We start from the raw sequence: 1,020,703 nt of genomic DNA, 5'->3' as shown, positions 1-1,020,703 counted from the left end.
AAGTGAGGCTGGGCGCGGTGGCTCACGCCTGTAATCCTAACACTTTGGGAGGCCAAGGAGGGCGGACCATGAGGTCAGGAGTTCGAGACCAGCCTGTCCAACATGGTGAAACATCGTCTCTACTAAAAATACAAAAATTAGCCAGGTGTGGTGGCGCACACCTGTAATCCCAGCTACTCAGGAGGCTGAGGCAGGAGAATTGCTTGAACCTGGGAGGCAGAGGGTGCAGTGAGCCGAGATCGCACCACTGCACTCCAGCCTGGGCGACAGAGGGAGACTCCATCTCAAAACAAAACAAACAAAAACAAGAAACAACACAAAACAAAAAACAGGGTCAAGTGAGATAAGCAGCCCACTGGGTTTGGCTACTGGGAAACTGCTGGTGGCCTTTGCCAAAGCTATTCAGATTGGGGGGCAGATGGCTACCATGTTGCAGGTGGCTGGAAGAGAAGAAAGAGGTGGAGACACTGAGCTCACTGAAGGTAGGGACTTGGCCTCTTTTGTAGTGCTGAGTGAAGCCACCCAACATATGTCCTCTAAATGAATGAGTGAATCAATTTGGATTGAAAGGGGTATATGCAATGATAGGAGAAACAGGATTGACAGAGTGTTTTGTTTTATGATGTTTATAGCCTGTAAGGGGGGAAAAAAGAAGCCAGTAAGGAAGGTGTCAATTCTGGCTGGGACCTAAAATATAGATGCTTTGGGCATGAGAAAGGAGGGACACCCCTTTCCCAGGCAAGCAAAGTTGATGAGGATTGGAGTGTCCACAGATAATGGCAGTGAAATTATCTGCTGAGAGAACCAGTGGTTGCAGGAGTTTCCAGGAAGTGCTTAAAGTCATTCATTCACTCTTTTGTTCATTTAACAAATTTTGAGTATTTGCTGTGCTGCGGAAAACAGGAGGAGGAGCTGATCAGAGACTTGTAGGAAGATGACCAAGTGCCACTGAAGGCTTGCTGAAGATGCCAAGCAATCAGTTTCCCTTCCTTAAGCAGACCTGAAGTCCAGTGCCTCAAGGGACAAAGCTAGCTGTGGGAAGGAAAGGCAAAGGGGCAGACTCTGTCTTGTGGCTGCTGATGGGGAGCTGCCACCCCAGTTGGAGGTCTGCTCAGGGTCATCCTCTGTCCAGGCTCCACACACCCTGGGACAGTTTCTGGAGCTGTCCCTCCTTGCCTAGACCCTGGCTGGCTCCTATTCATCACTCTAACTCTAGTGATGCCCCTTCCAAGAAGTCTTCCATAGTCCCCTGTCCTCCTTTCCAGTCCTGGTAGGTGGCCCTTGTCCTGTGCTACCATTTCCCTGTCAGCATCTGTATCACACTATTGTCATGAACCTCTTGTGTCCCTCTCTCCTCCCCCTCACCCCTCCGACCCCGCAACCCCTCAAGAGCAGGGACTGTTGTTTTATCTCTGCATCTCCAGGATGCAGTGGGGCCTGACATGTGGAACTTCTCGGGGTATGTTTGGTGAATAAATGGCACAGGGAGGGGGCTGCTGCCGCCACTGCCACTCTGTGCTCTCTCAGATGTAAACAGGTTACCCAGCTGGGAGAGAGGACATCTGCTGGCTGGTGTGGCGTCCAGCACTGATGTGTCTACCTTCTCTGAAGGTGGGTCCAGGAGACCTTTGACCCAGGGGGGTCCCCATCACCCCTCACCTGGGAAAGCTGATACCTGGTGGAACATTGGTCCTGAGGCAGGGAGGGAGGGAAGTGTTTGGTCCTGAAGCTGCCCCATCCTCAACCCATCCCCTACAGATGCCAGAGGGGACCCCTTTCTCAAGGCCACAATCACCCCATTCATTTGTATAGAACTTTATGGCACATAAGTATCTTTGACATATGTGAATTGAGTACGCCCAACAACCCTGCAAAATAGGTATGACCACCATCCCATTTTGTGGATAAGGAAACTAAAGGCTCAGAGAAGTAAAGGAATTTGCCCTAGGCCACCCAGCTAGTAAGTGACAGACCCACGACTTGGGCTCAGGCCTGACTACAAGTTCAGGGCAATTTGCCACTATGCTGCCCTTTGGCCCAGCTCAGCAGTGCTGAGGAAGGCCGAGGTGGTGGTGAAGTTTCAGGGTCCTGCCACACACCCATGCCTTCCTCATCTTCCTGGGGGATAAAGGGTACAAGAGGGGAGGAGAAAGACACAGATCACCCATGGGTCAGCGGTGTAGTGAGGACCCAGGACTTCACAGCCTTGTGTGGGAAAGGGAAGGAGGGAGAAATGTGGGTAAGCCTCAGGCCAAGCTGCTGCACTGTGAGGCCACTTGGACTCACACCACAGCCTGGGCTCATTGCTGGCTGGTGACCAGTATGAGGTCTCACCCTAGTTCTTCTCCTCGTGGGCACTGGCAAAGGCACAGTCCTCATGGCCTGTTTGAGGGTAAGGCAGCCACAGTACCCCAGGCCAGTGCCGGCTCCCTCCCTCCCCTAGGGGTGCGGGGAATCCGAGGTAAGGTCCCTTGTCCTCTGCCTGGTGAGTGAGATTCTGGGCTGTGAGAGGCGCAGAGTTGCCTCATGGGCTTACTTTTGAGAGGGGACAGCCAGTGGTAGATCAGGGCCTTAGGCAGGGTCAGAGGTGAGGCAGTGGTGGTAGACTGGGGAAATTCTCCTGTCTTCAGGACTGGCATTGAGCTGAGCAACAGAGGTAGGGGCCTTTCTCCAGGGCTTTCCCCTAACCCCAAATTCTTACCCCAGCAGCTTCTTCCTGTGCCCTGGGAAAGGGGATGTGGTCTCTGTGCTGCCTAAAAGGGTGCCTAGGCTGGGGGTGGGTCGTTCAAAAGCCTGGCACTCTAGGCAGTGGGGAGAGTGTGGGAAGGTGCTGCGTGAAGAACAGGGAAAGGATCAAGAAGCGGGCATGGGAAGGGAGGGGAGTGAGAAACGTGTCAGGTGGGAGGAGAAAAGGGGCTTGAAGAAGGGAGGAGGGGGAAGTGGGGAGGGAAGGACGAGACAGAAGCTAAGGAGCATGATGCGGGCCTTAGCTCCTGGCCAGGCTGTGAGAGATCAGAGCGGGCCAGGGCAGGTGTAGGAACTGAGGATGCTGCGGCTCTGCTGCTCCTGGGGCTTCGGGGTGCCATGGCAGGAGGGCCTTCTCCTACCAGGTACCTTGTGGAGCAGGGCTACCACTCATTGTGGGTAGCCGGGTGAAGGGCAGGCAGGAGCCAGTGGAAGCCTCCAGTAACAGGGAATCACAGGACTGCAGGGGGCTTGGTGAGGGTCTCCTGTGTATCAGACATGGAACCAGACATTTTGCTGGGACTTGGGGTTACTCTGGGGCCAAGTTACTACTACTGAAGCAGAAACACTTCTTGGGGTGGGGACAGCTGGTGGTGGCAGGTGAATTTGGTGAGGTTTTAGCTTGAGCTGTGGGAAGACCCAGAGGTCTGCGGCTGCTGCTGATGACCCAGACCCCTGCCCCCTCAGGTGACTGCAAGGAGCCTGACAAGTGCTGCTGGAAACACAAGCAGTGCACTGGGCACATCATCTACCCCTTCGCCTCTGACTGTGTCTGCCACAGCCTGCACCTACGCTCTGTCAACCACTGCAACTGTAATTCTAGGTGAGGGCCCGCCCCCTTGGGGGACCCATGGCAGAGCAGGTCCCAACTTTCATTGTGGTGTCCCCTTCAACCTTTGGTTTGCCTCTTCAGCTTTGAATTGGTGCTGCCAGCCCAGTCCCAGCTCTGCACACTTTGTTCTGCTCTAAGAGAAATGGGGAGGTCTGTTGGCGGCCTGGGACAGGCCCAGCAGAAGCCCACTGTCCCTCAGGCTTCTGGCTCTGGGTCCCTGGGGGAGTGATGGGAGCCAGGCTAAGAGTCCCATGTGTGGCAGGCTGAAGGACTGCTCAGAGGACAGCAGCAGCTCCCGGGGTACGGGCCCAACCTGCTCCCATGTCATCGAGTCCCCTTGCTTTGAGCTCACACCGGAGGAGCAGCATGTGGAGCGATTCTGGTATGGCTGGTGAGTGAGCCCCGGTGGGCTGATGGGGAAGGGGCCTCTACAGGGAACTGCCCCCCCCGACTCTGTCAAACTTCCCTCGTCATCCCTCCTCCCAGGTGCAAAAGCTACAGACCTGTCTCTGTGGCGGTGATCCACCATCCCCTCCACCATGAGTGTGGGGCAGATGATCTAAATGAAGAAGAGGAAGAGGAGGAGCAGGAAAGCAAGCCCCCCATCCCAACGCAGGTGGGGCCTGCCACCACCTCCCCTGACCTAGGCACCACCATGGCCACTGGTACCCCTGACTCCGCAGCGCCCATCACCATCTGGCGCTCTGAGAGCCCCACAGGGAAGGGTCAGGGCAGCAAGGTGATCAAGAAGGTAAAGAAGAAAAAGGAAAAAGAGAAAGACAAGGAGGAGGAGATGGATGAGAAGGCAAAGCTGAAAAAAAAAGCCAAGAAAGGCCAGTTGACTAAGAAGAAAAGCCCGGTTAAACTGGAGCCTTCCCCGCCAGACGCGAGCCGATCATTAAGCCCAAGACAGCTGGCCAGGATGTCCGAGTCCAGCCCAGAAAGCAGGGAAGAGCTGGAGAGCGAGGACAGTTACAATGGCCGGGGGCAGGAGGAACTGTCCAGCGAGGATATTCTGGAATCATCACCGCCCAGGAAGAGAGAGAACACAGTTCAGGCCAAAAAGACAGGGGCAAAGCCCTCACAAGCCAGGAAGGTAAACAAAAGAAAATCTCCCCCAGGATCAAACCCCAACCTCAGTTGAGGCCAGGGTGGTCAGGGTGCAGAATAAATGCCATCGAGCCTGTGGCTGGCCCTGTGCTGCTGTTCTCTCCCTCCAACCTGGCTGTTTCTTGCGGGGCAAGGGGTGGGCTCAGGGCTGCGGGGGTTTCTCAAAGGCAATCCAGCTTTCACAAAGGAAGTCCATGGGAAGGCAGGTGGGAGGGAAAGGAAGGGGCACAGCCCTATTTCCTCCTACCTGCTAGGACAAGGTGGAAGAGTACATCTGGGTGGGAAGGAGGACTTCCCCTTTCTCCTGGGAGAGACTCTCGGTCTGTGTGAAACCCACTTCTGGGAGAGGCAGTACTGTCTGCAGTGATACCCCCAATAAATGGAACTTTTTAACCCACTCTGTGCCACTGTGCCTGGCCTTTCCCTCCTCTAAGTGGCTCTGCAGAAGGTGCTCGTGGTACTACCAGAGACTGACCTTCCCAGCTAATGGTCCAGCTCCTCCCTTGTAGCCCTTTTGTGCTGAAGGGAGCTGACTTTTGAGTTCCTGGCAGAGCTGGCCCCTTCCCCCAGCTCTTGATGAAGAAAAGCAAGGGGAGGGAGTGTGCCACATCCGGGCAGCAGTGGCCTTTTCTGACTTCTCTGCTGAGCCCCAAGCAGAGGAAAGGGAGCCAGAGGCCCCACTCTCCCAGCACTGACTCACAGAGCTGTGAGATGAAGCCCTTGTGCAGAAACAGGGATGGCAGGTTCAGAACAAAAAATGTAGTGGGGCAGGAACACCTTACTGCTGAGAGTTTGCCAGAGACCAAGGCCCAGCTGGGAAAAGGGAGGAGACTAACAGCAGAGGCTCAAGTTGAGAAACCCAGGTGTACTTGTGGCCTTTCTCGAGTATGCCAGAGAAGACCAACAGGTGTGGGTGGATGGGGCAGCTGTGCTGTGGGTGAGTGAGTGGGTGTAATAATACCGGGTAACATTTGCGAGGTACCAGGCATTGGGCCAAGGAGCTTGCACATGCTGCCTTGGTCCTCACAGCAGCTGATGAGGCAGGTATCACTATCTCCATGTTACAGGTAAGAAAGCCAGTTGAAAGCCAGCAGGAGCTGGCACAGGGTCACCGGGCTGGTAAGCAGAGCAGGGATGTGCCCCAGGCAGTCTGATGCAGAAGCTGCCTAGTCTATGAATCTTTGCCTCTGATAGAAGTCAGGGGGGTCCCTGGAGCTCCAAACACTGCTTTGAAAGCCACCCCTCAAAGAGCTAGAGAGTTGGAGAGAGAGGCTTTGGCAAGGGCTCAATAGAAACACTGTTTATTCAAATGACAGGCAGGAAGCGGTGGCGGCAGCAGTGGGGAAAGGGCAGCCAGGCAGGGACTGGGCAGGTTAGTGCTGCTTCCCTGTGTCCCCTGCATTCCTGCTTGGACAGCCACCCGGCTGTTGGCATCAGGGTCAGAAATACTTTCCCTCCTCTCCCTCCTGCCCCAAACTGAATAAATAGCATCCCTCTCCCCACAAGAGCCAGGGGAGACTCATGTGCTGAGTTTTGTGTCCTAGTTACAGCCCAGCGTCTGGTGAGGGCAGAAGTTCAAAATGGCTTGTAGGGAGTAGAATCAAAACTGTTCTACTCATTCTCACCTTCCTCTTCCTCCTCCCTGCCACACTCCCCTCCCAGCCTGGTCCCAGGCCAGGTGGTCGGTGAGGGTCTGGAGTGGGAGAATTGTTGCCTAGCACACAGAGCTCAAGTTCACAAGGCCATCCAGCCTGTCACCCATCCAGGTTGACCACCAAAGAGAACGTCACTTCACGCCACTTTATGGACAGAAAAGGAGGGGCAGGGAGGGAGGCAGTGGGCGGCCAGGCCTTTCCCAGCCTCAGAGGTAACCAGAGTCCGAGGAGCAGGCCCCCTACCGATCCATCTCGTCCAGGAGTGGGGTGGCATCGCCAGCAATGGACATGGGGGTGCTTTCGATCATGGGACTGGGGGAAGGCCGAGGTGTCAGCCGCTGCTTCTGTTTCCGCCGTTCTGCCTCCTTTTCCTGCAGCCACTGCTCTGCCATTTTCCCCCAGTCGATGGCTGCATGGCTGTTGGACCTGGGAAGGGAAGAAAAATTGAGATTGGGACTTTGCTAAAAGGAATTCTTCCCACCAATCACTGTACCCTTGCAGAAAGGAACCTCATACCTACGGGCAGCAGCCCCTCTGCTGGGGTGAGGCAGATATAGCAGCAGCTGGCTGCCACACTGCCCTCTTCTGTCTTCACCCAGAAACTAGTGTTCCTGGCATATCACATGATCAGGGCCCTCAGAGGATCCAGAGCACCTGCCTACGGTAAGCCTCTCGGCCTCTTGACAACAAGCCCCTACCACTGACCTGCACTGTGCCACCATCCAGATACTTACTTTGGCTGCTGCTGCCGTTGCCGGGAGCTGGAGGAGGGCTGGGGCTGGGCCTGGGCCGACTGCGGGGTGGTGCTGGCCTGGAGCTGGTGGTACTGAGGGGTGGTGATGGGCTGGCTTGGGGTCGTGTAGGAGTAGCTAGGGGTCATTAGTGGTGTGGCCACTGGCTGCTGGGCTGGCGTTGGGAATACCTGAAGAGGTATGAACAGTTAAATAGGGATGGGTGTGGGGCTTGTCTGGCCTTGCTGTGAATTCTGGGTAAGCGCAAGGGTGGGCTCAGCAAAGCTTTCCAGATGATTCTCCACTGAGTGTGCGCTTCTGACCAGCAGTGGGAAGTCTGCAGGTCGGCACCGAGCACACAGTGGTGCCCACTGATCCCGACCACATCAAGTTTCTAGTGGCCTGCGGGTTCCAAAGATTCCAAAGGCCCGTGGAAACATTATGCCCTCTCTTACTCTCTTCCCCTTCAAATGGGCCTGAGGACAAGGAATATCTGTTGGAGACAGTTACCACGGCTGTGGCAGCCCCATCTGTGCATGTGAAGCCCCTTGTGGGCAATGTGAGAGGCCAGTCTATGGGCCCCACCCTGCACAGGCAGCCTCCTCCCCAAGTCACATACGTGGTAAGCACTGCTGCCGCCTCCACTGCCGCCATAGCCATACTGGCTGGAGGCCCACTGGGCTGGGGTGGCATTAGGGTTCTGTCCTTGGCCTGTCACCGCAGCAATGGCACTGAACATCTGTGAAGTCATGTTCTGAGGCAGGGCATTCACGGCCCGTGTCAGATCTGTAAGCACACAGAGGCAGGGAGGGGCATGTTAGAGGTGAAAGTCCCTTTAGCTCCACCCTTCCCACCTCCAGTCCCAGGCTCAAGCTCCTCACCTGCAAGGTTGATGTTGGCCGGGGTAGCATTGATAGAGGCAGGTGTCCGGGTCCTGCTGCTGCTGCTAGGGGTGATGCCTGCAGGAAGTGGTTACTTAGTTACATCCCTCCAGAAACCTATTTTTGGTTTCCCAATTCAGGGGGTGGAAGGGGCACTGAAGTAGGTGGAGGGAGGAAGGGAAACTGCATAGGCACAGTGGATGGATAAACTTCCTGATGCTGGGAGGCTGCAGGAGGAGTAAGACAGCTGCAGTGACAGCCTACTTCTCACCTGGTCCCCTAGGCTGGGACTACTCTTGAGTCAGGTCCTAGGTGTTCCTCTAGCCAGGCCCCTGAAGTCAGGAAGAGCAGAACTCACCTGGTACAGGATCCTGGTAGTGATCCTTAAACCATCTAAAGAGTCCATTCACAGTTGGGAAGATCTGGCCCCGGTACCGGAATCCCTCTGGAGTCACTGTTACATATTCTATCCTGGGATTTTAGAAGGAAACATGCGTCAGAAACCACTTGGGACTCACCATGAGAGAGCAACCAGAACAGATGCCCACCATGTGAAGTAGCCATTCTGGGTGCTAGGGGAAAGGAGAGATGACACAGCCAATCCCCAGGCCTGTAAAGGGAGGTGAGCAGCAAATGGCAGAATACAGTCAAGGCCAAGGAGTCGGTGGCCCCGTGTGCAGCATACATGCTGCCGGAGGAAGGCTTGCTGGAGGCTGTGCTACCATACTCGGCTGCAGTATGAAGGCAGGATACCGCCGGTGAAGTGAGACCAAGGTCCCATACTGCCAGGGTTGGAAGCGACCTCCCAGAGCAGCAAATTGCAACTCCCCCAAAACAGGCATCTCTCTGCAATGGCTGTGGAAGGTGGTAGTCTGCCCTTGTTCAACACTTCTGAGAGTAGCAGATAGTAGTTAAGAGGGGCTCTAGGTTAGTTCCAGTTCTAGTTTCAGCTCTGCCATTCACCGCGTATGACACACTGCACCAAGTTACTAAATTTGAATCTCTGCTTCATTTGTCCAATGAGGATCAAAGCACTTAAACCTATGGGGTGGGCGTGAGGATAAATGAGAATGCACAGAACACATTCCACAATGCCTATAGCTGGGTTGTGCTCAATAAAGGCCAGCTATCAATGGCAACCAGATAATGCTACATAGTACACAGTTCTCATTTCTATTAGGCTGACACCTGCCTCCTAACTCTTCCATTAATTCTGCCACACAAGGAGAGTCAGCTCCTTTCTCCAGAAGCAATCATGCTGCACCTGGTCCTAGTTAGAGGCCCCCCCCCTCCCCCCCACCCACCCCGACCCCACTCAGTTTGCTCAACCGTTCCTCATAGGACACAGTTTCTAGCCCCACTTAGCCCTGGCTGCTGGCCTCTGGAAGCACACTGGTGAGTCAACAGGCTTCTCAAGAAATGAGCACAATATTCCAGATACACCCAAGATGGCACATGGTCCAGAGTCTAGGGCTTCCTGTCATCTGGCCACTGAGTGCCTACTAATGCAGCCTGAGCTGTGCATCAGGTGCAGCCAGTACAGGGATAAAAGCAGAAGTGCACAGGGCCTTGGTCAAAGGCCAATGGAAGGATGGGGGCAGGGCTTAGGCAGAGAAGGTGAGTGTGATTACCAGTCTGTATCACAGACATAAAGAGGCAGGTCTAAGGAAACTGGACTTTGTCCTCTAGGTTCAGAGTAAGTGCTAGAGGGATTCAGATAAAGGAATACCTCAGGAAGGCCAGCCTATCAGTCACACAGAAGGGGGCAGAGCAGGAGACAGAGCAGAACAGGAGACAGGCTCTCCTGACCACCGTTTCAGTGCAGGTGGAGTGAGCACATTACAGCAACAGTGAGCCACTGTGTGCAAGCCCTGGTGAGGGTGAGGCAGGCGGTGGTCAGGAGAGACCAGTGTACTGGCCCCCCGTTTCTGCAATCAGATGAAGAGTGTCTGGTGACTCCTGTCACTGTGGGAGGGAGAGGAGGTGAAGGGAACTCCTTTCTCACGGTGTTAAAGAAAGCGCCCTTTTTATGTGAATCCTTGCCTTTTTGCCTCTAAATCATCACCCTCTTTTCCCACCTCCAACCTCCACCTCTGTTCTAAACAGATGAGAGGAGAAAGGCAGTCCAGCAGAGCCAGAGAGGGCACTGCTCCGGGCCTCTCCCTCCCTTCTAACTTGCCTATGAACCCCAGTGGCAGCACCTTCTCAGCCCTAGTGCTCACCTGGGTTTACCCCGGGGCTGGTATCCCAGTAGGAACTTGCCGGGCAGTTCCTTGCAGGCACAGATGAAATAAGGGATGAAGGTAGGCTTCTCCTTCTTAGTTTTGATGAGCAGCTCCTCTAATTTCTGGGGGTAGAATGAGGGGGAGAGGTTGGGATAGCAGCATGCTTGGTACACAATGTCTCGTGCACACATGATGTACACTTCCTTTACCGCTTGAGTGTCCCCTACACTGAAGGGAAAAGCGTAGATCCTTAAGTGACTGGAAAGTGTCATCCCTCAGAGAGACCTGGGCTCACCTTGCGGTCCCCACCGCTGCAGTCCTGATAATACTTGTGGTTTAGAAGGTCCCGGGCGAAGGATGCCATGGGCTGGACATAGCGAGCAACAATCTCATCCAAATCTTCAAATTCCTGTGGGAAGAAGGTAAAGGCCTCATGTGTCATATCCAGAGCTGAGGCTCTTGGTCCTTCCTCGAATCCATCCAGAAGAGAAACCGTGGCAGGGGACGGGCTTCTCAGTCCTGCTGAAGCCTTACTCCATAGCAAAGTCCCCTCAATTTATCCATCTGTGTCATGTCCAGATATATTAGCTCACAGAGCATAAAGTCCTTTAAATCCTGGCTTTGATTCTCCCCTAGTGCTTGGGAACAACAGGAAAATTCACCAGATTTCTCTTCACTGAAAACAGAAAAGAGAAACTTGATATATGTGTGTGCGTACACATGTGTATTTTCTTCTTTTCCTCCACCAGCTCTCTCTAGGTAGACTATTTTAACGTTTGGAAGACAGGAAATGAAGGGACAAAATAAACAAAATTGATATCAAATGACTCATTCTGCAAACCACCTCCCCTTTTGTTGCTCTGCACAGCTAAAATACCTATGACCCGAGTTACTAATGTCAGGTGAAGGCGCCCTGAACAGCGCTTTTCTGAAAGCAGGAGTGGGATGGGAGGCGGGCAAGTACTGGCTCTCACCTCACTGTTGATCCACAGAGTGGCTCCCAGGCTGAAGGCATTTTCCTTGCCCTCCTCCCGCACATCCACGTGTTGGTAGATGCCATCACTGACTTTCCAGGTCACTGTCAGGTGGTTCTCGCCCTTGCTGCTTGGTCGGATAATCACATCACCCTGGTCCATGGTCTCCATCATCTTTTCTGCTTGCTTGAAATTGATATTATGGAAGGATGGGTGTGCGATCACTCTCTTGATGTATGCTGAAGAGAGCAGAAAAGTAGTACAGACTGGATGATGCAAGTAGGAGCTGGCAGCAACAGGACAAACCAGGCCTTCACTTCTTATTTATTGAGTTGGGGTGCTCTGTCACCTGGGCTGGAGTGCCAGTGGCACAATCATGGCTCACTGTAGCCTCGAACTCCTGGGCTCAAGTGATCCTCCTGTCTCGGCCTCTAAAATAGCTGGGAATACTGGTGTACATCACCATGGCTGGCTAATTTTTTTTTTTTTTTTTTGAGACAGAGAGTCTCATTCTGTCACCCATGTTGTAATGCAGTGGTGCAATTTCGGCTCGCTGCAACTTCTCCCTCCTGGGTTCAAGCAATTCTCCTGCCTCAGTAGCTGTGATTACAGGCGCCCACCATCACGCCTGGCTAGTTTTTGTATTTTTAGTAGAGACGGGGTTTCACCATTTTGGCCAGGCTTGTCTTCAACTCCTGACCTCAAGTGACCCGCCTGCCTCAGCCTCCCAAAGTGCTGGGGTTACAGGCGTGAACTACCATGCCTGGCCATTTTTTTTTTTTTTTTGGGACAGAGTCTCACTCTGTCACCCACGTTGTAGTGCAGTGGTGCAATTTCAGCTCACTCCAACTTCTCCCTCCTGGGTTCAAGCAATTATCCTGCCTCAGTAGCTGGGATTACAGGCGCCCACCACCACACCTGGCTAGTTTTTATATTTTTGGTAGAGACAGGGTTTCACCATTTTGGCCAGGTTGGTCTTGAACTCCTGACCTCAGGTGATCTGCCTGCCTCAGCCTCCAAAGTGCTGGGATTATAGGCATGAGCCACCGCACCCGGCTCCTGGCTAATTTTTTTTTTTTTTTTTTTTTTGAGACAGAGTCTCACTCTGTCGCCCAGGCTGGAGTGCAGTGGCTGGATCTCGGCCCACTGCAAGCTCTGCCTCCCGGGTTTATGCCATTCTTCTGCCTCAGCCTCCCGAGTGGCTGGGACTACAGGCGCCTGCCACCTCACCTGGCTAGTTTTTTTTTTTTTTGTATTTTTTAGTGGAGACGGGGTTTCACCATGTTAGCCAGGATGGTCTCGATCTCCTGACCTCGTGATCCGCCCGTCTCAGCCTCTCAAAGTGCTGGGATTACAGGCTTGAGCCACCATGCCCGGCCTCCTGGCTAATTTTTAAAATATTTTTGTAGCGATGGGCTCTACTAAGTTACCCATGTTGGTCTTAAACTCCTGGGCTCAAGTGCTCCTCCTGCCTTGGCCTCCCAAAGTGCAGGGCTACAGCCATGAGCCACCCTGTTTGGGCTTAATTTCTGACCCACTATTGGATTGTGAGACTCCTTCACCTTCTCTGGGCCTGGATTAGCTGATATGAAGGACACATTAACCTGGGCTCCTAGGACACTGAAAGAATGAGGCCTTAAGAGTCACAAGGCAGCCGGGCGCGGTGGCTCAAGCCTGTAATCCCAGCACTTTGGGAGGCCGAGACGGGCGGATCACGAGGTCAGGAGATCGAGACCATCCTGGCTAACACGGTGAAACCCCGTCTCTACTAAAAAATACAAAAAACTAGCCGGGCGCGGTGGCGGGCGCCTGTAGTCCCAGCTACTCGGGAGGCTGAGGCAGGAGAATGGCGTGAACCCGGGAGGCGGAGCTTGCAGTGAGCTGAGATCCGGCCACTGCACTCCAGCCTGGGCGGCAGAGCGAGACTCCGTCTCAAAAAAAAAAAAAAAAAAAAAAAAAAAAAGAGTCACAAGGCAAATGTGACCCAAAAGACTCTGGGTTCCAGCCCTACCTATGACTCTTTCATGACATCTCCAGGCCTCAGCACCTCAAAGCTGAGTACCTACTTCCACTTGAGACTGACACATGTGGCCTGAATCTCGCACTGGGAGAACTGCCAAGATTCAGGGTGCACAGAGAGGGTGGGAGGCACACTCACTGGTCCGCTGCTGCTTCCGCTTCATGTCCTCCTCCTGCTTGTGGTCTGCAGCTTCAGCATCAAAGTCATAGTAGGTGTCCTTGGGCAGCTTCCACTCATTGTTCCTGTCCATGAGGTCTGAGGTACGGCAGGTCAGGTCTGCACTGAACTTCTCAATGTCAATCTTCATGATGCGGCAGTGAACAGTCATTCCCACCTAGATCCACAGAACATTTGAGCTGGAAGGGACAAAGATGATCTAGCCCGATGCCCTATTTCACACACGAGAAAACCAAAGTCCAGGCAGAAAGGTGTAAGGTGTAAAGTGACTCGCCCAAAGCCAGCCAGCTGCTGAATGGCAGGCTGGGAGTTTGGCGTGGAATCCCTGCATTGATGCCTCCACTCTGGGCAGGAAAACCAGCTGGAGCCTGCTGGATCTACCCTGTCCCTGGCACTCTTCTCTTCTCCAATGAAGTTGCCTAGTTACTGCTCCTAAAGTGCCATCAAAGGTTGACTCCCCAAAGCCCCCCACTTTTTTTGAGACAGTCTCACTCGTCTCCCAGGCTAGAGTGCAGTAGCGTGATCTTGGCTCACTGCAACCTCCACACAGGGTTCAAGCAGTGCTCCTGTCTTAGCCTCCCAAGTAGCTGGGATTACAGGCGCATGCCACCACGCCCGGCTAATTTTTTTATTTTCTGTAGAGACGAGGTTTCACCATGTTGGCCAGGCTAGTCTCGAACTCCTGACTTCAAGTGATGATCCACCCACCTTGGCCTCCTGAAGTGTTGGGATTACAGGTGTGAGCTGCTGCGCCTGGCCTGACTTCCCTTTTTGAAGGGGAAGCAAAATAATAGCTGTTTTCTGTAGCTTACCCTTGACATAAGCCCTTCTAAGTAGTAGCAAAAGTCAGTCACTCTGCATCACTCTCCTCCTTGTGAAAAATCTCCCCAGCTTCATTTGTTAGAACTATCTTTCCCCAGCCCTCCTAAGTCATAGTTCTCAGGCATTCACAACACTCAGAACCAGTGAATTTGGCAGAGCTGGTATCAGCTATGTCACTAACTGGGTGATTCTGAAAAATGCTGAATTTCTCTGACAAAAGACAGTATTTCCATTTCCATCAGCATGTGAGATTAGAGACAACATATGTCGATGTCAGTGCTGGTATCTAGTGGGTGCATAATATATGGCCGGAAAATAACAGAACAGTAAGGAAGCCTAGAGATTTCCTCCCCATCCACAGACACCATCTCAAGGTTCCTTCTGTTATCTGGTTCTGCCTAGAGGATCCAGAGGCTCCCTGTGCACAGGGGCTGTGCCATGCATTATTTTCCATCCTCTACAGCACTGCTGCCTGGTCTTGGGAGAACAGGCAGAGCCTTTTTCTGTTTCACAGCATGAAATGCTGGGCCCTGCCCTCTGGACTGAACTGCAGCTTCCCACACAGGAAGAGAGAGCCCTCTCCTAAAGGACTGGGAACTTGCTGAAATTTCACAAAGGCAGTGAACAAAAGCTGCTACTCATTCAAATGCTTCTCACCCTAGCTTCTTTCAACTAGTTATAAATCTTCCCTGAAATGCTTCCCACCAGAAGCCACTGGGAACAGAGCCTAACTTCTGGTGGGGACAGCCCAAAGTTAAAGACAACCTGATCTGGGCAGCTGAAAATTGCACTATGACCTTAGGACAGTCAGCCCTCTACCTTCACTCGTTCTTCTGGCCGCTTTACCACTTTGTCACTGAGGAATTTGGTGGGGATGAAGCCGGTGACACCATTGTCTAGCCGTGTTTTGACACCGATGGCCTGGCCTGGGCACGAACCGCTGTCAAAGTGGTTCCACACCTAAAGAGGGCATGAGGAGAGGAGCTTGATTATCAAGATTCTAGAGATCGCTTATTCAGAAAAGAGCTCCCAGAGGTGTTGTAATTTCTTTTACCACTGACACCTTGCAGCATGATCTGAAAACACAATGATGACTTAGTCATCTGCCAAGACAGAATTTGAACTTCTACAAAGTCCCTTGTCTCATAGCTGATGCTTGGCACCACTGGCCATCAGATGAATCTTTTTCTTTGAGATGGAGTCTTGCTCTGTTGCCCAGGCTGGAGTGCAGTGGCGCAATCTTGGCTCACTGCAACCTCCGCCTCCTGGGTTCAAGCCGATTCTCGTGCCTCAGCCTCCTGAGCAGCTGGGATTACAGGTGTGCACCACCACACCGGGTGGATTTTTATATTTTTAGTAGAGACGGGGTTTCACGATGTTGGCCAGGCTGGTCTCGAACTCCTGACCTCAGGTGATCTGCCCACCTAAGCCTCTGAAAGTGCTGGGATTACAGGTGTGAGCCACCACGCCGAGCCATCTTTTTATTTTTCTTGAGACAGGATCATTCTGCCTAGGCTGAAGTGCAGTGGTGCAATCAGGGTTCACTGCGGCCTCAATCTCTCAGGCTCAAGTGATCCTTCCACCTCGGCCTCTCGAGTAGCTGGGACTATAAGCGCACGCCCCCTAGTCTGGGCAATTTTTTTTTTTTTGAGACAGAGTCTTGCCTGTTGCCCAGGCTGGAGTGCAGTGGCGCAATCTTGGCTCACTGCAAGCTCTGACTCCCAGGTTAACACCATTCTCCTGCCTCAGCCTCCCAAGTAGCTGGGACTACAGGCACCCGCCACCACGCCCAGCTAATTTTTTGTATTTTTTAATACAGAAGAGGTTTCACCGTGTTAGCCAGGATGGTCTCGATCTCCTGACTTTGTGATCTGCCTGCCTCAGCCTCCCAAAATGCTGGGATTACAGGCATGAGCCATGGCGCCCAGCTGCCCCTTCCTTTTTAAAAAAAGGAGATGGGGTCTTGCTACGTTGCCCAGGCTGGCCTCGAAATCCTGGGCTCAAGTAATCCTCCCAAATCAGCCTCCGATGTAGCTGGCACAGGCGTGAACCACTATATGTACGTGCCACCATGCCTGGCTGCCATTTTGTTTTGACCCAGTGACTGTAATAAGTTTCCATGTCAGCCTTTTTTTTTTTCCCTTTTCTGAGACGAAGTCTCATTCAGTCGCCCAGGCTGCGGTACAGTGGTATGATCTTGGTTCACTGCAACCTCCACCTCTTCGGTTCAAGTGATTCTCCTGTCTCAGCCTCCTGAGTAGCTGGGATTACAGGCATGTGCCACCGCAACTGGCTAATTTTTGTATTTTTAGTAGAGATGGGGTTTCACCATCTTGGCCAGGCTGGTCTCGAACCCCTGACCTCAGATGAACCGCCCACCTTAGCCCCCCAAAGTGCTAGGATTATAGGCGTGAGCCACTGTACCCAGCTATGTGAGCCTTCTCAGAAGGGACTTCATGCTAAACCTGTATGTTTTCTATCTGTCTTCCTTCCTTGTGTACTTGTTTGGTAAAAGCATGATCTAGAACACCCTCATCTCTGATTCCCTTTAGGCACCGAGATCATTCAACCAAGAAAATCCACTGAGCAAGATAACGCTGCAGCACACACCTCGCTTAGTTCAGGGAAATTGTCCTGCTGACAGAAGGGGCACTGCCACAGCCCTGTCTCATCATTGCGGATCGCCTGGTCATAGCTCTCACCCTGGGGACGCCTGTGGGCGATGCCAGTGACATTGCAGATGATGAGCTTTCCTGCAAGAAGGAAAGAGGATGGGGAGCAGGCTCAGAGAATGTGGAAAGAACTTATTTCCACCAGCCTTTAAGTGACAGAATATCTGACTTCCTTCCCATCCTTGAAGAGGGAACTCTTCCTGAGCTTTATTTATTTTTTTGAGACGAAGTCTCGCTCTGTTGCCCAGGCTGGAGTACAGTAGCGCCATCTCGGCTTACTGTAACCTCTGCCTCCCAGGTTCAAGGAATCCTCCTGCCTCAGCCTCCAGAGTAGCTGGGATTACAGGTGCCCACCACCACGCCCAGCTAATTTTTGTATTTTTAGTAGAGATGGGGGTTTCACCATGTTGCCCAGGCTGGTCTCGAACTCCTGGCCTCAAGCAGTCTGCCTGCCTTGGCCTCCCAAAGTGCTGGGATTACAGGCATGAGCCACTGTGCCTGGCCGTTCCCCTGATTTGATGATACAGAAAATAAAGCTATAAGAAGACTAACTGCATGAAGATTCCACAGCACATTGGAAGCACATTTGACCTTAAATTCAGTTTTGATTTTCAGTCCAGGACTCTTCAGTCTTTTAAAATGCTTTCCTGGTCTTCCCCATGTACAACACAAACCTGCCTCAATCTGCTGGAACTGCTGCTTGGTTTGAATGTACATGGTAAACACACCCCCTGCTCCCAATAAAAAAACGACCCCAGAATTTACCAATGTAGAAGGTCTCTGGTGTTTCTTTGGTTAACATATTGAAGATCTCCTCTGTGTTGGGAGAGCGGTAGGCTGTCCGGAGGTCCTTGTATCGACAGCTCAACTCTGCCCGGATGTCATAGAGTGTGATGTGTTTGTCACCATAGCCCTAGGGAAGAAGCCCATCAAGAAGAGCCTTGCAGCTGCCCCCCAACCTGAGCCTCAGGGAGTCCCGTGGAAGGGGCGGGCCTCTCCAGATGGGAGTACGTTTCTGTCAGGGCTTCTTCTCTTCTTTCCATCAACATTTACTAAAGGTGGTTTTCAAACTTAGCCATGAAACACTGTCCTGTAATCAAAATACTTCACGGAACCCCAATGAGTCCACAGATATATGCAAAGCTGTGCTGTTAGAAAGGAGGAAAGGGGGCCTAGACGGAAACTGTAGTACTGACATCCTCCCAACTCCCTCCTGCCCCTTGTAATTATGGTGGCAATCTCAGACTCCCCTGGCTCCTTAACAAGCAGACCAAAAACTTCCTTGAGGAATCCGGTAGAGCAGGGCAGGAAGATGAGAGGGTCAAGTCTGCCATACTAACAGTATCAGGCTTTCTCTGCACACTCACTACCCAAGTCTCCTACTAGCCTGGCCACTTGGGATGGGTTTTCCTGCCGGGCCTTCCATGCTGTCCCTTACCTGCCTCTCCAGCTCTTCTGCAAAGGCATCAAGGTCCAGGTCTTTGAGTCGCTCTGGGTTTTCCAATATTTCTTCGAGGGCTCCTGCAGGATTGGCATCCTCGGCTGATTCATCGTATTCCAGGGCATCCACTGCCATCTTCCTAGCCCACTCATAAGTCTCAGGGTGGACGCGGGAACCATCAAGGACTTCAATATATGAGTCAGTGCTGGAGGAAAGGCAGAAAAGGAATAGGATATAGAACGAGAAGCTTCTAGTAACATCCCAAATGTCCACCAATGGGGAACTGGTTAAATAAATTAGGGCACCTCCATACAATGGAATACTATACAGCCATTAACAAGAATGAGGTAGATCTATGTGTGCTGACATGGAAAGATGGCCACAATATATTGATACGTGAAAAATGCACTGCAAAAACACTATGAACCATATGATCCCATTTTTGTAGTAAATGGGTAGTTAGTAAATGCATAGCAAAAATAAAATTTAGAAAAACTGTAGTATACATAAAATTGTTATGGTAGTTATCTCTGGGGGGTGGGATTATGGGGGACTTCCACTTTCTGCATAATATTTCTACATGTTGAATTTTATATGATGAAGTTATATGAGTCTTATAATAAGATAAATCAAGAAAGGGGAAAAAAAACCTTCGAAAATTTGCTGATAGCTATTTTCCCCCATAAAGCCTTCCCAGGCTGGTCTTGCCCGTGCACTCACATGGACCTATGTTATTCGTGGAGTGTTACAGCAAAGCTGAGTGGAAAATGAAGTTTTAGAACTTGAAGCCTATTTCCCCACTGATTTCCATTACTGAATGAGGAGCTATGTGCCCGTGGAAAAGATCCTCCAAAGACTGAGTTGATAACTTCTGGAGAGGAAGAGGTCAATAGTGAAGTCCAAAGTCCAAGTGAATAGAACTTTCTCTTAATAACATCATCTCAAAACATACCAAATCTCTCTCCCCCTTCCTTATCTCTTCATACCCCCAAACTCCTTTTTCATTGCCCCTGCTATTCCCACCCTTATCTGGCCACAACAAACCATAATAAAAAAAAAGCAAGTTTGTGTTCACTGAACAAAATCTTGTGTTTTCCATGCTTAATTTATAAGCTAAGCTGGTCCTTTTTATGTTTCTCTCACATGAAAAATGTTTCACATAATTGAACCGATCTTTTCCATAGGTCAGGGGCTCTTGACTGAATAAAGTTCCTTACCTTTTCTTTAAAACATTTCCTAAATTAAATGGCTTGTGGCCCTTTGATAGCCCTAACCCCTGAAACCCGAAAACAAAGCCCCCAAGGGAATTCCTCCTGCCCCATCCAGGCAGAGGGCATCACCTGTCCCCCAGGGAGGCCGTGTCGATCTTGAGGAAGCCAGCGCAATTCATGAAGACTTTGGGACCCATGTGGCACATGGTGACCAGCTGCGTCCGGCTCTCGAGCCGGGTGTTGTTCTGCTTCAGGATCTGGGGGAGAGAGCTGGACTGAGCCAGGGCAGTAACCAGGCCCCACCTCCCCAGACTGTTCCAGTCTCTATTAAACCCTCGTAACAAAAATTCTGTCCCCACCCAGTATCTAGTTGAGCACTACAGCACGCTATCGACTACTCAAAATTAAAAAACAAACAAACAAAAGTTTTGCTTTAAATGGGAAAATAATAAATGATGTTATACCTACACCAAAGACCTAATGTACGGCTTATAAGTTACAAGTTAACACTAGTTGGCTGGGCGCAGTGGCTCATGCCTGTAATCCCAACACTTTGGCTGAGGCAAGTGGATCACTTGAGGTCAGGCGTTCGAGACCAGCCTGGTCAACATGGTGAAACCCCATCTCTACTAAAAATACAAAAAATTAGACGGGCGTGGTGGTGCAAGCAGCAGTGAAGGGCACAGCTTTGGCCAACTGGGTCTGAAGTCAGACTCTGACTCTCACTAGCTGAGTGATTTTGGACAAGTCACTAACCTTGGTCTTCCTGAGCTATATATTATACTGACAAAGTATATACTCATATTCAATGAAATGGCAAGTTTTAAAATTTCTGAATTCACTCCAATCCTACCTTCAGGAGGTGGGTCCCTTTCCGAGGTCCCAGGCCACAAACATACTGGATCAAGGCCTGGCTGTAAGGGTGGGCAATGGCACGGTTGACATCGACCCCGACCTCATTGACTCGGTTGATAAATTCACAGTACAAGGCGTTGAGCAGCTCCTCTTTCACCACATGCTCCTGTTGACATTAAGCAGGCAGGAGTAAGGTTACTCTGCCTTTCCCTCCACCCAAGTCTGCCTGTCAAATCCTACTCACCTGCAAGGGGTGAAACTTGAGACACAGGATGTCTTCATCGGAACTGCACACCTGGGCAAATTCAATCAGAGGGTCCTGGATGCGCCGGGCCAGGGAGACGGCCTGTCTCAGCACTGGAGGGTAATCCCGGAATTCTGCCTAGAGTCAAATGAGGGTCAGCAGGGCCTTAAAATACCCTCAGCTCCAACATCAAGAGGAAATCCAAACCATTCTTGTTTAAATCATTTTCTCTGCTTCTCTGGGATCTTTTTTCCTGGGACCGATTTAATTTCTGGGACTCCCAATCTGAACCATAACTGCAAAACGGAGAACTTCCGCATGGATAAGTACACAGGTATAATCCTGTGCCCTGATAACCTTTGTTTCCCTATTTAATCTCTTTGGGACTAATAGCACTTGCCTGGGCAGGCCCTAAGGGTGGGGCTCCAGCATTACCTCTGACTTCTTGCTGTTCATATAGAGAATGGCCAACTCGTTGTCAACCAGCTCTACCCCAATAGATGACAGCTGCTGGCCCTGATCCAACTCATGTACAATGCGTTTCACATCTTCAATCAACATCTGGGCGTCCCTGGTGGGATGAGTGTTGGTCAATGAATACATTTTCTTAGGGATGGACAGTCTCATGACTGCCTTGGGAGCAGGGAGGAAAGGGCTTTGAAGACAATGAGGTAAAACATCGCCAGGCACACTCCCTGCACAGGCACAAGCCCCATATGTTATAGGTATATGCCAGATACAATAATAAGGGATGAATTGGGTCATAGCCTTAAACTAGGTGTGGTCTAATTCCCACCTACCTGTTCTCTCCTGCAACTGTCACCACATGAGGCTTCTTATTCAGGAGAAATTTCTTTAGCGTTTCAATGTCTTGAGCCTGGATTGAAAGAAAATTGAAGCTGAATGGCTCTGAGGATGTGAAGATTTCAGGCAATTCTGTCTCCCTATGTTGGAGATCTTGTAAGAACTGGAAAAGTCTTCAGATATCTGGTCCAAGGTGCTTCCAAGGAACCATTCCCACCTCTTCCTGAAAGTTGGCCACCCTGCCTCTGCTTAATAATTCCACTGACTAGAACGGCACTCCAGTGGTACTAGCTGCCACTGGCTAGGTCGCAAGGATGAAGTGAGGAAACCGTTCTTTTTTATTGTAGACCAAAATCTAATACTTAGCCACTGGTTCTAGTTTTGATGAAGCAAAACAAAGAACTAGTAGCCGCTCTCTTTCGGGTGTGGGCCCTTTGCAAAGATCAACATGGTTAAGTATGATTTTCTTCAGCCTAAAAATGTCCAGTTTCTTATGATTTACTTTCCAGTGCCTCACACTCCTGCATGTCCTCCTTCTGTGGCTATTTCATTTGTGGTGTGACTTTTGCTAAAATGTGAGTAGTTAGGACTATTAGATATTCTGATCTCCATTTCAAGATTTTAAGGGCTGGCTGCAGTGGCTCACACCTGCACTTTGGGAGGCAGAGGCAGACGGATCGCTTGAGTCTAGGAGTTTGACACCTGCCTAGGCAATATGGTGAAACCTTGTCTCTACAAAAAATACAAAAATTAGCCAGGCATGGTGGTGCACGCCTCTGGTGGTCCCAGCTACTTGGGAGGCTGAGGCAGGAGGATCACTTGAGCCTGGGAAGCAGAAGTTGCAGTGAGGTGAGTTCTTGCCACTGCACTCCAGCCTGGCGACAAAGCAAGACTCTGTTTCAATAATAATAATAATACAATTTAAAAAATAGTTGTTTCTTAAGAAGTTTTTCTTTCAGGAACGGGGCTCTGTCAACAAAACTCAAAGATACCACAGATACTATTAGGATAAACAAAATTCAGAAATATACCAACCAAATGAATTGAAAGTCTTCTTTCCTTGGAAAAAGAGACCCTGAAAGGCTAAAGCAGGGAAAAGGCTGGCTTCACGCCTCAGTGGCTTTCAGCTGCTGGAACAGCCTGACCCAGATGCTGGTAAGAACAGAGGCAGTTAAAGCAACTCCAGAAGCACACAAGGCCTAGGAATTGGCCTCAAGCCAGAAGCAAATTCTGTACCAGATAACTTGAGTGCCATCTACTGCTCATGGAAGGGAGGCATCCCAGGGGACAAGTCAGTGACCAGATCAGAGAATCAGTCTTGCATAGGATTTTGCTTAGACCATAATCACTTATTCCCACTGAATCATAAGACATACTCCAGATGTACACTTAGTAACCTCGTCCTAGCCACTTGCCTTCTTTTCCCGCTCTTCCTCTCTCCACGCAGTTCGCCGTTTGGTAAAATGGGGCAGTCGAAGGAAGTCTGTCACTTCTCCTTCACCATTGACCAGGGCACAGAACACAGGGTGATCTCTGCCAGACGGACAGAAAAACAAGAGTGCAATAATCAGCAATATGAAGTTATAAATGAGAGAAAAATGAAATTTAGGAAGACAGATAAGAGATGGTGCTGGGGAGGCAAAAACAGGCTGTTACCTGGCAGAGGAGAAAGCAATGCCCAGGACTCGAATGCCTTTCCCTTGGTTCTCGTCCATAAAGTCATCATCTTCTTCCACCTGCTGATCTGGTCGGTAGGGCGCCACTCTCAACCAATTGTAGAGCTTTCGACTACAGGCCTGGGGGAAGAGACACAAGGGATATTACATACACGATGACATTATGGTCATCAGGCTCACCAAGTGCGCTACGGAAACACACTCATACACACGTGCGAGGGTGTGTGCTTTTTTTTTTTTTTTTGAGACAGAGCCTTGCTCTGTTGCCCAGGCTGGAGTGCAGTGGTGCGATCTCTGCTCACTGCAAGCTCTGCCTCCCAGGTTCACGCCATTCTCCTGCCTCAGCCTCCAGAGCAGCTGGGACTACAGGTGCCCGCCACCAGCCCGGCTTTTTTTTTTTATTTTTTTTTTTGAGACGGAGTCTTGCTCTGTCGCCCAGGCTGGAGTGCAGTGGCGCGATCTCGGCTCACTGCAAGCTCCGCCTCCCGGGTTCACGCCATTCTCCTGCCTCAGCCTCCCGAGTAGCTGGGACTACAGGCGCCCACAACCGCGCCCGGCTAATTTTTTGTATTTTTAGTAGAGACGGGGTTTCACCGTGGTCTCGATCTCCTGACCTTGTGATCCGCCCGCCTCGGCCTCCCAAAGTGCTGGGATTACAGGCGTGAGCCACCGCGCCCGGCCATTTTTTTTGTATTTTTAGTAGAGATGGGGGTTTCACCACATTAGCCAGGATGGTGTAATCCCAGCACTTTGGGAGGCCAAGGCTGGCAGATCACGAGGTCAGAAGATCGAGACTATCCTGGCTAACACAGTGAAACCATGTTATTTTATACTAAAAATATAAAAAATTAGCCAGGCTTGGTGGCGGGCGCCTGTAGTCCTAGCTACTTGGGAGGCTGAGGCAGGAGAATGGAATCAACCCAGGAGGCGGAGGTTGTAGTGAGCCGAGATCGCGCCACTGCACTCCAGCCTGGGCAACAGAGCAAGATTGTCTCAAAAAAAAACACAAAAAAAATCATGAGTCTCTGCCCTCACCTTTATGACATATTCCTTGGCTTCAGCCAGCAGCTTGTTCTTGAGTTCTTTGGCCATCTGCACATAGAGGAACTGTTGTAAAGCCCGTTCGATGGCCATGGTGCGCTGCCGGTTCCACTCCTGCACCTGGTGGCTGAACTCATCTCGGTAGTAAAACTGTTTTATCTCTTCAAAATATGTCTGGTCGTTGCCATAGCTGAGGAAAGACACAAAGCTATGGTGTCAGGAATGGAGAAAAGGGACACCCAATGTCCACAAACATTCTAAGCAAGCCAGAGACAACAGCTTGCTCAACTATGAAATTGTGGTTCCCCACTCCTGAGGGGCCCTTCCCTCCATCAGACTCCTCACCAGGCCTTCTCCAGAGAGCCTCCAGGCCAGGGTTCTGCTTACCCTTCCACTCCCTTCATATCTATGCTGATGTCAGTGGTGAGGAGTCCTTCGTCTTCAGCCAGGCATATCTTGAGGAACTGATCATCTCTCAGTTCCTTAACAGGCTTGTTCTTTAAGTACTTGAAGGAATAGGCATAGTGGGCCTCATCCACATCCTGCACACATGAAGGGAGAATCATGAGCCTGTGGATGGGCTGGGCCAGGCCCCAGGAGAAAAGACTGCCTTTCTGCTTTCAGGCACACAGCTCAGTGAAGTGGAAGGCAAGAAACTCAGGCCAATCAAAGAAGGAGCTGGGGCACATCTTGGATCAAAGCCCTTCACCCAGCTCACCTTTCTACCTTTCTTGGTGGGGGTTATATTTAGCTTGGCTCTCTCTTGGAAGGTTTGCCTCAGCACCTGCCGGACAAGGGGCTCACGGGCAATCTGCAGGGCTACCATGTAGCGGGCGCCTTCTAGCACAGCTTCTGGAGTAGGGAACTGGCTGTGGGGAAAATGGTGCAGCTACAGGACCAGGCTGTTGTGGCCCTCAGGCCCCTCCTCCTGTCAGTGACCTGCTGCACACCTACCTGCAAACGTAATCCTTGGCCAGCTCCAAGGGCTCTGCGGGAAACTGCTCTGTCTCATGCCGCTGGTAGCTGTCCCGCAGGTTCTCCCCAAACTGCTCGGGAGTAAGCCCAAACTTTTTGGCCAGGCCATCTAAAGCAAACAGAAGAGTGAAGGGTAAGGCAGCAGATGGGCTGATAAACCTCTTGGCTTTCAGAATCTGGAGTTGGAATTCTGGGAACCAGCCTTTGTTATTTTCCTGAGACGGTCTCGCTCTGTTGCCCAGACTAAAGGGTAGTGGTGTGATCATGGCTCATTGAAGCCTTGACCTCCTGGGCTCAGGCAATCCTTCCACTTCAGCATTCCCGAGTACCTGGGACTACAGGTGTGTCTCACCACTCCTGGCTAATTTTTCTGTATTTTTTGTAGAGTCTTGCTATGTTGACCAGGCTGGCCTCCAACTCCTGGGCTCAAGCGATACTCCCACCCTAACCTTCGAAGTGCTGGGATTACATGCTTGAGTCACTGTGCCCAGCTAGGGCACTGGAATTTAAAGAGGCCAGGAATGAGCAGGACCAGGTGGTCAAAGAACAATGAAAAAACTGATTTTAAACACTTGATGGGCTGTTATAAGGCAGAAGAAACAGACAGACTGGACTCTCTCCATCTAATCATGAGTTTCCCATTACCTCAGGAAATTAGAGAGACGCTGAACTGTCACTGTGGGGCGGGAATGGGTATGGAGAGGAAGTGCTTTTGAAGACCAGATAACAGGCTGGTTCAGGATTGGATTGGTGATTGACCCAGATAGCCTTTCTTTTTCCTGCCAACCAGTCTTTTTTTCTGGGTAACTTCCCTTGCTCAGGCTAGAATGCCTAAATCCCAAAGAAGCTAGCTTTTACCTAGCCCAGCACTCTGGCAGATGGTGTACATGTCTCGGCGAGAGGCTTGCTTGAGCTCTGGCCCCCTCTGCTCCTCATCTTCTGCCTCGTCCCCTTCACCTGGGAAGAAAACACGGGGAGATTGAGGGTTCTAGTTTCCAATCACTCCCAAGGATCTGACACATTAGGAGAGAAGCCTTAAAGGGTACCCAGCCAAGGGTCTCCTTCAAGATGCCATGGGCCATCAAGTCTCCTGGGTTTTTGAGACACAGCCTCAGTTTGTTGCCCAGGCTGGTGTGCAGTGGCGTGATCTCAGCTCACTGCAACAACCGCCTCTAGGTTCAGGCATGCCTCAGCCTCCTGAGCAGCTGGGATTACCGGTATGTGCCACCTAGCCCTGCTACTTTTGTATTTTTAGTAGAGATGGAGTTTTGCCATGTTGGCCAGGCTGGTCTCGAACTCCTGACCTCAGGTGATCCACCTGCCTTGGCATCCCAAAACGCTGGGATTATATGCATGAGCCATTATGTACAGCCATCAAGTCTCCTGGATTTTCTTTTCCAGCACTAACCTTCTTCATCTCCCTCTTCCCTGACACGCTTCAGCTTCTTGCGGCTAGCTTTGGCGGCGTTCTGCATCTTAGGGATGTCTCGGCCATAATAAAGAAGAAAATGGTTGTAGACATCTTTCAGCTCATCCATTGACTGGACATCCTTGAGCCTGAAAAGGAAGAGACATAAGGTTTCAGTCATCACTGCGGAAAGGATATAATCCAATTTGGCTCTAAGAGGTCCAATTCCCAAAAGGCAGTATCCCAACTAAAATGGGATCCCAACCAGTTTTTTCCAATTATTATTATTATTATTATTTTTTTGAGACAGAGTCTCACTCTGTTGCCCAGACTGGAGGGAGGATGATCACTTGAACCCGGGAGGTTGAGGCTGCCGTGAACTGTGACCACACCACTGCTCTCCATCACCACTGCTCTCCATCCTAGGCAACAGAGAAAGACACATAGCTGGGTGCGGTGGCTCATGCCTGTAATCCCAGCACTTTAGAAGGCCAAGGCGGAGGGATCACAAGGTCAGGAGAGCGAGACCATCCTGGCTAACATGGTGAAACCCCATCTCTACTAAAAATACAAAAAATTAGCTGGGTGTGGTGGTGGGTGCCTGTAGTCCCAGCTACTTGGGAGGCTGAGGCAGATGGTGTGAACCCGGGAGGTGAAGCTTGCAGTGAGCCGAGATCACGCCACTGCACTCCATCCTGGGCAACAGAGCAAGACTCAGTCTAAAAAACAAACAAACAAACAAAACAAAAACAAAACCAAGACACATGATAGCCCTAGACCGTATCTTACTTATTTATTTTTTTGAGGTGGAGTCTCACTCTTGTCACCCAGGCTGGAGTGTAATGGCGTGATCTCAGCTCACTGCAACCTCCACCTCCTGGGTTTAAGAGATTCTCCGGCCTCAGCCTCCGGAGTAGCTGGGATCACAGGTGCGCACCACCACACCGACTAATTTTTGTATTTTTAGTAGAGACAGGGTTTCACCATGTTGGCCAAGCTGGTTTCAAACCCCTGATGTCAGGTCATCTGCCCATCTCATCCTCCCAAAGTGCTGGGATTACAGGTGTGAGCCACCATGCCCAGCCCGTTTTCTTTTTTTCTTTTTTTGAGACAGAGTTTTGCTCTTGTTACCCAGGTTGGAGTGCAATGGCGCGATCTCAGCTCACTACAACCTCTGCCTCCCAGGTTTAGGCGATTCTCCTGCTTCAGCCTCCTGAGTATCTGGGATTACAGGAGCCCAGCTAATTTTTTGTATTTTTAGTAGAGACGGGGGGTTTCACCATGTTGGCCAGGCTGGTCTTGAACTCGTGACCTCAGGTGATCTGCCCAGCTCAGCCTCCCCAAGTGTTGGGATTACAGGCATGACGCATGCCCGGCCTCCTCTTTCTTTCTTTTTTGAGATGGAGTCTAGCTCTGTCGCCCAGGCTCTGTGGTGCAGTGGCATGATCTCGGCTCCTGCAACCTCTGCATCCCAGGTTCAAGCGATTCTCCTGCCTCAGACTCCCGAGTAACTGGGATTACAGGCGCCCGCCACCACGCCCAGCTAATTTTTGTATTTTCAGTAAATATGGGGTTTCACCATGTTGGCCAGGCTGGTCTTGAACTCCTGACTTCATGACCTGCCCACCTGGGCCTCCCAAAGTGCCGGGATTACAAGCGTGAGCCACCGGGCCTGGCCCCAGCCCCCTTTTTCTTAAGAGACAGGATCGGCCGGGCGGATCACGAGGTCGGGAGATCGAGACCATCCTGGCTAATATGGTGAAACCCTGTCTCTACTAAAAATACAAAAAAAAAAATTAGGCATGGTGGTGGGCACCTGTAGTCCCAGCTACTCAGGAGGCTGAGGCAGCAGAATGGCATGAACGGGGGCGGGGGGGCGGGCCGTGGCTTGCAGTGAGCTGAGATCGAGCCATTGCACTCAGCCTGGGTGACACAGCGAGACTCTATCTCCAAAAAAAATAAATAAATAAATAAAATAATTCCTGGGCTGAAGTGATCCTCTTGCCTCAGCCTCCCAAGTAACTGGGACTATAGGCAGAAGCCACTGTGCCTGTGCCTGGCTTCTAATTTTTTTTTTTTTTTTTTTTTGAGACAAAGTCTTGCTCTGTTGCCCAGGCTGGAGTGCAGTAGCACGATCTCAGCTCACGGCAACCTCTGCCTCCCAGGTTCAAACAATTCTCCTGCTTCAGCCTCCTGAGTAATTGGGATTACAGGCGTGCGCCACTGCTCCCAGATAATTTTTTGTATTTTTAGTAGACATGGGGTTTCACCATGCTGGCCAGGCTGGTCTCGAACTCCTGACCTCAAGTGATCTGCCTGCCTCAGCCTTCCAAAGTGCTGGGATTACAGGTGTGAGCCGCTGTGCCTGGGTGACAAGTTGGATTTCTAAGGGATGGGGCCCTGTGCTACATATTCTCCAAGGTTTAACAGTGCTCTTGCAGGGCCAGCCTTGGTCTGAGGGCTTCCCATAATGAAATAAACACCGCATGTTTTACCTCTCCATGTCAGTGGTGTCCAGAGCCCGAATGCCATCGGCAAGAGGTTTGTCAGGGTCAGCAGAGATCTGTTCATACTGATAAGCCTGCATCTTCTCAAACAGCCGTGTTAGGTTCTCTTTACGGATCCGCAGCTGGGTCCACTAAGGTGAAGTAGGGCAGGAATGAGGGCTCGTATTCAGCCCTGGAGACCCAAGGCTGCTCTGTTCCTTACCAGAAAACCTAGTTGGGGGTACTAGACAGGCTTGGGAGGTTTGGGTTTGTGGTATCCTGGTAGTAATGGTGCCTACCCTGGCCCATACCTCTTGGGTGCCACGGATCCACATTACCTTTTCATCCCACTGCCAGACTCTCCATAGGTCATTGATGTGCAACTCAGGCTCCACATACTCCTTTCGGTAGAAGGCAATAAAAGGCACCTAGGATGGCAAAGAGACTGCAGTCACTCAGAGACGATAGATCTGCTAAGATCCCCTCTGTCAGTAGATAATGACTTTCTGGACAAACAGCTCCAGGAAATTCAACAGTCAGAAGCTTGGCCTCCTTCACAGCCCTTCCAGGGCCTAGTGCTTTCCTCAACAGGAGAAAATAATGCTGCAGACAGGGTAGGATTGTTCTCGTGATCACTAGGGTCTCTGCGGGTCCTAACACTTCTTGAGTCACGGATAGGGGATGGGGAAGGGGGCTCCCACCTCATTTAGTTAACTATCGTTTCCCTCATCCCCTAACTAAATTTCTCACCAATGGGCCACCAGAGCTTGAGGTGTTACCTCAAAATGCTGATTTCGCATGAAGCCCAGGGCCTCTTTGATCTTCTGAATTGTGCTGGGCCCTTTCCGACTGAAGCTGCTGGCTGGCTGCCCTCGGTCTAGGTAATCACAGCTTTCCTAAAGCAGGAAAATAAAGAAATAGCAAAACAATGTCACTTGGTTTGTCTTACCACCCAAGACTGCTTAATAACAAAGCATAACTTTTCCAGATGAAATCTAAAAAATTTTTTTCATATATACACACTTGTTGGGACTACATACACAGTTTTCTGTACCAGGCACACAGATGTATGAAATAGGGGAGGACGAGCTCCCCATCTTGATGAAGTGTCTTTTGGTTCATGTCAAAACCTAAGGATCTTTTCTGCGTACCTGGAGAGAAATGGTTGGTGTGGCAAAAGCATTCCTGTAGATCCAGTCAGCTTCTTCTTCTAGTTCATCATCTTCAGCCCCCTTGACTGGGATGGAGCGGAGCTGCAGTGGAAAAGACAACAGATGGACTTTATGTCTCACTTAAGAAAAACATACACCTTTTTGGACAGAAACGCGTGATCATCAAGTGTACATTTCCATTATTGTTCTGGAAATGCCATACCAGTGTTGTTCTGGCATGAAATAAGCATTGCTTTCTTTTCTTTTTTTTTTTGAGATGGAGTCTCGCTCTTGTTGCTCAGGCTGGAGTGCAATGGCGCGTTCTAGGGTCACCTCAACGTTTGCCCCCGGAGTTCAGCCTCCTGAGTAGCTGAGATCACAGGTACCTGCCACCACGCCCAGCTAATTTTTTTTTTTTTTTTTGAGATGGAGTCTCGCCCTGTTGCCCAGGCTGGAGTGCAATGGCGCGATCTAGGCTCACTATAACCTCCACCTCCCAGGTTCAAGGAATTCTCCTGCCTGAACCTCCCAAATAACTGGGATTACAGATGCATGCTGCCACGCCCAGCTAATTTTTTTTTTTTTATTTTAGTAGAGACAGGGTTTCACCGTGTTGCCCAGGCTGGCCTCTAACTTCTGAGCTCAGGCAATCCACCCGCCTTGGCCTCCCAAAGTGCTAGGATTACAGGTGTGAGCCACGCAGCTAATTTTTTGTATTTTTAGTACAGATGGGGGTTTCACAATGTTGGCCAGGCTGGTCTCGAACTCCTGACCTCAGGTGATCCACCCACCTTGGCCTCCCAAAGTGCTGGGATTACAGGTGTGAACCACCGCCCCGGCCATAAACATTTCATAATTTTTTTTTTTTTTTTTGAGACAGGGTCTGTTTTTAGGCTTCAGTGCAGTGGTGCAATGATGGCTCACTGCAGTCGTGACCTCCCAAGCTCAAGCAATCTTCCCACCTCAGCCTCCTGAGTGGCTGAGACTACAGGTGTGCACCATCACGACCAGCTAGTTTTTTGCATTTTTTGTAGAGACAAAGTCTTCCTATGTGGCCCAGGCTGGTCTTGGGTTCTTGGACTCAAGCAATCTGCCACCCTGGTCTCCCAAAGTGCTGGGATTATAGGTGTGAGCCACAGCACCCAGCCTGTATTTCACAAATTTCTAAAGAAAACAGTATTTCAAGAACCGTAAGCAAGGTAGAGTCTACCTTCCCTTCTCTAAGAGCTGGATTTCCCAGGCCCCGGGTGAGATGGGGTTCAAAGCCCATGCTGCATACTCAATGCTAGACTTTTGCTAGATTATTTCTTGGCTACAAGGTAAATATGGATTGGTATAAGAGCAGAGGCTGGTGGTTTCTTACCTGGAACCTCTCAGGCAGGTCAGTGGCTCGGATTTCATTGTCCTGATCTGTGAGGTGGCTGCTTTCTAGCTCACTGGGCTCATACATTTCAAAGATGCTCCTACGGCTCACACGCTTCTTGGTGGTCTTCTTGGGGCGCACTCGGATTTCACCCTCAGCCTCATCATCCTCATACTCATACTCTTCCTCCAGTTCTTCATCATACTCATTGTATTTCTCAAATTCATCATAGTCAAAGTCCACACCGAAGATTTCCTGGGCTTCTTGCAGGGCCCTGTGGGTGGCAGCAAGAGGCAGTTGGCTCTGGTTCAGGTGAGAGGAGAGAAATGCAGCCCTTGCATAGATCCTTTACTTGTCCCAAGGAAACTGAGAGGGTTAGGAGGAAGGTAAACAAAATAACCATATTCACTGCGGACGAAAGGCTTCCACTGGGGGATATTTCTGGGCAAATTGTTGTATATGGAAGAACAAAAAGCCCATCTTTGGCACCTTCAAGTGACAGTAATCAAATAGCAACAGAGCAGACGGGTCTGTATCTTGCTCAGTGGACCCAGCTTCTGCTAAGGCATTACAGTATTCCCTTAGAGCAAAAGCTTTCATATTTGTTAATTGTGATGCGGGCATTTTTTCAACAAAATTGCATTAAGAATGTCAATATATATAATTGAATAAACATGAAGCTGTAGGTGGAAGAGGAATGCTGGAGCCTTGCCCGTGTGGGCCTCTACTCCAATCCCACAGTAGCCCTAGAGTGCCGAGACAGCTCCTAGGGTTTCCAGGAGCAGTCTGAAATCACTGCCTGGTAGAGGTTATTTGAGGCAGGGAAGCAAAATGGCTGCAAGCTGGGAATGCCCCATTTTTGGCAAAGGCCTCTGACCTCCTCCTTCCTGACAAGGCCCACTCAATCACTTTATTCCCACCTTGTACCAGACCCCACTCACGCGTCTGTGTATCCAGGAAGCTTTTTCCGCCACTTAGGTTTTTTCAGAGGCTGTCCATCATCATCCACAATGAAGTCGTCAATATCTGGGTAGAAAAGGAGGGGTTGGGGTTCAGAGTCAGAGACTGAGCCAGGACTAAATTGCTTTGGTTTCTACTATGTGAGTGGTCAGTGAGCAAGAGAAGGGAAGCTCCTGAAAAGGAACTTCTTTGTGTTAAATGCTGAGGGATGTAGCTAAAGAATGGTTTCCATCCTGTTCCCATGGGCCAGGAAATCCCAACATCCATCCAAACACTGGCTTCCCTGCCCAATATAACGTACCTGACTCCTCATCATCTTCTTCCTCCTCCTCTGGAGGAGCCATGGGGGCCTCCATGGCCTCCTGCCCCTCTTCCCCTTCCCCATCCTGGAAGATTTCCTCCGCAATAGCTTCTTTTTCATGCTCCTCCTTGCCATACTCCTCCTCATCATCGTCCTCATCATCTGACATTTTTTTGACACGCCGGTACTTTTGCTAGGGGTGGGAAAACCTGCCTTATCAGGATCTGAGGAGTCTCGCATATGGATACCACATCTCCAGTCTTACTCGCTTCTTCCCACCACAATTACTCTGACCAAGGGAGATGGGAAAGAACATGCTGAGTGATGCTCTTGTAGCCTCAAAGCCCGTCCTTGAAACTTGGACAAGACTTTCTCTAACAGGCACCTAGATTTGGGATGCAAATCTAGGCTCTGTAGTACAATGATACCAAACACCATGCTCTAATGTTCTCCAAACTGTCCTGCATATGCCTCCTCACCCAGAGACACTGAAATTTCCAGGACTTTTTTCTTCACCCCCAGGGACAAAGACAAAGAATGATACTTACTCCTCTTTTGACTTTGACACCCAGATTCTCCTCAATGAGGTCAAAATCATCATCCTCCAGGCGGTCATCAAAAGAGGCTGAAGAAATAAAGTGTTGCCCATGGTGATGGGGAGGCCCTTTTCTGCTGGAACCTCCACCCAAGCCTCACTTGAGCCAACAATAGACTACTCACTGCGTTTTCTCTTCTTGTGGCCAACATCATCTTCTGAATCACCAGAGTCACTGCCCTCATCCTCCTCCCCTTCATCTTCATCATCATCGTCATTGATAAAGCCTTTCAGGTTGCCCTGCTCATCCTGATCATCTAGGTTCTCCTCCTCCTCCTCCTCATCTGGAAGACATGCATGTTTGAGGCATGGAGACTGAAAAACAGGCTAGCAGTTCAGGGCCACTTGATTAATGCGATTATCCATTTGCTCTGCACCTAACGACCTGGGTGCCACGTTAACTCTTCTACCTCATGTAAAGATGCAAAACATGGCATTGACTTAAGAGTAGCAGCATCTGGAAAGAATGTTTTTTTCCCCCTACATTCACCATCTGTCTTTGGGCAGGGTGATCTTCCTGGTCACTTTGACTTCTCAAAACCATTACTAGATTATTATGGCCACCAATAACTTTGTTTTACTCAGTTTGTAAACTCAGCAGCTATACTCCTTTATTTTGCCATAATTCCTTTCATAAAACTTGCACGTCCCTTTACCCCTTTCAAGTCATTTCATGGTTCTACTCTGTTGACAGTTCTAAAGATTGGGCTTGGCCAGAGAAATAGGAAACTAGGTGAATATATATCAATAATGCTAGGTCTAAAAGCACAAAGTATTACATACGGACTTATCTATTGGTTTATTATCAACTGCCCCCCAACTAAAGTAAACTCCACAATAGCTGGATCTTTGTTGTTTTATATTTCTAGTTCCAGGCCTAATGCCTGGCATACAGACAGATGGTCAGTTAGTATCTGCTAAGAATGACTGAAAGTTCTCAAGCTGGTACCTCATGTGTGATAACTTCTGTGCTGAGCCTGAGCCTTTCATCAGCAAGAATCCAACTATCCAAAGCTTAGCAATAGTGGGGAGAAGCTTGAGGCTGGGGCCTCCTCACCATCATCCTCCTCTTCCACAAATTTCTTGGTGACTCGGGGTACCACCTCGCCTTCATCATTGTATTCTTCCTCTGACTCCTCAGCCTCGCTTTCCACAAAATCAGACATTGCTACAGCTTCTCACTCTGCCTGAAGACAACTAGGGAAAGAAGAGAAGGATAAAAAAATGGGACACGTGATTACACAGGGGGCTCTTAAACCTTCCCACAAACAGCCTTTTAGCAACCTGCCACTGCTTTGCCCACTCAACATTCCCACTTGGGGAGAGGAGAGGAAGAATCAGATGGTTCCCACTCTTCCATTATCCATTCCTCCCAGCATTGCTTCTCTCATATGTACCTTTTTTTTTTTTTTTTTTTTTTTTGAGGTGGTGTCTCACTCTTTCACCCAGGCTAGAGTACAGTGGCACAATCTCCATTCACTGCAACCTTCGCCTCCTGGGTTCCAGTGATTCTCCTGCTTTAGCCTCCCAAGTAGCTGGGACTACAAGCACGCGCCACCATGCCCGGCTAATTTTTATACTTTTAGAAGAGACGGGGTTTCAATATGTTGGCCAGGCTAGTCTTGAACTCCTGACCTCAGGTGATCTGCCCACCTCGGCCTCCCAAGGTGTTGGGATTACAGGCATGAGCCACCACACCCAGCCTCGTATGTACTTTTAAAAAGAAGGCAGGCCGGGCACGGTGGCTCACGCCTGTAATCCCAGCACTCTGGGAGGCCAAAGTGGGCAGATCATGAGGTCAGGAGATCGAGACCATCCTGGCTAACACAGTAAAACCCCGTCTCACTAAAAAACACAAAAAACTAGCCAGGTGTAGTGGTGGGCACCTGAAGTCCCAGCCACTCAGGAGGCTGAGGCAGGAGAATGGTGTGAACCCGGGAGGCAGAGCTTGCGGTGAGCCAAGATCGCGCCACTGCACTCCAGCCTGGGCAACAGAGCGAGACTCTGTCTCAGAAATAAATAAACAAATAAATAAAATAAAAAGAAGGCAAAAGCCAGGCTACTCAGGAGGCTGAGCCAGGAGAATCTCTTGAACCCAGAAGGCAGAGGTTGCAGATTGCACCACTGCATTCCAGCCTGGCGACAGAGCAAGACTCTGTCTTTTTAAAAAAAAAAAAAAAAAAAAAGCCACTAGGCCAGGCGTGGTAGCTCACTCCTGTAACCTCAACACTTAGGGAGGCCAAGGCAGGTGGATCACCTGAGGTCAGGAGTTCGAGACCAGGCTGGCCAACATGGTGAAACTCCATCTCTACTAAAAACACAAAAATTATCCGGGTATGGTGGCAGGTGCCTGTAATCCCAGCTACTCCGGAGGCTTAGGCAGGAGAATTATTTGAACCTGAGAGGTGGAGGTTGCAGTAAGCAGAGACTGCACCATTGCACTCCAGCATCGGCAATAAGAGCAAAACCTGTCTCAAAAATAAAGAAAGAAAGAAAGAAAAAAGAAAAAGAAGGCAATTATACCAGACTTGTATATGTATCATCTCTCTTTCCCAGAGTTTTACCTCACTTACCATTTGAAGACAGGAATGGGCAAATGAGGAAAGAAACTAATGTAGGGACCATTAAGTGGGGATATGGTGGTAGAGTGGGATTATGTGATCTGCTCCTAGGAGGCTTGGAAACAGTAAGTGCCAACTTTATAAAAGGTGCTTTCATGTTTACATACACTATTCATACTTATTAGCAAAATCAAAAGGAAAACCTCTTTTCAACAGATTAAACACACAGATACTTCATGAACTTGAGCCGATTTGTGTGAGTATTGGTTGGGAGCATTTGGGTCCAAAAAGGGCCTATTTTTATCATTTATTCCCCTTGTAGGTAAAAAATCTTGAAAGGCTTCCATGTCCTACTACCATAACCATAAAAGCAAGATGGTTAAATGGAAAGATTGCTGGGCTCAAGAGTAGAAATCAAATCCTGTTGAGACCACGGTGAAACCCCATCTCTATTAAAAATACAAAAAATTAGTGGGGCGCGGTGGCGGGCGCCTGTAGTCCCAGCTACTCAGGAGGCTGAGGCAGGAGAATGGCGTGAACCCGGGAGGCAGAGCTTGCAGTGAGCCGAGATCGTGCCACTGCACTCCAGCCTGGGGGACAGAGCGAGACTCCGTCTCAAAAAAAAAAAAAGAAATCAAATCCTGGTTTCATATCCTAACAGCTAAACATAAACTTAAGCAAATTATTGGACATGCCTGAATATCACTTTCTTAACCTGGAAAATGGTAACAGTGCTACCTACCTCAGAGGATAGTTGAGAATATTACATGACATAGGGGAAAGAACCTGTTGTTTCAAGATGGGTTAACTGAGTTTGAATTTGAATCCTGAGCCTAACTTTCCTTAGCATTCTGTAATTTTGTACCAACCAACCCCAACTTTATCTTCTACTTCCCTGCTTTCAGACTCATCCAAAGCCTGGAAATGATAGTAGGGATCTTCAAGAACTGTAACATGGAGCTTGATGCGCCTTGAGTAGGACTTAAAAAACAGCACACATCATCACATCAAGATTCCACTGTGGAACCCTAAAGCTGGCTGCTGACACACTCAGCATCACTCCTCACCCTGTCCAGTAAAATGGTCTATGGGATATATCCCATGTACCTTTCTCCCACTTAGACTACAAGCTTCTGGAAGATAAAGAACATATCCAATGGAGTGAATAATAAAAACCATGAAAACATAAATGGCAATACAATGAGGCATTACAAGGCACTCTGATTCTGCACCAGAAAAGCTATATCCTTTCACGTGTGCTGCAACACATTAGTAACAAATTAGCTAACAAATTAGCAACTGTTAAGTGTCTGTTAAATAAACGACTTACATTTTTTTTTTTTTTTTTTTGAGACGGAGTCTTGCTCTGTCGCCCAGGCTGGAGTACAGTGGCCAGATCTCAGCTCACTGCAAGCTCCGCCTCCCGGGTTTACGCCATACTCCTGCCTCAGCCTCCCGAGTAGCTGGGACTACAGGCGCCCGCCACCTCGCCCGGCTAGTTTTTTTTTTGTATTTTTTAGCAGAGTCGGGGTTTCACCGCGTTAGTCAGGATGGTCTCGATCTCCTAACCTCGAGATCCGCCCGTCTCGGCCTCCCAAAGTGCTGGGATTACAGGCTTGAGCCACCGCGCCCGGCCTACATTTTCATATTGCTGCCTTCTTCCCAGTTAAAGATGGCAGTGGGAGGGGAGAGAAGGGTGGCTAATGGCTACCTGAAGGTGCCTTAAGTTCTGTGGCTCTAATTCTCCTGAAAATTGTCCTTACTGAGCTCAATTAATACTATAACCAATGAACTTGAGATTAACTAAACTCAAGAAAACAAAACTGCGGCTGGGCACGGTGGCTCAAGCCTGTAATCCCAGCACTTTGGGAGGCCGAGATGGGCGGATCACGAGGTCAGGAGATCGAGACCATCCTGGCTAACCCGGTGAAACCCCGTCTCTACTAAAAAAAAAAAATACAAAAAACTAGCCGGGCGAGGTGGCGGGCGCCTGTAGTCCCAGCTACTCGGGAGGCTGAGGCAGGAGAATGGTGTAAACCCGGGAGGCGGAGCTTGCAGTGAGCTGAGATCCGGCCACTCCACTCCAGCCTGGGCGACAGAGCGAGACTCCGTTTCAAAAAAAAAAAAAAAAAAAAAAAAAAAAACAAAACTGAAGGTATAGGAGGGTGGGGGAATGTTCAATTTTCGGTTGTGGTTTCAGATGCCACTATTTCCACAAACCTAACTGAACGCCTACTATGTACATATACTCTGCTAAGAGCTGGGGATTTGAAGAGAATTGCTCGTTTTCTTTTTTTTTTTTGAGATGGAGTTTTGCTCTTGTTGCCCAGGCTGGAGTGCAATGGCGCAATCTCAGTTAACGCAACCTCCACCTCCTGGGTTCAAGCAATTCTCCTGCCTCAGCCTCCTGAGTAGCTGGGATGACAGGCATGCATCACCATGCCAGCTAATTTTGTATTTTTAGTAGAGAGGGGGTTTCCCCTTGTTGGTCAGGCTGGTCTTGAACTCCTGACCTCAGGTGATCCGCCCGCCTTGGCCTCCCAAAGTGCTGGGATTACAGGCGTGAGCCACCACGCCCGGCTGGATTGTTCATTTTCAAGGAGTTGACTGTCTCCTAGAGGGAGAAGTATGAAAATAAGACCATAAAATGATTTTATGTATTACAATAGACACACAGAACAGGCATAGGAAGAGAACTGGACAATAAACTCACAACACACACACAAAACCCAACCAAAATAATACGGGTCTCTCTTGGGTATTTTAAGCAATTTTTTAAAAAGTACCCTGAGGAATAATGCTTATTTACACACCTACCAAGTGCCAGACACTAACAAATATCCTACTATTTTATGTCCCTATCAAGGTGGAACAAATATTCCATGAATCCCTACACTATCCTATGAGTTACAGCACACTTCTCTCTCAACAGAGGAAGAAACAGACTGAGAGAGATGTAGTCATTTGTTCAAGGTGATAAAACTATCATCTGTTGTAAGTGCTGAGGTCTGTCTGACTCCTCATGGCTGACAGTACCACATTTATCAATAGTTCTCAGGGCATGGTCCAGGGGCCAGTCCCTTTGTTCTCTCAGGAGTGTACAGTGGAGTTTTTCCAGAGGTTATATGACATGTGGTTATCACAACAGACTGAATGCAAAAGCATATGAGAACACAGCTGTATTCTATTAGGGCAGACATTAAAACATTGTACTAAAAAACAAAAAAATGTCATTCTTAATTTACTTATTTTGAGACAGAGTCTTGCTCTCTCACCCAGGCTGGAGTGCAATGGCACGATCCCGGCTCACTTCAACCTCAGCCTCCTGGGTTCAAGCGATTCTTTTGCCTTAGCCTCCTGAGTAGGTGGGACTACAGGAACTCGCTACCACGTCTGGTTAATTTTTGTATTTTTAGTAGAGATGGGGTTTGGCCATATTGGCCATGCTGGTCTCGAACTCCTGACCTCAAGTGATCCACCTGCCTTGGCCTCCCAAAATGCTGGGACTATAGGCGTGAGCCACCACGCCCGGCCTATTCATTTATTTTTTAAGACGAAGTTTCACCATGTTAGCCAGGCTGGTTTCGAACTCCTGAGGTCAAGTGATCCACCTGCCTCAACCTCCCAAAGTGTGAGCCACCACACCCAGTCCATTCTTACTATTTTGTTTTAAAAACTACTATTATTCGGCTGGGTGCTGTGGCTCATGCCTGTAACCCCAGCACTTTGGAAGATGGAGGTGGGCCGATCACCTGAGGTCAGGAGTTTGAGACCAGCCTGGCCAACATGGTGAAACTCTATCTCTACTACAAATGAAAAATTAGCAGGCCGGGCGCGGTGGCTCACGCCTGTAATCCCAGCACTTTGGGAGGCCGAGGCGGGCGGATCACAAGGTCAGGAGATCGAGACCACGGTGAAACCCCGTCTCTACTAAAAATACAAAAAATTAGCCGGGCGTGGTGGCGGGCGCCTGTAGTCCCAGCTACTCAGGAGGCTGAGGCAGGAGAATGGCGTAAACCCAGGAGGCGGAGCTTGCAGTGAGCTGAGATCGCGCCACTGCACTCCAGCCTGGGCGACAGAGCGAGACTCCGTCTCAAAAAACAAACAAAAAAAAACAACAAAAAAAAAGAAAAATTAGCTGGGTATGGTGGCAGGTGCCTGTAGTCCCAGCTACTCGGGAGGCTGAAGCAGGAGAACTGCTTGAACCCGGAAGGCAGAGGTTGCAGTGAGCCGAGATGGTGCCACTAGACTCTAGCCTGGGTGACAGAGTGAGACTCCATCACAAAACAAAACAAAACAAAAAAACTACTGTTATTCGTAAAAAGTATTATTGTTTACTATTTTAAAATAAATCAATAAATATTTTTAAATGTCTTGAGTTTTAATTTCGAATCTGGTAAATATCAAAAGATGTAATTCACATAAACAAAATGTCTTTGGAGTCCTAAATACGTTTTAAGAGTATAAAGGGGTCCTGAGTCCAAAAAGTTGAGGAATGACTGTAAAGACCCTAAAGAGCTGCGGTACAGTAAGCCTAGGGGTTAGGGTGATGATCCCCCATGCCCCAAGATCTCTATCCTTAAGGTCATTTAGCTTGAGCACTGCCGAAAGTGAAAGTCTTAAAACTTCTGCCAATTAAATCTGGAGCTCTAATTTTAATTTTGACATTGCTCCCCCTCAGCCCTGAACTGAGCCATTAAAAATAGATATGAGTACGGTAGCCCCCACACATAGCTTGTTTTAATTAGGCTATCAGACCCATACGTTCAATCTTTTTTTTTTTTTTTGAGACGGAGTCTCACGCTGTGTCACCCAGGCTGGAGTGCAGTGGCGCGATCTCGGCTCACTGCAAGCTCCGCCTCCCAGGTTCACGCCATTCTCCTGCCTCAGCCTCCGAGTAGCTGGGACTACAGGCACCCGCCACCACGCCCGGCTAGTTTTTTGTATTTTTAGTAGAGACGGGGTTTCACCATGTTAGCCAGGATGGTCTCGATCTCCTGACCTCGTGATCCACCCGCCTCGGCCTCCCAAAGTGCTGGGATTACAGGCTTGAGCCACCGCGCCCGGCCCATACGTTCAATCTTTTAAGGCCTCAACATCTTCAAATTAAACACCAGCTCCTGCAGACCAGATGCCCCTCAGCCTACTTAACAGAGAAACACACAGCCTACCTGATGAAAACAACAGCTTTCTTCTGTCTCAAGGGCAGCTAGTGCTCCATGCTGCACCCAGTTTGGAAAGATAGCTGTGTTCTCTTTCTTCCCATCGCCTAGGTTAGCAATAAAGCACAAGCTATGCTATAGCTGGGGAATGCCTCCAATCTAGCTCAATACCAAGACTTCCAGTTGTAAGAGGTGTGCCAGAAGCAATTCTGACTTGCTGCAACTTGCAGGAGCTAGATGTGCAGACTGCAGTAGCACTGCAGTCTGAGACTGACAAGCAAGAACTAATCTAGAATAAAGACACTAATGTATTTACTTGTGTATGATTATTATTAATATACAGTATCTATGATGAGCCTGATGTAGTTTGGATGTTGTATTTAGCACTCATGCTCTTAAAAATTTCCCCATACTTACATTGTAAGTTAAATTTGCAACTGGAATAGGTCTACAAGGGCAGTGGGGGGACGGAGGGAGAGGTTTCTCTAGGCAGAAGCACAGCTGCAGAACAAGATGTGGCTCAAAGGGAGAGGCTGGTGGTTACCATGACATTTGCTGGAAGAGGAATGGAACTGGGATCAGATTGCCACAAGGGAGGCCCTCTGCAGTCCCTCCCTTTGAACAAGAAGTTGTAGGAGGCAATTAAGAGGAGACCAGAGTGAAAAGAGATCTAGTCTGTTAATTCCTTCCACTTTGCAGCTTCAATTAACATTTGCTGGGTTTTTTTTTTTAAGAGTCAAGCTCTGTGCTGGGACTTGGGTATATAAAAATGAGTAAAATATGCTTCTGACCCTGGTGGAGTTCACAATCTATCTCAAAACACTTGTTAATAACGTTATAACAAAGCACAATTAGGGTTATGTTAAATTACATACCTGGACTATAAGAGCAATGGGAAGGTTGGGAAATATCTGAGAAAAGGTGATGTTTGAATAAAAGAGGATTTACAGTCTGGAAAAAGGCAACATGAGCAAACATTTAGGCGTGCTGCTCTGGAGAACAGCCCCATAAGTCTAGGGCGGAGTTTAAACTACAGGACATTCCACATTGTCTTGTATCCTATATTTTATGAGCAAGGGACTAGGACTATTCCAAAGGTATCCATAAGTGAATGTCCAATTTGGATATGAAACCTAAAAGTTTAATAAGTAAAAATATTTAGAGTCTACTTAAGGCCTTTTAAATCTGGAATTCAGAACTCTTTGTAATTAAAAAAAAACCTGAAAACCTAATTACATGAAGTCAAGATGTTAAAATACAGAAAAAGTTAATTTTGTTCATTTAAAAATATTATTTATTCGGCCGGGCGTGGTGGCTCACACCTATAATGCCAGCACTTTGGGAGGCTGAGGTGGGCTGATCACTTGAGGTCAGATGCTTGAGACCAGCCTGGGCAGCATGATGAAACCTGTCTCCACTAAAAATACAAAAATTAGCTGGGCGTGGTGCTGCACACCTGTAATCCCAGCTACTTGGGAGGCTGAGGCAGGAGAATCGCTTGAACCTGGGAGACAGAGCTTGCAGTGAGCCGAGATCATGCCATTGCACTCCAGCCTGGGTGACAGCGAGACTCCACCTCAAAAAAAAAAAAAAATTTATTTCTTTTCTTTCCACATTTCTTTAGAGAAACAGGGTAAGGGCCAAAGAAGAGCACAACTGAAGTATGTAACCAGATTCAGAACCCCTGCAACACAAAGAGAGATTAACAGTTACTAAACCTTGTGGTACACACATTGGGGAACACACAGTTCCTGCTCTAGCACACAGGGGTTGGCAAACCTTTCCTTTTCTCTACAGGGCCAGATCTGCCACTGTAGCATAGAAGCATACATAACATGTAAATAAATGGGGGCGACCTTAATTGGCTCACAGGCCTTAGTTTGTGACCTATGATTTAGAAGTACAGGTCTTTAGAGAATTGATGATAAGGCTAGCATGGGATCCTGTAATAAGACAACCTAACCTGGTTTTGAGGAAGTGACTTTAAACAAAGACCTTAAGAGTAAGGAGGAATTAGTTCAGCAGAGGAGCTGGCTTCTTTGGAGATGGTTTGGGGAGTGATGTCGGAGATGTGCGCTTCTAGCACAACACGTGCACTGTGGCATGTACAGAGAAGGCCCGGGAGAGGAAGAACGGTTCATAAGAGTTGGAGGAGAAGTCATAAGGATCTAGGTGCTGGGAAGCCATTGCTGGGTTTTAAACGTAGAATTGAAATTAATTTACTTGCTAATCCAACAAATACTTATTATTTTCTGAGATGGAGTCCTACTCTGTCACCCAGACTGGAGTGCAGTGGTGTGATCACATCTCACTGCAGCCTCCACCTCCTGGTCTCAAGCCATAATCTCACCTGAGCCTCCCAAGTAGCTAGAACAAATACATATATATATATATATTTTCGAGATAGAGTCTCGCTTTATCACCCAGGCTGGAGTGTAGTGGCGTGATCTCGGCTCACCGCAACCTCTGACTCCTGGGTTTAAGCAATTCTCTTGCCTCGGCCTCCCAAACAGCTGGGATTACAGGTACCCACCACCATGTCCAGCTAATTTTTTCTTTGTATTTTTAACAGAGATGGGGTTTCACCATGTTGGCCAGCCTGGTCTCGAGTTCCTGACCTCAGGTGATCCGCCCACCTCGGCCTCCCAAAGTGTTGGGATTATAGGCATGAGCCACCATGCCTGGCATAAATATGTATTTAATGAGAGCCTACCACATGCCAGGCACATACAAGACAAGGTCCATGCCCCTAGGATGCCCATATTCTGGTGCAGGAGACACACTGGCAACAAATAAAATAAACCTTGCTCTAAGAGCTAAGAAGGAAATACATATTTTCATCTCATCTAAAGTGAGTTTACTTAGGCTGAGATGTCAACAGATAGAATATGACCTGTAGAACCAGGGGGAGAGATTCCAGTAGAGAAAGTGGGCAAGAATATGGTATATAATAGGTGATGTCCTAAGGCTGATGGCACTAGAGCATGGTGAAGGCAGCGGTCTATGAGAGGTATCCTCAAGCAGGGCGTAAAGGCCATGGAAAGTCACTGGAGAGTTTTAAGTAGGGAAATGACATGATCTGCTCTGATCCAATTCTGTTACATGTAAAATGAACTGGAGGAAGATCTGAGTGGAAACCAGGAAAAACTGAGGATATCGTTGTGGTAGCCCAAGCAAAAGATGGTGATGGCTTGGAATAGGGTGGTAGCAGTGAAGATGGAGAAGAGAAGACAGACTACAAAAACATTCTAGAAGTGGAAGTGACAGGACTTACTAAAAGACTGGGAAAGAGGAGTAGTAAAGGAGAAGAACAAAGATGATTCTCATAGGTCTATCTTCGGTAACCCTGTGGATAGGAGTACCACTCAGTAAAATGGGAGGATAAAGTTTGGAATGATAAGAAAACCAAAACTTTCTTTTGGTTATGTTAGCTTTGGGGTGCCTAAGAAATATCCAAATGGAGATAATTAAACAGGCATTTTTGACGTGTGATTCTGGAACACAAGATTTAAACTTTGGAGTTGCCAACTTTCAGGTGGTAATTAAAGCCATGGGGCTGGGTCACTTAAAGGGAAGCATGTAGAGGGCCCAGGATTCCTGTGAGAATTCCAACATATATATATACACATATATTTTGAGATGGAGTCTTGTTTTGTTGCCCATGCTGGAGTGCAGTGGCACAATCTCCGCTCACTGCAAACCTCTGCCTCCTGGGTTCAAGTGATTCTCCTGCCTCAGCCTTCCAAGTAGCTGGGATTACAGGCATGTCGCCATGCCCAGCTAGTTTTTGTATTTTTAGTAGAGATGGGGTTTTACCATGTTTGCCAGGCTAGTCTTGAACTCCTGACCTCAAGTGATCCGCCCGCCTCGACCTCCCAAAGTGCTGGGATTACAGGCGTGAGCCACCGTGACCAGTTCCAACATTTAGACATCAGATAGAGAGCAAAGGTGGCTAGCAAATGAGACTCAGAAGGAACAGCCAGAGAAATGGAGAAAATCCAAGAATGAAATGTCAATAAAGCCAAGATGAAAGTTTGGAGACAGGAGTAACTACCTTGAATATTGCAGAGACAGAGAAAGATGAGAACAAAGTATCCATTGGATTTGGCAACATAGAAGTCACTGGTGACCTAGATAAGGGCAACTTCAATGGAGTGGGCAAAGTAGATGCGGTGGCACTTGATTACTAGAAGCTACCTTAGGAGGATTGCTTGAGCTCCGGAGTTCCAGGTGGCAGTGAGCTATGATGGGGCCACTGCACTCCAACCTGGGCAACAGAGCAAGACAATGTCCCAAAAAAAAAAAAAAAAAAAAAAAAAAAGGAGTGGGCAGAAGAGAAGCCAGATTGCTATGAAATGAAGATTGAATAAAGGGTAAGAAAGCTGAGTTGATACAGGTAGAAATCTATGAATGGAAATTTTAAAAATTGGCATGGTAGTTGGAGAGGGATGTGAAGGATACCAGAACATAATTTGTACGCTGATGGGAACAGTTTCATGGAGAGACAGGATTTGGTGACTGATTTTATTGGGAAATAGTGGAGAGGAAGGAAGGCAAGGATTATAGGCAGGATTGATGGTAGTGCCATTCATTAAGATCAAGAAAATAGAAGCAGGGCAAACGTATTTGCCTACAAACATCATGTTTCCACCACTCTAGGTAGGCTTTCAGAGGAAGAACTGTAAAATTCCACTAAGCTTCTCCAGACTGCGCCAATTTCTGATGTAATTAATCTCCTGATGAAGTTAAAACCTCTTAAGAGTCGCAAGGCTATGCTAATCCAATCTAGCAGCCACACAAGCCAAGTGAATAAAAATGTACTTGTACTGGTGAAAGGGACATTACTCATGAAAAAGGGCTCTAAATTCACAGCTGATGGAAGAGCAGTCATGCTTCTGTAATCAAAACACCGAAGACTTACTAACTGGTATCTTTCAGATAAACAGTGGAACCAGACATTTTTCGGAAGAAATTAATCAAATTCAATATTGTTCACATTCCCTAATGCTCATTAATGATGTAGCTTCATATACCCTTGTTACTTCTGATACAGTGAATTTCCATGGAAGTATTTCCAGAGATCTTAGGCCTGTGAAATAAGTATCAGTTCTTGCAACAACCCAGGAAAATTAACTTCTCCAGCTGGTTCAAACGAGTGCCTGAGGAGAAAGGCAGAAACTAGAAGACGAGTTTTGACTTAATAACTCATTTTGATGTTCATGATAGGCCTCTGGCAAACGTTTGAGGAAATGAATCTACGGAGAATGGACGGGCTTTAGGTACTTCTACAACACCTTCGATCTTTAGAAAGGGATGAAGGATGCAACTATCTACAAAAAGTTCTATTTGTATTATTCAGCAACATGTAAAGAGCTGGAATTTGGCATCGCCCTCTAGCCTGATGACCGAGCTGCTGAAAGCTCCATAGGATTCATAACCTCAGAACAAACAACTCGATCACCTGATCCTGGTTCAGAAGCCCCAGGTCCCTTCTATCCCCAATCCTTTCGCGTGGCCCAGTTTTAAAAATCTGCGGAGAGAAGGACTGGATGCCAGGAAGCCTGTTGATTCAACATGCCACCCAATTCACGGGTTCCGGGTGTTACCGGGCTGGGAAAAGCTTTGAGACTCTGAGCAACTGCAGCGCTTTCCTCCCCCTTCCCCCCATAGAGCAGGGAAGGCCAGGCCCCCCCTTCTTCCCACATACGGCTCCCCATTGCCTCTTCCCTTACGGGACCAGGCCCTAGGAGCCCGGTTCTCCACCTGACTCCTGCGAGAAACACGCTCCCCAGTCGGAACTTTACTTGCCTGAAGTCCGCCGCTCCGCCGGTGCGCTAAGCCCCCACCGAGGAAAAATGGAGTCGTCGAACCGAGACTGGGAAAAGATACTACGGACCCACCGCACTGCCCCGCCGCCGCCGCCGCCGCCGCCGCCGCCGCTGCGTCAACGTGCTACGTCATTTCCGGCTCTCTGTCACCGGGAGTGGGTGGGCCATTTCTTGTTCTCTCTCCCGCTCTCGGGAGCTTTCGTCCCGTGGGTGCGAACGGTAACCGAAGCGGCTCAGAAAGGCAGCTGTTACTGAGCCCCTGGAACAGAGCGAGAGTATCGTAAGTAACCAGGCTCAGCCTGTTTCTCAGGTCGCTCTAGCCAGATAAACCATAAAGATCAGACTCGGGCTTCTTCACTTCCTTCTCTCCGTGGTATCGTCTTCAGCTTCCGGTTCCGGGGAGGGGCCGCGTTTTCTTCGAAGATTTGGGGCTCCGCGATACAGCTAGGATGGCTGTAGTACCTCTACTGTTATTGGGGTGTTTGTGGAGCGCTGTGGGTGCGTCCAGCCTGGCTGTCGTTACTTGCGGCTCCGTGGTAAAGCTACTCAATACGCGCCACAACGTCCGACTGCACTCACACGACGTGCGCTATGGGTCAGGTAATGCTGGGGAGCGGGCTTGGGTGGGCTAGGGAGGCCTGGGAGTATCCGGAGGGGCGGGGCCTACAGAAAATCTAAGGGTGTGGTCTGGGAAGTTTAGGTGTTCCCTGGGAAGGTTCCTCAGGTCTGGAGAGTCGGAGAACTGAGTTGTTCTAAGGCATCTTAATCGCAACACCACCTAATATTTGGTGAACTACAGGCCAGGCACGTTACCTATGTACTTTTTCCGCTTATTAACATTCATGTAAGGTGATACTATTGTTATCCTCATTTCACAGATGAGTTAACAGACGCAGAGAAATTAAATCGTTTATTCAAAGCCTTGCAGCTAGCAAATGTCAAAGTCGGGGTTCTATCCAAATCTATCCAGGTTCAAAGCCTGCTTTAGAGACAGACAAGAAAATTACAGGAAGTGCTGTGTCTGAAATTTTAAAGTAACAGTAAGTACTGTATCTGAAACTTTAAACTCCAAGAGCTCACTCGTTGACTACAACCCTTTGTCTTCCAGCTCTTCTGCATCTTACACTTGCTCCTTAATTCCTATCTTTTGGGCCCCTTCTACCCAAATCTGAACCTCCTTCTTGTAAGGAACTTGGAGCAGTGACAGGAATTGCACAGAAACTTTTTTTTTTTTAAGCATTTGAAATTAAAATGTGTAATAATAAGTTATTTGAATTCATTCATTCAGCATAGGTCTTTTTTTTTTTTTTTTTTTTTTGAGACAGAGTCTTGCTCTGTCGCCCAGGCTGGAGCGCAGTGGCCGGATCTCGGCTCACTGCAAGCTCCGCCTCCCGGGTTTACGCCATTCTCCTGCCTCAGCCTCCCGAGTAGCTGGGACTACAGGCGCCCGCCACCTCGCCCGGCTAGTTTTTTGTATTTTTTAGTAGAGACGGGGTTTCACTGTGTTAGCCAGGATGGTCTCGATCTCCTGACCTCGTGATCCGCCCGTCTCGGCCTCCCAAAGTGCTGGGATTACAGGCTTGAGCCACCGCGCCCGGCCCAGCATAGGTCTTAATGAGTTCCTACTATATGACTAGAATTGTACTACCTGCAGGAGATTTGGTAGTGATCATCAGTCAAGAAGATTACAATATAATAAAAACAGACCAAAAAAAGAAAGTCTTATCTGCCTGAAAAAAAAAAGATAAGCAAACAAAAAAAGAATGAAGGTCAGCTAGTGAGATGTGAGAGGCATCTAAGATAGCTGGGAGAATTCTATCTTGGATGACTGATGATGCTGTTTGCTGAGGGAGGAAAGAGTTCTGTCAGGTGGGCTAGTCTGGTTCATGATTCCCAAAACCTATCTGATCAGTTAGACTAGGCAAGGACGTGAGTTATCATCACTGCGATGTCTTAATAATCCTAGTACCCATTCAGTGAACACCTAACATGTTGTCAGGCTTATTTTTTAATTTGCTTTGGTTTCCAACTTTGGATCTACTGAATTAGAGTGGAGGTGGACAGAGGCTTGGCAGTAGCAATCTGTAGGTTTAAAAAGCTCTTCAGGTGGTTCTGATGGACAGCCAGATTTGGGAACCAGGTTCAGTCTGAAGCTCAGAAAAGGGATCTCTGCTGAGCCTGAGATACCACATTAGATACAACATTAAATACAACATCTTGTACAGACTGTGGTTGAAAATGTCAGGGTAGTGGATGAAATTGCCCAGGATGAACTGTGGTTCTCAATCTGGGATCAGTATGAATAACTTGAGAAACTTGTTAAAAATACAAATGCTTTTGTCCTGACCCTCCAATTTAAGAACTACAGGTGGAAATATATGAAGGCCAGGCATAGAACTTTGGATAATCCCAAGGTATAAGGATTTGGAGGAGGAAGTGAAGGGTTGAATAGAAAGCATAAAATGTAGGAGACAAAATGTAGACCATGGTTTAGTAGTGAAGCGTGGCTGTGAGGACCCCAGAGAGCTGTAAGGCAGTAACCAGAAGTAGGAAGGGAGACTTGGTTTGGCTTTTCTGAAAAAGAAAGATATAATAAAGTCATGAGCTGAGTGGAAGGAGACAGTAGAAAGGAGCTGATAGTTGGCTATATTTACCCCTGTAACTGGCACGAGGCATAATGGTATACATGGTAAAAGTGAAATATCAGAAGTCTTTGGTCAGGCAAGGCCATGGAGCTGAAAGCAAAGCTAGAAGGAACAGGTAAAACTATTAGAGGAAAGTATCTGGGAAATACGAATGCTTTCAAAGACCTGGGTAGTGAATGAAGCCTAGGAAAGAGGGTATCCCCGGTGTTTATGAGAGTAGCTCGTTTGGGGAAACCTGACAATTTAAAGCTTTTGGAAGAAATATGATCTTAATGAGATATGATGCAGAATGGTTAAGAGTGTTAGTTCTAGAGTCGGGCTGTCTAGGTTCATTCAGTCCCAGCCTTGTTTCTTAGAGTTGTGTGACCTTGGGTATGCTGGGGATAATAATACCTACTTCAGCAAATGTAGATGTCAAATAAGAATATTCAAACAAAGGACTTAGGTCAGTGCTAGATACCCAGTAAGTCCTCACACACTGTGGTGCTGAGCAGTCTTAGTAACACACATTAGCTATCAGCGATTATTTGTATACCGCACCCCCCCGCCCCAGCTTTTTAAATCCTGTAGCTAGATTTTTTCTTTCCTTAAGAGACATGGGAGACCAAGGCAGGAGAATCGCTTGAACCAGAGAATTGGAGGTTGCAGTGAGCCGAGATCGCACCACTGCACTCCAGCCTGGTGACAGAACAGACTCTGTCTCAAAAAAAATAAAGAAATAAATTAAGAAACAGAGTCTTACTCTGTCGTCCAAGCTGAGGTGCAGTGACACAATCACGACTCATTGCAGCCTTGACCTCCTGGGCCCAAGCAATCCTCACATCTCAGCCTCCTGAGTAGCTGGGACTGCAAGTGCACCCCACCACACCTGATTAATTTTTTGGGTCTTTTGTAGAGATGGAGTTTTGTCAGTTGCCTGAGCTTGGTCTTGAAATCCTGGGCTCAAGCGATCTGCCCACCTTGACCTCCCAAAGTGCTGGGATTGACGGTGATCCACTGTACCCAGCCTCTTTTTTTTATCTTAAATATAAAAAAAATTTTTTTAGGCTGGGTATGGTGGCTCACACCTGTAATCCTAGCACTTTGGGAGCCTGAGGCAGTTGGATTGCTTGAGCCCAGGAATTCGAGACCAGCCTGGGCAACATGGCAAAAACCCATCTCTACAAAAAATAGAAAAATTAGCCGGGTGTGGTGGCAGGTGCCTGAAATCCCAGCTACTTGGGAGGCTGAGGTAGGAGGATCACCTGAGCCTGGGAAGTCAAGGCTGTGGTAAGCTGTGATCATACCACTGCACTCCAGCCTGAGTGACAGAGGGACCCTGTCTCAAAAAAAAAAAAAAAAGACATATATATATGTGTGTCTTTTTTTTTTTTTTTTTGAGACGGAGTCTCACGCTGTTGACCAGGCTGGAGTGCAGTGGCGTGATCTCGGCTCACTGCAAGCTCCGCCTCCCGGGTTCCCGCCATTCTCCTGCCTCAGCCTCCTGAGTAGCTGGGACTACAGGCGCCCGCCACCGCGCCCGGCTCATTTTTTGTATTTTTAGTAGAGACGGGGTTTCACTGTGGTCTCGATCTCCTGACCTTGTGATCCGCCCGCCTCGGCCTCCCAAAGTGCTGGGATTACAGGCTTGAGCCACCGCGCCCGGCCTTTTTTTTTTTTTTAGAGACCAGATTTTGCTATGTTGCTGAGGCTGGTCTCGAACTCCAGGACTCAAGGGATCCTCCCACCTCAGCCTCCCAAAGCGCTTGGATTACAGGCATGAGCCGCTGTGCCAGACCTCCAAGGATACTTTTTTTTTTTTTTTGAGACAGAGTCTCTCCTGGCCACTCAGGCTGGAGTGCGGTGGCACGATCTCGGCTCGCTGCAACCTCCGCCTCCCAGATGCAAGCAATTCTTCTGCCTCAGCCTCCCAAATAGTTGGGATTACAGGCGCGTGCGACCACGCCCAGCTAATTTTTATATTTTTTGTAGAGACAGGGTTTCACCATGTTGGCCAGGCTGGTCTCGAACTCCTGACCTTGTGTTCTGCCTGCCTCAGCCTCCCAAAGTGCTAGGATTACAGGCGTGTGCCACTGTGCCCTGCTCAAAGAATACTTTTATAATAATTGACCACTCGTGGGAGTTGGTCAGATGATGGCCAACTTGGTCAGAGATGCCTGCTTAGATTAAAGTTGGCAATATAAAGTAGTCTCATTTTAATTGTGAAATATAAATTTTTTTTTTTTTGAAACGGAGTCTCTGTTGCCCAGGCTGGAGTGCAGTGGCGCAGTCTCGGCTCACTGCAAGCTCTGCCTCCCGGGTTCACGCCATTCTCCTGCCTCAGCCTCCTGAGTAGCTGGGACTACAGGCACCCACCACCGCGCCCGGCTAATTTTTTGTATTTTTAATGGAGACGGGGTTTCACCATGGTCTCGATCTTCTGACCTTGTGATCTGCCTGCCTTGGCCTCCCAAAGTGCTAGGATTATAGGCGTGAGCCACCATGCCCGACCGAAAAATAAACATTTTTATCGTAATAGTTAATGAACATGAATAATATTACAAACATGTTAAAATTATGTGATTAGACACATTAGGGGCTATCCAGGCTAGTGTCTGCAGGTTAGTACTGCCTGTGCCTCAAAAAACTCTACATAAATTTGTGCCTTGGATATCCTTTGATGCAAACTCTTACAATTTTCTGATATGACATACCCTTAAGTATACTTTATCATATAATAACTAGTATTATGTAGACACAGTTTTTTTTTTTTTGAGACAGAGTCTGGCTCTGTCACCCAGGCTGGAGGGCAGTGGCGCGATCTCGGCTCACTGCAACGCCCGCTTCCCGGGTTCAAGTGATTCTCCTGCCTCAGCCTCCCAAGTAGCTGGGATTACAGGCCGCCGCCACCATGCCCAGCTAATTTTTGTATTTTCAGTAGAGACGGGGTTTCACTGTGTTGGTGGGACTGGTCTTGAACTCCTGACTTCCTGATCCACCTGCCTCAGCCTCCCAAAGTGCTGGAATTACAAGCGTGAGCCACCACACCCAGCACATTTTGTATTTTTAATAAATATTTTAATGTTGTAGAAGAAAAAATATTGCCAAGCATAGCATTTTTCTCCCCACCCCTTCTTGCCTGTTTTATGACACAGGGTACAATATTGGCCATAGGCAATAAGGGTGAGGTTGAGCTCACTGTCGCCCAGGCTGGAGCGCAGTGGCCGGATCTCGGCTCACTGCAAGCTCCGCCTCCCGGGTTTACGCCATTCTCCTGCCTCAGCCTCCCGAGTAGCTGGGACTACAGGCGCCCGCCACCTCGCCCGGCTAGTTTTTTGTATTTTTTAGTAGAGACGGGGTTTCACTGTGTTAGCCAGGATGGTCTCGATCTCCTGACCTCGAGATCCGCCCGTCTCGGCCTCCCAAAGTGCTGGGATTACAGGCTTGAGCCACCGCGCCCAGCCAAATTTATTTGTTGATTTCTTACATTTGAAGTACACTGTCACATCCTTGACCTGAAATTCTTTGCCATAGCCCTTCACTGTGACACAACTGCAACCAACCACTTTACAAAGTTTTCCTTGTCTTGTCAGTTTTCCAGAGGCTTAGCCATTTCTCTGGTTTCTTGAGGTCATCAACCTTAATTGGGTTGATTTTGTGTTCAGCACAAAGAGCCACCCCTAGCTTGATATACATAGGCTCTTCACATTTGGATGCAAGCACACAAAGATGGGCTTGGCCCTTGTCTAAGGCTTTGGCAGCTTTTCAGGTTCCACCTGCTAGACCATCATGGCTGAGGGCGGTCTTCAGCCTCTTGTAAAGCAGCATTAATAATCCATTACACCTCCAGCAGCGTGTCTTCCTTGGTCATGGTGGGTTACAGGTGAAACTGAATCTTGAGCACCCTCGAGCTTCTGTCTCTGAGCATGTTGTCCATGGCAGAGAAAGAGAGTTGTCTTTCTTTTCTTAACTGCAGGTAGTGGGCAGCAGTCAGTGACAGGTGTAACCTCTGTGGATGACAGCAACAGTTACTGGAGGATACGGGGGAAGACTGCCACAGTGTGTGAGAGGGGAACCCCCATCAAGTGTGGCCAGCCCATCCGGTTGACACATGTCAACACTGGCCGAAACCTCCATAGTCACCACTTCACTTCACCTCTTTCTGGAAACCAGGTGAGGTGGCTTTCGATGGATCGTTGCTGCTCTGCATTACTCAGTGGGTGCTTGTTTGATCTCTTGGTTCTTAATTGTTTCTTTTCTAGGTGTAGCTGTTCTCTTTTGTGCAGAACTGGGGAAATGGCTCTGTTTTTGTGTGAGGTTTTTTTGTTTTTATTTTTTTGTTTCTGAGATGAAGCGTCTCTCTGTCACCCAGGCTGCAGTGCAGTGGCATGATCTTGGCTTAGTGCAACCTCTGCCTCGGCTTCAAGAAAGTCTCCTGCCTTAGTCTCCTGGGTAGCTGGGATTACAGGTGCATGCCACCATGCCTGGCTAATTTTTGTATTTTTTTTTTATTTTTGAGATGGAGTCTCACTCTGTCATCCAGGCTGGAGTGCAATGGCATGGTCTCAGCTCACTGCAACCTCTGCCTCCTGGGTTCAAGCGGTTCTCCCACCTCAACCTCCCGAGTGGCTGGGACTATAGGCATGTGCCACTACACTCGACTAATTTTTTTTTTTTTTTTTGTATTTTTAGTAGAGATGGGGTTTCACTATGTTGACCAGGCTGGTCTTAAACTCCTGACCTTGTGATTTGCCCACCTTGGCCTCCCAAAGTGCTAGGATTACGAGCGCAAGCCACTGTTCCTGGCCTAATTTTTGTATTTTTAGTAGAGATGGGTTTTCACCATATTGGTCAGGCTGGTCTCGAACTCCTGACCTCAGGTGATCCACTGGCCTTGGCCTCCTGAAAATGTTGGGATTATAGGCATGAGCCACTGCACCCGTCTGGCTCTGTTTTGTAAGTGTGAAGAAAATCGTTTCTGGTCAAAGTGGAGACAACAACTAAACCAAATCAAGAAATGGGAAGGACAGACAGACTGGATATACATTAGCATATCATAAGTTCTGATATCCTGTAATAAAGAAACCCGATGTTTTCCAAATTGTAGTTTTTTTTTAATGATGCTAACTAGTTACATTAGGAAAATGGATTTGCTATTGTGTCACTTATGTTTTGTGTTTTTATTTATTTATTTATTATTTTTTGAGATGGAGTCTCGCTCTGTCACCCAGGCTGGAGTGCAGTGGCCGGATCTCAGCTCACTGCAAGCTCCGCCTCCTGGGTTTATGCCATTCTCCTGCCTCAGCCGCCCGAGTAGCTGGGATTACAGGTGCCCGCCACCTCGCCCAGCTAGTTTTTTGTATTTTTTAGTAGCAACGGGGTTTCAACCATGTTAGCCAGGATGGTCTCGATCTCCTGACCTCGTGATCTGCTGTCTCGGCCTCCCAAAGTGCTGGGATTACAGGCTTGAGCCACTGCGCCCGGCCTGTTTTTTGTTTTTAAACAGGGTCTCACTCTGTCACCCAGGCTGTAGTGCAGTGGTGTGATCTTGCTCACTGCAGCCTCAGCCTCCTGGGCTCAAGCAGTTCTCCCACCTCAGCCCTCACTACAGGCTCATGCCACCACGCTTGGCTAATTTTCGTATTTTTTTTGTAGATACGGGTTTTTGCCATGTTGCCCAGGCTGGTCTCAAAACTCCTGAGCTCAAGCTATCTGCCCCCTTCAGTGTCCCAAAGTGCTGGGATTACAGGCATAAGCCACTGTGCCTGGCCTTGTGCCACTGTTTTAAGCCTTGGGTTATCAGGGGATGTGGACCCCTTAATGACTCCTTCCCTATCCCCACCCCCTGTATACAGTTTTCCTTATTAACATCTTACCTTGGAAGGGTAAATTTGCTACATTTAATGAAGCAATATCGATACAGTTTTATTAACTAAAGTCCATAGTTTTTTCCTGATTCCCTTTTTTTTTTTTTTTTTTTTTTTGAGACAGAGTCTCGCTTTCTCCCAGGTTGGAGTGCAGTGGCACGATCTCGGCTCACTGCAACCTCCGCCTCCCAGGTTCAAGCTATTCTCCTGCCACAGCCTCCTGAGTAACTGGGATTTCAGGCACCTGCCACCACGCCTGGCTGCTTTTTGTATTTTCAGTAGAGACGGGGTTTCACCAAGTTGTCCAGGCTGGTCTCGAACTCCTGACCTCGTGATCCACCTGCCTTGGCCTCCCAAAGTGCTGGGATTACAGGTGTGAGGTCTCCGTGTCTGGTCCCTTAGTTTTTACCTAATGTTCTTTTTCCGTTCCAAAATACCACATTACATATACTTGCCATGTCTCATTAGGCTGTTGTGGCTGTGACAGTTTTTCAGACTTCCCTAGTTTTTGATGACCTTGACAGCTTTGAGGAGTGCTGGTCAGGTGTATTGTAGATTGCCCCTCTATTGGAATTTGTCTGTTTTTCTTGTGATTAGACTGGACTTATAAAGGGTTTGAGAGGAAGATCACTGAGGTAAAGTGCCATTTTTATCCCATCATATCAGGGGTACATACTGTCTTTATGATTTGTGACTGTTGATGTTGACCTTGATTACCTGGCTGAAGTAGTGTTTGTTGGTTAGGTTTCTCCTGTAAAGTTACTCTCTTCATTTTCCCCCTTTCCATACACTTTTTGGAAGGAAGTCACTATGTGCATTTCACTGTTACAGACTGGAGAGTTACACTCTTTCTACCTTAGGGTGGAATATCTACATATTTTATTTGGGATTTTTCCATATGGGGGATTTGTCTCTTTTCCCCAATTTATTTATTCAGTTATTTACATTAGCATAAACTCATGGATAGTTTATACTTTGTTGTAATCTAATACTACTATATTTTGTTGCTCAAATTTTTCCAACTTTGGCCATCAGGAATTCTTTCAGCTGGCTTTGTGTCCATTTGACAGTATCCCATTGTGTGTGTGTGTATATGTGAGTGCACTTTAAAGCACTTCTTTCCTTTCTGGCACCAAAAGATGCTCCAGACTTATCTTGTTTATTTCTTGCTCCAGTACTATAATCAGCTATTTCTCCAAGGAGCTCTGCTTTCTTTTATTGGAGAATGATATTAAAATCAAGTTCTAGGCCTTATGTAAGCTTGTTGTTACTGGAGTGTTTCTTTTAGACCCTCTCACTTGACAGAATAAAGAACTGTAGGCCGGGCGCAGTGGCTTATGCCTGTAATCCCAGCACTTTGGGAGGCCGAGGCAGGCGGATCACGAGGTCAGGAGTTCGAGACTAGCCTGGCCAACATGGTGAAACCCGGTATCTACTAAAGTACAAAAATTAGCTGGGCATGGTGGCGGGCGCCTGTAATCCCAGCTACTCGGGAGGCTGAGGTAGGAGAATCGTTTGACCCTGGGAGATGGAGGTTGCAGTGAGCCGAGATTGCACTATTGCACTCCAGCCTGGGTGACAGGGTGAGACTCCATCTCAAAAAAAAAAAAATTAAATAAAAAAAAACTGTATCTGTGTATGCTTACTCATGTATATATACATATCTATAAATTTTTATTTGCATAGCCATCTGTATCTATATTAAGTTAAATGAGGTTTCTTTTTTTTTTTTTTTTTTTTTTTTTTGAGACGGAGTCTTGCTATGTCGCCCAGGCTGGAGTGCAGTGGCCGGATCTCACCTCACTGCAAGCTCCGCCTCCCGGGTTCACGCCATTCTCCTGCCTCAGCCTCCCGAGTAGCTGGGAATACAGGCGTCCGCCACATCGCCCGGCTAGTTTTTTGTATTTTTTAGTAGAGACGGGGTTTCACCGTGTTAGCCAGGATGGTCTCGATCTCCTGACCTCGTGATCCACCCGTCTCGGCCTCCCAAAGTGCTGGGATTACAGGCTTGAGCCACCACGCCCGGCCACTTTTTTTTTTTTTTCTTAAGATGGGTTCTTTCTATGTTATCCAGGCTGGAGTGCAGTGGTTACTCACAGGTGTGATCATAGTGCACTAGAGCCTCAAACTTCTTGGCTCAAGCAGTCCTCTTGCCTCAACCTTTCAAGTAGCTGGGAATACAGGCATGCCCCACTGTTGCTGGCTAGGGTTCTTTTTTTTTTTTTTTTTTTTTTTTTTGAGACGGAGTCTTGCTCTGCCGCTCAGGCTGGAGTTCAGTGGCCGGATCTCAGCTCACTGCAAGCTCCGCCTCCCGGGTTCACGCCATTCTCCTGCCTCAGCCTCCCGAGTAGCTGGGACTACAGGCGCCCGCCACCTCGCCCGGCTAGTTTTTTGTATATTTTAGTAGAGACGGGGTTTCACCATGTTAGCCAGGATGGTCTCGATCTCCTGACCTTGTGATCCGCCCGTCTCGGCCTCCCAAAGTGCTGGGATTACAGGCTTGAGCCACCGCGTCCGGCCGAGGGTTCTTATTGATGTATGTATATATGTATTTAGACTCTTGCTCTGTTGCCCAGGCTGGAGTGCAGTGGCACGATCTTGGCTCACTGCAAGCTCCGCCTCCCGGGTTCACACCATTCTCCTGCCTCAGCCTCCCAAGTAGCTGGGACTATATGTGCCCACCACCACGCCCGGCTAATTTTTTGTATTTTTAGTAGAGATGGGGTTTCACCGTTTTATCCAGGATGGTCGCCATCTCCTGACCTTGTGATCCGTCTGCCTCAGCCTCCCAAAGTGCTGGGATTACAGGCGTGAGCCACCGGGCCCGGCGGCTGATGTCTTTAGCTGGTACCTCCGTTACCACATAGGTCATCCTAGCCTCCTCCCTGTGCTAATTTGTAAATTCCCACTCCAACAGTAAGATACCTTGTTCCCACCATCTGCCATCCATGTATTGAACTTCAGTTCCAATATACAAATATAGCAGTATCAGAATTACATACTGGTATCCTCCTGGGAAACAGTTTTATCAAGTAGAGTGTATACACACACACACACTCTCATGCTTCTGAAATAATCAGTAATTTTTCAATTGCCATTGTATAGAAACTGAATATTTGGCCTTAAGGATGATGGAATTTAGATGAGGAGTAGAATATAGAGAACTTGCTCTCTCTCTCACTGCCTTATTAGGAAGAAAGAAAGAAAGAAGGAAAGAAAGAAAGAGTATAGAGAACTTGCTATGTTTTGCTCAGTTAATATTTGCTATCTCATTTAATTCTCACAGTTGCTCTATAAGGTGATATTGTGATCATTTTATAGAGGAGAAAACAAACGCTCAAAGGATTTACAGAGGAAGGGATCAAGTTGAGATTCAAGGTCACCCTGACTCCCATAGTCCATTCCCTTTTGAACTTGTCATCAGGTCATTTAAAATCTATTTAAGAGAATGAAGCAGTAATAAAGTCAAATAATAAGAGATACAAAGTATTTTAAGGGCTGAAAGTGGTGGCTCATGCCTGTACTCCCAGCAATTTAGTAGGCTGAGGTGGGTGGATCACTTGAGGCTGGGAGTTTGAGACCAGCCTGGTCAACATTGTGAAACCCCATCTCTATTAAAAAATACCAAAATTAGCTGGGTGTGGTAGCACATGCCTGTAATCCCCGCTACTCCGGAGGCTGAGGCATGAGAATCGCTAGAACCCAGGAGGTAGAGGTTGCAGACAGCTGAGATTGTGCCACTGCACTCCAGCCTGGGTGACAGAGCGAGATGCTATCTCAAAAAATAAAGTATTTTAAAGCCAGCATGGTGGCTCACACCTATAATCCCAACACCTTGAAAGACCAAGTGGGGAGGATCATTTAAGACCAGGAGTTGGAGACCAGCCAAGGCAACACAGTTGCCTACAAAAGAAACTTTTAACTACCTGGGTGTGGTGGTATAGGCCTGTAGTCTTATAGTCTTAGCTACTCAGGAGGTGAGGCCGTAAGACCGCTTGAGGCACTGCACTACAGCCTGGGCAACAGAGCAAGATCCCAACTTTTTTTTTTTTTTGAGACAAAGTCTTGCTCTTGTTGCCCAGGCTGGAGTGCAATGGTGCAGTCTTGGCTCACTGCAACCTTCGGCTCACTGCAACCTCTGCCTCTCGGGTTCAAGCGATTCTCCCGCTTCAGCCTCCCGAATACCTGGGATTACAGGCGCCTGCCACCATGCCTGGATAATTTTTGTATTTTTAGTAGAGATGGGGTTTCACCATGTTGGCCAGGCTGGTCTTGAACTGCTGACCTCAGGCGATCTGCACGCCTCCCCCTCCCAAAGTGTTGGGATTACAGGAGTGAGCTACTGTGCCTGGCCAAGATCCTAACTCTTACAAAGGAAACAGAAAGAAATACTGTTTTAACACTGTAATAGAAAATATAAGGCAACTATAGTATTAATTGCAAAATAAGTGTTTGGACCATAACCTTTTTTTTTCTTTTCTTTGTTTTTGATGCCATAACTCAGATAGGAACCATGGACCATAATCTTACAGCAACGAATTTTTTCCTCTTATGTCCTTTGTGTCTTTCGTCTTTTTCTATGGTTCATGGTTTATTTTAAACAACACTGGAATGGCCGGGTGCGGTGGCTCATGCCTGTAATCCCAGCACTTTGGGAGGCTGAGGCGGGCGGATCACCTGAGGTCGGGAGTTCGAGACCAGCCTGACCAACATGGAGAAACTCTGTCTCTACTAAAAATACAAAGTTAGCCAGGTGTGGTGGCACATGCCTGTAATCTCAGCTACTAGGGAGGCTGAGGCAGGAGAATTGCTTGAACCTGGGAGGCGGAGGTTGCAGTGAGCCGAGATTGCGCCATTGCACTCCAGCCTGGGCAACAAGAGCAAAAATCCATCTCAAAAAACAAAACTAAACTAAAAAACGAAACACTGGAAAGCAGCTGAATTTTTTTTTTTAATTTTTATTTTTTTTGAGAAGGGGTCTTGCTCTGTCATCCAAGCTGGAGTGCAGTAGTGTGATCACAGCTCATTGCAGCCTTGATCTCCCGGACTCAGGCGATAGCTGTAGTAGCTGGGTACTATAGGCATGTGCCACCATGCCCAGCTAATTTCTTTTCTTTTCTTTCTTTTTTTTTTTTTTGAGACCGGAGTTTCGCTCTTTTGCCCAGGCTGGAGTGCAATGGCATGATCTCGGCTCACCGCAACCTCTGCCTCTGGGTTCAAGCAATTCTCCTGCCTCAGCCTCCCAAGTAGCTGGGATTACAGGCATGTGCCACCACACCCAGCTAATTTTGTATATTTAGTAGAGACGGTTTCTCCATGTCAGTCAGGCTGGTCTTGAACTCCTGACCTCAGCTAATTTCTTTTGTATTTTTTTTAGGGATAGGGTTTCACCATGTTGCCCAGGCTGTTCTCAAACTCCTGGGCTCAAGTGATCTGCCCCGCTCAGCCTCCCAAAGTGCTCGAATTACCGGCATGAGCCTGGCCCCCTCTGATTTTTTACTTCAGGGTAGCCTTCTTTTTCTTCCCATTGCCTCCCGCTCCTTTTCAAGCCCTTGTCAACCATGCTAATATTACTACCTTCTGTGTTTTCCAGGAAGTGAGTGCTTTTGGTGAGGAAGGTGAAGGTGATTATCTGGATGACTGGACAGTACTCTGTAATGGACCCTACTGGGTGAGAGATGGTGAGGTGCGGTTCAAACACTCTTCCACTGAGGTACTGCTATCTGTCACAGGAGAACAATATGGTCGACCTATCAGTGGGCAAAAAGAGGTGCATGGCATGGCCCAGCCAAGTCAGAACAACTATTGGAAAGCCATGGAAGGCATCTTCATGAAGCCCAGTGAGTTGTTGAAGGCAGAAGCCCACCATGCAGAGCTATGAATCTAGAGGCTCTGAGCCACTGTTAACGCACAATGTTCATAGACGTCTGTTGCTGCCTCACCTTGGGATCTCTGCCACAAGTTCTTTGGGCAGTGGCCATGTCACCATTGAGATGAAGATACACAACAGAAAATAGCTGTGTTTGGAAACTTCAACCCTGCACACTTGAACTAGTCACTCTCCCAGACTTGGCGTGGGGTCAGTTCTTTCTGAGTAGAGGACTTGCTGGTAAAGGGGCAGATGTTTTTCATTCATACTGATAAAACAAACTGAGGGGAACATCCCTCTTAGCTGGTAAACTTTTACTCTTCAGGAACTTGGCATCATGGACTGTTAATGTATGTGATTTTTCCCCTATTTTCTCTCTCCAAAATGATAAAAATAATTTTATTATTAGTCACTGTGTTGTTATTTATTGGGTGTGCTATTTCATTAGCTGCTTAATCCTCGAGTCCTAAGACTCTTTGGAGATGCTATGAACCTCCAATGTGGGCCCTTTTAAGAGCTTTACTTGCATATAAGCCTTTTCTCTTTCTACTTTGACTTCTCTCCAGGCATCTCATCTCTAATAGATCTTTCACTAATTATAGCTAAAAACTCACAGAATACAGCATAATAAACCACCAGTGAGATGTTTGCTTTGTATCTGTTACTGCAAATGAGAAAAATGGGTAGGGGTAGAAAGAAAGAACCAGTATTTATTCACTGGTAAATACTAGGTACCATATTATAGATATTTTTATTTATTTTATTTTATTTTTTTTTTTTGAGACAGAGTCTCGCTCTGTTGCCCAGGCTGGAGTGCAGCAGCGTGATCTCAGCTCACTGCAAGGTCCGCCTCCTGGGTTCACGCCATTCTCCTGCTTCAGCCTCCCAAGTAGCTGGGACTTCAGGTGCCCGCCACCACGCCCTGCTAATTTTTTTTTTTTTTTTTCCTGAGACGGAGTCTCACTGTCCCCCAGGCTGGAGTGCAGTGGCCGGATCTCAGCTCACTGCAAGCTCCGCCTCCTGGGTTTACGCCATTCTGCTGCCTCAGCCTCCCGAGTAGCTGGGGCTACAGGCTCCTGCCACCTCGCCCGGCTAGTTTTTTGTATTTTTTAGTAGAGACGGGATCTCACCGTGTTAGCCAGGATGGTCTCGATCTCCTGACCTCGTGATCCGCCCGTCTCGGCCTCCCAAAGTGCTGGGATTACAGGCTTGAGCCACCGCGCCTGGCCAATTTTTTGTATTTTTAGTAGAGACGGGGTTTCACCATGTTAGCCAGGATGGTCTCGATCTCTTGACCTCGTGATCCGCCTGCCTCAGCTTCCCAAAGTGCTGAGATTACAGGTGTGAGCCACTGCACCCGGCCTATAGCTCTTCATTTAATCTTCACAGAATTCATATAGGGTAATACTGCATTTTTATCAGTGCAGCAGAAAAGGTGAATAACTGCCTGAATTTTTTTTTTTTTTTTTTTTTTTTTTTTTTTGAGACAAGGTCTTTGCTCTGTCACCCAGGCAGGAAGGACGCAATCACAGCTTATTACAGCCTTGACCTCCCGGGCTCAAGTGATCCTCCTATGTCAGTTTTTGATTTATCTTAGAGATGAGGTCTCACTAGGTTACCCAGGCTGGTCTGGAACTCCTGAGTTCAAGTGATCCTCATGCTGTTGCTTCCCAAAGTGCTGGGATTACAGGGGTGAGCTACCATGCCTGGCTTACTGCCTGAATTTTTTTTTTTTTTTTTTTTTTTGAGACGGAGTCTCACTCTGTTGCCCAGACTGGAGTACGGTGGTGCAATCTCAGCTCACTGCAACCTCCGCCTCCCAGGTTCAAGTGATTCCCCTGCCTCAGCCTCCTGAGTAGCTGGGACTACAGGCGTCCGCCACCACACCTGACTAATTTTTGTCTTTTTGGTAGAGACGGGGTTTCACCATATTGGCCAGGCTGGTCTTGAACTCCTGACCTTGTGATCCGCCCACCTTGGCCTCCCAAAGTGCTGGGGTAACAGGCACGAGCCACCGCGCCCGGCCTGAATTCTTAAAACTAATAAATCATTTTGGAATAGGAATCCAGCTGTTTCTGACTCAGGTTTTTTTAAGTGCACTACAATTGTGTTTAGCTTTTGGAAAACAAATCCTGGTTTTTGGACAAACGTAGATATATATTTCTCCAAAAAGGTGGATAGAAAACCACTTTTGTCCTCTGCCCACCTGATTTCCTCCTTTCCTGTGTCAATTACAGAAAATTTGCTCCTGTAGCTTTCAGTCATGATATTGGTGAACAGAGATGGCTGCCATCTGCTGGAATTTCAGTGACTAGCAGGCGTTTTTATTTTTAGAAACTTCCGGGTTTTGTTCTTTTTTTTTTCTGTTTGCTTTGTTAATGTTGAACATTTAGAGACCCCATTTTTGTGCCAAACATGGCCTGTGACGTTAAAAGACTCGGTCTCTTTTACAAGGATTTGTGGTCTCAATAAATGGAGGCTATGAATTGGTTGAACTCCACTGTTGCCTGAACCATCCCCCCACCCCCAACTCCCTGCCTTTATTCCACTTCACTTGTGTTGATCCCTTAAGATCTCTCCAGAAAGAAATAGACAAATGATAAAATCAACATTTTAGGCTATGAGATGGTTGGGAGTAGGGCTGGTAACAGTCTAGGGAGAAGGAAGGAAGTGATAGGAATCTTGGCTCAATAAACAGATTGGATAAGATGAACCAGAGTAGGGATATGTGTTGCACGGCACCCCTCCTTGACTTGGACAGAGGTTTTCAGTGAATTGGGCCTTCCCAGAGCATTCAGAGGACATACCATGGGGGAAGGCTGCAGATTACAAGGAAGATGATGCAAATATAGTGTATGACCTTGAAACAGCGTTGGAGCTCTTGGGGAGATGTGAAATCACTGATGAGAGGAATAGATAAGGGAGGAAACCAATCAGAGGAGCAAAAGCAACTCTGGGCAACACACAGGTGAAAGATGAGGCCGGGCGCGGTGGCTCAAGCCTGTAATCCCAGCACTTTGGGAGGCCGAGACGGGTGGATCACGAGGTCAGGAGATCGAGACCATCCTGGCTAACACGGTGAAACCCCGTCTCTACTAAAAAATACAAAAAACTAGCCGGGCGCGGTGGCGGGCGCCTGTAGTCCCAGCTACTCGGGAGGCTGAGGCAGGAGAATGGCGTGAACCCGGGAGGCGGAGCTTGCAGTGAGCTGAAATCCGGCCACTGCACTCCAGCCTGGGCGACAGAGCAAGACTCTGTCTCAAAAAAAAAAAAAAAAAAAAAAAAAAAAAAAAAAAAGAAAGATGAAATGGTGTTTTATCTGAGGGAGCCAAAAAGAGGCTCTGAGTAAAATCTTGAAGGATATATGGAGATTAGGACGTGGGAGTGAAGGGGTATGAAAAGAGACATGACCTACTCCATAATACCTATTTTGAAATCCTCAGGATTTCCTTAGCTTGTGCTGTATCAGTAGATCATCATTCAGATACTGATCCTTAGCAGCACAGTAACTCTGAGGGACCTTTGTCCTGTTCTCTCATTTTACAGAGAAGGAAGCAGGCAAAGCTATGTATTGTCTATTTTAGGTAATTATGTTTGCTTCCCAGATAAACTATTTTACAGAGAAGGAAGCAGGCAAAACTATGTATTGTCTATTTTAGGTAATTATGTTTGCTTCCCAGATAAACTATTTTACAGAGAAGGAAGCAGGCAAAACTGACTATGTATTGTCTATTTTATGTAATTATGCTTGCTTCCCAGATAAACTATTTTTTGCTAAAGGGCAAGAACAATATACACTACTTCTGCAGTATCTTTCCCGTCTCCTCCATCAGGGCCTAGTTCATGCCATAAGTAGATTGACCAGAACAGTGTTCAAACAGTAAATGAAGTAAAAACTCATTGGCCAGGAACCGTGACACGGGTCTTTAGTCCGAGCTACTCAGGAGGCTGAGGCAGGAGGATCCCTTGAGCCTGCAGGAGTTCGAGACCAGATTGGGCAACGGAGCGAGTCCTCGTCTCAAAAAAACAAAAAACAAACACCTCATTAGTTTTCTCTGTGGATGGAATGAGGCGGGATTTTTGAGGCCTTTTAATTACCTCCTAGTTTCTGCCCCAGTAATTTTCAAACAGGATCTTGAATAAGATGGGAGTGGTACCATCTGACCAGGGGTGTAACTTACGCAGAACCCTGAGTCCAGGCCTAAGTGGCCAGGCGAACTCCAACTCCCCTCAAAGTGAGCTCAGCGGACCGAAATGAGTCAGCCAGGTCCACCGCCAGCCCAGGGAGTGGGCCCGGACTCCGACCCCCGCGGGTCCCGGAGCCCCGCGATTCCGGTCACCGCGGGGTGCGCCCGGTGCGTGTGTCAGCTTTTGGTGGGTTCCCTTGCGCCCTCTTCCGGGAGCCACGCCCGCTCCTCGCGCACGCAGCCCGTCGGCCCTGCCGGGTCGTGGGGCGGGGCAGGGCTGGGGAGGGAGGCCGTTGGTTGGCTGGCGGGCTGCGGAAGGCGAGGCTCGCGTGCGCACTTACGCGTCCTCGCTCAGCGTTTCTCCTGCGCGCGAGGCTGGTCGGCCCGCGGCGGCGCTGCGCGGATCCGGCGTCGGGGCCCGGCATGGCGGGGGCCTGGGCCAAGCCGGGCCGGACCCGGACCTAAATGCCTCTGCTCTTCTCCGCGCTGTTGGTCTTGCTGCTGGTTGCGCTTAGCGCCCTCTTTCTAGGCCGGTGAGGGGCTCCCAGCGGCGGCGGCGGCGGCGGCGGGAGGGAGGGGGCGGAGAGGAGGAAGAAAGACTGAGGAGGGGGCGCGCGCCTTACTGAGGCGCGGGAGGCAGAGTGGGTAGGGTCGAGGGAGGGGGCGCGCGGCGAGTGGAGGGATCGTGAGGAGGCGCGTGGCCCGAGCTGCCGGGGATGGGCTGCGAGTTGGGGAGACTAAGGAAGCGGGCGGGGCCTGAGGAAATGCTGAGGCCAGGAACTGAATAGGAGTGTGAGGAAGGGGCCTGGTTCAGTGGCCTCCCTTTCCCCCTCCACCCTCCCCTGAAAGTCCTCTTAGCCAAGCGCGAAGGGCACCTGCAGCATCGGTCTGGGGAGAACAGCATTCGAGCTGCTGGGTCTGACCTCAAAGTGCCTTCTCGCGGATACCTGTCTGGAGGCTGGGGACAGGAGACAGAGACCGTCTAGGGAGTGTGATGGCACAACTAACAGAGCCGCCTCCGCTTTGACTCCTGCTGGGGCCTTCTCTCTCTGCCTCTAGGATTCCTAACAATTTGAGGGATTTTTTTTTTTTTTTTGTCTCCAACTTAGAGGGTGGAGTTTCTGGTTTCATCTGGGTGGAGGGGTCAGTCGGGAGCTAGGATCTTGATCAGCGTGGCTGAATGTATATGACAGAGTGGTGCTTTGGAAGAAAGGAGAGTTGCTCAGATCCAGTTTCAGGACACGACCTTTTGCAAGGCTTTGTAAGACCAGCAAGGGGTGAGGGGAACCATCATTGGAAGAAGGTTCTATGAATTAACAGGAATTTTTCTGCAGGTGGCTTGTGGTCCGGTTGGCCACCAAGTGGTGTCAGCGGAAGCTGCAGGCGGAGCTAAAGATTGGCTCCTTCCGCTTTTTTTGGATCCAGAATGTCAGTCTTAAGTTTCAGCAACACCAGCAAACAGTGGTGAGTTCTGGGAAACCCTGGATATGTGTAGCGTTGATCCAACTGAATTTAAACTCTTAATTTCCTTTTTTTAAAAAAAGAAATCCTGGTGGCTTTTCTAGTTAATGACAGCCTTACCATTTCTTTGCCAAGATGATCTTAGAGCTAGTTGGAGAATGCTGGGATTGATGCAAATTGTTCAGTTAAAAATGTTTATAGGACACAGAGTGTCCAGGGCACATAACAAAGATACAGAAGAAAGATAACAGGAAATTGAAGAGTTTACTGTTCTAATTTAAGAGGGGATTCAAGGCAACATGCCTATGAAAGAGAAATTCTAATAATCCAGAACCTTTCCTGGCTTGTCAAGCTGCTCGTTGCTTTTCAGCAGCTAGCACACAGCTTTCTCCCTCACTGTTTTAGGAAATTGATAACCTGTGGATTTCCAGCAAACTCCTTAGCCATGATCTTCCGTGAGTACCCTATATTTTCACTTCTCCCCTAGAGGAGTATTTTGGAGTTGGTGTTTGCAGAGTGAGACTCTTCTACAGAGGCCTCACAATCCAAGGAGGAAGGGAGGTTGTTGCTGAAGTCTTCCTGTTAGCCTGGGTGCCATTATCTTGTGAGACAGATATTGATAACTGCTATGAAACTGATCTCTGTGATTTGAGCTGTGTTTCTAGGAAGGATGAGAAAGTGCATGTGAGGGTGGGGAATAGATTGCTATGGGACGGATGGACCTGGTGGCAGTGAGATATTTCTCTTCTGGGCAGACACTATGTGGCATTGTGCTTTGGAGAAGTGCGTATCAGAACGGACCTACAGAAAGTTTCTGGCCTGTCTGCCCCATTCTCCCAGAGTGCTGGGGTGGATCAAAAGGAACTGTCCTTCAGCCCATCCTTATTGAAGATCTTCTGCCAAGTGAGACAACTTCTCCCACTGTCCTGGACTGTACTTTGGCATGGTTGGCTTTGGAGTTATGGGTAGATTTTTCTACTATTTTTAGGACATAATACTAAGAGCTGCCCCTCTTTCTCATCTGGAAGGGAAGGGCAGTTCCTTAACGTTAATTATTGTTCATCCTTGCTTCTTCCTTCCAGCTATTCTCCATTCATGTAGATGCTATAAACATCATGGTTCTCAAGGTGGATACTTCTGAGTCCTTATGGCATATTCAGATCAGTAGAAGCAGATTTCTTTTGGATAGTGATGGGAAAAGGTAAGCACCGGGGAGCAGAGGATCTAGCCGTCCCATTCTTGCCTTAGAGTTGCTTCAGGGCCTCCTTATCAAGGTTTTAAGTTCTCATTCTGTGCAGTTTGAGGAGATGCTAAGATTAGACATTTCCACTTGCTTTGTCCCTTGTAGCCAACAGAGCTTGACTGGAGGTAAATGGTGAGGAAAGGGGCCAAGTGCTCTTAATTTTTTTCCTTTCCCAGGCTAATCTGTGAGGTGAGCTTATGTAAGATCAACAGCAAAGTTCTAAAGAGTGGTCAGCTGGTAAGTATGCCATGATCATTCAGATGCCTCATTTCCTCCTGAGCATAAAGTGTGAAGGAGCTTAGGGCTTGCATTCTGGGTTCTGTGACCTTAGGGGGTTCCCTCAAGTCAGTACCCAGTGTTCCAGATCACATTTTGACCTAAAACTTCCAAACCTTCTTACATACACCTTAGAGGCTTGTCATCCCCACAGGAGGACACCTGCCTAGTGGAGCTCTCACTGGCCCTGGACCTGTGTCTAAAGGTGGGCATTAGCAGTCGGCATCTCACGGCTATCACTGTGGATGTGTGGACACTCCATGCTGAGCTGCATGAGGGCCTCTTCCAGAGCCAATTGCTGTGCCAGGGCCCAAGCCTAGCATCTAAGCCTGTTCCCTGTTCAGGTAAAGCCCCAGTCATTGAGCTTCTTGACTGCCTTGTTCTCAGGGATTGTTTTGGAAGTAGAAAAAAATAGTGGTCTCACTACTTACTTAGATGTGATTCACTAGTCACCATGAACTTTGACCATAAGGATAGTTAGAGGAAATAGAGCATTTGCTTGTACTGAGTGGCAGAACTAACATTAAGTGTGCACCTGTCATGAGTTAGGCTTGTACTATGAGTTTTTTTTTTTCTTTTTAAAAGATGGAGTCTTGCTCTCTCACTAGGCTAGAGTGCAATGACATGATCTCGGCTCACTGCAACCTCTACCTTCCGGGTTCAAGCAATTCTCCTGCCTCAGTCTCCTGAGTAGCTGGGATTACAGGCGCCTGCCACCATGCCTGGCTAATTTTTATATTTTTTAGCGGAGATGGGGTTTCACCATGTTAGCCAGGATGGTCTCGATCTCCTGACCTCGTGATCCACCCACCTCGGCCTCCCAAAGTGCTGGGATTACAGGCGTGAGCCATCATGCCCGGCCTCGTACTATGTGTTTTATATACAGTTGACCATTGAACAACACAGGTTTGAGCTGTGTGGATCCACTTATATGTGGATTTTTTTCAATAAATACAGTTGGCTCTCCATATGTGTGTATTCTGCATCCACAACCAAATGTGAATGGAAAATGCAATATTTGCAGGATATGAAACTCACTGATATGGAGGGCTGACTTTTTGTATACACGAGTTCCCATAGGGACGACTGCTGGACTTGAGTATGTGCGGACTTTGGTATCTGCAGGGGGTCCTGGAACCAAAGCTCCAAGGACACCAAGGGATGACTGTATATTCTCTCACTAAATCCTCAGCACTTCACAAATAAGGAAACTGAAGCCTAGGAAGGTTAGCTAGGTAACTTGACTGAAGTCATACAGCTGGTTGGTAGTAAAAATGAGGTTTAAATTATTTGGCCCTAAGGTCCACATTCTTTTCATTTACCAACCTGCTCCTTGTACTCCTTAAGTTTTTAGAGACTGGAGAAGTACAGCAGGTGCCTGGATCTCTGGGGCATTCGCCTTGTGGTCCATCCAGCTTAGGCATTTGCTTAGTCTATTTTATGTGGGAGGATTTGGCCATAGAGGCCAGGGCATTTCGGAAGAATTGAGAGTGTTAAGAATTGATGGTTCTCGTGTTATTCATTCGTATTTTCAGAGGTGACAGAGAACTTGGTTGAGCCAACTCTGCCTGGCCTGTTCCTCCTCCAGCAGCTGCCAGACCAGGTCAAGGTTAAGATGGAGAACACAAGCGTGGTATTGTCCATGAATAGTCAAAAGAGGTGAGGTTTCTCCTGACACAGAAGATGGGAGAGTGATAGTGGGAGCTGTATGATGGTATCTCTGTAACCAGCCTAGTAGTTGCTGAGCTTGTCTGTGGGGAGAAAGGAAGTAGAAATGGTTACATCCATGTAGTGTGGGAAGAATAAAAAAAAAAAATTATTACCAGTTTTGAGATGGAGTCTTGCCCTGTTGCCCAGGCCTGAGTACAGTGGTCCAATCTTGGCTCACTGCAACCTGCGCCTCCCAGGTTCAAGCGATTCTCCTGCCTCAGCCTCCCAAGTAGCTGGGACTATAGGTGCGTGCCACCACGTCCGGCTAATTTTTTGTATTTTAGTAGAGGTGGGGTTTCACTGTGTTGGCCAGGATGGTCTCGGTCTGCTGACCTCGTGATCCCCCTGCCTTGGCCTCCCGAAGTGCTGGGATTATAGGCGTGAGCCACTGCACCGGCCAAAAAATAATTGTTTTTAAAAAATAAAAATAAAATAAGTAGGAATGGCATTCCACATCTTCCTGAGCCAGAATCTTTCTTGGTCCAGGCACCTGACTTGGACTCTGAAGCTGCTGCAGTTCCTGTACCACCGTGATGAGGATCAGCTGCCCCTTCGAAGCTTCACAGCAAACTCCGATATGGCACAGATGAGCACTGAACTCCTGCTGGAAGGTTCATGGGTTGGGGTACTGGTACTGAGCGACAATGGGAGGACTAGATACTCTCTTTGCTCATGCCCCATGTGGAGTCCTTAATCTAATCTCAGTGTAACTGGGGAGCGGAAGGAGGGAACATACTGAGAGGAAATAGCCCCAGCTCACAAGTTTTGATGACAGTCTGTTTATCCCTTTGCAGGCTTCTGACCCTCTCCCAGTTTTACCTCTTGCCCTTCCAGTGCTCTCCTCTGATCTGTCCACTGGCCTCTTACAGATGGGTTGTTGCTGTCCCAGAGTCGCCAGCGCATTGTCTGCCTCAGCTCCCTCAAGGCTAGTGTGCAGGTGTGATGATTGTGGTACCAAGAATTGTTCCTTTCTCTGCTTTCCCGCTACATTATTTCATTATGAGTTTGTGAAATAAAACCCAAGCCCACAGTTCTGGTCTTCTTATTTCAGGTGACCACCATTGACCTCTCAGCCTCCCTAGTTCTGAACACTTGCATCATTCACTACCGGCACCAGGAATTCTCTCACTGGCTGCACCTGCTAGCACTGGAAACCCAAGGGTCTAGTTCACCTGTTCTTAAGCAAAGGAAAAAAAGGTCAGTCTGATCTTTTTCAGCCACCATCTTATCATTTGGATTCTCTGGGATTCTTTTGGTCCAAAGTGGCATCTTGTGTTAAATATGTATTTGGTTGTTTGACCTCCTCAAATCTGAGTCTCAACAGCAATCCTGTTTTATGTATCTTTCCTATTAGACTAGACTCCTTGATGGCAGAATGTTGTCCTCTTTGTTTTTATGTCCTTGGTGCTTAGCATAGTGTTTTATACAAAATAAATGTTTGTTGAACTGAACTTAAATGATAAGGAATGTCTTTGTCTTGTCTGCCTTAGATTGTAAGGTGGCAGTCATGTCTTTGTGTAGTGCTTCTGTTGTGCTGCACAGAGAACTTACGGTTATGGTTTAGAAGTGATGCTTCTTGGTTATTTTAGGTTCAAGCATGTGATATTGCTGGTGTTCATTGTATTTGGCCTATGAAAATGACAATTTTATGTGAGTCAACCTAATATCTTTCTGGGGTTCCTGCAGATTACCGTTAAGACTAGCAATAAACTGATGAGTTCAGCCTTTTATCTTCTAGGTGTATCCCATCCTAAGAATCACAATAAAACTCTAAATTCTCACTCTGATTTTAAGAGCTTCAGAAACTGTTCCATGATAGGAAGCTGCAGTTCTTTTCTTACCAAATAATGATGTTTTGTCCCTATGCAGAACCTTCCCCCAAATCCTGGCTCCCATCATCTTTAGCACCTCCATCTCCAATGTCAACATTTCCATTCAACTTGGAGATACACCGCCTTTTGCCTTGGGATTCAATTCTGTCTCTCTGGGTAAGGCTCTCAGATGGAAGAGGAACAAGAATCTGTCCATTAATGGAGCTAGGCCCAATTCATGGTCACAGTGGTTCCATGCAATCCCTCTTTCTCACTATTGTTCAGATTACCAGCACCTCAGGCCACAAAGCATCCATCAGCGGGGTGTCCTGACTGTAGACCACCTCTGCTGGCGTGTGGGCAGTGACTCCCACATTCAGCGGGCACCACACCCACCCAATATGCATGTTTGGGGTGAGGCGCTTGTTCTGGACTCCTTCACGCTACAGGTAGGTGGGGGCTTTGGTGAATAGGGGCCTGCACAGCTTTCCTCATCCTGTCATGCATCAGAGCACTGAGCATCCTTTTGGCAGCAGGAAGTGCATTAGGGAATTATAAAACTGTGCGCCTCCATACTTCTAATGGAATCCGTCTGCTTCTTCTCTAGGGTAGCTATAACCAGCCTCTGGGCCTGTCCAGCACCCAGTCAGATACCCTCTTTCTTGATTGTACCATTCGAGGACTTCAGGTGGAAGCATCAGATACCTGTGCCCAGTGTCTGTCTCGTATCTTATCCCTGATGGGTCCACAATCTGGGAAGTCAGCTGTCTCTAGGCACTCTTCATTTGGGGAATCTGTGTCATTACTGTGGAAAGTGGACTTGAAGGTCGAAGACATGAATTTGTTCACCCTTTCTGCCTTGGTTGGTAAGTGGGACAAGGAGTCTATGCTGAAGTGTGCTACTTGGGAGACTGAGGCAGGAGAATCACTTCAACCTGGGAGGCAGAATTTGCAGTGAGCTGAGATGGTGTCACTGCACTCTATCCTGGGCAAAAGAGCGAGACTCCGTCTCCAAAAAATAAAATAATATAAGTAAATAAATATACTGAAGTGTGTAGTGTGTAACCTAAGCAGATTATATTGGTTTAGTCTGCTCTTTCTCATTTGATGAAGCTGCTGAGCTGGAATTTTTCTTTTTCTTTTTTTTTTTTTTTTTGGAGACAGAATCTCCCTCTGTAGCCCAGGCTGGAGTGCAGTGGCGCCATCTCGGCTCACTGCAAGCTCCGCCTTCTGGGTTCATGCCATTCTCCTGCCTCAGCCTCCTGAGTAGCTGGGACTACAGGCGCCCGCCACCACGCCTGGCTAATTTTTTGTATTTTTAGTAGAGACGGGGTTTCACTGTGGTCTCGATCTCCTGACCTCGTGATCCGCCCACCTCAGCCTCCCAAAGTGCTGGGATTACAAGCGTGAGCCACCGCGCTCAGCCTGGAATTTTTCTAAATTAGAGGCATGAGATGCTTGAAAGTCTTGCATAAATATCAGGCTTCTTGATATTTCTTAAGGGCTTATGAAAGGCAAGTACTAAGCAAGACATAAAAAGACAACCTTAATCTAGTCAAGAGAGATCCATATAGCTTTTTATTTCCTTGTGTGTTTAGTTCTAGAGAGTAAATGGTATGTCTCTGTGCAATTTGTAGGAGTTAAGGAACTTCTTTGGCTCTGCCAAATCCAGTTAGGTTAAGAGAGGAAAGGGAAAGTTTCCTTAAAACCTAAGGAATGAACTTAGGGAGGCATGAGGAATAAAGATAATTAAGGGAATAAGTGAGAAAGGCGAGTGAGGACTTTTGTTGCCCTTTGAGAGCTGGGAACCAAGGCTGACATGGTTTCTGGTTATTAGGTGCTTCAGAGGTACGACTGGACACCCTGACTATCCTGGGCAGTGCAGAGACCTCCACTGTGGGAATTCAAGGACTTGTGTTAGCGCTGGTGAAATCAGTCACAGAAAAGATGCAACCCTGTTGCAAGGCCCCTGACATCCCTACCCCAGTGCTCAGCCTTTCCATGATCTCCATCACCTATCACAGCAGCATCCGCTCTCTGGAGGTAATGTTCCTGTGGAGAGGTGGGGCCAGGCTGGTTTTTCCCTCAGCTTAGACCCTTTCTCTGTCTTTTTTTTTTTTTTTCTTGTCTTTTCCCAAAACAGAGTCTCACATGTTGCCCAGACTGGTCTTAAACTGCTGGGCTCAAACAATCCTCCTATCTTGGCCTTCGAAAGTGCTGGGATTACAGGTGTGAGCCACCATGCCCAGCCTCTCTTTTTAACTCATGTTGTGAAACTGGTTTCATGAGAAGTATGACACCTGATTTTGTTTATTTTTTCTAACTCTTATGTTTTTAACTTTTTGTGGAATTTAAAATACATGCAAAACTAGAGAGAATATATAAGCTTTGTATACCAAGGTTCGATAATTACCAATTCATGACCAATATCTTTTAATTATACTCCCACCAATTTTCCCTGCCTCAGGCTCTGGGATTATTTTGAAGTAGGTAAGTAGGTATCAGACATATATAATTTCCACTATAAATGTTTCACTATGCATCTCTGAAAAATAAGGGGCTTTTTAAAAATAATGACCTGGGGTCATTTTGCTGAAGCCCTCAGCCCATCAAAAGACTGGAAGGAGTCAGATGATAGAGGCAGTGGCAGGTTTTGAGAGGCTTTCCAGTATCTTTATCCTCAGGGTAACAGATGGACATGGGACCCTCTTAGGAGGAGGGTGGGCGTTTTCCTCTTTGTCAGACTTCACCTTTGGAAACGGAAGAGTTTCCTTTTTAGAGACTAGAACTTGAGAATTTTCTGTCCTGGAATTTTACTTTTCTCTGTCCACTTAGCTATTCAGAACTGACTTTGTTTTTATTTTTTATTTTTATTTACTTATTTTTTTCTTGAGATGGAGTTTCGCTGTGTTGCCCAGGCTGGAGTGCAGTGGCGCAATCTCAGCTCACTGCAAGCTCCGCCTCCCGGGTTCACGCCATTCTCCTGCCTCAGCCTCCCGAGCAGCTGGGACTACAGGCGCCCGCCACCATGCCCGGCTAATTTTTTGTATTTTTTTAGTAGAGACGGGGTTTCACCATGTTAGCCAGGATAGTCTCAATCTTCAGACCTCATGATCCACCCGCCTCAGCCTCCCAAAGTGCTGGGATTACAGGCATGAGCCACCGCGCCCGGCCCCTGACTTTGTTTTTCAAGCTGACAAAGACACTACTCCCTCCTTGACGCATACTTTTACATAAGTCAGCTGCCATATTGACTTGTGTGCTCAGTACTTTATTATGCTATATTTTGAGAGTTAAATTGATGCAATCAATTCATGAAACATTTTCAAGTTGACTGTTGCAGTGGTTACTAGACAGTGTAGTTGCCGATAGAAAGGTAACTCATAAGCAGAAACATGAAGGCAGATGATAATATTATTGAGTACCTGCTGTCTATACTGAGTGTACTATGGTAGATACCAAAGAATGAAAACACATGGTCCCTATTTTCAGACAATTTAGAATCCAGTTGAGGAGAACTTGAAAAGTGTAAGTGCTCTTAAATGTAAGACACTAACAACTGTTAGCTCAGCACGTTAGTGCTAACAGGTACAAAGCAAGGCAGTAATTAATGTGGTTACTCAGGAACAACTTCTGGGTGGAGATGGTTCTTGAGCCAGCTATGCATGTGTCATAATCTTTTGCCATCTCTACTGTTTTATGACATGGTAATTGACAGATCCTTTTCTTCTGCTCCCTAAAGGTTCAGTGTGGTGCAGGGCTGACCTTACTTTGGAGTCCCCCAGATCACATGTACCTGTACCAGCATACCCTGGCCACTCTACAGTGCCGAGACCTACTAAGAGCCACTGTGTTTCCTGAGACTGTACCATCCCTTGCACTAGAGACTTCAGGAACCATTTCTGAGCTAGAAGGCCGTGCCCCTGAACCATTACCCCCAAAGCGGCTGCTAAACCTAACCCTGGAGGTGAGCACAGCCAAACTCACAGCTTTTGTAGCTGAGGATAAGTTCATTACCCTGGCTGCAGAGAGTGTGTCACTGAGCCGGCATGGAGGTTCCTTGCAGGCATACTGTCCTGAGCTGGCAGCTGGCTTTGATGGCAATAGTATCTTCAACTTCAAGGAGGTGGAGGTGCAGCTGCTGCCTGAGCTGGAAGAGATGATCCTCCACCGGAACCCCTTCCCTGCGCTGCAGACCCTCCGGAACCGTGTTTGGCTTCTCTCCCTCGGCTCAGTCTCAGTGGAGTTTCCTTATCAGTATGACTTTTCTCGAACTCTAGATGAGGCTGTGGGAGTTCAGAAGTGGCTGAAGGGACTGCATCGAGGGACTCATGCTTGGGCCTCTCCAGGCCCTGTCCCGCTCCCACCTGATCTACTCTTAAAGGTTCAGCACTTCTCATGGGTTTTCTTGGATGATATTTTTGAGGTGAAACTTCATGATAACTATGAGCTGATGAAGGATGAAAGTAAGGAGAGTGCCAAAAGACTGCAGCTACTGGATGCCAAAGTGGCCGCCCTTCGGAAGCAGCATGGGGAGTTATTGCCTGCCCGCAAAATTGAGGAGCTCTATGCCTCTTTGGAACGCAAAAACATTGAAATCTACATCCAGCGTTCCCGTCGTCTCTATGGCAACACACCCATGCGCCGGGCACTGCTCACTTGGAGCTTAGCAGGGCTAGAGCTGGTAGCTCTGGCAGATGCCTCTTTCCACGGTCCTGAGCATGTGGTAGAACAGGTTCAAGAGCTTGATCCAGGCAGCCCTTTTCCCCCTGAGGGAGTAGATCTTGTCATTCAGTGGTGTCGAATGCTCAAGTGCAATGTCAAGACCTTTCTGGGTAAGTATTTGCAGACCCCGTGTTTGCCTGCTCAGCTCTAGGGAGCTCTCTGAGTGATTTTAGACAAACTAGGTTATATGGTTATATTGGGAACTGTGCTGTTTTGGATGGGTGGAGTGGGATGGGTGGGCTTCCCTTCCCTTTCTTTGTTCCTAAATTTCACCCTGAAATTGCTTGGCTAACATAAAGGGAAAGCTAACACAGTTATCTTTAAGATTATTGTCTCTTGGATCTCAGTGCTATGCCCTTAACCTTCTGCTCCAGGGTTACTGTCATTTTTCAGCTTGCTGTCAACTGCCTGCCCTTGTTCCCTCAATTGACTTTATAAATATAGATGGGTAAAATAGTGGTGAGGAAAAAGGCCCAAGAGTGCTCAGACTGCCCCTGAGTAGCCAGTGTGTACCCTTCCTCTGGTAACAGTTCGGATCAGAGACTATCCACGGTACCTGTTTGAGATCCGTGACTGGCGGCTGATGGGTCGACTTGTGGGCACCGAGCAGAGTGGTCAGCCTTGCTCCCGTCGGCGTCAGATCTTGCACTTGGGGCTTCCGTGGGGTAACGTGGCAGTGGAGAGGAACATGCCCCCACTCAAATTCTACCATGACTTCCACTGTGAGTAGAGATGGGGCAGTTGGTTTGGCTGAGGGACATTTGTGATGGGTGAAATAGGAGATGAGCTGAGGCCCTTCTGGAGTGAAGAAGGAAGAGAAGGGTAATGTTGTGAACAAGTTATTGCCTTTGTTCCTCTACCCCAGCGGAAATATTCCAGTACACAGTGGTATGGGGCCCATGCTGGGATCCAGCCTGGACACTGATTGGTCAGTGTGTGGACCTCTTGACCAAGCCCTCAGCTGACCCCAGCCCACCTTTGCCCTGGTGGGACAAGAGCCGTCTTTTGTTCCATGGAGACTGGCACATGGACATTGAACAGGCGAACCTGCACCAGCTGGCCACCGAGGTAAGGGGTGTCTTGATACTTTTTTCCTATCAGGATAATATGGTTGAGGCCTGTATAGCACATGTGGGAAGAGAGAAAGGTGCTGATATGGGAGATGAGGATGGTTTTCTTACCTATATCTCACCAAGTTCTTGGGGGTGATCATAGGATCCATACAACACAACTGAAAATATGCACTGGGAGTGGAGCCACCTGTCTTTTCATTGGAAACCTGGTCAGTTTGTGTTCAAGGGTGACTTGGATATCAACGTGAGAACAGCCTCTAAGTGAGTGGAGTGAAGGGAGGGTCCTCCATGGGGTGAGGGACTAAGGTTGGAGGGAGGGGGAAGAGCCAAGGGGAAGTGAGTGACCAGGGCACTGAGGGCTGGGGCTCCGTTGTGAGGCAGGTATGACGACTGCTGCTTCCTTCACCTGCCTGACCTCTGCATGACACTGGACCTGCAGTGGCTGTGCCATGGGAACCCCCATGATCACCATAGTGTCACTCTGCGGGCCCCAGAGTTCCTGCCTGAGGTGCCCTTGGGCCAGCTTCATGACTCCTACCGGGCCTTTCGCTCGGAGAACCTCAATCTCTCCATCAAGATGGATCTGACTCGGCACAGTGGAAGTGAGGCTTGGGCCTGGGGTAGTGGGGAGGAAGGGCTGGGAGGGCAGGCATGGACACTGGGGACTTTAGCTTGACTCTCTGGGTAGGGGAGGGGAGAAGGGCAAGGGAGAATCTAGGTTAGGACCTTTTTTTTTTTTTTTTTTTGCGGAGAAAGTGTTGGTGTCTTAGACCTTTTTGGCTGCTATTATAATAATACCACAAGTTTGGTAGCTTATAAACAACAAACATTTATCTCTCACAGTTCTGTAGGCTTGAAAGTCCAAGATCAAAGAACTGACAAATTCAGTGTCAGTGAGGGCCCATTCCTCATAGATGGTGCCTTTTTGCTGTGTCCTAATATGGTGGAAGGAGTCAGTGAGCTCCCTTGGACCACTTTTAAAAGGGCACTAATCCTATTCACGAAGGCTCCACCCTCATGATCTAGTGACCTCCCAGAGGCCCACCTCTTAACATCATCACCTTAGGGGTTAGTATTTTAACATGAATTTTGGGGAGATGCAAACTTTAGACTATAGCAGTAGGGGAAAGCAGAGAGCTTAGATCCTTGAAAGAAGAGAGAGTGGGGGATGCTGAATGTGAGGCCAGTTGCTGTTTGGATTTTGGATTTTTAAACCTCTACAACGTACAGCAAGGGAAGGATTTAGCTTTACCTCTGTGTTTCATCCATAACTAGGAAATGTCTGTCCTTCCCTTTGCAGCAATATCCCAACCCCGAATTCTGCTATATAGTAGTACCCTGCGCTGGATGCAGAACTTCTGGGCAACTTGGACTAGTGTCACAAGGCCTATCTGCAGGGGAAAGCTCTTCAATAACCTGAAACCCAGCAAGAAGAAACTTGGTCAGCACTACAAGCAACTTTCCTATACAGCCCTCTTTCCCCAGCTGCAGGTAAGGCGCTGATGTCCCTGCTGACATCTTCACTTTATTTTGCTTCTAGTTTTCTTGTTTCTCATACTGAGTCCCTTAATCATCCCTCTCATGCCATTCTTTGTTCAGTGGTATGCTCTCTTGTTGCCAGGTACATTATTGGGCCTCATTTGCCCAGCAACGGGGCATCCAGATTGAGTGCAGTCAGGGCCATGTCTTTACTCGGGGGACTCAGCGGCTCATACCTCAAGGTAAAATCAAAGAGTCCTTTCATTTCTCCTATCCTGTTCCTTGTTGTTTTTCCCTTTCTCAGTTCCATTCCCCTCCTCCATCTCTGTCTTACACTATCCTCTGAACTGGTCAGCATGGTCTCTGTGTGCCTCTTTTTCTCAGCAGGCACAGTAATGCGGCGCCTTATCTCTGATTGGAGTGTTACCCAGATGGTGAGTGACCTAAGTCAGGTGACCGTTCACCTGATGGCCTCACCCACTGAAGAGAATGCTGATCACTGTCTTGATCCTTTGGTAACAAAGACCCACCTGCTGAGCTTATCCTCCCTCACCTACCAACGGCATAGCAATCGCACAGCTGAGGAGGTACTGCCTGACATAGTTTCTTTATTACCTTATTTATATTAGTAGGTATCTCAGCCTACTTGGACTGCCATAACAAAATACCAGAGACTGGGAGGCTTATATAACAAAAATTTATTTATCAGTTTTGGAGACTGGGAAGTCCAAGATTAGGGTGCCTGCATGGTTGGGTTCTGGTGAGGGCTGTCTTCTTGGCTTGCAGATGACTGCCTTGTCTCTGTCCTCACATGGCAGAGAGGGAGAGAGAGCACAAGTGTGCATGAGTGCTCTGGTTTCTCTTATTGTAAAAACACTAATTCTGTCATGAGTGCCCCACCCTCATGATCTCATGTCATTACTTCCCAAAGGCCCATCTCCAGATACCATTACATTGGGGGTTAGGACTGCAACATGTGAATTTGGGGGGAACACAATAAAGTCCATAGGAGTAGGTTGCAGGCGAAGTCCCTGGTAATGTTTCTCATTATATTCCAAGCATGTATGTCATTACTTTATGACAAACTCACTTGGTTTAGCTGTATCAGCATCCCTCTTTTCGAAAATACCTTTTCTTTCTCTCCTAAAAATAGTATCTTACTCTTTAGGAAATAGAGTAAAATTTTTTCCTAACACTGAAAAAAAAGTGGTACGGACTTTCCCCCAATTAGGGAAGGATTTTAAGTTGAAATTCTCAAGTCATTTAAAATACAGTGGGGGAGAGCTGGGTGCGGTGTCTCATGTCTGTAATCCCAGCACTTTGGGAGGCCGAGGCGGATGGATCGTTTGAAATCATGAGCTCGAGACCAACCTGACCAACATGGTGAAACCCCATCTCTACTAAAAAAACAAAAAAAATTAGCTGGGGATGGTGGCGCATTCCCGTAGTCCCAGCTGCTCAGGAGGCTGAGGCAGGAGAATCTCTTGAAACTGGGAGGTGGAGGTTGCAGAGAGCCGAGGTCTCACCACTGCACTCCAAGCTGGGCGACAGAGCAAGATGCTGTCTCCAAAATACAAAAAACAAAACAAAACAAATAAAATACAGTGGGGGCTGGGCTCAGTGGCTCACACCTGTAATCCCAAAACTTTGGGAGGCTGAAGCAGGTGGATTGCTCAAGCTCAGGAGTTTGTGAGACCAGCCTGGGCAACATGTGGAAACCCTCTCTCTACCAAAAATACAAAAAATTATCTGGGTGTGGCGGCATGTGCCTGTGATCCCAGCTACTTGGGAGGCTGAGGTGGGAAGATGGCTGGAGTCTCGGAAATCGAGGCTGCAGTGAGCCGTGATCGTGCCACTGCACTCCAACCTGGGTGACAGAGTGAGACCCCATCTCAAAAATAAATAAATAGGCAAGGTATGTTGATGGCTCATGCCTGTAATCCCAGCACTCTGGGAGGCCAGGGTGGGTGGATCCCTTGAAGTCAAGAGTTCCAGACTAAGGCCGGGCGCGGTGGCTCAAGCCTGTAATCCCAGTACTTTGGGAGGCCGAGGCGGGTGGATCACGAAGTCAGGAGATCGAGACCATCCTGGCTAACATGGTGAAACCCCATCTCTACTAAAAATACAAAAAACTAGCCGGGCGTGGTGGCGGGCGCCTGTAGTCCCAGCTACTCGGAGGCTGAGGCAGGAGAATGGCGTAAACCCGGGAGGCGGAGCTTGCAGTGAGCCGAGATCGCGCCACTGCACTCCAGCCTGGGTGACACAGCGAGACTCCGTCTCAAAAAAAAAAAAAAAAAAAAGAGTTCCAGACTAGCCTGGGCAACATGGTGAAACCCTTTCTCTACAAAAAATGCAAAAAAATTAGCTAGGCATGGTGGCGTGCACCTGTCATCCCAGCTACTCAGGAGGCTGAGGTGGGAGGATGGTTTGAGCCCAAGAGGCAGAGGCTGTGAGCCAGGATTGCACCATTGAGGCTGGGTGCAGTGGCTCACACCTGTAATCCCTACACTTTGGGAGGCTGAGGCAGATGGATCACTCGAGGTCAGGAGTTTGAGATCAGACTGGCCAACGTGGTGAAACCCTGTCTCTACTAAAAATACAAAAATTAGGCCAGGTGTAGTGGCTCACGCCTGTAATCCCATCACTTTGGGATGCCAAGGTGGGCGGATCATTTGAGGACAGGAGTTTGAGACCAGCTTGGCCAATATGGTGAAACCCCATCTCTACTAAAAAATACAAAAATTTGCTGGGTGTGGCGGCGGGTGCCTGTAATCCCAGCTACTCGAGAGGCTGAGGCAGGAGAATCTCTTGAACCCGGAAAGTGGAGGTTGCAGCCAGCCAAGATCGTACCACTGCACTTCAGCCTGGGTGACAGAGTGAGACTCTATTTCAAAAAAAATAAAAATAAAAATAAATAAATAAATAAACAAGCCAGGTGTGGTAGCACATACCTGTAATCCCAGGTGCTTGGAGACTGAAGCATGAGAATCGCTTGAACCTGGGAGGCGGAGGTTGCAGTTAGCCAAGATCATGCCGCTGCACTCCAGCATGGGTGATGGAGTGAGACTGTCTCAAAAAAAAAAAAAAAAAAATCACACCACTACACTTCAGCCTGGGAGACAGAGCCAGATTCTGTCTCAAATAAATAAACATATTTTAAAAATAAGATAATGTGGGGCCAGGCACAGTGGCTTGTACCCGTAGTTCCAGCTACTTGGGAGACTGAGGCAGGAAGACTGCTTGAAGCCAGGAGTTCAAGACCGGTCTGGGCAAAATAGACTTCCATTTCTCAAAAAAGAATTGTAGAGGAACTCTAAAAACATTTTTTAATAACAAACAAAATACAGGTATAGTTCAAATGTAATATAATACATAAGCCAAGACCACTTAGTTTTTCTTTCTCCAGGGTCTGTCTCCCCACCTTGCCCAGCGAATTTCTTTTCTTTTTTCTTTCTTTCTTTTTTTTTTTTTTGAAACCGTGTCTCTCATTGTCACTCGGATAGGAGTGCAGTGGCGTGATCTTGGCTCACTGCAACCTCTGCCTCCTAGGTTCAAGTGATTCTCCTGCCTCAGCCTCCTGAGTAGCAGGGTTTACAGGTGCCAGCCACCACGTCCAGCTAATTTTTTGTATTTTTAGTAGAGATGAGGTTTCACCAGATTGACTAGGCTGGTCTCAAACTGCTGATCTCATGATTCGCCCGCTTCGGCCTCCCAAAGTGCTGGGATTACGGGCATGAGCCACTGCACCTGGCCAACACGTTTCTTATTCAACAAACTTTTCTCTTATCACTGCCCTTGTGGAACAGCAGCATTGGGGGCAATTTCCACGCTACCTGAAGCCTTGAAGTCCTTTTCCTGTTTCGTAGGAGCTCTCTACTCGTGATGGGGATCCTACCTTTCATACACATCAGCTGCACTTAGTAGATTTACGGATTTCCTGGACAACTACTAATCGAGACATTGCCTTTGGGTTATATGATGGCTACAAAAAGGCAGCTGTACTCAAACGTAATCTCTCTACGGAGGCCCTGAAGGGGTTAAAGATTGATCCACAGATGCCAGCCAAAAAGCCAAAGCGGGGTGTCCCAAGTAGTGCCTCAGCCCCACCTCGTGCTAACACTCCCAGCTTCAGTGGACGGCCTGATAAGGGGTCATCAGGAGGTAAGCTTGGGGAGATGAGACTTTATGGGTTTGGGTTTAGAACATGGATATGGGCTTGGACAAGAGTTTGAAAAGGACTGAGTCATGGCTGCTTCCATCTATGTGCAGAAGTGAAACTATCATTTTTCCTTCTGAGGCCACCTAAGTCTTATATATTAAGTAACAGTGATGTTGGGGCATTAAATGGTCTGGTCCCGTGGCCAGAAGAGAATCAGAAGGGGAGTGATGGAGCCAAAACAAGATGAGTAAGGGAAGGAAACAAAGTGATAAATGTCACAAGAGAGAAATAAAAGAAAATGGGAGTTAGCCGGGTGCAGTGGCTCACCCCTGTAATCCCAGCACTTTGGGAGGCTGAGGTGGGTGGGTCACTTGAGGTCAGGAGTTCAAGACCAGCCTGGCCAACATGGCAAAACCCCATCTTTAGCAAAATTAATACAAAAAAAATTAGGCAGGGTGGCATGTACCTGTAATCCCAGCTACTTGGGAGGCTAAGGCACGAGAATCGCTTGAACCCAGGAAGTGGAGGTGACAGAGCAGGAGTGCATCTCAAAAAAAAAAAGAATATGGGGCCGGGCGTGGTGGCTCATGCCTGTAATCCCAGCACTTTGGGAGACCGAGGTGGGCGGATCACGAGGTCAGGAGATCGAGACCATCCTGGCTAACACGGTGAAACCCCATCTCTACTAAAAATACAAAAAAATTAGCCGGGTATGGTGGCGGGCGCCTGTAGTCCCAGCTACTTGGGAGGCTGAGGCAGGAGAATGGCGTGAACCCAGGAGGCGGAGCTGACGGTGAGCCGAGATCGCACCACTGCACTCCAGCCGGGGTGACAGAGTAAGACTCTATCTCAAAAAAAAAAAAAAAAAAAAATGGAGTTACTGCTGACAGGAGTGAAGGGGGGAATACCATCAGGGGAGAGTTGATTGAGAAAGTAGCATTTGAGCCAGGCCCTGAAAGCTTAATATGATTTGAACATATAGAAATGGGATGGAAGGGCAATCAAGGCGGAGGGAATAACCTGAGGAGTGGAGTTTGAAAGCTTAGTGTGTTCAAAGGAGAATCTTGAGTGGAAAAACCCAAGCTCAAAAGTGTTTTTTCTGTTCTCTCACTCAGAAACAATTGACACAGAAGACTTCTGTGACCAAATGTGTGGGAATTTTTCCCTAACCAATAAGCAAGCAATTAATTCTGCAGCGGACACCAGTTGGGTGTCCTTTAATTCAGTTCAATTCTGACACTATCTACCTGAGGACAGCATCAGATGCCAAAGGTTGACGAGTCAGTCTCTAAGCCCCCCGCCCCTTCCTTCATATGCCAGTCACAGGCTCCAGGTTGCTTTATTTGTGCTTCTCACCACCTGGCTATAAACGGGTTCCCACCACCCCCTCCTTGGGTTCAATTAATTTGCTAGAGCAGCTCACAGGACTGAAGGAAACCTGTTTACTGGTTTATTATAAAGGGTATTACAAAGGATACGGATGAAGGGATGCATAATGCGAGGTATGGGAAGTGGCGGGAAGCTTCTATGCCCTCCCCAGGCAGGCACGCTACGCCCCAGGAACCTGTACGTGTTCAGCTATCCAGAAGCTCTCCAAATCCTATCCTTTTGGGTTTTTAATGGAGACATCATTATGTAGGCATGATTGATTAAACCACTGGCCATTGGTGATTAACTTAGCCTTCAGCCCCTCTCTTCCCAGGAAGTGTGTGTGTGATGGGGGTGGGACTGAAAGTTATAACATTTTAATCCTGCCTGAGTCTTTCCAGTGACCAGCCACCATCCTGAAGCTACTTAGGGGCTGCCAGCAACCAGTCAACTCAGCATACAAGAAGACATCACTTTGGAGGCACTAATGATTTTAGATTTTGTATGCCAGGAAACAGGGAGGACCAAAAATATATTTCACAGTATCACAGAGAGTAAACAGTCTCTTTTAGTTGACAGAAAGAGTGAGAGAAAGGACTAGAAAGGAAAGCTGGGGTAGATCACCAAAGACCTTTCATATAGGGCTAAGGAGTTTTTGGTCCTTGTACAGTAGGCAGTGGTGAACTACTGAATGTTTTTGAATATGGGTGTGTCATCGTTTTATGAAGACAGATCTGGCAGTAGTGTGTAGGAGGATTGGAGAGGAAGAAACGAGGTGGGGAGACAAATTAGGAAACTATTATGGTGTCTCAATAAGAAGCATTGAGGGCTGGGGCCAGGCACAGTGGCTCACACCTGTAATCCCAGCACTTTGGGAGGCTAAGGGGTGGATCACTTGAGGTCAGGAGTTGGAGACCAGCCTGGCCAACATGGTGAAACCCTGTCTCTAGTAAAAATATAAAAATTAGCCAGGCGTGGTGGTGCGTGCCTATAATCCCAGCTACTCGGGAGGCTGAGATGGTAGAATTGCTTGAACCCGGGGGCAGAGGTTGCGGTGAGCCAAGATTGCGCCATTGCACTCCAGCCTGGGCAATAAGAGTGAAACTCCATCTCAAGAAACAAACAAACAAACAAACAAAAAAACAACATTGAGGGCTAGAACTAGGTGGAGGCAGTGGGAATGGAGATAAGATGGATGGAAACATTATTGTGCATATGGGAGAACTGGCCACTGGTTGGAAGGAGGAGTGAAAGGGAGAAAATTATAACAACTTGATTTTGAGCCCGATGATTGGCATGATGGATCAGAAATAGAGCCTGGGACTAAACAGGTTTGGGGAGGTGTAGGGTTGTTAAGTTCAGATTTGGGCATGCTGAATTTGTGTCACTAGTAGGCTATCAATATAATGTCTAACAAACAGCTGGAAATTAGGGTCTAAAAGCTTAGGGCTATAAAGAGAGATATTTCGGAATTTCAGCATAGAGCTAAGAGTTAATGCCAAGAATATTATAATAGTTGCTTACTGTGTGGTAGGTACTCTGCGAAATATTTTTATGTATTATGCCATTAAATTTTCTTTTTTCTTTTTTTTTTTTTGAAACGGAGTCTTGCTCTGTCACCAGACTGGAGTGCAGTGGCGCAATCTCAGCTCACTGCAATCTCCACCTCCTAGATTCACACTCTTGTCCTACCTCAGCCTCCCGAGTAGCTGGGATTACAGGTGTGCGCCACCACACCTGGCTAATTTTTGTATTTTTAGTAGAGACGGAGTTTCACCATGTTGGCCAGGATGGTCTCAATATCCTGACCTTGTGATCTGCCCACTTCAGCCTCCCAAAGTGCTGGGATTACAGGCGTGAGCCACCGCGCCTGGCCCCATTAAACTTTCATAGCAATCTTATGAGAGAGTTACTCTTTTACAAATAAGGAAATTGCCACGCAGAGAGGCAGACTGCCCAAGGTCACAATACAGGCAGACTAGTTTGATTCTGGAGACTGTGCTCTTAACCATACACTCTGTTAGACAAACCCGTTAAGAGAAAGAACAGGAAAGAGAAGGGAACATGCCAAGGATGGATCTGAGGAGCTTAGACCTTGGAGAAGGAAGAGGGCCTGGAGACATAATCAGGGGAAGCAGCAGACCTAGGAGAATATAATAACATTGATGGCAAGAGAGTGGTTTCAAGTGGAAAAGAGTGGTCAAATAGCATGTAAAATAATACGAAATGAGAAAAGGAATAAAATGGGGGTAAGGGAGAGATCATAGAGTAATACCTAAGAGAAAAAAGTGTTAGCTAGCATTTCTCAGTTTCTGTTGGGAATCTGTACTTTTAGTAAAATTGAAGGAAGGCTGGGCGAGGTGGCTCACGCCTGTAATCCCAGCCTTTGGGAGGCCGAGGTGGGCGGATCACCTGAGGTCAGGAGTTCGAGACAAGCCTGGCCAACATGGCGAAACCAGTCTCTACTAAAAAAACACAAAATTAGCAGGTATGGTGGCACGCACCTGTAATCCCAGCTACTCGGGAGGCTGAGGCAGGAGAATCGCTTGAACCAGGAGGTGAAGGTTGCCGTGAGCCAAGATCAGGCCACTGCACTCCAGCCTGGGTGACAGAGCAAGACTCTGTCTCAAAAAAAAAAAAAGGGAAAATGAAATAACCCTTGTTTTGCCTTCATGGGTCAAGGGATGGGCTGGGCTAGAGTTCTAGGTTTGGGAGGATGTATTCTAAGCCCTTATCTAGCCGGATAAATTGAGGGAAGATCCGTTTGGCTCTGGAAAGGGAAAAGTCTTTCCCTTTGAGACTGTGACCTTTCCCTGCTTCATATTTCTCTGCCAGGTGCTTACATGTTGCAGAAACTAATTGAAGAGACAGACAGGTTTGTAGTGTTCACAGAAGAGGAATCAGGCATGAGTGACCAGTTGTGTGGCATTGCTGCCTGCCAGACAGATGACATATACAACCGAAACTGCCTTATTGAACTGGTCAACTGTCAGGTACCTTCTCTTTACAAGTTACCTCAACATCAGGCTAGATCATGATCATATTGTTCACCTTCCCCCACCTCTAAGTATGAATGGGTAAATAGAGCTCCAAAAAATTTGTCCTTCTCATAGGTATCATAGATAATCACTTCTATGTCCAGATGCCAGTAAAATTTCCTCAGTAAGCCAGAATTAGATCTAGCTGCAGTGGTTGATACAATGTGCTCACTAATCTTCTCATCTTCCTTGGTAGCTTAACTCTGCTTCTATCTCTGGCATAGATGGTTCTTCGTGGAGCAGAGACAGAAGGCTGTGTCATTGTGTCAGCTGCCAAAGCCCAACTGCTGCAGTGCCAGCACCATCCAGCCTGGTATGGTGATACATTGAAGCAAAAGACATCCTGGACTTGCCTCTTGGATGGCATGCAGTACTTTGCCACCACTGAGAGCAGCCCCACGGAGCAGGATGGCCGACAGCTCTGGTTAGAGGTTAGTGAGTGGATTTGTGAAGGCCCATTATATTCCTGGTTTTCCATAGAGTTTCTAATGGCTGGAATATTCTTGACAGTAACCTACTGTTACTAGCTTAGCAGAATAATGAGGCTGATAACACCTTGAATGTGGGCAGTCTCTGGTCTGGAAGCGTATAGTACTGTTTTTTTTTTTTCCTCATGGTGTTCTATTTCATTGCAAAAGAAATTCTCATTTCCCAGAACTAGTATAAAATGGACTGGAACTTTTTTACTCTTTAAGATTGCTGATCCCTATTAATGTTCACACTAATCAGCAGGCAGCCAAGAAAACAGGCAGTGACTCAGAATTTTCGATAAGTTCACTATCTGCCCATTCTCTGTCCTCTCATGAAAATGACTGATTGGTTATTTCAGCAAGGCAGTGAGGTTGAATGAAAGACTGTCTAGGAGTCAGGTTATGTGAGTTCTAATGATAGCTTTCCCATGATAGTAGCCATGAGCTCTTGGACAAGTCACCTTTAATTGTGAAATGGAATTGATACTTCACCCTCACAAGATTGTTGAAAGGATCCCATAATAAGGTGCTTTGAAAATATAAATCTTTATTCAGGTGGAAAGTACTCTTTTTTTTTTTAAAGTCAGTATGTATGGGGAGGTCTTAAGTGTGTGGCAAGATAATGTGGTTTTGTTTGTTTTTTGAGACAGAGTCTTGCTCTGTAGCCCAGGCTGGAGTGCAGTGGCATGAACTCGGCTCACTGCTACCTCTGCCTCCCTGGTTCAAGCCATTTTCCTGCCTCAGCCTCCTGAGTAGCTGGGATTACAGGCGCGCCCCACCATGACCCCCTAATTTTTGTATCTTTAGTGGAGACGGGGTTTCACCATGTTGGCCAGGCTGGTCTTGAGCTCCTGACCTCTTGATCCGCCCGCCTCGGCCTCCCAAAGTGTTGGGATTACAGGCTTATGCCCCACCCAGCCAAGATAATGTTTTTGTTAGATGGTGAGATTGTGAGCAGTTGGCAGAAATAAGGGAAGGAGCTTGTCTTTGCATTGCATGGTTGTTAATTTGCTTTTCAGCTTCTTGGTAAAACTGAACCAGATTATATTTTACCCTGTAACTTCTAAGATATAATATCATCAGAATTATTGGAGAGTCTATTGGTTATGAGATATGCCTAGTCAATATTGTGCATTATTACTTAACAGGTGTTAAGTGCCCACATTGTCTTGGGCATGGTACACCCCCAAATGAGTTACAGGATCTAGCTGTATCTGATAAGGACCACAGTGATAAATCCATTTGCAATTCTTAGTGGGGATAAAAGGGTCCCTCTTCTCACCTCCCTGGCTGATGCTTCTTATATCAAGGACCTTAGGGCTTAGTCCAGGCAACCTCAAGTGTAATAAGAGGTAATGAGCATTTAGATCAGATGTCAGGCTGGGCGCGGTGGCTCACGCCTATAATCCCAGCACTTTGGGAGGCCGAGGCAAGTGGATCACGAGGTTAGGAGTTCAAGACTACCCTGGCCAAGATGGTGAAACCCCGTCTCTACTAAAAATACAAAAATTAGCCGGGCGTGGTGGTGGGCGCCTGTAATTCCAGCTACTCGGGAGGCTGAGGCAGAGAATTGCTTGAACCCAAGAGGTGGAGGTTGCAGTGAGCTGATATCGCACCACTGCACTCCAGCCTGGGCAACAGAGCAAGACTCCGTCTCAAAAAAAATAAAAATAAAAAGATCAGATGTCAAGCCAAGTAAGGGACTGGTTGTTGGTAGTACAAGAAGTCATGCTGATATATAAGAGCTGTGGTTCATTCAAGCAAGCAGTGCTCTTTATCAGTAGTCTTAGGAGGTAAGCACAGGTGTTAACTACCCATGCAGAAGTAGAATGGATGAGCTGTTGGATCTTTCTGGCATTTTCTGCACCTCTGCTGCTTTTAGGCATGCCTTCTTTTGCATGTGAACTCTTGCCCCCTGCCCCCCACCCCCCTCAGGCTGTGATACTAGCGTTAGAGTGGAACGTCTTTGGTTTAGGTACGAGGGACTTTGGCCTTTCCTATATTTTTTTGAGGCTTGACAGATCCACCATCTGCTGTGGTCTTCCCATCTCACTCATTCTGTTATTCACTCTGACTTCAGCTTGGCAGAGTGAATAAAAATAATTCAATTCCCTTCCCCCATGGCAACATTGTCAGAGTGGTTATCTATCTGAAGATAGAAAACAACAAGAACACAAATGGAACAAATAACAAAATGGGTGGGAAAGTAATTTTTTTTTAATGAGATATTTTGCCCAAGACATGATTAGATTTGAACCTTGCTCATTGTTTTTCTGGCTCGAGACCTGCGGGCCTGGCAAAGTGTGCATGTAATGCAGTTGGGTTGGAGAATTTGGGTGAACTGGGGCAAGAGAATGAGACAAGTATGTCCTCTATCCTGGGAGATGGTTCAAGCTATTCCATGCAGTGGAGGTCTAGATAGTAAGTGTAACTACTTGAAATATGGAGATCTGTCACCCAGTTGTCCAGGACAAGCCACTGTTTCCCCAGGAGCTAAAGTTGCCTGCATCTCTGTCTTCAGGTGAAGAATATCGAGGAGCACCGGCAGCGTAGTTTGGACTCTGTGCAGGAGCTGATGGAGAGTGGGCAGGCAGTGGGCGGCATGGTTACCACAACCACAGGTCAGCCCTCCCCCTCCTCTGCATCAAATAATTAGGAACAGATGTGCATCCCAAAGGGACCTCATTTCCCTTCCTATTCTTAACGTCAATGTATGCAGTAGTAGGACCATTTTGTGCTAGGCTAGGTTGAAAGCGGTGTTTCTGGAGTTTCCGAGACATAGCTGGGAGGCTCTCACGTTACCTTTATTGAGAATGTCTTTTTCTTATCTCTTTCCCACCTCTTCCCAGATTGGAACCAGCCAGCTGAGGCACAACAAGCCCAGCAAGTCCAGCGGATCATTTCGCGTTGCAGCTGCCGAATGTACTATATTAGTTACAGCCATGACATTGATCCTGAACTAGCAACTCAGATTAAGCCACCTGAAGTTCTTGAGAACCAGGAAAAGGAAGATCTCCTAAAGAAGCAGGAAGGTATTCAGGGCTTGAAAGGCTTTTAGGAGAGGACTAGGGAAATTAGTAAAGTAGTTATTTCCTTGGTGATTCTGAGACAGTAGAGTTATTAAAAGTCCACTGTGCACTGGCATTAATGTTTCACTTTGCTCTGTTTTTTGTAAGTTCTGCTATGAGAAAATAACCTCTATTCTTAGAGGGAGCTGGGATGAATGGGCATTCTTTATGATTCTGAAATAAACATGTTTCTACCCATGAGCACCTCTCACCCTTTCTGTGGGGTTGACTAGTAGGGTGGTTCCAAATGTGGGTAAAGAGATGGAGTAGATATTTAGGTAGAAACTTGAGCCTTTTATTTAGCTGCTAACAATTATCTAGGGGCTGTGGATACCTTCACCCTTATCCACCATGAGCTGGAAATTTCCACCAACCCAGCTCAGTATGCCATGATCCTGGACATTGTCAACAACTTGCTGCTCCACGTAGAACCTAAGCGGAAGGTGAGCATGGGCCCTTGTAGAATGCTGGTTAGCCTCACAGGAACACCCAGACTTTGTGCTTTATTTGGGCTTCTGTAAGAAAAGCCATGCTTCACACTGAAAAAGGGCCTTGTGCTTGATACATTCTCTTAGTCAGCAGTGACCATTGAAATTCCACTTATTTAGGAAAGGCCTGAATGTCTCTCAGACTGTAGGGCTTGTTTGCCTGATTGTTTTCTCCTAGTTATTTCTCTACTCAGTCACCTGGACACCTAAAAACATTTACTATTCCCTGCTTCCACCTCCATCCCCATCCTGTTGGGCCTGACTTATTGTGAAATCCACATTGCCAAATTTTCTGCATTGACCTACTACTGTTGCTATTAACAGTGACAGATAAAGGTTAGCTTTCTAGAAGAGACCCCCCCATTTCTTTCTCCTTTCTCTATTTCACTTTACTACAAGACTTTTACTACAAGACTTGTCTACTTAAAAATTGTATTCATTTCCCTTTCCATTCCTTTAGGAGCATAGTGAGAAGAAGCAACGGGTCAGGTTCCAGCTTGAGATCTCTAGCAATCCAGAGGAGCAACGCAGCAGCATACTGCATTTGCAGGAGGCTGTGCGGCAGCATGTGGCCCAAATACGACAGCTTGAGAAGCAGATGTATTCTATCATGAAGGTAGTCACTGCAGATAGATAGTTCGAGGACCAGGAAGTCTCCTAGAACAAGGGTTATCTCTCAGTTTCTATCCTGGTTCCCTAGTCTTTGCAGGATGACAGTAAGAATGAGAATCTGCTTGACCTGAACCAGAAGCTTCAGTTGCAGTTAAACCAGGAGAAGGCCAACCTGCAGCTGGAAAGTGAAGAACTGAATATCCTCATCAGGTGCCCCAGCATTCTTTCCTTGCCCTTTTCCAGTGCCCCAGCTATAGGCAGTTCTCTTTCTTGAGGTCTAGTGTGCATTATCAAAGGCTGATGTAGGAGTAGGTTCAGGCAGCTCTTCCTGAATAAGAAAATGGGTAGTTGGGAAGGATCACTTTTCTTTTTTTTTTTAGAGACAAGGTGGTCTCACTACGTTGACCAGGCTGGTCTGGAACTCCTGGGCTCAAGCAGTCCTTCTGTCTTGGCCTCCCAAAGTGCTGGGATTACAGGCGTGAGCTGGGATTACCACACCCAGCTGAAAGATCACTGTGGTCGCCTTGATACTATGCGTCTGAACTGAAAAGATCTTTTTTTTTTTTAATGAACCTGACATAGATACATGAAAATATCTTGAAGTTGATCAGCATACAATTGCAGATAAAATCGTAGGAGTTATTAGTGGGAAGACACTACTTTATCAAGAAGCTATAGAGCTGAAAGTTGGGATTTGTGCTTCTATGACCTAGAATGTCAGCAGCAATAAATTCAGTAAAAAAAATTTAGGGACTGGCTAACCCAGAATAGGTTAATTTCTGAGTTTACCTCCTGCATCATTCTAGAGCATTCTATCCCACCCCCTACCCATGTGCTATTTCCCTTACTGGCTTTGGCTCCCCTGTCCACTTATAGGTGTTTTAAGGATTTCCAACTGCAGCGGGCTAACAAGATGGAGCTGCGAAAGCAGCAAGAAGATGTGAGTGTGGTCCGTCGCACTGAGTTTTACTTTGCTCAGGCACGGTGGCGCCTGACAGAGGAAGATGGACAGCTGGGAATTGCTGAATTAGAACTGCAGAGGTTCCTCTACAGCAAGGTATCTGGGGTATATGGTCACACAAAGGCAGCTGTATTGAGAAACATTGACCTAGCTTAGGAGTCTAACTCATAAAAGAGAAATAAAAAGGGGCTAATTATTATATGATTATTAATGATAGTATGATTGGAAACATGAGCAGAGCTTCCTTTGACACATCTGTTTATAATGAATGATACACATACAGCTCTGATGCCATAGGGGAAAGTAACAATGAACAAATAAATAAAGTATTTTTCAAAAAAATGATACAGGCCATGTGTGGTGGTTCATGCCTGTAATCCCATAACTCTGGGAGGCTAAGGTGGGAGGATTGCTTGAAGTCAAGAGTTCAACAAAAATTTTAAAAATTAGCTGGGCATCGTGGTGCATACCTGTGGTCCCAGCTACTTGGTAGGCTGAGGCAGGAGGATTGCTTGAGCCCTGGAGTTTGAGCCTGCAGTGAGCTGTGATCACACCACTGCACTCCAGCCTGGGCAACAGAGTGAGACCCTGTCTCTGAAAAAGAAAATAAATAATTAAAAACATATATGATAGGCCGGGCATGGTGGCTCACACTTATAATCCCAGCACTCTGGAAGGCCGAGGCAGGTGCATCACCTGAGGTCAGGAGTTGAAGACCAGCCAACACGGTGAAACCCTATCTCTACTAATAATACAAAAATTAGCCAGGCGTGGTGGTGCACCCCTGTGGTCCCAGCTACTCGGGAGGCTGAAGCAGGAGAATCGTTTGAACCTGGGAGGTGGATGTTGCAGTGAGCCAAGATCGTGCCACTGCACTTCAGCCTGGTGACAGAGTGAGACTCTATCTAAAAATAAAACGAAAGTCAGTTGGGTGTGGTGGTGTGCATCTGTAATCCCAGCTACTCAGGAGGCTAAAGCAGGAGAATCACTTGAACCCAGGAGATGGATGTTGCAGTGAGCCAAGATTGTGCCACTGCACTTCAGCCTGGGCAACAGAGTGAGACCCTATCTCAAAAAAAATAAAATAGAATAAGATACAGATACAGATGAGTTTGATCAAATACTTCTCTTGTTGAGTAAGAAGATGATCCCTAGAAGTATGGTCCAGAGGCAAATAATCTTTCATGTCCAGCTTGGAATAGAATATTCTAATACTGACATTCAGCTTTTCTGCCATTGATGTAAAGAAGGCAGTATTATTTATTACTTTCTCCTACAAGGGGCATTTGGAAATGAATTAGAACATTTTTTAATGTCACAATGGCTAGATAGTACTATCAGCATTTAGTGTCCTGGACAATAGTGCCCATGAGACACACTGGATTAAAGAGTTTTGACTGTATGAGTTTGAAGGAGATATCAAAGTTGGGATTAGGCATATGTAGAGCCTGAAAACAAACTGGATACATAGCAATTGTCTAGTAGACTTCTGAGAAAGGTTTATTATAATAGATGGGGCAAAACTGTCTTTATAGGTGAATAAATCTGATGACACAGCAGAACATCTTCTGGAGTTGGGCTGGTTTACTATGAACAACCTCCTCCCCAATGCTGTCTATAAGGCAAGTCTTTTTTCCCCATTCCTAGTCCATTTGCATATTTTTAGCACAGGGCATTTATAACGGCCGTTCAATATAAATCCACTATGGAAAACAATGTGGTGATCTGAGAGGGTGAAAGCTTGCCCAGCTTAGCAGTACCATTGCTTCTCCTCTCATTCTGCAGAGGATTTGGGGGTTGCTTTATGGCAGGAAGGACATTGGGTTGGGCTGTTGTTTACTCTCTATCCTACAGGTAGTACTGCGGCCCCAGAGCTCCTGCCAGTCTGGGCGACAGCTAGCTCTCCGCCTCTTCAGCAAAGTTCGGCCCCCTGTTGGGGGTATCTCTGTTAAGGAGCATTTTGAGGTTAGTAAGCAGTCCCTTGGGGACCTGGGAACAAAGGACATTCAAAAGCCAGCTGTGTGTTACATGATATTAGGAGTAGGTAAACTGATCATGGTGTCTGAGCTTAATTACTTCTTGAATCTTTCTCCTTTTTAGGTAAATGTGGTGCCTCTCACCATCCAGCTGACACACCAGTTCTTCCATAGAATGATGGGCTTTTTCTTTCCTGGCCGAAGTGTGGAAGATGATGAAGTTGGTGATGAAGAGGATAAGTCCAAACTGGTGACTACTGGTGAGAACTTTTATGGTGGAGCCCCAAAAGAATAGGGTAGCAGCCCCAAAGACAGCTGAGACTTCAGAATGAGGATGGATGACAGCTGGTGCACTTGCTTTTTCATAGGAATACCAGTGGTGAAGCCTCGGCAGCTGATTGCAACAGATGATGCAGTACCACTGGGCCCTGGGAAGGGTGTGGCACAGGGTTTGACTCGGAGTTCTGGGGTCAGAAGGTCATTTCGCAAATCTCCAGAGGTACCAAACATGCCCCTGATGATAGAAAAATGGGAGAGTCCTGAGGTCCTGTTTGGTGTGATTTGGGATTTCTTCGGTTTCCTCTGAGTCCATTCTAGGGATAAAAGAAGAGGGAGATGTTTGGGGTCCTGAGTTTCTTCTGATGGATTCAGGGCTCATACTCCTTGCCTGCCTTTCTTAGCACCCTGTGGATGACATTGACAAGATGAAAGAGCGAGCTGCCATGAACAACTCCTTCATCTACATAAAGATTCCACAGGTTCCACTGTGTGTCAGCTACAAGGTCTGCACCTTTCAAGTACTTTGTAGAACAGGGTGGGCAGGGAACCAGATAAGATCAGAGATTCTAGACAGGGAGACAGCAAGGTTGTTTGTGACGCTGAGCTGTGGGTGATATATCTGCTGTTCCCTCTGCTACCCTCAAGAGTCAGCACCATTACGAGACTGAGATTAAGGGGAAACCAGTATATATAGGTTACTATTGTAGGCCTTGTGCTCAAGTGACTGGCTTGGACTCAAAATGGCAGCTGATGTATTTCCCACCCCTCTTTTTTTCTTTCCCCTCCCCCTCCTCTTACAGGGTGAGAAGAACAGTGTGGACTGGGGTGACCTTAACCTGGTGCTGCCCTGTCTGGAGTACCACAACAACACATGGACATGGCTAGACTTTGCCATGGCTGTCAAAAGGGACAGCCGCAAAGCCCTGGTTGCCCAGGTATCCCGCCAGGGCTCATGGCTGTTTGGTTAACGGGGCTGGCAGGCAGATCCTCTTTTGGGGAGCCTTTCGTTTTAGAATCCATGAATAAATATCCTTGGGAAAGGGCAGGTGCATGTGGTGAGTGACTTATATGCCTGCCCTCTCCATGACCTCACTCAGATTATTAAATTCAGTGTTTATTGAGTGTTTCATATATCACCATTGATTTTAGGGAACTGAGAGCTAACACAACCTAAAGTTTAGAAGGAGTTATCATTAGACTGTAAGCTTCTTGAAAGCAGAGACCATTGTATGTGAATTGCCCCATTGTGCCTTGGATGTGTTTAATAAATCTTTATTGTCTTGGTTCATTTTGATTTATTCTGCCTGCCCACTAATATTTACCTTTTCCTTTACTCCTCTCCAATCTGCCAGGTGATCAAAGAGAAGCTAAGACTGAAGCCTGCAACAGGCTCTGAGGTCCGGGGAAAGCTAGAAACTAAATCGGATCTGAACATGCAACAGCAGGAAGAGGAGGAGAAAGCCCGGCTCCTCATTGGTTTAAGTGTGGGCGACAAGAACCCTGGCAAGAAGTCCATCTTTGGCAGGCGCAAATGATTTGGCGATTCGAGTGGCTACAGTACAGGATCTGACTCTGGCTCAGGCTCCAGGGACTTGTGGGTGGGAGGGGCTTCCCTTTATCCACCAGGATTTGTGGGTGTCAGAGCCCCTAGGCATTGCTGTTCACCACCTGCCCTGTTCACTGCAGGGCATGGTGGACAGTAATGCTGAGTTCCATCTCACGCTGATCAGGTTCAGGGCCAGAGAGACAACAAGAGAGCAAGACCCAGGGAACGGGCCCAGGGCAGGACCCTATTCCTTGGGGTCAAGTGAAAGGGTAGGGGGATAGTCCTGATCAAGTGTGATAAATTTTTATAAACATATATAAATATATATATTATATATATTTCTAAGTGTAACTGTCCTCCCTCTGTGCCAGGAAAAAAGGGAGGGGGCTGATCCTCTGATCCTCACTCCACTGCCATGTATGAAAGAGGTATTGGTGTTCTGAGCGGCGATCAACCCCTCCCCAGTCTCTGTGCTAAGTTCACTTGGGAGGATGGCAGTAGGAGCCAGGGCTGGCCATGGGTCCCCTACCCTTCCCCCTAGGATATGCCCTGGAAAATGGCAAAATGATTTAAAGAGAAAAAAAAAGATATTTTAAATTTGATGCTCATTTTTTGTGTGTGTGTTGAGTGCCTGCATTCAATCTGTATCCCTTCCTCATCAACCCAAGACATCCTGCAGCTGCCACTCTGAGGGTGGCCCCTTCTTCTCTGCCCTGAAGCTGTATTACAGAAATTTCTAGTCCTAGTGTGACTCTGGCCCCATGCTGATGGGTTTCTGCACACTGGAAGAGGCGGGGCTCGTGCCATGCAGCATCAGGGAGAGGAATTGCTTATGTAACTGGGACAGCAGATTTAGCAGAGAGAGGAGGCAGAGGCTGGGAATGGGAGCAGTAAGCTGTCGGCAGGGGCAAAACACCCAGGTGGCTGTTCCTCACAAGGTAGGCTGTGGGGCTCTGACAGCCTACTGAGGGGAGGAGAGGGAGACATGGGCTTGAGGCCTGGGGGGCTTGAGGCCTGGGAAGTTCCTGGTTAGGAGCATGGCAGTGATTACCCAATGTGGGGGTGGGGCAGGGAGGCTGTACTATGAAAGCATCACAGCCCAATACTGAGGTGCAGGCTGTATTATTAATGTATCATGGTGAAAATGTCCAACAATTATTTTCCTAGAGGATTTGAATTGTGTCCAGGAAATCCAGGGCTTAGCACAAAGCAAGGGTAACGGGAATTTTGCCTCATGCTCAAAAATGTACCTCTAAGGGTTGAGACTTAAGGGGAGGGAGTGCCTAGTAAGATGGGTGGAACCTGCTATGCCTCAGGAGCAGAAAGTTTAGAGTGGCTCCCTTGGTTCTCAGCAGGGTGGCAACATCCGGGGCCCCTGGGCCCGAGGCTGGAAGAGCCTCTGGTCAGATGTGGGAACCATCAGGTCAGATCTGGAAGAACTCTGGGAACTACGGGGGCATCACTATCTGCACCGGGAGTCCCTAAAGCCAGCCCCACTACTGAAGTCTCTGCCAGAGTGGCCAGTGCCTCAGTTCATCAACCTCTTTCTACCAGAGTTTCCCATTAGGCCCATTAGGGGGCAGCAGCAGCTGAAGGTAAGTCAGTGGAATCCCTGAGTCGGGTCTCAGTCTTTGGGAGAAGTTGGAAATGACCAGTCTCAACTGGCCTGTTTTCCATTTCTCTGTACAGATTTTAGGCCTTGTGGCTAAAGGCTCCTTTGGAACTGTCCTCAAGGTGCTAGATTGCACCCAGAAAGCTATATTTGCAGTGAAGGTAGGGGCTTAGGTACCACATTATTCTCTAGTCTCTGTTTCCAGTCTTGATTCCAGAGAGGTTGGGAGGAGTAAACAATTCAATAGCACTATCCTCTATGAGTCATCACTACTCTCCTTTTATAGGTGGTGCCCAAGGTAAAGGTCCTACAGAGGGACACTGTGAGGCAGTGCAAAGAGGAGGTTAGCATCCAGGTATGCACAGAGTCCTGGAAAGGATTGTGGGAAGAGCTAGGCCACAGGTAGGGAAAGTACCTTTCTTGACCACCACCTTTTCCTGGTTCTGCCTCCTCCATCTGCTTCAGCCTAGTTTGACACTAAAGTAGGTCCTGGGAAAAGTATCTATCAGCTCTCAACACAGTTTTCTCATGTCCTACCAGGGAAATCTCTTAAGCATGTCCCAGTGTATTCCTTAGTATTTGCTGGTTCTAGGATTACCAGATAGTTCCAATTGTTGAGTTCCTCTGAACTGAGAGATGAGGCAGCAGTTCCCCCTCTGCGCATCTGAGTAAAACCTGAGTTCTCGGCTGCCTTTATTCTCAATGACCATGTTCCTCCCTAACTTCCTGTTTGCTTTGTCCCTAGCGACAGATCAACCATCCCTTTGTACACAGCTTGGGGGACAGCTGGCAGGGAAAACGGCACCTTTTCATTAGTGAGTGACTGGACTCTCTCCTCATCCCCCAGGGTCCTTGTGCTATATCCCCACCTGAGATTATCTCTTTGGCTTGTTCTGCCTTTGCTCTGTCCCCCTTCTCATGGCACCTCTCTGTCCCAAAGGGAGGGGGAACAGCAAGTGGTATCATTTTGGGCAGGAGGCCTACAATGCCTTGAGCCCAGGCATTGCAGCTCCCAAACATTGCCTAGACTTCTGGCAATGTATGTAGCTTCACACTGGCTTTGCAGTGTGTAGCTACTGCAGCACAGATCTGTACTCCCTTTGGTCGGCTGTTGGCTGCTTTCCTGAGGCTTCCATCCGTCTCTTTGCTGCCGAGTTGGTCCTGGTACTGTGTAAGTGAAACAGTGGTAAAGGAAATGGGGAGGGAAGATTTAAGTTGGGAAGGAGAGTAAAGAATTAATATAAATAATGGAGGTCAAAGAATAGGAGAGGGATGGGATGAGGGCTACTAGGGAAACTGGAAAGGACAGAAAAGCTGCAGCACGCCCCATACTTGTTATCCACAGGTTATCTCCATGACTTGGGCATCATGCATCGAGATGTGAAGGTAGAGTTAAGTGCTTTTTTCCCTTTGTCTGAGAAAGAGTCTCAATAAGAAGTCCCAACAAGTCCAAGAAGTTAGGGAGCAGAGAACTGTAGACATTGGGGCCCCCATGGGTGCCAAGGATTTGGGCAAGGGCTGAGTATAGATTTGAGTGCTGAGTAGGGCATAACCTTCAGCTGGGGTGTATACATGATGAAAGAGAGTTGAAAGGAAGAGGAAGAATTACTTCTCACCTGTGATCTTTCAGATGGAGAATATTCTTCTAGATGAACGAGGTAAGTATTTTTCCTTCCCTAGCCCCAGGATGAGAGGTACTTTGGGAATAAATTATGGCTGACGAGGGGTGGAACAGTGGTGCGGTTGCCTTACCTTCTTTATAGGCCATCTGAAACTGACAGACTTTGGTCTGTCCCGCCACCTGCCCCAGGGAGCTCGAGCCTACACTATCTGTGGCACTCTTCAGTACATGGGTGAGAGAGGTTAAAGCTGATGGGTAAGCATTGGGCAGGAGGATAGCTAAAGGATGTCAGTGATGAGTGTCTTTGAAATCTGTAGCCCCAGAGGTCCTAAGTGGAGGACCTTACAACCATGCCGCTGATTGGTGGTCCCTGGGTGTCTTGCTTTTCTCTCTGGCAACGGGAAAGGTGAGAGAATACTAGTAGTTTTGGGCAGAGAAGAGCTTTGCCTGTGGGGGAAGAAGGAAGACCTTAGGAAATCTTGTCTTATTCCTACTAAGGAAGGAACCCCTACCCCCATCCCCACTCCCTACCTCTTAACTCAGTTTCCAGTGGCTGCAGAGAGAGATCATGTGGCCATGTTGGCAAGTGTGACCCACAGTGACTCTGAGATCCCAGCTTCTCTTAACCAGGGCCTCTCACTCCTGCTCCATGAGGTAAGGATGAGCGCTGCTTTCCTTCTTGGCTACCAAACCATTCATGCTCTCCTGCCTTCATTAAAGTGATGTTTCCTCATTCCTCTCATTAATTTTTTTGGGGGGGGCTCCAACTTTTACTTAACTACCTAACTACTTGCCATCTAAGCTGTACTGAGTCTCATTCCTAAGTTCCTGGTCCCCCAAATCTCCTCCCCATCTAGAACAGAGAGGTCCCTTCTGAGAGAGTGGAGCACTGTACACTCATCTGAAAACTCACAAGTACAGCTCCTTATTCCCACCTTTGCCCCAAATTAGCCTCTATTTCTCCCTCTTTTACAAATCATCTACTCTTCAGGGTTCTTATTCCTACCCTCCACAGCTCCACGAACTTCTTTCTTCTTTTCCATCCTTTCTGTTCAGGCCTTTCCTGTCCTAGTCATCATCCTTCATGCTCTATTTTCCTTCAGCTCTTATGCCAGAACCCCCTCCATCGTCTACGTTATCTGCATCACTTCCAGGTCCACCCTTTCTTTCGGGGTGTGGCCTTTGACCCAGAGCTCCTACAGAAGCAGCCAGTGAACTTTGTCACGGAGACACAAGCTACGCAGCCCAGTTCAGCAGAGACCATGCCCTTCGACGACTTTGACTGTGATCTGGAGTCCTTCCTGCTCTAACCTATCCCTGCTTGAGCCTCTCTACTGTAAATTGGGGCCTGGTTGGGAGCCTGAAGATCTCCATCACTGCCCACTCAGTATGACCACCTTGATAATCCAGTTTATTTTTATTTTGTAGCCTCACCGTTCTGTTCTCCTAGGCTTTAGACCAGAGTTCCAACCTTGGACATTCTGCTACTGGCAGCCACAGCTGGCCCTATTCCTTCCCTATCATACAACCTACCTCTCAATTCAACATCTCAGATCAGGGTGGTGACCTTTTCCTTTTCTTTACTTCTCCAGTGCTCTTACCCTCAGGCTCTCAGCCAGGGCTGCTTCCACTTGTTTCCTTTCTTGAGCAATAATAATACTTCATGGGTTCCCAGGGTGCTATTGATGTGTTTAATAGGCTTGTCAGAAGCAATATGAATTTTTATTTTTATTTTTATTTTTATTTTTTGAGACAAAGAGTCTCACTCTGTTGCCCAGGCTGGAGTGCAGTGGCACAATCTCACCTCACTGCAACCTCCACCTCCCGGGTTCAAGTGATTTTCATGCCTCAGTCTCCCGAGTAGCTGGGATTACAGGTGCACACCATTATGCCCAGCTAATTTTTGTATTTTTTAGTAGAGACAGGGCTTCACCATGTTGGCCAGCCTGGTCTCAAACTCCTGACCTCAAGTGATTGGCCTGTCTCGGCCTCCCAAAGTGCTGGAATTATAGGTGTGAGCCACTGCACCAGGCCCCCCCATTTTTTTTTTTTTGAGATAGGGTCTCACTCTTGTCACCCAGGTTGGAGTGCAGTGGCACGATCTCAGCTCACTGCAACCTTCACAGGCATGAGCCTCCACACCCAGCCTGTGAATTTTTCAAAAGTCTTAAAAGCTGGCATTTCAACCCCTACATAATACAGCTAAAAAATATAGTCTGGGAGCTTGAGGCCAGTCTGCAATAAATCTAATTTTTAAAAATTGAAAAGTGAATAAAATAATCTAGTGAGGAAGAAAATAGAAACTGAAACATGGGTAGGTTAAATGTCTTCTCTAGGTCTCTAATTGGAACAGTTATCCAAAATAAAACTTCTTTGAAAAGCATAGGATTATTAAACGGATAATTTATCCTAGTCAGCCCATGATTCAGTTTCTGATGGGCAAACCAAGAGATTAAGAGGCATGCATCAACCTTAAGATATAAAGTTATTTGGGAGGCCAAGGTGGGCAGATCAGTTGAGGTCAAGAGTTTGAGACCAGTGTGGCCAACATGGTGAAACCTTGTCTCTACTAAAAAATACAAAAATTAGCTGGGCGTGGTGCTGCACATCTGTAGTCCCAGCTACTTGGAAGGCTGAGGCAGGAGAATTGCTTGAACCCTGGAGACCAAGGTTGCAGTGAGCTGAGATTGTGCCATTGCACTCCTGGGCGACAGAGGTAGACTCTGTCTCAAAAGAAAAAGAAAAGATTTAAGGTTAGAGACATATCTCAATAACCTTTTCCTTTAGTAAGGAAAATCATCTGGACCTTAATATACAGTTTGGGCCTTTATGGCTTCTTTTCATTTTTCTTTATTCACAATTTTCATTTTTGTCCTGAGACTTGAGGGTAAGTAAGTTTTAATCTAGACCATATTATTTAGTTATATCTAATCTCTCTAGACAAAAGACAGTCTGGAGAGTACTCTGTAGTTCTGTTTATTAATTCTGTCTCTAGATTAAACCAGATCTCCCTATGCATAGCTGGCATTTTATTGGCCTCTGCAGAATTGCTTTTTCTGGATTGGACTTTGGTAATCCATATGAAAATCTCTATGAAATTTAATTGCTGGCCAGGTGTGGTGGCTCACACCTGTAATCCCAGCACTTTGGGAGGCCGGGGTAGGCGGATCACCTGAGGTCAGGAGTTCGAGACCAGCCTGGGCAACATGGTGAAACCCTGTCTCTACCAAAAAAATACAAAAATTAGCCGGTCATGGTGGCGCACGTGGTAGTCCCAGCTACTCAGGAGGCTGAGGGGGAAGAATTGCTTGAACCCAGGAGGTGGAGGTTGCAATGAGTAAAGATCGTGCCACTGCATCCAGCCTGAGCAACAGAGTGAGACCCTGTCTCAGGAAAAAAAATAAATTTAATTGCTGTGGATACTGTAAAGGGTGTTTATCATAACAGTTCATAATGTTCTATTTAAGAATGCATGGGAGAAATTTTCTCTGGACCCAGTTTTCCTAATTGCTGTTTGGTTTTTACCTTAAGGACACTAAATATTCAACTGATTGTATTTTTCTGTTTATACTGATAGTAGACCATTTAGAGCCCAATTTGTGGCCTACCTTCAGCAAGTGTTTATGTATTTTGTATGCTAGTCATGTTCTTGGTTCTGTCCTCCTTTTCTACTTTTCTTTTCCTTATTCTCATTTTTCTAAGTTTTAATCCTTTTATATTACTATAATATCTACATCTTTGTAAGCCTTCTTGTAATAAGGTTGGGATATAAATAAATAAATAAGACAATGTATCCTTTATCCTTTTATCTCATTTGTTTCTCTTTAGACACTTTTATTACTTTTTTAAAGTTGTGATGACCAGAACTACACACTGGATAAAAACTGAATACTAAAAATAGGAATTAATGGTTTCCAAAATAGTTGTTAAGAGCATTCGATTGGAATTTGGGAGATCTGATGCCTGGATCCACCAATAACTATCCCATCGTCTTTTTTTTTTTTTTTTGGTGGGGATGGGGTCTTGCTCTGTTGCCCAGTTTGGAGTGCAGTGGCGCGATCTCGGCTCACTGTAGCCTCTGCCTCCTGGGTTCCAACAATTCTCCTGCCCCAGCCTCCTGGGTAGCTGGGATTACAGGTGCATGCCATCACACCCGGCTAATTTTTGTGTTCTGAGACGGGGTTTCGCCATGTTGGCGAGGCTGGTGTGGAACTCCTGACCTCAGATGATCCACCCGCCTTGGCCTCCCAAAGTGCTGGGATTACAGGCGTGAGCCACGACGCCCAGGCTCTCATCGTCTTTAATAAGTCATTTTAACCTCTCTGGATCTTAGTTTCCTGGTATGTAAAATAACCACTGGTTCTTAATTGTGGGGTATGGGTTCAGATTTCTGTGATGCTGAAATTTATTTATTTATATAAATAAGATGATATAAATAAATGATATGAATAAATTATTCATATCATTTCTTTTCTTTTCTTTCCCCTTCCCCTTTCCTTTTCCTTTTCTTTAAGAGATGGAATTTCGCCATGTAGCCCAGGCTGGTCTTGAACTCCTGGGCTCTAGTGATCCGCCTGCCTTGGCCTCTCAAAGTGCTAGGATTATAGGCATGAGCCATTGTGCCTGGCCTGTGATGCTTTTTTTTTTTTTTTTTTTTTTTTTTTTTTTTTTTGAGATTGAGTTTTGCTCTTGTCACCCAGACTGGAGTGCAATGCTGCAATCTCAGCACACTGTAACCTCCACCTCCCGGGCTCAAGTGATTCTTCTGCCTCAGCCTCCCAAGTAGCTGGGATTATAGGCGCCCGCCACCACGCCCAGCTAATTTTTGTATTTTTAGTAGAGATGGGGTGTCACCATGTTGACTAGGCTGGTCTCAAACTCCTGACCTCAGGTGATCCACCCGTCTTGGCCTCTCAAAGTGCTGGGATTACAGGCCTGAGCCACTGCTCGCAGCCCTGTGATGCTTTTTCAAAGGACAGATGCAGAGGATTTTATAATACTGGGTTAATTAATATTCAGGTCACCCAACATATGGCTTTTGTGGTCACAGCAGCACAATTGGTTAAGGTCCTTAAGAAATGGTTAACATAATGTCACTGGGGTTTAAGGTCCTTAAGAAATGGTTAACATAATGTCACTAGGGTTTAAGGTCCTTAAGAAATGGTTAACAGGCTGGGCGCGGTGGCTCAAGCCTGTAATCCCAGCACTTTGGGAGGCCGAGGCGGGTGGATCACGAGGTCAGGAGATCGAGACTATCCTGGCTAACATGGTGAAACCCCGTCTCTACTAAAAATACAAAAAACTAGCCGGGCGTGGTGGCGGCGCCTGTAGTCCCAGCTACTCGGGAGGCTGAGGCGGGAGAATGGCGTGAACCCGGGAGGCGGAGCTTGCAGTGAGCCGAGATCACGCCTCTGCACTCCAGCCTGGGAGACACAGCGAGACTCCATCTCAAAAAAAAAAAAAAAAAAAAAAAAAGAAATGGTTAACATAATGTCACTAGGGTCTCTTTCCTAGGTCATATTAGTTTAGAGACCATAATCACATGAATGTAGTTTGAATTATTTCTTACCAAATGGGAACATTTTCAACATACTCTCTTCAGTAGTCTATTACAGCAGTGATTCTCAGGATGCAGTGGAGGGGGTGACAGAAAAATCAAGGTTTTGGCTGGGCATTGTGGCTCACACCTGTAATCCCAGCACTTTGGGAGGTCGAGGTGGGAGGATCACTTCAGGACTTCCAGGACAGCTTGGGCAACACAGTGAGACCTCGTCTGTATAAAAATATAAAAAAAAATAACCAGGTGTCATGATGGTCCTGTAGTACCCAGCTACTCAGGAGGCTGAGATGGGAGGATTGCTCGAGCTCAGAAGCTCCAGGTTATGATCATAACCTGAAGCTATGATTTGGCCACTGCACTGCAGTCTGGGTGACAGAGTGAGAGAGAAAAAGAAAAGAAAGAAAAGAAGAGGGCCAGGCGCAGTGGCTCACCCCTGTAATCCCAGCACTTTGGGAGGCTGAGGCAGGTGGATCACGAGGTCAAGAGATTGAGACCACCCTGGCCAATATGGTAAAACCCCGTCCCTACTAAAAATACAAAAAATTAGCCAGGCGTGGTGGTGGGCACCTGTAGTCCCAGCTACGTGGGAGGCTGAGGCAGGAGAATCACTTGAACCTGGGAGGCAGAGATTGCAGTGAGCCGAGATTGCGCCAGCGCACTCCAGCCTGGCAACAGAGGGAGACTCTGTCTCAAAAAAAAAAAAGAAAAAAGGCCAGGCACAGTGGCCCAGACCTATAATCCTAGCACTTTGGGAAGCCAAGGCGAGTGGATCACGAGGTCAAGAGATCGAGACCATCCTGACCAACATGGAGAAACCCCGTCACTACTAAAAATACAAAATTAGCTGGGCGTGATGGCTCATGCCTGTAATCCCAGCTATTCGGGAGGCTGAGGCAGGAGAACTGCTTGAACCTGGGAGGTGAAGGTTGCAGTGAGCCAAGATTGCGCCATTGTACTCCAGCCTGGGCAACAAGAGTGAAACTCCTTCTTAAAAAAGAACGAAAAGGTTCAGAAAGTATAATTTTATAATTTGAAAAAGCACTGACTCTTTCATCCAGTTCTGATGTGATTATCTCTGGAAGGAATTCTCTCCTCCTCTTCCCTCCACCTCCATTCAGAGTCACTGACTTATACCTTTTACTTATTCACATGAAATTGACTTAATTTTAATATATACACCTATATACCCACAAAAATTAAAAATTAAAATTAAAAAAAAAATTCCCAGCCTGGCGCAGTGGCTCACGTCTGTAAATCCTAGCACTTTGGTAGGCCAAGGCGGGTGGATCACGAGGTCAACAAATCAAGACCAGCCTGCCAACACAATGAATCGCTTGAACCTGGGAGGCAGAGGCTGCAGTGAGCCGAGACCACGCCATTGCACTCCAGCAGCCTGGGTGATAGTGAGACCCCATCTCAAAAAAAAAAATAATTCCCTTAGGCCTGGTGCAGTGGCTCATGCGTGTAATCCTAGCACTTTGGGAGGCTAAGGTGGGTGGATCACTTGAGGCCAAGAGTTCGAGACCAGCCTGGCCAACATGGCGAAACCCTGTCTCTATTACAAATACAAAAATTAGGCCAGGCGCGGTGGTTTACGCCTGTAATCCCAGCACTTTGGGAGGCCGAGGTGGGCGGATCACAAGGTCAGGAGATCGAGACCATCCTGGCTAACATGATGAAACCCCGTCTCTACTAAAAACTACAGAAAAATTAGCGAGGCGTGGTGGCAGGCGCCTGTAGTCCCAGCTTCTTGGGAGGCTGAGGCAGGAGAATGGTGTGAACCCGGGAGGTGGAGCTTGCAGTGAGCCGAGATGGCGCCACTGCACTCCAGCCTGGGCGATAAAGCAAGACTCTGTCTCAAGAAAAAAAAAACACACGCACACAAAAATTAGCTGGGCATGGTGGTGTGTGCCTGTAATCCCAGTACTCAGAAGGCTAAGGCTCAAGAGTAGCTTGGGTCCAGGAGGCAGAGGTTGAAGTGAGCCAAGATCGTGCCACTGCACTCCAGCCTGAGTGACAGAGTGAGACCGTCTCAAAAAAAAAATTTTTTTTTCATTTTTTTAAGTGTACAATCTGAAATGATCTTTTAAATTTATATGCTGATTTTTTTTTTTTTTTTTAATCTAAACGAAACCAGGACCAGGTGCAGTGGTTCATGCCTATAATCACACCACTTTGGGAGGCTGAGGAGGGTTACTTGAGCCCAGGAGGTCGAGGCTACAGTGATCAGCTACCTATAATCAGCTTTGGGCAGCGGCAGTATCATAGCCAATAAGGTTTATCTGAGGCACAATTATTACTGATTATTGCTAATTGAAACAGTGAGTTATGATCATGCCACGGTACTCCGCAGAGACCTTGCTTCAAAAAAAAGAGGTCAGGCATGGTGGCCCATGCCTTTAATCCCAGCACTTTGGGAGGCTGAGGCAGGTGGATTACTTGAGGTCAGGAGTTCAAGACCAGCCTGGCCAACGTGGTAAAACCCTGTTTCTACTAAAGAAATACAAAAGCCAGGTGTGGTGGCACGTGCATTTAATCCCAGCCTGGGTGACAGAGCGAGGCGAGACTGTCTCAAAAAAAAGAAATCCGATAGCCTTCACTTGTAATAATGGATATTTAATTCTATATTTCATATTATCTTTTGTAAGAATTTAAGATTAGTCAACACCAATCCTATACTCTTCTAGAAAAGTATCTTTGTAGGCTGGGTGCGGTGGCTCAAGTCTGTAATCCCAGCACTCTGGGAGGCTGAGACGGGCGGATCACGAGGTCAGGAGATCGAGACCATCCTGGCTAACATGGTGAAACCCTGTCTCTACTAAAAAATACAAAAAAAAAAAAAAAATAGCCGGGTGAGGTGGCGGGCGCCTGTAGTCCCAGCTACTCGGGAGGCTGAGGCAGGAGAATGGCCTGAACCCGGGAGGTGGAGCTTGCAGTGAGCCGAGATCCGGCTACTACACTCCAGCCTGGGCGACACTCCATCTCAAAAAAAAAAAAAAAAAAAGTAAAGTATCTTTGTAGCTCTACTCATTATTTCTTACCTCTAACCTAAGTTACTTTATCACATATTAATCTGTTCATTTGTGCACTTGCTCATTGATGTAATAAATTAGTAATCTCAATTTGCTGGTTATTTGTTTGATAGAGTCTTCAATGTAGAAATCTTGTCAAAACTTTTTTAAAAAAATTAAATAGGCCAGGTCAGTGTGGCTCACATCTGTAATCCCAGCACTTTCAGAGGCCAAGGCAAGCAGGCAGCTTGAACTCAGGAGTTGAAGACCAGCCTGGGCAACATGGTGAAACCCTGTCTCTACCAAGAACAAAAAATTAGCTGGGCATGGTAGTGTGCACCTATCGTCTCAGCTACTCAAGAGGCTGAGGTGGGAGGATCGCTTAAGCCTGGGAGGCAGAGGTTTCAGTGAACCAAGATTAGCCAAACCACTGTGCCCAGCCCACCTAAGTAATTTTTAATTTGCTAGTATCCACATTCAAAAAGTAAAATGAGGGACCAGGTAGAGTGGCTCATGCCTGTAATCCCAGCACTTTGGGAGGCTGAGGCGGGTGGATCTCCTGAGCTCAGGAATTCAAGACTAGCTTGGCTAACACGGTGAAACCCCGTCACTACTAAAAATACAAAAATCAGCCAGGCATGGTGGCACACGCCTGTAATCCCAACTCCTTGGGAGGCTGAGGCAAGAGGATCACTTGAGGCCGGGCGCGGTGGCTCAAGCCTGTAATCCCAGCACTTTGGGAGGCCGAGACGGGCGGATCACGAGGTCAGGAGATCGAGACCATCCTGGCTAACACGGTGAAGCCCCCGTCTCTACTAAAAAATACAAAAAAAAAAAAAAAACTAGCCGGCGAGGTGGCAGGCGCCTGTAGTCCCAGCTACTCGGGAGGCTGAGGCAGGAGAATGGCGTGAACCCGGGAGGCGGAACTTGCAGCAAGCTGAGATCCGGCCACTGCACTCCAGCCTGGGCCACAGAGCAAGACTCTGTCTCAAAAAAAAAAAAAAAAAAAAAAAAGATCGCTTGAGCCTAGGAGGCGGAGGTTGCAGGTTGCAGGGAGGTGAGATCATGCCACTGCACTCCAGCCTGGGCAACTGCACCAGACCATGTTTCAAAAAAAAAAAAAAAATTAGATTAAAAAAAAAAGTTTAAAAAGGCTGGGTGGGGTGGTTCATGACTGTACTCCCAACACTTTCGGAGGCTGAGATGGGAGGATCACTGGAGCCTAGGAATTCAATACCAGCCTGGGCAATATGGCAAGAGATTGTCTTTATAAAAAATTAGCCAGGTGTGGTGGCACATATCCGTAGTCGCAGCTACTCAGGAGGCTGAGGCAGGAGGATTGCTTGAGCCTAGGAGTTCAAGGCTGCAGTGAGCCATGATAGCACCACTGCACTCCTGCCTGGGTGATAAAGCAAGACCCTGTCTCAAAAAAAAAAAAAAAAAAAAAAATTAATGCATTTTATTTAACCCAATATTCCTAAAATATTTCAACATATAAACAGTATTTAAAAGATACATTCCTTTTTTTTTTTTTTTTTTGACAGTGTCTTGCTTTGTCGCCCAGGCTGGAGTGCAGTGGGATGATCATAGCTCATAGCAGCCTTGAACTAGGTTCAAGCGATCCTCCCAAGCTGGGATTATAGGTGTGTGCCACCACCCCTGGTTTACAAAAAATATTTTTTTTTGAGATGGAGTGTAGCTCTGTCACCCAGGATGGAGTGTAGTGGTGCCATCTCAGTTCACTGCAACCTCCGCCTCCCAGGTTCAAGTGATTCTCCCTGCCTCAGCCTCCCGAGTAGCTGGGATTACAGGCGTGTGCCACCACACCAGGCTTATTTTTGTATTTTTCGTAGAAATGGGGTTTCGCTGTGTTGGGCAGGCTGGTCTCCAACTCCTGACCTCAGGTGAACCGCCTGCCTTGGCCTCCCAAAGTGTGGGATTATAGGCGTGAGCCACCGCACCCGGTCTAAATTTTTTTTTTTTTTTTTTTGTAGACATAGGTCTCACTATATTGCTTAAGCAGGTCTCGAACTCCTGGGTTTAAAGGATCCCCCTGCCTCTGCCTCCTCCATGCGGGGATTACAGGCAGGAGCCATGGCACCTGGTGCTATTTTGCATTCTTTTTTTCATACGAAGTGTTTGAAATCCAGTTTGTACAGTGTTTTACATTTATAGCACATTCCCACTGGGACTAGTCACATTTGAGGTGCTCAAAAGCCACTATGGCTAGGGCTAATGTACTGGACAACACAGTGCTAGGGAGCCCGTCCTGAGGACGCTGCAGTTTATAACATCATAGTTCCTACTCTTTGGACTGCTGCTTTCCCCCAATGTATTAAGACTTGCAGAGTGTAAATAGGGCGCCGTGAGTGTGCAAAGGAACACACCTTCGCAAACGGCTCACTCTGAATACTTACTTTTCTGCTGTCCTACCTTCAATAGGCTTCCTGTGCACAAGCAGAAGGCAGGAGCTGGCGGGGCGGGGAGGAAGGGCGGCTCTGCCATTTAACTATCTGTGCGATGCTGAGCAAATTACACACGGTCTCTCTGACTCAGCTCCTTCCTGTTTCAAATGGGTATTATAGTATTTCTCACTACGTAGGTCCTTATGCGGATTAAATGAGCTACTACATGCCATTCGGCACAGCGCCAGGCACACACTCAATGTTCAATACATGTAGGCGGTAAGCCCAGTAAACTGGTAGCCGGCCTGAGCAAGTCCCAGGAAAAGCCCAGAAACTCTGGAGACATTACAGCCCAGGTCAAGAACCACGGCCCAGGCCGTCCTGTACGCGGGCCCACCAAGCCTAGGGAAGCAGCTTGTCACCGCTTCGGCTTCTAGACTCCCTGGCCGGCTCTTTCCCGTCAAGGCTGCGGCTGGAGGGGCCTGAGGGAGACCTAGGGAGCGGCTTCCTCTTTCCATCCACGGAGACAACTTGGATGTGAACACCATGAATGTGAGGAGGTCCACTGGAATCAGGAGGGATGGACTCCTGGACTCCCCAGCTACTTGCGGGGTCCTTCCCGGTGTGAGGACACAAGACCTGTCCTGGGCCGGGCCCGCATCGAGCCCTACAGTCGGTGTCTGCGGTGAGGGCTCCGTCAGCCGAAAGCGCGTGACAACCCACGGGCTGGCAGGACCGGGGGCGTGGTCAACGCGGGACCCGCCCCCCGTCCCCGGGCCCCAGCGCCGAGCGGACGCGCCCGCCTGAAGCAGCCAATTGGGAAGCGCAGAGCAGGTTCAAACACAGACGGCGGGTGAACATGGCGTCCTCGACTTGGTTTGAGACGTGATCGGCCTGCCTTCTGGCTGAAGATGTGGCGGGTGAAAAAACTGAGCCTTAGCCTGTCGCCTTCGCCCCAGACGGTGAGCGGGAGAGCTCCGGCGGAGAGAGCTGGGCCGGGCTGCTGGCGCGGGGGCACCGGCCGTGTCGACTGTCCTGGAAAGTTGGGTCGAGCCCGGGGTTGGGTGCTTGTGGAGTCTTTGTTCGCCTTGCCGCTCCTGCGCGACTAGAATGCGAGCCTACTCTTCTAATCGCCTCTTGGGCTTCTTAGGGAGGGAGGAAGGGCGGGCTAGCAGAGCCCAGGCTTCCTCACACTAGCCCTCTTTCTTGATTTCTTTCTCAGGGAAAACCAGCTATGAGAACTCCTCTCCGCGAACTTATCCTGCAGCCCGGTGCCCTCACCAACTCTGGAAAAAGGCCCCCCGCTTGCTCCTCGCTGACCCCATCACTGTGCAAGCTGGGGCTGCAGGTGAGATTCGCCTGGACAGCTTCTCGACTGGGCTGTTTGCCCAGGGTGAGAGCTCAGGGGAACAGAGGGCCAGGGCTAGAATAATTAATAACGATAATGAAGTCTTCTACGTCACTGACATCCATTTACAGCTATTCAGGCCAACAGAGAGGTGCCCTAGGGTGGTTAAAGGAAATCTACTGAGAACCTGAATCTCTGTTTAGCTGTTAGTTTTTATTACCTCCTCCTCCTCCTCCCTTCGACCTTTATCAAACTACTTAGAAATCCTGCCACTCTGATTAGTGCTGTTCCTCCAACATGGGGTCACTTATGGAAAGGTCAGTCAGCTGTAAGATTGAGGCAATATCCATTCACTCTAGGAGGTAGTCAGAACTCTCCTGGGATCAAGTTACACCACTGGAAGGCAGGGTACTTGGATCACCTTAGTTTAAACTAGCCCCTTGCAGAATTGCCCTCACTGATTTGTACTTTTGTTAAACGTCTTGAGAGATGTAGCCATGTAGAAACTGCATTTCAGTTGCTGTCAAAACTTGTCAAGGAAGAAGCTTGACTCCTGTATAAGATTCCTCAAAGAAAGGCTTTGGGACTAACTGCCTGGAAAAATTGTCTTCCTGAAGAAATTGCTATCCTTTTCTTTCTGATAATGAGAACTATGCAGTTTACCATATTTTCCCTCTTGCTCTGCCTTCTAGAAAGCTCAAGGCCAAACTGGATCATCACATACAGCTACTGTTACTCGCAAAATAGGAAGTTTTGCTTCCTCTTTTTTGACCATGACTTTGTTATTTCATTAATCATATCTATTCATTTTCATGCATATGAATTATTTTTGGAAGGAGATGGGATATCAGTAAAATTGGTTTGAGGAGGAAAGAGTGTATAAAGACAGATGACATCCTGAGTAACAGTAGGATGATAGCAGTCTTTCTTGAAAGAGTTGCAAAATACCTACTGTCCAATAGAACTTTCTGGGATGAGGGAAATATTTGATAATCTGTGCTGTCCAGCATGGTAACTACTAGTCACATGGTTACCGAGCACTTAAAATGTGGCTGAGGTGACTGAAGAATTGAATTTTTTTGTTTTTGAGATGGGAGTCTTGCTCTGTCACCCAGGCTGGAGTGCAGTGGAGTGATCTTGGCTCACTGCAATCTCTGCCTCCAGGGCTCAAGGGATTCTCCTGCCTCAGGCTCCTGAGTAACTGGGATTACAGGTGCATGCCACCACACCCAGGTAATTTTTTGTATTTTTAGTAGAGATAGGGTTTCACAATGTTGGCCACGCTGGTCTCAAACTCCTGACCTCAAGTGGTCCGCCTGCCTCGGCCTTCCAAAGTGCTGGGATTACAGGTGTGAGCCGCTGCGCCTGGCCTGAAGAATTGAATTTTTAATTAAATTAAATTAAATTTTTTTTTTTTTTTTTTTTTTTTTTTTTTTTGAGATGGAGTTTCGCTCTTGTTGCCCAGGTTGGAGTGCAATGGTGTGATCTCGGCTCACTGCAACCTCTGCCTCCCGGGTTCAAGCAATTCTCCTGTCTCAGCCTCCGGCATATGCCACCACCCCCAGCTAATTTTTGTATTTTCAGTAAAGATGGGGTTTCTCCACGTTGATCGGGCTGGTCTCGAACTCATGACCTCAGGTGATCTGCCCGCCTTCGCCTCCCAAAGAGCTGGGATTATAGGCGTGAGCCACTGCGCCCGGCCTGAATTTTTAATTTAAATAGCTACGTGTGACAGGTAGCTATCATATTAGACAGTACAGCTTAAGGTGGAAAATAAATAAGTACTAGGTAGAAATTGAGCTCTATAGAGCTTATAGAATTTATTATGATTATTAATTAATTTATTTATTTTGAGATGCAGTTTCGCTCTTGTTCCCTAGGCTAGAGTGCAATGGCATGATCTTGGCTCACTGCATCCTCTGCCTCCTCGGTTCAAGCGATTCTCCTGCCTCAGCCTCCCTAGTAGCTGGGATTACAGGCATGTGCCACCACGCCTGGCTAATTTTCGTATTTTTAGTAGAGATGGGGTTTCGCCATATTGGCCAGGCTGGTCTCGAATTCCTGACCTCAGGTGATCCACCTGCCTCAGCCTCCCAAAGTGTTGGGATTACAGGCGGGAGCCACAGCGCCTGGCCTGAGCTTATAGAATTTTTTTTTTTTTTTTTTTTTTTTTTTTTTTTTTTTTTTTTTTTGAGACGGAGTCTCACGCTGTTGCCCAGGCTGGAGTGCAGTGGCGCGATCTCGGCTCACTGCAAGCTCCGCCTCCCGGGTTCCCACCATTCTCCTGCCTCAGCCTCCTGAGTAGCTGGGACTACAGGCGCCCGCCACCGCGCCCGGCTAATTTTTTGTATTTTTAGTAGAGACGGGGTTTCACTGTGGTCTCGATCTCCTGACCTTGTGATCCGCCCGCCTCGGCCTCCCAAAGTGCTGGGATTACAGGCTTGAGCCACCGCGCCCGGCCGAGCTTATAGAATTTAACCATGATTATTTAATCACAATAGCAGAATACTAGATTGAAATTGAATTCTTCTTCCCTCTTAACTACTGGGCGTACTACCTCCAGATGTAGTCAGCTACTCGATGAAAAGGGTTTTTCCCCAACAAAATAGCCATTATTTTTGTTTTGTAAAAAAAATTTTTTTTTGAGAGTCTCACTCTGTCACCCAGGCTGGAGTACACAGTGGCACAATCTTGGCTCACTGCAACCTCTGCCTCCCGGGTTCAAGCAATTTTCCTCCCTCAGCCTCCCAAATAGCTGGGATTACAGGTGTATGCCACCATGCCTGGCAAATTTTTTTTTTTTTTTGAGACAGAGTCTCACTCTGTCACCCAGGCTGGAGTGCAGTGGTGCCATCCAGGCTCACTGCAACCTCTGCCTCCCAGGTTCATGCAATTCTCTTGCCTCAGCCTCCTGAGTAGCTGGGATTACAGGCATGTGTCATTACGCCCAGGTAATTTTTGTATTTTTAGTAGAGACAGGGTTTCACCAGGTTGGTCAGGCTGGACTCGAACTCCTGACGTCGTGATCTGCCCACCTCAGCCTCCCAAAGTGCTGGGATTATGGGCATGAGCCACGGTGCCCGGCCTAATTTTTTTTTTTTCTTTTTTTTTTTTTTTTGAGACAGGGTCTCACTCCTTCATCCAGGCCGGAGTGCAGTGGCATGATCTCAACTCACTGCAACCTCCGCCTCCCGGGTTCAAGCAGTTCTCCTGCTTCAGCCTCCCCCGTAGCTGGGATTACAGGCGCGTGCCACCATGCCTGGTTAATTTTTTGTATTTTTAGTAGAGGTGAGGTTTCATCATGTTGGCCAGGCTGGTCTCAAACTCTTGACCTCAAGTGATCCGCCCACCGTGGCCTCCTAAAGTGCTGGGATTATAGGTGTGGGCCACTGCTCCTGGCCTGTTTGTAAATTTTTGATTATTAATAGATTTTAATTGTTTGAAGCATTTGAATATATAAATGTATAAGGAAGAAATATTTGTTATCTTAGATAACTGTCATATTTGACAATTCTTTCATGCATCTCTTTATGTGTGTCTGTTTTGTATATATGCGCACACACACATTCATGTTTATATTGTCTTTTTGTTTTTTTGAGAAGGAGTCTTGCTGTGTCGCCCAGATTGGAGCGCAGTGGTACGATCTTGGCTCACGACAACCTCTGCTTCCCAGGTTCAAGCGATTCTCCTGCCTCAGCCTCCCGAGTAGCTGGGACTACAGGCGCCCGCCACCATGCCCGGCTGGTTTTTGTATTTTGAGTAGAAATGGGGTTTCACCATATTGGCCCAGCTGGACTCGAACTCCTGACCTTGTGATCCGACTGCCTCATCCTCCCAAAGTGCTGGGATTACAGGTGTGAGCCACTGCGCCCTGTTTTTTTTTTTTTTTTTTTTGAGACAAGGTCTTGCTTTGTTATCCAGGCGACAGTGCAGTGGTGTGATCTTGACTCACTGCAACCTTGAACTCCTGAGCTCTAGCAATCCTCCCACCTCAGCCTCCTGAATAGCTCGGACTATAGGTGTGAGCCACCATACCTTTTAATAATTTCAAAATTAAAGTAAGATACATGAAATTACAATAAAACATAACAGCATAACAAATTACTATAAAGTACACATCCATGTAACTAATACCCAGGTCAGTAAGTAGGACAGTGCCAGAATATCAGAAGCCCTTTTTAAACTAACTTTGGTTTTGTTTTATCCACTGATATAAATGAGAAATTTCATGTTTGATTATTTTTTGTTTTTTGTTTTTTGTTTTTTGAGACAGGCTCTTGCTCTGTCGCCCAGGCTGGAGTGCAGTGGCGCAATCTTGGCTCACTGCAAGCTCCGCCTCCCGGGTTCACACCAGTCTCCTGTCTCAGCCTTCCAAGTGTCTGGGACTACAGGTGCCCGCCACCACGGCCGGCTAATTTTTTGCATTTTTAGTAGAGACGGGGTTTCATCGTGTTAGCCAGGATGGTCTCGATCTCCTGACCTCATGATCCACCCACCTCGGCCTCCCAAAGTGCTGGGATTACAAGCGTAAGCAACTGCGCCTGGCCTGTTTGATTATTTTTTTAATAAATAATTGGACTTTCTATCTAAAGCTTCCAAAATAGTTTTATCTTCGTTGTAGCACAGAAATTTTATAATTATGTGTCTAGCTTGTATCTTTTCTAGTCAGTCCTGCTTAGAAACTGGTGGGCCGTTTTAATGTGCAAACTCAGGTCTTTTATTGGGGCAATTTTCTTCTAATATTTGTTAATCAGTGCCTTATGTATATATGTTCTTTTCTGGAATTTCTTTTATTTAACTGTTAGGTTTCCTGGGTTTATCTTCTAATTCTTTTATCTTTTCCTTCAGATTTACATTTCTTTATATTTTTATCTTTGCTTTAAGATATTTCATCCACTTGTCCAGGCCAGTAATTCTAGTTTCAACTCTGATAATTTACTCTTTCAATTCATTTTACTGACATTTTTTATTTAAAATAATATTTATTATTTCTAAAAAGTCTTTTTGTGTGTATTTATGTTGTAGTTAAAGCTTAAGTACTCATGTTTTTTGTTGTTCAGATTATCATCTGTGTCTTCCGGCAGCTCTGTTTTGTTAGGGTCTACCTTTTCTTTTATTTATTTATTTATTTATTTTTTGAGACAGGTTTTTGCTCTGTCACCAAGGCTGGAGTGCAGTGGCGCAATCTTGGCTCACTGCAACCTCTGCCCCCTGAGCTCAAATGATCCTCCCACCTCAGCCTCCTGAGTAGCTGGGACTACAGGCACGCATCAGCACCACCACACCCAGCTAATGTTTGTATTTTTAGTAGAGATGAGGTTTGAACTCAAGCGATTCACCTACTTGTGGCCTCCCAAATGCTGGGATTACAGGCATGAGCCACTGTACCTGGCCTAAGGTCTGCCTTTACTAACTATCTTAGTGTTTATCCTTTCTCTGGCTATACCAGATCCACTTAAGATCATTCATATTTTCTTTTGTTGTTCATTGAGTCTCAGGTCCAGCAATCGTGCAGTTGGTAGAAGGTGCACTTGTCTTTCTCCCTGTGACCCAGCAGTAGGGAGGTTGTCAGTCCCTTGTCAGGGCATCAGGAGGAAGTCTCTCTGCTCTTTAGTCTCCTGTGCTACAAAGTCTAGGTCTCTTCAAATCCCAAGGGCCAAGTTGGTTCAGCCCCTGTGTTCAGGATGCCCTTAGCTCTGTGGACTATACGACTAGGTCACTGGCACAGGTTAGTGTTGCCCTTTCTCCCTGGACTTCATGGATCTCTGTGGTCCATGTGCTTTCTAACTCTGGTTCCCAAATTCTCATCTGTTTCAAGAGGGAGAAGATCTTTTTTTTTTTTTTTTTCTTTTGAGATGGAGTCTCAAAGAAGTCTCTCTTGCCCAAGCTGTAGTGCAATGGTGCAAACTCGGCTCACTGTAACCTCTGCCTCCTGGGTTTAAGCAATTCTCCTGCCTCAGCCTCCCGAGTAGCTGGGATTACAGGCATGTGCCACCACGCCCAGCTAATTTTGTATTTTTAGTAGAGATGGGGGTTTCACCAGGTTGGTCAGCTGGTCTCAAACTCCTGACCTCAGGTGATCTGCCCGCCTTGGCCTCCCAAAGTGCTGGGATTACAGTCGTTAGCTACTGTGCCCAGCCAAGAGGGAGAAGATCTTGTACCAACTCTAGATTCTGACAGAGCTTGAGCCTTCACTCACACCCTATGGACTCCTCCTACCTGTTCATCTACAAGTGCGTTAAGATTTCGGAATGGAAAGGAGTGGGGTCATGTTCAAGTTGCCATCTGCCCATGATACGGATCTATATTCTCAGCCGTTTTTTTTTTTTTGAGACGGAGTTTCGCTCTTGCTGCCCAGGCTGGAGTGCAATGGCACGATCTTGGCTCACTGCAACCTCTACCTCCCGGGTTCAAGCGATTCTCCTGCCTCAGCCTCCTGAGTAGCTGGGATTACAGGTGCCCGCCACCACACCTGGCTAATTCTTGTATTTTTAGTAGAGACAAGGTTTCACCATGTTGGCCAGGCTGGTCTCGAACTCCTAACCTCAGGTGATCCACCCGCCTCGGCCTCCCAAAGTGCTAGGATTACAGGCGTGAGCCACCACGCCCGGCTGTCAGCCTGTTTATAATGTAGGCTGGTTCACTTGGAAGGACCCAAAATGGCTTAGCAGCTTTTCTTTCCCTACTATTGGGTCTCTATATGAGCAACCAAGATTAGCCAAGTTCTTACCTAAGCAGAGGTAGTAAGAATTCTTTTCTTTTTTGAGTTTAGACACTATCTTGCACTCGTAATTGTATGTTGGGAACCGAATTGACCGCCTTAGACAACTACTTTTGTTTCCTTTGGCAGGAAGGCAGCAACAACTCATCTCCAGTGGATTTTGTAAATGCCAAGAGGACAGACTTCCCTTCAGAACATTTCAGTCATTCCTCAAAGTGGCTGGAAGCCTGTCAGCATGAATCAGATGAGCAGCCTCTAGATCCAGTTCCCCAAACTAGCTCTACTCCTAAAACGTCTGAGGAAGCAGTAGACCCACTGGACAACTATGTGGTTAAAACCATCGTCCTTATACCATCTCCACTGGGGCAGCAGCAAGACATGACATTTGAGGCCCATTTAGATACCATGGCAGAGACAAACAGCATATCTTTAAATGAACCTTTGAGAACAGGAGATCTGGTGAGAGAGGAGGTGGCACCCTGCATGGAAGACAGGTTTTCAGAAGTTGTTGCTGCTGTATCTGAGAAAGTTATCTTTCAGGAATCTCCGTCCCATCTCTTAGAGTCTCCACCAAATCCCTCTTCTGAACAACTAAATTGCTCCAAGGAAAGCCTGAGGGACAGTAGGACTGAGGCTGTGCCTGAGGACTTAGTAGTACCTTCTGAAAGTAACGCCTTCTTGCCTTCCTCTTTTCTCTGGCTTTCCCCTTCAACTGCCTTGGCAGCAGATTTCCCTGTCAATCATGTGGACCCAGAGGAGGAAATTGTAGAGCATGGAGCTATGGAGGAAAGAGAAATGAGCTTTCCTACACACCCTAAGGAGTCTGAATCAGAAGATCAAGCACTTGTCTCAAATGTGGAAGATATTCTGTCCACATGCCTGACACCAAATCTAGTAGAAATGGAATCCCAAGCAGCTCTAGGCCCAGCAGTAGAAGATGTTGGTAGGATTCTTGGCTCTGATACAGAGTCTTGGATGTCCCCACTGGCCTGGCTGGAAAAAGGTGTAAATACCTCCGTCATGCTGGAAAATCTCCGCCAAAGCTTATCCATTCCCTCGATGCTTCGGGATGCTGCAATTGGCACTACCCCTTTTTCTACTTGCTCGGTGGGGACTTGGTTTACTCCCTCAGCACCACAGGAAAAGAGTACAAACACATCCCAGGCAGGCCTGGTTGGCACCAAGGACAGTACTTCTGAGACAGAGCGGCTCCTGTGTGGGTAAGTGCCCCTATGTTCTTGCGCCTCGTGAGTTCCATTATCCTGGACCTTCCCCTCCCATCCCTTCCCCTCCCTTTCTTTTTGTCATGTTCTTCTGTTTCTGCTGCAGCCGGCCTCCAGATCTGACTGCCTTGTCTCGACATGACTTGGAAGATAACCTGCTGAGCTCTCTTGTCATTCTGGAGGTTCTCTCCCGCCAGCTTCGGGACTGGAAGAGCCAGCTGGCTGTCCCTCACCCAGAAACCCAGGACAGTAGCACACAGACTGACACATCTCACAGTGGGGTAAGAAGATTCCTTTCAAAGCTTGAAGGATCCCAGTGGGCTCTCTTCCTTGGAATTTAAGCTGAGAAGCTGCCAGAGGGCAAAGGGGACTCCTATCACAAGCTTATACTTAGAACATTTGTAAAAGCTGAGAATCTGGGCAGGCATGGTGGCTGATGCCTATAATCCCACTGCTTTGGGAGGCCAAGGTGGGAGGACTGCTTGAGGCCAGGCATTTGAAACCAGCTTGGGCAACATAGCAAGATCCCATCCCTACAAAAGATTTTTTAAAAATCAGCTGGATATGGTTTTGCATGCCTCACTACTCAGGAGGCTGAGGCAGGAGGATCATTTGAGCCCAGGAAGTTAAGGCTGCAGTGAGCTATGATCATGCCACTGCCCTTCAGCCTGGGCAAGACAGTGAGACCCTGTCTCTTAAACAAAAAAGCTGAGGATCTGAAAAATCCCCTTAAAGCTATGGGTAGTCACTATACTCCTGGGGTACATCAAAACTTTCCAAAGTAGTGCAAGCAAGGAAAGTTTTAAAGGAATTGGTTTTTAGAACATCATCTTCCACATGTATTCTTTTTCTTCATTTTTTGCATTGGTAGACTATATTTAATATTTTAAGGAAAATTGTGAATAAGCCTAAAACATTTTTAAAAATAATTTTTATTTTTTGTGGTTACAGAGTAGGTAAATATATTCATGGGGTCCATGAGATGTTTTGATACAGGCATGTGATGGGCAATAATCACATCATGGAAAATGCGGTATCTGTATCTGTCCCTTCAAGCATTTATCCTTTGTGTTACAAGCAATCCAATTATACTCTTAGTTGTTTTTTTTTTTTTGAGACGGAGTCTCACTCTGTCACCCAGGCTGGGGTGCAATGGTGTGGTCTCGGCTCACTGCAGCCTCCTCCTCCTGGGTTCAAGCGATTCTCCTGCCTCAGCCTCCTGAGTAGCTGGGAATACAGGGGCATGCCACCACACCCAGCTAATTTTTGTATTTTTAGTAGAGACAGGTTTTCACTGTGTTGGCCAGGCTGGTCTCGATTTCCTGACCTTGTGATCCACCTGCCTCAGCCTCCCAAAGTGCTGGGATTACAGGCATGAGCAACTGCGCCCAGCCTGTTTTTTTTTTTTTTTGAGACAGAGTTTTGCCGTTGTTGCCCAGGCTGGAGTGCAGTGGTGCGATCTCGGCTCACTGCAACCTCCACCTACCAGGTTCAAGTGATTCTCCTGCCTCAGCCTCCTGAGTAGCTGGGAGTACAGGCATGTGCCACCACACCCAGCTAATTTTGTATTTTTAGTAGAGATGGGGTTTCTCCATGTTGGTCAGGCTGGTCTCGAACTCCTGACCTCAAATTATCCACCCGCCTCGGCCTCCCAAAATGCTGGGATTACAGGCATGAGCCACCACGCCTGGCCTATTTTAGTTATTTTTAAATATACAAATTACTATTGACTGTAGTCCTCCTGTTGTGCTATCAAATATTAGACCTTATTTATTCTCATTATCCACATGTATTCTTCACTGTTTTTCTTTCCTACTTCTCCGTTCTCAAATGCCTGATTGCCTATGCCCACTTTACTAAAGAAGAACATACTTTCTTTTCTTTTCTTTCTTTTGAGACAGAGTCTTGCTGTCACCCAGGCTGGAGTGCAGTGGTGTGATCTCGGGTCACTACAACTTCTGCCTTCTGGGATCAAGCCATCTTCCCACCTCAGCTTCCCAAAGTGCTGGGATTATAGGCATGAGCTATTGTGCTCAGCCTCCCTTCTTCTGTTTCTACTTATTCCTATTGTTGTTTTTCTGTGTGTTTTTTTGTTTTTTTTTTGTTTTTTGTTTTTGAGACGGAGTCTCGCTCTGTCGCCCAGGCTGGAGTGCAGTGGCGTGATCTTGGCTCATTGCAAGCTCCGCTTCCCGAGTTCCCACCATTCTCCTGCCTCAGCCTCCTGAGTAGCTGGGACTATAGGCGCCTGCCACCGTGCCCAGCTAATTTTTTGTATTTTTAGTAGAGATGGGGTTTCACCGTGTTAGCCAGGATGGTCTTGATCTCCTGACCTCGTGATCTGCCTGCCTCAGCCTCCCAAAGTGCTGGGATTACAGGTGTGAGCCACCGCGCCCGGCCCAAACAATTATTTTAAATTGTCAATATTGGTAATATGCTGGACGTTAAAGTCTTTGTAACAATTTAAACTTAAGGGTACTTAGTTTTTGCAGGAAATACGAGAGGAAAGTAGCTAAAAGACCACTGTTGGCCCAATGTGGTGGCTCACGCTTGTAATCCCAGCACTTTGGGAGGCTGAGGCTGGCAGATCACTTGAGGCCAAGAGTTTGAGACCAACCTGGCTAACATAGTGAAACCCCATCTCTATTAAAAATACAAAAGTTAGCTAGGTATGGTAGTGCACTCCTGTAATCCCAGCTACTTGGGTGGCTGAGGCATGAGAATCCCTTGAACCCAGGAGGTGGAGGTTGCAGTGAGCTGAGATCGCACCAGTGTATTCCAGCCTGGGCAACAGATTGAGACTGTCTCAAACAACAACAACAATAACAACAATGTTCTAGAGGACTCTGTTACAACACAGGCCTAGGAAGGAAGGGAATGGTGGCAGGTGAAGGAATTGATAGCACTTCACCATTGTGGCTGTTGAGATAATAGGTGGCTGCTGCTAAGAAGAGATGGTCCCCAAATGTGCAAAGACCTCCTTTGAGTTGAAATATCCTCAAAGTAGTGACTTTACCATTTGCCAAAAATCCTGGAAATCGTAAGCTCCGTGTTCCTCCAGCTGCTCAATTTCTCTCCTGTTTTCTTATATCTTTGTATCCTTTCCTCTGGTTCTTGACCTTGTTTCCCATCCCTGAATCTGCCTTGCATCCTCTTCCCCTGAAGCTTGCCAGGTCCCTTTGTAGGCCACTGAAGCAGAACCAAAGAGGGGAAATGACATATCTTTAGCCATTCTCCATCACCATGCCATGTCCTTGCTGCCTGGCTGCCTCCTTCACATTAATCTCATCACCTGCCTGACTGTCCAGCTGAGCACTATGTGAACCCTATCCAAGCTCATGTGCTACTCTGTGCCTTACTGCACGATGCAGCAGTGAATGATAACTGCTTTGCTGGGGAAGGGAGCCATGAACTCTAAGAAATCAGCACTGCTGTTCCAGTAGTAATTTTTTCCCCAGATGATGGCTGCCTTGCCTCAGTAATGAAGACTCCCACTTTTCTCTTAGAACTTATTTTCCAGGGTTCTACTGCCTTTGAGATCATACTTACTTACTCTATGCATACTATGAGTTTTATCTATTTGACCCAGGATAATGAGCAGACAATTAAGGAAGTAAAAATGATGAATAAATACCTAAGAAGGTTAGCATTATTGGCATTAAAAAATGCAAATTGAACAGTGAGATGCCATTTTCTTGTGACTCAATAGCAAATAATAAAATAGGTAAAGCTGGTAAGCATACTCTGTTTATCTGTAGGATATAAATTGGTTTATCCTTTTTTTTTCTTTCTTTTTTTTTTTTTTTTTGAGAGAGGGTCTCACTCTTACCCATACTGGAGTGCAGTGGCATGAACATGGCTCACTGCAGCCTCTACCTCCTGGGCTCAAGGGATCCTCCCACCTCAATCCAGCTGAGTAGCTGGGAATACAGGCACGTGCCACCATGCCTGCCTGGCTAATGAAAAAAAATTTTTTTTTTTTTTTAAAGAGATGGGGTTTCACTATGTTGCCCAGGCTGGTCTTGAACTCCTGGACCTAAGTGATCCTCCTGCCTCAGCCTCTGAAGGTGCTGGGATTACAGGCATGAGTCACTGTGCCTGACTAAACAAAGAAATTTTTTACCTACCTGTGGATTTTTCTTTCTGACTTGGCTTCACTGAATTGAATTGTGAACTTTGCTCCTACTTTTAATAGGAAAGGTGGCTGGGTGTGGGAGGAGCACTTTGGAAGTCCGAGGCAGAAGGAGTGTCTGAGGCCAGGAGTTTGAGACCAGCCTGGGCAACATAGCAAGACCTCATCTCTACAGAAAATAAAAAATAAATAAAATAGAAAAGGCTCCTATAACTCACTGGGTGGGAGGAAGAATGAGGTGCTGGCAGTACATGTTGCCTACTCAAAAGGAACAACTTGGCTGGTCATGGTGACTCACCCCTGTAATCCCAGCACTTTGGCCACCAGCCTGGCCAACATGGTGAAACCTCGACTCTACTAAAACTACATATTAGCTGGGTGTGATGGTGCATGCCTGTAATCCCAGCTACTTGGGAGGCTGAGGCATGAGAACTGCTTGAACCTGGGAGATGGAGGTTGCAGTGAGTTGAGATTGTGCCACTGCACTCCAGTCTGGATGACAGAGCAAGACTCTGTCTCAAAAACAAACAAAACAAGGAACAACTCTGTTTTTCTGGCTAGATAACTAATAAACTTCAGCATCTTAAGGAGAGCCATGAGATGGGACAGGCCCTACAGCAGGCCAGAAATGTCATGGTAAGTGTTGATTGACCTTACACCACCACTGGGTCTCCTGTGAAGATCAAGAATGGAGAATCTTGGGTGGTTAGTAGATGGTGATACTAAGCTGTGGTGGTGAAGGAAGGTTTCCAAACCTTTGTAAAGTACATCTCCTTATGGGGAGCTTGGAATTTGGGGTTAGTGGTTTTCCTCCCCAGTGCCCCTGTTGCCTGTTTAGTGACTATTTGATCTCACCTACCCATTTTTTTCTCTACAGCAATCATGGCTGCTTGTCTCTAAAGAGCTGATATCCTTGCTTCACTTATCCCTGTTGCATTTAGAAGAAGATAAAACTACTGTGAGTCAGGAGGTAAGCAGCATGAAGATGGAGGTAGAGGCCTGTGGTGGGACTAAAAGCCATAAAGAAGAACCAGACACATCAATTGATTCTTATTGTATAGTCTCGGCATACAGAAATCTTGGTCTCTTGCTGTTTTGATTTACTGAAGAAATTGAGGGCAAAGCTCCAGAGCCTCAAAGCAGAAAGGGAGGAGGCAAGGCACAGAGAGGAAATGGCTCTCAGAGGCAAGGATGTGGTAAGGTGCCAGGCATTTGTTCTTGTATGTGGGAGGTTTCCACCTCAGGGTTCCTGTAGGAACACAAATGCACTTTAGACACAGATGGGTGGCCTAAGAACTGCCTGCCCTGGGGAGTAAAGAACTGATCTATTGAGGTGTCAGATGGTTACAGCTTTTTGTGCTGGCTCCCCTGTTGCCCACTGTGTCCTTGCAACCTCTTCCCTCAATAGGCAGAGACAGTGCTGGAGGCTTTCTGTGCACATGCCAGCCAGCGCATCAGCCAGCTGGAACAGGACCTAGCATCCATGCAGGAATTCAGAGGCCTTCTGAAGGACACCCAGACCCAACTGGTAATTTAAGGGCATTTTCTTTCCTGGGGTCTGTGCTGACAGACTGGGAGGGTGGACCTGTATCCAAAGGGAAGGGGCTCCCTCCTAGGCAATCTTTCTTTTGTAGGTAGGGCTTCATACCGAGCAAGAAGAGCTGGTTCAGCAGACAGTGAGTCTTACTTCTACCTTGCGACAAGACTGGAGGTCCATGCAACTGGATGTGAGTATTTGGGGCCATCATAATTAATTCCTTACTCACATCAAGTCCTGTTAGGAGCTTTGCCTCAAGTGTGCTCTACTGACCTGCTTGCTTCCTCTGGTAGTATACAACATGGACAGCTTTGCTGAGTCGGTCTCGACAACTCACAGAGAAACTCACAGTCAAGAGCCGGCAGGCCCTGCAGGAACGTGATGCAGCAATTGAGGAAAAGCAGGAGGTACAGACCAGGAGTGGGGACTGCTTAGGCTTGGTTTCCTTTCTAATGTGTCATATCATTAGCCTCTTACCCTGGATCTGTTTTCTTTTCACCCTGTGGGTTTGGAGGCCAGCCAGGTCCCTTAGCTGTAAGATGGCCTTAAGCCCAGTTTTTTCCTTTGCCCTTCAGCATCTTTACTTTAGCAACTTTTCTCCTGTCTCTACTTTTTCCTGAGGATCAACCTTATTTTCTGCAATGTTGATGCCCAGGAGCAAGGTAGTTTTCTGTCTTGTTCAGAAAGAGAAGCTGGACCAAGTCCTGGGATTATTGATTCAGGAGGAACTACAGGAGGAAAACCATCTTTTCTTCCTAGGTTTCCAGGGAGCTGGAACAAGTTTCTGCCCAGTTAGAGGAGTGCAAAGGCCAAATAGAACAACTGGAGTTGGAAAACAGTCGTCTAGCAACAGGTGTTTGTGTGTGTGTGTGTGTGTGTATGCACGCATGTAAGCAGTTGAGCCCTGTTAAGGCTTGGAGTGTGGCACTAGAGCAAGGAAGTACTCAGGAGCACTTTCTTTGGAGCAGAGGTTTGGGCAGTTTCTGGCCTGGTAACTGCATAGTGTCATTAGGATACTTTTGTTCTAGATCTCCGGGCTCAGTTGCAGATTCTGGCCAACTTGGACAACCAGCTAAAAGAGCTACAGAGTCAGCATGCCCATTGTGCCCAGGACCTGGCTGTGAAGGATGAGTTACTCTGCCAACTTATCCAGAGCAATGAGGAGCAGGCTGCTCAGTGAGTTCCTAACAGGGTATTGTGGCAGTAGGCATCCAGGAATTAGGACCAAATGGGATCTAATATATGGTCTCTGACAGATGGCAAAAGGAAGAGATGGCACTAAAACACATGCAGGCAGAACTGCAGCAGCAACAAGCTGTCCTGGCCAAAGAGGTGCGGGACCTCAAAGAGACCTTGGAGGTAAGGAATATGGCTTGGGCCAAGGGAGCTGGTAAACCTCAAGAGTGTGATTCTTGCCTGATAATGTTGAGGTAAGGTTTGAGACCATGAACTAGAAAAAGCCTCTGTCCCTAGGGCACTAAAATTCTCCCTCCCTGTCTTGCTGCTTCTCTTGTCTTCCCAGTTTGCAGACCAGGAGAATCAGGTTGCTCACCTGGAACTGGGTCAGGTTGAGTGTCAACTGAAAACCACACTGGAAGTGCTCCGGGAGCGCAGCTTGCAGTGTGAGAACCTCAAGGACACTGTAGAGAACCTAACGTAAGTTGTCTAACTCTCTGTACTTCCCCCCAAGTGCTTATTTTTTTTTGTCAGGAACACTTCTAGAAGCCAAAATCTCCAAGAAGAGAACTGTGAGTGTTGAGCCTCTTGTTTCTCTCCTTTAATGCAGCTCTGTGGGGATTTGGGAGAGGCGTTCAGAGAAGGTAATTTGGTCTTTGGTCATCTTCCTTGTTCCTTATTTCAGGGCTAAACTGGCCAGCACCATAGTAGATAACCAGGAGCAAGACCTGGAGAAAACACGGCAGTACTCTCAAAAGCTAGGGGTGCTGACTGAGCAACTACAGAGGCTGACTCTCTTCCTACAGACAAAACTAAAGGAGAAGGTAGGATCCCGGGGTTCCTTCTCTTCTCTTCCAATTGTATCTTTATTTTACAGAATAGTCTTCGTAAAACATTACTCTTTTTCTAACTGTGACCTTATATGACTTTCAGTTACCTACAGGACCTCATTAGCCTGTTGCTTAAACCTTTTTTCCCCTGTCTTCTACCTCCCTATTATGAACACTTTGCCCCAGCTAGACTGCCTGTATGCTACACATATGTCCCCATTTTTATCTCCAGAACCCAGACTCTGGCTGTTCCCACATTCATTCTCTTCTTTCTTCAAACTGGAAATGCCTATTCTATTAAAATCCTCCCTTCCAACCTGGGCAACATGGTGAAAACCATCTCTACAAAAAATACAGAAATTAGCCCAGGTGTAGTGTTGTGCACCTGTAGTCCCAGCAATCCAGGAGGCTGAGGTGGGAGGATCACCTGAGCCTGGGAAGTTGAGGCTTGCAGTGAGCCATGATCATACCTGGTTAATTTTTTGTATCACTGCACTCCAAACTGGGTGAGAGTGAAACCCTTTCCCCCCCAAAAAAAGAAATCTTCCCTGGTTCACCTTCTTTGAAATGTTCCCAAATCAAATCATGTGGACCTGGCGATCTTTTCTTCTGCCATATTTCTCATGAACTTACTCTCCTTTTGTATTTGCATTAATTTTCCTTGGATACCTGGTCTCTTCAATCAGACTATGTTTCAAGAAAGCAGAAATACAGCCTTCTTTGGCCTCCCCGCAGTGTGCACTAAACAATAAGTGGTTGATATCATTTAGAATACACAGGTAATTAGCTTATTCAGCAGAATATTCAGCTTATTCAGACACAACAAATATCCTAAAATCTGGCAATTGCTTATGACCTGATCCTCTTTCCCAACTGGGTGCCGAGCACAGGAAATGCCAACAAATCTACAGTTTAGCATGGAAGACAACCAGATGTAAACTTGTCATTTTGACTTATGGTCATGGTAGAGGTCTGCATGGACCACTGTGAGAGATAGAGAGGGGAGGACCACTTCAACCTTCTAGAATTAGGATCCCTTCTCAAAGCAGCTGACCTTGGGTACAGTCTTGAGATTTAGAAGTTTGTGGGGTAGGGGTGGGTATTTAGGAAGGCCCACTAGGCAGAGGGAATGGTGTATGAAAGTTTCATCTGACGACATATGAGAGTCATATGTAGAAAGTCATGCGCATTGTACATGATGTGTTCTTTTTTGTAGTGTCTACCTTATAAAACCTGGGTTAGGTGCTGGGACTAGAGGATGAACAAGGCAAGATGCCGCTCATATGGAATGCAGCAAGTCTGAGGAATGGGAAGCAGCTCTTCATGGCTGCAGCGTGAGAGCTACGTGGGGCAAGGCAGGAGACAACACTGGAGAAGTAGCCAGAAGGCAGATTTTGAAGGCTTGAAATAATGGCAGTTTTATAGGCGGTAGAAAGGAAAGGATGGAGTGAATGGATTCAATAGATATTTAGGAAGCAGACGCAGTAGAACCTGGTGACCAATTTGATGTAAGAGGCAGAAGAGTGAATGATGATCCTTAGATTGCTAGGAAAGAGGGCCCAGTGGGTTAGCTGTGTTAGTGTGTGGAGACGGGTTAGTGACACCTCCGGATCATCTCCATGCTCAGGGAGCACTTCACCTATGTGTCGGGAGGAATAGCAATAGGAAGCACTTCATTTCCCCACAACTCAGACACCCAGACGGGAGGGCAGAGGACCAAGGCTGAAAGGAGTGGAGAGCCTGAGAGAGATGAGACTGAGGGGAGGTAATGGTGACGCAGGCTAACCAGTTGGTGGGAGAGACCTAGACCCGGGGGGCAGAGAAGGCGGGAGAACTGGAGAGAGGACCTAGCCTAGGAGGAGAGGGAGCAGGCTGAGCAGGAAATGCTCTGGGTAGGAGATGCAGACTCCAAGGAAATATCCAACAAGTAGAGGAGGATGTGGGATTGGAAAAGCTGAGGTTCAGGTGGGAGAGCTGAGGAGGGATAGAACAGGAAAGGTTGAGCCATGGGGTTTCAAGTATGCGGAAAGGAGCGAAGATGTTAGGAAAGGGTCGAAAGGGCACATCCTGGAGTCCCAGGTAGCAGGACGAGGATGGCAGGGGAAGAGCCAAGGAGACAAAGCAGAGATGCTGAGCGGCTCCTGCCTCGCCTGGCCTTACCTGTGCACAGCCAGTTAGCTGCTGCAGCCACAAGCACAGCTCCTCCAGAACTGAGGCCAACAAGCTTTTCCTATAAATGACCATATAATAAGTACTTTTGGCTTTTTGGGCCATATCGTCTCTGTCTCAACTACTCAACTCTGCCTTTGTAGTTCAAGAGCAGCCATAGATGATATGTAAATTAATGGGTCTGGCTGCGTTCCAGTAAAACTTTATTTACAAAAGTAGTTGGCAGGCTAGATTTGACCTGTAGGCCACAATTTGCTAGTGTTCCCTCTCCCTGCTCTAGAATAGTAAATACAGGAGTAGGAACAGACTTTTGATAGGGTGGCACAGGGAAAATGGTGAACTCAGCTTCATACAGATTTGACCGTGGAACCTTCTGGTAGATTCTTCATAGGCAGTTAGCCTTTTGAGTCTGCAGACTGGGAAAAAATCCAGTTGAGAGAGGGATGGAAGTCATTCATGTGGAAAGGAAGTTTGAAGTAGATGTTTTTGTGGCGCTCCCAAGGCAAGGCCACAAAATGAATTAGAGTAAATTTAGGGCCAAGGACTGAACCCAGAGGATCCAACAGTTAAGGAAGGACCTGTGGATAGAGAAGAAATAACCAGAAAGGTGTGAGGCCTGCCTTTAAAGGAGAGAGACTCATGTCCTGCAAGCTAAGAAAAGAAAGTTTCTAAAAGAACAATGTGGTCATCAATATCAAATAGGTCAGGTGAAACAAGAGCTTCAATGTATGCATTGCATTTGAAAGTAAGGCTGCCATTGGTGAACCAAATGACAAGAATTTAGGCGGAATGACAAGGGAGAAGCCTGAGTGTAGTGGGCTGGGGAGTTAATAGATGGTGAGAATTATAAACAAGAAGTATAAGCCGGGCGCGGTGGCTCACGCCTGTAATTCCAGCACTTTGGGAGGCCGAGGCGGGCGGATCACGAGGTCAGGAGATCGAGACCATCCTAGCTAACACAGTGAAACCCCATCTCTACTAAAAATACAAAAATTAGCTGGGCGTGGTGGCGGGCGCCTGTAGTCCCAGCTACTCGGGAGGCTGAGGCAGGAGAATGGTGTGAACCCAGGAGGCGGCAGAGCTTGTAGTGAGCAGGTATGGCGCCACCGCACTCCAGCCTGGGCCGCAAAGCAAAACTACGTCTCAAAAAAGAAAAAGAAGTATAGGCTCCTTCTTTTCTTTTTTCTTTTCTTTCTTTCGCAGTAGCTAAAAGGGGATTTAAGGTAAGAAGAAGGGTTTTGTTTAGGTTTTTTTTTAAAACACTGCTGTTTTTGTGGGAGAGGCTGAAGAATATAAACATGTTCAGGGAAAGGCACTAATGGAGAAGTTGAAGATAGATAATTGAGATAATAGGTGGAACAGCATTTTGGAGGAGATGGCTGGGAGTTACCTGGAAGCCCAGGAGTTCACTAGACCTGAACAGCAGCTATTTTTTCTTCTTTGCCCTTAGACTGAACAAGAGAACCTTCTGCTGAGTACAGCCTGTGCTCCCACCCAGGAACACCCTCTGCCTAATGACAGCACCTTCCTGGGAAGCATCTTGATAGCAGTGGCAGATGAAGGTTAAAGGCCCTGGGATTTGAGGGTGGGAAATTTGTAACCCTGCTCCTGATATCTTCAGCTGTTGAAGATGTCCACCAGCGGGCTTGTCTGTCTTACCCTGGCTTCCATTATGATAGACCCCTCCCTGGATGACCAGAGGGGCCCTCTCCCATTATTGGTTTTTCTCTTAGAGCCAGATTCAACTCCTGTGCCCTTGCTTGGAAGTGACAAGAGTGCTTTCACCCGAGTAGCATCAATGGTTTCCCTTCAGCCTGCAGGTTAGGAGGGGCTCCAGGGATCCTGCCTCATTTCTAGAAAATCTGGTGGTGATGAGTAAAGACAAAAGCAGTGAGAAGTGCTTTGCTCTAAAAACCTCAATTCTACTTGGGCTCATTTTATTTCTGCCTTCTGGGATCTGTAATGTTCCAGACATTCAAATCCTGTGGGTGGGGAACACGGATAAGAGTTGTGGAAATGATGGCTATACACTCCTCCTTCCTTCCATGGCTGGAAGGCTAGACCTCTATCTGGGACTTTCTCTTTCAGAGACCCCAGGTATGGAGGAGAGCTTGGCAGAAATGAGTATTATGACTATTGAGCTTCAGAGTCTTTGTTCCCTGCTACAAGAGTCTAAAGAAGAAGCCATCAGGACTCTGCAGCGAAAAATGTGAGTGGGATGCAGTTTTGGTGACAGAGGGACAGTGAGACAGCCTCTTATGCCAAGGGTTGAACTGGCCCCTGAGAGGACAAGAATGTTGCTGAATTCTTCCTTTCTTCAGTTGTGAGCTGCAGGCTAGGCTACAAGCCCAGGAAGAACAGCATCAGGAAGCCCAGAAAGCAAAGGAAGCAGACATAGAGAAGCTGAACCAGGCCTTGTGCTTGCGCTACAAGGTGAAGGAGGGACCTAGAAGTGGGGCAATGAAGAACTGGGGCAGCTCTACTGGCCCACTGGGAGCCATTATCTCTCCAGGAATCTGGGTGGTGGGGATTTTCCAACCACTGCCCTAGTTTTGCCCTTCCTGGGGTCAGACATTTCACATTTCAGCTATGGGCTGACCTATCTTCCCAGGCAGACCCAGGAGAGAAGTCAGGAACTCTAGCAGAACTCTCCCAACACTGAAATGTGCCTTGCCTGGCTTGGCCCTGGAGGAAGAATTGGAGTGATATCAATTGGTCTCGTGGGCTGAGCATGGGTCAGGCACTCTCTCCTATCTCCTGGCAACGGCTGTGAAGAGACCAGCTCTCCATGTGTCTTCTCACCTTCCTTTCCCTCACAGAATGAAAAGGAGCTCCAGGAAGTGATACAGCAGCAGAATGAGAAGATCCTAGAACAGATAGACAAGAGTGGCGAGCTCATAGTATGTTCACCATCATGCCCAGGCCTTTGCTTTCTGTGTTACTGGTCAGCCAGGATCCCAAATATGAGAAATGGTTTACTTTTGTTCACCACACGTTGTCTATCCTTATGTCCTATTGGACACCTCTCCATTCTTATTCCCAGAGCCTTAGAGAGGAGGTGACCCACCTTACCCGCTCACTTCGGCGTGCGGAGACAGAGACCAAAGTGCTCCAGGAGGCCCTGGAAGGCCAGCTGGACTCCAACTGCCAGCCTGTGGCCACCAATTGGATCCAGGAGAAAGTGTGGCTCTCTCAGGAGGTGACTCAGAGTTAACAGAGGAGCTGGACAGCAGGTGGGGACCCCAGGCTGTACCCCTGTTGATCTGGACATATTTCTAGGTGGACAAACTGAGAGTGATGTTCCTGGAGATGAAAAATGAGAAGGAAAAACTCATGATCAAGTTCCAGAGCCATGTAAGAATGTCCATGCCATTCCAGGGCCATTTCCTACCATCATTAGCAAATGCCCTGCCATGTTTCCCCTGTCCTACCAAGCTTGCTCTTTTATGCATAGGACTTATAAAATCTGTTTGCTTTCTAGAGAAATATCCTAGAGGAGAACCTTCGGCGCTCTGACAAGGAGTTAGAAAAACTAGATGACATTGTTCAGCATATTTATAAGGTACAGGCAGGAGGGAGGTGATATAACTAATGTACCTGGTACAAGGCCTGGCCCCAGGAGGTACTAATGAGCACATCTCTCGTTCCCAGCCTTTACTGAGAGCTGGGCCTAAATCACTATTGCAGGCTTCTCTGTGGTGTCTGTTTTCTCCCCTCTAATTCAGCGGCTGCCTCCTGGGGCTGGGAGCCCTGGGCCTTAGGCCTGTGGTCCTGAGCTGCTTTTTCTGCCTCTCTTCCCAGACCCTGCTCTCTATTCCAGAGGTGGTGAGGGGATGCAAAGAGCTACAGGGATTGCTGGAATTTCTGAGCTAAGAAACTGAAGGCCAGAATCTGCTTCACCCCTTTTTACCTGCAATACCCCTTTACCCTAATACCAAGACCAACTGGCATAGAGCCAACTGAGATAAATGCTATTTAAATAAAGTGTATTTAATGTATTTCTCCAAATTTACGGAATCTTACTTTTTGGGTGAAAGGGGGCGGATGATGAAGTCAGGGAAGAGGCAGCCTGGGCCTCCTGCCTGGGTACCCTCCATAGATCCCTCTCCACCTCCTGGTGCATGCAAAGCCAAGGCTGCCTGCCCTTCCTCCCTTCCCCTGCTTTCACCAAAACTCTGGGCACTGGACTGCTTGTTCCCTGGCTCACCGCCTGGAGGAAGCAGAAAGGCTTCATTCTCTTACTTTCCCCAGCCCCCTCGGGGGTACACCCTGGCAAATATGGGGGTGAGGACAGAGAAGCTCAGTTCATTACTTCCTGCCCTGAACTTGGGCACCTTGATGATGCCTCTGCCCCACCTACTCAACCTGTTGTTACTGTTTTGGTGCCTCCTCTTCACCAGACCAAGCTTAATCCCCAACATCCAGCAAGTGCCCGGCACGTGGTAAAGGGATAGTGGCAGAAATGGACGCAAGGTCATGGCTAGGCTCCACGAGGTGGGAGGGCAGTCCCTGACAGTCACGGATGTCTGGCGGGGCGCTCACTCCACCTCGCTGCCCCGCCTCTGAGGGCGTGGCCTTGCCCCGGACACCAGTCCTGGGGAGGGGGTGTGGTCAGGGCGGGGCGTGCCAGCCCCACCCCCGGAGGAGTCACGTAGCTCTGCGGCATCCGCAGCCTCATTTACCGGAGGGCGCCAGGGCTGCAGTCGCATTTGTTTGCCGATCAGAACCCGAGGTGTGCTTGTGGCTACGGCTGCTAACTGGCTGCGCACAGGTAAGGCCAGGCGAGGCAGGAGCCACTCACTCAACATCTCCGCTTCGTCTCCTTGGCTCTTCCCCTGCCATCCTCGTCCTGCTACCTGGGACTCCAGGATGTGCCCTTTCGACCCTTTCCTAACATCTTCGCTCCTTTCCGCATACTTGAAACCCCATGGCTCAACCTTTCCTGTTCTATCCCTCCTCAGCTCTCCCACCTGAACCTCAGCTTTTCCAATCCCACATCCTCCTCTACTTGTTGGATATTTCCTTGGAGTCTGCATCTCCTACCCAGAGCATTTCCTGCTCAGCCTGCTCCCTCTCCTCCTAGGCTAGGTCCTCTCTCCAGTTCTCCTGCCTTCTCTGCCCACTAGTTTAGATCTCTCCCGCTAACTGGTTAGCCTGCGTCACCATTACCTCCCCTCAGTCTCATCTCTCTCTCAGGCTCTCCACTCCTTTCAGCCTTGGTCCTCTGCCCTCCCGTCTGGGTGTCTGAGTTGTGGGGAATTGAAGTCTTCCTATTGCTATCCCTCCCGCCACGCAGGTGAAGTGCTCGCTGGGCACAGAGATGGCCCGGAGGTGTCACTAACCCCAGTCTCCACACACTAACGCAGCTGACCCCCTGGGCCCTCTTTCCTACAACACTGCAGCCCCACTGGGGCCAACCTCCGGTACTGGGTGGGAGTAGGCAATAGGCATAGGCAGGCAGGTTTGGAGTACAGAAAAGGAGAAGCTGCAGGAGCCTGTGACTGGTATTTGTGCCACTCCTACTCCCTACCTGTTCTTCCAACCTTTTCCTCTAGAAGCTGAGAGAAGAGGGTGGCAGTAAGTACTTTTGCCTCATTCTGAAGCCTTGGAAGTAAGTACACTTTCCCTAGGGGTCCTGTGGAGGATGAGAAAAGGGAAGCTGGAAAAGCCAGGGCTTCTGCCTACCTCAACAAGGGGCTAAGTTCAGTGAAAGAAGGGTTGGCATCCTCGATTGGGCAGCAGATTCATCAGAAGACCTGTGGCTTCAGGGTTGCTCACCTCCCCACCCCCACCCTGCATCTTTCCCCAGGGCTGGGAAGGGTGCCTACCAGGGACAAAAGGAGATGTGGGAACTGGAGCCCTAAGCTTGCTAGCTGTCAGAAGGATTGGTGCCACTTGATGCCCAGGACTCATGCCAAGGACTGCTGCCCTGTTCCCAGCCCCTTGCTTGATGGGGGAGGCCATTTGGCCCATCTGGCCAGGAGAGGCAGCAGAGGAGGTAGTGGGTGAGGTCTGGCTTTTTTATCTTGTCTCCACTCCAGGGAGCTGTCACCATGCCTCACTCGTACCCAGCCCTTTCTGCTGAGCAGAAGAAGGAATTGTCTGACATTGCCCTCCGGATTGTAGCCCCGGGCAAAGGCATTCTGGCTGCGGATGAGTCTGTAGGTAAGTGGACATCTGTAGCCAGGTAGGGTACAGGTGGCTAGGGGACCCTGGGGATGTTCTCACTGCCTTTCTTTGTTTGCCCCCAGGCAGCATGGCCAAGCGGCTGAGCCAAATTGGGGTGGAGAACACAGAGGAGAACCGCCGGCTGTACCGCCAGGTCCTGTTCAGTGCTGATGATCGTGTGAAAAAGTGCATTGGAGGTGTTATTTTCTTTCATGAGACCCTCTACCAGAAAGATGATAATGGTGTTCCCTTCGTCCGAACCATCCAGGATAAGGGCATCGTCGTGGGCATCAAGGTGCAGCCCCTGGCCCTGCTCTGAATGGAAGCTGGGTGTGAAAATAAGCTTGTGTAGGAGGGGTAGCAAGGAGAATCCTGCCTGGATTCGACCCTCTGCTTGTTCTTCCCCTACAGGTTGACAAGGGTGTGGTGCCTCTAGCTGGGACTGATGGAGAAACCACCACTCAAGGTATAGGATGGGTGGGCTTGAGGACCAAAGCGGTGTTAGATAGTTGATGCTGGTAAAAGAGGGGCAGAGTAATGAGGTTAGCACTGTGCTTGCAGGACTGGATGGGCTCTCAGAACGCTGTGCCCAGTATAAGAAGGATGGTGCTGACTTTGCCAAGTGGCGCTGTGTGCTGAAAATCAGTGAGCGCACGCCCTCTGCACTTGCCATTCTGGAGAATGCCAATGTGCTGGCCCGTTATGCCAGTATCTGCCAGCAGGTGTGTGTTGGGAGGGTGGTGAGCTAGGTGCCCTGTATGCCTGGTGGGGAGAGAGTTACAGGGCTTTCTTCATCTGCCCTACTGCCCCTCCCAAGCATCTCTGCTCTTGCCTGCAGAATGGCATTGTGCCTATTGTGGAACCTGAAATATTGCCTGATGGAGACCATGACCTCAAACGTTGTCAGTATGTTACAGAGAAGGTGAGTCCACACCTGGGCACACAAACATACTGCAGGGACAGCTCGGCAGGAGTGTGTGTTCCCCAGAGCCCCCAGCTTAGATCCAGGCACACTTTCCCCTAGCACTTTTTCACTTGATCCTGGCACAGGCCTGTGATCTGAGCCTTTACTGAGCCCTCACAGTCTGTGCCCATCTACCCCTAGATAGGGAGCATCAAGCAGTAACCAGTGGGGGCCCAGACCCTTAGTAAACCTCCTCTAATCCCCACCCAGGTCTTGGCTGCTGTGTACAAGGCCCTGAGTGACCATCATGTATACCTGGAGGGGACCCTGCTCAAGCCCAACATGGTGACCCCTGGCCATGCCTGTCCTATCAAGTATACCCCAGAGGAGATTGCCATGGCAACTGTCACTGCCCTGCGTCGCACTGTGCCCCCAGCTGTCCCAGGTACTACCCAGCTCCCTAACCTGCTCCTATCCCTAAGGCTCATCTTCAGGTCCTTCTTGTGGCCTTCAGGGGTTCCCTATCCTGGAAAAATTGGGAGTCACCAGTCAGTTTGTCTTCTTTCCTCCACACTAGGAGTGACCTTCCTGTCTGGGGGTCAGAGCGAAGAGGAGGCATCACTCAACCTCAATGCCATCAACCGCTGCCCCCTTCCCCGGCCCTGGGCGCTTACCTTCTCCTATGGGCGTGCCCTGCAAGCCTCTGCACTCAATGCCTGGCGAGGGCAACGGGACAATGCTGGGGCTGCCACTGAGGAGTTCATCAAGCGGGCTGAGGTTGGGAGCTACAGTTGGTGGTGGGTGGGGCAGCACCCAGAGGCTATAGCCTGGGCAGGGCTTGGCACCTGCGGGCTGGCTCAGCCTGCTTACTCCATGCTCCCTTTTGCAGGTAAATGGGCTTGCAGCCCAGGGCAAGTATGAAGGCAGTGGAGAAGATGGTGGAGCAGCAGCACAGTCCCTCTACATTGCCAACCATGCCTACTGAGTATCTACTCCATACCACAGCCCTTGGCCCAGCCATCTGCACCCACTTTTGCTTGTAGTCATGGCCAGGGCCAAATAGCTATGCAGAGCAGAGATGCCTTCACCTGGGACCAACCTGGCTTCCTTTCTCTTCTCCCTCCCCCTCTCCATTGCTGCACCTGGGACCATAGGATGGGAGGATAGGGAGCCCCTCATGACTGAGGGCAGAAGAAATTGCTAGAAGTCAGAGCAGGATGGCTGGGTCTCCCCCTACCTCTGCCAGCTCCCACAATTTTCCCATGATGGGGTAGCTTCTCCTTGGGCTCTCCTTCTTGCTTGCCCTGTCTCCTGGGATCAGAGAGTAGTACAGAAGCCCTGACTCATGCCTTGAGTACATACCATACAGCAAATAAATGGTAGCAAAACATGCTACTTTGCCTGTCTGTTTTACACATCAAATTCCCACCTCCCAGTTTCTGATCTCTGCTAATTCTATCTCTGGGCCCTGTGACTCTGGGGGTGGAGAGGGTAGGATTTGAGTTTTACTCGGCTTCAAGTTTATGGAGGAAGGCACATGCAGTCCCCATCCCCAGCTCAGGCTCTTGCTCTCTTGATGTCCAAGTCTGGAGTGGGGCAATGAGGAAGATTGCAAGTCTTCTAGGGACTGCCACATCAGTGGCACTGGGCTGCAGCTACAGAAGGATGGAGTGAGGCCAGACTGGTAACTCCTGAAGGCAGATTTGTGCAAGGCTTAAAGCAGGGAGGCAGCAGGACAGGCTGGGATAAGAGTGGGTGGGAGAGTCTCTCCCATCTCGCAGTGTTGAGCCCAACTGGGACCTGACACGTTCCACTAGGGGGAGCCACACCAGTAAGCGCTAGCGAGCACCTGGACTCCTGCCCAAAGAGGAAAACCCAGGCTCTGCGGGCTGCCAGGGCTGAGCAGGGCATCTAGGAGGTTGCCAAGGGCTATGGCCCATTCTCATTCGGGGTAGAAGCGGGCACAAAGGGAGCCAATTTGAGGGTCTGGGTAAGGACAGCTCTGGTGAGGCCTCATGCTGAACTTTGATCACTGGGCTGGGTTGTGAGGTAGGCTGAGAACCTGGGTTTAGGCAGATAAAAAGATGAGAGAACAAGCTGCGTGTGCTCTGTGTCAACTGGGGAGGCTACAAATGCTCCATCCTGTGTGGCCTGACATAATAACAGAAATAGCTTGCACATAGCACCAACCATGTTCTAATCACTTTATATGTATTCACACATTTCATACAACTCTATAAAGAAGGTACTATTACTATCATCCCTATTTTAATAGAGAAAACAGGCGCAGAGAGGCACAGAACGATCTTCTCACGATCACTCACTTTATAAGCGATGAAGCCAGGATTTGAACCGCAGTGATCAGCATCTAGAGTCCAGGCTCATGACTTCAAGATTTTTAAGTGAAGTATCCTGAGTTTTCCAAGTTGGAAATGAATTAAAACGTATTTTAAGATAGCGAGAGAGCCAATTGTGCTAAAACATAGTAGCTTGCTACCTCCGTGTTTGAGGCTTGAGGAGAGGGCACCCCAAGAGGAGCTCTACGATAAGGATAGTAAGACCGTGACAGCTGATGTTTGAGGGCTTTCCATGTGCCAGGCTCCTTACAAGAACGGCCTCATTTATCTAAATATCACCATTTTCAGATGAGACAATTGAGCCTCGGAGCTGCCTGTAGTTGCCCAGCTAATATTTAGGGACTGCAGAGGTCGCGCTCTTGATTGAGGAACTAGGAGTGTGTTCTACAGGGAAGCGGGGGACTTCGTTCCAACAGCGCCGAAACCCGAGCGCCCCATCTGCAGCCCCTCCGCGGCTGCGTGACTTCCTTTTAGATCCCCAGCGAAGCTCCCAGCGGAACCCGCCCACCCCGCCGGCGAGTCTGGAGTAGCGCTCGCGATTGGCCCCGATCACCGCCGCGGTCCCGCCCCATCTTTGCGGAGGTTCCGATTGGGTGAGGCTCACGAAGCTCCGCCCCTCGGTGGCCGGAGCAGCCGGAAGCTAGCATGGCTGTCGCCGGGCCCGCGGCTACAGACCTAGGTGCGGTGGGCTTCGGGTGGGACCCTGCAGCTAGCTGATGGCAAGGGAGGAATAGCAGGGGTGGGGATTGTGGTGTGCGAGAGGTCCCGCGGACGGGGGGCTCGGGGGTCTTTTCAGAAGGGATTCCCTTCAGGCTTGGGCCGGGTGCCTTCATTGGGAACGGAGATCCCAATGAACGCGGGCCCGTAGAGGTCGGTGGTTGGGGCTTCTCCGCGTCGGAGATAGGGCCGGTACCCTAGCCCGTTTCCAACGCCTCAGTCGGTTCCCCATGCCCTCAGAGGTGGTCCGGGGCAAGCGCGCCGCCCTCTTCTTCGCTGCGGTGGCCATCGTGCTGGGGCTGCCTCTCTGGTGGAAGACCACGGAGACCTACCGGGCTTCGTTGCCTTACTCCCAGATCAGTGGACTGAATGCCCTGCAGGTGAGACTGCCGTGCGGGAGGGTCGGAGGACAGCCTCCCGGTAAGGTGGAAACTCAGTGATGGCCCTGATGCTCCTTCCTATAGCTCCGCCTCATGGTGCCTGTCACTGTCGTGTTTGCGCGGGAGTCAGTGCCCCTGGACGACCAGGAGAAGCTGCCCTTCACCGTTGTGCATGAAAGAGAGATTCCTCTGAAATGTGAGTTCCTGGGGGTCAGGGCTGCCTTTCACGTGTGAGCTCAGTTCAGAGCTAAGTTGGGTGGGAGGAGCGTGGGTGTACCATAAAGGCAGTTAAAAACTATTAAAAGACCTCTCTGAATGAACAGTGTGTTTGGTCAGAAAAAAACTACTTTCAAATTGACGGTCACTAAATAGCAATTTTACTCATAAGATAGTTAGGCTACCTAATCGGAAGCAGTTGATGCCCATCAGGGTATAGGGGAGGAGGTGGGATGTAGTGGAAAGAACACAGAGTTTGAAATTAAATTGGATTTGCATATAGGCCCTATTTAGTTTATTTGTTTATTAGTTTTTGAGACGGAGCCTCGCTCTGTCGCCCAGGCTGGAGTGCAGTGGTGCCATCTCAGCTCACTGCAACCTCCGCCTCCCGGGTTCAAGTGATTCTCCTGCCTCAGCCACCGGAATAGCTGGGATTACAGGCGCGCGACACCACGCCCAACCAATTTTTGTATTTTTAGTAGAGATGGAGTTTTGCCATGTTGGCCATGCTGCTCTCGAACTCCTGACTTCAGGTGATCCGCCCGCCTCGGCCTCCCAGAGTGTTGGGATTACAGGCGTGAGCCACCGTGCCCAGCCCCTATTCAGTTTAACATTGAACACTTTACTGGGGTACTTTTTTTAGGTACCAGGAATTTAGGAATTAATAAGAAATTGATAATGGTTTCAAGACATTCATAGGTAGGGGAGAAAGATAAAATAAATTACAGTAGAAGTATACAAGAAACAGGGATTGCACTTAATAAAGAGTATTAACCAACTGGGAGGAAAGAAAGGCAGAGAAAGTTTTGAGAGATATAATTCTTAAGTCGGATTTTTAAAGGATGTGTGGGAATTCAGGTTAAATGGGAAAGGGAGGGAGAGAATTTCAGGTAGAGTGAATAGCATGAGATAGTATAAGGATAGCTAATAGTTATTGCTCATTGTGTGCCAGAAACTAGGTGAAGCACTTTATATGTGTTGCCTCATTTAATCCTTTCAAATGATATGATCCCCATTTTATAAATGAAGAAACTGAGGCTTAGAGAATTTAACTTGTCCAAGATCACACAGCTAGTAAGAGATGGAACTGGGATTTAAATCCAGGCCTGACTGATTCCAGTGTTCAAGCTTTTAACCAACAAACTATACTCCTGGGTGAATCAGCATATTGGGGTACCTATGAGCAGTTTTGCCTTACTGGAATGTGTAGTGAAAGACTGGGAATGACTGGAGATTTGGGCTGAGTCTAGAGCATGAGGCACCTGTGTGCCATTTACTTTTTAGTTTTTTAGCCTTGGTGAAAACATTTTTTTTTTTTTTTTTTTTTTTCGAGAACGGGTCTCTCTTTGTTGCCCAGGCTGGAGTATGGTGGCACGATCAGGGCCCACTGCAGCCTTGATCTATTGGGCTCAAGTGATCCTCCCACCTCAGCCCACCTGCCTCAGTAGCTGGGACTACAGCCACACACAATCACACCCAGCTGATTTGTTTTGGTATTTTTAGTAGAGACAGGGTTTTGCCATGTTGCCCAGGCTGGTCTCGAGCTCCTGGGCTCAAGTGATCGGCCTCCCAAAGTGCTGGGATTACAAGTGAGAGTCACCACACCTGGCTGGTTAAAACATTTTTTTTTCTTTTAAATCATATTTTGTATGGTTCAGCCTCTGTACACACACACACTTCTTGTTTTCTTTCTTTTTTCTTTTTTTTTTTTGAGATGGAGTTTCGCTCTTGTTGCCCAGGCTGGAGTGCAATGGCACAATCTTGGCTCACTGCAACGTCTGCCTCCTGGGTTCAAACGATTCTCCTACCTCAGCCTCTGGAGTAGCTGGGATTACAGGTGCCTGCCACCACGCCCAGCTAATTTTTTGTAATTTTAGTCGATACAGGGTTTCACCATGTTGGCTAGGCTAGGCTGGTCTCGAACTCCTGACCTCAGGTGATCCATCTGCCTCAGCCTCCCAAAGTGCTGGGATTACAGGTGTGAGCCACCACGCACAGCCAAACTTCTTGTTTTCTAAACAAAAATTGGACTATCCCTCACTAGTTTGAAATTTGATTGTTTTCAGTTTATCATGGATTTCTTCATATTTGATGACACAGTGTTCAGTAATATGGGTATAGTGTAAACGTATAGTATAGGCAATGAATTTAAAGGGTGACCAAGAGTATGGAATTTGGGATCAGAGAGCTGGATTCAAGCCTCATTCTGCCACTTATTTATGTAAATTTGAGTAAGGGAGTAAGGTTGTTAACTTCTCTAAACCTTGGTTTCCTCATCTGTTAGCCAGAAGTAGTAATAGGGTTGTTCATTTATTCAACAAGTATTTATTGTGTACCTATGTCAGATACAGTGCTAGTTACTAGAGATATAGCAGTGAAAAAAACAGACAAGACGACGATAAAAAAGACAAAGCCGGATGTGGTGGCTCACGCCTGTAATCCCAGCACTTTGGGAGGCCAAGTCACTTGAGATCAGGAGTTCAAGACCAGCCCGGCTAACATGGTGAAACCCCATCTCTACTAAAAATACAAAAATTAGCCAGGCATGGTGGTGGGTGCCTGTAATCCCAGCTACTTGGGAGGCTGAGGCAGGAGAATCGCTTGAACCTGTGGGGCGGAAGTAGCAGTGAGTCAAGATCCCACCACTGCACTCTAGCCTTGGTGACACAGACTACATCTCAAAAAAAATAAAGAAAAAAAAGAAAAAAGACAAGTAAGTCAAATGTATGTTAGATGGTGATAGAAGAAAAATAGAGGAGGACAGGAGGAGAGGGAATTTTCTTGAGGAATGGGAGGGGATTGCAGTTTTAGATTGGGTGGACAAGGGAGGTCTCATTGAAAAGATGACATTTGAGTAAATACCTAAAAGGCAAGGGAATAGACTGTGCAGATATCTGGGGGAAGAGCATCTTGGCAGAGGGAAAAGCAAGTCTAAGATCCTGAGTTAAGAGCAAGTGTTGTGCCTTTCAGGAGCAGTGAGAATCTCCTTGTGGCTTCACTGGGTTGAATGAGGAAGAGAGAAAGAGGAAATGAAATAAAACCAGAACAGTAGAAGGGGGCTGAATCACTTAGGGCCTGGTAGGTCATTGTGAGAATTTGCATTCTAGGCTTTTATTCTAGATAAGAAGGGAAGCCATTGAAGGTTTTTTGTTTCTTTTTTTTTTTTTTTTTTTTGAGACGGAGTCTCGCTCTGTCGCCCAGGCTGGAGTGCAGTGGCCGGATCTCAGCTCACTGCAAGCTCCGCCTCCCGGGTTCACGCCATTCTCCGGCCTCAGCCTCCCGAGTAGCTGGGACTACAGGCGCCCGCCACCTCGCCCGGCTAGTTTTTTGTATTTCTTAGTAGAGACGGGGTTTCACCGTGTTATCCAGGATGGTCTCGATCTCCTGACCTCGTGATCCACCCGTCTCGGCCTCCCAAAGTGCTGGGATTACAGGCTTGAGCCACCGCGCCCGGCTTTTGTTTCTTTTTTAAACGTGACTACCATTATCATACCTAAGTTAGCAGTGATTCCTTAATATCACCTAATTCTCAGTCTGTATTTAGATCTCTCCAGTTATCTCCGAGGTATCCTTTCACAGATGGTTTATTCCATCAGGATCAATAAGTTGCATTTGTCTTTTTGTCACTTTTATTTTATGTCAGCTCCCCCCACCCTACCCCCATACATTTCTTTCACACCATTGATTTGCTGGAGAAACCAGGTCATTTGTTTTATAGAACATCTCACATTTGGGATTTGGGAAGTAGCTTCCTCACAGTTTAATTTAACTCATTCCTCTAGCATCCATATTTCTTATAAACTGTTAGTTAGATCTAGAGGTTTGATTAAAGCCAGGTTCAATTTTTTGGATGAGAATACATTATAGGTGGTGCAGTGTACTTCCTATTGTGTTGTATCCTGTAGCACTTAATGGCTAGCCCTGTTCCATTTTGGGTGATGCAAAGATTATGTAGTGAGTTCAGGTATTGTCAGCCTAATCTCTATATTTTAGAGTTTCTCATCAACCTTTTACATGATATTTTTAGCATCTATTTGATCATGGAATCCATTTCATTAGCAGTCACAAGATAGTGCTTTTTTAAATTTTTATGTTTTTTAGAGACAAGGTCTCACTCTGTCACGCAGACTACAGTTCAGTGGCTCAATCATTGCTTACTGCAGCCTTGAAATCCTAGGCTCAATCAGTCCTCCCACCTCAGCCTCCCAAGTAGCTAGGACTACTGGTGTGTGGCCAGGCACAGTGGCTCATGTCTGTAATCCCAGAACTTTGGGAGGCCAAGGCGGGGGATCATTTGAGGTCAGGAGTTTCAGACCAGCCTGGCAACGTAGTGAAACCTCGTCTCCACTAAAAATACAAAAATTTGCTGGGTGTGGTGGTGTGCGGCTGTAGTCCCAGCTACTCCGGAGTCCAAGACAGGAGAATTGCTTGAACCTAGGAGGCGGAGGTTGCATTGAGCCAAGATTGCGCCACTGCATTCCAGCCTGGGAGACAGAGCGGGACTCTGTCTCAAAAAAACAAAAAAAAGTAGGCTGGGCGCGGTGGCTCATGCCTGTAATCCCAGCACTTTGGGAGGCTGAGGCGGGCAAATCACTTGAGGTCAGGAGTTCAAGACCAGCCTGCTCAACATGGGAAAACCCTGTCTCTACTAAAAATACAAAAATTAGCTGGGTATGGTGGCACATGCCTGTAATCCCAGCTACTTGGGAGGCTGAGGTAGAAGAATTGCTTGAAACAGAGAGGCGGATGTTGCAGTGAGCCAGGATCCCGCTGCTGTTCTCCAGTCTGGGCAACAGAGCCAGAGCCAGATAAAAAAAAAAAAAAAAAAAAAAAAAAAAAAAAAAAAAAGTAGAGAAGGGGTCCTTTCTTTTTTTTTTGTTTTTGTTTTTGAGATAGGGTCTGACACTCAGGCTGAAGTGCAGTGGCCCAATCATAGCTCACTGTAACCTTGAACTCCTGGGTTCAAGTGGTCCTCTTACCTCAGGCTCGCAAGTAGCTGGGACTATAAGAATGTGCCACTGTGCCCAGCTAATTTTTTATTTTATTTATTTATTTATTTTTTGAGACAGGGTCTCACTCTGTCACACAGGCTGGAGTGCAGTGGTGCGATCACAGCTCATTGCATCCTCCGCCTCCCGGGTTCAAGTGATTCTCCTGCCTCAGCCTCCTGAGTAGCTGGGATTATAGGCGCACAGCCACCATGCCCGGCTAATTTTTGTAATTTTAGTAGAGATGGGGTTTCACCATGTTGGCCAGGCTGGTCTTGAACTCCTGGCCTCAAGCAGTCTGCCTGCCTTGGCCTCCTCAAGTGCTGGGATTACAAGCGTGAGCCACTGCACCTGTCCCCAGCTAATTTTTAAATTTTTTTGTAGAGACAGGGTCTCACTATGTTCCCCGAGCTGGTCTCAAACTCCTGGGCTTAACCAATTTTCCCACCTCGGACCCTAAAGTGCTGGAATTACAGGCATCAGCCACCACACCCGGCCAAATTAGTGACTTTTAGAATTCTGTCATTTCTTCTTCCTGAAAGAAATATATGACCTGGAATTCTTTTATAAAGAAAAGAGGAACTTTTTCAATAAATTTTAGGTTTAGCTTGTCAAGTTTCAGAAGGCAAAAAAATCCCTTCGGGATTGCCTTACACGTATAGATTAATTTGGGGAGAGTTGGCATCTTTATAATATTTAGTCTTTATAATATGACATCTTTATAATATTCATCTGGGGCCTTGTATGCTTTTCCATTTTATTCAGATATTTTATGTCCTTCAGTAAAGTCTTTGAAGTTTTCTTCTTATAGTTTTATACATTTATTCCTGGGTATTTTTATACTTTCATTGTTAATGTGATTGAGGTTTTTTTTTTTTTTTTTTTTTTTGAGACGGAGTCTCGCCCTGTCGCCCAGACTGGAGTGCAGTGGCCGGATCTCAGCTCACTGCAAGCTCCGCCTCCCGGGTTCCCGCCATTCTCCTGCCTCAGCCTCCCGAGTAGCTGGGACTACAGGCGCCTGCCACCTCGCCCGGCTAGTTTTTTGTATTTTTTAGTAGAGACGGGGTTTCACCGTGTTAGCCAGGATGGTCTCGATCTCCTGACCTCGTGATCCGCCCGTCTCGGCCTCCCAAAGTGCTGGGATTACAGGCTTGAGCCACCGCGCCCGGCCCAGTTACTAGTTCTAATAGTTTTTCAGTTGGTTCTCTTTGATTTTCTTGAGAAATAATTATGCTACTTCAAAGCAGCCATTTTATCTGTTTCTTTCCGATAGTTACAAGTTTTCTTTCTCTTTCTTCACATATTACATTGGTAAAGAACTTCAGAAAGAACAATACTGAATAACAATGAGAATAGAGGAGATAGCAGGCATCCTTGTTTTATTACTAACTTTATAGAATTATGTTTAATGTTTTGTCATTAACTGTGTAGTTTTTTGTTTTTAATTTTTTTTGAGACAAGGTCTGGTTCTATTGCCCTGGCTAGAGTGCAGTGGTATGATCTCAGGTCACTGCAACCTCTGCCTCCCAGGCTCAAGTCATCCTTCCACCTCACCCTCCTAAGTAGTTGGGACTACAGGCGTGCACTACCATACCTGGCTTTTTTTTGTTTGTTTTTTTTTAAGATGGAGTTTCGCTCTTGTTGCCCAGGCTGGAGTGCAATGGTGTGATCTTGGCTCACTGCAGCCTCCACCTTCTGGGTTCAAGCGATTCTCCTGCCTAAGCTTCCCGAGTAGCTACCACCACACCCAGCTAATTTTTTGTATTTTTAGTAGAGATGGGGTTTCATCATGTTGGCCAGGCTGGTCTCGAACTCCTGACATCAGGTGATCCACCCGCCTTGGCCTCCCAAAGTGCTGGGATTATAGGTGTGAGCCACCATGTCTGGCACATACCTGGCTAATTTTTGTATTTTTGTAGAGATGGGGCTTCGTTATGTTGCCCAGGCTGATCTCCATCATGAGATCGAGGGATCCGCCCACCTCAACCTCCCAAAGTGCTGGGATTACAAGCATGAGCCACCGTGCCCAGCCTGTGTGTTTTGTTTTTTATCAGGAATGTTCACTGAATTTAATTATTTTGGGGCAGTGATTGGAATGGCCATATGGTTTTTCTCCTTTTGCCTATTAATGTAATGACTATTGAAATAGATTTCCCAGTGGGAAGACACTTCAAGCTGAAGGACCAGTGTGTGCAGAGGTGAAGGCAAGAGCTGGGGCAGATGGGAGAAACGGGTGTCATGTGTTTGATATCATCTATGCAGAAATCATTAGAGTTGGCTGCAGCTGTTTGGTCTTTTTCTGTAAACAGCCATCTTGCTGTCCTCAGATGCTGGACAGTGTTAGGTCTGGGAAGGTGAGCAGAGGCCTGATGCTTGCCCTACTTCTTAACCCTCCTAGACAAAATGAAAATCAAATGCCGTTTCCAGAAGGCCTATCGGAGGGCTTTGGACCATGAGGAGGAGGCCCTGTCATCGGGCAGTGTACAAGGTATGGGAAGGGATGAGCACACCATTTTAATGTGAAGCTCTCTTTTTCCTTCTGATCTCTAAGTGCATAGTTCCCATACTTTGACTTCCCTCCAAAACCTCTCTGGGAATGCTGAGAATGAGGAACTGTAGGATTCAGCCCAGTCCACTGAGGGGCCAGAGAGGTTGATTGGCTTACCCAAGCCTGACCACTGTGTCAGCTGAATGTGAGTGAAGGGGTAGGTTAGGCATTCTCTGGGGCTGGGGGGAGATGGAATGGTGTTTTGCTCTTGGTGTACCACCTGTTCTTGTCCCCAGAGGCAGAAGCCATGTTAGATGAGCCTCAGGAGCAAGCGGAGGGCTCCCTGACTGTGTATGTGATCTCTGAACACTCCTCACTTCTTCCCCAGGTAGGGTAACAGAGAGGTTGCAACTTTGCCTTATCCCTTCAACTCGATGACTCCTGGGTCACCTCCTTCTTGCATCATTGCTACCCATTTCTTCCATTTGCTACAGAAAAGTCTCCATTTTTTTTTTTTTTGAGATGGAGTCTTGCTCTGTTGCCCAGGCTGGAGTGCAGTGGCAGGATCTCGGCTCACTGCAGTCTCCGCCTCCCAGGTTCAAGTGATTCTCCTGCCTCAACCTCCTGAGTGCCTGGGATTACAGGCATGTGCCACCATGCCCGGCTAATTTTTATATTTTTTGTAGAGATGGGGTTTCACCATGTTAGTCAGACTGGTCTCAAACTCCTGACCTTGTGATCCACCTGCCTCAGCCTCCCAAAGTGCAGAGATTACAGGCGTGAACTGCACCCAGCCTCCACATATTTTTAATAAAGAATGCTGGCTGGGTCTGGTGGCTCACACTGTAATCCCAGGACTTTGGGAGGCTGAGGCGGGCAGTTTGCTTGAACTCAGGGGTTCAAGACCAGCCTAGGCAACATGGCAAAACCCTATCTCTACAAAAAATAAAAAAAGCTGGATGTGGTAGTCCCAGTTACTTTTGGAGGCTGAGGTGGGGGGATCGCTTGAGCCTGGGAGGTGGAGGTTGCAGTGAGCTAATATCATGCCACTGCACTCCCCATCTCTACTAACAATACAAGAATTGGCCAGCCATGGTGGCGCGTACCTGTAATCCCAGCACTTTGGGGGGCTGAGGTGGGTGGATCACCTGAGGTCAGGAGTTCGAGATTAGCCTGGTCAACATGGTGAAACCCCATTTCTACGAAAAACACAAAAATTAGCCGGGCATGGTGGTGGGTGCCTGTAGTTCCAGCTACTCGGGAGGCTGAGGCAGGAGAATCACTTGAACCCAGGAGGCGGAGGTTGCAGTGAGCCGAGATAGTGCCACTGCACTCCAGCCTGGGCGACAGAGTGAGACTCTGTCTCAAAACAAATTTATAATCAAACATTTAATTTTTATAAAAAGACTAAAGAAAATGTTAATGAACATCCCCATCCCCACCCCCAACTCACAAACTGCAGTGCAGTAGCACAGTGTGTACTTCCATGGTTATATTCCATTCCCTTTCAGCCCAAGGCAACCAGATTTTGTGTGTGTAATTTTCTTGCTTTTCCTTAGAGTTTGATCACATATGTTGTATCTCTGTAAACAGTGTATTTAATTTTACATTTTTGAATTTATATAAATGGTGGAATATAGCACATGTTCCTCTGCCACTTTTATTTTGTTCAACATTTATAGTTGAGAGAATCATCCATAATTATATAGTTGAATCTATGTATCATTGTATAAACATAAACGTAATTTATCCATTCTACTGCTCATGGACATTTGGATTATTTCTATGTTTTACTGCTAGAAATAATGCTATTGTGAATACTTGTTTCTTTGCCATGTGCCATTTTTATATCAGACTCTCCAGTTGTCAGTTTATTCTGCTTTTCTTGCTCAGTATGCCATCTCTGAGTTTCCATTTCACCATTTGACCAGCCCCCAAAGAGTTAGATGCTGCCTGGACCCACGTCTACTGGGAAAGAGAAGGGAATGGAAACAAATGAAAACAGTCAACATATACTCATAGCTCAGAAATGCTGAATTAATAGCTCATGAATCTCAAGAGAGGTGCAAACCTGTTGGTCACTGGCAAAGGGGCAGATTCGGAATAACAGGAGCCAGGGTGCTTTTCGGCTTTCTTTTTTTTTTTTTTTTTTTTTTTTTTTTTGAGACGGAGTCTCGCTCTGTCGCCCAGGCTGGAGTGCAGTGGCGCAATCTCGGCTCACCGCAAGCTCCGCCTCCCGGGTTCACGCCATTCTCCTGCCTCAGCCTCCCGAGTAGCTGGGACTACAGGCGCCCACAACCGCGCCCGGCTAATTTTTTGTATTTTTTAGTAGAGAAGGGGTTTCACCGTGGTCTCGATCTCCTGACCTTGTGATCCGCCCGCCTCGGCCTCCCAAAGTGCTGGGATTACAGGCGTGAGCCACCGCGCCCGGCCCTTTTCTGCTTTCTTTTCTGAGCCGTGGACATTCTGTCCCTTGCTCACTCCCACAGGACATGATGAGCTACATTGGGCCCAAGAGGACAGCAGTGGTACGGGGGATAATGCACCGGGAGGCCTTTAACATCATTGGCCGCCGCATAGTCCAGGTGGCCCAGGCCATGTCTTTGACTGAGGACGTGCTTGCTGCTGCTCTGGCTGACCACCTTCCAGAGGACAAGTGGAGCGCTGAGAAGAGGCGGCCTCTGAAGTCCAGCTTGGGTAGGGCACCAGGCTTTGCTACAGGAAGGGAGAGGAAATGAATTACGTGGGGCAGGAGGGAAATCTGCAGGCCAGCTTCTTTCTCCTTTCTTCTCTAGTCTCATTTTTTTTCTTATTTATTTTATGTTATTATTATTATTATTTTATTTATTTATTTATTTTTGAGACGGAGTCTTGCTCTGTTGCCTGGGCTGGAGTGCAGTGGCTCAATATAGGCTCACTGCAAGCTCCACCTCCCGGGTTCACGCCATTCTCCTGCCTCAGCCTCCTAGGTAGCTTGGACTACAGGCTCCCGGCTAATTTTTTTGTATTTTTAGTAGAGACGGGGTTTCACTGTGTTAGCCAGGGTGGTCTTGATCTCCTGACCTCATGGTCTGCCCACCTCGACCTCCCAAAGTGCTGGGATTACAGGCATGAGCCACCGCACCTGGCCTATTTTTTTTTTGTTTGTTTGAGACAGAGTCTTGGTCTGTTGCCTAGACTGGAGTGCAGTGGCGCGATCTTGGCTCACCACAACCTCTGCTTGCCAGGTTCAAGTGATTCTCACTCCTCAGCTTCCTGAGTAGGTGAGGCGCATGCCATCATGTCTGGCTAATTTTTTTATTTTTATTTTTATTTTTATATTTATTTATTTATTTATTTATTTATTTATTTATTTATTTATTTATTTTTGAGACGGAGTCTCGCTCTGTCACCCAGGCTGGAGTGCAGTGGCCGGATCTCAGCTCACTGCAAGCTCCGCCTCCCGGGTTTACACCATTCTCCTGCCTCAGCCTCCCGAGTAGCTGGGACTACTCGGACAGGCGCCTGCCACCTCGCCCGGCTAGTTTTTTGTATTTTTTAGTAGAGACGGAGTTTCACCGGGTTAGCCAGGATGGTCTCGATCTCCTGACCTCGTGATCTGCCCGTCTCGGCCTCCCAAAGTGCTGGGATTACAGGCTTGAGCCACCGCACCTGGCCTCTTTTTATTTTTTATTTTTTGAGATGGAGCCTCCTGTCATCCAGGCTGGAGTGCAGTGACGCGATCTTGTCTCACTGCAACCTCTGCATCCTGGGTTCAAGCGATTCCCCTGCCCCAGCCCCCTGAACAGTTGGGATTACAGGCGCCCACTACCACACTCAGCTAATTTTTGTATTTTTAGTAGAGACGGGGTTTCACCATGTTGACCAGGCTGGTCTTGAACTCCTGACCTCAAGTGATCTGCCTGCCTCGGCCTCCCAAGGTGCTGGGATTATAGCGTGAGCCACTACGCCCGGCTGATACTTGTATTTTTAGTAGAGATGGGGTTTCTCCATGATAGCCAGGCTGGTCTTGAACTCCTGGCCTCAAGTGATCTGTCTGCCTCAGTCTCCCAAGGTGCCGGGATTACAGACGTGAGCCACAGTGCCCGGCAGCTTTTTCTTACTCAGTGTTCCTCATCCCAGTTTTGGCCTCCTTTTGGTTCCATAATGGAAAGCAGCCCCATTCCAGAGGAGAAACAAGTTCAGCTCAGCCGGGAGTACAGGCGACCCCTCTTCACAAGAGTCTCTGACTTCCCTGACTTCTGTTTCTGTAGGCTATGAGATCACCTTCAGTTTACTCAACCCAGACCCCAAGTCCCATGACGTCCACTGGGACATTGAGGGAGCTGTGCGGCGCTATGTGCAACCTTTCCTGAATGCCCTCAGTGCCGCTGGCAACTTCTCTGTGGACTCTCAGGTGAGACCGGGAGCAAGTTGAGGAGTCCTTTTCAGCGTCCATACATATTTACAAGTGCAGTCCGTTCCTCCATCTCTTAGAGCTTGCTGATTTGCTAGGAATTTCCTGTGTGTATATGTATGTGAGTGTCATAAAGGTGGGTACTGGGGGTGTGTGTGTGCCCTCATCTGTGTCCATCCATCCATTGAGGGCAGATTCTAGTGTCTCTACCTCCTTGGCATTCGGTTGAGGGAATTTGTCCGTGCTTGTTAACAAACCACCTTCCTATGGCTCCCTCTAGACCTGTACTCACCAGTTGTGCTTAAATGTTAATGATGTTAATGCCATGACCCATGCTTTTTTTTTTTTTTTTTTTTGAGACAGAGTCTTGTTCTATTGCCAGGCTGCTGGAGTGCAGTGGCATGATCTCAGCTCACTGCAACCTCCGCCTCCCAGGTTCAAGTGATTCTCCTGACTCAGCCTCCTGAGTAGCTGGGATTACAGGTGCGTGCCACCATGCCCAGCTGATTTTGTATTTTTAGTAGAGACAGGGTTTCATCATGTTGGCCAGGATGGTCTCGATCTTTTGACCTCGTGATCCGCCTGCCTTGGCCTCCCAAAGTGAGAGGCCTGAGTGACGGAGCCCAGCAGAGCCATTCTTAAGGAATTTAGTTTTTAGAAAAAAAGCTTCCTGAAATTTGTTATTGTGGTAACAATAAAGATGTGAAGGGCCGGGTGCGGTGGCTCACGCCTGTAATCCCAGCACTTTGGGAGGCTGAGGCAGGCAGATCACGAGGTTAGGAGATTGAGACCATCCTGGCCAACATGATGAAACCCCATCTCTACAAACATGTAAAAATTAGCTGGGCATGGTGACGCACACCTGTAGTCCCAGCTTCTCGGGAGGCTGAGGCAGGAGAATCGCTTGAACCTAGGAGGCGGAGTTTGCAGTGAGCCAAGATCATACCACTGCACTCCAGCCTGGCAACAGAGTGAGACTCCGTCTCCAAAAAAAAAAAAAAAAGAAGAATGTAGCTTTCTGTATCATGCTGTGTCCTTGTAGAGAAAACACGTGGGAGAAATTTTTATCAGGTCTTCCTAGTGGGAGTAATTGCTTCTGAATAACTGGCTTGATTTGATCTTGTAGACACTGAATTATGCTATTCTTTGTTTCTCTCTTAGTGTAGACTGTTAGGAAACCTGGTAAAATACGTGGTTTTTAAAGCATGTATTTAGTTTATTCACTTTACCCTTGGCTTTGCTATTTTCTTCTACAACTATTTTCTCTCAGCCCTGGTTTTGTCTCTTATATGTTGCCTTGTCCTGATTGTATCTTTTTTAAGGCTCCTCAAATCTTTTTTGGGAGAAAGTAGAATATAAATCTAAACAAAGTAACCACTCCCTCTTTCCTCTACAGATTCTTTACTATGCAATGTTGGGGGTGAACCCCCGCTTTGACTCAGCTTCCTCCAGCTACTATTTGGACATGCACAACCTCCCCCATGTCATCAACCCAGTGGAGTCCCGGCTGGGTGAGCACCTAAGGATGAGGGTCTTTCTTTTCTGCCAGGCTAGGGAGGGACCCTAACGGCTCAGCTGGGTGGGGGACGGGAGTTGGAGGTGGATTATATACAGTGACGGTTCCCAGGTTGGGTTGGTCTGAGGAGACTGCGGAGATTGAGGCTCCTTTTTTCCTCTTTTTGAGACAAGGCCTTGCTCTGTTGCCCAGTCTAAAGTGCAGTGGCACAGTCATGGCTCACTGCAGCCTCCAACTCCTGGACTCAAGTGGTCCTCCCACTTCAGCCTCTTGAGTAGCTAGAACTATAGGCATGTGCCACTACACTTGGCTAATTTTCAAAAATTTTTTTAGAGACAGGATCTCACTGTGTTGCCCATGCTGGTCTTGAACTCCCCTTGAGTGATCTTCCCACTCCAGCTCCCTAAAATGCTGGGATTATAGGCATGAGCCACCATGCCTGAGCCCTAGGTGATGCTTTTTCATGAGGCTCTGTTGATATCTCTATCTTCACACCTATCATATTCAAAAGCATTTATTAAACATGATTCCCAGCACTTTTTACAAATGAATGGCTAGACTGGGTCTATCTCCCTAAAAGCCATCTAGGAGAGAGGCTGTCACACACATAGGAAAGACAACAGCAAAAGTACTTGAGGGCAGGATTTGAATCAACAGTTCTGCTGATTGAGGTTGAATAACCTTGAAGCTAGTATTATAGTTTCATTTTTCGGGTGGAAACTAAGAAGAGGAAGTGTGACTAAGAACTGTAACACAGGCAAACCAAAGTAAGTATATCTAATTGTGGAATCTCAGACACCAGAGGCAGGCTAGTGTGGCCTGAGGATTGTTAGGGGGTGGCATGTGAGGCCTTAGAAAATTCCTCCGTTCATTTATTCATTCAGCAAACATTGACTGACAGTGCTGAGTAGAGAAGAGAAGGGCATTTCAGGCAAGGGGAACTGTGAGCTTAGATGCAGAAGAGTGAGAGAGCATAGACATTCAGGAAGCTCAGAGTAGTTTAGTGTGGCTGAAATGTGAGTGAGTGACCAAAGATGAAGCTGGTAAGGCAGACAGGAGCCAGATCATAAAGGACCATGTTAAGGAGTTTGAACTTTAACCTAATATGGGTGGCTAGCCATTGAAGGATATTAAGCGGGGAACTGACATAAGGTCAGATTTCTGGTTTGCATAAAACTATCTGTAGTAATATGGGTACATTGTGGGAGTGGCCAAGAAAGCTGTCTTAGACAGTCAAGGGGCCTTTGAGGAGGGAAAATCCAGGGGTGTTTTGGAGCTAAGGACTGTGTTTCCATCTGTGTGGCACATCTCGGGAGAGCATTCTGAAGCCCTTTACTAGAGACACCCTGGACAGGAGGATATCCTAGTGATTGTTAGTTGGGGAATCAGTCCCAGAGTGAGTGACCAGCAAGTTAGAGGGTGACCTGGGACTAAGGTCCAGGTCCAGCATGTTTTGATATTCTGCTTTCCCTTGTCTTTACACCACAGGATCCAGTGCTGCCTCCTTGTACCCTGTGCTCAACTTTCTACTCTACGTGCCTGAGCTTGCACACTCACCGCTGTACATTCAGGACAAGGATGGCGCTCCAGTGGCCACCAATGCCTTCCACAGTCCTCGCTGGGGTGGCATTATGGTAATTGTCACACTACGCAGACCCCAGAGCCCATGCTTCTAGGACAGGCAGGTGTCCCTGAAACTGTGTTCCTTCTGTTTTCCTTCTGGTGTCTTCCATGGCCCAGCCTGTGGGAGGGGCAGGCACCAGGGAGGTGAGGGTGCCATGTGCTCATTCCCCTCTTCTGCGGGCCTCACTTTTGTTTCTGCTAGTGTTTTCTATACTATGACCCTTTGCCCTTACCTGGGATCATTCTGTGTCCATCTTAGATCTTGGCCTTATTTGTGGGAGTCTTGCAAGGTTGGGAACCTTGTCTCCCTTGTTAGACTGGAAGTTTCTCATGGGGGAGAATTCTAAAATGGTATAAGAAAAGAATATGTTCTACAGGACTTTCAAGGGATTAATTGGGATAATGTATTTAATGCTCCCTGTAGTAGGTACTCAAAAAATATTAGCTATACCATGAGGTTTGTAGCTTCTAAAGAGCAGAGACTATGTCTTCCTTTTCTCTCCAGAGTGCCTAGGGCAGAGCTGTACATGGGCCTGGTATGATGTTATGGCAATCTCATTCCCCCTTTCAGGTATATAATGTCGACTCCAAAACCTATAATGCCTCAGTGCTGCCAGTGAGAGTCAAGGTGGACATGGTGCGAGTGATGGAGGTGTTCCTGGCACAGTTGCGGTGAGGTCCTGGATGATCCACTTGGGGACATAGTTTCCTTGGCTATAGAGGGGAGTTGCAAAGTGGAATCAAGTCTTACTTGGCAGGGATATCTTGGCTGTGCCTACAGCCCCAGGGACGTCTAAGGGATATCTAAGGGATATTTCTAGGGATCCCATCATCCTTCTTCTAAGGACTAGTAGGTAACAAAACTCTTTTTTTTTTTTTGAGACGGAGTCTCACTCTGTCGCCCAGACTGGAGTGCAATGGCGTGATCTTGGCTTACTGCACCCTCCGCCTCCCGGGTTCAAGCAGTTCTCTCCCTCAACCTCCCGAGTAGGTGGGACTACAGGCGCCTGCCACCACACCCGACTAATTTTTTGTATTTTTCGTAGAGAGACGGGGTTTCACCATCTTGGCCAGGCTGGTCTTGAACTCCTGACCTCATGATCCACCCACCCACCTTGGCCTCCCAAAGTACTGGGATTACAGGCGTGAGCCACTGTGCCTGGCCAACAAAACCAGTTTTAAGAAAAATAGACTCATGAATGTCAGGTCCATGGAGTGTGATTAGGGCTGCTTGAGAAAATAACTGTTAATTCTTGTGCTGCCTGATGGATTGAGAGTGACTGTCTGAGGCTCTATGTTGAGGAATCTAAGGCTGTATCTGGGCTCATTAGGAAAGAGTGTTCTTCTGATTGACTAGCGGTGTCTGTCACGGATGCAGGCTTAGAGAAGCACAGCACATGTGCCTTGGCAAAGGCAGTCCTGGATCATCCCTTAATGCTAAGTCCCATTGGCCCCATTTGTTCAAAGAGAGGGTAGAGAAGGTGAAAGGATTAAACTAAGTTAGTGTTATCAGAAGTATTTTAGCCATGGAACTTTTTTTTAAAAAACAAGATCTTGGAAGTCTAATGTAGAAACAGGTAAAAGCAGAAACACCGGTTGAAGCAGGGTTTGGGGCCAATTTGCTTGGTGTTGCCACTTATGCCCCAAGACCCTGAGGTACTTCCCTTTAACCCCTATGGTTCTGGGTAAGATTGAAAATCACTGGTTTAGGACAGGTATTTGAGAAATCTTAGCCATCATCTCCCACCCTGTGGTCTCAGCCACCTTGATCTTACTCCGATGTTCCTACAGGTTGCTCTTTGGGATTGCTCAGCCCCAGCTGCCTCCAAAATGCCTGCTTTCAGGGCCTAAGAGTGAAGGGCTAATGACCTGGGAGCTAGACCGGCTGCTCTGGGCTCGGTCAGTGGAGAATCTGGCCACAGCCACCACCACCCTCACCTCCCTGGCACAGCTTCTGGGCAAGATCAGCAACATTGTCATTAAGGACGATGTGGCATCTGAGGTAAGTGGGCAGGGGATGGATTCTGCAGCTTGGGACTGGAGTAGTCAGAGAGGGCCAGAGTGTGGTGAGACCAGAGAGCCTGTGAAGTCCACACCGTGACTTCACAGGCTCTCTGGTCTCACCACACTCTTCATCTTTAGTGTCCCAGCCTTCCTCTAGACAGCAGTACCAGCCCCCCAGCAGGAGTGCAGATGACAGTGCGAGGTTTCAAGCTGACCCTAGGAAAATAAACCATATCCCTTTAGACAGACTTCCATAGATCCTGGATGAACTCCAGGCATCTTCCTCGATAGATGGAAAGCACAGTAAGGCCCAGCACCCTTTCCACCAATGCCTGGGACTTACTGGTATACCCTCTTGTCCCTTCTGCTTCCTAGGTATACAGGGCTGTAGCTGCAGTCCAGAAGTCAGCAGAAGAGTTGGCCTCTGGGCACCTGGCATCTGCCTTTGTCGCCAGCCAGGAAGCTGTGACGTCCTCTGAGCGTGCCTTTTTTGACCCGTCACTCCTCCACCTCCTTTATTTCCCTGATGACCAGAAATTTGCCATCTACATCCCACTCTTCCTGCCTATGGCTGTGCCCATCCTCCTGTCCCTGGTCAAGATCTTCCTGGAGACCCACAAGTCCTGGAAAAAGCCTGAGAAGACAGACTGAGCAGGGCAGCTCCTCCACAGGAAGCCTTCCTTTTTGGCCAAGGTGGGCGGTGTTAGATTGAGAGGCACGTACATGGGGCCTGCCGGAATGACTTAAATATTTGTCTCCAGTCTCCACTATTGGCTTTCCAGCAACCAAAGTACAACACTCCAAGATGGGTTCATCTTTTCTTCCTTTCCCATTCCCCTGGCTCAGTCCTCCTCCACCACCAGGGGCCCCAAAAGGCACATCATCTGGGTCTCCTTATCTTGTTTGATAAGGCTGCTCCCTGTCTCCCTCTGTGGCATGGACTGTTTGTTCTTTTGCCCTATTTCTCAACATAGCACACTCATGCACTGAGAGGAGGGAGCATTATGGGAAAGTCCCTCCCTTCCACTCTTCTCTCTAACCCCTGTGGGAGAGCCCTAGTCCCTGCCGTCATGAAGGGGTCAGGCATTGGTCACCTCTGGGACCTTCTCCCTCACTCCCCTCCCTCCTAGCTAGCTTTGTCTGTCAGGTACAGTCTGGTGGAAGTCCAGGAGGCAGCAGCTCAGGACGTGGTGTTGGGGGTGTGTGTGTGTGTGTGAGTCAGAGGTTCCAGAAGGTTCCAGATTTGGAATCAGAGAGTCCTGAATTCAAATCCTTGTTTTTGCACTTATTGTCTGGAGAGCTTTGGATAAGCTGTTGAATATCTCTGAGCCTCAGTTTTTCATTCATTCAAATGGCACTGATGATGTCTCCCTTACAAGGTGGTTGTGAGGATTAAATGTGATCAGCATGTAACATGTCTAGTGTATATTAGGCTCTTAATAAACACTGGCTGAATATGAATTGGAATGATACAAAGTCTGAGCTCTACTCTTTCTGCATTCACTGGTAAGTAACAGTTTCCTGGTGTTTGTCCTCCTGTGCCCACAGGTCCACTTTGCTTCCACGTGGCCATGTGCCTTTCCTAGCTGGATTGCCCAAGGCTGTTAGCATCTGCTTTTTACCTGAGATACTAATTCATCAGGTAAAAAAAAAAAAATATATATATATATATATATATTTTTTTGAGACGGAGTCTTGCTCTGTCGTCCACGCTGGAGTGCAGTGGCCGGATCTCAGCTCACTGCAAGCTCCGCCTCCCAGGTTTACGCCATTCTCCTGCCTCAGCCTCCCGAGTAGCTGGGACTACAGGCGCCCGCCACCTTCGCCCGGCTAGTTTTTTGTATTTTTAGTAGAGACGGGGTTTCACCGTGTTAGCCAGGATGGTCTCGATCTCCTGACCTCGTGATCCGCCCGTCTCGGCCTCCCAAAGTGCTGGGATTACAGGCTTGAGCCACCGCGCCCGGCCCTATATATATATCTTGAGCACCAGCTGCAGGGAGCCTTCTGCCAGGTGCCGGGGTCCTACTGAGAACAAAGTAGGCAGGATCAGTGCTTTCACAGAGCTGAGCTTTCATGAGGAAGAGCAGACAAATAAAAATAATTTCACATAATGCATTGGAAAGACAAAAACAGGCTGGTCAGATGGTGACTGAGGGGGAAGGACTTCAGACTGGGTGTGAGGGAGGCAACTTTGAGCAGATGACATTTGAGCTGTGACTAGGAGAAAAAAGGCCATCTGGGGAAGAGCATCCAAGCAGAGACCCTGAGCCTGGAACTCACGAGCAGAAAGGCTGGAACACAGTGAGTAAGCGGAGAGGTAGTCAGGACCCCACTAGTACCAGTACAAGAAAGTGTTAGAAAAACAGAATGAAGCCCAGGGCAGGATCCCCCGACTCCCATCCCCCACGTCCGTGGCCTTTCGGCAGGGGTGGGCCGCGGGGCGGGCGGGATCAGCGCAGGGCCCACCCCAGGGGCGGGGCCGGGGCGGGGCGGTACCTGGAGCCCCGGCCGGGGGCGGGGCTGCGGACGCTCCCCCTTCCTCCGGCTCCAGCCGGCGCAGGCAGCGGCGGCAGCAGCAGGCGAGCCGCGGCCCGGCGAGGCCATGAAGGTGAAGAAGGGCGGCGGTGGCGCCGGGACGGGGGCGGAGCCCGCTCCCGGGCCCTCGGGCCCGAGCGTGGCCCCCATACCAGAGCCGCCGGTGGAATCTGAATCTGGGTCCGAGTCGGAGCCGGACGCAGGCCCAGGGCCCAGGCCGGGGCCGCTGCAGAGGAAGCAGCCGATCGGGCCGGAGGACGTGCTGGGGCTGCAGCGGATCACGGGTGGTGAGCACCCGCGAGGGAGCGCCTCCCGCTGGCGGGAAGGGCAGAGGGTGCGAGGGGCCCTCCCGGCGCACCGAGCCCCAGCCCCCGCCCCCTTTCCCGCCTCCCCTCCCCCACCGAGTCTCCCTCTCCTGTGTCCCCTACTCTCCCTTCTGCCACCAAGCCTGAGATCTCTGTGTACCCCCTTCCCTTGATCTCTCTCTCTGTGCGCTTTTCTTCTCCCTTTCAAGATTTATTCCTTCCTTTTCCGGGGGTCCGTCCCCTTTTCCCAGCGTGGAGGTGCGTGCGGCAGCAGCTGCAACTGTAGCCCTGCCTCTGTGGAGTCTTCAGAGCGCGCTTTGAGGCCCGCCCCTGCACTAATGAGGAGAGGGGCTGAGTGCAGCTTGTCCTCAGCCCCCACCCTGGAGGCTAGGTGGAGGCTGAGTTACTTCGGAGGCATTCAGACTCGTCATGTCTCCCCAACCATTAATACCCTCACCCTGATCCTCCAGGAATACTTGGGCCATTTTCTTCCCCAGGAAAGAAACTGAGCAGGCAGCTTCAGAGTGTTGACTGTGGTTCCTTCTCATGGGGAGTGGCTTAACGTCCCCCCAAGCCTGGACTAGCGCCTGTCCTATTCTAGGGGCTCTGTCATCAAGGGAGGCTTGGTCTCCACTGTGGTTAAGAGTTTCTGAGCTGGACTGCCTGGGCTGGAGTTCCAACTTTGCATATAATTGGCTGTGTGAACTTGGGCAAGTAACCTGACCTCTCAGCATGTCTTTTCATCTGTAAAATGGGGATAATGGTATCTATCTCGTAAGGTTATTGTGAAGATAAGTCCTCTGATTCTGTACAGTGCCTGGCATCTATGCATTCTGTGTACATTGGGCTCTTTGATCAGTAGTATTTTGGGCCCTACAGGGCTGCTCATGGCTGCTGCCTGGGGTCAAACAACTTGGCTTTCAGGGCAGGGGAGGGGGTCATCATAGGCAGGGAATGAGGGCTAGGAAACCTCATAGCAGAGGCCTTGGCTGAGCCTCAAAGGATGAAGAGACAGTGGCTCTCCACCTTGGCCACATTCACCAGCAACCTGCCCTGGCCCCCTTTGTGAGAATAATTGTTGGGGGGCCTCTCTGTGGGTATGGGGTGCATATATTGGAGTGGACCTGAGCCCTAGAGCTTCCAAAGCAGCTGAACACAGGGCTCCCAGACAGAGCTGTGGAGGGGAGGCAGCCTTGAGCCTGTGCTCCTGGGTCCCTGGGGGCCAACTCCTCTATCCTTACTGAGTTAGGCAGCAGCCATTCTTGGCTGGGCCCCCAGAGTACTGAGCTCCCTTGCCCAAGCAGGCGTCGATGGAGGGAGGGAGGCTGGACCAGGCTGATGTTGAAGCCAGTTGGGCTACAATTTGCAACAGCAGCATTTAGGATTCAGCTTAGCTCTGGGGCAGAACTGTCTCAGAGGAAGTCCAGAGGTCAGATTGAGCCCTGAGTAACTTGGGGGGTTGATTTTGCAAGTAGAGGGAGCTTCCAGCTCATGTACCACCATTTGTCTCCTAATTTGGAGGCAATTCATAGCCCTTAGAGATGGGGAATCTGTGGAGGGTGAGTAGAGGAAAGGGCTTCATGGGAACCCCTTCCTGTGCAGGAGTTGAGAACAGAGTTCCAGGGATTTCCACCTTGGCACCTCTTGCTGGTCTCTTCTGACCCTAATCACGCAGGTCCGAGGTTTGCTGTTCCCAGATTACTGGGCCCGGAATCCAGCTTAGGAAGCTATTTGTGGCTGAGAGGAATAGAGCAGTTGTGTTCTGAGCCCTTGGCCACTCTGCTCCTTATTCTGACCTGACCCTGGGTCCCAGGCCTCATCCTTTCTAGAAGGGAAGGAGTGGCCATGGTGTTCTGAGCCATAGACATCCCTGTTCCTCACTTCTTCTAAGGACAGAGAGGTTGATAGATTGAGTTTGCAGTAGAAGAGACTGAGGTCAGACTGCAGAAAGTTGTTCCCAAATGAGAGAGGCTCCAAAAGTTGGAGAATGGGAGAAGAGAAGGCCTTACAGGGATCTGGGAGTTGGGCACTGGGATCCTGCTCCCCACTCTGCCACTCTATTCCCTATGCTCTGTACCTTCTTTCTATGTCTTTATACTGGTGCTTACTTTCTGTGAAAATAGGGTGAATGGCGTGAGATAGAGGTTGCCCACTTCCAATCTCTCCCCACCCCACACGTGGGCTGTAGTAGACTCTTCCCCAAGCTGTATAAAGTCCATGCCGGGCCCCAGGTACCAGACGGCTGCCAGGAGGGCTTCCTGGAGGGGACTGTGTCAGGCTTGGGGAAGAAGCAGGCCTGGGGAAGAGAAAATGACTTTATATTCACTTCCTCTTCCTGCCCCAGAGGAATAGGTGGCCCAGGGGCCTGGAGGGTGATTTCCAGGCCTCTGTGGGCCACCAGGGGAGGATGTGATGCTGTGTAGGCTGACAGCATCAGAGTCCCTCCCTGCACCTCTCAGCTCTCTTTGTTGCCAGGGTCTCCCTGAACACCTGAAGTTGCTGCTGCAAGAGCTGTGAGGGTTAGATCGGGCCCTGTAGGTCCCTGAGCTTCCTCAGGCAGGGCCTCCCACTGTTCTTGGTTCCCCTTGTGGGCCCGAGGACTCCCTTTAGCCCTTCCACACCCGCTGCTGCACCTGCCACACTCGCTTCCTGGCCTAGCCTGTGTTCTTCTCTATAGGGGTCCGGGACTACTTTCTCCATGGTGGTGGCTCAGAGCCAGGGCTGCCTAAATGACCTCTAAGGGGGTTCCCTCTGCTTGCTAAGACTTCCTCCCATTTGGAGATCAACAAAGGATAAGAGCAAAGTTGGCCTCCACCCCCTGCCATATCCCAGGCTCTGGGCTTGAGTCAGCAGAGCTTTGGTTAAGCTGCTTAAGGGAGCTGGGCTGGTGTAAGCTTCTTACTGAGAGGAGGGGGTTGGGAGGGGAGGAGGAACAGGGAAGGGGTTGTTCACCTGCCCCAGCACCACCCATATCAGGGAAAGTCCCCTCAACATCAGCCTCACCTGATACATCTAGATGTCATGCCAGGGGCAGCTGTGGGGCGAGGGTAGGAGTATCCTCCAGAGAAGGACTGTGACTCTCCCAAGACAGAGCTGTGTGGCCCCCTTTACAGTGTGGTTCTCAAAGGCAGGGTAACAGAGAAGTTGATAGATTGAGTTTGCAGTAGAAGAGACAGGTCAGACTGCAGGAAGTTGTTCCCATATGAGAGGAGAGGCTCCCACCATGCTGGAGACCCAATTCTCCCAAAGTCACCTAGCCAGCCTTGGCAGAGCAGAGGCCAGAATGAGGACCCTCAACTCCAGGGTGGGAGGGAGAGCGTCCGGGAGGTGGCCTTGTCCTCTACCCTTCTCTGCCCTTCCCTTCCCTGGCCCCCAGAGGCCACCAGGATGGCACGCCTTATCCCCTGTTAGATCCCCATGGTGGAGTTATGTCTCTTCCACACTGGGGGTGTACCCCAAGGGCAGGGGTTCAGGTCCCTCTTTCCAGAGGGTAGTGATCCCAGGGATGAGAAGATGGTAGCTACTCTGGGGTCCCACACAAGCTGACCTGGCAGCAGGGGCTTTGGGGCCCCTTCCTTGCTCAGCTGCCTGTCTCCCGTAGACTACCTGTGCTCCCCCGAGGAGAATATCTACAAGATCGACTTCGTCAGGTTTAAGATTCGGGACATGGACTCAGGCACTGTCCTCTTTGAAATCAAGAAGCCCCCAGCCTCAGGTGAGTGGGCTGGGTGGGCCATTGATGGCGAGGCAGATATGAGCTGCGGAGTGGGCTGCCCAGGGACTCCTTGGGCCACAGAGGAGTCCACAGAGGTGGGGCTTGGACCCCAGCATTCTCAGGAGTCTGCAGGCAAGGGGGCCCTTTCTTTTCCTTCCCATATGTTTCTGAGGCTGGACATCTTGTGAGGTCAGCCCTGCCCCTTCGGTCCCTGCCAGCCTGCCCTCTGCAGGGCTCTCTGGGAACTGCAGTCCTATGGGTCCCAGGCCTCAGCATCCTGTGGCCCCGGAACCACAGTGGCAATTGGGAACCTGCAGATCTAGAACCGCTAGGTGGCACTATCTGGCCAATGGTCTGAACCCTCAATGTGCCCCAGAATTTCTTGGGGAGTTTTTACAAAATCAGATAGATAGAGGCCCAGGGGTGGAACCCTGGGTGGACAAGGGCCCAGCCTGAAGCCCACTGAGCCCCAGTTGGGGTACATTGCAGAGCGGTTGCCCATCAACCGGCGGGACCTGGACCCCAATGCTGGGCGCTTTGTCCGCTACCAGTTCACACCTGCCTTCCTCCGCCTGAGGCAGGTGGGAGCCACGTGAGTCGCTGGGCTGGGGGTGGTGGTGGGGGTGAGGGAGAGGGTGTGAGGGGGCCCTTCTCAGCCTCTTGTAGGGGTGGCCTGTCCTGAGCCTGGCTGGCTAGCTGACTTCAAGGACAGACTCAGCCCTGCTTCCTTCCCTTGCTCAGGGTGGAGTTCACAGTGGGAGACAAGCCTGTCAACAACTTCCGCATGATCGAGAGGCACTACTTCCGCAACCAGCTACTCAAAAGCTTCGACTTCCACTTTGGCTTCTGCATCCCCAGCAGCAAGAACACCTGCGAGCACATCTACGACTTCCCCCCTCTCTCCGAGGAGCTGAGTGCGTGGGCAGGGCCTTCTAGGAGTGGGGAAGTGGGGGGCGTGTAGAGACTGAGCTGTGGGAGGGAGGGAGACTTGTGGGTCTGACCCCATTTCTCCCCACCCTGGGGCTCTTCTGTGTCTGCCACCATTCCCATATCATCTGTAGAGAAAGAGGCCGGGGATATCTCAGGTTGTTTGGCTGTCCCTGTACCCTAGTTCTGAAGCCTCTGCAGTGGCCGGACTCAGGCTCCTGACCTTTGCCCGGCCTGGTGGGCCTCTCTTGCAGTCAGCGAGATGATCCGTCACCCGTATGAGACCCAGTCTGACAGCTTCTACTTCGTGGATGACCGGCTGGTGATGCACAATAAAGCAGACTATTCCTACAGCGGGACGCCCTGACCCCATGGCTGCTCTGACCCCAGGAGGCTCCGGTTCTGGGCTCGGAGCTGTGACCTCCCCAACACTCACCCCTCAACCCCAAGTCCTCTGCTTGGGGAGTGCTCCAGGAGCCCCGGACCCTGAGTCAATGTTGGGAGGAAGGGTACCTGGTGTCCCCAGTCAAGCCGGTGAAGCCCATGGGGCTGCTACATGGGGTGGGGTCGTAGGGAGGCTGTTTGCCTCCATGTCTAGGAAGGCCTGTGAGAGGAGCAGTTGGGACTTCCGGACAACTTAGCTGGGCCCTACTTGGACCCAAGTTTCAGAATAGTGTTCCCCTATCAAGGCTGTGACTAGATCAGGCAGGGATCCATTCCCTGTCCCCTGCCCGCTACCTTCAGGCCATTTAGAGTTGTAAATTTACAAAGATCCACGGTGGGCTCCAGCTGCCAAGCCACCCAAGGGAGTCTGGGCCCTAGGCCCAGCCCCATCTCTCCCCATGAGGGGCCAAGACACTGCCTGAGGTGTGGGAGGGACTGGCTGAGATTGCAGCCCATTGTAGGAGCTGGACCAACTGTATATAGTTTTCAATAAACTTTTTCCTTTTCTGTTCTCTGGTGTGGCCAGCCTGTGTGTATGGGCAAAGAAGGGAGCGGGGATAGGCAGGGGTGTGCTTAAGGCAGTAAAAATTTCTCCTACCTCTCACCTTCCAGTGCACTCTCACCCCTTAGTCTTCCTGTCCCGTGATTCTCTGTACCCTGACACCATCTAGAGTCAGCATTTAGAACATGATGGAGCTGGAGAGGATCTTTCTTGTGATGAAGGAGATCCAGACCCTGAGAGGGGAAGCTCTTGGCCCAAAGTCAGAGCTAACCCTGGCAGAACAGAGGCTGAAACAAAGACCCTGAACTCCAGGGTGCGAGGGACCCTGGGTTGTGCTTTTAGCCCTCATCATAGAAGGTGGCAGGGCTTTGGCTAAGGCCTGGAGCCATCTCCTTGCCCTCAGCTGCCTTGGGGAGCCCCCATGCCTGGGCAGCCCTGCACATAACACTGCCCTCAGCCTCCACCCCCATCCCAGACTCAGAGGAGGGGGCTGCTTAATGGAGGAGATTCAGAAACTGAGGTGGGCAGAGAGCACACCCTACAGTTTCAGGCCCTCCTTCAGATAGGCCCAGAGCCGACGCACCCTCTGGGCTGAGGAGCTCTGGCCCTAGGAGGCCCAGAAGTGCGGGAATTCAGCTTGATTTTGTGAAGCCCCTGCTGGGGGCAGGAGATGGAGCTAGGATCTGCACTGAATTCTGGGAATTCTGAAATGAGTGAGACACAAGGAACACATACTCATCCCTAGGGGATAAAAAAGGACTGGGACATGGAGAGGAAGAATCAGAGTCATTCTGTATGGAGGGTTCTGGGGAGGATTTTTATAGGAGGTGGCACTGGAGCAGGTGCTTGTGATGGGAATTGATGGGGAAGAGCGCTTAGGCACAGGGAACAGCATAAGCAAAGGCTCAGAGGCAAGATTTGTCAGGTGTGTTTGTTTGTTTATTTGAGATGGGGTCTCCCTATGCTGCTCCCTATGCTGCTCAAACTCCTAGGCTCAAGGGATTCTCCTGCCTTGGCCTCCCAAAGTGCTAGGATTATGGGCATAAGCCTAGGTGTGTTCAAGAGTCAATATGATATGAAAGGAAGACAGATCAGCAGAGTCTCAGGAGCAGGGCTTCCGAGAAGTGGGGAGCCCCTGAGGAGGATTAAGTGGGCATGACATGGTCAAATTATCTCTGGCTGCTGAGTGAAGGGCAGGTTGGAAATAATGAGACTGACAATAGTAGCCAAGATTTACTGAGGGCCAGGCTCGGTGCTCTGCATGTATTAACTCATAAACATGGTCATTTCTGAGGAAGGCACTATTATGATGCCCATTTTACAGAAAATGTAGGTCCAGAGAGGTTAATGTACCCAGCCAACATTGCACAGTTATGAAGTGGCAGAGCCAGGACTTGAATTCAGGCAGTCTGGCTCCATGCACTACCACACTAAAGGCAGGGGGCAGTGAGGATGAGGAGGGTGCTGCAGGAGTCTGGTGAGAGAGAAAGAGAACCTGAATTAGGCCAGTATCCTCAAAGATGGAGAGAAGCAGATGAAACTTACATTTTTAAGAGATGAAATCCTCAGGTGTGGTGGCTGATTGGATGAGTGGGTTGGAGAGAGGGAGGAGGCAAGGCTGACTGCCTGGTGTGTGGCCTGGGTGCTGAGGTGGCTAGGGGTGCCATCTCTGGGCTTAGGAATGCAGGTTGGATCAGGGTGGATGCTAGCAGGAGAGGGTGACTTCAGACTGGGACATGCTGTGGCATGGAGGAAATTACCAGAAAACAGTAAAGGCGGGCCCTAAGACCAGGAGGGGAATAAGGGCTGGAGGTGGTGATTGTTGAGGCCATCAGCCACAAGATGATTGCTGAAGCTATGATGGTGGCTGAGATCATGGGGTCCTCCACTGACACTCTTGGTATTTAGGAATGCCAAATGTCCTGCAATTACTGGAACTCTCCCAAACAATGCTATTATAATACGAATCCCCATCCCCCAATTGAGGGTGCCTGAATGAGAATGTATCACCTTAGGGAAGGCTGGTGTTTGAGAGCAGGGTGGAAGGAAATGAACCACTGGAGACAGAAGGAGTGAGCCTCCAGGGAGGTGGGAGCAGAACCATGTTTTGGAGGAAAATTTCATCACAAAGCAAGTGGTCAGGAACTATCAGTTGCCACAAAGGTAAAGAAGGAGAATGAGGACAAGAATGTGGAGGGGAGGGATTTGTTTGCAGATGAGGCTGCATAGGTATGAAAGAAAGTACAGTATAGGGGTGGTTTTGCTGTTGTAGTTTATGGGGTTACAAGTCTGCAGAGAAGCTATAGCAAGGAAGAGGACCTTTTCCCAACACCCTGATAATAGTTCTACTCACTGCAGCTGCCAAGTAGAACTGGGTTGAGGTTCTAGATTGGGCCTGCTGCGCTTCCACCTTCAGAGAGAGAGGAGGGTCCCTATTCTGAGGTTATCATCTCTGAAGCAGGCACCCAGTTGACACTCACCTTGAAAAGAGGTCTGTGTTCCTCAGGCTTGGAGGAGTCTAGGCTGGGAAAAGCCTTGGTCCCATGCCTTCTTTTAAGGCTTCATGCCTCTGGCACTAGTCCTATTGCAAATGGTACATCTTGCTGCATTTAGTTCCTGGCACTGTCCCTAGGAACCTTGAGGCTGCCTGGGAGGAAGACAGGAGGTGGGGCTAGTCTTGGCTCTGATGTTGATGAGTTGTTGACCTTGAAGGGGCAATTCCCTTTTATCTCTGAAATGGGCCAGTCATTTTTGCTTTGACTTTTTTTTTTTTTTTTTTTTGAGACAGAGTTCCGCTCTGTCACCCAGGCTGGAGTGCAGTGGTGCGATCTCAACTCACTGCAACCTCTGCCTCCCGGGTTCACACCATTCTCCTGCCTCAGCCTCCCAAGTAGCTGGGACTACAGGCGCCCGCCACCACGCCCAGCTGATTTTTTGTATTTTTAGTAGAGACGGGGTTTCACCGTGTTCGCCAGGATGGTCTCGATCTCCTGACCTCGTGATCTGCCCGCCTCAGCCTCCCAAAGTGCTGGGATTACAGGCGTGAGCCACCGCGCCCGGCCTTTTTTTTTTTTTTTTTTTTTGAGGAGTCATGCTCTGTCGCCCAGGGTAGAGTGCAATGACATGATCTCGGCTCACTGCAACCTCTGCCTCTCGGTTTCAAGTGATTCTTCTGCCCCAGCCTCCCAAGTAGCTGGGATTACAGGCACCCGCCATCATGCCCAGCTAATTTTTGTATTGTTTTAGAGACAGGGTTTCACCATATTGGCCAGGCTGGTCTTGAACTCCTGACCTAGGTGATCCGCCCGCCTCGGCCTCTTAAAGTGCTGGGATTACAGGCCTGAGCCACCGCGCCTGGCCTGCTTTGACTCTTTAGGGGTGTCATGAGGATCCCGCCCCTGGGTAGAGCAGGAAAGCCCAAGTACTACAGGGAAACCCACAGCTCATGCCCTGGGCTGGCCTGCAAGGTGCTCACTGGGACTGCCAAACCAGTGGTTAAAATACTGAGATCTGGCCGGGCGCGGTGGCTCACGCCTGTAATCCCAGCACTTTGGGAGGCCGAGGCAGGCGGATCACGAGGTCAGAAGATCGAGAGCACGGTGAAACCCCGTCTCTACTAAAAATACAAAAAATTAGCTGGGCGGGGTAGTGGGCTCCTGTAGTCCCAGCTACTCGGGAGGCTGAGGCAGGAGAATGGTATGAACCCGGGAGACAGAGCTTGCAGTGAACTGAGATCATGCCACTGCACTCCAGCCTGGGTGACAGAGTGAGACTCCATCTCAAAAAAAAAAAAAAAAAAACCTGAGATCTTCCCTTCCAGCTGTTAAAGAGCTGCTGTCCCAGGCTGCCCTAGCCGGGCCACTCCCCTAAGAGTCACCCTCCACTTCCCCACCATCTGGCAACTAAAGCAAGGACACTACCCTTCTTTTTTTTGAGTCAGGATCTCGTTCTGTTGTCCAGGTTGGAGTCCAGTGGCACAATCATGGCTCACTGCAGCCTCAAACTCCTGGGCCCAAGCAACCCTCCTACCTCATCTCCCAAGTAGCTGAGACTACAGAAGCTACATGTGCCACCACACCTAGCTAATTTTTTGTAGAGACAGGGTTTTGCCATGTTGCCCAGGCTGGTCTCGAACTCCTGGGCTCAAGCAATCCTCCCGCCTTTGCCTCTCAAGGTGCTGGGATTATAGACCCAGCCCCTTGCTTTACTTTTCTACGTGCCACAGACTCTCTTGTCAGTCTGCTACAGCCTATGGACAATAAAAGGATTTTTGGAACATAAAATATATTGTTATCCTATTTATTTATTTATTTATTTACTGGGACGGAGTCTCGCTCTGTCACCAGGCTGGACTACAGTGGCACAATCTTGGCTCACTGCAACCTCCTCCTCCCAGGTTCAAGTGATTCTCCTGCTTCAGCCCCCCGAGTAGCTGGGACTACAGGTGCACGCCACCATGCCCAGCTAATTTTTGTATTTTTAGTAGAGACGGGGTTTCACTATGCTGGCCAGGATGGCCTCAATCTCTTGACCTTGTGATCCTCCTGCCTCAGCCTCCCAAAGTGCTGGGATTACAGACGTGAGCCACCGTGCCAGGCCTATCCTATTTATTTTATGTATTAAAAACTATATACAATTGGTCATGGGTTCTGCGTCTGTGAATTCAGCCAACTGTGCATCAAAAATGTCTGTACTGAATATGCGTAGACCTTTGTCTTGTCATTAGTCCTTAAATAATACAGTATAACAACGATTGACATAGCATTTACATTGTATTAGGTATTATAAGTAATCTAGAGATGATTTAGAGAATATGGGAGGATGTGTGTAGGTTATACTCCACCATTTTATATCAGGGACTTACTTGCACATTTATGGATTTTTGGAATTTGTGGGAGGTCCTGGAACCACTGTGAGATGACTGTGTGTGTGTGCGTGTATCTACAATCATGCACTAGATATCGATGTGTCTGTCATGACAGGCTGCATATATGTCGGTGGTCACATAAGATTATAATACGGCGTATATATATATATATATATATATGGTTTTTGAGACAGAGTCTTACTCTGTCTCTCAGGCTGGAGTGCAGTGGTGTGATCTTGGCTCACTGCAACCTCTGCCTCCTAGATTCAAGAGATTCTCCTGTCTCAGCCTTCTGAGTAGCTGGGATTACAGGCGTGTGCCACCACACCCAGCTAATTTTTTGTATTTTTAGTAGAGATGGGGTTTCGCCATGTTGGTCAGGCTGGTCTCGAACTCCAGACCTCAAGTGATGCACCCGCCTTGACCTCACAAAGTCTTGGGATTACAGGTGTGATCCACTGTGCCCAGCCAATACTGCATTTTTTACTGTACCTTTTCTATGTGTTGTAGAAACACACATAGGCATTGTGTTACAACTGCCTACAGTATTCAGCACACTCCTATGCCATACAGGTTTTTAGCCTCGGAGCAATAGGCTATCCCATAGAGCCTAGGTTTGCAGCAGCCTCTACCATCTCGGTTTGTGGGAGTAAACTCTATGATGTTTGCACAATGACAAAATTGCCTAAGGACACATTTCTCAGAACGTATGTCTGTTGTTAAGCGACAGATTACTGTATGTGTGTGTATATGTGTGTGCATGTGTATGTATTTGTACATTTTTTGTACTATCTATAATACAATTACAAAATATCTGTGATTTCTAATGACAAAGTCACAGGTATTGCCAATGCTAGTGTGATTTGTTGCTGACATTCATAATGGAGGGAAATGCTAGATTTCAGGTAAGGATGAGAGAAAATGAAGTTGTAACTTTTTCATGCAAGTTCCTGGACCTGGGAATTCTAATCCATTTGAGATCTCTCACGTTTAGAATCCCTGAGCAAAAGGATTAATTCCCTCCAAATAGCTGACTTGAAGACCCTGCATCCATTCAGAGAAGTTGTTGCTCACCCTGGCCAGGTGTGGTGGCTCATGCCTGTAACTCTAGCACTTAGTGAGGCCAGGGAGGGGGTGTTGCTTGAGCCTGGGAGTTTGAGACCAGCCTGGGCAACATAGTGAGACCCTACATCTACAAAAACTACAAACGTTAGGTGGGTGCAGTGGCCCACGCCTGTAATCCCAGCACCTAACAGAGGCCGGGGTGGGAGGATCACTTGAGCTCAGGAGTTCAAAACTAGCCTGGGTAACATGGCGAGACCCCATATCTACTTGGAAAAATAAAATTAAAAAGATGGTTGCTCATTCTAATAATGGTTAAATGCTTGGTGTGGGGTGGCCAGCAGGGGGCAGCATATGAGCGGGAGCGCGGGGCTCATTTCAGGGTGGAACTAATAAGGCCCAGTTAAAGTCTGAGAGCCTGGTTACACATACACACACACACACACACACACACACACACACACACACACACACACACACACACTCTCACACTCTCTCTCTCTCTCTCTCACTCACTCACTCACTCACTCACACACAAAACTAGACCCAAGTCCTACCTGCTTGCTACCTGTCTTCTTGCATTAGGGGCCAGTTCACACACAGGTGTGCTGAATGGGCCCACTGGACAGAGATTTGACAGAGGGCCCCCCTGGAGGAGATGACCTAGCCTGGGATATAAGGTAGGTTTGTCTGAGCTCCCAGAGTCTCAGGACCTGAGGCAAGCAAATGGGTCCCAGTAGGATTCTCCCAGGAAACATTTGCCCTGCGTTTGGGGGCCTAGGTGTCATCAAGACACAGGCCCAGGGTTGGACAGAGCTGGCGTGCAACATTGCCTGAGGTCTTGGCAAAGAGCTTGCACCTGCTTCCTACACAGCCAGGGCCAGGCTGGGGCAGGTGGGCCTTCCTCTTTGGTGTACCCCCTGGCCATGCCTTCCCCACTCCCTATCCTACCTCAGCCCTCCAGCCCTGCATTTAGCCTTCCAGCCTCTGCTGGGGAGGGTGCTGGGGTAGGTGGGGTTCTATTATGGGGTCTTTTGCAGACCTATCCTCTTGGAGATAGGTGGTGGCTGGCCCCCCTGGGCCCGGCCCCAAGAAGAGCTTTTTTTTTTTTTTTTTTTTTTGAGACAGAGTCTCGCTCTGTCACCCAAGCTGGAGTGCAGTGGTGCAATCTCAGCTCACTGCAACCTCCACCTCCCAGGTTCAAGCGATTCTCCTGCCTCAGCTCCTGAGTAACTGGGATTAAAGGTGCCTACCACCACACTTGGCTAATTTTTGTATTTTTAGCAGAGGCGGGGTTTTACCATGTTGCCCAGTCTGGTCTCTAACTCCTGATATCAAGTGATCCACCCATCTCGGCCTCCCAAAGTGCTGGGATTACAGGCATGAGCCACTGTGCCTAGCCACCAAGAAGGGCTTTCTCTTCTTTTCTTTTCTTTTCTTTTCTGTTCTGTTCTGTTCTTTTTCTCTTTTCTTTTCTTTCCTTTTCTTTTCCTTTCTTTTCTTTTTCTTTTTTTTTTTTTGAGACAGAGTCTCACTCTGTTGCCCAGGCTGGAGTGCAGTGGTGCAATCTCGGCTCACTGCAACCTCCGCCTCCCGGGTTCAAGCGATTCTCCTGCCTCAGCCTCCCTCCCTAGTACCTGGGATTACAGGTGCCCGCCACCATGCCCAGCTAATTTTTGTATTTTTAGTAGGGACGAGATTTCACCACGTTGCCCAGGCTGGTCTCGAACTCCCGACCTCAGGTAATCTGCCTGCCGGGGCCTCCCAAAGTGCTGGGATTACAGGTGGGAGCCACCGCGCCCGGCCTTCATCCAAGAAGAGCTTTCTTTTTTTTTTTTTTTGAGACGGAGTCTCGCTCTGTCGCCCAGGCTGGAGTGCAGTGGCCGGATCTCAGCTCACTGCAAGCTCCGCCTCCCGGGTTTTTATGCCATTCTCCTGCCTCAGCCTCCTGAGTAGCCGGGACTACAGGCGCCCGCCACCTCGCCCGGCTAGTTTTTTTCATATTTTTTAGTAGAGACGGGGTTTCACCGTGTTAGCCAGGATGGTCTCGAACTCCTGACCTTGTGATCCGCCCGTCTCGGCCTCCCAAAGTGCTGGGATTACAGGCTTGAGCCACCGCGCCCGGCCACCCGGCTAGTTTTTTGTATTTTTTAGTAGAGACAGGGTTTCACCGTGTTCGCCAGGATGGTCTCGATCTCCTGACCTTGTGATCCGCCCGTCTCGGCCTCCCAAAGTGCTGGGATTACAGGCTTGAGCCACCGCGCCCGGCCCCAAGAAGAGCTTTCTAAGCAGAGGTCCCCCTTGTGGCTTCTCTGGGAGCTGGGGTTCATGTGTGTGCTTTTGGCTCCCACATCTGCCCCATCTCTTTTGAGACAGTGCTGCAGTGACACCAACCCCACCTGGAGGTGACACCTAGGGGGTGAGTCTGACGTGGGAGTGAGTGAATCCCTGACCCTCTGGAGACCACTCTGCAGGACCAGCAGTGCACACAACACCAGGACATGCTCCACTTTGTCACCTGTGGAACTCAGGGCCTCAAACCACTTGGCATCTCTTTCAGCCGGGAACAGATTGGAAACAGAAAGGCACAGCCTGGACAGGGCAGCGACTCCTTCTTGCGTGAGGAGATGGGGTGCAAAGAGGGAGTGGGCAGGCCTCAGAGGCAAGGGGTCTGGGGGAGGGCATCCCCTCCATTCCTCTGGCCAGGGCAGCCTCTTCCCTGCATCTGTTTGGAAATTCTCCTGGGAAGAGACCCTGCCCACCTGCTCCTCAGCCTCCCCAGTGGGTCAAGAAGTCTTCCTAGATGCCTCACTCTTTGGATTAGAAACTTCTCAGTTCTGGGTGAGGGTGGGAGGGACGTCACAGGCCCAGGGAATCTGCCATCAGAGTGGCCTGGCCGTTTTGCTTAGGGAGAGGCGGCCAGAAATGAAGGCTTGGTAGTGAGACCAGAAGGCACTTGCTTTATTGTTCCAGGACAGGGGACAATGACAAGCCATTGAGGGATCTGCTTATGCCTCCTCTGAGCCCGGGGCCAACCTCTGGAAGTTTTTGTTACCCCCAGGCCCAGGGTGGGCTGAGGTTCCCCCTTGGTGGGGTCAGGCTCATGGCAGGCACCTGGGCTACACCCCACAGCGCCACGGGTATCCCTTGTGCTTCCCGGGCACCCTAGGTCTGCCAAGCAGTCAAAGCGAGGGTGCTTTGCATGGGTGCTTCCCTGCTACCCTGTGCCAGGCTTTTTTCCTGAATACCTAGGTTGCCTGAGACAGTTGGAAGTAACTAACAGGTGTTCCTCAACTTATGATGGGGCTACATCCGTAGAAACCCATCATGAGTGGGAAACATCGTAAGTCAAAAGTGGTTTTTGACTTCCGGTGGTTTCAATTTACGATGTGTTTATCAGACATAACCGTATCCTAAGTTGAGGAACGTCCTGAATGTGTATTGCTTTTGCACCATCCTAAAGTTGAAAAAGTGTAAGTTGAACCTCCGTAAGTAGAGTTAAGCCGGGACCTAAACTATGTGAACTTTTCTTTCTGGAGGGGGAGTGAGATTGTGGTGACCTGGAGGCGGCCCTTCCTGCACCCGGGACTGGGGAAAAAGGACATGTTCAAGTTTCCGAGGGCAAGGGCTTTTCCAAACACTGCTTCAGAATTGGGCTCAGTTTGGTCCCCGGGTAGATGTTGCCCCTCCTGTGTGTCACCCTGGGGGAAGCTGGACACAGCATGTACTAAGGATGGGTAGAGACTGGCTGAGCGGGTGCTGCCAATTAGCAGCTCCTGGGGGAGTCCACAGACAACCCAGGGAGGAGCTCTCTATCTCCTCCTTCTTGCTGGGCTTTTGGGACGAAGATGGGGGAATAAATACAGGGGGCTTCTGGGAAAGAAAGTGATGAGGGGGCCAGGCCTCCAGAGCATGTGGGTGTCAGAATGGGGGTCTGGGGGAATCTTTGGCCTGGCACAGGGCCTGAGCTTTTGGTAAGCAAAGCCCTCAGCTCTCAGTTGCCCCAGAAACGAAGTCGGGCTCTCAGTGATGGAGTGCTGGTTCCTCTGGCTGTAAGGTATGTGGGTGGGTGTACATCTGAATAACTGTGTGTGTGTGTGTGTGTGTGTGTGTGTGTGTGCGCGCGCGCGCATGAGGGCTTGAGGGTGGATGAGTATGAGCTAGGAACAGTGCATTTTCTTCTTGCCCAGACACTTGCTCTTTGGGGGCCCTGGGTGAGGAACTGGGCCACCACATGGCAGAAATGTGTGAGGGGCAGCACCCCAGGTGGTGTCCTCTGTGCCCCCAGCTACCAACTAACACGTATGTTGGCTTAGTGGCACAGGGGACAGGAGTATTTTCCTTCCTTGACCTTTAAGGTGAGCCCGATGTGGGCGGCCAGCCAGGACTTCCAGACCAGGCAAACGCTGGAGCTGATGATGCTGGGCACAGCTCATGCCAGGGCCATGGGCTTGGAGCTGGGGCTGAGGTACACAGAGGGGCCTGCAGAGGCCGGAGGGGGCGTAGGCTCCAGCTCCATAAAGGCAGAGTAGAGGGTGGTGAGTTGCAGGTCACCCAGTGCCCCGGAGCCCCCACTGCCCGGGGATGCCAAGTCACCTGCCCCACTGCCTGTCTCTGTCAGACAGGGCCCAGGGGGGAAGCTGTGGGGTGGTGGCTGGGGTGGCTGCATCGAAGATGATGTCGGGGATGAGGTCACCAGTACCAGGGGGTCGAGGGCCAAGCTGTCATCCTTCAACTGTTCCCACAGGTTTCCTAGTTGGGGGAGATGGGGAAGGAGAGAACAAGTGTCAGTGGGAGGCACCGGAGGAGTCCTGTCTGGCCCCTCTTACCTGTCAGTTTTCATATGCTGCAGAGAGCAGGGGTCAGGGTGACATGTGCTGGGAACAGATCCCAGCACTAGCTTTGTGACCCCAGGCAGTTGCTGAACCTCTCAGCCTCAGATTCCTCCTCCCATATAGCCCAATCTGAAAGCCATTGATCTAGAAGACCTCTGTGGTTCTTTTTGGGGGTGGGCATTGCGGAGGGGTTGATGCCTGTTGGCAGCATGGATGCCAATGTTGTGCACTCGGGAGTGAACCCTGACTCCTGCCTAGTCTCCCACGGAAGGTAGATTTGCAGCCCAGCTCAAGGAGCTTCTAGCAGTGTACTCTGGACCTAATGGGATGGATGGGCATGGCTCCCTGGGTCTCCTCCACTGCAGGGCCCAGGGAATGGGAGCAGAGCCAGGATGCACACCTGAGTCCAAGGAGCAAACAGTGCTGCCACCTATGCCATGGGACCTGCATCATGGCTGGCGAGGGCCTGGGGCTCCTGCACTGGGTATTCAGGCTGCAAGCTCTGGAGAGAGAGGGCCTGACTAAACCCTGGATTGGATTTGGCCGCCTAGGTTCCAGTCCCAACTCTCCCTCTTTCTAGCTAAGTGACCTAGAGTAAGTTCTCAAGCCTCTGTGTGCTTCCATGAAGCAGGTTTAATAATCCCTCTTATCCTCTAGGCCCAGATGAGAAAGCACTTAGAGAGCAGCCAGCCTGATGCCTTATGCCTAGCAGGGGCTCAAGTAAATGTTTTTCATGTCCCACATATCTGTAGCTTCCTCTGAGGCTGATTGAGCCCTGCTCCCCACTTCTGGACCGGGCTGAAGATCTATGGGCACTTTTCTTTTTTTTTTTTTTTTTTTTTTTTTTTTAGTAGAAACGGGGTTTCACCGGGTTAGCCAGGATGGTCTCGATCTCCTGACCTCGTGATCCGCCCGTCTTGGCCTCCCAAAGTGCTGGGATTACAGGCTTGAGCCACCGCGCCCAGCCCTATGGGCACTTTTCTAATAATAGCTTCCCAAACCTGGGCTGTCTCCCCATCAGGTTGGGAGCTCTCTGAGGACAGGCTGCCTCCATCAGCTTGTGAATATTCCCCACCCCTGTGCATACAGAGAGTCTGAGGCCTGGATCATCACCCTGTTCCAAACCTTCTGTGGCCAGTACCGGGGCCTGGGGTGCACTGGAATTTAGATGGGAATGGGTGGGCTTGGCCATCTGCAGAGATGGAGCAGCCAAGATGGAGTGGAATGGGTAGAACCCGCCTCAAACTCCTATCTCCAAATCTCTCCAGGGCTTGCCCATCTCTGAGGCCTTCCATTCCTCTAGGGTAGAGTCTCTCTCCTTCTGCTTTAGAAGATGAACTCTGATAAAATGCAAATGCATCTGAGAATGTTCAGGCTACTAGTCACTCACAATCGAGTATGAAATAGAACATGGAGCCCTTTGCAGTCTATCCAGAGCTGAGAGTGGTTTTTTGTTTGTTTGTTTCTGAGGCAGAATCTCACTCTGTCACCCAGGCTGGAGTGCAGTGGCGCAATTTCGGCTCACTGCAACCTCAGCCTCCTGGGTTCAAGTGATTCTCTAGCGTCAGCCTTCCGAGTAGCTGGGATTACAGGTGCGTGCCACCGTGCCCGGCTAATTTTTGTATTTTAAAATGGAGACAGGGTTTTGCCATGTTGGCCAGGCTGGTCTCAAATGCCTGACCTCAGGTAATCTGCCCACCTCAGCCTCCCAGAGTGCTGGGATTCTAGGCATGAGCCACCGTGCCCGGCCAAGAGTGGTTTGATGATGAGGTCAGTCGGACCACGTTTGGAGCACCAGGAGGAGGGAGACAGGGGCAAGGACATCCCTCTTTCCCTATTCTCTGGATGGCAGAGAGCAAGTGGGCAGCTCTCCCTGCCAGGTCCAGCCTCCTCTGCTTCAGTTGACCAGAAACCCAGCCACTTGCAGGCTGTAGCCTGGAGACTTGGAGACGATGAGTCCCACTGCCAGGTGGCCGTCTCCAGTCCTGTACCACCTTCCCTTTCCCACCCCCAGCTCACCCTGGAAGTCGAAGTCAGTGAGTGAGGGATTGATGGCATCCAGGTCAGTGCCAAGGTCTCCATCTGGCAGCAGGGTGTCGTGCACAGTCCTGGCTGGGGAAGGCTCGGCCAGTAGCTTGGCACTGTGACTGGGTGGGGTGTGGGCAGGCAGAGGCGAGTCCTGGGGGGTGCCTGGCTGGGCCCGCAGCTCAAGGTGCCCGTCCGGCTGTGGGAACAATGGCTGCGGGGGTCCAGGAGGGGCCAGGCCTGGTGAGAGGTGCAAGTATGTCTGCCCATAGCAGGAGGGTGCGTGCCCCACAAGTAGGTCCTGCAGGGGGTTCTTGCCAGGAATGGGGCCTGGAGCTGGGTGGAGTGAGTGCAGCGGCGGGGAGAGGCCAGCTGGGGGTGCCAGGGGCCGGATGGGGCCTGAGCCTGCCAGCCCAGGGGGTGGACAGCCCAGGAGCGGGGAGCCCAGCTTTTCTCTCTTGTCTCCAATGAGGCTGTCCAGCTCTTCTGAAAGGCCCAAGAGAGAAAGAACACCATGAGACCTCCCTCCTCCACAGCCTTCCCCATCCTGGAACTGTCACTCAGGGCCTTGCCTCATTCTCCGATTCTCTTTTTTTTAGCTCATGGGCTCATGGGTACCCTGGGCCCTTCCTTGCGTGGCCCGGCCAGCCTCACCTGGCTTGGCCATGCTTTTGCGCACAGCAATGGGATCTTTCCTCTTCCACTTCTGCAGCTCCTCTTGCATCTTGTCGATCTTGGCCGGATTGAGGGCCCACAGGCAGCCCTTGCGGGAGGAACTTCCCGATTTGTTCTCCACCTTCTCGAAGCACTTGTTGAGGGATAGGTTGTGCCGGACAGAATTCTTCCAGCCATCGGGTGCTGTCTGCCAGAGCAGAGCAAGACAAGCATTCAGGCTGGGCTCAGGGAGCCAGAGCGGACTTCAGGTCTGGGTTCTAAAACACTCCTGTGCCTCCTCTGGGCACAGAGCTGCCGCCCACTCTGGGGCTTGTTGTCCTCCTCAGCACCCAGCCCTTGCTTGGTACCCTTCGGTGGTAGGGGAGGGATGAACAAGAACCCTGACTCCAAGTTATTTTCATCTCAAATCTGCCTTCATCCCACCCTCATCCCTGCCTGACCCCTCAGAGGACTGTTGAGGTGATTCGGAAAGCCAGGGCTGGTAGGTGCTACAGAGGCCTTCTGGCCCACAACACTCTCCCATCCGAAGCTCAGCTATCCCCAGTGGGTCTCCAGGCCTGTGCTTGGACCCCTCTGTGGAAGGGGGACTCACTACTCTAAGGTCTTGTGGCTGGCTTTAGAGAGGGGAATTAGGGGAAGAATGCTCCTCTCCCAGGTGTGCCTTATCCCCTCTGGGACTAACTTGGGAGAAAAGAAAGATGGGCGAGGTTTGTGAGTGGGTGTGTGTGGTATGTGCATTGCACATGTGTTTGTGTGTCTATGTGGGTTTGGTATATGAAGGGACAGTGCGTATGAGCATGTGCACGCATCCCTAAGTGTGTCTTCCTGGCATAAGCAACGTCTCCTGGCTACGGGTCCATGAATTCCTCGAGTGTGAGGATGGCCGTGTGTGAGAGAGTCTCTCTGGGTGTGACTGTGGGTAGCCATGATTGTATGATGTGTGGGTGTGAGTGTTTGCATGAGTGTGCCCGGGGGGCGTGTCCTGGTGGGGAGGCCAGCCCTCAGGCGGTGGGGGGGATGCTCGTGCCAACAGAATAAACACCCATTAGGAGGCCTGGTCATGCCACCAGTGCGGTAATTGTGCCCAGGGAGGGTTGTAAAAACCATTAGGCTGACTCAGTTGGGTGAGAGGCGGTGGCGGGAGTGCCAGTGGGCCCCTGCCCGCCCACCTCCAGCTCTCTTCCAGGCTCTGTGACAGCCCTGAGCTCAGCGGGGGCTGACTGTGGGTAGGGCACTCGCTCTGGCCGGTGGGGCTCCTTTGCCCTCATTACCTGACCCCTCCCCCTTTCAGCCCAAAGTTTCTGCTTAATGAGGGGCAGCCACTCCCTCCTCCCCAGCTCACTTGCCCCAGGGAGCAGCCAAGCTGAATCATGCCCAGCAGAACTGGGTCCTGATGCCAGCGTCACTCCAAGTGGCTGGCAGGACCTGGTGCAGCCTATCTTGGGGGCAGCTGGCCTGGGGCAGGGAGCTGGTTGAGATGACCCCCAAGGCTCCCAGGGTCACCAGGGACGATTCTTGAGCCACCAGACCAGCCAACTTGGGATTCACCTTCGACTCCCACCGCAGTCTCCACTAGGAGTTAAGGCCACGTTGCCCCATGGGCAGAGTTAATGGGCACTGGGGCCTTTTATGGCCCCATAAATCTGTGACTTTGGGATGCCAGGGCAGCCCCCACCCCAGTCACTTCCTGTTTGGAAGAGGAATGGTCAGCACTAACAATTATGTCCAGTGGCTGGACACTTCTCCAGTCCCATGTCCCTGACTCATGGTGCTATGGGACGCCTGCAGCAGCTGCCTTGGGCATGAGTGCTGGTCACTCCAGGGTCCAGTCTATCCTCACCCAGAAAAATGATCTTCTTATGGGAAGTGAGAGATGGAAAGAGGTGGGGAATCTTTGAACTAAGGAATTTCCTTAGGTGGGTCAGAGGGGAACTGTCAGAGTCAGAAGGAATCTATGTGCCAACTAATCTGACCCATTTTACAGACTGGGAAACTGAGGTTCAGAGAAGAAAGGGCCTAGCCCTGGATCACACAGGGAGGCAGTGACAGAGCTCAGCTTCCAACTCTGTCCCCCAGCTAAGGGCCCTGCCCAGGTCACCCCATAGAACCTGTCTCACAATCTGGGACCCATCCCATCCTCACAGATGCTTTCTCTCTGAGATCAAATGTAAACTCAGGAGTGAGGGAGTGATGCAAGTGGCTAACAACAACAACTAGAACCAAAGGGAACAAAAAGCAGTTAGACCTCTTCACTCCTCAGCCCCATAAAACAGGGATTACACAGCTCCCAGGAAAAATAATTAAGCGAGGAAGATGGGATGTGGGGAGGGGCTGGGGGCCCGGCCAGGAGCTGGTGGGGAGGGAAGGCTGAGAGGACTGGGCTTTTCCCTCTCTCTGTCTTGGCTCCTTGAAACCCTAGAAGACCCTCCAAAAGCTTTAGGGGTTAGGGAGAGTTCAGCCCCTGACCTGTTGGGGTATCGGGGGCTGCCCTGAATTCAGGCTTTGATGCTTCTTGAATTCCGGGGACGACTCGCCTCCCTCCCTCTTTCCCTTCCAGAATCTCTGGTGGATCGCACACTTTTCCACTCCTGGCCAGACCACTCCGGCCATCTTGCCCACTCCCCATCTGACGGCAGCCCAGCGGGATAAACTTGTTTGAACATCAAGTCTCAAATTATCCCCAGGCAGGACCATAGATGGTGGGGGCAGGAATCACCCCCTGGCAGGTGGAGCTGAGTTCTGGATTACTTGGGTCTCAGCAACTGTCCACTGCCTGGGTGACAGATGAGATTTGTGTCTACTAGGGCTTGGAGAAGGCACTCTTCACACGCAATCTCCGGTCTCCCCCACACCCACCCCAGGAGAAGGGGGTCTGTGCTGGAGGGTCTAGGGGGCGTGCAGAGAGGGGTGTGCAAAGCCAAACAGCTTGATCCAGTAACTGATTGCATCTACTGTGTGACCTTGGGAGAATGGACCACCCTGTCTGATGTGTTTGTCCACCTTGGGAGAAGAGCCCCTGTCCTGCCTCTAGAGAGGGAGGTGGGTAAGGCTTCCAGAAGCCCCTTCTGTGAATGATAGAAATGAGATTCTGCCCAAGGGGTTGGGGGAGAGTCAGGTGAGCCAGCCTGGGACACTCAAAGACTGGGAAGCCCACACCCCACTTTCTGGCAGAACTGCAGCTGAGCCTGCCACCCACAGAGGCAGATCTAATCTCACCTTGGAAGGCAATGGCTTCTTCGGCCCTGATCTCCCAGCCACCGTGGCTGACCAGCTTCTCCAGCCCCACAGCGTCCCAGGGGTCGGGGTAGCAATAGTGTCTCATTTCTTCTCCAACTTTCTCTTCCCACTTGGGGTAGGTGGATGCTCCCTGACGCCCATCGGTGCTAACATGTCCACCTTCCCCAGCAGAAGGTCTGACTCCAGCCTACTGTGCAACCTTGGATGAGCCGCTTGGGCTCTCTGTTCCCCACATGAAGCCCCTTTTGTAGGAACTCTGTCCTTCTGAGGTGGAGACAAGGGAAAGCATGGTGGGGGTAAGCCCTCTCCTGGCTTTCGTTCTAATTCTTCTCCCACCTCCAGACTGAATCCTCTGGCTCAGAGAGTCCTGGCTTGTCCAGGACTTGGGGGTGATGGGATGGGGAGGAATCTTGGGCTCACCTTGAAGTAAGGAAAGTGCTCCGTCATAAAATTGTAGATCTCGCTGACGGGAAGGCTTCCAGTTTTACTGTTCTTAAGGGCCATGAAGATGAGGATGCTGAAGACAGAGAAAGCCCCTGAGAGTCTGAATCTCTGACTGGGTCCCGAGCCCACCCTGAGCCCCCCACCACTGGCGAAAGGCTCTATGGGGTTGGAGTTGAAAGGGGAGGGAATGAGAAGGTGTCCATTAAAGTGGACATGGAAGTCAGGAATTACAGACGCGGGAGGGTCTTGCGGAATCTGAGAAACCTGGGTGGCCATCCTGGCCTAGTTACTCTCTGGCTGTGTGACATTGGGTGAATGCCTTACCCTCTCTGAGCCTCAGTTTCCTCAACTTTGAAGTAAAGAAAGTAATAGCTACCTCAGAGTTGTGAGGATGAAGGATGGTGCCTGTCACATAGAAGGCACTCATTAAACGGAAGCTGTCATTACTAGTCAGTCGTTAGCCAATTGCATAAACGTTGGAGAGTAGGGAGGGAACTAAGGTTTCTTGAGCCTCTGCAATGTACCAAGCACGGTACCTACATTCTCTTACTTAATCCTTCCAACAGCCTGAACTGCTGCCCCAAACCCTGACAAGTTTTTTCTTTTGATCTTATAAGTCTTATATTTTTATTTCTTTTTTATTATACTTTAAGTTCTGGGATACATGTACAGAACGTGCAGGTTTGTTACATAGGTATACCCGTGCCATGGTGGTTTGCTACACCTGTCAACCCGTCGTCTACATTAGGTATTTCTCCTAACGTTGTCCCTCCCCTAGCCCCCCACCCTCAACCTGACATTTTTTTTTAAGAGGAATAAATAGAATACATAGAGGCTCAGAGAGATTAAGTAACTTCCCTGAGGTTTCACACTAGTCAGTCCCAGAGCTGGTCTTGAACTCATTTCTGCTGGACTCCAAGGCCTGCATGTGTGTCTTTCAGTGAATGACCCTGCCTTTCACAAAGCCCTTCTCTGCACTCCTGGCTGATGTTTAAGTTCCTCTCCCTTCCCCTCAGCTCACACTAGCTGATGACCCGATCCCATGTACGGCCTGACGCATATTTGGTCAAGTGTCACTGTTGGTTGGAATGAATGAAGGGACAGATGGAAGGGTCTCCCAGACAGGCTGGGTCTGCTGACACTTAAGAGGCCAGCCCCAGAGAAGTCCCACCAGGTCTGGCAGATGGTGGATAGCTGAGTCACATCTGCAGGCCTCACGCCTATTTCCTTCCAGTAGAGCTTTGAGTGGGGGGCTTCCCTCTGTTTCTGGGGAGGGACAGGGAAGGCAGCAAGCATCTCCCCTAAATTATCAGACCCAGGCCCTGGGCTCTAGGAGGTGAGACCTTGGCAGGCTCACCCCAGGGCACCAGCATCTGCTGAGTCAAGCCACAGACATGACTCCCCAGGCTTAGACAAAGGATCAGAGGTGATCCAGTCTATGCCCCTGCCTCCATGCAGGAACCCTCTCTCGAGCATCTTCTGGAAGCCCACTGGTATGATTTCCACCCACTGCCATTACTGGTAGACCCAGAGGATTCCCTGCCTCAGTGTTTCCAAGGGCCCTCTCACTCCCCTGCTCCTGCCACCCCTGGAGTGTGAGAAATGTACCTGTAGGAATAGATGGGTTTTGGGAAGAGAGGCTGGTGCCCATCGGTGCTGGCCTGGGGTGCCATTCGCTGGTACGGATAGTGTGAGGAGCCCAGGTAGGGTACGGGGTAGCTGCCGCCACCTGGCGAGTACTGAGGAGGTCAAAAGGGGCAGAGTGATTGCCATGGTACCCAACCTTTCCCAGGAGGGCTCCCCTCCCCCATTTATATACATCCAGAGAAGGAGCTCAGGCCAGATTCTTCCGTCCTGAGTCATGGGCCCCATCACCCCCAGTGCAGAGCTCTCTGAGGGGCTGTGAGGAGATCCACACCCTGTAATTCAGGATCTCAGAGGTCTTAAAGCCCCCTTCCTCCAGCTCCTTCCTCTCAGCCCCTTAGATGCTCTGGTCGCCATGGTGACGGGATCCTGCAGGGAGAGTATGAAGTGAAGCCCTCGGCCCCTGCACCCTTCCAGGAAGGTGCTCCCGGTGCCCGTGCATCTCCTGGAGCAACTGGGCCGGAAGTGGGATGTCCAGCCTGGGTGTTTGCTGGGCACTGCCACGTTTTATGAGTTTCAGTGGCTCTTTGAAAGGGCCGGTCATGGTGGTGGGCAGGTGGGGGTAGGAGGTGGTTTTACAGCAAAGGGAGTGGCTGCGGTGCCACGGATGGTGTTTTATGGAGGATGGTGGTAGGAGACTCTGACTCCCCCAGCTGCTCCAGGCTGAAGAGCTCTTTCCAGGTCACCCAAGAGACATTTAGTGCCTGAGTCACCCTCTGTCCAGGTTCCATAAAGCCCTGGGTGCGGCCATCTTGTTGAGAGGGGGTGCAGACTGCAGAGGGCATCAAAGCGGGGCCAGGCATGGTGAGGTCATTTAAGGTCTGGTGACCCCTTAGTTCTTCTGTGGCTCAATCTCTGTCCCTGCCTCAGGGACATTCTCTACCCTGGGTCAGACCATGAGCCTCAGGATAACTTTGGCCGTTCCACCCAGGCCCCTCACGGCAGAGAGGTTGTCCTGTCATGCCTTCTCTTTGCTTCCCTCTATCTCTTTCTTTTCCCTGCAAAGCTGGCAGTCTGACCCAAGCCCTCTCCCTTGCCTTCCTCCCTGGCTTGGCTGAGATCAGGGCCAGTGCCAGAGAGCCGGGTGTAGAACCTGCTCCACAGGCAGGGCCTGTCTCAGTGCCAGGCTGCAGGTGGATGGAGCTGGGCGCTGGGCAGCCACTTGCTCTGTCTTGCCTGGTGACTCCTGGGAGCTGCCTGGCTGCTCTGGGGCTCTTTTCTTTCTCCTTTAAGACTCCTCCATCCCATGCCAGTGTGGGGTAATTACTTGGCATCCTGTACACTTGGGAGGAGCTGAAGCTGGGAGAGGAGGAAAGGGCTGAAGATGATGAGGACTTGGAGTCCTCTGGGTGGGAAGGTCCCCTAAGCCCACACTGGGTGCCCACGCTCTCTAGGCTAATAGAAGTTGGAGGCCAAGGTCACATAGCAAGATGGTGGCTGACTATACAGAAGCCCTTGTTCCTCACCCTGCTCAGCCTGTGTTTCACACCACACCCTCCTCTTCTCTTTGCCCCTCTCCCTGTCTGGGGCAGCTGTCCTCCTTCCCCTGTTTCTGGCTCACATCACAGCCCTGCCTCCATCTCAGCCCCACACTCTTTTTTTTTTTTTTTTTTTTTGAGACGGAGTCTCACTCTGTCGCCCAGGCTGGAGTGCAGTGGCCGGATCTCAGCTCACTGCAAGCTTCGCCTCCCGGGTTCACGCCATTCTCCTGCCTCAGCCTCCCGAGTAGCTGGGACTACAGGCGTCCGCCACATCGCCCGGCTAGTTCTTTTGTATTTTTTTTTTTTAGTAGAGACGGGGTTTCACCATGTTAGCCAGGATGGTCTCGATCTCCTGACCTTGTGATCCACCCATCTCGGCCTCCCAAAGTGCTGGGATTACAGGCTTGAGCCACCGCGCCCGGCCAGCCCCACACTCTTATCTGAGGCTTCTCAGGCCTTGCCAGGGACTCAGAAGAGCCCACCTCTGGAGGGGTGCAATTGCCTCTCTTCCCATTAACTACTCCTGCAACCTGCTGTGGCCCAGCCTAAGGTTCAGGGCCCTGCAGTCCTTACCTGCCCATCCTGGTGTACCCACACCATCACATAGACACCCACACACCACATACACACACACAATATCCTGACACCTGGGGGAAGCAGGCCCACTTGCCCCAGACCCACCTGCTGGAAGGGGGGCTGGGAGGAGCAGTACATATGCTGCAAGGGAGGCTGGTAGCAGAACATCCCAGCACCGCTCTCCAGAACTGGGGGCTTGACCTTGACCTCTGAACCCTGCTGGAAGAGAAAGCAGATGACTAGGTTAGGCCTTATTTTCTCCCTTCCTCTTTCCTGTGTCTTGAACCTTTATATAAAAGCAACCCCTACTCTGCCTCCCCCAAAGCTTATTCCTGGAGAACAACAGAGAACAGAGAAGGGCAGGGATTTTCTCAAGGGAACTCAGCAATTTAGTGGTAGAGCCGGGGCTGGAACTGACAGCAGTCCCTACGCCTCCCCTCACTGCAGGGGAGAGGCTGGGGCTGGGCTGTCCCGAGAAGTCTTGTGCTGGGGTAGGGACGGGGATCTTCTGGAATAGCACAAGGGTGCAGTGCTGACCTCACTCGACACGCCTGGCTCAGAGTCCTCAGACCCTCTAAGTAGGTGTGCAAAGGACACCAGGAAAAGGTCACAGCTCCAGAACTCTCCCTGAGGATCCATGGTGAGGGGAGCATAGGTAGTGGCCAGATAGGCTGGTCCAGCTGTGGCCCTGGGTCCCTTCTGTTTCCTCCTCTGTACAGCCCCAGGAAGCCCCAGCAGGATCTCTGGATGGGGCTGGTAGCTCCTCTCTGCTCTGACTTCTGGCCATCCCTGACACAGAGCTTTGCTTCCTGTTCCAGGGGGTCTACACAGTTGCTGGCCTGTGTGAGCCCTGTGGATGCTCTCACGCTGGGCATGGGGAGCCTGCAGCTGCTGCTAGGCATGGTGGCCAGACTCTGCCTTCCCATGCGTGAGAGGCCAGCACAGAGTCCCAGGGCCTAGTGCAGAGCTCTCCCGTGAGTAGGGAGAGGAGGGTGTGCAGCTAGGCCCTGGAAGGTGGATAAACCCTGGAGGAGGTGGACTGTGCTTCCTGGGATTACCAGGGGCCTTAGGAAATCAGATCTGGGCCCAGAGGGGCAAATCAGTTGTGGCCTCTCTCTGGGTGTGCCCTGGGGTTGTTGATGCAGAGATTGCCATAATCATAGAATCTCAGGCCTAGAAGGGCCAAGAGTACTTGTGTCCAACCCCTTCATTTGACAGATGATGGGGCTGAGCCCAAAGAGGGGAAGCAATATGCCCAAGGTCACCCAGCAAGTCGACCAGATAGCTGTGTGTCTTTGGAGCTTTTCTCCATGTGTGGGAGGGTAAGGGTGTGAACTCAATCTCAGCCTCACCGTTTGCAGGCTAGGAGACACCTTGGGCAAGTCACTTGGCCTCTATGAGCCTTAGTTTCCTCGTCTGCAACGTGAGAATGGTGGGAATTTTCTAGAGTGTTGTTGAGGGGATTAAATGGGAGCACTTGAAAGAAAGCACCTGGCAGAACGATTGGGAGGTATTATTGAGTGGAGGTTTGGGGGCAGTAGCTGAGATGATGGTGCCCTATCTGTAGGCTGTGGTCATGTTTAAGGGGCCTGAGAAGAAGCGGTCAAAGGGTCAGAATAAAGTCCTGTTTTGGCCACACCTGGTAGGCACCCAACCACCTTCTCCATCTTCCTTCTAAGCCTTTGTTGGGGTGGCTCGGGGCTGGAATGGGGGCCTGTTTGAAAGCAAGAGGTGGAGGGGCTGGTGGGCATCTGGAGTAGGCACTGCTGAGCCTGCGCCCACTCAGGAACCTCCAAACCAGAGCTGGGGAGCAGGGAGCAAGTTCCCTTTAGCTTTTCTCTTCCCTAAGCAACAATCCCATGAGACAGGTAATGTTGACCTTACTTTTCAGATGAGGCTCAGAGAGGTTAAGACTTGCCCAAGGTCACACAGCTTATGGAGGTCAGGCTATGGAAGGACATGTTAACCTTCCAAGGTATTTCCAGGAATATACCCAGGCCCCACTCTGGGCAAAGAATGGGGCCGGGAAGGGTCCCTCCAGACTTAAAGTCCTCTCTCAACTCTGTATGCTAAGGCTGGGGAGGGAAAAATTGTGTCCTATGGCTCCTCCCCAAACCCTTTCTCTTGGTCTCTGGAATGTGTTTTTCTTGTCACATTTGCATATGGGCGTGTAGGTCTGGCTGGAGATTCTTGACACTTAAACAAACAGAGAGAAGTCACACACTGGAATCCTGACTCAGGAGCCTCTGAAAGCTGCCAGTTTCTTTAGCTTGGCCTGCCTTCCCCTGCCCACTCCCCTCCATGCTGGCCAGGCCAACACCCCCTCCCCAGTTGACCAGGAGGTCCCAACTCTCTGGTCTTGAGTGGCAAAGTCTGCAAAGAGAAGGTGGGACTTTGGTCTCAGAGGACTGACTCTTTCTAGGCTGCTAGGAACCGGGACAGCGGGGAGATAGGACTCTCGCTGGCCACTAGTACTCACCAGGACTTGGGGGCCATGCTCCTGGCTGGGGTAGGGGAGCCCGTTACACCAGGCCTCTGCTGAGAAGCCAGGCAGGAAGGCCTCGGCCTCCGCCACGTCCACTGGGATCTCCTCGAAGGCCTCCAGCGGCCCCGGGGTTTTAAAGGAGTGTCCATTGAGGGCCAGGGTGGTCTCGGCCTCCAGGAAGACGTCCTCATGGAAAGGCCGCTTGTACGGGTGGAAGGGCACATGGCTGCCCTTGAGGAATCGCCCGGGGCTGCTTGCTGGGGCCTCCTCAAAGCCAAAGCCAGGATACTTGTCTGAGGGCGAGAGCCGGAAGGGGCCGGGGCCGGGGCCGGCTGGGCAGTGGCCCTGGACTTGCTCGGGGCCTGGTGATGCAATGCGGGGACTGTGTGGGGGTAGTGAGGGTGTCCTCTCTGGAGGGCCGTCGGGCACAAATGATGAGCAGCTGAAGCCGGCATGCTTCTGGGTAGACAGAGAGTAGCGAGCCTGTGAGTGGAGGCTGAACCAGGCCTGGGGACTGGCTGGGACCCTACTCTGTTCTGGGGTAAAGGGGTCTATGGCTGAGCTCTGGGAAGCCCCTAAATGGTGGAGAAGACATAGTCGGCCCTTGGGAGCCCCGATTTCATGAGGGCACCCTGCCGTGAAACCTGGGGTACCCCAAATCTGATGGGGCTCACAGCCCTGCCCTGGGACAGGCCAAGACTGAAGGGATGAGGAGTGACCCCTCTGGATCTCGGGGTCACTGAGGACTTGTTTGCTGGTGGAGGGGACAAGACAGACCCTAGGAGGTCCCTGGGGGCAGTAAGGTGACTGGTCCACCTGCTGCCTGGGCAGCTGCAGGCCTTGGCCTAAACCCAGGCCCGGATGCCAGGTACTTACACTCTGTGGGGCAGGGGAGCCTGGGAGGCCCGGCGCCTGCATGAGGTCCCCTTGGCGCTCGCCCTCCAGTCTGGTGGGGCCCGGCAGCGTGACGTCAGACTGCGGCGGGGGCAGTGACACCATCACCCAGTCCTGGCCTCAAAGAAAGCCGCCTGCCATGAGAGTGAGGACCAGCATCCAGGGGTGACCAACCCAGGTTCGCCACCTCCACCCCAACCCCGTCCTTGGGCTGGGACTCTGCCTCCAGTCAGCCATGTGATGAAAGAGAGAGAGGGATCCGGAGAGAGAGAGAGAGAGAGAGGGAGAGAGACAGAGAGAGAGACAGCAGAGAGAGCAGACCTCTATGGAGAAAGGGCAAAGCAAGCCAGGTAGGAGCCTCAGGAGGGGCTTGGCTGATCTCAGGCTGCAGCGGCAGAGACTGAACCAGTGAGACCCTGGCTCCCAGCTGGGCCCTGCCTCTGGCTCCTCAGGATCGGTCTCCTGTGTCTACAGCAAAGGGCCTGGCAAGGTGACCGCAGCAGGTGGTCTCCATTCAGTGACTGGGCAAGTTGGTGGTCCTGAGGGGAGAGTGAGCTGGTGTGTGGGTCAGACTCATGCTTGGGGTGGGAGCAACCGCCTCCATGCAGGTGAGTCAGCCCTCAGCAGAGGCTGGTCCTGCAGTGACCCATCAGCCTGGCTGACGTGACCACAGTGTGTAACTGGGGAGCCAAAGGTCCCTGGTTGCCTGGTGGCCCTGTGAGCCTAGCGGGCCCTGAGGATGTCACCACCCACACTGTAGTGTCTGGCAAGTGCTGTTCCACCTGTGTCCTCCAAACTCTAACCTGTGACTTTGTGCAGGCCACTGCCCCTTTCTGAGCTTCAGTTTCCCCATGAAGACCTAGGAGCTTGGGTACATGATATCGGAGGGCTTTTTCTGCTCAGACCTTCTCCAATCCTAGGGGAATCCTGTCCCTAACACAGTGGGGTGGTTAAGAGGACTCAGGCCTCAAAGCCGGGGTTAGCCCTTCCTCTCAAGCTGTGCCAGCAAAGCTCTCTGAACTTCGGTGTCATCATCTAACTGGGAGAGTGACAGGCCTTACCTCACACAGATGTTGTGAGTGTCAAACAAAATCATGTGCAGAAAGCATTCCGCACAGTGCCTGGTGCACAGTTGGTGCCCCATAAATGCCAGTTCTCATTATGAATATTATTGTGAGTGTGGCTCTCCTTTTTTTTTTTTTGAGATGGAGTCTCTCTCTGTTACCCAGGCTGGAGTGCAGTGGCGTCATTTTGGCTCACTGCAACCACCGCCTCCCGGGTTCAAGCAATTCTTCTGCCTCAGCCTCAAGAGTAGCTGGGATTACAGGCTTGTACCACCACACCTGGCTATTTTTTGTATTTTTGTTTTTATTTTTATTTATTTGTTTTTTTTGGAGATGGAGTCTCCCTCTGTTGCCCAGGCTGGACTGCAGTGGCATGCTGTCAGTTCACTGCAACCTCCACCTCCTGAGTTCAAGTGATTCTCCTGCCTCAGCCTCAAGAGTAGCTGGGACTACAGGCACACGCCACCACGCCTGGCTAATTTTTGTATTTTCAGTAGAGAAGGGATTTCACTATTTTGGCCAGGCTGGTCTCCAAATCCTGACCTCAGATGATCTGCCTGCCTCGGCCTCCCAAAGTGCTGGGATTACAGTCTAGCCACCATGCCCGGCCTCTCACTCTTACTATCCTCAGCTTTTTGCCTTCCTTTACCACCTGCCAGAGCAATTCCTCTTGAATGTACTTCTCTTTGCCCAAGTGGTCTCTGATAAAAGCTACAGTTTGCTGAGGGTCTGCTCTGGGCTGGCCACTGTGTGAACTATTTGGATGGTTTTCTCGTTGGTCTCTCAGAATAACCCTGTAAGGAAGGAGCATTATTGACCCCACCTTCCAGATGAGGATGCTGAAGCTTAGCGGAGTTACATGACTTGCCCAAGTCACCCAGGGGCAAGAACTCTGGTCTGCCTGACTGTAGACTTTGCACTCTGCTTATGGTTTCTTCATTGGGTGGGTGTCAGAGTTGGGGTAGGCTAAGCTGGGAGGCCAGACAGCAAGAAAAGCATGAGGTGTACACTCACCCCTTCTACCCAAGACCCCCTCAAGTCGGAGCAGGGCAGCTGTGCTGTTCCCAGGCCATGTTCTTTCCAGAGCTCTGGGAGGGAGAGGTGGCCTCACTGGCCCCGTGGTACCCAGGCTGGGGTTGGCACATCTTTGCTGAATAAACCATCAATAAACCTCATTTGACAGAGCGGGTAACAGGGAAAAGGAGGGGAGGCAATTTGCCCAAAGTCCCACAGGATTTGCCCAAAGATCCCATGGGGGATCAGTGGTGGAGGGGCTGGAAGCCGGGGTCCAGGTGGGGGCCTGGTGGGAGACTCTCCCGCCCCTTCAAGAGTCCCCACCACCCCTTCTTGACGTCCTGGCGCCTGCTCACTCCGCAATGCTAAATGTGGCGTGACCGGGAAAGCGCCGAGCTGGCCGTAACGGGACACCACAGCGGAGCAGGCATGGGGCCCGAGGTGCGGGGCAGCCCACCTCCCGCTCCGCATCACTGCCTCTTGCTCCCTGGACAGCTCCTCCTGGACAGTTCGGGCCTGCCTGGCGGCCACACCTCACCTTGGCCCAGAGCTGCCTTCTCGGGAGGTGGTGCAGTGGGCTTGGCACCTTCCCAAGGCATCCTCCAGCTCCAAATGGGAGGCTGGGGGCCCTTCCTCCCCGCCAGATGTCAGGCTTTGTAACCTGGGCAGGGTGGCCACTCTCCTCCCTGCAGGTGGGGTAGCACAATGGTTTAGAGCAAGGATTTGGAGTCAAGCCCAGCTGAATTCCAGCCCCAACTCTGTCACTTTCTGACTGTGTGACTTTGAACAAACTGTGTAGCTCTCTGTGCCTCACTTTCGGCAGCTGGGAAATGGGGCACACGGACCCACCTCCCAGGGTCATTGTGAGGATGGTGTGCACAAGGTGCTGGCACAGGGAAAATGCTCAAGGCCACGTGTCATACATCTGGCCTCTGTTGGCCAAGTGTGGCTGGGCTCAGGGGCCTTTGGCCCCAGGCTCTACAGCTTCTCTGATGCTCTCGCTGCCTCAGGCCTGGCAGCCCTGGGGCGACTGGCTGATGACCAAGCCCCAGGTGGCAGCTGCCCCTGCTAGCCCTCCCTACCTGCCTGCCTGCCTTCACTCAGCCTGGCTTAGACTCCAGCACTGCTGCCCTGCAGATGTGAACCTGGGGAGGCCTCTCTGAGCTCCAGCTCAGGCGTGCACCACCTCCTGAGGGTCTGGCCTGCCCGGAATGATCCCCACAGTGTTGGCCTCGCCCCATTCTTGCACCCGTTCCCTATTCCCCAGGACATCATCTCCAGCTCCAGCCGAGTTCCTGCATGTCAGAGGCCTTAACAGAGGCTTCAGTTCACAGCCATGACTTTCACAGCCTGGCTTGGCCAAACCATCCCGCTACCTCTTCCAATCCCCTGGGGCCAGGATGAGAACCAGGGAAGTTATGCGGAGTTCAGAGGCCCACCCCTTAATTTGCATGAAGGATGCAGAGGTTCCTACTGGTCTTCAGGGATTCCTCTGGGCAGGTTTTGTAAGTGGGGACTCCTGTTTTGATGGCCCTTGGTTGCAGCTAAAGCTCTATTCTACAGGTGAGGCCCAGGGAACAGGTAAAGTGACTTTCCTAAGGCCACACGGCCCAGGAGAGAGGGGGTCCTCAGGCGCTGGTCAGAAGGCCTCTGACTGGTGTTTATGAGGGGCTCCTGTGCAGCACTAGGAAAGGCTCACTGCAGGAACCTGGATGAGGCTGCCTTGGTCCTGACCCTTCCCTGGAGTAACTGGCAGAGCCCCTGAAGCTGGATGACCTGGAGTCAGGGCTGGATTTGAATCACAGGAACCGTGGGACTTTGGTTGGGCATGATGCTTAACTTCCTTCCCCATGCCTCAGTTTCCTCGTCTGTAAAATAGGACTAATAAATACATTCCTCTCTGGAGGATTAATAAAATATTGCTTGTAAATAGCTTAGCACACAGTACTTGCTCAATAAATGATAGCTATTATTAATAATTAGCAGTGGGACAGAGTTTATTTAAGGCCTGAGTTATGGGCTGAGTGTGGGGGAGCATCAGGAAGGGAACTCCCCTTTCCTGCCTTCTCCTGCCTCCTACCTCCAGGTCCTTGACATTGTCCTCTCCCATTGGCAGAGCAGAGGCTAAACTTCCCTCTTCCTGACTCTCTGGCCTCAGAGGTCATTTCCGCCATTCCCATGTGGTAGAGCTAGTGTCTGTAGAAACTCCTGGGGACTTACATGGAGAGGAAGGGGGTTGACTCTGTTGTTTTGGATCTCTCGGGAGGTCTCTCTGCTGGCCCCAGTGTCCTGGGGCTGACATCTGCATTCAGAAGAGATCTTTCATAGAAGTCTAATCTTTATCCTGCCTGTTCCAGTTTCAGGGAGCACTGGAACTGGATAGAATGTGTGTGCAAGTATCAGCAAATTCCAGCACAGGAGGCCCAGTCAACTCTCCTGCTTTCTCAGATTCCAGGAGCTCCTCCAGATCACTCTCATGACCTGCCCCTTAATATGGGTACCCACAAACCACAATCCACAGCCACCTGCTTCCTGGCCGAGGCTCTCACTGGCAGACTGCCCTGGCGTCCCTTCGTCGCAGCTCCACATCTGCAGTGCACTCTAAAGTTTCCTCTGCACTTTTTTTTTTTTTTGATACAAGGGCTTGCTGTTGCCCAGGCTGGAGTGCAGTGGCATGACCATCACTCACTGCAGTCTCGACCTCCTGGGCTCAAGTGATCCTCCCGCCTCAGCCTCCCAAAGTGCGGAGATTACCGCGCCTAGCCTCTCTGCACTTTTGTATCTCTTGTCTCATGTTATCCTCCCTTTGCCCCGGAGGATAGGGGGCAGTGGTGTGCAGAGCCAGTTGGTAGGAGCTCATGAAAGTTAATTGTGCCCATTTCTTCCCAACTCCATGTCCAGTGAAATTGGTGGAGATCAGCCACAGTGGGAGTATTTGCCCATGGAAATTAGCAAATCCTACAAATCAGAGCCTTTTTAAACATTATGATTTATTTACTTTTGAAAGCTGACTGGTTAGCATTTACCAACACACCACTGGCAGGGGAGCAAGGTCATTAAGCCCATTTTTTAGGGGAGAAAATTGAGACCCAGAGAGAAGAAATGACCTGCGCAGGGCTACGCAGCTGACGGAAAACCACATCTGACTCTCAGGTCTTGAGAGCCACGACCATACCCCCAGACACTGCCTCTCCAGGGTGCACCCCTGGCAAAACCTTGACCAAAGACCTTTCAGCATCTGGACTTTCTGGCCACCTTCTGCCTGCCATGATCCTTGGGGAGTGGGAATGGAAGAGGTGGACTTGATCTGCCCTGGCATCAGAGAGAAGAAAGAAACGGCCCTTTGACATGAGTAGAGGGGATGGCGAGTGGGAAATTCCCTAGAAAGCCTGACAACAGGATCAATAATCATCAAGGATCCACACTCATCGTTACTGCATTCCTGCTCTGTGCCCTTCTCACAAACAGCCGGCCTGCGCCCCCTCTACCCATCAACATCTCCCCACCTAGCAGAGAGCCTTCTCTTGGCTCCTTAGGACTCAGGCAGATGAGGCTGTTTAGGCGTAGGGGCCAGGGGACACTGCTGGCTGTGTGACGTTGGATAACTCACATCCCCTTTCTGTACTTCAGTCCCTTTATAAGTCAAATGAGCCCCTGGGACCACTAGTATCTAAAGATGCTGAGGCTAATCCTGTGGAGGTGTGTACCTGGTGGAAGAGTGTACCCTGTGGAGGCATGTACCCTGTGGAGGCGTGTACCCTGTGGAGGCGTGTACCCTGTGGAGGTGTGTACCCTGTGGAGGTGTGTATCCTGTGGAAGTGTGTATCCTGTGGAAGTGTGTATCCTGTGGAGATGTGTACTCTGTGGAGGTGTGTACCCTATGGAGGTATGGATCCTGTGGAAGTGTGTATCCTGTGGAGATGTGTACCCTGTGGAGGTGTGTACCCTACGGAGGTATGGATCCTGTGGAAGTGTATATCCTGTGGAGATGTGTACCCTGTGGAGGTGTGTACCCTATGGAGGTATGGATCCTGTGGAGGTGTGTATCCTGTGGAAGTGTGTATCCTGTGGAGATGTATACTCTGTGGAGGTGTGTACTCTGTGGAGGTATGGATCCTGTGGAGGTGTATATCCTGCGGAGGTGTGTACCCTGTGGAGGTATGGATCCTGTGGAGGTGTGTACCCTGTGGAGGTGTGTATCCTGTGGAGGTGTGTACCCTGTGGAGGTGTGTACCCTATGGAGGTATGGATCCTGTGGAGGTGTGTATCCTGTGGAGGTGTGTATCCTGTGGAAGTGTGTATCCTGTGGAGGTGTGTACCATGTGGAGGTGTGTACCTTATGGAGGTGTGCATCCTGTGGAGGTGTGTACCCTGTGGAGGTATCGATCCTGTGGAGGTGTGTACCTTATGGAGGTGTGTATCCTGTGGATGTATGAATCCTGTGGAGGTGTGTACCCTGTGGAGGTGTGTACCCTGTGGAAGTGTGTACCCTGTGGAGGTGTGTACCCTGTGGAAGTGTGTACCCTGTGGAGGTGTGTACCCTATGGAGGTATGGATCCTGTGGAGGTGTGTATCCTGTGGAAGTGTGTATCCTGTGGAAGTATGTATCCTGTGGAGGTGTGTACCGTGTGGAGGTGTGTACCCTGTGGAGATGTGTACTCTGTGGAGGTGTGTACCCTGTGGAGGTATCGATCCTGTGGAGGTGTGTATCCTGTGGAGGTGTGTATCCTGTGGAGGGGTGTACCGTGTGGAGGTGTGTACCCTGTGGAGGTGTATACTCTGTGGAGGTGTGTACCCTGTGGAGTTATGGATCCTGTGGAGGTGTGTATCCTGTGGAGGTGTGTACCCTGTGAAGGTATGGATCCTGTAGAGGTGTCTATCCTGCGGAGGAGTGTACCCTGTGGATGTGTCTACCCTGTGGAGGTGTGTCCCTGTGGAGGTATGGATCCCGTGGAGGTGTGTATTCTGTGGAGGTGTGTACCCTGTACCTTGTGGAGGTGTGTACCCTGTACGCTGTGGAGGTATGTAACCTGTGGAGGTATGGATCCTGTAGAAGTGTGTATCCTTTGGAGGTGTGTACCCTGTGGAGGTGTGTACCCTGTGGAGGTGTGTACCCTGTGGAGGTGTGTACCCTGTGGCAGTATGGATCCTGTAGAAGTGTGTATCCTTTGGAGGTGTGTACCCTGTGGAGGTGTGTATCCTGTGGAGGTGTGCATCCTGTGGAGGTGTGTACCCTGTGGAGGTGTATATTCTGTGGAGGTGTCTACCCTGTGGAGGTGTGTATCCTGTGGAGGTATGAATCCTGTGGAGGTGTGTACCCTATACCCTGTGGAGGTGTCTACCCTGTGGAGGTGTGTACCCTGTGGAGGTATGGATCCTGTGGAGGTGTGTACCCTGTGGAGGTGTGTACCTGTGGAGGTATGGATCCTGTGGAGGCATGTACCTTGTGAAGGTGTGCACCCTGTAAAGGTGTGGATCCTGTGGAGGTGTGTACTCTGTGGAGACATGTACCCTGTGGAGGTGTGTACCCTATGGAGGTATAGATCCTGTGGAGCTGTGTACCCGGTGGAAGTGTATACCCTGTGGAGGTTTGTACTCTGTGGAGGTGTGTATCCTGCGGAGGTATGGATCCTGTGGAGGTATGTACCTTGTGGGAGTGTGTACCCTGTGGAGGTGTGGATCCTATGGAGGTGTGTGCTCTGTGGAGGCGTGTACCCTGTGGAGGTGTGTACCCTGTGGAGGTGTATACTCTGTGGAGGTGTGTACCCTGTGGAGGTATGGAACCTGTGGAGGTGTGTATCCTGTGGAGGTATGGATCCTGTGGAGGTGTGTACCTTGTAGGAGTGTGTACCCTGTGGAGGTGTGTACTCTGTGGAGGTGTGTACCCTGTGGAGGTATGGAACCTGTGGAGGTGTGTATCCTGTGGAGGTATGGATCCTGTGGACGTGTGTACCTTGTGGGAGTGTGTACCCTGTGGAGGTGTGTACCCTGTGGAGATATGGATCCTGTAGAAGTGTGTATCCTTTGGAGGTGTGTACCCTGTGGAGGTGTGTACCCTGTGGAGGTGTGGATCCTGTGGAGGTGTGTACCCTGTGGAAGTATGGATCCCGTGGAGGTGTGTACCCCTGTGGAAATGTGTATACTTGTGGAGGGGTGTATATCTGTTGAGGAGGATATAACCATGGAAATGTGTACCCTGTGAAGGTATGACCACTGTAGAGATATGTTCACCTGTGGAAGTGTGTACCGTGTGGAGGTGTGTACACATGTGAAGATATGTATATCTGTGGAGGTGTATACACCTGGGGAGGGGTATTCACCTGTGGAGGTATGTACCCTATGGAGGTGCACACACTGTGGAGGGGCGTACACCTGTGGAAGTGTGTATACTTGTGGAGGGTTGTGTGCCTGTTGAGGAGTGTACACCTGTGGAGGTATATTCACCAGTGGAAGTGTATAGCCTGTGGAGGTGTGTACACCTGTGGAAGTGTATACTTATGGAGAGGTGTATACCTGTTGAGGAGTGTACACCTGTGAAGATGTGTAGCCTGTGGAGGTGTGAACCTGTGGAGGTATGTTCACCTGTGGAAGTGTGTACCCTGTAGAAGTGTGTACTGCATGGAGGGGTGTACCTCTGTGAAGGGGTGTACACTTGTGGAAGTATGTTCACCTATGGAAGGGTGTTCCCTGTGGAAGTGTGTTCACCTGTGGAGGTATGCTCACCTATGGAAGTGGAAGTGTGTACACTTTTGGAAATGTGCACACCTGTGGAGGGGTGTACCCTGTGGATATGTGTACACCTATGGAGAGGTGTACTCTGTGGAGGTGTGTACCCTGTGGAAGTATGTGCTCTGTACTCTGTGGAGGTGTGTACCTCATAGAGGTGTGTACCCTGTGGAGATATGTACCCTGTAAAGGTGTATCTGGCCCACAGAGCTGTCAGCTGGGACCTCACCCCTCTTCTGCCTTTATGTGGGGCCCCCTTGAGGACATCCTCAAGGAGATCAGGAAGAGCTGGCTGAGTTTTTACACTCCAGGAGGGAGGAGCTGTATTATCATCCCATTTTATAGATGAGGAAACTGAGACTCAGAGAGGTTAACCTGACTTGCCCAAGTTCACTCAGCTAGTAAATTATGCACCCCAGGATTCCGACCTAGGCTTCAAAGCCAGCATGCTGAACCATTACCAAGGCCCCACCTTGGAAACGCCTCAGCCTCCCTACTCATGCCTGAAAGGTGGGTAGGGGCGACATTGGAGGTTTCCTTGGGAGGGTCTGTCCCTGCCTCCCCTGTGGGCAGCTGAATCACAGGGACAGGTAGGCCTGGGGCACCAAGGGTCCTCCCCAGGCTCTCTTCACGCTCCCTGCTGCCTCTCATCTGGCTGCCTCCTACCCACTCTTTATGAGAGAGGTGGAGACAGCTCGGTTCCACCTTAATGGTTTCTGTTACTGGCTGCGGCAGCATGCTTTACGAGGGGTGGGGCCCGGCCGGGTGCTGGCCTGTAGCCCCACCCGGGGCTCCACCCGACAGGCTGCTGGGAGGGGTCCCCTGGAGCAGCTCAGCAATTACGGGGGTGGCAGGGAAGGGCCTGAGGGCTGTGCCTGAGGCTTGGGCACCCCAGGAAACTCGGGGTCTGGGAATGCCAAGAAAGAGGGGGTTTCTAACTCCTTTCTCCCCATCAATGTTGGAAGTTCTGAGGGCAAAATTCTGGCCTCTCTGGCTCTTAACCCAGCATCAGTTTCGGAAAATGGGTTGTGTGCCCCTGCCTTGAGATCTGACTCAAGTGCAGAGCAGGTAGGGACAGAATGGGTAGGGAGGGGAGTGGGGAGAACAAAGGATGAAAAGCTACCATGTCCCCCAGGTGATGCTTTCCTCCATGTGAGCCACTGACACCTGCAGCTGAGTCATTCCAGTCCCCAAATCAGGCCTCTCCTAAAGCCCCTTCAGCATTCCCGTGTGCCTCTGGAAGCAGGCTGGTCCCAGAGCATTGCCTAGTACGCCCATCCTGGAAAAGCACTTGAGCCCTGGACCGATCTCTAACCCTTACTTATTGTAATCTTAGTCCTCTTGTCCTGTCCTTCCTGCCATTCACCAAGCCACCCACCAGAGCCTGTTTAAGGGCAATAGACTCATCCCTTCTCCAGGGAGGGTCCCAGCTTTGCTTCAGATGCCTGACTCCAACAGCGTCCAGTCTCCCACTCTCCTTTGCCCAGCACCCCTTCCTTTTCGCCATCCCTGGCTGCCTCTGGGGGCAGCTTCCTGTCTCTCCAGCCCCTTTCTAGCCTCTGCCACCCAGCCGTGGCCCCAAAGAAGCCAAATCCAAGGACTCACAGTGGGCTCTGGGTCATGGCCACCATCACCGCTTCGGGGAGTCATCCAGCCTGCAGCTCCCCAGGAGCCTCCATCGAGGTATAAATACTCCCACATTCCTGGACCGGCCCCCTGCCTGAGGGCTGAGGCGGGGCTGTCTCCCCAGGCCAGGCAGGCAGGTCACATGCCCCATAAATGCCACAGGACCACAGGCCCTTCCTAGCAGCCCTGGGGAGGCCAACAGGAGCCTGACCTCTCTGGATGGATGGGTGGATGGATAGATGTATTTATGTATGTACAGATGAACAGTTGGATGAATGGACAGATCATCAGATGGAAAGATTGATGGATGGACAATGATGGATGGAAAGCTAGACGGACAAATCAACAGACAGATGGATGAATGCTTTATTTTTTATTTTAAGTATTTTTATTTCTGTGAGTATCTGTAGTGTAAAGGATGAATATTTAGAGGGATAGATGGATGGAGGTCCTTGACCTACCTGTGAATGTTTATTCTGTTTTTTTGTGTTTTTTGTTTTTTTTGAGACGAAGTCTCACTCTGTTACCCAGGCTGGAGTGCAGTGGCACGATCTTGGCTCACTGCAACCTCCACCTCCTGGGTTCAAGTGATTCTCCTGCCTCAGCCTCCCAAGTAGCTGGGATTACAGATAGGCACCACCAAGCCTGGTTAACTTTTGTATTTTTAGTAGAGACTAAAAATGGGATTTTGCCATGTTGGCCAAGCTGGGGATGCTTATTTTGTAGATGGAAAGAAAGGAATGTTTGGTTTCAAGGAAACAAGAAATGCTACCTCCCAAAGCTCCCATTCATTCCTTTCTGAGACATACCTACTAGGACCGCTTCTCTCCTCTGCTAGTCTGAGAGATCAGCCCTATTGGGTTCTTCCTACTCCTTAGATGCTCCTTGCCAGAGACCTCCCATCTAAGCATCCTCAGCCCCCAGGGATCTTTTGCTCTTACTCTTGGGTGTCATTTATGGTCTGCCTCTTCCACCCTCTTGCCTCTCTGCCTACTCTGGAGTCCAGGCTCTGAGGCTGTAAGCCTACCCCAACAACTTGCTCCCAGAAGCAAAGTCAGCAAGCTTGCCCTGCCAAGGTTAGTGGGGGAGGGCAATTCCCAGTTCTGAGTACATAAAATCCTTAGACAGGCAGTTTAAGGAGAAGGTTCTCCCACCTCCACCTTCCCCAGGTTCTAGAGATGGGGTCTTGCTTCATTGCCCAGGCTGGTCTCAAACTCCTGGGGTCTCGCCTCAGCCTCTGGAGTATATGAGACCAAAAGTGCATGCCATGGTGCTCACCTATTCCCAGGGAGTTTTGAAGCCATGGCTGAGTCTGATGGTGAGAACTGGCCTGATCTGTGACTTGGAGATGGACAGGGTGACCTAGAACCACTGAGGGCTTGACCGGAAAGCTGGGCTTTTGAGAAGGAGGAACTTGCTGCCTGCTTGATCCTTCCAGGGGGCAGTGTGCAGAAAGAAGTGATCTGAGGCCTTAGACATTGGTTTCTAGAGAAGAAGGTTCCCTGAAATCCTCAGTCTGCCCAGCTGTGATAGGGGCCAAAGAATGGCTGATGAGGTGGGGCATGAGTAAAGGACCAGGAGGCTTTTGCACAGATTATGAAGCCTGGCCTTCATCCCTCCTACAACAAGCTTCCTCCAGCTACACTGGCTGAAGGGGATGGAGAAATGGGCTGAGGGATGGGATGAAGTGGTTGATCTCTAAGCACTCATTAGCTCTGGGTCTTTGTGGCCCGGAAGTTCCACCTCTGTAATGAAGTCACCCAGGACTGAGCCTGATGGTCCCACCCCCAGCCTCCTGTGGGCTACATAGGTAATTGGCTTTGGAGTTGATGGGCTGTGGCAGTGATTGGCAGCAAAGGATTTGATCTCTGAGACCAACAGACATGTTGGAGCTTGGTCTCACCTCCCCCGTAACCTGGCGTTATCATCTCTGGAAACCTTCACTGAACCCAGATCCCGGCTTCCCTGCAGAATCCCCCTTTTCCCTCACAGTGAGGCCTCCTGACCAAGGACTGCAGAAGGGTCCCCTCCCAGCTCTGCTCTCAGTGTGGGCTAGTCATGGGAATAAACTTCGTTCCCTCTTTTATAAAACGGGGTCCTCATCTTTGCCTTACATACTTCACCTGGCTGTCCTGGGGACTGAGTGAGAACCAGAATGTCAAAATCCTCAGAAGTTAAACCAGCACCAGCTTGTCTGGTGCCCCTGCCTCCTCCCCTGGGGTCCTAGGCCTGTACGATTTCAGGAGTGGGATGGGGCTGAGTGAGATCTTTTTACCTTTAACCATCCGCCCTTCCTAGGGGTGTGCCCCAGGGGGATGGTCAAGAGGGCCCTTGTCTTGCTGGTCCGCTCCCTCTTTGCCTGTCCACCTGAGTAGGGGCAAAGAAATGGCCCAGGATCCCACTGTGTGTTGGGCCAGGGGCCTCTCACACTCTGTACATATCATTATCAGAACTGCTCATTAATACCAATCTATTATTAGGGATATTAATTCTGCCACCACTACTAATAATACAGATTTAGTAAAAGACAAATACAAACTGGTGCACCTCCTCCCTCAACGCCATCTGGCATAGGGGACAGGCAGGTGGTTATCTCCTTGAACTTAATAAGCCTCGGAGTGAGAAGTGCACTGGGAGGCCCTCCCACCCAAGCCCCTCTTTATTTGACATATGGGAAAACTGAGGTCCCACCAGTGGGAGAGATTGCTCCCTGCTATGCAGGCGTCTGTGCACTGCTCCTTCCTCCAGGCTCCGGGGCTATGGGAAGCAGCTCTGAGCACCTAATCATGTCCCTGAAGAAGGGGCAGGCTCTGGGGGTGTTTTCCTAAGCCCATCCAGCTCCTTGGCTCCAGCTGCCATCTTTCTTCCTTGACCACCCTCAGAGCATCCTGGGTTTGGCATTGCCACCCCAAATAATTTTTTCTCCAAAACCCTTCCCACTTCAGGCAGATTGGACATGCTCATGGGAAGGCACAGATGAGCAGAGCCACCTCTATAAAGCTACATGCTCTTGGTGCCCAGTGTAGGCTCCAGGAACCCTCTCCAGAGGAAGCCGGGGACACTGCCCCCCCTGACAGTGAGGACTGCTGTGGTCGCTCCGGGCCTGTGTGGAGGAGGGGTGCTAAGTGCAGAGTCTGATAATTGGGTTTTCTGATCACAGCGGTGTATGGGTGTGTATGTGTGTGTGTGTGTGTGTCCTTCCTCATGTACATCCTATGCCTTCCGAGACTGATGGGCTGGTGCAGTCTGGGACATGGCTGTGGAATTTACAAGTGTAGGTGGGGCCTCCAACTGTCTCCAGGCAATCTGGTTCCAGGGATGCACCCCATTCTCATTCTCTCTGCGTGTGTGCGTGCTTGTGTGTCTATGTGTGTGTCTCTCTGTATGTATATATGTATGTGTGTGTGCATGTGTGTATCTCTGTGTGTGTGTCTGGGTGTGTCTCTGTGTGTGTGTGTCTCCGTGTGTGTCTCTGTGTCTGTGTGTGTGTCTGTGTGTGTGTGTGTCTGTGCTGTAGTTTGTCAGAGGCAGTGAGGGGAGCCCTGAGGGCCCCAGAGAGTGTATGAGGGCAGGATTTGGAACTGACTGACCATGCATCCTCCTGTGAGCATGGGGTGGAGGGCGAGGCTCAGACCTTGTAGTGGGCTCTCTGTTGCATCCTGGAAGGGGATGGGAGGGTCTTGAGGGGTGCCTTCCCCTGGAAGCTTCTAGAGTAGCTTTGAGAGCACAGGTTCCCTTTTCCCCATGACTCACAGGCTGGCTCTTCAGTCAAGTTCCTCAAGAGATCACGATTCAGCGAATTCTCTCCCTGGCCCCATTAATCTGAGCTGACTAAGCAAGGGCCACGGGTAGGGTAGAGGCCCGGGGATGCGCACTACTAATCAACCCTAAAAATCCCTGCTCCTGCTTCCATGCCCCCCCTTCCTTGGCCCTCCATGCCTAATAGGATCAGTTACACTCCCGGCCCCCTGAGAAAGGCTGCCCCGGCCCCATTTCGGGGCTCTCTGATAGTGTCTCTCCATCCTCCCTTCACTGCCACATGCCCGCAGTGTGGAGGTCTGTCTGGACACTAGGTCTCCACTTGTCTTGTTGCATCTGAACTCATTTTTACTGTTTGGCGAGCATCCAGCCTTTACGGCCCAGATAGGATGAGGGAGCTAAGGGTTGCTCCAGGGATGATCTCATCCTGCCCGTTTTGTCCATTGGCATGGCTCTGGGCTTTTCCTCAACATTCAGAGAACCTGGAGGACACCCCAGAACCTGGTGGGGATGCTGGTGAGAGGTGTTGGACTCCAAGGGAACCTGTGACATAGGGGGAGATACATCTTGAGGAATGGAGTAGGAGGGGGAGATGGGGATAGGAGTGTGGTTGGAGGTGGGAGTGACGAGGTGAGGTAAGGAGGAAGGAGCAGGATGGGCTGGTGGTGATGGAGGCAAGTTTGGGGATGAGGATTAGTAGGAAGGGGACTAGGCTGGGATTGAAGATGGGAACGGAGGTAGGTTGTGATGGGGAAAGAGACAGAGACAGGTGGAAAGGTCAGGGCTGAGGTTGGAGTTGGGCACAGAGAGGCAGGGAGGGCAGGGGATGGAGATGAATAAGCTGGAAAGACCCAATGTATTCTGGAACCATGCGGTTGGTGCTTTTGGGAGGCCCTCTCCCAGAGGTCATCTTGTCTTTCCACAGCTCCTGGAGGCCATCTCATCCTTCCCCAGCTCCTGGGCATGTTGCCAGCCCAACCCCACCCATCCCAGATCAATGGTTGCCTCTCCACTCAGGAAACCACCTTCTGTGGTCACATAGTCCAGTTAAACTCAACCTAAAATGCTGAGAACTTTCTCTGAAGTCTATCAATCCTGGCTTCCTGAGCTCCCCTCTTCCAGCCACAGCGGGGATGGCAGGCTGTGATTTGGAAGGACAGAGGGGAGGGCATACCTGCAGGACCTCGGTCCCCTCCATCCCTCTGTTATGGGCGGATGGGGAGGCAGGCAGAAGTGGACCTCAACTTCATTAGAATGTGGAGTCGGAGAGAATAAGAGGGGCAGCGAGAGTGGGGCCTTTCTCTCCCTGCCAGTGCCCAAGCAAGCAGGGCATTTCAATGTGACTTAGAACAGTCTCTGCCTATGTGCCTGGGCCCTGTGCAGGCAATGGGGGTTCTGCTGGTCCATGAAACCCAGGTGTCAACTCAAGCCTGAAAGGGGGAGGTTAGACATCAGGAAGGACTTCCTGGCTAGAGAAGATGAAGAGTCCAAGGAAAGAGGTGATATGTTGCTTTCTTAGAGGCCAGATGGGACTCTCTGGGGGATGGGGGAAAGGAAGGCTTTCCCTGAGGCAGCGGAGGGCACATGACAGAAGGCTCGTGTCACCAGTGGGCTTTCCCCCTTGTCTTTAACTTTCCTAAGGCTTCTAGTGATGAAGCCTTTTCACGAAGACGGCTGTTGGTTGGAGGCAATGTGGTGTCAGTGCGTGGATGAGACAAAGCTGGGGAGCAGGGAGGGGTCCTAAGCCCCCTAATTTTTCTCTAGCTTCCCAGGACCCACTGGTCCAGAGGATTCTGGGGCTCCCTGAGCCCCTGGGAAATAAAGTCCTCTGAGAACTCCCTGGCATTCCCGGGAGAACAGGTTCCTGGCTCTGGGAGGGAGTGAGGCGCCGGGCCTGGGGGGGCAGCGTGCCTCGGCAGGCCCTGGAGCCGGGAGCTGAGCTCGCAAAGGCAGCGCGGGCGGGGCTGGGCGGGGAGCCGGGAAGACATGTGCCTCTCCCTGTAGCTCTTTTGCCTCTGAGGATCCCCAACCTGGGGCAGCCCTCACCCCCTCTGCCCCTCTTCAGGACTCAGCCTGGCTCTGTCCCTGCCTGGCTAACCCTGGACCCCTCACAGAGCCACAAGAGAAAGGGACCAGGATAGGAGGTGCTGCCCCTTCCCCCATCCACCGGAGGTGCCCTTCTACTGCCTGTGTCTTGTGGTCAGGGAATGAGCAAGATGGTAAAAGGGTCTGAGCCAAGCCCGATGGGGATAGGACTGCAGTGCGATGCTGCCCTGGGATCCGAGGAACTGGGTTCCCTGGTGCGGGAGGAAGAAGGTTACGGGGCAAGCAGAGCTGGACCCTGCAGCGGTAAAGATTTCAGAGAGGCTCCAGGAGGGACTTCATGGCTGTGAGGAAACTGGCCAGATTTTCTCCTTCAGGGATTAGGAAAACTAGGAGGGGCAGCCCTGCCCGAGGTGGGCAATGAGTGGCATAGGGGCAGGGGATGGATAGGGTGACTTCCCAAGAGGAGCACCTCCACCCGGGTCCCTTCCCGCTGACCAGTTGTGCATTGCCACAAAGCACATCTAAACATATCCCCCATGCCTGTAGGTGCCAAGAGAAGAGGCAAACACACCCACTTGTTAGAGTCTACTCTTCATCCAACAGGCTTCTTTGGATATTTAGGGAGGGCCTGGGGGACTCCACGGGGAATGCCAGAACCTTATCTGAGCAGGTAGTGGGTGGGGAGGAGTCGGGGGAGCTGGCAGGCGCTTCCTGCTGCTTCGGCCATTTCCCTAAGGGCCTTCACTCTTCACACCCCCAACTCTAGTCCCCAAAGGCCTAAGGGCTCCCTGCCTGGCCCAGTTCTGCTCACCAGGACTCTGCCTTAGGGGTCTTGCGGGAGAGAAATGGAGTTGGGGATAGAAGGCGACCAGCATCAACTCCTAGCCACAACACCTGTTTGCCACCTGTCTGCTTCGCCACAAGGTGCACCATCTCCTTCCTTTCTGCAACCCAGGTCTCTGCATGGGCCCAGGCATCTAGACCCCAGCCCAGGCTGCGTGGAGATGTTGAGCAATTCCTTGATCTGCACAAACCTTGGTGCCCCCAGCTCCCAGAGCTGGGCTCTCCCTTCTTCACTTGGAAAACCACTAGACGGAGAACATGGCCCCTGCCTTTCAGCTCTAGTTTTCCAGAACTAGCACTTCTGAATCCTTATTACCCCCTCAGCACAGGGTGAGTGAGCACCTCTCCAACCCACAGAGACACACACAAAATCCAGCACACACCAGAATGAGACCTACACCACAGCAAGAGGGGTTAAAGTTGGACAACCTAGAAAAGGAACTGGAGGGGGGCGTCGGGAAGGGGTGCCCCTTGGCCTCCAGGCACTCACCCGAATTCTGAGACTCCCTTGAGCTGCAGTGAGAATGTGGGGAGCACCCAGGTGCTCCCAGTCACTCCTGAGCCCCGTTAAAAAGGCAAACCCCCTCCCCATGCCCCAGCCCGGCCCTGCTGGCCTCCACGGCTGACTTGGGCCGGGGCTCCTCTTACCTGCTCAGTGAAGCAGGTCGGCGTGGGGGCCCAGGTCTGGGGGGCCAGGAGCTCTGTCCGTCTGTCAGTCCGTCAGCTCGGCCGTCCTGGGTCTGTGCTGACATCAGGTGAGGGGAGGCAGCTGCCAGGTGAGCCAATAATTATGATATCAGCTTCCCCTTGCCCGGAGGGGCTGCTGCCAAAACGGGGAGAAGAGAAAGGTGACTAAGAAGCTAGTTTGCTCCTTGGCTCTTGTTTGACAGGTACCGGCTCCCGTGCCCGCCCCAGCCGCGCCCCGGTCCCCCCAACCCCTCCCTCCTCCTGAGCTGGCCCGGGCCCCCTCCCCTGTCCCTGCCAGCAGGCACAGCCTGTGGCTTGTGGAGGTGGGGGTTGTCCCGTGGCCCCCGCCTGCACTCCAGAAGGGGGATGTTGCCCCACCCCCCCCACAGGTGAGGCATAGGCCTGTCGGGGCATGCGCGTGTGTCAGGAGAGCCTGGTCGCCACATGTATGCTCATGGAGCCCACTCATGAGGTTTTGGGGAACAGCGCTGGGTGGCCCCCAGGGTTCTCTGAGGCACAGCATGGACAGGTTGGGTCCTTCAAGGGCCAAGCATTAGCACAGATTTGCTGGGAACTGCCAGCCATCTGTCTGTCTCCCCACAGCTCCTGCAGCACCTCGAGGGTGTCTCCTTGTGGGTGGGGGCGTGTGCACCCATTTGAGCATGTGCCGGTGACTCCCATCTCCCTCTTCTTCAGGGGGAGATACATGCAAGTCTGTCGGCATCTCCCCCTGGGTCTGTACATCTGTCTCCTGGGTGGGCGTGTGTCTGCATGTCTTCCCCTGTGTCTCTGTCCCTGTGTCCCTGGACCCAGGCCTGTGTGTCGTCCGTGTGTTGACACGCTTATGTCTGTGCACACGTCTCTGCTGTGGGTTAGCAGTCTAGCCCTGTGTGAGCATGTGGGTGTCTGTGGGGGTGGAGATGGGGACTCCCTGGTTCTGTGTCTTCATCCCATGGCCACTCTTCACGGTTTGGAGGATAGAAACAGAAACCTGAGTGGCTGTTGCCCTGGTCTCTGGCCCCTTAGAGTCCATGTTGAGGGTGAAGCCTCCCTGGTCCCAGCTGGACTCAGTCCTGGAGCCTGTCCCTGCTCCCTGACAGCTCTCTCTGCTGCTCCCCCAGACCCTGTCCTCACCTCCTTCTCTCTGCTTCTTTTCCATCTTCTTTGCCCTCCACCCCCTTGTCTCTTGTCCTTGGTCATTCTTTCCTTCCTCCGTCTCCCTGACCCTTGCACTGGCCTCTAAGCCCACTTGTGTCTCTTAGAGCTAAAGGCTCTAGGGACCTTGTACCAGCACTGCTGCCCAGCAAAGTCTGGGATTTGGCTTCTGGCCTGAGGGTATGGACAAGTCAGCTCTTCCCCAGTGACTATCTCATTCCAAGGAGAGAGGTAATATCAACCCTGACCGGGGGAGAGTGGTGGTCATCTGGTACAAGTGTGGAGCATACTAAAACATTTAGAGAATTCTTAGTCGAGGCAGAAAATGTCCCATACTAAATATCCATTTCAGAAAAGAGGGTGCAGAGGCAGACAGCAAGGAACCCATTTGTAAGTGATGGTTAGCTGTGTGATCTTCCATACTCCCCACTCTGAGCCTCAGTTTCCTCATTTGTTAACAAGGGAGTGATACTCACCCACAGGGTGGTTGTGAGGATTTAATAAGTTTGTATGTCTAAAGTTCTCAGCATAACCCCAAGTGGCCCCTTTCTCTTCACCAAGGCCAGTGGTGCTGGGAAAGAAATGAGGACGTGCTGGCATGCCCACTCGGGTATAAGAATTGTGTTCTGGGGTTAGGACAGGCACTCTGACTCAATCCCCCTTTCTCTGGGACTCACAGTAGCATTCAAAGCTCTGCTCCCTTAACCCTAATAGTCAATGGAGTTTCACAGTGAAAGGGCAGCTATCAAGACCTGGGTGTTTGCTAATTGCTTCTATCTGATATACACAGAGCTAATTGTTATTTCTAGACTCACAGGTATTTCTGTATGGATACTCTGGGCACAGAAAACCATAAAAGTTGTAAGTTGAAGGCTGCCATGGTTGCTATCAATGAACATTATTCCGAAAGCCCCAACCAGTACAATAAGAAAAAGAAATAAGGCATTAATATAAGGAGGAAGGATGCAAAACCTTCAAGAATTACAAATGTTATGTTTATTTAGGAAATCGAAGAGAATCAATTAAAAGACTATTACAACAAATGAGAGAATGTAGTAAGATAGCAGAATATACCAGTGTATAAAAATCAAAACCATTTCTATACAACTAAAACAACCAATTAAAATAGGAGATAGCTGGGTGTGGTGGTTCACACGTGTAATCTCAGCACTCTGGGAGGCTGAGGCGGGTGGATCTCTTAAGCTCAGGAGTTCGAGACCAGCCTGGGCGACATAGCAACACCGTCTCTACGAATAATACAGAAATTAACTGGGTGGGGTGGCACGCGACTGTAGTCCCAGCTACTTGGAAGGCTGAGGTGGGAGGATTGTTTGAGTCAGTGATTCAGAGGTTGCAGTGAGCCGAGAGGTTTCAGTGAGCCACTGCATTCTAGCTTGGGGGACAGAGTGAGACCCTGTCTCAAAAAGAAAAAAAAAGGAGACAAAAAGATTTAGCTCACAAAAGTAACAATACAAAATATCCAGGAACAAACTTAACAAGAAATACAAGAAATCTACATGAAGAAAACAATAAATTTTTACTGACAAACATAAAATAAGACCTGAATAAATATAAAGCATATCATGTTCCTGAACTAGAAGGCTAAAAAAAAAAAAAAAAAAAAAAAGAAAAACAGAAAGAAAAAAGGCTGGGCATGGTGGCTAATGCCTGTAATCCCAGCACTTCAGGAGGTGGGAGGATCGCCTGATCCCAGGAGTTTTGACACCAGCCTGGGCTACATGCTGAGACCCTGTCTCTAAAACAGCAACAACAAGAAGACTAAATTGTAAGGATGTCAATTCTCCTCTAAAGACAAGCTGAATGCAATTCAAATCAAAAGTCTAAGGGATTTTTTGTCCCCCAAATATGATGAGTTGATTCTGTAGTTTGGGGGAAAGGTAAATCTATGAGAATAGCTTGGAGCTTTTTGAGAAAGAAGACTAACAGGGGTAACTTGCCCTGTCAGTTTTCAAAATGTTCAATAAGGCTTCCACAATTAAAACTGCAACTTTGATACAGAAATAAATAAATTAATGGAAGATAATAGAGTCCAGAATAAACTTGGATATTTGTGAGAAATGGGCATATGATAACAAGGTATTTTAAAATAGGTATATAATAGTAGGGTATTTTACTTTATTTTTCTGAGATAGGATCTGTCTCTGTTGCCCAGGTTGGAGTGTAGTGGCATGATCATAGCTCGCTGCAGCCTCCACGTCCTGGACTCAAGCGATCCTCTCACTTCAGCCTCCCCAGTAGCTGGGACTACAGCTATACCATGCTCAGCTAGTTAAACAAAAAAATTTTTTTTGTAGAGATGGGGTGTTGCTCTGTTGCCCAGGCTGGTCTCAAACTCCCAAAGCACTAGTATTATAGGCTTGAGCCAGGATATCTGGACTGCAAAGTATTTTAAAGTAGCAAGTAAAAAATTTAATAAATGGAGTTTGGACAATGAACTTTCCATTGGAAAGAAATAAAGTTAAATCCTACTTCATACTATACATTTAAAAATCCAGATGCATTAACAATCTAATGTAAAAATGAAAATCATACAAACAAATAGAAAAAATGTAGGAAACATTTTTATGATTATGGAGTAGAAGAAGGCATTTTTAAACATGACATCAAATGCAGAAGCCATAAATGAATATATTGACAGATTTGACTAAATAAAAATTGTAAATTTCTTTAGAGCAAAATATAACGTGAACAAAGTTAAAAGACATAACATAGCCTGGAAGAAAGTGTTGAAACATATGTAACAGATAAAGGGTTAATATTCACAATATATAAGGAGCTCCTCTAAATAAATAATAAGATGATTTCACAGAAAAATCAGCAAATGACACAAGCAATTCACAGGTAAAATATAAATGGCCAAGAAACAAGTGAAAAGATTTTCAACTTCATTAAAAATCAAGAAAATGCAAATTAATTCAGGGGCCAAGGGTCTCAGGGAGGCCCTGATGGGATGCCCAGGAGAGACTGGAGTTGTCGCCTCCCACAGTGAGGCTGCTTCTGGCAGATGAGATGAACTTCTTTCTCTTCCAAGTCAGGATCCACCTCTGCCCCAGGAATGGGTGCGGGCTCTGGCTCTGGCTCCCTCTTTCCTTTGGGAAGCATGACTTCCTCATTGCATGCAGTCTGGGAGTTGAAACAGGAACCTTGGGATTGCCACAGACCTTGGACTGAAAGGGGATTTGTGAGGTGTTTCTCCTCTGTCTCTATATAGGACCATCCTGTCCTTCTCTCACCATGCCAGCCCTTCAGAATTCTCTCCTAGGCCCAGAAAGTCTGTCCTGGTGTCTAAGCCTCAACTCCAGCTACTGCAGTATTGGGAAAGGACTTGTGTCTGGAGTTTTGGTCCCACACTCCAGCACCCTCATTTCAGGTCTTCGGGTGGAGCTGAGCTGGGCTCTGGCCTGGAGGAGCTGCAGCTAGGTGCTTAGACAGGCTGGGGCCAGAGGAAGCTCTGTCCGTCTGATGACTGGAGGTTAGAAGCAGTTCACTGTATGCTGCTGAGCTGTGCCCAAGGCTGGGCTGCTTTGAGCCAGAAAACAGCCCTGGCTAGGGATGGAAATCCCTGGGGCCAATGTCTGCTATGCTTCAGTCTGGGGAAAGACCCTAGGGATGCTAGGAAGAAGGAACAGCATGTGCCCACCCTTGGGAGCCCCAGTATGATGGAGGAGGGGGACCCCTCCCTGAATCCTGCATCTGGATTGGCCATCTTCTGTCCGCTTCTGCTCATGCAGGTTGGACTTGCTTTTCCAAAGTCAGTTCCCAAGATTTGAGCCTGCTGCTTTCCAAGTCTCACTCCACTGGTGTGCAAGACCCTGAAGAACATCCACAGAGGAACAGGGCAAAGCTGCCATGAGGCCCTGAGGCCCAGAGACCCCACGTCAAAGAAGGGGTGGGGAGATCTGGGGTTAATTAGGGTGAGCTTCCTGGGGAAGAGCAGGCAGCTCATTGGCTGTGGCTGATGGAGAAGCACCCAGAGCTGTGAAGGGCATGTGGCGGGGCAGCTGGGCTGAGGTCTGAGCCTGTTCTGGTTGGCTGACCCCCTGGGAAATCCAGGGAGTTTCCAATCTGAGAGCTTGCGGGGGGGCCGGGGTGGAGGAACACAGTCCTGCTGGGTGGGGAGGGCCTCTCACCTCTTGTCTTAATCCCTCCTGCTGTGGAGGTGGGAGAAGCAATGCTGGGGTGTGTGTGTTTTCACTGGTGTCAGTGTCTGTGTCAGTAAGTGTGTACCTCGGCATGAGTGTGTACATATTTACGTTTGTGTTCTCACTCTCACGTGTCACCATGGGTGCGCATGAAGTCTGTGGAGCTGTAACGCGCTACTGGGTATGTCCGTACCAGAATCTGTGTCTAAGTGTGGGCATCCACATGCAGTGAGAACACTCAGGTCTGACGTGGGGTGCAGAGGCGTCTGAGCGACTGTGTGTGTACAAGTGGCTGTGGCTGTGTATGTCTGTGTGTCTTTCTGGGAGTGGTCCTGTGTGTCTTTCAGGCTGTGAGAGCCTGTAATGTTGTGCGCATGAGTGTTTGTGTGTGAATGTGTGTAACTGTGTGTACACAGGTATCCATGTCTGTGCATGTGTCTATGGGTTCTGTGGGCACCCAAGGATCTGTGACTCCGTGTACACACATCTGTGGGTCTTTCCACCCTTCAGAGCACTCTTCTGAGTCTCCGTCACACTCTTTCCAACCAGGCTGCTCTGTTCCCCTCTTCGCCTCCTCCTCTGCACACCCCCTTCCCCTTCCCTTGCCAAACTGGGGTGGAGGCTGTAGGGGCACGCTCTCTAGGCTGGTACCCCACCAGAACTTCACCCACCCAGTTCTACCCGACCGCTGACCCAGCACTCCCTAGCTTCCTCCACCCTTCCCTCCCTCCTTCAGAAAAAGCAGCCTCCCCTCCAAGCCTGTGAGGAGACAGGAAGTCATGGCCTGCGCCCCCAAGGGGCCTAGTCTGGGGCCAAGGACCTTAACCCCTAGAGCTGCACTTTGGCTGGGGCCCCGGTCCAGGCGAACTCAGAGAGTGGTGTGGACAGCCCTGCCCCTGCCTCCACAAGCTCCCTAACAAGCTCCGCCTATCCCTGGGTCCTCTGGTTGCCGTAGAGAGCTGGTGCTGGCTGGCAGGAGGAAGGAGTAGGGAAACAGGGACACTCCCAGGACCTCAGGGGACAGGGATAGGGGAACACTCGGCTCAGAAATCTGGGCCTCTCTGCTGAGCTTTAGGTGACATTGGCCAAGACAGGTCAAGACGTTTCTCAAAGTCACGCAGCACTCCACATATGGCAATCCAGAAAGAGGCTTGGAGGGGAGCGTGTCCAGCTTCCCTCTGGGAGCAAGAAGCTCCTGTATGCTTCCCAGACATTCCTCCTTAATGCACTGTTCGCTGTGCCAGGCTCTGTGTAGGAACTGGGGACACAGCTCCAAACAGGCAGATTGTCCTCACGTTGCTTCCAGCCTCGTCGATCTTAGCAATGGGACGCTCACTACCGCAGAAGTTGTTGAGTCCCAGTACCACACAAGTCCGGCTGGTAGGAGACACCCAAAGTTCACTGCTAACTTCCTGGAAGCCATCAGTGAAGGGGTGTGGGTGCCTGTGCAGGAGGCCGCAGACCTAGTCCCAGCAGGGCCCATCTACCTGCTGCAGCCTGGAGTGTGTGTGGAGGAGCCGAGCTGCTGGGCTGCCTGTGCAAACCTGACCCAGCTGGCAGGCCCTTCCTTCAAAGACTGGCCCAGGCCATGCCGCTTTATTGCCCAGTTAATGATGGTGATTAGGCCGACAGGTGCCACCTGCTGCCTGTCCACCCTCCTGCCTGCTAAAGAGGGTGTTGTCTGAGCACCTAGGGGAGGCTTGGCCGCAGAGCCCTGCCAGGGCATCCACCACGGTCGAACTCTCGACCCTCAGGCTGGCTGGTGTCCATCTCCTTCCCGGAGAATGCAGGGCCAGCCCGGTGCTCACTTTCTGGGACTGCTGTGTGATTTCAGTCCACACCTGTCCCTCTCTGAGCCGGAGTGAAGGGGAAGTGTGCCGAGAACAGTGGGCAGGGCATGTGCACCCTGAGAAGCATGCTCTCTTTTTCCCCAGCCAGGGTCCAGAAGGAAGTAACTTGCAGATGGAGCTGGGCTGCTCCTTAGGGTGCCACCACATTGTGGGTAGGCCACTGGGGGAGCCCCACCATTCTGGGGCCGACCTGTTTCCAATGCAGGGGACTGTCGCCTGGGGCTTTGGTGGGTGGGAGGGGGTCCTCCTGTGGGTCTGAGTGGGAGCTGTGATTTATGGCTGTGCTTCATGAGTGAGGAATGCCAGCCTGGGGGGCCAGGGTGGGGCTGGAGCCACCCGCCTGACACTCCTGGCTCTCTGGGATGCCTGGCATGTCCTGTCAGGACCCCCTGTCCCCTGGGGACACCTGTGTACTCCCCCGCACAGTGCCCCCTCCTATCTGCACTCCCAACCCCCAGCTCTGGGAGGACCCAGTGAAAGCCTGGCCCAGGGGGATCCAGTATGAAATCCTTTCTGGTTTTCTCTCTTCACAGTCCAGCCCCCTTTTTCATTTGGGCATGAAGGTGATGGGAAATACCTCTTTTCTGTCCCACTGGAGCAGGACGGGATGGGGTGAGACTCTAGGAAACTTCCGTTTGGATGAATTCAAGGTGGACACGCCACTGTCCACAGTGGGAGAGACTTAGCATCAACACAAAGATGAACTTCCAGCAGGGAAGGGCTGTTTGGCCCGAAGAAGGAATGATGGATATGGTATCATTCTTCCCCATCCCTACCCCCACCTTGCTAGATAAATGAAAACTCTGGAGTCCATGAGAGTGTGGGGTGGGGGAGTGTGGGAGGCCAGGTGGAGGTGGGGCGGAGGAGGTGGAATCATCCAAAGTTGTCTGGTCCTGGACTCTGAAGGCCATGCCAGTTTCCAGCCTGTTCCTGTGCTGCAGGATGAGGGTCCGTCCTCTGGGCACCCAGCACAGGTCAGCCTGCCTCCTCTGGCCTCGTGGGACCGGTTTTTCCAGCTGGAGGAAGGGTCCATGAGGAATTGGCAGGGGCAGAGGGTTTTATGTAAATACCCAGGGAGTGCTCTGGGAACGGGGAGGCAGGTTTTCCCAAAGACACGCAGGGACTGGCAGCTCCCAATTAGCCGGGCCCAGTGATGTCAGTGCTGCTCTCCTAGGTGGCTGCGCCCACTCTGATCGGCCTTGGCAGGGATGCCCGACCATTACCTTCCCCTCTGGGTGGGGGGGTGCCAAGGGGGCTGCATACAGGACAGAGGCCAGGCCCCTTCCCTCTGAACCCCCCAACCTGGGGTCTGAACCACATTGGGGACCAGCCTCAGAGAGCGCCGTGAAAAACCATCCCAGACTTTATTGAAAAAGACTTTAATGTGGTTAATATTTGAACCTCCACCAAAACACCGGAAGGCTGGGGAGCCCTCAGTATGTTGGGCCAGTCCCAGAGGCTGTTCCCATGGCAGCTGCTGGCAGGCCCTCCTCCCAGGCCACTCCAAGCCTGAGTTCCAATAAATACAGTGCAAATAAGTCTGGTCACTAAACTGGGGAGACCAAGACCTGGGGCACCAGAGAGGACACGTTGTATTGTCTGTGAACACACACATGTGCATTATCCAGCATACACATCTAGGATCATGTGAATTGCACACAGCCCCCCTCAGATAGCCTCACATCACACACCCCTCCCATCCATGCAGGCGCACCCATACGCGCGCGCACACACACACACACACGCGCGCACGCACACACCTTTTCTTCTGGCACATAGGAAATTGAGCATACACACCTTCCTTACAGACACACAAGAGAAAGGCCATTGGCCTGGAGCTGGGAGCTTGGGGTGTCCCCTCCCGGCTCAGAGGAGTGGGAACGGGGTAGGTCTTCCTGGGCATGGCCGATGGGCTGCGCCCCAGCCTAGGGGCTTGGCATGGTGGTGTTGGCCGGCCTGGGCAGGCACTGGGCTGTGGTGTTGGAATGAGCCCAGGAGGGGAAGGAGTGCAGGCTGAAGATGGTGATGCTCCAGCTGTTGATGGCCAGTGTGATGACCAGGACTCCAATGATGTTGAGCAGGAATCCCGCCCGGGCCTGGTGTGAGGAAAGTCCATTTGGCTAAGCAGGGGCTGGGCCGGACTGCCCCCAAGTCCCCAGGTATTTGGGGGTGCACAGGAGCCCTCCCACCAGCAAAATTCTCTCTGGGAAGTTCTCCCTTTGGTCCAACCTGCAGCATAGCCAATGCCTTTGCCCCTTGCTTTACTCCCAGTGCTAACAGGGAAAAGGGACACTCCTGAGCTTCCAGGGCCCTGGGCTTGTTCTCTCTGAGCTCATCTCCCTGAGTGTGGGTGCCTGGCATCTTGGAGCCTTCCCCATATTCCCCACCCGCTTCCCTCCCTCTCACATAGCCTGGGGCTGGCAGGGCCTGAAGATGCCACCACTGAGCGGTCATGTCCCAACCTCCCCCACTGCACCTTCATCCCAGATGAGGGCCCGCTCAACTCTGAGACTCTCAGTGGCTTTAAGCTGCTTTATGATTCACTAAGATGGAAAGTCAGAGCAGGAAGGAGGGATGAGGCATTCAGGCCTCCCTGCCACTCACCATATCCAACACTTTGATTCCCCCGAAAGAGAAGACGATGGCATTGGGTGGGGTGGCCACAGGCAGCATGAAGGCCAGGGAGGAGGCCAGAGTGCAGGGGAGCATGACGTAGAGAGGGTGGAGGCAGATGGCCTGGGCCTGGAGTGGGAGGCAGTGGGGCAGAGCTGACCTTGGTCCCCATCCTGGAGGGAGAGGCATGGCCCCCAACCAATTATCCTGCTTCTCTGGGGGACAACCCCTGCACCCCAGTATGCTCTCTGGTCATGAGCCCACCACTTCTCCCAGAAGGCACTGGGTGACCTGGGAAGGGCCTCTTGACCTCTCTGGAGGGAATGAGTGTGCTGCCCTGCCTTGTGGGGTGTGGTGAGGGGAGAGGCCCATAAAACAGATCTCAAAGGGGCTCCGGGGGTGTCATCAAAGGCTGTAGGAACACGTCTGGGGAGGAAGGGGCTTGGGACGCTTCGGGGAGCAATTTCACCCCGTCACCCCAGGAATGATCAGAACAGGGACTGGGGTGGGGACGTGGGTGAGGCCACGAGGATCCCCATCAGGATACTCCAGAGGTGACGTCACGAGGGACGGGGTGAGTCAGGGGCCAAAGTGCCTTGGGGCCCAAGGTGGCTCAAGAGCCTGGGGAAGGATGGAAACTCAGGGGTCCTCTTCAGGAAAAGGAAAAGAGGAGGTGCAAAGACAGGATACTCTGCCCAGCAGGCAGAAGCCCCGGTGGGGCAGGCTGGAGGACTACCTGGAGGAGGTGTTTCTGAGGGCCAGCTCACCATGGAGGCTAGGATGGGCAGGAAGATCGTAGTAGTGGCCACGTTGCTAGTGCACTCAGTGAAGGTGGCCACCAGGAGGGAGAGGATGACCCCAATGGCTGGAGTTGGCACACTCTGCAGTGGGGTCAGCTTGTTTCCCAGCCACTCTGACAGGCCCGATCGCTGTGGGCAGAGGAGGATGGTGTGTGAGAGGCAAGGCTGCCTGGGCCCCCAAGTCCTCTGCTGAGTCTCTATGAGGCTCCTGCTCCTGCTCACACCTCCCTGGTATTCAGAGTCAAAGACAGCTCTAAAGGGATGTTAGGATCCAGCTAAGACCAAGGGGCGCCCTTTCCTGCTCTTGAAGAACAGCTGGGTGTGGGAAGAAGGGGCAGATGAGAAATTAGGAAAGGGGGCCAAAGGGCCTTCTTGGGAAACTTGGGGCTTGCTGGGAGCAAAAATCTTTGACCGCACTTACTCTTGCCTTTCTGACCTCTCTCAGGAGGTCCCTTGACAACCTTAGCCCTCTTCCTGCCCCTTCCAGTCCAGTGGCTTGGGGCAGAGAGGACCTTGCTCCTCGCAGGGAGGGAAAGTTGGGGGAGGACCCTGATAGAGGCTGGAAGAGGCTAATGGGAGGATAGGGACAGTCCACAGGGTCAGAAGAGCTCCAAGGTCTTGCCTTGCCACGTCTGGAATGCCAGGCTGTAAGCTGGGACTTAACCTTGCTCAGTGGGGCCAGTGCCTAGCACAGCACTGGGCACAGTCAGTGGATGAACATGCCACAGACCCAGGAGTACCCTGCACCAATCCCTGACCTGGGCAGCTGCCTCCTGTTTGAGCCAGAACACTGAGGCCCAGGGATGCCGTGTCAGGGATTTCCCTCTTTTGGATGGAGGCTCTGGGGAAAGATGTTCTGGTCCCCAGAGCCTGGGTGGGTGTGATCATGGTGCCCCCTGGTGGCTGCAGTGGGCAGACCGCGTCAACATAACCCCCAGTTACTTCAGTGCAGATGCTATTGCGTGCTCTGTCTGGCAGGGGGCAAGGGGCTGGGGTGGGATGGCATTTGTCTCTGAGAACAGGCCCCGCCCCACCAGAGAATCCTGCCTTCCCTTGGACTTTGAGAACTGAACTAAGGAGAGGTCCCTAGGGCTTGTGTTTCTTCCTCCCACATGGGGGCTCTAGGTCTCCCCAGCTGCTGCAAAGGCTCTGCCCACCTGAGAGGCTCCTACATGGGAACCAGGTCTCCCCTCTGTGGGACAGAAGCAGGGCCCCCTCTCTTCCTGCCACAGTCTCCCTCACACAAGCTAAGGAGGGGGCTGGGGGCCTCTCACCTCACTGCCCTTGGCCAGGGCATAGCCACCACCCAGCAATAACACGATATTCCACGGCATCTTCTGGTTCGCTGTCTTCCAGTCGAGGAGGCCAAGAGGGGCCTTCAGCTTCCCTGGGTTTTCTACTCCCCAAGCAGAGAAGGACGGGTCACCAAAGAACAAACAGGCCTTTCCCCTCTCCATCTGGGGGCTCCCTGTGTGGGTCCCTTTTGGAGCTTAATGCATGTAGGAGGGGGGACTCTCAGTTCTGCAACATCTCATCTTTGTCCCTGAGTCTCTGTGCCCTTGGCAAGTCGTTCCAGCCTTTCTGGGCTTTGCCTACTCCTGCCAAGTGTGGTGGAAGGTACATTACATACTTGAAGGCAGGGGCTGCCTGGAGACCCTTCCCTGCCCCAGTCCAGGTGCTTACCTGGGTCCTGGGTCAGCCCTGGGAACTTGGAGGGTATGATGAACATAATTACACCGATAAAGATGGCCACTGTCCCATCGGACACCATGCTGTTGGTGGGGGGACAGGGAAGGCTGGGTTAGCAGCTTGGGGTTGTTCAGGGCCACAAGGTGGAGGGTGGTGGAGAGGAGCCCCTCCCATAGACAAGCCTGGGGAAACTTCATCCCCCACCAAGTGTTACCTCCTGTTCTGCAATGGGGGCCCTACACCCTTTCCTCCTCCCTAAGCATGTAAGTCCCAGATGTGTCCTCCTCCCATCCCCTGCAACTCTCACCTCTCCCCCGTGGCATTGGGAAAAGCGAGGTTGCCCCAGCCAAGAAAAAACCCCGGCTCCCGGGTGAACCAGAGCAGCACCAGAATGACGAACAGGACACTGATGGCCTTTTCTGCAAAGGTCATGGGGCCCAGCAGCCTGTGCTCGGTCTGGATGATGCCATAGGCTGCTTGCTGTTGCTCCTGCATTTTCTCCCCAGTGCCAAAGTTCTTCCGGAAGCTGCAGGCAGAGGGACGGGGCAGTTTGTGGGGGGCCTGCTCCAGGCAGGGAGCAAGGGGCTCTGCGTGCCTATGATCTAAAGGCTGAGGCCCAGAGAGGGCATCTCAGGGTCACCACACTCAGGTCCTGGCTCCACCTGAGGTTCTGGAGGAAGAGCAGAAGACTTTTAGGGGTCATAGTTCTTGCTTATTCCCCAGGCTTGGCCCTGCTCCATTGAGCCCCTTTTCTTCCAGGGGTTCTATGGTGCTGAACCCTCCCTTGCCCAGGGTGAGAAAGACCGAGCAGCTCAAACCCTGGGACTTCTTCCAGCCCTGGCTCACAGCTCTCCTCCTCCAACAGCCTTCGGGAAGTCCTCCCTTCCCTCCTTTGCCTGCTCTGGGTATCCCCTGCCAGCCTGAGTCCCACTTGCCTTGTCCTCAGAGGCACAATAGGCTGCAGTCCACTTCCTTCTGCTGCTGACTTAACTTGTGTTGACATTTAACTTTCCACTTGGGTAAATCTCATCCTCCCTGCTGGTCACGCTTCACACATCTTTGACTCCCCCATGGTGTCTGGTACTGTGCTGACCTCTTCTACTATCACCTTGCCTTGTACCAGCCCCCAACTTTAATCCAGCTTCCTTATATTTGCCCAAGTGATTTTTCCAAAGTGCAGGAGCAATGCTTAAAAACTTTCAAGGGCTCTCCACTGCCTGGGCAGGAAGGGCAAATTATAATTAATACCACGGTAACACTCATACCATCACTCCTATCCCATACTCATGGCAGACATCACTAATCAATCACAGACTTGATACTAACTGAGCCTTAGCAGGGTCTCCCATGATTTTCCAACTCAGAGTTCCAAACAGTGACTACCAGGAACCTGGTGGAAGTAGGAATGAAATCTATTTATTACTCTTGGCTTCAAGGACAAGATCCAAACACTTGGGTGGCACATAAGAGCTTCTAGAACCTTCCCCTGCCTACTTCTCCAGCTTCATGACCTGATGCTCCTTTTTGCTGTTTGTGTTTTAGTCCTGCAGAACTAGAGTTCCCTCAAGCACATCATGTCCATTCTTGCCTCTGTGCTTTGTGCAAACTGCTCCTGCTGCCTGGAATGTCTTCACCCATTCTCTACCTGGCTGACTTCTAGTCCTTCAAGATTCAGCCCAGGCATGATCTCCTTCATGGTGTTCTGGAATCTTCACTCACCTGCGCTGAACTAGGCACTGTGTTCTCTGTGCTCCTGCAGCATCTGGGCTTCCCTCTCTCATGGCCCCCACCATATCATCATCCACCTGATGGGCTACAAGGACAGGGACTGTGCCTAGTGTCTTCTAGTATTCTCAGTGCCTTACACATGACCCAGTATACAGTAGGAACACAGCAGGTGCTTTTGTAACTAACCATGCTCAGTGTGTGCTCCTTAAGCACCTATCAAAGGACAGTGGAGCATTATGGGAAGGGGCATCAAGTGACTGGCTTGCAGTCCCAGCACTGACAATCTAGTTGCAAACCACTCCTGAAGCCTCAGCTTGCGTGTCTGTGAAATGGGATAATACTCTTTACCCAGTAATTTCCTCAAATGGGGGTCCAAGTGCACAGAGGGGACTTGGCAGGGAGACGCCTTCTCACTGGGATAGTGATAATATCATTTTCCACATCCGGACCCAACTGGAAGCTCCCAGGGCTGAGGGCAGGGACCTGGGCTTCTCTTACCGACTTTACCACTTACTTGAAGCCCAGGAAGAGGATCTGTAGCCACAGCCAGGCCAGCAGCAGCAAGATGACCATGGTGGGGAAGGCGAAGCTGAACCAGGAGGCGAAGTTCACCACGTTGCCGTTTTGGGGGAAGAGCCTGAAGGAGGAACATGGGCTGCCGTATGACGTTGCCCCGAGAACTGCCCACCCCCATTCACCTCCCAGTGAGTGTGCAGATCCCCCAAGGTGGCCCATCCCTTGTCACTCACGAGTTGATCTGGCCTTGCAGCACCAGGTTGGGTGCGGTGCCGGTCAGCGTGGCGATGCCCCCGATGCTGGCGGAGTAGCACACACACAGGCTCATGCACTGGGTGAGGCGGAGATGCTCCTGGCTGAGATGTACCCTCCCCTCCGAAGGAGCAGATGTGACAGGGAGGGCCTGCCCATTATCTGGGAACAGGGGAGAGCCCAGGTGGGGGCAGGTACGGGGCCAGCTCTGGGGAATGTGGCCAGGGCTGCAAGGGCCTCAAAGGCACCTTGTCTGTGAACAGCCCAGACTGGGGCTGGAAGGAGGACAGAGGATGTCTGCAGGCCTGAGGGGCCCAGCAATCCCCATAGTCTCAGGCTGGGAGCGGCCTCAGAATCTCTCTGATCTCTGATTACCCAAACCACACAGGAAGAATGGATCCTAGACCTTGGACTGTCCACCTAGACTCCAGCTCTCTTCTTGCTATGGTGACCAAGCATCTTGGCTTGCCCAGGGGTGAGGGGATTCCCAACACAGGGAACTTGCCATTTTAAAGACAGGAAAAACAAATTGGTCACTGTCCTTCTTGCATCTCTTTCTTCTCTCCCCAAAGGCTCCAAGATGACCAGCCCTCGAAACGGACAGACCCTCAGACTCTCTCCAAGAACCAAGGAGTTGGGGCGGGGTCTAGCCTCATTTTTCTCACCAGGTTTGGTTTCCTCCTTCTGGGGACTTGGTTCCTGGAGCTCGAAGGTCAGGTTGTTGCTGCCCTCCTCAAGGTTACTGCTGGCTTGTGAGCTGTGCAGCTGGTCCAGGACGGCATGTGCGATGGGCACCATCATGGCCGAGGTGGCCGTGTTGCTGATCCACATGGACAGGAAGGCCGTGACCAGCATGAAGCCCAGCATTAGCCTAGGGACGGGCAGACAGACACACTGCTGTTGCAGCTTCCCTTCAGGAACTGGGTGCCCAGAACATCTCCTCATCAGGTTCTCCCGTGCTGGTTTGCAGGAACTCACAGGGCAGGCCGCACCCCAACGATGAGGAGGACCCGGAGGGCGATGCGTTTGTGCAGGTTCCAGTGTTCCACTGTGATGGCCACCAGCAGCCCCCCGACGAACAGGATGTTGGAGTCCTTAAGATACTCCATGGAAACCTGGCAGGCGGAGACATGGCTGAGCGGGGGGAAGACCCTGGAGTCTCCCACGTTGCCCCCGAGCTTATGGGATTCAGTCACTGACATTCCCACAGACTGCCATTCCTCTGGGCTCTCGAAACTCGATGGAAATGGTCTCTGAATAATCTGCCATTTTAAAAAAATTAAATTTAACTTTTTGGAGACAGGGTCTAGCTCTGTTGCCCAGGCTGGAGGTGCAGTGGCACAATCACAGCTCACTGCAATCTCCACCTCCTTGGCTCAAACCATCCTCCCACCTCAGCCTCCCAAGTAGCTGGGACTACAGGCATGCACCACCATGCGCGACTAATTTTTGTATTTTTTGTAGAGATGAGGTTTTACCTTGTTGGCCAGGCTGGTCTCGAACTCGTGAGCTCAAGTGGTCCACCTGCCTTGGCCCCCTAAAGTGCTAGGATTACAAGCATGAGCCACCACACCCGGCCTGGATTATCTACCATTTAATATCAACCAGGTTCCCTCTTCTTGCCAAACTCACTTTATCTCCCCTCGGGAATAATTAATTGGGAGATAATCTACTGTGATTCCATTCATGTTTCAAGCCATGGCCTGGGAGATAGATATTTTAGTGCTGTTTCTCAAAACTAGACAGCGGTTCTCAAAGTATGGTCGCTGGGTCAGCATCATCACCATCTACTGGAACTCGTTAGAAATAAAATGCTTAGGCCCTACCCCACATCTACTGAATCAGAAACTCTGGACCCAGCCATTTGTGTTTTAACCAGCCCTCCAGGTGACCCCGACGCTGTTCAAGTTCAAGAGCCACTGAACTAGAAGTATATGAGTGTGTTAGCTGGCCTTCAAGGCCCCTTTTCTGTGTCACCAGGCCTTCCACCTCCCACCTAAGGCTGGCTCATCACTCCCACTTTGAATGAACTCTCAGCACTAATTCTGCACCCCTCCCCACCCCAGCCTGCAGCCGTCTAGCTGACTTCCTCCTCATGCAGACGCAGGAACCCCTAATCCATGTGCCCTGCCTATGATGAGGCTTCCTTAGTCAACAAGGTCTGAGGGAACCCACCCCCTGGCCTCCCGCATTGCCCAGAACGCTTTCTCCTATGGATGAGGGCTCACCTCAGAGGCATCCATGATGCCCATCATAGGGAACAGGATGATGGGGAAGAGGGCGGTGACAGCCAGGGGCAGGGCTTCGGTGCACCAGAAGAGCGCCATGAGAATGATGGCATATGCACAGTAGGCCTCCTGCAGGTGGGAGGGAAGCAGCAGAGCTGTCAGAGGGCCTGTGTCCCAGAGCAATGCCACCTCCTGTCCCTCAGACAAACCAGGCCATTTGTAACTGCCTTGGGAGAGCCTGTGACACCCATAGCCATCGATTCCCAAGCCCAAGGTCTCATTTCAAAATGTAAATAAAAAACAACGCAAAGCACTCAATATCACCTTGTCTTTGACCTTGGGGAGCCCAGACATTATAAGCCAGCCACTTCAGAAAGTCTGGAGTTGGTTACCAGTCCCCATCCAGACCAAAGGGATTGCAGGGGACCCAGTTGAGGATCCCAAGATGAGATGGGGGCTGCCAGAGAAGGAGCGGGACCTGGGCAACGTGGACCTTTGCCTGGCACCCTGGCTTTCCCTGGCTCTTATCACAAGCAGCAAGAGTATGTTTGTTTGTTGGACATTTAGTGTTTGTTCCCTCTGCTAGGAGTGAGCTCTCCATCAGACAGAGTCGGTTTTGTGGCATCTGGATCTTTGGAGCTCAGGACCCAGCAGGTTTTGGAGCAAATCTTGTCTGAATGAATGAATCACTGGAGAGTTTTGGGAATGGTGGAGAGTCTCTTTTCTAGCAATCCTGGTCTGTCTGCTGCATTACACAACTCCAGAGGAGCAATTTACATTTATAGGCTATGTAAAGTTTCCCCCAAGATGCTTGTGTTGTGCAAGGAATTGTGGGGCAACACTGAGTCTCGTGGGTCTTTGGGTACCAGAAGTCCCCCTTTCCTACATGAAACCTCTAGGTCTAGAGAAGCCTGACCTCAGGCCTGGAAGGGGACCTGGGGCAGGAATGGAGGCCCACCCTCCTTATAGAGCCTCTCCCAGGGCTGGGGAATCATTAGCCAGGAGAGGGCACCCATATCCCCTCTCCAGGGGCCGGGCACCTGCCCTCTCTTTGTTTGCCAAAGGAAGGGGCCACATGCTGGGGTTTGTTGGACAGTGGGGCTGGGGGGCCCCTCCTCCCTTACCCATCCCAATCGCCCCGTCCTTGTCCTCTCCACCTCATACAGGCTAGGCTCACACTCTTAGTACCCTAAAGCTTGGGAAGGGTCCCTGAGGTGGGAGTAGGTGGTGGCCTGGGGGAGGAGGCAGCTGCTATTTAGCAATTCTTAGGAACTTAGTATTGTCATTTTTGTGCTTACATGAAAACATAACAGCCATTAAGGTGGGTGTGGTGGTCCCACCTTATAGATGAGCTCAGAGGGTAAATGGCTTGCTCAAGGTCCCAGAACTATCACAAAAAGTGGCAGAGCCTGGATGGAACTCAGATAAGGGATTGGGATTGGGTAACCTTCAAGCGCTACCTAAGAGCACTCCCCTTTTAGTCTGTGTGAATGGTGCCCCAACAATTGTGCAGTGCCCAGCTGCCCAGCTGCACATAGCCCCACCAAATCTGTCGGAAGCCAAGCTCTCTTTCCACCAAACTTCTGCTATCCCTCTTCATCCTGGCCATAAACTCATCAGCCCCAGGAGTGGGGCCATTTTGACCCTCAACCAGAGAAGCCCAGCCCCCACCTCCCCCCACAGGATTCTGCTGGTGCCAGTGTTTCCTCACCCGCAATGGCTGAATGGCCCGTTACCCTCCTCCTGGACTAAGGGCAGGCCAGCCCTCCTGGACCCTGGTGTCCTCCACCCTGTCCACCCAGAACTGTCTGGCCAGAGACAAGGGGCGGGGCTGGGATGGCACTCACTCTGCTGATTCAGGAAGAAGTTTCTGTACAAGTATTGGAGGGTGACTGCATGCCAGGCATCATATTCTATGTGCTTCAAACACTTTTACAAGTTGCATTTAGTTGCTCTCAGAGGTAATAACTTCTTGTTCCCATTTCACAGTTGAAAAAAGAAAGGAGTGAATAGAGTTCAAAAATGCCTCACAGTCACACATATAGTAAGTGGAGAAGCCAGGCTATCTGCTTCCCGGGCCCCAGCTTTCACCTGCTATCCTGAGCATGATCACTTGCATTTGAGGGTGTCCTCAGCCTCAGGCTCCCTGTGACCAGTGGATGTAGGGAGAAGCAGCTGGGGCTCTGAATCCAGAGCTATCTTCCCCAGGGCCTGCCACTTCCTGTGGCTGGGCTCTGTTAAGTCATGTCACTTTGAGACCCCGTTTCCATACTCCAAAGGGAGTTGTTAATAATCAGACCAGGTTGGGCATGGTGGCTCACGCCTGTAATCCCAGCACTTTGGGAGGCCGTGGCGGGCAGATCAACTTGAGTAAAGGAGTTCGAGACCAGCCTGGGCAACATGGCAAAACCCAGTCTCTACTAAAAATACAAAGAATTAGCTGGGTGAGGTGGTGAGCACCTGTAGTCCCGGCTACTTGGGAGGCTGAGGTGGCAAAATCACCTGAACCCAGGAGGTTGAGGCTGGAGTGACCTAAGATCATGTCACTGCACTACTCCAGTCTGGGCAACTGGAGTGAGACCTTGTATCCAAAAAAAAAAAAAAAAAAAACTCAGACTCGCCTCCATGTGCTCCAGTGTGTGTGATACATGGCTCCCGCCCCTGTATGCCTGTGTCTGTGATGGGTCCCTCTCTATCTCTGGATCAAAACACAAGACCTGTTCCAAAGTTCCATCCAGAAGCTTTTGTTAACCCTGGTGGCTTTGGCCCTGCGTCCCCGTCCCGCCTTCTGGGCAGCCTGTCAAGCTGGAGCACAATTTGCTGACTTGTTCTTCCTGCATCATGAGATTCTTAACTGGGGCATGGAATTCCGAGGATCCGTGAAGTTAAACGGGAAAACTATTTTATCTATTCACTAACATCAAACTAAGGTTGTGAACATAAAATCATAGTGCTATTAATGGTATTATTGGTGACTTGGTCACAGATATTTGATTGTGACTATCAGCTATTAGACACTGATCCAGATAAGTTGTCACAGTTATCTCAGAATATATTTCGACATTCTGTTTACCTCCATCCTTATTTGGAAATTTCGGTAATTATTATACCAACTTTAGATCTTACCTAATGCACCAGCAAGGAAACACATCTATTTCTGGGCTGCAATTTATTTTTCCATATTTTGATACCTGTATTTCAAAATAATTGGTTTATTTGTGATCCCATGCCTTTTATTTTGTACATTTTATTTCTTACTTTTTCTAATTAAAAAAAATTTTTTTAGAGACAGGGTTTCTCTCTGTTGCCCAGACTGGAGTTCATGGTGTGATCATAGCTCACTGCAGCCTCCAACTGCTGGGCACAGGCAATTCTCCCGCCTTAGATTCCCAAATAGCTGGGACTACAGGCATGCACCACAATGCTCAGCTAATTTTCTTTCTTTTTTTTTTTTTTTGTATTCTTTGTAGAGATGGGTCTTGCTTTGTTGCCCAGGCTGGTCTCGAACTGCTGGCTTTAAGTGATCCTCCCACCTCAGCCTCCCAAGATGCTGGGATTACAGGTGTGAGCCACCGTGCCTGGCCTGTGCATTTCAAAGTAATTTTCTGAAAAGGGCAGAACCAAGACTCAGGGAGGGTTGGGGTTTGAGACTGAGGAGCTGTCAGTGTTCTGAGAGGCCCCCTGGGTCAGGTACTCTTGGGCACTCCCTGAAGGCAGAGCCCTAGGGGTCTTTTCTTCTTAGGCACACAGTATATCCAATTACAAGGTCAGTATTCCCAGCTCTAGAAGTGGGGCTTTGGGGATCAGCCTTATCTTTCCAGGTCACTCTAATGCTCTCTGCCTTGCAGCCCAGCTCTATGGAACCTAGGACAGCCAAGCTCGACTGGCAGCCTATGGCATGGGACTCAGCTGGTTTACACGCTGGCCACTGGCTGCTCCCCAGGACTGCTGCACTGCACAAGTCCAGGTCACCATTCTCATATGGAGTTGTGCAAGGCATAGCTTGCACTGCAGTCCCTGGTGGCCCCTCCTGGAGCTCAGAAACTAGCAGGGAAGAGTTTGCTTCTGGTGGCAATGCTCTTCTTTCTGCCTCTGGCCCTGCCTCCTCCTTCCCCAGGTCAGCAGGGTGGTTGTTCCCTAGCTCTGTTTCTTGACCGTAGCAGCTACTCTCCTCTCAGGATCTGTATATGGCTCCTGAGGACAGGGGCGTAGCCTCTTTCTCCTCTGTGATCTAGCTTGTAGCTCTTTTGCAGGTGCTGGCCTGGTCTGTAAAGCCTCCTTTCCCACTGGTGTCATCCCCACCCCCAAGGAAGTCACCCTGTTCAGATCCTTACTCTTCTCCACCCAGCAGTCAATCCCCGTGATTAGAAGCCCACTGCGGGCAGGCCCTTGGCCTCCTGCCTGTTCATCAGCCACTCATTCCACAAATACCCTCTCTGGGCCATGCACCCAGTCCTGCTGGTTCTGCCCCTTGAGTGCTCCCATTTATTTCTCTGTAGCTCTGGAACACTAGCCTGGTCCAAGTCTCAGCAAGACCTCTGCAAAAGCCTCCTTATTCATCTCCCAGCTTCCTCTCTTGACCCTAAAATCCTTTCTCCTTGCTGCAGCCAGAGTGATCTCAAAGCACAAATCTGTTTAATTTGTACTCCCCCTCCCTCAGCACACACACACTCATCTCAAAACAGCTCACATCCCTTTGGTGGCTTCCTAGTGCTTTCAGGAACCTAAGTTCAGGGTTGGTCTGTGCCTCATATCTTAACACTCTCCCTCTTACTCTCTCTGCTCTGGCCATACCAGCCCTCTGTGGGTTCCTCAAATACTGCATCCTCCCTCTGGCCACAGGGCCTCTGCCCACAATTTCCTCTCTCTGGACCTCTCTTCCCTCCCTACTTTGCTTAGTTGATATCTACTGGTTCTTGAGATCTTAGCTCAAATATTGATTTTTCAGGCTGGCTTCCAGGTGGGGATATAGTTCCCATTTTTCACACTCTAAGTCCCTGTACGTCTTCTGCGTAGCACTCATCATAGTCTGCAATTAAACATTTAGTTTTAGGGACTAAATGATGAGTATCAATCTTTGTTGTCCAACTCTACCCTTCAGGGAGCAGGGTGCAAGTCTGTTTCTGCTCACCCCCGCAGGGTGCCTGGCATCTGTTTAGCAGAGTTGACACTGAATGAATGGGTGAATGAACATGGGCCCTAGGGGTAGAGGCATCAGTCAGGCCCAGCGCTGGCCCTCAGGGAGTCTGAGTGCCTGTGTGGGCTGGACTGAAGGGCAGGCTGAAGAGTGAGACCCCCAGAGGGACTTCCAAACCCTAAGCCTGGCAGCTTGCTGCTTCTTTAGTGGGAAAGCACATGTCCAGGGCACAGGGTGCTGAGTACTGAGGCCCTGCTTTACTGCTGTGTGTCCTTGGGCAAGCTACTTAACCTCTCTCAGCTTTTCTGGTAAGAAACATCAAGCATTCGCCGCTATAAACACATTTATCTCCATTATGCAGTTTCCTCCTCTGGAAATGGGGATAAGAGAAACATCCACCTAGCTGGGTTACTGTAAGGATGAAGAGACCTAACAAATGTAGGAATACGGTTTTTTAAAAAAATTTTTTTCTTTTTAAGAGACAGGGTCTCACTCTGTTGCCCAGACTGGAGTGCAGTGACGTGATCACAGCTCACTGTATCCTCGACCTCCTGGGCTCAAGTGATCCTCCTGCCTCAGCCATCTGAGTATCTGGGACTACAGGCGTGTGCCACCATACCCAGCTAATTAAAATAAATTTTTTTTTTGTAGAGATGAGAGTCTCGCTGTATTGCCCAGGCTGGTCTTGAGCTCCTGGCCTCAAGCAATCCTCTCTCCTCCGCCTTCCAGGACACTGGGATTCTAGGTGTGAGCCACCGTGCTTGGCCAGGAATAAGTTTTCAAGCATTGTAGCCTGTGAGCACGTAGCAGGGTTGGTGCTGGAGAGAAACGTGCTCCTGGGCTTCTGGAGAACCAGAGAGGATACATGAGGCACAAATGGAAGTGAAGGTGCCAAGGAGTCCAGGGCAGACTCCGGACCCAGGGTGTGTAGCAGGTGTGGGACCTGTGGGCATCATGGCCTCTGTCAGGCAGCAGCACATGTGCCCACAGTCTCAGAGGTGTCACACCTTATTTCTCTGGTGACTGAAGGTTAACCCAAGGGTGGGGACGGGCTGGCACATGGGGGACACTCCCACTGCCCCTCTGCCCCTAGCAAGTGGGCATGCTGCTGGCAGTGAGCACTCCCGGGTCTCAGGAGCAAGGCGAGGCACCGGGTGGCGGCCTGCCAAGCGCCTGTAAAGCAGAGACCAGAAGAATGGAGCTCAGAGGAGAAGGGGCCCCATCCCTGAGCCTCCCTTTGTCTGGGCTGAGGAAGGCTTCCAGAGAGGGAACCTTGAGTGGGTACTGAGGAGTGAGTAGGAGTTCAGTTAGTGGGCAAAGGGGGTTGGGGTGAGGGAGTAAATGTAGAACAGAATGAGACATAAAAGATCAGGATGCATTCTTGGAAAGAGCCTTGCCTGTCCTGAGACGATCTAGGGCTTTGTCTGGAAGACAGGGGAGAAAAAGGGAGAAGGCCTCAAAGAGTTTTAAGCAGAGAGAGAGTGGCATGGTCACACTTGTGGTTTAATAAAAGATTACACAAATACTACCACATGTGGTTAAAAAATTTGTGTGCAAATGTTTGTATACATCCAGGGAAATTTCTGATATAGGGGTTTGTACTTTTTTTTTTTGGTACCAGGATGCCCTTGGCAGCCTGATGAAGCATTCCAGTGTCTTATAGAATAAGGTTTTTAAATGCACTAAATAAAATACGTAAGACTACAAAGGAAACCAATTTTATTGAAATACAGGTATTGTATTTCAATACATGGAGTTTGGAGCCAAACAGGTGTGGGTTCAAATCCATTCAGCAGCATGTACTGCCATGTGACCTGACCAAGCCTCTTCGGTGGTGGCTCACACCTGTAATCCCAGCACTTTGGGAGGCTGAGGCGGGAGGATTTCTTGAGCCTAGGAGTTCAAGACCAGCCTGGGCAATATGGCAAAACCCTGTCTCTACTAAAAATACTGAAAACAAAAACAAAAACAAAAAACAAAACTTAGCTGGGCATGGTGGCATGTGCCTGTAATCACAGCTACTTGGGAGGCTGAAGTGGGGGAACCACCTGAACCCGGGAGGCAGAGGTTGCAGTGAGCTGAGATTGCACCATTGCACTCCAGCCTGAGTGACAGAGTGAGACCCTGTCTCAAAATAATAATAATAATAATTATTATTAATTTTTAAAACCTAAACTAATAAATAAATACAGCATTAAAATATGAAAAAGTGCTGGGTCCAGTGGTGTGTGGCTACTTGGAAGGCTGAGGCAGGAGGATTGCTTGAGCCCAGGAATTTGAGGCCAGCCTGGCAACACAGTGAGACTCCATCTCACAAACAAACCAAAACATGAGAGAGTGTGGAGAGATGGAAGTCTTTTCCAGGAAGAATAGGCAGATGCCAAATGCCCACTACCTTTGAGGCCTGAATATACAAAGGGGACAATGGCCAGTTCATATGTAAAAATATGTTTCACAACGTCTGTAATACCAGCCGAGAAGTCGAAAGACAACCTCTACAGCAGTAAGCCCTAAACACTCAGGATTTGCTCGATGACTGCCAATGCCCCTGATTTTTGCCCCAAACTCTTTACTCCTACTTCCAACTCAGGACCAACCCCAGAAAGCCAAATATGCTCCCCTAACCAGTCATCTGGGGTGCTGCTTCTAGTTAGCCGCCTATGGCTTCCCTGTGCCCAACAGTGTGCACTGGAAGCCTTTCCTTTTGGCCATTCTGAAGCTTTTCCACCCCACACCTGCCTCAGGCTGCACATGATGGCGGTGGCTCTTCCTACCCTTCGCTTGTTCTCTTTCAGGTGTCCTTCATTGATTTGCACACCTTGATGTGAATGACTTTGTTGCATCAGCTTCTGTTTTAAGAGGCCAAAGGAACAATGAATTTCTGAGTGCTGGAGAAAACAAAAGTTGGGGGAAGAGTCCTGGTATCACAGCCTGGGCCAGGGCCAGCCCTGCCTGTATGCACTAAAGAGCAAAACGCAAGCCGGCGCTGTGATGAACATGGCATTCCCATGCTCCTCTAGGAATCTGAGCCTTGCGACAGCCCTGAGCCTTGCTGCTGGATTACATCCAGGAAACTTTACTGTTGAAGGGGGTGACTTACTTTCCCATTCCTGGCCTTCACCTAGCAGGTGCCGATAAATAGGGACATGATTTAGTAATCTGGGCAAAATCCAAGTTGGGGACTCTGCCCCAGGGATCCCCCTGGCCTTTGAGGCTGGGTCCTTCTTCTAAACCTACTTCCCGGCATCCCAGAGGCTAGAAAAACAATCTCCGCACAGTTGCAGGTATGGCTATTCCTAGGCACACAGCTCACCAATCTGGTGGGTGACCAGACATGCCTTCCTGTTCTATAGGTGGGAACATCTGAGGCCCTCCTAAGCACAAGAGCCCATTTGAACAGAGCGATAGAGAAGAGGTGAGGCATATACACAGGACTCCAGACCAGTCCGTGTTTTCCAGGGGCCCAGGAATTCAGACAAGAGGCAGAGGGCAAAGGGAACATGTGTTTGTCAAGCACTGAGTGTCAGGCACTCTACATATATGTGTGTTATCTCAGCTCATCTTCACAACACCCCTTAGAGATGACAGGGTTTGAAGAGGCTCGGTCAGGTCACATGGCAGTACATGCTGCTGAATGGATTTGAACCTACACCTGTTTGGCTCCAAAATCCACGTTTTGTTCACTGGACTCTGCTATCTCAACTGAGGGACAAGAAGTCTCAAAAGGTAGAGGTGGGGCCCAGAACAGAGGTCCAAATTCCTTGTATAGTTTTCATGCCCGAAGTGAATCATCCAAGTCCCTGCCTTTGAGGTTCAGGAACAGCTTGCACTAACAGTATTTTAATTACACAGGTTTTTTTTTTTTTTTTTTTTTTTTGACAAGGACTTGTTCTGTCACCCATGCTGGAGTACAGTGGCATGATCACTGCTCACTGCAGCCTCAACCTCCCTGGCTCAAGTGATTCTCCCACCTTGGTTCTCCAAAGTAACAGGGACCACAGGCACACGCCACCATGCCCAGCTAATGTTTTTTATCTTTTTTTTCTTTTTGAGACAGAATCTCTCTCTGCTGCCCAGGCTGGAGTGCAGTGGCGTGATCTCGACTTACTGCAGTCTCTGCCTCCTGGGTTCAAGTGATTCTCTTGCCTCAGCCTCCCGAGTAGCTGGAATTACAGGCATGTGCCACCACGCCCAGCTAATTTTGTATTTTTAGTAGAAATAGGGTTTCACCATGTTGGCCAGGCTGGTCTTGAACTCCTGACTTCAGGTGGATCCACCTGCCTTGGCCCCCAAAGTGCTGGGATTGCAGGCGTGAGCCATCGCGTCCAGCCAACTTTTTTGATCTTTAGTAGAGACAAATCTCCCTATGTTGCCCAAGTTTGTCTTGAACTCCTGAACTCGAGCGACCCTCCTGCATTGGGCTCCTGAAGTGCAAGAATTACAGGTGTGAGCCACCACTCCCAGCCTTAATTACACAGATTTTAAAGTTCAAACACATGTAATGTTTATGCATTCTAAAAGGGGCAGTGATTCAGATGAAGAAATTCTGCCTTCTGGCCTTACAATAAATGCAATATTGACTTCAGCTGAGTTCTGTCCTGGCCACTAGAAGACTGTTTTTACAGATGCCTTTGGGTCCCGGGAGGTGTTTGCGTTTTGACTCTAACTTACTAGCTGAATGACCCCTGAGTCGTAAGTTATTCACCCCTTAACGCTCACAGCCAAATCCCTACTCCTCCCTCTAGTCTTGTAGGCTGACATTGGCTGACCTCAACCCTCTTCTCTAAACTTGACTTAAACAATCTAGTGAGGCCTCTTAAGGGAGGGAGAGCAGGAAGACCTCTTAAGGCCTCACTCGAGCCCCCGAGCCACACTGGACTTGCTTAATCCCTTCAACTTGCCAACTCACCCCAGCCACAGGCCTTTGCACTTGCTGCGTATTCTGCCTGGATGGCTCTTTACCCAGAGCTGCGCTTGGCTGACTTTTTAGAGAAGTTATTTTTGAGACAGGAGTCTTGCTCTGTTGCCCAGGCTGGAGTGCAGTGGCACCATATGGCTCACGGCAGCCTCAACCTCCTGGGCTCAAGTGATCCTCCTGCCTCAGCCTCCCAAGTAGGCGGGACCACAGGCACACACCACCACACCTGGCTAATTTTTTTTAGTGAGGAGACAAGGTCTTGCCATGTTGCCCAGGCTGGTCTTGAACTCCTGAACTCAAGCGATCCACCCACCTTGACCTCCCAGAGTGTTGAAACACCCTCCTCAGGAGGCCTTCCCTGACCCCATCTAGAGCAGCCCTCCCCAGTCCGTGGTCACAGCCTGTTGCATTGTTTCTGCTTTTTGTATATCTCCCCACTCCTCCCACTTTCTCTTCCCAACACACCCAAACAGTACTTGTCACACAGTACTGAGTTCTGTGTTCACTAACAAGATGCATGGATGGATGAACGAATGAATGGATGTAAAGTTTCCATGTCTGGCTGCAGGGTTGGGAGAGCAGGAAGACCCCAGGCCCTCCTGTTCCCCATCTGCTGGGACCACCAGAGAGTGACTAGCATTTCAAGGTTCTGTTGCCACCCCTCCAACACACCCTACTATTCCCGGCCCCTACATCTTTCCTTCTGTGGTTCCCTTCACCTGTTCGGCTGATGCCTCTGACTGTTGAAACCCCATCAACCTTCAAGGCCCAACTCAAATGTCACCTTCTTCAGATTCTCCCTTGACTCAGTCGGAAGAATTTGCTCCCTTCTCTGAGCTCTGCAGCCTTCTGGCTGAAACTTTGTGTGGTGTAAACACCTATCTCCTCCTATAGACCATAAGCAACTTGAGGATGGAACATCTGTATTCCTTTTGGTAACCCCTGACACAGAGCAAGAGCTCAACAGACATGCTGGACTGAAGTATGGTGGGAGGATTGACTGGCAGCTGGATGGACATAAGAAAGGATGGCCTGGGAGGTGGGTCACAGTGGGAGCCCGACCAATCTCCCAGGGAGCCTCAGGCAGAGACTCCAAGACCAGGTTCCAGTTCAAACTTTTTTCCTAGCTGGGACTTTAAGCAAATTGCTTCCCCACACTGGCCCTCAGTTTACATGTCTGTAAAATGCAGATAGTAGTAGTAACCTCATGGTAACACATAGGCTTTTTTTTTTTTTTTTGAGACTGAGTCTTGCTCTGTCACCTAGGCTGAAGTGCAGTGGCACGGTCTCAGCTCACTGCAACCTCTGCCTCCTGGATTCAAGCGATTCTCTTGCCTCAGCCTCCCGAGTAGCTGGGATTACAGGCGCCCGCCACCATGCCCAGCTAATTTTTGTATTTTTAGTAGAGATGGGGTTTCTCCATGTTGGCCAGGCTAGTCTCAAACTCCTGACCTCAAGTGATCCGCCCACCTTGGGTGCCCGCCTCCGAAAGTGCTGGGATTACAGGCATGAGCCACCGTGCCCGGTCCAACACATAGGCTTTTGAAAGAAATAAATGATCTAACAATGCTTTGAAGTGCATGGCAAAATGCTGAGCACACAAAATATACTCAGCAAATGTCCATATTATTATTATGGACACAAATTTGAGCCTAGGCTGGGGCTCCTTCTTCTCCCTTTGGAGGCCAGGGTCATGGGGCTAAGCTCGGGGACTCATTATAGAGAGTAGAGATTCAACAGGGATGCAGGACAGGATCCATTTTGTGCACATTCCTTCCTTTCTTCATTCAAAAAGTTGGGGGTGGCCGGGCATGGGGGCTCACGCCTGTAATCCCGGCACTTTGGGAGGCCAAGGCAGGCGGTTCATGAGGTCAGGAGATCAAGACCATCCTGGCTAACATGGTGAAACCCCGTCCCTACTAAAAATACAAAAAAATTACCTGGGCATGGTGGTGGGCGCCTGTAGTCCCAGCTACTAGGGAGGCTGAGGCAGGAGAATGGCGTGAACCCGAGAGGTGGAGCTTGCAGTGAGCTAAGATCGCACCACTGCACTCCAGCCTGGATGACAGAGCGAGACTCAGTCTCAAAAAGAAAAAAAAATTTTTTTTTAAATTTGTTTTTTGAGGTAGAGTCTTGCTCTGTCACCCAGACTGGAATGCAATGGTGTGATCTCAGCCCACTGCAATCTCCTCCTCCCAGGTTCAAGCATTTCTCCTGCCTCAGCCTCCCGAGTAGCTGGGACTACAGGCGTGTGCCACCATGCTTGGCTAATTTTTGTGTTTTTTATAGAGATGAGATTTCATCATGTTGGCCAGGCTGGTCTCAAACTCCTGACTTCAAGTGGTCTGCCTGCCTTGGCCTCCCAAAGTGTTGGGATTACAGGTGTGAGCCACTGTGCCCAGCCTAACAAGTATTTTTTGAACATCTACTTTGTGCCAGGCACTGGGGATTCTGCATGGGACAAGACAAAGTCCCTGCCCTCACGGAGCCGACATTCTAGTGCAGGAAGCCAGAGAAGAAGTGAAAAATAAGCAGATAGATAATTTCAGAGAGTAAACACCCTATAAACAAAAGAACAGGGCTTTTCCCCAAGAATGACTGGGGTTGGTCAGAGAAGGCTTTTCTGAGGAGGCGGATTTAAGCTGAAACCTAAAAACGGGAAGGAGGCATCTGGGAGAACAGTCTAGAGCGATGTGAGGAGCAGAAAAAAAGCTGGTGAGGGTGGGTGAGAGTGAATGAGAGGTGGGACACAGGGGGAGGGAGCCTGAGGTGTCCAGGGCTGAGCCTTGGTGACTCCTGGCCGCTTGAAGAGGTTTTATCCTAAGTTTGACAGGAAGCCAGTGTAGGATTTTTTGTTTGTTTGTTTGTTTGTTTTTTCAAATTAAGGTGGGGTCTCACTATGTTGCCCAGGCTGGTCTCAAACTCCTGGGCTCCAGCAATCCTCCCACCTCAGCCTCACGAAACGCTGGGATTATAGGTGTGAGCCACCGTGACTGGCCAATGTAGGGTTTTGAGCAGAGTGGGACACATGGGAAATGACCGGGGAGACAGTGGATCCAGGGACGGGGAGTGACTCCATTCTGAGTATTTTGGGGTATCAAGTGAGCAGGTCCTTCTGCTGCACGTGGAAAGGAGGGAAGGAGAAGAATCAAGAATGCCCTCGAGTTTTTGGCTATTGCAGCAAGGTAGATGGTTGAAGCATTTCTTGATGCCTAAGCCAACTGGAGAAGGGCAGGAAGGGTTTTAATTTGGATGTGGAAAAGTGTGTCCTGCTTATCCTGCTTACAAAGAAAATATCCAATCGGGGAGATGGCTGCTGTTCATTAGATAATACAGGTTTAGAAGTTAGGGCTGGGGTGACAGATTGAAAACTCATCAGCTTAGAGATGCTTTTTAAAGCACGAGATGGCATAAGATCAGCTAGGGGCAGTGGGGATGATGGAAAACCTCAGAGTCAGATGGAGAAGAAACCTCAGGGTCAGGAAAGTGGGAAGGGGCAGGGCTGGGCAGGAACCAGGAGAAGGTGTCACCAAAGCCAAGAGAAGACAGCACGGCAAAGACGGGGTGACAGCTGTGACAAACACTGGCGAGGGATTGAGGAATGTGAGAGTGGCCCAGGGTTTGGTCACAAGGAGGTTGATGGGGTCTGAGTCTTGGAGATGGGAGCTGACAAAAGAGAAAGTGTGCTTGTGGTGTAGACAGTGTCTTGAGGTTTCCTGTTATGAGAGAGAGCAGAGAAGGAGGCATGATCTGGAAGGAGTGCGGGCTTGAAAGAGAGCTCTTGTTTGTTTGTTTACGATGAGAGATATTACAGCGCCCCCTATGTGGATGGGGGAGATCAGGCAGAGAGGGATATATTTATCTTGTAGGAGAGTGAGGGGACAATGGCAGCAGCAAAGTCCTTGAGAGGGGCTGGCCTCTCCTAGACAGGACCAGAGTCAGGATGGGGCCGGCAGCATCTGTGAGCCAGAGGCAGGTAGCAGGGCCAGATACGGTGCAGAGAAGGCAGGGGCTGCTAACATCCCAGTCTCACCAAGAGGCATGGCTTCTAGCACCAGCTCAACATTTCCTGTGTGACCTGGGCAAGATACCGAATCTTTCTGAGCTGTGCTTCCCCAGGCGAAGGGAATTGGGAAGAGATCCAATCCCCGTCTGACTTCCCTCCTGGGGTTAACACACGTGCCCCAGACTGTCGGAAAACCCATCTGATGGGTCCCTAGCACTGAGATGCCACCAGCTTTGGCCTGAGATGAAGGTCATCTCAAAGGTCAGCTGGGCTTTGTTACTGAGCAGGTATCAGGGGCCCAGGGGCTGTGCCACTACCACCCCCAGTCTCTCACCCCTTTGGGACACCATGAACAAAAAAGTCTGACTCAATTTCTCTACGACAAAAGGAAGAAAATGGCTCGATGGGCAGTTCTGGGGGTGTGGGGTGGGGCAGGAGGCAGCAGGGTGGCGAGAAGACAGGCTTTGGCACCAGATCACACCCCAGCTCTGAACCTCCCAGCTGTGTGATTTGCCAGAGGCCGACTGACTGAAGATTGAACTTCAAGGCCTTCCTCCTGGACCCTTCCCAAACCCCCAAGCTAATATCAGATGAATACTTTTGTGTTCTTTTGCTTACAGACTGGGGCCCAAAGGTGTATAATACACAAGTTCCATGAAACTCGGATCTGCCCTGGGACTTTGACTAAGTGACTTCACCTCACCTTCCCCATCTGTCAAATGGGACAGTCAGGCCTGACCTCTTAAGATGGCAGAAAGGGTTACTGGGTGCCTAGGATAGGGCAGGCATTGGGGGCTCAATTTAATGAGAGATGAAGTTATGACTTCTGCTGGGGGTGGAGGAGGAGGGAGTGACGCCTGGTTGTGCCCAGCTCCCCCTCCATCCGGGGCACAGTTTTTGTGCTGTCTACCTGCAGGGGTCCCCTCTTCCAACTCCCACCCCTCCTCCTCCACAGACTTAGCCCTTGAATACACAGGTGAACTCTTTCTCTTCCTGTTTATGCTCTTAAAGACGCAGACTGCCTGCAGCCAGCTTTCTCCTATTCTCCTTCCATCCCTCTTCACTGTGCTGCTGCTCACCCGGCCTTCCCCTCCCCACAGCCATCCCGTCTCAGCCCCCATGGAGCCCAGTCCAGGGCTAGGTGGGCACACAGTAGGCAGATCAGCTCCATCTGCCCCTCCTGCATCTCCTTGATGAAACTGGTTTCCTGTTTCCTAGGGCAGTAGGCTGCAAACCCACCTAAGCAATTCACACTGGGCTCCTACAACTGGGTGCCAAGCAAAAGCCCCTTTTGACCTCCTAGCCTCAGTCCTCAGGAGGAGCAGGGGGCGATAGCCTCACTTCCAGGGCAGCGGCAGCGAGGAAGTTATGCTGGAACCTAAGGATGCCCGATCCCGGCCCAGACAGTCCCTCCCCTGCCCCCTGGAGTTATGTGTGCTCAGAACACCAAGTCCTTACCTTACTGGGGACGAGGATGGGCAGAGGCAGCAGGAGAATGGGCAGGAAGAACACGATCAGGTAGGAACGATAGGCCCACAGGGCCTGCCAGCAGGTGGCCATGGTATGGACCAGTGAGGGCTGCCACGGCCACTGCCTCCAGGAGCTGGGGAACAGAAGGACCAAAGACGCAGCCCAGCAGGAAGGTGGCCCGGGCAGGCTCATATAAAGCCAGCTGAGCGTTAACCATTGACCCACTCTGGCAATCAGAGTGTTTTTGGAGTCAAGGAGGTGAGAGTAAGGAGGAGGGACCCACAGGCGGAGTAAAGATCAGGAAGGGAGAGGGAGAGGGAGGGAGGAAAGAACAAGGATTAAAAAACTTCAGGTTCCTTCAAGAAGTTAAGCCCAGCGTTAACTCCTTCTGTTCTTGGAAGCTGCTGAGGGTGGCACTGAAGGAGCTGGAGAAGGAAGGAGGGTCCCCCAGCCACCCTCCACAGGCAGTCCCCAAGCCCCTTCCCTTAGCCCGGCCTTTCCTTTCTCCTTCTGTTCTCCAAAGCCAGGTTCTCAGCTGAGACTTTATGTGAGAGCCTGGGTGGGGTGGCCCCGCCCTGCCCACAGAGATGCCCTAGGAATTTCCAGTGTAAGATTGACAGCAGCCAAGGCCTGGAGCAAGCCCTCCTCCTCCTTCTTCCAGGTATCGAGGACCATCAAAGTCCCTGGTCCTGACTATGTCTTGTGTGACACTGATCCGCCGATTTAACCTCTCAGAATAGCCACTTCCTCATTCTGCAGTAATATCTTGCTATTGCGAGGCTTAAATTAGACAACTTATATACGTTGAGCTTTGATGCGTGGCAGGTGTACAATGAAGGTTAGTTTCTTTCAGGCTCTTCCTAGTCCCCTCGTCCCCCAGCAAAGATTGTTTCTTATTTCGGAAACATACTAGATCTCTCATCCATCCATCCATCCATCCATCCATCCATCCATCCACCCACCCACCCACCAAGCAAGTATTTAGCACCAATTATGTATTCAGCCCTGTGCTCAGTGCTAAAGATACAGAGATTAAAATGCTGCTGCTGCGCTGGTGCTGGTGCTGGTGGTAAAAACTGACATTTGCTCAGCACTTAGTACAAGGCAGTTACTGTACTGCATCAACTCGGTAACTACACCATGGGTTAGGTGTTACTATTCCATTTAACAGATGGGGGAACTGAGGACATGGAGCCAGCCAGAATTCACACATGCATTATGGGTACCCTGAGGGAGGTCCAAACCAGGGCAGAAGTTCTGGGTGAAGGGCACCAGGCAAGGGCTCCTGGAAGACATGGCATCTGAGTGAAGGCTTAAGAGCTCAGTCTTATTTGGCACGAGGTGATAGGGGAAGGAGCACAAGGAGAGGGAAGAGTGAACGAAGGTCTGGAGGGTGATGTGTGCATGTGCGTGCGTGCGCGTGCGCGCGTGTGTGTGTGTGTGTGTTGAACAGAACAGATTGTAGTTTGGAAGAAATTATGGGTCTTAATCTCTGGCCAGACCCTCAGTCTCTTGGTACCCTCACCCCTCCTCACCCTGACTGCACGCAGTTGAAGGTCAATGCATGTTTCTGAGGTTATCAGAGTGTGATGATCTGTGTGGTCAGGATAAGGAGGCGCGGTATCAGGATAATGTTTCAGGCGGTGAACACAGTCTGGGAAGAGATGCAGAAGCGTGGGGATGTTTAGAGAACAGAAGGTTCTGTGTGGTTGGAATGTGGGTTTGCGGGGGACAGGATTAAGAGCTGATAACTATAGTTCTAGGTGTACTAGAGCATGGCCTGGGCTGTTATGCCACCGAGACACTCCTGGAGCCAGTGGAGCTTTTATGAGAAAGGCCCTGGTGCTTTCTGCAGGGCGGTCCTAGAGGTCAGAGGGACCCAGGTTGAGGGCTCCTGGAGCGAGGCCAGGCTGGGTGGGATGCTACAGTAACACAGGACAGGCTAGCCACCCCAGTCCCCCTTCAGGCCTGGCTCCTTCACTGCCACACAGTGGCCTGCCACCTGCTCAGGGCAAAGTAAGCAAGAGCCAGGAAGGACAGAGAGAGACAAACGGTTTCAGACACTCAGGACAATGCCCCGATTTTATCTCACCTTGGAGGAAGTGTCTCCCATGGCCTGAGGCTCTTAAGGAGCCAGAAGAAAAAGGAGGCCAGCTTCACCCTCAGGAACAACATTCACCACGTGTAAAATCTGCATCCCGGTTTTATCTAACTCTCCACACCAATCCTGTGATGTAGGCTCAGGGCAGTGAGGTTACTTGTCTAGAGTCACACACCTTGTGAGTAACACAGAGAATGCAGATTTGCTTCCAGGAAGGCTGTGCCCTTGGCTCAGCCCTCCATTCTCTGGCCTCCTTTGATGGAGCTGGAACAAAATTCAGTGTTTCCAAGTGGGATGGCTACTATTTTACTGAGACCCTCTGACTTCCCCCTACAGCCCTCTTCTAAGACATAGGCTTTCGGGACCTTCTTTTTGACCCAGTGTTGGGGGGCTATTGCATCACCAGCAGCCAGGCCCCATCAGCGATGAATTCATCTCAAAGCGGTGTCCCAGGGCCAGCGGGAAGCCGCCAGCTGTCATATTCATTACAAAAGCTTCCCCTTTGCCTGGCAGTCACATCTAGGGCCCCACACTGCCAGGTCTTATTCAATATTCTGGTTTGCCCCATCCCCTTCTCCTTTAACTAATGGAGCAGGTAACTGTGGTTTTTTTCTGTGGCTCCTAATGAACTGTGAGTAACATATGGTAGTTGCCTGGCTGGCTTCTTCAGTCTTTGTTGGGGCCTTCCCTGTGACGGGTCTCTGTACTATCTCAGGAAGGTGTCACCACCAGGAAACACCTACCCTGCACTTTGTCCATTGCCTCTCCTGGACAGGGCCATCAGAGATTGGCTGCAAGTCCTTCGGGGAGAGGAAATGGCCTCTGGCTTACAAGAGGCAGCTTGTCCTCAGAAGCAGGTGGCTGATAAGCCGGAGATAGAGCTGGGGCTGGGTCACAAAGGTGGCTTTTAGGAAGTTTATATCTGAACATGTGAGGCAGGCTTTAAGACAGGGGCTCTTGAGGCAACACAGCATTGTGCAGGCTGGGCCTGGGGCCCACAGTGGCACAACTCCAGGGATCCTAGAAAGGCGGGATGGCTGGACATATGAGGGAGCATCAGGAATTTTTTTTTTTTTTTTTTTTTTTTTGAGACGTAGTCTCGCTCTGTCGCCCAGGCTGGAGTGCAGTGGTGCAATCTCGGTTCACTGCAAGCTCCACCTCTTGGTTTACTTACGCCATTCTCCTGCCTCAGCTTCTCAAGTAGCTGGGACTACAGGCGGCAGCCACCAAGCCCGGCTAATTTTTTGTATTTTTAGTAGAGACAGGTTGTCACCATGTTAGCCAGGATGGTCTCGATCTCCTGAACTCGTGATCCGCCCGCCTTGGCCTCCCAAAGTGCTGGGATGACAGGCGTGAGGCGCCGTACCCAGCCAGGAATGATTTCTAAGACCTGAGACCGCCCAACCTAGAGGAGAGAAGATAGGGTATGGGCGGTGACAGTCATCAAATCCTTGATTGAGGAAGAAGAGATGTTCTTAAGAACATCTTAAGAGAGGATCACAGGATAGCGGGCTAGGGAGGCGCATGGGGCTGTTTTCAAGAAGACCGCTCTCCCTTGAAAAGAAGCGCCCTCCTGGGTGGCTGGCACACCCTGAGTCAGTAGGGAGGGGTGGACTCGGGGTTGGGCATCGTATCTACAGCTCTGAGGATCCGGGACCCCAAATCTGACTCCAGGTGCTCTGACCGTTCCTTTCATCTTCCATAGTCTCTCCAAATGGGTCCACAGTTTTGTTTTTTTTTTTGAGACAGGGTCTTGCTCTGTGCCCCAGGCTGAAGTGCAGTGGCGCGATCTCTGCTTACTGTGACCTCCGCCTCCTGGGTTCAAGCGATTCTCCTGCCTCAGCCTCCTGAGTAGCTGGGACTACAGACACGTGCCACCATGCCCAGCTAATTTTTTTGTATTTTTAGTAGAGATGGGGTTTCACCGTGTTAGCCAAGATGGTCTCAATCTCCTGACCTCGTGATCCGCCCATCTGAGTCTCCCAAAATGCTGGGATTACAAGCGGGAACCACCGTGCCCAGCCACAAAATTTGTTTTATACGTGTTCAAATCCACCCCCCTCTGCAACTTGCGAGGTGCTCAAAAGGTGCCTAAAAATGTCCCTATAAGATCCAGTTCTCTCTTTCCTCTTCCACCTCAGCCCTCACCACTCCTGCCTGCAGTCAACAATATGCCAGACTCAATTGTTTTCAGATCCTCATTTGGGTCCTGCAGTTTGGAAAATCTCCAGGCAGTTCCCATGCTCTTGCTTCTTGTAAGCATATTGTCCCTGACTCCTCCTCCTTACTCTACTGGTTCAGTCTTGTTTACCTTTCAAGCCCTAAGACCGAACTTTCTTTGTGAACTCTCATCACAGACAGGATCAGGTCCCCTGCAAAGTGCCCTGGATATCACAGCACATGTCACGCTGCATTGCATTCTCCTGATAACCCATCTTTGTCCCCCAGCAAGACTACAGGCTCCCTCCAGGCACAGACTGTCTGTATGGACCTGGCACAGAGCTGGTACTCAACAAGCACATGTTGAAAGAATGGATGGATGGGTGGATGGGATGCCCATAAGATAATTTGTAATTTATGGCAGAGAGCCAAGCCCTCCTTCCAGCATGTTCTGGAGCTAGTCCCTGGAGCTTCAGGCAGGACATATAGGGGCCATTGGTCAGACCACCAGGCAAAGAAGTGAATGGGTTTTCATTACCATCAAGACCGTGATGGGCCGGGCGCGGTGGCTCAAGCCTGTAATCCCAGCACTTTGGGAGGCCGAGACGGGCGGATCACGAGGTCAGGAGATAGAGACCATCCTGGCTAACCCAGTGAAACCCCGTCTCTACTAAAAATACAAAAAATTAGCCGGGCGTGGTGGCGGGCGCCTGTAGTCCCAGCTACTCGGGAGGCTGAGGCAGGAGAATGGCGGGAACCCAGGAGGCGGAGCTTGCAGTGAGCCGAGATCGCGCCACTGCACTCCAGCCTGGGTGACAAAGCGAGACTCCGTCTCAAAAAAAAAAGAAAAAAAAAAAAAAAAAAAAAAAAAAAAGACCGTGATGAGGAGATAGGGAGTAACCCTTCCAGAGCCAGCTCTGTCCATCGGCTGTGGCTGTTGGAGGCTGGGCAGGGACCCAGGGAGTATTCTGATCCTAAAAGAGATCCAAGGCTCATTTTTACACAATCAGTCCAAGAACCACCTTCTTGCATCACCAAGTAGCAAGGCCCATTCTTTCTCCTTCTCAGTCTCCAGTCCCAGTTCTCTTTAACAATTGTGATAAAACACACATAATGTAAAAGGACCATCTTAACCATTTTTAAGTGTACAGCTCAATGCTGCTAAGTATATGTACACTGTTGTGCAACCAACTTCAGAACTTTTCATCTTGCAAAACTGAAACTCTACACTCATTAAACAATTCATTTCCTCCTTCCCCCAGTCCCTGGCAACTACTTTTTTACTTCATGTTTCCTTGAGTTTGACTAGTCTCAATACCTCATAGAAATGAAATCATATGGTTATTTGTCTTTTGTGAAAGGTGTATTTCACTTAGCATAATGTTCTTAAGATTCATCTATTTTGTGTTATGTGTCAACATTTTTATGGCTGAATAACATCCCATTCTATGTATAGACCACATTTTGTTTATCTGTTCATCTGCCAATAGACATTTGGGTTGCTTTTACCTTTCAGCTATTGTGAATAACCCTGCTATGAACGTGGGTGTACAAATATCTCTTTGAGACCTTCCTTTCAATTCTTTTGGATATATACTGAGAAGCAGTATTGCTGGATCATCTGGTAACTCTGTTTCGTTTTTATTAAGGAAATGCCATGCTGTTTGCCACAGCAGCGGCACCATCTTACATTTCCACCAACAGTGCACAAGCGTTCCGATTTCCTCACAGCCTCACCAATACCCATATTTTTGTTTTGTCTTTTTTAAAACAGCAGCCATCCTAGTGGGTGTGTGGTGTTTCATTGTGGTTCTGTGCTTGCTTCGGCAGCACACATATTAAAATTGGAATGATGCAGAGAAGATACTTCGTTGTGGTTTAGATTTACATTTCCTTAGTGATTAGTGGTGTTGAGCAACTTTTCATATACTTGTCCATTTGTATATCTTCTTTGGAGAAATGTCTATTGAAATCATCTGCCAATTTTTTAATTGGGTTACTTGTTTTTTGTTGTTGTTGGATTGTAAGAGTTCTTTATATATTCTGGATATTAACCCCTTCTCAGGCATATGGTTTACAAATATTTTCTCCCATTCTGTAGGTTGCCTTTTTATTCTCTTGATTGTGTCCTTAGATGACACATGCCCAGCTCTTTTGAGGACTCTTTCTCTCTCTGTTTTCTATTTAAACTTTCGTTTGATATTTATTTTAAGCTGATTTCACCTAGCTCAATATTGTGAAGAGGCCCCAGAGAGAGGAGGAGGTGGTAAGATTAATGCTGGCTTCCAATCTTTGGGCCCCTGAACCTGATTCCATTCATTCCTTATCTACCCATGTATTCATTCATTCAGCAAACATAGAGTTTTGGAATCAAACAGATCTGGCTTTGAATGCAATGTTTCTGAGTCTCAGTTATCTCTCTGTAAAGCAGGGGAAAACTGGACATGTAGTCAAAAGAGAAGATGTGATGCTAGAAACATCAAACTAGAAACACTATGCAAAGGGCCTGCCCGGGGTGGACACTTCATAAACAGTAGCGATTGTCTTTTCTCAGTGGCCAGCAGTGGGCGGATGGAGCCCTTCTCCAGGGTCCCTTAAATCCCAGGGTCAAGAGAGTTCAGCTGCAGTTTATTTTCCCAAGAGATTAAGTGCTGTTGACAAATCAAAGCAGTACTCTGACCAAGCCTCTCGCCACAGTGGCAGTGACAGTGACAAAGTCTCCCTCCTGTCATATGTTCTGACTCTGAAGGCAAGGAGGCAGGGAAAACACTCTGCCTGGCAGGGAGCCAAGGGAGCCCATGTTTGTGATGAGCAGAGTTTCTGTGAAAGACCTTGCACCGAAAACAGCAGCGCCCTGGGTCGCGTGGCGGTAAGATAAGCTGAGCTGCTCTGCAGTGTCTGAACCGTGGAGCTCTCTAACTAGGAGAGCAACTGGAAGGCTGCCTGGAAGAGGAGCGATGCTTCATTGGTCCTTCCCCTCCTGCCAAAGAATCCTCCTCTCCTGGAAGCCTAGGAGCAGCTTCAAAGCAGACGAGGTGGGGAGGGAGTCCTGGGGTTCTGGACCCCACTTCTAACCCTGGCTCTGCTCCCCACTGCCTGTGCCACCTGTTTCTGGTCTTTCTGAGTCTCAGCTCCTCACCTGTAGAATGAGCATAGGAAAAATACCTGGAAGGTGCGTGGTTTATGTGAGAAGATTCATGAAGAGTGCCTGGCACGCGGTCGGCCCTGAGCAAAAGTTGGTTTCCTCCTCCTCTCCTTCCTCCTCAGCCTCTGCTTGCAACTCCACTCTCTAACTTCCACAGGCACAGGCGTGCACCCCCCTGGCTCAGCATCCTCGGGGCTCCTGCGCTCTCCCCTCCCTGGCTGCACAGAGCCTGACTTCCGGCTTGTGTTGCCTGCCTCCTTTTCCCTCCAGGAGGAGAACTTTCTCATCCCTCAGGAGCAGCTCCCACCTGCCACCCTTGCCTGATATTGCGGCCCATCTTGATGACACTGTTCCCAAGCCCCTTTGAGGACATACTACTCTGGTTTTTGGCGCAGACTGTACTTACTTTTGGTGGTAAGCATTTGTCCCTGGCATGCCCCCAGCTGGGCTGGGAGTCTGGAGAGCAGAGCTAGGATCTAAATCACGTACCTTGGGTGGGTAGCTCAATGCAGACCGCCACGTGTGCAGCGCCGCGTGTGCCCAGTGCTCTTCTTGGAACAGGGGTCTGAACAATGGTGGTGGCTGACAGATCGACCACACATGACTGACAGATGGACCCCCGGTCCCCTTTTCAAGCATCCAGTACTCCACCCTTCCCCCACCACGTACACACATACTTACCTCCTTCCTTCACCAAGATGTCATAGCGGAACCTCTTACCATTTAATTTGCAAAGCCTACAGGTCCCTAGGACAGAAGGGCATCCATGCTCTCTGTCTGTCCCCAACCTTGATACCCTGAACACTCTGTATGTGTGCCCTTAAGGAAGGTACCCTGACAGTTCCCATCCCTGAGTGCTGGGGAGTAGAGCTGGAAAAGAGGCTAGAGATGATCCAGGTCAATTTGTTCATTTCATGCTGAGGAAACTGAGGCTCGGAGAAGTTGGGAGACTTTTGAAGGTCACACACATTTGGCACATCCTGGCCTAGAACTCAGGGGTCTCCCTCTATTAATTTTACTTTAACAATTTGTCAACATTAGTGAGTCCCCACTGTGGACCAAGTCCCAGCTAAGCATTTTCACACTCATTCTTGCATTGAACTCGGATCATATTGTTTGAAATTGATACTATTATCATTGAACAGAGGGGGAAACTCAGGCCTCAGACTGGCCCAAGGCTCATGGCTAGTAAGTGGCCAAGTGAGGACTTGAACCCAGATCCTTCAACTGCTAGTTCAGCTCTCTTTCTGGCAAGCTTGAGCCCCTCTTTGGCAATACCAAAAGGTGGCTGAGGGAGCTGGCACCCATGTCCCACTGAGAGGAAAGGGTCAAGGTTAAGGCCCATTGAGATGCCGGGTGGCACAGATGATGGCAAGGGCCCTGAACAGCGGCTTTCTGGCAAAATGTGGCCCTGTTTTGCATAACGTGCAAATAAGATCTCATATTCCTCAGGAATTCTGCACAACAGCTCCATGGCTCAGGGTAGGCAGAGTCCCTGCTGAGCAAGGCTTCCTAGCCCTGGCTGACTCATATCTCCTCCTAGATGCCCCTTGCAATGCCAGTAGCTTCCACACCCAATCCTAGGGCTAATACTTTTACCTTCTTTGGGCTTTGGTCTCTTGGCCTCAAATGGGATGATGATGGTGTATATAAAGGTATTTCTTAGTCCGGGCATGGTGGCTCATGCCTATAATCCCAGCACTTTGGGAGGCTGAAATGGGTGGCTCACTTGAGGCCAGGAGTTTGAGACCAGCCTGGTCAACATGGTGAAACCCTGTCTCTGCTAAAAATACAAAAAAATTAGCCGGGCATGGTGGCACACGCCTGTAATCCCAGCTACTCGGGAGGCTGAGGCAGGAGAATCACTTGAACCTGGGAGGTGGAGGTTGCAGTGAGCCGAGATCACACCACCTGCACTCCAGCCTGGGCAACAGAGTGAGACTCTGACTCAAAAAAAAGGTATTTCTTTCTCCACTGAAACACCACTTTAGGGAGGTCAAGGCTCCATTAAAATATCTTTAGCCTCCACTTATGCTTCACAATAACAACAGTTGTGGCTTGTGATTAATTACCTACAACATTCTAGAACTTAGTTATATCCCTGCAATATCCTGTTTTATGGATAGGAAAATTGAAGCACAGAGAGGTTAAGCCAACTGCCCTAGGTCACACAGCTAGTAAGTGGCAGAGCTGTGATATAATCTCAGGATCATTCAATACCAATTCCAGGGCTGTTTCCATGACATCACAATACCTTTTCGTTTGCAATTCAAAGTCCTTCCTCCATAATCTGCCTCAACTTCCCTTTCTAACCCCAATATCAATCAGACAGGCCCACTTACTTGTCCCCTCTGGGTTTACTACCTGGGGTAGTCTCCACTATCTTTCCAGTGGCCTAAGTGTATACTTACTTTGGAGCCATTTGCATGAGTGCTTAGGTACATGTATGTATACGTATGTAGGGTTTGTGATATATATATATATGTATATATGTATGGTGCATATGTATTTGTTTGTAATATGTGTGTTCGTGTGAATGGATTTATGAACGTTAGTGTGTATGGTGCACTCATGCATGCACATATTAGCATACTTCAGTTTATGACCAGCATGGGCAACACAGTGAAACCCCGTCTCTACTAAAATTACAAAAATTAGCTGGGCATGGTGGTGCATGCCTGTAATCCCAGCTACTCGGGAGGTTGAGGCAGGATAATTGCTTGAATCCAGGAGGTGGAGGTTGCAGTGAGTTGAGGTCGTGCCACTGCACTCCAGCCTGGGTGACAGGACAAGACTCTGTCTCAAAAAAAAAAAAAAAAAGCTTCCATCTATACATGTACTGTGTATTTCAGTGTTTCAGTGACTGGGGGAGGATTTGACAAGTACCTTACGAGTGTTAATATCATTATACCTAATAAGAAAGAAAAAAATCCCGACAGCTTGCAATTGGCCCATAGGGTAACCAACTGTCCCGGGTTTCCCAGGACTCTCCCAGTTTTAGCCCTGAAAGTCCTGCATCTTGGGTAAGCCCTTGGTCCCAGATAAACTGGAGTGGTCCCCCTACTGGCCTGGCAACCAACAGCTAGGCTGTCATGTTCTTTGCTGAACATGACAAAATATCACAGAATATTGACATCAGATGAGACTGCTCTGTGACCATGATAGAACAAGGCAAGATCGAGGACACTGTGACACTCAAAATGACCAAGCATCCTTCTCCCTTGATGAACATGAGTGACTACTGCTTTTTTTTTTTTTTTTTAACTGATGACAACTCTAGCCCTGCTCGGATCCTCCTACCTCCTAGATAAAAATTATTACGATGCCCAATCATCAAATTGCCCTTGCTTCCTGACAGTGCTCAACCCAGAACAGACTCTTTCTTCCTTAAATACTCTCCAAAGTCACCCAGCACAATTCCAAACAAGTCCATCCTCACTGCCTCTTACTAAGACATCCCACAGTCCCCCACGGTTTGTGCTCCTTCACTGCAGTGAGTTAAGAAACCTAACTTTGTTCAATTATAGGTGCGCTCTTGGTGCTAGTTAGTGACTGGGCTTTATCACTGAGTGGGAGTCTATCAAAATCTCCGGTGAGTAGAATGTATCCATTCAACCATCATTTGCTAAACAAACATTTCCCGAGTGGCCAGGTGCAGTGGCCCATGCCTGTAATCCCAGCACTTTGGGGGGCCGAGGCAGGTGGATCACTTGAGATCAGGAGTTTGAGACCAGCCTGGCCAACGTGGTAAAACCCTGTCTCTACCAAAAATACAAAATTAGCTGGGCGTGGTGGTGCGCACCTGTAGTCCCAGCTATTCGGGAGGCTGAGGCAGGAGAATTGTTTGAATCCGGAAGGTAGAGGTTGCAGTGAGCTAAGATTGTGCCACTTCACTCCAGCCTGGGAGACAGAACGAGACTCTGTCTCAGAAATAACCCCCAAAAGACAAACAAACAAAACACATTTACTGAGCACTTAACTATGTGTTAGGTTGTCAGGCACTATGCTGGGCACTGGGGACAAACCTATGGGAGTTTACAGTTTGGTGAGGGAGACAGACTATTAAATAATGACAAAAATAAATATGCAGTTAAAGACCATGCTAAGTGTTGGGATCCATATTTAATGAGTCATGGGATGTTTAACAACACCTAACCCAGCCCCACTGATCAAAGAAGTACCTCATTCAAATCTGGATTCCCCCAACCCCCACAAAAAAAATCTGGATTCCCCCAATCCTCTAAGAGCCAGCCTTCCAAAGAGCCTCTTGGGTTGTTAAAATTCTACCTGCAGCCGAAGACCTATTTGGAGTTGGAGGCACAGAGAGGCAGAAGTTCTCTATTTCTCCTCTCAGATTTCTTCCTTTAAATGAGTTCATTGGGCTGGTCCTGGTGGCTCACGCTTGTAATCCCAGCACTTTGGGAGGCTGAAATAGGTGGATCACTTGAGGTCAGGAGTTCGAGACCAGCCTGGCCAACATGATGAAACCCCATCTCTACTAAAAATGCAAAAAATAAAAATAAAAAATGAGCCGGGTGTAGTGGCAGGCACCTATAATCCCAGCTATTTGGGAGGCTGAGGCAGGAGAATCACTTGAACCCGGGAGGCGGAGGTTGCAGTGAGCTGAGATAGAGCCATTGCACTCCAGCCTGGGTGACAGAGTAAGACTCTGTCTCAAAAAACAAAACAAACAAAAAAACCAAAAGAGTTCATTGGAGCCCTGGGTCATAACTCTTATCCTAGGAGATGTTTAAGGTCTTAGTAGCAGTTGGAGATTGGGAAAGTGGGTCTTTGGTAAAGTAAGCCAAATTGGGAGCCATGTCAGCCTCATTAACATGGTGAAACCCCGTCTCTACTGAAAATACAAAAATTAGCCGGGCGTGGTGGCGTGTGCCTGTAATCCCAGCTACTTGGGAGCCTGAGGCAGGAGAATCACTTGAACCCGGGAGGCGGAAGTTGCAGTGAGCCTAGATAGCGCCATTACACTCCAGTCTGGGCAACAAGAGCGAAACTCCGTCTCAGAAAAACAAAAACCAAAACCACCGAACAAGATACAGGCCCTGGGACAAACTGATGCCTGGAAGGCGATGTCGTTTCTCAGAGCCACACGCAGGAGGCATGGGCCACCACAAGATTCCCTGCCCAGGCGCAGCTTGAGGGTGGGGGTGAGGCGTGGCCAGGGATGGGTTGGACTGGGCAGCCCAGCCACGCAGACTCCCCACCTAACAGGTGAGCGGTATCTCTAAGCCGCTGCTACCATGCCAGCCCCAATCAGGGCGCCCTGAACAAAGGCGTTAACTCTCCTGACCAAGCATGAACTTGTGCCTCCCAGATTGGAGGCGTTTGTGGCTTTTATCTTGGGGCCACATCTTTATATTCCACCTTTAGTCTGCCCTTGCCTGAACTTATCCATTTTGTGTAGTCTCATAGGCCCTGAAAGTCCTTCTTGAAACAAATAAGTAAACAAACTGAAATGCAAGACTTAAACTATACCTAATAACAAATATTTTATACTTCTCTAAGACTAAAGACTCGTAAACAAAGTTGAGACAATAATTTGCTGGGAAGAAAAATATGTGGAACAGCCAAAGCAAAGTATATATAAAATATGAAAAACTCCTACAAATCACTAAGAAAATGGCCGAAAGTCCAATAGAAAAAAGGATTTGAGGCTGGGTGCGGTGGCTCACGCCTGTAATCCCAGCACTTTGGGAGGCCAAGGCGGGCAGATCACGAGGTCAGGAGATCGAGATCATCCTGGCTAACATGGTGAAACCCCGTCTCTACTAAAAATACAAAAAATTAGCCGGAAGTGGTGGCGGGCGCCTGTAGTCCCAGCTACTCGGGAGGCTGAGGCAGAATGACGTGAACGCAGGAGGCGGAGCTTGCAGTGAGCTGAGATCTCGCCACTGCACTCCAGCCTGGATGACAGAGCGAGACTCCGTCTCAAAAAAAAAAAAAAAAAAAAAAAAAAAAAAAAAAAAAAAAAAAAAAAAGAAAAGAAAAAAGGATTTGAACAAGCAATCTGCAGAAGATGTTAAATGACCAATAAACATAAAAAAACTACTGAATGTCAGAAATAGTCGAATAAAGCATTATTTGCCTATCGGATTAGAAAAAAATTTAAAGAATTGGTGATTGCAGGGGGAAATGGTCTAACTTTTGAGTGGGTCTATAAATTTGTATGACTCTTCTGGAAGCAATTTAACAGTAACTATCTCAAAAAATAAAAAATGAAACAAAAAATAAAAACAAAAACAAAACAGTAACTATCCCAATTTTATTTTTATTTTTGGAGACAGAGTTTCGCTCTGTTGCTCAGGCTGGAGTGCAGGTGCGATTGTGGCTCACTGCAACCTCTGCTTCCCAGATTCAAGCGATTTTCCTGTCTCAGCCTCCTGAGTAGCTGGGATTACAGGTGTGCACCACCACACCCAGCTCTTTTTTTTTTTTTTTTTTTTGTATTTTTAGTAGAGACAGGGTTTCACCACGTTGGCCAGGCTGGTCTTGAATTCCTGACTTCAAGTGATCCACCTGCCTCGGCCTCCCAAAGTGCTAGGATTATAGGCGTGAGCCACCATGCCCGGCCCAGTTAGCATTCCTAATAGGAAATAACATATTTTACTGTAACTAGTTTTAGCAGAAAATAATTGATTAAGTCTTTTGAAAAATCCCCAAGCCAGCCAGAGTTCAGGCTTAGAGCCTCTGCTACCATTAACAATACTCTAACCAGACCACAAGGCTTCTCTACCACAGACCCCACTGCTGCAATTGTCTACACCAACAGTGCTGAGCATTAGGTACCAGACCTCCTTTATGGTTACTCCTGAGAAGCTGTATTGTCAGTATTCTCCAGAGAAACAGACTATGAACACACACACACACACACACACACACACACACACACGTCTATTTATACAAATGTATACATGTATAAAGAGATGTGTTATGGGAATTGGCTCATGCAACTATGGAGGCTGAGAAATGCCACCATCTGTCATCTATGAGCTGGCGAACCAGGAAGGTAAGAGCTAAACTCTGACCTTTTTCCTCACTTGCCCAGATTCTTATCTAAGGGACCTGAGGAGTTATGCCCTACAAACCATAAAATCTCATCAGATGGGTTTTATTTAACCCTACATAATGTAGTATACTTTCCAACGTGACTGTGGCAAAATATCACATAACAGAAATAGAAGGAAATCAAAATATTTTATGTGAAAATATGTTTCTTTGCTTTTTTTTTTGATAGAATCTTACTTTGTCTCCCAGGGTGGAATGCAGTGGCTCTGTCTCGGCTCACTGCAACCTCTGCCTCCTGGGTTCAAGCAATTCTCCTGCCTCAGCCTCCTGAGTAGCTAGGACTACAGGCATGCGCCACCACACCCAACTAATTTTTGTATTTTTAGTAGAGACAGCGTTTCACCATGTTGGCCAGGCTGGTCTCGAACTCCTGACCTCAAATGATCTGCCTCCCTTGGCCTCCCAAAGTGCTGGGATTACAGGCGTGAACCACTGCGTCCAGCCTATCCCATAGGTACTGACTGATGTTTTACATCTCCCTAAAATTTATAAAATCAAGTTGTAACCCAACTACTTTGGACACATGTTGGGAGGACCTCTTGAGACTGTGCCTTAGGCCTTGGTCACTCATACTTGACTCAGAATAAATCTCCTTAAATATTTTATAGCGTTTGACTCTTTTCATTGACCAAAGCCAGCGTGTAATTTAGTTTGAACCTCAAGTCCTGGGAACCAGGAGACCTGATGATGTAACTTCCAGTCCAAGTAGGGATGCCTGATGAGAGGAGGTGGATGTTGGGAGGCTCTGGTGTAAGTCCAAGAGTCTGGCAGGACTGAGAACCGGGAACTCTGATATCCCAGGTCAGGAGAAGATGGATGTCCCAGTTCAAGAAGAGAGAAAGAGAATTTGCTGTTTGTGATATTGTGAAATATATGTTTGGTTTTGTCCCTGTTTCCTGGCCCACAACTTCTAAAACCCTTGCAATCTACACAGTGATAACAGCATCTTTTGTGTCCTAATGAGGTGGCTGACGACTCCCAGGTAGCTTCAGGATAGGGGCTGGTCACCAGAAAAACCAAGGCATGATTAGAGGGTTGGAACTTTCAGTCCCACCCCCAACCTCTCAGGAGTGGAGATGGGTTAAAGCTTGAGTTGGTCACCAATGGCCAATGATTTAATCAATTATGCTTATACAATGAAGCTTCCATAAAAACCCAAAAGGAATTGGTTTGGAGAGCTTCCAAATAGCTGAACACATGAAGGTGCTTGGAGGGTAGTGGGCCTGGAGACAGCATGAAAGCTCCGTGCTCTTCCCTCATGCCTTGCCCTATGCATCTCTTCCATGTGGCTGCTCATCTGTATCCTTTGTGAAATCCCTTTTTATTTAACTTAACTTAATTTTAATTTTATTTTATTGAGGCAGGGCCTTGCTCTGTTGCCCAGGCTGGAGTGCAGTGGTATGATCTTGACTCACTGCATACCTAACCTCCTGGCCTCAAGTGATCCTTCCACCTCAGCCTCATGGGTAGCTGGAACCACAGGTGTGTGCCTCTATGCCTGGCTACTTTTTAAATTTTTTGTAGAGATGGGGTTTTGCCATATTGCCCAGGGTGGTTTTAAACCCCTGAGACTGGTCTGATCCTCCTGCCTTGGCCTCCCAAAGTTCTGAGATTCCAGGCATGAGCCATTGCACCTGGCTGTGATATTCTTTAGAGTAAATGAGTATCCAATAATGACTACTTAAATAAATAAATAAGTAAATAAATGGGCAATTGTAAGTATTTTCCTGAGCTCTGTGAGAGCTATCTTATCAAATTAATTGAACCTGAGGAGGAGATGGTAGAAACCCCAGTTTATATCTGATTGGTCAGATGTTGTTGTTGTTTTGTTTTGTTTTGTTACACCTTTACTCTGCCCTGTTGTTCTACTCGGGCCTCAACAGATTGGATGACACTCACTCACACTGGTGAGGGCAATCTTGTTTACTCAGTCTGCTGATTCAAATGCTAATCTCTTCTAGAAACACCATTACAAACACATCCAGAAATAATGTTTTATTAGCTCTCTGGGCATCCCTTAGTCCAATCAACTTAACACATAAAGTTAATCATCACCGAAGCCAACGTCTCTGTAGCTGCAGTTTCTGATGAATGACACATGGTTCCTGTGTTCTCATGATGCCCTCTTTTTAAAGTCTTATATGGTTATTTCTAATAGTAGAGGCTCCACACAAGCTAGAAGACCTAGAAGACATGGATAAATTTCTGGACACATATACCCTCCTAAGACTGAACCAGGAAAAAATTGATTCCCTGAACAGACCAATAATGAGCTCTGAAATTGAATCAGTAATAAATAGCCTACCAACCAAAAGAAGCCCAGGGCCTGACGGATTCACAGCTGAATCCTACCAGCTGTACAAAGAAGAGCTGGTACCTCCGGGCGCGGTGGCTCACGCCTGTAATCTCAGCTCTCAGGGAGGCAGAGGCGGGAGGATAGCTTGAGCCCAGGAGTTCGAGACCTGCCTGGGTAATAGAGTGAGACCCCGTTCTCCACAAAAAGGAAAAAAAAAAAAAAAAAAAAGACCAAAAAAAAAAAAAAAAAAGAAGAAGAGCTGGTACCATTCCTATCGAAACTATTCCAAAAAACTGAGGAGGAGGGATTTCTCCCCAAATCATCCTATGAGGTGAGCCACCATCATCGTGATACCAAAACCTGACAGAGACACAACAACAACAAAAAGAAAGCTTTAGGCCAATATCCTTGAATACTTATGCCAAATTTCTCAACAAAATACTTGCAAATCAGATCCAGCAGCACATCGAAAAGCTAATCCACCACGATCAAGTAAGCTTCATCCCTGGGATACAAGATTGGTTCAGCATCATAAGCAAATCAATAAATACGATTCATCACATAAACAGAACTAAAGACAAAAACCAATCTATATGTTTGTTTTTGTACCAGTTCCATGCCATTTTGGTTACTGTAGCCCTGTAGTATAGTTTTAAGTCAGGTAACGTGATGCCTCTAACTTTGTTCTTTTCACTTAGAATTGCCTTGGCTATCGGGCTCTTTTTTTGGTTCCCCATGAATTTTAAGATACTTTTTTCTAGTTCTGTGAAGAAGGTCATTGGTAGTTTGATAGGAATAGCATTGAATCTGTAATTGCTTTGGGAAGTATGCCCATTTTAATGATATTGATTCTTCCTATGCATAAGCATGAAATGTTTTTCCATGCAGATATGCAGATATCTGCCAGGATATGCAGAACTGGCTAGGCATATGCAGAAGATTGAAACTGGACCCCTTCCTTACACCATAAGCAAAAATAAACTCAAGATGAATTAAAGCCCTAAACCCTGGAAGACTACCCAAGCAATACCATTCTGGACATAGAAACAGGCAAAGAGTTCATGATGAAAACACCAAAAGCAATTGCAACAAGAGCAAAAATTGACAAATGGAATCTAATTGAACTTAAGAGCTTCTGCACAGCAAAAGAAACTATCAATAGAGTAAACAAACAACCCACAGAATGGGAGAAAATATTAACAAACTATGCATGTGACAAAGGTCTAATATCCAGCATCTATAAAGAACTTAAAACAAATTTACAAAAAAAAAAAAACCAAACAACTCCATTAAAAAGTGGGCAAAGGACATGAATAGACACTTTTCAAAAGAAGACATACATGCGGCCAACGAGCATATGAAGAAAACCTCAATATCACTGATCATTAGAGAAATGTAAATGAAAACCGCAATGAGATACCATCTCACACCAGTCAGAATGGCTATTATTAAAAAGTCAAAAAATAACAGATGCTGGTGAAGTGTCGGAGAAAAGGGAACACTTATACACTCTTAATGGGAGTGTAAATTAGTTCAACCTTTATGGAAAGCAGTGTGGTGATTCCTCAAAGTGCTAAAAACGGAATTACTATTTGACCCAGCAATCCCATTACTGGGCATATACCCAGAGGAATAGAAGTCATTCTACCATAAAGACACATGCACGAGAATGTTCATTGAAGCACTGTTCACAATAGCAAAGACATGGAATCAACCTGAATGCCCATCAGTGACAGATTGGATAAAGGAAACGTGGTGTATATATACTATGGAATACTATGCAGCCATAAAAAGAATGAGATCATGTCTTTTGTGGGAACATGGATGGAGCTGGAGGCCATTATCCTTAGCAAACTAATGCAGGAACAGAAAACCGAATACACATGTTTTCACTTATAAGTGAGAGCTAAATGATGAGAACTTATGGACACAAAGAGGGGAACAACAGACACTAAGGCCTACTTGAGGGTGGAGGATGGGGGTAGGGAGGGGATCAGAAAAAATAACTATTGGGTGCAAGGCTTAGTACCTGTGTGACAAAATAATCTGTACAACAAACTCATGTGACATATTGTTACCTACATAACAACTCCTTGTTAACTATATAACAAGCTTGCACATGTACCCTTGAACCTAAATAAAAGTTAAAAAAATAGTATAGAGCCTCAGTCACATGCCTGAGTTCTAGAAGCAAGGGAAAACAAATCCTAGCTCCTCTCTTGGTAAGATGGAACTGTATAATGTAAGGAATGCCCCCCAAATAGGAAAGCTATTCAAAAGATCCGAGTTTTCCCCAAACAGAAAATCTATTCAAAAGATACACAAACCATGATGCATGTTCACTGCACTCTTCCCCTTGGCTGCCCAACATTTGCTTTCATATTTAAATTCCCAAGACAATAACAACAAACTCTTCTAACTCATAATTTATCCTGTGTACAAATGAAAATAAACTTACTCATCCCCACAAAGGAGGACATTCGAAAGCCCCATGACTTACTGCATCCAGCTCCAAGACTAGGATCTCTCGGTAATGTCCCATTTTCTTTTAATTCTGTCATAGTCCTGCCTTGGTATTCTGCAAATAGATTGTAAAGTTAACCAACACAAAATAAATATTTTTATAAAATAGGGGAAAATTCATAAAAAATGTCAACACAGCAAAGAAGAAAATATGGGAGCATACTATAGTCCTCATTTGTGCAACTGGTCACTAGGCCAGAGTTGATGTTTGTAATTTCCTCCTTCCACTACTCATTCCATGCTCTCTTAGCTCACAACCAGCAGCTCAGCCCAGCAACTCAGCCCAGCAGCTCTTCATCTGGTGGTGTGACCCAAACCTTTATTTCTAAAGGATCGGGGCCCTTGGTGTCCTTATGAGTTTGCTTTCTATTAACTTTTAACCCCCAAACATGATAGGATTAGGAGCCATCTGCAAGATACTCCTCTAGATTCTAAGTAGCTCTTTTTTTGCTCCCATTGTACAGCAGCAACCCTATTTCTTCTATTTCACATTTTTAAAAATCAGGCTCAATAATCAATAATGATCCAATCTTTTGATCTCATCTTTTTCCTGATGATTCAATGGTAGAAAAGCGCAAAAAGTCTAGGAGACAGTGTCAACTTCCAGTTCAATGGAACTGTTCTTGTGTTCCCTGGTGGAATCGTGGGAACATGCTTTCTTTCTCTTTTTTTCAGTATTCTTTTTCTGACTTCTTAATTTAAGACCTATCTTATTATCAACTCCCTGCTTTTCTAATATAGGCATTTAAAGCTATAAATTTCCTGTAGAGGACCATGTTGGCTTCATCCCACATGTTTTGAAAAATCTGGTAAAATTTGTTGAGCTTCAATAGACCATGGACCAGAATATGATCTATCTGGATGGACATTCTAGTTGCATTTGAAAAGAATGTGTATTTTGCAGTTGCTGTAAGTAGCATTTCATAAATGTCAATTAGGTCAAGTTTGTTGTTAGAATTGTTCAAATCATCTATATGTTTTCTGATTTATTATCTACTTGATCCATCAATTACTGAGAGAGGTATAAAAATCTCCAACTATGGTTGTGAATTTTGCTTATTTCTCCCTTTAGTTCTGTCAGTTTTTCTTCATATATATACTTTTTGGTTTTTTTTTTTTTTTTTTTTTTTTTTTGAGACAGAGTCTTGGTCTGCAGTGGCATAATCTCAGCTCACTGCAACCTCCACCTCCTGAGTTCAAGCAATTCTCCTGCCTCAGCCTCCCGAGTAGCTGGGACTACAGGCATGCATCACCAGGCCTGGCTAATTTTTGTATTTTTAGTAGAGACGAGGTTTCACCATATTAGCCGGCCTGGTCTTGAACTCCTGACCTCAAGTGGTTGGCCTGCCCCACTGTGCCTGGCCTTTTCGTATATTTTGAATCTTTGTTATAGGTGCAAACATGTTTAACATTGGTATAGCTTTCTGAAGGACTGACTGTTTTGTCGTTATGGTCATTTCCCTTTTTATTTCTGGTAATACTCCTTGCCTTTTCTTTTTTTAAATAATTGAAATCAGGTGTGGTGGCTCATGTCTGTAATCCCATCACTTTGGGACCAGCTCAGACTGGTCCAGGAGTTCAAAACCAGCCTGAGCAACATAGCAAGACCCTGTCTCGATTATTTTATTTATTTATTTATTTATTTATTTATTTATTTATTTATTTACTTTAAAATATATATATATTGTAGAGACAGGGTCTCACTCTGCTGCCCAGGCTGTTCTTCAAATCCTGGCCTCAAGCAATCCTTCTACTTCAGGCTCCCAAAATGTTGGGATTACAGGTGCGAACCACTGTGTCTGGCCAATACTCCTTGTCTTGAAGTCTGCCTTATCTGATATTAAAATAGTTACACTAGCTTTCTTATGCTTCCAGCTAGCTGTTATATCCTTTTTCCATCCTTTTACTTTCAACTGTGTCTTTACATTTAAAGTACATCTCTTATAGATAACAAATAGTTGGGTCTTTTTCCCCCAGTCTGTAAATTTCTTGCCTTTTAATTGAATGGTTTAGTCCGTTTATACTTAATGTAACTATTGAAATGGTTGTATTTCCCTTTAACATCTTGCAATTTGTTTTTTATTTATCCCATCTATTTGTACATCAATTCTCCTTCCTTTCCTTCTTTTAGGTTAACTTATTATATTTTTAGTACTCTATTTTATTTATTTCCTCTATTGGCTTTTTAGTTATGCCTCTTTGTTTTTATTTTTAGTGGTTGCTCTAGTTATTAAAATATGCAGCCTATGTAGAATTACAATAATATAATCTGTTTACTTCTCTTTCTTCTGTAACACTGTTGTCATATCTTATTTATATATACATTGTAAACCCCAAAATACAATGTTATTTTTTGTTTAACATTATGCTAGGTGAATGAAGCCAGTCACAAAAGACCACGAGTTGTATGATTCCATTTTTATGAGATGTACAGAATAGGAAAATCTATAGCAACAGAAAATAGTTCAGTGGTTGCCTAGAGCTGTGGAGGAGATGTTGGGGGAAAGGGGAGTTGATTAGCAACAAGTACAGGTTTTGTTTTTGTTTATTTGTTTTGGTGGGTGTCTTAGTTAGCTCTGGCTGCCATAACAAAATACCATAGACTGGGTGGCTTAAATAACAGAAACTTATTTTCTCAGTTTTGGCGGCTGAAAGTTCAAGATCAGGGTGCCAGCATGGTCGAGTTCTGGTGAGGGCTCTCTTCCTGGCTTGAAGATGGCCATTTTCTTTCTTTCTTTCCTTTTTTTTTAATCCCCCATGACACAGCTCTAGGAGGCCCTGAGAACATGTGCCCCACAGCCACTTTCACACTGTGTCCTTGCATAGTGGAAAAAGAGCAAGAACAAGCTCTCCAGTGTCTCTTCTTATAAGGCACTAATCCTATCCTGATGCTTCTACCCTCATGAGCTCATCTAAACCTAACTACCTGTCAAAGACTCCATCTCCACATATAGTAGTCCGCCCTTATTTGCAGACCCCCAGGGCATGATTGAAACCACAGATAGTATTAAACCATATGTATACTATATTTTTCTTATACCTATGAGAACATTTAATTTATAAATTAGGCACAGTAAGATATTAACAAAAATAACTAATAATAAAATTAAACAATTATAACAATATGCCAGCATCACTACTCTTGCAGTTTGCGGAGCCATTATTTAGTAAAATAAGGGTTACTTGAACACAAGCACCATGATTTTACAGCAGCCTATCTGATAACCAAGATGGCTAAGTGACTAATGGGCAGGTAGCATACACAGCATTGATATGCTGGACAAGGGATGAGTCATGTCCCAGGTGGGATGGAGCAGGATGGCATGAGATTTCATCGCCACCGTGTCCGGCTAGTTTAGAATGGTACTCAATTTAAAACTTATGAATTCTTCGAGACGAGCTTGGGCAACATGGCATAACACTGTGTCTACAAATAATACAAAAAATTAACTGGGTGTGGTGGCATGTGCCTGTAGTCCCAGCTACCTGGGAGGCTGAGGATCACCTGAGCCCAGGAGATTGAGGCTGTGGTGAACCATGATCATGCCACTCTACTCCAGTCTGGGTGACAGACTGAGATCCTGTTTCAAAACAAAACAAAACAAAACAAAAACCGTATGAATTGTTTATGTCTGGAATTCTCCATGTAATATTTTCAGCCATGGTTAACTATGGGTAACTAAAACTGCAGGAAGTAAAACTACTTTCTGTGCCATTATACTGTAAGAGGAAACTACTGTACCATGATACTGAGGGTTAGGGCTTCAACATACAAATTTCAGGGGAACACAATTTAGTTCATAGCAGTGGGTGATGAAAATGTTCTCAAATTGATTGTGATGATGGTTGCACAAGTATGTGAAAATACTAAAAACCATTTAATTGTACATTTAAATAGGGAAACTATAGGGTGTGTGAGTTATAGCTCAACAAAGCTGTTATTATTTTTTTTTAAATAGTTATACTTTATAAAAATTGTGAAAAGAAACCACTGCTCCGGAGGCCATCGCCATGCAGAGCCGGGCAGAAGCCGCACTTGAGAGGTGGGAGGAGGACGGGAGGGGAGATAGGAATAGATTCCCACATGGCAGTTACCCTGTGTATAAGAGTGTGAGGGCTGGGACAGATGGCTCAAGCCTGTAATTCCAGCACTTTGGGAGGCCGAGGTGGGAGGATCCCTTGAGCTCAGGAGTTTGAGGCTGTAGTGAACTGTGACCATGCCGCTGCACTCCAGCCTGGGCAACAGAAGGAGATCTTGTCCAAAAAAAAAAAAAAAAATGATGTGTGTCTCACTGCACCTTCAATGGCATTGAGTAGTTTGTCAGTATTTAAACAGACCCTATCATGCATGAGTACAAGCTAATGGTCCTTGGTTCAGGAGGTATCGGGAAGTCTACTCTGACAGTTTAGTTTATTCAGGGAATTTTTGTTGAAAAATATGACCCAATGATGGAAGATTCCTGCAGAAAGCAAACTGAAGCAGATTGCCAACAGTACCTGCTCAAAATCTTGGATATAGCAGGAACAGAACAACTTAGAGCAATGAAGGATTTGTGTATGAAGAATAGCCAACGGTTTGCATTTGTATATACTTTTTTTTTTTTAAAGACAGGTCTCACTTTGTTGCCCAGGCTGGAGTACAGTGGTGCCATTACAGCTCACTATAGTATCCACCTCTCTAGCTCACACAATCCTCCCACCTCAGCCTCTCAAATAGCTGGGATTACAGGAGTGCACCACCATGTCCGGCTAGTTCTTAATTTTTTGTAGAGAAGGAGTCTCACTATATTGCCTAGGCTGGTCTCACACTCCTGGGCTCAAGTAATCCTCCCACCTTGGCCTCCGAAAGCATTAGGATTACAGGTGTGAGCCACCATGCCTGGCCTGCACTAGTATATTCTTTTTTTTTTTTTTTTTTTTTTGAGACGGAGTCTTGCTCTGTCACCCAGGCTGGAGTGCAGTGGTGCGATCTGGGCTCACTGCAAGCTCCGCCTTCCAGATTCACACTATTCTCCTGCCTCAACCTCCCAAGTAGTTGGGACTACAGGCACCTGCCACCATGCCCAGTTAATATTTTGTATTTTTAGCAGAGACGGGGTTTCACCGTGTTAGCCAGGATGGTTGCGATCTCCTGACCTCGTGATCTGCCCGCCTCAGAGTTCCAAAGTGCTGGGAATATAGGCGTGAGCCACCGTGTTTGGCCGCACTAGTATATTCTATAACAGCTCAGTCCATGTTTAATGACTTGCAGGACCTGAAGGAATAGATTTTATAGGTCAAGGACACAGAGAATGTTCAATGACTTTGGTTGGGAATAAATGTGACCTGGAGATGAGTGAGTAGTTAGCAAAGAACAGGCAGACAGTGGTATAATTGTGCCTTTTTAGAATCTTTTGCAAGGTCAAAGTTAAACTTTTTTTTTTTTTTTTAAATACAGAGTCTCACTCTGTCGCCCAGGCTGGAGTGCAGTGGCACCATCTCGGCTGAGTGCAATCTCCGCCTCCCAGGCTCAAGTGAGGTTCAAGCAATTCTCATGCGTCAGCCTCTCGAGTAGCTGGGATTACAGGTGCCCACCACCACACCCGGCTAATTTTTGTATTTTTAGTAAAGACAGGGTTTCACCATGTTGGCCAGGCTGGCCTGGAACTCCTGGCCTCCAGTGACCTACCTGCCTTGGCCACCTAAAGCGCTGGGATTACAGGCGTGAGCTATCATGCCTGGCTCAAAGTTAAACTTTAATGAGATATTTTGTGACCTGGTCACAGATAAATGGAAAAACACCAGTGGAAAAGAAGAAGCTTAAAAAGAAATCATGTTTGCTGCTCCAGGTCCATGGTCAGCAGCAGCTCTGAGCCAGATTACAGGAATGAACTTGTTGCCTCCTTGGAAAGTGCCAGCATTCCAGACTTCAAAACATCAATCTGAGGAAGCTTCTCCTGTTTTATATATTATGTGAAGAATTTAGGTCTTATATTGGTTTGCAGAAGTTCCATGAAGAAAAAAATGTTCTGTGTATTTCTTGGAAAATAAGACAATATTTTTCCTTTGCAATAGCAGTTATAACACATGTGAAAATAAATATACTTGACTCTAATATGAGTATAGTAAAGAGCATGGATGCACTTCAAATGGTAGATATTGCTACTATAATTAAAGTGTTTCATATTGACCTTTTTTTTTAATCATGATTCATCCCTGTCAAGCACTAAAAAGTTGTACCATTATGTTTTATATCTGTTATGATATAAATGATGAATTTTCCCCTTAAACTCATTGCAGTGATAACTTTTCTGAGTCACTGACTTCACTTTATATTTTAAGTATTATGAAATATCATCTGTCATTATATTCAAATTAAAATTGTTTTCATATAAGGCTTTGGAAAAAATGGTCTTTTGTAGGAAGAAAACTGGGATAATTGATTTCTATGGCTTTCAAAGCTAAAACATAATATACCAAACAAACTCTAATATTGCTTCTTGTGTTTTACTTTCAGATTAAATTACTGCTTTTATGGATAACTGAATTTTAATATATTAAAAAGAGATTAAGAAAAGAAAAAATAATTTCTGTATTTGCCTACAAATTTGCCATTTCCAATGTCTTTGATTTATTTCTGTAGATCTGAATAATGTAGTATAATTTATCTTCAGTGTGAATAACTTTACCACTTCTTGAGGTGCAGTCTCCAAGTGACAAATTATCTCAGTTTTTGTTTAACTGAAAATGTCACTATGTCACCTTCATTGTTAAAAGATAATTTTGTTGGATATATAATTTTGGGTTGACAGTTTTTTCCCCACTTTTAGCACTTTAAAAATGTAGTTCCAGGCTGGGCATGGTGGAGCATGCCTGTAGTCCCAGCTACTTAGGAGGCTGAGGCAGTAGGATCACTTGAGCCCAGGAATTCAAGGCTGTAGTACACTATGATTGTGTCTGTGAATAGCCACTGTACTCCAGCCTGGGTAACATAATAAGACCCTCTCTCTTGAAAAAAAAAAAAAAATTAGTTCCATTGTTTGCTGGCCTTCATTATTACTTATGGGATGTCAACCATCTTTTATATCATTTTCCCCTAGTACATAAAGTGTCTCTTGGCTGGGCACGGTGGCTCACGCCTATAATTCCAGCATTTTGGGAGGCTGAGACAGGTGGATCACCTGAGGCCAGTTTAAGACCAGCCTGGCCAACATGGAGAAACTCTGTCTCTACTAAAGATACAAAAAATTAGCCAGACATGGTGGCAGGCACCTGTAATCCCATCTACAAGGGAGGCTGAGACAGGAGAATTGCTTGAACTCACGAGGCAGAGGCTGCAGTGAGCTGAGATTACACCATTGTACTCTAGCCTGGGCAGCAAGATCAAAACTCCATCTCAAATAAATAAATAAATAAATAAATAAATAAAGTGTCTCTCTTTTTTTGTTGCCTTTCCGCACTTTACTTTTCCCAACATCTTAGTGTGAAAATTTTCAAATATAAAAAGAAGTTGAAATAATGGAACAGTGAATATATGATACGTATCCATCTAGATTCTACTTTTTACTATATTTGCTTTAACACACATCTATTCATCCTTTACTCCATTTTATTCTTTGGATGCAAATCAAAGTTGTACATCCAGTGGTGTGCTGATAAACATTTAACAAGTGGATTCCTGAAAAAAAAGTCTTGTTTTGTAGTATTCGCCAATTACTATTGTGTAAATACTCCCATTGTGTCTGATTCCAAGCTATCAATGTGATACCACTGAATACAGAGCTGGGAAGAGATGCTCAATAGCACACCATTTTGAAGGCTATTCATATGCAAAAGAATGAAGTTGGACCATTTTATACCATATACAAAAATTAACTCAAAATGTGTCAAAGACCTAAGTAAGTGTAAGGTCTAAAACAATACAATTGCTAGAAGTACACATAGGGCAAAAGCTTCATGACATTAGATTTAACAATGATTTCTTGGATATGATACCAAAGAGACAGGCAGCAAAAGAAAAAATAGACAAATCAAACTTAAATAAAATTAAAATAGGCCAGGCACAGTGGCTCACACCTGTAATCCTAGCACTTTGGGAGGCTAAGGCAGGCAGATAGTCCATCAGCTCAAGAGGTCGTGACCAGCTTGGGTAACATGGTGAAACTCTGTCTACAAAAAAATACAAAAAATTAGCTGGGTGTGGTGGCACATGCCTGTAGTCCCAGTTACTCAGGAGGCTGAGGTGGGAGGATCACCAGAGCCTGGGAAGTTGAGGCTGCAGTTAGCTGTGGTTGTGCCACCGCACTCCAGCCTGGGCAACAGAGACCCAGTCTCAAAAAAATACATCAATAAATAAAGCAAAATAAAAATAAAAAATAAAAATAAAAGCATTTTGTGCATCAAAGACACTGTCAACAGAGTAAGAGGCAACCTACAGAATGGGAGAAAGTGCAAATCAAATACCTGATAAAAAATTAATACCTAGGCCTGGCACAGTGGCTCATGCCTATAATCCCAGCACTTTGGGAGGCCGAGGGGGGTGGATCACTTGAAGTGAGGAGTTCAAGACCAGTCTGGCCAACATGGTGAAAGCCCATCTCTACCAAAAATATAAAAATTAGCCGGGAGTGGTGGCACATGCCAGTAATCTTAGCTACTTGGGAGGCTGAGGAAGGAGAATTGCTCGAACCTGGGAGACGGAGGTTGGAGTGAGCTGAGATTGCACCACTGCCCTCCAGCCTGGGTGACAGAGTTTTGCTCTGTTTCAAAATAATAATTATAATAATAATAATATCCAGAATATATAGAGAACTCCTGAAACACAGCAACAAAAAATCAAACAACCTGACTTAAAAATGGGCAAAGGATTTAAGTAGACATTTCTCCAAAGAAGATATACAAGCAGCCAATAAGCACACGAAAATACGCTCAATATTACTAGTTATTGGAGAAATGCAAATCAAAACTATGAGATATCACTGTCAAAGAAAAAAATCAGGCTTAAAAGTTAGTTTTATTCAGAGTCTTACTGAGGATTGCAACTGGGAGAGTCAGAGAGTTTTTGTCAGACTACTTCAAAGCGGCGTTTCAGCCCACAGCCTATATATATCAGGTGGGGAGGCTCTGGCCTGTGCTCAGAAGTTACATCAAATGTGCTCAGAAGTTACGTTAGAGCAAAATCTCATCAAAGTTTGACATAATCATTAATCCTGTTTGACACTATCACATGTACAAGAAAAGGCAAGGGCTAGGATCTTTGAACTTACTTTTTCTAAAAATGCAGTGATTCAGGGAAGAGATGTGGGAGCCTGTGCTCGGTTCTGCTTGTCGTCTTCGAGGTGTTCTTCCAGAGGGCCGCGCTCGGTCGCTGGGTCAAGGGTTTCTGAAGTTGGGCTGACAAGCAGAAGGAGAAATCATGGCTTCTCAAGGCAGGGGCTGATCAGAGGCAAACATCTGCCACTTTGTCTCACACCATCTTATGCCCATTAGGATGACTGCTATTTAAAAAACAGAAAGTAAGCTGGGCATGGTGGCTCACACCTGTAATCCCAGCATTTTCGGAGGCTGAGGCTGGTGGATCACTAGGTCAGGAGTTTGAGACCAGCCTGGCCAATATGGTGAAACTCTGTCTCTATTAAAAAGACAAAAATTAGCTGGGCGTGGTGGCGTGTGCCTGTAGTCCCAGCTACTGGAGAGGCTGAGGCAGAAGAATCACTTGAACCCGAAGCAGAGGTTGCAGTGAGCCGAGATTGTACCACTGCTCTCCAGCCTGGGCAAAAGAGAGAGACTCTGTCTCAAAAAAAGAAAGAAAGAAAGAAAGAAAGAGAGAGAGAGAGGGAGGGAGGGAAGAGAAAAGAAAAGAAAAGAAGAGAAAAGAAAAGAAAAAAGAAAAGGAAAGGAAAGAAAAGAAAGAAAAGAAAAGAAAAGAAAAGAAAAGAAAAGAAAAGAAAAGAAGAGAACGAACAGAAAATAGGCCGGGCATGGTGGCTCACACCTGTAATTCCAGCACTTTGGGAGGCTGAGGCAGGCAGATCACTTGAGGCCAGGAATTCAAGACCAGTCTGGCCAAAATGGTGAAACCCCGTCTCTACTAAAAATACAAATATCAGTTGAGTGTGGTGGCAGGCGCCTATAATCCCAGCTACTTGGGAAGCTGAGGCAGGAGAATTAGAGAATCGCCTGAACCCCTGAACCCGGGAGGTGGAGGTTGCAGTGAGCCGAGATAGCGCCACTGCACTCCAGCCTGGGTTACAGAGCAAGATGCTGTCTCAAAAAGAAAAAAAAAAAAAAAAAAAAAGAGAGAGAGAGAAAGAAAGAAAAAATAACGAGTGTGTAATGAGTGTTAGCAAGGATGTGGAGAAATTAGAGCCCTTCTGTACTGCTGGTGGGAACATAAAATGGTGCGGCTGCTGTGGAAAACAGTATGGTGGTTCCTCATAAAATTAAAAATGTACTCAGGAGGTTGAGGCAGGAGGATCACTTGAGGCCAGGAGCTGGAGGCTGCAGTGAACTATGATTGTTCCACTGAGCACCAGCCTAAACCACAGAGCAAGACTCCATCTCAAAAAAGAAAAGTTTAAAAATAGAATTACCATATTATCTAGCCATTTCACTTCTGGGTTTTCATCAGAATAACGGAAAGCAGGGTTTCAAAGAGATATTTGTATACCCGTGTTCATAGCAGCATTATTTACACTAGCTAAAACATGGAAGAAAGTCCATGGATAGATGAATGGATAAGCAAAATGTGATATATCCATACAATGCAATATTAGCCTTAAAAAGGAAGGAAATTCTGCAATATGCTACAATAGGAATGAATCTTGAAGATACTACGCAGAGTGAAATAAGCCAATCACAAAAGGACAAATACTGTATTATTCCACTTATATGAGGTACTTAGACTAGTCAAAATCACAGAGACAAAAAGTAGAATGGTGGTTGCCAGGGGCCGTGGAGAGGGGAGTGGAAAGTTACTGTTTAATGCTTACAGAATTTCAGTTTTACAAATTGAGTAGAATTATAGAGATGGATAGTGGTGATGGTTGCACAACATTATGAATGTGTATAATACCACTGAGCTGTACACTTAAACGTACTTAAGATGGTAAATTTTATGTTATGCATAATTTACTGTATTAAAAATTAAAATAAAATAGTATACCCTAATAATAATACCCTAATAATAGTATTCTCACAGTACAGATACAATTGATAGATGTAAATAACCTCAAAATCACAGATTAGGATGGGCACGGTGGCTCACACCAATAATCCCAGCAGTACTTTGGGAGACTGAGGCAGGAGGATCACTTGAACCTAGGAGTTGGACACCAGCTTGGGCAACATAGTGAGACCCTGTCTCTTTAAAACATATTTTACAATTAGCTGAGTGTGGTGGCACACTTTTAGTCCCAGCTACTTGGGAGGCTGAGGTGGGAGGCTCGTTTGACCCTGGGAGACTGAGGCTGCACTTAGCCATGGTTGTGCCACTGCACTCCAGCCTGGGTGACAAAGAGAGAACTTGTCTCAAAAAAAAGCATAGATTATAGTAAAATATCATCAAATAATTAAGAAGTGGTGATTTTGAGTATTCATTACCTTTGTTTTTAATATTATTTTTAAATGTGTATAATTTAATTTTTAATAATAGCTCCAGTTAATAACTGGCCCTTTATAAAAAATGTTTGCTAACCCCTTCTATAGAGTTTCTACATTGGAAGTTTTGAAAGTTTTCTGTTTTTGACTTCTGCCCTAATTGTGCTATAGTTAGATAATATTATCCGTATACTTTTTTCGTTTTGTTTTTTGAGACGGAGTCTCGCTCTGTCGCCCAGGCTGGGGTGTAGTGGCTGGATCTCAGCTCACTGCAAGCTCCACCTCCCGGGTTTACGCCATTCTCCTGCCTCAGCCTCTGGAGTAGCTGGGACTACAGGCGCCCGCCACCTCGCCCGGCTAGTTTTTTGTATTTTTTTAGTAGAGACAGGGTTTCATCGTGTTAGCCAGGATGGTCTCGATCTCCTGACCTTGTGATCCGCCCGTCTCGGCCTCCCAAAGTGCTAGGATTACAGGCTTGAGCCACCGCGCCTGGCCTGGTGTACTATTGATTTTTTAAATTGTTGAGGCAAACTTTGTTGCCTCATACATGGCCAATTGTCATAAATTATCCGTATATACTTAAGAAAAATATGTACTCTTGAATTTTTTATAGTGTTCTAGATATAACGTATATGAAATCAAGTTTAAGTTGCTCACATTTTTCATTTTTTTGTGAAATTTATATTTGCTTGATCTATAACTTACTGAGAAATGTGTGCTAAAGTCTCCTATAAGGATGGAAATTAATCTGTGTCGAATATCCTTGTTTGTCAGTTTGTCCTTATAGTTGTATTTGCTTGTCATATATTTTTCTGTCCTTCAAGTTCAAGCTGAAGATGTGTTTACATCATAGACATTTAAATACCCAAATATTCTGAAAAGCTTAAAAAAATGGTAGTTTCCCGTCCACCCTGTTTCACTCCCTTAGTCACCTTCCTCAACATCAGCCATTTCCAACTCTTTCCACCATTTATTTTGACATTTATATTATCTTTGTTTCTAATTGTGTGTGTGTGTGTATATATATATATACCCTCTTCACGCTGGAGCAGTGTGACTCATGAGGCACGTGGACATAATTGAGGGTTATAATAACCATGCCCTCTGCTGGTGAGTGTGATCCACAAAAAGGAAGTAAATCGACTGGGCGCGTTGGCTCACGCCTGTAATCCCAGCACTTTGGGAGGACGAGGCAGGCGGATTATGAGGTCAAGAGATGGAGACCATCCTGGCCAACATGGTGAAACCCCAAAATACAAAAATACAAAAATTAGCGGGGTGTGGTAGTGCACCTGTAATCCCAGCTACTCGGGAGGCTGAGGCAGGAGAATCACTTGAGCCTGGGAGGTGGAGGTTGCAGTGAGTTGAGATTGCACCACTGCACTCCAGCCTGGGCAACAGAGTGAGACTCTGCCTCAAAAAAAAAAAAAAAAAAGAAAAAGAAGAAGAAGGAAGTCAAGGAGGAAGGCACGAAACCCAACTCAGGAAAAAGGGAAAAAGTATTACAAGGAGACAACTAAGGAAGACCCTAGCAGTGGAGCAGGTCCAGAGATCAACTAGTCTAGATTGAAGAAGATTCGAGGTCTCCATGACGGAGGGAAATAAAGCTCTCCAAGAAATGATATGAAAGTGATGGATCACCTGATGTGACTAAACTTTTGGAAAATTGTACCAAGAGGCTTTTTTTTTAAAAAAAGGCCAGGAATTCAAGACCAGTCTGGCCAAAATGGTGAAACTGTATTTTGGCCAAAATGGTGAAATGTTTTTTAACGTTTTATTTGTTCATTTTTATTTTAGACACAGGGTCTCACTTTGTTGCCCAGGGTAGTCTCAAACTCCTTAGCTCAAGCAATTCTCCCACCTCAGCCTCCTGAGTAGCTGGGATTACAGGTTCGAGCTGCCGGATCTGGCTCTCAAGAGGATCTTAGATGGTGTGAGAAGGGTTAGTGATACGTACAAAGGAAACCAAGCTAATGAAAACACTAGGCAATTACTAACTTTAGGAAAAAGCCAAAACTAAGAGAGGAATCATAATAATCATATACATTACCCAACTATGAATATTTGCATGAACATTCTAATGTAAACACTGAATCTTGATTTAATTTAAAATTATAATCTTATTTGATTTAAGAGAGCTAAATCTTTCCAGTATAGTTATATTATATTTAAATTATACTCCAAGAGGAAGTTGATAGCTAAAGTCCAAAATTGATGAATAAAATATAAATGTGGCCGGGTGTGGTGGCTCACGCCCGTAATCCCAGCACTTTGGGAGGCCGAGGCAGGCGGATCACCTAAGGTCAGGAGTAGTAGACCAGCCTGGCCAACATGGTAAAACCCTCTTTCCACAGAAGTACCAAAAAAAAAAAAAAAATTGCCAGGCATGATGGCAGGTGCCTGTAATTCCAGCTACTTAGGAGGCTGAGGTAGGAGAATCCCTTGAACCCGGGAGGCATAGGTTGTGGTGAGCCGAGATCACACCATTGCACTCCAGTCTGGACAACAAGAGCAAAACTCCATCTCAAACAAACAAACAAACAAAACAAAAATGAATTCGAGGTTGGAAATAATTTTTCTTCAGAATTTTGAAGTTATTGCTTCATTGTCTTTCTGCTTCAAGTATCTCTTTTGGGAATTGTAAAGTCATTCTGTCTCCTGATCTTATTGTGAAGGCTTTTTTGTTTTCATTTTGGAAACTTAAAGATTATCTCTTTGTCTTGAAGACCCTACAATGTGACAATAATATGCATTGGAGTGGGTCTATTTTAACAATTTTGCTGAACATTCTGTGGGTTCTGTCAATCTACAAGATCATATTCTCCAATTCTAAGACATTTTCTTGAATAATTTCATTGATGTGTTCTTCCCTTTAATTTTTCTGTTCTCTCTTTTTGGATTATTTGGATTCTGGGCTTCCTGGACTGTCTCTCTCTTTTTCCTGTCTTTTCTTTTTGCTTTAGTATTTTAGGGATTTCTTCAACTTTCTCTTGAGTTTTTCATTTCTACTACCACTTTTTTTGTTGTTGTTATTTTAATGCTTTTTAAAAATAGCATCCTAGTCTTGTTTCATAGATGTAATATTTTCTCTTATCTCTCTAATGACATTAACAATAGGTTATTTGTTTTGTTTTGTTGAGACATGTTGCCCAGGCTGGTCTTGAACTCCTGGGCTCAAGGGATCCTCCCACTTCAGCCCTCATGAGTAGCTGGAACTACAAGTGTGCACCACTGTGCCTAATAATAGGGTTGTTTGGAAATTTGGAGTTTTTTTTCTTGTATAGTTTCTATTTCTTCTGAGAGCTTTTCCTGTTTGCTTTAGTCCCTCCCTGCAATGTTAGAGGCTTATCTCAGGTCCAGGCTTATCTCATAATCATAATCCATGGTCATTTTGTTATGATTAAGAGTAGGGGGTGGCCAGGCGCGGTGGCTCACACCTGTAATCCCCGCACTTTGGGAGGCCAAGGCGGGCAGATCACCTGAGGTTGGGAGTTCGAGACCAGCCTGACCAACATGGAGAAACCCTGTCTCTACTGAAAATACAAAATTAGATGGGCATGGTGGCTCATGCCTGTAATCCCAGCTACTCAGGAGGCCGAGGCAGGAGAATTGCTTGGACCTGGGAGGCAGAGGTTGTGGTGAGCTGAGATCGCACCATTGCGCTCCAGCCTGGGCAACAAGAGCAAAACTCTGTGTCTCAAAAAAAAAAAAAAAAAAAAAAAAGAGAAGAGTTGGGGAAAAATTAGATACTCTGAGTCAATGAAGTCACAAAGAGTTTCATTGTGGTGACCTGGATTGGTCATCTGTTCGGAAAACCAAAGTTTCTGTATCTTTGGATCTTTTCTCTGTGGCTGTTCATATTCCTTAGAAAAGACTCTTCTAATCTTCCAGTTAAAGGATATAGGTTTTCCTTCTAGCGTTCTGGGAGCCCAGTGGGAGAAAAGGGTTAGGGGAAGTCTTAGTTTTCGGTATGTCTACAGTCACATAATCCCACCTTCCAGTGTGGTCTTCAGCTGTGCTCATCAGCCTCCCTTCAGGCAAAGACCTTTCGTTATTCCTTCTTTCAAGAATAATCCCCCAGTCATCTGCTAGGGTTAGGAGAGGCAGTACTGCCATGGTGTGGAATACTGGAGGGGATTTGGCATCTAACAGCTTCTCAGCTTTTACCTAATCCTCCTTATTTTAAATTCCACTCCGATACCATCTCCAGTTTTAGAGTGGCCTGTAGTTTCCAATTACTAGGTATTTTGAGGATTCTATGGTGAGAATGTGGTTGGTGTCCCACTGCTGTCTCAGAATTCTGCTTCTGTATGTTGCTAAGTCATTTGGCCAATATGTTCATGTCTTCCAGACTGTTACTGTTGTTGTCTTCCCTTCCCCAACGCTTCTCCCGTCCATTAATTTTTTAAAAATAAATATTTAAAAATACATATTGAAGCCAGGTGCGGTGGCTCATGCCTGTAATCCCAGCACTTTGGGAGGCCGAGGCAGGCAAGACTTGAGGTCAGGAGTTCGAGTCTAGCCTAGCCAACATGGAGAAACCCCGTCTCTACTAAAAATACAAAATTAGCCAGGTGTGGTGGTGGGCACAGCTACTCAGGAGGCTGAGGCAGGAGAATCGCTTGAACCCGGGTGGTGGAGGTTGCAGTGAGCTGAGATTGTACCACTGCACTCCAGCCTGGGCGATAGATCGAGACTCAGTCTCAAAAAAAAAAAAAATATATATATATATATATACACACACACACATATAAAAAATATATATTTATATATAATATATATTTTTATATTATATATACACAACTTTAAATTGGGGCTTTTGGTTGGAAGTGAGATATATTAGTTGCAAATGCATCTTAACTTGGAAGAGTAGTTGATTTTGCATCTTAATTTGGAAGTATATTACTTTTCAAATTTAATTCTTCCTCTCTCTCTTTGCTTTGGAGGTTATAAATTCTATTTCCCCTCTTTTAGAGTATTAATCATTTGACATGCATACTTTATCGAAAACCTAAAATTATTCAAGTTCTCTACCATTCTCCTCATACCAATCATCCCCTTCTGCCTTATATAGTCCATTATCTTGTTTCTATCTAGTTATTTTTTATTGCTTCCCTCAAGTTAAACAATATTATTATTTTTTTTTGTGCAGTTGATGTTTGATATACCTACTTGTTTATCAGTTTATTGGCACACGACTCCTTCTTTCATCCCAAATCTTTTTTTCCAGGATCACTTATTATCCTACATGGGACGTATGAATTGAATGATTTGTGTCTCTCATGGATTCTGGAAACGCCTCAGCCAATACCTCTGCAAAGAGCTGGGCATGGGCAACATAGCAACACTCCGTCTCTAAACATTTTTTTTAAAGGTCTATTTCCATTCTCTCTAGACGCTCCTCCTAGAATTCAGAGTAGACCTATGTTAGACTTCATACTTTATTCTATCCTCTAGGTTTTATACCTCTATTTTATCTGCCTCTGTGCTGAATTCTGAGTATTTCTTCAGCTCTGTCTTCAGTTCTTCATTTCACTAATTCACTCTTCATCTGTGTCCAGTCAACACAGATGATGTTTAGCCTGTCCTCTGAATTTGGTTTACTTTTATAAAAAAGCAAAACACAACAAAGCCAAATTTATCTATCTATCTATTTGAGACAAGTAGGAGAGAATGGGATGGAGGAGAGTATATGGCTAAGGGAATTTTTTAAAAGATGAGATCGATTTAACATGCTTAAATGCTGACAAGAAGGACCTGAAAGAGAGAGAGAGAGAGAGAGAGAGAGTACAGGTTTTCCCATTCTTCCATGTGGAGTAGATATGTTCCATTAGCAACTGTTGGATCTTCTATTGTTAGGCATGATTCCTAATTGTGGTCCACAGCATCTATTCTACTTGATTTAAGCAGAAAGAAGGTTATTGGTAGATATCAAGTGGCTCAAAGAGGGCTGGGCATGGTGGCTTATGCCTGTAATCTCAGCACTAATCCCAGCTCTTTGGGAAGTCAAGGTGGGAGGATCGCTTGAGCCCAGGAGTTGAAGATGTGGCAAGACATCATCTCTCCAAAAAATAAAAATGTTAGCTGGGTGTGGAGGGGTGTGCCTGTAGTCTCAACTACTTTGGAGGCTGAGGCAGGAGGATCTCTTGAGTCCAGGAGGTCAAGGTTGCAGTGAGCTGTGATCATGCCACTGCGCTCCAGCCTGGGTGACAGAGCAAGACTTTGTCTCAAAAACGTAAAAAAAAAAAAAAAAAAAAAAAAAAAAACAGTGAAATCACAGACAAAAAGCACAAAAATGTAAAAACCATGGCACTAAATAGACCTTGAAGGACATATTTACATTATGAGCTGAAACAAGATGACAAAGTGTTGCTTTGTTTGGTCTCAGCTGGGAATGTGTATTGGATAACTCAAATTTGACCCTAAATGACCCAAAAATGCTGAGAAAGTGCCAAGAGTATTAATTTTGAGTCACACATAAATTTTAGCAAGTAGGAGCATTTGCAAATACAAAATCTCCAGGTAATGAGACTGTGCTAATATTGGAAACCATTTGGGAAAAAGGGCTCTATTTCTGCTGGGGGTCGGGCTGAGAGGACAGGACCTAAGCTGGGCGCTGCCTAGTTGTAGTTCCTTCGTTCCTGCTGTATGATATCCCATTGTGTGAATATCCACAATTTATTTATCTGTTCTTCCGGTGATAGACATTTGGATTGTTTCTAGATACTTGGCTGTCTTAGCCAATACTTGATATTTTCTGTTTTTTTACAAAATTTTTTTAGCCATTCAGATGTAGTAGTATTGGACTGTGGCTTCAATTTGTACTTCTGGTGATAAATGAGATTGCACAATTATTTATGTTTTTTAGCCATTTGAATGTTTTCTTTTGTGAAGTGTCTGTTCAAGTCCTTTGCCCATTTGTAAAAATTCAGTTTTCCATCCTTTTCATACTGATTTTTAGTTCTTTATATATCCTGAATATGAGTTCTTTGTCAGTTAAATGTGCTACAAAAATCTCCTATTCTATGGCTTGCATTTTCACTTTTTTAAGGATCCCTTGTGAATAATAAAAGTTCTTTTTGTGTCCTGTTGAAATCATCTTTGCTTACTCAAAGGCTATTAAGATATACTCCTGTTTTCTTCTAAAAAGCTTTATTATGCCAGGCGTGGTGGCTCACACCTGTAATCCCAGCACTTTGGGAGGCCAAGACGGGCGGATCACCTGAGGTCAGGAATTCAAGACCAGCCTGGCCAACATGGCGAAACCCCATCTCTACTAAAAATACAAAAATTAGCCAGGTGTGATGGTGTGTGCCTGTAGTCCCAGCTGCTCAGGAGGCTGAGGCAAGAGAATAGCTTGAACCCAGGAGGTGGAGGTTACAGTGAGTTGAAATCCGCCACTGCACTCTAGCCTGGGCAACAGAGTGAGACTCTGTCTCAAGAAAAAAAAAAAAAAAAAAAGCTTTATTATCTTACCATTTACAATTTATCTAGAATTGATTTCTCTGTAGGTGTAATGTAGAAGTCAATATTTTTTTTCTGAATGGACTATGGACTTTCAATTGACCCAGTACTACTTATTAAAAACACCTCTGTGATGGTAATTGTTTTTTGAGAAGGAGTCTCGCTCTGTTGCCAGGCTGAACTGTAGTGGCATGATCTTGGCTCACTGCAACCTCCGCTTCCCAGGTTCAAAAAATTCTCCTGCCTCAGCCTCCTGAGTAGCTGGGACTACAGGCGCATGCCACCACACCCAGCTAATTTTTGTATTTTTAGTAGAGATGGGGTTTTTACCATGTTGGCCAGGTTGGTCTTGATCTCTTGACCTCGTGATCCACCTGCCTCGGCCTCCCAAAGTGCTGGGATTATAGGTGTGAGCCACTGTGCAGAGCGAATTTTTATATCAACTTAACTGGGCTAAGGGATGCCCAGATAGCTGGGTGTGTTTATGAAGGTGTTTCCAGAATAGACTAGCATTTGAATTGTAATACTGCGTAAAGAAAATCACCCTCACCAATGTGGGCAGGCGTCATCCAAGCCATTGAGGGCCTGAAAAGAACAAAGTGCTGAGGAAAGGTAAATTCAGTTTCTCTATTTGAGCTGGGACATTCATCTTCTCCTGTTCTTGGACATCAGTGCTCCTGGTTCTCATACCTTCATACTCAACCCGAACTACACCCTCAGATTTCCTGATTCTCCAGCTTGCAGGTGGCAGATCATGGGACTTGATGGTTTCCATAATCATTTGGGCCAATTCCTATAATAAATCTCTCTTTCTCTCCATACACACACACACACACACACACATACACACACATACACACACACACACACACACAACTTATATTTATATTTATGTATCTTTTATTGGTTCAGTTTCTTTGGAAAACCCTGACTAATACAACCATCTTGAGGATGGGAATTGTAAGAGATGTTACTATGACTTATGAAGGGGATCTCTGAAAAATTAGAATTACTTTTGACACTTTTGGTTTTTAGACTGTTCTTTGTCCACAACATGGTCCCAAAATGAGTTCAGGAGAAGCACCAAAGTTTATTTTGCAATATTCTTTATCTCTAGGTAGAGTACTAAATACATGGGTTTTTTTGTTTGTTTGTTTTTGAGATGGGGTCTTGCTCTGTCACCCAGGCTGGAGTGCAGTGGTGCAATCTCGGCTCACTGCAACCTCTGCCTCCCGGGTTCAAGTGATTCTCCTGCCTCAGCCTCCCGAGTAGCTGAGATTACAAGCACTTGTCACCATGCCTGGCTAATTTTGTATTTTCAGTAGAGATGGAGTTTCACCATGTTGTCCAGGCTGGTCTCGAACTCCTGACCTCAGGTGATCTGCCTGCCTTGGCCTCCCAAAGTGCTGGGATTACAGGTGTCAGCCACCATGTCCGGCCTTAAATACATGTTTTTAAGATTTGGGTCAGGTGCAGTGGCTCATATGTGTTACCCCAGTACTTTAGGAGGCTGAGGCAGGAGGATCACATTAGGCCAAGAGTTCAAGACCTGCCTGGGCAACATGGCAAGATGCTGTCTTTACAAAAAAAGAAAAAAAAAATTAAAAAATTAGCTAAGCATGGTGGCACACACCTGTGGTCCCAGCTACACAGAAGCTGAGGCAGGAGGATTACTTGAGCCCAGGAGTTTGAGGTTGTACTAAACTAGCAGAGTACCACTGCATTCCAACCTGGATGGACAGATCAAGATCCCATCTCTAACAAAAACAAATGTATTTTATTTTATTTTTATTTTATTTATTTATTTATTTATTTATTTATTTTGAGACGGAGTCTCTCTCTGTAGCCCAGGCTGGAGTGCAGTGGCCGGATCTCAGCTCACTGCAAGCTCCGCCTCCCGGGTCCACAACATTCTCCTGCCTCAGCCTCCTGAGTAGCTGGGACTACAGGCCCCCGCCACCTCGGCCAGCTAGTTTTTTTTTTTTGTATTTTTTAGTAGAGACGGGGTTTCACCGTGTTAGCCAGGATGGTCTCGATCTCCTGACCTCATGATCCACCCATCTCGGCCTCCCAAAGTGCTGGGATTACAGGCTTGAGCCACTGTGCCTGGCCCAACAAATGTATTTAAAAAAAAATTTTTTTTAAGAGATTGGGTATTGATTGCCATGTTGCCCAGGCTGGCCTTGAACTCCTGGACTCAGGAAATCCTCCCACCTCAGCCTCCCAAAGTGCTGGGATTAGAGGCATGAGCTACCACACCCAGCCTATTTTTAAAATGTTAAGTAGCAATAGAATTCAGCAATATACAAAATAATTATACACCATGACTAAGAGAGGTTAATTCTAGGCATGCAAGATTATTTCAACATTTGAAAACCAAACAATGTAATTTCTTCGGCAACACTGAGGATATAAGATAAACACACAAAAAGCAATTGTGTGTCTATATAAATTGACCCTTGAACAGCACAAATTTTTTTTTTTTGGAGATGAAGTTTCGCTCTTGTTGCCCAGGCTGGAGTGCAATGGCGCGATCTCGGCTCACTGTAACCTTTGCCTCCTGGGTTCAAGCAATTCTCCTGCCTCAGCCTCCCAAGTAGCTGGGATTACAGGTATGTGCCGCAACGCCCAGCTAATTTTGTAGTTTTAGTAGAGACAGGGTTTCTCTATGTTGGTCAGGCTGATCTCAAACTCCCAACCTCAGGTGATCTGCCCACCTCTGCCTCCCAAAGTGCTGGGATTACAGGCATGAGCCACTGTGCTCGGCTGTGAACAGCACAATTTTAACTGCATGGCTTCTCTTGTATGCAGATTGTTCTCTTTTTTTTTTTTTTTTTTTTTTTTTGGAGACGGAGTCTCGCTCTATCACCCAGGCTGGAGTGCAGTGGCCGGATCTCAGCTCACTGCAAGCTCCGCCTCCCGGGTCTACGCCATTCTCCTGCCTCAGCCTCCGGAGTAGCTGGGACTACAGGCGCCCGCCACCTCGCCCGGCTAGTTTTTTGTATTTTTTAGTAGAGATGGGGTTTCACTGTGTTAGCCAGGATGGTCTCGATCTCCTGACCTCGTGATCTGCCCGTCTCAGCCTCCCAAAGTGCTGGGATTACAGGCTTGAGCCACCACGCCCGGCCCTCTTGTATGCAGATTGTTCTCTATAAATATTTTGATGAAATATACACAAATCTATTTTAAAAGTTAACATTTATCAAAGCAGGTACACACTCACAGATAATACACGGTGCCATTGCCATTTGCGGTCAAGAGAAATGTAAACAAATGTAAGGATGCAGTATTAAATCATAACTGCATAAAATTAACTGTAGTATAGACTATACTACTATAATTATTTCCACCTCCTGTTGCTATCGTGATGAGCTCAAGCGTTGTGAGTATCTGCTTACAATACCATATGGTGCTAACCGTCTCCATGTGAGCAGTTTGTGTCTTCAATAAATTGCATATTGCAGTAAAAAGTAATCTCCTGCAGTTCTCATGTATCCTTCCTTCCTTCCCTCCCTCCTTCCTTCCTTCCCTCCCTCCCCCCCCCTCCCTCCCTCCCTCCCTCCCTCCCTCCCTCCCTCCCTCCCTCCTTCCTTCCTTCCTTCCTTCCTTCCTTCCTTCCTTCCTTCCTTCCTTCCTTCCTTCCTTCCTTCCTTCCTTCCTTCCTCCCTTTTTGACAGAGTCTCGCTCGGCTCCCCAGGATGGAGTACAGTGGTGCGATCTTGGCTCAGTGCAAACTCTGTGTCCCGGGTTCAAGTGATTCTCCTGTCTCAGCTTCCTGAGTAGCTGGAATTACAGACGCGTGCCACTACACCTGGCTAATTTCTGTATTTTTAGTAGAGACGGGGTTTCACCATGTTGGCCAGGCTGGTCTCAAACTCCTGACCTCAGATAATTCACCCGCCTCGGCCTCCCAACGTGCTAGGATTACAGGCATGAGCCACCTTGCCTGACCCAGCTAATTTTTTAAAAAGTGTTGGATGAGCCACTTCTTCTTCTTCTTCAGCCTTCTTCTTCCTCTTCTTCTCCCTCCTCTTCTCCTTCCTCCTCTTCTCCTTCTCCTTCTCCTCCTCCTCCTCTTTCTTCTTCTTCTTCCTCTTCTTTCTTCTTCTTCTTTCCTCTTCCTCCTCCCTCCTCCTCCTCCTTCTTCTTCTTCTTCTTCTTCTTCTTCTTCTTCTTCTTCTTCTTCTTCTTCTTCTTCTTCTTCTTCTTCTTCTTCTTCTTCTTCTTCTTTTTTTTTTTTCCCTGGAGAATAAGGTACACTCTGACTTCTGGGGATGCCCAATACATGGGGGTTAAGCGTGGCAGGTGGTGGCTGGCTGGCTGATGGGGGTCTAGGGAAGAAGTGCTGGCAGTCAACTCTGGAGGGAGTGAGAGGCCTTGAGTGACCAGAGAAACCCCAGCAAACGGGTGTGTGCTGGGAAGGAAGTTCCTGGTGGGAGGCATGTGAAATGTTGACAGGCTAGCACTTTAATAGCGTGTATCTTTTGTCCTAGTGTAAAGCCCCACAGGGCTGGGGGTCTGGTTCCTTGAAGGGATGCCACCAGCACAGTCTGATCCTTGCAACATCCTAGGGCAGTCCTGGTGGTGTGCTTCTACATAGGTGACTTGGAACGTGGCTTGCTAGATAGAACTGCTCATTCACAGGACTCGAGTTTACAAGACTCATCATTATATAAGTCAACCCACCAAAAATCAAATCCGTGTCATGACAAGTCTTTGGGAAATATGCCTGCTTAATACTGGCTCACTTTCCAGATATGTATAGCTGGGTCCCTATCTGCAGGTTGGGGACTTTTTCCCTGTGTCGAAGAGCACTGTGGTACCAGGCGTGGCCACCAGGAGGGAAACGAGCAGCCTGGGCCAGGTCTGGAGGAAGTCCATGAGGACCCAAGAAGCGAAGGAAAAGGGAGGCAAGCTGGGGTTCCCAGTTAGCAAAAAGCACGGAAGCCTCCCAAGCTGTGGACATTGGAATTCGTCTTGCTGCCGAAGCCTGGTCCCTGGCATTATCTGTGGGGTGGTGAGCACTGAACCCATGTATACTCCATAAGTCCCAGCCTGTCCCCAGGTGAGGTCGGCTCTGAACACTATGCCCACTCCCCATGTAGCCCCAGGGCCTGCTACTGCCCCTGCCTGGAAGGCCCTATGCCTACACCACCTGCCTGTTTGCTGGAGAAACTCTTTCCTACTCAACCTTCTAGACTCACCTTGGATACTCCCTGCTCCCAGAAGCCCATCCCCTGTCCGGAGCAGGCACTGACATAGAGCCCTGTACTTCCCCCATCGGAGTACTAGACTCTTACTTCTCTGAGGAGAATATGTCTTGCCTCATCTAGCAGTGCCTGTCACACTATGAATAATAGCTGGATGACTGAGAAAGTGATATTTTAAGACAGCGACAGGCATGGTGGCTCACTCACCTGGTGGCTGTACTGAGCCACCGAGGGCGCCCTGCCCGACAGGATGTTATATACTGTATAATATGTAAGACAGCCACATTCTGGCTGCACAGCTGCCTTCAGGATTACCTGCCACAGGGCCCTGCTGCTCAGAAGCAAATCATGAACAGACTCTGCCAGAGCCTGACCACAGTTACCCTGCACGGTGCACTAAATCTTCCCCATCCTGGCTTCCTTCATCTTCAGAATTTGCCTGAGGTATGACATAAAGATGTCAGCGTGGATATCAGTGTTTTCCCCTGATAACAATCAGTTCACCTTCTGATAGCAGCATTTCACTCTGCCTGCCCCACTGGCTGCAGCCTTGCAGGAACTGTTGTCAGGATGCTTCCCTCCTTGCCAAGGGGCACGCATGCAATGCAGGACGGCCGGCCAGCCTCTCTAGTTCCCAGAACTGCCGTCTGGGGTCGAGTGATGGAACAGGGTTAGAGTGCATGCCTCCTGATAGCAACATCCCGTAAAATGTGTTGGGTGGTTCCTGCTACCTGGATTCCCAGAATGATCCTCTTTCCTGTCCTACTTGTGTCCTGGTTGTTCAACATTCTTTGTATTCTGAGAGCTACCATTCAAAGAAATTCCTCCAAAAAACAAAACGAAACAAAAAACAGCCATAATTTGTTGCTATTCTCCTTGCAAGTAGAGAACATTAAGTTCGGGCTAAATCAGACGGGCTAAATCTAAGATGGTGACATGACATCTAAGGAATAAATGCATAGGCTGGAAAATGGGTCCAAAACCACCTGCACGTGGGCCACATGGTGAAGTGAATGCAGGAGCAGAGCGGGGAGAGAGCTGGAGGGTCCCGGGAATGATACTACATGCAGGAGCCACCAAGGCAGTGAGAGTGCCCTCTTCTCCCCAGTTATGGCTTCATTAATTGGGGCACAGAACCTGAACGAGTCAGGTGAAGCTCACGTTATGTCTGCAAGAAAGGCCATGATGGAGAGAAATCTGGGAATTCCATCAAAGGAAGGGTGGTTGAGGGAGCAGAGTTGGTCAGCCTGGAGCAGAGAAGCCATGCCGTCTCTTTTCCTTCTCCTTTTTGTTTTTCTTTTTTTTTTTTTTTTTTTTTTTTTTTTTTTTTTTTTGAGACGGAGTCTCGCTGTGTCACCCAGGCTGGAGTGCAGTGGCGCGATCTCGGCTCACTGCAAGCTCCGCCTCCCGGGTTTACGCCATTCTCCTGCCTCAGCCTCCGAGTAGCTGGGACTACAGGCGCCCGCCACCACGCCCGGCTAGTTTTTTGTATTTTTAGTAGAGACAGGGTTTCACCATGTTAGCCAGGATGGTCTCGATCTCCTGACCTCGTGATCCACCCGCCTCAGCCTCCCAAAGTGCTGGGATTACAGGGTTGAGCCACCGCGCCCGGCCTCCTTTTTGTTTTTCTTAAGACAGTGTTTTGCTTTATCACCCAGGCTCAAGTGCAGTGGCGAGATCTCGGCTCACTACGGCCTCGACTTTCTGGGCTCAAGCCATCCTCCTGCCTCAGCATCCTGAGTAGCTGGGATTACAGGTGTGCACTACCACGCCTGAATAACGTTTGTATTTTTAATAGAGATGGGGTTTCACCATGTTGGCCAGGCTGGTCTTGAACTCCTGACCTCAAGTGGTCCTCCTGCCTCAGCCTCCCAAAGTGCTGGGACTGCAGGCATGAGCCACTGTGCCCAGCCTGATGCTGTCTTAAAATATCACTTTTTCAGTCATCCAGGTATTATTCATAGCATGACAGGCACTGCTAGATGAGGCAAGACATATTCTCCTCAGAGAAGTAAGAGTCTGGTACTCCAATGGGGGAAGTACAGGACTCTGTGTCAGTGCCTGCTCCAGATGGGGAACAGGCTTCTGGGAGCAGGGATTATCCAAGGTGAGTCTAGAAGGTTGAGTAAGAAAGAGTTTCTCCAGCAAACAGGCAGGTGGCGTGGGCATGGGGCCTTCTAGGCGGGGGCAGTAGCCGGCCCTGGCACTAATTGGGCAGTGGGCATAGTGTCTGGCATGGAGTGGGGACAAAGTGTGAGGGAGCTGGCACCAGACTGGAAAGAGCCTCAGATATCATGCCAAGGGAACGATTGAAGGTTTTTAAGTAGTGGGCTAAGAAAATGAGATGCATTTTAATAGATTACCATGGAGAAATATTTGGAAGCAGAGCAAGTCTAGAATATATGAGACAAGACCAGGTGCGGTGGCTGACATCTGTAATCTCAGCATTTTGGGAGGCTGAAGTGGGTGGATCACTTGAGGTCAGGAGTTTGGGACCAGCCTGGCTAACACAGTGAAATCCCGTCTCTACCAAAAATACAAAAAATTAGCTGGGTGTGGTGGCACATGCCTGTAATCCCAGCTACTCGGGAAGCTGAGGCATGAGAATCACTTAAACCTGGGAGGCGTAGGTTGCAGAGAGCCAAGATCATGCCATTGCATATCGCATCAGTGCATGCCAGTGCACGCCTGGGCATGCCAATATCATGCCAGTGCATGCCTGGGCAACAGAGCAAGACTCTGTTAAAAAAACAAATAAAATAGAATATATGAGACAAGTTAGGGGTTAGTTGGAATAGTCCAAGGGGGGTCTGGGATGGTGAAGTGACAGTGGGGACAGGGATGAGGACAATGAAAAAGTGATTGAGGTAGTAGAATAAGGGTGAGGGGAGGCAGAGAAGAGGACACAGAAGGCCTCATTCACAAGGTTAAGATGTTTTGGTGGAGTTTGTGGGGTGGAGGGAGTGACTAGTCTTATAAAAAAGCCATTCTGTCTATGGCAGCAGAACCTTGGACACCCAGGTCTAGGCCCCCAAATGCTACTTTGTCAGGACAGCTAGACTGTGTTTGGGTTTCAGAGGCTGAGACACAGTAATCAAACTCATAAGGGACTGCCCGACAGGTCCGAACACCAACGTGTCGGTGGGAATCAAACTTTAAAAAGTTGAATAGATCTTCCCAGGGACCTGCATACACCTGCCAGTCCATCAAGTGCCCTGGAGGCCAGAAGGTCATCAGAGGTCACCAAAGGAGAAGAAAAATGAAGATGTGCGGGTGGGTGGCCGGGGAGTCTGTAAGGATATTTATGAAAACTTTGAGCAACTTGCTCACAAGGACTGTCTTGCCTGCTATTGTATGCGAGGTGCCTGAAGAAGTGACTACCTGACTGCATGCAAATCACCCGGAATAGTAAATTCCATTCCAGGTAATTTACCCTAGAATGAACTATCAAGTTCTTTCTTTCCCTTTGATCTCCATTTCCCAGATGCCTCCTATTTCGGACCACTCTGGTTGATACATTTTTCTACTACGAGCAGTGCTTTAATTTTTATATACTGTGGAAGTCAAGGATACAAAAGTTGAGCAATAGATTTACATATCATATGATGGAATCCACTCTTAGAGCTCAAAAATGCTATAAAATCCCTATTTATAATATAAATTTCATGAGTAGTTTTTACACTAAGTATTATTCAAAGTGCACATGATTTTTTAGTAAATCTTCAGATTATTTCTATAACAAGCCAATGTTGTTTTAAAAAGCAAACAGGGGCCAGGTGCAGTAGCTCATGCCTGTAATCCCAGCACTTTGGGAGGCTGAGACAGGTGGGTCACTTGAGGCCAGGAGTTCGAGACCAGCCAGGCCAACATAGCAAAACCCTGTCTCTACTGAAAATACAAAAAAATCAGCTGGGCATGGTGGCACTCACCTATAATCCCACCTACTCAGGAGATTGAGGCAGGAGAATTGCTTGAATCCAGGAGGCAGAAGTTGTAGGAACCGAGATCCGCCACTGCACTCCAGCCTGGGCAACAGAGTGAGATTCCGTCTCAGAAAAAAAAATTTAATTTAATTAAAAATACAAAAATTAGCTGGGCATGGTGGCGCACACCTATAATCCCAGCTACTCAGGAGGCTGTGGCAAGAGAATCACTTGAACTCGGGAGGTGGAGGTTGCAGTGAGCTGAGATCGCGCCACTTCACTCTAGCCTGGGTGACGGAGCAAAACTCCATCTCAAAAAGAAAAAAAAGAGAGAGACAGCACGAGATTGAAGAGCCTTAAAGTGCTCTTAGAATGCAATGCATGGACTTGTTTGAAGTCTAATTCAAATACACCAGTCATAAAAAGATGTTCTGTTGAAACAGTTACTGAGTACCCAGTATCAGATAGTGTCAAAGAATTGTTAACTTTTAAGGTGTGGTAACAGCACTGCGTTTATGTAAGAAAATGTCTATACATTAATATTTTAGAGATGCATGCTAAAGTATGTAGCAGTGAAATGACACTGTACCATGACATTTGGAATGCCTTAAAATACTTGAGCAAAGGGAAAAATAGATGAATCTGTAGCAATATTTTGATAACTGTTGAACATAAGTGATGAGTATATGACGGCTCATTGTATGACTCTATTTTGCTTATGTTTGATTTTTTTTTTTTTTTTTTTTTGAGGCAGAGTCTAGATCTGTTGCTCAGGCTGGAGTGCAGTGGCACAATCACGGCTCACTGCAACCTAGAACTCTTGGGCTCAAACGATGCTCCCACATCAGCCTCCCAAATTGCTGGGATTACAGGGGCGAGCCACCACACCCAGCTAATTGTTTTGTATTTTTTTGTAGAGACAAGGTTTCGCCATGTTGCTCAGACTGGTCTCGAACTCCTTGGCTCAAGTGATCTGCCCACCTCAGCTTCCCAAAGTCCTGGGATTACAGATATGAGCCAATGAGCCTGGCCTAAAATTTTTAATAACCATAAAAGGTAGGCCGGGTGCGGTGGTTCACGTCTGTAATCCCAGCACTTTGGGAGGCTGAGGTGGGTGGATCATTTGAGGTCAGGAGTTTGAGACCAGCCTGGCCAATGTGGTGAAACCCCACCTCTACTAAAAATACTTTAAAAATTAGCCAGGCGTGGTGGCACGCACCTGTAGTCCCAGTTACTGGGGAGGCTGAGGCAGGAGAATTGCTTAAATCCAAGAGGTGGAGGTTGCAGTGAGCCGAGATCGTGCCACTGCACTTCAGCCTAGGCAACAGAGTGAGACTCTCTCTCAAAACAAAACGAAACAAATAAATAAAAGTTAAAGATGGAGTAAACAGTAGCAACAATAAAAGTTTAAGTTTCTAGGGTAGTTTCTTATCACTCAATTCTCATTTTCTCATCTTGGGACACAGAATAAATTTATTTTCAGGTTGAGAACAAGGACTTGCTGATGTTGATTTAAAAACTTTTTTTTTAGAGACGGTCTCACTCTGTCACCTGGGCTACAATGCAGTGGCATGATCATAGCTCACTGCAGCCTTGGACTCTTGGGCTCAAGGGATCCTCCCACCTCGGCCTCCCAAAACCCTGTGATTACAGGTATGAGCCACTGCGCTCAGACCCTGATGCTGATTTTTCAGCAGGAATTTTGTAGACGATTGATGAGTAGGAGACTGTGATGTGGGTGTTGATGAGTTTTAGTGACTTGAAAATTTTCAAGAGGAAAGTGAACGCAGCTTTCTTTGCTTGAGAAGGGATTCAGTAACGGGCTGGCTGTCCATCAGCTCTCCGTGCCTTGGAGGCAGCAAAGGGCAGGAGCAAGAAGTCTAGCTTTCCATGCAGACTGACTGGGGTTCCAGTTCTGTCTTTGACTCTTAATTAGCCACAGGACCCTTGATAAGTCCCTCAATCTCTGTAAGCCTCCGTATCCCCTCTATAAATAGGGAATGTAAGGTTTTATAAGGATAAGTCGAGATATTTCAATGCTTAGTCCATACATGCTCATTAACCATTAGCTACTATTATTATTCTTGTTGCATTTGGGTCACTTATATTTCTTAGTTGTTAATTTTTTTTTTTTTTTTGTAATATGACTTGCAGTTTCCTAAAAATATGTATACAGGGAAAAGTGAGAGGATATACCACTATCCAGAAGCTGGATAACTGCTGACATCCATTTTTATGGTTCTCTTTAATTCATAGGGATCAGCCCGTTCTCACCACACAACCTCTAGGATCCCCAGGGGAGATCGTGAGTGATCCTTGCACTCATAATTAACATTCTTATACAACTGGAGAGTGATTCAAGTCTATGTTTTGAAAACAGAGGAAGTAAAGTAAAGAAAATAAACATTTAAAAAGAGATTCAAATATACATTTTGAAAACAAAGAAAATTATAGCAAACAGGTAAAGTAGATATTGGAAAGGAGATTCAGATACACACATTCAAAAAGAAAAAGGAGGACAGAGTATTTGTTCACTGTTGTTCATTTTTAGAGCGTCTGACATAGTGAACTTTTTCTTTTCTAATTTAAAAGTAAACTTTAATGTCGAAAATACAAACTTGGGGAGGGCAGAAAGACCACACACAAGGCTGCCACTTCACACTTGGAGGGTTGTACAGCAGAAGCAGAGGCGCTCCTCACTTCCCAGATGGTGGGGTGGCCAGGCAGAGGCGCTCCTCCCTTCCCAGACTGTTGGGTGGCCAGGCCAGGGAGGGGCGCTCCTCATTTCCCAGAGGGTAGGGCAGCCAAGCGAGGCGCTAGATAGCGGGACGGCCAGGCAGAGGCGCGCCCCACTTCCCAGACTACAGGGCGGCGGAGCAGAGATGCTCCTTGCTTTTTTTTTTTTTTTTTGGAAACAGGGTCTCTCTGTCACTCAGGCTGGAGTGTAGTGGCGTGATCATGGCTCACTGCGGCCTCAACTTCACTTCCCCGGGCTCAAGTGATCCTCCCATCTCAACCTCCTGAGTAGCTGGAACTACAGGCACATACCACTATGCTTGGCTAACTTTTTCTTTTTTAAATTAGAGATGAGGTCTTGCTTTGTTGCCCAGGCTGGTCTTGAACTCCTGGCCTCAAGTGATCCTTCCACCTCTGCCTCCCAATTAGCTGGGACTACAGGTGTGAGCCACTGCACCTGGCCATAATGTGCTTTTATGAGAGGTCTATCTTCCTCTCTCTGAGGATGCGCAATCCACATGTTTATACTTCATTAGGCCATGAAGACACTGTAAGAGGCCAGGCACAGTGACTCACACCTGTAATTCCAGCACTTTGGGAGGCCGAGGCAGGCGGATCACTAGCCTGGCCAATATGGTGAAGCCCTGTCTCTACTAAAAATACAAAAATTCGCCGTGTGTGGTGGCAGGCGCCTGTAATTCCAGCTACTTGAGAGGCTGAGGCAGGAGAATTGTTCGAACCTGGAAGGCGGAGGTTGCAGTGAGCCAAGATGGCTCAAGCCTGGTTGACAGAGTGAGGCCCTGTCTCAAAAAAAGAAAGAAAAAAAAGAAAAAGAAAAAGAAAAGAAACAATGAAAGAGGGGGGAAAAAAAAAAAGCACTGTAAGAGACTCTGGGACCGGGAGCAGTGGCTCATGCCCATAATCCCAGCACTTTGGGAGGCCAAGGTGGGCAGATCACAATGTCAGGAGTTTGAGTGCAGCTTAACCAATATGGTGAAACCTAGTCTCTACTAAAAATATAAAAATTAGCCAGGCGTGGTGGCAGGCATCTGTAATCCCAGCTACTTGGGAGGCTGAGGCAGGAGAATTGCTTGAATCTGGGAGGTAGAGGTTGCAGTGAGCAGGGATCGAGCCACTGCACTCCAGCCTGGGCGACAGAGTGAGACTCCATCTCAAAAAAAAAAAAAAAAAAAAGAGACTCTGGGCCAGGCGCTGTGGCTCACGCCTGTAATCCCAGCACTTTGGGAGGTCAAGGTGGGTGGATCACGAGGTCAGGAGATCGACACCATCCTGGCTAACACGGTGAAACCCTATCTCTACTAAAAATACAAAAAAACTAGCTGGGCGTGATGGTGGGCGCCTGTAGTCCCAGCTACTCGGGAGGCTGAGGCAGGAGAAAGGCGTGAACCCGGGAGGCGGAGCTTGCAGTGAGCCGAGATCGTACCACTGCACTACAACCTGGGAAAAAAAAAAGACTCTGGAGGGAGAGGGACAAGGTACAAGGCTGGGAAAGGAAGACCAGACACTGGCAGCAGCAAACTACCACTGCAAACAAGGTAGAGAATTAGGGCTTCTAGAAGAATCCTATGTTGGTGTTCATCTGTGTTCTAGTTTACACCAATAGTCCTAAGGTGACTTGTGTGTTGTGTGTGTTCAGGTGGACTTTTAAAAAATCCTTAATTCACCATGTTAGAGATTTCACATTCCCATTTCTTCGTATTTAATTAATTAGTTTTTATTTATTATTTATTATTTATTTTTATTTTTATTTTTGAGGTGGAATCTCACTCTGTTGCCCAGGCTGGAGTGCAGTGGTGTGACCTTGGCTCACTGCAACCTCCACCTCACGGGCTCAAGTGATACTCTTGCCTCAGCCTCCCGAGTAGCTGGGACTACAGGCATAAACCACCATGCCCAGTTAATTTTATATTTTTTTGTAAAGACAGAGTTTCACCATGTTGCCCAGACTGCTCTTGAACTCCTGGGCTCAAGCTATCCTCCCACGCCAGCCTCCCAAAGCGTTAAGATTATAGGCATGAGCCACTGTGCCTGGCCAACAGGTTTATTTATAATTATGATAAAGTTGTACTGCTGAAGCTTGTTCGCTGGAACATTTTGACTTGCACTGATGCTTTACCTCCCCACATTTATACTAAAAATTCATCCACAGATGAAAATGAGAAAACAGCCAATACTTGATTTATCTCCCTTATTTTTCCACTCTCAATCATATACTTAAGACCCTGTGGGGGGAAAAAATCTAATATTCAGAATTACCAATAATAGCAAGAAGAGAAAAATATTTTGAGAATGAAGTCTTTCCCATCATAGTGAATTCTTAAGCACATTCTCCATGTAGGCATGTGTTAGCTGGATGTCTTTTGGCATAGTTGTTACACATTTTTCATGGGTTGCACACAACTTGGTGTCTTCAAAAGGCCAACCAGACAGGCCTCACTTCCCTTCTGCGAAACACCAATAGCTGCACTCTGGAAGCACAGATCTGTTTTTTGTTTGTTTGTTTGTTTGTTGTGATGTGGTTTCACCATGTTGGCCAGGCTGGTCTTGAACTCCTGGCCTCAAGTGATCCACCCAAAGTGCTGGGATTACAGGCACCAGCTACCTGTAATGGTGCACGTGCCTGTGGGCACGTGAGCCCACCGTGCCCGGCCGGCACAGATCTGTTTTAAAGTCCTGAGCAACTTTTCGCACCAGACATTGGAAGGGAAGTTTGCAATCAGAGTTGGGTGGACTTCTGAGCATGTCTACGTTCAGGGAGTGCCACAGTGGCAAGCCTGTAAGGATAGGGTTTCTTCATCTCTGCAGTACAGGGCGCACTCTTGCAAGCGGCTTTTGTAGTCAGTAACTCCCTGGGTACTTTACCACAGGTTAATTTCAGGCAATTGGCTGTGTATCAGCCATGGTATAGAGACCTCCTTATTCACTCTCTTATCCTTCTGTGGAGTCCTCCTTACTTATCTCCTTCTCCTTGGGCTGGAGCTCGGCGAGCTAGAGGAAGCACAGGGTTAGAGAGTAACAGTGGCATGGCCGCAAACACAATTGACTTCCCATCTTTACCTGAAAGATATCAGCACTAGATTCAGCCCCAGCATTCTTCCTTTTTCCACTCAGTCTCATGAAATAAGGGCAAATGTCAGCCAAATGTCAAAATAACTACATAGAAAAGCTAAAGTGAGCTGGGTGTGGTGGCTCATGCCTGTAATCCCAGAACTTTGGGAGGCCGAGGTGGGCAGATTACAAGGTCAGGAGTTTGAGACCAGCCTGGCCAACATGATGAAACCCTATCTCTACTAAAAATACAAAAAGTTAGCCAGGTGTGGTGGCGTGCACCTGTAATCCCAGCTACTTGGGAGGCTGAGGCAGAAGAATCACTTGAACCCAGGAGGTGGAGGTTGCAGTGAGCCGAGATCATGCCATTGCACTCCAGCCTGGGCGACAGAGCAAAACTCTGTCTTGGGGAAAACAAACAAACAAACAAACAAACAAACAAACAAATGGCAACAAAAAAGAAAAGCTAAAATGGAGAAGGCACCACAGGGCAGCCTCAAGTGAGGCAGGGGGCTGTGAGGCTGTTCCAGTTTAGCCTCCCACAGGGGACTTAGGAGCATTGGAGTTAAGCATAAAAAAGTCAATTCTGGGCCCATGGAGGGTAGCTGGCTACCTGGACAGGTTAACACCTGGGGAGTGCGTCTGCTGCTGTCATCCACCTAACCAGATAGGGCTGGGCAGGGTTGCACCTTTTCCCTTCTCACTACCCCTGACTGGGTTTCAGCCTCAGATATGGTTCCCTGAGATTGCATTGGCCATAGAGATTAGGCCTGCCTGTCCCTAATGCACCCCAGTTCCACCTTTGAGAGAAGAGCTACTGTCACCCCGGAATGTGTTGCATCTTGCTTGTTGGAGTCTCTAAGGATGACCTTATCAAGAGGCACCTTTGCTTCATTCTCAGTATTAAATGTACAATTGATCCTGACTTAACCCATTGTGATCTGACTTCTATTTTTTTCCTTTTTTTTTTTTTTTTTTAAATCTCACCTGCTGAAGCTTCTGGAGTGAGTACTGTTGAGTTTCAATTGTCAACGTTTCCCTAGACCTCTCTTTCTATAGTACCTGGCATGCCACCACTCTCATCTGCAATTCTCTCCTTTTGGCTTAATGCTCCTTTCTGCTTCTTCTCTTCTTCCTCTCTGTCTGCTCCAACTTCCTCCCTTCATCCTGAAATGGTTGTGCTCTTTACTGACTCCTGCCTAGGCTCTCTGTCTCTTGTCACATCCTCTCAGGATGGTCTGCTACTCCCAGGCTCTATCACACATATGCCAATGACTCCCAGCACTGCCTATCCTTGTTAGCGCTGGGTACAGCTGCCCTTTGGAGACCCCTCCACCAGGACATCACACAGCACCTCAATCTCAGTAAGATCCAAATTGAACTCCTGAAGGTGAGGCACGGTGGCTCACGCCTGTAATCCCAGCACTTTGAGAGGCCAAGGCGGGTGGATCACTTGAGGTCCGGAGTTCGAGACCAGCCTGGTCAACATGAAACCTTGTCTTTACTAAAAATACAAAAATTAGCTGGGTGTGGTGGTGTGCGCCCGTAGTTCCAGCTACTTGGGAGACTGAGGCAGGAAAATCGCTTGAACCCGGGAAGCAGAAGTTGCAGTGAGCTGAGATCACACCACTGCACTCCAGCCTGGGCGACATAGAGAGACTCCATCTCAAAACAAAACAAAACAAAAACAAAAAAAAACCCAACCAACTGAACTCCTTAGAGGCATCACCTGGCCCCTGCCGACTTCTTGACTTCTTCAGCCTCACACTGTCTCCTCATGGCTATAAAATATAGCAGTACCAGACTGTGGTGGACTGGCCACTAAGGTGTTTCTTATCACTAATTAAATAAGCCTAAAATGGGAGAAAACAGAATGCTTTTCAGATGCTTTGAATAGTAGCTTGGTGTCATGTCACAGTGATTCCATTGCTTTATGTTCAGAAAGCGCTGGTCCACGCCCTATGAGAAACCTGGGATCCTCTTCCCAGGCAGCAGCACAGCACAGGAAAGGGGCTGCAAGCTCAACAGCCTATAGGACCAGGCATCCTCTATGAGTGGAGGTGGGTAGTGGGCGAGTGGTGAAGTGGAGAACATATCCCCCAGCTAAAGGGAGGGGACAGTCCCTTCCCAACTTCAGCAAGGTATTGCCTGATGTGAATGTTGCCATCATTTCTGAATTTTCAAAGGAATGCGAAAACCTGGATTTTTCACATGAATCTCTCAATTGTTAGATGTTGGCAACTAATTCAAAATTTAAAATACATGATGTGAGCTGATTATTTTTTTGAAAACAAGTGTGAATCAAACAAAACACATCTGTGGGCCATATCCAACCCCCGGGTCACATGTCTGTGAACTATTGAGAGTACAAAGTGTGGAGGCTTTGGAGTCAGACAGACATGGGCTGAATATCAGCTCTGCTACCCTTTAGCTGTGTGTCTCTGGGCGAGCCACATAACCTAATTCCTCATCTATAAAGCAGGAATCACAATACTTATCTCACTGAATTATAATGAGGATAAGAGATCATGTATGTAAAGTGGCTGGCACACAGCAGTTCCCTAACTAAAAACCAACTATTACTGATCAGTACTATTGACAGACCTACAAAAAGAATGCCCGTGTACATGGTCAGCATAGGAAAGTAAGGTACAGGAACACCACCAAGGAAGTGCCACAACACTTCAGTCCCTAGAGGGCAGTTCTCAGCGGTGGCTTCCCTTGTGCCTGCTCTCCCTACCCCAAACCGTCCTCTGTCCCTTGGCTCTGATTTGTGCCTCACCTAGCACCTTCCTAATCCCTGCTTCCAATTTCTATTTCCCTGGCACTGGGAATAGGCAGCCCTAAATAAACGATGTGGCCATTACAGCCTATGAGTAGATACCCCGTGTTAGAAAACAGCCTTCTGATTTGCACCCCTGTCTTGCTTGAGTTTAGTTCTCTGGTGCGCTAAAAAAAACCAGGTGCTCCAGGGCTTCACAGCTGGGCTTCTGAGCCTGGGACTGGAGGGAAGGCCTGACCAGAAGATATCCTTCCTGAGACCAAATGGAATCCCTAGACATTACCCTCTATGTGACCCCCAAACTGTATCAGCCAGGAGGCGCTCCTGCAGGGTCTCCCAGAGATCAAGAGACCCGGGCCAATTTTCTTATTTGAGAATCCAGAGAAACTAAAAATAAAGACTTGCCAAGACGGGTTTTCATAGCGTATTTTATTAAATATTTATGTTTAATAAATTAACACATTGTAACACAATATAATGCTACTTAACTGTATTAGTCACAGCATAATTACAGAATTAATATATAAATATATATTTATACATACACATATATATTTTCTTGCCCCATGGGTCTCCATGAGTAAATATATTCATGGAGAAATATAGAAATTGGGACACCTGCTAAAACCGTGTGACTTTTTTTTTTTTTTTTTTTTTTGAGACAGAGTCTTACTCTGTTGCCCAGACTGGAGTGCAGTGGCATGATCTCGGCTCACTGCAATGTCTGCCTCCTGGATTCAAGCAATTCTCCGGCCTCAGCCTCCAAAATAGCTGGGACTACAGGCACGGGCCACCAAGCCTGGTTAATTTTTGTATTTTTAGTAGAGACAATGTTTCACCATATTGGCCAGGCTGGTCTCAAACTCCTGGCCTCAAGTGATCTGCCTGCCTTGGCCTCCCAAAGTGCTGGAATTACAGGTGTGAGCCACCACACCCAGCCAAAACTGTGTGAAGTATGCTCTTCTTTCTTTGAAAGCATTGGTGGGGAGTTAATACAGGCAAGACTTAAGGGGTTATAATCCTTGACAGTAGGGAAGAAGGCAGAAATGAAATAATATAATTCACCCAAAAGATAAGAGAGGAGAAGTAAAGAAACAAAACAGGTAGGAAAAGTAAAAAGGATTTGGCAAGGTTGGGTGTGGTGGTTCATGCCTATAATCCTAGCACTTTGAGAGGCTGAGGTGGGATGATTCCATGAGGCCAGGAGGTCAAGACCACCCTGGGAAACATAGTGAGACACCATCTCAAAAAAAAAAAAAAAAAATTAAATAAAAAGAAAAGATTTAGCAAGATGGTAGACTTAACCACAACTATATCAATAATTACATTAAATGTAACTGGACTAAACACTCCAACTAAAAGACAAAGATCAATCTAAGGAGTGAGTCTGTAGGACTGAACGTCTAAAATTGAAATCCTTTGTGAACATGAGGCCTTGGCTCAATTGCCTTCAGGGTGTCCTATGATGACTTCAGTACCCCCAACACAATAGGTGTCCTTACTGTCTCTCAGAACTTGCCTTTCCCACTGTACAGAAAATGCTTTATCATGTCTTCTCTCTGCTGTCCTGGAGACTCCTTTTTACCATCTCATGCTTCAAAATTCAGCTCCTCTGGTAATCCTTTGACTTTCTCTTGATGACACACACACACACACACCTTCTTTCTGAAATTATTCATCCTACTGCATGCTTTTATTATTGTTATTTGAGATTTGTTGTGCTGCTTCCCACTAACCTGAGGACTCATAGAAGGAAGGAATTATGTAAATTCTTGTCTGTAATCTCAGCACCTAGCAGTGGGCCTGGCAGGCAATAGATGCTAAATGAATAGATGGATAGATGTGAAGGCTGTATCAAAAGGGAAGTGTTTAAAATGAAACCAAGGGCAGGAGGCCAAAGACAGAAGGTGTTTTGGGAAATCTCCCCCATGCGGTAATGACATCTTTACGCACTTAATGCACCTTCAGCCCTGCATTTCTCTGAATTCTGGGTAGCATTCCTCTGTACAGCCCAACTCTTCTCACCTAGGACAGCCTCACTTCTGTCTGGTGAAATCCCTCCTACCTTCAAGCTCAGTTCAACAGCAATCATCATCTCTGGCACCTGGACACAGCCACATAAAGCTCATGGCCATATGTATTTTCTCATTTGACCCAAACATCTATCCCGTAGGTAGCTATTATTACTTCATTTTTCACAGACAAGGAAACAGAGGCCCAGAAATTATTTCATTGACGAGAAAATTGAGGCCAGAAAGGGACTTGGTCAAAGTCTCACAGTGACGGGGACATAGCTGCAGCTTCTACTCGATGCTGTGAACACCCTTAGTTGTGACAAGGATGCTGCTTAGACTTTTAGGGTTGCTATGTGAGAAGCAACATTTCAAAAAGGAAAATAGCTTTTCTCTCATGCTGTCTCCTTCCTTCCTCTCAGTATCTAAAATCATAAAGAGCTCTTTGGAAGCTGTAAGTGGCTTCTTGCAAAAATGAGGCATAGATTTTGGGTGGAGGCTGTGATAAGGCTGCCGTTTGGATGAAGAATCCATGTTGCAATCTTCTCTCTCACAGTGGTTATATAGACAGCCTCTCATAGGCATTATCCAACTGGGAGCAAAGAAACCCTTATGACTTCCAGGCACTTCCCCAAAGCCTCTCAAAACTTACAGAGCACATATCCTAGGGTTGGACAACACAGTTTTCAGTGCCGTTACTTACCACTCCCAAGCCCATTGCAGACGTCAAGAATGGATCACAGGACTCCTTCCCACCAAGCTGGAAAAACAGCCCATCTCAATGCAGCAATCCAGATGGATGCACTCAATTGACTGGAGTTGATGTACGTCATCAAAGTTATTTAACATTTTATCTTATTGCATGTCAAGCCCAGGGATAGGGAATACAGAGGTGAAAAAAAATTTTCTCTGCCCTCAAGTCTGGAGGCAGGACATGGGTAGGGGTTAAAAGGAGACAAACCTGGGAACACATGTTTGTAACCAGGTGAAGTTTAAAACCGGGGTTAAATGTATGAACCCAGTATTGTGGAAGTACATATTAGCCAATGACTAATTCTGTCTAGAAGTGAGACACGGAGGTGGGTTTTGAAGGATGAAAAATAGCTGAATAGGCCACCAAAGTAGGGAGGGTATTACTGGCAAAGAGACTAACATATACTAAGGCTTAGGATAACAGAAAGCACTAGAACAGGTAGGTGTAAGGAAAAGAAAACCTGTACCCAGAGTGAGAAAAACCATTTCCCTTCATCTCTCTAAGCTGTAGTTACATCATCTGTACAATAGTAATACCTGGCCGGGCTTGGTAGCTCACACCTGTAATCCCAGCACTTTGGGAGGCCGAGGTGGGCGGATCACTTGAGGTCAGGAGTTCAACACCATCCTGACCAACATGGTGAAACTCTGTCTCTACTAAAAATACAAAATTAGCCAGGTGTCCCAGCACATGCCTGTAATCCCAGCTACTCGGGAGGCTGAGGCAGGAGAATCGCTTGAACTCGGGAGGCAGAAATTGCAGTGAGCTAAGATCATGCCATTGCACTCCAGACTGGGCAACAAGAGGGAAACTCCATCTCAAAAAAAAAAAAAAAAAAAAAAAAAAAAAAAATTGGAATACCTAGCTCATAAGGTTGTAGTCAGGATTCAGTAAGATAATGTATATAATGCCCTCAGTACGGTGCTGCCTGGTTCAATAAAAGTCAGCTCCTAGTGATGTCTCCAGAACACCAAGGAGCATGAAGCTGATGTTTGGCAATCAAGCCAGAATACATTTCAAGGAGAGGAGTATCATCAGATTTTTAAAATTTTTACATTTTCCATGATTAAAACATATGTTTATATTTGTTTATATCAGAAGGGTTGAAAACATTTTATTTTATTTTATTTTATTTATTTTTTTTTTTTGAGACGGAGTCTTGCTCTGTCGCCCAGGCTGGAGTGCAGTGGCCGGATCTCAGCTCACTGCAAGGTCCGCCTCCCGGGTTCACGCCATTCTCCTGCCTCAGCCTCCCAAGTAGCTGGGACTACAGGCGCCTGCCACCTCGCCCGGCTAGTGTTTTGTATTTTTTTTTAGTAGAGACGGGGTTTCACCAGGTTAGCCAGGATGGTCTCGATCTCCTGACCTTGCGATCCGCCCATCTCGGCCTCCCAAAGTGCTGGGATTACAGGCTTGAGCCACCGCGCCCGGCCGAAAACATTTTAAACAGAAGAAAAGAAAATCTTCCCTAACCCTACCACGCAGAGAGGACTTCTGTTAATACATTGGTGCCATGGTTTCCAGTCTTTACTCAGTGCAATTCTTTCCTATGCCTATGACCAACCACATAAACAAGCTCTCTGTTTTTTCTACATACAAATTATTATGTAAGCAGTTTTCTGTATTATTATAATCTCTTTGAACATATCATTTTAATGACTCATATTCAGGGAGTGGATAGACTATAATTTACTCAGCCATTTCGCTACCGTTGGACACGTAAGTTGTTTATTTTTTTTTTTTTTTTTTACTCTTGTCAATATAACTTTATGGAGAATATCTTAGCACAAAAGGCTTTTTTTCTGTACTTGAGAGTATTTCCTTTGGATAGAGACTTACATTTAGAATTAGAGACTTCAAGGGTCTTGATTAAAGGCTACCAAATTTTTTCCTGAAAGGGTGTATTTACACTCCTTCAGCAGTGTTTGTTTCACTGTAGCCTTACCAGCTTTGAGCATTTTCATTTTAAACAAAATCATTGCTAATGTGTTGGCTGCAAAAAACAAGATCAAAGGCACAGTGTTTTTCTCACTATTTGGAAGCTAGAGAAGAGCTCATTTCTGTGTCTCACATGCATGTTCTATGTTACAACCTCTCAGTGCTTAGTTTTCATCTGTTTACTGAGGGAGGGATCTTCAGGTTATTATCACATATAGTTAAAATAGTAACCCTTTGTCTTATTTTATTTTATTTTTTGAGATGGAGTTTCGCTTTCGTTGCCCAGGCTGGAAGGCAATGGCGCTATCTCAGCTCACCACAACCTCCACCTGCTGGGTTCAAGCAATTCTCCTGCCTTAGCCTCCCGAGTAGCTGGGATTACAGGAATGTACCACCACGCCTGGCTAATTTTGTATTTTTAGTAGAGATTGGGTTTCTTCATGTTGAGGCTGGTCTCGAACTCTTGACCTCAGGTGATCCACCTGCCTTGGCCTCCCAAAGTGCTGGGATTACAGGCGTGAGCCACTGCGCCCAGCCATATTTTAAAAGAAAGATTTTGTTCTACTTTGTTCATCATTTGCCTTTGAATTAAGGCTTTATGTTCTGATGGAAATAAGTCTACAGATCTTTTCCTTTGTGATAGCTTCTTCTTTCCTGTAGAAATTTGACAGGCAGGACTTTTTAGCTCTCTCTGAGGTCCCTCTGGACCTCAGTTTCCTTGTCTTTTAAATGGTTGGATGGGTGGAGATGTGATTTCTCAGCTTCCTTCTAAGTGTAGATTCTTGGGCTCTGGACTCCACAGTGCGGCTCAGTATGGCTACATGCTCTGGGGCTCCAACTGCGGAATCTCCTCTCCTTGAGACTGAGAGGAGTTCATTCAATGATCGTCTTTTGAGCATCTACCACATGCCAGGCACTATTCTAGGTGCTGGGGATATGGTACTGATGAAAACAAAGTCCCTGCCATCATGACCTCTGTCAGGCTTCTGAGCCCAAGCCAAGCCATCGCATCCCCTGTGACTTGCACATATACGCCCATCTGGCCTGAAGTAACTAAAAAATCACAAAAGAAGTGCAAATGCCTTGCCCTGCCTTAACCGATGACATTCCACCACAAAAGAAGTGAAAATGGCCGGTCCTTGCCTTAAGTGATGATATTATCTTGTGAAATTCCTTTTCCTGGCTCATCCTGGCTCAAAAAGCTCCCCCACTGAGCACCTTGTGACCCCCCACTCGTGCCCGCCAGAGAACAACCCCCCTTTGACTGTAATTTTCCTTTCCCTACCCAAATCCTATAAAACAGCCCCACCCTTATCTCCCTTCGCTGACTCTCTTTTGGGAAGGACTCAACCCACCTGCACCCAGGTGATTAAAAAGCTTTATTGCTCACACAAAGCCTGTTTGGTGGTCTCTTCACACGGACACGCGTGACATTTTGGTGCCGTGACTCGGATCAGGGGATGTCCCTTGGGAGATCAATCCCCTGTCCTCCTGCTCTTTGCTCCGTGAGAAAGATCCACCTACGACCTCTAGTCCTCAGACCAACCAGTCCAAGGAACATCTCACCAATATTAAATCGGGTAAGCGGCCTCTTTTTACTTTCTTCTCCAACCTCTCTCACTATCGCTCGACTTCTTTCTCCTTTCAATCTTGGCGCCACCCTTCAATCTCTCCCTTCTCTTAATTTCAATTCCTTTCATTTTCTGGTAGAGACAAAGGAGACACGCTTTATCTGTGGACCCAAAACTCCGGCACCGGTCACGGGCTGGGGAAGGCAGCCTTCCCTTGGTGTTTAATCATTGCAGGGTCGCCTCTCTGATTACTCACCCATGTTTCAGAGGTATCTGACCACGCCGCAGGGACGCCTGCCTTGGTCCTTCACCCTTAGCGGCAAGCTCTGCTTTTCTGGGGGGAGGGGCAAGAACCCCGACATTTTATTTTTGTGCCCCCTCTTATTTTTGCACCCCCTTTTATTTTTGTGCCCCGATCTCTTATTTTTGCACCCCAATACCTTATTTCTGCTCCCCAATCCCTTTCCTGCTTTTCTGGAGGGCAAGAACCCCCGAACTCCTTCTCTCTGTGTCTCTACTCTCTCTTCTCTCTGGGCTTGCCTCCTTCACCATGGGCAACCTTCCACCCTCCATTCTTCCTTCTTTTCTGTAGCCTGTGTTCTCAAGAACTTAAAACCTCTTCAACTCACACCTGATCTAAAACCTAAATACCTTATTTTCTTCTACAATGCCGCTTGACTCCAATACAAACTCGACAGCAGTTCCAAATAGCCAGAAAACGGCACTTTCGATTTTTCCATCCTACAAGATCTAAATAACTCTTGTCGTAAAATGGGCAAACGGTCTGAGGTGCCTGACTTCCAGGCATTCTTTTACACATTGGTCCCTCCCTAGTCTCTGTTCCCAATGCAACTTGTCCCAAATCTTCCTTCTTTCCCTCCCGCCTGTCCCCTCAGTCCCAACCCCAAGCGTTGTTGAGTCTTTCTAATCTTTTCTACAGACCGACCTCTCCCCTCCTCGCCAGGCCAAGCTAGGTCCCAATTTTCCTCAGCCTCTGTTCCCCCACCCTGTAATCCTTTTATCACCTCCCCTCCTCACACCCAGTCTGGCTTACAGTTTAGTTCCAAGACTAGGCCTCCTCCACCTGCCCAGCAATTTCCTCTTAAAAAAGTGGCTAGAGCAAAAGGCATAGTCAAGGTTAATGTACCTTTTTCCTTATCTGACCTCTTCCAAATCAGTTAGGATTTAGGCTCTTTTTCATCAAATATGAAAAACTTTAGCCCAGTTCATGGCCTGTTTAGCAGCAACCCTGAGACGCTTTTCAGCCCTAGACCCGGAAAGGTCAGAAAGCCGTCTTATTCTTAATATGCATTTTATTTTATTACCCAATCTGCTCCTGACATTAAATAAACCCCCCAAATTAAATTCTGGCCCTCAAACCCCACAACAGAACTTAATGAATCTCGCCTTCAAGGTGTACAATAATAGAGTAGAGGCAGCCAAGTAGCAACTTATTTCTGAGTTGCAATTCCTTGCCTCCACTGTGAGACAAACCCCAGCCACATCTCCAGCACACAACTCCGAATGCCTGAACCGCAGCTGCCCGGGGTTCCTCCAGAACCTCCTCCCCCAGGAGCTTGCTACAAGTGCCGGAAATCTGGCCACTGGGCCAAGGAATGCCCGTAGCCCGAGATTCCTCCTAAGCCGTGTCCCATCAGTGCAGGACCCCACCGGAAATCGGACTGTCCAACTCACCTGGCAGCCACTCCCAGAGCCCCTGGAGCTCTGGCCCAAGGCTCTCTGACTGGCTCCTTTCCAGACCTTCTCGGCTTAGCGGCTGAAGATTGATGCTGCCCCATCGCCTCGGAAGCCTCCTGGACCATCACAGACGCTTTGGGTAACTCTTACAGTGGAAGGCACCTCTGTCCCCTTCTTAATCAATATGGAGGCTACTCACTCCACATTACCTTCTTTTCAAGGGCCTGTGTCACTTGCCTCCATAACTGTTGTGGGTATTGACGGCCAGGCTTCTAAACCTCTTAAAACTCCCCAACTCTGGTGCCAATTTGGACAACATTCTTTCATGCATTCCTTTTAAGTTATCTCCACCTGCCCAGCTCCCTTATTAGGTCAAGACATTTTAACTAAATTATCTGCTTCCCTGACTATTCCTAGGCTACAGCCACACCTCATTGCTGCCTTTTCCCCCAGCTCAAAGCCTCCTTCGCATCCTCCTCTTGTATCTCTCCCCACCTTAACCCACAAGTATAGGATACTTCTCCTTGGCAACTGATCATGCACCCCTTACCATCTCATTAAACCCAATCACCCTTACCCCACCCCACTCAACGCCAATATCCCACCCCGTAGCACGCTTTAAAAGGATTAAAGTCTGTTATCACTTGCTTGCTACAGCATGGCCTTTTAAAGCCTGTAAACTCCCCTTACAATTCCTCCATTTTACCTGTCCTAAAACAGACAAGGCTTACATGTTAGTTCAAGATCTGCACCTTATCAACCAAACTGTCTTGCCTATCCACCCCGTAGTGCCAAACCCATATTCTCTCCTATCCTCAATACCTCCTTCCACAACCCATTATTCTGTTCTGGATCTCAAACATACTTTCTTTACTATTCCTTCACATCCTTCATCCCAGCCTCTCTTCGCTTTCACTTAGACTGACCCTGACACCCATCAGGCTCAGCAAATTACCTAGGCTGTACTGCTGCAAGGCCTCACGGACAGCCCCCATTACTTCAGTCAAGCCCAAATTTCTTCCTCATCTGTTACCTATCTCGGCATAATTCTCATAAATACACACTTACTCTCCCTGCTGATCGTGTCCGGCTAATCTCCCAAACCCCAATCCCTTCTACAAAACAACTCCTTTTATTCCTAGGCATGGTTAGTGCGGTCAGAATTCTTACACAAGAGCTGGGACCGCGTCCTATAGCCTTTCTGTCCGAATGACGTTACTGTTTTAGCTGAGCCCTCATGTCTGCACGCAGCGGCTGCCACTGCTTTAATACTGTTAGAGGTCCTAAAAATCACAAACTGTGCTCAACTCTCTACAGTTCTCATAACTTCCAAAATCTATTTTCTTCACCCAACCAATGCTCAGGAGAATGCTTATGCCGATAAGTTAGTTAAAAAAGCAGCTAGCATTCCAACTTCTATCCCTCAAGGCAGTTTTCCTCCTTCACATCGGCCACTACCACCTACTCCCCCGCTGAAACTTCCACCTATCAATCTCTTCCCACACAAGGCAAATGGTTCTTTGACCAAGGAAAATATCTCCTTCCAGCCTCACAGGCCCATTCTATTCTGTCGTCATTTCATAACCTCTTGCATCTAAGTTACAAGCCACTAGCCCGTCTCTTAGAACCTCTCATTTCTTTTCCATCCTATAAATCTATCCTCAAGGAGATCACTTCTCAGTGTTCCATCTGCTATTCTGCTACCCCTCAGGGATTGTTTAGGCCCCCTCCCTTTCCTACACATCAAGCTCGAGGATTTGCCCCTGCCCAGGACTGGCAAATTGACTTTACTCACATGCCCCGAGTCAGAAAACTAAAATATCTCTTAGTCTGTGTAGACACTTTCACTGAATGGGTAGAGGCCTTTCCCATGGGGTCTGAGAAGGCCACCGCGGTCATTTCAGACATAATTCCTCGGTTTGGCCTTCCTACCTCTATACAGTCTGATAACAGACCAGCCTTTAATAGTCAAATGACCCAAGCAGTTTCTCAGGCTCTTGGTATTCAGTGAAACCTTTATATCCTTTACCGTCCTTAATCTTCAGGAAAGGTAGAACAGACTAATAGTCTTTTAAAAACACACCTCACCAAGCTCAGTCACCGACTTAAGAAGGACTAGACACTACTTTTACCACTCTCCTTTCTCAGAATTCAGGCCTGTCCTTGGAATGCTACAGGTTCCAGCCCATTTGAACTCCTGTGTGGACACTCACTTAGGTCCCAGTCTCATTCCAGACACCAGACCAACTTAGACTGCACCCCAAAAACTTTCATCCCTACTGTCTTCTGTCTAGTCATACTCCTATTCACCTATTCTCAACTACTCATAAATGCCCTGCTCATGTTTACACTGCCGGTTTACACTTTCTCCAAGCCATCACAGCTGATATCTCCTAGTGCTATCCCAAACCGCCACTCTAAATTCCCTCTTAAAGTAAATAAATAATCTTTGCTGGCAAGGCTATGCTGAACCTCCTTGGGCACTCTCTAATTAGATGTCCTAGAGTCCTCCCAATTCTTAGTCCTTCAATACCTGTTTTTTCTCCTTCTCTTACCTTGTGTCTTCCGTTTAGTTTTTCAATTCATACAAAACCGCATCCAGGCCGTTTTGTATGTCGTTCAATATGACAAATGTTTCTTCTAACGACCCCACAATATCATCCCTTACCACAAAATCTTCCTTCAGCTTAATCTCTCCCACTCTAGGTTCCCACGTCGCCCCTAATCCCGCTTGAAGCAGCCCTGAGAAACATCGCCCATTCTCTCTCCATACCACCAAAAAATTTTCGCCACCCCAACAGTTCAACACTATTTTGTTTTATTTTTCTTATTAATATAAGAAGACAGGAATGTCAGGCCTCTGAGCCCAAGCCAAGCCATCGCATCCCCTGTGACTTGCACATATAGGCCCATCTGGCCTGAAGTAACTGAAGAATCACAAAAGAAGTGCAAATGCCCTGCCTGGCCTTAACCGATGACATTCCACCACAAAAAAAGTGAAAATGGCCGGTCCTTGCCTTAACCGATGATATCTTGTGAAATTCCTTTTCCTGGCTCATCCTGGCTCAAAAAGCTCCCCCACTGAGCACCTTGTGACTCCCACTCCTGCCCACCAGAGAACAACCCCCCTTTGACTGTAATTTTCCTTTACCTACCCAAATCCTATAAAACGGCCCCACACTTACCTCCCTTTGCTGAATCTCTTTTCGGACTCAGCCTGCTTGCACCCAGGTGATTAAAAAGCTTTATTGCTCACACAAAGCCTGTTTGGTGGTCTCTTCACACGGACGTGCATGACAGCCTCTAGTAAAGAGAGACAGACAACAAAGAAACTGTAAAGGTAAACTGAGGCTGGAGCCGAAACGGGAACGAAGACACAAGGCAAATGGCTGTAAGAATAGCCTTTTATGAGGGCTTGCGGGCGAGGTTCCTGGGTCCAAAAGCGTTGGCCAAGGAAGTCACGCTGAGGGAGGAGGGTAGGGGCTTCTTATAGCCTGAGAGGTAGGGAAGCTGGTTGTGCAAACAGGGCCTGGGGGGTCTTGAAACTACTAGGGCAGCAGTTGAGTAAGGGTCATGAGGAAGGGGTCTTTGGAAACTGTCAACCGAAACTGCTGTTTACGAACTTGTGGAATGCAGGTGAGCTGCAGGTCATGGGGGAGTGTGACTGCCCAGCCGGAACTCTGACACATGTAAGTCTGTGGGTGTGTACAATTGTGAAGGGAGTCTTTAACAAAAGGCCTGCTACGCCGGGTAACGCCGCCATGTTGGGTCTAGATTCCTGCCTAACAGAAACTAGAAAGTTATAATTCAGATGGTGATAAATACTAAGGAAAAAAATGAAACAGGGTAAAGGATTAAGGAGTGCCAGGAGACAAGAAAGGAGGGAAGTTGCTTATATAGGAGGGTCAGGTGACATTTTAGCAGAGACTTGAAGGAAGTGAGGGAGCTGACCAGGTGGATATCTAGGAGAAGAGCATTCTAGGTAGAAGGAACGGCAAGTGTAAGGGCCCTAAGGCAGGAGGCCAGCAAGGCTGGAGCACAGGGAGTGAGGAGGACAGAGCAGGGAAGAGGGACAGAGAAGAAGTAGTTGGCCTTAGGGCCCTCAAAAGGACTTGGCTGTCACTGAGTGAAATGGAAAGCACAGGATGGTTTTGAGCAGGCCAGTGACCTGATTGCAGTTGTTTTCAAGGAGTTAGAAAAGACCTCTACCCTAGTGGGTACTGCAGGCTCTGGCTCTGGGTGAGCCACACCCTGTCCCATTCCCTGATGAGGGACCTTGGCCTCTCCTAGTCTTAGTTGTTTTTTTTTTTTTTTTTTTTTTTTTTTTTTGAGACGGAGTCTCGCTCTGTCGCCCAGGCTGGAGTGCAGTGGCCGGATCTCAGCTCACTGCAAGCTCCGCCTCCCGGGTTCACGCCATTCTCCTGCCTCAGCCTCCCGAGTAGCTGGGACTACAGGCGTCCGCCACCTCGCCCAGCTAGTTTTTTGTATTTTTTTAGTAGAGACGGGGTTTCACCGTGTTAGCCAGGATGGTCTCGATCTCCCGACCTCGTGATCCGCCCGTCTCGGCCTCCCAAAGTGCTGGGATTACAGGCTTGAGCCACCGCGCCCGGCCGTCTTAGTTCTTTATCTAAGAAATGATTCCAAGGATTTAGCCAAGTACCCCTCCCTCACTGCAGCTGACCTAACTGGGCCAAGCTTTTGTGTAAGTGGTAGGGAGGAGTTGGAAGCAGTGGGAGTAGAGGGGAGCCAATCTAGAGGCTTGAATGTTTAATGTGGAATTTCCTCTCTCTAGGGGACCACAGGTGGGGGGCAGCTTGCAGGGGGAGGTTATTCAGTTGGCTAGTATCTAGCCAGCACCTACTTATCCTGAGTCTCAGACTCCTGGCTCACGGGAGGTGGGGTAGCTAACAAGCTCCAACAAGCCCAGGCACAGTTACAGTGGCCAGAAATGGAGCCATCCGTCCTCCAAAGAATCAGGCCTGTCAGGACCTGCCTCCGGAAAACCACTCAGCTGCTCTGTTCTCAGGGAAGGTGGCCTTTCGTGATTCTGCTCCTCCCACCCCCAGCCCCTGAATTAGCACCCTTGGAGTTCGAAACTATTTTCCACGGTTGGAATTTTATATCAATTAGTAGGATTCTTTGATTATTTTCCCTCTCCCACCATTCTAGAAACTAATGGGACTGGTGAGGGCTTTGTCTATTTCCTTTACTGTTGTGGTCCTGGAGTCCCCCAGCACAGTGCCTGGAACGTAAGGGGCACTCAGTAAATGAGGTGAATGAATGAAAGATAGGGGAGTAAGGCAAGTAATGCTGTTCCTTTTTACAGGCAATAAAACAGAGGCCCAGACAGGGTCTGACCTCAGCAGCAGAGCAGGTGACTGCCTTCTGGCCTAATTCCTATAATGGGAGCCACCCAGGAGCATACGTTCACACCCAAGGGCCTCCCAGCCCTCCTCCATCTTCTCCTCTAAGGGAACTGCAGAGCTAGGCCCTGCCTTACCCCAGAAACAAGACTAGTTTCTCAGGAAAAGATCCTAGGGCAGGAATGGAGCAAGTGACAGTTTGGTTTTTATTTTATTTTATTTTTATTTTTATATTTTTTGAGACAGGGTCTTGCTCTGTCACCCAGGCTGGAGTGCAGTGGCGAGATCTCAGCTCACTGCAACCTCTGCCTCCTGGGCTCAATCGATCCTCCCACCTCAGCCTCCCGAGTAGCTGGGACTACAGGCATCCGCTACTACTCCCGGCTAATTTTTGTGTATTTTTTGTAGAGACAGGGTTTTACCATGTTGCCCAGGTTGGTCTCGAACTCCTGAGCCCAAGTGATCCATGAGCCTCAGCCTCCCAAAGTGCTGGGATTACAGCTGTGAGTCACCACTCCCAGACGTGACAGTCTGTTAATATCAGTAAGAGCACTTTGAATATACCAGACACTGTTTTTCCACAACTTTTCGAGACAAGTTTTGTTAGCAACTTCATTTTACAGATGAAAAAACAGGCTCGGGTGGTAAGTGGCATGCCCAAGGTAGTGGCAGAGCCTAGGTGTTCCAATCCAGGCAGCTGGGTTCAGCCGCACTCCGATCCTCTCCAGATGCCTCTCTGTTACAGCGCAGAACATCAGCAGCATCAGGAGTCATGTGCACTTCCAGCTCTGCCTTGAGTACCCGATGACCTGGTTTCCTCATCGGTAGATAGCGAAGGTTAATATTGGCTAGCCTGTAGAGTTATCGGGAGACCAACGCACAAAAAGGGTTTAATACCGTGCTCAGCACATAGTAAGTGGTCAATACATGTTAATTATTGATATTCTTGTTATTTGTGGTGTGTCTGGGCCGGGAGGGAGGGCTGCAGGGCGCTGTCTATGCACACTTCACAGGTGAGGTCATCCCGCGGGCTGGGGGTGCCGGGCCCCTCGCCGGCCCACGCCCAGCCAGGTGCACCCCCGCGAGAGTCCGGTGGCCTCAGGTCCCAGGCCCCTCCCCGCCGGACATTTAAGGAGGGACGCCGGGCGCAGGCGCAGAGAGGGCAAGCCCCGCGCCACACGTCGCCAGTCCCAGGCAGCCAGTCGCGCGCGCTCCCCGCCGGCCGGCTGGCGACAGCCCCGCTGCGCACACACATGGAGGGGAGCGCGAGTCCCCCGGACAAGCCCCGCACCCGTCCCTCGGCTGCTGTGCTGTGCCGGGGCCCGGTAGAGCCGCTGGTCTTCCTCGCCAACTTTGCCTTGGTCCTGCAGGGCCCGCTCACCACGCAGTATCTGTGGCACCGCTTCAGTGCCGACCTCGGCTACAATGGCACCCGCCAAAGGGGGGGCTGCAGCAACCGCAGCGCGGACCCTACCATGCAGGTAGCGGGGCGGCAAGGAGCCTGGCAGGGAGAAGGCCCTGGGCTGGAGCGTGGCGGCAGCGGAGGGGTGGGGCCTGCATAATGGTAGTAGGGGGTAACTGGAGGGAGGGTGCATTTTGGATGGTGGGCGGGATCAGAGCAAAGCGGCCTGACCCAGAACCTCAGCGTGGGGAATGTGAAAAGTTGAGCTAAAGCCTGGCCTTGCAGGTTAACAAAAGCGGGGGAAAGGAAAGGGAATGGGGCCTTGGTCCATGTCCTTCCCCCTCTTCACTGGCAGATTCTGAAAGTTGTGCTAAGATTCTCTGAGGTTTAGGGCTCCAAAGAAAGTCCTCGTCCCTGTAGCTCCCGGGATGGCGAGGATTCGGGGATTGGGCAACCCAGAGTGAGGAACCGCACCCTGGTCATTGTGCCCCTACAGGAAGTGGAGACCCTTACTTCCCACTGGACCCTCTACATGAACGTGGGCGGCTTCCTGGTGGGGCTCTTCTCGTCCACCCTGCTGGGAGCTTGGAGCGACGGTGTGGGCCGCCGCCCGCTGCTAGTGCTGGCCTCGCTGGGCCTGCTGCTCCAGGCCCTAGTGTCCGTCTTTGTGGTGCAGCTACAGCTCCATGTCGGCTACTTCGTGTTGGGTCGCATCCTTTGTGCCCTCCTGGGCGACTTCGGTGGCCTTCTGGCTGCTAGCTTTGCGTCCGTGGCAGATGTCAGCTCCAGCCGCAGCCGCACCTTTCGGATGGCCCTGCTGGAAGCCAGCATCGGGGTGGCTGGGATGCTGGCAAGCCTCCTCGGGGGCCACTGGCTCCGGGCCCAGGGTTATGCCAACCCCTTCTGGCTGGCCTTAGCCTTGCTGATAGCCATGACACTCTACGCAGCTTTCTGCTTTGGTGAGACCTTAAAGGAGCCAAAGTCCACCCGGCTCTTCACGTTCCGTCACCACCGATCCATTGTCCAGCTCTATGTGGCTCCAGCCCCAGAGAAGTCCAGGAAGCATTTAGCCCTGTACTCACTGGCCATCTTCGTGGTGATCACTGTGCACTTTGGGGCCCAGGACATCTTGACCCTGTATGAACTGAGCACACCCCTCTGCTGGGACTCCAAACTAATCGGCTATGGTTCTGCAGCTCAGCATCTCCCCTACCTCACCAGCCTGCTGGTCCTGAAGCTCCTGCAGCACTGCCTGGCCGATGCCTGGGTGGCTGAGATCGGCCTGGCCTTCAACATCCTGGGGATGGTGGTCTTTGCCTTTGCCACCATTACGCCTCTCATGTTCACAGGTAAAGTGTGTGGGCTCAGGGACAGCTTGTCCCAGAGGCACTGGGTAAGAACCAGGGGCCAGCCACTCACTGTCCCCAGATGTGGTTCATTCCTGTGTCTTTGGAAACATTGTTATGCCTGCACCGGAGGACAGACAACTAAGAAATCCCTCAAAAATGCCATCTTTGATACATGGAAAATACAGACCTTCAGTAGCTAAAGTAATTAATCCACCGTTATCAACCATTAATATTGTTAGTAATCTAGAGCAAAAGACAAAAGTGTGGCTCATACACTAATTGCTTTACCCCTTGGCCTCCCACAGCCTATTCATATGTTCTTAAACAAAGTCCATGCCATTAATGCCTTGGTACTCACTTCTCTGATAAGAATCAAATACCCTTGGTCAGCTTCTTTGGGTTTTTTAAAAACCTGTCTTCTCAGACCACAGATATGAAATTCCTGTTTCAGTTTCTCTTCTCCTCTTCCTCCTTGTCCTTTCCCTCCTTACTTCCTCCCTTTCTTTTTTTGGTAGGAGAGGGTCAACAGGCCAGTAAATGGGGAAGTTAACTTTTTAAAATTTTTATTTGATTGATTTATTTAGACAGGGTCTCACTTTGTCACCCAGGCTAGAGTGCAGTGGCATGATCACGGCTCACTGCAGCCTCATCCCCTGGGCCCAAGTGATTCTCCCAACCTGGTCTCTCTAGTAGCTGGTACCACTGGCGCACATTACCACACCTTGCTAATTTTTGTATTTTTTTATAGAGATGGGGTCCTCATCATGTTGCCCAGTCCTGGTCTCTAATTCCTGAGCTCAAGGATCTGCCTGTCTTAGCCTCCCAAAGTGTTGGGATTACAGGCATGAGCCACCGTGCCCAGCTTTAGTTAACTTTTTTTAAAGGGACAGATTTATTTTGATAGAGCCCTAAAACGTGCTGTGTATAGTCAACAATACAATAATCACAGATTTCTTAACTCAACTGCTTGTCTGACAATTAAGCAGAAGGGAGCCTTTCCCTCCTGCTGATGGCCCTGGGGGATGCAGAGATGATGAAGATGCTGTCATTGCTCTGGGTCAGGGGGAGGTCTCAACAGAGTGGGATTTGAGGGGCTTGACACTGGTAGGGGCCTTGGGTGCCTCATCGTATACCTTCTTTGGAGGATCCACTGTCCTGTAGGAGTTTGCAGTTTTGCTGAGGAGTTAACAATCACACAGGGAGAGAAATGGTTATGAAGAAAACAGGAAGCCTGTAAGTAACTGAATGCAAAGGGAAAAGGAACTCACTTTTGCTGTGTCCCTATGCCGTACTCTTCATAGATGTTACCTTTTTACCTTATGTATTGGTTCCCTGAGATTGCTGTAATGAAATACCACAAACTTGGGGGCTTAACACAACAGAAATATATTCTCTCACAGTTCTGGAGGCCAGAAGTCCAAAGTCAGTACCACTGGGCTGAACGGAAGGAGTCAGCAGGCAGTGCTCCCTTGCAAGGCGCCAGGAGGGAACGTGTTTCTCTTTTCTTTCAGCTTCTGGGGCTCCTGGCATTCCTTGGCTTGGGGTGGCCATCACCAGTCTCTGCCTCTGTGCTCACATTGCCTCTCCTCCTCTTTGTGCCTTCTCCATTCTGTTGGTGCCAAATCTCCATCTGCTTTCCTCTTACAAAGATGTGTGATGGCATTTAGGGCCCAACCTGCTAATCCAGGATAACCCCACCCTCTCAGGAGGCTTAACTTCATCACACCTGCATAGACCCATTTTCCAAATAAGGTAGTATTTACAGGTTCCAGGGCTATGAACCTGATGCCATTGGGCACCATTATTCAGCCTCCTATGACTCAGAACCATCCTGTGATGAAGGCCTTATTATCTTCCTCATACACGGAGTCAGGCTCAGAGAGGTTAAGTACCCCAGGCCACACAGATAGTATGTAATGGCATCAGGTTTTGAATTCAGGGCTGACTCCAAAGTTCATGCTTGTTTTCTGTGCCCTGCCATATCCCTACTAAGTGCCAAATGAATGGGTGATGTCTGCTGTGACCACAAGAGGTTCAGACAAGAAAGCAATCAGTGGGAATTAGCATTCATGAGAGCTAGACGGTGGCCAAGCCCAGACAAGGGCAGTCTCCCTTCCTCCTTGACTACTGTCTCCCCACCCTCACCATCAAGGAAGTTCTTCCTGGGTCTAACCTAAGCCCCATATAGAGTATGGATAGGAGATCTGCTGCCTTTCCCTTGGACACCCCTTTCCCCAGCCCTATTTTCCTGATGAGTGTTTATTTCTCCACAGGATATGGGTTGCTCTTCCTGTCATTAGTCATCACACCTGTCATCCGGGCTAAACTCTCCAAGCTGGTGAGAGAGACAGAGCAGGGTGAGTGTCAGGACCCACCTGTATCTGGTTCCTCATGCCCAGTGCTGCCCGATATGGGCAGCCATGGCTGGGGGAACAGCTTGCCTTCCCGCCTCTTACCCTGGAGAAGTAAGTGGCCAAGACAAACACACTTCTGTGAAATTGCCCACGACGGGCAGAGGATCATGCCGCCTTGGATTTTCAAACCTCAGAGTTGGGATTTGCAGTCAGCAGAGCACAATGATGTTCTTTCTGGATAACCAGAGCAGAGGATTTACTCTCTGCAGACCTCAGCTTTTCCGTCTGTAAGATGGGTGTGATGATGCCAGAGTTCCCTATTTCTCTGGGGTCAGCGTGTACAAGCCCAGAAGTGAACAACCTTGTGACATGGGTTTCATTTTCCACAGTTGACAGATGAAGAAACAGAGGCCCAGGGGGTTAAATCGGCTCACCCAAGGTTACTCAGTAAATGGTGGAGCTAGGATGCAAACTCACGTCTGTGTTTAAAAGCAGCTGGTCTCAGGATCTGGGTTTTAGTCCGAGCCCTGCCATAGGCCTGTTTCTTCATCTGTGATGTGAGTGGTTTGCTCTTGATGACATCACAGGCCCCTCTAGATGTGACAGAATTTAATCTCAACCTCTGTTGGGTTGTTGCACATTTTGTAAACTGTGGGTTCTCCTGGAGTATTTACACAGAACAGCTTCTCCAGCCTCTGGGTCTTCATGCCCCAGGCGGGAAACATTCATCTTTCTCCATCTGTCCTGGAATGAGGATCTGATGATGACAGAGACCCTGGTGCCATACAGAGCCCACTGTGGGTTCTGGTGTCCCCAGAATCCATGTGCCTTCATTCATTCACCTAAACTTTTTTCCCCAGCACTTTCTTTGTGCCCAGAGATGTCAGGGAAACACGAGAAAAGAACAGCCCTTACTAACTAGCTACTTCCAGGGGGCCAGGCCCAGTGATGGGTGATTTCCATGTGAACTTAATGTTGCTGACAATCTAGGAAATAGGTATTATCCTTATTTAGCAGAAGGAGGAACAGGAACCCAAAGGATAAAAAGCTATTCAGTGGTGACACAGCTATGAATATTGGAACTGATCAGACCTGCAGTTAATCCCAAACAGATGATTCCAAAGAAGATAAACCAGAAAAAAGCCATTTCCATCAAGCTTTCATCAGACAATATCACATGTACTTTTTTTTTTTCATGTGCTGGGTTCTGTCAGATCACATGTACTTTTAGTGTGGATTTAACAGCAGCCATTTATTTAGTAGCCCCTCTGTGCCAGCTGCTGTCCACATACAACCTTATTGAATCCTCGTCACAGTACATGATGTAGCAGGATTTACTGGTGAGGAAGGGGAGACACAGGTTAAGTGACTGCTTCCGGTCACACAGCTCTGAGGTGGTGGTGCCAGAATTTGAACATGGCCCTTTCGGACTCCGGAGTATGGTATTTATTTCTTCACAGGTGCTCTCTTTTCTGCTGTGGCCTGTGTGAATAACCTGGCCATGCTGACGGCCTCCGGCATCTTCAACTCACTCTACCCAGCCACTCTGAACTTTATGAAGGGGTTCCCCTTCCTCCTGGGAGCTGGCCTCCTGCTCATCCCGGCCGTTCTGATTGGGTAATGCAGGTCCCTGACCCATGCTCATAATGGAGCCCTTTCTCATAAAAGTGCCCTCCTCCCAACCAGAAATGGTAGCTTCATTCCTGGAATCCTCCCCCTCTGGGTGTCTTGTCCCAGGTTGCCCCTCTCCTTGCACATGGCTGCCTAATCCTCCAGGAGCCATTTTCCAAGGGCAAGGTGGCAAGCTAGGTGGAGGAAGGATCAGGCTAACATTGCTACTTGGCAAGGCTGTGTTCTCTCTCCCAGTTCCCCTATTTCCCTCCATTCCCATTTTATAGATGGAACTATGGCAACAGAACTGTGTTAAAGGGAAGGCCAGAGAGCTTTGTCAGCTAGTTGAACGTTTTCCTGTATGATATTAAGAATTATATTTCATGGCTGGGCGTGGGGGCTCCTGCCTGTAATCCCGATCCTGTGGCAGGCTGAGGCAGGAGGACCACTTGAGTCCAAGAATTCAAGATCAGCCTGGACAACATAGCAAGACCTTGTCTGTATAAAAAATTTTAAAAATCAGCCAGGCATGGTGGTATGCACCGGTAGTCCCAGCTACTAAGGAGGCTGAGGCAGGAGGATCACTTGAGCCCAGGAGTTCAAGGGTACAGTCAGCTATGATTGTGTCACTGCCCTCTAGCCTGGACAACAGAGCAAGACCCTGTCTCTTAAAAAGAAAAGAAAAGTTATTTTCCAGAGCCATGTCCCTGGACATTGTCCTCCAGCTCTTAGCTTCTCAGCTTGGGGAAGGAGGAGGTTCAGGAGAGCTACCTGGACCAGCCCACCCAAGTAAATCCTGCATCACTTCTCCAGACAGGCCTTGAGGGTACCCCATGTGAAATCCAAACCCTCTCTCTGGTCTCTCACAGGATGCTGGAAAAGGCTGTTCCTCACCCTGAGTTCCAGCAGTTTCCCCAGAGCCCCTGATCTGCCTGGACCAGAAGACAGAGGGCAAGAGGAGCAAAGTGAACACCAAACAACTGAAGGTCTACAGCTGGAGCCCAGCCCACAGCAGCACCAGCAGCTCCTTTCTAAGGGCAGTGCTCTCTTTGGACGAGGTGGTCAAGACAGACCAAGGCACTACCCCATCCATAGCTGAGCCAGCCTCTGACTAGGATCTAGAATCATAACCCACACAGGCCCACTGCAGGACAGGTGGCAGGGGAGCTATTCGGGACAGGAGTCAGTTCTTCCTTTCTGCCATCCATCACTTATAACTCCCCAGACCAGAGGAGAGGTCCTGATGGAGGTGACACTTCAGGGACCAGAGGCAGCACAAGGGCTGGCATCTCTCCTTCCAGCCCAAACTGCACAGTCCCAGGCAGGTTCCTGACACGTGTAGCAGTCACCAGCCACTTCTTAACAATGAATGTGGTACCTGGTTAGTGCCAGCCTTGGGAAGGAGGGAGGGAGGTGAGAGGGGCTTGGTGATCTCCGGAGGAGGAGCGCTGCCTTCACTGTGGTTGGGGAATTGATCCTTGGCTATGGCCTACCCACTCCCTGGGCTGAAGAGTGCCAATCATTATAAATCAGCTTCAGCAAACTGAAACAAACCTTCTGGTGCCTTGGGCTTTGGGGCCCTCTGTTTTCCTGCTGCCAATCTGCCTGCCATATGTCAGACAACAGAAGCTGCTGGGCTGGGCAGGAGCCCTGAGCTGCTTGGTGGACTGATACCAAGTGGGGCCAGCCAGGGCTTGTACTGACTTGCTGTGCAACCTTAAACAAGCCCCACTAGGAAGGGCTAGATCAGCGATGCCCCGAATTGTTGAATCGTGGTAATCACATTTGGATGGACAAGTTAGGAAACTTAGCTGATGCTCTGAGATCTTTCCCACCTCCTCATACATTCTACAATAAGATGCCTCTCTTCATGGGCCTGGGGAAAGGATGAATGGGTGTGGCTGGACTTTTGACCTTTAATGTCCCTGAGCAGTTCTTGGCCCTTGGGGAGAAGTGGGGGGAGGATCTGGCTGACTCAGCCCCAACCGAGGGGTAGCAGCTGCAGCCCAGCCGAGCAGAACACCCTGGCCCTACAGACCTGTGTCTGAGCAGGCTTTGGAGGAAAGGCCACTTCTGAGTCCTCTATCTCAGGAGAAGCCAGGCCTAGGTGTTTGACCTGGTGATCTGAGCTGTGTTTGTCCTAGTGCGGGTGGCAGTCACCTCTGAGCACACTGGCCTTGGCTTAGGGGAGGCTTGTGACTTCAGCTGTTCCGTCTGGGGCTGGATGCTGGACTCTGATTCCCCCAGAGAGACAGAAGATCGGGCAGAGGTCAACCAGAAGGCCACACAGGGCTGTGGACAGCAGTGGAGGGTATACCAAACAGAAAGAAAACGCAGGAAACCTCTCTGAAGACTGCCCATGGGGACCTCAGGAGGGAGTGGGACTGACTGGAGACAAGAAGCCAGAAATCATCCCCTGGAGACACTCAGACACTGTATTGTTGTTGACTCTGTCCTGTGAGGCCAGTGTCCAGGCTGCCCTGCTTGTCATGTCCATGCCCTCACCCTGGCCCCAGTGAGCACTTGCGCTGCATGAGGAAAGGAAGATCAGGTGGGGTCAAAAGCAAAGCATCGAGGCTGGGACTGGCCAAGACAGACTCTGGCAGGGAGGGGAGTGGAAGGAAGGAGCCCCAAACCTGGAGTGAGAACTTTGACTTTCTGACGATGTGGCCGAGAGCTAGGAGTCGCCTGGCCAGCACAGCCAAGAGTGGGGCTGGGGGCGCAGCCAGCCTTAAGGTGTCAACACCCGGCCCTCATTGGGGAAGAGCCTTCAGCAGTCCCCGTGGCCTGCAGCCTGGGTTTATTGGAGGGTACTTTCTTGCCCTCTGAACCCAGTGGAGGAGGGGGCAATGGGACATTCCTGCTCAGTTATTTCAGTATGGCCCCTGGGTCAGCTTTTTTTTTTGCAAAATCCTATCCCCCACTGCTAGAGTCTTTGAAGCAAGGGAGAAGCAATAGCCCAGCCTCAGAATGATTCTCAGGAGAGCAATTCCACTGCCAGTGGACTGGGTGCCAGGAGGTCTAGGTCTGGATCTGGGGCTGCCACTAATGACAGGAAACTGGGCTTATCTTCAACCTTTCTGAGCCTCAGTGTCATTATCTGTAAAATGGGGATGATAATACCAGGTAGAGTTGCTCTGACGACTGGAGACCAAGGAGCGGAGTGTGTGGGAAATGGCAAAGATTCGTGAGGGCTTCATGCTTTAGAGATTTGCTACCCTTAACCACCAGCATAAGCTCACCTGGGAATCTGTAAGAAACGCAGAGTCTCAGGCCCTACCCCAGATCTCCTGATTTTAAATCACCTGGGAATCTGTAAGAAATGCAGAGTCTCAGGCCCCACCCCAGATCTCCTGATTTTAACAACATTCCCAGGTGACTTGGATGCATGTTAAAGTTGGAGAAGCTGCCATAGGTGACAACCTTTTGCCTTTTCAGGACTTTGCCTCTTTCCACAGAGCTGCAGGTTCTGTCCAGGCTGCTTTTACTGCCATGGGGGCTGCCTGGTCCCTGAGCAAGCGGTGGGTAGCCCTGGATAGCTGAGGGGCTGGGGTAGCCAGCTGGGCCAGACCAGGAAGGAGCCTGAGGCACAGCACCAAGGCATGGGGTAGGGTGGGCTTTGAGGCACGGCTTCCCCATGCCCAGACCCAGGCCCAAACAGGAGGCTCCTGTGCACCAGCAAGTGCAGCAAAGCTGGCTGCAGCGACAAGGAAGTCAGAGGGAGGGCCAATTTACCTCAACCCTCGCCCTGGATGTGGCAAAAGATACCACACTGAAGGAAGCTGTAGGGGATCTGGGACCTAGTCAGGCTGGCTAAGGGCACTGAGTGATTACAGGGCAAGGCCACAGAGCGGCAGGAAGTTGTAAGTGCAGGGGCCAGGCACAGTCTGAGTGAAGAACCATGATGGCACTCATCCCTGGCTGGCTCTTGGGCCCAGGCCCTTGCTCAGAATACAGTGCCCAGGCCTGCCTGGGTATTGCCTTAATTCCTGTCTGAGGCTGCCTTCCTTCATCCTCAAACTGGCTGCTATCAGAGCAGAAGGGAATGCAGAACCACCCCCACCCCAACTCCAATGTCTCCAGAACTGAGCAGGGACCCTCCCCATGACAGAGACAGACAACCCAATGGCAGGGCATGGGGGAGTTCTAACCTCCCGAGCCCAAGTCTGACTTCCCTTCCCTCTCCAGATACTGAGGAAAGTGGGCTGGAGGTGGGCCATGAGGGTGGGGGACAGGGAGAGGGAGAGCCATTTGCTAAGAAGAGCCCAGGTTGTCTCAGCCCAGGGAGGCCAGTTTGAGGAGCTGTTCCTTCAGAAAGGACGATGGAAGTGGAAGTCACAGCAGGGCTGGGAACTGGCGACTGGTTAGGTCGGACCCATGGGTGCAGCACCCTCCAAACTGGTGTCAGAGCCTGCAGATGAGTCCCGGGAGGAGCGGCCCTGTAGGAAGCGGATGATCTTCTCAATGGTGGCCTCCTGGTATTCGTGGGACCACCTGTGGGCACAGGAGCCATGTGGGTCAGACAGCTGGGCAGAGGGAGCTGCTAGTCAGCTGTTTGCCCACACTCTGCCTGTCATGGTGATCTGTACCCTACCCCCCTGGTCCCAGGGCCCCGGGGCTCACTTAATGCCGTTGAAAGTAAGCACAGCCTGCATGTCCTCAGGCAGGACCTGGGGCTCAGGCCACTCGAAGCCATCAATGACGGGCACAATGTTCTTGCCACAGCTTAAAGCAGTCACAATCTCCTGGAGAAAGAAAGGAAAGGAGGAAGATACTCCTGTATCCATTTAGGGACCCTTGTAGCCGGGCAGGTGCTGGGAGGGCCACTAGCCCGAGACTGGGTCCAGGGCAGGACACCAGTCCTGAAGTCCACCTTGATGTCTCCCTTAACCCTTGTAGTATAATAAAAAATAAATATTTTGTCTCTGCCCAGGGTTCCTGGCACAGAGCCCCTAAAACCCTTGGAATCTCTTGAGTGATGAGTGTCTTTGTATGCTAAAGAGATGATTCCCCACTGGGGGCCTGGGGGCGCTATGGGGGTAGCCTAGATAGCTTCAGGAAGCCGCTGGTCACCAGGGAGACCAAGGCATGATTAGAGGATTGGAACTTTCAGCCCCACCTTCCAGCCTCCAGAGGTGCTGGAGATTGAGTTCAATCACCAATGGCCAATGATTTAATCAATCATGTCTACATAATGGAACCTCCATAAAAACCCCTAAACAAGGGGTTTTGAAGAGCCTCCAGGTTGATAAATGGGTGTAGGTGCTGGGAAGGTGGTAGAAGGCATGGCATCCACACCTCTACCCTCCACACACAGAGATCCTATGTATCTCTTCCATTTGGCTATTCTTGAGCTGTGTCCTTTGTAAGTGTGAAATTAAATAATTCAGCTGGGCATGGTGGGTCACGCCTATAATCCCAACACTTTGGGAGTCTGAGGCAGGAGGATCACTTGAGCCCAGGATTTTGAGATTAATAATATTATTTATTATTATTATTCAAGCTTTGTTAAATCAAACCTAAAGCTCTTGGAACTTTTTTTTTTTTTTTTTTTTTTTTGAGACGGAGTCTCGATCTGTCGCCCAGGCTGGAGTGCAGTGGCGCGATCTCGGCTCACTGCAAGCTCCGCCTCCCGGGCCGACGCCATTCTCCTGCCTCAGCCTCCCAAGTAGCTGGGACCACAGGCGCCCGCCTCCGCGCCCGGCTAATTTTTTGTATTTTTAGTAGAGACGGGGTTTCACCGTTTTAGCCAGGATGGTCTCGATCTCCTGACCTTGTGATCCACCCGCCTCAGCCTCCCAAAGTGCTGGGATTACAGACGTGAGCCACTGCGCCCGGCCGCTCTTGGAACTTTAAATTATTCTGAGCCTTGACAGGAATTGGTCTATGCAGCCTGAGTCATGAGGCATGCAGCTGCAACTTCCACCTATTTTTTTTTTTTTTTTACTTCTACCTTTTTTTTTTTTTTTCCTGTAATTACTTAGGAAGACCAAATGGCACCAGAGATAAGACCCCCTTAGATCCCCACTCAGATCACCACCCCTCCTCAGGGGGTAATAAAGTCATCTTCCTTGGAATGTAGCAATCTATAACCAATCAAAGCATTGTAACATATGCACTGGTCTTATATGGAAAATGTTGTAATCCTGCTAAAATTTCTCTGTCTTTGCCTGTGGAAGTGAAACCTTAACTTCTCCAATTTGGAGTACTCACCCCATTCCTTTGGAGTCAATGCTTCCTGGGTGGCTATTCTCAAACTTTGCACTCAAAGAAACTCTATACTTAGTCTTATTTTCTGAATCTCATTATTTAAGGTTGACATAATAAGCAACTAATAGTAAGTAAAGTGCTTTCCTCAGTTCTGAGTCATTCTAGCAAGTTGAACCTCGGGGTGTCATGGGAACCCCTGAAGTTGTAGCCAAATCAAACAGAAATGTGGTAGCCTGGGGACCTGGGCCTCGTGACTGACATTTCAGAATTGAATTGAATTGTGGGATACCCAGCTGGTGTTGGAAAGTTGGAGAATTAGTGGTTAGTGTGGGAAAAACCCCAAACAATTTGGTGTCAGAAGAAAAACATCACAATCCTGCATACAGGTTGATCCATCATGCGCCCTGCCAATTGTACTCCTTACTTATTTCTCAAATCCACCATTTTTCCCTGCCTCCACCCCACTACCACCCTCTTCCAATCCCTGTTATCTTTAAGCCCCCACCAGGTCTTTCCTCATCCACCCTTGTCTTCTCTAATTCACTCTCCACATTGCCCTTTCATGTAGCTAATACTTGCAAAATGCACATCTGACAAATCAGATCCTGTCACTCCCTACTTAAAACTCTTCAAGACTTTGCATGGTCTTAGAATAAAGTCCAAACTCCTTCATGTGGCCTGTGAGGCCCTATGTGGTTGGCCACAGTCCACTTCTCAAACTCTACCCCTGCTCTGTCCTCCCAGTCACATAAAATAAGCTTCCTTGTCCTTCCCTCTTGATAATGCCCATTCATTTTTCTGATCTGAGCTCAATCAACTCTTACACAGGGCAGTTGTCTCCCACTGCCCTGACCAAATCAGTTCTCCTATTATAGGCTCTGCAGAACATATTATAGTTGTAAATTTTAATTAATTAATGGATAAATTACTCAGTATTTGTCTTCTCTGACAGACATGAGGAGGGATCATATCTATTTTTCACTGACTTTATATCTTAGCATCTTTCACAGAGCCCTTACAGTTAGCCCTTGCTAAATATTTAATGGATGGATGAATGAATGAATGAGAAAACATAGCACAGCAGTTAGGGCTGCACTCTGGAATCATCAAATCGGGGTTCACATTGAGTCTCTGACACAGGCTCTATGACCTGAGGCAAAACTAATAGGTACTTAAACTTTTTGTTTTCTCTTTTTTTTTTTTTTTTTTGGTGGAGGGCAGGGAACAGGATCTCACTTTGTTACCCAGGCTGGAGGGCAGTGGCGCCATCAAGGCTCACTGCAGCCTCAACCTCCTGGGCTCAAGCCATCCTCCCACCTCAGCCTCCCAAGTAGCTGGGACCACAGGCATGTGCTACCATGTCTGGCTAATTTTTTGTATTTTTTAGTAGAGATGGGGTTTCACCATGTTGCCCAGGCTGGTCTCAAACTCCTGGCCTCAAGTGATCCTCCCACCTTAGCATCCCAAAGTGTTGGGATCACAGGCGTGGGCCGCCACATCTGTTCCTCTGTTTTCTAATATATAAAGCAGAGTTAATGATAGATTTTTCCATGGAATAAGCGCAACATTCCATGGCAAGTAATTAGAACAGCGCTTAGCACACAGTGTATGCTTAATACGTAATAGGTGTTATTATTTCCTCTTCTATAAAGTGGGGATAATAAAACCTACCCCAAAGCATTGTTTTAAGGAATTATTTGCTATTAATGGGGTTCCGTAAGTGCTTATTGAATGCTTTTCTTCCTCTCAAGAGGGAACCAAAGGGATTTTACTTTCTTGAGTGCAGTTCACTTGTGGTTTTCCATATTGATTACCCACTAATGTGACTTCAGGGAAAGGAGTTTTAAAACCAGAGGCAATTAAGCACCAGAAACAACCAAAGAGGGATGACGGCGCCTCTGGGGCTGGTCCAAGGCAAAGGCTCTTCCCGCCTCTTTGCCATCTGCTGGGACGACAAGGGGTGCCAAGCATTCTTGGGAAGTGGAGCCTTCCTGGGGAAAGAACATCTGTAACTTTGCCCTTGACTGGCTTCCTGGGGAGCCTCTCCATTTTACAGATGGAGAGAAAAAAGCCCAGAGAGGAAGGGATTTCCTCCTAAGCCACACGGACGCCCAGCCCACGAGGGACCAGTCCTCTGACTCAAGCCTCGAGAGTCCAAGTCCAGGCTGTTTCAACCAAGCCCTGCTGCCTCTCTGCTGAGCACTGGAATGAATCCTGACCCTGCAGCAATTTATTTGGAAATCTTTAGACATTTGTTTCATCCAGAATTATACAAAACCAAAGACAGTACAAACTGTTTATTGCACAGATTCAGAGGCTGGCCAAGAAAGGGATAATAGCGGCCAGGTACGGTGGCTCATGCCTGTAATCCCGGCACTTGGGGAGGCCGAGGCAGGCAGATCACAAGGTCAGGAGATAGAGACCATCCTGGCCAACATGGTGAAACCCCGTCTCTACTAAAAAATATATATATATCTAAATTAGCTGGACATGGTGGCGTGTGCCTGTAGTCCCAGCTACTCAGGAGGCTGAGGCAGGGGAATTGCTTGAACCCGGGAGGTGGAGGCTGCAGTGAGCCGAGATCGTGCCACAGCACTCTAGCCTGGTGACAGAGTGAGAGTCTGTCTCAAAAAAAATGAATAAATAAAAGAAAGGGATAATGGTTTGTTCAGGATCACCTAGCTGGTTGAGAACGAAAACAATTAGAGTCAAGTCCTTTGGCTGGGCATGGTGGCTCATGCCTCTAATCCCAGAACTTTGGGAGGCCGAGGCAAGCACTGAACTCCAGACTTGAGCTCAGGAGTTTGAGACTAGCCTGGGTGACATAGTGAAACCCTATCTCTACTGGAAAAAAAAAAAAAAGAAAAAAAATGGAGTCAAGTCCCCTAACCTGGTAAATCTACTAGATAAGTATGGCTTTCTCAGGCATGGCATCTCAGCTTCATCAGTATCACTTGTCTGCTTAATCATTGATTCAATTGTTCTATAAACTCCTCTACAACCTCTCTCTCTTTCTCTCTTTTTTTTTTTTTTTTTGGTGCAATCGCATAGAGCCGCCTTTGTACCATGCATGGTTTGAAGCACCAGGGACACACATGAACGAGGCAAGGTCTGAAGTCTCATGGAGCTCACAGACACTCTTCTCTTTCTCTCAAAACGCTGCCTGCCACCTGCTCTGGGTCATCAACCATGTTCTTACTGGATGCTCACCTGGCCCAGTGCCCCTCCCCAAACCAGGCCTAGTACTCAGCCCCTCCTATGTGGCCTCTGGGGCTTGACTCCACACTCCACGTGGACTGCATTTCAGTGTCAGAGCCTTCATTCTAAAACCCACTGCCCTGGCATCTTCTTCTTCATGGGCTCCTTGTTTTCCAGTGCTTTAAGCACAGGTCTTCTCCTGCCTTTAAACACTCCTTAACCTGGTTTCCATAGTTCTTATCCAGCCAATGGTGTGCTGGTAACTTTATAATAACTAGCTATTCATGGGGGGAGAAAACCCACCAGCCAATCAACCAAACAAACAAAACTCTGATTTGTAGTGGTTCCCAATTTCCTTGGTGTAAATACTCCCACCGTGGCTGATGTCAAGTTACCAACATGACATCACTGGATGTGGAGTTGTGAAGAGATACAGATAATCATCTCTGGTGTCGACTGAATCCAGCCCTACCCCATCACCTCCCCTCACACCCCCTCAGATCTGTGCCATAGAATGCAGTGTGGATCTTGGGAAAGCTATCAGCTTTGGAGTCAGATAGATGGAATCTGAAGCCTAGCTTTTCTGATTTCTACACTAGCAGTGTATCCAGGGGAAAATTATTCTACCTTTCTGAGCCTCAGTTTCTTCATCTGTGATATGGAGAAAGCAGTACCCAAGATGTATATGGGCTTTCAGCACTGTTCTCCTTCCTACCTTTATTCCTTTGCTTTATTCCTATTTCCTTTGTTCTCCTTCCTACCTTTATTCCATGCTGTTACCCTGGCCTGGGATGCCTTCTCTTCCACTTATCTAGACTCTTAAGATTCTTCTCAAGACCTGTTTCCTCCATGAAGTCCTCCCTGATTATTCCAGTCCTCTGAGGACTAAACTCTGATTTTTTTTTTTTTTTATCTTGCCCAAATTCCTACCTAAGGGGCCTAGGGAGTCAAGCCCTACAAACCATAAAGTCTTATTGGAGGGGTTTTAATTTTAAACCTATATAGCGTGGTCTGCTTTCTAACCTGACTCTAATATAACATCATATAATAAGGGAGGAAATAAAAATATTTTAACCCCAAATATATTTCCCTGCCATATCTTGAAATTGCGCCACAAGTTTGTCTCTTGTGGGAAAAAGCCACATTCTGTAGAGAATCCCCTTCCCCCCAATTTTTTCTTTTTCTTTTCAGACTCAGGAGATAATCACAAAGAGCCAGGCACCCTTTTAAGTCCGATAAGAAACATTTTATAACCTACTCCCTCTGAAGTCTGCCCTGAGAACTTCCTCTGCACAAATAAAACTTGGTCTCCACAACCCTTTATCTTAACCTAAACATTTCCTTTCTATTGATCCCAGGTCTTCAGATAAACTCAACTAATTATCAACCAGAAAAATTTTAAATTTACCAAAAGCCTGGAAGCCCCCACTTTGAGCTGTCCTGCCTTTCTGAACCAAACCAACGTACATCTTAAATGTATTGATTAATGTCTCGTGTCTCCCAAAAATGTATAAAACCAAACTGTGCCCTGACCACCTTGGGCACATGTTTTAAAGGTCTCCTGAGGGCTACGTCATGGGCCATGGTCACTCATATTTGGCTTAGAGTAAATCTCTTCAAATATTTTACAGAGTTTGACTCTTTTCGTTGACATATTGTTGCCCTCTCCCTTCTCCAAACCCCTGTGGCAAGCAAGAGGTTTGCTTACCTGGCTCAGCATTTACACCAACTTTTATGCGATCTAGTCATTTTGAGACAGCATCCCACTCTGTTGCCTAAGCTGCAGTGCAGTGGCGCCATCTCCGCCTTCTGGGCCCAAATGAGTTCCCTGCCTCAGTTTCCCGAGTAGTTGGGATTACAGGTGCACGCTACCATGCCTGGCTAATTTTTGTATTTTTTTAGTAGAGACAAGTTTTCACTGTGTTTCCCAGGCTGGTCTCAAACCCCGGACCTCAAGTGATCCTCCCGCCTCAGCTTCCCAAAGTGCTGGGATTACAGGTGTGAACCACTGTGCCTGGCCCTGTGGGCATATTCTTGTCTCTGAGCTGACTGCTTGTCTCATCCTGTCTCTCAGATGACTACTGCATCCCTCAGCCCCAACTCCAATTCCTACTGACAGATTAATGATTAATAACCTGAAGATGCAATGTGAATCTATCCATCCATCCATTCTATAAGTATTCAGTAAGTTCCTACAATGTGTCAGGCACTAAAAATACAATCATGAATTAAACAGAGGTAGTAGTTATAATAATTATATTAATAATAATAATAATAGCTACCACTATTGAGCAGTTACTATGTGCCAGCCATTCTGCTAAGCACTTCACAAATTTTAGCTTTTTTAATCCTTATAACAATGTTCTAGACAGTTAGATACTATTATTATAATACCCTCTTTCCAGTAATAAATACAAAGCTTATTGGGATTAAGTAACTTGCCCAAGGCCAGAGCCAGGATTCAAACTCTCAGTTTTGAGCTCTCAACTATTCCCTTCTGCCTGTCGCTATGCTCTCGTGTCTCTCATGGAAGTTATTTTTCAAAGCATTTTTCTCTCTCTCTGATCCTCACAACAGTTCTACAGGGTGAGTGGAACAGCTAAGATACCCCATTTTGCAGATAAGAAAACTGAGGCTCAGAGAGCCAAAGCCTCGTCTCTTGTCCCTTGTAGCTTGCTAAAGTCCTATTATAGTCAGAGCTGTGGTTCCTGACTTCCAGCTGGGTCAGGGAGGTGCTGCAGGGCTAAGTGTGCTGGGATGTGCAGACAAGAAGGACTAGAAGACAACCCTATCTTCTGGACCATGGGCCAATGCTGGGACCTTAGAGGCATAGGTGGGCACCTACCTTATGCACCCAATCCTTGCAGTCATGGTCCTGCATGCACTTGTCCAGTGCTCCAGGTGACAGCACCAGCACAAAGTTGCGGGCACCCATGACACTCTGGATGAGTTTGTCTTCGAACTTGCCTGCTTCCAGCTTCTCCACATCAATGAAGACACTGAAGCCGTGCAGCTGCAGGTGCACCTTCAGGAGGCTGCAAGTAGGTCCTGTGTCAGTGCCACAGCCTTGTCTCAAGGCCCTGCCACCGCCTGCCTGCCCCTCCTCACCTGGCCAGCTGGGAACCTGAGTTCCGGCGGTAGCTGATGAAGACATCTGGGGTGTCCCCACTGGGTTTGCCACCAGTACAGGGCAGCGGGGAGTGTAGCATTTCTAAAGCGGGCAACAGGCAGCATGGTGAGGGTGGCCCCTCCGCATCACTCACTGTCAGGTATATCATCCCTCTACCCAGCCCTCTCAGCCCAGCCTGGGAAGGGTGGCCTCTCCCAAAAAGGAGAAATGGGGCCTACAGAAGGAGGGTCATGTTATTGTTGGGTTACTCTTAGGAGGCAGGCACTGCGTTCTAGGGACATTGATATGCATGCACTTCCAGCCCTGCCCACTCTCTGGAACTCCAGACCTGCACAGCCAGCTGCCCACAATCACTCCAAATTCAACACTCCAAATCTCTCGCTTATTCCTTCTTCCCTATTTCCCACCAAAGCCAGACACCTGGGTATCAGCCTCAACTCCTGCCTCCCATTTAATTTATTCAACAAATACTTCCTAAGCACTCGCTGTGTGCCAGAACTATCTTCAGTGCTTGAGATTCGGCAGTGAATAAAACAGACCGCACTCTGCTCCTCTGGAGCAATGCTCCGTGCTCAGCACAGGCACCACATTCTGAGGATTCTACCTACTAAACATCCAGGACTCCAGCCTCCGGGCCCTTCCCTGGCTCAGGTTTCCAGTGCCAGCCTCCTCAATGGCCTCCCTAAACCCAGCTAGAATTTTCCAGTCTAGGCCAGGTGCAGTGGCCCACACCTGTAATCCCAGCACTTTGGGGTGCCAAGGTGGGTGGATCACTTGAGGCCAGGAGTTCGAGACCAGCCTGGCCAATATGGTGAGACCCCGTCTTCACAAAATATACAAAAAATTAGCCGGGCATGGTGGCACATGTCTGTAATCCAGCTACTTGGGAGGCTGAGGCATGAGAATCACTTGAACCTGGGAGGCAGAGGTTGCAGTGGCCCAAGAACGCACCACCACACTTTAGCCTGGGCAACAGAGTGAGACTCTGTCTAAAAAAAGAAAAGAAAAGAATTGCCCATTGTAGTCCATTTGCCACAGCTACCAGAAGATCTTTCTAAAATCCAAATCTGAGCATGTCACTCCTCCCACTTAAAAACTATGCAAGGCTCACTATACGAACTATTTTTTTTAAGCTATTTTTGCCCTAGGATTTTCCTGTTGTTTAAAAATGCAATCTTGTGCTGGGTGTGACGGCCCACACCCGTAATCTCAACACTTTGGGCGGCTAAGTTGGGAGGATTGCTTGAGACCAGGAGTTTGAGAACAGCCTGGGCAACATGGTGAAACCCTGTCTCTACAAAAAATACAAAAATTAGCCGGGTGTGGTGTTGCGCGCCTGTGGTCCCAGCTACTTGGGAGGTGAGGTGGGAGAATTGCTCCAGCCCAGGAGGTTGAGGCTTCAGTGGGTTGTGATTGCGCCACTGCACTCCAGCCTGGGTGACAGAATGAGACCTTGTCTCAAATTAATTAATTAATTAATTAAAATTAAAATGAAATCTTGAAGTTTTAATGGGAGCTGCCATGTAAAAATAATAAAAGCCAACCTGCATTAGTTGAAGCATAAGAATGCAGTCAAAGCTCAGTCCCTTGTGTCTTGTGGGTGCTTAGTCTGTAATTGCTGAATGAATGGATAAAATGAAAAGAATTCATCTTCTTATAATATTTAGACACAACCCTTATAGATAACATTTGTTTGTTTATGAAGCAGAAAGGCAAGGCTCAAGTCCCAGTTTTGCCATCTAATGACTTTTATGACTGTGGGAAATGTATTTGAATTCTTTAAATGTTATTGTCATTATCTTTAAAGTGAACACCCATGATGGAAATATTCTATATCTTTAATGATGATGGTGGGGGTCGGGGGGGTCACACAGGTGTCTTTTAAAACTCCTCAAACTGACACTTTTTTTCTTTTTTGAGATAGGGTCTCACTCCTGCTGCCCAGGCTGGCTGAAGTATAGTGACCTGATCACAGTTCACTGCAGCCTTAACTTCCTGGGCTCAGGTGATCCTCCCACCTCAGCCTCCCAAGTAGCTGGGACTACATGTATGCGCCACAACACCCAGTTAATTTTTTGTATTTTTTTGTGCTTTTATAGAGACGGGCTTTTACCTTGTTGCCCAAGCTGGTTTCAAACTCCTGGACTTGAGCGATCTGCCTGCCTTGGCCTCGCAAAGTGCTAGAATTATAGGCATGAGCCACAGTGCCGGGCCCTCAAACTGGACACTTATTCCTCTTTTTATTCTTTCAAGAGTTCTTTAAGGTTGATTTTAAAAACTGAACACTCACTGCATAGAATCAATGTAGAGACTGATAAGATAATATCTTAAAAATCTAACAGAGTACCTTGTAATTGACCATAAAGATTAACTAAGTGGTAAATTAGTAAGTTTAAAATAAATTAGCCAATAATGAGGGTGGCTAGAGGCCTAGAATTCACTCTAAACCACCTCTAGACCCAAATTTTGTAAGCTGTTGGCCAATAGGATAACACACATACGCACACACCCTTCCCACCTATACCCCACTGCATGGATTCTCCATCAGCCGCTGCCTCTGCCTGGGCTGCCCTTCCTGTTGCCACCCCTCCCCGCCAGTGCCTCTCTCAAGACATGGTGAGGCATCCTGTCCTCTTTGAAATCTAGACCTGGGTGGATGGGGTGGGCTGGGCTTCCTCTGTGCTCCCACTGGAGACCTAGGTAGCTTTCTGCAGGGGCCCTCTGCCTGTTTAATACCTCCCTTCCTCCCACCGCCTACCCACCTAAGATTGGGAACTTCTTGAGGCAAAGTGCAACGTATTCATCTTTACATCCTCAGAGGCCAGTGTGACCCACGTTTGTGCTCAATCAATCCACGGTGAGGCTGGAAGTCTCCACCCTCTGTTTCCCCTCACCCTTCTAGGGCCGTGGCTGGGGCTGGGGCTGGGGCTGGGGCGGGGTCCCGGGTGGGCGGGCTGACCTCTGGCCGCCGTGAGGATGCGGGCGCGGTGCACGCCCAGGCGGACGCCGCAGTCCTCCAGCAGCTGCTGCTCAGACACGCGGTGCAGCAGGGAGCGGTCCAGGCCGCAGCTGACCAGGCCGTAGGTGTACTGGCGGAAGCGCGGGTCCAGGCTGCCCAGCCAGTCAGCCAGGTTGCTGCGGTCGCACGTAGAATAGTTGGCGAAGGTCCTGAGCTCAGTGAGCTCCCTAAAGAACCTGCACCCCACGGAGGAGAAGACGCTGAGGTCCAGACTCAGATGGGCTGTGGACCGAGGGGGCGCTTATTTAGACCTAGCTGGGGTCCGGCGGACAGGAGGCTCCGTACCTCTTGCGGGTGATGCCAGATTTCATGCCCAGGTCGGTCTGGAGTTCCTCCTCCGTGAGCCGCAGAAGCAGGTCGCCATCCACCTGCTGCTCCTGGGAGAGGAGTCGGGTGTCAGGAAGGGCTCCGCTACTTAGCCCTTGGACCTCGAGCACAAGATGCAAGGGAAGGAACTGGAGATGGCGTGGAGGAGGCGGATGGGACCTAGGTCAGAGCCGAGTGACCCCAAGGGTGGCTGCGTACAGGCTCCCCACCCCTAGAAGCCACACCAGCGCCACAGGAGTGCGAGGCCGGGAGGGAACACAGTCTCTGTGCACAGGGCGCCCGCTCTGACTTGGGGGAGGTGCACCCCCCACGACTGTACCCGGAAGCTCTCGCAGTACTTGGAGAAGCCAATCTGCTGCAGCCATGTCTGGACCTCGGCCTCCTTCCAGCTGGGCACGGAGGGCAGGATGGGCCGTGGCACCTCCTCGCCCAGCAGGCGCAGCGCGCGCTTGGCCAGCGCCGACTTAGTGCCATTGGTAGAGTAGGAAACCAGGCGTTTCAGGCTCTGGATGGCGCCGATGTCGCTGAATACCTAGGGAGGGAGTGGGGAGAGGGCTCTAGGTTCCACCAGCTCTCCAGGTGCCCCCACATGTTCCCAGTCCCTCTCCTTGTCTCTTCTCACAACCCAAAGTCTCGCCATCTGCCCTGGCCCCGCCTTCAGCCACTAAGTCATGGGGTCTTGCGGATTCCTCCTCCTGAAGTTCTCTCAATTCTTGACCAGGTCCTGACTCTGGATGGGTTGGGGGCGGAGGGGCAGATCCCTCCTTCATATCCTTCTTATAGCATCTACAGGCCCTGGAGTAAAGTTGAGCTCTCAGCATGGCCCTAGGCAGAGCACAGTGCAGCTGCCCATCACTCCCAGTTCACCTCACCTTCCACCAACTTACACTTCACACACACACATACATGCACTCACATTCCAAGGCTTTCACACCTCTGGGTCTTGGCCCACTATGTTTCCAAATCCTTAGTTCTTCCAGCCTGCTTGTGGGAATCCTCCCAATCCACGGAAATCCTACTCATCCACCAGAATCCAAATCGATTAGCACCTCCTTCATGCAGCCTGCTTTGATTTCCCCACATCCTGGCCCACAACTCCAATGAGGGCTTATATACCACACTCTGAATGCCACTGTCACTGGTTGACAATGCAACTTCCACTGGAGTATAAGCTGAGGACATGTGTTAGTCACTACTGGAACCCTGTATCTGACACAATGAAGGACACAGAGTGGGACTCAAGATGTCTTTGTTGAACTGGACTCACTTGGCCTCGATGGGAAAGGGGTGACAGGCTGGTGATCCTGATTGCTGCCCAGATCCAATCCTTGAGGTCCTCACTCCCTACTTCCTTTAAGACCCTTCTCCCTAAGCAGAATGACCTGCCTTATAGAGCAAGTCATCCCTGATCCAGCTCTGGAGAGCAGAGAGAAGAATCAGAAGTTCCTAGAACACTGGATGTTGAAAGAGGCCCCAGAGACCCCCCTAACGTAGCAGTCTCCTTTTTTTTTTTTTTTTGTTTTTTTGAGACGGAGCCTTGCTCTGTAGCCCAGGCTAGAGTGCAGTGATGCGATTCCGGCTCACTGCAACCTCTGCCTCACAGGTTCATGTGATGCTTTTGCCTCAGCCTCCCGAGTAGCTGGGATTACAGGTACCTGCCACCACGCCCAGCTAATTTTTGTATTTTTAGTAGAGACAGAGTTTCACCATGTTGTCCAGGCTGGTCTCGAACTCCTGACCTCAAGTGATCCACCTGCCTCGGCCTCCCAAAGTGCTGGGATTACAGGCGTGAACCACCTCATCCAACCAGCAGTCTCCTTTTTATCTGTAGGCAAACACATGATGGGTGACAATCATCTGTAAGATACACACCTTTAAGCACCCCCCGATGACAGCTGGGGTACAGACAAGGTGGGCCATGGGGTATGCACCACATCCCTGTGCACCAGCTATCACCAACCTCCAAGGCTCCACAGAAAAATGCAAAGAAGAGTGACATTGTAGGGAGAATCTTCAACCTGTAATATTTTAAAAACAAAGCCCAGCTGGGGGTGTGGTACGTGTTTGTAGTCCCAGCTACTTGGGAGGCTGAGGCAGAGAGGATCACTTGGAGCCTGAGAGTTTGATGCCAGCCTAGGCAATATAGTAGAACTCTGTTTCCAAAAAGTACAATCCACAAACTTTCGGTGCTAAAACTATCATTATCCCACATCCAGGGTAAGAACTGCTGCTGTGGTTCAATTTATTGAATTTTCCACAAGATAAAAATGAGGCCCAGAGAGGGGAAGCCAGGTGCTCAAGGTCACACAGCAAATTAAAGCAGTGGGCAAAGGTCACTGGTAGATTAGATCCTGGACATGAGGACCCCTTGGGACTCTGGTGGGGGTTATCTGGCTGACACACTGATGTCCTGTCCCAAGCCCCAAGCCTCTGTCTCTAGCAGCCATCTTCCCAGACTCCAGACTCAAAAGGCTAAACTACCCACTGAAGCTCCCCAGCTGGGCATCTCTCAAGCATCTCAAACTCCACATGTCCTGCAGAAGTCACTTTCTTCCCCTTCCCCACTTCCACTTGTCTGTCACCCAGTTCACCTTATTCATTGCCTATGTTCAGGGCCAGAAGTCATCCTCAGCTCCTCTCTCTCCTTCTCCCAGTCACCAAGTGCTAACTCCATCTCTTAAACAACTCTTGAATCTGCTCTCTGCCACTGGCATCGCTATCTCCCCCTTCTCCCAACGCCCACCCCTTCAAGTCATACATAGTCTTTAGTCTTGCCAAGCCCCTTTCCACACAGCAGCTAGGATGATCTTTGTAAAACACAAGTGTTCCCTTGCTTAAAAACTTCTTAGTGTCTTCCTCTTGCCCCCAAACCCAAGTTCAAACTTTGGGACTTGCCTTCAAGGTCAAAATGACTGGCTCCCCTCCCCCCCTTTGTCTTGCTTCACCTAATTCTGATGTGTATTTCAAGACCCGGTTGAATGTGACTTCCTCTGGGAAACCTTCCCAAAGGCTCTCTAACCCCTGATCCACCCAACCTCACATCTGCACCCACCTTGGTCTTGCCTTGCAGGCTCTTGATGGCAGCCTCCGCGCAGAGATAGAAAGCCCCGATGCACTGCGCCTCCAAGCGGTTAGAGTCGAGCAACGGCACAAGGCGCTGCAGGTCGTCGGGCCCGCGGCCCTGGCTTGTGTCGCTGGCGTCCACCAGACAGCGGGCGAAGCGGCCAGGGTCCAGCGAGGCCACAAGCGGCTCCACGAGCGCCAGCGTGCCCGAGCGTTCCACCTCGCGCTCCACCTCCTTGTTAGTCGCCAACACCGCTACTGCGAGGCAGGCGTGCAGCCGAAGCAGCTCGTCCTCCTTGGAGAAGGCGAGCGGGAAGAGCCACTCGGCTGCGCGCTTCTCCACCATGCGCCGCTGCACCGCCTGGCCCCCATGCAGCGCGCAGTTGCCCAGCGCCAGCGCGCAGTGGCGCAGTAGTGCGGGGTCTGTGCGGCGGCACCAATACAGCACCGCGTCCAGGCCGCCGGCCGCCACCAGCTTCTGGCACGTCTCCTCCGAGTGCTTGAACATGTGCTCCAAGATGCCTGCCACGCTCCGCGCCAGCTCTACGGGTTCGCGCTCCTTCGCCAGGTTCAGGATCACGCCCAGCCCGATGCGCGCCACGCGGTCCCTGCCCAGTGAAAGTGGAAGGGGACGGTGGAATTGCCGCAGCTTGTGGAGCTTGGCTTGCCCGTTTGGGGCCTGGTCACTAACCCTCTCTGGGCCTCACTGGCCTCATATAGGGGATAGGATTCCCCTCCCTGCTCCCCACCCTCACCTCCTCCCCTGGGAGGACCCCACTTCTCGGATTCTAAGGGGGCTCTATCCTGGCCACAGCCATTCTCCCCCTCATTCCTCCCCTTGAGAGGCAGTATGTGCGGTGGCTAAGAGCCTCAGCTCAGGAGCAGATCCCCTGGGTCCTGGTTTCTTCTCAGCCCGTTTTCTAACTGGGATAAAGGAGACCTTTGGGCAGCTTCCTTTCTCTCTCTACCTTGCTTTCCTTATCTCATAAATAGAAAATACAAATACCTGCCTCATAGGATTATTATCAGGACTAATGAGATAAGACATATAGAGTGCTTGGCACAATGCCTGGCACATGGTAAAAACTCAACAAATATTAACTTGTCCTAATTTGAAGTGTCACTTGAAGCACACCACTCTTAGCCTTGCCTTTTCCTCACTCCATGGCCCATGACTGGGGCACATGTATTCATTCATACAACAGATGTTTCCTGAGGACCTCCCCTGGGCCAGGCACTGCACTATGGGCTGAGGTTTAACTGAGACTGGCTGGAGCTTATCCTCAGAGCGATGGAGGAGGACATAGACAAGAAAACAATGAGTGAGCCAGACCATAGTGATAGGGCCTTGGCGCTAGCAAAACAGGATGATGTAATAGAGTGTGCCTAGAGGAGGGGTATGTGTGAAGAGGTGACATCTGAGAGCTTAATGTGGAGAAATCCCTGCATGCAAATATCTGGGAGGAGCATAACAGGTAGAGAGAGGAGCAAGGATGAAGGCCTGAGGGCAGAGGAGCTGATGTGTTTGAGGAATAGAAAGAATGCCAGAGGTATTGCAATGTCTAAAACCAACAAGGGAAAATATAAAACCAGGCTGGGCAAGGTGGCTCATGCCTGTAGAGTGCTTGGCACAATGCCTGGCACATGGAGGCCAAGGTGGGAGGTTCACTTGAGACCAGCCTGGACAATAAAGTGAGACCCTGTGTCAAAAGAAAAAAAAAAAGAGACAGAAAGAAAAGAAAAAGAAAAGAAAAAAAAATCAATGAGGGGTTTATATGTAGAATATATCAGCAAATATTCAAATCAAGAAGAAAAAGGCAATACATTCAAAAGAAAATGGACAAAGGACATAAACAGGCAATTGATAAGAGGAAATCCAAAATTTGAACAACCAGATAAACAGATGCTCTAACTCATTAGTAATCAGAGAAATGAAAATTAAAACAATAGCTATCGCTACCTGAAATGTTCTTCAACAAAATCCTCTTCATGGTTAATCATTCCAATCATCCAATCTAAAGGCTTTTCCCCATCACTTTCTAATTCATTACCCTATTTTATTGTCTTCAGGGCATTTAATACCTGATATTATATTAATAGTCTACTTGTTTGTTAGTTCCATAGAGCAGACACCTTATCTGTCATTCTCTCTCTCTGTCTCTTTCTTTCTTTCCTTTCTTTCTTCCTTCTCTTCTCTTCTCTTCTCTTCTCTTCTCTTCTCTTCTCTTCTCTTCTCTTCTCTTCTCTTCTCTTCTCTTCTCTTTCTGTTTTTTTTGAGGCGGAGTCTCGCTCTGTAACCCAGGCTGGAGTGAAGTGGCCGGATCTCGGCTCACTGCAAGCTCCGCCTCCCGGTTTCACGCCATTCTCCTGCCTCACCCTCCTGAGTAGCTGGGACTACAGGCGCCCGCCACCTCGCCCGGCTAGTTTTTTGTATTTTTTAGTGGAGACGGGGTTTCACTGGGTTAGCCAGGATGGTCTTGATCTCCTGACCTCGTGATCCGCCTGTCTCGGCCTCCCAAAGTGCTGGGATTACAGGCTTGAGCCACCGCGCCTGGCCCATTTTCTTTCTTAAAATGATCTAAATGGAGAAAATTACCCTTTCCTAGAGTTTCTTCACCTAAATCATTTTATTTTATTTCAAAGGTCATTTCCACTCTCCTTTGTCCCTGACCACGCTCCACACACATACCTTGAATAAAATGTTCACTGGCAGAAAACAAACAGAAAACCAGCTACCACTTTACACCTGTTAGATGGGCAAACTCAGAAGCTGAACAATACAGGCAACCTTTCCCAAAGAGATTATCATATAGACAGACAAGAGCACTTAGACAAGGATGTTCACTGCAGTGTCATTTGTAGTGTGAGGAAGTTGGAGGCAATCAGTAGCAAGCCTGGGGAGAGTCAGGTAACATGGGCAGGTGCCCACTCTGTAGGATTTGGGGGGAGGTCCAAGTGACTGAGCGGGTGATAACACAGCAACATGAACCAGGACAACATAGCCTGGGCAACGTAGCAAACCCCTATCTCTACGAAATCAAAAAATTAGCCAGCTATGGTGGCAGAGGCCTGTAGTCCCAGCTACCTGAGAGGCTGAGGCAGGATGATAGTTTGAGCCCAGTAGGTTGAGGCTACAGTGAGTCATGATTGGGCCACTGCACTCCAGCCTGGGCATCAGAGCGAGACTCTGTCTCAACAAACCAACCAAACGAACAAAAAAACCAAAAGAAAACCCCCAACAAAACCCAATACTGAGTGGGAAAAAGTAAGAAATAGAATGTGCTATATGACAGCACCATTTATATACATTAAAAATACATGTACACAAAACCAAGAATAAAGATTTAAAGATTTTAGCAGAACACAGATAGAAAGATACACATTAGATATACTGAATGGTTCCCTATGGAGTAAGGGCAAGAGAATAGTGGGGGCACTAGTCAGGAGGAGAAGGAGAGATTGCATTTCAGGCACAGGTATACGCAAAGAGTTGGAGGTGTTGGAGAGCCAGTGCACTTGTGGAGCTGCCCACACTTTCATGGCTGAGGCAGAAAATTCAAGGGGAGAGTGAAAAGAGATTGGACCTGGGGGCCTTTTGGGGCACCTCAAGGCATTTGTACTCTATTTTGATGTCAAAGAGAAGCCACTGCAGGGAGGAGAGTGGCCTGGCCATGTTTGGGTTTTAGAAAATTCAGTCTGGCTATGGTGGAGAGGACAGATCCAATAGAGAGAACTTGGAGGCCCGCTGAGCAGGTGGGAGAGTTGCCACATCCTGGTAGAGCTTCAGGCTTCCTGCCTTACTGACCTCCACAAATGATGTCCTCCACAGATGGCTGGGCACAGTGGCTCATGCCTGTAATCCCAGCACTTTGGGAGGCTGAGGCAGGAGGATCACTTGAGGTCAGGAGTTTGAGACCAGCTTTGCCAACATGGTGAAACCCCATCTCTACTAAAATTACAAAAAGTAGCCAGGTGTAGTGGTGTGTGCTTGTAATCCCAGCTACTCAGGAGGCTGAGGCAGGAGAATCACTTGACCCCGGGAGGCAGAGGTTGCAGTGAGCTGAGGCTGCACCAGTGCTCTACAGCCTGGGTGACATAGTGAGACTCCATCTAAAAAAAAAAAAAAAAAAGGTGATGTCCTCCACAGGTGACGTTACTGCCAAAGAGATAGAGGCCCAGACAGCAACAGAGTCCTTGCCCAGAGGGCACCACAGTGACCATAGTGCATGTGATTTTGTGTCCACTGCAGAACCTAGCTGAGTCTGGAACATGCCATAAGGCCGGCACAGATTTGCTGAGTTGACCCCACAGCTTCTCGGCAGCCTATCTTCAAAGAAACAGATGGGCCCTAATCATTCATAGAGGCTGCTGGAACTACAGTTATTTCTTCCTCTTGTATTTTTTTTTTTTTTTTTTTTCAATTTGAGATGGGGTCTCACTTTGTCACCCGGACTGGAGTGCAGTGGCATGATCACAGCTCACTGCAGCCTTGGCCATCTAGGTTCAATTGATCCTCCCAACTCAGTTACCTGAGTAGCTGGGACTACAGACATGTACCACCATGTCTGGCTGATTTTTATTTTGTTTTGTTTTATTTTACTTTGTAGGATTGTTTTACTTTGACAGGATCCCATTATGTTGCCCAGGCTGGTCTCAAACTCCCAGGATTGCTGGGCTCAAGCAATCCTCCCACTTTGGCCTCCCAAAGCGCTGGGAATACAGGCGTGAGCCACCTCGCCTGGCCCAATTATTTTTACCAGTGAGAAAACCAAAACTCAGAGAGGTTACATGACATGCCTAGAGTCACACAGCTTCTGAGAGGCACAGCTGAGATTTGAAACCAGATCTGCCTGTCTCCAGAGTTCAAGATCCTTCACTTTTACTTTGCATTTCCACACATCTGACTACATAAATGCCTAGAATATAAGAGCCAGAATGTGCTTAAGAAATATATAATGTGGCCAGGCATGGTGGCTCACGCCTATAATCCCAACACTTTGGGAGGCCGAGTTGGGCGGATCACTTGAGGTCAGGAGTTCGAGACCAGCCTGGCCAACATGGTGAAACTCTATCTCTATTAAAAATACAAAAACTAACTGGGCGTGGTAGCAGGTGCCTGTAATCCCAGCTACTCGGGAGGCTGAGGCATGAGAATCACTTGAGCCTGGGAGGCAGAGGTTGTAGTGAGCCAAGATCGTGCCACTGCAATCCAGCCTGGGTGACAGAGGGAGACTCCATCTCAAAAAATAAAAAACAGGCCGGGTGCGGTGGCTCACGCCTGTAATCCCAGCACTTTGGGAGGCCGAGGCGGGCGGATCACGAGGTCAGGAGATCGAGACCATCCCATCCCGGCTCACACAGTGAAACCGCCTCTCTACTAAAAATACTAAAACTAGCTGGGCGAGGTGGCGGGCGCCTGTAGTCCCAGCTACTCGGGAGGCTGAGGCAGGAGAATGGCGTGAACCCGAGAGGCGGAGCTTGCAGTGAGCCGAGATCGCGCCACTGCACTCCAGCCTGGGCGACAGAGCGAGACTCCGTCTCAAAAATAAATAAATAAATAAAATTTAAAAAATAAACAAATAAAAAACAAAATAAGAAAATTATTTAATCTGGCTGAATGCAGTGGCTCATGTCTGTAATTTCAGTACTTTGGGAGCCCAAGGCAGTAGGATTGCTTGAGTCCTGGAGTTTGAGACCAGCCTGGGCAACATAGCAAGACCCAGTTTCTACAAAAAACAAAAAACAAAAAAGATGAGAAAGAAATTGTCTAATCCAACACCCTTATTTTCTTTTCTTTCTTTCTTTTCTTTTTTCTTTCTTTTTTTTGACAGGATCTCACTCTGTCACCTAGGCTGGAGTGCAGTGGCGTGATCTCAGCTCGCTGCAACCTCTACCTCCTGGGTTCAACTGATTCTCATGTCTCAGCCTCCCAAGTAGCTGGGATTACGGGAATGTACCACCACGCCTGGCTCATTTTTTTTTTTTTTTGTATTTTTAGTAGAGACAGAGTTTTACCATGTTGGCCAGGCAACCTCGAACTCCTGACCTCAAACGATTCGCCCACCTTGGCCTCTCAAAGTGCTGAGATTATAGGCGTGAGCCACCGCGCCCAGCCAGCCAACACCCTCATATTCAGAGGACTTACCTAAGGCCCAGTGAAGGGAAGGACTTGCTCAGGAACATATCAATTCAGAGCCAGGACTTTATTTTGAGTCTCCTGATGCCCCAGCCCTCACCTTTCCCTATGAACCTGGCACCTTTACAGAGTGGAACTGTGCTGCACTCTTGTGATAACTACTCACCCAGCTCCCAGTTCTTCTGTGGTCTGAGAGGCTGTGGGTCTGGTGAAATGGGCACATATTTTAGAATTACACAGGTCTGGATTCAAATTCCAGCTCCAAAGGAGGGAAAGATTGTATATATATATTGCAAACATGTCTATATAATATACATGCAAATGCCTGTATATGCAAAGACTCTCTCTGGAAGGATATACAAGAAACTTCTTACAGTGATTTATCTCCAGAGAGGGGGTCTGGTTGAGAAGAACTTTTTTTTTAACTATTTTAATTTAATTTTTAAAAATTGAGACAGGGCTCTCACTATGTTGCCCAGGCTGGTCTCGATCAAACTCCCGGGCTCAAGCAATCCTCCTGCCTCAGCCTCCTAAAGTTCTGAGATTACAGGCATGAGCCACCATGCCTGGCCAAGAAGAAATTTTAACTGTATACCTTTTTTGTGCTTTTCCACTTTTTTGAATTTATATGCAATGGCTTTCATGATTTTTTTTTTTTTTTTTTTTTTTTTTTTTAGATGGAGTCTCGCTCTTGCCCAGGCTGGAGTGCAGTAGCATGATCTCGGCTCACTGCAATCTCCACCTCCCTGGTTCAAACAATTCCCCTGCCTCAACCTCCTGAGTAGCTAGGATTACAGGTGCACGTCATCACACCTGGCTAATTTTTTTTGTATTTTTAGTAGAGATGGGGTTTCACCATGTTGGCCAGACTGGTCTCGAACTCCTGACCTCAGGCAATCCACCCACCTGGGCCTCCCAAAGTGCTGGGATTACAGGCATGAGACACTGCTCCCGGCAGCCTTTCTGTGATTTTAAAAACCTGTCTCCTCCATTTATTCATTGCATATTCCTGGGAAAGCCATTTAACTACTCTGAGGATAGCTTCATTAAGATCCCCTGAAGGGGGTGGACTGTGAATATAGAGGGCTAGCAGTCATATGGGGCCCTCACTGGGTGTTGTGGGGCCAGATTTGAAGAACCATATTCTGTTGGACTTCTGGTAGTTGGAAGTCAGGAAAACTGTGACCTAGGCTCCTTGACAATGGGTGCAATAGCATCCTGAGAAGAAAGCAAGAGGGAAGTGGCAAAAAGGGGTAGGCGCACTGATGGAAGAGTTTTTTTTTTTTTTTTTTGACAAGTTCTGGCTCTATCGCTGAGGCTGGAATGCAGTGGCATGATCTCAGCTCATTGTGACCTCCGCCTCCTGGGCTCAAGCCATCCTTCCACCTCAGCCTCCTGAGTAGCTGGGACTACAAGTGCATGCCATCACGCCCGGCTAATTTGTATATTTTTTGTAGAGATGGGTTTTTGCCATGTTGCCCAGGCTGATCTTGAACTCCTGGTCTCAAGTGATCCACCCACCCAAAGGCATGAGCCACCATGCTTGCCCAGAAGAGCCTTCTTTGAGATGAGGAAGTGGGGGCTTGGTTGGTGAAGGAGAAAAAAGTTTCATAAACGAATTCTCAGTGTGTCACTTCCCTTCTCTTCCTTCCAGCCCCATTCTCATGCAGCCTACAGGGGGTGCAGGGATACCGCCTTTCTTTTTTCTTTTGAGATGGAGTCTCACTCTGTTGCCAAGGCTGGAGGGCAGTGGCGCAATCTCAGCTCACTGCAGCCTCTGCCCCCCGAGTTCCAGCAATTCTCCTGCCTCAGCCTTCAGAGTAGCTGGGGTTACAGGCACACACCACGCACCACCATGCCTGGCTAATTTTTGTGTTTCACCTGACCTCAGGTGATCTGCCTGCCTTGGCCTCCCAAAGTGCTAGGATTATAGGCGTGAGCCACTGCACCACTGCACCTGGTTGGGACAGTGCCTTTTTTTTTTTTTTTTTTTTTTTTTTTTTGAGACGGAGTCTTGCTCTGTCACCCACTGCTCTGTCACCCAGGGTGGGATGGACTGCAATGGCACGATCTCGGCTCCCTGCAACCTCCACCTCCCGGGTTCAAGCGATTCTTCTGCCTCAGTCTCCCCAGTAGTTGGGATTACAGATGCCCGCCACCATGCCCAGCTAATTTTTGTATTTTTTAGTAGAGACGGGGTTTCACCATGTTGGTCAGGCTGGTCTCGAACTCCTGACCTTAGGTGATCCACCCGTCTGGGCCTCCCAAAGTGCTGGGATTACAGGCGTGAGCCAAGGCGCCTGGCGGGGACCCTGCTTTTCTTTGGAGGCACTGTGATAGCAACCAGTCACGTTGTGCTCTGTCCTTGGTCCTGAAGATACCAGCGTGATGTTTCTTGGTACCAGGGACACTGGTTAGTGACTCTTCTCTCAGTAACTCTGAACCAGGTGAGAATTGTCATTTTTAACCTTGAAATATAGCAGTACTGTTTGCATCTTGCAGCCCTCCTCTCCTCGGGGTGCTGGCTGTACTCACTCTCCAGGGATTGTAGTTATAGCTACCTGACTCCACATCGCAAGCCCGCAGGGCACACCTACCAGTCTCGACCCCACTACACCCAGTGAGCACACACATATTTTATTTGCTATCCCCTCCAAATTCATGGCCTATCCCCATCATGGCATCGGATGTCAGATGGGAGGTTAATGGCTTGCCAAATAAGCAGAACCCTATCTTGGTTTCCCAACCTAAATTGCTTAATTCATGCATTTTTGACAGTTGTGTCATTTCCAGCAATCACAAGGTAATTTTTTTCTTTTTGAAAATGGCAAGGAAAACACCCCCAACCCACTCCCTTCACACTTGTGAGAGCTGCATGAGCTGAAAGTGACTCTTCCAAAAACTCTTCTAAGCTTGAGAAGCTCGAGACTTCAGCATGAGACTGGAGTGTGAATGCTTGGTCTGCTCTGGCATCAGAAGGGAGGGAAAGTGAGTCCTTGGAGGTCTTCATACTCCAGGAGAGATCCCAAGAGACATGCAAGAGTGGCAACAAGGCCTCTGTTTGACCCTCTTGCAGCGTCTTGGTGCTAAGTGGGGTGGAGGGAGAGAACACACACTCCGCCTGGTCCCTGCCAGGCTCCACACCCCGGTGTCCTCTTCCCCCACCCATGCCTCCCAGCAGAAAACTGTTTCCCATCAGGAGCCGCAGAATGAGATCATATCTGGCCTGTTACAAGAACCAGAATGACTGATGGAGCAGAAGTTGGATTGGGGCGGCAAGAAGGGAGTAAGTAGCCTCAGGCCAGCACGCATTGCAGCCTGGAGAGGAGAGAAAGGAGAGTTCTCCCTCCCTCTTTTCTGAGCATTGTGTTTCCCTTCTTCTCCCATTGGGAGGGGGATGGGATGACGGGGAAAGAAGGTGTCCTAGAAGGGAACCCAAGCCGGTGGGCAGGAGAGCTGTGGGCTTGGGGGGCGGGGGAGAGGAAGAATTGGCAATAGGATGCCATCTCCATCCATAGAGCCAGGGACGGACTCCTGTCCTCTAACTCCATTACTCACTCCACTAGCCCTGGGAGCAAATCTTAGTTCACTGTGACCCACTGGGCAAGTCACTAAACTTTCCTAAGCCTCAGTTTCCTTATCTGTGAAACGGACATGCTGATCCTAACAGAGATGTAGTGCAGGCAGGCAGACAGGTGAGGGAGGCAAAGGCACGGCGCGAGGCACACGGGAACCCAGGCGCTTGACCGTCCACACCACGCGGCGCTCTCCCAACCCCGGCCCGGCGCGCTCACCGGTTCTCAGCCACCAGGATCTGCTCCAGCAGGCGCGCGGCCTGCACACGCGTCTCCAGCTCCGGCGCCTGCAGCAGCCGCAACAGCAGGTCGAGGCCGCCGTCCAGGCGGATGGCGTCGCACAGACCCTGGGCTACCTCGCGGCCCACGGCCGGCAGCAGCCAGGCCTCCTCCACCAGTTGGAAGACCTCGGCCAGGCCGGCGCCCACGGCCCGCGCGCCGCCCGCCTGCTTCAGCGCGGACAAGGCCTGCTGCAGCTCCGGCAGCGCGCGCTCCAGGGCGTCCTGCACCTCGGTGCCTGCCCCCGGCGATACTTCGCGGGGCCCGCGGCCGCCCGCAGCCCACCATGGGCCCGTGCCACCGCCCCCATCCGGCCCCGGCACCGCCAGCCGCTCGGCGCCTGGCCGTGGGCCCGACATGGCGAAGAAGCGACACAGCTTGTAGGCGGAGAGGAGCAGCGTCAGGACCATGGGCGCGGGGCCGCGGGGGACATCCCCGGCCTGGAGGCGGGGGCCGCGCGGAGAGATCCCGGTTTTGGGAAAAGAGGGACCCGAGAGGGGTCGGGGGAAGAAGATGGAGGGAGAGGAATAGAGAGAAGGGTACCAGGCAAGGGTGCCGGTCAGAAGTTTGAGGGAGGAGTGAGGGCAGGATCGGGGGCGCAGCGGTTGGCAAAGGTGATGCAGGCCAAGATGCAGGGAGTGGGCGAAAGGAGAGAGAGAGGAGGCGAGGGATGGCTCCGGACGCCGGAGGGTAGAGGAGGCGGCGGCTGGAACAAAGCGTTGCCCGGGCAGGGGCTCGGCTGAGCTGGGAGATGCTCGGCAGCAGCCACGCCCTGGAACCGCAGCGGACCCGGGGCCGATGCCCCGCCTCTGGGTCCAGCGGGGCTCCTCCAGCCTCCTGCGCAGCCCCACCCCCAAGTCGTCCCCAGCCACGCCCACGCCCCTGGCCAGCCTTTCCCAGCCCCTCAGTCGCAGCCGCCTCCTCCTGCGCTGGACTTGGAGGAAGGGGGTCGAAAATGAGATGACAGTCTCCGTTCTCCACCTCCTCTTCCCCGCCCCGCGTGACACCAGTACGTGGGAGCAACACCGCTGCGTGCCCCCTCCCTACTAAGTGGTTAAAACAATCATCATAACTCTTAAGGCCCTTTTATGCCTGTTTCTCAGCTAGACCTCACAACATGCCTCTGGGGTGGGAATCGGTGTTCCATTCCACAGCTGACTCCACTGAAGCCCATGAGGAAGAGATTGGCCAAAATCACAGTCCTCTCTGATTACCGAACAGAAAAATCAGCTAAAATCTCAGGATCACTTTTTTTTTCAGGTGATGGCAGGACTTCAGAAACTCTGTGGACACCTGAAATTGGGCACAAAATCAGGTGTTTCACGCCAGTGGGCATTTTCCAGGTAGAGGGATCGTATTTCTCTTGAGAGTCTAAAAGTGTGAACAAGCCCACTCTTTACAGATGGGAAGACTGAGGCTGGGGACAGGGAGTGGCCTGCTCAGAAAAGACTCAGAAATCAAATCTAGTTCAGTGGGTTGATATTTACCCAAATTTCCAGCCTGGGGAGATTGATGCACCCAAGCGAAGAACCCAGAAATGAAACTTTGTTCTTTTATGCTAAAAAAGAAAATTCCCCAGAGTGCTTACAAACTCTCCTCCCACTCCCTTTTTCCTGCCCTAAATAAACAATGGCGAATGAGCACCCAGCCAGGGATGTGTCTGATCAAACAATCATGGATCAATAGCCATGTTTGGAGAAGGAATTTGTGACTGCTCCAGCTACTGGGCATTTTGTCTGTTCCAGTTCATGTAATCTCCCAACACCCCATGAGGCAAGGGGGTTAATCCCATTTTACTGAAACTGAACTAAGACTCAGAGAGATAAAGCTGTTGCCCAATGAGCCTTCTTTCTGGCCTCCAGATCCGCGGTGCTAATTCCCCTTCTGATGACCTAATGATTCTGAGCTTGGCAAAGGTCTTATCTCCCAGCTCTCCCAGGCCCAGTGTTCCAGGAATGTGACCTTTGCTGCAGCAGCCGCTGGAGGGGGCAGAGGGGATGGGCTGGAGGTTGAGCAAACAGAGCAGCAGAAAAGGCAGTTCCTCTTCTTCAGTCCCCTCCCTCCCTGTCTCTGCCTCTCCCTCCCTTCCTCAGGCATCAGGGAGGAGACTTCAGGGAGATCAGAGCCCAGCTTGCCAGGCACTGAGCTAGAAGTCCCGCCATGGCACCCCTGAGACCCCTTCTCATGCTGGCCCTGCTGGCATGGGTTGCTGTGGCTGACCAAGGTACAGGGGGGTGTTGGTGGCCATCTGAGTCAATGTAGGGAGGGCGAGGGTGGCCCGGGCTTGGCGGAACCTACTGACACCCCTTCCTCAAAGAGTCATGCAAGGGCCGCTGCACTGAGGGCTTCAATGCTGACAAGAAGTGCCAGTGTGATGAGCTCTGCTCTTACTACCAGAGCTGCTGCACAGACTATACGGCTGAGTGCAAGCCCCAAGGTGTGTTCAGAGCCCAGGTGGGTGGGCTGGGGTGCCCCTTGCAGCTGGAGACTCACTACCATCCACTCTCTGCAGTGACTCGTGGGGATGTGTTCACTATGCCGGAGGATGAGTATGTGACCTATGACTACGGTGAGGAGAAAAACAATGCCACCATCCATGAACAGCCGGAGGGCTCCTCCCCGAGCCCTGACCTCCAGGCCCAGCCCGAAGGGAATCCTGAGCAGGCAACTGTTCTGAACCCTGAGGAAGAATCCCCTGCACCTGAGGTGGGCATCTCTAAGCCTGAGGGGACGGACTCAAGGCCCGAGACCCTTCGTCCAGGGACCCCTGAGCTCCCAGCAGAGGAGGAGCTATGCAGTGGGAAACCCTTCGACGCCTTCACCGACCTCAAGAACGGTTCCCTCTTTGCCTTCCGAGGTGAATCCAGGGCAGGTATTGGGGATGGGGGTCTGCCCCAGGAGCGTCCCCGCTCTCACACCACCTCCTCCACTGTAGGGCAGTACTGCTATGAACTGGATGAAAAGGCAGTGAGGCCTGGGTACCCCAAGCTCATCCGAGATGTCTGGGGCATCGAGGGCCCCATTGATGCCGCCTTCACCCGCATCAACTGTCAGGGGAAGACCTACCTCTTCAAGGTGCCAGCAGCTGTGGACCAGGGTAGAAAGCATCTAGGGAGGGTTTGAGAGCTATTGCTCCCAGGGACAGGGTGGACAGGGAGGCTGGACCCAGGGCGCTGCAGGACCTGGTGGGCGCTCTGTGAGCACAGGGCAGCCCCAAGACTCCAGGTCCTGGGCAGTGAACCTGAACCTGGGAACGGCTGCCTTAGGGCAAGGGACTCTGCCTCTGTGCCTAGCCAGCAGCCTCCATACCCCTTTTCACTTTCCCCACCTCTTAGGGTAGTCAGTACTGGCGCTTTGAGGATGGTGTCCTGGACCCTGATTACCCCCGAAATATCTCTGATGGCTTCGATGGCATGCCAGACAATGTGGACGCAGCCTTGGCCCTCCCTGCCCATAGCTACAGTGGCAGGGAGCGGGTCTACTTCTTCAAGGGTACTCAGGGGGTGGGTGGGAGACTGAGCAGGCAGTGGAGCAGTCTTGGATTCCTTTCACACTTCACTGGGGACAGGCCTCAGCATGTGCCCACCCCATACCCCCACCTCATGCTGGGAGATCCTAACTTCAACAGCCTCTGGGATCTCCAGTCTGGCTCTGGCCCAGCCCTCCTAATGCCCACCACCCCGCTCCCCAGGGAAACGGTACTGGGAGTACCAGTTCCAGCACCAGCCCAGTCAGGAGGAGTGTGAAGGCAGCTCCCGGTCGGCTGTGTTTGAGCACTTTGCCGTGATGCAGCGGGACAGCTGGGAGGACATCTTCGAGCTTCTTTTCTGGGGCAGAACCTCTGGTATGGAGAGAGGGCAAGTCTTTCTTCTCCTTCAAAAGGGCTGAAACCCCTGGCTAGTGGTAGAGCCAGGTTGGCTGGAGGGGGCTGTGGTTGTGGAGCTATCGATCAAAGTCTATTTGCTCAGGCCAGACTTTGCTTCTGTTGACCTTTTGGGGGAAGCTCGGCTCTACCTGGACCCCACACCTTGGACTTTGCCTAGCACAGCCGAGGGCACAGCCAGCAGAGGGAGGGGCTATGGCTGAGGAGTTTAGGGGGCCTGGGGGGGGTGGGGTCTAGACACCAGTGATATGGTGGAGGGAGCACACAGTGAAGGGCATTGGACTGAGAATCAAAGGCCTGGCTCTGCCATTCGCTGCTGTGTGTCTTTGGGCAAGATGCAGCAGATGAACTCTAATGACCTTGCTGGAGGGCGCAAGATTCAGACCCCTAAGACCTCTCATTCACCCCTTCCCTGCCACAGCTGGTATGAGACAGCCCCAGCTCATTAGCCGGGACTGGCATGGTGTGCCAGGGCAAGTGGACGCAGCCATGGCTGGCCGCATCTACGTCTCAGGCATGGCACCCCACCCCTCCTTGGCCAAGAAGCAAAAGTTTAGGCGTCGCAACCGCAAAGGCTACCGTTCAGACCGAGGCCACAGCCGTGGCCGCAACCAGAACTCCCGCCGGCCATCCCGCCCCACGTGGCGGCTGTCCTTGTTCTCCAGTGAGGAGAGTAACTTGGGAGCCAACAACTATGATGACTACAGGATGGACTGGCTTGTGCCTGCCACCTGTGAACCCATCCAGAGTGTCTTCTTCTTCTCTGGAGGTAGGAGCCCTTGCCACCCCTGAAGCTGCTCTAGCTTGGGTTTTCCTTGCTGTCCCTGGTCCATAAGGGCTGAATACAGCCCGCAGGTAGTGACCACAGAAAGCCGGGCCAGAAGTCCTTAGCTGCATCGTGGATGTTCACTTTCCCTTCTGAGACTTTCTTAAGGGAAGAGTGGGCAGGGCCAGGCTGGGCCTCACGCACCCTCTGCTTTCCTCTCTTCCAGACAAGTACTACCGAGTCAACCTTCGCACACGGCGAGTGGATGCTGTGGACCCTCCCTACCCACGCTCCATCGCCCAGTACTGGCTGGGCTGCCCAGCTCCTGGCCATCTGTAGGAGGCAGAGCCCACAAGGCTGGGCCCGCTGTAGCTCCCTCCTCCAATCTCCTTCCCCCAGCCCAATAAAGGTCCCTGAGTTTAAGACTACTGTCCTGACTGGGGTGGATACATCCCTGCCTGGGTAAAGGAGAGGAAGCTGGGCTGTCAGAATGGGTTGGTGAAGGGGGCAGAGAAGGGCCTCGCTGTGTTCAACCCATGTTGGGCTCAGGAATTCTCTGTGAACCGAAGTTTGGGACTGGGGAAGGCCTCCTGAGAGCTACCCTTCCTCTTGAGCTAAGCAACCCCCAGCAACCCACCAGCAGCTAAGCAGGCACTTGAACCCCTCTGATGGTGACAGAGTTACCAGGCCAGCCTCCTTGGGTGAGGCTTGCTTTGCCCCTTGGAGTTGACTAGGGTCTTGGAGGAGAGAGAAGGGGCAAGAGGTAGTGAGGTTCTGGCTCAGCTTTTTTGTCCATCCTGATCTGAAATCATAGTAGCTCCGGCTCCTGAAGTCATTGTGCTTCCCCAAACCCACCCCTAGAGTGAGCCTTTCTTGAGGTCTCTGTCTAGGGTCTAGGATGGGGAGCAGCAAGACCAGGAGAGATAGTGAAGGGGAGAAACTGAAAGGAAATTCAAAAGCACACACTTCTCATGGAAAAGTGGCCCAGGAGTCCAGGAGTTTGAGGCTGCAGTGAGCTATTATTGTACCACTGCACTCCAACCTGGGCAATAGAGTGAGACTCTGTCTCTAAAAACAGAACAAAACAAAAAAAGGAGGGAATTTTTGGCTGGACATGGTGGCTCATGCCTGTAATTCGAGCACTTTGGGAAGCCAAGGTGGGAGGATTGCTGGAACCCAGAAGTTGGAGACCAGCCTAGGCAATATAACAAGACACCATCTCTACAAAAAATAAAGAAATAAGTTAGCTGGGCAACTTATGGGTGGTGTGTGCCTGTAGTCCCAGCTACTTAGGAGGCTGAGGTGGGAGGATTGCTTAAGCCTGGGAGGTTGAGGCTGTAGTGAGCAGAAATCACACCACTGTACTCCAGCCTGGGCAACAGAGTGAGAAAAACAAAATTTAGGCCAGGCACGGTGGCTCACGCCTGTAATCCCAGCACTTTGGAAAGCCAAGGTGGGTGGATCATGCGGTTAGGAGTTCAAGACCAGCCTGGCCAACATGGTGAAACCCTGTCTCTACTAAAAATACAAAAAAATTAGCCGGGTGTGGTGGTGGGCACCTGTAATCCCAGCTACTCTGGAGGAAGAGGCAGGAGAATTGCTTGAACCCAGGAGGTGGAGGTTGCAGTGAGCCAAGATCGTGCCACTGCACTCCAGGCTGGGTGACAAAGCAAGACCCCATCTTGAAAAAAAAAAAAAAAAGAAACAAACTTTTAAAAATTTAAGGAAAAGCGGTTCAGAATGTGTCCAAGGAAGAGAATACTATACACATAGTATTGTGTATAGTATTTATCATCTTTCTTAGAACCCCTCAACTGCACCTGTGGAACCTCCTCTGGTTCCAGGTTCCAAACCCCAGGAAGTCCATCTGGCTCTTGAAGGGCCAGAGAGATAAAGGGTTAGATGCAGGCAAAGTTCTAAAGCAGACCTGAGGGTAACCTGGTGACGACATCTGTTCCCCAGTCCCGCTGACAGCAGCTGGCTCCCATTCATCCTGTTGTCACCTTACCATCCTTCTCATCCTGTCCCACTTCACCAGCCCAGTCCCCAGTTGTAGGAGAGGTCTCCACCCCCTCTCCCCTGAAGGCAGCCAGGTTCAGAGCACTCAGGGCTCCAGAAGGGGCAGCCAGTGCCTGGGAGCACTGGAGAGATGGTTTTCTTTGGCTTCCTGGAAGGACCCCTGGGAGGATTTTCATGAAGTATAGGATTTCAGGTACAGACTACCAGAGTTTGTGGTTTGAGGAGGGATGCTGGGTCCAGCTTCCTTTGTGAGGCCCTGGAGGGGCAGGGGGTACACAATTTACCCCACCCATACCCTCATAAGCCCAACCCAGCCTCCAGTCTTCCCCACCGAGACTTCTCTGCTTTGCTTGAGCTGGACTCTAAACCTCTCCCCTCCTGGAGGCGGGGCCAGCTACCCTGAGCAGGATAAAATCCAAATGGAGGGGTCTGGTATGGGCACAGCCCTGGCATGGCCCTCTGGCACCTTACCCTGTGCCAGCTCCATGGGCAGCCCTGTGGATGCATCCTCAGCAGGTGATCTGATGGGGAAATGTGGGCAGGGTGAGGACGCAGGGCACGGTGGCATGAGGGAAGGTTGAAGAGGGATGGGAGTAGGGACTTCAGGGTTGATTGAGGGCTTTAAGGCTGGGCGGAGGCTCTTTCAGCAAGTCCCGGCTTGACCCCCACCGTGGCCCGCAGACGGTGGCAGTGGGTTGGGTTCCCACCAGAGAAAGCGGACCACCTTCAGCAAAGGGCAGCTGCTGGAGCTGGAGAGGGCGTTTGCAGCATGGCCCTACCCCGACATCAGCACCCGTGAGCACCTGGCCCAGGTCACTCGCCTTCCTGAGGCCAAGATACAGGTGAGCTGCGACCCCTTCTCACACAGCCAACATCTGGGCTTGGCCCACGGCCCCTTCGCTGGGTAGCCTGCCTTCAGGTTGTTTCCCATGTCCCTGGGTGGAGGGGATGCTGGGGCCAGAAGACTCCTTCTTCTTCCCTAGCAGGTATGGTTCCAGAACCGCCGGGTCAAAAGAATCAAGAACAGGAAGTCAGGAAGTCTAAGCCCCCGGCCTGAGTCCCACCAGAGCCCCTGTTCTCTTCCAGACACCTTCCAGCAGCCCTGGGATCCCCAAATACCAGGCCAACCTCCACTCTCCAGCGGCACACCTCAGTGTACCTCAGTGTGTCAATACACCTCCTGTCCAGCTCCTGGCTTAAGTCCAGGGCAGGGCTGGGAAGGGGCTAAAGCTGTAGCCCCACGGGGACCAGGTGGGGCTTCAGAGGTCCACCCTTTCTTAGAGCGAGCTACTCCCCAGACTTCACTAGGCAGCCTGTCTGACCTCATCTATGCCTTGGCCATTGTCACCAATGTGGACCACGCCTAGTCTTGGTCCAGAACTTGCAAGACCCCTCCTCTGACTCCTGTAGCCCACCCTGCCCCTCCTGCGACTGAACACATCAGAAGTGGATCCCCCGGCCCCACCTTTTATGCAAAGGAGTTCCCTATCGGAAAGGAATTTAGCTCAGGCATCCCTCCCTTCCACTGGCCTCCAGGCCAGCCTAGATGCAGGTCCTATGCAGACTGGGGCCTAGCTCCTGCCACCCCACACCTGACCCCTTTGGGGCATATGCTCATGGTTGTGGCAGGAGGTACCTTCAGAAGGATGAGATGAGGGCAATGTTTTCCTTCACTCTTGCCAGTCCTGGTCCCCATTTCTCACCAGCTGATGACCTCCTCCCTCCGAAGGGGCAGGCTCCTGTCTCCTGAGGTCTCTCCAGGCCATTACCTTGCTAACTGCTAAGTGAGGTAGGAAAGGAGAACGCTGCTCCTCATCTAGACTGCTGGAGTCACCTTCTTTATGGCTCAGGGCCACCTCTCCTGACCGTCGACCACCTGGACAAATTATCAGAGCTATGGATGTGAAGAGGGAGTGGCATTAAAGTAATAAAGCAAAGACAGGAAGCTGGGGCTTATGTTGATTTAATTTTCACAAAGATCAGATTGGCTGCCCTCTGACGTGAGGCCGCAGAGACAACCTGACAGATCTGGGATGAGGCGGGTGCAGCAGCATTGGGTTTTGGTATCACCGTCATCTGTAATACCAACTAATCTCCAAATAAAACTCAAACTCTGTACCTTAATCTGGATTGTTGTGCTCTGCAAATGAACGGGGACGAGGGCCATTTGCCATGGAAATTTATCTCCATCACCTAATCCCTAAATAGGGCCAGATTCCACACAGATTCTTGGTGGGAGGTATTACCCAGGCTTCTGCTGGGATTAGAGGAATAGTTAATTGAAGGGTTTGGGGCTCTGACTGACAAGACCCTGGGGGAGATGAGAGCCTCTGCTGGCAGCCCCTGCTCCTGGTCCCACTGAGTCTAAGACATTCCAGTTACCTCCACCTCCGGAGCTGCTCTGCTTCGGAGAGAAAACCATGGTGTTTGTGGTCTGCAATGGATTCAAATCCTGACTCTGCTATGTAACTGTGGCAACTCTGGAACTCTATGTGACTAAAAAATGGGGATACTTGTTTGCTCTCTGTTTGAGGTATAAGAAATAATGTAGGTAAAGGGCTTTACATGGTGTGTGACACATTGTAAAAACTCAGTAAATGCTAGTTTCCTCTCCAGACAGGCCCTAAGAAACTGGGAAGGCCCCAAACTTTTTGTTCTTCCCACCTCCTGCCAAGCAGTCCCTGGACCCAGAGTGCATTAGAGAAAGCATGGCATAGTGAGGCAGGAGTGGCTAGGAGATGAGAGAGCTCCCTTCTACATGCTGAAACTGGAGGACAGGGCATTTGGTTCTCCCCTCTCCCTGCCCTCTGCTTTTTTACTGAGACAAGGTCTCACTCTGTCATCCAGGCTAGAGTGCAATAGCATGATCTTGGATTACTCAGCTTACTGCAACCTCTGCCTCCCGGGCTCAAGGGATCCTCCCACCTTAGCCTCCTAAGTAGCTGGGACTACAGGCGTGTGCTACCATGTCAGCTAATGTTTGAATTTTTTTGTAGAGATGGGCTTTCGCCATGTTGCCCAGGCTGGTCTCGAACTCCTGAGCTCAAGCAATCCTCCTACCTTGGTCTCCCAAAGTGCTGGGATTACAGGCACGTACCACTACGCCTGGCTAATTTTTTTGTATTTTTAGTAAAGATGGGGTTTTGCTATGTTGGCCATGCTGGTCTTGAACTCCCAACCTCAAGTGATCCACCCGCCTCAGCCTCCCAAAATGCTAGGATTACAGGTGTTAGCCACCTCACCCGGCCCAGTGTAGCTTTTTAACACAAATTTTATACAGTTCAGGTTACTGGAAACACTGCAAAGTGCCACCTAGTTTGTCTTCTCACAGCTGACACTTCTTCCAACTAACAGAAACTGGCAAACATTGTAGAGGAAGTGTCCACTGAGCAAATGAGTATATAATTTATTAAAACAGAAAAGTGCTTTGGAAAAAAAAAATAGAGAGAACAGGAGTACATACAGTGAACCAAGAAGAGTGTACCATGAGAAGCAGACCCTGAACAGTTAGAACTATTAGAACTATGGAAATCACTGTGCTTTGTGTTGTCACAGGAGTTAAAATAGAAATACCCTGGATACAATAAATATTTACTGGATAAATAACTAAGCCTGATACCCTTTTCAGTGCGTTATACAGACCCTATCATCACACCACTAATCTAAGTTCTCAGAAGTTAAACATTACAAGACTTCAGGACAACACAGGCGACTTCGGCTCCATTTAACAGAGGAAGGACCATAGCTGGTCATTTGATATCTACGAGTCTGTCTTATCTTCTGGAAAAGGGGCCTAATACCATTTCCTTTAGGAAAAAGGTAGCTGCCTTGCTTCCGGTTCTACCATCCTACAGCAACCCATCTTTCTCTTATTTGATGTCTCTGATCAGCTCCTCTTCCAGCACAAACTGGAGAAAGGGGATCCTTTCTGTTTTCTTGGAGGCTTCTGAACTCAATTACAGGTCTGCATTAAAAATGTCTGGAGAAAGCTGGTGATCAGTTTGTACATACGAACAAGTTCAAGGCAGTATGGTCTACTTCTGGGAAGGCCTGGATTCCATTTGCTCCTGAAGGAAAAACCCTAGTCCCAGCAGTGTCTAGAATGGACTGGAGAAGGCAGATGGGTACCGGATTCAGGAAGAGGTACTGACAGACCAAGACCAGTTCTTTCCATTTTAAAGATGTGTTATCTCAATTTCCTCCAATGCTCCCTTTGGAAATTCACAGAACATAGGGCTCCCCACAGAAACAGCAGCTGGCCTGGGCTGGTCTTCTGACTAACTGGAGCTGAATACAAAAAGTCTGATGGGTTGACTGAGTCAGTGACTGGCAATGGGACCCTGAAGCCCCCAAAGTCTTCTCTAGACTTGAAGATGAAGCACCAGTTACAGTTCTCCCAGCTCGCCTTCCATTGCCCGCACCATGACATACAGCTCAGCCAGACCCACCACTGAGGCGACGATCAATGCAGCTAGCACCCGCTGGAGATGGGGAGAACCAGGCTTAAGGGATGCAGGCCAACACCCAGCTCTGTACCCAAGCAACCTGAATGAGGATGGAGAGCCCCCAATCCCCTTCTAAGTTGAGGGAGGGGAAGAAAAGAGAATGTGGCTTCTCCTGGGTTTATTACCTAATCCCCTGTGACTGCTGGAAAGCTCTAATGCTCCCCTTGTTCATGGCATAAATATCTGTTCAATTCCTAACCTGTGCAAGGCACTTTCACATATGTCCTCCCTTACCCACTAACACCCCTACCTGGGGCACCCTGCCCTGCCAAGTGCCTACTCACCGAGGCCATTTCTGTGAAGATATACTGGCTTCCAAGGTAAGTGCAGACGAAGGCAGCTACCACCGTGACAATGAAATTGAAGATGGTGATGACTAGAGCCTTCAATGATCTCACTTTGGGGAGGAGCCAGAGAGGGAACCTTTAGTTCAACATTCTCTAGGAGGCGCTCTTATCTCATGGCTGCCTCCCCCACCAACTGGGTTCCAGTCAAACAAGCCTGAGTGTCATGACCCATCTCAGGAAGAGGCTTTAGAAGCCTGATCTCCTAGTACCTCACCTTGCTTTCCCAGGTCGCTCAGAGTCCCACCATACCTTGAATCCTGGGAAAAAGACAAAGCAGATGATTCAGAATAGAAGCAGCTCAGAGAGCATCCATTGTCAGTCTGGGCTCAGCCCTCTCTATTCCCCAACACATTAACTGCCTTCTCCAGGGATTTTTTTGTCTGGAACCACTTTGACTCTTTTCTGGACCACAGAGCAAGCATTTTGGAGAGAGGACACAGGCTGCCAGTACCCATCCACTCTTCTGTTTCAGGGTAGGAACGTGCCATAGAATAGTAGGGAGCCCTGTCAGAAGACAGGCTCCAATGGCTGGGCACAGTGGCTCACCTTGTAATCCCAGCAATTTGGGAGGCCGAGGCAGGAGGATCACCTGAGTTTGGGAGTTCAAGACCAGCCTGGCCAACGTGGTCTCTACTAAAAGAGACCTCACTTAAACCTCGGAGGTGGAGGCTGCAGTGAGCAGAGATCCTGCCACTGCCCTCCAGCCTGGGGGACAGAGCGAGACTCCATCTCAAAAAAAAAAAAAAAAAGAAAAAGAAAAAAAGCCTCCAAGACTCATTCTCCCCCCCCCTTTTATTTTGAGACGGAGTCTTGCTCTTGTTGCTCAGGCTGGAGTGCAATGGTGCAGTGTTGGCTCACCGCAACCTCCGCCTCTTGGGTTCAAGTGATTCTCTTGCCTCAGCCTCCCAAGTAGCTGGGATTACAGGTGCTCGCCACCACGCCAGGCTAATTTTTGTATTTTTAGTAAAGTCGGGGTTTCACCATGTTGGCCAGGCTGGTCGCAAATCCCGACCTCAAGTGATCCAAGCACCTCAGCCTCCCAAAGTGCTAGGATTACAGGCGTGAGCCACCGCACCCAGCTAACTCACTCCCACTTCTACGATGTTTAAAAATTGGTCACCATCTCAGCCCAGAGTCTCAGTGAATGAGATGGGAATTGCGTTAAGTTTGTATGCAGAGTTCCTATGGTCCCTGAACAGTATAGAAACCAAGTGTCCATGTTTCTTCTAAACTCCATACCTTCTTGCAGTGCAGGGCCCTACTCTGAGGGGCTACCTAGTCCATGTACTGAAGAGCAGGCCCTTACCTGACAAGTGACGTTGCGGGTGATCCGCTTATATTCCTCATTGGCCAGCTGTATCTTAATCTTCTCCAGCCGGGCAACTAGTTCTGGGTTCTGAAGCAGAAAAATCAAATAAGAAGAATGATATTCCCAGCTTGTTAGAAAGCACATCACCATCATTGGTTCCAGGGGAAAAGCACTGCTAAAGGTATCAGGAGACCCACATACTAGTTAGTTCTAACTCCAATGTTTTGAAACTTTTTGTTTTTTTTAATCTCAATTTTCCAAACAGTTGATAGGGAGGACAATATCTGGTTCCCCCAGATCCCAAAGATTTCAAAAACAAATTTTCAAGCCTAAAAGTTGATTTATAAGTTCAGTGTATCATGGATAAGCCCAACTCAGTCAATAACCACTCCCACAAACGTATCCCTTACATACCCGTGGAGGCTTCACAACCTCTGGGAGATAGATTTCACTGCCTTCTAGGAGCTCATGGAGGTATAGTTTGGAATCTGAGAAGAAAAGGTTTCACAAACGCAATGATCCATAGAGCTAAGATTGAAGGGTTAAGATCAAGAGGGGTCTAGCCCTTCTTTCTACCAAAATAAAACAGGGCCATCTCTACATTAATCCATTTCCAGGATCATTTTCAATTGAAAAGAATTTTGGATAATTCCATATGGGTATCTCCCAGTGCTGCACAGCTGACTTTAGCTGTCAGCTCTCAATTATCCTGCCAGTGTTACAACTAATATGTAAGCCATTTATTTGTGCCTTTGGGTTAGATCATTTCTGTGGCCACAATAGCTCTTCCCTAAATAGGTTTAGCTCATAGTGATGCTAAATGCTCAGAGGACACTAATACTAGGCAATCTCTTTCTAAGGTCCTTTCTAGTTCTAATAATTGAGCAGTCTACCCTTTGCACTTCTGGCTAGTCTATGCTACTTCTGGCAAAATAACTTATGTGCTAGTTTGTCCTATTCCTTCCCTTTACATATAAGGGAACTGAGGCCCAGCGAGGAGAAATGACTCCTTCAGAGGATTAGTGATAGAGCTAGGACTGGAACTCGCATGCTACTCCCAGGCCAGATCTTTCAACACAGCTTCTGTCATCCTATATCAAAAACAAAACAAAACAAAGTATCAGATTTCACCACCCTTGCTTCTGAGGTGGAAAGAAATCCGGATTCCTAAAGTGTAGAAGTGTAAGCTGATTCCTAAAGTGTAGAAAAACGAAGAGACAGAACCTGTGATACTTGTATTTAGTAAAAACCTAGACTTTCTCAAGGGTGAATTGGGCTTACGTGTTCCTGGAAGTGAAGAGGGGGCTCTCAAAAGAGCAAAAAACTGCACAAGCAAATTTGTCATCCACGAGAAATTCCCATGGGAGTTAAGAAAGTGGGTGGCCCTGGGATTTATGGGGTGACTCTTCGCTTGTCTAGATGAGTGCTCCGTAGAAGAAAGGGAATGATGTGAAAAGATCTCAGGAGGGAATCGATCTGGAAACAAGGAGGCGACCCCGGACTGGAGACTGGGGCTCACCTCTTTCTCTTAGGTGATGGTGCAGATCCCGGATGAGACGGAAAGAAACCAAGCGTTGGGGGCCACTGGAGCTATCACCGCCCGTGTGCTTCTTTCCCAGCGCGGCCTCAAGCTCGGCTCGCAGCTTTCGGGGTAGCTGCTCTGGCTCCAGCTCCCCGCCGGGGCCCAAAGCACGCACCAATCGCTCGCCCGCAAGCAAAGAGGACGCCATATCTCGCCGACACTCCGGTCAGGTGACCCCAACCCAGACTTCCGCCCGCCGCGCGCCGGAAGTAGCTCTGAGCTCCGGGGTGGGACCAGGCGGGCCAAGAGGGCCGGGACGCCGCGCGGGGCAGTGTGGGACGGGGGCGGAACGCCGCCCGGCCGCCGGTCAGGCTCTGTGTCAGCAGCCGGGCGGGCGCTCGGGCGGGACATGGCAACCTGTGTAGCCCGGCGGGCCCTGGCCGTGGGAAGCCGCTGGTGGTCCCGGTCGCTGACTGGGGCCCGGTGGCCGAGGCCGCTCTGTGCGGCGGCTGGAGCTGGGGCCTTCTCGCCAGCGGCGACCACGACGACGCGGAGGCACCTCTCGTCCCGGTGAGGGACGGAGCCAGGGGGCTCGAGGACTGGGCCTGGAGCCCAGGGAGCGTGTTCCTGGCCAGTGCGGAGGCCAGGGGCCCGGGCCTGCTGAGGGTGACTGGAGTTTGACCCGGGAGAGGGTCCCGAGCAGGGAGCCGACCTGCGCTGTCTGGGACATGTGCCAGGAGCAGGGAAGCCAGCGCGGCCCAGAGCCCTGGTTGTACAGGGCTGGACCTGAGGGGGAACAGTTTACCCTCCCCGAGTGAATGCTACTTCCCCGGCTGGGGTCCCCAGCACCGCTGTCAGAGGGCACCTTTTTAATTCAGCCCTAGGGCTTTGGCTTGAACCCTCAGCCTTTGGATTCGGATAAAGTCTCCCTCAGAAAGATGCTAGAGGTGGGAAACGAGACTCTTGGGTGTGGACCCTCGTAGGCCCCAGGTTTCCAAGTGACTCTGGGGAGATCGATTTTCTATATGTGACTCGGGGAAGGGGGTTTGAGGCCAAGGGGGTGGTGTGGAAACTCTCCGCGGATGGGATCGGCGGATCAAACGGGCTGGTGGATCAGTGGGAGGAAGCATAAAGTTCACATCTTCAAAACAGTAAAAACAGCCTTTATTTGAAGGGCCCTTAGAAAGTGCAGCCCTGTTCAGAGTGGTGACTGACGGTGCTGACCTTTTAGTAGCTGATACTAGACACTGACACTGGGGAGAAATGATAGCTATTTGCAATTTAAGACCCCTGTGAGTATGAACAAAAACGATATTGAGAGACGCTAGATGCAGTAGGAAATCTAGAGATGTTTAAGCTTTTCAAGGGCAATATAAGGGCTACAGGTTAGAGGGGGAGATGGACATGGAATTACAATACAGGACAAATATTTTTTGAGCACCTCTTCTACACTAGGCTCTGAGGGGGCAGTACCAGCTAATCAGACTCAGGCATTGCTCCCAGGGAATTTACAGTATTTAATAAAGATAAGACATGAACACAACTGAAATGTAAAGTGGGCAGGATATTGCTTGATGACTTGTGATTTAGAAAATGTAAGAAAAGAAGAAAAAAAGATATACCCCTTCTTAAAAGATTGAAAAAGTGAGCAAGACAGTTAAAGTGCTGTGGGAGGTCAGGAGCGTGGGTTAGGGAAGAAACAAGGGCAGGGGTACGTTTGAGCAGAGTGTGAGGGCATGATATGACGAATGCCCCGTGAGGAGAGAAGACAGTAATATGGGAGCGGTCACATCTAACACTGGGAGACTGGGGAGGTTTTCACCAAGGAGGAGTAAAGCCTTTCCTGCTCCAGCTGGCCCCACCACCCCAAACCCTTCTCTGCTGTCATCACCGTGGCCCCTCAGTATCCTAGGAGCTTTTTCTGGTGGATGAGTACCATTACCTTCTCAGCTTTGTTCTTCTCAACTTGTTCTTTTCCTTCCTACTCAGAAATCGACCAGAGGGCAAAGTGTTGGAGACAGTTGGTGTGTTTGAGGTGCCAAAACAGAATGGAAAATATGAGACCGGGCAGGTGAGTATTGGGCTGGGTCATCTTTCATTTTCATAGAGTGCTCTGCTTCTGAAAGAAGTCAGATTAGGTCACAGGCCTGCATGGTATGGTTTTCCATTCATTCCTCCTTGATGTTTGGTGCCAGACCAGAATCAAATTTTTATTTATTTTTTATTTTTTTTTTGTGAGACAGAGTTTCGGTCTTGTTGCCCAGGCTGAAGTGCAATGGCGTGGTCTCAGCTTACCGCAACCCTCACCTCCCAGGTTCAAATGATTCTCCTGCCTCAGCCTCCCAAGTAGCTGGGATTACAGGCATGCGCCACCACGCCCGGCTAATTTTGTATTTTTAGTGGACATGGGTTTACTCTATGTTGGTCAGGCTGGTCTCGAGCTCCCGACCTCAGGTGATCCTCCTGCGTTGGCCTCCCAAAGTCCTGGGGTTTACAGGCGTGAGCCACCGCACCTAGCTCAGAATCAAAGTTTTATAGATATGGTTTCTGTTCTCCTAGATTTGAATGCACTTAATGTGTCAGTGGGTTCTCTTTCCAAGTTAGTGTGGACAGGGATGGTATGGACTATAGTGAGGTTTAGACAAGTTGCTGAAGATTTCTCTAACATAGTGGATGGTGGGAAGCCAGTGGAGGGAGCTTTCAGAAAAGTAAACCTTTGATGCTTTGCTGCAGTAAAATTGACTTTAGTGTGGTAAACTCTGGATGTGTGGTTCTTTTTCTATATCAGCTTTGTTCTGGGTCCACTGGGATAGATTTAGGCCCTTCTAGGATATCATAAGTTAAGGAAGACTTTTTGTTTGTTCAACATTTTATTTTTCTGTGTGCCTACAATAGACCAGGCATTGTGCATTAGGGTTAAATCAGAAAGCAAAGTAGACATGATTCCTACCATTGTGGAGTTTCTAGTCTAGAAAAGAATGAATGATTTGCAAATGGCCAATAGCTGTACATTGTGCTAAGTGGAAGGGAGGTCAGGGAAGGCTTCTTGGAGGCCTAAGCTTTTACCTAAAGGATGAGTAGAGTCAGCCAGGTAAAGAAGAAATAAGAGTGTTCCAGCCATTGGTCTGGTTGATCACAGACTTCAAGGGAAAAGGTAGCAAGACCTTGTGCTGGAGTTGCCTCCACCTGTGCTGCTTTGTGGTCTGGGGCCCACCTGGATGGATTTGCTGGACTACAGACTCACTGAGGCCCCTCTTTCCTCCCAGCTTTTCCTTCATAGCATTTTTGGCTACCGAGGTGTTGTCCTGTTTCCCTGGCAGGCCAGACTGTATGACCGGGATGTGGCTTCTGCAGCTCCAGAAAAGTATGTTTCCCTGTGGTTGTGCCTCACAGTATCCTCAGGAGGAGATGGCAGACATATGTAATGGGGGTACCAGGGGTGACGACAGCATCCTCCTGGGCCTTGGAAACATCCCCAGAGTACTTCTCTGGGACTAAGACCCATGGAGACAAAAGTGCTGAGTGCCAGGGATAGTCTCAGTCAGAGAGTCCCTTTAGGCCTCCCCAGAATGCTTTCCTAAGCCACTCCTAATTTTCATTATGAGTACCACAGAGGGCATTTGGGGGACAAGTCTTCTTGATTTGTTGATGTTCAGCTGGAGTCTTTCCCTCAATCTCACATCATCCCTAGAATACATTAAAACAGAAAAAGTTCAGCTCCATTAAGTGATCACAGACAGTCCCTGGGATATAAGAAGACAAGAGTACTCTGGGCCCTGGGGACTGAGGTGGCAATTTGATTTTCTCAACATGGCCCCCTTCTTTTAAGAGGTATCCACACAGTCAGATGATGGCTCCATACCATGGTCTTCCATGCTGTATTATTTGCCCCAACTGAGGAGCAGCTGAGCTGAGGTGCTGCAGAATGGGTGTCCAGCTGGTGCTAAAAAGCCCCTTCAGATCAGGGACCAGCCTGTTTAGGTCAGGAGGGGTAGGGAGCTGAATCAGGTGCAGCTTCCATTTCTCGTGCGGTGATCTTGGCCTCCTTCTCCCATCCCATAGAGCAGAGAACCCTGCTGGCCATGGCTCCAAGGAGGTGAAAGGCAAAACTCACACTTACTATCAGGTGCTGATTGATGCCCGTGACTGCCCACATATAGTAAGTAAGCAAAATGGCTGGGCCTGGGGGTCCTCTCCATGGAAAGTCCTGCATCCCAATGGGGACAAAGGGAGGGAAAGGGGTCAAACAGAGCCCAGGTCAGTCCCGGTCCCCAAGGCCTTGAACTGCACAGTGGCAAACAAAGCCCTGATTCACTTCTTGCCTCAGTCTCAGAGATCTCAGACAGAAGCTGTGACCTTCTTGGCTAACCATGATGACAGCCGGGCCCTCTATGCCATCCCAGGTGAGTAGTTAGCATTTGAATGGTGCCTGTCAAGGAGGAGTCTGGTGTGTCTCAGGGAGAGGATCCTGATGTCCTGTCATCCACTGGGAGGGATTATGATGCCAGGGTATGATACCAGGGTTATCCCATACTGGGACAAGGCCAGTTAATGTCTCTTCTCAACCCCATTTCTCTCCTCTCCTGTGTGAGTTTCACTGTGTTCTGCATCTCTGTGCCAGGCTTGGACTATGTCAGCCATGAAGACATCCTCCCCTACACCTCCACTGATCAGGTTCCCATCCAACATGAACTCTTTGAAAGATTTCTTCTGTATGACCAGACAAAAGGTAATCTCTCTCAAGAAGGGGAGGTGGAATGGAAGGGCCTTTTCATCAAAGAATATCATAGAAATAATTCCAGGGCTGGGCACAGTGGCTCACGCCTGTAATCTCAGCACTTTGGGAGGCCCAGGCAGGTGGATCATCTGAGGTCAGGAGTTCGAGACTGGCCTGGCTAACCTGGTGAAACCCTGTCTCTACTAAAAATACAAAAATTAGCTGGGCATGGTGGTGGGCGCCTATAATCCCAGCTACTTGGGAGGCTGAGGCAGGAGAATCACTTGAACTCAGGAGGCAGAGGTTGCAGTGAGCCAAGATCACACCATTGCATTCCAGCCTGGATGACAGAGCGAGACTCCATCTCAGATTAAAAAAAAAAAAAAAAAAATGGGCCGGGTGCTGTGGCTCACGCCTGTAATTTCAGCACTTTGTGAGGCTGATGTGGGCGGGTCAGTAGGTCAAGAGATCGAGACCATTCTGGCCAATTTGGTGAAACCCTGTCTCTACTAAAAATATAAAAATTAGCTGGGTGTGGTGGCGTGCATCTGTGGTCTCAGCTACTTGGAAGGCTGAGGCTGGAGAATTGCTTGAACCCAGGAGGCGGAGGTTGCAGTGAGCCAAGATCGCGCCACTGCACTCCAGCCTGGCGACAGAGCAAGACTCCATCTCAAAAAGAAAAGAAAAGAAGTAATTCCAAAGCTCTATTTCCACAACCCTTTTCAACCCCCTGTTAGACCTGTCATGCCTCATAGGTGTCATACCTGACAGATGGCAGTTATTTTCTTACAGATATGGAAACTGAGGATCAGGGATGATGACAAGGGACTCAAGGTTGTTAGTAGCAGAGTGAGGGCTGAAAACCAGGGCTCTTAACTCCCAGGAGCTAGGTACACTAGCTCCTCGGGGCTTATTCTTGGTAGCAGTCCTGTGCCTTCTTCCAGCCTGTACTTTTGCTTCATGTATGAGCATCCTGTTTGCCTGGGCCACCACTAGGAAGGGTTTTCTAGGAGGGGCAATCGCATTGGACTGTTGGGTTGGACTAACCAATTGTATCTTGCCCCAGCACCTCCTTTTGTGGCTCGGGAGACACTAAGGGCCTGGCAAGAGAAGAATCATCCCTGGCTGGAGCTCTCTGATGTTCATCGGGAAACAACTGAGAACATACGTGTCACTGTCATCCCCTTCTACATGGGCATGAGGGTATGTGGCCAGCCTGGACCCCTTCTAGCAGGGGTAGGCCTCAAGGTATATGGTGTCCTTAAGGTGACTGCTGGGGGAGGGGAGTCTAAATATAAACCATGTCCCTGTGGTTCTGCTCCCAAGTGGTGGGGTTGAGTAGCCTCTAGACAGTGGCTGACACCAAGACCTAGAGCAGGCAGGGAAACCCATAGGTCCCAGGAAGGAATCCTTTATCCTGTCTCTTCCCTCTTGCTCAAAGGGAGCCATGTTTATGAAGAATATACACATAATTATTTAAAGCAGTGTAGGCATAACACTTTACACATTATAGACACTTAAACATTGCCTGGCTGTAAGCATGTGCAGTGGTAGGGGCCGCCCAACTCCACAGACAGAAGCTATAGGTCAGAGAAGTGTGATAGTCATTGCATGTTTGGATACAAATATAAATGAAACACCGTCCCTGTCTTTCAGGACCTCATAGTAGTGGAGGAGGCCAACTTAAAATATTATAGTAAGGGACAGTAATGGGAGACAGGAGGAGGACAGGGGCCCAGGGCAGTAAGGATAGGGGGCAGGGCTGGCCAGGAGGACAGTGAAAAAGGTAAGAGTCCTGTAGCTGATTTCTGTTGGCATCCAGCTCTGTTGGCGATCTTGAAGGGATGAAGAGTGGGGAGGCCAGGAGTGGATACAGGGATGTTGCCTCCTTGTGGGTTTGTAGGCCATGGTTCAGCTATCATCCTTATCTCACAGATACTCTCAATTTGGTCTGTCTGCAACCTTCCTGGAATACATCAACTGCATTGGAGAGATGTTGATTGGAACACACTTGGTCTTGCCCTGTGGGACTTAAATTCTTTTTATTTTCTCCCTAGGAAGCCCAGAATTCCCACGTGTACTGGGTGAGTGGCACTGTCTGGGAGAAGGGGAGCTTGTGGGGTGTGCCTGGGGGTCAGGGTGGAGGTAGGGGAGCTCACCTTCTGGCGGGAGCGGAACCTGTGCAGTGCATGTGTCAGCTTTGTTGACTTTTGCTTTGCACAGAATTCTGAGGAGGGTTACCCAAAGTTTATTTTTTTTAAACTCCCTCTCCCACATCCCCTTCAGTGGCGCTATTGTATCCGTTTGGAGAACCTTGACAGTGACGTGGTACAGCTCCGGGAGCGGCACTGGAGGATATTCAGTCTCTCCGGCACCTTGGAGACAGTGCGAGGCCGAGGGGTAGTGGGCAGGGTGAGCATCCCTGGTCTAGTAATTCTGGTCCTGTGCAGCAAGCCTGGGGGCTTAGTGCAAGGCTTCCTTCTCCTTTGTGGTTATAGACAGAGGCTCACTTTGTGAACACATTATGTTGTTTTGGGTTAGAAATCTTAAAACAACCCCATGAGATAGGTTTCTTAAAACCCATTTCATAGATGAAGAGAGTGAGACTGAGACGTTAAATAACTAGCCCATGGTCCCATAACTAGTAGTGGCAGGGCCTGGATTTAAACCTAAGTGAGTCTGAAGTCAAAACTTGTGTAGTTTTTAAAACTGGTGTAGTGTCTTTTAGAAACCGAAATTTGAATGTTGTTAGGTGGGGCACGCACCCCCACCACTCGCTGTGATCTTGCCTCTTTGCCCCCTTACATGTTTACATCCTCTGCTGGTCCTTGAAGAGATCTGATTTTATAATCCTTGCCTACCCAACCCTGTCTCCTGAGAAATAAAGTCACAAGCAGTACTGGTGTCAGGGGCGACATTCAACAAGCATTTATCAAATTCAGCGGGGACTGGGGAGGCAGGTGGTAAAGTGAATAAGAACAGGGCTTTAGATTTAGCTAGTGACTTCAAATTCCAGCTGAGTTATATATTCACTGCATAACTTTGAGCAAGTTATTTAACCAAAATCTTAGTTCCTTACTGCTAAAATGTGGATCCACCAATTACCTTATGATCACTAGGAGAATTAAAGCAGCAGAGGTTTGCAGAGTACCTGCTGTGGTGCCTGGCACTTAGCACGCATGAATGGACACTGGAGGGGGTATCTCCACAGTAGGTCCTTCGTTTTTAGAGACAGGGTCTCGCTGTGTTACCCAGGCTGGAGTGCAGCGGTGTGACCATAGTTTACTTTCCTGGGCTCAAGCAATCCTCTGCTTCAGCTTCTTGAGTAGCAAGACTACAGGCACACACCACTATGCCTGGTTAATTAAAGTTTTTTTTTTGTGGAGATGGGGTCTCACTGTGTTCCCCAGGCTGCAGAGGAGGTCCTTTGCCCAGTGCCTTCGGACATTCAGTCTGAGATATCTTTCCCAGAGCCAGCATAAGAGGCCCAGGCCAAATGGTCATGCTGTGGGAGGAGGTACTAGCAGGCAGCGTTATCACGTTGTGGGATGCCTGCTATGGCGGTGGCTGGGCGGGGGACATTCAGTCTTGATGAACTGGCAGTCAGCATGTAACCCTGGGGTACAGGAAACATGTCCCTGGGGCTTGGCCTGACCCATTTTGCCTAAACCCTTACAGGAACCTGTGTTATCCAAGGAGCAGCCCGCGTTCCAGTATAGCAGCCACGTCTCGCTGCAGGCTTCCAGTGGGCACATGTGGTGAGTGAGTGTGCACAGCAGTAGGGACCACCCAGCTCCACAAACAGAAGCTGTAGGTCAAAACAGTGAGAGCTTAGAGCTTGCCATTAACTCTGGGCCAAGTTACATTCTTGGAGGCAGCCTTATCTGCTATTTATTGTTGTGTGGGACTTGTCTGATTTTCTCTTACTGCCTGTTTCCCAGTTCCCTATGATTTGTGGACTGAGGTCTTAGGCCAAAGAGGTCTGGTGATTTGATGCTGCAGAGTTTCTCATATAATTGGGTTTTTTCCCTTTGTGTTTCACTCCTTAGCCTGAAAATGCAGTTGGGTAGCTTATGCAGTATGTATCTAAAGGCCAGAATCTGGACACCTTTTTTTTTTTTGGAGACGGAGTTTCGCTTGTTGCCCAGGCTGGAGTGCAACGGCGCAATCTCGGCCCACTGCAACCTCCACCTCCCGGGTTCAAGCCATTCTCCTGCCTTAGCCACCCAAGTAGCTGGGATTACAGGCATGCGCCACCACGTCCGGCTAATTTTGTATTTTTAGTAGAGACGGGGTTTCTCCATGTTGGTCAGACTGGTCTCGAACTCCTGACCTCAGGTGATCTGCCAGGATCAGCCTCCCAAAATGCTGGGATTATAGGCATGAACTACTGCAGCTGTTTTTCTTTTCATGGATAACCATGAGGGGCTCTTGGGTCTCTGGACGAGTCATCCTGTCATGAGCTAGACAGAAGAGAGCTCAGGCTCACACGTCCTCTGTGGCTGGCAGCTGAGGGCATGGGGCCATCCAGATCCTTAGGAGACCTCAGCCCTGGCTCCTTCTAAACCAGCTTCTCTCTGACCTGCAGGGGTACATTCCGCTTTGAAAGACCTGATGGCTCCCACTTTGATGTTCGGATCCCTCCCTTCTCCCTGGAAAGCAATAAAGATGAGAAGACACCACCCTCAGGCCTTCACTGGTAAGGCCAGCTGAGGCCCCAAGTGCTTCCTTGGTCACCAGGAAGAACAACTGTCATCCCACAATTGCTGCAGAACTCTTCTCTCCCCATCATGGGCCACAGTGGGTCTCTTAATTTGATTGTGGGGTTCTTTTTGTGGTGAGGGTGGTATAACTTTTCTTCAGAAGACCCATGTGGGACACCTCCAAGGCTGGCCTCCTCATAAGCCCTGCCTATACCATGTTCCAGTAAACCTCTCCACCTAGGAACTGTTTTCAGCTGCCACAGGCCTGGAGGAGTTTCCTGGCCTGTCACGTGAGGTTTGATCAGTAAACCAGTGCACGCTTGGCCACCCTTGCCATTTCTGCTCCCAGAGTCTCAGACTTCCCTTCTGACCCAGTGTGTGCCCTTGATTGCTTTCTCTGCTGCCCTTCCAGGGAGCTGCCCCCCGGTAGGGCATGTGCCTGTTTCCCTCTCAGCCTGGAGGCTGGCTGGACATCTCCTACGGTCAATGTGCCTCTCAGCTAGTTGGCAGGGTTGCTGGACTGGACTCTTGTTCACTTTACCTTTTGCCAAATGCAGAGAGGGAGACCAGTGTCAGAGTCAGAGTGGCCTGGCTCTTAGCACTGACCAACCATTGCCATTTCTGGCCTCGCTAGGCCCAGGAGAGGAGGGAGGCAAGCCAGTCGGGTTTCCTGGAGCAATGGGTGCGCCAGCCCTGAGCATGACTCTGCCAAGCATCCAGACCACAAATGCAGGAATTTGGCCGAGGAGCAGCTTTAGGTATGGATGACGACTAAGCCAAGCTACTTCCTGAGCTTCTCTCAGATTTCCAAGAGCCAGAGATGAATTGTGCTGCAACTTGCCCCAATTCTTAGGATTTCTTCTCCTCTGCCACTGCAGTGATTGTTAGAGGTCATTTTCTTGAATTAATATTAAATCACAGTTCCAGCCCTTGTTAGTGTTGTCCTTAGTCCTCCAGGGGGAGCCGGGGTTGCAGGGCAACAGTACAGTCGCGCTTATGACCTAGCTAGAACACAAGGTCAGGTGATAACGGAAACACAGGAACTCAGCCCATGGCCGCAAGCTGGCCAAGGCCTGCTCACTGTAAACATGGCTCTGTACCATTGAGTTTAGCACAATTTTATTAGAAATTAGTGTTTGCTTCCATCACTAATGCTGAGCAACCAAACATTACAGTTATGTGATAAGGAAAAATTCTCTCCTGCCCAGGACCTGCGCCATCCTTTAGGCCCACCTTGGTCACATACCAAATTCAATAAAATCCAATACTGGTCTGTGTTGTTAACAGCAGGCTGCCAGGTTTCTCAGAAACTGACAAGAAAGTCTGACCTTCATCTATACTTTTTTGTTTACTTACCCTTGGGCTGCTTGGAGTTGAAAAATGCACACAGCCAAGAGTTGCTTTCTGAATAGGGCTGGAAACTTTCAAAGAAAACCCCCAAACTTTTAAGCCACAAAGTCTGATTTAAGAAGCTAAGATCATGTCAGTGAGTTCAATGTTAGTATTTTCCTTAAGACCAAGGAGATATTTTCAGTCAGAGAAGATAAATGCCCAGTCCCAGACTACTGTGCTTTCTCGGCAAGAAAGACCGAGACACTGAGGATGTGAACGTCAAAGCAGTAAGCAGGGACTAAAGGGGATGGGGAGGTCAAAAGGCAAGCATCAAAACACCTCAGTGGGGAGCTGGGAATTTGAGTATTAAAGGACCTCAAGAGGGCAGCTGAGAAAATAGGCCAGTGGTCTCAGGCCGACGCATTCCAGTCTCTGTGGGAAAGTCACAAAGCCAAAGCCTGAATTTGGCCAAAGAAATGGATTTGTCTTTATCTTGTTAACCTCAATGAGGGCTGGAAGAACTAGTAGCTGACCACCAAGGTACCTGACCTGAGAGTCTTAGTGCTATTTATACATTCAAGACTGTGACTAACATAAAATGCCTAATTAGAAAGTCACATTTCCCTTGTCCCGCCGTCATGTCACTTCAGGTCCTTGTGTCTAACCCTGGGTCTGGCATTTGCCCATAGGCTCTGTGGCATCAGCTATCATAAAAGTAGTTAAGAGGGATAAACTTGATAACCTGTGTTCTCTCCAAAGAGCGGAAAGTGGGTACAGTATGTGGCTACGTTGCTTTGTTAGGCTGGCAGAACAGTCCCTCCCTGATACCATTCCTTTGGAAAATAATTCAGATAAGCTGCATTCTGGTTTGGCCAAGCCAAACAAAAAGGAATGAAAACCAAAGCCCTAAAGAGGAACTTACCTCCTGGCTAGTTCTTGGCATCTCCATGGCTGAGTTACCCAACAAGGAGTGAAAGCCTTCAGGGTGCTTCAGTTGCTCCTGTCATCCTGCACTCAGAGACACCACTGGGCAGAACCACTATCCCAGCCAGGACAAACCAAGACCACAGGTGGTGTGGGCAGGGGGTAGATGTGTGGCCAAGCATGGGCTACCTCTGTGCAGGGGCTGCTGGGAGCACCGGGCTCTGAGTTTGCTGTCCTCAGGTGATGGGCATGCCAGCCAACACCATGCAGTACCCACAGGCTCCACGGTCTTCCTGCCGTGGCTCATGTTTCTGGCCCCTGTGACAGCTCTTTGGCTTTACCGTATGTGAGGACAGCATGGCTGGAAGCCAGGGGTACTCAAGAGAACCACAAAGAGCAGTCATGCTAGACCTAGGAGCCAGTGATGTGACTCTAAGATGGGGAGGTAAAATGTCCTTTCTCACAGGCACCCTGTGAGGACTGCAGGTCCCAGCTTAGCCATCCTTCCCTCCTCAGTGCACTCTGAGCTGCTGGCCAGGCTGGCAAAGCCAGAGCTGCTTTGCTGGATGTTTTTTTATTGCTTCCTCTTTATCCCCTCTTTATCCTCTATTCTGCAGGGAAGCAGGGATTAGGGTAGAAAGACATGGGTCAGGGAGAATATCAACCTCCTGAATAACAGTACAAAGTGCTTTAAAGAAACAGATCCCACAGGCATGGAGAAGGGCCAAGGGTTCTGCCATATGTAGGGTCTTGGCACCCTGGAGGGCAAAAGAAATGCCCAGTTTCCTCGTTACTAGATTTAGAACTATTCATTTCCTAGATTATTTTTTAAAAACCAAACTTACCAAGCCTTGTGCTTAAACACCTTAGGAAAAAAGACATCCCACCTTCCATTATAAAACTGGGCCTCTACAACACCAGGAGCGGCCTTTTCCCCAGAATGAACCCATTCCCCATGGGCCTCAGCTGAGGCCTAAGGGGCAGTAGCCCTTCCACAGAGGGCCTAGGGGAAGGTTCTCGGCAGGAGGTGGGTCAGCCCATTTGCCCCAGGGAGCAGAAGCAGCTCCCTGTCAGACAGGAAGGGTGATGGTGAGCAGATAGGACAGGACTCAGTCTCCATAAGTGCTCGGGGGCAAGGCAGAGGAATGTGGTCCCTCCTCTGCCCAGACCCTCTGACCTCCGAGCAGGGTCTGTCATGCCTCTGGGTGCTGGAGCAGAGACCCAGCCAGCAGCAGCATGGGGTGGCCAATAGGGCAGGTTCCACAGGACGGGAGATAGGGCCTCCCGTGCCCTGACTTTCTGAGGGTCTGGTCAGTCACGATGAGTAGACTGGTGGCCGAGCTGCCGGTCATCGTAAGTGCTGTAGCGCTTGACGTGGATGCGGCGGACACGGTCCCGCAGTTCAAAGGTCTCCTCGTCTTCACTGGGGGAAGCCTGGCTGCGGCTACGGCTTGTAGCCTCCAACAAGGAGTTGTCGGGAACACGGGGAGTCTCATAGAGTAAAACGTTGAGTGTCTCCTCATAGATTCGGGCCTCTGGGAATTCCACCTGGGGTGAGGGAGGATGAAGACGGAGCAATGTTTCATCTTGGAGAGGGAGCTGTGTGTCAGAGCTGCTGGCCCTGAGGCTCCATAAGGACTCTGCTACCTCATAAGACAGGTGGCGGTCCGTCTCCAGGGAGAGCCAGCCTCCCTCCTAAGGCGGGGTGAGGGAGTGTACTCTATAGACATGAGGACAGGGAAGACCAACACCCTCCGCACCCCTGCCCCAGCCTGAGACCAAGGGACTAGTGGGCATAGAGGGTGAGCCAGGCCTAGGTCCAAACACAGCTCCACCACTTGCTAGCTGTGGAGCCTTGGGCTGAACCCTTCTGGGCAGTAGCTCCCATATGTACAAAAGGATGGTTTAGATCAACCCCTGAGAGTTCCTGTCAACATTACAGGAAAGATGTGATTGCTTAGCAGAAGCCTGGCACATAGCAAACCACCAAGCAGAGACATACAAAGAGCAGCTGCTATGCTGAGTGGTTCCGCTGCCTTTCCCTGCCTGCCCGACCCAGTGTGTCACCGGCATGACCTGCCCGGAGGAGAGAAAGGGAATGCAGTCAAGCACCTGAATTCTAGCCTGACCTGCTCTGTTGGACTGAGCTTCTGTTCTCTCATCTGTCACATGGGGAGAGTGGCTCTAGCCCTGTGTGTCTCACAGGTGTATTGTGAGAGGTCACAAGAGTTCATGAAAGAGAACACACTTAGGAAGATGCCAGGTGTTGCTGCCACTTCCACCGCAGCGTCACCAGCCACTAGAGACCTGCCCCTGAACCCTTTCACCACCGATAGGGTCAGGAGCCACCCACACTGTCACCTTCCCTCCCACCCCTACACCAAAAACTGCAGGAGGAAGCAGGGTCACCTGTAAGCTGGCCTTCCCCAAACCCTCTGCAGATCTCCCAGCCGGAGGCACTTGAGTAGTTTAGGGGTCGACAGGTTGCTTGGCAAGTCTGGCTACTTTGAGCTCTTCACACCTACATGGCCCTTCCTGGATGACCTGCCATCCACCCTAGCAGATCATCTCCAGGACCTGCACTCACAGGAGGCAGCTCCTTTCTGGGGTAACTGACTGCAGCTGGGGGAGAGGGGCCAGCTGAGTTTGTGATGACTGTCACCTATCAAATGCCTGATGTGTACCTGGCACTAAGTTGATTAGCCAGAAACCCCCAGCTAGTGGGGGCCAGTGAGGAGATTTTATTTTATTATTATTAAGAGTGTTTGGAAACTCCTGGGCTCAAGGGATCTTCCCACTGCAGCCTCCTGAGTAGCCGGGACTACAGGCGTGTGCCACGATGCCTGGCTAATTTTTCTATTTTTTGTAAAGACGGGGTTTCACCATGTTGTCCAGGGTGGTCTTAAACTCCTGGGCTCAAGTGTTGTGCCCGCCTCTGTCCCTGGCTCAGATAGGAGATCTGAACAGCATTCTAACATGAAAGCCCAAGCTATTTCTACACCATACTTCCACTCCAAAAAGTTGTATCATTTTCGTATCTTGTCATACCATCATCCCCATGTCTGCAAATAAGGAACCTGAGGCCCAGATGGCTTAAGTGGCTTATCCAAAGTCAGAAAACTGGCAAGTGGTGGAGCCAGCGTTCAAACCTGAATTGGGCCAACTTCAAAGACCCAGTCCTTCCCACTGTACTAAGCCACTTCCTGCTGGTCAACGGCCCCTGCCCTGAGCTGTCAGGAACAAAGCGGTTCCCTTCCATTCCCCACACCCCCTTGTTCTGGCTTTGTCCTTGCCCAGCACCATTACCATGTTTGGAAAAAAGAGCCAAGTGCACGCCCCTTTTGCTCCGTGCTAGTCACACCCCAACCACACCCTCCTACAGTGGGTGTGTGTCCTCCCTGACCCATGCAGGGGGAATCCCCCACACCTTGGTCTGCTTCTTCTCTGTGGCATACACGATGGAGGTACAGCACACCTCTGCCAGCTTACGGCCCTGGCCATAGAAGGACCAACAGCAGATCTCGTCGCCAATGACATCCTTGATGAAGAGCACGCGGCCGTTGAAGCGCAGGGAGAGCTTGTCAAATAGCTCGATGTTTTTCAGCAGGTGGTCATCAGAGTTGCTGAAAAACCCACGAGGGCCAAGAGGCCTGGGAATGAGGTTCCATTCCAAGGGAGTGTGCTAGACAAGTGGAGCCCTCCCCTCCCTCCCTTCCCCTGTCCTGTCCTGCTGAAATGAAAGCAAGATGCCAGGGGGCCAGGAGACAAAGGATCATAGGGTACCCTCTGGGTTAGGGGGCCTGTAAGGAAAAGGAACTGAGTTGGTTTTAAGTCAAAGTAGGGACAACTGAGGGAGCAGGTCTCCCCTCACTAACGGGGAAGGAAGGAGACAACGCTGCTATTTCAGTGGGAGGCATTCCCTCCCTTACTGTGGGGGTGACAGTGGCAATGTGCCTGTCCACAGGGAAGCATAGGGAGGTTTGGGACTCTGAACCTGCAGCCACCTGAGTCTACCTAACTGTGGCCTATGGATAGGACATGGGCTGGAGGGTGTGGGGAGAGAATCAGCCCAGTGTGAACCGCACAGGCTGACTCGGGGGACTCCCAGCTCACTGGCCTCCTAGCATCCCCTTCACCTGGTAGGATGACATGTGTCAAAACACCTGACATGCTGCCTTCGTGATACACGTTGAGGGCGCATTTCACCTTCAATCATTTATATCCCAGCCAGGGCACCCTGCCGAGTTCCAAAGGCCTCTGTCCCAATTTCCCTTCTACTTTCTGTTCTTCCCCCACTTAGCACAGCTAGTTCCAAGACCCAGGCCCAGACCCACGCCGACCATGCTGGGAGTGCAGGCAGCATGCATTGGGTGTGCTGCCCAGTGTCTGCTCTGGCTGCTCAGCCCTGTGACGCACCCTACCTGGTGTAGGAATACTTGTTGTTGCTTCTGTTGTACAGCAGCTTCACCACGGGCTGTGAAGGAGTTCAGAGTGAGGGCCAGGCCGGGGGCCTGGCATCCCCAGCCCGCAGCCCGCAGCCCTCAGAGGTCCCGGTACCTTGGTGGAGGATTCGATGAGCCGCTCCTCCTCCTTCAGGGATGTGATGATGGGGATGTTGCACACAGGCTGGTAGAAGTCCTTCTTGTCCTGCGCGACACAGAACAGAGAACCCTCTTTAGGATCTTCTGCTTTCCAGGCTTAGCCAGGTACCTCTGGAGCCCCTCTGCCATGGCCACCTGCAGCTTGGTGAGGAAGTGTCAGACACAAATCATGAGGCCCCTGGCAATAGAAACTGCCAGCTGGAAAGTGGACCCCCATTTAGAAAACCCAAGATCCAGGCCAGGTGCGGTAGCTCACACCTGTAATCCCAGCATTTTGGGAGGCTGCGGCAGGCAGATAGCTTGAGCCCAGGAGTTTGAGATCAGCCTGGAAAACATGGTGAAACCTCAGTCCTACAGAAAATACAAAGATTAGCCAGGTGCCATGGCGCACGCCTGTATTCCCAGCTACTCTGAAGGCCAAGGCACGAGAATCACTTGAACCCAGGAGGCAGAAGTTGCAGTGAGCCAAGATCACACCACTGCACTCCAGCCTGGGTGACAGTCAAAAAAAAAACAACAAAAAAAACCCGACAACCTAAAATCCAGGTATCAAAGCATAGACACCAGAAGCAGGGCCTAATCACGCTGCCAAGTGTGAACACCCGGCTGCCAGGTTGGTGGGCCTGGGTGGCATCTCACTTGTCTCATTAGGTTTGCACTCATCAACCACGCCTCCCACACAACCTGCCAGGAACCAGAGTCCTCCATCTCACAAGAAGGGGCAACTCCTGACCTCGTCTGCCCACCCTGCTCCGCCCCACCCGTGTACCTGCAGGGCACTCTGGCACATGTTCACCAGCCCCTGGATGAGGTAATACTTCGCTTCAGCCATCAATTCCTTGATTTCTTGCCGGTTCTGAGGGAGGGTGATGGTGTCATCTCGGAGGTAATTCAAAATGGTGCCAAAGTGCTTTCCACAACGGTCTATGAGGATCCAGCCTAGGGGTGCAGATGACCCTACGGGGTTAGTTTGCCACCAGGTACCTCCGAGGCACGCAAAGACCACCTGATGAGCTGGCAGCAGGTGGCAAGGAAGGGGGTCCACAAGCACAAAGCCCTCGCGCAGGGTGACAGAGGCGGGGATGGAGGTTCTAGCACTCAGGCCCATGGCTGCTCTTCACCCTTCCTCTCTGAAACCCAGAACTGGCACATCCCACAGGGGATACAGCCCTCCAGGCTGTACAGGCCACAGGGGCCTAGGCTCAGGGCACCAGGCCCAGCCCAACACAGAAACCAACTGCTGCCGGCCTTCTGCCCACTGCCCAGTCTTAAAGTGATGGCTCCTATGAGAATGTTGTCCTATTCAAATATTTTAAAAGTATGGCTCTTCTTCCTGGAAAATGCATAAACATAGCATTCCATGTACAATTTCACAGAATTCTGAAGCTCTACTAGGGACTCCAGGGGATGACACCTTACATAAGGTGAAGAGGAAAAGTGACTGAATTCAAGATCTGGTCATTTCCTTGGGAACCTCTCCTGCCCTCCCCACCCCGAGCAGCAAGCCCCAATGCCTCACCTTCTTTGTCTGTCAGCACCTCCATGCGCCCGCTGAACATGGCCTTGAGCATGGTGTCGTGGCGGGTCAGGGCCCGCACGGTGGTATAGTACAGAGAGCCGCCCACGTTGAGCTGGACGTACTTGTTGCCCAGCCCTCCTCCCTTGAATCCACTGAGCTTGGGCTTAGCCCCTGAGGCCGGGCACAGGCAGGTGTCCCCCGACATCTCCCGCTGCAGGTAGATCACCACACGGCAGGAGGTAGGCTTGGAAGGCTCCGCCGTGGTGGAAAGGGTCACAAGTGAGTGGCCAGTGGAGGCCAGAGCCTCATACTCTCAGTGCTGGACATGGGAAACGGGAGAGAAGACAAGAGTCAGCTGAGAGAGCCCTTAGACCAAGAGGAGACAATAGCGGAAACATGACCGTACTCATTCTCTCCTTGACAAGCCCAAGCACTGCTCCCTGGCAGAGGCTAAGTCCCTGCCATTTTGCTTTCTTTTTTTTTTTTCTTAGAGACAGGGTCTCACTCTGTCACCCAGGCTGGAGTGCAGTGGCGCCATCTTAGCTCACTGCAACCTTTGCCTCCCAGGCTCAAGTGATCCTCCCACCTCAGCCTCCTGAGTAGCTGGGACCACAGATGCGCACCACCACACCCAGCTAATTTTTTTTTTCTTTCTTTTTTTGGTAGAGACAGGATTTTACCATGTTGCCCAGGCTGGTCTCGAACTCCTCAGCGCAGGCGATCCGCCCACCTCAGTCTCCCAAAGTGCTGGGATCATAAGCGTGAATCACCGTGTCTGGCCTCCCTGCCATTTTTACTATAGCAGGAACCAGGGCTGGAGGCAGTCTCCCAGACTCCTGCCCTGGTCCCCTCATCAGCCTCCCTGAGACTCAGCTCTATTCAGGGCCTCAAGGAAGACAAGCAAACCCATGGAACCAGTCAGAGAGGGCCAGAGGAACAGATCACCCTAGAGGTCTACCAGTCAGATTCCAGTTACTTTCTTGTCAAGGTTCCCAGGATCCCAGACTTCCAGCCAAGCCTACTGGGAATCCAGCTAGCCTAGGAGTTTCCCAGGAGCCAGAGGGACAGGATGCACTTCCTTTCTAAAGATTCCAGCCTCAAGAGCAGCCTGTGCCAGTGTTTATTTTGAGCACCACCGAGAGTCTGGCTTCAGGAAGGAAAGTAAAAGCAGCTTCAGGAGAGAATTGAGTAAGCCAGGGTGGGGGGTGCTGGCCAGTGTTCTTGGCGCAGGTTACCTGGGCTTCGGCTGGGGCTTCCTGACCTTCCCCTTTCTTGGCACCAGGCTTGTCCCAAGTTCCTGAAATTGTCACCATTTTTCAGGGAAGAACAGCTATAGGGTGGCTGTTTTCCTTTCTTTTTCCTGAGAGGGAGCCCAGCCCTACTCTCCTCTTCTCTCCCAATAAGAATGGGAGAAGAAAGGACTAGAAAAGATCAGAGGATAAATCTAAAAACAATGAGGTAAGCTGTGTGCTGCCACCTGCCTGTACTCCTGGCTACTCAGTAGGCTGAGGTGGGAGGATCTCTTGAGCCTGGTAGTCAAGACCAGCCTGGGCAACATAGCAAGACCCCATCTCTTGGCATTTAATATATATTAGCTCATTTAACTAATTCAGCAATTAAACTACTGAGTGCCTACTATGTTAAGCAATAGGGAACAATGAAAAAACATTGTCTTTGCCTTCAAACAGTTCAAAGGAGCATCATAACAGGAATTTTTAAAAAGAGAGAGAGCTAGCATTTATTGTACCCCTATGTGCCAGGCACTGGGTACTCAGAAGAGAACAAATATAGAAAGTCATGTCCACATGGCGCTTACATTCTAGTGGAAGGAAATAGACTATAAACAAGGACTTGAATAAATAAACAGATAATTCCAGAACCTGATAAATGCAATAAAGATAATAAAACAGTGATATGAGAGTGATTAGGGAGAGGCACTAATTTAGACAGAGGGACAGGGTAAGCATCTTTGGGAAGGTGACATTTCAGCTGAGGTTTGAAGAGAGCATTCTACACAGATGGAAGAGTAAGTGCAAAGTTCCTGTTAGAAACAAGTTTTAGGGGCCGAGTGTGGTGGCTCACACCCGTAATCCCAGCACTTTAGGAGGCTGAAGTGGGTGGATTGCTTGAGCTCAGGAGTTCAAGACCAGTCTGGGCAACAGTGAGAGTTTGTCTCTACAAATGAAAAAAAATTAGCCAGATATGGTGGCTCATGCCTGTGGTCCCAGCTGCTTGGGAGGCTGAGGTGGGACGATTGCTTGAGCCTGGGCAGGTCAGCCTGGGTGACAGGGAAATCTCGTCTCAACAACAACAAAATAAAAACAAGTTTTAGGATCAGAAATAAGGTCATAATGGCTGGTGCACAGACAGTAGGGGGAAGTTGGTTTGATGTCAAGTCAGGGAAGGCAGGTGTTAGATGATAACAAAGTGTGGATTTCATACTAATTGCTATTACATATATATATATATATATTTTTTTTTTTTTTTTTTTTTGAAACAGAGTTTCACTCTTGTTGCCCAGGCTGGAGTGCAGTGCCACGATCTCGGCTCACTGCAACCTCCGCCTCCCAGGTTCAAGCTATTCTCCTGCCTCAGCCTCCCTGAGTAGCTGGGATTACACGCATGCACCACCATGCCCAGCTAATTTTGTATTTTTAGTAGACATGGGGTTTCTCCATGTTAGTCAGACTGGTCTTGAACTCCCGACCTCGGATGATCCGCCCGCCTTGGCCTCCCAAAGTGCTGGGATTATAGGCGTGAGCTACCGCGCCCGGCCTATTGTATATAATATATGAATCAATTGGAGAGTTGCAAGCAGAGGAGTGATATGATCTGACTTGCTTGTAGTGTATTTTGAAAAGATAACGGCTGCTGGGTAGAGAATGAATTGTAAAGGTGCAAGAGAGGAAGTGGGAAGACCAGAGGAAACTGTAGTCTAGGCAAGAAGAGATGACGGCGGGCCTGGACCACGTTAGTAATAACGGAGACAGAAAAAAAGTGGAATGATTTCACCGAATGCTCATTACATGCAGGAGTTTACAGTTGCTCCTCTCTTGTAAGTGCAACCCAGAAGCAGGGCACTGGTTTCCTAAGTTTACTGCTGTGTTCCCCTAATGGTGCTTAGCACAATGCCATGCACATTTTAAGTATTTAACATATGTCAGTTTGTTGGATTGAAATTGTCCCTGAAAAGATTTAGGTAAGTCCCTGGGAAGAATGTCCAAGGAAGTGGACGGCCAGCGTGGGTGCTGTGTGAAGCAGTGAATTCCTTTGGCGGCTTGTCTGGGAGACTCTTTCCTTTGCCACAGAGGTTGGGTATGGGAGGTGAACCCTCACCAGGAGGCTGCCAATGACTAAGAAACACTAGAATGGTATGAGATCACCTTCCCTTCTTCCGCCCACCTCAAAGGAATAAATCCACCTCCCTAACAGGCATTAGCAAGTTCCCTATGGATTTTGTGTCTAGCCCTAGTTTTCCCAGGATCAAAGAAAGCATACATACATGTTCTGTCAATGCAAAGGAGCTCAAAGGATAGGCCTGCCAAGAGAGGTCGGCGGATCCAGAGTTAATCTATTCCTTTCCTACAAAGCAATTGCTTTGAGCCCCTGGATGACGTCAATCAGATTCCGCCCAGACCAATGGGTTCCAGGAATCCTGTGGCAGGTGACGCCCCAGAAAGTAATTCCAGTGAGAATGAAGTTTCCACTGATAGCCACAGTGCTCTTCCTTCCGCACTTTGTGTGTGGATATTTGGGGATGCCTGGGGCTAGGGGCGGATCCATGGCTCACGCAACGAAGCTAATGGGAACCCAAGCAGAACAAAGGGCAAACAGCCGCGGCTGTAGAAAGAGGAGAGGTCTAAAAGGAAGAAGGACCCAGAAATCCGTCAGACACGGAGGACGGCGCGGGGAAAGCTGAGGGCTAGAGTGGGCGGATCTAGCAGAAACCCTAGGTGTAAAGGTTAAGCGTCACCCAAAAAATCCTGGGAAATGTGGCCGGTGTGGGCTCTTCTCTAGCCCGGGCCACTCCTCACTACCGAGAAACCCACACCGATTCTCACGCCCACCCTCCGCGGGAGATCAGAGCTCTCCTTTTCCCCAACGCCGCCCGCGCCTTTTCCCCAGGACCTGGCCGGGCTCGCTATACTCCAGCAGGGGCCGTCCATCCCTTCCCCGAGGGCATCTGCGGGCCCGGCTCTCACCGTCCCCGGGGGCGCCTCTCCTCTCAGCTGGGTGGCCAGCGGACTCCGAGCCGCCCCTAGCCTGCAGCCGCCTGCCCACCAGCAGTCCCGGGCTGTGAGCTCACATCCTGCCCTCGCCGACTCCGCCCGGAGTGCGGCCCAGCCCCACCGGTCGGGGAGCCTGAGACTACAAGTCCCTGCATGCATAGCGCTCTATCCGGGAAAGGGTGGAGGCGGAATCCCCCGAGGGTCTTCGCGGAGAGAGGAAAGCCACTTCCGGCCGCCTTGCCGGCGCTAAGGCTTCTGGGTCTTGTAGGCCCGACCTCCCCTCGGGCCTCTGTTTCCCAGCAACCTCTGTGGATTCGGGGCTGTAAGTGCTTCCGGGGTCAGGAAGGTAGTGACGTCATGGGTAAACAGGTTCTGTAGCCGTGGCAGCGGCCGTGGCAGGCTGACTGGGTACCGGCTGCCGCTGACCCGGGAGAAGCTGCCTGTCTACATCAGCCTAGGCTGCAGCGCGCTGCCGCCGCGGGGCCGGCAGGTAGGCTGACCTCGGGTCGGGGGATGCGGGCGGACCAGGGGCGAGAGGAGCCTGACAGGCCCGCGTCCTGAGGAAAGAGCCCGGGCGGAGAGAGACGTGGGAATTCCGCCCCACTCTCAGGGGGCGCTTTCACACCCAGGTTTGACGCGTTGATGCTTGCCACGATCTTACGAGGAAACTGGGGCTCGGATAAATTCGGGGAATTTCCATAGTAAAGAGTCGGCTCGCAGTGCCTCGCATGCATCTGGGAGAGCCTGGCCACACAAATTATGCCACCGCGTCATGCTCAGGGAGCTTAGTCCCAGCTCTTGGGCCAGGTGTTGCTCAGATGCTCAGACACGCGTGTGATGGGAGTTGGTAGAGAATCTGTGAACTCTTTCCCTGCACCCCTTCTTCCATCTTACCTATCTCTTTAAGCCAGCCCCTCCAATCAGATAGGTGGGCCAAGCCAGATTCATGGGAGTCATGCCTGACTTGTTTTTCTCTTATCCCAAAACCCCCACATTCAGTCAGTCCATTACTAAGCCCCAATCACCTCGACTTACAAAACATCTCAACTCGGAACACTTGTCTTCAGCTGCCAGCCTTGGTTACTGTAATGGTCTCCTGTTTCCACGGTCATTCATTCCGCATTTACTGAGTGCCAGTTATGTGTGGGCACCATGCTAGGTGCTAGAGTTAGAGTGGTGAACAAGAAGGTAGTTGGGGCCTTGCCCTTTCTTGTTCCCTCCAATCCGTTCTCCAGGCTAAGCAAGAATGATCTAAGTCTGATTTTGTTGGTTTGCTGAGAACTCTCTGGCTGCCCATTACCCTTCTGATAAAATCCAAGCTCATTACTGTGTCTTTCAGAGCCTTCCGTGATCCAGCTGTTGCCTCCCTGTCTAGCCTCATTCTGTTCCCTTCTCTTGCTCAGTCTCAGTTCTCGGAATGCATCAAATTTCCTGTTGCCTCAGGATCTTCACGTATGTGTTTCCTTCTGCCTGCAATGCCTTGCTTCCCTTTCACTTGACAAACTTTTGGACAGTCTTTAGGTCTGTTTAAGTGTCATTTTTTCAGAAGGCCTCTGTAGGCACTCCCCTCCATTCCGCCAGCCATGAACTGTGTCCTGCCGCACTTCACATAGCACCATGTACTTTTTCTTATACTAATACCACGATTTGTGATTATTTGTTTACCATCTGTCCAGAGGCATTGTTTTCACTAGTCTGTCCCCAGAGCAGGGACTCAGTGGATGTTTCTGAATAAATGCGTGCTCTCAGGGAAGGGAGTGGAAGTTGAAGCAGATATTTGCTCCCTCACGTTGCTCGAATCTTTCTGGAGCAGCTGGTCAGATTAATGACCTGTAGCTGCGAAAGACTTTTTTTTTTTTTTTTTTGAGACAGGGTCTCACTCTGTTGCCCAAGCTGGAGTACAGTGGTGTGAACATAGCTCACTGCAGCCTCCACCTCCTGGGCTCAAGCGATCTTCCCAGCTCACCTTCCCAGGTAGCTGGGATTACAGGCGCATGTCACCAGCCCTGGCTATTTTAAAAATTTTTTGTAGAGACGGTATTTTGCCACATTGCCGTAGGTTTCGAACTCCTGTGCCCAAGTGATCCTCCCACCTCAGCCTCCCAAAGTGCTGGGATTATAGGCATGAGCTACTGCACTGGCCAGATCTTTTTAAAAAGCCCTATTTTAAGGAAGCTACAGATGAACACAGTGCTTCAAAAGGATGATGCTAGCTCACTTACATCAGTGGATTCCAGTGAGGCCAAAGGCTAAAGTCATCTACAGACAGCTCATAGACACGTATTAGTTGGCCCATGCAGTGTTGAATGTGGGTTTTCCCCCTTACTTAAAAGTTTTGAATTACATACCAACATTGAGATATTGGATTTCTGGTCCTCTTAAAAACCAGAAGTTCTGGCCGGGTGCGGTGGCTCATGCCTGTAATCCCAGCACTTTGGGAGGCTGAGGTGGGTGGATCACGAGGTCAGGAGTTTAAGACCAGCCATGGCCAACATGGTGAAACCCCGTCTCTACTAAAAATACAAAAATTAGCTGGGCAAGGTGTCAGGCGCCTATAATCCCAGCTACTCAGGAGGCCGAGGCAGGAGAATTGCTTGAACCCAGGAGGTGGAGGTTGTAGTGAGCCGAGATCATGCCACTGCACTCTAGCCTGGACAATGGAGTAAGACTCCTTCTCAAAACAACAACGACAACAACAATAACAACAACAAAAGATCCAGAAGTTCTGGAAACAGTGAGACTTGATTATTTTCGAACCATTGCTCCTCTTGTGTCACACCTGCCCTAGACAGCCACCCCCAGAATCACCCCATTCAGAACAGGACTTCTCTAAGGAAGCCACGAGGGAAACAGCTGAGGCTGGGGGCAGTGAGGGTAGAGGGAAGGGGCTGGTGCAGGTCCAAGTGATGGTAGACTTTGGAGCACCTGGGTTTTAGAATTGGCATAGCAGCTAATTGCTAGATGTAACTAGCATTGCCTCCCTTTTTAAACAGGTCATATGATGTCTATTTTTAATTTTGTGTGTGTGTGTGTGTGTGCGTGTGTGTGTGTTTGAGCTAGAACGAGGGTGAGTTTTCAGTATTTCCTTCCCAGAATTGAGGCATCCTTTGGAACAGAAATGCAAGGTGGCTTGGAAAGGGAGAAGATATCTTTGTTAGTTCTCTGTTGCCTACAGAAAAAATCGTAACTCCTTAGCTTGGCATACGGGTCTTCCTGGTCTGGCTCCAGCTCACCTTTTCAGCTCCATCCTTTTTCCTTTCATCCTTAGGCGGGGTAGGTCCTTTCAGTGACTTCAGGCCTTTGTCCATGCTGTTTTCTCTGCTTGGAATACCTATCCCTGGCCTGCTGTCTTGATATGTTCTTGCTGATACTTCATTCCTTTTTGTGTTTTCTGCTAGAAAGAGAATAACCCAACTTTGATTCCCAATTCAGGCAAGCATACATTTTGAGTAATATTCTCACTCCTGACTTTGTATTTTTTAACCATAATTTTTAATTCACCCAGATTTCTTTTATTTGGTTTGTGTGTTGTTCCAGTATGTGTATTTGAGAAGCCTTCTCATGTGCTTTTGGGTACATAACTGGTGATATATAAAGTAAATACACTTATGGCTCACAACTTAGTTCAGATGTCACTCCTTCTTTAACGGCTCTATCCTCCTCTGGCTCTTTACTGATATTTCTAAACAAGCATTTAACACAGTGTGATTTTTCAGTTTCCGTGTCTGTCTTCCTCCAGCTGAACTATGTGTCTTCAGGGCGGGCACCGTGTTGCATTCATCTTTGTACCCCCAGCATCTAGCAGTGTTGGCATGTAGTAGGCACTCAAGAAATGTGTGTTGAATGAACGATGCCTGTGACAAGTAAGCGGACTTTATTCTTTCCTGACCCTTGCTCCTATGACACACCTCCTCCTGACTGCCACTGTCACTCCTTCAGAGCAGAACTCCTCTAGGAAGTCTGGATGGGAAACAGGTGAGGCTCAGAGAGGTGGTGGCAGAGGGAATGGGGAGCCTTTGGAACATCTGGGTTTTTGGCATTGGTGTCCAAGGGCAGGAACAGGGCTGGCTTGGCAGCAGGCATTTCATTGGGTGGCTAGGAAGTGATGAGGAATTGGGCTGGTTTCTTTGCAGCCATGGCCAAGGACATCCTGGGTGAAGCAGGGCTGCACTTTGATGAACTGAACAAGCTGCGGGTGTTGGACCCAGAGGTTACCCAGCAGACCATAGAGCTGAAGGAAGAGTGCAAAGACTTTGTGGACAGTGAGTATTGGGGAGATACCGTGTCACTCAGCTTTGAGCTGCCATTCCAACTGTACCCCAGGCTCATCTTGGCCCTGCCACAGTGGAGCTGCTGGCTCCCTGGAGGTCGAATCTGGCATCTGTGAGTTCCCATGTGCCACCCTTCTCTGCCTGCCCTCGTGCTCTCATGTGTCCCCAACAGAGCACCAGTCAAACCAAACACTGGGATGGGGAGGGTGTTTTTAGAGATGCCATCTTTCATTTCTTGCTCTTAGAAACCTTAAACTTTCTGGGAACATAACCATGGCTTGGGGGTGAGAAATAGAATTATGTACTCCTGATTTGATTTCTTCAGAGGAAGTCTTCTTAGTGGCAGGTTCTCTGTTATTTGGAGTTAGAAGTGATAAGTGAAGTTTCTAGAAGCAGCTCAACAGACTTACTGAAGTCATCTTTTGGCTAGAAATCTTCAGGAAGCCTCCTGTCCCAGCAGCCAAGTAAGCCCAATGCATTCAGTACAGAGCCCTATCTAGCTAGAGCAAGGGATTTCTGAGCTTTCTGGGGGCTTCCTAGGTTATGGAGAGAGCTTGATTAGTGAAAGGTAGCTTGGGTTCTGTCACTAACCTTCTGTGATTGATGTGCCATGCACACACCTCTCTCTGGGCCTTAGTTTTCCCTCAGTAAGTTGTGTTTCCGTCACATCCAGGACATTGGAGAAAGTGAGCAGGAGATTAGGCACTTAATGCTGTGAGCTCTCTATTTTCTGTGGTTACAAGTGGGAAGCCGCCATCCCCACTGTTAATTGAAATCTGGTGTCATACCCGTAGCTAGTCCAGAGGCAGCGCTTGTGTCCTGAGGCTGCCCTTTTGTGAACAACAGTGCTTCCTGTCATTCCTGGGGAAGCAGGGTTGGGGTCTGTCTGGAGGATGAGCCCAGCAAGGGCCTAGTGCTTTCATAGCCTGAGATCATAGCAGCTGGTTGGCTCAGTGGGGACACAAGGTCCGGGTATGTCCTGGTCCAGCTGGCCACCCTTCTCTAGGTTCAGACCAAGGGTAGGAGACAGGCCAATAGGCACCAAAGTGTTTAAGTGACAGGGTCTCGCTATGTTCCCCAGGCTGGAATGCAGTGGCAGTTCACAGGCATGATCACACATCCTCTAACTCCTGGGTTCAAGTGATCCTCCCACCTCAGCCTCCTGAGTAGCTGGGACTACAGGTGCTCACCACCATGCCTGGCTCACACCAAACTATTTTGACACAAATTAGAAGGGGCAGTCAGCTCTGCCCTCGCACTGCCTCAGCACTCTTACCGAAGGGCGGTGATGAGACTGAGGAAATATTTTATTTTTTGTTCTTTTTCTGAAAGAAATTGGCCAGTTTCAGAAAATAGTTGGTGGTTTAATTGAGCTTGTTGATCAACTTGCAAAAGAAGCAGAAAATGAAAAGATGAAGGTAAGATCAGCATGTCTTCTGCCTACGTCTTGGCCTGGGACCCTAGTTTACTACCCTCTCATCTTTCTTCCCTCTTGATTTGTTTAGAGGGGTGGGTGGGTGAGTTTTCATTTAAGATTTTAAGGCCGGGCGCGGTGGCTCAAGCCTGTAATCCCAGCACTTTGGGAGGCCGAGACGGGCGGATCACGAGGTCAGGAGATCGAGACCATCCTGGCTAACACGGTGAAACCCCGTCTCTACTAAAAAATACAAAAAACTAGCTGGGCGAGGTGGCAGGCGCCTGTAGTCCCAGCTACTCGGGAGGCTGAGGCAGGAGAATGGCGTAAACCTGGGAGGCGGAGCTTGCAGTGAGCTGAGATCCAGCCACTGCACCCCAGCCTGGGCGACAGAGCGAGACTCCGTCTCAAACAAAAAAAAAAAAAAAAAAAAAAAAAGATTTTAATAACTTCTAGTCCACTTAACCTACTGAACTTACGCCAGTCTTTATTTCCTTTAATCTTTTTTTTTTTTTTTTTTGGAGACAGAGTCACCCAGGCTGGAGTGCAGTGGCGCAATCTCACTGCAACCTCCACCTCTCAGGTTCAAGAGATTCTCCCACCTCAGCCTCCCAAGTAGCTGGGACTACAGGTGTGCACCAACACACCCAGATTACTTTTTTGTATTTTTTTTTTTGAGATGGAGTTTCCTCTCGTTGCCCAGGCTGGAGTGCAAGGGTGCGATCTTGGCTCACTGCAACCTCCGCCTCCAGGGTTCAAGTGATTCTCCTGCCTTAGCCTCCCGGGTAGCTAGGATTACAGGCACGCGCCACCACGCCTGGCTAATTTTGTATTTTTAGTAGAGACAGGGTTTCTCCATGTTGGTCAGGCTGGTCTCGAACTCCCAACCTTAGGTGATCCACCTGCCTCAGCCTCCCAAAATGCTGGGATTAAGGTGTGAGCGACTGCACCCAGCCATTTTTTTTTTGTATTTTTAGTAAAGACAGGGTTTCACCATGTTGGTCAGGCAAACTCCTGACCTCAAGTGATCTGCCCACCTTGGCCTCCCAAAGTGCTGGGATTGCAGGCGTGAGCCACCACACCTGGCCTCCTTTCATCTTCATATCAGCACTGATGTAGATGGTTTTATCCTTATTTTATAAATGAAGAAATGAAGGCGTACATAGTATGATTGGTGAAAGGCACAAGGCTGAATGGCACCACCACATGTGCTATTGTGTCTGTGTCCCTGGCTCTAGGAATACTCCTAGACCTGTCTCAAAGCTGCCGTCAAGTTCTTGAGGCACTTTGTGATCAGTAGGTTAATCCTTCTGACTTAACCCAAAAGCTTTGGGGCTCCACTCTCTATTCCTCTCTGGAGACTGACATAGCTCCCAGATGACCCCTCCCCACTTTGAGGACTTGTTGCTGTAGACGGTTTTAATGAAGCCATGGCCTTCTCTGGCAATACTGTAGGCCATCGGTGCTCGGAACTTGCTCAAATCTATAGCAAAGCAGAGAGAAGCTCAACAGCAGCAACTTCAAGCACTAATAGCAGAAAAGAAAATGCAGCTAGAAAGGTAAGAAGTCATGATGTAAAGCAAGTTCTTTACACAGCTGAATTTCCACTCTTCCTTCTGGAGTGATCACTTCTTGTCCTTACTCTTCATCATTGTTTTCCCAGGAATAGCATCTCACTTGTCATCCTGATTTGAAGATTTTTAAAAATAAAATTACATTTGATGGGAAGGAAATAGAAAACTTAATATCAAACCACCTCTAGTAGTTTGAGCATGAAAGGGTCTACGAAGTTGGCTGGCTTTCTGAAAGAAGACTTTCCTAGGGCTGAGATTTCTCATGGGTGGCTCTGGGTAGGGCTTTGCCTCTTTCTTTCTTCATTCTGAACTCACACCATTTCTTGAAATCATTTAAACCTCTATATCCTTCTCTAGAAGAATTAAGTCTGTGGTTTACTTCATCTTTTTTTTAGGGCCTCTAACAATTTTGTTTTTCAGGTATCGGGTTGAATATGAAGCTTTGTGTAAAGTAGAAGCAGAACAAAATGAATTTATTGACCAATTTATTTTTCAGAAATGAACTGAAAATTGCACTTTTATAGTAGGAAGGCAAAACAAAAAAAGCCCCTCAAAACCAAAAAAACCTCTGTAGCATTCCAGCGGCTTGACCAATGACCTGTCACAAGAGGTGGCGTGTAAGGAACGCAGCCCCCTGAAGACAGCACTACAAGTCTGGGGGAGCCAGTTTTAAACATCAGTGCACAGCTGCTGCTGGTGGCCCTACAGTGTACGTTCTCACTTCTTATGCTTAATTGGAACTAAGCAGTTTGTAAACTTTCATCCTTTTTTTGTAAATTCACAAAGCTTTGGAAGGAGAATACATTTTTGTTTTCAAATGGCTTGATGTACCTTTTTTTCCTGTTGCCCTTGAAATATGTTTAACCCGTCGTGAGAGAACCCTGGATTCTCTATCCCCCGTCCACAAAACAAACCAGGCAGTGGTCAGCAGCTACCTTTATTTGGATCACACATGTGAGTCAGACAGTACCACTAATCAGACCAATATGGCTTGTGAGCAAAATGGGTGGAAATAGAGGGAACTGACTGGGACCTGTTGTCTAACATCATTTTAAGGTTGGACTTGAGCAGAGACTTAGAGAAAGCTGATGGAATGCCAAGCATCAACGTGAAGGACCCTCTATGCACACAGTGGATGTTATGCCTGGCTGTAGCCACCTTCCCTTCTGAGAACAAGATGGGAACCACTGAAGTGTATTAAAGGATTAAGTTATCCACTAGGAAGCATACTAGCACACTTCCAGATCAGCCTTGAGATGCTAGACTTCAGATACAGGAACCTGTGTCAGGTGGCTTCTAGAAATGTGGAAGACTAAGATTTAGAAATAGAATAAACTAACTTAAAAACAAACAAACAAACAAAAACCTTCCAGGATGATCTGTTTACAACAGCAACAAAAACATTTTCCAGTTTAATCCATTTCTGACTGAAAGTCATTGTTGGGCTGACCCTTAAGGAAAACTAAGTTTAAACTTCTTTGCATAGTGTTTTTTCTTTTTTCCTTGGGTTAGAGGTGGGGACAAGAAAACATTGATATAGTTTTGAATTAACATTAAAGAGGCAAAATTTCACATTTAAAATGGCCCAAAATGTACTGTTCATTTTGCTGACAGGTGATAACACTCTTGAGAATCAGGTGTGGAGGGTTTAGTCATAATAAGCATATATGCTGTAGGTCAGGTGACTCATGAACATGTCAAACAGGCCATGTTCTTTAGCAGTTTCTGGTCTGGTCCTGCTCTTAGTAATCTTGCGGTGGAACTCAGGCACACAGGTATTTGGTACTACTTCCTTATAACCTAGCCCACACCCCTTTGCCCACTCTCAAGCTGATCGGTCTGTTCATCCCAGTGCCCTTAGAAGGTGAAGGTTTGGGCTGGGCCCAGTGGTTGACGTCTGTAATCCCAGCACTTAGGGAGACTGAGGTGGGCCGATCACTTGAGCCTAGGTGTTCGAGACCAACCTGGGCAACATGGCAAAACCCCGTCTCCACAAAAAAAAAAAAAAAAAAAAAAATAGCCATACGTGTTGGTACACGCCTGCAGTTCCAGCTACTTGGGAGGCTGAGGAAGATAGCTTGAGTCCAGGAGGCAGAGGTTGCAGTGAGCTGAGATCATGCCACTGCCCTTTACTCCAGCCTGGGCAACAGAGTGAGACTGTCTTTTTTTTTTTTAAAAAAAAAAAAAAAAAAAAAAAAAAGGTGAGGGTTTGACGTGGTTCCTGACACCATCTTGCTCTTGTGCATTGCTGCCAGTGGTTCAAATGCTGCTGAAGATGTGGATTCTGAGCAGTGTTCCTTGTATTGTATCCAACAAGCAACCACCCTGTAGGCATCTCTACCCTGAGCCAGTGGTTGTTTCCTTCATTTTTTTTTTCTTTTCTCCTCATACTTGTAGTAGGGGCTCCGCAACATGAAAATTAAAAGTATGAACGGGATGAGTAAGTAGGGGGCATAGACAGATATAAGCGTTAACCGTTCATGCAAAGTCTCAGGTCTTTGTCCCTTGAAACCACTGGCTTTGGAGAAATCCTCAAACAGAAATGTGGAGAGTATTGGAATTAAGGTCGTCATGGTGTGAACGGAGTAGATGATTGCAGGAGTTCGAATCCACTTGCAGCTTCCTGAGGTAGTCAGGGGAAAAGAAAAATGGTTAGGTCTGTTCATGACTCAAAGGTGTCCAAGACCTTCCCACTGTCTCTGCCTGCCTGCTTTCTTCTACTCCCTTCTCCCAGTGGAAACTCGGAACTGGAAACCTGGATGTGCCGCACTGCCCCACATGCAGATTTATGTGGCAGCTCACTGACAGCTCGCCGAAGAACCAAGACTATAACTCAGAACATAACTCAGCAAAACTCTAGGGCAATAAAACTGCCATTACCTGTTAAAACCTGTGTGGGATAAAATCCCAGGGGAGGGAAATCCCTGCCCCATGGCATCTGTTTGTTCAGTAATTATATATAGGTGAGAGGATCAGGAGGCAGATTCAGTGACCCCAGGGGATGCCAATGGGAAACAAGCATTTTCAGCGGTTCTAGCTTCGTTATCAAGTACACGTGTGTGGTCACCATTTTAAAAAAGCATTGATTATGAGAACACTAAGAATAATTTTAAAATGAGAAGCACGTTAGGGATTAGCCTGATGCTACAGCTTATAAGTCAGTATGATACTATCCAACACAGAGAAATAAAAGCCAACAAAAAGAGAAATTAATTCTGTTGGGGAACAAAACAAAAGGGAACAAGCTCATCGTTTAAGTGGTCTCAGGTTTCATGTGTATGCAAGGGATTTCTAGACTGAGGCAGCCGTGCAGCCCCACTGACCACAGACATGAACCTGAGCCACACTAATGTCCCTTTACAAGATTTACCCTGGTTATTTCCCCCAGATCCTATGGCATCCTCCCACAAACTATGGGGACCATCCCCTTCCCTTTGGAGATACTTCCCCAAAAGATTTCTGGGACCTGATTTCTGGGTAAAAATGGGATTTTCCCACCATTTACCAACCTTTGAGGAAGGCATACGTTGCAATGGGAAAGAAAGGCAGCTGAAACACAAGCTCGCAAAACAGAAAGGACTTAAACCAGGCTGGGGGCTCCTGCAGCAGCGGGTCTTTGAACTCCTTAGCATACCACTTCAGCAGGTTTCTAAACTGAAAAAGAAAATGATCATGATGAATTACAGCCACCTGGCCTCAACAGGCTCGGTTCTAGCTCATTTGAAAATACACTGGAGGAGCCTGTCATTAATTAGCACCCCCAACCCCAGCAGCAGATGGCATGTCCAGCTGGCTTTTGTGACACAGCCTAGATGGTCATTTAATAAAAACTTACTATCCCTAACTCAAATGTTCCCTTCTCTGTGAAGTTTTCTTAACTCTTCCAGCCCCTTCTTTGTGCTACCCAGCATCTGTTCATAATTCCAAGATAACACATCCAGATGTGTTGGCCACTGTCAGGAGCAACAATAAGTATCTGGCACTTAGTAGGCACTCAGGGTGTTCGCTGAATGAACAAATGTGACATTTCTGCCAACAATATCATTCTTTGTTTAAAAAAACAAACGTGAAAACCATCCTGACACTTTCCCGTTTGCAATGGCAACTACACACCAAGCTCCAAAGGCCAGATTCCCTCAAATGCAGAAATGAATTTCCCTCTTCTTTTCTGGGGGTGGGGGTGGGAGTGAAAGGGGAAGTAAATCTAACCTCTATGGCGATGGAATTTTGGACACTTTAATTCCAATATGGCAAACAAGTTCCTTATCATTCTTAACTCGCCTAATTCTAATTTTTGGTTTTTAGGAGACAGAATTTTAGTGGAAGAACAAACTCTGCCCCAAACTACAAACTACCTAGTAGCTTCTTGGTTATGCAGGGCTTTAGCGTCTCAGTTCTAGCTTGGGCCCCACACTTCTAATTACCCTGTCAAATAAAAAGGATGTGGATCCATGCTGACCTGGCTACAGGCAGAGAAAAGAAGCAGAGTTTAAGGCTGCCCATCTTGGGCTTCTATAGGAGCCCAAAGCCTAGTGCTCTTGGCTCTATGTGGACTACTAAACGTCTGTAACATCACATTTTACCTCCTAGATGTGGCATTGTCCTGACACACAGGCCTTCAAAGACAAATCAGTCTTGATATTATGATTAATAAAGGCAACTCCAGGGTAAGAATTTATCTTACAATGGAAAATCCAAGAATATTTTTCCTGTTAATTTTTAATCAAAAGATAAAGGCTCACTATTGTGAAATAGAAGCCCCTCTGCTGCAAGAGCACTTTAAGCAAACATCCAGAAACAAATATCCTGTTAGCATATTTTTGATTTCAGAAAGGCTCTGGCTAGATAACCAATTTATTGACCAAAGGATCTCCAAATTTGTACTTAATTTGAAATTGAAATTCATAAGCACTTTTCTGGATGGGAATGTGGTTTGAATAGGATTGAATTGATAGGAAACACAAAGGCTAAGTCACTGTCCCTCTCCAGGGTTCTATTTCCTCATCTATAAAATAAGCAACTTGGACTAGATGTTTTCTTAAGATCCCTTTTTTGCTTTTTAGATTTTTAAAAATACTGGATGAAACTACCTGCTTTAAAAGATTGACTGTAAAATTATTATTTTTGAGACAGTCTCTGTTGCCCAGGCTGGTGGAGTATGGTGATTTGATCTCGGCCCACTGCAGCCTCAACATCCTGGGCTCAGATGATTCTCTCACCTCAGCTTCCCCAGTAGCTGGGACTACAGGTATGCACCACCAAACTCAGCTAATTTTCTGTAGAGATGGGGTTTTGCCACATTGCCCAGGCTGGTTTTGAACTCCTGGGCCCAAGCGATCCTCTTGCTTCAGCCTCCCAAAGTACTGCGATTACAGGTGTGAGTCACTGCACCCGGCCTGACTGCAAAATGTAAGAGGCATTCTGGGTCAGGCCCGGTGGCTCATGCCTATAGTCCCAGCACTTTGGAAGGTCAAGGCAGGTGGATCACCTGAGGTCAGGAGTTGGAGACCAGCCTGGCCAATATGGTGAAACCCCGTCTCGACTAAAAATACAAAAATTAGCTGGGTGTGGTGGCTCACGCCTATATTCCCAGCTACTCTGGAGGCTGAAGCAGGAGAATCGCTTGAACCCAGGAGGTGGGAGGTTGCAGTGAGCTGAGATAGAGCCACTGCACTCCAGCCTGGGTGACAGAGCGAGACCCCATCTCAAAAAAAAAAAAAAAAAAAAAAGGCATTCTGGCTATTTGAACCTCATTTTCTATTCAATTTGCATACAACCTTTCTGATCCAACTATTTCGTAAATTGAGGCAGACTCGTATAGCACTTTAATTTCTAAGGCCTACAAGATGAGATCAGCGAAATTTTAAAAACCTTATCACCCAGATATCGTAATAATGAATTATTATAATCGTAACCAACCATCTTACACAGTCATATACCTGCCACCTGATGCCAGAATGAGGCTGGGACTAATTGTGAGTAGAAGAGTAGAAAGCCCAGGCACCTGGCAGACAGGTGAGGCGCGTAGGACCTGGGGCAGAGTGCCTGGCTTTAGGCAAGGCCTTTAATCTCCCTACACTTGTGTCCCCATCAATAAAACAGAGCCAATAATAGTGCCTACTTCACTATTGGTAAGATAGTGACTTAATATATGTAGTCTTTAAAATAATGGCTAGCACATAATGATTACTTAATGGAATGTAATTAATACATATTTGGAGATATTCAAGTTTAATCCCATTAAAATCACAGCTAACAACTGGTCATTAAAAATTATTAGCTATGACCTCCCCAAGAAAGGTAATGAAACTGTTTACATTTATACCTGACTCACATTTGACTCAACTCACTCTTGTTATCCATTAAAAGATGCACCTGGCCTGCACACATGATCTCTAAACCAGGGGTTCCCACTCACCAATCTTGTACTTCTGTAAGTTAGAATGGGAATACAGACTGATTTCAGAGCCAGATGCTCACTTGTTTTTCCTTATTTTTACCAGAAGCAATGTTATCCAGCTGCAAATGATACTACAAAACGCTTCCCATCCTCTCCTTTCCATTTTCGTATCCAAACTAAATTCTTACTGTTTCATAATAAAATAAAGAGTTTTCCCAGGCCGGGCACGGTGGCTCACACCTGTAATCGCAGCACTTTGGGAGGCCGAGGCAGGCAGATCGCCTGAGGTCAGGAGTTTGAGACCAGCCTGGCCAACATGGTGAAATGCTGTCTCTAAAAAAAATATGAAAATTAGCCGGGCGTGGTGGCATGCACATGTAATCCCAGCTACTCGGGAGGCTGAGGAAGGAGAATTGCTTGAACCCGAGAAGCAGAGGTTGCAGTGAGCTGAGATCGCACCACTGCATTCCAGCCTGGGCGACAGAGACTGTCTCAGAAAAAAAAAAAGAAAAATTTAAAAAACTAAGAGTTTTTCCAAGCAGTGATTTGGTGCAATCCAAGAAAAAAAAATTTATTTTGCAAATTTCAGCCCAACCACTAGGTGATCTCCTACAGGCTTTTAGCTCTAGGAAAAATTCCTTCTATTTTGGGAAGAAAACAACAGACGTTAAATTTTGGCATTTTTCAAAGAGAATGTGAGAATAATTCAAGGCTTTTATTATTATTTGCCCCATAGAGAAGTAACAAAATCAGCATTTCCTACACCAAAGCAACAAGAATGGAGGCACAGACCTTCCATGCTAGGATGCCCCCGTGCTAATGCCTTCAAACATCATCACACACACAGATACAACACACAACCAGGATGCCCCTGTGCTAATGCCTAACATCACATCTCACACGCAGGTTCTGGCCAGATGCTGCCTGCACTGACCCTTGGGCCTTCTGCAGTAAGTCAGGATTAAAAAAATAAAGCTGATGCTGGGAATGGTCGGTCACGCCTGTAATCTCAGCACTTTGGGAGGCTGGGGCAGGAGGATGGCCTGAGCCCAGAAGACCAGCCTGGGTAACATAGTAAGACATCATCTCTACAAAAAATAAAAAGTTAGCCAGGTGTGCACCTATGGTCCTAGCTACTCAGGAGACAGGTGGGAGGATCTCTTATGCTCAGGAGTTCAAGGCTGTGGTAAGCCATGACTGCATCATAACACTGCAAGCCTGGGTGACAAAGGACCCTGTTTCTTAAAAAAAAGACTGAGGAAATTTTATCAAATTTAAACATTTAAATGGGATCTTTATGATATGATGCTGAGCACCTTTTAAGTGTATTTTGTTAGGGGTGAGCAAGATGGGCTTGTGGGAATGGCACATCCAGGAAGGATAAAGAAACCAACAGCTGTGAAGTCTGGAATGGCTACATGGAGTAGCAGGCTAATTACGAAGTATTAAAAGGTCCTATAACACCAGAGATTGTAAACAGGCAGCCTGCCTGAGTATTGCTGGCCATACAGGTTTCAAAAACCACAGATAGGCCAACACTGTAGTAGATTTTCCTTTCTTTAGGGCAATTAATGGTTACTGCAGAGCTGCGATGACCTCTTCGGTTTTCAGGAAGAGTCTGTACTATCTGGCCCTGTAGTAGGCTGAATAGTGACCCCCAAAGATAAACACATCCTAATCCCTGGAACCTGTGACTGTTACTTTATTTGGCAAAAGGGACTTTGCAGATGTAAATAAGGATTTTGAGATGGGAGATTTTCTGGGTTATCTGGTGCGCCCTGAATGTATGACAAGTGTCTTTATAAAAGCGAAGCAGAGGGAGCTCTGACTACAGAAAGGGTGGCAATGTGATGACCTGAAGCAGAGATTGAAGTGATGTGAACACAAGCCAAGGAACATTGGCAGCCACCAGAAAATGGAAGAGGCAAGAACCAAATTCTCCCCTGGAGCCCTCAGGAGTGAGCCCTGCCTTGATTTGAGCACTGTAAGATTTCATTGTGAACTTCTGGCCTCCAGAACTGTAAACAAATCTGTTAAGTCACTATATTTGTGGTAACTACAACAGCAATATGAAAACGAACCCACCCTGTATACGTTTGAGCTTATAATTTAACTCAACTCTCTCAACAGCTGAGGATACAGAGCCCTGACCCGCCCAAGTCACCACCAGTTCTTGGAAGAACCAAGTCCCCAGACCGCACCTTGCCTCATACTACCTACGCTTTTCCCACGCAAAAGGAGGCCAGAGGTCTTCCCGTTGTGTTTGGTTCTAGAAGGAAACAAAAGAGTGACTTATGGGAGTGGTGGAACATTATTGAACCATGGCCTTTTTGGGAGAGTTAGGTCCCTTGAAAAGTCGATGGGAGCTATATTCTCCTTCCAGGAAACAAAGGCATACACATTTTGCACCCATTTTTGGGAGCTCATGACCCTCAGGTAATGAACCTTTCCTCGGCAGAGAAAAAGCATTTAAGGAGAAACAGAGGCAAAATAAAATCTTCAGGTAGACAAGTCAGTCCTGCCTACAGTTCTAGATAAGTTGCAGAAACAGAACTGAGGACAGGAATCCATGGAAGAAGGTCACAGGGTCCAGATACGAGAAAAAAACCCAACGAACCGGGAAACTAAAACTGTAGCTTGGAAGAAAACAAAGCAATAAAGCAGAGTTTGGGGTTAAAAGAATGCTCTCCAACAACCACGAAATCGGGATTTTCACCTTGTTTTTACTCGGGAGATCATTGTTACTCGAACCCAATATTGAAGAGCCAATCTGAAAAGATGGCAATTTACTCTCGAGCTCTGGAAGTTGCTGGAACCTGACCTTGAAGCAGTGACGATCTGTGAACGCCCCAGCTGCACCAACCAAGGTCCTAAACCTTCAGACAGGTCTGTTTCTACTTGGACTTTTTCTCTGGGATCAGACTGGTATTTTAAAGCCCTTCCAAAAAAAAAAGATTAAAGCAAACCTAACATGTGGCTTTAGACACTTCATCCAGACTACTTCCCTCAGACACTGACAACCGGCCAGAGGTGGAATCGCGGGAAACCTTAAACCCAGGGAAGGCCGGGCGCGGTGGCTCACGCCTGTAATCCCAGCACTTTGGGAGGCCGAGGCGGGCGGATCACAAGGTCAGGAGATCGAGACCACAGTGAAACCCCGTCTCTACTAAAAATACAAAAAATTAGCCGGGCGCGGTGGCGGGCACCTGTAGTCCCAGCTACTCAGGAGGCTGAGGCAGGAGAATGGCGTGAACCCAGGAGGCGGAGCTTGCAGTGAGCCGAGATCGCGCCACTGCACTCCAACCTGGGCGACAGCGTGAGACTCCGTCTCAAAAAAAAAAAAAAAAAAAAAAACCCAGGGAAGAAGTGACTTTAAAGGAAACAAAGCGTTCGCCCCTGCCGCTTGGGAGAAGGGTCTGGGATAGAGACAAAGCCCGAGGAAAACACAGAGCTAAAGTTTTTAGGGTTAGGAGCTGGGGAGGCACGGGCAGGACCCGAGGGAGGCGGCAGGACCGAGGGAGGCGGCAGAACTGGCACCCAGGGTGCGCGAGCGCTGAGGAGGTGAAGGCCCTGTGGACGCAGCGCGCGGCAAAGCCTCGGCGGGCCGGGATAAGACGGGCGCCCCTCACCTCGACTGGGTAAAGCTCGCGCGGCAGCACCGCCTGCAGGTCCATGAACAGGGTGATGGGGATATGGCTGAGAAAGTAGATGCCCAGCAGCCACTCCACGCAGCGCCTGGTTGCCGGAACCCCCATCGTCCGTCGGTTGGGCCTGGACCGGCCGACGTGAGAAGAGGTGCCAAGTCCGCACGCCTTCCCGGACCCACTCGCCTCGGTCGCCGCCCCGCCCCCTCGAGGGCTATGCATGCCGCTCCCATTGGCTGTCGAGAAGAGGAGGCTCGCGGACAGGGGGCGGTATTCCCAGCAGGGCGCATCCATTGGTCCGTATAAGTATAGCGCGTGGAGAAGGCGCCTCGTAAGCCGTTTCCATTGGCCACCTGGAGCGCCGCGTGGGCGTGGCTTAGTCACGTCTTTCGGCGCGCGGCTACTCAGTGCAGATCGCTGATGCAAGGGCGGGCACTGCGTTTCCGTGCTGGCCGGGTGGTATCCTGGTCTCCGGGCGGCTGCCGGCGGTGCTCCCTTCCATCATGGCTCCGTTCGCTCGCTCTGTTCGTGTACTAGTGACCAGCGCCTGTTCTGGGCCGCGGTGTCCCCGTGCAGTGCGGGCGTCACGGAGCAGGGGTCGCAGAGCGGGGCACGAGCGCCGCGGCGCAGGTTCCCGGCGCAGCCGGGGTTGCGGGTCTGGGGAGGCAGCCGGCCGCGGTGAACAAAGAAGCAGAGGGGAGGACTCGAGGGACGTAGGAGGCAGTAAAATGGACAGGAATCCTCACCGGCTGTGGAGCATGAGGAAAGGTCAAGGATTCGTTCACTCGTTCAGCAAATACTGATGTTCACCTCCACGCTGGGCGTAGGCCTGTCTCGGGGCAGGATCGCCGAGGCTACCATTTGCTAAGAGGGGACACAGGGCAAGGGAGTGCGAGGAAGGAATGCAGCTTGGACTACGTGGACCTTGAGTGGGCTGCAGCGTTGGTTGGAGGAGGCAGTTGGGTGAGCCTGTCTGGAGAGGTAGGCTTGTGAGGCATCCGCCTTTGATGGCGAGCAGAGGGCCTGGGAGAGATCCTGGGGGAGCTCCAGCCTTGGGTCATGGGAGGAGGGGACTGAGATAGGAGCGGACTAGCAGGAGACGATGTCACAGGGAGGGGCAGCCGTGTCAACACTGAGTGATGCCCACCTGTGGCCCTGTGGGGAACAGCTGTGTCGTGGGGGCAGGAGCCAGGGAGTGACAAAGTGGGGAAATGGAGGCAGGAAGTGTAAACACGAAGGGGAGGAGACATGGGGCAGTAGCTGGAGAGAGGCACTCGAGAGTTTATTTTTCAGGTGAGAAAGACTTGAGCTAGTTTAGTTTGGACAATGGGAGAGGTTGCCCCTACTCGAGAAGAGCAGGAAATGCGGCTCAAAGCCCTGGAGGAGGCGGAGAGGATGGAAGGATTGGGGTGGGTTAGGTGGGTGCCCTGCGCTCCACCCAGCTGCCCCTTCCCTTGGGACGCTATGGGCTAGGACAGAGGGATTGTGGCAGTGTTGAAGACCCAGCTGAGGTGAGAGAGCCGCTGACCCGGAGGCCCCAATCTCTCAGGCTGTGTGCTTTGCATTTCTCTAGTGCGGGGTCTACCCGGAAGAAGGCTGCTGGACCCCTGCAGAGTTTGGGTTCAGAAAGACGAAAGGTGGTTTTGAAGAGTTGAACAAGAGTGATTGAGGTGCTGGAGGTTGCAGTTCAAGCTAGGTAGGGGGAGAGGGAGAGGTGAGGCCAAAGGGGGCTGTAAGACAGTGGAGGAGTGAATGGGTTTGAGGCCTGCTGAGGAACACGTGCCAGCATGATGGGAGTCACTGGGCTGGAAGGGTGGGAGCTTATGAGGAGGGCGTGCAATACCTGAATTCCGGGGGTCAGGTAGAGGTTCTGCCCGTGGGAGTGTGCGACTGAAATGGAGTGGAGGGTAAGGTCTTTGGAGATGACGTCAAGGGAAGGCCACCCAGGGAGACGGTGGCGAAAATGCCACTGCACACGGGGAGTAACTAGAAGGAAGGTGAGCATGAGATGACAGTGGAGGGGAAACTGTGTGGACATGGCCTTGGGGAGCCAGGAGGCTGCTGATCCTGACCTTGAAGAGTGTGAGAACGCGAATAGCCTGTACTGGAGAGGGCTGTGGGGAAGCTGAGTCCTCAGCTAAGTGCCAGTTACTGGGGGAGGTGACAGTGGAGGGGTTTGGCTGGGGAGGAGGAGGAGCAGGTTGGAAGGAGACACAGGAGGAGAGATGTGGAGGTCCTTGGGTGGGGAGCAGGGGATAAACAGCATGGGCGGCTGAGCATTGTGAGGGCACACAGTTCTGGCGTCCTCTGAGCCTCAGGTCAGCCTTGCCCAGGATCCCAGAGCCGACAGCCAGAGGAAGGCAGGGGTGTTCAGTGCTGTTTGTCCTGCTCCGAGGGGGGAGCCTGTCTCCATGGAGAGAACACTCTACCAGGGGCTTAGGAGGGAGGACTCAGAATTAGCTGCTGCTTTTTTTCCAGGGGAAAAAAAAAAGCCAATGCCTGGGAAACCTTAGGTCACCTGAGGAGAGAGGCCATTTTGTTCACAACATAAATCTTAAAGGCAATTTGCTCTTCAGACTCCACTCTGTTCCCATTCCCCTCGTATTGGTCACTTAGTAGCCATCTTGGTTATCAAATTGACCATTGAGGTATTGCAGTGCTTGTGTTCAAGTAACCCGTGGTGGCTCATACCTGTAATCACTTTGGGAGGTGGAGGCAGGAGGATCCCTTGAGGCCAGGAGTTTAAGACCAGCCTGGGCAACATAGCAAGACCCCATCTCTTTAAAAAAAATTAGTTGGGCATGGTAGCATGCCTATAGTCCCAGCTACTTAGGAGGCTGAGTTGGGAGGATCCCTTGAGCCCAGGAGTTTGAGGCAGCAGTGAGCTATGATCACTTCACTGCACTCCAGCCTCCGCAACAGTGAGACTCCTCTCAAAGGCCCTAACGTACATTGGTAGTGATGTGACAATTCGGATATGCCAATGAGAAACCATAAAGTTCCTTTATGTGAAAAAGTAGAGATTTTTGACTTAGGAAAAAGTGCTGAGGTTGCTAAGATCTATAGTACAGTAAGATATTTTGAGAGCGATCACATTCACATACCATTTATTACAGTATATTGTTATACTTGTTCTATTTTATTGTTAATGTCTTAACTGTGCTTGATTTGTAAATTAAACTTTATCATAAGTTTGTATGTATAGGAGAAAACAATATGGTTCAGTACTACCTATGGTTTCAGGCCTCCACTGGGGGGTCTTGGGACATGTTCTCCCAAGGATAAGGGGGACTTTTGTGTACAGCTCCTCTCTCCCTTCTCCAAACCATTCACTTGAATGAGAACATGAAGGCTGGGCACGATGGTTCACGCCTATAATCCCAGCAGAGGCCAAGGCAGGTGGATTACCTGAGGTCAGGAGTTCCAGACCAGCCTGGCCAACATGGTGAAACCCTATCTCTGCTGAAAATACAAAAGTTAGCCAGCCATATGGTGCACACCTCTAGTCCCAGCTGCTCAGGAGACTGAGGCAGGAGAATTGCTTGAACCTGGGAGCAGAAGGTTGCAGTGAGTCGTGATAGTGCGATTGCACTCCAGCCTGGGTGACAGAACAAAACTCTGTCTTCAAAAAAAAAAAAAAAGGCCGGGCACGGTGGCTCAGGACTGTAATCCCAGCACTTTAGGAGGCCGCGGTGGGTGGATCACCTGAGGTCAGGAGTTCAAGACCGGCCTGGCCAACATGGTGACACCCCATCTCTACTAAAAATACAAAAATTAGCCAGGCATGGTGGTGTGCGCCTGTAGTCCCAGCTACACGGGAAGCTGAGGCAGGAGAATCAGTTGAACCTGGGAGGTGGAGGTTGCAGTGAGCCAAGATCGTACCACTGCACTCTAGCCTGAGTGACAGAGCGAGACTGTGTCTCAAAAAACAAACAAACAAAAACAAACATGAAGAGCTGGGTGGGCCTTTAAAGATAATCTAGGCCTAACACCTCATGAGGAAACTGAGGCTCAGAGAGGTGTTTGTCCCAGGTCACAGAGTGACAAGGCAGGGACTGGAACCCTGGTATCCTAATTGCCCAACCCGAGGCCAAGTCTTCTATCCCTAGGGCAGAGCAACGCCTTCCTGCGCAAGGTCTTCAGACCAAACCCAGGGCCCAGGAGAGGCCTGGCTAGGCTGGCACACTGCACAGCTGGAGAGGCCTGGCAGCACTGCTCCCACCCTCCACCCATTATGGCTTTAAGGGTATGGTGGTACCTTTTAATTTACCTTGGGGTGGGTTAGGTGGGTGCTCTGTGCTCCTCCCAGCTTCCCCTTCCCTTGGGAAGTTATAATTAAGTTCCCTGTAGAACTTAATTATGACTGCTTGCTGGAGGGCAATGGGGCAGGAGGAGTGCGGGCTAGGATTTGTGCAGGAAATGTGGTAAGTGTACTGGTGTCAATGTGACCACTTCTCAAAAAACATCTCATCCAGCCCTGGCAACATAGTGAGACTCCCATCTCTGTAACAAAAATTAGCCGATGTGGTGGTACGCACCTGTAGTCCCAGCTACTCAAAAGGCTGAGGTGGAAGGATGGCTTGAACCCAGGAGTTCAAGGCTGCAGTGAGCCGTGATTACACCACTGCGCTCCTGCCTGGGTAACAGTGCGATCCTGTCTTAAAACAAAAAAAAAATCCCCAAATGTCACCTAGCCAAATTTGTTACCTATAAAGATTTTCAAGGCCAAGTACTTTCAGTGGATGGTCCCTCTGTCCAAAAAAATTATGTCCAGCCGTTTGAAATTCCTTTAATGGGGGACCATAGCTCTTAATTTGATGAGGTCAGATAAGTCTTAGAATGCAAATGGCTCTAAGAGAGGTCAACTAAAGAAGGCAACTGTGGAAAGAATGACCCCGTCCTTATGAGAACAATGTTTAGTGCCTTTAAAAAAGTATTTATATTGTGATGAGACAAACACCATTAGCCTAACAGTGGACCTAATGGTGGCAGAAAGGGAATTCTAGCATTGTAACCCCAGCTGAAAGGTACTTGGAGCAGGCCATGTTGAATTGGCCACTTGCTTCTTTGACAGCAACTGTACAAAGCTCTTTCCTCACCTCCCAGCTTTTGCTTCACTTTCTGTCTACTTAAAATGCACCCACCCTTCTCACCCCACCCCTGCTTGCCTCCCCCATCTCTGTGTATTTTAATATTTGGCTGAAGGCCACCTCCGCCGATTGCCTCTATTTGGTGGCGCTGTTACGTCCTCTGAACCTATCTCTGAAGGTTTGTCCCTTTCCAGTGAGCAACACTGATTGAAGCCCATGTCTCTGGACATATTTCCCACTAGATCATAGATTCCTTGAAAAGTGCAAAAACTATATTTTTCACTGTTTTAAAACTTGCCGTTTTAAAAATTAGGAGCCACAACACCAAGTCAAAAAGAATAAGAAATAAACACTTACCAAAAGTATTTATTATACAAGAAAAATTATGAATACATCTTTCACCTCAGTTCAGCAATTCTAAGTCCTGTCTTCATTAATTCACTGTATGACCTCATGCAAATCATGTCCTATTCCTCATTCTTTGTGCCTTTATTTGTAAAATGAGCTTGAACGAGACACTCTTTCATGTCATTTCTTGGTCTAAAATCCCACAAATTTGCAGATTTAAGCTGAATTAAATTTACCCTATTAAAAAGGCTGATTGATTTCTTCAATGTTAACGCAAAAACATAAACACCATCAACTCCCACAAAAATAAACAATCACAGTAATCACAACAATCACAGTAATTCCTGGTAGTGAAGCACAAAACATTTTCCTCCTACCCCTAAAATAAATGTCTCATCACAATGACACGGACACCAAGTAAAAATAAAATACTAGGTGTCACTGGGGTTAGTGATGACTTTAAACGGAAAACCAAAGACACACCCATGAAAGAAATAATTGGTAAGTTAGGTTTCATTAAAATTTAAAACCCCTGCTCTGCAAAAGACACCGTCAAGAGAAAGAGAAGACAAGACAGTTTGGCAGTTTCTTACAAAGTTAAACCTATTTTTACTATTCAATCCAGCAATCACACTCCTTAGTATTTAACTAAAGGAGCTGAAAATTCATGTCTACACAAAAACTAAAACACTGATATTTACAGCATTCTTTATTCATAATTGCCAAAACTTGGCAACAATTCAGGTGTCCTTCAGTAGGTGAATGGGTAAGTAAACTGTGATATATATACCAGACAGTGGAATATTATTTATCACTAAAAAGAAATGAGCTATCAAGCCAGGAAAAGACATGGAGGAACCTTGGATGCATATTCAAGAATATGTGAAAGAAGCCAATGTGAAAAGGCTCCATAACGATTGGAAACATAGGACATCCTAGAAAAGACAAAACTACGGAAACAGTAAAAAGATCAGTAGTTGCCAGGAATTTGAGGGGAAGAAAGTAAAAGGATGAACAGGTGGACGCCAGGGGTCTTTTTGAGCAGTGAATGCTATAATGATAGATAAATGTCACTATACATTTGTCAAAACGCATAGAACTACACCAAGAGTGAACCTTTCATCTATTGTAGGAAATGTATTATAACAAATGTGCAGGAGGCCGTGTCCTTACTTTCTGCTCAACTTTGCTGTGAACCTAAAACTACTTGAAAAAATAAAGTCTGTTTATCTGTATAAACAACACCAAAGTGAATAATTACAATAAACTCATATTCAGTATTTCTAAAGCACTTCTTCCAAATAGCATGTGTATTTAAAAATTTTTAAACTTTACTAAAAAACTGAATGGTAAACTGAAAACAATGGTTACCTCTAAGAAATGAAACAGAAAGGAGGGTGTTCTTTCAGTTTTTGCTTGTTACAGTGTAGCCTGAACTTTTAAGAATATCTGTTTTACTTTTGTATTATTTGTGTTTAATAGTATATTTTAATAAAAGGGGCCACAATGTACTAAAAAATTAAACACATTGCTAGCACAACCTTTCCTCACCTGTGACCAGGCTGTCAGACTAGATAACATATCTAGAGGTAAGATTAAAGTTCTTATGAAACAAAAAAAAAAATTTTTTTTTTAATTCTGCCTATGAGTTCGGTCTAACAAAATGTCTCGAGAAAAGCATTTTACAAAAAAATGTCCTTAATGGGCATAATTTTAACAGTGCAAATTACCTTTAAAAGACTGGGCCTGTAATCTCAGCTACTCTGGAGGCTGAGGCAACAGGACTGCTTGGGCCCAAGAGTTTGAAAACAGCCTGGGTAACACAGTGGACAAGAGCAAGGATGTGAAAGAACTCAGTCTTTACCATGGTTAACTTGAATAAAATAAAAATTGTCTTGTATGAACCAGCCTCTTCTCATTTTATTTACATAGGCAACATGGTGAAACCCTGTCTCTACCGAAAACAAAACAAAACAAAAAACACACCAAAAAGAACAAAAATTAGTCAGGTGTGCTAGTGCACACCTGTAGTCCCAGCTACCTGGGAGGCTGAGGTGGGAGAATAATTGAGCCCAGGAAGTCAGTGAGCCGTGATTGCACCACTGCCCTGTAGCCTGGGTGATAGCAAGACCCTTAGTTATTCTAAATCAACACATTTTTTTTTTTAAAGGAATAATCTCTGTAAATATTTTCTCCCAGTCCAGCTTATCAATTTTTTATTTCATATATTGTGCTTTTGGGTTGTCTCTAAGAAAATATTTGTCTAGCCTGTGGTCACAAAGACTTTCTTTTGTATTTTGTCTTCTAGAATATTTCATTTTCAGTTTTACATTTAGGTCTGCAGTGCATTTGGAGTTAATTGTTTATTATGATTCAAAGTATAGATTGAGGCTCTTTTTTTGTTTTGCATATGGACACCTAGTTCTAGTGTCATTTATTGAAAACACTGTCATTTCTGTGTTGGATTCTCTTTGTACTTCTGTTGAAGATTAGTTAATCATAGATGTGTGGGTCTTTTTTTGGACTAAAACTCTAAAACTATATTATTAATCCTGATTTGTATTGCATCTGACAGATCCAGAATGATTTGAAAAGTTAATTAGCTAACAAATTTAGAAATTTGTCAAGTGTCTTATTTGGAACCTGGCATTTGCTGACAGTAGTTTGTAATCTACAGAAGGGTTTTCTAAAATAACTTTAAGCCTAAAATTAAAGGAAGATTTTGCTAATGATTCATTATCTGTTTGGAAAAACTTGTGTGATTTTTCATGGAGTAGGGATGAGCTGAAATGGTTTTTCCTAGAAGATGCCCATTTTCTTTTTTGTAGAAGTACTTGGTAGTTCTCTAAGAATCTGTGTTTATGCTTTATATCTTCTTTGATAGTGATACATTTTGGGGCAGTTCTCTTTTTGTTTAAAACCATCACATAGTTGTCCTAAGTTAAATGCGTAAGCCAGACTTGATGGCTTATGCCTGTAATCCCAGAATTTTGAGAGGCAGAGGCAGGAGGATCACTTGAACCCAGGAGTTTGAGACCACCTGGGCGCCATAGCGAGACCCCCTCTCTACAAAAATCAAAAACAGTTTGGGTGCGGTGGCTCAGGCATGTAATCCCAGCACTCTGTGAGGCCGAGGCAGGCAGATCACCTGAGGTCAAGAGTTTGAGACCAGCCTGGCCAACATAGTGAAACCCTGTTTCAACTAAAACAAACAAACCAAACAAAAAATTAGTTGGGTATGGTGATGCATGCCTGTGATCCCGGCTACTCAGGAGGCTGAGGCAGGAGAATCGCTTGAACTCAGGCGGTGGAGATTGCAGTGATCCAAGATTGTGCCACTGCACTCCAGCCTGGGTGACAGAGCAAGACTCCGTCTCAAAAAAAAAGAAAAAAAGAAAAAGAAAAAAACCCAAAAACATAGCCTGGCATGGTGGTGCATTCCTGTTGTCCTAGCTGAGGTGGGAGGATTGCTTGAGCCCAGGAGTTCAAGGTTACAGTAAGCGATGATGGCCCCACTGCACTCCAACCTGGGTGACAGAGAGAGACTCTGTCTCTAAACAAACTAACTAAAGGTTTAATTACTTTTAAAAAGTACACAATTATTGTTTTTAGGATGAGATTTTTTCTTTTTTTTGAGACAGACTCTTGGTTTGTCACCTAGGCCTGAGTGCAGGGGCTCAATCAGCTCACTGCAATCTTGAACCCCTGGGCTAAAGTGAGGCAGGAACCTCAGCTTACCGAGTAGCTAGAACTATAGGATTAGGAATACAGGCACATGCCACCACACCCAGTTAATTTTTTTGTAGAGACAAGGTCTCACTATGTTGCCCAAGCTAAAGTCCAGCTTCCTGGCCTCAGGCAATGAATGCTCCCACTTCAGCCTCCCAAAGTGCTAGAATTACACGCACGAGCCACTGTGCCTTGTCTATTCTTTTATCATTAAATTGTATAGACCTGTAGAGTGAAAGAATTGATATTTGGCTGTACATTGGTGTTCCATAATATAATGAGGTTTGAGCTAGTCTCAGTATTTGGATGTTTATTATTTAGTAATTTAGAAGTACTTTGCAATTAACACCTTTAAATTAACTTAAAAATTTAAATGTAGTAGAAATTAAAATGCCAAGAAGCAGGTGTTGTTTTAAAAAGATCATTGGACAAAATATTGAGGTTAATTTAAGACAGACTTTCAGGATTAATAGCTATTTTAAAATTTTTAAAATCTTTTGTTGATGAGTGCTTTTTCTCATTCCTGAAATACCTACTCTTAAGTCCTTTTTTTTTTTTTTTTTTTCTGTCTTTGGAAAACATACTCCTGTCCCTTGCTATTCAATTTTTCTTCCTTTTTTTCCGTTTCTTCATTTGGCTAGACTTTGCCACAATTTTATTTTTATTATTTTTATTGTGGTAAAATACATGTAATAAAATTTATCACTTTAACTATTTTAAAGTATATAATTCAAGCCACGTGTAGTGGAGCCTGTAGTTCCAGCTAGTCAGGAGGCTGAGCCTGGGCTCCTTGAGCCCAGGAGTTTGAAGGCAGCCTGAGCAACATAACGAGACCTCCTTCTCTTCCCCCGCCCCGCCCCGCCCCGCCCCGCCCCGACGGAGTCTCGGTCTGTTGCTCAGGCTAGAGTGCAGTGGCGCCATCTCGGCTCGCTGCAAGCTCCGCCTCCCGGGTTCACGCCATCCTCCTGCCTCAGCCTCCTGAGTAGCTGGGACTATAGGTGCCCGCCACCGCGCCCGGCTAATTTTTTTTGTATTTTTAGTAGAGACGGGGGTTTCACTGTGTTAGCCAGGATGTTCTCGATCTCCTGACCTAGTGATCCGCCCCCCTCAGCCTCCCAAAGTGCTGGGAGACCTCCTCTTAAAAAAAAGAATTATATAGTTCAGTGGCATTAAGTACATTAAGAATATTGTACAACCATCACTCCCACCACCTTGTTCTAGAACTTGTTCATCATTGCCACACCATGTTAGCACCTTATTGTTCCCTAGTGTTTGGCTGTCATATTAAGTATTAGGTTTGTAAAGGATTAACAAGACTCAGTTCTTGTACTCAAGGACTTCAGAGATCGTAAGAGAAACCTAACATTTATAATACAATGTGGCAAATTACATGTTAGAGCTCCCCATTACTGAATTTTATTTATTCAATTATATATATATATATATATATATATATTTTTTTTTTTTTTTTTTTTTTTGAGACGAAGTCTCGCTCTGTCGCCCAGGCTGGAGTGCAGTGGCCGGATCTCAGCTCACTGCAAGCTCCGCCTCCCGGGTTCACGCCATTCTCCTGCCTCAGCCTCCCGAGTAGCTGGGACTACAGGCGCCCGCCACCTCGCCCGGCTAGTTTTTTGTATTTTTTTAGTAGAGACGGGGTTTCACCGTGTTAGCCAGGATGGTCTCGATCTCCTGACCTCGTGATCCGCCCATCTCGGCCTCCCAAAGTGCTGGGATTACAGGCTTGAGCCACCGCGCCCGGCCATATTTTTTTCATATATTTACCAATGCATACATTTAATGAATCAGGCATATAATGCTCACCTATTCAGCAATTTCAGTGCTTTTCCTGCTTGCCTTGCAAATTTCATCTAGGAGTTTACAAAGGAATACTCGGTGAAGCCTGATCATCAAATGGATTTTTCCCTGGGGAAGTCCAGTTCTTTTTTTCTTTTTTCTTTTCTTTTTTTTTTTTTTTTTTGCTGTTGTCCCAGATTTATTGAAAATAATATAGCACTGCAGAAAAAATTCAAACAGGTCCCCGAGGCGTTTTGAAATTCATCCCAACTGTAGGCTGAGTGACCTGCAGGTTGGACAGACTGCCGAAGTCCAAAAGCTTCAGCATTTCCTTAGTGTCAGGATCTACTTCAATTATCTCCTGATCCAGGGCTGAGACCTCCGGAACGTAATTGTCTCTCCTTTCTCTCTCCTCCTCCTGCAGCTTGATGGAGATACCTCTTACAGGGCCTCTCTGAATCCGCTTCATCAGATGGGTGACATAGCCTGCTATCTTGTTGCGGAGCTTCTTGCTGGGGATAATGGCGATCTCCTCGCACACGCGCTTGTTCGTGTGGAAGTCGTTGCCCAGGCGCGTGTAGTACTTCTCTATGATGACCTGGGCCGCCTTCTTCACGGTTTTGGTGCGAACGCGGCCCATGTTGGCGGGTCCTTGGTAAAGAGGCTCTTTTTTCTTTTTTTTTTAAATTATACTTTAAGTTCTGGGGTACATGTGCGATTCCTCAATTAGAATTTTAATTTTACCTTGAAAAAGCAAAGTAACTTTTTGTTAGGTTAGCATTCCAGTTATCATATCATTCCACACACTGAATTCATTTAGGCTAGACCAAAAGACTGAAGTCTTTAGTCTTTTGATTTAGGTCATTGTGGGATTCACAAATCCTCAAGCCCTATACTTTATGGCAAGAAGGGAACCAGAAAATTGATATTTTGATTTAAAATCAAATTATGAGCTATTACTTCCTAATGAAGCAGGGAGATCTGTGAAAACTATGATTAGAGAGAACTTCTTAGTTGTCTGCAACTATCATTTGTTGAAACTGTTTTTACTTATTTTAGTTGCAGTGACAACTTGCTTATGATCAAATACAGCATTATATGGGCATGTTTATCTCTCTAGGCAGATCATCTTGATGAATAGTTGCTTTGGAAACTGTCAAGAGATTGTTTTTAATTCCTTGAAAAGTCAGGAGGTATTAATTGATTTAAAGTTTCATGTCTTAGCAGTTTTAGTTTAAAATAATGCGATCAGCATTGAGCAGCATTAAAGTATAGGTTTTATTTTCATTATTGTGTCCAGAGTTGGTTCCTTCTGGTGGGTTCGTGGTCTCACTGACTTCAAGAATGGAGCCGCAGATCTTCATGGTGAGTGTTACAGCTCTTAAAGATGGCATGGATCCTAAGAGTGAGAAGCAGCAAGATTTATTGTGAAGAGCAAAAGAACAAAACTTCCACACTATGGAAGGGGAGGCCAGAAGGTTGCTGCTGCTGGTTGGGAGTGGTCAGCTTTTATTCCCTTATTTGTCCCCGTCCGTGTCCTGCTGATTGGTCCATTTTACAGAGTGCTGATTGGTCCATTTTACAGAGCACTGATCGGTCCATTTTACAAACGTCTAGCTAGCTACAAAGCGCTGATTGGTGCATTTTTACAGAGCACTGATTGGTACATTTTACAAACCTCTGGCTAGCTACAGAGCACTGATTGGTGCATTTTTACAGAGCTCTGTTGGTTCATTTTACAAACCTCTGGTAAGACAGAAAAGTTCTGGAAGTCCCCACTGGACCCAGGAAGTCCGGCTGGCTTCATCTCTCATTATTATTGTCATGCGTGTCCATGTGAAGAGACTACCAAATAGGCTTTGTGTGAGCAATAACGCTTTTTAATCACCTGGGTGCAGGTGGGCTGAGTTCCAAAAGAGAGCAAGGAAGATAGGGGTGGGGCAGTTTTGTAGGATTTGGGTGGTTAGTGGAAAATTACAGTCAAAGGGAGTTTTTCTCTTGTGGGCAGGGGCAGGGGTCACAAGGTGCTCAGTGGGGGAGCTTCTGAGCCAAGAGAAGGAATTTCACAAGGTTAATACCTCAGTTAAGGTGGGGCAGGAACAAATCACACTGGTGGAATATTATCAGTTAAGGCAGGAACCGACCATTTTCACTTCTTTTGTGATTCTTTAGTTGCTTCAGTCCAACTGGATGTAAACCTGCAGGCTTGGGCTCAGAGGCCTGACAATTATGACTGATTTTCTTCATTATTAAAAATTTAATGCAATATTGCTTATAAATGTAAAACAGCATGGCTCTTTCCATCTAAAAGTGCTAGATGTGGCAAATATTTGCTATTAAAAGGTTGGGGAGGAGTTGAGAGCAGCTTTTTCATATTATGTACACAGGCCTCCTATAAACGGCCAGTAAATCTTCCCAAAGGGTGGTGGGCATTTCCAACGGGCCAAACACGGTCTGTTACTCTACTATTTCTCTCTTTCAGCAGCAAGGTCTAGTAGCACAAAGACTAACCGTCTGATGGCCGCTAACCGTTCTACCCGTGGTCGTTTGGGACTCCGCGTGCCTTCCAGGCCCGGTAAGGCCTTTGTCCGTTGAGGTTAGGACTAGGTTGTCTCAGCCAGTGGGGACAGAGCGGTTACTGGGACCAGGTCTGCGCCGCTCGGAGGCCTAATGAGGTGGCCAAGACTGCCTGCGTCGGGAGGCCGCCTTCCCAGGCCTCTGCACCCTCAGGTCCTCCGCTGATTGGTGTTCTTTCGGGCAGCCGCCAGGCTTCCAGGCCCGCCACTCCCGCCGCCATCCAAAGGCCCCACTTGGTGGGGTTTCATCCCGGCTGAGAGAGGCCGACGCCGCCGTCAGTCATTGAGGTGGGGTGGGGAAGCTTCAAGGCCTGGGCCTGGCCAGGGGGCAGCCACAGCGGGGCCCCAGGTGTGTGCAGGGCGGAGGCCGCGGCCTGTCCTGGAGCCCCCCAGCTCACTTGCCGGCCGGGGGCCAGAGGAGCCTGGAGGGCTCTGGGGGACCGGCGTGCTCTGCCTCAGTTCGTAAGAGTCCGTAGTCTTCCTAATGTAGTCAGTCTAAGACAGTTGGTGTCCCAAATGGTTGATAGTGTTTTAGTTTACAATTTCAACACTTGTTAGGAGGAGAAAAGTTCAGATTACTAGGCCTAGATTCCTAATAAGTTTTGTTTTGTTTGAAATAGGGTCTCATTCTCTCACCCAGGCTTGGAGTGCAGTGGCTTGATGACAGCTCATTGCAGCCTCGACCTCCTGGGCTCAAGTGATCTTCCCACCTCAGCCTCCTGAACGGTGGGGACTACAGGTTCACACTACCATGTGTGGCTAATTAATTTTTTTTTTTTTTTTTTTTGCAGAAACAGGGTTTCACTGTGTTGCCCAGGCTAGTTTTGAATTATTGGGTTCCTGTGATCTTCCTGCCTCGGCCTCCCAAAGTGGTGGGATTGCAGGCATGAGCCACTGTGCCCAGCCCTAATACGTTTTTATAAATTTTTAAAAGTTGGAATTTGTGGTGTGGTTTTGATTGTCTACTGAAAAGGAATGATTGCAGTCTCCTTTTAGGTTAAAACAAAAACAAAAAACAAACTTAAAAATAACCCTTAGTTTGGTTAGGCTTTTAATAAATTTGACATTTATTGCTCTCGAAAAATAGCTGTGATCATCTTTTTTCAGGGTAATCACTTTGATCAGTATGAAAAGGGACACTTGGAAATTGAACAAGCATCACTTGATAAGCCTACAGAATCCATAAGATGATCATTGCTTAATTTCGGGTCTTAGCCAGTTAGGTGGGTAGTGTTCATGTGACACTTAATGTGAATCAGGTTGAACTTGTTAATAACCAATACAGTTTAGAGTTGTTTTCTTGCATTCCATACAGTAACCAGATAGAGTTTGGGATGTAATCTAATATTTAATATGTTGGGAAATCAGTTCAAAACAATCTAGAAACACATTAGAATTTTGATGGGGGAAAAATATCTTTTTGGCCCATACTAATATTTTGTTGAAGGTAGCAAGTTAAAGTTTAGCATTTTGTGAATTGAATGAAGAAGTAAAATATATTTTGATCCTTTATAGATTCACATTTCCTGGGCAATATAATTTTGTATGAAATGTTCCTACATAAGTAGAATATAGAAACACAATTTTTAAAGTTCCATTAGAAACAGTTAAGGGCCCAACGCAGCAGCTCACACCCATATTGCAGCACTTTGGGGGGTTGAGGTGGGCGGATCACCTGAGGTTGGGAATTTGAGAGCAGCCTGGCCAATATGGTGAACCCTATCTCTACAAAAATAGCAAAAATTAGCTGGGCGTGGTGGTGCACGCCTGTAATCCTAGCTACTTGGGAGGCTGAGGAACCAGAATTACTTGAACCCGAAAGGTGGAGGTTGCAGTTAGCTGAGATTGAGATCGTACCACTGCACTCCAGCCTGGGCGAGAGAGCGAATCTCTGTCTCAAAAAAAAAAAAAAAGAAAAAAAAGAAACAGTTAAGGAGTAATACGTTTTATTTACCAGACTCTTGTGAAATATGGCAAGTTTGGGCTCTGTAGCTTAAGAAATGTCTAGTATTTGTCAAAAGTTGATTATTTCTATCTTTTCACGCTGCTTAGTTTTAGACACTGATGATATCAAGCAATAGAACAAGGAGATTTATTTACCTGGCTCTTAGTTTAAAAACAAAACAAGGCCGGGCGCGGTGGCTCAAGCCTGTAATCCCAGCACTTTGGGAGGCCGAGACGGGCGGATCATGAGGTCAGGAGATCGAGACCATCCTGGATAACCCAGTGAAACCCCGTCTCTACTAAAAAATACAAAAAAAAATTAGCCGGGCGAGGTGGCGGGCGCCTGTAGTCCCAGCTACGCGGGAGGCTGAGGCAGGAGAATGGCGTGAACCCGGGAGGCGGAGCTTGCAGAGAGCTGAGATCCGGCCACTGTACTCCAGCCTGGGCGACAGAGCCAGACTCCGTCTCAAAAAAACAAAACAAAACAAAACAAAACAAAACTTCGGCTAGGTGCGATGGCTCACACCTGTAATCCCAACACTTTGGGAGGCTGAGGTGGGTGGATCACCCGAGGTCAGGAGTTCAAGACCAGCCTGGCCAACATGGTGAAATCTCGTCTCTACCAAAAATACAAAAAAATTAGCTGGGCATGGTAGCGGGCACCTGTAATCCCAGCTACTTGGGAGGCTGAGGCAGGAGAATTCCTTGAACCCAGGAGCTGGAGGTTGCAGTGAGCAGAGACCACACCATTGCACTCCAACCTGGGCAACAAGAACAAAACTGTCTCAAAAAGAAAAAAAAAGCTAAATATTTGAACATTATTTTTATTTTGAAAAACATTATTTTTAAATAACAGTCCATTGTTAAAATGAACTTCTCATTATTGTCAGCCTTTACTATTTGTGCTTAAGTGTGCATATTCAAAAGGGTTTCAGTGAGTTATTGGTAAAACTTTAGTGGGGAAAAAAAGTCAAAGAGGGAATCTTAATCTTTATAACCATCATGACAAGCCCTCTTCCCCTTAAGAAACACTAGCTTCTTAGGAAAATAAGAAGGCAATTTAGAGAGTGCAGATAGTTTAGCTTTAGCTTTTATTTTCAAAACTGTAACATAGTAAAGGATCAACATATATTAATGTTCCTAATTAGGTTGGTGTTGTGTGTGTTTGTGTGTTTAGATGTTTATAGAAATTTACACAACTTGGGGTGTACAACATTTTTCTTCCACAGCCGTTGGCCCATACTAGCTAAGCAGCCATGATCTGGTTTGTTTTGCACGGTCTGCCTTTTTAAAATTTCTTCTCTTCTTTCTCTCCATCTGCCACTCTCCTTTTTTTTTTTTTTTTTTTTTTTGAGATAGAGTGTTTGCTCTGTCACCCAGTGGCGTGATCTTGGCTCACTGCAACCTCCGCCTCCTGAGTTCAAGCGATTCTCCTGCCTCAGCCTCCCAAGTACCTGGGATTACAGGCACCCACCACCATGCCCTGGCTAATTTTTGTATTTTTGGTAGAGATGAGGTTTCACCATGTTGGCCAGGGTGGTTTCGAGCTCTTAACCTTGGGCGATCCCCCTGACTGGACCTCCCAAAGTGCTAGGATTACAGGCGTGAGCCACCGCACCTGGACTCCACCTCCCTTTCTTATTTCTGTCCTTCTGGTCCAGTGAAAACTGCATAGAGTACCTTCTGTCTTAATGTGCTGGCATGATGCTAGACTTAGGCATGGCGATAATTGATGGCACATGTGATAATGCTGCAAAGGGAGAATTCTCATCGGCTGTTTCACTGAAAGCCTAGTCTTGTGTTTTGACATAAGGATAAAATGCCAAGCTCACTTTGCTAAGGTAAAAATCACTGGTTTGTGTCTTGTTCTGTATTATTTTGGGGATTATCACAATAATGAATCTGTAGGCTAGATCAGTATCTTGTATTTGAAAAATAATTTTTCCATTTTAATTTTAAAACTTAGGGGGGTTGAAGTTTAAAAACAGAGCTATCAGAATCAACTCCCCAGTACCATATTCTACAAGATGCATGGTTGGTTAATATTCTTACACAAGCTATAATTCTGTGGGTACTCAACAGTAGCAGGAAATTTAATTAGATGAAATTTGCAAACTAGTATTCATCATTACTATACTCAAAAAAGATTTTTTTAAACCACTAAATTAAATGATATTTAACATTTTTAAGCCTTCTTAGAGGGGGCTACACTGAAAGATTTTTGGAAAATTTATTCCTGTGGCACGTGAGGCTAATGCTGTTTTACCTCTCACAATGTCCAGGATTTTTTTCTAACACATATCATAGGGAGAACACTATCAGAGGCAGTCTAATTGAGTAATCATTGTTGAATAACCTCAGTGAATAGGAGAATTGATATATGCCTTATTTATTAAATAGTGCTACTTTCTCCACTTAAAATAGCAAATAGTACCTAGTACTCAGGCTGGATATTTAATTTTTTAAATAAATAAATGGATGTTCAGAAATGTATATTAATAATTATACTTCTAATGAAAATTTACTTCTGAAACACATAAATATATGCATTATTTGTGATGTGGCAGTTTAGGAAGGAGGAGGAGGAGCTTCATAGCCTATATTGTATTAGATAGAAGTAGGACATAGGATCTGGGAGAATAAACAAATATGTAATACAAGAAAAAGAAGTAGGACACACAAGATAAGAGGGATCTTATTTTTGTTGCCTGATCATTTGGGAGTAAAATTTTAAATAATGTTCTTTTTTTTTAAAAAAAACTTTTTTTTTTTCTTGAGCCAGAGTGTCAATCTGTTGCTCAGGCTGGAGTGCAGTGGTGCGATCTCAGCTCACTGCAACCTCCACCTCCCAGGTTCAAGCGATTCTCATGCCTCAGCCTCCCAATTAGAAGAACTTCATTTCCAACCAAAGAACAGGCCACATAGCCACCAGTTTGGGGTCTTGAGCAGAGAGAGAAAACAAATAGGTGGTTTGTGAGAACTCTGAATTATGTAGAAAACCAGCTTTTTGTGTATTACCCTTTGTCAAAATTCAGTTGCCTTATTAATTAAAAGTAGGATTCCTTTGCAATTCTTCCATGTACATTTAAATTATATCAAGTTGACTCTTGAGAAGAAAAAAAATTATAAGCAACCTACTTGTATAATGCGTCTTTGTTAGTTGTAAACCACGAGTTGTGTGTGTGTGTGTGTGTGTGTGTGTGCACGCTTCTTTTGAGAGATGGAGTCTTGCTCTGTCGCCCAGGCTAGAGTGCGGTGGCATGATTTCAGCTCGCTGCAACCTCTTTCTTCTGGGTTCAAGCGATTCTCCTGCCTCAGCTTCCCATGTAGCTGGGACTACAGGCGTGCACCACTATGCCCAGTTAATTTTTGTATTTTTAGTAGAGACAGGGTTTCACTATATGTTGGCCAGGCTGGTCTCGAACTCCTGACCTCAGGTGATCCGCCTACCTCAGCCTCCCAAAGTGCAGGGATTACAGGTGTGAGCCACCGTGCCCGGCCGATAGTTTTTAAAAAGTTTCTATAATTTATTTTTGGTTCTATGAGATTATAATTAAACCCCAAATTACATATTTTATTTAAAAAAAGCCAAAAGATTTTTAGTCATTATTATAGTAACTGAAATTAAGTAAACAGTTACTTTAAAAAAAAATTTTTCAAAATAATTACTACTTTAGAAATAAATTGGTTGGGCATGGGAGCACGGCAGGTCAAGGATGCAGGAGCTGTGTGACCATGCCGCTGCACCCCAGCCTGGGTGACAGAGCAAGACCCTGTCTCAAAAAAAAAAAAAAAAAAAAAAAAAACAGAAAGAAATTTAGTATTCATTGCCCTTGTTCTGTCTAGATTACATGTCTGAGCCATAAGCTACTTGTACCAACTTAGTGCTATAAATAGCATCCATGGGCCGGGCGCAGTGGCTCAGCCTGTAATCCCAGCACTTTGGGAGGCCGAGGCAGGTGGATCACGAGGTCAGGAGTTCAAGACCAGACTGACCAACATGGTGAAACCCTGTCTCTACTAAAAATACAAAAATTAGCCAGGCGTGGTGGCATGTGCCTGTAATCCCAGGGTCTCAGGAGGCTGAGGCAGGAGAATCGCTTGAACTCGGGAGGCGGAGGCTGTAGTGAGCTGAGATCACACCACTGCACTCCAGCCTGGGCAACAGAGCGAGACTCCATCTCAAAAAATAAAAATAAAAACGTAGCATCCATGGACTAGTCGCGGTGGCTTAGGCCTGTAATCCCAACACTTTGGGAGGCTGAGCGGGCGGATCACTTGAGATCAGGAGTTCAAGACCAGCCTGGCCGACATGGGGAAAACCCCCTCTGTACTGAAAATACAAAAAAAAAGATTGGCTGGGCATGATGGCACATGCCTCTAGTCACAGCTACTCAAGAGGCGGAGGTTGCAGTAAGCTGAGATTGCACCACTGCACTCCAGCCTGGGTGACAGTGAGACTTCATCTCACAAAAAAAAGAAAAAAAAAAGCATCCATGGAAATAATTGAAAAAATCACAGTACTAAGCAGAGAGAATAGATTGCTTGTTTCTCACAGACTGGTTATTGAGTTTCTTGTTCTTTCTCAGAGAAAGTTTTGATCATTTCCGAGGTAAACAAGTCTGGTTTGTTTTTACTTATTGTTATAAGTTATTTTGATGTGCCTTCTTGTGTTACCCATCATCCTTAAGCCTCTTTGATTTTTGATGAATATTTATAAAACCTTACCTTAAGCCTATTGGACTTTTGACAAGTGTTTATAAAATCTTTTTTCTTTGCTTTTTCTTTTCTTTTTTTTTTTTTTTTCGAGACAGAGTCTTGCTCTGTAGCCCAGGCTGGAGTGCAGTGCCCCGATCTCAGCTCACTGCAAGCTCCGCCTCCCATATTCACGCCATTCTCCTGCCTCAGCCTCCCGAGTAGCTGGGACTACAGGCACCCACCACTTATCCCCGGCTAATTTTTTGTATTTTTAGTAGAGACGGGGTTTCACCGTGTTAGCCAGGATGGTCTTGATCTCCTGACCTCGTGATCCGCCCGCCTCAGCCTCCCAAAGTGCTGGGATTACAGGCGTGAGCCACCGTGCCCGGCCAACCTTTTTTCTTTTATTGGTGGGAAAGGGGACTATACTAAATACTAGCCCTTCCTGCAGAGTCACAGAGCTGCCTCTTTTCCTCCAAAAGCAGGTAGTTTTGAAATGATAAGAAAGGTCCCGGTTTTCTGTGTTGGTAATCCACTTGCCCTAGGAGGTTGACGAGGGGAGGGGATTCTGGGAGAAGTGTCTGTTGTTTCTGTTGCCTTTGTTATGATTGGAAAGACTTAGAGTGGCCTGTTAAATATTTTATTATAGTCCCTGAGAAAGTAGATTTAATTAAATAACAGTTTTAACCTAAAGTTTTTGAAGAGAAATGCCACTACCATTTTTTTTCTGAGAAGATGACAGCCATCCTCTTGAGTGGTTTTAAATGATGCTAATGTATATAACCTTATTTTTTTTCTTTTTTCCTCCTTCTCCCTTTAAAATTTGCTTTTCCTTTCACTGTTGTCAGTCACAACATGCTTCTCCTTGAATCTCTCAGCTGGCCTTGACTCGTGAATTTACTTATGCTTTCACTCTTCTTTAATACATACATTACTTGCAAGCAGTGAATTGAAAACAAGATTTTAAAAAAAGACCATCAATCAACTGTGATTGGACAGTTTCTTACTTTGTGTTACATTTAACTGTTCTTTTGACAGCCCAGTTTTGAAAGCCAGGTTCGTACGGAAATACTCTCACTCCACTTGGACTGCTTTTGGAAATAGCATACTGCTTCATCTGTATGTTTATTTTAGTGCATTCATAATATAACACAGTCAGCATAATGTCTCATCTCCACTTAGCCAAAGATTGAGTTTTCTTAAAACAAAACAAAACAAAACATAACAACAACAACAAAATGGGAGGGAGGGAACAATTTTTGTCAGCATTGTTTAATACTTAAATCTTGGTGCCAAATATAGTTACAACATGGGTCTATTAAGAGATTAAACAAGGCCAGGCGGGTGGCTCACGCCTATAATACCAGCACTTTGGGAGGCCGAGGTGGGCGGATCAGTTGAGATCAGGAGTTCGAGACCAGCCTGGCCAACTTGGTGAAATGGCTTCTCTACTAAAAATACAAAAATTAGCTGGGCGTAGTGGTGGGCACCTGTAATCCCAGCTACTTGGGAGGCTGAGGCAGGAGAGTGGCGTGAACCCAGGAGGTGGAGTTTGCAGTGAGTCACTGCACTCCAGCCTGGGTGATACAGCAAGACTCAGTCTCAAAAAAAAAAAAAAAAAAAAATAGTGAGAGATTAAACAATAATTTAGTCAACCATATACTCTTAGAGTCATTCTGCTATCCTTGTCCCTTCTAGAATTATTCAGTTGCAGGAATTATGATATGAAATAAGGATTTTCTGCACAGGTAACTGTGTTTTCATAGTGGTAAAATAAGGGCCTGTTTACCTTTGTTTTCTGCAAACATTACTTATATTGAGACTTTTAATCTTTTCTTTTTGCGGGGGTAAGAAAGTTGTAAATAGACGCTGAGCACTGGGTAAGGGAGTGCTTTTCCTGGCAGTTCATTTGGGAGGTAAGAAGGGAAGAAGCCGCAGCAGCAGTAGTGTTACATTAAGTTTTTGTGATGTGTAGGAATGTGGAAGTCAGTGCTTGGGATCAGTAGTGTTTCTAATTCTTTCAGTTCATATGTAGCAAAAATAACTTGCAGCAAACTTTCGTGCACCGTAATGATTTTATATGTGTGTGTGTGTATATATATATGTATATTTAAAACAATATATATTTTGTTTTAGAAATAAATTTTTCATTAGAGTTTGCCTCCAGTTTTTGTTTTTTTAAAAATACCCTGGGCTCATCCCTGTAATCCCAGCACTTTGGGAGGCTGAGAAGGGAGAATTGCTTGAGCCCAGGAGTTCTAGATCATCCTGGGCAACATAATGAAACCTCATCTCTACAAAAATTTAAAAAGTAGCCAGCGAAGGTCGTGTGTGCCTATAATCCCAGCTACTCATGCGGCTGAGGTGGGAGGATTGCTTGAGCCCGGAAGGTCAAGGCTGCAGTTAGCTATAATTGTACCACTGTACACCAGCTCGGGCAACAGAGCAACACCTGTATCAAAAAAAAAAAAAAAAAAAAAAAGTGTCCTGATTTTCCCCCATCAATGAAATAATCAGCTGCTTAGCCCAGTTCTCCAGGTTGTATGCTATAATAAAGAAGGAAACTTTCCTTTAAAAACAAAACAAAACTGAACAAGTGAAAGGCTTAATCTCCTTCTAACTTCTAGTTAGAGAAGATAACAGTAAAACAATGTTTTCTTTTTTTTTTTTTTTTTTTTTTTTTTGAGACGGAGTCTTGCTCTGTGCCCCAGGCTGGAGTGCAGTGGCCCGATCTCGGCTCACTGCAAGCTCCGACCCCCGGGTTCACGCCATTCTCCTGCCTCAGCCTCCCGAGTAGCTGGGACTACAGGCGCCGGCCACCTCGCCCGGCTAATTTTCTTGTATTTTTAGTAGAGACGGGGTTTCACCGTGTTAGCCAGGATGGTCTTGATCTCCTGACCTCGTGATCCGCCCATCTTTCCTCAGTGACTCCAAAGAACATTTTATCGTTGAATATGGAGATGTAAGACAAACAATTTAATGTGCAACATTTGGTTTTAATGCAGAAATGTGTGGTTTAATCAGCTTTATAAATTGATTTCAGGAAATATGAGATTATTTTCAAATGGTTTAGCTTTGTTTTCTGCTAACATTACTTATATTGAGACTTTTAATCATTTCTAGATTAATACTATAAATTACATTTTAATACATATAGAATATTTTGTGTTTAGAAATTTTCAATCTTTTCCTTTGAATGTATAGCACCATTTTTTCTGACACAGTTAGTGCTTATTTTAGCCTTGTCTTGGTACTTCACAATAACTGTAAAAAGCAAAGAATTGGACAAAGGACTGCAGATGTTTCCGGTACCTTGACCCCTTAAACAAAAGCTGACGTTTAATTGTTGTTTTTAGCATTTTTTTCATGTAGTTTACATTGAAATACCTTTTCCAGTGTGCTCCTGGGAAGATGAGACATTATGTGTGTTGGTTTCTCCCCACTGCATGCACTAATGACCCTATTTATTTATTCATTTATGGAGAGGGAGTCTCGATCTGTTGCCCAGGCTGGAGTGCAGTGGCGACATCTTGCCTCATTGCAACCTCTGCGCCCTAGGGCCAAGCAATTCTTTCTCAGCCTCCCAAGTAGCTGGGATTATATAAATATATATATATAATATATATGTGTGTGTGTGTGTATATATATATACTATATATAGAGAGAGACACACTTTATTTTTTTTAAACCAATCAAGTCTAGCCTGGATTTTGCTCTGATTGTTTTTTCATTTCTAGTGGTGGGACAGTCTTACACTTACAACTTACTTTGTATCATGAAAGCCTGACACATAAAACAACTAAACACAATGCATATTTTCTTTAAAATAGAATCTTAAAGTGGTGCTGTTTAGGTGGTAGATATGACTGTATATGTACTTTGATTTTACGTTTTTTTTTTAATGTGAGACAGAGTCTTGCTGTGTCGCCCAGACTGGAGTGCAATAGCACGATCTTGGCTCACTGCAACCTCCGCCTCTGGGGTTCCAGCAATTCTTGTGCCTCAGCCTCCTGAGTAGCTGGGATTATAGGCACCCACCATCATGCTCGGCTAATTTTTGTATTTTTGTAGAGACAGGATTTCACCATGTTGGTCAGGCTGGTCTTGAACTCCTGACCTCAGGTGATCTGCCCACCTTGGCCTCCCAAAGTGCTGAGATTACGGGTGTAAGCCACCGCGCCTGGCCTATTTTATGCTTTTTAATGTTATTTTAAAACTTCATAAATTTATTCTTCCCCTTTTCCCTTTCCCCTTTTTCTCCATTTTAAAGTGTTATGTACAAAAGTTGCCCAGTATACCATCAGAAAGTACCTTTATCCTATATGGTCTTCCCATGTAAAATACTAGCCAGCTTTTCTTTTTACGTTAGTGTCCCTCTTATTTGGCACATTTACCCTATTATTAGCACCTTTTTGCATGCATATATGTAGAATTATCTCTTGCTCATCATATGTTTAAATGTCACTAGGCAGGGAAGAATATACTATTGGAATATTTTTGGTTTGTCTCTCTGTTTTGTCTGTCAGGATAATACTGGACACTGCTTACTCCAGAAACATGGGTGGAAGCTGGGCCAGGGATTGGGAAAATCTTTTCAGGGTAAGTCTTTACATTTACCAGAGAAAAAGAAAGAAAACTGTTTCTGATGCAGATCTTGTACCTGAATACATTTGTTGTCTTTTTAAAAAGGTGCTTGGGTTTTCCTGCTTCCCTGCCTTTCTATCCTTAGTCTATTTTTCCTATAACTGTATTTTAAGTCACTGTTAAGCTTCTATATTTGCCATAATTTGCAAGAGTAAGCTGCTGTGTCATCAAAACTTTCAAGTCAAACATACTGTGTGTGGCTCAACCTGTTTTAAATTTTTTGTTTGTTTTTTTGGTGGAGGTGATGGGTGGGTGGAGTGAAAGGGATGCAGAGTGAAAGGGATGCAAAACATCAGAGTATGCTTTCTTTGTACTATTTCGTAATGTATTGTGGCTTCAGTATTATAAAGAGAATCATCCAGTAGCAGAGTTTAATTTTTATCCTTTTAAATTCTCCCTGAAGCTGGTGATTGCCTTGGCTCTTTTGCACTGCAATAAGAAATCTATGTAGTGGTAGAAAGAAAAATTAACCCCCATGAAACATAAAATGAAAGCAGGGGTTTTTAAGGGCTCTCTAAGCAGAGAGGTTATTTCTCAGGTCCCTATCAAGGTCTGGAAAATGTATGGCTTAAAGATTCCATTGCATTTGTTACACTGTTTAACTATACCTGTCATTTGGATTATTTCAGCTTCTGAGTTCTTGCTAGTTGGAAACCAAGCAACTGCATTCAGTTTTTAGCTCTCTCGGATTCAAGAGCTGCTCTTTGTTCTTTGCAGATGTGATGTGAATGCCGCCTCTGAAATTATGGGAATCATTGTGTCTCTACATCTGGTCATGGGGGAGCTTATTGTATAAGGGTATCTTTGGGGAGAAGTGTGCTACTGTTGACGAATTCTTTGAATTTTGGAAATGGATTTTGACAGTTTGAATGCTGAGATCTGATCAATTCGAGTGTGTTGAGAGGAACAAGGACAGGTGTAGTGGTTCATGCCTGTAGTCCTAGCAATTTGGGAGGCTGAGGCAGGAGGATTGTTTGAGGCCAGGTGTTCAAGACCAGCGTGGGTGACATAGCAAGACCCGATCTCTATTTAAAAAAAAGAAAAAAATTAATTAATTAAAGAGAGAGAGAAACCAAGAGGATAGGGCTTGAAATACAGGACATTTTGGTTATTAAAACCTTTACTTTTTAAATTCTACTTCTGCAAATTCAGTGATGACAAATGGGAGATGCTCAATAAGTATATTTTGTTGGACTATTCATCACTAAGCATTAACCTATTCTTTTGGGGAGTTAGAAAGATTCGATTACCTTTAAACTCGTTTTCCAGTGGCACAGGAATTCTTTGCAAACAATACAAAGAATACTCTGATTAAGAGCAATTTGTATGGTATAAGCCACAGATTGGTGTTTGTTTGTTTGTTTGTTTTGAGACGGAGTCTCGCTCTGTTGCCCAGGCTGGAGTGCAATGGTGCGATCTTGGCTCACTGCAACCTCTGCCTCCCGGTTCAAACAATTCTCCTGCCTTGGCCTCCTGAGTAGCTGGGATTACAGGCGTGTGCCACCACGCCTGGCTAATTTTTGTGTTTTTAGTAGAGATGGGGTTTCACCATGTTTGTCAGGCTGGTCTCGAACTCCTGACCTCGTGATCTGCCCGCCTCAGACTCCCAAAGTGGCGGGATTACAGGCGTGAGCCACCGCACCCGGCTAGACCACAGATTTTGTAAGACCCCAGGAGGGAGAAGATAATGAGGACTGAAATAGAGATGGCTTTTTGATAGAATTTGTCCCAGTGGTTTGCATAGGGTAAGTGTTGGGTTGAACTGAATGGAGGTGATTGCTTTAGAAGAAGGACAGAAGACTAGATTTGCTTTTCCCTCCAATTTGAAATACCTCTTCTATTCCAGGACGCCCAGGAGCATTGTTTTTACTCTCTTTGTTCAGGCACACAAGGTGGGGCCGTTTCATAGTGGCTAGCAAATCTGTTTGAATCCTAGAATTTTTCATTTTAAGCATCAGAGACTTTAACGTACAACTAGAACTTGCAGAGAGGAAAAGAGGGGGAAGAGATAGATAATGTATTTAAGAAAGCATAGGTAAGTGGCTACTCACCTACTTTGAGTGATCCAAAATTATTATCAATTTTTTTTTTTTAAGGAGATTTTAGGCAGGGTGCTGTGGCTCATGCCTGTAATCTTAGCACTTTGGGAGGCTGAGGCAGGAGGATCACCTGAGCTCAGGAGTTCCAGACCAGCCTAGGCAACATAGCGAGACCCCATCTCTGTCTTCTCTTACACCCCCCCACCAAAAATTAGTTGGGCATGGTGGTGCATGCCTGTGGTCCGAGTTACTCAGGAGCCTTGAGGTGGGAGGATTGCTTGAGCCCAGAAGGTTGAAGCTGCAGTGAGCCGTGATTGTACCACTGCGCTCTAGCCTGGGTGACAGAGTGAGACCCTGTCTCAAAAAAAAGAAATAAAAAAGAACAGTTTAGAATGTTGGTTCTCTTTAAGCTTTGAGCTTCTTGAAAAGAGGAATTAGGTTTTCTCTATATTTTACCTCCATCTCCATGGTAACAGGTGTATATATATTAAGTACTCAATAACACATGAATCTATTCATTTAAAAATATAAGGGAAATTTAAAGCTCATTTGAAGTTTCTTTTTTCTTTTTAATTGTTAAAAAACACATAACATAGCCAGGTGCAGTGGCTAGCACCTGTAATCCCAGCGCGTTGGGAAGCTGAGACAGAAGGATTACTTGAGGCCAGGAGTTGAGACCAGCCTGGGTAATATAGCAAGACCCCATCTCTACAAAAACAAAAATTAAAAAATTGGCTGGGCTTGGTGGCACACACATGAAGTCTCAGCTACTAGGGAGGTTGAGGTGGGAGGATCACTTGAGCCCAGGAGTTGAGGGATGCAGTGAGCTATGATTGGGCCATTGCACTCCAGCCTGGGTGACAGAGCACAAGGCCCTGTCTCTGTTAAAAAAAAAAAAAAAAAAAAAAAAAATTCCCCCTTTCCAAAACACATAGCATAAAATTTACCATCTTAACCATTTTTAAATGTACAGTTCTGTACGTTAAGTATATTCACATTCTTAGTGTTGAAGTCCATCTGTTTTAAATGGTTAGTGTCTTTTTTCTCCAAAAAGAATAGAGCCTTATTCTGTTTCCAACATTAAGAATTGAATTTGTTTGTTTCATAACTGGCTGTTTATTTCCTAGTGTCAGATTCAACAGTGTGCAGGCATTGTGCTGGTTTCTCTTGCGTGTCTCCTTCTGTAGCCACATAATTTTACCTAGAATATATCTACATTTATAGCATATGGAAGCAATTTATGACAGATTTCTTTGACTGTACTAAACCTTTGCTATAAATAACCACTTAAGAAAGCCCTGTCACTCTGGTGTAAACAGTCATGCCTTCTTGTTTTTTTGTTTTGTTTTGTTTTGTTCGAGACGGAGTCTCACTCTGTCACCCAGACTGTAATGTAATGGCGCGATCTTGGCTCACTGCAGTCTCCGCCTCCCAGGTTCAAGCCATTCTCCTGCCTCCACCTCCCAAGCAGGTGACTATAGGTGCGTGCCACCACACCTGGCTAATTTTTGTGTTTTTAGTAGAGATGGAGTGTCACCATGTTGGCCAGGCTGGTCCCAAACTCCTGACCTCGTGATCCACCCACCTCGGCCTCCCAAAGTGCTGGTATTACAGGCGTGAGCCACCATGCCCGGCCGCCTTCTTGGTATTTTAAAGACAAGGCATTGCATGTAATTTCTGGGCTTATGCTTTTGTAAGCTCTTTGCATTGACTAGTTTATTGTCAACTTTCCTTTTTATTTGAGTTTAGGACTCTTATCATGCAACCGTCCACTAACATTTTAAGCCTGGTCTCTTTGGGCTTTCTTTATCAAAGGTTTAAAAATTATCTTGACCCATGCAAGGCTTTTGCCAACAAAAGTTGCAGTCCTTGAGGCTCCAATGCCGGTATCTTGTCACTGGATAGATGGGAGAATAGGGCGTGCAGACTCTGGAGTGAAGTTATCTGTGGCAGGATACAAATTGAACTTTGTAAACTGAGTTTATTTTTGTACTTTTATTTTTATATTAATGTTTTGTTCTCCCTTAGTATTTGCTAAAATATTTCAGAAGTTTAAAAAAAATTATCATATGTGGCAGATAAGTGATTGTTAGTATTAAAAAATAAAAGACCTGAAGAAAATATATGTTGACAAGATATCTGAAGGAAACAACACAAAGAAAGTACAACTAATGAGAAATATTATGAACAATTACTTATTGTAGAAGTAAAAATTCAAAATAAAGCAAGAGTGAATGATAGTTGTATTTTTTAGCAGTTGGACTGGATTCAGTTCTGGAAATTGTTTTATAACCTTTTGGCAGCTTTGAAATGAAATGTAGTTCAAAGTTTTTTATTTTTCTGTGAAATACATTTAGTCAGTGGGTGTAGCCCAGAAGTGGTGCCTGAACTTTCTTTGTTACATTGTCCAAGAGCTGTTTGATGATTTGGCTGATTCTTTGGTCACAGACAAAAGTTTAGCCTCTGGGAAAAAATAAATGGTGTCTGATATTATTTCATATCTCACCCTGTGTAGAAGGTTCGATCAGTACATTTACACAACCAACAAATATTTACTGACCTAACACTACATTCTAGTTATACCAACAGTAAATACCATAAGACATGGAGAGAGTAGATAAGATGGTTCCTGACCTTCAAGTTTGTTTTCCAGTCTCCCAAGCCATGTTTGTTTAAACTGCTGTAGACCTTTGAAGTTTCCTTGAAGCCAAGGATGTTTCCTACTTCTGTGTACTCCTTTCATGCTTAGAATTAAGTATGTGATCAGTCTGAATATTTAATTGAAAAATCGTTTCAACCTCCTTGTAAGTAGGGAGTCTCATTAATTTTTTCATAAAAGTACTTGGTGCAGGATATAAAAGCAGTGTGTGAATATTTGGAAATAGAAGATCTGGGTTTGAGTTTGGCACTACCATTTCCTATAAGTAAAGGGACAAGGTGCCACCACTGAATTATTTTCCTCAGCAATAAATGGAAATTAAAATCTCTGCCGATCTTCTTAAAGAGTAATTACGAAGACAAAGTAAGTGAACTCACATTATACAAACTGTAAAAGTGCCATATAAATGCTTATTATTAATACGTATTGTATAGGACATAGTTATTTTAACTGAATTAGAGATAATCCATCCTTAGGTCTTCCAAGACTAACAACAGTACTGGTTAATATGCTTTCTATGTGATAGATGTTGGACTTTGGGATCTGTGCTTTTAATGTTATACGTGTTTTAGGGCCCCTAAATTCCTAATTTTGGTGTTGGTTTCACTAATTCTAAGCTCATTAGTCATCTCTACTTCTGAGTCTAACTTCTAAAAAGTCAAACATCTAAAAAGAGCCTCAGTTACTCAGTAGTGGTGTTGGGACAACTGAATGACAACCCAGAATTTAAACAGTTGGATCCCCATTGTTGTTCCTTACCCCAAACAGATTCCAGATAAATCAAAGGTTTAAATGTAAAAAATGAAATTATAAAATTATTATGATGAATTATGGTAGAATTATTATCTTAAAAATAATATTTGAATAAGAAAAACTTTTCTAAGCTGAACCCAAAACTTAGAAGCCATAAGACATGGACAAATATGCCTAGTGTTCCATTATTGGAATGCTAAGCATGTGGGAGTTATTCATGGCCTACTGTTCAAGGTCATTGCCAAGGTCTGATTGCAAAAATTAAAAAAATTGCAACCTCGGGCATAAATGGGTTAAGAAAAGGATAAGGCCAGTCACAGTGGCTCACACTTGTAATCCCAGGACTTTGGGAAGCCAAGGTGGGTGGATCACTTGAGGCCAGGAGTTCAAGGCCAGCTTGGGCAACAATAAGACCTCATCTCTACAAAATATTTAAAAAACAGATTAGCCGGGTGTGGTGGCATGCAGCTGTATTCCTAGCTATTTGGAAGGCTGAGGAGAGAGGATCGCTTGACTCCAGGAGTTTGAAGTTGCAGTGAGCTATGATCCCACCACTGTACTCCAGCCTGGGCAACAGAGCAAGTCTGTCTAAAAAAAGGAAAGGATAAATTTGGTTATATTTCATCATAACAAAGTCAACAAACAAATAGATTGGGAAAAATATCTGTAATATCTCATTATAGGCAAAGAACAACTTTCCTTCAGGTATTTATCAGTTTGAGAAAGACCTAAATATAATAGAAAAGGGGAAATGATATGAATGCCGTGTACAGAAAGGTAATACAGATGGCCTTTACTTTTTATTATTTATTTTTTTGAGATGGAGTCTTGCTCTGTCGCCCAGGCTGGAGTGCAATGGTGCAATCTCAGCTCACTGCAACCTCCAGTTTTCAGGTTCAAGTGATTCTCCTGCCTCAGCCTTGTGAGTTGCTGGGATTACAGGCGTGAGCCACCACACCTGGCTAATTTTTTTGTATTTTTAGTAGAGATGGGGTTTCACCATGTTGGCCAAGCTGGTCTTGAACTCCTGACCTCAGTTAATCCACCCACCTCAGCCTTCCAAAGTGCTAGGATTACAGGCATGAGCCACCACGCCCGGCCACAGATGGCCTTCAAACATATGAAAATATTCTGAACCAGTCTCATAGTAAGAGATGTGCATATTAAACTATAAAATGTTAGCTTGGTAAGATTATGGGAAAATAGGTACTTACATCATAGCTGAGAGAATATAAATTGGTGAACGCCACTACAGAGAACAATTTAGATTACTTAAAAATTAAAATGGATGTATTCTTGAATCCAGCAATTTTTTTTTTTTTTTTTTTTTTTTTTTTGAGACAGTCTTGCTTTCTTGCCCCGGCTGGAGTGCAGTGGTGTAATCATAGCTCGCTGCAGCCTTGATCTCCTGGGCTCTAGTGATCCTCCTGCCTTAGACTCCTGAGTAGTGGGGACTACAGGTGCACACCACTATGCCTGACTAATTTTTAAGAAACTTTTTGTAGAGACAAGGTCTCACTATGTTGCCCAAACTGGTCTCAAATTCCTGGGCTCACGCGATCCTCCCACCTTGGATTCCCACAGTGCTGGGATTACAGGTGTGATCCACCATGCCTGGGCTAGTCATGAAATTTTTTTTTTTTTTTTGAGATGGAGTCTTGCTCTGTTGCCTAGGCTAGAGTGCAATGGCGCGATCTTGGCTCACGGCAACCTCTGCCTCCCGGGTTCAAGCAGATCTCCTGCCTCAGGCTCCTGAGTAGCTGGGATTACAGGCGCCCGCCACCACTCCTGGTTAATTTTTGTATTTTTAGTAAAGACAGGGTTTCACCATGTTGGTCAGTCTGGTCTTGAACTGCTGACTTCGTGATCTGCCCACCTCAGCCTCCCAAAGTGCTGTGATTACAGGCGTGAGCCACCATGCCTGGCCCTATTCATGCAATTAACAAAATTTTTAGGATATAAAATTTTTAAGCATTTCTTCCTGGTTACTAAATAATTAATATAACAACACAGTTACTTCCTGTGTAATAACATATACTTCCTTTTGTTGATACCGAAGCAGATTTTTCAAAGTTTTGTTAGTTTCATTTGGAATATATCTCCAGACATCTCACACATCTTTTTAAGAACTTTGTATTATGTTTTGGAATTGAAATAAATAAATGTAAAAATTTTACTTTATAAAATCATTAGCCGAAAAAATGTTTTAGGAGAGATGAACATTCTCTATAGCTTGGGTAGTAAAACTGAGGCATTTTGGCTGGGCGTGGTGGCTCAAGCCTGTAATCCCAGCACTTTGGGAGGCCGAGACGGGCGGATCACAAGGTCAGGAGATCGAGACCATCCTGGCTAACACGGGGAAACCCCGTCTCTACTGAAAAATACAAAAAAAAAAAAAAACTAGCCGGGCGAGGTGGTGGGCGCCTGTAGTCCCAGCTACTTGGGAGGCTGAGGCAGGAGAATGGCGTAAACCCGGGAGGCGGAGCTTGCAGTGAGCTGAGATCCGGCCACTGCACTCCAGCCTGGGCGGCAGAGCGGGACTCCGTCTCAAAAAAAAAAAAAAAAAAAAAAAAAAAACTGAGGCATTTTATTGTGAAATATTAAAATGGTGCATTCTGTGGGTGTACAGGAGTGTGCCTGTATATTTATGTTTGTATTTGCTTGACCATGAAGATAAAAATTTGTGTACAGATAGACTCTCTGAAGAGAAAATGAGTTGCATTTTACTATATTTTAAAAATTTGATATCATGTGCTTATATTACTATTCAAAATATATAATTGTTTTAGAAAAGACCTAGAGTAGGCAGAGTGAAAGCAGAGTAGGGTTGGGACATTTCTTTGGTTTTATTTATGTACACCTCCTTCCCAGTCTTGTTTCAGTTAGGAAATAAATGGTGACTATAGTAGAGTAAGGCCTGCATTAGGTAAGTCTCAACAATATTTAGACTACATTTTATGACTAAATGAAAATTAGATGTTTTTTTCCATTAGAGATGAGGTCTTGCTATGTTACCCAAGCTGGTCTCAAACTCCTGGCCTCACGTAATCTTCCCACCTCAGCCTTGCAAAGTGCTAGGATTACAGGCAGAAAATTAGATTTGAATTCTATGCAATATAATAGAAACATGTAATGTTACAATTTAGGCCTTATGGTTAAATTCGATACTAATTAATATTGCACTAACTTCTGGCCTGGTGTGGTGGCTCACACCTGTAATCCCAGCACTTTGGGAGGCTGAGACAGGAGGGTAGCTTGAGGACTGGAATTCAAGACCAGCCTGGACAACATAACAAGATCTGTCTTAACAGAAATGGAAAAATTAGCCAGGTGCAATGGCACATACCTGTAGTTCTAGCTACTTGGGAGGCTGAGGCGAGAGAATTGCTTGAGCCCTGGTGCTGGAGGTTGTAGTGAGCTGCGATGGGCCACTGCAGTTCCTGCACTCCAGCCTGGGCAACACAGCTAGACCTGTCTCTATAAATAAATTATGCAAGACCTGTCTCAATCAATCAATAACAATATTTTACTAATTTCTTAAGAAAAACAATTCTTTGAGAAAATATTTTTATTAGTGACATAGATACATTTTTCTGAATAGACTTTGCAGAAGCTAAGTTGTTTTTCTGTCTCACTTTTCCTTTTCTTTCTTTCTTTATTTTTTTGAGATGGAGTTTCACTCTTGTTGCCCAGGCTGGAGTGCTGTGGCACCATCTCGGCTCACTGCAACCTCTGCCTCCCAGATTCAAGTGATTCTCCTGGCTCAGCCTCCCAAGTAGCTGGGATTACAGGCGCACACCAGAACACCCAGCTAATTTTTTATATTTTTGGTAGAGACAGGGTTTCACCATGTTGGCCAGGCTGGTCTTGAACTCCTGACCTCAAGTGATCGGCCCGCCTTGGCCTCCCAAAGTGCTGAGATTACAAACGTGAGCCACCGCGCCTGGCCTTACTTTTCCTTGTCAATTCATGTTTTCCTTTGTGCAAAGGAAATAACGCTTAATATTTATTATGTGTCAAATACTGATCTAGAGTCTAGATGTTTTGCATTGTCTCATTTAATGAAATAGGTATTAGTATGCTCATTTTATAAATTAAGAGTTTTGGAAAGATTATACAGCTACTGAGTCTCTGCCATTCAAACATATGCCTGACTTTGAAATCAATATTTATACCTTTTCCCTTCTCAGGAAAAGCTGATACTGAAAATAGGAATAGGTAGGTGGTAGGATAGCAAACATGAAGCTCCCCCAAATCACAAAGCACAGTATGGACTGTCAGAAAGGCTGAGTTATACACACAGCTGGTGTAGCTGAAGGAGCATGTAGCTGTAATCTCTGTTTTCTGCTAATTAAACGGGCCTTGGAGTCTTTATACAGTTGCCAAAGGCAAGCATAATTTTAGTTATTTACGAACCAGATTTAATAAGGTATGGGCTCAGACCTTTTTAATGGAATAAATATAGACAATAGAGAGGAGGCCCAGATAATAAACAAGATTAGTCAGAATTGGCTGTTGACAGTAAGAGGTTAGGTTTTAGGGATAAAATAGAAAAGGAAAGGGCCGGACGTAGTGGCTTACACCTGCAGTCCCAGCACTGTGGGAGACCAAAGCAGGAGGATCGCTTGAGGACAGGAGTTCAAGACTAGCCTAGGTAACACAGCGAGACCCTGTCTCTACAAAAATTAAAATAAATATAAGGATGAAAGGGATTGCAGGAGAGGAGAGGGAATGAGAATGGGGAACTTGCATGCTGTATAGAAAGGGACTACTTGTTTCCTAGTACAGAGATAATCACATTTAAAGGATAAATGAAAATACCTTAAATGTGAGTTAAGTCAAGAAAAAATAAGAATCAGAAAAGAAGTTGCAGTTCCAGTGGCATGTGCCTGTAGTCCTAGCTACTCAAAAAGGTTAAAGCAGAAGGATCAATTGAGCCTGGGAGTTTGAGCCTGGGCAACAAAATGAGACCCCATTTAAAAATTAGTCAGGTAAGGTTAGCATACACCTATAGTTCTAGCTACTTGGGGGGCTGAGGTAAAAAGATTGCTTGTGTCTAGGATTTGAAGGTTACAGTGAGCTATGATTATGCCACTGCACTCCAGCCTGGGCAACAGGGCAAGACCTTGTCTCTAAATAATAAAAATAATAAAATAATAAAAATAAAATGCTAAACGGGTTCAAAAGAAGAGTGACTAGGGATGACTTCAGTAAGAAGTCCTGAGGAGAGAGGAATAGATATTTCCAAAGATAGGAGATACTGATGTATACACAGTAATTGCAGTTGACAAAGAGTAGGCATAGCTAATTGGAGCCGATTGTGTCCATGGTATAGTGGATTTCATGCATTCTTTGACAGAAGAAACTACCTCAAAAATTTTTTTAATGTTGAACTTCACTATATGAAAGAGAGGGGAAACCCGCACATTTTTTTTTTTTTTTTTTTTTTTTTTTTGAGATGGAGTTTTGTTCTTGTCACCCAGGCTGGAGTGCAATGGCACGATCTCGGCTCACTGCAACCTCCGCCTCCTGGGTTCAAGTGATTCTCCTGCCTCAGCCTCCCGAGTAGCTGGGATTACAGGCATGAGCCACCACGTCCAGCTAATTTTTGTATTTTTTAGTAGAGATGGGGTTTCACCATGTTGGCCAGGCTAGTCTCGAACTCCTGACCTCAGGTGATCCACTGCCTCAGCCTCCCAAAGTGCTGGGATTATAGGCGTGAGCCACCGCACCCAGCCCACTCAGTTGTTCGGATTGAAGCAGAGTTCTAGGTCTTCAGGAACAGTTTAAAAACTGTAACTAGGCTGGGCGCTGTGGCTCACGCCTGTAATCCCAACACCTCCACCTCCCTTGGAGGCCGAGGCAGGTGGATCATTAGTCAGGAGTTTGAGACCAACCTGGCAACATGGTGAATCCCCATCTTTACTAAAAATACAAAAATTAGCTGGGCGTGGTCATGGGCACCTGTAATCCCAGCTAGTTGGGAGGCTGAGGCAGGAGAATGGCTTGAACTCTGGAGGTGGAGGTTGCAGTGAGCTGAGGTCGTGCCATTGCACTCCAGCCTGGGTGACAGAGCAAGAATCCATCTTAAAAAAACAAAAATGTGGGAGGCTGAGGCGGGAAGATCTCTTGATCTCAGGAGTTTGAGACAAGCCTGGGCTACAATAGTGAGACCCTGTCTTTACAAAAAAAAAAAATTAGCCTGGCATGGTGGTGTGCACCCTTAGCCCTAGCTACTTGGGCAGCTTAGGTGGGAGGATCACTTGAGGCCAGGAAGTTGAGGCTGCAGGGAACCCTGTCCATGTCAGTGTGCTCCAGCCTGGGTGACAGAGTGAGACCATGTCTCAACACACACACACACACACACACACACACACACACACACACACACACACACACACACACACCTATAACTAGAAGGCAGAAATGGGAAATATTAGAATAGGCACAGATCTCATACTTACTTATTGTTTACTGTGTGCTAAGCACTTAACAAATATCTCACTAAAATCTTATAATAAGCCCCTGAGAGAATTACTGTTATTCCCATTTTGTGGAAGAAACTGAGGCTTAGAGAAGTTCAATAGTTCAAGGATAAGCAACCAGTAAACTAGAGAATCAGGATTAAGATCTTAGTCCTTCTGCCTGCAAAACTCATGCCACACTGAATGTGGAAGGCTTTAATGCTCCTCCAGTGCGGAATTGCATTTTGTAAGCCAAAGGCAATTTTTGATCAGAAGGGAGGTATAGCCTTAGAGCAGGAAGAGATACTGAAGGCCGGACATGGTGGCTCATGCCTGTAATTCTAGCACTTTGGGAGGCCAATGTGGGTGGATTGTTTGAACTCAGGAGTTCGAGATCAGCCTGGGCAACATGGCAAAACCCTGTCTCTACTAAATATACAAAAAAAAAAAAAAAATTAGCTGGGCACCCTAGCGCATGCCTGTAGTCCCAGCTACCTTGGGGACTGAGGTAGGATGATCGCTTGAGCTCAGAAAGTCAAGGCTGCAGTGAGCTGAGATCATGCCACTGCACTCCAGCATGAGTGACAAAGTGAGACCCTTTCTTTAAAAAAAAAGAGATTGAAGATAATTTAATCTAAAACTCATTTATACAGTTGAGAAATTTATTTTTAGCATTCCACAATGTTTTAGTGATACTGCTGAAACCCAAACCCAAATTCTTTGATTTGAAATCTAAAGCTCTTTTCAGTACCCCAGCCAGGCATTTGTGGTGGAAATAAAATAATAGTCTGGTCAATAAATGTCTGAGGATGGAGATGGAAAACCATTTAGAACGTTATCTGGGTATGAGTGTAGATAAAGGCTTGAAAGAGTAATAGCATTGGAAATGGAAAGGGAGGTATAACTATGAAGGTTGATAAAACAAGTGAGCGGCCGGGCGCTGTGGCTCAAGCCTGTAATCCCAGCACTTTGGGAGGCCGAGACAGGCGGATCACGAGGTCAGGAGATCGAGACCATCCTGGCTAACACGGTGAAAGCCCGTCTCTACTAAAAAATACAAAAAACTAGCCGGGCGAGGTGGCGGGCGCCTGTAGTCCCAGCTACTCGGGAGGCTGAGGCAGGAGAATGGCGTGAACCCGGGAGGCGGAGCTTGCAGTGAGCTGAGATCCGGCCACTGCACTCCAGCCTGGGTGACAGAGCGAGACTCCGTCTCAAACAAACAAACAAACAAACAAACAAACACGTGAACTATGAAGCACAGTATATAGTCAGTTTATGCATGTGTTTGACTAGCAAGCCCCTGTTCACTATATTTAGTGTTAATCCTTTATTATAGCTATCATTTATTGTTTACTGAGTGCTTGCACATGGATTATCTAATTTAATCCTCTTTGAGGTAGATATTCCCATTTTATAGGCGAGGAAATTAACATTCTGAGCAATAATTTGCCCAAGATCTTATAGCAAATAAGTGGTAGAATCATGGTGCCGAAACCTGTGCTTTTAACCAATACGCCTTAACGCACCTAAACTGTAGGTGCTAGCTCACTTCTCTATCCTGGGGAGATATGATAGTGGTGGTGAATACTAGGGCTACAGAATTGAAATATACTGGGCCAGAAAAAGTGGAGATAATTCTGAATATGATATATTTTCTTAGGGCACTTGAAGTCGTAATATGTATTTTTCATGATGAGTATAAATTCACTAGAAACCTGAGGTTAAAACTGAGTGGTAAGAACTTTTGCCAATTATTTAGAGATGGAAATCAGTGTCCAGGGAAAAAGAAAATACTGTAACATATATCTTATGCTATAATTTCCTCCCTGATTTCTTCTTATACTTTATATTTCTCTCCTGTGGCATTTTAAATGTTCTATCTTGTATAATTTTTGTCGATGTGTCTCTTTTACCCTCAGTAGACTGTAAATTCCTAAAGGATAGTAATTACTGTGCATTTATGTATTCTCTATTGTTGCTTTTCTTGTTTTGTATTCTGCATTTGTTTATTGCGTACTTAGAATGTGCCAGAGCTGGGTCGGGCGTGGTGGCTCACGACTGTAATCCCAGCACTTTGAGAGGCTGAGGTGGGCAGATTACCAGCCTGGCCAACATGGCGAAATCCTGTCTCTCCTAAAAATACAAAAATTAGCCAGGCATGTTGGTGCATGCCTGTAATCCCAGCTACTTGAAAGCCGAGGCATGAGAATCACTTGAACTCAGGAGGCGGAGGTTGCAGTGAGCCACCTGGGTGACAGTGCAAGACTCTGTCTCAAAAAAAAAAAAAAAAAAGTCAGATCTGTACCAAGTCTTTAAGAATGAATAAGATATAACTTCTGCCCTCCAGATGCTTATTTCTAATAAGGAGACAAATGTAACATTTAATACAGTATAATGACTGTTGTAATTATGAAGTTAAAGGTACAGTGGAGGCTTAATAGAGAACTGAGCAATTTAACTTAGAATTTCAATTTGTTGGCCAGGTGCGTTGGCTCAGGCCTGTAATCCCAGCACTTTGGGAGGCTGAGGCAGGTGGATTACCTGAGGTCGGGAGTTCGAAACCAGCAGACCAACATGGAGACACCCCATCTCTACAGTACAAAATTAGCTGGTCCTGGTGGTGCATGCCTGTAATCTCAGCTACTCGGGAGGCTGAGGCAGGAGAATGGGAGGCGGAGGTTGCAGTGAGCCGAGATTGCGCCATTGCACTCCATCCAGGGCAAGAAGAGCGAAACTCCGTCTCAAAAAACAAAAAACGAATTTCTATTTTTTTATTTTAATGATTAACAAGTGAAAAGTCTCAGACTGTGAAAATAAAGAATCAAGCAACTATTGTGTGTCCATGCAGCTATACTTGCTGATAGTTACATGGAGCACAGGTGTCTGTGAGTTAGTGGAATCTCTTTGTTCTTCCATGAGAAGCATTGGTATTTTAAAGTGGGATGAAATCTGAAAATAAGAACACAAAATAAAAAGTGTTTTATAAGAAATCTATTTTATTAAAGAAAATCTTTAGAAAGTTCATTTAAAATTTACCACCAGAATTCAAAGTAATGGTGCTTAAACACTTGGAAAAGAGAACAAAGAGTAATATCTTCTCATGTAGTGTAATATCTTTGGATTTAAACAGTTTAAAATGCAGTTTTTCCTTTCTCACTGAATCTTCCCAAACCAGTAGATAGAACTCCCACTGGATTTTCTTGTAACTCCCATTTGGTTCAGAAGGAGGGAGCAAAGAATGTAGGAGCTGGGGCCTGGTGGTAGCATAGGTATTTGAAATTGACTGAGTGTGAGACAGTAGCAAGTGTTGTGAGTTGTGCCATGTTTAGAGAGGACTGATTGTTGCCACCTAGGATTATAGTCTCAGTGTAACATTTTAAAGTTATTTGAAAACTTCTGAACTTACCTGAACAATGAATGAATGAAAATTAAAAAATGAAAAAATAAACATTTTACACTTAAATATTTCATTTAGATGAACTTTATAGAGGAGCTAGTAGCCAAGCTTCTATTTTTGAGATCCCCATGATTGTAAAGGGGCTCACATTTGTCCCCTGTGTAGTCCAAGATCAGTCCCCTGTCCTGGATCTTTTCTCTAGAGAATCTGACTCAGTATGTCCGGGGCACAAGAAGCTCTACATTTAGGGCTGGGCTCAGTGGCTCATGCCTGTGATACCAGCACTTTGGGAGGCTGAGGCAGGCCGATCATTTGAGGTTGGGAGTTCAAGACCAGCCTGACAATACGGTGAAACCCCATCTCTACTAAAAATACAAAAATTAGCTGGGTGTGGTGGCAGGCACCTGTAATCTCAGCTACTGGGGAGGCTGAGGCAAGATAATTGCTTGAACCCAGGAGTCGGAGGTTGCAGTGAGCCGAGATTACGCCACTGCACTCCAGCCTGGGCTACAAAATGAGATTCTGTCTTAAGAAGCTCTACATTTAACAAGCCCTGCAGGTGCTTTTGATGAGCAGCTGGGTTTAAGAACCTTATCTCAAGACTATTTTTTTCCTTTACAGGTTTTGCCCTTTGATGAGCTAAATGTAGAGGCAAAGTGGGTGAAGTGAAAATGACCAGATTGTTGCCACTACTTTTTTTTTTTTTTTTTTTGAGACGGAGTCTTGCTCTGTCGCCCAGGTTGGAGTGCAGTGGCCGGATCTCAGCTCACTGCAAGCTCCGCCTCCTGGGTTTACGCCATTCTCCTGGCTCAGCCTCCCGAGTAGCTGGGACTACAGGCGCCCGCCACCTCGCCCGGCTAGTTTTTTGTATTTTTTTTAGTAGAGATGGGGTTTCACCGTGTTAGCCAGGATGGTCTCGATCTCCTGACCTCGTGATCCGCCTGTCTCGGCCTCCCAAAGTGCTGGGATTACAGGCTTGAGCCACCACGCCCGGCCTGTTGCCACTACTTTTAAGTAAAGTAACAACAAACTGATGTGATGGTATGTAGGTTACACAGCATTTGCATATTTCATTTAGATTTGTAACCCTTTAAATAATTGTTATTATTAATATCCCTATTTTATAGTTGAAAGAGGGAAGCACCAAGGAGTTAAATGACTTTCTCAGTGTCCCCCAGCTTGTCTGTGGTAGAACTAAACCTTCAACCCAGATCTCTTAACTCCCAAACCCTGTTTCATGCTCACAGTGATAAGAGGCAACCTGGATGCAAAGTAGATGTGTATTACAGGTTGAGGAGGGGTGAATAGTTTCATGAACTTTTAAAAAGCAGTTCCATTTTTAAATTCTTCCTAGAGCTTCTATAAACCTTTTTTAAGACAGCAACAGTGACTCTGGCTTATTTGCTACTAGTTCTCTGCTTTGTTATCACCCAAGCCCACCATGGACCCCATGCTAGAGAGGGCTAAGACTTTCTTCTTCTTCTTTTTTTTTTTTGTTTTTGTTTTTGAGACAGAGTCTCGCTCTTGTTGCCCAGGCTGGAGTACAGTGGCATGATCTCGGCTCACTGCAACCTCCATCTCTCACGTTCAAGCAATTCTCCTGCCTCAGCCTCCCAAGTAGCTGGGATTACAGGCACACACCACCACGCACGGCTAATGTTTGTATTTTTAGTAGAGACAGTCAGTCTGGCCTCAAACTCCTGACCTCAGGTGATTCATCCGCCTTGGCATCCCAAAGTGCTGGGATTACAGGTGTGAGCCACTGTGCCCAGCAAGTCTTCTATTTTCTAATGGCCACACTCCCAACAAGTCATGCTTGTGCATCACCTGTTTCTTTTTCTTTTTCTTTTCTTTTCTTTTTTTTTTGAGACAGTCTCGCTCTGTCACCCAGGCTGGAGTACAGTGGCGTGATCAAGGCTCACTGCAACCTTCGCCTCCTGGGTTCAAGAGATTCTCCTGCCTCATCTTCCCAAGTAGCTGGGACTACAGGCGTGCACCAGCATGCCCAGCTAATTTTGTATTTTTAGTTGAGATGGGGTTTCACTATATGTTGGCCAGGGTGGTCTCCAACTCCTGACCTCAAATGATCCACCCGCCTCAGCCTCCCAATGTGCTGGGATTACAGCCATGAGCCACAGCGCCTGGCCTCCAATGTTTCTTATTGACTTCCAGCATGTTGTGTTGTTGGAATTCCCAGTTCAGTTTGAAACAGATTTTCCACTTGGCATATTAGTAGTTCCTATCATGCCATTCATACTTGCTTTGTTGTTTCACATATATCTTTTCATAGCATGAAATGTAGTGATTGGAATTGCATTATGGGTTACATCTTCTCTAATTGGTTCAAAGCAAATAGAGATTGGATGGGAAAAGTCAGTGGATTATGGGCCTGCACAAAAGTGCTTTGATGAACATCTGTGTCATGTACATCTCAGTGTATGCCAGAACCTCTCTAGGACATATTCCTTTAAGTGCTGGGTCATAGGATGGACACATGCTTTATTCTACTAGTTATTGTCAGAAAGCATTTAAAGTGTTTTACCAATTTATTTGTATCTTTTACTTATTGATTTTTTTTTTGAGACGGAGTCTTGCTCTGTCAGGCTGGAGTGCAGTAGCGCGATCTCTGCTCACTGCAAGCTCCACCTCCCAGGTTCACAGCATTCTCCTGCCTCAGCCTCCAGAATAGCTGGGACTACAGGCGCCCACCACCATACCCAGCTAATTTTTTGTATTTTTAGTAGAGACGGGGTTTCACCATGTTAACCAGGATGGTCTCGATCTCCTGACCTTGTGATCTGCCTGCCTCAGCCTCCCAAAGTGCTGGGATTACAGGCGTGAGCCACTGCGCCCAGTCCTTTTACCAATTTATAATCCTACCAGCTGGGTATGAGAGTTCCAGTTTCCTTATGTCCTCAAACTTTAACATATATGTCAGTTTGACAGGATAAATGTGATCTCATTGCTTCTCATTTGTGTTTTCCTGGTTGCGTGTCATTTTGTGTATTGATTGACCATTTGGGTTTTCTTTTCTATCATTTGCCCTTTATCCATTAAAAACACAAACACAAACAAAAAAAAACTGCCTTGTTTGACTTTTCCTATTGACTTGTAACAACCCTTTATATATTTTCTGCACATCAGTCCTTTGTTATCTGCTGCAGAGATCCTCCAGTCTGTGTTATTTATTTATTTGTTTGTTTTGTGGCTTTGGTGTACAGAAGTTTTTGTTTGTTTGTTTGTTTTTAAGGTAGTCAGATGTATCAATCTTTTCCTTTGTGGTTTGTGGGTTTTGGGGGGGGCGGGTGGTTTTTGGGTTTTGTCTTTTTTTTTTTTTTTGAGACAAAGTCTGGCTCTGTTGCCCAGGTTGGTGTGCAGTGGTATCATCTTGGCTCACTGCAACCTCCGCCACCCGGGTTCAAGTGATTCTCTTGCCTCAGCCTCCCGAGTGGCTGGGATTACAGGTGCACGCCACCATGCCTGGCTAATTTTTTGTATTTTTAGTAGAGATGGGGTTTCACCATGTTGGTTAGGCTGCTCTCGAACTCCTGACCTCGTGATCTGCCCGCCTCGGCCTCCCCAAGTGCTGGGATTACAGGCGTGAGTCACCGCGCCCGGCCTGTAGTCCCTTCTTTCAAAAGCTCTCAAATACGCGGGGCTCTGTCTGGGCTCTTTATTTCATCTTGGGTCAGGCGTAAGATCTGCCTTTCCTTGTCCGTCTGTACCTGCACTGCCGCCATATTCTTTTCATTGCTATTGCTTTATAAGTCGTAATGGCGGGTGGGACACGCCATTCCTCCTCCTCCTTCTTCAGAGTGATCATGGCTATTCTTTGTCTCCCCCCTTTTTATTATGTCACTCTTCCTGTTGATAATGTTACCAACTCTCTGATTTTTCTGTTAAGTCACCATTGAAAATTTACGTCACAGCCTAAGTCAGGACTTCCTTAGGGTCCTAATTCTCTTTTCCATCCCTGTTACCATCCAGACCCCTACATCTGTTCGCATGGTAGCCCTGATCAGATGTCAGCTACCTCAGGCTGCATCCTACATCAGCCCCCATACCTCCACACCCCTGCATCATCCAAGAATATTCTGGACTTACCTTCCAGATGCTGCAGTCTGGTCTCAGACTCTAGCAATGATTTCTAGTTGCTTCTCAGAGCCACAGGTCTTGCCTAGGAGCACTCCAGGGAGTCATTTGACAGCTTGCCCAGCTTCTTCTGGTGCCCTAGGGCATTCCTGTAGGCCACAGGGAAGCTGTGGAAAAGACTAGGCACAAGCTGAAGCCAAAGTTGGGTGCCTGACTGGCATTAGTAAATTTGGGGTCGTGGTTTGCAGTGCTCACGGTGTAGAGTGGTTGCTGACCTTTCCTCCATGGTTGGAGATGATGTGAGAGCCCAGCAGGCACCCTTCACGTGGGCTTTAACTTGCGGAGACCTCCACCATGAGCACCAGGAGGTGGATGGTGGGGCCAGTATAAGCAGTATCCCAAGGACTGATCATGGAGAACCACAAGGAAGGGTCTTGAGGGTGACGTTGGCCAGGCCCTGGGAAGCCTCCAGAGAGTGCTACTCAGATCCAGGGTACAGTGTTGCATTTCCAAATGAGATGGCAGTTCCTTCATATTGCCAGGGAAAGATGTTTACCAAATGGGAGGTCGCTGTCTTTCAGGCCTTTCTCTGAACGGTTTCCTCCAACGATTTGCTTCCTTCTCCTCTCCCACTGACCCAACTCTCTTTCAAGCAGCCCACCCTGCTTGCAATCCACATAACATGTCTTGTATGCCTTTTTGCATATCGTTTTCTTCTATCTTCCTCCACCAAATGATGTCTTCCTTCTTCAAAGTGATGCTCAGAACTCTCTCCATCCACAAAACTTAGCTGGTTTTTCTTTCTCAACTCCACCCCTCTGTCTGCTTGCCAGTGACAGCACTGTGCAGAGCTGCCCCTCTTTCTGTTTGTTAACACTTATGTGTATTGCTTTTCTCATAATCTTCCCAGGGATTGTTCATGTCTACCCAGCCTGTCATTCCTAATCATGTTGTTTCTCAAGGACAAGGATTATATCTCCCTTGCCCTTTGACTTTTCATAGTACAGGTCAGTGCTTAGCATATTGGGTCATAGAACAGAACGTGGGATTGGCTGGGTCCAGTTCGAGGTTTATCACTTGCTGTGCGACCTTGAACAAGTTACATAACCTTTCTGGGTTTTAGTCATCTTATTTATAAAATGAGGACAATAATGGTACTTTCCTCATAGGGTTATTGACTTGGCAGAGTATCTTGGATATGGTAAGCACCCATAATAATACTGCCTATCAGTGTTATTAGTAGTAGTTAAGATATTAGAAACCATGCCAAAATATGAGGCCTAAAGTGCCACATACAAATTTTACAGTTCAGTGATGCTGTCAATTTAAATCAGTTACATCTTGGCATCAGAAAAATTGTCTTTCTTGACTGAAGCACTGTTGATTACTGATCTGGCTCATTTCCTCCCTCTTCCTGTGTTAGGCAAGTAGGACAAGCAAGGCTGTGCACAACAAAGTTAATGGGATATGATCTAAATCAAATTATAGTTCCATTAAGCAAACAACAACTTCAGCAGGCTTATATTAATTTCCAGGAATGGCAAGTTGATTTGGCAGGTTTTATTGATGTTCTTGATCATCATTATCCTAAATCCAAAATATTCCAATTTCTTAAATTAACATCATGGATATTGCCTTCCATTATTCAAAAAACCCCTACTGAAGGGGCCATTACTGTTTTTACTGATGGATCTAGTAATAAAAAGACCTCATTTGTGGGACCTCAACAACACGTTTTTCAAACTGACTTTGCTTCTGCTCAAAGGCCTGAACTTATGGCTGTGGTAACAGTGTTAAAAACTTTTACACTGCCAGTAAACATTGTTTCTGATTCAGCTATGTAGTGCAAGCCACGTAAAATACTGAATGTACCTTAATTCAAAATGTTACTAATGACCAACTTAATCTTTTATTTTATTCTTTACAGCAAGCAGTACAACAAAGGCATTCCCCTTTCTATAACACTCATATAAGAGGACGTACTAACCTCCCTGGCCCTTTAATGAAACTTAATCAAAGGGCAGATAATTATATGGGGAAGAGGATTTGTTTGTGTCTCTCCAGGTAACAATCAGGTTGTCTGTATGGGTGCCCACCAAACATCTGAAGATCTATTATGAGCTACAGCAGGAAGAGAGGACTCTGGGAAGAGCCAGAACTCCCAATATGAGTGATGGCACAAATATATATCTCAAAGATGAAGAAAAAAAACAAGAATAGTTATCATGCAAATTCTCCAAAATAGGGACAAATCAAGAAGTTGGTGCAGATGGCAACAGACAACTTGAAAGCACAGAACAAACTAAAAACAACTAGTAACCTGATGGTGGCCATGCTGGTGACACTCACCATGGCGGTAAGCCTCAATATTTTGGAGCAACTCAAAACTTCACTTATTGGGCATATGTCCCATTTCCTCCTTTAATTAGGTCTGTGAGTTGGATGGACCGTGTTATTGAGGTGTACACCAATGACAGTACCTGGCTGCCTGAGCCCATAGATAGCCGAGGGCCAGTGCATCTGAATGAAGAAGGGATAAAAATAAATATATCCATAGAATATAAATATCCCCCAATATACCTGGGACCTGCTGTTGGCTGTTTACAGATTGACACACAGGCCTGGGTGGCAGTAGTACCTGAAAAAATAAATCATGGGCTGCTTTGCATATGATTTTGGGGTGTAGTTTAAAATATAATCATTCCCATCCTAAAACCCTGCAGTTCCATCCAAATAAGTTCAAATATAAACAAAATAGAGTTTAGTTTAAAGGTGTGGATGCTTAAACTTGGGAAGATTGTATAGCAAGTAAGGCTGAGGTACTACAAAATAATTCCTATGGAATCATCATTAATTAGTCCCCTAAGAGGATCTTTAAAAAAAAAATAGCACCAGAAGGCCTTCTTGTAGAACAAATGTAATAAACCGATGGAATCATTGGCAATTAAATCATGCACAATATATTCAGACAAAAGCTTAGGTCCTTATCATATAGAGTCCTACTGGCATTGTCACCCCTAGTCCAAAAATAATATCTCCTGCCATAGGACAGGAACATTCTGAATTATTAGCTATGGCTCAAAGTTCAATAAAAATTTGGGAGGGTAAATATAACAAGTATAAAGGGGAGGGAGGTAAAAATAAATATGCTCTTTCTTTTCTTTCCAACAGGACTTTTTGGATTCAAAGTTGTGTTTGGCCACCTTTTGTGCTGGCAATAGGAAATGTTACTCTTAATATAAATACACACGTTATTTCATGCCCCAAATGTCATTTGTTTACCTGCATTAATTCAACTTTTAATAAAAATCAGACTATCCTAATAATTAAAGCCAGGGAAGGAGTCTGGATCCCTATGTCTTTAGACAGTGGAAGGCATCTCCATCCATTCATATAGTAACTGAAAACCTTAAAAAGCTTTTATCCCATTCAAAAAGATTTATAGTTGCTATAATTGACCTCATTGCTGTTACTACTACTACCGCAATAGCTAGTGTGGCTCTGCATTCATCTGTACAAACTGTTACATTTGTCAGTAAGTGGCAAAATAATTCCACAAAATTATGGAACTCTCAAACTCAAATAAGTAAAAAAATAGTTAACCCAATTAATGATCTCCATCAGACAGTGATTTGAATGGGAGATTGTATTATAAGTTTAAAAAGTAAAGTTGAAAAGCAATGTGATTGAAATACCTCTGATTTTTACATTACTCCCCATCTGTATAATAAAACAGAGCATGCGTGGGAAAAAGTTAAGAGACATTTAAAAGATCATACTGGAAATTTATCTTTAGATCTTGCAAAATTGAAGGAAAAAATATTTCAAGCCTCTCAGTCACATATGACACTAATGCCAGGAACTGAAGTGCTTGAAGGAGCTGCAGACAGATTAGCAGCTATTAACCCACTAAAGTGGATCAAGACACTTGGGGGCTCTGTGATTTTAATAATGATTGTGCTTTTAATCTGTGTTGTTTGTCTTTATGTAGTCTGCAGATGCGGAAGCCGCCTCTGGAGAGAAAGCTGCCACCAAGAACGAGCAATAATAGCTGTGGCGGTTTTGTGAAAAAGAAAAGGGAGACATGTTGGTAGAAGAGCTGAGGCAGGATTGGCTTGTCTGTCATAATATAAAAGCGTCTTGGAAGATGTCTGGGGTCCAGGGTCTGAAACCTCTCATGGCCTTTGGAACACCAAGCTCTGTGCCAAAGGGTGGAAGTCTGCTCTGCCACACCACAAATCTAAGCCCAGGGCATAAAACCCCTCGTGGCTTGGATGGAATCCAGGGCTCAGGGCATAAAACCCTTGGTGGCCTCTGGAATGTGCACAGACTTGTTGGTTGCTCTCCCAGGCTCATAAACATGTTATCCATTATCTCAAGCAGCAGAGCATATTCTATATGCATCAAAGAAAATACTAAACCATCACAGCTATGCTTGATGCACTGCTACCTTTCTATCCCCACGTCCTCACAGCCTCACCTGTTTATCCCCACATCCACACATCCTCACCACCTGCAGCTGTGTTTGATCACCAATAGTGTGGGCTCCCAGAGCTTGGGGCCTTCGCAGCCTCTGTACCAGCGTTGGCCCCCTGGACCCACCTTATGTACTCTTGTCTTTTCTCATTTCTTTGACTCTGCTGGACTTTGTAGCCCCCATGGCCTGGTGTTGGGTCTGATCACCCCAACAGAAATTGAGCCATTGCACTCCAGCCTGGGCAACAAGAGTGAAACTCCGTCTCAAAAAAAAAATTTAAAAAAATAAAAAAAATAAAGTTCAGAGATATTTTACTGGAATTGGCCATTTCTTCTGAGCTGAGTACTGTGGCTTTTCAGGAGGATTATTCAGAAATGAACAGCAATATTAATTAGTTCCCACACCATGGTTTCTTTTGAGAAGCATTATGGTTTTTGTTTGTTTGTTTGTTTGTTTCATTCAAGGGAAGCTTTTTTTTTTGAGTCAGTCATATGAATACCACCTGTGGGGGCTGCCTTCCCACCTGACTGCTGGCCTCCTGCCAGGCCCATTCCTCCTGTTCTCTCACATCTTCTTTTTTTTTTTTTTTTTGAGACGGAGTCTCGCTCTGCCGCCCAGGCTGGAGTACAGTGGCCGGATCTCAGCTCACTGCAAGCTCCGCCTCCCGGGTTCACGCCATTCTCCTGCCTCAGCCTCCCGAGTAGCTGGGACTACAGGCGCCTGCCACCGCGCCCGGCTAATTTTTTGTATTTTTAGTAGAGACGGGGTTTCACCGTGATAGCCAGGATGGTCTCGATCTCCTGACCTCGTGATCCGCCCGTCTCAGCCTCCCAAAGTGCTGGGATTACAGGCTTGAGCCACCGCGCCCGGCTCTCACATCTTCTTTCACAGCTTCAAAAGCAGCTCTACTCTTGGTTCTGTGCCCCACCTTGTTGTTGTTGTTTTTTTTTTTTTTTTTTGAGATGTAGTTTCACTCTTGTTGCCTAGGCTGGAGTGCAATGGTGCTATATCCCGGCTCACTGCAATCTCCATCTCCCAGGTTCAAGTGATTGTCCTGCCTCAGCCTCCAGAGTAGCTGGGAATATAGGCACCCACCACCACGCCTGGCTAATTTTTGTATTTTTAAGAGAGACAGGGTTTCATGACATTGGCCAGGCTGGTCTTGAACTCCTGACCTTAGATGATCCACATGCTTTGGCCTCCCAAAGTGCTAGGATTACAGGCATGAGCCAGTGTGCCCGGCCCCCCACCTTGTTCTAATCTCAATTGTCTTTGTTCACTGTGGGCACAACGGCCTAGGAAGGGGCAGTGTCACTGCTGTCACTTTTTTATGGGGCAAGAGGCAGTTTGGATGCTTTCTTCTGTGCACAGTTTAGCTTCTTTGCTCATCGGACTTTGCCTCCTCAACAATCTCATTGTTACATGATTAGAAATGGAAAGAGGTCATTTTGACTGTCTTATCAAAAGGGATAAGGAAAATTGACTACATATATATGTTTATATATATTTATATATATTTATATATATGTTTATATATATATGTATTTTTGAGGCAGAATCTTCCTCTGTTGCCCAGGCTGGAGTGCAGTGGCACAATCTCAGCTCACTGCAACCTCCACCTCCTGGGTTCAAGCAATTCTCCTGCCTCAGCCTCCCGAGTAGCTGGGACTACAGGCACGTACCACCACACCCAGCTAATTTTTTGTAATTTTTTTTTTTTAGTAGAGACAAGGTTTCACTGTGTTAGCCAGGATGGTCTCGAACTCCTGACCTCATTATCCACCCGCCTCAGCCTCCTAAAGTGCTGGGATTACAGGTGTGAGCAACCACACCCGGCCAAAAATGACCGTATTTATCATATCTCTTTACGTCTGTGAATTCTTTCCTGGGCCTTTCCTGTTGATATTTGGTTTTATTTTGGGGATGTCAACATTGTTTAGCCCACTCATTCTTACAGAAAGCCTTAAGCAAACTCTTCTCTGTATGTTTCACATACTAATCTTCCCCTTCCTTTGTGCATTTTTTTTTTTTTTTTTTTTTTTTTTTTTTGAGACAGAGCCTTACTCTGTCACCCAGGCTGGAATGCAGTGGCACGATCTCGGCTCACTGCCACCTCTGCCTCCTGGGTTCAAGCAATTCTCCTGCCTCAACCTCCTGAGTAGCTGACAGTACAGGCATGCATGACCACGCCTTGCTAATTTTTGTATTTTTTAGTGAAGACAGGGTTTCACCATATTGGACAGGCTCGTCTCAAACTCCTGACCTCGTGATCCACCCACCTCGAACTCTCAAAGTGCTGGGATTACAGGCATGAGCCACTGTGCCCCGCCTATGCTTTTTTTTTTTTTTTTTTGAACAGACAAAAAAACCTCATTATTATAGGGAATTAATCTGCAGTTTTTTTACTAGGTATTTATAATCCATGTGTGAGAACAATCTCAAAGGAAAGAGACCTGTATCAGAAAATTTAGCTTAAGGTATTTATTTGGACAACATTTAAATGTTTATTTTCTAAAGGTAGAAAATTTATTTCTACAGATTTATCTTCAGCTTTAAAAAAAAATTGGCCATCAAAACCTGAGTCCTGTCCTCTTGCTCTCCTCCCCGGACAGCATGAACTTCACCACTTGCTCTACCTTCTCCACCAACTACCAGTCCCTGGGCTCTGTCCAGGCACCCAGCTGGTCAGCAGTGTGGCCAGCGTCTATGCAGGCGTCAGGGGCTCTGGTTCCCGGATCTCCATGTCCTGCTCCACCAGCTTCCAGGGCAGCATGGGGTCCAGGGGCCTGCCCGCGGTGATGGCCGGGGGTCTGGCAGGAATGGGAGTCATCCAGAATGAGAAGGAAACCATGCGAAGTCTGAACGACCACCTGGCCTCCTACCTGGACAGAATGAGGAGCCTGGAGACCAAGAACTGGAAACTGGAGAGCAAAATCCAGGAGCACCTGGAGAAGAAGGGACCCCAGGTCAGAGACTGGAGCCATGACTTCAAGACCATCGAGGACCTGAGGGCTCAGATCTTTGCAAATACTGTGGACAATCCCCACATTGTTCTGCAGATCGACAATGCCTGTCTTGCTGGTGATGACTTTAGGGTCAAGTATGAGACAGAGCTGGCCATGCGCCAGTTTGTGGAGAGCGACATCCATGGGCTCCACAAGGTCATTGATAACACCAATGTCACTCAGCTGCAGCTGGAAGCAGAGATCGAGGCTCTCAAAGAGGAGCTGCTCTTCATGAAGAAGAACCATGAAGAGGAGGTAAAGAGCCTATAAGCCCAGATTGCTAGCTCTGGGTTGACCATGGAGGTAGATGCCCCCAAATCTCACGACCTCGCCAAGATCATGGCAGACATCGGGTCCAATATGACGAGCTGGTTCCAAAGAACTGAGAGGAGCTGGGCAAGTACTGATCTCAGCAGATTGAGGAGAGCACTGCAGTGGTCACCACGCAGTCTGCCGAGGTTGGAGCTGCTGAGATGACGCTCATGGAGCTGAGACATACAGTCTAGTCCTTGGAGATTGACCTGGACTCCATGAGAAATCTGAAGGCCAGCTTGGAGAACAGCCTGAGGGAGCTGCTACACCCTGCAGATGGAGCAGCTCAACGGGATCCTGCTGCACCTGGAGTCGGAGCTGGCACAGACCTGAGCAGAGGGACAGCACTAGGCCCAGGAGTATGAGGCCCTGCTGAACATCAAGGTCAAGCTGGAGGCTGAGATCACCACCTACCGCCACCTGCTGGAAGACAGCGAGGACTTCAATCTTTGCGATGCCCTGGACAGCAGCAACTCCATGCAAACCATCCAAAAGACCACCACCTGCCGGATATTGGATGGCAAAGTGGTGTCTGAGACCTACAATGCCAAAGTTCTGAGACATTAAGCCAACAGAAGCAGGGGACCCTTTGGGGAACAGGAGGCCAATAACAAGTTCAGATGTTAAAAAAAAAGAAAAAAAAGAAAAAAAATACTGGCATTGTTATGGCATTAACAGTTATATATATGTACTTTTTTTCCCAAACAACATTTATAGCATAACTTGAATTTTCTATTCATTAGTATATACATTTTTCTCTTGAAATGTGTATTTTCTAGTTTATTGGATATTGAAAACAATCTTTGATTTATCATTGTAATTTAAATTCACTATCTCTTTTCCAGCAATTATTCTTTTTTGTTTTTTGTACAGTAGTAGAAAACAAAATCCAAGCAAGCATAGACCAGGCAAGATATTCAGCCGTCTAGAAGTCTGGAGATTTTGTCCAGCAAGGAGCCCCCTAACAAAAGGCAGAATGTCAAACTGTGAGTGCTGACCTCTGACATGGCTCTGATACCCCAGACCCATTAAGAGAGGCTTTTCTCCCAGTGGGGAGATGATAGAATATTCTGAAAACCCATGTACCTGTTGAAAAACTAAGACTATACAAAGAAAAATTCCCCCCGAAGGGTGCAATTCTATCTGGATGATGCCCCCTCAAAATAAATAGCCTGTGAGGTTTGTGACTTACAAGCCTTGTGACCCCTTACCTGTTTGTGTCATTTTGAAATTTTGCCTCCACTTCTGTTTCTCTGACAAGACCCATGGCCACCTGAAGCCTAATGCTGCCATGGAGTTTTGTTCTGCTCTTTGGTTGCTGCTGGGTTCTTCTTGGGTTGAAAAGAAAAATCACTTCAGTTGGTCCATCTATAATGAAATACTGATCTAATGTTTGATACTCCACCATGAAATTAAAATGAAACCGCTGTTGCCACCTCCACCCCCAGCTCCCATTTCCGAAAGTTTTATGAAGCTTCATGGATGCTTTACCTCAAAGATGCCCTTGGGCTTTTTCCAGGAGAATGATATAACCCATAGAAGGGCAGGAAGAGGTCAGCGAACCTGCTTCCTGTCCCCTGTTCCCTGCCATGCATTCAGAATCAGAGAGCAGCAGATTCTGAAGTCAAGCTGCCAGAATCTCATGTGCTACCATCTCACTTTAACCACAGGCTACTTCTTTACTTTCAACATCATTGATCAAAGTCAGATTTCGTGGTGGGTGGGGGATAGTGTGGGGGTGGTGTAGGGAGAAGTAAGGAAATGCTGTCTTTTGTCAGTACAAAGCCAGGCCCCCTCAGACTCTGCTGCCCTGAGTTCCTGGAATTTAATCTCTCTCTCCATCAATTGCAGTTGGGTTGAGCAGTTAAAGTATGATGTCCAGCAACTGTAGACTGCGCTCAGAAACTTCCAGTACCAGTGCTATGCAAGGGAGCAGCAGGAGAGACAGCGAGAAGAGCTTCTGTCTCAAACCTTCACTGCTAACGTAAGCCACGTTTGCGGTGGGTGTCGGCCTGCCCTTGACAGATTGTGGGGGCTGGAGTTCAGATATCTGAGCATCATCTTTTTTAGGGGGCACCTGAAAAAGATTAATGAGGAAGAAACCAACTGGAAATGACAGGGACTTTGTGCATTGTCACAGAGACTAGACCTAGACAGAAGAATCAGATAACACAAAAACCTGAAGAAGAAGTAGTTAAATTGAAGGGGACTAGGGAGAGGTGAAAATAACCTGATTGGGCTGGTCTGAGACAGAAAGGTGGAAATTCACATGGTGGAAATGTGTTTCTGATCAGATAGGGACAGATTATTAGAATTTAGGCCATTTGTAGGGAGGGCAACATTTCAAAGCTGCCTGCAGGCAGTTGCCATTGTGCTGAGTTTGTGCGTGGTTCTGGTGTCAGGTGCGTTAAAATGTTTTCGTCCCTCGTCTAAGCAGTGATTTGAAGGAATTTGTTAACATATATTTAGGGTTAGATGGACTGTTTGCCTGAGTCTGTCTGAAAGTGTGTTGGTTTGCACATTTGATTTCTCAGAACCCATTGTCCCTGCCCTTTAGTCTTAACCGGACCGTTTCCTGAACATGGCTGTAGAACATACTGGACTTTTCTGTGTCGTAATATATTCCACTAAGTGAAGTGTGCTTTAGCTTTTTGTGTTTTGTTTTTTAGAGGTTTGTTTTCTAGAGATGTTAGCTTTCTAAGCCTGTTGTTAGAATTGACATCATTTCCCACTCTGCAGATGTTTAATCCTCAATGCTTCATCCTTGCTTTGCAGTAAATTTCCCCAAGTGTTTCAAAATGTGCCTATGTAGTTTTTGCTTCTCCAGAGTAAGCAATCAAGTCACAAATTTTTTTTGCTTGTTTTTGTTTTTTGAGACAGAGTCTCGCTCTGTCACCCAGACTGGAGTGCAATGGTGTGATCTCAGCTCACTGCAACCTCTGCCTCCTTGGTTCAAGTGATTCTCTTGCCTCAGCTTCCCTAGTAACGGGGATTACAGGTGCCTACCATCATGCCTGGCTAATTTTTGTATTTTTAGTAGAGACAGGTTTCGCCTGTCTCTACTAAATGTTGGCCAGGCTGGTCTCAAACTTCTGACCTCCAGCGATCTGCCCATCTCGGCCTCCCAAAGTACTGGGATTACAGGCGTGAGCCACCACGCCTGGCCAAGTCACAGTGTTTAACAATTCAAAAAATTAATGAAGTATAAGACACACTAAAAGATGATGTTTGGATTTTAGATTGTTACAATTATGATTCAAGTCTTTTTTCCACCAAGGATGATTGCTCAGGATTATTTTGTTTCTTGCCAGCCTGGTGTGATGCTGTGCATACAGTGGGTTCTTAATAAACACTGACTTGTTTATTAAGAATGACCAAGAAGGTGAAACTTCTTCTTGGTCATTCTGCCATCTGGAGCTATAATACATTTTTCTGAGAGATAATGGACCATCAGCCATACCTTTTCAGATGGGAGGGTAAGAAAGATTTGTATATAAATGGCATTCTGTAAGTGCTTGGCAAATTACTGAAGAGAAGTCTCTAATTGAGTCTTTCAAACACTAGTGTCTTTTGATGCACTGAGCATTAGTTGCATGCAGAACACTAGTTAAGGCACTAGGAGTAAAGCACACGAGGAAATTAACAGAACGGACTCCTACCTGTGAGGAGCTCCCCTGTTAGCAGGGGCAGTTGAAAACGCACATGTGCAAAACGATTCTGAATCCGAGCAGCAAAGAAACAGTGGCATAATTTCTTTGTGACAATTGAAACTGGTGTTTAGGTGGTAAAAACAGCACTGCTAGGGCTGGGCGCAGTGGTACATGCCTGTGATCCCAGAACTTTGGAAGGTCAAGATGGCAGATTTCTTGAGCTCAGGAGTTCACCATCCTGGGTGACACGTCTCAAAAAACCTTGTGGCTGATCACCTGAGGTCAGGAGTTTGAGACCAGTCTGGCCAACATGGTGAAACCCTGTCTCTGCTAAAAATACAAAAATTAGCTGGGCATGGTGGTGCATACCTGTAATCCCAGCTACTTGGGAGGCTGAGGCATGAGAATTGCTTGAACCCAAGAGGCAGAGGTTGTAGTGAGCCGAGATCACACCACTGCACTCCAGCCTGGGTGACAGAGTGAGATCCTGTCTCAAAAAAATGAAAATAAGGTTGGGCACGGGGACTCATGCCTGTAATCCCAGCACTTTGGGAGGCTGAGGCAGGCGGATCACGAGGTCAGGAGATTGAGACCATCCTGGCTAACATGGTGAAACCCTGTCTTTACTAAAAATACAAAAAATTAACTGGGCGTGGTGGCACGCACCTGTAATCCCAACTACTCGGGAGGCTGAGGCAGGAGAATTGCTTGAATCCAGGAGGTGGAGGTTGCAGTGAGCTGAGATCCCACCACTGCACTGCAGCCTGAGCAAGAGTGAGACTCTGTCTCAAAAAAGCAAAAACAAAGAAACAAACTTTTTTGTGGAGAAGGGGTTTCTGTATGTAGCCCAGGCTGGTCTCAAACTACTGGCCTCAAGCTATCCTCTCACATTGGCACTGGTTTTGCAGTGGGAGGTTTTCCAGTGGGAGAAGGGGCATTTGTTTTCAGGATGCCAAGCAAGGAGGACTAAGGAGCTAACAATCAAGATCCCCTCTGAATGGGAGCAGTAATCATATCTCTTACAGTTGAAATGAGGAATGAAATGGTTTATGGAAAACCAGCAGTGGCTGATAATCCTAAATGTTAAGTATTGTGTATATTTTTTCCCTGACTTTAAAATGCTTCACTTTCATTTAGCTACACAGGTCCAGACTGATGGTTTTTTAAAAATTATCAGTCACTTCATTGGTTCTAACAGTACAAAGCTCCATAATTTTAGAAACTGAATGACTCTGCAATGTAGAAAGGCTATACCTTATTCAGATAGAGCACAGTCACCTGCTGGTTTGTCTGTGGCACATCAATATCATCCCAAGAATGTAACCACCAAGAGAGAACAAGAGGAAAATCCAGGCTTTATCCCTATTGAATTATTTATCCCAATATTAGAATATTAGTGAGGTAGGTGTGGCCACACTGTGATGGCAAATTGAGCTTCGGTCACAAACACGCCTTGTTGCCCCCACAGTCTACTGACATCAGCTTCCTTTACATAGCAGTGAATGCGCAAAAGTTTGCACAGTTGAGGGTATTGTCATCACGTTTTGGTATATACTGGAATCCTGGCAGCTTCTTCTCTGATTCAGAGAGGCGTAAACATTAAAGATGAAAAGAACAACTCGGGTCTGTCCTTTGGGGTGATTTAGGGTGGCTGTTTAAATTTGTAATGGTTGAAAAGTCTTGAGAGTGTCGCACCCGGAAACTCATGCTTTTCTTCTCTCAGCTGTAGCTTATTCTTCTCACCTGTGTAACAAGCTGTACTCCCTTCTCACAGAAGCTTAGCATTTCTTCCTCTGCCCCATAACATTTTTTCAATACTTACATTTATTAGGTGCTATTTATATTCTAGGCATACTTATACAAGTGAGATAATGTGGCCGACTGCCACTGCTACTACTTGAGACCATCATTGCAGCAGTTACCACTGTTACTGCTTAAGACCATCATTACAGCAGTTACTGTTACTGCCTGAGACCCTCATTACAAGACTGAACTAAGGGAGGAATGTAGAAATGAAAACTTAAGATAAAATAAACTGTATTAAGGAAAGGCTACTTAAGACAAAACTGTTTCAAGGAAAGGCTAGCACGGGGAAGGAGAGCTCCCTGCTTCTAGTGAGCAAAGGCAGCCCCTGAGCTTCTGTAGCCCTTTGTATTTATTGGGTAACAACAGCAAGGAGGAGGAGGTAATGATTGGTCAGCTGCTTAATTGAGCACAGGTTCATATTGTTATTAACAGGCTTCAATTATGCCTAATCATAAGAAACATCTGTGTGGCCTCCAACGTCTCACCCTTTTTGTTTTTAAATTAATTGAGCAAGTTAATTGCAGGCTGAGCCTTAATTACCAGTTGGTGATCCACCTTCATTTTTCTTAGCCCTTATTCAAAATGGAGTTGTTCTGGTCTGAATGCTTCTTACATATGTCCCCCTTCCCTTTTACAAGAGGACCTTTAATCCTAAGGGTTGCAGAGGGACGAAGGTCCATCTTCTGCAACTTCTTCATGCTGAATGGGGTGATGATATTCCTGCCTAACTATTAGGGTCTCTTGTATTCAGGGTAGAGAGGAGCTCAGTCAGAAAGCATTGGTCTGTTAAACATTGATTGTACCTCTGAGTTCCAGCAAAAGGTGAAACCCTGGTGCTCCAGCAGTTTCTGAGCTTCCTGTGTGGTTTTCTTGATCTGTCCCCATATTATGGGGGTTGATGTCAGTGTGACTCCGGTCGGTTCTTGTTCTGTCTTCACATTCAAATTCAATGGGCTCATGGCTTGTACTGGGGAACCAGGTCCATGGTTGGGATCCATGGGTCCCTCCAGTCTCCTGTTCCATGGTCCAAGACACCTTGAGGGCACCCACATGGTTTGTTCATCTTCTGTAAAGGCACAAGCATACCTCCAACCCCACATCAGTAAATCTAGCGAAACAGAAGCAAGAAAACTTTTGTGGCTGTAGCCAGGAGGCATGCCATTGCTAAGCATTTGTTCTACAAGCTGCAACTCAGCTTCTGCCTCTTTGGTTAATTACTGCGGGGTAAAACTTTCCACTGATAATGAGAACTAGGCTCTTTCTGATTAACAGAAGGCACAGAGAATGAAAATTGAGGCTTATCCTTTTTGTACAACAGTATAGCAAAAAGCAATCCTTAAACCTTCAATTTGCACTGTACAGGTGGGACCACTAGATGCTATGGGTTGTGATAGCTAAATCTCTCTCCTAGTTGCACTTCCAAATCCCTGACCTCTCTTCTTCTTACGTAGAGAAGGGTACAATATACAGGGAATAAGCAACAGTTGAGCAACAGATTCTCCCAGCTCAAAAACCCAAAGATCTTGTGACATTACCACTACCTGAATCTCTCCTTCACAACCAGAATCAACAACTCCTGGGCCTGTAAGTTAAGACAGCTTTTACCAAAATCAATCCCATGTATCTTGTTGGCAGAGGTCCCCAGATACCAATGGGAATCTTAGTGAGTTTGTTTCTTTCAATTAATGTAATTTGTTCTCTAGCTGGGAGATCTAATGCTGTGTTTCCAGGTGTTCCTGGGGAGAGGGGGTCAATATGCCTCCAGAAACCCACCCCTGAAACGGAGTTGTGGCCTGGACAGGGAATGCCCTCATAGTTTGAGGTGCCCAGGTCCAGGCCCCCTTTTTGCTTCCTGATGGGGGTGCTGTTTTGATGAAATTTTGAGTGGCATTGATTAGCCCAAATGATCCCCTTTATTGCAATGAGGGCAAAGTCCTGGCATTTTTTCTGTTGTGGGATGGGAAGCTGCATTATAAAATCCCTTCTGCCCAGAGGTCTGATGGTGTTCTTTTTTGAAAGGTTCAATTTTTCTGCACTTATAACACTTTCCCACTTTAGGGCTTGACCCTTGGCTTCCTTTAGATCTGTCAGCTACCAAATTAGCCATTACCTGAGTCAATACTGCAGAGCAATGAAGCTCAGTTCCCACATCTTGACAAGTTGTGAGAAAACCTCCCAAGTCGTCTGCACAGCTCACAGGTGCCAGCACATGTTTACAATCCGTGAAAGCCAAAGCTAAAGTTAGCCTTTCTGTAGCCACAAAAGAAGATGGTACAAGTCAATTTCCATCCTCCCTCTCCTATTCACCACTTTTGATAGGTGCTGTAGGTGGGGCAAAAATTATCTCAGACCCTGAAATAACAAAAAGATGGTACATACCAAACTCCAAACAAAAAGAGAAAATAACCAAATTCTTCCTCATGTTACCCTGATTCAAAAATTTCCCATTCTTTGTACCTCTAGGGCACTGACCAGTACCTTTTTAGAGCACTGATCTTATGTTGCTGCTGGCAGACTTCTTGTTCTGGTTGGTTTTTAGTTTTTTTTTTTCCTCTGGGCTTTAGGGTTTTTTTTTTTTTTTTTTTCCTCCAGCAGACCGTCCTCTTTCAAGTCCCTATACGACCCTATCTGTCCCTGAGAATCTCTGCTAGTCATTGCTAGTCTCTACTAGTCTCTACTTTTGTACCTCTTTAGGGCACTGACCTTATATTGCTAGTGTTTGCTAGTCTTTATCCCTGTCTGTTCCTATGGTACCTGTTTCTGCAAGTTCCTGCAAGTCCCTTTCTTTTTCTACTCATCTCTCCCTTCTCATCTCTCCCTTCTCAACTCTCCCTTCTCATCTCATCTCTACCTACTCATCTCTACCTATCTCTATTTGTCTCTATCTCTATTTATCCTTGCAGGCTTCTTCAGGTCCCTTTGGGTCTCTTCAGGTCTCTTTTTTTCCCTGATATCCCTGTTTGGGTGCCACTTGTGGCCGGCGGCCACTGCTACTACTTGAGACCGTCATTACAGAAGTTACTACTGTTACTGCTTGAGACCATCATTATAGCAGTTACTACTGTCAAGTGCTTGAGATCATCATTACAGCACTTACTCTTACTGCCTGAGACTGTCATTGCAAGACTGAACGAAGGGATGAACGTAGAAATGAAAACTTAAGACAAAATAAACTGTTTTAAGGAAAGGCTAGCATGGGGAAGAAGAAGAGAGCGCCCTGCTTCTAGTGAGCAAAGGCAGCGCCTGAGCTTCTACAGCCCTTTGTATTTATTGGATAACAAGATCAAGGAGGAGGAGGTAATGATTGGTCAGCTGCTTAATTGATCACAGGTTCATGTTGTTACTGACAGACTTCAATTATGCCTAATCATAAGAAACATTTGTGTGGCCTCCAACAGGATAACATGTCCGAAGTTCTTAGAATAGTGCTTGGCCTATGGTAAATGCTCAATACATGTTACCTCCTATGAGATCTCATTTTCATTTTTCCAATAACTCTTGTGATGTGGATACTATTATCATTCCTATTTTGTAGATGAGGAAGTTGAAACTCAGAGATGCTGGGTAATTTGCTTGGGTTCACATGGCTAATAAGTGGCAAAACCACTTACAAGCTTTGCAAGTAATTTTCTATGAAGCTCTTCATTCCCCTGTAATAGGAGCTGAATGATGACAATTTGGCTTTGTGTGCATTGTATCTTACTTTCTAACTTGAATAGGACCTTTAGAGAAGAGAGCTCCATTTCCTTCTGAGAATCCCACACTTCTGGAACTCCTGGCTTTACCACCTCTGGACATCCCAAGGGTTTACGCTCACTGGCCAGTGTACATGTGACATCATGATGGCTGAGCACCGGCACTGTGTCCAGCCCCCTGCTAGGTGCTATATACATTGTCTTTCATTTGTTTCCCAAATGCCCTTGTGCTGTAAATGCTACCCAGAAAGGGTCATGTTCATTATTCAAGTCACTTCACCAGAAACTGACAGAGCCAAATTCAAACCCAGGTCTGCCTGATTCCAGGCTCCTTGCTTCTTCCATTGTTCCTCATTACTAGGCAATCTTTTTCAAGGTTATTCTCAGGGCTTTAATTAAGATATAGGCTCACCATTTCAGATTCTCTAGACTTTGCCCCTGTAAGAGGGTTTACGTGATGCAGCCAGAGGTCTTGTATTGAGGAACTTCATGTGGAGAGGTGTGTTCTCGTGGCTCATGGACATACATAGATGAATAAAGGAAAGGGGTTACTCCCTCCCCAAGTACATCACACATAATTGGATGAGGGTCTAGGTCACTTTGCTTATTTCTTTGACTACCTTCCTCCAAGGAATCAGTTTTCCCTGCCTGCCTTGGGATTCTAGCATAGATCATTTTGAAGTTTGTCATTTAAATATATTTTCACAGCCTGCTTTGGCCTTTTTTTCAGCTAAAGTTGTTAAGATTTCAGTACATTTAGGACAGTGATGACATGCCCCAGTCCTGTCATCCTGTCTCCTCAGTTAATAGAAAGGAAACAATGCCTATCTGTCTGGACCTGTATACAATAATTTGGAGAGAAAAAATAAGATTAGAAATATTGTGAGCTACCTTTATTCCATCCCATTGTTCTACAGCAAAAGGCTTCTACAAAAATAGTGGGTTTTCCTCTTCTAATAAGGGATATTTTAAAAAAATCATTTAGGGCAATACTTCTTAAACTTTGAGAGTCTTTGAGGCTAATAAAAATCTTGCCACATTCTACTCCCATAAAGATATCAAAAAGGCCATGGACTGGGAGTCAGCGCACCTTAACGTATGAAATGAAGGACCTGAACCAGAAATGGGAAGGATCAGCTAGTGCAGTGTCTACTGTGAATCTAGGGGCGCTTGAGCCAGGCGTGGTGGCTCGTGCCAGTAATCCCACCACTTCAGGAGGCCAAGGCAGACAGATCACTTGAGCCTCAGGAGTTCAAGATCAGCCTGGACAACAAAGCGAGACCCCCATCTTTACAAAAAAACTTATATATATATATACAAAAATTAATTTTAAAAAATCATATCATTTGTTTCGTGGAAAAGAGTTGCTGTAGAATCCTCAAACTTGAGCTGTTGAGTCAGTTCCCTCTTGTGCAGTTGAAGCCTTATTTTGAGCATAACTTTCAGCCTGCACCCATGAATCCTGAGTAGGTTCTAGTTCAGCAGGTAGACCTGTGACTTCAATCAGGTTTCGATGCTGAGTTAGAACTTGGTCTGGATGAGGGGCTGTAGTCTTCTCCAGGGCTGTAGAATGTCCAATCTCTGTAGTGAGCCCCAGGTCTGGAGGCTGAGTTGAGGTCTCCTCCATGGTTGGAGACGGTTTAACCTCTAGTAGGTTCTGTAGTTATGGTAAGCTCCAGGTCCAGGGGTTGAACTGTGACTTGAGTCAGGCTTGAATGCTGAGCCTGACCTTTGTCTGGAGATGGAAATGTCACCTCAGGGTGTTTTGGAGGAGGAGCTGTAATCGTCAGGGCTGTAGAAGTTTCAACCTTTGTAGTGGATTCAGGAGTGATGGTAAGGCCCAGATCCAAAGGTTGAACTGTGAGTTGAGTCAGGTTTGAATGCTGAGCCTGACCCTTGTCTGAAGGTGGAAGTGTCACCTCAGGATGTTTTGGAGGAGAAAATATAGTCGTCAGAGCTGTAGAAGGTTCAATCTCTGTAGTGGATTCTGGAGTGATGGTAAACCCCCGGTCAAAAGGTTGAACTGTGGCTTGAGTCAGGTTTGAATACTGAGTCTGAACATGGTCTGGATGTGGAAATGTCACCTTAGGGTGGTTTGGAGGAACTATAGTCTTCTTCAGGGGTGTAGGATGTTCAACCTCTGTACTGGGTTCTGGAGTTATGGTAAGTCCCAGGTGCAAAGGTTGAACTGTAATGCTGGGTGACACTGAATGCTGAGCTTGATCCTGACCTAGTGTCGCAACTGCTACCTCTTGATATATTGGAAGTTGGGGTACAATTTTCTTAGGAGGCTGAGTTGGGGTCTCCTGCATGGTTGGAGAAAGTTCAACCTCTGTCATGGATTCTGGATTGATGGTAAGCCCCAGATCCAAAGGTTGAACTGTGACACTGGGCAATATTGAGTGCTGAGCTTGATCCTGACCTTGTGTTGGAACAGTCACCTCGTAGTGAGCTGGAGGTTGAGCAGCAACCTCCTTAGGTGGCTGTGGAAGCTGAGCTGGTACCATCTGCTGGCTTGAAAGTTCTATGTCCTTAGGGGACTCTGGAGTCTGAACTGTGGCCTCCTGCAGGGTTGGAGAAGGTTCTGCCTCCACAGGGGGCTCTGGAATCTGAGCTGGAGCCTTCTGCTGAGTTAGATATGGTCCAACTCCTGAGGGAACTCTGGAGGCAAAGATGGGGCCATCTGCTGGGTCAGAGAGGTTTCTATCACCATAGGGGGCTCTGAAGACTGAGCAGGGCCTGCCTGCTAGGCTGGAGAGGATTCTACCTCTTCAGCTGGCTCTAAAAGCTGAGTTGGGGGTTGCTGTAGGACTGGAGATGGTTCGACCTTCTCAGGTGGCTCTGATGGCTGAGCTGGTATCTCCTGCTGCGGTGGAGGACTGACCTCTTCAGTGGACTTTGGAGGATGATCTGAGGCTTCCTACTGGGTTGCAGATGGTTCAACCTCCTTAGGGGGCTCTGGTGACTCAGCTTGGAACTCTTGCTGTACTGGAGAAGGTTCTACCTTCTTAGGGTGACCTGGAGTCTGAGCTGTGGCCTCTTACTGGACTGGAGGTTCAATCTTTTCAGGAGAATATAGAGATGGGGAAGGGAGATCAGGCTGGGCTAGAGAAAAGTCAGCCTGCTCAGTGGGAATAGGAGGGTTGTCCTGCTGGACTGGAGAAGTTTCAACCTCCAGTGACTGCTGAAGGTATGGGAAGCTCCATATTCACATTTTTAACTGTGGTATTAGGCAAAGTTGAATTACTTTTGAATGTTGAAGAAAGATCTAGAGGTGAAAATATCATCCCACCTTTCAAGGAACCTTCAAAGTCTGAGGAGAGCTCAGTTGGAGGCTGAGTTGTGGGCTCTTGATGGACTGGAGGAAGTTCATCATTTTCAAGGGTATTTAGCTGCTGAATTATAATCTCTGCTGCTGGTCTTTCAAATGTTGAAACTGCTCAGGGGACATTAAAGGCTGAGCTGGGGCCCCCTGTTGGGTTAAAATTTCAACCTGATTAGTGAAATCTCAAGTCATGGTAACCATGTGATCCACAGGTTTAACAGTGACATTGTGCAATGTTGGAGGCTGAACTTGATCATGACTTAGAGGAGAAACTGTTACCTCATGATGCTCTGGAGGTTGAGCTACAACTTCTTGAGAGAGCTCTGGAGTCTGAGTTGGGGCCTCCTGCTGGATTAGAGAAGACTCAACCACCTCAGGGGTCTATGGATGCTCAGCTGCAGCCTCCTGCTGGGTTGCAGAGGGGTTCTCATCCTTAATAGGTTCTGGAGACTGAACTGAAGTCTCCTGTTGAACTGATAAAGGCCTAGCCTCTTCCAATGACTCTGGAGGCAGAGGTGGGCCCCTGTAAGGTTCTACATCATTAACTGGCCCTGAGAGCTGAGCTGTACCCTCCTGCTAGACTGGAGAAGTTCCCACCTCTGCAGTAGGCTCTGTTGCTATGGTAAGCTGCATATCTGGAGGCTTAACAGTGACATTGGGCAAATCAGAATGCTGAGCTTGATGGTGACCTAGAGGTGAAACTGACTTCATGATGTTCTGGAGGCTGAGCTGGGGTCTTCTGCTTGGCTGGAGAATATTCAACATCCCCAGAAGACTCAGAGGGCTAAGCTGTTCCTGCTCACTGGGGGAAGGGTCAGCCTCCACAGGAGGACATAGAGGCTCAGTTGGAACCTCCTCTTGTATTGCAGAAGGTTCCACCTCCTCTGGAGACTGGGTTGGGGCCTCCTGCTGGGCTGGAGAAGATTCAGTCTCCTTGGTAGGCTGTGAAGTTATAGTAACATCCACATCTGCAGGTTTAACTGTAATGTTGGGCAAGTTATAATGAGCTTGATCCTCGCCTGGAGGTTGAACTGTCACCCTAAGATTCGGTGGAGTTTGAGCTGCATTCTCCATAGACTCTGGAGGCTGAGCTAGAGCCTCCTGCTGGATCTGAGAAGGTTCAACTCCCCTAGGAAACTCAGAAGGCCGAACTGGCTGCTCCTGCTCACTGGGGGAAGGTTGAACCTCCACAGGAGGACCTGGAGGCTCAGCTGGGGTCCCTTGCTGAGTTGCAGAAGGTTTCATCTCCTCAGGGAACTCTGGTGTCTGAGCTGGGGCCTTTAATTGGGCTGAGGAAGAGTTGACTTCCTTGGGGTGCTCTGGAGGCTGAGAGGCAGCCTGTGCCTGGCTTGACATTGGGCAAGCGTGAGTGCTAAGCTTCATTCCAACTTTTCGATGGGACATTTACCTCATGATGTATTGATGGCTGAGCTACAATCTCTTCAGAGGGAGTTAACTGCTGTGCTGGGGACTCCTGTTCTGTAGAAGAAGACTGGACTCCCTCAAGGGACTGAGAAGGCAGAGCTGGGGCCTCCTGCTGGGTTAAAGAAGGTTCTACCTCCTCAGGGAGCTTGTGGAAGCTGTGCTGGGGCTTCTTGCTGGAGCTAAGAGGACTGGATCTCTTCAAGGGTCTCTGGGTTTTGAGTCTCAGGCTCTAGATGGAATTAAGAAAGTCCAACTTGCTCAGGGGGCCCTTGAGGCTTATCTGAGTTCACTGGAGTTCTGGAGGCAGGCTGCCCGGATACAGTTGATGACTAAGCTCTGATTTTTTATCTTGCCCAAATTCCTACCTAAGGGGTCTAGGGACTCATGCCCTACAAACCATAAATTCTCACCAGATGGGTTTTATTTGACCCTATATATCATGACTTACTTTTCAATCTGACTCTGACACAAGGAAAAAATATTTAGCCCAAAATATATTTCCTGGCCATACCTTGAAATTGCCCTGCCACGTCTCAAGTGGGAAAAATCCACATTCTATAGAGAATCAATCCCCTTTCACCTTTGTTTTCCTTCCTTTTTTTTCCAGATCCAGGAGAGAATAAACTAAAAGCCAGACACCCTTTTAGGTCTGATAAGAAATATTTATAACCTGCTTTCCCCCTGAAGTCTGCTGAGAGATTCCTCTGCACAACAAAACATTGTCTCCACAATCTTTTATCTTAACCTGAACATTCCTTTCCATTGATCCTAGGTCTTCAGATAAACTCAACCAATTGTCAACCAGAAAATGTTTAAATTTACCTGTAGCCTGGAAGCCCCCACTTTGAGTTGTCCTGCCTTTCTGAACCAAACCATTGTATTTCTTAAATGTATTCGATTGATGCCTCATGCCTCTCTAAAATACATAAAACCAAACTGTACCCCAACCACCTTGGGCACTGTAAGGTTCTTGTGTTGGTTTGAACCCCGAGAGCGCATCAACAAACAACACAAGGTAATGAGTGCCTGGGTGCAGCCTGGCTGAGGCCTAAAATGGCGACAGCCCCAAGTGAGGACAGGGCTGGGGTTTTATAGTCTCCTATAAACAAGAAGTGTCCCAGTCTGATATAACTGCTACGTGGTACCCGGGTGGCCTCCTTCTCGATCTGCAGGGGTACATGTTTTCTGGCAAGCCCCCTTCCTGCTTCTGCTATCTTGCTGGCACACGGTGCTGGCACAAGTGGCCTTGCACCTTGGGACTGGGCCTGAGAAGGGAGGAGCTGTTCATCTCCCGAGGCTTTCAGGCCCCAGGGAGAATCTTTCAGACACATGTTATCAGGACCCCCCGAGGGCTGTGTCACGAGCCATGGTCACTCATATCCGTACCTGAATCTAAATACTCAGCCTGCAAAATTTGTTTCTGATGCTGAGGTTTTGATACAAATCAGCGTGGAGTTCCAACAACCTTAGCAAGCCTCCAATGCTGAGCTAGATCTTTCTTCAGGTTCTTGGGCAAAACAATTAAGGACTAAGCTCTGAGTTTTTATCTTGCCCAAATTCCTACCTAAGGGGTCTAAGGGAGGCATGCCCTACAAACCATAAATTCCCATCAGATGGGTTTTATTTGACCCTATAGATCGTGACTTACTTTTCAATCTGACTCTGGCATAACATTATGAAACAAGGAAAAAATATTTAACCCAAAATATATTTCCTTGCCATACCTTGAAATTGCCCTGCAAAGTCTCTTGTGGGAAAAATCCACATGCTATAGAGAATCCCCTTGCCCCCTTTGTTTTCCTTCCTTTCTTTCCAGATCCAGGAGAGAACCAGCTAAGAGCCAGGTACCCTTCCTGTAGCCTGGAAGCCCCCACTTTGGGTTGTCCCACCTTTCTGAACCAAACCAATGTATTTCTTAAATGTATTTGATTGATGTCTCATGCCTTCCTAAAATATATAAAACCAAACTGTATCCCAACCACCTTGGGCACATGTTCTTAGGACCTCCTGTGGGCTGTGTCACAGACCCTGATCACTCAGATTTGGCTCAGAATAAACCTCTTCAAATATTTTACAGAGTTTGACTCTTTTCATCAACACAATAAACTTGGTTGCTTTTGAATTCTGACTGTCTAGAGGTGGAACAAGTATTTCATATGCCTGATGATCTGCAGCCTGATCTCGATCTACAGTTTGAACCTTACTTTTGAGGTGAAGAGGCTGAGCTAGGGCCTGGTTCTGGTCCCAGTCTAGCATTGGAACCACCTTTGGGAGCCTTTCTTGCTGAGTCAGCTTGTCATTCAGATCCTGGTATGCAGCAGTGAACTCCTCTGGCCCCAGGGGCAGCTCTCCACTTGAATCTGTGTCCAGGAATGGAATCAAAGTCTCATCAAAATCTCAGTCAGTTCCTGAGGCAGAAGAGGTGGGCATGTAAGATTGTAAGGGCCAATTTTCAAAGATAAAATAAGTTCAGTTTCTTTGTAAATTAATTAATGTCAAAGGCACACTGATGCAAAATCAGTATATGGACCCCTGTGTCAGATTAACAAGGTTTTCTAGAAACATTAGCCAACTCTATTATAAAGGTTATAAAGATTATAAAAGGCTTATGGAAGTTATATTTTATAATCAAGATTAAATTGTATAGATTGTTTGTAAAATTTTGAAAACAAATGTAATTGGCTTCATGCTATTTTTATTAGGGCTTTTTTGTTTAAAAAGTTGTCTCCTCAAAGAATGAAAGTTTTTGCTTTTTTTTTGAGACCGAGTTTCACTCTTGTCACCCAGGTTGGAGTGCAATGGCACAATCTTGGCTCACTGCAACCTTTGTCTCCTGGGTTCAAGTGATTCTCCTGCCTCAGCTTCCTGAGTAGCTGGGATTACTGGCACCAGCCACCACAGCCAGCTAATTTTTGTATTTTTACTAGAGATGGGGTTTCACCATGATGGCTAGTCTGGTCTCGAACTCCTGACCTCAGGTGATCCACCTGCCTCGGGCTCTCAAAGTGCTAGAATTACAAGCATGAGCCACTGCACCCGACCAGTTTGTATGTGTGTGTGTGTATTTTTCTAATCCTTGAATTATCACTTTGATTAAATACATGACTTTACAATGACCTGTGATCCTATTTTGTAATATCAGGTGTTTTAAACCTTTTATATTTGACAAACTTTCTAAAATCAAATTATGAATTATATATTTTTCTAACCTAATTAATCCTTTAAGATATTAGCTTCCCTAAAGCCCAAAAAGACATAATTTGGCTTATTTGGTATAAAAAATTATACAGGAGGCATTGTCAAATATGAAGTGGTGTTGGGTTTTCTTTGGGCTGTATATGTATAAATATGTTATTGGTATGTGTTCCAAAATTATGGGAAACTCCTGTAATTCTGATATAACTTAGTGTACATTATCAATAATAATCATAATTGTTATATTACAATTATTATGTGCCACAGAGATAACAAATTTCCTTGTCAATTGTGTCTTTTAACTATGGCTACCTTAAAACTTTTTTTTCATCCATGGACAATTGTTATCTTGTTTTGGTCCTCTTTAGAAGGTGGTCTTATAATCAGCTATAAATCTCCAACAGGTGCTTTTTTTTTGTTTGTTTTTTTGAAATGGAGTCTCGCTGTGTTGCCCAGGCTGGAGTGCAGTGGTGCGATCTTGGCTCACTGCAAACTCTGCCTCCCGGGTTCACGCCATTCTCCTGCTTCAGCCTCCCGAGTACCTGGGACTACAGGCGCCTGCCACTATGCCCAGCTAATTTTTTGTATTTTTAGTAGAGACGGGGTTTCACCACATTAGCCAGGATGGTCTTGATCTCCTGACCTCATGATCTGCCCACCTTAGCCTCCCAAAGTGCTGGGATTACAGGCATGAGCCACCACACCCAGCCTCCAACTGGTGCTCTTGAATGCAGGTTTCTGATAACTTTGGAGACTGACATTAGAATAGAGGGAAAACTTTCAGGACTCATGGAGAGCTAAAATGTTCATGAGTTGATACTGATGAACTACATGAGAGAACAGGAATTAGCTGCATAGATTTAACCAATCTTTCTGACTCTTTAATATGTTTACTGATCCCTTGTTTTGTTTTTCAGAGTCTTAACTTCTTTTGAGATAATGAAAGCTTTTAACAATTTTGTATACTCTTATCAACAAAATTTGGAGCATATTTGTTTCTCTCTACCTGATTTCTCCAGAATTGGAAACTACTTGTGAGTATTCTTATGGCAATATAGTTATTTGCATAAGTGCACTAAGAGTCTGTTTTCACTTGTAACAGGATGCAATTGGAGAAATTGGTTAGTTTACCAAGGCTTTGACTGGAATGGTGTGCTTTCCTTTAAGGAATCAAACCTGGAAAACTAGCCTCATATTTTGTGTACACAGTCCCTGAACAGGGTTTCTGACCTGTGGTAAGTAAAGAATGTCACTTTCTGACAGGCACAGAAGCCCCAGGTTTATCTTAGAACCTCAAGAGGAGAGGAAATTTCACCCAGCTCATGAGTATTTGATGGCACAATCCATGGCTGGGCTGGACTTTAAAAAGTCTTAGATTTCTCTTATGGAACAAAGTTCCATCAAAGGCAATTTAAAAGCCTATGCAAAGAAAAACCAATAATTATTCTTGCTGCATTGTATACAAATATATAGACCAAGTATAATAAGCTAATGAATCCTACCATGATTTGTCTTTAGTAAAATGGGAAACTGGAGAAAAACTTTTGTTTCCAAATGATTGTATACCTGTTGTTAGATTCTAGTCTTGCCTATTTGTTTTTCAATTTGGATTACTTTCTACAGCTTGCACCAAATTTAATTTGTCTTGGTTACAAGTCTCCAAAATAATGTTTTCAATTTTTTTCCTTCTTTTTTCCATTTTTCCTAATTTGGAGTCACTGGAAACTAAGCTGTGCTTTCTTAAAATCCTGTGAACTGAAGTCAGACAACTTAAACTTCAGAAGAAAATAACAGCAACCTGTTTACATACATAAACCACTTTCATCCCTGCCTACTAAACCATGGACTTCAGAGTAATGTGGCCTATATCAATTTTTCCAGGATTGTTCTTTGGTTTGTTGTTGTTTTTCCTCTCTTCCTCCCCACTATTTTCTCTTCACAGGACATGAGACTTCACAGCCTGCTAAAAATGAGCTTTTGGGACCTACTTATCAAGTAATAAACCATCCTAGCCATGAGAGATCAAATGAAACCTGAGACCAGAGACTTATTTTCTTATAAAATGCTTTCTCCAACAGATTTTTAAAAAGAAAAGGGGGGAAATGCGAAAGGAAAATATCTGTGGCCCCCAAAATCACAAAGGAAAAATCAAGCTGGGAACTGCTTAGGGCACCCTGCCTCCCATTCGATTCAGTCACTCCTCTGCCCACTGAGATAGATGCTTATCTGAATTGCCTCCTTTGCAAAGGCTGATCAGAAACTCAAAAGAATGGAACCGTTTGTGTGTCAGCCATCTGTGACCTGGAAGCTTCCTCCCCACTTAAGTCTTCCTGCCTTTGCTTCAAGTTGTCCCACCTTTCCAGATGAAGCAATGTACTTCTTACATATATTGACTGATGTCTCATGATGTCTCCCTAAATGTGTAAAACCAAGCTGTGCCCTGATGACCTTGGGCATATTTTGTCAAGACTTCCCTGAGGCTGTCACGGGTGCATCCTCAACCTTGGCAAAATAAACTCTCTAAATTAACTGAGACGTGTCTCAAATTTAGGGGGTTCACAGTGGGGTGAGCAATTCAGTCTGGGAGAGAAGGCTGTAATCTGAGTGAAGAGCCCTTTGCACTATTCTTGGATGAGGCTGAACTGTCATCCTGCCTTGACTTAACATGGCCATTACCCTAGAAATTACAGCACCACTCTTCAGAGGTCTACCCTGTGTGCACACATGGACAAGAGGCTTAGGTTGTTAAAGTCAGCATATTAAATAATTTCCTGAAATACGACTGTAACTAGAACCCAGCTGACTTCCCCCACAGCCATTCTTACCTATTTTATTGCTCATTGTCTGGCATAATCAATAGCATGTGAACTCTAAGAAGGTGCTTCATCTTACTCCAGTGCCTAGCATAGGCACATAGTGCAGATTAACGGTTTGAAGTGGAAGAGATTCAAGACTCGCCTCATTAAGGGGTAGATCTATTGTAATCAGATTTCTGAGATCAGTGTTGACTTCCTCTCACATTTCACAGGAAGCTAGACTTCTAAAAGGTTAAAGTTTCCTTGATGGGTTTTATTTAAATTGAATTAAAATAATTATTTTACAGGGAAAAACCTTGAAACACCTTGCAACTTTGGGGTGAAAGTTAAATAAAAGACTCTAGCCCCAAATTACGTTCCCACTGAAATGAATGTTTTAAGAAAACATTCCAGCCAGACATGGTGGCTCACACCTGTAATCCCAGCATTTTGGGAGACTGAGGCGGGCAGATCACCTGAGGTCAGGAGTTTGAGACCAGCCTGGCTAACATGGTGAAACCCCATTTCTACAAAAAATACAAAAAAAATTAGCTGGGCTTGGTGGCAGGCGCCTGTAATCACAGCTAATTGGGAGGCTGAGGCAGAAGAATTGCTTGAACCCGGGAGGCAGAAGTTGCAGTGAGCCAAGATCCCACCATTGCACTCTAGCTTGGACAACAAGAGTGAAACTCCATCTCGGAAAAAAAAAAAAAAAAAAAAAAAAAAAAATTCCATATGTAGTAAATAATGACTTTTTTCTCTTAGAGATTTAGAAACTTAATCCGTATTTAAGAGCTTTCATATACAGTCATGCGTTGCTTGCCATATGAGGAGGAGCTTGAGAAATGTATCATTAGGTGATTTCACCTTGCACTAACATCACAGCGTATACTTACACAAACCTGGGTGGTGTAGCCCACAGCACACCTAGGCTATGTGGTATGGCCTACGGCTCCTAGGCTACAAACCTGTACCATGTGTTACTGCTGTTAGGTTTGGAAGGGAAGGCGAGGGCTAAAGAAAGACACAGAAAGAAGGCAGCTCAACGCAAATGCAGGCTTTACATCCAGCATAAAACCTACAGAAGTGTGGGACCAGCCTAATGCCAGAGTCCACTACTGCTTACAGGCTGGGGCAATTTGTAGGTATGGGTGGGAGGGGTCTGGGCAGTATGGCTTGCTGCCCAGCAGGATATTGATGAGATATTCGTTCCCATGATGCGGCTGTTCTGGCCCTTGTTCCAGCAGGATGTCGTCATGGTGTTCCTTGGACCTTTGTCCAGCAAGACATGATAGGGATGTTTGTTTAGTTGGGCCTTTGCCTTGTGGTCAGTTGGTTAGGCAGGATGTTTTCTCATGGCCCAACCCCCTGTGAAATGTTTCACTTTGACCAAGGTCTGCAAAATAGCAGGGAGCTTACAAGATGGTGCAGTTTGGACTAACATTCTTGCCTTTTACTTTCAAAGGAAGAGGGGCATTGTTGATTGGCTGGCTGCTTCTTGCTGAATAGGGCGCTATACTCAGGTTTGGGTTTTGAAGCAGTGGGTGTTCAACTTCATCATTGTTTCCTTTTTTTTTTTTTTTTTTTGAGATGGAGTCTTGCCCTCATTGCCCAGGCTGGAGTGTAATGACACAATCTTGGCTCACTGCAACATCTGCCCCATGGGTTCAAGTGATTCTCCAGCCTCCAGCCTGTAGGTACCTACCACCACGCCTGGCAATTTTTTGTATTTTTAGTAGAGACAGGGTTTCACCATGTTGGCCAGGCTGGTCTTGAACTCCTGACCTCAGGTGATCTGCCTGCCTTGGCCTCCCAAAGTGTTGGGATTACAGGCGTGAGCCAGCACACCCTGCCCGGAGCTGTTTTCCTTGAGGCGCTGATATCAGACCTGGGAGAAGAGAGTGATGGTATTAATGTGTTTCTGGGTGGTTGCCAGGACAAGAGAGAAAGTGGGATAGGAAGGTGAGTACACATGGGCCAACTGTTAGTATTATGAGGCGGAAAATGTGGGGTCCTAAGAAAGGGCCAACTGGCTATCCTGGTGCCAAGTGTAGCAGAGATGTTTCGCCCTGCTGAAGAGAATGAAGTGTACAGCCCACCTGGTGTGTGTGGAGGAGGAGGAAATAGGGATTACTAAAGGAACCTGAATAGTTTGGTTGTTAGGCAAAATGTTAGCGTTTGGAGATTGAAACACCGGGGTGCATGTTCCTGGCCAATTGGCCAGTAGGCAATTGAGTAGTCAATAAAAGTTTGTACCGCAAAGGAAGAAGATCGCAAGTGCACACCACCATGCCTGGTTAATGATTATATATTTTTTTGTAGAGACAAGGTTCCCTAGGCCCCCCAAGGGCAGCCTAGGGAATTCTGGTACTCTCCAGATGTCAGAGGTCATAATCAAGGATGACGCCTTTAGTTAGACAAACCAACTTTGAACCTTCACTCCACATTATAGTGGAGTCCCAGACAAGAGTACAGCTTGGGCTGGGCACAGTGGCTCACGCCTGTAATCCCAGCACTTGGGAGGCCGAGGTGGGCAGATCACTTGAGGTCAGAGTTTGAGACCAGCCTGGCCAATAAAGTGAAACCCCATCTCTACTAAAAATACAAAAATCAGCTGGGCATGGTGGCGGGGACCTGTAGTCCTGCTACTTGGGAGGCTGAGGCAGGAGAATTGCTTGAACCTGGGAAGCAGAAGTTGCAGTGAGCCGAGGTCACACCACTGCACTCCAGCCTGGACCACACAGCAAGACTCTGTCTCAAAAATAATAAGAAGCAGCCATAAAAAAGAATGAGTTCATGTCCTTTGCAGGGACATGGATGAAGCTGGAAACTATCATTCTCAGCAAACTAACATCGGAACAGAAAACCAAACACTGCATGTTCTCATAAGTGAGAGTTGAACAATGAGAACACAAGGACACAGGGAGGGGAACATCACATACTGGGGCTTGTTGGGAGGTAGGGGACAAGGGGAGGGAGAGCAATAGGACAAATACCTAATGCATGCGGCTTAGCTTAAAACCTAGATGACGGGTTGATAGGTGCAGCAAACCACCATGGCACATGTGTACCTATGTAACAAACCTGCATGTTCTGCACATGTATCCCAGATTTAAAGTAAAATAATGTGTTATATATCATATGTCATATGAAATATAATGTAGCTATAATGATATAACAATAGCTATTAAAATGGCATTTGAGGCAGGTCTTGAAGGATATGCAGCCTCATTGACCAAAATTTCCATCACTCCCTGCTTGTTCTCCCCTCTGTCAGTCAATCAGCTGCTACCAGGGAGGTCTAGTTTCCGAAACACGGGAAATATGTGAGCAGAAGTCGCAGCCCCCCAGCTGCCCTCCACACTGGAAGCCAGTCAAGGCGTGGCCTCCTCAGCTGGGGTTGACATCCTGTCCTGCTCTGGACCCGTCAAGGGTCAAGCTCTGAGGGTTTCCTGCCAGGCTGTAGGGAAGGGTTTCGGTATAGACCTGGTGGACTGGAAATGTATCGATTTGCCCCCAGATTAATTATTAACGGGTTACTACCGTCACCGTGTCTGGGAGAGGAGCCCAACTCCAGACTGGGCCAGATAGCACCTATCTCTGCTTGGGGGTTTCAGATATATGCTCCATGATGGGTTGACTGGACCTGATGGGTCTGGAATCTACGAGTGATTTCTGAGGGCACCTGGGGCCTGGCCAGGCCGCATACCCTCTGGTGAGGCTTCCGACTTCCCGGGCATACAAAGAGGGTGTGGCATCCAGCCAGATGTCCTGGCTAAGGCAGGTGGCTCCAAACAGGAGAGCTGTGCCCTTGGCTCAGAGGGATGTGGGCCTCTCTGACCACTCCTGGCTTGACCACAGGACTTGCCTTGGCCAGTGGCACCTGAGCAACAGTGGCAAGTGCTACATCCAAGCAGGAGCTCTAAGAGCTATCCCTTGCTTCCACCTTTGCTTTGCTTTTTTTTTTTTTTTTTTTTTTTTTTTTTTTTATGCAGGGTCTCACTCTGTTGCTCAGGCTGGAGTGCAGTGACACGATCTTAGCTCACTGCAGCCTCTGCCTCTCAGGCTCAGGCTATCCTCCTACCTCAGCCCCCTAAGTAGCTGGGACTACGGCTTGTGCCACCATGCACGGCTAATTTTTGTATTTTTAGTAGAGATGGGGTTTCGCTGTGTCACCCAGGCTGGTCTCAAACTTCTGGACTCAAGAAATTCACCTGCTTTGGCCACACAAAGTGCTGGGATTACAGGTGTGATCCACCACACACAGCCCACCTTTGCTCTTTTACCCTGGCTATGCGGTCAGGATGCCCCAGAATGGGTTACTTCTTTCATGGGCAGGAGGTCCTGGAATGATGTATATTCCACCCACACTGGGGCACCAGGGTATAGGACAGCAAACATTTTGAAGCAGCAGCGCCATCTCACAGCTTCGGGGAAGAGGGAAGGCGAGCTCTAATTCCAATTCCCACCCTGCTGTTGATATGTTGAATGACCGAGCCAGTCGCGGCCTGCTCATGAAACCTTCATTTCCTCATCTGGACAAAGGGGAGACTCTGCTTAGTTGAAGAGTAAAGCATATTGCAAAATGAGAGAAGTTTGGGAAACTCCAGTTAGCAGGAAGGTAGGCCTACATGTGGTTAGTCCATTTCATATAATCCTCCTAGCAACCCTAGGAGGTAGAAAATATCACTGTCCCGAATTTCCAGAAGAGAAAAACCAAGGCAATCGCACAGCTAGAAAGTCAGTCTTAGAATTTGGCAGCTTTGCTCCAGAATCAATGAACTTTGGATCTAGGAGAACAAGAAGTCTGGGATTGATGGCCTGATGGGAATCCAGCTCCTTCACCTTCATCTAACCATCCATCAGTCCTTCCTTCCTTCCCTTTCCTTTCCTCCCTTTCCCTCCCCAGACATCTATTTGTACCAGGCACCAAGTGGTCAGATGGTTAAAGATCTATCTGGGAAGTACGGAAACATGTGAGATTGGTATGGGATTACCTGGGCAGCAACACAGTGTGAGGGAGAGAGGGATGTCAGGGGACCTTGGCTGGGTATCTGCTCAACGTCCACATCCCATCTACCAGCCTCCTCTTAGGAATGTGGCTCTCCTGGCCAGGCAGTGACCAATACAGTGTGCGCTATTTCCCAAACTTCTTGGATCACAAAAGCTAGTCAGGGAATGTGGTAAATATACAGATTCCCAGGCTCAATTCCAGACCAATAGACTCAGAATTGCCCAACATGAATCCTGGGAAAGTGTATTTTTAATAAGCACCCCAGATGATTTTTCTAACTGGGCAAGTTTGGGAAACAGGGTGGATAAGAAGAGCAGAGACCGGAATCCGGAAAACTTGGGTTTAAGGTCCCGCAGCAACCCTTGTTCCATGAACTCTGGTTTCCTAATCTGTAAAATGGGGACGGGACCCCCATGGGGTCAGCCTGCCACCCAGAAGGGTAGTAAATGAAGCCCCCGAGAAGGCCCCCTCCCCTTCACGTGCCCCACGCCACCCCCAAGCCTCACCCATCTCCCTCCTCTCGCCCTCTCTAACCTGATGGGGTGGGAGGTCCTGATGCCATTCCCAGGATTGGGCACCGCGGTGGCCCCAGCACAGGGCAGTGTGACCTGCTGTTGCTGAAGCTTTCCCAGCGGCAGAAGCAACTCTGCTGGAGGGACCCCGGCCTGGTTGAGACCCTGTGGGAAGCCGCACATCTCAGCCTGTTCCAGTTCCAGTGCCGTCCTGAGTTCCATCCTGAGGCCCAGTTCAGTCATGAGTGCTGGAACTGTAGCCTGGAGGGCAGGATGGGCCCCCTCAGGAGAGGTGGGGAGGAGGGCTGGGGAGGAGGAAGGCTGGGGGAAGAAAGCTGGGGGGAGGAGGAGGCTGGGAGAGGCCACTCTTTCCTCTTCCCTGGCCCCTGTGTCCAGGCCACACTGCCCTTCCTGCCCTAGCACAGTCCCAGATAAGAAGAGTCCTGGGAGGTAATAAGGGGCAGTTGAAGGCCAGGTGTGGCCTAGCCTCAGGTTTGGGGGAGCAAAGGAGCAAGGAAGATCCAAGAGAGGAGGAGACACAAGCCCATTTTGGAGGAGCCCACAGATGAGATGGGGGGGGTCCCTCAGTTTCCTCCCTCTGCTTCTTCCACACCCACATGCGAAACAAAGCGCATGAACACGGGAGGATGGGCGGCAGCTGCTTCCAGGCCCGATGACGTGAGGCAGGCCATGCCTGGCTCATTTGTTCGCTCATTCATCTGTCCCTTTGTCCCTTTGTGGGTCACATCCATTTATCCATGAGTCCCTCCTTCCCTTCTGCTGCTCCTCCCTTCCTCCTGCCTCCCTCCCGCCTCCACCTACCCCCTAAGCAGCCATGGAGGCCTATGGTGAGCTGGTCACTGTGCCAGATGCTGGAGGTTCAGAGCTGAACAAGACCCCAGCTGCCCTCGGGAAGCATGCAGTCTAGAGAGGAGAACGCAGGACACCATGGCACTCCCTCACCAAGCGGAAAGGTCTTCTATGGGACTTTTTAAAAACATGCAGTGATGCTGTACAGGGCAGTCAAGCCCCTCCTAGGCCAGCTGCTCTCCATGGTCTGCAGTCGAACTAATGGCCTCTCTCTGCGTCTCTCTCAGGACGTCACCAGCACCCCAGATGCACTGGAGGGCAGGTAGGAAGGAGTGAGCCCCTGAGAGGCCAGGTTTGGGCCACCCCCAGCAGAGAGGAGTGGCGGTGGTGGGTGGGATGATCAGTCTGGGGCGAGTCAGCCAGGAGACTCAAGGTCACTATCACTGGGCCTATTCCACAGTGGGTAGCAGAGAATGACATTTGAGAATACTCATGCAATCACAGGAAGCCCACAGGGCTTATCTCAGGGGCCCTGGAAATGGGCTGGTCCAAACGGTCACACACCAACTTGGAGTCAAAATGGTGGGTTTAGCCCCAGTTGTGCCTGCACCAGGTGCCTGAGTAGCTTCTCTTTGCATCTCAGTGTTCTTCTCGGAGAAGTGGAGGCAGGAGCCCCTGTCCTGCTGCTCTCTGGGAATCTGGGCACATACTCCACAGTGAATTTGGAAGGTCCATTTAAATGGCAGCTTTCAGTCAGAGTTTAAGGGGCAATTGACAGGGAGACCCACCCGGAGCTGTGTCCTCAAGTCAAATTCCCTTGTCCTGCCCATCGCAGCGCTGCCACCACCGCCTCCTGCCCTCAGAGGGTGGCAGGCAGCCTCTGAGCTTCCTCCTTTCCTCTCTTCCCCCTTTCCTCCCTCCTCATACCCCTCCACAGTTCCTGGAATGAGTAAGGGAGTCCAGAAGAGTGAGGGGATGAGAGCCCTCAGTGCCTGCAAAAGAGCCTGGGTTTGTAAGGACAGTTGAGGCTGCAAAAGGACACATCGTTTGAGCTCTTGTAGGGGCAGGCAGACGTTCAGCACCGGGCTGTGACTAATGGGGATAAGGAATAGCCTGTTTGCTGGTATTTAGGTTACACTGGTCCCTAGATATCTCCTCCCACCCTGTACTATGGAACTTTCTCATGGGAATCTCCTTTCTTTTTCTAGAGATTATTGGCTCCACAGAAAAGCAGTTCTGGTCTCACTTGGCTATGGGCCATCCCATAAACTTCAGTGACATTGACATTGAGTTTCTCACACCCTCACTGAGAGCAGGGTTTGCTTGTTTGTTTGTTTTTGTTGTTGTTTTGAGACAGAGTCTTGCTCTGTCACTCAGGTTGGAAGTGCAGTGGTGCAATCCTGGTTCACTGCAGCCTCAATTTCCCAGGCTCAAGCAATCCTCCCACCTCAGCTTCCCCAGTACCTGTGACCACAGGCATGTGCCACCATACCTAGCTTTTTTGAAATGGAGTTTTGCTCTCGTTGCCCAAGCTGGGGTGCAATGGCACGATCTCGGCTCACCGCAACCTCTACCTCCTGGGTTCAAGTGATTCTCCTGCCTCAGCCTCCCGAGTAGCTGGGATTAGAGGCATGTGCCACCACGCCCAGCTAATTTTGTATTTTTAATAGAGACGGGGTTTCTCCATGTTGGTCAGGCTCGTCTCGAACTCCTGACCTCAGGTGATCTGCCCACCTCGGCCTCCTAAAGTGCTGGGATTACATGCGTGAGCCACCGAGCCCGGCCACACCTAGCTTTAAAAAAATTTTTTGTAGAGACAAGGTCTCACTATGTTGCTTAGGCTAGTCTCAAACTCCTGGGTTCTAGTGGTCCTCCTACCTCAGCCTCCCAAAGTACTGGGATTATAGGCATGAGCCACCCTGCCTGGCCGGGAGCAGGTTTTAATAAGGAGAAGGGGCCAGAAGATGAGACACTTTCAGGAGAAGTGGAGATGGGAGAAAGGGGTTTCTTTTATGAACGGAGGGGCTCATGCCTGTTAATCATCTAGCATGTGCCAGGAGCTGTCCAGAGGCTGAGCTACCTAATCCAAATCCATCTTCACAACAGTCCTAACCAGCTCTTCACAGATGAGGATGCGGAGGCTCAGGGGAGATAACATCCCTTAATCAAGGTCACACAGCCAGGAGGTAGTGAAGTTAGGATTCCTACCCAGAAGCCCTTGCTCTTCCTAGTGTGCCCCTTCTGGGGTTGGGGTGGGCATGAAGAATCGGCGCACATTTCACAATCTTGCCCCAGAAAGGTGGCAATATTGAACGGGTAGAGGGGACCTGAGAGGCCACACAGCTGAGGCTCTGTGGCCTGAGGTAGCCAAGGCCTAAGTTCCCGGCAGCCAAGACCCACCACCCTCCAGAAGGCTTAGCAGGTCATGCCTCGGGGGCTCCAAAATGGCCAAGCAGGCTGAGAAAATCTCCCAGTTGTGCAGTAGGGCCTGCAATCCTGAAACCAGAAACCGCAGCCCCACCCCCTCCCCATGGCAGCAGGCCTAGGGGAGGGGAATAGGGATGCTGGGACCCCACAGCAGCCCTGTAGGGAAAGGAGGCACCTTGGATCTAGTCAGATGGGGAGGGGCATCTGGTCTCAGCATAACTCCCTTCCAAACAGTAGCCCCTGGGAAAAGCACAGCCCCCTCTCAAACTCAGAGCCAGTTTCTCCCTTGGATCTGTATACTTGGAGCAAAACATTACTCTATTCCCCAGGCCTCCCCACCTCTGCCACCCACACCTCTGGGCCCCTGGCAGGGACTGTGCACTGGTCAGAACAGGTGGTAGCCCATGTGCTTCCACCCTCGCCTTCTCTCTGTTCTGGACTTTCAGGTCATGACAGAGGGAGGAAAAGAAGGCTGCGCTGGAAGTGGAACCTTAGTGGGAAAGGGGGCATGGATCCTTAGGAATATAAAGGGCCTCAGGTCCTGGCCAGAGACGCTTTGCTGTGCTCCTCTGCACTTGCCCAGCACCATGGTAATGTCTGGTGGCCAAGTTTGGGCTCCCTATCAGCCGTATTCTCTAGGAGTTTGGGGATGGGGCCTGGCACCAAGGGCCCTCCTCAGGCCCACTATGGGCATGAAGGAGTTAGGCAAGGGCAGCCTCATCTACCATTCTGATGGTCAGGACAGCTACTAGGGCTTCTTATCCCTGCTTGGGTGGTGGGGATGAGTGGAGTTCCCACTTAAAAGAGGGTTGAGGGGCTTAGGAGCTCTGGGGGTGTGCATCACGTTTATGGGCATATAGTCTGAATCATGGTGTGTTGCAGGCACAGAATTCTCTGTGCATTGGGTGTGTGAATCATCAGGCTGGCTTTCCTGTGTGTAACACTTAGTCATTCATTTAATATGTATTATCGAGTATCTACTAAGTGCCAGGCACTGTTCTAGGTGCTTGTGATACATCAATAGACAAAATAAGCAAAGAGCCCAGTTGTGATTAATGATGCTTACATTGAGGGAAGGGACTTGGACATAAATATAATAAGTATAGAATACATAAGTTAGAAAGTGCAGCCAGGTGTGGCTGCGCATACCTGTAATCCCAGCACTTTGGGAGGCAAGGCAGGAGGATCTCTTGAGGCCAGGAGTTTGAGACCAGCCTGGGCCACCTAGCAAGACTCCATCTCTACAAAAAATTAAAATTTAGCTGGGCATGGTTGTGTGCACCTGTAGACCTACCTACTTGGGAGGCTGAAGCAAGAGGATGGCCTGAGCCCAGGAGTTTGAGACTGCCGTGAGCCATGATCCCGACGCTATACTCTAGCCTGGGCAACAAAGCAAGTCCTTGTCTTAAAAAAAAAAATTCATAAAAAATAAAAAAGTGCAAAAATAGAGCAAGAAAAAGATAGAGCAAGATGAGGGGTTGGGTTGCAATATATATATATATTTAAATTGTAGAGACAGGGCTCTCTGTCTTTTGCACAGGCTGGTCTTGAACTCATGGGCTCAAGCGATCAGCCCGCCTCGGCCTCCCAAAGTGCTGGGATTACAGGCGTTATATACCGCACCCTGCCTGGTTGCAATTTTAAACAGGGGTGTCAGGATAAGACCCATTGCAAAGGTGGATTTTGAGCTAATGCCTCCAGGGGGCGACAGAGCTGGCCATGAGGCTGTCTAGAGGAAGGGTCTTCCAGGCAGAGAACAACGTGACTGACATTTTGAGGGAACGGCAGGGAGAAAAGAGGGCGATAAGTAAGAAATTTGCGGGAGAGAGGTCGGTGAGATTAAGGAGCTGTCCAATGGTTTTACGCCGACCTCGTGCGTACACCTTAGGGTGTGTCTCCCCGTCCATTTTTACCTCGATGCTGTCAGCGTGCATCACTGGGCATGTCCAGGTGTGCACCATTCCCCCGGGCACCAGGATGTCCCTTAGGGCGTCCGTGCACTGGTGTGTGTCCTAGAAATAGTCACGTCCCTCGGCCTGAGCGCCCCTGCACCCAAGCCTGCCCACCGCGCGGAACACGCGCAAGCTACGGTCCGGGCTCGGCCGACCCCGGCCGACCGGAGCCGCGGGGTCACGTGACCGCCCGCGGCTCTGTGAGTCCAGAGCTTTCCAGACGCCGGCTCCGCTCTGCGCATGCGCTCTGGTCGTAGCTGGCCTCATGTGGCTGCTGCTGCCGCCGGAGGGCGCCCTGGACGAGGAGCTGCAGGTGCCGCAGCAGTCCATGGCCACCGGCTGAACTTAGGCTGGATCAAGAAGTACGTGGGGAGGCTCTTCAACAGCAGGTGAGCCGGCGGAGGGCGCGAGGGAGGGAGGGAGGACGGCGGAGGGTGCTGGGGGACACGGACGCCGCCGGACACACCCACGCGCATCGCGGCCCAAGCTGGGCTCGGGGAGCGGCCTCATGACCGCTGCAAAGACGTGTTCTCAGCTCGAAGAAATCTAAAAACCACAGGAAAATTGCGAACGCCACGAACACCTCCCCACCGAAAGCTACGAAACCCCCTCCATGGACCACCACGAAACCCCAGTGGCTGAACACCTCGGAACCCCGACCACCAACCTCCTCCCGAGGCCCCAGGTAGGACAGCCTGTATACTCGGCACCGAATCAGGGGCCTCGGGACTGGGGGCTGCTTGGGTGGGAGCGAGAGGAAGCCCTCGGGGGCGGGCGTGCGGGGAGATACTGGCGCCCTGGGACTTCCTTCTGGCCTCCAGACGCCTGACCCCCCACCAGCCCCTTTATATTGAGAGGGGCCTCAACTCCTCCTCATCCCCTCAATGAAAACAATAAAGACAAATCTCTGTCGCTTCAGTGACTTCTGTGGGCCGGGGAGGGACCAATTCTTCGACAGGGAAGGGGAACCCTGGAGTTCCTGCTGTGGGAGAAAAGGACCTCAGCTGTGGGGTGGAGGGGTCCTCCCCTCGCTCCCCAGCAACCTTCTCCCAGCAGGGTTGGCGGGGGGTGGTTGGGGGGGGGGACTCCAATGCAGAGGGAGAGGGAGGGCAAAGGTGAGAGAAGCTGGAACCTTAAAGGAGGGCTTCAGCTCGACACACCCCCAGTCCCACCTCGCCCAGGTTTCTACCAAACAGCCCAGCTTGGGCTGTCAGAGTTGGCACAGGAACAAGAAGAGGTGCCTTTGCCCCTCAGCATGCAGAGTATGGGGGGCCGCCTTTGCCTCCTGGACGTCTGAGCCCTTCTAGGGTGAGCAGAGCAGGGGAAGGGGTGGACCTGGCGAGGGCCTGTCCCTGAGAAGCTGGGTGTGAGGGTGGCGCTCTCTCTTCTGGGGGCTCCCATGGCCATCAGAGAGGCTTGGTGGGGGCAGAGCCCCGTGCCCTGATCCTACTCTCACATCCAGGTATGTCTTCAGGGTGCGAACTCCTGGCCCTAGGAAGTATCCACACCTTTCCCCATTCACACCCCATCCCCTTAAGCTGCCAGCGAAAATGCTGGGACTTCAGGCTCCCTTATTCAGACTCAAACCATTCTCTTGCTGAAGCCATCTCTCTATCCAGACACCCCTTGGATTTAAGAATCAACCTGAGGTCGGGCACGGTGGCTCACACCTGTAATCCCAGCACTTTGGGAGGCTGAGGTGAGCAGATCATTTGAGCTCAGGAGTTTGAGACCAGGCTGGGGAACATAGCAAGACCCTGTCTTTATAAAAATAAAAAAAATTAGCTGAGCATGGTGGCATGTGCCTGTAGTTTCAGCTACTTGGGAGGCTGAGGCAGGAGGATCGCTTGAGCCCAGGAGGTGAAGGCTATGGTGAGCTGTGCTCATGTCACTGCACTCCAACCTGGGTGACAGAACAACACCCTGTATCCAAAGACAAACAAAAAATCAATTTGAGCCAAGCAGCTGCATCCTTTTAAAGCTCTTTGTCTTTTAGGACCTGGTTCTACTTCCAGGTCATTTGCACACACCAGATTGAGTCAGGACTTGAGGGGAAACACAATTGTGGTGTCATTTCCATGGGATCTGTGCAAGGTGCTGAGCCCAGGAAAGTGGACGCCTCATCCTCCAAACGCATAACCCCATCCCTTCAGGCCAAGTGTGTGGGGGAGGTAGGAGAAGCCATTCTAGGAACCAGACACATTCTAGTCCCCTCACTTCTCCCGTGTACACACACGCACACACACGCATGCACGTGTGCTCTGTCCCCACCTATTCAGGATGCCTGAGAAGGGCCAGGAAGACAGGTGCACTGGGACTCCGAGCAGTCCTCCCTGAGGCAGGATCCATGTCCTCGCCCTCCCAGAGCTGGAGTGTGGAATCCACAAATTGGACTCATGGCAGTGGCTGGAACTCTCAGCTAATCTAGCCTCCTCCCCTTCCACAGCAGCTTGAATACCTCCTGTGCCCAGGATTTCGCTACCTCTCTGGACAGCCCATTCTCTCCAAATTTCTGGACAGCCGCTCAGGCCCCTGGATGCAGCCGTGACTGCCCTAGCACCAGAATTGTGCCTCTGTGCTGGGCTGATCCCCTACCCCCATGCCAAGGATGCTTTCATATCACATTTTGGTGCTCCTGCTGCCTCAGCCACAGGAAAGCACTGGTGCACCTGGGGCAGGGTTGTCATGGGGCTGAGTTGGGAGGGTCTACAGGTGCTGAACTGGGAAGAGTCAAGCTCAAGACTGCCACTTCACAGGTTGCCGAATGACCGTAGAGGAGTCCCTGCCTTCCTCTGGTCATAACTTGTCCCTCTGTGAAGTGGAGAGGATGAGCTGAGTGACTGATGACCCCATGGACGTTCTGGATGATTTACAAGCACAGCCTGCTTTCCCCGTTGCCTCTGCCCTGCCCTCCCCTTTCTCTCCATGCATTTAGCTCTTCCTGGGGCCCTGCACCAGGAGTTCACAGAGACACAGGGATAGACTGTGGCTTTGACTTGCTTTATTGAGCCTGTGCGGGAACAAGGAGCCAGTTTCGGCCAGAGCCAACAGTGCGGAGGGGAGAGCTGGGCTGGCACTGCCCATGGAGTGGTAGGAGGCAGGAGGTAGCGTTACAGTTCCAGCAGGCTGAGCTCCCTGTGAGGACAGGGTGGAACATGGCAGTGTGCGGGGCAGGCCTTGTGCCGTCAGGAGGCCTTAGGCCAGCCCTGGGCTCCTGTTCTCCCTCTTCCACCCCCCATCACACCTTTTTAAGCCCTGATTCAGTCCCACCATCCCCATTTCAGCTCCAGGGAGCTGGACAGACAGGGCAGGGAGTCAAACTCACCTGAGGGCAGCAGCATGGGAGGACCCCACTCTGAGAAGGCCAGCGTGTCCTCTTTGTCTCTTTCCCTATACATGGAAGCCCTGTGCCCAGGTGCCAGCCCACCTGTTTCATATCCGCCGGTAGGCACCCACTTGCCCAGGGCACATGGGCCCAGGCCTGGTCAGCACAGAAGCTCTGTTTCCCCAAGAGTGGCCTGGAAGGGGCTGGGGCTGGAGATGGGGCTTGGGCTGGGGATAAGGTGTGGCCAGGAAAGTGGAGTGGGCCCAGGGTCCCAGGGGCTGGGGTCTCTGTCCCTGTCCATGGCACATGCCTAGGCTTGGTCAGCATATTGATGTATCTGTGGAGCTCAGCTGCATACTGGGCCATCTGCTCTGGCGTGGCATTGCCCCCTGGGTACAATGGCTCCAGCGGGGCTCCCCGGGCACCCAGCAGTGGCTGCAGCAACAGAGCCACACAGGTGGACAGGAGCAGCAGGGAGAGGCAGCAGCGTGCAGCAGCCATCTGGGGAGCAAGCAGAGGGGAGGTGGAGGCAGAAGAGCCTGCGCTGCAGATTTTCCTATGCCCAGGAAGCAGGGCCCATCTAACCCAGCCCCTTAGCCCATCATCCATTTCTCCAAGCCTGGGACAAGAGGGCAGAGAAAAGGGCCACTCTGAGCTGACTGCTCCACCTCCTAGACACTGCCTTGGAGGCATGGAGAGCCCGTCCTGTGAGCAGCCCAGCAGCCAGGTCCTCACAAGTTAGAAAAGTGTAGCAGAGAAAATGGGGACATGAGTCCTGGAGACACATGTTTCATGACATCCAGGGCCTCGTGGCTCGGAGGCAGCAGTAGATAGTGGGAAATAAGGGCACACCAGGTCACCCCCAGGGCGCGGGACACGGAATGAACTGGGGAAGCAAAGGACAGAAATCCATGGCCTTGTGGGTCTGGCCCTCCACTCATCTGTAGAGACAGACATGGGTCCTGGAGAAGACACTGTTGCCCATGTCATCCTGCACAGACCGGCGCAGACACTCACACAGGGACACATTCCAGTTCACAGCCACGCACACGAGTGCGCACACACACTTGTCATCAGATGGCTTCTAGCGCCACAGGTCTGTCCAGATGCAGAGCAAGAGCCAAGCAGGACCTTAGACCTTCAAAGGCCCCTGGCCCTGCAAAGCACCAACTCCTTCCCTCCATCCCAGGCCCCAGCCTGGGGGAGTCCTCCAGAGCCCCAAGCAGGCTGAGCCCCACTTACCCAGAGTCAGGAATAAACAGTCACTGGACCAAGCAAGGACAGGTCCCTGCCCTCGGCTGGGCTGCATCATAGCCCTCAGTCCCCTAGAGTCCTCGCCTCGTGTCAGCCTCTCTCACTCCACAGCCCTTACCCACTCCTCCCACTGTCTCCCTGGTACTCCCAACGCCAGTACTGGGGCCAGAGATGGGAGGGGGACAGGGCAGTGCTGGGGGTGCCAGACTAGCAGCATAGTGGATAGAACTGGACCACAGCAAAAGTCTCCTGTGGGCCCCCATCGCTGATACCCCTTCCCTTTGGGCACCAGAGCAGGCTTGGTTCAAGAAAGATGGAGTTCTGGGACTTCAGGATGACTGAAAGGTTTTGGTCACAGGCCTTGGAACTGGCCCTCCCATCTCCCAAGGATCAACCGAAATCAAACGGATTCTCTCGGGACAGAAGATTGAGGCTGCAGCTGGAGCCTCCAGGATGAAGAATGGAAACTCAGGCCATCCTTTGCAGTTTGGAACTAGAACAAGGTGGGAACAGGGAAGGGGCCTCAGGTCCTCAGGCAAGGTGGAAAGGAGTGGGGTGCCAGGTTTGGAGAAAGCTGTTTGGTGGGTACATAGGATACAGAATGAGAACTAATGTGCCTGGGTTCAGGGGAAAGGTGGAGGGGGTGCCAGTTTCTGGGAGCCATCCCAGAGCCCCCATTCCAGGGGAGTGCTAAAAACCAGCATCATTTATAAAGCCTCACCCTTTTTCCAAAGTGCTCCCAGCTCAGTCACCTCACTAAATCCCTACAACAACCCACTTTACAGATTCAGGGTCCAAAGTCTGCTCAGAGATGTCAAGTAACTGGCCCCAGACCACACAGCTAGTCAGTGGGAGATCCGGGGTTTGGAACAAAATCTAACTTCAAAGTCTAACTCCAAACCTGAACTGTATTTTTTTCTAAGTGGGAGTGTCAAAGTATTGGCATAATTTCCAACTTTTTTGCTGAGAAACCTGAGGCTCACAGATGTAAAGAGGCTTGCTCAAGATCTCATAGCTACCTAGGTCTCCAATTCTGGCTTAGATTCTCAACCCACTAATCCATCCCCACCAGAATCCCCCGAGTCTCCCCTGCCCAGCATCTCTTCCCAACCCCAAGTCTCCTTCCCCTGCTCAGGCCAAGGTGGTAACTGACGGTGTCTGAATGACATGGTGACACCCAAGTAGGGAGCAAAGGACTTCTCACTGCTGACGTTCTGCTGTCCCAGATCAGGACACCAAGAAGTTGGTGGGGGGACTGTTGGGGAATAGGGTGCTGGAGGTGAAACTCCAGGGATCTGTTAGGGTGAGCTCAGAGTCAGACAGACCTGGGTCCAAATACTGGCTCTGCCATTGCCTGGCTGAGCCAGGGAATGTAATTTCTTTAGCCTCTCCGGGCTTCACTTTTCCTCTGTGTAAAATGAGCTCATCAAGTCCATCTCAAGATAAGCAGAATAAAGGAAGGCTCAGCGAACATCAGTGTTCTGCCTTGATCTTCTCAATTTTTTTCTTTTCTTTTTTTGAGATGAAGTCTCACTCTGTCACCCAGGCTGGAGTGCAATGGCACGATCTTGGCTGACTGCGACCTCCGCCTCCTGGGTTCAAGCAATTCTCCCAATCAACCTCCTGTGTAGCTGGGATTACAGGCACGTGCCACCACAGCCGACTAACTTTTTATATTTTTGGTAGCGATGGGGTTTCACCATGTTGGCCAGACTGGTCTCGAACTCCTGACCTCAAGTGATCTGCCGGCCTCAGCCTCCCAAAGTGCTGGGATTACAGGCGTGAGCCACTGTGCCTGGCCAATCCTCTTAATTTTGATTTCTGGTAACAAGAAGAGCAGTAATGCTTCACCGGACAACTCACACTCCACAAGGCAAATATGAAAGTCGTTCTGTCTCAGCAAGCCTGGGTCTTTCTCTGGACTGAGGTTTTCCACATGCAAAACAAGGGTGTGAACTGGTGGCTGGTCTCAGGCTGGCTTTGAGTTTGGCGGGTAGAGGCTGCAGCTTACCCACATGGGACACCAGACTCCAACCCTTGTTAAAAGGGTTGGAGCTTCCACAGGACCATGACCTGGAGGGAACTGTTCTGGCTGTTATTCATGTCGGGACCCAGCCCCACCTGACAGACGTGGGTCTAGGGATTGACTCAGATGCCAGGGCCACTTATAGTTCTGTTCTGTCGCAGAGATAAACCTAAGTGCCTAAGAAATAACAGGTACTCCACAAATGTCAGCCAAACTGCAGCTTTCATTTTCTCCTTTACAAACAACGGTTTTCTCTTCTGGGTCCTCTCAGAGATGTGGTGACAATCTAGAAGTGGTAATGGAGGTGCTTTCTATACTGCCTGTCCATGTGTATTAGTCCATTTTTCATACTGCTATAAAAAACTGCCTGAGGCTGGGCGCGGTGGCTCATGCTGTAATCCCAGCACTTTGGGAGGCTGAGGTGGGCAGATCACCTGAGGTCAGGAGTTTGAGACCAGCCTGGCCAACATGGTGAAACCCCGTCTCTACTAAAAATACAACAATTAGCCGAGTGTGGTGGCTTGGGCCTGATGTCCCAGCTACAGGGGTGGCTGAAGCAGGAGAATTGCTTGAACCTGGGAGGCAAAGGTTGCAGTGAGCTGAGAGCACACCACTGCACCCCAGTCTGGGCCTCTGTCTCAAAACAAAAAACTAAAAGAACTACCTGAGATTGGGTAATTTATAAAGGAAAGAGGTTTAATTGACTCACAGTTTGGCATGGCTGGGGAGGCCTCAGGAAACTTACAACCATAGCAGAAGGCGTCGGGGAAGCAAGGCACTTTCCTCACAAGGTGGCAGGAAGGAGAAGTGCCTATCGAAGCAGGGAAGAACAACTTATGAAATCATCAGATCTCATGAAAACTCACTCACTATCACGAGAACAGCATGGGGAAAACTGCCCCCATGATTCAATGACCTCCACCCGGTCTCTCCCTTGACGCATGGGGACAATGGGGATTGCAATTCAAGATGAGATTTGGGTGGGGACACAAAGCCTAACCATGTCACCATGTCTAGAACACAGCAATGCTCGCTCATATTCATGTGTTCCTATCTGAGGCGTTTGAACCACAGCGACTCCATCTTGAACAGGGGCTGGGTAAAATGAGGCTGAGACCTGCTGGGCTGCATTCCCAGGAAGTTGGGCATTTTTAGTCACAGGATGAGATAGGAGGTTGGCACAAGATACAGGTCGCAAGACCCTGCTGATAAAACAAAATGAGGTAAAGAAGCCGGTACAAACATGCAAAAAACGAGGGCGATAAAAGAAAGTGACCTCTGATAATCCTTGCTGTTTTTTTTTTTTTTTTTTTTTTTTTTCATTAAAGATGGCTTCACCATGTTGGCCAGGCTGGTCTCGAACTCCTGGCTTCAAGTGATCTGCCCACCTCGACCTCCTAAAGTTCTGGGATACAGGCGTGAGCATGCCCGGCCTCACTGATCATTATACACGAATTATAATACATTAGCATGCTAAGAGATGCTCCCACCAGTGTCAGACAGTTTACAAATATCATGGCAACATCTGGAAGTTAACTTACATGGTCTAAAAGGAGACAGAAACCTCAGTTTTGGGAAATTCCCACCCTTTTCCTGGAACACTCATGAGTAATCTACCCCTTGTTTATTAGTATATAATCAAGACATAACCATAAAAATAGCCAACCAGCAGCCATGGGGGCTGCTCTGCCTATGGAGTAGCCATTCTTTTGTTTCTTTTCTTTTCTTTTTTCTTTTTTCTTTTTTTTTTTTTGAGATGGAGTTTCGCTGTTGTAGCCCAGACTGGAGTGCAGTGGTGCAATCCCGGCTCACTGCAACCTCCGCCTCCTGGGTTCAAGCAATTCTCCTGCCTCAGCCTCCCGAGTAGCTGCGATTACAGGCATGTGCCACAAAGCCCAGCTAATTTTGTATTTTTAGTAGAGATGGGATTTCTCCATATTGGTCAGCCTGGCCTTGAACTCTCGACCTCAGGTGATCCACCCACCTCGGCCTCCCAAAGTGCTGGGATTACAGGCATGAGTCACTGTACCTGACCCTCTTTTGTTTCTTTACTTCCCTTTTATTTATTTATTTTGTGAGATGGTATCCCGGCCCGCGGGATAGTCGAAGCAGGCCCTGGAGGAGGGGGTGGGAATTTGGGGAACAAGAGATACGAGAAATGGAGACAAGACAGTGCTCTGATCAAGTCTCGTTTAATGGCGGTAATGCAGTGCCTTATATACACTTGGAGGGGAAGGGGTTGGGCAAAGGCGAAAATGATCTCATAGTGAAGGCGTGGCCAGATAGGTATTGGTTTCTCTGGTCGAACGTCATGTTGCACCTGCGCTGTCAGGTAGTAATTTTCGCGGGCGTGGGAAAAATGGGTGAAGAAGAAGCAGGAAGAGCGCCATCTTTTATGAGGTATTAATACAGGGAAAAAGGTAAATCTAGGGAGGAGGTAGAAGGTGGAAATGAATAGAGCTCAGGCGTTTAATCTTTAATTATTATTCGCTATGGCCGGGGCGTGCAGCTCCGGACAGGTCCCCCTTTTAATTATTTTATGATGAGAAAACGACCCCTCGGGAACTGCGCCTGTCTTAGGTTGGGTCAACTCATCCCCACCTTCTAGGCCCGTCATGGGATAAGGCAGCAGCAAAGGCGGCCCTCCTGTCTTAGGCTCCGATGGAGATAGTGTCCTCTTACCCGTCATTGACTGTCCAGTTCAGCACACAGGAGAGGTGGTCTTATTAAGGCAAATAAGACTCACCATTTGCAGTCATCTCAAGGCGATGGACCTGTATAGGTTTGGCCTGGAAGGCCTCGATTTGTTGTCTGACGAATGCCATAAGCTTATTAAAGATTATAGGCCCGAGAGTGAGAAAGAGTAGAAGAGTAAGTAAAGGACCAAGAAATGGCAGGAGATAGGGGAGAAGTCCATCGAGTCCAGTCCACAAAGGATTAGCGACCAGACCTTTTCTGCGCTCTTCTAGTTCTTCCTGTAAAGTCTTTATCTTATCTCTGACGATTCCGGATTTGTTGGCGTAAAAACAGCACTTTTCCTGTAAAGCCAAACATATCCCTCCCTGTTCTGCCATTAACAAATCTAGACCTCTTCTATTCTGGAGAACTACTTCAGCTAACGAGTCTACTTGGTCTTGTAAATCTTGTATAGTACTGGATAAGGTCTGTACATCTGAAATTAATTGATTGGATAATTTAGTATATTGGGTTAGTGAGACTCCTAGGCCTGTGGCTCCTGTAGTAAAAGCGGTGGTGATTCCTAGTCCAGCCAACAAGGGAATAAATTGTATGGCTCGTTTTGGTCTATAAATAAAATGTTCAATAGCGGGGATGGGGATAGGTTCATCTCCAGGGATGATATCAATGTCGGGGAGAAGAGTGGCCAGAACACAAAGCCCTGTCCAATTTGTAGGTAGATACGTATATGCCATGTTGTTTCCACAAACGAAAACCGAGCCATTTATAGCACACAAAGGGTTGGTGGCATTGATTATGAAGGTACAGTTGTCAAACACAACATAGCCTAAATCAATTTCTTTAGGGTTATTATATGATGGTGAAAAGAGGCAAGAGGAATTAGAAAACGTCATCGGTTGAACTAAGAGGGGGGAGGTAATAGGACAGGAATTATTTACTAAGGATTCATTTGAGTAATTGACATAGGACAATGAAAGGTTAGGTATGGCTAGAGGAATAGGGGGGCCCATTTTAAGACAAAGCCAACAATCGTGGGCCAGGCTTGTATTGGACATTTGAAGTAAATTGTAAGTAGCATTGAGGATATCGAAGGTTTGGGCATCAAGCCTAAAATTATCTCTAAGCTCAGGCAGGGCTAAAGGGTGATATTGAAGTTCAGGATATGGAGCTTTATGAATTTCTTCTAATTTTTTCTGGACGGTTTTAATTCTTGCAATATCTAATGGGCCTCCCCCATCAGAAATGTGAATGGGCGCGGTAGTGCTCCAACAAACAGGCTTTCCTTTTTGGCCGTTACAAGGAGATTGTACAAGTTTATTAGTGGATCCTAATACTTGTACGTCATTGATGCCTCCAGTTTGTGTTTTCAGTAACGTGGCCGTATAATATGTTCTATTGCCTGATTTGCATTGTTGATAGGAGGTATAACAGGAACTATGTACAGAAGATTGGAAAGAGCTACAAGGGCATTCTAGGAGCGGCCTGCTAGGTGAGGTATCTCTTGGGGTAGACTTACATTTCCATAACTGGTTTGGCATTAGGTAAGCTGTCTTGCCCGTGCAGGTCACCTGGGTGATTCTATCTGGCGGAGGTTCAGATATTTGTCCCCCTCTGCAGTCACAAGGCTGGCTGTATTGTTTTCGTAATAATTCTCTTGCCTTACGAGGGTCACCAAAACCTGCATAGACTGTCACTATGTTATATAGAGCGATTATTCTCCAAAGAAATTTCATGTTAGGCTTCATTTTCTTCGATTCTGACGCGGCGGGTTCCCGCGGTGATCGGAAGAGTTTGACTCCTTTTGTCTTTGTTAGCGGTCGACCGTCCTTTGGCGTCCTCTTCCTCACGGAGTCCCTCGTTTCCAGGTCCCTGTTCGGGCGCCACGTATCCCGGCCTGCGGGATAGTCGAAGCAGGCCCTGGAGGAGGGGGTGGGAATTTGGGGAACAAGAGATACGAGAAATGGAGACAAGACAGTGCTCTGATCAAGTCTCGTTTAATGGCGGTAATGCAGTGCCTTATATACACTTGGAGGGGAAGGGGTTGGGCAAAGGCGAAAATGATCTCATAGTGAAGGCGTGGCCAGATAGGTATTGGTTTCTCTGGTCGAACGTCATGTTGCACCTGCGCTGTCAGGTAGTAATTTTCGCGGGCGCGGGAAAAATGGGTGAAGAAGAAGCAGGAAGAGCGCCATCTTTTTTATGAGGTATTAATACAGGGAAAAAGGTAAATCTAGGGAGGAGGTAGAAGGTGGAAATGAATAGAGCTCAGGCGTTTAATCTTTAATTATTATTCGCTATGGCCGGGGCGTGCAGCTCCGGACAAGATGGGGGCTCAGTTTTTTGCCCAGGCTCAAATGATCTGCCTGCCTTGGCCTCCCAAGGTGCTGGGATTACCGGCATGAGCCACTGGGCCTGGCCCTCGTTTCCTTCCTTCTCTAATAAACTTACTTTCACTCTACTCTGTGGACTCACCCTGAATTCTTTCTTGGAGGAGCTCCAAGAACCCTCTTTTGGGGTCTGGGTCAGGACTCCTTTTCAGTAACTCCCATAGTGCTTGCCACAGAGCCCTGCCCTGAAATCACCAATTCCCGGCCTACAGATGCACTAAATGAATATGATGGTGGTGCCTCTTCCCCTGCCCACACCATGCTCTCTGGCACGAGGAGGATGGCCACTGGCAGTGATGGGGATGGAGTAAGTGCTATGAGCCTAGGAGAGGAACACCCCAGAAACACCTGAGGTCACAGAGTGAATGAGGCAGATAAAGGAGCAATGGGAATAGGGCCCCCACATACGTAAACCCAGGGCAGCAGTTTGGCCTGCATTGTGTCCTCCATCACACCCCCGGTCCTTGCTGTCTGACTGCAATCCCGGCTGCTTTCAGTTAATGACCAATGAGTGGTCATTTATTGCACATCTGTTCTGGGCCTGGTGGGGGCAGTGGGGGCAGCAGGTGGAGATGAGGAAGCAAGAGTTCTGCAAGGAAGTCCAAGCTGCATGAGGAGCCGGAGCCGGGGGATGGCTTGCTTTTTTTTTTTTTTCGAGACAGGCTTTTACTCTGTCACCCAGGCTGGAGTGCAGTGGCATGATCATGTTCACTATAGCCTCTGCCTCCTGGCTCAAGGGATCCTCCCATCTCAGCTTCCCAAGTAGCTGGGATCACAAGTGTGTGCCACCACACCACACCACAATTTTTTTTTTTTTTTTTATATTTTGTGTAGAGACGGGCTCAAGTGATCCACCGGCCTCAGCATCCCAAGGTGCTAGAATTCAAGAGTGAGTCACTGCACCTGGCCAAGACGGTTTTTTGTTTTTGAGTTTTTTTTCCTTTTTCTTTTTTTTTTTTTTGAGACAGAGTCTCACTCTGTCACCTAGGCTGGAGTGCAGTGGCACAATCTCGGCTCACTGCGAACTCTGCCTCCTGGGTTCAAGTGATTCTCCTGTCTCAGTCTCAATGAAGAGATAGGACCAATGACTTCTAGATGACATCCAAAGGACATCATGTTTCTAGCGGATAATGCTAGGTGCCCAAATATCCACGTTCTCCTTTCATCATCAGAGAGCTTGAGATGGTACATATGTAGGTTTGTTATATAACAAAAAAAGTCCATTTATAAATAAAAATGTTTTTAAACAAAGAGCTGGAGATGGGCACACAGACACTCAGCTAAAGACATCTCGTAGGTTGTCCTTGCAGCTAAGTGGGGCCATGAGACTAGGCTTTAACCAATAGGCTGAAAGTTAAAGTGATTTCTGCCTTTTGGTTTTTAGGAATGGATGTGCCTGCCTATGGCAGATTATATTTTTCAAAGATGACCACAAAAATATCTCCTATCTCATGTGTGATTCTACAGTGGGGCCTATGTGCCCTCTTCTTGAATATGTGTGCACTTGTGATTGCTCTGACGAACGGAGTATGGGGTATGATGCCATGTGACTTCTGAGGCTGGGTCACAAAAAGCAATTGTTATGAGTTAAATTGCATGCCCCTGCCCCCCGCCAAATTCATATGATGCAGTTTTAACTCCTACTACCTCAGAATGTGTCCTTATTTAGAAAGAGAATCACTGCAGATCTAATTAGTTAAGATAAGGTCATACTACAGTGTGTGAGCTCCTGATCCCGTAGGACTGGTCTCCTTATAAAAAGGGTAATTTGGGTACAGAAACAGACATGCATAGAGGGAAGACGATGTGAAGAGACACAGCTCAGACACCTATCTTCAAGGCAAGGAGAGAGGCCTGGAATAGATCAGAAGGAATCAACCCTGGCAACACCTTCATTTCAGACGGCTAGCCTCCAGAACTGTCGTTTAAACACCCAGTCTGGGATTCTTTGTTATGGCAGCCCTAGCAAACTAAATAGCAATGCCACCTTCATCCAATTCTCTGGAAATAAGCAGGAAGCCAGTTATCATGTAAATCCAACTACCCCAAGAATATCATGCTGGAGAACCCACATGTAGGTACGACGGTCAGCAGCCATGGCTGAACTCAACAACCAGCACCAGCATGGGAGTGAGCCTTCTCAGGCATCAGCCCAGTGGATCATTTAGATAACTGCAGATCTGCCAACCTCTGATTGTATTCGCATGTGAGACTCAAAGTGAGAACTGCTGAGGTGAGCGCTTCCTGTTCCTGACCCACAAACTCATGAGTGACATACAATGGTTGTTTGAGGCTGCCAAGTTTTAGGGTAACTTATTATACAACATAGGAACCGGAGCACCTGCCCTCTCCCTTCTCCCACTTGCCACTGGCTGGAACACAGATGAGATCATGGCGGGCTGTCTTCAGTCCTGTAAATGACATAGATGAGGGCATGGTGAAGCCACAAATGAGGAGCCTGGGCTTTTGGATGCCTTCATAGAGCAGAGCTGCCAGCTTCCCAGATGTCACTTGCATTTCAGGTAAGAGAAATAAATTTCCATCCTGTTTAAGTCACTGTTAATTCCATCTGTTTTTTTTTAAACCAAATCAATATCCTAGTAATATCATATATGTAAAATGAACAGCTCAGTGTCTAGAATATAAATAAGTGCTTTTTGGAAAGGTAGTTATTGCTATTTCATTATTATTATACTAATAGTAGTTATTAATATTATTACCCTAAACTGCTCAACACTCCTCAAAATGAACATGAGGAGGACCCAAGTCACTGATGGTCAATGAGACACGTCCAGCTGCGCAGAAATTGTCTGCGGTCAAGCGTAATTCATACCAGGTCTCTCTTCCATCCACCTTAAACTGAATACAGCTTTCCCAGGCAGACCAATAGATAGGGGATCACGGACACCAACACACAGACACATCATCCCACTCCCCACCCACACAATGAGTCGAAGCTCCGGGTAGCCACTGTGTGCTCCCATCCCACCTGTACTATCTCAGGAGAGAAGACAGGCAGCAAAATGGGATGGAAAGTGGGTCTAAGATAGAGTGGGGAGAGGCAGCCAGAGAAACTAACTCCCTCCCCAGGAAATCAGGCAAGGCTTCTGGGAGGAGGTGACCACTATCCTGAGAGTATCTTCCAGGCTGAAGAGAGGGAAAGGGCTCTCTGCAAGCAGGGAGAGTGGCATGGGCAAAGGCATGGAGCATCAGAATCCACACAGCCACTGACCGACACCTGCCTCCTCAGCCTCACCCTTTCAGCTCTACCTCCAGGGAGGCTGGAGGGCAGCACAGGGAAGGGTGGGTGTCAGAGCCCTGTGGCCCCCTGGGGACCTGTGTCCAAGCAGGGACCTACTCTGCAGCTACGGCAGAGTCAGCTTTAGAGTCTTCTATTCTTCCAGAGCCATGGAACTGCAAACAGTACTTCAAAATCCTGGTCCACGCAGGGATGCCTGCAGTCTTCCTGTCCTTTTTACCCTCTGGGTCAAAGGCTTTGGCCTCAACCTGATTCTCCCCCTCATCTCCTAGTCCCCTGCCAGATTTGGGTAGGTCTTGCTGAACTAGAAGCCCAGGAGACATCCCATAGATACAGGAGGCTGCATGTGAGGAAGGAGACATAGGCCTTTCCTTCCTGAGGCCCCAGGAGGGAGACAGGACACAGAGACATAGACAAAACTCTCAGTGAATAGAGCAGAGGCCCTGAGAGCTGGGCAGCCAGAGAGGCAGGAAGAGTGCAATTGGGCAATCGAGGCAAGCTTCTTGGAGGAAAGGGGCAGGGAAGGGTGGATGTCAGGGAAGATCACCCTATAGGCAGACTCTGGAATCGGTGCAGAAGGGTGAGTTTAAACATCCACAGCGCCTTTAGGTTTCAGTATCTAGTCCAGGGGAGGTGGGGGCGGTACATGGGAGGGTGTCCCTATGGCCTTGTCACTAGGAAAGCACAGTTCGTGACTTATCCACTGAGTGTGAATTCAATGAGATGAGACAGGGCAGTTTTTTAGCGATCGGGCAGCCTCCACATTCCCCATTGCTGCTCTGCTCGGGGAAGGGGGACGGTAGAAATTACCTGCCTCTCCCGCCAGCACACACACACGGCTCTTCCTCCACAGCCCCATCTTGGACCACGCCACCGCCAGCCACTCCAGTCCTGGGCGCTACTAATACAGCTCCTAGGGAAGCGCCCCAAGGTCTTGGTGCCCTGCCCAGCCCCAGCCGTCCTTGGTTTCACGGGGTTGGGTGCGGGAGGGACAGCCGTGTCCCCATCTACTCTGCTAGGCTGCCTAGCAGGCTCCTGTCCACGCTCCCTGCCCCTTCTTCCAGAACCCCATCCATCCCTGCCCCAACTCAACTAGAGTTCCTTCCACAGCAGTCCCTGGTCTGGGCGCTATGCAGCCCCAGGCTGGGTGGTCGAGTCTTCCTTGGGCTCCCAGCAGAGGGAACCCCCGCTCCCGCCCCAGCCTCTATCCGAGTCGGTTTTCGCTCCTCTGGTCCCCACGCCTCCACCCTCCACTTCCACGAGACCTCCACGAAGGGAAAGGAAAGGAAATACAAAGGCACACATTCCGTTTCTGTGGAATTCGCTCTTTATTTTGGGACCAGGGAAGGACCACACACAGCCCTGCAGCTCAAGAGGCGAGGGCACCGAGACGCAGGACTGCGGTACCGGATCCCTGCCCAGATGCCGTCGGGAGGCGGAATCCGGGTTTCCGGGGTCGGGAGTGAACATGCAAATGAGGTGGGCGTGGTCTGCAGATCTCCCAGGAGGCCTCGGGGGTCCTCACCACAGGTCTGCGCCTCCGGCCTGCGGGAGTGAAGGGAAAGGAATCCGATCTGGGGAGGCGAGCCTGGGAGACGTCGTAAGTGATGTACCAGGGTGGGGCCAGACCGCACTCTCGGAGGCAGGATGTTATGTGACTTGACGGGGGCGCTTTTACTGCGACCTGCCCGGGCGGTCCTCGCCGTCTGGGAAGAACGTTTTGGAGAGGCGTGTGTCCGGGCTGTCTTCCCATGCCTGGGGGCGGGGCCTGGAAGGGCGTGGTCAGATCTGACCACGCCCCCGGTGGAGAGGGGCCGCAGGGGGAGAGCCCCAGGGGTCCCGCTCGGCCCACCCCGCGCCTGCGCTCACCACGGCCGGGTGACCAGGTTGAGGTAGTGGCTCAGGGAGGCGTAGTAGCGGCTCAGCTCCTCCAGGGAGGCGTCTTCGCCGGGAGCCTCGGGTTTGATGGGGTGGGCCTCGACCAGCGCCCCCAGGTAGACGAGCAGGGCCAAAAGCACTGTGGCCATTGTAGGCCACGACCTGCGCACCGACACCATCTGGGAAGGTGACGTTGGGGTGTGGGTCGTTCTGAGCCTCGATCCTCCACGGCAGGAGGCTGCGGCTGCCGTCGGGGCCGCGCTCCGGCGCTCTCCCTGGGGCTGGTAGCGGATCAAGGTTCAGCAACCAGCTTGCCGTGTGTTCTCCGGCACTGCACCGTCTCCTGCCTCCGTTTCCTAATCTGTCAGAGGGACATAAGCCCTGCCTGACATAAACCGCCCCCGCACCGCTGCTGCCAGAGAGGTAAATTAGAGAAGAGGGTTGTGCTGGCAACAGGATTCCCGGGGACTCCCGGGCCTCCTTCCCACCTCCAATGGCCCCCTCCAATCCAGTTTCCCACCACTCACCCCCAGCTTCCACCATTCCAGCCTTAGTTTCCCCACAAAACAGCCTGGATTTCCTGGTACCAGACCATGCTTGAGCCCCCAGCCGCTCACAGCGACAGCTTATGAAGCAGATGAGCAGGAGGTAGAAGGCGAGGGAAGTTTCAAGGGCTGCACTGGGTCAGGTCAAGCTGAGTCCTCCTCTGCTCAGGGCTTTCCTTTCCGGGCTTATATCCCCTCCTGGAAAGGAAAAGGAGTCCCACGGGGAGGGAGACCCAGCAGGCGGTGAGCCCTTCTTCCTCCTTCCAGTCTCGCCAGATCGCTGAGCTTACACCCAGCCAGTGTGTGACGTCTCCACCTCACAGGAGCTGAGGGGGCAGCTGCCATGCTCAAATTTGGGGTCCCACTGGATGGGGTACCTAGCCTAAATCCTGTGTTCAGCCCACAGCCCCCCCCCCTCCCCGCGCCCCCAGGGGGCAGGTCTAGCCTCCTGAGGAAGTGAAGTGGTTGGACCTAGACTCCTGGGGCAGCCCCTAGGACCAGGGATGAGATTCTGTCTTCCTTAGCCTGTTCGTGGGTGGGAGTGGAGGGTGGGAGGGTGGACACATTTCCTCCAGCCTGTGGGATCTGTGACCACTCTTTCCAAAACACAATCATTTTCAGCCTCTGCTCAGTAATACCTTGGAGAAGGGCTTAGGAGTGACAGGACCTCTGGGGGAAAGTCTTTCTCCTGGAGGCAGGGGTGGGAGCACCTGACCTTGGCTCCTGACCTGTAGTTTATGGTATCCTGGGGGAGAGACCTCTCTGAACACTCCATTATATTCTCTCTCCATTAAAGAGTTGGGGAAAGAGGCAGGAGGAGGCAGAAGCCAGTCCCCCCACCAGAAGCAGCTGAGTCGGCTACCTGTGCATCCAGCCTGGCACACAAAGACCCCGGTCCAGCCATGTGTGGCATAGAGCCCCCTCCCCAGGCAATGTCCCCACCCCTATGCAGGTGTCAATCAGGGTACTGGTGACTTCTGGGCCTGAGTGATGCCAAGGCTTCCCAAGCACATGCCACTGTCCCCAGCCCATGGCAGTCTCCACTGGCCACTGAAGCCCAGATCTTTTGAAGGAAAGGACTCATGTTTATTAAGCACCTACTGTGCACTAGGTAGTACATAATTTCAGACATCACAAAACAATGAGCTGAGTTTATCTCCATTTTCCAGATGAGGAAACTGAATCCCTGATGGAGCAGCCAAAGTCACCCATGATTCAAACAGGAAAAGGAGGGTGAGGCAGACCCCAGGAAGAGGACCTCTCAATTGTGAGGGGCAGAAAGCCTCAGCACCTGGAGTAGCCATGTGGTGCAGGAGGCAGGCCTGGGAGCAGGGACCCGAAGGCTATGTCTGGGGCCCACCACCCACTACGAGAGGCTGAGTAGGGGAAGGGCCTCCAGACTGCCAACCCCCTCAAACCCACCTGCCCGGTAGGAGAGAGGGCTGTGGGAAGGTCTCTCCATAAAGCCCTTCCAGCTTCCTCTCCCTGGCCTGGCCAGACTTCCAATACTTCCAGATGTCCCATCAGCCTATGGGGGCTGAAGAGGCCAACTTGTCCAGGTCGCTGGTTCTGAGCCAGCCCCTCCAGCCCCAGGACAGATGGCTGTGGGTGCTATTTTTAGAGCTCTCCTGAGGGGGAGAGTTCAGGGCTCTCTCAGTCACCCTTTTATGGGTTCAATCATGGGCATTCTCTGCAAATGGCTCCTTATCAGTCAGTCAGGCCCCATGGGACTCCACATCCCAGGAAACACCAGGGTGCCCTGCTGAGCATGGAGGTGGAAGAGGACACCAGGACAGGGGATATAGATCCTACCTTTGGAGGAAGGAGAAAAATCATTCTTCTTAGGGACTCCTCATCCAGGGGGTAAGGCACAGCCCTGTCCTTCAAGAACCCGTCTCAAAGGAGAGACATGGCCGTACCATGGGGGATCCTCAATCTGAGGGGTTCCCAGAACATAGATACAGAGAGACAAACAGAGAGACAGCTGTTGTCCTGTTTGGAGGGTGACAGCAGAAATCAAAGAATTCCACTCCTCCATGGAAAGACAAAAGACAGGTGCGCACCCTAGGATGGAGGGAGCAGTGGGAGCTGGTTAGGACATCTGTGATCCCAGGAGTCAGGGCCTACAGAAGGACCCTGCAGGCTAACAGGGGCAAGGATACCAGAGAGTAGGGGGCTGTTTGCTCTTCTGACCCTGCGGCACTAACCATGGTGGTGATAGGGGGTTTCTAGTGCACTGATTCTGGGCAGAGAGATGGAGCCTGTGAGATGCCCACAGGGAATCTGACATCCCTGGAACCCTGTCATGTCTTTGGGGAATATGGGGTCCAAGGACAGATGGGAAGAGAGGAGAGACATTATAGAAGCTAAAGGGCATGGGATGGCTTGAATTTAGGCTACAACCTCTGAAGAAGTCACTTCCTCATTTATAGCCAAAGTAAATGGGTGCCTGGGTAGTCTCAGTGTGGACCAGAAGCCAGCCTCACACATCCCTCCAAGCTCTCCCTATCCATCATACCCCCATCCTCCAATTTAACTCCCCAATTATAGGGCAAGCCGATTGGTTCATTAATCACCGCCTCCTCATCGGAGAGCTTGTTAACTTGCGGATTAGCAGGGAGTGTGTCTCAGCCCTCTATCAATGGGCTTGGCTACCTCCATCCACACACCTACACCCATCATTGATGCATGACTCAGTGGCCATGAGACGTGTCTGGGCAGAAAGTTCAGAAACAATTGTTTTTGTAGATGTTTGAGACCAGGGCCTGCCTCCAACTTGTCCTTGAAGGGTAGGGGACAGAATCACTAGGACTTCCTTGGCCCCATTCTCAGAGCACCGGGCAAGGCCACCCTAAGTCAGGGAGACCATGGACCTGGACCCCAGCCAACAATTCCCCTTGTCTGGTGGGCTCAAGGGCCACTCATCAAGAGGGTGTGGCCTCTGCCATTCATCCCTAGAGGTTTAGAATTCTGCACCCCATCACCCACCTGCCCGTACCCACTCCCCACACATAAGGCCTCTCTGATCATTGTGCACTGTGCAGCACTGGCCCACTGCCCTTCCACCTGCAGGCATTTCCTCAGGCCCAGGGTCCTGCAGACAGCAGGTTATTATAGAGCAAGAATAATTCCATCCTCATTCAACAAGCACTTAGGAAGTCCCTGCTGTGTGCCAGGCACTCATCTAGGGACTGGGATAGGGCAGTGAACAAACAGGCAAAACAAAACCCTTGCCCTAATAGAGCTCACATTCTAGTGACATAGAAATAGAAAATAAATCAATAAGCATGGAGGCTGGGCGCGGTGGCTCACGCCTATAATCCCAGCACTTTGGGAGGCTGAGGCAGGTGGATCACCTGAGGTCGGGAGTTCGAGACGAGCCTAACCAACATGGTGAAATCCCGTCTCTACTAAAATACAAAAAGTAGCCAAGTGTGGTGTCTCATACCTGTGATCCCAGCTACTCGGGAGGCTGAGGCAGAATTGCTTGAACCTGGGAGGTGGAGGTTGCAGTGAGCTGAGATGGTGCCACTGCATTCCAGCCTGGGTGACAAAGTGAGATTCTCTCTCAAATAAATAAATAAACAAATAAATAAGCATGGAATATGTCCGATAAGTGCTATAGAGAAAAATCAGAGCCGGGTATAGTGGCTCATGTCTGGGGTATAGTGGCTCATGTCTGTAATCCCAGTGCTCTGGTAGACCAAGGTGGGAGGGTCACTTGAGCCCAGGAAGGAAGTGACGAAGCAAACCATGAAGCTACCTTAGGAAGAGTGGGAAATAGGTTTGGGAAACAGTGATGCCAAGAAGGAAGGAATTTTCACTTTTTGTGGTAGGCGTTCTCCTAGGAGCCCTCCCTCTTACCTGAAGCTTCTGCAAAACGCAGTAACAGATACCTGTGGCATGGTGCGCGCCCAAGGCTCAGGCTTCGCTCTAGAACAGAGGTAGGCAAACTCTTTCTGTAAAGGGCCAGATAGTAAATATTTTAGGCTCTGTGCTCCAGACAGTCTTTGTTGACACTGTTAGGCTCAGCCATGGTAGCTTGAAAGCAGCCACTGAATACACCAAAAAAAAGAATGGACGTGGTAGTGCTTCAGTAAATCTTTACTTACAGACATTAAAGTTTGAATTTCATATAATTTTCATGGCATAAATTTTTTTTTAAAGTTTTTTTCAACCACTTACAGATTCAACCACTTTAAAAAGTCATTCTTTTATTATTATTGAGCTCAAGGGATCCTCTGGCCTCAGCCACCCAAAATGCTGAGATTATAGCCATGAGCCACTGTGCCTGGCCTAAAAGGCATTTTTTTTTTTTTTTTTTTTTTGAGACAATCTCACTCTGTTGCCCAGGCTGGAGTGCAGTGTTGTGATCTCAGCTCACTGCAACCTCCCCTTCCCGGGTTCAAGGGATTCTCCTGTCTCAACCTCCTAAGTAGCTGGGACTATGGGTGCACCCCACCACGCTCGGTTAATTTTTGTATTTTTGTAGAGACGGGGTTTCACCATGTTGGCCAGGCTGGCCTCGAACTCCTGACTTCAAGCAATCTGCCTGCCTTGGCTTCCCAAAGTGCTGGGATTACAGGTGTGAGCCACCGCATCCAGCCCCTAAAAGACATTTTTAACCCACAGGATGTATAAAAACAGGCCCACAGGGCCATAGTTTGCCAACCCCTGGTCTAGAAAAGCAAGAACTCAGCTACCTCTGCTCTGGGTTGAGTAGTCTGTTTACCAAGAGTTGATTGGGTGTGTCCCTAGCCTGTTTATGCCAGGTGTATTGTCATTGTAATCATATAATGGAATTAAATATTACATAAACTGATGAGATATGAGTGTATGAAGAATTGTTTCCTTGCAAATGACATTAAATGCTTTGGAAGTAATACACAAAGATTTGCTGACATGTTGAATTAGATGTGAAGGATAAACTATTCAGGGAAAATCCTAAAAATCTAGAAGTGTTCTACATCAGATTGCTTCACAAGTGTCTTTAAGTTTAAATAAATTGAAAATAATAGGTGATTAATTACAGGATTGTGGGTGTGATTTATGCAAGAAAGTCAAAGGGGGATTTGAGTCAAGATACCCAAAGAAAAACTAGTGCCTGAATATGAATTTTGTATACATGTCTGTTTTTATGATTGCCCACTTGAACTGACTTTTTCAAAAGACTGGTCAATGACTCAGACCTGCTTGTATCAAAACAAGGGCTTTTCCAGTATTGTATATATTTCCAATATAGTTTGAATGTTTTATAGGGTATTTCTTTTTTGTTTTTTTCTTTTTGAGATGGAGTTTTGCTCTTGTGGCCCAGGCTGGAGTGCAATGGTGCGATCTCGGCTCACCGCAACCTCTGCCTCCTGGGTTCAAGTGATTCTCCTGCCTCAGCCTCCCGAGTAGCTGGGATTACAGGCATACACCAACACGCCCAGCTAATTTTGTATTTTTAGTAGAGACAGGGTTTCTCCATGTTGGTCAGGATGGTCTCAAACTCCTGACCTCAGGTGATCTGCCCACCTTGGCCTCCCAAAGTGCTGGGATTACAGGCGTGAGCCACCATGCCTGGCCAGGGTATTTCTATTTAATGGCTTAAAGAACAACCGAAGAATTTTTAAAAACCAATATAAATCAAATGCTGGTGTGTGTTGTGAAGCCTGAAATCAGATACTGTGAGGGGCCCTGGGCTCCAGTCCCCAGAAGCTCTGTGCACATCCCCTCCACATGAGTGCCCCTGTTCCCAGTCTGAATCCAAAACTTTTTCTAGGGCTCAACAGTCTCAAGAGGCTTGTGCTGCTGGTGCAGAAGCTCAAGTCCTGAAAGAGGTATGGATTCAAGGAGAAGCAGTTCTGACCTGGTTCAGACACGGTCAGCTCCCTGATTCACCAGGCCCCTGTGGACTTGTGTCTTTGTGGCTCCTGGTATCTGATGTGGTGCTGGTACGTGGTGGCTCTTAGGTTATTGAATCGATCAGTCAACAAGTGAACATATTAGTTAAAATATTGGTGTACCTGCCTTAATAGAGACCAAATAACAGTAACTTAAATACCATAGATATTTATTTCTCTCTCATGTAAGGGTCCAAGCTGGCAGCTGGGGGGTAGGGTGCCTCTGATCTACAAGGAGCCCAAGCACCATCTGTCTTGTTATTCCAAGATTGTGCACCCATCCACATAGTTTAAGAATGTTCATTACTGGGCCTGGCATGGTGGCTTACGCCTGTAATCCCAACACTTTGGGAGGCTGAGGTGGGCAGATCACGAGGTCAGGAGTTCGAGACCAGCCTGGCCAATATTGTGAAACCCTGTCTCTACTAAAAACACAAAAATTAGCCGGGCATGGTGGCGCTTGTCTGTAGTCCCAGCTCTTCGGGAGGCTGAGGCAGAAGAATCGCTTGAAACCGGGAGGCGGAGGTTGCAGTGAACCGAGGTCGTGCCACTGCTCTCCAGCCTGGATGACAGAGAGAGACTCCATCTCCAAAAAAAAAAAAAAAAAAGAATGTTCACTACCCCACATTCATATTCCAGGCACAGGGATGAGAAGCAAGGAAGGAGAGAGCAATTTTGCCCTTGAAGAGTGTGGTGTGGTGAAGGACAGGTTCCTGGCCCACACCTGTAATCCCAGCACTTTGGGAGGCTGCGGCGGGGGGACCACTTGAGCCCAGGAATTTGAGACCAGTCTGGGCAACCTAGCAAGACCCTGTTTCTACCAAAACGAAAAATAAATTAGCCTGGTATGGTGGTATGTGCCTGTAGTCACAGCTACTTGGGAGGCTGAGGTGGGAGGATCACCTGAACCTGAGAGGTCAGGGCTGCAGTGAATTGAGATTGTGCCACTGCACTCCAGCCTGGGCAACAGAGCAAAACCGCATCTCAAAACAAAACAAAGAAGTCGGGGAGGAAGGAGAGTATCAGGAAGAATAGCTAATGGATGTTGGGCAGAATACCTATGTGATGGGATGATTTGTGCAGCAGACCACCATGGCACACATTTACCTATGTAACAAACCTGCACATCCTGTACATGTACCCCTGAACTTAAAAATTGGAAATTAAAGAAAAAAAAAAAAGAGGCCAGGTGCGGTGGCTCACACCTGTAATTCCAGCACTTTGGGAGGCCAAAGCAGGCAGATCATGTGGTCAGGAGTTCGAGACCAGTCTGATCAACATGGTGAAATCCTGTCTACAAAAAATACAAAAATTAGCCAGGCGTGGTGGCACTTGCCTGTAATCCCAGCTACTCAGGAGGCTGAGACAGGGGAATTGCTTGAACCTGGGAGGTGGAGGTTGCAGTGAGCTGAGATTGCACCACTGGACTGCAGCCTGGGTGACAGAGCGAGACTCCATCTCAAAAGAAGAAGAAAAAAAAGAAGACGAAGAAAAGTTTGGCGAGGAAACTGCACTGCTTCTTGTACTCCTATCCCATTGGCCAGAATGTAGTCATGTGGCCATCCCTAGCTAGAAGGCACTTGGCCTCTGTTTTGCTCCATTTTCCCCAACCCTCATGTCACCCAGTTTCTGTCTTCTCTGCTTACCTGTCCCTTACCACAATGAAGGCTGCATGGCTTCACCTCAGCATACAGCCTCCTCCTCCTCAACCCCCTTCCTGGAAGTGGGAGCGTTTTGCCCTACCTCACACATCTTTTCCTTTCACTCTTTCCCATCATTCTTAGTGAAAGAGACTGCCAGGTAGTCCCCAGTATCTATTTTCCCCTTCTTCTCTTATAATAGAATTTAGCTGAGCATGCAGCTTCCCAGCTAAAAACTGCATTTCCCAGTCTCCCTTGCAGCTGAGTGGCTTCTTGTGACTAAGTTCTGGCCAATGGATGTGAGCACGAGTGATGTGTGCCACTCCCAAAATGTGCTATTAGAAGGAATGGGGGTACCCTCTCACTCCTCTATTTTCCCCCTTCCATGACCCTTAATGCAATGCCAAATGGAAATGTAAAAATGAGCCATTTTTGAGCTTTACTGAGGTATCATTAACTAATAAAATTGTATATACTTAAAGTGTACAGTGTGAAGATTTGATATATGTACACATTGTTAAATGGTTACTACAATCAAATTAACACATCCATCACTTCACATTGTTACCTTTTCTCATGTGAGAACCCTTAAGATCTACTCTCTAAGCAGATTTCAAGTATACAATACAGTATTATTAACTATAGTCACCATGCTGTACAAAAAATGAGCCATTCTTGACCATGTGAATGAAGGAAACTTTTAGTCACAGGAGTGCCCTCAGACTGCCAAGACCAATTGGTTTGCATCACTCTGGAAATGCCTGGGACTTCCCCATTCCCCAGGGGCAGCTTTAACCAATGACTGATGAATGCAGGGGTATACACACTTCAGTTTGCCTCTGATTTGTATGACTTGAGATGTAGCCAACAGGTGTTCCCTGGAAAGTGTGATGAGCATTTTTTGGGCGGCACACAGCTGCTGAAACAGCCATCACAATAGCAGGTAAGGGCAAGGGCACCAATGCCCTTGTTCAAGTCTAAATGGCCTGGAGAAGTTTTTGTCCCCTGAGCTCTCAGCACCGACCTGCCAGGGTTCCCTTGCGGTACTGAACCCACACTGGGGATAAACCACTAAGAGCAGGATCAAAATTAAGCAGCCCAGAGACAAGAAAAAGGGGAAAGAGAGATTCAGATAAAAGGGGGAGAGGAACAGAGCCAGAAAAAGCTCAAACCAAAGCCACCGTCATTTTCACACTTCATGAAAACAATAAAAGGAAGAGATCCATGAAGTTAGAAAAATTCTCTGATGAAGCCTCCTTCTGAAAATTTAGGAAAATTTGTTTCACGTAAAAATCAGCACAGTAAAAGTATTACGATCAAATCCCATACAAAACTATTATTAGAAATATAGCCCTGGTCAGGCACAGTGGCTCATGCCTTAATCCCAGCACTTTGGGAGGCTGAGGTGGGTGGACTGCTTGAGCCCAGGAGTTCAAGACTAGCTTGGGCAACATAGAGAGACCCTATTTCTACCAAAAAAAAAAAAAAAAAAAAATTCTGACATGGATGGTCAAAATAGAAAAAAAATACAAAAAATAGCTGAATGTGATGGCATGCACTGGTAGTCCCACTACTCCGAACGCTGTGGTGGGAGGATTGCTTGAGTGGAGGAGATCAAGGTTGCAGTGAGCTGTGAACGTGTCTCTGCCCTCCAGCCTGGCAACAGAGAGAAACCCTGTCTCTACAAAGTTATATTACCGTCACTTTTGGTTTTTTTTGGGTGTGAGTGTGAGAGGACAGGGACATCCTGAGTAGCTGGGACTACAGGGGCAAGTCACCACATCCAGCTAATTTTAATATTGTTTTATTTATTTATTTTTATTTTATAAAAATTATTATTTTTATACTTTAAGTTCTAGGGTACATGTGCACAATGTGCAGGTTTGTTACATAGGTATACATGTGTCGTGTTGGTTTGCTGCACCCATCAACTCGTTATTGGTCTATTCAGAGATTCAATTTCTTCCTGGTTTAGTCTTGGGAAGGTGTATGAGTCCAGGAATTTATCCATTTCTTCTAGATTTCCTAGTTTATTTGCGTAGAGTGTTTATAGTATTCTCTGATTGTAGTTTGTATTTCTGTGGGGTCGGTAGTGATATCCCCTTTATCACTTTTTATTGTCTCTATTTGATTCTTCTCTCTTTTCTTCTTTATTAGTCTTGCTAGCAGTTTATCTATTTTGTTGATCTTTTCAGAAAACCAGCTCCTGGATTCATTGATTTTTTTGAAGGGCTTTTTGTGTCTCTGTCTCCTTCAGTTCTGCTCTGATCTTAGTTAATTCTTGCCTTCTGCTAGCTTTTGAATGTGTTTGGTCTTGCTTCTCTAGTTCTTTTAATTGTGATGTTAGGGTGTTAACTTTAGATCTTTCCTGCTTTCTCCTGTGGGCATTTAGTAGTATAAATTTACACACTGCTTTAAATGTGTCCCAGAGATTCTGGTACGTTGTGTCTTTGTTCTCATTAGTTTCAAAGAACATTTTTATTTCTGCCTCTATTTCGTTATGCACCCAGTAGTCATTCAGGAGCAGGCTTTTCAGTTTCCATGTAGTTGTACGGTTTTGAGTGAGTTTCTTAATCCTGAATTCTAATTTGATTGCACTGTGGTCTGAGAGACATTTGTTGTGATTTCTGTTCTTTTATATTTTCTGAGGAGAGTTTTATTTCCAACTATGTGATCAGTTTTAGAATAAGTGCAATGTGGTGCTGAGAAGAATGTATATTGTGTTGATTAGGGGTGGAGAGTTCTGTAGATGTCTATTAGATCTGCTTGATCCAGAGCTGAGTTCAAGTCCTGGATATCCTTGTTAATTTTCTGTCTTGTTGATCTGTCTAATGTTGACAGTGGGGTGTTAAAGTCTCCCATTATTATTGTGTGGGAGTCTAAGTCTCTTTGTAGGTCTCTAAGAACTTGCTTTATGAATCTGAGTGCTCCTGTATTAGGTGCATATATATTTAGGATAGTTAGCTCTTCTTGTTGAATTGATCCCTTTACCATTATGTAATGGCCTTCTTTCTCTCTTTTGATCTTTGTTGATTTAAAGTCTGTTTTATCAGAGACCAGGATTGCAACCCCTGCTGTTTTTTGCTTTCCATTTGCTTGGTAGATCTTACTCCATCCCTTTATTTTGAGCCTATGTGTGTCTTTGCACGTGAGATGGGTCTTCCGAATACAGCACACTGATGGGTCTTGACTCTTTATCCAATTTGCCAGTCTGCATCTTTTAATTGGGGCATTTAGCCCATTTACATTTAAGGTTAATATTTTTTTTTTTTTTGGTATGGTTTTTTAAATTTTATTTTTTTATGTAATTTGTCTTTTATTATTATTATTATTATACTTTAAGTTCTAGGGTACATGTGCATAACGTGCAGGTTTGTTACATATGTATACTTGTGCCATGTTGCTGTGCTGCACCCATCAACTCGTCAGCACCCGTCAATTCGTCCTTTACATCTGGTATAATAAGGTTAATATTGTTATATGTGAATTTGATCCTGTCATTATGATGCTAGCTGGTTATTTCACCCATTAATTGATGCAGTTTCTTCATAGCATTGATGGTCTTTACAATTTGGCATGTTTTTGCAGTGGCCAATACTGGTTTTTCCTTTCCGTGTTTAGTGCTTCCTTCAGGAGCTCTTGTAAGGCAGGCCTGGTGGTGACAGTATCTCTCAGCATTTGCTTGCCTGTAAAGGATTTTATTTCTCCTTCACTTATGAAGCTGGGCTGGATATGAAATTCTGGGTTGAAAATTCTTTTCTTTAAGAATGTTGAATATTGGCCCCCACTATCTTCTGGCTTGTAGGGTTTCTGCTGAGAGATCCCCTGTTAGCCTGATGGGCTTCCCTTTGTGGGTAACCTGACCTTTCTCTCTGGCTGCCCTTAACATTTTTTCCTTCATTTCAACCTTGGTGAATCTGACAATTCTGTGTCTTGGGGTTGCCCTTCTCGAGGAGTATCTTTGTGGTGGTCTCTGTATTTCCTGAATTTGAATGTTGGCCTGCCTTGCTAGGTTGGAGAAGTTCTGGATAATATCCTGAAGGGTGTTTTCTAACTTGGTTCCATTCTCCCCGTCACTTTCAGGTATACCAATCAAATGTAGATTTGGTCTTTTCACATTGTCCCATATTTCTTGGAGGCTTTGTTCTTTTCTTTTCCCTCTTTTTTCTCTAATCTTGTCTTCTTGCTTTATTTCATTAATTTGATCTTCAATCACTGATATCCTTTCTTCTGTTTGATTGAATTGGCTATTGAAGCTTGTGTATGCTTTACGAAGTTCTTGTACTGTGGTTTTCAGCTCCATCAGGTCATTTAAGCTCTTTTCTACACTGGTTCTTCTAGTTAGCCCTTCATCTAACCATTTTTCAAGGTTTTTAGCTTCCTTGCAATGGATTAGAATATGCTCCTTTAGCTTGGAGAAGTTTGTTATTACCAACCTTCTGAAGCCTACTTCTGTCAACTTGTCAAACTCATTCTCTGTCCAGTTTGTTCCCTTGCTGGTGAGGAGTTGTGCTCCTTTGGAGGAGAAGAGGTGTTCTGGTTTTTGGAATTTTCAGCCTCTGCTCTGGTTTCTCCCCATCTTTGTGGTTTTATCTACCTTTGGTCTTTGATGTTGGTGACCTATGGATGGGGTTTTGATGTGGATGTCTTTTTTGTTGATGTTGATGCTATCCCTTTCTGTTTGTTAGTTTTCCTTCTAACAGACAGGCCCCTCAGCTGCAGGTCTGTTGGAGTTTGCTGGAGGTCCACTCCAGACCCTGTTTGCCTGGGTATCACCAGTGGAGGCTGCAGAACAACAAGTATTGCTGCCTGATCCTTCCTCTGGAAGCTTTGTCCCAGAGGGGCACCCACCTGTATGAGGTGTTTGTTGGCCCCTACCGGGAGATGTCTCCCAGTCAGGCTACATGGGGGTCAGGGACCCACTTGAGGAGGCAGTCTGTCCATTATTGGAGCTTGAATGCCATGCTGGCAGAACCACTGCTTTCTTCAGAGCTGTCAGGCAGGGACGTTTAAGTCTGCAGAAGCTGTCTGCTGCCTTTTGCTCAGATATGTCCTGCCCCGAGATGTGGAATCTAGAGAGGCAGTAGGCCTTGTTGAGCTGCAGCAGGCTCCGCTCTGTTCAAGCTTCCCTGTTCCTTTGTTTACACTGTGAGCATGTAACCGCCTACTCAAGCCTCAGCAATGGTGGATGCCCCTCCCCCTGCCAAGCTTCAGCATCCCAAGTAGATCTCAGACTGCTGCGCTAGCAATGAACAAGGCTCTGTGGGCGTAGGACCTGCCGAGTCAGGCACGGGAGGGAATCTCCTGGTCTGCTGGTTGTGAAGACTGTGGGAAAAGTGCAGTATTTGGTCAGAAGTATACCGTTCCTCCAAGTACAGTCACTCACAGCTTCCCTTGGCTAGAAAAGGGAAATCCCCCAACTCCTTGCACTTCCCAGGTGAGGCAACACCCCACCCTGCTTCAGCTCACCCTCCATGCACTGCACCCACTGTGCAACCAGACCCAGTGAGATGAACCAGGTACCTCAGTTTGAAATGCAGAAATCACCCATCTTCTGTGTTGATCTTGCTGGGAGCTGTAGATCGGAGCTGTTCTAATTTGGCAATCTTGGAAGGGACCTTATTTTATTTTTTGAGACAGAGTCTTACTTTGTTGCCCAGGCTAGAGTGCGGTGGGGTGATCTTGCCTCACTGCAACCTCTGCCTCCCAGGCTCAAGTGATTCTCCTGCCTCAGCCTCCCAAGTAGCTGGGATTACATGTGCCCGCCACTGTGCCCGGCTAATTTTTTTATTTTTAGTAGAGATGGGGTTTTGCCATGTTGGCTAGGCTAGTCTTCAACTCCTGACCTCAGGTAATCCACCCACCTTGGCCTCCCAAAGTGCTGGGATTACAGGCATGAGCCACCGCACCCAGACAATATTGTTTTATTCTTTTATTTCTATAGAGATAGAGTCTCACTATGTTGCCCAGGCTGGTCTCAAGTTCTTGGGCTCAAGCAATCCTCTCACCTCTACCTCTTAAAGTGGTAGGATTAAGGTGCTAGCCCCTGTGCCCAGCCTAATCAGACTTTTTGACAGCAATACTCTACACAAGAAGGAAATGGAATAGTATATTTGAGATGCTCAAGGAAAGAAAACGTGAACCAAAGATTTTTATACCTAGCTCTACTGATCTTCAAATGCATAACCAAACTATTATCAGCATGCAGGATCTCAGGGAATATCATGCTCATGTGCCTTTCCTGAGGAATCTCCTAGAGAATAAACCTCTGACAACCAAAATGACTGGAAAGACATTGACATAAGGACTGGTGATAAGCATGAAGTTTAGTTTCATAGAACTAATACTAAATGAGGATTAAAAGGAAGAAAGTGTATTATGTAATGGTTATATACTCTAACTATATATAGTAAAACCAGAGAAAAGTGGGCAGGGGGAACAAAGGGGTAGCATAAGCAAAAAAAAAAAAAAAAAAAAAAAAAAAACTCAACTGTTTTCGGTAGTAACTGGTGGTGGCAGTCAGTATTGTTATTCTGTGAGACTTCTGCATAATATAGATCAAACAAATGCATATTCTAAAATAAATGGGATATTTAATGCTTTCATCTCCTGTGTCCTTGAGAACCAGAATTTACAATGTGGAAGAAAGGAGTACAGATGTAATATAGAAGAGGTTAAATAAACACCCATCAGTCCTGAATTTGATTTGGAAATCTCTGTTTACTGAAAAGGCCTAGAAACAATGTTGAAACCAATAGCAATGAACATCCCTAGCATCCAGACTGGTCTTTTTTTCCTTTCCTTTCCTTTTTTCTTTTTTCCAGCTTTATTCAGGAATAATGGACAAATAAAAATTCCATATATTCAGCCGGGTGCAGTGGCTCACGCCTGTAATCCCAGTACTTTGGGAGGGTGAGGTGTGCAGATCACTTGGGGTCCAGGGTTTGAGACCAGCCTGGCCATCATGGTGAGACTCAATCTCTACTAAAAATACAAAAAATTAGCCAGGCATGGTGGTGCATGCCTGTAGTCCCAGCTACTCGGGAGGCTGAGGCAGGAGAAGCGCATGAACCCGGAGGTGGAGGTTGCAGTGAGCCAAGACTGTGCCACCACACTCTAGCCTGGACAACAGAGCAAGACTCTGTCTCAAAAAAAAATTGTAATATTCAATGGGTACAATGTGATTATTTAATATATGTATACATTATGTAATGATTACTACAATCAAATGAACACATCCTTCACCACACAGTTACCATTTATTTGTGTGTATGTGTGTGGTGAGGACACTTACAATCTGCTTTCTTAGCAAATTTCAAGTAAACAACACAATAGTATTAACTCTAATTGCCACACTTTACCAGAATTCCCATGCTTTACCATGATTCCCAGAATCTATTCATCTTATAACTGAAAGTTTGTACTCTTTGACAAACATCTTCCCATCTCCCCATCCTCATCCAGCCCCTGACAACCACTGTTCCTCTCTCTGCTTCTATGAGTTTGTGAGTTTTTTAGATTCCAAATATAGGTGAGATCATATTGTATTTGTCTTTCTGTGTCTGGCTTATTTTAATTAGCATTAAAACCCAACATGTTCATCAATATTGTCACAAATGGCAGGATTTCAGTCTTTTTTTTTTTTTTTTTAAATAGCTGAATGAACTGGGATTTCTTGGAGAAGTGGTAGAGCCCAGCTCTGGAACTGGAAATACACAAGCTGAGGCTGGAACACGTTGTCAAACCAGAAAACAAGGAGGCTCCGGGCATGTGGGCATGTCCAAAGGACAAAAGAACCAACCTGAATAAGCTCCCTCTGGCCAAAGATGGACTTAATGAGCATCATCAGGGTAATAATTGTAATGGATTGGGGTCAGGTGCAGTGGCTCATGCCTGTAATCCTAGAACTTTGGGAGGCAAGGCAGGAGAATCACTTGAGCCCAGGAGTTTGAGACCAGCCTGGGCAAAATAGTGAGACCTCATCTCTACAAAAACCTTAACAATTTAGCTGGCTTGGTCCAGGTATGGTGGCTCATGTCTGTAATCCCAGTGCTTCGGCAGGCTGAGGCAGGCGGATCACCTGAGGTCAGGAGTTGGAGACCAGCCTGGCCAATGTGGTGAAACCCCGTTTCTACTAAAAATACAAAAATTAGCTGGGCATGGTGGCAGATGCCTGTAATCCCAGCTACTCGGGAGGCTGAGGCAGGAGAATCGCATGAACCTGGGAGGCGGAGGTTGCAGTGAGTCAAGATTGCACCACTGCACTCCAGCCTGGGCGCAACAAGAGTGAAACTCCATCTCAAAAAAAAAAAAAAAAGAGCTGGCTTGATGGTGCATTCCTGTAGTCCCAGTTACGCAGGAGGCTGAGGTGGGAGGATGGCTTGAGCTTGAGAGGTTGAGGCTTCAGTGAGCCATGATCGCACCACTGTACTCCAGCCTGGGCAAGAGAGCAGGATTTTGACTACTACTACTAATAATAATAATAATAATAAATAAAATGTAATGGGTTGAAACCTGTCAAACATGTTTAAATACTTGAGTTCATGATGATATAATTATAAGTTCATTTTAATATTTTTCATTATCTTGAAAACTGAATAAAGAAAGACAAGGAATCAAGCATTTATCTTGACTGTCCTATATGAACTGGATAGCCAGACAGCAGATGAGGGCAAATTATTCTTTATGAACTTATTCCATCAATCAATAAAGACAAAGGATAGAATTAGAAAATCATCACCATTTATCACCACTGGCCCTCCCCAGCATATTAATGGATCTACTCATTGAGTATCAATATCTGTTGTCATCAAAAGAAAGAGATGGCCAGGCATGGTGGCTCACACCTGTAATCCCAGCACTTTGGGAGGCAGAGGTGGGAGGATCACTTGAGGCCATGAGTTTGAGACCAGCCTGGGCAACACAGCAAGATCCCCATCTCCACAGAAAAATAAAAATAAATAAAAAATAAAAAGAGAGCCAGTCACAGTGGCTCACACCTGTAATCCCAGCACTTGGGAGGCTGAGGCGGGCAGATTGCTTGAGTTCAGGAGTTTAAGACCAGCCTGGCCAACAGGGCAAAACCCTATCTTCACTAAAAATACAAAAAAATTAGCTGGGCATAGTGAGGCACACCTGTAATCCCAACTACTCAGAAGGCTGAGTGGGGAGGATCGATCGAACGGGCTACAGTGAGCTGAGATCACACCACTGCACTCCAGCCTGGGCAACAGAATGAGACTCCATCTCCAAAAATAAATAAATAAATAAATTAAAAGAGAGGCAGCCAGACATTATGAGTCTCCTGATTAAAGAACACACCAGCACCTATAGTTTTGCCAAATGGAGCAACCTTGAATTTGATCATGCCTCTGGATCCAGCTGCCAATTTGTGGAAATAGAGGACAGAGGAACTTACTGAACTGCATCATGAATATGCAGTCATCCAAATCTGGACTGTGGGAAACTTGAGACGTCAAACAGCCCAGATTCTTCTACAGATAAGTTGTAAGAAAAAGAAAGAGACAGAAGAGGAAACTTCAGATTAGAAGAAACCTTTAAAGAGAAATCTTATACCCAATGATGTTGAGGTGAGAAGAAGAGGAGTAGGAGGACGGGGAGGAGGTAGAGGAGAAGAAGGATAAGGAAGAAGAAGAACCTTAAAATGTATCAGATTTTTGGTCAGGCATGGTGGCTCATGCCTGTAATTCCAGCATTTTGGAAGACTGAGGTGGGCAGATCACTTGAGGTCAGGAGTTCAAGAGCAGCCTGGCCAACATGGTGAAACTCCATCTCTACTAAAAATACAAAGATTAGCTGGGCATGATGGTGTGCACCTGTATTCCCAGCTACTCAGGAGGCTAAGGCAGGAGAATTGCTTGAACCTGGGAGATGGAGGTTGCAGTGAGCCGAGATCGTGCTACTGCACTCCAGCCTGGGCAACAGAGTGAGGCTCCGTCTCAAAAAAAAAAAAAAAAAAAAAAAAAAAAAAAAAAAAAAAAGTATCGGAATTTTTAAAATAAGGGAGACTAAACTATAGTGTATAGAAATGCACATGGGAGATAAAACCATAAAGAAACAAGGAGTGATAATTGAAAGTGTCAGGTTAGTAGCAGCCACTTTTGGAGTGGGTCCGGGGTGGGGCTGTGATTGGGATGAGGCACACAGAGGGACTTCTGGGTGGGGAGGGGCTGGCAAAGTTCTATTTCTTGACCAGGGGTTTGGGGTGTTCATCTTGTAACTCATCAAGCTTGTGGTAAGGGACAGGTAAGTCTGGAGGCAGAGAAGACAGAGACTGGATGACATGAGGTTGGGGAAAATGGAGCAAAACAGAGACCAAGTGCCTTGTAGCTAGGGATGGCCACATGACTATGTTCTGGCCAGTGGGATAGGAGCACAAGAAGGAATGCAGCTTCCTCATCATACTTTTCTTTCTTTTTCTTTCTTTCTTTTTTTTTTTTTTTTTTTGAGACAGTGTCTTGCTCTGTTGCCCAGGCTGGACTGCAATGGGGCGATCTCAGCTCCCTGCAACCTCCACCTCCTGGGTTCAAGTGATTCTCCCGCCTCAGCATCCTGAGTAGCTGGGATTACAGGCACGTGCCCTCACGCCTGGCTAATTTTTGTATTTTTAGTAGAGATGAGGTTTCACCATGTTGGCCAGGCTAGTCTCAAACTCCTGACCTCAGGTGATCCACCTGCCTCAGCCTCCCAAAGTCCTGGGATTACAGGCGTGAGCCATCATGCCTGGTCTGTTTTACCTGGTTTTCTTTTCTTTTTTTTTTTTTTTTTTTGAGACGGAGTCTTGCTCTGTCGCCCAGGCTGGAGTGCAGTGGCGGGATCTCAGCTCACTGCAAGCTCCGCCTCCCGGGTTCACACCATTCTCCTGCCTCAGCCTCCCGAGTAGCTGGGACTACAGGCGCCCGCCACCTCGCCCGGCTAGTTTTTTTTGTATTTTTTAGTAGAGACGGGGTTTCACCATGTTAGCCAGGATGGTCTCGATCTCCTGACCTCGTGATCCACCCGTCTCGGCCTCCCAAAGTGCTGGGATTACAGGCTTGAGCCACCGCGCCCGGCCTTTACCTGGTTTTCTATATTAGTGTTTTGTTTTACAATAAAAATTGAAGTTTTTGTTGTTTTGTTTTTATTGTACATATTTAAAGTATACAACATGATATCTTGATATACATATGCATAGAGAAATGACTACTAGGATCAGGCGAATTAACATATCCATCACCTCACATAGTTCCGTGCATGTGTGTATCTAAGAGAGCACCTAAACTGCTCTCTTAACAAATTTCCAGCATGCAATACAACATTACTAACTGGAGTCCTCGTGCTGTATATTAGAGCTCTAAACTTATTTGCATGGATGAACCTAGCAGGCATTAGCTAAGTGACATAAGCCACACACAGAGAGAAAAACACCGCATGATCTCATTTATATGTGGATTTTTTTTTTAAAGCTAAATATAAAGAAACAGAGAGTAGAACAGTGGTTACCAGGGGCAGGGCGTGGTGGGGAAGAATGAGGAGATAGAGGTCAACCAGTACCATAAAAAGTTTTAAACTAAACTATCTATTGAGAAACAAAAAACAACCAAGAAACAACTAAAATAATTCTTTTTCTAGCCATTGTAACTACAAAACAAAAAGTGATTTTTTACCGGCTTTTCCTGTTTCTTCCCTTTGATATTGGTGCTCCCCAAGATGAGATCTTTGACTCTCTTTTCTTTTTTCTTCTTCTTTCTCTTTTCCACCATGGAGTTGTCATCCACCCCCAAGATTTTAACCTCCCCTAAAATCTGTGTCGTTGCTCCTCTGCTGAGTTCCTGATCCACATTGTCCACTGTTTCTAGACATATCCCCGTGGATATCTCTCAGTCAGCTTAAAGTTAATGCAGTCTAAAAGCAAAAATAATAAATCAACATTTCTCAAGTGCCTACACTGTGCCAAGTACTATTCCAGGTACGTCTCACTTATTATCTTAGTCTTCACCACACATAATGTGCCATCATTAGCTCAGTTTTACAGATATAAAACTGACACACAGAGAGGTCAAGTCAGTAGCTCACCCTTATCTTAGCTTGTTATCTGAATTCCCAAATCTCCAGGATCTCCAGCTCCATGAATGGTATCTCCGTCTCTTTGGGTGACTGAGTTGGAAATCTTGGCTTCACTCCACCAATGACCTGAGTCATTCTTAGAAAGTCTGAAGAAGGAGCATGCAGCTCTGAGGGTGGCAGCAGGTCCAGGAATCGGAATGTGACCACAGGGGAATTCTTCATAAAGGGCTGAACTTTACCGGATGAGTTTCCCCTGGAATACCAAGAAGTCATATGAAATCGCAGTTTAGGAAGTGCATTCAACAGTACATGGCAGACATCACTTCGTGTTAATAAATATATCCAGCCCTTTACCCCAACACTCCCAATCCTCCTTATCTGCCCTGTTTATTCCCTAGGACTTACCACTTTCTAGCACTTTATGTAATTGATTTATTTGTATGTTTATTGTCTGTCTACTAGAACGGGGGCTCCATGAGGGCAGAGGTTTTTGTCTGTTTCTTCACTGATGTATCCTCAGTGCCTAGAATAATGTGTGATACATGGTGGGGGTTCAAGTAATACTTGTTGAATGAATGGATCCACATCCTCACTTTCAATGGCCGCATGGCTTACACACAGGCATATATATAAGCATGTATACGCACATACACACACATGCATATGTCTTGAAGACAGAAGTCTATTCCTATCCCACCACAGTCCAGATCTTCATCAAAGAAGAAAGCAATTCCCTAAACACTATGCACTCTTCCTTCATACACCGTGCAGGTTAAAGGAAGTGATATATCAGGCCCTGTCCACAACACATGAGCCCCATATCTCACCCCACAGAACTGTTGTGTTCAGCTCCTTCTAAAGCTGCAGAACTAGCGGCTCAGACCACAAACTCTGGGGCTAGGATGACTGGGTTGGCCACTGACTAGCTGTGTGATCTTGGGAAAATTACCCTCTAGGAACCTCAGTTTTGTCATCTGTCAAATATAGATAACAATAATACCTACTTCATGTAATTGTGACAGTTTAAAAAGCTATTCCAGATGAGATGGAGTAAGCACCCTCCACTCTGTCTCTCCCACTGAACGCTGCTGTGAAACATGGACAGACATGTACAGGGCAGCTCTCTGAGGAGTGTGAAAGTAAACATAGCAGGGAAATGGGGGAAGAAAGTCAGAAGTCAGTGTTCCACTGAGCTGAAGCAAGTTTCCCATTTTTCTCTGATATTCCCCAGCCTGGATACAAGACAGCCGCAAATCCAGAATGGGCACTGGGGCGATGAGAAAGATCAACAGGGCCGGGCGCAGTGGCTCATGCCTGTAATCCCAACACTTTGGGAGGCTGAGGCAGGTGGATCTCCTGAGGTCAGGAGTTCAAGACCAGCCTGGCCAACATGGCGAAACCCCATCTCTACTAAAAATACAAAAATTAGCCAGACGTGGTGGCGGGTGTCTGTAGTCCCAGCTATGTGGGAGGGTGAGGTAGGAGAATCACTTGAACCCGAGAGGCGGAGGTTGCTTTGAGCTGAGATTGTGCCACTGCACTCCAACCTGAGCAACGTGGTGAGACTTCGTCTCAAAAAAAAAAAAAAAAAAAAAAGAGAAAGAAAGATCAACAGGAGAAATGCTGGCTCTGCCTCGAGGAATGGAAAGGGAAGGTCTAGCACTGAGAGAGAGAAGAGGAGCTCAATTTTTCTTTTCTTCATTCTCCCGTGCTCCAGCCCCCAGACAATTCCATGGGAGTAAAAGTGGTGACGGTAGTATCAGTGGCTGCAGGGTCCACAGACACCCAAAACTTTGAGGAATGGAAATCTTTCTCCCTCTGATCAAGAGTTGTGGGTCGGGGCAGTGGATCATGCCCGTAATCCCAGTACTGTGGGAGGCTGAGGTGGATCACTTGTGGCCAGGAGTATGAGACCAGCCTGGACTACATATATATATATATATATATATATATATATATATATATATATATACACACACACACACACACACACACACACACACACATTCGTACACACACATAACTTGTGTGTGTGTTTATTTTTCAAAAGAGTTGTAGTCCCAAGAAGGAGAACCCCCATAGCTTTCTTTTCTCTGTATCCTCCTGCCACCTGGCCCTGAACACAGACACAATCATAGGAAGTGTGCAGTAGAGTGGGATAACTAAAGAAGAAATGGCCAGGCGCGGTGGCTCACGCCTGTAATCCCGGCATTTTGGGAGGCCGAGGTGGGCAGATTATGAGGTCAGGAGTTTGAGACCGGCCTGGCCAACATGGCGAAACCCCCATTTCTACTAAAAATACAAAAAATTAGCTGGGCGTGGTGGCGGGTGCCTGTAATCCTGACTACTCGGGAGGCTGAGTCAGGAGAATTGCTTGAATCTGGGAGGCAGAGGTTTCAGTAAGCTGAGATTGCACCATTGCACTCTAGCCTGGGTGACAGTGCACAACTCTGTCTCAAAAAAAGAAAAAAAGAAAAAAGAAAAAAGAAAAAAAAGAAAAGAAAAAATAAATAACACTGATTTTACACAATCTCTTCCAGAAAATAGAACAAGAGAAAATACTCCCCAGTTCATTTTATGAGGCCAACATTACCCTGAGACCAAAACTAAACAAAGATATTTTAAGGAAAAAAACTACAGATCAATATCTCTCATGAACACAGATGTAAAAATTTTCAACAAAATATTAGCTGACCAGGCGCGGTGGCTCATGCCTGTAATCCCAGAACTTTGGGAGGCCGAGGTGAGTGGATCACTTGAGGTCAGGAGTTCGAGACCAGCCTGGTCGACATGGTGAAACTCCACTTCTACTAAAAATACAAAAATTAGCCAGGCATGGTGGTGCACGCCTGTAATCACAGCTTCTCAGGAGGCCGAGGAAGAATAGCTTGAACCTGGGAGGTGGAGATTGCAGTGAGCCAAGATCGCATCACCACATTTCAGACTGGGCGACAGTGAGATTCCATGTCAAAAATTAAAAAAAAAAAAAAAAGAAAGAAAGAAAAACAAAAACAAAATACTAGCCAGCTGAACTCGGGAATATGTATTTTAAAAATGCTACAATCAGGTGAGATTTATCCTGGCAATGCAGGGCTGGTTCAATATTCAAAAATCAATCACTGTAATTCAGCATATTAACAGCCTAAAGAATTAAAAGCAGGGCCGGGAGCGGTGGCTCACGCCTGTAATCCCAGCACTTTGGGAGGCCGAGGCTGGTGGATCACCTGAGGTCGGGAGTTCGAGACCAGCCTGACCAACATGGAGAAACCCCGTCTCTACTAAAAATACAAAATTAGCTGGGCGTGGTGGCACATGCCTATAATCCCAGCTAATAGGGAGGCTGAGGCAGGAGAATTGCTTGAACCTGGGAGGTGGAGGTTGCGGTGAGCCATGATCGTGCCATTGTACTCCGGCTTGGGCAACAAGAGTGAAACTCCGTCTCAAAAAAAAAAAAAAATGAATTAAAAGCTGGGTGCAGTGGCTCACACCTGTAATCCCAGCACTTCGGGAGGCCGAGCTGGGCAGATCACCTGAGATCAGGAGTTCTAGACCAGCCTAACCAACATGGCAAAATGCCATCTTTACTAAAAATACAAAAATTAGCCAGCCGTCATGGCTCATGCCTGTAGTCCCAGATACTCAGGAGACTGAGGCAGGAGAATCACCTGAACCCAGGAGGCAGAAGTTGCCGTGAGCCAAGATCGTGCCACTGCACTCTGACCTCGGTGACAGAGCGAGACTCTGTCTCAAAAGTAAAAAACAAACAAACAAACAAAAAATCAAATGATGATATTGATAGAGAAAAATGTGACAAAAATTCAAAATTCACTCACAGTTAAAAAAATAATACTCTTAGGCCCAGCTGGGTCACTCAGACCTGTAATCCCAACACTTTGAGAGGCTAAGGCAAGAGGTATTACGTGAAGCCAGGAGTTCAAGACCAGCCTGAGCAATGTAGTTAAGACCCTGTCTCTAAAAAAAATTTGTTTTAAAATTAGCTGGACATGGTAGTGCCTGTAGTTTCAGCTATTCAGGAGGCTGAGGTGGGGGAATTGCTTAAGCCCGGGAGTTTGAAGTTACATGATCACACCACTGTACTCCTGCCTGAGTGGGTGACAAAGCGAGACCCTGTCTCTTAAAAAAACAAACAAAAAGACCAGGTGCAGTTGCTCATGCCTCTAATGCCAGCACTCTGGGAGGCTGAGGCTGGAGTATCACTTGAGGCCAGGAGTTCAAGACCAGCCTGGGCAACATGGCGAAATCTCATCTCTACTAAAAATAAAAAAATTAGCTGGGCGTGGTGGCACATGTTTGTAATCCCAGCTGCTCGGGAGTCTGAGGCATGAGAATTGCTTGAGCCCGGGAGGTGGAGGCTGATGTGAGCCAAGATCGCACCCACTGTATGCCAGCCTAGGCGACAGAGGGAGACCCTGTCTAAAAAAAAAAAAGTGTGATACAGGTGAAATGACAGAGTGACAGATAGCTAGGTCAATGGGACGGAATAGAAAATACAGAAATAGATCCACGCAAATATGGCAAATTGATTTTTGACCAAAGTGCAAAAGCAACTGAATAGAGAAAGGATTCCTAGACTGTGTCCACTGGAGTCAGGACACAAAATGACTGTATCACTCCGAAGGACTCCCTGGAGCTATCCCTGTGTGGTCACTCCTCCTCTCACCCCTAATGTTTGGCACCCACTACCATCGCTATAGTTTCATCTTTTAGGGAATGTCATACAACTGGAATAATACAGTGTGTAACTTTTTGAGACAGGCTTTGTCCACCCCTAATGCCTTTGAGATTTGTTCTGTGTATCAATAGTCCATTCCTTTTTATTGTTGAGCAGTAAATATCCCAATATATTAATGTGGTTTGTTTACTTGGTCACCCATTGAAAGACATTAGGGCTGTTTCCAGTGTGGATCAACTATGAATAAAGCTGCTATATTGGGGGGCGGGAAAAAGCTGCTATATTGGGAGGCCAATGCAGGTGGATCATGAGGTCAGGAGTTTGAGACCAGCCTGGCCAATATGGTGAAACTCTGTCTCTACTAAAAATACAAAAATTAGCTGGGTGTGGTGGTGCGTGCTTGTAGTCCCAGCTGCTTGGGAGGGTGAGGCAGGAGAATTGCTTGAACCTAGGAGGCAGAGGTTGCAGTGAGCCGAGATCACGCCACTGCACTCCAGCCTGGGTGACAGAGCAAGACTCCGTCTCAAAAAAAAGCTGCTATCATGTGGGCATATTCATCTCTGTTGGATAAATACCTTGGAGAGAGTTTTCTAGGTCATACGTAATTGCGTGCTTAACTTTAGAAAAAAGTGTCAAAGTGTTTTCTGGGATGGTTATTTTGCATTCCCACCATTAGTGGACAAGAGTTCTAACTGTTCTGCACCCCCTCAGTACTTCGGATTGTCGATTTTTTTTTATATTGCCCATTCTAAAATATGTGGATAGTGGCGCCTCATGATGGTTTTAATTTGCATTTTCCTATTGTCTAATGATGTCGAACATCTATTCATGTGCTTATTTGCCATCTTTATATCCTCTCTAGTGCAGTGTCTGTTCATGATTTTTTTTTAAGTGCGTTGTTGGTTTTCTTATTGTTGAGTTTGAAGAGTTCTTTATATATTCTGAATACAAGTCTTTTGTTGAGTATGTGATTTGCAACTATTTTCTTTCTGTCTGTAGCTGTTTTTTTCATTTTCTTAACATTGTCTTTTATAGAACAAAAGTTTTTATTTATGATAAAGTCCAGTTTATCAATCGTTTTCTTTTGTAACGCATGGTTTTGGTGTCCAGCCTAAGAACTCTTTGCCTAAACTGAGGTCATGAAGATTTTCTCCTACTTTTCTCTAAAGGTTTTATCATTTTACATTTCTTTTAGATATATGATCCATTTTGAGCTAATTTTTGTATAAGGTGTGATGTTTAGGTTGAAGTTCTCTTTTTGTATATGAATGTTCATTATTCAGACATTGTTGGCTCTAGGAATCTATACATGTGTTAAAACTCATAAAGCTGTACACCAATGAGTCAATTTTACTTTATGTTACTTTATTATTATTAATTTTTTTTTGAGAGGGAGTCTCATTCTGTCACCCAGGCTGGAGTGCAGTGGCGTGATCTCAGCTCACTACAACCTCTGCCTCCCTGGTTTAAGCGATTCTCCTGCCTCAGCCTCCCAAGTAGCTGGGACTACAGGCGTGCACCACCACGCCTGCTAATTTTTGTATTTTTTGTAGAGGCGGGGTTTCACCATGTTGGCCAGGCTGGCCTCGAACTCCTGACCACAGGTTATCCACTTGCCTTGGCCTCCCAAAGTGTTGGGATTACAGGCGTGAGCCACCACGCCTGGTCAACTTTATGTTACTTTAAAAAAAAATTTTTTTTTTGAGACAGGCTGTCACTGTATCAGCGAGGCTGGAATGCAGTAGCCCAGTCATAGCTCACTGTAACTCTGAACTCCTGAGCTCAAACGATCATTCCACCTCAGCCTCCCTAGTCGCTAGGACTATAGGCATGCACCACTTTACCTTGGTGATTTTTGTTTTTATTTATTTTTGTTGAGACAGGATCTCACTGTGTTGCCCAGGCTGGTCTCAAACTCCTGGCCTTAAGTGATCCTCCTGCTTCACCCTCCCAAAGTGCTGGGATTTACAGTCGTGGGCCACAGCACTCCGCCAAAAAAGTCATTAAAAAAAGAAAAAGTTATTTCTAAAGTACTTAGAACAGAACCTGAAAAACAGTAAGTTTTCAACAAGCGTTTGTTACTTAAATTCCTGGCTTTCCTAGGCAAGCCACCCTCCTATTATAAAATAAGTACCCATGGGTGGCTACTGACAGATCAGGAATCTTTGGGTTTTGTGCCTGGTATGGGATCACATTCTAAGTCATGTCCCCAGATGCTACTGTGCAAGCAGAAAAGAAGCAACGGGGAGATTTGGACTGTCCTGCACAGTTCCCAGTAAGAGGGCGGGGTGGAAAGGCAGATAGTGGTGGATGGGTCCAGGTGAACCTGCAGGCACCTTTGGAGGGAGGCATCCCATAGTCGCTCAGAGCCCCACTCCAGAATCAGACAAAACCTGATTCAAACCCTGCCTCAAGTGTTCAACCAGCCTCTGTGGCCTGAGGAAATTATTACATCTCTAAACTTTGGTTTTGTCCTCTGTGAAAAACAGGTCTTTAAAGTGCCCGTAAAGGGTTAGGAGGATTGAATGAAATAATGCCTGTCAGAAGCACAGGACTGTTGCCAGCTCATTGTTAGCACCCAATAACATGCTACATTTCCTTGCTATTGTTTGCAATAAAGAGACTGGCAGCATGCACCCTTAATGTGAACGGTGAGTTCTTTTGTTGTGGGTTTCAGGTCCTAATATTGTATTCTAAAAACGTTCAAAGTTACAGCAAATTGAAAATGGCTGTTCAGCAAGTGGTGCTGATGAGAATCAGGATGCTTTTTCTTTCTTTTGGCTTAGCCATAGTTTCTGTTTTTCTACAGCAGACATATATTATGTCGATAATTAGAAATAAATATGGAGGAGAGGATAAGGAAAAAAAGGTTCAACAGAGCAGGACCAGGGGCAGAGCCCTGTGGTGCAAAGCCACCACTGCCCACTTTCAGTCATGGACTTTAGAAACTTTTAGAGCCTTTAGAAACAGCCTCTCATCTAATCAGAAATTCTTGGCCAGGCGCAGTGGCTCAAGCCTGTAATCCCAGGACTTTGGGAGGCTGAGGTGGGCAGATTACTTGAGTCAGGAGTTCGAGACAAGCTGGCCAACATGGTGAATCCCCATCTCTACTAAAAAGACAAAAATTAGTCAGGCGTGGTGGCAGGTGCCTGTAATCCCAGCTACTCAGGAGCCTAAGGCAGGAGAATCGCTTGAACCTGGGAGGTAGAGGTTGCAGTGAGCTAATATCAGGCTGCTGCACTCCAGCCTCGGCGACAGAGCAAGACTCTGCCTCAAACAAACAAGAACAGCAACAAAATTCTTTCAGCCATTGAGCCATTTCACCCACATATCACCCCGTGTCCACAGGATGTCAGAAGAGGTTTTGCTGTGTGCCTTGCTTAAGTCCAGACACGAGGAGCTTGTGGCACCTCCATCCCTAACCAAATAATTCCATCAACGGGGAAAATCACAGCAACCCAGACTGATCTGTTCTTAGTTGTTTCTGATCATGTCTTTCCTTGACATGTACTTACAAACATGTCAAGGTGGTGGAAAGGGTATGGATTCTGGAGTGAGATGTTCTGGGTTTGAATCCCACTCGCATTTCTCCACTGTGTGACTTTGGGAGAGTTGCCTGGCCTGAGTCTCACTGTAAAAAGAGAATAGTAAAGCTCGTGTCACAGGCTTCTTTTTGACAACTTAAACAGTGGGTAGGCTGGATGCCGTGGCTCACGTCTGTAATCCTAGCACATTGGGAGGCCAAGGTGGGCGGATCGCTTGAGCCCAGGAGTTTGAGACCAGCCTGGGCAACATAAGAACCTCATCTCTACTAAAAACACAAAAAAATTAGCCAGGTGTGGTGGCGTGTGCCTGTAGTCCCAGCTACTTGGGAGGCTGAGGTGGGAGGATCACCTGAGCCCAAAAAGTCGAGGCTACAGTGAGCCGAGATCACACCACTGCACTCCAGCCGCTTGGGTGACGGGAGTTAGACCCTGTTTAAAAAAAAAAAAAAAGCAGCAACCAGGTTTCCTCAAGGACAAGGCAGGGGCTTCCTATCTTTGTGCCCCAGTGCCTGGCACAGACGGGTACCATCAATCCACCCCACCCCACCCTGATACATATGCCTCTTCCTTCTTGCTCACATCTCTGCCACCTGCCTCTCCCCACACTTCTCCACAATTCTCACCGACTCTCTCTCCACATATGCTTCTCCCCAGTGCTTACCTCTGCCCTCTCATTTCGCCCCACCCTGCCTTCCTGGCTTAGGGTGACAGGCCCCATTCTTCATTCCCATTCCGTGTCTCCAGTGTCCATGAGCTGCTGTGCAGCCTGTGGCCTGCTCCATGGCCTTCATCAGAACAGGGAGATAGAGGGGGAGAGTGATGCAGGGGCGGCAACTCATTTACCCAGGCACTTGTTAGCAGTTTCATTAGTTCCAAGGGCTCCGTAGAAAGCCATTAGCTGTGACTCAGTCTGTGCCATCCATCAGAGAGGGGGGTGGAAAGTGACAGCAGAGAGAGAAGAAAACAAGAAAATGACCCACTCCCGCCTTCCTGCTGCTTCCCAGAGAGAATGAGGCCAAGCCAGTTGGGTGGCAGCGATGGGCAGGGAGAGGTAGCACATACACCTCTATCTGCCCTGTCCAGTCCCCATGCTGGCAGTCCTCACAACAGTCTGCTCTGCATCCCTCCTACTTCAGGCCAACATGGTCTACTGGACCATCACCTCCAATCACCCAGGGTTGCAGCCACACACCCTCCTACTCACCCATCAATGAAACACCACAGGGAGGAGAGAAGGTGACTGGTGGGAACCCCAGAGTCACCGACTCAGGAAGAAGGGAAGCAGAATGAAGACGTTTCTTCCTGTTTCTGCCTCTTCATCCTTCCACAAGGGTCTCATCCCACTGCCAATCATCAAAATAACTTCCAGGTAGACTAAAGAGTTAAATGTAAAAATATATCGAACTGTGGAAAAACAGGAAGCAGAATCATCAGACCTCTTGTGGAAAGACAGCTTTATGAGAGTAAAAACCCTGGAAGAACTCACAAAGAGAAAGGTCAACAGCCTTGCCCGTACAAGCGTTAAAATGGGTGTGCATGTCATAAAAGCGTAACTGAAAGCATAGATCAGACCACCTCTTTTTGCCAGGCTAACTCTAATTTATCCTCAGTTCAGCTCCCCAGGGAAGCTTACCTGACCACTTCACCTGCTTTGGGTTAGCTGTCACCCCTGAGTACTCCAGGGCACTCAACTCTGTCTCAGAGCAGAGTTGAAACCATGTTGTGATTTCTTTATATTTCCATCCCCATGAACCATAGGCACCTTGACATTTTATTGTTTTGATAATCTCCATGGCCAGCACACACAGATATTGAACACAAAGTAGAACTCAGTACAACTCAATAACTTTTTTTTCTTTTTAGTGACTGTTATATTTTCTGGTTATCTAGTATTTGTTTTTTTTTTTCTTTTTGAGACATAGTCTTACTCTGTCATCCAGGCTGGAGTGCAGTGGTGCCATCTTGGATCACTGCAACCTCCACCTCCTGGGTTCAAGCGATTCTCCTGCCTCAGTCTTCTGAGTAGTTGGAACTACAGGCGCCCACCACCATGCCTGGCTAATTTTTGTATTTTTTTTTTTTTTTTTTGAGACGGAGTCTCGCTCTGTCACCCAGGCTGGAGTGCGGTGGCCGGATCTCAGCTCACTGCAAGCTCCGCCTCCCGGGTTCACGCCATTCTCCTGCCTCAGCCTCCCGAGTAGCTGGGACTATAGGCGCCCGCCACCTCGCCCGGCTAGTTTTTTGTATTTTTTAGTAGAGACGGGGTTTCACCGTGTTAGCCAGGATGGTCTCGATCTCCTGACCTCGTGATCCGCCCGTCTCGGCCTCCCAAAGTGCTGGGATTACAGGCGTGAGCCACCGCGCCCGGCCAATTTTTGTATTTTTAGTAGAGACGGGTTTTCACCATTTTGGCCAGGGTGGTCTTGAACTCTTGACCACAGGTGATCTGCCTGCCTCGGCCTCCCAAAGTGCTGGGATTATAGGCGTGAGCCACCACTCCTGGCCTCAAGCAATCCTCTTGCCTCAGCCTCCCAAATAGCTGGGATTACAGGCATACACCATTGTGCCTGGCTTCTAATTTTTTTGAGGAACTAGCATGCCATTTTCCACAGCTGTTGCCCCATTTCACATTCTCAGCAGCAATGCACAAGGATTCCAATTTCTTCACATCTTCGCCAATATTTCTACAATATTTTTGGTTAATTTTTAATCTTTTGCTTTAAATATATTTTTGCCAAAACTTTGTGGCTGTAGATTCAGGCTCGTTCTAATTACAGAACACGTCTACCACATACACTACTGGAAAGTCCTAACTGGCAAACCACGCAGTCAAAACCGATTTACTTTCTATTGGGAAAGGTCTACATTCGTTTTATACATGTTTCCACAAAAACCATCTCACTTCTCAATTTTAAGTCAGACACAGCTGTGCCACAAATTTGCTGCCTGAATGAAATAAAATATCGCCAGTCCCAGTATTTCTTCCTAATGTTCTCTTAGCTTTACTTTCCAGGGGTTCTCTCTCAGGATTGATGGATTACCTGACAGTAGTGAGATGCAAGAGGTGAGGTCTCTATAAGCAAAAACTGTTTCAAATTGTCCCTTTAGTTGGCAACCCAAAAAGTTCTTATACTTAGGTATATTGCACCACATTAATACCTAAGATGTGTAAGAAATTCATCTTTCTAAGTGGGAGAATGATAACTGTGAAGAGGGATGTGAAAATAAAACTCCAAAAGAGAATGGAGGAAAAAAAATAGTGAAGATGGCTGGGTCCGGTAGCTCACGCCTGTAATCCCAGCACTTTGGGAGGCCAAGGTGGGTGGATCATTTGAGGTCAGGAGTTTGAGACCAGCCTGGCCAACATGGTGGAACCCCGTCTTTACTAAAAAGACAAAAATTAGCTGGGTGGTAGTGGCGTGTGCCTGTAATCCCAGCTACTTGGGATGCTGAGGCAGGAGAATCGCTTGAGCCTGGGAGGCGGAGATTGTGGTGAGCTGAGATTGCGCCACTGCACTCCAGTTTGGGTGACAGAGTGAGATCCGTCTCAAAAAAAAGAAGTTAGTGAAGTTGACTCTCTTAAAAGTACATGTGCTCGGCTGGGTGAATGGCTCACATCTGTAATCTCAGCATTTTGGGAGGCTGAGGTGGGAGGCTCACTTGAGCCCAGGAGGTTGAGCCTGCGACTGCCCTCCAGCCTGGGTGACACAGCAAGACTCTGTCTCAAGCAGACCCAAACAAACTTATGTGCCCACGTACCTCCTGGAGAGTCTTCGTTTATCCTTAGGGGTGTCTGTACCCCAGTTTAAAGAATGCTGCTGTAATTTATCATCCCCACAACCAGATATTATTATTATTATTATATGCAATCTGTGTTTGCTTAGTTTCCCCCAAGTGTTCACCGATTTCTTTGTTCACCATTCTTGAAGATCTGCTTTTAGTTATTCTTTTTCTTCCTCTTGAAGTACATCATCTTCTTGAAGTAAAGTAAGTCCCCTTTAGAACTGCCTTTGGTGAGGCTCTGTTGATAGTAAACTCAATTTGTTTTCTGAAAATATCTTAAAAGTTGTCTTAATTTCAAAATTCAAATTTTGTCTTCTATTCTTTTTTATTTTAATATAAAGTAATATTTTAAATAACATAGCATAGAGGGGAAAAAAAATTCTAAACCTTATGAGTCATCGCAAGAGATAATCTGCATCTTCCACATGTTCTCAAACTGCATACAAATTGTAGGTGATATAGCCCTAACTTACCTGTCCACACTGACTCTATTGGCTTTGGGAACTCCACAGTTTTGCAATTCCCAAAAATAAAGCAATAAGGAACAAATCTCCTTGGTTTTCTAAGTAGGTTTCAGTAAGAGCAGGTCAATATATTTTCCCAAATACTTATCTGTAAAGGAATTTAGTTTTTGTTTTTTTTTTTCTCTGAGACAGAATCTCGCTCTGTTGCCCAGGCTAGAGTGCACTGGCACAATCTCAGCTCACTGCAACCTCCACCTCCTGGGTTCAAACGATTCTCCTGCCTTAGACTGCTGAGTAGCTGGGATTACAGGCGCCCGCCACCTACCATGCCTGGCTAATTTTTGTATTTTTAGTAGAGATGGGGTTTCACCATGTTGGCCAGGCTGGTCTGGAACTCATGACCTCAAGTGATCTACCCACCTCAGCCTCCCACAGTGCTGAGATTACAGATGTGAGCCACTATGCCCGGCCAGAATTTAGTTTCAAAATGGTATGTATAACTCAAAATGATCTTTTGTAAGTGATGAAACTGGTTTCCTTATCTAAGCATTGGTGATATTAATATGGCTTCCTGACAAGTAATTCTTAGTAAGTATTCAAAATTTTGTTGAATGAATAATAAATGTATTTATATTAATTTACACGAGTTAGAATAGTCAACTGCCTCAATGTCAGGAAAAAAAATCCATTCATTTTGCTAAATAAAGAAAAGATAGGGAGAAGTACACACCACCTACAAACTCAAGAGTAATGTTTCTTTAGCCTCAGGGAAAGTATTTTGAAGCTAGGCAGCCTGGTTTCAGGCCTTGATTACACCAACACTGGGCTGGGACTTCTTCCTTAGCTGAAAGTACCTTTGGGCTGCTAGGGGCAGGAGGCAGAAGTGAAGAGGAGGGAGGTATCAAGTCCCTCTTTACCAGTCTGCTTCATACAAAGCAATCTACTTTTATTTGTTTAATATATTGGACTCCAAGATATTGCTTCAAAGAAAAAAAAGTTTGAAAATCACTGGATTAGAGACTCTAAGGTCTAAAAAGACTTCTATATTGTGTGTATTTAAATCACGTCTTTGATACTGATTTAACTAAATTTTCAATATGTTGTCAGTCTAAAGTCTCTGAGAAGATTTTTAAAAACAATCTATTTCCTCAAAGATCAAAGTGGAAATAGGAAGTGTCTCAAAACTTTGCAAAGTCAGGATACGAGTTGTACTGAAGAGAAAACAAAAGAAACTGAAATAAAACAGATGAGACAACTTTTTCAAATGTCACATTTAATGTTTTCACCACTGTACTTCAAATCTACATTGTACAAAGTGACCAGAAAGTGTGCCACGGTAATTGACCAACCTCTGAGATTGTACCTTTCACACCAGTGTCTTCTTGGGCTCTTTTGATACTAAACACGTTTCTCATTCAAGTGAATTGAAATGCTTCAGTTGGGTTGATTCTCAGGAGCCTCATAAAAAAAAAACAAAGATATTGCACCATCTTTGTTTAGTAATTCAATGTTTGTTTCTTTCACAGCAAATAATTACTTCATTGAAGTTAAAACTTCCAAACATAACTTATTAATAGTCTTCAAATTCAGCTCAGATCACTCAAGTTGAAAATACTCTGCTAAATACAGATAACTTACAATAACTTTAACAGTTAATTGTCCATAACACACACCAAGGTTTTTTCCTAGACCAATTTTAAGACGATCCATTAGTATTCCTTGTACAGGTGAAAAATGATCTTCAATTTTCTTGTCTTTTTATTTTTAATATAAAAGTTGGAAGGGACATTCAAGTTTCAAGTCTCCACACTGAACTTAAAAAAAAAAAATAGTCATCATCAGCATGTGGAGGTAAACAAGCCAAGTTGTATAACTCCAGGAGGTAGAGGCCTTCGATTTGTATTCATATGTACATATGCACAGAAGAATTCAGTGTTCCAACAGAAAAAAAGAACTTGTCAAAAAGTAATAAGTTATTTACTACTGTGACATTTCAAGACTCCCACAGCTTTGCCTAAGGACACAAACACATTTGACATAATTCCCTATGTGCCTTTTTTGTGGCTTAAATTTTTTTTTAATTTGTTTTTGTCTTTTATTATTTTTTTTACTGTCCAGTGCAGGAAAAGTCTCACAAAATTTCACAGACCTAAAATGTGCAAGCTAGTTCTCTTTCTATACAGCAATGTTGGGATTCTTTTGAAATTAGCCCAGAAATGAATTATTTACACACATGAAAGATGCATGCTTGGGGTTCTTTTATGTAAGAAAGAGCAGAAAAACTTCTAATAAAAATAGATTAAATATATATATATATATTTATACTGGGTAAGGAAAACAAAAGTTTAGTCTCTCCTAGTCACAAACTCATTCTCTCTACCCACAACATTGGATTTTAGACAGCACACATCACCATCACGGCTCTAATGAGAAGCTACTTATAGGGCTTGATCATTAGGTGGCATGCCCCTCTTCCCTACCCTCCCCCCAGGTGCAGCCACGATCAGCTCATGTGGCTCCATGATTGGTTGCAGGCAAGGTTTCTAGATTCTTTAGTTTTAGAAAACCCCAAATCTTTAGGAATGGCTCAAATATCAAAATGTATGACTGTCCTTTGTGTGTGTGTGTGTGAACAATCTCACTTCATTTTAGAAAAGAAAAACAAAACAAAAACATAAAATCCCAAACTCCCAAATTTGGTTCAATTCTCTTTTGTTCTGAGGTGAGCCACAACAGCTGCACTAAATTCATAAAACATGTGCAACTCTGGGTAAAATATTTTTCTTCTAAAAGCACAACCACTTTACAAGATTAAAAGTCTAGTAACATTTCTAAATATTATTCATATCATACAAGTAGTGGTTGTTAATTTAAAACTTCATTAGTAAAATTACAGTACAAGCATGATTAACCTCCAGAATTGCAAATCCCAGACTCCAGTGGAAAGCTACATTACATCTTCAGTAGTACATTATCTTCCACCATTACTCCCACACCAGAGGAGATGGGGGCATCTCAGATGGCTGAGCAACAGTGGAACTGGAAGAAAACAGAGATGGAGAAATTAGTTGTAATGTCACAATGGACAAAAGGGTAATTCACTACTACCTGTTTTCCTCTCTTCCTCTGAAAAAATTAAGTCCACTTCTGGATTTTTATTTGTTTCTTTGAAGTTGAATTTGCTCTAAGTTGCTTGTTTATGGACCTGTTATCTATGGAGAGGCAATCTGGTATAGTGGTTAATATGCAGGCTCGAAAACAATATGTCATTTACTAGTTGTATGGCACTGAGCAAGTGCCTTAATCTCTTCTCATTTGGAAAGGAATGATGCTGTTTACCTCATAGGATACTGTGATGAATAAATGATAATAGATGTGAAGTGTTTTTCCACAGTGCCTACTTGAAAGTGTAAAGTAAATGTAGGTATTACAAGTAATAATTTCAATAATCAATCAGGAAAATAACCTTAAGGGATGTAGAATTATCCATTTAAAAGTAGCCTCTCAAAATACAGTGGCCTATTTTGAATGGGCCTTATAAGCATTCTTTTATCAAATATTAATGGAGAAGTATAGGTAATCATTTAGCACTGGTTATCCACAGATCTGTTATTGGCTTTTTCCTATGTCTAAGGTTGCTAATTAGATTACAAACTTGAGAGGGAAAAGTATAACCCCTTGTTTCCCCAAGGCCCAGGATCATTTGCACCTAAGCCGTTAAACTGCCTAACTGACTGGGTCACTGACTCTTAGGGGAAAATAGTAAAACAAAGTAATTTAAAACCACAGATAAATAAAAATGCAACTTAACTCTTTCTTCCAATAGAAAAATACATGGAAGAAATGAAAGTCACTCGATTTTACAAACTTTAAGCATAAAATCTTGACTGCGGCCCAACAAATCCAACCAACTTTAATATGATTAAAGGGAAAGAGCATCAGGGAGAGAGAAAAAGGAGAGGAGCAAGGCAGCAGGGAAGATAGAGACTGTCACGACTCAGATCGGAATCCACCCTTTGTCCTGCTTTGTGATACTGGAGCCAGACCCTGTTCATGGTTCCCCTTTTCCACCTAGCTTAATGTTAGCTTTTGTCAACACAGGGTGCTGGAAGGGCATTTGCAAGGCTGTAGCATCAGGAAGCAGTCTCCCTTCCTTGGTTTGTTGTGCTTTTTTTTGGTCATGTGGAAGGCTCAGCTTTGGTCCACCCGAACTCTCCTGGCAGGCGGTCTTTGATGGACCAGTTCTGCCCACACCTGCTGGCACACTTCCTCTTCCGCACCACCCTTGTGCTGTGTGTTCCTGTTTCTGTGGCAGCCATACCCTCTCCAAAGAGGTCCTTACATGGAGGACCCTCTTCTAAATTCTTAATTTTCTTAATTTCTTTCTTGTTTACTCTCCTCAGTCTACAGGGAGTGGCTGCTTTCTGCATTTGCTACTTCAGCAGCCTTCAGAATCCTCTTTATGCCTTTTAGCAGTTGATCATCTTTCCTTGTTAACAATTCTTATTACTGAATTTTCCCCATTCATATTATAGGGAAATGGTTTATTTCTCCTGACTAGACCCTGATCAATATATAAGGAGTTAAGGAAAAAGAGATCAAGAGAAGGACAGAAAGACAAGGAGAATGAAGCCTGGTAACTTCCAACATAGGTTCATAGCTCTACCATAAGCCTTTTGACTTCTCTAAATAGGCTACACTAAGCCTTTTGACTTCTCCTCTAAATAGGCTACACCAGCAGTCCACCTGCACATACAAAAATTATTTTCTTGCTTGCAGTTATTACTAGGGAGTGGGAATGGTAGTGGGAACTGAGATGACCACGTCTAACTCCAGGACAGGTGGCCACCATACTAATGCTGCAGTAGGATCGCCACGTACCTGATGAGGCAGCACAATGGTCATCTGGGGAAAAAATCGCCAAAGCAACCACAGTCAACTGACACCAGTGTAAAATGTGATGCTTATGGTGTTTTTTTTTTTTTCCTTTGAGATGGAGTTTTGCTCTTGTTGCCTAGGCTGGAGTGCAATGGTGCGATCTCGGCTCACTGAAACCTCTGCCTCCTGGGTTCAAGTGATTCTCCTGCCTCAGCCTCCTGAGTAGCTGCGATTACAGGCATGCACCACCACACCTGACTAATTTTGTATTTTTAGTAGAAACGAGGTTTCTCCATGTCAGTCAGGCTGGTCTCAAACTCCAGACCTCAGGTGGTCTGTCTGTCTCGGCTTCCCAAAGTGCTGGGATTATAGGCATGAGCTACTGCACCCAGCCCAGATGCTTACAGTTTTAATACACTTTTGACTAAAGCCAAACCTCATAACAGAAACTTTCTGTTGCATCTTTTATCTATGTTATCTAAATAAAAACAGAAAAATGCTGAATAATGAAGTAACACTGGCATCCTTTTACTTCTAATAAGAATGTTAGAAATACATATAGTTACCTAATAAAGCTCTTAAAAGCAGCAGACTGAGGGTTGATGCAGAGAGGCACTCTGTTTCCTTTCTGCTGTTCCAAAATGAACTGATGAATAATTTCTGTGGAGAAAACAAACATCACACAATCCATGATAATTTGCAAGCCCGGGAGCAGTGAATTCTCAGCTAACTCTAGCCAGCATCTGAAAAGCATTTCCTACTGATTTAGTTGAATCAAACACACACATCATCTATCAAGCAGAATTCAGCTGAACTTCCTAAAACTAAAATGACAGCTGTTGCTAAATATAAGCAAGAAACGTACTAGTGGCATTACGCAGACTGCAACCCCATCAGTGGGAAGAGTAAAATGGTCTATAAATTTGAGAGAGACTTCACAAGTTTGGCATTATGAGTGAACTCTTCTAAGTTGCTGGCAATTATTGCCTTTTTGAAGATCACTTAAAGACCTCAGTTTGTATCTAGGTGTATAGTTTCAGGTGGTTACTTTGGGGACTACCCTCTCTCTTGTAAAATGTCCTACAGTAGACACTAAAATCACTCAGAAGTTTGGATGTCATTACTCCCACTGTATCCCAATAGGAGATCCTGCCACAAAATTTTATGAGTACACTATCAGAAATTCCCTTCTCTTGTCATCATCCAAGGAATAATTCCCACAGTGAATATTTATGCTCTATGGAACTTTGTATGTTATATAAAGAAGTTCAATACGTTTGAATCAATGAGATGACATTGAGTGAATACATATTAAACATATTTTGAGTCATACTCACTAAATAAACTTTGAAAATAAGAACAAAATATTCATTCATCTCCCCAACCTTCACCTGGATATAATATTAAATATGCTTTGTTATGCCCTGGACACATAGGTATATGCAAGGTTGTAAAATAAACATAGAGGGGAGCTTTGGTTACCATCCAGATCTCAGCTCTTCATGGCCACCTAATGGAAAATGTTACTAGGCCTATTGCCTGGCCGAAGGCCAAAACAGATACTCACCTTTAACCTGTCGGACAGAACTGAGGTTCTTCTCAAAAGTGTCATCAAATTTGGGATTGGTAACAGGCTCAAAGTCACTGGTATAAACTCTTCCAGTAGAGGTGGAAAAGCAACATTTACACATACATGTGTGATATCGTAGTCGCCCTTCATCTAGGTAGGGGTGGGCTAAGGCATCCTTAGCGGATATTCTTTTGGACTGAAATCAAATTAGAGACCAGCACATCAACACTACAGATAAATATGACTGTTCACATAGGATCTTTCAAAAGACACATTAACTGCTTTACACAGCATATATATAATTTATAGTACATCACGTCCAAAGAGGGATAATTGAATTTAGAGGTGGGTAACATAGTAGCAGAGGGAGTGTATGATTTAGGACAACTACTGTTATTATCTACCATCATAAAGTACTTAGAAGTGCCTTGCTTCTAAAATTCTGAGAAATTACTACATTGAAATAGATGTATGCAGGGTCAAAAATCACAAATATCATGACATTTAACTATGTAGCGCTTTGAAGGGGTTATGTTTACCTTTTAAATAACAGGCTATATTTTCTAAATATGTGTCAGCATCCAGAAGATGTGTTCACAGTGGCAATTTTCAAAGCTGCTTGAAATTTTTATTCTCTTAGAATACCAAATGGATGATGGCAAAAGCTGCTGGAGTTAGGCAGCAGATAGTGGTCTGACTGCCATGTTTTGAGATATAGCTCAGTCTGAATATCAGGAATCTAGTCTATCTTTTTGTTTTCTGGCACTCTATTTTTTAAATTTTTCGTAGAGATGGGGTTTCACTGTATTCTTGAATTTCTGGCCTCCAGTCTTGGCCTCCTGAAGTGCTGGGACTGCAGGCATGAGCTACTGCGCCTAGTAATTTTCTGTCACTTTAGATCAGAATACTTAATATACGAGTTTTAAGTTTGCCTGAAAATCTAAACTTTTAACATTACTCCATGAAAAAAATTAAAGAAACTGTCCCTTCTTTTAGCTCAGTAGACATATGTGTACTACTGAAAGTAAATTTTAAAGATTTAAGCATGAACTCAATAGTACAGAGTAGGACAAAAACAAGAACACACACTTTGCCCTGATTCCAATATGACCAAGCACTTTACATTACACAATTTAAGAATGAAAACCACTTTTGTTCTCAAATAAACCAAAAACAACTGTTCTGGTCCCCAAATAATAATAAAATGTTTCTCATAAACCTGGATTTCCTAAAAACACTTTTATCTCTGATTTTCGCTATGCTGATGTAAAAAGGCATATCATGACCTTTCAAGATAAGATAATCACAGAAGAAACCGGGTGTTTATCTACCATGAACAGGCAAATGTATACTTGATAACCTTGTTTTTTTTTCCTTTCAATAAATTTATGTTTTGTATTTGGTGATCTAGCTCTTTTGAAGTCTGACTTCCCTGCATTCTTAGCAAGTAAACTTTTTCCTTTTCTTTTTTTCTAAAAAAGTCTGAGTCCTTTGATAGCTATTCCTAGAGATTCCACTGGGATAGTGTTCCACTGTTTGAACCCAAAGGAACAAGTAGGCTGACAGTATATGTGCCTGATCCTGGGCCCCTCTGAGCTCTGGGCTTCCCCTTCCTTCTATTTTTCATTAACTTCTGTTCATGAGTTTCAGGACACAACTTCAACAGTTTATCTTTCTGTTCCTTTAGGTTATATACAGTGATCATTCCAACAACATACTTGTCTGTAAGATGTTTCACACTTACACCGCTGTCCAGTTTCTCCAATAGCTTGGCATTCTGTGCTATAGATAAACATAAATGCTTCCTCTTTTTAAAAAAATCAGTTATCTGCTGGGTTATCTGCAGGACTTTTTGACATTTTCAATAATACTTTTACTCCAAAGAGCACAGAATAGGCAAAAAATACAATAAGTAATGCCCATAGGTCTTGGCAGCATGTGGGACATTGTGGGGAACCTGTCATTGGTGCATCTGGCCTGCACATATGCCATTTTATTACCCTTTGTGGGGACACTTGCATGGGGGAATCTGGATATGCCTGGGGAAGACAGAATCACAGCTGAAGGAGGCTGGAGGGTCTTTTTTCCCTTGAGGATACTGAACAAACTGTGTGTTGTATGCCTGCTTTTTGACGGTGACCTGTCACTGAGGTCAGGTCATTTATGTTGTTATGTTGGCACTCAGTGTTCCAGATTACAGATGTTCAGAGAGAGAGAGAGAGAGAGGGAGAGAGAGAGTGTGTGTGTGTGTGAGTGTGTGTGTGTGTCTGTGTATCTCACCACAGACACCTACCTTTTAGACTCAATCAAGTAATTGAGTCAGCATTTCAGTCCAGGAGCAGACATGCCATGGCAGTAGACTGCTTAACCCAAGATCAACAAAACAAGAATAACTAGTTACCTCAGACTAAATGGACTAAATAAATACACTGATTTAAATATGGTCAATGGTCTGTTCTTCATGGATATTTAAAAAGTGGCTCATGCCTGTAATCCCAGCACTTTGGGAGGCCGAGGCAGGTGGAACACTTGAAGTCAGGAGTTCGAGACCAGCTTGGCCAACATAGTGAAATCCTGTTTATACCAAAAATATAAAAATAAATGAGGTGGGTGTGGTGGCACACATCTGTAATCCCAGGTACTCGGGAGGTTGAGGCAGGAGAATCTCTTGAACCCAGGAGGTGGAGGTTGCGGTGAGCCGAGATCATGCCACTGTACTCCAGCCTGGGCCACAGAGTGAGACCCTGACACACACACACACCTCATTTCCTTCTTAATGTATTTCTGACTTTCAATTTAACAGGTTACAATCAGAAAAAAACTTTCTTTAAATGGTTTCTTGTTCTGATTGAACTCTCAGAACTGGAAATAAAAAAAAAAATCCTTAATATAGATCAAAAGCGAATAAAGCATCAGGCCAATTTAAAAATAATTCTGTAACAAAGTAACAAACTTGTTGGCTTTGTTAATAACACAGTGATAAAAACGGTTATTTATTATGTAGTGTGCATTAAATAAATTAATTTCTTTCTTTTTGAGACAGGGTTTCGCTCTGTCTCCCTTGCCAGGATGGAGTACAATGGGGAGCTCATGGCTCACTGTGGCCTTGGCCTTAACCTCCTGGGCTCAAGCCATCCTCCCACCTCAGCTTCCTGAGTAGGTGGGACTACAGGCAAGTGCTACCGCGCCCAGCTAATTTAAAAAATTTTTAATTTTGTTAATCCCTAAGTTGCCCAGGCTGGTCTTAAGCTCCTGGGCTCAGGGAATTCTCCCGCCTCAGCCTCCTAAAGTGCTGGGATTATAAGTGTGAGTCACTGTGCCCTATGCTCAGCCTAATTTCTTTATTTTTAAATGGACTGTGTAGTTACTTATATAGGTTCCATAAGAATATTCCATAAGAATATAAGCCTTTGTCAGGCCTATAGTATCACTAAGCACTTCACATACCACATGGTATGGTTTGGCTGTGTCCCCACCCAAATCTCATCTTGAATTCCCAGGTGCTATGGGAGGGACTTGGTGGGAGGTAACTGAATCATGGAGGCAGGTCTTTCCTGTGATGTTCTCGTGACAGTAAGTCTCATGAGATTTGACAGTATTAAAAAGGGGAGTTTCCCTGCATAAGCTCTGACTCTGCCTGCTGTCATCCATGTAAGACGTGACTTGCTCCTCCTCATCTTCCACTATGATTGTGAGGCTTCCCAGTCATGTGGGAATGTAAGTCCAATTAAACCTCTTTCTTTTGTAAATTGCCCAGTCTTGGGTATGTCTTTATCAGCAGCATGAAAACGGACTAATACACCACAGTAAAAAACAGAAAACAGCAGCAAAAAACACCAAAATAAACACATAAGCAATCTAAATTGTACCCTGAGACATTACAAAAATAACTTGGGTCACCCTAATTGGTTCTGGTCCCCCAAATAAAAAAACCTTGACTGTTTCTCACAAACCAGGACTCTAACAGAATTATTTTTATCCCTAATTTTTGCTGTGCTGATGTCTGAAGGATTGTGAATTTGATATCTTCTGAGAAAGTTGCAGCTTTCTCACTACAAATGGACCAACGTAAACTTAGTAACTCTGGTAATTTTGTGGTTGTTTTATCTTTTAAATATCTGGTATTTTTTGTATTTGGTAACTTTGTATTCTCGGCAAGTTAAATTTTCTTTTCTAAACGCTTCCATTTGTAAGTCTTCTTTGACAATAGTTATCGGCATAGATATGAATAATAAATATTCTTTGGATGAATGAATAAATGAAGAGCTGAACTTACAGTATAATTTGTAGTATGTTCCAGAAGAGTCAAGTCCAGAAAGGGTATTGGGAAAAGCTTCCATCTCAAAAACCCAGAGCAAACATTTTCTTATGCAATATAATGGTCAGATTTTTTTCAAATAATCTTAAAAAACTTTGTGTCCTAGCTGGGCGTGGTGGCTCACATCTGTAATCCCAGCACTTTGGGGGGCCGAGGCAAAAGGATCACTTGAGCCCAAGAGTTCAAACCAGCCTGAGCAATATAGTGAGACCTCTTCTCTACAAAATACTTAAAAATCAGCTGAGCATGTTTGTAGTCCCAGCTACTCAAGGGGCTGGGGTAGGAGGACTGCTTGAGGGGTTGAGGGTACAGTGAGCTGAGATCACACCTCTGCACTCCAGCCTGGGTGACAGAGCAAGACCTTGTCTCAAAACAAACAAAAAATTATTTTGTCTTGATTTAACTTGGTGTCAAATTCCTTTTACAAATATTGAGATAAGAAATAAGAGGTACATAAGATCCAGCTCCTTATCTCTTCCCCTAGATTCTTATGTGTTAATAATCAAACTTCTGTGTGATGAGCGTGCATGATACATATGATATGGGGGACTGAAGTTTATGTTTTGAAAAGTAATTATTTACATTGCCAATCTATTCAAAACCACACTGTTTCTCTCGAACACATGTATTTGTAATTCGTTAAAAATACATAAAAACAAACACTACTTACTGGATCAAAGACCAACATCCTGCAAAGGAGATGAACAGCTTCATGTGTAGCCTGGCTAGACAGGGTATAGAGTACAGGAAGAGATGGCTGTGAAAAAATTAAAAATTCAAATATTTAAGTGAGTCTCTATGTGAACAGCTATGGAATACAGCCAACTTATGACAAGGTAAGTACTCAGCTCAAAAGGCAATGTGTGTCTAAACTCGAAGAGAATGAGTTTTCCCTTCATTAACCAGTCTTCAAAAGCAACAATTGTTACTAACTTCCCATAGCATTTTTATTTTTTTATTTTATTATTTATTTATTCTTTTGATATGGAGTCTCGCTCTCTTGCCCAGGCTAGGGTGCAGTGGCGCCATCTCGGTTCACTGCAACCTCTGCCTTCCAGGTTCAAGCAATTCTTCTGTGGTCAGCCTCCTGAGTAGCTGGGATTACAGGTGTGTGCCACCACGCTCAGGTAATTTTTGCATTTTTAGTAGAGATGGGGGTTTCACCATATTGGCCAGGTTGATCTCGAACCCCTGACCTCAAGTGATCTGCCGCCTCGGCCTCCCAAAGTGCTGAAATTACAGGCGTGAGCCACCACGTCTGGCCCCGTATATTTTTATATTGCATGATTACCCACTGTAGGGGAAAGCACAAAAGAGCCTATAAAAAATGAAAACGAATTGTAAATATGGCACTCCTGCTAGCCATTTTTTTTTTTTTTTTTTTTTAAATAGGAGAAAAGGCATGCACATTTATTTATCATGGGTACACAGGAGGCTTCAAAATAAAGCCCAAAATCCCCAATGAGGTACAGAAGCTTGAGGTTATAGAAACAATGTGGGCTCAGAGCATGGCCAAAAACGGGTTTTAGCCTTACATCTTAAATGCTTTGGCAAGAATGATAATCAAACACGCCTAGGGGTGGGAGAGAAAAGATTGAAAGGTTTTAAAACCTGGGTCACACGCAAAGCACGTAAACTATAAGCATGTGAACTATGTCTTATGATATTACCATAAAAGGTGCTGAGATACTAGTCCTAAAGGAGCCAAAGGACATGCAAGAACTTACAGAACCTTTAATAAAGTACACCACTGGTTTTGACACCACTGGTTCAATCTGAATTGTCTTTAGCATTGATTTCTCACTCAATAATTGCCTTCGTAAGTGGTAGGCATATCCACATGGCCATATCTGACTTCCGTGAAGCAGAGAGGTGGCTTTAACGACCTGAGAAGCCATAGGGCTTATAAAGCTTCCATTTTACTGCTAGAAGTGTCAGGGGACAGAGCAGGTAAATGGCATCATTGCTCTGTCTCTCACACAAGTAAATTCTTTATCTCTAACGTAAAAAAGGCAGAATTAAGGAAGGTGACAAAAAATGTTTAGACACTCCCTGTCTTCCAATGCTTAATATAACCACATGGCAGAGAATTTTTTCCTCAAGCTTTGAAAGTTCTAGACTTATGGCCAAATTATTATTGGCTTGACTTTCACACCACTTAAAAAAAAACAAACTAATCTCTTAGTGGGGTAAATGATTTTCCTAATGAGTTTTAGACTTGGCGTCTACTTGTAACCTTTCTGTGGTCAGAAAGTTTGGTAGGTCAAAGCCTATGAAAATCAACTCAAATAACAATAAAGTCAAAGGCTAAGGCTGGGTGCGGTGGCTTACATTTGTAATCCCAGCACTTTGGGAGGCCGAGGCAGAAGGACTGCTTGAGCTTGCAAGTTTGAGACCAGCCTGGGAAACATTGTGAGATGCCATTGCTACAAAAAACTTCAAAATTAGCCAGGCCTGGTGGTACATGCCTGTAGTCCCAGCTACTCAGACAGCTGAGGTGAGAGGATTGCTTGAGCCTAGGAGGTTGAGGCTGCAGTAAGCCGTGCTTATGCCCCTGCACTCTAGCCTGGGTGACAGAATGAGATTCTAAAAACAAAAAAAAGTCAAAGCCTAGCCTAAAGAAAACCTAACTTTAGGAGTAATGACCCCTGACCTTCACTAAGATTGGGAAAGTGAAGAGACTCAAGTGCCATAAACTATATTTTATCTGGATCTGATCTCTTCCCATTAGCTCTAAGTGCTGCTGCTGCTTCTTTTTCTTAAAGAAATGGAGTCTTGCTATGTTGCCCAGGCAGGGCTCAAGTGATCATCCCACCTCAGCCTCCCAAGTAGCTGGGACCAAAGGCACGTGCCACTGTGCCCAGCTTCTCTAAATCCTTTTTACATCCTCTGTTTCTTCAGGGGTTCCCTATAAAACTTTGAACTTTTAGGATATAATCTCAGACTAGAGCAGCCTTTCATAGTTCCTGGGCTTCTTGTTTTATATAACGCCCAGACTGCTTCACTATGATTATATTTGTGGGAAAAACTAAAAAGAGAGTTTTAAAAACATATATGTTTCTCTCATTTGAAAAACAATTTAAAAGCCATCTGTGAACTGTGTGGTATCTTTATCTGGTCCTGATCTCTTCTGCAGACACTGCCTCATCATATCACTTTAGGGTCAGGGCATTTACATTTTGTTACTACATCATTAATGGTCTATTAACAAGAGAGCAGAACTTCAAAAAGGGGTGGGGTGGTGAGGGGAAGGCAGTCTGGCTTATATTTGGGAGAATTTGACCATCTCACCAACACTGTGTTACTTTCAAGGCAAACTGGAAGGAAGTTTTACTTGCAAACTCTTATATAAATTTCCTGTGGGTAGTCTGCCTTGTATTTTCTGGTTTGTCAGCAGATGAAAATTCAAAATATCACAGAAAGCTCCTGCCATTTGAGCACTGGAAGGCCAGAAACAGCAGCACGAACAGCAATACAAGCAGGTCTCATTGGGTCAAGCTCTCCACAACACCAGAAACAGGAGAAGCAGAACACTAAAAGGTTTCCTTGGACCTTAGTCATAGCCTCAGAATTCCGCTAGGACAACTATTTAATGTCAATAATTTTATATATCTTCCTCCTTCAAACAAAAGCCACGTAGGAAAATCCACCCCCCCAAAAAAAACAACAACAAAAAAAACGCACCAAGAAGATACCTCATAATCATCAGGAGGTAATTATTCATTATATATAAGTTTTCTTCAGGATCAAAGAGTAATAGAGATAAGATTAGATGGAGGTTCTAGCTCTGTGTCCTCACTAACTAATTAGATAAATCAACATGTCTCAACCTTGGTATCTTTTAAGTATAAAATGAGGGTGTTGGACCATCTGATTTCTGAAGTTTACTTTAGTTATAAATTGTATGTCTTTTTGTTGTTGTTGTTGTTTTGAGACAGGGTCTTGCTCTATCACTCAGGCTGAAGTGCAGTGGTGTGATCTCAGCTCACCGCAGCCTCCACCTCCTGGGCTCAAGCGATCTTGCTACCTTGGCCTCCCAGGTAGCTGGGACTACAGGTGCGCACCACCATAACCAGCTAATTTTTGTATTTTTGTAGAGACACGGTTTTGTCACGTTGCCCAGGCTGGTCTCAAAGTCCTGAGCTTGAGCCATTGGCCTCCTTGGCCTCCCAAAGTGCTGGGATTTGTACAGGTGTGAGCCACTGCACCCAGCCTTGTGTGAGTCTTGATAAGATTACTTTGGATAAAAAAATTACATATATGCACAGAGCCCATACAGCATATTTGGCATTCAAGTATCTGTAGACCAACTTGCTATTCCTTGGTAATAAAAAGAGAAGTATTTCTTTTCTTTTCTTTTCTTTTTTTTAAGAGACAGAGTCTTGCTCTATTGCCCAGGCTGAAGTGTAGTGGCACGATCACAGCTCACTGCAGCCTTGAACTCCCAGCCTCAAGTGACCCTCCTACCTGAGCCTTCTGAGTAGCTGGGACTACAGGCATGTGACACCATGGCTGGCTAACTTTTTTTTTCTTTTTTGAGACAGAGTCTCGCTCTGTTGTCCAGGCTGGAGTGCAGTGGTGTGATCTCAGCTCACTGCAATCTCCACTTCCCAGGTTCAAGCGATTCTCCTGCCTCAGCCTCCAGAGTAGCTGGGATTACAGGCGCCTGACACCACGCCCGGCTAATTTTTTGTATTTTTAGTAGAGCGGGGTTTCGCCATGTTGCCCAGGCTGGTTTCGAACTCCCGAGCTCAGGCAATCTGCCCACGTTGGACTCCCCAAGTGCTGGGATTACAGGTTTGAGCCACCACAGCCGGCCCTCACTAACTTTTTTTAAATTTTTTTTTTTTGGAGAGATAGGGTCTCCCTATGTTGCCCAGGCTGATCTCAAACCCTTGGGCTCAAGAGATCCTCCCATCTTGGCCTCCCAAAGTGCTAGGATTACAAGTGTAAGACACCATGCCCAGCCTAAGTATTTCTTGTTTAGAAATGTGTGAGTCTATAAAGCTCTGAAATTATCTGTATCAGTCAAAATAAGGAGAGGTGGAGAGTGATGGGGGAGAGGCTTTAACTTATAACTTAATTTACATGTGTTTTATACAAGAATTTTGTTACTGTGTAAAGTGAAGTAATTTGATATTCCAAAAAAATTTTTACTGTGAATAGCTGTCTTCTTTTTTACTAGCCTGTGCAGGTTGGCAGCCAAATTCCAGACAATTCGTACAACTGAATTGTCTCACCATAAACAGTTCTTTCCCTTCCACTCTCAAAGTGAAACTACTCATCCTATTTTTGTGGTGAAAGTATGTCATAGCTTAGCAAAGGGAATACTGGAAGAAGTACTAGAAGACATGAGTTTGAATCCTATCCTTGCCATTACTAGACTTCGGTAAGTCACTCAGGCTTTGGCTTTCTTATCTGTTAAACTGCACCAGTACACACATCCTTACCTCCTAATATCATTGATACTCATTTAGAAACTATCCAATGTCAGGGCCTGGGTTAGTTATTGAAGTAATGAAGATGAAAAAGACTCCTGTGGTGGGCAAGGAAGACAGGCAAATAAGTAGTTCTATATACCAGTGAATGGGGATAGAGAACAAATTAAAAGGCAGAATTTTTAAGACTTGAAGACAACTGGGTATGGAATGAGTGGCTAGAGAAAATAAAATTAGTGGATGTTAAGGCTACCTGAAATTTTAAATTTCTCCCTCCACCAAATTTCACCTTTCTTTATAAAAGCACACCCCAACAAATACAATAAACATAAAAGCATAATTTCAGCCTAGAACAGTCATATTACATACTTTCTCCTTTTCTGTGTCAGTTTATTAATACCAATGCTTCTTCAGAAAGACAACCATTAAAATTTTAGTTTCTACCACTGGCTCCACAGGAAAGATGAAGTGCTACAGATACTGCATTTCTAAGTTCACATTCTTCCCTCTAACTCACCAGCCATTAGGTTAAAACCATTTGGGCCAGGATATCAGCAACAAACAAGAAGTTTACATTTCTCTTAAATGCATTAGAATCAATCTGAATAAGCAAAAAAAAAAAAAAAAAAAAAAAAAGTCAGAATGCTTAGAAATATGCCCTAGACTGGGCACGGTGGCTCATGCCTATAATCATAACCCTTTGGGAGGCCAAGGTGGGAGAACTGCTTGAGCCCAGGAAGTCAAGACTAGGCAACTCAGGGAGATCCTGTCTCTTGGTTTTTGTGTTTTTGTTTTGTTTTGTTTTGAGTCTCACTCTGTCACCCAGGCTAGAGTGCAGTGGCACGATCTTGGCTCACTGCAACCTCTGGTTCAAGCAATTCTCCTGCCTCAGCCTCCCGAGTAGCTGAATTACAGGTGCCCACCACCACGCCTGGCTAATTTTCTTTGTATTTTTAGTAGGGACAGGCTTTCACCATGTTGACCAGGCTGGTCTTGAATTCCTGACCTCAACTGATTCGCCTGCCTTGGCCTCCCAAAGTGCTGGGATTACAGGTATGAGCCACCATGCCCAGCCAGAAGACCCTCTCTCTTAAAATAAAAATAAAATAAAATAAAAATAAAATAAAATAAAATAAAATAAAATAAAATAGGTTAGGCAGGGTGGCATGTGCTTGTAGTCCCAGTTATTCGAGAGGCTCGGGTATGAAGATTGCTTGAGCCTGGAAAGTTGAGGCTGCAATGAGCTATGCGCTCTAGTCTGGGTGACAGAGCAAGACCCTGTCTCAAAAGAAAAAAAAATGCCCTAAACATCTCATTTGGAAATATTTTTGCCAATTCTTCTAACATTCACCCATGTTAAATTTTCTCCTTTCAAATAAACTGCTCCATTTTCTGTTTGTTCTGCAAGTTTATAAGTAACTTAGCAATGTGGGAGTGAGTGGGTACCAGTGCTGAATCATGAGGACAGGAAGGGGTATAAAGAGTGCTCTATTAATGACTATGATTAATTAAATGAAGCAAAGATGAGCTTCCGGACTTGGGTGAGTGGCCCTAAACAATATGCCACAGTCATCATAAGCTAACTGCAGCATGCTGCTTGCTACAGCAGAGTCAGCTGAACTGTGCAAGTGTCCTGAGCAGACGTTCCTATTAGTTTTCATCCAACTACATATAAGTTTTAGACCTTAGTTGGCAGCAAAGAAGCTGCGATGATCAGTCAGTAACATTAAATGAGCATGCACAGTGAGTACACAATAGTAAGCACTCTGGGGTGACATAAACCCCCACCTATAAAATAAGTTTGAACTGAATGAACTCTCTAAGATCCTTAGAGTCTGCTAAATGTAAGATATGGTTCCTGTCAGGAGACAGGACTATCTTCACTTGAGCAAAAATATTGTTATCTATTTCTGACACAATTAGGTGGGAATAAACTGAGGAAAACTGAAGACCTAAACCTTATTATAAGAGAAGAACAAAAGGACTAAGAGCAGACAATAGACTTTTCAATCCTATCAACAGGTCAGTTGAAGAACTATCTTCTTTAATAGATACATGGGCTGTGGCAGCTATACTTCCCTTCATTCAAGATTTTGAGTTGTAGAAAAGAGATAATAAACTCGAAACATCACAGTGTTTTATTCTGCCCAGTATTCCCTGACTTCTAGGGAACCACCCCCTTTCACTCCCAAACCAAGTCGTTTGATTAGGCTTGATTGCAATCTCCCAACTCCTAAGGATGGGCACCTGACCCAGGCCTGGCCAATCAAATGATATCCTCCTCCCTGAGCACCATGACTGGCTCCAGTCATGAAACAGACAAGGGACAGAAAATGGGATGGCTAACCCAATATATGCCCTCAACCCTCTTTTCCTTATCTGACTTTATTATATAGAATAGAAAAGCTAAATACTCACTTTAGCTTGTTTTGCAGCTAGGAGGCCACATATGACACAGTTCTGGACGATGACATATGAGCAGGAGTTTGTTAAGCAGGCTTCTAGGAAAGCTTTTACTTTCCTGATTAAGGGAACAGATACTGCTAATGCACCTTCTTTCCTCCATTTTCTTGCTTTGAATATTGACAGGATTTCTGGACAAGCTACAGCTATATGGTAACCGGTCACCATATAGTATGCAGGCAACATTCTAAAGATGGCAGGGCAGAAAATAAAAAACCTGGATCCTTGACACAAGTGAGCTACTCTATCAGCTCCAGACTATGGAGGAAACCTCTTGATATAAGGAAAAAGTGTACTCTTATTTCTTAAACCACTATAATTTTCTACCACTTACAGCCAAACACATTCCTAATAAAAAGTCTTTCAAAGATTTTTTCTGGAGCTATTTGGGAAGCTGTTTCCAGAAGAATTGTTATGGTAATAGAATGTAGGCCTGGACTGCTAGCTCCATCTTTGCAAACACATGGGGAAAGCCTGTTTGAAAATGAAGTCAAAATACAGGAAAACAGAGCAGAGGAGAGTCAGATTCCTGGCATGGAAGATCATCTCACAACCTGAATTCCAACAGGGCCTGAAGTCAGCTGTACTCAAGATTTTTCAGTTATGAGCCTTTAAGAGTTCCCTTTTTTGCTTAAGCCAGTTTAAACTAAGTTTCACTGGCATATTGACTAAATATGCCACATAGAAGCACTTATATTAACCAACCAACACAAATACATTAATTTGACACATTAATCTGTGACTTTAAGATGACAGTCAATTAGGTTCTCCTTCCGTATATGTATACAGTTGATCCTTGAACAACACAGGTCTGAATTGCATGGGACCACTTATATGTGAATTTTTTTCAATAAAAGTTATATTGAGTGTGTCTGCCTCTCCTTCCACCTCCTCCACCACTTTCGCCTCGCAACCCCTCCTTTCTCTTCCTCCTCAGCCTACTCAATATGAAGACAATGAGGATAAAGACCTTTATGATGATCCACTTACAAACAAACAGTCAATTTATTTTCTCTTCCTTATGATTTTTCTTAACATTTTATTTTCTCTGGCTTACTTTAAGAATACAGTATATAATACATATAAACATACAAAATGTGTTAATCAACTTATACATGGATTTTCAACTGTAGGCAGGGGGTTAGGAGGATGGAGTTGGCACCTCAGCCCCTGCATTGCTTAAGGGTCCATTGTATTTGTATGTTTTTAAAAGTCTCATATTCTATTTATACAAATATATGTAAATAAATGAATATAAATATGTGAATATATGTCCAGAAAGATATTCTCAAGTTAATCCAGACGAGACTGGGATTGGGGAGGTAGTTGCAGATAATTAACTTGCTGCAAAATTTTTATTTTATATGTTCTCACAGATTACATGCATATATACAAATGAAATTTTAATAAATCTGCTGTGAAGATGCCAGGCAGTGTATACTAGCTAAGAACATATATTTTGGAGTTAAGGAAACCTAATTTTAAGATCTGGCTTATGACATTAAGCATGTTATTTAACTTCAGTTAATCTTCCATTTCCCATCTGTAAAAAGGAATAGTAATGGTACATTATAGTGTTATTGTGAGAATTTAATGAGCTAGTATATAAGAAGTGTTCAGTACATAGCAAAGTTCTAATTATTGTTAGAAATTATGAACAAAAATGATAATTTATGTCTAACTTTGAGTAATTACTTAAATGAAAACTACTTGAAAGAAGCTTAGTTTTTCTCAGTCCAAACTCAAAAACTTGTATTGAATTTTTAGAAGTATTCTTCATGAGTTTAAACACCATCAATCTAATATTCCTATATTAAGTAATTTAAAATAAATACAGTGAGATAGAATTTGCCCCAGTTAGACCCCCAAATGAAGACCTCCAATTGGCCTAAGCAGCATCACTGAGGATTACTGGGAGTCTTTTCTAAAAGCCAGAGGCTCTGTGTGCACACATTTTTATTTCATGTAAAGTGTTATATACTTCATTCTGTATTGTTTGTAAGCTTAAAAGAAATTCACCCCAAATTTTTCTATAGATTTTTGTAAAGATCCTTTATATTAAGGCATAAAAAAGACTGAACCTTATCAAATGCCTTTTCTACATCAATTGAGATAAACATTATTTTTCTCATTTAAGATGTTATAAAATAATAGATTTTCTGTTTTAAAATATTAATAGATTTTCTGTAGGTGAACCATCCTCGCATTACTGGGATAAACCCCACTTGATCATAATGTATAATTTTTTAAAAGTCACAAGCTTCATCTGCTATTTTGGAATCATAACTTTAATGGTTAATATTTATTAAATGTTTAGTATGTGCCAGGCACTATTCTATGCTCTCCTTACATGCATTAGCTCTTTTCTCATTATAACAATTTAATGAGGTAAAATCATTTTTTTTTTTTTTTTTTTTTTTTTTGAGGCGGAGTCTCGCTCTGTCGCCCAGGCTGGAGTGCAGTGGCGCGATCTCGGCTCACTGCAAGCTCCACCTCCCAGGTTCCCGCCATTCTCCTGCCTCAGCCTCCCGAGTAGCTGGGACTACAGGCGCCGCCACCACGCCCGGCTAATTTTTTTGTATTTTTAGTGGAGACGGGGTTTCATTGTGTTAGCCAGGATGGTCTCGATCTCCTGACCTCGTGATCCGCCCGTCTCGGCCTCCCAAAGTGCTGGGATTACAGGCTTGAGCCACCGCGCCCGGCCGGTAAAATCATTTTTAATCACCATTTTACAGATGAATGAACTGATATACACAGAGGTTAAATAATCTGCCTAAGTCACAAAGGGAGGTACTAGTAAAGCCAGGATTCATACTCAATCTGTCTGAAAACTGTACTGTACCACTCCCAGTTCACCATTCAAAACATGTGCAACATGGTGAAACTGAGATTGACATTACACTCTTTTTTATTTTTTATTTTTATTTTTTGAGACGGAGTCCCGCTCTGTTGTCCAGGCTGGAGTGCAGTAGCGTGATCTCAGCTCACTGCAAGCTCCACCTCCCGGGTTCATGCCATTCTCCTACCTCAGCCTCCTGAGTAGCTGGGATTACAGGCACCTGCCACCACGCCTGGCTAATTTTTTTTAGTATTTTTTTTAGTAGAGATGGGGTTTCCCCACGTTAGCCAGGATGGTCTCGATCACCTGACCTCGTGATCCGCCTGCCTCCGCCTCCCAAAGTGCTGGGATTACAAGTGTGAGCCACCGCGCCTGGCTGACACTATGCTCTTAATCACTACAGTCCAGAGGTTATAAACTGAGTACATAATCTGCACAGAGCACTAAGCTAAACCCTATACATTTTGCAGAAAAGTCATGAGGTACAGAAACATAAGCTATATTGCATATTCCAAAGACCAAATTAATCTTTTAAAGTTAAAAAAAAAAATCCAGGTGTCTATATACCAAATATATTTGTGTGTAGGTGTCTTCCAACCTCAGCTGTAAATAGCTATAACATGAATGGCGATACCTTCAAGCAGCTGTTAATAGGCCAACAAGAGGCGCATAGGGTATGTATCACGTGGTTGGTGAGTGGGCAGGGAGTGGGAAGTGAAAAGGTAGAATCTGATTGGTGGCTTAAGTAAAGCACTTCAAGAACCTGTTCACATCTTAAGAGCAGTGATGATAAAGATCAACTAGCAAACATAGATCAAAAACTCAATTTCCGGCCGGGCGCGGTGGCTCAAGCCTGTAATCCCAGCACTTTGGGAGGCCGAGACGGGTGGATCACGAGGTCAGGAGATCGAGACCATCCTGGTGAACACAGTGAAACCCCGTCTCTACTAAAACTACAAAAAACTAGCCGGGCGAGGTGGCGGGCGCCTGTAGTCCCAGCTACTCGGGAGGCTGAGGCAGGAGAATGGCGTGAACCCGGGAGGCGGAGCTTGCAGTGAGCTGAGATCAGGCCACTGCACTCCAGCCTGGGCGACAGAGCGAGACTCCGTCTCAAAAAAAAAAAAAACAAAAACAAAACAAAACAAAAAAACCCAAAAAAACTCAATTTCCATGCTGAAGGAAAAGTAGAAGCAGGCAATATGCTAGGTTCTTTTACATTCAATTATATATGGTTGGTATAACTTTATACACATCTAGCTGGATTAGTGCTAAAAGACCATGAACATCTGCCTAAGGAGACCACTTCTAGCAGTGGATAAAAGCCATTTAAAGAATTTCAAGTCGCTGTAAAGTGCATCTAGCCTTTAAGCAGAAATGGCCTCCTAACTAGTTTTCACTCCATCAGTCTTCTCTTCAAAATCAAAATATTCCGACACCAAGACTGGAAAGGGCTGACCCTAACTTCTACCACAGTACTCCCTTAAGGTCATCACTAAAGTCAGTGATAAGCAAAGGGATTATGTTAAGAGGCCAATTAATAGCAAAATATCTAAGAAGTGATTTGTTTAGACATCTCAACCTATTTAACTAGTTAAATAATAGTGGAACTTTGGATTTTCCTTTCCTCTTCTTTCGCTTTACAAAATAATATATTTACTCTTTTTTTATTTCATGGAAAGCCTTAGGTTTTTACAACTAACAGATTTTTTAAATTTTCACAGAAAAAGTACTCAATTGCCAGGAATGCTCAGAACAGTGCACAGTGACTTTTGGTGCAGTAAATTACATTTTCCAGCCGTTCTATCTAGACAGCAGACAGGAAACTCCTCAGGAAATCTTGTTCTTCAGGCTGCTGTTTAGCAACTCTTTGACACAGATGATTAATTAACTAGTAACCATTAACAACAGTTAAAACTCCTCTAGAGACAGAAGGGTAGCACAAGGGCGTCTGATCTTCTTCACTTTTCATTATTGTTTACCTTGAACCAGGCAAGATTTACTAATTAATGAAGTCAGTGAAAAAGGACAATTATTTTGCTACTTCTAAGGACACATTTACCAAGAGGCATTAGTAAATTAGTTTAATGTTCCTGATGCTGGCCAATAAATGGAACATAATAGATCTTGTTAGTTCCTTCTATAATATAGAACCTTTCTCTAGGTTAAGACTTACTGTGCTCTTCTAAAGGTGTTGGGCCTCATTATTTTCTAGTTCTAAACCAAATACTAAAGAAAGATGTAACCATCAGGGGGCTATTTAACATACAAGCATGCATCTCTATTTACTAGCCTGGGCTGGGTTTAGAAGAGAACACACTTTACCTCATTGCCCTTTATGCCTGTGACAACAAAAGCTCTGGAGTCACACTAGAATTACAAAGACAGAACCACAAAGGGAAGGTGAGGTCTTCCCTTTGTAAATGTCCGGCTGACAGTTTGAGAGGAGGAGTGTCAAATTCACTCTCATTTGGTACCATCAATCAGATAATCTAAATGTCCCATTCAAAAGAAAGCAAAACTCAGGAAAATTTGTTGCTGGGTCATCCTATTCAAGTCTTATCTGTTCTGTTTTCATTGTTGCTCCTAGGAAAAGTATTCCCCTTACTCACTCTTCACATCATTAAGCTGTTCTGTCCAAAGGAGATTAGGAAGTGCTTGTAAAAACTGCTGCTAAATCAACAGGTGGAGATAAAAAACCATCTTGTCTTTCTCAGCAGTGACTTGGCTAGTTGTAAGTAATACTGAATGCAAATCTGGCAATCTATCTTCATACTTCTTTTCTAACAACATTCACACCTGATTCTGTGTCAGTAGCAAGAATGCAATAGCAACAGCTTCACATTCCTGGCTGGAATAAGAAATACCAGGTATTTTGGCTCAGTATTTGGAAAGGACATCTTGATATACATGTAGTAGGTTATGGCATTGAGGTCAAAGCTCCAACTCCGGTAATTTTTCTCATAGACACCAATAAATCAGGAGACACAAAACCAAGGGTAATTTATTAGCAAAGGAGCTACAAAAATACGCACTTTCTCTCACGACATTAGGAATGAGATTTTATTTAGTTTGACAAATATTGAACATTTTCTTACTTAGGACCATGATGTTAAAAAAAAAACAAAAACCCTACAAATAATACATTTGCTTAAAAATCCTTAATAGATTATTCTATTGGAAGGGAAATCTTGCCCCAACAGTTACCAGAAAAATATTCCCCCGTCCTCTCACCTGTTTATGAGGACCCCTGAGTATATGTGCCTTAGCGCCTTCACAAGCTGTCCTCATTGCTTCCAGTGATGGTGTGCCCAACAGATCCGTGATCAAATCCAACTATAAGGAAATAAAATACAGATAGATAGCAATCTCATGGAAATAACTTTTCATTACTCTTAAATCATAGCCTTAGAGATGTGGACCAAATTTGGGGGAAAAAACCTTAAGACAAGCTCCAGATTAACTGACAGGAGCTCCTACTTTCACTTTCTGGCCTATTAAAAAAGACTTCTAGGAATTTATAATAAATTCCTCACATAGAGGAATTTAAATATATTCCTGTTAATTTGTTATTCTTAATATTTAAAATAAATAATCTTGTTATAATTCCTGTTATTTTATTATTCCTATTTATTATTTAAAGGTTCCTCTTTATCCTATTCCTATTTATCCTATTATTTATAATATATATAGGATTATCCTATATATCCCATTCCTATTTATCCTATTATTTTAAAGTTCCTATTTATTTATATAAAAGTTCCTATTTATATGATAGAAATATAGAAATATGTTTTGATAAGCATGACATTCTAAGACTAGAGCAATTTGGGAGTCTGCATCTGTCTGCCCTGTTTTCTTGATACTATAGCATCTAAGATCTTTGCAGAGTTGAACTCCTCTTCTATTGATGGCTAATGACTATTCTTTCCAGTTAATGAATGGATTCTGATGCTTCAAGTGGATGCAGGCTCACCAAGGAGCTAATCCACAAATCGGACACCTGTGATTTAATAAATCCTGAAAACATTCACACCTGAAATGAAAGCTAAGCTCTCCATGCTTGGGCCAGTGTACATCCTTTACATTCTAGTCATGCTAGAAATCTCTTACACTGCCAGAAAACTGTGATACTTAGAAAATATGACACTGCGTAAGACCGCATTTAGTCAGCTGGACACAATAAAAGAGACCAATAAAACAGTCTTCTTGCAAACAAGTCTTTGGGTAGCAAACTATCTTACCAATTTTCTGTAGTGTCACAATTGTTCTAACTTCATAACTAATTATCAGTAACATTTCATTTGGATTCCTCCAGGATGGGAAATTCTTACCTAGAGAACACTTCTTTTCCTGGTTCTGGGCTTGCCGAATATAAAGCACTATTTATCTAAACCATGGGGTAGCCATCAGCATCACCACCCTACAGGTTAATGGAGAAACTTGAGAAGCTTGCTTTCCACAGAAGTAAAGATCTCTATACAAAGCTTTTTGGGAAAAGTACGTAGGTGATACTTTTGGATCTCTAATAACCACACTAAAGGCAGAAGGAAATGACTAGCTTCTAAAAACAAATTGAAACATTCAGAAAGTTGTCTAAAATGGGTCAGATCCATAGATGAGAAACACTTTTATGATGTCTGTTAGTATTGGGTAATTAAATCTCAAAGATACAGAGAAAATACAACAGGAAATAATGACTTCCATTAGAAGTTAGAGCCTTTTCCTATTTTAGATCTTCGTTTCTCACCCCAGCACACACCAACAATTAGACAGACATGAATTCTCCTGTAGTGGCTATGTCAGACTGCCAAACTGAAGATCTATGTATTTCTCTAGCAAATGAGATATCTGAACTCCAGTCCAGTTGCTTCACACTTTCCCTCACATATTTTTTGCAGCAGCAATTCAAGATTCTTGTTCCATATATAGGATTTGAATACCTCATTATTATTTTTTACTTAAGCTTTTCTGTATGCAAGGTAGTAGTCACATTCATTTTATGACAGCTTATGTCCAGATATGAGAGTCTTATAGGTTAAGTCTGTTAAACTTTACTTTCTAAAGAAATTGAAAAGTGAATATTGTCAATAGTACCCAACATTAGATTACATATTATATGTACATAATTTTTTAACACCAGAATCAATTTTTAAGATGTAAAATTTAAAAAAGACAGTTTGAATGTATAGCATAGAAAAATTTAAATGTTGATAAAAGCAGATATAGTTTCTAACCTATTAGGTAAAAATTCTTTGTAGAAAAAGCATAAAAGAAATAATTCTGTTTGGTCAAGTGCATGAATTATTTACAAAGACACAGTAGTCAGTGTGATCTTTTAAAATGTCATTAATCAAATCTTAATATTCCTATGGTCAAAACCTTCATTTACGTTTTCTATCACACTTGGAATAAAATCTTAAGGCCTTATCATGTCATCATGGCCAGGTTCTTTCTCACTTTCTGACCTCATCTCCTACAGCGTCTTCCATCACATGCCATCCCTCCAACATGCCATGCTTGTTTCTGCCTCAGGGGCTTTGTTACGGTGGTTGTCCCTCTTCTTGTAACTTCTTCAGCATCTTGCTGCCTCATTTTATGTGGGTGAAATGTTATCTCCTCAGAGAATCCTTTAGTGCCTGCTCTGCTCTGCCACCATTCTCTATCCCTAACCTGGCTACATTTTTCTTTATGGAACTTCCATTACTTGGGATCATATTTATTTGCATACTTATTTTTGTCTCATGTGAAAGTTTCACAAAGGTTAAGAACAACGCTGTCTTATTTACTGCTGTATCCCCAGCGTCCTGGCACACTACCACCATCGTAATTGCAAACATTTACAGAGTGCTTACTATGTGCCAGGCCCCATTTTCAGCTTTCCTGCTTCATTGTACAATAATCCTCAGAACAGTTTTAGGGGCCAAAAAACAAAAAAAAAAAAAAAAAAAAAAAGAAGAAGAAAAAAAAAAGGAAGAGAGAGGTTAAGTAACTTACTCAAGATTTAACATAAGTGGTGTAGCTAGGATTTGAACCCACCAATCTGAGCTCATGGTTACTACATTATTTTCATGCAAGCGAATTAATAAAAATACCTAGTAATTATCCCAAGAAAATATGTGTAGTAGTGAATAATTACCTTTAAAGACAATTAAAGTAACATGTAGCTAACAAAGTAGCTTCTAAAGGATTCTCTGAGAGTATATTTTAATCATCTCCTGATGTTCTCTGCCATATTTAGATATTTTAGTCCAATAATAAAAGTTAGAAATTTTCCTAAATGTTCAGATTTCAAGAAATCAACACAATAAAAATTTACATTCTAAGCACAAAGTGTAAGTACATTAAGTCACCAATACATTTTCAAGTCAGAGCCATTCACTTAGAAGGAAAAGAGGCCTTCTAACAACTGAAGATTATGCCTGTGCAAATTGTCACAGCAGAGCTCGCGGCTATGCATCAGTGCATATAATAATGTCAACAGGCCGGGTGCGGTGGCTCATGCTTGTAATCCCAGCACTTTGGGAGGCTGAGGCAGGTGGATCACCTGAGGTCAGGAGTTCGAGACCAGCCTGGCCAACACGGCAAAATCCTGTCTCTACTAAAAATACAAAAACTAGCCAGGTGTGGTGGAGCGCGCCTGTAATCTCAGCTACTTGGGAGGCTGAGGCAGGAGAATCGCTTGACCCTGGCAGGTGGAGGTTGCAGTGAGCCAAGATGGCACCATTGTACTCCAGCCTGGGCCACAAGAGCAAAACTCTGTCTCAAAAAATAAATAAATAAATAAAATAATAATTATAATAAATAAATAAAGTCAATACACACTCTAAAGGCTCATAAGTTACAAAATGAATCTCTTTGTTATCTTCAACTTTTATAACTTTCTAAATTTTAAGTGAACCTGAATTTCCTAAAAGCAAATTAGATAGTATAATGAATAAGCCCAAGACACATGTGCAGGATGGATTTTTCCTTCAAATCTGTAATAGAATTGAAACTAAAGCCTTAAATTGAAATCATACCTGCTGAATGGGACTCTGTGCCTGAAACAATATTCTTCGTCCTAGTAGTTCTGCAAAGATACATCCCACAGACCAGATGTCAATAGCATTGCTGTAATGACGGCTGCCCATCAGGATTTCCGGAGCCCGGTAATACTGAGTAACAACTTCCTGAGTCATATGACGGGATTCATCTAATTCTTCCACTCTGGCCAATCCAAAATCACAAATCTAAACAGAAAAGGCAGTCAAAACATTGTCAAGCAAATACAAATGAAAGAGTAAAACAAAACATCAAAACCTTGATAGGGCACTGAACTTTGAAACTTTTTTTTTGAGACAGAGTCTTACTCTGTCACCCAGGCTGGAGGGCAGTGGCACAATCTCAGCTCACTGCAACCTCCGCTTCCCGGGTTCAAGGGATTCTCCTGCCTCAGCCTCCCAAATAGCTGGGACTACAGGTGCCCGCCACCACACCTGGCTATTTTTTTTTTTTTTTTTTTTTTGTATATTTAGTAGAGAAGGGGTTTAACCATATTGGCCAGGCTGGTCTCAAACTCTTGATCTCAGGTGATCCACCTGCCTTGGCCTCCCAAAGTGCTGGGATTACAGGCGTGAGCCACTGCACCCAGCCACTCTGAAACACTTTTAATGATACAGGTATAGTATATTTATGTCAATATACAATCTGGTTTTATTTGGTTAGAGAGGAAAAAAGTCTCAAACTTACATCATTTTCTTAAAAATATTCTTCTCATCTTTATTAATAAAAACATGTCTGTTTTCAGTTGATAATCAAAGCAAAAAAACTAGGTGAACATAAACGACTTTATTTATTTTTAGACAGGGTCTCACTCTGTCTCACTGGCTGGAGTGCAGTGGCGTGATCGATCTGAGGCTCCTCCCACCTCAGCCTCATGAGTAGCTGGGACTACAGGCACATGCTACCACGCCCGGCTAATTTTTGTGTTTTTTTTTTTTGTAGGGATGAGGTTTTGCCATGTTGTCCAGGCTGGTCCTGAACTCCTGAGTTCAAGCAATCTGCTTGCCTCAGCCTCCCAAAGTGCTGGGATTACATGCGTGAGCTACTGCACCTGGCCAATTGCATACTTCTAGGTTTGATTTAGAGACCAACTGTTGGCCAGGCACAGTGGCTCATGCCTGTAACCCCAGGGATTGGGAGGCTGAGGTGAGAAGACTGCTTGAGAGATCAAGAGTTTAAGACCAGGCTGGACAACATAGTAAGATCTCAACTCTACAAAACAATTAAAAAAAAAAAAATAGCTGGGCGTGGTGGTGTGCACTTGTAGTCCCAGCTATTCTGGAGGCTGAGGTGGGAGGACTGCATGAGCCCAGGAGTTTGAGACTACAGTCAGCTATTACTGTGCCACCACACTCCAGCCTGGGAGACAGAGTGAGATTGAGACCCTATCTTTAAAAAAAATTTAAAAACCATGACAAAACCAACTACTTTCAAGACTAGTTTATAGACAAAGATATCATAAGACAAAGGAGTGTATCTTGAAGGCTCCTTAGCGGAGACTATGCCTGTTGTCTTTATGAAATATATATAAATTTCTTTAAAGCAATGGGTTTCAAACTGACTCCAGGGGAATCTAGTTCTGACTTTAGGCATTCCATAAATATTATATCCAAACTTCACATGTACTTATCTATTTAAAATACAAATTCACACTCAAATGTATAAATACGTTAAAACGTAGTACACTGTAGAATACTAATGCTACTGGGTTCATTCATTTCTTCATGCCATACATATTTAAGTTAGTACTTGTTATATTACAGATGGTATGTTAGAATCTGGAGATACAGTAATAAGTAATAAAGACTGGTTAACTTCTATACAAACTTAGAAATAAATCTTTTCTTGCTATTTCTGCTCAACTGAAAAGTATGCTGAGGGTTACAAGGTGAGCTATTAATAAACAGCAGCAGTGCCACCACCAGCAACTACTGCTTATCTTTAGGAATTAAAATTTTCTTGATATGGGGCAATCAAAACACAACAACTAGGAGCACTGAGGATGAGATCAGATAGTAATGGCCATCTAAACTCCAGTGTTCTCACTGATTAACTTTACAAGTCACAATATTGCAAGTGATAAAATACGATTTTAAATCTGTTTTCTAAATTGAAGTCCCCATATAAGATTTTATTTGAAAAAGAGTTCTGGCAGCTTAAAAAGAAAATCTGAAAACTCCGTTCTAAAGAAAACAAAATTTACTCCCCAATTTTTGGCAATCCCCTCTTTCTGATTTGAATCTACTATGTCTGGTTACATCAAATGAATTCAGATGTGTATATAGGAATGAGTCAGTATGAAGCCACCATCTTAACAACTTAAGAATGCAGGAAAATTTTCCATACTATACAGATAAACCATATAACATAACAACAAAAGCCCAAGTTCATCAAATATGTTCAAACAACATATACATATTTTTTTGAGACAGTCTCACTCTGTCATCCAGACTGAAGTGCACTGACACGATCTCGGCTCACTGCAACCTCTGCCTCTCAGGTTCAAGCGATTCTCGTGCCTCAGCCTCCTGAGCAGCTGGGACTAGAGGCACGTGCCACCACGCCTGGCTAATTTTTATATTTTTAGTAGAGACAGGTTTTTGCCATGTTGGCCAGGCTTGTCTCAAATTCCTGGCCTCATGTAATCCGCCCACCTTGGCCTTCCAGTGTTGGGATTACAGGCGTGAGCCACTGCACCCGGCCAAAATAACATATAATATTTTTAAAACTCTATTACTTGGCCATGACTCTTGAGGGTATTTTAAAAAACTAAACCGACAAAAGGAAAGAACACAATTTTTTCTCGTATATGAAAAAAACCAACCAACCACCCATCCAACAAAAAATGATTTCTGTTATAAAGCAAATCCCTTATTAAAAACATCAGTATGATTTGTCATTTTTAGTAACTTATCTGGAAGACAACCTGAGTCCAAAATAGGAAGCTAACATGATCAGATAACTAAAAAAATTCCAGCAAAATTATCCATCTTGTGCTTAATAGGAAACAAAACACATTCACAATATGGAAGGATACTGATTTTTAAAAACGATTTTGTTATAATGATCTTCAATGTATTTGTATGTTTGAGAAGAAAGAACTAGCGTCTGTAGTCTAGCACTCTATTCTGGCTTTTTAAAAGTAGGCCTGTAAGATGAGTCAAAGGAGTGGAGCAAAATTGGTTTGTTCTGATTTGTGTGTTGTGTATTCATGAATGGCATTTTCCTTTAGTTGCCCATTCATACAATCCAACGTTATAAAACCATAACAGACAATTTGGAAAATGAACTTCAAGCAGTTAATGGCATCAAACATGACAGGTCCTGCACAAAATCCTGTGTGAAGTCTTCCAATCAAAAACCAAAAGAAGAAGAAATTGGCTTAAACGGTCATAAGATTGATTAGGTATGAATAGGACAAAAAAATTTCTAACTTTAAGGTTTAAAATTTTTTTTTAAAATAAAAACAATTATGGGGATAAGTTGCAAGTTCTCTTTAAAAAGTGAAAAGGTGGCAGGAAAAACTCAATAACCTATAGAAGAAATACTTCAGATTTTGGGGGCAATTAACTTCTCTGTGGAAACAAAAGACTGAATTACAACATCAGCTGTTTTTAGGGAAAATATGAAAAATAGGTTTTCGTCTTTCTAGAGCTAAAATAAGGGTGAAGGCTCTTCAAGGCTATAACGAAGGGAGAACTTTCATTCATAAGCAGTATCATCCACCAGCTTTTCAAGAGAACTGACCTACAGTTCAGAGATATCATTTAAAATAAAAAATGAATTTTATTTATACATTTGGTTTTATTACTTAGTTTAACCACCAGCAACCTAAGTAATAATGATAGTCTTGATTATTTTTAAAGTGGGTAACATTTTAAAAACTTATTTTTCTTCTCAAATATAGCAGTTAAAGGCCCTTATTTCCAATTTCTATTATGAGGAAAAATATAGTGGACCTCTCTCTATTCAAGAGTTCTGCCAATACACATCTGTATTAGAGGTAGGGAAATACAAATATGTGGACTTTGCTATTTGCAAGCCCCTTTTTAAATGAAAGACAATGGCTGTACTAGGGAAGAGAAGTAAAACTGAAACTGATGACTTGAAATTTTGGAACTACTAAATATAATTCTGTAACCAATTCCTCTTCAGAGGAATAATTAAGAATTGGCTACTATACATTATGGAAATACATTGAATTGGTGCCTATTACCCTTTTCTGGTTTGGCATTTTCACTTCTTTTTTTTTTTTTGGAGACAGGGTCTCACTCTGTCACCTAGGCTGGAGTGCAGTGGTGTGATCACAATTCACTGCAGCCTTGATGCTCTGGGCTCAGGCGATCCTCCTGTCTCAACCTTCTGAGTAGCTGGGACTACAGGCATGCACGACTATACCTGGCTAATTTTTGTATTTTTTATTGAGATGGGGTTTTGTTTGCCTAGGCTGGTCTTGAACTGCCGGGCTCAAGCAATCTGCCCGCCTCAGCCTCCCAAAATGCTGGAATTATAAGGCATGAGCCACCGTGTCTGGCCAGCACTATCACTTTTAAATATGTTTCTACTTCTGACTTTGCTACCTTGGTCAAACAGCATATAGAAATGTTAGCTGTGTAAAAATGTAGATGGTCTTCCTAAAAGTCACACTTCATTCTCTTATATAAACAGATGCTTGCTGTTCTAATATTTCTTCTGATATGTGCTTCTTTTAATAATGGAACAATCTGTAAAGGAGTCACCTTCTCTATTCTTTCTAGCTACACTGTAATTCAAATTTCAGAGTTTCTAAAACATAGGCAAACTATCATGAAAAGAACATGAGGCAGGACTACAAATTATTACTATGGCTATGAGTAGTGATATGGAGAAAACTGGGTTAACTTTTGGTAAAGTAATGGAAATGAACTTATTTCTTTCACAAAAATATGTTGTTCTTTAACCTGCCTTGACATTTTGATTTTTCCCAGGTATTTAAATAAACTGAAAAGCTACCTTTAGAACACAGTTGCTGTTCACAAGGAGATTCCCTGGCTTAATGTCTCGATGTAAAATGCCAGCTGAATGGAGATATTTCAAACCTGAAATAACAAACAGATTTAATTGCAGATATTTAATTCCTTTTACTCAACCAATAATTTTTTAAAAACCTTGGAAGAAAACAGTAGAGGATCTAAAATTGTTCCCTAAATAACTGCATAATGAACATTATTAAAAGCTAGTCTCACCTCAAAATACCATAATTTTGCTAGAGTAAAAATGTCACCAAAGGTTTGCAAAGTGTAGAGATAATGTCTATAATTTCAACAATTATGTAGGTTTAAATACAGATAAGCTTCTTAGGCACTCGAGTTAAGACCATATTAATAACCTTAGATTGCTAGTCAGTGTGGCTATTGGACTGCTGTTATTGATACTCTTAACCTGCAACTCGGAGCCTTCTCCAACAAAACAGTTTCCGTTAACCCACATGGAGCCTTTCCCAGGACAAGTGTTTCACTGGTAAGACAAAATTCAGGAACTTGCCCACACTGTCAGTAGTATTCTTTACCACTCAGAATCAGGAGGGTAATGAACCACTTTAAAAATATTTCTGACATCTTAGAAGACCAGTGCCTTCATTCAGTACTGCTAAAGGTCCCAGCCTCAACGTTGAGTCCTTTTTGTGTGCGTTTTTCCTTTTCTTTTCTTTTTTTTTTTTTTAATTTGAGACAGGGTCTTACTCTGTAACCTAGGCAGGAGTATGGTGGTATGATCACAGCTCACTGAAACCTCAACTTTCCTGGCTCAAGTCATGCTCCCACCTCAGGCTCCTGAGAAGCGGGAACTATGGGCATGTACCACCATATCCGGCTAATGGGCTGAGTCTTTTTTGGATAAAATGTAGCAAATCACATTTTTCACAAGTACAAAAAGAGCCAATATCTTCCCCATTTTCCCCTACCACAGAATATGAACAAATCTATTGGAGGTGAACATTTTTAGTTTTTTTGAGACGGAGTCTCACTGTGTCGCTCAGGCTGGAGTACAGTGACACGATCTCGGCTCCCTGCAGCCTCCATCTCCCAGGTTCACTTGATTCTCCTGCCTCAGCCTCCCAAGTAGCTGAGACTACAGGCGAGCGCCACCATGCCCGGCTAAGTTTCGTATTTGTTTAAAGTAGAGTGTAGTTTTGCCATGTTGGCCAGGCTGGTCTTGAATTTCTGACCTCAGATGATCTGCCTGCCTCAGCATCCCAAAGTGCTGTGATTACAGGCATGAATCACCATGCCTGGCCTGGAGGTGAGCTTTTTAGTTTTAATATTGCTTATGTGGCCAGGTGCAGTGGCTCACGTCTGTAATCCCAGCCCTTTGGGAGGCTAAGGCAAGCGGATCACGAGCTCAGGAGATCAAGACCATCCTGGCTAATATGGTGAAACCCCATCTCTACTGAAAATACAAAAAAACTAGCTGGGCATGGTGGCAGGCGTCTGTAGTCCAAGCTACTTGGGAGGCTGAGGCAGAAGAATGGCGTGAACCTGGGAGGCAAAGCTTACAGTGAGCCGAGATTGTGCCACTGCACTCCAGCCTGGGTGACACAGTGAGACTCTGTCTGGGGGAAAAAAAAAAAAAAGCTTATGTATTTTCATCCTTTTGGCATTTATTTTTCAATCGCTATAAAGAATCTCTTAATTCTATGAATTCTGGGGCGGGTGTGGGGGGAAGTATTTTACTTACTAGGTAAGAAAGCTGTTTTAGGCAAAATTCTCATGGACATACTTGATGGCCAGAAGTGTCAATAATGTTGGCCCAAATCCTTTCTCAGTCAAGTACGTGCTCTTTAATGAGCCAGTCTAGAGTTATTTAGCTGGCTCTGTTTATTGGTCTTCCCAATCTACTTTGGTTTTAAGGGTCATTTTGTTTCTCTGGAGTTGGCTTCAGGTATGCCAGCCAATACTCAGACAGGCCCACCTACTGTTGGCTTGCAGGACGTTCGTCATCCATAGGGGATATAGTCACTTTTTGCCTGAGTCGTCTGATGACACATATTCCTATTCCGTTGAAAACTAAAGGCTGTTTTGTGAACTTGTGACAAACCATCCTGCTTATTCACCTAGATTAGCCCACTCAACTGCCTAATGAATTTGACAGGGCTTTCTCTTTCATTACTGAAAACAAGAAATATTTGGCAACCCTAAAAAGCTTCTTCATTAACATTAAATATAGAAATTATAAAATATGCTTTGTCAAAAGAAAAAAGTCTTTAGAGAAGAAGAAAACCTTGGAAGGTCAGATTAAAGTCTAAATGAGAAGCAAAACATTTCATTTACAGTGTGACAGCACCTTTTTCTTCATAAAGAAATCTTACCTCGCAAAATCTGATAAAGAAAAACTTTGACATGATCTGAGCTGAGTGGTTGAGGAGAGACGATAATTTTATGTAGGTCACTCTGCATCAATTCTGTGACAACATATCTTGAAGTTTTAAGTTAAGGAGAGTTCAACGAATTCAGTCCCCTACCCCCTCAAAGTGGTGACCAGATCCAAAAAATAACTTCCATTCTCAAGGCTGGAAAAATGGGCAAAGAAAGCTTCTAGACAGCATGACATAGGTGAGAATTCCAGCCCTCACAAGATAAAACACTACTAAAATCAAAAGAACTTACATGTTTAAAAGTCAGCAGGAGTAAACGACCAAATGATTTCCTTATAATCAGCATTATAAAAGACAAAACCAAAGGTAAACATTTTAAATAACAGCCAGGCCAGGAAAAGTATGACGACCAAACAGTCTTGAGTTCTACTTAGACATGTTACAGGAATGTCCTCTGAATCCAAACAAATGGGGATTGGTGATCTCATCTTAGACCACCATGACACCAATGGAAAAGATCACGACCTATCCAAGGGCCGTGGCTTGTTTCATTATAAAATATGGTATTCCTAAACACATGTAAAGTAATTAGTTAAGTCTCTCCACAATCTTAGTAATTTAGTTCTTTTATTATTTAACTTTGTATGTATTTATGAAACACCCCTCCCCACTACCACCAGTAGATTTCAAGCTTCCTATACGTTGTACTCTGTTGTATGTCTAGGGTTTTGCTCAATGGACACGTGGCAGATGATTAAAGGCTGGAGCCTGGAGAGCCATGGAGATATGGAATCCAAGACTCTTGTGAAGCACATGAGTGTTAGATACATTAGAGAAGCAAAAGTATGGTAAATCTTATAATTATAAAGTATTAAGTTTTCTTAAGGCAATTTCTAATTTAATGTTTTAGCAAAAACAAGTAGGAAAGGGGATAACTTAGGAACAGGGAGGAGAAATGATCAGCCTTTGACAAAAGCAATTGAAAACTCCCTCCTCCTCGAGACATTTTTTCCAAATTGCTTTAGTCTCCTTTTTTCTTCAACCACTGTACGTTGAAATGCCCCATGGCTGCTGGTCCTCAGTCCTCTTCCCTATCCATACTCATGGATACTTGGATCCAGTCCCATGTCTTCAAATAATATCCATGCTGATGACTCCTAAATTTCTCTCTCTAGTTAATCTTCTTTCCTTAAGTGCAGACTTGTATATCAAACTGCCTATTATTTCCCCTGGATACCTAATTGACATTTCAAACTAACAAGTCCAAAACTGTCCAAATCTTTCTTAGTTGCTCGCACCACAAACCACATCAAGGAGTTATCCTTGACTCGCCCTTTCTCTTTCACTATACCTCCAATTTTCAGAAAATCCTTCAAAATTTAGCCAGAATTAACGCCACTTCTTATATCCACTGCTACTACTCTGGCCCAAGACTGCTATATTTCTAAAACACAGCAGCCAGGATAATTTTTTTTTTACTATTATATTTTTTATTTTGCCTATATACTGAAATTTACTTTATTATATAGAAAATATAATTTTTAAGGCTTTATTAGATATTCTAAGATATTTTAGTCTTAGGTTTTATCATCCAGATTCTTTCCAAAGAAATATATTCTACTTCGTAATGAAAGTTAATGAGAAAATGATATTTGGCATGTAGGATTCACTTATAGGACAGTTTTCAGTGACATGTTAAAATTATTCTATAAAATGATGAAGAGTTAAATAATGACATCAGGGTTACAGTTTTTAATGTTTTTATTCAAACTATTTTTCTTAAAAAATTTTCAAACACACAAAAAATTACACAGAGATGACCCATATACACACTTAACACCTAGAATCTACACTGCATATTTTGCTATATTTGCTTTGTCACACATCTATCTATTGCTCTTTCCATCCATCAATTCATCCAAAACTGGATGCATGTCACAGAATGATCTTGTAGGATGAAGGCCAAATTATGTCATTTTCTCTGCAAAAGCTTTCCATTTCATTTAAGAGCAAACGCCAGTCTTTAAAATGGTCTCACAGGCCATAAATCATTTGGCCTTCTTACTTCTCTGACCTCTTCTATTGTTTTCTTCCTGGATATTCTCTGAACATACTAGACACACTCCAACCTTAGGCCTTAGCTATTCTCTCTTCACAGACTGTACTTCCTAACATCTATTTGTTAACTCTTTCACGTCCTTTGTGGTTTTGCTCCAATTTTATCTTTCAAATGAGGCCTACCTCAACCACTCTGACACTACAGTCAGGTGTTGTATAATGATGTTTGGTTGATGGTAGACCACATGTATAAAGGTGGTCCCATAGATTGTAACGGTGCTGAAAAGTCCTATTGTATTGCCTAGGGGTGTCTTGGTGACTAACCCTGTGTAGGCTTAGGCTAATGTATATGTTTGTGTCTTATTTTAAAAAGTGAAAAAGCAACTCAGACCTCAACTCTACAAAAAATTTAGCCAGGTGTGGTGGCTTGTGCCTGTAGTCCCAGCAGTTACTGAGGACACTGACGTGGAAGGATTACCTGACCCTGGGAGGTCAAGGTTGCAGTGAGCCATGACTGCACCACTGCAATCCAGCCTAGGCAACAGAGTGAGAAAAATAAATAAATAAAAAGAAAAAAATATTTTTATATAGCTGTACAATGTCCCTGTGTTTTAAGCTAAGTGTTAATACAAAAGAGTAAAATATTTAACAAAATTAAAAAGTTTAGAAAGTAAAAAAGTTACAGTAAGCTAGGGTTAATTTATATTAAAGAAACATTAAAAAAGAAACTTGGGGGGGGAGGAGGAAAAAAATAAATTTAGTGTAGCTTAACAGCACAGAGTTTATAAAGTCTATAGTAATGCACAGTAATGTTTTAGGCTTTCAGATTCACTCACCACTCAATGACACACCCAGAGCAATTTCCAGTTAAGTGCCCTATACAGGTGTACCATTTTTATCTTTTATATCATATTTTTACTGTACCTTTTCTATGTTCAGATACGTTTAGATATATAAATACTTATTGTGTTAAAACTGCCTACAGTATTCAGTATGGTAACAGGTTGTACACTTGTACAGGTTTGTAGCCTAGGAGCAATAGGTTATACCACACAGCTTAGGTGTGTAATAGGCTAGACCATCTAGGTTTGTGTAACAACCTGTACTCCCTGTCTACTTGCTATCCCCTTGCACAGCTTTACTTTTTCTTCTTCCCTTAGTAGTTATTATCCTATAATTTCCTTATGTTTATTCTGTCTGTATTGCCAAGCCTGCACCATGAAGGCAAGGGTTTTTGTCTTTGTTCACAAATCTATCCCAAACTCTTCGAATAGTGTCTGCACATAGTAGGTCCCTATAAATATTTGATGAATTAATGTATATTGAGTACCTGTTAGGTACTAGGTACTCTACTAAGTATTTTAAATATATAATCTCATCTAATTTTCACAGTTACTCTACAAGGTATGTAGTGGTACCCTAAATTTAGATAAAGAAACTGACATTAACAGAAGACAACCTGCCTATGGTTACATAGTAGTGAAGCTTTTAGATCTGATCATGTCTAACATTGTTTCAATGGTTCTATGCAATTTTGGATTTATCTTCTTTTCTTATTCTTTAAAGTAACATTTTAAAAAACTCTAATAAAGTAGGCCAGGTGGGTGGCTCATGCCTGTAACCCCAGCACTTTGGCAAGCCCAGGAGGGTGGACTGCTTGAGCCCAGGAGCTCGAGAACAGCCTGGGTAACATGGAGAAATCCCATCTCTATAAAAAATTCAAGAAATAGGTCAGGTGCGGTGGCTCACGCCTGTAATCCCAGCACTTTGGGAGGCTGAGGCAAGTGGATCACTTGAAGTCAGGAGTTTGAGACCAGCCTGGCCAACATGGTGAAACCGTCTCTCTACTAAAAATACAAAAACTAGCTTGATGTGGTGGCGGGTACCTATAGTCCCAGTTACTTGGAGGCTGAGGCAGGAGAACCACTTTAACACAGGAGGCAGAGGTTGCAGTGAGCTGAGATCGTGCCACTGCACTCCAGCCTGGGTGACAGAGCAAGACTTTGTCTTAAAAAAAAAATTTTTTTTTAAGAAATAGATGAGCATTGTGGCTGGTGCCTGTAGTTCCAGCTACTCAGCAGGCTGAGGTGGGAGGATCACTTGAGCCCGGGAGGCAGGGTTTGCAGGGAGCCCTGATCTTGCCACTGCACTCCAGCCTGGGTAACAGAGTGAGACCCTGTCTCAAAAAAAACAAAAACCCCCACAACTATCACAAAATATACTAAATGTTCATTGCGTTCTTTATAGAATAATTTCAACTAATAAATGCAGAAACAATTATAGAATTAGGAAAAAAATCACGGTTTTGCAATCTCTGGAGCTAGGCACCATCAATGGCTGGTAAAATCACTTGAAAAGGATGAGTGTGAGACTGACATCACTTCAATCCACCACTCAATCTTAGCATAATTTAATGTGGAACAAGAATATTATGTTTGTGATATGCACAACACTGTCTAGAAGTATTCATGCCCCAAAAAACTTAATTTGAATGTAATCAATCATCTAGCTCTAATGACCAGTTAACTAGAAATATGTGGAATTAAAAAACAAGACATTAAGAAGAAGCAATCTGCTAAACACACAATGTGGACCACTCTTCAGGAAAAAATTATCTAACAAATCAATGACCATCCCCCTCTCACTGCCACAAAAAAAATGTGTGTTATGGGGTGAAGGGCAGGCAGAAATGTTTGGGATAAGAGACTCAAGAGACATAATAACCATACATACATGTAAACTTTGTTAGATCCTTATTCAAAAAGTGACTCTTGAGGCAGAGAACAGATATTAAGGAATTAGCTAATTTTATTAGGTGTGATAATGGCATAATGGGTTTTCAAGATACTTATCTGTTAGAAATTCACATTTAAGTATTTATAGGTGGGATAATGTGATGTTTGGTTATCTACTTTAAAATACTCCAGCCCTCCTTTCCCTTCCCCTCAATAAAAAGGAATAGAGGAAATGAGATTGGCAAAATGATTAAATATTGTTAAAGCTGAGCATGAGGTACATAAGTTATATACTTACATACTACTACCTCTCATATTTTTGTATATATTTTTGCATATTTTGTATATATTTTTATATATTTTGAAAATTTCCATAATAGTTTTCTTAAACTTCATTGTAGAAAATGTAAAATATATTTAAAAAGCAAGAATATTAAAAATATCCAGAATTCTACCTCTTTGGGTGAACTATAACATTTTGATGAAAATAATGTGCATGAGTACATGCATGTATATTTAAAATAAAACTGGTATTATATACATTGTTCTTTTTTTTTAATACTTTAAGTTCTAGGGTACATGTGCACAATGTGCAGGTTACATATACATGAGCCATGTTGGTTTGCTGCACCTATCAAATCATCATTTACATTATGTATTTCTTCTAATGCTATCCCACCCCCAGCCCCCCACCCCTTGACAGGCCCTGGGGTGTGATGTTCCCTGCCCTGTGTGCAAGTGTTCTCATTGTTCAATTCCCACCTATGAGTGAGAATATGCTGTGTTTGGTTTTCTGTCCTTGTGACAGTTTGCTGAGAATGATGGTTTCCAGTTTCATCCATGTCCCTGCAAAGGACATGAACTCATCCTTTTTTATGGCTGCATAGTATTCCGTGGTGTATATGTGCCACATTTTCTTAATCCAGTCTATCGTTGATGGACATTTGGGTTGGTTCCAAGTCTTTTGCTATTGTGAATAGCAAAAGTGCCACAATAAACATGTGTGTGCATATGCCTTTATAGCAGCATGATTTATAATCCTTTGGGTATATAACCAGTAATGGGATCGCTGGGTCAAATGGTATTTCTAGTACTAGATCCTTGAGGAATCGCCACACTGTCTTCCATAATGGTTGAACTAATTTATACTCCCACCAACAGTGTAAAAGCATTCCTATTTCTCCACATCCTCTCCAGCATTTGTTGTTTCCTGACTTTTTAACTTTTCTGTTGCCTGTTCTTTTAATAAAATGTAAGGATCTAGACACAAAACAAGCAAAGGAATCCCTTGCTTATCGCATTCAATGGTCTAATAATGCAGAATTTTAATGACTGCATAGTGTTCTAACGTGTGGATATATTATAATTCATTTAACCAAGTGATCATTGTTAAAAAGCTATTTCTAATTTTACTTTTTACTATTTTATTTTTTGAGATGGAGTCTTGCTCTGTCACCCAGGCTGGAGTGGAGTGCCGTGATCTTGGCTCAGAATTCTGCAGCCTCCATGTCCCAGGTTCAAGCGATCCTCGTGCCTCAGCCTCCCCAGTAGCTAGCATTAGAAGCGCACACCACTGTGCCCGACTAATTTTTGTATTTTTAGTAGAGATGGGGTTTCGTCATGTTGGCCAGGCTGGTTTTTAACTCCTGACCTCAAGTGATCTGCCCACCTCAGTATCCCAAAGTGCTGGGATTACAGGTGTGAGCCACTGAGACTGGCCTATTTTTAACTATTTTAAATAACCTTGAGATAAACATCCTATACATAGAATTTTATGTGGATCTGAGGATATTATATATACTTTAAAAAAGTTTTAAAATACTGTAAACTCCATGATATTATATATATTCTTTTATATCATTTTACATGCTTAAACAGTACTCCATTTTACGTAATATGTCAGGAGTTAAGTCATCTCCTGCCACTGGATGTTTACAACATTATTGTTTCACTATTATGTAGCTCTGTGGGAGTGCTTAGAGCTTTAAGGTATTATTTCATGAGGAACCCTCAATTATATATAGATCCTCCTTCCTGGGTCAAGCATTTATTCAGAAGAGTTCTCCAATCTTCCTTCTTAGGATGAATAGGTCAGGCTGCCAGAATTCTATGTTAGTGGGTGTCCAGGGAATAAACTTTTAGTCTCCAGCAGGGTGGGGGAAGATCTGAGCATCTTACTACTTCTAAAACAGTCTTGCAACCAATCCGATGTTTAGGCCCACCTGTATCCCCACTTTCTGAGATAATTGATGCCTCTAATTCCTGAGACTTTCTGACATTCTGTAGCAAGAACCAACCTGCTTCTGGGTTCTCATTACTGCCACCTTAGATTTCTGCCTTTTCTAGTCTGAATTTTTAACCCTTTAGTGAAATTTAAGGGGACTACAGGAAGGAATGGTAGTAAAGATTTATGTTCTATCCACTGTGTTTTAAGGTTGAAAACTCTTTACATGTTTATTGGCCACACATATGTGTGACCATGAAAGACAGAAAAAAAAAAAAAAAAGGAAAAGCAAGAGAGCAAACTGTTCCTGTCCTTTGCTCAATTTTCTACAGGGGTGATAATTTTTTTGTAATACTGCTTCTCATAGTAAGGATATTAACCTGCTAGTATGTACTGAAAATTTCTTTTCCACTAGGAAGTCACAGGATGGTGATATAAAAAAACTGCTGCTTGCACCTTTAAGTCTTAATCAGAAGTCCCAATATTCCTGAGTTGCACTGGTTCCAGAATTCTCAAGGGAGAGGAAACAAAGGACCATTACACAGAAAAAACCCAAACAACAAAACAAAAACAAAAATTTCACAATTGCCATCCCTGTATTAAGTGTTTTGTTATGTTCTGAGTATCTGTGTCTTCCCAAAAATTCATAGGGTGAAATGCTAACCCCCAAGAAGATGTGATTAAGAGGTGGGACCTTTGGGAGGTGATTAGGTCATGAGGGGAGAGCCTCTCTATAAAAAGAGGCCTAATGGAGTTTGTCAGTCCTTTCCACAATGTTAGGTTATAGTTAAAGACTGTCAACTAGGAAATGGGCCCTCAGCAGACACCAAATCTGCCAGTACTGTGATTTTGGACTTCCCAGCCTCCAGAACTGTCAGAAATAAATTAGTGTTGTTTATAAACCACTCAGTTTACGGCATTTTATTATAGCAGAATGGATGGACTAAGACAGTTATCAACTTGAGCTTTTTTTTTCTTGAGGCGGAATTTCACTCTTGTTGCCCAGGCTGGAGCGCAATGGCATGATCTCGGCTCACCACAACCTCCACCTCCCAGGTTCAAGCTATTCTCCTGCCTCAGCCTCCTGAGTAGCTGGGATTACAGGCATGTGCCAGCATGCCCGGCTAATCTTTATATTTTTAGTAGAGATAGGGTTTCTCCATGTTGGTCAGGCTGGTATTGAACTCCCGACCTCAGGTGATCTGCCTGCCTTGGCCTCTCAAAGTGCTGGGATTACAGGTGTGAGCCACCGGGCCTGGCCGAAACTTGAGCTCTTATACAGGAAAAAAAAAAAAAATAATAATCCTGAAGTACCAATGGCCAGGCATGGTGGCTCATGCCTGTAATCCCAACATTTTGGGAGGTCAAGGCAGAAGGATTACTTAAGCTCAGCAGTTCAAGACCTGCCTGGGCATCTTAACGACATCCTGTCTCCATAAAAAAAATAAAGTTAGCTGGGCATGGTGGCATGCATCTGTAGTCCCGGCTACTAGGGAGGCTGAGGTGGGAGGATCACTTGAGCCTAGGAGGTCGACGCTGCGGTGAGCCATGATTGCACCACTGCACTCCCACCTGGGTGACAGAGTGAGTCCCTGTCTCAAAAAAAAAGTATAAAGCATTTATGTGTATGGGATGTCAGTCAGATCTGCTGAATTTATTGACTTTTTTTTTTTTTGCTTTTGCCAGGATTGAAGAGTTCTTCCATGGATGTGAAGAACAGATTATATTCTATTCTACTTCACATATCTTCAAAATTGGCAGCCAAGTTGTGATGCCAGAATCCTTACTGTTAGTAGTGACAGTTGGTAAGCTCGCAAGCAGCGGAGAGAAAACATCTTAATTTTCAAGTTTATCAGGTTGAAATCACAGTGCTGGCACTTGGAAAATCTTGCTTTGACTTATAAATTTATAAATGAAACAAACTGATACAAAAGCCAAAAACAGAGAATAAGCATGAAATAATGTCATATGCTTTCTTCTAACAGTGACTACATTTTCAAAGAAAGGAGAAAATGGAAAACTGACTGGAGGGAGTACTGTTCTAAGCAGATATTTTATAACTAAGTACTCATTTCAGAAAAAGAAATCTGACATTTCATCTAGCATTATGAAACCTATCAGGTCAGGGTGTTGCTCACCCTATACCTGCTGGATTTGAATGGACAAACTGAACTATTTTTGACCAACAATAACACTTTCATATGATTCAACACTGAGCAAAGTATTACCAGATATCAAAAAACTGAAAAGGTATTCAAAATGAATATAGAGCATGATTTCAAATGGTAAGTCAATTCCTTCATACTAAGACCACATACACACATGCATAATTTCTCACAAAATATAAACTAGCAGGCCTTCTGCTAAGCACAAATGACTACATCACTATGTCACTATCTTCAGGATCCATGAACTTCAAAAACCTTTCATTCAACCTTCTATGATCTATTATAATATTTAAGAAAGGAGAGTTTAAAATAATGCTACTTTTATATCTCTGCTTCTTGAGAAGATGACAGGTTGGGTTAAAAAAGAATAGGGGCAGGTTAATTAACTTTAATTAACTGGAAAGTTCAGGGCAAAATACATAGAGCTCCTGTCTACCTCTACCATTTCCCATTTACCCTTGTGCAGAAATGCTTTCCCTTTCTTTAGTATCTTTTAAACATAAAAGACTGGAAAATTTTAAATATAGGATTTTTATAAAGTGATTAAAACAGCCACTTTGCAGAGAATACGTTTTGTCAAGCTTTAGTTTAGCAAAGTAAATTCTTAGGGGAAATACATTTTTCACTCCATGAATAATGCAGTGTTTTTCTTTATAGAAAACAATGTAACAACCAGGCCAACATTTTAAAATTTTCTTTGGAAAATAATTCCTGAATTTGAAGCTCTAACAATATAGCTTCAAAAATTCAGAAGCAATACACACCACCTTATGATACGGTTTTTGCTTTGCTCTAGCAGAAATCCTCTGAAGTCTCAATCCCCAGCATAATGTCTCCCAGATGTCTCAACTAGTTGCCATGCCAACTAAAGCAGCTTAAATTAAATGAGGTCCTGAAAAGGCACCTGCATCACTCCAGGTCTGTTGCACATTAAATAAAGCTCTCTTGACAGGGATTCAGAGGTGCCATTAACTTGAACAGCATCTATCTGATTATTGTTTCTGAGAAATTTAACGAGGGTCTCCAAACAAGAGTGAAAACAGGGTGCTCCTTCCCTCTGCCGGTCTTTCTAAATGGGACAGCCACTCCAACAGCTGGTGCACCCACTGGGTCAATGAATTTGCTATGGCCCTTTAAGTTACCATTGGATGAAGATAAACTATAGGACCAAAGTTAAGGCTTTCAGAAGAATATGAGCAGATTAACCACCTCTCCTATTTAAACGTGCCATTAAAAATATGATTGTTAAAAACACACTGTGCATGGTATGCCAACCTCAAAGTGATTTGAACAGCCCTACTATAAAACAAATTGCTGCTGATTGCAGCAATTAGTTAAGTAGCTCCATGAAATATGGATTCCAAATGTACTGATTTGCTTCAAAAAAAAAAAAAACCTGAATGATGCAAATGTTTTGGTGGGGGTTGGGGAGGAGGGTAGCTCTGATGTCTCAGGTGCCCAAGAGAAATAACAATGTCTCTGTATTGTTTTAAAGAGTTAATTTTTAAAAATAATATTTCGAGCTTTTTTACTGCTTTCTCATGTTAGTCACTGGAGAATATCACTTAAAAGAACCACAAACTTGGGCTAGAGAGGTTAGATTCTTTACCCAAGGTCACATTCCCAGTCAGTAAAAAGCCAAGACTAGCTCAGGTTTCCTGACTCCTCATCTAGTGCTCTCTCCACTCCCGCCAAGCTGTTTCCCATGGAAACGTGCCTTTACAGGTCTGCTATTCCAATTTCTTAACCAAATATCACCACCATATGCAGGTTTCTATGAAACAAAAAACAGTTGAATTATTCTTAATTATGGGCTATGAGGAGAAGAAAAGGAGAAAGGACGTTAATGTTTATTTGAAGCTACTATGTGCCACTTCATATGTGATCTCATTTAATCTTCATAACACCTACTTTATAGCTGCTGTATTTCTATTTAAGAAATAAGCACACTGAGGCTGGGAGAGGTTAAGCTGCTCTACACAGTTTCCATTTAAATCTAGACTGTAATGATTCTGAAGTCTGACCCTTTCCATGAAGTTATATTACTTCTATTTGTTTACTATTAAAAGAGAAAACGAAATACATGAGACTGCCATTACTTAAATGTTGCAAAAACCAGGCTTCAAGCAAAATCAGAAAATCAATATTGTATTACATAATGTGGTATTCCCTCCCTTGCCATGTTTTTTCCAAATGAGAAGTCACTGTCTTCATTCTTCAACAAATTTTGAATAGCAGCATGTACAAGATGCCAATCTAGATACTAGAAATGCAGTGGTGTACAAGACAGCCCACTGCTTTCACTGAGAAACTCAACAGCCTAACAAGGGAGACAGACAATTAAACAAGCAACTGCAATTCACTCAAAGATTACAACACTGTTACGGCTATTCATCTCATAAAGTTCCTTAGGTTCGAATTGAATAAGCCAGACTTGCCATCATAGAGCCACCAGGAATAAAAGCAACAAAGTTGCACAACAAAGATATATTCTTCTAAAGAGATAAATCTCTAAATCAGAATTACTAATTTCCAATAACTAAAGAGATTTCAACAAGTGAGAAACCATCAAAAAAAAAAAAAGCTTTCTTCAGCACCTACAAATTACTGCATCAGATGTGCAAACTAGTTGGCAATTTATCTATACTGTATAAAAAACATATACACTCATATTTGGTTTCCTAAAATGGTTCATCCTTAACAATTTATTTAAGCCAGGCACAGCGACTCATATCTATTAACCTGGCATTTTGGGAGACCGAGGCAGGAAGATCGCTTATGGTCAGAAGTTCGAGACCAGCCTGGGCAACATAAAGAGATCTTGTCTCTACAAAAAAATTTAAAAATTAGCTGGCTGTGGTGGTGCGCACCTGTATTCCCAGCTACTTGTGCCTAAGGTGAAAGGATTTTAAGTTTAAGCTCAGGAGTTCGAGGCTGCAGTGAGCCCTGATTGCCACTGCACTCCAGCCTTGGCGACAGAGCAAGACCCTGTCTCAAAAAAAAAAAAAAAAAAAAGTTTTTTATAAACAACATGAAAAGTAATAAAAATAAAATGAACATTTATTGAGTGCTCACTATTTGCAAGACACTTCTTTAAGTACTTTATATGAACTATTTCATGAATCCCCACAACACAAATAGCAAGTTATGCTAAAAAAAAATCCACATTTTAAATCCACATTTGCAGAGGATTTATCTGTTTGCTGAAAAGTATTTTTGAGCTTACCATGCCACTTTTAACATAGGTCACCTCATTTAATCCTTATAACAACATGTGGCTATTTCCACATAATAAGTCTAAACTGCTAGTGAAGAAATGTCTGACAAATAATGATAACCTTTTGGCCAATGACTTAAAAATAAAAAGGACAAAAAAATCAAGAGGCAAATTTTGCTACCTCATTCTCTTTATCTCAGTGTCTCTTTCCACCTCCTGAGTATTTACTTTCTTCAAGTCTTTTACCTCTTACCCTTCTTTAGTCAAATTATAAAAATAATCTTGACAATACAAGAAACATTTTCCCTGCACTTATGAATCATATATGCTTAAATAGCTTCATATCCCCTCATATTTTTTAAGTGCATGAGAACTAAAAAGTTAGTGTATACATACGTATAAATGTTTATATGTATTTGTACAAAAGAAAAGGAACTCCTGGCTACTTTTATGTGTGTGTGGGGGGGTACAGGGCTTGGACTAGTAGCCCTTTACAGATTTGTTTTTAAAGTCTCAATTAGAGATTGCTGGAAATATAGGACAGGCCTTTGATGGTAGATAAAAGTTAAAAATATAAGTTTGGGAATAATTAGATAGTGTAAAAAATAACAATTTCTACTTTCTACTAAATGAAATATGCCACAGTGAGGTATTTATTTGCATTTGGTTACAATCTTCTTTTTATTCGCATAAAAGTTTATCTTAAAAATATTTTTTCCATTTCCTTCCTTTTATTAAAAAACTTGGATATTAAAATTATGGAAGCCTGTCACCATTAATGGGTTTCAAATTCAACCTTAAAAACTGGTTCTTTAGAATAATGCAACCAGTGTCAGCAGCTGAACTGTTAGTGGACAGTGCCCAAATATAATAAGCAGATTCCCACAAAGTTTGCTGAGAAGAAAACGTTTTCATGGAGGACAGAATTTGAGGCAAGAAAAAGCAAGAAATGAGACATCTTCTGAAGATCAAGGACATTAGATGGGAACATATTAGAGATATCAAAAAGGGAGAGAACAAAGAGGGGTGCTTAGAATTAAAAATAGGCCTATACAATTTTCTCTGATGCAAAAAAGATTATGGGCAAGAAGACCAGGAAACTAATCTATAGCCTGGCAGCCATCTACACCTCAATGATAAGCCTCTCCTGACCTCTTGCTCCAATTAAAGCAGATCTGTACCATGATCAATATTTGTTTAACCCACCTCTACGATGCTGCATCTATTTTAGGAAGTAATTTAAGAATGCATGATAATCAGCCTCACACCAGAAATACTGACTACCCCAACTGTCAAAGGTAATTCTTCAGAAAAAGCTACACAGTCACCACAGAAACAAATGCTGACATCAAATTCTGACCTTCAATTACAAATAAGATGATTGAGTACTTTTCTGTTTTTAGGAAGTCATGATTACTCAGGCAGTCTCAGAGCCTGCAGGACTGGTGCCAACAGCATCTTTGTTTAACCATCATCATTAGCATCAATAAACACTGACTGGGTACTAAGTGGGTGTAGAGAACATGTTAACTCAATGACAAGACAGAGAAAAAAGATGGATGAACGCAAGGCAATAGTCAAGAGGTTGGAAAAAGACTGACACTGACATGTAAAATTCAAGGAGAGGGCAAGAAGGCGCAAAAATATTTTAATGTAAATGAACAAAGTCGTCTGACTGAAAAACAGCTTAAATTTACTGAAATTTTCTGTGTTAGGCATCCAGCTTTAAATTTATTTTGCCTCACCTACTCCTAATTACTGCAAGAAGTAAGTCCCATTTTGGGTTCCCATTATATAGATGAGCAAAGAGGTTTAGCGAGGTAAAGAAATTAATCAAAGGTCTTAGCTAGCATGCAGTGGACATGGCACTAGATCACAGCCCTTGTTCTTGTACTCTGTCCTTCAAAAGATAAAGCAAACTTCAAAAATAGAAAACTAAAGGAAGAGGTAACAACAAAACAATTCTACTTTAGAGGGAGAAGGCCTGGAAATTGATTTTAAATGAGGAGTTAACAGGTTCAGCAGTGGGAGGTGGTGTGTTTGTTGTAGGCTTTGGAATCAAAATCACCAAGGTTAGAATCTTGACTCTGCCACTTAGTAGCCTGATAACATTAGGCAAGTTAAATAACTTCTCTGAGTCTGTTTCTGCATTTATAAAACAGGTACAGGGACACCTACTACACAGAGTTACTGCTAGGATTTAGAATCACATATAAATGCCTGGCACACAGAAAATGAATTAGGTGGTAGCTGCTATCATCATCATCATCATCATCATCATCATCATTATATGAGGGAGGAGGGGAAATGAGTTTTTTTTTACACATCAATACATGCTAGGTGGTATGCCAAATGTTCTACATATGTTAATTCATTTATTCCTTAAAAATAGCTCTGTAAGAATATCATCTCCATTACCATTGAGGAAACTGAGGCTTAGGGAGGAGTATCAAATAACTTTTTGAAAGTCAAAAAGCTAGTAAGTGGAGGAAAAAAATCAGGATTTGAACTCAGTGCTGCCTAATATCAAAGTCCATAGGCTTTTTCAAAATGTATGATTGTGCCTCTATTTCTTTCCAACATTCTCTCCAGGGAAAAAAACAAAAGAATATAAGGAACAAAGAAATTGGTGACCACTCAAAAAAGCTCCTTTTGGCCTGGTACAGTGGCTCATGCCTGTAATCCCAGCACTTTGGAAGGCTGAGATGGGTGGATCACCTGAGATCAGGAGTTCAAGACCAGCCTGGCCAACACGGTGAAACTCTGTCTCTACTAAAAAATACAAAAATTAGCCAGGTGTGGTTGCGGGCACCTGTAATCCCAGTTAGGAGGCTGAGGCAAGAGAATCCCTTGAACCCTGGAGGCAGAGGCTGCAGCGAGCTGAGATCATGCCACTGAACTCCAGCCTGGGGTGACAGAGTGAGACTCTGTCTTTTAAAAAAAAAAAAAAAAAAAAAAAAAAAAAAAGCTCCTTTAAGCCACTGTGATCTCAAAAGGAAAGACTAGGTAATCTCAAAAGTATATCACCATTGAAGAAGGAGAAAAACTTTATTCACTTTTTATTAATGTGGTCTCATGCAGGGTTTTTGGCATCAAAAACATGTCCATGACAGGCACATTCCTTTAGAGTTTACTCATTCATTCATATAAGGACAAAAAGCCCTTTCTTAGAACAAGAAAGGTTTCCTACAGGACACATTTTTGACAGATGGGAACTTGAGGGAACAATTAAAAGTACTAGTTTCTGTGAGACCTCTGAGAACCTTCACACAGCGTAACTCCTGGTTTTGGTAAAGGGTTAATAACCTGAAGGGTTTCTTAGTCTTGAGCTCAGGGTGATAAATATTACCTATCAGATTAATATTCTTCATATTTAACTCTAATTACAGAAAAATATTAATATCCTATAACTGATTAAAGTCCCCATATCCCCCCAAAACAAAAGCACACATTAAAAACCCCAAAACTTTGCTTACTCATGCAAATCATATTTTCTTTGGGAAAAAAAACACCACTTCAACCTGATCCTATTTTCTACCATCTGGTTCTCCTGCCACCTCTAAGTGAGGTAAACTATCAATTAAACATATAATTTTTAAACCCACTGCCAAAGATACAATTCAATATTTTTGATTAATACTTAATAATGACAGGCACAGAATATGTAGAGAGCAAAATAATATCAGCAGTACATACATAAACTGTATACTGGCTAAAATTCAGATTTGTGCTAGTGTGCTATAAGTGTATTAAGTTTCCTGAGGTATTGCTCTCAAATAAATTCGGTTGATAGCAGGAGACTCAGCTGGTCTATGAAGTGCCTAAAAGCCCCACTGATTCTCCATTTCCTCCAATTATGGCAAGTCTGATACATTTAGTGGCTTCTGAAACCTCTAGGTCTCCACGAAACACATGCCTCCTGGTGTCTAGCAACCTTAAAAAATAAAGTCAACACAGTGGGACATGACAAAAAGATGAAATAAATACAGTCCCATGAGCTTCGCTAAACTCTCACACCTGAATTAAATATGTCAAGAGGCTAATAATCAGAAGGTTAACCAGAAGGTTAAGCAGTTCAGGAGAATGATAATGGGGTTATGAGGCTTTTCAGAAGCTCAAATTAAGTGTGACTTTGTTGTTATTCAATATTACCGTCTAACAGTTGGGAGCACTGACAGCATTTCATTCCCACCAGCTGGGAAGTTTTAGAGATATATTTATTTTTTAATGGAGAGGTGAAAAGACTAGATTCAAGCTTTAGGTTTTTTTTTTTTTTTTTTTTTTTTTTTGGCTTCACTTGGAACACAGGTGTTTCAAAGAGCTAGCGTGAATAAGTTGTTCCAACTATAGTGACTCTCTTCAAAGCAGAGAGGAAAAAAAATCCAGCTGTTGAGTTTGAACTTTAAACAATTCTTTAAAACAATCTCAGGATTTGCTATACACTAAAGCCTAAGTAATCGTTATGCAGACAGGAAGGCCTTTTAAATGAACTAAAAGAGGTGATGTGACTTTCCCTATAGGGCATCGTAAGGGGAGCGGTCCTTGGGATCTCAGGCTGAAGGAGAAAATTATGTCGTGTATGGATGGAGGCCAATTTTCCATCTTTCCATGTTCAGGCCTGCCAACATACTATGACTTACATTTTTCATACCTTTCAGAAAAAAAAGAGGAAAAATAAAGCTGATTCATTACACAGCATTTAGAGAGTCAATAAGAACTGGGAGAATTTACAAAGTATTAAAAATAAATGCTTACTAATGACAAGGTGTTGTGTAAGTATGTCATAAGAAAGCACTGCTGAATAAACACTTGATAACAGACAGCTAACCACTGTGGACAGTTCAAGTTGTGCTTATAAAAAAGTTGTGATACTGTCTTATGTAAAAAAACTATCAGGTCAAAAGCTTTTGCCATCTAGAGTTCAGAAGGACAGTGGGCTGGCTTCCCTGCTCAACTGAAGTCTGAGAACACATTTAATGTTCCAAGTGCAATGAGCTACTGATGTTGTATGATGTTCTAATGATGTGTTAAAAACTTTCAGAGAGCAAAATAAAGGTATTTACTTGGTTTATCTGAGTTGGGAAAAGAAAATGGGAACGTGTTGTATCAAATTATTTCCTACAGAATGAATACGGACAGAAAGCTTTGAAAACCCTACTTTAATTCCTAAACTCTCTACTGATTTCAGATAGTGGAAACTTAATCATTCTTTCTTCATTTAATATGGACAGAAACTAATGCTAAGCCAGATTACAAAAAAAGAAATCTTACAATATTAAACATTTATCAAGTAGGTCCCATATGGGTCAAAGGTTCTACAATCCTTTTTTAAAACTTTTCATCTTCGGCTGGGCACGGTGGCTCATGCCTGTAATCCCAGCACTTTGGGAGGCCCAGGCAGGTGGATCATGAGGTCAGGAGATCGAGAATATCCTGGCCAAAATGGTGAAACCCTGTCTGTATTAAAAATACAAAAATTAGCCAGGCATGGTGGCATGTGCCTGTAGTTCCAGTTACTCAGGAGGCTGAGGCAGGAGAATCACTTGAACCCGGGAGGTGGAGGTTGCAGTGAGATGAGATCACGTCACTGTACTTCAGCCTGGGCGACAGAGCGAGACTCCATCTCAAAAAAAAAAAAAAAAAAAAAAGTTTTCATCTTCAATGTGATATATATTGGAACAAATATGAGTCAGGTGACTTTTCCAAAAGACACAGTAAATTTGGTTTAATAAACTGTAGTACATAGAAGCCCAAGCCTGGCCCCCTCAAGCCATAGATTCTCTTATATGACAAGTACATGAATGACAGTTAAAACATGCTTAAGTGATAACATGGTTAAGCACTTTAAGCACTAACATGCTTAGGTACCTTAAACACAAATTCTGAAATCCTGCCATTCCTGTCTGAAAAAAGAATCTACAGCCATAAATGTGTGAGACTTAATAAAATCTCTCTGCTCACATTTTTGTTTTCTTCCAAAATCAGGTGCACGGGGGAAGGAAATTTCAACCTAGTACTCAGATATGAAACTGGCTGATCTGAAATAAAAGTGAAGGCATTGAATAGTGTGGATAATGACAATCTGGTTTACAGATATGGTGGATTTCAAACAATGCTTTCCACATGAAAGAAAAACAACAATGTGTCACAGAGAGAATTGTGTTCTCTTGTAACAAATGGTCAGCCTTAAATCTCATCATCTTCTCTGCAACAAAAAGCATGGGAGCCTTTGCAACTAGAAAAAAATCGGTGTGCTTCAATTAGAATCACTGACCTTTTCTGAAGCATGCCTGTGCTTCTCTATAGAAATCAATGGAATAAAAGGTCATGTTGTTAAAACGTTTGAATACGACAATCTCTTTCCCAGGCAAAGGCAGATTCCTTTTCTTTGTAAAGTAACAAATTTGTTGAATAGAATGTCAAAAATTAAAACTACCTCAGTTGTAATTTAAAACTGACTTTAAAAAAAAAATCAATGCAATCACCAGAAAAAAAAGAAAAAAGCGGGAAAGCTGTCATTCTGTTACAGTCCATAAGATCTGTCAGATGAGTTTTCACTAAGGCTATAACCATGTATGTAATAAAACAAGAAGAGCATTCTAGAGAAAATGATGTTATTTCGAACTTCAGCTCTCTCCTTTAGAAAGTGCTCTGGAGAAGGCAAGGCAAGCTCTGTGTCTGTCAAACATAGATGGTAGAGACTGGTGATTAATCTTCCACCATCATAACCCTCCAAAGCAAATGAACATATACACAAACCCAGAGATTAAGAGCTGAGGAACAGAAGCCAAAGTGACTGGAATGTCACTGTTTTTTGGAGTATAAAAAACCATATTTGAAAGAGGAGCCTCTATATAGATTAGGAACACTATACTGTATCAATTTCTTCATTCATGAAGAGAAAGGGCAAATTCTTCAATTATCTCTCAATGCATTCAGAAGGTAAGGGATGAATGTTATCAGTCATATAACTTCATTGTCCTTCTTACTGCCAATACAATGAATATCAACACTTTCTCCAAAAGACAATGAACCCTCAAATTAGACCCGAGTAACCTTTCCTTAACAGGTCTGAGAAACTTACATCCATGTCCAGACAATTTGGTGTCAAATGTCCTTCTGCCCAACAGAATTTGAGAGCATTTACTCCAGTATGATCTATTGTAAAGCTGCACAAATGTCATTAAAACCTGAGAGCAGACTGCTACCAGTGTTACAAGTCTCTAAACACACCAATCTACAGATGCTAGTCCTTACCTAGCCAGTGTTACCCATCACCAGTGTAGCTCATTTGTGCTCGGAGATTTTAAAAGACAAAGTTACTAAAAGAAACAGTTCGGAAGAACAGAGAAGATTCAAAATAAACAGAGAACAAAAATCTACAAGAAAAGTTTAGGAAAAGTATATCAAAGAGTCTGTTTCTGAGTACTTTTTATGGGAACTGAGAAGAGATGAAATAAAATGGTGGTCCATTTAAAAGGATCTCCCTCCTCTGTCTAGACAGATGATACAACACAGTATCTAATACATTTGTTCACAGTACCCACTTTCTACTTCTTACAGAATGAATATTAGATTATCCACTTAGTTGTACCATCTATTAGCATTGTTTCATATTGTTATTTAATTAGAAAAGCTATGCAAAAAGGGTTACACAGACCCATGAACAGGAATTAGACATGGATTAAAATTTTGTGGAAAAATGAGAGTGTTACTAGAAATACTGAAAATATACTTATCCTACTAATATGTAATTGTTCTTATATGAATTGATGCTGGAAGGACTACTGAACATGTTTTATTCTATGAAAATTATTAAGTTGCAGGTAAGTCTTCCAAGCTCTTTTTTGGGGGGTGGAGTAGGGGAGTAGAGAAGGAGTGCAGGGCATTTTTTTTTTTTTTATCCATAAGATAATTTGGTTAATGTCTCTATTGTAAAATTGATTACTCTGGTACTATAATTATTTGAAAACTGTCTATCGTCTCTATTACACCATGAACTCCTTAAAGGTGATGGCAACAACCATATTTTGAATTACCTGCTGGTACATCTTTGCTGAGGGTAAAGTTAGAAAGGGCATAAAACAAACATTGAGCATCATGAAAAACCATCTGGGAAGATGCCAAACATCCTTCTGTTCTTCTTTCACGACAGTCACTGCCTCTCAGCTCCAGCAGTCAGGTCCTTGTTATGGTGTTTTTAAAAAATTACGTTAAAATACACACAAAATTGATCATTTAATCATGTTTCAGTGGGCAATTCAGTGGTATTAAGCACATTCACAATGTTGTGCAACCATCGGCACTATTTCCAGAACCTTTCCATTATCAAATACAAACTCCTTGTTAAGTTTTTAAAGTACACTTCTTATTCTTCATCACAAAAATCTTTCATTGGGGCCCAATGTCAACTGAATAAAGACCAATTTCCTTAGTTCAACATTCAAAATCCCCCATGACTTGGCCCAACCTAGCTTAATTTCTCATTATTTCTGCATATCAAACTCTGGTCAACTAGATGATTTACCATTCCCTAATAATGCTCCTGATAGTCTCACCATCTGGAATATCCATCCTCTTAAATGCTACCTGTCCAAATTCTTCTCATCCATCAATGCTCATCTGAAATGTCTTTTCTCCACACCATTTCCCTATGGTTTTTTTCTGCTTGAAGTAGTCTCTCTTTTTAAAGTCCCACACCACCTTACTATATTCTTTTGGCACATTCTACCACACATGTTAGTTATCCCTTTACATCTCATCTCATCTCCCCCCCATTGATTATAGTATCTTCCTTGCGGGAAAGCATTAAGAGGCAGCAGAGCATGGTGGGTTGAGAGTACTCCTGGCCCACTGGACTATACAATACGGGTTCAAATCACAGCTCTGTTACTTCTATGTGACCTCGGACAAGTTATTTACCTCTCTGAGCTACAGTTTCTTCATCTATAAATTGGAGATATGAATAAAGTATTTAGGATAGCATCTCACATATTACATTTTTAAAATTAAAATTAAATAAATGAACAATGCATCTTTGTATTTATCCCAAAGGTTAGTACAATGTCATATATTATAGTAGTGCTAAAGGTTTGGCTGAATGAATAAGCAAGGTTAACCAGATACTGACAAAAATGGTGGTTAGGTCAGGAATTTATCTGTTCCTGGATTGTTCTATCAACCTTTCTTGGTTTTCCCTTTCTTTAAATTTCTGTTCTAGGCTTCAGAGACAAGAAGAAAGGATCAGTGATAGTGGGTAAGTGAAAGTTTTTTTGTTTTAAATCATCAAATGTTTTTCTAGTAATTCAGTGGGAAACTAAAATGGGGGAGAGTAAAAATGAGAACCCCCCAGTGCTCTCAGGATACTTTGGTTCGTTTTTTTTCTCTCTCTGTCACCTAGGCTGGAGTGCAGTGGCACGATCACTGCAATCTTCACCTCCTGGGTTCAAGAGATTCTCCCGTCTCAGCCTCCTGAGTAGCTGGGATTACTGGCACACACCACCAAACCCGGCTAATTTTTGTATTTTTAGTAGAGACAGGGTTTCACCATGTTGGTCAGATAGGTCGTGAGCTCCTGACCTCAAGTGATCCACCCACCTCGGCCTCCCAAAGTGCTGGGATTACAGGCATGGGCTACCATGCCTGGCCAGTTCTTTTCTATCATTATACTTTCCAACCTATATTATTGTCATTATTTATGTGACTGTATCCTCCACTAGATTATAAACCTGGACCAGAAATCATCTATTAGTTCATTTACCAAATATTTATTTTGTACCTACTTTATGTCAGGCACTGTTCTAAGTACTGGTAATGTAACAATGAATAAAACAGACAGAATGTCTTGAATCTGGAAACATAGTTGATGCTTATGTTTATGGAATAAATGAACGGGAAGTTCTTACAATATGGGAATCTTCAAAGCTCCCGGGATATAAATTTCTGGTCCTTAGTAGTACCATTATTGAAGAAAGAGTACACTTACATAAGCATATATGCATTTTGTTTCCATTGTTCTTAGTTTTTCAATGACTCCTAAGATTCCCTGAGGGTTATACAGCTATTTCAAAGCACTAGAGACTCTTTACTGGCTGCAATGGACACATAGGTTTCCTCAGTCTTTATGACAAGAGATTCCTATTTAAAACACTGCCTGCACAGGCAAAACCTATCATACAAACAGTGACACTTCTGAGAGTGAGAACCTCACAATAATTATGCCAGAACATCAAGTAAAATCCGAGACCGTCTCAACAAACCAGTGTGTATGGACACTCCACTAGACCTCTCATTTCCACTGAGAATGTAATTGCTTCTAGCATAGAAGACTCACACCACCCATGTTCGTCTTCATAAAATGCTAAGTTATGCTTCAAGTCAAAAATAAGCTTTTCCCAAACCAAACCAAATTTTTATTTCCAACCCTGTAGGTAGCTAGTGCTTTCTGGGAAAGGGCCTGTAAATGTGCATTGTAGAGCATCCAGAATCCAAACTGAAGCATAATAAATTCCGTTTTCTAATCAAACAATTAGAACTGGTTTCTCTTGATTTAAATTTCAGTAGGCTCAAAGTAATTAAGTACCAAACTGTTTTCACACAGATTTCCAAATAGAAACTCAAAGTACAAAATGAAAAACGTAATCCTTTAAAAGCTAAAACATCAGCTCAGAAAAATACATAATCTTTAAAATTATTAAATAATATATTTCCTAGATAGATTAAAAACTATGAAGACAAAAAGTTAAAAGATACAGAGGTCATGATAGAAGTTATTTCTCCTTTCACATCTGACTTGTCTGTCCTACATCTGTTGAACCCTGTAGGCAGATTTACAAAAACTTACAGTCTGGATATTGACTTTTTTTGTTGCTTCAAGAAGTTATCTAAAAATGCATGGTGTTTCAAAATCCACACTAAATTTTTGGGGAGCATGATGTAATAATTTTATTACAGTTTCAGTCTCTTTAGGAAATACATGATTAACCGCAGACACTATACACCGATACTCTTACTTCACATTTGATTACACCAAAACGCACATAGAACTCAAATTTTCTAAAATTATATTAACTATTATATTAGGTTTAAAAGCGCCTGCTGGTTTAAAATGTTTGTCTATTAAAACTTGAATATGTGATATATATCCCAACTTTTCTAATCTTAGAAAAAGTGTAATGATGTGGTACTTTATGTACAGTGGATAATCACTTAGGATTACTTATTTTCCCTCACAACTTAATATAAATATATATTTTTGACTCGATGTACTGACCCATTCAACTAAGTATTAAAAAACTCATTAGATGTATAACAATATACTAACAACTTGCCTAAAACAACAGAACTTCATACAGACCTCAAAATAGTTTCTTAAAAGCATAATTCCAGGATCACTTATTTAAAATTCAAAATATTACCTACTCTAAAATCTGTAGACACAATAATCCTCCAAATTAAAAAACATCTAAAACCATTTGTAATATGTGTGCCATATTTCGGAGATACTACAGAGGGAGCTGCTGACATAGATAATATAGTATGCTGAATTCATATAGTAACTTGAGGTCCTATTAATCTTTAATATTTTTAAGTTTTAGGTAATAGTTTTTTTATTTTTCAAGGAGAAAAAAGAGAGTAAGGAAACTGAGGAATTTTTTTTTTTTTTTTTTTGCTTCGGCTACAACCAATTTATTTGTATCAAAAACACAGGACTCATGGCCAGGCACAGGGGCTCATGCCTGTAATCCCAGCACTTTGGGAGGCCAAGGCGGGCAGATCACCTGTGGTCAGGAGTTCAAGACCAGCCTGGCCAACATGGTGAAACCTTGTCTGTACTAAAAATACAAAATTAGCCAGGCATGGTGGCGTGCACCTGTAATCCCAGCTACTTGGGAGGCTGAGGCAGGAGAATCTCTTGAACCCAGGAGGTGGAGTAAGCCGAGATTGTGCCATTGCATTCCAGCCTGGGCAACAAAGAGTGAAACTCCATCTCAAAACAAAACAAAGGACACAGAAAACTCTCCCATTTAGGACACTAAAAGAATCAGCAGCGAAGGCAGAGCATATACGTAACTAAGGTATTTCTTACATTTTCATTTAATAGTTGTTCTATAATACAACTTTTCAGTATCCTGTACTCCAAGCTAAACCATTCCTTCCTAAAAAGTCTTTATAATCCTGTGGCCGCTATAGGTATGATTCCTTTTTATGTTAAAAGGATTCAGTTTTTTCCAATCGACACTATTACTGGAAAACGCTTACCTTTTTTCTATGCATGCTTCTACATATAGCTAAGAATTATAAGGCAGAAAACAGAAGACTACTGAAGTTTAGGTTTGAAAGATTTGATTTTTCCATCTGTAGTCAGTTAATTACTGTGAGAGTAACGTGTCAAATTTTTAACCTGAAGTTAAAAAATTAAGTGATATGACAGGATGAAATAAAGTAAAACATTTAAGTAAATGGTATACCAGAGGGTTCCATGAATATTTTATGACAAAGGCTCTTTACTTAAACATCTATGAACAATTTTGAGGAGGAAAATTTCAAAGAAACATTCTAACTGATGAAATGGACTGAAATTTGCTACCAACAGCTGCTAAGCCACCTATATCGCTCATGGTTTTAAACCATAACTATGCTAACTTTCCCTCTGTTATTTGAAATAATGATGAATCAAACATCTCCTGGACTCAATTAAATTATGGCCAATAATAATAAGTGATTGAGAACTCTTATCTTACAGAAGCACATACACAGTTTTCAAACCAAGTACCAAAATTAATGCCTGATATAAACAATATGTGCCTGAACTATAAGGTAAAAAATGGATATAATGAATTAACTAAGTGTTCAATGAAGAGAACCTAAATATATTTGGCTTTTATTCAATATACCCATATTCACCAATTAACTTACATAGAAACATTCTTTCCTCCCACATGGCCTATGTGCAGTAAAGGGTTAACTCGGCAGACCTGGGCTGTCCAAACCCTGCCCATTCCAAAAGTCTTCAAGACTGGCCCTGGACTTTTGGGAAATAACCTTGGGTCACTGCCATATCCACCTGATAATAGTATCTTAGTATACCTGGGGCTTTGGCCATGCCAGATAGTTTATGTTAACAATATGATACATGGTGAATACCTGTCTTTGCCTGGGCCTTGGGCTATGCTGTATTAGTTTGACCTCTGGAGGGGAAGGGAAAAAGGAGGGCTGGAGACTGAGCAGCTAAGGTCACTCACATGGGTGCTTCATGCCTATATGACTGACCCACAATAAAAACCCTGAACACCAAGGCTCTGGTAAACTTCCCTGGTTGGCAACACTTGCCCATGTTGTCATATATCATTGCTGGGAGAATTAAGCACTGTCCATGCAACTACATTGGGAAAGGACAAATGGAACTTCATGCCAGACTCTCTAAATTGTTTTCCTTTCTTGATTTTAGTCTGTATCTTTTTTGCTATAATAAACTGTAACCATGAGAATAACAGACCTCCTGGGCTCAGCTGATCCTTCTGCCTCAGCCTCTCAAGTGGCTGGGACAACAGGCATGTGCCACTACACCCAGCAAATTTTTTTTTTTTTTTTTTTTGTAATTTTGGTAGAGACAAGGCCTTGCTATGTTGCCCAGGCTGGTCTCCAACTCCTGGGCTCAAGCGATCTGCCCACCCTGCCTCAGCCTCCCAAAGTGCTGGGATTACACGTGTGAGCCACTGTGCCCAGCCATATTACTTTTTATTTTTTATTATTATTTTTTTCAAATATTTTCCATTCATGGATGCAGTCTCACATCTATGGAGGGCTAACTAACATTCAAGAGCTTTTGGTTTAAAAGATCAAAACATCCCAGCAGTGTTGATCAGTGACAATTCTATTACCATATAAGATTTCCCAAATCCTTAGCCAGCTTAGTTATCTTGGGAAGCTCTTAATTGTTCCTATTTTCTCAGGAAGTTATCAAAGATAACAACCTCATATGGAATTACCTACCCCCTGTGTAAGAATGAGATTTTCATTACCTCACTGCTGAATCAGAAAAAGTATCTCACTATTACATGGGTTTCCATTCTGAGTCATAGGTCTAAAGTATTAATAAAAAAGCCTAGAGTTTGAATAAACTGCATAATCATGAGCTTACCAAAATCAATGACTTAGGATTTCCTGTCTTTTATTTAAAGTTTTACCAAGTTAAATGCGGAATGGAAACTGGTAACACTTTGCCCAGGAATGTCAGGGAGGTTAACTTATGTCTCAGTTTTTTTCATGCACAGTCCCAGGAGCTATTACCATGCATTATTTTATTATTACCATGGAGCTATCACCAGGCATTATTTTATCATTATTTTATAGTTCATTATTATTCACAATGTCTAACATACTATTTTTAAACATTAACAGTAGTAACAGGAGAACGTTAAGGGCTCTATCCTGAGAATCACATAGGTAAGGGCTGAAAGCAAGACTACATAGTCAGAATACCTGGAACCAAATCTCCATCCCCACACTTACTAGCTCTGTGATCTTGGTCAATTTCTTACCTTTTGTGCCTCAATTTCCTCTTCTGTAACATGGGAATAATCATAATACCTTCCCCAGAGGATGTTTGTAGGATTAAATTAAACATATGTGTAAAGAGCTTAGAATTGTGCCTGGCATCTGATAAAAATTATATAAGTAAAGGCTATTAGGTCAATATCACCACTACCACCACCACCATTCTAAGGAACATAAGACAACTTAACTTACATTAATCCTGTAATTTTTATCTTACCCCAAGTGTTATAAAAAAGGGCAGTATTACTCTCTTAACTGACAGGCAGCTGTTGCATAGTGGTAAAAGCACTTCCCTGGGTTCTACTACAACAAAGCTGCCTCAATGGTTTCATCTGCAAAATGGGGATGGTAATAATCTATCTCATAAGGCTGTGTGGGGATTAAATATCTGTTCAGATGTTCTGTTCTGTGGCATCAACACATAGAGTATGTTGATAATATTGAGCTCTGCCAGACACTTAGGATTTCAAAATTACCTGGTTCCAGGTACTCAATCACTTCTGCAAGGATGAGATTTAAAATACTTGAAGGCATGAACCCCAAAAGGTGCTAGAAGAACAAATTAATTTTAAAAATTGTCCCCTTCTTTCACATTCCCTGGTTAGGATACATTTCTTCAAAATAGTCAATGTGTGGAGGTTGGAGTATGTCAAGGGCAGAGAGTACCTGAGAAAAGGAAAAAAAAAGTCAAATTTAGAGAACTAAAAAGGAAACAAAATTCAACATAAAAGCAAGTAAATACTAACAACTCTTTAATGATTTAAAGCTTAGTTACAATTGCCCACTGAAAATTAAATTCATCTGTCAAGAAACACAGTCCTAAACATTAAGATGGATTTGTAAACTTACTATCCAAAAGACTTACACAATGAGAGAGGCAATTGGGTTACACCACATGCTACCAAAATCCCTGCACAGGAGAGAGTTTTTAAAATAAACGTCCTATTTTAAAGAATCAACGTTACACTAAAGAGTGTGAGGAGCCACATCTATCATTCATTCCTTTATTCCTCTGTTCAACAAACCTTTACTATGTGCATTCTACCTGTCAAGCACTAAGCTTTTAGATTATCCTGTTGAACAAAATAGGCATCATCTCTGCTCTCATGACTACAGAAGAGGTAAGCACTAAACAAACAAATAGTTACAGATATGTAATTATAACATCTATTACTATGGAGGAAAAATGTAAAGAAGGGTAGAGAGAAAAAGCTTCCCTGGGTAACACTACTCTAGAATTTGAAGGCTGAGTAGGAGTTGGTCGACGGGCAGGCAGTGTAAAGACGCTGAGGCAGATTCTAGAAACAGAAAAACCAGTGCTTATGGAATATAGAGGGTAGTAAGAAAACAGACTAACATAAAGTAGAAGAGGAAGGTATGAAATACACTACACAAAGTCTTTAAATCATACTAAGCATTTTCGATTTTATTCCAAGATTCTTGTAAGAAAAGAAGTCACTAGGGTGAGGAAAAAAGACTTTACGATGCAAGTCCTTTATAAAAGCAGCATAGTACCCGTGTAACTTCTGCCATCAAAACATAACAAACAAATCCCCTCCCAGCTGTCTTGCTAAGCTAATGAGAAATACCAAGCTCAAAGGACGTGGAAGAAACTTCTTAACAGGAAATAAATTGTGTGGTACCAGTTCAAATTTTATGATCTGTAGCTTAAATTTTTTTTTTTAATTATAGAGAACTTCAAACATATAAAAGTGGGCAGAATAGTATAAACAATACCCATGTAATCAATACCTGGCCTCAGTTATTCACACACATGAACATTTTTATTTCATCTCTATCCTTTACTCTCCCTATATAATTCTCAAGCATATACCAAACTTATTTCAGTCATAATCAGTATCTCTAATAAAAAAAAGTTTAAAATTACAATGATCAAATCTAAAATGTAAATGTTTAAAAACATCATCAAATATCCAGTTCTCAAATTTCCTATTTTCTCATATTAAAAAACAGTTTGTTAGTCTAAATCAGGAGCTAAATAAGATTTACATAGTATGATTGATAATCCAAAGGTTTCTCCACCATTTCTTTTTCATTTCCTCTTGCAATTTATGTGTAGAAGAAACCTGGTTCATTTTAAAGGTTATTCTTGTTTCAGTCAAGCATTTCTCACTATAAATTTTAAGCAAAAATTTATTTTATGAATTAAAGCCTATTGTAATGAAAAATTCTTCACTCACTTTAAAGCCAGTTAGAGGCTTTTAAATAGTTTAGATGTTTTTATAAGGAATATCTATCTTTCCTTTTGAATTAAAATGTTTATATTTAGAATTCTGGTATAAACAGAAAATAAGAGATTTTCCAGTTTCTTTGAAGAGTAATTTTTTTCATATGACAGATACATTATTTCATTTCTACGTATTTTTTAAACCTATAATTAGCCAGCTATATTTTTTAAACCAATAAATTCACATAAATTTCTCATTATGTGCCAGAACAATTTTTAACATGAATATCTGACAACTGAGGAAGGCAGTTAGAAATTAGTGTTTTACTTGACATCTTTCGGACTCTAAACTCTGTATCTGAGCAACACACATCCTGTCTAAGGGGGAAACAGAATGCAATGAGTGACAGTGTCCATTATACAAAGCTATTTTACACTTCAAATCTATCTGCTATAATTAGAGGTTATCTAGAAGAAAGTGACAACCATACATTTTAAACCTTGATAGAGAAGAATGAGGCTTTCTTACTCCATATTTGATGAGGCCTTTTGTAAAAAAAGCCATATAAAATAGGGATAGACATTTGCACTACAGCATTTAGCTGTGATTGTTAGTTCGAAAGGTACAATATTTTAAACTATGCCTGGAATTTTTTTAAACGCCTGTTGTTTTATCCTCCTGCTCTTTCTACTCCAAAATGTTTATCAGAGGATGGCATTCTACAGTGCTTCTAGGTGGTAAAAACAGTATTTAGATCAGTAATGATCTAGGAATCTCAAAAGCACGTAAATGAGTAAGTGAGAAGGTATAGTGGCAGAGTTCGAGACTCCAGACTTCATTTAAATAGCTGGAGATCCTCTATAAACCCCAGTAATATTTGAGGGAATAAAGTACATGAGATTAGCCTTAAGATATAAATAGGTGGACGCTTATAAAGACTTTGGCTTGTAAAGAGCTGAAATATCCTCAAATACCACACTCTTCAAAGGATTTCAAATACAAAAAAAGCAAGCAAACTTGTCTAATTAAAACATGAATTAAAGTTATGTCTTTAAATGATAGTCATTGCCAAACACATTTCTTAACAGTGTCTGCACATTTCACAAATCTTTTAAGAAACATAAAAGCTCATTATGTTAGCTGCTTTTTAGGACTTTAACCTCCGTGATGTTAGAAGATTCACTATAAACTGGTTACATAAGAAAATAGCTTAGTTTCAGTCAGCCCTTTATCAATAAAATAATTAATTGCTGTGAATAATTGTCTCAATCCTAACTATAAAGACAAGAAATTTATCTGTTCATTCATAGAATCAACATTTATTGAGTTTCTACTCCGCCATAGACTCAAAGACAATAATAAGACACCTATAAGGAAAACAGTTAAATCCCATTTAGCAAAGGAGCTACTCTTTTCTCACTCTCTCCCCACAATAGATTCTAGATTCTAAGTTTTTTTACGGTAGAGACTATATTATTATTTTTTATAGAGTTGTAGCATAAGGTATACAAATCCTGACTGTAACTTGATGAATTTTTATATACACACATATTTCCATGTAAATACCACCCAGGTTAAGAAATTAGGCATTTTAGCCCCTTTGCTTTTTTTTTTTTTTTGAGACGGGAGTCTTGCTCTGTTGCCCAGGCTGGAGGGCAGTGGCATGACCTCGGCTCACTGCAACCTCTGCCTCCTGGATTCAAGCGATTCTCCTGCCTCAGCCTCCCAGGTAGCTGGGACTACAGGCATGCGCCACCACGCCCAGCTAATTTTTGTATTTTTAGTAGAGAGGGGGTTTGACCATGTTGGCCAGGCTGGTATCGAACTCCTGACCTCGTGATCCACCCACCTCGGCCTCCAAAGGTGCTGGGATTACAGGCATGAGTCACTGCGCCCGGCCCATTTGCCCTTTTTTTCAGTCAAAACCCATCCTGGCACTGTTTTTACTTCTGTCACCAAAGATTCATTTTGTGTGTTCTTGAACTTTACACAAACTGCATAATAAAGAGTAAAGTCTTTTGTGTATGGATTTTTTCATTTACTGTTATGCCTGTGAGATTCATTCATGCTTCTGTGTGAATCAGTGGTTTATCCTTTTTAGTGATGTGTAGTGTGCTATTATTCAACTGGACTATATCACAAAGTACTTATCCAGAGTGCTGTTGGCATACATTCATATTGTTTCCAATTTCTAGCTATTATGTATAATGCTGCTACGAACATTCTTGTACACTCTTTTGGTAAATATATGCATTCATTTCTCTTAAGTGTATACTAAACAGAATTGCTGGGTCATTGGGTAGGTGTATATTTAGCTTTAGTACAAACTGCCAGTTTTCTGAAGTAGTTTTACAAATTTATGCTCTCACTAGCAATGGATTAGAGTTTCAGTTGATCTATGTCCTTGCCAACAGTTGGTATTGTCAGTCTTTTTAATTTCAGCCAGTCTGTTGGGTACATAGGGTTAACTCAATGTCGTTTTAATTTACATTTCTCTGATGAATAATGACTTTGAACACTTTGATATGTTATCCTCTTTTGTGAAATTTTTCATTAAGTCTTTGGGCAAAACATCTTCAGTTATAGAAGCTCTTTATATATGATTCAGTCTGAAAAATATCAAGTAAAACATTTATTTCTAATTGTCTTCCTCAAACACTGAATATTTATTTTAAAAATTGTTCTAGCCCATAATATATCTGGAAATAAGTATTTTATTGGATATATGTCTGAGGTCTGTCTTTTCATTCTCTTAACTTTTGATGAACATTTAGTTCTTAACATTAATGTTAACAGAAATTAACATTAATGGTGTCCAATTTAACAATTTTTTATGGCTGTTTTATCTGTCCAGTTAAGACATCTTTGCTTATCTCAGTCATGAAGATATTTGCCTATGTTTTATTCTAGGAGTTTTATTATTTTACCTTTCAGATTTATGATCCATTTTGAATTAATTTATGTATATGGCATATGGCTAAGGTTAATTTTTTAAATATGGATATCTCATGGACTCAGAACTGTTTATTGAAATGGTCATCCATTCCCCACTGGATTATAGTGGCACCTTTCTTGCAAATCAGGTGAACATGTATGTGGTACGCCAGTTTAGAAACTTTCTGTTTCTGTTGCTCCTTGGATTCAGTCTCAATATCGGACAACAGTCTCAATACCTGGTAGTATGAATTTCTAACTTTATTTAACATCTTTAAGATTGTCTGGGCTATTTTAGATCTTTTGCATTTCCATAAGTTTTAGGATGTTTGTCAATTTCCATACACATATAGACATAAAACCCTGCTGGGACTGTGATTAAGATTACACTAAAATGTATAGCTCTACTTGCGAAGAAAAGACCTATCAATCACATTGAGTCTTCCAATCCATGAACATGGGAGACCGTATTATTTTAAATGTGACAGTAATCTGCCCAGAACCACAAACTTTAGGCACACAGCAAACAAAACCAAATTCCTTGAAAAGTAACATACCTCTAGAGCAGCCTTTGCTTTTTCCAACTCCTTAGCAGCACAACAGTTATTATTAGTTAGCACTTAGTATTACCAATGTCTGAACAGCATGTCTGTATTAAGAGATAGGCCATATCTGTTTTTCCCATATTGTATGATTCTGTAACCTACTTATGAACCGAAAGGGGTGTTGTATGAGTTAGGTCAGACTATACAAAGGAAAATGAATGAAGTTTCTTTGTCTCATTCTAGCCCTCTCTGGAGCACTCCAGAGCTAGGACAAGAAAAATTAACCCCGAGAGAGATCACAGAAGTTACAATTCCAGGCCCTTAGATTTCTTTTTTTCTGTTACTTTCATTCACTCACTCACTCTTCAAATAGAATGGCTGCCTACTGTATACTTAGTGTTATTGTCTAAAGACAAGAAAAACGTCCAAGACTTGTGTCACAGGGGCTCTTGGCAGGAATCAACAGACCCTAAGGGGGCTCTAAATGGGCTTTAGAGGACAAGTGAAAGCCTAAAATGACATTAAAATTGTATATATGTCCATTTTTCTGAGAGGATTAATAGCTTTCATCACAAAGATCCAAAAAACCTAAATCATCACTTTCCTTGCTGATCATATGATAACTATGCATGTGTATACACACAAGCACAAATGCATAGGTGGGTAGACAGAAGATTCTGCCAGATTTTACAAAAGCTCAGACAGATACTAGTAATAAGCCTAAACACCAATTTTTAGAAAGCTAAACCCATTTCTGTTTCCCCAAGTTACTTCATCAAGGTGAATGTGTTCTTTAAGATGGCGAAGTAGGTACTCAGATGTGTGTGTGTATGTGTGTAAAAATTCAGTCAGATCACCTAAAATCAATGAATTTGATACAGTGACTTTGAAGGTTCCTTTCAAAAGAAAATCCAAAGCCTCTCAGGCTTTGTTACTATTCTCTGACACATAAAAAGCCATCCAAATTAAAATCCAACCTTCCTAAAATGACCAAAATCTTTCTAAATGCCATTTTTGTCATGACATTCCTTTCTGTTTCAATCAAATCTTGTTCTCAAAAGGCTCATATTAAGATTTTTCTTCTCTGTGTTTGATGCATCTTTGAGTTTCTAAGTTCGCAACAATTTCTCTCTCTTCTTCTTATGGTACTCGCCTGACACCTGAGAAGCTTTAAAAAATCACAGATACCTGGGCCTCAATCCCAGAGATTACAACTTACTAGGTGTAAGGTAAGACCCATGAGTCTGTGTTTTAAGGCCCCCTATCCAGGGAATCTTTGAATACATTTCTAGGTTTTGGTTGTCCAGAGCTTTGCTATGCACACAGCTGTCCTGGCTTAATGTTTAACCAGGGAGGCAACGCTCCCATAGTACTTTTATCACAGTAGTTATCACATTATGAAAATAATTTCAACTATTTGAAGATAAAGACACCAGAAGCTAATGTAGTTTAGGCATATAGGATGTGCATAACAAATGTTTACTGAATTAATGAATATGGGTTCTACAGCAAGACAGATTTACAGTCCAGTCTGTGCCACCTTAACCTTGGGCAAGTTACTCCAAGCCTTTGGTTCCTCCTCCACAAAGTAAGGTTAACAAGCCCTATCTGACAAGATTTTTAAGGAGTAAATTAATTAATATATGTAAAGCATCTAGCATATCTCCTGACACACAGCAATATTAAACACACCTCTTCAAAAAGGAAGTGTTTTAAGTCTTTATTGTATCTTCCACATGACCTAGCACTGCACTCCTTACATAGGACACAATAAATACACATTTGCTGCCTTAACTAGATCAAATACCAGTTGTCTCTTAGACTGGCATTCCACACATACTAGGTATGCTGGCCCTGAGATCCTTTTGGAAATAGATCTCAGAGATAGCAGAGATCCATTATATATAAAATAGTGGTGCTGTGCCATCTTCAACTATGTGCCTCACTTTTAAACACTTTCACAGATGTCACAGGCACTCTTCTATGATAGAGCTCAGCAGCTCCAAATAGTGGTTGTGTGTGTGTTGAGCAGATTTATATGCATTAAAAAAATTTAATTTCTGCAACAATCATATACAGTTATTTCTGCTTTTACCATGCCTGCTTTGAATATGAAAAAAACTTAAAGCTTGGAGAAGTTAACGTCCAAGATGCATCAGTAAAAAACAGTAGAACCAAAATTCAAACCTAGTTCTGACTTTAAAGCATAGCTCTTAGAAACTATATTAGAATTGCTTGTATGTTTTAATCGGTGCGATTTTCACAAATTCAGTTTATTTTTCTTAAACACTGCTCCCTTTGACACTGTGTTTGTAACTTAATTAGTTATTAGGAATGAGTCTTGAGCAAAAATACCAACTAGACAAACAGCAGTTTATTATACCACCCCTCCTTTATAGAAGAGGCCAAGGTTGGTCTGAATATAGCAAGCCATTGACATCATTAGTAAGTAAATTTCTTTTTTGTCTTTTTTTTTTTTTTTTTTTTTTTTTGAGATGGTATCTCGCTCTGTGCCCAGGCAGTGTCGTGATCTTGGCTCACTGCAACCTCTGCCTCCCAGGCTCAAGCGATCCTCCCACCTCAGCCTCCTGAGTAGCTGGGACTGTAGGCGTGTGCCACCAAACCCAGCTAATTTTTTATTTTTTGTAGAGACAGGGTTTTGCAACGTTGCCCAGGCTGGTCTTGAACTCCTGGACTCAAAAGATTCAGCTGCCTTGGCCTCCCAAAGTGCTGGGATTACAAGCATGAGCCACTGTACCCAGCCCTGAGTAAGCAAATTTCTGATGCCACCCTTCGGATATTTCTTCATCATGGACACCTTTACTTGAGTCTCTGACGATGAAAGAAGGTCTGCACTCTTTGATACTGAGGTGACACACTAAGGTAAGGTCAAGAAATAACTAATAAATAACTAGACATTATTCTAAATTATTTCTAAAATCTGAGGAATTGGTAGTAAAATAGTAACTCAAATGGTATTTTGTTTTGTGTTGTGGTTTTTCTTTTAGAGATGGAGTCCTGCTCTGCACCCAGAATGAAGTGCAGGGGTGATCACAACTCACTGCAACCTTGAATTCCTGGCTCAAGTGATCTTCCCGCTTCAGCCTCCCAAATAGCTGAGACTACAGATCTGTGCCACCACACCCAGCTAATTTAAAAAAACTTTCTTCTTTAGAGATGAAGTCTCGTTACATTGTCCAGGCTGGTCTTGAACTCCTGGACTCAAGTGATCTATCATCTCAGCCTTCTGAGTAGCTAGGATTACAGATGCAGCCATTGTCCCCGGCTTCAAGTGGTATTTTGAAATGTATTAAAACAAGCACATTGCAAGGCAGTTCCAATCGACTAAAACACAGCAATACCCTTTAAAAAAATTAAGGCAAGAGAATTTCAAGAAGAATAATCAATAAAATGAAATATGTCAAACCAAGGAGCTTCGAGTGAACCATATGGTAAGTTTAGTACTCCAGTTTTAACAAATACGTCAAACTTTTGCAAATTTGCTTCTTAAGTGAGACCAAACTTTTGGCCAAAGTTCTCAAGTTTTTTGTGCAAATAAGCACTCAGACTCATAAGAAATCATAATTTTTTTTTCTGATGTTTTTATTGTGGCAATTAAAATAGCATAGGTTGAGTATTATATAAAGAATTTGATGCAGTTTTTCTTTTCACATGAAAATGAAAACATATTCTAATGCTGGCAACCTCCAGGTAAATTTTACATGTATCAACTTTTTAATTCAGGATTAGTTGAAGGGAAGCTCTGTCAAAACACAATGAGTCTATTTGTCTGTAAGTCTTCACATCTCTAAACACAGCCAAAAATAAGCTAGCCTATGTTAACTTAAGGGATGTACTGGGATGTACTGTTTTTATAGGAGAAACTTATTCCCACATCTCTAACTTAATCTCTGATTTAAAATATTATGAGATAAAGATAAAGCACTTAAAATCAAGGGTCAATTATTTCCACTTAAATCACTCACTACATAAATCACTACACTCTATTTTTGTGTTGAATATTAGTATTATTCCTCGGCTAAATGTCAATATTTGCTTTGCATCAATCAATATTTATCTGTCAATCAATCAATGTTAGAATTCACTTGAATTCACTTACACTTGCTCATTGTTCATTCACAAAAAGGGTCCAATTTGTCTCAGGTTTCCAAGCACCTCAATAAAAACCTTGGTTGTGGTTTCTATTAATAACCTATTTTCCCTACAAATACATGCTCCTTTTCTATGGGCTTTAAACATATTTAATAGCTTGTATTCTTAGAATTAAAAAAGACATTCAGATTGACAAATGAGAGTGCACACCACATTCCAGAAGCCACTGTGAAACTCCTGATTTGAGGTTTAGAGCTTGTGCATGTCATATAATTCATAGTGTAATTTTCAAACCTTCAAATAAAATGCTCATAAAATGGACTCCCCAGGTGTGTCTAATATGCTAAGGTTGAAAACCACTAATCTCAATAGTGAAAATTTAAGACAGTCATAGAGAGACATAAAGAGTATATATAAAAGGAGAGCAAAGCACTGAAAGACTACAGCTTAGAAAACTCTGTGTGTGTGCATCTCTTCCAATAAGAATGTATGAATTGAAAGCCTAACAATAAGTATTCTCCTATAACCTCACTGGTGCGCTTATTTCTTTTCACATTTTGGCATAAAACTGTAGCCAATTTCCAAATTTTACTTATAGGTGCCCTTTTAAACTCTCATTTGCTCTTTACTAATTGAATGCAGGCGGCTTAGGAAATAGTTTCCCCCAAATACCAATTTCACTTACATTATCATGCTTAAAAAAACACAACATCTTCAATTCCCGGAAGACCCTTTTGCAAGAGACCAGATTCTGGAAGACGTTGGGCATCTTTTTGAGTGCTACTCTCTTTCCATCTCTTGGATCTGTTACTGACCTAAAGAAGCAGTATTTGGGGAAGGGGGAAAAAAAAACAGAGAAATCAGTTCCACACCTTGTTTTCCAATGTTTCAGATCATGACAATATCTTTATCTTAAAACACTCAACATTAAGTCCACTTAATGAAGCTTAAGGTGTCAGTGAGAAAGATAAAAAAGTACATACTAACAATTAAAGAGAATGTTTGGTCACCCACATCATCTGCCATGCTTTAAAAAAAAAATTCCCTCTCTAAATTTATATAAACAATTACTCTTTCTGAGAAGTCACTTTATACATCTGAGGTAGGAGAGGTATTAGTGGTAAAGCCATTTTAAAGACAGGAAAAAACAAACATACAGAAGCCGCATAGATAATATTAATTTGATAAAAGTCAAATAAGTTTTGTGCTTTATTTTCAGAACTACATTGAGAGGGAAGACATGTTCAAACACAATTTAAATATTTTGATTTCTTATGTATATGAACATCTTTTAGTACTACAGATTTCAATATAAGCAGCAGTTGAACAATTTCCCCTCCTTAGAAGTCTGGGTGCCAGCTTAGGGATCCCTCTAGCTCCCAAGTAATGATAACTTCATCCCTTTTATTTCCCAGCTCTTAGTGTGGTAGTTGCTTCTTGTAGTTACTATCTCTTTAACAACTGTGTCCCCCACCACCCGCCCCTTTTAGCCTTCTAACGCCTATATAACCAATTTCCTGTATTATATTTCCCTATGTTTGAAAAAGGAGTGTGGTTTCTGTTTTTTTGACTGAACCCAGTTGATACATATTAACCAAATAGTTAAAAGAATATCAGGCCGGGCTCAGTGGCTCACGCCTGTAATCCCTGTACTTTGGGAGGCCAAGGTGGGTGGATCGCCTGAGGTCAGGAGTTTGAGACCAGCCTGGCCAACATGGCGAAACTCAGTCTCTACCAAAAATACTAAAATTAGCTGGGTGTGGTGGCGGGTGCCTATAATCCCAGCTACTTGGGAGGCTGAGGCACAAGAATCGTTTGAACCTGGAGGCGGAGGTTGCAGTGAGCCAAAATTTCTTGACTGCACTCTAGCCTGGGCGACAGAACGAGACTCTGTCTCAAAAAAAAGAAAGAAAAAATAAATACCAATAAATTGAGTATACGTGGCCAATTGGTCATTTGGCAAATTGACTTTCCATAAATTAACTAACCTAGAGCTTTTTTTTTTTCCTTCTACCTATCATACTAAGATTGGTTGTTCTGGTAGAATTTATTTCCGTCCAATTTATTTGGCTAGATTCCTGCCTAACATTTTCAGCTATTATTCGTTCAGCCCCTGTTCTGATCATCCAATGCTCTGAGTATTTATTCCTCCTAAATTTGTGTCATTTTAAAATTTGAGGCTGGGCTCAGTGGCTCATGCCTGTGTCCCCAGCACTCTGGGAGGCTGAGGCAGGAGGACTGCCTGAGATCAGGAGTTTGAGATCAGCCTGGGCAATACAGCAAGACTGTGTCTGTATTTTAAAAAAACAAACAAAAAAAAAATTGATTCATGTGGCATTAATGTCTTTTTCTAAGTTATTAATTAAAGTTTAGAATAGGACTGAGAATAGATCTCTGCAACAGATAGAAGACTAGAAATCATCAACAAGACTGACATTCAATCATTAATCTTGGGTATGGATATTCAGTTACTCATTCAATGAATTACAATCACTCAGGAAATCAGACACTCATCAAATTGCTTTCCTGAAAATAAAAATTCCTATTATCTACGTATATGTCTAAAAACCATATCAAACTTCTTTATGGATTCATTTTAGTGATCACTACTTCCTTTTCTAAGTGCTCGTGAAACTCTGAAATTATGTATTCTAGTATCTTTTTTTCCTTAACATAGTGCTATCTCTATTGAGTATTCTAGTATTTTTTAAGAACACGATGGCTTCACTTTCTTCCATTGGCCAAAATTTTGATAAAACAAGTATTATCTATTATTATTATTTTTTAGAGACAGGGTCTCACCATCACCCAGGCTGGAGTGCAGTGGCACAATTATAGATTACTGCAGCCTGGAACTCTTGGGCTCAAGTAGTCTTCCTGCCTCAGCCCTCTGAGTAGCTGGGACTACAGGCAATTGTGAGTTTTCAATAGCTTCATATGTAACTCAAGTAGGCCAGGAGACCTAACATTCATGATTGTTGCTTAAAAAATACCAACCCAGGCAGGGTGCAGTGGCTCAGACCTGTTAATCCCAGCACTTTGGGAGGCTGAGGCTGAGACAGGAGTATCACTTGGGGCCAGGAGTTCTAGACCAGCCTAGGCAACACAGTGAGACCCTGTATCTCACATACACACACACACATACACACACACACACACCCCCCAGCCAAATCTGCAATACTGATTAAAATCCACATAAACTAGAAAATAGGAGGGGACACTGATATATTGCTATATTCAAACTATTAGTTGTACTTTTTTTCTGTTTAAATATACTACTCCAGTATCTAGCTACTAGAAGAGAAAAATATCAATGAAATACGAAAAAGGGAAAACTTCAGATAACACATTGTATTCAACTGTCATGTCTCTTTGGTCTTCTCTAATCTAGAAGTTATTTGGCATGTCTTTCACGACTGCCATTTTTGAAATATATAGACCAGGCCAGTTACCTTGAAGACTAGCCCTTAATTTGGGTTTGGTATTTTCTCATAACTAGATTCAGATTACCCATTTTTGACAGAAACAACAAAGAACTGATGCCTTCTCAGTGCATCATCTCAGGAGGCATATAATGTCAATATGTCTCATTACTGCTGATAACTTTAATCACTTGAATGAGGTGTCTGCCAGGTTTCTCCAATATAAGGTTACAATTTTTTTTCCCTTTGTAACTGTGTAAATATCCTATTCCTCACTGAACTTTGATTCATTAACTTTAGTATCCATTCACAATTTTTGTCGGAATCAATTATTACGATGTTTGCCAAATGACAATAATTTTAGTATCTTTAACAGTTAGCCAGGCACAATAAATATTAGTTTTAAAACATGAGGTAAACTGATTTAACACAATGCCCTTTCCAAAGGCCTCATACAATACTTCTTCCTAACTTCTGACTACTACTTACTGGTCACCCTATTATGGTTAGAAAAGCCACTAAAGGAGATAAACCCACTCCTGAAAATACTTGACGCAGGCTCAAGGTGAGTACTGTGTCTTGTAATATTTTAAAGTAAAATTCACAAAGCAGTATTTTATTATTCATGCAAAAGCCAGTCATGCCTGTAGCTGGCAACAATATAACTCTAATGAATGTGAATGGCAGTGCAGTAATTTCATGCCATGTTGAGTTTGTTCTCTCTTAACTTGAGGTAGCAGATGCTTTGGTTCAGCACAAATAGTACCACAGAACACAGATAAGTGTGGAGGCATGTTATACAGGAATTCTTTTATTTTCCTTGTTACTCAAAGGCTTGAGGCGCTTAGTTTCTCTGCTGCTGCAATACCCTGGTTATTCTAACGGCACTTGCTAATGAAGTTCCAGCTGTAGAGATAATGAACAACACTTAGGACAAGTTTCTTCATTTCAGAAAAAAAAGGAGCCATCCTTATACCTACAATTCTGGGGCAGTTACTTTCTCTGCTAAACACTGGATGCCTTAAATAAGACAGTGCATCTGTCATTTCATCTGATTCCCTTCTTAAACAGTCAAGTTTTACTAACAGGAGTTTACTTTCTAAGTCTTAAATTAATACTTCAAACAGCATGTTTAAGAGTCATGAGAAAGAATCCTTCCTTACACTTGTCCAGAGTTTATCAATACTTCTTTGTCCTCACAAATTCAACTGTTTTTTAAAAAGCCAGAAGAATCCACAAGTCATTTTTCAGAGAGATATGGAATTCATCAAAAGAGTACAATAACAAAACAGGAAGCATTTTAGATCTGTTGTGGTCATTTTGTTGAGTTTTCTTAATCCCAGAAAACTGAACACTGCCACAAATCTGCTTAAATTACTGACAAGCAGAAAAGTTGTAATGAAACAAAAGTGAAACTTATTACTGGGAATACTTTCTCAGCCACTAAAATGTCACTTAAAACATCTTTAAACTAGACAGCAAGAATCTCCAAGAAATTGTTTCTTTTTCATTTTTATGTGAAGAATCCCCCATGTTTTAGCAGTTTTAAAGTTCATGTTTCTGATACATATTTTTAGCTATTCAAAGCAAATACATAATATAATTTAAAAAGTGCTTCAACTTGGTTTAAGAAAATCAGGTTCTTCTAATTCTATTCACATAAAGTTGTAATCAGCAATCCTCCATTTCTTGCTACACATACTACAATATGTCAACTACACCGATACAGTACATATCTCAGTAATAGAACCTTCTAACTAAACTCTAAATATTTAGATTATTGTCTTCACATTTATTTTGAAATTCATTTCCTTATTTTTACTTGTATTTAGATTAAGTCTGTTTCAGAAAACAATAGCAAACTGGGGCAAAATTTTTGACAACAAACAAGTCTAGGAAATGTATCCTATTTGTACCTTGGTCCTTGTTTTATGTTCAAGGATACATAAGAAATTTATGTAATAAGTTATGGAATAACAAATTTATTTTTATTTCTCACTGGTCTTTCTAACTGCAATTTTAACAGGCTATAATTTGTGTGCACTCCACCACATTTATAGAGTTGTACACAATTTAGAAGAAATCTTTCTAGGCTTTTCCCCCATCCAAAACACATAAATAAAAAATGGATTCTCATCTTCTATATTTAATGTATCCTATTAGCCGAGTTCTTTTCTCATTTGTTTGTTTATCCAAGTTTGGTAATTGTTGGGTTAGCTGTATGCATTAAGAGATCCTTTTCCAATTTATTAGGATATATAAAATGATTCCCAAATTTGCTAATTTGTATTACAAAGAAAAAAGGCTTTATACAACAGATAAACCAAGGCTGAGAAACAGTTCATTCTTTTCTTCATATCCTCCTAATATTGAATAATATTAGGAGGAGCAAACAATATTAGGAGCAGCAAAATATCTATATTTGACTCAAAGAGTTAAATAAGAACTTAAACATCCTCTAACTCTGTGTTTAATGAACTAAAAATAGCAAAGATCTCAGCAGATAAGACAGCACTGGGCCATTCTGATCTGTAGTGAGACACCTGAGGGTGCTGATAATGGAGGAAGGATAAGGAACAGGTAAGCCATCCAGTATCAAGCTGTCATATTTATTTTCAAGTACTTAGTACTAGTGAGTGAAACCTAACTCTTAAGACCCTTTCAGTCCCCACCAATAATACTGGATAAGTTAAAATGTAGCTAAATCATTTTATGATAATTCTTGTGGTCTTGGGAATATTTAATTGTTTTTTAGATCATGAATTAATTAGTTCCATCCATACTGTAGATGTTGGGGAGATACAGAGACTTCCTCCTCAGTCACTGTTCAATATGTCTACGAGGAGTATTGAACTGCCTGCAGGAAAACTGCCATGCCAGATTTTCTCATGTTAGGGGGTGAACATGATACAGCCCAGTCTGCCAAGTCTAGGTAGTTTTCATGGCCCACTAGTCACAGTCCTTGCTTAGAAACAGACCTACGAATATTGCATGGGGAGGAAAACCAGTTGAAACAATGAAGGAAAGGTTTCTAGGCAAAGCCACAAATGAAAATAATTCACAACTACATCTCCCTCTTGCATTTTAACAACTTTGTCTAGGCAAGAAGAGGTTACAAAGGGCAAGTAAAACTAAAAATATGTCACACAAAAATGCACTTACTTTTAATCTCACTGATGACTTCCTGAAAGATATGTGTTCAGTAATAGGAACATTGAGGACTAGAAAAAAATTTATATTTAACAAATGGCAATTTTTGTTGCACATTAGGTTTATGTAAGGATAGAAAACATTTAAAAGAAAAAGACAGTTTTATTCACATGGTAGGTTTGTGACAGTGTGGCTTTGCAGATGTCAAAAATCTTAATGAATTTAGAAATAAAGCTCACATCAGAAAACTTTGTTCTGAATTGTCATAGAGCATACTTTAATATTTTAATGGCTAATATTTTAATAATTACTTAATACCAAATGTGAACAATATGCCTGAAGTTAAAAGCAAATTGAACATATCAACAGTAAAAAACATTTTTGAAATAAAAGAGGCCCTTCGCCTGGTTGCACTCCTGAAAGCAAGATGGGTCACCAGCAGCTCTACTGGAGCCAGCCATGAAAATTCGGCCGGGGTTCTCACACTTGTTGCATCTGCTCAAACCAGCATGCTCTGATCCTGAAACACGGCCTCAATAGGTGCTGCCAGTGTTTCCATCAGTACGTGAAGGATATAGGTTTCATTGAGTTGGACTAAATGATCTTTGTTGAATGAATTATCCAAGGCATCCACTCAATGAAAGAAACCATGTTAGCTCTGTATACATAAAATAAAAAATTTTAAAAATATAAATGAGGAAATGTGAATATGGCTTAGAATTAGTTATAAATAATATGTCCGTATTTTCTAGAGATGCATACTTATAAGTATAAATAGGTGAAATGACATGAGATCTAGGATTTGTTTTAAAATACTTCAGCAACAATAAAAAAAAAATAGTTGAAACAAATGAAGCAGATCTTATTAAATACTGAATCTAGGTGGTGGGTATAATGGGGTCTAATTATACAAACGGAAAATAATGTAAGTTTGAAATTTTCAAAATAAAAATAATAAAATGAAATTTATAAAAAATACTATTTATAATATTAAAAATATGTAATATCTGGGATTAAAGCTAACAGATGCTACACAAGACTTCTATACAAGATGTTTAAAAAATATTACAGAGCAAAATTAAAGAATAAAAGGAAAGATGTATCATATTCATGGACTCAACATTGTAAAATTTTCAGTTCCCCCCAAATTGATGGGGGGATAGATGAAGTAGTTTTAAAGTTTTTCTATAAATTCAAGTGTTCTAAAGACAGCTAAAACACTTCAAGAAGGATAGGTCGGTTTTGAAAAAATTGCTTTACTAGGTATGAAGACATAATAAAGCTACAGTAATTTACATAGTGTAATTTTGGTACAAAGATAGATGAAATAGAAATATAATCTAAAAAGAGACTATCGCCTATATGAACACTTGACTTACCAAAAAGTTTGCTCTGCAGAGCAGTGGAGACAGGAAGGTTGTGTCAGTTATTAAGCTAGTCTCTCTCAGCTTCAAACCCATCCACCTAAACACTGCTCTATAATGCTGTGGAGCTAAACTCTACAAACCACATTTTGGTTTTGCCAACTGGCTCCATGTTAGGCTCTGCCAACAGAAGGTTGTAGAGGGAGACTGCAAGGCTGGAGGAGGAAGAAGGGACTTGCTCCTCCTATGGGCTTCCTGTCTGTTTCTTGTTTCTGTGACACCCAAGCAATACTTCTTCACTCCCAGCAATAGTACCTTCTTATAGCAGTAGCTGAATTCAGTTTATAGTTCTGCCAAAACTTGCAGAACTAGCCTCACCACATCTTTCATGCCAGATACCAGCATCAGTGAGCCAGTACCTCTCCTCAGACATCATGGGGTTCTAAATTTAATAATTCCAACCTCTTCCCTTTATTCTTCCTGTTGTGGGGTGGAAACCACTACTTTTGTGATATCTTACGTGTTTTCTTCTTGCACTTTTAGTTATCTACTTGACAACTTTATACCTAATTAACATTTTTTCCCATATTAAACTCTGTTTAAATAACTGGTGTGGTTTCTTTCTCCTGATTGAACCCTGTCAGATATAGTATCTTTTCAATCTATGTTATTGGAACCATGAAATATCCACATGGAAAAATAAGATGAACCTCCAAACCTACTTCACACTATACACAAAAATGAATTCCAGGTAGGATGTAGATATAAATGTGAAAATCAAAATCACATCGCTTTTAGAAGATAACATATAGAAGAACATGATATTAAGGCAGGGAAGGAGTTCATCAGTTGAACACAAAAAGCACTAATCACACTAGAAAATATTGATATATTTGACTACTTTAAAATCAAGAACGTCTTTTCATAACTTCATTGTTAAGAGAGTAAAAATGCATGTCACATAGGAGAAGATGCCCGCAACACTTATAAGGAACAAAGGGCTCTTATCCAGATGTATACAGAATCCTACAAATCAATTTTTTTAAAGTATAACAATAGCAAATGTTTTGTTAAGATGAAGAGCAATAGAAATTCTTATAGTTTAGGAAGGTAAACTGTTATAATCACTTTGGAAAACAAGTTGACATTATCTATTAAGTCAAAAATATATATACACTATGACCTGGCAATTTGACTCCTAGGTATATAACCAAAAGGAATATGCATATCTATACATTAAGACACATGCAAGCATATTCAGAGCAGCAATATTTGTAATACCCTTAAAACTGGAAATAGCTTAAATATCCACAAACAGAATGTTTAATATATAATATACAGTATACAAATTGTAGTATATTCAAACAACGGAACACTCTCCAGCAATTAAAATAAACTACTGCTATATGCAACAACATAGACAAATCTTACAAACATAATTTTGAACAAAAGAAATCAGTCACAATAAATATATACTATAAGATACCGTTTCCATAATATTTTTTTAAAAAAGGCAAAGTTAAACTATAATGTTTAGGGATGCACACTTAGGAGACAGAAACTGCTGGGAAAGGAAGTAGTTAGCATAAAAGTTAGGATAGTGATTATCTTGGGAGGGGAGGACAACGATGGTAGAGTGTCAGAGGCATTTGAACTAGAGCAACTCCATCTTGAGTAAGGGGTGGGTAAAATGAGGCTGAGACCTACTGGGCTGCATTACCAGGAAGTTAAGGCATTCTGAGTCACAGGATGAGATAGGAAGTCAGCACAAGATACAGGTCATAAAGACCTTGCTGGTAAAACAAGTTGCAGTAAAGCAGTCAGCTAAAATCCACCAAAACCAAGATGGTGATGAGTTACCTCTGGAATTATAATACATTAGCATGCTAAAAGACACTCCCACTAGCACCATGACAGTTTACAAATGCCATGGCAACACCAAGAAGTTACCCTATATGGCCTAAAAAGGGGAGGCATAAATAGTCTATCCTTTGTTTAGCATATAATCAAGAAATAATCATAAAAATGGGCAACCAGCAGCCCTCAGGGCTGCTCTGCCTATGGAGTAGCCATTCTTTTTATTCCTTTACTTAAGTAAACTTGCTTTCACTTTATGGACTTGCCCCGAATTTTTTCTTGTGTGAGATCCAAGAATCCTCTCTTGGGGTATGGATCCAGAAGGCACAGGGGACTTCTGGGTACTGGTGATGTCCTGTATCTCACTTGAATGGTGGTTATAGAAGTCTGCACTTTGTGATATGCCACTGAGTTATACATTTTATTTTGTGTATGTGTGTTACTAAATTAGAAAGGTTTTTTAAAAAGGCAAACTGCCCAGCTTAATTTTCTAGCACAAAAAAAGTATTTTAGCTTAAACCTGTATAATAAGTAACTTTTTAAAAGGATGAGTCTTTCCATTATTTTTCATATAGATATACATCTATACCAGCCCAAAGAACTTTGTCACTTCTTTCCCTGTGCCAAATTCATTCTGTAGAAACGAGCATACTATAATGTCTTTTTTATGTTGTAGTAGAATCCCAAAGGAATCTGCGCGGTGGCTCAAGCCTGTAATCCCAGCACTTTGGGAGGCCGAGACGGGTGGATCACAACGTCAGGAGATAGAGACCATCCTGCCTAACACGGTGAAACCCCGTCTCTACTAAAAATACAAAAAACTAGCCGGGCGAGGTGGTGGGCGCCTGTAGTCCCAGCTACTCGGGAAGCTGAGGCAGGAGAATGGCTTGAACCCGGGAGGCAGAGCTTGCAGTGAGCTGAGATCCGGCCACTGCACTCCAGCCTGGGCGACAGAGCAAGACTCCGTCTCAAAAAAAAAAAAAAAAAAAAAAAAAAAGAAACATTTTCTTCATCATTACACAAGAATACATTATTAGGAAGCATTCCACAGGAAAGTGCTGTCAGCAAATTTAGGACTACAGCCCCACCCCTAATCTAATCACAATCTCCTAACTTCTTCCATTGTGAAGCAAAATGCTGAAGCAGCTACAACATATAGATGTGCTTCAGGTTTTCAATTAGCCTGTTAAAAATAACCAAACCCAAAAATATTACAAAAACAAAACAAAACAGGAGGCAGGACTTCCAGCTGTGGCAAACTGAAGAGGTCAGCAAATCCTTTCCCCTCAAAACAACTATAAAACTAGACAAAAGTGTCAAAAACAGCCATTTTGGGACTCCAGAAAATGTCCAAAGTCAAATGACAAATTTAAGTGTTTTTACAAAAAACTGCTGAAATTTGTGTAAGAATAGTGGGAGTCACAGCTTGGGGTTGCTTCTTACCCCACCCCTGCCACACCCTACCCAAGCACCAGTACATCTAATAGTTCCTGGGCAAGGCTGGCTACAAAACCCAGCAGCTTCATTGTCGCAGGGAGCTAACATGATTTGAAGGACAGGGCAAAAAACCCACACCCAGTAGCGTTGTGGGGTCAAAGCATTAAACCCAAATAGAAAAGAACAGAGAAAGCCTATACTCTGTTATTCAAAGGCTACTGTCCTGGTTGAGAAGAAGGGCAGACTATCAGAAATCCAGAAATTTAACAAGCAGATTCTGGAAATGAGAGAGTCACAGAGGGGGGCTAAACTCCCCACACAGTCCTGGCTAACTGATGGCTGAATATATGTCCAGAGGAGACTGGAGAGAGCCTGAACTCTCCATAGATCTCTTGCTGACTGAGAGGCTTCCTGCATGTGAGGAAAAACTGAGAGGGCTCAGCAGAAAATAAAAGCTGGGCAAATTTGAAAACTACATGCTCTCCCAACACACACACACACACACACACACACACACACACACACACATACACCCCAAAAGATATAAGCCTTACTAGCTCAAAATGCTTGAGCACCTTTAACCAACAGCCAACCACTCAGCTATGCAGACACAAGCAGGACTCCAAGAAAGCTAGGCTAAAAATTAAAAAAAAAACAAAACTGAACAGAGACCCGAGTTGGCTGCACCTCAGTGGGGAAAGAGATTCTGCATATTAAGTCTGCACGTGTCATTTAAGAATAAGCAATTATATATAATAACAATAATGACAACTGTCAGGGGCGAGGAAAATCAGAACCAGAGCTGTTACGCTGTATTATCTAATACGTCCAGTTTTTAGCAAAAACATTCCACAACATGTAAAGAAACAGGAAAATGTGTCCCATACTCAAGTGAAAAAAACAGTCAATAAAAACTGTTTCTGGACAGGCACAGTGGCTATTGCCTGTAATCCCAGCACTTTGGGAGGCCAAGGTGGGCAGATCTCCTGAGATCAGGAGATTAAGACGAGCCTGGCCAACACGGTGAAACCCCGTCTCTACTAAAAAAAAAAAAAAAAAAAAAAAATTAGCCAGGCATGGTGGCATGCATCTGTAATCCCAGTTACTTGGGAGGCTGAAGCAGGAGAATCGCTTGAACCCGGGAGGCAGAGGTTGCAGTGAGCTGAGACTGCGCCACTACACTCCAGCCTGGGCAACAGATCAAAAAAACAAACAAACGAACAAACAGAAACTGTTTCTGAGTGGGTTCAGATGTCCCACTCAGAAAAAGACTCCCAAACTAGCTATCATAAATATGCTCAAAGAATTAAAGGAGACCTGTTTAAGAAATTAAAATACGGTAACAATGACTCAACAGGGAATATCAACACAGAAGTAGAAACTACAAAAACAGAACAAAATCAAATTCTAGATTTGAAAAGTACATATGAGAAACAAAGAAGAAAGTCTGAGAAAACGAACAAAACCTCAGAGATCTATGCAATAATACTGAGGATACCAACATGCATGCAATGGGAATATCAGGAGGAAAGGAGCAAGAAAGAGGCAGAATAAGTATTTGAAGAAAAGAAATGATGGTTGAAATATTTCCAAATTTGATGAAAAATAATCTACAGATCCAAAAAGTTGTCAAAAAACAAAAACAAAACCCAAGTAGGATAGACACAAAGAAATCCATGCCTAGACACTTCATAGTCAAACATCAATTCAAGTCAAAGAAAAACTCCAAAAATACCAAGCGAAAAACAACACTATGATAAATCACTGACTTCTCATCAGAAACAATGGAAGTCAGAAGGCAGTGGAATGCCATATTTTAGTGGAGAAAGCAAAACTTCTATATCCGACTAAAAAGAGCCTATCCTTCAAAAATAAGTCCAAATGAAAATATTCCAAGATATATATATATATGTAAGCAATAAATAATCTAAAGATGAACTTAAGAAAACAATTTCATTCACAACAGAATCATAAAGAATAAAATACTTAAAGAATAAATTTTAAAAAGAAGTGTAAGACATAGAATGCAAACTACAAAACATTGCTGAGATAAATCAGAGAAGATTTAAATAAAGGAACACTTCATATTCATGGATTAGAAAACTCAATGGTGTTAAGATGACAATTCTCCTCATAGTGACTTAGAGATTCAATGTAATCCCAATCAAAATTGGAACCCTTTTACATTACTGGTAAGACTGTACAATGGCACATCTACCTTGGAAAACAGTTTGCCTGCATCTTAAAAAAATAAACATAAACTTACCATGACCCTGCAACTCCACTCTTAGGTGTCTACGCAGGGGAAATGAAAACTTAAGTCCACACAAAGACTTATATGTAAATATTCATAGCAGCATTATTCATAATAGTCAAAAACTGGAAAGTGTTAAATCCATTACCTAGTGAATGCATAAACAAACTATGATATATCTATACAACAGAACAAACTTTTATTTATTACCACATGGATAAACCTCAAAAACATTATGCTAAGTGAAAGAAGCCAAACACAAAAGACTACATAATATATTATATCACTTACAAGAAATTCTTGGAAAAAACAAATGTGTAGAGACAGAACATTTCAGTGGTTGCCTGGGGTTGGGAGTGGGTTACTATTAATGAGCAAGTCTTTGGGGTGATGAAAATATTCTACAATTGGGTGGTAGTGATGGTTGTATAACATCATAAATTAACTAAAAGGCACTGCATTATATACGTATGATGGGTAAATTTTACGGTATATGAATTATGCCTCAATAAAGTTGTTAGGACAAAAATCATCACCATAGAATATTAACTGTTTACAATATTATAGGCACTATTCTGATTTTATTCTGTACAGTTTCCTTCTATCCCCTTTGATATATAGTTTCCCATTCATCCAAATAGGTCACATATTAACCACTTATTTAAACAAACAGGAATCACCTGGAAATCTTAAAATCTTAAAACGTAGATAGATTCCCTGTGTCTGGGGTGGGGAATTGAGATTCTCAGGTAACGTTGCTGCTGGTATTAAGGCTTCTAAAGATATTATATTGGTATTTTGGTTAAATATTAAATCTAGTAATTAATATAAAGTAAGCATGTGATTTTAATACATCTGGCCTTCCCACTAGCCAGGGTACAACTTTCCATTTATTCAAACTTGTTTCATACTTGCTATTAAAGTTTTAGTATTCACATATACACAGAACATTATGTTAAAGTATTTTATGTGTGTCACTGTAAACGGGTATATATTTGTTGCTATATTATCTATTGTTAAAATACAGTAACATGCTTTACTTAAAATTTGCAACATTTCTAAATTCAATAATTATGCTGCTTAATTTTTCAGATTTTCAGGATATATAACAATCATTTGAATTCTGATAGTTTAATTTCCTTCTTGCATATATCCGTACCTTGTTTTCTTAACTTTTATATAATAGCTAACATTTGATATGAGGCAGCGCTATTTTACTTTTTAACAGAAGATGCCTTTACTTTTCCTTTTAGGCTAATGTTAAATCTTAGTTACAAATATATATGAAAAACCCTACATTTCTTTTATACTTTTTTGAATTGTCAGGAATGTATGTTAAAAGACAGATTATCCCTCTGTTGCCCAGGCGGGAGCACAGTGACGTGATCTTGGCTACAACCTCTGCTTCCTGGATTCAAGTGATTCTCTTGCCTCCTGAGTAGCTGGAACTATAGGCACATGCCACCAGATCTGGCTAATTTTTGTATTTTTAGTAGAGATGAGGTTTCACCATGTTGGCCAGGCTGGTCTCAAACTCCTGACCTCAAGTGATCCAGCTACCTTGGTCTCCCAAAGTGCTGGGATTACAGGTGTGAGCCACTGCGCCCAGTCTGTTAATTTTTATAAGACATTTTTAGGATATTTTCAAATATTTGGGGCACATCATGATTATCACTAATTTTCTTTTTTAATGTACTAGGTTATAAACCCTTGAGAGCACAAGGATTCTACTGATATATGTCTCTTTGTATCCTTCCAGTGCCTAGAACAGTATCCCATCCCAGGTCAATGAACATTGTTTTAATTGATTTTACTATTTTTCCTAGTAATGAAATGGATTATATTAATAGTTTGACTTACACTGAACCAATCTTGAATTTCTATACTAAATCTCACTTGGTCATGGTGAATATTATTTTTAATTGTTGGATACCTTTTAATATGTGTTCTATTTACATTATTCTTAGAGTTTTTTCATCTATATTCATCAACAAGCCTGCCTTCAATCTTATGTTCTGACCTTAGTAGGCACCATACCTGTCTGCCTCACAAAATAAACTGGGTAAACTTCAATTTACTTCAGTGTTTAGTAGCTATTTCCTTTTTTTCCCCTTTTCCTTTTTTTTTTTTTTTTTTTTGAGACAGAGTTTCGCTCTTGTTGCCTAGGCTGGAGTGCAAGGGCATGGTCCTGGCTCACTGCAACCTCTGCCTCCCAGGTTCAAGCAATTCTCCTGCCTCAGCCTCCCGAGTAGCTGGGATTACAGGCGCCGCGACCATGCCCAGCTAATTTTTGTATTTTTAGTAGAGACGGGGTTTCACCATGTTGGCCAGGCTGGTCTTGAACTCCTGACCTCAGGTGATCCACCCACCACGGCCTCCTAAAGCGCTGGGATTACAGGCGTGAGCCACTGTGACTGGCTCAGTAGCTATTCCTATGATATACATATTACATACTTAAAAATATTCACCAGTGATTCCATAGGATTCTTGTGCTTCCTATTGCAACTAGTGTATTCAAAATACCCAGTTGTGTAGTGTTTTTAATTTTTGTTATCTAGTTTCTAAAGTTAAAAAATTTTTTAATTATTCATTTCAGTAGTTTTCATCTTAATTTTGTCTATCTTACTCTGTTCTTTTCTTAGGTCCTTTTGGGATTAACCAGTACATTATATATACTCTATTTTTTCTTGTTGAAATTGGCATGTAGAGTTGAACAAAATTATGAGTTAAGCTATGCCAGCCTCATGATAATTGGTGAGGGGGATTTTTTATGTCTTTCAAGTAGTATAGTTTTATTGTAGTATGTATTTCTCTTTTTCATTTGGTTGAAAATCTGTTTCCTTATTCATTTCCAATTTTATTGCATCATAATCTGAGGATGCTGTATGTAAAATTTACGTCGAAAGTATTTACTACAAAATTGTGTGTATTCAAATCTGTGCGTCTAAAGCAAAGTGCGCAGGCCTACTACTTCCATTTCATTCCCTTAAAAATTTATCTTAATACACTACTGAGGGCAATTACATTTTTGTTTTCTTTTCTCATAGTGAGATATTATCTCTTATTCAAGTGTTTGCTATACAGCTCTATTATTTATTGGTTTTTGTGCATTCCTTGTTTTCCTGTTACAAGGAATATATCTGTTAGCATATAAGAAGCAGTATATAAGACATACCTCAATTTTACAAAAGAAGTTCTAGAATATTTATATTCATTATATACGAATTGAAATTACTATAAAATGGTAATATAAATTGAAATGCTATAGTGTTAATATAAATAAAGCACACTGTATAAAATAATTTATTTAGTTGAAGATAAGTTCTAAATATGCAAAATTATTCTGAAAGCTAAATAGAAGAAATTAATGTTGCTTGAGGCATGTTTTCAATAAAATATGTAGAGTGAGGTACTCAAATCATTATTCTATCTATTTCATGTTAGGTTCTCCAACCATAACATGGATGCTTTAGATACAGAATAAGTTTTTGGGAAACATATTTGGAAAAAATGCAATGGGACAAATACTGCAATTTACTCTTGATTTTTAACAATGGTAAATAGAGCAATAATGGAAATTAAATAAATCACCCACAATAGCAACATCAAACATTGCAAACAAAATGTCTGACACAGGGCTGTGGCCTTGGCTTTGGGCACTGAAGCCTGCTGGCATGATGCAGGGAGCAGAACGACTCTAAATGAGTAAAGTGATCATCATTAGCTAACAATGTCTACTCCAGATCCACCTGGAGACATAGAGGTAGGCTCAAAAGCTGCTAGCAAGAGTTAACAAAGGCTTTCTTCTGTGGCCAACCTATGAGAGAATCACCAAGTCTTCTTTATAGCTCACTTAAGAAGGGGCAGGAGAAAGAACTGACTGTTCAAACACTGACAGGGGTTTATCTGATGAATGAAACTTACTTTTTCCCAAATCAATTTTTTATTAACAAATGACATCGGCAACCTCTGAAAAAGAATTCATATTTTCTCCCATTTGGAAAGTCAGCTAACTGGAGGAAGGAGATGAAAACACCATTACAGGTTTATATGTGAAGTACACCAGTCTTTGGATCAAACAGCAGTTTTTAAGAGTTTATACTACCAATTAAAAAAAAAACTGGTACACAAACTATGAAATATACACAAACTACATATACACAAACTATGAAATCTCAGGTAAAGAGGGATATATTTTCTTCTGCTATAGCTCATTAGCCATGTTAGAGAAGTCACCTGTTTTACCACAGCTAGAATTTCAGGTATATATTACATGGTTAGGAGGATTTTTAATCCTCCTTTGGGATACAAATTTAAAAAGTGCTGGGTGAAAAAAGGTACCTATTTCCTTTCCCTTCAACTGTGACAGAAACCTTGAACCAAGGTGAAGATTCAAGGTAGTAATCAGAGACAGTCATGCAGAATGTAGCTGCATACAGGAAAATAGTCTGCAGCCCGGCATCTTACTGAGGAATTGAACACGTAACAGAAAACCACCTGAATAATGGAAGGCTACTAAATCAAAAGAACTAAAATGGGAGTCAAACAGAACTAAAACTGAGATTCAATAATGCAACAGTTTCAGTGTGGGAGTTTGGGAAAGGTGGCCATAAGAAAACTATAAAATGGATTTAGAACTAGGACAGCACAGCATCAACTTGTTCTTAGTTTCTTTCTTTGGCTATTATTAATAATATCCAAAATACCACCCCAGGGGTGAAAAGGGAATTTTCCCTGAATCTACAGCATTTCATGTAAGAACATTTCAATACTATTATCCCCTTTTACTAAATAACTGCAAGTTACTTCCACATGGATCCTCATTTTTTAATCTCTTGAGAGCCTTGGTCTGCTTGCTGTCCGTTTCCCCAGTAAGAAGGATGAAACTAACCATCAAAGTGATATGGGCAAAAAACATCAAGTGTGCTTGCCAAAAAAGTCTATCTGAATTTACTTTTTTACTTTTTTTACTTTTTTTTTTTTTTTTTTTTTTTTTTTTTGAGACGGAGTCTCGCTCTGTCGCCCAGGCTGGAGTGCAGTGGTGCGATCTCGGCTCACTGCAAGCTCCACCTCCCGGGTTCACGCCATTCTCCTGCCTCAGCCTCCCGAGTAGCTGGGACTACAGGCGCCCACAACCGCGCCCGGCTAATTTTTTTTGTATTTTTAGTAGAGACGGGGTTTCACCGTGGTCTCGATCTCCTGACCTTGTGATCCGCCCGCCTCGGCCTCCCAAAGTGCTGGGATTACAGGCGTGAGCCACCACGCCCGGCTGAATTTACTACTTACAACATCCAATAAAAATAACTAAAACCCGGCCGGGTGTAGTGGCTCACGCCTGTAATCCCAGCACTTCAGGAGGCCAAGGCGGGCGGATCATGAGGTCAGGAGTTCGAGACCAGCCTGACGAACATGATGAAACCTCGTCTCTACTAAAAAAACAAAATTTAGCTGGGCATAGTGGCGCGCGCGCCTGTAATTCCAGCTATTCAGGAGGCTAAGGCAGGAGAATTGCTTGAACCCAGAAGGCGGATGTTGCAGTGAGCCGAGATTGTGCCACTGCACTCCGGCCTGGGCGATACAGCAAGACTCGCTCTCAAAAAACAAAAACAAAAACAAAAACTAAAGTCCAGTCCCTATCTTCCATTGACTTGGCCCCACTTTGATAAAGAAAAAAAATTGTTTATATATAGCAATTATTACTGGATTACAAATCCCCAGAAACTAGAGTGAGAAATGGCCAAGATCTAGTTGAGAAACTGGTTAGAAAAGCATTTTACAGGCCGGGCGTGGTGGCTCACCCCTGTAATCCCAGCACTTTGGGAGGCTGAGGCGGGTGGATCATGAGGTCAGGAGATCGAGACCATCCTGGCTAACACGGTGAAACCCCGTCTCTATTAACAAATACAAAAAAAAAAAATCAAAAAACATTAGCTGGGCGTGGTGGCTGGTGCCTGTAGTCCCAGTTGCTTGGGAGGCTGAGACAGGAGAATGGCGTAAACCCGGGAGATGGATGTTGCAGTGAGCCGAGATAGCGCCACTGCACTCCAGCCTGGGCGACAGAGCAAGACTCCATCTCAAAAAAAAAAAAAAAAAAGGAAAAGCATTTTACATAATTCTACTCCAAGACCACATCTCAAAATCCCTGCTCTGTTCTTAAAGAATATAGGAATTTCAGTGAATAATGTAATAAAATGAATATCAGGCAATAAACATATTTATCACTAGACAAAGGGTCAATGGGAAATTTCTTTCAAGTTGAAAAAGAATTCTGGAATGTTTCATTTATTAAGTAATAATGGTAATCAACAACATAAATAGAGTGAGTGTATACAACAAAATGATAAATGTATCAGTCAAAAAATTAGCAGGTAAAGTGGTCAGAATACATTTTTCAAAGAGCTTACCAGTCTTAAAACTATTTCTCTTGGTACTTTAACGTAACTGGCCACTATCTCTTACGTTTTCAAATTACAAACCTTAATCAGACCTTAAACTATAGAGAGGGAGAGCGCACCTGCTAAGTTTAAGAAGACACTAGATTTTTTAAAAGTATTTAAAACTTGGCTTCAAAAGTTCATTACTAACACATTAATTTCCTACCACTGTGATAACTACAAAAAGCTTAAAATCTATGCATATTTCCAAAATCATTATCTCACTTGTAAATACACATACACAAAACTTCCCTTAATTGAATCTTTAAGACCTTAAATACATATTGACTATGTGAAGCAGCTTTGTAAATTTGCATGTATTTATATGTAAACACAGAAATATATATGGATGAATACAACTTTCAAACAAAAATTTTCACACTGCAAAAGCTCCGAAGTTCAGAAAAAAGGGTAAAGCACAATCTCAGAAAGTTTGAGTGCAAAAAGATTTTAAATCATGGTAAAAATGCACGTAATGCATAATATCAATGGTGGCTGGCTTATGGAACTTCAGCTATACTTCCAGAGAACAATCTACAGGACTCATTCTTGTTACTCTCAGATAGCATATTATTCTATACAAAGTTGCAAGAAACAGACTAGGATTCACATATAACAAAACTTCCCTTCACTCCACCATTCCTCAACCTTTTTTTTTTTTTTTTTTTTTTTTTTGCCATTTTTCCCCCTCAGAAGAATGAAAGGAAATATATAGGAAGGGATAATTACTACCAAAAGATTGTTAGAAATTGCAGAGTTGCTCCACATGAATGCTTTATAGCAGACAGACAGACACAATAGCCACCTGCAAACCATTTACTCTTTCCACATACCTTTACTGGGCATCTAACTAGCCATCACTAGGTACTACATATATAAAGAGGAACAAGACAAAGCTGATGCCCCCCTGAAGTAAACTTCTGTCCCATGGAAGAAACTACAAAGAAAAAAATGCAAGCCAGACTCTATAATAAATGAACTTTTATTCATTAGGTTTTCTAAATCTGCTAAATTTCTTTTGCAACCTCATCACATCCCTCCGAACTCAGAAATATCCCAAATACACAAAATATTTCTAGCTGAAGGGGATAAAACCTTTTTTTTTTTTTTGAGATGGAGTCTTGGTCTGTTGCCAGGCCAGAGTGCAGTGGTGTGATCTCAGCTCATTGCAGCATCTGCCTCCCGGGTTCAAGCGATTCTCCTGCCTCAACCTCCTGAGTAGCTGGGACTACAGGTGCGCACCACCACGTCCAGCTAATTTTTGTATTTTTAGTAGAGACAGGGTTTCATCATATTGTGCAGGATGGTCTCCATCTCCTGACCTCATGATCCACCAGCCTCGTCCTCCCAAAGTGCTGGGATTACAGGCGTGAGCCACCGTGCCTGGCCAAAAACTTTTTTCTACTTTAATATAAGTCAACAATATCCAACAAATGTTTGATTAAAGCAATTACTATCAGTAAATGTCTACAGATCACTTAAAAAGGTTAGTTAATATAAGCTTTTCTATCTCAAAAAAAAAAAAGTCTCAAATAATCCAAAAGTGAGAGGGCTGGAAAAGAGGAACATAAAAACAAAATGCAGGCAACAACAGAAAACAACAACAACAAAATGGTAAACCCAAACCTCACTATACATCACTAATTACATTAACGATTAATAAACTAAGTTTCCAATTAAAAGGCAGAGACTATCATAATGGACAAAGAATAGCCAATCATATGCTGTCTATAAGAGATACACTTTAAACAAAAGATATAGATAGGTTAAAAGTAAATAAATGAAAAAGAATATAGCATGTAAGCATAAGGCGAATAAAATGGTTATATTAGAATCAGATAAAATAAATCTCAAGATAAAATTTATATAAGAAATAGAGACATTTTATACCTATATAAGGCTAATTTATCAGGAAAACATAGCAATTGTAAAAGTGCATGTACACTGGGTCCCTAGCCAATAGGGAAAAAAATAAGTAAACAAGTAAATAAATAAATGGCATACGGATGAGAAAGGAAAAACTTAAAATGTACTGATTGACAGATGATAAAATCATACATGTAGTAAATCCTAAGAAACCTACAAAGAGCTACTAGAACTACTAAATGAAAGCAGCAAAGTTCCAGGATATGAAGTCAATCTATAAAATTCAACTGCATCTCTATATACTAGCTTTGAATAATCAGAAGATAAAGATGAATAAAAATCCAACTCTGTTTACAAAAGAAGCACAAAAAAATACAAATAAATTTAATGAAAGATGTGCAAGACTTGTACACTGAGAAATACAAAACACTGCAAAGAGAAATTAGTGACAACCTAAATAAAGACAAATATACCATGCCCATGGATTCATGTCCATGGCTTAAAAGACTTAACATTGTTCAAATGGCAAACCTCCCAAAATTGATCTTTAGATTCTACGCAATTCCAATCAAAATCCTGCGTGCTTTTTTGAAGAAAGCAACAGCTGATTTAAAAATCTGTATGGAAAGGCAAAGAACCTAGAATAGGTAAAACAATTTTGAAGAACAATGTTGAATGATTTATACTAGTTGATTTCAACATTTATTATAAAGCTACAGAAATCAATATGTGGTGGTATTGGCATAATGATAGACACAGAGGTCAATAAAACAGAAAACGAAGTCCAAAAACAGACCTATGCTTATATGTCAAGTAATTTTCAACAGAGGCCAAGGTAATTCAACAGAACAAAAGATAGCTTTTTAAACCAATGGTGATGGAATAATGGGATATCCACATGGAGAAAAATGACTCATGACCTTTACTCTCACACTATACACAACTTCAGAGTTGGCCAGATTTCTATTATTAAAAGAAAAATAATTCATCATTTCTACCCTCTTTTACCCCACCTTAGACATATGAGGCTACCCTTTCAGGACTAAATTTAAAAGGTAAAACTGATTAAACTTGGGAAAAAAATCATTTGGATAAAATGTTTGTGACTTTGGGTTAGGTAAAGATTACTTGGAACACAAAGATGCAAAAACTATGAAAGTGAAAAAAAAATAGATGAAGTGAACTTCGTAAGATAAAAAAATTTTGCTCTTCAAAATACACTGTTAAGAAAACGAAAAGGCAAGCCACCAAATGGGAGACACTATTTTAAAACACCTACATGACAAAGGGCTTGTATCCAGAATAAATAATCCAATTAAAACTGAGGAAAGGCCTCCACACTTTATGCAGATGGCCAATAAGCTCATAAAAGTATGCTCAACATCACTAGTCAGAGAAATGCAAATTAAAACCACAGTAAGATTCTACTACACAGCCACTAGCATGGCTGAAGTTTTAAAAGACTGACATATTTAGCACTAATCATACTATATTGTAATTATGGCCATGCTTCTCTATTCCAATAAAACATGAGCTCATGGTTTTAAAAAAAGTCTGAAAATAATAAGTGGTCATGAGGATTTGGAGCAAATCCTTATTTGCTGGTAGGAATGCAAAATGTGTGGACGCTTTGGAAAGCAGAATGGCAGTATCTAATAAAGTTAAGCATATATTTACCATGTGAACTAGCAATTCCATTCCTAAGTATTTACCCAAGAGCAACGTAAAAAGACCTATGTAATGTAAAATGTAAAATCTGAAATGAGCAATGTAAAAGAGCAATGTAAAAAAGAGGTATTTACCCAAGAGCTATGTAAAAATTTGCACACAAATGTTCACAATTGTTTTGGCTCATAAAAGCCAAAACTTCAGCAGAATCCAGATGCTAATCAAGTGAACACACAAATAAATGTTGGTACACCCATATTAAAGAATACAACTCAATAATACAAAACAAATGAAATATTAATAAAACATGGATGAATCTCAAAACATTATGCTAAGTAAAAAAAGTCAAACACAAAAGACTACTTACTATATGACTCCATTTATTTGAAAATATAAATGTCTACAAAATGACTTGTATCAAGACAAAACTATAGTGACAGAAACTAGACCAATGGTTGCCTGGCGCTGCAGATGGGAGAGGGGACCAGTTGCAAAGAAGCAGGAAGAAACTTTTAGGGTGAAAGACCCACAATGTTCTGATTGTGGTGGTGGTTCCATGATTGGATATAATTACCAAAATAAAACTGTACTGTATGTTGTATGTATGTATGGTTTGTATGTAAACAAAATCTTAATTTTAAAAAAGGAACACAAAATCAGAAAACAAATAGTGCTCCACTGCACTAATAAAAGAAATAAAATTGAAACTGAGATATTATTTTTTTCTCATAGACTTGGCAAGAATTACACTAGTGATGAAAGGTGTTAATTAGTACACCTAATTAACATTTGGCATTGTATTATCGAAACCCTTAAAAAATGGGGACCTTTTTGTCCCAGCAATTCTACTTCTGGAAATGTTTACTACAGAAACAATCAGACAAAATAAGCCTGTACAAGAATGGTAATGAAGACCAGGCACGGTGGCTCACACCTGTAATCCCAGCACTTTGGGAAGCAGAGGTGGGTGGACTACCTGAGGTCGGGAGTTCAAGACGAGCCTGACCAACATGCAGAAACCCCGTCTCTATTAAAATACAAAATTAGCCAAGTGTGGTGGCGCATGTCGGTAATCCCAGCTACTTGGGAGGCTAAGGCAGGAGAATCGCTTGAACCCGGGAGGCAGAAGGTGCCGTGAGCCCTCCAGCCTGAGCAACAGGAGTAAAACTCCATCTCAAAAAAAAAAAAAAAAAAAAAAAAGAATGGTAATGAAAAGCTGTGAAAAATAACTGGGAAAAAACTTGTATGCCCAACAATAGGTGATTGGTTAAATAACGAAATATCCATCCAATTAAAATGATGTGGCCAATAATATACATGTGTCCTTACTGATGAATAAAGACGTACTCAATGTCAGTTTTCTTCCCCTTTCCTGCATTTTATGCTGGTACCTTTCACAAGTAGAAGTTTACCTTCTACTTGGAAGCGTTATGGTACAAATAAATGAGTAATAACTATCACAACAGATTTATATTATTAGAAGAAAAATAATTCATAATTTCTACTCTCTTTTACTCCACGGGCATATGAGGCTACCCGTTCTGCCTAATTCTTATGACAATTTTTTAAACAATTACCTTTGGACTTCAATCACTGTTATCACAAAAGATCTAACATGAGCAACTGTATCATTTCAAGAGAGCTCTGATTCACAAATTGAATCAGTTATTTTAATTATTTACTTACAGTTTGCCCAGTGGTAGATAAAGAAGTAACAGAATGTTCTAGGGTACACTTTGTAGGTTTTTATTATCTGGGTCTCAGTTCCCTTATCTATAAAAAGAAAAGGGCACAGTGCTGGATCTGGTCATTTGTAGTTCTAAGGAACACTCATCTATTAACAACCAGTCGACACCTTAAAAAATTATAGAAGTGGCAAATGCAAAGTGCCAAGAAACAAACTTTTGTCAGCTAGATTACCCTGTAAACATTCACTTAAAGAAAAACCGAAAAGGAACAGGATCCTTATGAAAGCTTGGTGAATTTAAACCCACACTATAACATAAAATGGAAATTTGATTTGTCAAGGAGACTAATAAAGGCAGGAATCACAACTGAAAAGTGATATATCCTCAAGGGTTTCCTAGTTGATAAAACTTAAGAGTCAGTCATCTTACTTGAAGACACTGAAAATGTACAAGTATCTGTCATTATAATCATATCAACAGTAGGTAAGCTGCCTTATACTTCTGTAACAACTATAGGTAATTTCAAACAGAAAAAATGCAATATGCTTTTAATTATTTAAGGTAAATAATTCACCATGCCTGCTTTAAAACAACATTTCCCAATCCAACCAGGTTCAGATATTCAAACTGAGTAAGGATAATTCATTTATAAAACTGAAATACAACTTGGGTTCACAAGGACCATGCTTAACCAATTTTTCCTACAACTCAGCATTATGTAATTCAAAGAAGAGAATACATATATATAAGTTTGACTGCAGAAAAAGGAAACTTGAATTTTACTTGTGTAATGCCAAGTCAAAGAAACCAAGTTAAATACAGATATCCACACAAGAAATGAAACTCATTTATTAAACCTTCTTAATAAAAGAAACAATTACAGTTAGAAGCATGGCCATTTCTTAATAACATTAGTATAATTTTAAAACTTCTATAATCAAAAAGTATTTTGTTATTTGAACACTTTTTAATGTTGCCTTCAGAGGTTACACAATAAAAATAACGTATATATTTTGTACTTTGGTGCCTCATTTTTAAGTTATATCCCAAACAAAACTGAAATACAAGGAAATGGCTCAAGCGAAGTTTCATTAGACGGAAAAAGAGTAAAACTTACTCTCATTAAGTCTGGCTGGAGATGGTGGTGACGGGATGTTGTACTGTAACATAAATGACACAGCTAGGTAACACAAAGCATGAAAACAAGGGAAAGGCTCCATCCTATCACTGTTTAGACCCCTCAGTGTCTCACTTATGCATGCTACAAGGCAACTGCTGGAAGAAGAATGCACCTCTTATTTTCGAGCAGAAAGGAAGCGATTCTTTATCTGCCAATAGTAAGGGATTTCTTCTTAAACTGTTTCTCTGACACCAGTGATTTGTTAACAGTTGATTTTTATTAGGGGCTTATTTCTTTATTGAAGAAAATTAGGATGTTGAAAAATTATTTTTCCTATTCTCTCTGCTGTTTGGAAATAGGGGAGTGGGAAACTAGAGAAGCGTCTTCAAGATCTACAAGGGCTTTGATTAATTTATAGCAAGGACCCATAGAAAGTTTCCCTTTCGATGCCCAGGTGTCAGGATTCCAGTATTAAAGTTCCCATAATCTTCTCCATCCAAATGCAAATTGTTGACAGACATTTTTTTCTCCTTCAACATTCCTTCAATTATAGCTCCTTAGGACTAGAGAGCTGAGACTATATTGCAGGAGGATAAAAAAAATTACAAGAACATTTCATTTTTGTAAACAAGTCTATACCACTGAGTCACAATAACGACAGTTCTGCAAGGTTTTGGTTAGCTTACATTTTCTTGGCTTAATAAATGGTAAACTAGGCTAAAAGTAAACCACATTGTACTTTTTCTTGTGTAAAATTATAATTTTACATAGTAGAATCAAGGACTTATGAATTTTGTCATCATCTTCAAAAATCCCTATTTTTAGTGAGTCAGTAGAAAGTCCAGGATGCCACTGAAATAGATTCTTCTGAAATCAGTTAAATAATTACCATTATTTTTCAACGTTTTCAAAATAAGTACATCCTTGACCTATAAAAGAATGCTTGTGCTGACAATTTCTTGAATGTCACTATTTAATAAGCAAGACGTCATCATGAATGTACAATTACAATTCATTTGTGACAGTGGGTCCTTGCATCAGGAAGTAAGATTGGATGGAGAAATGCATGGGAATTTTTGGAATAAATTCTCCATTCTGGTTTTATGATTTTAATATAATTGCAACAGTTAGAACACACAACAAGAGAAAAGGACAGGAACACACATAGGAAAAAGATGACTTTTCTATTTGAGCCAGCTATTTTAGAAAAATCCTAGAATACTTACGTGAGTGTCAGAATGCCATCTGGTTGTACTGTTGATGTAAATTTTAAATGTAACTTTAAGGATTGATGCAGATTTTCTTTTGCAAAACCAGAAACATTAAAAGTTACACCATAGCAAGGGTCACAGCAGGAGGCAAGTGGATTGCTTAATGGAATAATCATTTCAACTATATATATTGTAATTGCAGAAATCTGGAATCATAGGATAATCTGCACCAATAATAATACTGGTACCTTGCTTTACAATAAAGCCCTTGAAGATTAAAGTGTACAATTATACTACAATCCTGAGTAGTGGGATCCTTGCCTCTAGAAGTGAGACTTGGATAGAGAGATGCATCTTTTCCCACAAGCTCTGAATTTCTTCCACAACTATGCTGAGTTACAGTCTGAAATTTTTTTTAGAAAGTAATGCAATTCCATCACATGTAGAAGCTGTTAATCTGAATTAGGAATGGAATGAATCTGATAACATGGCCATGTAGACTTTACAGCAAACTCTTCCCTAGGGTCCAGGCCGCTGTCCAAGTTGACTACCCTCCCAGTTTGAGGGAGTACTGCACTGTGGAGGGGAAGTATGGGGATAAAGCAGGAGGACTAGCACAGGAAGGCAGCAACAATAGTATCATGTAACATTTGCTAGCACCGTGTATAACTCATGGTCTCTTTGCTCATGATGACAATCCTTTTCTAGCACTTATGACTTCCACATGAGGTGGCAATTATTTGTATCTTCCCAATTTTTCCTTCTAATTTTATTCTGGTAAGGAAATTACATTCTCCACCATCAAAAAAGACTTAGATATTATGAAAACTGGAGCTAGGTCAGGTCCCTTTCCACTTTGGTTAAAGAAGAGCTGTAAATATGTGGACTGAGAACTACCTCTGCCATGTGAAGAAAACAATTTAAAAAATAAACACAAATTTGCAGAGAAAGTCAGAGAAAGGAGTCAAGAGTCTTGACAATATTCAAGTCTTGCACTATCAAAGCCTAGTTCTACTCTATCCATCTTGAAGCCAACATACCCACTTTTTAGCCAATATAAGTTGAACTTTTGTAATCCAAGAATTCCAACCTTAACCTCCCTTTACCAGATGCTTATTTTCACCTGTATAAAAATACTAGCTTTTGTCTCTCTTCCCCCGCACCCACCTGCCTCAAAGACTATAATTTGCCTCTACAGCAAACCCCTAGGGATGGCAATGTTTGAAATAATCATTTTCAGATACTTAATCTTTTGATGACTGACTTTACATTACATATTACCATAGATGCAAATCAGTAGCTACTTTGTCAAGAACTCCCTCCCAGTACTACCTCCCTCTCTGGTACATAAGCTTTGAACTTGGTCAGCAAAAGGCAAGTGGCCATAGCTGGGTTAATAATGCACTAATAGTAAATATATCCATGGCAGTAATTTCAAAGGTGTAAAAGAAAAAGGCAGCCTTATTGAAATGTGTTCTTGCTTTTAGGTTCTTAGGACAGAAACAATCTGACATCATCTTTCAAACTACTTGGGTAATTTGGTTTTGTTTTGGGGGTTGTTTTTGCTCAGAAATCTTAAGAATCTAACCATTCCCTACATAGTAAATTCTAGGACGTTCTGAAGAATTACAGCCTTTCTAGAGAGCTTAATATCATCTCACATGAATAAAAACAAGTTATCTTATTTGTTCACAAGTTATTAAGTATCATCTGATGAGAATATAATGGCTCTTGTCAGCATCTGTGAATAATCATATTCTAGTAAAAATATTACAGCTTCTTTCTGCTACACTATTAAATAATAGTCTTTTTTTTTGCAAACTTTTGTCATACTCTTTCTAGAGATGTTGGATTGAAATTCTAATGTTATAATGCAGATCATATCCTGACTAAGGCAGTCTGACAATAGAATAAGTCCTGACACAATGTTCATCAATTGTTAACAGTAGCAGAAACCATTAGTACAGTAAAACGCAAATAAATGAGGTGAACAAATGAAATATATGGTGAGAATTTAGTGTGCAATTTTCATGGGAAGAATTGTTACCTTCATTTTTCAAACAGGGAAACTAATGCAGAGAAGTTAACGAACTTGCCACGTGTTACAAGCAACTCTCAAGTAGTTTGAGAGCTGATGTCAGATTGCTTCCATCCTAAGAATAAGGGGCAGAACTGGGATTGGATTAAAGTCTGTTGGACTCTACAGTGTATGTTCTTTTTACTATACCAGACTGGTCTCCCTCAACTGTGAAGTTCTGTGAAGCAGCAATTACAAAGCTTTCCCACCATATCTTCCAAGGAACCCTTTGATGACAATCATATTTCACAGAATTTTTTTTATTATAAATTATTCCTCTTGGAATGCCTATGGAGTAAGGTGAATATGCAGTTAAGATACCGAGGGAGAGTTAATGGAGATCGCCCACAAAAGGTCTACTTTTGGAAATGCCATTATATATAGATCAGCCTACTTTAGGAGCATTCAATTTTGGTTTCATTAAGTATGTATGTACTCCAGAGCCAGAATTATATTTAAGAAATCCGGCCGGGCGCGGTGGCTCAAGCCTGTAATCCCAGCACTTTGGGAGGCCGAGACGGGCGGATCACGAGGTCAGGAGATCGAGACCATCCTGGCTAACACGGTGAAACTCTGTCTCTACTAAAAAATACAAAAAACTAGCCGGGCGAAGTGGCGGGCGCCTGTGGTCCCAGCTACTCGGGAGGCTGAGGCAGGAGAATGGCGTAAACCCAGGAGGCGGAGCTTGCAGTGAGCTGAGATCTGGCCACCGCACTCCAGCCTGGGCTACAGAGCCAGACTCCGTCTCAAAAAAAAAAAAAAAAAAAAAAAAAAAAAAAGAAATCCATTGTATATTTTTCCAGCATCTGGTCATGAGAATATTTCAAAGAAAGGAAAGCCCTTTGTTTCGTTAATGCATGTCCCCTCCTCCCTGCAACTACCTTCCCAACTAATGAAGTTACTGTTAGTCTCAGAAACCTGGTTTAGGAAAACTTTAAAAATAAAACAAGAAAACAAGCCACTAGGCCGGGTGCGGTAGCTCACACCTGTAATCCTAGCACTTTGGGGGGCTGAGGTGGGTGGATCAGGAGGTCAGGAGATCGAGACTGTCCTGGTCAACATGGTGAAACCCCGTCTCTACTAAAATACAAAAATTAGCTGGGCATGGTGGCACGCACCTGTAGTCCCGGCTACTTGGGAGGCTGAGGCAGGAGCATCGTTTGAACCCAGGAGGCAGAGGTTGCAGTGAGCCAAGATGGTACCACTGTACTCCAGCCTGGGCAAGTGAGACTCCGTCTCAATAAATAAAATAAAATAAAAACAAGTCACTTAGTTGCTTAGCTCTTTCTACTTTGAGGCAGGATACAGTCTGTTTTGTTTGACTATTATCTCCCTGAACTTGTTAAACTATAGGTGACTGTTGAAGGGGAAGGCTTTACTAACTTAAATCTGGTTAGAAATCAAGCAGTTACACAGTTGCCTGAGCCTGAGGGTGGAACAGCTTTAAGACAGGAAACAGAAATACTAAAAGACCATTCTAAAATATTTATATAGTTAATGGGAACAAGAAAATTCCCTCACAAACTATGGCTTCCTCTAAAAAGAAAAATAAGTATCACCAAAATGGAAGAGCTCCCACATATTAACTAAATGTTCTAAATTTGTTTCCATTTGCTGTAAAGAAATGTGTATATCCACAAGTTTTCTGAAACTGCTAACATTACATTTCAATGTAAATTCTTTTTGGAAGACAAATGAAAATGCTGAGTAGGCTTTCCTTACCTTTCCTTGTCCCCCAACCCCCGCCCCTTTTTTTCTTTGGTTTCTTTAAAAAAAGCTCTGAGCAACACACCAGTCTTAATGCATTAAGATTAGAAGCATGCGACCAAAGAAAAGTTGGTCCTGACAGAAGGCTATTTTACTTTTTACCATTAGAAATGGGAGGAAAAAGCTGCTGTGCAAGTGTTACATGTCACCAATCCAAAAAGTTATGCCCTTTGGCAGCACATTTAAGAAAAACCTGTATATTGTTAGCTCTAATGATTTCCAGGTCTTTCTTGTTCAACAAGGGGTGCCTACCTGGCAACATATCAAAAGATGCTAAAATGAAATGCAAGAGACAGAAGACAGGCTGGTTGTCAAAAGAAAAAAAAAATCAGATGCCACTATGACAAAGACTTTTTATTTTGGAAGATGGGTAACAAGTACATTAATAAAAAGAAGGAGTAAGAAGGGAGCATTACCCAGTATTATCTGTCTTAGTTGGATTAGTTGCACACCTGCGATGTTTCTTCTGGGACACCGCAAAATGAAATTAACGAGGGTCTCTTAACAATAAAGGAAATGACCCACAGATCAGATTGTCTCACTGGAGTCTCATTTTAGAGAATACTGTGGAAATTCTGGTCATGACATTCTAAGGAAACAGGTCTTACATCTATGGCAATAACTTTTATTTGGTAGATTACTGAAATGTAACTATGTGGAAGGGGTTATTTTATGTCTAATAAAGCAATAGAAGCTACAAGAACTGTATTGACCTTTCTCAAATCAATGATTTTATATATGTATGTGTGTATATATATAATTATATATTTTAGACGTGTGTAAATGTAGAAATTAAACGCTGTGTACTCACTGCTCAGATAAAGTGTTTACCACATCTGCTTCAGATACATTTTATTAAGACATAATGCTACTACAGATCCATCCAAAGACTGCATCTTTAACTGAATCTGTCCCAGAGTTTACCATTATTCTGGCTCTGGTGTGAATCCTTGATACTCATACTTTAAATTTTGATACATATGACTGTAGCCATAAAAATATGGTTGTTTTATGTTTTTAAAATGTACATAAATGGCTCACACTGGCCTAAGCTTTTATATATAACTTGCTTTCTCCCAAATCAGCCTTATTTTTACAATCCATCCATGCTGATGTGCTTCAAGTCAGTGACAAGTAAATAAATAAAATGAAATAAAATTGATCCATGTTAACATATCTAGATCTGGTACATTTATTTCATATATATAGTATAGTATTCCACTATATCAATACACTATAAGCCCACAGATTCAAGAAACTCACTGAATCCCAAGAGGAAACATAAAGAAAATTACATTTAGACATCACAATCAAATTGCTCAAAACCACTGATAAAGAGAAAAATCGGCCGGGCACGGTGGCTCAAGCCTGTAATCCCAGCACTTTGGGACGCCGAGACAGGCGGATCACGAGGTCAGGAGATCGAGACCAGCCTGGCTAACACGGTGAAACCCCGTCTCTACTAAAAATACAAAAAACTAGCCGGGCGAGGTGGCGGGCGCCTGTAGTCCCAGCTATTTGGGAGGCTGAGGCAGGAGAATGGCGTAAACCTGGGAGGCAGAGCTTGTAGTGAGCTGAGATCTGGCCAGTGCACTCCAGCCTGGGTGACAGAGCGAGACTCTGTCTCAAAAAAAAAAAAAAAAAAAAGGAAAAAAAGACATATTACACACAGAGGAACAAAGATAAGGATTATAGCATATTTCTCATTGAAAACAAAACAACCTAGAAAATAACAGAGTAACATCTTTGAAGTACTTAAAGGAAATCACCCTAAAATTGCATACCCAGCAAAAATAACTTCCATTATTATTATTATTTTTTAACAAGCTCCCACTATGTTTTTAACAAGTTTCCACCAGGAGATCTCAAACTCCTGGCCTCAAGTGATCCTCCCACTTCTCAGCCTCCCAAAGTGTTGAGATTACAGATGTGAGCTACCACATGTGGCTAAAAAAAACTTTCAAAAATGGAGATGTTATAAAGACTTTTTCAGACATTAAAAAAAATTAAAAGAATTTATCACCAGCAGACTGGCACTATAAGTAGTCATAAAGGAAGTAAAATGACTAACAGATGAAAAGCTGTATATCTACAAAGAAATGAAGAGCATGAAAATAATAACAAGCACAGGAAACAACAATAATACAGGTAAATATAAAGACTTTTGGTATTATTTAAATATCCTTAAAAGATAACTGTTTAAAGCAAAATAACAATGTAGTGTGGGGCTTAAAACATATGTAAGAGTGAAATGTATGACAACAGTAGCACAAAGGCTGGAAGGTGAGAAATGGATATAGACTACTGTAAGGTTCTTATGCTATGCATAAAATAGTATACCAATTGAAGGTATACTGTGATAGGTTAAAGATGTATACCATATACCGTAAAGCAATCATTAAAACAATATAGCAAACAGTTACAACTAAAAAGCCAACAAGAAAGATAAAATGGGGGCATAACATACATGACTCAGTTTAAAAATTCTGATAAATTGGAAGTCATTAAAATTAGAAACTTCTGCTCTTCAAAAGACACTGTTAAAAGGATAAAAACACAAGCCACAAACTAGGAGTACTTATTTGCAAATGATGTCGCTGATAAAGGATTTGTATTCAGCCATCAGAAAACCCTCAAAGCTCAATTAAAAAAACACACACAATTTTTTTAAAAGTAGAGAGAAGACTTGAACAGATACTTCACCAAAAAAGACATACAGATGGCAGATTACTAGTCATCAGCAAAATGCAAATTATAACCACAAGTAACACTACACAAACATTAAAATATCTAAAATTTAAAAAACTAACCATACTAAGTAGCAGCAGTGATATGGAGGTACTGGAACTCACAAACCATTGGTGGAAATGTGAGGTGGTAAAACCACTTTGGAAAACAATTTAACTTAAAAAAATTATGCATACACCTAGCTTATTATCCAGCCATTTCATTCCAGGTGAAATGAAAGCATATGTCCATGCAAAGACTTATACATGAATGTCCAAGGAGTTTTATTTCTAATAGCTCTAAACTAGAAATAACTCAAATGTTCATCAGTAATGAAAAAAACAAAAACAAAACCAAAAAAACTATAGTATATCCCTACAACAGATTACTAAGCAATAAAAAAGGAATGAACTATTAATTAATGCAACAACATAGATAGATCTCAAAATAAATAAGCTGCGTGAAAGAAGCCAGATGAAAAAGAGTTCATTTTATATGATTCTATTTACATAAAAGTCTAGGAAATGAAAACTAATCTATAGTGACAAAAAGCCTACAGATGACAGTGGGAGGAGAAAGGTGTAAAAAGAAAACATTACAAAGGGGTAGAGGAATTTGTGGTGATGAATATGTTCAGAATCTTGACTGAGGCAATAGTTTCATGTGCATACGTACATCAAACTTACCAAACCATATGGTTTTAACAAAGTTCTTTACATAATCTAAACCTGTTTTCATTAATCACATTGTTGGTGCTGGTATTCTGAGTACTGTGTATTCACTGTGAGGTGAACAAATGAATACTTATGTGAAGTTCTAATTCTATCATTTCCGGCACCACTGAAAACCAAGGTACCCAATACTTTGTATGGGAAAAAGGTGATTCAAGACCAGAATTTTAATCACTTGAATTTGAAGTATCAGTATGAACTCCTGGTATCATTTTATCCTAAAGATTTGCCCACTAAAAAAAGCCTAGAAACAATGACAAACCCAAGCAATGAGTACCTTAGTGCTAAGGGAACCTTGGAGAAATGGCTGATTCCAGGTCTGGGTTAGAAAACGTACAGATGAGCCTGGAACATGTTGTCAAATCTAAGCAACCAAGATTATGTCAAAAGGACTCAGGAGCCCAGTGGCCAAAATAACAATTTGCATACCAATAAAGACCATGATTTCAGTGAAACAAAAATACCAAATATTTTTATATTTGAAAAGTAAGAAATATTTTTCGATATGAAATATAACTTAAATCCATAAGTTAATTAACTGGTCACTGTTAGAGGATGCTAATGGATCAATTCATTATTTTGAAAATGAATAAAGCAAATTATTCGTTTATCCCATCATTTATAGAAACCATACCTACCAAAAAGTAATCAAATAGAAAATGAAGTTTCACTTTATAGAACTGTTCAGCTAATAAATACAGAAGAAATGGTAGAATTAGATTATCATCATTTTGCAAACCTTAACAAATTAATGGATCTACGTATTAATCATCAACATCTATAATATCAAAAAGGAGAGATGATCCAACATTATGTGCCTCCTGATTAAGTACAGGTCACTTGCACTATCTAGTGAAGTAGTCATAGTCACCCATCAAAAAACAAATAAGCAAATAAACAGAAACATGAATGTGATCAAGCCTCCAGATTAAACTACCAATGAACAGAAGAGAGAGCAGAATAACATGCTATACCACATGGATGCAACAGTAAAATACAGATTGTGGTAAACTCTAAGACAAAGCCACCTGAATTCTTCAAAACTAAATTCCAAGGGGGAGAGATGTGGAGAGGGAACCACTTCCTAGATGCTGACATTCTGATGTTCAACCTTTTTATTTCTCTTTCCTTTCCTCCTTGGTGACTTCATTCACCATATTAAGCTATAAACTTTATGACTGATTATCAAATCTCTCATGATGACACCGAAGAGGTGACATGTCTAAAGCTCAGCCTCATCATGGGTTACAGATTCACAGGACCAAAAGGAATCTTAGAAATCATCCAAGCTAACCATCTACCTAATATACTGATCTAATACAAACAAGGTCACTTTAAAAAACGTGGAGCAAATTTTTGAACAAAAAATAAATAAAATCCAAATTTCCTAACATTCAAAGCCCAATCCCTCTTTCTAGTTTTATCTTCCTTCTCTTCTACATATATTCTACTCCACTGACAAACTAGACAATAGCTATTCCCCAAATATGCCTGTATGCTCTTACCTAATCTGTTTCCATACCATAGCCCCATCTACTATTTCCATTAGCTGAAATATTCCCATTGGTGAGATAATGATTTTCTGTTCTGATTTACACCCCTCTATACAACAGTGGTGAATGATTAGCATTTCTACAGTATCTCTGATATTCAGGATCAAGTATAAAACACTCAAAAGAACCAAGATACAACCAAATCTTTCTCACCAAGTCCAATTCAAATGCCACTTGTTAATACCTACACATAGCTCTAACTCACCTCTGACCCACATTTCCCAAATTTTCCCTAATTTGGCACATATAGACAGCCTATATAAAAGTTAAAAAAATTAAATCAGATAATATTTGAAATTACAAACTCGAAGCATGTTAGAATGTACTGGTAATTTTCACATAAATGTAAGGTGGTTAACTTTACCATTTCTGAAAACTCATTTATTTTATCTAACAGCAAAAGATTCACTCATAATCCTTATAAAATTATTTTGTTTGCCATATACTCAATATCAATTTTTTTTTTTTTTTTTTTAGAGAGACAAGGTCACGGGGTGTCACCCAGGCTGGAGTGCAGTGATGTGATCTTAGCTCACTGCAGCCTTGAACTCCTGAGCTCAAGTGATCTTCTTACCTCAGCCTCCAGAGTAGCTGGGACTACAGGTGCACGCCACCACAACCAGCTAAAATATTTTTTATATATATATTTTTAGAGATGAAGTCTCATTTTGTCGCCCAGGCTGGTCTCGAAATTCTAGTCTCAAGTAATCCTCCCACCTCTTAAAAGTGCTGGGATTATAGGCGTGAGCCACCACTCTCAGCCTTAACTCTCAATTTTAAATGAGATGTAAGTGACTCATCACAAAGTCACTTATACTGACTTATGCTGGAGTTAGATATTAAAGTGAAGGCAATGCAACCTCATGAGATCTTGAAAAATAAATTTTAAGATATTTTTTAAAATGAAGTTAAGGCAAAAAACAAAATCTTTAATTTATAAAAGTTCATTTATGTATGTTTGGTAAAAAAAATAACAATAATACTATAAAACTGTATTTTCATACATCATTGGTGAGTATACATCAGCTCTTAATCTTAGGCAAAGACTTCTAGATGCCATCTAGCAGCACATTCTCTCCCCCTTCCTCAGAAACAGAACTTCAATTTTTTTCAAAGTAGCAATGCATTCAACTAAAAGACAGTGTTTTCCTTTTCTTCTGCAGCTATTATGCCCATATTATTCAATTTTAGCCCATGGAACATAAAAGGAATTGTTACGTGATTTCCAGCAAGGATCCTTAAAAGGAAACTAGTAACCTGTTTTTCACTGCCTCTAAAAGGGGTAACTGGGTGACAGTTGGTAACTGGGAGAGATGAAACAGAAAACTTGTAAATCCTTCTGTATCTTTTGAATTTTGAATTACGTAAATGTCTTATTTATTAAAACACACACACATGATTTAAAAAACTACAGTTACCTTTTAAAAGTATTACTGGTTTGGGGGAAAAAGTGGCAATTTCACTAGTCATGTGCCACTTAACAACAGGGATACATTCCAAGAAATGTGTCATTAGGTGATTTTTGTCATATGATGTCATAGATATCATAGAGTGTACTTACACAAACCTAGATGGTATAACCTATTGCTCCTAGGCTACAAACCTGTACAGCATGTTACTGTGACAAATTTGTGTATCTAACAGATCTAAACAGCCAAAATGTAATGGCGTTGCACTATGACTTTATGATGGCTATGATGGCTCTGGGTAATAGGAATCTTTCAGTTCTACCTTTTTTTTTTTTTTTTTTTTTTTGAGACAGGGTCTTGCTCTGTCATCCAGGGTGGAGTGCAGTGGCACCATCTCAGCTCACTGATGCCTCCGCCTCCTGAGTTCAAGCGGTTCTCCTGTCTCTGCCTTCTGAGTAGCTGGGATTATAGCTGCACGTCACCACGCCTGGCTATTTTTGGTATTTTTAGTAGAGACAGGGTTTCACCATGTTGGCCAGGCTTGTCTCGAACTCTTGGCCTCAACTGACACACCCAACTGGGCCTCCCAAAGTGCTGGGATTACAAGCATGAGCCACCACGCCCAGCCTTCAGCTGTTATAATTTTAATGGATCACTATTGTGTATGTGGTCCGACATTGACTGAAACATCATTATGCAGTGCATGACTGTATGTACTTTCTTCTCTAGTTTAAGTTTAAATTTAATTACTTATTTGTGAAGAATACTCCAAAAAATGCTCTGGGTTGGGGGATGATAATGGAAACCTCTTTTCTGCTGGTTGATGTAAACTTTATTCACTCCATGTGCCAACAGAATAGTGTCACCAGGGGCTGAGGTAGGGGAGGGGAAAAGGCATAAAATGTGGTAATTTTTACCTAACCTGATGGATTACAAATCTTGGGCACCTGAAATAAAGATAGACTTTCATCTGCTTATTTCTAAACCATGTGACTATTATTTCAAATAAACAGTCCTCTACATACAGTTTTTATGACCAACCAAAACACTTTTTAGGAAGGGCCACAATAGAAACCTTGGCATTAGACTATACTGTACAGCTGATTCTAATGGCTAAAATTAGATTAATCATATACTGAAACTTGATGTACTGATCTGTGTTTTTTCACAAACTTTTGTGCAGCATGGAACAATACTGCAAAAAATACAAAAGGTAGTGGGACAGGGGCCGGGCGTGGTGGCTTATGCCTGTAATCCCAGCACTTTGGGAGACCAAAGCGGGCAGACCATGAGGTTAGGAGTTCAAGACCAGCCTGGCCAACATGGTGAAACCCCATCTCTACGAAAAATACAAAACTTGGCTGGGTGTGGTGGCAGGTGCCTGTAATCCCAGCTACTCAGGAGGCTGAGGCAGGAGAATCACTTGAACCTGGGAGGCAGAGGTTGCAGTGAGCCAAGATTGCACCACTGCACTCCAGCCTGGGTGAGAGAGCAAGACTCCATCTTGAAGGAAAAAAAAAAAGAAAAGAAAAGGTAGTGGGACAGAATGTATAGCACTGTTGACAAGTCACAGCCCAGGCCAATTCAGAAGCCTGGAAGACTTACCCCCATTACTACCTCTTTTTGCATTGGCACTTAGAAGGTTGCATTCTTTTTGTTCCTGGTTCTATCACTCACTAGCTTTCAGACTTTGAGTTAGACACTTAACAAAACAGTATTTCCTAACTCAAGAAACTTATTTCATCTTAATAAACCAGTGAAGGTTATCAATAAGTTTGTGCTGCAACATTTTCTGACTACCTGCCTTGTGTTAAACCTTTTTACATCAAAGATTATCTCATTTAATCTTTATGATAACCATGTAATGTAGGGTCTTTCACTTTGCAGACGAGGAAACAATACTCACAGGTAGTTAAAAGAAGGTGTTCATAGTCACACAACTATTAAATGCAGAATTTAGGAGGCAAGCTAGGTTGCTGCCTCTGAGTCCAGTGTTAAACCCACTATACTTAACTCAAGTGGGCCTTAGTCTTCTTGAATACTGGGCTAATGGGTCTTCCACACAGCCCTCACAGCTGTTATCATGATATGGCTCATTCCTTTCATAACTGTTTTGTGGTAGGCACAAGCAGGACTCGTGGAAGTTTGCTTCTAGTGGGAGTGGGGTGAGATTTTGAGGACTACTTAACATAACTTAAACCACTCCTCTGTGATTACTTCTGTATAGTGTCTTCATGTCTATATATTATTTAAGGGTCATACAAAGAATTTTCATGGTTATCTGGGAGTATGAAAATCCCACCTCTAAAAGAAAATTAAAGCAGCATCTATTGAATGATCAGAGATTTAAAACAATGTTCACAAGACTTATGTTAAAAATGTCAAATATTTATAAATCCATGTCAAAGAATGGTTAACTGCTAACAACAAACATATAAACCAACAACAACAACAACAACAACAAAAACAATCATAAAATGTACCCTCAATCCGTTAGAGTTATTGGTAGAACTTTTAAAAAATGGATGTCTCTATCTGCTGTGACTTGGGTTTAGCAGTTCTGGGCTGGGAACTTAGACATCTGATATACACTCCTGGTTAGCATTCACTACAAAGGCTCAGACACTATATTTTAAATTTATGTAATCTAGTACAGGAAGCTTTGCCTCTCCTAATGTGATATAATAGTAACATCCTGTCAGTATAATGTAAATAATATTCTTCTCTGTTCCAAAAACATATTTGGTTAAAAAGTAATCAAAGTCTCCACAAATTCATGTATTTTTCAAAGAAGGATGATACATACTTATTCACTCAGCAAATATTTATCAATCACCTACAAGGTGCTATGTTAGGCACTGTCATAGATACAAAAGGGACAGACACCCATCCTGATATCCAGAACTTTTCATCTAATAATTAAACAAATAAAATTAGATTCTACAGATCAAGCTGCTTCACAGGTGCTCGTAATTCTGAAAACAAATGCACAAGCTGATTTCTACATGTCAAGCAGCAGAAGGAATGGTATCATAAGGACAGTGTGGGAAAATGTAGATTTAATAACATAACAACAGATTTTTACTCTACTTATTTCTAAACCATGTGATGACTATTATTCCAAATAGTCTTCTGCATATAGTTTTTATGACCAACCAAAATACTTTTTAGGAAGGGCCACAATGGAAACCTTGGCATTATACTACATAGTATAGCCGATTCTTATGGCTAAAAATTCCCTCCTAAATGTCTATTTAGGTATCTTTTAGGATAAATGAGAAAATTCTAAAATGTGCACCTGCATATGTTATATTACTTAGACATTACAAGCATGTTATTTCCTAAGTGTTTACATTTCAAAGCTTTTACAGCCAAAGCACTCTACTCAATTCAAAAAGACAGGCTTTCGTGAAGACAAATAAACCCTTTTGGGCATCAACTTTAGAGGTCAACATCAAATTCTGCTCTTCAATTTCAGCTCACAATCCAAACTGATCCTGCAATAAGAAAAGCTGCGGGAAACACAGGGGATTGTGCTTCCCTTTTAACCCCATCTACTCTTTTTCCCAGCTTCCTATTCACAAGGACAGGGAGGCACCCCGATTTCAGACAAAGGGAACTGATAAAAAGGGGATGAACGTATTAGCAGAAACTCACATTCAGGCTGCTGGGACATATAAAGATGCACTTTGCCAAAGTATTTCCTTATAATTTAAGTAAGTCAAATTAAAGTTTTATGCTATGCTAGCACACATATCCCTCCCTTTTCCCCCCTTTTAACAGCTAATAATGTTCTTGAAACACAAGATTACACAGAAAGCTATTTTCTTTGGCCAGGTCTGTCAGAAGAAGCCAGTCTTAATAAGTTGCAGATGGAACATTTCTATTTAAGGAGTTACTTAAAAAACAACATGAATTTCAGGCCAGGCGCAGTGGCTCATGCCTGTAATCCCAGCACTTTGGGAGGCCGAGGAGGGTGGATCATGTGAGGTCAGGAGTTCGAGACCAGTCTGGCCAACATGGCAAAACCCCATCTCTACTAAAAATAAAAAAACTAGCCGGACATAATGGTGGGCCCCTGTAATCCCAGCTACTCAGGAGGATAAGGCAAGAGAATTGCTTGAACCTAGGAAGTAGAGGTTACAGTGAGCTGAGATCGCTCCACTGCACTCTGGCCTGGGTGGCCGAGAGACACTCTATCTCAAAAGGAAACAAAACAAAACAAAATCCATGAATTTCAGAGGGGAGAAGTGTCCCTTTGGGCAACTGCCAAGTGTTCAGTGATGAGGGGTATAAAAGCATTCCTAACACATGCTACTGCAGGTTGATTTTCTTAGGGACAGGGAATTTGCCTGGAGATGTCAATATCAAATGCAAACCTGGTAACAGGTAACATTAAAATGAACACAAAACCTGATTACCTTTGTTACCCCAGTGTACACATCATTGGCCCATGTGAAGGGTTAACAACAGAGGCTTCAGGTAATAAAGCTCAAAGGTAAGCTTTTAGTCAATCTTGCCCCACAATGAAAGAGACTTTCTTCCAGTTCTTTTAATTTATATTTGTTATTTTTTTCCTAAAGAGTGGTGGGGAGAGGTGGACACACTGTCATTTCTAAAATTTATTTAATATTGTATTATAATTACTAACACCTATCAAAAACATATAACCAGTATCACTTATTCATTAAAAAGTGAGCCTGGGTAACACAGTGAGACCCTATCTCTAAAAAAATTTTTTTAATTTTTAAATTAGCTGGGCATGTGGCATACACCTATAGTCCCAGTTATTCAGGAGACTTGAGCCTGGAAGGTCAAGGCTAAAGTGAGCTGTGATCACGCCAGGCACTCCAGCCTAGGCAACAAAGCGAGACCCTGTTTCAAAAACAACAAAAACGGCCGGGCGCGGTGGCTCACGCCTGTAATCCCAGCACTTTGGGAGGCCAAGGCAGGCGGATCACGAGGTCAGGAGATCGAGACCATTCTGGCTAACACGGTGAAACCCCGTCTCTACTAAAAATACAAAAAATTAGCCGGGCGTGGTGGTGCGCGCCAGTAGTCCCAGCTACTCGGAGGCTGAGGCAGGAGAATGGCGTGAACCCGGGAGGCGGAGCTTGCAATGAGGCGAGATTGCACCACTGCACTCCAGCCTGGGCAACAGAGCAAGATTCCATCTCAAAACAACAACAACAACAACAACAACAACAAACCAGGTCTAGGACTGGCATGGTGGCCCATGCCTCTAATCTGAACACTTTGGGAGCCTGAGGCGGGTGGATCATTTGAGCCCAGGAGTTCAAGACCACCCCAGGCAACATGGTGAAACTCTGTCTTTACAAAAAAAAAAAAAGCCAGGTGTGTGGTGGCCTGTGCCTGTAGTCCCAGCTGCTCAGGAGGGTGAAGTGGGTGGATCGATTGAGCCCAGAGGTTGAGGCTGCAGTGAGCCATGAATGGGCCACTCCACTCCAGCCTGGGTGATAGAGCAACACCCTGTCTGAAAAAAAAAAAAAAAAAAAAAAACACAAACAGATCTGAAAGCTAAACTAATTACTTCAAGGAACTAAGCTCCTTGAACAAAAGGCACACAATTAAAAACATTAACTTACACCAAATAAATCTTTTAGAAGCCACTAGTTCTAACATTCTGGATGTTTGGTTTTCTGTTTTCAACAAACTTTCAAAATATTTGACATGATTACGCACTAAGCTGATAACCTTGTCCATGAGAAACTGCAAACAAACTTCAAATGCTCCAGTGCCTCCAAATGCTACATGTGATATTGGTCCCATCCTGCTTCTCACTTCATTGGCAGCATGAACTTACCCTTCATTCGTAAGTGTACTCTGTACCAATAACAACCACAGTTTCCCCTAGCCAGGCCCTATAGTAAATTTAAGTAATTACCTGTTTTAGATTGCCACAGTCCTAGTCTTTGGGGGTAAGGGTTGGGAATCACTTTCAGAATCTGATGAAAGTTAATGATCTCTCTTTTTTTTTTGGTAGAGATGGGTGTCTCACTATGTTGCCAGGCTGGTCTTGAACTCCTGGGCTCAAGCAACCTTCCTGTCTCAACCTCCCAAAGTGCTGGGATTACAGGCATGAGCCACTGTGCCTGGTCTAACTTTTTGTAGAGATAGGGTCTCACTATGTTGCCAAGGCTGGTCGCAAACTCCTGGGCTCAAGCAATCTTCCTGCCTTGGCCTCCCAAAGTGCCGGAATTACAGGCATGAGCAACTGTGCCTGACTGGAAGCTCTTCTTTAAAAATGACAGACACACGCAGACACACACAAACATGCACAAAATATTGCACATAATTTCAGCAGTTTGTAGATCTGAAGTCGTTTACCTGGAGATTAAGAATAATACTGGGGAAACTAGATAGCTACATGCAAAAGAATGAAGTTGGATCCTTAGCTTATACCACATACAAAAACCAACTCAAAATGGATTAAAGATCTAAACATAAGACCTGAAACAATAAAGTTCCTAGAAGAAAATATTGGGGAAAAGCTTCATGACATTGGATTTGACAATTATTTCTTGGATATGATACCAAAAGCACAGACAACAAAAGCAAAAACAGATGAATGGGACTCACAAACTTTTGCCCAGCGAAGGAAACAATCAACAGAGTGATAACGCAACCTATAGAATGGGAAAAAAAATTTGCAAATCATATATGGTTACTTCCTAGAATACACAAGGAACTCTTAACAACTCAACAAAAACAAAATAACCTGATTTTTTAAATCGGCAAAAGAGAAGATACACAAATGGCCAACAAGCATATGAAAAGATGCTCAACCTTACTAATCATCAGGAAAATGCAAATGAAAACCACAATGAGGTATTGCCCCACACCCATTAGGATGGCCACTATCAAAAATAGAATAAAATAAAATAACATGTGCTGGCAAAAATGTGAAAATACTGGAACCCCCCATGTACACTGCTGGTGTGAATATAAAATGGTCCAGTTGCTATGGAAAACAGTATGAAGGCTCTTCAAAAACTTAAAAATAGGATTACCATATAATTCAGCAATCCTACTTATTGACATATATCCAAAAGAACTGAAGCCAGGATCTCAAAGAGATATTTGCATATCTCTGTTCATTACAGCAAGATTCACAAAAGCCAAGAGGTGGAAACATTTGTCTATCAATGAATAAATAAATAAAATGTGGTATATACATACAATGAAATGTTATTCAGCCTTAAAAAAGGAAATCCTATCATATGCTACATCATAGATGAACGTTGAGCATATCATGCTAAGTGAAATATTCCAGTCACAAAAAGACAAATATTGCATGATTTCACTTACTGAGGTATCTAAAGTAGTCAAATGAATATAAATAGAGAGTAGACTGTGGTTTCCAGGAGTTGATAGGGAGGATGGGAAGTTGTTATTCAATGGGTAGTTTCAGTTTTGCAAGACGAAAAAGTTCTAGCGATCTGTTGCACAACAATGTGCATATAGCTAACACAACTATACTGTATAATTTTTAAACGGTTACAATGGTCAATTTTTTTAAACAATAAAAAGAATCCATAAGAGTACAATAAATCTGAGAAGGGAGGCTAAGGTCTTTTTTTAAGGGTCCTTTAATGCCTTGCTAGGACTACAGATGAACTTTATTCACAATTGAGAGAATGGGTGCTATAAACCATGGTTTATAAACCCTGTAGTTTATAGAGAGGGTGCTATAAACCAAATTGACTACTCTGAGTCTGGCACTGTACTGGGGCACACTACATGTATCATTTTATTTAATCTTCCAATAAGCCTGAAAATGAATGCAAAATAAAATGGAAAGTGGGTGAAAGTGGCTATAAGGTGACCAACTACAATGAGAACACGGTTAGCAATCCTGGCAGAAAGAGAGAACAGTGATAGAATTTACTGGTGCCACAGATGGAATGACCCCCAACAAAGTCTTCAACAATTTCCTGGGCCAGGTTCAATACTGCTACCAAGAGGAAGACTGTGTGTGTGGCACAGGGGAGATAGGCAGGAACTCCGTACTTTCCAAATTTTGCTGTAAACCTAAAACTGACTTAAAAAATAAAGTCTGTTAATTTTTTTAATGGTAAAAGATCTAATTTATCATATAATCAAAAGAGGTTTTACAGTCATTTTTATTTCAATGCTTCAAAAAGGGCATATTATTTCAGGAAACCTTCTGACAATTAAATTTTAATTTCCTCCTACTGGATATGCAATGATCTAAACCCCTATTCAGCTGCCATTACAAAAAATAATCACATATGTTTTCTGGGAGAAAAAAAATAATGTACAGTACTTTCTGGATTAAAGCAGCATACCATTTCATAATTTTAGCTGATGGAATGAGTAGAGGCATTTATAAGCTTCAATCAATACCACTTTTTTTACGAATTCTTTTTATTGGTGAAATAACAAATGCATACCTTAAGGAAGAACATCCTTTTAAGAATTCTGTTTCATATTTTTCTGTAACTATAACATGCTTGAGAAAGAAGCAGAACTTTCTGTGCATCTATATATTTGTTAAAAAGAATTACTCTTTCTTCGAAACTTATGAGAGACACCTATGATAGGAATTTAAGGTAAGGTTAATACTATAAAAACATGAAAATCTAGAGTTAGTTTATTATTTCCAGTATGAATGAATTATAACACATCACTGGCAAAACAAGCTAAAGTTTCCAAACATTTTCTTATTAATTCCCTCCATATTAATGCAAAGTTTAATATAATGGCATTCTTGGCATCAAACTGATCAAGATGCCTGATCTCCAGATTAATGTTTTGCATTAACTGATAGTGTCAGATGCCTAATAGCCTTAGAAATTGTTTATAATTTAAGTATTCCAAAACAACTAATTCTCAGGAATGACTTTGATCCTCAAGGGCTCGTGATATGGTTTGGCTGTGTCCCCACCCAAATCTCATCTTGAATTCTACTCTCATAATTCCTACATGTTGTGGGAGGGACCCAGTGGGAGATAATTTGAATCATGAGGGCAGTTTCCCCCATATTGTTCTCGTGGTGGTGAATAAGTCTCACGAGATCTGATGGTTTTATCAGGGGATTCTGCTTCTGTATCTTCCTCATTTTCTCTTGCCACCACCATGTAAGAGGTGCCTTTTGCCTCCCACCATGATTCTGAGGCCTTCCAAGCCACATGGAACTGTAAGTCCCATTAAACCTCTTTTTCTTCCCAGTCTCAAGCACGTCTTTATCAGCAATGATAAGAAAAGAAGGCAGGGAAAGAAGTACAAAGCCAAAATAAAAGAGAAGTACAAAGCAAAGAAAGAGAAAAAGTAAAAGGAACAAGAGTACTAACTAAAGAAAGCATCACGAAGAAGAAACAATAAAAAAAAATGGCATGACATACAGCATTAAATTAGCAAATTTTACTTACATCAAACCGAATATAATTGTCAATCTTACAAGCTGCAATGTTACTTCAGAGGCAGAAGAAATAGGAAGAGGCAAAATATGGTAATACAAGTCCAATTACTACATTGCACTTAATTTGGTTAGATTAGGACAGATGTTTTAAAAACTGCATGAACCAATGATACTAACCCTCTCTACTCCACTTCTTTGTTTTCACTGTTTTATAAACCATAGGCCCTCTTTTAGTCACATACCAATTTAATACACAGATGCACAAAAATGGGGATACTCTTTTACCTTCTCCATTCTCAGGAAAAACACTAAAATTACTAACAGAAAAGTTAAAAGTACCTTTTCTGTTAGAAAAGAGTATAGCTCTGTCACATTATTTCAGCTAATCAACAGTAACTGCTTTGGACTGAATATGTGAGTCCCCTGAAAATTTGTATGTTGAAATCCTAATTACCAATATGATGGTATTAGGAAGTGGGACCTTGGGAGAGGTGATTATATCATCAGGGTGAAGCCCTCATGAATGGGATTAGGGCCCTTTATAAAACTGGAAGGCCCCAAAGACCTGCCTTCCAGTTTCCACCAGATGAGAACAGATTGAGAAGGTATCATCCATGAACCAGGAAATGGGTCCTCAGCAGACACCAAATCTACAGAAGCTTTGATCTTGGACTTCCAAGTCTCCCTAATTGTGAGAAATAAACTTTTGTTGTTTATAAGCTACCTAGTCTATGCTATTTTGACAGTAATTACATCTTTTAAAGTTATCCAAATTTTTATCCTTTTCTTTAAAAATCTAGTGTCTCTAACTTAGAAATAACTTCAAAGAGCTCACAATCCTTTTTAGCTCCAACACACTAAAGCCATCACAAATGTTGGCAAAACAAAATTCACTTTTCCTCAAAACAACTCACCTCATTTAAGACATATACAAAAAAAGGACAACAAAACTGGGCTTTTCACTTCACCATTTCAATGTGCTGTTTTAACTGTATGGGTAAATGTTTTTTAAAGATAGATTTTATCTGTTTATGTTTTTAGCTTTTATCTATATCCCACCCCATTCCAAAACAGATGGGAGGTAGCTATGACGGAATCATACAATATAAGATTGAAGGGTGGAGGAAGAGGAGGAATAAGGGTTTGAGGAAGGGGGGGAAAAGGGGTAGGAAGCTTATGAAGTGGGGGTGAAGGGACCAAAAAGGTGGTCTGTACCCAAAACATAAGCTAAGAAATTCTACACACCTTAACTGAGGAGGCTGCACATTTGACTCTAGGCTTTAGAGTAGCCAAAGCAAAAGAAGAAAACTTAAGAATAGTTTTTAAGTTGAGGCATTTTTCACTCAAATGCCCAATTTTGTAAAATAAGTAAGTCTGAGAGTTCAATTGCTGTGTCAAAATTCCAAAGAGACTCAAGAATACAAAACAGAGATGAACTTGAGGCACAAATTGTACAGAGATGTTGTCTAAGCAATGCTAAGAAGTTGCCATACAAGTTGTTCTTGCCTAACAAATAATTTGCACATGCTTCAGGGAAATAGCCCCTCAAATGACAGGGATAGAGAAAGGTTACTTTGATTTCCACCTAATGATTACTTGCCTTTGATTCAGAATTTGTGGCAACTGCAAACACAGCCTGTCCAGTGTCAGACCTTTTACAAAAAGAAGTTGCTAGTTTCACATGAATCACCCTAGGGAGAGGTTGCTCTTGGAATAACATCAATCAGTTGTCCAAATCAGTTGAATGCTGAGTCTGTTTCTGAATGTTTTTAAAAACTAGTTTGTCTGCCAGATCACATAATGTAAACTACAGCCAATACTCCTTGTGAGCAATGTAAAATTATAACATGTTTCATTAACTGTAAAATGCCACTAATGGTAAATGTGCCATTATTTTATGTACCAACAAAAAGAAAAAGCAAACAATTTTAAGAAACATACTAATTTTGGAGATGTTAAAATGAAAAGTGCATACTATAAAAACATTTACAAGTGAAATATGCCAGCTTGTTTCATCATGAGCCAGCTTGGTGTCCATCTCCCAACCTCTGGTGTTGGCACCTCCTCTTGCCTTCTTCTCTGACCTGTGCCTTCCCTCTATTGTTAAGTCATCCCGACCACCACACTAGTTACTTTCCTTACCTGTTTTTGCTCTCTACGAAGTATTCTTCTCACCTCCCTTTCTCATCCTACTGCTCTTTTCCCATCTATATATCTTCAAATATGTGAAAAGATGCTAGGCAAAAGAAATACATGTTTACAAAATCAGCTTCGCCAATGGACACCTAAAGGCCCTTAGATCTCTTTTCGTAATAAATAAATAAATAAAAATTGCAGGACAAATATATTATGGCCACAAAATAATTATGTAATTCACCATAGAAAAAACATTTAAATTCAGGCAACAGGAGAAAAACAACCTCCTTAACCCCCTACCCCAACACACACAAAGTAATCAAGGTCATTTGGGAAACTTCTGCTCTAAAATCTATCACTGCATCCACTTTTTAAAATTATTTTTTAAAAGTAGTAACCCAAAGGCAAAAATTCCCCTCGATGTTCCAGATATAAAGTGCACAACTTTTTTCTCCAACTTTTAAGTTCAGGGGTACATGCGCAGGATGTGCAGGTTTGTTACATAGGTAAACGTGTGTTACGGTGGTTTGTGGCACAGATCATCCCATAAGTATATAATTTTAAAGTGAGCTCAGATTTAGAATTGGGATGTGAATGTTCATTTGCTCCAAAATTACATCACCCCAGCCCATCTGGAGATTGTAAGATAACACTTCTATCATATTTTAATCTGTCCTTAAATAGGACTAGCCCAAGGAATTTACCAAATACCAAATTAAATTACTTTATCTTCAAAGTGTTGAATAAGCTTTAATTGCTTTAAAAGTTATTTTCTAAAACTAGCAAATTAAGTCATAACCGTCCTAGCTAGAAGCTTACAATTTCAAGAGTTGGTTATAAACACTTTGAAAACTCAATTCAACAAACTTTAGTGAATGCATATTACATGCTAGCAACATAGAAATAAATAGAATCCAGTCTCTCTCTCTCTCTCTCTCTCTATATATATATATGTGTATGTGTGTGTGTGTGTGTGTATATATATATATATATATATAAAAAGAAGTACAGAAACAAACGTAAGAGAGTAATTCATTCTACCAGGGGTATATATAGGGGTAGGAGTTGAGCCAGATGGGGAGAATACCTAAAGAGAAGAACATCTGAAGTGAGTGAAGAGGAGGATGTATTTATCACAGTTGAAATAGGAACAGACATTCTAAACTGGGAGACAGGACTGATTATGGACTTTATTTTTCCCCTTGCCACATTTCAAAAACAGCTAGAGGTAATTCCTAAAGATATGAGTAGAGAGTAAAAGTAAATTAGATGGAAAAGCATCCAAAGATGCTGGATAAAATATATGGTTAACCTTGAGGGGGAAGCAAAGAAATTCCTGGAGAGCAGAAACAAGAAAGAAACATACATTCACAAAGGTGAGTAACACTATAGACAGTTTTCCCTGGAGTTATTGGCCAATCCTTGGTGGACAAAAGCCTAGGTTTTAATGGGCTACTTGCTGAGATTGACAGGAGGCCACCTGGGGCCTTTCCCAGGAGACTGGATTAACTATACCTTTACAAATATACTAGAAGTCTCCCAAAAGTTTGCATCCTTAGTAAGTGAAATAGCTACAAGCTCATTCTGCAGAGGGAGATAATGAGAATAAGGGTCTTTATTGGCTTTGGTTCTTGGCTAGAAGAGTAAAACAGAAATATGTCCCCACTATGAATTCTTAATAAGTCTGCACCCTTTGTGACTAAATTCAAACTAGTTGTGTGGCCTGAAAAACTCAAGTCAAAAATTTGCTTAAAAGTAGGTAGTAACACTAGACACTCAAATCATCTCTGGAAAAAAAAAAATCTAATACCCTGCTTCAAAAAAATCACAAAAAATAAAGTTCTAATGTCATGAGCTCACAATTTTTAAAAAATCACCAAAGAAACAAGCACCTATGAGTAAAAGCCAATGTACTGGACCAACAAAGACAGCAGATAAAAGTATTATCAGATGCAAACATAAAATATTTTTAATGTGAAAAAATATAAAAGGGGGAACAAGTATGACAGAATAGGAGACTATTAAAATGGACCAGGCAGATTCGAAAATAAACAATATTTATTACCCATGGAATTTAAACATGCATGCTAAAATTTCAAGGGCAACTAAAAGAACACTAAAAGAACAAAATAAGGTATGAAACTTACAAATAAGGAGTGGAAAATCTCAAGCAATTCAAAAGAAGGCAAATAAAGAGAAAAATATGAGAAGCAGAACATATGAAATATATAAATAAGGTAGTAGGGACAAATTTAAAAAGATCAGAGCACTCATCTCAGCAGTCTGAGACCAGCCTGGGCAACACAGTGAGACCGTCTCTACAAAAAGTTTAAAAAAATTAGTTGAGCGTGGTGGCACGTGACTGTGGTCCCAGCTACTTGGGAGGCTGAAGTGGGAGGATCGCTTGAGCACAGCAGCTGGAGGCTGTAGTGAGCCGTAAACCGCACATCTGCACTCCAGCCTGGGTGACCGAGCAAAACCCTGTCTCAAAAAAAAAAAAAAAAAAAAAAAAGAAGAAAGATCAGTACGCACGATTGGTGGAAATGAATTAAGTGTTTCCCTTAAAAGATTGTCAGACTAGATTAAAAAGCTGAATTTAAATGTATGCTATATACCAGAGACATATAAAATATAAGAACAGTAAAGCTGAAAGTAAAAAAAATAAGAAAGAAGTTAAAACATCTACCAAAAGACAGAATAAAGAAAACCGGTTAACCACTTCCAGTTAGAACATAGAAATATGATACTTTGCATAACAAGGAGAAAGGTGAGATAAGCAATGAAATCATACTTTTTGTTGGGTGGTTGGTTGGTCAGTTGGCTGGTTGTATGTAAGAAAACTGAGAACTCAAAGAATGTAAATGAACTAAACTCCAGAGAGAGAGAAGCCCTTGCTAAGAGAAAACACTCTAAGCCCCTTTCATCCCTGGGTCACAGTGGAAAGAAGAGCAAACTGGATGCTGAAAGCAGGGGAAGAGAAACCAAAATAACCTTTTACCAACCTTTCATTGGCTGAAGAGAGTTGACTTAATTAATTAAAATCTGAGGCTCTCCAGACCTGTTCTGCCAATTCTTTCTGATGAAGCCTTCATGTAGGATACAGCCGGATTGCTGAGAGGGATCACCCTCTAGTAACATGGTGCCTTAAGTGAATGTAAGGTTGAAGGCAGGACAGGAGGGCCTACAACTAGTCAATGACATTGGACAGTGAAACTGAAAATAAAAATACCACCTCTAATGGCATTGAAAAATATTAAACACTCAGTGATAACATGTGCAAGACCTCTAAAATGCAGCTCCCAAACACTGCCGAGAGAAACTAAAGACATAAATAATGGAGATCAGAGTGGCTGACAAAGGTTGTTAAAAAAACAAAAAAAAACAGTGGAGAGATTTACCATGTTCATGGATTGGAACACTCAACTTTCTTAAGAATTGTCTTCTATTTGATCTATAGAGTTGACATCTTCCAATAAATATCCCAACAGATTTTTATAGAAACTGACAAGCTAATTCTGCAATGATATGAAAACACAAAGCTTTCTAGAATAGCCAAAATAACCTTGATTAAAACAAGTAAGTTGAAAGACTTACATTATCTGACTTCTAGAATTACTTTAAAATAATGTTTCTCAACTGAAGGTGACTTTGTTCCCTACGGGACATTTGGCATTGTCTGTAGAAATTTTTTGATTATCACACAATAGTGCTGAGATGAAAAATCCTGCTCTAAAGCTACAATATATAAAGATAACGTGGCATTAACATAAGACTAGACAAAAAGACTAATGAAACAGAAAAGCTTAGAATTTCACTGTATTTACACAATTGATTTTCCACAGTGAAGCAAGGCTATTCAACAAGGGTGAAAAAAATCTTTTTAACGAAAGACGTTGTGAGAATAGGTAAAATTAGTATTTTACAAATAGTATTTTACTTTAAAATTAGTATTTTAAAAAACAAAACAACAAAAATGCCTCAAATCTTTATCTTAGTCCACATACAAAACTTAATTTCAGGCTCAGCATGGTAGCTCATGCCTGTAATCCCAGCACTTTGGAAGGCCAAGGTGGGAGGATCCTGAGGTCAAGAGATCAAGCCATCCTGGCCAACATGGTGAAACCCGTCTCTACTAAAAATATAAAAATAATTAGCTGGGCATGGTGGCGCGTGCCTGTAGTCCCAGCTACTCCGGAAGTGAGATAGGAGAATCCTTGAACCTGGAGGGTGGAGGCTGCAGTGAGCCAAGATCGCGCCACTGCACTCAAGCCTGGCAACAGGACGAGATTCAGTCTCAAAAAAAAAAAAAATTAATTTCAGATGGAAAACTTACCTAAACATAAACACTAAAACCCTAAAACTTCTAGAAAAAACAAAAGAGAATAGTTTCATGACGTTGGCACTAGACAAAAATTTCTTCTTTTTTCTGAGACACAGTCTTGCTCTGTCACCCAGGCTGGAGTGCAGTGGTGCAATCTTGGCTCACTGCAACCTCTGCCTCCCGGATTCAAGTGATTCTCATGCCTCAGCCTCCTGAGTAGCTGGGATTATAGGCACAGGCCACCATGTCTCACTAATTTTTGTATTTCTAGCAGAGACAGGGTTTCACCATGTTGGCCAGGTTGATCTCGAACTCCTGACCTCAGGTGATCCGCCCGCCTTGGCCTCGCAGGATGCTAGGATTACAGGCACAAGCCACCGTGCCCAGCTAGACAAAGATTTCTTACACTGAACCAAAAAAATGTACCAATAATAAAAGAAAAAATTGATAAACTTAACTTCTCGAAATAGAATTTTCTGTTCATCAAAAGACATCATTTACAAAATGAAAAGGTAAGTTACAGGAGGAGAAAATACAATAGATTGATCTGTCAAAAGGCTGGTATTCAGAAAAAAAAATAAGACTCCTACAGTATAATAATGACAAAACAATCATTTAAATGGGTAGGAAACTTCAACAGAATTTTCAGGAAAAAAAAAAAAGACATGCCAACAGCCAATAAATACATGAAAATGTGGCAAACACCATTAGCCATCATGGTAATGCAAATTAAAACTAAAATGAGATACTACATCACACTCACTAAAATGGCTACATTCAAAGACCATCAAATTTTGCAAGGATTTGCAAGTGAGTTAGAACTCTCATCTTTGCTGGTAGTAGTACAAAGTGGTAAAGCCGCTTTGGAAAACTGCTCTGGCAATCTTAATAAAATTAAATATATATGTACTCTACAACCCAGCAATTCCATCCTTAGATATTTATCCTTAGAGAAATAAAAACTTATATCCACAAAAAGACATTATGTAAGAATAATCTAAAACTGGAAAGAACAGAAGGATGGATAAACAAACTGTGCTATATTCATACACTGAAATATGATTCAGTAATAAAAAGAGAAGAAACACTGATATGTGCAAGCAACATGGATGAATTTCAAAAATATTATGTAGAAAGAAGCCTCGCACGTAAGAGTACATACATATTGTATGATTCTATCTATATAAAACCTAAGAACAAGCAAAACTAATGAAAGATGATAGAAACCGTAATAGTGGCTGCCTAGGGCAGGGGAAGGGGGATGTATGGTAGAATTTACTTGAGTGAACTTTCTGCGGTGATAAAATGTTCTGTATCTTGATTGGGTGGTGCTTACTATAGTAGAAACACATCAAAAAAGATTAGGTGTGGTGGCTTACACCTGTAACCCCAGCACATTGGGAGGCTGAGGCGTGAGGATCACTTGAGCCCAGGAGTCCAAGACCAGCTTGGGCAACATAGTGAGATCCCATCTCTATAAAACTTTTAAAAATTAGCCTGGTGTATTTAAAATTAGCACATGCCTATAGTCCCAGCTACTCCGAAGGCTGCAGCAGGGGATCACTTGAACTCAGAATTTTGAGGTTACAGTGAGCTACAATCACACCACTGCATTCCAGCTTGGGCAACAGAAAGAGATCTTGTCTCTAAAAAATAGAAAAAATTTCAAAAATTAAAATACAATTAGCAAACTTTATCTAGTGGACATATACAAAACATTAATCAACTGCAGAATAAATATACATTTTAAACACAAAAAGATATTTATTTACTTATTTATTATTATTATTATTTTTTAGACAGAGTCTTGCTCTGTTGCCCAGGCTGGAGTGCAGTGGCGCGATCTCGGCTCACGGCAAGCTCCACCTCCCGAGTTTGCGCCATTCTCCTGCCTCAGGCTTCCAAGTAGCTGGGACTACAGGCGTCCACCCCCAAGCCCGGCTAATGTTTTGTATTTTTAGTAGAGACGGGGTTTCACCGTGTTAGCCAGAATGGTCTTGATCTCCTGACCTCGTGATCCGCCCGCCTCAGCCTCCCAAAGTACTGGGATTGCCCGGCCCGTTCAAAAGGATATTTATAAAAAGTGGTCACATACAAGACCACAAGGTAAATCTCAACAAATTCTGCCCCCAAAATGGTATCAATCATGCAAACCACATATTCTATTCACAACAAAATTATATCACAAGATAGTAACCTAAAAACAAATACCATTTTTGAAAATTAAAAACAGGCTCATTTGAAGGTATTAAAAGTTCTCCCGACTGTTCAGTCAGTTCCAAATACAACTCCTTATTTTACTCCTTCCCCTTTCTGACTACTGCACTTGACTAAAAAGAAAAAAAGAAAATTAAAAACACACTTCTAAATAATCTATAGGTTGAAGAAGAAATGAGACACACAAATATGGCCAATTAATTTTTTGAGAAAAGTTATACTTCTGTCAAATCAATGGAGAAAGGACAAACTTTTCAACAAATGGTATTGGAACAAGTGAACATCCATACTTTTTTTTTTTTTTTCTGAGACGGAGTCTCGCTCTGTAGCCCAGGCTGAAGTGTAGTGGCTCCATCTCGGCTCACTGCAACCTCCACCTCTTGGCTTCAAGCAGTTCTCCTACCTCAGCCTCCAGAGTAGCTGGGATTACAGGCGTGTGCCACCATGTCCTGCTAATTTTTGTATTTTTAGTACAGATGGGGTTTCACCATGTTGGCCAGGCTGGTCTCAAACTCTTGACCTCAGGTGATTTGCCCGCCGTGGCCTCCCAAAGTGCTGGGATTATAGGCGTAAGCCACCACGCCCGGACCATACAATTTTTTTTTTTTTTAAAGAAGGTCTACCTACAGTTTGGATCATAATACCAAAACACACAATTTTGAATGCCATAATCCTCAATGTTGAAATCCCAAAAGAGCAAAATCCCCAGTCTAAATCCCTAACATCTAAGATCCCAAAAGTCATCACAGGATAGTTGCATCATGTTTGACCAGATCTTATGAACTATTTCCATGCAAACTGCCCAGATCTATCCCTAATATCAGTTTTTTTAAATATATTGAATTTTTTCAGTTTTTAACACTTCTCTGTGCCATGATTAATCTTCCCATCATTTCCAATACTGGAGGTATAAATTGTATAGAGACTTTTAGAGAGTTCTAACTTGTTTTATGCATGTTTTGCAAATTTGACTCCATGAAAGTGCATTATCAGAATGCTGACTTTGTGTGCAAGCATTGTGCATGTACATAAAAACTGTTAAAACTTCAATAAATGAATAGATGTTCTTTTTGTAAAAAACATAAAAAATAAAGGTCTACCTAAACTTCACACCTAGTACAAAAACTAACCCAAACATGAAATACAGACTTCAATGTAAACCATTAAACTATACAACTTTTAGAAGAAAACGTAGAATTCTTCACGACCTGGGTCAGGCAAAGAGTTTCTAGATTTAACACCAAAAGTTATGGTCTGAAAAGAAAAAGTGGATCAACTGGACTTCAACAACATTTGTATTACAAAAGATATTAAGGAGAATTTTTTAAAAAAGAACTACAGACTGGGAGAAAATATTTGCAAGCCACTTATCTGAAAGAGGATTTACATCCAGAATATGTAAAGATCATTCAAAACCTACTATTAAGAAAGCCACCCAATTAAAAAATGGGCAAAGGCTTGAATAGATATTTTACAAAAAAGGACACAGAGATAGCTAATAAGCACTTGAAAAGATGCTCAACATCTTGAGTTATTAGGGAAATGCAATATTAAACAGTATTACATACCTATTAAAATGGCTAAAATTAGGAAGAAAAAAATGGATACTACCAAATGCTCATAAGCAACTAGAACTTTTATAACCTTGTTGGTGGGAATGCAAATTGCAATCACTTTGGAAAACAATTTGGTAGTTTCTTTTAAGCTTGAACATGTAATTTGAACCAGTCATTCCACTCCTAGGTATTCACCCAAGAGATATGAAAGCCTATGTCCACAGAAATATTGTAAATGAATATTCATTCCAACTTTATTTGTAATAACCAAAAACTAGAAATGATCTAAATGTCCATCAACAGGTGAAGAGGCTTTTAAAGTTGTGATATATTAATACAATGAACAAGAACAAACTATTAGTACATGCAACATAAATCGTAAGGACTGAAATGTGCCCACTGGATTTGGTAGTTAACTGTTAGTTAATAACAGGTCATGTATTTGTCAGAGCAGTTTGAGCTGTATGGTATATGTAGAAATTATTGCACAGTGGACTGTGAATAAATGAGAAATGAAGAGGTAGAAACAGCGATGGACAAATACACTTTCAAGGATCTTGGCTGTGAAGGGAAAGAAAGAGGTTAGGTTGGTAATCTAGAGGATAAGTGTTGAATTTAGGGATGTGGTGGTTTGAGCAAGTTTACAGGGTAAGATGAAAGGGAGAGGGGCAGAGGTTGAACACCTGAAAGAAGATAATAGTAGAGCCTCTGGAAAAACTGGAAGAGAACAAGATCTGGAGACTGAAAAGTAGAGGAAAGCTACGTTGACATAACTTCGTCTGTGGGTGTAACAGGAAGTTACCCAGTTCCTGCATCCTTTGGCTTTATCTTCTCTGTGAAACAGGGGAATGAAGTCATCTGTAGAAACTGAGGAAGAGGTGGAGTAGGAACTTGAGGAAAGTGGTAGCAGTTTGAAATACCTGTGTGAGCAGTGGAGAAATGAGCTGACTTGGGACAAGTCTAAGACTTGCTAGAGAACACTGAAGGCCCAACAAAGGTTATATACCATGAACCATGTCAAACTGCCATAAAAGTTTCTAAATATCTGGGGATGAGCCTCAAGTAAGTTATGGGATAAGGAGAAATGTATTTATTTATCTTGTGCTGCCAACTTGTAATAAAGTTCGGGTCCACAATAGGAGTAGCATTCACCTAGACTACTACAACTACCTTCTCCCAGCTTCTAGACCTGTTGCTACTCCAAACTACTCTTCTTAGTATTGCCTGAGCCACTTTTTAAAAATAAATCTGATCATTTTAATCATTTCTTTAAGTCATTCAATAGCTTCCCAGATTCAGATAAAATCTCAAGGTATTAATATAGCAAAGAGGGTCCTTCATAATCTAACCTCTTGTTCTCTTCTCTTAGCAATCACACTCATCCTACATTCTAACCATAATAAACCAATTTCAGGTCCCCAAATACTGTCATCTCTTATTCACTGACTTTGTACATGAAATTCCCTCTGCTTGAGGTGCCCTTCCCCCTCATCCCCTGTCATCACCAAAATTTAACTCAAATATCACTCCCCTAATCAGGCCTACACTGCCTAGAAAAAAACTACACTGCCAACTGCAGGGGGTACCATTCATAACATAATGTAAAAATTGTCTCATCAGAATTGTACAAACTGAGGCCCTTGGTATCCTATCTATATCTTGCCACAGTAACCATTCTGTACATATCTGTATGTATATGTTAATTGCAATTTGTTTATAAATATTCAAGTATAAGTTTCCCCTAGGTAGGAATTATGTCAAGGAAGCTTCCTTGACCTTATAATTTGGACTAGGTTAAATTAGGATTTTCTAATTAATCACTCTGTTTTTCTCCATAAAACAAAGATGGAAAGTGCTAAGAGATAACAATTAAAACAGTTAATATTTGAGTGCTGACTACAGGTAAGCCACTGTAGCATTTTATACACATTATCACATTTAATTTTATAAGAACCTCTGATAGGTACTATTATAACCTGTATGTTATAGAAGAGAAAGCTGAGACACAAAGCAGTACAGCAACTTGCCAAACGGCACATGGCCAATAAAAAACAGCAGAATGTGAATCTAGGTAGACTATCTTAAGAGATTGCACATTTAAAATGTTTTGTTTAAGCCAGGCTCAGTTCCATAGACCTGTAGTCCCAGCTACTTGGGAGGCTGAGTCGAGAGGACTGCTTGAGCCCAGGAGTTCAAGGACAGCCTAGGCAACATAATGAGACCCCATCCCTGAAAAATATTTTTTAAAAAAAAATGTGTTAAATGTCTGCCTTACCTGCTTTGTATGATATTAATTTTATTCCCAGTCTACCCTCAGGACTCAAAGCCTAGTATACAGGCCTTCAATAAATATGTCTGCTAACTACCAGGTGCAGTGGCTCAAGCCTATCTAATCCCAACACTTTGGGAAAATGAGGCAGGAGGATCACTTGAGGTCAGGAGTCTGAGAGCAGCTTGGGTAATACAGAGAGACCTCATCTCTACAAAAAGTATTTTAAAATTAAAAAATTAGCCAGGCTTGGTGTTACATGCGTGTAGCCCTAGTTACTCATGAGACCAAGGTGGGAAGATTACTTGAGCCCAGGAGTTCAAGACAGTGAGGCCTTGTCTCTTAAAAAAAAAAAAAAAAGTTTGCTAACTTAAAGATGACTCTAAATTCAGCTCTCTGAATACCTGTTATCTACTATGTTAGCCATCCTTCTTGACTTCCTCTGATCAGTAAATTTGATAAGCCTACTATGTTCCTGACAAATTATCAATAAAAGTGTTGCAAACTCCTATATTTATGTTCAGTAAATTATTTTGACATCTCAAACCTGAACATTCACCCAACTACTTAACTGAAATCACAGCTATTTAAACTATTCAAATGGCTAAAGAACAGACCCGTTACTTTGGTAGGTTTTCCATAAAACATTATTTTACCTTTTGTCAAGGCTTGCAGTTTTTCAACAGGTAAATCAACACTCTTGTCTCATTTCATTCAGTTTAATTATTCTTAGCTTTCAAATGCACTTCTAAGCCTTTCTCATTTTGTCACAATTCTCTTCTGCTAACCTCCTATTTGCTGCAAAGCTCCAGAGAATAAAGAGTAAGGAATAAGGTGTTCCATATTACTAACTGAATTTTTATGAGGGTGAGGGAATAAAACTTCAAGTTTGACTATATAAAACAATATCTTTGGAGAAAGAGAATTAGGAACTTTATGTAAACAGAGACAAAACATAAAAGAACTATCAGACAGTAAAATTACCTCCCCTTAGGAGAGCTAAATTTTAGTGAATACTTTTTACAAAACAGTTCAAAAAATGTATTGTTTTTAAAACCCAAACCCTGAGAAATGAGATGAGAAAATGAATAGACTGATGAAAACATTGTGTATATATATAAATCATCCTCGATTTTAAATTCCTCTTCCTCTTGGATGCCATATTAAACTAAACTGAAGTATGCTATAATCCAACATTGAGAGTGCTCGCCAATGTTTATTTGGGGTTAAGATGTTCTCACTGCGTTATCAAACTAACAATGTAACAAAGAGAAAAAGATAAGAAATGACTCCTTAAAAATAAAAATGTTGCCAGTTGCCATGGCTTATGCCTGTAATCCCAGCACTTTGGGAGGCCAAGGTGGGCGGATAGCTTGATCCCAAGAGTTTGAGACCAGCCTAGACAACATGGTGAAACCCCATCTCTACAAAATACAAAAAAAATTAGCCAGACATGGTGGTGTAGGCCTATAGTCCCAGCTACTTGGGAGACTGAGATGGAAAGATCACCTGAGCCCGGGGAGGCTGAGGCTACAGTGAGACATGACCGTGTGCCACTGCACTCCAGCCTGGGCGATATAGTTGTCTCAAAAACAAAAATAAAAAATAAAAATATAGTCAATCTGTCTTAATTTAATAATTTTTGATAAAAGTTATTTATCCCAGCAGGGTGCAGTGGCTCATGCCTGTAATCCCAACACTTTGGGAGGCTGAGAGGGTGGATCACTTGAGGTCAGGAGTTTGAGACCGGCCTGGCCAACGTGGTGAAACCCCATCTCTACTAAAAATACAAAAATTAGCCAGGTGTGGTGGCACACACCTGTAGTCCCAGCTATGCAAGAGGCTGAGGCAGGAGAATCGCTTGAACCTAGGAGGCAGAGGTTGCAGTGAGCTGAGACTGCGCCACTGTACTCCAGCCTGGGCAATAGAACGAGACTCTGTCTCAAAAAAGAAAAACGTTATTTATCCTATGATTTGTTGTGTGACTCAGATTATAATACACATGGCTTTAATATTAAACTTTTCATCATTATCTGAACAGCACACTTTATAGTAAATTTTAAAAATGTTTTCTTAAAACACTGTACAATTCCAGGTTTTGATTTTTAAAAGGACTAAAAATCTATACATTCATTTCAAGACTCTTCAGTCATCTTCAGCAGCTTCCTAAGTGTTATATGAAGCTCAATAATGGTATTTACATTAAGAAAAAGAGAACCAAATGATAGGAAATGGTCAAAAAGTTAGTATTAGACACAGAACTCTTTTGATCATGAGGGCAATAAAACTGTGAATTAAGCCACTAAATGAGGACTATGGAGTCACCATTCTAGACATCCTCAGAAAAATGCCAACAGGCTGCTCCATCTATAACTCTTGCTCTTTTTGGCACTTTAATATCCCAGTGTTACTTATGCAGTTTCAATAGGCAACACTTCCTAAACTTTCCCCACTAAAGTGCATGGCATTTTTTTAAGGGTCAGAAGGCACCCGCAGGTCTGGAACCCGAGCTCAGGGATTAGATGGATGGAAAGTCCAGCAAGGGGAAGGAACTACTTGAATAAAGCTGACATGGAGGCATTGTTTTCTTAAAAAAAATTTATATATATATATATGCACACACACATATATAAAATGATTTGAGAAATACATCCCATGTATAGAAAAACTAGAGATAGAAATCACCAATTACTAGGGCATTAATCTAGTATACCAGACAAAATGATCTCTTTGTGTCTCCTCTATCTTCAAGCCACAAAATAAAACTTCTAAGGAAATAAAATTGCATTTCTAGTTTTAAGGAATAACAGACTCTCATTAGCCACTTTCATATTCTTGGTATTTAGAATACATCCAGATACCATGAAGTGTCTTACAGTTGAGGCCTCCACAAACCATGTAATAACTTGTATTACTCTCAAATTCACGTTAGAAACTCAAGTGACATTGAAATATCACACACATTAGCTAGTGCTACTTTTGTCACTAGCACTGCTGAATCATAACTAAGGCAGCAGAAAAATCATCTCTGGGTTCGTTCAAGACCATTTTTCTTTTAATGTCTTTTTTCCAATTTGCTTCTAACTATAAGGTTACAGACACCTTTTAAAAATAGCTCATAGAATTACAGAATGGTAAAACACTGAAACTGGATAAACTAGCACATCAACCTCCAACTCTCAGCAACTTGATTACTAGAGGAGTCTATTTAAAACCAACTGGCCCTCAGGAGGCTGAGGCAGGAGGATCGCTTGAGCCTGAGTTCAAGGCTGCAGTGAGCTATGATCACACCACTGAACTCCAGCCTGGGTGTCAGAGCCAGACCCCATCTTAAGGGGTCACTGACACAGATTTTCATTTAATAAATTGTGGGTATATTTCAAAGATGACCACTCTACTACTCATAGACCTTTAGGTTGCTTTTAATCTGGGAAGATTATAAATAACAGTAAATGAACATCCTTATAAATACATCTTTGTATCTAAGGTCAATGATTTCTCCAAAGAGCATGTGCATTCAATTTTGAGAAACTGCTCTCCATCCATCCATGCTATCATAAAAAACTTGAGTGTGTGTGTGTGTTTCACTACATCTGCAACAACTAGAGGGATTATTATTTTAAAATCTCTAGCAGTTTAAAAGTGTTATTTCTGTATTTTTATTAATGAAAGTGAAAATCCTTTAATGTGTTTCAACAATTTGTATTTCTTCTATGTGCTCATTCTCTAGCTTTTGCCTGCTGGGTTCTTCAAGTTTATTTCTTGTTGATTTTAAGAGCTCTTTAGGCTGGGTGTGGTGGCTCATGCTTGTAATCCTGGCACTTTGGAAGACGGAGGCAGGAGGATCACTTGGGCTCAGGAGTTAGAGACCAGTCTGGGCAGCATAGTGAAATCCTGTCTCTAATTTTAAAAAGTAAAAAAGAGAGCTCTTTTAAAGATATTAACTTCTATTTTTCACATATATTGCTAATATCCTCCCCCTAGTTTTTGCTTTTTCTTTTAGGCATTTTCTTATGGTATATTTCACCAAATATACATCTTAGATGTCTTCATAGACAAATCTGATGTTCTTTTCTTGCTTTGAAGTCAATAGTGTCTTTCCCTCCAATATTATAAAAAGTTATATTTTCTTATTTTTTGGCTTTGTTTTTTAAAATCTTTAATCCACTTGGACTTCATTTTTGTATTTCTTCCCCACTGCTTGCTAAGTATCCCAACAAAGGTACAAAATAAACTAGTGTGCTGGAACTGGTGCATACTGCTCATGACAGTTACATTTTTCTGGAATTTTGTAAGCTGACTGTGAAACATAACCATAAAAAACTATGTTATATAAACTTAGAATAAAATAAATCATATTTAAAACTAAGGTAACAAATACTCAGGAATCATCACTCCCTAGTTATTTTATTATGCTGTTAAGGTTATCTAACACCTATTTTATCTATATGGTGAAAATACTACATAAGGACGTGCTAGTGCATATCTTTCTCCAATTCAGCATTTAATGACTTCACATTAGTGGCTTGAAATTGGCCATTATAGTATTTATACCACAGAGATCAGCAAACCCTACAAACTACAGCTTTTTTATTTTTCAGAGAGCCTTTTGTTAAACATATGCCACCTTACCACAGGAATAAGCCATTCTTTGCTCACTAATTTGAAAAAGGATCTCTAGTGTATACTAAATTGCTATTTATTCTTAAGTTTATAAAACAGAATAAAGAGCTTAGAATTGAACTTTTTTTTCTACTCGAGCATCACAGACTACTTTGGTATGTTTTGATATATTAGATAAGATTTTGGACACAGTTTCTATTAACTGGATATCTATTTTTCCAACATAGATCGCAGTACTGCAAAGAAAAGCGTATTTTCCCCAAACAATTCAATAGCATTCTTAACTTTACGTAGATTATAGAAAACAGTATACATAAAGGACTATTTCTTTTCAAAATAAAGGACTATTTCTGGACACATAGTTGGTTGCCATACACTATTTTTAGATTAGGGCTCTTACTCTTAAAAAAAATAAAGAATCCAAACATAAGAAAACAAAACTACTACCATGGGGTGGGTCTAATAATAATAATAAATAGTAAATAATAAGTGTTCTCTCATAAAAATTCTGCCAGTGTGTGAAGAAATGGTGATCTTTTAATACATAATGGCAAGAACCAACTATAGTACTTTTTTGTTTTTTTTGAGACACGATCTGGCTCTGTTGTCCAAGCTAGAGTGCAGTGGCACAATCTCAGCTCACTACAAACTCTGCCCCTTGGCCTCAAGCCATGCTCCCACCTCAGCCTCCCAAGTAGCTGGGACTACAGGCACACACCACCAGTCCAGTTAATTTTTGTGTTTTCAGTAGAAATGGGGTTTTGTCATGTTGCCCAGGCTGGTCTTGACCTCGTGAGCTCAAGCAATCCACCTGCCTTGGCCTCCCAAAGCGCTGGGATTACAGGTGTAAGCCACGGCGCCTGGCTGCTGACAGTACTCTTCTTTGAGAGTCAGCATCACATACAAACTCAGCATTGGAAACTTTCTTCCTTTTTTACATAGAGATGGGTCTTGCTATGTCAACAAGGCTAGATGCAGTGGCTATTCACAGGAGCAATCATTGCATACCAAAATCGCAAACTCCTGGGCTCAAAAGCTCCTCCTGCCTTAGCCTCTTAAGTAGGCTGAGTAGCTGAGAATACACACATGGGCCACCATGTCCAGCCTAGAAACTTCCAATTCAACAACCAACAAGCACCAGCCATGGGACCATGCTAGGCTCTGAAGAAGCAACTAAGACATGACCCCAATCTTTGAATCTCTCATCATTTTTAGTGGATCAGTGGGTTGAGAATGTGTCACAAGTGGTTATAAGCACTTTCATTAGCATTGAGAGAAACAGATTGTCTTCAAGAATGAGTATCTACTTTAAGAGGAAAAGAAAATCAGGGTACAAAAACTAGTTAAAGTTTGCCCACCTACCGAGATAAGCTGATACATTCTGATAATTAGACCTTCAGCACCTATACCAGTTAAACATTACAGTGTCCCTATTTAATGTCTTTCCTGCTGAGGTACTTTAAGTCAGTGATTTATTTGCAGATACTGATATCAACTGCATCAAGAACACCAGTAACCGCTGCCTATGTACTTCCTTACCTGTCATGAGCCATTTAGATTTACACTCCAGCTACCTCATTCTAGGTGTTTACATTACGAAACTATGCAATGAAATAGCTGGGCTGACTCAACAGAACCACCCTTTTTGCGTCTAAGCCGAAAGACCTCACTTTTAAAGGCTTGCTGTCGTTTGATTTCTTGTAAACATAGTATCTTATATTATAGCCTAGGCAGCAAACACAGCAGTTGCCCTTTTCACACATACAGTTGATACAGTGACGATTTCAGCCTTTTCCAATCATTAACTAATATTTCAGATTTAAAAATCTATTTCTTAAGGCTTTGTACTATATATAGGGGAAATAATCATTACCCTTGGGGAAACAATGGCTCATTTACTGAAAATGAGTTTAACAAAGGAATTATTTCGTACTGAAAATACAGAGCAGTGAATTGGGTGACACAAATCACAGCATCATCAGCTCATATGACTGCATTAGGGTAATTTACTTTAAAAGAAACCTACAACTTAAAATTTAACTTCAACAATAAAATCATACCCTCTGTCATAGAATTGTGAAACCAGATCTTAGACTATTTTGAAAATGTTACCTTAAGTCTCAACCTGAGATAAAAACCACACACACAAAAAAAGTTTGTAGAATGGAATATTTCTATACTGCCTGAAGCTTAGTTTTGACTGGCACATGTTTCATTTACACATTTGATTCACACTGAATTTTGTTTTAATTATTAAGAGAATAAACAGCATTCCAAAATAGTCACAAGCTTTAAAACTTCAACTTCCTTCTCTAGTTGGAGAGCTTACAAAACTCATTACATGGAACAGTGAGTTGATGCAGTGACCACAAATTTCTTAACACTGTATAAGTCTTAAATTAATCATAACCCAATCTCCGCAAGTTCTGTAGAAATAGCCTGAAAGTAGGTAACGCAGCCGGGTGTGGTGGCTCACGCCTGTAATCCCAACACTTTGGGAGGCCAAGGTGGGCGGATCACCTGACGTCAGGAGTTCGAGACCAGGCTGGCCAACACGGCAAAACACCGTCTCTACTAAAAATACAAAAACTAGTCAGGTGTGGTGGAGCGCGCCTGTAATCCCAGCTACTCGGGAGGCTGAGGCAGGAGAATCGCTTGAACCTGGGAGGCAGAGGTTGCAGGGAGCCGAGATCGCGCCATTGGACTCCAGCCTGGGCAACAAGAGCAAAACTTCGTCTCGAAAAAAAAGAAAAAAAAAAGTAGGTAATGCAAAAGTCACAAAATGTTAATCTAGAAGAGTGGTTTCCGGATATATCATATAATTCTCTCAAATTTCCTGAGGTTTTAAAACTTTTCAAAATATATGTGGGAGAATGATATGCTCAAAATAGATATACATCTTAGTTACATATTACATGAAAAGACTGAGTTGTTCTTCACCAAAAATCTTGTAGTCTGTGACATTTAATCAGAAAACATTTAATCAATCACTGGCCCACACAAAATAACCAACAGATTAATCTAAATATTCCATGGTTTTTCTCAGATGCATGTTCCTGGTTTCATTTATATATAGTTTTCATTTTTTATTTGTTTTGTTTTTATAAGAACACTTCCTCCATTTTCAATAGGCATTTAGTTGGACAGATATTACTGGTAAAGTAGCAAAACAGCAAAATCTCTGGCTCAGCCCCCAACCAGCTTTGCAGCGTTGAACAAATCTCTTAGCTTCTCTGCGTCTCAATTTTCCCATTTATAAAATGAGGCAGCTAGACTAGATGCATTCTAAAGTATCTTACAACTCTCCAGTTTCTTTGAGGCAGAGCTCTAGGCTTGCGAGAATGAAAAAGCCCTCAAAAGACCAAAATCTCATTCTGCAATGTTAGTGAAACAAACAGGATACAAAATTGTAAATACAGTGTGATCATGATCCCAACTCTAAATCTACAAACACACCCACACATTCCAGGTAAAAGTCTTGTAAACAATACACCAAAATGCTATCAGTGGTTATCTCTGAGTTGTAGGTTACAAACGACTGGTTTTCCTTTCAGCTCTTCTGTTTTTTAAGGGTCCTACAATAAACATACTATTACTCTGATAATAGGGAGGAGGGTGAAAAACAAAGAAAAAAACCTTCCTTTTATGTGCTAAAGAAAATTTTACATTTGGAAAGCATTCTAGAATTTGAATGAATTTTTCAAAAACAGTTGGAGTTAATCAGAAAAAAAATCTCTAGTGAAGTCACATACCTGATACCTGTCAACCATCACACAAAAGCTGTTTATTTTCCCTAAATTAGTAAGTTTTCAGGAGGTACTTTTTTTTTCACTTATACTGAAACCAGTAATAATAATTATGATAGCTACCATTTACATAATGCCAAACATAGCTCTAAGACTTTAAATATATAATAATTCATTTAATCCCCACAACAGCCAGACACACTGGCTCATGTCTGTAATCCCAGCTACTTGGGAGGCTGAGGTGGGAGAACTGCTCGAGGACAGGAGTTTGAGACCAGCCTGGACAACATGGCAAGACTCCCAGGACCACCACCTCTTAAAAAATAAAAAAATCAGCTGGGTGTAGTGGGTTACACCTACGGTCCCAGCTTACTCAGGAGGCTGAGGTGGGAGGATCACTTGAGCCCAGGAGTTCAAGGCACCACTATACTAAAAATAAAAAAAAATTTTTAAAAATCCAACCTGGCACGATGGCTCACGCCTATAATCCCAACACTTTGGGGGCCTGAGGTGGGCGAATCACGAAGTCAAGAGATTGAGACCATCCTGGCCAACATGATGAAACCCGTCTCTCCTAAAAATACAAGAATTAGCTGGGCATAGAGGCGTGTGCCTGCAGTCCCAGCTACTCGGGAGGATGAGGCAGGAGAATTGCTTGAACCCGGGAGGCAGAGGCTGCAGTGAGCCAAGATCATGCCACAGCACTCCAGCCTGGTGACAGAGCAAGACACCGTCTGAAAAAAAAAAAAAAAAAAATCCCCACAACAACCCTACAATTACTGGAACACTATCTCCGCTGTATACATGAAGACCATGAGGTACATAGAGATAAAATAATTTACCCACAGATAATGAGGGGCGGAGCTAGGATTTAAAGAGAGTTATCCTTTTAAGTAGCTGGGACTAAAGGTGTGTGCCACCACATCCAGCTAGTTTTTATTTTTTTATTTTCTGTAGAGATGAGCTCTTGCTACACAGCCCAGGGCTCAAGCAATCCTCTGGTATCAGCCTCCCAAACTGCTGGGCTTACAGGCATACTATCCCTTTAAATGTTAACTGTTCTCCTCAGGTCATTCTTTAACTACTTTTGTTCTAAAAGTTCCTCTATTTTTCTTTAAACTGAAAAAAGACTGGCCCAACTTTTACTAGCTTAAAATTATGATTCTTTTCTAAGTCATTATTTCAAAGCATAAGGAGTATGATTTATTCCCTGTACATATCACTAAGTGAATAATATTATAACATCTGAGAAATTAAATAACATTAATTATTAAGTTTAATATTGGAAAGTCTTAATAAAGAAAGGTGCTTTGTTGGTTGACATTATTTGTCCTCATAAATCTTCTGCAAAGAATCCCTACAACCAACTGTTGTGCCTTTCTAAAATTTATATCTTATTAAAATGTTTTAAACACTGTTATAATCAATTAGCTTGTGTTTTTAAAAGAATGCCTGTCAATATTTACTTTGAACACTGGCTATGGTATACACCCAGTTAACTTCAGAATAACCCCAATTACTATAACATGCAGAACCTGGGAAAATGAACAGAGGAAGCCAATCAATTAAACATGGTTGAAGATGCTCACATAATTCTCTGAGGCAATTCAAACCCAAACCAAGCCCCTTCTTCTGCACAATACCCACATTACTTGCCAATTTTTTATAGCTTCTGGATTACTTTTAATAAAGTCCAAATTTCCTCCACAACTGTACTACTAAATTTCCAGCTCTAGTGAAGTAAATACAGAAATCAATAGTTTCCTATTTTAAAAAATTAGAAAAGAGAGGGAAGTGGAGAAGGTGGGGAAAAACCTCTGCACCACGCTGCTTGTTAATTTAGATGTGCAATGAGACAATCACCTGATAATTGCACCCTTTGGTTACTTTTGTACTGGTAAGATAATACAGTGAAATAAAGTCACCTGGCTTATTTCAATTAACTTACACAATTTGCAAATCTGCAACTCCCTGCCATGGTACATTAAGAAAATTAGCATGTAAGAAAAATCACCTGCTTATGTAAATTGGAGGATGATTTTTATCCATGCAGACGGGAAGAAAAGCTGCAATCTGGGTCAAATAACTAATTTTATCTATTTGTTCAAATGTCTCTTTTCACCTTTTCTCTGTAGCTCAGAGCAAGAATTTTAGGTCAAAGAATGGATAAACAAAAAGTTTCTGTGTTGTCCACTCCCCTGTAAGAAGTCTGCTGCCTGACACTACTGAGCTCTATACTACTTACATTGAAAGCAAGACTGAGAACCTTATCCGGATAACAAAACCACAACACAGAGAGGATAAAAAGAGAAATCAATAGGAGATATCTGCTCTAATTGGTAAGGAAAGCAAACATGAAGGATCAGGTACCAATTTTACCTTCTGCTACTTTAGGCAAACAAAGCTTCAGAAAAGAAAAGGAAAAATGCCTCCAAATAACTCAGGGCAGACAGGATTTCTCTATAGAGATCATTATTCCAGTTTGTTCCATAAATGTACCCAGTCAAGTTCTTCTGAGTCTGACATAAGTCAGACAAATGCAATATCTTGGTTATTAATGACTGCATTCCTGGCATTCACTGCTGGTATTCATCCCTCCCATTTAAAACTGACTCCATCTCCAGGTCCAGAAGTGGATCTGATTGCTCCAAAAGTAACCTTATCTTCATTGACAGTGATTGGTTCAGAAATGAGTATGTAATCCAACAAAAGCCAAAGAGAGGCCAGGTGCAGTGGCTCACGCCTGTAATCCCAGCACTCTGGGAGGTAAAGGTGGGCAGACTGCTTGAGCCCAGGAGTTTGAGACTAGCCTGGGCAACAAAGTGAGACCCCATCTCTACAAAAAAAAAAAACAAAAAAAATAGCCAGGTGTGGTGACAGAGCAAGACTGTCTCAAAAAAAAAAAAAAAAAAAAGCCAGAGATCAATATGCTGGTGCTGGTCAATAGCCACACGTGGCTACAGAGCACTTAAAATGTGGCTAGACTAAACTGAGACATATTCTAAGCATAAAGATACACAGTGATTTTGCAGACTTAGTATGGAAAAAAAAGTAATATAGATCATTAATAATTTTTATAGGGAATACATGTTGAAATGACAATATTTTGGATATAGAGTTAAAATACATTACCAAAATTAATGTCACCTGTTTGTTTTTACATTTTTTACTGTGGCCACTAGAAAATTTAAGATTGCATACTTTCACTATGTATTTACTGGATAGCACTGCTGGTTTGCTGAGGGTGTCTTGGACAAGAGCTTTAGGAAGTGCCCTCTTTGGGCACTGTAAGCCCTAAATTACTACAGCCTTAAAGCTGTGTCAAAGCTCATTTTCTGGGAGGCCCACATGCAAACTAGTAAGTCTCTTACCCAAATTCAGAATTTAAAGGAGACTCCTGGAAAGATATTTGTTTTAAAGAAACTTGCAAATTAACGTAAGCACTGGCCCCCAAATCAACTTACCTGATTACTCACACACAAAAGATGACAAAATACTGAACATTAAATTTTATTTAAAAATTTAAAAATCACTCAAAATATTATAAGAAAACTATTATAAGATTTATGAGAAACTAAGCAAGTTTTTAAAGTCTAAAACACTAAAAAGGTAAATATTATCAAGAAAATAGTAGTATCAAATGGACATGTAGGAAGAAATTGATTGCTCATTTGCAAATAGGCCTGCTCTTCTCCACAGCTGAACTACACGTATAATCCTTACCAATAACTCAGTAATAGAAGAAAACAAGTCTCTTGAAAAAAATGAACATTTAAAATCTGATCCCAAATTAGAAAACTATAAAAGTCACCACGCTGGAACAGGGTGACATTTATCTCATTCCTCCTTTAAACAATTTTAGAAGCTATTCAACACTGTAGTCCTGAAGAGAGAAAGTTGTCTTGTGGTCACCAGCAAACTCCAATGCCACTATGCCGTGCAAATATTAATACCATTTTATAATAGAATCTTAGGAAACACAGGATTTTATAAATGAGAAAACCAAGGCTAAGAAAGTTTAGATAACTTTACCAAGGTCACAGTGTTGTTGGCAGCAAGGCTAAGACCAGAACCTTGTCTCCTAACAAGTTTAGTTTAGTAATCTATTACCCTATTGTTAAAAAAAAAAAAAAAAAAGGCCAGGTGCAGTGGCTCATGCCTGTAATCCCAGCACTTTGGGAGGCCGAGGTGGGCCGATCACGAGGTCAAGAGATCGAGATCATCCTGGCCAACATGGTGAAACCCCGTCTCCACTAAAAATACAAAAATTAGCTGGGCGTGGTGGCGTGCACCTGTAATCCCAGCTATTCAGGAGGCTGAGGCAGGAGAATCCCTTGAACCTGGGTGGTGGAGGTTGCATGAGCCAAGATCACGCCACTGCACTCCAGCTTGGTGACAGAGGGAGACTCTGTCTCAAAAAAAAAAAAAAAAAAATCCTTCCCAAGGAAATGGCACCTTGAACATTAAGTTCTCTGGTTTACTGAACTAAAAAAAAAAAAAAACTTAAGATTTGGAAGAATTGTATTAATAAGTTTAAAAAATTGTAAAAAGTAATACTGAATACTTAAGAATTCTTTAGAATCAAACATACACAGTATAGGGAAAAACAATCAAACACAATCATTCTCTCAAATGCTGTCAATGATGTACTCACTAAATACAATGGCCTTTTCTCCATCTTAATTTTCTGACTTTTTTTTTTTTTTTTTTTTTTTTTGAGACAGGTTCTGACTCTGTCACCCGGGCTGGAGTGCAGTGGTGCAATACCAGCTCACTGCAACCTCAGCCTCTTGAGTAGCTGGGACTACAGGTGCATGCCACCGCACCAGGCTAATTTTTTTTTTTTTCTGTATTTTTAGTAGAGATGGGATTTCACTATATTGTCCAGGCTGGTCTCAAACTCTTGGGCTGAAGTGATATGCCCACCTCAGCTGCCCAAAGTGCTGGGTTTACAGGTGTGAACCACCATGGCTGGCCTTCTTTGACTTTTTATTAGCACCAAAGATCACTCCCATTTTCCTAACAATCTTCTGCCATACTTAGATTATCAAGCACTGTGAACACATTTTCCTGACTGCCCTTGGCTTCCAGTAGCTTCTTCCACCTACAACACAGAACACTCCCTAAGACTCAGACAGATCTCAGTTCTCTCTACTCTTCTATTTTACGTAGCCAAAAAAAAAAAAAAAAAAAAAAATTAAATCTGACCAAGTCTCTCTTACTTAAAAACTTTCAGTAGTTGCCATTTGCAGAGTTTTAACCTTTTCTCATCATTGACCGCCTAAGGAGCCTTTTTAGGCTTTTCTCCTAATCATTCCCCTCATAAAATCTTAATACCACAGATACGCCATTTAACTGTTCATGTGCTATATGTACACATATGCTTTATTAATAAAAAGCTGTTTTTAGTGCCTCAACTCAACCATGACATTCCAACCTCTCCATGATTGAGCTCTAGCTTACACCTCCTACCACCCACTGCACTGCACATTCAGCATCTCCAGCCCTGTAGTCTCCTACATATAAGGCCCTTCCACCTACACTGCCCTTCCCCATTGGTTGACTCTCATTCTTAAAACTCATTGAAGAATTACCTATTTTAGGAAGCATCCTGACCTTCCACAGACATCCCTCCTCTACATTCCCTTAATGTCCAGGGACTATCTCTATTGCTGCATTTATGGCACTATAAATGGATAATAATCCATTTACAAATCTATTTCCCCCAGTAGGTCATAATCACCTTTAATCCTTATCTCCAGCACAGTGCCCGGCAAATAGTAACACACAATAATTGAATATTTTAAGAACAAGTGAAAATAATATACACATTTTTTGAGACGGAGTTTCGTTGCCCAGGCTGGAGTGTAACAGCCAGATTTTGGCTCACTGCAACCTCCGCCTCCCGGGTTCAAGCGATTCTCCTGCCTCAGCCTCCCGAGTAGCTGGGATTATAGGCATGTGCCACCACGCCTGGCTAATTTTGCATTTTTAGTAGAGATGGGATTTCACCATGCTGGTCAGGATGGTCTTGAACTCCTGACCTCAGGTGATCCGCTCCTCCGCCTCCCAAAGTGCTGGGATTACAGGTGTGAGCCACTGTGCCCAGCCTGAAAATAATATAAAGTTTTTATTTAATGGTTTCAAATTTAGTTTCACCTCTCCACCAAGGCTGAGGACACCCTGAGAGTAGGCATGTGTCATTGTTCGTATTGTTTACTTGACTGTCAACTCCTCCAAAACAATATGGTGACTTAAACATCCCTATACCTCAGTACTAAGCACAATACAGACAACAGCAGCAGCAGCTTAATAGAGGTTCACAAAATTATTTATGAGACTAAATATCCCCATTTGGTGCCTGCGAAAGTGCTGGTCCACAGCAAAGTGACAATAAAAATATATAGACTAGTGAGTTCCAAAGGTGTAAAAAACTTTCACTGCCTCATAGTAGATACGACCCAATTAGCCAAATTATTTCAAAACTGGGTTTAGGTAAAGAGCACCAATCATTATCAGTGGCAGACACCCCCGTATATACTCCCTCTACTCACACCATTACAACTAAGTGTTAAAGTTCAATCTCAGTAGTGTTCACTTAGAAGTCATCTTTCCATAATGTCAGAGTACCAGCTTTTTCTGTTTCCGCACTAGGTACCTTACAACTACTGACTATGTCTATCATAACTTGTTATGTGCTCACTGACAGTGTTACAACTGTTGCCTCAGGGACTCTGTTACCCCTAAGCAACATCAGGATCACACTGACAAGCTATTTTAGTTATTGTTGACCTGTATTAGATGACCCAATCAACAAATAATTCACTGGAGTAGCATAGAGACAAAGGGACTCAGAACTAAAACCCAAACAGATGCATAATTAAAGAGCTTCTAACAGCTTCTGTCCATTTATTGGCTGGACGACAAATGAAAAGTTTCTTTGGCCTTGACAATCTCCAAAGAAACCAAATAAGCATATTAAGGAAACATACAGTATATGAACAGTTAATTCTTGAATTGCTTGGACATCAATAAATCTAATAAAAACCACAAGAATAGCCACTCAGTTTTACAATATAGAAGGCAGAGAAAACTCTGACACTCCTAGTTGTGAAGACAATGAAACATTCCAGTACTCCATTACAGGACTTTTTGTATCTACAACTGCCTGTGCTTTGAAGGTAAAAACCCAGAATTTAAATTCAAACACATATTCAGTTAACGCACTTATGCATTTTACAAAGTTTTTGCTCTGGTATAGCATATGAAAGGGAACTACATCTGCCCCCATTTCTCTTTCAGGACACATGCCCAGTGGTACTGACAGCTAAAAAGATGGCATTTAATGTTGAGGGATATTGTTTCAGCTTGTTTGAAAGGGCAAGGTTTCTGAAATGCCTTTTAAAAAAAAAATTCTCTTTTTTTCTAAATTAATATTTCACAGTATAACATGAAATTTCTCCCCAAGAATAAAACAAGTTTATTTTTTGTGCTGTGGTTTTGTTTTTTGAACATAATTTGGATAATCTTTTCAGGAGTCTAAGTACAAAATGACTTGCAATGTTACAGGCTATGGAGTTTCAACCACTAAGAAGCGGGTGCAGTATCATTAGATTGTTACTTTTATTCTCTACTCTTTGCTTTATCTACTTTATGATCATGAACCTGTAATTTCTAAAAGTAAGTTCGTTTGTAGTTAAAATTAACAATACAGATTTCCACATTTCTAGTTTCACACGGATGCTTTGTTATGTCTAGAAGAGCAACCGTTTCCTTTTTATGGTGCAGGCTCTGCTTCTTCAAAGCTCTTTTCACAAAGCAGAGCCCCCAAAGAATCCAGCTGTGGCTGTTAATCTTGGCTGATAGTGGAGAAACTTCTCAATGCTATAGATTCTTAACCTGTAAAACACAGTTAATAACAAAATGCCCTTTAGTATACTACTCTTTCTGATATAACTTACTCCAGAATTTTCCCCAAACACATCCCAAAAGCATTCTCCATTTTTCCAAATTACAGTTTGTTATATGGAGTAAGAGGACCAGAGAAAACATAAGAAAAAAAGATGCTTCTCATGTTCACAAGATGAGCAAGATAGACCATCTCTACCATGCACAAGGGCTTACACTGAATAATTTTTTTGTTAAATCACTATATTTCTCCCACCTCACTGGGATCTTCAGCAATTCACACTTTTTCATCCAAACATAAGCAAAGTGAATCTCTACTAAAGCTGAACTTCGACAATAAGGATGTCTTTCACTTGTTACATTGAAATGAAAAAAATAATTCCCGCCCAGTATATAAAGCCATAATACTTTCTAAAACAGTGCAGATGATCTGACTAAAACACCTACAAACTATATACAAATGTGTATTATTTTTATTTGTTTTTTATTAGTTGACAGGACAGCACAGAGTATTTTCCCCTTGGCTTTAAATTCAACCGTTTTCAAATCTCCCTGGCATACAGTACAACTGAGGGGACATGCTATGTTATTTAGAGTCATGCCTCCAAAAATAGTCTACATGCTGATTTCACCTGATAATTCTGACAATCTCTGAAGACACTTCCATGCACATTAACACAACAGCTTGATTTTTCTACCAACAATAACTACAACAAAAACAACTAACATTTATTGATGCTTACTGCGTGCTAGACAGTGTAATCATTGGTTTACAAGAATTACCTCACTTAATCTTCACACCAATCCTGAGATAAATACTATTATTATCCCCATTTTATAGATAAGGAACAGAGAAGTCAAATAATTTATCAAGATCACAGAGCTAGTAAGTAACTATTACTACAGTTTTGAAAGACAGATAAAAGTAACCTGCTGAAGTTATTAGAATAATAAAATTCAAAGACATCCGACATTACTTGGAGTACACAAAGGCAACAGAGCAAGTGAATCCCAGGCTTTTTGATCTTTTAATTAATCAGGCAAATCACAAACCAAAATGCTAATTTTATTTAAAAAAAAAGCTTTTCCCAGACTCACTTTTACCAAGGTGGCAATATGTGCCATTAATTCCATCTCTAATATGTTAAGTTGCCAATGTCAAAAACTGTCTAGGCATAGCAATCCTCAAACCACTCTCATGTGGTCAACTTCCTTTATCTCTCAAAATTATGAGCCCCTGAAACTCTTTGTCCCAAAGTGGTTACCTCTTTAACCACAGCATTTTCCTCTGGCAAATGTGAACTGCAGACAAAGAGGTAGATTTATATTACTCACCAAATGACTGAAGTTACTATTTGTGGGTTGCTTTGTGTTTTGTTTTCACATTATGAAAATGTCCATGTGGATGTTTGGAGGCTGTAATGTCTCACAAAGAAGGTCAAATTATATATGATACTTTGATAACCCATAAACAACGTTCTATCAGTGGCAACAAATGTTATCTCACGCTATCCCACAATCACATTACCAGGTAAACTGGAACTCTTACTTTGAGATAAAATACAGCAGACAGTTGCTAATGAAACCTTAATTGAACTGTCACAGCACCATCTTTACCAGCAAGCTAATGAGTAATTCACTACTTTTACACAACTATCCAATACTGATAAGTTATTCCACTAGTTAAATTCAACAGAAAGATAAATCAAGTCAGCTAGACTAAATTGTTCAGTGATAAATCTGGTAAAATGCTGCATCACTTCTACAAATATCTCTCCTTGTCTACATGGAGAAACAACAATCTCTCTCAAAATTGCATGCCACTTTTTTAGCCATCAGTTAGTACCCCTGGGTATATGTCCCCAAGGAAATGGGGGCAAAATACAGTTTCTTGTCATATGCTATTCCAGAAGAATACTTGCAAAATGCATTAAATGAATATATGTTTGAGTTAAGTGAATCTTATAATACCCAGGTAGTTAGTTATGTGGTGGTTTGAATCAAATGATGTAATATTGGGAGAATATTTTTATGTTCCATTATAATCATTTTAGAAAAAAGCTGTTTCCAATTCATAAGGTACTTCCTAAATTAAAAAGATAGATTCTGTTTCAGTTAAAAAGTAAAAAAAACCTCACTAATATCTTTACCTTGGGTTTCAAAATACTAGTGTAAATCCCTGTAGTTTGGTTTTCAAATCTCTGAACAGTCTTACTTAGGTCATACAACAGTTAAATTTCAAATATAATAAGCAATTCAGACAGCAGGTCATTGACATGTAAATATAAAAATAGAAAAGTATTTGCATACTAAAACATACACCTGGAACTCTTTATTTTTTCACACCAAATTGTATTTCACCTGTTACAGCTGATGAAAACACTCAATATAGTTAACTAGAAAAACTTGGTTTAAAAAAAAGACCTGAATCACGTGAGGACACAGAAAGAGGGCGGCCATCTACAAGCCAAGGAGAGAGGCCTCAAAAGAAACCAAATCTGTACCTTGATCTTGGATTTCTAGCCTCCAGAACTGTGAGAAGTAATTTTCTGTTGTTTAAGCCAAAACAAAGAAAGACCTGACTAGATCAATTAACCAAGCAGCAAAGATGCCAAAGCACTGTGCTAGGCGCTGAGGAGAAAAGGATTACTACAGTAGACAATCCTTACCCTCAAGGAGCTTACAAGGTTTGTCTTGTAGTCAGTGACACAAGACAAACCTGAAATAAGATGGTGCACAGAGGTGTACTTTAAGTACATGAGACAAACTCCATAGGTGGTAGAGCAGTCAATCAAATAACTCTAGAATGGATTCAAATCAAATATATTTGGGCTTTCATATATCAGAGATTCAGAGTACCCACTAGCAGAACGTTTGCTGTGTGAGATGTTTCAGCACTCCAGTTCTTTATTGCCCCCTTCCTTAAAAAAATAAATAAAATTTAAAAATCTTCCCTTGCCACCTAAGTTAAAACTGCTACAAGTCACATCACTTTTTGATAGAAATGTAAGTGAAAAATGCCTTTTGAATATATTCAAGAATGCTGCAACCCACTTCCCTTTCAGTATCCCTAGTTTTTAGCATTGTATGTAAGGCACTAAAAAAGCCAGCAAGCATCCACATCTAAGAGGATCCAAACAAGTGCTAAAAGTTATTAGTAAATCAATGACAAAATTTAAACCAAGGAACAACCATTTTCCTGTCTGCTCCATCCCCCAACCAAAGCTTGGAAATCCTCAAGAGTTAGGCAAGAATAGGACGTTCACAGTTAAATCTCTTAGATAGTCTGTGGAAGGGACAGAGGAAGGCAGGAGCAGGCGGGTCCCTGAGCAGAATGACCGAGGCACCATTACCAGCTATACTCTTTCCCACCTTGAATCCCACACACTTTGGAGAAAGGGCTGCGCTGCAGCAGAAACTTCCTTGGGGATTAGCTGAGAAAATACTGGACTCTACTAGCTTTTTTAAAAAATGGATGAGATCACTTAGTAGCCTAGATTGTCAAATCTGAAATATAAATAAGATGGCCAGTTAAAATGCATAAACGATGCGCCCATCAATTTTAGCCTCAAAAACAATAACGAAAGGAGATATTTACCGGGCCAGTTCCAAAGAGTTCATTTTCCTGTGGTAATGGGGGCTTTTCTAGACAGTAACAAGAATCAGTTTTTGAATGCACTGAAAATATCAATTCATCTATCCAAAGTGTAATCATTAGTCCTTGGGAGAAAACCCAGTTCATTCTAGTTTTGACAGGAATAAACATATTTTATTATAAACTACTAATCTTTTTAAGGTTAGACCAAATAGACCAAAATGTTATATTTAAGAAGCCCTTAGGCTTTTACAAATGTCCTAGCACTAGCAAAAGTAGTGTCATTTGTTTAAAAAGTATTATTTCCTACTACAGCAACTGACCAACAGATAATAGGAACTTAAGAGGCACTAAATGACACTAAAACATTACACTGAATGTGGGCCACTGCATAGCTAGTCTACTAACCTCATTTGTGGTACTCATGTGTGATGCTATATTTAATGCATTCTTATCAAAAGGCTACAGCTACATACTTCCCAACTGTAGCTCCATGGTTTAAAATAAACCACTCAAGCAATGATCTTAACTGGTTCAACTATGAATCCTATCTTTCTTCTCGAGATCAAGATCACAAAATAAGGAGTGAAAAGACAGAAGGATAGGAAAGTAGTTATGCAAAGTATATCGTAATGACAAGAGTATTATAAAGGAATTCAGTTTGGATCAGTTGCTAACACTTAATGCCACTGGGCAACCGATCCAAACTAAATCAAACACACGAAATGACCAAGGTCTTTGTAGGAGTTAGTATTCCATACATTCATCTACTGATGCTGTGTTCAGTGGCTTGCTTAGGTTCTAACAGAAAAGTTTGGTAGACAGCAAACTTATGTGTGTTGCTCATGAGAAGGTGCTCCATCAAAACTTGCCAGGAGCCTAGACAGCCAATGCATTAGGCCTAGACAGCCAATGCATTACCACATTAGTGAAGGTGGCTTCCTACAGTTGGGTTGAGAAGCTTGCTCCACCTTGGTCAGCATGGAGAAAACCACGAGGGATGCACTCACCCAATCACAACCATCAGAAGAAACCATGAGAGGTTGTGTTTTTCTTTGGATACTCACCAGACAACACCAAAGGCTCCATATCCAATAGGTCTATCCGGCTCAATATCCAGCTGCTGTTGTGGATGATGCGAGTGCTGATGATGGTGCGCCTTAACTGTAGCAGCTGCGGCAGCCTGTACCTGAGCTGGGGCTGCTGCAGCTGGTCCAGGAGCCTGCCCCGGTGCCGGTGATGGGAAATATGGCTGTTGTTGCCCAGGGTTTAACATGGCTGCAGCTGCAGCCGCTGCTGCGGCTGCCGCAGCTGCCGAAGAGGTGTGCTGCTGTACAGGGTGTACAGCGGCAGCCGACCCCGGATGAAGATGGTGTTGAGGGTGGTGGTGGTGGTGCAGGTGAGGAGGAGGGAGGTGTGGAAGGTGGTGGTGATGGTGGTGGTGGTGACCTGCTGCTGCTGCAGATGTACCGCCATTGTAAGCCGCCATCATTTTTGCGTTGGCTCTTGCGCCACAAAGAGACATTCAAAATAAATGCCCTTTGATTGGAAAGCAAACTGGGTCAAGCTGTCATTTGGCCATTTAAAAATGAAGAAAAACCACTCACTCCACCTCAAAAAACATAGAGCGTAACTGGCTTTATGTCTTCATCAGTCAATCCAAACAAGTTAGAGGATCTTGGTGTTTAATTTTGGGGTGAGCGTGTGTGGAAGGGTGTGGGTTGCCAAAAGGAAAAAAAAAAAGGAAAAAAGAAAAGAAAAAGGAAAAAAGGACCCCTTCCCCCCAGGATTCCTGCCACAAGTGGGTACTAAAACTCCATTCTTAATTTGGGGGAGGTTCCAACTTTGAATGTGGGAATAAAGGCCAAACCTCCCGACCCCCTGAACTCCACACACGAAAAGGATCAGGTAACACACCACCCTTGGAATCTTGAAAGAGGGTTGAATCATCTACCCCTTCCATTCCCACATCCTTTTCTAAACACCTACCACCTCCTCAAAAACAGGATTAAAAAAAATTCCCACTACCCTAAATGGAGAAGATGGGGGGAAATTTTCTGGGAAACCAGCTTCCAGCGTCCCCCCCCCCTCGAACTCTCAGGCCTTCCTACATCTCCCCCTACTCCTAGTCAGGTTGACCTGATTGGGGAGGGGGGGGCGGGGGTTCTAAACTTTCCTGGGCAGAATGAGCCAGGGAAGGAGGCTGGAGTGAGGAGAGGAGGCGACAGCAGGACAGAGAGGAGAAAGAGAGCTAGGGCAAAAGTGAAGGGAAGGAGGTGCAAGGAAGAATGAAAGATGTGGGCAGCGCTCGGACGCCCAGACAGCGGGAACCGCCCCGGGAGAAGGTTAGGGTCCCGGGGCCAAAGAATAGGAGCCCCGGGAGGCGGGCGGAGTACGGTCGGAAGCGGGCTGACTCCTGCCCCCGCCGCCGGCTGCTTCTGCTGAGGAGGGTTGGGGGGGAGAGCGGGTGGGTCCCCCGCGCGACGGCCCCTCAGGGCTCAAGGCTGCTCCGTCTCCCCCCCTCCCCCCCACCCGGCTTCCGTCCCCGCGGCCGCTTTCTCCTCAGCCGCCGCGGCCGCTTTCTCCTCAGCCGCCGCCTCCTCAGCCGCCGGTGCCGCCGCGGCCGGACTCACCTCCCCTAGCAAAGCCGGATAGACCGGAGCCAGCGGCGGACACGCGCAACCAGCCGCCGAGGCCCCGCCCCCGCCTTGCACTGACCGGCTGCCCTAGCCAATCCACGCCCACCTGTCCGCTACCGCCTCCAATCCTGGGCCAGGAGCTTCAGACAGGCGCACTGTTCGGCCAGTGGCAACAAGGTGTGGGTCTTCTGGGGAAATCCCGCCCCCGATCCGGGATGGGCAGATAGACCAATCAAAGGCAGAGTTTGGCTTGACCGACACGGCTTAAAGCCAATGAAAAAGCAAAGATCTTTGTGACATTTTTCTTTCGCCTCTCTCCTCTTTTTTCTTCTTTTATTATTTATTTATTTTTTGGCAGGAGCAGGAAGCTGCGTGCTAATCCCGCCTGCAAAAGCTGGAAGAGAGGGGCGGAATGAAAGAACCAATCATGAGCCAGAGGCAAAGAACAGAGTAACCAATCCTTGGGTTGAAAATGAAGTAGGCGGGCACCTGGGCCAGATAGACACTTGACCTGACAAATGGAAAAAAAGATTGATGTAAGTCCCACCCTTTATAGCTCCTCTAGGACAGGATTGTGGAGAATTTGCTGTCATATCGAGACAACCTCTTCCAGGGGCGGGGCTTAGGAAAGGGGTGGGGTCTTAAAGTGGGCGGGACCTAGACGAAGAAGGCGGACCCCAAATCACCACTGGTCCACCGATCCCCGAGCCGTCTAATATACCACTTAAGATGTAAAGTGTGGGGCAAAAATAGGGGAAGAAAAAGGGAATGCTGAGCTTCAGAAAGTCAAGGCCCAAGGTCACTCAACAAGAAGACAGTCACAAAAGAAATTCAGTAGACTGACAGTTCATAGTCTAACCCGGCCGGTCCTCTCCATGGTTAATCCCGATCTTGGCAAAAAGAGGAGGAATCTCCAGCATTCAGAACTCCACTGTCAACAGATGATAAAGTTGTTGGTGCAAATTAAAACAAAAAAGTAAACTTGATCACAAAAATAATACTTTTCTTCCATCTTTCTTTCTTAACAGGGTTACGTTCTGTCACCCAGGCTAGACTGCAGTGGCACAGTCCTAGCTCGTTGCAGCCTCCAACTCCTGGCTCAAGCAATCTTCCCGCCTCAGCTTCCCAAGTAGCTGGGATTACAGATGTGCACCACCATGCCCGGCTGATTCTTTAATTTTTTAGAAACAGAGTCTCAATATGTTGCCCAGGTTGGTCTCAAATTCCTAGGCTCAAGAGATCCTCCCACCTCCCACCTTGGCCTCCCAAAGTGCTAGGATTACAGGCGTGAGTCACCGCCTCCAGCCTCTCCCATATTTTCTATCAAGTAAGTTTCTGTCATTGAAATCTTACTAAAATAGCATCTTTCCTTTACATCACTTGATTTATCTGAATTTACCCTTCTTTTAAAATGTGAAATAATAAGCTTACAGAACCTTATCCCTACCGAAACTGCATAGTTTACTCAGAAACTTGGAGGTCATCTTCAATTCCTCCTTTGCCTGTCCACGTTGTCCCTTCCAATCAATCAATCATCAAGTCTTTTTTTTTTCTTTCTTTTTTTTTTTTTTTTGGTGGGGGGACATGGTCTCTGTTGCCCAGGCTGGAGTGCAGTGGCGTGATCACAGCCCACTGCAGCCTCTACCTGTTGGGCTCAGGTGATCCTCCCACCTCAGCCTCCCAAGTAGCTGCAGGCACACACCACCACACCTGGCTAATTTTTGTATTTTTTTGTAGAGATGGGGTTTTGCCATGTTGCCCAAGCTGAATCATCAAGTCTTAAACAATTTTAAATCCCTCTCACTTCTGCTTCTTCCCATCACACAGCATTTACCCAAATTTACACCACTAACATCTTTAACCATTTCCCTGCCTACAAGCTAGCTCTCCTTTGATCCATCCCCCTCTGGGGGCATAGTAAATTTTAAAAAATACAAATCTGAGACCAGGGGCAGTGGCTCACAACTGTAATACCAGCACTTTGTGAGGCCAAGGTAGGTGGATCCCTTGAGCTCAGGAGTTCAAGATCAGTCTGGGCAATGTGGCAAAACCCTGTGTCTACAAAAAATACAAAAATTAGTGGTACACATGTCTCTAGTCCCAGCTACTGAAGAGGCTGAAGTGGGAGGATAGCTTGAGCCAGGGAGGTAGAGGCCGCAGTGAGCTGAGATCCCACCAGTGCACTCCAGCCTGGGTGACAGTGAGATCCTGTCAAAAAAAAAAAGGCTGGCTGTACCCTAAATAGCCTGGCATGATCTGGTTTCTGCCTACCTACCTCAAGGGTCTTATCTCTCCCCTCCACTCTCTACACTTCAGACATTCTGAACTTCCTGCAGCTCCTTGAATGCTTTCAAGCCTTCATGCATATCTTCAGCCCAAAACACTTCCCGCCCATCCTTCACTGCTCGAATTCATCCCTCAGGTCTTCATGTAAATTTTACTTTTTTTCCTGGAAAGTTCTAACTCTGTTCTAGAGTATATGTTTCTGTTGTATATCTCCATGACACTGCCTCCCTCATATCTATATTTTAAGTGCTTGTTGAGTTTGACCAGGGACAGAGAGCTTGTCTGTCTCACTCAGTGTTGTATGCCCAGTTCCTTAGGACAGTGCCTGGGAAAAAAAGAAGACACTTGCTACAGATTTGCCTGAATTACTGAGTGCAGAAGTGGGTACAAACCCAAGCTCTGCCATTTACTTACTCTGTAGCTTAGACAACTTAACTAACCTTTCTCAATCTCAGTCGTCTCAACTGAAATAATAATACATGACTCATGAGGTCGATACAAGGGTTAAATGAGGTGATATGTTTAAACATGCTTGGCAAATAGTGAAAATGCAATATAAATTCTCTTCAACACTCACCCTCACGTAATATTTGAGATGGTTCCAATTTTCCAGTGCACAGCACTCTCCTCCAAAGTGTAGTTCCCTAAAAGCTTCTTAGATGTTCAGCAAATTATCTGGTTTCACCTCAGACCTACTGAAAAGAATTGGGGGAGGAGAGGAGGAATCTGTTTAACAAGCTCTCCAGGTCATTCTTGTAAACACTAGAGCTTAAGAAGCACAGGCCTAGAGTAAAGAAGCTTAGTCTTTGTAAACTTTCTTTTTCAGCGCTTAGTATACTACTATAATAACACATAGAAAGTGCTTGATACATGTGAAATAAATAAATTAATCTGACCCATGAGAAAACAATTGTACATTAAGAGTTATTTATTCCTTCCACAAACATGTATTGAGCACCGATTATATCTAGGCACGGTGCTAACTTCAACTCTGAGTGAGAGGAGATAGATGTACAGATGCTCCTGGACTCATGATGTGTTTGTGTCCCAGCAAGCCTATTGTACATTGAAAATGCATTTAATACCCTAACCTACTGAACATCATAGCCTAACCTACCTTAACGTGCGCAGAACACTGACATTAGCCTACAGTTCTGCAAGATCATCTAGCACAGTCTATTTTATAATAAAATGTTGAATATCTCATAATTTATTGAATACTGTAGTGAAAATGAAAGCTGAATGGTTGAGGTCGGGCGCGGTGGCTCAGGCCTGTAATCCCAGTACTTTGCGAGGCCAAAGCAGGCAGATCACAAGGTCAGGAGATCAAGACCATCCTGGCTAACACAGTGAAACCTCGTCTCTACTAAAAATACAAAAAATTAGCCGGCCTGGGAGGCTGAGGCAGGAGAATGGCGTGAACTCAGGAGGCAGAGCCTGCACATCACTGTACTTCAGTCTGGGCGACAGAGTGAGACTATCTCAAAAAAAAAAAAAAAAAAAAAAAAAAAGAAAGAAAAAAGAAAAAAAAAAGAGAAGCAGAGTGGTTGAAAGGGGACTCAAAGTACACTTTCTACTGAATGGGCATCACTTTCAAATCATGGTAAACTAGAAAAATCAAAGCATCATAAGTCAGGGATAATCTGTGTTAAAATCTCTGCCCCCAGGAGCTCTAAGTCTCTCTGGGTGCAAGAATTTCCAAAATGGTGTGTGCACACCATGGTGGGGGGTGCACAAAGTGACCCACTAGGCTCCTGGAAGAAATTAGTACAACTTCTTCTGTTTCTATTTTTTTTATTTCATATTTTTAAAATATCCATTTTGTCAATGTTTTATAATGTACACAATATTACAGAGTAGTACAAATGTATAGCATTTATGAATAAATAAGAATATACAAATTGAGGAGTTGTGCTCAAAAATTTATCAAAAACACTGGGAAATCATTGGTCTGATGATCATTTAATAATGTTTATGGTTTAGATCAGTGCTGTCCTAGAGAAATATGAGAGCCACATATGAAATTTTATGTTCTAGTAGTCACACTAAAAAGTTAAAAGAGGCCAGGTGTGATGGCTCACACCTGTAATCCCAGCAATTTGGGAGGCCAAGGTGGGAGGATCGCTTGAGCCCAGAAGTTCAAGACCAGCCTGGGCAACATAGTGAAACCCCAACTCTATTGAAAAAAAAAAAAAAAAAATTAACCAGGCATGCTGGCATGTGCCTATAGTCCCTGCAACTCAAGAGGCTGAAGTGGGAGGATCACCTGAACCCAGGGAGGTCAAGGCTGCAGTGAGCCGTGATCATGCCATTGCACTTTAGCCTGAGCAGCAGAGTGAGACCCTATCTCAAAAAAAAAAAAAAAGGAAAACAAAATTCATTAGCCACATGTGGCTAGTAGCTACTATGTTAGACAGCACAAATCTAGATCATGGGTTTGAATCCTTAATCTGTCCCTTACCAGCTGTGTGACCTTGGGCAAGTTCCTTAACCTATCTTAGTGTGAATTTTTTTTTTTTTTGTCTGTGAAACAGAGAGGTTCCCTGACATCTGCAGTTGTGATAATTCAAAGAGACAATCCATGGAAAGCACATAGCCTGGGGCTTGCTGGCAGTAAGTGGGATGGTTATTATTAGTACAGGTATTACAATCCAAGGCAAAGTGTCCCAAGTGTCCAGTGGAGAAATCATTTTGGGCACCATTCAGTTCACGTCCCCAGCATTCCATCCACGTGGAGTGGCTGGCCCCTTAAACACATCATCAGACAGTACAATTTCCGGCCTTTTCCATTTTGTTCCATTTTCAGGAGCTGAGCATGATGAACGAGAAGTCGGAAGTGAGTCAGCAGGATAGCACTTAGAGCCTAAAAAAGCAAGCAGGACATCAGAATGCATAAGCAGGAATATAATGTGCAGGAAGTGGGAGGTGATCTTCCCTTTCTTCCAAGAACTGGCTCACCCCATAAGTTGTCTGCAGAGACTTTGCAGAACTTGGACCAGGCCCAGGAAGATTAAAGGACTACAAAAGGAGCAACTCATATTCAACAGTGCTGGGTGCTCAACACCTGTTCTCTCATGTGATCAATCATCAATATGTCCCATTTTGCAAATGAAGAAACAGACTCAGGAAGGCAAGGTACCTTACCAAATCTCACACATCTAGTGAGTGACAAAGCTGGGGCTGGCTGGCTTCCCACTGTACCCCACGGCTGGAGGGAAGGGGCAAACAAGTGATGCTATGGAGTACCGGGAAGGACAGGCAGAGAATTCTTAACCTTTCAAGCCTGGCAGCCAGGGACGCCCCTCACTGGGTGCATGACACTTTTTTTTTTTTTTTTTTTTTAACATTTCTTACCCAAAACTGTTAGCAGAAGGCAGTAGGATCACCTCTGACCTTTTAGCACACACATTCCTCTGGGTCATACCCCGTCCATTCTCTGTCTCTACGCTTGGGGCCTGGCTCATCTTTCTACCTCTTCTTCTACTCAAGTCTCAAGTTCTACTCACTTTTAAGGCTTTGCTGTTGGAGCCTCAGATCTTCTTCTTTGTCGTCTTTTTTTTTTTTTTAAGAACCTCGACCTCCCTGGACTCAGGTGATCCTCCCACCTCAGCCTCCTGAGTCGCTGGGACTACAGGCATGTGCCACCACAGCCGACTAATTTTTTTTGTATTTTGTAGAGTTGGGGTTTTGCCTTGTTGCTCATTAGAATCTGCCTGCCTCGGCCTCCTGAAGTGCCAGGATTACAGGCGTGAGCCACTGCACTGGGCTGTAGCCTCAGATCTTTCATGAAGTGTTTTTCTGATACAAGTCAATCTGGATCTCTCTCTCCCCTGAAGAATTTAGACATTCAATGTCTGCAATATTTATTTGAAACATGCACTCTTATGTATATAATCTTATTTATGTGATTCTGTGAAAAACTTTTTAGCTGTCTGACCTTGGGGACTTGACATGAGCTTGTTTCCTCATCTGAACAATGGGTATAATCACACCTATTTTGCAGTAGAAGGTAATATTGAGAAAATTAACTAAGGTCATATATTACTATATGAAATATCTAGCACAATGCCTGACACAGAGTAGCCACTTGGGATCGGTAGTTCCCTTCCTCACTTTTTTTTTTTTAATTTTTAGAGATGGGGTCTCACTATGAGACAGCCCAGGCTGTTCTCAAACTCCTGTGCGGAAGCAATCCTCATGCCTCAGCCTCCCAAAGTCTTGGGATTACAAGCATGAGCCACAACTCCTGGCCTCTTTCCTCACTTTTGTACGTTGCTTACTTGTCATTATTTTCCTGGTATCTTCACTTCCAGTGCTCTTCTGTTTGTCTGTTTGGGGAGTTGATTGGGGAGATGAGGTGTGATACTTAAATCTTAGTAAATTGTAAAATGCTTCTCCCATCTTCCTTCGTCCATTTTTCTGAGCCCCTACAGGCCCTCCATCAGTCTTGTGATAGGGGATAAAGTCATCAATGCCAAAGTGAAGGTGCAGGCTTGATAAGAGAGAGTGGGAGCAAGGCTACAAACCTCACAGGCATTTGGTATTGCTGAAGGACAACGTGTATGTTCAGGATCAGCTACTGGAAGGTATAACAAGAGAAGCCAGACAAGACAGTGGAAGAATCAGTCAGGGAGCCATTAGCAACTAAGATAGAGACAGGACATGGCAACGAGCTGGGGACTGGGGGAGGCCAGACAAATCTAAGTTCATGTACCACCTGGTCCTTCTTCCCCCACAGCTGGGCCTCTTCCCATCCTAACAACACAGGCTCTGAGCCCCAGGAGAGTTCCCTTTGCATGTATCTCAGGATGTTGGCCTCATCTTACCCCTCTGCATCTTTCAGTCCCTGGATGGGATATTTATCCCAGCTCCAAACCCCAGGACCAAACCTCAGCCCTGACCCATGTCCTTGGCCATGTGAGTCAGGCAATGTCCCAAACTTCCTTCTTCCTAGATGAGTGGTGAACATTTTATCTTAAAGTTGGTAAAAAAGAAAGTTTAAAAATAGATTACAAAATTGTTATGCTTAACATTTGTAAGTGCCCTTTATCACTTTGACATCTTAAGCCTTAATAAATGAAAGTATAACTCACATGCATTGGACACATCAGTGAAATGAGGAAGGTTTCATAATGTTATACAGACAATATTCTGTGGATCTATTTTCAGCTTAGAATCCAAATACAACAAGGTACTTTTCATCAAAAGGGCAGCAATGAACCATACACAAAATTACCTCCTATCCACCCCGATATACCATGTTACAGGGCTCAGCCTCCAAGGCAGAATAAAAGTTGTCCTTGCTGAAAGTCCTCAGAGACAGTGGTCCCAGATTAGACAGACACAGCCTTAAAAAGCTATTGCTAGGGTTAGCAGGTGAAACCAAATTATCCAAGACTACAATGAGCATTATTTGGGAAAGACTAAGACAGTTGTGGTTTCCAGACTGTGCTGCACATTGGAATCACCTGAGGGTATTCAAAAACTACTGATGCCTGGTTTCAGTGGTATGCTGGTAAATATTTTAACAATCGGCTGTTTAGAAAGAAACGAAAGCCCTGATTTATAACCGATATCCATGGCATAAAAACTTCGATCATGGTTAATTTCTTCTTTTTTTTTTTTTGAGACAGAGTCTTGCTCTGTTGCCCAGGCTGGAGTGCAATAGAACGATCTTGGCTCACTGCAATCTCTGCCTCCTGGGTTCAAGCAATTCTCCTGCCTCAGCCTCCCAATTAGCTGAGATTACAGGCATGTGCCACCACGCCTGGCTAATTTTTTTGTTTGTTTGTTTTAAGTAGAGACGGGGTTTCACCCTGTTGGCCAGCCTGGTCTTGAACTCCTGACCTCAGGTGATCCACCCGCCTTGGCCCCCCAAAGTGCTGGGATTACAGGCGTGAGCCACCGTGCCCGGCCATGGTTAATTTCAAGCTACTAGTATGACATCACTGAAGACAGAATTGGGAAGAGATGTACACAATAGGTTCTCCAGAGCCAGGTAGCAGCCAGCTTTAGCACACCACTGCCTGGTCACCTCCTCCCCGCTCGACACACAACTTCGTAGGTATAAGGTATGACGTAGGCATCAGGATTTTGAAAAGCTCCCCAGTAGATTCTAATATGCAGCAAAGTTGGGAACGACTGGGCTAAGGGGCCTTGTAATAAGGTCCCAGAAGCAAGAAACTGGCCAGTTGATTGCCTTCCAGTGACAGCTGGGTTGTAACGCTTGCCTCCTCAAGTACACTTTCTTCCCTTAGCAAGCCTCCATGGAAAGCTAAATCCTCAGCAGAAGGTTGCTCGGTGGACTGATCTCAGAGCATTGGGCAGGGGTGGGAGGTCCTGGAGGGGAGGCTGGTGAGAGATCTAAAAAACTAGGGGCAATGTGTCAATGTAATTGTCCGCTAGAAATTGCTGGGGGTGCTAGAAACACTGATAAATTCCTGCTCCAGGACATTGCTCCAGGGATGTCATTATCCTTCCATTAAAACTGTATTCTGACTGGGTGGTAAGTACCTGATTTGCTTATTTCTTAATCGTTATACCTTCAGCTCTGCTGACTGAGCTCTAGCCGTTCGGGTTGAAGTGTACCTAAGACTTGCAGGGCAGGTAGGGGAGGAATGAATTTTTTCTGCAGATGGCTGGTCGGGCCCCAGCTCTGGGTTACTGCAGTCCCTCTGCTTATGTCTGTCATAGTACTTGCCACCTGGCCTTGCAGATGTTTACTCATCCGTTGCCTTTAATGCTCTACAAGCTCCCCAAGGGCAGAGACTGGGCTCCTATTTTGCTAGGCATCCCCAGTGCCCAGTGTTGGTTTAAGCTGATGTAAACTGAGCTCTTCCATCCATTATAAAGTATTTTAAATTTACTTTCAGAAACACAAGCAGGCCAAGTGCAGTGGCCGAGTGCGGTGCTTGTAATCCCAGTACTTTGGGACAGGAGGATTGCTTGAGCCCGGGAGTTTGAGACCAGCCTAGGCAACATGCCAAAACTTTGTCTATACAAATACTAATAAAAACAAAATTAGCTGAGCATGGTGGTGGGCACTTGTAGTCTCAGCTACTCTGGAGGCTGAGGCAAGAGAGTAGCTTGAGCCCAGGAGGTCAAGGCTGCAGTGAGCTGTGATTGCACCCCTGCACTCCAGCCTGTATGGCAGAGCAAGACCCTGTCTCAATATAAATAAAATAAAATAAAATCACAAGTAATTCATGAATAGATTCTTGGCATTTGCACACACACATGCACATTTTAAAATGTATGGTTCTCAGCTGGGTGCTGTGGCTCGCATCTGTAATCCCAGCACTTTGGGAGGCTGAGGTGGGCAGATTGCTGGAGCTCAGGAATTCTATACCAGCCTGGTCAATATGGTGAAACCCTGTCTCTACAAAAAATACAAAAAATTCCTGGGTGTGATGGCAAACACCCCTAGTCCCAGCTACTTGGGAGGCTGAGGCACGAGAATCACTCGAACCCAGGAGGCAGAAGTTGCAGTGAGCTGAGATAGTGCCACTGCACTCCAGCCTAGATGACAGAGGAAGACTGTCTCAAGAAAAAACGAAGTATGGTTCTATTTTTTGTGTTTTCAAAATACATGCTATTATACTATACGTATTGTTCTATAAATTGCTTTTTCACTTAATATATTATGAGGATCTTTTCATAATCTTAATGTGCTTTGTTCTTTCATAATGGTGAATTTGAAAGGTGACCTTGAGACAGGATTTAAGTGCAAGTACTTTATGTGGGAGGTGAGGGTAATGCGGAAGTGAGACAGGGAAGGGAAGGAAGCCAATAAAGGGCGTTTTTTCAAGCAAGCCATCACTGTACGTAAAACCGGAGCTCAACTCCATGGGGAAACTGGGAGCCAGTGTAGTACACAACTGTCCAACGCTTCTACCTAAAGAAAGCTGGAGTATTTATCCAGTGACTTCCATCTGCCATTGATCGAGGGCTACTTCAGAGGCACATTGACTCAGGACTTTTGGCCTGCCATACACTTGGGCAGAGAGGGCTCTGGTGGCCAGAAAAAGCCTTCAGTCAAGGAGGTGCTTGTGCTATCAATTGGAAGTCAGTTGACATACACAGACATGGTAAGTGCTAGGTCATATGGGTGGGGAACTGATAGGATCTGCTCCAAAACAGATGTGACTTTGTGCCTTACTTCGTTAAATCCTTTCTCATTTCTCCTTTTTTTTTCTCACAAGCAACTCTTCAATAAGTATTCCCATCCATGTTTTCTTATGCACGTGTACAATTTTTTTTTTAAGAGAGAGTTCTGGCTCTGTGGCCCAGGCGGAGGTGCAATGGCACTATCCTTGCTCACTGTAGACTCAATTTCCTAGGTTCAAGCAATCCTGCAACCCCAGCCTCCTGAGCAGCTGGGACTTTAGGCACATGCCACCACACCTGGGTAATTTTTTCTTTTTGAGACAGTCTTGCTCTGTTGCCCAGGCTGGAGTGCAGTGGAGTGATCTCGGCTCAATGAAACCTCCACACCCCCCCCCAGGTTCAAGCGATTCTCCTGCCTCAGCCTCCTGAGTAGCTGGGACTACAGGTGTGCGCCACCATGTCTGGCTAATTTTTTGTACTTTTAGCAGAGATGGTGTTTCACCGTGTTAGCCAGGATGGTCTCGATCTCCTGATCTTGTGATTCACCCACCTCAGCCTCCCGAAGTGCTGGGATTACAGGCATGAGCCATCACACTGGGCCCACCCGGGTAATTTAAAAAATTTTTTTGTAGAGACAGAGTCTCACTATGTTGTCCAGGCTGGTCTTGAACTCCTGGGCTCAGGCAATCCTCCAACCTTGGCCTTCCAAAGTGTTGGGATTATAGGCACGAACCACCATGCCTGGCCCAGTATTTCTTTAGGATACATGCCTACAATGGGTCCATCCATTACACAATATTTCTGTTTAATATTACTCTCCTGGACTGGGAAATGCCTACTGTAACCTCAGAACTCCTGGCTGCTAGAGTGTGCATATCTTCTCTCCTAAAGCCTTCAGTTTTGATTCCTTTCAGGAACCCTTTCAAGATTGAAGATAGGAGAGCATTTAATGACTTTCCTACTGCCCTATGTGAGATTCTCATGGCCTCATTAATTCTCTCCACTGGCTGTCCCTGTGACTTTACTCTTGTCTCCTGCCTTCAAAACCTGTTGTTGATACATTCAGATTTTAAGTAGTACTCTAGTAATAAAAATCAAATCTTGGAGCAATTAGTTTCTTTTATTTGGTCAGACATTTTACCTCTGTTTACCTGTGTAGGCCATCATTTCCAAATAAGGAGCACATGTTCACAACCTGAGACTGGGTCTGTGCAATTCTTTCTTTACAGTTGCTAGTACAAGGACACAACTAGGAATTTATTTTTTAAATTTTCAATGCAAAACTTAATTTTTATTTTTAAAATCAACTTTATTGAGCTGTAATTTACATCCAATAAATATTTTAAGTTCCATGAGCTGTGGATTCTTTTTTTGTTTGTCTTTGTAGATATGAGGTCTCTCTTGCTATGTTACCCGAGCTGATCTCAATTGACCTGGGCTCAATTGATCTTCCGGCTGCAGCCTCCCAGAGAGCTGGGTTTATAGGTGTGAGCCACCACACCAGGCTGGCATTGGTTTTTAAATTTTATTTTCCAGTAGTTCATTGCTGGTATATAGAAATACACTTGAATTTTTTATATTGACTCTTTTTGCAGCCTTGCTAAATCCATTTATTAGTTCTAGTGGCTTGCTTTCTACATTCGTGAGGATTCTCTAATCTTATTAATCTATAAATAAAAACAGTTTTATGTCTTCCTTTCCAATATTTAGGCCATTTATTTATTTTTCTTGACTTATTACACTGTCTAGGGCCTCCAATGAATAGTTGAATAAAAGTGATGAGAGCAAAACTTCCTTGCCTTGTCCCCAATCTTAGGAAACAGTCTTCTACCATTCAGTCTTTCAGCATTCAGAATAATGTTATTGGTAGGTTTTTCATAGATGGTGTTTATCAGCTTTAAGAAGTCCCCCTTTAGTTTTAATCTGCGAGTACTTTTGGTTCCAGTGGTTTATATTTCACCATGCTAAAAGATGGTGTGACTCTAGGTCTTGGTTCTCTTTTCCCTAGTAATATTATACAGAAAGCATGGTTTCAGATTCAAATAGACTTGAACTCTGTCACTTTCCAGCTATGTGATCTTGTTCTAGTTCTCTATCATCTACATCAATTTCCTCACTCATAAAATAAGGATAGCTAGTTTTGAACGTTATTGTGAATGGTATTTGGTTTGCTTGCATGTGTCTGACACATGATAGACACTCAAAAAATATTCTCTCTCCTCTTGCTTTTTTTAGTAATATGCTTTTCACTTTATAATGACATTTATAATGTCTGGACTGGGAACAGTAGCACATGCCTGTAACTCAAGCACTTTGGAATGCCGAGTGGGAGGATCACTTGAGGCCAGGAGTTCAAGACCAGCCTGGGCAACATAAAGAGACCCCCAACTCTACCAAAAAATAAAACGAAAAAATAAGCAACGCATCGTGGCATGAACCTGTTGTCCTAGCTACTCAGAAGGCTAAGGTGGGAGGATTACTTAAGCCCAAAAGTTTGAGCTTACAGTGAGCTATGATCATGTCACTGCTCTCTAGCATGGGTAATAGAGTGAGACCCTGTTTTCTAAATGATAATAATAATAATAATGTCCACCCAAATGTTCACAATAGGGCTTTTTAATGTGGGTATTGGTAACATACAAAGGTCAGGATCTCATCTATGAATGACAACTTCTCCATGAGTTGCAATAACTTGTGGCATCCAATCAGGCACTTCTCTCTGCTAACTGCAGGTTCCATAATTATTCCCAGGCTAAGACTTCCTGGGATTAACATGTTGTTCCAACCACTACAAAAACAAATGTACTGTTCCAAACGATACTTAATTATATCATATTCGCTGCTTTTTTTTTTTTTTTTTTTTTTTTTTTTTTTGAGACAGAGTCTCGCTCTGTTGCCTAGGCTGGAGTGTAGTGACACAGTCTCGGCTCACTGCAACCTCCACCTGCTGGGTTCAAGCAATTCTCCTGCCTCAGCCTCCGAAGTAGCTGGGACTACAGGTGCATGCCACCATGCCCGGCTAATTTTTTGTATTTTTAGTAGAGACAGGATTTCACCATGCTGACCAGGCTGGTCTCGAACTCCTGACCTCGTGATCCTCCCACCTTGGCCTCCCAAAGTGCTGGGATTACAGGCATGAGCCACTGCGCCTGGCCCCCACTGCTTTTAATAGTATATCCAGAAAGAATGATTCACAAGTCTTGGTGCCATCTCAGATGTGCAGAGAACCTTTATTGTTAGTCCATACTTTATCTTCTTAGGCCCGGAATTCTTCGGCTCTGAACATAGCAGGAGTTAAGGATACCAGGCCAAAAAGTGTAGAAATGATGTTATAACTCCCAGAGCAGTGATTTCAAATGCCAGCCCTAGAGCAAGTGCCTGATGAAGTGTTTTACACAGACCTCGTTAGAATAGGAAATATTAGGATGATTTGTGAGTTCTTCGTAAAGCTAAATGTACTGTCCCTTCTTCTGAGATTCTATTTCTCCTACCTTCTTGGTGTCAAAATGTCCCTATATTATTATTTGATGATGATGTTGATGATGATGATGATGATTTACTATCCTTACATGGTATAATAAGTTAGCAAACTTATTTCAGTATGCTACACACCACCAATTTTTAAAAAGTTACTGACCTGAGTATACAGCAGAGTATATTTTCCAGTACGCCTTGATTTGTGCCATGGTAACAGATCGACTGTCATCATTATTACTCAGGGCAACTATGGACCTGTTTGGAGTCACTTCAGAATTCTAGCCTTCATCCTACAACCAGGGGTTGTTGGCCCCCATGACAGAGAGCTGTAAGGTATTGGGTGCAGAAGGTTCATGCTGCTCCAGTGGATTGAGGTCGGCTTCACCTAACCTGAAAAAAAATAGATAGTTATACACTTTGCTGCTCTAAACATGGGGAAGTTTTGGATATGCTGAAAAATACATAAAAATTGATAAATACCAAGATAAAGGGTCCACGTCAACATGTTGACTAGTTTGAGGGAACCCAGGATTTGTGAGAAACCTCATGTAGGGCATAGAGACAGAATCATGAGTGAGAAGAATTTGGCCGAGGCTTAACTATATAAGTCTCAATTTCATCGCCGTTAAGTGGAAATGATCACCCGGAGTGTTTGCTGCAGATTGAATGATAATGGATAGGAGAGTGCTTTGCAAACTACAGCATCCCCAGACAAATTGAAGAAATGACTCTCTTTTACTTTGTTGACAATTTAGAAGGCAATATTTCTAGACACATGACATCGCTCCAGTCAATCCTTTCACTGAGAAGAGATGACGAAAATGTACATGGCCTGTAGGCTAAATACTGTCAGAACATGTTATCACCAAGTAAATCTGGACAATCCAATTTTTTTTTTTTTTTTTTTTTTTTTGAGACAGGATCTCACTCTGTCACCCAGACTGAAATGCAGCGGCATGATCTTGGCTCACTGCAACCTCTGCCTACCAGGCTCAAGCAATCCTCCTGCCTCAGCCTCCTAAGTAGCTGGGACTACAGGTGTGCGCCACCATGCCTGGCTAATTTTTGTATTTTTAGTAGAGATGGGGTTTCGCCATGTTGGCCAGGCTGGTCTTGAACTCCTGACCTCAGGTGATCTGCTTGCCTCGGCCTCCCAAAGTGCTGGGATTACAGGTGTGAGCCACTGCATCTGGCTCGACAATCCTATTTTTAATGCCATATTCCCAAACCTGGTAACAAGGCAGAGAGACTCCATTCTGGTGGGCTGCTGGATGCACGGTGGGGTCTGAAGTTCATGAAAGGACAGCCAGGGGCTGTGTCAGTTGCTCATGCTGCCATGTTCTGGGTAAATGTCTCAGATAGCATTTGAGCTGCGTGATATACTGGTGTCAATTCAGAAGCGGACTCTAGCACTAGCAATATCTTCAACTGACAGTAAATTATTTTCATTGCCCTAAGGTCCATGTTGTTGGAATGCATTCAGATTACAGACCATTGCTGAGAAATAACAGTTGTCATTTGTTGAGTACTACCTATGCAGAGGGACAATTTTAAGTGCTTTAATATATTATCTTATTTAATTATCTTAGCAACCCTATGAGGATAGTACCTTCTTTGCCTTCATTTTTTTTTTTTTTTTTTTTGAGACAGAGTTTCACTCTTGTTGCCCAGGATAGAGTACAATGGAACAATCTAGCTCACTGCAACCTACACCCCCACCAGGTTCAAGTGATTCTTCTGCCTCAGCCTCCCAAGTAGCTGGGATTACAGGCGTGCGCCACCACGCCTGGCTAATTTTGTATTTTTAGTAGAGATGGGGTTTCATCATGTTGGTCAGGCTGGTCTTGAACTCCTGACCTCAGGTGATCCACCTGCCTCGGCCTCCCAAAGTGCTGGGATTACAGGCGTGAGCCACCGTGCCTGGCTAGTCTTCATTTTTAAGGTAAGGAAACTGAGGCATACAGAACTGAGTACCTTATTCAAGGTCATGATTAACTGGTGGCAGAGATTGAATTGGGCCAAGGCAGCCTCACTCAGGTGTAACCTATATTGCTTTTCTATTTTTATTAGACATGTGCTCTTTCCAGGCACTGGACTAGTCAACTACAGGGATTGATAAAACAAAATCCATGACCTCAAAAGCACTCAGTCTAGTGGGGAGGAGTTACAACACAATGTAGTAAGTACTGCATATTTATCCCTCTGATGCAGATTTATTTTTCTCCAAAGCATCCTTTATTGCCAACTAGCAAACTACATATTTACATCCTTATTTTTTTTTATTTTCTGTCCTCCTTTACTCAAACTATAAACTCCATGAGGGCAGGGTCTTCATTTTGTTCACTTTATATCCTATTATCTAGAGGTGTGTCTGGCAAGTAAATTTGTAGAAGCTGTGTTCAAGGAACAGGAGTGGAAATTAAATAAAAATGAACAAAAGATGTCACAAAATATTACAGGATTCTTCCTCAGTAATCTGGACTGACCAAATCTTCATGCAATGGAGTATGCTGAAAGCTTCAGGGAGAAGAAAGGACATCAGCTAGAGCTCGGGCAGTGAAGCACTCAGAAATCTTTACTTATAGATAAGAGTTGCTGGGCACCGTGGCTTATGCTTGTAACCCCAGTACTTTGGGAGGCCAAGGTGGGAGGATTGCTTGAGCCTAGCCCCGGTTTGAGACCAGCCTGGACAATAAAGTGAGACCCTGGAAAAAAAAGCCATGCATAGTGGTGCATACCTGTAGTACCAGCTACTAAGGACACTAAGGCTGGAGGATGGCTTGAGCCCTGGAGTTCAAGGCTGCAGTGAGCTATGATGACACCACTGCACTCCCACCTGGGTGACAGAGCAAGGCCCTGTCTCAAAAAAAAAAAAAAAAAAAAAAAAAAAAAAGTTTAGTCTTAGTTTGTGAATAAATTTTATAAAACAATAACAACAACAAAAATCCAAATAGAAAAAAATGGGCAAAGAACACAAATGAAAATATTTAAATAGCCAATAAAATTCACCCCAAAAGTTTAGCCATAGTAATGATCAAAGACATGCAAATTTGAACAATACTTAGATTCCATTTTTTTCTGTATCAGATTGGCCAATGAAAAATACTGTTAAAATCCAGTGTTGATTTTTTTTATAGGGAAATTGGCCACTCGTGAATATACTGCTGCTGGGACTGTAAATTCTTATAGCCATTTTGGAGAGTGATTTGTTAGTATGTCTTGAAAGCATTAAAATACCTTTAACCCAAAAATTCCATATCATGATAAAATAGAAATAAGTGCAGAGATGAATGTTCATAAAATTGAGAGTTTGACCGAATAAAATGGCCAGCAATAGGGGACTGGTTATGTAAATTACAGAATAACCCCATACCGGAATAATATGCAACCTTAAAGTGATACAGATTTTAAACTCTGCTTCCAAGAGTTCCACAGAAATCCTATAGAACTCTTCGGAACCCTATGGAATCCTTTTACTAACCTATTGGAAGGTAGTAAAACGTAAATGTGTCGATAGAACTGAGGCTCCCACCTCTTTCCTTAGACAGAACAGCTCTCTTCCTATCTGTTCTATGTATTAGGGTTTTGAGTAAGAATCCATTAAAAGGCAGGGGAGGATGTTTCATTAACATTGAAAAAACTAACATTGTTGAGAAATGTGTCTGAAGCTACTAACTGGTCTATTTTAATTTGTTCTGAGACAGGTTCTCACTCTGCTGCCCAGGCTGGTTTTGAACTTCTGGGCTCAAGCAGTCCTCTCACCTCAGCTTCCCGAAGTGCTGGGATTACAGGTGTGAGTCACCATGACTGGCCCTAACTGGCCTTTAAATAAATTACTCAATTTTACTGGGCCCCAGTTTCTTTGATGTGATCATGTCTTACTGCAGCCTTGGCCTTTTGGGCTCCAAGTGATCCTCCAGCCTCAGCCTCCTGAGCAGCTAGGAGTACAGGCATGTGCCACCACACCTGGCTGATTTTTTATTTTTTGTAGAGACAGGGTCTCACTCTGCTGCCCAGGCTGGTTTTGAACTTCTGGGCTCAAGCAGTCCTCTCACCTCAGCTTCCCGAAGTGCTGGGATTACAGGTGTGAGTCACCATGACTAGCCCTAAATGGCCTTTAAATAAATTACTCAATTTTACTGGGCCCCAGTTTCTCTCCTTTTTTTTTCTTTTTCACATCTGAGGTAGGAAAACAAGGCTGTCCAGCTCGTGGTGGTCCTGACAATGATCCTTGAGGGGTGGTCTTGGCCTCCAGCCATGACTCGGGAGAAAAGGGAGCCTCCCAGTGTCCCGATCTACAAAAATGAGACAAGCACCTAAGGTCCTTGCCAATAAAAAATTCTAAGAGACTGAACTTCCACTCCAGGTTTCAAGTGTTTTGCCTGAATTCACACCCATGTCTGCTTCCCTCCCAAAGGTTTCTCCTTGGGATGATGCTGAAGCAGCAAAGCTCCCCAGAGCCGTTATGCAGACCTGGACACCCAGCACTGTGCAGAGGGCAACATCTCGGACATGCCTCTTTAAGGGATGAATAGACTTGGAGGGAGGTCACATAGATAAGTCCACCCGGGGGCGCTGCATGGGATGACAGATCTGAAATGTGTCATCTCTGCTCTGGCCCCGATCTCTGTACCCTTTTTTATTCATTAGCTTTTTATTTTAGAAGGGTTTTAGATTCACAAAAAAGTTGTAAAAACAGTATGGAGTTCCCATATACCCCTTGCAAAGTTTCCCCTATTGCTAACATCTTACATTACTAAGGTACTTTTGTCACAACTAAAGAACCAACATTGGTACATTGTTTTATATATATATATTCTTTTTTTTTTTTTTTTTTTTTTCAGAAACAGGGTCTTGCTATATTGCCCAGGATGGGTTCAAACTCCTGGACTCAAGTGATCCTCCTGCCTCAGCCTTCCAAGTAGCTGGTACTACAGGCATGAGCCACTCCACCCTGGTATATTAATATTAACTAAACTCCACACACTATCCAATTTCACTGTTTTAAAAAATGTCCCTTTTCAGTTCCAGGATCCCAGCCAGGATATCACATTACATTTAGTTGTTATGTCACTTTAGCCTCCTCTGATCTGTGACACTCCCAGACTTTTCCTGTCCTTGATGACCTTAAAGATTTTAAGAGGTACTGGTAAGGTATGTTGTAGAATGTCTCTCAAATTTGGGATTTTTTTTTTTTTTCAGGCAGGGTTTTACTCTGTTGCCCAGGCTGGAGTGCAGTGGTGTAATCATAGCTAACTGCAGCCTCCAACTCCTGGGCTCAAGCGATCCTCCCATATTGACCTCCAAAGTGCTGGGATTGTAGGTGTTGAGACACCGTGCTCAGCATTTTTTTCCTTAAGACAGTCTCACTGTGTTGTCCAGGCTTGGGTGCAGTGGTGTGATTAATCAGAGCTCACTGCAGCCTTGGCTTCCTGGGCTCAGCTGATTCTCCCACCTCAGCCTCCTGAATAGCTGGGACCACAGGTGGGTACCACCACACCTGGCTAATTTTTGTATTTTTTGTAGAGGCAGTTTTCGCCATGTTGCCCAGGCTGTGCCTGATGAATTTTTTTTTTTTTTATGAGTACCTTAAAGTTACTCATTTGCCCAGTTGCAAGATTCTCCAAGGCTTTATTTATGCTGGCAGAGCCAGCATCTTTCTAAAAAATGACATTGATATATATTCACCTAAGTAAATTCATGTACCCATCTCAACTCTTCCCTTTGACGGTGTGGACAAGCTCATATTCCAAAGCATATGACCCTAAAACTGAAAAGATGCAACAACACTTCAGGTTTTGTGCTGATACATTTGTTCGAAACATTGGATGAGATGATACAGAGCATTTTACACAGTGCCTGACACATAATTGGCACTCAATACATATTAGCTATTGTTATTGAGAAGTACTAGGTCTTTTCTTCTTACATTTCTTGGCATTTGTTAAGTCATGGCATAGTGCCAGAGATCACATGGATGGAAAGGTAAAGTGTAAGGAGTAAGGAGATGGGGTGAGAGGCATTTCATGATTTGTCAAATTTTGAATAAAGGAACCTCACCTCTTACAAAAATAAAAAGTACTGGAAATGCAGTAACAAGTAAAGAACAAGAATGTACACCTGAAAGTAGTATTATACGTTAGGAATATAGGAAAGACCACCTGGACCTGCCCTGGCTTTTTTCTTTTTTTTTCAGGGTCTCACTCTGTTGCCCAGGCCAGACTGCAGTGGCACAGTCTTGGCAGCCTTGACCTCTCATGCTCAGGTGATCCTCCCACCTCAGCCTCCTGAGTAGCTGGGACTACAGACGCACCCACTATGTCTGACTGGCCTGGCATTTTGATTTGTTAAAAAATATTTAGTGATAACCTACTATGTGCCAGCCATTGTGTTAGGTATGAGGATACAACAGTGAATAGACAGATTTGGTTCTTACCCTCATGGAGTTTGCTGTCTACTGAGGGACACAGCAGTTAATAAAGTAAACATTTCTAGACATCGAAACTACAAATAATAATAATAATGATAATAAATAAACAAATGAATATGCAATTATAAATGGTGATAAACAATAACCATCTCTAACAGACAATTCAAACTCAGTTTGTCCAAATTAAGTTCTCTTTTCCCTTGTGCCTTGTCCAGTGTTCTCCATCTCAGTAAATGACACCATCATTCACCAATTACTTACTCAGTGTGTCAGTAAGTTGCTTTAGATCAAAAACCTTGAAGTGATTCTTGACTCAGAATTTCCCCATATCTCAGTCAGTCTTGTCTTTTGGCTGTACCTTCCAAAGTCATCCTGAATTCAACTTCTTCTTGCCATTCCTGAGACTAACGTATTGCCCAAGGCATCATCATGTCTCATCAGGAATATCCAATGCATCTTGCTGCTTTTAATCTTTTTCCTGTGAAGACTATTCTCTGCACACCAGTAAGAATGATCCTTTTTGGCATTCTCCCCAGATATATAATGCCCAGGAATAAGTTTAAACAAGGTGATGAAAGACTTGTACACTGAAACTATGAGAGCATTGCTGAAAAAATTTAAGGAAGACCTATAGAAACGGAAAGACATTCTTTGTTCAAAGGTTAGAGACTTAATATTATTTAGATGGCAGTACAGCCCAAAGTGATTTACATACTCAATGCAATCCCTATCATAATTTTAATGACTTTTTTTGCAGAAATGGAAAAGCCAATCTTCAAATTCAAATGTAATTGCAAGGGACCTAAAATAGCCAAAATGATATTGAAGGAAAAGAACAATGTTGGAAGAGTCATACTTCCCAATTTCAAAACTTACTACAAAGGTACACTAATTAAAACTGTGTGGTATTGGCATAAGGGTAGACCTATAGAAGAGAATTGAAAGTCCAGAAATAAACTCATACATTTATGGTGCTGATTTTTGACAAGAACGCCAAGTCCATACAATATAGAAAGAATAATCTCTTCAACAAATGGTGCTGGGACAATTGGATAACCACATACAAAAAAATTAAGTTGGATACCTACTTCATATCATAAGCAAAAATTGCCTTAAAATGCTTTAATAACATAAATATAAGCATTAAAACAACAAAACTCTTAGAAGAAAACAAAGATAAATCTTCACGAGCTCGGATTTGGCAATGAATTCTTACATAGAACACCAAAAGTATGAGCAATAAACAAATAAATAAATTGAACTTCATCAAAATTGGAAACTTTCATGCATCAAAGGATATTTTTAGAAAGTAAAAAGACAACTTACAGAATGGTTGGAAATATTTGTAAATTATATATTTGGTAAGGGTCTACTATCTGGAAAATAAAGAACTCTTACAACTCAACAATAAAAAGACAAACAACCCAACTTTAAAGCGGGCAAAAAGTGCAGGGCAGGGTCGCATGTGCTTGTAGCCCCAGCTACTCAGGAGAAGAATCGCTTGAGCCTAGGAGTTCAAGTGTAGACTAGGTAATATTGCAAGATCCAGGCTCTAAGAATAAATAAATACATTTTTTAAATGGGAAAAATCTTGAATAGACATTTCTCCAAAGAGAATGTACAAATGGCCAACAAGCACATAAAAATACTAAGCATCATTAGTTATTAGGGAATGACCCTACTAAGAGGGCTATAATTAAGAAAAGATAGATAATAGCAAGTGTTGATCAGGATGTGAAGTAATTGGAACCCTCTTATATTGCTGGTGGGAATGTAAAATGGTTCAGCCGTGGTGGAAAACAGTTTGTTGGTTCCTTAAAAAGTTAAATACAGAATTATCATATGACCCAGCAATTCCAAGAAGTATATAAATGAGGACTGTATTTGTCTGCTACTCAAAGACATGTACATGCATGTTCACAACAACACTATTTACAATGGCTGAAAGGTGGAAACAGCCCAAATATCCATCAATGGATGAATGTATAAACAAATTGTGGCATATCCATACAATGGAATGTTATTCAGCAAGGAAAAGAAATGAAGTACGGATACACACTACAATGTGGATGGCCCTTGAAGACATTATGCTAAATGAAAGGAGCCAAGCACAAAAGGTCATCTATTGCATGATTCCATTTACATGAAATATTCACAATAGGAAAATCCAAAGAGATAGAATGAAGATTGGTGGTTGCCAGAGGCTGATGGCAGGAGAGAATAGGGAGAAACTGCTTAATAGGTAGGGGATTTCTTTTTGGGGTGATGCAATGTTTTTGAAGATACAGGTAGTGGTTTCCCCACATTGTGAATGTGATACATGTCACTAAATTGTTCGCTTTAAAATGGTTAATTTTATGTTTGGGAATTTCATCTTAAAAAAAAAAGTCCTTGAAGGTCTGGGGCGGTGGCTCACACCTGTAACATTTGGAAGGCCAACATTTGGACTGCTTGAGCTCAGGAGTTTGAGACCAGCCTGGGCAACATGGTGAAACCCTGTCTTTACCAAAAATACAAAAACTTAGCTGGGCATGGTGGCATGCATCTGTGGTCCCAGTTACTTTGGAGGCTGAGGTAGGAGGAACCGTTGAGCTTAGGGGGCAGAGGTTGCAGTGAGCCAAGATTACTCCACTGCACTCCAGCCTGGGAGACAGAGTGAGATTCCCTCTCAAAAACAAAAACAAAACAAAACAAACAAAAAGTCCTTTTAAGAAGATTATATAATTTCATCTCTAGTGGTTTAAGATAAGTTTGAAGAGTAAGCTTAGGTCATATCAAGCAGGGACTTGGAATCAAGCTTTATGGGATGCCAAATCATGATTGATCAAAAGCTATTCACCATGAAAGACTGTTGTCTTGGGGACCAGAAATATAGACCAGTGTTTTCTCTTCCTTTAAGAGAGGGGTCCAGAAGGTTGTTTGAAGAAGCAAGGAATTAGCACCAGAGATATTAGGCTGATAGATGCCTACTGACATCAGCTTCAGGTGGCCTGACTCATCCTTTTTGTGATAGTGATGGTTTTGCCAATGGTTCATGATACTTAAAGTCTAATTGCTGAGGCTCCTTCAGGGATGGGCACTACCAGTCCTTGCTTCAGTGGCTTCCCTTTGTCTATGTTCTCTTGACTGACCAACCTTCTCTTTCCTCTGCACTATCATCCATTCAATTCGGCACATTCTTTAGGCTTGATAATATCTTCAATTATACCTAGGAGCTGCCCCTGTCTCCTTCAGGTGACTAAGCATATGTCTAATCCCATCCATAGCTTATTTAAGGCCCATTGTGTGTGTGTGTGTGTGTGTGTGTGTGTGTGTGTGTATGTGTGTTTTGATGGGCACCTCATTTATAGACTCCAGGTAGCCATAATACTCCCAAAGTAACTCAAATGGCTGGATAATTCTCTGTTCAGTAGCTTTCGATTAGGACTAAATCAAGTGAAGTAAAATCATCTATGAAGATTTTTCTGAACTTTATATGGTTAAAATCCCACCCCAAGCTAATTCTGATAGACCAGAGGATTGGGGTGGGTGGAGTGGACAAGCATGCATACTTTGGATAATCTCTGCTGGCGATTCTGAAAAACTTTCTCCATTCCCATCCTTGTGAGAACTATCATATACTTCAGTGGGGCTACTGGCTCTGGGCAGGAATCTGACACACAGAGATGCTTACCAAAGGAACTATCCCTTTAATATATGAATCCAGAGCCCAGTTGCTTTTGAAGGGACAGGAAGATCCCACAAAACTGCCTTGGATACTTCTCCATCAGCCAAGTCTTTGCCACTATTTTTGTTTCAGAACCACCCACCTAGTTGAGGCTTTCTTTCTCAGGAAAGACATTTACCCACCAGAGTTCTCACCCACCAGAGAGTGGGAAAGAAGAGAACTGGTGGAAGTAGGAGCTGCAAGGCAAAAAGAATATTTGTCACTTCCAGACTGATTCTGCCTCTCTACTACTTCTTTGCAACAGGAAAGATGGACACTACCGGGTTTTAGAAATGAAGAAAAGGGCGAATGACTTCACAATTTACTTTGTGGTGGTAGAGGGTAGAAATGCAGGTCGAATCCCCTTCATAAATGATCAAATCCCTCAACTCCTTGAAATCTGGGTTGATGAGATAAGCAGAGTACAATACCAGCTTCAGATTACTCCAATTGCAGATGGCAGTGCTTGTCAATAGAGATGATCATTTTTCCATGGGAGATTTGGAAGACAAGAGGAAGAGGAACTAGTATTACTATTAAAATTCTAACAGCATTGAGTTGGCCATTTGATTCTTTGGGTTTGGACAACAGTAAGATATGAGTGGTTTTCAGCAGTGGAAATTTAAGTCTGTCAGTGTGTCAGTAAGTTGCTTTAGAACAATCTACCAGAGCCTGTTGGTGATAGTAAGAACTGGCTTTATCCCACCTTTCTCCCTCAATTTCTCTCCCTAAAAGCAAAGACCACACTGAGAGGTTCACCCTGAGAGGTGGCCAAATCAACATAGCATGGTGACTAAGTGCTTTGGAATTGCAGCTTCCAAAATGGAATTTATTTCTTTGGCACACATAGCCAGATGTGAACTACATAAATCTTTTGTTTGGCCCACATATTTTTAAATTTTCATTTGAGCCAATATTTAGAAATCCTCGTACCTGCTCTCTCTTCTCTTTCTATGCCTCTCTCTCTCTCTCCCCCTCCCTCTCCTTGTCTCCTTTTCTCTCTCTCATATCAGAAGCTCTGGTAATACTGATCCTGCATTTTTGCATGGCAAGAATAGACTGAAACTGAGAAGTAGCCTCTCCCTTGGACAGTTCACCATAGTTCCCACCACTCACAGCACGTGGATGTGCTTTTATACCCAAGGCCATTTGATCTCAGACCTCCTTCAGTGTACAGGAAGCTATTGACATGTCTCAGACCACTCAAAACCCAAAGAAGGAAGTATCAGATGTCTAACCAGAAAAGTCTAACAAGAACCCCCAAGTGCAAACCCCCTTTAGTTGTAATGGACAAAACACGAGACATTCCTGGAGATAGTCCTCCTGGAAGATTTGCCATATGATGAAGAAAGCAGTGGCTTCTCTGTAATAATGCAGAAGTGATTAACACTGATCCCTGAGCAAACAGTTATCTCTTATGTCCCAATAAGCTAATTTCTAGGAGAACCAAATAGTCCTAATGCAGTGGTTCTCCACTGAGGTGAGTGTGTTGAGTTTGAGAAAGTGTCCTTGGTACTGACACATGCCACCACTGCTTCTGATTGAGAATCACTCTGTTCTAACCAGTCTGAATCTGTGTGATCACCCTTTTTTTTTTTTTTTTTTTTTTTGAGATAGAGTTTTGCTCTTGTTGCCCAGGCTGGAGTGCAGTGGCACATGTGTGATCACTTCTATGGTGACTATAGCTCCTCCTTCAGAACTGTCTTGGCTCTGAATCCCTGGGGATTGTGTTACAACTAAAGAGAGAAGGAGGAACCCTGAGGATTATAAATGTTGCCAAGGGCAGTGGTGGCTCCTAAATCTATCTATGCATCAGAATCACTTAGAAATCTTTTAATGTTGATGTTCCTGGGCTCTATTACACTCCTACTGTGTTAGTCCATTTGTATAGCTATAAAGGAGTATCTGAGGCCAGATAATTTATAAAGAAAAGAGGTTTAATAGGCTCATGGTTCTTTACAGGAAGCATGGTGCCAGAATCTGCTTCTAGTGAGGGCCTTAGGAAGCTTCCAATTATGATGGAAGACAAAGGGGAAGCAGGTGCATCACATGGCAAAAGCAAGAGCAACAAAGAGAGAGGCAGGATGTGCCACTCTTTTAAACAACCAGATCTCACATGAACTCAGTGAGAACTCACTTATCACCAAGGGGATGATACTAAGCCATTTATAAGGGATCTGCCTCCATGATCCAATCACCTCCCACCATTGGGAATCACATTTCAGCATGAGACTAGGCGGGAACAAACATCCAAACCATATCACCTACTGGATTCGACTCTTTGGAAATGGAATCCAGGTCTTTGCATTCTTCACAGGCCCACCAGATGATTCTAATGCAGCTGTCCTAGCACCAGCCTGTGCCTCTAAGACAACTTTAGAGAGGCATTGGCTCACAGATGTAGAGGATTCTCCTGAAACTCCCACATTCATTCTGGAATCAGCAACTTCAGGCCCCTCACTCAATCCCTATTACGCCATCAGAGCCTTTTGCCCTACTGGAGTTTCTGATGTCACAGACAGTGGCTTAACACTATAGTCTGGTGTTAAGACTGACATGAGCATAAATCTTGCCTCTGCCACTTGCAAACTGAGTGGTCTTAAGTAAGTTGTGACCCCTCCTCAAACTTCAGCTTCCCATCTGTGAAACAGTGATAGTAACACCTTCCTCCCAGAGTTGCTGTAACAGCTCCTTGAGATAGCATGTGTAAAGCTTTGTGACTTGAGATTTGTGTACATGATTGTTATACGGTAAATGCTGGCTCATTTTCTCGCCTTCCAGAAGTAGGGTCAGTTCAGTACTCTTAGGAACTCTTAAATGGGAATTTTCCTCTAGGTGTCCTAATACCAGAGTGCCTTTGTCAGCCCACAACCCAATTTAGAGAAGAAAGACCCCAATTTAAGAATGTGTGGCCAGGCACCATGGCTCATGCCTGTAACACCAGCAGTTTGGGAGACTGAGGCAGGCAGATCACTTGAGGTCAGGAGTTTGAGACCAGCCTGGCCAACATGGTGAAACCCCTTCTCTACCAAAAAAATACAAAAATTAGCTGGGCATGGTGGTGCATGCTTATAATCCCAGCTACTCAGGAGGCTGAGGCAGGAGAATCACTTGAACCTGGGAAGCAGAGATTGCAGTGAGCCAAGATGGTGTCACTACACTCCAGCCTGGGTGACAGAGTGAGATCCTCTCTCTCTCTCTCTCTCTCTGTATATATATATATATATATATATATATATATATATATATATATATAAAATACACACACACACATATATATATACACACACACACAGAGACACACACACACTTTGGCTTTGTGTTAAAATTTGAGAGTCTGCTCTATTTGTTAGTGTAGGTATGCTTCAGTTTAGTTCTCTTAAATAAAACAAAAATTACTTCCCATGGCAACAGTTATTATTCTCCTCCCCCCATAGTCCACGCCTGTCTTGGGGAGAAGATAGAGAATTATTTAAGTAACATGTTCTCAAAATAAGGCCAAAGAACAAGCAACCCAAAATGTGCCCTAATTCCCTTGATAATTTGTGGGAAGCTGAGGCAGCTACATAAGCATTTTCCTAAGACATGGAAAATAAAGCCAGGGAGAATGCAACTATAAAAGACATTAATTTCAACCCAGAAGGAGCTCATTAAAAAACTTTACGAAGTTATACTGTTTTCAAAACATAATCTTTGTGTCAGAATCAGCCTCAATAGATAACAATGCAGCCTTTCCCAAAAAGTTGGTGATACAGGTTTAGAAAATGTATTTACCTGAGCAGGCTTTAAAAATGTTGTCTAACCTGGTTTGTTTTGGAATCAGATGCCTTCAGGTACCTTCTGGTATGCCAAACCTGTGGACTCTGGCCTGAGTACTTAAAGTTATGGCAAGAAGGGCAAGAAAGGCAGAGAAATCTTGATCAGAACCATGGGCAGAGGCCAGGTTCTGGAATTAAGAGTTAAGAAAGTCCTGGGGGAGGAGCTGTCCGTACACGTGGTGCTGACGACCCCAGCCGGTTGCCACTGTGAGGCTACAGGCAGCAACAGCGCATGAAACAATCTTGGAGTCCTGGGAGAGTCTTACCTTGTGAATTTATGTACTTCAAATGGGGTTTAGGGTATTCATGGATCAGGATGGAATGCACTCGAATCAGGTAAGGCCATCAAAACCTGCTGTCCTTGCTCTGTCTAGACATAGAATATGACTCACAAACACCATCAGGAGTTGGAGATATCACATCCCAAGAATGTCACAGAGGGTATGAGGTATAAAATTGGCATTTACTGAGCACCCAACTGCCGTGATAGACTATTTACTTCCAATCACTCTTTAATTTTAAGATACAGCTGCTGCTGCTTCTGCTGCTGCTGCTGCTGCTGCTGCTGCTGCTGCTTCTTCTTCTTCTTCTTCTTCTTCTTCTTCTTCTTCTTCTTCTTCTTCTTCTTCTTCTTCTTCTTCTTCTTCTTCTCCTCCTCCTCCTCCTCCTCCTCCTCCTCCTCCTCCTCCTTCTTCTTCTTTTTGGAGATAGGCTCTCACCCTGCCACTCAGTCTGGAGTGCATAGCTCACTGTGGCCTTGAACTTCTGGTCTCAAGTAATCCTCCTACCTCAGCCTCTCAAAGTGCTGAGATTACAGGCATGAGCCACCACACCCAGTCCACTATCCTTATTTAATTAAATTAATTTATTTATTTTGAGACAAGTCTTGCTTTGTCACCCAGGCTGGAGTGCAGTGGTGCAATCCCAGTCACTGAAACTTCCACCTCCTTGGTTCAAGTGATTCTCCTGCCTCAGCCTCCTGAGTAGCTGGGATTATAGGTGCCCACCACCATGCCCAACTAATTTTTGTATTTTTAATAGAGACGAGGTTTCACCATGTTGGCCAGGTTGGTCTCAAACTCCTGACTTCAAGTGATCCACCTGCCTCAGCCTCCCAAAGTGCTGGGATTACAGGAATGAGCCACTGCACCCGGCCACTCTCCTCATTTTAAACTGGGAAACTGACCAGGTGCGGCGGCTCATGCCTGTAATCCCAGCACTTTAGGCAGCTGAAGTGGGAGGATCACTTGGATCCAGGAGTTTGAGATCAGCTGAGCAACATAGTAAGACCCCATTTCTAGAAAAAGTTTAAAAATTAGCCAGATGTGGTGGTGTGCACCTGTAGTCCCAGCTACTCAGGAGGCTGAGGCAGAATGATCGTTTGAGTCCAGGAGGTTGAGGCTGCAGTGAACCATGTTTGCACCACTGCACTCCAGCCTGGGTGGCAGAGCAAGAACTTACCTCAAATAAATACATAAATAAATAAATACATAAATGGGGGAAACAAAAACTCAGAAAAGTTAAGCAAATTTATCCAGTGTTCCACAACTAGTAAGTGGACATCCTCCTGAAATCTCAACCTCTGTATATGAAATATGTCTAACTTTCAAGATTTATCCTTTTACCATGTGCAATTTTCCTAGGGCTAAAGCCAAGAACCATATTTATTGGTTGGAAAAGAGGGTGGCCCTAGGAAATTGACTCAGGAAGGAGGTATTTAGGCCAGAATCTGGAGGCACTACATTAACTTCATGGCCTTTGCTCTGCCTGAGAGGGGCATCTGGTGAAAATAGTGCTTACTTTCTTCCTCAACCAGGAACCCATCATTTGTAATTACTAACAAGGTGAGACCAACTCTGCCAATAAATGGAGGTGACCTCAATTCTGATATCTTCCCCAATAGGGAGCACTGGCAGCACTGAATAGTCTCAAATGAATTCATTTCTTACCTCACCCTAGTTTTCCTTTTGTCCTTTCTGCTGACCCAAGCTATAAATCAGACATCCATAACTGACTCTTCCCTCATTCTCGTTCTTCTAGCCTTGCCAAGCTCTCCTGGTCGGTGTTACCTCCATATATCCTTGCAATTCTTCCACTTCTCTCATTTCTACTGCCACTTCCGTGGTGGAGGTGACCATCATCTCCTGCCTAGACTATTGCAGTAGACTCCTAGCTGGTCCTCTTGCCTCCAATTTTATCCTCTACAAGTCTGTCAGCATAATCCCAAATGCAAAGCTGACCATGTTATTTCCCCACACTTAATGTAATGAACATAGTACAGTGGTTAAGAGCGAGAGCTCTAGAACCAAACTACCTGGTTTTGTATCCCAGCTCTGCCTTTACTGTGTGTCCCTGCACAAGTTACTTAACTTAGTCTTCATAACTATAGAATGAGAATAATAAAAATGGTATCTTCTTCAAAGAGTTGTTCTTGAGGATTACATAGTACCAGCTACTGCCTCATTTCTTTGATCTCCTTTACAGCAAAACTCTTTGAAAGGATTTTTAAAACGTTTTATTATAGAAAGATTCAAATATACATGAAGGCCAGGCACAGTGGCTTGTGCCTGTAATCCCAACACTTTGGGGGGCTGAGGCGGGCAGTTCATCTGAGGTCAGGAGTTTGAGACCAGCCTGGCCAACATGGTGAAACCCCATCTCTACTAAAAATACAAAAATTAGCCAGGTGTAGTGGCACGTGCTTGTAATAACAGCTACCTGGGAGGCTGAGGCAGAAGAATTGCTCAAACTCAGAAGGAGGAGGCTGCAGTGAGCTGAGATCACACCACTGCACTCTAGCCTGGGAGACAGAGTGAGACTCTGTCTCAAAAACAAACAAAAAAACATACATCAAAGATAGAAAGACTTAGTATATTTTCATGTACGCATCGTCTGATTTTCAATACTTATAAATTTATGGCTAATGTTTTATCTCTCACCTCTTCTCCTGGATTATTTTGCAACGAATCTCAGGCATACAATTTCATCTGTAGAAATTTCAACATATACTTCTAAAAGATAGGCGCTCTTTCACAACAACAAAAAAAAACAACAACTTTACACTATATTATATCCAAAAAACAACAGTAATTTTTTCCCTATTTTTTGTAGTAATGAAATCTTACTCTGTCACCCAGTCTGGAGTACAGTGGTGTGACTGGATTACTGCAGTCTTGACTTCCTGGGTTCAAGCAATCCTCCCACCTCAGCCTCCCAAATAGCTGGGATTACAGGCACACAACCACCAGGCCTGGTTAATTTTAAAACTTTTTTTTTTTGTAGAGATGGAGGTCTCCCTATGTTGCCTGGGCAGGTCTCGAATTCTCGGTTTCAAGTGATCTTCCTGCTTCAGTCTCACAAAGTACTGGGATTCCAGGTGGGAGCCACTGTGCCTAGCCTCAGTAATTCTTTAATATAATCAAGAATCCAGTCAGTGTTCAAATTTTCAATTATTTCAAACGTCAGGTTTTTTTTCAGTGTTGTTTGTTTGAATCAAGATATAAAGAATCATTCATTGTAATTTGTTGATGTACCTTTAAATCTCATTTAATTTATAGATTTCTCTCTCCATCCTTTTTTTCATTTTTGCAATGTTTTTATTGAAGAAACAAGACCATTTTTTTCCTGTAGAGTTTCCCCCAGACTGGATTTTCCTGTTGCATCCCGGTGGTGTTGCTAAATGGGTTCCTCTCTCCCTGTGGTTTTTATAAATTGATAGTCAGAACTAGAGGCTTAATCAGATTCAGGCTCTTTGTTATTTGGAAGTAATATTTATTTTTGTAGTGCCATTGGTGAGCATTGTCAAGATCCATTCATTCATCAGGAGTTGCAAAAATGATATTCTATCATTCCTTTCTTTTTTTTTTTTTTTTTTTTTTTTTTGAGACAGGGTCTCATTTTGTGGCCCAGACTGGAGTGTAGTGACATGAACATGGCTCACTGCAGCCTTACCCTCCTAGGCTCAGGTGATCCTCCTACCTCAGCCTCCTAAGTAGCTGGGACTATGGGTGCACCACCATCCCCAGCTAATTTTTGTATTTTTTGTAGAGACAGGGTTTCACCAGGTTGCCCAGGCTGGTCTTGAATTCCTGGGCTTCCAAGGTGCTGGCATTACAGGCATGAGCTACTGCAGTAGGCCTTCATTCCTTCATTATTTGCTAGCTGAATACATCTACCTGAAACTTCTCCTCATTAACTCTGGTTACCTTGAGGAAAAAGAGGATAGATTTTGGGAGTATTTTTCCCATTTGCTTGCTAATTTTCAAAATAATGAATTGGTTCAGTTTCACTTTCTTTTAAATCTACTTTAGCCAGGATTTCACTCCCACCACACCACTGAATCTACTGTGGTTCATTCCTCATAATGATGCATCAGCAGCACTTTGCACTGAGGATCAACCTCTTCTTGAAACACTGTCTTCACTTGGCTTTGAAGACACCACATCCTCCTGGTTATCTTTCATCTCATTGACCTCACCTTTTCAATCTCCTTTTCTGGTTCATCCTCGTCTTAAACTCTTATGTTGGAGTACCCCAGGGCTGTCTTTAAACTTCTTCTCTGTGCATACATTCAGATCCTTGGAGATGTCATTCAGTCTCATTGTTTTAAAAATGCCATTTTTATACTAACTACTCACGTATTTCTATCTCCAGTCTATACCTCACCTCCAAACTTCAGACTCACATGCAATTGTCTACTGTATATCCCTGTTTGGAGTGTAATAGGCATTTCAAACCCAACCTGTCTGAAATCTGATTCCCAGTTTTCTCCTGAAACCAGGAGAATTCATCCACATTCATCCTCATTTTAGTTAATGACAACATTCTTCCAATTGCTCTGGCCAGAATTTCTGGAGTAACTTCTGATTCCTCTTTTCCTCTCTTATCCCATATCTAGTTTGGGGGAAAATGTATTGATTCAAAATACAATACATGGGGCCAGGTGTGGTAGCTGAGGCCTGTAATCCCAGCACTTTGGGAGGCTGAGGTCAGTTAAGGTCAGGAGACTGAGACAAGCCTAGCCAACATAATGAAATCACTTCTCCACTAAAAATACAAAAATTAGCCATGCGTGGTGGTGTGCGCCTGTAGTTCCAGCTACTCGGGAGGCTGAGGCAGGAGAATCGCTTGAACCTGGGCAGCGGGTTCAAGATCTTGGCAGTGAGCCAAGATCATGCCACTGTACTCCAGCCTGGGTGACAGAGACAGACTCCATCTCAAAAACAAACAAAAACAAAAAAAGCCCCCCCCAAAAAACAAAATACAATACGTGCAAAGATCAGATCACTTTTCACATCTGCCACTGATGCCACTCTGGTCTAAATCTCTGTCATCTCTCACCAGGATTATTGCAATACTCTCCAGTTCATGCTACTTCTCCTGTCCTCATCCTTCACTTTCACTTGTATTGTTACCATTCAGAATTTGAGACTCAACTCAGTCAACCCTTCTTCACATAGCAGCCAGAGTAACTCTTTAAAAATGTCTGGTTATATTACTTCTCCCTTAAAACCCTCCACAGATTCTCATCTCACTCAGAGATGCCCAAGTCCCTAAAATAACCTTAGGGCCCTACATGATCTGTACCTCTGCTTCTTCTCTGATTGCATCTCTTACCCTTCACTTGTCCCATTCTATCTATACTGCCTTCCTTGAACAAAGCCAGTACACTCTTGACTCAGGGCCTTCACATTTGCTCTTTTATCTGCTTGGAACAGTCTTTCCCCACCTGTGCTCTTGGCTTATTCTCTCACTTCCTTCAAACCTTTGCTCAACAGTCATCTTCTCAATGAGCCTATTCTAGACCTCCATCTTAAAAACTGCACCTTCTCCAGCACGACTATACTCTCTTCTTGCATCATTTTCATCCATTGTACTTATGACCCTTAAATATACCATATATTTGCCTCATTAATTTTGTTGGTTTGCTCCCCTCACTTAAATGTAAGTTGCAAGACAGCAGGATGTTTTTGTCTTATTCACTGCTGTATCTTAGAGTCCAGAGCAGAACTTAACACATGGTGGTACTCCAGTGATAGGCTCAAGGGCATGCAACCAGTGCAGGTACATGGGGCTCGTGCTCAGATAGGGGGCCCTACACTTGGAGTTTAATGCTCTGTGGTTGCCATCTTGAAATTCTCAAGAATTTGATCTTTACATTTGTGTTTTGTAAGTGAGTCTGATTGGACACTGGAGCATGCTCCACAGGCTTGGTGCTCCAATTTGCATGCGATTTTGCCTCTGTTGTCCTTCACCTTTTCCAGATGGGTTCTCACCTACCTCCTCTTTCATTCCTTCTCAGCAACTGCCACCTTAGGCCTCAGAGGGGCCTTGGGCATAGACATGAAGAGGGTCAGAGTTGGGCATATGTGTGGCCTACGATCCAAGTCTCAGGGCAGGGCAGTGGGTCGCTGTGAGGGTCTGTACTTGCCCTGCCAATATCCCTGTGCTCCAGGAATGCAATCTTAAATAGCAAATGAAAAATACCATGACTAGTGGAGAGAGACCACAGAAGGAGGTAAAAAGCTTTTTCCTGCTTTTGAACTAGGGGCCCCACGCTTTCAATGTGCACTGGAAGTTTTCACCCTCACATCATACAGCCATCCCTGTAGTACTCAATATATATTTGTGAAATGAATGAATGAATACTATATGTAAAACTCTGAGAAAATCTGGAATGTGGTAGGCATTCAGTAGACGTTAGCTATTATCAGCTATTGGCTTATTAATAGCCACTTCTTGCTTCAAGTTTAACACTCAAGTTATATCCAACTATAGTTTTCTCCCCATTTTGTGATGCTTTTGATACATGTGTGTCTTTGCTTCTTGTCTTCTTTGCTGGGAATTCTTTTCTCTTTTCTTCTTCTCCACTTTCACATACGTAGCTACCACTCAACTCGGCCACCCCTTCCTCCAGGAAATCTTCTCTTATCCTCCTGGGTAAGCTCCTCCCTCTGCACCCACTTAACACCCTTCATTCTTTCCCTTTGTCAGGCTTACTTCTTCCAAGGTGGCTAAGCTTCATCCAAAGGCTCAGAACTTCATTTGATGCGCTTTGGAACATGACTGTGCCACTAACCAGTTTAGGCACCTCTTTTGCCAAGGGTGAGCTCCCTCCCTAACCCTGTGCCCCGAGTTAAGCATTAGGTCTTCCTCTGCTTCATGGCTTATTTGGAGCCAGATTGGTTGCTCTTAGTCCCTAGGGTCCCAGTGGGACAGGGACTTGCCTGAACCTCAGCCTGCTATTGGGATCCTAATACCCATACTAGTTGTGTCCATGGACAACTCTTCTGGAATGGTGCTGTTCTGTTAGCACTGGAGCCATGCACTTTTTCTTTTTGTGTGTGCAAGCTTTTTAACAACCTTGAGCTTCAGTATCTCTATCTATGAAATGGGAGTAAAAGTGTCCACCTGGCAAGTTTGTTGAGAAGTTTAAATAAAGAATACCTGCCCAAATAGGAACTCAGAAAAATGCTTGCACCTCTTTCTGCCAGATGTAATAGTAGCTACTGGCATGGGCCCTTCCCATTGGCATGGTCCTCCTAGTTTCTGTGCTGCCATAAACAATTTTAAGCTGCTGCAGTCTCAATCTGTATGACACACTGATCCTGCCTCAGTGTTAGTCACTATCTCCCCAGTAGGTCCTCCTGGCCTCAGAGAGGAAAAAAAAAAAATCATTGTTTTGGTTCAAGTGTGATAAACAGTGATTGACAGGCCTGAAAAAGAAGCTGTTGAACAATGAGAAAAAGCCTCTAATTATTCCCCTTAACCTGTCTGTTATCCTGTCTGTTCAATTCGTTCTTTGACAACTGCCTTTTCCCCCTGCTTTAACTGTTTAGGAATAAATTATTTTGAAGAAATGTGTTTTCAATAAATTTGTTAAGGCTAAAATGTTGACATCTGGAAAATTCTCCATATTCTGAATCGGAGCTCCCCCATCCTCCACCAAGAGACTGGGAGTCACTCTCGCTGGCGAAGCATTGGTGATGGCAGCCAACAGGAGACTCAAGTCCAAGTCGGGGAACCATCTTTTGGCCCTAGATCCTTTGTAATTAGCTGGGTGACCTTCTGGCAATGCCTTACCCTCTCAAAGCACAGCTGCTTCATCTGCAAAATAGACACACTCTACACATCTTTTGGAATAATGGATGTAAAAGCACTTTGGAAATTCAAAGGATTTTTTTTTTAATATCATGCCCAAAATACAGACCAATTCAGTGAAAAGGAGAGAATGACTGACAGTGGGCTGGTCACCCCAGCTCCTGCTCTTGGACTCAGCCTCTGATCTTGGTCCCTCCTGGCAGTGTCCTCTGCGTAAGTCCTTTCTGTAATGTTCATCTCTGTAATGAAAAGGCCAGTGGACCCTTCAGGGACTCTCCTGGGACTGGGGAAGGTGGAAGAAGGGAGGAAGAAGAAGGGCCTTAGGATGAGGGAGAAGGGGTAGGGAACCTAGGATTTTACTGTGGGAGCTCAGAGCCACAGGCTTTAGGAGTGATCATTATAATTATTGTTACCTTTGCCACATCACTTGCTCATCCTCCTGCACTGTTGCTGAGACCTATACATTACCCTGATGGTCATTGTCAGTAGCCTGGGCATGGTTTAACTGGGCATGGTTTAATCCAAGGAGTAAGTTCTCTCTCTCTCTTTTTTTTTTTTTTTTTTTTTTTGAGACAGGGGGTCACTCTGTCACCCAGGCTGGAGTAGTACAGTGGTGTGATCACAGCTCCCTGCAACCTTGACCTCCTGTGCTTAGATGATTCTCCCACCTCAGCCTCCTGAGTAGCTGGGACCACAGGCATGCGCGCCACCACACTTAGCTAATTTTTTGTATTTTTTGTAGAGATGGAGTTTTGCCATGTTGCCCAGGCTTGTCTCAAATTCTTGGACTCAAGTTATCTGCCCACCTCAGCCCTGCAAGGTGTTGGGATTACAGGCGTGAGCCACTGTGCCGGCGTGGAGTGGGTTCTGTTGGTAGTGAATCCATTGTGGTCTGCATAAAGGACCCAGTCGGTGATGATAAGGAGAAGAGCATGGGCCAAGAGTCGGGAGCCCCTACTTAATCTCATAGTCAGCTTTTTGGAGTGGAGCTGAAAGTTAAACAGCACTCTGTAAGAAGGGACTTAAGCATTCGACTAATCATATTAATAATGAACATTGTGAGCACTTTTGTTTTGTGGGGTTTTGTTTTGACAGTCTCTCTCTCTGTCACCCAGGCTGGAGTGCAATGGCATAATTAGTGCTCACTGCATCCTCAAACTCCAGGGCTCAAGTGATCCTCCTGCCCCAGACTCCTAAGTAGCTGGGACCACAGGTGGACGCACCATATCCAACTAATTCTTTTATTCATTTTCGTTTTTCTGATAGAGACAGGGGCTTGCTCTGTTGCCCAGGCTGGTCTCAAACTCTTGTCCTCAAGCTCTCCTCCCACTTCGGCCTCTCAAAGCACTGGAATTATAGGCATGATTATTATGCTTGGCCTGCACACTTTCTATATGTCAGGCAGATGCCAACTAGGGGACTTTCCTGCCCCTCAAGATATAGATAAAACTGGCTGGGTGCAGTGGCTCACACCTATAATACCAGCACTGTGGGAGGCTGAGGTGGCAGCATCATTTGTGGTCAGGAGTTGGAGAATAGCCTGGATGATATAGCAAGCCCCCATCTCTACACAAAATTTCTTTTAAATAGACAGATGTGGTGGTGTGTGCCTGTAATCCCAGCTATTCAGGAGGCTGAGGTGGGAGGATTGCTTGAGCCTGGTAGTTTGAGGCTGCAGTGAATTGTGATCCTGCCGCTGCTCTGCATGACAGCCAGAGGGATCCTTTACAAGATAAGCCACATTGTGTTGCTTCTTTGCTCAAACCTTCCAGTGGCTTCCCATCTCATGCAGAGGATGACCCATCTTACAGTGGTCTCCAAGGCCCTACGTGATTTGGCCCCCAGCTACCTCTCATATCTCATTCTCTACCATTCCCCATCAATCATCAAATTCAAGCCACACTGGCCTCCCTGCCATTATTCCAACACATGCCTGTTTCCATGTCAGGTCTCTTACACTTCTTCTGCCTGGAATGCTCTTCCTCCAGACATCTGCGTGGTCTAGCACTTTGCGATCCCTCTCTCACTTTGTTCAGGTCTCTGCTTAAATGTCACCTCATCATATGGTCCTTCCTTGACCGTCCTATGTGAAAATGTCCCCTTATCCCTCACTATCCTTTTATCTTCTTTTATTTTTCTTTATAGCACCTAGCCACCTGACATATTAAGTATTTATCTATTTATTTATTTGCTTACTTTCTCTCTTGCCAGGTCCCCACTAGAATATAAGCCCTGTGTAAGCAAGTGCTTTATCTGTTCTGCTCAACCTCTTTGTCCCCAGTTCCTAGAGCAATTTCCAGCACACAGTGGGCACTCAACAACTACTTGTTGAAATGCTCATTGAAAAGTAGAATTGCCAGATTTTGGCAATTGTTTGGATATGGAAAATAAGGTATAGGAAGGGTTTGAGGGGTTAAGAATTTCTAAAGTAGGGCTTTGTAGAATAATTTATGTGGTTATTACCAAGCTTTTTTTTTTTTTGTCCTCTGGCCCAGTTTATCTTGCGCACCATTAGATGTCACTACATGTTTTGCTCCATTAAAGTCTCATTAATGCAAAAATCTTAAGACTCCTGAGGAGCAAAGTATGATAGCAGATCTGTGACTGGGCGAGGCAGAACTGCACTCCGGGAGGACACTTAGCTTGCTTATCTACTGAGAATCAAGCATGGCGTGCGGGTTGCAATCTTCTGTATCTGGTTGGTACTTAATTGTGCTAAGGAATGCCAGGCTGAGGAACTATTTGGGTCCGCATCCATGCTGTGGACGTGAGTCTCAGGACTCCCCCTGTGACAGGTTTATGGGCGCAGAGGTGGCCAGGCATAAAAAGGAGCAGACACCACGGTCGCATACAAGAAGTTCAACACAGCGAAGCTGGATCACCTGCCAGCCCTCACCTCCCAAGGTGAGGAAACAGAAGGGGACTGTGTTAACTTCCCAGGGCTGCTATAACAAAGTACCACAAACTGGGGGGCTTAAAACAACAGGCATTTATTATCTCACAGTTCTGGAGGCTAGAAGTCCAAAATTAAGGTATCAGCAGGGCTGCACTGTCTCTAAGACTTTGGTTAGATTCTTTGCTTGCTTATTCCCGGCTCGTGGAAGCTAGGATTGCTTGTGGTCATCTTTGCAGGCTCAAGGGAGGAAGCCCAACTATAGCAGCAAGGAACAAGTCCAATACAGATAGAGAAGCAGAACTTAGAAATGGAAAGGGTGACAAAGTTGCTCAGGCACATCATTTGAGCCCCAAATCCAGAGAGGCCTGAAGCTCTCTCTCACCCGCACCTCATCTCATCCTTCTGAGTTATGTGAGCCAAGGAACCTCCTTTTTGGATTAAGCTGGTTTGAGTTGGTTTTCTATTACTTGCACTCAAATACTGTAGTTCTAAAAAATATATTAGTACAGCATATATCTTTTCAATAAATTCCCCTTTTCCTGAGGTGACTTGATTGAATGACTCTGTAATTCACACTCAAAAGGACCCAACTGAAAAAATGAGGGAGGCATTTGACTCCCTGTTTTGTAGTTGAGAAGACTGAGGCCAAGGTCACACCACTAGTAAATATCAGAACTGGTATGTGAACTCAGGAATGGATTCAAACAGTAGGGATCCAGAGGTGATTTTTCTGCAATATATTCCATCATATTTCTGCGGAAGACTTGAGTAATGATGAAGGAGAAACCATTCATGTCCCAGCCCCACAACTCATTTACCAAGTTATTGAAATCCTCTGGGCCTCAGCTTCCTCCTCTGTAAAATGGGATAATAATATTTCTTACCTCATAGAACTGCAGTAAGAATTAAATAAGATTTTAGATATGTAGATATTATATAGAGAGATGCAGATAGATATATACGCAACGCATAGAACAGTTTCTGGCACATAGAAAACACTCAATAAAAGTTAGTTATTATTATAATAATTATCATCACCACCATCATCATTATCATTAAACTCCTGGGCTTAAGCCCAAAACCATCAATCAGCCTACACTCGTGTCGCTAGTAGAGGGACAGCTGCACTTGCTGTCAGCTTATTCTCAAAGGCTCAGGATCTGGCTGTTGCTGGTAGAGCATTTTAATGTGGCTCAGTGTTTTCATTTCTGTCATTTTGTTGTACCTGCCCCCTGAGGCGGCTGAAGTAGAGAAATCCCTGAGAAAAATAAATAAGTAAAATAAGCTGTGATGAAGCCCCCTCGTTATTCTCTGCGTTCAAGCTGTTTTTCAGGGTATCTTTTGGTAACCAGGCCAAGACTCAGAATCCAGTGGATCAAGCACAGGTTTTAGTCCCTGGAGGTGACAGATTGGGTGAGTGGGGGCCAGCGGGTGATGGGGACAATAGGCGGTGGCTTGGCAGACAGTAACTGGGGCAACAATGCATTCTGGAAGCAGTAGTTTTCAAATTCAAATAACAGCATGACGATCACCCATTAATTAGAGCCACAGATATTCAGAAGCCAGCTTAGCAAACTCTAAAGATTATTTTTAACTACACACACCAGACAGCCGGGCTGGCTCCCCTGGCAGCTCTGTCAATCTCAGCAAATCTGAGTTAGAGTCGTGGAAGGTGACAGCAGGGGAAATGGTGGGCCGGGACAGCATTCCTCTTGGGTGTGCAACAATTGAAGAAAAACATTTAGGCTAGGCAGACCCACCCATGGACCAGACCACCATGACAAATAACAATCCCTTTCTGTTACCAGCACTTATTAGGGCCTTCCACCTTCTCCTGCCCCTGACTGATGAAAGAATCTTTTGAGTTCCTGATCCACTGGCATGGTCTCTTGCTTTCAGTCCTGCTCTTTAGAATTTAAAGATGACCTTCATTTCAGCATCTCTACCTTGACCTTTAGTGGTTTCAAGGGCAGACCTGCATCTCCAGTCTGTCTGCTTTGGATAACACTCTACCTGGCTGGAAACTTGCCATGCACAGATCTTTCTCAACTCTTCCCACCTTCCCAACAAAGAGCACTGGACAGATTTTCTACTCTTATTCCTCCCTCTTCTCCAGAGAGTTCGATTCAGCAGGGCTGGAGTAAAGACTGAGCATCTGAATTTTAACCTAAGTACCTTAGGTGACCTGGTGCAGGTGGGTCCTGCATTCATACACACTGCCTCACAGGTTCCATGAACATTCCCTTCTTGTCTCCTTTACTTGTACAGGGTTGCTTTTCTCTTTAGTTGTGGCCTTTTAGGTTATGCAGAGGAATGAATTCAGCTTGCAGAGATTTGGGAAATGTATTGTCCTTATGAAGCAAGAGGTTACACAGGAGGAAATGATGTGACATCTCAAGATTATTGGAGAAGAGACTTTACAGAGACATTATAGATAAGTTTTTGCCACTATTCTCTTTTCCACCTTTATTCTGTCTCCTCCATCCCACAAAAACCCTGATCCCATGATGAAGAGTAGGAGAAAATGCATCCAATCATTGTCTTCCTGGGACTTTCTTTCCCTACAATGGATAGTACCACTAATGTTGTCCTCAATTCTAGGTATTTTCTTCATTCTTAAGTCTACCACTATGCTTTGAGGGCCCTCAAGTTGTCTACATTTTATTTATGAGACAGGATAACTTAGGTTCCATGAGGGGGTCATAAAACACTTTAGATTAAAAAAAAAAGTTATCGTAGGCATAGTCTGAAACAAAAGAGATAAGAAACGCCATCATGTAAACAACAGGTAATTCAGGGCCATTCCATTTTGAGGAAGGAAGAGAAGAACCTTGCTTCGGACACAGGGAGATGGGAGAATGGTATTAGGTCGTGCAAAAGTAATCACAACTTTTGTCATCACTTTCAATGCAAAACCACAATGACTTTTGCACCAAACTAATAGTTTTTTGCCCTTTAGCATGGTTTAGTCCATTTCTGTTTCACGGTAAGACCTTCACATGGTTAAGATTTTGTAGCACTAGGTCTCTGTGATCTGATGACTTACAACACTCAACTGTATTGTTTGATCCTCACAACCTTTCAACATAGTGTAATTAATTAAGCAAATATTCATTAAGCTCTGACTGTGTGCCAAATGCTCTGTGAGGTCTTTGATATATACAGAGGTAAATCAGACAAGATCTTTGTCTCTAGGGGTTCCTTCCTTGGAGGAAAACCAAAGGTCAGAGAGGCCAAGTGACCTGCCAGATTTGCAAATCAAATAGTGGCAGAGCCAAGACTGGAAACAAAGAACCCCATTCTTTCTTCTCCATAGGATTCAGTTACTGAGATCGTGATCTCTTATTTTGGTTTTCTTTTCTTTTCTTTTTTTGTTTTGAGACAGGGTCTCCCTCTCTGTCACCTAACAGGAGTGCAATAGTACAATTATAGCTCAGTACAATCTCCAACTCCTAGACTCAAGAGATCCCCTGGCCTCAGCCTACCAAGTAGCTGGAACTATAGGCATGAACCACTATAACCTGGTTAATTAAAAAGTATGTTTTTGTAGAGACAGAGTCTTGCTATATTGCCCAGGCTGGTCTTGAGCTCCTGGCCTAAGCAATCCTCTCTCCTTGGACTTCCAAAGTGTGGGGATTACAGGTGTGAGCCATCATGCTCAGTCATGATCTCTTATTCTGGACATCTTGAGATGCAAGTACTGGGCCGAGGGCTTTCAGTGGCTTTCCCTGCAGTAGGATTACCAAGTCCCGACCATCCTGCAACCCCTGCTCTGGCAATGATCTCCATCTCCTGGTATTTGTGCTCTCGTGTAATTTCCTTCCACTAAGTGACTAATGATTCACTTCTGGCAAATAAAATGCAGTAGACATGATAGAATGGCACTTCTGAGATTAGGTGATAAAAAGACTGTGATTTGCACCCTGGGTGTGCTCTCTCTTGCTGTCTTTCCTGAATCACATGTGGTAGAGGAAGCAAGCTGCCATATTGTGAGTAGTCTTTTGGGGAGGCCGATGTGGTGTGACAAGGAACTAAGATCTTTAGCCTCATAGCTCACAAAGAATGGACGCCTGATGACAACCATGCGAGCAAGCTTGGGATTGGAGCCTTCAGCTCTAGTTGAGTCTTCAGATGAGACCATGTTTCTGGCCAACAGCTTGATTGTAGCCTCTTCAGAGAACTTGAGCCAGAGGCATCCAGCTAAGACTCATTCATATTCCTGGCCCGTAGAAACTGGGAGATAATAACTATTTTGGTTTAAACTATTAAACTTTGGGGTAATTTGTTATGCAGAGATAGATAATACAGTATCTTTGCTGCCCTGGACTTTTAACTTAGTCCTCTCCTGCCTAGAGGTGTCTCCAAGGGCCCACTCAGCCTGGTGATGATAATTGGAACTGGGAGACTACAGCATGTTGAGGGGCACTGAAGTTAGGGGAGTATGGCTGGAGGAGCAGAAAGTAATTCTATGAGGAATGACCTCATCTGTCAGAGAATGGCTGTGGAGGAACACAGGGCTGGAGAATAAAGCCTTTCTGTCATGCAAGTCCAGCTGGACTGGGCAAGGTCTCGGTGCCAAGCTGGGCTGAAAGTGTTAAAGACTATGGACTTTCTCTTGGCAAGATTGGGGCTCCCATTAGGTCACTAGGGAGAAGATGAAAAGTGAGAGGGAATTAGGGCAACTGTATGGAGATTGGAAGCTATAGTTAGTGTCCAAAGGATCAGGCTCTGCTACTTACTGGCTCAACGACCTTGAACAAGTTGTTTAAGTTCTTTGAACCAAACATTTAAAGTGGGTATTGTAATAATCTCCACTTTGAAGGGCCATTTTAAAGATTAAATGGGATGGTTTAGATAGAGCTTTGAGGAGAATGCAGAATAGTTGATATTACTATTATTCCTGGAAGGGATCCAAGTTGGAAGTTTCGCCTTCCATGTTTCTGCTGTGATCTGGGTGGGTGGAAGGGGCCAGCAGAGCCCCCCAAGTAGGGCTGTGGAGGGCAATTTGGTGAGCCCCTCTCAAAAACAAATGCACAAATAAAAGGCCAGTGGAGATACCACAGACCACCTCAAAAGGGAATTGGAACATCAGAAGATTCATATGAAAAAGGCTTGTAGTCTACAAAACATGGGTAAACCTTCAAATATAGCTCAACCCTCATTTGACATAGAGAAACTCTTATAGACAGCTTACTTCAAGAAGTTAATGAACAAAAATGGGCGAAGCGTCTCATCTAGAAGTCATGACTCATGGTTCTCCAGAGAATTCATACAGGAGCAGAACCCAGGAGGGTGAATTTACACCTCATTGATGTCAGTAATTTCACACTGAGGAGAAAGTATCAGTGTAATGAGTTGGAAAACTAGGTAATATTAGAAGAGAAGTGATGCTTCAGAAATGAGATGAAAGTTTTTGTAGAAAAGATCATAGAAATTCCATGATTATAAAGATAGCCTTGATTGATCACAGTTGGGTGGAAGACTTAAGAGGATGAAAAAATTGAGTAAAATGTATATGAACACTTTCCAAGGTTTGCAAGGGTTATGTTTTTGAGTCTGGTATATTTTGAAAATTGTACATGTGTTGACATTACGTATGTGAACCTAACATAATTCTGAAGATGATCATTAGGTACAAGACCCTACAGAGAATATGATATATTAGGGCTAGCTGTATGTGAGCAGTCCCTAAAGTTTTTGAAACATTTGGTAAAAGCAGGATAAGTACTCATTTAAAATTTATGGGCCTGTGTGGTTGTTCATGCCTGTAATCCCAGCACTTTGGGAGGCCAAGGCAGGATTGCTTGAGCCCAGGAGTTCGAGACCAGCCTGAGCAACATGGCAAAACCCCGTCTCTACTAAAGATATAAGACTTAGCCGGGCATGGTGGCACATGCCTGTAGTCCCAGCTACTCAGGAGGCTGAGGAGGGAGGATCACTGGAGCCTGGAAGGTCGAGGCTGCAATGAGGAGGTTGAGCCTGGGTGACAGAGTGAGACCCTGTCTCAAAAAATAAAACAATAATAAAATAAAATAATATTTGCAGATCATTTTCTGAATCTAAATTTACAGACCTTAATTTACCTTTGGAGCAGACTGCTGCTTTAAGAAAAAAAATCTCAGAATGGCTCTTTTGTTATCGAGAAGTAAAACATTGTACTTATTGTTCTTGATGGAAATTGTGACATCATTGTTAAACTGACTATAGATATCAGTAATGTAAATTGTGACTTTGCAAAGCTACTATTTACTGAGCATTTCCCATAAGCTCAAAAGAATCACTTGGGACACTCATTCAACATACAGATTCTGAACCCCTCCTTGAAGATCTGATTCACTAGGCTTGGTGTAAAACCCTGGAACCCACAGATTTAACAGGAGCCCTCCACTGGTTATAATGGGAAATAGTTTGGGAAGTAGTGCTTTACACGATTTATGTCAATTAATTATTACAATTGCTGTCTCAAGTCGCTACCATGATTATCTCAATTTTACAGATGAAGAAACAGCTCAGAGTATAAGATACGGTATACCTAAGTCAAGTAGCTAACAAACAGGAGAGCTGCTGCCTCTGGCACCCAGGACTGCTTGTCTTCAAAACCAGGTGCATAACCATTTTACTGTTCTGGTTGGTAGGTATGGTTGATCAAATAGCTGCAAAGGTTATCTGGCTGGCTATTTCCACATACGCCCTCACTGGGTTAGGGCATGGTAAGTTGCTTGCAGGGAGTGGGGCATAGAGGGGAAGAATGGCAGGTCTGAATCTTCTTGGTGAGATGCTTTATGGACTCTGAGCTCAAAGAATGCTGCTTTGGGGCCCATGAGGCAAAATGTGACACCGACACAGAGCTAGGGCTCTAGATAGTGGTGATATTGAGAGCACCAGGAGCTGGTACCCTCCAAAGATCACTGGTGATTTCAGAAGGGGCATCTAAGAATCTCCCTCCAATGTTACCAGGGCTGTGACATGGGACAGGGCACCTGAAATAGAAGAAGGAGAATATGATGGATGCTGTGTGGTGATTGTAAGTAGGTGGATTGTTTTAAGAGTATATAAGATATGCCCTTGAGGACTGCTCCAAATAACTGGGAAATGCCTTTTGTAAGGGAGGTTGGATGAGGTGGGAGCCCAGGTCATTGTCATGTGGGCAATAAAAGTTAATGGGACCCCATTTTATATCCACAGACCTTGACACTTAGATTACATAATTGGATTTTTGATGTGTCTAGACCTCATTATGTTTCTTAAGGGCAGGTGCTGTAATACAGTGTCTAGCCCAGGGGGAGAGACTCAATAAAGATCTTGTGTTTATTAGAGAAAATTTGAGCTGTAGCTCCCCTCTTTCACTAACTGTTTGTGTTAGACCTTTTTTTTTTTTTTTTTTTTTTTTTTTTTTTTTTTTTTTTGCATTGCTATAAAGAAATACCTGAGACTGAGTAATTTATAAAGAAAAGAGGTTTCATTGGCTCACAGTTCTGCAGGCTTTATGGGAGGCTGGAATCTCCTTGGCTTCTGGGAAGCCCTCAGGAAGCTTACAATCATGGTGGAAGGCAAAGGGGGAGCAGGAGCAAGAAGGGAGAGTGGCGAGGGTGGTACCGTACACTTTTTTTTTTTAAATTTATTTATTATTATTATACTTTAAGTTGTAGGGTACATGTACATAACGTGCAGGTTTGTTACATATGTATACTTGTGCCATGTTGGTGTGCTGCACCCATCAACTCGTCATTTACATCAGGTATAACTCCCAAGCAATCCCTCCCCCCTCCCCCCTCTCCATGATAGGCCCCGGTGTGTGATGTTCCCCTTCCTGAGTCCAAGTGATCTCATTGTTCAGTTCCCACCTATGAGTGAGAACATGCAGTGTTTGGTTTTCTGTTCTTGTGATAGTTTGCTAAGAATGATGGTTTCCAGCTGCATCCATGTCCCTACAAAGGACTCAAACTCATCCTTTTTGACGGCTGCATAGTATTCCATGGTGTGTATGTGCCACATTTTCTTAATCCAATCTGTCACTGATGGACATTTGGGTTGATTCCAAGTCTTTGCTATTATGAATAGTGCTGCAATAAACATACGTGTGCATGTGTCTTTATAGCAGCATAATTTATAATCCTTTGGGTATATACCCAGTAATGGGATGGCTGGGTCATATGGTACATCTAGTTCTAGATCCTTAAGGAATCGCCATACTGTTTTCCATAATGGTTGAACTAGTTTACAATCCCACCAACAGTGTAAAAGTGTTCCTATTTCTCCACATCCTCTCCAGCACCTGTTGTTTCCTGACTTTGTAATGATCGCCATTCTAACTGGTGTGAGATGGTATCTCATTGTGGTTTTGATTTGCATTTCTCTGATGGCCAGTGATGATGAGCATTTTTTCATGTGTCTGTTGGCTGTATGAATGTCTTCTTTTGAGAAATGTCTGTTCATATCCTTTGCCCACTTTTTGATGGGGTTGTTTGTTTTTTTCTTGTAAATTTGTTTGAGTTCTTTGTAGGTTCTGGATATTAGCCCTTTGTCAGATGAGTAGATTGCAAAAATTTTCTCCCATTCTGTAGGTTGCCTGTTCACTCGGATGGTAGTTTCTTTTGCTGTGCAGAAGCTCTTTAGTTTAATGAGATCCCATTTGTCAATTTTGGCTTTTGCTGCCGTTGCTTTTGGTGTTTTAGACATGAAGTCTTTGCCCATGCCTATGTCCCGAATGGTACTACCTAGGTTTTCCTCTAGGATTTTTATGGCATTAGGTCTAACATTTAAGTCTCTAATCCATCTTGAATTAATTTTCGTATAAGGAGTAAGGAAAGGATCCAGTTTCAGATTTCTTCTTATGGCTAGCCAATTTTCCCAGCACCATTTATTAAATAGGGAATCCTTTCCCCATTTCTTGTTTTTCTCAGGTTTGTCAAAGATCAGATGGCTGTAGATGTGTGGTATTATTTCTGAGGACTCTGTTCTGTTCCATTGGTCTATATCTCTGTTTTGGTACCAGTACCATGCTGTTTTGGTTACTGTAGCCTTGCAGTATAGTTTGAAGTCAGGTAGCGTGATGCCTCCAGCTTTGTTCTTTTGACTTAGGATTGTCTTGGAGATGCGGGCTCTTTTTTGGTTCCATATGAACTTTAAAGCAGTTTTTTCCAATTCTGTGAAGAAACTCATTGGTAGCTTGATGGGGATGGCATTGAATCTATAAATAACCTTGGGCAGTATGGCCATTTTCATGATATTGATTCTTCCTATCCATGAGCATGGTATGTTCTTCCATTTGTTTGTGTCCTCTTTGATTTCACTGAGCAGTGGTTTGTAGTTCTCCTTGAAGAGGTCCTTTACATCCCTTGTAAGTTGGATTCCTAGGTATTTTATTCTCTTTGAAGCAATTGTGAATGGAAGTTCATTCATGATTTGGCTCTGTTTGTCTGTTACTGGTGTATAAGAATGCTTGCGATTTTTGCACATTAATTTTGTATCCTGAGACTTTGCTGAAGTTGCTTATCAGCTTAAGGAGATTTTGGGCTGAGACAATGGGGTTTTCTAAATATACAATCATGTCATCTGCAAACAGGGACAATTTGACTTCTTCTTTTCCTAACTGAATACCCTTGATTTCTTTCTCTTGCCTAATTGCCCTGGCCAGAACTTCCAATACTATGTTGAATAGGAGTGGTGAGAGAGGGCATCCTTGTCTTGTGCCAGTTTTCAAAGGGAATTTTTCCAGTTTTTGCCCATTCAGTATGATATTGGCTGTGGGTTTGTCATAAATAGCTCTTATTATTTTGAGGTACGTTCCATCAATACCGAATTTATTGAGCGTTTTTACAATGAAGTGCTGTTGAATTTTGTCAAAAGCCTTTTCTGCATCTATTGAGATAATCATGTGGTTCTTGTCTTTGGTTCTGTTTATATGCTGGATTATGTTTATTGATTTGCGAATGTTGAACCAGCCTTGCATCCCAGGGATGAAGCCCACTTGATCATGGTGGATAAGCTTTTTGATGTGTTGCTGAATCCAGTTTGCCAGTATTTTATTGAGGATTTTTGCATCGATGTTCATCAGGGATATTGGTCTAAAATTCTCTTTTTTTGTTGTGTCTCTGCCAGGCTTTGGTATCAGGATGATGTTGGCCTCATAGAATGAGTTAGGGAGGATTCCCTCTTTTTCTATTGATTGGAATAGTTTCAGAAGGAATGGTACCAGCTCCTCCTTGTACCTCTGGTAGAATTCAGCTGTGAATCCATCTGGTCCTGGACTTTTTTTGGTTGGTAGGCTATTAATTATTGCCTCAATTTCAGAGCCTGCTATTGGTCTATTCAGGGATTCAACTTCTTCCTGGTTTAGTCTTGGAACAGTGTAAGTGTCCAGGAAATTATCCATTTCTTCTAGATTTTCCAGTTTATTTGCGTAGAGGTGTTTATAGTATTCTCTGATGGTAGTTTGTATTTCTGTGGGGTTGGTGGTGATATCCCCTTTATCATTTTTAATTGCGTCGATTTGATTCCTCTCTCTTTTCTTCTTTATTAGTCTTGCTAGTGGTCTGTCAATTTTGTTGATCTTTTCAAAAAACCAACTCCTGGATTCATTGATTTTTTGGAGAGTATTTTGTGTCTCTATCTCCTTCAGTTCTGCTCTGATCTTAGTTATTTCTTGCCTTCTGCTAGCTTTCGAATGTGTTTGCTCTTGCTTCTCTAGTTCTTTTAATTGCGATGTTAGAGTGTCAATTTTAGATCTTTCCTGCTTTCTCTCTTGTGGGCATTTAGTGCTATAAATTTCCCTCTACACAATGCTTTAAATGTGTCCCAGAGATTCTGGTATGTTGTATCTTTGTTCTCATTGGTTTCAAAGAACATCTTTATTTCTGCCTTCATTTCGTTATGTACCCAGTAGTCATTCAGGAGCAGGTTGTTCAGTTTCCATGTAGTTGAGCGGTTTTGATTGAGTTTCTTAGTCCTGAGTTCTAGTTTGATTGCACTGTAGTCTGAGAGACAGTTTGTTATAATTTCTGTTCTTGTACATTTGCTGAGGAGTGCTTTACTTCCAATTACGTGGTCAATTTTGGAGTAAGTACGATGTGGTGCTGAGAAGAATGTATATTCTGTTGATTTGGGGTGGAGAGTTCTATAGATGTCTATTAGGTCTGCTTGCTGCAGAGATGAGTTCAATTCCTGGATATCCTTGTTAACTTTCTGTCTCGTTGATCTGTCTAATGTTGACAGTGGAGTGTTGAAGTCTCCCATTATTATTGTATGGGAGTTTAAGTCTCTTTGTAAGTCTCTAAGGACTTGCTTTATGAATCTGGGTGCTCCTGTATTGGGTGCATATATATTTAGGATAGTTAGCTCTTCCTGTTGAATTGATCCCTTTACCATTATGTAATGGCCTTCTTTGTCTCTTTTGATCTTTGATGGTTTAAAGTCTGTTTTATCAGAGACTAGTATTGCAACCCCCGCTTTTTTTTGTTCTCCATTTGCTTGGTACATCTTCCTCCATCCCTTTATTTTGAGCCTATGTATGTCTCTGCGTGTGAGATGGGTCTCCTGAATACAGCAGACTGATGGGTCTTGACTCTTTATCCAGTTTGCCAGTCTGTGTCTTTTAATTGGAGCATTTAGTCCATTTACATTTAAGGTTAAGATTGTTATGTGTGAACTTGATCCTGCCATTATGATATTAACTGGTTATTTTGCTCGTTAGTTGATGCAGTTTCTTCCTAGCCTCGATGGTCTTTACATTTTGGCATGTTTTTGCAATGGCTGGTACCGGTTGTTCCTTTCCATGTTTAGTGCTTCCTTCAGGGTCTCTTGTAAGGCAGGCCTAGTGGTGACAAAATCTCTAAGCATTTGCTTATCTGTAAAGGATTTTATTTCTCCTTCACTTATGAAACTTAGTTTGGCTGGATATGAAATTCTGGGTTTAAAATTCTTTTCTTTAAGAATGTTGAATACTGGCCCCCCCTCTCTTCTGGCTTGTAGAGTTTCTGCCGAGAGATCTGCTGTTAGTCTGATGGGCTTCCCTTTGTGGGTAACCCGACCTTTCTCTCTGGCTGCCCTTAACATTTTTTCCTTCATTTCAACTTTGGTGAATCTGGCAATTATGTGTCTTGGAGTTGCTCTTCTCGAGGAGTATCTTTGTGGCGTTCTCTGTATTTCCTGGATTTGAATGTTGGCCTGTCCTACTAGGTTGGGGAAGTTCTCCTGGATGATATCCTGAAGAGTGTTTTCCAACTTGGTTCCATTTTCCCCCTCACTTTCAGGCACCCCAATCAGACGTAGATTTGGTCTTTTTACGTAATCCCATACTTCTTGCAGGCTTTGTTCATTTCTTTTTCTTCTTTTGGTTTCTCTTCTCACTTCATTTCATTCATTTGATCCTCAATCACAGATACTCTTTCTTCCAGTTGATCGAGTCGGTTACTGAAGCTTGTGCATTTGTCACGTATTTCTCGTGTCATGGTTTTCATCTCTTTCATTTCGTTTATGACCTTCTCTGCATTAATTACTCTAGCCATCAATTCTTCCACTTTTTTTTCAAGATTTTTAGTTTCTTTGCGCTGGGTACGTAATTCCTCCTTTAGCTCTGAGAAATTTGATGGACTGAAGCCTTCTTCTCTCATCTCGTCAAAGTCATTCTTCGTCCAGCTTTGATCCGTTGCTGGCGATGAGCTGCGCTCCTTTGCCGGGGGAGATGCGCTCTTATTTTTTGAATTTCCAGCTTTTCTGCCCTGCTTTTTCCCCATCTTTGTGGTTTTATCTGCCTCTGGTCTTTGATGATGGTGATGTACTGATGGGGTTTTGGTGTAGGTGTCCTTCCTGTTTGATAGTTTTCCTTCTAACAGTCAGGACCCTCAGCTGTAGGTCTGTTGGAGATTGCTTGAGGTCCACTCCAGACCCTGTTTGCCTGGGTATCAGCAGCAGAGGCTCAGTTGAAAATGCAGAAATCACCGGTCTTCTGTGTCGCTCGCGCTGGGAGTTGGAGACTGGAGCTGTTCCTATTCGGCCATCTTGCTCCGCCCTCGGTACCGTACACTTTTAAATGCCCAGCTCTCACAAGAACTCACTCACTATCACAAAGACAGCACCAAGTCATGAGGGATCCGCTCCCATAATCCAAACACCTCCCACCAGGTCCCACCTCCAGCACTGGGGATCACAATTCAGCATGAGATTTGGGTGGGGAAAAATATCAAAACTGTATGTCTGTTCCTCAGCTTCCTCTTCCTTCCTATTCCATAGCCCAGCTTTATTCCTGGCAAAGACTAAGATGCTGAGGCTCTTGTGTTTGTTTTTCTCGTCTCACATATTGGTCATGTAGTGGGTAGGAGATGTAGGATGGTGATTTATTGAGTGATTTGTGAGACATTAGACATTGGCCTAAGAACTCAAATACCAATACACACACATGCTACTACCTCATTTAATCCTCACCTCCACCCTGTAAAGAAAATGTTACCCATACATGATAATGAGGGCTCCCCTACCCAGATGATGAAGATATGGAAAATAAAGTTTCCGTTTGAGAACCAGACTCTTTAGATCCTTACACAATGGGTGAGAATAGCCACTTGCAGTGAAATAAAAATCAGCCTGTGAAGATGTGACCTAAGAGTTTGAGACTCCCTCCCCGCTACCTCCAATGCCATTCAAGGTGACCAGGGAGGCATTCCCAAAGGGATTGTAAGTACAAAGTGGAAACCAAGCAATTTGCTGTCCATTCTTTTGGGAAAGGCAGGGAGAACAGAAGGCAAGTGGTTGGCCTGGTAGGATGGAAAAGGAAACCCAAAGAACTTGGGGGTGCCCAAACACTGAAGAGAACAGAGGGAGGCTAACCAAATGGAGACCTGCCTTTCTGTGGCAATGCTATGGAAGGATGGTGAGAGGTCCACAAGCCACTTAGACAGGGGACCCTGATTGAGATCAATAAAGCAAGTCATAGACTCTTATTCCAAGCTTCACAAGCAAGACACTTCCATAGATCCCTGGGATGCCAAGTCTCTGGGTGGGAGCATACTCCCTGAGCCATTGTGCCAATTAAGTCTGCTCCCTGGCCTTCTGGGATTTATGCTCAAGTTCTTGTGCTCTTGGACACTGACTCCTGAGAAGTGAACCATCCATGTGCCAATAAACCAGGTCTGGGAGCTTCCCAGGCCGTGCACAGATTCTGGACTGTGGTGAGCTGATGAAAGGAAATGCCCGTCTGGTCGGCTGCCTGGCCTTCCTTAGGAACACCTCTCTGAATCTCTGGGCCCAGAGTATACCTTTTGCACAATAGGAAGTGTCACTCCCTCCGTTCTGGCAGCCAAACACACACAGATTTTAAACACTTGGCCAAGGTCACTCAAGCGAAACCCTTTTTCCTCTGTTCCTGAAGCCCACACACTTATCTCCTCCCCAACTGTCCTTCCAGAGATTTACCTTCTGTTTCTCTCCCTTTCTCTCCACTCCTTCCTCACGGGCCCTTCTCTATTGTCCCACAGCCTTGTGGTGGCACTCCAGCAGTTTTCCACAGGGAAATCCTCTTCTGGGTCAAGGCTGCATCATGGGAGCCTTTGAGCTCTTGCTTCTGTCTCCTCGCAGGACCCTGACTACTGAAGGCCCAAGACTCTTGGCGGTCTGAATCTGGGGTCCCAGCTGCCTTGCCAGGCTGGCAGATCTCTCTCCACTGTCTTATAAGGTAGGCCTTGTTGCTTCAGAAAGCAGTGGGTGTTAGAGGCTAAAATGGCAGACTGTCTCTCATGGGCCATTCAGGTGAGCAGACTGCTCGAGAGTAGCCTTGGGTCAGTGCTCTTGTCTGAGAGGGGTCTTTGGAGACAGTGGCCTGGAGGCCTCTGACCTGGCCTGAGGAGAATGAGGGAACCAATTCCAAGAGCGGGCTGAACTTGCCTCCACTGATGCTGTGGCTTTAGGTTTTTCACTCATTATCCCATTTCCTCCTCACAACAACCAATCTCCTGAGGACCTTATGTCTCAGAAGAGGCAGCAAACTTGCCCAAGGCCACCCAGCTAGAAAGTGGTAGAGTAGGGGGTAGAACCCAGGTCTGTCTAATTCTCACTCTACCCTGGGGTGGAACTCCCTGTGATATGGGGGTGTGACGCGGTCTCCTGGGTTGGAAGCACAGGAGCAGCATGATGCTTCTAGACGGACCAAGCCTGTCAACCACGCAGGTGGACCATCTGTGTTAGGAAGACCAGTCTTAGGCACAAGCCTGGCCCACGGAAGACAGGCCACTTATGCTAGTGTCCTTGTCATTCCACCACAGGCACCAGAAACTACCAACAGAACTGATTATTACTGTTATTTTTACAAAGAGCCTGCTATCTTAGACCAGCAAGAAGAATTCATATCCCTTTCTGCCCACTGCAAAGTGCTGGGTGACCTGGCTTCTTTTTCTCTTTTTTTGAGACAGGGTCTTGCTCTGTCACCCAGGCTGGAATGCAGTGGCACAATCATGGCTCACTGCAGCCTCAACCTCTCAAGTTCAAGCAATTCTCCCACCTTAGCCTTCCAAATAGCCGGGACTACAGGCGCATACTACCATGCCCAGCTAATTTTTTCTTTTTTGTAGAGATTGGGGTCTCACAATGCTGCCTAGGCTGCTCTTGAACTCCTGAGCTCAAGCAATGCCCCTTGTTTCGACTTCCCAAAGTGCTGGGATTACAGGCTTGAGCCATTGCATCTGACCCTGACTTGGTTTCTAGTTCTTTCTCCAGCTAATGACTCGCCACACGGTCTCAGTTACTTGTTTTGGCCTTGGCTTCCTTGGATTTTCCTAGATGATCAGCAGAGATGCTTGTAGAGCCACGTGGCAAACTTTTGACAGTTTTTTTTTTTTTCTTGAGACATAGTCTCACTCTGTCACCCAGGGTGGAATGCAGTGGCATGATCTCTGCTCACTGCAATCTCTGCCTCCTGGGTTCAAGTGATTCTTCTGCCTCAGCCTCCCGAGTAGCTGGGATTGCAGGTGTGTGCCATCATGCCCAGCTAATTTTTGTATTTTCAGTAGAGACAAGGTTTCACTCTTTTGGCCAGGCTGGTCTCGAACTCCTGACCTCAAGTGATCCGCCCACCTCAGGCTCCCAAAGTGCTGGGATTAGAGGCATGAGCCACCATGCTTGACCTGGGTGTTTTATTTCTACATTTTCAGAACCCAAAGTGGTGCTGCCTGACACATCGTAGGCATGCAGCACAAGTTTGTCGTGTGCATGAATAAATGAACCAGTGACCATTCAGGTGTGGAGGAGACTAATAGTACCTGTAGCCCTGCCCCTTAGGCATTCCTTTCCTTGGTCTTCTGTACCTGATGTCATCAGCCAGGACAAAGGAAGCAACTTTGGCATAGATATCTTCTGCTTGAGGGAAGCCCGTTATGTGAACACTTACACTTACAGGAATGTGAAATTATGATGATAGTGGTTCTTTTAAACGCACATCTGTGAGGAAAGATAAGCAAGACCTCACCATAAAGTCCTCACAGGCATGGGCAGGGCCTAGGGAACACAGTTAAGAGTGCAAACAGTAAAGAGCTGTCACAAAAGACAGAATATGGTTTCTTAAAGTAGTAATTAAGCTTAAAAAAAGACAAACTGACATTTTGATATGTTTCCTTCTAGATGTCCTTCTTTACGTATTTTTTTTTTTGTAGAGATTGTAACGCACACCTATTTGAATCCTGCCATTTTTATTTCACAAAGCATAAACTTTTGCCCACGTTGTTATAAACTCTTTAGAGACATCAATTTTAATTATTGAATAATACTCCATTTATGGATGTACCATAATTTATGTAACCACTCCCTCATTGCTAATCATTTAGTTTCCAATTTCTCCCCATTATAATCAAGTTACTCTGCTCAGAAGATCTTTATGCATTAAGCTTTTTCTGTATTTTCGATTATTTCGTAAAGATAGGTGATCAGGAGTCAAATGCTTGGTCTCTGGGAGTGATAGTCTTAAGATTCTTTTCTTAATTTTTTTTTTTAAATTGAAAAATTTTTATTTTTAAGATTCTTGAGAATATATTGTTGTTAATTTGAGAAATTGTATCATTGTTCTTCAGAATCCAGGTTCTGTGTTCAGACAAGTGGTGTGCAAACCCTTGTTCTGGCATTTATGGTATGGACTTGGCCACCTTGGTTGACCTTCCTAAGTGTCAGTTCCTCAGCTATCAATTGAGGATTATGACTGCACCCTCCTCATGGGACTGTTATGAAGATGAACAAATAAGACAGGCAAAGCGCAGACTTGGCACAGAGTGTGCTCCCTAAATATTAACTAGTACTAATTTGCTTATCTTTGGTTATCAATGACGAAGGGCCTTTTCACTTATACCTATTGTCTGTTTACATTTCTGTGTGTGTATGTGTGTCTAAATTAAGATATATGATTTTAAGGTGAAAGATGAAATCATAAGGGACTATTTATTAGGTTAATTAGCAGGCATATAGCTCTTTTTCCCCTGCTTTTAGAAAGGGTGCTGCCCAGGCTGGCCTTGAACTCCTGGGTTCAAGCGATCAGCTTCCCAGGTAGCTGAGACTACAGGTGCACACCACCGTGTCTGGCAAATATAGCTCTTTCTCGGGGTTCATCTAACCTCAAAGAAAAGCAGGTACTAGTGCTGTACAGTTTCTACCCACCATTTCTCCTTTGGGCTAGTTTTAGAATCTATTGTATGACTTATCTTTCTCTTTTAATATTTCCTTTAAGACTAACTACATTTTAAGTATGATTTTTATTATGTGAAGAGATCCTGTGGGAATACATTGCCAATTGTGGAACAAAATCAGAGACAGAACTAGATTTGATTTCCAGAAATCTGTAGTACTGCCGACCTCTCAAGGAGCACATTTTTCAGCAAAGCAAAGAATCCTGTCCGCTGGGGACAGCTTTAGCCCTTTAGGAGCACAGAGCAGTCCGAGCAGCCGCTGCAACTTCCCCTCCCACTGATGGCATCTATAAATCCATTTCCTGTCTTGTAATTACGTCTCATGTGATAATTAGCCCCTTTATATCAATGAAGCCAAATTTCCATGTGTAATGGACTGAAGCCCAAGTGTATGCGAGGAGTTGAAATGCAGCTTTGGCAGGAGGGGGGCCTCTGAGATCTCCTTGGGGGCAGGGAGGACAGCCCTCTGTGTGAGGAGTCTATACTGTGCCAGGCGCTGTGCTGTTACTTTGCATGCACCATTCCATACCCTCCTCACACTGATCCTTCCTCCCTGGCACCTTCACCTTTGCTTTTATTGTCCGAGACCAGCTTCTGTGCACTCTTCAGATGGAAAATCAAAACCATCAGTGGTACTTAGATGAACACGTGACACTACATGCCAAAGGCTCTGCGGGGTACAAGGAAGGAAGTGCTGTAGGAACCAGCCAAGGACAGTGCCCCTGAAGGCTTGTTCCTTCCTGGAATGTCACGTGGACCACTGACCCTTCACAGCCCTGAATGTGCACAGGCACGTGTGGAACCAGCATCAGGGTGGGGCTTCAGGATGCCAGGAGCCCAGAAACCAGTGCAGGCACCCAGCTGTAGGAGGAACATTTGAAATATTGCTGCAGCCCTTGGGAAGACAAGGCAGGGACACAGGGGCAGAGGCAAGAATGGAGGGGGCGACTGAAAGAGGTGGGTGTAGGTTTATGACTTTGAAAAGGGAATTTGGGACAGTGAAGAACGAGGCCACATGTCCCTTTATCTCATTTCCTTCTATCTTCTTTCTTTTTTCCTTTCACTCTTCTCAGGCATTTCCTTCCTATAATCAGGCTGCATTGTGGGGAGGGGTGTGGAATTCACGATCTTTTAGCTTGGACAGAGAATTAGAGGGGGCAGTGAACACAAATTGTCAGGAAGGCTAAGAAAAGATGGGGAAGACATTGGATTAGCCTTGAATCTTTGAGCAGGCTACTTAGATGCTGCTAAGTCCCTTGGGGTCCTGATCTCTAAATTGGGGATAATAACTGATGCCTTGCACACCTCACTGGACTGAGGAGGAAGTGGAATAGACTTGATTTTGATTTAAAGGAATGTCTGAGTATATACTGGTTTTTCAGGGATGTGCCGGGGGAAATACTTATAAACGCATGTTTATATGTAAGTATGTGCACATTCCCCATTCCACACACACATGGTCAACTGAATGTATATCTTTTTGTCTTTTAGGAATTTAAAACCACCACATATAATGATAAGTACTTACTACTCATTAACCACTTACTCTATGCTAGACCCTATCTCGGCTCTATATTTATATTTCTTATTTAATTCCCTAAATCCTGTGAGGTAGGTATTATTAGCCCTATTTTACAGAAGACAAAACTGAGGCACCAGGTTAGGATGATCACTCAAAGTTATGCACCTAGTAAGTGTTAGAGCTAGAACTTGAAACAGGCCTGAATTTCTTAATCTTTTGTCTTCATTGCTATGTTGTTTCTGAGAATCTGAGCTTTTCTTTACATCTATAGGCAAACATTTTTGGACTCAGACTCAAATGTCATTGCCCCAAGGTGGACTCCCACTTTCCTGTCTCAAAATGGCTCTGATACAGTGATCGAATGCTTGAAATGAGAAAGGCTTTGAGGGTGTGCTGTGACTTTCATCTCTGCAGAGCCCCAGGATGTTTCTCCAGCCCCCTTCTCAATATGCAGGGAAGAGAAGCCTTAGCTGGGCTTCAGGCTCTGGACAGCAGTGCCAGGGGCTCTGTGTAGGGGCTGGTCCTTCTAGAAAGTGGCTCTGGGATGGCTGCTTGTGGACAGGATCCTGCTGCCTCTCTCTCCTTCCTGCCTAGTGAAACCTCTGGGCCCCTGTGCCTTCTCCTTTACCTGCTTCTTCCTTCCTGAACTGGTGCCCTCTGTTTCTAATTACATAGAATTCTAGAGGGGTTCACTACAAGTCCAGCCTCTATGCCAGCAAAAGACCCTTCTCCATTTTTGCCAGTGAGTTGGCAAGAGCTGTAGGGTATGAGTGATGCAGTGGGCTCTAGAGCCATGGGTTCAAATCTTGGCCCTTGGCTGTGTCACTCAACTTCTCAGGCTTTCCTTTTCCCCCTTTTTTTTGTTTTGTTTTTAAAGAAGAGGGCTCTAACACCCATACTATAAGGTTGCTGCTGGTATTAAATGAATACATATAAAGAACTTGGGACAGTGCTTTATTAAGTGCTCAGTAGCTCTCATTTTTACCCCATGTCAGATACTTCACTCAGTGCTGCGTGCACACAATTCTCATTTAGATCTCACAACACCCCAGTTAAGTAGATGGCAATATGATCTCCATTTTACAGATGAGGAAACCAAGGCTCATGGAAGTTAGGTTCACATAGCAAGTAAGTAAGAGAGCTAGGATTCAACCAGGACTGCCTGACTTCAAGGCTTATTCTCTTAATCTCTTTATCGCACTTCAGGTCCCTCAAAGACCTCCTTGTAAAGAAAATCCCCCATATCTTTCTCATCTCTTTCTGGGACTTCCTAAAAAAAAAAAAACCCTGGAGTCCAAGGGTAGCTGCAGCTGTCTCAGGTCATGTGATGAAAGGTGGGGGCAGTGTGGTACTGGCTGACCTTGTGGTGAGCTGGACCCTGTGATTGCCAGAGTCTGCCCCAAAACGAATGCTGGGGACTACACTGACTGGTAAGGAGTTCCCTTCCTCCTGGGGTGTCTGGCAGAATCAAGATGAGGTTTGAAGGGTCTTCAAAGAGTGAGAGCAGACAGGGTAAAAATAAACTTTCACATTAATCCATTATCCTAATGATCGTCCTAAAGATAAGCTTGATCAGATATGAGCATTGCTGAGATTGATTTGCCTAAAATAAGAATCTCATTTGCATTTTTCTGATTTTCCCCTACTTCATTTAGCCATATTAAAAGACAGCTGCAGCTCTCACCAAGGACAAACATTTGAGAGATATGGATATTGCCTACACGTATTTATGGTGCTTAGGATCCTCCCTACCCACCTGTGTGTGCTATAATCTCTTTGACAGAGGAGAGGAGGACAGTTTCAGGAACCTGAAGGTGATAGCTCTGGCTTTCCTTTGATCACATTTTAAAACTTACATATTGGTAGAACCAAAGACTCTGCCTGGGTAGAATGGATTGAAGAAGATCCCATAGTCTAGGGTCTAAATTAGAAAATTTAATTTCACATATCTCTTTCATTAATTATTCATATCATCCCTAAGAGATAGCTAGGGCAGGTATTTTTATTCCCATTTTACAGATGAGGAAACTGAGCCTCAGTGAGGTTAAGGTATACACTTTAGGCTATATGCCTTGCCAATAGTGTCTAAGATCTCTTGACTCCCATGCCTGGGCCACAAACCTTCCTACTTCTAGGCCAGGGCTCTCTGCTATTGGACCTAGGTGCCTGGTAACGGCTCTGGGAAGAATCACGTGTCTCAGAGGGAAACACTTGATCCTGGTCATACAGGCAAGACCACACCTTTCATCCATTTGCCCTCCAAATGTTGTTTCATGGAGTAGACAAGGCCAGTGAAAATATCCATGAGCTGATGAGAAATGTTTGTATGTGCTTCTTGGCAGAGCTGACCATGGACAATAAAGACCCATGAGGCCATTGCTGCTAAGCTTCAGAGAGATCCCACTGATCCTTTTGCTATCTTCAGCCTGAGGGCTAGTCAAGTGGATTACCTTTAGAGTGGGAAGAACTTGGAATGCGGGATCAGAGTCACGGATTGAGTCCTGGCTTCGCATTAATGTCAGCTGGTGTTTATAAAGGTGTTATTTAATGTAGTACATTAGTATTTAATTAGATACATTATTTAATACATTTATCTAATACATTATTTCACTTAATCCCACAGCACTCCCATGAGGTGATACTAATGTCATTGTCCCCATTCCCTGGATAGGAAAATAAATTCATAGACATAGAGGGTAAATAACTTACCCAAGCTACTCAGCCTTGCTCTCTGTAATTCCAAATCTTATTATTATTTTTTAAAATTTTAGCTGCTGCTGCTGCTGCTGCTTCTTCTTCTTCTTCTTCTTCTTCTTCTTCTTCTTCTTCTTCTTCTTCTTCTTCTTCTTCTTCTTCTTCTTCTCCTTCTCCTTCTCCTTCTCCTTCTCCTCCTCCTCCTCTCCTCCTCCTCCTCTCCTTCTCCTTCTCCTTCTCCTTCCTCTTCTCTTTCTCCTTCCTCTTCTTCTTCTGAGACAGTCTCACTCTTTTGCCCAGGCTGGAGTGCAGTGGCATGATCTCTGCTCACTGCAACCTCTGCCTCCTGGTTCAAGTGATTCTCCTGCCTCAGTTTCCCAAGTAGCTGGGATTACAGGCGCGTGCTGCCATGCCAAGCTAATTTTTGTATTTTTAGTAGAGATGGGGTTTTGCCATGTTGGCCAGGCTGGTCTCAAACTCCTGGCCTCAAGTGATCCGCCTGCCTCAGCCTCTCAAAGTGTTGGGATTACAGGCGTGAGCCATTGCACCTGGACTTTTTTTTTTTTTTTTTTTTTTTTTTTTTAAGATAATACATTTACTTGGGTCCAAATTCAAAAGATACAAAAAATAAAACAGTAAAAAATTTCCTTCGTACTCTTGTCCCCCAGCCATGAGTCTACCCTCCTGGAGGCAAACAGTTTTAGCAGCTGTGTATGTTTTCTTTCAGAGATTTGTTATATGTATGTAAGCAAATAGGCAAGTATATTGTTCCTACTGTTTTTGCATGTGTGGATGTATAAATCCCTTTGAATTGAATTGAAGAGGCATGGCTAAAGTTCTCTATATAAGACAATAGTATGATTTGGGTAATAATACAAAAGCAGTGTCTTTAGTTAAACATGATCTGTTCTTTAAATTTTCTGACCTTTGCTCTTGTTCTTTCCTCAGTATAAAATGCTTGACTCCTCACTCACACTCCTCACCTGCCAAGCTCCTCGACACCCTTCAGGATGCAGCACAGACGTCATCTCCTCTCCAGCAACATTCCTCAACCAGCCCCTCTCCCCCTTAAAGATGATTCATTTCCTCCTTTGTATTCCCGCATTTTTCACATTATGTAATACTTATTTTTTAAACTAACTGTATAAACAGGACCTAAATAACCTGATAGGTCCCAGAAGGACATTCATTCATTCAACATACACAGATGCACACATACACACACACACGCACAATATATCTATATGTATACATACTATATATACACATACTATATATGCATATACTATATATATAATGTGTATATATGTTGCATACATAAGATATATATACACACACATACTATATACATATTATATATATATACAATTGTTTAGTGAGGGTCTGCTCTTCTTTTTTTTCTTTTTTGAGACAGAGTCTCACTCTGTTGCCCAGCCTGGAGTGCAGTGGTGTGATCTTGGCTCATTGCAAACTCCGCCTCCCAGGTTCAAGAGATTCTTCTGCCTCAGCCTCCTGAGTAGCTGGGACTACAGACACACACCACCATGCCCGACTAATGTTTGTATTTTCAGTAGAGACAGGGTTTCACCATATTGGCTAGGCTGGTCTCGAACTCCTGACCTCATGATCCACCCACCTCAGCCTCTCAAAGTGCTGGGATTACAGGCATGAGGCAACGTGCCCGGCCAGTCTGCTCTTTTTAGTTTTGGTGGCAGCATATTAAATACACCAGTCTGCACCTTGCTTTCTAAGAACCTTTTATTGTAGGAAAATTTCACACATATACAAAAGTAGAAAAAACAGTGTGAACCCCCATATAGCCATCAACCCACTTCAACAATGATCCACACTCAGCCGATCTTTTTGTATCTTCACTTCCTCTCCCTCTCCCCCTGATTATTTTAAAGCAAATTCCAGGCATCATACAATTTCATCTATTAATTCTTCAGCATATATTTCTAAAACAAAATGACCCCCCCGCAAAAAAAACACAACCTCTACACATGTAAAAGAAAACAATAATTCTTTAATACCATAAGCTACCTAGTCAGCATTCAGATTTCCTTGGTTTTTTTTCTCTCTCTCTCAACAAATGCTGTTTTGTTTGAATCAAAATTCAAGTAAGGTCCACACATTGCATTTGGTTACTTCCCTTGCTTTTTATCACTAACAACATTCTTGGAGATGATTTCCTACCAGAACATAAAGAACTACTTTATTCTTTTTCCCGTTGCAGAGTATTCTTTATATGAATGTCCTAGAATTCATTTAACCAGCCTGTTGGTGGACATGTAGGTCATTTTCAACCTTTTGCTATTGCAAACAATGCTGCATTGAATAACATTTTGTAAGCATGTTATTTTGCATATGTGGGAGTATATCTGCTAGTTAAATTCTTGGAAGCGGAATTTCTGGGTGAAAGGATATGTGTGTTTGTAATTTCAAAGATTATTGCTAGATTGACTTCTCAGAGATTGTACCCATGTAACTGATAACTTCCCCCAGCCATGTAGGTGAGACCCTTTTTTCCTGTACCCTCCTCAGAAGCACCATCCCGTCTCTGGCTTCTGTCCATCCAATTCCCTTTCTCTAGAAGGTCCTGTCTCACCTTGTCAATCTGGTAAATGCTTATTCTTCAAGGCTCAGGTCAAAGGCCCCATCACAGCATACATCCCACTGGGTACTCTTTATGACTCATCTCTCCTTCATTGCGTAGTTAGGTCCTTGAGGGTGCAGACCATGGCACACAGTAGGGGGCCTCCCTAAATTTGTCTAGAGAGGTGCTGAAGGACTGAGAGACTAGGGCATAATCTCTAGGTCTTGTTCCAGTGGGGGTTTAGGGACTTCTGTTCAGTTTCCTTGGATGGAGCAAGCCGAGTCATGGGCGCATCACCCACTTTTGGAACCCTCTGGCCTCTAAGTATTGGAACCCAGAAAAAAACCAAGTGCTACATTGCCCAGCCCCAGATGCCTGCAACAGATGGCATGGCATGTCTGAGGCTGGGGGTCTGTTCATCGCAGACCTGCACCTCTGTGGATTCTGACCTTTCAAATTGTTTTCTATTTAATCTGGGCTGGAAGACCTTGCTTTTTGTTGTTTTAAAATCTTTGCTCTCTTCCTACCCCACAAATGAAACTGTCATCCTCCAAATTACTATGATCTGGAAGGGCAGGAGCAGAATTAGGCCCCACAAAAGCACGTTAGGCGGGCAGGTGGGAGTAATCCTGTGTGCCCGAGGTGGGGGAGGGTGCAGCAGATGGCTCCCCAGGCAAGCCCTAAAAGCCAGGATTAAAAAGTAATTTTCAGCATGCTGAAAATGGGACTGCAGATTTGGGTCACTGCAATTAACTCTTTCCTGGCTACAGGCAGGGACCTTGTAGCTGAGAGGCGTTATCCTGTCGAGGGGAGCTGCCAGGTGAAAACCCCCTTGGTTTCTCCTCCTTAGGCCTCAGGGAGAATAGCTCCTGGGTCTCTTCTTGAGAATGGAAGTCAGATCTGCAGGGTCTTCCACTTTCTGGAGACTAGCTTCCTGCCTCCCCTCTGAAGATGGCGTCTGTTGGAGGGAAGTCCCTCCCAAGGCTGTGGGAGGCATTTCACCTCAAGGGATTTGACTGTTGTATCAGAGGCCTAAAGTGGCACCTCATTCTGTTATCAAAAGTACATCAGGCATTTGCCCCACAAAAGATGAGGTGCTTTCTTGCCAATTACTTCCTGTGCTAAAGAAACTACAGTTTTTACCTTAAATAGAGTATTTCAGTATCTGTTTCTGTCTCCGCTACCCCAACTGCCCAAAAAGAATTCCTTTATCTCAAAAGCCACTTCATTAAATCATCTTCCCAGAGGAATAATTGTATTTTTCATTCTTGAACTGTAGGATAGAAACCAATGGGTTTTCCCTTTTCCCTTTGGTTGCCAGGAAACTCGAAGCCTCAAATTCAAAAACTAATTCCATGACATCCCTTAATGCATTTTATTTTTCCCCTTATCTTGTTATTCTATTCTAATTCACACATTCCTTGGTCCTGATTTTATTTATCTGTTTATATTGTGCTATATTATTGAATGTATATCCTGTATATCAAATCCTTTGTGCAACTAGGTAGAGTATAAATGAGTAAATGCAGAAATAATTTCATACACAGATTAATTCGTTCATCTTTTAAAATAAGCTCCTGTTAGGTGCTTAATACTGTCCTTGAAAGACTGATAAAATAAAATGCATTTAAACATTTATCACCTATTATGTATCAGGTATTACACCTAGGACATTTTATGTCATCTATTTTAATTTATGTCCAACAATAATCTTATGATATAAACAATCACATGAGTTGGCATACATAAAGCATTTAGCCCAGTGCCTGGAAAGTACCAGAGAAGTAGTAGCTAGTCTTACTAGGTATCATTATCTTCATTTTAAAAAGGGGAAACTGTGATTCTGAAAGGCTAAGTTACACCGTTGCAAGAGTTTAATGAAAAAAAAAAAAAAAAGTACCAAGAGCATGGCAGATAGTAGGTGTGGCAGGCATTTGTTGTGTTTTTGGCTACCCATTGTACCTTGTTTCAGTAATAGTTCCTTCTTTTTCTTTGGGAAACCACTCCACACAGCATTTGTAGTTCATGAGCTCTGGACCAGGCTTCATTTTTCACTCCAGGGGGTGAGCAAGTGACTCAAGCATGGCTGACCAGTGCTCTGGATTCCCCTAGCCACAGCCGTTGGTTCAGGGGTGCGACTCGTGACCTAGATTGGTCCAAAGTGAAGCCTAGGATTTGTGTGAGTGTTTTGGGGAAGAGACTGGTTTTCCCTACCAGTGGATGGGAGCTTGACAGTCGGTATATGCAGCATGACGTACACACGACTGGAGATTAGGCAGCCGCCTTTCTACCCTAAGTAGAAAGCCCACATGGCAATGGAGCCAACACCGAAAAAGTGGAGGCTAGAGGTGGAGAGAGCAAAAATGGGCCCTGAGGACATTGCTCAGCCCCCTGGAAGTCTACAAGGTCTCAAGCCTTGCCAGAAGCCTATAAGATCTGTTCCAGTGTTCCAGGATCATTTGATTGCTGAAACTATAAACTGTTTTTTTTTTTTTTTTTTTTTTTTTTGCTTAATCCTGTTTGAGTTGGGTTTCAGTCATTTACAAGCAAAACAAATCCTAACTTATACAAGGCATTCAATAAGTTACAAAATTTTTTTTTTTCTAGGGACAGGGTCTTGCTCTCTCACCCAGGCTGGAGTGCAGTAGTGCAGTCATGGCTCACCGTAACCTCAAACTCTTGGGCTCAAGGGATCCTCCTGCCTCAGCTTCCCAAGCAGCTGAGATTACAGGCACGCGCCACCATGCCCAGGTAATTTTTTGTTTATTATTTGTAGAGACAGGTCTTGCTATATTGCCAGGCTCGTCTTGAACTCCTGGCCTCAGCGATCTTCCCACCTTGGCCTCGCAAAGCACTGTGATTACAGGTGTGAGCTACCACACCCTGGCCCTCAACAAATTTTTGCATTTTTCCTTTTCCATTTAATGGGCTTGCCCAGTGGCATAGCTAGTAAGTGGCTAGTAAGTGGCAGCATCAATATTTGAATGCAGTTCTGGCTCAGAAGCCCATGCATATCATGGTCCCTGCCTATAGGAACTCGGACTGTAGTTAAGCTCCCAGACAGAGACAAATGAAACAGGTGGGTGATGAGTCAAGACGATGACAGTGGGCCATTGGGCAAAAGCTGCCAGCGTAGTGCTTCTGGAGTGCCTTCACCCTGAACTCTCATCCCCAGAACCTTTGAAAGGTCTGGGAGAAGCACAGATGTAGATTTGCAGACATGCCAGCTGGTTCTGCGTGTTTCTATGCATGGAGCTGATGCTTCCTCTGCTCATTTAAAGAAGAAAGCTCGCCCAGAGCAGAGGCTGAATGAAACAGACACATCCACACCACTGGACCCTGATTCACCGTGTGACCTCTTTGGCTGAGTCATCTGCTCTCCTAAAATGAGCCATCTCATCTGCAGAATGAAGGTGAAGCTTGACAAATGAGGTGCAAATGAGATCTCATAACTACTTAGATCAGAAAGTTGCTGCTGGATAGCCCTACCTGAGCAACTGCAGGACTTGATCTCTCCTCTCCGGCATATCTGAGAGTCATCGAGGGTGTTTGTGAATAAGTCCAGTCCTACACCATCTCCACTGCTCTGCAAAGACCCTCTGCTCCTCCAACTCAAGGTCTTGTGTGGCCTGCGCTGTCACCACTGACCAGACTGCCCATCTGTAGCACCGCCTGCCTCTGGGTATTAGTATGCTGTATCGCTGCCTTGGACCTTTAATGAGAAAGGGAGGTCCCTTCCCCAGTCCTGTTCTGGTGGATAGATTCAGGAGGAAGTTGCTTGCTTTACGTGCCATGGTAAACTTGTAAGGAAAGAGGGACAGACTGCGAGCAATTGGGAGGGTTGGTGTGGCCCTGGGTCAGCAAGTTTTTCAGGGCAACGCCCTGCCTAGGGAAGTACACCAAGCTACTCACAGGAGGACGAATTACAAGTGTGGGAAAGATACTATTGTTACAGGCAGCACATTCGAATAAAATCATCCCGGTAAAACAGAATTCTGCCAGGGAGTTGCTCATCCAGTTTTGCTCACTCTGGGCAATGGAATCATACCTCTAATAATCAGCTAGGACCTACCCCATCCAGAAAATAAAGATGACTAAAAGATGGTGATCGTTAATATTTTAAAACTGGCTCTCCAGAAAAAATGTTTATTATAACTTTTATATCATTTATTATAAATTTTTAGATATTTTACAGAGAGAAAGGATGTTGTTATTGACTGAATGTTTGTATCCACTGCCCTCCCAACCAGTTCTGATGTTGAAGGCCTAGCCCCCAATGTGGCTGTATTCAGAGGCGAGAACTTTAAGGAAGTAATTAAGGTTAAATAAGGTTATATGGGTGAGGCCCTAATCTGAAAGGATTAGTGTCCTTATAAGGAGAGACTCCAGAGAGCTGGGTCTATCTCTCCATGTGCAAGTGTGTGCACACTGAGGAAAGGCTATTTGAGGACAAAAGAGAAAGCGGCCCATCTACCAGCTGGGAAGAGAGCCCTCACCACAAACCAAATTGGCTGAAACCTTGATCTTGGACTTTTGGCCTCCAGAATTGTGAGAAAATAACTTTTTCTTGTTTAAGCTACCTAATCCATGGTATAATATTTTGTTTTGACCATCTGATCTGACTAATACAGATGTGAAGCACCCAAATTACAAAGAAGAATCAACTATACAATGCCTTATCATAAATTTCACACAGCCAACTGATTCTCACAGTGCTTTTGTTGACCTTTGTTGAACTCTTGTTTCCGCAGCCGTAACTGTGGTTTCAATTCACCCATGATTTGACAAAATCAGACTGTGAATCAATGCTATCCAATTTGCCAAAGAAGGACTCACATCATTAACAAATGAGGATAATTCCAACATGAATGTCAGTTGATATTTTCGTCTCCATTAAGGAGTCAAATGAAAGAAAAACAACAAACATGTATCAGAATTTCATTTGCTAGTCAATAACATAGTGACTTCTTTGCTGAATCAGGTAGTAATATTTGAATGCTGGAAGAATATTGCCTTGATTTTTTTGGTACTAGTCACAATATAACAGTTATAGACACAACATGATTTTAAGTTTAATCTGCACTATTAACATTTTCTCCATCATTATCTGAAATCTATACAATCAACAGTTTCCATGGTGTAAATTCCACTGTGGCTGGTTTCAACCTACCAATGGTAAGTCATCGAATGTGGAGTGGGGAAGAGGAGATGCACCATCATATAACCTTTTCACCACATACATACAGTAGATGTAAATAACCTTAAGAGCAGAGATGATAATAAAATACAGTAAAATAATTAGGAAGTGAGGAGTGCTAAATATCTTTGTTTTTAATATAATTATTTTGTTAAAAGTATATATAATTTAATTTTTAATGATGGCTGTGTTTATTTTCTTTTTTTTTTTTTTTTTTTTTTTTTGAGACGGAGTCTCGCGCTGTGTCACCCAGGCTGGAGTGCAGTGGCACGATCTCGGCTCACTGCAAGCTCCGCCTCCCAGGTTCACGCCATTCTCCTGCCTCAGCCTCCGAGTAGCTGGGACTACAGGCGCCCGCCACCACGCCCGGCTAGTTTTTTGTATTTTTAGTAGAGACGGGGTTTCACCATGTTAGCCAGGATGGTCTTGATTTCCTGACCTCGTGATCCACCCGCCTCGGCCTCCCAAAGTGCTGGGATTACAGGCTTGAGCCACCGCACCCGGCCGATGGCTGTGTTTAATAACTTGCTTGCAAAATTCCTGAAAATTTAACAATTAGCTCTTTCGAGCTGGTATCAGCTAGCTCTAGCACTCCGCTGTCAAGTAGAGTTGTGCCTGGCTCAAACCAAACTTGGCAAAGAGAACTAGATAACCAGATCCATTTTTCAGCATATTAATACCTAATGAACTTTTTTTTTTTTTAAGAGATTGGGGAATGTCTTAAAAAGAGAATATTTAAGAGAATTCTATGTTGCTCAGGCTGGTCTCGAACTCTTGAGTAGCTGGGATTATAGGCACCAGCCTCTGCACCCAACTCCTAATAAATTTTTAAAGGCAGATCCTCTTCCCTAAGTGATATGATTAGCCATGTGGCTGAGGGAGTAATTCTGGGCCTCTGTGGATCCTCTAGGACAGTGCTTCTTAAAGTGTGATCCTTGGACCAAAAACCTCAGCATAACACTAAGTTTTTTTGGAAATGCACATTTTAGGGCTCACTGCCAACCTACTGAATCAGAACCTCTGAGAACAGGGCCCCGCAATCTGTTCCTGATGTTTCTGGTGCCTGTTTCAGATGCATCATCAGGTTTGATGTTCCTTTCTGAGGACTATAGTTTGAGCAGCACTGCTTTTGGGTGTATCCCACATTGTTCTCCCCCCTGCTGTGGGCAATAGAGTGTAAGCTTTCATGTTCAGAACGCTTGTTACTGCTTCCAGGTGTGCTCAAAGTAACAGTGGTTAGGAAAGAGTTTTCATCAGTCCGTCCTTGTGCAAGGCTTCACCTCCATCCAATGGGCTTGCAAGATGATGCTAAGGTGCAGGTGCTCCTGGAAGTCTCGCTGACGCCAGGGCTCAGAGCTTATGTCATTTTTGTGCAATTGGTATTCTCCTGCACTGTGAATATAGCAGAGGCGGTTTAAATTGCTTTCCGTCGGGAAACAGGCTTTCTACTTGGACTGCGAGCTCAGTGTAGGTGCTCCATTTGTTCTGTCTTGTGACACTGACTCTGACATAAAGTTAAACATTCTTCCTTCTCTGTAAATTAGCTGAATCCATAGAAATCCTGGGTCAAATGGGCTTAAACAATAAGTAATTTTATTACTTTCCATAACTGAAGTCAATGGGCTTTGGGGCTGGTTGGTTTAGAGGCCCAGCAATGGTATCAAGGACCCAGGTTCTTTTCATCTTTCTGGTATGCCAATGCCCATAGTGGTCCACCCTCCAGTTGCTGGCAGGATGGCTGCAGTGGTTCCAGCCATCACAGCCAGAGAGTACAAAGTCCAGAGCAGGGAGCTCTTACCTGGGGCTCCACAGACAAACCCGGGGAGCCATGAACCTGAGTGGGAGAAAGAATTACACCACTAACCTCTAACTGAAATGTGGCATTTTCTTCAATTATGAATGCAGGCAACGTCTATAGTGGTAGTAGTGTACTGTGGCTTTGCCACCAAAAGAAATCATATGTATTTTCACATAACATTACAATTGTGAATATATTATAAAATATAATTTATACTCAATCCCACTTTGAAATTGTAGTAGTTATTAGATCTACCATTAAATCTTGATATTGAATGTGTTAATAAAGTATCACATATATTATTATACCACAAACATATTGTTTTAATATTTTAATACATGGTTAAATTATAATTGTTTACATGTAATTTATTTTATATATTTTAAAATATTATTCTAAGAAGCAGTTCATGGAATTCATCTGACCACAAAAGGGATCCTGGCACCACCCTCCCACCAAAAAAAGGCTAAGAATTCTTGATGTAGAGGAAGAAGACAGGCCATCTCCTGCAGTGACTCTCTCTTTTTTAATTTTCTTATTTTTGAGACAGAGTTTTGCTCTTGCTGCCCAGGCTGGAGTGCAATGGTGCAATCTCAGCTCACTGAAACCTCTGTCTCCTGGGTTCAAGCAATGCTCCTGCCTCAGCCTCCCAAGTAGCTGGGGCTACAGACATGCACCACTATGCCCAGCTAATTTTGTAATTTTGGTAGAAACGGGGTTTCTCCATGTTGGTCAGGCTGGTCTCAAACTCCTGACCTCAGGTGAGCCACCTGCTTCAGCATCCCAAAGTGCTGGGATTATAGGCATGAGCCACCATGCCCGGCCTTCTGTTTTTTGTTTTTTTTTTTTTTTGAGACAGGGTCTCACTCTGTCACCCAGGTGGCTGGAGTACAGTGATGTGGATCTTGACTTATTGCAGCCTCAACCTCCTGGGCTCAAGCAATCCTCCTACCTCAGTCTCCCGAGTAGTTGGGACCAGAGGTGTGTGTCACCACACCTGGCTAATTTTTTATTTTGTTGAGATGGGGTTTTGCCTTGTTGCCCAGGCTGGTCTTGAACTCCTAGGCTCAAGCAATTCTCCTGCCTCGGACTCTCAAAGCGCTGGGATTACAGGCATGATCTACCTACCACACCTGGTCTCCTCCAGTGACTCTCTCTTGGGAGACAAGAAATGTCATAACTCATTGGCCAGAAATGGGTCACATGACATTCTTGAGCCAATCATTGTGAAGAAAAATGAGATAGATACCCCCCTTCCCCCACCCCAATCAGTGTGGCAAGGTCAGCTTTCCCTGAGGCAAGGGGCTATTTGGGCGAGGGTGGATATCAGAAGACACTGGGGTTCTGTTACGAAAGAGGAAAGGGAGGCTCGGGAGATAGTCCCTCAGGTGCTATGGGTTAGGAATTGCTCAGGAGTCTGCTTCACCTTCTGCCACATTTCAGAAGGATAAGACTAAGATAGAAGGAACAGCATGTTTTTATGCAAGAGCTTGGGGACAGTAAGGAGGCAGCAGGGGCTTTCTGCCTCTCCAGAAGGTTTTCTAGAGGAAGATATGCATTAGTTGATTCTTGGAGAATGCATGGGACTTAGCCAGGAGAAAGAAGATGAAAAATTGTTCCAGAATGTGGAAATAGTATGTGCAAGGACCAGAGGTATGTAAGAACATGGTGTGTCCTGAGAGCTACTCGTAGTTTAGTATTTGGTAAGAGAAGGGGAGAGTGGTGAGAAAAGAGGCTGGGGAGGTGGCCTGGGAGCCAACACGAAAGACCTTGGGTATCAAGGTTGGGGTTAGAATTTTATCCTGGTGAACACAGGTGGTTTCTGAGGGGTTTTAAGTGCAGCAGTGACATGATTCTATTTGTTTTTCAGAAAGGTCATTGTGGCACTGTAGTGTGGAGAATAGACAGAGGGGAGCAAGACTAAAAGCAGGGGAGACACTTAGGCTGTTGTTCAACCCGGGGAAAGAAGACGGTGGTCTGAACAACGGTAGTGGCAGTGAGGCTGGAGAAGAGAGGGTGACAGAGCTTAAGAGACTGATTGAATACCGCATGGGGGTGGTGATGAGGGAAATGGATAAATCCCAGATAACCCCCATATTTGTGACTTGAGCCAGTGGCAGATGGTGGAACCATTCACTGAACAGGAGACAGGAGGGGATGCAGTTGGGGGTGAGGAGAGGTCAGAGCAGATGATAAGATCAAAGGTTCAGAATTAGACAGATTGTGATATGATTTTGGCTGCTTTTTGTCTTGGCATTCCCATTTCTTGTATTTCCCCTGAAAGTTCGGAATGGCCACAACTTTTCCATGAGAACCCTGAGGCTGAGGGCCCGAGAGCCCCAAGATCTCTGTGGAAATAGGAAGATGTGGTGGCGAAGGAATGGCACACAGTGATGTAATTTTTGGTCCACTCCTCCAAAGGCTTCCATGAAAACAGCAAAACTACTCATTCTGTCTCCTAGCATACCAGCAAATGGAAGCTTTGCAGGAAAACTAAGTTTTTAAATATATATTTATAATATATATTATAATTATAATACAACTTAATATTATAATATAATTATAATAAGGTGTTGAAGACCTTATTGTTTTTGGTCCTGTTCATAGAGTGAAACCAGACTCAGCAGAATTCAGGGACTTTTGAATAGATTTGGAGAGTGACTCTGAGCCAGGTGCCTGCCACTTTGCAGAGTAAATTATCAAGGCAGTAAGAGGTTGAAACTTCAGCCTGGAGAAATGGTTAATTGCTTTGCCCTCTAGTTATTATTTTGCTCTTAGCTTATTGTAGAGTATAGCATTTCAAGCAAAGGGCTATAAATTTCATGGTAGGGGTTATCTATTCAGGGGTGCAGTGGAGATGAGAAAGACAAGCAGTCATCGATACCAACCTTGATTATCAATCATGGAAAATATGTGTCTTTTTCAGGCAATGCTGTCCAATAGAACCCTTGCATTTTGGTTTCTCCTGTGTTCTCGACTCTCCCCATTCACATAAACCTATATATACCCATCAGGAAAGTATACACACATATGGACTCAATCAACAATGCCTTAGGCTGGCCACGGTTTTAGATACCTGTGTGAACATAGGATCCTTAGTCGAGGACAATACCAGGTTCTTTAAAAAGCGGCTCGAGAAAGCAAATTTCAAGAGGAAGTAGAAGGCTGTATTGATTTCATAGGTGCTTCCACTTCTATCTCACCCTGTCCTGGGCCCCTTGCATCCATAACTATTTCTTGATCTCTCGTCCTGGGCTTTGTGCTAGGCGAGATGTACCAGTTACACTGGTTCTGTCCTTAGGAGCTGACAAGCAAAGGCTCTTGGCATTCACATGACTTTGGCTGTTGGGGGTGGAGGCGGCCGCAGTTGCTGCTGCTGCTTTGGGTGTTACCTGGGTGGGTGGGGTGGCAGAGAGACAGGTGGGTTCTTTCACACGCCGTACATTTGTGAAGGCGTTTTGTGCTTGGGAGCTGTTTGTTTCTTTGCCTTGCAAGCTGTTGGATGCCTCTGCTCAAGCAGAGGCTGATTCCCCAGCACATGGCCCTGCTAAGTGCTGCTTTGGGAAGTACTTTGCTTTCCAGCTGGGCTTGTCACCCAGCTCTCTCTCCATCCAGCATGTCCTCTCTGGCAGGAAGCAGGCGTGCAGCTTTCTGGGCTGTTCTGATGGGAGCTCAGGGAGGCAGGGAGTGCCTGAAGACTAGGAATCAAGTCAAGGGAGGTCAGCTGTGGGCTGTGTAGGCAGCTGGCTCCAGGCTCCAGGGGTTAGAGGTGCCCCTGCCAGTAATAGGAGTGTAATCTCTGATCCATGGGCCCAAGCTGCATGCTGCTGACCTTGTTGGTACCACCTATGGAGTGGGTGGTCATAGCTGGCAGGCTGGTGATCTGCAGACGCAACTGGCCCAATTCAGGCAAGGGTGAGACACCAAAACAGTGTTTCCCAAACTCTATTCCACAAAACATTGATTCCACGGAAACTAAAAAGGATAAAAGGGTTCAGGGATTATATAAACTAGAGAAACACTGATTTAGATAAAGGCAAACAGATTTCTTTACTGAAAGAGACTTAAAATCCTCAAACTAAAAATTTGCTAACCACACTTTGGGAGGCTGAGATGGGTGGATCACGAGGTCAGGAGATCAAGACCATCCTGGCTAACATGGTGAAACCCTGTCTCTACTAAAAATACAAAAAAAATTAGCTGGGCATGGTGGTGGGTGCCTGTAGTCACAGCTACACGGGAGGCTGAGGCAGGAGAATGGTGTGAACCTGGGAGGCGGAGCTTGCAGTGAACTGAGATCATACCACTGTACTCCAGCCTGGGCGACAGTGAGACTCCATCTCAAAAAAAAAAAAAAAAAAAAAAAAAGATACTAACCGGTGTTATAAATCTTTAGATAGCGATTAGAATATATAATGTTTCCCAAACCTGTTGGACTGTGGAACCCTTCTTTTGGTGTAACATCTGTTGGGGGGAGGGTTCCATATAACACACTTTGGGAAACATTGCCTGATGCTTTCTTGCATGCTGAGTTTATGTGACCAGGCTGGGTGCTCAGATCATGGTAGCAGGATGTTGGATTTTGAAACTGGCTATTCATAGGGCTACTCTAAGCCTTTACCTTTGGCGTTTCTTGCAACACCAATCATTGCATATGTCACAGAGAGTCCTTTAGGGACCCAGGCCTGTTGATATTAAAATAAGACCTCACCAAGGCGGGAGGATTGCTTGAGTCCAAGAATTCAGTACTAGCTTCAGCAACATAGGGAGACCTTGCCTCTACAAAACCCAAAGCAAATCAAACCAAAACACACAAAAAACAAGACTTAGTTCTTAGTAATCCCAGCACTTTGGGAGGCTGAGGCAGGTGGATCACCTGAGGTCGGGAGTTCGAGACCAGCCTGACCAACATGGGGAAACCCCGTCTCTACTAAAAATACAAAGTTAGCCGGGCATGGTGGCACATGCCTGTAATCCCAGCTACTCAGGAGGCTGAGGCAGGAGAATCACTTGAACCTGGGAGGCAGAGGTTGCGGTGAGCCGAGGTTGCACCGTTGCACTCCAGCCTGGGCAACAAGAGCGAAACTCCGTCTCAAAAAAACAAAACAAAACAAAAAACTGGGTTCTAAAGTTCGCTAGACCTCATCTAAATCCCAGTGTGGCTGTTCATTGGATGTGGAATTCAGGTAAGTTTCATAACCATTCTGAGGCTCAGTTTCCTGCATCCATAAAATGGGATTAATAATAGTATTCCAGCCTGGGCAACATAGGGAGACCCTATCTCTGCAAAAAAAAAAAAAAAAAAAAAAAAGGTAGCCAGGTATGGTGGTGCACACCTGTAGTCCCAGCTACTCAGGAGGCTGAGGGAGGAGGATCTCTTGAGCCAGGGAGGTCTCCACCTAACTGCAGTGAGCTGTGTTAGTGCCAATACACTTCAGCCTTGATAACAGAGAAAGACCCTATATTAAAATATGTGGGTAGGGCCTGGTAGCTCATGTTTGTAATTCAGCACTTTGGGAAGCCGAGGCGGGCGGATCACAAGGTCAGGAGTTCAAGACCAGCCTGACCAACATGGTGAAACCCCATCTCTACTAAAAATACAAACATTAGCCAGGCGTGGTGGTGCGTGCCTGTAATCCCAGCTACTCAGGAGGCTGAGGCAGAAGAATGGCTTCAACCCGGGAGGCGGAGCTTGCAGTGAGCCGAGATCACTGCAATCCACTGCACTCCAGCCTGGGCGACAGAGCGAGACTCCGTCTCAAAAAAAAAAATAAATAAATACAAAATAAATAAAAAAATAAAAATTTAAAACATAATAATACCTACCCCCCAAAGTATTTGTGAGGAGTAATTGAGACAATACATAGCAAACAGCACATGGCCTGCTTCAAATCAGAAGCTTAACGAATGTCTTTTTAAAAAATTCTGATATAGAAACAAAGATATGTCAGTGGAGAGGAGGGGCCAGGAAATGCTGTGCACAGGTGGACAGGTGGATAAATGGAATGCTATTGTCTGAATGTTTGTGTTCCTCTAAAATTTCTATTTTGATGTCTTGGCCCCCAAGGTGATGTTATTAGGAGGTGGGGCTTTTGAGGAGTGATAAGGTCATGGGGGTGGAGCCCTTATACATGGGATTTGTGCCCTTATAAAAGAGGCCTGAGAGAGATCCCTGCCCCTTCGACCATGTGAGGACACAGTGAGAAGGTGCCATCTGTGAAGCAGGAAGCAGGCCCTTACCAGAGACTGAATATGCTGGCACCTTGATCTCGTACTTCCCAGCTTCCAAAACTGTGGGAAAGACATTTCTGTTGCTTATAAGCCACGCAGTCTGTGGCATTTTGTTATAGCCACCCAAACAGACTAACACAATGGTATTACACTGGTGCGTTCAGGATGGGTGAGTTGAAGGAAGGAGAGAGGCGTAGCATAGAATCCTTTTTCTGCTTCTGCAACTTGCACCAACCTGGCTTGAACTTCGCTTTCAACAGTCAGTGTCCTGATGGGAGAAAACCACTAACACAGGCAATAAACACACTTCTAAACATGCCATTTGGAATCCAGAGTCCTTTGACATGCCAGGGTGGTTCTACAACTGGGCTGGGGGCCAGGGGAGGGATCCTGGCCACTGAAAGGCTGGCATCGACACATCAGAGGGAAAGGAAAGATCACTGGCATTTAGGGATGCCTGGAACCAAGTGAGCCAAGGAATGAGGTCACCAATTCACCCTCTGGCTGTAGCGTCCCATCTTGGGAGGTGAATTCTATCCTAATGGAGGTGGGGAGGCGAGGTAATGAGCAGCTGCTTCTCCTTACTGTATAAGGTGCTGCCTCCAGGCCAGGCACCAGCAATGTCAGGAAATGATCCCAGGGTTCAAGGTGAGGCCGGAACTTAGTGAAGCCATTTGTGCAGCATGAGGGGAAACAGAGGAGACAGCTGGATTGTGAGTTACTTAAGGCCATACCCAGCCAGTTTCAAAGAGCATCCTTGTGTATGTTGGACGGCTTCCAGGCCAGTCTCTACCTGGTTCTCTGAGAGGTGATAGGTGAGAAGAGGGGCTGGGAGGGCTGTTTAGTGTGGTCTGCAACGTGAGCTGCTGCAGGCCCTGGGAGGTGTTCTTTCTGGGTGTGATGGGTGTTTAGATCAAACCAGAAACAGCACCAATAGCCAACTTACAATACGACGAGCCCTTCTGCATACTAATTCACTGAGTCCTTGCAACTTTATTTGTTGGGTGTTTTTACTAACCCCATTTTGCACGTGGGAAAAGTAAGCCAAGGGACAGGTTGAGTAACTTGCTAGAGGTCCTATTAGTATTGAGAACCAGAATTTGAGCCCAGGCAGCGTAGCTCCAGAACTTGGGTGCTGACCCACTGTGCTATCATGGTATTTAGCAGAAATGCAATTCGGTGGCGGGCTAGGTCAGATATATGGGAAAGGAGTAGAGCTCCTTATTTGGCTTGATCTGAGCTCTGGGAGGCAGGGTTATGGTCGCCTGAAGGCTCTGGTGTGATGAGTGGGCCAGAACCAAATATCAGAAGTTCAATTGTCTTGTACACAAAAGTGAGGAACCAGAGGTGGCTCAGATACATTTGACTGAGTAATTTTCTTGTGATCTTTGACAGTTTTGCCGCAGCTCCATGCATGATACTTGGGTGATGGAGATGAGGTTACCTCCTGGACCTGTGATGGCCCCATAGGCTCCAGGGGCAAGAGGATTCTCCTTCCTAGGAAGGAGAAAAAGGAAAAAGCTTATAGTGAAAATAGCATTGGCTTTACAGCCATACAGGCTCGGCTGGGCTTGAAACCTCACCCTAACTCCCATTAGTTACTCTGTGTAACTTTGAGAAACTGTTTTAACCTTTCTGAGCCTCCGTGTCCTCATCTGTAAAGCAGGGATAATACTATGTACCTCACAGCATTATTAGGAGGATTAAATGAGATAATGAATGCACATTAACAGTGCCTGGGACATGGGAGGTGTTTTGTTGGTGTAAATTCCTCCCCTCTTCATGCTTGCTTTCTTCTCCTTCTTTCTTGGGAAAATATGATTTGCTGGGTTAAAAAAAAAAGAACGAGAGAAAGACGTTATAGCTGCAGGGCCTGCAGTCCTCCTCAAATGCCTTGGCAAGGGAGAAGGTTATTTCTGATCCCAGTTGTGCCTGGAGAGGACAAGGGTGCAAGGAGGAGCTGCTAGCCCTGCCTGGCTGCCTCTCTGTGGTGGCAATCACTCTGGCATTGATTCTGCCCCAGGAACTGACACCTGAGGCTGCACATGCAGGAAAAATGGGCTGAGATGGGCCTGAAGGGACAACTGGGAGCTCAGTCGGGGAGTGGCACCCGAAAGAGGACTGAGACCAGAGGAGGTAGCCCTGAGGCCATGACTGGAGAGAAACAGCAGAATGGCAACTCCCAGCTGGCAGAGAAGGCCACCCTATCTGCAGGAGCCCAGCCACAGGGGTTCTTGGACTCAGCCCGCAGCCACCTCCTTCCCCCTCTTGCCCTTCATGAGAAAAGCAAACTGGCTGGGTTGTCCCTCTGAGCCACTGGAAAAGAAAAAGGCTACAAAGAGAAGACTGGGGGAGTGCATTCGTTTATTTTTTCATTCATTCCACTAATACTTATTGAGCACCACTTCCCTCCACATGCGTCTCAGTCCATGGGCGACTTATGCAGGCCCCACTTCACAGACAGCACACTTTCTAGCAGTACGGGCTTGGTTAAGTTACTTAACTTCCCTGGACTTCAGTTTCTTTAGCTGTATAATGGGTTAGAAGATCCCTACTTGGTATATGACAGGCATGCAATGAATATTGTCTCTCTTCCTTTCCCATCTTCTCCTTTCCAAATGTTTGCTGAGGGAGGGAGGACCTGAGGCTGTAGGTACTCATTTGCATGTGGTTTTGTATAAATGTGGGGTGTCTTTTAAGCTGGAGAGGGGGAAAGCTGCCAGAGGCTCACTTTTATCTCCAATCGCTCTGCTAACCATGCCTGTTTCCGTATCTATTGATGCAAAATGAAGCACCCCCAAAATTAGTGGCTTAAAGCAACAACAAGCAGGCCAGGCACAGTGGCTCATGCCTATAATCCCAGCACTTTGGGAGGCTGAGGCAAGAGGATCACTTGAGCCCAGGAGTTCAAGACCAGCCAGAGCAACAGAGTGAGACCCCATCTCTACAAAAAACAAAAATATGAGCCCAGTGTTGTGGCATGTACTTGTAGTCTCAGCTACTTGGGAGGCTGAGGTGGGAGGATCACTGGAGCCCGGGAAGTTGAGGCTGCAGTGAGCCATGATTGCATCACTGCACTCCAACCTGGGTGACAGGGCAAGGACCCTGTCTCAAAAACAACAATGACAATAATCATTCTATTATTATCTCTCATGGTTCTGTAGGGGTTCACTAAGTGATTCTTGCTCACGATCTCTTGGTCTTTGTTAGAATCAGATGTCTGCTGGAGCTGGAGTCATTTCAAAGGCTTCCTTCCTCATTCACATGACTGACATTGATGCTGGCTGTTGGCTAGCACCTCAGTCACGTCTATTGCCCAGACACTTAAACGTGCCCTCTCTGTGTGGTCTGGATTTCCTTAGAGCATGGCAGTGGGGCTCCAAGAACAAGAGTTCTAAAATAAGCAGGCAGGAGCAAAAACGTTACTTCTGTCATCGCCACAAGTCTGCCTAGATTCAAGTGGAGGAAATGTAGACCCCATTTCTCAGTCGGAGAAGCATCAGTGTCACGTTGTAAGGACCTGTGGGATGGGATATCTTTATGCAGCCATCTTGGAAAATACAATCTGCCATGTTGCCCAACCAGGAAGAACTTCCAGCAGGAAGGCTTGTGTCTTGACTCTGGGGGTGAAATTGCCCATAAACGGAGAAACACAGGGCTCTTGAGAAGAGGCTTTGGGTATAAGGAATGGGGAGAGGGAGTTCAGTCACTGCCAAGGTAGTTCTTTTTTTCTTCTTTTGTTGGGACAGGGTCTTGCTCTGTTGCCCAGGTTGGAGTGCAGTGATACCATCATAGCCTACTGCGGCCTCAAACTCCTGAGCTCAAATGATCCTCCTGCCTCTGCCTCCCAAGTAGCTGGAGTGGTGCACTGGCATGATTATAGCTTACTGCAGCCTTGAACTCTTGGGCTCAGGCTATCCTCCTGACTCAGCCTCCTGAGAAACTGGGACTATGGGTGCATGCCACTGTGACTGGCTAATTAAAAAAATTTTTTTTTTTTTTTAGAGATGGAGGTCTCACTTTGTTGCCCAGACTGGTCTTAAACTCCTGGCTTCAAGTGATCCCCCTGCCTCAATCTCCCAAAGTATGGGGTTATGGGCATGGGCCACTGTGCCTGGCCTGTATTTTTTTTTTTTTTTAATTCATCAACTACACTGAATCAGATAGGCAATTTGTATTTTCTAAAAAGTTATGTACTTAATATTTTAAAATTTATTTATTTATTTGTTTAAGATAGGGTCTCACTCTGTTGCCCAGGCTGGAGTACAGTGGCACCATCATAGCTCACTGAAGCCTTAAACTCCTGGACTCAGGTACTCCTCCTGCCTCAGCCTCCTGAGTAGCTGGGACTACAGAGGCACTCCACTGTGCCTGGATAATTTTTTTTATTTTTTGTAGAGATGGAGTCTCACTATGTTGCCCAGGATGGTTTTGAACTCCTAGATTCAAGTGATCCTTCCACCTTGGCCTTCAAAGTGCTGGGATCACAGGCTTGAGCTACACACAGTGCCCAGCCCAAGAGAGTTCTGAAAATGTGATTCCAGAATTGGATTCTGGAATCCAGAGGGCACTGGGAAGAAAAATGGAGAAAGGGAGAAATAAGAGAGCCTTGGATGGTGGAAATGCGGTCGGTTTTGGAAAGAGTATCTGATCTTTGTCTGGTGTTCTTCCAGAAGCCCCGGAGCTCAGGGGATGGAGAGCTACGCTTGGGTCAGAGGTCAGTGAGCGCTGACCCTAGCTCCAGGGGAGGGTGGCTTTAGTCTTCTCCCAACATCCCTGATTCACCCCCAAAGTGGATGGCCATTCCTAAGCACCAGGCTGGTCTCTTCTCTGGTATGCCTGGAATAGGCCCACCTCCTGCATAAACAGAAATTATCACACGTGCCCACAGTTCCACCCAGTCCCGAAAACTAAATAAATATGAGAGTGAGTTTGGAATTAATCTTAAAAGAAATTCTGTAGGTGGAAACGGATTGAAATCTGTGGAACTATATATGATTACTCTCCCTATGGAAAACAAGAGAGGGAACCATCCCTCCTGTACTCTCCTGTGAATGAGGCAGAGATTAATCTATTGAAATCAAATGTATAAATTATACATGGATAGGAACTGGCTCAGGGATAAGGTGTCTGATAGGGTGCTGATGGAAATGAAAATGAGGCTTGAAAGATCAATTCTGCTTTTGAACCAGCTCCAGTCCTGCCGCTGCCCCTGGGCCTGCCTGGCAGAAAACACCCTGACTTATCAAATTAGAAAACACCCCATCCCCAAGCCTTTGAAACATGCACCTTCAAAGTAATTGCTAATGTTTTGGATGATATTTCTGTGCGTCACCGGGAATAATAAAAAGGCAATAAAATTTGAAGGCCCATATTTTTGCTGCCTGTTGGCTGATATAAATCAAACCCACCTCTTCAAAGGAATAGATGGAAAGTTTTATGATGTGGCTGTTGCCTGCCAAGGGAAGAGAGGCAGACCTAAGTCTGGGGACAGGTGTCCCTCCCAGTCCAGCCATTACTGTGTGACCTTCAGCCTGTGATTTAGCTACTCTGGGCTTCTTGCTGTTCCATCCATTTATTCACTTATAAACTTGCTTATTCATTCAGTCAACTTCATGAGGACCTACCATGTACCAGGCACTGTGCTATGCACCTATTTGATGCTCAATAAATATAATTAGTACAAAAATTAATACAGGCTGGGCACAGTGGCTCACACCTGTAATCCCAGCACTTTGGGAGGCTGAGGCAGGAGGATTGCTTGAGCCCAGGAATTCATGACCAGCCTGAGCAATATAGGGAGACCGCCATCTCTACAAAAAATTAAAGAGTTAGCCGGGCATGGTGGCACACGCCTGTGGTCCCAGCTACTCAAGAGCCTGAGGTGGGAGGTTTGCTTGAGCCCGGGAAGTCGAGGCTGCAGTGAGCTGTGATTGCTCCATTGCACTCCAGCTTGGGCAACAGAATGAGACCTTGCCAAATAATAATAATAATAATAATAATAATAATAATAATGCAAGGGTCTGTCCTCAAGAAGTTCTAGGTTAGAGAAACATAAACAGGTAAATTGTAGTGGCACCTTGTTAATGTTAACCAACACTGACCAGAGGGTTTGATGATGGGCAGGTTTATAAAGGAATCGAGGTGGTTTTGCCTGACAAAGAGGATTACTCCCTGCTAATGATCATCCGGCCAGAGTTTCACAGTATGACCTCAGAGAGTCTTTAAGATGACCTCTGCTGAGAAAGTAGCGACAGGAAATGAGCTTAGATTTCAGCAGGACTCATTCAGATGAGGTGAAAACGAACTTGACCACGCATGTTGTAGGTGGATGAATGAGATAGTGACGGCTGATACAGCTCTGTGAGATCCGGGACCTTCTCTTTATTCCCAGGGCATTGCACAGGGCCTGGCTCATAGAAGACACGGCACATGTTTTTCTTAAACAAATGAATAAACAAATGGTGCATTACCTGGCCTTATTTCGGGACAGAACAGATTCTGCCTTGCTTGTACAATCAAGGTACAGATTTACATAACAAACTGGCAGGGGAAAGGTGAGACCCTTCCCTGACCGTGATGTTGTTACCTGCACCCATTTGAACTGAATGGCTCACTTCACTTAAAAAATGGTGTCACTGCGGGTATAATATGCATCCAGCAAAGTGCATAAATCTGAAGTAAACAGCTGGATAATTTTTTTTTTCTTTTGGGAGACAGGGTCTCACTCTATCACCCAGGCTGGAGTGCAATGGTGCGATCATAGCTTACTGAAGACTCTAACTCCTGGGTTCACAGTGATCTGCCCACCTCAGCCTCCTGAGTAACTAGGACTTACAGGCATGGACCACCATACTCAGCTAATTTTTAAAGTTTTTATAGAGACAGGGTCTCACGATATTGCCCAGGCTGGTCTTGAACTCCTGGGCTCAAGAAATCTTCCTGCCTTGGCCTCCTAAAGCGCTGGGATTACAGGCACGGCCACTGCACCTAGCCAGCTTGATAATTTTTTCCATAGGAACCTACCATGTGACAACTCTAAGATCAAGATCTACAACATTCCTGCTCCCTACAAGCTTCTTCGTGCTCTTTCCAACCCCTTAGAGGAAACCACAACTCTGACTTTTCTAAGTGTTTTTGTAGATTCTACCTCCAGACACCATCTTGTATGAAAAGGAAAAAAAATTAAATTCATCTTCATTCCAGGAAAAAATAATTAACAGGTTGATTTTTCCCTCCTGCCATTAGAAAATTAGAATCATTAAACGTCAGTTCGGGAAGGGGCTTAGCACATCTAGGTCAGGGACGCCTTACCTTTTTGGGATCAAGTTATTCCATGGACCCCATATAACAGAGTCGTTGCATTTTTAGTGCCTTTTGATTGAGAAAACTTTAATTAGTGGTTACCAGGGCCGGCGGGTGGGGAAGGAAGGAATGGGAGTTACCGTGTAATGGGTACAGAGTTTCTGTTTGGGATGATGAAAAGCTCCCGGAGATGGATGGTGATGCTCGCACAACAATGTGAATGTACTTACTGCCCCGGAACTGTACACTTATAATAATAAATGGTGAAAATGGTCAATTTCGTGTTATATATATTTTACCACAATAAAAAATAAAAAAGATAAAGTGTCATTTAAAAAATGACCAAAATTCCTATCAATTCAGTGACTGCTTTAAAAACAAATGTTTATTTTATTAAAAACAATCAATTCTGTGTTCATTTGAAATACAGTAGTATATGTGAGCATGAGAGCTATTTTTTCCTCACCCACACACAGGGCACAGTGCATGCAAAGTTTCCAAACCTTAGCAATGCCCTTAAGACCCCTGCCTTTTCCCAGTGTGTGAGATGCATGGATTAAGATGAACTGTTCATTCCAACCCTTATCCCTTAGTTGAAGACATTGTGGCTCAGGGAGAGGAGTGACTTGTCCAGGGTCACACCGCCCACTTAGAGCAAAGCTAGGATAAAACTTCAGGCTGGGCATGTTGGCTCACATCTGCAATCCCAACCGCCTTTGGAGACCAAGGCGGGAGGCTCACTTGAGCCCAGGAGTTTGAGACCAGCCTAGGAAACATGGGGAAAACTGTTTCTACAAAAAATGCAAAAATTAGCCAGGCATGGTGGTGCATGCCTGGAGTCCCAGCTACTTGGGAGGCTGAGATGGGAGGATCACTGGAGCCTGGGAGGCAGAGGTTGCTGTGAGCTGAGATCACACCACTGCATTCCAGCCTGGAACGGAGTGAGACTCTGTCTCAAAAAAAGAAGAAGAAAAAAAAAAAAAGGCTTCTGGGCTCAGGTCCCTCCAGCAGTTGCTCTTGTCTCTGCTTTTGTCTCTCCAGCCCCTCTGTGCAGAGACCAGCTGATGACCACACACACTGAGCCCCTCCAGACACTTAACTAGATGTGATTACCAGCAGGGGGGTTCTTGACTTGCCTGCTTCATCAAGGCAGGAAGTAGGATGTACAGCCAAGAGACAGAGCCTCTCGATGTCTTTGTAATTTGACCCTGAAGCTCGGTGGGGGCTGGTTCAGGCTCATTCTTATCATCAAGGCTGTGCTATGGCTCCTGTGAACAAGGACAGATGCACCTGGAGGCCCAAGTTCAAAGCTGCAGGCTGGGAGTCCAGTTTCAGAATAGAGGTGCTGTCTGAGGCGAGAGTGGGTGCCTTGGCTATTTTGGCAAGAGCTGACAATGAGGAATTCTTCTCTTGCACAAGCTGTGCAGAAGTATTTTGTGTTGTGGGTTGTCCTGCCCCCGCCTTTCCCTTCCCCAGGCTTGGTGGATGCCACTGCTCCCCAACCCCCTCCCTGACACTGCTAACGACATCCAATTAATTCAGCAGAATTTAGTTCATTACAAGCCCTTAGGTTGGCAAGTGTTTTCTTAGCATGCAGAGCTGCCTTCCTGGGCTTTCTCAAAGGGACAAGGCTCTGAGTCAGGGAGGGGAGAGAGGGCAGAGTCCTGCTGTATCTGCCTAGCTGGGTGTCAGGGAGATGCTGGATGCTGGATACAGGCCGGGTTGTGCTCACCCCAGCAAATCACAGACTTCCCGGCGCCCCCACACCTCTGGTTAAAAATATGATAAAAATGGGGACATGGCAAGACACTCCAGCAGAAACATCAGGCCATCCTTGGGCCCTGCCAATAGGCACCAGCCTCGTGGGGCTGGCGATGTCAGTTCTATGCTGAGTGGGCCCCTATTTGATGACTGTGGGAGTTCCTGTAGGGGCCTGTGGGAAAGGAGGCCCCGCTGCAGCCCAGACCCAGCAAGGCTCAGCTGACAGCTGGCAGGGTCTGCTTCTTGGGCCTGGTCTTCAGTTGGGGAGGAAATACTTGGGAGAACCTGCAGCTGCACAAACAGGGTGGAGGCATGGGAGGGAAGCTGGAGCACGGGAGCAAAGCACCAAGGAGGGCTTGCAGAATCAGGCAGGCCAGGACTGGACTCACTGCCTGTAGCTTGCCCTCTGTGTGGCTGTGGCTTTATTGTCTTTGATCATAAACAGCACATTTCTAATGCCTCCCTCATTCATTGGATTATGAGAATGAGCAGGATGATGGGAGGCTGTCAATGTCAAGGTCAAGGGAAGAGGTTCAGCAGTCAAACAGCCTGGGCTGCAGTTCTGGCTCCACTCTTCCTGTGTGATGTTGGGCAAGTCACTTCACCTCCCCAAGCCTCAGTTTCCTCATCTGTGAAATGGGGAAATATTCATAATTGCATCCGCTTCCTAGGAGTGTTGTGAGGGTTCAACCAGCACTTGGAAGGGCCCTGGCACACAGTAAGTGCATAAATGCACAAGCTATTATTACTGTTATTAATGATGTAGGTAGAGTGCCCAGCACCCTGCCTGGAACGTCACAAAGGCTCTGACATCAGCCTCTTTCCCTGGTGACTTAAATTTCTCATTTATAAAATAGGGATGTTGGCCGGGCGCAGTGGCTCACACACTTTGGTAGGCTGAGGCGGGCGGATCACAAAGTCAGGAGTTCAAGACCAGCCTGGCCAGCATGGTGAAACCCCGTCTCTACTAAAAATACAAAAATTAGCCAGGTGTGGTGGCATGCACCTGTAGTCCCAGCTACTTGGGAGGCGGAGGCAGGAGGATCACTTGAACCTGGGAGGTGGAGGTTGCAGGGAGCCGAGATCGTGCTACTGCACCCCAGCCTGGGTGACAGAGTGAGACTCCATCTCAAAAAAAAAAAAAAAAGGATAATAGGATGTTAATTTCTACCTATCTCAGTAAGGCTCTTCTAGAAAACCTTTCCAGGCTCTCTCCTTCTTGCCTAGGAGAACATGATTTTCCTCTGCTGCTTCACAGCAAGGATGCAGACTTCCACCGGGGTCCTGAACATGTAGGTTTCTGTGTGTTATTCTCTTCTCAGAGCAGGAACTGTGAGGATTGCAGCAGCCCCATGTCCCCGCGCCTCACCTAGTGTCTGATGTGTGGGAGACACTCGGTAAAGGTCTGCAGGGTGAGCCAGTGTGGGTGCCAGGGCTGTGCAAGTAGGATGTGGAGGAGGGCAAATGTCAGACGAGCAAGAAGGTGGCTGCGTGGTGGTGTGTGCCTGCCCTGTGGAACGGAGAGCAGCAGGGCTTGCCAGGGCCTCCAGCCACTTTTCTAGAAACGAGTTTCTGAAGCCCTCAGACACAGCGGAGGGATGGAAGGAGGATTTGGATGGAACAGAGGGAAAAATTATGCAGCTATCCTTTCCCTGCTCATTTCCTGACCCCCCACCCAACCCTCCACCCTTGGTTAATCATCAGGTCTACAACATTAAAATCTCCAGGGGAGCTGTTACAGATCCGAAATGCCCAGACCTAGCTCCAGACCAATTAAATCAGGAATCCCTGGGGCTGGGACCCAGGCGTTTGTATTTTCTTTTTAAGTCCTCAGGTGATTCCAGTGTGCAGCCAGGTTTAAAATATCAGATCATGTAAGGAAAGACGTGGTTTCAGAGTCTCAAGAACTACAGGATTGAGTGGTGTGTCTTGGCAGCCCCATTGATTTCAGGTTTCCAGCATTGTTGTTTCAGAGGAGCGCTTAGAGAATGGCTGATACTTGCTAGGTATCCACTATGCACAAAGCCCCCGCGGGTGCTGAAGGGAATACAGCAATAACCCACAGCAAAAACCAGAATAACAACATTTAGTAACTGCCTATTGTGTGCCTGCCAGACACTTAGCTGACATTTGCTAATCCTTACAACAATTCACAAATTTATTACCCCTGTCTTAGAGAGGAAGGATATAGCAGACACTAACACCCTTCCCATATTCGCCCTCATATATCCCAGGCTGCTTGCTGCAAACATCTATGGGTTTTTTGTTTTGTTTTGCTTTTTGTTTTCTGTTCAAGGTGGCATTCGAGGACACTCACAGAATAAGCTGGAAACATCCTCAACCAAAGATGGATGAGAGTTGGTGGATAAACACACTAGTTTTTCACCTCTTGACTGGGACAGCTCTGAGATGTATTCTACACCAGTGATTTCAAACTTTCCTGCACATTAGATCACCTGGGAGTGTAAAAAAAAATCTCGGTGCCTAGGCTATATCCCAGACCAATTAAATCAGAATCTCTGTGGATAGAACTCAGGCATTCATATTTTTTCAATCTCCCTGATGATTGCAATGTTCAGCCAGGTTAGGAAACGGTATTCTACGGTCCCCCAAAGTTACCCAGTAGTATTGAACTTCAGTAGCACAGTGTGGTGACTTGATGAATAATGCTCCCTATTGGGGATTCTTTCCTGTCCCTGTCTCATCTCACACTTTGCCTGCCAGCACTTGCTGGAATCACCTCCCAATAAACTACAGATAGCATGTCCTGGTTTCAGGGTCTCTTCTGTGGGAATCAAAGGAAGTTGAGATCTGGAAAGGTGAAGTGCCTTGTCAAAACCTCATAGCCAGGGCATGGCAGAACCAGCATTTGAATTCTTGCTCTCCACAGACTTTGTGGTATGATGGGAGAGACAGATATTCCGAAAACTACATTATAAGACAAAAGGAAATGAAAGATCAAAGAGATGTTCAAATAAATGCCTGAGGAGCATTAAAACAAGTCAAACCTGCGATTGAATGTGACTGGGAGTCAGGAAAGACTTCGTGAATTTGGAATCATTTATGCTGGCAAATGACAGGGATTTCCCCACATGGAGATGTGGGGTAAGGACATTGCCAATCAGTGTTGGACCAGCAGGAGCAGAGGCCCAGAGATGGAGCCCAGGGCAGACGTGTATGAGTGAGTGGTCAGCTGGGATGTGATATGAGCTGGAACTAGAGGAGGCAGATGGTGGGACTGGGTGGTCCCTGAAGATCAGGAATCTCTATTGTCCCAGTCCCTGGGGTCCTTCCTTAACCTCCCATATTGGATTTGGCATGACTGGATAAGGGTCTTCTCTCTGGAATCTTTTTTTTTTTTTTTTTTTTTGAGGGGGGACAGGGTCCTGCTGTATCACCCAGGCTAGAGTGTAGTGGCGCCATCACAGCTCATTGCAGCCCCACATCCTGGGCTCAAGTGATCCTCCCGCCTCAGTCCCCTGAGTAGCTAGGACCACTGGTGCATACCACCATGCCTGGCTAATATTTTCGTTATTTTTGTAGAGACGAGTCTCCCTATGTTGCCCAGGCTGGTCTTGAACTCCTTGGCTCAAGTGATCCTCCCACCTTAGCCTCCCAAAGTGCTAGGATTACAGGCATGAGCCGCCATGCCAAGCCACTCTCTGGAATATTTTACCACAACTGTGAGGGCACGGGGCTAACCCAAAGCTATGTCCAGGGATGTGGGTGGGAGGGGGAGAAAGAGGTGGACCAATGTCAAGTCCTGATGGTGAACCTGGGCTGCTTATAAAGGAGCCATGCTACAGGGACAGGGTGGCAGGGGTTGGGGGTCCAGCTGGTCCCCACCCTCCTCTCTCCCATCACCACCCATCACTCTGCTGCTCCCTGTACTCAGTGTCTGAAAGGCCGAGCCTGCTCCTGCCACCGGGCCTTTGCCTCTGCTATACCCCCTGCCTGGAGAGCTCTTTCTTCAATTCTCAGAATGCTCCTTTTTCAAAATTCAGCTCCAAACTCACATCCTTAGAGAGGCTCTCCTGGGCTATCATCCCCTTTCCCTTGTCTCCTCCCCACGGGTTCTCCCACATCACCTCATTTTCTTCCTTTCCTGCACACAACACATCTGAGATTCGTCTTGAGTCTATTTCTGTTGGCTTCCTTATCCTGTCAGTCTCCTCTTCCAGACTGCATGGGAGTAGGCAGGATGCTCTGTCTCCGTCACGTGTGCCTGTCCCCTCCGCTCCTAGAACAGTGAATGACTGAACTGGGCAGGCCCAGATAACTGTGCAGTGGGGACCTGGGTGAATTCTGGGGGGTGGGAGCGAGGGCACCGCCTTTGCCCTGCCATGCTGCACTGTGGATGTTGATCTGTGCTCAGGCAGCCAGGCTGGCCCAAGTGAGCAGAGCCTAACAGCGGCCAGTCAATACTGATAGGGGAGCCAATCAGGTTAAGACCCATCTCTCCGGGGTTGGTGTCAGATCATAAATAGCTTCACAGCAGTCCAAGGTCAAGGGTGTAGGTCTCACCCCACTCCCAACCCCCACCGCCTACACTGGGCCCCTCCCGCCAGCCCAGGAAGCCCACCCGGCCTGCACACGTGTGCTCCAGGCTGTTGCTCTTCTCCTATCCTGCTTCCCTCTCATCCCACGCACTAGAATGTCCTTTCCTTCTGCATTTATTTCTGTACCCAAGGTCTGAGGTGGTCACGCACACACTGACATTTAAAGATCCAGCTGAGAAATCAATCAGTGTGGTCTGTCCTTCAGCGCCTCAGGAAACTATGTGGCTGAGCCAGGCCTTGTCTGGCTCACACCCTATTGATTTGTAATGGTAGCCATGGCTGCTGAAATGGCAAGTGGGACTTGCTATGGGAAAAACAGGAGGCAGTGTATCAGAATGGTCAGGAGCCTTGGGAGCCATCCTGCCCAGACTTGAATTTCAGCCTCTGTGATTTGCTGGCTGTGTGACCTGTGCCACTTGCTCAACCTGTCTGAGTCTCAGTGAATGGGGGATGACTGGCATCTACACTGCACCGTAGGACTGCAGTGATGATAGGGTGAGTTGATAAACATAAAGCACAGAGAATGATGTCTGTGACATAGTGCTGTGTAAATGTTGACTATTGTTATGGTTTTTAGACTGAGGATAGAAACAGTGCCCACATCCCAAGGTTGTTATGAGGATGAAATGAAATAACATGTAATCCCACTTAGCATGGTACAAACACTCAATAGACATTAGCTAAGCCCTGCAACTTAAAGAGACACAATCTGGAGGATATAAGCCAAGGATAAATGTCCCTTGAAAGAACAATAATCTTTAGGAATAAAGAAGGATTGAATTTTTGAATTCACAAACCACCCAACTTTTCAGGAAGATGACTCTCAGGCAGAGTGAGGCAAGCCTGCCGTGGGGCTGCCTGGGGTCAGGCAGTGAAGCTGTTTTGTCCCACGGAGCTTGTCCTGTCTGCAGTGAGACGAAAGACCATCTAGGCCCAGGGATCACGAGTCCTCATGTGACTTCCGGAGCCCGATTAGTGAGCCGTGGGAGGTAGAAATCCTCCCCAAGGAGCTCCGGGCTCCCAGTCTCAGATACAAGGTCCCTTTTATATCTATCCTATGCCTGGGGCCAGGCCCTGATCATATGCCTGTTTGGATTGAGGGCAAAGGGGAGAGAGGGCTGGGAGGGAGAGGATTAAGATTACCCAAGTCCCATAAACATGACCAGAGATAACCCTCAGGAGTGGAATGTGGTAAAAGAAAAGTGGGTTTCATGTCTGGGGAAACACTGTGTTGGCAGGAGGAAGAGAGGAATCAGCAGTAACTGAACTCTGGGCTGTGAGTTTTATATGCATCTGGGGAGCTGTGTCTGAAGTCTCAAGTCTGGAGTCTGAAGTCACACAGCTAATAAAGGGAAGAGCTGGGATCTGAACCTAGGTTCATGGATTCCAAAGACTATTTCCCCACTGATGGTGCTGGTTGGTACCCTGATGGAACGGAGGCAAAGCAGAAAATCTTCCAGGGTTTACCTAGCCTTATGTAAGGGGAGGGGAGGGTAGATGCCAATATTCAGGCCATTAGAGAATAGAATTCTGTTTTGTTGTTGTTGTTGTTATTGTTGTTGTTTAGAGACTGAGTCTCGCTCTTGTTACCCAGGCTGGAGTGCAATGGCACAATATGTTGTGGGCCAAGGCTAATGTGGCCACAGCCTTGTGGGGGATGCTTTGAGATGCTCTGTTCCCTAGATTACTAGACTATCTTTTCTTTCTTCTTCTTCTTCTTCTTCTTTTTTTTTTTTTTGAGACATGGTCTCACTCTGTTGCCCAGGCTGGACAGGAGTGCAGTGGTGCAATCACAGCTCACTTCAACCTTTGCCTCCCAGGCTCAAGCAATCCTCCCACCTCAGCATCCCAAGTAGCTGGGACTATAGGCGCACACCACCATGCCCGGCTAATTTTTGTATTTTTTGTAAAGGTGGGGTTTTGCCATGTTGCCCAGGCTGGTCTGGAACTCCTGGGCTCAAGCGATCCTCCCACCTTCGCCTCCCAAAATGTTGAGATTACAGCCGTGAACCACCATGCCCGGCCTCCCTAGGCTCTCATTCTGCGCTCACCTTCAGATGATAATTTAGTTCCCGGGGATCTTGCTAGCAGAAAGAGGTGTCCCACCTGCAGATGCACAGGCTCCTCTCGCTGATAATACTTACTTCCCTTCATGAGTGACGAGGCTTGGACTGTGCTACAATGTGGGGTAGAGGAAAGAGTATGGATTTTAGAGTCAGATTGGCTTTTCCATGCATTAGCCTGCAAGTTCCTTAACCTCTCTAAGCTTGCATTTCCTTCCTCGTTTGGTAAGATGGGGTTTAAAAAGACTGACCTGAGGGAACTAGTGCTAGTGGTGGTGGGCGCCTGTAGTCCCAGCTACTCAGGAGGCTGAGACAGGAGAATTGCTTGAACCTGGGAGGCGGAGGTTGCAGTGAGCAGAGATTGTGCCACTGCAGTGCAGCCTGGGTGAGAGAGCAAGACTATGTCTCAAAAAAAAAAAAAAACCAAAAAAAAAAACCCCAAAAAGAAATGCCTAATTCAGTACCTGGTACACAACAGGAGCTCAACAACTGGTTAGATATTTTAAAACACATTGACGTTCTAATCTGGCTATCATTCTTTTCTGAGTTGGTCTCTCAGCTATTGAGTAGCAACAGAGAGAAGATGAGAATTTCATCAGGCTCCGGAGAGCTAGGCTCGAGATGCTGACCCTTGGGAGTGCCCTCAGAGAAGCCAGTGGGTGGGGCTAGCCTTGGCTTGGTGGAAGTGCAGGCCTGGCAGGTAGTGGTGGTGAGGGTCCCTGGGGGTGGCATGGTTATCTGGAGGAGGAGGAGGTGGTCTGAAGTGGGTGGTGAAGGCAGAGGAGTATTGAGAAGGGTAACTGAGGGCCAGACAGCCTATGAGTTCCCAGTTCTGAGAAGACCCCGGGAAGCCAACCAAGATGAAGGCAGGATGCCTGGTACTCAGGAATGGCAGGAAAACCACAGGCTGGACTAGACTGGCTCCCTCCCCACCAACCACCTGCTTTGCAAAAACAGATCCCTGGACCCATCCTTGAAAATTCGGATTGAGTAAATCTGAGTTGAGACCCATTAAATGGTATTTTTAAAACATTCTTGTCCTGTCCGGGCATGGTGGCTCATGCCTGTAATGCCAGCAATTTGGGAGGCCAAGGTGGGTGGATCACTTGAGGTCAGGAATTCGAGACCAGTCTGGCCAACGTGGTGAAACCTCATCTCTTCTAAAAATTACAATTAGCTGGGCATGGTGGCGTGCACCTATAATCTTAGCTACATGGGAGACTGAGGCAGAAGGATCGGTTGAACCCAGGAGGCGGAGGTTGCAGTGGGCCTAGATTGCACTCCAGCCTGGGAGACAGAGTGAGACTCTATCTCAAAAAACGAAAACAAAAACATTATTACCTGGGTGTGGTGGCTTATGCCTGTAATCCTAGCACTTTAGGAGGCCAGGATTTAAGTGGAAGGATTGCTGGAGCCCAGGAGGTCAAGGCTGCAGCAAGCTATGATCACCCCACTGCACTCCAGCCTGGGTGCAGAGTAAGACCCTGTCTCAAAAACGAAAACAAAGCATTCTCCACGGAAGAATAGTGTGTATAGCATGCTATGATTTTACTTATCTCTATATATGTATATACATATATATAGTCTTAAAAATACCTCTAAAAGGATACACAAAAAACTCTAGTAAATTGTCTATGAGGAGAATGGAGGGTCAGGTAGGAAAGGAAACCTAGTTTTCATTTATACTCATATGTGGGGTTATAATTTTCTTTATCACGTGTGTGTATTCACATAATTACATTCACACAATTTTTAAAATTAAGATGGAATTCACATAACATAAAATTAACCATTTTAAAGTGAACAATTTAATTAATTTAATGACATTTAGTACATTCACAGTATTGTGTAACCTCTATCCAATTCTAGAGCATTTCCATGATTCCAATGCAAACCCCTTATCAAGGAGTTTCTCCCCATTACTCTCTCTCCCCAGGTCCAGTAAACCATTAATCTACATTCTATTTCTGTGAATTTGTCTATTCTGGATATTTCATATAAATGAAATAATATAGTACATAATATTTTGTGTCTGACTGCTTTCACTTAGCATAAAGTGTTTGAGGTTTATCCACGATCTAGCATGTATCAGTACTTCATTCCTTTTTATGGCTGAATAATATTCTGCTATATATGCCACAATTTGTTAAGCCAGTCGTCTGTTGATGGACATTTGGGCTGTTTCCAACTTTTGGCTATTGTGGATACTGCTGTAATAAACATGCCTGGACAGGTACTGGATTGGGTATTGGTTTTCAGTTCTTTTGAGTATATACCTAGCAGTGTACTTGCTGGATCATATAGTAATTCTATGTTTAACTTTCTGAGGAATCACCATGCTGTTTTCTACTGCGCCTGAAACATTTTATATTCCAATTAATACAATCTTAAAGTTTCCAAAGGTATTGGGTAAAAAGAGGAAAAAAATAAGCTATTAAACTTTTATTTTCAAAATTGGAAAACTTTAATCATTTCCCTAACATCTAAGTAGGCCCTTGGGCACACTTCCTGGCTGGATCCTGCTTGCTACACTAGCACAAAGAGCAGGGGCTGGCTGCTCACCCTCCTCCTGCCCCCTCTCACTTGCCCTCCACATACACAGTCACTTGTAACTTATTGTTACTGACTTTGAATGGAAGCTTTCAGCTGCTCCATTCTTCCTCTGTTGGTTGAAGGGCTGTCAATGGGATGGGAATTACAACCGTAGCTGCTGTTATCTGTGTTGTCTGGCTGGCTGTGTATTACTGGCTGCACTTCCCAGGGAATTAATCCCCTAAGTGTGGATGGCAAATGATGAAAACCTGGCACATAAATAAGGAGACAGGCAGCGCTCCACTGACACGCCTTGGGAAGTGATCAGCTTGTCCCCGTGCACCATACTCAATGTCTCCAAGCTCAAGGGCCATTCATCCACAGGGAAACAGCCAGACTTTCATTCATTCATTCAATGAACATTTATGGAATGAGCACCTATCCTGTGCGGCACCATTCTAGACATTTTTATGAGTTGTGCTGTGTAAGACTTACAATAGAAAGATATTATTGTCCTCAGTTCAAAATGAGGAAATGGAGAGTCAGAGAAATTAAGAAATTTTCCCATAGTCACACAGCTAGTATGCAGTGGAACCAGGACTTGAAGCTGAATTCCCTAGGGCCTCCCTCTCTGTCTCACTTCCTTCTATACTTATTTACAGCAGGCTGTATATGCCAGGCACCCATGGTAGGCACTGAGGATATCATAGTGAACCAGACAGACAGGTGTAAACTCTTTCCTGTTGCTTTTCCATTGTGTCCTATGACTCCTGGGCATCATCTCAAACCTACTGGATTTCTTCTCAAATGTTCTTTCTTACGTAATGACCGATGCAGCACAGACCAAAGAGCTGTGAGGGTGAAGATGAATTAAATTCAGGCCCTGGGTTCATGCCTCCTTGAATATAGACCTAAAATCTCATGGTTCCAAGATGTGATTAGCAAATTTCATCATGCCCCCCTTGCTCCAAAACCTCCCATGGCCCAGGGCCTACAAACATTTCTGTGACATGAAAAATGGTAAAGACTCAAGTGGGGCTCTCCATGGGAGCTGAACCATGCAGAAAGGTTGAGGAGAGCATTTTAAAAAGTGCTTTTCCATGCATAATGTGAAATTCATGGATAGAGAGGCATCAGCTAGGTGTCAGACCATGGAGGGAGGCATTTCTCCAAACCGAGAAACAAGGCAAGGCTTCAAGACTGAAAGACCATGACTAAGAAAAAAAAAAAAGTCTGAAAGACCAGCTGTCCCTGGAAAATGCTGTCAAGACACACACACATCCAGTTCATTTGTGCACGGCATCCAGGTCCTTCCATTTATCATTTTTGGTTCAGGTTTTGCATATTCGGATAAGTTTGTGCTTAGGTTATGCAAGTAAACATATGCTGAGAGGTAGCAATGTTTATTTTAGTGGAAGCATTTATTTTAATAGCTTTATAAATCACACCAGGATTGCATTTATAGCATCATTAAGGAACTGAAGGGGTCACTTAAATGCTTAAGTTAGACTTTGCTGCTGCAGTTTATGGGAGATATTATATTCTGTCAAAGGCAGAAGGATAATAAGCTAGATCCCGCCTTCTGTTCCCCCTACATCCCACATTCCCAAATACCTAGATTTTCAAATGAAGAGTTATAGACAGTGAACACCGAGACTTTACTAGTGTCCTCGTATCATTGCCAGTCTCCTCTTGAGGACTAAAAACTTCAGGATTTGGAGTCTAGAGACCCACAATCTGGGCTTTATACACCATCCACATAGGGCAGGGGTCCCCAACCACTGAGGGACCGGTACCAGTCTGTGTCTTGTTAGGAACCAGGCTGCACAGCAGGAGCTGAGTGGAGGGCAGGCGAGCATGACCACCTGAGCTCTGCCTCCTGTCAGATCAGCAGCGCCATTAGATTCTCATAGGAGCGCAAACTCTATTGTGAACTGCACCTGGAAGGGATCTAGGTTGCGCGCTCCTTATGAGAATCTAACTAATGTCTGATGATCTGAGGTGGAACAATTTCATCCCAAAACCATTTCCCCCCACCCCTTGTCCGTGAAAAAATTGTCTTCCATAAAACTGGTCCCTGGTGTCAAAAAGGTTGGGGACGGCTGGTGTAAGGGACTTTGGAAAAATCACTTGAACTTCCTGGGCCCATTTCCTTGATTGTAAAAAAAAACGAAACAAAACAAAACAAAATAGGAATGACAACAACCACAAGGTTGTGGCTTTGTAAACAACGTAACAAGACCCCATCTCCACACAAAAAAATTAAAAATTAGCCAGGTGTGGTGATGCATGCCTGTTACAGCTTTTGTAATTCCCCATCCTCACTCCAGAGACTGCTTCTGGGTTTACGGCTGAGATGAGCAGGGGCCCCTGAAGGGAGGTGTATTTGTTTCCTGTGGCCGCCATAACAAATGACCACATACCGGAAGGCTTGACACAATGGAAATGTGTTATGTCATAGCTCTGGAGGCCAGAAGTTTGGAATCAAAGTGTTGGTAGGACTGGTTCTTTCTGGAGGCTCCGAGGGAGAATCTGTTCCCTGCGTCTCCGCAATCCAATCCTGGCGTGCCCCGGCTTGCAGATGTATCCCTCCAAACTCTGCATCCTATCTTCACGTGGTTTTTCCCCTGTGTCTCTTTGTCTCCAATTTCTCCTTTCTTTTATCAGGACACCAGTCATTGGATTTAGACCCACCTTAAATCCAGGATAATCTCATCTTCAGATCCTTACCTTAATCACATCTGCAAAGATTCTACTTCCAGATAAGATCATATTCACAGGTACCGGGGGTTAGGACTCAATTTCACCCACTATAGGAAAGAAAATATAAATCCTTTCTAAGAGAGGAGGCTAAAATTCATGGCCAGAATGAGGATCTGGACAGGATTAATTAGGGTAGTAGGTAAGGGATGAGGATGGCAGGGCATGAGGACTGGCTTTCAGGTGGTACTATCCATGGTGAGTGTTGGGGGCAGGGTGCAGAACTAGCAGTTCCAAAAAGCCAAACTGAACCACACACCACTTGTCTCTTGCCAAAATAGGAGTCGAGAATTTAGTAGTGGCCAGGCACCGTGGCTCTTGCCTGTAATCCCAGCACTTTGGGAGGCCAAGGTGGGAGGATCCTTGAGGAACTCCCAGGAGTTTGAGACTAGCCTGGGCAATGTAACAAGACCCCATTTCCACACAGAAAAATTAAAAGTTAGCCAGGTGTGGTGATGCATGCCTGTAGTCCCAGCTACTTGGGAGGCTGGGGCAGGAGGATGGCTTGAGCCCAGGAGTTGAAGGCTGCAGTGAACTATGATTGTGCCACTACATTCTACCAGTATTTGTTACTCTTCCAGAAACATTTTTAAGGGCAATAACTCTGAAGTCAGACTGCCTGGGTGCAAATCCAGGCTGTATGATTGTCTTAGTCCATTTTGGTGCTACAACAGAATACTTGGGATGGACTAATTTATAAAGAATGGAAATTTATTTCTCATAGTTCTAGAGGTTGGGAAGTCCAAGATCAAGGTGCCAGCATCTGGTGAGGACCCTCTTGCTGTATCATCCCATGGAGGAAGGCAAGAGGATAAGAGAGAAAAAAAGGGGCAAACTGGACCTTTTATAAGAACCTGCTCCTTTGATAATGGCATTAATCCATTCATGAGGGCAGAGCCCTCATGGCCTAATCACCTCTTAGCAGTCTCACCTCTTAATGCCATCACAATGGCAATTAAATGTCAACATGAGTTTGGGAGAGGACAAATACTTAAACCATAGCAATGACTTTGGGCAAATCACTATGGCTAACTTAGGTTGAGTTCCTTAAAACAGAGCCTGAGACAGGATTCCAATGCACCTGATTTATTGAGGGAGTGCTTTTGGGGGAGAAGGAATTTCTATAGGAAAGCAGGATCGAGGTAGCAAATGGATCTAAGCAAGAATGTAATCCCAGCTAGAGTCTAGCTTTTGCTTGATTCCACAGGAAAAAATTTTGGAGGGAGAATTGCACCATACAGTTGGTCCCACTTTGTGGTGGTCCTACCCTGCATCAACTAGTCAGTGGCTGAGGGCTGCCATAGTGGGAGGGGAAGGCAGTGTGTAACTTCCTAGGTGAGACCACTCCTATTCAGCCAGGGGCAGTTCTCTGGAATAGGGGGAAGCTGTAAGTCTTTAGCAGCCAACATTTATAGCCAGGAAAGGGGACTAACAGTATTCACGACATATAATTTTGTATACTTCAGTTTCCTCAACTACAAAATGGAGCTGGTAATGTAACCATCTCATATGATTGTTAAGCCATTTAAATATGTTAACAATGTGAAGCCTGCCACATGTACATGTTAAGTAAATCTTAGCTATGATTATTGTACTATTTATCGCTGAGTAACAAACTGTCCCAAAATTTAGCAGCTTAAAATAACAAACGTTTATTAGATAACTCAGTTTCTGAGGGTTAGAAATTAGGAATGGCTTAAATAGGTGGTTCTGGTTCATGGCCTTTCACGAGGATGCATTGAAATGTCAGCTGGGGCCACAGTCATTGGAAGGTTTGACTGGGGCTGGACAGTCTGCTTCCAAGGTGGCACACTCACACTGCTATTGTCAGGAGACCTCAATTTCTTACTCCATGGACATCTGCATGGGCTGCTTGTGTATCCTAATAATGTGGCAGGTGGCTTCTACCATAACAAACAATCCAAAAGAGAGAACTAAGAGGAATCTACAAAACCTTTTATAACCTTGATTTGGAAATCACACACCATAACTTCTGCTATATTTTATCTGTTGTGAGTCACCCAGTCCAAGCCATACTCAAGGAGATGGGAATTAAGTTCCGTCTCTTGAAAGGAAGAGTATTGAATAACTTGTGGAATTCAAAATCTACCACAATTAGTTATTATTAATGTCTATAGTAAGCTTGGAAACCACTGATTTGTCTTCCAAGGAAAATTTGTGTTTGAAAAATGAACACACAAGTAGGCCATGAATAAATCTCAAGCAATGGATCATTCATGCGTTTACATGAAGGAGCTGTCTTTTTACTATTATTATTATTATTATTATTATTCTATATCTAGAAATAAAGTAGCTGTTCTTGAAAAGGGGAGACTTGCAGGGCCCACCGAATAACACCATACGTTCCATTTGCACACTAGCATACTGCCATTGCCCCAGAAAAATTCCACTTCTCTTGATTGGCCAGTGGAGTCCAAGAAGCTGCAAACCTCTGGTATAGTGAATTGTTTAACCTTTCCTAACTACACACACATACACACACACACACACACACACACATGCACACACACCCCTCGTGATTCTGTTTTGCTTAATCTTTTAGCTTCCTGGATTCATTCACCAAACCTGGCTCCTTCTGGCTGTATTCTGGGTTTGTTGAACCTTAGTTTCCCATGTGACTTTCAGCTTTGCTTACTTTCTGGTCTGTAGCTTCCAGGAATACCATCCTTCCCTCCCCAGCCCAAGCTCTGGACTGGGCCAGCCTCTGCCCACCACTCAGGCCTGCAGGACCAGCGGGATTCAGGCTTACCGAGCCTTCCTGTCCTTCCTCTCCACAAACTTGCAACTTCCATCCTTTGCTATTGGATCGATTGGCCAGGTCTTCACCACCAGACCAAAACAAAGGGTGGGCACAATTATTTAGATCATTCAGACACTCACTCAAGCAAAAATGATGATTTTATTTCCCCTGAATGATCCAGATAATTATTTTAATTCTCTGCTTCACTTTGTTTCTGGAGCCCTGACCTCTTCATTCTATGACTCTAGTTAAAATTTGGTCCCAGTGATAAATATTTCTTGTCTAATTGTCTTCTCCACTCATGTTCCACAAGAGGTTATTTCCAGGGAAAGGGACCTGTTGGTAAATAAGAATTAATTTCAATCTTGGGCAATATGAAAATTAAAATAAAGCTGTCATGGCATCCGTTCTATCTACATTTCACTTTCTGGAAGGGCCCCTCTATTTCATCCCTCCCCAACCCCTGTCACACACAGCAGCAAGGAGCAAATTACCATTTATTAAACTCTAATTATCATTCCTGTTTTTCAATACCATTCTCTGTGTATGTGTGCAGCACACCAGCCTGTACTCACTGCCATTAAATCAGCAATAAGTCTTGTCAGCACAGCATCCATATTTATAGGCAGGATTGAGTGATGCTCTAGTGACATGGTATAAAGTCGAATGCCCTTAAAGAAGGTTAGGGACATGTCCTGATTTTGGAGTGATCCAGCCACAGGCAGATGTGGGAGGTTTGAGGGGACTTAAAGCTTTAGACTGTTTTGAGACAGTGTCACAGATACTTGGAGGCTGGCAGGCAATGACAGTGTCCTGCTCTGTTGCCATCAGAACAACAGGTCAGAAAGTACGTTGCACATCCTGTTGGAACTGGCTGGGTTCTTTCCACTCCTCTGGGCCTGGGATGTCCAGGCCGGGCATCTGCCCGAGCAACACAAGTTTCTCATAAGATTCTTTGTTAATTACCTCCTTCGCTAGGTAACCATCAAGGGGTTGTCAGGAGAGTCATATGTGATAGGCCAAGTCCTTTATCTTATCAATAGGGGAGACTGGCTGTGTGACTGGCACCTTGTCAGCCAGGGTTCATGGGTATAACACATCCAATGTGTCTAGCCCAACAAACTCAGATGTGTATAACTCCAAAGTCCACATCCTTTTTACTAATACTGAGCATCTCTGCCTAGAAATTAAAAGCAGACTCCTTCATTTCCTGTTTCTCATTACAAAACTTTGCCCTGACTTCTGAAAAGCACACAGATGCCCAGTCACCATCTTATGACCAAATGCCGCCCAAAGAGACACAGCATGACCTGCTCACTCCACAGGGTCCTGCTTCTCCCACCCCAATTCCATAGCACTTGCCAGGTGGTCCTGCCCATCTGAGGCAGCTTCATGCTTCACTGGCAGCCCATCACCCTTCCTGGCCCAGGTAAGGTTCAGGAGCCTCTGGGGCTTACCTGCTCATCAGTTCCCTGATGAGCCCCGGGGCTTACCTGGTCTCCTGCTGCTAATCTTAACTCATTAGATTCAGGATCTGGGAGCTAGAAGGAGCATAAGAAAGAACTTGGCCTAACAGTTTCATTCTGCAGACAGGTCAGAGGCACAGAGGCAAGGGCGGGGAGGTCCCCTTCCCCCTTCACAGACACCTGGTGTCTCTTCACCTATTGTTCAGCAGGGGCTGGCAGCTCCCTGCAGTGTAATCACCCTGAGCTCATTAACAAGCTGTGCTCATTTGCATGTCTAAATATCCCTGTACATAGAAAACAGAGACTATTACATCTTTCCCTTGTGTGTATACATGAAAAAGGCAGGGAGGAGGCAGACAGGAAAGACAGATCACACCCCTTTCCCCATCCCTTCCGGTCACCTGTTGGTCAGTTTGTTTTGCTTTTTAAACCAGCCCAGTTTTTCCTTGCAGACAGAGCATCAGTAAACTTTATCTTGTAGCTACTGCCTCCTTCATTTTCATATGAAAAAGCTATGAGTCTGCCCTATTTTCACTTCCCTTAATTTTACCTCTTCTCTGGCTCCACTTCCAAAAGGATACCCCAACCCCTCAAAAAAAAAAAACCAAAAACAAAAACAAAAGCAAAAAACCATAGCCTTCTACATCCACCAGCTTTATGCAAATGTATCAACACAGCCACCCTCATTCGGCATGCTCAGAAACAGGAACTGTCTATCTATAGATCAGCCTGATTGCAGTTCATTTTTATACAGCTTAGGAAGCGTGAAAAGTCACAGGCTGGGGATAAACCAGCCTGAAATCGTCATACAGATGATCATGGCACATGTAGATCATTTATTCCAGGAGTGTCTTGATGGGACCCCAGAATCTACCCCTATGGATTTCTCCTCAGTTTGTAGGGAAAAATGGTGCTTTAATGATGTCTTACAGGGTTGTGCCATCTTAATCATAGGTGGGGGGCACTCATCGCTGCCCAGCTGCCAGCTTTCTGGGAAAACAACTCCAAAACAGCAGACCCCAAGGCAGGAGGACCTGCCCTGAGAGATGGAGTAGCTGGGGGTGAAAGTCTAGACAGTAGTGGGACTTGCTCCCAGCTTTGCATCTTCACCCACTCTGCAAATATTTATTGGGCCCCCCACTGTGTGCACAGTGCACTTTTAAGTGCTTGCTACGTATCATTCACTATTCTAATTGCTTTACAAATACTAACTCATTTAATCCTCATCACAATCCTCAATCCTGTAAGGCAGGTACTATTATCCTCACTTTACAGATGAAAAAACTGAGACACAGAGAGGTTAAGTGACAGGCCCAAAGTCATACAGCTGATAAATGTGAAGCCAGGATTCTAACCCAGTCAGCCTGGCATCAGCCTGTGCTCTCAGTCATTATGGAGAGCTGTCCATGTAGCTGGAACAATGACACAATGCAGTGATGACTCTGTCCCTTGCTTCTCTGCATCCATTCACTCTTATTCTCTTCCAGGGAGTCCACTTCTCCTGGAAGTAGCTGGAGTACATTTGGCCCCATTCCCACCTCCTGGGGTAGGTTTCACTGGTCTAGGCAGCCCACCAAATCCCATTCTCAGCCACCCTGATTAGTTGGGATCAGGCACGTGGATGGCCACAGAGAGTGAATCCCAGGGGTTCTGAGAGAGACTCTCTCTTCCACATGACAGAGCAATGTATGGAGGATGGTGCTGGGCGGGGTAAATGAGAATGGAAGGACTGGCATGTGGAGCTTAAGGATGGACACATGGAAGCCAGAGCAGAGACAAGGACACCAGTCAAGTCATTGCTAAAACCGTTTGGGCTACTGGATCAGGCTTTGCCTGAAGCTAGTACCATCTTCAAACTTTTCAACTGCCCAACGCATCGTAGGCTCTTGATAGATATTTGGTGAATACATGAGGTAATAAAACCCCTTTATTGGGTAAACCAATTTGAGTTTTCTGTAATTGGCAACTGAAAGATTCCTATCTGATATTCACACACACTTGTGACGAAATAAACATAAGAAAAATGTGGTATTTCTGTACACAGCATACACCAACAGAGATTAGTTTTGTTAAAAGAATATTCTGGGCTGGGCGAGGTGAATCATGCCTGTATTCCCAGCACTTTGGGAGGCCAAGGCAGGCAGATCACCTGAGGTCAGGAGTTCAAGACCAGCCTGACCAACATGGAGAAACTCCGTCTCTACTAAAAAATACAAAATTAGCCGGGCGTGTTGGTGCATGCCTGTAATCCCAGCAACTCGGAAGGCTGGGGCAGGAGAATCACTTGAACCCGGGAGGCGGAGGTTGCAGTGAGCCAAGATCACACCAGGCATGGTTCCTGGGTCTGGGTGTCTATTTATAGTAGAAGAAGGTTTCTTTAATCTGAGGACTTTTTGAAAGTGACAAAAAGATTTGTTAAGGGTAAGTGAGCCCACACTCTAAAATGAGACCTAGATGTAGAGTGTGATACATATTTATAGATTATAAATGATCAAGTCTCACAAGGATTCTGTAGCAGATCCTCCCTTCCTAAGGAATGGCCATGCTGGGGGCCTGGGATGACTGAGGGAGAAGTTCCTGGTCAGCCAGGATTCTCTTCCTGGGTTCCTGCTGGTTTGCCCTGGGCTCTCAGAGCTGGAGCCCAGCCTGCCCCTCCTTCTGGTACATTTATCACTGAAGCCAAGCATTTGGTTCTTTTCTTGCTTAATTCGCAGACTTTAAGAACTGAGTTTGATACAGCTCCGATGAGTGGAGGAACACCGGGGTTCTTGGTCCTCATGCTGGTTTAGCTAAAACGACACGGACACATGTAGAGCGGTTTTATGGAGTGGAGCGTTTAATAGGCAAGCAGGAGGGTAGAAGACAAGGAAGAAGCTCCTCATACAGAGACAGTGGGAGGGGGGCTCCAAAGCCGAAAGACGAGGTGCCCACCTGCCACGGATACCAGCCAGGTACATATACAGAGGCTGGAGGAGGTGATGTCTGATTTGCATAGGGCTTAGGGGATTGGTTTGACCAGACATGTCATTCACGTAGCCCGAGAAAAAGCTGGCCCTCCCACCCTAGCTTTTAATATGCAAATATAGGGCGCCAAGACGTTCTACACACATGGGGATTTGTGGGGGCGGCCATGTCACCAGGCACTTGTGGGGCAAGGGCAAGAGGAAGAGGGCGGGAATCGCTATGTTTGGGTGGACCCAGCTTCTAATGGCCTGCATTTGCCTATCAAAGGTTATCAAAGGTTGCCGGCCTGGCTCTAAGAGCCGGGACTTTACAAGAAAATTTTTCAGAGATGCTTTTAAAAATGAAAACTTCCCAAGGACCCCTTTTTCTCTCTATCTGCCTAAAATAATTCCTTAATAACTACTACAGGCCGGGCGCGGTGGCTCAAGCCTGTAATCCCAGCACTTTGGGAGGCCGAGACGGGCGGATCACGAGGTCAGGAGATAGAGACCATCCTGGTTGACACGGTGAAACCCCGTCTCTACTAAAAAAAATACAAAAAACTAGCCGGGCGCGGTGGCGGGCGCCTGTATTCCCAGCTACTCGGGAGACTGAGGCAGGAGAATGGCGTGAACCCGGGAGGCAGAGCTTGCAGTGAGCTGAGATCCGGCCACTGCACTCCAGCCTGGGCGGCAGAGCGAGACTCCGTCTCAAAACAAAACAAAACAAAAAATAACTACTACAACAGGTTGAAGCTGGCTAGGCATGGTGGCATGCGCCTGTGGTCCCAGCTACTCAGGAGGCTGAGGTGGGAAGACTGCCTGAGCCTAGGAGCTACAGTGAGCCTGATTGCCACACTGTACTCCAGCCTGGGGGAGAGAGAGAGAGAGACCTGAGAGAGAGAGAGAGAGAGAGAGAGAACTGGGTTGCTACCAGTCTTTGCGTGTGGAGGGCTGTTTCCCTCGTTGTGTTATCCTCGGCTGCTGCCTCTAACCTTCTAACCTAAGGGTTCTATGTTTGCTTTAAACTGCCTTGTAACCATGGGGAGTCACTTCCTGCTAGGGTCCAGTCTGAGGAGGGACCCTCGGTTATGCAGAATCAAGGAAGATCATTAGGAAACCAGCCCCCCAAAATCAGAAGTTCATGTCACACATTCAGCCGAAAAGTAAACCAATGGAAATGATCCTTAATGTCTGATTCCTCTGACCCCCTGTCATGACCACTTTACAGACAGGCAACGTCACACTCCCTTTGCTTCTTCTGAATACTCCGACTCTTCTTGGTTTTTTTTTTTTTTTTTTTTTTTTGAGACAGAGTCTCGCTCTGTCGCCGGGGCTGGAGTGTGCAGTGGCAGTGATCTCGGCTCACTGCAAGCTCTGCCTCCCGGGTTCACGCCATTCTCCTGGCTCAGTCTTCTGACTAGCTGGGACTACAGGCGGCCGCCACCACGCCCGGCTAATTTTTTTGTGTTTAGTAGAGACGGGGTTTCACCGTATTAGCCAGGATAGTCTCGATCTCCTGACCTCGTGATCCGCCCGCCTTGGCCTCCCAAAGAGCTGGGATTACAGGCTTGAGTCACGGTGCCCGGCCATGCTTCTTGTTTTCAAATGTGTATTTAACCTTGTTTTCAAATGTATGTTTGCAAATGCAAGTTATCAGTTTCCTCTCTTGGATTTTTCTTTTTATTTTTGGGTGCCAGCACAGGACCTCTCTGTGATACCTGTGTATCACAAAGCAATTCCTGGAAGGCTGTGTGTGGAATAGCGGGTCTTGGGTATTCACAGTTGCTTAAGATACATGAGAAAGCCTGAATGTAGGTAAGTGTATGAAGGAGCTGGTAGGATGGCCCCTGAGCCCGGCTGGTAAGCACTATCTTCCTTCCTCCCTATAATACAGGTCTTAAAAACAGCAAAGCCCTATTTTAAAATTTAGTCTGTGGAATTTTCTTCCTTGCCCAGTGATGCCAGAATGTTCTCTGGGTTGTGCGCCAGTAAGTCTCCATGTCCACCCTCTCCCTTGCATCTGTTTCCTTCTCTAGGGCCCAGGTGTCCAGCCTCTCCTCCTCCCCTTTACTCAGCATGGGTCCCATGTCATAGCATCAGAACACCCTCTCGCCAGCACCTCTATTCCCCAATCCTTGCTCTTTGCCCCCCTTGAAATCTCCATCCTAGAGTAGTGCTGCTGCTGCTTCTCTCCTCCACTAACCAGGACAGAAGACCACTACTGGAGAAAACCACAGAAAGAGCCAGAACAGCCCCTCCATGGTCCCCAGTCCCAGCCCTCAGAACTGTCCTAGAGCAGCCTTCTCTCCTAATCCCCTCATTAATCAAAGAAGAGATTGTCACTGCTTGCCTCAACTTCCCTCCTTACTCTTGCTCTCTTCCATTTCACTAGGAGAGTCTGCCTTTCTGCATGAGAAAACTGAGGCCATCAAAGGTGAGAGACTCAGCTTTGCTCACTCACCTGCCCCTGTTCTTTACCATCTTTCCTTAAGAAAGAAAAAGTATCTTTTCTCCCGTTCAACACTTACCCTTTGACCTGAATTCCTTTCCCTCCCATTCTAATTTGGACCTTGCCTCATCAATTTTTGTACCCCCCCCCCAACTCCTTTACCAAATCTCTAACTGCTACTGCTCAGCCTATAAATATGCAAAACATTTTTGCTTTTTAACAAAACCCTTATTAACCCAAGGCCCCCTGTATCTATCCTTTAAACTTCCTCCTTTCCTTTCCAATTCCTCAGCAGAGGTCTTTGTCATTCACTGTCTCCTCTTCTTAACTTCCTGTTCACTCTTAAACTCATTGAAATCTGATTCCAGCCTTAACTTCATGGAATTGCTGTCATAATGGTGACCACCTTTATTGCCAAATCCATCAGGCACTTTTAGTCTTTAATTGACCAGACCCTTCTACTGCCTCTGATACTATCGATTCCTCCTTAACATCCTCTTCCATGACAGCACACTTTCTTGATTTTCCTTATAGCTCTCTGATGATATCACTCAGGACTTTAGGTCATAAATGGCAGAAACCCAACTTTAACTAGATTTCTAATAGGAGTTGGAATGAATTAGCTCATGTGGGAAGCTCTGATGAAAAAAAAAAGAAGCAATATGGATGTAACTTAGGAAAGATTGTGAAACCACCTTTGCAAAATTATGACTGAGACAGTGAAAGAGATCTAACTTAACCAACTCCATCTTGCTTCTAACCTTCAGGCTGTCCTTGTTCATTCCTGGGCGTAGGCTGAACTAACTTTGGGAGAAACTTAGTTTATAGTTTAAACAAAGACAGCAACAGCCCTTTCCCAAAGCAGATGTCCTTCTTGCCTGGGGACCAGATTGCCTTTCTAGGACTAACATTAGCCACAAGATTAGAAATTATGGTTTAGGAGTCATGCAGCTGAAGGCTACAAGATTCTGACCTTTCCTAAACTGCTCCTAAGATCAGTGCTTGAGATATTTTGCAGACCTTGCACTTGATAGATCAGCTGGCCCCACCCAGATCAATAAACTGGGTCATCTGATCTTGTGGTCCCCACCCAGGAACTGACTCAGTGCAAGAAGACACCTTCGACTCCCTGTGATTTCATCTCTGACCAATCAGCACCCCGGTTCACTGGCTTCCCTCCACCCGCCAAGTTATCCTTAAAAACTCTGCTCCGGAATGCTCAGGGAGACTGATTTGAGTAATAATAAAACTCCGGTCTCTGGCACAGCTGGCTCTGACTGAATTACTCTTTCTCTATTGCAATTCCCCTGTCTTGATGAATTGGCTCTGTCTAGGCAGTGGGCAAGGCAAACCTCTTGGGCAGTTACAACTGTACCAGGTGTCATGTGCATCCATGTGAAGAGACCACCAAACAGGCTTTGTGTGAGCAACAAAGCTTTTTAATCACCTGAGTGCAGATGGGCTGAGTCTGAAAAGAGAGTCCGCGAAGGGAGATAAGGGTGGGGCTGTTTTATAGGATTTGGGTAGGTAAAGGAAAATTACAGTCAAAGGGGGATTGTTCTCTGGTGGGCAGGAGTAGGGGTCACAAGGTGCTCAGTGGGGGAGTTTTTTGAGCCAGGATGAGCCAGGAAAAGGCCTTTCACAAGGTAATGTCATCACTTAAGGCAAGGACCGGCCATTTTCACTTCTTTTTTGGTGGAATGTCATCAGTCAAGGCGGGCAGGGCATTTTCATCTCTTTTGTGATTCTTTAGTTACCTCAGGCCATCTGGGTGTATACGTGCAAACCACAGGGGATGTAATGGCTTGGCTTGGGCTCAGAGGCCTGACACCAGGGATGATGGTGGCAGAATTCTCCAGGTCTTTCATTGCTTCTCCTTTTTCCGTGATGACTTCATTCTCTCAGATGACTATGGTTTGAATGAGTCCACTCCATAATTCAGGTGTTGAAACTTAATGGCTAATGTGATAGTATTAGAGATAGGACCTATAAGAGGTGAATAGGCCATGAAGCTTCTTTCTTATAAATGAAGGCTCTTATAAAAGAGGCTTCATGCGGCTCCCTTGCCCTTCTGTCTTCTGCCATGTGAGGACACACAATTCCTCTTCTCTGGAGGATTTAGCAACAAGGCATCATTTTGGAATCACGGAGCAGCCCTCACCAGGCAAACAAATTTGCGAGTACCTTGATCTTGGACTTCCCAGCCTTCAGAACCGTGAGAAAATGTTTCTGTGCTTAATAAATCACCCAGTCTCAGATATTTTGTTGTAGCAGCACAAAGAGACTAAGACAACAGGTCTCTCCATGTGTAAGAGAAATTGCCATCAATAGCTCCTGGCCTTGAACATCATAGAAGGTCTGAGAACTTCTTTCCTTGAACCCAAAGTAAAAAAAAACTCAACTGGTTAGGAGAATTATTTCCAGAACAGTGATGCTCTTATGAGTATGTATAACAATAGATGTCCATTATCTTGGTCATTCCTTTTTGATCTCTTTCCTATGTCTACCTCCTATGTCCTGGTGTTTACCAGGTATGTTAGTTGGGATTGGGTATAGCAGAGAATAACAACAACAACAAAAAAAACACACAAAAAACGACATTGATGTGAACAAAGTAATTGTTTAGCTGTCATACAAATGTCAAGATATTTGCAGTCCAGAGCTGATATGGCATCTCCACTTCAGGAAGTCCTCAGGATCACAGGTCTTTCTCTAGTTTGGATGTTTGTACCCTCCAAATCTCATGTTGAAATTTGATCCCAAGTGGTGGAGGTAGGACCTAATTGGAGGTGTTTGGGTCATGGGAGTGGGTCACTTATGAATAGATTAATGCCTTCCCTGCAAGGTGGGGAGGCTGAATGAGTTCTCAGAGCTAGTTGATAGAAAGCCTGGTTCCTCCCCTACCTCCTCCTCTAGCTTCCTCTCTTCCCATGTGGTCTCTGCACATGCTGCCTCCCCTATACCTTCTGACATGAGTGGAAGCAGCCTGAGGCTTTCACCAGATGCCCAGTCTCCCAGAGAGCAGAATTATGAGCCAAATGATTTTTTTCTTTATAAATTCCCAGTGTCAGCTATTCCTTTATAGGAACACAAATGGACTAAGACAGTCCTCTTCTAATTAACTGCCCTACAATTCCTTGGGATTGATCCTTATCCTTGTGAATCAAGGCAACATCCAAGTTCCAGGGAGCAAGATGGAAGACAGACAGAGAAGAAGAATAAATAAAGGGCATAAATCTACCTCATAAGGAAATTTTCAGGAAGCCGACACTAGCATTCCTTTAGCCTGAACATGGTCATACCTAGCTGCAAGGGAGCCTGGGAAATGTAGTCTTTACTCTGCAGCCCATGTGCTTAGCTAAAAATTCTATTACTATGGGAGAAGGAAAAAAAATTGACATAAGGTGGCCAAAAGAAATCATTGCTGCTCCAGGCATTATCCTAGGCCTACTGGTTCTTAGTGTGCTCTTTCTTGTTGATCTGATTCATACTCAGGGTTTCCATTTTCACTTGTGTATTAATGACTTCTGATTGTCTCTCTTGAGCTTGGATATCTCCCCAAACTTCAGATTCATATATCCAAGTGTTTATTGAATGCCAGGGTATTATCAGGCACATCAAACTCAACATGACCCAAACTGGCATCTTTCCCACCAAAATTAGGACCTCCAGCTTAAAATATCTGATAACCATTAAGCGTAGGCTATAGACCATCCCAGAGTTTTTGGTGGAGAGGAATTATAATACAGTCATAGCGAAGAGGCTGATGTGTTGGAATTGGCCAGACCTGTGTTCAAATCTGGTTCTGCTTCTCATTCACTATGAGACTTGAGGTGAATTCCTGTAGTAGTTTGCTATGGCTATAGTAATAAACTCTCACAAACTAGGTGACTTAAACAATAGAAATTTATTGTTTCCCAGTTCTAGTGGCTAGAATTCCAAGGTCAAGGTGTCAGCAGCATGGTTCTTTCTGAGGGCTGTGAGGAAGAATCTGTTCCATGCCTCTCTCCCAGTTTCTGGTGGTGTGCTGGCAGTGTTTCGCATTCTTTGGCCTGCGGATGCATCACCCTAATCTCTGCTATCATATTCCCTGTGTGCATGTGTCCTTGTGTGTGAATGTCTGCTTTTTATAAGGAGACTAGTCATATTGAATTAATGCCCACCCTAATAACATCATTTTAACTTGATTACCTCTATACAGACCCTACCTTCATTTTGAGATACTGGGGTTAGGACTTTAACATAGGAATTTTGGGGAGACCCAATTCAACCCATAACAACTACCTAACCTATCCTTGGAGGATAATAAGATAAAACATAATAAGAATGCTGAGAAGGAGGCTGGGTGCAGTGGCTCACATCTGTAATCCTGGCACTTTGGGAGGCCAAGATGGGAGGATCACTTGACACCAGGAGTTTGAGACCAACCTGGGCAATATAACAAGATCCTGCCTCTTAAAAAAAAGGAAAAAGAAAATTATCTGGGCATGATGGCACATGCCTGTAGTCCCAGCTACTTGGAGGTGAGGTGGGAGGGTCATTTGATTCCAGGAGTTCAAGGCTGCAGTGAGTTATGATCATGTCACCATGCTCTAGCCTGAGCAACAGAAAGAGAGACCCTGACACTAAAACCACCCAAACCAACCAACCAACCAACTAACCAACCAATCAAACAAAAAAAGAATGCTGATAATGAGATCCATATTTCAGAGTTATTGTAAGGATCATGATATTGTAAGTGAATCTTCCAGGCACAAAGTTAGTGTTTAGTAAACACCAGTTTCCTTCTGTCTAACTGTAGACTTCACCGTAATTTTGAGGCTCCTGGAGGAAAAAAGAAAATGTTTCAGGGATAGTACAAAACTAGAAGATGAAACTATAGTGAACATTTATTATCCTCTTTGGTAGCCCAGCTCCTGGACCCCTTTCCCATGTTTGGTGTGTTTTCTACCTAATGCGTTTTGAAGGAAGTGAAGGCTGTTATTTAGCTCTGGAAGCTAAAAATACCAGTTCCCTGTTCATCTCAGGTCAGTCCCAGGGTGACTTGGAGTCTCTCTGTGTAGTCTTCAAGTCTGGTTTTCTAGCCCCCCTCTCCTCCTAGAGATTCTGTGAACTATAAATATCCTTAAATAACTTTCTCTCCTGCTTAAATCACTTAGAGTTGGTTTCCGATGCGACTAAAAACATCAACTGATATGAGGTCCAAAAGATGGAATTTTAAGCACCAAAGACTGCTCCCTTATGGGCAAAGTCTCAATAGGACATCTGCAGGTTCAGTTGAGATTCTGCTTTCCCCTCAGATGATAGAATTATTGGCAACCAGTTAAGTTGACGCAATTGGAAACCAGAAACATGATCAACAAAGATATGGAGATGGAGATACCAGTCACCCCTATCGAAGTGGCAAGTGGGAGGGGGATGCTGGTTGGTCTGTCGGAGCTGACAAAGAAATGGGACTGGAATGTTTCTTTTACCAATTGTGTAAACACAGCCTGGAGTTCCGTGATGAGTCCAGCTCACTTGCTCAGAACTTTGCCTGGCGAAAGTGGTTACAAGTGAACAAGGTGGAAATGAAAGAAACCCTGACTTTCCCCCAGGAAGGAGGAGACCGTTCCTTCTTGTGATGTTCTCTGAAGAAAAATTCTAAGATTTGGACAGATTTCTTGGGTTATAAAACATGATTTTCTTCTCTGTTTCTTGGGCTTTTATAATGGGTACTGTTGTTTTCTTTCAAAGCTTTAATGATTCCATAAGGACTTGTATAAAGTTTATGGGAGAATTTTCAGTGTAGATGTGAATGGCAGAAACCCAAGAATCTGTGTGAGGTTGAGTAAGATCCTGTGTCTCCAGAGAGGTCTGGTGGGGAGACACAGATCTAAATTTTAAAGGTGGTTTGGGCCTTCTCAATCATATATTAACGTCCTTTTATATTATACCTAAATAAATTAAAGCCCAGAAAGATTAATAAACCAAGGTCCCAAGACCTGCTTGAGACCTGTGCCCCATTCCTGACTAATATTCTTTATGATATTATATCACTCTGTATCAAAACCAACCAACCAATAAAACCAACCAACCAACAGAAAACATTCAGGAGAGTGAAAATGCCGTCTGTGCAGACAGATTTTCCTTATTTTAGGAAATGGTTGGAGTCAGTGCATTTGAAGTTCAATGAGTGAGGCTTATCCTAAAAAGCTGCTTCCAGGCCTGGTATGTTCCCTGAAACATAAGGACATTCCTCATTCAAGGCTGTTTGCAAAGATCTAAATGAAGGCTGTTATTAAACAAACAAAACCTCAACCTTTCACTAATGTCAGAAATCAGAAAATGAATTACCTAGGTATTGTCTACTGACTAGCTTGCACTATGCAGGTATGAGTATCAGAGTTCTTCTCTGCTCTGTAAGTTATAATCCTCCAGGCTGTTTAGCCTAGGGGTAAAAAATGCAGTCCTTGCTGGGCGCTGAGGCTCACACCTGTAATTCCAGCACTTTGGGAGTGGGCAGATCATGAGGTCAGGAGTTCGAAACCATCCTGGCCAATATGGTGAAACCCTGTCTCTACTAAAAATACAAAAATTAGCCAGGCGTAGTGGTGCATGCCTGTAGCCCCAGCTACTCGGGAGGCTGAGGCAGAAGAATTGCTTGAACCCAGGAGGCGGAAGTTGCAGTGAGCCGAGATCCTGTGACTGCACTCCAGCCTGGGTGACAAAAAAAAAAAAAAAAAAAAAATGCAGTCCTCTTACCTAGCAATAGTCCTCTTCTCGCTCTGCTTCCACTTCCCCTGTTGTGATGACAGTCCTTGGCAGTGGTGTTGATAGGTGTCCCCTAGTCTGGTCCTCTTATCTGTACCCTCAAGCCCCCCATCTCCAAATTCCTGCTCTAAGACTTCAGCTTGTTACCAGGTGCTTCCTGCTGATATCAGCATGGCTGCTGGTACTCGCCAGCATCCGTGCTAAGGGGGCCAGTGCCCAGTGCTGATAGCTTTCCTATCTGTGCCAAGGGTACTGCTTCCAGTAGCAGCCAGCCCCATTTTGGAGTCATCACTGGTTGCGGTCTAAGCTTCTGGAACTCAGGCTGGGGTATCTTAGGCAATAGTTTTGGTTGGCTTCCTTCAAAAGCCATTGCAGCCCCCTTGGCCCAACTCACTTGATCCTCATTTAGACTTGGGACTTTGTAGGTTACCAATTGAAGGACAATCTTGAAGACAGACATTTGATGGTGCTCATATCACCCCTCAACCTCTTTGTCTTGGCACCAAACTGGGTTGCCTTAAACAAAGGTGTTCAATCTTTTGGCTTCCCTGGGCCACACTGGAAGAAGAATTTTATGTTTGGCCTTGGGCCAAACACTAATATAATAATAACATAAAATACACTACCACTAACAGTGGCTTATGAGCTAAAAAAAAAAAAAAAAAAAAAAAAATCACAAAAAGCCTCATAATGTTTTAAGAAAGTTTATGAATTTGTGTTGGGCCACATTCAAAGCCATCCTGGCTGCATGTGGCCTGTGGGCTGTGGGTTGGACAAGCTTGCTCTGGAATGATCCAATTCTTATTTGCTGGGGGACTTTCAGCAAACAGCTTATCATTCTAGGTCTTATTTTCTTATCTGTAAAATGAAAATAATACTTGACTCTTTGGGTGGTTTTGAAAATTAAATGAGATCAAATGTGCCATGTGACAGGCATGGAGTAAATATTCGGTGAGCACAAGTTATTCCTAGAAAAGTCCTCAGCCCCTTAACCAGCTTTCGAAACACATCTAACTCCTAGAATCATTTTACCGTTTTTACATATTTGTTTGCACTTATTGCACACCTTCTGTGAGCCAGGGATAGTGCTGAGTGCCTGGCATTCACTATTTCATTTATTTCTCACAGCGGCTCTGTAAGATACGTACTACTGAAGCCTTGTGTTAAGGATGAGTAAGGTGAAATCCATTGAGATCAAGCGGACTTGCCCAAGGACATCCCTCTCTCAAGTGGTAAAGTCAGAGTTTGAACCCAGAACAAACAAACTACAAAGCTTTGACTTTAACTGCCCTGATATATTATCATTCCAAGGTGAAAATAGCTTAGTCTCAAGCTAGTCCCTTGCAGTGAGGTTCTTGTTTTATGTGTGTGTGTGTGTGTGTGTGTATCTGTTTGGACAATTATTACTGGTGAAAATTCTGAAATGCCATAACCAAGAAATCCCCAAAGTCAGGGCTGCGGTCCTTTAGCTGTCTGGTGTGTTCTGTTTGTCCAGGAATGCTGGGACCTGGGTGCCTCTCTCATTCCCTGATTCAAGCTGGGAAAGGCATGTGGCCCTGGGAGAAAAGGTGTTCTTTCTTTATGCTTTCACAAGACTGGCCTGGGCCCTTCTCTTTTATATCAAAGGTACCACACCTTATTTTAAAACTTTTAAAAAACTTTATAGAGACACAATGTTGTTTTTGTTTATTACATTGTCATGCTTTGATTTGTTTGTTTGTTTTGAGACAGGGTCTTACTCTTTTGCCCTGGCTGGAGTGCAGTGACACTATTAGGGCTCATGGCACCTTGGAGTTCCTGGGCTCAAGCGATCCTCCTGCCTCAGCCTCTGGAGTTGCTGGGACTACAGATGAATGCCACCATGCTTGGCTGATTTGTAAACTTTTTTGTAGAGATGGGGTCTCACGTGCCTAGGGCTGGTCTCAAACTCCAGGGCTCAAGTGATCTTCTCACTTTGGCCTCCCAAAGTGCTGGAATTACAGGCATGAGCCACCACGTCTGGAGAGTATTTTTTATTTTTGATACTTTTTTGTTTTGATATATGTTCTGACTTACAGAAAAGTTGCAAGAATAGTACCAGACATTCCCATATAACCTGCTCTCAAATTCACCAATTGTTCACATTTTGTCCCATTTGTTTTCTCTTTTTCACTCACTTGCTCTCTCTGCATTTTTTCTAAGCCATTGAAAAGTTAGTTGATGCCTGTAATTCCAGCTACTCGGGAGGCTAAGGGAGGAGTCTTACTTAAGCCCAGGAGTTTGAGTCCAGGCTGGAAACATAGTGAGACCCCATCTCTTAAAAAAAAGTAAGTTGGCCGGGCGCGGTGGCTCAAGCCTGTAATCCCAGCACTTTGGGAGGCCGAGACGGGCGGATCACGAGGTCAGGAGATCGAGACCATCCTGGCTAACACGGTGAAACCCCGTCTCTACTAAAAATACAAAAAACTAGCCGGGCGAGGTGGCAGGCGCCTGTAGTCCCAGCTACTCCGGAGGCTGAGGCAGGAGAATGGCCTAAACCTGGGAGGCGGAGCTTGCAGTGAGCTGAGATCCGGCCACTGCACTTCAGCCCGGGCTACAGAGCAAGACTCCGTCTCAAAAAAAAAAAAAAAAAAAAAAAAAAAAAAAAAAAAAAAAAAAAAAAGTAAGTTGAAGCCATTATGCCCCCTTATTCCCAAATACTTCAGTGTATGTTTCCTAAGGACAACCATACAACCATAGTAGTTATCAAAATAAAAAAAATTTTACACTTGATACTAGACTATTATCTAATGTACAGTTCATATTCAATTTTTTTTCAATTATCACAATAATGTCCATTACAGATGTTTTCTGGGTCCAAAAACCACTTCAGGAATACATACTGCTTTAAATTATCATGTTTCTTTAATTTCCTTTAATCTGGAACAGTTTCTCAGCCCTTCTTTCTTATTTTTTTTAGACAGAGCCTCGCCCTGTCACCCAGGCTGGAGTGCAATGGTGCAATCTCGGCTCACTGCAACCTCCACCTCCTGGATTCAAGCAATTCTCCTGCCTCAGCTTCCCAAGTAGCTGGGATTACAGGTGTCCACCACCATGCCCAGCTAATTTTTTGTATCTTTAGTAGAGACAGGGTTTCACCATGTTGGCCAAGCTGGTCTTGAACTCCTGACTTCATGATCTGCCTGCCCCGGCCCCCAAAATGCTGGGATTACAGGTGTGAGCCACCGTGCCCCACTATCTTTGTATTTTTTTATCTTGACATTTTCAAGATTAAGACCAATTACATGGTATAGCATACCTAAATTTGGACTTGTCTATTATTTTCTCATGATAAGATTCAAGTTCTATATTTTTGACAGAAATTCCGTTGAAATGATATTGTGTCCTTCCCAGTGCATCGTATCAGTGGACACAGGATGTCAGTTTGCTCTAGTACTGGTGAGATTAGCTTTGGTTTCTTGTTTTTTCTCTACTATAAAGTTACTGTTTTGGACTGGGCATAGTGGCTCATTCTTGTAATCTCAGCACTTTGGGAGGCTGAAGTGGGAGGATCACTTGAGTCTAGGAGTTCAAGACCAGTCTGAGCAACAAAGTGAGACCTCATCTCTACAGAAAAATTGAAAAATCAGCTGGGCATGGTGGTGTGCACCTTTAGTCCCAGCTACTGAGGAGTCTGAGGTGGAAGGATCTCTTGAGCCTAGGATTTTAAGGCTGCAATGAACCATGATCATGCCACTGCATTCCAGCCTAGGCGACAGAGCAAGACTGTTTCAAAAAATAAATAAATAAAGTTACCATTTTTCCCTTGTAATTCATACATAATTTGTGATAGTCCTTTTGTGTTTGAACTTTTTCTTCTGTGCCAAAATGTCCACAGCAGCTCTAACATTAGACCTAAAGCAGGAACTGAGCTGGTTCTAAAAGAAAATCCCAGTCTCCTCCTCAGCCAAATGTCTTCTTTCTCTCCTTTATTTTCTCAGTGTTTTTTTTTTGTTTTTTCTTTTTTTTTTTTTTTTTTTTTTTTTTTTTTTTTTTTTTTTTTTTTTGTTGAGACGGAGTCTCTCTCTGTCGCCCAGGCTGGAGTGGCATGCTCTCAGCTCACTGCAACCTCCGCCTCCTGGGTTGAAGCAATTTTCCTGCCTCAGTCTCCCAAGTAGTTGGGATTACAGGCACCCACCACCACATCCGGCTAATTTTCTGTGTTTTTAGTAGAGATGGGGTTTTGTCATGTTGACCAGGCTGGTCTCAAACGCCTGACCTCGGCCGGGCACAGTGGCTCACCCCTGTAATCCCAGCACTTTGGGAAGCTGAGGCGGGAGGATCACCTGAGGTGGGGAGTTCAAGACTAGCCTGACCAACATGGAGAAATCCCAACTCTACTAAAAATACAAAATTAGCCAGAGTGGTGGCACATGCCTATTATCCCGGCTACTCAGGAGGGGCTGAGGCAGGAGAGTTGCTTGAACCTGGGAGGCAGAGGTTGCAGTGAGCCGAGATCGCGCCATTGCACTCCAGCTTGGGCAACAAGAGTGAAACTCCGTCTCAAAAAAAAAAAAAAAAAAACCCGAAACAGAACAACAAAAAAAAATGCTTGACCTCAAGTGATCCATCTGCCTTGGCCACCCAAAGTGCTGGGATTATAGGCATGAACCACTGCACCTGGTCTATTTTCTCACTTTTTAATTGAGGTATTACATACACACATCTTTTTTTCTCTCTCTCTCTCTCTGAGACGGAGTTTCACTCTTGTTGCCCAGGCTAGAGTGCAATGGCGCAACCTTGGCTCACTGCAACCTCTGCTTCTAGAGTTCAAGTGATTCTCCCACCTCAGCTTCCCGAATAACTGGGATTCAGGCACGTGACACCACGACCTGCTGATTTTTGTATTTTTGGTAGAGACAGGGTTTCGCCATGTTGGCCAGGCTGGTCTCAAACTCCCGACCTCAGGTGATCTGCCCACCTCAGCCTCCCAAAGTGCTGGGATTACAGGCATGAGCCACCATGCCCAGCCATACACACATCTTATGTTTGTATAAATCTTAAGTGTACAGCTTAAAGAACTTCTGCATAGGTATATGACCCTGGAACCACCACCCAAATCCAAGATACAGACTATTTCCAGCTTCCTACCTGAGTTCCTTGTATACAAAAATTAGCTGGATGTGGTGGTGCACAACTGTAGTCCCAGCCTCACTCAAGAGGCTAAGTAAGGCAGGATAATCACTTGAACCCTGGAGATGGAGGTTGCAGTGATCTGAGATTACACCACTACATTCCAGCCTGGGTGACAGAGTGAGACCTGTCTCAAAAATAAATAAATAAATAAACAAATAAATAAATAAATAAATAAAGCTGGCTGGGCACAGTGGCTCATGCCTGTAATCCTAGCACTTTGAGAGACTGAGGTGTGCAGATCACTTAAGGTCAGGAGTTCAAAACCAGCCTGGCCAACATGGTGAAACCCCATCTCTACTAAAAATACAAAAAAATTAGCCATGTGTGGTGGTGGGTGTCTGTAATCCCAGCTACTCGGGAGGCTGAGGCAGGAGAATCACTTGAACCTGGGAGGTGGAAGTTGCCGTGAGCTGAGATCGTGCCATTGCACTCCAGCCTGGGCGAGAGAGCAAGACTCTGTCTCAAAATATAATTATATAAATAAATAAATAAAGCTACTATCAACATTTTTTTCTACACTTTTATGTACACAAGTACTCATTTCTGTTGGATATCCAGGATGAAATTACTGGGTCCCCATCCTCTTTCCTTCACTGATGAACTTCTTGAAAGTATGGCCTATCCTTTTACTGTTGCTACATCCTCATTTTCCATGGATTTCTCATCAAATTGTGCCTGGCTTCTGTCTTCCACTCCCTCCCTGTTGACATTGCTCCTGCTCATGCGATCAGTGAGCTCCCTCTGGCTAAATCCAGGAATCCTTGTTGACTCCGCTCCATTGGACCTATCGGCAGCATTTGATAATGCTTTGACTTCTGCACCGTGACTCTTCCTGGGTTTACCCCACCTCTCTTCTCGCTCCTCATCAGTCTCATTTGGAAACTCTTTATTCTATGCCTGCCCATTAAATGTTGGTGTTCTCAGGGCCTAGTAGCACAGGGAAACTTCTCATTCTACATTAAAGGCCTCACATTAGTGGCCCACACAAGACCTGTTTTGCTTGGCCCGCATAGGGTTTAATAACATTTACTATGAATGTCTTTCAAGAAGGGACATATTATTTTGAATTCTCACTGCACTAACCACCATTCTTTATAGTTTTGATCTGAGCTACTTCACTTATCTAAATTGTTTTCTTGGTCCCTGAAAGCATTTTAGTTTGCAAATTTTTCTCTAATGTTTTCCTCCAGTGATGTCATTCTCTTCCATAGGCTCAATTGCACATTGCTGACCCCTTCCAGATTCAAATCTTTAGTTTCCTCCTTTCCCTGATGCTCCAGACCTATATTGTTAACCCTTTGCTGGACATCTCCATTTGGACATTTCATGGACTTTTCACACGCATCATGCCCACATGAACTCACCAACTTTCCCTCCAGGCCTGGCCCTTTCTTGCACTCCCTGTTGTGGTGAATGGCATCCCTATCCCTGCCGGCTCTCAAGCTTGGTGTCAGCCTCCATTCCCTTACCTTCTACATCTAATTGGTCATCTAATATCACTGCTTCCCTCCCCTATATATTTTCCCAATTGGTCTCTTCTTCTCCATTGCTATTGCCATTGTCTTAATTTCTCTTCTTCTCTTGTTGGATCATTCTTCATTCCACAAATACTTATCAAGTGCCTACTATGTGTTGGGCAATGTTCTAGGCACCAGGGTCAGAACAAGAGGCATAAAATTAACAAGTCAACAAATACATACCCAAGAGAGTTTTAGGTAGTCATCAGTGTTGAAGACTAACTGGGCAGGGGGTTGAGAACAGGGCTATTTGAGACTGGGTAGTCAGAAAAGGCTTCTTGGAGGAGGTGATATTTGAGCTGACACTTGATTAACACTGACAAGGAGTGAGCCACCCAGAGATCTAAGTGCAGAGTTCTCCAAGAAGGGGAAAAGCAGGCACACGAGACTGAAGGCAGGCGAGAACTCAGAGTGTTTGAAAGACAGCAAGATGGCCGTTGTGGCTGGAGCAGAGGGAGTGAAGGGAGAGGTAGAGCAGGGGCCAGATCACAGAGGTTGCAAAGAACCTCACAGTCCATAGGAAGGGTTTTGCATTTTTATTCTTGGAAAGTTTTCAGCAAGGACATGATCTGCCCTGACTGATGTTATCAAAGGACACACAGGGCGGGGCACGGAGTCTCATGCCTGTAATTCCAACACTTTGGAAGGCCAAGGCAGGAGGATTGCTTGAGCTTAGGAGTTCAACACCAGCCTGGGCAGTGTAGTGAGAGCCTGTCTCTACTCTATTTTCATATATAAATATATATATATCTAAAAATTACAAAGGCCACTCAGGCTGCCGTGTGAAGAATCAACAGTAGGAGGTCAGAGAGAGAGACTGGAAATGTCTCAGACTGTCACAGCCAAAGTCAAGCATTCAAGTGCAAGTAATTTATTGGGAAACACTAGTAGAGACATAGGAAAGTGGGACAGGGAAGGAAAAGCAGCGAGTAAGACATGCATTATCAAGCAAGTTACCACTGTGGTCAACTGGAGCTTAGTTTTCCTGGGGAATCCTGAAGGCCTATGTAGAAATGTTCCTTCAATTGACCTTGTCCTAGGGATGAAGAAGGTGGGGTATTTACAGGATCTCCTTCAGTCATTGGCTGGGCGCTGCTGATGGGGCAGCTAGAGGGGGTATTAATTCTCCTGCATCCTGCTGTATGAAGAGGCGGTGGGGTCCCATCACCACAGAAAGCCCACAGGCAGAGAGATATAGACATGGCCTGCAGTGGGAAGGCCCGGGAGAGATGATGAGCACGGCAGAGGGTACTGCAGCCATTCAGGCACACAGCACCTTGCCTGGGTGCATGGGAGGCAGGTGGTGCATGAAGAGGCAAACAGTGCAGAAGCATGTGTTCACTGGGGCCACAGCAGCCATTTGTGAGGCCATCCCTTGAGAATCCCTCTCGATGCCTGGAAGTGACTGGAAGGTGGGGCGGGAGTGGCTGCAGGGGCCTTGTGGCTCTGAAGGAGTTGACAGGGATAAAAACCAATGAATGAAACGTGTGTGACTATTATTCATATGCTCTATTTTTTTTTTTTTTCCATCTTCAGGCCTGGGAGTTGCATTTTGATTCTGTTCTTCTCTGTGATTGGCCTGTCTATTATGCTCAGACCACACCATCATACCCAGTATGGATTTCTGAACATGGACTCCAATTCACCTCTCCAACTTCTGACCTTAGCTCAGTCCTCTGAACCCAAAGTCCCATGTATGTCCCTGCAGACACCCCATTTCTCTATCATCTGACCCAGTCGTGAACTGCCAACACATTGCCCTGTCTGCCTCATCTTGCCAGCCTGGCATAACTCCCAGAAAGGCTGCCCTTGGCTTGTCCTATTTTGTTTCTCTCTCTAATTTGACGCTGACATTGACAGATAAAGACAAGGGAGACAGCCAAACCCCAGGGTGTAACCGGTAGATATCACTCAAACACCACAAAGCTAATCCTCAGAGTCTGGGATCATGCCTGGCTGAAATGTTAATCTCCACCACTTGGTACCAAATGGAGAATGGCTTTTGAAATTGCCTTGTAGAGGAGCCGTTGCCCAACCAGAAGATCCCAATCTTTAGACCCAGGGGTCCAGTTTCTGGGGAAGATAGGAAAAATTTGATATGAAGAAGGAGCAAGGAAAGATAGAAGGAAAACATCAAGCTCTAGCAAGTTTAGATTTCTGTACTTCACAGTTTTACCCTAGCATGCATGGCCCATGGCCTATGTGAGATGTTCCATATTACAAGAGGAAGTCACAGCTGGGGGTGTCTTCCTGTATGTTTATGACCTCACACCTGTTACATTGGAATTATTTTCCACCAAAATAAAAGCAGTCACAGTTAGAAACTCCTTGACTCTTAATTTTATTTTATTAATTTTTTAAAAAATTTTTTGAGGCCGGGTGCGGTGGCTCAAGCCTGTAATCCCAGCACTTTGGGAGGCTGAGACGGGCGGATCACGAGGTCAGGAGATCGAGACCATCCTGGCTAACACGGTGAAACCCCGTGTCTACTAAAAAAATACAAAAAACTAGCCGGGCGAGGTGGCGGGCACCTGTAGTCCCAGCTACTCGGGAGGCTGAGGCAGGAGAATGGCGTAAACCCGGGAGGCGGAGCTTGCAGTGAGCTGAGATCCGGCCACTGCACTCCAGCCCGGGCGACAGAACGAGGCTCTGTCTCAAAAAAAAAAAAAAAAAAAAAAAAAAAATTTTTTGAGATGGGGTCTCACTCTGTTGTTGGCCAGGCTGGAGTGCACTGGTGTGATCATGGCTCACTGCAGCCTCGACCTCCTGGGCTCAAGCAATCCTCCCACCTCAGCCTTCCAAGTAACTGGGACTACAGGCAAGTGCCACCACGCCCAGCTAATTTTTGTATTATTTTTATTTATTTTTATTTTTTGAGACGGAGTTTTGCTGTTGTTGCCCAGCCTGGAGTGCAGTGACGTTATCTTGGCTCACTGAAACCTCCGCCTCCTGGGTTCAAGCGATTCTCCCGCCTCAGCCTCCTGAGTAGCTGGAATTACAGGCACCCACCACCATGCCTGACTAATTTTTGTATTTTTAGTAGAGACAGGGTTTCATTATGTTGGCCAAGGTGGTCTCAACTCCTGAGCTCAGGTGATCCACCTGCCTCAGCCTCCCAAAGTGCTGGGATTACAGGCGTGAGCCACCACACCCTGCCTACTTTTTGCATTTTTTGTAGAGATGAGGTTTCGCCATGTTGTCCAGGCTGGTCTCAAACTCCTGGACTCAAGTGATCAGCCTGCCTTGGCCTCCCAAAGTGCTAGGATTATAGGCATGAGCCACTGCACCTGGCCGGATTTTAAACATCATCACAGCACTCTATTTTACTGAATGTTCAATTTCCAGCACGGTTCTGAAAAGGAAAAAAGAACACCTGCTGTGAGAGAGAATTCCCGCTAACTGCGAACTGATATGGGAGCTGCCTGAATGCTCTTAGGTGGCCATAGTGTAAGTAGGATTTGGGGCCCCTGAGAGAGCTAGTGGACACAAGGGGGCATCCCTGGAGTTCTGGACTTGACCAAAATTGGGCAACTTTCCACTTGCTGGCTGCCTGCCCTGAGCAGTAATGACTGGCCTTGGGAGAAGCACCCGTGGTCTTATGGCCTCCTTTTATTCTCATCTCTTTTCTAACAAGCCTTTGTCTAAATGCAAATGTGATTCCAGCTTTTTTATTAGAATATTATATAGTCATCCATTCCAGGAAAAGCACAATTAGCGCATGATTTTATTTCTGACTTGCTGTTTCTTTGTTTGGAAAGTTCGTTAGTTGTGCGACACTCCTGATAGAAGTGCATAGAAGGAGCCCTTCTTTATGTGTGGGGAGAGACCTCCGCCAAGTTTTCTTAGATGGAAAGGTGTTGGCTTTTTCTCATCATGGGGAGATGGTGGAGTGGAGTGGGGAGTGTGGTGGGGGTGTGATATTCTACCCTAAAATATTTTTCAAAAATATACCGGCAGCTAAATCTGGCCATGTTTGTGGGATTGGGTGGAGTTTTCCTTAAAGTGACTGGGCAGGGCACACTTTATCTCAAGGTTTTAACTGGAGTTGATACTTGGAGAGACATTCTCTTGGGTAATACGTGCTGCAGAGACCACTCATGGGCAGCCTGATTCAGAGGGGCAGTTACTTGCCTACTGGCATACCACAGGCTGGCTGTGTGACCTTCAGCAATTTACTTAACCTCTCTGGATCACTAGTTCCTCATCTAAATAAGATTACCTAACTCTTAGGGTAGCTGGGGGATTAAATGAAATCAGTTAATATCAGTTAATATTTATAAAGTGCTTAGGATAGAGCCTGGTTTCCAGGACATTGCATGAATGCTATTATATTACCCTTTCCTGCCTCTGTTAATAGAAAAAACCTTTCCAATAAAGGATTGTCAGAAAAGAGTCTACTGCCTATTGCATTCCTATAAATGGCAGGCACTGTGCTAAGTACTTTATAAGCATTTAGCTTGCTTAATACTTAAGGATACAAAGTAGTATTATGATCTCTGTGATGGTTAGTTTTCTTAGTCAACTTGGTTAGGCTATAGTACCTAGTTATGTAATCAAACATGAATCTAGGCGTTGCTGTGAAAGCATTTTGTAGATATGGTTACCATCTACAAATCAGTGGACTTCAAGTAAAAGATTTCAGATTTACCGGCCCCCTCAATCATGTAAACCAATTTCTTAAAACATATCTTTTATTTAAAAAATGTGGGCCGGGCGTGGTGGCTCACTCCTGTAATCCCAGCACTTTGGGAGGCCGAGGTGGGCAGATCACGAGGTCAAGAGATGGAGACCATCCTGGGCAATATGGTGAAACCCCGTCTCTACCAAAAAAAAAAAAATTAGCTGGGCATGGTGGAGGAAACTGATGATCAGAGAAACTAAGTAATTGCACAAGGTCATACAGCAGGATTTTGAATCCGGGTCTCTCTCACTACAAAGACTGCTTTCCATCGTGGGATCTGTCTCTCTTATAACATTTCAGTTGCAGCTGAAGGGCCTGTTTATGGAGCATGTGCTGCTTTCTCACTTCAAACTCTATAGAAGTGCAATTCCTCTGACCATGTGGTCTGTTCTGTATTCTAGTGGCATTTGGAGGAAAGCCTGGAGTGAGGAGCAGGGGAGAAAGGAAAGGAAGGAATAAGAATTTTATCAGTGGGGTTTTTGGTTGCAAGCAACAGAAATGGACTCTCACCGACTTATACCCAAAGGAAAAGATTAGAAGAATATTGTTGACGTGGGGCAGCTCACAGCAAAAAGTGCTCTGTGGGCTGCCCCTGTCTATACTAGGACAGGGAGAGAGGAGCTGGGTTTATCCAGGAAGAGGTGCTAGGAGTTACCAACCGCAGAAAATGAGGGAGGCTTTATTTCCCAAAAGGAAATTGGGGTGCTATTCTTTTTTCTTTGAGACAGGGTCTTGCTCTGTTGCCCAGGCTGGAGTGTAATAGCACAAACACCACTCACTGCAGTCTTGGCTTCCTGGGCTCAAGCAATCCTCCTACCTCAGCCTCTAGTCAGTGGGGACCATAGGTGTTCACCACTACACCAGGTGATGTGGTTTGGCTCTGTGTCCCCACCCAAATCTCCCCTCTAATTGCAATCCACACGTGTTGAGGCAGGGACCTGTGATCCCCATATATATAGAGAGGGAAGTGATTGGATTATGGGGATGGTTCCCCCCATGCTGTTCTCATGATAGTGAGTGAGTTCTCATGAGATCTGATGGTTTTATAAGGGGGTCTTCCCCCTTCACTCCTCACTCTTCTTTCTCCTGCCACCTTGTGAGGAAGGATGTGTTTGCTTCCCCTCCACCACGATTGTAAGTTTCCTTAGGCCTCCCCAGTCATATGGAACTGTGAGTTAATTAAACCTCTTTTCCTTTATAAATTATCCAGTCTCAGGTAGTACGTCTTCATAGCAGTGTGAAAACAGACTAATACACCAAGCTAATTTTTTGTTTTTTGTTTTTTTTGTAGAGATGAGATCTCACTATGTTGCCCAGGATGGTCTTGAACTCCATGGCTCAAGTAATCCTCCTGCCTTAGCCTCTAAAAGTGCTGGGATGACAGGCATAAGCCACCATGCCAGCCTGGGATACTATTTTGAAGGGAAATGGATGCTTGACAAATGCCAAAATGATAAATGACCACTAGCACAGTAAAGATTCTTGGATTGGATCCCATTTTGCAGAATAATTCAGAACAGGCCCATGACCAGTACCCAGAAATGGCACTTGCGAGGCTGTATGGAGCATATCTCTCAGCTTTTGCTTAAGATTTTTGGCTGTAGGCAAAGACTCCTTTTATACAAACATTCCCATCATAATTAGCCATCATAATAATGAATCTCCATTGAACACTGGCTGTAGACTGGGCACTGTTCTAAGTGCGTGGCTTGATGCTCGTCTCATTTTCCCACCAACTCTGTGACGTAAGTACAATTTTCATCACCATGTTACATATGAGAACACTGAGGGCCATGGAGGTTAACTTGGTTAACTCACTCATCCACATGGCCAGTGAATGGCAAGCAGTACACAGCGATGTCTTTTTACAATTCGAATTCTAGAATGTTAAATAGGATTGGAGACTGTCGGATAATCACGAACAGCAAAGGTCCTAGAGGCAAGCCTTCCTCCTAGCTGGAGAGCTCGCAGGGTCTGATGCTAGTTTGATAAAGATTCTGCCTTGATGTCTGATCTGAGATGTTCAATTTTCTTAATGGCTGTCAGTCCGTTCCCCACTGTGTCCCCTGAGGCTGGACCCAGCAGGGGTGTCGTCAGCACTGAGAAATAGCATTAAGAACAAAGCCTGATTCCAGCTGTTTGTTTTTCCCCAGTGAGATTGCCCACCCCTCAACACAGTCAAGAATGAGCTCAGATGTCGCTCAGAGCTAAGTGAATTGCTTCTCAAAGCACTGGGCTTTCCCGAGGCACCCAAGTCTACCAGAGCAAACAGAAATGACATGTGAGTTCCAATGTCTGCAATCACTTTTGCTTCCAGGTGCTTCACCATCAATGTCTGATGGAAATATAACATAAGCCACATTTGTCATTTTAAATTCCTAGGAACCATATTTTTAAGAAGGTGAAATTAATTAAAAACATTTTTTTTGAGACAGTCTTGCTATGTTGCCCAGGCTGGACTGGAACCCCTGGGCTCAAGTGATTCTCCTGCCCTGACCTTCCGAGTAGCTGGGACTACAGGTGTGTGCCACCATGGCCAGTGCTAATTTAAAAAATGTATTTAGCTTGGTGCAATGGCTCACGCCTCTAATTCCAGCACTTTGGGAGGCTGAGGCGGGCAGATCACGAGGTCAGGAGTTCAAGACCAGCCTGGCCAATATGGTGAAACCCCGCCTCTACTAAAAAATACAAAAATTAGCCAGGCGTGGTGGCATGTACCTGTAGTCCCAGCTACTTGGGAGGCTGAGGCAGGAGAATTGCTGGAACCCAGGATGCGGAGGTTGCAGTGAGCCGAGATTGTGCCATTGTTTTCCAGCCTGGGTGACAGAGTGAGACTCCATCTCAAAAAAAATAAGTATATCAAATAAAAAAATACACGTAATTTAACACAATAATCCAAATATTACCATTTCAACATGTAATCTATATAAAATTTTATTAGGGCCAGCCGCTGTGGCTCATGCCTGTAATCTCAGCACTTTGGGAGGCCCAGACAGGCAGATTGCTTGAGCTCAGGAGTTTAAGACCAGTTTGAACAGCATAGCGAGACCTCATCTCTACAAAAAATACAAAAATTAGCTGGGCTTAACGGTGCATACCTGTGGTCCCAGCTACTTGGGAGGTGAAGGCAGGAGGATTGCTTGAGCCTGGGAGGTTGAGGCTATAGTGAGTGGCACCACCGCACTCCAGCCTGGGTGACAGAGTGAGACTCTGTCTCAAAAAAACAATTTTTTTAAATTAAAGAGGTACTTTACATTCTTTTTTTCATATGGACTCTTTGAAATCCAGTATGCTCCGAGCACACAGCTCGGTCTGGAGTGGCCCCCTGTGGGACAGTGAAACTCTAGACCATCACGCTTTCAACAACTTCATTCCTCACACCAATGACTGGGGAGCTGAGTAGGCAGGGGCCAGGTTGCCTATTCTGCGTTTTGGATTTTGGCCTAAACGTGGAGAAAAGCCACTGACCCATTTTAAACAGGACAGTAGCGGGATCTGACCTCAGTTTTAAGATGATGGCTCTGACTGGTAACAGGATAAGTAAGCTGGGCCAGTGAGGGACTCCTTTCCCTCCTCCTCTCTTAACTCCACCATAAACACATAGAAAGGACTTTCATTTTAAAAACTAAACTAGGCTGGGTGCGGTGGCTCACGCCTGTAATCCCAACACTTCAGGAGGCCGAGGCAGGCAGATCACCTGAGGTCAGGAGTTTGAGACCAGCCCGACCAACATGGTGAAACCCCATCTCTATTAAAAAATACAAAATTAGCCGGGCATGGTGGCGCATGCCTATAATCCCAGCTACACAGGAGGCTGAGGCACGAGAATCACTTGAACCCAGGAGGCGGAGGTTGCAGTGAGCCGAGATCAGGCCGTTGCACTCTAGCCTGGGTAACAAGAGTGAAACTCCGTCTCAAAGACAAACAAACAAACAAACAAAAAACACTAAACTAAACTAAATCAAACACTGGGTCTGTGTTTAATAGAAAGAAAGGCAAATAATCCTGGGGCAGAGATTAGGAGAGGTTAAAGACAGAGCAGAAAGATCCCAAGTGGATTCTGTGGCTGCTAAGAGGTGGGAGTGGGGCAGGGGGAGTTTCAGAATACAAACCCTAATGGCTTGGGGCTGGAGTTTTCATGCCTAGGCTGGGACAGGGACAAGGCTTGGGCTCACTTGAAAAGGGGACTTGGAACTGAAACCCTTTCATAAATGCAGGACCCTGAAAAGAATCCCACAGCCTCCAATGAAATGACCTAAAATATCTTCCCTCACCTGCTCAGGGAGGAAACAAGAAATTTCGTCTTTATCTTGTGGATAAAATAATCTGTAAGACATTAGAACAGCAATCCTGTGTCATGTAGAGAAGTACAGTGGAAAAATGGCACTATCTGAATAGTGTGAGGATTCTCAGGTTAAGAGGGCAAATTGAGCCTGGGCACGGTGGCTCAGGCCTGTACTCCTAGCACTTTGGGAGGCCGAGGCAGGCGGATTGCCTGAGCTCAGGAGTTCGAGACCAGCCTGGGCAACATGGTGAAACCCCGTCTCTACTAAAATACAAAAAATTAGCCAGGTGTGGTGGTGTGCACCTGTAGTCCCAACTACTTGAGAAGCTGAGGCAGGAGAATTGCTTGAACCCAGGAGTCAGAGGTTGCAGTCAAAAAATAAATATATAGAAAGAGAGCAAATTGGTCCCAGACCAATGTCTTAATGTAAGCCAGGACTAGGAGGGGGAAACTGGTTAGGAGGCTCCTGCGGCATTCTCATTCTGGAACGTTCATGTGCAAATGAGTCACCAGGGATCTTGTTAAAATGCAGATTCTGATTCCTTACATCTAGGTCTGGGGTGGGTTCAGCTTCCAGTGATGCTGGTCCCTAGTCTACTCTTCGAATAGCAAGGCTCTTAGTGACAGACAATGGTGGCTTGGACTAGGTTGGTGGTGGGATGGAGAGAAGAGTATAGATTCAAGAGACAAGCTGGGGAGAGAATCAACAGGACTCACTTTTAAGGGGAAGGGAGAGTCAGGGATGGCTCGTGGGTGTGTCGACCAGGGCAGGAACAGTCTTTTTTAGGGGAAGGGAGTGTGTGTGTGTGTGTGTGTGTGTGTGTGTGTGTGTGTGTGTGTGTGGTGGGATGGGAGGGATCAAAAACTCATGGAGAGGCAATTCCAAATACTGTGCCTTATCTCCTTTCTATGCAAAAATGTTATGAGGCATTCAGGACATAAATGATCTATTTTCCCAGTTTGGATTCCTGACAGCAATCTTTGCTTGGTGGCCCAATCTGGCAAGTCTTAAAGGCTTACTGAATAGCCAACTTTGTAAATGAGGTCCAGAAATGGCCAGCAAACTCCCCGTCTCTGCCTCTCATGCACTCAACAAGCACCTGCCCTGACCAGCAATGATCATGACACTTAAACTAGTTGAATGTGGGCTCTCTCTATTAGAGTCTTCCAAACTCTTTCACATGCAGTCAATGTGAATGAGCAGAGGGCACGAGCACTGCAGTTTCTAATAAATGATACAGCATCCAGAGTTAAAGACATGTTTTGACAAATATGTATTTTTAAAAGGAAAATAGGCCAGGTGCGGTGGCTCACGCCTGTAATCTCAGCACTTTAGGAGGCCAAGGCAGGCAGATCACCCGAGGTCAGGAGTTCGAGATCAGCCTGGCCAACATGGTGAAACCTTGTCTCTACTAAAAATACAAAAATTAGCTGGGCGTGGTGGCATGCGCCTGTAATCTCAGCTACTCAGGAGGCTGAGGCAGGAGAATCACTGGGACCCAGGAGGTGGAGGCTGCAGTGAGCTGAGATCATGCCCCTGCACTCCAGCCTGGCAATAGAGCGAGACTCTCTCAAAAACAATACAAACAAACAAACAAACACACACAATAAAGAAGGCGGACAACCCTGCAAATATACTTGATGTGTGACCTTCTTTGCTGTTTAGTCTGCTGGAGTGCTGCAGATGTCAGTGTCATTGGAAATACTCCTTCAGACTCAGCGATGGGGAGTCTCAGCAGAGTCTTCTAGACCAGGTGGGACCTGTGCATTCAAGAATGATTAGGAATGGAGAGAGAGAACCTTCCAGGTGGCAATTACAGGTAGTGGGACTAATGCAAGTCAGGCAAGGAGGCAGCCTCTACCAACAGTTTTTCCCCTCCTCTCTTTTCCACCTTCCATCTTCCCCACTATAATAAAATCCGAACGGGGATTTCCAGGCCCAGGTTAAAGGCCTGACTCCTTTAGGCTGAGATAGGTGTCCATTTCCGGTTCACTCATGGCACTCTGTGATTATTGCTAACATTGGTATTTCTACATAAAATGATTGTTTTATGGATTTCCTCCTTAAGGTCAAGAACTTTGTTTATTTTTGAATCCCCAGAGCCCAGAGCAGTGCCTGGCATGTAATAGGAGTTTGATAAATTTAAAAACAATTGAAGAATATTTTTTCTTGATGACTTTTTCTCTCCTCTGCATTCCTCTGTTACATGGTTTGTACTACTCTCTGTTACTTGACATGTGCCTGAAACACTGAGTCAATGTATCAGTAATTTAAACAAAATAGTTTATTGCTTCCATGTAAGAGTAGGAATAGAAGGAGTCCATACTGATACAGGGTCTTCAGGGTGTCCTATATCCTGGACCCTATCAGCCATTCACTCTGTCAGCCCTAGCATGCTGCCTACATTTCCATGGTTGGAGGTGGCCACCACCACATCTTTGTGGGAACTAGCAAGAAGGCAGAAAGAGGAAAGAGAAAACAGGCTTCCTTCCTTTGCTTCCTTTCCTTCTTTTCCTTCCTTCCTTCCTTCCTTCCTTCCTTCCTTCCTTCCTTCCTTCCCTCCCTCCCTCCCTCCCTCCCTCCCTCCCTCCCTCCCTCCTTTCTTTCTTTCTTTCTTTCTTTCTTTCTTTCTTTCTTTCTTTCTTTCTTTCTTTCTTTCTTTCTTTCTTTCTTTCTTTCTCTTTTTCTCTTTTCTTTCTCTTTCTTTCTTTCTTTCTTTCTTTCTCTTTCTCTTTCTCTTTCTTTCTGTCTTTCTTTCTTTCTTTCTTTCTCTTTCTCTTTCTCTTTCTCTTTCTTTCTTTCTTTCTTTCTTTCTTTCTTTCTTTCTTTCTTTCTTTCTTTCTTTCTTTCTTTCTTTCTTCCCTTTCTCTTTCTTTCTTACAGGGTCTTGCCCCCTCACCCAGGCTGGAGTGCAGTGGCACAATCATGGCTCACTGCAGCCTACACGTCCTGGGCTCAAGCGATCCTTCCACCTCAGCTTCCCGAGTAGCTGAGACTACAGGTGCTCACCACCACGCTGCTAATTTCTTTTTTTACTTTTTGCAGAGACAAAGCTTCATTATGTTGTGCAGGCTGGTATCAAACTCCTGGGCTCAAGTGATCTACCTGCCTCTGCCTCCCAATTACAAGTGTGAGCCACCACGCCCAGCTGCTTTCTTTTGTAAGATACAACATGGAAGTTGCTCCCATCACATCTCTTTCCATCCTATTCTCAGGACCTAGTCACATGGCCAGATCTATACGAAGGAGACTAGGAGAGGTAGATCTTATTTGGGTAACTATCTAAGGCCAAAATTTCTATTACCAGAGAAGGAGAAAAGGGATATGGGGCTGTGGAGAGGGAGGGAGAAGTTGAGTGTCTGCCACACTTTTATATGGCATTTGTCAGGGATATTTCAGTCTTAGCTTTTTCATTGTTTCGTTTTGTTTTTTGAGATGGAGTGTCCCTCTGTTGCCCAGGCTAGAGTGCAGTCGTGTGATCTTGGCTCACTGCAAGCTCCGCCTCCCGGGTTCAAGTGATTCTCCTGCCTCAGCCTCCTGAGTAGCTGAGACTACAGGCGCCCGCCAACATGACCAGGTAATTTTTGTATTTTTAGTAGAGACAGGTTTCATCATGTTGGCCAGGATGGTCTCGATCTCCTGACCTCATGATCCACCCGCCTCGGCCTCCCAAAGTGCTGGGATTACAGGCGTGAGCCACTGCACCCGGCCTAGCTTTCTCATTGTAAAATAGGAATAATCATGTTCACCTTACAGAATGGTGATGTTACTGGAAAGAGGTCCTGATCCAGATCCCAGGAGAGGGTTCTTGGATCTTGAGCAAGAAAGAATTTGAGGCGAATCTATGGAGTAAAGTGAAAGCAAGTTTATCACGAAAGCAAAGGAATAAAAAAAAAAAAATGGCTACACCATAGGCAGAGCAGCAGCTTAGACTGCTGGACTAAGGATACTTATAGTTATTTCTTTTTTTCTTGTTTTTTTTTTGAGACAGAGTCTTGCTCTGTCGACCAGGCTGGTGTGCAGTGGCACAATCTCAGCTCACTGCAACCTCTGCCTCCCAGGTTCAAATGATTCTCCTGCCTCAGTCTTCTGAGTAGCTGGGATGACAGTTGCATGCCACCATGCCTGGCTAATTTTTATATTTTTAGTAGAGGCGGGGTTTTGCCATGTTGGCCAGGCTGGTCTTGAACTCCTGACCTCAAGTAACCCACCTTCCTTGGCCTTCCAAAGTGCTGGGATTACAGGTGTGAGCCACCACACCCGGCTAGTTATTTCTTGATTATATGCTAAGTGAGGGGTGGATTATTTCTGAGTTTTCCAGGAAAGGGGTGGGCAATTCCCAGAACTGAGGGCTCCTTTCCCTTTTAGACCCTATAGGGTAACTTCCTGACATTGCCATGGCATTTCTAAACTGTCACGGCACTGGTGGGAGTGTCTTTTAGCATGCTAGTGCATTATAATTAACATATAATGAGCAATGAGGACCACCAGAGGTCACTCTCATCGCCATCTTGGGTTTGGTGGGATTTGGCCAGCTTCTTTACTGCATGATGTTTTATCAGCAAGGGCTTTGTGACCCCCGTCTCATCCTGTGACTTAGAATGCCTAACCTCCTGGGAATGCAGCCCAGTAAGTCTCAGCCTTATTTTACCCAGCACCTATTCAAGATGGAGTTGCACTGGTTTGAATGCCTCTGACAGTGGTGAGTACTGAATGAGAAAACAGTTGTGATTATGCCTGACATAGTGTCTGGAATACAAAAAGATGGCCAAAAGTGTTAGTGTCCTTTCTTCTCTTTCTTTTCTGGAGATGTCTAGACAGTACCCCATAATATCCATATGATAATATGCTTGACCTATTTTTTTTTCCTTCCAAGGTACAGTTGTTATTGAATTACTTGCAATCATCAAATCATAGGTGGTCATCTTATCTTTCCTCTGACAGTAGGAGTTCTTTCATGGCAGAGGCTATATCTTGCACAACTTTGATCTTATAGCATGCCTTGAACACAGATGTTCAATCAATAATTGCTAAACGAATACACGGGTGAAGAAGAGAAGAATCTTTTCATCATGCCATCACTGTGTCTCTATGGAGTGGGATTTATCAATTACGTTGAGGCAACAAGACAAATATATCAGCATTATCCAGGTTGTGGTCCCACAAAATGTTGGTGCAGTATGGAGCATGCACATCCTCATTCCTGCCTTCTGGTGGTGCACTGGAGCCAGGGAAGAGTCAGATCTGGGACAGGGTGACTCTCTTCCCAGAACACATGTCACAGCACAACTGCACCACAACCATCTTCTCCCTCTTTCCTCTGACTCCCCATCATAAGAAGAACTCACTCTCCCCTTCATAATTCTAGACATACTTCTTGAAAGTTAGAGTGCAAGTATTTGGGGAAGAGGAAAATGGTCGTGATGATCAACATTTTATAGAGTCTTGAATCTGCTCTCCTGGCACCTTTTGGTCATCTGGTTTGGGTGTGTGTGGGGGGGAATTGCCCCTCACCTTGTGAAACTGGGTTACAATTTGATGATGCCAGGCCAGCTGGCCCAGAGAGATGTGTTACCATGACAAATGTAAGATCACCTTGTGGTTAGCCACTTGACCCGAGCTTGTTATGTCTGTACACTCATGCTGAGGGCGACTGCACCCCAGAAATCAGAGACTCATAGACCTGCCTTGGTTGCTGGTTTGTCCCATTTTCTTCAGTCTCCTAGACAGAGTTATCAGCTCCTTTCATATTCATGCCTGGCATTTCCTTGTTCTATGCTCTCCCGGGGCTGGGATGCTTTCAGCGGATGCTGCCCGTCCCTCCCCAAGCCAGGAGGGGCCCTGGCCTCTATGACAGCAAATCCATTGCACCACTTAAGTTTAATTAGAGCACAATGACGGATGATTAGTTTACACATCAAAGCACTGAAACAACTCAACAAATTGGCCCCATCCCAAAGCCCAGCACAGGAGCTGGCCTTGAACTCAGAGGCTCTGCCCTGCTGGGGCACGGGAGCTAGCAATGAAAGCTTGGGAGCCCCATGCAGAGGTGCACGGAAGGGGTTCTGCTTTGCCAGTGAAGAAACAGATCCCAGTTATTTCCAGCCCTAATTGTGCTCAGCGTTTCTCTCACCTTGGCTTTCCACCTCCATGCCCTCCCTTGGCTGCTGCTTAAAGTTTACATGTAGTTGACTCTCAATTATTTGGGGACTGATTATTCAGTCCATGGGTTATCCAAACCCTTTGCTAATCCTCTCTTTTTTACCCTGTTACTCTCCAAGTGGGATTTTTGACTGTTCATTAGGACACCTACCAGGGAATTAGAGCAAAAAGCAAACGAGTTAATCTTCTTCAAATCAGGCCACTTGGCTACCAGCCATTTTTTTGTTGGAGGTTTGGTGGGGGAAGGAGATAGAAATTATAGGTTGCAATGAGGTAAATGGATTATTTCTGGGTCTCCTTCATGCACACTCTACCCATTCCATGTGGATGACCAAGAGGCAGCTGTACACATGAGAGCACTCTGCATTAGACTGTCTTTGCCCTTTATTACATTTTTCAGATTTCTCCTTGTCATGCTGGGGCCCCAGAGCGGCTGCTTGTGTACTTGGAGAGGTAAGCAGTTTGGTTCCTCTGGCTCAGAAGACTGGTTTGTTCATACTAATGATCAGTGAAAAAGAAAACAAACAAAAAATCCCTAAAGGTTCACCCAGTATTTGAGCCAAATTGACCTTCATACTTGGTCCTGCACACATTCCCATCAAAACAATTGGTGTCCTGCTCCAAGGTCATACTGTCAAAGTCAATGGCAGAGAAGAGACTTAAATCTAGGTCTTCCTCATAGCCCTTATCCCTCAGGACTATGTGATCTTTCTCATTGTCGGAAGAGAACAGAGCTGTGGCTACATGAAAATCTCATGGAGCACAAAGGCTCAGGCCTCTTTCCTGAACAATTGATGGTGGCGCGGTGCATGGTGGGATTCCAGTTGCCTCACTGTGGGCCTTGGGGGTGAGCAGGCATCAGCCTTACTGCTGTGATGTGGGCAGACAGATGAATGCTGGCTGCCTCTAGCACAGGACAGTGGGCGGGAGCTGAACTCCGTTCAGGCTGCTGTAAGCAAAGAACTTCAGAAGGAGGGTGACTCTGTGATTAGCATAAACCAGGAGTCTATTGATCTGGCTGATTAGAAAGTCTTCCAAGGCACCAGGGTAATTAGCACAATGTACAGAGTAGCAGTTATCAGCTTCATTGCTTAATTAACAATGTAAATATCTTTCTAAATGACATTTTATAATCCTGATTAGACCCTCTAGCGTTTGCCCTGTTTGCTGCTAATTCCTTCCCAGATGTACAGATAGTCAGATAGTTGTCTTTCTTCCATGCCTGACATCACATGTCTGTATCACATATGATAAAGCAATTGTATACGCCCCACATCTCCTCTTTTGTATCTAACTAAGGGGTCTGCTCTGCCTTCATCTCTCCAGCCTGAAATATACAGTCTGCCAATTGAATTGCCAATTAAAAGTACTTAATTAAATGTGAAAGGGGAGTTTTATCATGTTCTGGATTTTGAACTATTTTTTATTTATGTGCTTAGCAGGATAAGTCATCTTAAATTAGCATCACATTTTTTCCTCTGAAGAGCATGTGAGAAATGAGGCTATTAGGAGGAGAGGTTTAACACAATATTTGTGTACACTAGTCATGGGTGCAAAGACTCATCCCAAACGCATATGTTGCTTTGGCAAGCAGGGTTGTTCTTCATATTTATTTTATTTCCTTATCATTGCTGGTTGAATTAATGTTTCCCATAGAATATTTGGCCTGTCTAATCAGACATATGTGCAGGGAACTTGGTTGTTTTATTTAATTTTTACTTTAACTTCACCTATTATTTTCAGCATCAGAGCCACACTAAAAGATTATTGTTCCATGTCTAAGTTCCAAGTGGCATACACACAAATCCTTATGGAGCTCTGGGGGTGGAAAGTTCAGAGTTCAGAGGCTCCTACTGTCACCGGAAAGACTGTTCCAAAGCTTTCCATTCTTGGACGCCTGATGATTTCAGCTGGTGGATTATTCACTTCTGGTCTTGTTGCACCCACTAACTGTGTGATGGCCAAGGCAGTTACACATCTATAAAGTGTGGGGGGAAAGTAAAAAATAAGAAATTTAGTATAAACCAGTGCATATCATACTGGTACAATGGTAGGAAAGGTAAAAATGAATTTTGGAGGAATTTGCTCTAGGTTTTAATTAACCATCTTGCCCTTGTTCCCCATTATCATTGATTTGTGTGATAAGTGCCAATTATATGTGTCATAAGTATACTCCTTTTTGCTGAAGACAAGAGATCTTATGTGTGATGCAAATAAGGGTTCTCAGAATGCTAATTTTGTAATGAGCCGATGCATTCTTCAAGGAGTTTATAGTCTAGAGGGGGAATAAAACATGTGCATAAATAATTATAATGCAAAGTAGGAAACTGGCATGTCATGAGACAGCAGAGAGAGAATTATGGCCAAAAAAAGGGTGGAGAAATAAATTATAGTTGAGAGATGTGGGAAGGCCTGTTTGAAGGTTGAAGGAAATTGGCATAAAAGCAAATTGAGAGTATTAGGTGTGGTTTCCAAAAGAGGAGAACAGCAGGGAGAAAACATAGAGGTGGGACAGCAAGGCATTTAAGTGGGGAACAAGAAGAGATTTGCCAGGGCCATTGTGGGAGGTATGTGAAGCAGGAAAGCCCCGCAGGTAAGGTTGCAAAAGTAAGTCAGGATGCGGTCACCATCACGCAGAACCTGGAATCCAAGGCTAAAACACCTGCACCACTGGCTGCTGCAGACCAGGGATTTATTTTTATTTTTTTTTTTATTTTTTTTTTTTGAGGCAGTCTCCCTCTGTCGCCTAGGTTGGAGTGCAGTAATGGGACCTCTGCTCACTGCAGCCTCCGCCTCCTGGTTTCAAGTGATTCTCATGCCTCAGCCTCCTGGGTAGCTGGGATTACAGGCATGCATCACCATGCCCAGCTAATTTTTGTAATTTTAGTAGAGACAGGGTTTCACCATGTTGACTAGGTTGGTCTTAAACTCCTGGGCTCAAGTGATCCTCCCACCTCGGCCTCCCAAAGTGCTGGGATTATAGACATGAGCCACTGTGCCTGGCCCAGAGAGTAAATCTTTTAGGCTGTGTGAGCCATATTGTCTCTGTCACAGTTACTCAGCTCTGCCATTGTAGCACAAATGCAGCTATAAACAATACATAAATAAATGGGCATTGCTATGATAAAATGTTATTTATGGATACTGAGATATGAATTTTATCTATTTCTTACATGTCACAAAATGTTCTTCTGATTTTACTGTCTTCTACTGTTGGAGTAGGCAGGGGCATGAAGCTGTAACTATCTCTTCCTCTGAGTTTTCTTTACCCTTGGCCATATCCCCATCACCACAGAGGGCCAAGTGTTGACTGAGCTTGGATCCAGTGGGTTAAAGCTGCAAAGTCAATGCATAGGGTGACTATATGATGGTGCATGCGTGCATCAGTGGTTATTACCAGGAACAAGCTTCGGTGTGCAGCACTAGGGTAACATTCGAGTTGTGTGCTCCTGACAGACTCTAACACTATTTGATATTTAAAAAGAAATACCTGGCTGGGTGTGTTGACTCACGCCTGCAATCCCAGCACTTTGGGAGTCCGAGGAGGGCAGATCCATTGAGATCAGGAGTTTGAGAATAGCCCAGCCAACATAGTGAAACCCAATCTCTACTAAAAATACAAAAATTAGCTGGGCGTGGTGGTGTACATCTTTAATTCCAGCTCCTCGGGAGACTGAGGCAGGAGAATCACTTGAACCCAGAGGCGGAGGTTGCAGATCATGTCACTACACTCCAGCCTGGGCGACAGAGCGAGACAGTCTCAAAAAAAAAAAAAAAGGAAGAAAAAAAAAGAAAAGAAAAAAGTCAAGAGTTTTGACAATCCATGTGTAGTAAATGAGGTATGCAGCCCTCTATTTTATGAAACCCAAGCTTTGGTACAATACATACTGACATCCCTAAACCACCTTCCCTGGGCTGAATTAGGTCTTTCTCTACATCAGTAGGCTAATAATAATGTCCATCCATTTCCTGGGTAAGGTTCTGTAGTTTCCAGCAAATTATTTTCTTCTTCCTCACCTTCTCTACCCCCTCAATGCTCCAACCTGCTTTGCAGGGATAAAAGGTGGAATGAGAGTGGGTTCAGGCTGGTGGGCCAGTGGGAAGCCTCTTAGCCCTCTCCAGCTCTCCTTCCAACTCAGATACCCTGAGAGTTAACACAGAGGTCAGGGAGGCCAGTTGACCTCCAGTTGAAACATTGAACCAGCTTTTCCCTTGGTGAACTGGATCAAAGCAGTTATCTATCTCATTTCCGAGTATACCTGACATAACAAAGGGTTTGTTAAAAACATCAAATAAAATGTATTTTTTACTGAATTTGAAATCATATATTTATGCTTGAGTAAAATTTATCTAATTCATCTCCTTCCCTTTCATCTTGCCTGCCATCTCTTCTCTTATCCAGGAAAGTCTGTCTTTCTTTCTTTTTCCTTGAGATAGAGTCTTGCTCTGTCACTCAGGCTGGACTGCAATGGTGCAATCTCAGCTCACTGCAACCTCCGCTTCCTGGGTTCAAGCTATTCTCCTGCCTCAGCCTCCTGAGCAGCTGGGATTACAGGTGTGCACCACCAAGCCTAGCTAATTTTTTGTATTTTCAGTAGAGCCGGGGTTTCACCATGTTGGCCAGGCTGGTCTCAAACTCCTGACCTCGTGATCCGCCAGCCTTGGCCTCTCAAGGTGCTGAGATTACAGGCACGAGCTACTGCACTTGGCCTCTTTTTCTTTTTTTGTTTTAAATTGAGGCAGGGTCTTCCTCTGTTACCCGGGTTGGAGTGCAGTGGTGCAATCACAGCTCACTGCAGCCTTGACTTCCTAGGTTTGAGTGATCCTCCCACTTCAGACTGCTGAGTAACTGGGACTACAGGCATATGCCACCATGCCTAGCTAATTATTTTAATTTTTTGTAGAGACGGGGGGTCCCACTTGGTTGCCCAGGCTGGTCTTGAACTCCTGGGCTGAAGTGATCCTTCCGTCTCAGCCCCACAAAGTGCCGGTATTACAATTATGAGCCACCACGCCCAGCCAGAAAAGTCTTTAATTTTAACATTGAACAATGTATGGCAAGGAAGAGGTTAATCAGGTGACTAACTCACTTTACAACATTTTAAGGGACAGAAAATGAGCTATTACTTGTGACAACATGGAAGCCATTGAAAACCTTGTTAAGCAGTTTCAGTGGCACAAGATGGAAACCAACTCTATTGGCTGACGGGTAAATGGGGGAATGGTAAGTGAGAAATTAAGGCTTCCTGTGTAGACAACTCTAATGACGGCTTCTTGTCACTTAGATCTCAGTTTAAATGTCACCTCTTTGGAGTGATCTACAGCAGCCATCTGGTGACGACCACATGACCACATTTTATTTCTCTGCAAAGCACTTACTTATGACCTGATCGTGTCTTCTTTCTTTCTTTGTTTTCTCTGCCCCTAAGACACCACACATGCACACTGATCAAAAGGGTTTTATTTATTCTGTCTCCTCAGAACCTAGAAAACAGCTTGGTACCTGGTAGGTGTTCATTTTTTTTGAATGAAAGGATAAAAGTTTGGCTATAAGGGAGAGTAGAGAAATAGAAATCTATCTGGTAGGAGATATGGAGCAATACCATATGGGTATGGAATATGGATATGTGTGTTTTTTGTTCATTTGTTTTAATGGGAACCCCTAGCCCATTGCTTGTCTGACTTTGATGTGCCTGGGAACCATCTTGGGATCTTGCTAAATGCAGATTTTGATTCTGCAGGCCCAGGTGGGAGATTCTGCATTTCTAACAAGCTCCCAGGTGAGGCCCAGGCTGCTGATCCATGAACCCCATTTTGAGTAGCAAGGCCCTGGACCACCTTGGTATGTTGCTTAGAATGAACGGGTGGAAAGCGGGCGATCAATGAAGCAGAAGAGAGGGGATAACTGCAGGGGCAAAGATTTGAGGAATACACAGGGATCGAACCCAGAGAACCAGCAGAAGTACCGGTTTTCTTTTTTCGTTTTTTTTTTGGAGATGGAGTTTTGCTCTTGTTGCCCAGGCTGGAGTGCAATGGCAGAATCTCAGCTCACCACAACCTCCGCCTCCTGGGTTCAAGCGATTCTCCTGCCTCGCCTGCCGAGTAGCTGGGATTACAGGCATGCGCCACCATGCCCGGCTAATTTTGTATTTTTAGTAGAGGAGGGGTTTCTCCATGTTGGTCAGGCTGGTCTCAAACTCCTGACCCGAGGTGATCTGCCTGCCTTGGCCTCCCAAAGTGCTGGGATTACAGGCATGAGCCACCGCGCCTGGCCAAGGACCGGTTTTTCAAAGGCAGAAGGAAACTTTCCACAGCATATCAGGAAAGAAGGGGAAGAAGTGAGAAGAAGATCTGATGATGTCTATCTTTCAGTGAGGTCCTCAGCTGAGAGTGAGGGTGGAGGTGGGGTGTAGGAGTTCTGAGAAACAGAGTTATTTTCTTCCTAGGCAGCATCCATTATGCCTTTGAGGTTTGGATCATAAATTTAAAGTAAAACCCATCAGCTCTGTTGTGTAATTTTCTCAGCATTAATCTGCTTGGGCGCAGGTTGGAGAAGGAGGATGATAGATTCATCCAGAGTGAGAGTGACAGAGGCCAAGAGGAACCAGGGAGTTGAGGGTGTTGGTAAGAGAGTGATTTTAATAGTGGATCACAGGAAGTGAGGCCCAGGCACTGGGTGGGATACTGCTACTCAGTCCCAGCTCTGCACTCATAGTGCAGAGAGAGATAACACTGATATAATCACACAAATGTATATCTATCTACATGTACCCACACACATATATGTATGTATTATATGTAAATGTCCATGTCTATGTAACTACCACAACTGTCAGTGCCCCACCCATAATCCCTTGTGCCTTACCACTGCAGTATATCTGGCTGATTTCCAACTACCAGCATCTCTATCTCTTTGCCTGAGATCATGGCAGGCCAGAAGTACCAGGGAGTTAGTGCTCCCGAGAGCATTGTATGACGAGAGCATTGTATGACGAGAGCATTGTATTCCTGTAACTAACAGGAATTGGTATATAAATACCCCAGGTGGGATAACCAAGGTGTGGGTTCCATACTGTTTCCCCAGCAGGACGAAGCTCAGTGGTAACTTGCTTGGGAAGGCTCTCTTTACAGGCTGCCTTCTTTTCCTTGCCTCACTTCCCTTCTTTCTCTCTTTTCTCTTTCTTTCTCTCTTTCCTTCATTTCTTCCTTTCTTCCTTTCCTTTCCTTTCCTTTCCTTTCCTTTCCTTTCCTTTCCTTTCCTTCCTTTCCCTTTCTTTCTTTCTTTCTTTCTTTCTTTCTTTCTTTCTTTCTTTCTTTCTTTCTTTCTTTCTTTCTTTCTTTCTTTCTTTTTTCTTTCTTTTCTTTTCCTTCCTTCCTTCCTTCCTTCCTTCCTTCCTCCCTCCCTCCCTCCCTCCCTCCCTCTCTCTCTCTTTCTTTTCTTTCTTTCTTTTCCTTCCTTCCTTCCTTCCTCCCTCCCTCCCTCCCTCCCTCCCTCTCTCTCTCTTTCTTTCTTTCTTTCTTTTCCTTCCTTCCTTCCTTCCTTCCTTCCTTCCTTCCTTCCTTCCTTCCTTCCTTCCTTCCTTCCTTCCTTCCTCCCTCCCTCCCTTTTCTCCCTCCCTCTCTCTCTCTCTCTCTCTGTCTCTCTCTTTCTCTCTCTCTCTCTCTTTCTTTTTTTCCCGGAGTTGTACTCTTGTCACTCAGGCTAGAGTGTAATGGCATGCTCCCTGTAACCTCTGCCTTCCAGGTTCAAACAATTCTCCTGACTCAGCCTCCCGAGTAGCTGGGATTACAGACTCTCACCACCACGCCTGGCTAGCTAATTTTTGTAGTTTTAGGAGAGATGAGGCACCATGTTGACCAGGCTGGTCTCAAACTCCTGACCTCAAGTGATCCACCCACCTTGGCCCCCCAAAGTGCTGGGATTACAGGTGTGAGCCACCGTTACCTGGTCTCACTTCCCTATTTTCTCACTTAGTGTTTTCTAGAACCACCTTTTAAATAAACTACTTGCTCTCAAATCCTTGCTTCAGGGGCTTCTCCAGGGGGAATCCAAACTGAGGTATATGTAATTATAAATTGTGATGCATGCCGAGGAGAAGGTACAGTCTACTATTTGGGTGGGGGGACCTGCTCCATTATGGGGTGGGAATGTGGATGTCAAAGGAAGGCGAGGAAGAGATCTATTAGCTGGGATCTAAAGGAGGAGTAGGGTGGAAGGACATGATACAATGAGTGCACAAAAGGCCACTGTGGCTGCCACAGAGGACAGGGACATGGATGGAAGCTTAAGAGGCCAGACTCTGGAGGACCTCGTAGGACATGATAAGGAGTTTGGCATATGTATTCAGAGAACACCGATAAGCCATTAAGGGGACTACAGCAGGACAGCGATAAGATTATACCTGTCTCTAACCATAGTGGAGAAGGACAGGAGAGCCCACATGGCAGGGATAGAGTTCAGAGGCCTCCGCTATGACCCAGGGTCTTGCATGGAGTTTTGCACATGAAGGAGTCTACTCCTTCAACAGATGTTTGCTGAAGTGGAAGGTAACTACTAACCACGTAGTTGACTGACCAGAACACCCTATTTCCTGGCCAAGTCGAAAAATGATTTCCCTTCATTAATGTTGCCTTTTTTTTTTTTTCCTGGGCTGCTACACTTAAAACTCTATCAGCCCTTTCTCTTGGGGACAGCATCAACAGGATAACTCCTTTCTACTTTTACTCATTCTCCACTTCCCTCCTTTTCACTCTCTTCTTTCTCTCCTTCTCTTCACCCCTTTGTCTCTCCTCTTTCTTCAAATAGTCCTATTTAATAAAGTTGATTATTCTTACAGTCTCCATTTCTATTAATGGTGGCATGTAATTCTTGTCTCTGGACATCTCAAGACACTGCAGATATAGTCAGTGAAAACTGAATTACACTTTGTAAGCAAGGTAATTTTAAGTGGATCTTTAGTCAATGCTGTCAAAATGCAGAAAAGAAAAATGTTCCCAAGCACATTCACTCCTTCGGTAATATTGCCACATACACATCCAGCATGCACTTGAACTTTTTATGAAAAAGAGATTCTATTCCAAAGGTGATTCATACAAAAAATTATGGGTATGTGTGTGTATGTTATTTACAATTTGAAATCATGAGACATTGAACACATTTTCAAGAGATAAAAAAGTGGGGACATATTCAGAGATGACATATATCTGATCACCAATGTGGTTTCACATGTGGTCACTGTTAATAAATGACTACAGAACACACTAGAAACAGAGAATGATATATCAGCAAAGTTGGATTTATGGTGCTGCAGAAAGTAACCTAGTACGGAGGACCAGGAAGGCTGAAACCTAGCCCATAAATTAATCTCCAAGTGTATGTTCTAAATAGTCACAATTGTACCCTTTTTCCTCTTGTGTTCCTTTTCATAAAAATATTGAAATCCTTGCTCATCCCTTTCTTTCACCCAGCAATTAAAGAAAAACAAACTAGATGTCTGAGATTTCACATAACCTTTCATACCCAATATTTTTATTGTCTTAAATCTTGAGTAGTCAGCAAGAGTTGTGTTTTGCAATACGCTGGGGTAAGGAAGATCTGTTCACCCCATTTTCCATTTTCGCCCCTGGTGTCCTCTTCTGGCATATTCACCCATCACCCCATGCCCCTCACCCTGTGTTCTGGCAGGATTTGAGACATGCAAATTGCAAACTGGTAAATAGCAACTTTGCATATTTTGAATAGAAGAGAACAACGTGGTACTACTCATTCTGTTCTCAGGGAAATCTGAGATAATGGGGAGCAAGATCCAGGGCAGACCGAGGGTCTTAAGTATTTTCTTCAAAGTGTTTATTATGCTTATTAAACCTATTGTACACTGATGAATTAATTTGAATTATTTACATGGTCAACCTTGGAGACAATAACCTGATTTAATCAGAGGATGCAAATGTTATCATTTCTCTTTGAAATCTAAAAGCAGGTTTAAACTGGAAACGTCAGGACTTCTTGTATCTTTCCCTACAAATATTGGTTACAAACCTGCAGTTGTCAGGCTAAATGACATAATGTCAGAAATCAAGAGAATGTGGTGATGTATTTCTCAGGAAAGTCAACAAATTCCCCTGTGCAGGCATGTCCCCTGGACAGTGGGTGACTAATTTCTCAAGTAAAAAGTCTATTTTGTTTATCTGTAAATATCATGCACTGTCTGATGTAAGGATGTTCATCTGCTAAAATTTCGGTGTATAGGAAAATGACATGGTAAAAATGGTTGGGGTTTTACTAGATTATGAGACTGGTGTCATTTTAAATTAATGTTTGCACTAGTACAACTTACTTCATTTTACTATTGAAACTGTAAGAACCTAAGGTTGCTGTCAAGTTAAAAGGTTCAAATTTAATTATTTTCAAATCTAGGTTTCCATTGTGACTTGGAAAAAAAATTAGAGATTGCTGTTCAAATCTCTTCTACTTTGGATTTTTTTTCTTAGTGTTTGGATGTTTATAAGAAATTTTTGTGAAAGTTAAAATCTTGTGTGTTTGTAAAATTGGAAGAGGCACAAGTGATTCTGAAGGCGGAGCCTTTCGGAGGTAAAGCAAACAGCTTGCATCTTGAATATTTTATGAGCTCTAGGTATTAGAACCATGTTTCTGATGCAGGAACACAGCGATCTAGGAACAAAAGGGAGATGAGACTAGAGAACAGACTGTGAAATTTCTTAAAATTATTAAATGATCCTAAGACTGAGCACAGGAGTGGATGATGTTACTGCAGATTGTTCTTAATAAGGGCTTTAAAAGCTTAATGATTTATTGATTGGCTCTGCACTAATGACGTGCCCTTGATTATGCATGTGTAAATAAGAGGGCTGATTTATGAGGGTACAATTGTATCTTTCAGATATATTTGTCCAAGTCTACATCTTTAAAATAAATGGAGGCAATTATCTGAATATTTCAAGGGAGGGAACCCCCCATTCCCATCCCCCAGCCCCGATTTGAGGGAAGTCTAGTATGTTAGGTGAAGAGAAAAAAAAAAAAGAAAACAGAAAGCTCTAAAGCCTAAAGGGAGGAACAAAACAAAACTTCCGTTAAGAAATATCCCAGCTTCTCTTTTCCTAAGAGAAGAGAAATAAATTCCCAGGTGCCATCGGTGAGCAATGTTTTACTTAAAAAAAAAAAAAGAAAGAAAAAGGAAAAAGAAAAAATTGTAAGAAGTTGTCCTGTTAAATCAACGACACATGGAGTCTGAAGGAAATCAGCCTTTTCGTTACGAATAGGTTTAAAAAGCCCTGGAGAAGAGAGACGTGAACAGAAGCAATATTACCCACTAACCACCTAACTCCCGCTTAGACATCAGCGGAGAGATCAGCAGCATCATTGAACAGGGGGTTTGTCTTAAGATAATGACTCATCTTTATTTCTTTCAGGATATAAAACTTGTATTTAAATCAATTCAGAGAAGCACTTGAGCTTTAAACATGAGAGAGCAGGGAGAGCGTATTTAATAAAACAGCATTATTTCATTTTCAAAGAATGATACTGGCAGTAGCTCTAAGTTTAAATTTTGTATTCTTTTCCTCAATTATAATTATAGATGGGTCTGAAAGGAAGCATGCTTATTACTGTCATATTTATTCTTTTGACAGGTGTTATGGGACTGTAATTTGATGAAATGATTCAAAACGCAGATTCCTATCCAAACACAATTCTTGTCATCAACACGAGAGGTTCAGGAAAAGTCCTCCAGCAAGCCTTTCAGAGATCTTGAACACCCCTACTATTTTAGCACAATCCATATTCAGGAATAAGGAGGAGAGAGTACCTTTAGGGCTTATATCCGGCGTAGCAACAGCCAGAAGGCAGAGTGGGTGTTTGAGGTAACAGGTAACGAAGGCTGTTAGTGGGGACAGCTTTCCTTTTTAACTGGGTGGGGTCGAATCAAGGAAGAGGCACCCAGTAGGACCCCGAGTCCCGCGCGCGGCCGGCAGAGGGCGCTGGGCTCACCGTCGCCGGGTAGGGGCGGTGCCGCTCAGTTCCCGGGGCGCAGGCGCACTCGTCGCCGCGGCGGCGGGGCTGGCGTTCCCCTGGAGGCTGGTGAGCCGCGCCGCGCAGGCCGAGGCCGAGGGCGGGGGCGCGGGGGCAGCCGCGGCTGGAGCCACTGGGTGGCTGGGGCGGGCTAGGGATGTGGCGGCCTCGGGTGTCCTCGGACCTATAGAAGACCTAGGGGCCACCCGCGCCAGCATTTTTTCCCTCGCGGTCCGCGCTCTTCCCCCCGAGAGCTGGGTGCACCGGAGCGCGGCGCCCGGACCTGACACAGGCCTGGCCGGGCGGCCCTGGAGGAGCAGGAAAGGCCTGCGGCGCGATCGAGGGGCGCGGGGTCCGGTTCAGCCCGGGGGTCCAGCCTCTCAGAGGCTCACGTCCTGGCCACTTTTAAAAGGAGAATGTCCCCTCCACCGTCCCTCTGCCCGCGGCACCCGGTGGCCGGAGCGTCCTTGACCTGATGATTTATGCATCTGCGTAAGAGCAAGTTGCTCCGTGGCCGAAACCCTTTCGCTCCTAGGATTGATCCTTTTTGTGGTTATATTGTTTTAAAAACAGTTTTATTGAGATGTAATTTATGAAGCATACAGTTCACCTATCTAAAGTGCACAATTCAGTGTCTTTTTTTTTTTTAGACGGAGTCTGACTCTGTCGCCCAGGCTGGAGTGCAGTGGCACGATCTGGACTCACTGCAAGCTCCGCCTCCTGGGTTCACGCCATTCTCCTGCCCCAGCCTCCTGAGTAGCTGGGACTACAGGCGCCCGCCACTACGCCCGGCTAATTTTTTGTATTTTTTGTAGAGACGGGGTTTCACTGTGTTAGCCAGGATGGTCTCGATCTCCTGACCTCGTGATCCACCCGCCTCGGCCTCCCAGAGTGCTGGGATTACAGGCATGAGCCACCGCGCCCGGCCAATTCAGTGTCTTTTAGTGTATTTGCAGAGTTGTGCAGCCGTCACCATAATTTTTTAGAACATTACCCCCCAAAAGAAACACCTCCTTTAGCTGTCACTCCCCCCTCCTATCTCCTCCCATTCTCCCAGCCCTAGGCAACCACTAATGTACTTCTGTCTCTGTAGATTTGCCTGTTCTGGATGTTTCGTATAAATGGAATCATACATTAAGAAGCCGGTTGTGACTGGCTTCGTTCACGTAGCATAATATTTTCTGGGTTCACCTGCCATAGGTTCGTGACTTCAGGACAGTTTCCTACTGGCTTTAGTTTCCTCTGGCAACTTGGGAATCAGTTGACATCTGTGGAACTTCTGTTATGGTTCAGGTACTATAAACTGTGGAGGAGTGACTAATAACAGTATATATATAATATACATATATATAATATATAAAATATATATAATATATAAAAAATATATAATATATAAAATATATATAATATATAATATATATACAAAATATATAATATATAAAAAATATATATAATATATATTATATATAATATATACAAAATATATAATATATATATAAAATATATATTATATATAATATATATACAAAATATATAATATATATAAAATATATATGTATTTTCTTACTCATTTCCCCTCATTTCACAGGTGTTGAACTAATACAGTGTAGTCTCTTGTCCTCCAGAAGCTTACAGTCAGCAAGGAACAGATAGCCAAGTAAAGTAGGAAAGGGTAAGATGTTCAACGCCTGGCACAGTGGCTCATGCCTGTAATCTCAGCACTGTAGGAGGCTGAGGAAGGAGGATCACTTGAGCCTAGATTTTCGAGACCAACCAGGCCAAGACCTCGTTTCTATAAATAATTTAAAAAATTAGCCAGACGTGGTGGCGTGTGTCTGTGATCCCAGCTACTTGAGAGGCTGAGGTAGAATCGCTTGAGCCCGCGCAGTTGTGACTGCAGTGATCCCTGATCATGCTACTGTACTCTAGCCTGGGTGACAGAGTGAGACCCTGTCTCAGGCCAAAAAAAAAAAAAAAAAAAAAAGATGTTCAAGCACTTAAGATGTGCCAGCCCCTGTGCTAGGCACTTTCCATATGTTAGCTAGGTTCGTCTTTACAGAAGCCCTGTGAGGTGGGTTATTCTTTTCTCCAGTTTACAGTGGGGGAAGCAGAAGTCCAGAGAAGTCAACCAGGTTGACCAGGATTACACAGCTAGTAAATAGCAGAGGTAGGCTTTTAAACTAGGGTTCTTTGTCTCCAAAACCTGCTCTGTAATCACAATAATTATATATGTGTGATTATAATCAGAATAAGTGATTACAGAGCAGTGTGATGACTGTAATAGGGGTGTGAATAGCATGGAATGAAAACCTGAAGGAGGTGACAGGGAACTGGACCTCTAAGGATGAAGAGGAATTCTTGAGGCAGGTGAAGAAGTCAAGGTAGGGGAAAGCACAGCATGTTTCAGAGATGATATTAACAACAACAGTTAGTAGTAAACACGTAGTGTGTGCCAGGCATCATGCTTAGTAGTCTAGGAGCATTATTTCATTCTTAACAACAGTCCTATGTAGGAAATACTATTTATTAGGGACCCCACTGACAGATGGGGAGCAGACTTCGAGATAGAAGTTAAGAAACTCGTCCAGGGTCCTAGAACTAGCAAATGATGGAACCAGGATTTGAACCCAGACTATCTGATCCCAAAGTCCTCCAAGTTCAGTCTGTGGCTAAAATGCAGGAGGTATGGGAAGGACAGCAGGAGGGGAGATTGATGAGAGGGACTGAAACAGATCTCGGAAGGCCATGGGGAGAGAACTCTCTACAGAGGTTCTGAGGAAGGGGAGTGACAGGGTGTGCTTTTTAGGAAGTGTTCTTGGGTGGCACTGTGTGGACTGGGCTGGAAGGAGGGAGACAGATCAGGAGGTATTTGGATAGTCCCAGCCGGGTATGGGTACAAAGCTGGGAACCAAGGTAGTGCCAACAGGGGCGAAGGAGGCAGGAAGGGGGTGAGGGGACTGGAGAGCCTTGACTGTGTAGGAGAGGGACTGGGGGAGGCAGGGATTGCTGCCCCATTGCTAGCTTGGGAGAACACAGATGTGCAAGATGGAGCCCTGGAGTGGGTGGGGGCGGGAAGCAAAACCACTCTATTTCTATTTTTCAACTTTCCCCGTCAAGAAGAGTAATTGCATATTTAAAAAATGGCCTGTGCAGGCTTAATTTAGCTTGTATCAGTGCTCAATAGGGCATAATTTCTGGTTATTTTCTGCAGTTCCATTCTTTCGTTCTTTTTTTAATATATGACTTTTTCTCATTTATTTTTAGGTGCCTTTTATTGGGACATAGGTTAGGGAAAAGGACAGTGGGGTTAAATGGGACTGTGGGCCTGCTTCTCAACATCTGTGCCAGTGATACCACTTGACTTCCAGGAAATTCCCTTTGTAGCTTTATTTTCTCTTTTTAAAAATTCTGTCATATTCTCCTCTGGATTTGGTAAGAGCTTTGTTGTTAAGCATTTCTTTAGTTGCTCATTTCCTTTATCTGTGTAATTGATGTCAGCCTGGTGACTCTTTCTTTTGATTTTTTTTCCATCTATATGCAGGGGGAAGCTGCAGATGATGTCCTTGGGTTTCAGAAAGGCATGGAGCAAGGTTTTGTAGAGAAGATTGAGGAGTACTGGATGATAGTGCAGTCAAGTGCCTTTATAAATGCTTGAACCTAGTCGTGCATGAATCCTGCTGGAGTTCTTTGTGGGGTCCTTAGTCCTGATCTGGTCAGTATTTTTATGGGTGGCTCAGACATAGCAGGTGGTTTCGCGAAGCAGATAAGGGCATAGTCTTTGGAATCAAATAGACCTAGATTCTATTCCAGGTCTTGCTCTATACTAGCTTTGTTGCTCCTGGCAAGTTACTTAACCTCTCAGGGCCTCAGTTTCCTCATCTATAAAGTGGGACTAATGATACCTACCTTAAAATATTGTTGTGAGGATTAAATAAGGTAAAATGAAAAGCTCTCAAACTTGGCATGTCCTACCCATTCCCTGGATGGGAGCCATCGGCTTTGCACAAGGCTCTGGGTTGGAGAGCTAGGTATACCAAACTGTTCATCTCTGTAGTCCTAGGGCTGGGTCCAGAGTTGTACACATGCTAGATACTCTGAATGGCATGGTGTAGTTGACTGATGCTTCCAGTATATAGGGTTACTCTCTTTCTCTTTGTCCTTACCCCGTGTTTATCTGGTATGTGACTGTTTCTGTGCTCTTGTTTTGTTGAATTGAGTTGGATAACATTCAGTCATATAACAGACCCCCACCAAGGATGGTGGCAGATTGTGACTCTGGAATGACCTCATAAAATAAAAGATGGGAAAACAGACTTAAGAACAGCTCAGGAGCCGGGCGCAGTGGCTCGTGCCTGTAATTACAGCATTTTGGGAGGCCAAGGCAGGTGGATCACCTGAGGTCAGGAGTTTGAGACCAGCCTGGCCAACATGGCGAAACTCCGTCTCTACTAAAAATACAAAAATTAGCTGGGCATGGTGGCATGAACATGTAATCCCAGCTCCTAGGGAGGCTGAGGCAGGAGAATTGCTTGAACCTGGGAGGCAGAGGTTGAGCCAAGATCGCACCATTGCACTCCAGCCTGGGGGACAAGAGCGAAACTCCGTCTCAAAAAAAAAAAAAAAAAAAAAAGGAAAAAAAGAGCAGTATATGGAAAATTGCCTTTGAGCCAAATGCCAGGGCCACGTGAGGGCCCCAGCAGAGAATGCAGTCTGAGCTGCATTCCTTGAATTCCCGGGTCAAAGGAGGTAACAGGGCCACTGCCTGGGGAGTTGGTCAGAGCATGGCCAAACTGTTGTTTTCTTGTGGGACAGCATGTTTAAGAGTGGTGTCAAAAATAAAGGTACGTGTATTCAGAAGAGGGCATGTGGGACGGAGACACTTTGAGACGCAACAACACCTCCCGGCTGCTTACACTGGAAAAGGGACTAGGGAGGGGCTGCGATAGTTGACTGTGAATCATGAGAAGCTGGACTTGGGAGTAGGTGAGGGAAGATTTTGTCCCAAAGAGTAGAGCTCAGACCAGTGAGTGGAACTTTACAGTGGGGAATTTTAACTCAGAACTGGAGGGACTTTCCAATAATTTGAACAGAGTGAAAATGGGGGACTTGTGAGTTCCCTGCCACTTGGAGCACACGTAGGGAGAAAAGCTGGGTGGCTCCCTGCCAGGTATGTTTTTAAAGCAATTTTTTATTAGGAAAATTTTCCAAATATATGGAAGTTGAAATAACAGCGCAGTGTTCACCCTTAACACCTACCATCTAAATGTGATCTGAACATTCTGTTTCATTTCTTCATCTTCCTCACTCTTCTCTCTGTGCTGTCTTTTGCTGAACTATTTGAAAGGAGGTTGCAGACCTGATGACACGTCACCTCTAAATCCTTTCGCCTGCATCTCCTGAGAGTAAGGTGATTCTCCTACGTAACTACATCAGTCTCATGACCCAAGAAAATTCGTAACTCACACTACCGTTTTCATGTCCAGTGAAGATTTTCATTCAGGAATTTGGCAAATCACTGTGACCACCATGTGGAGAATGGCTGGTGGGGCCCGAGGACAGGTGGATACCCTTCCAGCAACCCCGGCAAGAGCCTGAGCTAGAGGCCTGACCTAGAGTAATGTGGGGTGATGAAGGCTGTTTCAAGGTAACCACTGAGCATGGTGGCCGGGTCGGTGAGGGCTTTCAGGAGGAGAAGCCAGGCCACAGAGCTGACTGTGGAAGAGGCAGGAGGTGTGCAGGAAGCAGAGAGGGGCACAGTAGGCAGAAGTAGGAGGATTCGTTCAAAATAGAAATTGAATGTCCACCAGGATAGTTAATTTTATGTGTCAACTTGACTGGGCCACAGGAGGCCCAGGTATTTGGTCAAACATTATTCTGGGTGTTTCAATGTGGGTATCTGTGGATGAGATTAACATTTAAATTGTTCGATGGAGTAAAGCACATAGTCCTCTATAATATGGGTGAGCCTTTTCCAATCTATTGAAGGCCTTAATAAAATGAAAAGTCTAAGCCTTCCCTGAGGAAGAGAATTCTCTTGCCTGTGGCTTTCGAACTGGGACATCAGCTCTTCCGGGTTCTACAGCAGCTTCCAGCCTTTGTATTTGAACTGGCACATTGGCTCTGCAGATTTTGGACTTGCCAATCTCCATAATTGCACGAGCCAGTTCATTATAATAAACTTCTCTCTCTCTCTCTCTCTCTCTCTCTCATACACACACACACACACACACACACACACACACACACACACACCCTCACCCTCCTATAGGTTCTATTTCTCTGGAGAACCCCAACGAATACATCTACTCCACAACAGACATTCTGTCCCAGTGCCGAGACCATAACAGGCAAACACAGCATGGGCTGTTATGGAGTGTGCCATACAGGACTCGGTTTGCCTGGACTAGGCCGTGGATGGTGAGAGGTGCAGATGAGGGGTAGGTAGGGGCCAGAGCGAGAGGGGCCTTGCAGGCCATGGACAGAAGCCTGGATTTTATTCTGTAGACCAGTGCTTTCCACACTTCAGGACCCTCATGATTTTTGCCGGGTCCGCATTTCAATTGCATTATTTGATACATTAAAAAAAAAAAAAAAATCAATTTTATGCCCATTTGAAAAAAATGCTTTAGGCCATTAATACCTATGAAAACGTGTTTTTTCCCCCTCATTGCACATGAAAATAAATGTAAAATCATTACAATAAAAAATACTGGCCATATACTACTTAAAATGATTTCAGGTATTTGTTCTACATTTTGGGGAAAGTTGCCATGAATGATGGGGGCAGGGGTGGATATTAGGGGTTTTATGAAGGACAGGACACTTTGAGATTTATGTTTTAGAAAGAGTCACTCTGGCTCTTGGGCAGAGTAGGATGGCAGAAAATGGACTGGAAGACAGGGAGACCAGCTAGGGGCTGTTTCAGTTGTCCCAGACAGAGTCTGACCCAAGGGTATGCAGTGGAGTAGAGAGGAAGGGAAAAATATGAGGGGCATTCAGAGGTGAAATTTGATAGGACTTAGAAACCAGTGGCATGAGGCCCAGCGTGGTGGCTCATGCCTATAATCCTAGCACTTTGGGAGGCTGAGGTGGGCGGATCACCTGAGGTTGGGAGTTCGAGACCAGCCTGACCCAACATAGAGAAACCCCATCTCTACTAAAAATACAAAATTAGCCAGGTGTGGTGGCGTGCGCCTATAATCCCAGCTACTAAGGAGAATCACTTAAACCCAGGAGTGGGAGGTTGTGGTAAGCTGAGATTGCGTCATTGCACTCTAGCCTGGGCAACAAGAGCGAAACTCCATCTCAAAAAAAAAAAAAAAAAAAGAAAAGAAAAGAAAAGAAAGAAACCAGTGGCACGGGGATTGAAGAGGAGGAGGAACCTGGGTTGACTGATGATTTTGGTTTGGTTGCCTGGGAAGATGGAGCAGCCATCACAGAGGCAGGGAGCCAGGGTGCAGAGGCCAAGATCAAGTCCAAAGGGCAGGGCAAGGGAGGTAAGTGTTGCCAGGCCCAGAGGCTTAGACTGCAGTTTTAGCAATGATGCTATGAGGTTCATTGCCCCTTAAATAATAGCAAACCCACACTTTAAATCAAATTAAAACATTTTAGTTTAGCTCTTCTAAGTGGACCCACACATGTATTCTCTACTAGTTATTACTGAGAATGACTAAGTATTATAATTGAGCTGAAAATAATCTGCCGCCCATACTTGCTGGGTTGGTTACTAAGTATTGCTTGAGTTTTTAAGTAATGAAACAAAGTTGTGCTCTTTCCAAATGTTAATTTTGAGGACTGCAGATGGTAACCATCTGTTCCGCGACTAGCATTTTACAATATTTGATTACTACTTTATATAGTTTGGGGAAGCCTGCCAGTGGAGTCTACCCATCAGGTTGGGGACTTTGGTGGTATGTCTCCTGTGGTTGCCCCTCATGGTCTTGGTCACCCTGGAACGGGTTCCCCTCTGATTTCTGGGTGGTGAGTCAGACTGGCACGGTCATGATTGATAGCAGGAGGAACTTGAGAAGCCCTGTCTTGTCTGACTCTTCCTTACAGCCTGGAATCATCAGAGGGCATCATGGAAGAATTTGTGAGGTCAGGGTCTGTCCATCAGTTACAAGTTTTGGGTTACAAGTGACAAAACAATGAACCCCAGCTGCTTTGGTGAAAGGGGATTAATTGGCTCAGATCACTGAGAAGTCTAGGGGAAGGACTTCCTTCAGGTAGATGGTTTTAGGGCCAAAATGAATTCTTTTTTTTTTTTTTTTTTTGAGTCAGAGTCTCACTTTGTATCATCCAGGCTGAGTGCCATGGTATGATCACAGCTCACTGCAGCCTTGACTGCCGAAGCTCAAGGGATCCTCCCATCACAGCCTCTTGAGTAGCTGGGACTACAGGCGTGTGCCACCATGCCCAGTTAGTTTTTTATTTTTTGTAGAGACAGGGTCTGCCTATGTTACTCAGGTTGGTCTCAAACTCCTGGCTTCAAGCAGTCCACCCATCTCAGCCTCCCAAAGTGCTGGGATTACAGGCGTGAGCCACCACCCCTGGCCCAAATAAATTCTTTGGGCTTGTTTTTATCTCAGGGTCTCAGTTCTGCCTTCTGCTATGTGAGTGTGGTCTCAGGCTTCTGGAGGAGGCAGGATGGCTTCACTGAGAGAGGATCAAATCCTGCCAGCATCAAGTTTAGTGGGAAGGAGCTAGAGTCCTTTCGCGCCACTTCTGCAAAAGTGTTGCAATGCACTGTGATTGGACTAGCTTTTGTCACATGCCCGTGTGTGAGCCAGTCCTTATACCCACGTGGATGCAGGGCTCTGATAGTCCCACTCAGACCTTCTGGGCTGAGGCCTGGGGAGGGGTGCACCCCAGATCACACACTGGGGCTACTAGAAGGGAGACTGGATGGTGGGGGTCAGACAACCACCTGTCTACTCCAGCATCAGAGCAAGAGCCCAGGGAACCAGGAGGAATTGGCTAACGTAGCTGAAGAGACACATTTATTGTTGCCGAGGAGATAATGGGATGTAAATGGAATGAAGGAGCCTCCGGAACCAGCTACTTCCTAAGCTTCCCTCCTTAGTTTAAGGGCATCTGATGGATTTAGTTTCTGGTTCTTTTTGCGAGGTGAGGGGAGGGTTTTTTTTTTTTTCTTTCTTTCTTATATGTTCCTTTAAAACTAAGGCCAGTCACTAGATCTCTTTTAGCTCCTTCATCTGGAACATAGAGGGTGTCTCTCTATACAGAGGAGACAGTAGCTTCATTCTGTTTAGTTAACAGTGAGTGAAGCCCGCTGTGGGCCAGGCGCTCAGCCCAGGGAGAGCCACAGGCAAGGTAGCAGATGAGTCCCTGGCAGCACCATGAGGGGGCACTGCAGCCCCACAGAGGACAGGGTGAGTGCCTCTGTCTCCAGAGAGGGACTGTGGGTAAGGGCTTCCGGGAGGAAGGACACTGAGCTGAGCCTGGAAGGATGAACAAGGTTCCTCACATGGAGAAGATGGGAAGGAGTCCATGGCCAGGGAACTGCATGTGCACCAAAAGGCACCACATTTGGTGGTTTGAGGGGTCTGGGAACACTTCATGAGACTGACTGGGATGTGCCCAGGACACTGATTCCAGAGCTCACATGGTACGGGGTGGAGGAGACTGGAGTGACAAGCCAGGTACTGGGACACCAGGCAGATGCTGTGGCAGAGGTTCAGGCAGGAGCCTGATAAAAGCTTTGCAAGCCCATATATTCTAGAACCTACCATTTAAAACAATCTATACTCTCATAGTTCCCTTAAAAAAGAAGAGGTTAGGCTAGAGTTGTGGGTTTTTTAGAGAGAGAGTGTTAATACAGAGAAGAATATGGGTTCCTCAGACACAAAAGAGAGCTTGCTGTGTAATTCCATTTATACAAAACTCTGGAAAATGCATCGGTTGCCTGGGGATGGGGACGTAGGGGGGGCGGGAGGGATGGATTACAAAGGGTATGAGGTAAATTTTGGGAATGATGGATATGTTCATTCTCTTGATTATGGCGGTGATTTCTCTGGTGTGTACCTGTGGCAGCACTTATCAAATTACATACTTTAAGTATATGAAGTTGGTTATATGTCAACTATACCTTTTTTTTTTTTTTTTTTTTAAAAAAAAGAAGGCTCTGAAACCAGACTGCCAGAGTTCAAATCCAAGCTCCAGCTTTATCAGCTGTGTGATCTTGGGCAAGTTATCAGACCTCTCTGTGACTGTGTTCATTAATCACATGTGAAGTGAATAGAGACAAACAAGTGCTCATTGCGATTCTCTTTTTTTTTTTGAGATGGAGTCTTGCTTTGTCACCCAGGCTGGAGTGCAGTGGTGCTATCTCGGCTCACTGCCATTTCCACTTCTGGGGTTTAAGTGATCCTCCTGCCTCAGCCTCCCAAGTAGCTGGGATTACAGGCATGTACCACTAAGCCTGGCTGATTTTTGTATTTTTAGTGGAGACGGGGTTTCACCATGTTGGCCAGGCTGGTCTCGAACTCCTGACCTTAAGTAATCTGCCCAACTTCCAGGTGTGAGCCACCACACCCAGCCCATTGTGATTTTTATGATAACTCATAGCAAAATGAAATCATGTGCCCACGCTGTGGTGACTCTGTCCAGAGTCCCCTAGATTCATGTTTCTCAGACTTTAAAATGTGCATACAAATCTCCTGGCATCCTTGTTAAAATGCAGGTTTGATCTGGTGGGTGTGAGGTGGGGCCTGAGACTGCATTTCTGTTGATCTCCCGGTGCTGTGGGTTTTGCTGGCTCAGGAGCACACTTTGAGTTTTGAAGCTCAGGCCTGTAGGCATTCTCCCCTCTGTGGCTTGGTGCTCTCACCAGACCAGGACTGATGTCGGAGCTGGTTTCCTAGTGATTTTCCTAGTGATTGCCCCTCAGGGTCTTCCTGCTTATCTACCCTACCCTGCCTGTGAGGGACACCTACTCACGCACCATCTGAAGTTGAGTTCCAGAAAGAAGACGCCAGAGCTGAGGCTGTACATCTCCCTCCACACTCACCCTTGGTCTTGCGGGCCTGCTCTGGGCTAGAGCTTCTGTAGGACTGAATGCCCAGCCCACCGCAAGGCGCAGGCTCCATGGGATGGGACAGGAGGGGCCGCTGTACTGCACCAAGGCTGCTTCCCAGAGTACTGGGACCTGGGGGTCAGGGCTGAGTATAGAACTTGGCTTGATGCCCTGGAAGTGATGCTCCTTGTTTTCCAGGGACAGAAGGTCTCACGGATGGCCCCGCTGCCAGGGGCAGAACTGGTTCAGAGGCCACTGCAGCTCTACCGATACTTGCTGCGCTGTTGCCGGCAGCTGCCGACCAAGGGCATCCAGCAGCATTACAAGCATGCTGTCAGGCAGGTGGGAGCTGGGTCCACCGGGTCTGGGGGCTGCCTCTAATGGCAGGCTTGGGGGTGTGGGTCAGAGGTCAAGGCCAGGGCACAGAGCTAGTCTCTGAGATGGTGATGAGGTGGCAGTGTGGTAAGAGCCACAGGAAACCGGTGCTGGGCAGCCCAGCTCCTCTCTGTCGAGGAAACACAGCGTGCATCAGCCAGCATACCAGCTGTGCTAGGGCACGTATGAGGCAGCTAAGTGGGTAATTAAAATAGACTGTGGGGCACGACATCATTTAGGCAGGCATCCCTGCCAACAGTGTACAACTTGAATTGAATCCTGAGAAAACATCAGGTAAACCCAAATTGAGAGGTCATCTGCCACACAACTAATAGGCCTGTGCTCATCAAAAATGTCAGTGTCATGAAACACAAAGAAAGGCAAAACTGTTCTGGATTAGAGAACTCAAGAGATATGGTGACTAAATGTAATGTATGATCCTAGACCAGAAAAAAATTGCTGTAAAGAATATTACTGGGAGCCAGACATGATGGCTCATGCCTGTAATCCCAGCATTTTGGGAGGCTAAGGCAGGCAGATTGTTTGAGCTCAGGAGTTCAAGACCAGCCTGGTCTTTTCTACAGAAAAATCAAACAATGAGTTGGGAGGATTGCTTGAACCCGGGAGGTCGAGGCTGCAATGAGCTGTGATTGTGCCACTGCATTCTCACCTGGGTGACAGAGTGAGAACCTGTCTAAAAACAAAACAAAACAAAACACTGTTACTGGTGCAGTGTATGAAATTGGAATGTGGGCTATAGATTACAGTGTTGTTTCAATGTTGAGTCTTCTGCATTTGATTATTGTGGTTATGTCAGAGAATGCCCTTGTCATTAGGAAATACACATGGGAATGTTTAGGGGTAAGGACGGGGTGTCTGTAACTTATTCTTAAATGCTTCTGAAAAGACTTATACATACTTATATAAAGAGAATGATAAAGCAAGTATAGCAAAATGTTAACAATCAGTGATTCTGATAGGAAATTATTTGTATTATTATCACAGCTTTCTGTAAGTGAGAAATCCTTTCCAAATAGAAAGTTAGCTAAAATTCATACAAATATAATATGGAAAGTTAAAAAAAAAAAAAAAAAAAAGAGGTGGCAGTAGCCACAGAGGGCTGTGGAGACGTGGAGAAGGGAGCAGTTAGCTGTCTGGGGAGTCAAGGAGGGCGTCCCAGAGGTGGATGCTGAGGGGGCTCCTGAAGATGAGCAGGGGGATGTGTGGGGCTGGGAGTGACGGGGAGGGAAAGAGGCCAGTTCTGTTTCTTTTTGAGATGGAGTTTCACTCTGCACACAGGCTGGAGTGCAACGGTGCAATCTCGGCTCACCACAACCGCCGCCTCCTGGTTCAAGGGATTCTCCTCCCTTAGCCTCCTGAGTAGCTGGGATTATAGGCATGCGCCATCGCACCCAGCTAACTTTGTATTTTTAGTAGAGATGGGATTGATCTTTGTTGTCAGGCTGGTCTCGGGCTCCAGACCTGAGGTGATCTGCCCACCTTGGCCTCCCAAAGTGCTGCGATTACAAGCGTGAGCCACCACGTGTGGCGCCAGTTCTTTTTGGAAAGCAAAACCTGAATCTTAGATTGCTTCTCAAGGGTGAACATCTGGTCAAAAGCAAACAGCATCCCATGCTCTGCATGGGGCCTGGGTGGATTTCCTGAAACTACTCTGTCTACTGCCTCCCCTTCCTTCCCTGTGTGGCTTTCCTAGCACTGGGCTGAGAGAAGCCCTACTTCTTCCTCCCTGCTCTGAAACCTATGCAGAGATCTCACCCTGGGGAAAACAGCTTCTTCTGAGGAAGAGAGATGGAAGTTTCCCCTTGGCCTCCACTGCCTGATAGCTTTTGGGCTCAGCTTGATTTAGGGGTAACTTGGGGGCCAGTCTTTGCACCCACCCTGGTGGCTTTGCAGTCACATAGACTAAGATTCAAATGCTATTGTTCAGCAGCCAAGGGGGGACTTCTGAGCCTCTGTTTCCTCATCTCTGTGTGGGATAATCATAACTGTCTATGGGGGATGAAGAGAGCTGCTGGGTATACAGTACCCAGCAGTGTCCCTGGCCTGTGACTGGTGCTCTGAAGCTGTCGGTCCTGGGAATTTTGCCTAGTCATCTTTCCTTATGCTTAAACTTGCAGAGTTTTCGGGTTCATTCAGATGAAGACAACCCTGAGAGAATCCAGCAGATTATTAAAAGGGCCATTGAAGATGCTGACTGGATCATGAACAAAGTAGGTGCTCGGCCCGCCGGGCTCTGCCTGCGAGCTGGGGTGATGATGGCTGTGATCCCCATGACCACTAGAGGCCACTCCTGCCCCACAGTTGAGAATGGTCCCTGTGGAGGAGGCCACCAGCCAGCTGCTTCCCTCCTCCAGAAGCTGAAAGGTGAAGGCAGATCCCTTCTGGTTGCAAGTGGGGAGGGGCTCTTACTCTTCGTCCTTAAAGGCAAATTTCCACCCAACAGTGCTGATGGAGTTGAGAGGGTCAGTAGGAAGAAGCAGGGGAAGCTATAGTGCCAGAGCCGGAAGTGGCGCTGGACGCCGCAGACAGGAAAGCTGTCCTGGGGAGGGACTCCCTGTCTCGGGGGCGTATTCACACTGGGGCAGAATTATGGAGGAAACATTCAGTATGTTTTGGTGGAGGAAGGGAGGGAGTCAGGAATGTTGACTGGCTTCTTGGCCCTTAGATGCTGGTATTAGGAGGCCCTAGAGAGTTGGAGTGTGCCCCTACCTCCCTGTCCTTCTAACTCACTCTCCAGATATGGGACCCAGCGTCCATTTTAAAAAAACCCAGTGATTATAGCAACTGGCTTCCAAGGGTCCTTCTCCACCTGGGATTTTTTTTTCCCTCTGAAACAAGACTCAGAGAGGACAGGCACCCCAGTTTCCTTATTATCCTCCCTCCCCACCCCTGTCAGCTTCCTTTTTCATTAAAGAAGAAAGGGAGTCCAGGCATGAACTAGAGATTTGGCTGCCCAGTGCCTCTTGCCTGGGTTTCACCACCTCCAAGAAGCCCCTGCAGGAGGCAGGTGAGGTCCAGATGATGGAGGCTTGAGATTTCCCCAGAGTCCTCCTGCCCCTGTTGGCTTCCCTCCTCCACTTCAAATCTCTCTGTCTTGCAGTATAAAAAACAAAACTGAGAGCCCGGAGAGTGAGCCTTCCTGGCCTCTGGAAGTTGAGAGGCGCCTCTTCTGGAGCTCAACAGCAGCAGCAGGTTTGGAAGATCCATTGGCCTTGTTGGCTGAAAGCTAGAAATCAGAGGAGAAGCTGACCTTGCTTCGGAGTCTCCTCTTGCCGCGGCCATGTTGCCAGCATCCTTTATGTTTGTACTTCCAGCCACTTACGATGTGAAATTTGGGGAGAATGTGGTATTTTTTTGTTTCTTTTGTGTATTTTTTATTTTTGTGTTTTTGTTCTTTTACTTTTCTCTGAAAGTGATTCATTTATTCTGGAGATCTCTTTATCATTCTCTGAGTCCCAGAGCAGATGTCCCCTCAGGTAGCAACCCATACAGAAGAAAGCGCGTGGGTTTTAGAAGCAGACAGATCTGGATTTGAATCCCAGATTCAGTAAGATGAAGGTGAAGTGCCTCACACAGGATGTGGCACATGACAGTGCCTGAAGGGCTCCCTTCAAGGAAGCCGTCCTGCCCCACCCCCTCCTCTTTTCCTGCAGTGCCCTGCACAGCTCTGCTCCAGTACACACCGCGTCGGGTCTCAGTTATTTGTTTGCGAGGTTGCCCTGTCCCTGCTTGTAGCCCCTGAGCCCTCACAGTTGTCACACACCCAGCAGTCTGCCAAAGAGCTGCTTTTCCTGACCACTGTCTCTCTATGCCCAGGGAAGTCAAAGCCCTGGGCCTTGCCTTCAGGGAGTTGACAGTGTCCGTGAAGTGGTGAAGTGCCCACCACATGAACCAAGGAGAGACACCAAAGCAGCTGCGGTGGACTGTGGCCTGTCCAAGCCTCTGCGCACCTGCAATCTGTTTCCACTGGCCCTTCCCTGCTTTGCCACCATTGTGGAAGAATAGAAGGGAGGGGGAGAAGGGGGGTGGGCTCAGGGAGAATGACCAGAGTGGCCAGAAGATGCAGAGAGAATTTGAGTATTCCCTAAGGGTATTTGAGATGCACTGGGATTTGAGTATTCCCTAAGGGCACTCAGTCACAGGGATGAAGTAGTGTGTGTTTGTATCCTTGTAATTATGTGAGTTAAAATGACTCAGAGATATTTATGTGTGCGTGTGTACTCCGCTGACAATGAAGTAAATATATCAATTTGTGGAAGCTCGTGTGTCTTCTCAACTGATAAACCTTACATTCCCTAAGCATACGTTGTCCCCCTCCTGAGTGTCATCCACTCTTGAGAACCTACAGTCAAGTCAGATAAAGCTGCCCAGGAGGGGTCATTCTTCAGAGAAGGTGACTGGGACTGGCCCCACTGCTAGACAACAGTTGATGAGGTCACATCTGCCCCACTAGGGTATGAGCAAGCTGAGGGGTTTCAGGCTAGGGCCAAAGCTGAGCCAGGCCCCTGTCCGCACCCCGTCATTGAGCTGGGGGCCCCTTCTCAGGTGGCAGGGCTGTATTGTAATCATAGGAGTAGGGGCAGCTGTATCCCAGATGTTTTCCCAGCAGGAGAGAAATGAGTGAAGGCTGACAAAGGTTTGGGATAGAGTTAGTGTCACTTGCTCTTGACCAACTCCTGGAGTGGTTCTGTGACCTGTGGTTCCTGGGTAGGTCCTTGGTCCAGCTGTGCTGACTCGCCATGTGTCAGACGGTGGGTGCCCAGCTCCAGCATGCGGCTGGCCTGTGAGGGAGCCAGCAAGGGGTGGGGTGGGTGCACGGTGTGTTAGTTGCTCTCCCCCAGCCCCTGTGCTGCCACTGAGGGTAGTAAGCCAGGTCGTGCAGGGGCCCACGGTAGGGGAGGCACGATGCATGTGGCACTGTGCACACAGGGGCGCTGTTGAAGCCTGGGAGAGCCTCCCATCCTCAGCAGCAGCCTTGCCTTCCAGCCTGCCCTCTGACTTTCACTACTCCCAGCCCTGTGTGGACCGTGGGGATGGGTCCTTCATCTCTTCTCTCAATTCTCAAATGCCCAGAGTTGAAGGTTTCCAGAGTAGCCTCCAAGCAAATGGAAGAAGGAGATGAAGGTTTGACCCAGAGTCAGCCAGTGTGGCCTGCTGGAAGGGGCTCTGGAGATACACACACCTGAATTTGAATCCCAGTCTGTCACTTAGTGGTGGTGTGATTTGGGGCAGATTTGTTAATCTGTCAGGCTTACTTTGTTCATTGCTACAGGTTGCACATCCCACGGGGTGGTGAGGTTATGGCAGTGCACACAAATGGGCTGTCAGCCATGTGGCTTCCATCTCTTGTCTTTGGTTTACCTGGTGACAATACTTCTCTCCTTTTCTTTTCTTTTCTTTTTTTTTTTTTTTTTGAGATGGGGTTTTACACTGTTGCCCAGGCTAGAGTGCAGTGGCACAATCTCAGCTCACTGCAACCTCTGCCTCCTGGGTTCAAGTGATTCTCCTGCCTCAGCCTCCTGAGAAGCTGGGATTATAGACGCCCGCCACCACACCCAGCTAATTTTTGTATTTTTAGTAGAGTTGGGGTTTCACCATGCTGGCCAGGCTGGACTTGAACTCCTGACCTCAAGTGATCTGCCTGCCTCGGCCTCCCAAAGTGCTGGGATTACAGGTGTGAACCACCGTGCCCAGCCTACGCTTCTCTTTAAGTGGGTCCTTACGGCTCTCCCTGGTGTCCACTGCACAAGCAAAGTGTCAGCAGGAAAGCATCTGACACATGTTGTCCACACTTAGAAACTCCTTTGGATTCACATTGCCTTTCTGGGGTGCATTTGAATTATAAAGTTTCTGGGTTTATCTGTGTAGCGAAAGACAGATGTTAAAACCCACAAGGGCCTCCTTTGCAAGACCCTGCATATCTGAGGCTGACTCCTGCGGCAGTGCTAGCCTTGAGTCCTACACGAGCACATGATGCCTGGGGCAGAGCCTGTCCTGCACTGTGCAGTTCCATTTCTCGCCCGTGTGCCCACCCCGTCTTCATTGAACATTTACTGCACGGTCTTCCCTCCACGCAGGAAGGGACTCACAGTCTAAGGGAAAGACAGGCATGGGGTGCCTGGAGGTTGAGCAATTGTGGCTCATAGGATGTGATCGTAACATAGATTTATCTTTTTCTCTCACAATTCCTTTGTATATTTTTTCTGGAGGTTCCTGTTCTCCCTGTCCCTGGATGAAAACTGAGACAAAGTCTCAAACATTCTTGGCTGGACTCAAATTTTAAAAACCCAAAGGTATGGCTACTTTTAAGTCACAGAACAGTTTCAATGCATGAAGTGAAATGTCCAGGCTCAGGAAAATAAAATTTCAAAACTTGAATTAAGATTCAGGCATCTGCCGGGCACGGTGGCTCACGCCTGTAATCCCAGCACTTTGGGAGGCCGAGGCGGGCGGATCACAAGGTCAGGAGATCGAGACCACGGTGAAACCCCGTCTCTACTAAAAATACAAAAAATTAGCCGGGCGCGGTGGCGGGCGCCTGTAGTCCCAGCTACTCAGGAGGCTGAGGCAGGAGAATGGCGTAAACCCAGGAGGCGGAGCTTGCAGTGAGCCGAGATCGCGCCACTGCACTCCAGCCTGGGCGACAGCGCGAGACTCCGTCTCAAAAAAAAAAAAAAAAAAAAAAAAAGATTCAGGCATCTCCCTTTCTCCCAGTTGGGATCTGCTGCAGAGACACCTCTGTCAGATAAGGGGACAGAAGCATCTTTGCTAGCTTGCGAGAGGGGCATTTCAGGCCAAGGAGTAGTTTAAGCAAAGGACAGAAGTAGCACCACTTGTTCAGGGACTCGCATGCTGCTTGGTGTGGTTAAGACATCGCGGTGAGTGGAGAAAATAGGGGTGGAAGTAGAGGGTGTGAGGCTGGAATACACCACGGGAACCAAATCGTGCAGAGCCTTGCAGGCCTTGCTAAGGAGTTTGGACCTTCTCCAAAGGGGCGATTTTGTAATCAACCCTTTATGTAGTTGTCTCCCCCACCAAAGAGTGAAGCCCTTGAAGCAGGAACCAGGTATTGGTCATTACAGAACCCTCCAGGCCAGTTGTGTGTCTGCTGCCCAGGCTGTAAGCTCTTAAGTGTTGGCTTAATGGAAAGAATGATGATCGCAGGCAAACTGTGATGTCTGTCTTTCGTTCGTTTGTTTCTCACTGCTTTCTAGTAATGAGAAAGGCTGGGAGATGGTGAGTATTTCTTGGCTAAGTCTTCTTAGCACCGATGGATGCGAGCTGCTTTGGAGGAGGGAACACTGCCCTCACCGCACAACCGGCAGGCACTTCCTCCAGGAAGTTTGCCTTGGTGCAGAGAGAGGATTTCTCCCAAAGTAAAGGTTACCAAGTGCTGAAACCCAGCCTTCCTCCCATCCTCTTGAAATGAACCTGTCCATTTTGCCTCCCTAATGGGTGGAGATTAACTTGAGCATCCGAAACAAACAAAACAGACACCCTTTGTGTGATGATGGAGAACCATGGCTGTGGCCGGTTTGACCTGAGGGAGTAAACTCGTTAACTTGGGGTGGGTGACTGTAGTTTTAGGTGATGAGTGGCTTCAGAACAGTGCCTTACGGGATTAAGAGCACCGTGTGGAGCAGGTAGGCACAAGGTCACCCCAGAAAGGCACATGGTTTCAACAAGGAATCAAAGAAGCAGGGTGCAGGGTTGGAGCCAGTTAAAGCAATCTGCTAATGAACTGCTCAGAGGCTGCAAGATTGCTTTTGAGCCTCTCCGAAGAAATGACAAAATGTTTCTCAGTGGAACAGCTTCAAATCCTTCCTTTAAAGATCTGGTGAGCAAAGGAGGAGGAACACTTACTAGCGTCTACCGCATCCCTGGACTGAGCAGACGATGAGGACACGAAGGAAGAATCGGTCCATAGACAGTCAGTGAGCTCCACAGGAAGGACTTGGTTTAGTTCACCACTCTCATCCTGCCAGCACCCAGCACAGTGTCTGGCACATAGTATGAGCTTCCCAAGCATTTGTTGAATGAATACGTCACAGTGCTTGCCTCTGGAACTTACCGTCCAGTGGTAGACAGACCTTTAATCCTGTACACACTATGCAGTGTGAGAAGTGCTAGGGCTCTGTATGGGTTGCAGTCGGGCCCCAAAGGAAGGGCATGCCCATTTCCTCTGCAGTGTGCCGTATATTCATTTACCCATTCATTCTTTAATTCAACAAACATTGAACACCTCCTATTTATGGAGAATCCCATCTATATCTCCATCTGGACTGGGTTATGAATGGTTTAATTTGCTCTTTTATTGATCTGTATGGCTTCTGGAAATGGGTGGCCCCATCAGTTTTAGGTGGCTATGATTACACACAGTAATCCAGAAGCTTCTTTCATGTGTCAATTTTTTTTTTTTTTTTTTTTTTTTAGGCGGAGTCTCGCTCTGTCGCCCAGGCTGGAGTGCGGTGGCCAGATCTCAGCTCACTGCAAGCTCCGCCTCCTGGGTTTACGCCATTCTCCTGCCTCAGCCTCCCGAGTAGCTGGGACTACAGGCGCCCGCCACCTCGCCCGGCTAGTTTTTTGTATTTTTAGTAGAGACGGGGTTTCACCGTGTTAGCCAGGATGGTCTCGATCTCCTGACCTCGTGATCCACCCGTCTCGGCCTCCCAAAGTGCTGGGATTACAGGCTTGAGCCACCGCGCCCGGCCTCATGTGTCAATTTTTAAAGTATTATTTTTCTAAAAGTTTGTTTCCTATTTATAGACGTTAGTACACACACACACACACACACACACACACACACACACACACACACACACAGATACACCACTACCTATAACTTCTGTTGCTAACAAGTCTGGCTGAGAAATAGTGAATTCCTTGACATGTTTTTCTGATACTGTCATCTTTCTATTCACATGACTAATCTTTAAAACTCTTGAGTAAGAGAAGGTAAGAGGAATTGTCCAAGAGGACAACTTGCCAATCCAGGCTTAGCCTGGAGGTAAACAAACATCCTCATCCTTGTCTTCATCTTTGCTGCAGTGTGGATTTCATGCTGTCTCTGGTGCAAGCTCCTATTTTTTTCCCTTGCATACTTAGCTGGGTCAGAAAACAACCTGGGTCAGAACCCTGGCTTAAAAGTGAACAGAGGGAGAGCACAGGGAATATGGAAAAAGCCCCAGGCCTTCATAGCCAAACAAAAGCTTCTCCAAATGTAGGGAGCCATTCTCATCCACTCATGTTAACTCAAGCATTAATCAAGCACTATCCACCTTCCCAGCTTAACACTCCCATTAAAAGGGCAAACATGCTATGGAAACCAAATACCAAAATAGGCAAAGGATCTGAACCGGCATTTCACCAAAGAGGATATACAAGTGGCCAATATGCACACAAGAGATGCTTCTCAGCCATTAGGGAAATGCAAATCAAAACCACAATGAGTTATCACTTCACACCCAGTAGAATGGCTATAATAAAAAAGAGATAATAACAAGTGTTGGTGAGGATGTGGAGAAACTGGAACCCTCATCCAGTGATGAGGGAATGTAAAGTGGTGTGGCCACTTTGGAAACAGTTTGGCAGTTCCTTAAAATGTTAAACATAGAGTTACTGTTTAACCTAGCAAGTCTGTTCCTATGTATATACCCAAGGAAAATGAAAACACGTTCACACAAAAATCTTGTACAGAAAAGTTTATAGACTTATTCATAAAAACCAAAAAAGAAAACAGTACAAATGTCCTTCAACTAAAGAATGGATAAATAAAATGTAGTATAGCCACACAATGGAATATTGTTTGGCAAGAGAAAGAAATGAAGTATTATGCATGCTGCAACATGAGTGAACCTCAAAAACATTACACTAAGTGAAAGAAGCCAGTTACAAAAGACAAAAGATATAGTGCATGATTCCATTTGTTATGAGATGTCCGTAACAGGCAAATCTATGGAGAAAGAAAGTAGATTAGCCAAGGGCTAGGGACGGCTAGGGGTAGGGGTGGGGAGGAATGAGAATGACTGCTAATAGCTATGGGTTTTTTTTTTCTCTTTGAATGATAAAAGCATTTTAAAATTAGATTGTTGTGATGGTTGCACAACTCTGTTACTGTACTAAAAATCTGTGAATTGTACACTTCAAATGGGTGAATTGGATGGTATGTGAATTGTATCTCAATAAAATGGCTAAAAAGCAAAAGAAAGCAAATATCCAGAGAAAACCAAATAAATTCCATTGTATCTGGAAGGTACCACCCAAACCGTCACTAATGTCCAGAAAATTCCCTTCTCCTTGACCAGTTTCTTTTCTTTTTCTTTTAATTAATTAATTCATTTTTTTTCAAGACAGGGTCTCGCTCTGTCACACAGGCTGGAGAGCAGTGGATGGATCTTGGCTCATTGCAACCTCCAACTCCCAGGTTAATGCAGTCCTCCCACCTCAGCCTCTCAAGTAGCTGGGACTACAAGTGCATGCCATCACACCTGGCTATCTGTGTATTTTTTGTAGAGATGAGGTTTTGCCATGTTTTCTAGGCTGGTCTTGAACTCCTGGCCTCAACCAATCCCCCTCCCTCAGCCTCCCAGCGTTGGGATTACAGGGATAAGCCACCTGGCCTGGCTGAGTAGTTTCTATTGAAAGAAACAATTGTCTTCCTCTCCAGGGGTATCTGAGGTTGAATTTTTCTACTTGGCCCGAGGACTGATCCCGATGCCATCTTTACCTCCTGCCTTTATAATCCTGTGGGGGAGTTCTTATCTCTGCAGAGAGAAACAAGCCAAGAGAGGCTAAGTCATTTGTCCAAGGTTGCATCTCAAGAAACCACATGGCCCAGGTCGGTCCCTTTCTGGAGGTTGAAGGCTGCTCTTCCTAAGGTGCTAAGAGACAATAGCCTATCTCCATTAAATTATGTTTAATTTTTTTTTTTTTATTCTCACCCCCTCTCAGAAATCTAAGAGATTTAAAAGGATTTGGGAAAATGCATTTTTGATTATAAGCAGCTTAATGGATTTTCCCAACTGGGAACCTCCACCTCAACCCCTTGTCTCAGTATACCCCAAATTTATTGTCACTTTTTATATGTGCCAGGGCATGAAACAAGTTGGGAAGCATAGGGTTAAAAGACAGAGTTTTCCTGGGCATGTTCTGTGGCTGAAGGCACTGGACTGGACGGAGGTGTCTCCCTCTGGCTCATATATGATCCCCACAATCCAGAAAACGAGCTAAGACATTGTTAGGATAGATGTCTCTCAGGGAAGTTGTGATGTTACCTATAATGTGCTTAGCTAGTGCCTGGCACTCAGCCACTGATCAATAAATGTAACTGCCATGCTTGTTAACTGCACATGGTCTTGTTATTGAACCAAACTGGGATCCACTCACCTGGGGCAATAAAGTCCAACCCTGACATCAAGATTGCAGGGTGCCAAGCAAGGAGAATAGGGCAGTTCAGGCTTAAGACCTGAACTCCTCCATGGCTTACAGGTAAGGGTTTTTAAAGGTGAGGAGGCAGAGGTTACAGGCAAAGTCATAAATCAGTGCACGGAGGCTATATATGAGTTTGACCAAAAAAGGAGGGCCATCTCAAAGCAGGAGGGAGGGGGTAGCCAGGCGTCATAGATGGATTCAAAGATTTTCTGATTTGCAATTGGTTAAAGAGGTAAAGCTTTGTCTAAAACTTTGGAATCAGTAGAATATTAGTTCTGGCCCAGGGACGTGACCTCCGCCAGGCTCCTCAGGAAGAAATTTAGAACGATGAAGAACAGTGGTCAGAGTTTGGTCCTTAGTCCCCCTTGTCTGAGGTCTTCAAGCCAGTGGATCCATTTGGTGGAGGTCCAGGTTTCTGCCAAACAACTCAGGGACATGTGTTAAGATGTGATCTTCAGTTTCCACAGGGGGACAAAACATCCCATGATTCTCACTTCCTTGGCTACTGTTTTAAGCTACTATCACCTTCTTGCTTATCCAGATGCTCACTTACTTCTCAGGGCTAGCTACTTGCCTGGAATTTCCCTTGAAGGAACTCAAGAGGACATGTGTTAATATGTGATCTTTAATTTCTATAGGGGGACCAAGCATCTCGTGATTCTCACTTCCTTGGCTACTGTTTCAAGCTACTATCACCTTGCTTACCCAGATGCTCATTTACTTCTCAGTGCTAGCTATTTGCCTGGAATTTCCCTCAAAGGAACTCAAGATTTTCCTCTATTTCCATGCTTGGGGGATCCCTGCAGGTCCCTAAGAGGAGTCCCTGCTCTTAGTCTCCCTACCCTGGCAGTTGTCTGGGGCCAGTTTGGGTTTGCAGGCTGACCGCTGCCCCTTGCACATTATTTCATTGATTAGGAAGAACAAATTCATGTTGACATCTTCATAAAGTCTCCATCATAACTGAGAAAATAAATCTGAGGGGAGAAAATAGGAGTCACATCTTTATGTCACATGTGGGGGTTGGCATGTCAGGGCACATGAGAGAAGTTTTCAGGGATTCTATTTGCATGAAAATTCTTAAAGTTTTCTGGGGGCCATGGAGGCAAGTTGAAACATGGTTGGCCCTGAGCTGAGATGCTGGAGCAAGGAACAGGGCAACAGCGGCTTCTTGAACACTTGGAGGTTTGTCTCCCAGGGTTCCTGTTATCTATTGCTGGGTAACGAGTTACCTCAAAATTTAGTGGCATAAAATATCAATGATTTATTGTTTCTCGTGATTCTGGGGGTCATGAATCCAGGGCTTGACTGGATTGGCTCTTTTCTTCCATGTAGTGACAGCTGAGTCACTGATCTGCTGCAGACGGATGGTGGCTGTGCTGTGCTGGAAGGTTCAGGAAGGCTTCACTCACCTGTCTGGCACCTTGATCTTCCTCTGTGTGGCCTCTTTCTCTCCACATCGTTTTTCATTCAGAAGTCTAGCCCAAGTTTCCTTGCATTATGGTGGTCGCCTTCGTTAGAGAGCATGAGAACCTAGGCCTTTGCACATCCTTGATGCAGGAGTTTTAGCTCCTTAGCTCAGCTAGGTCTGGGTTCTTGTCTCATGACCAGGAAGAAGTAGGCACGCAGATACATGAAGAGTGAGCAAGGTGGGAAGTTTTATTGAGTGATGAAACAGCTTTTAGCAGGGAGGGGACACTGGGGTCCTCCTACCCAAAGGCAGGAGAGTTCCCAATATGGCTGAGCCTGGGGTTTTTTATGGGCTCAGAATAGGGAGTGCATGCTGATTGGTTTGTGAGTATGCAAAAAAGGTTAAAGCAAAATCACCGCTCAAAGGTGGGCATGATAGTGTGGAAAACCAATTAGGAAAGGGTGGGTATATGTAAGTAGGTGAAGGATGGGGATCAATCAGAGGAAAGCGTGCCAAATGGGAAGGCCGGTTCCCAATCTGGTTTGCGTATTTACTGGGATAGATTCCTGCTTGAAGGTTGGGTTTCACTGGAGACCTGCCCTATTTGCTTAGGTATTTTTCTGCCTCCTGCCTCTATCGTTCTCATAAGGGCTAGGAATGGAGAGGAACTTCTGTCTCATTCTATTGGTTAAAACAAGTCACAGGGCTAGCCCAGATTCAAGGAGAGAGGAAATAGAGTCTGTCTCTTGATGGAAAGAGTGGCATGGTTATAAAATGAGGGGAGGTATTGATGGTGGTCATCTTTAGAGACCATTCACTATACACAATGAGTTGGGAACGCATGTTTTGAGAAGAGAGAAACAAGATTCTTTAATCAGTCAGTCTTCGGGCACTAGCTGAAGGAGGAGCAATTTTGGAAGAAACGTTGAGGTGTAACACTAAAATTGTTCCTTGACTCAATTCCAAGAGAACATATTTTTGGAAATCTTTGGGTCAGGGACTGAAAGAAAGCAAAAAATCATGGAAAAAAAAATATATTTTTTTGTAGAAACAAGGTCTTGCTATGTTGCCCAGATTAATCTCAAACTCCTGGCCTCAAGCGATCCCTCCACTTTGGCCTCTTAAAGTAATATTCCATGTTTAGGCTGTTCAAGTTAAGGCTTACAGGCATGAGCCACTATGCCTGGCCATGGAAAATATTTTAAATAACAAAGGTGTTATTATGACACTGTAAGAGCAAGACCCCTTTCTGCTGGATTCTGATAAAAGAATTATAACTGGTCAGGAGATAGCCTTCTTCTTCTGTCCGTGAATGCCACGGAGTCATGTCAGGAGAAGCCAGCGGCTACAGGAATGAATGGGCCAATCCCAATGAAGTCAGAGGGAGCATTGTGCATGTGGCAGTGAAGAAGCCCAGGGTCGTGGCAAGCCCTCTTCAAGTAGGGCAGTAGCAGAGCATTAGCTACTGAGACCAAGGCCACCAGATGGAGGCATGGAGTTTGGCTTTGGAGGCTGTTGCTGAAGATCCATATGGCCTGTAGATCACATGAAGCAGCCCTGAACCCTGCTGGGGGCAGGAGGAACAAGTGGGGCTAGATGCCAGTGACGGCTCCCTGCACCCCTCTCCCTTGATTATCTCCCAAATGGGGAAGAACAGCCTAATTAGGTTATATGCTTCTGAGGGGTCACCCTCTCCTAGAGTAAATATTTTAGAGCTGAGAATATGGCTAAATATTATTATTATTATTTTTGAGAGATAGAGTCTCGCTCTGTCACCCATGCTGGAGTGCAGTGGTATAATAATCGCAGCTCACTGCAGCCTCCATATCCTGGGCTTAAATGATCCTTCTGCCTCAGCCTCCCAGGTAGCTGGGACTACAGGTGCACACCACCATGGCCAGCCAATATTTTTCTAGAGACAGTCCCTGCCTATGTTAGGCCCATTGCTGATGGGCTCAAGCAATCCTCTCACCTCCACATCCCAAAGTGCTTGGATTATAGATGCGAGCCACCACACAGGGCCAAAAAATTCTTTTAAAATACATCTTTTTCTACTCTGAATCAATTGCTTTGAATTTCACCAAGGCAGCCTTCACAAAGGAACAGCATCAAGGATGTTTGAATATTCTCTTCGGACAGCCCAAACATGGAATACTATTCAGCAACCAAAGAAACTATTGATACCTGAACCAACTTGGATGAATCTCAGAGGCATTATGCCAAGTGAAGGAAGCCAGTCTCAAAAGGCTACACACACAGTGGAGCCACTCTTGACAGTCTCACGAAGACAAAACTACCATGTTGGAGAATAGAGCATGTTGCCTGAGGTCAGGGGTGGAGGTAGAGGGAGGGTGTGACTATAGAGGGATTTCATAAGGGAGTGTTTGGGGCTGTCTGTGTCCTGATTGTGGCAGTGACTGCATGAATCTATACATGTGTTAAAATTCACAGGCCTGCCGGGCGTGGTGGCTCATGCCTGTAATTCCAGCACTTTGGGAGGCCAAGGCGGGTGGATCATGAAGTCAGGAGATCGAGACCATCCAGGCTAACACAGTGAAACCCCATCTCTACTAAAAATCCAAAAAAAAAAAAAAAAAAAAAAAAAAAAATTAGCCGCGTGTGGTGGCGGGTGCCTGTAGTCCCAGCTACTCAGGAGGCTGAGGCAGGAGAATGGCGTGAACCCGGGAAGTGGAACTTGCAGTGAGCCGAGATCGCACCACTGCACTCCAGCCTAGGCAGCAAAGAAAGACTCCGTCTCAAAAAAAAAAAAAAAAAAATTGAAAAAAAAAAAAAGTTCCAAATATCATCAATAGGATTTTGGCTCCTTTATGCCTTAGCTTTTTCCGTGGCCGGAGGAGGGCAGTCACCCAACTTACTCTACCTTCAGAAGCAAAATGAAGAAGGGTCAGACATTGCTGCAGACATGGATTATTGAAAACGTCACCTTTTCAGGTTTTGCAAGGAAAACAAAAGTTAGCAGGTAGCCCCCCTCTGTATCATTTCCCCTTAATGGTAGAGACAAAGAGAAGGTGGGAGAGGTGCTTTGGAATGATTTGTACAATGTTACTGTATTTTCAGTGCTTACTACATGCTAGGCATTGGGCCTTAAGTGCTTTGTTTACTTCAATTTTTTCTGAGAAGTAGGTGCTATTATTAGTTCCACTTTGCAGATGAGAGAATTAAGGCCCAGAGAAGTAAAGCATTTTGCCCAGAGTTGCACAGCTGGTGAGCAGGGGAGCTGGGGTTGAATTAAAAGCCATTGCCCTTAATTCCTAGGCCATTTGCCCGACCTCCCAGTGTCTGTCATCTCCACCCTAGACCTTGGAGTTTCTTGCTGCCTGGGCTTGAGATTGGTATTTGGGTACTCTTTCTCTTGACCCTCAAGGATTTAGTCTTGGTCATGCCCTCTGGGTCCCCTCCTATCTCCCTCTCTTGCTGGGCAGTTCCTCCTGGGCTGGCCTCTCAGGAGGCCCTTGCGTGAGATTTGGGAGGTGGCGGCAGCAGCAGGCAGAGATGTGGGCTTTGGCAGACAGGAGATGTGGCATCTCTCTGGATCCCACGTGGCTCTCCCACCTGGTGATCTGGGCAGCCATCATCACCAGGCACGGTTTCCTTCAGCCTCTGGCCTGGACAGCAGGAGTGGCTTCTGGATCTCTTGAAACCTAGCAGTGGCTTCCCTGGCCATTGCTTCTCCAGCTTTCTGTTGGGTTTTTAAGAACCTAATTTCCTGGAGTGAGCCCCTTCTTGAAATGCCTAGAGTGGTTTCTGTTCTCCACGCCAAACCCTGGCTGATAGAGTGTCTGGGGGCTCTGCCCTCTCAAGAACCTCTTTTTGAAGAGAAAAGAGAATGTAAGAAAACGGGGGTACAGGAGGGGAAATACTAAACAGTGGTAAGGAAGTTGGAGAGAGAGGAGAGAAAAAAGGGAGAAGGCAAGAGAGGAGAAAGACAAGGGAGGAGAGAAGGAGAAAGGAGGAGAGGTAAGAGAAGAAAAGAAAAGAGAGGGAGATAAGGGAGGGGACAAGAGGCAGGAAAGAGAGGGAAGAGGAATGCCAGCAAAAGAGCCTCTTAAAGGATTTTTTGGTAAAAGACTATAATTGAAAACTGAGGAAAGGGACTTGGGACTGGAGACCCTATGAAAGGTGTCCTTGGGGTGTCCCTTCTTGGAGTTGGTTGGCTGAGTCCTCTTATCCTCCCAGCACTGACTGGGTGGCCAGGCTTGGGGAATGGGAAGAAATTCTCAAAGCAGCCTCTCAGCTTCTTTTCTTTTTTCTTTCTTTTCTTTTCTTTTCTTTTCTCTTTTCTCTTCTTTCTTTCTTTTTTTTTTTTGACAGAGTTTCACCCTTGTTGCCCAGGCTGGAGTGCAATGGTATAATCTTGGCTCACTGCAACCTCTGCTTCCCAGGTTCAAGCGATTCTCCTGCCTCAGTCTCCCAAGTAGCTGGGATTACAGGTGCCCGCCACCACACCCAGCTAACTTTTTTTTTCTTTTAGTAGAGATGGGTTTTCACCATGTTGTCCAGGCTGGTCTCGAACTACTGACCTCTGGTGATCCACCCACCTTGGCCTCCCAAAGTGCTGGGATTACAGGCATGAGCCACCATGCCTGGCCCCTTTTGTTCTTTCTGTTGACTGCCTGTCTCTTGTGTGAAGAAGGCAACGGTGGTTATTGTCCCCAATGCATAGTGAGGGACACCACAGCACAAACAGGCTTGCAATGGGGTGGTATGGGGCAAATCCAGGAGGACCACCCGTGTTCATCATCTCAGCACCAGAAAACCAGAAAGGTCCTAAGGGAGGAGAGGGGTGGGAGGATTCATTAAGCATCTGCTCTGTTCACAGGGTCAAGCATTTTTCATGCCATAGTTCGTTCGACTGAATCTTTACAAAGTCCTGATTTATTATTTCCATTAATAAAACAAATGAGGCTCGGAGGTTAAACAAATCACCCAATGACGTTCTAGGGTAAATGTGAGATTCAAACCCAGCGCTGTCTAGCTCCAAAGCCTGGTGGTTCCTCCTACACCGCTACCCTTGGAATAGCTGCCTAGAAAGTGCTATCGGTTCTTTTCAGGGCTCTCACTCCAAAAGAACCTATTTGTGCCTGTGCCTGTGTTTGGCTCTAAATTATATGTATGGCCATCCCCCAGGAATGGTTCCAGTAGCCCCTACAGATACCAAAATCACAGGTGCTCAAGTCCCTTGTTAAAAATTGCGTAGTATTTACATTTGACCTATGCACAACCTGCTGTATACTTTACCTCATCTTGAAATTACTTATAATACCTAAAACAATGTAAATGCTATGTAAATACGGCTGACCCTGAAAATGTGCAGGTCTACTTATACACGCATTTCTTCAGCCTCTGCCACCCCTGAGACAGTGGGACAGATCCCTCTTCTTCCCCCTCCTCCTCAGCCCACTCATGAAGATGGCAAGGGGAAGACCTTTATGATGATACACTTCCACTCAGTGAACAGGAAATGTATTTTCTTTTCTTTATTTCTTAACTACTTATACCTAGTGTTCCAATATTGGAACACTAAGCATGTGGGAGTTATTTATATCCTACTGCTCAAGGTCTGATTGCAAAAATTCAAAAAATTGCAACCTCAGACATAAATGGGTTAATAACATTTTCTTTTCTCTAGCTCACTGTATTGTTTGAATGCAGTATATGATACATGTAACATACAAAACGTGTTAATTGACTGTCTCTGTTACTAGTAAGGCTTCTGGTCAACAGTAAGCTATTAGTAGGTAAGTTTTTGGGGAGTTGAAAGTTATATGGATTTGCCACTGCATGGGGTGTTAGTGCTTCTAACCCCTGTGTTGTTCAAGGGTTAGCTGTCGTTGTTACACTGTATTGCTTAGGGAATTATGACAAGAAAACACCCATACATCTTCAGTACAGATGCAACCATCCATTTTTTCCCCCAGATATTTTCAGTCTGTGGTTGATTGAATCTGTGGATGAGAACCCGTGGATATGGAGGGCTGACTGTAATTGCTTAGGTTTGGGTCTTGGCCTTTGGGTTCTTCCAATTTAAGACACACACTGGTCACTTCTAGCAATCTAATTTGCTTCATTTAGTTGCTTTACATGTATTAAGTTCTGATCCTCAAAAAAAAAAAAGCATGCAAAATGATTATGATATCTTTGTCTTATGGATGAGAAAGCTGAGGCTCAGAGAGATGGTGTAACTTGTTAAAAGCTACACAGCTAAGTGTCAGAATAGGATTTGGAGAGGACAGGCGTCTGCCTGACCACAAAACCTGTGCCCGCCGTGGGACACTGCACAGCTCTCGGTGCAGCAAATGTACAGGACCCGTGAACTCCGATATAACTGTGTGATAAAATGTCATGAGACTCTTAAGACTGATAGTTTTAAAATAATTTTTAATAAAAAGAAAAATGTCTATGACAAGAGGCTCCTGAGAAAAGGGAGTACACAAAATTGAATTGAATATACAGTGTGACTATTTACAAATAAAACATCAAAATAAACTTGCTTATGCAGAGAAAGAGAAATTAAAGAGATCCATCAAAACAGTGGTGCTAAAATTATGGGTAATTTTTCCTTCTATTTTTCTAGATTTGTTCAATTTTCTTTTCTTTTTCATTCTTTTTTTCTTTTTTTGAGACAGAGTCTTGCTCTGTCACCTAGGCTGGAGTGAGGTGGTACCTCATAGCTCACTGCAACCTCCACTTCTTAGGCTCAAATGATCCTCCTACCTCAGCCTCCTGTGTAGTTAGGACTACAGGTGCGCACCACAAGTCTTGGTTAATTTTTAAATTTTTTTGTAGAGACAGGGTTTCACTATATTTCCCAGGCTGGTCTTAAACTCCTGAGCTCAAGCGATCTGCCCACCTTGGCCTCCCAAGGTGCTGGGATTACAGGTATGAGCCACTGGGCCTGCCCCAATTTTCTTTAATGCAAAACAGCTCTATATTTATATATTGTTATAGACAGCCACCAGTATGGGCAAAAATGAAGCGTGGCTCTGTATAATAACAGAGGAAAGCCCCCTAGGCCTCGGGACAGTGGAGAGGAAGTACTCGGGCCCATGGCCCCGCTCCTGGAGTGTAGTCACCCTGCTTCTGGTTTTTGAGAGCCCCACCCAGCCTCTCCTACCCAGCCTGTGCTGGTCTCTGCCAGTCTTTGGGCACTCACTATGGGTGCCAGTCTGGGCCAGGCACTGAGGCTGCACTGTAAGTTCCTGTGGCACAGAGGCTGACTATGCCCTGTTCATCTTTGTGCCTCTGAGGTCAAAAGCAAGGCCTTATGTGTAGTAAGAACACAGTAAGGGTTGAATAGAGAGAATCTCCAAGATTGCTTTTTTAGGACATGTGACTTTACTTTGAGGCCTGACTTGGCAGCAAAGACTCTAGGACTTGATGGGACCTGGATTCACAGTGTCCTTGGCGCATCTGTATAAGATGCCTCCAGAGGACTCAGCTCGCCTAACTCAGCCTCAGCTTTTTTTCCCTCCAGGGCTGCCTCCTTCTCTGATTAAGAAACCACCTCTCAGATGACGTAAAGGTCTCCAACAGCCCAGAGAGCCTTAAATGGTGGAGTTTGAAAATAGGATATTCGTTTTTCCATTATCTAATTGCTATTGTAGTTGATTTATCCTGACATGGTCCTTGCTGACAAGACTCTGGCTATATTGTACGTCCCTACAACTTAGCAATGACCCTACAAGGCCCTTCCGACTCATCTCCTTCTTGGCCACAGCCTTCTGTCCTGAGGCTCCCTCCCACTGCCCACTCTGCTTCAACTGCATTGTGTTATCTGCCCAAATGGGTACGGCTGCTTTGGGCTCCATTCCTAGCCTGTGCTTGTGCTGTTCCCCTGCCTGGCATGCCCTCCTCCCCCAATCCATCTGCCAAATGCCTCGCTCCTGTTTCAAGGTTCTGCTCAAATGTTGACCCCTTACAAAGCCTTTTTTGAACTCTGTCTGCAGGTGATGTGGATCTCTCCCTAAGAATTCTGCCATCTCTTGGTGCAAAATTCCTTGCACTTATTTCATCTAATGTTCACTTTTTCTACATATGTTTAGTGGATATTACTCTTAACGTGGAGCCAAGTGCTGGGTGGGTACTTGGTGTATATTATCTCAAATTCTGGCAGCAACCACGTGAAGCGGTGCTGTCATTTTCATTTTCTGATGAGGACTCTGGGGCTCAGAGAAGTGAAGGACTGGCCCAGTTTTTTACAGACATAAGGCGGTAGAGCTGGGATTGACACTGGGTCTGTGTGATTCCAGCACTCTGTCATTTTGCTGCATATGAATCAGATTCTTTGGCAGGTGGTGGCTACTATGGGTGGTGGTGGCTGTGCATTCTTGGCAGTTGTGAAATGACATCACTGATAGTGCGAGGTAATACCTTGTACCCAGGGCAGAGTTCAGCACCCTCTGCATTGGCAAATCAGAGGTGAGTCACTTGCCTGCTGACATATGACTCCTGATAGAAGTGGCTTGGAGTAGCAGTCAGGTTGAAAGGGGAGCAGCAAATTCATTTGGGCAGCACTCATATTGCTTCTTATTTCTATTTTTTTGAGGCAGAGTCTTGCTCTGTCACCCAAGCTGGAGTGCAGTGGCCTGATCTCGGCTCACTGCAACCTCCGCCTTGCGGGTTCAAGTGATGCTCCTGCCTCAGCCTCCTGAGTAGCTGGGACTATAGAGGTGTCCCACCACACCCATCTAATTTTTGCATTTTTAGTAGAGATGGGGTTTTGCCATCTTGGCCAGGCTAGTCTTGAACTCCTGGTTTCAAGTGATCCACTAGCCTTCGTCTCCCAAAGTGCTAGGATTACAGCGTGAGCCCCTGTACCCAGCCTCATATTGCTTTTTATGGACTGCATATTTATATGAGGTTGCTTTGGAGTGGACTGATGGAAATATGGGTGGCTAAAACCCCTTACACAACCACTGAGGATGAAGTAACAAGAAAAGGTTGAGGGGAAAGAGTCTGGCTCTGGGAAGCAGAAGGCAGAAATACAGTTGCAGAAAGTTGTGTGTCTGCATCAAAATAATCAATCACCCAAGTGTGTCATCCAGCCTGAGTCAGACCCCAGAGGGCACCTCATAGAGAGTAGATGATGCCACTGTCAGTGGGGAAAACTACTAGGAACAATCAGGACTGATGGATGTTGTGAAGCGAGGCCTTAAGGGCTCATCATCTAAATTAGAAGTTACTCAATGAACGGTTGTAGGCAGAAAGAGGGACTGGGTGAGTCCCTGTTGACTGGAAGTGAGTTGAACCTTGGGCCCTGGAAGACAGAAACCATCACTGTGAAAAGGCCAGTGAGCTGTTGTTCCCTTTACTTGCCTTGTGCATTGTTTCACATTTGTTTGGGTTGGTGAAGACAGTCTCAACACTCCTCAAATGGCAGCACTGATAGTGCCAGGCAATATCTTTATGCACAAGCCAAAGTTCAGCACCTTCTGGATTGACCAATCAGGGATGAGTAGCTTGCTAGTTGACATTTGATCCCTGATAACTGGGACCCTCATCTCTCCCCTTCAGCTTTAATGAATGAATGGGTAGCAATAGTTATCGATGCTGTTGCCCAAAGAAGTGTTGATTGTATAATTCGTTTCCTGCATTCTTCACCCTTTAATTACTGATTGGATTCTAGGTTCTGGTTTTCAGTAGGTCATGGCAAATCTAGCAAATAAATAACAGCACAGGAAGCTTTAAGTTCATTTTTTTCATTGGCATCAATGCCACCATCATTTTTCATTCCATCTTGATTCAGTTCAACACAATTCAATATGTTTTTGAGCTCCTAGTCATTCTAAACATTGTGGCAGGCACTGAGGAGAGAGTAATGCATCTTTAAATACAGTTCCTGTTCTCATGAGGCTTACAGTCCGGGGGAAGACAAACATGAAAGAAGCAACTATATGTTCATTTAGAATAATCACTAAGGGATGCTATAGGAAAGTGTAACATGGAGATCCAACCTAATCTTTTTTTTTTTTTTGAGACGGAGTCTCGTTCTGTCACCCAGGCTGGAGTGCAGTGGCCAGATCTCAGCTCACTGCAAGCTCCGCCTCCCGGGTTCACGCCATTCTCCTGCCTCAACCTCCCTAGAAGCTGGGACTACAGGTGCCCGCCACCGAGCCCGGCTAGTTTTTTGTATTTTTAGTAGAGATGGGGTTTCACTGTGTTAGCCAGGATGGTCTCGATCTCCTGACCTCGTGATCCGCCCCTCTCGGCCTCCCAAAGTGCTGGGATTACAGGCTTGAGCCACCGCGCCCGGCCCCAACCTAATCTTGATGGGTGGAGTGGTGAATGGACACAGGGAAGACCTCCCAGGGGAAGTAAGATTTCCAGCTAAGAATTGAATGATGAGTGTTTTTGGGCAGGGGGATGGAAGCAGGATGGGGATAGGAAATGAAGAGTATTTTAATGGAGAAAACAGCAGGGCAAAGTTCTACAGTGGAGAGGATGTAGCATCTTCACGGGCCTAAAGGAAGTAGAGGTATTTCAGAGCACAAGGAGGAGAGTCATGGACGATGGCCTCAGAGAGCTCAGCCAGAGCTGTGCAATAGTTTGGGACTTTATACCAAGGGATTGGGAAGCCTGGATTAAGTGTTTTGGATGTATTATTCTAAGCAGGTATATAATAGCAAACACATTGTGTTTACTATGTGCCAGCCACTGTTCCAAGCACCTTGAAAACATTAATTAATTTATGTAGAGACCCATTGCACGCTATTTTCTGGTGCCAGGAAGCAAGACCAAGCCAAAGTCTATCTGGAAAAGCCAAGGGTCAGATGCTGGAGAGATCAGAGAACAGAGGCAAGCTTGTTCTAGCAAAAACTTGGAGTCAAGTTACTGGGGTCTGGCTGAGATTGGTCTGAAGGAGAGCAGGTCAGGAATCATCCAAGACAGCCAAGTGACTAGTTTGGGGTTTCTTGGCTCAGTTTGGACAGTTTGGGGTTTCTTGGCTCAGCTTAGATAGCAGAAGGTACATGGTACCCGGAGCCTGGTGTGCTGGGCTGATCCATCTCCTGCTTTTGATGTGAAATGCAGGAAATAATTGAGGTGAATCTGATGCTCTTGTGTAGGGTATACGGATAATAGAATACTAATGCGAGACCAAGATGTGAATGAGTAGGAGTATTTCTGTGTCGTGGTCAAAAGTCGGAATTCTAACTGGTACCAACATTGACCAGCTGGTCACCTGTCAATTGGTAATACAGGGAATGCCCACTCTGTGTACACCTCGTGGGGCAGAGTTGGGGATGAGCACGGATGGTATCGTGAAAAATGCCCTGGCCAAGGGCTGAAGAGGTTGGACTCTAGTGCTAGTTCTGCTGCCTTTTAGCCATGTGAACTGGCACAAACCACCTACTCTACCTGAGTCTCAGTTTTCTCATCTGTAAGATGGGCTTTCTGAAGTTGTTATGAGGATAAAACGAAATCTTATATGCGAGCGCATCTTTCAAGTGGTAACATATAACTGTAGCAGGGTGACTGAATGCTAGAGAAGCTAGCTGTGCTGCAAACCAACATAAAACGAGTGTGCCTCAGAGTGCCAACTTCATGATTTGACATCGTCTGGGAAATGTAGTTGGCAAATATGTATGTGTGCTTTCAGGACCCCTCTTCCCAGAAGAGCCCACCTGGAAGGTAAATGTGGGTCAAATGATTGCATGTGGCAGACCCAGGCAGATCAGACAGTTGTCCCGTGACTGGTGTGGCATGCTCACAGCAGCATGGACAGTTGTCTTGTAGCTAGGCTAGGCAAGCTAGGCTCATGGCATAGTGGACAGCTATCACGTAGTTGTTGTGGCAGGCTCACGGCAGACTGGACAACCATCATGTAGCTTGTGTTTCAGGATAGACAGCTATGATAGTCACTCCTTCTCTCCAGTTTCCCTCTTCCACTTTCCCTCTCTCTCTGATAACAACACCCCCATCCAGCTTCCCAGGAACCAGCTACCCTCTACCCAGATGACCATACCTAAGGCCTAGACTACCTAGAATTCCAAGAGGGGCAGATTGATATGGGCTGGAGTGGTCAGAGAAAGCTTCAGGCAGACCCAGGAATTTGAGCTATACCTTGAAAGGCAGACAGGGTTGAGGCAGTCCTTTCTCACCTGAGGAGAAGTCATTTCAGATGGTGGTGTCAGCTAGAGGTATAGATAAATGTGGGCCTGGGAGGAGACTCAGACTAGATGGCAAGGTGCTTGCAGGAGATGGTGAGAGATAATCAACAAATCAACTCAACCTCAATCCACTAAGTCTAGACTACATGCATGGCACCTTGCCAACTGTATTAGTCTGTTCTCATGCTGCTAATAAAGACATATCCAAGACTGGGTAATTTATAAAGAAAAAGAGGTTTAATGGACTCACAGTTCCTTGTGGCTGGGGATGTCTCATAATCATGGCGGAAGGTGAAAGGCATGTCTTACATGGCAGAAGACAAGAGAGAAAGTGAGAGCCAAGCGAAAGGGGAAACCCCTTATAAAACCATCAGATCTCGTGAGACTGATTCACTACCACAAGAACAGTATGGGGAAACTGCCCCCATGATTCAATTATCTCCCACCAGGTCCCTCCCACAACATGTGGGAATTATGGCAGCTACAATTCAAGATGAGATTTGGGTGGGGACACAGCCAAACCATACCACCAAGCAACTTATTCCAAGTCTATCCTTCCTTAATTACCCATATTTTGATACCACATCCATCACTCATTGTCAGGAAGTTCTTTGCTGTGGCTAATCCAAGTCTGCATGGCTAAGGTAAGGTTGTTTTCCCCAGTTTTATCTTCAGGTGAGGCGAAAGACACAGTTTACGGAAAGCCCCAGCAAGAAAAATAAACTGGTATTGACTCCAAATGTTTTCCCTGAGGAAAGCTTTTGGCATCTAGAATGGCCCAAGTGGCTGCAACAGTCTGATCCTGCCTCCAAGAGGAACTCTGGCTATGCTGGGGATCTTGGGTATTTCCTTTTGTCTTGTCAACTGGTAAAAGGACTTGAGTTTCCCCCTCCAGCTCATAGGAAAGGCGAGAAGGAAAGAAAAAAAAAAAAAGGAATTCATCGTCTTTGTTTTTGCAGTGGAAATTATTTGCCTGTACTAACAGCATATTGAGATGTAATATTTAAAAGGAAAATGGCACAGGTTCTTCAGAGCTACATATTTATTGTTGACTCAAACATGGGTTCTTCTGATTATATTAAAGTTGCCCTGGAAGCAAGAGAAGGGATCCTGGCATCAGAGTGACCTGGGCTCGTATCCTGACCTGGACACTAGTGAGGTGTGAGACCTTAGGCAAGAGAGTATACTTGTCTAAGCCTCAGTTTCCTCATCAGTAGAATGGGGTCAGGGGAGGCTCAGGAGGGCAGTAATCCTTTCTCCATAGAGTTGTTATACAAATGACCACTTTATAGAACAAACAGAGGCTGCAGGTTGAATATTCCCATCCCTTACTTATTCTCACTGTTTTCTGTTGCTTCCTCCTTTACTTGGTCCCTCCCGGGCCCTCTCTCCTGGTCCGTGCCTCAGACCTCCTAGAGGGGACTCCAGGGCAGAGCTCACAGCAGCTTCCCTTCATCAGCACCTGGAGTCTGCCTCCCCAACCCAGAGGGACAGGGATCTCCTTCTGGAGGTGAGCCCCTGGCCTCTCTTTCATCCTCCGTCATCGAGCCAGGGTGAGGAAATTGAGTGGCCCTCACTGTCAAGTGCCCTTTCTACTGGAATTTAATCAGAACTCACGGACCAACTCTTTGGTCATTGCAGTTGAGAAGCTCAAGGCATTCCAGCCTTACCCGCTTTGTTCTGCTTTTCCTGATACTGCAAATGCTTTTGGATGCTTATTTTTATTCAAGAAAGCACTGAGTATCAGACTTTTTAATAAGAGTTCCCTGTGGAGAGATGATTGCATCTCTAGAGGCCAGTTACTGCTTTAGAGACCCACAGCGCAGCTTTTCAGCAAGAAGTCTAATTAAACAAGTTTGGGAAAGTCCTGGAACTGTGTTTCTGTGGGGTCCTGAGACAGCCTGAGTTCAACGTTAAAGGGGAGGCCCTTTCCTGGAAATGATGCAATTGACCAAAACAAATAATTTCATCCAACCTCCCTTTCCAAAGGCCCCTCTGATTCCCTCTGGGGGCTGTGTCAGGAATCAGAGAGTGAGGTAGGGGCCAGGAATCCCTAAATCCTTTCTGTCTGAATAGCAGAGGGGAGTCTGGGCTGAAAGCCGTTTAAAAGATAAATTAATTTTCTAACTCATTAGTTTGTTTAATCCATGAATTCCTACCCAGTAAATTTATTTTGTTATAGAATAGGTAAGATATTTGCCTGGTTCAGAATTCAGTAAAAGGATCTCCTAACCCAATCTCAATTGTCTGATTTCCCTCCCCAGAGGGAAGTAACAGACCAGTTTCTTATGCTCCTTTCAGAGATATGGTATGTACAGAAAAACTGTACATCTTTTTCTTCTGGTACTCTCTTTTTTGATTTTTAAAAACTTAATATATTGCAGAGTTCTTTTCAAAACAATGCGTAGAAGTCTTCTTTTTTTTATGGTTCATGTTAGTCCACCGCATAGAGATATCACAACTTTTTCAGTCATCTCCTAGTGAGGGACAGCTGGTTTATTTACATTCTCCTACTGCTGTAAGCAACGCAGCAGTGAACAACCCTCTACAAATGTCTTTTCATACATGGGCAAGTATCTGTAGGATAAGTTCTTATAAGCAGAATTGCTCAGCAGAAGTGTATACACATTTATAATTTTGAAAGATGTGCTGAAATTGCCCTACAGAGAAATGGGACCAAGTAACACTGCCATTAACATCTAAGAGTGTTTTCAACATGCCAAGTGTTTTATTTATTTATTTAGTTAGTTAGTTAGTTAGTTAGTTAGTTAGTTTTGAGACAGGATCTCACTCTGTTGCCCAGGCTAGAGTGCAGTGACACGATCATGGCTCACTGCAGTCTTGACCTCCTGAGCTGAAATGATCCTCTCACCTCAGCTTCCCAAGTAGCTGAGACCACAGGCGTGCACCAACATGCCAGCTTTTTTGTTTGTTTGTTTTGTACAGATGAGGTATCACTATATTGCCCGGACTGGTCTTGAACTCCTGGGCTTAAGTAATCCTCCCACCTGGGCCTCCAACAGTGCGGGGATACAGGCGTAAGTCACCATGCCTAGCCTAGTGTTTTCTTGAGTGTTTATTATGTTCCACATACTGGGTGGTTAAAAAGGTGAGCCCATCCCTGAGTGGCTCCCCTTTTCTCATAAGGTAAAGGCCAGTCCCTACTTGGCCATCACCGCCTTGCCTGCCCCAGCCCCGGAGTGCCCTGCCTGCACCCCAACCCCACTGTGGCCTCCCTCTTGCCCGACTCACCACCCTTAGGCACACTCACCGTGTTTTAGTTCTTCAAACGTGCTGCGCTCCCTCCACGCATGGGGTCTTTGTACATGAAATGCCACATGCCTAGATGTCCCCTTCTCCCTGCTCCTCACGTGGTTAGCCACCGTTCACCCTTCAGCTCTCAGTTCAATCACCATTTCCTCTGGGAGCCCTTCTCTCACTTCCATGGCTAGGTCCCTTATGACTAAGTTACAAGCTCCCCAGCTCTGTGTACACTTGTCCCTCAGTATCCATAGGGGACCAGTTCCAGGACTTCCCATGGATACCAGAATCCTAGGATGCTCAAGTCCCTTATGTGAAATGGCATAGTATTTGCATGGAATCTACACAATCCTTCTGTATACTTTAAATCACCTGTAGATTACCTGTAATATTTCATACGATGTCAATGCCATATAAATAGTTGTTGTATTCTATTATTTATATTTTTATTGTTGTACTGTTATTTTTATTGTTATTTATTTATTTTAAAAATATTTTTCTATCCACAGTTGGCTGTATACACAGATGGGGAACCTACAGATACTGAGGGCCAACTGTACTTCTTGTAGGCCCAGAAACTATTACTCATTTTATTTCTGTGATGAGTTACTGTTGGTCTTTCTTGCTGTACTGTGAGATCCATGAAGGCAGGGACCATGTCTGTTTTTCTCTCCACTGTATCTCCAAAGCCCAGCACTGTGCCCGGTCCCTAGGAGGCACGCTGTAATAATTGTTTGAGTTTGTTCAGTAAGATCGAGGACTCTTGATTAAGAGTTCAGTGTGTGCAGGCACTGTTCTAAACACTGGAGATACATCAGTGCATAAAACAGACAAAACTCCTGCTTAGTCCAGCTTGACATTCTGATAATGGTTGGGGGAGGGAATATACAGTTAATAAGTAAATAAAAATGAGCAAATATGGGTTATGTCAGATTGTGATACATGCCATGAAAAGAAATAAATCAAGGTGGAGCAGCAGAGCAAGATGGAACTGGGGAGCCATTTAAGTAGAGTCTTCAGGGAGGGTCTCTTAAGTAAGGTGACATTTAACAGAGAATGAATGAAGGAGTGAGTCATGAGGGTATTTGGGGGAAGAGCATTTCAGATGGCAGCAATAGCAAGTGCAAAGGTCCTGAGGCAGATTAGAGGAAGCAAGAAGGGCCACATAGCTGGAATGAAGCACACCTGTAGTCCCACCTACTCCAGAGGCTGAGGCGGGAGAATCGCTTGAACCTGGAAGGTGGAGGTTGCAGTGAGCCGAGATTGTGCCACTGCACTCCAGCCTAAGCAACAGAGCAAGCCTCTCTCTCAAGAAAAACCAAACCAAACCAAACCAAAACAAAACACTATTCAGAGAATGGAAAGACATAAATAATTGCAAGTTACATAACTGATAAATGACATGTGTCTTAGAATATACAAAGTGCTCTCAAAAATCCAACAATCAGAAAGCAAGCACATTTAAAAATGGCAAAAGCACTCACAAAAAGACCATATGATTCCACTTATATGAGGTATACTTAGAGTAGTCAAAATCACAGAGACAGACAATAGAAGGGTGGCTGCCAGGGGCGAAGGGGATGGGGAAATGGGAAGTTATTTTTTAACGGGTGCAGAGCTTCAGTTTCACAAGAGGGAAAGAGTTATGAAGATGGATAGTGGTGATGGTTTCACAATGTCATGAATATATTTAGAACCACTAAACTGTACACTTGAAAACATTAAGATGATAAATCTTTTGGTATGTGTATTTTAACACAGTAAAAAATTTTGAGGGAAAAAAAGACAAAAGAGACGAACAGATGCTTCACCGCAGAAGATATATGGATGACCAATAGGCACATGAAAAGATGCTCAACATCGTTGGCAATTAGTAAAATGCAAGTTAAAACCACAATGATAGATATTTTAGAATGCCTAAAATAACAAATATTGACAATACCAAATGTTAACTAGGGTGCAACGTAGCCAGAACTCTTCTCTGTTTCTGGTGGGAATGCAAAAAGACTACAGACACTTTACAAACCACTTGGTAGTTTCTTGTAAAGTTAGCATACATCTACCATACTGCCCAGCAATTTCACTCCTGGAGAAATGAAAGCAATGGTCATGCAAAACCCGCACATGAATGTTTATAGTTATTAATAGTTTATGGTTATAGTTTATAGTTATTTGTAATTGCCCAAGCGGGAAGCTACCCAAATATCTGTTAGTTGAGGAATGTATAAACAAACTGTGGCACACCCAAACAATGAAATACTACCTAGCAGTAAAAAGAAATGGACCGTGGATACACACACAAACATGGGTTATTTTCAAATGCCTTCCACTAAGTGAAAGAAGCAAAAATACCTACAGAAGTAACAGGCTACATACTGTGCGATTCCATTTATTTGACATTCTGGAAAAGGCAAACCTAGTGGGGCAGAAAATAGATCAGTGGTTGCCAAATATACCTGAGATTAATGTCAGCCACATGATCTCTCTGAATTTCTGTTTCTTAATCTATAAAATCTACCTAAGGGAATTGTGAGCACTCAGTGCCAAAATATATAAAAACTCTAGAAAATTGTGCTCAGAAAATGTTAGTTTTCTCCCCTTTCCTTTCTGCCTCATCAGGCAGATCACTTTTACAGATGGCCAGTTTCATCTATGACGTGTTCACTTGTACGGGTTTTCCTCTGACAGGGGAGCCTTATCTTTAGATTCTGGATGCACCTTGCTTGTCCTGTAGGTGGCGACTGCTGCCACTGGTGTATCTACTGTGACTTGAGGGGTGATTTCAGCTTGAATCCAACCCAAGGCTCAGGCATGTCTGGAAAACCAATGGGATGGCTTTCCAGACCTGATTTGTATTAATGGTGGAACCTCAGAGAACTCATTCTAAGCAAAGAAGGAGCCATGGGTAATGAATGGGCAGGAAGGGGCCCTTCAGAATGACTGAGGCAGGGAAAGAGGGCAGCGACTCTGATGCTCTCTCACTCAAATTCATACACCTACCCAGCTTCCATGCACTGTTCAGGGATCCCCTCTCAAAAGAGTGTGATGCAAGGAGGGCTCTCTTCCACTTTGCACCAGAAAGCTCTGCAGCTTTGGTATTTCAAGGGCCCCAGGGTCTTGATATGATGGAAGATGGTGGTATCTGGTGGCCATGGGGTGCTCTGTGCCAAGTCCCTAGAGAAGCCAGGGCTCAGCAAGAGAGGACTCAAGCACAGGCATACAGGAAACACCTCCAGGGAACTCACAGAAGTATGAGCATGTGGGACACAGCTCAGGGCATTTTGAGTTATTATTGTTAATGGGGCAGCCTCTGTGTCCCCAGTCTGGTGATGGTGAGGGTGTACCCAGTTCTCCCTTTTCCTTCTGAGGATTGTCATGTAATGTCTACAGAAGGCTGTGATCCTTCCAGTGTGGCGAGGTGTTTGAAGACAAGCCCAGAGCATGTAGCATCTACTGAGGACATGCCATCCACAGAACCCTGCTATGTTCTAACAGGAGGCTCTGACCCTGTCCCCGAGGAGCTTCTCTTATTTGGGGAGGCCAAACGTACATAAAACAGCTTTGGAATAATTATAATATAATAATGAAATTTGCTAAGAGAATAGATCTCAGGAAACACATACACAGGTAACTATGTGAAGTGAGGGATACGTTAATTAGCTTCATAGTGGTAATCATTTCACAATGTATATGTACATCAAAACATCACACTGTACACCTGAAATATGCACAATTTGTATTTGTCAAGTAAACCTCAATAAAGCTGGAAAAGATATCCAAGGTGGGGATAACACATTCTTTCTCGTATGGGGCACTATGGCAATAGACTCTAGGTTTAGGGGTGGCCTGCCCCTTGCTAACCCACACTATCTGCAATTAGTTATCCCTGGCTACACACTAGAATCACCTGGGGGAGGACCTTTAAAAGCTGATGCCAGGTCCCACCCAATACCAATTAAATCAGAATCTATAAGTATAGCTTTGGTATTGATTTTTTTTTTAAGTTCCTCAGTGTTTTTTTCTTACCTCATATTTTCATTAGCGTTTTCCAAATATTTAAGACAGTAGATACTAAACAGGACACAGGCAGATTGAAGAGCACTCAGCATTGTTAAACAGCTTTTTCTATGCCACCTGCTAGTCAAAATGGGGCCCACCAATAGTCGATGCCACAGCGGTATTCTGAGGCCAGCCCACACTGGCACCCCAGAGCAGATTGTTCAATATTCAGGAACTTTGCAAGCAGCTTGTTAAACCATTTGTAGCTTGAAATCTCCCATAGTGAGAGTATTCACCATGGAAATCAATAAATGCTACAAATCAAGGCACCCCGGATCATGAGGTTAGGAGTTCGAGACCAGCCTGACCAACATGGTGAAACCCCATCTCTACTAAATATACAAAAGTTGGGTGTGGTGGCATGTGCCTGTAATCTCAGCTACTCAGGAAGCTAAGGCAGGAGAACTGCTGAACCCGAAAGGCGGAGGTTGCAGTGAGCCAAGATTGTGCCACTGCACTCCAGCCTCAACGACAGAGCAAGACTCCATCTCAAAAAAACAAAACAAAACAACCAGGGCACCCCCGTCCCCACCACAGCCAGCTTACCTGCACACAGCCATCTGAGACAATATTTGTGATTTTGCCCATAACAGTTCCTCCCAACCCCAACCTGCCAAACACTTTGCTTGGGCACACACCAAGCTGTGCTTTTATGGCCATGACACTGAGCCTATGGCAGGCGCACATGACTGAGGCCCTAGCATCACTCTCCTTCCACAGCTGTGTTACTTGCAACTGCTAACTTGCTAACTTGCTCTAGCCCTTGAAAGACACCCGGGGGGCTCTATTAAGAGAGTTTCCTTGGTAACAGGTATGTGTCTTTACTTTGAACATGATTCTTTTTTCAGGATTACTTAATATGTTTTTATACATATTACCGTATGTTTCCTCACAACGAGTGAACAGAAGATGTATTGAGTACTTATATTGTAGATTCAGGTAGGGAAAAGACATAGGAACAGAGAGGCTGCCTTATGAGGGTCTCTAAATTCCACTAATGAGGCTCACAGAGGTACAAAGAGTTCCATATTTCCAATGGAAAAATGACAAAGTCTGTGTTCTGTTGTTGTTTTTTTTTGTTCTTTTTTTTTTTTCTTCTGAGACTGGGTCTCACCGTCACCCAGCTTTGAGTGCAGTGGCACGACCTCGGTTCACTGCAACCCTTGCTTCTCAGGCTCAAGTAATCCTCTCACCTCAGCCTCTCGAGTAGCTGGGACTACAGGTGTGTGCCACCATGCCCAGCTAATTTTTTGTATTTTTGGTAGAGACAGGGTTTTGCCATGTTGCCCAGGCTGGTCTTGAACTCCTGAGCTCAGTCAGATGATCCACCTGCCCCAGCCTCCCAAAGTGCCGGGATTATAGGCGTGAGCCACCGGCGGCTGCCTCTACTGGTTTTCTTTTTCCAAGTAAGAAGAGCACTACTTGCCTGAGATCCACATTTGAATGATGTCTCCAGTGAATAACCTTGTGATCTTGCCAACTTACTGGATCTCTCAAGTTCCCTCCACTGCAGTGTTGCAGAGACCAGGAGGATAATGAACCACAGCTATGGTTCTCAAGCTTCGGTGCACACACCATCACCTGGGTGGGCTCCTGAAAACAGACTGCTGGGTCCCAGCCCCAGGGTCTCTGATACAGTCGGTGTGAGTGGAACCTGGTCATTTGCATGCCTGACAAGTTCTCAGGTGATGCTGCTGGCCCAGGGGCAATGCTTTGAGAACCATTAAAACAATATTTAGAAATAATAATAATTGCATAATTCTTTGTCTCTTCTGTTGCCTTGACTGACAGATTAAGAAAGGGAAACAGCACTCATTGAGTATCAATAATTATGCAAGTCATCTCATTTTATTTAATACTTACCCTTAAAGTACTTACCACTTTATGGATGAGAACACTGAAACTAAAAGAAAGTTAAATGACTTAGCCAGAGTTTTACAATGAGGAAACGGTGAATCTGAGATTCAAATACAAGTTTGTCCAACTCCGGAATCTATATTCTATTTGTTACACCTTGCTGCTTGCCAACAGGGTTTGGCCATGGTAATCGCTTAAGTTTAGGGGTTTAACTTTATTCTACTTCTTTCTATATCATAGTTTGTATTCTACTTTGACTGTCTTTCTATATTGTTTTCCAGGTATTCTGTTTTACAGAGTTCAATCCACTGGTCTAAAACAAGTTATTTGGGCTCTTCGAGCCTCATTTTCCTCAAATGTAAACTGAGGAAACATCCACCTTGCAGTGTTGTGGTGAGAGCTACAGACAATACACATAAACCACCTGGCAATGTGCCCAGCCAGTGTTAGGCACATAACACTCAACAGCTGCTGTTATTCAATAGCCCCTTGCTCCCCTTCCTTAAACGCCATCCCTGATTTCCAAATGAATCAGACAGTGTGTTCTTCTCTTGTGCTGCCACATTAACCAGAACTTATTCTGACCATGTGCTTGAATTGTCTCATCAGCATGTCTCCTACTGGCACCTATTACATCGAAGAGCGTCGTGAATATTAAAAAAGAGAACATGTAAGATGCAATGAATCAGCCAGTCAACAAGCAAATATTGAGCACCTTGTATGTGCCAGGCATGGGGTTATAGTTGTGAAGCAGAGAGTCCTGTTACAGAACTGAAGTGGGGTCTGCTTGCCTGGTGCAGTAAAGTCAAACAGTCACACTGAGGTTTGCAGTGGAAGAAAGGAGGGTGTTAATTTTCAGGGAACCAAGTAAGGAGAATCAGGCAGCTCATGCTTAAGACCTGACCTCCCTGATGGCTTGCAAGTAAGGGGGTTTAAAGATGAGAAGGCAGAGGTTACAGGCAAAATAGTGTATCAATACACATAGACTACACATTGGTTTGACCTAAAAAGGTGGGACATCTCAAACCAGGGGCTTACAGGTCATGGGTAGACGCAAAGATTTTCTGATTCGCAGTTGGTTACGGAAGCAAAGCTTTGTCTAAAAATTTGGGATCAGCAGAAAAGAATGTTAGCCCTGGTTTTTTGGCATGGCTTCCTTCAGGATTCTCAGGAAGAACTTTAGAACTAAGAATGGCAGTCAGAATTCAGTCCTCAATTCCCCCTTATCTGAGGTCTATGCTCCAGTGGATCCATTTGGTGGGGGTTTCTGAAAAACAACTCAGGGACATATGTTAAGAAGTTATCTTTAGATTCTATAAGGAACATCTTGTGACTCTAACTTCCTTGACTATGGTTTTAAGCTACTATTACCTTCTTGCTTGTCAAGTTGCTCATTTACTTCTCAAAGCTAGCTAGGTGCCTGGAACTCAAGATTTTCCTTTATTTCCATGCTTTGGGGGGTGGGGGAAGGAGGTCCTGGCAGGACCCTTAGAGGGGTCCTGCTTGGTCTCAATTCCTCCTGTCTTTTGTCACTTCTCAGTCCTGGGGGGTACAGGAATGGAGACAGCTGTGGCTACTTCCTGCTGAATTGGGACAAAGATTAGGGACCAGCAAATGAAGAGATAAATTTCTAGCATGTAGCTCAAGATACTCATGTGTCCCAGGCATGGCACCATGGTGCTGAATTATCATTATATTATTTGCTTTCATCACTGCTTTATTACAACATTTTAATTTGGCTACGATAGAAAGCATAAGCAAAATTAGCAAGACGGACATGCCTAACTTTAGCAATCCAGAAAACATGGACTGTATTCCATGAGGAATCCAAGAAAACAAAGAAAATCCGTCCTCGCGGACAGTCAGGGAGACTTGTAGTAACGAAGTGTCTTGTTCTCTAATTCTTTCTAATGAGTTTCTACCTGCCCAGATCCATTTATATAAGTACAGCACATGGTATTTGCAATTATACATATTTTTCTCTATTCAGCTAAGACGCAATCTAAGACTATCCTATTATCTAAGACAACCTGAGCCAATGAATTAATTCCTCTTGGCTGGGTGGCTGTTGTATGCAGTTTTAGCAGCAAGAATTTTGAACGTGAGAAAGAAATTTCTAATTGTGTGCTCATGTGATGCCACTCCCTACCAAGGTAACATCATCTGCCCAAAGAAGTAGTCAGCTCCATCTTTTTGGAACCCAGGCAAATACGGGTTTGTGGATGCTCAGGGTGAGTATATGGACTATCTAGTTTCAATGAGTTGTTTAATTTGCTGGGAGTTAACTAGAGGTGAAGCCAGCTGGACTTCCTGGGTTGAGGGGGCACTTGGAGAACTTTTCTGTCTAGCTAAAGGATGGTAAACACACCAATCAGCAGTCTGTGTCTAGCTAAAGGTTTGTAAATGCACCAATCAGCACTCTGTAAAAACGGACCAATCAGCACTCTGTAAAACGGACCAATCAGCAGGATGTGGGCAGTGCCAAATAAGGGAATAAAAGCCGGCCACCCTAGCCAGCAACTGCAACCTGCTTGAGTTCACTTCTACACCGTGGAAGCATTGTTCTTTTGCTCTTCATAATAAATCTTGCTGCTGCTCACTCTTTGGGTCCTCACTACCTTTAAGAGCTGTAACACTCACTATGAAGGTCTGTGGCTTCACTCCTGAAGTCAGCGAGACACCAGGAACCCACTGGGAAGAATGAACAACTCCGGACTTGCCACCTTTAAGAGCTATAACACTCACTGCGAAGGTCTGCAGCTTCACTCCTGAAGTCAGCGAGACCACGAACCCACCAGAATGAAGAAACTCTGGACACATCTGAACATGTTAAGGAACAAACTCGAGACACACAATCTTGAAGAACTGTAACACTCACTGCGAGGATCCGTGGCTTCATTCTTGAAGTCAGTGAGACCAAGAACCCACTGGAAGGAACCAATTCTGGACACACTAAGATATGGGACTTCCAATGTGTTTAGAGAGCAGGCCTCTAGGAAGGTATGTTTGAGGGCCTGGCTCATCTGAAGAGGCAAAATCAAAGCAGACTCTATAATGAGGCAGCCAGAATAGGGGAATAACGAAACAATAAAATTCTCTTACATAATAATCTTGTGGCAGTGGGGAGGGCTCAGAGTATGACAATATCGTGTACTGTTATTCTATTAACCAGGTCAGTTAACGTATGTACAGGTTATCTGTCTTTGCCAGTGTTGGAGAAATCCAAATTACGTAATTATCCTTTTAATCTAGGGGGATCAAAGTCCACAAGGAAGTGTAACAAAAAGGCAATCGTGTTTATGGTTCAATATGAGCACTTGAAGTAATTAAGACCCTAGGGCAGCACACAGAATCTGCTTATCCAGTAGTAGATAGATAAAATAAATGATGACAAAGATGGTGTGTGTATCTCTTATTGTTTATTGTTAGATGTCTGTTTTCTGAACAGCAACGTGAGATCTGTCAGGGTTCACTAGTTCACCAGGAGAAGTCAGTCTTTGGGGCGTGCCACCATTCTAAATTCAAACGATCAGGACCATGATATTTTTAAGGTGTGGTTCCTGTTTTCTGTCACAGTCTGATAGGGTTAGGAAACTCTTGGGGAACGAGGTTTGCCTAGGAATAGTGGATCTACAATTTGACTCTTCTTAATTTTACTGAGGAATGAGTAATCAACAGCACATCATATGATCCTGTCCAACGAGGATGAAATTGACCTTAAACCAGCTGTCTTACAGTCTGGAGGGCAGTCAGTTGGGTCATCTAGATTTTAGGCTCAAAACATCACAAGGCATGAATTTCAGCTCAGGAGAAAGGTAGTAGCAATTTCATTGAGTCCAAGTCAGGAAAATGGAAGAAATTTCTCTCTCTCTATCCCCCATTTCTATCAAAGACAAACCACAGCAGGACCAATTTATTTGCAAAATAAGTTTTAGTCTTCTTATTTTTGGCCTGATTATTTGCATAATGTGCAGTGAAAATAGTTATTGACTATCTAAGCTCTTTTAAAGTTGGCTTTGCTGGAACATTTTTTCATAAGGAATCTCAGATTAGACTTTTTAAAAGCCTCTAAAGCCAAGCCAATGATTTATCTGTGCCTGCAGATACCTGTATGAATTGCATTAATTCCTCTCTTCTTGAGGTCACAAAATATCCTGAGGTTCTTGGGCTGTCAGAAAGTTACATACTTTACTTACCACAGGGTCAGAAACTTTGTGAGGGAATTGTGCAGACAGTTTTTTCCCAGGGACTTTTTGTTGGCTCTATAAAGTCAACTTCAATTCCTCAAAGCAGTCTGGTCATATGTGAAAATATGCATTTCCAATCAAAGCCTTGGTAAAATAATCAGTGTCTCCAATTGTGTCCTGTTACAAAAGAAAACAGATTCTTATTAAACTTATGCAAATAACTATATTGCCATAAACTAAGAATACTCACTAATGGTTTCCAAATTTTGGAAAAATTAGATAGAGAGAGAGAAACATGCTTCAAGTTTTGCTCACAAGAGTTTACTTTAATCAATTGTTCAAAGCTACAAATAGCTCAAAAGAAAAAGTTTTCTTGACTCAGAAAAATAAAACAAAAATAATCAGCAATGTTTCAAACAACAAAGTAAAAAAATGGTTCCAGTTATCTATTCGTTTAGCTCCATGTAATTAACTCTTGTTCTGTTTGATGTTGAGCTAGCAATCCTCATGAATACATCAGCTTTTTAATTAGAGTTCTGGAGGTTTTTCATTTATTTGTTTTTGTTTTTTCCTAGTCAATGGTACCATCTCCAAAGTTATCAGAAACCTGTATTCAAGAGTATTTGTTAGAGTCCTTCCCATGAACTTCTTCAAAGAAGAAATCACTTTTTGAGAAGTTATAGATAGCAAAAGTCATGGAAAAGCTATGATTAAAGATGCAATTGACAAGAGACTGTGACATACAACAATTTAACATAATAATTATAATTATTCCGATAACATATATTAAGGCATCAGAATTTTAAGAATCTCATATAATTTTGGAACACATATTAATAACACATTTCTGCAAATACATCCCAAACAAAGTTAAATACCATTTTATACTTCACAATGTTTCCTGTATGATTTTAACATACCAAGTAAGCCCAATAGGTCTTTCCTGGACTTCCAGGGGTCCTGATATCAAAAAATTAATTTGAGGTCAAAAAGACTGAATCGAGAATTTGAAATTTGATTTTGGAATGTTTGTCAGATGTTAGAGGTTTAAAACACTTGATATCGCAAAATAGGATCACAGGTAACTGTAAAGCAATAGTCATTCATTTAGCCAAAGTGATAATTCAAAGATTTTGAAAAGCAAAATTTACTCTTTCATAAGGAGGAGACTCAGTTTTCCAAATAATCATAAGACCTAATAAAGACAGCATAATGCCAGCTGAATCTGTCTCTTTCTCTTTTGCCTCTTTTATTTGTGCAGCTTATTCTAAGGGTAAACATAATCTGTTATTATGTCTCATTAATATTACATGAAAATCTTATTAAAAGAGAAAGTCAAGGTTTACCTTTTCATTAGCATATTATTAATGCTAAAGATAATTTTAATAAAATCTTATAAACAAATCCATCCAATCTCAGTTAATTTTGACCAAACAAGATCAGATTTTTATTACCTGTTTACAACCTTTTATAATTTTTTGTTAAAGAGAAGTTCAATGCTCCAAGAAAACTTTGCCATTCTAACACAGAGGCCCAGACTCTGACCTTGCATTAGTGTGCTTTTCATACTAATGTTTAATTTTTGAAAAAACTAAATAATCCCCTTTTAATTTTAGTCAACTTGATCATACACAAAATTCTTTTCACATGACTAATCGTTCATAAATCTTTTTCTACAACTTGTTTAAACCTTCAGTTTTGTCCTATCATTTTACCTTAGGACAAAAATTTACTTTCTTTTCTCCATCATCATTTTGACCACACAAAGTTGTATCTCATGTAAAAGAAAAATTATTCTCTCTCTTAAACTTTCTTTCCATTTTATTTTCCCTTTAACAAAAACCACATTCCTACACTTTTTATAACCAAATCAAAAACACATCATATAGCCCGGTGGAGTGGCTCACGCCTGTAATCCCAGCACTTTGGGAGGCTGAGGCAGGAGGATTCCTTGAGCTCAGGAGTTCAAGACCAGCCTGGGAAATATAGTGAGACCCCCATCTCTATGAAAAAATTTAAAAAGTAGCTGGGCATGGTGGTACACACCTGTGGTCCCAGCTACTTGGGAGGCTGAAGTGGGAGGATCACTTGAACCCAGGAGGTTGAGGCTGCAGTGAGCCATGATTGCGCCACTGCACTCCAGGCTTGCTGACAGAGTGAGACCTTGTGTCAAAAACCAAAACAAAACAAAACATCCCTCACATCCTTTTTTTAAAAAATGTCCTTTGCCTATAGAATTGCTTTTCTCATATCTAGTAGTATTCACTGCATATATTAATTACAATGTTAATTCTTAATAATCCTTATTTTCAGTGAAAAGCCCAGGAAGTAAGCAATTTTAATTATGTTTCAGATGTAGACCCCAGGACAAAGGACTTTTCCTGGATCTAGGCCTCATCATGGGCTGAAGGCTCAAATCTAAAGACATAAGTTTATAGACAAGCAAGTATCAAAAGGACTGCAGAAGCAATAGTTTTTTTATTTTTAAATTATTATTTTTTTTTTTTATTATACTTTAAGTTCTAGGGTACATGTGCACAATGTGCAGGTTTGTTACATATGTATTCATGTGCCATGTTGGCGTGCTGCACCCATTAACTCGTCATTTACATTAGGTATATCTCCTAATGCTATCCCTCCCCCCTCCCCCACCCCACCACAGGCCCCAGTGTGTGATATTTCCCACCCTGTGTCCAAGTGTTCTCATTGTTCAGTTCCCACCTATGAGTGAGAACATATACAGAAGCGATAGTTTTATGACCTTAAAACATCTTGCAGAGACAGTATCTGACCAATAGATCTGGACAGAAATGTCTACATTAAATTCTGAAAACACTTCTGTTTTATCGACAATTTCGAAACTATCTTTATTTACTAAAGATTATTAAAATAATGGGAACCTGAAAAGTATTTGGACTTATTTATTTAATTTCGAAGTACTCCTTTATTTACAAGCCAATTTGGTATCATAGACAACATACAAGGTCATACACATGCTCATAATAAAGATCCGAACAGGCATGAACAAAGACACAACAGTCTTGATTTTAAAACTCTAGCCATGAGACTGGCTAAACTTAAAAGGATAGCTGGATTCAATTTATGCCACTGTAAATGGAACAAATGAAAATTCATTTGTCCCACATGGAGCCCCAGTGGAAACAAGGTAGCCATCCGTGTCTCAAAAGACAGAGAGAGCAAGACTCTATTCCCCTTTAAGAAGGAGTTTGGGCTGTGCTAGAGGAAAACTAAAAATGGATATCGAACAACATAAAATCACAGGAATTTACCACATGATCTTATAAGGGAATTTTTTCATAGTATAGAGTAATTTCTGGTACCTCAAAAACCAAGAGATAAGGTAACAGAATACAAAAGAGAACAGAATTTTAGGTCTGGGAGGCCTCTGTACATTTACAACTCTTGGGATTCCCTGAGGAAAAACAGAGGTTCTTCTCAAAAGAGTAGTTCATGGCATCTTTTCTGTTTTCCTTAAGGGATCTCAGGCTGTTAGAACATGTTTTTCTGGTCCTATCATGTGGCATCAAGGATGGCAAGAGGAAGGAGGGGCCAATAGGAAGGAAGTGAATGGAGAAACAGACAGAGGGAGTGCATAAGGCTAGCAGGAGTTCAAGACGAAATCAATTTAGTTGAAGGAGAAATTTTTATAGAGAGAGAACAGAGGTCTTAAATACACACACACATACAAATAGCCTAAATTCTGTTTTAATTATATTGACTTTTGATTATAGAGCTCTTTTAAAAATATTTCAAATCTCTTATTACCAGATTTTAGTGGGATGAACCACTGATATTTCCGATTTTTGAAAAATTTTCCGATCATATCCTTCCCTGTGAAACTAATAGGCCTTAACCAGAGTTATGACTGTTAAAGCAAGCTAAATATGGCCTGAGAAGGACTCCATACTTCTCTATTTGAGTCCTTGTGGGTGAACTGTAACTTAGTTTAATAGGCAGACAAGATTGAAAACCTAACTTAGAAATATGCACCTGTAACAATAGCTGAGTCTTGGCCAATCCCAACAGCCATACTTCAACCACTCAAGTGTTCAAACTGTGTTCAAATAACGTAAACGCCAACCTGTAACCAATCCAGCTGTTTCTGTAGCTCATTCCCAATTTCTGTATGTCACTTCCCTTTTTTTGGTCTATACATTTGTTCTGACTATGACGCATCCCTGGAGTCTCTTTGAATCTGCTGTGATTCTGGGGGCTGCCCAATTTGTGAATCATTCATTGCTCAATTAAACTCCTTTAAATTTAATTTGGCTCAAGTTTTTCTTTTAACATGACTTAACCAAAGGATGCATGAAGTCTCCAAAGAGGTGAAAATCAGTGCTCACAAGATCCAGAATCACACTCAAGACAGCTCAAAGAAAGAAAAGTTTTGTTAGCTACAAATGGAGTACAGGCCACATATCTGTTTGGCTGTATTCTCTAGAATCTCAGCTAAGAATCTATACACGAAGAACCCAAAGCCCATATGCCTCTAAGATGGAAGAGGGCAGGAAATCAAAAGTGGTTCCTGGAAAGGAAAAGAATCAATAAGTTGCAAAAGTCACATGAATATCAAATCAAAAAGGACTTGTTCTGTAATTTCCCATTGGGTTCTTCCTGCCCACTGCGCAAATAAAGACCACAGCATTGCAGCAAAGAAAGAGTTTAATTGACATGAGGCTGGCCATGCGATGTAGGAGATTGAATTAGCATTCAAATCAATCTCATCTCAGGCTAGTAGGTTAGGGGATTTTCGAAGGCTCTTGAGCTGAGTTGCTTCTGGGTGGGGCCACAGGAATGGGGTTGGCAGATCTAGGTGGAGCCATGGATAGTAGACATGCAAAAATCCTGAAAAGATATATAAAAAGGCCAATCTTAGGTTCTACAATAGTGATATTATTTGCAGGACCCCAGAATAATGGCTGGCAATCATTTGTGTCTATACCTTAGCAGAATTTGAGCTTCTTTCCTCCTCCAAGCCTGAGGGTCTCCTATTAGCTTTACAAAGGTGTTGAACTCTGGGGAAGGCCTATAACCTAAATGTCTTCCCAAGTTAGCTAGGCCTAAGCCCAGGAATGATTAAAGGAAATGAAAGAGGAGGGTGGGTTAGATCAGATCTCTTTCACTGTCGTAATTTTCTCATTGATATAATTTTTGCAAAGGTGGTTTCAGTTCCCTGACTAGGAATTGAACCCAAGCTGCTGTAGTGAAATGGCAGAACTTAGTTACTGGACTACAGTATGGAACAGTCTTTGCTGTTACTCCTGGAGAAGATCTCAATCATGTAGTTTTTAGCTTGCAAAGATTTGTTAACTTTGTTTTAGGTTATATTTTTGTTCTTTAATTTAGTCGAGAGAATTCTTAAGGCTAGCCATGACACTATTGTTCCTTTTTAAAATTTGATTTTCTCATCAACTGTTTAGAAAAAGAGATCTCTAAAATTATTTTTCAAATTTAGGAGTCCAATTTAAAGGACCCCTTTTCAGGCCATTTTCCTCCAGAGTCTAAAGAATATTGTAGCCAAGTAGTACTACAATTTAAAAAAAAAAAAAAAAACAAAAACCTCTTTCTTTTTCATGGGCTGAAAACTAAAAATGGCCCATTTCTGCAGAATACACCCTAATGGGCTGCAAGGTAGAGTAGAGCTTGTGTTTCCCATTTTAGATGACAAAACCGTAGGTGATGAAAACATTGAGGCCTCAGCCAGGCTTCAGATAGAGTTTCAAGCAAATCTGTTTTCAGCAGGTCAAAACGAAATATGGTCTCTCAAGGTCTGGATCCCTTCAGTTCTCTAGTGAGTATCCCCAGTCAAACCAAATACTCTAAGAAAGCAGAGCCCAGGGCCTTGCCAAAGCAAAGCCAGATGTCCTGCCAAAGCAGAACCCAGAGTCCAAAGGAAAAAAACACCTTGGGGCTGTTGTCCACGAACCTACTCCTTACCAAGGACATCTTCCAAGCCCAGTGCCTTATTCTTAATGCTACAAAAGTAAAAGTGCCATGGCTCGTGACACCTGGTCTACTGTAAAATGCATGGATCCATCCCTGAGCAAAATAATTCAGCTAACTGCTGGACAGGGTCTGAGGGTGGCTGCAGCGAGGGGCTGGTGTGCCATGGGCAAGGCCACCAGTTGGGACTTTCACCCCTTTGTAGTTGCCAACTAATGGTTTGTAGTTGCCAACTAATTGTTACTGAATCCACCTGGGATCCACTGACTTCTCACCTGGCACAGTAAGTCCAAACATCTACACCAAGGTTTGCAGTGGGAGGAAGGAGGATGTTTATTTGCGAGTGCCCAGCAAGGAGAATCCAGCAGCTCATGCTTAAGACCTAGCTTCCCTAATGGCTTGTAAGGGTTTTTTAAGGCAGGGAGGCAGAGGTTATAGGCACAGCTACATATCAATAAACGGAGGCTATATATTACTTTGACCTAAAAAGGGGGGACGTCTCAAAGCAGAGGCTTATAGGTCATAGGTAGATTCAAAGATTTTCTGATTTGCAACTGGTTAAGGAAGCAAAGCTTTGTCTAAAAATTTGGGGCCAGTAGAAAAGAATGTGAGCTCTGGTTTGTAGGTATGACTTCCTCCAGGTCCCTCGGGAAGAACCTCAGAAGAAAGAGGAGCGGTCAGAGTTCAATCCGCAGTACCCCTTATCTGAGGCCTATGTGCTAGTGGATCCATTTGGTGGGGGTCCGGGTATCTGAAAAACAACTCAGAGAAACATATGTTAAGATGTATCATTAGGGGTACAGGGATAAATACAGTGTTCTATAGGGAACATCTTGTGATTCTAACTTCCTCGGCTATAGTTTTAAGCTACTATTACCTTCTTAATGATCAGGTCGCTCATTTGCTTCTCAGGTCTAGCTAGGTGCCTGGAGTTTCCCTTGAAGAAACTCCTTTCCTTTATTTTCATGTTGCAGGGAGGGCCTACAGGCTCCTATGAGGGGTTCCTGCTCTATCTCAGCCCTTGCCCTAAAGAATCTTACAAAATAGATGGCCAAATAGGAACAGCTCCAGTCTCCAACTCCCAGCGTGAGCGACACAGAAGACCGGTGATTTCTGCATTTTCAACTGAGGTACTGGGTTCATCTCACTGGGGAGTGCCGGACGATAGGTGCTGGTCAGCTGCTGCAGCCCGACCAGCGAGAGCTGAAGCAGGGCGAGGCATCGCCTCACCTGGGAAGCGCAAGGGGGAAGGGAATCCCTTTTCCTAGCCAGGGGAACTGAGACACACAACACCTGGAGGATCGGGTAACTCCCACCCCAATACTGCGCTTTGGGCAATCAGGCACACCAGGAGATTATATCCCACACCTGGCAGGGAGGGTCCCACGCCCACGGAGCCTCCCTCATTGCTAGCACAGCAGTCTGTGATCTGCCGGCAAGGCAGCAGCGAGGCTGGGGGAGGGGCACACGCCATTGCTGAGACTTAAGTAGGTAAAAACAAAGCTGCTGGGAAGCTCGAACTGGGTGGAGCTCACAGCAGCTCAAGGAAACCTGCCTGTCTCTGTAGACTCCACCTCTGGGGACAGGGCACAGTAAACAATAACAAAAGCAGCAGAAAACTCTGCAGACGCAAACGACTCTGTCTGACAGCTTTGAAGAGAGCAGTGGATCTCCCAACACGGAGGTTGAGATCTGAGAAGAGACAGACTGCCTGCTCAAGTGGGTCCCTGACCCCTGAGTAGCCTAACTGGGAGACATCCCCCACTAGGGGCAGTCTGACACCCCACACCTCACAGGGTGGAGTACACCCCTGAGAGGAAGCTTCCAAAGCAAGAATCAGACAGGTACACTCGCTGTTCAGCAACATTCTATCTTCTGCAGCCTCTGCTGCTGATACCCAGGCAAACAGGGTCTGGAGTGGACCTCAAGCAATCTCCAACAGACCTACAGCTGAGGGTCCTGACTGTTAGAAGGAAAACTATCAAACAGGAAGGACACCTACACCAAAACCCCATCAGTACATCACCATCAACAAAGACCAGAGGCAGATAAAACCACAAAGATGGGGAAAAAGCAGGGCAGAAAAGCTGGAAATTCAAAAAATAAGAGCGCATCTCCCCCGGCAAAGGAGCGCAGCTCATCGCCAGCAACGGATCAAAGCTGGACGGAGAATGACTTTGACAAGATGAGAGAAGAAGGCTTCAGTCCATCAAACTTCTCAGAGCTAAAGGAGGAATTACATACCCAGCGCAAAGAAACTAAAAATCTTGAAAAAAAAAGTGGAAGAATTGATGGCTAGAGTAATTATGCAGAGAAGGTCATAAACGAAATGAAAGAGATGAAAACCATGACACGAGAAATACGTGACAAATGCACAAGCTTCAGTAACCGACTCGATCAACTGGAAGAAAGAGTATCAGCGATTGAGGATCAAATGAATGAAATGAAGTGAGAAGAGAAACCAAAAGAAAAAAGAAGAAAAAGAAATGAACAAACCTGCAAGAAGTATGGGATTATGTAAAAAGACCAAATCTACGTCTGATTGGGGTGCCTGAAAGTGAGGGGGAAAATGGAACCAAGTTGGAAAACACTCTTCAGGATATCATCCAGGAGAACTTCCCCAACCTAGTAGGCCAGGCCAACATTCAAATCCAGGAAATACAGAGAACGCCACAAAGATACTCCTCGAGAAGAGCAACTCCAAGACACATAATTGTCAGATTCACCAAAGTTGAAATGAAGGAAAAAATCTTAAGGGCAGCCAGAGAGAAAGGTCGGGTTACCCACAAAGGGAAGCCCATCAGACTAACAGCAGATCTCTTGGCAGAAACTCTACAAGCCAGAAGAGAGGGGGGGCCAATATTCAATATTCTTAAAGAAAAGAATTTTAAACCCAGAATTTCATATCCAGCCAAATTAAGTTTCATAAGTGAAGGAGAAATAAAATCCTTTACAGATAAGCAAATGCTTAGAGATTTTGTCACCACTAGGCCTGCCTCACAAGAGACCCTGAAGGAAGCACTAAACATGGAAAGGAACAAACGGTACCAGCCATTGCAAAAACATGCCAAAATGTAAAGACCATCAAGGCTAGGAAGAAACTGCATCAACTAATGAGCAAAATAACCAGTTAATATCATAATGGCAGGATCAATTTGACACATAACAATATTAACCTTAAATGTAAATGGACTAAATGCTCCAATTAAAAGACACAGACTGGCAAACTGGATAAAGAGTCAAGACCCATCAGTCTGCTGTATTCAGGAGACCCATCTCACATGCAGAGACATACATAGGCTCAAAATAAAGGGATGGAGGAAGATTTACCAAGCAAATGGAGAACAAAAAAAAGCAGGGGTTGCAATACTAGTCTCTGATAAAACAGACTTTAAACCATCAAAGATCAAAAGAGACAAAGAAGGCCATTACATAATGGTAAAGGGATCAATTCAACAGGAAGAGCTAACTATCCTAAATATATATGCACCCAATACAGGAGCACCCAGATTCATAAAGCAAGTCCTTAGAGACTTACAAAGAGACTTAGACTCCCATACAATAATAATGGGAGACTTCAACACTCCACTGTCAACATTAGACAGATCAACGAGACAGAAAGTTAACAAGGATATCCAGGACTTGAACTCATCTCTGCAGCAAGCAGACCTAATAGACATCTATAGAACTCTCCACCCCAAATCAACAGAATATACATTCTTCTCAGCGCCACATCGTACTTACTCCAAAATTGACCACGTAATTGGAAGTAAAGCACTCCTAGCAAATGTACAAGAACAGAAATTATAACAAACTGTCTCTCAGACCACAGTGCAATCAAACTAGAACTCAGGACTAAGAAACTCAATCAAAACCGCTCAACTACATGGAAACTGAACAACCTGCTCCTGAATGACTACTGGGTACATAACGAAATGAAGGCAGAAATAAAGATGTTCTTTGAAACCAATGAGAACAAAGATACAACATACCAGAATCTCTGGGACACATTTAAAGCAGTGTGTAGAGGGAAATTTATAGCACTAAATGCCCACAAGAGAAAGCAGGAAAGATCTAAAATTGACACTCTAACATCACAATTAAAAGAACTAGAGAAGCAAGAGCAAACACATTCAAAAGCTAGCAGAAGGCAAGAAATAACTAAGATCAGAGCAGAACTGAAGGAGATAGAGACACAAAAAACCCTCCAAGAAATCAATGAATCCAGGAGTTGGTTTTTTGAAAAGATCAACAAAATTGACAGACCGCTAGCAAGACTAATAAAGAAGAAAAGAGAGAAGAATCAAATCGACACAATAAAAAATGATAAAGGGGATATCACCACCGACCCCACAGAAATACAAACTACCATCAGAGAATACTATAAACACCTCTACGCAAATAAACTGGAAAATCTAGAAGAAATGGATAATTTCCTGGACACTTACACTCTTCCAAGACTAAACCAGGAAGAAGTTGAATCCCTGAATAGACCAATATAGCAGGCTCTGAAATTGAGGCAATAATTAATAGCCTACCAACCAAAAAAAGTCCAGGACCAGATGGATTCACAGCTGAATTCTACCAGAGGTACAAGGAGGAGCTGGTACCATTCCTTCTGAAACTATTCCAATCAATAGAAAAAGAGGGAATCCTCCCTAACTCATTCTATGAGGCCAACATCATCCTGATACCAAAGCCTGGCAGAGACACAACAAAAAAAGAGAATTTTAGACCAATATCCCTGATGAACATCGATGCAAAAATCCTCAATAAAATACTGGCACACCGGATTCAGCAACACATCAAAAAGCTTATCCACCATGATCAAGTGGGCTTCACCCCTGGGATGCAAGGCTGGTTCAACATTCGCAAATCAATAAACATAATCCAGCATATAAACAGAACCAAAGACAAGAACCACATGATTATCTCAATAGATGCAGAAAAGGCTTTTGACAAAATTCAATAGCCCTTCATGCTAAAAACTCTCAATAAATTCGGTATTGATGGAACGTACCTCAAAATAATAAGAGCTATTTATGACAAACCCACAGCCAATATCATACTGAATGGGCAAAAACTGGAAAAATTCCCTTTGAAAACTGGCACAAGACAGGGATGCCCTCTCTCACCACTCCTATTCAACATAGTGTTGGAAGTTCTGGCTAGGGCAATTAGGCAAGAGAAAGAAATAAAGGGTATTCAGTTAGGAAAAGAAGAAGTCAAATTGTCCCTCTTTGCAGATGACATGATTGTATATTTAGAAAACCCCATTGTCTCAGCCCAAAATCTCCTTAAGCTGATAAGCAACTTCAGCAAAGTCTCAGGATACAAAATTAATGTGCAAAAATCACAAGCATTCTTATACACCAGTAACAGACAAACACAGAGCCAAATCATGAATGAACTTCCATTCACAATTGCTTCAAAGAGAATAAAATACCTAGGAATCCAACTTACAAGGGATGTGAAGGACCTCTTCAAGGAGAACTACAAACCACTGCTCAGTGAAATAAAAGAGGACACAAACAAATGGAAGAACATACCATGCTCATGGATAGGAAGAATCAATATCGTAAAAATGGCCATACTGCCCAAGGTTATTTATAGATTCAATGCCATCCCCATCAAGCTACCAATGAGTTTCTTCACAGAATTGGAAAAAACTGCTTTAAAGTTCATATGGAACCAAAAAAGAGCCCGCATCTCCAAGACATTCCTAAGTCAAAAGAACAAAGCTGGAGGCATCACGCTACCTGACTTCAAACTATACTACAAGGCTACAGTAACCAAAACAGCATGGTACTGGTACCAAAACAGAGATATAGACCAATGAAACAGAACAGAGTCCTCAGAAATAATACCACACATCTACAGCCATCTGATCTTTGACAAACATGAGAGAAACAAGAAATGGGGAAAGGATTCCCTATTTAATAAATGGTGCTGGGAAAATTGGCTAGCCATAAGTAGAAAGCTGAAACTGGATCCTTTCCTTACTCCTTATACGAAAATTAATTCAAGATGGATTAGAGACTTAAATGTTAGACCTAATGCCATAAAAACCCTAGAGGAAAACCTAGGTAGTACCATTCAGGAAATAGGCATGGGCAAAGACTTCATGTCTAAAACACCAAAAGCAATGGCAGCAAAAGCCAAAATTGACAAATGGGATCTCATTAAACTAAAGAGCTTCTGCACAGCAAAAGAAACTACCATCAGAGTGAATAGGCAACCTACAGAATGGGAGAAAATTTTTGCAATCTACTCATCTGACAAAGGGCTAATATCCAGAACCTACAAAGAACTCAAACACATTTACAAGAAAAAAACAAACAACCCCATCAAAAAGTGGGCAAAGGATATGAACAGACATTTCTCAAAAGAAGACATTCATACAGCCAACAGACACATGAAAAAATGCTCATCATCACTGGCCATCAGAGAAATGCAAATCAAAACCACAATGAGATACCATCTCACACCAGTTAGAATGGCGATCATTAAAAAGTCAGGAAACAGCAGGTGCTGGAGAGGATGTGGAGAAATAGGAACACTTTTACACTGTTGGTGGGATTGTAAACTAGTTCAACCATTATGGAAAACAGTATGGCGATTCCTCAAGGATCTAGAACCAGATGTACCATATGACCCAGCCATCCCATTACTGGGTATATACCCAAAGGATTATAAATCATGCTGCTATAAAGACACATGCACACGTATGTTTATTGCGGCACTATTCACAATAGCAAAGACTTGGAATCAACCCAGATGTCCATCAGTGACAGATTGGATTAAGAAAATGTGGCACATATACACCATGGAATACTATGCAGCCATAAAAAATGATGAGTTTGTGTCCTTTGTAGGGACATGGATGCAGCTAGAAACCATCATTCTTAGCAAACTATCACAAGAACAGAAAACCAAACACCGCATGTTCTCACTCATAGGTGGGAACTGAACAATGAGATCACTTGGACTCGGGAAGGGGAACATCACACACCGGGGCCTATCATGGGGAGGGGGGAAGGGGGAGGGATTGCATTGGGAGTTATACCTGATGTAAATGACGAGTTGATGGGTGCTGACGAGTTGATGGGTGCAGCACACCAACATGGCACAAGTATACGTATGTAACAAACCTGCACGTTGTGCACATGTACCCTAGAACTTAAAGTATAATAATAATAAATAAATTTAAAAATATATATATATATTTTTTTAAAAAAGAATCGTACATAATTGTTCTTATTGCTTCTTTTTTGATGTGGCAGGGATTACACCTCTGAATCTCACAAAAGCACTGGTGCTGCTTTTCCAATAGCGCTTTGCTTTGCTTCTGAGCTGTTTCCATTTGTTTGTTGTTGGTTTTCATTATGTATTCTGGGAGCCAATGACTTGGCTGGGCACTTGAAATCCTACATTTGTACTCCTGGCAGCTCCCTGTCTGTTTTCACGCAAACGGACTTGGATCAGTAATGAGATACCTCTGGTCTTAATATCTGCAGTGTTGCAGGTCTGGGAGTGGTCATAGCCATCTTGGCATCCAAGTGCAATGCATTACTCATGTTTGTGGTGATACTGGTGTAGACAAACCTACCGTACTGCAGTTGTACACAAATATCTCACATACAGTTATGTAAGGTATATAATACTTGATAATGATAGTACAATGACTGTGTTACTGGTTTGTGTATTTCCTATACATATATAAACAAATAACTGTCATTTTTATTGACTATGTTAATGTGACAGTATACTTTTTATTGTTATTTCAGAGTATACTCCTTGTACTTATTTTTTTTAAGTTAACTGTAAAATAGCCTCAGGCAGGTCCTTTAGGGGGTATTCCAGAGGACGGCATGTTATCATAGGAGATGACAGCTCCATGTGCGTTGTTCCCCCAAAGACCTTCCAGTGGGACAAGATGTGGAGATGGAAGACAGTTGTGATGTTGATGATCCTGACACTGTGTAGGCCTAAGCTAATGTGTGTTTCTGCCTTAGTTTCTAACAAAACAGTTTAAAAAGTGTAAAAAAAAAAAAAAGAATAGAAAAAAGTTTATGAGAATAGAGACAAAATATTTTTGTATAGCTGTGCAATGTATTTGTGTTTTAAGCTGTGTTATTATGAGTCAAAAAGTTTTTTAAAAATTAAAAAGTTTATAAAGTAAAAAAGTTATAGTAAGCCAAGGTGAATTTATTATTGAAGAAAGGAATTTTAAATGAATTTAGTGTCATCTAAATATACAGTAAATCTACAGTAGGGTACAATAATGTCTTAGGACTTCATCTTCACTCACCACTCACCTACTGATTCACTGAGAGCAACTTCCAGTCCTGCAAGCTCCATTCATGGTACGTGCCCTCTATAGGTATACCTTTGAAAAAAATCTTTTATACTGTATTTTTTTACTGTGCCTTTTCTATGTTTAGATATGCAAATGCTTACCACTGTGTTTACAGTTACTTACAGTATTCAGTACAGTCACATGCTGTACAGGTTAGTAGCCTAGGAGCAATAGGCTGTACCATATAGCCAAGGTATGCTGTAGGCTACATCATCTAGGTTTATGTAAGTACACTCAATGATATTCGCACAATGATGAAATCACTTCATGATGCATTTCTCAGAACATGTCTGATATGGTTTGGCTGTGTCCCCACCCAAATCCCATGTTGAATTGTAGCTCCCATAATCCCCACATGTTGTGGGAGAAAACCAATGGGGGTTAACTGAATCATGGGGGTAGGTTTTTCCCATGCTGTTCTCTTTATAGTGAATAAGTGTCACAAGATCTGATGGTTTTATAAAGGGCAGTTCCCCTGCATGTGCTGTCTTGCCTGCTGCCATGTAAGATGTGCCTTTGCTCCTCCTTCACTTTCTGCCATGATTGTGAGGCCTCCCCAGCCATGTGGAACTGTGAGTTCATTAAACCTCTTTTTCTTTACAAATTACGCAGGCTGGGGTATGTCTTTATTAGCAGTGTGAGAACAGATGAATACAATATCCCTGCCATTAAATGACCCATGATTATACATAGTTCCTTTTTAGCTTAAGAGAGAAGGCCAAACAAGAAATTCTTATAATGCTTCAAATGCACAGATAATTTAAACAAGTTCTTGTAAATGTTTTTCTCCTGAACCAAAGGAATTTACAGAGAAAAGGAATTTATGGTGGGTTTAGATAATTTTAACTTTGCTCTGATTTCAGCTTTTAAAAATCTTGCTAAAGGAAGATTTTTTGACAAAGCTGGAATTTCCCTTGAAGGAACTCTTTTCCTTTATTTCCATGTTGTGGGGCGGGGCCTGCATGCTCCTATGAGGGGTCTGCTAAGGGAATCTCTAACGTTAGCCACTATACTCCTTTGTATCCTTTTTTTTTTTTTCAATTAGTCACTTAAATTTTTTATTTGCTCTCTGTAAAAAGTCTTTTTTAAAAGACAATAAAAAATTTTGACATCTTCTTAGAAGCTTCTGCACATCAATAGACACCTCTGGGTAGCCTAATTTGGATGCCCTAATTTTTAAATACACTTCTTAAAGTGTGGTGTTGTTCATATGGAACATTCTAGATAATGGCCATTATATTTTAAAATTATCTTTGCTGTAATTTGCCCATTGGTTTAAAAATGTGCATGACAATGGGCCATAATGTTTGAACATGTAGTCAGCTGGAGTCCCTAAAGAAGGACTATCTCTTCAAGCTTTAGAATTTGGGTATTCCATTCTGTTTCTTATTAATTTCCTAAGAGCAAAAGGAAAAATTTTATAAATATACTCACCACAAATGTGGTGCAATCCACATTTCTGTCCAGCCATTTTCTTGGGGGCTGCCAACCTTTTGATTGGGCACCTGCAGAGGCAGGCTTAATAACCTGTATGCCCTGGTAGATAGAAAGCCAAAACAGTGCTGACCTGTGCCCATGATTATGTTATTTTGCCCTTGGAAGATGTTCAGAAATAAGAAAAATCTAACTCACCAAAATTGTGAACCAGACATGCAGGTCAAACCAGCAGGATGATGACCTTTAGGCTTTTATAGAACCAGATGTTGAATAAAGTCAACCAAAATTCAGGAGCAACCAAAATTCAATTGGAGACTGACCAGAGCAAAGGGACAACTCATGGAAGTGGGGAGTACAAGTGGCTTGGTGGGTACAGCACATAGTCCCGGGGGCCACCAATCTGTCTGAAGTGAAGCTTGCTTTGGATTCCACTTTTGACATCATTGTATATGAACCTAAAAATAAACTCAAAGGGGTAGGCTCTCCAGAACAAATGTGTTTATTTGGGAATACTGAGGGGTTTGCAAGCTCAGGATATGTGGACTATGATTGATCATAAACATATCCAGGAGTGTTGGGGCAAAGGAGAGTCTTTTAAAGACAAAAAGAAGTCTACATAAATTGCTTTGAAACAAAGTCCATAGATCACAGAAGCTCACGACAAGAGTTGGCATTTGTTCATTGGTGGAGACAGCCATTGCCAGTTAAGTGTCCTGGTGTAGGTGGCTTACCTAAAATACTGCAATATTGAGAAAGTTCTTCTGATAAGCTGTTATAGGGTACATGCAGTGCATGTATGCTATGTGGGACAAGTGGGGCATGTGGGATGTGTAGGAATTTCTTGTGATAAGACAGGGTACAGATACGCATATGAGAGCTCCTTCTTTCATGCTCCCTGACTCCATTTTGTTAGAGTTTTGACATAAGTGACTCCATTTTGGTACCAGCAACTTGCACAATTCCAACTAATCCAGGGTTCTAACTGAATAGATTGCAATTGATTGATTTTGCAAATAGTGGGCCCTAACATAACATTGTGAACACAACCCATGTTTACTTATTTCATAAACCAGGTGTAAACCTGTTTTAACCAATCCTGAGTGCAATACAAATATTATAACTGTTCTGCTGCTTTGTTAACTAACAAAGCAGGAGACCAGTTGTTCTAATAAGTGGATCTCTTTTAATTCCCAGGACTTGGGGACCTTTTGTTCTGCTGAGATTTTTGCAGGGCTGGTATTTATTGTAACAATTTGACTGAAACATAAGAACATGGATGTGTGTGGCTGTGTGAAGTGCTTTGCTGAGAGCAAGGAAGATTATTTTAAGTCACTGCACCTGCCTGCCTCCCTGGCTATAATGCAAAAACATGATCCTTTCAAATAAAGGAGTGTAGGAAGTGACCGTCCCTCAACCTCACCAATCAACTCAAATCAGTTCCAAGAAAACAGGTTCAAATCAGTAACCCAACACCTACCCAGAGCCAATTCTTTCTGAACAATAGCTGTTACCAAGGTCTCAGGAGCATTAGGTGCTCACTTCTATTTTAAGTAACGTGGTTGGAGCTTAACCCGAAGTCAGGTTTAAGTAATTAAACCAGTTCTTAAGTAATTAATTTTATTCTGCCTCTTTAAAAAGGACATGAGGGGTTTTACAACTAAAAATACGGTGAAAATGAAGCATTTAAAAAAGAGACTGGAAGCCCCATAATGGCAAAGTGGGAAATATTCTATCAGGAATGTGGATAAATAGTTTGAGCATGAAATTTGACTCTGAGCTTCCTAGCACTCAAGGCAAAAAGAGAAATAGTGGACCATATAAATTTAATCACTTGATTTTCAAGGAAGAATAATAACAAGAAGAATAAGTAACAGCATCAGCATTTTGTTCGTTTGCTTGTTGACAAGCAGCATTTTTGTTTGGAAAGGCCAACATTCACTTGGCATTACATTTCTGGAAAATTAAATTTCGTAGATCCTTATGTAAGAGACTTGGGGTAACTTGTTCAGACATGTCTTTGTGGTTTTGCAGAAGCAAAAATGGTTTAGGTCTTGCCATGAAATCATGAAAGCTCGAATCAGTGATGCTTCTTCTTGGGAGAGTAGTCAATTTATAATTAAGCTCCCACATCAATGCTTGATCCCATGTCACATTTATTTTTGACTTTGGTTCAGGGATGAGAAGTGGTTGCTCACTATGACTTGAGTTTCAGAAAGATGGATTTTAGAGTCACAACTGATACAGGTAACACGAACAAGCCACGCTGAGTCAGCCACCAGAAAACCCCCATACCGTCTATTTCCACTAGTTGCTCAATACCGTATTTACCTCTATGTGCTGGTCTCAAAAGAGAAAGCAAAAAAACCAGGGTGATCTTGGCTAGAGTTGATACAAGGACTAGCACTGACTTCACGGCCTGAAAAGGAGCTTCAGCTGTTGGAAATTCCCAGTGTGCACATTTTGGCATTTCCACCTGGAATATTGTCCTGCTGGGATGGTGACAAACAGCCAGACCTGTACGAGTGGCCTGTGCTCAAAGGCAAATGTCCTGGCCCCGGACTTGCTTGCCCTCCTGAACCAGCTGACAAACTGGCCCAGTTCCAATGTTTAACCTTGTATACAAAGGCAACTTTTCTTGATTCACATTTGCCAGGGAATTCAATTACCTTGTTTTCTTGCCTTCTCTCTTCTGGTACTTTTGCAACCAGCTGCAAGAACTGCATTGCAAATGCCTGTAGGGAATGTTTAGAGTCATAGCGACCCCTATCGCTCTTGTCGGCGATTCCCAGGGAAGATTCCAGCTTCTCTGGATTGACAGCCAACGCTTCCCACAAGGAAAGGGTACAGAATTAAATGCGGACGTTCCATCTCCTGCTTCTAGCCTTCTTAATGAGAAAGTTTCCACTCGCGGGGACAGCTCAGTGATTGATTCTTTTTAGCTGCGTGTCTTTTGGAAGGCACAGGTTCCTTCTTAGGGTGCCAGGTGAATGGCAGGGGTGGTGAGTAACAGTCTTGTCTCTAGGACAGTGTGCTGTTCTATGGTCAACGGAAGGGCATGAGTTGGCTTTGGGAAGCAAGGGCTGGGGCTGTGCCCTTGCTGCCAATGTCAAGTCAAAGGACAGGAAACAAGCTCCCCAATTTCCCCAGTTTATTAAACTGGTGCGTTCTGAGGCACCCTGTGCAGTTCTGAGCATAGCAGATGTGGGGTTTTCCCTGTCCGGGGGAGGCAAGTGATTCAGCTCTCTGGCTAATTTTCTTTCTTGGCATTGGCTCTAAGTCTGGACTTGACTCTAGAAAAAATATGCTTCTCAGAAATGGGTATCACTTGGCTAAACCACCTACAAGGGAGCCAGATATCTCTGCAGAAATTCTCTAGGCTTCCCCAGCCATCCAGGGAGTAACATTAATAAAAAATTAATAAAAGCAGCTACTCTGTATATAGTACTTACTATGCTCCAGCCTGTGTTCTAGGCATTTTCCATACATTTACTCATTTGATATTCATAAAAGCCCTATGATGTGAGTGATGTTGTTATCCTCATCTACAGATGAGGAAGCTTGGGAACAGAGAGGTTCAGTAACTTGCCCAAGGTCGCACAGTGGTGGAAAAAATGTCTGTGAAACCTGCAACTTTGTTCTGCTCTTTCAAGGTTGTTTTGACTACTCAGGGTCCTTTGGAATTTCATATGAATTTTAGAATAAATTTTCTATTTCTACAAAAAATATCATTTGGGAGTTTGATAGGAATTGCATTGAATTTGTAGATCACTTTGGGTAGTATTGACATCTTAACAGCATTAGTCTTCCACTCCAGTGAAAAGACACTGAATGTCTTTTCATTTAATCGTGTCTTCTTTAATTTTTCAGCTATATTTGGTAGTTTTCAGTGTATAAGTCTTTCACTCCCTCAATTAATTCCTAAGTATTTTATTCTTTTTGGTGCTATTGTAAATGGAATTGTTTTCCTTAATTTTCTTTTCCAGTTGTTCATTTTTACTGTATAGAAATGCAACTGATTTTTCTGTGTTATTTTGTATCCTAGAATTTTGCTGAATCCTTTGTTAATTCTCATAGTTTTTTTCGTGGACTCTTTAGGGTTATTACATATATGATTATATCATTTAAGAACAGATAAGTTTACTTTTTACTTTCCAATTTAGATGCCTTTAATTTCTTTTTCTTGGCTAATTACTCTGGCTCATTCTTTCAACATAATCTTTTAAATACGATGTTAAATCCAGTTTGCTCATACTTCATTAAGAACGTTTACGTCAATATTCATCATGGGTATTGGTCTGCAGTTTTCTTGTAGTGCCTGTGTCTGTGTTATTAGGGCTTCATGTAATAAGTTAGGAAGTGTTTCCTTCTCTTCAATTTTTTGGAAGAGCTGGAGAAGGATTGGTGTTAATTCTCCTTCAATTGTTTGGTCTTATTCCATCTCCTTATTAAAACTATTGGTCTATTTAGATTTTCTGATTTCTTTGTGATTCAGTCTTGGTAGCATGTGTTTCTAGGAATTTGTCCATTTCATCTAGGTTATCCAATTTGTTGCTTTACAATTGTTCAAAGCACTGTCATAATTCTTTTGATTTCTGTAAAATCAGTACTAATGTTTCATTTCTCATTTTAGTTACTTGAGTCGTCTCTCTTTTTTTCCTTCTAGTTGATCTAGCTTGTCTCTGTGTATTTGACTATGCTAGATACCTTATGTAAGTGGAAAGAGTCCTTTTGTGTCTGGCTTATTTCACTTAGCGTAACGTTTTCAAGACTCATCCATGTTGTGGTATCACTTTTTTTTTAAAAAAGGCGCATTTACTTTGAACTTAGATATGCAGAAGGGATCTTAAGCATGATCTAGTTATTTTCAAAGATGATGAAACTAAGAAGCAGAGTGGTTAATTGACTGATTCAAGGTCCCTAGGTAGTTAGAGGCAGGGGTAACGGTCAGAACTCAGGTCTCTTAGTAAAGCGTTGAATAGAAGTGCTGATAGTAGACTTTTTTTTTTTTTTTTTTTTTTTTTTTGAGACAGAGTCTTGCTCTGTCACCAGGCTGGAGTGCAGAGCCACGAGTGTGTCTCACTGCAGCCTTGACCTCCAGGCGAGAGTGATTCTCCCACCTGAGTCTCCTGAGTAGCTGGGACTACAGGTGCACTCCCACACACCTGGCTAATTTTTATTTTATTTATTTATTTTGCAGAGACAGGGTTTTGCTATGTTGTCTAGGCTGATCTTGAGCTCCTGGGCTCAAGCAATCCACCTGTCTCAGCCTCTTGAAGTGCTGGGATTACAGGCATAAGCCACCTGCACCCAGCCAGAAGTAGATATTTTTCTCTTGTTTTCAAACTCAGAAGAAAATTATTCAATAGTTTACCACAAAATTAGATGTTAGCATAAGTATTTTGTTGATATTATGATAAAAGGGAGCAACAAAATGTCTGCAAAACCCTAATGTCTATCAGATACATTTACAAAGCAATGAAAAAGAAGAAATTAATAATACATTCAGCAGTATGGTACCTCTCTTGGCTATAACAATAAGCTAAGAAAGCCAGACACAAGAGTACATTCTATGTGATTCCAATTTTATGAAGTTCAAGAACAGGCAAAATGAATCAGAGTACTGGTTCCTGAAGCAGGGGATGGACAAGGAAGGAGCATGAAGAAACCTTCATCAACTGGTGCATTCATGAAGGGGAGCTGCAGATGTGTTATATCTTGATCTGAGTGGTGGGTACAGATGTGTATGTGTATAAAAATTCACTGAGCCGGCCTGGTGCAGAGGCTTAACACCTGTTATCGCAGCACTTTGGAAGACTAAGGTGGGGCCAGGAGTTCAAGTCCAGCCTGGGAAACACAGCAAAACCTCACCTCTACAAAAAATACAAAAATTAGTTGGGTGTGGTGGTGCACGCCTGTATTCCCAGCTGCTCGGGAGCCTGAGGTGGGAGGATCACCTGAATTTGGGAGGTCAAGGCTGCAGTGAGCCGAGATTGTGCCACTGTACTCCAGCCTGGGTAAGAGAGTGAGACCTGACTGAAAAAAAGAAATAAAAACTGAAAAAAAAAATCCACTGAGCAGCATACATACGACTAATGCAGCTTAATACAAACACTTAAAATTGTGCTTTAATAGAAAAGTCAAAATTCTATGTGTTTTACGTGGAACTCTAACAGTGTTTCCATCAGTGGCAGCTGCTATTATTCTGCTACAGTACATCCATGGTTGTGCTTCTTAAACTTTTTGTTTCTTATTGCCCATGCCCTGTGCAATAATTAATTATTTCAGTTTTAAAAATATCTCTACAAGTCAAAGAGATTTTGTAGGCTTTCCTTTCAGCAGTTCCTGTTAGTAAAACTGTAGGCTTTTGGGCTATGCTTTTGTAAACTCCTTCTAAAAATTCTCATAGCTGTCGGGGCTGCCTGCCCACATGGCTTGAGACTGACTGCTTCGTCGTGGCCCCCTGATACAATAATCCTTTTGAAAAAGGGGAAACTAAAGATGATCTGCAAAAGTGCAAACGGCTTGTTATTGGTGGATATGTGTGGACGCCTAGGGATCAAGGCACTTGTAGATCATCTATATGCACTGATCAGTCTAGAATTTTTCCAGGGCTGGGCATTAAGCTCCCTGGTGGTGAGAATTCCCATCTTCTCTAAGGACATCACAAACTCTGATAAACTCCCACCTGGACGTTTGCTTCCATTGATAAATTCCCCTCCCCCCCCTTTTTTTTTTGTTTGAGCCAATTTAAGTTTGGCAATCTACTATTTGCCACTGAAAACATCCTAACTGATACAAAAAGGAAACTGACCCTGCAAAACTATCATGTGGCAATCACTTTGGAGTCACTGACATTTAAATCTGAAATCAACAAAATGAAGTAGATGCTAGTCTGCCAACCAATAGATGAGGAAACTGAGGTTCTGCAAGAGCAAATGCCTTGCCCTAGTTGGAGGAGTCAGAATTTGAATTCAGATCCCAGTCTTAGTACTCGTGTTCTTTCCACAACGCATTATCTCCCTCTTAACCACCACGCACAAGTATGTTCCACGGTCTAGTTTGAAGACTTTCTCTTTGATGGAGACTGGTCTGAAAACAGATGATTTCCTCTAACCATGCCTGTCCTATATAGTAACATAGCACCTCCAAAATTATTTTCCATGCAACCCTAATGTTCCTCTAGGTGTTAATAATGTAGTATGAAAAGAAAATTTTTTAATGGTCAAATGACTTGGGAAAAACTACTCCATCTAAGAGCCACACATACATTCGCACTGTAAAGGTCCGGATAAGTTCTGCAGTAAATAACCTGCTTAATTTCACTTAAACCAGTGTTATCCAAACTTACTGGTCACAAAACCCTGTTTTGGAGGAGGATTTATTAAAATTTTGGTGGGATACTAAGGGTTCTCAAATAGGGTTTGAGAAATGCTGATGTCATGGGTCAAACCCTGGGCTTGGTAGCAGAGACTCCATTGGGTACCCCTTATGAAGTCTATTTACCTAAGCTTCGGCGTATCAAAGTAACCTGCTCTACAAGGAACTATTAGAATTCAGATAAGAGGCAACAGCCTGAACGGCTAACATGTGCTGTGTGTTTGTTCTGCTAGGCACTGCTTAAACATTGTATACGTAAATGCACTTCATTCTCACCACAGCCCTGTGTGGTAGATTCTGTTAGGTTTTCAGGGGAAATGATGCTCAGGAGGGTCTCACAACCTGCAAGTAGAAAAGCCAGGATTTGATTCCAGATAGTCTGGGCCTAGAGCCTTTGCCACTGTCATCCTGCCTGTCAGGTCTTGGTGCTCTGACAGTGACCAGGAGGAGGCCCTTTGACAGCCCTTCATGGATTTTCCAACCTTCTGCACTTTCCACACTTCAGCCTTCTTGCTTCAACCTTGGCCATATTAACACAAAGGAAACAATCTCTGAACTGTACTGTGCTGGAGAAGCTGTTGGAAATTCCACATTAGTACACCACGGCGTTTCCACCCAGGGTGTGGGCACGACTTCAAGACAACACATTCTTACCACAGTCCATGGATGAAGTGATGGAGGAGGGAGCCCCAGCTTGGTGAATCAACTTGGCTTCCTGCCCACGGGCATCAGTGGTGGCCAGCAGAGTATCCTCCAGGGCCTGTGCTTGCTTCATGCCCTGGAATAGCTCTCAACCCTGCACTGGCTTTTCAGGAGCCAATACCCATCTAGGAATACTCTATTTCCTTCTTCCTTCCCTCCCTCATGTCCTTTTTTCCTTCTTTCCTTCCTCAATTTAAAATGTTTTAAATACATAAAATTTATGTAGGGAAAAAAAGAGTATCAAAGAATATAGAATAAAAATTGGGCCAGGCACGGTGGCTCATGCCCCGTGATCTCAGTGCTTTGGGAGGCCGAGGCAGGAGGAATGCTTGAGCCCAGGAGTTCAAGACCAACTAGGGCAATGTGGTGAGACCCCATCTCTACAAAAACTTTTAAAAAATTAGCTGGGTGTGCTGGTGCACGCTTGTAGTCCTAGCTACTTGGGAGGCTGAGGCGGGAGGATCAGTTGAGCCTGGGAGCTTGAGGTTTCTCTGAACTACAATGGCACTGCTGCCCTCCAGCCAGGAGGCCCCCAGCCAGAAGCCAGAATGACACCCCATCCCTTAAAAAGAATTGTCTTATTTCCAAGCTTGATTATCTTCCATGCCCAATTTCTCTTCTTGGAGCCCATCACTCTGCTAGTTTTCAGTGTTTCTTCCTAAGACGTTAATGCATAAAAACCTACAGATGCATCCCTCCCCCACTAATTGTTCAGAAATCATATTATACTAAAATACTTTGCTTTTTAAACTTAAATAGCTACCTTGGAGGTTATAGCATATCAGTTCCTAAAGACCTGCTTTTTGTCTGTAAGCTACAAAAGATGTCATCAATTTCTTTAATGTAATTTATCTCACGCCCACTCTTTGGTTCACAACACATCATCTGGCTTGGTTGGTCTTGCCCATAGGGGCCTGCTCAGGAATCTACATACATACCTACACATATATGTACCTGAATGTGGGCTGAGGAAACTTTAAACCTGAACCAAATGAAGAAAGGCAGAGGGTTGTCAGGTGCAGTGGCTCACACCTGTAATCCTGGCACTTTGGGAGGCCAAGGTGGGTGGATCATGAGGTCAGGATTTCAAGACCAGCCTAGCCAATATGGTGAAACTCCATCTGTACTAAAAATACAAAAATTAGCCAGGCGTGGTGGCACGCCTGTAATCCCAGCTATTCAGGAGGCTGAGGCAGGAGAATGGCTTGAACTCAGGAGGTGGAGGTTGCAGTGAGCCAAGATTGAGTCGTTGCACTCCAGCCTGGGCAACAAAGTAAGACTCCATCTCAAAAAAACCAAAAACCAAAAAACAAAACAAAACAAAAAACCAACCAGAAGGTTTGATGGGAATGACTGAGCTCAAGTGCTGGGAGGAGGATGATACTCATTTTCCTCTGCAGTAATCAAATCCACATGTGACAGAACAGAACCTCTCTGGAGAGCCTCTTTTTTCACCTGTAAAGGTGGACTCAGCCCTTCAACACACCCTGCAAATGCCAACCTCATAGCATGTTAATAAGAAACAGATGTTGCGGGAAGTCAGGGACCCTGAATGGAGGGACGGACTGAAGCCATGGCAGAAGAACATGAATTGTGAAGATTTCATGGACATTTATTAGTTTCCCAAATTAATACTTTTATAATTTCTTATGCCTGTCTTTACTGCAATCTCTGAACATAAGTTGTGAACATTTCATGGACATTTTTCACTTCCCCAATCAATAGTCTTGTGATTTCCTATGCCTGTCTTTACTTTAATCTCTTAATCCCATCATCTTTGTAGGTTGAGGATGTATGTTGCCTCAGGACCCTGTGATGATTGCATTAACTGCACAAATTGTTCGTAAAGCATGTGTGTTTAAACAATATTAAATCTGGGCACCTTGAAAAAAGAACAGGATAACAGTGATGTTCAGGGAACAAGGGAGATAACCATTAGGTCTGACTGCCTGAGAGCAGGGTGGAACAGAGCCATAATTCTCTTCTTACATAAGCGAATAGGAGAAATATTGCTGAATTATTGTTCTCAGCAAGGAACAGCCCTGAGAAAGAGAATGCATTCCTAGGGGGAGGTCTCTAAAATGGCCGCTTTAGGAATGTCTGTCTTATACAGTTGCAGATAAGGGATGAAATAAGCCCCAGTCTCCCATAGCGCTCCCAGGCCTATTAGGATGAGGAAATTCCTGCCTAGTAAATTTTAGTCAGACCGGCTGGCTTCCTATTTTTTGAGGCGGAGTCTCACTCTGTCTCCCAGGCTGAAGTGCAGTGGCACGATCTTAGCTCACTGCAACCTACACCTCCTGTGTTCAAGTGATTCTCCTGCCTTGGCCTCCCAAAATGCTGGGATGACAGGCATGAGCCACCATGCCCAACCATATTTGGCTTCCTTTACCTCACATTATGTCTGTGAGATCCATCCATGGTTTTGCGTGTAATAGAGAGTCTGTCTTTTTCATTGCTGTATACCAGAGGTCAGCAAACTATTTCTACAAAGAACCAGATAATAAATACCTTTGGTTATGAAAGCCATAGTCTCTGTCACAACTCTTCAACCCTGCCATCATAGCTCAAATGCAGCAATAAGCAACACACAGACAAAAAGTAGGCTACAGGTTGGCCTGTGGGTCACAGTTCACCAACCTCTGTTGTACAATATTTTGTTATAAATAATCATGAATATATGACATGGAAGAATGAGTTATGATGAGAATTAGAAATAATTATTAATATGGCACTATGTATTCAGTTACTCATTCTCCTGTTATGGGTATCTGAGTTATTTCCAGCCTGGGATACAATGATTAGAGTTGCACTGTGTCTGGTGAACATATGCACTTATTTTGTGCTATTGTCTTAGTAGATACTGCCAAGCGGTTTTCCAAAGTAGTGGTACCAAAGCACACTCCACTAGTAAAGTTGCTTCACATTCTCCACATTCTCAAGAACACTTGATGCAGTCAAATTCTTTAGCGATAGCCATTTGAGTAGGTGCATGGTGGTATCTCATTGCAGATTTTAATCTGCATTTTCCTGAAGATGAATGATGTTGAGCACCTTTTCAAATGCTTGTTGGCTACTTGGATATTCTCCTTTGTGAAGTAAGAATTTTCTAGTATTTCTAAACATTGAATTATTTTTTTTTCTTGTTGATTTATAGAAGTTTGATATATTTTTTGGACACAAATGCTTTGTTAGATGTAAGTATGGCAAGTATCTTCCTTCAGTCTGCAGCTTGCCTTTTCACTTTTTTTTTTTTTTTTTTTTAAAGACAGGAGACAGGGTCTTGCTCTGTTGCCAAGGCTGAAGTGCAGTGGCATGATCCTGGCTCAGCTCACTGCAACCTCAGCCTCCTGGGCTCAAGTGATCCTCCCATCTCAGCCTCCCAAGTAGCTGGGACTACAGGCATCAACCACCATGCTTGATTATTATTACTGTTTTTATTGTTTGTTTGTTTGTTTGTTTGTTTGTTTTTGTAGACATGTTGTCTCACAGTGTTGCCCAGGCTGGTCTCAAACTCCCGGGCTCAAGCAATCCTCTTGCCTCAGCCTCCCAGAGTGCTAGGATTAAAGGTGTGAGCACCCACACGTGGCCACTTTCTTAACAATCTTTCAATGAAGGATGGTTTTTAATTTTAATGAGGTCCAATTTAGCAATCTCTTCTTTACGGTTAGTGCTTTTTGTGTTCTGTTTAAGAAATCTTTGCCTACCCAAAGGTCATGAAGATAATCTCCTGTTTTCCTCTAGAAGCTTTATTGCTTTACTTTTCACATCTAGGTCTATGATCCATCTTAATTCCTTTTTCTGTTTGATTTGAGGTAGGAGTCAATGTTCACTCTAGTTCATATAAAAATCCGATTGTTCCAGTACCATTTAGTGAAAAGACCATCTTTCCCCTGTACATTGTGATAGGAAGGCTGCATTTAATGTCGCGCTCTAGTCTTTAAACGGAATCTGAACACCTGTAGTGTTTTCAAAGTCTCTAGACTATGCATCAGGAGGAAGAAATGAAGGGGAGTGCGTCTAGATGCTCTAGGCTGCATTCATCTGGCGTCATCAGCTCTAAAATGAAGGGTATCCAGGGAAAGGAGGTTGATTCTTTCCATCTGTGGAGTTCTCTGACTTTATAACACAGAGTTTCCACTAGGCCTCAAGTTTTCAGCTGTTGCTGGAAAAACTAGAGATTTCCAAAAAGTTACCCTCGGGAAAAAGAACCCAGCTTTGCATTTTAAAATGTTTTCATTACTCTTCATATCACTCAAGCCAAATTTTTGCTTCCGGAGGAAAACAGACTCTAAACCATGAAAGACTAAGTAAGCCAGTGCTAGCAGCAGCAGTAACTGGGGAAAGTCCTGTGTATTTCAAGACCAAGAACTGTTTATTTCTGTCAGTGAAAGAGAAGGGGTGACCTGGCTCAGGTTTTGAAGACATCAGACTGTGGGCTCATATTTTCCAGACAGATGACTACTGTCCAGCGCTTTCCTGGACCGCTCCCCAGGGCCTGCTTTCTGGCTACGTGAGCCTGGGCAGCCACTCTGCATCTGCAAAAGGCAAAAAAGCAGCTTTTGTGTACATCACACTGATATCTGGCACTGGATGTTGGTTTTTTCCCACACCATTTCCAGAGTGGGAACAACTTGTGTGGGTTTGGACTTGGCTGGTGGGCACCGAGTCAGGGAGTGGGTGTGGAGGCAGGGCCTTGGCCCTCAAGTTGATGCTGGAGGAGTACTTCATTCCCTGACTTGGGGTTTATTCCTGAGCACCCGGAGTCTGTGGGGCAGTTGCGCCTGGGGATAAGGTACCTTCAGGTCTGTGGGCTCCATCATCCCAGGATTATCCTTAGGGTCTGCTCTCTTTGGAAAGCAACAGTAATTGCAATTAACAAAAAATTTCTCCTCTGCCTTATTAATCAATGCATTTGTCCAACAGATATTTATTGAGGCAAGCACTATGCACAGCACTTATACATCCATGAGCAAAACAGACAAAAATCCCTGCTTTTGTGGGGCCTTCATTCTAGTGAGGAGAAACAATGAACAAATAATAAGTAAATGATGTAAGGTGTGAGGTTGAGCTCTGGGGGAGATGCGCACAGCAAGGTTGCGGGGGTCAGGAGGGTTGGGGGAAGGAGGACTGTCATTTTAAGTAGGGGTGGCAAGGCTGGCCTTAGTGAGGAGGTGATGCGTGAGCAAAGACTGGAAGTGCAGGGAAGTGAGTCATGTGTTATCTAGAGGAAAAGTTGTCCATGCAAAGGAAACCTCTGTGGAGGTCTTGAGCTTTGTCTCACCCCAAGATTAGGTAAATTCTAAATCTGAAGCTTAAAGGAGTAGAGAAGGAACTCCCTCCTTCCTTCTGCACATATTGATTGAGTGTCTGCCACATACCAGACACTGTCACACTCTGTGGTTCTCCTCGAACAGAGAAACAAAGGACAGAGGACTCTCCAGGCCTCTCCAAACGGAATTTGGACATCTTCAGAAATGCCCCCAATGTGGCAGGCCAGATGGGAATTTAGTGATGGATTAAGTCTCTCTCTAATATTAGAACCTCATAGATATCCCTGAAATGAAATGAAATTGTAATGTGTTCACTCCAACTATTTTTATTTCATCTCAACTAACCCCTATCTTCTGAGGTTTTGATGGGCATTTTAATTAAATCATGAAGAGCCCTTTGTCTCCTGAGAAAGGGGATTGAAGCCTCCCCATCCCTCCGCCTCCCTCCTACTCTGAGTGCTAAGGAATGCGCCTTGTTCTCAGCAGGGTGTTGGGGTGGCAGGACCCAGTTCTGCACACGGCCTTCACCCCAAATCCTACTCCCAAGATCGGAAGGAATCTTCCCAGGAGAGAAAGCAGCAGCCACTCCCAGATGGAGCAGCTGCTGGATCTCGGGTACTTGATAAACATCACTGAAAATAACCTGCCCCTATCCTGTGTGTCTATGCGTCCTCTCCGCCCTGGCCTGCTGTAAGCAGCTGTGAACCTTCCCATCATTACACTTCAGCTTATGGTTTCCTAACGTGACGGGCCAGATCTGTCTGTTGCTGTGCTGAGAATAATCTTGCCTGATGAGTCCATGCTCACATTGCTGTAAAGAAATACCTGAGACTAGGCCAGGTGCGGTGGCTCAGGTCTGTAATCCCAACACTTTGGGAGGCCAAGGCGAGTGGATTAGCTGAGGTGAGGAGTTCAAAACCAGCCTGACTAACATAGCGAAACCCAGACTTTACTGAAAATACAAAAATTAGCCAGGTGTTATGGCAGGCAGCTGTAGTCCCAGCTACTCAGGAGGCTGAGGCAGGAGAATCGCTTGAACCCGGGAGGCGGAGGTTGCAGTGAGCCGAGATTGTGCTACTGCACTCCAGCCTGGGCAACAGAGCAAGACCTTGTCTCAAAAAAAAAAAAAAAAAAAAAAAAAAAGAAAGAAAGAAAGAAATACCAGAGACTAGGTAATTTATAAAGAAAAGAGGTTTAATTGGCTCACAGTTCTGCAGGCTGTACAGGAACCATGATGCTGGCACCTGCTTCTGGGGAGGCCTCAGGAAGCTTTTACTCATGGCAGAAGGCAAAAGGGGGAGGTGCTGCACACTTTTAAAACAGCTGGATCTCATGAGAACTCACTCACTATTACGAAAACAGACCAACAGGGAAATCCACCCCCATGATCCAATCACTTCCCACCAGGCCAACCTCCAACACTGAGGGTGACAATTTGACATGAGATTTGGGCAAGGACACAGATCCAAACCATATCACTGGGAATTTGTCATTCATCAATTCATTCATGCACTTGTTTGTTCTATAGTCATTTGTTCATTTCCATTTTCATGTCTCACAGGTCCTTTAACATTAATGCCTCCAAAATAGACTTCCTGATTTTATCCTTCTCTTAAATTAGTTCCTCGGCCTGCCTTTCCTATCTCAGTCAGGGGCATCCCTGCCCCCCAGTCTCAACAGCCAGAAACCCAGGAGTCACTGCTATCACCTCTGCTCCCTCATCTTCCATATGCCTTCATCATCAAGTCCATCTCCAACATTTCCAGCCCTACTTCTTCCATTCATCACCTGTGTGACCTTGGGTAAGCTGTTGAACCTCTCTGTGCCTTTCCCCATAGTAACATGACGATAATAATATCACTATCTCAGAGAACTGTTTTGACGGCTGTAGGAGTTACTGCACATAAAGAACAGTATCTAGCGCATAATAAGAACTAAATATATGCTAGCCTACAGAGATGATGGGAGTAGGTTTTTCTCATCCTGTAGCCATATGGGAGTCCATGGTAATTCATAAGATTACATTTGTAATGTAATGCTTTAATTTGAATGCATGAAAAATTACATTAAATTATAATAAAGGAAATAAGTTTATCTTAACAAAAAATGATACAGTAAAAGAATAATGGCATGGAAAACCAGCCACATATATTATTTATTAAGCAAAAACAATACCACATTACAGAACAGTGTATATGGAGTGATCCTCATTTTTATAGAAAAATTACGTGTGTGTGTGTGTGTGTGTGTGTGTGTGAATAGAAAAACCAGCCAAAATGGTAATAGTGTAACTACCCTCTGGGTAGTAGAATTATATAGAGTTTTAATCATATTTTTTGTGGATCTATATTTTTCTACAATAAATTATATATACTTCTTTTATTATTTTTTTGGGAAAAGAGTTTCACTCCTGTCAACTGGGCTGGAGTGTAGCGGTGTGATTTTGGCTCACCACAGCCTCAACTTCCCAGGCTCAGGTGATCCTCCCACCTCAGCCTCCGGAGTAGCTGGCACTACAGCCATACACCACCACACCTGGCTAATTTTTTAATCAGCGTTTTGCTCTATAGAGACGGGGTTTCACCATGTTGCTTGAGCTGGTCTTGAAATTCTGGACTCAAGTGATCCACCCTCCTTAGCCTCCCAAAGTGCTGGGATTACAGGCATGAGCCACTGTGCCCAGCCATATATATTCTTATAATAAAAAAGTTAATAAAAATAAAAGTAAGCAATTGCCGTACTCCTTGGTAGCTCTCTTACCTTTAGGATGATGGGCCCACACTCCTTGGCACAGCCCCCAAGAGCCTATGATCTGGTTCCTTCTATGATTCAGTCATTTCCCTTCCCCTCCCAGTCACATGCATGCACAGATACACACATGGATGCACATACTATAATCATAGTGTTCCCTCCAAATCTCATGCTGAAATGTGATCCCCAATGTTGGAGGTGGGCCCTGGTGGGGAGGTATTTGGGTCATAGGGGCGGAAGCCTCATGAATGGCTTGAGGTTATCCTCATGTTAATGAGTGAGTTCTCACTCTTGAGTTTATGCAAGATCTGGTTTTTAAAAAGAGTTGGGGACTGCCCCCCGACAGCCCTCTCTCCTGCTCCCTCTCACCATGTGATATGCCGGCTCCCCTTTGCCTTCTGCCATGATTGTAAGCTTCCTGAGGCCCTCACCAGAAGCAGATGGCAGCACTATGCTTTGTGTACAGCCTGCAAAATGTGAGCCAAATAAACCTCTTTTCTTTGTAAATTACCCAGTCTCACATACTCCTTTATAAAACAACGCATATCAACTAATACAGAAAATTGGTACTGAGGAGTATACCTATTTTGTAGTGTATCAATATTAAGTGTACAATATTGTAGTTCAGCAATATTGAGCTACAGTTGACTCTTGAGCAACAGGGGTTTGAACTCATGGGCTCACTTATAAGTGGATTTTCTTCTGCCTCTGCCATCCCTGAGAGGAGATGGCAAAACCAACCACTCCTCTTCTTCAACCTACTCAACCTGAAGATGACAAGGATGAAGACCTTTATTGTGATCCACTTCCACTTAATGAATGGTAAATATATTTTCCCTTCTATAGGATTTTCTTTTTTTGAGACAGGGTCTTGCTGGGTTGCCCAGGCTGGAGTACAGTGGTGCAATCATAGCTCACTGTACTCTTGAACTCCTGGGCTCAAGTGATCCTCCCACCTCAGTCTCCCAAGTAGCTGGGACTAGCTACTCCGCATGCACCAATGTGCCCCGTTAATTTAAAAAAAATTTTTTTATAAAGACGGGGTCTCGTTTTGTTGCCCAGGCTAGTCTCAAACTTCTGGCCTTAAGTGATCCTCTTGCCTCAACTTCCTAAGGTATTGGTATGAGCCACCCTGCCCGGCCACTTATGATTGTCTTAATAACTTTTTTTCTCTAGCTTATTTTATTGTAAGAATACAGTATATAATACATATAAAAATACGTGTTAATCAACTATTTATGTTATCGGTAAGGTTTCTGGTCAACAGTAGACTATTAGTAAAGTTTTTGGGGAATCAAATGTTATACACAGATTTTAGACTGTGCAGGGGTCAGTTCCCCTAAACCCCCACATTGTTTAAGGGTCAACTGTACTCAGAATTCCCCAACTCCAGCCCACTTTTTCAGGTCTCCATGCCTTTGCATGTCCTGTTTGCTTTGCCTAGAACTCCCTTTCTTTCCTTGTTAGCTCAATGAATACATTTTTCAAAGCCTTGCTCAGTGATCCACACAAAACAACATCGACAAGTTGTAGTTCATTGAAATTTAACAATTTTGCTTTGCAAGATACACTTTAAGAAACTGAAAAGACTGGGAGGAAATACTTGCAAACCCCATATCCAACAAAAGATTTGGACCCAGACTACAGAAAGAATCCACAAAACTCAACAGTAAGAAAACGAATAACACATTTAAAGACTGGGGCCAGGCACGGTAGAATCCTAGCACTTTGGGAGCCCAAGGCAGGTGGATCACTTGAGGTCAGGAGTTCGAGACCAGCCTGGTCAACATGGCGAAACCCTGTCTCTACTAAAAATACAAAAATTAGCCGGGCATGGTGGCAGACGCCTGTTGTCCTAGCTACTCAGGAGGCGGAGGCAGGAGAATCGCTTGAATCTGGGAGGCAGAGATTGCAGTGAGCCAAGATTGTGCCACTGCAATCCGGCCTAGGTGACAGAATGAGACTCCTTCTCAAAACAAAAACAAAAACAAAAACAAATTTAAAGATTGAGCAAAGGTTTGAGTAGACCCTTCACCAAGGAAGATAAAGACATTTTACATGCTTTTTACAAGCATGTGAAAAGATGCTCAGGCCAGGCGTGGTGGCTCACACTTGTAATCCCAGCACTTTGGGATGTTGAGGTAGGCAGATCTCTTGAGCCCAGAAGTTTGAGATCATCCTGGGCAACAAATCTAGATCCCATCTCTACCAAAAAAAAAAAAAAAGTTAGCCAGGGGTGGTGACATGCACCTGTAGTCCTAGCTACTCAGGAGGCTGAGGCAGGAGGATCACTTGAGCCCAGGAGGTTGAGGCTGCAGTGAGCTGTGACCACACCATTGTACTCCAGCCTGGGCGACAGAGCGAGACCCTGTCTTAAAACAAAAACAAAAACAAACCAAACCCTGTTTAGTGCCACTTGTCCTGAGAATCCTCCCCCATCCTCCTGACACTCTGAATTACATGGGGAAAAGCATATTCAGACAGACAGCAGCTTGGGTATGTGGAAGGTAGTAGGGGAGCTGAGGGTCTTCCTGAAGGATTCTCTGAGTTAGACGGTAACTGCCATGTAACCTCATGCGAGCCATTCAACCTCTTTCGATTGACAAGCTCACCAAGAGATCGTAAAAGCAGTGATTTGATAAAGTCATTATAGGGCTGTAAAAAGGTTGATAGCCTTTCCAACGAAATTTGGCAAAGTTATTAGCTTCCTCAGCCCACCCCAGCCAATGCAGTATTGGGGTGCTTTCCAGGGTCATTCCTTATCATAGTCCGTATGCCTCTCCTTCCTCAAGGCCTGCAAACTGCTTGCTCTCATTTGTACCATAAAATAGCAGACTTCCTCAATTAACCAATAGTACATGTACCAGACTCTGTCACGTAGCTGCAAAAATGCAAGTTCCTCACACAGGTTCTTCCAGTGAGCAAGAGGTTATGGTAAAACTGGGCAATAAGGAAGCTGGACCACATGGCAGGGATCATGCAGCCTGGGGAGAATTTGGGACCCTGAAGGCAGTTCTCTCCAGGGCCTGGGTTCTCTCCACCCTGCCTGGCTGTGGCGTCCTGGTCTGGAGCTCAGCCCCTCGGTCCCTGCTCCTCCTGCAGCAACCTGCGCTGTACTCCCCACTGCAGGCTTCTTCTGCCTGCAGCTCTGTCCATCATCTCTCTGGGAGGCTTTTGGATATCAACTCTGCTATCAACCGCTGTTCCTCTGTCTCCAGTTCAAACCTGCAGGGCCTGAGGGTCCACCAGGGTACCTCTGAGGCCACTGGCTGCTCCCTGGTGACATACCCACACTTGTCCAGGCAACTGGAGGGGTCACATGATACACAGCAGGGAGAAAAGCCACTCAGAAGTGGGCCATGCCAGGGCAGATGGACTAATGAGGAGTTCTTCCAGATAGGAGTTAAGTACTAAAGACAAAGCAATTAATATAGAATTAATTGCAACCAGGACCTGGAACAAATTTGCAATCACAAAGCTGTCTGTGTTTCTTGCATTTTCTCCACCTCTTCCAACCCCCACTGCAGGCTTCAGTTTTCCCTTCTGGTAAGACTGGGAGCATGTATTTCCCACATTCCCTTCTTCATCCATGTGCATGAGATCATCTGGCAAGATAAACAGCAGCCCTGTGCCATATATCCCCATTGTCCCCATGTTACATATGAGGAAGCTGAATCCCACAGATAAGCCAAGAATCTTCCTGAAGTGGGCCTGGCTCACGGCGCCGCTGGCCTCTCGTAAGCGGTTAGTGACAACCTCAGCTGAGCACTCCATAAACTAAGTGCTCAGTGCTCACTGCAGCCTGGAGCCTCGAGTGCACCGCTGCCGCTACCAGTCCCCTGTTCTAGCAATTTATTTTAATCCCCTCTTCTTTCCCTCCTGACCTTTCGACTGCCCCAAGTAAGAAACTATTTACATGGGAACTACCCAACAGACAGCTAATCTTATACTGGTCTAGAACAGGGGCAGTAAATACGGGTCATTGGTCATCTGCCCAGGGCAGATGCGGGTGGTTACTTTTTCCTACTGAGTCTTAAAAATACAGAACTTTAACGTCCATCTCACTGCGAATCTCTGAGCAGTCATTCCCTGTCTATGAAGGTTGGCACAATGGATAAAATTCACTGGCCTTGGAATCTGGTTCACCCTTCTGTGGGGTTTGCCTGGGGACCCGAGATGATCTTAGATCAGCACTAGTTAGATGCTGCCCTCTCTCCACGCCCATCCAAAGGCCTAACTAGGAGGCTCAGGTCTTCCTTACAGTAAGAGTCGTGCTTGGGGATGCAAATGACCGGGAGGAGATCCCCTTCCGAAGCCTGTGACGATCCTCCCAGGGTTGCTCTGTGGCTCCCACTCCCTCGATGACTTGCTGCAGCTTCCTGCCATATGTAAATCTCTTACCTGGCTTTCCCTGTCCCCCACCCTTTCCACTGCCCCACTTCTCAAGCTCTTTTCCAGTAGATAATTAGTGGAGCGGCATTTATATACACATTGGATGAGAAACAGACTGGAAAAAGAAAGCTCCCATTTATTGCGGACCTGCTATGTGCCACACCCTCTGCAGAAACTTGTGTGCCTTTTCTCTTTCTCTTTCCATTTCACAGAAGAAGAAATTGAAACTGATGAGTAACAGAACTTGTGTCACCCAGAATGGGGCCCCCTCCAAGGCCTTCCACAGGCTTAGGAGAATCCAGGTCACCTGTGTGCTTAAAAGCCACCAAGGACGAAGGCAGATTGGGCATCTGGAACCACAATGGTCAGGGGCAGGCTGCAGGTTGCTATGTCTCTACTTGATGCAGGTCCTCAGGGAAGCAGGCTCTCCCACCAAAATCAGAGCTCAGAACTCAGGGTCAAGTATCTACTCCCATATGTCCATCCATTCATCCATCCATCCATCCATCCATCCATCCATCCATCCACCCATCCGTCCATCCATCAGCTTGTCACTCACTAATTCATCAATGGTCCATTGGCTACATCACATCCACTAGAAGCTATATAACAAAAAAAAGAAAGCTCATTATCAGTGTTGTCAAGGATGTAGACTGATTGGAACCCTCTTCCTATGATGGTAGTGATGTAAAATGGTGCAGCGGCCACTTCAGAAAATAGTCTGGCAGTTCCCCAAAAGAGTCGAACATAAAGTTTCCCTATGACCCAACAATTCTACTCCAAGAGAATTGAAAGTACATGTTCACACAAAAACCTATACTCAAATGTTTATATTTGAACAGCAATATTCACAGTGACCAAAAAATAGAAACAACCCAAATGACCATCAACTGATGAATGGATACATAAAATGTGGTATATCCATACAGTGGAATATTACTAAGCCATAAAAAAGAACAAAGAACTTAAACATGTCACGTGAACGAATCCTGAAAACATTATGCTAAGTGAAATAAGCTAGACACAAAAGGCCAAATATTGTATGATTCCATTGATATAAAACATCCAAAATAAGCAAATCTATAGTGAAAAAAAGTGGATTTAGTGGTTTCTAAGAGTTGGGGGTAAGGGAGAAGTGGGGAGTGACTGTTAAAGGGTACGAGGTTTCTATCTGGGGTGATGAAAACGTTCTGGAATTAGATAGTGATGATGGTTGCATAACTTTGTGAATATACTAAAAACCACTGAATTATACTCTTTAAAAGGGGGAATTTTATGGCACATGACTTTTATCTCAACAAAACAAAGTCCTCTGAGCACCTACTCTGGGCCAGGCATGCTGCTGGTGCTGCAGAGATGTGTGAGACATGATCTTGGCCTTGGGAAGCTTGTGTCTACTAAAAGAGACACACCAGTGAGCTCACAATTAAAATAGTGGGATCAGTGTTGAGGAAAGGGGAGCCCAAGGGATTTGGGGCACCCCAAGAGGCTTGAGGGTGGAGGGTCAGGGGAGCCCCTAGAGGCAACAATGCCACGAAGTGAAGCAGAGTCTGAAGGGGATTCGAGTTAGGGCAAGGGTAGGCCAGGGAGCTGTCGGGGACATTCCAGCTACAGGGAACAGTGTGTGCTAAGGCATGGCTTGTTGGAGAGCTCCTGGAGTCACGGGGAGCTCTGAAATGCAGGTCAGGATGAGACAGGCTAGACACAGGTGTTGGAAGCAGAAGTTCAAGGTTCTTTCTTCCAGTATGGGAGCCTCCCTTGTAAGCTCAGCAGAAAGACAGCCTTTCTTCCTGTTGGGGACTGTCACCTCCTCTGAGAGCACTCTTCCAGGCTTTCCTGCCCAACCCTGTCCCCACCTGGCCTCTTGGGCCCTCCCAGGAGCCCCTGGGGAACTCCCGCATTGCTCAGTCCTTCCTCCAGGGCCCTGACAGCATCACAGATCATTTCCCTGATTTTCCCACCTCTTCCCCTGGAGCTGTGTTTGCCCTTTAAACAGTCGTCATCCACAGGAGCTTGGTCTTGGGTGAGAGAGGGCTACCTTTAGCCTCAGCCCGGCGGCGCCCCTAAGATGCTCCTCCCAGATGCATTTGGAATCAAATGGACCTGAATCATAGTTCTGCAGCTTTAGCTGTATAATCTTGGGAAAAATTATTTAATCTCCCTAAGCCTCACTTTTGTCATCTGTAAAATAGGGTTGACACAGCTCACCTCACAGCGTGGTGGTGTGGAATGCATGAGATAACACATAAAAAGGCCCTGGCAGTCAGTTGGGCATTGTTTCTTGAGCTCCGGCATGTACCAGGTGCTGGGAGAATAGCAGTAGGCAGAGCTATCCAGCTCCCTGCTGCTGCTCTGCTAAAGCTACAGCTACAGCTACAGCTACGCTCTGGCTCTGGCAAGATAGGAGCGTGCTCAAGCTGAACTGCAGGGCAGGCGCTGTGTACAATCATCTCACTACTCCTCCCCAAGGCTCGAGGAGGTGGGGACTCTGTGATCATCCACACTTTACAGATAAGCAAACTGAAACCAAGAGTAACCGCTCCAAGGCCCACAGATGAATTTAGGTGGCAGGCCTGAGATTTGTCCCTGAGTCTGCCTGACAGTGGCCTCTGCTGTTATTAATAGCTTGGCCCCCACAGCCTCCCACTCAAATTGCTGGAGGAATTACCCTTCCTCCCTTCCTCCCATCCTTCCTTCACCCACAAAGAGCCAGACCCCACCTCTGTTTCAAGAGTGAGCCGCTCGGCTTTGGCCAAGTGTCCAAGCACTTTGATGCACTTGGCCTGTCCCCCTGGTTTCTACTCTGTCTTTAAGGAGGCAGCCTCTCTCCCCCAAATGCACTGCCTCCAACAGGCTCTGGGACTCATCTTGCCATCTCTACTAGCGGCAGAGGAGGGAGGGAGAGAGCGAGCCAGCTTGTCTGCCGTCACTCACCACTGGATCCCCAGGGCCCAGCTTGGAAAACTCATGGACGACGCTCAGAAAACCAGTGTAACTCCTGCAGAATAGCCAGGGGCAGGGGTGGCTGCCCTCTCTGTGCCTTCTGTAATGAAAATGGACACTAGAAGCTCCTTTCCTTTGGGAAAGGTGAATTACTGGCACAGTCGCATGTCTGAGATAGTAGCTCAAAAAGTAAGGATCCACTTTTTATATTATAAAGCTAACATATGTCCAGATAGCAAATACAGAGAAGGGTAAAGAAAAGATAACTATTGCCCATAATTCTACCACTTTTTAAGATTTTAGTATTTTTTTCCCCACATTTTTTTTCTGTCTTTATTTTACATGGTCGGGGTTATTATTTTGCTACTGACACCATGAACATTATTTCTTATCATAAAGACTCCTTTTTTTTTTTTTTTTTCAGGAGACCAGCGTCTCACTGTTGCCTAGGCTGGAGAGTGCAATGGTGCAATCATAGCTCACTAATTCCTCAGCTCACGTGATCCTCCCACCTCAGTCAGTAGCTAGGTCTACAGGTGCTTGTCACCATGCCCAGCTAAATAAATCCTTTCTTTTTTTTTTTTTTTTTTGAGACAGGGTCTCACTTTGTTGCCCAGGCTGGAGTGCAGTGGCGCAATCACAGCTCACTGCAGCCTCGACCTCCTGGTCTCAAGCTATCCTCCCACCTCAGCCTCTTGAGTAGCTGGGACTGCAGTTGTCCACCACCACGCCTGGCTAATTTTTTTATTTTTTGCGCAGACAGGGTTTTGCCGTGTTGGCAAGGCTGGTCTGAAACTCCTGGGCTCAAGTGATCCTCCCATCTTGCCCTCCCAAAATGCTAGGATTACAGGCATGGGCTACCACACCGGGCCACGTAATGGTTCACTATAAAGCCGGCCTGGTGTGTCTTTCTTTATGCTGATCACCTGGGTCGTTCCTGACTCTCATAGAGAGCGATGCTCCGGACATCTCTGGACACACAGTGGCCAGGCTCTACAGAAGCTGCCAGTCGTTGCTGCATTCTGCCTTTCAGGGGCACTCTGGTGGGGAAGGTCACTTTTCCAGAAGCATCAAAGACCAGATATATATGAGGTGAGGAGACTCAGAAAGCCCAGATATGACAGCTGGAAAAGCCTCAGAGACCCTTAAGTGAGGAAAAGGAGGCCGGGAGGGCTCATGTGGCCTAACCAAAGATGCAGTGCTTCTTAGGGAAGGATACAAGAGGGTGGGCTTAGCTGAAGTTCTTGGCATTTAGAACTTCTTGGATCAGCATCCAGCACCCTCAGAGGCTGTACCTGGGGAGAAGGTGATCAAACACCTCTCTTCCTCCATTTGGCCTAATTCTAACCCCCCTGTAGCAGCGACGTCTGTCCTCATCTCATTCCAGTGCACTTTGTGAATTCCAGAGGGCTTTTCCAGAACCAAGGAAGGCTGTTCTGCTCACAGCAGGCCTTGCGAGTTTAACCTCCCTGGGAACAGCCTCAGTGAGGGATGCTCTGGAACTGCTGGGCCAGTAGCCGAGCCCCTGGCCCCTCGGGTGGGATCATTCGAAGCCCTGTGTTCCGTACCATTTTTCAAGTTTCCTGGTGGGGCTTAGCCTAGTTGCAAATTGTGAAAGCTGGCCTATAGCACCTTTATCAGCTGCCTTCCTTTTTCTGTCTCACTTTCTCATTCCCCTCCTGATGTCCCCTGTACTTCCCAGATACACTACTTGCCCCTGAATCTTGCCCCTTGAACCATCACACCCTGTGACCACCCCAGGTGCCACTCTGTTTGTTATTTCTCAACCTAGAAGGACAGGCACCCAGGAAGCAACATGGGAGGGCAGGGAAGGGAGGATGTTCTGGGGAGGCTTGACAAGAAATGAGACTTTTAAAAGAAATTCCTGGCTGGAACACCAGCAAAGTGCCAGGCCTACACAAGCCAACGTGAGTCACACTCCAGGGACTCAGCAAAGCTTGCCCACCTCCCTGGTCCACCCTCGGCCTGTCCACCCTGGAGTGACTACCGGGCATTTCCAGTAAAAATCCCTTCACTTCCGTCATCTCCAAGTCACACAAGGTGGTGGAAACCTGGGAAGACCTCAGCTTCGGAGCTGCTGGAATTTGTGTGACTCACGCCCTCCAGTGGTCACTTGACAAATGACATGGGGCTCAGGGTCTGGGGACTCGAGCTTGTTAGGGCCTCAGAAATGGGAGGGTCCCAGGAGTGCCTCTTCTCAATGCCTTCCTTTGACAGCCCAGTGGAGTGAAGGCCCCACAGGACGTGTGACATGCATACACACAAATGGAGAGAAAGAGCCACCCCCCGCGTTTCCTTCACGTCCCACCTTTATCATTTGTGTCACATCTGCATGCACCCATACTGTTATTTGCTTAAACATTTTACCTTAAACTGGCTCTTTTTAAACCTTAAATATATTTCTAAAATAAAATTTTTATCACTTTCTGTGAGGTGGGGCACACAGTAGGAACTCCGTCTCCTCCTTCCGTGGCCTGGCACAGAGCTGGCACCAGACACTGACATGGAGAGAAGAACATTCAACCCCAGGTAATCCTCAGCTCCTACCTTGGCCTCAGTTTTCCACTCCCTCATTGTCACCTCTCCTTGCTCCTGGGTGTACTCACCTGTAGCAAAATGGGCACACACACAGTGGGCATACTAGTGGGGTCCAGTCAAGTTCTCAGACCTGGGTCAGTCCTCAGCTTTGCCACTTACAGACTGAGTGACATTGAGCTGGTTGCTCAAACTGTCTGTGTCTCGGTTTCCTTATTGGTGAATTGGGGATAGTATTATAATAGTACTTGCCACACAACGTTGTTGGAGGATTACTGAGATAATAAATGCAAAGCCCAGGGCCTGGCTATATTTATGGGGCAAGCGCCAGAGCAAGTGCAAGTTGGGACTCCAGGGTTGTAGCCCTGCCACCACCTGACTGCGTGGTCTTGGACAAGTCATTTGGCTTCGCTGAAACGCAATTTCCCCATCTATAAAATGGGGCTAGTGATCATTCCCATCCCACAGGACTGTTGTGTGGATTAAAAGGTCGGTATGTTTAAGTGCCTTGCTCAGTAAATGTGAGCTCTGATCATTGTTTTTGTAGAAAGGGCTTCAAAGTTGCTAACTTCCAAGGGCTAACTGAATCTGAACCATCTTCACAGCCTGTCATAGAAACAGATCAAATGGATTCAATGGAAAATCAGTTCCAGGATAATGATCCCAAGACATTCCCATGCCGGTTGCTGTCAGCATGGTGCCCGGGACAGCCCGGGAAGGCAGGGAGGAGGGCATTTCTCCACAGCAGCCTCAGAACCTCTATCGCCACCCTCTGGGGGGCCCACCTGTCCCCCGCCTGCCCTTCAAGGTGCTCTTTGATTTCTCCCCAGCAGAATTCACCTGCCGCATCCATCATCAGAAGAGGCCCAGGAATGTGGCCTGCTGGGTGGGCAGGGCCAAGAGGAAGGCAGCCGTGCAGGTCCTGGAAGTCGCAGGAGACTTGCCAACCTCCAGTAGGGGGCCAGCCCTGGATCCTGCAGACAGGTGCTCTGGGGAGGGTACCAGAAGCTCACTGTTTGTCCCGACTTGAAGGCTGTCTGCTGTGTGACCTTGGTGAGTCTCCCAACCTCTCTGTATCATCACAATCATTATCACTATTTTTACTCCCCTCCTCTTCCTATTTGCTGGTTAAGAGAGGATTGGGATAGTGGTCATGGTTATACAACATTGTGAATATTCTAAAAAGCATTGAATTTTACACTTTAAAATAGTCGGTAATTTTATGTTATGTGAAATTTATTCTAATTAAAAATTAAAAATACGTACATGAATTTAATGTTACAAAGGGAGAGAGAGGACTGGGAATTTAAAAGCAGGAATTTAAAACAGTTGTTACTCTCTGACCCCCAGCAAGGATAATACATTCTTGCTTGGCTGCCTTTTTGCTTAATGGCTCAAAGCATTTTCTTGTGTCTTGTTTACCTACTTTTATTTTTATCACCATTTGTCACAAGAGAAGTCAGGCCCAGAAAGAAGTGGCTTTTCCAAGGTCACATGACAGTTCAACAGTGAAGCTGTCCCTCGAACCTGGGACCTTTCAGGCTAGAGGAAACCAGATCATGCCACCCCCAAATATGCCGATGTGGCATCCTGATTATTTCCAGCTGAAGGCATTTGAGAAAGAGCAGCTAGTGAGAGGGCTATCTGAACTGCCCTGACCTGCCTGCAGCAAGCCATAAACATTCCTTGGAGAAAGATGCTTTCCTAGCATCAAGATGAGAAGATAACTTTTATCAGCTCAGAGATGGCACCAGAACCATCTACAAATACGAACAAACCTTGCTATCCTACTCCTTACCTCACTCACACGTGTTTCCTTTCTCGCTACTTCCCACCCCTGGAAGCCTACAACTGCGTTCCTTTGTCTTGTCACTTTTCTCTTCTTTCTTTCTTTCCCTCTTTCCTTTCCTCCTTTCTTTCTTTTTTTTTTTTTTTTTTTTTTTTTTTTTTTGAGACAGGCTGGGGTGCAGAGGCGCGATCATAGCTCTCTGCAGCCTCGAACTCCTGGGCTCAAGCGATCCTCCTACCTGATCCTCCTGAGTAGCTAGGACTACAGTAGCTGGACATGCCACCATGCCCAGCTAATTTATTTTCAATTTTTCTGTAGAGATCGGATCTCACTATGTTGTCCAGGCTGGTCTTGAACTCCTGGCCTCAAGCAATCTGCCCACCTCAGCCTCCCAAAGTGCTGGGATTCCAGGCATGAACCACCGCACCCAGCCATCTTGTCACTTTCTAAAATGCATTGCTCTTCGTGGCAGATGCTCCGGAAGCCAGAGTTCTAAGCCGCAGCATTGAGTTACTTTCACTGAGGCTTCTCCTGTGTGGTGTGCATCACAGACATTAACAAACTTGCTTGTTTTTCTCTATTATTAATCTGTCTTTTGTTACAGTGTCTTTCCCAACAAAGAACTTTGGAGGATTGAGGAGAAATTATATTTCCTTCCCAGCTGGCTAATTCCAAATGTGTCCTCAAGCCTGAAGCTCAGTTTAGACAGTAACTGCTGACTGAAACCCTGCCAGAGGTCAAGAATGCCACATCAAGCAGACGCTGCGTTAGAGGGGAGCCCGAGGTGACATGTTTGACAGATCGAATAACTGAATAACTGCATTTTCTGAAGGAAAATCAACGAAGTGCTTTGAGGCCAAGTAGATGGGATTCTTGAGAATTCCATGAATAGCAAGTAGTAGTATTCCCCTCAGAGGCTCTTGGGTGGGGGCATTAAATGGGTTAACACATGCATTTGCTGCAGGTATAGCCAGAATATGTGAAAGCAGCTACAGGGAATAGAATGCAGCAAACTCCTAATCATCCCTTAAAACCCTGCCCTGGTGTCCTCTCCCTTGTAAACTTTCCTTGAACAAGGCAGAACCAGCTACATCAGCACCATATCATCCCTCCATCACTACAGGTATCACTCTGTACTATAATTATCCATTTATTTTTCTTTTCTTTTTTTTTTTTTTTTGAGACAGAGTCTCGCTCTGTTGCCCAGGCTGCAGTGTGGTGGCATAATCTCGGCTCACTGCAAGCTCCACCTCCTGGGTTCACACCATTCTCCTACCTCAACCTCCTGAGTAGCTGGGACAACAGGTGCCTGCCACCGTGCCCGGCTAATTTTTTGTATTTTTTTTATTAGAGACGGGGTTTCGCCATGTTAGCCAGGATGGTCTCGATCTCCTGACCTCATGATTCGCCTGCCTCGGCCTCCCAAAGTGCTGGGATTACAGGCGTGAGCCACGGCGCCCAGCCTCCATTTATTTTTCTACGCCTTGCACTCCCTAAGGCCAGGATTCTGATGCTTTCCCTGAGTGCTATTTACCTGAATTGAACGGCTGAAGCCTGAAAGAAAGGTGGCTTTGATATGTTAAAACTCATTCCAGTTTATTCCTATTTTTCATTCATTCATCCACTCATTCACTCAGCAAAGATCCTTGAGCTCTGATATCGATGTCCTTTTTGTGGCTCTTAGTTTATCTTTGACAAAGTTTTATATATATATATATATATATATATATATTTTTTTTTTTTTTTTTTTTTTTTGAGACGGAGTCCCGCTCTGTCGCCCAGGCTGGAGTGCAGTGGCCAGATCTCAGCTCACTGCAAGCTCCGCCTCCCGGGTTCACGCCCGTTCTCCTGCCTCAGCCTCCCGAGTAGCTGGGACTACAGGCGCCCGCCACCTCGCCCGGCTAGTTTTTTGTATTTTTTAGTAGAGACGGGGTTTCACCGTGTTAGCCAGGATGGTCTCGATCTCCTGACCTCGTGATCCGCCCGTCTCAGCCTCCCAAAGTGCTGGGATTACAGGCTTGAGCCACCGCGCCCGGCCCAAAGTTAATATATTATGCTGAATTTAACTTGGGAAAGACAGGAAGGCAATGAGTGGACACTGGCAACAATGTGTTGGGATGGTGAGATCAAGGGTGACTTTTTTCCCTTTGCTTCTCAACTTCTTCCTAAGGTAGTTGTTATTTTACTTTTATGATGGAAAAATGCATAGGTATAGGAATACTGTATTTGAGGTATTATAAGGAATGAAATTATAGGCTGGGCGTGGTGGTTCACCCTTGTAATCCTAGCACTTTGGGAGGCTGAAGTGGGCGGATCACTTGAGCTCAGGAGTTCGAGACCAGCATGGGCAACATGGTGAAACCCAGTCTCTACCAAAACACAGAAATATTAGCTGGGCATGGAGGTGCGCGCCTGTGGTCCCAGCTACTTGGGAGGCTGAGGTGGGAGGATCGCTTGAGCCTGGGAGGCAGAAGTTGCAATGAGCAGAGATCGTGCCACTGCGCTCCAGTCTTGGTGACAGAGTGAGACCCCATCTCAAAAATAAATAAATAAATAAATAAATAAATAAATAAATAAATAAAATGAAATGAAATGAAATTACAAGAAATTATCACTTTTTCATATAAGAAGTGATCATTTCCATTACAAGAAAAGGAATTTTTCCCCCCGTAGAAAATAATCCTACTTGCCATTCTGCCAAAGCTTACCTAGTGCTAAAGGATGAGGTGTTAGGGCCGGGCGCGGTGGCTCAAGCCTGTAATCCCAGCACTTTGGGAGGCCGAGACGGGCGGATCACGAGGTCAGGAGATCGAGACCATCCTGGCTAACACGGTGAAACCCCGTCTCTACTAAAAGATACAAAAAACTAGTCGGGCGCGGTGGCGGGCGCCGGTAGTCCCAGCTACTCAGGAGGCTGAGGCAGGAGAATGGCGTAAACTCGGGAGGCAGAGCTTGCAGTGAGCTGAGATCCGGCCACTGCACTCCGGCCCCAGCGACAGAGCGAGACTCCGTCTCAAAAAAAAAAAAAAAAAGGATGAGATGTTAGTAAGACCAACTTCTCAGAGGCATCTCTGTGCCAATAGCATTCCTTCCTTTCCCTTCCAACAACCTCAGGTGACTAGTTCAAGGGCCTGTCTGGAATAATGGCATCATCTAATATCACTGGCCTTCTGGACCCTGGGCATTTTCCAACGTGTTCCATACTGTCAATATTCCCCCAGCTTCCTGGACTCACGTCACAAGCTGGAAAAGTGAGAGGATGGACAGGGATTAACCGGAGAGCTCCCTGCTGAGGAAAAAAATCTCCCAGATGCTGAAAGTGAGGCCATGTGGCTTGGCCAAATAAAGCCTGGCTCCGCGGTGCCTCTATCTTAGCAACCACCCTACTGATGAACTGCCACCTTGGACTTGGGAACAGAAAGAGCTGGGATGGGTGAAGAGACACCACACAGAGTGATGTAACAGCAAGATCAGGTCACCCACAGTCCTTGGCAGTCACAGTCATAAATTAGCTCACTCTACGCCAGCTGGGGGCACTCCCTTTGCAAACCAAAAAAAAAAAAAAAAAAAAGAAACCTTTATGCAAAAACAACCCTCTGGATGGCATGGGGTGAGTATAAATACTTCTTGGCTGCCAGTGTGTTCATAACTTTGCAGCGAGTCGAAAACTGAGGCTCTGGCCCCAGATAACTCAACATCGTTGCTGCTTTAAAATCTCTTGGCCACCTTTGGTGAGGGGACTGGGCAGTTCTAGACAGTCCTGAAGTTCTCAAGGCACAGGTCTCTTCTCGGTTTGACTGACCTTACCCCGGGGAGGCAGTGCAGCCAGGTGCAAGGTGAGTGGCCTTCATTTCTGGGGAAGTGGCTGTTTTGAGAGGGTTTTGTTTCTTCCTGTATGAGAAGGCTCAGAAAATTGTGGGAATTTTCTGCCTACAGAGAGAAGGTATTGGAAAGTCTAGGTAAAGAAATGCCAACATGAGGTTCGGTCATTTGAACATGGCATCTTGGTCAGATTTCTTTTCTGCAAATATTAGCTGTGGTTGCTACATGACAAGGAAAAACTTTCTGAAAAGTTAAGAATGAGAGTTTGTGTCTGCTAAGAATTTTTTTAACATAGATTATCTTATTCAGTCCTTATAACATGTAACCTCCCCACAAATCCTGGTAAGATGAATATATTAAACCATTTTATGGATGAAGAAATGAGTTTCAGTTAAATAACTTGATCCAGGACACATAACTGGTAGAGCTGGAATTCCAGGATTTGAACCCAGGACTGTGGGGCTATAAGTTCTTTTCTTTCTTTCCTTCTTTCTTTCCCTCTTTCCTTCTTTCTTCTCTTCTCTTCCCTTTCCTCTTCCCTTCCCTTTTTTTTTTTTTTTTTTTTTTTTTTGAGACAGCCTTGACTGCTCAGGCTCAAGTGGTCCTTCTGCCTCAGCCTCCCGAGTAGCTGGGACTGCAGGCACAAGACACCATGCCTGCCTGGCTAATTTTTAAATTTTTTGTAGACAAGGTCTCCCTGTGTTGCCGAGGCTGAACTCGAACTCTTGGGCTCGAGCGATCCTCCTGCCTCAGTCTTCAGAAGTGCTGGGATGACAGGTGTGAGCCACTGCGCTTGGCCTAAAAATTCTTACATGGACCATATCCACTATACTGTCTTCTAAAGACAGAGTTTCTGCCTCTTTGATCTTCCTCTTGTCTGTTTCAAAGGAGATGATCTCAGATTTCGAGGGATGAGTGCATTTTTCACAAATATTTCCTCCCCACATAATAAAAGAGGAGCAAGAAATAATGCTGAGTTAGAACAACAATTGCAAAATCTTTAAAAGAAAGGCAGCTACAACTTGAGCGCTTTCCCCAGTAACAGACCTAAAACTACGGTTGATAATAAGAGCTGCTGGAAAGTGTCTTTCAGGGTCAGACAAAGGCACCCCTGTTTCAGCGACCTCCTGGCTCTTCCTCACCCTGTCTGTGGCCAGTGATGAAGCCTGGCTGGGTCCGCTGGGCCAGCAGGTCCCGCTAAGGAGGCTCATGGTGCATATAGTTTGTCCTTGTTAACTGGAGATGGGGATGGGGGGGTGGTTCATTGTTTTCCCTTTAGGTTATTAAGTGGCTTTACAGAATTGAAGTCTGTGTCAGAAGACTCCCCATTCCAACCCCGAAATAGAGACAGAGGTTGCAAAGCATTGATGAAGGGGCTCATGCTGGCGTTCGTATCAATTCTTCAGTGAGCCAATCCCATTGAGAAGCCCTGTTCTATAAAATCTTCTTCAACCTCCCCTCACCTCTGCTTCCCTTCTTCAGCCGTACAGTGAAGAACATCTGAGCTCAAATCCAGATAAGTGACATAAGTGACCTGCTTTGCAAAGCCATAGAGATGGCCTGTCCTTGGAAATTTCTGTTCAAGACCAAATTCCACCAGTATACAATGACTGGGGGAAAAGACATCAACAACAACATGGAGAAAGCCGCCTGTGCCACCTCCAGGTGAGTTTTCCCCCAGGGGCACTTCCCGCTTGTCTCCTTGGGCACCTATGCCCTGTCAGCACCCATGACTCAGAATTCCTCGCTCTGCTCCTCCTCTCTCACCTGAGGTCTCCTTGTTGCTTCTTGAAAATCCCTGTTGGAATTCAACACAGCCCCTGATTATTGGGCACCTCACTGTGCCTGACAGTATGTGGAGGAAGAGGGGACATGGCAAGGGGCTGGCCCCGAAGGAGCTTGGAATCTCTGGGGGAAGAATATGGGAAGGAGCTTGACCTGAGAATGGGAGGCAGTAGAGCCTAGTGGTGGGCACCAGGGCGGAGGGGTGGGGGTGGAGGGTCAGCATCCTGGCCTGCATCCATTGTAATTTACTGTTCGCTAGATGCTTTGAATATCATCCTGGTGAAGGGCATCAGGATGTTAGACAAACTAGTTCCAAGCCCTGTGCTGGCCGCACTAGTTGCCCGGTGCTGCCTCTAGCCGTCTGCGTGACTCAGGGTAAGTTCACCTCTCTGAACCTTAGTGCTCACCTGCGGAGTGAGAAACTCAAGGGGGCCCTCCTCATGGTGTGCTGAGGATGAAATGAGATCTACAGCACTCAGCACTGTGTCCACACAGAACAGGCGCTCTGTCCACATCAGGGTTCATTACCATCTACTGAGTACCTGCCCTTGCCAGAGCTACACAGGCCGCTTTACAGACTTTGCATTTCAACTGATCTCTGTGGCGGCTCTGTGAAGTTCGTTTGATTGACTCATTTCACAGACAAGGAACTGATATAGAAACTCTGAGAGGATTATGACTTTGCCGAGCTTGAATGACCGGTGATTACAGAGTTTACAGAGTTGGAATTTGAGCCCAGAGTTGGATTGTTCATGTCCCTTCTCCCCAGGCCCATTCCCTCCTCCCAGGGCAGAACCAAGAGAATGAGTCAGTCATTGAACAAGTCAAGGGACAGGCTTGAGGCTCGCTCAAGTGGAAAGACAAGGCAATCCGCAATAACGCAATAGTGCAACTCAAAACAAAGCCCCCATCTACGCAGGGCCACCACACAGTCACACAACCCCACCGCCCCAGAGGAGCCTTTCCCATGGACTACAAAGGGCAGGGCGCCCCCTGGATGTGTGCAGCATGACGGCCTTCAGTGTATCTGTCAGAGGTGGCAAAAAACGCCAATGACTAAGAGGATGGGCTTGGGGATGAGCAAGTGGCTTTGCCACTCAGTAGCCCTGTAACCTTTGGCAAGTCTCCTAGCCTCTGAGCCTCAATTTCCTCCTCTGTAAGAAGCGGGTAGCAATGCTGATTTCCTGGAGTTGGAGTAAGGAGTAAATAAGCTTTCCCATGTAAGCAACTTAGCACAGTGCCTGGCCCAGAGTAAATGCTCAGCAAATGGCACTGTTGGCGTTGCCATCATTAGTGGTGGTGTTGGCAGCTAGCAGGTGATGGACTTCCCTCTAGGGGCTTCACAGAAGTCAGGTGGACTCTGTGGCGTTTGAAGTATGGGTAGAATGTAGACAGCTGCAGAGAAGTAGCAAGGGCATTCGGGAAGAGGGGAGAGGTGAGCAGAGACTCAGAGGCAGAAATGAGCCTGACTGTGCTTGGCCAGGAGTGGGTTGGGAGCTGGGATAGGCAAGGCCAGGCCAGAGCACAAGGGCTTGAATGCAGGGTAGGAGATTTGGACTCGCTCTCCCTGGCAGTAGGGAGCCAATGTAGGTTCTTGAGCAGGACAGTCTAGGTGTGGTGTGGCGGGTGAATTGGAGGAGACGACTTTGAAACCAGGCAGTCTGGGCTGTGGCAGCTGAGGTGGCTAAGAGACCAAGAGGTGAGAACACAGGGTTGGATGGCCTCTAGATGTCCTGCTGGCACTTCAGATTCTAAGGGCTGTAGAGGGACAGCAGCTTCACCCCTTCTTTCTCTTCATCTCATCATTGCTGCCCCTGCCAGCTGGCCTCCCTGACTCCAGCTCCCCACACTGGCTCTGAGCTCTCTCCTGCCAACTGGACTTCTAGCAAGTCATGCCCCTATTCTAAAGCCTGCAGTGGCTCCCCATTGCCTGTCACCACGTTAAAGCTTCCACAGAGTTCTGAGCGCACACCCTACCCAAATGGAGAGCCCATCCCACCTGCCCAACCCAGCCTTCCTCAGCTCCCCAGTGCCTGTGCATAGCACGTTCCTCCCTCAGCTCATCCAGACACAACTCATCCCCTATTTTTCTCTTTTCTATTTTTATTTTTTAATTTATTATTGTTTTTAGACAGAGTCTCACTCTGTTGCCCAGACCTCAGTGCAGTGGCTCCATCTCAGCTCACTGCACTGCAACCTCCACCTCCCAGTTTCAAGCGATTCTCCCACCTCAGCCTCCCAAGTAGCTGGGACTATAGGCATGTGCTACCACGCCCCCTTAATTTTTGTATTTTTAGTAGAGACGGGGTTTCACCATATTGGCCAGGCTGGTCTTGAACTCCTGACCTCAAGCGATTCTCCTGCCTTGGCCTCCCAAAGTGCTATTACAGGTGTGAGTCACCGCACCTGGGCTTATTTTTTCTTTTCTTTTCTCTCTCTCTCTCTCTCCCCCACTCTCTCTCTCTCTCTTAAAACTGAGAATCTTGCTATGTTGCCCAGGCTGCTCTCGAACTCTGGACCCTAGTGATCTATCCGCTATCTTTCCAGATCACCCTGAATCTCTCTCTTCCCAAAACCCTTATGGTATTGGCTGCAGCCTTTAACCCTCATCCCCACACCCTCTGATAGCATTGCCAGTTATCCCTGTGTCTTTGGGGACTGACTTGTGGATTGACTTGTGTCTTTGGATAATTCAGGAAATGTGAGTTCAGACTGCAGAGAGGGCCCTGAGCTGCAGCGGAACTGTGGCAAACCAGCTCACTTGACCATCTTTTCCCCCCTCCTCTTCATGCTGGGGTGGGCTGGCGGAAAGGATCCAGTTGGATAGAGGAGGGGATGAAGAAAAAAATATCACACATCAATTCATTCAACTCTCCCAACGATCCACAAGGAAGGAATTTTAGTTATCCCATGTTAAATATGAGGACCCTGAAACCCAGAAAGTTGAAGTAATTTTCAAGATCTCATAATTAGCAAATGACAGAACCAGGATTCAGATCCAGGCAGTCCAGAGGGACCCCTGCATGGGGCTGCCACCTTTGTGTCCTGGGCATGTCCCACTCCATTGACGAGTACATGGGATGCCCACTCCCCTGGCTCTGTGCTGGGAGTTAAGATACCAATGAAACCCTTCTGCTCATCAGTGAATTGTTTGAGCCACTTATTACTTGCATACACCACTGCTAAAAACAATAGATAACAGTTATAAGGTCCTTATTACTATGTCAATAATGAGACAGGAATTATTATCCTTGTTTTACGAGATTGAGTGACTTACTGGAGGTCAATTCCTGGAAAATGGTCGAGCTAAAGTTTGAATCAAGTCCAAACTCATAACATCTACACTATCTGTGCTCTCCTGGAGGGCCTACTGTGTGCTGGACTGTTCAAGAGACAGAGAAAAAAGACCCAGTTCCTGCTGTCAGGAAGGAAATGGGGAAACGGATGTCTTCCTCGCTGGTTTGGGAGATGTACATGAAGAATACGATGTTAAAGAGTTGGAGAAATTGTGTCAGGAGTAGGTGGGATAGAGAGTAGACAGGAGGTCGTAGTTGTGGGTATACTGGCACCATGCTAGAGGCCTCTGCTGGGGAGACTGCAGAGGCGCCTGGGCTGGCTGTAGGGTGGGGAGGAGTTGGGGGGAGGAGGTACATACACTCAGAGTGCAACATCCACTCGAGGGAGGGGTGATGGTACTGGAAGAGGAAGCAGCTGTGCAAAGGGGATTTCATCCTGAAAGCGATGAGAGCCAATGAATGTATTTTGATTTTAAGAAGTAATTTTCTAATCTGTTCAGGTGTCATGAAACCAAGAGCCTATTCTAAGTGACTGATGATTCTATACCTTTGTAAACAATTAGGAAGTGAGCATGGTGTGTGTGTGTGTGTGTGTGTGTGTGTGTGTGTATGTGTGTATATTTTAGAGACAGAGGCAAATGTGGGAGCATCTAGGTGAAGACACATGGAATTCAGAACTAAGTCAAGCTACGTGTTGCTAGCTGGGCTGCAGTCGGCTTGAAATAAATATGTGCCCTCTTTCATTCTGCTTTAACTGGGGTTTTGGATTTAATGTGCTTGCATACTGCCAGGAGGGCCCCCTGCATGTTGAGGTCCAGGGCTGCTGCCCCATCTGGTCTGGACCCTACCTGTTATCTTGCTTGAGATAAGGAGCAACTTACAGGTGGAGCAAAGTCAGGAGGCTCTGCGCAGTCCAGGTAGCAAGGACAAGGGGCCTGCAAGGCACCCAAGGCGGTTTACGATCCCTCCTGCAATATTCCTACTAGAAGTCACCCCCAACCCAGTGCTTTCTTTGGTTTCTTTTCTGGAATCGCACAGAACATGCTGTATATAACAAGTGATATAATACTTCCTGGGACAGCCTTGTGAGGTGGTGTGAGCTTAGGCTGGGCTGTGGCCCTGGGGCTGCTGTGTGGCCCTGGACAAGATCCTTAACCTCTCTGGCCCCAGCTAATGCCTCAATAAAGTGGAGATGACAACGTAGAGCTGTCGTCTCCACGGGATTGAACGAAATGACAGAAAGAAAATTTGCTCTGTAAACTAGAAAGCATCGCGCAATGGGAGTAATTATGATAAGCTTTATTGTGATTTTATGGGGAATAAACAAACACGAGGTCCAACACCACCCGGGCCTCTTAACCCAGACACAGTCCAGTGCCATCCAAACTCCGCGGCGGACGCCGGCTGCGGCTCCCTGGGTGCTTGGGTCCCGGGATCGCCGGGGAAGGCAGGGAAGGAGGGGCGGCTCGGCCCCGGACATAGAGTAGGTGAAGAGCCCCGGCCTCTGTGCGGCTCGCCCCGCCCCCGGGGCGGGGGCTGCGGGCTCCGAGCGATAAAGCGCGGGCCCTGGGAGGCGCAGGGAGCCTGCGGATCTGCGCCTAAGAAGCCGGGACCATGCGCGAGGGGTTGGGCGCGGCGTGCGAGGCTGCCGGGCCCCGGCTGTGCCGGCTGCTCTGCAGGATCCTCCGGCCGAAGCCTGCCTGCTGCCTGCGCGGAGCCAGGTACCCCGCGGCCTGAGGTCCGCCCTGGGAGGGAAGCGGTGGGCTCCGAACCCGGGCGCGGCCCCAAGCATCTCTGGGAGAAATCGGAGGGCAGGGATGTGCGCCCTGTGGGATTCCTGAGGGTTTACTAAAAGCGTTTTCCTGGTTTAGAACGCGTGAGAGGTCGCAATAATTCAGGAGCCCAGACTGCCCAGAGAAGCCCCCCATGCTCTATGAGAGGCGTCTATGCGGGCTGAGTTGCGCTGCGCATGTTCCAGCACTTGGGAGCTTTTGAAAGTTTTCAGCACTGAGGTTGAAAGTTGCTACACTCTTTGGATCAAATATGGTTAAGAGAGCAAGGAGGTTCACAAATGAGATCAATTTCCCAGGGCGTCATCCCCCCCACCCTCCCCATCTGTCCCCACCATCACCCTTGGTGTAAGGTGAGGTAAACAGGCAGGGAGGCGCCGGAACCGCAGGGGAATCTGGCCCCCAGGTCAGCCCAGGCAAGCCACAGTCTGCAGCTGTGACCGGCTCGGCTGGTCAAGGGCTTGTGGAAAGTTCTGGGTCTAAGCAAGCCACCACACTGCCAGCACTCCCCACGCCCCAGACCCCTTTTATTGATAGGGTCTCGCTCTGTTACCCAGGCGACAGTGGTGTCATCTTGGCTCACCGTAGCCTCCGCCTCCATGCTCAGGTGATCCTCCCACCTCAGCCTCCTGAGTAACTGGGACTACAGGCGCGCATCACCACACCTGGCAACTTTTTTTTTTTTTTTTTTTTGTAGAGATAGGGTTTCACCATGTTGCCCAGGCAGCTCTTGAACTCCTGGGCTCCAGTGATCCACCCACCTCCGCCTCCCAAAGTGCTGAGATGACAGACGTCAATCACCGCGCCCGCTGCCAGTACTCTCTTTGAATGCAGGTCCCTGAGGGTCCTCAGGACCCTGCACTGCTGTGGGTTTAGTCAAATTGCATGAGCGTCTGTGGGGTCGGAATCAACCATGCGATAATTTGGAAAGAAGTGTCCAGATCCTGAAGGTGCTCACCTGGCATCTGGTCACCCTGTCACCCTGTCTCCCAGCAGCCAGACAGAAGAAATGGTGTGGGAGGGAACTGGGCAAAGCTTTGTTTATTCACTTTTCAAATTTAAAGAATTGTCCAATTATGAAAGGAATTCGTGATCACTGTAAAAAGTTGGAAGAGGTGGAAAAGTATAAGAAAAGTTAAATTGCCCAGGATCTTATCAGTTAATGCTAGTCACTGTTAACATTTACTAACATTTTCCTGAGGTGTTTTTCTGTGCTTGTACGCGCGCGCGCGCGCGCACACACACACACACACACACACACACAGCCAGCATCAGACCACTTATACAGTGTAAGGCATTATTCATATGAGGGCAAAACTAGACACAGTCTAACATCCAGCCATGGACAATGGGACCAGGCTAATCGTGGCCCATCTGTAAAGTGGATTTTTAGGCAACTTTTAAAAATGATGCTTTTTGAAATATGGGGTAAAATGATTATGTTAAATGTACAAAGGCATTGCTTCTCAGTCTAAACAGTACTGTAGATATTTCTGGTCTGAAGCTTCTGAAATTGTCCAACTCTACTTCCAGAAATAAGTGAGAGGAAGCAAGAATGGGTGCAGGGTGGGTGCTGGGGTGAGGGGGAATGGCAGAAGAGCAAGGGGGGCAGTTGCCTCCCTGGGGACCCCATCCCTCATACATCTTCCTGTTGAAGCAGCCCCATGATGACTGCTCAGCCGTGGCTTACCTGTTCTGAATATCCAGATTATCATATATATATATATATATATAATTTTTTTTTTTTTTGGCAGGCCACACCAGTCTAGACTAGAGGGGTGTGTTAAAGAAAAACTTATTCAATGACACTTGTTAAAGAACAGTATGGAAGACTTTATTTAGGACCATCTTGATAGGTACAGGGACCTGCTGCAGTGGGGTCTGGCAGTGGAGGAGAGAGATTGGGCCCAAATCCAAATACAGCAGGAGCCAGTGGGAATTTATAGCCAAAGATCAGGGCAGGGTCTGTGGATGGAAAATTACCAAGAAAAACTTCAGGCATAGGGGGAATTCTGCCTCACCAACCTAACAGGATTCTTGCTTAGCACAGGCTAAGGTGATCAGACATCGCCTGGGGGAGGATGGAGGACGAGGACCCTGATCAGATGGGGAGGGCGACAAGCTATGGAGGATGGAGGGTTCTTGTTAAACTGACTTTGCAGGGATTCTTTTGCTAAAACTGCATTTTTACAAGGAAATGCATGGATGGGCCCAGCAGAAGATTCAGAAGTCTGAGTAAAGTTTGGCCAAGCAAAGCATCTTTGCCATGTGACAATGGTTGGTCACGTGGAAGGCCCTTTACGGGGTTGTGGAATCCCTTGATTCAGGTATAAGTTGCTTTCTGATGCGTACTTACATCCTCTTTTAAGACAGTATCTCTTTATAGTTATGAATCACTTACTGCTACTATGTAATGTACATAATTAATTACATAATGGTAACATATAGTCATTTTTTTCCTATAATAAAAGCAATACATGGTCATTTATCCCATTTCAACATCATAGATATGTATCAAGTAGAAAATGAGAGACCCTCATAATAGTCTCTAACCCCCTCTCCCTCTGATGCACAAGCATGCACACACTGGAAAATACTGCCAAGAACATGGAATACAATACACTTTCAAACCAAGGTGCCCTGGTGGGATGATTCTCCCTAGGGGAGGCATGTGCGAGTGGTGACTATTCAGTTTGCCTGAATGAACCTGAAATCCCAAACGAGAACAAATGGTTTCTGACCGGTTTCAGAATACTGAATTTTAAAGTAATCTTTAATTTAAAAAGTTACTTTAAGTAATGTTTAATTTAATTTTTAAGTAATCTGTAATTTAATGCTAAGTTTTACAATGCTTGTTTTTACCTCGGTGAAGGTGACTTGACATCTTAGATTTGTTTTAAAATAATGATGAGGCAGGGAGGGTATAGTTGAAATGAGATTGGCAGTGGATTGATCACTGTTGAATTGGGTTGAATCTGGGTAAAGGGCCCAGGGAAGGTTATTGGACTCTTCTCTCTAATTTTGTATGCTTAACATTTTCCATAACAGAAATGTAGAATACGAAGATAAATCAAGTGTTTTAAATAAAAAAAGCTTAAGTCATGAAAAATAAGTGACTGGGGCTGGGCGCGGTGGCTCCCACCTATAATCCCAGCACTTTGGGAGGCTAAGGCAGGAGGATCACTTGAGGCCAGGAGTTTGAGGCCAGCCTGGGCAGCATGGTGAAACCCCATCTCTACCAAAAATAGAGAAATTAGCCGGGTGTGGTGGTGTGCGCCTATAGTCCCAGCTACCCAAGAGGCTGAGGTGGGAGGTTCACTTGAACCTGAGAGGTGGAGGTTGCAGAGAGCTGAGATCATGCCGCTGCACTCCAGCCTGGATGACAGTCAAAAAATACAAATATAAATATAAATCAATCAGTCAATCAATCAATCCAAGTGGCTGCTGGGCAATGCTGCTGGTCTGGGAGGCAGAGTTGTTGGAGCCATTCTCTGCCCACCCAGCCCCTGTGCCACGTTTGTACAGTCCAGAGGGTGAAGGAGCATTTTCCAGATCCTCTATGGGCTGCTGTTTGGGCCAGTAGCTTTGGCTCAGCTCTGCTCATGCCCTTTTGGCTCTGCAGGAGGAAGAAGATAAGAGGAAGAGGGAAGGTGGGGATGGGGGGCAGTTGGTCAGACTGACCATGAACAATTCACTCCCACCCTCCGGACTCAGTTTCCCTATTTGTCAAATGAGGGTACTGACAGAGGGAACTCCAAGAGCCCCCTCCACCCTCAGATACCCCATCTCATACTAGCTGTTTCCTTTCACAGTCTAGTGACACAGGATGACCTTCAGTATCACAGCCTCAGCAAGCAGCAGAATGAGTCCCCGCAGCCCCTCGTGGGGACAGGAAAGGTCAGTGAGTCACATGGGTGTGGGAAGCCCCTTCCTCTCTGGTCCAGGCAGATGCAGACAGAGCAGCCTGTTAGAGGCTGGGCTGGAGAGGGCAGGAAGCCAGGGTTTGGGTGGAGAGTGGAGAGTCCCAGACCTGGGGTGTTGGGGGGAACAGGTGGGAATGAGGAAGGGCTTTGGGAGAGTGGGACAACACCCAGTGGTCGGGAGTGGTGGCCCCTGAGGTGCACTGACAGCTAGCTTCTATCCCTTGGGTTCCCTACCATTCTAGAGAGGTGGGCAGAGAAATGGGTGGGAGTGGGAGAGAGGGTGGCTTATATGTCCTTCCATGCTCCCAGGGAAGGAAGGCAGTGGTGCCTTTCTGTTCTCGGTGGTATTGGCTCTGACAGTCATCCTCCTCACCTCTAACTTAGTCCCTCCTACGGCAGTTCCTCTGAGGAAGCATTTGGCAGGGCCCTGGGTGAGGAGAGGACCCTGGCCAGTGGCCCAGGCACCTGGAGCTCTTTGCAGGCACTGGCCCAGGTGGCTCAGGGGAGGGACACCCTGCCCTGTGTGGCCACCAATAGATCCTTCCCCACTCCAAGACAGGGCAGGGGCTGGGGTCTGGGAGAGACCTGAGAGAAAACCCTGGCTTTTTTCCCCTCGCAGAAGTCTCCAGAATCTCTGGTCAAGCCGGATGCAACCCCATTGTCCTCCCCACGGCACGTGAGGATCAAAAACTGGGGCAGCGGGATGACTTTCCAGGACACACTTCACCACAAGGCCAAAGGGGTACGTCTGGGGCTTCAGGGAGAACCACCTTTGTCCCAAGCTGGTGAAGCTGCCAAGGCTTTGTGGATCAAACAGGCGTCCCCCTGGGCAAACCAAACAATCATCTGCTTGGGCAAAGGGGTCTGGAAACAGAGACATTCTTCACAGATTACAGTAGGCATCTGTGCATTGACTTAATGATGCCAACTCCCTGTTAACCACCCCAGTAGATAATGGATAATCCAGAAGGTCAAATAAATGATTGCAGAAACAAATTCATATCTTTCTTAGATTTCAGGATAATGTCAGGGAGAATTTTCTAACAGAACTGCTCAGAGCTGGACTGTATTACATCAGGAGGTAGTGAGCTCCCTGTCACTGGAAGGATTTAAGTGCAATTTGATAGATTGCAGAGGGGTTCAAGTATCCTGTGAGTGGTTGGACTAAATGTCTTTTCAGGCTTCTTTTGGTCATCTAAATTTTTGTTCTAACTTCAGGATACATTCTATGGTTGTAAAGTGGGGAAGAATGGACAATTTCAAGACCATGAAAGTAAAATGATTTCCCACATGCCCCCAAACCACCACAGTTAACATTCGGGTGTACTTCATTCGTGTGTGTGTGTGTGTGTGTGTGTGTATGTGTGTGTGTGTGTCCGCGTGTGCCATCCTATGTCTCATTTCAGTTTGTTTTGGCCAAATACCAATATCGTGTTCCCATAGGAGCCATATTGGATTGACTTTGCTCTGGATCTGGAGCTGGCTGGGGAGCAGGGCCAGAGACTGAGTCCGGAGTAGGGGGGCAAACCTGACTCACACCCACTGGGGTTCAGCCAGTGGAAGAGAGGAGATCTAGGTGGGAGAAAGCCAGGTGGACCCCAAGGAGGAGGTGCCACAGGGGTGGAGAGGAGGTGCAGGGAGCCAGAGCAGCCAGAGAGGAGCCAGGTGGCCAGGAGAGCTGGCCCCAGAGGAGGGTGGCAAGAGGCCAAATGGCCCACCCTCACCACCTGCCTCTCTCTTTCCAGATTTTGACTTGCAGGTCCAAATCTTGCTTGGGGTCCATTATGACTCCCAAAAGTTTGACCAGAGGACCCAGGGACAAGCCTACCCCTCCAGATGAGCTTCTACCTCAAGCTATCGAATTTGTCAACCAATATTACGGCTCCTTCAAAGAGTAAGGCTTGCCCGCTGCAGGGTCGCTGCCTCCTGCCCTTCCTTCTGCTCTCCTGTCTCCACCCATCGCCTCTGACCCTAGCTAGATAGCTTTCTTTTCCAGATTTGTGGTGTTAAATCACTATGGTTTTGCAGAGCGAAAATGGTTTTCTAGGGGAGAAGACCCTGGAGCAGGTTCTCATAATTGTAGGATAAAGTTGTACATAGTGATACCGGTTAAAAGTGACTGAATTTGAACCCTGGCTCCCACATTGTGTCTCAACATCCTCATCATATTAATGGCAAAAACTGCAACTACTTTTGCACCAACCTAATATAAAATGGAGAAAATAATAGAAGGTGGCTCGTGTGATTTTTGTGAGGATTCAGTAAGTTCAGAACAGTGTCCTGGCTTACAGAGACCTTGATTATGAATTAATATGGACCCTTTAACTGTGAAATATTTGAGACAGAAAGGATCTCTGAGGCCACCTAGTCAGGCCTCCTACAGGTGTGAACATGGAAGCTGGTGACATACTTGAAGTCACCTCATTCCAGCTAGAAGCCAGGCCACCTGACTAGGAGAGAGCAGGCCATTGCTCTTTGCCCTGACTCTGGTGGGATTCTACATTTCTGGAGTTCTCTTTTTTTTTTTTTCTACCCAGTGAGGCTTCCCTGAAGACCATGCTAGACATCCTTTATTTCTATGACCAATTGGTCATTTGCTTGACAGACACACATCAGGCACTGAGTATGCCCCAGCCTTGTGTCAGACACTGGAATACAAAGATTTTTAATTGTCATTTGCCAATTTTATTGCCAACATATACAATTTTAATCATCCAAAGAGAGGTTGTAAAGCACTGTGGCCTTCCCAGTTTCAAATCCTAGCTGTGCCCCTTACAAGCTGAGTAACCCTGGGCAAGTTACTTTGTCTCTCTATGCCTTGATTTTCTTACCGAAAATGGTGATAATAATAGTACCCACCTTGCAGGAGGAGGGTAGTCTACGGGAGTTTATAAAGATGAAAGGAGTTAAAGAATATAAAGAGCTGGGAACAATGCCTGGCCCATAGTAAGCACGACATAAATATTAGCCATTATTATGTTTTTAGAACACTGTGTTGTCCAAATAAAATATGTGGCTATGTAATTTAGGCCCCTTTAAAACTTAAAACAAAAATGCACGAAGAGATTGTAAGAAAGAATGTCTGAAGGAAATGGATTGTTTTCTTTTTGTTTGTTTGTTTTTTTTTTTGTTTTTGTTTTTTGAGATGGAGTTTTGATCTTGTTGCCCAGGCTGGAGTGCAGTGGCGCGATCTCGGCTCACTGCCACCTCTGCCTCCTGGGTTTAGGCGATTCTCCTGCCTCAGCCTCCTGAGTAGCTGGGACTACAGGCATGTGCCACTACACCTGGCTAATTTTTTTTTTTTGTATTTTTAGTTGAGACGGGGTTTCATCTTGTTGGCCAGGCTGGTCTCAATCTCCCAACCTTGTGATCCACCCACCTCACCCTCCCAAAGTGCTGGGATTACAGGCATGAGCCACTGAGCCTGGCCCAGAAATGGATTGTTTTCTAGGCTGGGAGGGGAGTGTAGCTATTAGGGCAGAGCCTCACACAGCACTGCACCACATGAAGTGAGCCACAGACGTGTACCTGGGACTCCCTGGTGGAAAGAGTGGCTTCTAGTGGTACCACCTCCACTTTTCTTTTCTTTTCTTCGTCTTCTTTTTTTTTTTTTTTTTTTTTTTTGAGACTGGGTCTTGCTCTGTCTCCCAGACTGGAACTCAGTGGCACAATCTCTGCTCACTGCAGCCTCAATCTCTGGGATCAAATGATCCTCCCACCACAGCTTCCTGAGGAGCTGGGACCACAGGTGTACACCACTATGCCCAGCTAATTTTTTAAATTTTTAGTAAAGACAGGGTCTCGCTATGTTGCCCAGGCTGGTCTTCAACCCCTGAGCTCAAGCGATCCTCCTGCCTCGGCCTCCAGAAATGCCGGGATTACAGATGTGTGCCGCTGCACGTGGCCCACCTCCAGTTTTCTACAATCCTAGAATGTCTGAGCTGGGAGGGACCGTGAGTCTTCAGAAAAGGCCCACATCTTCCAGGGTCAGTGGTCTTCAACCCTGGCTGCACAGTAGACTCACCTGGAAAGCCTGCAAAATTCTGATGGCAGGGTCCCTTGAGTCAAGGGCAGCGGAATCTTGGGAGGTGGGGACGAGGCAGACGTGTGTGTGCTTCAAAAGCTCCCCTGGTGATTCTAATGTGCAGCCTGGATTGAGCGGCCTGCTAGGGGCTGCCTGCTTTGTGACTGCAAACTTCACAAGATCCTTGGCCTTTCAGCTCAGCTGTTAATTAATGAGCCTTTCGGGGTCCAGGGATTTTCCTGGATAGGTTTCATTGGGCCACAGTACTTATTTATTTATTTATTTAGCACAAAGCACGTGTGCACCACAACACTATGAGATTGGTATTATTATTATCCTCATCTTACAGACAAGGCAACTGAAGTCCACAGAAGAGATGTACCTTGCTCAAAGTCACATCCTCCGAAGCCCCAGAGTGGGGATTTGAACCCAGGCAGCTGGTGCCCGAGCCCTTGCTTTTCCTGTCAGTGCTCTAGTACCTAGTCATGTGGCCTTGCAGGTTCCCAACTCTATTCTGGACCTGGGAGGCCTTGCTGTTGTGTGGAAGGCAATTGGGCGGGTGTTCAGAAGCCCAGTAGGGCTACAGGGCCACGCTTGGTGGTATTGGAACCCATTTGCTTCTCACAGAGGAAAACTGTATTTCTCCAAGTCACAAGTACATACCTTGAACCCCTGCTTCCCTGACCAAGAGATCCTGGGGGTGTGGACGGGGAATGGCAGCCTCTGCTCACAAGGACCCTGGCAGTCTAAGACATGACCAGCTGAGCGGGGTCAGTGGCCTTTTGTATCTGAAGAATCATAGCATATTTAGAGATTGTGACTTGCTGCATGTTACATTTAAATGTGTTCACTGATGATGAAAGCCACTCCTTTTTTTCAGAGCTCATAGACATCATAGCATTTGTAATGCCTTAGAAACATGATTATATGAAAACGGCCGTCACATCTAAAACTCTGAAGGAATTGGATGTGAATGTAAAAAATAATCTTCTCTTGCATATGCACGTGCTGACCACCATGTGTGTTGGCGGTGTGGGTGTTATGGTGATCATTACTGTTTTCATGCTCGGATGCAGAGTGGGGAATATTGCTGGAAGCTTTGTGTGGGGAGGGAGGTCTCCCAGCAGTGGGGTGGTTCCCACCTCACCCAGCAGCTTCTTATGGCAGGGGTGTCCTTGGGGATAAATATCATCAAGTGTTTTGTCTTCGTGCTTTTTTTCTCGAATCAAGGAAAAGTTGTCGAGACACTCTTCATCCACAGAAAGGCCATTTTGTTCGGAGTTACCCACTCTCCTTAATCAGGAGTTCATTCTTTAAATAGTTTTGATACTGTTTCAAAGGCTTTGGGGCTGATTGGAAATCTCAAGGTTGTTGTTGTTGTTGGTGTGTGTGTGTGTGTGTTTCAAAGCCTTTCTGACTGAGTCCCTCCCTCCCTTTGGGATATTTTTGAAGTCTGGGAGGGGAGGAGAGAAGCAAGTTTAGAATTGCATATGGAGTGACTGAATGAGCAATTCTGAGGCTGAGGAACACCATGGTTTAGAGAGACTATGACGTGGGCAGCTCTTTTCTGGCCAGGCCCTGGGACCCTGCAGACTGAGCTCCAATAGCCAGGTCCCAGTCCTGGCTTGACCAGGCTCCTGAGAAAGGGTGGGCAGGCCCTCAACATCTTTGGGCTTACCGTCCCCGCTAGGGTGGAAGGTGGAGGGTCACATTGCCAACAGTTAAGGATCTGGGCTTGGCATCAGGGCGACCTGGGTCTGAGTCCTGACTTTGCTCTTTTCTGTACTTATGTTCCTGGGCGTGGTACTTAACCTCCTAGAGCCTTGAGATCCTTGGCTATAAAACAGATGCGAAAATATCTCCCTCCCAGACTCAGTGAGACCCTGCCTGCGAGTTGCTTCACCCAGTGCCTGGCTCATGTGGGTACCCAGTACACGGGAGCTGCCACGGAGGGGCTGGCTCATCTTCTCTCAGCCATGTCAAGGCAGGAGGGCACTCTCCTAACTAATGGAGAGGCAGGACATTGCTATGGCTGGATGGGACACTCCTCCCAGGCTTGCAAGTGTCTGAGAAGGATTGCACCCCTTACTGAGATGAATATGATTAAAGAAAAAGCACCTGAAAATAAGCAGCATTCCCATGGACTCAGGACTGGCTGAGTAACATTTATAGGACTCAGTGTAAAAATGAAAATGTGGCCTCTTTATTTTAAAATGATTAAGAATTTCAAGATGGGGACAGCAGAGCAATAAGCGTGGGGTGCTTCTAGGCTAAGTGTGGGGTCCCCAAAGCCAGTCCTGGAGGGAGCTGTCTCTGGTGAGAGGCGTCTTGCCCTTCTGGTGTCCTATTTCAGTTCCTGCTTCTGTGGATTGAATCAATCCCCATGTAAGGCCATCTCATTGTTGATCTTCCTTCTGTCTTCCTGTCCCCCAGGGCAAAAATAGAGGAACATCTGGCCAGGGTGGAAGCGGTAACAAAGGAGATAGAAACAACAGGAACCTACCAACTGACGGGAGATGAGCTCATCTTCGCCACCAAGCAGGCCTGGCGCAATGCCCCACGCTGCATTGGGAGGATCCAGTGGTCCAACCTGCAGGTGAACTTCCTTAGACCTGAGCAGGAGAGAGCTGGAGGCGGCCAGGCCCTGAGCAGATGGCTTGGAACAGCCACACAGAGCTGTGCCTAGGCCTCCTGGGACTGAAGCCACGGCCCTGGACCCTCTCTCACATTCCCAAATGTTGAGATGGGGCACCTAGAGTCCCTCTCTAGAAGCCTTGAATCGTGTTTCAGCACCAGAGTTTCTAGCTGCCCGTTCTCTATTGTGTTAAATTCAGGAGACTAAATGCCATCATTAGAGTAAACCACGACCTTGTTTTTATTACTCTTGAGGCCGTGGTGCTGCAAGATGTGTTGTTTTCCTCGAATGCTTGAATTCTTGGCTCCAAGAGAACATTTTATTTAGCCTAGCCTCCTAGGCCATCTTTTTGTTGGGGAATCATTTGTTGCAGGATAATATTGAAAGCTCTTGGACAGAGAAATCGATTAGAACTGCCAGTGAAACCAACTCTGGCTGTGTAATATGTGCTGGTGTGGGAAAGGACCTAGCCTGGGGCTGTAGGAATCCCGATTCATGTGCTTTCAAGTCAGGTTTTCTTGGAATTCTGGCTTTGCTGGGATCATCTGAGTGGAGTTGCCTGTGTTCCCCTAGAGGGCAGCTATGAGATGGGAGTGGTGGTGCAGATGGGAGGCTGCACTCTTCTGCATGGTGTTGAGTGTTTGAGTGTTGAGTGTTTCGGCTGCTCCATTGGTTCCCAGTGACTTCTGATCAGCCTCAAAGCCTCTGTCTGCCCAGTCTTTGATGGGCATGGTCTGGATGGGCTGTTGTAGGTCTTCGATGCCCGCAACTGTTCCACCGCCCGGGAAATGTTTGAACACATCTGCAGACACGTGCGTTACTCCACCAACAATGGCAACATCAGGTCGGTGCACGTTTCCCAGGGCTGCAGAGGGGCTTGCCTTGCCTGAGAATCTCAGCCAAAAGATGCAGCACTTGGGTCTAGGGGAGGCATCTCCAGCTCCAAGAGAAACCAGAGAGAAAGGAAAAAGAGAAAGACTCAGGCTTCTTCGGGGACCTCCAGTAGCGAGCCCAGCCCCTGTGAGCTCAGCTCCCATCGGCAGCCCATGCCTTTGGTTTCCTTCTGACGTGGAGCCATTTGGAGGGGATGGAGAATCTTTAAGTAGTAACTGCTTCACTATTCAGGGTTGGGGCTCCCATTTTTTAGAAGGGTTGGGATGTTAAGAGGTTACCTTCCTCTCCCAACCAATGAGATCACAGCTAATAGGACTGAACAGCTCATTCAGTCATTCATTCATCTTTTTGTTCAGCAAGCACTCAGTGCCTACCTAATGCAACCCAACACAGGACTAGGCTGGGGGAGCAGGAGGAAGGTGGGGTATGGGGGGTAGGAGGCAGAGTGACTAGAACCCTAAGATGCTGCTCCAGCTGCCATGAGCCTACGACCTGCACTAGACAGGCATCCAGCTAACTCCACTGCAAAGAGGGAGACATAGGGCAGCGAAGGAAAGACTGGCAAATCAGCTAACCCTGCCTGATGGATGGGAAGGCCCCCTTGAGGGGGTGGGCCCTGGGTCTTGAGGGAGGGCAGGAGGAGGGGCATGTCAGGAGGCTGGCTCAGTCAGCTCGGGATCAGGGGCTGCAGAGCAGGTAGGGTGGAGGGGGAGGTAGGGCCAGTGCAGGATGGCTGGGCCCCCATCAGGGCCAGGTGGTAAACAGCACTGTTCCTGTCCCGGGAAGGTCGGCCATCACCGTGTTCCCCCAGCGGAGCGATGGTAAGCACGACTTCCGGGTGTGGAATGCTCAGCTCATCCGCTACGCGGGCTACCAGATGCCAGATGGCAGCATCAGAGGGGATCCTGCCAACGTGGAATTCACTCAGGTACCCAGCCCAGCCTCAGCCCCTGGCCCTGGGGGCAGGGAGCCCCGTGGTGAGCGAGTGACAGAGTGGAGCCCAGAGGAGACACGCAGTCCGGGCTTGCAGACTCACGGGCCTGTCTTGTTCCCCAGCTGTGCATCGACCTGGGCTGGAAGCCCAAGTATGGCCGCTTCGATGTGGTCCCCCTGGTCCTACAGGCTGACGGCCGTGACCCTGAGCTCTTCGAAATCCCACCTGACCTTGTGCTTGAGGTGGCCATGGAACATCCCAAGTAAGTGGGCTGAGGGTGCTGGGGGCAGGGGTGAGTCAACACACAGCTCTTCTTTCCTAAGTGAGGCTCCAGCCCTCAGGCCCCTCCGAATACCTCCCCTAAAGCCCAGCCAGCAGCAGGTGACACTCAGGGGGCTGGCTTTCAAGGACTCTTTTGTCATTGTTGCGTTCTGCAGCCAGTCTGCACTGGCACCTCGGGCCTCAGACAGGATGATTTGTTGATGCTGAGGGGAAGCAGAGGCTTAGATGCACGCGGCCCCAGGAGCTTGGGAAGCAGTGACTGCAGGAGAGGAATGCGTTGAGATTCTGGAAAGGAGCAGCCCAGGCCTCTTCTGCCCTCCTGACAATGCTCTTAGCTGTCCCTCTCCTGTCGGGGGCATATAGGGCTCCAGTGACTTCAAGAGTCCCACTGGCCCAGCCCCTGCTCTAGGCAGTTCTCATAATTGCAAAAATACCTCTGCGTATTGAGATTTACTCTCTCGCAGACATTGGGCTGGGCTCTTCTTCCTGGCCATTGAATGAACTGAATTCAGTCCCAACTCACAGCCTTTGTACTCCCTGTTCCCTTTGCCTGACATGCCCTTTCCTCAGAATTTTTCTAGGCTCATTTCTTCTTGTCAAAAGGCATTTCCTATAATGCCATCTCCTGTGAGAAGACTCTCTGACCACTCAAGCTAGAGGAGGGCCCCCTTACCCTCAGTCTAACACATCATCTTGTTTTTATTCCTTATGTATTTGTTTACCCATTTATAATCTAGAGTCTAGACATTAGACTATAAGCTCCTTGAGAGTGGAGATCTTTTCTTTTCTGTTCACAATGCATACCCAACAGCTAGCAGAGTGCCTGGCACATAGTAGGTGCTCAGTTATAAATATTTGTGGAATAAATGAATATACAAGTGAATGATATTACTAGCTTTATAATAATTCCATGAATTTGATGCTATGATTTCTATTCTGATAACGAGGATGTTGAGGCTCAGAGAGGCTAAAAACATCCCAAGGTCACACTGCTAGTCAGTGGTGAGGCAGAAGTTGAACCCCGGCTTTCTGACACTGGTGTCCTTAATTGCTCTATTGTGTTGCATTCTCAGCATTTAGCACAGAGCCTGGCACATACTTGATGCTTAATATGGGTTTGCATGAATGAATGAGTGCATGAATGCATAATTTAATAAATGGCACCCTGTGTGTCCAATACGTCTCTCGGGCTGGGATTAACTCAGAATCAACTCTTGGAAAGGAGTTTTCTTGTTTGACTCTTTCTGAAGCTTTTTTCTTGGTGGGAAGGTGGGGGGTCAATGGGAGGGCAAAGGTGCAAAAGTGAAGCCCCCAGCACCAGACATGGTGGTTCATGGTGGTTCATACCTGTAATTCCAGCACTTTTGGGAGGCTGAGGCAGGAAGATTGCTTGAGGCCAGTAGTTCAAGACCAGCCTAGGCAACATAGTGAGACTCTACAAAAAAAAAAAAAAGAAAGAAAAAAATTAGCTGAGCAAGGTGGCACATGCCTGCAGTCCTAGCTACTTGGGAGGCTGAGGCAGGAGGATCGTCTGAGCCCAGGAGTTAAAGGCTGCAGTGAGCTATGATTGTGCCACTGCACTCCAGCATGAGCAATGGAACAAGACCAAGTCTCAAAAAAAAAAAAAAAAAAAAGGAAGGCCCCAGTTAAATTGTGTCTGCCTTTTTGCCAGATATGAGTGGTTTCGGGAACTGGAGCTAAAGTGGTACGCCCTGCCTGCAGTGGCCAACATGCTGCTCGAGGTGGGCGGCCTGGAGTTCCCAGGGTGCCCCTTCAATGGCTGGTACATGGGCACAGAGATCGGAGTCCGAGACTTCTGTGACGTCCAACGCTACAACATCCTGGAGGTAACACAAGCAGCCCAGCTGGCCAGCTGGAGGTGTGGGCCTGGGGGTGGCTCCAGGGACTGACTCCCCGCTATCACTCTGCCTCTGTAGGAAGTGGGCAGGAGAATGGGCTTGGAAACGCACAAGCTGGCCTCGCTCTGGAAAGACCAGGCTGTCGTTGAGATCAACATTGCTGTGCTCCATAGTTTCCAGGTATGTCTGGAGTTTTGTGAGTCTGAAGACTTTTTGGTTAGAAGCTCATCAGATCCAGTGACTTATGTGATGCTTACTTTATAAGTCAGCCCCCTTGCTCACTCTAGAGGTCCAGCAACAGGCAGCTCTTCACCTCCCAAGACTGTTCAATCCCTGCACTTGAGCACTGAATTCTGTGCTCTCTCAATCGCTCTAGGACTTCACTGCTGAAAATTTCCCTCTTCTCTCTCTGTATCATCAGTGTCTCTCTCTGCTGAGTCATTCCCAGCAGTGTACAGACAGGCTCTCCTAGCCCCATGTCAAAAAATAAATGAATAGCTAACACGCAACTCCTGCCAAACCTCAGGCTCCCTCCAGCCACTGCCTCACCTTTCTGCTCCTTTCTACAGCAAAACTATGGAGAGATCTCATTGCCATTCCTCATCCCCCAGCTGCTTCAGCCTGGCTGGGTGACAGAGCGAGACTCCACTCAAAAAAAAAAAAAAAAAAAAGAAAGGCCTCCCTGACTATGCCATGTAAAATGATACCCTCGCCCCACTGCCAACCTGTCTCTCTGTGTTAGTCCTTTAACCATTTTATTTTTCTTCAAAATACTTCCTCATACAGTTCCTGGCATTATATAGGATGTCGACTTTTTTTCCTTTTCCTTTTTTTTTTTTTTTTGGGACATCATCTCACTTGGTCACCCAGGCTGGAATGCAGTGGCATGATCACTGCAGCCTCGACCTCCCGGGCTCAAGTGATCCTCCCACCTTAGCCTGCCAAGTAGCTGGGACTACAGGTGCACACCACGCTTGCCTAATTTTTGTATTTTTAGTAGAGATGGTGTTTTTCCATGTTGCCCAGGTTGGTTCTGAACTCCTGGCCTCAAGTGATCTGCCTGCCTCAGCCTTCCAAAGCTCTGGGATTGTAGGCATAAGCCACTGCACCGGGCCGGCTTTCTTTATTGTTTGGTTTTCCCCACTAGAATGTAAGCGCCATGGGGCAGGGACCTTGTCTCTCTGTTTGCTGCTGCACCTCTAGCCTAGAAGAGTGTCTGGCACATGGTAGATGCTAAAATAATGTGTCTTGGAAGAATGAATGATGAGGGCCACATCCACATTCTCGCCTGGCATAAACTGGGTCTTCAGTCCTGGTCTGATGCGTGCATGAATGAGTGACGCTGGGAGGGGACCTATGAGCTGTGGCTGCTCTTGCTTGCTGTGTGAGGGTGACAGCCTCCACCTCCTCTTAAGCCCACACACAGCCACTGGGCTCCTGTGTAGGGCTAAGCCCTCTGGCCCATCTGCTGTTCTTACCCATGGAAACACTTCTCTTCCCTGTGGGAAGGAGGCCTGAGATGTAGGAAGATACTACTTTAGAAGCCACAACCATTGCCATAAAGCTGACAGATGCCCTGGAGACCCCACCACTGGGCAGTCATTCATTCATTCGGCAATGTTTTACTCAGGGTTTGCCTGGTGCTGGGCACTAGACTGGGCCAAGGATGTGAGTGGTGAACAGAGTACAGATGAGCACACACTGTTCCCCATGACTGGGTCACCCCATAGGCAGATCAGGCCTGTGCTTGATGGGGGAGGGGAAGATGGAACAGGAAGAGCCCCTTGGTGTCTCGGGAAGGGCTGGCCTCGCACCACACATCCTGACTCCTGGGGACTCCCAGCACCAGCCCTGATGCTGGCAGGATGTGGATACGTCCCAGAAAGTCCGTGAGCCTCTGCTGTCTCCTGACCGTGGCTGACTGTGTCCTTCCACTGCCTGAGTGTCTCCAGGACTTCCTCACCACCCTTCTTCAGGGTAAACTTCAAAAGATGGGCCCTTGTTTCCTCTCTGTAAAATGGGGATAATAGTGCCTCCCTCACCTGAGGATTGTAGGAGTTAAGTAAAAATGCATACAAAATGTTTAGCTGCACTGCCTGGCCCATAGGGAACACTTGGTAAGCAATGATTTTCTTACTATTTATTATGTTGTCATCACGATCATGGCTACCACTGAGATATTTTTTTTTTTTTTTTTTTTTTTGAGATGAGCTCTCCCTCCGTTGCCTAGGCTGGAGTGTATGGTGTGATCTCGGCTCACTGCAACCTCCACCTCCTGGGTTCAAGCAATTCTCCTGCCTCAGCCTCCCGAGTAGCTGGAATTACAGGATTGTGTCACCACGCCCCGCTAATTTTTGTAATTTTAGTAGAGACAGGGTTTCACCATGTTGGCCAGGCTGGTCTCAAACCCCTGACCTCAAGTGATCCACCTATCTCTGCCTTCAAGTGGTGGGATTACAGGTGTGAGCCACTGCGCCCATCCCGTAGCTACCACCGAGCTTAGAACTGATCTGGCACCCAGGAGTTGCTGTGACTTGGAAGAATAAATGAATGAGAGCCCACGTCCACAAGAGTGGTGGCCGGACTTATATATATACATATAGAACTTATATATGTCTATATAATTTACAAGGCATGGCTGGACTTCCCAGGCCTGACACCAGCTGGGTCCCCTCATGCCTCCCTACCTTGACTCATGCAGTGCTCCACTCAACTAACTTGCACACCTCTCACAAGACTGCCCTCCTCTCAGGAGCCGCTCCCGAAATGCCCTAACTCGCGCTGGGCCTCTGTTTGGCATTGTGTCCTCTCCTCTGCCCTTCCCCAGCACCTTTGCCTGCCTCCATCAGAGTTTCTGTCAGGCCATGTGAAAATGCCTGATTTTCCTCTGCTTCCCACCCAGTTAGACTAGACCATAATGCATAGAAGGGGTTGTGTCTTTCCCTTCTATAACGCTGATGCCTTATGCAGTGCCTGGCAGATGGAAATTATAAGAGCAGCTAACATTTATTAAGCACCTACTATGCTTTGCTTATTTCAGCTTATTGCATCCTTTCAACAACCTCATGATGTAGGAACTTTTTTTTGGAGACAAGGTCTTGCTCTGTCACCCAGGCTGGAGTGCAATGGCGTGATCATGGCTCACTACAGCCTCGACCTCCTGGGCTCAAGCAATGCTCCTACCACATTAGCCTCCCCCATATCTGAGAACACTGGCATGTGCCACCACACCTGGCTCATTTTTAAATTTTTCATCATTTTTTTTTTTTTTTTTTTTTTTTTAAGACGGAGTCTTGCTCTGTCACCCAGGCTGGAGTGTAATGGTGCGATCTTGGCTCACTGCAACCTCCGCCTCCCGGGTTCAAGCGATTCTCCTCCGTTAGCCTCCTGAGTAGCTGGGATTACGGGTGTATGCTGCCACCATGCCTGGCTAATTTTTATATTTTTTAGTGGAGACGGGGTTTCACCATGTTGGTCAGACTGGTCTCAAACTCCCGACATCAGGTGATCTGCCTGCCTTGGCCTCCCAAAGTGCTGGGATTACAGGCATGAGCCACCACACCTGGCCTACTAATTTTAAAATTTTTATAGAGATGGGGCCTCACCATGTTTCCCAGGCTGATTTCAAACTCCTGGGCTCAAGTGATCCTCCCACCTTGGCCTCCCAAAGTACTAGGATTATAGGCATGAGCCACTGCACCTGGCCATTATGGGAATTCTTATCATTCCCATTTTACAGATGAGCAAACTGAGGCTTAGGGAGATTAAAGAATTAATAGCTCAAATAAGAAGCCAGAGTTTGAACCACTATGTTAAACAAATGTCTCTTGACCGAATGGGTTGCCACAGACATAGAGGCCAGTGGCTGTCTCGCTGGACCATTCCATGGGGTCAGACCCCACAGCCTGTAATTTCAGACTGTGAGTGATTCGTCTCCCATACACTACAGTTCTCCCAATGCTTCAGACCTCCCCACGGAGGGGTCTGGCTCCTTCTTGGCTGAGGAGGCTACAACCCCAGGGAAGTGACTCTTAGAACTCTCCACCCATAAATGGCCGGGATGGTATTTCCTTTACCTGCCAAAAGGCGCTGTGGTTTGAGTTATGCAGATCCAGATAGAGCCATCTGCTGGGAGTCTGGGGAGACCTGTGGGCATGAGAGGCTGGATATTACCCCCAAAGGGACATGGGACCTGTGGGCTGACCCTGGCTAATGTGCTTCCTTGGGCTCCTTCAGAGGCTCCACAAGCACCTCCCATTTGGGTGTTTATTTTCAGCAGGCGGGGAGAGGGCCAGGAGGAGTTGCTCTCCCGTATTACAGATTGCCAGGCCTTCCCAGGCACCCTCCGGGAGCCCTGCAGCCAACCAGCCCCTCTCCCGATTCCCCCACCCTTATCGCCACTCCCCTTCTTGCCTTCTGATACAGAAGCAAAACGTGACCATCATGGACCACCACTCAGCTGCAGAATCCTTCATGAAGTACATGCAAAATGAATACCGGTCCCGTGGGGGCTGCCCGGCAGACTGGATTTGGCTGGTCCCTCCCATGTCTGGGAGCATCACTCCCGTGTTTCACCAGGAGATGCTGAACTACGTCCTGTCCCCTTTCTACTACTATCAGGTGAGGGGCCTTCCTCTCCTCTCCGTCCTGGGGGCTCAGGTGTGGCTGTGTGTGTGTATGTGCACCTCATGGTTACACATGCAGGGCACAAGAGCAGGTAGGGATATGTTGTTAAAGCTTTCCAGGCTTCACTCAAGGATGCTGAGCAGCCTTTGTGCATTTCCACGGAGAGTGGCACTGAAGGAAGCGCCTTCCACTGCACCCCTAGTGGCCTGTGGCTCGGGTGGGGGGGTCTGTCATTACACCTGCCTCCACGGGAGGGTCCGGCAACAGTCACCCAGCAGAGTGCTGAAGGGATTGGCTCCTGAGTCAGACACTATTGATTCTGCCACTTCCTAGCAATAGGGTCTTGGGTGGGTCCTTTCACCGTTCTGAGCCCTGATCTTCTCATCTCTAAAAGGGATGGGCTTCACTCCACGACAGGGGGTTGTACGGATTGCAAAGCTGGTGTATGGAACAGCTCAGCCCAGTGCCCAGCGCAGAATGCATTCAGTAACCATGAGCTATTGAGACGAGTTCATTTTGTGCCAAAAAGGATTTAAGAAGAGCTTCCTGCATCTACATGACCTCACACGCAGGGTGACTGCATGTCCTAGATTCTTGCCTGTTGTACTAGCAGCTCCTCTTGCTCTCAAAGGTGTCTCAGTTGGGACTGTACATTATGTCATCTGCCTGGTGATAAGATGCTAAAAGAAAAAGGGAGCGCAGCTTGTTCCTTCCAGGAGGACACTGATGAGAATAAGAGTGAGCTGCCCCCCTCAATGTGCAGGCTCCATGCTGGGCAGTGGAGAGGCAACTGGGGGAGAGGCAGCCACAGCCCTCCCTTGCAGGGGTTCAGTGACGGGGGTGAGGTGCAGGACAGCCTTCTCTCCCAGGCTCATGACGGCTGCGAAGGGTCCTCTACCACTCCAGCATCCGCAAGCTGAGCCAAGTCAGGACCCCGCCTTGCCCTCACATCTCCTTTCTTTTCTGAAGGTAGAGGCCTGGAAAACCCATGTCTGGCAGGACGAGAAGCGGAGACCCAAGAGAAGAGAGATTCCATTGAAAGTCTTGGTCAAGTGAGTGGCAGTGACCAGTAGTGATGTGTGAACTGTGTCTCTTCCTTCTAGTCAGCCTCCGCCTCCAGTCCTTGAAGGGCAAGGAACACAGGGAATGGATATTCTTTTTGCTTTTGTTTTTGAGACAGGGTCTCACTCTGTCACCCAGGCTGGGGTGTAGTGGTGCCATCACAGCTCACTGCAGCCCCTGCTTCCTGAGCTCAAGTGATCCTCCCACCTGAGCCTCCCAAGTAGCTGGGACCACAGGTACAAACCCACGCCTGACTAATTTTGTCTATTTTTTGTAGAGATGGGGTCTCACAATGTTGCCCAGGTTGGTCTCGAACTCCTGGGCTCAAGTGATCTTCCTGTCTCAGCCTCCCAAAGTGCTGGGATTACAGATGTGAGCCACTGTGCCTGGCCTGGGAATGTATATTCTTCGTGGAATTTGGCTCCCAGAGGTCCAGTCGCCAATTCCAAGGGTCCCCTGCTACCATTGTTCCAACCTTCTCTCTCCTCCATTTTCCCAAAGGGGCCTGTAGTAGTGGGTGAGGGGAAGAAAAGGGTGAGTTGTCATGGTGCACGGCTGGTGAGAAGCGTAGCTTGCTTTTCCCTTAACCTGCCCCACATTAAACGCTGTCCTGTCCCATTCCCCTGGTCCCCCATTTTCTTCTGGAAGGCTGACTTAGCACATAGCACCTGCCTGTCTATCTGTCCCCACAGAGCTGTGCTCTTTGCCTGTATGCTGATGCGCAAGACGATGGCGTCCCGAGTCAGAGTCACTATCCTCTTTGCGACAGAGACAGGAAAATCAGAGGCGCTGGCCTGGGACCTGGGGGCCTTGTTTAGCTGTGCCTTCAACCCCAAGGTACCGGCTCAGTGGGATGGCTGTTGTTTTTTCTGCTTGTGTGCAGGGGAGTCTAGGAAAAGTTAAAACGATTTCCCCACTCCTGGGTGTCTCAGAACCTTGGATATGCTAATGTGCATGAGAAATCTGCAAGAGAAGGAAAGACGCGTGCAGGGATTTCCAAACTTACACAGCAGATGAGTTTTTCACGGTGTTCTGGAGAACACATTTTGAGGAACACTTTCACAGTGAATCCAGGCCTCAATATACATCAGTTGTTCTAGCTGAACTTTATTCAGGCTCACTGAACACCTGCTCTGCAGGATGCAGTGCTACATGTGAAAGGGGGGAGATGAGTAAGCTGCAGATAAACAAGAAAAGGCCACAGAGGGTCTGTCTAAGCTCTATCCCCTGCCTTCAGCACTGACAGATAAAATCCTACTCTTAGGGATTGGTGGCCCCATACTAGGCCAGCTCCGGGCTTTGAGGATCTCACAGTGAGTGACTCAGGGCCAGGCCTTGCCCTCGGAGAGCTCTCCAGTATACAACTCACTCTACCCTCCCAGCGCCCTGCAAAGCAGGTGTCAATGTCATTGTTAATGCACAGAGGAGGAACCTGATGGTTAGACAGGTTGATGGGTTTTCCAGGGTCGCACGGCTTCTGGGAGATGGATGTGACCCTGAGGACAGGGCACAGGCCAGTGTAATGCCACGATGGCATGAGCTGTGATCTGTACCACGTAGAGGCCTAAGCCAAGAGGGAACTGACTGATGACCAGGTCAGCCAGGTCGCTGAAAACACCTCTTGGGTCTAAGCCTCACCTGCCAGCTCCCAGGAGTCCGGAACTGCCAGGAGGGTGGTGGCAGGTCCCCCATCCTCAGCTGGGTGGGCCCGGATAGAATAACAAGGCGAGGGCACATTTCCCCGGCCATTGCCTCCAGGCGCCGCTGTGACCTGCTCATTCCAATTTTGTGGAAATATTTCCACATACACAGAATTGCAAGTAGCAGTGGACATGGTGAGAGGTGTTTAGACATAGGATAGGCAGTGTTTTGGAGACAGAGCCTCCAGGGCTCGCCGATGGGTTAGCCGCAGGGCTTGAGCTGGGAAGGAGAATCACGGATGATGCGTTCAAATTGGTTCATTCACCTCCTCTGTGCCACGCTTGTGCCAGGCCCTGGGAGAAACAGATGAGCACAGATGAGCACAGGAGCCGCAGACTGGGGACAGTGTGGGAGGAAGCCCAGGGTGTCTAGGCAGGGTAGGGAGGGCCCTATTGGGAGCTGAGAGTTGATGTCCATCCAGGTTGTCCGCATGGATAAGTACAGTCTGAGCTGCCTGGAGGAGGAGCGGCTGCTGTTGGTGGTGACCAGTACGTTTGGCAATGGAGACTGCCCCGGCAATGGAGAGGTGGGTGGCCTGAGGTCTGGATGGTCTAGGGGGTGATCGCACACAGGAGGACCCAGGAAAGGGTCTAGGGGATGCAGCATGTCCTATATAGGGCGTTTGGGTGTCACTGCTCAGGCCACTCTGGATCAGGTCATTTGCCGGCCTCTGTCATAATTATTGCCATATGGGAGGGCCCCCTTTCCTATGATATATTTAATATATTTCTGTGAATGGCCTACCTGTTCGTATTTAAAAATTCATATTTAAAGGCAACTTGTATCACTCTCACAAAAGGAAAATAGCAAAACATAAATTCAATGAAAACAAAATGAAGTTAATGAATTTTAGCTAGATACTATTCCTAACCAAATCCTACTCTTTCTTTTTGTGTTTGTTTGTTTGTTTCTATTTTTTTGGTTTTTTTTGAGAAGGAATTTTGCTCTTGTTGCCCAGGGTGGAGTACAATGGCGCGATCTCGGCTCACCGCAACCTCTGCCTCCCTGGTTCAAGTGATTCTCCTGCCTCAGCCTCCCGAGTAGCTGGGATTACAGGCACGCGCCACCACGCCCGGCTAATTTTGTATTCTATTTTTTTTTAGTAGAGATGGGGTTTCTCCATGTAGGTCAGGCTGGTCTTGAACTCCCGACCTCAGGTGATCTGCCCACCTCAACCTCCCAAAGTGCTGGGATTATAGGTGTGAGCCAACATGCTCAGCTATCTTTGTTTTTAAAAAAGAGTGACAGGCAATGAGAGATGTATTAAAGGTCTATTAGCACCAATTCGAGACTGTCTCTCCAGTGCTCAGAAGAATGAAAATGTAATTGAAGGGGAAGAACTAAAAAATAAATTATGAAAAGGGAGTAAATACTCACCATGGGATTTGACGCTAGTTCTGCTGGGTCACACACCTCCTGGGATCGTCTTGGGTTCCTGGAGAGCCCGCCTGATTTCAGAGACTATAGGACCAATTGCTGTTGCTTCTACCAGGTTCCAAACCAGAAGAGAATCACGGCCCATTAGGAGGCCCTCTGGAGATGCCCTGCTATAAGGCAGGCCCCCTCTGCCAGGGCTGGATGGGAGGAGGCCAGGCTGTTCTGTGTCTCCCACCAAGGGGCAGGGCCCACACGAGTTGCTACAGTTTAGCTGAAGTGAGAGACAAGCTAAACTTGTCAGCTGACAACCAGGTCCTTGGCCAGATGGCCCCACACGTAAACCAACTTCCACTGTAGGCTGTGAACCTTCTCCTGCCAGCTGTGGCCAGGTTTCCAGAAGAAAGGAAAAAACAGTGTTTTTATTCATCCTGGCCTGAGAACTCTGTCGTTCCCTCTCTTTCTAGAAACTGAAGAAATCGCTCTTCATGCTGAAAGAGCTCACCAACAAATTCAGGTAAAACTTTTTCCCTCGTTCTACTCCTCCTAGCCCTGCCCTGTGGACCCAAAGTCTGGGTTCAGGAGATGGAACTGGGTGTGCACAGGGGGTCGTCTCAGAGCTGACCAGGCACAGAGGGACCCTGGGTCTAAGGTCTGTACTCACAGTATGTCAAGGGTCAAACCACAGAAACCAAGTCCCTCTCACAGGTCTGTAGGCCAAGCATGGGGTGGTCATGGGAGTTGGTGACAAGGCTCTGGGGTCAGGGGGACCCGAAGGGGATCCAGCTCCATGCTCCAGCTAGAGGGGAAGAGTCTGGGGCTGGCCCTCCAGGCTGTTGGTGCTGGGTGCTGGGTGCCAGGTGCTGCTTGCATGGGGCATGAGTCTCTGTGTGTGTTCTCGGGCAGGTATGCCGTGTTTGGCCTTGGCTCCAGCATGTACCCTCGGTTCTGCGCCTTTGCTCATGACATCGATCAGAAGCTGTCCCACCTGGGGGCCTCTCAGCTCACCCCTATGGGAGAAGGGGACGAACTCAGTGGGCAGGAGGACGCCTTCCGCAGCTGGGCCGTGCAAACCTTCAAGGTCGGTTCCCAGCCAGAGCTGCTCCACAGCAGGGACATGACAGGGAGCATTCATGCCTAGGACATCTGTGCTGAACATCCCAGGTGCCATGACCTCTGCCCATGGTCCTGTAGATGTGTTCCCAGACATGGGCCAGGGCCACTGACCTGAGGGCGCAGGTCACTGCTGCTCTCCCTCAGCCCCCCAGAAGAGCTCCACCTGGTGCACAGCACTCTGGGGAAGCAGGTGGCACAGGTACCCCCTGCCCTTAGGGAGCTTCTAGTTTAAGGGCTTTCCCCAATGACTACCTAGGTCACCTCTTAACTTCTGTGTCTGTTTCAGTCTCGCAGCCATAGAGAGCCTGGGCACAGGCACCACACAGTGGGCCCTCGGCAGATGCTGACCCCTTATCTCTCCACCACCACTTCGGATCCACTCAGTGTCTCCGTAGCTATTTATTGCGGTGGTTGGCCCTAGTCACTTAGGGAACTCGTCAGTCATGCAGAGTGTCACTCACTGGTGGTGCTTAGGATTATCAGCGTGTGTCGGGGCAGGCTTGGTTCCAAAGCCCGGGCCTCCTCCATGTGGTTCCACAGCAGGAACATGGGGACAATCAGACCTCTCCCAGTGTGGGCATGAGGATACAAGATCATGTCAATATTGGCATTCATAATGGCTGGGCACAGTGGCACATGCCTGTAATTCAAGCACTTTAGGAGGCTGAGGTGGGCAGGTCGCTTGAGCCCAGGAGCTCAGAACTAGCCTGGGTAACATGTGAAACCTGCCTCTACTGAAAATACAGAAAATTGACTGGGCTTGCTTGTGCATAATTGGTGTCAGCTACTCGGAAGGCTGAGGTGGGAGGATTGCTTGAGCCCAGAGAGGTTGGGGCTTCAGTGAGCTATGATGGCACCACTGTACTCCAGCCTGGGTGACACAGTGAGACCCTGTCTCAAAACAAAAACAAAGCAATATTTATAATAGTAGCAATAGCTACTATGTGCCAAGCCCAGGCACCTCTTTGAGTCCTTGCTGTCACCCTATCAGGTAAGTGTGCTTAGAACTCACATGAAGCCCACGGCTCAGTGTTTGGTCCATGGTAAGGGCCTAAAAAGTGGTAGCCCCGGTGGTGCGGATGCTGCTGCTGCTGACCGTTAACCCCAGTCTGCTCCACCTTCTTCCAGGCAGCCTGTGAGACGTTTGATGTCCGAGGCAAACAGCACATTCAGATCCCCAAGCTCTACACCTCCAGTGTGACCTGGAACCCACACCACTACAGGCTCGTGCAGGACTCACAGCCTTTGGACCTCAGCAAAGGTACCTGCTTCTCAGCAGCACACGGGGCTTGTTTGTGTTGGGGTCTGAGCCCTGAGCCCACTGTCAAGGAGACCCCCGGGTCTCCTTCTGAACAGAGACAGCTGGCCTGGGCGCCTCCCTCTCACTGCATGCAAGAGCCTGTTAGGGTGCAAGACTCAAGGCGCTGAGGGAGGCTGTTTCAGGAGGGAGCCCCAGGAGGGTGGTGGAGAGAGAAGGGGACAGCATCTGCCGAGGGCCTACTGTGTGCCGGGCACTGTGCGGGGCTCCTGGCCCACATGGGCTAAGTGAGCCTGGACACTCCTCCTGGGAGAAAGGCACAGAAGGAGAAATTGCAGTTCAGGGAGGTGAAGCACGTTGCTAGCCTGTGGCCGTGTTGGGGTCTGAGCCCCCGCCTTCCAGCCGCAAAGGCAGCCAAGGGTCGTGAAGAAGGCGTCGCAGAGGTGATTCCAGGCTGTAGTGGTGAACTCTCCACTCTGCACCCCGGGGTGCTGTGCCCTGTGCCCTGACTAAGATAGTCCTGCAGGTTTCTACGTTTCAGATATCCCCAATGTCAGCGATGCTCTCCTGTGGGTCCCAAGCCATGGAGATGTCCTGGGACTTTCGTTTTTAGGTTCCTAAATTGAATTTCCCAACACCTAGAAGCAATACCTAGAAGCTGCCCTGTATCAGATCAAGGACTTTTTTTTGCGGGGGGGCGTTGGGGGACGGAGTCTCAGTCTGTCGTCCAGGCTGGAGTTCAGTGGCGCGATTCCCACTTATTGCAACCTCCGCCTCCCGGGTTCAAGTGATTCTCGTGCCTCAGCCTCCCTAGTAGCTGGGACTACAGGAACTACCACCATGCCTGGTTTCAGTATGTTGGCCAGTCTGGTCTCAGACTCCTGACCTCCAGTAATCCACCCACCTCGGACTCCAAAAGTGCTGGGATTGCAGACATGAGCCACCATGCCCGGCCTGGACCAAGGATCTTTATTTGTGGAATAAAAGGAAGAAAAAGAAAACCCTCAACGGCCACCTCAGCAGCATGCCCCAAGTGTAGTGTCCAGGTGTCACTGACTCAGACACCTGGGGGCTTCCCCTACCTATGCTCAAGAGCCACTTTGCCATTTCACCGTCTCTGTGTCCTTCGCAGCCCTCAGCAACGTGCACGCCAAGAACGTGTTCACCATGAGGCTCAAATCTCGGCAGAATCTACAGAGTCTGACATCCAGGTAAGGGAAAGTGCAGGGCTTCTCGGGTGATGCTCTGTCGATTTTATTCTAAGGAATGAAAGGCCAGAAGAAATCAGTCTTTGAAGGGAGAGGGGAGGAGCATCTGCTGGCATTAGCAGCCGCACTGTCAGTAGGACCGACCCACCTGGTAACCCGCGGCCACCTGTGCTTTTACATCTACTCTTGGTTAACCACGGGTCACATTTCCAGGTTGGACACTAAGCATCTGTCCACTTCCTCTCCTTCCTCATTGAACTCTTTCACTAAAAGAAGAGTGCAAGAGAGACTTAAACTGTTTGACTCATTCTGAAGAACTTTCAGGAAAAGTGTTGGCAGGGAAGGAAATTTCCCAGCTCTGGGAAACGAGCCTTGTGGATTATCTGCAGGTTTCATTGATCTGTGCGGTCCTCCCCGCGTGCATTAGGAAAACTGGCCTTGGTTCTAATAAGAACAGGGTTTGTCCTGGCAACAAGGAAGGGTTTCTTCTGATGTCCACGTGTCTCCAAGGGGGATGCTTTCTCCAGGCAGAGGCTGTGGCCAAGCCCTTGGGGGACTCAGAGGGCTGCTGGGAAGGGGTGGGCTCCCTCCTCCCCAAAGGGAAGCTCCCGGGGCCCTCTCGAGCACCCCTGCCTGTGGGGATCCCTCATCCCAAGCTCAGGGTGGTGGCCCAGGCTTGTGGAACCAGCCAGGAAAATGAAAGGAGGGCACATTTCCTGGGGAAACTGGCCCGCCCATCAGGAGCCCTGGAGGAAATCCTCCAACGTCACCTGAGGCTTCATTTTCCTTCCCCAGCCGTGCCACCATCCTGGTGGAACTCTCCTGTGAGGACGGCCAAGGCCTGAACTACTTGCCGGGGGAGCACCTCGGGGTTTGCCCAGGCAACCAGCCCGCCCTGGTCCAAGGCATCCTGGAGCGAGTGGTGGACGGCCCCGCACCCCACCAGACAGTGCGCCTGGAGGCCCTGGACGAGAGCGGTGAGCCCCAGGCCAGAGAGCCAGTGCTGCCTGGCATCCTCCGGCCACCCCACCTGGCTGAGGGGCTGGGCCTGGGCCTGCCGGTGACAGCCATCCCTGCCCTTCCTGCTGAGAGGGTGGGCCGCCAAAGCTCATGTGAAAGCAGTTATGAAAACAGTCCTAGCCCATAAGGCAGCGCGCCCTGGCCTTAGTTTCCCCAGTGATAACAACATCCCCGCAATGCAGTGGCCAAAGTGAGAAAGTGGGATAAGCCGGGCACGGTGGCTCACGCCTGTAATCCCAGCACTTTGGGAGGCCGTGGCCGGTGGATCACTTGAGGTCAGGAGTCTGAGACAAGCCTGGCCAACATGATGAAACCCTGTCTCTACTAAAAGTACAAAACTAATTAACCAGAAATGGTGCTTCATGCCTGTAATCCCAGTCACTCGGGAGGCTGAGGCACAAGAATTGCTTGAAGCCAGGAGGTGGAGGTTGCAGTGATCAGAGATCTTGCCACTGTACTCCAGCCTGGGTGACAGAGACTCCATCTCAAAAAAATAAAAAAGAAAGTGGGACCAGAGAGGCAGAGCCTGGTGGTGCTCCCCACTGTCCAGGAGAAAGTGAGAGAACCTGAGACATGGGGACAACGAGACAGACGTCCTTGTGACTGTAGGGTGATGGATGTGGTTCATTATGCCTCTGTTCCAGAGGAGATAATGTCATGCTCATATTTTTACCTAATATTTAGAAAGCATCTGTGTGCCAGGTACAGCACGAGCTATTATGTGTACGGTTTGATTCAGTGCTCATGCCAACCCAGCAAGATAGGTTTTGGTATCAGATCTGTTTCACACGGAGGGAACCCAAGGCCCAGAGGCTTCAGTCACCTAGGAAGTGGGGAGCCAGGGTTTGAACCCGTGTCTGCTGGCCCCACGGTCTGTGCTGTGACTGCCCTGCATGCTGCCCCCTGGGACTTCCCTTTGGGCTCATCTTCTGCTCACCCAGCACCTCCTGGTACAGCACCCAGGGGACTGCAGTCATGGGCTTTTGTCTGAGTGAACAACTGGCCTGTGAGGTATCCATTAGTCTTTGGTGGATTTAGTCACTTTGAGTCTGTAGATCGCCAGTGGGTGTCTTGCTAAAGTTCAGGTCTGGGCCAGGGAAGGACATGGTTAGTTCATCAGGACCACGCCAACTTAGTGCCCCTTGGGGGGATGGTGTTCAGCCTTCCCTGGCAGTCCTTTCTCTGTGCGCCACCTCCTTCCTGTCTTTTGCTCTTGGAACCAAGATTTCAGAGCCTCCTTTCCCCTGCAGCTGGAGAATAGGGGGTGTCTGCCTGGGGGCCTCGCTACCTTCTGAGAATCCCGAATGGGGCCTCTTTTCCATCCTGACACCTTCCTTCCCCGTCCAGGCAGCTACTGGGTCAGTGACAAGAGGCTGCCCCCCTGCTCGCTCAGCCAGGCCCTCACCTACTTCCTGGATATCACCACCCCCCCAACCCAGCTGCTGCTCCAAAAGCTGGCCCAGGTGGCCACAGAAGCGACTGAGAGACAGAGGCTGGAGACCCTGTGCCAGGTGAAGATCAGGGCTGGTGGGCAGGGGATATGTGGAGGGTCCCAGCATGTGGGGGGCTGGAGCTCAGAGCTGGGCTTTAACTTCCAAGAGGGATCCACCCAGTTTCCCAAAGTGAGACCTGTCAAAGGCTGGTGGGAAGCCAGGCATCATCCGCTGGCCCATGTCTGGGACACAGTTGTGTTGAGTGAACTGGGTTTTTCCAAGTGTCTGCAGGATGCAGCCAGAGTGCACTGCCTTGAATATTAGCTAGAAAGGGGAGCCATCGTTATCTGTCTTTGCTTTCCCCAAAACTGGAATAAAGTTGTCACTTAAGATGTATTGGGGGATGGATGGTGTGGATGAATGGATAAATGGGCATTATGGACAGAGTGACAGATGGACAGCTGAATTAATAAGTTAATGAGAGAATGCATTAACTCACCTGCAACTGTCTGGTTCCAAGTCTGCAAACGGCACTGCTTGTCATTATTATCATCATCATTATAGCTAATTATCTTGATTCCAACTACCCCCACCACCATTATTTTGTGGCTGCAATGTACTAGCTTGGTACATGTTTTCTGGTTTAATTCCCATAACATCCCCACCAGGTAGGCAATGCTATCCTTGTTTCACAAAAGGTAAGTAATTGGGATGAGATTCCATAGTGAGGACACCCAGTCAAGATTTGAACCCAGGTCTGATTGGTTCCAAAGCCTTGCCCCAAATAAATTACAATAAAGATTTGACCCCTGCCCATGAGTTGCTGAGAGTGGAGGTAACACAAGTTAGATAAATGTACTGGACTGAGTTCCTCCAGGACAGGAACTATTTCTTCTCAAGCTTGGTAGTCTCAGCACCCTGGACAGTGCCTGGCACATGGACTTGTTTGTTGAGTGAGTGAATGAATACTGGGTTGTGACAGCCTTTCCCCCAAAATGGGGCAGGCGCCCCGAGTCACTCACATCACCCTTGGCTTTCAGCCCTCAGAGTACAGCAAGTGGAAGTTCACCAACAGCCCCACGTTCCTGGAGGTGCTGGAGGAGTTCCCATCCCTGCGGGTGTCTGCTGGCTTCCTGCTCTCCCAGCTCCCCATTCTGAAGCCCAGGTTCTACTCCATCAGCTCCTCCCGGGATCACACGCCCACGGAGATCCACCTGACTGTGGCCGTGGTCACGTACCACACCCAAGGTGAGCCCAGGGCTCTGGAGCAGGCCCTCTCCACTCCTTATTGGGCATCTGTTCATCAACTCGGATTCAGCTCCCTCATCAGTTCAAGGAGGGAGGGAACACCCACAGCCTAGAGTTGTCAACAGTATTAGGAGGTGTGTGGGAGAGATCTCTAGGAACCAGGCACTAAACCAAGCCTTCTGTGTATATATGATCAGTTACCATGTGGGATAGGCACTGTGTGCATTTTACAGGTGGCACAGAAAGTCACACTGTTAGTAAGTGGAGAGCTGAGATTCGGACCTGGGTAGTCCAACTGCTGAGTCCAAGTCCTCCACCACTCCACTGTCCCACTACTCTGGCTACAATTTAATGAGATCAGACGTGGAGAGCACCCAACCCTTGGTGAGAATCCAGTGGTTCTTAGTCTTCCTGATTGTGCATCCTGAACGCAGGGGAGTCTGCATTGATTGTTCATTCGCTCACTGAGCTCATTTAGTGATGGTTTATTTCACACCTCCCCATGCCTGGCACTGGGGTGGGTGGGGAAATACAGCAGACATCAGCCCTGCCCTCAGGGAGCATCTAGAGGCAGCAGTGGAGAGATAGGCATAGAAATAATTACATGATTTTCATTGTGCAGAAGCCAAGAAGGAAAGGTCAGGGTCACTGAGGGAAGTGAAGGGTTGGTGATGCTGCCATTGACGGGGAGGCCAACATCTCATCCAGGTGGTCTCGGCTCCACCACCGGCCTCTGCCCCCTGCCCTGCCCTCTGTAACTGAGAGTTGCCTGGGTTGGCAAAGCTGGGAGCTGTCCACACTTCCGAGCCCTCTGTCCTCTAGGAAGCAAAAACACAGTTTATAAAACCTTGGCAGAGACTCTGCCCTGCTAGAGAACACCCACCCAGACCAGGAGAGGAGAGGCCGACATGTACTTTGAGAGCAATATTCAATCCCGAGGAAAACCAGGGGGACCTCTGCAGTTGGTGGGAGGCCTCCTTCAAGTGCTGGGCCACTGTAAGGGGAACAGAACCCAGAGAGACCTCCTGGGTTTCTACAAGCCCAGGAGGGGCCACTGAGGAGGAAAGCAAGGTGCCAGAGCAGGCTGAAATGCGCAGAGCTCATCCACCACCCAGGGTTGCTGCCAGCAAGGGCCACGCTCATGAGCACACACAGCAGTGGCCACTCCGAGGGGTCACTTCATGCTGCTGTCAGTGGAGCTCAGAGGTGAGCTGGGGGTGTTCCTGGAGAAAGTCTTTGGAAGGAGCACTGGAGTAGGAGTCAGGGAACCTGAGCTGTCCACCTGATTCCGCCACGACCTGAGTGACCTTGTCCAAGTCACTTTTCCTCTCCGGGACTCGGTTTCCGCATTGGCAGAAGGAGCAGCTTGCAGCCTCTCTAAGTCCCTTTCAACCTTCCTCAGCTCTGCGCTCTCAGAGGGTGGCGCTCAGAACCAGGAGGACAAACAGCTGCTCATTGAGTCCTGAGAGTGCCTGAGTGGGGGCGTCCAAGGAGGCCGTGGTGTGGGCGGAGCAGCTGGTACAGTTTGCGCATGGGCAGTGGGGACGTTGGTCACTTTGTGTTATTGTTGCAGATGGCCAGGGTCCCCTGCACCACGGCGTCTGCAGCACATGGCTCAACAGCCTGAAGCCCCAAGACCCAGTGCCCTGCTTCATACGAAAGTAAGCACCGCTTCCGCTCTGTCCCCTGTGGGACCGCTGACCCCTGGGGGTTCCGGGAGGAAAGGGAGGGATCTGGGGTTTAGGTGCTGCTCGGAGCCCCCACTGGGGTTACACTGGTGTGGCTGTCTCTAGCAGGGACAGTGGTGACAGGTGGGTTTCAGAGTCCAGTGAGCTTGGCCCTTTTTCAGAAGGACCTGGGGGAGGTGCTGGTGGCTGGACAGAGGTGAAGCAGCCTGCAGGATGTGGGAAATCAAATAGCAGCTGCTTGTCCTCTCCAACCCCTCACGACCGCCCCCCACAGGCCCAGCTCCCCAGGCACCCAGTGTGTGTGTGGGCCTGGGGTGTCTGAGGGCTGGCCCGTCTTCTCCTGTCCTCTTCAGCGCCAGCGGCTTCCACCTCCCCGAGGACCCCTCCCATCCTTGCATCCTGGTCGGGCCTGGCACAGGCATCGCCCCCTTCCGCAGTTTCTGGCAGCAGCGGCTCCATGACTCCCAGCACAAGGGTAAGGCTGGAGGCTTCCCAGGTGGGAGGGGCACCAGCGGGCAGCGCCTGCCTAGAAGCAGAACTGCAGCCCCACAAACGGCTCCCGGACCTTTCTGGAGGGAAGGCCTCCCAAATTTGCCTCCCTGTGTGGGACTCTGTGGGTTAGAATGTCTCCCACATCGTAGCCGGGGCTCCCCCTCCTGGGAGTGGAGGTAACTGAAAAGTCCCTGCTTTTGACCTCCGATGGGCTGAGGGAATTTTGCATCCGCACTTTCATTTCAGTGACTATGGATGAGTGATCTGAATGCCTTGGGCCTCAGTTTCCTCATCTGTAAAGTGGGGATAATGCTGTTAAATAGCTAGTGGGAGTGAAATGAGAATTCCAGTTGGACTTGGCGCCGTGGCGCCCTCTGGTGGCCGACATGGTAACAACAGCCCGGGACTCCTGCAGGAGTGCGGGGAGGCCGCATGACCTTGGTGTTTGGGTGCCGCCGCCCAGATGAGGACCACATCTACCAGGAGGAGATGCTGGAGATGGCCCAGAAGGGGGTGCTGCATGCGGTGCACACAGCCTATTCTCGCCTGCCTGGCAAGCCCAAGGTAAATGCAGCCTCGAAGCAGGTGAAGCATTACACACACAGGCTCCAGGGTGAGCCCTGGGTCCCCACAGGCCTCTCGCCTCCCTGAGCCTTCAGCTCCTGAGCTCTGAAGTGCGGGTAGTTCACAACCATCAGGGCGATGCTGTGAAGAGTGTTACGCCCTCTCATATAGAAGAAGTGACAGGCCTGGAGAGGTTCGGGACTAACCTAGGTCACACGCGGGTTAAGCCCACAGCTCAGCCTGCTGAAGGTCCCCAGCAGGCTCCCTGGGACACGCAACTGCCCAGGGAGAGGTGGTGCAGGCTGGCTACGCTCAAGCCCAGCAAGGCTGGAGGGCGGCCAACGCTTCCATCACAGCCCTCAGAGGGGTCTTTGCTGCCCCCAGGCCGCGTTGCCCCCTGAGCCTGGGGTGTCAGAATAGACTCTCGGCCTTCACACACTTGTCCCACCAGGGCACCTTTTGGGTCCAGTGCTCTGTGCCCAGTGCTGGGGCCAGTGTGCATCCTGTGCGGAGCCGGAGCAGAGAGTGTCCGACTGACTCCTGGACCGTCTAGCTGGGGAGCCCAGGATCCCCATCCTGCAGGGACCTGATGGACAGTCTGCATTGAGAGGCTCCTTTTTCTGGGGTGTAGGCAGAGCCCTGGGCGGGGGGACTGCCTTTATTGATGCCTCCTTGAAGCATGGCAAATCCAGAGACAGTCTGGGAGCCCCACTGGATGGTCAGCCCCTCGAGGGCAGGACTGTGTCCAGCATTTATCTCTCTACTCCCAGCCCAGCCCCCGGGGCATCTGTGCTCCTCCTCATCCTGAGCCTGGCCCCGTGCAAGGTCCTGGCTGGTAGGGGACTCACTCCACAGCCCTTAGTGCCCTCTCCCCGCCTCCCTGAGGCCAGCAGGCCTGTCTGCAAGCCTTGTCCCCAGCAGCTGGGGACTGGACCCACCACTTCCTCTGGTTTCAGGTCTATGTTCAGGACATCCTGCGGCAGCAGCTGGCCAGCGAGGTGCTCCGTGTGCTCCACGAGGAGCCGGGCCACCTCTATGTTTGCGGGGATGTGCGCATGGCCTGGGATGTGGCCCACACCCTGAAGCAGCTGGTGGCTGCCAAGCTGAACTTGAGTGAGGAGCAGGTCGAGGACTATTTCTTTCAGCTCAAGGTATAGTAATGGGTGTGTGGGCTGAGGGTGTTGGCCAAGGCACAGGCCACTGGAGCCAGGACCAGGGGTGGCAGGTAGACCCAGGGGAGTCAGGCCCAGAAAAGTTCTGGATCCCAAGAGAATCTTAGCAGTGGCTGAGATCTGAGCTGGGTGGGCTGTCAGAAGGCCCCGCTGCACATCCCGGACTGGTCGCAGCTTTGGGAAGTCGGGTGAATGGGTTCCATTTTGCCGTCTGTGGAATGGGGGCAGGAGAGTCTCCTTGGCCTCTCCCCAAACCCCCTTTCAGAAAGTATCTGTGTGGCCAAAGCAAGGCTGTGAACACAGGGGAGAGCAAGGCTGCCCCCGTCAGCCTCATGTGAACCTCACACTTCTTATTCACACCCAGGCTGGCGTCTGCTCACCCGCATCCCCGCGGCAGCAAGGGCTTGCATTTCACTGATGAAGATAATAGTGATATTTATCAAGGGTTTCCACGGGGCATACTGCTTGCCAAGGATTCTCATGTGGCATTTCATTCAGTCCTGCCGAGGACTTTATGAGGGAAGCACCCTGCTTTACAGAGGGAAGGGGGCCTATGGGGTCCATAGCAGTGAGAGCCTAGAGTTCAGTCTGCCTCTCTGTGGTTCCAAAGCCTGTGACTGTCACTTCCATACTCTCCCTAAGACACATTCATATGTTCAACTGAACATTTATTGAGCACCTACTATGTGTCAGGGATAGAGCAGTAAATGAATCAGGCAAAAATTCCTTACATTCTACTAGGGCTGACAAACCCAAAAGAAAGAGGTGTAGTGCTTCAGAGAAAAACAGCAGGAAACAGCCCAGGAAACGCTGGGGAGTGTAATTGTAAATAGGGCGGCCAGGGAAGGCAGAGCTGGAAGGCGGCGTCTGAGAATAAACCCGAGATAGTGAGGAGGAGCCCCGTGGATACTGAAGGAAACACTCGGGGCTGTTCTGGAGGGGGCAGCAGGTACAAAGGCCCGGGGGTGGGAGTTAAGCTGGCGTGTTGGAAGGACAGTGAGGAGATAACAGGCATTTCCCCAAATGGGTTGAATGGGTCAGTAGATATTTGGCATCAAAAAGGTTCCAAGGTCGAATAGCCTGGGACAGGCTTAGTTAAGCCAAGGCAAGCACGTTGCTTTACTACAAGGCTTCTGGGGGGCTTCAACGTGCTGCTGTGCGTCAGGACCCTTCAAGGCTGGGAGCAAAGCAAGGACATAGCGTTTCCCAGATGTATTTATCTCAGAGCTCACACTTCCTGGAGTTCACACTTCTTGGGTGGGGGGTGAGCGCTGGGCAGGACATGGGAATGCCAAGTAAAGCTTTGGAGATGGTTAGAGGGCCGGCTCCAGAGCAGGTGCTGAGCGGGGTTAGGCTCTAAACCAGATTCCAGCACAATCTAAGTATGACAGTGGGGAAGACAGATGGCTCATGAAGGTCCACGTGACAGGGAAGCTGGGCAGCCCCGGGGGCTCATCCCAGCCTGGGCTTGACACGTTGCTCTCTGTTTCCACCTAAAAGAGCCAGAAGCGCTATCATGAAGATATCTTTGGTGCTGTATTTCCCTACGAGGCGAAGAAGGACGGGGCGGCAGCGCAGCCCAGGAGCCTGGAGATGTCAGCCCTCTGATGGCCCACAGGAGGGGTTAAAACTGCCAGCACAGAACTTAACCAAGGAGCCAGCTCTGAGGTCACAGGGCCTGGGGGGATGGAGAAAAGTGATATCCCCCAGGCTCAAGTCTTATTTCCTCACCTCGTTCCCCATCAAGCCCTTTACTTGACCTCCTACCAAGTAGCACCCTGGATTGATCGGAGCCTCCTCTCTCAAGCTGGGGCCTCCCTGGTCCCTTGGAGACGAACGCTTCAATGCCAGACCTGGCAAGTGGGTGAAAGATGGAACCCGCTGCTGAGTGCACCACTTCATGTGACCACCAGGAGGTGCTGTTGCGCCACTGTGTATTTAACTGCCTTGTGTACAGTTATTTATGCCTCGGTATTTAAAAAACTAACACCCCAGTCTGCTCCCTATGGCCACTTGGGCCTTCCCTGTATGATTCCTTGATGGAGATATTTATATGAATTGCATTTTATTTTAATCACACTCTATGTGTGTGTGGGTGTTTTGTAGGGAAAGCTCCCCTCAGAGTGGGGAGCTGGTGGGTGTCACAGCCTGGACAGATCCTCCACAGAGGAACACCCCAGGCAGGCCATGGCTCCTCTGAAATGGCTGCCAGGTGTGACAGCAGCAGATGGAGCTTGTGCTGGTCTATGGGGCCTGAGGAAATGGATTCTTGCTGGGCCAAGCAGGATGTGTTGGCATCAGCTGGATGCGGAGCTGGGCTTCCAGTGGCTGGCCAAACCCCACACATGGGCACAGAGCCACTTTTCCCACGCAAGCCCTAACCCCTAATGCCAGGGAGACCCACAATGGAACACACACCTAAACGGTGCTTCGGGTCGGCTTCTCCTGACACCCCTTCCCCAAGCCACCTCCTCCCACTGGGACACCAGGTCTGAGGAGCCCAGTTCTGGCCCTGCTGTGGCCCTCACAGGCTCTGCCCCAGCCCCTCTCCCATCTCGGAAGCATGGGGCTGTTTCCTGGGGTCCCCCGTTACCACCCTTCCTGTGTCCGAGACTCCTGCCCAAAAGGCTGGAGCCCCAGCCTGCTTTCTCCAACACCCTCTTGGGATTTGCGAGGGACCGTCTGGGAGGAAGTGTAAGGTCAGGGCCCACTGCCCAAAGGGAGTCCATGCTCTCCCGTCCCACTCCTCTCAGCAGCACCCCCGCCCAATTCCACAGACTCCAAAATGTCTCCAAATGAGTTAAGGAAGCCACGGTCAACCCACATGAATGTGCCAACAAGCATTTTCATTTCTCTATTTCAAAGACATTGGGAAAGGAGCCAGTCCCCTGAAGACAGCACTCTGGTCAGTTGGTGGAGGCCAGTGGGATGCCATCAGACTAGCTTTCTTGGAGGGGGTGAAGGGTTGATACAGAGTGCAAGGTGACAGTGAGGTTAAAGGTCAGAGGGGAGGGGCTGAGGAGGTCACCTCCCACCAGGAGTGGACAGCTGGTGGCTTGGGACTGGGGTGGAGCTGCGTGGGGGATGGGAGGGGAATGAGCGTGGGGCTTCGTCTTCACTGCCCACTCCTCCTCTCTCCCCAGCTGTGCCCCTCTTGTTAGACCCCCAAGAGCTGTTGATCTGGGTGTTGCGGACCACAGCGTTCTCATCAAAACAGGGATTCAGGTGGAAGGCGCTGTGGCTCCCAGAGCACAGGTTGATGTGGAACCTGGGGTGGGCGGCCCATCTGGACCTTTGTCCACTGAGTTCTGGGCCCCATTTCCTCCCTGTCATCCACAGCCTGCCTGAAGCCAAGGGAATGACTGGAATGACCTTGAAGGGCTCTCTCTTCCCAGAGGTCACTGGAGCCCTTGGCTTACCTCTGAGCACTGGGCAGGACAGTGCCCGACAGGATGACGGACTTGGATGGGTACAGCCCTCCCAGAATGGTGGTGACAAAAGGCATCAGCTTTCAGAAGGAGAGGCATGGGTCAGCCAGTGGCAGCCAGGGCAGCCCACCATGCAAAAGGGGAAGACTGTACCAGTTCCCATGAATCTGGGCTGTCAGCTGAGAGGAAGCCCGTGATAGCTTTACTTCGTTCCATAAAAGCCAAAGGAAAACTTTCCAGTGCTCCTCAAATTAATGGGCTTAGATTAGTGTCACGAAAGGAACTTTGGGCCGGGCGCGATGGCTCATGCCTGTAATCCCAGCACTCTGGGAGGCCGAGGTGGGCAGATCACGAAGTCAGGAGATTGAGACCATCCTGGCTAACACGGTGAAACCCCGTCTCTACTGAAAAATACAAAAAATTAGCTGGGCGTGGTGGCGGGCGCCTGTAGTCCTAGCTGCTTGGGAGGCTGAGGCAGGAGAATGGCGTGAACCCAGGAGGCGGAGCTTGCAGTGAGCCGAGATCGCACCTCTGCACACCAGCCTGGGCAACAGAGCGAGACTCCGTCTTAAAAAAAAAAAGAAAGGAACTTTGGCCAAACACAAGAAGACTCGTGGGGTGAAAAGGGAGGGCTATGCAATGTGCTCACATTGACATGACAGTTTTAAGGTTGAAAGCTCCTCTCTACAGTCTTCTAATTCACTGGGATGCTTTGAAGCCCTTCAGCTTACCAAAGGACTGCTTTTCATTTTTCAAGGCCAGTGGATACCCCTGCAGCGGCTCTTCACCCCCAGCCTGCCCACCACAAACAGAACCTCCGCCCTCCCTGAGAAACCACTTACATAGGCGGGGTGGGGGTACATCACAGGTGGGAGGGCGGGAGTCTGTTGAAAAGAAACCAGGAAATTCAATGGGAGAGCACATGTGTGCACGAGCACTCACCCACGTGCACTCACGCATTCCAGAGGGGCCTCCACTGTGAGGCTGATCTCGTGAGGCTTTGGCCCTTGGACTCTCCCATCCACCTCCCTTTTCATGTTAGCCTTCCTGGAACTTCCTGCCGTGTTCCCGGACCCCACCACGGTCACCTGCCCCTCAACCCCTCCATAGGCAGCCCCACTAACGCTAAACTCCCGGCCTGATTTGCACCATCAGGAGAACAGCTTAAGCCTGTGATCAGTAGTGACATCCCGGGGACGCAGGATGCAGGGCCAGGAACCTCACATCCGGGTGCTGGGGCCACTGCACTCCCCACTTGGTGACAGGTGGACCAGTTTCCCTCCCGGTCTCTAGGGAACCTGCCTCTTCCACCACTGGATAAATCCTGCTTCTTCCAGAATCTCTGCTGTCCCAAGAACAGCTTTAGCCACATGTCACCTGTGCCAAGGACTCAGCCCCAGATGTCCCCATCCTCCTTGCTAAACCGCTTTCTTCCTGACTCTAGGGCTCTAGGGAGTTTAGTTCTTGGTGAAGGAGGACACTGTGCAGCTGTGAACTGGCCAGAACTTGTAGACTTACAGAGAACATCTGTCCAGGGGCGCTCTGCACCGTGTGGATGACTGTCTGGGTCTGGAGGAAAGAAACCAGGTCTCACCCAGGCTCTCCCATGTGAAGGCCACCAGCTCCCACCAGAGGGCGCCACACGGCAGGCACCTCCAGGGGGCGTAATCAGCCCAATGGCCCCACAGACCCCACAGAGGGTGGGTCCAGCTGTTTCTTCTCTCAAGGGGATGAGGGAGGGCAAAGGTTAGAACCCTGGAGAAGAAAGATGGGGACGCTGGTGGCTCCGGCCCATCTTTCCTCTCAGGGAAACGTCTCTCAGCCTAGCCTCCCTTTGCAGGTGGGAGAAGGGAATGTGGGACACGGTCTTCCGTGGCTGCCCACAGGCTGGCAACTCAGGTTGTTTCATCACGGCCAGCCAACCACATCCAACCCCCCACCTCGCCAGGCCGGGCAGACGGTCAAGGGCCTGGCCTCTGCCCTCCCCACTCCCAATGGGAGAGGCCCAATGCCTGGCCCCGCCTCCTCCATGAGCCCAGAAGAGCCAAAATGAAGAGGATCCAAAAAGAAAGCAAGAGACTTACAATGGGAGCCGGGTTGGCGGGCCGCACGCCGGGAGGCTGGAGGGGTGAGGAGAGTCAGAACGGTGGTTATCGCGGGCACCACAGAACGGGAAGAGACGATGGCAGAACTCCAGGGAGGCTCTTGTGCTCAGGAATGCTTCCCCAGGGCCGGGCGCGGTGGCTCAAACCTGTAATCCCAGCACTTTGGGAGGCCGAGGTGGGCAGATCACGAGGTCAGGAGATCGAGACCATCCTGGCTAACACGGTGAAACTCTGTCTCTACTAAAAATACAAAAAAAAAAAAAAAAAAAAAAAAAAATTTAGCCGAGTGTGGTGGTGAGCACCTGTAGTTCCAGATACTCAGGAGGCTGAGTTAGGAGAATGGCATGAACCCAGGAGGCGCAGCTTGCAATGAGCCAAGATCGCGCCACTGCACTCCAGCCTGGGCCACAGAGCAAGACTTCGTCTCAAAAAAAAAAAAAAAAAAGAAAAAAGAAAAGAGAAATGCCTCCCCAGAAACACCCACCTCCCTCTTGCTCCCAAGCAAGCCTTCCTGAACCCGTGGTACCCAGATTTTTACCTCCAGGTGCACAGGGCTTTGGGGTTGGGAGGTAAGGTATCCCCATTTGTTCCTCTCAAGAGAGAGAAGACTGGGTTTGATAGAGACCGCACTGCTTTCTGTAGCTCCCACAGCCAAGAGCGTTACTTCCAGTGCCATATTTCACCCGTAAGGTGAGAAGGGGTATTTGTTGAAGGCCTGCTGTGGGTCGATTCCTGGGCTTCAGTGCTTTCCAATGAGGGAAGCAGCCTCAGCTCCTGTGTCCCTGGTGAGGCAATGAGGCTCAGAAAGATTAAGCAACTTGCCCAAGCTCGCCCAGGTGGAAGGGACCAAATCCAAAACGGCAGCCAGTTCTGTCTGACTGTATCCAGCACACTTTCTGGATACAGAAAGTATCTGTACCCCAGGACCGGGGCCAAAGTTGGGCTGCCCTGCAAAAGTTCCCCGGGGCTCAACCAGTCCTGAAGTCAGCGTGGCAGGAGGCAGGTGCCCTGTCTGTACCGTGATGGGCCATAGGAAGACTGTAGACAAAGCGCCCCTCCTCCCAGTCCCCACTGCTTGAGTGGCCAGAGGAAGGGCTGCTCGCCTCCTTGTCCTGGATCCTGCCCCACCCAGTAGACTGTTCTTGCCCTGGCTGGTATCCCATTCTTCCTGGCTGTGCGAACCACATTCCACATTCATTCATTCACTGAGCCCCTACTGAGTGCCAGGCACTTTGCAAATGAATAAGCCACGGTCCTAGCCCTCTGAGGCCTCATGGGCATAGGGAGATGGGGTGGAGTGACGGGGACAGACACGCAAACCACAGTTACAATGGGGTGCTGTGAACTGGCATGGCACAGATATGTACAGACTCCATGGGGACATGGCGGGAGCGTCCAACAATATTCTGGGCAGGGAGGACTCCCAGAGGAGAGACACTTAGGCAGAGCATGGAAGGGCAATTAGGCGTGTGCTGGGGACAGGCTGGCAGAGGGTGCTTCCGGGACCAGGGACAGCATATGCAAAAGCATGGTGGCCCGAGAGGGCCTCGCGTGAGCCGTGGAGGCTGCGTGAGCTTCGTGGGGTGGGGGTGAGGCAGGGAGGTTGACTGGGGCCAGACTCGGGAGGAATCTGTATGCCCTGCTGGGGAATTTGGGCTTTATTTGAAGGGCTTGGGGCTGTTAAGATTTTTAAGCAGGGAGAGGGTGTGATCAGATTTGCTTATAAGAAGGTCACTGTGGCAGTGGTTGGGTGTGGGGGGTGGGGAACTGGACCCCTGTCGTCATGGTGAGGAATCCCAGAGGCCTGGGCCACGTTGGTGACTTTGGGAGGGAGATACATTGGTGCCTTGGAGAGACATAAAGAAGGGGGAGTGAAGAATCCGGGGCGACTCCCAGGGCCCCAGCTCTGGGTGCCCAGCGGACAGAGACAGGGAACTCTTGAGTGGGCACGATGGTGCCCGTAGGCCCTGGTGTCCTGCTGGCTGGGGCCGGCCTCTCAGACCCTGGGTCCTTCCTGCTGTCTGCTCAGCCACCCAGGGCCTCTGTGTCGAACTCACTTTTTGTCTGCGCCCCCTGGGCCTGGGTGGGAAACAGACAGGCGGGGAGAACGGCACCATGGAGAAGGCGGGCTGAACAGGGACTGTGCGGGGGTTCTGTTAAAACAAAAGGCACCGGCTGGTGAGGAAAAGCATTAATGGAGCCAAGGAGAAGCTGAAAGGCAGAGGCAGGGGCAAGAGGGAGAGACCAGGCAGGCAGGGGGATGTGGCAAGGGGGTTAGGGCCATGCCGAGGCGGGAGGGGAAAGGGCCAGGCTCCGGTGAGCAGCACAGGGGGGCAGTCTCCCTCCAGCTCTTCCCTTCCACCTGCAGGGGAGAGAGTCAGGGAAGGAGGGAATGAGAGACGAGGACCAAAGGGTGAGGAGCCCAGATTTGCTGAGGGCCTACTGCGCACTTCGCTCATCTCAGGGAGCTCCCTCGAATGCCAAAAGGGTAACAGCAGCTCCCATCCAGCTGCTGGTGCCCTGTGGGAATGTGGGCCCAGCCTACCCTCATCTTCCCGTTTTTCATGTGGTATTGGTATCTCCTGACCTTCTTTAGTTTTATTTATTTTATTTTGTTATTCAAACAAGAATTTTTTAGAGGTGGGGTCTTGCTGTGTTGCCCAGGCAGAACTAATTCCTGGACTCAAGCGATTCTCCTGCCTCAGCCTCTTGGGTAGCCGGGATTGCAGACCTCCACCACCGTACCCGGCTCTCCTGACCTTTCAGATGTTGGCAACACATTCAAAGTCTTTAAAACACAGAGGTCAAACAGACCCTGGTGTGGGCCCAGGGGGCCATTGTGTGACCTCTGATATCTGTCTCCTCACTGAACCACACAACCACCCACGGAGGGCAGGCAATGACCATGCTCATTCTACAGATGAGGAAGCCGAGGCTGAGAGAGGCAAAGTCGCTTGTCTAAGATCCCACAGAGGATGAATGGCAGAGCTGGGAATCTGAACTGGATTCAGTCTGGTTCCTGAGCCTGGGCTCTTTCTAGAACAACATGACCTCCTAACCAGGGTGGAAATCAAGGGGTGAGGAGAAAGGGGTAGCCGAGGAGCCTGGGAGACCAAGGCAGATGTTCTGGACAGAGACAGTGACACAGACGGAGGGGCAGAGTGACAGAGGAGAAGGGGCGGGCAGGCACTGGGACAGGGAAGCAGAGGTTGTCCCCAGAGTCACCTGGGTAGGAGACTGGCTTGGGTCCACCTATCAGGGCCTAGGCACAGCTACGCTGGGCCCTGCATCCCAGCCCCGGGGACCGGTACAGGTGGACAGTCTGACCTGGAAGCTGATGCAGGACAGCTGCACAGCGCCATTGACGGAGATGGTGTCCACACGGTGGAAGGGCACGCGGTGGAAGTACTGCACGAAGAGGCTCCCGTTCACCATCACCTGCCACAGGAGAGCACGTGTTCCGGGGCAGGTTCCCCAGACCGGGATGGGACCCCCCTGCGCTCCTGGACCCTCCTTCTAGAAAATGAAGACCTGAGTCTGGGCCTCACTGTGGGGCCAGTTACAGGAACGTGTGTGACCCGAAGGGCATCAACCCGAGTCTCTACTGGGCTCCAGTGGTTGGGTTTTCGTTCTGGTCGTTTACTGCAGTAGGTTTGTCTTTCTAGTCTTAGCTCACCTGGGACTTCATTTATTTATTATTTATTTACCTTCAACTTTTTTTTTTTTTTTTTTTTTTTTTTGAGATCGAGTATCAGTCTGTATCCCAGGCTGGAGCACAGTGGTTCAAGCGATTCTTCTGCCTCAGCCTCCCGAGTAGCTGGGATTACAGGTGCCCACCACCACACCCAGGTAATTTTTGTATTTTTAGTAGAGACAGGGTTTCACCATGTTGGCCAGGCTGGTCTTGAACTCCTGACCTGAAGTGATCTGCCCTCCTCAGCCTCCTAAAGTGCTGGGATGATAGGCATGATCCACTGTGCTCATTCCCTTCAACTTTTATTTTAAGTTCCAGGGTATGAGTACAGGATGTGCAGGTTTGTTAACTAAGTAAACAAGTGCCATGTGGTTTGCTGCACAGATCAACTCATCAGCTTGGTATCAAGCCCAACATCCATTAGCTAATCTTCCTGATGCTCTCCCTCCTCCACAAGGGCCCAGGGTGTGTTGTCTCCCACCTCGTGTACATGTGCTCTTATCATTCAGTTCCTACTTATAAGAGAACATGTGGTGTTTGCTTTTCTGCTCCTGCGTTAGTTTGTTGAGGAAAAAGGCTTCCAGCTCCATACATGTTCCTGCAAACGACATGATCTTGTTTGTTTTTATGGCTGCAGGGGTATTATTTAAATATGCATAAAATGCTCACGGGGAACAGAGGAGAGGTGACCTCGGGTTGCATACTGAGTGGATGGGAACATCCTTATCTCAGATAAGCATACTCAGACTGACTGACCCACCGGCTTCTCAAGCCCAGAGACCTACACTACTTGCAAAGGTAATTTGCAATGTGCTTACAAAACTATACCCTTAATAGACCCTGGATAAAGGCTGGAACAATGTCGCTGAAAAGTAAATGTTACCAGGGACCTGGAGAGGAGGAATGGTGACAGCAGAGGAATGGAATGAGCTTGGAATTCAAAGACACACAACACCAAACAGCAACGTGATGACTCCCCTAGTTCTTATTTTCAGAGTAAAAGAAGCAGCAGGCGCACCTGTAGATTCAGGTGAAGGTGCAGAAGGAGACTACGCAGCCATGGGTAACACCTTACAAGGAAATGGTTGTGTTATCTGTATAGTGGTGTCACTCTGGCTGAATGTCAATTGAAGTGATTACTTAAAAGCCATTCACCTGATAGGGCTGGGGGGGTCCCAGGGCTGAGAGGTGGGGAGAGGATTCCTGCTCACCTTGAAATCTGAGCTCTGCACCAGAAAGCAGAGGTCAAAGGGCATTCCCTGCTGGGAGAGAATGTGCATCTTCCTATCCTTAGGCTCCCAGCTTCCTTTCTGCCTTGTGTTGCACACCACTTACCCTCCCTCTTCAAATGGAGGGTTGAAGTGGAAGGCAAGGTCGTTTCCACCGAAGCCGGTCTGAAAGTCCACAGCAAACCTAGGCCCAGGGAAAGCAAATAGTTCTCTGTGGCATGGTTTATTGCCAGTGATAGGCACAGGAGGGCCTCGGCGCCTCTGCCCTGCATTTGTCTGGGATCTTGCGTAGAACCTGCCTGGCAGAGACTGGTTGGTTGGCATCCTTTTTTTTCTCTAACTTGGATCTAATGTGTTTTTGTGCAATTATTGCATTTTGCCTTTACAGTATGATTTTCTAAAAATAAGTAGAAAATGGTTAAGGAAAAGTGCTGGCATGAGCAAACAAGAAGCATAGGTCTTGGAAAGTGATTACCAATTGGTACCAAAGATGGAAGTTGCTAAGCACACCTAGAAGACAGAGCCTTCCGTGCCAGTGGACACTTGTTGGAGGCCAGCACATGCCTGACTAAGTGGGAAAGAAGAGAACAACTGTAGAGAGCATGTGAAATTGGGGCTGGGCACAGTGGCTCACGCCTGTAATCCCAGCACTTTGGGAGGCCAAGGTGGGTGGATCACTTAAGCCCAGGAGTTCGAGACCAGCCTGGGAAACACAGCGAGATCTCATCTCTACTTAAAAAGAAAAATTAATTAGCTGGGCATCATAGTGCACTCTTGTAGTCCCAGCTGCTCTGGAGGCTGAGATGGGAGGATCACTCGAGTCCTGGAATTCGAGGCTGCAGTGAGCTATGATCGTACCACTGCACTCCAGACTGGGTGAAAGAAAAAGTCTCTGTCTCAAAAGAAAAAAATCAATTAATTAAATGAATAAATGAAGACGATTACATCTGAAATATCTCTGTATGTATTTTTCCCTTGGAGTCCTTCAGCTTCATCCCTGTAGTCCTTTGGAAATTCCTGCCCCAAGGAAGGGAGAGGCAGAAAGCTCCTGAGAGGAGAGCGCCCTCTGAGGTAGGATCTGTCTGTTCCACAGGATGGGAGTGGGAAGCCCTCCTGGTGCTGGCAGGTGGGGGAGGCGGAGGGAGAGGGAGAGAGGAAGGGGCGGAAGATCAGAGGCTTGGTCCTGATTCCCCTGGTTGGAGGGTTCAGGGGGATGAGGGGCCTCCCTGCCCTTGGCATCTCCTGGGGGAGGTCACTAAGAATCTAGGTGGCCGAGCTGAGGTTGAGCAGGGATCTGCGAGGCCCAGAAGGAGAGGTCCTCTGGGACTGAGGCAGAGGGGCTTCTGTGAGAGAGCAATGAGTCCAAGAGGCTCTTCTGTGGGCTCCACAGACTTCAGCAGGCAGCCACCCGTGGTCTCCCACCAAGACAAGAGAGAGCTGCACACCTCTGTGCCACCCAGTCGGGGCGCCCCGGCAGGGGTCAGCCAGATCCTTTTGAGAGTCTAGAGCCTTCCCAGTCCCTGAGAAGTCATGTGAGCTCCTCTCTGTTCCCAGACAGCCCACCTTGGGAGGGAGGAGGGGGTGGGAAAGAGCCCTAATACGATGTTAGTATTTTGAATTGATTTAGTAGTTTCCAGAAAAGGCCTTGAAACCAAAAGAGACCAAATTACTTTTGATGGCGATTTTCAATATTTTCACATCAGCAGAAGGAGAGCTTCAGAGTGGATGAGAGCAGTGATGGGAAATGGAGGAAGTTTGATTTTTGTAACTCTTAGTTACAGTGTGCAAGGTTCAACCCAGAACATAATCCTCCAACTCTGACCATCCCACTCCCTCCTTAGACCGCCAGCTCCCAGGGCCCCATTCATCCCGGAGTCCAGGTTAATGGCGCCCCTGGCTGCAGGTTGTGCCTGCGGAGTGGTGCCCGGCAGCATGGGTTAGGGACGCATTGGGCCTCCCCTGAGCCAGGCACGTGAGCTTGGATGTTGTTGTCTGAACTAACCCAGGCTCACAGGCCCAGTGGTTTACTAAGGGACGAGGCTGGAGTGAAACGTTTCCATCCATTACACACACACACACCTGCTTCCACTGGAGCTGAGAACAGTCCCATTGACAGTGATCTGAAGTCCGTCCTGGAGAACCCCTTGGACAGTCGCAGAAAAGGGGACGGCCTGCAGGGAAAAGGTGTGGGACCATCAGTCAGGTGGCCGGCCTCCTGTTTGCTCCCCTCCAGCGCTAGTCAGTGGCCGGCCTGGGTGTGACAGCGCCATGCAAGGGGATGGGGTGCGGCTATGACCAGTATATACGGAGTCTCAGCCCCAGGGGTCTTAGGGTCCTGTGTGGAGGCAGACACAAATCCAATTAGTTACTCAGACAGTCTAAGCTTGTGATAAGGAGAAGCCTGGCCCTGAGAGGACACGACAGGGAGCTGAGCTTGTGTGAGAGTCTGAGAGGCGGTGGAGGCTGCATCAGGAACGCACCAGGCTGAAGGCCTTCCTTCCAGGCAGGGAAGAGGCAGGCAGACGCCCCGGGCTGGTAAGGAACTAGGTAGTAATGGGGGCTGCCGGACCTCATGCGAAGCTCCCAGCAAAGCGCCCAGGGCCCTGGCTGGAGACTCAGGAGGCTCAAGGGGCCAAAGAGACCCATCAGGGGTCTGGAGGGTAAATCTTTGACTCACCCGAGAGGCACAAGAAGAAACCATGTCCCTCTCCCCACCACCACCATATAACGATGGCCACCGTGACCTTTGCCCTCCTGGCCACCTTCAGCAGAGCCTCTTCCCAGATGCCCTCTGCAGCCATGGGGCAGCCGCCTCCTCTACTTCTGCCCCCGGGCTCCCCATTCCTTCCCTCAGGCCCTCAGCAGCCCCAAGCCCTAGTGTAGTTTCCTCACCCATCCCAGGCCCCACGGGCTACCACTTTGTCAAATTCTGTCTTCCGGGGCTCTTTAAAGGAGCGATGGGCCATGGGGAGGATGCATCGCTTCGGAGTCAGGCCAACTCCAGGTCTGAATCCTAGCTCTTCTGCTCATGACCTGAGTGGCCTTGGGAAGCCTATTTCAGCTCTCTTTGCCTCAGTTTTCTCATCTGTAAAATGGGAAGGTGTTTCTCCTACTGCATGTGACTGATGATTTCATGAGAAAAGGCCTGTGATGGAAGAGACTGGCACATAGGAGATGCTTCTCCACTGTCACCCACCCCCTACCTTGATCTCTCTGAGCAAAATTCACAAACTGATACTTAGGATTTTCAAAGTTTATTCCAAAATGCCTCATATCCAGTGTGGTTCTATAACCCGCATTAAAGCACAGTTCTATCCCCTGGCTGATTTTCACATTCTTCAGGTTTTTAATGTCTTCTCTAAAATCTCCTTTAGGTCAATTTCCAACACAAATTAAATGCCTAAAGGAGCCAGGCAGGGATGTGTTATGAGTCAGATGGCCAGGTAGGGAGTGGTGGGGACTGTGGCAAAGTAGACGTCACACCCCTCATCTAAAAAGTCAACATCTACTCAGCGCTAACCAGTGATTACCATCTAGGCCCAGGATTGGCAAAGCTTCCAAATTTTTAAGAGAAGACAGAAATCTGAATTTATTTTTCTGTAAAACTTTCTAATTTCTTGGAGGAAAATTTTTGTCAAAATGGATTATGTAAAACTTCCTGGCTGGGCACAGTGGCTCGCATCTATAATCACAGGATGTTGGGAGGCCGAGGCAAAACAATCACTTGAACCCAGGAGTTTGAGGCCAGCCTGGGCAACATAGCGGGATCTCTACAAAAACTAAAAAAATAGCCTGATGTGGCACACACTTTTAACCCCAGCTACTTGGGAGGCTGAGGTGGGAGGATCGCTTGAGCCTGGGAGGTTGAGGCCACAATCGCGACACCGCACTCCAACCTGGGCAACAAAGCGAGATTCTGTCTCAAATGAAATTCCCCAAATTCCCATATTATAGAGATACACAATGAAATATTTGCAATGGAATGGTATTTTCATATCTGAAGGTGGGAAGGGAAGCAAGCGAGGGAGGGTATAGGATGAAGCAAGATAGGTCTGAGTTGATCGTTGTTGGAGCAGAGTGATGGGTGTGCGTTGTTGATGGTACAATTCCCTCTGCATGTTTGAATTTCCTATAATAACAAGTTAGAAGAAACACTGTGAAGGCCAAACAGAAAACACCCACCAGCCAAATTCAGCCTACTGGCCACTGCTTTCTGGTCTGTATTGCTGAGTTGTGTGACCACACAGAACCCTGGGAAACCCGTCCTCGCTCAGTGTACACACCTGGCTCCGTGAAAGCCCCAGGAAATCTGGGATCTGACTCAGATAGACTCTGCTCCCCATGGATTTGAGGGGGTGTCTTTTGTTGCCCCTCAGGTCAGCTCTGAACTCTGCCATTAAGTACTTTAGTGACCTCAAGCAAAGCACAGCTTCTCTGTGTCTCTGACTTCTCTTTCTTGTCCCTGTCTACACCCGCAGTGTGGGGGAAGGAGGGTCAGCCTGATCCAGGTATGGACCAGCATGACCTAGGATCGGGAAGCCTGTTATTCCTGAAACATGTCTGTGGAACATTTTTCCCCTTGTCTGTTTGTGGAGGCCTGTGATTCTCTCCAGAGCCTTTCACACTATCATGAGAGTCAGCGCTGGAAATACACACCCTCCTGGGAAGCATGCGGCCTCCACTCAAGCGTATTCACACCACAGCGTCTAGAATTGAAGGCAGAGCGTGATGGACGTGGGCTCACAAGTACACACAAGGCTTAATTAAGGAAGCCAGGAGGGAGAAAGAGCAAGTACAGATCATGGGGGTGGGACAGGGCAGGCTAATCTCCAAGGCAACAAGTTCCCCAAAAAAGTTCTGTGAGTTTTCAAAATGTCTGAAATGGTGCCTTCAAATTCTGAGAAACAAGATTATTTTAGTTTAGTTTAGTTTGAGATGGGTTCTCCCTCTGTTGCCGAGGCTGGAGTGCAGTGAGGGGTGTGATCATGGTTCACTGCAGCCTCCACCTCCTGGGCCCAAGTGATCCTCCCACCTCAGCCTCACGAATAGCTGAGACCAAATAGGTACATGCCACCATGCCCCACTGATTTTTAAGTTTTTTTGAAAAGAGGGGTTCTCGATGTGTCGCCAGGGCTGGTCTTGAACACCTGGGCTGAAGTGATCCTTCTGTCTCGGCCTCCCAAAGGGCTAGGATTTCAGGTATGAAACACCATGCCTGGCCTGAAAAATGAAATTTTAAATAGAAAGTTATCCTACAAACAAGGTTATTCATTGCAGTATTATAATACAAAAGATTATAAAGCAAAGCATTGGAAAGAGCTTAAATGTCTTCCAACAGGAGAAAAGTGAAATAAATTAGGGTATTTCCATATAATAGGTTCTGTGTAGCCTTAAAAAGAAAAGAAAAAGAGGAAGACAGAACTCTGAGCACTGATATGGAATGATGCCATTGGTATAAAAAGTGGGTGACGGAAGGCTATGGACTTGCATTTATTTATTTATAAATAAAATATCTCTGGAAGGATTTACAAGAAACTTATAACACTGGGTATCAGTGGGCCACCCCCCAGAAACATCCACATTCGAATCCCCGGAAACTGTGAATATGTTGTAGAAGGGACTTCACAGATGTGATTGAATTAATAATTTTGGCATGGGGAGATTGTCCTGATTTTACAGGTAGTCCCAATGTGATCACAAGGATCCTATAAAAGGGAGGCAGGAGAATGAGTCAGAGGTAGGAGATGTGACAACAGAAGCAACAAGAAGTTTTGGTTTTTTGTTTGTTTGTTTGTTTGTTTTATGTTTTTTTTTTTTTTGAGACAGGATCTCACTCTGTCACCCAAGCTGGAGTGCAGTGGCGTGATCTCAGCTCTCTGCAGCCTCTACTTTCCCAGGCTGATACAATTCCCCCAACCTCAGACTCCCAGGTAGCTGGCTGTACAGGTATGCACCACTATGCTCATCCAATTTTTTTCTATTTTTTGTAGATACATGATCTCACTTTGTTGCCTAGGCTAGTCTCCAGCTCCTGGACTGAAGAGATCCTACTGTCTTGGCTTCCCAAAGTGCTTGGATTATAGGCATGAGCCACTGTGCCTGGACAAAGCTGCTGGTTTTAAAGATGGCAGGAGGGGCCATAAACCAAGGCATGCAGGCAGCTTCTAGAAGCTGGAAAAGGAAAAGAAACAGATTCTCCCCTGGAGCCTCCGGAAGGAAACAACCTTGCTGACACGCTGATTTTAACATCTGACCTCCAGAATCATTAAGAGTATAAATTTGTTGTTTTAAGATTGGCCAGGCGAGGCTGCTGTGGAATTTAGATCTGTGTGTCCAGGAAACCCAGGAAAACAACCGGACTCACTTTTGCTCCGCAGGATGCAGGAGGATGGATTTTTGCACTGGATTTATGGTCCCACTGGCTCCCCTCCCAGCTCTGTACACTAGCAATTCAGACATTGGCCAAGTCGCTTGACCTGCCTGTGCCCCAGTTCCCTCCTCTGAACGGCAGGACAGTAACACCACCCGGCAGAGTTCTGAGAGGACTGGGTGTGATGCTGTGAGCTGAGCCCCTGGCTCGTGTTGGCCTTGACAGTGCAGCTCTTTGCATGGAATGAATCGATCCCTCTGCTGAGTCAGAACTTGCTCTCTGTTCCTGGTTGTGCCCAGAGACCAGGGACTTTCCCTCTTCTTCTTATCTGGAAGTCTAGAAAGCAGAGCTGAGCCCTGCGGACCAGAATGTGGGCAACCTTGTTCTGGACTCAGCGTCACCAGAGGACACCCAGGCTCAGCCCCGACGATGGGGAGCTCAGCCTGGCTGGTCGAGACTGACCACCAGCTGGAACCAGTACGTGGCTCTTAGCCAAAGTGCCCCATTGCCTCAGAAGCTCCACGGTCCTGCTGACCACCTTCCATGACACTTTGATTTTAGCCTTCTGACCTCCAACACTGTAAGAACAAATGTGTTGTTTTAAGGTTGGCCAACTAAGGCTGCTGTGGCATCTGGATCCATGTGTGTCTGTGAGAGTGCACGACACTGCACTCCAGCCTGGGCAATAGAGCAAGACTCTGTCTCAACAAATTAAAAAATAAAAAAATAAAAAAAACTGCTTGGTGAGTTGTAATACAGTCAAATATCTACTTCTATGTTCTGGCTTTTCTACTTCTAAAAAATTACCCAAGAAAAAGGAAAACATATGTGCCTGTTTTAACAGCTTTACTCATCATTGCCCCAGGCTGGAAACAATGCAAATGTTCACCAAAGGAGAAGGGAGAAATAAATTGTGGTTTTCATACAACAGAGTAGCCCTCAGCAATAAAAAGGAGCTAGGCCACAGGAAACATCAATGGGCCTCGCAACTGAGTGGAAGCCAGATCCAAACAGACACATGCTGTGAGAATTCCATTCGAGTCAAGTTGAACAACAGGCCAGAATGGCGTCACCCTTGGGGGTCACTGACTGGGAGGGGCACGAAGGAGTCTTTGAGAGGCTGGAAATGTTCTGGATCTGGTTCTAAGTGGTGGTGGCACAGGTGTTTACATCCATTAACAACAGGCTGAGGCTGGGTGCAGCGGCTGACACCTGTAATTCAGTACTTTGGGAGGCTGAGGCAGGAGGATTGCTTGAGCCCAGGAGTTCGAGACCAGCCTGGGCAGCATAGTGAGACCTTGTCTCTACTAAAAATAAAAAAAATTAGTGGGGCATGGGGGTGCATGCCTGTAGTCCCAGCTACAGGGAGGCTGAGGCAGGAGGATTGCTTGAGCTTGGCAGGTTGAGGCCATAGTGAGCTATGGTCGCACCGCTGCACTCCAGGTTGGGCAACAGAGCAAGACGTCTCAAAACAAAACAAAACTCAACAGAAAAACAGGATCTGTACATTTTACTCTACCTAGACAATATATCTCTAAAAAACACTGCTAAAAGAAAAAAATCTACCAGAGCCCAATGAGACACAGGCACAGCTCAGAGTTCTAGCAAATGAACACCGTGGCATTAACTTGAGCCTTGGAGGTGAGTGACAGGTAAGCAGCCCACTAGTGAGTCCAGTCTATAAAGGACGGCCCTCTGCTCCACACCCTGCCTGTAGGGGCCCCAGTCATACTCACCGGCCATCAAAAGTTCAATGGCTAAACAATGTGTACAAAATACATAAAATGGGCGGGGCGTGGTGGCTCACACCTGTAATCCCAACACTTTGGGAGGCTGAGGCATGCAGATCAGCTGAAGTCAGGAGTTCAAGACCCAGCCTGGCCCGTCTCTACTAAAAATACAAAAATTAGCTAGGGACAGTGGCTCACACCTGTAATTCCAGCTACTCGGGAGGCTGAGGCAGGAGAATCACTTGAACCTGGGAGGTGGAGGTTTCAGTGAGCCGAGATCACGCCACTGCACTCCAGCCTGGGTGATGGAGTGAGACTCTGTCTCAAAAAAATATATATATTACAAAAAATGGACTGAGGCTCTGATGCATGCTTTAACATGGATGAAACCTTGAAAACATTATGCTAAGTGAAATAAAGACAGCCACAAAAGGACAAATGTTGTATGATCCCACTTACATGAGGTATCTAGAATGGGCAAATTCTTAGGAACAAAGTAAAATAGAGGTTACTAGCAGCTAGGGAGAGGGGAAATGAAGTTATTGTTTAATGGTTACAGTTTGTTTTGTGTGGGGCGAAGAAAAATTTTTCAAATAAATAGCGGTGGTGATTACACCACATTGTCAATGTACTTGGTGCCACTGAATTGTACACTTCAAAATTGTTATAAAGATAAATTTTATGTTAATGTATATTTTATATCACAACTTTTTTTTGTTTGTTTTTTTGAGACAGTCTTGCCGTATGGCCCCAGGCTGGAGTGCACTAGCACAGTCTTGACTCACTGCAAACTCTGCCTCCAGGGTTCAAGCAATTCTGGTGCCTCAGCCTCCTGAGTAGCTGGGATTATAGGCACCTGCCACCAGGCCTGGCTAATTTTTGTATTTTTCTTAGTATAGATGGGGTTTCGCCATGTTGACCAGGCTGGTTTCAAACTCCTGAACTCAGGTGATCCGGCTGCCTCAGCCTGCCAAAGTGCTAGAATTACAAGCATAAGCCACTGTGCCTGACCTTATCACAACTTTTTTTTTTTTTTGGAGGTGGAGTCTCACTCTGTCTCCCAGGCTGGAGTGCAGTGGTATGATCTTGGCTCACTGCAACCTCAGCCTCCCAGATTCAAGCAATTCTTTTACCTCAGCCTCCTGAGTAGCTGGAACTACACGCGCACACCGCCAACCCTCGCTAATTTTTTTTTTTTTTTTTTTTGTATTTTAATAGAGAAGGGGTTTCATCATGTTGCACAGGCTGGTCTCGAAGTCCTTAGCTCAGGCAATCTGCCCGCCTTAGCCTCCCATAGTGCTAGGATTACAGGCATGAGCCACCACACCTGGCCTATCACAACTTTTTAAAAGTGAAAAGATATGTACATAGAAATATTCCTTACATTTGTATCTACATTATTAAAAACTGCAAACCAGCTGAAGTATAAATGGGGAAACAGTTTAACACACATCAGTAAGACTGAAACTTGTTTATGCTAAGACAGAAAATATAAAATGATGTGCGCTAGGAGAATAACTATTAAATACATGCCAATTGGCCCAGTGTGGTGGCTCATGTCCTCTAATGCCAGCACTTTGGGAGGCCGAGGCGGGTGGATCACCTGAGGTCAAGTGTTCGAGACCAGCCTGGCCAACATGGTGAAACCCCATCTCTAATAAAAATACAAAAATTAGCTGGGTATGATGCTGGGTGCCTGTAGTCCCAGCTACTGGGGAGGCTGAGGCAGGAGAATTGCTTGAACTCAGGAGGTGGAGGTTGTAGTGAGGCGAGATGGTGCCACGGCACTCCAGCCTGGGCAACAGAGAGACACTCCATTTCAAAAAAAAAAAAAATCTATTGCCCAGATCAACAAACTAATTTTGTGCCAGTTGCCTTAATGAAGATAAAATAAATGAAATAAACTACTAAATTAAGTGCAAAGGAGCAGAAAATCTATTAATTTGGTGATTTTATTAAGAATGATGATAGCTAATATTCATGGTGAGCTTGTTATAAGCCACATCCTATCCTAAATGTCTTACTTGTTTTAACTTCATCCTCCCAACACTTCTGTGAGATTGATTCTAAAATTCTCTTCACTTAGAAACAACTGGGGCCTAGAGAGGAGATTTCTCTGTGCCATGTGATGCTGTTTCGTAGCATTTTGCCCCCAAGTAGAGCTTCTTTCAAAATTGGGGTCAATCCTCTCAAATCCCTTTGCTGCTTTATCAACTAAGTTTCTACATGCTTCTGAATCCTTTGTTGTCATTTCAACAATGTTTACAGCATCCTCACCAGTGGAACCCATCTCAGGAAACCACTTTCTTTGCTTATCTGTTAAAATCAGCTCCTCACCTGTTCACGTTTTATCATGAGATTGTTGCAATTTGGTCACATCTTCAGGCTCCACTTCTCATTCTAGTTCTCTTGTGAGTTCTGCCACATCTGTGGTTGCTTTCTCCACTGAAGTCTTGAGCCCCTCAAAGTCATCCAGGGTGGTAGGAATCAATTTCTTCCAAACTCCTGTTAATGTTGCTATTCTGACCTCCTCATGAATGTTCTTAATGGCATCTAGAATGGTGACTCCTTTCCACAACGCTTTCCATTTACTTTGCACAGATCCATCAGAAGAATCACTATCTATGGCAGCTTTAGCCTCACAAAATGTATTTCTTAACTAAGAAGACTTGAAAGTCAAAATCACTCCTCGAACCACGGGCTTCGGAATGCATGTTGTGTTGGCAGCGTGAAAACAGTATTCCTCTCCTTGTGCATCTCCACCAGAGATCTTGAGGAGCCAAGTGCGTTGTCAAAAAGAAATAGTATTTTGAAAGAATTCTTTTTTCTGAGCAGTAGGTCTCCACAGTGGGCTTTAAATATTCAGCAAATCATGCTGTAACCAGATGTCTTCCAGGCTTTGTTATTAAATTTATAGAGCACAGGTAGAGTAGATTGAACATAATTCTTAAGGGCTCTACCATTTCTGGGATGGTAAACAAACAATGGCTTCAATTTAAAGTCACCAGCTAGACTGGCCTCTAAGAAGAGAGTCAGCTGTCCTTTGACGCTTTGAAGCCAGGCACTGACTTCTTGTTTCTAGGAGGAAAGTCCTAAATGGCATCTTCTTCCATCAAAAGGCTGTTTCTTCTACATTGAATATCTGTTGCTTAGTGGAGCCACCTTTATCAATAATGATCTTAGCTAGATTTTCTGAATGACTTGCTGCAGCCTCTACATCAGCACTTGCTGCTTCAAACTTGTATTTTTTATTTATTCATTTATTTATTTATTTTGAGATGGAGTCTTGCTCTGTCACCCAGGCTGGAGTGCAATGGCACAATCTCGGCTCACTGCAACCTCCGCCTCCCAGGCTCAAGCGATTCTCCTGCCTCAGCCTCCTGAGTAGCTGAGATTACAGGCACGTGCCACCGTACCCAGCTAACTTTTGTACTTTTAGTAGAGATGGAGTTTCACCATGTTGCCCAGGCTGGCCTTGAACTCCTGACCCCAGGTGATCCACCTGCCTTGGCCTCCCAAAGTGCTGAGATTACAGGTGTGAGCCACCACGCCTGGCCTAATTTTTGTATTTTTAGTAGAGACGGGGTTTCACCATGTTGGCCAGGCTGGTCTTGAACTCCTGACCTCGTGATCTCTCTGTCTCGGCCTCCCAAAGTCCTGGGATTACAGGTGTGATCCACCACCGGGCCCGGCCAACCTCGCACTTTTATATTATAGAAATGACTTCTTTCCTTAAACCCCATGAACCAACCTCTGTTAGCTTCAAACTTTTCTTCAGTGACTTCCTCACCTCTTTTACAGAACTGAAGTGCGCTAGGGGCTTGCCCTGGATTAGGCTTTGCCTTAAGGGAATGTTGTGGGTGGTTTGATCTTCTAGCCAGGTGCTAAAACTTCCTCCATATCAGCAATAGGGCTGTTTCACTTTCTTATCATTTGTGTATTCACTGAAGTGGCGCTTTTAATTTCCTTCAAGAACTTTCCCTTTGTTTTCACAACTTGGCTAACGGGAACAAGAGGCCCAGCTTTCAGCTGAGGTCAGCTTTCAGTATGCTTTCTTCACTGAAGGTAGTCGTTTCTGCCTTTTACTGGGTATATACCCAAAGGTTTATAAATCATGCTGCTATAAAGACACATGCACACGTATGTTTATTGCGGCACTATTCACAATAGCAGAGACTTGGAATCAACCCAAATGTCCATCAGTGACAGACTGGATTAAGAAAATGTGGCACATATACACCATGGAATACTATGCAGCCATAAAAAAGGATGAGTTTGTGTCCTTTGTAGGGACATGGATGCAGCTGGAAACCATCATTCTCAGCAAACTATCGCAAGAACAGAAAACCAAACACCGCATGTTCTCACTCATAGGTGGGAACTGAACAATGAGATCACTTGGACTTGGGAAGGGGAACATCATACACCGGGGCCTATCATGGGGAGGGGGTAGGGGGGAGGGATTGCATTGGGAGTTATACCTGATGTAAATGACGAGCTGATGGGTGCTGATGAGTTGATGGGTGCAGCACGCCAACATGGCACAAGTATACATATGTAACAAACCTGCACATTATCCACATGTACCCTAGAACTTAAAGTATAATAATAAAATAAAAAAAAGAAAGAAAGTGAGAATCATGCAATTATTCCTCTCACTTGAACATTCACAGGCTACAGCAAGGTTATTAATTAGCCTAATTTCAATACTGTTGTGTATCAGGTAATAGAGAGGCCTGAGGAGAAGGAGCGAGTTGAGAATGGGTGGTGGATGACACAGTCAGAACACACACAACTGGGAGGGTGCAGTGGCTCATGCCTGTAATCCCAGCACTTTGGGAGGCTGAGGTGGGAGGATGGCTTGAGTCCAGGAGCTGGTGACTAGCTTGGGCATATAATGAAACCTCTTCTCTACAAAAAATTTAAAAACTAGCTGAGTGTGGTGGCATGCACTTGCTGAATGACTGATTCAGGAGGCTGAGGTGGGAGGATCGCTTGAGGCTGGAAGGCGGAGGTTGCAGTGAGCTGAGATTATGCTACTGCACTCCGACTTGGGTGACAGAGAAAGACCCTGTCTCAAAAAAACCAAAACAAAAGAGTACAGAACAAAAAGACACATACACAACATTGATTAAGTTCACCCTGTTATATCAGTGAGGTTGTAAACAACTACAACAGCAACATCAAAGATCACTGATCACCATAATAGATATGATAATAATGAAAACATCTAAAATACTGTTACCGAAATGTAACACAGAGACATGAAGTGAGCATATGCTGTTAGAAAAATGGCACCACAAGACTTGCTTGACACAGGGTTTCCACAAACCTTCAATTTGTAAAAAATAATACCTGCAAAGTGCAATAAAGCAAAACACAATAAAATTTAGTAGGACTGTACGTGAGATTTCTTTGTATTCTTTCTCTTTGTAGAGATGGGGTCTCACTGTCGCCCAGGCTGGAGTGCAGTGGCACCATCACAGCTCACTGCATCTTTGAACTGCTGGGCTTCAAGTGATCCTCCTGCCTCAGCCCCCCAAGTAACTGGAATCATAGGCATGAGCCACCGCACCTGGCGTCTCTCTATTATTTCTCACAACTGCATGCAAATCTATAATTAACTCAAAACAAAAAGTTAAACATTTATAAAGTGTTGACCAAAGTACCAAATGACCATACCAAAAACCCAATTCCAATTTAGATTAAGTATAAAGCTACATACTTTAAGTAGTATACAACCGTGAAGCAGCATTTGAAAAATCAGATAACCAGTCTGGAAATACATTTCCATCTAAATAAACTCAAAGCATCAGACTACAAAGAAATGTAAAAATTACAAAGCCAAGCATTTCACACAAATTTTCAGAAAGCCAGCCAGGTACACTTCATCATTTCCGCTATCTGCTTTCTATGAGATCTGAAGATACAATAGCATTTCTCTTGTATCTGTTCTCAACCATAGAGGTCAGAACTAAATTAGCTAATAAACTAGCCTGACTACTATACTTTAGTTAGAAAATAAACTCATTACAATTTGTACTCAAAGACAATGTTCCTGAGGGACTGGAGATGAGATGGGCGCTAAGGAACAACTTCCTATGTCATTACATATAAAGAAAATTCTTTGAAGTTGTTTGTGGCACACAGATGGAATCCTTGTTCTGTGTAATGAGTGCTGGCTTAAAAGGTGTGCTTTTCTGAAAGTGACATTTTGACCAATTTAAATCATATTTTACATGTAATAAAACCATTTTCTATTTACATGAATCAAATCAAGTCTCGTAAAGCAAACACTTATACCTCCATTTATTTCCCACTTTTTGCACAAAATTGGATTTTCATAGAATAGGTTTTCTTAAAAGGATAAATGCTCACTGAAATTGGTCATTTTATGTATTTGAGATTGACAAATCTCAATATATAATAATATGTATCCTCATATTATGGTAATTTTGTAGCAATATTGTCAAAGAAAACAGTGTTTTCTGGATTCACTTGAAAATGAAACCAACCTAAAGAAAATGAAAATGATAATCCCAAATATGCTACCCTGTAGAGGAAGGGGTTTTTCTTCCCCTTAAGTCCCCTTATACATTAGTCATCTTTCTTTTATTAAAAGTCTTGAAATATCGTCTAAAGCAGATTTCAAAATACAACATTCATGAGTCCACAGGAGTCCTGCTGACAGAAGGGATCTGTGATTTAGAGGAAGACGATGCTGACACCAGCTTAACCATGCATTTAGCACACCACAGTTACAGTGAATCACACAGGAATTTCACACACATTCCCCACCCACTGTCATCCTTAGTTTACATTGTGGCATCAACAGAGAAAAGCCAGTGATTCCTAAATGTCTTCTCATATTGCCCGGTCTTCAGGTCCTTGCTCATTTGGCTAAGACCAAATAAACTAACACCATTCATTAAAACGCTTCCTGGCCAGTGTGAACACAAAAACAGAGTGACTCCATGCAGATGGCATCATCTGGTTAAAATTAAATTTAAACTTATTTTCCTTTGGGGTATAAAATATATAATCAAGTGGAATTATCCTTCATATGCAAGTACTTGATAATAGCCCTGAGGTATTCTATAAAGTCGTCTAGAGCCTGTATTTAAGAAACAAATTTCTGTTTGTCTCAAGATCAGTTTAAACTAGCTGAAAACAGTAAGCTACATTTCATCACCAGTTATTGTGCTAAGGAATCACTAAAGCCATATCTAAATAATTCTCTTTTTGAAAATAACTCTTTTCCCGCTAAAAAATAACTCATTTCCCCCAACACGCACACTGCAAGTGGCACACATTTCAAGAGTAAACATGTGATTTCAAACATATATCTTAAAGCAATTTAAACCAACAAAATGTAAGAACTCGGCATAATCACTTAGATAATATCTAATTAGAATCCTCCTTTAAAACAACAGGAAAGTGAGTAAATAGTAAGCAAATAAATAAGAAAGCAAGTAAATGAGAAAACAAATAAGCAAGTATATAATTAATAAGTAAAAAGTTAAAAATCAATCCCTTTGCAAGCTGCAATAATTGATGAGGTTGTCACGAACCAATCAGACCATTTACATCAAACATTGTGGTGAGACAGTCTTTCACTTACAGTTAACCAGAGAGATCCTTAAGATCTAGGTCTTACTTATTTCTACATTTCTTATTTAATCTCTTCAATTATGTTAACTGAATGCAATTAAGCTGCAGTGGAATACATATATACTGTTTTAGTGCTAAGAACTTTTTATTTCACAGAGAACTTTTGGAAAATACAGGAAAACAAAGATGAAAGTGGAAACCAGCTGTAACCTCTCTTTCATTAACACTGATGCGGTGGCATATTTCCTTTCAGTCTGGGTAGATGAAGGAATATCTTTATTTGCTTTTTTCATGGGTTGTTTAGCACACACATTTTCATAATCACGGCAAGTTACTGGGAGACAGAAAGTGAAGCATCTGACAGATTCCTACTCAGTTCAAGGAAAGAATTTTTTTTAAAAAAAGCTAAGCCATTAGCAGTGAGATACTGGAAAATCACTTTTTACTTTTTTAAAACTGAAAATAATTATTTTTAGAACAGTTTTAGACACATAGAAATGTTCAGTAGAAGATACACACTGTATACTCCTCCTCCACCTGTGATTACCTCTTGCCTTAGTGTGGCACATGTGTTACAACTGATCACCCAGTACTGATACATTACTAGCTAAACACCAGTTTAGTTATGTTAACATCAGCTAACATAATTGAATGCTTTAGAGTTGACTGTTTGCATTGCACGGTGGGGGGGTTTTGTCATGGATCCGTCCTTGCAGAATCATATAGAAGAGTTTTACTGCCCTAAGTGTCCTGTGCTTCACCTATTCATTTTTCCTCCCTTTCCCATCCTCAACCTCTGAGAATTGCTGATCTTTTTTCTATCTCTATAGTTTTGTCTTTTCCAGAATGTCATATAGTTAAAATTATACAATTTGTAGGCTTTATAGACTGGCTGCTTTTATGCATTTAAAGTTCCCCCATGTCTTTTCCGGGCTTAATAGCTTATTCTTTGTATGGCTGAATAATATTCCATTGCATGGATGTACCACCATTTGCTTATCCATTCACTTATTTAAGGACATCTTGATTGCTTCCAACTTTCGGCAATTATGAATGAAGCTTCTGGAAAATGTTAATGTACAGGTATTTGGGTTGACCTAAGTTTTCAACTCATTTAAGAAAATCACTAGGAGCATGACTGCTAGAATGTATGGTAAAACCATATTTAGTTTTTGTTTGTTTGTTTGTTTGTTTTGAGATGGAGTCTTGCTCTGTTGCCCAGGCTGGAGTGCAGTGGTGTAATCTTGGCTCACTGAAACCTCCACCTTCCAGGTTCAAACATCTCTCCTGCCTCAACCTCCTGCATAGCTGGAATTACAGGTGCTGGCCACCATGCCCAGCTAATTTATGTATTTTTAGTAGAGACGGGGTTTCACCATGTTGGCCAGGCTGGTCTTAAACTCCTGACCTTGTGATCTGCCCACCTCGGCCTCCCAGAGTGTTGGGATTACAGGCGTGAGCCACTGCGCCCACCTGTCTTTTCATTCTTAACAGTGTCACTGGCACAGCAGACATGTTTCACTTTAATGAAGTCCTTCTTGTCCATTTTCTGTTTTTTAGATGATGTTTTTATGTTGCATCTAAAAACTCATTGCCAAACCCAAGGTCACCTAGATTTTCCCCTATGTTATCAAACTCTTAGAAATTTTCTAGTTTTGTGTTTTTCATTTAAGCCTATGATCTGTTTTGAGTTAATTATTGGGAAAGGTGTAAGGTTAGTGTCTATATTCATTATTCCACCTGTGGTTGTCTAGTTGTTCCAGCACTATTTGTTGAAAAGACAATTTTTTCTCCATTAAATTGCCTTTGCTCCTCTGCCAAAATCAGCTGACTCTATTTGTGTGGGTCTATTTCTGGGGTGCCTATTCTGTTCCATTGATCTATTTACCTATTCTTTCACCAATACTTCACTGTCTTAATACATACAGGAGACAACATATACAAAATAGGAAGTCAACTATAAATGAGAACAAAGTTCTTGTATTTTTCTCCCCAAAGTATTTTAACCAAACCTTTTGGTGTAAAAAATAAAAATGCCAACAAATTTGCTCAACTATAACAGAAAAAGAAAGCTTACAAGAGAATGTAGAGCTCAGAGTTACTACTTACTGTTCGTTAGATAAATGGTTTAAATGGACTGAAAATCCTGAAAAACTGCTTGAATCATAAAGAATCTATGAAATATTATGGAAGTATTTTCTAACTTGTTTCTGAAACTTCTGGAAAAAATGCCTCATGTATAAATACAAGCTAAACTTCTTTAGAGAAATAAAAAGAAAACGATACATTTCATTACATGTATACATTTGTCTTTCCCATACTTGTAACTCAGAAAACCATGCTTTCACAAATGTAATAATAGAAATACAATAATATTAACAATCATAACATCCATGAAACTGTAAAGAATAAACCGGCCAGATGCTGTCTCTTACACCCTAGAACCCAGGTTCTGGTCAAGGGTTCTCTTGGTTGTATGAACTCACCTCATGGACCTGTCATAATCAAAAGAGATACTGTAAACAAAAGCATTTTGCATACTGTAAAAGCCTATAGATATGGGGTTCGTCTAAAGCCAGGCACTTTAACGACTGATAGCTGCCCCCGCAGAACCTCCTTTCTCAATTCTTAAACAAGTTATATTTCCAAGTCCAGTTCAAAAGTGATATTCTTGGAAGTCTCCACGCCCCACCTATCCACCCAGGCAGAACTAATCCATCTCCACTCTAGTATCATGCTCTTATAACTCTTGTCTCTTCACCAGTTCATTTAAGGGTACAATGAGCATTTAAAATATGTTAGGCATCATGCTATCCACTGGAGAAAAGAATCTTAAATGTGTAAGGCTTACAAAGTTTTTCACATATATTATCTCATTTCATACTTTAAAAATATCCCATAGGATTATAATTATTTGTTTACAATTTCTCTAACCAGAATGAATTCCCAGTGGGTAGAGACTAAGTGTGATTCATCTTCGACTCCCCAGAGTCTAGTGCTGTGCCTGGCACACAGAAAACACTCATTAAGTGCTTGATAAATTAATGAATAAAGGAGTAACAGTCACTTGTTTGATTACTAAAATATCATTCAGGGTTAACACTGAAATAATCTTTCCACAAAGTTTCCACAAGGGAAAGGGGAAAAATACATTATATTATACAAACACATCTGGGGAGCAAAAATTCCTCCCTATGGTAGAGCATCTCCAACTCAAGTTTAACTGTTTAACACAGCCATGTAACAACTGAAGATGGATTTGATTTCACTCTGGACTAACAAGCTCTAAGTGAAGAACAATGAGTTTTGCATAAAAGCTCCTATCTAGATCATTCTGCTTGGTAAAACTGGACATTGTTACACAAGTATTAAAATAAACAATTAAACTAAAGTGCTTCTGCACAGCAAAATAAACTGTCATCAGAGTGAACACAACCTACAGAATGGGAGAAAATTTTTGCAATCTATCCATCTGACAAAGGTCTAATATCCAGAATCTACAAGGAATTTAAACAAATTTACAAGAAAAAAAGAACTCATCAAAAAGGGGACAAAGGATATGAACAGACACTTCTCAAAAGAAGATATTTATGTGGCAAACAAACATGAAAAAAAAGCTCATCATAACTGGTCATCAGAGAAATGCAAACCAAAACCACAATGAGATTCCATCTCATGCCAGTTAGAATAGTGATCATTAAAAAGTTAGGAAACAACAGAGGCTGGAGAGGATGTGGAGAAATAGGAATGCTTTTACACTGTTGGTGGGAGTGTAAATTAGTTCAACCATTGTGGAAGACAGTGTGGTGATGCCTCAAGGATCTAAAATCAGAAATACCATTTGACCTAGCAATCCCATTACTGGGTATATACCCACAGAATTATAAATCATTCTACTCTAAAGACACATGCACACGTATGTTTATTGCAGCACTATTTACAATAGCAAAGACTTGGAACCAACTCAAATGCCCATCAGTGATAGACTGGATAAAGAAAATGTGGCACATATACACCATGGAATACTATGCAGCCATAAAAAAAAGAATGAGTTCATGTTCTTTTCAGGGACACGGATGAAGCTGGAAACCATCATTCTCAGCAAACTAACACAGGAATAGAAAACCAAACACTGCATGTTCTCACTCATAAGTGGGAGTTGAACAATGAGAACACATGGACACAGGGAGGGGAACATCACACACCGGGGCCTGTTGTGGGGTGGGGGCAAGGGGAGGGATAGCATCAGGATAAATACTTAATGCACACAGGGCTTAAAACCTAGATGACCGGTTGCTCAGTGTAGCAAACCACCATGGCACAGGTATACCTATGTAACAACCCTGCACGTTCTGCACGTGTATCCCAGAACTTAAAGCATAATAAAAATAAATAATATGCTGGGCTCTGTGGCTCATGCCTGTAATCCCAGCACTTTGGGAGGCTAAAGTGGGTGGATCACCTGAGGTCAGGAGTTCGAGACCAGCCTGGTCAACTGGCTCACTGCAACATCCACCTCCCAGGTTTAAGCAATTCTCTTGCCTCAGCTTTCCTAGTAACTGGGATTACAGGTGCTGAGCATGGTGCTCAGCTAATTTTTTTTTTGTAGAGATGGGGTTTCACCATGTTGGCCAGACTGGTCTTGAATTCCTGTTCTCAGGTAATCCACCCACCTTGGCCTCCCAAAATGTTGAGATTACAGGCGTAAGCCACTGTGCCCAGACTATTATCCCATTTTATATTTATATTTTTATTTATTTATTTTTTCAAATGGTGTCTCGCTCTGTCACCCAGGCTGGAGTACAGTGGCACGATCTCAGCTCACTGCAACCTCCCTCTCTTGGGTTCAAGTGATTCTCCTACCTCTGTCTCTCGAGTAGCTGGACTTACAGGTGCGCGCCACCATGCCCACCTAATTTTATTTTATTTTTTGAGATGGAGTTTCACTGTTGTTGCCCAGGCTGGAATGCAATGGCATGATCTTGGCTCACCACAACCTCTGCCTACCAGGTTCAAGCGATTCTCCTGCCTCATGAGCCTCCTGAGTAGCTGGGATTACAGGTACGTGCCACTACACCTGGCTAATTTTGTATTTTTCATAGAGATGGGGTCTCTCCATGTTGGTCAGGCTAGTCTCAAACTCCTGACCTTAGGTGATCTGCCCATCTCAGCCTCCCAAAGTGCTGGGATTACAGGAATGAACCATTGCACCCAGTCAATTTTTGTATTTTTTAGTAGAGATCGGGTTTCACCATGTTGGCCAGGCTGGTCTCGAACTCCCAGCCTCAAGTGGTCCACCCACCTTGGCCTCTCGTAGTGCTGGGATTACAGGCATGAGCCACCATGCCCAGCCTTATTTTTATTTTTTTTAGAAACAGGGTCACCTTCTGTCACCTAGGCTGGAGTGCAGTGGCGTGGTCATAGCTCACTGCAGCCTTAAACTCCTGGGCTCAAAAGATGTTTCCACCTCAGCCTCCCAAGTAGCTGGGACCACAACCACACACCACCATGTATAGATTATTATTTCATTTTAAACATTTTTTAAAAAGACAGAGAGAATAACTGATCTTTCAATTCTCAATAACATTATGCCATGGTGGTTATACAATGAAAATAAAACACAAATACAATGAAATACAAATTCAATGAAAGCAAAATACAATGCTAATCAATATTTAAAGAAGAAAATCACAGAGAAGGCTGTGTGATGTGGGAATTGGTTAGGAAATATGCATTCAGTGATAGCTCTACTACTAAATAGTTATGAGACCTTGGCCTACCTCTATTCCCTCTGAATCTTATTTCCTCATCTGTAATAAGAGAGGCTTGCCAAAGACTTTGATTACATACAATATAAAAATTTGATTTATTAAAAAGAATTTCATGGGGAGTTTATTTTGCAAAGCAAAAAATAATTGTTTACATTAATATCCACTTTAGTCTTCAAAATCAGATTTCATACATACATTTAACATCTGGACCAATACCTTGTACACAGCATGAATTCAATCAATATGTCAGGAGTTGGAGGCCAGCCTGGCCAGCATGGTGAAACCTGGTCTCTACTAAAAATGCAACCATCGTTCAGTTCCCACCTATGAGTGAGAACATGCGGTGTTTGGTTTTCTGTTCTTGTGATAGTTTGCTCAGAATGATGGTTTCCAGCTGCATCCATGTCCCTACAAAGGACACAAACTCATCCTTTTTGATGGCTGCATAGTATTCCATGGTGTATATGTGCCTTGGACTCGGGAAGGGGAACATCACACACCGGGGCCTATCATGGGGAGGGGGGAGGGGGGAGGGGGGAGGGATTGCATTGGGAGTTATATCTGATGTAAATGACGAGTTGATGGGTGCTGACGAGTTGATGGGTGCAGCACACCAACATGGCACAAGTATACATATGTAACAAACCTGCACGTTATGCACATGTACCCTAGAACTTAATAATAATAAAAAATAAATTAATTTTTAAAAAATGCAACCATCAGCCAGGTGTGGTGGCATGGGCCTGAAATCCCAGCTAGTAGGGAGGCTGAGGCAGGAGAATCACTTGAACCCAGGAGGCAGAGGTTGCAATGAGCCAAGATCACACCACAGCACTCCAGCCTGGGTGACAGAGTGGGAATCCATCTCAAAAATAAATTAATAAACAATAAATAAATAAATACTTGGGAAGAAAGTGAATAAATAGATTAGCAACACATTGGGACATAGATGTATGTTCATATGTATATGAAACTAAAATTAAAACCTTTTGTATAGATCCATTTATTCATATAAGAAATACATATTAAGAGTCTATGATTCAACAGGAACTGGGACCCAATACCATCCATAACTAGACTAACCAACTTCCTGCCCTCGTGAAGCTTACGTTCAAGGAGGGTCAGATAATAAAAAAACAAGAAGAGCAAATTATTACAGATTGTCATAAATGCTACAAAAGAAACACAAAAGACAGTTTGTTAAATAAAAACAAAGAAGGAACTACTTCACGTAAGACCATTAGAAAAGTCCTGTGTGAAGTTGACAAGTGAGCTCAGGCCACAAGCAAGTCAAAGGAACTAAGAGAAGAGGATTCTAAGCAGATAAAGTAGAAATACAAAGATAAGGGAAAGGGCTGGGTATCTTCATGAAAGGAAACGAACGGTGGCCAGTGTGGCTGGTTCCTGGTGTGTGAAGGGAGAGGATGATATGGAAGGAGTGGGAAGAAAGTGATGACACTGGAGATTTAAGTAGTGGGTTCATTATGTCGGACTCCATTGGTCCATAGGGTTAATAATGAACTGGTGGGGAGACAGGGCGGAATGGAAAGTAAAAAGTCACTTCTATAAATAATAGAAAAAAAGATTGTCCTTAAATACCCTTTCTTTCCCTCCCTTCCTTCCTTCCTTCCTTCCTTCCTTCCTTCCTTCCTTCCTTCCTTCCTTCCTTCCTCCCTCCCTCCCTCCCTCTCTTTCTTTTCTTTCTTTCTTTCTTTCTTTCTTTCTTTTTCTTTCTTTCTTTCTTTCTTTCTTTCTTTCTTTCTTTCTTTCTCTCTCTCTCTCTCTCTCTCTCTCTCTCTTTCTTTCTTTTTTCTTTCTTTCTTTCTTTCTTTCTTTCTTTCTTTCTTTTCTTTCTTTTTTCTTTCTTTCTTTCTTCTTTTCTTTCTTTCTTTTTGTCCGAGTCTCACACTGTCACCAGGGCTGGAATGCAATGGCAAGATCTCAGGTCACGCAACCTCCGCCTCCTGGGTTCACACGATTCTCCTGCCTCAGCCTCCCTAGTATCTGGGATTACAGGCACCTGCCACCACGCCTGGCTAATTTTTTGTATTTCTGTTATAGAGACGGGGTTTCATTATGTTAGGCAGGCTGGTCTCAAACTCCTGACCTCATGATCTGCCCACCTTGGTCTCCTAAAGTGCTGGGATTACAGGCGTGAGCCACCGTGCCCAGACTATTTCTATGTCTATGGTTTGGTGTATAGAAGAAAGCATAATAAACCTAAGTTGAAGAGGCCAGTTGGCCTATAAATTCTCTGGAGCCCTGAGTATGCCACATTCTCTTCTTCTGATAACAGACTTTCTAAGTTCCCTGGTCACAGGGTGGATTTATGCCTTGTGCAAGGCCAACCACAGTAATCCACTCAGTCTGGAGATAAATCCAAGCAGAGTCATAGTCTTGTAGCCACAAAATAAACTGTATTTGTAATTTAATGATCTTGCCACAAAGAAAAGTCCAGGATGAGACAGACTCACTGGTAAATTCTATCAAACATTTAAGGAAGAAATAACACAAGCCTCTATAAACTCTTTCAGAAAGTAGAAAAGGGGATAATTCCCAACTCCTTTGATGTGGCCAATATTACCCTTATATTAAAATCAGACAAAAACATCTCAAGAATAGAAAATGTGGCACATATACACCATGGAATACTATGCAGCCATCAAAAAGGATGAGTTTGTGTCCTTTGTAGGGACATGGATGCAGCTGGAAACCATCATTCTGAGCAAACTATCACAAGAACAGAAAACCAAACACCACATGTTCTCACTCATAGGTGGGAACTGAACAATGAGATCACTTGGACTCGAGAAGGGGAACATCATACACCGGGGCCTATCATGGGGAGGGGGGAGGGGGGAGGGATTGCATTGGGAGTTATATCTGATGTAAATGACGAGTTGATGGGTGCTGACGAGTTGATGGGTGCAGCACACCAACATGGCACAAGTATACATATGTAACAAACCTGCACGTTATGCACATGTACCCTAGAACTTAAAGTATAATAATAATAAATAAATAAATAAGTAAAAAAAAAGAGAAAATTACAATATTCCTGGCAAGAATAATGCAGAAATTCTTAACAAAATAAAACCAGTGACATATTAAAAAATAATAAATATATCACAATCAAGTAAAGTTTATTTCAGGAATTTAAGAAAAAATTTTCACCGACAGAGAGCCTTGAAGCAATGACATATCAACAGCAATAAACACACTTAGCATCCATATGATGGTTTCCAAACACCATTCCCCAGTAACAGGAGCCAAGGCTGCTTAAAGAAGTAGTTGGTTCTAGAGCCAAGGCAGGGAAAACACAAGATGAGTCAGAAATATCTTGTGCTACCAGAAAGTACAGGAAGTGCTCAAAAAAGAATGAGACATTGCCAAATGACAGACACTAACCTGAAGGAGCTCCCCATGGCCAAATATGGAATGATCAGAACAATAAAGTAATTAAAATGCTGGATTATAACCCATAGCATAACGTAAGTATCTATGAGCCTACACTGATATAAGTAAATAAAATGGTGGAGGACAGATAACTTTTTCTTGTAGAATTATAAGTAGTAAATGTAAAGACTGATAGAAATAGAAAACCACCAGCAGGCAAATACCAGAGTAATAATCAGGAAGGCAAGATTCACTAATGGATGCTAAAATGAGTGAGAAAAAGTTTTGGGAGAAACAGTATTTGCAGGGTCTCCAAGTATCTTCCTGAGTATATACTAATTTTAATGGGGAATACAATAATTATACTGTGGAGAACCTGGTAGACATCACCTTAACCAAGGTAACCAGTGCTAACCAATCTAGGTTAACATTATCAATAAGACATACGGACATGACATACATTCTAATATGATGCTCCAAAAAGGGCACATCAACACTTGGGTGGCATTCTTGCCAAAACTACATGAAAGGCCATGCCCAGAACACTGTAGAGAACTAGTCAGTAATTTTGTAAAATGTCCGCAAGTTGGGTTTGTCTGATTTTTCTCATGACAACTTAAGGTTAGGCAATTTTGTCGCAGACTGGAGGAGACTGATGAGGCTTACTACGTGGGATCCTGCTTTGCATCCTGGAACATAAGAAGGGGCATTACTGGAAAAACTGTGAATCAAGTCTGTGGTTCAGTTAATACTGTATCATGTTCATTTGCTAATTCATATTTGTACTAGCGTTAAGTAAGACAATGACATTGGGAAAGCTGAATGAGGCATATATGAAAAATCTGTTTTTTGGTTTTTCTTTTTACAATTATTGTGCCTAAAATTTCAAAATAAAAAGATAAAACAATCAACAATAAACAGCTTTCAGCAAAAAGAAAAAAAAGGGAAAAGTTTTTCCTCAAACTGATTAAGAGCATGTACCAAAATCTTACAGTTAATATCAAGTTTATTGGTAAAATATAAAATGCTTTCCTGCTAAGACACAAAACAAGGCAAGAATGTTTTGCACTTTACACTTCTGTTCAGTATTGTGTTAGAGGCCATGGTCAGTGCAATAAGGGAGGAGGAGCGAGGTAGGGGATAAAGAGAAACAGATTGGAAAGGAAGAAATAAAACTGCGTTTTCAAATAACATGATTGGATACATAGAAAATCCTAAGGGATTTACCAAGAAGCTATTAGAACTATTAGGTTGGTGCGAAAGTAATCACGGTTTTTGCCATGGCTTAAAAAAAAAAAAGCAAAAAATGCAGTTACTTTTGCACCAACCTAACGCTAGGTAAATCTGGCAAGGTCACATGATAAAAAGTTATATACAGCTGTGTCTGGAGTTGGTTCCTTCCAGTGGGTTCTTGGTCTTGCTGACTTCAAGAATGAAGCCGCAGACCCTAATGGTGAGTGTTACAGTTCTTAAAGATGGTGTGTCCAGAGTTTATTCCTTCAGATGTTCAGATGTGTCCAGAGTTGCTTCCTTCTCGTGGGTTCGTGGTCTTGCCGACTTCAGGAGTGAAGTCACAGACCTTCACAGTGAGTGTTACAGCTCTTAAAGGTGGCGCATCTGGAGTTACTTCTTCCTCCCTGTGGGTTCATGGTCTTGCTGACTTCAGGAGTGAAGCTGTAGACCTTTGCGGTGAGTGTTACAGCTCATAAAGGTAGGTCATAACCCAAATTTTAGTCAAAAATGTGGCACAACAAAAATGAAAGTCCTACATGTCAGTCACAACTGCTATCTTTGCTGTGACTTTCCTGTACAGTAATTTTTAAACATTCTGGCAAGACACCAATGATCATCTAATCAGACAACACAAACACATTTATTTCAAATTCCTAGGAGGTTAAAAAAAGGTCAGATACTGATGCTTTAGGCATGCTCAGGGCCAGTTTATAAATACTCCATTCAGTACTATCTTAACACTAATCTGCATCAGTGAAAAGAAACTGGTGAAATCCACCTCTTGCCATTCAATTTGTCAGATGGTGAAGACCAAGACAGAATGTTCCATCAGTTTTAATTTTAAAATACGATTGTCACATTGGGAAAATGCAATAAACACAGTAAAATAAACTGTACAAAGGCAAAGTAGAATAACAAAAAATATTTTACTAAAACATAAGATTTACAGAAGTTTCCAGACAAGCCATACAAAATGATCACAAGCTTTTTTTGAAGGGGGGAATCCACACTTGACAGCAACATTATTAGTGAGGGCTGTGATGTTTGTTTAATGTTCCCATTTTGGTTCAAACAATCAAGCTTGTCCATCTACAGCATCTAAATAAAGTTAGACTTGGCTAGAGAGCATATTCTAAAGACCTGGTTAGCTGCTTTTAACCAATGCAATTAGATCACCAAAAAAGGGGTAAAGGAGCCCATAAAATTAAAATAAAACTACCTCCCCCCTCAAAAAAATAAAATAAAGAAAAACACCCACACCCCTGCAGCTAACCTGACAACTACATTCATTCACAGTGCTTTATACTTAAACCAGGATGGGGGAAATGAATAAAAGCAGGGAGGGACCACTGCTTTAAACATTTCACAACAATCCAGATGATACTTCTAGCCTCTGCTCATGCTTTATGACAGTGAATCAGGACAAGACATAGATTTGCTAATGTGCATTTAATCACCAAAGGACTGAAGATGTCTGGACTTTTTTATTCTGTAATGTTTCTAAGACTGTGTCCATTAAATGCAAACAGAAAGGAGGAAGTCTTGGCAGAACAGGAGAAGTGATGCACACTTGATGATCGAGTCAATTTAAATATTATTCATGGCATATAGCCTAGTCCATGCTCTAGCTGTTTCTATGGCTTGGGCTTCGTTGGTCTTCCACTGCTCCGCTACATCATTTGCTAATGGACCATCTGGATTGGGAGCACTTAACAAGGCCTGGATCGATAGCAGACCGTGTGGATCTGCAGTGCTGGGGACCACTTATCTTTCAAAATATCTAAACATATTCTTCCCAACTTGTCTACATTAGGATGATAAACTTTGGTCATGAAACGTACTTTAGGGGCTGCCACTGGGTATTCTTCAGGAAGGAATAGTTCAAGTTTAAAACTCCCTCTCTCAAAGGGGGAGTCTTGAGGGCCAGCAATGACCACATGAAAATAACGGGCGTTGCTCTCATCTGGTTCTGCTTTGATGCCAGGAACTGGTTTTGTCAGCAAACGCTGGGTTTCCTTGATGATCTGTGGGGCAGCACAGCCATCTTGTCAGAACCCGAGTTCGGCCTCTGATCTTGTCTCAATCAACTGTATTTCTATACTTACAAAAACAGTTGGAGAATTAAAACTCTTACATTCCATTTATAATCTCATTCCCAAATAGAAAATATTTAAAGATAAATGTAACATAATTTGTATAAAACCTTTACACTGAAAACTATAAAATCCTACTGAGAGAAATTAAAGGAGACCTAAATAAATTTTTAAAATACTCTGTTTCTGAATTGGAAGATTTGCTGTTATTAAGATGGCAATTCTCCCCAAATGGATCTCTAGATTAAATGTAATCTTATTTAAAATTTCAACAGGCTTTTAAACAATCTGATATTAAAATTTATATGAAAGTGCAAAGGACCCAGAGGAGTCAAAATAATTTTGAAGGTACAGAACAAATTTGGAAGACTTACACACTACCTCATTTCAAAACTTACTATAAAGCTACAGTAATCCAAACAGGGTGCAACTGGCATAAGGATGGACCTATAGGTCAATGAAACAGAACAAAGTTCAGAAATAAACTAACACATGTTCCATTAATTCTCAACAAAGATATCAACATGATTCAGTGGAGGAAAGGGGAGTCTTTTCAACAAATGGTACTGAAATAACAGTATATTCATGTGAGAAAAAAAAGAATGAACCCTGATCCTTAACTAATACCACACACAAAAGTGAAGCCAAAGTGGATCATAAACCAAAATGTTAAAGCTAAAACTGTATGATGGTGGCTGTGGGTTTAAAAGTCAAAAAACAAACAAACAAACAAACTAAAACTAAAACCTCTCAGAAAAAACATAAGACAAAATATTTGTGACCCTTAGGATCGCCAAGCCTTCTTAAATAGGCCAAACATAAATGAAACATAAGAGAAAACACTGATCAACTAGACTTCATCAAAATGAAAAATTCTGCTCTTTTGAAAGTCACCATATGACAATGAAAAGCAAGTCATAGGCTCAAAGAAACCACTTGCAAAACCTTTATATGACAACTTATGTCGAGGGTACAAAAAGAACCCTCATAACTCAATAGAAAAAACAGCCTCACAAAAATGGGCAAAAGACTTGAACATACCCCTTACTAAAGAAGATACACAAATGTCACAACAATCTGTGAGTTGTGAATAATAAAAGAGGAGATACACGAGTGGCTAATAAGCACTTGAAGAAGTCTTAACATCACCAGTCCTTAGAGAAATACAAATCAAAACCACAATAAAAACTATTACACTTCTACTAAAATGGCTACAATAGAAGGGCATGTTGGCAAGGACTTAAAGCAATCTGAACTCTCACACACGAATGACAGGAATGCAAAAATGATCGAATCACTTTGGAAAAGTTTGACACTTTCTTATAAAGTGAAACACATACTTACCATACATCTCAACAATACAACCCCTAGTATTTACTCAAGAGGAATGACAACATATGGCCAAAGTTTTCTTTATGAATGTTCATAATGGTTTTATCTGTAATAGCCAAAAACCGAAAACAACCCAATGGTTGAATGGATAAGGAAATTGTGATATATCATACAATGGAAATTATTCCATTATAGAAAGAAATCAATTACTGATATTTAAGAAAAAGAATGAGCCTTAGAAACATTACGCTAGGTGAAATAAGCGCAGACTGTATGAATTCATTTGTATAAAATTCTGGAAAAGGTAAAACTAATCTATAGTGATAGAAAGCCAGTAAGCAGCTGCCGGGACTGGGCTATAGGGACTGACTCCAAAGGGACATAAGGAATTTTTTGGGGTGATAGAAATGTTCTCTATCTTGCCTGTGGTGGCAATTAAAAGAGTCTATACATTTGTAAAATATACCAAACTGTAAACTTAAAATGGATACATTTTTACTGTAAGTACATTCTACCTCAGTAAATCTGATTTATGAGGAAAAAGAATGGCACCTTTGGCTGACCTCCGTGACCCTCAGAGCTCCCCAACCCACTGCTCTCTTTCTTTTGACCTGTGTGTTCTCTTCAGGTGCATGAGTGAGGCCTATAACCTGGGAGAGGGTTTGGACTGGGAGTAAATGAATGACGTTTCAAAATAGATCCATTTAATAATGTATCAGGAATGATATGGATTTGAGAAGAGAGGACAAGAAGGCATGGTCATGAGGTTTGAGTTTCAACTTTTCAATCTTTTTTAACCTCTATTTGGCGAACACCTACTCATTCTTCAAGAACCAGATCAAATGTTTGACTTCTCTAAAGCCCTTTCAGAAACTTCAGGAGAGTTAATGACTCCCTTTTATGTGCCCCTCTAGGGTACACACAAATCTTTGCATATCATAATTAAGCACTTATTACTTCGTGCTGGAACTACCGATTCACATTTCTTTTCTGCTCCCCGCCTCACCTGGCTGAGCTCACTGAAGACAGGGATGATGCCACTGTGCTATCTCCAGCACCCAGCACAATACTTTCCACATCACAGATACTCAACAAATGCTCATAAAAGCAACCAAAACTGGTACCAACAAATTACATGTGCATCCAGATATGCACATGAAGAAACAGGTGGAAAGCAACTGAAATTTTATTGTCTCCATCTAAAAAAAAATTAAGGATTTGAATAAATAAAATGTTCATTATACTGATATGTAATAAGACTAATGACTAATAAGACTGATGTTTTTTGCGTTTACCACAGTTTATTTTATTTTTATTTTTTATTATACTTTACGTTCTAGGGTACATGTGCACAACGCGCAGGTTTGTTACATATGTATAAATGGGCCATGTTGGTGTGCTGCACCCATTAACTCGTCATTTACATTAGGTATATCTCCTAATGCAATCCCTCCCCCCTCCCCCCATCCCACAACAGGCCCTGGGGTATGATGTTCCCCACCCTGCGTCCAAGTGTTCTCATTGTTCAATTTCCACCTATGAGTGAGAACTTGCAGTGTTTGGTTTTCTGTTCTTGTGATAGTTTGCTGAGAATGATGGTTTCCAGCTGCATCCATGTCCCTACAAAGGACATGAACTCATCCTTTTTTATGGCTTCATATTATTCAATAGTGTATATGTGCCACATTTTCTTAATCCAGTCTGTCGTTGACGGACATTTGGGTTGGTTCCAAGCCTTTGCTATTGTGAATAGTGCTGCAATAAACATACATGTGAGTGTGTCTTTATAGCAGCATGATTTATAATCCCTTGGCTATATACCCAGTAATGGGATGGCTGGGTCAAATGGTATTTCTAGTTCTAGATCCTTGAGGAATCGCCACACTGTCTTCCACAATGGTTGAACTAGTTTACAGTCCCACCAACAGTGTAGAAGTGTTTCTATTTCTCCACATCCTCTCCAGCACTTGTTGTTTCCTGACTTTTTAATGATTGCCATTCTAACTGGTGTGAGATGGTATCTCATTGTGGTTTTGATTTGCATTTCTCTGATGGCTAGTAATGATGAGCATTTTTTCATGTTGGCTGCATAAATATCTTCTTTTGAGAAGTGTCTGTTCATATCCTTTGCCCACTCTTTGATGAGGTTGTCTGTTTTTTTCTTGTAAATTTGTTTGAATTCCTTGTAGGTTCTGGATATTAGCCCTTTGTCAGATGAGTAGATTGCAAATATTTTCTCCCATTCTGTAGGTTTCCTGTTTACTCTGATGGTAGCTTCTTTTGCAGTGCAAAAGCTTTTTAGTTTATTAGATCCCATTTGTCAATTTTGGCTTTTGTTGCTATTGCTTTTGGTGTTTTAGACATAAAGTCCTTGCCCATGCCTATGTCCTGAATGGTATTGCCTAGGTTTTCTTCTAGGGTTTTTGTGGTATTAGGTCTAACATTTAAGTCTCTAATCCATCTTGAATTATTTTTGTATATTAATTCAAAATTAATTAGGGAATCCTTTTCCCATTTATTGTTTTTGTCAGATTTGTCAAAGATCAGATTGTTGTAGATGTGTGGTATTATTTCTGAGGGCTCTGTTCTGTTCCATTGGTCTATATCTCTGTTTTGGTACCAGTGTCATGCTGTTTTGGTTACTGTAGCCTTGTAGTATGTTTGAAGTCAGGTAGTGTGATGCCTCCAGCTTTGTTCTTTTGGCTTAGGACTCTCTTGGCAATGCGGGCTCTTTTTTGGTTCTATGTGAACTTTAAAGTAGTTTTTTCCAATTCTGTGAAGAAAGTCGTTGGTAGCTTAATGGAGATGGCATTGAATCTACAAATTACCTTGGGCTGTATGGCCATTTTCACGATATTGATTCTTCCTATCCAGGAGCATGGAATGTTCTTCCATTTGTTTGTGTCCTCTTTTATTTCATTGAGCAGTGGTTTGCTGTTCTCCTTGAAGAGGTCCTTCACATCCCTTGTAAGTTGGATTCCTAGGTATTTTATTCTCTTTGAAGCAATTGTGAATGGGAGTTCATTCATGATTTGGATCTCTGTTTGTCTGTTACTGGTGTATAAGAATGCTAGTGACTTTTGCACATGGATTTTGTATCCTGAGACTTTGCTGAAGTTGCTTATCAGCTTAAGGAGATTTTGGGCTGAGACGATGGGGTTTTCTAAATATACAATCATGTCATCTGCAAACAGGGACAATTTGACTTCCTCTTTTCCCAACTGAATACCCTTTATTTCTTTCTCTTGCCTGATTGCCCTGGCCAGAACTTCCAACACTATGTTGAATAGGAGTGGTGAGAGAGGGCATCCATGTCTTGTGCCAGTTTTCAAGGGGAATGCTTCCAGTTTTTGCCCATTCAGTATGATATTGGCTGTGGATTTGTCATAAATAGCTCTTATGATTTTGAGATATGTTCCATCAATACCGAATTTATTGAGAGTGTTTATCATGAAGGGCTGTTGAATTTTTGTCAAAGGCCTTTTCTGCATCTATTGAGATAATCATGTGGTTTTTGTCTTTGGTTCTGTTTATATGCTGGATTACGTTTATTGATTTGCATATGTTGAACCAGCCTGCATCCCAAGGATGAAGCCCACTTGATCATGGTGTATAGCTTTTTGATGTGCTGCTGGATTGCCAGTATTTTATTGAGGACTTTTGCATCGATGTTCATCAGGGATATTGGTCTAAAATTCTCTTTTTCTGTTGTATCTCTGTCAGGCTTTGGTATCAGGATGATGTTGGCCTCATAAATTGAGTTAGGGAGGATTCCCTCTTTTTCTATTGATTGGAATAATTTCAGAAGGAATGGTATCAGATCCTCTTTGTACCTCTGATAGAATTCGGCTGTGAATCTGTCTGGTCCTGGACTTTTTTTGGTTGGTAGGCTATTAATTATTGCCTCAATTTCAAAGCCTGTTATTGGTCTATTCAGGTATTCAACTTCCTCCCGGTTTGGTCTTTGGAGAGTGTATGTGTCCAAGAATTTATCCATTTCATCTAGGTTTTCTAGTTTATTTGTGTAGAGGTGTTTATAGTATTCTCTGATGGGAGTTGTATTTCTGTGGTGTAGTGGTGATATCCACTTTATCATTTTTTATTGCATCTATTTGATTCTTCTCTATTTTCTTCTGTATTAGTCTTGCTAGTGGTCTATCAATTTTTTGATCTTTTCAAAATACCAACTCCAGGATTCATTCATTTTTTGAAGGTATTTTTGTGTCTCTATCTCCTTCAGTTCTGCTATGATCTTAGTAATTTCTTGCCTTCTGCTAGCTTTTGAATGTGTTTGCTCTTGTTTCTCTAGTTCTTTTAATTGTGATGTTAGAGTGTCAATTTTAGATCTTTCCTGCTTTCTCTTGTGGGCATTTAGTGCTATAAATTTCCCTCTACACACTGCTTTAAATGTATCCCAGAGATTCTGGTATGTTGTGTCCTTGTTCTCATTGGTTTCAAAGAACATCTTTATTTCTGCTTTCATTTCGTTATGTACCCAGTAGTCATTCAGGAGCAGGTTGTTCAGTTTCCATGTAGTTGAGCAGTTTTGATTGAGTTTCTTAATCCTGAGGTCTAGTTTGATTGCACTATGGTCTGAGAGACAGTGTGTTATAATTTCTGTTCTTTTACATTTGCTGAGGAGTGCTTTACTTCCAACTATGTGGTCAATTTTGGAATAAGTGTGATGTGGTGCTGAGAAGAATGTATATTGTGTTGATTTGGGGTGGAGAGTTCTGTAGATGTCTATCGGGTCCGCTTGGTGCAGAGTTGAGTTCAATTCCTGGATATCCTTGTTAACTTTCTGTCTCGTTGATCTGTCTAATGTTGACAGTGGGGTGTTAACGTCTCCCATTATTATTGTGTGGGAGTCTAAGTCTCTTTGTAAGTCTCTAAGGACTTGCTTTATGAATCTGGGTGCTCCTGTGTTGGGTGCCTATATATTTAGGATAGTTAGCTCTTCCTGATGAATTGATCCCTTTACCACTATGTAATGGCCTGCTTTGTCTCTTTTGATCTTTGATGGTTTAAAGTCTGTTTTATCAGAGACTAGGATTGCAACCCCTGCTTTTTTTTGTTTTCCATTTGCTTGGTAGATCTTCCTCCATCCCTTTATTTTGATCCTATGTCTGTCTCTGCACGTGAGATAGGTCTCCTGGATACAGCAAACTGATGGGTCTTGACTCCTTATCCAATTTGCCAGTCTGTGTCTTTTAATTGGACCATTTAGCTCGTTTACATTTAAGGTTAATATTGTTATGTGTGAACTTGATCCTGTCATTATGATGCTAGCTGGTTATTTTGCTTGTTAGTTGATGCAGTTTCTTCCTAGCATTGATGGTATTTACATTTTGGCATGTTTTTGCAGTGGCTGGTACTGGTTGTTCCTTTCCATATTTAGTGCTTCCTTCAGGATCTCTTGTAGGGTAGGCCTGGTGGTGACAAAATCTCTCAGCATTTGCTTGTCTGTAAAGAATTTTATTTCTCTTTCACTTATGAAACTTAGTTTGGCTGGATATGACATTCTGGGTTGAAAATTCTTTTCTTTAAGAATGTTGAATATTGGCCCCCACTCTCTTCTGGCTCGTAGAGTTTCTGCCGAGAGATCTGCTGTTAGTCTGATGGACTTCCCTTTGTGGGTAACCCGACCTTTCTGTCTGGCTGCCCTTAACATTTTTTCCTTCATTTCAACTTTGGTGAATCTGACAATTATGTGCCTTGGAGTTGCTCTTCTCAAGGAGTATCTTTGTGGCATTCTCTGTATTTCCTGAATTTGAATGTTGGCCTGCTTTGCTACTTTGGGGAAGTTCTCCTGGATAATATCCTGCAGAGTGTTTTCCAACTTGGTTCCATTCTCCCCGTCACTTTCAGGTACACCAATCAGATGTAGATTTGGTCTTTTCACATAGTCCCATATTTCTTGGAGGCTTTGCTCGTTTCTTTTTACTCTTTTTTCTCTAAACTTTTCTTCTCACTTCATTTCATTCATTTGATCTTCAATCACTGATAATCGTTCTTCCAGTTGATCAAGTCAGTTACTGAAGCTTGTGCGTTTGTTATGTAGTTCTCATGTCATGGTTTTCATCTCTACCAGGTAGTTTAAGGACTTCTCTGCTTGGTTATTCTAGTTAGCCATTTGTCAAATCTTTTTTCAAGGTTTTTAGTTTCTTTGCTCTGGGTTCATAATTCCTCTTTTAACTCAGAGAAGTTTTATTGTCTGAAGTCTTCTTCTCTCAACTCATCAAAGTCATTCTCCACCTAGCTTTGTTCCATTGCTGGCAAGGAGCTGCCTTCCTTTGGAGGGGGAGGGTTGCTCTGATTTTTGGAATTTCCAGCTTTTCTGTACTTCTTTTTCCCCATCTTTGTGGTTTTATCTACCTTTGGTCTTTTATGATGGTGACATACAGATGGGGTTTTGGTGTGGATGTCCTTTCTGTCTGTTAGTTTTCCTTCTAACAGTCAGGACCCTCAGCTGCAGGTCTGTTGGAGTTTGCTTGAGGTCCACTCCAGACCCCATTTGCCTGGGTATCAGCAGTGGAGGCTGCAGAAGAGTGAATATTGCTGAACAGAAAATGTTGCTTTCTGATTGCTCCTCTGGAAGCTTCTTCTCAGAGGTGTACCTGGCCATGTGAGGTGTGAGGTGTCATTCTGCCCCTAGTGGGGGATGTCTCCCAGTTAGGTTACTTGGGAGTCAGGGACCCACTTGAGCAGACAGTCTGTCCTTTCTCAGATCTTGAACTCCATGCTGGGAAAACCACTACTCTCTTCAAAGCTGTCAGAGAGGGACATTTACATCTGCAGCGGTTTCTGCTACCTTTTGTTTGGCTATGCCCTGTCCCCAGAGGTGGAATCTACAGAGGCAGGCAGGCCTCCTTGAGCTGCAGTGGGCTCCACCCAGTTCGAGCTTCCTGGCTGCTTTGTTTACCTACTTAAGCCTCAGCAATCGTGGGCACCCCTCCCCCAGTCTCACTGCCACCTTGCAGTTAGATCTCAGACTGCTGTGCTAGCAATAAGGGAGGCTCCATGGGTGCAGGACCCTCTGAGTTAGGCATGGGATATAATCTCCTGGTGTGCCATTTGCTGAGACCCTTGGTAAAGGGCAGTATTAGGGTGGGAGTGACCAAATTTTCCAGGTGTTGTGTGTCATGGTTTCCCTTGGCTAGGAAAGGGAATTTCCTTCCCCCTTGTGCTTCCCTGTTGAGGTGATGCCTCACCCTGCTTTGGCTCTCGCTCATTGGGCTGCACCCATTGTCCTGCACCCACTGTCTGACATGCCCCAGTGAGATGAACCCAGTACCTCGGTTGGAAATGCAGAAACCACGCATCTTCTGTGTCGCTCACACCAGAAGCTGGAGGCTGAAGCTGTTCCTATTTGGCCATCTTCTACAATCAGTTTAATAAGAGTGATTTAAAAATACATAGAGTTGACTGGATACAGTGGCTGATGCCTGTAATCCCCTTGGGAGGCTAAGGTGGGTTGATCACCTGAGGTCAGGAATTCAATACCAGCCTGGCCAACTTGGTGAAACCCTGTCTCTACTAAAAATACAAAGTTAGTTGGGCGTGGTATCAGGTCCCTGTCATCCCAGCTTCTCAGGAGACTGAGGCAGAAGAATCACTTGAACCTGGGAGGTGGAGGTTGCAGCGAGTGAGCCGAGATCATGCCACTGC

At 45.5% G+C, this 1,020,703-nt stretch overlaps 27 protein-coding genes, 1 long non-coding RNA gene, 1 other non-coding gene and 5 pseudogenes across 73 annotated transcripts in view; 18 read left to right on the top strand and 16 right to left on the bottom strand.

Moving 5' to 3' along the window:
• Nucleotides 1-4,765, top strand: part of PROCA1 (protein interacting with cyclin A1) — a 9,301-nt gene extending 4,536 nt beyond the window's left edge. For 2 of the 4 annotated variants that reach the window (XM_050763228.1, XM_050763225.1), the window contains exons 2-5: nucleotides 1,528-1,611; nucleotides 3,433-3,568; nucleotides 3,840-3,968; nucleotides 4,064-4,765. In XM_050763228.1, the coding sequence (XP_050619185.1) occupies nucleotides 1,528-1,611; nucleotides 3,433-3,568; nucleotides 3,840-3,968; nucleotides 4,064-4,721 (1,007 nt within the window). In that variant the 3' untranslated portion in view covers nucleotides 4,722-4,765. Of the gene's footprint in view, nucleotides 1-1,527; nucleotides 1,612-1,660; nucleotides 2,462-3,432; nucleotides 3,569-3,839; nucleotides 3,969-4,063 lie in introns of those variants that run through there. The other 2 variants (XM_050763224.1, XM_050763226.1) reach the window with 2 other exon arrangements.
• RPL23A (ribosomal protein L23a) overlaps nucleotides 1-102,465 on the bottom strand; it is a 119,616-nt gene extending 17,151 nt beyond the window's left edge. The window contains exon 1 of one of the 12 annotated variants that reach the window (XM_050763259.1): nucleotides 102,462-102,465. The gene's annotated coding sequence lies outside the window, so the exon portion shown is untranslated. Of the gene's footprint in view, nucleotides 1-1,246; nucleotides 1,251-4,018; nucleotides 4,024-9,235; nucleotides 9,242-13,815; nucleotides 13,821-17,795; nucleotides 17,801-34,167; nucleotides 34,172-46,764; nucleotides 46,769-50,090; nucleotides 50,096-75,732; nucleotides 75,737-84,685; nucleotides 84,690-92,177; nucleotides 92,182-102,461 lie in introns of those variants that run through there. The other 11 variants (XM_050763260.1, XM_050763263.1, XM_050763264.1 and 8 more) reach the window with 11 other exon arrangements.
• Nucleotides 5,973-47,044, bottom strand: SUPT6H (SPT6 homolog, histone chaperone and transcription elongation factor). The gene is made up of 37 exons (XM_050763182.1): nucleotides 46,887-47,044; nucleotides 34,413-34,552; nucleotides 33,481-33,639; nucleotides 33,309-33,385; nucleotides 32,761-32,953; nucleotides 32,441-32,525; nucleotides 31,500-31,773; nucleotides 30,137-30,238; nucleotides 29,765-29,881; nucleotides 29,324-29,413; nucleotides 28,995-29,137; nucleotides 26,500-26,648; nucleotides 25,950-26,048; nucleotides 25,071-25,200; nucleotides 24,835-24,985; nucleotides 24,504-24,658; nucleotides 24,111-24,306; nucleotides 23,056-23,195; nucleotides 22,815-22,932; nucleotides 21,396-21,472; nucleotides 21,031-21,166; nucleotides 20,596-20,733; nucleotides 20,350-20,517; nucleotides 19,626-19,753; nucleotides 18,283-18,490; nucleotides 17,610-17,757; nucleotides 16,783-16,925; nucleotides 14,992-15,132; nucleotides 13,312-13,507; nucleotides 11,154-11,392; nucleotides 10,475-10,588; nucleotides 10,177-10,301; nucleotides 8,313-8,425; nucleotides 7,955-8,032; nucleotides 7,693-7,859; nucleotides 7,077-7,264; nucleotides 5,973-6,768 (listed from the first exon to the last, which is right to left on the bottom strand). The coding sequence occupies exons 2-37, from the start codon at nucleotides 34,519-34,521 to the stop codon at nucleotides 6,582-6,584; spliced, it is 5,181 nt and encodes a 1,726-aa protein (XP_050619139.1). The 5' UTR covers nucleotides 34,522-34,552; nucleotides 46,887-47,044; the 3' UTR covers nucleotides 5,973-6,581.
• On the top strand, nucleotides 10,305-61,668 carry SDF2 (stromal cell derived factor 2). 2 transcript variants are annotated; one of them, XM_050763251.1, is made up of 4 exons: nucleotides 10,305-10,309; nucleotides 47,320-47,506; nucleotides 53,507-53,703; nucleotides 60,991-61,668. In XM_050763251.1, exons 2-4 carry the CDS (start codon nucleotides 47,356-47,358, stop codon nucleotides 61,276-61,278), a joined length of 636 nt encoding a protein of 211 aa, XP_050619208.1. In that variant the 5' UTR covers nucleotides 10,305-10,309; nucleotides 47,320-47,355; the 3' UTR covers nucleotides 61,279-61,668. The 2 variants fall into 2 exon arrangements, with proteins under 2 accessions (XP_050619208.1, XP_050619207.1); XM_050763250.1 differs by lacking the exon at nucleotides 10,305-10,309 and having other exon boundaries at nucleotides 47,045-47,506.
• BLTP2 (bridge-like lipid transfer protein family member 2) lies at nucleotides 65,817-97,804 on the top strand. Of its 3 annotated transcripts, none has more exons than XM_050763181.1 (39): nucleotides 65,817-65,986; nucleotides 66,788-66,917; nucleotides 67,320-67,369; nucleotides 67,670-67,817; nucleotides 67,997-68,115; nucleotides 68,334-68,394; nucleotides 68,588-68,777; nucleotides 69,969-70,092; nucleotides 70,630-70,754; nucleotides 71,013-71,080; nucleotides 71,195-71,340; nucleotides 72,013-72,131; nucleotides 72,240-72,403; nucleotides 72,562-72,820; nucleotides 73,792-73,997; nucleotides 75,697-76,789; nucleotides 77,210-77,401; nucleotides 77,545-77,747; nucleotides 77,895-78,013; nucleotides 78,134-78,354; nucleotides 79,053-79,243; nucleotides 79,374-79,473; nucleotides 79,619-79,818; nucleotides 83,098-83,392; nucleotides 87,594-87,751; nucleotides 88,021-88,227; nucleotides 90,788-90,887; nucleotides 91,116-91,298; nucleotides 91,656-91,777; nucleotides 92,283-92,438; nucleotides 92,523-92,644; nucleotides 93,311-93,491; nucleotides 94,931-95,017; nucleotides 95,250-95,360; nucleotides 95,496-95,631; nucleotides 95,740-95,870; nucleotides 96,052-96,153; nucleotides 96,451-96,585; nucleotides 97,003-97,804. In XM_050763181.1, the coding sequence occupies exons 1-39, from the start codon at nucleotides 65,919-65,921 to the stop codon at nucleotides 97,183-97,185; spliced, it is 6,705 nt and encodes a 2,234-aa protein (XP_050619138.1). In that variant the 5' UTR covers nucleotides 65,817-65,918; the 3' UTR covers nucleotides 97,186-97,804. The 3 variants fall into 3 exon arrangements, with proteins under 3 accessions (XP_050619138.1, XP_050619135.1, XP_050619136.1); XM_050763178.1 differs by having other exon boundaries at nucleotides 79,616-79,818; XM_050763179.1 differs by having other exon boundaries at nucleotides 65,840-65,986; nucleotides 79,616-79,818; nucleotides 94,931-95,021; nucleotides 95,254-95,360.
• On the top strand, nucleotides 97,895-104,229 carry RSKR (ribosomal protein S6 kinase related). 5 transcript variants are annotated; one of them, XM_050763220.1, is made up of 12 exons: nucleotides 97,895-98,134; nucleotides 98,552-98,791; nucleotides 98,886-98,969; nucleotides 99,095-99,163; nucleotides 99,554-99,623; nucleotides 99,875-99,979; nucleotides 100,154-100,194; nucleotides 100,439-100,466; nucleotides 100,572-100,661; nucleotides 100,747-100,835; nucleotides 100,973-101,083; nucleotides 101,533-104,229. In XM_050763220.1, exons 1-12 carry the CDS (start codon nucleotides 97,958-97,960, stop codon nucleotides 101,737-101,739), a joined length of 1,311 nt encoding a protein of 436 aa, XP_050619177.1. In that variant the 5' UTR covers nucleotides 97,895-97,957; the 3' UTR covers nucleotides 101,740-104,229. The 5 variants fall into 5 exon arrangements, with proteins under 5 accessions (XP_050619177.1, XP_050619176.1, XP_050619178.1 ...); XM_050763219.1 differs by having other exon boundaries at nucleotides 98,549-98,791; XM_050763221.1 differs by having other exon boundaries at nucleotides 98,549-98,791; nucleotides 101,486-104,229.
• A 7,966-nt stretch (nucleotides 104,230-112,195) lies between these two features.
• SPAG5 (sperm associated antigen 5) lies at nucleotides 112,196-134,540 on the top strand. Of its 3 annotated transcripts, XM_050763184.1 has the most exons (24): nucleotides 112,196-112,367; nucleotides 112,628-112,753; nucleotides 119,604-120,694; nucleotides 120,804-120,978; nucleotides 125,388-125,462; nucleotides 125,704-125,796; nucleotides 125,888-126,022; nucleotides 126,235-126,354; nucleotides 126,461-126,553; nucleotides 126,657-126,770; nucleotides 127,123-127,216; nucleotides 127,392-127,539; nucleotides 127,620-127,722; nucleotides 127,886-128,019; nucleotides 128,225-128,363; nucleotides 131,989-132,100; nucleotides 132,272-132,358; nucleotides 132,627-132,747; nucleotides 132,860-132,971; nucleotides 133,358-133,438; nucleotides 133,582-133,737; nucleotides 133,818-133,892; nucleotides 134,020-134,100; nucleotides 134,340-134,540. In XM_050763184.1, the coding sequence occupies exons 1-24, from the start codon at nucleotides 112,317-112,319 to the stop codon at nucleotides 134,409-134,411; spliced, it is 3,588 nt and encodes a 1,195-aa protein (XP_050619141.1). In that variant the 5' UTR covers nucleotides 112,196-112,316; the 3' UTR covers nucleotides 134,412-134,540. The 3 variants fall into 3 exon arrangements, with proteins under 3 accessions (XP_050619141.1, XP_050619142.1, XP_050619140.1); XM_050763185.1 differs by lacking the exon at nucleotides 112,196-112,367 and having other exon boundaries at nucleotides 112,656-112,753; nucleotides 119,608-120,694; XM_050763183.1 differs by lacking the exons at nucleotides 112,196-112,367; nucleotides 112,628-112,753 and adding an exon at nucleotides 116,457-116,607.
• Nucleotides 134,541-134,850: 310 nt separating this feature from the next.
• ALDOC (aldolase, fructose-bisphosphate C) lies at nucleotides 134,851-139,000 on the top strand. Of its 5 annotated transcripts, none has more exons than XM_050763215.1 (10): nucleotides 135,179-135,309; nucleotides 136,094-136,115; nucleotides 136,580-136,703; nucleotides 136,790-137,001; nucleotides 137,118-137,172; nucleotides 137,268-137,428; nucleotides 137,545-137,628; nucleotides 137,881-138,055; nucleotides 138,188-138,387; nucleotides 138,500-139,000. In XM_050763215.1, the coding sequence occupies exons 3-10, from the start codon at nucleotides 136,592-136,594 to the stop codon at nucleotides 138,593-138,595; spliced, it is 1,095 nt and encodes a 364-aa protein (XP_050619172.1). In that variant the 5' UTR covers nucleotides 135,179-135,309; nucleotides 136,094-136,115; nucleotides 136,580-136,591; the 3' UTR covers nucleotides 138,596-139,000. The 5 variants fall into 5 exon arrangements, with proteins under 5 accessions (XP_050619170.1, XP_050619172.1, XP_050619171.1 ...); XM_050763214.1 differs by having other exon boundaries at nucleotides 136,094-136,149; XM_050763217.1 differs by having other exon boundaries at nucleotides 135,211-135,309; nucleotides 136,097-136,115.
• A 1,015-nt stretch (nucleotides 139,001-140,015) lies between these two features.
• Nucleotides 140,016-159,767, top strand: PIGS (phosphatidylinositol glycan anchor biosynthesis class S). Of its 3 annotated transcripts, XM_050763203.1 has the most exons (12): nucleotides 140,016-140,646; nucleotides 140,925-141,064; nucleotides 141,149-141,260; nucleotides 148,667-148,756; nucleotides 149,053-149,144; nucleotides 151,246-151,453; nucleotides 153,010-153,152; nucleotides 154,549-154,663; nucleotides 156,157-156,302; nucleotides 156,863-156,963; nucleotides 158,083-158,293; nucleotides 158,671-159,767. In XM_050763203.1, the coding sequence occupies exons 1-12, from the start codon at nucleotides 140,613-140,615 to the stop codon at nucleotides 158,944-158,946; spliced, it is 1,668 nt and encodes a 555-aa protein (XP_050619160.1). In that variant the 5' UTR covers nucleotides 140,016-140,612; the 3' UTR covers nucleotides 158,947-159,767. The 3 variants fall into 3 exon arrangements, with proteins under 3 accessions (XP_050619160.1, XP_050619161.1, XP_050619162.1); XM_050763204.1 differs by lacking the exon at nucleotides 140,925-141,064 and having other exon boundaries at nucleotides 140,580-140,646; XM_050763205.1 differs by lacking the exons at nucleotides 140,016-140,646; nucleotides 140,925-141,064 and having other exon boundaries at nucleotides 141,183-141,260; nucleotides 148,596-148,756.
• Nucleotides 145,552-390,749, top strand: IFT20 (intraflagellar transport 20). 4 transcript variants are annotated; one of them, XM_050763253.1, is made up of 7 exons: nucleotides 145,552-145,568; nucleotides 383,013-383,162; nucleotides 386,617-386,647; nucleotides 386,806-386,934; nucleotides 388,276-388,361; nucleotides 389,813-389,916; nucleotides 390,352-390,749. In XM_050763253.1, exons 4-7 carry the CDS (start codon nucleotides 386,808-386,810, stop codon nucleotides 390,431-390,433), a joined length of 399 nt encoding a protein of 132 aa, XP_050619210.1. In that variant the 5' UTR covers nucleotides 145,552-145,568; nucleotides 383,013-383,162; nucleotides 386,617-386,647; nucleotides 386,806-386,807; the 3' UTR covers nucleotides 390,434-390,749. The 4 variants fall into 4 exon arrangements, with proteins under 4 accessions (XP_050619210.1, XP_050619213.1, XP_050619214.1 ...); XM_050763257.1 differs by lacking the exon at nucleotides 145,552-145,568 and having other exon boundaries at nucleotides 383,024-383,162; nucleotides 386,612-386,647; XM_050763256.1 differs by lacking the exons at nucleotides 145,552-145,568; nucleotides 386,617-386,647 and having other exon boundaries at nucleotides 383,021-383,162.
• POLDIP2 (DNA polymerase delta interacting protein 2) lies at nucleotides 149,000-370,999 on the top strand. 2 transcript variants are annotated; one of them, XM_050763230.1, is made up of 12 exons: nucleotides 149,000-149,003; nucleotides 360,981-361,217; nucleotides 362,637-362,718; nucleotides 363,914-364,011; nucleotides 364,710-364,806; nucleotides 364,975-365,050; nucleotides 365,269-365,376; nucleotides 366,431-366,567; nucleotides 367,422-367,448; nucleotides 367,651-367,776; nucleotides 369,043-369,122; nucleotides 369,953-370,999. In XM_050763230.1, the coding sequence occupies exons 2-12, from the start codon at nucleotides 361,057-361,059 to the stop codon at nucleotides 370,065-370,067; spliced, it is 1,107 nt and encodes a 368-aa protein (XP_050619187.1). In that variant the 5' UTR covers nucleotides 149,000-149,003; nucleotides 360,981-361,056; the 3' UTR covers nucleotides 370,068-370,999. The 2 variants fall into 2 exon arrangements, with proteins under 2 accessions (XP_050619187.1, XP_050619186.1); XM_050763229.1 differs by lacking the exon at nucleotides 149,000-149,003 and having other exon boundaries at nucleotides 360,922-361,217.
• UNC119 (unc-119 lipid binding chaperone) lies at nucleotides 160,472-166,732 on the top strand. Of its 3 annotated transcripts, none has more exons than XM_050763247.1 (5): nucleotides 160,472-160,596; nucleotides 164,737-164,850; nucleotides 165,340-165,442; nucleotides 165,592-165,764; nucleotides 166,032-166,732. In XM_050763247.1, exons 2-5 carry the CDS (start codon nucleotides 164,802-164,804, stop codon nucleotides 166,142-166,144), a joined length of 438 nt encoding a protein of 145 aa, XP_050619204.1. In that variant the 5' UTR covers nucleotides 160,472-160,596; nucleotides 164,737-164,801; the 3' UTR covers nucleotides 166,145-166,732. The 3 variants fall into 3 exon arrangements, with proteins under 3 accessions (XP_050619204.1, XP_050619201.1, XP_050619203.1); XM_050763244.1 differs by lacking the exon at nucleotides 160,472-160,596 and adding an exon at nucleotides 160,818-161,117; XM_050763246.1 differs by lacking the exon at nucleotides 160,472-160,596 and adding an exon at nucleotides 160,831-161,117 and having other exon boundaries at nucleotides 166,036-166,732.
• FOXN1 (forkhead box N1) lies at nucleotides 177,085-208,859 on the bottom strand. The gene is made up of 9 exons (XM_050763193.1): nucleotides 208,675-208,859; nucleotides 190,931-191,067; nucleotides 190,049-190,513; nucleotides 187,675-187,785; nucleotides 185,477-185,607; nucleotides 183,845-183,941; nucleotides 180,167-180,374; nucleotides 179,507-179,998; nucleotides 177,085-177,404 (listed from the first exon to the last, which is right to left on the bottom strand). Exons 2-9 carry the CDS (start codon nucleotides 191,051-191,053, stop codon nucleotides 177,085-177,087), a joined length of 1,947 nt encoding a protein of 648 aa, XP_050619150.1. The 5' UTR covers nucleotides 191,054-191,067; nucleotides 208,675-208,859.
• SLC13A2 (solute carrier family 13 member 2) lies at nucleotides 217,247-241,757 on the bottom strand. Of its 4 annotated transcripts, none has more exons than XM_050763186.1 (12): nucleotides 241,227-241,757; nucleotides 225,708-225,836; nucleotides 224,458-224,741; nucleotides 224,145-224,350; nucleotides 223,461-223,641; nucleotides 223,226-223,348; nucleotides 221,291-221,509; nucleotides 220,978-221,066; nucleotides 220,569-220,690; nucleotides 219,262-219,423; nucleotides 218,486-218,667; nucleotides 217,247-217,977 (listed from the first exon to the last, which is right to left on the bottom strand). In XM_050763186.1, exons 1-12 carry the CDS (start codon nucleotides 241,428-241,430, stop codon nucleotides 217,560-217,562), a joined length of 2,319 nt encoding a protein of 772 aa, XP_050619143.1. In that variant the 5' UTR covers nucleotides 241,431-241,757; the 3' UTR covers nucleotides 217,247-217,559. The 4 variants fall into 4 exon arrangements, with proteins under 4 accessions (XP_050619143.1, XP_050619145.1, XP_050619144.1 ...); XM_050763188.1 differs by having other exon boundaries at nucleotides 218,486-218,623; nucleotides 241,227-241,459; XM_050763187.1 differs by having other exon boundaries at nucleotides 224,458-224,594; nucleotides 241,227-241,459.
• On the top strand, nucleotides 311,804-318,908 carry SLC46A1 (solute carrier family 46 member 1). Its single transcript, XM_050763212.1, has 5 exons — nucleotides 311,804-312,124; nucleotides 312,542-313,394; nucleotides 315,668-315,751; nucleotides 317,209-317,365; nucleotides 318,229-318,908. The coding sequence occupies exons 1-5, from the start codon at nucleotides 311,897-311,899 to the stop codon at nucleotides 318,284-318,286; spliced, it is 1,380 nt and encodes a 459-aa protein (XP_050619169.1). The 5' UTR covers nucleotides 311,804-311,896; the 3' UTR covers nucleotides 318,287-318,908.
• SARM1 (sterile alpha and TIR motif containing 1) lies at nucleotides 319,774-347,333 on the bottom strand. 3 transcript variants are annotated; one of them, XR_007720161.1, is made up of 10 exons: nucleotides 346,237-347,333; nucleotides 336,296-336,914; nucleotides 333,563-333,775; nucleotides 333,202-333,293; nucleotides 332,857-333,092; nucleotides 329,876-329,978; nucleotides 329,613-329,802; nucleotides 321,983-322,104; nucleotides 320,665-321,853; nucleotides 319,774-320,601 (listed from the first exon to the last, which is right to left on the bottom strand). XR_007720161.1 is itself a non-coding variant. In XM_050763191.1 (9 exons), exons 1-9 carry the CDS (start codon nucleotides 346,704-346,706, stop codon nucleotides 321,724-321,726), a joined length of 2,175 nt encoding a protein of 724 aa, XP_050619148.1. In that variant the 5' UTR covers nucleotides 346,707-347,333; the 3' UTR covers nucleotides 319,774-321,723. The 3 variants fall into 3 exon arrangements, 2 of the variants coding, with proteins under 2 accessions (XP_050619148.1, XP_050619149.1); XM_050763191.1 differs by having other exon boundaries at nucleotides 319,774-321,853; XM_050763192.1 differs by lacking the exon at nucleotides 321,983-322,104 and having other exon boundaries at nucleotides 319,774-321,853.
• On the top strand, nucleotides 347,845-351,368 carry VTN (vitronectin). Its single transcript, XM_050763207.1, has 8 exons — nucleotides 347,845-348,520; nucleotides 348,614-348,733; nucleotides 348,809-349,153; nucleotides 349,232-349,371; nucleotides 349,632-349,788; nucleotides 349,988-350,140; nucleotides 350,601-350,948; nucleotides 351,172-351,368. Exons 1-8 carry the CDS (start codon nucleotides 348,457-348,459, stop codon nucleotides 351,282-351,284), a joined length of 1,440 nt encoding a protein of 479 aa, XP_050619164.1. The 5' UTR covers nucleotides 347,845-348,456; the 3' UTR covers nucleotides 351,285-351,368.
• Nucleotides 353,384-356,405, top strand: SEBOX (SEBOX homeobox). Its single transcript, XM_050762346.1, has 3 exons — nucleotides 353,384-353,507; nucleotides 353,646-353,806; nucleotides 353,951-356,405. Exons 1-3 carry the CDS (start codon nucleotides 353,384-353,386, stop codon nucleotides 354,329-354,331), a joined length of 666 nt encoding a protein of 221 aa, XP_050618303.1. The 3' UTR covers nucleotides 354,332-356,405.
• TMEM199 (transmembrane protein 199) lies at nucleotides 354,912-700,392 on the bottom strand. Its single transcript, XM_050763252.1, has 7 exons — nucleotides 700,383-700,392; nucleotides 360,645-360,879; nucleotides 359,540-359,613; nucleotides 359,123-359,212; nucleotides 358,031-358,073; nucleotides 357,754-357,866; nucleotides 354,912-357,445 (listed from the first exon to the last, which is right to left on the bottom strand). The coding sequence occupies exons 2-7, from the start codon at nucleotides 360,853-360,855 to the stop codon at nucleotides 357,350-357,352; spliced, it is 627 nt and encodes a 208-aa protein (XP_050619209.1). The 5' UTR covers nucleotides 360,856-360,879; nucleotides 700,383-700,392; the 3' UTR covers nucleotides 354,912-357,349.
• On the bottom strand, nucleotides 371,170-382,936 carry TNFAIP1 (TNF alpha induced protein 1). Its single transcript, XM_050763233.1, has 7 exons — nucleotides 382,646-382,936; nucleotides 378,444-378,762; nucleotides 377,694-377,863; nucleotides 376,881-376,970; nucleotides 376,745-376,797; nucleotides 375,751-375,946; nucleotides 371,170-373,871 (listed from the first exon to the last, which is right to left on the bottom strand). The coding sequence occupies exons 2-7, from the start codon at nucleotides 378,646-378,648 to the stop codon at nucleotides 373,635-373,637; spliced, it is 951 nt and encodes a 316-aa protein (XP_050619190.1). The 5' UTR covers nucleotides 378,649-378,762; nucleotides 382,646-382,936; the 3' UTR covers nucleotides 371,170-373,634.
• On the bottom strand, nucleotides 392,111-400,226 carry TMEM97 (transmembrane protein 97). Of its 2 annotated transcripts, none has more exons than XM_050763248.1 (3): nucleotides 399,961-400,226; nucleotides 393,441-393,585; nucleotides 392,111-392,554 (listed from the first exon to the last, which is right to left on the bottom strand). In XM_050763248.1, exons 1-3 carry the CDS (start codon nucleotides 400,195-400,197, stop codon nucleotides 392,295-392,297), a joined length of 642 nt encoding a protein of 213 aa, XP_050619205.1. In that variant the 5' UTR covers nucleotides 400,198-400,226; the 3' UTR covers nucleotides 392,111-392,294. The 2 variants fall into 2 exon arrangements, with proteins under 2 accessions (XP_050619205.1, XP_050619206.1); XM_050763249.1 differs by having other exon boundaries at nucleotides 393,441-393,580; nucleotides 399,961-400,217.
• Nucleotides 411,085-411,576, bottom strand: LOC126938745 (40S ribosomal protein S17-like). The gene has a single exon (XM_050763274.1). The coding sequence runs from the start codon at nucleotides 411,574-411,576 to the stop codon at nucleotides 411,169-411,171; it is 408 nt and encodes a 135-aa protein (XP_050619231.1). The 3' UTR covers nucleotides 411,085-411,168.
• Nucleotides 451,293-471,621, top strand: LOC126938729 (keratin, type I cytoskeletal 18-like; annotated as a pseudogene). Its single transcript, XR_007720162.1, has 5 exons — nucleotides 451,293-452,982; nucleotides 453,848-453,980; nucleotides 464,685-468,319; nucleotides 470,010-470,126; nucleotides 470,808-471,621. The product of XR_007720162.1 is annotated as a keratin, type I cytoskeletal 18-like (transcript).
• LOC126938275 (leucine-rich repeat-containing protein 37A2-like) lies at nucleotides 462,519-478,165 on the bottom strand (annotated as a pseudogene).
• On the bottom strand, nucleotides 485,534-487,444 carry LOC126938274 (uncharacterized). Its single transcript, XM_050762344.1, has 4 exons — nucleotides 487,300-487,444; nucleotides 486,663-486,813; nucleotides 485,928-486,546; nucleotides 485,534-485,737 (listed from the first exon to the last, which is right to left on the bottom strand). Exons 1-4 carry the CDS (start codon nucleotides 487,442-487,444, stop codon nucleotides 485,534-485,536), a joined length of 1,119 nt encoding a protein of 372 aa, XP_050618301.1.
• LOC126938746 (pro-neuropeptide Y-like) lies at nucleotides 498,860-499,710 on the bottom strand. Its single transcript, XM_050763275.1, has 2 exons — nucleotides 499,420-499,710; nucleotides 498,860-499,095 (listed from the first exon to the last, which is right to left on the bottom strand). Exons 1-2 carry the CDS (start codon nucleotides 499,605-499,607, stop codon nucleotides 498,879-498,881), a joined length of 405 nt encoding a protein of 134 aa, XP_050619232.1. The 5' UTR covers nucleotides 499,608-499,710; the 3' UTR covers nucleotides 498,860-498,878.
• NLK (nemo like kinase) lies at nucleotides 533,306-686,364 on the bottom strand. Its single transcript, XM_050763206.1, has 11 exons — nucleotides 685,266-686,364; nucleotides 605,375-605,504; nucleotides 595,519-595,574; nucleotides 567,942-568,048; nucleotides 565,589-565,674; nucleotides 560,575-560,784; nucleotides 556,787-556,888; nucleotides 543,486-543,572; nucleotides 538,495-538,693; nucleotides 537,494-537,587; nucleotides 533,306-535,088 (listed from the first exon to the last, which is right to left on the bottom strand). Exons 1-11 carry the CDS (start codon nucleotides 685,721-685,723, stop codon nucleotides 535,034-535,036), a joined length of 1,584 nt encoding a protein of 527 aa, XP_050619163.1. The 5' UTR covers nucleotides 685,724-686,364; the 3' UTR covers nucleotides 533,306-535,033.
• Nucleotides 611,689-611,859, top strand: LOC126938748 (40S ribosomal protein S29-like; annotated as a pseudogene).
• Nucleotides 686,846-692,251, top strand: LOC126938754 (uncharacterized). The gene is made up of 3 exons (XR_007720168.1): nucleotides 686,846-687,014; nucleotides 687,196-687,373; nucleotides 691,930-692,251. It is a non-coding gene; the product is annotated as an uncharacterized LOC126938754 (long non-coding RNA).
• Nucleotides 700,393-704,879: 4,487 nt separating the features above from the next.
• LOC126940057 (small Cajal body-specific RNA 20) lies at nucleotides 704,880-705,017 on the bottom strand. The gene has a single exon (XR_007720581.1). It is a non-coding gene; the product is annotated as a small Cajal body-specific RNA 20 (non-coding RNA).
• Nucleotides 705,018-833,865: 128,848 nt separating this feature from the next.
• On the top strand, nucleotides 833,866-850,222 carry LYRM9 (LYR motif containing 9). Of its 3 annotated transcripts, XM_050763277.1 has the most exons (5): nucleotides 834,553-834,602; nucleotides 835,734-835,826; nucleotides 845,767-845,910; nucleotides 848,082-848,174; nucleotides 849,065-850,222. In XM_050763277.1, the coding sequence occupies exons 2-5, from the start codon at nucleotides 835,818-835,820 to the stop codon at nucleotides 849,080-849,082; spliced, it is 264 nt and encodes an 87-aa protein (XP_050619234.1). In that variant the 5' UTR covers nucleotides 834,553-834,602; nucleotides 835,734-835,817; the 3' UTR covers nucleotides 849,083-850,222. The 3 variants fall into 3 exon arrangements, with proteins under 3 accessions (XP_050619235.1, XP_050619234.1, XP_050619233.1); XM_050763278.1 differs by lacking the exons at nucleotides 834,553-834,602; nucleotides 835,734-835,826 and adding an exon at nucleotides 833,866-833,896; XM_050763276.1 differs by lacking the exon at nucleotides 835,734-835,826 and having other exon boundaries at nucleotides 834,557-834,602; nucleotides 845,747-845,910.
• An 82,933-nt stretch (nucleotides 850,223-933,155) lies between these two features.
• On the top strand, nucleotides 933,156-975,122 carry NOS2 (nitric oxide synthase 2). The gene is made up of 26 exons (XM_050763279.1): nucleotides 933,156-933,324; nucleotides 942,343-942,427; nucleotides 943,073-943,195; nucleotides 944,199-944,347; nucleotides 948,911-949,073; nucleotides 949,865-949,956; nucleotides 950,793-950,934; nucleotides 951,063-951,202; nucleotides 952,895-953,069; nucleotides 953,160-953,261; nucleotides 957,507-957,701; nucleotides 958,677-958,759; nucleotides 959,462-959,606; nucleotides 960,892-960,996; nucleotides 962,312-962,361; nucleotides 962,751-962,925; nucleotides 964,089-964,221; nucleotides 965,351-965,429; nucleotides 966,222-966,403; nucleotides 967,794-967,957; nucleotides 968,920-969,127; nucleotides 970,701-970,788; nucleotides 971,169-971,290; nucleotides 971,723-971,871; nucleotides 972,828-973,022; nucleotides 974,544-975,122. Exons 1-26 carry the CDS (start codon nucleotides 933,215-933,217, stop codon nucleotides 974,649-974,651), a joined length of 3,462 nt encoding a protein of 1,153 aa, XP_050619236.1. The 5' UTR covers nucleotides 933,156-933,214; the 3' UTR covers nucleotides 974,652-975,122.
• Nucleotides 975,123-976,067: 945 nt separating this feature from the next.
• LOC126938273 (galectin-9-like) lies at nucleotides 976,068-986,300 on the bottom strand (annotated as a pseudogene).
• A 24,725-nt stretch (nucleotides 986,301-1,011,025) lies between these two features.
• LOC126938743 (ubiquitin-conjugating enzyme E2 N-like) lies at nucleotides 1,011,026-1,011,654 on the bottom strand (annotated as a pseudogene).
• Nucleotides 1,011,655-1,020,703: the final 9,049 nt, after the last annotated feature.

Source organism: Macaca thibetana, chromosome 16 (assembly GCF_024542745.1).
Source record: "Macaca thibetana thibetana isolate TM-01 chromosome 16, ASM2454274v1, whole genome shotgun sequence".
NCBI classification, from domain to species: Eukaryota; Metazoa; Chordata; class Mammalia; order Primates; family Cercopithecidae; genus Macaca; species Macaca thibetana.
This window is presented reverse-complemented; position numbering and strand designations above follow the sequence as displayed.

Excerpts from the sequence above, each read along its gene's own strand:
- SUPT6H (XM_050763182.1), bottom strand. The coding sequence starts at position 34,521 with ATGTCTGATTTTGTGGAAAGCGAGGCTGAGGAGTCAGAGGAAGAATAC. Across the intron at positions 29,414-29,764 it reads TGCGAAATCAGCATTTTGAG|GTGCCTTTTATTGCCTTCTA; the intron begins GTAACACCTCAA and ends TTGCCATCCTAG. Across the intron at positions 10,589-11,153 it reads CTCTGTGGATCAACAGTGAG|GAATTTGAAGATTTGGATGA; the intron begins GTGAGAGCCAGT and ends TTCTTCCCACAG.
- SDF2 (XM_050763251.1), top strand. The coding sequence starts at position 47,356 with ATGGCTGTAGTACCTCTACTGTTATTGGGGTGTTTGTGGAGCGCTGTG. Across the intron at positions 47,507-53,506 it reads CGACGTGCGCTATGGGTCAG|GTAGTGGGCAGCAGTCAGTG; the intron begins GTAATGCTGGGG and ends TCTTAACTGCAG. Across the intron at positions 53,704-60,990 it reads CACCTCTTTCTGGAAACCAG|GAAGTGAGTGCTTTTGGTGA; the intron begins GTGAGGTGGCTT and ends TGTGTTTTCCAG.
- BLTP2 (XM_050763178.1), top strand. The coding sequence starts at position 65,919 with ATGCCTCTGCTCTTCTCCGCGCTGTTGGTCTTGCTGCTGGTTGCGCTT. Across the intron at positions 70,755-71,012 it reads CACTGAACTCCTGCTGGAAG|ATGGGTTGTTGCTGTCCCAG; the intron begins GTTCATGGGTTG and ends GGCCTCTTACAG. Across the intron at positions 77,402-77,544 it reads ATTCTACCATGACTTCCACT|CGGAAATATTCCAGTACACA; the intron begins GTGAGTAGAGAT and ends CCTCTACCCCAG.
- RSKR (XM_050763219.1), top strand. The coding sequence starts at position 97,958 with ATGCTGATGGGTTTCTGCACACTGGAAGAGGCGGGGCTCGTGCCATGC. Across the intron at positions 98,135-98,548 it reads AGGTGGCTGTTCCTCACAAG|CAGGGTGGCAACATCCGGGG; the intron begins GTAGGCTGTGGG and ends CTTGGTTCTCAG. Across the intron at positions 101,084-101,532 it reads TCTCACTCCTGCTCCATGAG|CTCTTATGCCAGAACCCCCT; the intron begins GTAAGGATGAGC and ends ATTTTCCTTCAG.
- SPAG5 (XM_050763184.1), top strand. The coding sequence starts at position 112,317 with ATGTGGCGGGTGAAAAAACTGAGCCTTAGCCTGTCGCCTTCGCCCCAG. Across the intron at positions 125,463-125,703 it reads AGCAGGCCAGAAATGTCATG|CAATCATGGCTGCTTGTCTC; the intron begins GTAAGTGTTGAT and ends TTTTCTCTACAG. Across the intron at positions 132,748-132,859 it reads AGGACTCTGCAGCGAAAAAT|TTGTGAGCTGCAGGCTAGGC; the intron begins GTGAGTGGGATG and ends TCCTTTCTTCAG.
- ALDOC (XM_050763213.1), top strand. The coding sequence starts at position 135,061 with ATGTCTGGCGGGGCGCTCACTCCACCTCGCTGCCCCGCCTCTGAGGGC. Across the intron at positions 137,002-137,117 it reads GCATCGTCGTGGGCATCAAG|GTTGACAAGGGTGTGGTGCC; the intron begins GTGCAGCCCCTG and ends CTTCCCCTACAG. Across the intron at positions 137,629-137,880 it reads GTCAGTATGTTACAGAGAAG|GTCTTGGCTGCTGTGTACAA; the intron begins GTGAGTCCACAC and ends ATCCCCACCCAG.
- PIGS (XM_050763203.1), top strand. The coding sequence starts at position 140,613 with ATGGCTGTCGCCGGGCCCGCGGCTACAGACCTAG. Across the intron at positions 148,757-149,052 it reads GTCATCGGGCAGTGTACAAG|AGGCAGAAGCCATGTTAGAT; the intron begins GTATGGGAAGGG and ends TCTTGTCCCCAG. Across the intron at positions 156,964-158,082 it reads GTGTTCCTGGCACAGTTGCG|GTTGCTCTTTGGGATTGCTC; the intron begins GTGAGGTCCTGG and ends ATGTTCCTACAG.
- UNC119 (XM_050763244.1), top strand. The coding sequence starts at position 160,898 with ATGAAGGTGAAGAAGGGCGGCGGTGGCGCCGGGACGGGGGCGGAGCCC. Across the intron at positions 161,118-164,736 it reads GCTGCAGCGGATCACGGGTG|ACTACCTGTGCTCCCCCGAG; the intron begins GTGAGCACCCGC and ends TGTCTCCCGTAG. Across the intron at positions 165,765-166,031 it reads CCCTCTCTCCGAGGAGCTGA|TCAGCGAGATGATCCGTCAC; the intron begins GTGCGTGGGCAG and ends CCTCTCTTGCAG.
- FOXN1 (XM_050763193.1), bottom strand. The coding sequence starts at position 191,053 with ATGGTGTCACTGCCCCCGCCGCAGTCTGACGTCACGCTGCCGGGCCCC. Across the intron at positions 179,999-180,166 it reads CAAAAGCATGGCCAAGCCAG|AAGAGCTGGACAGCCTCATT; the intron begins GTGAGGCTGGCC and ends TGGGCCTTTCAG. Across the intron at positions 177,405-179,506 it reads CACTGACTTCGACTTCCAGG|GAAACCTGTGGGAACAGTTG; the intron begins GTGAGCTGGGGG and ends TCCCCCAACTAG.
- SLC13A2 (XM_050763186.1), bottom strand. The coding sequence starts at position 241,430 with ATGAGCCTGCCCGGGCCACCTTCCTGCTGGGCTGCGTCTTTGGTCCTT. Across the intron at positions 223,349-223,460 it reads CTGCAAGGCCAGATCAACTC|GCTCTTCCCCCAAAACGGCA; the intron begins GTGAGTGACAAG and ends TTCCTCCTTCAG. Across the intron at positions 221,510-223,225 it reads ATCCTCTTCCTGGGCTTCAA|CTTCCGGAAGAACTTTGGCA; the intron begins GTAAGTGGTAAA and ends CTCTGCCTGCAG.
- SLC46A1 (XM_050763212.1), top strand. The coding sequence starts at position 311,897 with ATGGAGGGGAGCGCGAGTCCCCCGGACAAGCCCCGCACCCGTCCCTCG. Across the intron at positions 313,395-315,667 it reads TACGCCTCTCATGTTCACAG|GATATGGGTTGCTCTTCCTG; the intron begins GTAAAGTGTGTG and ends ATTTCTCCACAG. Across the intron at positions 315,752-317,208 it reads GGTGAGAGAGACAGAGCAGG|GTGCTCTCTTTTCTGCTGTG; the intron begins GTGAGTGTCAGG and ends ATTTCTTCACAG.
- SARM1 (XM_050763191.1), bottom strand. The coding sequence starts at position 346,706 with ATGGTCCTGACGCTGCTCCTCTCCGCCTACAAGCTGTGTCGCTTCTTC. Across the intron at positions 336,915-346,236 it reads ATCCTGGTGGCTGAGAACCG|GGACCGCGTGGCGCGCATCG; the intron begins GTGAGCGCGCCG and ends TTCACTGGGCAG. Across the intron at positions 322,105-329,612 it reads GCAAGGATTGGGTGCATAAG|GAGATTGTGACTGCTTTAAG; the intron begins GTAGGTGCCCAC and ends TTCTTTCTCCAG.
- VTN (XM_050763207.1), top strand. The coding sequence starts at position 348,457 with ATGGCACCCCTGAGACCCCTTCTCATGCTGGCCCTGCTGGCATGGGTT. Across the intron at positions 349,789-349,987 it reads GCGGGTCTACTTCTTCAAGG|GGAAACGGTACTGGGAGTAC; the intron begins GTACTCAGGGGG and ends CCCGCTCCCCAG. Across the intron at positions 350,141-350,600 it reads TTTCTGGGGCAGAACCTCTG|CTGGTATGAGACAGCCCCAG; the intron begins GTATGGAGAGAG and ends TCCCTGCCACAG.
- SEBOX (XM_050762346.1), top strand. The coding sequence starts at position 353,384 with ATGGAGGGGTCTGGTATGGGCACAGCCCTGGCATGGCCCTCTGGCACC. Across the intron at positions 353,508-353,645 it reads GATGGGGAAATGTGGGCAGG|ACGGTGGCAGTGGGTTGGGT; the intron begins GTGAGGACGCAG and ends CGTGGCCCGCAG. Across the intron at positions 353,807-353,950 it reads TTCCTGAGGCCAAGATACAG|GTATGGTTCCAGAACCGCCG; the intron begins GTGAGCTGCGAC and ends CTTCCCTAGCAG.
- TMEM199 (XM_050763252.1), bottom strand. The coding sequence starts at position 360,855 with ATGGCGTCCTCTTTGCTTGCGGGCGAGCGATTGGTGCGTGCTTTGGGC. Across the intron at positions 359,614-360,644 it reads CCATCACCTAAGAGAAAGAG|ATTCCAAACTATACCTCCAT; the intron begins GTGAGCCCCAGT and ends TTTTCTTCTCAG. Across the intron at positions 357,867-358,030 it reads GAGCGACCTGGGAAAGCAAG|TGAGATCATTGAAGGCTCTA; the intron begins GTGAGGTACTAG and ends TCCTCCCCAAAG.
- POLDIP2 (XM_050763230.1), top strand. The coding sequence starts at position 361,057 with ATGGCAACCTGTGTAGCCCGGCGGGCCCTGGCCGTGGGAAGCCGCTGG. Across the intron at positions 364,012-364,709 it reads GCTTCTGCAGCTCCAGAAAA|AGCAGAGAACCCTGCTGGCC; the intron begins GTATGTTTCCCT and ends CCCATCCCATAG. Across the intron at positions 365,377-366,430 it reads TCTGTATGACCAGACAAAAG|CACCTCCTTTTGTGGCTCGG; the intron begins GTAATCTCTCTC and ends ATCTTGCCCCAG.
- TNFAIP1 (XM_050763233.1), bottom strand. The coding sequence starts at position 378,648 with ATGTCGGGGGACACCTGCCTGTGCCCGGCCTCAGGGGCTAAGCCCAAG. Across the intron at positions 376,971-377,693 it reads TGTGCCAGAGTGCCCTGCAG|GACAAGAAGGACTTCTACCA; the intron begins GTACACGGGTGG and ends TGTGTCGCGCAG. Across the intron at positions 376,798-376,880 it reads TCATCGAATCCTCCACCAAG|CCCGTGGTGAAGCTGCTGTA; the intron begins GTACCGGGACCT and ends ACTCCTTCACAG.
- IFT20 (XM_050763255.1), top strand. The coding sequence starts at position 386,572 with ATGACACACCTCCTCCTGACTGCCACTGTCACTCCTTCAGAGCAGAAC. Across the intron at positions 386,648-386,805 it reads GAAGTCTGGATGGGAAACAG|CCATGGCCAAGGACATCCTG; the intron begins GTGAGGCTCAGA and ends GTTTCTTTGCAG. Across the intron at positions 388,362-389,812 it reads CAGAAAATGAAAAGATGAAG|GCCATCGGTGCTCGGAACTT; the intron begins GTAAGATCAGCA and ends GCAATACTGTAG.
- TMEM97 (XM_050763249.1), bottom strand. The coding sequence starts at position 400,208 with ATGGGAGCGGCATGCATAGCCCTCGAGGGGGCGGGGCGGCGACCGAGG. Across the intron at positions 393,581-399,960 it reads GCGAGCTTTACCCAGTCGAG|AAACCTGCTGAAGTGGTATG; the intron begins GTGAGGGGCGCC and ends TTTTCAGTTTAG. Across the intron at positions 392,555-393,440 it reads AACGTATGCCTTCCTCAAAG|GAAGCTGCAAGTGGATTCGA; the intron begins GTTGGTAAATGG and ends TGACTACCTCAG.
- LOC126938745 (XM_050763274.1), bottom strand. The coding sequence starts at position 411,576 with ATGGGCCGCGTTCGCACCAAAACCGTGAAGAAGGCGGCCCAGGTCATC.
- LOC126938274 (XM_050762344.1), bottom strand. The coding sequence starts at position 487,444 with ATGGGGGCCCACAGGAGACTTTTGCTGTGGTCCAGTTCTATCCACTAT. Across the intron at positions 486,814-487,299 it reads GGAGACAGTGGGAGGAGTGG|TTCATTCCGTGTCCCGCGCC; the intron begins GTAAGGGCTGTG and ends TTGCTTCCCCAG. Across the intron at positions 486,547-486,662 it reads CTGCTACACTTTTCTAACTT|GCTTGGAGAAATGGATGATG; the intron begins GTGAGGACCTGG and ends CTCTTGTCCCAG.
- LOC126938746 (XM_050763275.1), bottom strand. The coding sequence starts at position 499,607 with ATGGTGTCGGTGCGCAGGTCGTGGCCTACAATGGCCACAGTGCTTTTG. Across the intron at positions 499,096-499,419 it reads AACCTGGTCACCCGGCCGTG|GCCGGAGGCGCAGACCTGTG; the intron begins GTGAGCGCAGGC and ends TCACTCCCGCAG.
- NLK (XM_050763206.1), bottom strand. The coding sequence starts at position 685,723 with ATGTCTCTTTGTGGCGCAAGAGCCAACGCAAAAATGATGGCGGCTTAC. Across the intron at positions 568,049-595,518 it reads ATTGACTATTTTGAAGAAAT|ATATGTTGTCACAGAATTGA; the intron begins GTATCCTAACCA and ends TAAAACTTCAAG. Across the intron at positions 565,675-567,941 it reads TCTTTATCAGATTTTGCGAG|GTTTGAAATATCTCCATTCA; the intron begins GTAAGATTTCTT and ends TTGTTATTTCAG.
- LYRM9 (XM_050763276.1), top strand. The coding sequence starts at position 845,749 with ATGCTCCTTGTTTTCCAGGGACAGAAGGTCTCACGGATGGCCCCGCTG. Across the intron at positions 845,911-848,081 it reads ACAAGCATGCTGTCAGGCAG|AGTTTTCGGGTTCATTCAGA; the intron begins GTGGGAGCTGGG and ends TTAAACTTGCAG.
- NOS2 (XM_050763279.1), top strand. The coding sequence starts at position 933,215 with ATGGCCTGTCCTTGGAAATTTCTGTTCAAGACCAAATTCCACCAGTAT. Across the intron at positions 949,074-949,864 it reads TCCAGTGGTCCAACCTGCAG|GTCTTCGATGCCCGCAACTG; the intron begins GTGAACTTCCTT and ends GGGCTGTTGTAG. Across the intron at positions 967,958-968,919 it reads GGCTGGAGACCCTGTGCCAG|CCCTCAGAGTACAGCAAGTG; the intron begins GTGAAGATCAGG and ends CTTGGCTTTCAG.